At 39.1% G+C, this 1118882-nt stretch overlaps 30 protein-coding genes, 3 long non-coding RNA genes and 1 other non-coding gene across 69 annotated transcripts; 16 read left to right on the top strand and 18 right to left on the bottom strand.

The window, feature by feature from the left end:
* Window positions 1-7116: 7116 nt before the first annotated feature.
* Window positions 7117-34438, bottom strand: LOC105193441 (BTB/POZ domain-containing protein KCTD1). Its single transcript, XM_011157877.3, has 5 exons — window positions 34162-34438; window positions 21199-21285; window positions 20430-20633; window positions 8689-8894; window positions 7117-8074 (listed from the first exon to the last, which is right to left on the bottom strand). The coding sequence occupies exons 2-5, from the start codon at window positions 21225-21227 to the stop codon at window positions 7572-7574; spliced, it is 942 nt and encodes a 313-aa protein (XP_011156179.1). The 5' UTR covers window positions 21228-21285; window positions 34162-34438; the 3' UTR covers window positions 7117-7571.
* Window positions 34439-45479: 11041 nt separating this feature from the next.
* On the bottom strand, window positions 45480-47618 carry LOC105193440. Its single transcript, XM_011157876.3, has 3 exons — window positions 47370-47618; window positions 46570-46695; window positions 45480-45919 (listed from the first exon to the last, which is right to left on the bottom strand). Exons 1-3 carry the CDS (start codon window positions 47422-47424, stop codon window positions 45795-45797), a joined length of 306 nt encoding a protein of 101 aa, XP_011156178.2. The 5' UTR covers window positions 47425-47618; the 3' UTR covers window positions 45480-45794.
* A 1766-nt stretch (window positions 47619-49384) lies between these two features.
* Window positions 49385-125586, bottom strand: LOC105193439 (discoidin domain-containing receptor 2). 2 transcript variants are annotated; one of them, XM_026135909.2, is made up of 17 exons: window positions 125162-125586; window positions 88592-88726; window positions 71684-71786; window positions 69255-69486; window positions 66684-66831; window positions 61717-61881; window positions 61127-61260; window positions 59910-60117; window positions 59001-59096; window positions 55147-55316; window positions 54891-55065; window positions 54512-54774; window positions 54079-54216; window positions 52742-53049; window positions 52390-52624; window positions 51738-51887; window positions 49385-51440 (listed from the first exon to the last, which is right to left on the bottom strand). In XM_026135909.2, the coding sequence occupies exons 2-17, from the start codon at window positions 88680-88682 to the stop codon at window positions 51291-51293; spliced, it is 2766 nt and encodes a 921-aa protein (XP_025991694.1). In that variant the 5' UTR covers window positions 88683-88726; window positions 125162-125586; the 3' UTR covers window positions 49385-51290. The 2 variants fall into 2 exon arrangements, with proteins under 2 accessions (XP_025991694.1, XP_011156177.1); XM_011157875.3 differs by having other exon boundaries at window positions 55147-55322; window positions 125162-125582.
* A 36691-nt stretch (window positions 125587-162277) lies between these two features.
* Window positions 162278-369201, bottom strand: LOC105193438 (discoidin domain-containing receptor 2). 2 transcript variants are annotated; one of them, XM_026135908.2, is made up of 20 exons: window positions 367768-369201; window positions 366936-366973; window positions 289242-289305; window positions 240068-240313; window positions 235130-235232; window positions 219473-219704; window positions 206573-206720; window positions 204400-204579; window positions 200105-200244; window positions 199382-199589; window positions 196332-196487; window positions 193033-193208; window positions 185062-185185; window positions 183652-183803; window positions 182261-182574; window positions 179119-179310; window positions 175472-175564; window positions 172615-172756; window positions 168654-168803; window positions 162278-167869 (listed from the first exon to the last, which is right to left on the bottom strand). In XM_026135908.2, exons 4-20 carry the CDS (start codon window positions 240246-240248, stop codon window positions 167708-167710), a joined length of 2853 nt encoding a protein of 950 aa, XP_025991693.1. In that variant the 5' UTR covers window positions 240249-240313; window positions 289242-289305; window positions 366936-366973; window positions 367768-369201; the 3' UTR covers window positions 162278-167707. The 2 variants fall into 2 exon arrangements, with proteins under 2 accessions (XP_025991693.1, XP_025991692.1); XM_026135907.2 differs by lacking the exons at window positions 366936-366973; window positions 367768-369201 and adding an exon at window positions 334970-335993.
* A 322-nt stretch (window positions 369202-369523) lies between these two features.
* Window positions 369524-537332, top strand: LOC105193437 (discoidin domain-containing receptor 2). Of its 4 annotated transcripts, XM_011157872.3 has the most exons (10): window positions 369524-370185; window positions 371912-372009; window positions 506199-506326; window positions 516585-516690; window positions 520101-520332; window positions 525815-526273; window positions 529060-529267; window positions 529777-530328; window positions 530591-530688; window positions 531040-537332. In XM_011157872.3, the coding sequence occupies exons 3-10, from the start codon at window positions 506218-506220 to the stop codon at window positions 531205-531207; spliced, it is 1932 nt and encodes a 643-aa protein (XP_011156174.1). In that variant the 5' UTR covers window positions 369524-370185; window positions 371912-372009; window positions 506199-506217; the 3' UTR covers window positions 531208-537332. The 4 variants fall into 4 exon arrangements, with proteins under 4 accessions (XP_011156174.1, XP_025991695.1, XP_039309467.1 ...); XM_026135910.2 differs by lacking the exons at window positions 369524-370185; window positions 371912-372009 and adding an exon at window positions 440368-440602 and having other exon boundaries at window positions 531040-533301; XM_039453533.1 differs by lacking the exons at window positions 369524-370185; window positions 371912-372009 and adding an exon at window positions 494697-494728 and having other exon boundaries at window positions 531052-533301.
* Window positions 382239-805440, bottom strand: LOC120358650. Of its 2 annotated transcripts, none has more exons than XR_005575556.1 (7): window positions 804787-805440; window positions 785663-785795; window positions 740419-740426; window positions 690476-690518; window positions 616315-616395; window positions 564699-564739; window positions 382239-383614 (listed from the first exon to the last, which is right to left on the bottom strand). It is a non-coding gene; the product is annotated as an uncharacterized LOC120358650 (long non-coding RNA). The 2 variants fall into 2 exon arrangements; XR_005575555.1 differs by lacking the exon at window positions 382239-383614 and adding an exon at window positions 447730-460537.
* Window positions 652262-799968, top strand: LOC105193470 (epithelial discoidin domain-containing receptor 1). Its single transcript, XM_039453531.1, has 16 exons — window positions 652262-652608; window positions 724583-724764; window positions 728391-728496; window positions 737099-737330; window positions 750075-750222; window positions 750913-751217; window positions 759101-759308; window positions 773021-773360; window positions 775262-775452; window positions 775729-775910; window positions 779570-779692; window positions 781486-781595; window positions 785684-785884; window positions 787464-787556; window positions 794205-794346; window positions 794472-799968. The coding sequence occupies exons 2-16, from the start codon at window positions 724662-724664 to the stop codon at window positions 794817-794819; spliced, it is 2832 nt and encodes a 943-aa protein (XP_039309465.1). The 5' UTR covers window positions 652262-652608; window positions 724583-724661; the 3' UTR covers window positions 794820-799968.
* Window positions 799664-804058, bottom strand: LOC105193433 (magnesium-dependent phosphatase 1). Its single transcript, XM_011157867.3, has 5 exons — window positions 803897-804058; window positions 803708-803765; window positions 803411-803632; window positions 803201-803315; window positions 799664-800157 (listed from the first exon to the last, which is right to left on the bottom strand). Exons 1-5 carry the CDS (start codon window positions 803931-803933, stop codon window positions 800056-800058), a joined length of 534 nt encoding a protein of 177 aa, XP_011156169.2. The 5' UTR covers window positions 803934-804058; the 3' UTR covers window positions 799664-800055.
* On the top strand, window positions 800556-803200 carry LOC105193434 (probable DNA primase large subunit). Its single transcript, XM_011157868.3, has 4 exons — window positions 800556-801625; window positions 801802-802064; window positions 802126-802691; window positions 802785-803200. Exons 1-4 carry the CDS (start codon window positions 801426-801428, stop codon window positions 803025-803027), a joined length of 1272 nt encoding a protein of 423 aa, XP_011156170.2. The 5' UTR covers window positions 800556-801425; the 3' UTR covers window positions 803028-803200.
* A 63-nt stretch (window positions 805441-805503) lies between the features above and the next one.
* Window positions 805504-810814, top strand: LOC105193471 (polyadenylate-binding protein 2-B). Of its 2 annotated transcripts, XM_039453538.1 has the most exons (8): window positions 805504-805952; window positions 806796-806932; window positions 807041-807155; window positions 807261-807328; window positions 807438-807679; window positions 807956-808048; window positions 808175-808246; window positions 809357-810814. In XM_039453538.1, exons 2-7 carry the CDS (start codon window positions 806798-806800, stop codon window positions 808206-808208), a joined length of 687 nt encoding a protein of 228 aa, XP_039309472.1. In that variant the 5' UTR covers window positions 805504-805952; window positions 806796-806797; the 3' UTR covers window positions 808209-808246; window positions 809357-810814. The 2 variants fall into 2 exon arrangements, with proteins under 2 accessions (XP_039309472.1, XP_039309473.1); XM_039453539.1 differs by lacking the exon at window positions 809357-810814 and having other exon boundaries at window positions 805660-805884.
* Window positions 810815-810963: 149 nt separating this feature from the next.
* On the bottom strand, window positions 810964-818527 carry LOC105193443 (protein zyg-11 homolog B). Of its 4 annotated transcripts, none has more exons than XM_011157883.3 (10): window positions 818402-818527; window positions 817094-817323; window positions 816778-817015; window positions 816505-816699; window positions 815996-816393; window positions 815737-815882; window positions 814171-814559; window positions 813157-813526; window positions 812716-813055; window positions 810964-812439 (listed from the first exon to the last, which is right to left on the bottom strand). In XM_011157883.3, exons 2-10 carry the CDS (start codon window positions 817221-817223, stop codon window positions 812294-812296), a joined length of 2352 nt encoding a protein of 783 aa, XP_011156185.1. In that variant the 5' UTR covers window positions 817224-817323; window positions 818402-818527; the 3' UTR covers window positions 810964-812293. The 4 variants fall into 4 exon arrangements, with proteins under 4 accessions (XP_011156185.1, XP_011156184.1, XP_011156186.1 ...); XM_011157882.3 differs by having other exon boundaries at window positions 818268-818442; XM_011157884.3 differs by lacking the exon at window positions 818402-818527 and adding an exon at window positions 817460-817920 and having other exon boundaries at window positions 816778-816952.
* LOC113004015 lies at window positions 814439-815215 on the top strand. Its single transcript, XR_003268803.2, has 2 exons — window positions 814439-814580; window positions 814707-815215. It is a non-coding gene; the product is annotated as an uncharacterized LOC113004015 (long non-coding RNA).
* LOC105193442 (PP2C-like domain-containing protein CG9801) lies at window positions 816887-822010 on the top strand. Of its 3 annotated transcripts, none has more exons than XM_039453534.1 (8): window positions 816887-816903; window positions 819558-819600; window positions 819686-819852; window positions 819948-820174; window positions 820249-820449; window positions 820735-821038; window positions 821127-821613; window positions 821682-822010. In XM_039453534.1, the coding sequence occupies exons 2-8, from the start codon at window positions 819598-819600 to the stop codon at window positions 821874-821876; spliced, it is 1584 nt and encodes a 527-aa protein (XP_039309468.1). In that variant the 5' UTR covers window positions 816887-816903; window positions 819558-819597; the 3' UTR covers window positions 821877-822010. The 3 variants fall into 3 exon arrangements, with proteins under 3 accessions (XP_039309468.1, XP_011156180.1, XP_039309469.1); XM_011157878.3 differs by lacking the exon at window positions 816887-816903 and adding an exon at window positions 818427-818649; XM_039453535.1 differs by lacking the exon at window positions 816887-816903 and adding an exon at window positions 818685-818898.
* Window positions 822011-822634: 624 nt separating this feature from the next.
* LOC105193445 (mucin-17) lies at window positions 822635-837615 on the top strand. Of its 6 annotated transcripts, none has more exons than XM_026135917.2 (16): window positions 822635-822713; window positions 823519-824312; window positions 824661-824830; window positions 825014-825094; window positions 825178-826752; window positions 827192-827455; window positions 828327-828428; window positions 828616-828720; window positions 829187-829331; window positions 829656-832108; window positions 832279-832686; window positions 832786-832989; window positions 833108-833667; window positions 833754-833997; window positions 834212-834314; window positions 834569-835329. In XM_026135917.2, the coding sequence occupies exons 3-16, from the start codon at window positions 824726-824728 to the stop codon at window positions 835327-835329; spliced, it is 7110 nt and encodes a 2369-aa protein (XP_025991702.1). In that variant the 5' UTR covers window positions 822635-822713; window positions 823519-824312; window positions 824661-824725. The 6 variants fall into 6 exon arrangements, with proteins under 6 accessions (XP_025991702.1, XP_011156187.1, XP_039309464.1 ...); XM_011157885.3 differs by having other exon boundaries at window positions 822677-822908; XM_039453529.1 differs by lacking the exon at window positions 822635-822713 and having other exon boundaries at window positions 822954-824312; window positions 825178-826356; window positions 826597-826752.
* Window positions 837616-838485: 870 nt separating this feature from the next.
* LOC105193446 (2-(3-amino-3-carboxypropyl)histidine synthase subunit 2) lies at window positions 838486-841218 on the top strand. The gene is made up of 5 exons (XM_011157888.3): window positions 838486-838846; window positions 839420-839753; window positions 839828-840309; window positions 840477-840768; window positions 841020-841218. The coding sequence occupies exons 1-5, from the start codon at window positions 838715-838717 to the stop codon at window positions 841196-841198; spliced, it is 1419 nt and encodes a 472-aa protein (XP_011156190.1). The 5' UTR covers window positions 838486-838714; the 3' UTR covers window positions 841199-841218.
* LOC120358651 lies at window positions 840761-841127 on the bottom strand. Its single transcript, XR_005575557.1, has 2 exons — window positions 840991-841127; window positions 840761-840843 (listed from the first exon to the last, which is right to left on the bottom strand). It is a non-coding gene; the product is annotated as an uncharacterized LOC120358651 (long non-coding RNA).
* A 548-nt stretch (window positions 841219-841766) lies between the features above and the next one.
* On the top strand, window positions 841767-846456 carry LOC105193447 (sodium/hydrogen exchanger 8). The gene is made up of 5 exons (XM_011157889.3): window positions 841767-843390; window positions 843477-843646; window positions 843725-844096; window positions 844170-844501; window positions 845209-846456. The coding sequence occupies exons 1-5, from the start codon at window positions 842070-842072 to the stop codon at window positions 845231-845233; spliced, it is 2220 nt and encodes a 739-aa protein (XP_011156191.1). The 5' UTR covers window positions 841767-842069; the 3' UTR covers window positions 845234-846456.
* Window positions 846457-846656: 200 nt separating this feature from the next.
* On the bottom strand, window positions 846657-857167 carry LOC105193448 (SRSF protein kinase 3). 3 transcript variants are annotated; one of them, XM_011157893.3, is made up of 6 exons: window positions 856188-857153; window positions 855049-855259; window positions 854654-854969; window positions 853925-854503; window positions 853531-853828; window positions 846657-853441 (listed from the first exon to the last, which is right to left on the bottom strand). In XM_011157893.3, exons 1-6 carry the CDS (start codon window positions 856481-856483, stop codon window positions 853150-853152), a joined length of 1992 nt encoding a protein of 663 aa, XP_011156195.2. In that variant the 5' UTR covers window positions 856484-857153; the 3' UTR covers window positions 846657-853149. The 3 variants fall into 3 exon arrangements, with proteins under 3 accessions (XP_011156195.2, XP_025991704.2, XP_011156193.2); XM_026135919.2 differs by having other exon boundaries at window positions 855049-855241; XM_011157891.3 differs by having other exon boundaries at window positions 853531-854503; window positions 856188-857167.
* A 1034-nt stretch (window positions 857168-858201) lies between these two features.
* Window positions 858202-861985, top strand: LOC105193449 (probable cytosolic iron-sulfur protein assembly protein Ciao1). Of its 4 annotated transcripts, none has more exons than XM_011157897.3 (5): window positions 858252-858426; window positions 860568-860947; window positions 861045-861153; window positions 861247-861411; window positions 861515-861905. In XM_011157897.3, the coding sequence occupies exons 2-5, from the start codon at window positions 860582-860584 to the stop codon at window positions 861778-861780; spliced, it is 906 nt and encodes a 301-aa protein (XP_011156199.1). In that variant the 5' UTR covers window positions 858252-858426; window positions 860568-860581; the 3' UTR covers window positions 861781-861905. The 4 variants fall into 4 exon arrangements, with proteins under 4 accessions (XP_011156197.2, XP_011156199.1, XP_011156198.2 ...); XM_026135923.2 differs by lacking the exon at window positions 858252-858426 and adding an exon at window positions 859822-860005 and having other exon boundaries at window positions 861515-861985; XM_011157895.3 differs by lacking the exons at window positions 860568-860947; window positions 861045-861153; window positions 861247-861411; window positions 861515-861905 and adding exons at window positions 858839-859302; window positions 859441-860008 and having other exon boundaries at window positions 858202-858426.
* Window positions 861986-862326: 341 nt separating this feature from the next.
* LOC105193453 (neurotrimin) lies at window positions 862327-882764 on the bottom strand. Of its 2 annotated transcripts, none has more exons than XM_011157901.3 (6): window positions 881581-882764; window positions 876273-876442; window positions 871950-872160; window positions 869054-869181; window positions 864660-864828; window positions 862327-864435 (listed from the first exon to the last, which is right to left on the bottom strand). In XM_011157901.3, exons 1-6 carry the CDS (start codon window positions 881618-881620, stop codon window positions 864329-864331), a joined length of 825 nt encoding a protein of 274 aa, XP_011156203.1. In that variant the 5' UTR covers window positions 881621-882764; the 3' UTR covers window positions 862327-864328. The 2 variants fall into 2 exon arrangements, with proteins under 2 accessions (XP_011156203.1, XP_039309471.1); XM_039453537.1 differs by lacking the exon at window positions 881581-882764 and adding an exon at window positions 880292-880655.
* A 3025-nt stretch (window positions 882765-885789) lies between these two features.
* Window positions 885790-887826, top strand: LOC105193452 (CDK-activating kinase assembly factor MAT1). Its single transcript, XM_011157899.3, has 3 exons — window positions 885790-885980; window positions 886087-886210; window positions 886304-887826. The coding sequence occupies exons 2-3, from the start codon at window positions 886087-886089 to the stop codon at window positions 887149-887151; spliced, it is 972 nt and encodes a 323-aa protein (XP_011156201.1). The 5' UTR covers window positions 885790-885980; the 3' UTR covers window positions 887152-887826.
* A 3023-nt stretch (window positions 887827-890849) lies between these two features.
* On the top strand, window positions 890850-938530 carry LOC105193451 (protein Wnt-1). The gene is made up of 7 exons (XM_011157898.3): window positions 890850-891671; window positions 925768-925951; window positions 927950-928073; window positions 928227-928384; window positions 934033-934210; window positions 934716-934947; window positions 935791-938530. Exons 1-7 carry the CDS (start codon window positions 891601-891603, stop codon window positions 935990-935992), a joined length of 1149 nt encoding a protein of 382 aa, XP_011156200.1. The 5' UTR covers window positions 890850-891600; the 3' UTR covers window positions 935993-938530.
* Window positions 938475-941887, bottom strand: LOC105193456. Its single transcript, XM_026135920.2, has 5 exons — window positions 941440-941887; window positions 940724-941329; window positions 939983-940331; window positions 939615-939867; window positions 938475-939268 (listed from the first exon to the last, which is right to left on the bottom strand). Exons 2-5 carry the CDS (start codon window positions 941089-941091, stop codon window positions 938760-938762), a joined length of 1479 nt encoding a protein of 492 aa, XP_025991705.2. The 5' UTR covers window positions 941092-941329; window positions 941440-941887; the 3' UTR covers window positions 938475-938759.
* Window positions 941888-942046: 159 nt separating this feature from the next.
* On the top strand, window positions 942047-944176 carry LOC105193455 (nuclear pore glycoprotein p62). The gene is made up of 5 exons (XM_011157905.3): window positions 942047-942311; window positions 942414-942695; window positions 942780-943143; window positions 943261-943501; window positions 943672-944176. Exons 1-5 carry the CDS (start codon window positions 942257-942259, stop codon window positions 944032-944034), a joined length of 1305 nt encoding a protein of 434 aa, XP_011156207.1. The 5' UTR covers window positions 942047-942256; the 3' UTR covers window positions 944035-944176.
* On the bottom strand, window positions 944164-945775 carry LOC105193454 (checkpoint protein HUS1). Its single transcript, XM_011157903.3, has 3 exons — window positions 945545-945775; window positions 945015-945427; window positions 944164-944580 (listed from the first exon to the last, which is right to left on the bottom strand). The coding sequence occupies exons 1-3, from the start codon at window positions 945594-945596 to the stop codon at window positions 944215-944217; spliced, it is 831 nt and encodes a 276-aa protein (XP_011156205.1). The 5' UTR covers window positions 945597-945775; the 3' UTR covers window positions 944164-944214.
* A 687-nt stretch (window positions 945776-946462) lies between these two features.
* On the top strand, window positions 946463-982903 carry LOC105193457 (myb-related protein A). Of its 2 annotated transcripts, none has more exons than XM_026135925.2 (10): window positions 946463-946855; window positions 974029-974191; window positions 975476-975640; window positions 976788-977103; window positions 977346-977646; window positions 977724-978100; window positions 978246-978553; window positions 978779-978868; window positions 980716-980844; window positions 981150-982903. In XM_026135925.2, the coding sequence occupies exons 1-10, from the start codon at window positions 946806-946808 to the stop codon at window positions 981285-981287; spliced, it is 2037 nt and encodes a 678-aa protein (XP_025991710.1). In that variant the 5' UTR covers window positions 946463-946805; the 3' UTR covers window positions 981288-982903. The 2 variants fall into 2 exon arrangements, with proteins under 2 accessions (XP_025991710.1, XP_011156209.1); XM_011157907.3 differs by lacking the exon at window positions 946463-946855 and adding an exon at window positions 958068-958878.
* LOC105193458 (RING finger and CHY zinc finger domain-containing protein 1) lies at window positions 982769-987814 on the bottom strand. 2 transcript variants are annotated; one of them, XM_011157909.3, is made up of 5 exons: window positions 986972-987814; window positions 986123-986440; window positions 985648-985926; window positions 985484-985559; window positions 982769-985399 (listed from the first exon to the last, which is right to left on the bottom strand). In XM_011157909.3, exons 1-5 carry the CDS (start codon window positions 987458-987460, stop codon window positions 985344-985346), a joined length of 1218 nt encoding a protein of 405 aa, XP_011156211.1. In that variant the 5' UTR covers window positions 987461-987814; the 3' UTR covers window positions 982769-985343. The 2 variants fall into 2 exon arrangements, with proteins under 2 accessions (XP_011156211.1, XP_011156210.1); XM_011157908.3 differs by having other exon boundaries at window positions 985469-985559; window positions 986972-987809.
* A 1045-nt stretch (window positions 987815-988859) lies between these two features.
* LOC105193461 (protoporphyrinogen oxidase) lies at window positions 988860-991635 on the top strand. Its single transcript, XM_011157912.3, has 2 exons — window positions 988860-990484; window positions 991098-991635. Exons 1-2 carry the CDS (start codon window positions 989357-989359, stop codon window positions 991419-991421), a joined length of 1452 nt encoding a protein of 483 aa, XP_011156214.1. The 5' UTR covers window positions 988860-989356; the 3' UTR covers window positions 991422-991635.
* Window positions 990960-995136, bottom strand: LOC105193460 (transcription initiation factor TFIID subunit 13). Of its 3 annotated transcripts, none has more exons than XM_011157911.2 (5): window positions 994849-995136; window positions 993835-993903; window positions 993501-993738; window positions 993337-993438; window positions 990960-991382 (listed from the first exon to the last, which is right to left on the bottom strand). In XM_011157911.2, the coding sequence occupies exons 1-5, from the start codon at window positions 994873-994875 to the stop codon at window positions 991378-991380; spliced, it is 441 nt and encodes a 146-aa protein (XP_011156213.1). In that variant the 5' UTR covers window positions 994876-995136; the 3' UTR covers window positions 990960-991377. The 3 variants fall into 3 exon arrangements, with proteins under 3 accessions (XP_011156213.1, XP_011156212.1, XP_025991711.1); XM_011157910.3 differs by lacking the exon at window positions 990960-991382 and adding an exon at window positions 992723-993022; XM_026135926.2 differs by lacking the exon at window positions 990960-991382 and having other exon boundaries at window positions 993095-993438.
* A 2057-nt stretch (window positions 995137-997193) lies between these two features.
* LOC105193463 (cytosolic endo-beta-N-acetylglucosaminidase) lies at window positions 997194-1018330 on the bottom strand. Of its 7 annotated transcripts, none has more exons than XM_011157914.3 (9): window positions 1017923-1018330; window positions 1016835-1017199; window positions 1016308-1016754; window positions 1016047-1016221; window positions 1015698-1015916; window positions 1015167-1015570; window positions 1014848-1015033; window positions 1014664-1014773; window positions 1001031-1001391 (listed from the first exon to the last, which is right to left on the bottom strand). In XM_011157914.3, the coding sequence occupies exons 2-9, from the start codon at window positions 1017107-1017109 to the stop codon at window positions 1001315-1001317; spliced, it is 1893 nt and encodes a 630-aa protein (XP_011156216.1). In that variant the 5' UTR covers window positions 1017110-1017199; window positions 1017923-1018330; the 3' UTR covers window positions 1001031-1001314. The 7 variants fall into 7 exon arrangements, with proteins under 7 accessions (XP_011156218.1, XP_039309177.1, XP_039309178.1 ...); XM_039453242.1 differs by having other exon boundaries at window positions 1018281-1018299; XM_039453241.1 differs by having other exon boundaries at window positions 1017983-1018257.
* A 1695-nt stretch (window positions 1018331-1020025) lies between these two features.
* Window positions 1020026-1045042, top strand: LOC105193466 (serine-threonine kinase receptor-associated protein). 3 transcript variants are annotated; one of them, XM_039453245.1, is made up of 9 exons: window positions 1020026-1020076; window positions 1020345-1020415; window positions 1020599-1020754; window positions 1024746-1025010; window positions 1025276-1025326; window positions 1043393-1043691; window positions 1043847-1044076; window positions 1044199-1044335; window positions 1044426-1045042. In XM_039453245.1, exons 6-9 carry the CDS (start codon window positions 1043404-1043406, stop codon window positions 1044632-1044634), a joined length of 864 nt encoding a protein of 287 aa, XP_039309179.1. In that variant the 5' UTR covers window positions 1020026-1020076; window positions 1020345-1020415; window positions 1020599-1020754; window positions 1024746-1025010; window positions 1025276-1025326; window positions 1043393-1043403; the 3' UTR covers window positions 1044635-1045042. The 3 variants fall into 3 exon arrangements, with proteins under 3 accessions (XP_039309179.1, XP_011156221.1, XP_039309180.1); XM_011157919.3 differs by lacking the exons at window positions 1020026-1020076; window positions 1020345-1020415; window positions 1020599-1020754; window positions 1024746-1025010; window positions 1025276-1025326 and adding an exon at window positions 1042116-1042429; XM_039453246.1 differs by lacking the exons at window positions 1020026-1020076; window positions 1020345-1020415; window positions 1020599-1020754; window positions 1024746-1025010; window positions 1025276-1025326 and adding an exon at window positions 1042588-1042803.
* On the bottom strand, window positions 1026539-1038247 carry LOC105193464. The gene is made up of 4 exons (XM_011157917.3): window positions 1037795-1038247; window positions 1031969-1032111; window positions 1030957-1031245; window positions 1026539-1030458 (listed from the first exon to the last, which is right to left on the bottom strand). Exons 1-4 carry the CDS (start codon window positions 1037862-1037864, stop codon window positions 1030244-1030246), a joined length of 717 nt encoding a protein of 238 aa, XP_011156219.1. The 5' UTR covers window positions 1037865-1038247; the 3' UTR covers window positions 1026539-1030243.
* Trnaf-gaa lies at window positions 1038841-1038913 on the bottom strand. The gene has a single exon. It is a non-coding gene; the product is annotated as a tRNA-Phe (tRNA).
* On the bottom strand, window positions 1044940-1075483 carry LOC105193465. Its single transcript, XM_011157918.3, has 8 exons — window positions 1075085-1075483; window positions 1062015-1062094; window positions 1059496-1059574; window positions 1055962-1056134; window positions 1050291-1051219; window positions 1047748-1049394; window positions 1046528-1047595; window positions 1044940-1046360 (listed from the first exon to the last, which is right to left on the bottom strand). The coding sequence occupies exons 1-8, from the start codon at window positions 1075105-1075107 to the stop codon at window positions 1046091-1046093; spliced, it is 4269 nt and encodes a 1422-aa protein (XP_011156220.2). The 5' UTR covers window positions 1075108-1075483; the 3' UTR covers window positions 1044940-1046090.
* Between the last annotated feature and the right edge of the window lie 43399 nt (window positions 1075484-1118882).

The following is a 1118882-nucleotide window of genomic DNA, read 5'->3' as shown; positions in this document are numbered from 1 at the left end:
GCCTCGGGCTGGTAAAACCCTCGGGTGACGCGGATATTGAGTTCACGGTAACCATGGAGATGGGGCCCGAGGGTACGACGTTTGTGCACTTTATCCCTTATTCCCGCGGTTACGTGATCAACGCGGTCCCAATGAGCTCTCTTACTTCGCTTCTCACGTGCGCGCTTCGTTCTTGCATAGTCGGCGTCATATTGGTCGAGATATATATGTATATATTTTTAATTATTTTTTTAGTGAATCTTCCTATTGTATAATTTCTTTGCGGTATAACAAATAACAGCGGTAGTTATTAAAATGTTAATGCATTACGCTTTAGTACTCTTAATATTATGTTATTACATCCTTGCGATTTGCGTTACATGCAGTAAATTCTTTTTTTTTTTTTTTTTAATTTATGAATTTTACTCTTGATGTATATATCTTCTTATCATTCTCTTTCTCTTTTTGAGTAGGTGACACAAAAATGATTTACGTTTCCACGACTACGCTTCTTCGTTGTATTCTTTTCCGCCCTTTTCCTGAATCAGTCGATCTTCCTTGAGAAATTGTTCAATGAACGACTTGGGCAAGATTCAGGAGCTACAAGATTTTCTCGTTATACGTTCTCGGGCAGTCCAGACACTGCAACTGAATGCAATTTCAGCAGGAATTTCACACGGAATTCGCGGTTCCGCGTCGCTGCCAGGCGCAAGCATACGTTTATACTGGAACGATCGTTCAGCAGAGCTTGACGAGAAGACAGCCCTATTCACTGGGAGTTTGATGAGAAAACTCGATGGTAATCCTGTGCCGCTATGTTGAAATGTTGCGCACGTTAGCCGTTATCGCAAACGTACATTCAACAATTTATCACTATCTATTTAAAACTGCTGTTCAGAATTTGTAATTTCAGACTTGAAATATATTGGTGTTGGAAATCTACAAGGTGAGCAATTGGGACCGGCAATAGACATAAACAGTGACACATTTCAAGACCAAAATTACAAATCCTGAATGGCACTGATATAAAATGATGATAATTATTAAAACGCGAATTTATACCATGTGCGTTTGAAATTACAAGTCGATACGTTCACTATCAATGGCAGATTCTGTTCTTTATTGAACCTTGGAAACTTCATTTATTAATTAAATAATATCTCGATTATTAGATGTAAAAAAAAGTCAATCTTCATCGTTTATGAACGATAATTATTTTTTTTATCAACGCTTTTATATTACATTTACTACCCAGAACACAAAGTTATAAGAATATTATAATTTTGTTATAACTTTATTTGTTATTTAGAAGTTAACAAATGTTGTCCCCAGCGGAAAAAAAATTTCTATAAAAGTCTACATAAATTTAAGGAATACTACAAAAGTCTACAAAAAAATGTTGGAATTGGAGCTTTTTTTGTCAATTTTAGTAATTAAACACACATTTCTAAGAAAAACAATATTTCAACGAAAAAACTAATAATTTCTACAAATTTCTATTTTTAGTAGAATTTTGTATTTATAGAAATTTTTTTCGCTAAAGTAAAAGTAGTGTTACTTAGAAATGTGTAGAATGTTGTAATTTGTTGAAATTTTATATAATTTCGCCGAGAAATTTATAAAAATCACAGAAATGTACTACAAAAATACAAAAATTTAGAAAAGTATTTCAATTCTAATATTTTCATGTAGATTTTTGTAGCATTTCTTAAATTTATATAGAATTTTGTAGAATTTTTTCCCGCCAGGATCCTTATGACAAATGAGTGATATTATGACTTTTATAATGACACTTTGAATTTTGCGCCAAATGTAATTTCCGTGCTATCTGTCGATCAGTTTCGCAGTGAACGCGCACAAAAAATATATGAATCAAATCAGCTTGAGTATTTGAATTAAGGATAAGACATTTAATAATATATTTAATAATACATATTTCCTAAAATTTGTACGTTCAAAATGATAAGTTGTGCGTGCAGCGACTCGAAATGCACGCTTTTGGATGGTTAGTTGCGTTTTTATTGGCCATTAACTTGACTCACGTTGTGACGCGCGGTATCGGGTGAAGTTGCCGTCAATTTCGTTCTTTCCGCTTTCTCGCCGACACGGAACGCCACGATCGAACGGAGGTCGCGAAGTAATAGGTATAATTGAGTATAATCGTAATTCATCCCTCGTTCAATCGTCCTTCAATATCTAACTATCACGCAATGTAGATTCAGGGTCCATGAACAATTCGTTGGAACGCGCATTTTGCCAAATTTTTGGCGCTAGAGAGGAACCTCTGACGGCGCAATATTTTCACGTACTCCGTATCTCGCGAATATTCAGTCATTCAGCTTTTAGCTTGTGTTTTTAGTCATGTTACTCGCATTATGTACTTATATCAAGATAGCGATAGTAATTGCTCGAAAACGCGAATGATGTAACGAAGAATTCGTAAAGTGCGTAACGGGTTAGCTCGGTGGGGCGGGAGGGAGGGGGGGAGAGGCAACAGGTGTAGCATTGTCGCGACGACGTATCACGCTTGATTCGCGTGAAGTAGTTCGCAAGTCCTACAAGTTTCCGTTTCCGCCATGTTAGATTCACCCGTCTATGGCGTCTTTTCGCGCCTATTCGCGGATCGTGGTCGATATTCGTGAGAGTGTCTGTGCCCCTGCGCGATCGTACTTTGTCGATGCTCGATGTCCTTTCACCGTGATCTCGTGAAGTGTATGTCATCAACTAGGAGTACTGGGTCCTCGTCCTTTTGCCGTGATCTCGTGAAGTGTGTGTCGCTGACCGGGAGTGTCAAATTCTCGTCGTCCTTTTGTCGTGATTTTGTAAAGTGTCGCTAATCGGGAATGCCGTATCCTCGTTCTTTTGTCGTGATCTCGTGAAGTGTATGTCGCTGACCGGGTATGCCGTGTAACCTTGCTAGTGTCGTATTACGACTAACCATGTTTTCACAAAGTGCTACGAAGGGACTTCAGCAAGTGGAGAAGTGGAGCAGGCACCAAGAAAACATTGGATGCCGGCGGAATAACGTAAAGCCTATATCAGATTAACCTTAACGAATTTTAAGAATAGTGGACAGTACTTTCTATTTTTCATTTTCAGAACGAGGTTTGTAATCCTGTTTCTTCGTAGTTTGGAGTGCTGTGGCCATCTCATCTACCTATTTAAAGATTAAAAATAATCTTTAGTTTGATTACAACTTAAGTGAGTGTAATCATTTACTTATTAGAAATAGAACCTTGCTCATAACTATTTATGCACAAAGCGCTATTGTCATTCCATCATTTTTATCATTTATTGAACATGAGACAGGAAGAAAATATTAATAGCACTATGAATGCACTTTTTAAAGCGAAATCAGTGTATCATTTGCAGTGCTATACTTATGTACTATACTATGATAATTAGGTAATATTGACTATTCAGTAATTTCAATTAAGCTTAATCAGAAATGAAAATAAAATCAACATTGATTCAATGTTGATTCCATTATCATTTTTGGTTGAAAAGAGGGAGAAATTCTTACTGATTAGAATCAGTCAGAATCATTATCATTGAAAGATAGTGCATATTTCACTGGTTGATATAGTTATGAATATGGCACTGAAATCAGTAAAATTTTACTGATTCTGATTTAAAGAGTGTGAATTGAACAACAGCACTCTAGAGGAAGCATAAAGTATCTTCTTAGATCAGCGGAGCAAATTCTGAAGGGTGAAGCGAAAAAGACATGTTAACATTTTAGCACGTAGCATCTTGATTCTGAACAGTTATGGTTATTGTGTTCTAGTCTGCCCTACTTGTTCCACTGTCTATTGCTGCTTGGTACCTTGACATTTGTCTTACCCCTTGGTACTTCAATCCAGCAGTATAAAACTGGCCACACACGTTTAAGTAACTTGTCAAGTATGCATGAGCAAGCACACTTGTCAAATCTATTGGAGCGTGTCAAATCTATTGGAGCGAACAAACTCACAGTTATCTTGGCTGAAGCAATTGGAAATTGAGGAAATATTAAAGAGCGTTTGATTTATTTGAGTCAAACTGGCTTGTTGAAGTAAAATTCGAAAAGTGTATAATGATGTACATAGCAAGCTCAGTTCAAGTCAATCAAAAGTTGTGAATCAAATCAATTATGTTGAAATATGCACAAAAGAATTGCTCTTTAATTGCTTCTTTTATATCCATAATTGCTCAATGTAAGTAATAAATATATTTTTTATTAGTATACTTAAATATACTTATAATAATAAATATACTTTTTATATATTAATTAATATTAATAATTCTTTTACACGAAAATAATTACAGAGTTTTACTTAGCAATTAAATGACTTTATTTATATTTATTTTCTTTAAAATCTATTATGAAGTAATAATTCTTTGTATTGCCATTGTTGGATTTTTAATTTTAGTTAAAGAGCAATTTGGTGTACATACGTATCACATAATTACTTTTAAGCTGCACATATGTGCATAAGCACGCTTGTCAAATACGTATTGGAACGTTTAAACGAAACTACACAATTATCTCAAATACGATACACACGATTTCCGATTGAACGTGTATGGCCGATTTTATATTCTCTTTTGATATTTTTTACCTGGTGATTGAAAAAAGAAAAGCTCAAGATGCTGTTGGAAAGAGAGAAAATTTCATTCTCAATTCATTTATTTTCAATTTTTCTTTATTATTAGCTTATTATTTGATTATGGAAAAGGTAGGAAAGAATATTCAATATATCAAAAAATGAACAAAATTAAATAAAATCAATTTTTAATCAAGATTTTTAAATTTGACTATCACTGTGGCAAATATTGCAACTTTGAAGATTTCTAAACGCGTCTTTCTATAGCTTTTATTGATGATGAAAAAATTTGCCAGTGGATACAGTTTATCGCGTCGGTAGTACAAACACCCGATAATTCCCTCAAGTGACTTTCGTGTGATCGTAGTATTGCTTGTCGACGATGAATTTCCGACAAATTTATTATGTAGATAACTTAATTGAAGTATACGATTTAATTAATGGTGACTTCAATTATTTTTTGCACTTTTTAAATTATTTTTAATTAGGTATTTGTTTAAGAAACAAAAATATTAGTACAATAATTATTTTTTAAGATATTAATTATTTAAGACACTAATTTGTATATATTTATATGTTACAGTATGTGTTACAACTCCGTTGCTGCGCGTCTTGTGTCGGTGAGTGTTAAATTATTTTTTATGATATTTTGAGATCACGTATTAGAAGTTTATAAAATGTATGCACGATATATACCTATCTACAAAATACCAATATCATAAGACAACTGCAAAAAATTTTCTGACGACTGTAGACACAAGAGTGTTTTAACGTCTTGCAATAATTTTTTTTTATTGCTCGACAAATAATTTTATTGCTTGGGGAACAATTCTTTTGCTTCAGGCGCGATGCAATGTCCATAGCAATCGAGAATTAATTGCGAGTGACAATAATTTTGCAATTTGTACTTCTATCAGGTTTTTTTATTAGAAAATTTATTGTCTATTTTAGAGAAAAAATCTCGACCGTGTCGTTAACAATATTGCCACGTTTAGTCTTCCGGAAAATAGGCAGTGATAATTAAATTATTCATAAAATATGAACAGTTATAAAAAATAATAATATATATTTTGCTGGTTCCTTGGACGTTAAGGAATGTATGCGTATGAAACAATAAGATTGCTGCGTTTTCCTGAAACGTAAAATAAATATTTTATTAAATCAGTTGTAATGATATTTATAAGATTTCTTAGCAGTTATAGATCGCTCTTTAACTTTTAATAATCAAAATGCCATTTAAAGAGCCTGTATAATTTTATCCGTATTTCTTTCAAGAAGCTTTAATATTTTTTCGTGTTTTCTTCTTTATAATGGATTATAGTTTATCTCAATGAAAATTTTAACTGACTTTGATCGATATATATCGATCACTTCGTTGTTTTTGACTCTTTCTTATATTATATATGATTTTAAGCAGAATATGTATATTCATGCTTATGCTACATTTATATATGTATTTAGATCTATATGTGTATGTATATATACACGTTTATTCGCGGTATTTACAGTAATTAGTATGGCGTTTAAATACATATAGGTACACTTTATTAAATAATAACAATGTTAAAAATTGGCGCATCTGACACATTCTCAAACGCAAATCGCAGATCGTAACACGAGGAATGGACAACGATGTTTATAATTGCGCGTACCATTCCTAATAGCGTTAAAAGCGTGCAAAAGACAGTACGACATATTGTTGATTCACTTTTTCAAGCTGCGTAATGGCTATATCTCTTGTTTCTGTGACACGTGCATTTTTTAAATGAAACGAAGAAAAAGACATGGAATAATCTGTGTATACGGTTAATATTGTGACTCAGACTTTCTTATGGATCACATGATACATCGTTGCCATTATTATTATAGGCTCACTGTTGGCTTGCCATTACTTTTTAGATGTGACTCAATCTGCGATCGTCGTTATCACAAAATATATTGAGAAATAATCTATATACTTAACTATCTATATACTTAATTATACTTATTTTAAAAATATCTGCAATAATTTATTTAATATCTTCTTACACGATTAACAACGATCTGTTAAGTCACATCTAAATGCAAATGGTCATCATAATGCCAATCATCGCAACTGCAGATGAATGCCCTGTACTTTAATGATTTTTCAAAAATTGTTATAATATAATCACAAATTTTTTAAATAAATTTATAAAACTCATTCTAATACGCATATACATATTATCATGTATAATATATATGTATGTAATAATTACATAAAATATATATAGTAATTATATGTAATTACTATACTATTTATATTATAAAATATAATTATATATACATATAATATTTTCTTGATAAATGTGCAGCGTATTTGTGATGCCCCAAAATGCATCACAATTTTAATGTTATCGAATTTGTTATTAAAAATTTATTTTTTTAGTAGATTAAAAGAAATTGTGTAATCATCAAATTTATTACAAATTTACTAATACGATCAAAGTATAACGAGTTTTATTTGAGATTTACGTACTAATGACTTTAATGACTTTACGATCATGTTATGATTAAAATAAGGTCGATTAAATACCTTCGTATCAGATTATAATGTCAGAAATGTAATACATGCAAATAATTCTTATTGCAACTTACGTGTGCATACAAATGAGATCGTTGCTGTTTGATAAAGTTGATTTTTATAGCGAACATAAATCAACGTAAATTGCAAAACTGATTTGCACTCTCTTATTCACTTATTCACTTCTTCGTGATTCAAGATACCTAACGCAAGTATCAAGAGACTTTAATGCACGTTACGAGATCTTCGTATTGATATAAGTATTTCGGCGTCAAACTACAGTTGCGATTGCCAGTCTTCTTGTACCAAGATGCCCCGTTTTGTTTTGTCAGAATAACCAAATTATCCGCGATGCAGTCTTGAGGTGTTCTCCTGGTTGACAGTTGCACTCACTCAAAGTCGTGGTCACGCTGCAGGCAACGGATCGACTTGGAGATCGTTTTGCGCTGATGCGCCGTGCTCCGTCAAGTGTTGACGGCCTGCCTGACGAACAGGTACTCCGAAAACTGTTGGCCCTCGACGCCGCCGCCGTTGCTCGCGACCACCCGGAAGCCGGCGTTCAGCAGTCTGGTGATCGCTTGAACGGAGTTCAGTTTGCAGTAACCGTTCAGTGGAAACCTGATGACGTGACGGGCATCCTGCTGGTGCCAGGCAACGCCGGATCGCGCATCGATCACTGCCTGCGTCGTTTCCGGAAACACCTCGTCCAGCAGCGCCCGTCCACCCGATAGCATCACCCGCTCGCCCAGATCCGGGCTCACGTGCAATGCCACGCACTCGTAGCTGCAATTGCTGTCGTTACCGCGCATCTTCTCGGAATCGCGGTTGCAGGGCGCGGTGGTGCAGGCGGTACCGCGACCGCCGAGTTGACCCGAGGGCGGGGGACTCGGCGATGTAGTGGTCATTGTCGTTGTTGAACCGTTCTTTATGCGTTCCTTCTTCATCTGTTCTAATTGCCTGCACATGGCTGAAAGAGAGTAAAGATGCGTTATTTTCAAGGAGAATGTTTTTACGCGAAGAGGAAAATAATCTTGTTTTAATGATGAGTTTGTGAGCTTGTAATAATATATTTTGCAATAGATTCATAACTAGGTCGTGGAAACTCGCGAGATTTCGTTTCTATTGATAGTACAGTTTCATTTTGGTCATAAATGGATTTGATTAATTATAAAAGTGCTGGAAAAAAATTTTGCGTGTAAAATTTTATTTTTAAACGGTATGTATATATTGATCAGTGTCCCGAGGGAATAATTTTCATTATTTCTGTCCTTTTGTAGTTCTGCATTACTCGTGTAATCAAGTAAACAACTACAGAAATCATTACTACTTTATTACTGAGCTGAGCAGTGCATATGAAAGGCGGTTCGGAAGTCGGTCAAAAGATTTAGAAGAGAAATGATATATCGTTACATTGCGCTTTATATTAATAACGAAAGGCACACTTCGAACCGATCATCCTCGTTTTATTACGCGACTGGTATGAAATCCCGTTTCCATATCGTTCTCACTGCATGTAAACGATTCAATTACAGGGTATTAAAATTGAAAAGGAATATAAGAAATAAAATTAAAGTAATTTACGCGCAATATCGAAGTATCGTGCTTCCTCCAGCAGTAAATCTAGGTCGGAAAAATTGTCGGGTATCAACAGTCGAGAATTTCGCATAAAATTCAATATGTGCCGGAACATGCCGCCGTCTCTATCGATGAAGTAGTGTTGTTTTAACGAGTCCAGAACGATGGGGATACTGCCGTTAAACAATTTTGCTAGCCTGGATTCCGGGTATCTGGAAAAAAAATCACAAGATTGTTTTTTTTTTGTTTTTTAATAAAATTGTCATATGTGAAAGTTACAACTTTTATAACTTACAAACATCATGTGTGTGTGACGATTGGCTTGAAAGTGCATGTGAGGAAATACTCGAGAAAGTGTTATCGCGTTTGATTCATGAGACTTCAATTTCGAAACCGTTACGTGATTGATGTATATATGTAATCCTAATTGAGATTAATAAAAAAATGAAATTATTAATCTGAAGTTAAAATTTAGAATTCGATGTACACGGATCGCATATTTAACGTAACGACGTGGAAATTACATTTTCTATCAACTATCAGTTGAGCTGTTGTGAAGGCAGGTGCTGACACTTAGGTCACCTGCCGAAATCGCTTCAGGTAGCTGCGTGTTGTTTTCGCGATTGATAGTTATGTACAAACAGCTGTGCATTTACTAAATTCCGACTCAACGCACTGACTAAATTAAGTTTAGACACAGTAAGTTATAGTACGAGGTATCTATAAAGTTGTATGGCAAAAATGACATTTTCAATCCGAAAGAAATTCAATCATTAATAAAATCTATTAACAGATTATTTATCGGAAGAATTTAGTTTAATTTAGTTTAATTAAAAAAATATTTAAAAAAAGCAACGAAAATAGGAAAGAAATGTACAGAAGGACTATATCGGGAATTGTTATACGCGAATGAGGACGGATCTGTGAAGTTGACCCGACGTTCTGTTAATATGAAAAAAATACTTAGAATTCTAGTGGCATTTTTTATAATTTCGGAATTCCTTATAAAAATAACGAAAAGTTTTGCAATTTTTATTAAAAAAAAAATGTGCTAATTTCGCGAATTTAGCACGATATCCTTTAAAGTACAAGAAAACAAATATTAGTACATTTGACAAGAGTTCCAGTTAGTACTATCAAAGTTTTGCTGATGACTGCAATTTCAAAATATAATTTACATGATTAACATTTTTTTTGTACTAAAATATTAAACATACTACGACACTTGACAGAAAGTGTTGTACTGCCTTATTGCAGTTTCAGTTACAATTCGCGCTAGTTCTGGCAGAATTCTATGCTACATAATTATTTTTAAAAATGGTTCTGGTGATTGCATTAAAAAAAATACTTTTTTTAATATATGAACCACTACACTTAGACACTGCTATAAATACGAGTAGGCAACACGACACTTTTTGTCCAAGTGCACCACTGGGAAAATAGGTATACACTAGACTTCAAGACTTCTGGCTTCAAGATTTCTGGCTTGAAGACTTCTGGTTTCAAAATTTCTGGTTTCAAAACTTCTGGTTTCAAGACTTGACTTTAAGACTTCACTATATGGATTTCACCAGATTACGTGGACTGTCATAGACCACACGAACTGTCATGGACTTAATCGAATTACGTCGGACTTCATCGGATTTTATTGGATTTGACCGGACTTCACGCACTTTATGGACCACTGGAAAAATAGGTGTACACCGGACTTCAAGACTTCCGACTTCAAGACTTTTGACTTCAGGATTTCTGACTTCAAGACTTTTAGTTTCAAAATTTCCTGCTTTAAGACTTCTGGCTTTAAAATTTCCGGCTTCAGGACTTTCGGCTTTAAGACTTCCGGCTTCAGGACTTTCAGCTTTAGGACTTTCGGTTTTAGGACTTTTGGCTTCAAGATGTCATGAACTTCGTCAGACTATCATGTACTTTATCGTACTTTATCGAATTTCAACGTATTTTACGCACTTCATCGTCCACGGGGAAAATAAGTGTACCGAACTATAAGACTTCAAGATTTCACCAGACTACACGGATTGTCATGGACTTCAACGAACTACGTCGGACTTCATCAGATTATTGAATTTTACCGGACTTTACGCACTTTATGGACCATGGAAAAATAGGTATATACCGGACTTCAAGACTTTTGACTTCAGGATTTCTGACTTCAAGACTTTTAGCTTCGAAACTTCCTGCTTTAAGACTTCTGGCTTTAAGACTTCCGGCTTCAGGACTTTCGGCTTCAGGACTTTCGGCTTTAGGACTCTCAGCTTCAGGACTTTCGGCTTTAGGACATTCGGCTTCAGGACTTCCGGCTTCAGGACTTCCGGCTTCAGGACTTCCGGCTTTAGGACTTCCGGTTTCAGAACTTTCTGTTTCAAGACTTCCGATTTCGAGACTTTTGGCTTTAAGACTTCCGGCTTCAGAACTTTCTGTTTCAAGACTTCCGATTTCGAGACTTTTGGCTTTAAGACTTCCGGCTTCAGAACTTCCGGCTTCAGGACTTTTGGCTTTAGGACTTCCGGTTTCAAGTTTTTTGGCTTCAAGATGTCATGGACTTCGTCAGACTATCATGTACTTTATTGTACTTTATTGAATTTCAACGTACTTTACGCACTTTATAGTCCATGGGGAAAATAAGTGTACCGAACTACAAGACTTCAAGATTTCACCAGACTACTCGGACTGTCATGGACTTCAACGAACTACGTCGGATTTTATCAGATTATTGAATTTTATCGGACTTTACGCACTTTATGGACCATGGACAAATAGGACTTTTGGCTTTAGGACTTTCGGTTGTAGGACTTCCGGCTTTAGGACTTTTGGCTTTAAGATGTCATGGACTTCGTCAGACTATCATGTACTTTATCGTACTTTATTGAATTTCAACGTATTTTACGCACTTCATAGTCTACGGGGAAAATAAGTGTACCGAATTACAAGACTTCAAGACTTCACCAGACTACACGGATTGTCATGGACTTCAACGAACTACGTCGGACTTCCTCAGATTATTGAATTTTATCGGACTTCACGCACTTTATGGACCATGGAAAAATAGGTATACACTGAACAAGATTTCAAGATTTCTGACTTCAAGACTTTATTGGACTTCACCAGATTACACGGATTGTCATAGATTTTATTGGACTTTGTCAGATTGTCGTGGACTTCATCGGACTACTTCGGATTTCATCAGTCCGACTTCATAGACTATGCTGGACTTCATCAAACTTATGAGAAATAATATTTTATAAAGTGTACTTGCGAGGTAATCGATCCTGACTAGTTAGTTTTGAATCTTACAAACAATTACTTGCAAGATTTGAAATATACTTATAAGTACTTTTTAACATAAAACATCAAATCTTTTACTGGTACTTGAACTGTAAATATTAATTTGTTAAATTAAAACGTATTGTACTGTGTGGTTACCGATGACCCACGCTGAACTTTTCAGCGCTTTTACTTTTCAGCATTTTTACTTTTCAGCATTTTTCTTTTCAGCATTTTTACTTTTCAGCATTTTTACTTTTCAAGATTTTACTTTCCAGCATTTTTACTTTCTAGTATTTAGTTTTTAAGATACATTTTAGCATTTAAGTCGAAGCGATAATTACTCAAAAAATAAATGTGCACCAGAATTCTGACTTCAAGATTTCATCACATTCTACAGACTGTCATGGACTTCGTCGGACTTTATTAGATTTCACCAAACTTTATGGACTACACTAGACTTTATCGGATTATGTTGGATTGTATCGAACTTCATTGGAGTTTACCGGACTTTACAGACTTTATGAATTACGCTGGACCTTATCGAATTTCATCGAATTTTGCCGGATTTTATCGGACTTCGTAAATTTCATGGATTTCACGGATTGTCGGACTACACCGGATTTTATCGGATTTTAACAAAATATGCCGTTCAATATTTTAATATTGAATTATAATGTTAAATGTTTTTATATTAGATAGCACGAGACTTTTTATTCAAGTGTTGTACTGCCTAATACGAGATAATATGCTGGTTTGTATTAAAAAATTGTTTTAAAATATGCATTTGCTACAACTTTTTTTAAAAATGATTGTGTAGCATAGATTTCAGAACTGGCAAGAATTGTTACTGGAACTGCGATAAATAGGAAACACGACACGTTTTTTTCCAAGTGTCGTGGTATGTTTAATACTTTTTTAATACTTTAGTGTAAAAAAGATAATTGTGTGAATTTTGTTTTGAAATTGCAATCAGCGATAGAACTCGGATAATACTAACTGGAACTTTTGTCAAATATACTAATATATATTGTTTTTTTTTACTTTAGAGGAAGTGTGCTAGATTCATGAAATTAGCACATTTTTATTTTCATTTTTTTTAGGGGGGGGGGAGTAAAAACTGCAGAACTTTGTTATTTTTATAAGGAACTTAAGAATTATAAAAAGTGCCACTAAAACTCTATGTATTTTTTCCATATTAACAGAATGTGCCAACTTCATAGATCCAATGAGGACAGAATAGTAGGATCGCGAAGACTTGGCTAAGATACGCGCATGAAATCTACTTTAGCAGATATGCAGATATACACGCGTATGTGTGTGTGTATGCGTCTTGTAGCAGCAAGTCCGTGCACCGTATCACTTTTTCCGGCTTCTTTAGAAAGTGCCCGTGACATTTTCGAGCGCGTTTCACAACATGTTTACGCACGCAGCATCGTTCAAAGTAGGCTGCGGCTAATCTTCTTGTTTCATATCTTTGTGCTACTGTTACCCCTTCCGGACTTGATAATTACATCTCGAAGATAATAAGAATAATGCAACGTTTTGTTACGCATTTAATCTCGCTATAAATTAAAACAATGAAATTGTTAAAAAAGAAAGACGCTAGTAAGGAAGGGGATTATAATTCTTATCCTTTTAAATAGCGAGATAAATTTAATTCAGTAAGATAAAGTTAATTAAGAGTTTTCATATTAGACACGATATAAAAAACACATTGTGCGTTTTTGAGGAAAATTTTACATACAAAAATTACATCTATTCTCATTTGCGGTTTTCTGAAACATTCTGATTTAGTCCTCATATCAATTTGATAGTAAGAAATTGTTTTGTCTCAAATATTTCATAATACTATTTTACTTCGTTAATATTGATTTTTTACTAAATTTTCTAACATTTATTATTCTAACATTTCAATGATGAAAAACGATGAATTTCTTATATTTCTTTGGTAATATTAGAAATTAACTTCTTTTGTAAAGTTGTATGTAAAAGATTGATGTGTGAAAATTCGAAAATTTGTGGGTTGCTCAACATCCTGTTGTTTGTAGTGTGGGGTTAATAATGTCACGACCCCGTGAACGAATCACACTTAAGGAATCCGTGTCAATCAGCTTCACGCACGCGTTTGCTCGCATGTGCTCACGGACGTGCCGTGAGCGGTGCCGTGTTCTGCATGCATCGTCGAAGGTCGTCGTAATTTAGCATATAATAGACGAATGCTCTGGGAAAAGGACGGGGTGAAAGAAGGGAAACAAGAAGGAGAGACATAATAGGGAAAAGGACGGATGGAAGAAGGTACGGTTGACTCTGAGGACCGCGGTGCGATGAGAGAGGGAGAATCGGCTCTCCTCTCCCGTGTATCTCGTCGTTGTGCGTTATGGCACAACGAGGGGGAAATACCGAGGTAAAGGTACCTGGTACCCCCTCAGGCCGGTTCCCATACCTTCCACGGCGATAACATATAATAACGACGGCCTCATGGAGCCTGTGGGCGATCTGACTTTAGCGAGGAAGAGAGAAAAGAAGACACCGCGGGGTAGATACGAAGGTGTATACATATATACAGATATGGAGTCTCTCGTTCTTTCTCTTTCTTCATCCTTCGTCCTTTTTCTTTCTGTTTCTTCCTCGTGATCTCGCTTTCTATCGACTTCCCACTGATACTTTGGCATAAGAGGATAGAAAGAGAATCGCTGTCAGAACGGGGAAATGAAAATCGCTGAATTTTACCTCAAAGCGTGCGCGAAATTTTATACGGTATAGTTAATTTTCTATAGAATATCGAAGCGAGTTATTGTAAGGGAAACTTTACTCTTCCTCGGCGAACAAACCCCTTCTCATTCTTCGCCACAATTGCCGCGGGTAAATTAAAATTCACACTGTAATTTCGGTCAGTGAAGACGTGAAAATGGTATACTTTTTATTTAAATGAATACTTATTACGTTGTAATTTTTTGTTTATTTTTTATTTCTTTTATTGTATCTTTGTGGGACAATTTTCAAATACTTTTTTATATTAGACCGAAGCGTTTAATGTGATAATAAACTTTTTAAAAAATTTTGAAACAATCAAAACAGTAAAAAATTCAAATTTAATCTGTTTAGAATTATTTTTATTTTTGATTCACTAAATTCTTGTATCTTGTATTTTATTTTCTAAACAAAGGTGTAATTAGGATAATCGTAAAAATGGAAACAGTTTGAAAAAAAAAGGTTCGTTTAAGAAACAGACGACAAGAGAGAAAGTGCGAAAGTGTGATACCGTCAAAAGAAGCGAGAATGAGATATGCGTTCTCGTAGGCCAAAGGCCATCGATGTTTGTGGAGGTCGACTGAAGAAGGGTGATAGCGGGGGAGGAAACGGTACCGGGGGCGGAGGACGAGCACCGTGATTACCCGCGGCGATTTCTTGGGCCCACCGACCAGCCGAGGTCCGATCCCGGGTCAGATCCGTTCGCTATGGGAAAACGCTAAACGATCGGCTCACATCACTCAGATTCCGCTCTGCTTTCGATATACACAGGATACGTTTGAAATCGCGTGCATTCTACCAGTTATAGATTCCTCGATGAATTTCGGATTAACTTGTCCACGAACATGCGTCGCAAAATTTAATTTTAAAAATTTATTAAATCATAGTAAATTAATAACTCTATAAGAAAATAATAAAATCTTTACAAGTGGATTTTATTTTAACTAATTTTTAATATATAGAATTTATAAGGATGTTTAATTGACAATTAAGAACTTTGTATTATAAATATTTTTATAAAACGTTTATTCTTGTTTTTGCGTATATGCCTGAGTTTTTACGATGAATAAGAAAAAAATTGTTGGATAGGAGCGTTTTCACCGCTCCAAAATTTTGCGCAATAAATTGCATTTTATGGACGCGAAAATAAGGCTAAGCGAATGTGCTCATATGTGTCTGACGCATATGCGGACATATGTGTGAGCTCAAGAACGAGACGCGTCCGCCAAGACATTCCGTTATATCCCGCTAAATTGCACGTGTCGGACTAGAGGGCGAGGAAATGACGACTTGGTACTTCACCATGGGATACCCTCGAGGCTCTGTGCTGCCTTCTCGACCGGCAGAATGATCGACGATGTTTTAGGGATTATGTGATACCGGAAGCGTGGACTAATGATCGGCTATTACGTCATTCCTGTAAACGCTTGGTAGAAAATGTCGATACGCAACGATTAATCTTTCGCAAAGCACGTGGAGTCCCACGATAGTCCGTCTGCGGTTGATATTATTGATAACATAATATTACTGAAAATTATACATGACAATATGAAAAAATAATTATAAACTTTTTTTGTTGTAATTCAAAGTAATTTATTCAGAAATTATTGAGTTTAAGTAATAATGTCTTTGGTTGTAATAAAATTGTCGTGAAAATTGCTTAGAAAGATCACAATGCTGAAAATGGGATCTTATCAATCATTAATTAATATCAAATTATCCATTGAATGAATACTTATGTCTTGGCAAAGGAGTTTCGTTAAATAATCATTTTGGCTGCTAGATGACAGCTCTAAAATATGATTTGCTAGTAACAATAAGATGATTTAATTTAAATAATTAATAGATTGATTAGGCAAAGCAGTAATGTTGAAAAATACAGTGATTACATTATTGTACTATAATTTCTTTAGCGTTATTGCTTTGCCACTAATCAGTTTATCAATTATTTATATTGAATAGAAACTATCAAACTAAAACAACGTTAGTAAATTTTTAAGCTTATTTAATAGTGTGAACATCGCTCTTTTCTGCAATGCTTTGAGAATAAAATTATGACATATATTTTTGCATTAATTAAAAACGCGTTGATATTAGATAAATATCGTGTTTTTGATATACAAAGCTGCGGGTTATCGCATAAATAGACATTTACTAATTAATATCGTGCTAGGCCGGTGGGTTGTTACAGGATAATAAACGTGTGGCGTTATTTTGAAATTGCCGATTATACACCGACGATTGGACTAAATTAATCAGCGCCATGAATTTATTATTTGTGCGCATTATATTGACCTGTTTACTTCATCTATAACGTCGTACGGTATAAACAAGGCACCTAAATATGCGCGGTCTAATAGAAACTGTTCTATCCGTCGTGTTTATTAATGCAAATGAATCGCGAATATTTAATCACTTCTACCGCGTTAAGTATACATTATACTTAACCGATATTCTACATCTCTTAATTAACCTGAATTTTTCTCTTGGGAAGAAAAAGAAAGTCGAAATCCACTTTTATCTCGAGAAATAGTTAATTGTTTTTGTTTGTGATAAAAGTTAAACACTCCTGGCTTTATTTAAGAATATTAAATGCATAATTTTATCGTGCTAGTAAAATTTAATGATTCAAATAGAATCATGGTTTTCATAGCTAATATTGATGTTTTATGTTTAAATAATTGATCACACTCTTACGACATGTATTTAAATGTTAATACTTAGTCATTTCTTAATGTTTGTTCAATCATTTCGAGTTTCTTCGGAATGGCCGGTGGATTATTACTTTTGCTCGAGAACGTGTCTCTCGTGCAATCGTTTCGTATCGTACTTATTATTGTTATCTTCTTGTCACATACTTCTGAGGCACATCGTTAGTCAGCCGGCGTATAAATATCGGCACGAATCTCGACGCTAAGAATGATTATCCTAAGTGTGAACTACGTCAGTGTCGTTAAATGACGGCGATGATTTAACTGTTGTAAATCAGTTTCACGAGTGAAAATAGCACGATGAAAATACATCTCTCTTGTGAAACAATTTTAATATTATTTTAATGCGGGGGAAAGCTCCGATCGATGCGCTTATTTCGCTGCGAGATAATTAAATGCATGCTAATGGGTAAGCAATGTGACGCGATGATTGTCAAACGCGGACAAAATTGCGTAATATGGAGGTTGCAAATCTGCTTTGTTATGGTAGTCTGTGCATGACTTCTGTGATGCTGATATTATTCCATTATCGATATATAAAACAAATAAGCGAAAACACGTGTGTCATTTCGTTAATTAAATCTGCGATTTATTTGAACGGAAAGAATCATAATTACTAGCGTGAGCTGTAAGATTCGGAAGGGTGATTTGAAATAGCTAGGATTGGCACAGACAGGAAGAAATTTATATATTTTTAAACTAGTCATTTTGCAAGAAACCTCATTATCGAGTAATATCATGTCGAGACAAATTTATTTTGTGCGCTTTTCTTATTTGCGACACGCGACGCACGCGTACTATCGGCTGATACTTTCGACAAAGCAATAAGGTCACGTCGTGTAATGAGGGAGGAAGGTGCAACGAAGCGTGACGATGGAGATGCCAGAGCGGGGCAAGCCTTCGATTTTACGTGATATTCATTTTGCACTCTTGCCGGTTGCTCGATACGCCGCGCCGGCGACACTTATCCCGTCGACGTTTTCACAGATTAAATCACGGCTGTATATACGCGATGCGCGCCATAACGGTTCATAGAAAACGGACCTGCGCTCCACTAACTCAACTAACGATAAGCATGCCGTGCAACGCGTGTGAATTTGTCTATCGCGTACTGTTGTTAATTTTAGTTTACTTGCCTACCGGTCCAACGATTTTTATCGTTTTATAGAGAGTAGGCGTTACTCCATTAAAATAATCCATCGTTGTTAAACAAACACTGAATTGATTATAGTGATGAAATTAATATAGCTTACGTTTATCACAGTTTAGATGTTATAATACTACGCTTTCATTTTGAAATTCTTCTTTCTTATTACCTTTTGAAGATAATACGAAATTAATCGTGTATAGTTAATATAAATTTTTCTTAAACATTTAAAAAGAGAAACAATTAGTATAAAATTCTTAAATTCAAACATACCTTTTCAAAAACGTATAATTATATAATAATATTTCTTAGTAACATATGTTAGGCATACGATACTATTGGTAAATTTGTATTGGATCGATATTTTAATCTTTACATACATCTTTAAGACAAATTAAAATTTTTTTATAATTTTTTTACTTTGCATATACTATAGTATTGCTATGGTTTTTTTTTTAACGTTTACTTGTTTGGTAAGAGTGCTTGACAATATCGAGACCAGCGCGTAGGAGTGTATCCATCATGATTTTGCTGATGCATTATAGAGTCTTGATAGAAACATCTCTATAGTCAGCCAGAACTCATTGCTTACTATTCAGTTAACGAGCCGAACGATAAGACCACCTGTCAATTATGATCAGCTTTCTCACGAACGCATCTATTGCGTTTATTGATGCTGTATCTGTACACATAGTACAGTCTAACACCGTTCAGCCGTGATCTCGTTGTGAAAGGAACGATTTTCCTCGCCGCTAACCGCGCTGGATATTTACCCAAAGATCACGTATTAAGTTCACGTAACAAGCATTACTCGAAACGAAGATCACGAGGCTACGGTGACATTTAGCAATTATGTCTGGTAGCCATTAAGTCGCTGCTGTATATCGACTTAAAATTTGATCTATTATGCAAACGAATATGACATTAAATTTAATAATATGATATTAGAATTTAAAAATAATTTAACGATATCATTAATTTATTTTTTATGATGACATGGAGAAAATGGCTAAAAAAGAGAAGAATAAGAAAAAAGATAGCATAAGGTTCACGAATAATACTTGCATTGATTATTGAAATTAATTATATTATATGAGTTTAATTAAAAAAAAAACTGTTTAATTCAACATTTATATTATTAGATTTTACTCTTAGTCTCAAAGATTTATTCTATACCAGTCGGAATCACACGGGACGGAATACTCATGGATTTTTCTTGCCGGAGCAAAGAGGATATCTGCAGGGTGATACTTCGAGGAGATTAAAACCCTCTCTATAAGCAAAGCGCAGTTGTGCTTTTACGTTACGTCTCTTTTATGCATAAAGTGCACGGGCACACCGCAAATAGCCTTTGGACACTGCCGGGCACGGTAACGGTGTGCCTGATTGCGGGCGATATGTTCTCAGAGATATTGCCCGGTACGAACATCCTGGAGCGTTGTCGATGGTCACGTTTCCGCGATCCGGACATCACGCTCCCTTTCTACCCTCTCACTCGCTAGAATTTCTTCATATCGTTTAAAAGTCACACTCCGTGCTTTCGCGGAGAAGACCCGCGAAAGATATCCGTTCTCATAGTATTAACATAAACTCACTCGATTCATCATTGTCGAATAAAATTTTCCCTCGAACTCGTACGTGATTTTTCAAAGTAACGTGCTTTTTTTCGGACTTAATAAAATCAACAACATAAGTCATTCCGTTTACGAATCACAATCTTGAGTCGTTAATGTTTAACGTTCCTCAACGATAGAAATTAAGTTTTTATGGTATACGTATTACATCGGAAACGCATGAGAATCGTTTTATTCTCGTTCTATCAGATTGTTAAGAATTTAAAGCGAACGTATTCTTACTTCGTTAAAGTCTCGAGGGAGGATGTGTATATTGTGCCGCCGACGTCGATGTGAACCGGTGCGGTGTACCTCGAAGCGGCCGCTACGCAAGGAATACCGGTCATCTTCTGGTTATAAGCCGGGGCCGCCGGCGTCGGTGGTGTTGGCGACGAGGAATTCGACATCGTAGGCGAGGTGGCCGGCGAACTGCTTGGCGACAGCAATCTGGAAAAAAGACACTTTTGATATTAGACGTGATAAGATCGCAGCTTGCTAATCAGAATCTTGCGCAGAAAATTTGCATATCTCATCGTAATCCGTATGTCGGTACCGCGAATAGAAACAGTAAAATTTTCATTTTTGTGCTATCATTATTTAAAAAACCTCGAATTACAACAGCATTTTTTGTAGAATTTTTCATATTTGTTAACTTTTAGCCGCGGCATCAATTGAAATTTGATAATACATTTTTGCTTTTGACACGTGTACATTTTAAATAAAAAGCTGTGGGGCTGTTGTAAATTAAAATTAAATTAGCTCTACTATATTTCATATTGCATGATTTGAGTTCTGCGAATGTGATTTTATACGCAACTCTAAACGCGACCAGGAAGCTAATCAAACGAAGGCGAACTATGGGCTATGAAATCGTGAACGTTGTGATTTACGATGTATGAAATTAAATGACGTTTACGGAGAGAGAATTTTACTGAGTTACATAACATAACTCTTTCTCGAATGGACTATTCTGGGACGACTTATATTGGAACTCGGATGTAGACTTATTTACCTCATTTTAATTTGAGCGCTAGGGAACATATTGCGTTGCGCCGTCAGCTCCGCTTTCGCCTCCTTCCCATCGGCCTCACATTTCCGTCTGGAATTAAAATCAAATAGATATTTAGTTACGCATTGTCAATAAAAGTTAAATATAAATATGTCAGTAGGAGGAGTTTAAATGTAAAATGTACACTGTTACGAATATCATGAAATTCAATATATTTTTAAGTTACAAGTATACATTAAATTTAACTGAAAAGTACATGCATGAAATTTAGTGTAATATTTTTATCAATATTAAATATTTTAATATATCTCTGCTCAAGATTTATTTACGTTATATTACATTAAATTTTGCTGCCTATTTTTAACAGTACGATCAACTTAGAAAAATTTTTGTGATTTTATTTCCGGTAATTAAAATAAATTGGCACATCTTTAGTGCATTCATTTTTCTACGATAAATTATATTTCATATCGCAGATTTCAATTGGAATTTGCGTAATATTTATCACGAATTAGAACCGAATTGAATTATCGCCGTGTGTTCAACGCTTATGCCTTTTGTAGGCGTAACAGAGGTGTCGATTTAACGTATCGATCCTCACGGCTAGTCGCGGACGACGATAGCACTAATTTAATGAGCTATTGTTTTTGGTCAAACATCGGCAATGCTGAATCGACTGAGAGCTTGGAACATTAACGCGAAATTCTCATATGCATTAATAAGGCAATTAGCGGCGAAACAATATTTGGCGCTGGTCAGCCGGCCGTCCAAGGGTATTCTTTTAAATGCGTTTGCAGTGGAAAGGGTGGGTGGTTTGGTTTCACGAGTTAGAGGCACCCCCCTCGAATTTTCATTACTACGTGCTCATGAAAGGCCAGCACATTATTAACCATTATCCAGAGGCCTGTTTTGCATAGCATAATACGTGGTTTTTGCGCTAGATATAAGAGGATCTCGCTGCTAAAAGAACCCGACAAGAAATAACAGAAACAGATTCAAAATTTATGAAATTTTAACGTAAACTACCGTTTTCATCAGACGCAGCTACCGTTTGTGTAAAAATAATGTCTATAGTATCTTTTGCGCTTTTTAAATAGCGTGTATCTTGATTAAATAATTATATATTTACAATGAAGAATTCGTGGCTTGTATTTTACAAAGCATAAAATATAATATAAAAGAAGAAGAGCACTGAAAGATGTAAATTAAAAAATAATGAATTTTATTACAAAATCATAGAACAGAAAACTGTTTCCTCTTCTATCATTTTGTAATAAAGTTCATTACCTTCTAATTTACATCTTTCAGTGTTCTTTCTTGATCTTTTATCTCTTATATTTTTAATTGAATATTTATTTGAACGTACATGTTTTTCTATAATTTGGTATGATTGATCCTAATTGACAAATTCATTCATCGAGATATGGATCTATCTCGGCTTTATCCCCTTTATTTCGTTCGTGAAATCTTGCCATGACAATCGTGAGACTCGGGACGGGAAGAAGGGACGCGTTTAGTCGCGGCAACTCGTTTTCCACCGTCCAGCGAAGAATTCGCGATGGTCAGAAGACACGGCACGTGAGGGGGTACACCGGTTTTCTCCTCCACCCACCCACCCTCGCCCACATCGGTCCGCCGCCGCGCCGTTGCGGTGCATCGCCGCGGGAGACGCCGCGAAATGCAATGCAGCGCCTTTTCTCGGCCGCGCTGCGAGAGGTCGTCGAGCGATGCGCCCGATGCCTCTCTTCTCTTCGAAGGTGGGGAACCGGCGCGGCGCGGCGGCGATCGTCGCAAGTCGGACATCAGGTAAAGGAGTAGAGTAAGAGATGGTGTGGAGTCGGTGGAGGCGGACGAGCACAACAACGGCCATCACGGCCGTGCTGGTGCCGCGGGCTAATCGGGAGATTTATGTGGAGCTATGCATTTACGAGTATAGAAACGCATACTTGTATATGGAATTAATTCGCGTTACTGTTGTGATCTTTAGCGCCGATGAGAGATCGATCATTGTCGCGCTCTCACGCGGAAACACGTGTCGCCAGGATGGTCGCGCACTGCGACGGCATAGCAGTGAAATTAATGGGTTTTGACGGCACTTCAATCATACTCTCTGTGTTTGAAAGCACGTTCGAATGTCAGATATGGGTGGGATGAAAAATCATTCGACAGTACTATTGGATTAGACAATGCAACGGGATAACATTTTCTTCTTTTATCATTTAATTATTTTATTAAACAACATAATTTTTTTCTGCCAAGGATTAATTTTATTATGATTTTTTAAATATCTATGTTTGTTTATTGCACGAAAAAAAGATAGTGTGCTAAAAAGTATCTAAACATTTTATTAGATCTGTGAAAGTAATATTTTGTTATATATATGTATAGGACGCTCAAGATTGATTGCTAGAAAATCAAAATTTTTGCAGCATTATCATCACGCATGAGCATTTACATAATTATTTTGATGGTTCAACACAATTATTTTTGGATCTGTATTTAAAATGCTAAATTTTTAGATGTTTTAGAAAAATCGTATTTTTCTTTTCGTGTATAAATCGTTTCGGCGAAACACGTAAACAAAAAGAGAAAATAGAAAAAAAAATGAATTTAATTTTGTCAGTATGAGAGCGAACGAAATATAGTTGTGATTCGAGCCTCGTTGAAAACGGCGTTATCAGGTGTGTTCATAATACAGCGTTGAAATGACCGGCAGCGCCGACGAAAGAAGAATCTGAAGCACGATATAGCTATAACAATGGCGATGATCATCATGGTCGTTCAACGATGCCTCGGGGCGATTGGTCGGTGTACGAATGTACATTACGGTCGACGTACTGAAGCCACTCGGCGCTTAACATTATGCATAATTACATGCGTAAAATCGACAATTAATTCAATACAGAAATTAATATTTACGTGTGTACTAAACAATTTGCGTAAATATTTCGGCACGTTATAGTATCACGCGGTAAGATTAATATTTATAACGTTTCGAACTCTGCTAAATCGAGATTGACACATTGCGTGCAAGTAGAGTTCCAAGATTCTCGCATTGCGAGCTCGCTGCGAAGAAATCCTGGAATATGGAATATGGAAGTCAGGACGAATGCCGTAACGATATCCGCAATAACGTCCATCGCGACGTGGCGACGCCTCGAGCCAATTGTATCTCATACGCGAATAGTTTTATTGCATGCATACACATTCGCATATACGCCAGCGGGTACGCACACGGATAAAGCTTGGCGGAACAGAGGATATACACAATTATAATGTACTCTATCTGCACAACTGTCTGCATATTAAACTTCTTTGTCAACGTAACATTACGTACAACATATTTGAATAATTCTTACGCGGACACTACGTCTACGATCGGCGTACTCAACATTTTATTTCGAGAAACTGATAATAGATTATGCTGATTATAAATTTGTGAAGTAAATTCCGACAGGCCATTTAGAGATTTCAACGTATCCATTTGACCCTAATAATACCGTACATAGAGTGCAGAAACAAGCTGCAAGTGGTAGTTGACGCTGGCAGGCACGCGTCCGACGTCGCGAATGCGAAAAGCGTTTCACTGGCGTGAAGCCGCAACGTCGTCGCCTCTCGAACGTCAAATTAGAAAGGATGGCGAGGGAGAAGCGAGAGAGGAGGAGGATAAGGTGATGCGAGTCGCGACGTCGGTCGTCCCCAACGACACCATGATATCCGCGTTATTACCTGAGGCCATCGGAGTCTCTTACCCAGATATAGTTCTGATACGTACGCACGAGTGAGCGTGCGCGAACGACCGTCGAGACACGCCGCGCAAAACGTATAAATTCGCGTTAAGGTGATCACAGCCCGAGGACACGACAAGGCGGCTAACACGCGCTAAGGACGCGCGCGTGCACGATGTCGTGCGCAGAAGAAGAGCACTACTAACTTTACGTGGACGTTTAATGGCCCGAGGACGTCGGCGTATGCAAATTTGAAAGCGATCTGTTACATCGGGCGACGATGTATCATCGGGAAAACTTGCGAACAGACGCGAAAATGAGCCGACTAGCGCGCCACTTTTGTAGAAAAGTTCGAAAAGCTCAAGTCAGTTGGGAAATTACACAAATGATGTGATTGAACAAATATGAATGAATTTTTAATGGACTAGTAATTTGGCAAATGTAAGAGTCAATACTTACGAGTCACAAGCGAGAGAAGAACTTTCTTAAATATATTAGATTAAATAAGTTGAAATACGCTTAAATTAAAAATAAATGTGCGCGCGCACGCGATATAAACTTGTATATAAAACATATACGCGCGAGAGAGGAATACGCGTTATTTTTCATCTATTTATTTTGAAAACAGTTTATTTGGCCAGGAAACTTTGTTACGCACACAGAATATCACATTACGCGAGCTAACATTTGAGACAAAATATTGGACTTTCGTATATATGTGGATGATAAATTTTAATTATTGAAACTGTTCTATCGATCTTTTTGAAAATCTTGTCTGTTTATACTCGCGCGGGTACAAAGCTAAAATAACAGAGACATCAGACGGGACCACAAAGTGATGAAATGATACCGCATGTGAATTCATTTAGACCAGTCGACTGTGGATTTCCCTCTGGTGATTTCATTATGAGGGCCAGTCAGATCGACTCTCTCCGAATAATATTTGCAATGAATCCATTTGCGAGCGCGCACGAACGTTCGAACCGCAATGTTATTAATGTCATAATCTAGAGAACATAATCTTTGCACCAGCCAATACAGTGGTCTTCTCGAAATAACTCGATGCCGCGAATAAACTTTCCAAATTATCAATCCGAACTTTTCTGCGTTTATTTATTAGATATTTTTATTTTTAGAGCAGTACAACTTTGTTCGCGAAAAAGCTTTGATATACAAAGATGATACTTATCGCATTCGTATGGCAAATGCGATACTTGTCTATAGACCGATATATCAAGATTTTAGATACGGCAAATCGAATGAATTTATCTATCCGATTTTCGATATTAACGTCGTATAAATTATACGCATGTACTTTGATTGTCTATAAACTCCACAACTATATTTTCAAAGAATGCGCTGCGCGCATATATATTGACACACATGCAATTACAAAAGAAAAGAACTGGCTCGGGTGGTGCTGCATTCCGGCTAATATCGATGCAATACTATGCATAGTCGAGGAATGAATATTCTAAAAATATCACGCTTTCTTTGCTCGCAAGAGAAGTAATAATAGATACTAATTAAACATTCGAAATGTCTTTTTAATACCAGCGATCGAAGTCGCATCGCTTGATAAAATATTCTTGAACACTTGTAGAACTGAAAAGGTTAAAATTTTATACAAAAGATTGGAAAATTTTTGCTGTCAAAGAAAATTCTGACAAACGTTAATATGACGTGTATAGAACACTGTGGACGTAAATGTCTTTTTAAGAATATTACTCTCTATGCGAAAGAGCACGTGCTTGTTCAGCTTTCATTCGTCGCTACGCGAATGTTTCATAAGACTCGTGCTAATCTATCACGTTTTGTAACAACATTATAACTCGTAGCTTCGCTTTGCTGCACTTTGCAGATTGTATAACACGGACACTTTCCATTCAATAATCTTTGACGAAGTCTTAATAATTCGTAAATTCATGTACATTATCAGAACTCAAATTCTGAAATAATTTGTCAAGCTTAGCTCATCAAATTAAGAGATTATCTAGATAGCTGTTCGAAACTCTTCTATTCGTTGAAGAAACAGGCATTAAATCACGAATCGAACAATGGATCTGCGTGTTTTCATCTTTCCCTCTTCGGTTGGCTAGTAGTTACACTTGCAAGACTTGCGGCGTTCCGATAAGTGCATTAAGCTACCGCAGTCTAGTTGATTGATGGATCATTTCTCCGTAACGATTAACAACTTCGTCGGTGATTTTAAATGTATTCGTAACGCTCTATCATTTTCGTTACCTAATCTTTGAAGATAAATATTGTACATAATGCGTTTCCAACACAATGCCTCGTCCATTGCAAATTGCAACGATGCAATGCAATCTGTACTTTGCAAGGGATATTTAAATAGCATTTAGCCATATTTATTACAGAGAGCATATTACGTAGAACAAAAAGAAGAACGTGATACTTTTATCATAAATGCATTGAAACTAAATAAATTGAAATAAATTGAATGCGAATCAACTCTGTAAATATTCATATACGATGCTATTTTAATATTTTATCCAACGTGCAGTCGATAATAATTTGTTACATAACGCGTATAAAAAGTATTGGAATAACATGGTTAATGAATTAATATTTAATGTTTACATTTACGGCTTGTTTTTAATTGCTTTGAGCAAAATTTAGTACGCATTGAAAAGTGTTTTGTATTTTATATTGGATTGCATTTAGAGAGAAATAATCTGTTAATTGAAAATCAGTTAAATAATAGCAGAATTTTTTTAAATTAGTTAAATAATAAGAGAATTTTTAAAATAAGCGTTATCATAAGGTTTACCAAGTAACTGTATTGATGGCTTGGCATGCATTATTTGTCATTATTTATATTTTATCACTTTCCTTCAGTCATCATGTTTATTTGCGCTTAAAATTTTTTATATTTTAGTGTTATATTGATCATCCTGAATTGCCTTGCGGAAATTTAGTATAATTGTCGCTAATAATGTTGAAAGCCGTTTGAACAGTGAATTTAACGAATAATCGCGCGGTGGTTGCCGTAGAAAGCTTTTATAATATTAATTGCTATCCCAATCGAATGTTACTCGCGTAACGGCGATCATCATGCTGCGAGCTGCACGTTTGTGTGTGCCTTGTTAAGGTTTTCAGTTGCAACGTTGCACCGCTGCTGCTGTTCTCGCCGCGCGCGTCCTTTTCGTTACTCCCGCATTTACCACCTGGTACTTCATTACCGGAACGTCACTTGTCGGACACAGACGATAGACAGACGTGAACAGTTCCTGGCTACTAGAGAGTCATTACTCGCGAAATTATGCGTACTTGTTTCAATTGCACGGCCACTTATCGCCCCGCAAAAGCTCTAACGATCGTTAACGACGCGTCTGTCGTTTCCCGAACAATAATTGCACGTTGTATTTAGCACTTTTTTCTCACGGTTTACAAGCGTGCGTAAGCATTTTCAATGTTAATCAGAAAAATTGCAGTCAAACGCTGTCGGAATCAGATAACCACGATTTTATCGAATCGTAAACTTAGATCTGTCTTTTATGACACGCGTACTTAATTCTATTTTCCGGGTCAGCAATAGTCTTGTCAGACTCGTTCCGCAGGGATTCGTCGAAAAAATGTAAAACACGTTCGCGGCGAGCGAAATAATTATTACGAATCTCGCGAGTGTGCGTTCGTTCGTTTCCTTATTCGATGTTCGCGAAGACGCGGGAACGAATAAATCCGTAACGCGGGACATTGGCTCCCTCGATCGCTATTCCTTCGTACACACGTTTCGCCGTCTCGCCGATATACGAATCAAGATGCTAAATGCATCGTCATACGCGCCGTGGGCGTTTTTATCTCGTCGGATACGTTCGCCCGCGCTTTTTATAATATTTCATCGGGTGAGCACAGGACACGCAAAGGATACACACTCAGGTATATGCGCGTGAGAAGCGCGTATACCAACCGCGATGTAAATCTCTCTTTCTCTCTTTCTCGCACGCATCTCTCTTGGTGTCTTGACTCGGCACTGGCTCGTATACCGAGGCAGGTACGTGCCTATCTACCTACCTACGAGCGGTTGCTGCACACATCGTTACTTATACAAGTCGGGTAACACAAGGTATGTAGGCACGTACCTGCCCACGTAACGCGGACCCGCGGCCGGTTCCGTTGCCGCGGAGCCAAAGAGGCACTCCCGACACGCGCCAATGCATGTCTTGCTCCATTTCATCCTCGCCTATTCCCACCACTTACTCACCTACTTATCCTACGAGACGGAAACTCTGACCGAGACGACGTGCATAAGCCGCGGCGGACAGGAATTTCATGCGCCGCAACGCGAGTATATTGCAACACGTATTATACTTGCCATTGGCATGACCAGGTGTGCACCTAGCGCACAGCTAGATTTTAAGAAGCGAATCGCACGACGGCACGGAAGCGCATTGGTGCGCACAGTCAGTGCAACGGTGCAACGCGCCACTCTTTTTTTCTAATTGTAAAAATATTTTAATTAAGAATTTTTTTCAAAGAATCTTATCTTAAAAGAAAAAAACTTAATCCTCAGATCATAATGCGATTTGCTGATGTGAAATTCTCAGAATATAAATAATATGATATTGTTATAAAGTACATTGAATATTGATATAGCGTTAAAATGAATGAGATATGTATACATACGTGTTTAATATTCGACATAATTGTCTTTTGTCTATTGACATTATGAAAATGCACACTAAAGAAGATTGAAAAAAAATGTAAATATAATTTTTTCAGTTGTTAAAAAATTAATAAATTAGATTATTATTTTACGAAATTCTTGCCTTTTTAAACCAAAAGCTACATTTTAAATAAAACTAAATTATCTTAGTATTATATACTAAATGATCAATTTATTCATTAATTTGCTCATTTGTATTAATAATGCACTTAGCTTCAAATATATTTGATACACGATAATATCAATCTCGCTTGAATAACAGATTTCTCGTAAAATATTGACAGATTAATTAGTTGAATTCTTATATTTCTTGTTATATCTTTCTTATTATTCTTGTTTAGAGTTATATAACTGCAATGCTTATACCTTTTATAAGATTCATATTGCACAACATATATTTATCAGAGTATATGCAAGTGATTGCTTAACAACAAAACGTACAGATGCTGCTAATTGTGTGAAAAGATATTCTTTTTGAACAGTTAACTTTTGAATAAAATTTTTGTATTGCATACATTTTTGAAGGCATTTATGTACTTGGCGTATGTTTTTTTTTACCTTTGTAAGGTCTTTTTGATAGGATTAAATATCGAGCGCGTTATAATGTAATTGTCAAGTAGGATTTTAATTAATTTAATTATGGAAGGTAATTACATATCGTTATGAATTTATTTTCGCTGCAGGCCGTATTCATAAATAACGCATTTTCAGAAAAGAGTTGATTATTTTGAGTTTCACTGTGCGTATGTTTTATTCACATAAAGTGTTCTACACATGACGTAATGTAATTGCAAGCTTAATATAATCAACGATCGAAGAAATAAATTTCATATATATTTTGCGTAATAACAATGCATATGTGTGATCAGTCATTCAGTACGCAGAGAGTTTCAATATTTCTTTTATTTTGTAATGACATGATATTAATTTACATATTTCATAAACATACCAGTTCTTTTAACATAAATCTTACGATATTCTCGTTCTTAATTAATGACTATTTTGTACGATACAAAAAAAAAATATTTTACACTGGCATAAAAATAATTATATACTTTATGTGATTAATACAATTTATGTTAGTTTTATCCTACTCTTTCCTTTGATGTATTGCGAATTTATTGTACGCTAATTGCTAGATGAAAAATATTTGCCGTACATCCAGGATTTAAAATAAAATCAAACCGACCAATTTTTTGCCGCACAACCTTCATTACAGTGTAAATAAGGAAAAAACTCAATTTATCACGATCGCAATTAAAAGTCTGTATGTGTGGTCGTTAAACGCACGATAACAACCATTCAGAGATTGTGGCTTCTGCCATTCGTTAACGATTGGTTCTTTTCGATTTTCGCGTTAATGACGGCAGAATCGCGACGATGCATCAATTCAGTGCAGTCCGAACGGGGCCAAAGGTAGTCCTGGTCCACTCACCGCGCATGGTCGATCCGTCCACTCGTTCGTTCGTTCGTTCGTTCGTTCGTTCGTTCGTTCGTCGTTCGCGCAAACATACGTACACGTATATTCGGGGCGATATCTCGGACGAGGCAAAATATTTACGAGAAAATTTCGCCGTGGGTGGCGCGGCTTCATGAATAATTTCGGTCCGCAGGAGACTCGTCAGCCGCGGGCTATGTGCTCGGGGCGCACGGTTCTAATTACGGCAACTGCAGAGCGCGCGTCTGCGCCCCCGGCCATCCCTCCAGCCGGTTTCCAACCTCCCTTTTCCTATCCCAGCACAATTTCCACAGAGCCCACATCCGTTCTGAAATGCTAGCAATCCTCCTCCCCCTGCGGCCCCTTGCCTATCTCAATCTCTCTCTCTCTCTCTTCCTCCCTTGTTCTCTCTCTCTCGTTCATTCTCCGCGTTCCGCTCCTTCCCTCACTTCCCTCTCTTTTGTAGCTCGAGGTGCACATCGACTATTACGTTGCAACCAATTTTTGAAAAGTTTCTGTCGTCTATATATATCTATATATATCTATATATAAAATATATATATATATAATATGGGGGTTGTGTGTGGGTGTATGTGCGTCATTTTTTCTGCATCTACTATGTATACACGTTCGCGCGCTTACGCAAATAGAGCAAATAAAGTTTGTCACTTTAGACTGTCGAGTTGATTTACACGATGTGCAGCATTGACGAGCGTTTATTAATGCCACGCATTAGTTTTATAAGATTTTGTTCAAAATTTTGTTATTACATGCGAGTTATACGTAATTAAATTACGATTGTATAATATAACGATTGTAATAAAATTGTATACCATGTTTTTATGGTTACCGTTTATATTATACTGATTTCATAAGCGAAATTGCTTATCTTTATCTTAGCAAAGTGGTACTAGACTCCGTCATAAACTAAACGCACAATAATTAAATTGCGTAATGATTCGCAATCGTCACGTCGAGATACACAAATCAGTAATCAAAAATAAAATCGATCAAAAATTACATGCACTTTTCTATGTCTACTACTTGATTTGAAAAATTACAAAGTTAATTGTCTTCAATTAATTGCAATTAATTATATGATCATGTTGTGTTAAAGTTGAGTTTTTAATTTTTTTATTTTATGTTATATTCTAGTTTACTTGTCTCTCTTGTTTACTTGTCTAGTTTCCCGCTCATAATTATGTAGTCAATTATTTCAAATATTTAACTCTTAACGAGCTGGTGGTACGTTTACTCTTCGGATTTCATAGCTCAGTGTGTCAAGACGAGAAACGTACTGACTTGCCAGTCACAAAATCTTAATGCAATACGAGTCCTGTAACTTGCAGGTTAATCTCGTGCAAGACTAGATATAATTTAGGAACACGTAACTGTAAAATATTTTAAATTTTGGCAGCAAGTTTCACAAAATCTAAAAATGATAAAAACGACATTACAGAATTTTTATATAATTCATTTTTTTAACGTCATTTATGTGAAATTTTTTTTATATGCTCGTCCACATTATTTTTGAGGCTACACCATAATTTCTATCTTGGGCTTGGTTTGAAACGCGCAATTTGTCTCGATATGGAATTAGCAGTTATGACAACATTTATGTAACCGCCTCCACCTAAAGCCTCCTTGCATCGCGTGTGATTATTCGCCACGCGAAGTGCATAATTGATCATAACTATTGTTCGATGACGGCGGAATGCGACGAATGATTGAGCAATTGCATTGTCCCGTCGCGTTTCTACATATGCGTTTCTAAAGGCAGCGACACCCTCTCGGACGTCTGGCATAGATTAAACTTTCTTTACCCGCGGTGTCGTGAGATCAGATTGACTTTCTATCGACTTCGCTTCAGCTCGATCATATAAAATGTCTCACGGACGCGCGCGAATTTTTCAGTGTTTACAGCTTCGTAATTCTCACAGAATTCTCTCGCGAAGGGAAATTGTCACAGTAAATATTTAAAAGGCGATACGAGAAACTTTAAAGCCCTCAGTTCCCAGAAAAAGAAGGAGACCTCAGGAAATCTCTAGTAGGCGCTTCAGAGCTTACCGAGCATAACGAGCAAGATGCATACACGCAGTGTACAATGAAAACATTGTAGAATACAAAAGAGATTAAATCAGATGGCAGAGTGCACTGTACGTGCGAAATTATTACGCGAGATTGCTCGATTCCCAATCCGGAATGTCTGTTTCTATTACTAAAATCATCTGTACTTTCGTTAGACAGGAACTTTCTGTACCGAAACGCTCTTGGCCGCGCCTCGCGGGTTACAAGCGACATAATTAACTACGTGAAAGTACACTATTTCCATACATGAATATCAGTTTGTCACGCGACGTTTCGAAGATATCTTGTACGAGGGAATAAGCGAGAGAAAGGGTTTTTATAGATACTTTCCGTATCGGCTGCATTATGATAACGTGTAGTTTCTTTACCCGGAAGTCTGCGATCAGCAGCGGCGAAAAGTGCAAACAAACGGCGCGCCGTAAAAATTTTTGAAGTGCGTGAAATTAGAATGGGTTTGTAGCAAGTGAACGTTCTCTCGGGGCGAGACTTCACGTAACGCAAATGATTGAATAATTGAGAGACAAAGCTTTCTATAAATTCGCCTGGCGACAATTACCTATATTCTCGGAGTACACTTGACGATGTGAAAAGCAAAACGAATGTACGAGTTATGTCCTTGTCGATCTCACGATAATAATTCCCGAGGTTTAATTATCGCGTCTAAGGTTTATGTTAGAAAGCATATCGTAACTCTGACCGATGCAATCATCGCTGTTCGAATCGCGTTATTATGTTAATCCCGCGGTTGATCTGCCTCTCGACATTTCCGCGTACGCAACGTTGCAGATGTATCGATAATTTATCAATCGATCAGTTATTTAAGACATTTCACAGTTCGCCAACGTCGAATCCGAGAACAGACAGATTTCATCGCGGCATAAGCTTCACGCGTCGCAGGCGTTTTAATTATGTCTCGTTCGCAGAAAAATCTACATCTACGTTGTGGCTCGAAACTCATATTCCGCGTACGATTTAACGTTTTTTCGCAATAGAGTTGAAATAACTATGAATCGTGACTCACTCACCGTTTTTGGCACGTGGACTCCAGGTTGACGGTTATTCTCGTGTCCACGGCTGCGAATTGGTGGACCCTGGAGCCCCGCCGCGGAAACTCGTCACTGTCTACGAAGCACCCCGGGGGAATTCCCGTGAGTACCTCCAGCTCTCGTGTCACGCACTGGACCACGTGGTTGCATTCACGTGTCTTCTCGGCCGAGGGACAAAAGTGGCGCGAGCCACCACCGCGCACCACCGCGGCTTTCGTTAGACTGCGTACGCTCTCCGCAGTTGCGGTCCTCGCGCTGGTTTCCTCACGCTTACCACCACTATTCTCCACTTCCACCACCGTCACAGACACCGTCCGCCACCACCGCGATCGTCACCATCCATCGTTGTCCTCGTCCTTTCCACCAACCCGCATCGACTCGTCTTTGTCTCGCGAGCTCGCGGCGTTTCGTCAAGCGCCCCGAGCTTGCGACGATTCTCTTCATTCGGACCGCACACTGCTGCGCGTCGATTCCCCCAACCCTTTCCGATCGCATTTTGACCGTTTGTGTAAGATACAGCAATTGTACCCGATACGTTTATTATTTCTATATACGTGTTTCTTTTACGAATACAAGTTTTGTCGTTTGTTGTATCGGTCTTTCAGTTTATTTTAAACGATCTACGATTCGCAATTAATCTTGCAAAATAAAATTTTGTGTATAATATTAAGACAATAATTATTCTACGTTGCTAGATATCGCCAAATAGTACATAGAAATCAAACGTGCCGCGATACTTTTAATTATAATTTTGCATTGTCGATAATCGTTATATAATTTATAAATAACAGAAATGAATTTAAAAGATAAAAATTTTTTAATTAGCGTCACGTTAGTATGTGTTAAAAACGATAGATTTGCGTCGATTAGAATCGTTCAACTATTATGAAGCCGCTAGATATTTATACTTACGATTACGTAAGTACCAGAACAAGAATAGATAAATATATTCAATAAATCTCTTGATCACGCATTATGACCTTTGCAAACTGCATCCACTCACATTGTCTGAGAGAATATTGCCAATAATAATAATTTTTCTTTAGGGGATCGGAATCAACCTCGTTATACGATGATATAATTCCAACTTTAAAATATGAAAACATAATGTAAACATGATATCGTGTAATTTAGGAATTGAAATAATCGCGTTTGATAAATGTTTTTCTACAAAAATTTTAGTACGCTTGAATTTTATGTGAAAGTTACGATAAATCAATTTGAGAAACGTTTCGAAGGTATGAGGTATGTAAAAACGTACACAATTTACGAAAATTCCGACATTATTCATAAGAATCGTTTTGAGAAGTAATTTAGCGTACTTGTATGTCGACATTGTCGACGAATAACTGAAACATTTTCGATATCGGCCAGGGATTTCGTCTTTGTAAAATTACAATTGGTACCTCGTCCATTGGCCATCGGCCATCGAGAATAATGGAGCAGTTGGCGAGTGCCGATATAAGGGGAACCAAGCGCGGCTCGGGCCTCGGTCTCTGTCGTATTCGAGGTGCCCCGGGGCCAAAACGGCCACGGCCGACAACATCGTTCCAGAATGCCTCGGGCACTTCCAAACCCACCGGACGATGTTGCTCGCATACGTAAACGCCAACTTCGTCAGGGACAAAGTGACGCTCGTATATATGTTGATCCGGCCAACGGGGCGCGGACGGGGGAAGAGCGACTTTGCCATTTCGAGACTCATTTTAACGTCCGCCTGGGTTGCGTTCGCGGCTGGTTCCTCATCGTTGGCCTTAGGCGATATGCCCACCGGGCAATTACGGGACGTTCCAAATCTTCTTGAACGATAGTTCTCGCTTTTGGAAAATGCATGGAACACGCGTGTCTTAGTTTTAAATATTTTATCTTTCTCTCTTCGCATATTATAACTGCACGTAACTGTGTGTATGTATTGGAGCTATTGTACATTTTATTAAAAGGAAGAAAGATTATTAAATTAAATTAAAATTTATTAACAGTTTTTTTTTTAATGAAATTGAAATTGAGTTTTCTTTGAATGTGAAAATGTCAAGTTTCTTTGAATGAATATGCCAAGTAAAAATTTATTTGCCGTATTTACTGTATTTTTCGATAAACAGTAATGGATATCGAGCAAAATTAAAGTAAATATTAGGCAATGCTAATAGTTTTGATTTATTAACTTTGCTAAATAAATCAAACGGAAAAGGAATCGAAAAGGTGTATTAAATGACACATCAGCAAGACATTTATATTATGATTGATAATATTGCGTTTCGCGCCTGAGTGTAAGAAGACAGATGTAGACGCTCAATTCACAAAGTAAGCACTGCCTAAACGTGATGGATAGATAGATCGATCGATCTTCTAGAGTAACACATTCCGAAATGAATTTTAGCACGACAGGGAAAAGCAGTCATTCATGACGTATTTAACTTACGTTCTTTGTCTTAGCTTATATTCAGTTAGTTTGTGTCATTAGCTCGTTTCTAATTAATTCCTATACCGTTCCGTATCTTTTGTTCTGTTGGTGGAGCAAAGTTTTATTGTCATAACGCGGTAACGCCTTTTGCACCACGGTAAATTAATTCCTGAAAAAAAAATCGGAATCCGGAAATACGTGCAGGAGGAAACCGTTCCACGGCCGAACATCGCGTTGCAATTAATTAGCCGATCGCCGGGAAGCAGCGCTTTCGTCTCGACTCGTTTAGCGGATATGTAATTTGAGGCAGAAGATATCCTAACGGCGGGATGGGAAGTGAACAAGACGAAGGAAGGAAGGAGGTTGCGGAGGAGGACGAGAAGGAGAACGAGGGGGAGATCGGGACAAGAGAAGGAGGACGGGCATAATGGTGGTCACATGCCCGCGGGCGCCTCGCGGAGGAGATGAGTAAGAAGGAGGCGGGAGAGACTGCGCGCTCCGGTCCAGAGAGAGAGGAAAATAATGCGATGTTTTTGTATCATACGATATACAGACTCTCTGCCGGCATGGCGGACCGGTATACGCCCGGAGCATTCAGCGGGATGTAACGAGAAGAGTCCGAGTATTGCCCGTGGGTTCACATATTTTAGGGTGAAGCCTTCTCCCTCCCTCCCTCCCTCCCTCCCTCTCCCTCACCGCCCAGCTCTTCTTCGCCCCCTGGTTTGAACCTACGTGTCTCTGAAACGGGTCGTACCGTGCCGAAGGCGAGAGAGTTTCGCGCTCCTCCACCTATCCGTCCAGCTCTTATTCACCTCCCTCTTTCTTTCCCCGACCTGGCTTGCTTTCCGTTGTCTTTCATATCTTTTATTTTCCAGTATAGACGTTGTTACAAATCGTTGCGCAGATTTTGCAACTGTGTATAAAGCGTGCATCTTGGAATCAAAGGGTTCCTTTTATCATGAATTTTATGATAAACTTTAATGAATTTGCCTTAGTTCACTAAAGGAGAAAGATCCGTCCTTTATTAATGTTTATAAGTTTCAATATTAAATATCTTGATACACGATGAGTCTCTTTGAATTAAATTTTACATTTAATTGAGATGAAATTAATTGAGAAGTAAAATTTGCTGTTTATTTTGAGATTTAGATCAAGGGAAATAGAATTTTTAAGAATGAGAAAACTCTCACTATTGGCACCGTTACAAGCGAGGGGACTTTGCAATCGATAACTTAACGCGATAACTCCACTTCTCTCGCTCGAATCAATTTCCGTAAACCTCTTACACGTGATCCGGCAATCAGTCCAGGATCCAAGTGGATTTTTCTTCTTCCCTTTTGTCCTCGTGGGCCACGTATCGTTTTGCATGCGCAAAGTACACGTACACGACGCGACGGCCGTAGGTTGCGCTCTAAAGTGGGGGAGGTAGCCTGAACGGTCTTTCTCTCCAATGGTTACGTGACCTCTGGTGGGTGTATGTTTAACCTTTTCGATGGCAGTCGGCAGAGAGGAGAGTTTAGCCGGCGGCCCCCCTTCTACCCTCTTCGCCGTTCAGCCGCGACCCTCCCCGAGTCGACGATCACCCACGCAAGCGAATGTAAATTACCGGAGGCTGTGAATCATTTTTAGAAGATCCCAGACGACCCCTGCGGTCTTTCTCTCCTTCGACGTAGCTCACCTTTCATCTCTCCTTCCACCTCCGGCCGCGCTCTCTTTCTCTACCCTTTCTTTTCTTCCGCTATCCACCTTCTCTCGTTCATCCGCTCTTCCCGTCCCTCCGGTCTCGTTCTACTTTCCTCTCTTTCCTCCACTTTGGCCATCCCGCCGTTGCACCGTTCGTCCTCGTTTATCCTGCGCAAACTTACGTAAGGTAAGAGAACGCTCCCTGAGAAAGGTAGGCAGCTCGCGTAGATGGCCGTGGGATGTGCTCCGGGCCTCGACTCCCACCTAGGCGCGATCGGGCTTCGCCAACAATGCCTATTAAGCGTCTCCACGGGCCTTTCTGCCTCTACGAGACCGTGGAATACGCGACCTGCACGGGGAAAAGCTGAAATGTTGCTCGGCCCGCTCGGCCGAACGCGACCTTGTTTGCCATGCACTGCCCTTATCATTTAATAGCGCGTATTTATTAGCTTTTAGACTTAATGCAGATTTGAAATATTGTCTCAATGTTTTGTTCCATTTGCCTGCAACTAAATTAAAGTTACTCTCGATTGCGAGAATATATGTTATTTATCTGATTGTATAATTTATCTGACTGAATTATTTTATGGGTACCCAATTTCGCTGTTATCAGTGAAATTTTAAAGTGGAGTAAAGCATTAAATGTTCAACGAGGCATAATTGGCCATTCTCCTGAGGGAATTATGTATTTTATAGAATTAACTAATAGCACAACATTACCGTATGTTTTTAACAAATACGCATCAGTGATCTTGTAATGAGAATATTATTTCAATATTATTTCTTGTACAAGTTGTGTTATAAATTAAAAGTATAAAATATACAATATCATTATAACTGTCATAATAACTCACTTCAACTGTAATCGATCAAAATGTTGAATCGACTTAAATTAGCGATTTGAGAACGTCAATGAAAGACGTACAAAATGAATACCAACATTTGAAGACGCGTGAAAAAAAGTCCATCACTTTTACGATGGCAGCATCATCCTAATCTTGATTTATGTTGCTTTTTTTTATTCCATTCTTGAAGGCTTAATTTATATAAAGATTTCAATACCGTCGGTGAAAAATTTTCGTGAAGACATGACGTTGTTTGAAAGAGCTCTCTCTCTCTTTCTCTCTTATGCAAACGATGTTTATGTGCGCGCGCGCGCGCGACTACAATTTAATAAAGAAATATTCTTTACGAGTGTGGAAATTATAGTGTATTAATACAACGTTGCTTTATCGTCACCGTGGGCTATATTTCAATTCATTCGGACGGCTTTAACGAGGAGGCTTAACCGCAATTAATCTTAGGCTCTCGTCTAATAATTCTCCTATAACCACTCCATTAAAGTGCTATTGCTGGCCCACCGCGCCTCCTAACCGTGACAGTTTATGTCGCCCAACACTTTTACACACCTTTCGCGAATAAGATTTACATGCGAGCGTCAAAGTTCTGCTTTTCCCTGGGTGCATAGCATTCCGCGCAGTAAAAGTCAGCGCACGCTCGTCGCGTACGGTAATCAAGCGTTGGAAAAGTGTTCGATAATCCAAGCTATACTCGCGCGCTGCCCGCGAGCGTAGCGGTGAGCAGAGCCTTTCGACGCTGGTAAGTTTTTTTTCTATTTTATTCCGAGTCGGCGATGCCTATGGTTCGTACCATTATCGCGTCGTATAGCCGAAAACGTGCTATTAAGCAATGAAAGGTAATCACATCAAAGGGAGGCAGAAAGATTGCGGGCGTTGAGTGACGTTGCGTACTACCTATCACTTTCAATTAAGTAACGTACGAATTAATCTTAGTGCTCAAATTATGAAGAAAGATCAAACTTTCTCCGATAATGGAAATTGTATTATAGAAGTGAAATACGTTCCAGCTTATAAGTCGATATTTTCCTTAGTGAGAACTTAAAGAACGAGAGAGAGAGAGAGAGAGAGAGAGAGAGAGAGAGAGAGCGCACGTTATAGATTCAAATTAGAATTAAATTAATATTACATCTTAATTTTGTGCACGATTGCGTCAATTGCGCCGTATCTCGCAATTATTTATATCGACATAAAGTATCGAGAAATGCACCCATGTGCCGTTCGTATATCGTTGGATCGTTTTGCTCTCCTCTTTCGTCCGTCGGCGGAGTTCGCTCGTAGGCAACGAGTCCGAGGGCGACTCGTGAGGATCGTGGAGATCGAGCGAGACGGCGATACACGAAGAAGGTGCTGGTCCATGTTGGCTCGCGGGGGCGTTCGACCGCTTCGAAGCACACGTCCGCGCGCACGGTCGCACACGACGGACGAAAGACACAGAGTATCGAGCGAAAGAGAGAAAGAGAGAGAGAGAGAGAGAGAGAGAGAGAGAGAGAGAGAGAGAGTGAGTGATAGGGAGAAAGAAGGGACCGGGGAAACGGGATAAGATGGAACGAAGGTGAGTATGTTCATGGTACACCGCGGAGATATACGAAGCTGCGGGAATGAAGGTGAGAAAGAGTGAGAAGAGTGCTGGGAGCGTTGCTGAAAAGAACAAATAGATCACTCTTCCTCTTTCCCTCGTCTGACTCTATCTTAGTTTCTCTTTATTTAACTTTCTCTCTCTTCTATCTCCCTTCTTTTTTCTCTTGCTCTCGTTTTATTCTCGTTTTCTCTTTCCCTCCATTCGTTTGCCTCTCACTGCAATTAGGGAATGCCCCGGGTATTTTCGTATTCATCGCAATGCAACCAACGCTGACATGCATCGCCGCGGCCGCGGCCGCGGCGGTGGCGGCAAAGGTGCGCAATGGGTTATTTTCTATACATTGTTTCGCGAAAATGTGGCGTTCGAATTCCGCTGAAGGGCTAAACGCAGGTAGTGCGTTATTACTGGCCAGTTGTAATTGGGATGTGATTGTTTCGCTCTTTTGCAAGAAACGGAACTTATTACTGTAAAATAAGCGCATTCATAACTTTCTCGTTATGCGACGCATAAATGGATTCAATAAACGTATATGAGGTTTTGATAAAAGTATAAGATTGATGAAAGATGCAGTGATCTATATTCGATTCCCAACTTTTTTTTTTAATTTTTGAAATCGAATGTTTAGAGTGTTTCCAAAAAAGTTATAAAATTTTTAGAATATCTCATTTGTGATAAAATGTATTCTTTATCACTTCTCTTGTTGCGTTCTTTCTTTCAGTACAATGCTAAGTTGAGCTCAGCAATTTGGTCATTTTCCATTTTCTTGAAAGTTTTATATAATTTCAATAGCACTCTCTAAATCTGAATTAGTGAAATCTTATTGATTTCCAGTGCTATACTTATAATGATCATCAGTGATTATTCACTTTCTTTTAGTGAATAAGAAAAGAGTATTCTTAATAATTGAAATCTGTCAATTATCAACGAAAGATTATATATATATCACTAATTGATGTAGTTGTAAATACTGAAATTAGACTATTTACTGTCTTTTAATGAATAATACACTGATTCCGATCTAAAGAGCAGAAATATGATAAAGTTAAATGGAAACCAAACGCAAGAAAATAATAACACAAAAATTTTAAACTCTAACTATCATGGCTTCTAGAAAGTTAAAATTTCAAGAATAATCAAAATTTCCTCGATAAGCTAGTGCACTGTTAAATCGATAAAATAGCGCGATCTAGATGTTGCAAGGAAGACGTAGCGGTCGTTTCTGTTGTTCCTCTCTATTCTCTAGCGATGATTCTTTTACTTCCGATGAGACGGCCAACTTTTTTTTTCGGCACCTGGGGCGTTGGTAGTGAGACGCCCGCGAAAAATGGACGTGCGCTCAGGTACTTCATTAATATTTCATTTCGTTGCTTATCGTTACCACGGTGCCGCGCCGCGGAGGCCCGCTCCGGGGCATCGTTACTCCCTCCAAGCGAGCGTGCACTAGGAGAGAGAACGCCGCGGAGAAGATGAAGGAGGAGGCTACGTTAGGGAGGCAAGAGCGCGGGCGTACTGGCGGCAAAGAAGGACGCTTTATTGCAATTGGGGTGACATTCTAGAAATTTTACGTCGTGGAAACACGGCGGAGACAGCCGCGGAGATTCAGAGAGAAGTAATGACGTGACGGGAATGCCGGAGAGAAACAAAGTGGAGGACCGAATAAGGCCACCGAAAACGACTCGTAATAATCCAACCGTATTTAGATATGAGATTAAAGAGACCACGTGTCACTAATAGGCATCCTGAAAAAATTAAAATGGTGTCCGCGTTCTTCTTGTCACGAGCTCTTACGAGAATTAAAATAAATCTGATAGATTTATAAATTAATTGTTCTATGTTAAATAGTTTCATGTTAAATAGTAACGAGATAAATGACCGGTATGAGTTTGCTTTCTTTATTCTGTTGACATGGCCCTTTTAAAAGGAATTACACGTATCTCCTTATATATTTTTTATAGTATAATTTCAATATCAGCAAAAGTTCATGTAAATAGCGAATGGAAAGGGCCTCGGAGCGGGCGAGGAAGAGAAAGAAGTTGCCTGAGAGAAGAAAGAGAAGAAGTGGAGGGAGAGGGAAAGAAGTGAGACGGAAGGGCGAAGAATCGCCAGAGGCTAGAACGGAAAGAGGGAACAGAAAACGAGGGAGAACTACGGTCTGCCTCGGAGTCGCCCGAGGCGTCACGGAGCGCATTGTCTCGCTGGATATCTTCGGGGCAACATAGATCCCTCTCTTTCTCTCTTTCCCCTCCCTATATACTGGCTCGCCTTTCGACCACCTCTCTCACTGGGACACGAAGGTGGAGAGGACGAAACTCGCCGCTATCTCCTCTCGTTTCCGCGCCTGCAGCGGAACGACCGTGCCTCCACCGCACCACTTCATGGTGGGGTGTAGAGAGTACTGCGCGTCTACCTCCGGGGGCATCTTTCGCGCACAACGATAGGGATGAACGCGAAAAGAAGAAAGGGGAAGACGGCGTCCTTCTTCTTCTCCCACGTCGCGCGATCTCGCGCGTTCACCCGCGGGCCAACCGAAACGACTCGCCTATACGTATATACATATATTTTAATATGTTCATGTAGGTGCACGAGCAAACGCACGCGCGCGTACCTGTATGCACGCGTGCATGCATGCATGCATGCAGGCAAGCAGGCAGGCAGGCAGGCAGGTACCATCACATCGCCGGCATTTGCCTGCATCGCTCGCGGCGGGGCTGCGCCACCTCCTCCCCCCTTCTTCTTGAACTTTGCATTCTACTTGCTTGATGGCATCATTTATCGCAAGAAAAATAATGAGATTAGGATAATCTATCCACCGCGGGCGTTACCGTGCGCTTTGCGAAATTTACTTTCAAAGTTCTTCACCGGTACTTTCCGTTTCGCTTCTTAAAGTACTCTTGTGTGTGTGCGTGTGTGTGTGTGTGTACGCGCGCGCGCGTGTGTGTATGCATGTGGGTATATATGTATGTATGTGTATGCGCGTGCGAGAGATAGTATGTTATCGCCGTTTCGTTATCGCAGTCTTGCTGAAGTTGCTGTGCTCCTCGTATCTTCGGCCGAGTAACCCTGAGGGTGTCCTTCCCGCTGATGCTGCGGGCGGAGAGTTGTGGAAGGGATGAGCTTCTTCTTGTTCCGCTGCGTAATATTATGCGCTTTTACCCGCGGGCCAGCCGAAACGGCTCTTGCGCGTGTACGTGCGTGTACCATCATATTGGCATCTGCCCGTATCGCCCGCGGCGACACAACTCTTGTGCTTTTTCTCCTTCTCTTCGCATATTTTTCAATTGCGCTCGTTATAAGAGAAATAGAGAAATTTCAAACAAAATTGAGTATGGCGATATTGCGGTCCGATGGAAATGTCAACGACTCTCTCGCGACCTTTTAACGTATTTCATTTTTCAACTTGTCTCCCTCATAGCCGTAATTACCATGTTATCTACTTCGGCTTTACACCCGTTTCTCATTTGCCACATATTTTCCAATGCGGAATGTGTATCTAACTCCAATTTTATAAAATGTTTGGCTACGATAGAAAGGTAGAATATGGAAGGTATACATTCATTTTTTTCTTTTTTTTGCACTAAAAATTTATATTATTTTATTTTTGAATTTAGTCAAATGTTTCTTATACATATCCATGTGATTGTGTATATATTCGTCATATTATAAAAGTCATAGTATAAAACTTATCTCTTTTTACAACTCTTTTTATTTTCCTTGATCAGGTCGTTCTGATTTATTCTTTCCAAAAATAATTAGTGCGAAAGAACATGGAAGGAAAGTATATAAATGTCAATTATTCTTAAATGAAATGGAGCGGAATATCGTTTTGTATATTTTATGTTGCCTCCTCCCTTTTTCCCTTCCTACACGATTCTTGATCGTCCTGGGCTAACCAATACGGTTTTGTATGTGCAGAGATATATACGTATTATCCTACGTTCTGGCTGCATTGCCTGTGGCGAAGTATACCTTTCCCTCCGTACACCTTCTTTCGCTTTTTTTTTCTCTTACTCCCCTTACTCGTTCTGTCCTTCTTCTTTTGGCCGCCTCTCTTGTACATGTTGTTCCTTGACCGACCTCTTGTCAACCGTCTCAGCTCGCCTCCGCTCCGGGCAACTTTTCTTTCCGGATAAAACTTCACGGTATATCCTGCTTGCCTTCTCTCCTTTTCCTTGTTTTCTTGCCCTTTCTCCTTTCTGACTTGTCTTTAAAATTATGATTATCGAGGGATATAAGAGGAATATCCAAAAATGACTTTTGGTCTTTTTGAACAATACTATCGATGAAAAGTTTCAATATGAAATTTGATGAGAATTTGTCTAAAAATAATTTTTTAACTTTTTTAAGACGAAAAATGCAATTATCACTTCACAAGTACTATTTTTTGAGATATATATATATATATAAAATCTGTATTCTTTATTACATAATTATATTGTTTGATGCAATTTCTGAATCAGTTTTATGCGTAAGCTTTTATATGAATTTTAATTTTTAGTTGATTAACTTTATGCTGCTGTCGATGTATTAGTTAATCATGATGTCGATGGAAGATCTAGCTAGAATGAAATAATTATGACAACTATAATTATATATAAAAGATTTTTATTTAAAAATTTTCACATTCTGGATAGGTATCAAATTACATTTAATTTATTATAGTGTATTATAACATATAAGGCATTTTTTTTAAATCAATATATCACAATTTCGAAGAACTTATTAAAATATCGATATATAGAATGGCTATTATCATTTTTGTATCTTTTTATGAAACCTTGAAAATAAGCGATTTATATGCGCATGACATATCTGTGTTTTTTCATAAATTACTCAAGTCTCATTGTAATTACAAATCAAATTCTTTTGTATATATTATATAATATATGGAGATAATATTCGCTTTTATTGAATCGAATAATTTTTTTCAATAAGAATTAGATACGTTATTATTGTACTAAAGCATTAAAAATGCTAAATACTAAACTATTCTTTTGACATTTTGTTGTAATTAGATTAAGACTTAAAAATTGTAAGGACGAGATTATGCTTTACATAGTTACTAAGCGTCAGTTAATTAATTTTATATAAATCACAAAAGAACGCAACAGACTTGATTGCCCGTGCAGTCAACCGTGTTGCGTTGCAAGGCCGTAGCACACGTGTCCATACATTCTCCACCATGCTGATGGCAGTGAGTCCTGTATTCCGATTTAACTGTAATGATGAAAGAATTATTAAATTTAATTACTTTAATTAATTAATAAAACAAATTTATTGGTTAATGATGGAGAAACACTTCTCATAATACATAAAAACATGACTCTTTTTATAGGCTTTGCTACGTAATATGACAATGCCACACACATCATATCGTAAAGAAGTACGTTTGTAAGGTGTGAGTTAATTTTTTTTGGAGTAGCCACCTCGTTTTTTATTGCTATCGTTGGAGATATTTTGTGAGCTGATAAATTATATTTTCGGTGCGTAAGGTTCGAAAGACAAAGTAAAATTAATAGTTAACAGTTGATAAATATGATGTGATCGGTTAAACGTGTTTTTGTTTATTTTGAAAGTATTGAGAAATCGCCGTTTGAGAGTTCGTCAAGCATGCTAAAGTATGCGGTATCGAGCATCTCGATAGCTTTAGGATCACTAGATCATATACAACTGGACGTATAAAAGTGCCACATAAATTAATTTGTCAAACGTTTCCAAAATTTATAATATGATAAAGTGAATCCCATGAAAGTGATATTAATCTGCGTGTATCATATATCGCGAAAGTATTTATAATTGCACAGAAGATTAATAAAATATATAAAATATAAAACATATAAAAGATATTCTACAAAATGCGAACTTACCTACGTTGCAGCATGCTGTACCCTGCTCATGGCAAAAACTTTGATCTCTTATGGGTATGTCGCACTTTTCAGGCACAAGACAATTCTCTTGGGGACATTTCCATATTTCCATTGCATTGACATATTCTGAAAAGAAATACGTTATTTTATTGAAATTATGCTTTAATTTTTGATTCTCTGATTTGATTCTTGGTTGTTAGTTTTCGCAATAAATTTTTTAGTTTTGTTTAGAGGGGAAAGAGTTTGCATATGTAAATACTTGTCAGCATTAGTTATTATTAAATTGATTTTTAATTTAATATCGTGACATTACTATTTCTCGTTCGACTTAAAACTATTTTATTTTTTTAAATTTATTTCTGCAAGCGTTTACGAAAAATTACTGCTATATATTCTATTTAGTTAAAGAACAGGTTAACTTTTTATTTTGTGATGAAAAAAAAAATTTGATGAATGAAAAAATATAAAAGTAGTGAAATTTAGAAATGAAGAACAGCAAAATTCAATTAATTTATATGTCTATTGGAAATAAAAGTTTCAATATTTTAACTTTGATATTAAACAACATCTAAATGAATTAATGAAAAAAAACTTCAAAAAAACTTTGAAAAAAAAACATTATATTTAAGTAATAGTTTCGGAATTAGATAATAACTTTGTGTGTACGACATCAGTTTTCTTCCTTTAAAATTTTACATGTATACAAAATTTAGTATGTTTTTAGTCAATATAATTGATATTTGCGTTTCGGAAATATAAATGTATTACAATATTTTATTTGTCATAAGTCAATCACTTACCAGTGCAGAGGAGAACAGTCGCGAGAGCGACGAATACAAGCGTGTAGGATCTCATTATTTCGGCGAGTAGAGGTGTCGGAATAGCGTGTGATGTGATTCTGACAGTCGGCGACTCAATGGTCTCAGGTTCCAAGATGCTACCGTTATATAAACGGAAACGTCGGCGCTACACGACACACGAATACACACGCGTTTGAGTGAGTGGCACGCACACACGGCTGAAAAGTAGTGATGCGCGCGCAGTTTATTATCTATTCTTATCATTACGTTATGTCAGATCACGCTGATTTTTTCTTCGCCATCTAATAAATAATCTTAGGATAGAGAGAGTTGTAGTTTTGAGAAATTTGAATTTATTGCTAATGCGTTTGTTGCGTTTACTCTTCGAAATATATGGTACCAGCATCGTAATTCTTTTCCACGTTTTTGCAATGTATTGATAAGTCGACAGGAGATAATAGACGAAAGTTTGTTAAGCCAATTGTGTCATAGGGGAAAGAGTTTCTTGTGATACATAAAATGGTTTTCTACGTAGTTATGCAATTAGGCTTAAAGCATTATATGTTATACATTTCCTCTTTCTTTAATCTTACTGCTTCAGTTTGTACGCATAATATTATTCAACTTACATACATTTTTAGATAAGAATGCAGTCAGACACATCTTTAAATATAAACTCGTATTTATGTCTCACATTTAGATAAAAATATGCTCAATACATAGAAATAAGAACAAATACTTTTTCTTTTTCATTAATTGTAGATGCAATGATCTTATTTTTTACACATGTTGTTTGCTTGATATATCAAGATTAAAATTACAGTTGTTAATCATATCTTTAGCACGTTAGGCAAATATTTTCCGTAATATTAATCCGCACGGAATTGTGGAACATCGCATAACAAAATTATCAATCTTATTTATCAATCTTCTATGGAACTCATTATCTGTTATCATTCAATAACACTACTCGTGGAATTTTTTGGACGTATTGCATTAATAAATTTGATTTATACAGTTATAGTTGCATAATATGGAGTATGAAAATATAATATATTTCTTACTGCAAATGATTAATTCTTCCAGAATTTCTTCGTTTCTTTGTATCATAAAAATATGGAATAATTATTTAACAAACAGGTAGAAAGAACTACCTGTAAAAACAATGGAAAATTTTTAGAGTGTACAAAATAAGAATATGCCAGTTTATATTACATTATTAATTATACAAGATATTTTTTAGTGCATGAGTAAATTCCAAAGCAGAGCTTTTTTATTTAATATGTAAAGACAATAAAAAAATCTTTATATTAGAGCGTTTTATCTGTTTCACAATTTAGTAAATATTTTACATTTGTTTTACAAAAAGTATTTAAAATAATCATCTTTAGATTAAATATTTAAATTTCTAAACGATATATTATAGGATTTTTGAATTGTTAGAAAATCTTTACTGTTATTCAAACTTCTTGATAATTTATTTTTTTTTAATGGAAATGGGATATGCTAATATTGATTATTAAAAAAAATGTATATATATATAATTTAGCTAAAAGAATTTGAATCTTACAATGAGTGTTGATTAAATCTTGTGACTAGATAATGGATCTTCAGATTTTTTTTCAGAGGGATTAATTTATTATTGAAAAGATTACCAAGCACTCTACGAATAAGCACTCTACAAATGATTTTATCATTGATTGAGATTGATATTTTTCATATCTAAATCAACAAACGATATAATGATAAAAATATCTAGTAGTTCTTCAACTATGAAGAGCAAGGGATGAGACGTTTGAACGTTTTTACTCTTCTTTGGGAAAGAGTTAATTTTATATTCACGAACTGTGCATTTCATTATTTAACTTATTGACATTTTAAAAGAGTAGTTATATAAAAATATTAATTATGAATTAAAAAGAATATAGTTACAATAGTAATAATAATTACAATAGGTATTATATAGTTGTACAAATCAATTAAATTATTTTATAATAATAAATCAAATACATGTATATTGTTATATTATTATTTTTCATTTTTTTTATTAACATTTTAATTTTTTTTTATTGCTATCATCGATACGCTCAAGCGTCCATAATTTTAAATTCCAACAAATATATAGCGTTATTTAAATTTTTATTGATTTTCTTCCAAAGCACGATACTCGTTGCTAGATGTCTTTAGCATTTTTTTTTGTTCTTAAATAAAAACGAGCAAGGATATGTATTCATATTACGTCCTTAGGAAGAACATACTTGAAATCTACACCTCCTTAAAGTAGTACAGTTCCAACTTAAACGAACAATGGAATAATAAGTACTTACTACTGATGGGTTTCGAATGTACAAGTTGACTAAGCCGAAATTTTTAAGGCGCAGTAAGACGGTGAGCGAATAAAATTATTTCACGCCTGTACTTAATCGACTGAACATTTAACACCTTTTCAAATATTGCTCGATTCTATTTTTATAAATACTTTTTACACTTGAGCCAACTTAATTCATTATATTTACGATTTGAGATGGAAAAAGAATTTGTTAGATGAGGTCGTAAAGCCACATGAAATTTAAATACAAACAAAGGCCTGAAGTTCAAAATACAAAAGGCAAGGAGAGTCTAGTGTGGACGACTAAACTAGTACGTGCTAGATTCGTATTTGCCTTTTTTATGTGTTTGTATTGAAATTTGTTAGCATCACGTATCGTCAGACTTGTAGCAGAGCTACCTAACATAAAAGTTTAAAGATTTAGTTTATGGATGAAAAAAAAAGAAAATGAAAGAGGGAGGGGAGGGGGGAAGCAGCCGTCATGACACTGCCGTAAAAATTTCCCATATTCCTAGCGTTAAGACCTAAGTTTATATGTACAAATGGATAGACTTTATCAGTACTGAGCATAGTAGCGTACATTACATGTTATTAATGTTAGAATACTGTACAACGATAGCACTTTCGTGAGAATTAAAGATTCGTATTGACTAGAAAATGAAATCTTATTAAACAGACAAAAGTGACGCGATTATACATTCGAATTGAAGAGCAGAGCGAAATTATCAATCTTGATTATCTGAAGAAAACAAACCTAACACTTATATGTCAATTATACATCTCGTGCTCGTTTGGCATTCGCTCGAAGACGTCCGTTATCGCCACTGCTTTCGTCTGGATAACAGATTATGCGCGATTAAAGTTCGGGAGATCATTTTCGATCACTGCACAGAGAAAAATAATTTACTAGCATAGCAGATTTTATGCTTATGTAGCAAAATCTATTAATTATTTGTGAACAGCAAAGAGTTAAGAATATTAGTTGCTATTTGTTAAATATAAGCTTACTCAAAACAACAAATTATTCTGCAGTAAGATTAAGATCATTGAATCACAGGTTTAAACCCATTTATATGAGCAGTAGTATTTTTGTTGTAATAGCAAAAGTATATTTGCTCAAAATAAGTATATCAGTTTATCAACGAATTAAATCTAATTGTAAAGAAATACATTCAGCAAATATTTTTACAATATTTTTGCAACAAAACAGATTTTGCTCGAATAAGTTCTAAAATTTTTATTGATTCAAACTAAATTTTTTTGCTGCTTCTACAAATATACAATAATAAAGATAATTTTACTACAACAGCAAAATTATTTTTCTCCGTGTGTGGATCTTTACATTCGGCGTGCGATTTTTTGTTTGTCATGTTTTCTGCGCAAGGAAGGAGACGCGAGATCCAGCGTCTCCAATACACGTATGTCTAAAACTAACGATTGTACATTTCCGGAGAATCTGATTTCGCGCGAGGCGTCATGCCCGGCGAGTACGATCCCGTATAACGCTTCGTCCTACTCGGAATATTCCCGATGACGTTGTTCACGTTCAAGAGATTAGCCGTCCATTCCGTATCACAGTTAACCAAGATTACTTATACACCAGGTCGATAGTCCGCTATTATATTCTTCAGGAACGTGTAAATATCCTTGAAGGTTGGTCGCGATGTCTCGTCTCTTCTCCAACATGAGCACATCATCCGATAGACCTCCTCCGGACACATTGTTGGTTTCGGGAGAAATACCTAAAATACAAATATTTAAAGTCAAACAGCAAATAATAAGTAAAATGCTTTTAGTTGCGGCTCTTACAAAATGTAAATTATAATTATGCTAATGCTCTATTATTTTTAATAATTATTCTTAATAAATATACGATTTTATGCGATGTATACGTTTGATTGTATAAGCTACTTTGCAATTTAGCTATTTTGTAATGTGTTAAAATTCCATTATCAAGCAAGATTCAATGATTAATCGAAGAACTCGGAAATGATTAATCTTAAAGCGACTGCCGCCAATCTCTCAGATAAGATGCCTACTTGCAGTTCCGCTCCGTAATACATATGCTCGGCGTTCTGAATAACTTGATCATTTGACAGATGTTGAAAAGGCTTTTCTCTAGCCAGGCTCATTACTTCCCAGAGTGTCACGGCAAAAGACCATATGCTACTCGAACATGTATACCTATCCTGAAATTTAAATATTCATGTCTTGTTGTTGTTTGCTGTCGTTGCGAAACGCTACTTTAATGATGCAAAATATTTAATAAATTTTAATGACGCAAAATATTTAAACTGGAAAACTTTGTTTTTAAAGTATGTCGTTGCAGCAAATGAGCAATACATATACATGGTAGATTAAAATCTTAACTTGGTTTAAAACTGACATAATTAAAAAAAGTTTTTCAGTTTGAATGTTTTGCATCATTAAAATTTTGTATTATTTTTGATGCAACGACAATTTTAGTGTAACGATTTAGTTTACTGATTGTAGAGGAATAAAAATATCACTATTTTTTTTTACTCAGTTTAATACATTTTTATCAGAATTTTTTTTTGCAGAGAACTAAAAAATGATAGCGTCTGAACTATAAATAGAAGGAAAATACTTTGGTATAGAATATTGCAACATAATTTTGATAAAGAAAACTGAAACCTGAAAAAGACATTTGAAAAAGAGAAAATTACTTACCAACAGAATGCTTTCCCACGGTAACCATCTGATCGGTGCGGGTGGTCTACCTCCTATATCGCTGTAATCTTTCTTGTAAAGATCGCTGCACATAGCTATATCGGTCACTTTCACGGTGTAAGAACGACCTACCAGACAATTTCTGGCTGCCAAGTCTTTGTGCACCAGATTCTTCGATTCAAGAAATCTCATTCCCGATGCTATCTGTGTCCCCATGTACAGCAGGCAACTTTGACTGAAAATAGTCAAGTAAATTTTATATACGCGAAAAATATTTGTGAAGCAAACAATGTAGATACTATCTAAACTTTGATAGTTAACTGCTAAATATGAATTATTCCAAAGATTTTACCTAAGAGCTTTTAGATTGCAATTTGGCCTGAGAGTTCCCGTGAGCGGTACACTGTATTGAAGATAATGAGCGAGATCACCGAGTTCTGTATACTCGATAATCGTCCATGGCACTGGCTCAACAGTGCAGACCCCTAATACACGTGCCACATTCGGATCGGATAAACACGATAGAAATTGCACTTCCCTCATCTGGTCTGCTGCGTTGTTAGCACGAATGTCGCTGGTACATAAGGGTACGCGAGCAACGACTAATCTAGGAGCTCCAGATACGATCTCGTCTAGACCAACAGTTTCACATATTATAGCCTGCAAATTGTACAAACAATTAGCATATCTAATATGTGGATACATATAGATAGTAGATACGTAGATAATACATAGATTTTTTGGTATTTTCCATTAGAATTATTCTTCATCTCAATGAAGAGACTAATCAAATAGATGAAAATATCTACAAAAGTATCGAGTTTAAAGTTTGACGATAGGCGATAGTAAACAATTTTCTTATCGGTTTTTTTAATTATCAGTTTGGCGTTCAACGTTCAAAAGATATGAATAAATATGTTGTTTATACTGATGTGTGAATCAAGATTTTTTTTACGTCAAATCTAATCGAATCGAATCGAACTGAATTAAATCGAATCGATTAATTGAAACACAACTTTTAATTAATTTTAATATTATTATTAGGTTAAATTTTAATGCATAGATAATTACAATAGAATTCTATAGGAAAAAAAACAACATTGATTACATAATATAAAGTCATTTTGAATGTGATTTTATAAGATTGTTATATGTGATTTGTATTTAAATCTTTTGGATTCGAAATTTTGAAATAGTTCGCACATCTCTATTATTTGCACATATTCAAGAAATTACGTAATATTATCAGAAAGAAAAGCAAGTACATATTGGGATTGCAGGGTACACATATGGTGTATCCTGAAGATAAATATGTAAATTACATTTCGCCACCGCCCGCAACTGCCATTAAGTGCAAGTGAAGCCAGAAATGCGCATCCGTTATAAGCTGCGGGCATATTTATACATGTCGTATTCTGAGTGCGTAATTAACTAAGATCACATTTTTCCACGCTTTTTTTTTATTAACATTTACATTCTTTTTTATTGCGATGCCATGTTGAAAGAAGATGCACATTTTGCGACGTGCACAGCGGCTAAGAAAATAGAAACGAAATGTTTTTTAAGCGTCATGTTTTTTTTAAACTTCTGTCAAATTGTTTTTTAAATGACTTCCATTGAAATGTTTTTTAAATAACTTCTATTGAATTTGCACATTGTTTATCTAAGTTTTCGTAGAGGACAGCGTACCTCTCCTATGGTTCTCGAGCCAAGTTTCTCTGTCGTTCGTAGGCACTGACGTGGTATATTAGTTGGCTCTATTTCCTTGCACTTGTACGGTTTGTTCATGCTGGGTGCGATGTTCCAACTGACGACAGGTGCTGGTATCTGTAATTGAGTGATATTTTTTAATTGTCTGTGATTGTTATATTCTTTGTTATATTCGTTATTTCTGTTTTTCTATTCCCTATTTCTTCTCACTGTCGAAACAAATTCTTTGCGACAAGCTAGACGAATCGATGTAAATTGCACTTTGATATTGAAAAAGTAAGATGGTTTAAAAGTAGCGGCAGGTTTGATTTCCAATTCCGTGATGTGATGTACTTTTACTTTGCCCTCGCGCGGCGCAATCAGTCAAATGCATCGTCAAATTGTACGCGTACGATATACAACTAATGTGTACCTTGTGCTTCTCCTTTGGCGCTGTATGCCAGCGTTTCGAGTGAACCTGATCGACGTCCCTTTGGTGATTGGGCGTAACCGCGATATTGAGTTTCCTAGTTGGACTGCTATAACTTTGAAGGGTTCTATAATGTTGGGAGTGACGAGCCGGCGAGTTAGTCGGCGATGAGGAACAGCTGGATGGACCGACCGCGGATTCTGGTCTCGCGTCCAGCCGTACGTTCTCCTCCGATATTTCTATGTTCTTGAAATCCTTCGGGGATTCTGAAAAATACCACTGTTTCACTTTCCGTTTCTTTCTTGGTAACAATGGCTGCTTTTAGTTATTCTCGACATTATTCTCACTTGCGATTAGTACGATAACGCTAACGCTTACTCACCAGAATTGGCTACGATCGCGTATGTGGATTTGTATTGCGGACTGACGAGCGGAGAGTTAAATTGCTCCATCGTAAGTGATTCATGCATGCTGACGTCTTCCGGTACGTCAGGTGAAACATGATTGGCTGTTTCCGCTGCCAGCATCCCACCGGGTGTTAAGTTTAAAAGAAGACCCTGTAAATAGTATATTGTGTTTATTTCGAGCTCCATCTTAGTTATTTGCTTCTGAGCTTAATTAAACTTAATTCGCCTTACCTTCATATTTATGGCGAAACCAAATGGATTTTTTAACACCGTCGGGGAGCTCTGCAGCTTTTGTCGTCGATTTAAAAATAGGATAATGAAGAAGACTAACAGGAGCAGCAGTATAATTGCAGTTAGAACACCTATCAGTACCTCCAGATATTCTTGGCCATCTCCTGGTGCTGTAACTATGTAAATTTATAGGGATACACGAAATACGTGACGTCACTGCTACATTGAATAACATGGCCAAATAATTTTTTTTTGCTTTAATACACATTTTTTTCTATTTTTAAATTTGGACTATATTTTTTTCAAGCTAATAACTGAAGTTCAAAAACTCTTTCTGGAAAACCATTTTAGCGTTCATGAAAGAAGTTACGTTTCTTTTCTCTACAACCGTTATTAGTTTACATCGCAAAAAACCATCCTTTGTCGTACAATGTCCGTGCCAAGTGCCCCGAAGCTATGGCAGGACGACTGCAATTTTTTTGCGATGAAAACAAATAAGTTGGTCGAAAGTGCTTGCGTGACGATCAAGATCCGTCCAGCGATTTTTCCTCGATTAAGTGAAGAATAGGCCAAGCGAATGATCGTTAAAAAAACTGTAGCGAATGACTACTACAACACCAATTTTGCACTTAATTCAAAAAAGAATCGCCGTAAGGGAGTGCCAATGCGGACGAGAAAATCTGGATTTCAAATGACGCTTCCTCTCGGTCGTATAACGCGTTTAGAAAAAGAAAATTGTCCCAAGAGAAGCGCGGAAACGCTTTTAATTCCCACTTTTATGCTCACCTTCTTCGTTCGCTCGTTTTCCTCATTTCTTGCTTCTTTCGCGGTTCTGTCCTTTCTTTTTGAGGGAACAACGGATAACGGTATTAAGAGATAAAATTGTATGCCATGAATCCGACGTTATGGGCATGTATAGCGTTTGAATCTGTTATTATCGTCTATCTTTTTTTTATCCTATTATGTTTGATTCTGATTTTTCAACGTGACGCGATTGTTTACCCACACACCTACGGCTAATTATACTTTTTCGATCGAGCAACGGCAGACAGCTTATCGTTGCTTACCGTTGCTTTATTTGCAGTCATGTATTGAAACGTATTTAGCGGATTTTATATCGCCCGTATTGGATGATAGGATTTTGGAACGTTATTTTGGTGCAGCACTATTGCATCCGAATCGATTATCTTTGTTCTGCTCTCATATTTTTTTTTTTTTATTTATCTCTTATTCAATCTCATATTTATTTATTTTTTTTATTTTCTTTAACTCATAGACCTGAAGACTATTATAAATTTTAAAGAGAGACTTTTTAGCAATTAATTTTTCAAGAATCTTTTCAATCTATCGACTAAAATAAGGCAAGAGAGAAAATAAATAATTTGTAGAATGATACATTTTTAAGTCATTCGTTTTTGACTTTGTGAGCAAGACATTAATTTCGTTTTAATATTTTTGTACTGTTAATTCTCACGAGATACGAACGGTTGATATTTTAAGTGCGATCACAGGTTTAAAACCGTTCCCTAATTTTAAATCATTTTATGATATATCACCTATCTCTATTTCTATATTTTTTCATTTTCTTTAATAAATAATTACATTTGGTTCTTTATTTGCAATCGAAAACAGAAAATATTTAATCAAGAGAATAATCAAGGGAGGATGAAGAGAATAAAGCATTCGGCATTTGCACAGTCTATCAGAGATATGTAATTATGGAGCCGAACTTCTCTCCGTTCGGGTTTCCCCTCTCTTAGCTGCCTTATTTCGTTCATCCTTTCATGACTCTAATCTTCCAGTCTGTTGAATCAGATGTTAGCTATAATCCGCATAATCGATCGCGCGAATATCGGCGCTTGAATTATGAAAGCGCTGTGCTTTCTTTAGTTTCCCCGCTCGTGAACTACGTAAAAAATTGCGTGCAGGAACTATATTAGGTACGGCACTACCAACGACCGCGTCCCTTTGAATTCAGACCACCGTAAAGCGGACGCTCGGTTTACATGTTGTTTTTAGTTACTACGTTTTTTACCCTTTGTCACCCTTCCCTCGCGTCGCGCGCCGTCTTTTTTAGCGCGCGTGCTGCATTTGCGCGGTCGGGCGATTTTGCGGCTGCTTTATTTGAGGACCCATTCGCGTTTCTTTTATTTATAATGTAGAACCAGGAAAGTGCTCAGTCTATTTTTTCGACTGGCACGGTGAGGGTGGATAGGATTCGCGGGTGGCGGGGGTATATCGCAGAGTCGTAATTATGCCGCGGTCGAGTATTCTTCCCAACATCCTCCCGTGTCCCCATTTATCTGCTGCACTTCCTGTTATCTATATCTTCCTCACCCCCATCTCCGTGTTATAAGTTTTTACCATTTTTTACTCTCATTTCTCGTCCTCCTTTCGTAACGTAATATAACTCCTCCGTATTCATGCACGCTTCTCTATCTATCCGGGCGACAAATTATGTTCTATATATTTTTTGTTCTAACGGTCGACGCGTATTCTGTACGCTTTTATCATACGTTTCGAGACATATCGCGTGAAGGAAAAAAAAGACCTAATGTAATTATTCGTTGTTGGTATTGGAGAAAGTGGTGGCTTAGATTAAAACTATCCGTGTTGTATAGGAACACGTTTTCAGTAAAAATACTTCAATACATCATCATGGACTTGGCCGCCTACATATTATATTGTTATCGATATTTCTTACTTCCATTTACTCTTCTTTACTCTGCGGCTTTTAATTTTTCATCTGGATAAGCAATTCCTTTGATTATATTCAATGATTCAAGCGGAAAATGTATATTTTTAATTTGTTTTACGGCTTGGAAAGTGCAGCGTAGGATTTGTTGTTGGCACAAACTATGAGATATACGTAATTATGCCAGAGTCGACCTTACTTTTCTTTTCCTGTTTTCTTCTTTCCTCAAATGCGCTACCTCTTAACCCGACTAATTGTTTACGTTACGAGGAAGTTGCTACGTGAATTATAAAGTGCAACCGCATCTCTTTCTCTTCTATGTCGGACAATGACTTTTCCTAATCGCATCTTCTTCTTGGCAAAGAATAATGGCCCCGTTTCGCTAACAAAGTTAGCTGAATAAATGTCGCGTATTTTCAAAGTGGACTGAATACGCACGTTACGGAAAATTTTAAGATTACGCAATAGTAAATATAATTTTATATCAAAAGATAGTATGGCAACAAGTAAAGGTTCAAAACAACATTGGACGGAATGAAAAACATCGAGAATGTCAAAGTAAGAAAAGACTTATTTGAAGTAAAGTTTTAAAATCAAATATACTTTATCAAATCAAATACGATAAATATTCAATTAAGCTAATGCAAAGTTACTGGCTAATTAGAACTTGATGAAAACTTATCTTCGTTATGAATTTTTTAGTCGTTAATTAAGATGTTAATTTAATTTTTAAATGCAGTTAAAACTAAGAAGAAAAGTATAATGTAATATTGATAAGAAAATATAAATGTTAAAACAGAAGCAGCGGTAAATAATCAAACAATGATCGCTTTTATATGCAACGTATAATAATTTATCCAATAATTATAGATGAAATTGAATTTTAAACGTCATTTTTAACTAGTTAATTTAATGTCAGAATTAAATGATTTCTTAAATAATCGCTTGTGTAAGTAAAGCATTATTACGTAACAAGAGATACTTGAGATTGGTGCGCGAATAAAACGTGAAGTATTAAATGTATGAAGTACTTTCATGAATCTCTGGAGCCGCCCTATTTAGAGACATGCAGCGCGAGAAATGAAAAGTTTCTAGTAGCCGATGCTTAATTAGAACGAGATTGATACGAATTAAATGCCACTCTCGGCAAGTTACTTACTCGTTTGTAAGTTGAGATCCACTTCGGGGTTGACTGGAATCTCCCGGTTGCTGAACTCGGACGCCGCTTCTTCCGTAGTGTTTTCGTAGGGATTTGCTGAAAGGAAAATGGCTGTAGCTAACTCGAATCCACATGGAAAATTTCTAAAATTTACGAGGGAGATGTTTTTAAACGCGAATTATGAAAATGACGAAAGGCGCTATTATAATATTTACTGTTTGTTTTGAAATTTGTACATTAATGATATCATCATTTTAATTGTAGATATTAAAATCCATATTTCGTTAAATAGAAAGAAAAACATTGCTATACGTATGTGAATATAAGCGTATTTCACACAATTTTTACTATCGCAAACGAGGAATTAAAAACGAGAAATATAAAAAGATTTTATGTCGGTTATTATCGCATATTTCTGTACTCGAAGAATATTCTCGTACATATTCCACACACACATTCGGATAAAGATTTAAATGTGATCACCGTGTACGTTCAATATCGTTAATTCAAACGATCATTAGTGCGATAAAATTTTAAAAATGTGATCGTAGATATTCGAGATGAAGATGTGATGGCTATTAAAGGGAAGGTAATTGAAGCTAGCGAATGCATGCGGAGTAGAGCAAGATAATCCAATGGATAATTATAACTTCGTTCATTACAACATTTCTTGAAGTATCACGATCTGCGAATTACAGTTAAGTATGCGCTCATCTGTTTGCGCAAGTTTTGTTTGTCGTTTAAGTCAGTATTTAGGTCAGGCAATATGCAAGATGTCCAAAGAAACCCGCGGGAAATCTAAAAGAACGTGACAAATTTTTTTTTTTCGCAGAAAAAAACACCGAAAGTAACATAAAAATAAAAAAAATGTTATCTCCTCTTCCGGAAAATGAGATACGGGAAACTCACTTGCGTCGAATGTCACTTCGCCGATTATGATCCATCGCGCAGCGAAATACAGATGTAATTTGAGAAGTTTTCCGCGCCGTTCGTGTAGACCGATTGAAACGTTTCGGGCGTTTTCCAGTACGACATCCGGGATGTAGGAATAAGGCAAGAACTCGTCTTCATAGGTCTCGCCATCAATGCTGAACCATATCTCCGCCTTCGAAAATACCTGTTGTGCAAACCAAACTGGCATTGAAATGTACGTTCTCTTTGAAATTTAATGGACAAGAAAGATATCCTATTCAATGTTTGTTAAATGGTCAAGTTATTTGGAAATAAAATTATCACATAAGATAATTTTAAGGAAGCATAAATTTTAAACAAAACATATTATGTTATAAAGGAATAATAATTATTTACACAATTAATAATATTATTCTATTTCTAAAATGCACAGCAAGAATAATTTCTGTGTACTACTTTTATATAAAGGGGACACAATGTCTGCCATATTCTGGAAAAATGGATACTCGCGATGCGCTTAAACTTGTTTTTGTCGTGTAGTTACATTCGTTTTTATTGTATGGTCGATGCACTTTGATATATAGGCAAAAACTCTTTTGTGTTATAAACCGTATGAGGGCATTGACATCAAAAAATATACATACACGACGATAACTATCGCTATGTAATCGACAAATCGTTAATCATGTCATTTATGATACATGTTGCGAACTGATATCTACAAATGACATCTGTAATATAGAAGAGACAATATTTCTTGCCATGGATATTCTGTTTCATCTTCGAGGATATCTGATTGGCATTTCTTGATTGACATATTCATAATGACATGAAACGCAATTGTTTCATTTTGACATACAGTGTGACCAAAAGCAGTAATTATTATTTAAATCCTGTTAATGACATTGCTTTCATTATAATGGATAATGTGAATGAATGTGTCAAATTTCGATCATGTTTTGTAAATGTTTTATTAGTTAGCACTGTGCATAAAGCTCGTGTTTCAAAATTAGAAATTATGAGAAGAGACAGAGTTTCCAAAATATATTTAGAAAGCTCATGTTAATCAACAAAAATATGCATTGTTATGAAATTAGTGATTTATTTTATATAACCGCGATTTAATATATTCAATTTTTCTATTTTGCATAAAAGAAGGTTCAAGAAAGTACATGAGTAGTAAATACGTTACACAAAAGTGAGTTGAAGATTACCTGTACGTCCCGTGAGAAATAATTGTTGGTATAAATGTGTACCGCTTCGAACACCATTATGGCTTCAAACTCGAAGATGAGCTCCACGAAGTTCTCTTGGAAAGTGTCACGAAGCCAAGCAACCCAGCCCGTGCCTGTAGCAAACGAAGAAGAAACTTTTATACAAAACGCAATGAATTGCACTTACTTTGTTGCGGTTCTCTATTGCAGCAAACAAATATATTGTAATTGTTATAAAGGTTTATACGTGTAGTGGTAATTTCAGGAATTTATTGAAGATAGAGCGTGGGAGAGGATAAAGTTTCAGAAGAAATTTATAATCGCGAAAGACAAACTCTTTTTATTTCAATATCACGCGATAAAGTTACGAAACGCGGTTATAATAAAGTGAGACGCTGTTGACAATGAAATTTATATTGAAGTATTTGCATTAACTCGTACATATATATATAAAATACAAGGTTTGTAAACCTTTTTAAAATAAAAAGATATCATTTTGTTGCAATCATTTTACTAGCGAAATTTACTAGAGATATCTTTATCTGTGTTCCGCTATTTAACGCTCCCGCACGTGTTCACCCACCGATTACCTTTTCCATTTCCCATGTCCAGCCTGTAATTATCCACGCCGACCTCGCCATCGATTAGACAACCTAAACCATCGGTCAGCAAGTTGCCCTCTTTCTTACCGTCGTACGAGATGTCACTAAACTCCTCCAGAGAAGCATCTGGTATAGTGTAGCTCATGACACCGCCTGAAACAGACGAAAGTTTTCGCGTGACGACCCACTGTGCACAACAGTAGTTTTCTTTTAAAACACACTCGTCTCTCAAACTTGTACGTTACACCTGACTTTGTAGCACTATTAGCTGTGTTTTATCTTTAGTTGGCACTTTTTTCTTTTTCTTTTTCTTTTCTTTTTTTTTTTTTTTTTAATAATTGCGTTGCTTTCAAATTAAGAAAAATTTTCAAGTAAAAGTGTATGAAGTAGTTTGTTTAAAATAACGAAGATTTTATTAAAGCAGAAAATATCTAGATAAAAATAATTACAATGTTGCATGCATTTTCAATTAGGATATTTTTTCTCGTACAGACATACTCTTATTAATTAGTATTACAACGGTTGGGAGTAAAAATTATTTTGCGAATTTTCATATTATCTCACTGAAATTTACCGTGTATTTCGCAAACAGCAGCACTTTGCTCCAGTTCCCGGATACACTTCGAAAATGAAGTGGCGCTGCTTAATAACATGCCGTGAAGGGCGGTGGCGGAGAAGGCGCTTAGTTAAAATTAATCAATTAAAATTAATTAAAACGACTTGGTCGGTGGCGGCGGACGGCGTCCGCAACGCGGACGGACGGTTGGATTTTCGTAGCGGGAAAATTAATAACGGACCGCAAAAATGGCGCGGTGCGCCCACTTTGCCATGTCGTGTTCAAAATCGCTTAACTACTCTTAATATTTCACGGTATATACGGCTCGCGGCCGGCCGTCGTTGTCACGCGATGTGGTCAAGCCAGTTTTGGTCAACGTACCTTTGCCTGATTCCGTGTCACGTGGATGACGCCGAGGTAATAATTTTACTTAGAACAACGTAACGCCTCGTCGCCACGCGGTTGCTCTGCGACTGGCGGCTACCACACCGTATAGGAATTGTAGGATCGTACATATCAAAATAAGAGACCGACCCCATTCTCGAATAAATGATCGTCCGTTTAATCAAGATATTTGCGCGCTTTCAAGGAAAAGAGAGAAAAAATACATAGGAGTTAAAGGACGTGATAAGATTTTAGTGCACAGCTGCGAAGTATGTACATTACATTCGTTAAGAAAAATAACGCAGTCGGGATACGTAGATACGTTCGGAATTGTACAGGTTCCGTGCAATGGCGTTCACAATAAGGGAATAAATGGCGAGTCAAATTAATCCGCAATTGAACGCAACGAAGTAACCTCTTGGCGTGCGCTCTTTACGTGCTCGAGAATCGTTCGTGTAAACTGGTGAACATTTCACCGATGTGTCGCTGATATTCCTGCCATTTTTTGAAGGTACGCATTAAAGGACGCCGTATTTCAGCACGCGTCAGAAACATTGCTCTTACAGGGACTCTACTCTGTAATCTGGCAATCCACTAATCTAATCTACACTGGCAATCTCCTTCCCGTCTGCGGCTTGAAATTATTGCGAATTTTCATTGGAATTGTTAGAGCAATTTCCCAGCAGAGCGCAATTCTTAACAAGTCTCGCGTTAATGTAACTTTTCGCTGGCACGTGTAGAGAAATATTAACGACTAGAAATATCAACGATTAAATAGGCTATTGGTAGTAGAGTTTTTTACCTGCTCTATAGTTATAATTAATTTCTATATATTTTATTTAGCATGACAAATATCTTCAAATTTTTATCTTAATTTTAATAATAGATCTTACAAATAACAAAATTATAAAAATACTTGTTATTTACTTCACACTTTCATTTTAACATTATTTATAATTAGATTTCAGCATAAAGTTCTACGTTAAATAGAAAGTTTAAAGTTGATTAAAATATGCAAATTTGATCTGTTTGTTTAGTTCTAAAGTGTACAGTCAGCGAAAAATCTATCTTTTTCACAATCTGCAGTTTACGTTAAGACGTGATATTCTGAACGCGTGATATTCTGAACAACGCTGAATTTGCAACATATAATTTCTCATATATACAGATATCGTTCAAACAACCATGAGTAACGCTGTGCTTTAATAAATGATACGTTGGTTGCACTGCGCTCTATCAACTCAGGCTTAGCACACTTGTATTCTGTCAGACCGCGAATGTCAATACCAGGAGGACAATGTCGTGGATTCTGTATCGCGTTGACCGAGTAGGCCGTGTTGCCTGCGATCCGGGGGTAATCGTTCGTGTTCACCGGCTCGGGGCAGGGCATCAACGTTGTTTTAACCCGCTGCCGTGCACGGCCGCCATAAATCCGACATACCCGCCCAGTCGGGCTCGATCTCACACGCTCCGAATACTTCTTATAACGCGAAAGCTCTCATGTCGCCGTTTTACGGGCTCCGCGCCGCAGCGCTAGCCGTACATACGTCATCGAACATGTGCGGCCTCGTTGTTGTCGGACATCAGCGACCCAGAAAAATAATTCATGCAAATATCTTTTTCCTGGTTAGATGCTGATAATAAGAGGATGCAGACTTTGTCAGGTTTATGAAAGATTACTTCAGCTTTTGTAGTAGATAGCATCATATATTAATTATGTATATGCTGTTTCAAGCGGAACAATATAAGTTTTTTTCTAAAATTCAATATTAAAACGTTAATAGAGTTTAATTTCATGCTTAAGGTATATTTTCTTAGCCACGATTAATTTGCTTTTCACATTTTAAAAAACAGGCATGGTCATTTAATACATAATGAAGAAGCTCCTTTTTTGTTTAATGTTTTTATGTGTTTTCTGTTTTACTTTGCTTTGTTTAATATTACTGCTTGGATTGATTGCACGGTTTTTTTTTCGTGTAAAGTGTAGTCATATTTTGACAATGCACAGCTATACTTTTGTTGTTGTCACCTTTTAACGAGAAATTCTCCATCGGACTTTTCTCTGTTTTATTATTTCAAGCTAACGAGAAAACGCATATAAAGATATTTGTTCATGTAGATGTAGATAATTGATTAAATAAATATTAAGAATGTTTAAATATCGTTGAACGTATCAATAAGAATCGAACTCAAAGATTGCTTACTCAAAAAGAGAGTAAATTTCTATTTATTTTTTGCTATATTTACTATAATTTGATTAGTGAACGAATGTTTATTAATGCATAATACATATTTCTTTTATTTAATATTTATATAACCCCATCCCTGGCGCTTTGTTAGAACTTATATAAAATTGTATCTTGAATTTAGGGGTCCGGTAAGTAACGTGGACGAGAAAAGAAACTGTATGCAAATTTATGTAAATAGCATTGTGGTATAACGCGCAGCATGTTTGTTATATTTAACACACGCACCTGTATATAAATTATGAGAACGGGCTTTGTACGCGTCACGAATACTTAACATTCGTTTGTTAGATCAACTTTGTTAGATCAAAACTAGAGACTCGGAAAGAAAATAAATTGAAATGTTAGCATGCCCCAGATATTAATCAGATTTAAAATGAAAACTAGAGATATTAGAGGAATTTTGCTTAATACGAAGATAGTGGGAGAAATCAAAAGAATTACGAGACTTTACTTATACATCTTTTTCATAATATTTATCATTTTAATTCGGAAATTAGACAACAAAAAGAATTACTTTACAGATAATTATTTAAATTAATTATTAATTATTGAGTAGCAATAAAAATAGTAATGAAAGTAATACGATTTTTTTTCTTCATGTATGTACATATATATCGATCTTTTTATTTTTTCTTGTTCACTCAGCTTTCTTGAGAAAATCGTCTATGCATTTAGAATAACACTCGAGAAAATCGAGAGAAGTCGGGGAATTCTCAAATTTTCTTAGCAAGTCTGTTATTGCCTCGGCGTAACGTGCATTCATACTACACGAGCGCTAACGGTGCATTGATTATATAAGAGACATTAAGTACTAGAACTAGGTCGAAAACAAATGTACGAAGCCGACCTGGCAATGAGATCGTCCGTATAACGCTGTTACGAACGTTAATAGGACCTAGCACTATAGTTAGAATCAACGGCACCCTGCCTTCGCGCAGTCGTCTCAACAGCGTCTCGGCAAATTGAATGAAATTGCAATTTGGAAATTAATCGTCAGATGTCCACTCGTGCAACATCGTCGCGTAGCCATGTGTAGCGTGACTGCATATGTGATTTTAATTTCAAATATATTCGCGATTTTAAATATTTCTAATTAAACTGATATAAGCATGTTGAAATGAGAAATGTATTTGTGGACTATATTTAATGCTGTTTTTGTTTTATTTGCGCTTATTTGTTAGTAACGCACTCTCATATTTTAACACTCATGAATTAATAATAATATTCGATGCGAATTACGTCAGTTATGCCATTTTCAATAATAATTTGATTATATAATATCCAAATGAGTTTCCTATGAATAGCAATCGGTTTGTACGCAAAAATTTATCTGACGGGAGATGATGGCCAATGAAAATGTTTGCTTGTCCGCGTAAGAGAATTTTCGATGAACACATTACCGACAATTATCGTCATTGTGCCAATTGTGTCTAAATTTACCCACTTTATTTTATGAAAGGTATATTATGAAATATGTTTATTTAAATAATATAGATAAAGTTGTATATATATTTAACTTTATTCATTCTATCTGTATTTAGTTTAACGAAGTACTAGAGGCAGCTAAAACTACAATTAAAAATACAATTAAAAAAAGGACAGATGATTTTTTTTATACAGCAATAAGGCGCAAATAAATTAAAATAAATTGAGTTTTTTTTGTACGAGATTTTATTTCTGAGAGAGAAAAAATCGAATTTGAAGATTACGAAATCAATAACAAATTGTTAATTTAAAAATTACATGTCGTATATTATAATACTTACTCGTATCTCGGCATCCTTTGAGCTCGATGCGAAGACAAACCGTACGTCTGTGTTCCGAGTGTGGTAGAATCCGGATTTGACTGGCGAAGATCGGTGGAATAAAATTGTGCGATACAATGGTGGAAGTGTCGCTATTGCCAGTGAAAACCTATGAATCAGTGTCATATATATTAATAAAATAGCAAACGCGAAAAAACGAAATTAGACAGTGGCAGTTTTACGCGTCAATAATAATGCAAAATTTGATATTTGACTAACAATGTCACCACGGAAAATACGGAATTTTTTTTTTTTATTCAGCGTTGATGAGGAAGATTGATTTTTTTTCAAGCGACTGTAGATTCAGCGATATGACTTTTATTGTGAATACTACATAGCATAATGCGATTTAACGGTAATGGACATTCCGTGCGGAAATTTCCCGGTACTTATAGACATCTCAATTTTGAAATCAGTTAATGTAGTACTGACGAGTGTGTATATGCGCGTGTAAATGTGCCGCACCATTAATATTCCTGGATGGAAATATTTGAATATACGTCTGGTATCAATGACAATCGCTTTATCTCAGTCATAATACGTTGCGTTAAATACGAATTTTTCGTCAAAATTCCGTGTCAGTCAATTTCCGTGGAATTGACATTTAACGTAACGAGACATTTGTGATTTACGCGAAAGTCAATTACCCACAAAACTTATTTGTGGTACCACGCTTCAACTCGTTTCATCTTAATTTAGTCTCATTATTTATCATGCTATGTGAACGTATGATTAAACGATAAGAGATTACTTGGCGTAAATATAATACAATGACCATATCATTGAATTAGCCGCCGCTTCATTTTACATTTTATAACCAGCCACATTGATATCGTGAATTATTGATAAGAGAGAATTTAACGTTTTATATAATGAAGTAAATGTTGCGCGACACAAGGTATACAAGCATTAAAATACGAGAAAATACAAAGTTATTTGTTTGTCATGAAGCTACACATATAATTATTATCATTTATTTGAACATTTATTACAATATCACGCATCTATAAAAATTACTGTATACAATCGAAAATACATTTACTTTGGGGTTACATCGATAATATATAAATAAAGATTATAATAGAAATATAATAATTCCACGATAGAAATGCAATATTGAGGTCGGCGATGCGTGATTCAATCTTTAAACGATATTCGAAAGTGCGAGAAAAGGAAGGGTCTGATAGAGAGAAAAGGGAGGACTTGGAACGTCTAGCTCTCGAAAAAGGGAAGTTGCACTTTCAGTGACGCTTAACCATACGTTACGGTACGAAGACATTACGTGCAATTCCAGCACAAGAGTAGATCGCTTATCGATTGCCGCTTCTCACTTTCCTGTTTCGCGACTGAATTCTACGAACGATGGAAGGAGGGATTTTGCTGCGCAAAATCGAACTCGATGTTGAGAATATTGCCCGATCAACCGTGAAACAAAAGGATTTTGATGTTACAGTAGGAAGATATGTTTCATTTAAACTGGATACTCCATTGTTTGAGAGATAGTTGGTAAATATTATTGGTTTCCTAGCAATATATACATATATATAACGTATATAAAAAAGTTATATTTCCTACCGTTACACAAATAGAGGTTAAATTACGTATTAATTAAATTATTAATTAAATTATAATTTTGTGAACGTATATTGATAATGAAATTTTGGGATACATATAAATCGCGAAAATTGAACATTTGCTTTCTCAAATTTCTCTTCAAATTTATATTTAAATATTTATGCACAATTCCTGATTTAATAATTCTATAGCGAAACAATTATCTTTTTTTTTCGTTTTCTCTCATTATTCGAATTTTTTTTAATTGTTTAATTTCTCTTTATCTTACGAGGAACTTCAACTTGCGATAAAATTTTCTTACGGATAATTGCCATGGGAAAAGTTCCATCAATTAAGCATCGTTAAGCAAGTGCCAACTTCTAACTGTGACTTTACTAACAAGCAACTTCGACCTCTGCGTTTCAATAGAATAAAATTCCAATTTGACACTAGGCGCGTGGGTGATTCCGATCGGTTTTGTAGTTTTGTTCTACGTATCGTTTACGTACATTTGTTAGAGTTGTTCCAATTGAGACACGGTGTAAACTCTCGATAGCTTGTATACAACACTTCTGCAATCGAACGTTTGTTGTAATCAAACTCCGCAATTGCTCTCTTCTACGCAATACACTATTCAAAGCATAGTTTTCAAAGCATGTACTGTAATATGTTAAGATAAAAATACAGTAATAATACAGTTGTATTAAATTATTTATATTAAAAAACGTTAAAAAGTTATGGAAAAATTAATTATCGCAGAAGTTAGTTAATGGAAACATATTACTTTTACCCATTATTTTATATAAGAACTTCCCTTTTATATTAATTTTCTTTTATATTTAATTTATGGAATAATATATTGTGTCGAGAGTCTGTTCAGTACAAATTAATCGAAGGAGAGGTGTAATGAAAGGGAGCGTTGAACTCGATAAATCGTGCTTTTCGTACAAATATCATCAACAGACGTTCCTGTCTTACCTCTTTGTGGTCCCAACGCTTATATCGGCGCCATCGAGTGAAGCCGGGGCGTCGATATTCTACAGTATAATCCTCGACGTATTCCTGACCGCGGCCGTGATCGAAACGACCCTGTGTCTGCACCCCAGTAACGACGTGAGCATTCTGTAGATCAACTTGAAGCCACTCGCGAACTCCTTTCTCTATTTGGCTTTTTGGACACCAAGCACCGCCGGCAGTCTCCTTCCGGAGTCTATTTAAAATATTATTAATGTGCTAGAGATAATCCCTTTTTATATTAGCTGACAGAAAATTTGTACTTCTTACTTTTTACAAGGGCTATATTTTTTTTGTTACAATAAATTTAATTTTGTTCCGTTTAAAGTTAATATTATCGACTCTTACATCAACTGATGGGTAGAAGCATAATTTCTATTTAAAAACTTGACATTAATGGATCTAATGATAGAAAGGTGATAAATTATTCGCAAGAAGAGATATTTGTAGAAGGACAATTTTGTAAACTGCGATGCATCATTTACGACCGCTAAAAGCACGCGATATTTCTGAATCGGTATACGATACCTTGCAAACGAAGAACTCTGCATAAGAGGGTCGTTAGACTTTTCATTTAAAAAATGCCGCGGAATTATCGTTTTACTGTCTTGCCGAGCGTAAAAAGTCTGCCAATTATATTGTACAATTCAGTTACTATCCTTTCAACTAAGAAGAACAATTCACGAGACCATTTCTAGGTTTTAAGAACTTCCACCTTTTTAAAAGTGTACTTAAACAGTGAATCCGTGATTTACTCGCGCTCCTACTTCTCCGAGCCGTTTCTTCCGCTCACGTTTTCCCTTCCTTCGTCGATTATTTACGTTTGTGTTAAATGGCGTTAATGAAAGTCTTACTACCTCAATCACTTCTGGTCGAGTGGCATCTAGTACTTAATAACAAAGTTAACTTCACCGTAGATCGAGAAGATTCTCGCTTTTTTCCGGCTACCTTCCGCTGACGATTGATTTCCGAGCGGCATTCGTGCCGCATTAATTCATTTACCATTTACAGTTTTTACATAACTTCAACACAAAAGGATTTCATTGTTAAAGTTGAAAAAAAGTTCTTCGTGTAACGTAGCTGATAGAAATTTCATATTATCAAGTAAATTGCGTTCTTATGGAAACTTTGTGCGCGTGAGGAGTGTCAACTAGGTACGAACAAAGCTCTCTATTAATATTGTAAAGCCGCAAACGTGTAGAACGTTTCCTTGCACCATTACATGTAATATTGAACTATTTTTTGTCTTGTTAAAGATTATATTAAAAAATTCAGTGTTGCGAAACTTTAGCCAGACGGTGTATATTGAATCTATATAATATAGATAATTGAATATGTAATACAATCTTATATCTATATAGTATAGATAATTGAATATATAATCTTATTACACAGAAGATCTCTTCACCTATTCATGAACAATATACAGAGATTACACAATAACTGCCTTTGTGTATGCCGTTGTATATACGAGCTTCTCAGACCTCGACGATTTGACGTATTTAAACCTTCCAGGCGGGTGCTCATTTATCTGGCGCGTCTGACGGCTGATCAATGATCACCTTTACCACTGTTTTAATTATCCGCCGTTGGAACGTAATAATCTAACGAAAATCCATTTCTCCATTTACCTGTCGTATATATTTTGTTTAATTACGATGACAAAGCACTCAACTTGTGCATTTTGCAATAAATTTTTATTTCGTTTTAACGAAAAAAAAACTCAATCGATTGTGATATGATGCAACATATTTGTTATATATAACAAATAAAAAATTTAATTTTTTCCACCTATTTTAGTTTATCTGTTTTTAAATTTGAACGAGTCGATTAAATAAAATTGATACACGACGCATTATAAATTTTATAGACCAGCATTATATTACTTCTTTAATTACGATGTAATAATCGAGTTATTATTGTAATTTTCTTAAGCACGTTTACGTAGAAAGTATCGCTTTCAAACGGCGATTGCTTCGCAGAAATGTATTTTATAAAACGTGATTACTCGTAATCGGATTGCGCGTTTGATAGTCACAAGCGCATTAGGCATGTAACTTCAAGGAAATTAGATTTGAATAAGTTAAAATCCCGGTGGGCATTAAATCAATATCACCTCTACTCGGAAAAAGCAAACTTTCGCGACGGGTAGATAGATGAATGGAATCGTTGAGTTATAAACAGAACGCGTGACAGCTGCGTAAAATATAGGGTATTATAGACGCGCGAGGGGAAGCGAGAAATGACGCATGGCGTATCCGTGGATGATGTCAGTGCGTTAAACTCGCGGTCTGATAAACGATTGAACCTACTCCTCTCCAAGTACATTAAAAAAACGTAGAGTATCTTTTAACGTCGCGGAAAGTGGTGGGTCGTAAAAGTAATGTGCTCACCGGCCATTTCGCGGTCCGACGTTCGTCACATACGATGAGGACGCAGTGATAGCTGAATCCGGTATGTCACCCGATTCCATTCCCAAGGACTGGTTGCATGATCCTGAAACATGAAGACACTTTAATGTAATAGATGAGCTAATGACTCTGTTAAATATAATCTTCGTTATTAAATTTTGCAGTGATATCCGATTACTTTCATTCACGCTTTTGAAAACTAATTCGTCGGAATTTATGTTGAATTTTTAAAACCGAATAGATTGGACAATTATTATTTGCGTTGACGTCAAATATTCATTAGAGCAATTTTATGACTAGGCTATTTGAAACGCAAATAACGTTTGTTTATGGATACGTACAATGGAACTTTCGAGGCTCTTCTGACGTTCCATAAAGACGGCGACGCATCTCCTGATGCACTGCCTTTAAAAGACAATGGAGTAAAAGAAACAATAGTGCGTGATATCGCGCACTATTGCGCCAGATAGATAGAACTCTTTAAAGTTGGAGTGTATCCGCAGGAATCACGAACGTAAACAGCAATTACGACGTCGTCGTCGCAATCGTTGTTCGCGAAGTTGGGATAAGTGGCAAATGGCTCGAAGCCTCGAGGCGCATCGCCGCCGGGATATTATCCAATCACTATACTTATTAGTCTTTCACCGATCTCATTCACGTTTCAATTCGCGTTACGTTTACTGTCATTCGGTTGTAATCTTTCCATTAAAGTTTTCGTTAGACAACAAAAAGCTGCGGCGCGCGAACGAAGCTCCGTCCGCCGTTGGAAAACTTCACACTGCCGCGCCAGGATCAATCGCCCTGAATAAATTTGTTTTACGAGATCGAGCGGCGATCCATCTATCTCGCGATTTTATTTGCAATTAGGGAAAGATCAATCCTATGCTATATACAATAACGACATTTGTTTCATCGTACAGAATAAATTCATCCGTTTTTTTGAGAGAAATCTCTTTTCTTCCGAAATTTTTCCGATTAAAAAGCGAAAAGATTACATCTTTCCCATTTATATTATTTATTAGTTACAATTAAAATTACACCCTTGTTACGTCCTTATACTTCCGATGCAATACAAATGCTAGGAAACATTACAGCCGTGCGATTTCTTTTTGGACGTTATACAGTGGCACTTACACATGGAATAACAAATAGCTTGAGGGGATCGGGGAAAACGCGCAGAAATCGTATCTTCTGGTTCTTAAATCAGCGAACAGGAAGAATCGTTCGCGTACGAGCCTGTTCTTATTGGTCTCAAGCAGCGTACAATCGAACGTGAGCGCGCGTATGGTCGATTAAATCTTTTCGCATGCCTGTCAGTTCTGCGGTTTATGTTGGTTCGGCAACCCTCTTAGAGGAACCCCAAGAAGTAAACGATTGGGCTAAGCTGGCCGGGGGAGCGAGAAGGAATTTCTTCTCACAAAGGTAAAATCAGGAACTCGGGCAATAAACAGTGTGATTGTCGTTATTGTCATGGCTCGCGCGAAAGCAGTTCCGTAGAGAGAGAGAGAGAGAGAGGGTGCTTCTATCAAAATCTACTAGACGTCGTTACAACGAAATCCACTAAAAACTTCATAGATCTTTCAACAGCGCGTGGGGTCGAAAATTCGCGGGAGAGAGCTTTGTGGTGTTAGGAAAGCGAGAACATCGCCGGGAATGACAAAGGATCGCTATGAGAAACGTTTTCACGAGGATTTAAACGGCTAGTTTGTGAGACCACAGACGACGCTGTTTATAGCACAAGTATTTTAATAACGTCAACCGCGGTATAGTTGACTTTGTTCGGTCACAATTGTATTTTTACGTTCTCTGGGCAAAGTGATGCTATGGAAATGTAAAGATTTATTGAAAGTAAAGTTTCCAAATGTTTATCGATTTATTTTGACAGCATAGTTACAGTACCAAAAAAATGACGTATTACACATATGTGATGTGGGATTGAATTAAAAAATTAAATTGAATTAAATGAGAATTGAGATTTAAAAAGTGAACACGATTGATAATATAGATGTAACTCCTTATCTGATATATAACTTTACGCTAAGTATTCTTATGTGCTCGGATTGTTGCGTTACGGTAGAAACAAAGAGCATTTTGTAACCACTCCACGGATACTGGCAGACATCCGGTGCACCTGCGAGACGCATGGAAATCGCATGGGCATTTGAACTTGGAAACGTATTCATAGAATTCTCGCGCTCCATCTTTCCCTCCAGTTTGCGCAAATATTCTTCCGCTTTGCGCTTTGTTCCAATCCACAAATAGAGCAGATAAGAGAAAAGAAACACATGTCAAACGTTCGATCGAAAACAGTGGAAGCCGACGCACCAGTCAAACGACATGAAATAACGCAAACCCCGAGAGAAGCGGTACGTTGCCGCCATTTGTCGTTTATATCGTTTTCGTGCGCGAGCTGTGTAACAGAATAAGCAATGAAAGGATGATAACTTTACAAGCAAAATAAAAAAAAATACGCGTGAGAAATGACACGAGAGCCATAAAACGATCGACTGCAATGAGACAATGTAACTCAATTTTTTGTGACTGAATATTTAAATTTTAGTGACCCCGTAGATCGATATTGCGAAATATCCGAGGGTACGAATCCTGCAAAATTCGTTCGTTAAACCGCGTAAATCTTTCAAGAATAATCTTCCGGAATCACTCTCTGTTTTCTATAATTCAACCTCGTACTTGTCGGAATGCTCATGCGCCTGTCTCTGTGGGGCCAGTAAGTAACAACCTTCGCACCCATTGTCCGGGTAGGAGAATCCTGACGCGAGGTCGGTGGTATACGAGGCGTTTCGTGGATTCATTGCGACGCATTCCACGTCGAACTATTCGTCTTGCCAGGTGGCGTGCAATTTGGCGAACCCGGGGACACGACAGCCGGAAATCCGGACACCTCGGCCACAGTCAGCACCACGAAGACACCTTTAAGACTGACGGGTGCGAGCCTCGGCGCCTCCGTAGTCTCGCAACATTAGATTCGTACGACGTATTGGGGTAGTTTAAACCGTTGTAACACAGAGTCGCCCCATTCCTTTCATTTCATCGCGTACTTTTGCAATATTTTCGAGTCGTAATATTTCTCGTCCAACACGTTTTCTCTCTTTGTTTTTATTGTTTCCATGTCGGGCGCAACATCACTGCGTTTTTCTGTTAATTCGTTGAAAAATGAAAATTCTTATTTTAAAAATTTTATCGTCAGCTTGTGTACACCAATTACACGAAACAAGCGTTTTCCGAAAATCAAGCGTCGAACATTTCGGACATTTTATAAGGCGGACGTAATATTCGTCAAGCTAATTCCGTACGCGTGCGCACGTTAACGTTTCACACGAATATTGTAAAGCTTCCTGCCAGGTGTTCTCCGCGTCACCTGGTCCATTTTGTCCCCTGTTACTATCGAATGAAAATCCGGCTTGGAAACTTTCCTGTCGCGATGCTCTCTGCACAATCGGCTTTCTCCGTTCTTCGGGTACGTCCGCACAGGATGAACAGCGGTACGGTGACCGACGGGGCTCTCGTTTTTGCACGTCGACTTCACCTGTTTGTCCTCGTTTGAAATAAGGATTCCCGGATTGGAGGGTCGATGCTACCTGTCCGAACTCGACTATGCTAGGGCGAAATCTTTTTTTTCTCCCTTTCTATCTCCTCTTGTTTGTTTCTGCCCGGTTCTCGATTCGTTTGGTCCGATGGGAGTACGTCAGGTGTTCCGCCTATAATCCTTCGAAGCAAGCACGAATGGAACTGTAGGGATAGTTGATCCTGTCCGATAGCATGGCCATGTTTCTCTGAACCGCACTTGACCTGTCGCCCATTTTTAGGAGTTATTGATTTTTATTTATAATCACGATTAAAGGGAGTGGCATTCCTTGGCGCACGAAGGATTTGCCAGTTTCCATGAATTCGCCAGATAATTTTTGAGAGATTTTATCGCATTAATGTATTAATTTGAGAAACGTCGTTAAAACGATTGAACCGTTGCCCGTTGGCAACGTTGCCTGTTTGCGGGCAAAATTCGTCAGGCTTATTACAAGATAATTGGTAGTCGCTTCATCGGCTCGTTATCGCATAGTCCGAGGCGCAATTCGAAAATCGTGTTAGCGGTGTACGTCGATGGACTGGACGATTATTCGTCCATTATCATCGCGTACATGCTCTCGTCCCGGTGTCTGGATTACAATACCAAATGATAGCCATCAGAAATGCACGACAGAACTTCGCAACAGCCCTTCGTCACCGTGGTAGGGGATCGGATTTACGTGCCGTGAGATACGTAGATCGCCATCTGCGAGTGTGTTTGCGGCGACGTTAACACGAAACACGTTCACGTTTCCGTTTTCCACCCGTCGTACCCTCACCGAGTCGGCAATTCGACGGGAAGACAGGCACTGCGTGGCACTGTGAGTAGGGTGGCCCGTTCGTATGAGAGTTTTCGAAGACGAAAACGCATATATACGTATGTAAATATAATAATACATAAAGCTGCCTTTTATGTATGTGCATACACGTACGCACACATGTGGGCTCTCACCGATGTCGCAAGGACGACGCCATTCGGAAAACCATCACGCTACTAGGCTATATTTTACCTCGTAAATGGATGTGTCTGGCCGAACGTGAATTTCTTACCTGATATCAACTGCCGATCCGCGGGGATATCGATGAATAGGATGGGGGAACGCGACGTATATTCGTATAGTTCGCGGATATGCAAGCATCCGGTTCGTCAGGATTTTTATTATACCGCCTACGTGCTCTACGTTTTTCACGTATGAAATATCACATGTCTCCCGTTACACACAGGTAGCGTTCTGCATTTTTGCGGAATTTGCCTTTATTACCTCCTACCATTTTTATTTATTTCGTCGGGTTATCATCGTAATGCGTACGCGATTCAGAAGCCAGCGAAGTCGGAGCTGTGAATATTCGTAATTGAGTTAAAATGCGCGAGATACAATGAAGTGAATAAACAATCGCGTATCGCGCGTAACAAAATAACAAGCTAATTAGAGATTTTTTAAATGCACACGCTTAATTGATACTATTATAAAATATTCGCTCAATTACATACGTATGTACATACGTTTTGTTTTATCGAAAAATTACTGTATTCGCACGTAAAGCGAATAGCTTGATATTCGGAGTTTATAATACTTTTCAAGATATGCATATCTTTAATGGCTAACAAATTTTCCATTAAGGCTTCAAGGCTACGCGAAAGCACTAGCGCACATTTTAATATGTCACGGCGTTAGTCGCGAAATTGTTCCCGGCCACTTTGTTGGAATATTAAGGCCGGGAGTCTGTGCCATAGTGGCTTCTGAGGCGTCCATCGTAACGGCGTGTTTATTGTAATGAGCGAGTCGGAAGAACGTCGTAAAGTTAAAGACCAAATGCGCGCCTGTGTATTACAGAGAAACTACAATAGAATTCCAGGTGGTGACTCGTCGTATAGCAATTCCGAATCAGTTTTCAACGGAGCAGTTAAATTAAAACGGGTGACACTAATTTAGGGCTCGTTATTAACTTTATTCACAGCTTATGTTCATGTTCTTTTGTAGAAATTGGTCTGGATTACGTGGCAATACGTTTGCGCTGTAGATAGAATGTTTCCGACCGAACGTTGTCACTATTACCTATGTATCCGTAAAGCCCCGCTTTGTTGGGGATTACTCTGAGAAAGCGGCAAAAATCGAGCGATATTTCGGGTGCATAAAGATTTAAAATTTTTCTCTGACGCATGAGAGTATAAATTTTTACAAGTAATTCATGAAATTCTATATAAAATTCTGTACAAAATATTCTACACGGTAAAAAAGAAAATGATCATTTATGACTCCGATTCGTCTTTCCAAAATAAATGAATTGTATAAACAAAGGATGTAAAGTAAAAAAATGTTGTGATGGACGATGCCGTTCAATTAAAAAATGTCTTCGTGCACGAATGAAATAGCTTGCGGTCCCATATATAATATTAAAAGCGGTATTTTTTTTTGTAAATCTTCATGTACCACACATCATGTATTGACATGTCACCCATAACACAATTTGCATATTTTGCCGTGTATATCAGCTTTTCTACGCCTCCCAATCTCACGCACTGTTTCTGGTTGGTAGAGCTTGTATCATATTGCGTCACTCGAACACGGCGAATACGCGAGCGCGAGTTTACGTGTTACGTGTTCTGCACATCGTAAATCGTAAAGTTACGAAATGGACGGTACGGTCCACTCCCGGAAAATGTTACGAAGCTTTCGTGCGTTCGTTGCTTCGTGCTAAAAGGTACGCGCGCGACACTACGAATTTTTAAGCGCTTCCATAAATCTCTAAATTACAATTAAAGTGTGAAATTCAATATGTACTAGTCAAGATATTTAATTGAAATCTAGCCTTATGTTTTAACGTAAGAGAAAATACATAACGCGAAATCTGACAGGTGTTATCTTCCCTGATAACGAAAGAGTAGTGTCTGTTCGAAGAAGAGACTTATGCAATAAATCTCCCCCAATTTACTGTCCTAAAGCCGACGATTTTGTTTAAGCACGCACCCACGTATTTCTCATCTTTTGTCTTCCCTTTTATATATGTGTGTGTGTGTGTGTGTGTGTGTGTGTGTGTGTGTGTATCTATGAGCGTGATAAGAAAAATAATCTTCGATATAATGGCTCAGCGAAATGGCAAACATCTTTTACAACGGAATCTCAGGCTGGAACTTCTATCACCGACACTGTGAGAAAATTCCTTCGATCCATACGACGGAATTCTATTAGCTAGAGCACATAAAATCTCGAAGAAGGTAAAGCGATTCGAGCTGATTAAAAGAGCAAATTTACAAATCATATAATTCTACTTGTTCAAATATTCCAGATATTCACGTTTCGTATTTAACTAATTAATTTGAAATTTATGCACACACATCATTTCTTATTGGTAATTTCATTTCTTTGGAATATATTTTTCTTACTCTCCTCGTGTCAAATGCCATTAATAAATCTGATTTGAGTCTTATTACATTTCATTACATTACTCTACGTATTGAGCTCCACTCTACGTGGAGCAACGAATCCACGGCCTGGCAATGCGTTGTGAGAAAAGACACGCAATCGTAGAGTGACAGACTTCCTATCGTGTACTTTAATTAGCGGCAGCGACACCCAGATGAAATCAGTAGCCAGGAAAATAACGGACGAGTATGCTCGCAGAGTTTACAAACTAACAGGCATCGCCCGTACTGATTACGAAACAGCGGAGAGAGGCGGATATATGCGTGGCGTGTAAATACTCTCGCGGGAAATAATTTTAGAAAACGCGAGTAGTTTAATAAAATTGTTGCGTATTAATTAATTGCGTTTGAACTATCGAAGTTCCAACACATTATTTTACAAACAGATGTCTTAAAGTGAAACGAGATTTACACAAACGTAGTAGAAAGCATTTTAAACGAGAAAAGGAAACGAGTAAAGGGAAAAGGAAAATGGAACAAAGAGAGGAATTATCCTCAGGTGGTTGCTTTTATAAGAGACTTAACGCATACGATGAGTCGCGAGATTGACGTGTCTCTTACGAGCTAGTATTGAAAAATTCGATGAGGAGAAATCGATCGACGCGAAGCACGGGGCACAAACAAGATACTTCTTCGACTATGACATCAGCATTCTAACATCGAAAAATATATTCCACGCTTCAATTACCTTAAATCCCATACGAAAAATTTTAAGAAGTTTTTAAAAAATCAGTTTTAGATATATACTCGCTCATACAACAATTGGAAAGAGTTTTTCTACAAAACTTACTTCAACTATGATTGTCAATTTATCTGTGATCTATAGTATTACGAAATAGATGTAAAACATTTTTAATTAATTATTTCATGATTTATTGACCCATTTCAATTGTTGATGCACTTAGGGTGCACGTAATATATCTTATCTATATAACGTGTTCAAGATAGTATGGAATATGAATATTCCGTAAAGTGAGAAAGAGAAGGCGTTCATGCGCGCGGATGGCTCGAAGCTCGATTGTTGGCGAGGAATGAGAACGGAATAGGATGAGACTTAACGTGCACGACGGGTCGTAGGATTGACGTGTTCCTTATAAACCAGAAGGGCGAGGAGAAGATAGTAACGGAGGAACTAGACGCAAAAGTAAAGGAGGACTTTGCGGGGCGGGGAGGAAGGATAGTAGATGGTGAATGGAAAGGATGACGAGAGTAGAGAAGGTAGACGGGATAAGGTAGGAAGGCACGTCGCGGCGCCTGCACGCCGTGGAAGCCCGATTGTTCTCCGCAACCGACTGTGTCTCATTACTTCGAATTGGCTAGCCGTAGACAATGCCAGCGGGTAATACGATTATCCGGAAGATGGTTTTCAGCGGCCACCCCTTCGTTTCCATCGCGCCCTTCCTCCGGCCCCGATGTCCTTTTACGCTCTTACGTTTCAACCCCGCGCGCCGTCGTATAAACCCTTTTTCCAGTGTTGAGAAAATCGGGTCCGCGCGGAGGTGTACAGGACCGGGATAGAAGAAGCGGGCGCGGAGATGACGCTGACTAAAGAGACAATGGACTGACGCGTACGCGGAGTTCCGTCTTATTCGTCGCTGGGATAAGAATCGAAGATTAACCGCTTACCGCGCGCGGCTTCAGAGCGAAGACGACGGTGTTTTCAGAGCGCGGAGTGCCCGCTGAAACTTTGAATGCGAGAAAAGGCACGAGTGCTTTTCGCGACGCAACAAATAGAGCAGCTTTTCAAACGAGTATTCCGCCGAACTCCGGTTGCACTTCGCCGGTCGCGCGAACATTTCACCGCGTTTTTACTTACATCAACGCGTATGGCGAACTCCGGCTCGGTACGAATACGTTCCGAGTATTTCTGGTATTCAAGAGGCAATTCGATCGAACCTACATACTGCGCCTGGTTTCGAAATTTTGTGGCGAAGAGTTGAAACGTTTTTCTGGTAAAAATTACAAAAAGGAACATTCCTAGGCTGCGGGAGAAAAAGAAATTTCTTTTAGAGCGTGGAATATTATTGTTCGTTTCTTTATTTTAAACATTATTCCAGCGTGTTTTAATGGAGATTTCCCATACGGCAAAAATAATTTGTTATTCTAAAATTTTCACTGCAAACATTTTTGTTGGATAATGTAAACGCAATATTTTCTGATGCATAAAACACGAGTAATACAATGGACATGTCTACTTATTTTTCTTTCGTATATGAAACTAAAGATGTTTAATATTTCAACGGATTTCAAAGATAAACTCGGTCAAATCTCCTCGTTTTAAAGGATGACTTTAATTTTTTTTTTATTTGCAAGCATGCCACTGTAACTTGGCTTTCATCGTGTCGCTCATTTGAATTCCCTTTTCCAAGTTGCTTCGCCTACGAAAGAGCTGTCGAGCGCGTTGGACAAAGATTAGACGAAAAAGACTGGACGATGGAAAGAGAAGAAAAGCGAAGATGAGTTGAAAAGACAATGAGCCACTAGAAGCGTGATGTTTTCTTTCATCCATGTAGAGATAAAAGTTGAAGGCTGATCTACAAGAAATACCCTATTGTTCTCTCATCGATAGAATACTTGCAAAGAAATTGATTTTCTATTAAAAAAACTATATAAGATCAACCAATATTTGCTCAGTATAAATAAATAAGATTTCGAAATTAGAGTATTAATATTATTATTAAAATGAAGAATTTGATAAATTTGTTCTAGCTAAATGATTAGAATGTTAAGAGCTTTTTAATTAAGTTTATTGAATATGTGAAACGTGCATTTTTTTAATTATATGAAGCATGAAACATGTTATTTATATAATTTTTATGATAAAATTTATAACGACATAATTATGATAAATACTAAATTATATTTTCTCTATCACAAGTCAGTTCAATCAACCTAAAAAGGCTTTATATATTATTTTCTCTCTCAAGAAAATGCTAAAGTTCTACATAATTTATTATATGAAAATTTAATAAAAGTTCCAAGACAGTAAAATGAATAAGCTGAAATGATTCATAAAGTCATAATTTTTATATCTTACGTGCGATTAATACTTTTTTCTTCTTTGTTTGTATTGTTTTGCAACTTGCTGAAAGGCATATAAACAAAAAATGTTAAACCTTTATGTGAATTTATATAATATCGGTATACTAAATCAATTTTGCATGCAACGAAGACAGATAAAAAGAAAAATACAAATTATAGATGACGTTATATTTTTATAAGAATAAAATTAAAAAGTCACTTAGTAATACGATTCCTTATTAAAAAATGATAATGCGCTGATACCTTTTTTTTTATCGGTTGATATCAAATGTATATACGTCTTTTTAATAAACTCATCGCGAATTTTACAATAATAGGAATGCATTTGATATTTTTTTCTATGTTTTTTCATTTTTCCTGAAAAGCAAATTATAAATACATTTCAACATTCGAATAATTTTCAAGGCTGTAAGATCTTTGTTAAATCTGGATTGGGATTTTAAATGCGACATTACGAATTCTCTTTTCAATATGACTTCGAGGAATAGTTGATTTAGAAGTAAAAAGGAATGGTACAGGTAACTGCGAATAAAGATGCCGACTAAGGAGACAATGAGCCACATCGTGGGCAAGTTTTATTTTATTTCTAGGAAGATAAGACCCAAAGATATTAACCGGCGAAGCGACTTAGACTTGGACAAGACGACGTTTCCACCTCACTGTGGGTTTTCATTCTCGAGGAAAACTGCTCTGCATTTCAAATCCGAGGAAAGCCAGGCTGCTTCTTGTCGCAGATGGTCGATTTAGCTGAAGGATGGTGAGAGAAAAGAGAACAGGGAACGTTCGGACAAACGAAAGCTGGGGGAATGTCTTTACACATTGACTTTGCTATATTATAGACTTTATGATGGATTGCTTATTGTCTAACGTTTAACTATTATGCAATTGTGATTTGTATCGCAAAAGTTGGACATAAATATGTAAATAACATGTTTCGTATATGATGAAAAGTACACGTTTAATATTAAAAAAAATTTAATCATAAAAATTTTTAATGTTGTAACCAGTTTTAGTAATTAAAAGTCTACGTCAAATGTTTTTTTTTTGCGAATCTGAATGACACATTAAAGTTTGTTTACTGATTATAATGTTTGCGCAATAATTTCCGCGTTGACTCACATTTCCCATTTTTGTTACTTATTATTATTTTTAATACGGTGATTTCTATATCAATCTTGTTGTACTACGTCAAATTATTTATTTTAAGAATGGTATAAACATTACAGTCTCTCATAAAATGTAAAAATAGATATGTCGCGTTAGTCACAAAAATATGACAAATTTAAATAGACGGTCAAACGTTAAAATTATTTCTGACAGTGTTTTTTTCAAGTTCATCTATTTGATCTTGTTTTAAAAGTGACAAAAGAATAGACAATGAAAAGGCGGTGTTACATGCAAAAAATAGCACGTTGAAGAATTAACCGACGACAACACGATTCCGGATTTAGTTGGGAATATTTGGAACTCTTCTGCATTTCAAATTGAAAGGCTAGGCGGAAGAATCGCCTAGTGGAAAATGGGAAAAAGGTTGGACGCGATATCGGGCTAAACGGGGTGACGTGAGAAGGCGAAGGTGGCTGCGAGAGGGAAAATAGGAATTTTTCTTGGGGCATCAAAGTCACCGCCAAGGTGTAGCGAATTTGATCTATTGTCAATGACGTGGTTGGCGGCGAAGAAAAATTGGATTTTAATCGAAATCAAAAGAATGCGCGCGGAATGAGAGGATTGTAATATTATCTCTCTCATTAGCTCGTCTTAATCTACAATCTTTCTATAATTATCCCCACTAATTACTGACAGTTAAATCATCCTTTGATCAACCTCTATAATATAATCGCGTGTGCATGAAAAATGAATTCGCATTGAATATTACACAAATACGAGTTCTCTGTTAACAATTCCTGATAATTAAATGAATTAAATTTTACAAAGGACAATAATGGTCATAAGCGGCTAATATTAATTCGTGGAATCATTGCATTTGCTGGTTCATATAATAAAAGTGGCTTATATAATATTGAAGAAATCATTCAATCATTGACAAATAATTTTGTACTAATTAAACATAACTTAATATTTTAGTATTTTGGCAACAAGCATTAATGTTACTTTGAAAAAAACAATCCAATTAACTTCTTGTATTTTTGATGATAAAACAAGATTTGTTTAAAAATAAAATTTTAGAATAGAGTTTACAATTTTTTAAGATTATAAACATGTATCACATAAAATTATAAACTTTGAATCTCAAGAGATACAGTTAATTTACAGTCTTTATGAATTGTTAATACTCATTGTGATTGATTTTCTTGCAAGCTGGGTAAATTGTCACTGAGCGCTATGTGTCTATATGGATAGGCCATGTAAGTAATGCGAGCGATGCCGAAATCATTACCAAGTCAAATATTGAACTTGGCTAATTTGTTATCGGCGAGAAAGTAGAACGACGTGTAGAAATCTCCTTTGCCGGCAAATTTGCCCTAGTTACCAAAGTTATAACGTTGTTAAACGCTCCTGGTCGACTTATGAGAGCTAGCCCCGTTGAAGAAAATGTATAGATCACTCTCGAACGGATTCTCGTGCATGAAAATAGGCGTTTGGAATAATAAACGGTTTTTTCGGAAGTGGCTTTGGAATGAAGTTTAAACGATCACGCTTGAGGTACTGCAGTCGAATATTAAATCGAATAGAACTACGCTCTATAGTGATTTAGAAGAAAATTTGTAAATCGTTAAGCAAAAGTTTGAGACACTTTTTCGATTCCTAGTTATTCTTTCTTTTTTTCATGACGCAGAGCATATTCTTATAGCATTATTTTACAAGTTTACGATCGCTCACATATTTACATGGAAAATTTTTTAATGTATTGAAGAAACCTGTGAAAAGTTTCATTAAAAAGTTTTATTACATTCTTGCATATCTTTGCTAAAATAACTTATTGTGATTTGCATATTCAAATTATGAGTTTGTATCATGAGTATCATAAGTTTCTTTGGTGAAGTGACAGATATCTTTTAACAGTAAAATATACAGATGACCCAGATTTGCTGTTTTTTATCTATAGATTATCTGTGAACAATTTGAAATAAATATTTCTATATTTATATTAATTTAATTTAATTTAATTTAATTTAAAGTATTTAATGCAAATGTATTAAAAATTCATTTAGTTTTCCTTTCTGTGATACATATTTATAAATAAAACTATTGGTAAAAAAAAAGCAGAAACTGAAACTCTCGCTTCCTGGATGACTATTTTTACTAGTATGCTACTGAGGTCTTATACATAGTAGTCTACCATTTAACTTCATGTCTGTCATAGCGCTATGCCAACACTGCAAACTTTCATCAGAAATCGCGGATTCTAAAGTTAATCTTACAATATAAGTTTGGTTGTGTGTTCCTCTGATATATATATCTCCTTCGTTCATCTCTCTCTCTCTCTCTCTCTCTCTCTCTCTCTCTCTCTCTGTCTGTCTGTCTGTCTGTCTGTCTGTCTGTCTGTCTGTCTGTCTGTCTGTCTGTCTGTCTGTCTGTCTGTCTGTCTGTCTGTCTGTCTGTCTGTCTGTCTGTCTGTCTGTCTGTCTGTCTGTCTGTCTGTCTGTCTGTCTGTCTGTCTGTCTGTCTGTCTGTCTGTCTGTCTGTCTGTCTGTCTGTCTGTCTGTCTGTCTGTCTGTCTGTCTGTCTGTCTGTCTGTCTGTCTGTCTGTCTGTCTGTCTGTCTGTCTGTCTGTCTGTCTGTCTGTCTGTCTGTCTGTCTGTCTGTCTGTCTGTCTGTCTGTCTGTCTGTCTGTCTGTCTGTCTGTCTGTCTGTCTGTCTGTCTGTCTGTCTGTCTGTCTGTCTGTCTGTCTGTCTGTCTGTCTGTCTGTCTGTCTGTCTGTCTGTCTGTCTGTCTGTCTGTCTGTCTGTCTGTCTGTCTGTCTGTCTGTCTGTCTGTCTGTCTGTCTGTCTGTCTGTCTGTCTGTCTGTCTGTCTGTCTGTCTGTCTGTCTGTCTGTCTGTCTGTCTGTCTCTCTTTCTCTCTGTCTCTCTTTCTCTTTCTCTCTCTCTCTCTCTCTCTCTCTCTCTCTCTCTCTCTTTCCCTGCCGAGGCAAGCGTAATAACTGAGTGTAGGTACTCATGTATTTCCAATGGAATAGAGTGATTTGCTTTCGCGAATAATAGAAACTTTTGTGCAATCTTTAATAGTCATTACATACTGGACACCTTTTAGAGAATCTCGGCTACGACAGTCACGAAACTACCATTCGTTCAAAGGAAGAGGAACAGAGAGCAAAGGTCCTAGAAACTATCTTGAGACAGCGGCCGACTACATCCGACATTGCTAGCACTTATCGTTGTGTAACTGTTTGCCCAACCACGAAGACAAGACCATTTACCATAACGAGGAAAACGCCAACGGAACCTAGCACGGGCGAAAGCTCGCAACAATGGTTGCCCGTTTACTCCTCCACTTGCCCTCCAATTCTCCACCATCTCGTACACCCTCCTTTCTTATATCTGCTTTTTACCGCTTGTTTGAATTTTATTTTTGTTAATACAACGCTTAGCGAAAGCTTTAGAATGATGTTAGTGCTTAGAGTCTAACGATTAACAGTTATGCGAATTTTTTATTGGCGTCATACTATCGAATATGTACGCATTAAAGTTGGATAACTATTTTAATAGATCTAAGTGGAAAACATCCTTAAATCATGGTCAGAGCATTTGTGTCAACGGCGTTCTACGTGCTAGGTGTTCCACGGCGTTTCCTCCGCTTCTACGACCTTTCGTCCATTAAGTCGTCTCTCGAGGAAGTCGTTACCACGAGGAAGGTGTAAGAGTAATGGCGCTGACCTTTTGTAAAATATGACGTAGTCATATATAACGTGATGATGCAAGTGTACATGCATTTTCTATGTTTAGTGATCCACGACTAGTACTCTATTCGATTAAAAAATGATTAAAAGATCCTAGACAACTTATGAAAAACGGTGAAAAAAGTGGTAAAGAAAAACGAAAGAGAATAGGATAGCCTTTAATATTCAAGCTAAAGTGTGGCCTTTACATAAACTCGCGTGTTCTATTCTAAAGGTATAATATTTTGGGCACGTACATCATCACGGATCGTATTACAGCAAAGCGGAAATAGAGACACGAGCTCCTTTATTGCGGTCTTTGCGGAAACATCAATAATCTTAGGAACTTCTTAAGCGGCTTGAATGTTCTTTTGGTAACCATAGTGCTTTATATGCCGATAATCGATTGAAGAAGAAAGAATGTCGCCGAGTTTTATACCGCAAAAAAGACACGCCGTTCAGTATCTCAACGCAAATCAACGATCGTCTTTGATAAAAATCATCGAAGCGTTTCGATTCAGATGATGTTGAATATACTCTGGAAAGCTTTTCGATTTAAACTTCTTTTTAATATCTTTAACGCGTTTGATGTTTGCTTCATCGCTCGCTTTTTTTTGAACATTTCTAAGTAAAAATACCGAATTTATGATTCTAAAGTCAAGAATCATTAGCATTAATATAATCCAATGTTTTTGTTGGTAACTCGGTTACTTATACAATTTTTATAACCAATTTATGCATACAATAAATATTAATTTCATTATAAATTGATTATGAATTGAATTTGCATTTTGCAGCGCAGTATAAAAAATTTATCGAATTCACATTTATACCGAGTAAAATGGAAGAATCTCTAAACGAATAATACGATAAATTGATAACACAATACATATTATATAATTTATATTATTTGTTGTAAATAAAAAATTTGAAAATTTACGTTTTAAAATTTGAAAAGTTACGTTCTAAAATGGAATAAAAAAAATTTATGTTATAGTAAAATATACTAAATAATGCATTCACGTAGTGCATTATGTACTCCATTGATTTTCAACATATCAAGTTTTTTATGAGATTTCAAGGAATGTTCTAAATATTCAGTATACACGAAGCAATATAAAGCAATCGATACACGCTGCTTTCTGACTAATTTATCGAGCTACAAGGCGACCTGCCTGGTTCGGGGTAATGAGGGAATTGTTTTCCGAAGGTGGCGCGCGCGCCTTTTAACGCAAAATTGCTCCGCTTCCCTCGCCGACGACCCCTGCAGAAGGGATAGAGGAATCGAAGAAGAGAGAGAGCGGCGCAAGGAGACTTCCGCGAGATGCAATTTATCCTGTCGCATTAGATTCAAAATAATTGATCCCCCGGGCGGATGGAGAATAGCGAGTCATTACTTCAGAGTGATAGCACCCCCATCGTAGTGCAGGCCGGAGGAAAATAAAAACTCGGAAATCACCTGCTCCCGATGAAAAATTTGACAGCCGAGAGAAGGAGCGAGCTAAGGAGATGGAGAGAAAGCCGCGGTATGGGGCAAGGTAAGGATAGCACCTCTACAGAATGGGCTTTCCGCAGCTGCAACAGCCCGGAATTCGCTCGGAAACACATCGTTTGACTTCTCGCGCAGCTGACTGCACGGGACTTTCTTTGTTATTGCCTGTCACTTCGCCCACAAGAACTAGGCGATTATTCTAGCTCGAAAAATGCTTTATCACAAGGCCTCACATTTAAAAATATCAATTTAAATTAGTGCTTGCTACGTCTTAAACGTTGCGTCAAAAATGAGAATAAAATGCGAATGCTATACAAGCAAAATTATTCGAGTCGTATCACTGACAATTTTACTTCCAAAATAGAGCTATGTAATGTTAGTGGCCCTTCTACATAAAATAGCACGCATCACAATCACTAAATTGTGCAATGCTCGTGTGTTTATCTATTATATGTACATTGGGTAATGGATACATCTATTTAATTGACTGTTGCAAGTTATACTTACGTATATCGAGTGAATAGACATCCGTGACGGGTCCAAACAGTATCAGCAACGTGCAGAACCTAGCGATTATCGATGAATAATCGGTCTTCATGTTCTCCGTTGAGTGATGACTTCATCAGAGCATTCGATAAATAACTGTAAACATATTTATAAAATTATTTATGAAAATTTATAAAATTCATAAGTTATTTATGAAACATTTATATTTATAAAATATTTGTATTAAATCATGTATCTTTCTTTTGAACTTTAACATTTGCTTACTAAGCATTGATTGTTAAAACAATATTTGTCAATATCCGTCAAAATATTGACAAAACCTTTTTTACAATATTTGTCAAAATTGGTTTTCCAAAAGAGAGGGAGGAAGGGGGAGAGAGAGAGGGGAGGGAGCGGGTGAGAGACAGAGAGGATGGGGAGGGAGAAAGAATTCTAGTTTGATTTCACCAATCTCCGGAATCAATATTTAAAGCAGAGAAGACAGACTTAGCTCCTCGTGCAAGGACGTGCTTCGGAAGTCCACGTGATATTGCCCGCCTTCCAATTTGCTGCCATTGTTTTCGGTCCGGATAAAACCTTCGATCGCTATTCGGTCACGTCTCTACACGAAGCACCCGGGAGATTTTAAAGCCGCCTCTCGAAATATTTTCTATCCCAGCGCCTGAGGTGGAGGGTCAAGTAAAAAGGAACTTAATCGACTTAAGAGTAAAACTACACGCGTCTACGTATTCCTTTTTCTTGGCACAATCCTGGACGACCAGTCAGCCCTCGGTGGTTTCCGCGGTACGTGCGTCGCCTAGAGAAAACATAGAGAGACCTACTCGAAATCGAGTCCCCGCTCAATTAGCCCAACCTTGCGTCCGCGTGTTCTTCTCGTTGGAGGGCTGAAGGAAAGCGTGATAAGAGGTAATGGAAGAACGAACTTATTGCATTTTGGGAAAAAACTTAAGGAATATTAAGGAATAAGTCAGCTCTATATTATAAAAATAATTGAGTTACTAGAAAAATTTTCTAATTAGGGAGAGATATTTTTAAAGAATCGGAGAAAGAAAGAAAAAAAGAAAGAGGTACGCGTTACTTTTTGCGTTTTTCAACTTTGAGGAAATTGAACGAGCGTTTGCTAATAATGTTAAGGATCGCGTTGAATTATTCACGAGAGGAATTTTAGAGATAGAAATAGATTCTATACACCTCATTATATTATTATATTGTATTAATATATCATAGGAAAAGATTTCCGATATGTCCGTCGTTATAGAGAGGACGTTTTAAAATTCATGCAGGTATCGTAAGATAGCGCTTTCCTGAGCTATCGCGAGAATAAGGAGAGAATAACGTATTGCTAGGAGCTAGACAAAGAGTAATTAACTGCACGAAGAGTAATTGATCGTAGATAGAAGGTTCGAAACTAAGTTGCTAGACACTATCCAGCTTCCACGGCACTGACTGCGTTTATATCGTAGCTGAGCCGTGAATGTCCACGCGAAAGGTATTCACATCAATCGACATTAATTAATTGCTTTCGCTCGGGAGCGACGTTACGCTGTCACGCGATTTAATATCTCTCGCGGGTTAACTCAACTGGCAATTTACCTATAATAAATACCTCGAATTTTTTGGTCTAGCGACCATCGGGAAAGCGTCACGATTCACACACGACACACACGGAGACAGGTGCATCCCGGTTAGTTAGCGTCATTCACCATTTCCGAATCCGTGTACGTCGACTTGTCTACATATCGACGATACATTTAACGAGCGGAAATGAATAAAATCCTGAATGACGTTAGTCTGGAGGAAGAATAAAAGTTAATCCCGGAATGAAAACAGATACAACGTTATGCGTAGGAAATTTCTGTGGTTAAAATCGATCCGCTTATGCTCGAGTTGATGCAGATTCGAAGGGATTTTGTTTGCGAGTGTGTAAGTAAACGTGAACAAACCGCGGATGTAATCGCAACTTTGCGAGTCGTATTTACGTAATATTTACAGATATTTATTTATGTATTCTACTATTAGAGAAACGGATATTAATGGTAATACGAGAGATGAAGAATCGACCCGGGGTAATAAATATTAATATATGACAATTTTGCGCCAGGTATTTTCCCACGAAAATTGCCACGATGTTGCATTATCAAAAATATCAATTTGATAATTATCGCGTTCCTGCATTTTGATAAATTATAATAAATACTGACGGGCACACACAAACACACACACGTGCGATAGAAAATCTCAAACTATATAATTTTCGGAAATTTGATTCATAACAACATTCTGTTAACTTTTCTCTCCCGAAACATTCTTTGAATATGGATAATTTACGATACTTGTAAATGAATATGATTAAATTTGTTTTGCACGGTTTCATACCGCCGCCGCGCCGTACGAAGAGTTCGCCGCTTACGGATAATTTCGCGACGGATTTATCGCGTTTTGATAGATTGTAAACGCAATGTGACGCCAGCACGGATATAACTGTACGCCTATGTGTTTCTTGGTGTATCAGGACATGTAGCATTGCTATCGACATAGCGTTAATTAGTGCACACTTGCGACCTGATGTTACCGAAATACCATTAACGACCCTCGCACGGAGTGCGTGATGTGGTATCGCCCGTTTAGATCGCGTTTTCTGCCTGCCGCAAATAATTAGCAAACGGCCGGTTCTATAACTGTATGCCGCTATAGCGATTTGGAGGCGCAAATTAGGACGGCGTCTCTCTAGATGCGTTTGCCGATAATTTAATTGATTATTGACGTATGCGTATACACACGTGCATCCATATCGATCTGTCGCAGAGGACGCTATTTGCTCTCTTACGCTCTAAGATCTACGAGCGAAGCAGCTCGCTTTGTTAGAGAATTTCAAAGCCGAGTACGTGTGCATCTGTCAATAGCAGGGGCCTGATAATTAAATTGGTGCCAATTTATATATGTAATGAGTCTGTACAGCGTACCGGACTAATAAACATATCACTCGAAAATCGTGATCTCGATTAATATATCGTGGAAGCGCCACTAATTACTTTATAATGGCTGTAATTTACGCTGCAGAAACAGTATAATAATTATTTTGAAGGAATATCGGACGGATACGTTGCGTATTAGTAAAATGCGGAAGAATATCCATTATACATTATAGATATATATTAGAAAGTAAAATAAAAAACTCACTCTTCACGGAGAGAAATGGTTAGAGGTATTAATCAAATATGGGGGCATTGAAGCATTTGCTCAATATAACTACTATCATCTTATGATTACACGACTGGTTAATATACTTATTGAAATCGCTGTGACATACAAAAAATATAGTTATATTATTAATTAATCTTTAACTATATTCGTATGGGCATTAATCCCTTATGGTTTCCTTCAATATATATTTTCATTTTCTGAGCGTTTTATACTTGCTCGTCTCGTCTATTAAAATACATACAAACCTAAAGAGAACTAATATTTACACTACTTTCACACGCATAGTGCAGGAATATTATTAGGTTTTGCTATATATTATTACATTTAGTTTATTGCGACATAATTAGCAGCATAATGATCGTCTAATCCACGCACAGGCAATTAGCGACCTAATACTAATTTACATTTCGACGTGATGCCATAACTGCATTTATCTGCGAGTGATTAGTTAATTTTAAATTAGCCTGCTTGATGTTTGCTAATACGCACCTCATTCCTATTGGTTATACACATACGAACGTCTATATGTGTAGACGATCAAAGGGACTCTCTGGCAGTGCAATATCGATCGCGTCATATGACGGCTGTGCCTCGTTATCTTGTACGCGATATGTCGATACCTTGTGATACACTTAATTGAAGACATTTTGCCTCATTAGCTATGCTGGTTGGACGTCCCGGATATCGTGATTAAATATTGCCATGTCATCCATTGCGACGAATCATTACACGCGATACCTCGATAAATGTTAGATTGCTTACTGATAGAAACTAGAGAGATAAATAGATGTGTAGATAGGGAAAGCGGGAGATCAAATGTGTATCATTTATTCTTATTTTATTGACAATTAATTTTTAATAATCATAAGATTGTTAATTGTAATATAATGATACATTTATTGTTTATTATAGAATTAGATTTTATAACATCTTTTTCTATTTCTTCAAATAATTTTTTTATTAAATTTTTTAGTATTAATAGATGGCACTAATTAGTAGAGTTAATTGGTTAAAGATTTAAGTCTATGTTATTAAACTGCTAAAGCGATGTCGTAGCAAAACAGTTTAGTCGTTAGAAAATGACAAGGAGAACCTCGTAAAATTTTTCAAGACTCAGAAGTACTTTCCAAGGACTTTTCTGTAATGACAAGAACTCTAGGAGGACAAGAATTTCTTCCTGCTGTCGTTGCAAAATACATTTGAGATTTTATGGAGCTCGATAGCTAGAGTCAGTGAAACTTGCAGATCGTACGAAGCGAAGGTTTGAAATTCCGAAAGACAAGTCAAATGTTTACTTTTAAACATTTAAGAATATCAATTTACGTTGATCGTGATTGTATTAATGTTAAATGTACCGTTACTTAAGTCATATTGAATATTTTACTGACGCTTAAATATTTTTCCTTATATGTTAATTTTAATATGTGGTAAATATCTAAAGATAAGAGAATCAATATCGGCGCACAGTTTATGTTAGCTGGAAATTGTAAAAAAATTATACAAAAATTATCATTTGCATCAAAATCTGTTGTTGACCGATATTGACTTCTTCATCTCTTTATGTTTGACATTTTTATCGGTCCTAATCCCATTTATTATTGCTTATAAATATACAATACAGTCCGGTATAAGTTTCCTAGATCAAATAATTATGTATGATCAAATAATTAATAAATAATAAACATATTTGATCGAAAAGTTTAATAAGATATAATACTAAGTCGTCGTTATAATCCGCCACCTACAAAATAATGAATCGCTTGTTTTAATACTGATATGAGTTTGTGTGGTAGAAAATTGTAGCGAGGATAAATTACTTAACTTTAGTTAGCCACCAGCTACCTAAGGCTACCATAATTCCCATAAGAACCTCAGTTAGACTTTCAGTGCTCGTTTATTCTAATGCTGTTGCGGTGTACGAAAGCCTTCCTGTCCTCTATGCAACGTCTCGATGTACACTTACGATCTTTGGCTTAGTGCACTTGCGCAATAAGCTAAGAAATTCCGCTGTTGCAAACGAAAATCGCAAATCGTAATGCGGTTACAAAATTTTATGTTAATCGAGTAAATTTCTTTTATAATCAGATATTTCATCATAGATATTTCGACAATTATAGAGAAAATTAAAGATAATAAATCGCGTGTGTTTATAAAATCCATTTTCATCTATCCGCAAGAATAAAGATAAGCAATGTTAGAGGATATTACTTATTGTGCAAAGAAACTCTTGACGGTAGCGTCCGTAAATAGATACTCGAACGGAATAGATATTAACTTGATCGGGAGAATAACGGAAGGTGTTTTCCGTATGTGGAAATGGCAAGTTGGCGTACGTGTTGCACAGGAAATCGTAAGAGTATTTTCTTGCGATATTATCGAAAGCGCACATTTACCGCGCGGAATCGTGCGATCGGAACGATCGTAGAGACGCGCAATATACATACGTATCTCTGCATATATTGAAGGAGAAGTTGATTCTCGTGGTTGTCCGCATATAAGACGCAATCCCAAAGGAGGCTTCGTCCTGAATAGCCGACGGAACCACCGCCTACCCCGATGGACCTATCGCTAGCTATTATCGCGTACCCTGCGGTTTTAAGCTATCGCAGCATGTAAGAGTGCCAAGGGGACTTTTGGTCCTCCCTGATGGTATTGCTCTCACCTACTCTTCGCATATATACCCGGAACCTCCTCCTTCTTCTCTTCCCGACATCGTAGGAACTTCTATCCACCGTGCCACGATGTCCTGCGGCCTTCCATCGTCTACGGTCTCGGCCGAGATAACGCCAGCCTGTTTGTACAAGGCGTTAGGCATTTACCGGTGTATGGCGCGGACGTATTCCAAAGCACTAGCACGATGTAATATTTCACGCGGCTCGTCGCGCTCACACGGTTTAACCTGGACTATATCCAGACCTGGCTAAGACACACACTCCGAAGCCAGTTTCGGAGATTCTGTGTATAAGATTAAACTTCACGTGTGTCTTGGCATAAGTTAATGCACGAGTATTAACTGGAACAATAAGTATCTGGTAAAATATTCCGAGAATTGATTACATCGACCATCGGTTTATTCCGAAATGTCGCTATTTTAGACGATAAATTTTTTTTTTCAAGCTTAAATTCAGACTTAACAATGTTAAATTATGTAAAACAGTTTCGGAAAAATTTTATGGCTGGACATTTATCGAGTCCCATATTGCAACAATGGACTTCATTAGCCTGAGTGCTTCATTATTTCAAGTTGACATCGATGTCGATACAGAATATTAGCACAATAGGTGATCTGAATAACATCGATTTAACGCAAGCTAGTTTCTTCAAAAAAAAGATATGAATAATCTATAATTGTTTGCACTATTATTGCGATAACTTTTTGTTCGAAAATTTTTACTGACAAGTTTTACTTGTTTAAAACAATTATATGTATACACTGAAAAAAAGTTTTTTATGCTTAAGTACAATATATTTATTTTAATATGATAAATCAAGGAAATGATATTAAAACTAAATATTAATATAAAATAATTTATTTAAATTTAAGAAATATTTTTTTAAATTGAGCAAATAACGTTGAAATAAATATATTTACTTGAGTATAAAAAAAATTTTTTTTTTACTGTACTGATTGTATAGTTTCGAATACACATGTCACGGTATTCGTGTCTTTTCGGCTTCTCATATATGTTTTCTTCTGCTTGACACAAATCCACGATCGTTGTGTATCACGATCGCACTGTGCGGTATTGCTAAACGATATGTCTGATATATATCTTTCGGTGGTGAGACATCGCTTATATGGAACAAAACTATGTCTGTCAAGCCCATTTATTGTGTTTCGCGTACAATCGGGGAAACGTCTTCTTATTTCAATGTTATATTCCGTGGAAGATTTTCAACAGGGGAAAACACAAATGTACGTATGCACGGCATCTCCGTTACTTTTGCGGTGTTCGTTTGGCTAGCGTCAGGTATTACGTCCCGAAAGAATAATGGTGTACAAGCTCCAGCGATTTTTGCAATATTCGACGCTGTATATTCCTTGGCGTAATGCATATTTATATCTCAGTATGAATCACACGGTTTACATCGGGCACTTTTCCACGATTCGCATTAACCCTTTTCGGCATAACTATGCCACTCACGCATACAAATTTACATACGAATTCACGTGGCAGTTGGAATGTTAAGACTATTTTAAGCGATTTATTGTTAGCTACAAAATTTTTGAGAATTTCAGAAAATTCCGTTTTACTTCGTTGTCTAAGCGAGAGAAGCATTGCATTTCTCAAATTATTATAAAAAATTAAAAATTCTAGTTTCATAAACAAATACTATGTCAAATATGTAACAGTCTAACTAACAAAATTGTAAATAAAGTCAAAGATTCGTAATTTGAATTATGTATTGAGTTATGATAATGATATTCTATAATAATATCGCTGTCGTAGCTTACATACATAATTAGAATATCGAATTTTTAATAGCTATTATATTTGAAACTCTGTTAATCTAGTATATTTTTATGATACTATAATACTACGACTCTATCGTTAACTCTCAGTTACGTATTTATCAACTTTCACGTGCGATCACTACGACTTTGTCACAAAAAAATGACGACCCTAAGTAGGGAAAAGTATACATTGAAAATTTAACTTTTCCCCCGCCTTTTATAACTAGTCCCCCTCATCGGTTTTTACAAAGGATTTTTAAATGGATACGCCACACTCCCGTGTGGTAAGTGAGAGTTAAGAATAGTAAGAAAATATTGAAAATCACATTTTCACGTGATAAATATTAGTTAATTAACAATAACAAAACTGAACGAAGGTGCTAATGCCACTGCAATTAAAAAATCATTTGTAAAATTGTTAAGTTATTACATATAAATGCATGCGATTTAATAATACGAGTAATAAGATATAAGAAAGCCTCAGGAGTGTGTCTCATATATACTGGAATATATGTCACGATATCCATCGTGAAACAATTATTTTTGACAGTATCCACTGTCAATATCGGTTTGTATCGCTGATGTATTTGAAAGTTTGACAATTTCGATATGAATTACATCACATATAATATTGCGTCGATGCGATATCAGTTCGTCCCTTGCCGCTGGCTATATTGTGAATCAAGTTTTCTACCTCGGCGAGCTGACGAGGGTGATCGTCATTTTCTGGTAGATTAATAACGGATGAGAAGCGAGACGGCCGCGCCCGCGTCGCGTACGGCTCTTTGCATCCTCGCGGCAAACGACGTCGAAGTATTATCGCGTACAGTTGATGCATCCCCGCGGTGCCCAGTGTTGAAAAGTATCGATAAACGATATCCTCGATAAGTTCCGTTGTTTCCGCTTCAACTGCTGTAGCGCAAGGTGCAGCATGCGTTATTATCCGGCGCATGGCGAGCGCGGGGCGCGCTTGTCCGAACACGATCGGATTTTCCTCCTGGAAAAAAAGGGGATCGTATTCCCGACAGGATGGACCCGAGCCGTCTCCTCCACCAATGAATCATCTGCCGCGTGGTCATACATCGCGCGCCATCGTGTAATTAATTATTCTGAAAGAGTGCGAGCGGTAACGAACATCCTGCTTACAAATATTTCAACGGAGGAGGTTTGCATACCGGTTGCACACACGCGCGCGCGCGCGCGCGCGTGCATCGAATCATCCCCGGAACATTGCATTATCGTATATTGCACGTACCATTCGAGCGTTATCTGCGTAAAGCGGAAGCGCGGAATAAAACGACTTTCGGCAAAGGAAAGCATAATGGACGCGGAACTTCATCGCGAATTCAATGCGCGAAATTTATTTAATTCGATTTCCGCTGTACGCGCCCGGACGCGAATGAAATTGCGGACGGGGCGCGTCTGCCCCGTTCAGATATTCAAGACGCCTTTCGCGTCATCGCGCGCTACATTTTTTTCGGACGCGCTCTCGACGCGCGATCGATGGTGCTCCGGGTGCGACGCGTTGCTCCGGGTCGAGGCCACGATTCCACGAAGGAGCCGTGGCGAACGTACGTGTGTGATAACATAATTAAATTAGAGAAATCGTGTCACGCGCGAAAGGAGTTCTCGTGTCGCCCGTGCGAGCGACGCCGACGTCGACGCCGACGTAGACGCCGACGCGCGCACACGCGTCGAAAAGGTTCATTGTTGCGCGAACCATTGAACCAACGGCGCGCGTGTCCCAAATGGCTAGTGTATCGTTAAACGATACCCTCGATGCGTCACTCTGCTCTCGTTTCGTAGTTGCGACTCGCGCGTTACGTATAATAAGCTATCTGACAATACGTCATCGAATGCTTCTTGCCATTCCCGTCGCCAGCAGCATCGTCACCCTTACATCGCCAGCTGAAATCGCGTCCTCGATTCGCGCCATTCATCCTAATGTGGCTGGCCTTTAACGTGTGTCTCGTCTGCCGCGTCGAGTCGCGGTTACGACAACTTTTAATTGCCCGAGTTTCCGCGAAACTCCTCTCTCCTATATAAGAACAAGGCAAAAAGATTTAATAGATTAATTCGGGCGCGTCGAAACTTTTCGCGCCACGCGCGTCGCGCTGACGAGCGGCGCGGAAACGAAATCGCGATGATATGTCGCCGTGGTATTGTCGTCGCCGTTCCCACGTTATGTCTACGGTACGCGTTCAATGCTTTCTCGCACCCGGTAACGTCGCTGCCACCGGCAGCAGCGGCATCAGAAACGATACACCGGCATCGTTACATTGTTCGGTTAACCTCGCGTCATTTCAAGGGATACAATTTTCCTCCTCCTTCTGTACGAAGTATGTCATTGCGATAAGAGCGCGTAATACGTTCCGCCGCCACCACCATCACCATCGTCAGCGTCGTCGGCCGCGTGTGTACATCGTACGTTGTTCTTCCACGATGTCGGATATATATATACACATACACACATGTACACACTTATATATATATATATATATATATTGTATATATACGCCATCCCTTTATGGACCACAAAGCGCGGCTCACGTTCTCGGCAAGATCTTGTTTTCTTGCTGTGGGCACCGCCGTGACTGTCAACGAATTCTCCGACCGGAAGGTATCTAATAAATCTCTGACGGAGACGAGAGTTTCTCGTCACAGACGCGTCCACTACGTGGAGGCAGCTTTCGGGGATTTTGCGGTGACAATATTACTTTAAAACCATCGCGTGCGGATCTCGTCTGAAGCTTCGTCTTAGTGCCGTTAATAAAAACTGCTTGTTTAATTAGCGTGTCTAAAGCAGAACGTTTGTAGTTAGATGCATGTTAAAATAACCAACGTTTATACCTTTAAGAAAATTGACAAGGGAAGCAAATGTAGAAATTCAAGTAAATGAATATGATAAATTAATATTATTAGCTAAATATGTGCAAATAAAATCAATTTGGTGCACATGATGTTAATAGCTGAATTTAAAAAAGTTCATATGCAACAGTTTGTCGTGAAATAATTGTTTTACATTAATATGTCAGTTAGATATAAGCGAAAGTTTAATTTCAAAGAGTAATCTTCTCGTTATTTTAATACAAATGCATTTCATTTATGAAAGTCAAAAAAATATTTTTATCTTGCGCACACTTGACTTCCTTCTTTAATCCCTTTACGTTTCCACTATTTCTCCGTTACTCTCTTTCACATGTGAAATATTTGTTCCCTCTGATGTTTAATATGTTATTACAGTCTAGGAACATCAAAAATACAATTTTACCGTCACGGGATTATCTTTACTTCCACACATTTTCCCTCGCATATTATTTCTTTTAACTTTCGCGTTCTTTCACATATAAAATATTCATCTTTCCTGATGGTTAATAAATTATTAAAGCCACGCGATAAATCCCTTGCACCGCGCGCGGCGCGTTCAGCTAAAGAACGGAGCCTGTTTGTGTATGCGTGTACGCCTTTTCCAGCAGAAAGCAGAATCGAACGGCGCTTATCAGCGACGCCGATACGTCTGACCGCCGTATCCGACCGGCGTAGTCGGAAGCGGCGTGCATACGTTATCGTTCGGCCACTCGTGTACCAGCGGCACCTCTGACCGTTCGATCCCGAGTTATGATAAAGTGTGAGAAACGCGTGCGACACGTTTCGCCCACCTTGTTCGTTGCGTTTTGTCCCTGTACCGTGCTCCCCATCGCTTGCACCTCCTACCACCGAGTGGTTTTATCGCAATCGTCGGCGACCCTGGTCGCGTTAGAACCGATCATTAAGAGATACCGGCTGCGTGTGAAAGCAAGTTGCGAATTTGCGAAATCGAAGCAGGATCACGTAGATATCGCCAGAATAACGACGAAAACCATTGCGCCATCGCAAATCTATTTTTCAATTTTCCATTTTTTTTTCACGCTATCTCTCGCAGAGAGATTTATATATCAATTATCAAAAATAGATTGACTACAATTATCATCGCTATAATAGCTATTGAAAGCGTGAAAAATGAGAACGATCGTTGTCAGCGGCTCGCGTAATCGAAAAAAATCCGTATGCGTAATATGGGAAACAAATTTAAAAAATGACGCGAGATATTCCGTGTGTTGCGTTTCGTGTCATTGCGCTGTTAGACGGCAGTGCTGCCGGAAGCAACCTATAATTTACCACAGTTACATTTAATCATTAATGTGGCGTATAGGCTGAAGATGTACGAATCGGATAACACACCAGCGTCAATGTGCATAAATAGTTGTAGGTATAATGTGTCATATCATTCGTAAACGATATTGATTGCGCAATTTACTCTTGTAAAAAGAGTTTGTGCACCAAAATGATATTCGACGAATTATTCTGTAAATTTATTTAGCTACAATAATTTAATTTAACAAAACTGGGGACAATACTAATTTTTTAATAAATAAAAATTTTTTGTTTAAACATATATACATGTACAAGGTGTCCAGAAGGGTTTAGGTCAAACTTATACAACGTGTTAATAAGGTCGCGTAAGTGAAAAAAAGTTTATATAAATTTATGTCCGTAATTGTTCTATCGAAAGAAATATTCAAAAAATTTTGGTAGTTATTAGTTCAACGAATGAAAGCTTCCATTTTTGCAGAAAGAAAAATTTTCGAACTCTTGTTATAATTATAAGACAATTTATAAAAATCAACGGATAAAAATTGAACATTTATAACTTGTCAATAAAACATTTTTGGACATACAGTGTAAGTTTATACTAATTTTTTAAGTCTACTCAACCTCATTAATATGTCGGCCCGGATCTTTCTTTTAATGACATTCTTAAGACAATATTTATAAATTATGAAATCTTAAAGCGATACTTATAATTTATAAGTATTGCTTAAGATCATCATTGTATTAACAAAGAAAAGAAGTAAACTGATAAAGAATCTCTAACCACTATGTAAATTATTAATAAACTATAGCGACTTACGCATACATCCTCTCGTAACAGTATCAGATGATAGCAGTACTTTCCTTTGGGGCCAAGTCAAGTATGAGTAAACATCTTTTCACTGACAATGAGATGCTCTTGAAAGCTATTTCGTGCCTCGTAACATCAATGAACGTCGTTGTGTCTTGGCGCGTCGTTAGCATCTAACGTCGAAAGTGGCACATAAGTTATCATCCAAACAAGACGTTTGGCCAGCTGTACTTCGTCCCGAACGAGCGAATTTTCTTTGATAGGAGCGACTATTACGATAAGATATGAAAAATGCGCTACATTTGGCCACCATCGTTGCGCTCTCTTTTACGCCTGTTTAGCTTAAATGATGGTTCTTTGCTCTCCTTGCGAGTTTCCGCGTTTTGTAAAAAATATTGCTCTTTGTCTCCCCGTACCACAAATACTTTTTCCCATCGCGAAAAATTATTGTTCTTGCTTTTTTCCCCGTACATCGGCCAACATTAGCAAACGCAAGCGCTATAAATGCGAAGCCCGAAGATCGCCACTTAGTTTTCTCGCTCGTTTTAAAATTTATAGTTCCGACAGGACTTGGAAATATTACACTTTTGTTTCGAAACCTTTGCCGTGAAAACGATGATTAACTTGTATATTGTACGATTATATGGAATCTTAAAGTAATTTTCCCGATGCTTTACACTCCAACTCAGATTTTTGATTTATTATTTTAATAAGTGACTCTAGAGATCTTCATAAAAGAGATAGCAAAAAAAGGTAAAATATTCAATCTATGAAAAATTGTTTCTTTGACCTAATTCGATTTTTCTTTTCGTTTTTCTCCCCATACTCATTTTATGATATCATGTAGCAAAATCGATATACTGAATTTGACATCGTTTCTTCGATATTCTGTCTTCAAAATTATTCAAACCAATATCTCCAGAAGTCTAACGAGTATATATACTTTCATAACTATTTGTATAATATTATTAATTATATATAGAAAATTAATGTAGAGAATATTTTATATATTCTATTAAATTTTACTTGCCTCATTATAGAACAAATAAAAGAAGAAATTATTACCATAGAAGTTAATATTAGAAGTTATTATAATAGAAGCGCATGTCTCGTATGAACTAGAAAAATTTAATAATTTATTTTTAAACGTTCAGTCTCCTACTTTTTTTTTAGATTTAGGTCGAAGTATGGATTTCATGCTTTAATCGCTATAATTAGCGCTTTACGTCTCCTGCCACCGTTTAGAACGCTGTTGCCGCGGTTATGACGCGGTTACGAAACGCTTGCTATCATCGGAGAATTTCAGTAGCGGGTTGATTAGATGCAGGATCTAAGCTCGGAAATGAGGAAGAAGATTACGGTAAACGCCAATGGCGGTATTAATTGAGGTATAAGGAATTAACGCGAATAATGTTGCCGACACAAAATTGAGCACGTCTAACAACAAGCGCGAACGTGTTTCTCAACGTATTTTGTGACAGATATTTTTTAGATTAATTGAACTGTACGTTGGACCACTTTTATTCGCGCATCTCCGCTTCGTACGATATGCAATTTTAAAACGAAAAATTGAGCATTTGAATTTCTTTTAAATTTTTCACGTTAATAAATTAGACTATGTTTTTCCCCCTGTAAACTGCTTTTATCTACTCTTATCTAGCCTTTTTCTAAAGCTTTCATTTCATTTCGCTATCTGTCTGTGCTGTCTGCAAATATTTATTTCTTCAAATTGTTCATAAGTCAACACATTAACGCGAGCGCATTGCGCGCACGTCTCACGTAGTGAGATTTTCACAAAAACGGCGACCATTTCCGCGCGATTTTTCTTTATAGAAGGTTGAATGTGTGCGAGCGAAAAGAATTAAGTTCCGCTGGATGTTTGAAGTATTCTCACGCCGAAACGAATAAACTCGTTGCAACTCTACAAAAGTGAGGAGCGTGAAATACGCTCGTTGTTATTTTTATCTATAAAACTGTTGCGCTGCGTGCTCAAGAGAGGCTGCACCGTGAATAGATGAGAATGAAACGCAATGCGAATAGGACGAAATAAGTGGGAATTCTAACCGATTGTATTTTTACGATTGTATCTTTCAAATTGCTGTTGAATACCGTAAACAAATGTTTTTGGTCTCACTCGCGTCAGAAATTGTATCACGCGCTGAAACTAAATTTATACAAATATTGTAACGTTTCGTTATATCACTTTCGTCGAAGGGTCATTTTTCTTTAAAAAAAAAAATTTCTTCTGAAAACAGATCGGACGTACGAGAAGGTATCCGTTCCGTTAAAACGGAACGGAATAAAAACGGCATACCATTTTCCGGTGTACCTCCGTTTCCTCCCGCCTGTGTCCATTTCGTCACTCGGTCGAGCATGCAATATGTTCGCACGGGGAATATATACGTGTAAGTGCATTTCCACTTTGAAAAAAGCGCGACGCAGGTGGCAGGGCGTGTTGTACGACGGGGTAACAGGGGGAGAGGGGATAGGGAGAATGTTGCAAAAAAAAGTAGGATAAAGAAACGGGAACGCGATTCCCCGCAATGTATTTCAGTCAGAAGCGGCTTTTGAAATTCTGACGCTTCGTCAGTTCTCTTTGGATGCATTCGTAGAGTGGCATTATCGTCGCTGTAGTTACGAGTACATCGCCCACGCTTTTTTTCCCCTCCCCGAGTTGCAGCTGCAGTTTCGGCTTCTGACGTTTCATCGCGGCAAGTGGGCATCGCGTATATGGCTCTAGTTCTGTTTTAAGGACCACTCGGTGCTAAAAGTCCAATATTCCTCTTCCTCTCTCTCCGTTTCTTTTTTCCTTCACCCTTTCTCTCTCTCTCTCTCTTTCTCTATTCTTTTATTTTTCTGTTCTCTGATGCTTTTTCCTCTCCATCAACGTTACTCACATTTCTACATTCTGCCTTCAAGAACTTTTCGTTGAAACTCTCATGGTTGTACAGACGCACTTAGCAGTTAGGACATATATGATATCGTTATTTTAAATATTATATTTCAAAAGCTTTCTCAACTATCTTCTCAACTGTTTTTCACGCTATGTTGTATTTTATGCATTCGAGCGAACTCTCTATGTAAATGTTTAAGTATCATGACTATCTGTTGTAAGAGAACGTATAATTTGGTTCTTTAATATATTATAGAACAATCAAGTCACGTATTAAATGCGAACACTTCAACCTGTATATATAAAAGATTATAATTGTATCTGGGTACTTATAATTCGTAAAAAATCCTACAAACAATAACTGTTTCAAGTTTCTTTGCAAAATAGACGACTATTTGGCAAATGCTGCGACTACGTCGCATTGTGCTCTTTTTCTACCTTCACGGATGAGTTGCACGAAAAAGGTAGAAAGAAACACATATCGAATGGGGGGATGCATAATCATCGACAACTACAACGACGACGGTGACGGCGGCGGCGGCGGCGGCGGCGGCAACGATGAGGACGAATACAGAGACGCCGGTAGATAGGTAGATAGGATAGGTAGGAAGCGACGTCGATTGAACATTGTTTACATTCGATCGAGCAAATCGGCTCGGCGCCGCTTCTTGTTTCTCGGTTCCACGCGTGAACGCGTAAGTGCGGGTGCTCGCGCCGTTACATTATATCCGCCGTCATGGAGGAACATGAACGAAAGGGGGATGAAGCACTCGACGCTTGCACGGTCAACGTTCCCCGCGTTGGCTGCACAGCCACAGCGATATCGGAAACTCCGCTCTGCCAAGCGCTAAGGATAGCAAAGCTTGAGCATAACCGAGATGCTACGACTCCGATATAATTAATAAATCCTATTCAAACTTGATTTTAAGTCGCTCGCCACTACAGAGAGTCACGTAAAAGCAATTAATTGTTACGTAAGTATCATAAATTGCGTTACTTCTACGATTAAAATAACGATTAAAAGTTGCGATATATATTAAACGCTAAAGTCGCGTTTAAGGGTTGCCTAATCTCTACGGCAAATAGGATATCTCGAACAGTTATAGAAAGAAATGATCGGGCATTAATTTTTTTTTATATGTACAAGATTGAATTCGACGATGCATGAAGAATATAGTAAGTTAGCATGGTTGAATGAATATTTCGCTGTGTGCCGCTCTATTAATTCCGTATCTCGAGAGGCGAAGAGCGCAGCTGCGACCGCGATACTCTGTAACACTATCAATTCTGTGGCGTGGGAGGTTGAAATGTTTACGTACGATCGGACTGCCATTTGTTACACGATAAAGTATCAGCCACAACCCCAAACTGCGAGGAAACTTCGGTAAGCGGTCGAAGGACCACTAAATATTCCCGTTGAAAATCGACCGATATTTTCCACGTTTAGTCATATCGCCGTGGCATGCGATTCACGACGATTAACACGGATGAACAAACTTACGAAATTAGTAAATAAACTGAGTAGATTGAAAATTATTGCAATGTTAACAATCAGCCAGCAACGGACAAAAATACGCGTAGCGTTCTTTCATTTTAGAGAATATTTGAGAAGAGGTATGAATTATTAAAGATATAAAGAGAGACTGGATGAAACATTTATATGTTAATACGAAGTTTAATTTCAACGCGTTCACGATATTGTAATAAGTGTAAATTTGCTTTTGCGTAATGAAATCTTTTAATGTCCGTGTTTTGCTTACTTGATAGCGTTTTATATATATGCTCGCATTAGAGAAAGGAAAAGTCGTTTATCCGCTACGTTGTGTCAAATTCAGAGTGTAGCATTGAAGTAGTATTGCTTGAATGTTAATGTCGTTTATCACATTTTTATGGTTCATGGCGTTTTAGATGATTAGTTTTATCGTTGATACATAATGTATATACGGGAAATATATTTCTCATCTCTACAAGCAGAAATTAATATTTTTTATTTCAAGAACGGCACAGGGCTTTAAGCTATTTATGAAAATGTTTAGGAATAAATATAATATACACTTTATTGTAATTATACTACAGCTTTTAATTTTGGATTACTCAAAACGTATTATGAATATATGTGTACAGTGAAATAATGTTTTAATGTTGATTATAGCAACAAAGCATTAAAAATAGTAAATTAAAGAGCTTATCAACTTTGCTTTACAAAAAGATTTTATAAACTTTCTACGTGAACAATGCATGTATAACTATTATTATTTCAGAATTTATATTAATAAATTTATGGTAAATTTAATCATGAAAAGATATTAAGAGATTAATATTTTATAATTTTGCATTTAATAATTGTTACATGGATGTAAAAGCTTTTGCAAAAAACGTTTCGTGTTAACATATGAGTATTACGGATAAAACTCTTCAAAACAAGCGTTGCATAAAACCACAAATTTTATTTATTTATTTTTTTCAATTTTATGTTAAATATGTTTTACCTGATATTTTACGGAAGATCTGAATACAAAAATAACAGCGACGATGTTACAAATTATGCAATGACGTACAAATCATGCTGGAATCTCTCTCATGCTTGATCGAAATCACCGATAGCGTAATAACATACACAGATATAAGACATTCTATTTTCGTAACAAATAAAATGTGAAGTCGGCTGTGAAACAGTCGTATCAAGGAAGCTGAAAGCAAACCCACAATTGTGGTATTGTGAGACTGGTGGAGGGTGAAATAGAGCAGGAGGAGCTTTTTTCCGGTGTCCCACTTCTCACGGCTATACAAATACAGTGATCGAGTCCGTGAGGGTTGCAGGATCAAAGGTTCCTTCGTCGACCTCAAGCTTCCTCCCTTTCGCCGACTCGTTTCTGGCCGCGGTTCTTGGCGGTTAAACCCGATGGTGGGGTGGCAGTGGTCTGCCGCTGCCAATGGTGGTGTAGCTACCACCACCACCACCATCACCAACCACCACCACGTTAGTACTAAATTATGTAGCATAATGGTGAAACGAAGAGGGAACGCAGGAGCCGCGGAAGGAAATGAGGGAGAAAGCGAAAGAACGAAGGGCACAGAAGCGCTTTTCTCCGCTCCATTCGTCAATGTCGTGAACTGCGCTTCTTTTCAGAATATCACAATAATGGTTAAAGTGATCTCCTTAATTCAGTATTATTTATTTTTATTCGTATGTTTTTTCCCGTTAAATTCTTCACGTTCAATTATGCTACTTTACCAGTTTGCGAGGAACATAATTGTTTGTTTGGAAGGCAATAATAGCTCTTTAAATCAATGGCTTTTTAATTTATTCTGAATAATCACTCGCGCGTTTATTTTTTGTATACGTTAATATTTGTTGTTTACGTCATTACATTTTTTATATCGCAAATGAATTGTTTTTCTACGTATATGTATCAGTTGGGATTTTGCACAAGTAAGTATATATCTTTTTATGGACATTAATAAGACTCAGTTGCTGTCATCGTCGGCCTTGCGACTTTATTTCGCGATAGGAACGCACGAAAGAAAAGTTACGAAGTGGTATACGAAAGAGATACCAACGAGTGTAAGACTTTCTATTCTTGTGTCATTCGTCAATGTCAGGAATCGTGCCTTTTCGTAAAGCACTGCTTTGGTAGTGCAAATGGTGTCACGAATACGATCCTATTTACCTCTATCTACGCGTTTTCCACCCCACATTTTATCCACGACAGGTTACAAGCCTTTGCGCGATTAATTTTTTTACCGTTACGCAGAATTAAAGCTCCAATTGCGCAAAGATAAAAAATTATCGTCTTTTCATATACGCGCTGTTTTTCTCTTATATTTTACAAATTTTACGCTTTATTATATTATAAGTAGATCGTACTACTTTTCGTTCTACTGCTAAAAAAAAATTTTATTTAAAAATATTAAATATTTATCTAGAATACAGACAAAATATTTTTATCGCACTGGTAAAAGTAAAATGATGCGATATGGACAAGATATAAAAAATCATAGTGGCAATGCGCCCAGAATAGCATTTCGGCACATCGCAACTTTCATTTCTTCTCAGATTTCCATCGGTTTCATGAGTTTTACGTGCGTAATTAGCGCGATTGCCATCAGTTGGAATTCGTGTCCCGACGGGAGAAGCCTCGTGATGCCTCGATGTGCATGATATGCTCAGATAAAGCACTGGATTCAGTGTCGAGGGGTCAACTAACCCGATTAGGCGGGGATATTCGAAACTTACACGAACATAAAAAAGTCATTAAGATAACTTTGCAACGGCTGAGCACAGGTTCAGCCGGATAGGTAGAGAATGGCCGAGCGGATAGAATATACAACAATTTATCAGATTCTCGCATACGCAATGCGCAAACTTGAATTAAACAAAAATATGTCAGTGCAATGATAACAACAATTAATCTCACTCGAAGGTCCGTAAGGAATTTCGCCAGTTATTCTGAGCATTCCGTGGTCATTTTCTCATTATGCCAACGGAAACGTGCATGAAATTTGGGAATCTCCGACATATAGATATTTCTAACCATGATTAATTACGAGAATGAAATTTGGATAGAAGATATGCAAGCAGGAGAAGTGACGCCAGAGAGAGAGAGAGAGATAAAAAAAGGCGTATTAAGACAAACTACATTTAAAATATGCGCTCTTCTAACTCATAAAAGACAGTAATATGTTTCACGCTTAAACAATGCCGTATATTATTTCATTCAACGCAGTTTCTCGCTCGTAATTTATAATGCTTTTATACCAAGATCAGATATGCGAAAAGTTTAGATACATTCTCTAAAACAAAAGCATGCGATGAAGGATACATAAAATAAATAATTACGTAGAAAAATAAAATTAGATACGTGACATAAATTAGATTCGATTGTTTGTAAATTTGACAAATCCACAAATGTCTAATAAAAAATTATATAAATTTAATTTATAATTTGTAGGTCATTCGTCTCTTAGTATACGATTGACTTACAAATTCTACACGACGCCCGAAATACGCATAACGTTCAAGTAAATGTTCGGATTTTTTTTGCCATCGTATTTGTTGTTTTTTTTTTTTACGTTAATGTTCTAGAAAAGATACATACAAATTGACCTTTTTCGGGATTCCAATCACTTTTAAAAGCAATCGCTGTTCTCATTTCTCGAAATGTTGGAGATCCATTAATTTTTTCACAGTATTTCGGAAAGTCAATATTATGCTCTTAAAAAAAAAAAATATAGAAGTTACTTCTTTAGAAAAACTAATTAATTCAACGAGTGTTTTTAAAAAGAATTTTGCTTCGCACATCTTACATTTTTTTGAATATTTGGAATTTATCAGAGGCTATTTTTTAATATAGAAATATTTGGTAGAATATTAAAAAAAATTAATTAATTAGTAATATAATCAAAGAAAGTAATACAATCTTCATTAAATAACAAGATCATACGTTGTTATTCAGTATTTAGCCAGTCTTGACTTCATTTTACAATGTTACGAGGCAATTCATTGTTTCTGTCCGCTTCTAACCACGTTTAACCGTCACTTGTCACTTTTTGCTCCACTTCTACTCTGCTTTTCCCACGTAATTAATTAGGGAAGTAATATCAGTAAGTATGAGCCGCGAGTTGTTTGCACCGGTTACACAAGCGCAATCGGTGAAAATCCTCACGGGAGTGGCGAATTGCGTTGCTGAGAGTTTGCGAGAAAAATTTTCTTCGGTTTCAGTTTACATTTGAGTGCATATAAAGGTAACAGCTTATTTTTCCCCTTTTCTTCCTTTCTTTTTATATATAAACAACGGATACGGTCGGTACTAAGGAGTAATCCTCTTTTATACATTATCGGACGCTTAAACGCTGGATTTTCGATGTAGAGCATTTTCTTAAATTGACCAGCCCGTCCTTATTACAAAACTGACCTATAACTTGAGCGGCAAAAACCGCAGATTATACCGAGGTCATTAATTTTTCCCCCCGCTCTCACTCCGATGTTTTTCTCTCCCTTCTCCTCTGCATCGTACAATTCCCCGTTCCAACCTGGTATAATTAATTTCGGGAATTACTTTGCTAATCGCTAGCATAAACTGTAATAGCGCGTGTCAGTGGCACGACTGTAATCAACGAAAATATTTATCTCCGGAACCCTCCGCTTCAATTTAAAAAATAAATAATTAGTAAAATGTTTGATTAACTATACGTTATGAATTTATGTACAAATTACTAACTCTTTAGATAGTTACTCTTTATACATAGTACAGATAAAATATATTTAAAAGACTATGCGTATGGATATTACATATTTCGCGTATAAATTAGTATTCCTACTTTATTATAGTAGTCTCTATTCATAGATCTTTTTTACGATATTACATTAATTTTATTTATAATGAAAGAAATCGTATGAAAAAAATCTAACTGAGAATGTTCAATCGATATAGAAGAAGTATAGCAATAACATTATTTCAATATAATATTCTGATTTTTGAGCAACATGATATTAAACGTTCGTATCAATCGATAATCATCGTTTGATCGGGATGTGCGATATTTATCTTAAAGGATAACGTTTTCAGAACGATGATCAGCGTTACTTACATATCTTTGCATCTTACGATATCACAATTGAGAGAAAGAAAGAGAGAAATACGAGAGCTGCGCTCTTGGAGGAGATAAGTATTTTCGCGCATTTTTCTAGCAGTATCGCTCTGAAAGTACCGACTGCCGCGCGTCTGAAAGTATTTTCCTCCATGGTAGTAATGAACATTACGTCTTTTCAGACGTCATTATGGGTCTACGAGATTAAAACCGAGGAAGAAAGGCGGTATATATACGCCGGTGTTGAGGCGGAAGGGTCTGCATGGTTCGGCGCTCGCCAGTGCCATTAGTTCACGTCAGAAGCCGCGTAATTCGTACAAAGTATCCCGTTATGACTATTTACTTTTCCCCACGCACTTTTCCAGCGTTTCCACGTCTGTGCGCGGATGATTAATCTCGCGGGAGTTATGCGCCTCTAAATATGGATCTCAATTTGTGCCCGTCACTTACAGAGGCTTAATCGTTCGAAATTTAGTCAGATAGATGATCAGCGGCAATATCGAGAAAAAATAAAAAGTCTCTGCGAGCAAAATCAGGATTATCATACGTACATGTATATCCGTATATCACAAATGATATCTTAATTTGTAAATTTTTAATGTAATATAATTAAATATAATTAATGTAATTAATTATAATATAAATGTTTTTGTTTCATGAATAAGCATACATCTCAAAATACATTTGAAAATAAAATTTAAAATTATTTAAATAACTTGTAATTTTTAAATAAAAAATATGATTTAACAATTTTAATATGAAACTGATGAAAATACGCTTGGTTAAATATGTTTGTCTGATTTAAAAAAGTGTAGAGTGTACGTTGTATTGTTTTACATGTATGTATGTAATTAATTCGATGCATTATGCACAAGTGCACGAGTGTGTTTTCTTTATATTTCAAAAGTAATTATTGCACGGTAACGTTATATTACATAATTATAAATGTGCAAATTATTATAAAAAGTACGAATAAAATATAACAAAATATGTTTTGGATTTATAGAGGGAGGGTGTGCCATTTTTCACGTACATCAGATTTATAGAATTATTTTATATGTTGGTAATAGTATAGTATTTTGCTGTTACGGGAATGGGGAAAATTTATGTTTCCGAGAAACCCATGGAAATGGGGAAACCTCGATCGATCGTTATCACGCCGGCAGAGTCTGAGTTTGTCGAAAGACGATCGGCGAACAAATTTCGCGGTGACTAGCGTGGTTCAAATCGAGTTTAAAGTTTCGACGAGTAGTCCCACGGATGTTAAGTACGTCTAACTGGCGCTTAACTCCCGGAAGGCGCGACGGCTCTTCCTTCCGTCAGATTAGAGCTGCTATGAAACATCGAATTAGTATCCCGTCAGTTTCCGCGTTACCTACTTCGCATATGATAAATACTTCATATATGTTTCCTTTATATACGCTTGTTGCTGGGCGCTATTTCTGTCATAAGTTTCCTATATTCGTGAGAATTTTTTGAACCCGTTACACGCTTATTTTTATATTTATTAAATTTTTCATTGAATTTTGTAGTTATCTCAATTTATATGACAAGAAAAAATATATTTTAGATTAGTATTGGCTACTGATGCGATGATAAATAGGTCTTTTAACATTTAATGTTTGTGTATCTATCTATTGTACGTCATCTCATTTTTCACTTAATTTGATAAAATATGAAAATGCATTCAACTTGCGCGCTATTTATCTTCAGACAGATTTTTTATACAAAGATAATTTCTTAACGTAGATAGTACGAAAGCATCTCTGTAATATTTTATAATATTTTACGTATATTCACACAGATCCAGTTCTTAAATGATTTTTATCTGCAATCATGCAAGACGATCGAGCAAAAGTATTTGCAAGGATATATCAAAATATTAGGTTGAAGAAAAAGAAATTTATTATTTATGTATATATGTATATACATAAATAATGGATTTCTTTTTCTTTAATCTAATATAAAGTTTTGAGACCATCACTGCTTCATCGATACATCAAATTCATATATTATGGCATTTTAAACTATTCTAGATTTCTATTTATATTAATTTTTTATTTCTTAATATTACGAATGTAGAAAATAAATACTTTTATCTCCATACGAAAAGTTATCTACAAGTAATGTATAAGTAATATGTTTAAATTTAACGGTTTTATGAATATTTGTACGTTCATGCATATTTTAATGTCTGATGGAACGTTTAAATTAAGCTACAGAATAGTAGATTAATATAAATAACTTTTGCACCAATTTGTTTATTTAAAACGGAGAAACTCTATTTATTACGATGTAAATTTTTTTAAACTTTAAGTAAAAGTTTTTTTATTTATAACATATAATTAATTATAATTAAGAAAAATTATGAAAGAAATGCGATGTAAAAGAAATGACATGTTAAGAATTAACGAAAAGACCCTGCATTAAATTTTAATTATATGCAATAATTAAACTTTTATATATAATCAAAGACTGAATTAATCATTTGTGAATTTCAAATTAACAGAATAACAAGTAACTTGTCTAGATATTTTTCATATCATGAACTCGGAACTTATTCCAAAATACTTATATATTTCCAAGAAATTTTTAAGAAACTTATAAACTTTTTAAGAAATTTTTATACTTACTTATTTCTAATTATACGTCTTCTATATGTACTTATTTCTGAGGTATAAAAAAGTATGAGATATAAAAGTTAGAAATGAAAGATTTTTAACTACATTTCAAGTATGATCGATTTTATTTCAAGATTTATAGAAAGATGTGATTTATAGGAAGATCTTAATCTTCTCCATCACATGACATACACATTTGTACGATATTGTTTGCTACGTTATACTAGCGTTATATATCAGCATAATCAAGATATATAAGTTTCTCCTTTCTCTTTTATTTCGCTCGAAAGTATGCGAGAAAATTTATAACAACCACCATCATAACAGTAGGGCGGCAGTTCGGGCGGCTGGTCGAGGGAACTTCGTTACTGCATATTATTACATTTTCTCGAGCGGATACTAGTGGTACATCGAATTTAAAGTTTGGAGAACTTCTCCAAATGCTAAATTCGCCTAAAGCGCCGCTTGAACTCCTGTAAGAGGCGCGACACTCTTCGTCATCGTCCATGTCGGATTAGCGACGTTGCAAGACACCGAATTGCCTTCGTGTTACTTTTCGCAGCAGGCAATTCACTATAATCGTGCTCGACGCGCACTACGGGAATAATACACGCGTCTGCACATATAGACGCGGATTGGCATCCAATTGTCCGTCCGACACGTCAGGAGGGAACATCGCGCGAGCGAACGCTGCGTTTTCCTGCCAATTAGGCTGCTCGGCTATTTTTCTCCAAAATTTATCGGGCTTCTCTGACAGTGCGAGACAGGATTTTGTTCTTGCCAATGAAATATGTATCGCCGAGAACGCAAGGAAAGTTCACAAAGGAAGCAGATTTATAAAATTTGCTTTATACACATAATAGGATCTAGAAAAGCGCATTTTTGGATCATCGTTTTGTTTCTTTATTGCGAACAGAGAGAGAGAGAGAGAGAAAGCTTTTAGAACAACTTCAGTTTGAAAAAATCTGCCAGGATTTCTTGAAACGTGAAACGTGTAAATATTTTCTACAGTAACATTTGTGTGTGTGTGTGTATCACACGGCGGTCTCGGAAAAATTGTTGTTCTACGTACTGGATAAGCTGTTCCATATTTGAGTACGATTTTGAACTAGTCTCATCGATCGGCGCGATGTCGGCGGCTACGATAAAACTACTGGTTAATGCTTCGTTTTAAAATTTATTCGGATTGATTACTTGGATCGTCCAAAAAAGATTTTTAAGCAATTTTGTAGTTTTAAAAGTTGCACTAAGTGCTTCTCTATATTAAAAAAAAAAAAAAAAAATGTGTTGCACCTAGAAACGACATCTGAGAAATACACGTTTTTGTCTCTATACAATGTCTGTATTTATTTTTTACAGGGAATCTAAAAAAAAATATTGGAATAATAATATCCAAATATTATTATAACGTACATACAAATAGCTAAAATACTAGTATTTGAAACAAACATATAACACATTACTGTAAAAGTTCTTACACGGATACACATTGTCGCCGTATCGCACTACCGTAATGTATAACAAATAGAATTACCTCATGATACATGATGGTATACTAACGGTATTTTTATATTTTGATTGCCGTGGATGTGTGTTAGAGTGCACCTCGCACCAGCACAAAATCCGACACTCATGCCAAAGAATTTCATTCACTATTCGGCTTTTACGTTTTCCGTACTTTTATCAGATTGTTTCCGATTGCCAGTCCGCGATCGATCGTATCCTACTATCGTGATTCTTTGGCCCAGGCGGATAGATATTGGCGCCGATAAGGCCGCTGCAGATTTCGTGCCGCGGCGTGATTGCCCGAGGATGATATCGGATCCATCTTCTTCGGGCGTGAAGAACTCGGAAGAGCAACCGAGCTGACTTTTGCCCCGTATATGGAACGTTTCGCGCGAGATTTTACGAAGATTCCGCTCCAGAAACGTCTCAGAGATCATATAACGTCGAAGACGATTTATTTTGCAGAGAGGTCACGTATTACTTCGAGTGTTTTTCTTCTCGCGGTTTACTGAGGTACTAATTAATTAACTTCTACGCAATTATCGAATTTTATGTGTCAACTATCCAAATATTGTTTCGACAGATAATGCAACAAACAGTTTGAATTATTATTTAAGCCTGCACTATAATTCCAAATATTTCATACTGCTATATTTGCTGATGCAGTTGACTTAGTATTAGCGGTAAATAGATTATTTTTATTGCGTTTGCCGTGGTACTGGTCTCTATATTTGCCAAGCAATCGGTATGTTCTTTATCCTTACTGTAACTATTTGAGAGAATTCTTATAACAAAATTTTGACTTGAAAGAAAATTCTCATTAATAACAATTTACGTGACTTGCAAGAACTTTTTCTTCACAAGCGTATTATGTCCAAAAGTATCTATACTACACTAAATAGTCCAAGAGAGTTCAGCTTTAAAATAAAGATATTGAAAAACTTCAATATAATATTCAATAATTGAGAATAAATTTTATATCAACGATGTTAAGCGATAAACTTTTTTCGCGTACAAGTTTAGTTGAATTAACATAAAGAAAAAGGAGGGGATTATAAAAATTTAACTATGTTAGTAAAAGATAATACTCTATTTCGTTTTATGTACCGTTATTTCTTTCGGTCGTATTCGTGTATACGTGTTGCAAGACAAAGTTTAATCGAGATAAAAACAAGAGAAAAGTCTGCGTACAACTACTTGTAAAATATATTAACTTTATTTTCTCTTCGTCCGTTTTTGGAGCGGTTATATGCATCAGGTGTGGGTTTCACCTCCGCGCGCCGGCAAAACAGTTATTTTGCATTCATAACTAAAATTAAATCGGCTTCGGCGTTTAGTTAATGCAGATTCATGCTCATAGATTCTCGCGGCTGCGTGTGCGTTTTTGCCGGCGTAGCGTATTCTAGATTGCTAATAAAATTAAGTTCCGCCGACCAATACTTTCGCGTCAGCCGTGAAATATTTCCTTGCGCCGAGTTTCCAGAGGGGATGGGGAAAAAGGGGCATTAGCGTTGCGCGATTCACCGATATGATTCAAGCATTTTTCAGCACGAGGAATATCGAGTTAAATTTAATGCAATTTCACGTTACATTATTCCGATAATCTTATCGCGCGTCATTGCCCATTAAACTTATGAGGAAGGCTTTTATCCTTTGCTCGTCCACGTCGCGCCGACTAATTAATTTATTACATTAGCCAGGGTAGAGCTGAGAATTATTTATATAATATCGTTACCGCGTAAATATATACCATTGAGCGCAGCGTTATTACGGCGATTGTTATTACATAATGCTTTTTACTAATTAGTTATTTATTTTTATTGGAGAACTAATAAAAAAAGAGGCCGTAACTTTATTTTGTATCCGTAAAAATGTTGAAATTCGATCGAACAATAAGGTAGCAGATGTTATACGTAGTTCCGATTAAAATCACATCGTGGATATTTAATGCTTATTTGTGATTTTGCTCTTTAAGTTAGAAACTGTTTAGTTATATAATTAAAATTTGCTCTATCTTATATAGCATGTGTGAAATATTTTTCCACTTACTCATTTTTTTGTATATTTTTGCTTTTAGACATTTACGTAATTTAATTCAATATAAAATTTTATAAAACATTGTAAAAATGTTTCAAAAATTCTATTTAAATCAATTCTTTGCTACCTGTTTTTCATTGCTTAGTCAAACCAACTGAATTACTAATAAACGATTGTATTTTTAAAAATTCTTGGTTTCAAAAGATTTAAAAAAATTCTAGTTTTAATTTTAATAATTCTGGTTTTTTTAACGTTTTGGAATGCAAATGTATAATTATGTGACCTGAAACGGTTTTTACTTTTTTATGAATGTCCGAATTTGAAGTAGAAAAATAGAAAAATGTTCTGGGTTTCAAGCAATCTCGGATTGGTTTGCGGAGAATTAAAATAAGCAGATATAAATTTTGCAAATAATATAATCTTTGCTTGAAAAATGGTCATAATTCACAAATTTAGCTGAAATGTTATTTTTGATTGTGATATCACTATATCATACTCAATAAACTCGCCCTGAGAGACTCTGAATTTATATATTAGTCTATATTTGTATGTATGTTTGAACGCTCAATCATGTAAATTCTGGAAGTGCTGGCCATTATCCAAGTCAGACGCGCATTCGATGTGTGTCGAAGTACGTCAGCAACAGAATGATCTCCTTTATGCTATCCTATACTAACGTCTTGCCTGAAAATGGACGCACGACTGTGTCTAGGTTAGAAAGCAATTTAGCTCGAGCGACGACTATTCTACACCTAATTGAAAGCAGACATTGTTCAGAGACAGTTAGGCGTGATGGATTAAACGCTCCAGAGGAATTTGACGCATTGGATATTTTATCTTGAAGATATCGAGTTGAGTGTTCACTACGGTTTTCTCTTAAACTATCTTATAAATTTATGTTAACCAAATAGTAAATATTAAATAAAATAATTTTTACAAGTAATTTTTTTTTTTAATATTTGGCATACGTATTATTATTGTATTGTTAGTTATTAAAAACATTAACTTTTTAAAGCAACAATTAAATTATTTCAATGAAAAATAATATAAAAATGTATAATTAATATAAAAAGAAAAGTCGTAGAGACGAAGATTAAAAGAATATTTCGCGTTCAACGTTTACAGAACTTTTTAATTAGCAACAAAATCAACATTTAAACTCTGACTACGCTTGGAATGTCTAATGATTGTTCTTTTAATTGTTATGTGATGTAAGAACCTTAACGTATAATGGACGCTCGGCTATCGTGAGCCGTCTAACGATCGGGATGAGTCGACAAGGGGAGAACTTTAGTACTCTTGAGTGAGCTTCGAAGTCGATTTTAAGCTATTATTAAGTGACGCGTATTACCGAACGAATGGTATTTGACCACTCGAAAGGATTTACGCGGAGACATGTCTGGCAAAAGTTTATTCGGAGCAATATAGATGTATTGTGAAAGTAATTGTAACGCGATATTTTTCACGAACGCACTAAAATAATGAGTTATTTTTTTAAATTATGTTTTTTTTATTATGTAAAGTTTTAAAGTTTTTAAAGCATCATTTAGCATAGATTTTTACTATCTCTTTTAACAAGAAAAGTTTGAAAATTGAATTCTCTTTGTCTTTTTCAAAATAAATATCTTATATAAACATGTTCGTTTGATTAAAATTCGTCTATCGAAAATGATCGCGATTATTTTTTTCCGCGTATTTTTCTGTATTACAAACAACTCTCTACACTCGGTTCGCTTACGCGAACATTTATTTTGAATATTTATAAACTCGATTCGCGCGCGAATATGCGAGTTCGCAGATCGTTTCGCGGTTTCGGAGTGCCACTCCGATTTCCGACATAAGTGGATACCGAGGATATCGTCGAACGACTTTAACGAGGCGGATGATCGCTGGTCCGAAGTACGGAAGTTCGACTTGAGCGAGACCGAAGCCCTGTCTTAAGCCGCTATTACTCGATTCATCCTATACGAAGCTCTCAAGTCCACTTACGTGGAAAGTGGAGCATGTGGAAAGTTGATTTCATGCAATATTCCATCCGTTCTTATTATACGTGTGTCGCGATACTTAGCGACCGACCGTCCCAAGTGTCACGATTATGACGTGGCATTATGACAGCTGGCTTTCTCGCGCTCACTACAGCGAGATCGCGTTCAAAGCGGTCTGAGATTCGCTATAACGAGCGATAATAATGATCTTTAGCGGCGTATGACAATGGACGGACCGCACGTACCACGTACATTATACGGGAAATGATGTATTATAGATAAGGGACCTCTGACTAATTTCGCAGATCGTTTTACTGGAACGCGTTGATCTACGAGACCCGAATGATAGTCCGGTATCGTGGAACGGCTTTAACGAGGCAGACAGGCGCTTCTAGTTCGCAAGCTGGGAAGTTTAACAACCTCGAGCGGGCTTCTAGCGGATCTTAAACCCTTATTACGGTACACGTACATCGGTAAGACAGCTTTCGAAAGTCTGACCTCTCGAACAAAGGCTTTATCTGTCGAGCACAGAGCAAGTTGAACGTAGATCCATCCAGTTGGCCATAATCTTACTGGTCAAACTCGCCTTTGCGTACCGTGCTATATTTGCTGACGAAATTATTCTCCTTTTCTTATCATTGTCGCACTTGAGACGTAATAATTTTCAAGAATAATTTTCAAGAAAGTTTTATACATATAAATGTAACGCGTTCTTTCTCAAAGATAATGCACAGGAAAAGGTGATCAATTAAAAAATCGAATCGATTGTTTACGACACACGCTTTTAACTTTAATGTACAGCATAAATAAGCGAACGAGCACGAGAAAGGATCGCACGATATCTCATCATTAACGTTGTGATTTTTAAAAAAATCGCTCAATTGTAACAATGGCTCAATTATTAAATACGCAAATCTTGCACGCAACATCGCATGATAGTATTTAAAAGGCGCGGGCGTATAATGGATTTGCTGGTGGCGAACGAGTAAGAGGAGTTTATTAACTTTCAGCCGTCTAATCTTCTCGCACTGAACTTCTGATGAGAACTATAACGATGAATAGACCGTGGAAAATGAAAACCAACGTGGGGGGCAACACTACGTGTCGCGAATAATGGAAAAGCTCGACTGCTTGTTGCCTCCAAGCAGGAGGACTAATGACGCGCGAGTCGGACTAATCATTGTCGAGCCATTGTGATCGATGGATAAGGAAGTAATATGGACGGAAATTGAGAATCAACACATGGTTATTAACTACGGGGAACAAAACATTCTCTATTAATTATTCACATTGGACATGTTCGACTACTAAAAACTCAATTATCTTAATTCGTTTGAGAAGCACATTCAATATACTCTTAATTGTTTGAGATACAATCGTATATTACTTTTAGCCTTTACGATCTGTACTCAGATAGAATCATTTTTGTAGTATATAATTGCTTAAACGATTATATTTCTTTAGCGAAAATTAAGTTAGGATCTTTTTATAGCAACTTGATTATAATTGAACATAGTTTGCATATAATTTTTAGAACAATGTATAAAGCAATTAGGTAATTTGATTATGGCTGATATAGTTTGCATGATTATTTTTAAGATAATATGCAAAGTTAAGGAATAATATTTTTCATTAATTATATTTCTTCATAATTTAAATTTTAACTTGACTCGATCAATTATTGCAAATGGTAACCAGCGTAGTGCCACTAATAGCAACAATTTGTCCACAACAAATGATGCTGACTTCTGCACAATGAAAATAATAATTATCTCATTGTCGATATGTTAAGAGGCAATATTAATAATTAGGAAATAGAATGGGGTTTGCGTTTCGCATATTATATTGGCACAATATCTGGATATTTACGCTCAAGCGAAATGAACTACGCCAGTTATCGCAGTAGGTAGGGATTGTGTTTGTCAGAGTAGCAGAGTGCACTAGTCACGGTCGGGCGGTATTTGTTCACGTAGTTATTTACACAATTGCGAGGCTCATGTGGACGTTTCTTGTTAATTGTTGTTTTGGCGAAAAATAAAGACACGCGAGGCAATTATGCGAATAAAATGACGTCCAGTCGATACGCGCAGCAGATTTTACGTTGTAATTATCTGATCGCGGTCGGCGTACGAGACGCATGCTGTCATCGCGTCTTGAATTTTATTTACGAAGCAGTAAATTAATGATCGGTAAACATTGCGAATCGGTAGATGCAACAGATAACGTTATTTTACCAAAACCGAACTGGCACGTGCACAAATTTACTCTATGTCTACGTGTAACACTTTGAGGAAATAATTAAATAACGCGCCGACGATTAACCATTATGTAACGAGTATGTGTAAATACCGAAATTAGTTAACAATACCGCTTTCTATCTTGTTAATGACGCATAGAAAAATATAACGATCGCTGGTCAATTGGCCTCCAAGTATATTCATTTGCGAACATTTTCGCAATTTTTGTGACAGTGAAAGCTATTATTGCATTTTTTAACAATTTTAACAATTTTTAACTGTTATAATTTCTAATTTTCGAATTTCTTCTAATTTTTTAATCAACATGCAATATCTGGATAATCAGTGGCGTGCGCGCTTACATCGATAAAATGCACAATGCATAGGACATATTTTACTGTGTAATCGCCGAATTGCATTTTTTTACAGGTAAAATGATATCTATGCATATCCGCGAGCAAGAGGAAACTGTGTCTCGTGTAAAAAACAAATTTTGTATGCTTTCTCATATGCGAGACGTATTTATGCAAGAGAATATGAATAAACGTGTAGCACACGACCCAGTTTTTTTAAAGCAATTCCGCCTGTGCGGGGCATTATGTTATCGTTGTATCTTCGTATAACGCACTCTAACAGTCACGTTTAAAACTCGGTAAAAAACTACGTCAGTCTGCAATCAGTCGCGTTACTAGATGACAAAATGTAATGCGTTTATACATATCCAAAAAAAGACAATAATAATAACAATCAATCATTAGACCGCGCAATCGTGACCGTTTTGCCTGTTACGTAAATAAAAAGTTCTGAATCTCGTGATGTTTATTAATGTCGTCACACACGGTTGGGGTTCTTTCAACCAAACTGCTTTCTGACTTTCCGACTTGCTGAAACAGAAACGCCATACAATTCGCGACTGTACATGACAATAAATTGCATTCGAAACAAGCTTGAAACTTTGCGCATTCCGTGGCGTGACATTGGCATTAAACGCCATCGAAGTGCACCGCTATTCGCATGTATGCACCTCGTGAACGAGTACGCAAGGCACCTATAGGACGCCGCCGACTCTGTGACACGGATTGAAACGTTATTTGCCGCGGTAGGCGGTGTCCTCGAAACACCGCTTTAAAGTCGTGCTCGCGGCTAAAGTAAATTTCGCGTGTCCCAAGAGCGGCACCAACTACGACTGGATGTTCAGCAATGAGTAAGCGATGCGTGAAGCTACGCTGTACAGGCGTCGCGCCCGGGAGCAACCCCTATTTGTATTACCGTACCGCACAGCCATAGTGCATACCGCATACTAAGGCTAGACATATGTACAGTCACGAATGTACAAATGTCGCAATCTAATATCGTGTTCAGGTCTACGTGTTTCGGAAGCACCTTTTATTCTTCGCGACGCGAATGCGACATCTTGATCACTCGCGCGTCTTGGTTTGCGCGCGCATTGTCGAAACGAATTATGCTCGTGCGCGCGCGCGTATCGCGCGTATATGCAATTTTCAGGATTTGAAAGTACTTTGTCTGCCGCTAGACGATCGCGCCAGCTAAATTTGTAACTGTAGTTTCGCAGTTCCCGTTCGTATCTTCTTCGCGACAATCTAGTAAACGTTTTAAACAATTTATGTGAAAACTCCCTATATGCGAATGGACCATACAATGAAAGCCCGCGGCTTTTAATCGTAACTGCTGGCTTAACCATCCGGCGAATTCGTCGACATATCCGACACTGAAACCGTTTTCATGTAATCCTCGAAACTCCATACCTCCCCCCTCCCCCTCCGCTTATTCTATACGCACGTCCGATTACTTCCCATCGCTTGGCGCCAGTTATTTATCGCTTACATTCATTCAGCTAGATATTTTTTCTTTTCTTAAATAAATCGAGACATCTCCAAATCGATAAAGAGCTTTTCGAATTCTTAAAATATTCCGCGATGTTAATAAAGTTGTACTATTCTTTCTTGTTTTTTTCTTTTTTAAGCTGATATGAACTCGATTCGGTTATTAAATGTGAAAACGATCCCTCCAGGAGCGAAAGAATTTTCATAAGAGAGCTAATTATGTGCGTAATTAATACGCGCGATGTTGAACGTTAAATGAATATTAACACATATATCCGTTGCATTTATGAGAATCATAACGGCTTTGCAACAGTTGGCGATTTTAATCACCCCTTTATATTATTAGGTGTTCTTCGGATTATAAATAAACTTTAATTTGGAATTTTTCAAGGTTTGCAATAAATTATTTTTAAATTAAATACATCATTGAAGCACCAATTAATGGCAATATTAATTGGTATTTCAATATCCTGTGTCATAATAATAAATCTTCAATGTGTGCGGCATATTGAGATCAAATGTTTTCTATATGAGACCACTTTTCAATTTGATAATTAAGCTTAAAACTAATCTTGAAAGATTTAAGAACAAAATTGAGGATTGATAAATTTTGAATCATAAACGATTAAAAATTAAAATTTTTTTCTTTTAAAGTAAAGTTTTTACTTTTTATCAAATTTTAATTAAATTTTATTTAGGCGGAGTCCTATATTACTTTAAGTTTATTTACAAAGATATTTAGTGACAATGTTCCTCGATATTTTTATAAAAAAAGTCATTTTCAAAATTGTATGTAATTACACTGAGAAAAAAAAGTTGTTAACTTGAATAAAATTTTCAACTTGATTAAATTTCTTTACTTCAAGTATGTAAGGTAAATATATAAATGCTTAAATTAAAGTTCAAGTGTTTTATGTATGTTGAGTTAAATATATAAATACTTGAACTGAAGAAATTTAATCAAGTTGAGAAATTTAATCAATTTAACTTTTTTCTCAGTGCAATAATTGTACAAAATTATACAAGATGAGCTATATAATTTGTCTGATATCTCTGGAAGAAATCGCAATTTTTTAAGCGCACGTCAAGCCAATGTGGAATTATGCAGCGCCGCTTATCTGCATTGTAATGTTTACTGGCCGATTTGCGCACCCTGATTGAAAGTCAGCCGATAGGCGAGCGCGTGCTTCCGCAACGGACTGCTCCGTTGGATCCTTACATGCGAAATCCGGAACGGCGATCAATGAGCGGCACGCTGCGAGGGTCTGACTCGAAGCGGGACTGGCACCGAGGGGGAGGAAAACAGGCGGCTGAAGGTTGGCCGCGGCATTCAACGGGGCTAACTCTATCCTGGCAAATTACATTTCCATCCCGCTACGTGATAGGTGCAGCAAACATGCCCGTCAACGTCCGACCGAGTTTCTCGCTGATTAGTTACACTCGACGTGGATTATATTTCCGAAGCAATTAATTAACAAAGTTCCGCCGAGTCCGCGTATGTCCGTATCGTACTCGTGGACCGTGCCCCTCGCGCGCTACGGAGATTACGGGCAAAGGAAAGAGAATGTCGGGGTATATACAGAGAGAGGGGAGGAGAGAAATGAAATTTCTTGCGGTGGAACGTGCGAGGGAAACCACCATGGGTGGACTTGTTGGAGTATTACGGTTTGCTCTAATGGAAACTGTCACTGAAACGTCCACGGTAAAGCTAACCGGGCTGACCAATCACGCATTTGCCTACTTGCGACGGATGTACACAGATATACACAGATGACGCAGCAATCTTCTCCTTATTGGTAATTGTTATGCTAATCTGCGCGAGCGAAGGCACGGTATCTCGCACATAAAGCACATTCGTCTTTTGCGAGTCTCTTAATATTTTTCTTTCATATTAGCGAGTTTATTTTATTTAGCGAGAAAAATATCTGGAAACCAAAACGCTGAAAATGTAATATAATACAACCAGCGGCTCAGAGCGTACAGCTCTGTAAATATTGTATCACAAATATAAAAAAAAAAAGACTTGCGGGTAACTTGACGAGCGTTTACACGGCAAAATAAAAAATTGAATCGCAACAGAATTGATACGTTTGATATAAGATACTCCGATATCTGGATACTCCAACTGGTCGTAGCAGAACCAGTGATTCTTGATCCACAGTTGCTTTACGTAATTCGTTCTGGTCTGCACGTTCCAAATGTGCATTATGCAACATTTAAAATTTGGAGAGAGACTTGGAAAACTTTTACTCACCGAATCAGCAGTTCTCCCGGCGTGAATGTACGGCCCGTCCTGAATCGTTATCCCTCGCGCCGCTGCACATCCGATCGCCTCAAGATCGCTCCGATAGTGCGCAACGGTGACGCATCTGACAAATCTGGAAGATCATCGTCGACACGATATCGGGTCTCATCTTATCTCACCTTATCTCACGTTTCCTTTCCTCGCAAAACCGTCCTAACCGGTGCACCGAAATGATCGTGAGGACGAATAATCCTTGACTTTTCTCCCGATGTAATTTAACTCAAAAACTCGCGCGACGCAACGTGCGACGAGTGCAGAAGGGGCGGGAGAGAAGAGAGCGAGAGAGAGAGAGAGAGGGACAAGGAAGGAACGATGTTACACGCGCGGTTGCCAGTCGCAGACTGAACTCGCGATCCGCGAGTAGCATCGATTTCGATGGAGGGGGCAGGACTAGGGCGAGAAGGAGGGAGCACCGTGAAACGTAGTAGGGACGAACGCTTGGCGTCAGACAGGTGAATCGAAGGACGAGGAGTGCGACGAGAGGTATAGTCAGGCTGTACGCGCATCGCGCCAAGCGGCGACGCTGCTCCGCGCCGCTCCGCGCCGCTCCGCGCCGCGCCGCGCCGCTCGTCGTATCGCCTAGCCGGCTGGTGTGACTACTGAGTAGCAAGCGCGTCAGGATAAGCTTCGCCGAGCGACGTCGGCCGCGTCGGAGCAAAAAGGGTTAACACCCCGCGTAAGCGATTCGGTCGAGTGGCTGACCAGGCACGCACAGCAGCTACTAACCGGGGGTGTTACTCCGATACTCCGATACGACTCCCGACGAAAGTATCCATTGCTTTCTATCGATTCTCTCTCGCGTCTTGCCATCGACGCTCGTTCTCCCATGCCAGATAACGACGAACGATAAGCCGCATGCAGTCTGCATTTCGTATTTTTCGCAAAATTCTATTTTTCGCCTCGCGATTATCTGATACGATTACTGCGAAATTTTCGAAATACTTTCGAATTCACTTTCGAGATGGATTACTTTTTTTCTTTCATCCCTATGTTATGCGATTAGCTAACGTCACACGATTTGCCTTACATATTGGTGAGAAGAATATATGCAAACTAGTATCGATTCTCTCTGCTGCATGTTAAAATACAAGAATTTGTGCAAGTATTTACATATCCTAAAATTTCATATTGAATTTGTCGGTTCTGTATATAATATTGTATTTTTTTGTTTTATTATTCAGTTATTGTAATACGTTTTGGTTTATGTTGACATTTGTTATGAAATATTGAAAAACTGTGACGGCAATAAATGTTGTTTTATTCACTAGCGTATGTTTAAAATTTATTTGAAATATGCGATATTTTACACTGTGATATTGGCTAATACTAGTATCGCCGCGATATCGAATCGAGTCAATTATATTGATTTATAATGGAACGATCAAAGTTTTATGCACAACGAACATTATCGCCAGTAATATACTGTCAAGAAATATATTTGTAATAGTTTGTACAGTTATAATCATATTCTATTTTATTTCAAACGCGTTCTAGAAAAGTACCAATAACCAGTTGATCCCAAATATGCGTGGTATTGAATGGTCCACTAATGCCAGAGTTCATTCATTTTAACTGTCGATCGATGCATGGCGGCGATAATCGTCTATCAAGAATGAATTCAATAGATGTAACTAAACAACAGTAAATATGAAGGTAGATTTACTAATGTTGCTGCAGGGACATCGAAATTATGATTTAAATAATACATTACAATGATCCTTTCTTATTTAAAGCTCCCTTGCATTCTTTTAAGCTTAACCTTTTTTTTATTTAATTCTCTACATAACTCTTAGAGATTGAAAATATTACATCTAAAAAAATGCGATTATTTTCTTGATATGATCCGATTCATAATGTATCTTATAAATTTTTAAAAGAACATATAGACGCTTTGGTTTATGCGACTTGATTTTGCATTTCATCTATTTTTTTTTCTCCTTTTTTGGGGGGGGGGGAGAAAGGTCAGTATTGGGTACGTTATCCGCTTGATTCCCAGTCGTTATGAAGAAGAATATATCGACAGGAGTATTGCGGATTGCGCACGTTGCAGTTTCATCTGCCGATTGCCGTCCGCTAACATTCGCCGTATCCACGCGAGACGCCGAAATAACCTTGCAATATCCCAAACGCGCCCTGCGTTCGTTTTGCGTTGCGGCACGCCGATTAAAATGGATGTAGATATGTGCGAGAACGATACCTGCAATTGCAATGCTTTGTTCGCGATCGTGTTTACCATACGCTTTATTTTCGCCGGCTTTCAACGCTACGCGTTCAATCGCAATACGTTGTACCAGCGATCCGTTTCTCAGACAAGCTTCACACGCGACTATTCTTACTCGATTAATTAGATTTTACTAGTGATATCGCACCACGCGGGCATGCAAGTACAACGTAATCAAGGGCGAATGAACAAGCATAAAACAAAGTTACTTTGTCACACTTCTTGTAAGATCTATCTTGGCTTTACTCGAGGACCGTTATTTTTAATGGCGTATTTACTGAAAGAAGTTAAAATAGCGACTCACGCGGTTTTCTTCAATACAACCTTCGATCAATACTCGTAAAACATTACCTAACGTTCGTATGATCGGCCAAATCGCAATATTATTATGTTGTAGATTTTTATACGATCCGAGTTAGTTTTTTGTTCTTTCATCGATAATTTTCAAATTATACATGTCGTTTATATGTATATAGCGAATTATATGTATATAGATGAAATCACGAAACAGTGTTACGACTAATTTTTTTCATTTTCTCGTATTCAATCTTTTATATTGACATTATCGTTATGTATAGCATCGTAAATATATATATGTATATAGTGCACTTCATTAATTAACTTTGTATAAGCTAGAGGTGGAGAGTATTTGTCCTTCAAATACGCTCTTTTTGCTTTCCCTCTCTCTTGTCTCAGAAGCTAATGATAAATCGTTCATAAACACGCGATTCCCAACAATGCAATGGCTAGACGCTGATATGAGCTGTGTGTATGCGTGATATAAAGCGCAGACGTCTTTAATTTTTATTCATTAGCCAATTCAATTATTTGGAGTGTTTCGACTAACAATCGACAGACGAAAATAAGTTCGTTTTCAAGTTTTATTATATTATTTATTCAAAGCATTTTTTTAAATTCATAGAGCCACTTGTTTTTGAAAGTTTTAAACGGCGAATTTTCTACCCAGACACGAGAAAAATATTCATTTGCTGAATGAGCTACTATCATGCATTATTTATGGTGTTGAAATGACGTCTATCGACTCGTAGTAATTTGGCTCTGCCATCAAAATCAACAAACGAAGTACGGTAGCTTAAATCGTGCTAGCAATATAGGTACACCGTATAATCACCCTATAATTCCGAGATCGATACACGACGGAAAGAGACAGGACGCACTGACATCAGCCAGTCAATTAGGTATAATGCGAAGAAAATTGTATGTAATGCCGCGAGGTCGTACAAGCCGCCGGTTAAATGCTTTACGACGTAATTGGGCTTCGGTCGCTAAACACGAGAATATTAAAGTACCGAAAAAGCAGACGCCGCGTGTTTTCTTTTGGTCGGTTGTAAAGCAGATTTAAAAAAATCTGAAGACAAAGCTACGCTAAAAATAACACGTGCATATTGCAACCTGACAAATTCACTTTGTAGCGACAGTTAATTTTTATTAATAAATGCTGTCTTAAAATTGTGAGTGCCACGTGTGTTAATAATATTTTTAATTCAGTTTGCGTGAGATGTACAAACGAACGTTACGAACCGGTGCTGCATTTAGTGACTATAGCAATGCATTTATGATATAATGACACGATGATAAATTATTTTACTGATGTAACGAAATGTTCGTAAATGATGAGGTGGTCATTATCGATATTAGATGATACCGTCAGTAACAAAGGGCTGATATTGGTTTATGATCTGACATTGAAAATTAGCAGGAAAGTCGATTAATTTCAAAATATTATGCAAATTCTTGTCACCGGCACGTGATGGGCGTCCAGCGTAGCCCTTTATTGATCTAAAGTGGCGTAATAATGAGTCCCTACATAATCCACGGCAATTATTTTTTAATTGATAATGCAAAATTAATCAGGACGCCGGCTGACTTCGACATATCGCATAAATCCTCTTAATAAATTGCATGATAATTAATTCAAGCGGCAGATACAGGCAAGCGGTGTCAAAGCTTTTAATACCGTTCGTAATATGAAGTGGTGAACATTCCTGAATTGTTAATGAGATTAACATATAAACTGTCGAAATATTTCACTGTCGAAACCTTTCGCGATTTGTTTTTCGTTCGGATGAAGCGTGTACGTACATATATCGGAAGTGTCTTTGCAAATAATTTCTCATCCGATAGTAAAGCGGCTCATCTTACCTATCGTTGGCTTACTTACTGCGAGAATGTGACACTACGCTTCGTCATTAAGAGTACAGGCAGTCGTTAAGCCTTGTTCTGGCATCGCGTTGCTAGTATCCGGTGAAATATTAATTATATTAAGATGCGTGACGGAAACTTGACAAGAACTATTTACGTTCGACGGATGAACGCATTCTTCTGCCCTGCTGGATCTAAAATGGAGCGAGAATATTTGGAGTCTTTTCTTTCATGTCTTGTCTAACAAATTTAATTTGTTTCGTTAAACCAACCCATAGGATTCGAGCGCGAAGCAATTTTCTCCTTTATCCGGGATTCTCGTTCTTGTCAGGCGTAGGAATGACGCGAGGCGGCTGATGAGTTACCGCTGCTCGTACAAGCTCTTGGATTTCTATAAAATTTACCTCTCCTGAAGAGAACAGTCGTAGTATGTAAGAGCGCATTTTTTACCATTTATTTCGAAAGATAGTCGAAGGTGCTGATTTAGATAAATAGAGCACTTCACGCGGTCTAGCCCGTAAAGAATGGGAGTCGGGATAAGGGAATCACTGGCAATGAGTGTATCATGTATCTACAAAGAAGCCGAAGGAAATAGAGAGGGTAAGATCGGTCGTAAGACAGGAGGGTTTACGTGCTGGTGTGAGGACGATGGACGATGGTCCGTCGCACCATGTGCTAACTTAACTGAAGGGATTACGGGCTTAGTTAATGGATGCCCCTCGTACGGTTCAGGGTAACCACTGTGTTAGCCTATGCCGTGGTACGATGTCCCTTAGCGCTCGATGGATTTCCAGAATCTTTCGTAATAAATGCCGGGTTATGTGACTGGGGTCACTGAAGCGTTTCGTGGCTCTTGGGCTGTTTATGGCTTCGGAATTAACGGCTTTGGCTAATATCGATTTTAGATTACATTCTGAGAACAACCTGAAATTTTCCACGTTTGCAATTTTCGTCATTGTTGGAGAAACCTTGTTGCGATGGAAAGTAAATCAATTTGTCCAAGTGTTTGATTAACAAAGCTGAAGATGTAGAGGTCATTATAAGACGGAAGTTTTTTTGCAAAAACTTGATTATATTAAAGATATTAAAAGTCACGACATAAAAATATTGTACGATTCACATTTATAACTATGTGATTACAATTAGATATTAAATAATTGAAAAGACTGAAATTTGTAAAATCTAAAAAAAATCTTTTAGGTCTTGTCAATAACAATTTAATTTTCCAGCATCTGCTTCTTTAAAATAGATGCCGAGATGCTCTTGGAACCCAAATGCGAAAGTACCGCGTCCTTCGTTCTACTTAAAAGAAAAAATACCTGTTCCATTCTTCTGATAAATCATAGAAGACTGATACTAAATTCTACGTAAGTTTTTGCAGAATCCCGTGCGCGTTAGGCTTGATCTAGACGACCGAGAAAGTCGGCGAATAATGCGCGCTCGCGTTATTTATCGCCAGCAGGTATGGTTGGTGAAAAGTTGCCGTGATATCTCGGCGAAGAGGCAAAGTAGAAGAGGCCCTCGGCACCCACAAATCTGCAGAAAGATATTGGCAGTTTGACTGGACTTGTTCTATTCCCACCTTTTTATCGCGGTTCAATTCTTGCCATCAGAAACATTTTCCCCTTGTTACTTTCTCGCAGAATTAACTCTCGCGATCTATATGACACATATAAGTGTATAAAAAAAAAAAAATCGAATTTCTCCTTCAAATTTTATTAAACTGGTTTAATCCAAACGCTCTCTTAAATTGTCAAAAAATCAAATGCAAAGTTGAAAATCTGACATTTAAAATAACAAATTTAAGATGACGAACTAGGACATAGAAAAATTCTCGTATTTGCATAAAAATTGCTTACCGTGAGTTTATCCACGACAGCGAAAGCTTTAATAAGGCTGGCTGTGTTGTTGAATGGGAATGCATATCACGTACTGTATGCAGTGAATTACAGAGAAATATAAACCGGAAAGTACACGGTAGAGGTTCGCGATCTACGAGATACGGAAAATGATTCTGTGCGCTAGGATTTAGTAAATACTTTGCAAGAAAAGATCTCGGTTTGTGTGTGTACGCGAGACAAGTTCAATCACACATGACGCACACATCGCTTCAATTTGACAAATCGAAATTAATGCGCGCTAGAATTTTATGAATCCGACATTGGATCGCGCGATCTCGTTCATTATTTCGTCGAAATGCGCTTTTCTCTCCGGTCATATTTGCGTTTTGAACGACGCAGTTTCCATGCAAAACCGCGTTTACGTCGCGAAGTGCTTTCGAAATTGATACGTCCATCCAACCATGGAAGCGTAACCCGTAATGTACACATTTTCTGGCATCCGATCACCTATATCCCGAGTAACACGCAGATCAATTTTTATCATTAGTATACGAGCGCTCTTATGAATGTTTCATTGTCGTTCGTGTAACGATAACGGCGGACGCGTTGTTGCTGTTGCCGTTGCCGGTTGTTAGTTGCTGTTGCTGCTGATGCGCGCGAATTCTTGATTTTCACTCGTATCCTCGCCGGGGATGGCTCGCCAGAAACTGACCGTGGCAGTAGGTAGCGCGCCAATGAAATCCCGCGGGTTCAATTTTTTTCCCCGACCTCGTTTCTGTTCGATCTCTCTTTCCCAACGAGCGATTCTTCCGCATTTTACATTCTGCCGTCCACGTTGGCCGCCAACACAATACGCACGCACGACCGACCGCAAAATTGCAAATGCATCGCCATTCTCTGTGCGGCCCTCTCCCTCGTTCTATCTCTTTCTCTACTCTTTTTTTTTTGTTTCACGCGCGTCTCTTTATCTGGAATCATAACTTTTTCAGCCAGTCGATAAACTGCGCGTAACCATGCGTGTACGCAGCATCGTTTGTCGCACCGCAGGTGCAGCAATACCGCAGGTGCTACAGGCGCGAACCCCGTGTCGTAACAAATCCTCGGAAAACGACAGCCACTATGATTAACTCGTAATAAGCCAAGGGAAAGGATACGTTAATAATTGAGCCTGCGAGCGTAGGTGGGGTCAGAGTCTCGGCAATAGTTGCCGGTGATACGAACTTCTCATTACGGAGGGTAATTAAAACGCGCGAATATTAAAATGATGACCTTAATTACGGTATACCATGCCGGTTGTTGTTAACGTAACTCTGGAAAATGCCGTTTCTACAGGTTTTGCGTTAACCCAATCATAAGAATTATTGTGCACGTAATCACGTACATTTAAATATTTTGATTATTTATTCGTGTTATTTATTGTGACAAGGCTAATACACGATCAGCGTTAATTATCGATATGGAAATGAACGTTACAATCAATAGCATTAATGTGTAATCAATACTATTATTTATTTGTAAAAAAATGTTACTGAATTAAATACAGTCCGAATTAAAATAGAAAACGATGTTAATTTCGGAGAAAATAATTTTCTCGATTATTATTCGTATCAGGGTGGAATATATAGACTTTGTTAATTGACAACGTTATCGTGACTCTTTCTCACACACACACCCACACATACACACGTATTCGTCAGAGCATGTATTAAATATTACGACCATGAGCGCTGTTAGGCCACTGTCATGGAAATATTTTCGCGGTGAACAGACGATTGCGTGTCACGCGTTGGTTGCACGCGAAGAATTTTGCGGCTACTTCGTAGCCATGAACCGCATCGATGACGTACGGGTCGTATATTTGACGTATACCGTCGACATCGGTCGATCGATCGATCGCTTTATTATTTTATATGTCACGTCTCCCGATATCATTGAGGTGTCGCAGCTGCGCGTATTTGACAGGTAATAATGACTTCGACCATCAATAAGAGCAGAACGATATAACTGCGATCCGATGAATCTTTTGAGATCAATTCTTTTCGACACGATATGACGTTCTAATTATCCAGAAAAAAAATTTACACCACAAGATAATCTTTTTTTGTTACTCAAATCGTCATTTAAAACTACAAATGCTCAATGTTTCATTGCCCACATTTTTTATTTTTAATCCAATTTAGATAAGTACTCTCTAAATCTCGTGGACTGAAAAATCATTCGAAAAATTGCACAGATTCAATTTTTATTCTACAGAAGTGAATTTTCATACTTTTATAGTAAAAAAAAAATCACGCAAAAAATTGCACAGACTCAATTTTCACTCTTTTAAAGTTAGAGTGGCGTTTTACTTTACGAAATTTAGAGAATATAAAATTGAAAAAGAATGTATAAATAATATATGTACATCAAATGTATTTGAAGATTTTTACGGTACATTATTTATAAATATTTAAAGATAGCCGTGCTATTACAGATTATTCTTAATTTACGCGAAAGGTTGGCAAAAATAGAATAAGATCGCCAAGCGACCATTCAACAGTTATCTAATACCCTTTTATATATAAAATAACAAGAAGCGGAGTGTCACTGACAACGGGCTATCGATCAAAACTCGTTACCTTACAGGGGGGAGGGAGGGAGGACCATAAAGGACTGGCCGACGTCTCACCCCGAGGAAATAATAATTCATCGTTTGATGCGCGATCGCGGGTGAAGCATCGACGCTTCGATGAATTAATAATAAACACGATGCATCCGCATAGGATGTTGCTTTGCTAGGCGTGCCGATGCTCGTCGCAGCTACGCTATTCCGGCTTGGCCGATCGATGATATTAACGGTTAAATGGAAAATGCACGCCGAGGCAGTTATATATTTGGGTCAACCGCGCCGGACAGATTGTGATAATGTTATTATATTTGATTAAAGTTATCACTGTAGAATTTCCGATTTTTACATGGATTCTGACGCGATGATCAATATAAATACAATTGGGAGTTTCAAAATAGCTAGAGACATCTTACACTCACTTTCCAATAATCTACGATAAAAATTCTACTAATTATTGACAATATCAAACCATCAATAACTTAGATATACGTGAGCTGATAATTGAATTAAATATAGACCGTTTATTTATTGGTTTCTTGATTACGTTTGAATTATGAATAAGTTGTGACTGGGAATTACTGTTATGTATGATTAAAATTAATTTACGCTTTGAACGATAATAAGAGAAGGGATGAATTTATACTTGATTTATACCTACCCGTGATGAGTTTGATTAATGTCAGTTGTGTGTGTATATTTTAAGTTGAGATTTTTAATAAAACAATTAATGCGCGTGTACATAAACAAACAAGTTTGATTTTGTCGGCAACGTCACTAAAACAATAAAAAGCGTACTTCCTAGTTGGCTATTTTAAGTTGACATTAAAACCCACGCACTTTTACGTCTTTCGCCTCATTATATGGTTAAGTACAGTGATATCCATGCGCGACAAGTAAACGAGTCGTTGAACATTATAAAAAAGAGCAAAAAATATCGAACAAAAGATACCGGACTGCACATGAGATATTGGATAAAAATAATGTCGTAATTCCAATAAAATTCTCCATTTTTACTGACAGTTTCCTCGCCGCCGAGTTTCTCCTTAAATCTTCATTTCTATAAATCCATTCTCTCGTTCTTAGAAGCACAATGGTGCTGTCTTGGGAGAAATTCGTATTAATGATCTTCCCTTTTCAAAAACGGTTGCCTTAATTTTACCGACTAAATCGCGGAAAGACAAAATAATTCATGCCATTGAAGATTCTCGATAATAATATTTTAACTTGCTCGAAGTATCGTATTTTTTAAAGACGGCGAATGAGAGGAGACTCATTTAAGAGATTTTGCACTTCTACTTTTTAGCACAAAAAAATTACAAAGTAGTTTGTCTTTCTTAAATAACAATTAATATGCTGCCAGTAAAATGAAGCGAATGAATATTGTGCACGACAACGATTATTCTTTTTTGTTTGTAACATTACCTTTTTACGTTTAAAAAATATTGTTTACTTGATTTTGTACGCACAGTCGATCGCGCGCGCTGCTCGGCTTTAGTATACTCGATGGCGATGGAGCACCTCGAAATTTACTTCTGCGTACTTACACGTTTGTCGCGTTTCGCCGAGCAGCTGATCGATCACACGCCCGACACCCGTAGAACGTGTCTTTTGTGCCCCTTCGAAGGATATATCCGCGTCGAATCATCCTTTCCGAGCCGAGCACAAAAGTGTCGGATAGGCTCCTTCAGACTCACGGCCGTGCCTACAGGTGTAAATCCGTAAGCAGGGCTCACCGAATCAAGATTCTGCTTAAGATTTACGAGGGTCCTGCTTCTCCTCTCCGTTTTTCGCGGTTCCTTCCCTCGTCGTTTTTTTCCTCTTTGCATCCTGACGTTTCTCTTTCGAGAGGAATTTAAAACATTTTCGACATTTTCTACCCGATCATGCAAATTAATACAGTAAATAGTAATTCCACTTCATTGTTTGGAATAAATCTACGAATGCGGCAACACACACCGGGAATGTAAACCCCTCGCCACTCGGCTCGTTTACGGACGTGCTCGAAATGTCGTGGTTGGAAAGTGGCCTGTATCATCTCTTTGCATTTGTCATCGTTCCAAGAGCTCGTTTACGGTCTTCCATCTTTTAGAGGTAATAACGGATTACCCGTTAACCCTGTGCCCACTAAATTTATACGTTCGAGTAGCAACTGGAGGGATAATCACCCAAATTATAGCGGAATGCGTGGGATGATATAGGCGAGCAGATGGGTTCCACGGGATATTTAAAATGAAGGAAACATGACGTATAGCGTTATTTTAGTTATTATACTTAGGAATTAGTTTACCTAAAGCTCTTAAATCTTTCGCAATTATTTTTGCTCATATTTGAAACTATACTAGTTAATTTTAATCTAGCTTATATCTTGTTTTTGTTTTTATTAATTTAATAAACAAATATCAAGCTATTTGCGTGCAATTGATTGTGGAGCGCTTTGTTTAAACGAAACAAAATACACGAGCACACTATCGCTGGACTACTATTGGACACTTGCTTTCGGTTGATCGAAGGATTTCACGTACCCCGCACAATCCACTCGAAATTATGGTGGCGCATTCATCGTGTAATCCGCGTGCATCGTTATGCGATTACGTAAATTCATGCTTTTGAAACATGACAAACGATCGGCCACGTGACGGAATATATTCCGCACGTTGCAAGTATACAATTCAATTTTTATTCCCAAACGGATCCCGTTAGCCGGTATTTCGATGAGACAACTACGATATACGATTCGGTTCGGACATAATTTATGGTTTTCGCACGTTATCGCTTGCGTCTAGCGCGAGAATAATACCATCTTTACAGTTATCGATGTCTCGAGCTGGTGGCTCAAACTTCGATTTCGTCCGCCGATGTCCCTCGCAATCCGTTGTCGACCCTTCTTTGACGAAGGTCGAAGTTGAACGATTATTCACCATATGCCGTTTGAAATCACGGCCGGCAAACCTATATATAATTTTATGATTTAAATTGCATAAATTATAGATTATCTCCTTTTTTTTCTTAGAGAACTAAATATTATATTTTTTATATTATTTTTTATGCAGCAATAAATTCCGAATGAGATATTCCCTTGGATAAAAATTTACTTTATCGAGTAATGGCATAAAATATTTAATTACATTCCTTTTAGCTTACTAGCATCTCGTTACACAGTATTTATTTTTAATATAATTTAATTGAATTGCGGTTAAATCGCCATGGATGATACGCAATATAGTTAACAAATGATTCCTCTCATCTTCTCCGATGGAGTAGAATTAGGAGTGTAAGATATTTCAGCAACATGTTGTTTCAGATTGCATCTAATCGAAATTGATGGTTGTGAAAATTGTATATTTATACGTGTATCGCTGGGAGAATGGTCTGTAATCGGCATTGTTTTCCTAAGTGTCTATCAGGTTCTTCCTCACTACCCAGAGATAATATATCGCGGAAATTTATGCACGATCACGCTACGTCATGAGCAAAGTACCCTATAATTTGTCATGATACTATCATAAAATATACGATATCCTATAATAGCAATTATTGTAACTTGTCATTCGCTGATGATGGAGCGCGATGGAATATGGAGATTATCCAAATCACGCGAGATGATAAACTGATCGATTGTAATTAAATTTATGGCTTATTACTCAAGAATAATCGAAAGTGGTATGCGATTGTAACATAATTTAAGATTTCGGTGTTTTCTAGCGAATAAAAATTTGTCCTTTTTGTATCCCTTTTTTTTTGGTGATGTTTTCTCAATATCTTTGTTTTTTTTTTTTTTTTAATTTTGAACGAATTTGAGAGGTTGAACTCCAATCACCACGAACGGTAACGAGGACTGCTATATAGCAGTTTATCGGCATCGGTGATCCGTAATTATAATTAAACGTTAATCACGTAAAACCAGAGCCAGTATGCCGCTGAATTCGATTGCCTCGTATTAGAGGATGAGGGACGGAAGGTAGGGGCCGCTACCGTGTTCAGTGCTGGAATACAGAAAACGATTGTCCTGCCGAACATTAATAATATAACTCAACATTGTCCACTGTATCCCTATGATCGAAGTCTCACTTAATTATCACGGATTTATCTCGCTTTGACAGTTCATAATGCATAACTGATTATTACGCTTGATTAGATTCTGTTTATTATACATTGAATCGCAACAAATGGTTTTTAATAACTTGTGTAAAAACTATAGCATAAAATTATAGCATTAGGTAAGAAAAATAAAAGGAAAAGCAATTACAAAAATTTATAATTCCATAATTACATATTTATAATATTACAAATTTATTAATTGTTTATAAATTTCGAAGAATCGTTTTATTTCTTCTTTCATACGATATAAAACTGTCCGATCTTACAATAAAACGTACAATATTGATTCAACTCGATTAAACATACGATATTCATATGAGAGAAATTTAAGCTCCCTATAGGAAACCTGCGTTACGAAAGATATTAATTACGATTATAATTAGCAGGTAATATATTGTTATAGTTAATTATAATTACGAATTGAACGTTAATTGAAGGTATCGGGTGTAGGCGCAAAAGTAGTGGAAGCAATTAAATTCGACGGATACATGGAAAGGAAGATGAACGGCCGCGGGTAGAGAAAACATCTGTCGTGGACTGACATTAAGTGCATACGTTCGACATCGTACCGTTTTCGGGATCCTGCGATTCTGGTCGTTAGAATCGAGCATCCGTCCTGTACGAGAGAAATTATGCACGGGTACCCGAAGACGCCGCCATATATTATTCAGGATTCTGTTCGTGGGAGTTCAACGACGGCACCGCACGAATTCATTTTACCTTTGCTCGTCCTCCCTCACGGACGGCTTTTTAAACGTTCTCTTTTCAATCCTAGACGATAAATTAAATATTACTTTCATATTTGTGGCTACCAGCTGCGCCCGTGAAGCTATACATACATTCATATCCTTTTCATGAATGCCCAGAGGAATGTAAAAGCCACATAAGCTACATAGCGTCGCGAGTCTTTCAAAAATTTTACGGGGGCGGTCGTTGAACTCGGTTTTAAACCATTCCTTTCGAACATAATTGCAGACTTTTGTAACGCTCGAGTCTGGCAATTTTTATTTTTCCGACTTTGTGTGCACAAAAGTATATTCAACATACCTAATCAATTTAAAAAAGTCTTAAGTAGCCTTGTAACATACTTTATAACTTGTACGAAAATTATTATAAAGTTATAAAAGCTTGTTAGATTTGTTCAAACAAAAAGTTCAGAAGTTGCGGAATTGCAAAGGTCGAATAAAGAATTGAGATTCTTTTACTGATCTTTGATATGACGGAAAGGATTAAAGAACACGCGCGGTTCATGCGGTCATTGCAGCACAAGATCGGACAATTTATGAATTATCAATAACTGAGGAAACCGACACGTGTCCGTCTCACCGCAAACAGTAATAATGATTTAATTGGATTACATTATCCGCGACACTGTGACCACAATATTCCAACACCGTGCTATATATGTATACACGTACGAGTGACCATCGGAGAGGGTCGTACGGGAGTGCAGTGGATTCATCTGACGCAATAATCCCGAATGACGTACTTTCGCGAGTACCTCAGAGTAAACCGATTACCACGTCGGTCTGTAGCAGGGAAGGACTGGGCGAATCGAATAAAGTTATTCACGCGAGCAGGGTTGAGGGCACTGGCCAGGAATCGCCCGCCGCCATTCCATTCCATCCCAGAGATATATGTATGTGGATACGTGGTATGCATCTGCCTTTATTACCAGGAAGTCTTTCGCTGTATCGTGTCCGGACGGTAGATTCCGTTCTTGAAAATGCATTGACGGAAGTGATAAAAAACGTTGAGAGCAAATCACGCAGCGATCAATAATACGCGAGAAATGGAGGGATTCCAAGGCAATCGATCGAATTGAACAAGGTCAGGACGAAGGACGAGAAATTACCATATTGGAATAATGCTCCGTTCCACCATCAAGGACAACGGTATGCGCATACCATTATGCAACTTTGTTCGCCCTTAATTTATTAGAAAAGAATATTCAACAGCATTGTGGGACGATATAATTTTGCGTGGGAGGTTATTCAGTAGTTAACAAATGGAGGGGTTACGCGGAGACAATGAAATGTCTGGAAAATGCACAAGGGCGAGGTGACTAAAGTTATTCACGCGTAAGGGCCGGGAGCAGCGACCAGGAATTGCCCGCCATTCCATTTCAGAGCAATGCCTAGATGCGCGCGAACATCGGGTGTACCGGAAATATCCTTCCTTAGCGTTAAACCTTGCAGTCTTTCAGAGGGGCGAGAAGCTCCACGGTAATTTTACACCGAGTCTTAATTACGTTATCAAGCGATCCTCTTTATGCGCGGCCATCACGTCGACCACCGCCTCTCCATTCCGTTGCATCGTTTGTCTTTTCTACTATAATCCAATTACAAATCTCCATAAAAGGAAAAGAATTCTGCTTACGTCATCGAATGAAAATAGTACAGTCGCGCTGATCGTTTCTTTGACATTATTGCTTTATTGGATTCTAATTCGGTCATTATAATTCGGAGATTATCCCTTTCCTATAGATAGATTATATTTCTAGTGAATAAAATTTCATTTTGTAAGAGGGAATCGATATGTAGTTTTAAAGATTCACTTGCGACAAATTCAATTATCTCACTCATAATCTTCTTTCACTTATAGACTACACAATTAATGCATATTTTCATTCATTCACATAAGCATAGAGAATATTTTATATTCATGAATTTATTATTTTGCAGCCTTTCTCTATCGACTTCCTTAAATGATTCCTTGAGTTTTCTATTCATCCCGTGCACATACAACCCGCACATACTTGTGTACAGAACGCAGCAACCATCGCGACGTGGTTCTCGGTCAGGACAGGCATGCAAACGATGCGTCGCGGCTCAGGAGCAGTATCCTGAGTGCCCGCACGTCACCCAATTCGGATTCCTATATATTCTAGGGCCGAGTCGTCCCCTCGCGATACTCGTTTCTACCGTCCAATAAAATGGAAATGTCCCCGCTGCTGACATGCGAAGCCTAGGAGAGGAGAAGTAAGGTATCCGGGGGAGAGCACGGATCGCTTTTATTGTTTTGCTGCAGCAGGCAGCATGCTAGCATCACGCGTAACGTATATGGAAACCACGCGTCAGCGTGGCACACTCCTTTCGATGGGATGCGTCGAGTGCTTTTCATGGGGCCCGCGTCTCGCGTACTTTTGTATCGAACAAATGGGAAACGATCGTCTGGAGAAGGGGAAGCACCGCCGCACACGTGAAACAACGTTATTTCGCATGCGCGACGACGAACCGAGAGACTTTCCCCAAGCCAATTTTGCGAGATGGTAAATGTTGCAAAAACAGGTTAATATGAGACTAGACTTGAAACGCGCTGAAAATATCTAGGTATGTAAATAGATGACAATTTAGCGACGGGGGGGGAGGGATTCGAAATACAATATCGCGAATACAGACTAGCATGTATATTTCCAAAGTTATCTTCGCAGTCGAAGCTTTTTGGGGATGAGCACCAGAGGGTGACAATAGCAACAGCTTAATTGAATCACATCGACCGTAACATCGTGGCGCGCCAGAAAGGACGCGTCTCGTGCTTTTCGTCATTGCTACCGTGTCTCATTTGCTATAATTATTGAATAAAGTTATATAGAGAATCAATAGAATGTGCATTAAAATTTAAAAATAAATTATAAAATTTTCGATTTGTTTACGTGTAAACCAGCAAATTTGCACTAGGTATTAATTCACGGATTTATTGTAATTTTGTATGAGAGTTAAGTAGAATTTCGTTGGAATATATATTGCATATTTTTGTGTAAAAAAAACTAACAATATCTCTATTGTTTAAATAAACAACGGTTAAGGCGCGATACGTGTGAGACAAATTTTGTGAAACAAATACGACACGAGAATCTGCACCTGTTTGATCACAGACTGCGACTACCCTAAGGGAGTAGTAAGTGGGATTAAAGGATGATATAGAGGGTTATCCATCCTATGTGTGCACGACACCACCGCTCTTTCACACATATACACACACACACACAGCTGTCACTTTTTTGATAAATCGAAATTGAAAGATATCCATACCCTTACTTGGTAAATGTTGAACAATCAGTCAAAGGAAGAAGGAAAAAAATTTTTCCAAAGATAGGGTAGCATCACGAGCTGAATGAAAATAGCGATATTTTCTACTACATACACTAGATAATCTACGCATACTCTCGAAATAACGGAACAAAACAGGTTCTCTTTGTTAAAAGAAAATATATATATTTTATGTAACAAATCTCTTTTTTACAATTATACATTTCTAAGAATAAGATAAAAATAATCTTAATAACGACCTTAATGTAATGTCACAAATGCAGAAAATATGTTGAGATGCGTTCAATATGTTGCATCAATAGTTTGTAAAAGACATGTCCGGGTAAAAGCGGAAAGAGATAAACAGTGTACGATGCCGCGAGAAGAAAGACGTATATGAAGTTACCTTATCGCGGAAGAGTTGGATATAACGTGAGCTACCAATGTCGGGAAGTAGTGGGTTATCTGGTACATGCCCGTCCAGCAACCAAACAGATCCGTACCGCCGACTAGTCAGCACGCGAACACATATACGTCACTTTCCAGCCTTCGAGCCAAGATACGTTCGTTGGTCGATCAACGAAAGCGTGTCTTCGCATACCAATGAGCTGCGGCATGTAAGGACGAAAGGCACGCGGCTGTATTCGCGTCTGCATTTGCCCGGACGTGGGACGATTTTACGAGTAAAACGAGGTAAATCGAATATGCTCTCAGTTCGAGAAACTATCGATTTTTGCGAGCTCGCGCGCCGCTGAAAAATATGGGTCACACATGCGAATGTTAGTCTCGCGTGAAAATTTGTATCCGGAGTGTTTGTCGGGATCGTAGCCATCACGCTGCGAGCGTGAAAGCGCGAGGAAGGTGGTTGATTCCGGAGGGGGGTGGGTTAAGCGTGTATGCACTTTCGAACACTCATCCGACTTTATGAGTAACAGAGGGCACGAATGCCGTCAGCCCGTGTAGGTGCGTGTTCATACATGGGTACATGTATGTGCCTTCCGGATTGCCCGGTTACTGGCTAGCCTCCAGAAAACCTTATTGTACGTTCTTCCATTACGCGGTGGATAGCAATAATTTATTTTGTATGTCGTACATGTTTCCTCCTCGGAGTCTTTACGAGATTCCTCCGAGTGTGCACCCGGCTTCGATTCCGCATGTAGAAACTTGTTACGCTGTCGCGGTATACACGGCGACTTTTCTGTGTCAAGGATGATGAAAAACGTAGAGCGACTTAAGAAACGTAAACGCGCAATATTTCGCTTCTTTTTATATTTACGTTTTGTATGTTTTTACGAGAGACGCGCTTCAATAGAATTGATACTCGAGCAAAATATATTCCGAATGTGTTCTCCTGTCTATTGTAAATCCGCGCAAAAATATGCGAAGTGGGGGGAAGTGTATGGAATTATTTCACTGACACATTTTACTGGCGGCAGATTGTAAGTATTTGCGTTTTGGCTTCCTTCCAGGGAATATTACAACGCGAGCCTGTCATTTATGCGCAAAAGCAAATTATGCATTTTAGCGCTACTCGGTATAAATTGGTATAAATTGTACTCATCCTTGGGGTCATAAATCCTATTTTGCTCCTGCTGTGATACTTAAAACGTATCGCGCACGAAAATAAGGAATTCTAGTTAAAAAAATTGCTTTTTATTACTTTCCCATCAAATGGCTAATAAATTCTCAGTGAAATGAAGTTTTCAGTTTCCGCGGTAACGTCAAAACACATTGAACTGCATTAACTTCCGTTGAGATAGGTGAAAGGATACGATAATATCGCTACTCGCTATATCGAGCGTACCATCCTTGACGCACGAATGAAAGCACGGCGGCGGTATGTAATACGTCCGTCTTTCTATAGAAAATCTATAGTCTGAAGATAGCGTACGCGCGTGTATATATATGACGGTGCGGCAAAACGTTGCATAATATGGAAATATAGTCGGGCAGGAAGATTGCCGCCAGATGAGCATCGGTTCTACTCATTCGTAAATACGGGACAAAACTACTACGGACGTACACAAGCGAGCTTAGTAGAGCAGATGAGACGGCAGTACATACCGAGTGCCTTCGGGTTACAGCGAATAAATGAGCGTCATTAAGCTGCGCTGTTTTAAAGGACGGTGACTCGTTTGCACCGCTGAAGCGCATCTCGCATTTAAGCTCAAGAATACTCGGACTTTTCCACGTTTGTTCTTTGACTATCGCTCTGCTAATTGCAATTATAAATCGTGCTGTTTAAGTTACGTAAACAAACATAACCGAAATTATCATTACGGGGATATTATTTATAATTAATATAATTAGAATATATACTGATTTATTTGTGTTTGCCACTTTTTTTTAATATAAAATGTTATTTCACGAACGTAGTTTATCAAAGAGACGTTTGGATATAATTAGAAAATGCTGCATATTTCTTTTGCCTTTTTAAAGCATTAATTTGTTGATTTTACTAATTTATTCTTGCAAATTGTGTTTTAACTTATCAAAAAAATATAATATACGCAAAACCACTAGCGTTTTCTTTGATAAAGAAGAACTTGCGATAGATTACGAACGTTAAATAGTAAATAAGTAAAGTTTATTCATTTCAAATAAAATTTATAATTAGCATTTTATTGAAAATTATTTAAAGTAAAAAAGGAGTTACTTTGCGCTTTAAATTCAATTTAGATGTTAAAAACATTGTAAACGCAATTACGCGCAAAATGTTAAAGTAGGCAGATAATGCGAAGGTTTGCTCATCATTACTAATGAACAGCTAAAATAACGCTGCTTACTTAGAGTTAATTTAGTAATAATAACATATGCGTATGCGTATGCACGAAAGGAGTTCCGCTGAAAAGGAATTCCAAATTGAATTTAGTTACCGCGGCTAGAAACCGGTATCGTATAATGCCGCTTTAGTTGCAGAATGCTGTTGCCGAAGCGTGCGTTTGTATAATGCTACACTACTCCGTAACTGGGTACTACCTTTACGTAGTCTTCGTGCAGTATACTCATGTTATATATGCGCTTTAAGACTCGACCTTTTCCATACAACTGACACGCAATTTTCCTGACTTTCCGTAACAGCGTAATATCGTGTTACATCGGATCAAATAAAAAGAAGACGTCAAATATTTCCTGACGTTGAGAGCCGATATTACCTCATTACGCATGTCGATATAACGTATGTATTGGCTACATCAGCGCAGCTAGCGCGGATTAAAAAATGAAATTTTATTTTACTTGGTTTTATTATTTTTCTGATTTTATCTCGTTTTATTGAGATGAAATTACTATTTTAATTAATAGGAAAAATTATAATAGAACTTTGGTGCAATAATTCTATATTAGAAAACCACTATAGAATGCACACTTTAATAACGAGAACAATATCGGAAATTTAATTATATGCGTTTTATTATTTAAAACCACTCGCCATATTTTTACATTTCCTGGAAACTCTTATATTTTCTAAGTCGATTTTAAGCCGTTCGAGAATAGATTTGACCGTTTGCTGGTGCGTTAGAATATGACTGAGATCTTTTTTAAGAAAGCTCTGCCTTGCCTCCCTCGATTTCCTCCCTCAACAAGTGTTACGACAAAGGGCTATACCACGACTCACTGAGCTTTAATCGAGCACGGTTTGCGAGGTCGCTACATATGTAGTACATGCGTTGCGGCAAAAGATGTTTTCGCTTTGATTCACTCTTCGGCGGCACTCGTGAGAACGGCGGCGGATGTCGATTTATAACTCTAAATCCTAAGCCACCACCTCGAGCTTAATCATTTACCCGCTGGCGTGGCTTCCACATTCCGAGTGTTCTCTACGCATCTCAAATGGCGGCGGAAAGAAATCGATGATACGCAATACTTTACGGGAGAAATGGAACGAATTGAAGGAACGATGCATCACCATCTTCGATATATGATAAAAACATGCGCTTTGCCGAGACGCTGAGTATCGTCGTCTGTGCTTTAAAGCGTTTTGCTTTTACTTTGCTTCTTTAATGAATGTGAAATGAAATAACATAAGCACCCAGCCTCTCTTAAATATTTGAATCAACTTTTCTGCTTATGTGCAATTGCTTCCAGTTTTCTAAATAAATAAATTTTTCAATCGTTAAAAATTCTTCTATGTAAGATAACCAAGCTTTTACGAACGTAAATATAATTATCATTATATTGAACGAATTTTATATTATTATTATTATTAGTTTTCAAGCTATGTCAATTTTCAATATCACTGTCATCGTAACATCATTATTTAATATCATTTCCTGAAGGAGCTTTTGAAACAAACTCGAAAAGGAATTTTTGAATTATTTGTGTGATATTTGATTTTTGTTATCTACCGCTCCGATAAAATTATACGTACACGTGAAAATTGCATTAGAAGGCATTCCAAACGTTAGGCGAACTATTCCGTAGGTATCTTTATTATGGAATTAGTGACGCTTTATTTCTACATTCACATCGCTATGTCAATGCTTATTAACGGTGCGCTTCCTGTGTAATGTTATTACGAGAACTATCAACAACGGTTATTGCATAGCATATTATTATGCATTGTTAACAGGTGTCAATTAGATTACGTTTCAGCTGTATGATACTGCGCCGATAAATGCAGTTACATTTGTTGCGACAGGTAAACGAGGAGAACAATGTTTTCATTTAGCGAAAGCGACGAAATATCTAACAATGTTCCTTAACTGGCCGTTCACCGGTGCGTCTGGCCTACATTGTACGGCTTAATGTATGCGCTTTGCGTTTCACATTACACGGTATTACCGCGTTACGTGCGCGCCGGTGCGGATTCGTAAAACAAACACATCGGTTCGAATGGCGCAGTTACCAGGTTGCACCTACGCGGCAATTCCGAAATTAAGAGGGAAAGGGTCATGCGCGGGCCAGCCACATCCCGAAATTTAATAATCTCGGTAAGTACACACTTTGCGGTGCATTATCGCGGATAGCGAGTCGGCGCAGCGCGCCGCCGCAAAGTGTTAAAAGGCAACAATGAGCGCCATGAGCTTTTCCTGGCGAGCCCGTGATTTAATGCGATCCACCACTCCCCGTCGGCTCTCACATATGTCACGCGAGCACACGACGTATCACGTGCGGCACGATGAGGGTCCGAGGCGAAAAAAAAAAAAAAATAGGGGAGACCTTCTACTAGCCGCTGGGCAGCAGTCTTCATAAAGAAACCCTTGCGAATGTTGTGTGTAGATCGAATATGTTGTATTGATGACCTCGTATTTGCGCAGGGTGTTCGATCGCTGACGAAGCGAAAGACGTTTGTAAGTATTTTGAAAAATATCGTTTATCTGCGCGCGGACATAAGTGACCATTGCGAACGATCAGAAATATGAAAATATTACAAATATTGCTGGCGTTAAATACTGGATACGATTATTTCTGATAACGGGATTATTCAGAGTATGATACTGCAATATTTTTTTTCAACAATATAATCATTATAAAAAATTTTTAAATGTTAAATAATATTATGTATAATATTGTTAACATAAGTAGAATCAGCATTTTTTATTACTATTTTTATAACAGTATAATAATGAAGCTTTTATTTTTTAAAGAATATTGCAGTTCGTTTATCCCGTGATGCTACAGTTGATCACACACTTATATATTCATCATTAGATTAATTATCTTATATCAATCTTTTTCTTAATAACCGTATAATAATTGCCGAAGGAACATTTCTTAAATAATTCCTTAACTTTTAATTTATTTTTAAAATATTTCTAACAATGGAATCGTATTTGATGTACTATCACTCTCTATGTATCTCAGGATATCTATTCTTCATAATGAATACTTTTTCATCCGACATCAATATTATGAATTCAAATTTTATAAGGGTGGAATCTCGAATTTCAGGTTCTCGTGATTAAGATTCAAGAATATGAAAGCGAATCGTGCCAGCGAGTTGGTCGCTTTGAGAGTAAATGCTTTCATTAGTTTTGATGGAGCAAAGCGTAAAGTGGTCGTACTATCACTGAAGTAAATTTCAAAGGTAAGGAATTACTTAGAGATTGTCCCTTCGGCAATTATTTCGTGCCGTTATTGAAAAAAAGATTTTTGAAAATCGGCAGAATAAAATCTCGTTCGAATGCTTTACGAAAAACACACGGTTTTGCAAATGACAAATGATTGTGCGTAATGCAAAGCTACAATTCATCATTTTTCGCATACAAATGCGTTTTTTTTTCGTACACCTTACGTTACGGGTCTATACAGGATGCATAAAGCGCACAAAAGAACGAGTCTTTGGGGCTGTTAGAGGGTCATCTTATACATTTACAACGAGAGATGCTCTTCACTCGGGACCATTTAGGAATGTGTACGCATGCTGAAAGCAAAAATCGTGGAGCCGCTATGACGCACAAGAGGAAATGGAATTTTCGCACCTGCACCCTATTTCTCGGAGGGGAGTGGGTGGACAGAGGGGACGTTAAGAGCGTCGTCTCGATTCCTCGCCCCTGCTCGCTTGAGAAAAAAAAAGGTTTAGTCACGTTCGCTCGAACATCGATCGGCCCTTGGTTACGAGAACTCGACTCCACTTCGTCGTGTTCCTCGTCCTGTCGTGCGCTTTCGTTAAAAATTCCCTCTCGACTGGGGGATTAAATTCATGTACTCTGCGAGACTGTCGACTGCGTTCACCAGTGAAAGCTGCGATTTCCCATCTTTTCATCTTTCAGAGTTTCGCCACGCTCTAAGACGTTCAGAGAGGCCGGAGGTTCAAAATCATTGGCTTTTAGCTTAAATCATTTTGCTTAGCGATGTGTCGCGCGGTTCGTATTTCCGTCGCAAAGAGACGGAAAAGTACGGGCGCTCGTTACTCTTGAGAAAGATTTAAATTACAATGAAAGAAAAGGGTAGCAGTTTCTGTACAAACGTAGCGTAGTCATGGAAGATTTGTCTGCTTTTCGTCGCTCTTACCCGCATTATTCCTTCTACTCGCGCTGTCAAGAAATTTTCCTGTCTTAAAATGAAATCGCGGTACTACGCGCCGCGTGGCATTTTTACGTTTCTCTTTTTTGTCGCGTGGGTTACTCTACCTTCCTCTGTTGCGTAGCGGGCTACTTTTGCGATTGGAGGAGTTTGACTTTAGAAAGTCGACCATGGGTCGACTCGCACGACTTCCTGCTTGACAGCTTCCCCAATAAAGGCAAAGAGGCGGTACGCGAAATAATTTTTCCGAGAATTGAGTGCGTTTCGATGAATAGATGGCTTTTATGTTGAGCCTATTAGACTCGGTAGCTGATGCAAATCATCTAAAAATTAATTTCATTCAAACTAATAGAGAGATTAGACTAGCAATATTTGTGCATATAAAGAGATAAGAAATGCACGACGATGCTTTTTATTATATAATTAAAATTTTTTAATTTATAACGTAGAAAGAATCTTGAAAATAATAAAACACTCTCATGTTTCTTTTATATGTACTCAGAGCGAGAGAGAAGGAAAAGGTGGATTAATGCATCGATATTGCATTCAGTGTAGTTGCATTACAGATAACAAATAATTGTTCAGCAAAGAACATCGATACTCGCGAAAATGACAGCTCGATTTTGTTTCGGAAATTGTAAATGGCAAATTCATTTGTCAATATCAAATGAGAATGGCGCGGAATGAATCGATTGTCAATACGGATCGGAAAAAATTATATTACGGCATAATTAATTTTTCAGGCCTAATATTATCTTCTCAAATCGATAAATCGTATTTCGATCATTAAAGAATATTGGTAAAAGTAACTTAATATTAAATGCATCGAATCTTGAAAAAATTGTTAGAAATTATACACACATAGATATATATATATATATATTATATTAGTATTATGTAAATTTTATCTTTAAAACAGTCTTAATGTCAGGCGTTATGAATTAAAGTGCGAACAAGTGTTATGAGAATATTAAAATATTTCATATCATATACGATATCATATTTGCAATGTGTTTTTGAATACGAAATTAAATTTGAAAAATTTTGCAAGTGGTATAACGTACACAAATATTTTCATGCAGCTCTTGTTTGATTTTAATCTGTGTAGAGTGGAGAAAAAGATTAAAATATATATATATATATATATATATATATATATACACTACATATATGTGTATGTATGTATGTATGTATGTATATATATATATATATATATATATATATGTATGTATGTATGTATGTACATGTATATATTTGTAGGCTCTGGAAAGCTTCATGGTGCGCCAGAAATTCGATATGTGACGTGTTTTTACTGTGCGCAGTTTTAAATCCGTTATATGTAATGCAGACGTTATTATAACATACCGTTAAAAGTATCCAATTTCACACGAATGGAACAGTTTTAGTTCAATTGTATTTCATAGAATTACATTTAAATCCATGTCATAATTATATGCAACATGGCAATCACACACTATGCTAGTTAGACATAAAATTAATGTCGGTTTCTTTCAAAATTCTCGTGTTGATTGTTATAAAATGAATATTACAGAAAATACGCGAGAAGTTTGACCAAATTGAAATTAACCCGTTGCATAGCTGTGTGATTTTTAATACTCGATCATCCCTTTATGCGTTACATGCAACAGAAGATTTATCTAATTTTGATTTTATATCATGTAATATCATGTAATAATTAACGATATCGAAGTAAATAAATATATACATATGCATATATGTGTGTATGTGTATAATACACGTATGCAAACATAAATGCACTTACAAATATATATGCAAAGGTTTTTGAACAAGATTTGAGAACGAAAGGACAACAATAAATAGGAAGATCATTTTTTAATTATTATTACTCACTAATTAGTTTTTATTTGATTTTTAATTAATGTTGTTAATAGTAACATACATGTATATTATTATATCATAATTTAATTTTGTTACTGTTTAGCACGCAATCTAGCCCATTAAAATCATTTTGCAATCTGACCTGGCTTACTTCGTGCAAGTAACTCGAGATGTGCGTTTTCCAAAATTGGTAGCGTTCAGTTGCATTGGCTGCAACAGTTTACTCATACTCGTATTCATACTATAAAGATATTTGATTCTATGATTCTATTGCATATTTGTTACAAACAATAGTAAAAAGTTGACGCAATGGTGCAACTCTCAAATTTTTCGGTCAGTTTTTTTTTTACGCTTTTCATATACGACCGATTTTATTTTATGTAATTATAAAATGTTGTCTGAATGATATCATTAACAAAATTGCGCTGCAACTGTCAAGTGAGAGATAATTTATTTAATATTGTTTATATAAAAATAATTTTATCTCGTAGCGCGTTTTATTATTAAAAGTGTTCGAGAGAGCGAATGACAATTAGTAAAGAGAAAAACACATTTCTCTAATAAAAATAAAAATAATAATAGCACAGCGATTATGACGTTTTGCTTTTTTTATTATTTTTTAAAATAAGCCAATACTTTCCAGAAAAACTGTTTCAATTCAAATTTAAAGGTGAATTTTGCCTTTCGTTATCATAGTCTCTTTCTCTTCTTCGCTTTTATACCATTCTGCTTTTAGGTCATAACTCTGTCTCTTTCTAGCCTCAGCTGTTCTTTCCGACTTCTCTTTAACTCTTAAATTATACGAGTATCCTACAGTCCTTATACACGTCATGAAGTATCTTTTTGGTCCTTTTGTGTGCATGTATGTCACTAACGCGAGCAGAGTCTCTAGAAAGAAATACTGTCATGATGTACTTGTTGGCATAAAAATGACTGAAATACCTTTCAGGTTTATATCTTTTTAACATTTTGCAGTTACGTAAATTAAATGAAAAAAATAATTATAAAGATAATTTATTGGAAGATATACATTAAGAACAAGAATAATAGAATTGCAAAGAGATCGTTATGTATAAGTAGTTTGTGTCTTGTCTCTGTATATTTGCAAATAATGGAACGTGTATTTTATAAATTTTCAGTGAAAACGAATGGTTTTTAGCAATCCAATACCGCATGGCGAATTGAGTTGCTTTTAGCAGATTGAAGTTGATATTGCGTAGATCAACGTCGCTTGATTCAAAATTAATGGAGCATAGTCCCCGCGTTTGCATGCATAAAAAAAATTCTATTATAGTCATATGGGTCAACGTGTGAATTTCATTATGCTATTTCCATTGGAACTGATTTCATCTTTCATTTGACTATATTGGCTGGAACTTTGCGAAAAGCAGCCATTGACTCTGTTATAACTTTGTTTCGTATTCACGTACATACAACCGAGCAGCAATGTACGCGATACATTCGACTTCATTGTCGAGTACGCCGGGTCCGTAGGAACTTTGCGAAGATCTCCCCGCGATCCGCCGGATCGACGGCGAGTCTTTGTTCGCCTTTGTTAGATATCGTATCAACATCCGCATCTCTGGCAGCAGAGATTCCTCTATAGCAGCTCGCGTTATACATATACTCGCGATAAATGGAATTCGCAGTTTTCATTTTCTCTGAACGACAATCGCAATAATAGCACTCTCGTTTATTCGCGCATGTACTACTTACTTGCATGGTCACTCAGCAACAAACTTCGTCTAAAGAGACAATAGCGAATACGTTTCGTCGATGTATGTACATGTTGAAATACGCGCAAATCTTTCAAGCTGTCTTTTTTCGAGTCGAAAATATCGAACACAGCGTTTTTTGATTCCAAGTAATTAACTTTTTATGTCTACTGTTGATATATTCCAAATTTTTTATATTTCAATAAAATATTCCAAAGATTCTTTTATTAAGTAACTTAAGTTGGCGTGTCGTGATGATCCGTATATATTCCGAGTTGTATAAATTTCTTGCATGATGTGCGAATTATTGTAACGTTTATAGCACACAATCAATAACGTATGATGCTACGTCGGGCAATGAAGGAACAAGTTTTTCCAAGAGATAAAAGGGAGGTCGGCGTATGGCGTACGGATTGGGTTAATTTAATTGAGTAATCGCGAATGGAGGGCGAAGGGGGCGGAAAACATTTCGTTGTGCGGAAACACACGCCGCATACCCGCCTCGTTGTTTTGAGAGAATAAAACGGTCGTATGATATTTATTCGCGATATATCGTTTTAATTGAAATTTACATGAAGCAAAAAACTCTACGTTGTGCCCGCGCAATTTTCGAATTGACGAGATTTTATGTTACTGCTAAAATTTACGTGTCTATCATAAATATTGTTTGTCTCATGCTTTACTCTTTATTTCATCTTTCGCGTATTTTGCATACGTTACATTATTTTACGATAAAAGCGTATTTTATTAAGCGTTGCATCATATTTGTTATAATGCTTCAAATTCGTCTTTTATTGGCATTATGGTATCGGTGTAGCATGTTAACATCATATAAGGCGCTCAGAGAAAAAACACATAACAAAATAGATAAATGTAAAAAGTTTGTGTGTTGAATATAGCATCTCAAATGTAAAAGTAATTTGCTTCTACAATTAGTTATATTATATTTTGAAGAACATCGCTTTTTTAATTTTTTACGTTCACAATAGCGCTACACAATAACCTATTACATACCTATAATACAATTTTTCAAAGTTTTCTTGTATACATTGACATGTCCCATAGAATGCTTCAGTGTCTGATAGAAAAGGGATTCTTTTATACCGTGAAAGTCGATTGGTTGCGCGAATAAGATTTACCAGCACGAAGAACGCGATATTCGATCCGTTGATCATTCTCGTGACAATTCCGTAGCTTTTTAAAGTTTGGGAAATATAGCCGAGTGGAAATATAGCGCGCGGAATGAGAACTTCCGTGTCTTCCGTTTATTTCTGCGGCATCGAAAGTCTGCTCACGTTCTCATCCGTTAAGCTACTTCTCCGACGAGCAAACATCCAATAATTCCGTTCGTGCTTTTTTTCGCGGGACGAAGCGTCACGGTTAAGATAGATTCGATTGCTCTCTAACAATGTCGGGAACTTTAACAGATATTCCAGGGGATGCGTACAAAATACAAAGACGCAAGGACTAACAACAACGCAATAATGCAGTTAACGTAATTTTCACTGTACTCGTACGTCTCTCTTCTTTGCGCACTGTAGTATGTCTTGCGTACACTCACAAAAACTAAATAAAATATATAATATATATACCCCATACGCACCTCTTTTTCTCTATATTACGCGGAAGCAGCAGGTGCAAACGGCACTAGCCGCCGTTGTTACTTTCAAATTAAGAAAATTAATGTGAACGCGCGTCTGGTACTTCACGAAATTCCCTTCCTCCCTTCCCCGCCCTCGTTATTCTATATTCTCTGATATATAATAAAACCCGTGGGTGCAGTTGGCCTGCGCCGAGAAGCTAGAGTTATTACAGATTATTATTGGGAGATGTATTTAATATAATGTATTATCAAGATTACATATTCCAATTATATCTTCTCTTTTTGTTTTATCTCTTCTTTGTTTTACGAATTTTTTTATTTCTATTGAACAACGAAGAGGAATGTGATTTCAGGCAGTGTTCTTTCAATTTTTCGCCGAACATTTGGGCATACAGAAAATCGTAAAAACCGAATGTTTGCGTTGAAATATTTAGGTGGATGCGTTACGTTTCTCTTTCAGTAGGAGTGCGTCAAATATTTCGTCATTCGTAGAGATTGAGTAAATAGCATTTTAGAATCTCTTCAAACAGCGAATATTCGATGTGCAGTAACGCGGTACGTGAAAACGCGTTTGCCGGGAAATTTCGGCATGCCGTTATTTGACCACGTTAAGATAAATTGTAAACAGCATAGGCCATACGGCACCATGCGACTTCGCCTATCGCTTACTTGGCGGAGATTAGCCAAATCTAGCCCGTGTTTTGCCAATGACTTTCGCGCGCATTTCTAACGGCCGATTGTATATTATAGCAATATATTTAACGGCGCGACCTTCCGTGCTCTCGCTTCTGGCGACGGGTGGAAATGAAATTTTCCAGCGTTACAACGAATTGGTTATTGCCACGAGCGATATTTCCTACGGTACACGCGCGGAAATTTACAGCCGCTATAAACGATCGATTATCTTTCGGTACAATGTAGCAGTAGCATCCGTCCGTGCAATTGTATGAGTTTGGCAGTAAATATGGTCCAGGTAGATAACCTTTCAGAAAAGGGATTTTGAAAAGCACGAGGACTTTTTAGGAACATCAGTACTAACCGCAACATTTTTAAGTCTGTGTGACATACTTTGAGAAGAAAGTAAGTTACTTATTTTACTTATTTTTACTTTTGTTACTTGCCTCTGTTATTCGAATAATGCAATCTTTTTCTCAGACAGTTATTCCCATATTGTATGTCACTAAGACATGTTAAAGTAATACAATTATCTGAACATTTTTGTCGAGTTTAATAATATGATTCTAGAATTTAATTCCCTTATGGTTTATGCAATATTGGAAGACATATTTTAAGAATAAAGTATTATATTACATGAATATCTCGGAGAATACACGGGTAAATATAAAATTAATCAACTTTTTATACTCGATGTTAATCGATAATTTGATAAAAAGTAATAACATACTAATTACATCTTTTATCATGATAAATAGTAATAGAATAATGTAAATTATAATATAGATTTATAGTAATAGAATAATGAAAACTTAAAAATATGAAGCGAAACGTATGGACAAGTAAATGCATATAAGTAAGTATAAATTTTACAGTGTATTTGATTGAAATTGATCGATACTTTTTACTGTATGTGTGTGCGAATAATTTAGTAAAAAGTACTAATGTACAAGCTACTTTTTCTATCATAGCAGTATAATAATGTATGAAAATTTTCAAAAGGAAAAATGGAGAAATGTCAAACAATTATATTTACCAGACTGTATATCCGGAAATAAGAGAAATTTAATAATGAATCGACAATACCATTGTTACGCATTTTAAACGCTCGTATAATGCTCAAAAACACGCGGCATTCGAATACCGCGACGAGGATCGACAAATTTGACGCAGTTTTTCCCATTTGTATGAATGCCGTTTTCAGCATGAATAACAATTCCCATTTATAACGACAGATTCGTCCGCTGGCAACGATAACGAGACGCGGATAATAGGAGAATAACTAGCATCACGGAAACGTAACAATTTAGATAGCCAATCCATCTTTGCGCATGAATACATTTTATCGTGTTTACCAATAATTATTAGCTATTTAATGCTCGAAAATTGATTATTTTAATCGTTTACACATGTTACATTATCTTTGAGAACATCCAAAAAATTTACTTGCGTGACTAATCGAAGTAACTTCTTCATATTTTTCTTATAAAATATTGAATTACGTAAGATATTTGACAAAAAAATCAACCCTATCTCCCGCAATTATCACTTATGAAAATTTGTAACAGAAAATTAATAATTTATATTATCTATTGCTTTAAATTTTGATCAAAAATGGATAAATCGTGCGAAATATCTGTTTCATTAAATAGTCTCAATATACATACGAATTATTAATCGCGGGAGTTAACAAATCGCTTGAATTGACAATTGCGAATTATAATAATTGTAGAGAACGATTGTATTTCCTGGGAAAGTGGGAAAAGGGTGGATAATATATTTGTTTTGAGTAATATAAATAAATATGGATGGATGAGTTATATTATTCAATAAAAAAAAAATTAAAATAAAATTGATGTTTTATAAGAATTGAATTAAAATGTAACCATTAGTAATATTTTATAAAACAAAATAATTTTTAAAATTGTTTTTAAGTATAAATTATTTATTAATATATTTTATATAATACTAAAGTATTTTTTGTTCTTTTTGTATCCATGAAACGATTAAAATATACGTGATAAAAAAACTTTGAGTTATTGCTTGAGTTATTTCCACATACGCACGCGCACACACATATACAAATTTTATATATCTAACAAATTATATTTAATTGTAAGTTAATGCAAAGTGTAATGCGAGATGAATGAACCGCACAAGATAATAGCCTGTTTAAGCAGCCACTGTTCTGACACTTTTAAAAATTCTTATTAGTAAATAAAATACGTGGAATGAGTACTATTTGCAGGGTGTGATGGTATTTCCAAGAGATATTAGCACAGCAACACAAACAAAGTAGTTTACGAAGCTGCTTGAATGCGCAAAAATAATGCGATCTTATATATGCAATGAGATACGCGAAAACAAAAACGTGCGAGCCAACACGCGATTGTTACTTAACGTTTTATACAATTAATTTATATGTTAAATTTACACCAATGTAAAAATAATGTAAGAGAGCTCGAAAATCTCGCGGTATTTTATCCCGCGGCACAATACCATTAACCATTGTCGAGTTAATTGAGATAAATACGATGATCCGTCCAAAAATGTACAATCGAAACTCGATATCGCACGTGCAACATTTCGAGCGTAGACTCCGCGAAATACACGTATTATTAATAAATGTCTGGCATCACGCTTTTTCGCGAGTACTTGAATCGCGCGATCCAGTGATTCATGTGTAACCTCCGTGCTGGCGATCCGAAAATTCAGTTACGTTCGAGTCAGCAAAATATTTAAAGCGTGATAAAATGAGATATCATAATTAAATTCAAATTCATCCCGTAGTCTAATGAATAAGTTACGCTTTGATAGTTATCGTTGCGATAACGATTACAAAATTAATTATTATTACTAATCGCGGATATATAATTAATTATATGGATTAACAATCGTTAAATATTCATAAGTAATAATTGCGTTTAGTGCTATTTACGACGACCGTAAAGAATAATGTGACAATACGCAACGTTACTTGCTCGAATTCTGCCGGGCGACGATCTCTTGTGTATACTTATTGTACACCGTATGCCGTATAAAAATACTAGGCCAGTCTATTTTTATTATCCTGTAAAATATTTAACATTTTCTAAGATAAATTTGCACTAAATTTTTGCCGATTAGCTGTAATTGAAGAGTTTCCTGTAAAAAATTAAATTTTTAAAAAACCAAAACTTCTTATTTTTAAATCGTTTATTGTATAAATATGATAATTTTTTTGAACATATAATAATTATACTATAGACTTTAATTAATATTTGGAGGATTTATTTAAAAGAAAAAAATAAAATATCTGAACTTGTTTGATTCTTGCGAGAATTTTATATTTATTTCCTACTTATCCCATAATATTTTGTATTAACCTTTCTTTTATAACATTAAAAATGATAAAAGGTGAAGAAGTTTCTTTTTATATTTTAATAATTTTTTTTCGGACATACATATAATAGATATACAAACAAAAAAGATTTAAATTAAAAATTAGAGTTAATATTTTGAGGAACCAAAAAAAAAACATAAATAAAGAACCTCTGGACTTATTTGGGATTCTTGCAAAAGATGTTATACTTGTATTGTATTTGCATTTCCTGTTTTATTTTAGCTGAAATAAAATTGTTCTCGGTGTAACGTTACTGATAGAGGGTAATTTGACACTAGAAATTAGATTTGTTTTAAAATGAACTTTGCGTTTTGTAGGAAATGCTTTTCAATTTGCTTACTATTGTTATAGTATCAGTGTAGAGCTATCTACAAATATATTGTTGGAGTAAGTAATTTTAGAAACAGAATATATGAGGTTGTGTGTATTTGGTATAAATGTTTTTGTAAAGATATTTTTGTATAGATAGATATCTGTTTTATTATATTATTCTATTTCGTATATACATTTTGTTCCTTGCATTTAAAACTAATTATTAACAAATGATAGATTATCATGGTTTTGTCATTAGAACCAATCGTTTCAACAATTCATATATTATTATCTTCTGTCCTCAATCCGAAAATAATAAGCAAATTATATTTAAATAATAGTGTTACTAGATTTTTTTTAAGTAAACAAATAATATCGCGCATAACAAAAGAATAATTTGTGATTGTAATTCTTTATCGGAAAGAATGGTTTTGCTAAAGTATTTAAAAATTTAGTTAAATACATTTCTGAAAGTAATTTCGTTAAACTATTAAAATAACTATGTAAAACGCTCGAGCTAGTTGCTAGAATGTCAAAACTTTTTACAGTATTGCTCATCATGCTCGAGTATTCTTCATAATTATTTTGATTCAACAAAGTTATTTTCAGATTTGTATTCTTACTATACTTCAGTAAAACCGTTCTTTTTGTTTGATTTTTATTTTAAGCAAAGTGATATACCTACATCTGTGGATAGAATTTATCTCGTCTCTTTATATTTACGAGTTATTAATTGTAATAATAAAACTGTTCAACGATTAAAAGATTGCATTATTTGAAGAACAACGTGATGATACGTGCACAGTAGATTCTTTGTAATTAATAGTATCGAAATAGCGTATTTAAATAGGATATTCTAGGATATGCGATAATGCAACTAATTTCCCTGATTATGTTTAATTGGATTCAAGGATGTACAATTATGTACAGGTATATTCTCCGTCCTCCATGGAAGGAGGAAATCTATAGCTGTGTATTGATTATGCTGGACTCGGCTGGAGCAGAGCAATCCTTCATTCCCTCGTCGCTACCTTGGGGCCGAGTTTCCGGGTTGTTATCGTACATTGTCGGGAGAATGTAGTATCCCACTGTTCATAATCCCGTAGGACAACGTGAGATTCGTAAAGCTACGGATGAAATGCTTCACGACAGATTAATATCGATTGCGTCCTTCGGTGTGTTTTTTTTTTCTACTAATCATAGAGAACGATTCGTAGAAATATCTCTAATAGACAGTTAAATTTGATAGGAAAAAAAACCGGGCCGATATGGTTTTTTTAACTAAAAATAGAAACTGGGCCAATTTATTGTCGATCAAGTGCTGTAACCACTCGATCAATATATATCTTGGTATTTGCCTCTAATACAAATTGATTTAGTAGTGACATGTCGTATTCTATCTTTTTTTCAAACGTTTTCTTGCAAATATACATAATTTTTTAAAGAGGCCAAGCAAAACTCAATTTTGACATTTTAACTTTACATAGTTATTTTGATACTACAGAACTGTAACTCAATTAACTTTTAAAAAACTTGATCAAAATCGTTCTTTCTGTGAAACAATAATAAATTGCAATGAAAAATTATTTCTGTGACTATTTATTGGAGAAGATATTTTATTATATTTAATAAACTTTTTTATATAAAAAGAATATCATTGATGCAGTATATTTTGAAAATATCAGATACATTTGATATTCTATGTTTCAATTCTACTATTAAAAAATAGGGAACAGTTGTCAATTTATTTTTTATTAATATTCAAATATTCGTTTCGTTGATAACATATATATTTTATAAATGAGGAAATGCAGACATTATGATAATATTGGGAATATCTTATTGAAGCGAGACGACAGAAGAAATTGAGTTTCGAACAAGGGAATCCGAATTCCCATAAGAATATTCTGTCCCTTTGACGCATCTTTTAGCTGTGTTTGACGTAATTATACCCTGTCAACTGTATCAATCGAGATCCAGTAGGAATATCTCCGACGTCTACGAAATAAAGTGTTAACACGTAATAATAACGATAATTCTAAAAAATGTTTAAGCTCACGGACAGCCTTTTATGCCACATTTAAATTATTAACGCTTCTTCGCTTTGCAAGTATCAAAGTGGTCGAATTGCTTGCTTGGGGGAAAGCGAGCGTTCTGTCGTACATAATCTGATTGGACAGAGGAAAATTTCGAAGGTACGGGCGAAACGTTTCGCATCGGGTTAACGCCAGTTGTGATGTGATCTCAGCGTGAGCTTTTTCACATCTCGCCTCTCCCCCCTCCCCCTCTTTAACTTTCAATGGCCGTAGGGTCGCAAGGCACACGCGATACACAGGTATTATATCGGAGTGCTTACCTCGCTCGCTCCGCGAGTTCTTATCAGATAGCCAGCCACATCGTGCAAATCCATCGTGATGCTATCTCGATAAGGGCTATTCGTAGAAATAACTACATGGACGGAGTCCAATTACACACGCACTGTGTCGTGGCTCTCTTTGTCGGCGGTGTCGCTCAGTGCGTGTCGCCGCAAGGAATCGCCATGTCGATGGCTCGAACGCAATTCGTTTTCATTAACCGCTGAGCAAAAAGTTTACGATGGCAGGACGGGGCGGCACGAGAGAATGTAATGATTTATCGTATATCCCCATCGATATAGCGACCGACGCAGTCTGAAAGAAACGTGATATTGTGCCATTGACGTTGATCCAATAGAGTTCGTTGAATCGGTTTGATTGATTTAAAGTTGTTTGAAGCGAGTACGGATATTTTTCACGAAATTTCGACAATACGCGGGGCCCGGGCAATTTATTGGACACAATTTACGTCCCGAAATAAAGTGATTTGTCGAAAGAAAATGTTATTTTAATTCCGAGAGAAACGCAAATGACGAGCGATCGCGGCGTTTACGTACCGAATCGGCAATTCCGCGAGTCTTCGCGACGCTGCTGGTGAAGAGAATCTACGCAACAGAATTCAACGAAACGACAGATACGTCGCCTTCCTACCTACCTACGTCAGTGCGACGGTAATGAATCGGAGCGACTTAATTAAAGGATGTTTTCACAGAGGGGGGGAAAAAAGAATGTCTCGACGAATCGAGAAACTTGAGCGTGCTACCCGTTTAAATTAAGGGCGGGAAAGAGGAAAAGGGAAAAGAAACAAGAGGAAGTAAGAGCGAATGCCTCGAGATAATGGAAAGGTTACGTCTACAGATATACTTTACTGCGTAGCGACGTATTTTGGAAATATTTCCGAGAATATTACTCGCTCGGTGGATTTCACCTAATTTATGTAATTACGTTTCCACCAGAGTGAAAATAATTTCAAAGGGATAAAAGGATAAAACGTGCGAAATTATATCGTTTAAGCACGTGTTGTTTGCGCATAGATGTATTTATCACGCTCGTGTTACAGAAGGTAGTAGCTTTCCTATGCGATATTATCGCGCGATGGTATCTCTGACAGGGTAACTTAAAGCCTCTCGAAAGGGAAAATACATTATGACTAATGTACTTACCTTGACGATCCCCGTTTTGAGCATCAGCATGAAAATCGGGTTGTGGTGTGTGCGAAAGAACGTACGAGCCGGCCAGAAATCAAAGCGTTGAATATTTATTGAAAACGAATCGCTATGTACAAACGTATTAAATACAGTTGCGTGACATTTATACAGGGTCGCAAGGGAAGAGAGGGACAGCCAGGAAGGTATGTCTGATCGCGTACAATAGTCAATATGTCCGCCGATAACAATAGATAACTGGCCCTATACTAGCCGCTGTGCGCAGTCTGCTTATTTACAACCCATTTCGTCGTTTATATTTGCACGCAGAGATTGGCGTGTGCCGTTTCGCCGTGCATGTTTAGCAGCCTGGAACGACGATATTTATTTGTCTAAAGACTGTCGTAGGAGGGGGAATGAGAAAGAGAGGAGGGTGGGGGAGGAGAGAGAGAAAGAATGTTCTTTACTTAAATTATTCAACAGACATCGGTAATATGATAAACGACTACTGTGAACTGAAGCTATACGACAGATTCTCCGTACGAAAGTAAAAATATCACTTCATATCGCACACAATATTTCAAATAACTTGAAATTTTGAGAAATCAGAGGCGCGCGAGCTTACGCGGAATATTTGGAAAATAAAATCGTAAAAACTGGAGAAACATTAAATTCCTGGATTACTGATTACTTTTCCGTGTTAAATTTTACGTACAGACGTGCCGTAGATGTTCGTTTGTTCATAAAACGCATATAAAACTTCTTTTTTAGCTAAGAGCTACAGTTATGAAATTTTTTTCGCACGCATTTTACCGACGCGAGTATGTCAGTGTGGTTATCTGAGATCAAAGAATTTCAAATTGGCATGCGATGCATCCGAATAACAACGATCTATACGCGATGCAGGAATTTAATTCGATTTGTAGTGCTGTTCCACCTCGTTCGATTCTATCGTGTATTTTAAGCAAAGATCGTGTCTCTCTCTCGGCTGATGCCTCCTCGATCGCATTGAGAAACGAACGCGAAGAATGAATAGTGAGGGATGAGGCGAACGAGTTGGGGAAAAGGGTGAAAAAAAAGCACGGCCGTATGTTTCGTAACGAAGGCAGCAGATATTAAATTCCATCGGCAAACGCGCGGAATCCGCGTGTACTCGGAGCGTCCGAGTTTCGACTTTTGTTTGCGTCTAACGGCGAGAGGCGAGTGCGCGATCGGGCCCGCTGCCATTGGCTGCGTACGCATGAAAAATAGAGCTCGTTTGAGCTGGTAAAAGAGAGAACGCGTTGTTCAACGAAAATCAGACTCCAGCGAACGTGGATACGCTCGAGCGATGCCCGAATAAATTGTGTAAATCTTTTTCGTTCGCCAGAGAAAATGGTAAAGTTCTTTTCTCATTGAATCGTATTTCGTACCACTGCCGAAGCACATTTCGCGATATTGTCTTCCTCGACATATTGGTCGATGTATTGAATTGTGTTACGTATTAGGCGATTAAGCGACGCTTCGTCGGGAGTTTCGAGACAGTACAAAATCTCATTTATATAAATTTTGCAAACGTTTTTCCCCTCCTTGCTATATAAATCTTCCTTAACCTTCGTACTATTTAACGTATCTTAATAATTACGCTGTATATCAGTTTGTAAATATCACTGTGCGTGATTTAACAGGCTTCTGCAGTGGGAGGAATCTTGATTTCACGGTTTGATCCACTTTCAACCGTCTCGCCGATGCGCTCGTTGGATAAAACGTATGATGCAAGATCGGAGTCGCGATGCATTTACAACAGTTAGGGGGTTTTCATTATTAAAAAATTGTACAAAGTATTCTCTTCCGTCCGCTTAATAGATTATCGCTATTGAGAATAAATAGTCGGCGGAGTTGATTCGAGATTACGTAATAATCTACAATGATTTTCACACTTACGGTTTTCTCTGAACGTTAAGGAGAACGCTTCCTACAGAAAGAACTGCCGTTGCGAATTGACTTACTAAAATCAATCATCTTTCGATTGTAAATAGAGAGACGACGAGATATGTATGCGATATGTCGAATTTTCGATAATTGTGAAAGGTCTGTCATTTGAAAGATATGTCAATATTTAAAACGTGTCTTTCATATATAAAATAAGTTACTACATTTTTGTCAAGTATTAACGCTATGAACCGCGTATTTTATGGAATCTCCCTTTCGAAAAAATTAAAACAACCGATACAAAAATCTATATGCGGAAAATTCTAATTTGAATACAATTCTTTTTGTAGGAAGAGATATGTATAACGTAGTTTGAGTCACGTTCGATCGTGCAGGAAGCGTCAGTCTAAAATTATCGCTACATTATATAGTCTCCCAAGTGATTATATATACATCAGCTCTGTAAAAGATACATTCGCGAGTCCTGCAGGATCGAACGTACCATTTACATACATTTGAAAGTTTGAACATGGGTATGTAAAGAATTAAGATAATTCATGAAGTATTGATCTCTGGACCTCGAATTAAAAGGTCGCGATTATCACTTGATATATTCGTTTCGCTAACGCGCAGTGGCAGTAGTCCTTAAGATATTTTTAACTTTATATATTAAATTATCAACGTCATGTCAATATTAGATTTTTCCTTTTCACAATAATTTAAGCGATAATAGAAATTGAGTAATATTCTTGTTTCGTCGTTTATTTACTATTAAAGAAATCTAATTTTTGATCCAAATACTGAATTTTTAGTTAGCAATCGGAATAATACTTACAGAATAATAAGAAAGAGGCAAATAAGAGAAACAGGTAATACTATTAGAAAATATAAAGATTAAAAAAATTAAGAAAGATATTTACATCAATCTTATTTATCTGAGATTAAATATAATCTTTTTAACTTATTTTGTTTCTGATATGAAACAAATTCCGCGAAGAATATGCTGTAAAAAAGAGATAAAAATTCTTTTTCGTAATTGTTTAATCGTACACATTCATCGCTTATATATAATACGTCCTATTCTTAATTATATTACAAATCACGAGCATGAGTCTCTTGAGCCTGCACGAGGCTAGGTACCTAGAACAACATATTGGGATTTACACGACGAACAAATTTTTGAACGTCACAGAATATCTCTGTCGTGTTTCGCACAACTCTATTGTTTTCCTTTCGCTACACGTACAGAACCATTCTAACAAGTATAGTCTTTCAGTATTTCATACTAACGACAGCCATTTACCTGGAAATGTATTTTACTGCTAGAATATATGTGTGTCGGTTCGAGTAGAGAGACAAAAAAATTCAGAGAACAAAATAACAATCTCAAAAATTTGATCATTAAAAGAAAGTTTAATAAATAATCTGTAAACTGTTTGGAAAGCTAATCAGATTTTAATACGAATGAAATGAAGCAAAAACATTTGCCGGGTAAATCGCTTATCTCTATTCCACATTATAAACTTAACGTCAGGTCACATGTGCTCTTTTTTTCCTCTAAAATCACGGCATACATACAACTTACGGCTTCTGCCGAAGCTGAGCAACGGGGCACGAGAGAAGTTTTGTATGTATCGATAGAGTTAACGACCCTAAAACGATTATACGATACGACCGCCAATAGAATGCCGGTCTTAGAATGATCTAATAATTTACATGTCGATTAATCCTTCAACATTCTTTACACACTTTATACGAATTTATACTGCAACCTCTAATGGTATTGTCAAACATTTATGCACTTCGGCTAAGCGCATCTTAAGCTTAAGAGTAGTTTAAGGGAACTTAACGCAAACTTAACGCGGCTTAAGATTACTACTCCTTTTCCCGTACTCTTCGAAAAATGCTTCTTGTACGGGCGCAATGATTAATTTTACAGAATGTTCCTCTTAACCCATTTCATAATTTTTTGTGCATTGATAAGCTCCTTGAAGCGACGTTCGTATATAATTCTTTCTGCGCTCCACTGTGGCGAGTGTTCAATTAAAAAGTTAACGAGAAATCGTCGTTCGAGTGAATTGGAGGGAAGGATATTGGTCGGTGCAATTAAACGGTTGGATGAACGATAATTAGCCTGTCTTTACATTTGTCTTCTCGAACGATAGCTTGGAAAATAAAACGAAGAGCAAAGAGTACAAATGGTTTTGTTAAACATCATCGGAAATACATTGATTAATATTATAATCGACTCGGTCGTATACGCTCATAATAGATTTTGCTTTCCTAAAAACAACAACTCGCGTAATTGTCTTAAAAACGGTATATGTATACGTGTATATATATATATATATTTATGTATTATAGATCTATATTTTTTGGAAAAACAAGTTTCTTTCACAAATATGTTTATGAAACCGACATATAAAAGGCCCGAAAAACGGATAACGTAATCCCACGATGAAAGTCGGCGGACTTCGATCTTACAAAGGTCCACTTTTTTTTTTCATTTCAAGGATTGGAGCTTAGAAAATGACTACGTTATTCGTCGGCAGAAATGTTACGTACAACGCGCGATTTTCGAGTCCGAGCCACGTATATCCCGAACGTGACACGAGTGCCGTTACGGCGGGAATATCATAAGCTTGTTTGCTGACAGTATCAATTTCGGAACAGCGTATGTGCGATTTATCGAACGTGCTCCCCTCGTATTGCCAGCGCTAGTGACGTTCCATTTCGTAGCGAATGCCACGGATCAAAATCATAATCTATCCATTCGATTGCTCAAGCGTGGATACGGTGTCGGTGGGTGCTCGGTATCATTATCGCGGGGCTATCCGTTTTGGTCAACGCGTCTAACTTCCGTAGACGATTGATGTAAGAATAGCGCGCGAAAAAAGGGAGGAGAAACGAAAAGAAGTTGCACGAGAACGAGTCGGAAGATCGAGTACTTATCACGTTAACTAAGCGTTTATAATGATCACAAATTTCCAGTGATATGTCAATCAAATATATATAAAAATTAATATTTGGCGGATCAAAAAATAGTATGCGTATAAAAAAATTAACATTCAATTGCTATTGTCAAGCATTGCGCGTCATTAGATCGGACGTGCATCTTGGTAGTATCGAGATAGATGTCGATCCATGTCGCGGCGATAACATTTCAGTTTTGATTCGTGCAAAGGAATCATTAAAAGAAAGCGAATGGACAATGTCCACGTAGCTTGCACACGAACGCTGTGCGGTTATCGATTAAATTTACAGCGCTATTCATAGCGATGTACGGTGTCGCTAAAAAAAAAAAAAAAAATAAAAGTGATCTTAATGTCGTGAAAAATTCTGGGCGCGATCAGTTCGTAGACCTCTACGTCTCCTTATTCTCGCACGTAAGTGTCATCGTACGATGGCTATCATCGACACGGTGGACGCATCCGACCACGACATCACAAACAATTTACGTTCGTTATAGCCGATTTATGGATCGCCACCCTAGGTACTAACTTGGTCTGACTTGGTCTAACTTGGTCGATGAAGGGCAGTTCCACCAATTGCCGTTTAACTCGCCGATCATAGAAAGCCGGATGAGATTCCAGCCTTCCAGTTCTCTATATCAAGTATCGTTCGACTCACCGGGTTTGTAACCGAGATTTTTTCGTTGCAAGAACAGATGGATCTCGCGAAAGTTTGGTCGGTCGACCTCGTTCCTCTGCCAACACTCGCGCATCAAGTCGTAGATCTCTTTGGGACAGTTTTTTGGCAGCGGCAGTATCATCTGTATAAAAATAAGCGCAAGTCGATTCTAAAGTCATCAGTTATGCATATAACGCGACGCGAATGAACATTTTGTATGAAATACATAATAAATGCGTTGACGTATTTTCACGTTATACCAAAATAAAAAAAAGCAGATTGCTCGCGACTAATCTCATTACGATTCAACGCGATCACAGAAATAAATGGCACAGACATAATAAAAATATTTTGCGCTCGTAGTTAATTGCAATATTTGTTTCGCAATTAATCGTTCGTAAATATTAATGGGTTACAAAACCGAGAGAGTAGAATAACAATTCTTACAGTGCGCGTGTTTCAGTTTGAAGTATTCTCGACGTTGGGAAAATGAACACGACGGGCTCGAGTGCGACGCGATATTTATTACATTATATGAATTACTAAGCAAATGGTTCTGCCATTTTCATGGAAATACATTCGCGACCCACTTTTGTAATTACACGTTCGACACCGTGCGCGTTTATTTAAACCCGTTTTTTCAACCCGACGTTAATTGTTCTACGGTTAGTCTCAGAAAAGCAGGATACGTCCAGACTATCCTCCTGAAAGAAGCTACGCAGGGAAAAAAAAGAAGAAAAAAAGGCAGCAAGAATTTACGGAGTAAGGTAATCAGAAGTCTGAAAGACGGAATAAATAGCAACGTTCAAAGCCCTGAAAGCTTCGCGAGGCACTCAACGCGAAATCAAGTACTCAGTGCGCTCATTACATTAAGTACGTCGGACACAATGAAGGAAAGAAATCGAAGAATTACTCCGCGTACTTACCCTTCGCTCATCTTCTTGATAAAAGTAAGTCGCGTTCTCCACTATTCGATGATCCGGAAACTCCTCGAAGGGCTGCTCCCGCGCAAACGTCAGAATTTCCCACAGCGTAACGGCAAACGCCCAGACGTCGCCCTTGCACGTGTGCCTTCCCTATATAACGTAAATACATCCAAGAAAATTTTACGAAAGTTTGTTTGTTACAGACGTAATTCGTTAGCTCCGGCAGCTTTTACTATTTGCAGCTTAAGAGCACTCGGAATTTGTTGAGCGTTCTGATATAATTGGATAAGTTGTACTCCACGGTACAATACGTTGCAAAATGTATATTGAATTGAATTATTTAATAGTAATTTTTAAACGTCGCACGCATTTGTGCACGCAAGATTACTTACGCGATTTATAAGCACAAATTCCACTTTTTGATACACACAGTTTAAGTTAAGTAATATCCGTTTTTGGTAAGCCGCAAAAATAATTAAAAGCGCGACTTGCTCGACGCGGAAACCTAATGTTTGAGCGTGAAGGAGTAATTTATGGAAACTGTATGCGCCTTCGAGTTTCCCAAAGTTCAACCGAGTAACTTAGTTAAGCCCAAGCTTCACGGAACGCCATAAAGCAGTTACACGATTTTACTCTTTTCCTCACATTGACGGTTGGATGTACCTTCCGCTCCCATTGGCATGCGTATGAGCCGTCAAGCAAAATAATTATATGATAAAATATCAACGGCAGATTATATAAAAGCTTCAGCAGTTACAAGTTTTAATTAATATCACTGCTACAATTATACAATTATAACGGTTTTCTGAGGAAAAGTATGGAAAATAAATGTATATTTAATTATAGAGAAAAATGTCAGTAACTAAAATTAACTAAATATTAATTTTCTACAAGATTTAAAATAAGTTTATGACACAGACGTTTCAAATAATTCGCGAAATTATACAGAAAATTATTATGGGCAGAATGACATAAAAGTGGAACGTTAATGAAAAAATAATTGAAAAGTCTTGTTGTAATAACATCGCAATTTTTAATCGATTTACGATAAACGATTGTATACTTGATGCGAAATTACCTCGACTTAGGTACTTAAATTACATAATCTCCGCTGCCGGTAGTACGCTGGGAAGATTGCATATGCGTGCAGAGTTTGTAGTTTGCGCATGTTCAGGAAGATCTTAAGACATGATTCAATTATTTATGAAGTGCACGATACAAAATTACGTGCGTATCATTACTCGTAATTCAAATTGGTGAAGCTACATAACGCGCATGAAATAAATAACGATCTATTCAAAAGAAATAAACAAGTAATAACAATAAAATGTTTAATTAAAAAATGTCTCAACTGAAGCTTTTGCTGAAGGCTTCACATTTTTTTTTTTTTTTTTGGTAATGTATAACGTTTGTCGTTCGATACGATAAAAGAAATGAAAAATTATTCCCTGTGTGTAATATAAATTAATGTTGCTTTATGTAAAAAAAATGTTATATTTTATTTATTACTCCCGTAATATTCTCGATAACAATATATTAAACGTGGTCGCATGATTCAACAAATTCTATGATGCGCGATCGCCAAATGATCCCTCTCATGAATGATCTCCACGATCGCAAGATCGATATGAAACCATTAAATCGACGCTAATCCCGGATAATTTTTGAAGCGGTATGGCTTCGCGCGGGATCGTTTCATTAGCGCGGCACAATGGCGGAGGTTGGATAAATGATGGGCAATAATGAAACATTAATGGCGCAGTCAGTTTGAAATGACGACGCCAACTAGCTATTCAATACTATATTTCCCTCATTTCTGTTTCGCCGAATCACCATTTTGATATTAATTTGCCATTACACACATACAATAAATATACTATTTCCGCAAATGACGCCAAAGAATAGTGTATAATATCTATGCATAGCGAATAGATATTAAAATTTAATTAATATCTTTGATACATAATTGATTGTTCAGATGAAAAGATATTCAATCATAAACAGTAGCGTGTATTAAACGCAAGCATATATTAAACAATGTATGAAAGGATAACTTCACAAAGATTTTAAAAGGTTTTTATCACATCTTTTTCATCTTTGCACAATTGTTTCACAGATATATATATATATATATATATATATATATATATATATATATATTTCTAGGATTTTGCGGTCATTAAACGGTCAGATTTATAAAGTTTTATATTTTTGGATTTTTGTATGCTTAAATGATTAAATATTTAACCTATTTAGCTTCTTGAATTTTTCAGTAATTAAAGTCCCGCATTTAAATTGCTAAATCTTTGAGCCTTCAAGTCGTCCAATCTTTAAATTATTAAGTTAATGTCTCTTAGACTATTGACATCGCTTATTTTCTGCTACCAAATTTAGCCAGCCACGTAAATATACTATTGTGATTGAGCTATTATTAAATATACTATTATTATCCGGCCGCCGCGGTTTTTGACTACAGCGCGGTGTCTGACTATAGCGCGACTACTCCGCTGACAGAGCACGCTTTTAAGCGCCGGCGGAAAAAGATTGCTCCTTCCGCCGGGTCGCAGTTGGCGCATATTTTTCCGAATTTTCGCGAAAAGTAAACGCGAGTATCTTCCATCGTCGTCCACGTTGTTACGAAGCGGAAACAGGTACATGTTCAACGCGTAACTCGCGAAGCGGAACGATTGTGTTTGGATTGTCGAGCGGTTAAGCCGAAAAAGCCGCTCAACATCGAAAATGAATTTTCAAACGCGTATCGCATATTTTCTCCGGCACTTTTATAGCTCAATGACGCGTATCGCGCGCGCTGCGATGGGGCAAGCTCAATTCGCTAATACCAACATGACCGCAGACGGCTCTATCGGCCCGATGTCAAGCGGTTTCGCGGATCGACAATTCGATATTGGCAGCGACAATCGAGGAATTAAAGGCAAGATATATTAAATGAAATGTAAAACTTAATTTCCATTCGGAATAACAGGAATTAAGCTTTATTACGAGAATTTTTCTTAACCCATTAATAAATAACAGACTTTGAAACTTCTTTATTTCCCAAGGGTTGAATGGAAATCTCTAATGAGATTCATTTTGCGTAACGGCAAGGACAGATTGACAAGAAGAATAATCAATTGCAGTTCTAAATCAATTTTATCGCACATGGCCTGGCGCGCGGTATCAATACCAATGAAATGGCATAATTGGCGAATTCGTTTAAAAGATGGAGATATCGATAAATGTATCATACGTAATCTCATTGGCAACGAAACAAAATGCGTTTTACGGTTTATTTTGCAATACACAGATCTTTGACGATTCATGATTCGGAATGCATCCTTTCGATATTTCACACAATAAATCTATAAGAGATACTTCTTTATTACGGTATCTAACTGTGACATGTATTTATGATGGATAACGAAAAAATTAATCCCGACTTATGCACTGCGCGATACGTAATGGCGGATAGGGAGTTTTACTTCCGGACGTGAAAAACAACGAAAAAAGGTACGCATTCGAGCGAAACCGAATTTCATCGCGTGGATGCGTTAGCCATAGTTCGTCAAAACGACGCGTCCCACCCATGCGTGGAGTGAAATCAAAACGACCCGACGCGTCCTCGTTTTGTCCCCCCCTCCTTTACTATTTCGCTCGTTTACGAGCGAAAGTCGTTTGCGCCAATTTGATTTATCCTCGCTCTCTCTCTCTCTCTTTTTATTTATAATTCTATCGAACTTTCGCATCGCCGATCTTTATTGTCGCTAACACGCAAGCGTCCGTCTAAATCGAAAGCTTCCGAAAAAAGCGCACACGTGAAAAGTTATGCCGCACGAGAGCTAAATCTCCTGACGCCAAAAGGCGAAAAATATTGAGAGAGAGAGAGAGAGAGAGAGAGAGAATGAAAGACAAAGTTAAAATATCTAGTGTTTAAATGTACAGTAAACGTTCATTGTACACTCACCATTAGCATCGATTCCCATGGCATCCAACGAATCGGTAATGGAGGACGTCCTTCGACACGGAAGTAATCCGCCGCATATGCGCTTCGTCCGCTTCCCAAATCAGATACTTTAACCGTGCATCCGCGACACACGATACAATTCCTGAAAAAATTCAAAAAAATATTTGTCTCTTAATTTCTGTGAAGCCTCTTTCTCGTCCCACTCTGTAACATATCCCGAAATATTTCCATATCGCGAATTTTGAACTGAAAAACAATAGAATTATTTTTTGATCAAATTAACACTTCCATTCTTTTTATTAACGCTGGCCATGAGATATCTGCTAACTGTACAACTATGCAATATTCTATCGGTTCGTATCGAGTATACGACTAAATGAATATGTGTTTGTATGTTCTATTTTTTATATTCTGCACATGGCAGTCGTATCAAAAACAAACAGAGTAGTTTATCGAAATATCGCACGAGCATAACTAAACGCTAGTTTTTCAGTTTATGATATTTTTTCTCGTACAGTTGAAAAAAGATTTAAAATTGATTTTTGTAGTTTAATATATTTATATATATATTATATACAAGTACTGTATATAAACCTGTACTATTTTTTTATATAGTGTGTGTGTGTATATATATGTATATATATATTTTTTCAAGACATTATAAAAGATTAATATAACATTATAAAATAATTGATAGAAATAAAAAATACTTAGAAATATTAAAGGATAAACTTTTCACTAAATAAGAGATAATTCATTCAATAAAAATTTCTTCAATAAAATACGGTGGCTGCGAGCGGCTGATGCGCGAAATCACCTTTTGTTTGCAAACTTGTGGAAGCTCGCATTTAAGCAGCTCACGGTAGGTTCGTTGCGACCATGTCGAAAACGGCAGTCGTTTTCCAAGTTTCGCGCTGATTTGCGCGTAAACCTCGTTGTTTATCGCGCTCTACGGTAAAGGGGTGATTCGTGGGGCGACGAGGGGATGGTTTAGTAGTTGCCACGACGCTTTTATTTTACGCGCACCGGTGGGTACTTTCACACCCGTTGTCAACGTCTGCGCGCTCTGCTTGATTTGCCGGCAAGTTTTTCTACTTCTGGCACCGTAAAAATCTTGCTGGTCGACTCTTTTCGTTCTCTCAGACGTTCAAATGCAATCACCGCTCTTTTACGATTTTTAGAATCACTCCAAAATTGCGTTAATCTATGTATTAAGATAGCTCTTGTAATTTCTATTACTCCACACATATACATTGCCGAAAAAAATGTTTTCGTGCGCATTACAGGATACTCGGAAAAGTTGAGAAAAAATTACAAAAGATGTTAAATGTCCACGCAAAATGACGATGAGAAATCAGTGTATTTTAAGAAAATACATGATATTTGGATTCGTGTGACGCGAACAAAAGTCGATTTATCATTCCGGACTTATTATTCTTCGCTCCGCGTTCTTGTTCTGCCATTAGCATAATTCTCAGATACGGTATCCACCTTCCTAATAGTAGAACTATTCGCTCGTTGCCGCATTCGCCGTTAGAATTTAGCCCTGAACCCAAATCTATAAATCACGAATAAATTTCACCCCTTTCGTCTAGCTTCTTGTACCCTCGCTACTGTCGCGACAACGATCGCGCCACAGGGCATGATAATTAAGGTTTACGATTAGAGTTAATAATTCGAGCACACGGCTGAGACCCTTCCGGCCGTGCCTATCTCATTCCCCCCGCTTTTAATAGCTCCACGATATTGGTTGTCGTATCGCGCTGCCGGCGCTGTCGGGTTTCAAGAGTTTCCAAATCGCGTGGAGGGTGAAAGAGCACGGTCTAGAGGCACACGGAATCCGTTACATACATACACACACACACACACACACACACACACACACACACACACACACACACACACACACACACACACACACACACACACACACACACACACACACACACACACACACACACACACCACACACACACACACACACACACACACACACACACACACACACACACACACACACACACACACACACACACACACACACACACACACACACACACACACACACACACACACACACACACACACACACACACACACACACACACACACACACACACACACACACACACACACACACACACACATATATATATATACATATATGGAAGGGGAACGAGAGAATAAAACAATTGGCTATCGTAATAAAGCAATCCCATCGTAATGCCCAGAAGCATGCTTTGGTACGCTTATAAAAAAATCGAATAGAGTATACATTTGTTTATTTGTTTGATGAATGAAACAACGTCATCTAGCCATCATTGTGAATCACTGCAGAAAAATTAAAACGGTCTTCTGGAAATGAAATTGAGATCAGAAATTTGATGGATTTTTAAACAAAAAGTGTACAGCAGCTGCAGTGAGTGTAAAAGTATAGGTACATTTTTAAAACCTTGTTTTTTAAAAGTGAACTTAGCAATCTATTAATAACGAACACATACGAGTATATAAAACATTGTATGGGTATCAATTTCTTTTAATTTTAAAAATTACTGTATAAAAAGCGTCAATGTGTTACATCTCAAAAGTTCAATTGTTTCGTTAAATTGTTAAGAAATCATCTCTTTTCATCATGACAACGTAAGAAAAGAATTCATTAGTTTATCGACTGTGTCATTTCCTTCTCTGTTCATTTTCGTAACATAAACTTGTGGGGACGAAAGGAAGATTGACGGTTTCTACGGTGCACGTATTCAATTTCGCCTTCAAGATTGCGACCCAATAATATGGCAAACAACAGCTTGCTCATTAATGAGCAAACCCTTAAAGCAACTTATGGGTAACAGTGCGCGCTTACCTTGTGGCGAGATCCCGATGCACGAAGTCCATTTCCTCAAGATACTTCATGCCGGATGCTATTTGCGTGGCCATGTAAACCAATGTGCCGAAACTGCAACACGAAGAACGGGGTCGGTTACGTCGTGAAGTTTACTCGGAGAAACTCCACGGTATACGTAGAGGCGTTTGTAGCAAGTAACGCTACAAACAGCGGACACTCGACCGTACTGACTCAGCCGTAGTCGAGCAACACATTTTTGACGAAAGTAAAATAAGATGTTCCCGTTACTCAAACTACTTAACAAAGTAAATCAAAGAGTCCAAATTAACTTGTCGAGCGCTCTTCCTTTATATATGAAGACAAACTTTACCTTTCATAACTAGGAATGACGCAGATTATTACAACGAAAAATATTTTTGTGTTCTTCCCATATTGGAAATAATATCAAAAAGAAAGAGAGAGAGAATACGTTTAATTAATGTATATTTAGTACATTCAATATTTCTCACTTGTCAACTTGTAGCAAAAGAGATCGAAAGAAGTTTTCTTTTTACTTTTGTATGTACACGGAATGAACAGTTTTATTAAAGTATGTAAAAAGCTAGATGTAGATCTGAAAATAATTTTGTTAGATCATCGAAATAATTAGGTTCATACTGATTGCGCTAGAATGTTAAAATTTTTTGCAGCGTTGGTCGTCACGTTAAAACATTCTTCATAATTATTTTAATGATTCAATAAAATTATTTTTAGATCTGTATTTAGCTAAATTTTTAGATACTTCAGCAAAACCGTTCTTTCTGCGCACAGCAGACTTGTTTCTGTATTATTTCTACTTTCAGTAAAATTGAATTTGAAAATCGGGCGAAGTGGGACAAACGTACGTGTAGTTACGGTAAAGCGTCAGCATTCGTTCGCGTTCGCTGAGGACGACGGCAACTAGGTACTACGTTTTTACTATTTACGCTTGTAGGATGCAAACCATTTACATCGAAACGGTTCTGCGTGCTATTTCTGCGAGAGATACGCCGATAGAATCGTTTCGATAGCAGCATGTCCTGCTACACTTAACGCTGTTACGATATAGGTATATATAAATATAAATATATATATGAAATGAGAGCAATACTATGTAAAAAGATTGCAAAAAAAATCCACGTCTATAATTCGTTAATGCGTCAACATATTTTTACCCTATTAGTTACACACAATCGTTCACTTTAAGAATTAAAGTATTTGAATTTACTGCATACACTGCATAGTGCAGAATGCTTAATCAAAGCAGCCATCATATGTGCATCTAACAATTTTATCCTTTACATGAATAATTTACAATTAATTTTTTCTTTTCTCTATTGACAATATTGATACGATTATATTTATTTAGTACGATTCTATTCATTCAATATAATCCTCTAATATTTGTTTTGCGATACGAAATGGCATAAGATGTTAATTGCATGAATTGGATTCATAATCTTCATATACAGTTCAGTTGCTGAAACAGGGGCGATTTTTCAATATGTACGACGTGTCTAATATCGCGCCGTGTAAAAATTTTCCAGGTGACTCAGCGTCGCGATTCTTAAAGCTTCATTTGCGACGTCGGCGAAATGCAATTCGGTTACCGAAGTAGAAAGCGGCCGTACTGAAAGCTCGGCTATTCTGTCGGTCTGGATATTGGATTCGCTCGTGCGACAAACTGACTGCAGTTAAAACGGCGGACCCGCGGAAATAAATGAAAACGATTTCATTTATGAACGATAGTACATATGTCGGCAATTTAATTAACCACTTCGAGAATACTGCCGTAGGTATGGTCGTCAAGCGTAAGTTATTCAAATGTGTAACAAAGTTGCACTGGTTGCACATACGTTCGCGCGAGCAACTAGCATTAGACTCTTTTTTCGAATCTTTCAAATTGGATTGTTGAGAACATCTACATCTCGCTTATAATGTCGTAATAAACATTGGCTCTATTTCGCATTTTAAGCTTCTAGTGGCCGCATCCGATGGTAAATTTTTTACCGATTTTACTTAAAAAAAGAAAATCTTGTAAATAAAGGATGTGCTCTGGCATTAAAAAGCTCTTACGAAGCATTTCAGTGTTCAATTCTACACTTCTATTTTCAATCTTTAAATGTAATTAATTTACACAGAGCCCGAATTTATTGACATTCTTATATCTACGCGAGGAAAGTGAACGTTGCAAGTACGTAACATCTGTCATTGGAAGATTAATGATGTGTATATAGCGTTAAAAATTACATGGAAGAGAACAATTTGCGAAACAATAAAATTAGAAACCGATAAGATGTAACCGTTATTTTTACTTTTGCAATTGCAAAATAGTAAATGGCACTACATTCGCATTGCATAGTCACGAATGATTGAATATCTCGTACATCAAATTTTCCGCGGCACTCGATGGGAACAAAGCGTGATCTCCGGCGGCTGCTTCATCTCGCGCGAAAGCTGAAAACGATCGCGCGGGAAAACACGCTTCGCCGACACCTGTCACGAGCACCGATGATCCTCTCCGTCGCTCACCTCTCATTTTCAGCCGATTTCTCGTATTTCGAGTACTTTCCGCGTAGCCCTGGTCATCGCGCGTTTTCACGCACCCTCCGGACTGATTGGAACTGACGTTCTTCGCGGCGACAGAATAAAACAAAAACTCGCACGATCACGTTCGACCGGGAGGCCTATTATGAAATTGTTCAAATGCTATAATATTTATTGTGCATTTATTTATAGCAACGTAAATCACGCGTACTCGTGGGAATTGTTTTCCGTATGTTTGACGCTTTCGCGATTTTGTAGGATATTAATAGCTTTTCGCGTCAGAAATCTCAATAAATGAATTTTATACAATATAATTAACATGACACATGACAATCTTGATATTTTCATCTTCTTAATTGAATTAGTCGATTAATTAACATAATATTGCGTTTTATTAATTCGCTGTTAATTAAGATTTATTTTATGAATTTAAATTGAATGGATTTATTGTCTATCGATAACGCGAAGGTGATGCTGTAACAGGCGCAATAACTTACGCGGAAGTACGATGATCATATCAACGTGAAATTTGGGACATGTCGAAATATGGTTCATTGATTTTATGTCAAAATGGTGATGATCACATAATTGCGTATCTATTTCCGATGATATGTTATTTACTTCGAGTGTCGCAATGCCGACTGGCAGTGTGCATTAAAGCGGACATCGATAATGTATCGCTTTTAAAACGATACGATGGTACCGACGTTACAAATTATTCCGCGCTGTAGTATCAAATTTGTGTTCATTAAATTATGTTAATTACTCGAATAACGGCCGTATCTCTGGGATACGCGTGCATTTTTCGTCTGTGTATACCTCTGACCATGTGCGAACCGAATTCCCCAACGATCTCTTAAAAACGTAATAGCACGTATTTATGAATGACCAAGGACTATAATGGGACGTATCCTCAATGACAAAACGTGCATTAACATCTAAAGTGTGATGATTATCGATCTGTTGCGGATGAATATATAAAAAGATTGAATATTATATGCGAACACAACACCATTATTCTCACGCAAATGCTTAAAAATTAATTGTGTCAATTAAATTGTTGAAATGAAAATTAGAAAAATATCGTGTTTATCATATACCTGAGCGTCTTGGCCGTGTGCAAATTCGAAGTTTCGGCGATGTGACTCTGCAGGTATTGGTTCAAATCCCCGTACTCGCCGTTTTCCAATACGATGCACATGGGATCGTCCTCGAGGCTGGCACCGAGTAGCCGCGCGACATTTCGATCGGCGAGTCGTACCAGTCTCTTTGCCTCCTGTTGAAATTCTATCCTGGAAAACACATGGAGCATTCGGAAGTAATATCTTTATAGGTGCTCGCGGTACCAAGGCCGTGAGTATTGAATATAGACGCGGATATATATACACTGGAAGTAATGCAGGTATTCCGTTCCGGTATCGCTCGCTTGTCTCTCGAAAGTTTTCGTTGTCTCGCGAGGAAGGAAGAACGGGGGGGGAGGGGGAGACAGGCAATACGAAAGTGCTAAAGGTAAAAAAGAAGTCTATCCATAGGGTTGTAGCGTGAGTCACGAATAAAGACAACCGCGAATAAGAAGCGCCGACCATTGTTCTACACGTATGAGTAAATTCCAGCGAGTGCAGACGATGCGGAACATGACGTAAACCGCCAAATCGAATGGTTTGCGGGTTCGATAAGGACTCGATAGACTGTATGAAAATTGAAACGTCAATCTTTCCAATTTTTTTTTTTTTTTTTTTTTTTTTACTTAAAACTGTCTCCTCGTATTATTCCAATAAAAAATTACTATGACGATTAATTTATTAATTTACTGTTAAATAAAATCAATTTTATCTGACCGTAAAAAAAACCATAATTTCATAAATGTTATGGCACAAGATAATTCCTAGTAATTCTATGATATCTGTGAAATTATTAAAAATTTGCATTTTTATTGACTTGTACGCATTTGCATACGAGCAGGCTTTCATTTAGAGAAGTAAATACACGAATATATTTTTGATAAATGCGAACGTATTATAATATTGAGTTTCGTTGATGAAATACACATTTGGTCGACCAGCACGCTTTATATATTACGTTAATTTTTGAGAAATATTTTAAAAACCATCAGTAAATTTAGTTTATAGAACATTCGTACATGCGGGACATAAAATTACTTAATTGAAAATGTCAGCAGGGAAAATGAAATTCCTTTTTGTGAATTTTGCATCGAAAATTTAATCGTCAGAGATGACGAGATGTAATAGGATCAAAACACGAAAATCTCTATCAGGCAAATTGGATTGATAGACTTTTTTCGGAATTTCTGTAGACAACAGAAAGAGGAGCGTGGAAAAGAATAAAGGCCACCGGGAGAACGATTGCGCTCTAACATGAGTAGCATCCATTTCGCGCGCGACAACACGGGTTTCGCGGGCTTTCCCAGTCGGCAAAATGTGTTTTGTAGACAATGCCATCCGTGATCCTGTCTGCGGGGATCATCCTTTCGCTACTACTGCGACGACAACGCGTCGTCGGACCAGTGAATCCGGTACGACGCGCTCTGTTGCCCGCTCCTATCTCTATCGGCCTATTCCGAGGGAAAATCGCAATCGTCCGACGAACAAAACGTTGTTATAGCGGCATCGCGAATGCAATAAAAGGATGTCTTTTATTGGCTGATGTAGTGCTCATGGTTGAGCTGCCAGAGAACCTTCGATCATGCGTGAATTCTGGATTTTTCTGGAATGTTTCTTATAGAATCAAACTTCGCTTCGAGATGAATCGAATCGGTACTACGTGTGGTATTGTGCATTGCAACATTATTATCCCTAATATGAGATATTACTTATTACAATCTGTAATTTTTATTCATTGTATTTTATATATTCGTTGTAGAGCTCGTAAAATAATTATTTTCTTCGAACAACATTATCCAATTAAGCATATTGTGCAGTATCGTTCCTGTAATCAGTGGTTACAGATTTTCAAATATTCCACTGAAAAAGCCGGGATGAAGCACGTACACCGCGTACGCGCTGATTCGCTAAGTAGGTCGTAATGGTGGATTTAGACGGGGACAGGATTTCGAAAATTGCAACATAAATAACATTCGGGATAAACAAGATTATTGATAAATATTTCATATTGCCGATGGTTAAATCGCATACCGCGGAAAGACACTTTGAATGCGTAACAGTATTTTATGTTTCCAATTTTCTAAAGGCGAGAGTACTCTCTCGCCGCTTTATGAAAAATTATATTGACGCGGACATGCGCGTGCGAGCGCGGACGAGTTATTCGATTACATGCCAATCATCGATCGCTTAAAGCCCTTCCGCATTATCCGGCCGCATCTACTTAATGCGCGTAGCGTGTCATTACATTCGGAATCACTTTGCGCCGCGTTATTGAATTACGCTGTTAACACGGCGCTCTATAATCTATTGGAATAATTTTCTATCGTCAATGTGTATATATATATATATATATATACACATATATGTATATATGTATATAGGTATATATACATATATACGAATTACTTTCACTTTCAGTTTTTATATGCCGTAGAAGCGGTTATCTTCCGAGAATCCAGGTTTCGTACAAAATGTATGTTTATGCGATAATCAATGCATACTTTGATCCTTTACATCCAATAGAATCTAAATTCCAAGTGATTGCATTTAATTAATGCAATTATGCAATATTGACAGTAATTGTGAGAATTCAATTGACGCGAAGTTTCACGGTATCACATAATATTATATTAAATATCGCTCATTATCAAGATTGATTAAAATATAAGTACAGAATATGAAAGGATAACAAAGTTTTTCAATATGAAATAAAGATACATATAAAATTAAAAGTTTTTAAACATTAATCATTTTGCTACTGTCGCTATTTATTGAAGAGATTACTTTTCTCGTAAGATAAAGCATGCAATATTCATAACTTGCTTTCATTATGTATAAATCGAGGAAAATTTAATCGACGTTTCACGTTATCGCATATTATATTAATATTATTCATTATCAAAATATTCATAAAGATATAAGAATAGAATATGACAGGATGATAACATTTTTCATTGTGAAATAATACATGAAATTAAATATTGTAAAATGTCAGTCATTTGCGACTGCTGCCATTTTTCTGTTACTCTAAAAAGACAATTATTTTCCTCGAAAGATGAAGTATTCGTGCTTTTTTATACACCTTTATACAAATCGAGAAAAATTTACTCATGGTTCTTACCTGAGAGCGTCAGAAGATCCTGGTTTCAAAGATTTAACAATAACTAAATCGCTGGAGGTATTTCTGAAGACCTCGTCGTATCCAGGAAACCTGTCGACCTCGCAGAGGTGAACATCGCCAAAGTAACCGCAGCCAAGATTTTCAACGATGTTGAGTTTTTCTCGTGGAAAATCAAGGACACACTCGGGTATTTCCTCTTCTTCCTCCGTGAGCATATCCTCCGGACTGTAGCTAGTTACACTGCTAGAGGCTTTCGCGCTCATTGGCGGTGGTGTACTTGTTGTCGGCGAGGGTGGCAGTGGCGGTAGAGGACTCTGCGATGATACGCACACAAATTCGAAATTATGTCTTCTCGAATTAATAATAGTGTAATACGTCATATATCAACATGTCATATGAATATGCCGAAGCAAATAGTTGTAAGTAAATATTTGTACTTTTATTCATTGGATAAAATTATTGGAAAAAATACGAAAGAAGTACAATATTGCGATATAAATGGAATAAATATTACTTCCTTTTTATATGAAGGAAAATACTTGGATAAATATTTAAATAAAAGATAATATTGGGATATTCAGATAATCATGATATACCTTTTTCAATACAATTTTGTTTTCTCGTAAATTAATCAAATCCGATAATATAATCAAACAGAAATACATATACGCTCCCCCTCGTAGAACTACTGTAATCAATAACCACGCCCTTTACATTATCGCTCTATAATCTGTGTATGCCCGCGAAAGATGTTTTCTTCGCGGGTAGTTATGATTGATAGTGCCCCGTTGTTTCCTCGTTTTTCGGTCATTAATCCTCATAATTCACAGGATGAAGTATTTTGCGTCGTGCATATTGTATAGAGAAAACAACCCCGCTTGAAAACGAAATTAAGTCGGAATCGATACATATATACAATACGCGAGGGTACACGCCATTAAAATGCATTTTATGCAGCATGCAATTATCATAGTCACAATAGTATATTCTCTATCACTGCGAGGGGATTATTAGTAGCACGGTGTTTCGAGTAATCGTCATGAAAAAAAGAAAAAAAAAAGATCGATACTTGCGCGAGCAATATTTCTCGAATGATTTCACATTGCGCTTTAGCGGAAGTATTACATGTACCTTTGAAGTATCTTGAAACGTAGAAAGCGAAAATTGAAAAGTCAAGCGGTATAATATTCGAATTAACCTCGCGATTTACACGAGCCACCGGTCGGCCGGTTTCGCAAGGTTGTGCCACCCTTTCGACGATCGTGACGGAGATCCGATGGTCACGAGACGGCGTTTGACACAGTTTCACGTTCAAAGTGGCCGCGAGTTAATGCTAGAGGAGGGCTTAATCGGCGCGGATCGCATGTCTAGCGTACATTTTTGCGACTCACCTTACAGATCTCCGTACTGGCGTAATACTTTTCCGGCGGGGGCGGTATGGGCGGCGGGTTAGACGGATATTCTTGGACCGCCGGAATTGGCCTGGCAAGATTGATCGTCGAGTTAAGCAGGAGCGGAATAACCGGCTGCACCTCGTTGATCCCTGTCCGAGCGGCGAGAAGCGTGGAAGCGGAAAAGAATCAAGAAATTCGACAAAGTTAAAAATATAATCATGGCTGGCCGTCGCGTCGCGTCGACGAGAGGAATTGCCGCCTGTAACGCCTTCCCGTTTCTCTCTCACGTCGAGAGTTTCCAAGTTTCGGGAGATCGTTACCATTTTTTAACGAGTCTCCGCGCAGTGGTGCGAAACTCCAACGTCATCCAACTGTAGCGAATGAAGTTCTTTCGGAAACTCGAGATAACGAGAGGAGGAGAAAATGTCTATTTCAATTTATTACGATATTACCGTTACGTGTCGTCGTGCGTCTCGCGCGCGGTCCCTCGCGTCCGTACGGTATAATTGTGACATCTGTGTGAACTCGCGAAATTAGTGCGACCTGTCGATGAGGCACAGCGGCGCGCTGTCGTTTCCGATAGTTAATTAATCAAAGACCTCAGTCTAATTCGATTAAACAAGGTCGCGCGACGCGACAAACAGTCTCTCTGCGGACTGCGGCTCCCGCTGTGTCCAGCAAGCTGTGCCAACTACGAGACGCAACGGAATAGTTTGTCGACTATTCCAACTACGTCGTGCGGCCGCGGCAAAACCAGGCGCAGAGATTCGAAACCTCGGCTTGACCGTCACTCTCGGGACAGCCCGTTAGAATTCCCGCGATAACACGAAACTATCCATGTCGAGAACGGGGTGAAGTCAGCGAATGCGGAAGTGGAAGCGTCTTTGGCGAAATTGGACGTAACCGAGATGCCGATCAACTTTTGATGTCGTCCTTGCTTCAAGACGATAAATTAACTTTAGATAGAATTTATAATGGTAATTTATCGACGAAATAGATTGGAAGAAGAGCGATTGGAAGAACGAGCTAGAGATAACAACTTGTATAAAAATTAAAAGTAAACACATAAAAATATTAAAAAATATAACGAGAGAAAGGGAATGAAAATGTAAATGTTTGCATTATTGGTAAAATTAGTGAAGCAGATTTCAAAAGGTAAGCATTAGTATTCCGAGTATCCGGGAGAACGTCGGAGTCGATATAGATTTCACGACTACCTTTTGAGGAAACGATTGAAGCTCGCGACAATTAGAATTAAAAGAAATCTTTGGTTACGTGCGGCGTATTTGTGCGGCGTTTCGCCGATACTTTAACGAGCGTAATTCCGGCTAAAACCAAACGGAACCAAACTGAACAGATACAAACGGAAATGTTACACAGCGTATGACTTTTAACATTGGTACCAACCGGTGTAATCCGTGACGGTTTTGTGTAATTGCGGCGTCGTCGTGCTGTAGGTGGCTGGTTGGTATTGCGCCGGAAGCGGGGGGCAAATTGGTCCCTTGTCCTCGCCCTCCTCCGGCACGGAGACCTGTGGCCGAATATCGAGCGTTATCATTAATGCACCTGACATTTATGCACACGCTGGCCGTGTATATTGCGCGGTAAAAGCGATATACCGTCGGTTATCCTCTCCTATTTTCCACCTCTTCCTCGCGACCTCCCTGCTCTTACTCTCCTCAGAATATTCATAGCCGACGAAACGAGGAGACAGCGCGGGGTCCCCGAGGGTTTGGCGCGCGCGCGCCCGATTATTGTGTGCCGAAGCGGCGAATACCTACGTTGGCCTACTGACTTGTTGTGTATTGCCGATTGCGTAATTTTATTTTACGGCACTCCGGCACACGCTACCGTAGACAGGCCGTGAATGGTAGCGCAAGCTTATTTTCGTTACCGATAGAAAGAATAATGTCGGAATGACTCCCTTGCCATTCACCAAGTTCCATAAACTTACTCCCCAACGTTGTTCGTTTCGAGATAATTTGAATTTAAATACGGATACGGATTTCCTTCAATTCGTGTTATTTCTAAAAAAAAAAAAAGAACGTATTTTCTCTGTGAATTGTATCGTTCTCGTCTGCGCGTTAATTTTATTTCAGCAAGGTAACTAGTATACTGTAAAGTAGACTAATTTGCGAGAGAAGAAATATTAGGTTTCCGTATGAGTGATTCAATTTTCACAATCACGTGAAAAAAAAAATGATTAAAGAGAGAGGTTGAACGCAACTCGACGCATCTCGAGTATCTGGCAGAAATCATGGTATTAACGGCAACATATTCTCGACGCCGGCCGTGACGCAAGTTGCATTTGCGTTTCTCCATTAACGGGATTCGTCATGGTAGCGCGCTTTCATCTAAAATGCGACGGTAAAACCGCGCGAGTGCCCACCCGTAAAGCTCTTATCTCGCGTCACTTCCTCCCGACGCCTTTATCTCGGTTCGCAAACCGCGCGGAAGTGCACGAGGACCCGGACGATCGAGCCTGACATGCCACCTCAGGAAATTAGCAGTTTTATTATAACAAACAATCTCGGGTGCCCCAGACAGCGGGGGAGTGTTTACGTCGCAAACTCCTCGTCACTTTTCTTTCGCACGATAAGACAACTCGCGAGGGATCGTAGGAACACGGCTGGCATACTACCATATGTATGCGTGCGGGTCTGTGTGAGTCGCGATATAATATCCATTGATTTTTGCGTTGCTCCAGGCCGTGGGGGGTGCCGTGGCTGACTTGCAAGGACGTAGGGGTGGGTGTTAATTTCCGTTTAGGGAGCGTTAGAGGGTGCCAGACTGGTGAGATGCTGCGGCGCGGCCGTTAAGATAAGATAACCACTTAACCATCGGGATTCTACGCGAATCCCACTACTCTCGTCCTCTTTTGCACTGTCTCGCTGCCACGTACACACAGACACACATGGTGTTACACCGTCTCCGCCTCTTCTATCTTTCCCGATCGCTCGCGTTTCTAGCACGAGGGCTCGCTTCCCGCCATCGACCTTAACATCTCTTTCTCCATTAGGCTATCTGAAGTCCTGTCGCGACTTCCCACGCTCTTATGGTCGGGCATTCAAAGCGATGTCGACAGCTTTCGTTCTCGTTGCTCGGACGCCGAAACGGTCGCGATGACGCTGCGAGACGGTAGTTTTGGAAGTATTATTGTTGCTCGAGAGATAATAATCCAGTTTACGGAACGGTCTTGCTTATCGTCGTGCAAATAGTCCGCGATTCGGATACAGTGATGCGGATTGTTGGTGCAATAAAAGGGATAGGTCCAAACGTAAAATCCGTGACTGCTAATGAGGTAAACGATCCGGATCGCTGTTTAATTATACGGATCTGCATTCTAAATTCTGAATTCGTAGCTAAAAACTGTTGCACGACTCTTGACATTAACGGGAGAACGAAAAGTTTATTTCTGAATCGCTGGTCTAGCGTGAGATCTTGTTTGTACGTCACAAGAGAGACGCGAAGTAGGCAACTCTATTATTAATTAATACACAAAGTTATGAAAGCCATCGTTAGCTAGCGATATCTAGAACAACCTGAAATAACTCGCTTATTTTTAACGACAGAAAATAACATTCCAAAAATAAAACAGCTTTAGTATTGGATAATTTATTCATTGTTGTTTTTTCATATTATCTAGTTTTAACAAAAACTCGAAAAAATAAATTCCACTAAGTTGCTAAGTGTAATATTTTTAACACTATAAATTTACAAAGCGCGCTAAAAATATCTTATTTTACAATCGTATAGAATGAAAACAGTGGGATCAATTACGAAGAGAAGGTTAAGCTATTTGAGAAAATAGATTTTTTTACCTCCTCTGTGATTTTACAGAACCTCTTCATGCCTCGTCGACATGAGACGCGAAATAATACAGCACCTTTTCCTTTCACAAATGGATATATCGGGCGTACAAAAGGACCCCGTGTATCCGCGATTCCTTTCGCAAATCTAGACACGTTCGATTGGATGTAGAACGGTTTTATCAACATATCAGTCGTCCGGCGGCTGACGTCAAGAGGAGAAGCTCTTGATATCTTTTCTTTAAGTTTGGTATTCTGAACGGAATATCGCCTGGCGAAATAAATTACCAGCGTTATACATAGGTATAGCGAGAGTTTACGTGCACACGTTTCGCGAGGATTTATCGAAGTGGCGTATTTGTTTAGAGATATTGCGTGTTTGCCCGCATACTAATCGCATATCGAGTTTAACCGCGATTACGAGATCGGCAAACGATAGCGCATCGAATAATCTCTTAACGAGGCGGCCGAATTAAAGGTGCGTTTGAATTGAGTGGATTATTGATAAATTTACGTGTACCGAATCCCGTCAATTTCCCTTCTTTACGCGCACGGCGCAAAAAACTACAAAACGTGAAATCTGATTTCGGGAGAAGAAAAAAACAATGCTTGCTTTATTCGTTTCATCGTACGCGATACGTGCAGAAACGCAGTTAAAACGCAAAATTTTATTACGCATGAAAAGATGCGTACGACAAAATGCTGAAAACTGAAAATCCCTGACGCGCGTAATATATTTTACGTGTTTAGATTTATGTGCAGTAGTGCCAATTATTTGCGATATATATATATATATTTTTTTTTTTGTTTGCACGCCGTACTAATCTCAGAAAAATGTTAAACTTGTTACCGCAGCTGCCGGAAATACAAATAGTGATACGAAAGGAAAGGGTGCCGGGCGTAGAGATACAAACGAGAATCGAAATCGTAAAACGGGTTACCCCGACCAAATCCGTGAAGTGCTAACGAAAAAGATTCCGAGCACAAAACGATCCTCCATTAATTAGCACCGGAGTGCTTTTTGCCATTTTCATTACCATGAGTACATCTTCGCCTCTTTTTCGCAAAGGGTGCGCGACCCAGCTGTTTGCACATTTCCTAACTCTGTCCAAAAGTGTCTCTCGCGCATTTCACTCTTGTTCCGTGTTTTTTTATTAATTTTTCGCGGCACTGACCTGCTTTTAATTAACGTATACCCGTCTGCTTTCTACTTTGGCATATTCCCTTGTTACAAAACATTCTATGCCCTTTGGATATTGTTATAATTATTATATCTAAAGCACTTTCAACTCGCAGCGACGCTTTTTAAGCTTCCAAGCAAATTTATGACAATTCTGAAATATCCACACACACACACACACAAAAGTGCCGTTTCTTGTGTTCTTATTTTTCCTGTTTAAACGTCGTTGGTCCTTTCTAACAATTTAACGGATAATTTTTCGAACAATAGAATCATCGCAGCGCACATACGTATATTTAATTTGTGGTTAGGATTACAGCGCACGAAAATCAGAGAGTTTGTTGCTTTAAATTAAAATAATCTGTTTTCATTTGACTGTCTCTCGTATACCCTCTTCTTTCCCCTTTTCTCTCTTTCTCTCTCTCTCTCTCTCTCTCTCTCTCTCTCTCTCTCTCTCTCACGAGTTAAACCTGTTAATCGCATTACCACTTACTTTTGTACGGTGTTCTTCCTCCAGTCCTGCTCGTGCTCTTTTCGCACGAATGCAGATACACACGAATGCACGAGCGTTCACAGAGCTGTGCATCGCAGTCAGAACTGCTGCACCACATTTGATAATAATAAATTCTATGGATTGAATAAAATCACGCGCGTATCTGTTATTGTTTGCCTGATACGCATTTGGCGCATAACGCATGCGATTCACGCACGTGCCCTTAAGGCAATGTCGTAAACGGGTTATTTATTGGAACCCACTGATATATGGATAATTCAACATAATTTGATTTGCTAATTGCTAAAGAATAACTTGACCTGCAACACGCGGGAATGGACGTTTACGTAAATTAAATAATCCCGCGCAATGAAATCTGGAACAAGAATTTGCTGCATCGTAAATTCCCGGATAAGAGGAGGGGGAGGGAAAAAAAGCACAACACTTCGCGGGGCTTTAAGCGATATACTATCCCACGGAGTTTCCCTCCAACGCTTTAAAGCAGACCGATGGAGCTAACATGTCAAAAAAGAGCGAGTCCTCTATCATATTCGTTCTAAATGGGATTGGACAGATCGATATGATGTCATCCGCGAAACAAAGTTTAGTTTTCATAGTTCTTGATGCTCGATAAATTGCCGGAGTCTTGTGTCTAGTAAATTGTCTTCCCGACTACTCCGAATTGAGGGCAGGAGAAGACAGGACCGGTTCTGTGACGGAATGGATGTTGAAACGATCAAAACTCAACGCTGACAAATAAAAAAACGTACCGCGTCTTTATATACAAAATCATTCGCGATCGATAACAATGAACCGCAATGATTAGCAAGTTGTAGTCTGCAGTCATAGAGAGATTAATTAATTAAACATTGGTAGACGATAATACGGACGATAATTTAATCAACGAGAGGCAAGGGATGATTGTGCTGCAATAAATTACCGCCTATTTAATTAATGACAGGTCGTGGACAAACAGATCTCGGAGAAAAATGTCGGTATTTTCGACGTGGTTAAGCAGGCTACGTCGGCTCAGCATTTCGTCGGTTTGAATCAGGTGTGCGCGAGCAAAGTGAGGACAAGCGAAAACGTTGTTCCACCCGACCCGTATTGCTCGATAAATTGACAGCGGTTTCTACCTGGCAGACATAATCTGCCATTCTCCAGAGATCCGACGTGGGTCGCAGGTTGCACGAAGGGCAATAGGGTCATTTCGCGGAGAAGGGGAAAACGGGGTGGCCCGTGCAACTTCAAGACGGGACAAGTAGCAGGTGGCTAATGTTGAGAGCATGGAGCAGGGGAGGAGGCGAGCGGAGGGCCGGTGAAGATGGGCGAGAAGAAGAAGGCGTTTGGAGTGTATATGACGACGCTTAACGGCGGGTGAACGACGGAGATAACGCACGTCTTCTCGACAACAGCGTCGCAATACGGCCATCTCGGTAGCTCTTTTAATTAAGTGGAGTCAGCTCGACTACCCGTGCACCTCTTCGGCGGCTGGTAAAAACTTAGCCGTGGAAGATATTGGGTTGTCGAAGAATACCGTGAATGATGTATGGCAAAGGTGTGAAGAGAGAGGCGGACTTGATGCGCGCGTTTCCTCGAGCATCGCCAGGCGAATGAAAAATATTACATAAACGTGTTCTTTCTGTCTCTCTCTTTGATTTTCATATTTACAGATAGAACTGATCGAATGCGATTAATTAATTCTGCACCGCACATATTTGCTGAATATATGAATGTTATGTTTATTTTCGTATATCACAAATGTGATATAAATTATTATTTAAATTATTATTTTTCATTGTGAACTCTAGTAGCAATAGAGGAGACAGTTCGGTAGCTTCTTGATTCTTAGAACTTTCTTTCGCCTCATTTATCATTATTAATAATGAGCCGAATGAAATATTCCGAGTGACTAATTAGTCACCTTGATAGCTAATGTCGCCATCGCGAGTCTTCAATTTATTTCGATAGGTTGTTAGCGTCGTTATTAATTGTCGACTGTCGCTCTCCGTACGTTTCTCTAGTTGCCTCCGTCCGTGCAAACAGTTAAGTTAGGAAAGCTTCAAGGGTTTGCAAGCTCAACTGTCTGGCACTCATTATTTCTCATCGTTCAGCAAGTCGTTAATTACTGTCTTCCGCTATATCCCGCGAAAAAGGATGGGAAAGCGCCGGAGCTGTCCATTTCTACGAACGAACTTCACTTTGCTATTAATCCGGTTAGAACAACAGTGGCTTGGTAAACATACGCCAAGTTCTCAGAGTTCTTTCTTTTCTCCGTTAGTCTCACTTTCTTCTTCTTCTTCTTCTCCGCTCAGTCCAAGTATTAACTTTTTGCGTAACACGCTCAATTCTCTTCTAACATTTTATTCCTCATCCTTACTTTCTCGCCTCTCACCAACGGCACTTTTATCTATAGAGATTACTTACTGCAGAATTCACTTCTTACCTTGTTACCGTGCACTAACCATCACAAATCGTTGGTCTGATTTTGTACTTGGATAACACCGAGCTAATCAAAGTGATGAAAGCTACGCGTGTACCGTTTCTTCTCTCGATTTACCCTCTTTGCAGTTTTCTCCTTGTAAATGTATCTCGATGTTCTCTCTCTCTCTCTCTCTCTCTCTCTCTCTCCAGCGAACGTAAAGTTTCATCATTAATCGATTAATCAATTCCTTATTACACCAAATAAATCCGACTTCAAAGAACACGTGCACCATTGTGCACGACAAAGAGCTGGATTTAACGTTATAGGCCATACATCGTGAAAGTCGTGCAAACTGTCCACCAGCGAGGGCGGTAAACGCGCGACGTTAATAATTCTTGTTGTTCCGTAGGACAGGAGTCGGAGCGGAATTTACGACAAAGTTAGACATTCCGCGTTAGAACGAGGTGCGAGACTGAAAACGTCTCTTTCGTTGGAAAACGGTTCCAGCGGGTTCTACCGCTACGATGGAATGCGACGTCAGAGAAAAATAGTGTCGCCCCCGCGTGCATCACAAAATATTTCTCGTTATTTTTCCCATTCGCTCTAAGCATTGTGTTGTAATAGAAAAGAATAACGATTTGCGCAATTTGTCTATTGCCGTAATGAAGCATGTAATTTGTCTGTCGCCGTAGTTTACTAATTGTCCCTCTGTTTCATAAACGCAATTATCGTTATGATTGTGGGAAAGTAATTAACGCGTATAAATTTCACGGTTGTGCGTAGCGCGCCGGACGATCGCGAAAGGCTTCACGGATAAGAGCGCATAACGAACAATCTCGGGTCGTCTTTTTAATCGCCCTTAGCACACTCTCGTTTGCGTCTACACCTTAAAGAAAATATTTGATCGCCGTGTTTTCTCGTCTACTTACGCGCGCGCTCGTACGCTACCGACGTACGTAATAGGTAGGTATAAGCTGTTTTGCGCGATTGCTCAAAAGCACCGTAAAGTGACCTGGAAGCGCAAAGTAAATAGATGTGCCTGTTCGGTTTATTAGAGCCAGAGGCGAGACTCCGGTATTAAACCAGGTCAGAAGTCGAGCAAAGAAAAATCGCTACCGGAGAACAAAATTATCGTCATCTACCAAATTGTTAGCGTCGCGATAATGCGCATTATATGCATTAAAAGAAAATAATATTTTTTTTTATTATATATGTAAATATTATTTTTAAAATATCGATAAAAGCTAATAGGTTGCACTATCTCAACGCGCTAGATACAAGAAGAAAATGCCGTATTACGAAGTCATCTCTGATATAACTTTGCTCTTATATTTTACCACGATACGAGGAAATGATTTTACTGGAATAAGTTATAGAAGTTTACGTGCTGCGAATGCAGCATAGACAGAGTCTAAAATGACTTAATATTACGGCAATGCTTAATTATGCGGTAGTTTATCTTTATAATAACCTTGAGATCACCCTGTTGATCGTAGAAGTTTGATGGTGCGAGAGCGGCTTTGAGCCTACGGTTCCTATAGAAGATGAACATGATCGCCGCAAGTAGCATCACAATTACGGTCGTCAGGATGCCGATAACTAAACCGACGAATTGCTTCGATTCCGGCTCCTTGCTCTTATCTGGAACTGAGAAGGATGTATGTATGTAGATCGTGTCTGTATCGTATACATATAAATGATTAGGTGTGTATGTGTAGTAAACAGATGCAGCCGTCATGTTTGGGGATACGAAGGGAATCGATTAGCTTAACGATTAACGGTTACACCGCAAGCTCAGTGATCTTGCACATTGTCACTGGCTTAGACTGCGATCTAGAGATAATTTACATTAATTAATCGCAGCATCGATCGCAATTCTCCCAAGGATTCAAAATCGATCTTTAGCGTTGAAGAAATTATTTAATATAATTTTCTTCTGTTTTCTTCTAATCGATTATTTGCGATTAACTGATTCATCTAAAAGTAACTAATTTCTGTCTCTTTTTTTTATCTTTTCTTCACTTTTCACGTGTCAATCGCTGAATTTTCTATTCAAAAAATTATTTATATTAAAATGCACAAAGTTCTCTACGACTAAATAAAATAATAAATATTTTCGAAAACAATCAGTCTCATTCTATTACAATTGTTAAACTTTTAGATAATTATTTCGAATCAAGCAAGTGGAATATCTCGATAACCATAGACTGATAACAAAAGAATTTCCCATTAATAATATTTCGATGTCGTTACAGCAGCTGAACCTCGCTTGTACGTGATAGCGGATTCATTCGCCCATGACGCTTGATGCATCAAGCAACACGACCTATCACCGTAGATAATACCGTCGAGGTAACCTCGCATAATGTACGATGGAACGATAATGATGATTGCGTTCATCACGAAGCTCGTAACTAGATCACGGTTGATCAGTGCCCGGCTGAACAAAAACAATATCCGCTGATGGCTTTCGTAGTCCACCGCAACAACCTGATCATCGCTTGAGTATTTTATAAATCAATAAACGGACAGGAAAATGATCTAATAAGTTATTAAATTTTTTTTTATTCCGTGACACGACTGGCGAAGTTTGTATTTTATAGTTATGATGTTATCAAATGGTATCGATACGTTAAATAGTACACAGAGAAAAAGGTTTCTTTAAATACAGTATTCCTATTTATTTGACTGAAATTTGTTTCATTGAAATAACATATGCTTATACGAAACATTATTTGGTTGAATAAAAATTTTGTTGTTTTGTTAAAAAAAAAATATATATTACTTTACAGAAATAACACTATTATTTGAAGTAATATCTTTTAACCAAACAATATATTATTTGATTACAATAAGTATACGAACAATGAAACAAATAATTTATTTATATGAAAATGGCAAAATATATTGAGAATATATCTTTTGTTTCAAACAAATGATTTATTTAAGACAAAAATGTGTATTGTTTCAAATTCAAACAATTGTACTTATTGATTCGAACATTGGTTTGTTTGGGCCATTCCAAATAATAAATTTGTTTGGATACAATAAAATTTATTAAGTTTGAAGAAATCGTTTTCTCTGTATATATTTTATTTTTTTCTTTAAAAGCAATATTACAAGCAATATTACAAGCAATATTACAGTCGATTGATCAATAAATAAAAAAATAATTACCAGTGAGAAAAGAAACATTTATCTTAATACTTTTTTTTAAAGAAAGAACATAAGTCGCGCAGAGAGGTTGAAACTAATTTCAGCATAAACTTTCTCTAATAAACTCTGATATAAATTGTTTTCTTCGTCTTTCTCCGCCAAATAAAAATATCAGAGGGAAGAGAATTTAATTTTCCGTTTAAAGATATGTTCTTTGCGACAAAAAATTTCATTTTGCTTCATGCTCTTTTTGAGTTTTCGACATTTTCGTCCCGTTTCTTTCGTGGACCAATTGTGGCACAATGTTGTAGAATACTGGTCGACAAGAAAGCATAATGCTATTCTTCTTAGTACATCGTTGAACGTTTGTTGAATTACTTCGCCGTTTACTACCTGCATTGGCGCACATTCGTACCTTTCTGCGCGGTGTAATGTGTAATGAGGATTAGGTATAGGTCGCGCTTCAAGCGAGAAAACATAAATACCTCGTCCTGCTTTCTTGCGCTTTACCTTGGGCGAATTTAACAAGCGGACACGCAAAGAGCAGTTCGCGAGTAGTATACACAAACTTATATTGAACGAGCACGCGAGCTTGAACCTGGCAATAGTTATGAAGAAATTTCAGTAATTCCGACATCGTCGCCGTGTGATTGAAAAATTTTGTTCTGCGCGATGCGGGTCGCGGAACGTCAGCGGGAAGAAAACGCAAATTAGTTCGCTGTCCATCTTCGAGAATATTGAGTGTAATCAATTAGCATTAAAAGTTTCGTTAATGAATCTTGATCTTTTTAACGGCATCTCGATACCGCGCCTCTGCATCTCAGTCGAAGAGAAAGTTGAAGAATTAATCAGGTTAATTGCGCGGCTTTTGTGAGAATAAAAAAAAAAAAGAAGAAGTATCGCTCTATTGGTTAACAAACTCGGTGCAGCCAAGAGACAAAAGCGACCGCTCTTTTTCTCTCGTGACATTTCTTTTGCAGTTAATCGAGGACGTTCCCGGGACTACTCGATGTACTTTTTCGCACAGTTCTTTCGAGCTCACAGGGTTTTCTAGCCCCATCGTCGCCGTTTTTCCATTAATTGCGGTGTAAGGACGTCGCGTACCGTCGCGTGGAAAAAAGATTTCACTGAAGATTCGAGTTATTGCCTCCTCGGCTTCATATAATTGTGATTAGATTCGTGTCGTAAACGAATTATTTGCGTGTAATGTATTTCAGATTCCTTAATATCTCCATTTAATATATTTTTATATTTTAAATAATAAGTTTATTTTTGCTAATTAAACTAATTGTCAGATTTTGTAATTAAGTTCGCAATTTCTAATGGTATCGTGAGAAAATGACGTTAGTTTTGTATTCATGAAATCTAATTTTACGATAAGAGTGCACATTGTATAAAATATCCAAAGTAACCATTTATCTATGTTAATAAATTGCTAGTGATCATCGCGTAATGATCCTTTTTCCGACACACAATTCTTTCGTGATATATCGAGCTCATTGTTATAAAACGTGACAGGGGGAAAAAAGCTCGATGAAAAGGGCGTCAATTACGCGGAAAATTATGAACGTAGCTTACTGGAATAACAATGGAAAAATCGGACGGTAGACTTACAGGTGTTATCTTTGCTTTCCTCCTTATTAAAAGTAGCCTTCACTTCGTCTCTCTGCAGTGGACCCTCGTTATTTTGATAGGGGCTGCCGGTCGCCAGTACAATGGCGCTCTTGTTCTTTGCCTCCTCGTCCTCGGTATTGTTCCATTCGGAGATAACTGTGCATTCAGGATTAGAGCTAATGAAATCCACGCTTGTCAAGCTCGTATGATGAAATATTCGAACGTAAAAAAACGCTTATAGGTACATATCATACAGTGGGTAAAACATTGTTGAAGCTAATTGAATTAATTAGTAACTCGATGAATTCTACGCTATGGAAACATTGATAATACACGATTAATTTACCAATTGTTAGAAGTGACTCTAACCACTATCGTAAAATCAATAGAGAGGAACGATGCGATATTCGAAAATGAGTTTAAATGTCATGCGTCTTCTCTTGACAATTTCATTGGATTGTGCGCGTGTACAAATGTCCTTTGTGGCCACGGCATGGTACATAGAATTTCATTTGTATGCGGGATAGTTTTCTACATCGATCGTTTGAAAACGAACAAATATCGCGACCAGAATTTAATTCGTGTCACACGCAGCTGGAATTTCCCGTTAGGCAAGCTGAAAATTAGTGCCGCGGCAGTTTATCGACTAATGGACACCAGAAAATGTTCCAATTTTCGAGCAGTTAGACGCAGCGTTCGTACGCGTAATTTATAAAAAAAAAAAAAATTAATTGAAGGGGCGCGAGAGCGTTCGCCTGGTGGAAAACTCGATGCCGGTGCCAAAGGGGGAGAGGGGGAACCGAATAAGGGGGCGATATATTTTCCTATCGATGACGCGGCTCAACGAAGCGTTTGTGCGACGTGAATACGAGTTATGTGGTATACAGGTGACGAGAAACGTTGGTTGCCTCTGGGCCGGTCGGTCCAACTTATCGCTCGCAGTCGAGGACGGGGAGCACCGGAGTACGTCGAATGATTAACGACGTACCCACTCCCGCGGTTGGCCCGGTGCAACGAAGCGACACGGAACTTTCGAAAGCTTGCATTACCAGAGACCGGTAGCTAAGTTCTGTCGCGGATCGTTTGAGACGGATTAAAAGAAATATCGGTGATCGATATGCGGTTCCGTCGACGTTGGATTAAGCTAGTCATTGGGTAAGTTACCGTAACAGTTGCGTTTTGCCGTTGTGGAATCGCGGAATCCACCTACACGACCATCACCGTACTCGAAAGAGTACACGGAAATTCTCGCGGTGGGTGCTGCGAAATACTACATTGTCTAAGCTGCATCGCACTGTGATGAGAAACGCGCTTTTAATTCCTAAAAAAAGTTTATGAACCTCTTTTTGTTCCTAAAAGTTGTAGCAAACAGAAGAGATTACAATTTTGATCCTAACTGTGCGTTTGTATTTAAAGAACTTAAGGCTCTCTTAAATAAGCTGCAGCTGTAATAGCTTTGCAAATTCATAAATGTTTAATAAAGTTTCTTATTCCTATCCAATTCTAATTCAGAGCATTTCACGATCGCTATTGGCATTTTCTATATTTTCCGCATATGGATCACCACCGATTTATATATAGGAATTCAAGTTATTTTCTGTCCGAGCAAATAAAACTATTGTTTGTGGAACAGCCAACGGAAAGGGAAAAAAAGTATGTCACATATTGAAAACAATTACTTAGTCAATTGTCGCTGCTTGCAAAGAAGAAAGTCTAACTTTGGAAAATATTAAAGACATACTTATTACTCCATAAATCACAACGTGTTAATAGAAATTTAGAAAAGAATTATACGTTATGGGAGTTAAGAGAGCGTGACACTGCGCAATTTCGTACAAACGATTTTCAAAATGAAATACGTGCAAGTTTTATGTGCCACTTGATATGGTGACAAAGAAAATCACTCGTTTCAGCACTGCCGAAGTTATCTTTCGTGAAAGGAAAGAACATAGCGCGCACCCAGAGAATGATTAACGACGGTTTCGCTCGTCTGGCTCGTGCAACATTCCGGCTTTTCGAGACAAAACTTTTTGAGAGTATATATTCGAATGTGTGTATATGTACGTGTGTGTGTGTGTGTGTGTGTGTGGTAAGTAAGTTTCGTTTCCGGTCCGCGACCACGTGCTCTCATTCGCACAACGTGCTGTGGATACTTTTGCTTTTTGCTTTCCACGGTGCTTTAAAGTCGAGCGAACAACATAGGACTAAACGATTTCAGAAACTTTAAATGTTTCACGCTGTCTTTTGTTCGGGACACAATGCCATTATACGAGCAACTCCGACAATAAATATGTATAATTGTGACAAAGATATCTTCTCTAGCGCTTATACATATATATATATATTTTACGTTTAGATTGTTTACGACATCTTGTTATGTCGGTAAAATAATAGAAGAAATTGTTTTCGAATTTATAAGCAGCAAAACTGTGTTCCCGTTACTGAACTAAACAAGTTTTAAATTTATGGTATTCTTGAGATTGCAATTAATTCCGTTTCATCGATACTTAAACACCTTTTTTAACAGCCACATTCAAGTGAAACTCTCTCTACAAAATAAGTTTACCATGTTTACCTTATGCCAGTTTTATAGTTGTATCTACCGCGGACATTTTTTTCTGAAACTACCGTCGGAATAATTTTTCTCCCCGAACATAGCGTGCGCACGAGCTTCGGGACGATTTTCCTTCCTATCGTCTACAGTATCGCCGTGCTCATATCTTCGACGAAAGTATGTCACTTAAAATTGGAAATTGCGTCGAATTGCACGCGCGCGCGCGCGATAAAACGCGCTTCGAAACTGTCCTATTTCTAGGTTTCAATTTTCTGGACCGCCTACTTTGATTTTCCGTTTAAACTAAAAAGTGCGTCTATAAATGTGAGATAACGGGCGTACCGCCAGACACACGATGCTTTAGCTTCGCCATTACTCTCGGTCGTTCCAGCGTGCGCGAATGTTACCGAAAGTAACACCCAAGAGATAAATTTCGACCGCGCGTGGGATGGCAAGAGAGGGCGGGTACTGAGGGTGAAATCGATCTTTTCCTTACCTGATTCGAAGATTACCTCGCTGAGCATGATCCACCGCGCGGCGAAGTAGAGCTGTAACTTTAGGAAGCGGCCGGCGCGCGAATGCAGCTTTATGGTGACCTCGCGCGCCTGCTCCAGCACCTGATCGGGTATGTAAGAGAAATGGACAGGTTCGCCGGTAAACTGGTTGCCACCTGTGCCGAGGTAGACCTTGGCGTACGAGAAAACCTGCGAGGGCAGGAAGAAGATCGTGTACGTGCGAGCTGCCTTACGGGAATGGAATCGGGCGATTGGACGACGTTCGAATGAGGTGGAAACAGTCGGGCGCGTGATCGTATCGCTTCTTCGCTCCGAGGCTGTCGTAAGACGAACGTTCATATCGCTCGTAAAGTCGAATTAGATCGGACGTATATGAAATATTGCTATATAGCAGAGCTTGCGAACACTATGCTCGTTTTAGAAAGATAAGCCGCGTTGATGGAAATAATTCGGCGCGCGCGCGCGAAAGAGAGAGAGGGGAGACGACGTTGAAAAATCCGCTGTCGATGAAAGTATTAAGCTCGCGAACAGGCGGCGCGATGACGGAGGTTGCAAGAATCGCTCTGTAAATCGCGAGGAAAATGTTTTTAAAACCGCGTAAAAGCACGGAGGCATCGGCAAATGTGTGATCGTGAAATTTACGATAGTTCCCCGGTAGCTCGTAACTTTCGAAATAATGTCAGTAACGGCGCGAATGGCGATACCTGCACGTCCTTCGTGAAGTAATTGTTCATGTGTAGGTGTATGGCAGTGAAGTTCCTCGAGTAGTCGAACTCGAAAGTTATTTCCACCGGACGTCCGAGCATGTTGGGTGTGTCGTTTCGCCAGCCAACCCATTCGTATCCTGGAACACAAACGGATTATTCGTTATAACATCTCGCAGCTTTGGAGAATTCTGGAAAAAATGTGAAGCCGTGTTTGTGTCGCTGTGTCCGGCTAAAACTATACGAAATGAACACACTCCTGATCTTGAGTTAATAAAAGCTTGGGGATTTCTACTGAATTTACCGAATGAGAAGACAAACTTTTCCGCCTATTCTGTTTTTTTATTTAACAAAAAATTCATTTAAAATAAAATTTATCGGCGAAAAATTGGTGACTAGCGTATATTAATACAAATTTACGTGATTTTTATACATTAGATTTATATGTATGCTTTTTGATATTTCACAATAATTGAAGATTTGTGTGTATATGTGTGTGCAAATTCATCTTTTACGCACGGAGAGAACGTATCCAATAAAAATGGTAACCTATATATGTCACGTAGAAAAGTTCCGATACACGCGTTTGAATTAAAAAAAAAAAAAGTTTTATGTTGTGGGTTGTATGATACGGTAAACCATTTATAGGTGCGGTGCACGCACCTATAAACAAGACAATAAAATCTGTAACGCGAATAGTGGACAATTCGTGCGTGACATCGAATTTATTTGAATGTAGCGTAAACGGAAAACATATGCGTAAAAAACAAATGTCTAATATTTTTACTGTAAATATAGTTGTTACATAGAGCCTACGAATACATAATAACATAATGAGAGAATGCAAGAATTTTACAAAGTTGCGACTTGTTAATGTTTAAATTCCAATTAGGAATAAATAAATCACGCAAAACACTAGCTGGGGGAAAGAGCAGAAATGAAAGATTTTATTTTTCCACTAGAAAACCTAATAAAGACTGATTTTCAATGAGGTAATACTAAAAGAAGTTTCGTATAACTTAAAGACTTCAGGAGAGAGAGTGCCGTGCTGTGCTACTGTTTTACAACGAAGATAATTCAATATAGGTAACTCGATAAGTTAAATAATTTGCAAGCACGTGACTTTCGCAGTTTTTCTTGGGATTTAAAGACGTTTTTCCATTATACAACGCTGCCAGAAACCGGGCAGCAGTGTGTTCGCTTAATAGAATTTAAATTACCCGTTTCAGATTCGCAAGTTAAGCTCTCGCGTGGGACTCGTATGCTTCCTCGAAACGTTAATTACGTTTCGAGTTTGTTTTCGTGCTTTCTACTCCTCTCGCTTCATTTCTCCCGGAAATGTTCCACTTGGTATATAGCAGCGCGAGAAGCGGTGGTATGCGATACGGAAGAGTTTCGAGCTATGGAGCAGCCGCGGCAGGTTATTGCGCGAGTCTCGCCATTAGATCCTACTATATGAGTACATGTGGAAACACACGTGTCCCGCGGGAATATGCGGATTGAAAATGGACTGCAATAACCCTAAAGCCTGGCCGGCACGGCGTGTTATGCATTTCTCAGAAACGTTCCCTGTTACTTTCAACATTGACTCCGAAATCTCTAGCTTCGTCGCGTAGCTGCACTTTTCCCATACTACACACGACTCGCCACCGTACTTGCGGAAATTAATAATGTGAAAAAATGAAAAAAAATTCAACCAGCCGCGTTATTGCGAAAAAATGTACTGCGGCACAGTAATTGGATTCTTAAATGTTTGAACGCTTGCTACTTAACATTTTTAGAAATTTTAGATATTCGCTAGATTTTTATTAAACATATTGTATTTTTTATATATAAATGCAAAAAATTAAAAATCTTTTATTTGAACAATCCTTAATATTCTTTCATTTTTATTTATATCTTTTTTTGTTCAGTATCACTTTAGAAAATATACTAAATGTAGATCTGCAGCTCTCAAAAAAATTTGTTTATGTTTACAAATTTCTCTTTTGCTTTTTATTTTTGCTCCTTGATGAAATCTCTGAAGAGGGAATGACACGGGTAAGTAGAAAAGAAAAGAAAAGAAAAAAAAACAGAAAAAACCTTCTAGTCTTCGGTGTCGTTGCTCCTGCGTTTCGACATCGTCTCGCGAGCGTTTCGTCGTAACGACGCAAGAATCTTAGAGTATATTAAAACTTACGAGAATTTCAATCACGCAGTTTGCATTGTGCGCCCGCACGCGACTTTGTATTTGGATTCCTGTGCGACTACTACGATCGTCCCTTCCGTTTTCAACAATATACCGGGTTCACGCGGTGGCGTTATATCGCCCTGACCTATCCGCTTTCATACAGCCCCTCTTCCTCCCCTTAATATCGTCCCTCGAGTAAATAGTTTCCAGTTTCCTGTCGTCGCCGCCTTCGGCCGCTATCTACCATCAATTCTGAACCTTCACGAGGATCGTAAGATAACCACGCTGGGCGGATACCCCGTACCTCCACCGGTTGATGATTTTCCCCTTTAAAGCGTTTCGGGGAGAACTGTATAGTTACGATCATATAATGCTCGTAAACTGGATATAAAGATGACCGCGAGCTGTCAACTATCGCAAATACTTCACCGATATTTTATTAAACGAGGCAGACGTTTGTTATGAGAATGTTATGCTGTTTTATATATAATCGACATAGATTCTACTAAATAAATCTTTCACAGCACTGAGGAAGGAGTTTCTTTTGGTATTCCGAGAATATTTTGTAAAATCGTTAAGTATTGTTGATCTCGCGCTTTTCACAAATTCTTAGATATTTCGAAAATATTATCAATATACATAATAAATAGCTTCATACATATTTTAATAATTTTCTTCCTTTTACGCTACCTTTTACGATTCTCCTTTACATATTTCCCAAGTATTTTTAAAAACTTTCGAATGAAGGCGCCGGTGCAAATATCGATCTCGAGTGAGAAATTTGTCTCGACTGCAGGAATATCGGACGACGGTGTTTTCCGGTTTAAAGAGAGTCGGAAGAAGTTGTACGCAGTTTTGCCGGGTTTAAAAGTTTAAGAAGGCGGAAGTACGACGGTATATCCGAGTGTACCAGCGACGGCGAGAATGTCTCGTGGCATAAATGGAAAGACACAAATGTATCCAGAAGGCGAGTAAACAGCGGCGACTGGTTGCAGCCTAGCTCGCGGTTCAATATAAATGTAAATTGGAACAGATTCGAGCGGGCGCCCTGGAACGCGTTTGGCTCCGAAGCCCAAGCTCTTCCACTGGCCCTCTCGGCTTTTCTAGATTCCGCTGACCCTTTCGACTTTCCCGTTTACACACCTACACACCTGGAGTAGACCGACGGGAAAATTTCATTTTCATCCTGGCGGTACGCGTCTCGAAAACGGACGCATTTCGCGTAGGCGACAGCGAATATTGGCGCTTGATCAATCGTTCGAAAAACCATTTCCGTACACGAACACACCCTTCTCAATTAAATTTTAACGGTCATTTGATTTGCTGAATAACATGCATGAATATCCCGAATAGAACAGTTTGCTATTGGTACCATAGACGATGTGTTACTTCCAGTCGACGTCACGCGCATTAATCATTGCTTCATTAAATGGGGGAAAAAAAAACTTTCCGGATTGGTAATTCGGAAATGTATCGAGCAAATCGACTAGAAGGTAAGCATCCGTAAAAAAAAAGGAAACATATTGGCAGAGTAACGTGTGCTTTTGATGCATGAAATCAAGCGAATAAAACACGTGTAAATTGAAAATTCATGAAATAACGAAGCGAATATGTCCGTTCTAAAGCGGAAGCTATCCGAGATATTTTAACAGAATTCTCGTCGCGCATTCACATATTTCAAATTATATACGCTACGCTACGAGGAATGCACTTCATACATAACAGCTACGTACAGGACGCTGACATAACGTTTTAACGTTATTCAAGATACACGTTATGCGAACGGCACGCTCTTATTTCATTACTCCCCTTCTTATTTCGCCGCTTACATTAACAGGAGTGTAAAGGCGTCCCGAAACAAGAGCGTAATCGAGCTAGAAGAGGCGTGCAGTCCGCGTTACAAGATTACAACGGGAGTTACAACGGGGCCGCGAACCGCTATTTAGCTTGAGGAAAGAAGTTAACGAGTAAGATAGCGTGAGATACCGATAGATTAAGAAGACTGGACGGTTGGCGGGCAGGGTATCTTCGCGGAGACGCGAGACGGCTCTATCACGCTAATCTAGACACGATCTAGCGCCGACGCTAATCTCGTTCCAGCACGAAGCTGTCCGCCGTGCCTTACCCTTTCCGTTGCCGCTGACGTCCAATCTGAAGTTGTCGGGACCCTTTTGCCCGTCGACAAGTTGACCAAGTCCCCCGGAGAGGTAACCCGCTTCTTCGCGGCCATCGTACGTTCTGTCGGAAAGGTCAACCTCGGAACCCCTCTTGATTCCTTGGGGCATGGAATACGAGACGAGACCCTCTGGAAGAATAAGGAGAAGCCGGATATAAAGAATATGTAAGCTCCTGAACTATGCATCATCACGTTGCTACGTGGTCGGACCATGAGCGTTTTCTCTCGACAGTACGTGATAAGATTGCGGACAGTTACGAGTAAAGTGCACGTCGTCGGAAAGGAGTAACGAGGGTCAACATTTTTAATCTTGCTGCTCCGAGGATTACCGGTAACGGAGGATCGATCTGAACCGGTGTCGCGCAATAACTAGACTAGAACTTTTAATGCGAATCTCACCGATCGCGACGTCGCGTCGATCTCTCTTTCGTTCCGCAACGTATCGCGCAGCTTTCGTTAAAAATGCGCCGAGGCAAGCGGCTTATGTCGGAGCAAAATGTACTCCTGGACTGTCAGACGTCAATAAGTACGAATGAGTTACACGGTTTGGTACTTGAGAGCGAAATGTCGCCCCGCGTCCGTTCGTACCATCTATCGAATATTTTTCCATTCAATAGCGGTAAATTGTTTTCGCAGATTTCAATATGAAATATGCGCAAGAGAGATGCTTCACACTTTACGATGTTTACGTGAAACTGTTGAAAAAGACCGTTTTGATTAACGTCCCGATATAGAATAAAAAATCAATTCGATTTGTGTAGCTTTTTCATCTGGATGAGACTGGAAATAACTAAGTATCGAGTATATTTGTTGTAACTATTTATTGTTTTATTATTGTTGACAATAATGATAAAACCTTGCCAAATGTGGAAAGTATCACATTACGGTAATTGTTGAATATAATTCCATGTCTTCTCCCCTCTGTATATCTTCCTTCCGACATTTGCATGGCTATAACGGTTCTTACCCGGTAATGACCCGAACGTCTGCTAATGCCATTCGTAAGTCACAATTTATTTTGCAAGTCAATATTATTGGCAGCCGCCGTAATTGTGCGTTTAAACGATATAACGATGGCCGGGGCTATGCGGATGGCACAGTTAGCGGCTGCCGCATAGTTCGCCGTGGTTGGATTAATGTAGACGCAGCTGTGGCTCACGGCTCACGGCGATCGTAAATCTATGTTAATCTCAGATTCGGGAGAGACTGACGCGTTACATCGGCGTCTTGTCAGATAGTCAGCGAAGGTTGACGAAAATTCAACTTGGAAAACTTGTGGCGAGCAAAATGCGAATTAATTGCACGCGCTTCAATTACGTCGTCATATATCTACGTATGTGCATAAACGATATTACGTAACGGTGATAACGTTATTAAGATTTTCCTGTTGTCGGCAAATCTGGAAATTTCGTGTGAAAACAGCGACGACAATAAGACCCTTGAAGTTTACGGCTAAATCTATATCTGTCGAATACTGGCGATGAATAAAAAATTCCCGTCGTGTTCTCTTTTCGTAGGCTCTGGTTTCAACGACCAAGTTAAGGCACAAATCTAAGTTACTGTTGAAGTTGTAGTGCTCGCGATCTTTCGTCAGAATGTCCCGGGAAAGTGGATTACGTCTCAATGTAAAATATAAAATGCATGACGGTGACACGCAAGCGATTCCAAAAGGATTTCTTTACCGCTTGTTTTCAATTTTATCTTTACAAGTGACGGTGCAGGTGTCAACGAAATCACTAATTGCCTTCACTTATACTACGTTATGTAAAATTTATTTATCACGGCAGCTATTATTAACGCGATAGTGTAACGACTCTCTAATTTGATAAAAAAATATCAGATTATATTATTTTATATCTCGAGTAATTTTATATATTGCATCATCATTTTGTGCGCGGCACGTTAGTGATAAAATTTTTCAGATCGGGCTGGAATATTTTTTTCATTTATTTGCAAGCAGCTAAAATTGCAATAAAAAAATATGACAAACATTACGGGTTGAAATATGTCGATCCGACTATATTTTTGCCGCCTCTAAGCGGGGCGGATAGCAAGCTACTTGCAAATAAATAGATAATCGAAAAACATGATAAAAAGGAATGTGTCCATATATTTCACTCACCCGTCCACGAGCAGCCGTAAAGCTCCACGCGCATACATACTGTACGCATATGAGAGGTGTAAGGGATAAAGCGGATTTTTGTTGCGACTATAGCTGGATCGAAGATCTGCTCCTCTTCCGAATATGGATTGTTATTGCCCACCAAAAGCTGCAACGGACAAGAACAAAGCGATTGTTAATACGCTGTACATAGACAAAAATTATCGCAACAAAGAGAATGCCAGAGAAATATGACAATGTTACCGAGAAAAGCTGCAATTTGAATTCAACAATTTGTATCATCGTTGCATACGATATTTTTGCTGAAACGAAGGGTTTTTATGCTGCCATATACGTATACACAATGGAGACGCACAGTGAAATAGTTAACTTTAGTCACACCCAGATATTTCTGTTCCGGTTGAAAAGCAGGAAAACAAGCACGCATTTCATAGCATCTGGTATATAACCTGTTTTTTGTACGTTTTTTTTTTTTTAGTTTATTATTCAGAGTATTGCGAATTTTTTATACTATACAATTTTCCAAAAGATAGCATTGAAAAAAACACGTTTTTAATTCTATTGCAATTCTATATACTACGGGACTATGTATGACATTTTCAAATACTTCGATTGTAATGTTTTTTTTCTTCTCCACTGTTTTAATCTCAAAATGCCATTTTCATTCAACGTATATACGATTTGAAAAATATCAAAATATCAGATGTCTTCAATTCGGTGTCGCGAGTCGAATTTGAGGGAAGGTGACAATTTCGCATCACCATGTATAAGTAATTCGTATTTGCGACGATTACGTTTAGGGATGGGACTGTCCGATGTTCATTGGAACATGTTTACAACACTAAGAACGAATCTCACGGGCCGGAAGCGCCATTTTCCGGATCCGATTAGTAAACAATGGTCCGTCGTGAACCTCCTCTAAATGTAAATGCAAGCGTTAAATCTGGACTGGAAGCAGGCCTCCCTTTCCTCCCATCTTCCTGCGTCGTATACACGTTCCGGTCCCTCACGTCGTATCGCGTCGCAGAGGAGACGGTACATAGGTCGTCACCATCGACGAACACGAGATTAACATTGAAATACGAACGTCAGCGCGCGTCCGAGGAAGAGATCATGCTTGACGATGGGATCGACCAGGTTGTTTGAGAAACAAGGTCTTAAATTCGACATACGTGTATATTACCGTGAGTACTGATAGACACGTTAGGGATAATAATACTGTATCTGCACCTGCTTGGAGCGCTATGTAATTCAGTAGCTATGTCTGTATCCTGTTCTGTTTTGCATTCTGAGCATTTGGACGGATTAGCGGTTCTCATCGTCCGTTATATTCGCGTCCTGAAATTTTACAAGTAACTACAAGTCTCAGCGTTCTAAAACATTAATAATACGCAACGAATAACAATCATTAAGTAACATATGTAAACTGTAAAGAAGATATTTTCCATGATTAATATTTTACTTAGAGAATTTTCTTATTTTTTTTTTCTTTCCTCAGCGTTAAAGTAAGAAATTGACTGATTGATTACAGCACAGCTTTCTCTTTAAATTAAGCTGAGAAAAGATGGCCTGAACAGATTGATACATTTGTATTCACTAAATTGTATTCTACACAATAGACAGAACGGAATAAGCTTAATAATTATTTTCATGATTATTTATATTCAATATTATATGCTCTTTCACATGCTGCAATCATTTTTCATAATTACTATTTATTAATTGTATTCTTTTGATCGGTAACATTATTTTATATTTAATTTTATCTTAATTAGTTTTTATTTTTTCATTTTTGAAAAAAAAAGTTTTTTTTAACAAAAATTTGTTCTGTTATCATTTCAGTTTTTCCTGTTTTTTTTAACAAGCGCTTTTTATAATATGTATTATTTATTTTATTTAAATTTTATCATCATTCTTTAAAACTATTATTAAGTATTAATCAATTTTTAAAAATAACTTTCTTATAGAAATTGAGAAGATTAATAACTGATAACTTTTCTACTGTTCTTACGTTTTATGATCAATATATTGCCTAATTGTCATTCACATTAATGCGAAGTAATCTGTATCGTTGTAGATTATAGAATCGTGTAGAGAGCGAACATGACACGTTGGATCGTCCAAACATGCTGACCGTCGTCATCCCGGAGAGCAACGGGTCTGCGTTGAAATATGAATATTCGCGCGATACTGCAGACATGTCTCTCTCTCCCCCTCTCTCTCTCTCTCTCTCTCTCGTTCTCTCTCGCTGCACCGAAAACCGAGTGCGGTTTAAACACCGTGCACAAGCGGAGTAGATATGACACAAACGCTAATATGCTCTATACACAGAAACGGACCGTGGCTCGAGCTGGGCATCAGCGACCATTGGCCTTTGCTTTGATTTGTGTTACCGGCAGTGCCGCGATTAGAATTTCTAACCAGGAATCTGTTATTTCGCGTTAATCATATAAAGCGCAGTATCTGATGTCCATAGTCGCTGAAGCAGAGGTCGAAACTCAGAACATCAACAAGACCGGTAGAGCATCATTTCGGAATTTCAGAATTCCCGCGTAATGGAATATTTCCCGATGTTATTTAATATCATAGTTATTTATCTTTTATTCGGGTCATTTATTTTATGTCGCATTCTGTGTTTTGTTTTTTTTTTTTTACTGACGAGTTTGGCAGAAATTAATATTATTCTATTTTTATTAAGTTATACAAGTGTAATAAAAATGGAATGTAAATTAACGAATAAAATGGAATTTGAAAAATCAATTTAAATTTATCCAAACACAGTTCTTACATGCTATCGCGTGGACAACAATTAATATTGGTAAAATCATGATCTTAATACGTCTATAGAAAGGTATAGAAAGCCCACAGCTGTAAACGGCCCCACGAAGTTGTAAACGGCACGCAAATGGAACGTGCCTCTTGAACGGTGGGCCGCAACGGCGGAGTGGAGTTTCCGCTATATCGGCCGTCTCGAAACGACCGACCGCGGATGCATTACAACTGCAACTGCAACGTGCTAGAATACAAGCCAGACCGGGGTCTACGCGATAGGAATAATTAATACACCTATATATAAGGACCGCCACGGGGTAAGAGACGCTTCTACGATATCGTCTCACCGACACATAAAATTGATGTCTACGCCAGCGGCAAGTAGAATCTCCTCCTGAACGCTTTGTCAGATTCTATAATTTGCCGGCACGAAGCTGAGAATAGGTTCGATTATAGAACATCACATATCTAAATGACGTTTCTGATAATGTCTACGGATAATTAATGCATGTATGAATAATGATATCTATATAATATTTATTAATATTATCAAAGAGAAGAGATATTAAATCATGTGCTTTTAGATATCGCTTACTTCTAATTCTTTCTCTTCGAACAAATACATACGCACACACATATACACACGTACACGCACACAACAGTTACGTGCACAGCTTTTGATTTTAGTGTCATTGTTCATTTAATAATTTTAAAACAATAGATTGAAATGTATTTTAGGTTAGATTGAAACATGTTTTTGCAGACCTATGAATTGAAAATGATACCATTAGAAATTTTCTTTATTTGCTTGTTTCTCGTGGAATATTTGATTTTCACGAAAATACTGCTGACCATATCAAAATACGTTTTTAATAACCGTTGCGATTTTTCTCGCATATGGTGACTATTAAATAAAACCGAAGATAAAATTTTGCGGTGTCGTGACGCTTATTGTTGAAACTCCAAAAATACTTCACTCGTAATACCGGATAATGCGATTGTGAAGTGACAGCTGTAAAAAAAAAAACGTTAACGGGCGTTGTAGAACTTTTAGCGGGATTTCACGCTGTTTCGATTATACATATATGTATATTAAATTCCACGCGTAGTGCTTTTTAATTTTAGTACATCTCGGCGTTAAAATTCGCATCGTATTGCGATAGCATCGACGGATTTTTAGGTGTATTTTGTTTATTTATTTGTTTTTTTTTTTACATTCATACAGTTAATGCTATCGATTTCGTTTATATCGCAGGACAGTCGACCTCGTTTCGCCACGGTAATAAAAAGTCTCGCACCTTATCCTGAGATCTTCTTCCACTGTAAGCGCAAAGAAACAGTTCTCAGGAGAGAACCTGAGAAGGTTAGTGGGTCGATCGAACGTATTTCGGTGCAAGACAACGAAAGAAGGAAAGTTTATGTTACGCTTGCGCGTTTATGGCCACCTCGCCTCAAGCCGCTTGAGATTGCATCGTTTTAAACGCGGCCGTACTATGTGCTTTAAAACAATTATAGGTATACCAATTTTGCAACCAACAATCTCTTAAAACTATACTTTTCCACGTAAATGAAAATCGCTCCATCTACCCTCGCAGTTTTCTTTAACGCGCCTCGTAACCACTCCATGCAAATCGTCGCAATCATCTTCTCTGACTATAGAAGGTATTAGAAAGATTATTGTGCTAAAATAACAGAAATGTCGATTGCCGTTTCGAGTTTTCAAAAGATAAAAATTTTACCCGTTTATCTAAATAGTACGTAACCTATATGTGATTAAAAATTGACTGAGAATTACTATTACAATAGAATTCAATGATACCACCGTAACTTCGGATTTTATTGGCTTTGCCGAGGTCAGAAGGTCGAAGGCAGGTAACTCGGGCAGACGGATCGTCTTTCGTCTTACGGAGGCGAAAAAGCGGAACGGGCTTACGCGGCGCGTCCTATTTCCGTTCTCGCCCGGCGTATAGGCAATTACTTCCCCCGGGGCGCCCTCGTGGAAAGGAAACCGCCTAATCTGTTTGCGGCCGAAATCAAGCTTTCTGCATTCCCCTAATGAAGACTGTTTCATTTTAACGCCTTCAATTTCACACTAAAGAATCGCATCCTGTGACGCTTCATTAACGTCAATGTGCAAAGTCATTTACTATCAGATTGTTTTTGCGCATTCCATTCATCTTTCTTGTAGCATCGGAACGTTAATTGGTTTTGCATCCCGTTCGACTAAGATAAGACAGATGCATGAATTATTTGACACATTAAATTTTCTTTCAGTAACCGCTGAGAATCTCGTTATTAACCGTAGAATTACCATGACTTGCGACATTGTGGCGACGCACGCCCCATTCTAATCTGTCTGTAGCTGAAATTAGGTTCCCTAATGCTCTGCTAACGAACAAGTGTTTAATTGTAACATCCCTAATTCAAGGAGGAAGGAACCCTCCTTTGCCTCAGTTAATGCTAATTAATTTAATGTCAATTAAAATAGGATCTTCTCTACTAAGCGTGTTATTTCGACTTCACTGTTGAAATACGATTTAGCGGAAAGTACATGGTTTAATAAAATTAACGTTGCTACATAGTGTGATTATATAGACGCAGTCGCAGCGACGATGTACATACGCGAGAAAGGGGATACCATGTATAACGTACAAATAAAATTGGCAGGGCAAATCTCTCTCTCTCTCTCTCTCTTTCTCTCTCTCTCTCGTACAAGTGAGTACTTCGACAAGTATAAAACCGAGGGAAACAAACCCCTTCGAGTAGCAAGGAGATTTGACCCTTCTACGCTTTCGTGCGCAGCGTCGGTTCGAGTATCTCATCCGGATCGAAACGCTCTTTTATCGAGACGGATTTCTAACGAGGCTAAAAGAGAGGGACAGAGAAAAAGAGTGTATGACGCTGTGTAAAGAGGAGAGAGCGTGCAATATAACTGTGGAAAATTGTCGACGGTTCATGCGGTAATCCGCTAATAGCATGTCCGGGTACAGCCGTACGTACCGATAATCCATAATCCGTCGATACCGAGTAGAACCAACGTGCATATGTCCACATGGTAGAGAAAGCGCCGACGTATATATTTTATCTGCACATATTTATGCCATACCTGCGCGGATTAAGAGCAATTTTATGGCGACCTTTCATCTACGACTATTGATTATTGAATTCCCATGAAAAATGGCAGAGAGAAGGGAAGGGAAGAGAGAGAGAGAGAGAGAGAGAGAGAGAGAGAGAGAGAGAGAGAGAGAGAAAGAGAGAAGCGAACTATATAGATACGTATACGCATGAGAGCTTTCTACGTGCAATCGTATTCTTTAATTCCATCGAACTGAAACAACCAAACGGCATTTTCTTTCTGTTCTGAAGAATATGGTTGATTTTTTAAACGCGTATATACCGCAAATCCCGCGAAAAAATGGAACGGTGACTGTTCTGGTTTGCCCAAACGGCTTTCCTTCTTGATTTGTCTGACTAGGAACGGACCTTCGCTACTGACAACGTTAAGATCAAACTTTTCGTTTCCAGATAGAGTTACTAAAGTTTGGATCGAACGTGCACGTGATCAAATAATAAATTTGCAATTTTGTTATGTCTTACAATCGCCGTGAAATGTGAAAGTTCGGTGAAACCTAATTACATAGCAGTAAACACGAGTTGTTTAACGTTCGTCTTAAAATTTATTAGGTGCAAGATATTGTTTGCGAAAGCTCCGCTCGCTTGTTCCGCTAAAATTTTTCTCTGTAAAAATTTTAACGTAATAACGTAGTGATATCAAAATTCGCTGCGTCACTGGTCGTAGCGAGTGGTTACGTAATGAGGGCGGCTCTTAGCCATTTCTTGTTTTACCAATTTTTTTAATACCGTACATCCGAGCAATTTTACCATGCACGAATACCTGCGGTAATGACTACCACGTAATGACTGGGGAGCCGAACAGTATTTCGTAATGGTGCTCGCCATATTGCAATTTGAATTTCGTTGAAATCGGTAAAAAAAAAGGGGTGCCGGGTGCCGCGGAATGAATATGTTAATTGGCTCTGGAATTGGCTGTCCCTGTCGGTGATTGATTAAAATTCGATACGTCGTGACGCCGCCGCGTTGGCCGACCGAACGATGGACGAGAGGGTGAGAAGAGGGCGAAAGGGCGGCGAACACGACCGGGTGGGAAGGGAGAGTTAGCATGACTGCAACGAGCCGGCCGTTCAGGGAAGTTACTTTGCGGATAAACGAGATTGAAATTTCGATGGAAATTACCGCCGATACCTGTGGACTTAAGCGAACTGTCACCAAGTCAAACAGCAGTGACGACTTGTCGATTACGTCAGGGGGGGGGGTGTGCCATCATCCAACATGTCAGACTAAGAGAAATGGAAAAACGTTTTCGGTGTTCGCGCCTTAGTTCGCTTTCCGATATTCCGCGTCTTGAATTGCTCAAGGAGTCGACTACGGAATTGCACGAGGATTGACGATATCTAAGAGACGCGAGATACAACACCTATTTACGATACTGTCACTTCTTATAAAAGCCATAAATGTAGCGATTTTTTTCAATTATTTTATCAAATTAATTGCTTAAATATGATTCCATAAATTAGCGTTTCAAAGATTTATATTGTAAATTATAAGTTTTCAATAACCTTAGCTTGCGTACGCTTTAAAACTTATATATAATACAGGGATATATTTCGCGTGGTACTGCGGCATGGAATTCTGCTATGCAATAAATCTCGTGTATAGGATTTATTGTAGTGCACATCACTGGGAATATTATCGTTGAGAGAAACTGCCGAGTCTTGTTTCTTGTATGTGTCATCAACATTTTGCTAGAATCCGCAAGGTTTGACTATACAGAGCATGACCTAATTCATGATACAATGGAAAAAATATGTAATTCGTCTCGCGTAAAAGTAAACCAAAGTAAATTTAAAACAAAATCATTTTACATTATTTTTTGAAACTAGAGGATCACATTTTTCCGAAAATTATTTTTAACTTGAAAAATTAAAAAAAAATTAATACCTATTTTTCTGTAAGAAAATATCTGAAAACTGAAAAGGATATTTATTTTTGAGCTTCGCAGTCGATTTAAAAACGGGATTTGAAACCACACAGCGTATTGGAGCTGTTTGAATCTTAAGAAAATGCCGAAAATGTAATTTCTGTGAAAGATAAACCGGATAATATAAAAGTTGGAAAAATGCGAGAAAAAATATAATTCCAACGTGAAAGAATAAACAAATTCATTTAGCTCTGCCGCGACAGGTAGGTATGTTCAAGAGCCGCAGCGAGGACTGCTCGTATTACAGGGAAGACGTATACGAGTTACCGTGGGTGTACCTCTCTCACAAAGCCTCGTCCGTGCCGGTGTGTCGGCGTTAATGAAACACGTCCACCGTTGGCAATTGTCCCGCCGCAGGCACGACAGCGGCCGTCCGAACGTAAAAGGGAGAGGCGCTAGCTGGCTGGCTGCTGTATTCCGCTCCGTTTCCATCAGGTTGCATCCAGCAGCCCGAGGTCCGGCTACTCTCCGGCGTTTCGTGAATTTAGATGAGTCCGGCCTGTCCGGCTTAATTCGCGTGCACCTCATAAGAAGCGAGTCATAATCTCCCACTCGCACGGCGCGCACGCACACACAAGCTCTATATTTTTGTTTCGTTATTGGAGTAACGTCGCAGCCGGTGACCGTCGCCCGCTTTTTTCGGTGTAAAAATGTAACTGGTTCGTTGCGCGCGTCAGCTCGGCGAATGTAAAAATATATTACGCTCCTACGCCAAGAGTTTCTGTAATATTCATCGTGTTTATCGTGCTGCGTTCGTACGATTGTACAAGTACGAGTAGTTGCGTGTAGTCGCGGATTATCTGCAGACACGAACCACAGAACTATATATTCAAAGAAGCAATTTTCAAAGCAGTTTTGCTCTTAAAATTTTTGCAGAGATCACACAAACGTAATATCAGTTTCGCGTATCATCCGTCACACGATTGTATCCATCATTCATTTTTCTTTTGTTAGAGCGTACGACATGATCCCATTGATTTCTAATTGTCACGTACACGTTACCGCGTTAATTCCACTTGATCTTCATTCTAAAACGAGTGTGCTTCATCGGATACCAGAAAACCCTCTTTTGAGTTACGTGTTTCGTCTGAGACACAAAAACGGTGACTACGTCTACCGTAGAAAAATGCCCGCGGAAAGCTCGGGTCACATACAATGGTAGCGATAACGTAGTCGCTCTTGCTATTTCTTTCTCTCAGTCATTCTCCTTCTTTTCCACATGTGTTGGCGTTCATCCCCTTTCGTTTCCTCATTCAAGTCTCGACTGTTCGTTTTCCCCGTCCGTATTCAAAGTATAAGGAGCAAAAGGAAGAAGCGCGTGCACAAAGATCACATACCGCCCAGATTGAGGCTGCAGGGTAAATGTTCGCGTTCCCTCTTTTGCTTCTGAACGTTCTATCTCTCCTCCGCCTTTGGATCTCCGACTTGCTCTCTCACTTTGAGCAAATCTGCGTGAAAATGGGAAGAACGTCTAGTACGAACCACGCTGGAGAATGGGCGAAAAGTGTGTATGTTAAATGTGTGCCTATATACGTGAACGCGTGCATACGACGTGCACGAGCTACGGGCGAGAGCCTAAGTGAGAAAGAGGGGGAGAGACAGAGAGAGAGAGATTAGTGAGAGATAACCATGGCGAATATCAGAGCCCGTCTGATGACGGCGGGGTCGAATAACGAGGCTTCGCCCATCCACGATAGGACACGGTTCGGAGTTGAAAATTACTTCCGCGTCACGAAGCTTTTCCTGCGGGGCCAGACGACGACGACGACGACGACCCTCCGACGAGTACCAGCCGGAGGTGAGTTATGATAGTCTATCGAAGTAAGTTCGTTACCGATGAGATTCTTGATTTTCTATTTATCGGAAGACCGTAAGGCAGCTAGGTAATAAGTCTCTCGTAGCCGTTGCCTCTCCCTCCCGGACGAAATTAGTTCTTGAAGGAAATATATTGCGGATGCCGAGGTAAATACTGAAAAATCCCGGCGCTTCAGGTAATCTTTTTTCTATTACGACCGGCAATTTGCGACGGGGCGCGATAAATTCGCGTGAGCGAGTGAATTTTAACACTTATACGTGGTAATATCATAACGCGCGGGCATTGAATAATGTTCGTGAAGAGATAAAGCGTCGGACGATGAAGCGCGCGGGCGGAAATTCAGGAAGATGATTACTGCATAAAGCAAATAAAGGATACTTATGAATGAAAGAATCATGACTGGGAGAGTCAACATCGTTAGAAATGAGATTTTGGATTCTATTATCCAGAAATGGTGGAAAGAGCCCAGCGGTGGATTTTATTGAAGACCGCGGGGAACGCAGCAAGGCAATGCATTTTCTCGCTTGATCACGGAACTCATTGATCCCACGTTATTATTAATAGGTTTGTGCACCTGTACTTTTCCGTATAATGGAATAAAAATGTAATAGTGAGCACGGCGGAGAACGCGCACATCTACCGATAGTATTTGAAAAATGAACCGCGCTCGTTACGATTGATTATGACTTACCGCGTCGTTTCGGTAAGCGGAATAAATGCACTCGCTTTATTGTGCATCCATTAAAATTCCATTTACCAATGGCAGCTTATGGCTCGTAGGATAATAGCTGCAGCAGCACTCGATGTCCAATAGAATAGCTTTAACTACCGATTTACCGTCTTCAATTATGCTGTTTGATCGATTTAATACGAAATTTCTTCTGCCTTTGTGACTAATTCACAAGTCATTTTGTCGCCAAATTCCTTAGAGGATTAGAACAATATACATATATTACGATTATTACTATATACAGTACTATATATTTCGATTTAGCAAGTTTTGCTATATAAATTCCCGCGATCGCTTTCTCTCTTGCTTTTCTATATTTTTTTAATTTTTTTTGCATATTATAGAACGTACTGAAAATTGTAATTTATTGCATTTATATTCCTCAATCATCTATTTTTTATTTTTTATTTTTTTTTAAACGTATTGACATATATTCTGCGAGATATGTCAAAACTAAAATCATTTACGCAAAACGCACTTATTTAATATGAATTTAAGATTACGTCTGTAGAATCTGCGTAGTTTCGTCGCCACAAGCAAATCGCTTAACCGCTGTGATGTATTTTGACGGGCTAATGGATATCGCGTACGGATTATCATGCTAAAGAGACGTTAATTAACACGTCGCATCCAGTAATGGCCGTTCAACCGGGACAGAGGTTCTCATGTATGCAATACCCGTATCGTGCACGGCATTTCCTTGATAAAAGAGAAAGGAAATTAATACTAGATACCATTGAAATAAATCTTATAATTTCGCAATACTTTTAACAGAACCCTTATTGATTTACTATAACGTTAATGATTTATATACAATTCTGTTACAAGATGTTATAAGAACTGTAAAGTGTATAAGTAATTAAGATATATTTTCTATTCATTTTTTATTCAATATTATTAAATTCATAAAATAACTGAAACGTTGATAATTATTGATTTTTTTAATTACTTCAGACTTATCCATTGATTAATTGTTAAATAAATCGAGTTAACATATCTAGTTATTGTCAATAATATAAAAATTTTAACATATAAAGGTTCAATGGAAAGGATGTAGTGAATATCTGAGATAATTCTAAAAATTTGAAAAGCACAAATTGCGAACTGTTTCGAGAATCTGTCTAAATGATCGCATTTCTACTTGATGCGATTAAAATAGTCAGAATAACGTTTATACGTTTATATTAGAACCATTGCGCTAAAATTACCATTCTACAAATTATCAACCCATATACTGAATCGATACAAGGAAAGAAAGATTTTGGCTAAAGCATATAAAAATTTACCTAGATACAGATCTTAAAATAATTTTGATCATCGAAATAATTAAGAAAGACGTTCAAGCATGATGAGCATACTGTCAAAATTTTTACGTTCTAACACAGTTTAAGTGTCCTACATTGTTTTATTGGTCTAATAAAATTATTTTCAAATTTATATGGAGCTAATAAAATCGTCCTTTCCTTGTAGGTAAATCTCAATTTTTAATCAAAGAATCAGAATGTATCTGCAAGAAAGATATTTTGTGAGATTATTTTATAATTCAAATCTGTCAAAGTACGGTGAAATGATTATAGATTGTGGTAAATATTTTATGTTCTTGCATATAGGATTAAAAGCAGACGGCGTAGCTTTATCAATTTCTAACTTACTATGATGTGGAATAAGCTGAGAGGAGGAACTTGAGTTAAAGCCAGGAAATCGAGTCGTTTCGTATGGAGTCTACTAATTTCCCCTCGACATATGTAGCATATACATAAAGTGAAATAGGGACCTTAATATTTAGCTACATAGTAATTATAAGTAAGCGAGTCGGCAGATATTTCATTATAAGTAACAGAGCGTCACACGTATGCGTGATGGCAAATGGAGATTAGTACAATGATATATACGTAAGATTAGCACAGCGCAAGCTGCATTGAACGCTATATCGGGCAATCCGTCTTTACAATGTGACACGAAATGACGAGATTTATTGGCAGAAAATAAATTTCGTTCCACGATTTTCCAATATTTCATCTTCAATTCCAACCGCGCATAACGCCTGCATAAAACGGAGCGTCGAAAAGAATCGAATTTCGGCATACCGCCGTGAACTTAAAATGAAATTCAATTGAAAAGTCCGATGATTTTTTACAGTATCATGCGTCAAAATGAATCGCAATATCGAATCTAGTTAAACAAAATGGAAATACAATCATTTCGCAAAAGTGAAAATGCAAGAGAGCAATTTCTTTTCTCAATGATTTTTATATGTAAATTAATCGAAGAATATATATTCTAATAATAAATTTTATAATGGTCGAGTATTTACAGAGAAATTAAATAATAAGGATAATAATTTTGTTCTATTGGCTAGCTGTCCGATGTATTTTCCAAATGATACATTCGTATATAAGTATCGATGGAGAATTTTGGGCAATCACCCAATATCCGCAAACGTGCAATCAATTCGAGCGTACAGTAGCCGGGAAAGAAATCTCGAGCGCGATTCGATCGATGACCTAGCCAGACGGTACTTACCTCTGTACCACGTCGATTCCTCCATCGCACCCACTTGTTGAACCCTGGTCGCCAATACTCGACAAAGTACTCCTCGGTGTACTCGACCCCGTTGCCATTGCCGAATCTGCCTTGCGTCTTGGTGGACGTCAGTAAACGCGGAGTGTGCAGATTCACTTCTAGGTATTCCTTGCCTTCCTTGGTTACCATATTTCTCGGACACCAAGCGCCGCCACCCTTGTCTTGTCGTAGCCTGAAACCGAGAAACCGAGGCATTATATCGGGAGTTATTACGAACGCTCTTGAGGGAAGTACGTCGCGTGAAGACACGCGAGGAACGCACACGTAGCAGACGGGACGTATATACGTTGCGTGACAAAAGCAGGAGCACGTTCTCGTTATGCTTTTCTAGTCGCATGAGTCGTGGCGGCTGCCTCGCACACGCACCGAGAAGAAGGCAGTAAAAGTGATAACCGAACGAAAGATATATATTATACATATATAGATATACATCTCGATTATCGTGGATTTATTATGTGGATGATATAATTAATGAGTTTCCCGCCCCCGTTTCCTTTCAAGATCAACGGCCGCCCGCGTGTAAATTAATGACGCGGCGATTGATTTACGGGCGATCTTTGAATCTGAGCACGCTACCTCGTCGAGCTTCATGCGGTATTGATTATGAATAACTTATTTTGCAGCGAAGCTTTCATCGCGATAGCAGCTTCTTGTGGACAGAAGAAAATGGAAGTAATTTTTTCAGGGCTCTCGGAGAGAGAGGGTTCGCGGAAGGGGAGGAAGAGACTCCGTGGTTAATAGATTCTGGGAAGAGAAATTTTAACCATCAGATTTATGTATAAATTTGAGTAAAGAAAAAGCATTAATAATTACACAATGAAGAACAGTTATAACTCTATATCAATTTCCGATTTCAATACTACCCGTATGCTTTACTTTGGGATAAGTACATTCAGGAAGGAGATTTCAAAAATTACGATTATTAAAAATGATAGAAACAACAGCATAGAAAGATTGTTTATTCAAACAGAATTATAATTGCTTGAAGTGAATTTGAAAAAGTGATTATATTCTAAAGATGAATTTTTTATATACTTCTGCAAATAAAATTATATCTTCAGACTTCTATGTATGTTAGAATATTCTGATTTAATAATATTTATTTCGCACGAAAAATTAAACGAAAAAATAACGTTGAGATTGGTTTCGATTATTATACGTTTGCAATATAATCATTTTGAATAGGCTGAACGCGCAAAAGGCGTATTTCGCCAGCACCTCAACTTCCAATTCTCTGAATTTTCGAAGCTAGTTGCCCTGACAATGAACATCCGCTAAATTAAATTCCGGAAATATATCTTTCGCCAAGAATTTCGTGGGGCGTATCGGCTCGCTAATTAAATCTTAAAACGAAACTCCGCGCGAGTACAATATCACGAAGTTTATAAGAGACACGATCGTTATTATCAGGTGTTATTTCCGACACACACGTGTCACGAGCACACGCCCCGGAATCCATTGAAATACATATATCTACACGCACGGTTGTGTCACAAAGGGAGAGAGAATCTCCATGGAAATATTTCAGCTGGTTCAGTCATGGAGGACTGCTATACATATAGGCGACAGGCCCGCATGTAAACAATAGACCAGGCGAAATCCACTGAAAGCATTTGCGGTTAATTAGGCAGCAATACTGTTAACAATGTTCTGGCTTCAGCAAGGCCCTCCGTAACCTTGCGTAGCAATCCGTCACAATTCGTAGTTACGTGGCTCGACGAACACGGGAATTTCGTTCAAATAAAATCACCACTGTGCTTGTTGTCGCAACCAAATTGCGCGACATTTTAAGAAAACGCTATTTATTTGATATCCGCGATTGTCCATCCGCGATTGTGTTCGTTAGCGAGATCGTGATCAAGATAAAAGGAATATGGAAGTTCAGCATTTCCATAACAGCGCTGATTGTCGTAAATGCATGCATTAAATAGAACGGATTGTTTTACAATACAATGCGTAAGTCATGCAATGCTGTGAATCACGGTTGATTTATCGAAATTTCTATTTATCGTTATCTGCCCGGTTACACATCGATAATAAAGCTTTCTCCTCTCTTCACGTTTATTTGTAATCGGTATTTTCTATTTATCTCAATTCATGATAAAATCCGAATTCAAATTAAATGTAATTCAATTTCTGAGATAAAATAAGCTGAATTTTGCTAATTTAGGTATTAATACATTTTATTATCGCGCAGTATTTTGTTAATATCTGCAATAGAAACGGAAGCTTTATCGGTTTTATCAAAAATTCTGTTTTATTTGAAAATTGAAAAATATTTTGGAAATTCTGTAATGAGATTGTTTTTTTTTTTTTTTTTTTTTCATTATTTTGTTATTTCGAGAAGTGACTTCTGACAACAGATACAATATTGACCATGTTGCAGCACTTCCGCCCGTTAATTGCGCCATCAACGTTTCCAGATGCTCTGTAAGTTGAACGTAAAAATAAAAGAAAGCGGCGTACCGGGAGTCGTAAAAATTCCCTTACGTGCCTTCTTCGAACGTAGAGGATTCATGGAGTATAAATGTAAGGCTGTCCCGTTGTTAGACGTAGAAACGTAAACGTACGTTCGGAAATGTACTGCTTAGGAACTACTTAATAATAATAAAAAAAGAAAACTCTTATAAGTTTTTGTGATCGTAAGTTTGTTAGGAATATTGGAAAATTTTGTGATACACGATTTATTATCTCATCATAGTAATTAACTTTAATAGGTCAATCTTTATTATTAAAATAGCCTATTGTAATGTTGACGATTTGAAAAGAGAAAATAAAAGTACGTGCACGATGACGATTAACCATAATTTAAAGTAATAAAATTTAATGGCACTGCATGGCTGTTCTTTTTCAAAAAATATATTTCGTATATAAAGAACATGATATCTGATATTATAAATATTATAACATCAGACTTTTTATTTTTAGTTAAGCTGGATGTAAAATAAAACAAAATAAAGTAAAGAACCATTAATAATATTAGATTCTTGCTATAAATATTCCGTGTCACTATATTTTTCGAGGGATTTAATTGAAAAAACGATATAGATGCGATGCGACACACAGTTCAGCTCCAGTTTTTTTTTTTTTTTTTTTTTTTTTTTTTTTTAAATAAATGGAGAGTGCGATCTTAATAGGAAGCCAATAGTCTCCTCGGTACAATTTACGACAGTCAACCAACGAACCGACCAGAGCCATCCTATAGCTGGTCCTGGGTCTCTAAAGTAGTCTTCTCGAGAAATGTACGAGGGGTAAGAGAGCTCGGCCCACGGGCCGACCAGAAGCATTACGCCGCCTCATCAGTCGAAAGGTGCATTAGCATTGCTAATGACCCGCGATCGTTACCGCCACACGCCGCAGCTACCATCCACGCTGCCTCGCGCGCAGCGTGTTTGTTATTTGGAAGTGGGCCACGGCGAACGCGGATAAGGAGAAACAAGACTTCTAAAGCGAGTGAGAGAAACGGGAGGCCGGCATCCCCGTTAACCCGTAATAATTTTCATACGACAATATCTTGCAACGTCACGTAGATATGCGTCCATTGTTTCATTCAGCTAAAACACTAGCGACATACACGTTTGGTTCGGTCGACCATAGAACAGAGTTTCCCGTTGCCTTTTACGCGAAATTCCCATGGCTATTAACAAATTAATGCGTCAAGCTTTATCCGTTCCGCGCCATGTTTTTGTGAATTTAAAACGCTTCTTTTACGAAATATCTTCCGTAATTCTGTAAAAGGACCGACCCGTAATTCATTCAATTAAGGTTATTGTTTTATCACGATAAATACAGAAAATTTACAGTAAAATGAGCAATTCCCAGTTATTAATCGCGAAGAAATGCACCGCGTACGTTTGCAAATGTGATATAATGTGTGCACAGTAAATATTGGATCACAAAAGATATTACAGAGCTGAATTACTTACGATCAATAAAACCATTTTGTAATTTGCACATCCTTTTGTGCGCGCTCTCATTCATAATTTTTCGCGGTGATGAAATCGATCGTTATTTCAAACACGTCCGCGTACATATACATATTGTATCCCGCGCGATAGCTACGTCCGATTTCACTTGGAAAGCCTGAATTTTCCAGCCACAACAAAACGTTGCGCCGATCACATTCTACCTCTTCTTTAAGGCATATTTATATTCAGGCCGCGCACGAGCCCGCTTGCTTTCTTCTATTATCTCCCTAGCGTGCCCAGCTTTAGTTCGAGTCTTCTCCGTCTCGCCGCGAGAATAGCTGGTAAAAACTAATTAAATTTTCCTGTGATATGGCGATTTCGATGATAACCGTTATTACACTTTCGGGAGACCGAAGAGAGATGCGAAACGAATAAAATGGTACACAGGCAGCCACACACGCATTGCGCGACATTTTACGACCGTTTCGAGGCTAATCCCCACGCTAATTAGACGCGAAATGAGCAACGATTACGTCACCCGGCGAAAGACAAAAACACCCGTTCCGAGAGCAGCGCGGGTTATTCTGGAAATAAATGCTTCTACACGGACTGCAGAAACTCGGCACGAAAATGTGTCACTGTAGGTGACGATAGGCACATGCTCTTCCAGAGACAAAAGATTCAGAGAGATATGAGATGTTCACTGAAAGATATATGATTTTTTTTCTTTTTCGTTACGTGCCGCTTTGTTCCCAGGAAAATAGCGTCAAAGCCTGATAACGTCATTGTAGAGTGAAATAGCTTCACAGCGTGATAACAATAATGAAAGATATCCATCTTCAAATTAACATTTATATTAACATTTATATCGTTCAATATGTAGTCTAAGCGGAAGCAGTAGAAAAAAATAAGTAAACCTTCTTATTTTTCTTATCTTTCACTCATCCACACTGCGCGAAATACAATAGCTTACGTGTCATACTCGCACTTGTGTGTATGTTTTAAAAATTTTTATATAAGCTTTGAATAATTAAATTTTTTTCATGCTTCTCTTTAAATATATGGCGCCATCCATTTATTATTTGTCGCAAGTTAAGGTAAAGTAAATTTATTAGTTAAGGAAGTGTCAGCTTCGCGTTGTGAAAGTATTTTTGCAGACGGAAATAGCTCCATATATTATCATTCAATATTTTGAAACTAAGGGAAAGCAGCAAAAAAATAATTATAGTTTCTTCTTTTTCTTTTTTTTTTTAATCATCCACATTGCACGAGATATAATAGTTTACGTATTATATTCGCATGATTCGCACTTGCATGTGCGTTCTAAAAATTTGCATATCAGCTTTAAATAGTTAAATTTTTATGATTCTCTTTACATCGCGCCATCCAATCTTATCTTTCGTTATACGCCCTAGGTTAAGGTGAAGTAAATTTATCAGTTAAAAAAGTGTCATCTTTGCGCTTTGAAAATCTTCTTGCAAATCAAAATAGCTTCACAGCATGCTAACAATATAGCGAACGATATTCATCTTCAAATTAGCATTTATATTATCATTCGATATAAGCTGTAAGCAAGCGCGGTAAAAAAAAATAATCATAGCTTTCTGTTCTTCTTATTTACAGTTGCACATTGCATGAGATATGATTGTTTGCGTGTTATGCTTGCACTTGTGTGCATTCTAATATATATATACTCTCTACGTTTTGAATAATTAAATTTTCACGCTACTTCTTAGGTAGGTATACTCATACTGTCCAATGTTATCTCTTGTTATATGCCGCAGGTTAAAGTAAAGTAAAATCAGTTAAGGAAAAGTCGCATTGTGAAAGTATTCTGGCAGATCGAACTCTGACCTTATGTGCTACCGCCGGAACGGGTTCACAGGAGAGCCGGTCCTCACGGTTCATTCGCTTCATCGAGCTTTACAGATAGCATGTAGGACTATCATGGACTGCATCTGCAGTGAGTGTACGTAGACACGCTCTACCAGCGCGGATTATAGCGTGCCGATGTGAGAAGCAACAACGCATATTCGCGTATTCGCGCGTTCGTCCTTCGCGCGTTCGTCCGCACACATAGACGTCGTTCCTCCTATCTTCCGAGCTTGCGGGCATTGTTATCGAATATGCCGGGAATGCTGCTGCCGAATATGCCATCAGCCAAATGATCCGTGAAAATTCCAGCTGGCCTGTCCGATTTTACGCGGGTGCAAGCTTTTTCCTTTTTCCGTTCGCGCCGCGATCGAAGCGAACGGACAGCACCGTGGAAAGAACGAGGGATGGATAGGGATGAGATGGTACTATGACGAGCCGGGAATGTCGAGCCATCGATATTAAAACGTTTCCGAATCACAATAACGCTCAAGAGCGATGCGCGAATCGCATTGTGTTATGGTATTATTCCGCGTAGGAGATCTCCAATCTCGAATGCTAAAGCTCATGAACGCGTTGAGGAATTTTATGAACGACATGCTGCTTGCAAGCAGAGTTCAAAGTTTGCACGGAATTAGACTGCGTTAGTTGGCTATTCGCGATTTTACGAACTACAGTAAAAAAAAGAAGTTGACGCTATTTTACTAACCAATGATATTTTGCTGTTGGAAAATATAAAATTTACAATACATGTTAATTTTTTTTTTTTTTTTTTTTTTTTGAAGAAACGACTAGTTGTTCAATTAAAATAGTTTCAAATGTTTTCAAAGTTGCCGCCTAATTTAATTTCTGACTTAATCTTAAAAAAGCATCTGTATTGATTCTACGACTGATCAATAAGCTTCCATTATATATTGTATATAATTTAATTAAAAAGTGAATATACAATTCCGAGGCAAAATTATATTATTTAAAAGGCTTCTCTCTGATTTCAATTACCTCAACCTATTCCGGATTTCTTTAAACTATAAGCTTCATTAAAATTTTCCAATTAAAACGATTAAATTAAAATACTTTGTATTTTTTGATTGAAATAATCTAAATTGACATTCCACTGCGACTGATTTTTATGCACCATCCGTTCCGAGAACTTTACCGACGTTTGTTTTTTTCAACAACAATGTAATTTTATATTAAAACTAATGCGATATCTCAACTGTGTTTATAATTCATATTTAATCATTCCAATACTTCAATATAAAATATCTGCTGCCTAATAAAAAAAAACATTGTGTCTGATAAGTGTTAATGACGTGTATAATATTGTATAAAGACATCCGAATTTAATGGCAGCTATTACATTATAAATTACATTGCGGCTCCTATTATTTCTCATGGTCTTATGGTCTGTTTTTATTATGATATTCCATTAATTTTCAAGATTTTCTCTTTTTTTTTATCTTTTACAGCTACTGTATGTTAACAAGAACGGCAGTCGAGGCTCTTTTTCATAGTCTGATATCAAGAGTGATAACCGAGATAAAGCGGTACCAACATATATATTTATAATACCGCATCATCTTATCTCGCCCTTGCTTAACGCGAGCAAATGGGAGGGAGAGTCAGGACACATCCGGGTCGATCCCACGGGACGCCTTCCAGGAGTCAAACTCAATCTGCAAATGGCACAATCCCATTTTCGACGCTTCGACGGCGCTTGATCACTACCCTTTAAAGCTTGGTCCGTAATGTGCCCCGTATATTTCTCTTTACGGTCAAAATGATGTAAGACGATGTGTTTCATTGTTGTGTACTCGTATTCCGTGCTAATACACTCGCATCAGTTAAATTATTATTCTCATCTCGGGCGTAAAGATGGGCCGTAAGGGGGCCATATAAGTTATACGACGGCATCAACATTTGAATTTCTCTTGAGATAATTAAAATGTTTTGACCGCTAGAGAGTGCAGTCGTACATTTCGCAGCGAGACGTTCTCCACATATGAGATAAGGATTATCAGAAAACGATATGTATTCTTACTTCTATATATTTCTATATATGATTTTTATGCGAAAAGGGAATGGTTCTGCTAAATTGTCTAAAAATTTAGTAGATCTGGAAATAATTTTGCTGCTATTAAATTAATTATGTAGAACACTCAAATTGATTGCTAGAATGTTTTTGCAGTCTTATTGGAGCGTCCTACATAATTATTTTTATGGTCCAAAAAAGATATTTTTAAATCTATGTCTAGCTAAATTTTTAAATATTGTACTTCAACAAAACCGATCTTTCCATTCATATAAATATAATATATATTACTGGATAGAGTAGAGAACTATCTTGATTCTTCTCATTCAATATTGGAAATTTCTTATCATAACTGAGAATCTCGGTTGCGAATGATTCAAGTTCTATAAAGCGCGCGTACATTGCATAAATAATAATGATTTGATCAATTCTCCGACGATTGTATCGCAACGGAGAACAAGGGAACATTAATATCCGCAACAATTTAGAAACTTTTCTACAAAACCTGTACGGCATCGTCCAGAATGGCGATGAAAATTGTCTGGGTGATCATATTTCAGCGCCGACAGCCCGCACAATTCGCCGTCGACTCGACCGGAAACTATCTCGGGCGAATATTTGTCTCGCGGGTCATGTTAAGCGACCCAACGTTTTTTCGTTGCGCTACACTGACAGAATTCGGCGTTGTCAACGAATCTAAAACTTCGAGTCATGTAGTGAATGTATCGATATCCAGCGTGGCGCTCGGCGGTCGTTAGAGAGGGAGTTTCGTGATTTTTCGAAACAACGAGAACTGAAAAGTTCCTCTAACAGCGGCAGCGCACCAATGTACAGATATGAAAAATCGAGTTCGTCACTAACGAATAAAGGTACCTATATTTTTATATTTTGACCAGCATTGTTTCAACAAATGCCGTCATGTGTGTACGCCTGATCAATACCCGTTAATAACTATTATCGAAAAATATAAAAATACGTTTTCTAGCGTTTATGTTATATTGAAATGTATCTCGCAAAAATTTTTCAGCAACAAAATTTTAAAGAGATTTAGAAATGTATGGCCATTAAATGGTGTTAAGTCAGCAGAATAGTCACAGTCTCAGTGGAGCGTCGTGGTCTAGCTAACATCGAGAGCGCTAGTTTACGGAACGAGGGATTCCGAATTCAAATCGCGATTGACTTTGTATTTTTTTTCCATCGCTCACAAATGCGATTAAATTTGTAAGTGATCATAAGACTATATTGTACGACAATTAGATACGTACAATGTCTTCGAAAAACATGCTTTCTGGCAAGTCTTTTCTGTCGTCATATTTTTTTCATAAGGCAACGTCAGAGACACTTTCATCGTATAACAACTTCGGCATGAAGTTTGTGGTAGGTTGCAAAGCTCAAGTCTTATTTTGTGGAAGAAAGTTTCACAGAATGTATGAATCGTATCTACCAATAAGGATATTCTACATTGCGAGGATTTCTTAAAACTACCTTATCGTTAGAAAGACTTCTAAATTAATAACATGTGTAATTAAATTTTTTAATATTAAAGGTATGTGAAAATATAATTTTTCTGATACCACTGTGAAAAATACGAACTGCTATAATAGCGAGCGATTAGAAAATGTGCATTTGCGCGACGTTCGTGAAAGTTGATAGGAAAATCTGAATATACTTGTCGAATCAAGCGCGCCCGTGAAAATTTGAAAGGTGAGTCACGCCCGCGTCAATGACGATTTCATGGGCGAATCTCCGCGATCGTTAACGGAGAATTCGTTTCGGTTGCTCACGATTTCCTGACAGTATGAGGAATAGAGAGAGATAGGAAGCCCCGATATGTCAACGTCGCTGATATTCGATGAATCGGGACTGAAAATCGCGCCCGTGTACATGCACGCATACTGAGGTATCGTATGCACATAAATGCATATATATCTACGTCGCGTAGATATATGTGTATTACGTGTGACGGTGCAGGTGTTCATGCATGCGGCGTGTTCGTGTGTGCAGCTAAATATAGGGAGCAACGTTCACACGCTCGACACGGAACGCGGAAGCGGCGAAATAGATTTTCGTTATCGCCACGTTCTCCCCGATTCGCATACGACAGAATAATATCTCTCTGAGGCAGATCGACTGCCGAACTTCTCCATGGGAATTCGATATCGTGATACCGCCTCCCTGCACTGATATTTTAAAAGACGTGAAATGCGCTAGATATTTTCGCGCGATCATCAGAAGCATCCTATACATACAGGGGGAGAGAAAGAGAGAGAGAGAGAGAGAGAGAGAGAGAAAAGTCGGCAGAATTCTTGCGTTAACGAACAACTTTTTCTTTTTTCGCGAAAAGGCGCGCGTTCGAGCCGCGAGTCGCTTAAAATGCGAACTTTCAGAGTTGCGCGGCATAATATGCTCCGCCGTGAAAGAAGATTGAAATATAGCACCTTCACCACAAACAGATGAATTAATAAGACATAATCTTCGTAGCGACCTAGTTGTATTTTAACGACTATGTTAATGCAGCGAGGACAAAAGTTTTCTGCGAAAGATTGTTATCGCTTCTGCTGCGAGGGGTAGTTTGTCTTTACTTTTTACTTCATCCGCTTTAAACCAAATCATTCTGTACGAAGAAAATCTTTGTGTCGTTAAGGAAAGAGTGTTACATTTTACATTAATGAAAAAATCCCCGTTTGATGGGAATGATACGAGAAAAAAGTGTAATTTTCCGAAATAATAAATATTGTATTATGTATATAAAAAGAATAAAAATAATGCGTTACCTATTATACAATTATTCCGATTGACTAATATAATATAAATGCAATAAATAATCAATACGAGCTCTTTGATAAAAGAATATAGTTGATGTTTTTTGATTACCCAATTTTCCGTGCAAGCTTGTAAACGAGCAGCGTCTGTTCTCTACGCAATTGCCTCTTTAAACATGCTTTTACGATCGCATCGACTTTTGAATTATCCCTCGAGGTTCATCCGCGACATACGTCTTCGCGCCAAGGAGCCTGTTTTCTGTACGTTGCATGTAAATACAGTGTCGCACGGAATGTTGTTTCGTTTATCAAAAGAATTCCGGAATTGTTCTTGGCCCGGAAGCTAGAAGAACGGACGGCCGGAACTGGGTATCAGCGCCGCGTAAGATGGAGTCGGTCGCTGCTCAAGGCGGGTGCTCTCGAAACCTCCTGAAGATTTATACCACGAAAGCACATCGTCACGCGAACGTGAGGCCTAAGCCATGGAACGCGCGGCGCATTTCCGGTGGTGTGATACGGCGCAGCCAAGTGCCTGCTCCATCAGACGACTACGACTACGACGACTACGGCGACGACGACGGCAGCGGTGACGGTGGCAGAGGCGTAGTTGCTCGAGCGATACAAACGCGAGAAAAAACGGGCGAGATACCAGGGAAGGAGGAGGAGGAGGAGGAGGAGGAGGAGGAGGAGGAGGCGGTGTTACATAAATCACCGAAACGAGAGAGCTACCGGAGGCACGGGGTTTTCGAATCGTAACAAAGTGGAAGATAGCCAGGCTCGAAGGCTAGGAGAATATGGCTACCATTTTTCCTCGGCTTCGGCTGCTGAAAGCACACGTAACGGCATAGGACAGTTTATGTCCGCGTGATTCTGGGCCTCCCTTTACCCCGGCGACTCTCCTCCCCTATTGCTCCTTCGCGCATCGAAGATTTTGGCTTGTCACGCCTGGGGTCTTTGCACTAGCTCTTTCTCTCTCCCTCTCGTACCTGTTTTTTTTTCGCCGTCTCTTTCGTTTTCTCTCTCATCTCATTCCACGTTTTCTCATCGTCTCTTACGGCGAGCTGCCACCTCGTACGTAGCTGCCTCCTTTTCGTGCCAACTCTAAAGCGATACGAATGGCCACCACATAGGTACACGAAAACGGAAAAACTTTTTCGTTGCACGTACCGACGTGCCCGTCCACTTTTCTGTCCGGGCCTTTATCGATCGCGTCTCTTTGTGCGTGGACGCGCTTTCTCGCGTCGCGCCGTCCCGCGACTTCTTTCGTCCTTTTGTATTTCGTATACTGCCTGCTTCCCCATTGTCTGTCCTCGAGTCGTTATTTACGCGGACGTTGCTACGTACGTTGCCAGGTACACCGATCGTGACTACGTAAAACGTATATTAAAAGCTGAAAGGAAGCGTGACGATGTTGTCAGGCTCGGCACTCCGAGTTAATATAAGTAAGAATGTGAAGCGTCGTAAAATAAGTTGAATGGTTTCCGCGTTGTTTAATGGAGCGCGTTGCAAAGAAACGAAATGTCGCGCAGGGAACTAATTGACCCGCGAAAAGCGTTACGGATAATAAATGTAATTGCGGTCCCACATTTATTTACTACATATATCCTACTTATCCTTCCGACGAAATAGATGACAATGATCTTAAAATGTCGCGGGGGTTGCCTTGTCGCAAACCCTCTCTAATAAAATATACGATGCAATTTCGTTACGCCGAGAACCCGACTACGTGTACTTTGAAATGCAGTACTTTAACGCTACGCTGTATAATGTTGTATCATATTCCAGCCCGGAGTAGCGCGCGACGGGGCAATATCTTATCCGGAGTCCTTTGCCCCCTCTATAGGGCAGTCCCGGCCTCTCATAATGGAAATCTATCTTTCATCTATAATTATAATCGTGCATTGGCGTGATGCATTTTGCGCTATCGCGGATCGCGGCGCGATAACACGTGTATCGCGATAAGCATCAATTATCGAACAACCGCGGCCTGAAACTAGATTCAAGACTAGATGCTCGTGAAACACACCGCGAGTGTCTTCGCTCCGAACATCCTCACGCTTCGTGACACCGAAAAGATTTTATCGCGGTGAGAGCTTCTAAAGTGATTACCAGCGTGATCCGGGAATCCGCCAATTATCGTAATTGATAGTTACTGCTGATACGTTTGCCGCCCTAGCGATGTTAACACTCTAATCGTATTAGGATTCTTTCTCAAGCAAGCTATCGTAATAATTTCTCGTAATACATACACGATATATTTTATGCAATATAAAAGAATATAATAAAAATTGATGTAGGAACAAATTGGAGAGCTGCGAACACCTAAGAGAAAAATTAAATAAAACGGATAAATTATTCATCAATTATGGAAGTATTTCAAATGATACTTCAATTATGTGATTGTAATAATTAACATTTATATATTATCAAGATAAACTATCATTTCAGCACAAAAACAAAACGTTTGCCATTCAAAGTTACTCACCGTAACGTGGTGCAATGCCGAATCGTATGTATTGTATTCATAATTAATATATTCATAATTATTGTGCTTAATAATATGTTTATAATTACCTTTTCAATTTATAATAGCAATATAGTTTTCACACAAGAATTTTCGTGTATCCTTAATTTGCAAACACAAACCTAAATGCGAACATTTGTAATTATTTCGGTAATCGCTGCGCGCGAAAACATGTGTATAATTTACTTTAAACAGCGTATGCGTTCTATGGGTCGTGTTACAATGCGACACTAAGCGTATATTGGACTATCATTCGGGTGCAAGAAATGAGAGGTTACCATTACTCTAATATATTGCAATAGTGTTGTTTGCGTTTAAACCGCATTGCGTTTTCCACATTCTCTCCAATATTTGAATAAAATAATAAATCCATGTAATAGTGCCATTTACGCGTATATTATTTTTTATCAAAATTTATTTGTATAGAAATAAGACGTTTATTTAGTAAGGCGAAATAAAAGTTATAAAAGAAGCGTGAGATAAAAAAGACAAGTTTATCTGCCAATTGAGAAGAAAAAAAGATATTTGTTAGCCATTGGAACGTGGTGGGTAACATTGCAGGCAACATGGCGGACGAATCACGGCCCTGAAAAATTAACCGGTCCCGGGTGTCGTACCCCTTTTGTGAGTGGGAGCGGCGCCTTGCTCTAATACAGATTTATTGCCACCTAAGAGCCGGAGCCAGGCGTTCTAATACAGGTATTATGCTGACGCAGGCACGAGGAATTTACACGAAATTGGAGGTAATTTGTAGGGGTCGAGCGCAAACCCCTTCTACCACTGCCGTCGCCGTCTCGACCCCCCTTCCCATCGGCCGCTACCACCCTACCTCTACGTTACATCGTGCCGGACTTGTGTGCGGCCGTGTATCTCGAAACTCTCCGGTAACGACTTGCTCGAAGGACGTAACTCTCTCCAGCAAGGGCTATCTCTGCCTCGAAATATGCAGCCGCATAGGCCGCTTTTTGATTTACGAAGTAGATCGTTAATTAAAACGTCACGTCTGATCGGTCGCGCGTACGGCGGTTTAATTAAAATTTTTTAATTGCCAAGCGTGGCCTACGATAGGCGAACGATCTCACCGCGATGGTCTTCCAAAAAGTAGTCTTGCTCATTTTTTTTTTTTTTTTTTTTTAATTTGTCGACGTTATTTTTGGTGGCACCCTAACAAGGGTATCGAAACACGAAACCGGTTATTATCGGCGATCATGTCATGGTTTTCGGTGGGCGCAAAGAGCCTACCGTAAATTGTCGCGTATCGTTGACGAGATCGATCCGCTCGACACACCGCTCGCTTCTGCGGTCTACGTGTTCCGGATAGGAAACTTGTTATTAATGACGGGAGTGCGCGAAGAGACTGTATGCTCTAATCGCGGTTGATAATCCTCCAATTTCATCGAAGCGATCGATCTTAGTTTTTTTTTTCACTTTGTTATCGATCACAGCTGGATTGTTATGAATCGATTATAGAATATTCATGACTATCCTATTTGTTTTGCTACGTTACACTTCATATTTTTCAAGAAATATGTATATAAAAATTTCGTGATAGTTATAATCATACTAAATAGATACAAGCCATTAAAAGATCGCCATCGCGAACGAGAGAGATATAACGATTCTCATAAAATTAATTTGCCATTACTGCGCGGACGATTCAAAAGGTTTCCCCTACTTTACATCCTTCCATCATCACCATTCGTTTCTTGATAACAAAGTTTTACAACCGTTGCTTTTGAGGCCGCATGTTATTTAAAATTTTAATACACCTAAGGCGCGGAACGCAAACGCCGTACTCTAGCTAGTGATTTTAATCTCGGTGTTGTAATAAGAAATAAAGTGAACCATGTAGCAGGTTCGCTAATGCCATTGCGCGAGAGACATTCTTTCGTGTCACGCGATTTACATTGCGAGGTTAAAGGAATTTTGATAATATAGTGAGATGCGAATGGCAATTACCTAATTTAATTCTAACGTGAGACGCATGATGTATAATATGTACGCATGTGTTGTGCGCTGCGTTTTATTATATTTTATCTTAAAATCTGTTTTGGAGTAAATTATAGTTTTTTAATTAATTAAAATATGTAAGAGAGAAAGTTTATTTGGCTTTATAATTATAAATATAAATTTTAGCTTCATTTATTTTTAAACAAACTGTCTCAAATGTACATTCCAACTTGATGGAAATATCCAGCCATTTTTAATAACAGTTATATAAACAGTTATGAAAAAATAAAAAGTACTGCAAAATAAATTGTACGAGAAGACAGAAAAATTAAAACGTTCAATGATAGAATTCATAATAGTCGTAAAAAAAAAAATGAGGAGCAAGTATTCTAATTTTCTGCGGAGAAAATATGATAAGAAGGTAATGGAAAACTGTCGTGATGATAAACGGATTCGATGATTACAATGGTCGGATATTCGTTTCTCTGAGACACCGAAATAGTCGACGGGCAATTTGACGGGCGTTTCGTGATACGATTGTTCTCTTACCTGGCATGTTTCGGTCCGAGGCTGGGATCGTACATAGAACTCGCCGAGATGTCTTCATCGGGGATTTCTCCGCTCTCCATGCCCAACGCCGTAGTGCATTGTCCTAGAAACAATTCACGACGGCATTTAGACGAAATTCAATATCAATCTTCATTTCGTTAATGTCGTGCATTAAAATGAAAACTTCGAATGGAAGATGGGTAACACAATAATAGATTATTCCTGCGAGGATTCAGTCTCGGCAAATAGCATCGAACAGTTAATTTTACGTATTTGCAAAATTGCAAAGATTCCTGGTTTTATTCTGTCGTGCCTAAGAATTTCATTGTCAACAATCTCGTCCGCTACTAACAGCACTATCACGAAGATGTGCAAATTCTCCAACGAAATCCTTGGAAATGCTGGTCGCCACAAACATGCGACTTCGTATTCTGCTGGGTACACACGAGAAGCAATTTACAATCGTAGAACGCTCGCGTCGCATCCTCTCTTTTTTCCGGTTTCTTTTTCTCCGTAAGTTAACAACTATTTTCATCATAAGTAAAATGATGATTGGCGTTATAACGCATTAATGTACAGTGCTGTACAAAATTTATAATTCTTGGTATTGACATATCTTTCGGCACACTTGTGACATGCTTTATTAAATTAATAAGCACAAAAGACGATAAATGTCGAGTCAATTAGAAATTTTGAACAGCACTGATATAAAATATTTGTCAGTTAATATGACATTTAATATGATTTTTTATGTTTCTTTATTTTTGACGTTATAACGCATCGTAGAGTGCTGTACAAAATTTATAATTCTTGGTGTTGACACTATTGACATGTCTTTCGACGTGCACACTTATGACATTCTTTATTAAATTAATAAGCCCAAAAGACGATACACATCGAGTCAATTACAAATTTTGATTGGCACTGATATAAAATATTTGTCAGTTAATATGACAGTTGACATGATTTTCTATGTTCCTTTATTTTGCCGTTGCGACACAAATGTTAAAAGCGCATAAAAATGGGGTATCACTCAAAATATCTTATTGGCATTTTGATTCAATGTAGACACGGAGATTCTTTCTACTCTCGTTTCGACATTCGCGAATTGAAAATGTCGGAGAGACGAGAGATATTCATGTAAAATAATGCATAAACACTACCGACCGTGCGCGCAGAGCGTCAATGAAACCGGCGCTTTCCGATATCTTTTTTCGCCGTTGTATATAAAATGTCTGCGCGACGTCACTGTGAAAAATCGATAGCTGGAATATCAACTGGCAATGGCACCGCTGATGACAATGTCGGCATACATATACGCGGAACATGATAAATTTTCGAATCCGCGAGAGTCAGCCCGGCCAGTATATACCTTCCTGCGCGTGCGACGTCGCTACGCTTAAACTACGGTGCTGCAGTTACGGTGGAAAGTTTCAAAACTGCAGAATGCAGCGGACGTGGGATTAGCCCGGCCTCCGGAGCTACTACCGGCCATGGTCTCCATGAGCCGGCATTACGGCGAACAAAACTTCGTTTGTGTTTGTAACTGTCCCCTACGTTTCACCTACCGTCCATTATACCACTGAAACCTGCTCCGACGTGTGTTGCGGTAGCGCGACTAAAATCTGCGTTCGATACGTCCAAAGATGTCAAACGCGAGATTACTACGTTCCCCGTTTATGGGTCTTCTGCAGTTACATCGTGATCAACGAACGAATCCGCATCTTTCTCGCATGTAGCAAAATTTTGCTTTTAATTAAATTGTTAGAAAATTCAGAGAAGACAGACATTAAAGTTCATACGCGGGCGAGCGTAATCGATAAACTAAAAATTCTGTCCGCTTCTGATCTGGTAATCTGATAAACATATAATCGCATGAATGCAGGCAACTGAACAATTCAATATTTGTACCCATTGTATCACACAATGCTTACAAATACAAAAAAAGTGCGATATAAAAGAATGTGAATTCCATCGTGACATTGTCAATCATGAACAAGAGAATAAATGCGAGAATTGGTTACGGTTGTTACAAACACGCACTAAAATGGCTGCTGAAGAGATTAAAAAGATAAATATTACAAAAGTACGTTTCACAGATTGTGCCAAATATTCTCTGCTGTAGGTGGTTAATATATTCCGCAAAATATGGTTGGCAATGGCATGCATGATTCATTTAACGAGGTCCATTTAACAGAAGTTCTTTTCATCGTGTTTGCTGTTTTATTAAAAATTTTACAAATGGAAGTTATGACTTTTACAGTGCGCCATCAACCGGCTCCTTTGCATTTTTTCATAAAAATAGCGTGCTTTTTCTTTGTTAGACTTTATTACATTTTCTTTATATTGTCCTTTTTAACTAAATAATCATAAAAATTATTGCACACTTAATGCTTAAAGTTATTAGTGTAATACTGATGTATCTCAATCTGATTATTAACACCTTTCTCATTAAATTCTTGTCTTTAATATTGTGCATTTTGATATTGTGTTTTTTTTTCTAATAAGTAGTATTGATTAAGATACACGAAATTTGACACAAATAGTTATTCTAATAGATTTTTTAAGTAAATTCGGGAAAATTACGTTATATTTCGGTTGTACATGCGCACGCGTGTGTCCATGTGTTTGTACGTGTGCGTGAAATTATTATCTAATAAATATTAGAGTGTTCCTCTCTCTATTCAGACTACGCAGCTTCGATCCTATTTGCATCTAGAATTTGCTTTTATACTGCATCCGTTAATGCGACACAGTGCGACTGAGATAAACTGTGTTGCAATTATCGTGCTAACCTGAATTTAGCGGGCCACACCGCTGGTGCATCCGATGTTTCGCGTCCGAAAATTATCCAGCAAACAAAATGCTCGTCATAGTTAATCAACCGTTGCTTTGTGTCTTTCCAACAAAACAGATATTCAACACGAGGAGGAACGTGAAAATATCGATGGATAAATAAAATGATGATTTCTATTTACTGCAGAGTGTGTTTTGAGTAGAGTTAATGGTTCCCCGTCTGTTCGTAATACGTGAAGTATTAACGGGAATTTTTTAAGTGCAATATCTGATGGTAGCTTATACGTTTTAATATTTGTGTGTTTGTGTACTTTGTACAAGAGCGCATGGCATATCGTGTACATTGAATATCCAATGTATACGACGATAACGGCTATGAACCCGAGCTTTAGTGTCATGTCCCAAAGCAATAAGTCAAGCTGACATATTGGGATATCCTAGATGCGATGTGTTTTCACGCAGCATGCAGGATAATGAACGATTTCAATGATTCGTAACATGATTGACAGACCAATTCACGAAAAGCTCAAATGTATTCAATAACGATAGTTAATGATTAATAATTAATATTTATACGATGTTATTAATTATTCCAATTAAATATTAATTATTAATTAACATATGGAAATTAAATTAGTTAAAGAAATATATGATGTCGAATGGAAGACCTAAATAAATTTTTAAATATGTCTAATAAAAATTTCATAATTTATTATAACACGTGCATATGAAAAAAATGTTACAAAATTTTATGTAAATTTCTAACAGCTTTTGCGTTATATTTAAAAAATTTTTTAATTAACTTATTCTTATTTTGTAAATGCATAGCATAAAGTAAAAGAAGATTTACGAGTATCAATGTGAGCAAATGTAAGTTAATGTGTTCTCTTATAAATATTTCCATTTAATGCAACATCGTCTTACAAGCAACTATTAATTTGCATAAAAATATAACGGATGAGCGGTAAACAACGAATCAGAAGCACGCCAGAACGAACCAGCACAATGAACGAGCTTCTCGCTCGTCTGCATCGGAGCAGCTATTAGATAGTATTGTTAATTCATCGTGCGGCTGACATTTCATTTACGAGGGTACAATACCTCGGTGAGACCAGGTGTATATAGGGAAGGATGGTATTATTGCTTACGCGCTCCAGTGCCGAAGAAAAAAAAAGTTATTACGCACGGCAGCCTCAGTGCTTGTCATGCCTCTCCCGTTCGCGCAACAAAAGGAATCAGAATCTTGTCCGCGAATTTCCTTATCAACATATTGTATTCTAAATTTTTCTTAAAGTTTAGCAAAATTATAAAAGATAATATTGACGATGGCGTTTACGTTATCGATAACAATTAATTACAGCGCACGTGTGACAATCTATGGTATTATTTCAGCGTTTGTTCTCGAGCATTTTCACCAAATAATTGAGATAAAATTGTTCGTGAGAAAAAATTTAGAGTGATTGTTTTACGTAATATGATCATGAATAATAAATATTAAATCAAAGAACACAGGGTGAAGCAGGGCAAAGAACGGTAAGTAATTGAACAATATTCCGAACAATTAAAAGTAATGATGCCGTAATTAACTTATAACGTTGCCGGCGGCAGTTAGTTTATTATAGAGTTTGATCTACTTAATATTTCATTATACGATTTATTCCCATCTTTTGCAATAACACCGAGCGTGTGCAACAAGACGTTAATTCAAATTAAACTGAAATGTACGAAACTACAAAATTGATTTATAAAATCATACAATAATAAAAATCTTGTCACTTTGAAACGTTCATATTAAAGACGAGTTTTAAATGCCACGAATTTGATAACTTTTCACAAATTAAGTGAAAAATTGTTTTCGAAGAATTACTTATATGTCAGACACATTCTCGTACTTATTCCGAGGTTATAAGCATTATAGTTTTAAGAAACTCGCGCGTGGTTGTCTCCACGGGATACGCTCTCGTATAAGATTTTCAATCGCAACCTCCTTACTTCGCGCGGCGACGACGGTGCGCTCTGGGACAATGGAGAAGATTGTAAAGAGAGTGACGGAAGTTGGAAGCAGTCAAAAGAGTGTCAGCACTTTTCGGAAGTCATAAAACTTGGATGTGTGACGCGTACGGGAGTTCGAATTCGACTTACCTAGATCTGTGCAGCGACAACGCGGCAGGGACAATAGGACGAAGATGGCGATCAGAAGTCCTCGAAGTGGAGTTGGATCGGCGCTGGGACCAAGGACTGGCATGTTACTGGTGACCTGGGCCGTCGGCACGCCGATAACTTGCTCCTCCTCATCACTAACTATCCGCTGTCCTGACCGCATCGGTCATCAAGCACGTTCCTGGCATCGTGATGGTCGCAAGGTGGTTACAGGCTCGTGTCGATGTCCTGAGCACAGAGTAATCCGTGTTAGTTGTCCGCAGACACCTCGGCAATGTCGTGGAGTATGAACTGAGATGATAATACAAGCGCGATGATATTTAAAGACTTGGGACAAAAACGTTAACGTCGCGCCCATCTCAGGCGCGACAATCCTTTAAATTACGTACGTTTAATATGTATATCGTAGGGATTGTCTCCGGTCTCATTGATAAATTTATCTTATAGTTCGTGCAACGACTCTCCATGAAAATAGTGTCGGTTGCTATCGTGAAAATGTATTGTAGCTAGGACGCTACAATGGAATTAACTGCCAAGGTAAATTTACCAGCACGAAAGAAAAGGAAGTAACTTTTACCGTTAAAACGTGGAAAAGAGTACTTTTACCACTTTGAAAACACTTTTTGATTTAATAATTAAATATCCATTTCTCTAATTAAAAGGATTACAAATTTAATTTTATTAAAAAATATGTAATATTATGAGCAAGGTACATATTTTCCAAGCATCAGATTTGATATGAATATCATGGAACAACATTTTACTAATAAATATAAAATAAAACGTTTTATATTTCTGTCAACAAATCAGAATCGTTTTTTTTTTTTATATAAGCTGATTTGCCCACTAGCACAATGTAGCGACCATATTTATGTAAATATCATCGCTAGAACTTGCATTTGTCGTGTAAAGCGGAACTCTTATCGTGCTGCTACGGCAGCGTAGACATTTGTTATCATTTTTGCAAATAGCGCTCTCCATCCGTCCTCTCGTCCGTCTTCATTTTACGTCGCGCACAATCTGCACGATAAGAGGTCTATTTTGCACGACAAATCGGCCCCCTAAATATTGCGTCCGTGAAATAAAATCGCTTACAATCATCCAACTGGCACTTAGTTGAAAGCGACCGTTATATCCAAGATTAATCGCGTCATCGTGCCGCGTTATCAACGGCTAATCCGTGTCACTCTCGTACACGGATTATGCACCGGCTATATGGGTCGTCGAATAGTGGAAACATTACTATGCCGTGGGCCATGAAATTTTAATTGCGCCTGTGCTATTAGCGAACGCGATCGTTTTCAGGGAAGAGGTCGAGAGCGTCTACAATGCTGTTGCTGCTGCTGCTGCTGCTGCTGTTGTTGCAATCGTGCTCATATATACCGCACGGTATAAGTACGTGTGTTCCATATGCTGCAATTGCAACAGCAACATTGCACGGATTTCGCGTCACGCCTCATGCATTATTCACACCTCGCCGGAGGTGAAATTATTTTTCCCCCAGTTAGTATTATTAATTTTAGGCGTTAGCCCAACGTGAAACTCCAAACCGAGAAATAACCAACTCGAAAACGTTTGAATGTGTTCACGCAGTCGTGTCACAAAAACATTTGCGTTTCTCGATCCAGGAATCATTGTCATTCCTTTGAAACCATGTAATAGTATAATATGCTCGACTGCCAAGTTTCTTAATAACTTTGCGAATTAATATTTTAAGGATGTTTTGACTTTATTAATACCAGTTAGGTTATCGAAATTTAAGAACTGTAGGCATTAGGCTTATTTTTTTTCTTTCTAATCAACTACAAAAAAATTTTATGGCAGTTACGATTTAAAAAAGCATAAATCCAAGCGAATGCACGAAAGCGAATTATGAAACAATTATTTTTTTAACATTTTGATTCTTTAATAGATGAGAGTGTACCATTGTATTAATTACGGTGAAACATTTTACTATTTACAAAAAATACAATTTTTATATTTTATATTATAGTTTAATATGATGTAATATCTCACAACTATATAATAAAGTATTATTGTATCGTATAACAAATTGTATCATTTTGCTATCGAGCAATTTTTTTCCCTTCGAAAATATGTCATAAAATCGAATTGTAAGTAATATACTGACACATTCCGGCTGTAAGGACTCTATATGCCTCTCGTGCCACGTCTAAGATATAGGCGCAGAATACGAACGAGGCCCTAAAGCCGTCAGAAACAAGTGTTGCACTCGGTATTGAAGTTGTAAGATACGGCAATACGTATGCACCAAAACCTATAATGGAACTCCAGATAGGTTGCTTTGAATACTCGATGGAGCTCGAGAAACCTATCGGGTACGTTGTACCTTTCAGCAAAACCGAGCAAAACTCAACGAGTACGTGTATTACGTGAAACGGAGTAAAGCACTGACTGAAGTTATATGAGTAAGCAAGATAATGGAAACGTGTTTCACCCCAGGAATGGCCCAATGTTGAAAAACGTTAAAACGAGTAGCCTCTCGGCGCATGGTGTCATTAATGCTCTTCGCGTACACAATACTTTTTTCCACGATAAAGTACACATCCACAGTCACTGAGTTCTTACTCGAGCATCCACCACCGAAGAGATACGCCTCGCCTCACTAATTGTTTATAATTATCGATCACTAACGAGCAGTGTCCGAGGAGAGATCGCATTACGTTCGCCCCGAAGCCACGGTATAGCAATAACGTCTGCTCTGCTCTTTCGCTCGTGGAGCTATTATGGCACGGTTGCGTGATTTTATAAAATTCGTCTAAGGGGAGAAATAAAAGGAATTAGAAAGGTGGAGGACCAGGTAGGGAGGACGGTGCATTTATGGCCAGTCGTGCCTGTGTGTGACGCGAATAAGATGGAAAATTCCCGACTTATTACGTGAATGTTACGCGAGGAGATTGAGATTCATTCAAGGAAAATTATATCCGGTACTAAAGTTTCGTCTCGGATTATATCTGACAATGTACACGATAAAGTAATTCCACGACAATAATTTACATTTCAAGTATCTGCTTAATATGCAGACTGAAATGGAGATATGATAGAATGAGTATTACTCTTTAAATACTTACATTTATTCCAAGTTTCAACTTCCCGAAATGAAAGCACCTAATAGCGATGCAAGAATAAATTCTATTTTACAAATTGTCATGAATACCAAAGTTTTCCGATTATTTACGTTTACAAAACCTTACTATTAAATTGCGCTGCGGTTAAACGAAGCATTAACGTGAACATTTTGGCCGCACGTTGCTTTGCGTAAGAAGAGTACGACCTGCTAAAAAGTGCGTGAAATCGGTTGACAAATGAGTATCAAAGGTAGCTACTCGGTTGAAACAGCGGCTTGATCGCTCGTTCCCGCTACATGGGCATGATAAACGTTTCGCGTGCAGCAATTAAAGCCCTAAAAATTCCTTCTTCATAGGTCACTACCTTGGTCCCTTTTCTTGTAACAGGCGAGCCGCAGCGGCGGCTGAAGGAAAGAACGAGCGAGCGAGAGATTGAGCGAGGGGCTGGGGGATCTGCGAAGTGAAGAAGGGAGCTCCCGGTCTTTTGTGTGCATTCGATAGCCCGTGCAAAACAAACAAGCCTACGAGACACAAAACAGGATCCACGATGCAGAAGCGAGTCCCGCTTGTCCAATGGACGTTCCTCCTTTTCTTCACGGAATACCGAGCACCGTCATTACCCCGTATATATACGAATAGCTCCACGCTCCTCCTACGCTGAGTGAAAGAGGGAAGCGACGGTGGGGAAACACGGGAGTACGGGAGGACGGGGTAAACGGTAGGATTTTGCGATGCAAATTTCATTCCGCTCTCTTCCCTCCGGCTCCGCTTCTGCCCGACCTTCCTAGTCAGCCCTTTCCACCTCTATCTCCGTTCTTTTATTTCCCCACTTCTAGTTTTCTTTATCTACGACCGCCTGTGCCCCTCTTTTTAAAATCATCTCGCGGGAATTCTCTCTCATGTCGTCGAGCACCCCGACAAAATTATCGCGATCGCCTCGCTCGGGCGGACACGCTTTTTCGCGGTTCGTCGCGATTTTCACGAGGGAGAGAAGCTCGGCGAGCCAACGTCGCGTCGGCGAGAATGGTCCAGAGGACTTGTCGCGGATGCGGTACGGCGGTTGGAACCGGCGAGCTGACGGCGCTGAAAGAAACGGAGGTGGAGAAGCGTCGACGGAATTAATTAATTCTGACGGCCTGCTATCCACCCGTCCTTTTGAACGACAACGCGTCATCATGTCCGTCTTCGTCGAAGGAAAATCTTCCTGTCCCTCTTTGGGATGGGAGAAGAGTCACCGAGGTTTGATTTCATCCGAACAATCGTTGATTCAATAAAAATAATTAAAAATGACAGGCGGGACGACAGACACCCTTTTAAAAAGCCTCGAGAACAAACGCGAATGGAACAGTCTCGTCTGAAGATTGAGAGCAAACTTTTCAACTCTTTATTACTGTTGTGTGAGGTAATTCATCAATTCCCTGATGTGTACGTTTCGGGGAGGAGCATAGTTGACCAAAGTATCCAAGTGTTATATCTCGCAAGACAGCAACATTCCACTATGACTTTTACTCGCGTAGTTCGAAACTAATTTGAAAGCGTCCGACTTGCAATCCTTTTTTCTACTTTTCATATCGATATTGACCGTTATCCTTGTCAATTTTCAAGTTCGCAGACTTTCATAAAAACTTTGAGTCCGAAAGAACAGAAATGTTAATCATCCTCTGTAAACTTATAATAAATATAAAAAAAGGTTTGAGAAATGAAATCATTTTATTAATGTCGGGAGCAAATGTTCTATATCCATGCTTGAGAAAAATGGCTTAGATTTCTTCCATAAATGCCACGTTACTCATCCTAACTTTATTTATCATAACAAGTAGCAACAATGAATTAATGTAATCCTCGTTAACGACCGCAGAAACGACATCAGACATTAAACTCATTGCTCTTAGGGGTCGCAGCTAATCCAGTATGGATTAGCTGCGAGAGAAAAAGAACGGATAAGGAACACCGGACGCGCTCCTCTCAAGAGAGAAGAAAGCGTACGGAAAAGAAAAAGTGTATGAAATTTAAAAGTCCGCCGAGTCGCTCGTCGTTAAGCAAGGGGTTTAGCGATTCTTCCGAGAGGATAAGAAGCGTGTATAGGTGCGACTGGGTAAACGTATACTCGGGATATGCTTATTTTCGCTCCGCAGAATCCAGCTCCCACGATAATGCAAGCATCGTTGCTCGTCTCGATGGAGACGATTCAGGTGAGGCTTCGCTCGGAATTATTCGGTTTGTACCAATTTCGAGCCCATCTCGTCTTCCCTTCGCATCTTCTTCGACTACTACCACTTGTGCCGCTACCGCGTCTACTCTTATTCCAACCACTACCCCTACCTACTTGCCGTTCTGAGCCAGTTCCTACGTAACCGAACAATCGTACCGTCTCCTCAGGAGGCACCGAAGGATTTGGGAAAACATGATTATCGGATCGAACAGCGCCACTTTGCTATCGGTAGAAAATCTCGCGGGAACCTAAAGGCTGACGTTTACACCTCAAAGAGAAAACTAAGGGGATTCCTTCTCAGAGCGGAAAAATCCGATTTCAAATTTCGATCCGTGTTAATCACGCTCTGTAACGCTATACCCATACAGTTACAAATCATTTGCCATTGTACATGTACGATACATACTTTTTTTATTTAAAATATTTATCGATGTTTACATACGATATTTAATTACGATTATTACATTGTATAACTTTTTAATTCTATTTGTCTAAATCTTTTTATTATTTATTTATGGCGTATTTAAACTTAAAATTTCAAAGAACAACGCAAGAATAATGAAACGATAATAAGAATAAAAAAATCTGTGTAATACATAACAGTGAGAGAGTCGTAATTGTAAACACCGATGTGTGTATCGTACATAAAAATTACATATAACTATAATGTGAATATCTAAAAAAAAATGTTCATTGTTATTGCACTGTTGAAGAGAGAGAATTTAGCAGTTTGAAGACGTTGACATTTGTGAGGCCGGAGACCGGAGAAGTTGAAACTATCTCTACTGTCAAGTTAAGTACGCCACTTATCGCCACTCGTCGCGGCTCTTGGAAACTATGAAGTTTTCGAGAGCTTTCTGCTCGGAGAAGAATTTCGCATGCAACGGCATAGCCGATATCGAACGCGCTATTCTCATCGAACTTGTTGGGCATTTCGGATTTCGTTATTGTAGAAATGAAAGAACGATGTCGATATTACAAATGTTTATAAGGTTAAACAAAACCCACGTGGCGTCCAAAAATAACAAAATTATACGTATAATAATAAGTTAATATTATGATAAATTTATAATGTAAGTACTTGCGATAAATATTCATATTTACGCGATAATTCAAGCTTTTAAATCAATGAGTTAAATTTAGAAAGCAAGTAAACAATATGAACCTTTAAATCACATTATTAAATTTGAAAACGAAACTTTAATATTTTGATGAAGTAGAAAATCGCATGCTGTACCGCTGAATGTAAGAAAAACAGACGTTTCCTTGGTGTAGATATTTACGTTGTTTCGATGCGTCATATTTTTACGCAATCTCTTCCATAAAATAGTTATTATCCTTCAAAGTAACTGTTCTATGTTTATCGTTTAATTGTAAGACATTTCCTTTAAAATGGCTCTTTGCTGCAATTACGTTTACTTACGGACGGTCTGGTACATCTTTTTCCTTAAAATGAAACTGTGCCTGAGTATATTTCAACCGAAAAAAAGGGTTAATTATTTCATAACGCGAAGAAAGAGAATAATAATAAATTATCGTGTACAAAATGTATTTCTTTAGAACTGAGATAGAATGGTACAAGAACTTTATTAAGAACTCAGCGAGACCTTTTATATTGAATTTTGAATCTGACGAAACCGTATCAAGGAAATGCCACTAGCATTTTAGTACTGATATCGCTCAATTGTGAGATATTACGTAGAGAAAATTCCGAGTCTTCTACCAGAGACTGCTTTTACGTAGCAACGAAACGGATATTCGAAAGACTTTTGAGCACATTAATGATCAGCATTCACTCTATTCGACCAAACACGTTTCCGCCAATCAACGTAGCAATTAGCAGGATTCACTGAACGTGCTTACTCCGTAATCGGGTGACACTATCTACCTAGTATTCGCAATATCAACAAAATTATGCAACGCGCAGCAGAAAAGAATGTTTGTGCAAGCTTGTCCACGTGATTTATGCTTCGCTCCTAAGTTAACAACTCTCAGAGATCGTTATCATTTAATAAAAGTTGAAATAAATTAAATATTTCTCTTTAACAAAGAACGAAATAAAAGATAAAGCGCGATATATATTTAATCGATTATCGGTCTGTCTCAAAAGATCTGTTTCGTTCTTATTTGTAGATGTTATTTGCATAAAAATACAAGCGAGGAATGAAACTGTACTCCGATATGTCCCAGTTCGAATCAAGGGTTTACCTTTAGCCGTGAGCTTTATTGTTATCTCACGGAACAGGAAAGTAGCCGTACAGAGACTCTGTATTTTGCCTAGAGCGTCAAAATATCTGGGTTTAGCGGCCGTTCTTTGTGTGTGCTCTGCACGCTACCGATATCTGCACATTGTATACTATAAAGCGCTCGCGAATTCGCGATATTTTAAATTGCTACTCGTTTGATAACATCTAAACGACTTCAGACTAACGCGTCAGATGGGAAATATTTCAATGTCTTTTGATGTTATTCAATGTATCGTACCCATTGTTTGAGAAAACGGTTAGAATTACAATTGTATTTAAATGATGCGAAAATGTTATCATAAATTCTCCCTTAGGGATTAAAATTTTTATTTTTACATTACATTTTAACACCGCATTAATAAGAGAATGTGCAAGTTATAAATATGTGATGTTTCATTTAAATAGTAGAACAGTGTTTAAAAAAAATGGGAGAACACATGTATGAAAAAAATAAAATAATTTTAAAAATAGTATTTATCTTACGTACATACACATATGTGTGAATGCTTAATAAAGAAATTATCAGTATTATAAAAAATTGTTCCTGTTCAGGTATTTTGCTATCATTCTTTTGTCATTTGATTACTATTGTTTAAAGAGAAAAATACAAACTTTTTCTTGAGACTGTAAGTTTTGGAAGCAAAGCCGAAAACTGTGTTTTACAAGTAGGCTAAATCATATAATACGATATTCGTGAGATAAGCATGCTTTCGTGGCGAGAAATGCCGCTTGTTGGAAAGACAATGAAGACGATAACTCGTGAAAGCTGACATTCGGACATCTCCATCGCTAAGCCTCGCAGTGCGACAATAGGGCGCATTTGATGTACCCTGTCCTTTCGTAAATAGCACAATCCGAGGACACCTCGTTTTGATATTTAAACGGTGTCCGCCCGTCTATGCGCGCTCCATGCGAGCACGCACACTTTGATTGAGGTATTCATGGCAGCCATGAAAAGCGACCTCGGGACATTTGCTCGTGAATTTCCTCGCTGCGCCGCTTTCGAGGAGAATGGCAACGCGCGGAACAATAAACGCCGACCAGGTGGAGGAAATATTTTAACACGGCATTCTGCCAACAAAGTGAGCAATTATATTCTCTTTAGAAACGCGTCAGCGTGATTTTACGCTTGAATTGCACTCGCTTGAATATTTTTAATCGACGTATTATTGACAATTAGTTCGCAATACTAAGTGAACTGTAATATAACAGGAAACTCTGAAAAATGTTTATGTAGGTGCAAATCGTTATATTTTTACGGGAAAATATTTTTCTCCGCTACAAAAACTGTTATTACGAAAAAAAAAAAAAAAAAAAAAAAAACGGGAGATGTATGATTAGATCGTTTAGATCGTGAAACCGGTATTTATCGAACAATATGATATTTCCATATTGTTTAGACACAGGTAGAAGCGGTAATAAAATATTGTTTCAATAATAAATAATTGCGAATAACAACCGCGCAACAACGGTGCGGTGGTAGCTTGTAACGGAATACACACTGTTGCGATAACGTTAGAGTGCTATTACGGAAAATCGAATATTAAGCTCGGTTTGACGTCATTTGTTTCGGTCTGATCCAGAATCACGATATAACGACTATCAATAAAGCGGAGGAAACAACGGGAGGAACGTATTCATCGTTGGGGGAAATGCAAGATACAGCAGCGCCTCATGGAAGTCAAGGAAGCGTAAGGAGCTAACTTAGAGAATGGAAGGCTCTTGAAGGAGTAGACCACAGGTAGTAGAAGGAGATTGTCGGGAGCGGGGTCTCGGAATAATCTCTTTAAGAGCTGCAGGTATTGAAGCACAGTTTGGTACGGAAGTCTCTCCTACTCGACCGCAACCCTTCTCGATGGTTGTCGCGCTCACGGCCATGATCGACACGGTCCTAGTTTATATGCGACGATAGCGTCGTAAAATAATTTCTCTCTCAAGCATTAACGAGCTATATTTTGCGCGGGCGCGATCCGATCAGCATATATCTCATAGCGATTACCTACTTTGTTATTTTAATGACGTAAATATCGTGTTACTCAACGACAGCGCGTCCGTGCACCAGGCTGAGAATTAATTATGATGGATTATCTAATTAGTTACAAGGAGAAAAATGTTTTATTAATCGGCCTTTTTTAAAATGACGGGGTACACGCGGATTCTTATCGGTGGGCGACCTCATTCCAGGTTAATTGCGTGAAAAGTACACCCGGTACATTGTGTGCAGGGGCGACTTGGGAAAGCGGCAGCCATCCGGCGTAATTTGGTGGATGATGGGCCTATTAAGAGCCCGCTAAAATGTTGCGCCATTCTGGACAATATATAGCCGGTTCCGTTTTACCTTGTCATCGCTATATTTCGTACGCTCGGGTGACATATCTTACATCGCGGCTCATTAATGCCCGGCATGAAAAATGTGACGGTGAATTTAACGAGGGAAATGCGTTAACAATGTTTCAGCATATTAAAAAAGGTTGACGTAAGCTCGCGCCAACGACGACGTCCGATTCGTGACCACGCGTTTTCTCGGGCAGGAATGCGAAAACCGGCGAAGACCCGGCTTTATACCTTAATCGTAACGTTTCTTGCAATTCTATTATGTGCTTGCGAGCAGTGAAAATGGCGCTTTATGACGACAGTCTAGAAACTTTGGTAACGTCCACGAAGCGACACAACTCACCCTATAAAGTCGGCTTTATGGGAAAACTAGCGTCCTTTCCTGCCGGTACACTTCTTTTCCACGAGGAAGTTCTGCAACTCTAAGGCTTGTAAAAAAATCGCTTTGTTTATCGCAGTCAGTGAGCAAACTACTGCCGAAAACAGGCTACGGTCGATTAATAGAGGTTTACAAGGGTTGCGAAACGTTTTACGTCCTGTTATGCCGATAGTAATCACACGTACTTTGTTGCAATTTCACTTTTTTCTTTTTTGCGTATTATCAGCACGAAAAGCAAAGAGGGATCGTACTGAAATTTATTTCGAAAGTAACGCAAGGCACTTTGTAGCGTGATGACCTCAATCTGGAAGTTATCAACGGAGATCTCCACGGAAAATTGATTTCGGTGGAGAAGGACGAGAAAACTACTACTATTACTAGAACTTTAACATTGTGGGTTGTGGAAAATCGAAGACAAATTTCGAGAAATCAACGCGCGCCACAGAGAGGACGCAAATTAAAATTTGCCTTCTCAAATAACAGGAGTTCCGCGCCGCTTGGATGTCCTCTCTTTCTCTCTCTCTCTCTCTCTCTCTCTCGCTTGTTTCTAAGTCTTCCATCTCGAATAGATCGCGGCCGGTTACCAACGTTCAATTTGACTCTAAAACTTTTCACAGATGGTATTCCGCGTTCCTTTTATTCGGAGAAACTCGTGAAACTTGAGCGGCGCGGGATAGACAACGGCTTGCGGTTAGAACTGGGTTGGGCTGAAGCGAGGAAGATGAATAGCGCGTGGGAAGGAGCGACAAATAATATGAGAGACGGGGCGGATAGCGTAAGAAAGAGCGAGGGACAGTGTGGATAGGAACAACCTCGCAAGGACGCGGCTAAACGACACTTTATACATGAGAGATTATCGCGTCTGGCGGGCGCTGATACCAGGGATGTTTCAACCCTCGTCCTTTAGCTCTCCTCCTCAGCGTGCCACCACGACCACGTCCTGCCTCATCTTCAACCCCGTCATGCCCCGGCTTCATTACTCACATGCAAATAACGTACGTCCTTGGTTGAAAATTTTCTATTTACACGCATCGCCGCGATGTCTTTGAAATTTATTCCTTTTAGAGCTCTTCCCGGCTCCGACTGGCCGGCTTTCTTTCGCAACCAACCCTCGCGCGCGTCGTCCTCGTTTCTTTCTTATCGAGGAAAAACCGAGAATCTTATAACAAGAAGAAGGGAATGAGCGTTATTAGATTTCCAATATTTATGAAGCGCGCTATGCCATGCAGTACCTCCGAGGGAAATACAATAATCGTTTCCGGAACGACGAAGTTCGCGGGTTTGTAAAATCTAGTTACGCGGTCCCGAGCGTAAGTTAGATTAAATTAAATAAGACCGGCAAGAGCGGTGCCGCGAATCAACCGCGAGCGCTTCCTTGCGCACGCGGAAGAACTTCCATTCCGTAGAGATCGAGAGTTACGCGAGCCGAAAGCCCGTCGGGACATTCTTTGTGCCGAGATTCGTGGTATATCGTATAACCGTCGGCGTTATAGCCGATTCTCTTTCCACGCCGTCTTTTCCTCGAGTCGCCTCGACGACCGCGACGAAAGAATGGTTTTGGCGGCGGCGGGGAAAGTCTATGAGGGGAGAAATTCAGCCATGCCGATCTTACGGCGGTCGCATTAACCGGTCGGGACAGGAATGCGAGTCACGTAGGAGCGGGAGCGAAATTCGTCGTTTAGCTTTCGTCGACGCTGCCCTGTCACCTCGTACGTACAAGCGCTGAGAGGAGGCGAGTGTAGAGAAGGAAAATATAAGAGGAGAAAAGAGAGAGAGAGAGAGAGAGAGAGGAGAGGATGGCGGAAAAATAAAAAGAGTAGACATAGCGAGAGGTAAGAGAGGGTATCGTGAAAGAGGGATGAAGGAGAGACGGTGAGGAAGGGAGGGGAGAGGTTAGGCGAGACGTCGTGCACGGTGCTCTGGTCTAGGGAGGCGAGATCTCTGTATTCGCGGCAGGAACCCGAACACTCGATAGTGTGCTTTAGAAAAATTCGTGACAGAACTGCTAAAGCGAACGGCGCACAATTTACGTTATTAAATCGGCGGAACGGCTCGAAGCACCGGACGAGTGCTGCCTATTCGACGTTATTCCGCGTTTAAGTTCCTTTCGACTCCGCATTTGCTCTCCCCGCTTGCGCGTCCCCGTGGTCACCACCGATCGCTTATACTTCAACCCCTTCGTCGCCGACTAAGGTGGTGCCCCGGTCTGGTCGTACGTACCGTACCGACGACGTTCCTTGCTTTTCACGTACCTCGATAAGATTCTTCGGGGTTTCGACGCGAGGCCATAAGGCGACCTGGATTTCCGCCGAAATTCAGGACTATACGTCCGTCGGTGGTCACGTCCGCGCAACGGGACGAATTCGGAATTATTCTGAGAAGCTACTTAGTGAGACGGTTTTGCGCCATTCGTAGAGTCTGATGGTTATTGACACGAGTATTGATTTACCATTAAACATTTTCTAATTTCTTATTCCTACACAAGTTTCTAGAATTATTAGAGTATTTTTTTTTTATCACTTACTCCATTACTTTCAGCAGTTTTTCTGCATAAATCTGTGAATATACAAAAAATAACTAACATGTACACGATATTTAATAAAGTTTATTTTATAATTCTGAAAAATATCTATTTATTCTTTTTTCTATGTGCAAAATTAAATTGAAATTATATTGCTTTATCAAATTTCTTTTGTTATAAAATTACGTTAGCAATCATCCGCAGAAAATATATAATTAAATTACTAAAATTTCTATGCAAATTACCCAGATTTGTATAATGTCATCGATTCATAATATTCAACGTATGATAAAATGACATTAAATTGTGATATCGAAATATTCTCATTTTTCGTTTGTAAACTTAATATCCCGCACAAGCCAACCATGCAATAAAATATATTGCCATTATATTGATTGATATTAGTATTTTTTAAATAAAAAATATCCTCCATTGTCGTGAGTAGACTTGAAATAAAACTGAAACAATTAAATAAACAAAGAGAAATATTCGGCGCCGCCACTGCCCATCGTTCCGCCGCGCAGCGCCGTCCCGAGAACTACCCTCTCAGCGATATATTTCCGGCGGCCAGAAAAATCCCTATTTGAGTTTCCAACAAAACTATTTGCCACCGTCCCATTGTACCGCGAGAATACACAGATATATTTCAGCGGTAAACAGCTCCTCGCGACGGTGATAGAAACAAAAACAAACGCTAGCAAGGATGGATCGTCCCCATAAAATATGATAACGCTCAGAAACCTTATAGTTTCCGGTGGATGTGCCGTTGCAAAAACGTCATAAATATGCAGTACGGCGATCCGATGCGACAGGTTCGTTCTCAGGAGGTGCCGGTCTCGATTTACTTTGCATAAACCAGTGTATAAGAATTGCTGCTCGACGTGCCGCGTTACGTCGTTTACAGTTTTTACGGCACTCGCGGACACTGTCGTCAAATTTAGTTGTCAATTATAAAGACCACTGAAAACATTGTACGCAGGAGTAACTCTTGTGTAGCTAATTCTCAATTCGCAGTGTTTATCCATAGTTTCTTCAAAGTATACAATCGCAAAATGTATGTTGGAATAGAATTTTGTTATTGCGACAAATACTTTTCAATCGCTAAGTCTATTATCAATATCTCTCTAGCATCAATGATAGTTTTGAAACATCGAAAGTTTAAATTTCAAATTTAGATATTGGTATTGGTAGATACATAAATGATACGCGTGCTAAACGTCAAGAGGTTTAATGAAGATTCAAAATGATTTTCGAATAGGATATAATTGTGAATGACTGGCAGAGCACTCGTTATTTTTTGCCAGCGAGTATCATTATAAATATACGACTTAATCCGAATTTATCGATCTTCGCATATCATTTTATATCTCCTTGAATTTATCCTAATTATATGAATATAGTTGCGTATATTTATAGAATTAATTCAAACTAATTTAGTCGAACTTTTCCAAGGCTTGAATGTAAAAGCAAAATAAGTATCTTTTAAAAATGTTTGAAAAATTGAAAGATGAAAGTTAATTTAAATCATATCCAACCGTTAACTTGAATATCTCTTTGTGTAATTATAATTCTTTCAGAATAGAAATTTGAGTGACGCATTTTTTCTATTCATCTCTGTCTACTGTATTTTTTATACTTGTTAGGCAAAGTATTAAGGTCTGTGATCTTGGAAATATCAAATATTATTAAGATCTATGATGGTCTTGAAATGAATAATGAATTATTTTGATTCACTGTAATTTGATACGCAATATTGCGATAGGAGTGGATAAATAATGTTAATTCAATTTGGTTTGACGCAATTCAAATAAATTTAATTGCAATAATAATTTCTAGAATTGTAATCACAATCAAGTAGACCGTAACTTAGCGCATCCAATTATATCACAAGAAATATGTTTTGCACGCATTATTATGATACCTATTTTGCCAGGATATTGCCGAATACGTATAGCGCATTTACAATTTCCGCAAATAGTTAAACCGTTCAATAGTAGTAAATGTGTTACGTACACATAGTTGTACAATACGGTCCCTCATACAAGTGCAAACATTTGGCAAAATCTATTTCATCGTCGTTCACCGTATTAACCGCAAGCAGCCCACGGACCGGTTATGGACACGACGCGTAAAGCGTTCAATGGTATTATTATAACTTCGCACTCAAAAACAGTCGTTAAATTCGATCGGAAGGCCGGATCAATATAATGTACATATGTATAAAATACAGGGGCCAAAACACGTAGAGAGAGACACGCCAGACTCACGCGGCTTCCTTTACTACCCTCCGTTTCTTATTGTCAGTGCAAAAGGCGATTTCTCTCCGAAACGACGTTACTCCGCATTCGAAGAATTTAAAACGAAGTCACGATTTCCCATATAGAATGCCGGGTATCTACTCGCGCGAAATACTTCGGGATAAAGGTGCATAGAGGATAGCTCGTGCCGATATATAAGATCTGCGCGATCTCTACTTTCTATGGAATATTTCCACCAAAAGCAAAAATAATATGCGCCCTCCACTGAAGTTACGTGTAATGTTCGGCAAGTCAGCAGAGTTTATTTCGTGTAAATTTGTACGCCGTAAAAAAGATGTCGTATTTAAAAGTTGCGAATTTAAAGTTTATATAAAAATAATGGTACATTAAATATATAAAAAAAATTATTTTTAGAAATAATAATTGTCACACAAATATATATAAAAAAATATTTTTTTTTTCACAGTAATTGGTTAAATTACAACCGAAAGAAAAAATAGATATCATAAACAAAAGGATTAATAAATATGCACATCTATATAAAACGACGAATATTTTATTTAATCGCAACTTTCAAGATTGATATATTTCGTACAGCTCGTAATTTGGTCGCCTTGCTCTTTGAAAGATGGTTATAATCTCAAAGCGCGTAGTAACGATAGTCCCATTTAATTTTCATGCGATTCAAAGCGGATGAAATGTAACTAAAAAGAAAGTAAAGGGTATACAAATTGCGAATTTCGTTGCTTGCCCGCTTTCGACAATTTCGTGGCGCTGAAGACCAAAAGCTCGCCAAATCCTTTGACGTGAAACAATTCGGGCTACACGGGAGAATAATGGTTTAATGCGTAGAACTTACTCGTTACATACCAGCGAAATGGTTATTTCAAAATTATTATTGTTTATGTATCAACTCTGAAATATTTGTTGTAGCGTATTATATCATACTAAAAGACGGCGTATAGATCAATAAAAAATTTATTCATTAAATTTAAAGCATTTTAAAGGTATAATGACAGGATTATTTTAACAGGATTGTTTTTTCTCTCTTTAGGAAAAGAATGCCGAATTTATGAATGTACTAAATATCAAATTAAATCTCATGCTTTGTGATAAATATAAAAAAGTTTTGTCCAATATTAACAAACATAAAATTACTGTAGTAATCTCTGTCATTCAATTTCATGAATAAAATTGCAAATATTTTATTATTAAATTTTTTTTTACAATAAATTTGTAAATGTGCATAAAATTTTCAATAACAGTATTGATATTGGTCGATAAGATGATTATAATTTGAATATATTTAGGATGCTGTATTATAGTCTGCATATAAAACGTTAAAAGGTAAAAAGCAGTTATTATTTTATTAACAATAACAAAACGCCGATATTTTTCTTTCGACATAATCTCCATTTTCCGGTGTCTTTAAACGACGATGCGCTCGATTGGATTTTATCTTGAATATTAAAGTTTTCCAATATAAAGTCTATGTAAATGTTCTTAACACGGACACGTACTTATTTCTGCCTATTTTATTTCGAGTATTTGATATACTTGTCTTTTATCGCAAATAAAAGAAAACTAAAAGAAGTGGATTTAATTTGACGCGCGAATGATATAATAAAATCTATCTCACGAATTTAATCAATGGATTCGCATATAGAATTTATACGTTGGTAGTCACTCTAGAGATATTGAGTTGGGTAAACGACGCTATAGACATAGCTATTTTAATAGAGACCTAATATATTTATCCTTTCATAAGCGTACGGGTCAGTATACAATAAAAATCGACTCCGTGCATGGCGAACTTATGATTATTCAATAAGTTCTTCATCAATTTCGTTTATGAAAAAAATAGCCGAGTATATAAATCTGATCAAAGAGAATAAATCAATGCTTGCAACTCGAGAATGGACACATTCACATATTGCCTGACGAAATGAAAGGTTAAGAGATTGCTTGCCGGATGAGTGTGGATAAATGCGACTCTCCTACTGTCCGAGAAAAACGACTCAGGAATCCAATTATCTTGCTTTCTCTCTTTTTAACTGTTCTAATTAAATGCTCAATTCCATTTCGGATGCGTTGAGCATTTCAGAGCTCGCGCGATTTAAGTTCGAGCGCCGATTTATACATCATTCTAACTTTCATATTAAGAATAGAAAATGTAAATAAATTAGAAAGTTCATATAGTAATAGACTAAATAATGTCTATAACTGTAATGACTACTTTCACATGTGCAAAATTTGCAAGAAATGTGTTGAAATAAATAAATCGTCAGGTTTTTTAAATATAGAATAAAATTAAATTAAATGATAGAATAAATTAATAAAATAATATATAAAATATCTATACATATAAAGGTATTATGTATCAACATGATATCAACATAAACGATATACATGTATAGATATATATATATATATATATATATATATATATATATATATATATATATATATATACACATATTGTGTCGATTCATGCAGAAAACATAAAACAAGTTCTTGTTCCAATAACTATTTTTATTGAAAATTTAATAATGTAAAATTCAATAAACCTTGTATCTATTAATAGAACCATTCTGTAGTTTTCTGTTCATTATTCTTGTAATTCATGCGAATACAAATAATAAGATCTATCCATGAATGCTATTAAAAATACAATTATTAACAATACAAGTGATTCATTTTTTTATAGAGAAAGTTTTAGAAGCGAACACGCTTAGATATTTTGCTCGGACTTTTTTTGTGACAATACTTCCATGATTAGTGTATTAATCATTTATAGTCCGTAAAAGGGTGCAGGAGGGAGAGTTGGTACGGTAACGAGACGCATAATTTCAAAACTGTTACCAGGGGCTGCAAGTTTAAAACGAATACGGAAATTCTCCTGCGCGCGGCGTAACAACATCAGGCACAGAATCAAGCACAGTGTGTGCGGCCAGAATTTGAGCGTTCCTTTGGGATTTTCGCGCTGCATCGAACCACAACACGTAGCTACCGTAATAACGCTCGAATTTTTGAAGCGTACACATATAGAACCGTGATGGCACAATATTGATCGCGCGCGATTTGTTCGTATTGTTTATTCTACTGCATTTTTTAAGCTCGAGAAATCGTTTGCTGCTCATGCATGATTTGTTGCCACTTTCCTCCCCAATTTCCCGTTATCTTCCTGAAGTCATTTTACTTTTTATCTAAAGATTCTGCGAGATATTATTGGAACATAGGCTGTAAAAGTACGCGTTAAAACCGTTCGATTGGAACTAAATTAAAAATGTCGCTTCCGCTTGCACAACCTCGTTCGATATTACAATCCGACAAAGATTCATGAACTTTCGCATCGCAACTGACTTCTATTTTTTTTTTGTTCACGACCAATTGGACATTTACAGTTCGCTACTGGCCTTTTGTGCATTGCGACCTGTCCTATTTTCCCTCCTTTTTTTTCGTTCTGTCATTCGATGTATTTCACAATTTACAATTGCGTTCTCGCGTTACCCATTTTTTTTTTCTGTACAGATTTGCGTGATGCCAAACGCGCGTTTTGATTTCACGAAATCGTAAGCTATGCATCTCTTCGTAAATAAAATATAATTTAAATTTCTCTTAAATTTAGTACTTTCACTACAGCAATGTATCTATCCCGCTGTTTATTACTGATGAGATTAGTACCGCAATGCTCTTGCATAATCTGCACGAAGAGATTACATGACGATGCATAATCGAGTAATACATGAAATTGTGAAGCATAGCATGTGTAAAAATATCAATTTTCTAGAATAATTTGTCACAAAAGAAATTTAACTTATATGCGAGTCAGTTGCAGTTAAATAACCAAATAATGAAAAATTGTTAGATAAATAAAAGAAATGTAAATACTTGATAAATTTTTCGCTCTTTAATTTTCATGTATCTTTATCGGGTACATCACGCACGGAAGAAAGTAAAAGTTGTAGGAATTGCTTTTTTTTTATAATACTTTGGTTTTCATAGAGGATAATAATCAGTCCTATTTGTGAAAATTGTAAACGCATTTAATATTTGCGCGCGTCCAATGGGATTTTCCGCCGCGTTGCGTGTACGGCCTTGCTGCTTTCGTTCCGTTTAATAGCCGGCGAGAGCTACCATAATCCACGATGATAAATAATTCCTATACCCGGCGAAAATCCTTTTCAGCTTATTCACCGCGTATTACTCGTATATACGCGGATTAGAGTATCTCTCTCTTTCCCCGTGAGCGGTATGTATTGGTCGCTATTTTCCACGTTTTGCCGTCGTTTTATGATCTAAACAGCTAAGAAACTTTCTATCCGATTTAAACGGCAGATTTTTCATCAAAACTGCACTTCCAATCATTAGAGTTATAGATTTCTTAGTGGAGAATTTTCGTCTCATAACGTACGAATATATTCTTCTAAATAATTAATTGTGAAGAATGTAGACAATTGGCCGATAAAATCAATTTCTTAAAATGTCTCGCATTACTGATTAGTTATTGAAAATTACTGTAAAATTATTGATAACGTATAATTATATTACCACTGCCGAATACGTACGTTGAATCCGTAAATCTTTAAAATGGAGAATCCAGTTAATGCGCAGGAATGTTCAGCCACATTAATGATTCTATATATATTTCCGCAAAGGATTACCTGTCGATAATCCGTTATTTCCGTCGATGCACAGTATCTAATATGAACGTTTTGCATATTCTATCGCTATATGGATCCGTTAATTTTTTAACAGCACTTCCGGCGATTCTATTGTCGCGTCAAATTATTCAATATTTAACATGGTACTTCGTTCATTTGAAAGTAGATTGACACTCATGCGCGTGTTCTCGATCATTTTATCGAATGGTATTTTAAAAATCTAGTGGATGAAGGTATTTCTATACGCGTACGTGTGAAACGCGAGCGAGCGAGAGATAGAAAGGAAGATGGAAGAAATGACAAGAGTCGAGGCGCAGAAACATTCATTAATCTTCCCTCGGTTCCTTTTCAATTTTCCTCCTCTTCTCTTTGCGTACGAATGTACCTGTGGCGTCCGACAATATATACACGATATGCTTGCTCCTTGTAACCTGGAAAATATTCCTCCCCCAGAAGGCAATTCTTGCAATTTATTAACGTCTACATCTCGGCATTTAACGTAACAACTCGGACTTTCTACGATACGGACGAAGACTTGGAGATGAATTTGTCGTGGTGCATCTTGAATCCGCCAAGACTGCTTTTACTGCGTAAAGGATGAATGTTATATGACGTCATAAATTTATAACGTTTTACATTTTCATGATGATATCTCTCTCCGCAAGCTTAACGGTAAAATAAATTCTTCTTAACAGCGTTTTGAAATATTTGTGTTAAAATTTCAGCTTAATGTACGTACCTGTGTGCGTGTGTGTGTGTGTGTATGTGTGTGTGAAATCACAGAAACATTAATCTTACAGTTACATAAATAAATACGGATCAATGTGTATAAAATGGAAAATAAATAAATATTTTTTATTTCATCGAACGAAATCTTATAATAGGGGAAATCTAAAAATAACTTTTATGTATTATTGTATTCTCTCCATCTTTATACTTAAAAATCGCGAATTATTATTCAGTTTTAAAATATGATTTTATGCCACAATTGTGCTATCACATTATTAAATTCATAATCAATTTAATATTGCTAATAAAGTTTCTCAGGAAAAATTAAATTGTAATCCTTAATACACTTCATTGTTCGAAAGTATAAAAAATACGAAATAAAGAAATAAAAAATAAAAAAAAATAAGAAAAACGACGAAATGTATAAAATTTAGAAAATTTATGCATAGTTAGGTATAAGATTCGATGACTGAAAAAATGTATTTATTTTGCATAATCTCTTACCTCACGCTACATACTTTAAATTCTATAATAGCAATTAATATATTATTTGTAAAATTGATATAACAAAAGTCATAGAAAAAAGAATAAGAAATAAAGAGTTGGACGTTTTTATCTGCACAAGTGAAAATGACTTTTAAATTTGGCTCTATCTAAAGTCGGTCTATTCCATTGGATCGAAAGTAATAAGGTTGCGGAACAATCTTAGCTGGAGGGTGAAGAAATCTCGCGGAATGCAGAATTGGAGATGGGAAGGTGGATAGCGGAAGCCGGAGGGAACGGAGCCCCGGTGCTCCTCCACTTTTAATGAGCGGTGAATCTGCCTGTCCTATAATTGAAGCGATGTTGCGAGCGCAAATTGCAGAAACCTACGACTGGCGCGGCGAAGCGAAGAGAAACTACGGCAGCTAGAAACGCAGCCAGCTAAAAACTTTTCGAGTGGCCAGGTACTCGGAACTTGCTAAAAGTTTAAGCATCCTTTTCTTCTCATTTTTATTTATACATTCTTATGTGTCTATCGAGAAAATTTTTTTAATTGCTTCCAATTGGTTGCGAGATTGATTCAAATGTTTCTCACTTAAACGAGATAACTAAAAGAGACGTATACAAAATTCAGCTATAATTTAAAACAGTGAAATTGAGAGATTATGTTTTTTAATTCAATCAAACTTAAACATTATTTCAAATAAATTCTCTAAATAAAAGCTTACGAAAACAGACAGATTTTTTCAAAAAAATGAAAAAAAAATAGAAGAGCTTAAAATAAAAAAAAATATATATATTTGATAAAAAATAGGAATTTACGTTCATTCTCAATTAAGTGCCAAATATGCAAAATAATATTGTAAAAAGGAATTTTTTAATCGACGTGTATCCTTGGTAGTTGTGGGAAGATTAAATCGTGCATTACTTAAGCCAACGTTATGGCGTAAAATTTGCATGTTCTCAGAAAGTTTATTACTTTATGATCCCATGGTGCATCTTAAATTTTAAGAGCACCACGTGAGTATAATTTTAATTAAACAGCTTTTCACTCTTTGGGGACCGTCAAGGAGGAAATTTCAAATATATTTTCAAAGTGTCTGGATCAAATTATATTATGATAAATATGTTTCATCGAGCATAATACTAGAAATAGAGTATTACCAAATTTTTTTTTGTACTGAGAATTACGGTGGCAACAAAAATCAGACGATCGTCCTGAGTAATGGATTCAGCACGTGGAACTCATCAAAGATTACGGCGAGTCATTCGAACCAGCGGATCGCTGCTGAAATGCTGCAATAAAAGGGATTTATTGCATCCAGAGCCAATGTCGCTTATATTCTCGTGAGAGATGATTCTCACATCTGCTCTATACTGTTTGTTACTGCCAAATACAAAAAAAAAAATGGCGACTGCCAAAAAATAACAGAAATCGAATTTATTGGAACATATATATCATGTCAATGAATATCGCAAATATTAGCAACAACTTACGGCAGTGATAATAATAGTTGTCATTTTTTTGTTCTCTCTCTCTCTCTCTCTCCCCCAACGATAGAATTTAGAACGAATTCTATCTATAAAATGAAAGGATTTTCCACGTTGCGAATGAATGATACGAATGATAAGAAAGAACACGGAAAATCCAATATCAGATTCATATACTCACAGTGTGCAACTGTGACATGTAATATCCTGCAAAATGCAGCAAATATTAATAATATAGTTTTTATCACGCGTTGTGTCCCACGTATATTACTAAAATGAACTTTCTCGTGAAAAATAAAAGCGCACGACCGATATGCACACGTCATTTGCAGAGACAATATTGTCAAATAGATGAAACGGATCGGCGAATAATAAACTATATAGATTCATTCAGTAAAGGTGAAAAAGTGGTGTGACTAGTTGACGGTACGACAGCGAGGCGTAGCGTACAACTGATTAAATTGGCGGTGAGGGCTCGCGGCAACATGTGCACAGTAACTCGTGCGGAAAAACGTTCTGGTAACACAAGCTATTCGTCACAATCAATCAGCGCGAGGAGGAATGTCGGTTAGAAAAAATGAGCACTCCAATATCTTTGCAAGCTTTAACTGCGGCGTCCGGGCTAATATTGCGACGCGAGAGTTCTTGTAAAATTTTCTTGCCAGACGTCCTAGTCGTGAAAAGCTCATCTAACTCCTCCCCTCCCCCTACAGAAACAGAAATTCACCATCCTTTTTCTTCATGGTTTTAAGCCGCAAAGAGGAAAACAAAACTAAGAGAAATAATTCTCGAAGATTAAGGAAAAGTTGGGAGCTCTTCCTCTTTTTTTATTGCGTAATCGCAGAAATTTCTCACCGGATTTAATTGACTTTAATTGACTTACGCCTCGTTAAATCGCATGTATGTATCGTCTGTGAATATTTGAAATTTTAATAGCGAAGACTAATTTAGTTTCTCAGAAGAGTTAAAGTTTCTTAAAATTTATGAAATCTTTATAGACTTATCGAGCCACAAAGTTGTACGTACGTCGCGACGGCTGCGGTACGACATGACGTACGATATCGCGCTGGAAATATCGATCGAGCAATTATTCTGATATGAGTTACGGCGGACAACGATCGTGAATTAGATTAAGCCGGTGACACATGGTGATATGAGTTACAGGATCATGTCCGACGTAGACCAAAGCGCCGTGAAGATAATATGGGAAATGTGGAGTGCGGCGCACTATCTCATCCTTTCTCTCTCTTTCATCTCGCGGACACTTCTCTCGCTTCGGCTTACCCTACCAGTTCCCTACGAGCAGTTCGGTGTAAACGGCTATCCGGAACGGGTCAGCAAGATTAGCCGAATCGCATGGAAGCACGAAATGGTCGGTTGGCGGTGTAATAAATTCTATCTGTTATGAATTCTGGTTTCTAGTTCATCATAAATGAATATACTGTCGGGAATGTCAAGCAAGTTTCGATAAAGATGTCTTGATATTGGTTATCAAACGGAATAATAGAGATCACTTGTCGTATATATGCACAGATCTAATATCAACATATTACTGAATATTGACATAACAGTACAGTAGCAGAGAATAGATTGCCGTCATCAAACGACATAATATGTCTCGCGAAAGCTCAACATTGCCAAATATTGGACATATTAATACATCGTATCCGATTCACATGTAGTCGCCGCATAGAAAATATATTGAAACTCATTACGAGATATTTGTAAAATTGCTTCACTCTTATTTTTAATTTTAATTTATTTTTTAATTTTTAAATAAAGCAATCACGATTTTTTTACAGTATAACATTTTTTTTTCAGAGACATTATACCTTCATATAATTTTTACTTATGTTTTATTTATATCGTTATATCATTAATATAAAGTAGTATTTTAAATTTTATTAATCTGTACGTTTTGTACAATTAATTTATTATTCAATTATTCATTATTTTTAATTTACGCACAATTCTATATTTTTTAGTTATATTTAAATTCACTCTTTGATTTATATTATATTTACCATTTTTCTTTAAGATCTTTCTTTAAGGTCTCTAAACAACCACACCAGAAGACTTTGCTGGAACAGTACGTGTATACATGTGTGCGTATTTAATCTATTGCAAATATTAAATTTTATATATTTTTTAATTTCTCATTATACTAAAAGTAATATTGGAATATTATTCGTGTAAACAAGCGAGAATATCATGTAATAATACAAATAAATGAGATAAAAAAAGCATAATGTATAGTTCGATCTGTTTTTCTTTGGTTTCTCTCTAGAGGTCCGATTCTATTGTCCTTCTATATAACAGTTTAGGGTACAATACCTTCGTTGGTTTAGTAAGATTATCTGGATCACGGTGAAAGCACGAAGTTGTTTTCGATACCAAAGGAACCATGATCTGTTTTCCATTCTCCATAATAATTCTGACAAGCGATTCAAAACATTAAATATCGATCCATTGAAATTTAATCAAATAATTAATTGTGAAACATTTTTATATTTTAATTAATTAACAATAGCGTATGCACGTACTATATACGCCGAAGATATCTCAAAAATAATAATACTCGTACCAGTTCTTATTTATCATTATCATGAAATAAAGTCAATAGATAGATGAGTCAGACAGCGGAAAAATGTGTTAATGTCAGAAAACATATATCTCGTTATAAATATCGTGCGAACTTGTGAAATCCTGCCATTTTTATCTTCGGCTACGTAGATATATGATTCACATCGACTTTCAACTTTATTCTTTTGTCTCATGGTCGAATAATCTTTTCTCTTGCCCTAGATCGAGGCATTATGCTTTATTTGGGTTCGCTCGCTAATATTTTTTATCTCGATCTAATCGAGCGATAACTACTTGATTGGTCTTGATTAATGTAAAAGCTGAATGATGATTTATATCTACAATTTATGTTCGTGACAAAGAAACTGATTGTTCTCGATGCAATTATTCCCCTAACAAGTTTTGATGGGCGATAGCTATTTTTATGTACATTATTAATATACCGCTGTACCGTTAACACCAAATTGTCATTATTATAAAACTCTTTCGCGAATCATTATGTTATGTTATGACACAGAAAATTGTAGATGTGTTCCAATAAAAGAACGCGTAATACACGGAACGTAAATAAAATACATTTTCTGTACGTGCAATCTCATCGGTTTACATTGATTACAGGAAAAATGTATGAAGCGCGTAATAACGTAATTGAATACCGCGGTTAAATAATTGCGGCGAAAACTTACATAGATATATTTACGGTGGCATTAACGCGGGAAATGATAGCGCATCTCATCGAATATCGATCGCGTGCAATCCAGGTGAGCGCCGCGAGCGCGCCGGCCGCGCGCTCCTTTCCTCGCTTCTCGCATCATAAATTAGCAGCGAATTCGCTTCAAGTAAACCGAAGGAGGAACCATGAGGACTTCGACGATTAGACTCGTCGGTCGAAAGTTGCTCAAGTTTTCTTTCCCCCGGCCCACTTCGGCACCTTCTTCCAACGTTATAACCAACCATCTACCGCACGCTTCTCGTGAGCTCCCGAAACTTACTTCCGTCGAGAGCACCGAAGAGCGGACGAGCGAGCGAGCGAGCGTGTCCGCCGAGGAGAGAGTGAAGCGCATCCGCGTTGAAGAAAGAAGGAAGGAAGCCACGGCAACTTTTCGCGTACCTTCCTCGCTTCTCCTTTTTCTTCCGCTTCTTCTCTCGAAAACTGCGTCGGCAACGAAAAGCTGATCGTACTCGCCGCGGAATCGAAGAGATGAAAAGCTAACTTCGAGGCGCCATCTGATAATATACCTAGGGCAACGGGATCGAGGCCGTAATTGGCCTGACTTTCTATCGATGCGGAGTCGATGGAGCCCACGCGACGGAGCCGACGAAGAAACTTGGCTCTATCGATTGCTCCATGCCGGCGCGGCGTAGCGGCGGGCGACGGGCGGCTGGGCCGATCCGCGGGTCAGCGATTCGAGTGCGTTTCCCTTTCCTGCTTCAACTTTGGTACTCCCTTCGACTCTACTATCCGCTGTTTCTATTCTCACTTCCAAAATTTGATCCCTCGATGCACTGTTCTTCCTCTCCGTCGCCCACGCTCGAGGACTCGAGAACGTGTTCGCATAATTCATAGGATTTTGGCGTTAAAGCGAGAATGGAACTTTCCCGGCTGGGTCCCGAGTAGCGAGAATTCAGCTAAGTGATACGCCGGTGCATTCCCGTCATAGATTCTCCTCGTTGACAGCGACAGCACCAACGAACTGGGTCGACTTTGGAGCACCCGAGGTCTCTGTCCCTTGCTGTTCTCTCGGTTGTTTGTACATTGTTGGATGCTTTGTAGCGAATTCCGTAGATAACATCACTCGCAACAGCAGGGAATCGCTCCAAAATCAAGCAAATCAAGTAGTTATTTCCTTGTTTAACGATTGTTTAGGAACCTCACTGGGATTTGCTTTCAAAGTTCGCGGACAGTTGTTCACAAAGTTAATAGATATGCTAGTTTAGCATAAAATCGGTAAAAGTTGTAATGAAAACTTTGGAATTTTTGCTACAAATGAAGATATCAGTGCGTATATTGCAAACAGATTTCTAATTTCTATTTTCTATTTTTCATCTGGTATTGACAAACATTTTATTATTCCTAACAATAGTATTTAAATTAATCCCTACCTAGAATGTAACTTGTGACTGTATGCGATCAAGGAAAGAACAACTACGCAATACAAGTGTTCAACAATTACACTGTGCTTTGTACATCTCGTATCTCGAATAAACGTGCTCTGCATTATTTTATAGCAAATATTGCAGACTGCAGCAAATAGCACAGTGGTTGGAATGAAGCCAAGACAATTGAGTAATTATTTATTGGACCTTGGCATGCAGCATCGCAAAGTCTACAATTACCGTGGAGATAGGAGATTACTTAAGCGTGCTTACCGCTGGACTTTCGACCAAAGACCTTCATTAAGAACAATACCGCCAATGAGCTTAGTCGAATTCAACACTCCGGACTATTGTCTTATCAACGACCGAACATGCGGTTTACTGCTTTGTAGTCAATGCCGTGTATAAGTACAATGCATTATAGAGACCGCTGCAAGTGGAATAATTGAGTATCGACTTATGTCTTTGAAATAATATACGCGAAAAGAACGATTTTGCTCAAATATCTAAAAATTTAGTTATAAATACAGATTTGAAAATAATTTGTTGGATTATATTAAAATAATTATGAAAGATATTTATCACCAATGCTGTGCAAAATTTTAACATTTTAGCTTCTAACCCTATGTAATTATTTTGATAGTTTAATAAAAATTAGTTTTAAATTTGTATCTAGCTAAATTTTTAAATACTTTAACAAAATCGTTTTTTCCGTGTAGATTTTTTATGAATAATGTAATTATAATTTTGAAAAAATAGTTTATATTTTTTACAAAACAGATCATCACAATCTACTTCAAGATATTGCTAGAGCTTAATTGTTCTAAAAATAGCCACCTATTGGCCAAATTCTCAAGTTATTTATCAAAAAAATTTTTTGAAATGTATAATTATAATGTAAAATAAATATATAACTATAATTCAAATGTAAATATAACTGTATAAAATAAACAATATTTAATAAGAATTGCGCGTAAACTCGTAAAACTAATGAGCAAATAATAAAATATTAAATTAATTGCACAAGATGCGTAGATCAATAGAATTAATAATGTTCTTCTGATATTCATTAATATTTTATCGTCTCAATTACTATTTCAGTTTCTATTTAGTGCGTTCATTAAACAGCTTATCTCTATTTGATAGAAACTTATGTATTATTATATAATTATGTATTCTCTCCAGTATCCTAAATCTTGTTCGTTGACAACAACACCGCGAACGAACTGGGTCAACCGAGCTTTCAACTCACCCCGCCTCCACTGTCCGTATCTCACGGATTGTTCCACATTGCCGCTTCGTAGGAGATTCTGAGCACGACGGTCGATATCACGGAGAAATAGCGGGACGTAGCATATACATAGAAAAAAAGAGATGTAAAAGAGCTCATTTATCTGATTTTTAAATCCCTGCGCGTCTGTTACATTCGATGCAGATACGTTTGATTGAAACTAGCGATGCAGATTTAATGCGGATTTAATGTGCATACGAATACAAGTTCTACAATTTACGGATTTCGTGTCATTGTTTGGCGAATTTATTATCCTCCTCTCTTACTTTACTTCCGCGTCTGATAATCGATGCGATAAAAATATGGTTCGACATTATATGCGCGGGGACAGCTATTGCATGTCCACGAAGAATTACATCGTATTTTAAATTGATGAATACCTCGTCCGTCTCATATCGGTACAAATTTAATTAAAGTTCAATTAATACCCGTTAAATCCGTATTAATTCGGAAAATCAATCAGATTTAATTATCGCGAATACTATTGTACGGTTCAACCCGCCAAAGCGAAATATTAAACGTGTCAGCAAAACGTATAGACGTGAATCATTACTCGTTATTACATTTTCTTCGCGGATTTCAACGGGCAGCAAATTCTCTGAAGAAAATAACGCGTGTTTACCTCGGCGTGTGATACGCTATGTATAGAAGTCAATGTATTATTTCATACCTCAAATGACAAGATAAAAAAATTACATATAAATCCCAACGTAACCTATGCATTGCAATTTGATGTGTAATCTCGCTGTATGCCACTTTGAAATTCAAAATGAATCAGAGGAGTATAACTATATAAATTGTTTGTTTCCGCGTCACAATAGAATTTGGTAAACATGTTTGTCTTCGCGGGACATTGTCGAGAAAAGAGGGAACAAGTTGCGTGCTGATCGGTCGATCGGCCGGTACTGTCAGTGTTATACTCATGAAACGTGCATGGTACGCGGCAGGACGGCCTACGATGCGAGCTCGTAAAATCGCCGAGAGATTCGGACGATAACCAGTGTTTTCCAATTTCCGCCACGTCAAACAGCCAGCCAGATACAGGTGCATATGTCGATGATACTCGCCAATAGCATGAAATCTCCGGTTCATAAAGAGGCTGCTCCATTTTGTCGATAATAGACAACGAATACATTCCATAAAATCCTCTACCGATTTCTGTCTCATATTTTTATCTCTTCTTACGCACGCGATAGTAAAAAAAAAAAATAAAAATAAAAAAAAACAAGAGAACGAAAACAGCGATAAGGAATATTGCAAAATATATGTATATACCAAGTTCAAGCGTTACACATTCAACAATTTTACTTGAAAACTATTCTACTTCGAAACTAGTTATAATCAAGATTGTTCCTACAATGCAATAACATCATTTTATATTATAATACATTATAACGTTGAATTATCAATACACGTTCGCGTGCAGTAAAATCGATTAGATAAAAAAATAAATAACGGCAAAATCTTCTCACGCTATAATGGTATTATAAAACCAGACTCGCAAAAACAATGAAGTTAATGAGGATGTAAATCACGGCGCATAGTATTCTCCCAGGACTTTAGACTTTATTTTTCCGAAAATAACAAATGGTTGTAGCATAGTTTGCAGTGCGTTGTTGTACATACACGAAGCTGCGAGGAATACGGTATCGTGTGGTCGCTATGCCCCGCCGTACGATTTGAAAATTAATAATAATCATACCCCGCAGGACGGCAAAATTAGGGCACTTATCAGGGCTGGCTCGTTACGCTTTGCATTCAAACTGTGAATGTTCGACGTATACCCGATTTGTACACAGAGGAAATACATCGAGCCGGCTAAGGGTAGAAAGAGACGTCGGAAAGTTGGCTACTTTCCTAGCGTATGCCTCGACCCTGTGTCTCGCTTATATATCACAATATACGGTATACGAACATTATGCAACTTACTTCGTGAAGGGTGCACACGCGCGAACTGTACGAAATCAGAGCGGGTTATTTCCCGGTGACAGGTGATACGGGACCTATTCGCGTTGTATGCAACCAGTGCCAGAGAGGTACCATTGCGATGCACCGGTATACAAAGACTCTCACGAGTGTGTAGGCACACGACGAAGGCATGTAAGTAACGTCGGACAACCGAGTGGAACGACACGAGGGGGTACGGTATTGGACGGAAAGCTGAACTTTGTGTACCACGGCCGAGGGAAATATCCCCGTGAGAGCATCATTGAACCACTCTGTGTCACGCTGTGAACGCGAATGCTCGTTTCAACGACAGGTGACAGGGTTACGTCTGCCGAATGCACAAAATCGCGAAGAATGAATTTAAGTAAAGAAACCTGTAATAATATTTAACAATATCCGGGATGCTAAAATTAGTTTAATGAGCCCGTAATGCTACAACTAATTTAATGAATTAAATAAAACACGAAAGCATGCACCATGTTAATTAGAAATTTCCTGCAAATATTGGAAATTATTTTCATATAAATCTTTGTTCGCTATGCTGTAATTTAAATTTTAATCATAAAATTATTATGTAAAACAATTAGCCTGGAAATAAGTATCTTTCCTAATATGTAAACTTATTATTTTTCTTTCTTAAACTTATTTCTAAAATTATACTTATATCGAAAAGTATCCTATATATTTCAAGGTGTTATTAGCAATGATTGTAAAATAGCTTTTATCATCTCTATACGTATTAAAAAAAATTTCTATAAAGTTGAAAAAAAATTCAAGCACTCCAGTTCTTCAAACTATGTGTGCAGGCAATTGCTTGAATCACGTACTTGAGAAAGAAGAAAATTCGCGATCTTAAAAGAAAGGAACTACTTAACTCGGTAGCTCTGAAGGATGATAAAGGAAATGACCCCTTCTTAAGAATGAATGCTCTCTTCCTGCCATTTCGATATTCTACAAACTGCGGTGGAGTAAACGAACCAACGATAAAGACAGATTAAGGATAAATTTATTAAGTCTTAACTTATGTTAAGAACACCAACAATGTTATAAAAGGGGAGAGAAAAACAGTTTTGATCTACGAAAAAATGGAGACATAAAATCTCACTAAGATTGATACATGGAAAGAACGGTTTTGCCAAAGTATCTAAATATTTAGCTAGATACAAATCTAAAGATAATTTTGTTGGATTATTAAAATACAATTATGAAGTCTATTCAAGCATGATGAGCAATGTTGTAGAAATTTTCTGACAATCAGTTTAAGCATACATAATTTTTTTTATCATTTAACAAAATTATTTTCAAATTATGTGTTCAGTAAAATTTTTAGATATTTCAACAAAACTTTCTTTCCGTGCAAAAACATAAAATCACTGATTTCAATTGCATAATAAAAGCCATGCAACACAGAACGTCCAGGAATAATTAGTTCAATCGCTCATGTGTAATTATTATATATTTTCTAAAAAAAAATGTTACATCCAAATTAATTGCGTGTACTCCTTACGTTGCGAAAGAAATCTTCTATTTTTTAACAATTATAATGAAAAAGGCATTCAAAGAATAACGTAAATAAAAAGATCGTTTATCCTCATATTTAAACGATTCGTACAATGAAAACAAGAGTTTCGTCAGACGAGAGTGAGAAGAGAAAGTGTATAGTTACCAACATAGCTCGTTTCAGGTAATAAATCATGTGCGGTATGTATCGCCACCTACGTATCGTCCAATACATGCGCGTCCAACGCACGCCACGCTAAGTACCACCCAGACGTTATTTAGCACTAAAATATTAGCACGGCGAAGCCGCTGTACGACGATTAAATTACGACGCCGCAAGACTGCACGCCTTCCGGTAACGTAGGATATTTAATTTTCACGGTTGGTTTCAATGGTGAAACAAGGGGATTAAGTAATCTCATTTCCCAGATTCTAAAGAGACAGGCAAGCCGCTTGTGCCTTGGACGAAAGTAGATGGGTAGGTATACGTAGATAGGTATACACAGGCGACGAAAGATAAAGTGACTTTTGTGCACAACTCCAAGTTCGAATAGAAGAGGAGACGGGGGGGAGGGGAATGGAACTTTTCAGTCTTATATCGCGCGGAAAAGGCTGCGGAAAGTGTTGAACGGTCTCGAATCGCCGGCAAATCATTCCGAGATTAACCAAAGAGACTCGCGTTTTCGATTCCAATCTTCGTGCCCGCCTTATCCGTTCGAGCTCGTTCGCCGCTTTCGGGGAAGGGATCGATTTGTACGATAATGAAGTTCTAATCTCTGACACGGTGGGCTACGGCGTGGAAGACGTCCGGCGCAATATCGGAGACGCGTTGCGCAGGAACGATCTACACGTAAGGACGCCTGTGGAAATTGAATTATAAATTATATTCAAAGGCGTCACTTAAAGCCTCGGCGGGGCAAATGCGCGGCGAATAATGTTTCGTCCGCTGGGATTTAATTACGCTGGCGTTTCGAAGTAATTTAACGAAGGGTATTGCCAACTCCGTCCGTAAGGGAAAGAGAGAGAGAGCATAAAATTACACCGTACATCTGCGCGCTTAATGCAAGTATTTTACGACGGAAATATCAAATAGAAATTGCATCTATATAGAGATGTAGTGATTGCCTGTTTCATATGTTTCTACGTTGTGTTTCATATTGATATTTAATAAATGCAATCAATTAGATATTGTTCGACGAGAGCGCGTTTCACTAATTTCCTATTCTTGATAATTCTTTTAAAAGATTTTTTACAAATTGTATTATAAATGTTCTTCAAAGCGAACGCAGTAAACACTAAATAAATTATATCAAAATAAAATTGTCCGTAATGTATCGCACTATTATTTTATGTGACTTCTAGATGCCACTCGTAAATTATTGTCCACGATCCCCGATTCGAATAATCCTGTTCGGACCGCCCTAACAGCGCAATAATGAACTCCGTCCTTCTCGGTTCTCGATTATTAATGCACATTCCCTTCTCGCTGTTTTCGTTATAGCCGCAGTTTGCAGTAGTTTGTTAATGTCAGCCCTAAACGGCAGGCGCGGTGGTTCTATTATATCGCGCAAAGTACGACGCCTGTTACGCGCCTCGAGCCACGCCATTAGCTCGACGTCTTCGGCGAGTAGCAGAAGAAAATCGCGGCGCGAAGCTACTTGAATTTAGTGGAAGACGGCGCTCGAATATTTCATCGCCAAAAGAATTGGCAAATTGGAAATCAGCTTTTGCCCCGTCGCGAATATCATATTTATATTTTTTCTAAATAAAATATAAATATTCCTCGTTTATTTATCTTCCTCCGATTCATTCGTCTCGATGTATCCTTGCGAAATCCATCGAAATGATAATCGCATCAGCAACGCATCTGAATTATCGAGACAAGATAACGTTTGCTTTTATAATTACGAGCTGTTGAACTTTTCGTTTGCTCCGTCGAGGATAAAGTATCCAGACGCGCGCTGTTAAAGCTCGGGCATCCTTAAGAACACGAGATTCGATTCAGTGAAAATATCACCGCGAGCAGTCTTGCGGCAGTTCTTGTTAACGGACGACGAAGAGAAACGATCGGCCGTAACTCCGAATTGCCGAGTTGCCCCAAGACCATTCGAGAACAGCAGCAGCATCGCGCTCGCCCAGTTTGGGGGATAACAGGAGGATGCACCGATGTAACGCGTAAAGGGGACCACGGAGAACCGAACGACGTATGCAAATCGAGTGGGCGTTGCTTTTAAATCAATGTTCTCGCGCATTATGTGACCACTATGGACGTTAGCCGGCTTGCGTGATGGCACGGTATGTGCGTTCTCGCCGAAATGGCCTCGATACATCGATGTGGTATTCGCAGCTTGCCCGGTGAGCGATGCCTTGGTCGCCTGGGACTCCCAGGATGGCTTTTCGTGCTTAATGACCGCCGGCGGGACACGCAGTGCAGGGCGGCGTATTTAGAAAATTTCATGAAAAGTACACGATCGCGTGACTGCACGCCGACATCGCGTCGACATCGTCATCATCGCCAATCGTACCCCTTCGTCATTATGGATTCTTCGGCACGTTAACGTTGAGTGCGCCTTCGTTTACGAAGGATTCGTTGTTGTATGCAAAATGTGTTTCTCGTGAAAAGAAAGAACCTTTAGTTTCACGTTGTCGCCCGACCGAGAGATTTATAAAGAAAACATTATGTCGATCGATATCAGACGATATCCATCGAGAGCTTGCGATGGGACAACAAGCGTTATTAACATTGTTACGAGATTTTAACCGGAGGTGTTACATTTTTCAAGGTATACATCTCTCCGCGGGCAAATTTCTTTACCGAAATGTTAGCCCAGTTCCCCTATATTGGCCGCTTTCATTTGCGCAGAACGAATTTTTACACGCGCGCTAGGGACGCGAGGGAGAATCGAGTTTCCGCCCGAGCGAAAGTTACTCGACACCGTTGGCGTAGGTAGAGGACGAGGGTGAGAACGAAACACAGAAGCGAAGCAAAAGAGCAAGAGGGACAGGGAAACGCAAGCGGAGAAACCTTTTGCAGCGGCATGAACCGCGTCAACGGTCCTCTTTTTTCCACCTACTGACGCCGCCACGCCGTTGCGACATTCAATTTCCACGTTCCGCACGCAGAGCGGTTCACCGTGCGCGCGATCTATATGTGCTTCTAGATACCATATGTGCGTGCCCATGTATAAATAGATGTATATGACTATCAACAATAATTCGAATACGCCCGGTTAAGCATACGCGCGGTGAAGTTGCGATAAACCTGGGTCCCAGCGGTTCGCACGCGCATACGCGCGCAGGCGGCGCGATCGGATGCGTGCGAGAACGACACACGCGTGCACGCGCCCGCGCACCATTGAACGTATAACGCTCTCTCGATAAGCTTGTGCAACGTGCGCACGGGGTCGTTACTTCGTCCGGCTAACAGGTATGTCTATGCATTCGTGTTCACTACATTGCGTGTCGGGGGCGTGGGGCGATTCACCGCAAGTAATTAGGTGATGTGTTTATCGCACATCAGTTATCCGCCGGCACAACGTGACGGACTAACTAGTGATAATCGATTATCACCCTCGGATCGAATTTTTCACAGTTCGCCGGCGTCGCGTTACCAACGCGTGTGCACGCGTGTACTGTGGATCCGGTACACACGGTAACACGCGGTTATCCCGCCGCGAACGATCGCGTGGACGCGCGCGCGCGCCATTGGTGTGCCGATGCTCTTTGTCTATTTCAAAGAACGCGTTCGAGTGTGTTCACTGATTCGATAACGAAATCTCCTTGAATTTTAGAGCGCGATCGACCGTACGAAATTATCTACGAAATTTTGAGAGAAAAAAAGGCGATTAAGCACCTATTAAGTATACATCGTATAGATCGACCCGTAATGTCGACTGTGCAATGGGGAATAAATATTATATACGATTCAGGAGCGGTTTTTTTTTTAACGCCAATATTCGAAAAGGAGACTTGGCGAATATACCTGTTTCTCAAGATGGAATGTGGTGATCGATAACTTTAAGATCGCGGTTTCTCTGGGTCACGTTGATCCGCCACTGATAGAACTACTTTAGAAAAACTCGAGTCGAAGAAAGAGCCGGCTATCTCTTTCTATCTCTTCAATCCTCTCGGTTACGACCGCTTAAAAAGCGGAAAGAAGCTGAACGCCCGGCCGGGGCGAAACGCGTATTACTTGGAAAGTGTATGTCGTTCCGTAACCAAGACGAAACTTGAGTTGGAAAATTGCGGTAAGTAGGTAATCCCGAAATTGATCGAGGGGAGCTTTCTACACGAGGCGAACTTTAATATCGCATCTGACGTCACCGTAGAGACACCGTAAAATATTATTATGCAAATTAATGAGAGACAGAAGGTCTTTTTAATGCTTTAATACTGTGTATTTCGTCTAGACAGAATCCATTTAATACCTCTAATATCTCGTGATGCGAGATTATCTCTTTAATTCTTCCTTTTAACGCTCCCTTTGCGATGGCGAGCGACCAAGAAGATCGCGTACACGAGCAAAACAGCTCGATCTCTAGACGCTTCGGACGAACGCAATAATGGTTATATACATGGTGTTTACAACAGATAGCTTTAAAGCTTTCGCGAAATCTACTTGTATCAGTATTGACCAGATGAAGTGTCGTGTAACTTTACTGACAATAAAATGCTGCCTTTAAACGTATTTGCGAGGGACTTGAAGAAGAGGAGGAGGAGGAACACAGATGTTTTCCTGATTTTCGTACAAAAACGATCGACAATAGTCCTCATTGAAAATTTGTTATTCCAGTGGTGTATTAAAATTCAGCTATAGTCAAGAAAGCGTGAATGCCTGAGTGAAGGTAGTTTCAACATCTCGTATTGTTTAACTGGAAAGTTTCTCCTGCTTGAATACTCGCCATGATTAAAGAGCTGCCTCGTCGGCGTTCTCGCAATGAAACTCGCCGTTTCCAGGACAGACATTGTTCTGAAACTCCCCGCCGCACGACGGACGCGAATCGACTGTTAAACGTTGCGTTCGCGCGGGGCGGCATAATGCGCGGAAAAATAACCTGGTTAGCCCGCGCGAATACGCAATGGACCATTTACAGAAACGCTAACCCAGTTTTGCATTTTAATATCGCTGATGTCAGCTAGCCTGCACCGTGTATATTGTCAATGGCAGCCATCGAAAGCAGACAATGCGATTGTATTTTAATAACGCATTAAGAGATACGAGCGTTTAATGGACCGATGAAGCTACAAGGGACGATCGATGAAATTACATTGTTTGTCGTTTATTGTTACACACAGAATAACATTCAAATGCTTTTAATAAGAAGTAACTAACATTATAAGTTATATTTCATCTGGCGAATGCTTGAAACCTTTACAAGTGGAATAAATTCAAATGAACTGGTTTTGTTTTCATACGATATGATTCTCGGCAGTAAAAGTGGATGAGGCAGTAATAAAAGTAGATTATATTCGAGCCATAAAAGTTTTACTTAAGATAAGCGAGAAAAAATAGAATTTTTAGTCAAATGTTAAAGACATATCGCGAGAAGCAATACGTATCTACATCGTCCAATAAATAATTGACCTTTATTACTACTTCAACCGATTAATCAGTTTGTGTTTGAAAAAATTATTTTATAAATTATTATCGCACATGTCGTGAATAATTAAATGTGTACGAGACTGATGTGTAAATCTGATTCACTAACATCGCGAAGAAAGAATTTTTGTGGCTCCGAAAACTTTCACGTAGAAATTCCTTTTTCAGCCGTTCCCGCAAAATCTCCTCGTCACTATTCAGGAACCTCACTCGAGTTTCAAAGCTCAGTACGTGAGATTTTTTAACATGGATATCTGCTAAAGTCTATCTAGTCGATGTGATTTTAATGATATCTCGTGTCGCACTACCTTACAACTAAAGCTCTTCAAAGCGCGTTTTGATTTGGCATAATTAATTGATATTTCCTCGAGGCGAAGAAAAGTCTATTTATTTATTTATTTTTTTTTTTTTACGATTATTACTGCTACCCCGTAAAATATATTAAAAAAAAGAGAGGACCCACAACACATATAAAAATATCATAGTACGCACGGCGAAATGTTTCACGGAAATACGGTCAGGTTTCCCGCAGTAATTTCCACGATTGTACAATATACCATAATTGGTAGTCGCGTATTTGCTCTCGCCGTCGCTACCCTCGCTGTGCCGCAAATTCCTATAATATTGCAAAAGGCGCGGGTATTGCAGGGATATAAATTGTCCGCCGTTATTTTTCACGCTCCACGTCTGATATGGCTGGGAATGCCCGTGGCTCATTTCTGCGCGACAACATTTATGATCTTTCGACGAATATACTCGATTGGATATTTCGGATTAAGTTATTCCGCGGAGACGTTGTGCGCTACTTTATTGACCCGCGAACCAGCCGACAATTGATGTTTTTTAATGTCTTATTACGAGTCGAGGAAAGTTAACCGTTATACAAACTCAATCCTACAATCGATGGAATTAACGACTATTGTACACGTACGCCCCGCGAGCTCTCGCGATCATTGGGAGTTGGCGGAGAACACAAAAATGGTGGCGAGACATTGTCGTACCAACACGACACATAATTTATGTACACTCCGTCGCGACACTACGATAATGAAAGAGTCACGATGCGAGTTAATTAACTCGGCGAAACCAGAAAAAAGGGACGCCGGAGTCGATTAGAGTTGGATATACTTTATCTGCTTACTTGAGCGTTTGTTTTTTTCTTCCTCTCTTTTTTTTTGGCAAACGGGACGCGTGGAAACTTTTTGATTTATACCGCGCAGCGTTTGTCCGTATTTCTCCAGAAGTTTTTCTTTCATAATGCAAAAGATACACCGGCGCTTAAGTGCCGTTTCGAACAGTTGCGTTAACGTTACCCTATCTCGGCCAACTGTTTTTCCATTTCTTCGTTTCTTGTTAAATTTTAAATTACAATTTTCTTCAGACGGCAAAACATTTTTTTTTATCCCTATTCCAACACACGAGATTCGCAGTCGTTCGCATTCGTTGGACGAAATACTATAGATTCCAGAGCAGTATTCATACTGAATTTAACGGAGACTTTGCACAAGCCTTATAGCTCATGTGAGAGGCACATTGGAACACTTGGAACACACGCACTTCTCCCGTTTCACTATTGCGGATTGTGAATTCAGCTTAACTAACCTAACTCGATTTCTCTCAGTGCACTGGGTCATATCGGTAAATTGAAGTTACTTGTCTTTCCAACACTATGTCGCGTCTCTCAATTAGTCGGCGCGCACAAGAAAGCCTGTGACCTTCTTTGGTGCACAGGTGCACGACTTGCGGAAGAATCACAATGAGCTACGGTAACATTCTATGGTTACTGTAAACTCTCCGAGAAAACTTTTTGGTCCGAGCTCCAACGAGTCTTGGAAATTGTAGTTCACACTATCAGGACGCGGGATGTATTTCAAACTACGTAATTGTATCCTTTTATTTCGAAATAACAGTAAACGTCAGTGGCGATGAACAATTGGAGGGTTTTAATTTTCGCGCGTGCATTTTTTTTTTTTTATCTTATCGATGGTATCAATAGCGAAATCAACGTCTCACGTTATATCGCGTGAATAAGCGGGGCGTAAAAGTTGTAACGCAAAAACAATCAATTTTCGCCTGTAAGGCAGAATGTAGATAAAGGCAATAGGAAGCTTTATAAGCTGAATAGGATTATGAATAATTAACAAACTGTCTTGGCAGTTATATAAATCACGTCTAATGGATTTTGTATAGCTTCCAATGCAATTGCCTTTCGCTCTGAGAATCTCTCCGCGCTTACAAGAGCTACCTGGATACCCACACAATTCTCCGGTGAAAATTCCATCTCGCTCGAGGCATTGCTATTCCAGCGAACAAATTCCAGCGCCACAGCAATTAAATTCTAAGACGGTGGCGCTGATGAATCGAGCTTTTTTTAATTACGGAGAACGAGTGCGGAATAAATTCTAACGAAACTCTCTGAGGCGCGTCCGACGCCCTCGCGCGATAGCCGGTAACTGTCGTCGAGCCGATGCGATGGCGGAGGCGCGTTACACGGACGGAAATGCAGACGCATTCCAGACAGTGATTTTAACAGCGCCGTTTCGCGAAACATTAGGATTACTCGCGTAGCGCTGTCGCAGTTTAACGGCTTTCACGTTCGAAAGTAATTAGGTTAATTCCGCTAAAAGCCCGCGTGGCCGGAGGCACGCCGAAATTATCAGCAGTTTTACTCGAGTTCGAGCGGAAAAATAAGATTAACTCGGAAACTACCGGAGAACAATGAACGCGAATCAAAATAAAGAAAAAGATTAACAATCCGCCATGGGGGGCTAGACGGACGCAATTAGTCGCCCTTTATTTTTTCCCGCGTTGCGTCTATGCATATATCCCGAACATTCCCATTTTTAGCAACGTGCGATTCACGCCCGCCGTGAAATATGAAAAATATTCACAAGCGTCGAAACACACTCGACTTCCGCGGCTTTCGCGGTATTCTTTCCGGACACGTTTCGATCGGCTGAATTCTCGACACGTTTTTATTCCAAGTACATTCCCGTCGCGCTACGCGAATGGATTTCACCGTGCGGAGGGATGACGTGGTACCGCGGCAGAGGAGGACGGAATTATCGATGTCACGAATGTACTCGTGCACGACAGCTACTTCCTGGCGCATTACGGCCGGTCACTGCTACTGCGACGGCGGCAAGTTTTTCAATTTCCAGGCGGCTCGAAACTCGAAAGCCGCCGTTATCATCCGAAAGGGGCTGCGTGCCGCTCGCAGCGGGGGACACGCGGAGGGCCACGTCACGCTAATCCAGGAGCCGTGCCCATGCAAGTGAGTGTAGCGACATCGTCTGTAATTAGTTTCGCCATTAAACGACTTTGAAGTTTGCCCCGGCGATAAGCGCGGCTTACATCGCGCCGGCACCTTCGCCATGTAATGCTCGAGACAAAAGCCCGGGCGAAATTCCGCTGATTGCTTCGTCGAAAACACTTATATTGCTAGCGAAAATGCATAAAGTTAGAGCGATGTTTAACGATAAGAATCAACTGACGTGGACTTTTAATTATGGCAAATGATTACGCGAGAATTTTCGTGCCGCTTTCCCCGCTCACCTAGCTGTTCGCTACGCTTAGCTTTGATAATGCGAAAACCGTAGGCGATGAAACGCTACGATATGCTACGGATAAGGAAATAAATTATCATTGTTACTGAGAAATATCAATAATAATTATTGTTGTATTATTCATTCGCAAATAATTATTACTCCTTAATGAACGAGCCGATCAATATTATTAATAGTACACTGCGTACGCATTAGTTAACGTGCGTGCGTCTCCGCATCGGCAAAGCGTGTCACGCTCTTCTACACTGAAGTAAAATAACTTTCGCTTCAGAGCGCATCTCCGCCTCCTGAAACATATAATAATTCTCTGCCACGAGACACCGAGGCACCCTGTCTATTCGCTTAAGTTTGCCCCGAGCGAACGCTACGAAATGCTCGAATAAGTATCTCGGTGCTCGTTGTAAATCTGATCACGATTTGTCTCGGTTGCGATGGTTACGTCGCGATGACGCCATACCGAAGGGAATGCGCCGCGAAGACTATTCGAGAGATTTATCCAGGAAGAGATTGAAGAAATATTCACGGGGAGACGAGGGATTAAAAAAAATTTATAAACGATACTCCGCGACAAGTCGCGTCACGAGCGAAACGCTGCGGACTATAACATGCCGATACGTAGACATTCGCATTGGCGATAGTCACTGCGCGAAATTGCTTTTTATGGAAAGTTGTTCGGAGAAGGCGTTCGCTGGGATAGAGTCGGGGAAAATTGTCGGTTGAGCAAAAGAAGATAAGAAGATTGCAACGAGACCGATAAAGTATGGTATGGGAGCGGTGGAGAAGCGCAAGAGCCACGCGCGCGCAGCAAGAAAGACGAGGGACGAAGAAAACGTAGATGAGAAGTCAACTGAATAATATCGCGCCGGTCTGTGTATTTGCTCGCCGGAGAAGTTGCGGAATAGTCGGTTGCTTCGTTACGGCCGCGGATCTACTTACGAGTAATTAGTCTAACAAGCATCGAGCCGAAGGCGAGGTTAGACTGGTAATCCAGTAAGCGATCGCGGATAATCACGTGAATCTCTCGATGCGCTTCGATTACGCTTCGAGATCGATCGGTGGATCGTAATCTCGAGCTCGTGTAACATCAACGCCAAAACCATGGCGGGTTTTTTTTTCCCCTCCGGAGGGAAGGGGGAGGGAGGAGCAAAGCAGTTTGAAGGCATATATTCGGGAGTCTCGTTAGGTGATAAATTATTGCGCGATCGTCGTTCGGAAATTTATTGCTGCGCTCCATCGCTCATGCCCCCCAACAATATGCCGCTTATATTGGATGTACTTTACTGTAGAATTTTATTTTATCACCGGAAACGCTTTCGCTCCAAACACAGATAAATCAACATGGAGTCAAATGGATCACGCTGCTGCGTAAACGTTACGTTTTTATCGCACACCTGTACACGTTTGCATTCCATTACGCGTTGAGATCAATGCTACGCGATTACACATTGATATTCGATTTAACGCACGCTTGAGAACTTGCGCGCGTTGCAAATCAGAGCGATTCGGCCGATTTATATGATTTTTTTTTATTGCCCGACGTACGACGAAGGAAACGCTGACTTTTTGGGACTCTTCTAAGCCGACGATTCATTGTTGGAGAACTCATCATGTGCTCACGTCGTCGGTGTATAGATATAATGCGACGAAATATGGGACGTGCCGGCGGCAATTTGCAAAATTTATCTCACCGGGCGAGCCAACCAGAGCGACGACGGTGGCGAGATAGTGGCGAGAGGATCTGGGCGATTCTCCTATCCATGGCGATTGCTTCGTGGTGAAAGCTCGTGTTGCCAAAGGCTATGTAATCTTTAAGCCACACTATTAGCGAGGCGCGCCACTATTGTGCGACATATTTTGTGGATTTACAGCTTAATGCGCCTCGCAAAATATCATGTTTAAATGGCTCGCGGCCTAATTTAAAAATTTGAAAGCTAAATGAAACTCTCTAAGCGACAATACGTAAAAGGCACAAATTTTGTAAACTCACAGTGAATACAAAAGCGTTTATTAAACTTAAAACAGAAAAGCGAAATAGTTAATTAATTAAAAGTTCTAATTCAGTGAATTTATATTTCGCGGAATTGTTCCTGCGAATTTTCAGAAAATAGAGAATTGTTTTCCTTTTATCGCTCGTGCATCGGTCAGACACGCGTAAAGGCATGCACTTTAGCGTTACAAAGAGATTGCGGCGAGAGCCACGGTGCTGATATCTCGTTCGCCGCACATTCGGCACGCGAAAGCTCCTCGGCATTCTCTCAACAGCACTTTGCGTTGCCCGGCGATGCCGAGCGCGCGTGAAACTTTACGTCGGCGTGTATAGAGAGGTTGAACGAGAAACATCTGAACGCCGAGTAGTAACGTCGCGTCGAACCCCGCTCGTTGCTCCCAAACCTTCGAGACGACCTAATAATCGGCCGACGGACATCCACGGTCGAGAGGTCGATCGAGATGGCGTCCGATGGCGGACCGGGATTATACCCCGGAGGGAAATCGCCGAGAAGGAATCAGCACGATCGCGGTGAACGACCTACACGGACGTATACGTACAATGCTACCGGAATCATTTCGGATTACCTTCGAAGATCGGCGATTTCGATCTCAGCGTGGCATTGACTACTCTTACATCGCGGGAGAACTCTACGTCTCGTAGCTACGTTCCGATTCGCGCGATCGTACCGATTTCTTCGAGAGGCGTAGGACGCAATTGTTTTCTGCTTTCCAAGGTGCACCTGATACCATTTCGTTGTGATTTCCTCGATCTCTTTGGTGTTTCGAATAAAGATTTTTTTTTTTTTTTTTTGTAGCGCGGAAGAAAAGTCTGCTTTCTCGAAAATGCGTTTACCGAACACGAGATTTTAGTGAGAAAAAGAAATGGCGTTATATAATTGTAAAATTATCAATGCATTTAGTTTCTATTGAATAATCCACGTAATAATGTATAATAATTCTGTCAACGCGTAAATTATGTTATATTAAATATGTGCAAAAGTTGCTATAGATTTCTTTAACTACTTCTGACCCACTTCTCCTATAATAAATAAAAAGAGATTATTATTTACTCAAACTTTTCCTGAATAAGAAGTAAACTTTATAGCCTCGCACGTGTATATTACATCATAGCGCTTATCTTCAGTACAAAAGACGCACCTGCTTTCTTAACTTTCTTTACCGCTACGTCAATATTAAGAAACTATGTCATTTATAAAATTAATTTCTCTCCTTTACACGTAGATTACATTACTTTGATTGAGTACTGTTAACAAACCTTTAAATAAGGTTAAAGTAAAATAAAAATTATGCTGATATTTCTGCAAGTTTTTATAAAAATTGCACATAATGAAACATTAAAAACTTGCTATTCTTTTTAGGATTTTAGTATAATAAATAACATTATAATCAAAACAAATTTCAATATTAATAATTTAATTCCGATACATTAAAATAATTTCATTTAATATAATAATAATCATTAAATTGATTTAATGCTGTATTTGTATATACTGAAATTATAACTCTCATTACATTATTTATATAACTATCGTATTTAAACAGTTTTTCAGTATGTACATTGTTGTATTATATATTATTTAACATTACACTGTATTTGTTTTACTTTTCACAACACCGTTTCCAATTGTAACAGTACAAATACCAAGACATTTTAATCGTGCAACAAGACCCACTGTGTCTCACGCGAAACTCTAGTTTATAGCGCGTACTTGTCACTTGATATCGTGCCTTCGTCGCTCGAAATCAAAAGCAGATCAGGTCTACAGTAAGACAACACTGTTGTACGGAAGCAGATCTCAATTCAATTAGGAAAAATAGATATGCATCTGTAAAGCTGAATGTTCACGAAGTTGATTATTCATTAAATTCTCTTAACAATTTGTAGTTGGGTGATGCAAAAAATTTTACTAAGTCTCATAAAATCATTATTTTAGCATTTTTACAAACATTAGTGTAAGTTAATTGGGATTTAAATGTCATTATCTCATACTTAAGTTTTGTTAGCGGAAAGAAGAAAATAACGTATTAAACCATGATTGAGATTAACCGACGTTAGTAGGAAATCACAACGTCTGTGGTATGGCGGTAATATTATCCCGGTATCCTGTCTGGCTGGTCAAAGCTCATCTCATAACACGGCGGCTCATCTTGAGGAAACGGCTTTTAATTCGCATGTTTCTCGCCGCCCGGGCGGCGGCTTATAACCGTGTAGCGAAGGGTGTAAGCTGAGAACAATGGTGCCAGTCATATCATCCGCTTGGTATTCGTGGCACCTTCCTCTCCCCAAGCACAAGGATAAGAGAAGAAGAGATTTAACACGGAAATAAGACGATTACGGCTTAGCTTAACGCTGCTGCTGCTAAAATCTTACGCCTATCCCCCTCCTTTGACTTTAAAACGATACCGTGAATGAGGAACGCGTTTTGCCTTAGCTCTTCGTTCCGTCGGAATGGACTGTCTATTCATCAGGCGGAATTTAAACTGTTAAACTCCTCGATATCTCGATCTCATTATCGTGAAATACGATACGGTGGAAAGATCTACTTGCACGTACGATGAAAATTGTGTAATCAACGTTACGAGTACGTCAGGCTCTGAGAATACACGAAATCGATATCGGGAATTTTTAGATGCAGTAACTTCGTTACAATAAATATACGTTAATAAACAAAGCAGAGCGACGGATGCATTATCGCGAAATAACGTGGCCATTATGGGTTTGTGTAAAGTATCTTCATAATTTTTGCGTACTTAATCTATACTTTTTACATAAAATGTACACGTAAGCTCGAGTCTCATTTCTACAGCATTCGCTGGATGTAATTAGAGTTTTGTCCGCAGAGAATCAAGCACTCCGTATTAGCGAAAGCTTCACGTTCTCACTTTTTTATCGATCGCCTTCTCTCAACCCACGTTTCCCACGGATCGTTGCAACCCCGAGGCGGTCCTATGGTCACCACGTTCCGTGAGATATTATTGGTCTGCGTGGAGAGAGGGAGAGAGAGAGAGAGAGAGAGAGAGAGAGAGAGAGAGAGAGAGAGAGAGCGCGCAAGGCTAGACCGCTGTCCGAACGGATAAGTTTAGCAGGACCAATTGGAAAAGTCGGTCAAGTGCTCTCGTGCTGTCCGTATTTGCGGTCGCAAGGGAGGATCGTCATCGGGTGTCCAATAGGGTGATTCCCACGAGGAACCGCCGGTCAGCTGTGAGCTTATTATTTCTGATAATAACAGGTCAACCGATATATCGGGGCGAACCGTTCGCGCGAGGGACTCTCGATGTGAATTTTCTCGTAGACATATAATCCGCTGGTCCGCGGCTTGATTGGACCGGCATCGGCAGGTCGCTCAATATATTTCTATTTGAATCCGCGTGATCGTTCTCGTCGGTTGGATAACGACGAAAGAAATTCTCTCATAAAGTATGCTATCCGTGGAATCAATTTTAATCACAGTTCTGTCGCCCGAATCTATTTACTTGGAGATTGATTGCAATTCGTAAAAAGAAGAAAGAATGTGTGTGCGCATGTCGCTGTAACGTATGCAAAATATGATCGATGAATAACGAGAATTATACGTGGTAGATGTCAATATTTTGCAACTGTAAAAAAGAAACGTCATGAACTTTTCCAAGTCGTGGCATTAAAAATTCATGCTTATCATTCTGTATTAATGCTTGATTTATTAGGAAGACTTCAAGATGAATAATATTCGTATCCATTGTTGTACTTATCAAGAATGTGTGCATCCTTGATCTTTATTTCAGAAATAAAGCTCAAGCCATTCTAAGCATCCTTCCATTTGTGTAATAAGATTGATATAATTTATTAAAGAGACGCAGAGCGTGAGAATAAGTTTCTATTCATGATATCGCGATAAATTAATGCGTTTCCATTAGTCCCAGAAACCGTGTTTTAGCTCGGCAATGTCCATGGAGCATCCGCGAAACGGGAAAACGCTGAAAGGATTTCTCTCCGGTTCCGTCGCTCTGGTCGACTCTTTTCGCTCCTGCAAAGAACTTCCGTAATTCGCTTACGCATTCGCAATGGACTTATCCTTGCCTCCGTTTTGCACGCTTTCCCGGGGTTTATCCGACCAGAAATCTCAGAAAGAACTTATTACGTAAAGGGCGAACGAAAGGGGAGAAAGAAAAGTACGGATGGTGCAGAGAAGACGAGGAAAAGATCATTAATTGGCTTCTCCGATTCTCTCTTACGCAATATAAGCACGTTGTTTCAGTTTCCCACTTTCTTTTTTGCTTCGTCCATATTCTGATTTACACTGCTTTCTTACTACGACCGCTCATTTTTTTTTAACCGTATCGTTAAATCACGTTCGACGTTATATATTAACTGCACCTTCGTAGTTTCTGATATACGAGCAAGGATTTATTTCTTCTCAGTTATAAAGAGTTAGAGTTTACATATTTATAAGAATAGATTTAAATAAGACGATGTTGAAATGATAATATACGCGGATCGACTGGAGAAGATGAGCATTGCATTTCACTGGCGGTACAGTTATTCTAAAAATCGTGCAATCGGAGCCACGTGATATATCTTATTTCTTGCTGTGTACAAAGTATTTGAAATCGAGAGGTAAATAATGAGCACGATTTATCTGCATTGCATTTGTCATGTCGCAAAATCCAGTCACGGATATTGGAAAAACATTCGGAACCGGCGGGATGCCGCCAATAAGATCGATAAAACTTGAGATGCGGTAACGACGTGAGAAATCTAGGTAAAAAACCGTAGCGCGGGAACGACATTTGCGTAGAGTTGGCCGATAGTGGTGATGGTGGTGGCGGTGTGTAGGCTAGTTTGAGAGGTTTTTAGTATTTCCTCATTTTCTGAAAGGCACTTTTGTCCTCTTGGAAAATGCGAGACTTACCCGGACTAATGCACGGTAATCGCACGGCAGCTGACGAAGGCTCCACAAGTCTGACCCTACGTCGTCATGAATGATTCAGTGAGCGGACGTAGTACGGAGGGTCATTATCGTTATAAAGGGGAATGAATTTTACACGAAACACCGTAGACGTTGCGCAATAACGCGTGACATTCATCGCCAGGGAATATGCTTCATTGCGCGCCAATGAAAGAAGCCTGGATTAATAAATAACAAATGTAAATTGTTCCGATACCATTGAACTATGCATGTTACGCGGTACGAGAATAGAGGATCCGATATATGACAAATTTATACGCGCACATTAGCAACTAATAAAATTAAGAAATTAAACAGTATGACTAGAACGTTATATTGAAAATGACATTTTGGTTTCTCTCTTTTCTTAATAAATTAGTTATACTAATTAGAAAAAAAACTGAACCTGCGATGATAATGCTAAAAATAAATGAACTAATGTACTTTATTTTTAATCAATACTTGCACCATTAATTCAATTGTTTTTTTTTTTCTCAAAGAGCATTATTTTTCCTCGCATAAATAATCATTGACTTATAGAAGTAACTCTCGTTCTTCAATTCAGAATCGCTGAAAATGAGATGCGATATTGAAACTAGCGTGGTTCGATCTTTGAACTTATCTTCGCGTGCTTAAAGGACACCTTCCGTTCTCGCTTTATGAAATTCATGTTATAAGTCTCTCAAGTGAGTTGATTGGATTGGCTCGCGCGACCCTGTGGCGTAACTCCATTTTTGTGAAAACGCGAAAGCCGGCCGAGATTCATAATACTACGAGCTACGCGGTATATGGACGCCATAGCTTAGATTTCGATTTTGACGAAGCTTTACGCGAGCGTCGAATGGCACCAATTTTCGCGGGCCTCGTGAAACTCCCAATGTACAGAACGGATGAAACTTTATGAAATTCATGAGGGACGGTCGGCGCACTTACCGACCGAAGTAGCTTGGCACGAATATTTCTAGGAAATCGTCGCCGCAGGGAGTAAGAAACTTTTCATGGATTTTTATATAAACTTCGGATCTTTGATTCTGCCATAAAATTTTCAACTGCGAATGAGTGACGGTATCGAGAGTTGAATATCTTCAAATTGTCTCTGAATTTAGTAGTATATAGTTTGCGTTTTGCTAATCAGATGTCGAAGCGACTCGTTTATCTAAACTCCTTTTGCATTGTGTTTTCATATTGTTAAACTTGTTATTAATAAATTTGAAATAATATGAATGACTCACCGAATGTGATAACTTCCACAAGAGCCCGAGCCTTTTACTGCATCTTCGATGTGCGTGGTTAATTCTGTAAGCATATAATTACACTTCATATAATAATGTGATATAATAAATTAGACACTTATCATCTACATAAAAAAATGCGACTTCATTTATTGGAAGTATTTCTTAATTAATTTTGCTGAATCTTTTTTATTTTTCATTAATTACGATTGCTTCTTGAATAGCGGTCGATGATTCGAATGAAAGACTAAAGTCCGGACATTCGCAGCTTTAGAAACTTTGGTGTGACAAAGTACTTGAGAACTAAGAATGACCAGCGGCAAGAAGTTTTATCCGCAGGACACGCTTGAAACGAAGAGGAAGTGAGTTTGCGGTACGAGTGCGAGAACGACAGGATCTTCGAAAGCGATCGCGACTCTCGCGAGAAAAAGGTGACTGGGGGGTGCGCATTGATTTCAGACGAAAGACGGGGGCGACATCGGTGATGGTGCGTTTCCATATGTATTCCAGCATTTCAAGGTGGTCGAGTAGTCGATACCCTTCTTTATCATTTTTATGGTCGAGTAGGAGGCCGTGGCGGAAACGTTCGCATATTTATTCGCCAGTGGTAGCAATAAAACACAGGCCTGCGCGCATATCCGGCTGTCGTGTCGGTGTTTTCTCGCGGCGTATAATATCTCGCTCAGGAATTTTGCGACGGCAAAAAGTTTAGGTACATGCGCGTGTGTAAAAGCACATCTGATTCGAGTAAAAAATGAGGATGAACGGGTAGGATAGCGGCCCGCCTAGCAAACTTGATGAAACGTTGGAAGACTATTCCCGGCAGATTCATCGGCTAACTTTAGCCGCCTTCTTCGTGCGCTTCTTCGGTTCCCATCGAAGTTGTCTAACTTCATAGTGGATGTGTTTGATAATGGCATACCTCGGAGTACCGAAGTTGGTCCACGTACTGCCGAGAAGCGACTCCTCGACGCCTCTATACTTGCACGTATACAAATACTTTGATAAGTAAGGAAAAATAGCGAACGCGTTTCCGATACATTCACTTGTACGCATTGTGGCGACGGACAAGCATACGTAAGAAGAAGCGTACACAAGTTCATAGAAAAATATTGACATTTAAATATGCGAGAGAAACTATCGAACGCGCGATATTATAGCTACGTCGTCTGGGAAACTTTAGTCAGGCTTTGAACAATTTTCTTCATTTTTACTCGCAACAAACGTATCGAAGATTTATCCATAGATAGAGATAATCCCGATGCTCCCAAGACTCGAGAATCGACATTTTGACAGCGGGACACTTTGACAACTGTCTTGCGCGTTCTCTTTTGCTGGGCCATCAGATCGATCTCTGAATTATACGTAATCAATTAGATTGGTGAAGAGCCTTTTATTTCAAAGGATGGCAGACGCGTCACGATATTGACTTAATGGTACTTCATGATTTATTCAAGTCGTAGCATGACAATGAGTTTGACGATCGAGGATAATGGGTTTGTCGCTATAATTATTTTGCGTCACAAGGACAAAGACACGCACTTTAAGATATTGTACGATGTAACGTTTTAACACAAGCAAACGATTGGATCAATAAAAATCAAGATGGCTTTTGTGAAAAACTCATTAAAACATTAAAAGGCAAAAACATTCTTTTTTAAATAAGTTTTTAAATTAAATAACTGAAATTGAAAAAGGAATATTATTCATAAATGAGCACTTCTTTGCAAGAATTTCGTCATCACAAACACATACACACGCACACACACACATGCGCGCGTACACATACACATATATATGAGCTTTTACATTATGCGATTTATAATATTTCATCTTGGTATTCCGTCGCAACTTAAATTTCGTGAGCGTCACTGTACAGTACCCATTCTTCCTTTTACACCCTCTGGGACTTCCAAGTAATCGCAAGTAGGCGGAAGTACGGATCTGGAGACATAGAGACAGACGGACGAGTAGAAAGCAAGCTATCGCAGTACAGTAATCCCAGCCGTGTTTTCTGGGTCGGTTGCATCCGGGATTGCGGTACCCAGGGCGCATTGTCTCCGCGAAATACGGTCGCGGAAGGAACGAAAATTATACCCCGCTACCGTCCGAAATGCTTTATTTCCTCCGTCGGTTGGTGCATTCGCACATTTTTATTTTTTATTTTTTTTCTCTTTACCTCTCGCCCTCTTTCTTTTTTCGCTTCGCGTGATCGAACGCACTGGAAAGCAACAGAGGATGTTTGCCTTTGCGATGTCTCGTAAAGCCTGAAGACTTAACGTCAGAAAGGGATCGTAAAGAAGCTGTGTGATGTAAAAACAGTAGAAGAAAACGAGCGGAATGAAAGGCGAGCGACATCAAAAATGGGCGGTCAAAAGAAGACGGAAGATGCGAAATAACATACATCAGTGTTGACTATCGTTACGTAGAAAGCAAACATTACGAATTAAAGGCATCGTATAGCAGTAGCAGCAGCAGCAGCAGCAGCAGCAGCAGCAGCAGCAGCAGCAGCAGTAGTAGCAACAGCGGAAAGAGTGTAAGTTTAAATAACGAAGATCAGACGAGGCACGACAGAAAGAAGCAGGAGGAGAAAGTCGCGTGCCACGACTCTAAGATACCTTTCCTATCTTATCCCGATCTCAAGGCACGCGTATACCTCTTGCTCTCACACTAAGTGGATATCCTTTTTCGTTTCTTCTTTTCCATCACGTCTACACAACCCGCCATCCCCTTGCTGCACTCGGACTCGACTCCGGCTCCTTTTCTTTATGCCCTCTCATCACCCACTACTCGATTTATTTTCTCGATCAAACCTTTGACCAGCTTCAAGTGGAAACCAACTTGGCTCATCGGCCACCACCGACAGATTCGATGGCAGTCGCCGAAGAAAGTCGCGAATTAATTTCAGCTCCGCGATATCGAAGAAACTTGTCAGGTTGAATTACGCTTGATAATTTTTGAGTCAACGCGGAGGATATTTCGTTTGCAAGTATAATTCTATGCTAAACGCTGTAATATTAAGCGCAATAATTAAAATCGCGGTTTCACTTCGGGCTGGAAGCGACCTGCGGAAGCTAAAGACGTCTCGGCAAACGAACGATGCAAATCACGAAAATTACGTATTGCGAATTCTTAACGAGATATTCTTTGTTTCATAAATCACGAAAAACTTGGCGAATATTTCATCGATAGTGCATACATCGATAGTCTAAATTCTAATTTCTTTTGTTGTACCTGCTGCGTATGTGATAATTTCCATTATGTATCCTCAATTCTCTGTGCATGTTTAATTGCGCATCGCTATGAAATTCAATGCAAATTGTCAGGCAATATCTTATAGTCGCGTATCTCCGGATGTATTAAAGCTTTTGTTAATTATCATTAACAGATCGGTCGATCCAACCATCTGTGCATTCGTAATCGGCAACGGCATATGCATAATCTATGCGCGTATGCGAGTCGAAAAGTGATTGTCGATATCAGCGTGAGAATTCCCGGCTTACGTGCATAATTAAGCACAAATATCGTCGCATAATTGATCGTGTACGTTACATTATGCAACATTATGCGGAGCACGATAACGGTGTAATTCAATGTATTCTGATTACAGCCTCTCTCTAACCCAGTTTCGGATTCTGATTGCGGGCCTGATTATATTTCGCAATGTCCACACGCGCACAGCCGCTTTTTGACAATTGAACTGAACTAGTTACGACCGTAATCGATACATGTGCTTCAATAATAAAATATCTTGCGATTGTTTGACAAAGTAGCACACGTCAGGAGATACGTATCCATTTCATATGAAGCTCTCTCAGCGAGAAGTGGGATATAGGTATTTCAAGAGTGACAACTAATATTAATTTATTTGTATCTCAAAATATTGTTTTATCAATACAAATTTTAATTGCGTTTGAAATTATTAATGTTTCCCTTTTTTTATATATCGATCTATTTTCTTCACTGAAACAGCTAACATTGATTAATAAAAGGACGCGACCATATAACACTTTATGCTAATTTGCAAAAGATCACTGCGTGATATTATAGCCATACCGCTACTCTAACAATGCAACTGAGAGACCCCATTACATAATAACTTGATACTGACAGCCTATGGTACGAAGCCCCTTGTATTCTTGCCGTCAAGCAAAACAACTAACGTCAGAGTGAGTAACAATTTGAATACATCGAAATACAATGCGAACCGACGCAAACGGTAAACCATGCGTTTATTGCGGCTTTCATAGTTGTATAAGCATCACGTCGTATTACCCATGCAGTCTGAGATTAGCATTAACTTACATCAGATACAATCTTTTTTTTTTTTCGTTTTCGTTGTATCTTCCTTCGTCACTATCAACTTCGTCCAAATGCTATTGCATGCGCGCAATCGTGAACTAAGAGGTGAACCGTGCATTTTTTTAGTGCCGCCTTTACAGAATACATCGATCTATCTGTTGTATGTATTCTGAAAGAACCTCGCAGCGAATCGTAGACGCCTGTTCCAATCTGCGAGGCACACAAACAAGCACGCGATCCATCTTGGCAGGCTCGTCGAAACAAACAAGCACAAACGCATATGGAAAACCGTATCTCGGCCGGCTCGAAGCGGCGCGACGAGACGTCTTCGCGGGACGAAGCGAGAATCTCCGCGCGAGCGCGTTTTCTTTCCCCGTGGCTGGAAAGCCGTCGGCAGACTCTTCTCTCTTGCCGACGCGACGAAATAAGATACTTCGTGAAAGTAATTTCGCCGAGAAAAGTAAGTTTTCGCCGAGTAATAGCTTCTGCGCCGTTCCCACCGACAGCGACGGCACTCCACGCGACGCGAGCACGCGAGGAGAAGGAGGAGGAGGAGGAGGAGGAGGAGGAAGAGAAACCGAGGGTATGCGAAGAGGGCCCATCTCGAAGGCAGGCCGGTTGCCGGAAGAGACTCCGCACTCCGGGCATCGCCGGTGGTGAATCGAGGGCTGAGGTTAAAGATCGGAGTGTAACTTTAATCGAGGGGAAGCTCCAATCCTCCCTCCCCCCAACCTTTCTATCGCTGGTTCCATTCTAAGCTCTCCCTCGACTGTTCTCTCATGTCTTTTCTGAAACTGGCTCAGTTGTTGTAATATCATATCGCAAGATACTCCTTTGAATGTTTCAACAAGCAGCCTATTAATTACGTTGCTGTGAATGTTAATGATTTTCTATCAAATATTTAAGGATTATTTATTTTGTATGAAAATATATATAATTATGCATTGCTATTTTAATATTAATTTTATTTGAAACGTAATAAATCAACTCCATCAACGCCAACTGATTTTAATATTGATTTAAATAATTCATTTCTTAATTATTTCCAAAAAGGAAATCGATTATTTAAATTTAAATTTACGATATTGTGAAAGACTTTCTACATGCTGAAATATCTAAAAATTTGACTAATTGTAGATCTGAAAATAATTTTGGACCATCAAATTAATTATGATTGATGTACAAGTATAATAAGCAAGGCTGCAATAAATGTTGGCATTGTAGTAAACATCTCGAAAGTCTAATATAATTATTTTGATAGTGTAACAAAATTATTTTCAGACCCAGCTAAATTTCTAGATATTATACTTCAGTGAAACTTCTTTCAGCATAAGTTTTCTCATGATTTCGATCGCTGATATAAGAATAAAATTTTTCATGTCAACGATACGATGAAATATATCTGTACACTGGGGATCACGGATCTGCATATGCCATAAGATTGAGTACGATATACGAGCTTAGGTGGTCAGTCTTATCTGGGGATACTTCGACGTTCGCGATGGTATCTGCGCATAATGAGACAATATAGATCTTGAGAGATATCAGCGTGCCCTATGAACCTGACTATGAGTGACCATTGATTACTGATTACTGTTTGAATACGGCAAACCATTAATTACTGCCTGAGCGTGCCCGATAATGCCCGATTGTGTGCTAAATCTGACAGCCTGCTAGGACAGAATGTTCATCCGCGCCCAAGCAGGCGTAATCTAGAGCAACCGCATCGCCATCGTCCGGCTTGGCGGAGCGTTGTTCATTTGAAACATTATCGATCCCCAGTCATTTGGAGGGGGAGGGGGACATACAGCGACGAGTAATTAAATTAGACAACACCGTCGCCGAAAATTTGGCAAGCTCCGGGCTATTTTCATATTTAAACATGCATACGTCTTCCAATTGCCCGCGCGTAAAACAACAAGGATAATCTCATATGCTTTTTCTAGCCGCTCGCAGTTAGAAGTGGGATGTAAACGCGAATTTTGCGATGCTGTAAAAATAAAAGAATATGGGAAGTTTACACATTCTCATTTTAAGCGCGGACACGGGGAACGAAGGGAAAGGGAGAGACGGGGGAAATGTCACCGTACGCGCACTAAATTTCGCCCGAAAGGCCGCACTTTTTACTGCTTTTCTAAGCATTGTGCCGGACAGAGTTAACGTACAATAGCGCGGAACGTGCCTGCGACGTAGCAACGCGCGTGCGGAGCAAGGTGTGCAAACCGCTGACTCATTCCACCCTTCCACTGTCTCCCTTCACGCGCATCGTCCACGGTAGATAATAGCGTAGCACGCGAAAAGAATGGAATGAGAATGTACTGGTGACATGTATAAGGACGCCGCACGGCCGCACAGTCGCGCGCACACGCATACGTACACATGCGCATTTGGCATTTTTTGTCGTTAATTAATACTTCTTTATCGAAAGCATCTGAAAGCTCGATGTATCACAAAGCAATGATAGCGGGCGTGTCGTATTTAGCTAGCCATTCGAAAATTGTCAGATGCACTATGAGCAACATGCAATATTGTCACGTTAGTGTGACACATTCGAAGTTGATGTGTACAGTTTTGTCTACAATGCAATGAAACTCAAGGGAACAACGAAGGACTAGACGACGAGAAGTTGAATGTTCGGTATATAGCCGACTACGCTATTTGCCGACACCACACAGTGAATGTAACACGAAGCTGGAATTAGCGTGCTCGCTACACTCCTCGAGTCCTGATTACGTATTCCAATCAGAGCAGCTGATGAGAATCCTCACTTTTAGCGGGAACGTAACGTAGACGATATTAGAAACGTCCGCGGATTTGGCTGGATCTAATTTATTACGTTGATTATATCACGTGCGCAATGCGATAATCCACGGAAACTCGTTTCTGCCGAAGCAGGACTAATAATACATTGCTATTCGGACGACGTTTTATTGCGTACCCTGCGGCTATTACTAAATCTAGTCCAAGTTGATTTATAGTGAATAAGATGGATGCAAAGTAGGAATCGCAGAGATAGCTTCGCAATATACATATATTATTGTACACTGTTATCATTTAAAATTGATATGAACGGTTCTATTTATGTGCCGTATAGTTTTGCTTTAATTTATACATTTAGAGTGTCAGATCTCAAGCGTATTTTTCAACAGCAATTTTTTTACAGGAAACGTCACTTCATCATTTTTAATTTAAAATTGAACGTTTTAAATTCATTACTGCAAAAATAGTAAGTATACATATTTTACCTTTAAAAATGATAACTTAAAATGTTAAATTTTACAAAAAAGAATATTAGTTGACAATTAATAATTTTCTGTCAAGTTGAAAGATAATGTTTTTTTTTTTTTTTTCATTTCTGGGAAATGCTTTGAATTGTGTCAATTTTGAAGACAAGATACAATACACAATATGTATAAAAAAATTATATCAAATAAAAAAATTTTATTCAGAATAAAACTTAGCTATGTACAAAATTTTATTTAAAAGTTACTTTCTTATAATTGTACTTTTTTTGTTGTATAATTATTTTCTTATTATATCTTATTATCTTTACGTAATTGGCACATTTGGAATTTTGACGGTCACGTATGACTCAACATGACGAATGACTCATCCTCTCGTCTGCAACGAAAATACGTTAACATACGTGAAGATTAAACAAAAAGTTTTCAGTTCAGGAAAAAGTGTCATGCAGGACTCATTAATCCTGAAAAATTCTGTCATTCTTTTTGCCACTGTAACCTTTCCGCTAATCTCGTTAATTCTCGAAAGTGAAACAATCAACGAAATTATTCAAGAGCTGCATTTATCGTATTTATATTTTCATTTCACTCTGATTTTGTAATTAATCACGGAAAAATTTTACAAATAATGGAGAGCGATTTATTTTTTTAAGAAGAAACTAAAACTGTTAAATTGTAGTCGATATAATCGATACAGTCTATGCAAATACTTTCTCAAAGTTCAGCAAACTTTTTCCTTTTTTTTAGTAATGTCGTATATATTTTAAAAGTCGATCCATCGAAGATTCGTTCTAAGACGTAGCCTGGGGTTAAAGGTATGCGTGCTAAGCAAGACGCGTGGCGCGTGCAAAGCTGGGATTTTCCTCCCGCCGGCGGGAAAAATTTTCATTCCGTGTATCCTCGTGATCGAAAGATTACCTTACGGTGGTGTGCGTACCGGCAATACATCCGAAAGGAACATAAAAAGCTACAAGGAAGAGCTTCCGAAATCCTGTGCTTGGGCTGAACGTAACTCCTAAGGTTGGATCTCGCATACCGTGGCCGTACGTTACGACGCAATAAACCTCCATCCCGGGAATCATGCCAGACATCTTCGAGATTAACCTCCTCCCCAAGCCCATCCCATTCTCTCGACAGTTTCGTTCACCTTTTATGTCGTACCACTGATGTTGTCCAGTCCATCTCGTAATCTTGAGCTCATTTAGCGGTCGGTACGTCACGACTTTCATAGAGGCCTGTTTTTACCGACCTGTAAGGCCGGTAGACTACTCCAATCGTGTCGGGATTTATCACGCAATGGATTCCGAGGTTGCGAGGTGTAAACGGTCCTCCTTAAATCGACTCTCGAAGAACGAACGAGACGGCCAGGCTATACCAGAGAGGTGTCGTAAAATCTGAAGCTATCGCGTTGCGCGTACGTGTCTGTGTAAGCTGATTATGTTTTACTTTTATATTGCGAGAGCGATGCTTCGCGCAGTGGCACGCCTTTCGGAGAGCGGAGCCTAGCTCCAATTACCGGAGAACGCTTTTTTCGTTAGCGGCGCGTGAGCTTATTTCCGGTATATGCTGGCAGCTACCGACAATTTCATCCATGTCCTCGTACAACGGCAGTAAAAACTAACGCAAACTTTGAGGGCCAGTCTCGTGAAACAGGGCTCGCAACACGTACTGTATTTTAGTATCGCTTTCATTTCCAGTAAATTGCAGCATTGGGAAATAAGGTAAAAGCGTTGTTCCCATGGGTGATGCTTGCTCAAAAAGGAGTACAATGTGGTGATCAATCTTCATAACACGCAGCAACTCCAACGCGCGTTTCGAAAATAATGCGAATGCTCGAACGAACCATTATCCCGATTCGGATGAAACGAATATACGATGTCGCGTACGAAGAGCGCGAAATTGAATGATAATTCCAGGAAAAATGTAGAAAAAAAGAGAGGAGGGGAGGGGGCGAGAAAGTGCGCGAGAAAAAGATAGCGGTCGAATATAAACCGTGGCATGATGTTATGGGATCGTAAATCACTCTCTTAGCGAAAGTCTTTGTTGTAATTTATGCGAGGGGAGCCGGTAAATCATTTCGCGAACCAATGGGGCAATTTATAACAATTAAGCTCACGGTTGGCGTGGGTGCTGCGGAAAAGGGACGATATCCTTGCAGTGAAAAGGATGCTGGCTCCGGCCGTGAGAGCAATAATAAGTCTTAATAAACACAACAGTTGCGGTGCGCACTTTGAGCAGCTCCAAATCGTTTTACCTTCATCACTTAAAAATTCCGCATTATTTTTTTAATAGCTTGATAATCGAACTCAGTTATGCTTAATTTAAATATAATTAAGTTTTAATTTTCTTATTAATCATTAATATTTCGTTTCAGATAGCTCAAATTAAATTATCCTTTGAGTCTAAGTAACATATCAAATTACTGTTCAATATTAATTTCCAAGTTATTTTTGCCTACATTATTCTAGTTGGAAATATGAAATCGAAACGATAGATATAATTTTCTAATGAATAAATGAACTTAGACAACTTTTAATACTTAAATAAAATTATTAGAGCTAAGTCTATAAAAGATATAATTAGCCAATATCAGTTGCCAAATTATCTTTGCATAGTTCTAACTGGAAATGTGAAGTCGAAACGAGTTGTAGTAGACACAAACTCGTTCTCGCGGCTAAGTTAGGCCAAGTATCCCTCGAGATTGCAAAGATAGCTTGACGTATGTACGAAGAAATTAAGAAACAAGTTATTTTCAGCGCAAGTGATAGATTACGACCGTAGCTGGGACTGTGCGCATTTCTACGCTCGCCAATTTCGAAGGCACACAAGAGAGCCGTGAAGACCAACGCGGGGGAACAGTACATTGGAGGATAAGCTCCCACTGAATTTTCCGAACGCATCTACACGGGAGTGTCCAGATTTATCGGCGCGCAACGAGGGGAAAGGTAGCTAATGGAAATGTAAATCGGCCTTAGTGACTCGTTTGCATCGTAGGCGGAAATGCACGGACGGAGGAAGTGCACCGGCGTGCGTGAGTACGCGAATCAGAGAGTGAAAATAAATGTCGGGAGGATTCGATTGCGGCGCCAAGTGAGGAATGGTTTGTGTAGCAGTTACAACGTCGTTTCGCCGGGATGGCTTTCCGACGATCGCCAAATGAAAGAGCCCCGGGTACACTTGCGGCGGTGGAAACCGTGCTTTTGAACTTTTATGTGTGAACATACGAGTATAAATACCTATTGAAAGCGCAATTTTGTTTTCATTTCAGCGAATTAACATTTTAATCGCGCAATAAACATTTTTGGTATACTACGTTTATAGAAAATTCTTTTTTTTTTTAAGGAAAACAAATATTGAATCTATTAATATTTATTATTATACAAAATGTTTTGAGGTATTTATAACGATATGATAAATTCCGTACAAGCACAAGTCGATAAACATTTTGCATTTTATAATTGCTTGTATATGCCTAAAAGAATAGAAATCTTTCTTAGTATTTCTTGGTTGGCACGGTCTATTTATATCACTAGATTTGCTCCTCTCGTGGACAGAACGGAAAATGGCGGAGGCGGTCTTCGGTGGTCGCGTCAGTGGAAGGATCAAGAAGTCGCTCGTTTGTCAAATACTTATCTTCGGCGTTGTTATAAAAGGACTAGTGAAGTTCGTGAAAAGTACACGGATGATTCGAGTGCCATCGTTTCCATTAACCGACACTCTCGCGTCGTCGTTAAACGGACTTCATTCACGAGGCCCTCGAAATCTTAAATTAACGAGAATCTTTCAACGTGATCTGAGCTAGAACGAGAAGAACACAGATTGGTAAAAAAGGACAGAGAGACTATCTATTTCTATCGCATTTCCGATATCATTTAACTTTAATTGCATTACTTACACGTTTTTTATACACTCAATTATCAAATCAGTAAACATTTAATAAATCAAAGATTGTTATTTTCCAACAAAGTTTTTATATACAAGTATTTATTAGGCACTATTAATTACCGACATTATAAATAAGTCTAAAAGGTTCTTGAAACAGAATAATTATCTGTTAATAGGAAATTGTACAAATAAAGAAATTTCAGATAAATAAAAAAATATAGATGCCTAATAGACTTTTGGCCAAGACTGTATGTGTGTATATATGTATATATATCGTATATATCTTATCCTGAAAATGTTTTACTCCTAAATGACAATTTCGGCTGACGCAAGATGTATAGCGTAATCGTTTCTACTCGCGACCTGACGTTGCCCGAAATAAAACGATTTTTTTCTGTACTATTTATTTTTATTTTTACGCGTACACTTTAACCAACCTTTACGGCGCGGCGCTGTTCACTCGGGCCGCCAAATTGCGAGAGTAACGAGCTAGCTCAGCGCAGCATAAAGTTCTGAAGCGTCGAGGCGGAATAAAGTAATAACTGTAATTGATCTGATAAGTTATTACGCTGACCGGCGGACGCCGCCGCATACAAAGCTGCCGGCGCATATCCTTTTGTTGCGCCCATACGTGTGAATGAGCGACGGACAGGGAGGCTGTGTTGAAAAACCACCCCTTTGGTGCTTCCCCTCCGCGGGACTGCACACTACAGATTATTATGCAATAACGCTGCCGCGCTTTTTTCGTTCTCGCGTATCGGCTCGTAAAATCGTTAACGAGCATTCTTCCGGCTACTTCGCTTCTTATCGAGCCGCCGGTATTTTACCTATCTATCCACAGCCAGCACAACATTCGGGGCAAAGTGCCTCGAAGAAAATTAGGAATGCTTCGCTGCGAGACGGGAATATCGATATATTCTTTACTGTGAAAAAGCGCGGGTGCTATTAGTCGATTCGGAGCACGCCGGAAATTCGCGGCCCCGATGTGTACCTGCCAAGCCTTTCCACGACGACTGTGATTTATTAATATTCGATTTCTCCAGTAACAATTATATTGTGAGTACCAAGCTATAAAATATCTTAGATAAATTGAGAGGAGAGAGAAAGAGAGCTCAGTGCAAGATTGCAGATAAGTACATATTAATAAAAAATCATGAAAATTTGATAAGAACCAGACAGAATAAATGGCTTTCGCAAGAGATAAAAAGTTAACATTTATTTGTACATGGCATTTCCCCGGCAAAATTTAAAATTTCAAAATTCCCGAACTTTTTCATGAATAAATTTTGCGAGTACGGCAAAATGTGTGGATCCCAGCATTTAATTTTCGGAACGTAGTTTGTCGAAATGTAGATACAATCTAAAGCGTGTACGGCAATGCTTCATTGTAAAGCGGCAGTTATCGTCCTGGGGCAAATTTGAAAATTTCGTTGCGTTACCTGCAACGAACGATACTCCCATTAAGGCATTCCCGCCTGCAGCTACTCTATCTGTGCAGTGTGCACACATAAATCCCCCGTTCGATCGACGTTACCTTTAGCTCAATTAGATATCCGCAAATCCATCGTTTTACGCTAGTACGCGTTGGTCGGTTTTGCGCAATCTGCGGTGGCACGCGAAATAACACCCAAAATTTCGACCATAATGGCTACTAGTTGCATTATATCACACGCTAATTGCACTAAAGTTTTTAGTACGCCAAAATGCACACATAACTTTCTTTCACATATGCTTCTTTTGTATGAAAAAAAAGATCTACTATATTCTATGAAAAAGTTGGCGAGCTTTCTATCGTTTTAAATTACGACAGCAAAATTTTCATTTTTTATTCAATGTTTTCAATTTTCATTAAGCGAATTATCTTTTCCTAGCGGTCGTGTAATCTTCTACCACCGGCAATATTTAATGATTTGATTCTACTTTTATCGCAAACTTGTTCGCAATCTTGACAAAAGATGACTCATTTAATTTCAAACGAAGATGAATGTAATTACACTTTATTTTGCATTTAGACAAATGAATTACTATTCATGAGTCTTTCACAAATTGACATCAAGAAGATTAAATATTCATTTTCTTACGAATTCGTCCCACATTAGATAACGAAACGAAATGGATCTGTAATAACGTGATTAATATCTACTAGTCAGGAGATGCTGTCGTTACCGGTTTCCCTACGGTCGTTCATAAGGGGAGATTAGTGCGACGAGGAATCTCAATCAGGCGCAGCCAGCCTGCTGGGAAAGTTTCTTGAATCGCGTCCACTTATTCATGCTCGGAGCGAGATAGAACTTAGGTAAGAAAGAGGTTAAAGGGTGAAGGGATGAGTATTCAAGGCTGCATCATGAAGCAATGGCATCATCGGAATACTCAACATTAGAACGAACGGCGAAGAATCTCTGACCTATATTGCGCAAAAGGAAAAAAGAAAATGCGAACAAATTGATATTGATTGAGATTTTTATATCCTTTTACGACTCTACTTATAGTCAGGTAATAGGAAATCTTTTAGCTAATTGTAAGAATAATTTGTGATTCATGTATTAGATGCACATCTTCATTCAAACGTGCAAATCTATAAATTTGTTAGCAAACGGTCATACAATAAACTTTATATTTCTGAAATATTATTATCTTAATTTTTCTAGTTCTTATAAAATCGTCGATAAAAATTAATACAAAATATGAAAGTAGACACTTTGACTTTGTCTCATTTTTTACGTTTATGATACAGTTTAATTTAATAAGTTTAAAAATGTATATCTAATCGCTAAGTAGCCTATTAACTAACTAACTTTTAGTGGACATAATACAAAGTAAAAACAAAGAAGAATCTCGAGGGTACTTCTTCCTTGTTCGTTTTTATTGCATAAAACTTTCTGTTTAACTTGCGCTGGATTGAACGTCGACGACACAAGAAGGTTAAAGTGAGTTAATCTGTCCCATGGAGACAAACGTTTACTTTGGCACGTTAGTTTGGGGTCATTCATCTTGACTAAGAATGAATAAATTTATAAACCTCCTTCCAACGCGGAACCTCCGATGCTTGAGCAAGTATGTAATTTCAGACACGGTGGTGGACGACTATCGGTTTCTTGCGATCGTTCTCAAGCAGGAATTAACGCGATGAAGAATCTCAATCAGCGGTGAGCCGTCCAATGAAGAACTTTCCTGAATCGCATCCACTTATTCACGTCCGCTGGATGAGAAAGAACGGGAGATAGATAGGCAAATGGAAGGAAACGAACTTGGGAAGAGGGGTAGCGTGAAGCAATGAGGCCAGCTGCGCTGGCAGTAAAACGGCGCACGAATAAAGTGACTATTCTGAATATCCAGAACGAAGTAGATCTTATGAAAACAATACGCGCTAAATATCGCGCGAAACTTGCACGGAGAGTAGAAAATCGTTCAACAATCGACAATTAATTCTTAGCAAATTCTTCGACATTTTCGCGTAAATTTATTTTTACTTATACTATAAGAGTAAACGAGATGAGAGGATGACTAATTCATCCGTGTGCAGTAAAATCTTCGTTATATTAGGACATATCAGATTAAGAAGAGAGGAAATTCGACTGTCTAATACACGTGAGAAAGAAGATATACACAAATTCAATAGAGCACATACACATAGGACACGAGTTTGTAGGTAGGGGACGAAAACGGAAGCAAGAACGCAGACTAGAAGCGAGTGTCGAGAACTCGTGCCAAAGTTCGTAAGAGTGTCGTCCGTCCCTGGTGATTTTCCGAAACGTGGTCCGGATAGTACTAGTAAAATATACACGCGTATGAGTGCGCACGTAGACGCCGACGACCCATGCGCTTCCTCCCTTTGGCGCCCGTTCCGAAGAACCTATAGACTTCTCTCTATCGCCTCTCTCATTCTCTAAATCCTTCCTTGTGTGACAAACTTATGTCTTCAATAGCAGGCCTGTAAATAAATCTATCGAGCCTCCACGGCAAGATTTTACGGCTCTTGGGAGTATAAAAGAAGAAATTGAGAAAAATCGGTGGTGTATCGTGGTGTATCGATAAAGTAATTACCGCAGGCGGAGCTTTCATTACAACGCGGTGGATATTGATACCTCATGTTTAAAGACGGACAGACTGAAACCTGATCCTGAGTGAGAACCCTCTGAGGAAATCTCATCGCTCTCTTTAGCTCGAAAATCGAGCAACACCGCGCGCTTGCGTTAATGAAACGTTCTTGCGTCTCGACCTGCGACAGCTCACGTACAGGCGAAATTAATACACGTTTATTTGAATGAAATTTATGACAGCGACGGAAAAGTGATCACCTTAATCTAATGCGCGGTTAACGATATGATAATGTCAGGAGTTTCGATTCTCAACTTTGAAGTACTGAACTTAATGTGAAATGCAGGCCGAAAATTATGCAAGTTTCTATCCTCAGATTAGGAATTCGCGATGTATCTAATGGCGTTATTAGGGTCGTTGGTAGGAAGTGGTGCGCTTCTCGAGAGTAGTTGATCCCAAGGTAGCACTAAATTTCTAGCTTATAATGCGAGCTAACTGAAGTATGAGAGGAGAACAGGGTAACGTTGCACTTCTACGTGTTTCTCTATATTCGTCCCCTCGTTTCTACCCTGCAGCATCTTCCCACCATATCTTCCTTTTCTCTCTCTCTCCCTCTCTCTCTTTTTCTCTCGCTCGCTCTCCTTCACATACAAATGTATGTAAACCTATGGGAATGACCTTTGTCTAACACGCAACAAATACAATGCCTAAAGCGTATACTGCACTCTGAACGCGCAAAAGCGTCATAACATTTCCACGGCGTTCCACCTCTCGTACAAACACTAATTAGAATTTCCTCCGTTCTATGAAATTCCGACTTATGGATCTGACTACAAAGATTTAATTAACCTGTCACGTGATACCAAGCCGTTAAATGCAAAATGCACCAAATCATCAAAGTAACCCAACGCATTTTGCATATTCCGCGTAAACGCCATTGTGACTAACACTATAATTATCTCGAACCTGAATAAGTTAAAAAGGAGACAAATTACAATGTAAACTTGCTGCTACGTGATATATTTGCACGATTGATTTAGAGTGAATTCTCAAAATTGCAAGTAACTTCAGAATAAACTTTCCAATATCCACGTACAATTCATTCGATTACAATCACCACGTTCAACGAATCAAGAAACTATATTCCGTAGCATGCGCGCACGGAAGAGACTCGAATCATCGACTAAGTTCATCCAATAATCGGTAGACCGCCGCACTACAAAGTGCACGGGGAACATAACGAGAATCCGGTAAAGCTGGTATGAGCGTGGTCCAATGTAACAGGTTCATTTCAGCTTCGTGCCACCGGTAAATGGGGCAGACCCATTTCGCGCAGAAGTCGACCGGACCGACGTACCGAGATAAGGAAAGAACGGGAGAGAAGAAGGCAGACGGGGCTTACCGAGCTGAAGTACAGAAGTTCCAAAGTACAGAAAGGACGAGTAAAGAGTACCAAATGGGAAGTTGAGAATAGAAAAACCCTTAACATTGTAGCTTCTGACGATTAATAATGATTATAGCAAAAATGATGCATTATTTTGGAAATAGACTTTCGTACGGACGCAGCAGACCAGTGTAAGTACACGGGCATCTGCTAAATCGAAACTTTCTCAGCGGGATATGTCCAAGGAACCGGAAACTTGCCATCCGCTCTTCGCCATTCTACTTAGCTGTGTTGCTCTCGGTTAGACCCGGCCGGGCTCTCACAAATGCCGACCCAGTCACTCAAACTAAAGAGAAGGGGGGGGAGAGAGAGAGAGAGAGAGAGAGAGAAGAAAGGAGACAAGCGACAGTAGAAAGAGGCAAGTTAAAGGGTCGACTGTCAGACGGTTACCTCGAGTCATAACGCCCGTTTGCTTCTCGCGACGAAGCTGCGCTTCTTCTACTGCGGAAGAGAGGCTCACGGAGAGGAATAACTGTTCGTAATAATGCAAAATAGCTTCGTGACTGCCGTCTGACTCTCAGGGCAAGAGCTTCGAATATTACGTCGGTTGTACTTAGTCCGGTCCATCGTCTTATGAATTCATGCAGATGCCACTTTTATTACACGAAACATATTCCGCGGTATCTCGCTGCGAACCATACTGGGAACATTATTTGTTTATTTGCTGGTGCATTAAAACGGTATGAATGCGTTTTGAGATATAAAGATGCTAGTTTAGTATCAATAATGTTGAAACTGATTGATCGTATAACGACATAATATAATAAGAAAGATCGTTGGACAAAATTATTATTGAATTACATTTGCGTGTGCATTGATAATGGATTTTCTTATATTTTATATTAATAATTAATTAGTGATAGTTTTTAAATATTCGTTCTTAAGCATACTATTTAATAATTTAATTCCTAAGTAATGCCATCGTAAAGCTCACACACACACACACACACACACAAAACTTCGTTACTTGATATAATCTTTTTACTTCCAATTTTGCTTCTGACATTTACGTTGCAAGATACGTCGCTAAACGAATTAACGCTGTTGCACGTATCTGATCTCTTCATGCCGCGTGAACGTCAAAGAGGGTAAAAATGTAGTCAGAGAGTATTACTGGACACGTTAACTGCATAATTAAGCGGTTATAGAAGGGGAGGTCAGAAATAACTGTCTGTTCAACGCTTTTGTCGGACACCCTTTCAGAAAGGTCACAATTAGCAATAAAGCCCGAGCGAATCGAGGACCGAGCACGTGTGAGTGGATTAGGTGACATCGTAGCATCAAGTATAGAGTCAGCTCGACTTATCGTGATGTACATACTCATTATACCGCTCGTACGGTCGCAGCGTCAATGTCGAGGCGTTTGTCCCGTCCCGTTATCTCCGTCTCTGTGGAACTTGTCTCCCATTTTCATGTGCTTCCTTCAGTAAACTCTTATTGTATAACTTGGCGTTTACACTTTTGACGTATTATATCGACGACCATATCGCAGTTTATTCACGCAACCCATACAATCATTAAGCTCCTCTATGTCAATCATTCTTCTTCAATATTTAACAAATATTGTTACGCTTTAGAAAGTATATACACGTGAATTAAAGAGATATTAAATTTAGCTGTATAAACTGTTTTCAATAATAAATTGTTGATATTATTTTTCTCAAACTTGTATCCACAAACTTATGTCACACTATTCCTAAAAAGCATAGACTTGCATTGAGTTTTATTTTGCTCACATTAGACAATACGCACAAACATAAAACTGAATTATCGACCAAAGTAATATAACCCCTGCACATGTGGCCGTAATTTGTTGGGAATATGGGGGATATCGTACAAGCGAAAAATGTCCGATCGCAGCTCGTACGTATCGATTGCAATGTCACTCGTGGGAATCGTCGAGGATAAACTCGCGAATAGCATGGCACAGAGCATTCGTTTCGTTTACCCTCTCATCTCCCGTCCCTATTTTCTCTCCTTCGGAAAGTGTGCCAGTTCGAAAATGCCGATGTTTCGGCTATCCATGATAGGCGACCATGATTTCCCAGCCGCGCTACGTTTAACGTCAAAGACAAAATACCTAATATTCTCGCCGGAGCACGGAAGTGGAATTTCTTGCTTGCGTGGAAGGAAACCGCTAAACCTCGTGTACTCAATAGTAGCTTAAGGCGCCTGCCTAGGTAACCTTATCGTACCCCGAGGTTCACCAGCGAAGCGTGAAATTTAAACCCACCTCAGCTACCGCATAATCAACATTGTAAAATCAATGAGTCGTTCCAAAAACTGCATTGTGATCAATGGACAGAATAATTCGACGTTAACGCTTTTCTTATTGGCGCTGTTTAATTCTCCCTCTTATAATACCACTAATGGTACAAAGATTTTTTTTTAATTATTTAATATATAATAAAAAATATTACACTTTTAGTATATGTTGTTAATAGTTTACTTTACGCATGAATGTTACTTATTGTATTAAACATATTGACTTGCAAATTAATTCATACAAAGAGGTTTCGGACACAGAACATGATCGTGCATTAATTAGAAACTTTCCGTTCGATCATCAAAATTCTCGTTGTGGGAGTTAATTATGAATAGATTTCAGTGCTTTGTATAATCCGGCGAACGCGCTTCTAAGCGAATTTATTAGAAAGTACTTTAGATTCATTAAATATTATTATGCCCAAGAGAATTGATTACGAGCTACTCGACGAATCCATAGGCACCTGGGAATGTTACAAATTGCAATTAAAACTGTGCACGTGTAAGCTCTTCCAAATGATTATTGAATAGACCGAAAATAATCATTTTATCTCTCCATTTTCTTTTTTTTTCTTACTACTGCTTATAATGATAGTATGCAAAGAAAGAAGATAGCTTTATGGAACCTTTCAGGAACAAAATTTGCGCGACTATGCCACCTATACATCGCAAACTCATTGGCTGAAAGTAGAAACAGAGTTAACTAGTCGGCCATAAAGTTCCGTGCCTCGCACGTAATACGCTTCACCTCGTGGCTTCTGACGGCTCTTTTCATCAAGTAGATTCTGACACTTAGACGTCTCTCTTTCACATGATTGCGATCATGATTTTTCATTGCGAGTATTAAACGCTTCCGGAAGCGATATAAAACGCAGGAACGTGATTATCTTGTATTCATTAATTCCTGAGCTTTAATGTAAAAAAAACCTTTTTTTACAAATATTACGTTTCTCAGCAGAAATTATAAAATTTATTTTTATATTATTGATCCTCTTTGTTTAACGATACTTTGTTTAGCACTGTATGTATGTCAAGCGATGTATATTCTAGCGGTCTCCTAATGTAATATATTACATATAATATCCATATAAGCATCGAAATTTAGTGAAATATTATTGCAAGCCAAATGGAGATTAGCTCGAGCAAGAGTGGATACTGAGGTCGTCGCTTGAGAGTAATTCGAGAAATGAAGCTATAAGATTCCCACGTGTGGAATAATAGGAACCCTCGACTGGAGTTCAGCCTTCACGAAGCCGTTTATCAGTGGTTAAGGGTTAACTAATCCGTCGTAAAGTTCCGCACCCGCACATGACCTGGCTTCCATAATTCACGAGAAGATGAGATCTGACTTCGGTCAGATCTGCGTTAGTAGCATTTCATGCATGATATAATTTAATGTGACTGCAACATTACTGCTGATTACGTACGTCATATATTATACAGCTATTATGTTCTGCGTAATTCTTGATTTTCGCAACAAATGTAATATTCTCCCGTCAAGTTGATAATATGAGATAATATTATAATAATGTTCATATTCATGTATTGCCTCATTTTTACTTCCAATAAAATCACCATAACGGGCGAAATAAATCTAAATGGGAAACGAAAACAAAATGACATTCTCACAAATGTTGCTACACGCAGCATTTGTGCAATTTCCATTTCCTCTTTTTGTAAAAGAATTTCTTTTCATTTTTATAACGCAATATCCTTAAAACATTTTACCACAAGTTCGTACAATACCGATTGGAATGGTCCGTTATTGACCTATCGATAAATCATGAGAGCTCCTCAAGGGACTTTAAGAACCGAAATAGTTTGTTCAGCGAACTCTGATCCGCTGTAATGCATCAAACATCATCCCACGAGAAGCTTCGGCGCTTCTTCGATATGAGGCGTTTCTCCTTTCATCTTTGGATTTATTAAATCTTATCTTTCGAAAAATGCCAATACGAAGCCTGCGATTTTGATCCAAAGTACATTAAAATTTTATTGTGCGGTGAACCGAAGCAAAGTAAATAACTTGATACGTTAAACAGAAAATGCATTATGATATGTATCATTCACGATACGCATTTCTTTGACAAAATTCTACGTTTTGAGTGACGTGATTATATTCTCCAGGACTGTCTTTCGTTGACAGATTATTTCATCACGAGGAGATGAGAAATTTTTAAACGCGCGATCAAGTATTGATTTTCTGAAGGCAACCGCGAACGCACGCGAGCTTAGATACCGTTAGGATAACGAGAAAGTTCAAAAATAGGCATTCGGATCGATGCAGGTACTGGTTGGTCCTTGGAACGGAACTAAGCGAACGAAATATTATTCTAATTCTTGCTTTTTCCTTCTTTCTCGTTTTTCCTCTTTTTTTCAAATCGATACCATTACATTTATATAATTTTTATGTATGTAGGTTGAATATACAATTTTAGAACAATAATTAAACAATCGTTAATTGAAAAACACGGTTACTTGTTACGTAACAGTATTTTTCAATATAAAATTATATTTACTCCATATTAATTCCAGTTAAAACGATCGCAATCTAATTTTAGTTTCGACGTATCAAACGCTATCAGTAACACAATTACAGGTAAACTATTTTAACCGTATACCGATTTAAAAGGGATAAGTGAATCACATTACTATCAGTGCAGAGCACGTAAGTAGATAAGAATAATCGTACGATAAGATACAAGAAACTATTGTTATTTTTTTCTGTTCGATACAACACTAATAAACGTGAAAAATACCAAAAAACAACGGACAAAAAAAATGGAAAGCTGAGAGGAATTGTACAGAATGACGTTCATTAAGGTGAGACGACAGTTAACCAAAGAGGGGGAAGGGAAGAAGCAAGAAAGCCTTCAAACTAAACTACCGCCACAACCCCGCAACCTAATCCAATATAAATCTCCAGGTATAAAGCTGTTCCGATTAATGGCTCGACAAACCAATGTGGTGGAGACCAGGCTATGGCTATATAACCAGGACCAACACCCCCGAAGCGCAACCCCCCCAACACTCTCTTCCTTACACTATTCGCTCTTCGCGAGCCACTCCTACCGCCATCACCATCAGCGTCGCCACCGACACGACCACCACGATCCCAGGCTAGATTCTGAGGTAGTTCGATCGTAAGGAAGGAAGAGAAAGTACGTCGGGGAAGGAACCAGGGAGGAGGAATCTACACTCTCAAGACCTATCCCGCCAACTTTATTCGGAACTTAAGAAATGGCAGAGCTAATGAGCTTTTAAATTATTCCGTTGTGGTACGACGAAAAGGCGTCTACATAGGATCAAAATTGACAAGTAGAAAGATGAAAATAACGATGGACGATGTGAACAGTCAAAGAAATCACGAGAAACGACAAGAAGCTTAAATAAGCTTTGCAAAATATCATCCGAGTTTTTCGGCAATAACCGAATGTTAGTAGATTTACAGATTTAATATCAATTTAATAATGATCACGGTGGACTAAATTAAAATTTTTTTAATTCATTACATAAATATTATATAAATTAAATTATCACTCAGAGTTACTCAACATTATCCGAATATTATTGAGACTTCGATATGTGTCATGTTTTAATTTAATTGCACTGATAATCTCAAAATAAAATTTTTAACGGATGAGGAATGTAGTCTGGACATATACAGCAATATCCAGGAAAAGCGATGAAAAGTATAACATGTAAAAATATTGACATCACATTGAGAGGTCGTATACACAGAAATCTCTGTAAGCGAACGGTCGCGCGGGTCATCCAGATGACGAATCGCTCTAATAACCGTGAAAGGTAGCCAAAGAGCTTTTCGTCTCTCTCTCTCCCTCTCTTCTTTCGAGAGGTGTTCTGCTCCTCTCGATCATTTCAACGGACATCATCGAGATTTCCCTTCGAATACCTTGCTGTAAATGGGGTGAGTAGAGAGTAGAAGCGGATCGATTACTCAAAGCTAAGGTCGCGCGACTGGCAGTCTTATTTATTAAGAGGACTACGAAGCAACTAGTCGTCACGATGTTACGACGATATTTCACTGTCAAAACGAATCTGCGTGTTTATGGGTGATAAAGAACCGAGGGCTTACGTGCTATAAGTCGCTGATGATTTACCGCAAGTGGAGCATGAAACGGTCGCTTGTTGGTTAGATCGAGCTACAAATTCTCGTATATCTTTTTAAAGGATCAATAGTTGGAAAGATTTACATTCGTACATAAAGCAGTCATCGATAATAAGCGTATTTGAGAAATGTGATATTTCTCGTTTATGGATGTCAATTTTGCAACTTAATTTTGCGATTGGATTTTTATTATTACACACAACTTGGAATATTTAAAAATTAAAAGTTCTTGTGTTGCAAAATATTCAGAAAAAATTAACAAATTAAATAAATTTATTTTATTATTTTGTTTATTTTGTCCATTGAAAATTTTATTAAACATATAAAACTTAAAATTAATCCCCCCAATGGTGAATTAAGAAAATCAAATTAATCAAATGCAGAATAAATTCAAAGAAAATAGGATGTACGTATCAAACTGCTACGTACTCGAGATATCGATATAAAGGCTTCACTTGTGAATAGAAAATATTATCCCATCACTTAGACGTATCTGTATGAATCCCGATAGAATGAGAAAGCGAGCGCTCGCCGTTTCTTAGATCCGGAGAGGTCGAACACAATAAAAACGATCTACAAGACTGTTTTCCAGCAGATAGAGGAAAAGTTGCGTAGCAACTCCAGATAAAGATGTAGTCGCTGAATATAAAGGATAACCCCGAATACTAGGTAGGAAAGAGAAAAGAACCACAACGTAACCCCAGTGAGAGTGAAACGTGGGGGGGGGGGGGAAGAGAGGGAATAAATGCTCGAGAGCGAGAGGGGAGGAAAGCTCAAGATGCAGCTATATACATCTATCTCTGAATATTGGAATAACTCGAATGCCGCTTTTCCGGCGTTTGTATCAAGGCGCCTCTCTTTATATATACACAAAGATATTCGGACGATTGCCAGGAACACGACATTCTTTACGGTTCCCGGGCCCTTTTTCGCCGCAGAAAGGTGGAACGAGCAAACGCGAACGGTGTGCGGCAAGCGATAGGTTAAAAGCGACGGTAAGGAATTCCTCACCTTTTGTCGAGTATCAAGCCAGTGCGAATCGATGTCTCCAACTTCGTTCGGGAACCGAGATTCCGCACGATCCGCGGCTACCCCATCTTTTTTCACCGCTTCGCGCGTCTTTGTCTTCATCCGATGGCATGAAAAGCGGCTGTAATCTCAATTCAAAGAACGAGCGCGAAGGACGGGATATGTTCGATCGATCTCTCGACGAATTCATCGTCCCCCGCAGCCGGTGGCTGCGATTGGTGGGAAAATTGTGCCGTGCGCGCACGAGAATGAGAGAATCGAATTCCGTTGGGCGTTTACATTTCGACGTCTATTTCTGAACATTCCCCGCTCAGAAAGCTGTGTGCAACGGGATGGAGTACTGATAAATCATGAAATCGGAAAAGATCGATAAAAACTTTGATAATTGTTGGTAAACAACAAAAAAAAAAGTCATCTGGCGTGGAGTATGAAAAATAATCTCAAAGGGAAACGAGATGAGAAGAGTGTGGCTTTCATAAATATTTTTTCTGTACTTTTTCACAATATGCTTCTGTACCTTTTAGAGTATGCGTGTTCTGTATTAATATTTTTTAAGTATTGTTATAAGTATTAAAATTTAATAATTAAATGCATAATGTTTATACATAAAATAAAATGCGTTTTTAATAAGGAAAAATATAAAATTATATCTGTAAATCGATATACATATTAAGTACATATCATATACTAAATTATATTCACATTCATACATGCAATTATATTCGTTAATGAGTTAATATCCTAAAAATGCAACTTTATACGTACCACGAACGTTTAATTAAATTATTATAACAATATTAGCATGTTTTAGTCATAACAATTTTTTCTAGTTTCTCTGCTACGGATATAATGTAATGGTCTTTTTTAAGCTATTCTAATATTATGCATTACATAAATTACATATTCATACATTTAAAAACCGTAATTACAAGTAACCATAGCATTAATATTTTTGAAATTTATTAACATAAAAGCGCGAGAATAAGTTGACTTAATAGCAAAAATAAATGGTAAAATAATAACGTGAATAAATGTTTATTATATAGTATGTCTACATCTTTTATTTTTCTGATTTTTATTCGTACTACATTCTGTATCCCCCTCCCCCTCCCTCGCTTTATTCATGGAGTAAAGTTTATATTGAACGCGTTATGCCGTTTTGATGTCGGGTTTATATAGTTTCCTCTAAAGTCCTTTTTCATTATCTGAGCTGCTAGATACAATTTTTAACTCGTTAAAGCTTATTGTTTCAAAACCTCGATATTGGGTTTTACTACATAACGTTAAATAATACACAATGTAATACTTTAAATAGTACAAATATTACAGCGTACCCGATAATTGATAATGTTTAAAGCAATACATTTCATCTTTGGTCGTATTAATAAAACTTTTAATATAAACGCAGCACTTAATAACCATTAAGTAATTACTGTTATTAACTTTGTTTTAATTTCTACGAATGTAACATTTAAAATAATAATTATTCACTTTTACAAACTTCGGAACATCTGTCGAAATTACGATGTAATTGACTTTACGTCTATATTAGATTATATTAAAAGTACGATTATATATTTGTAGTTTTCACAAAATATAAATGATGTGAAAAAGTTCATTAGATTATGAGAAACATTTAAATTCTTTACACGATAATTCTTATCCGTGCCAAATGATGATCGTCAGAGATAATTATCATGATTTCTTTTTCATAAAAATGGTCATGATTTATTTAAGCTACTAAAAAAATGAGATACACGAAACTGAAAAATGTTATCTAAGATAAGTTACTGTCACTACCGCAGGGTATCCTTTGAACGCGATTTATGCCCATGATTTGTCCGCAAAATTCCATATCTAAGCTATCGACAGCTTCCTCCTAGGATATTCCGTATTCTCACGTCAGACACTACTTCCGGCTTCGCATGATCCGATGACAATTCGCGTTGGATTCGTACCTCAGTGCAAGTTCGCGGTTGACCTCACCTTCCGCCAAAAGTCTCGAACGTAATATGCGAATTCGATGCGATTATTCATAGTCGGAGACAGATAATCGATATTACGTCAGGTAGACGGGTGGCGGTCGGTGCGAAGTCTCGCCGACGACGTCGCGTCGGGATTCCAACGTCGGAACGTTACGAAAATCGATAATCATCGAACAGGTGCGGCTAGACGGGAGCGCCGTGCCGACGTTTGAATTATTCCCACCAACGGGGATGATCGACATTTGACGCGGTTTGAAGAGCGGCCATTGTTTTGGATATGCTCTCACTCAGTGTTTGATTAAGGCCATAGCACTGCACATGTCGCGACACACGGCAGAAGAATTGCACGTCGTGACGATGACTGGAAACGTCGAATCGATATCGATTGACCGATCATTCTCGTATTAAAACGTAATGCCTAATAAAAAAATAAAAAAACGCGATAAAACCATCAAAGCCCTCGTAAAATACATGTCACCATCGTGTTTCAAATACGCGTTACAAACGTACTCGAAGAAATGAGGCGACGTAACTTAAGAAACAAAATGGAATTTCTTCGCCCTGTATGACACTTGGTACATCACACGCCATTGTTGGCAGAGCTGTAATTCATTCCGGCAGAAGGAGCAATTAAATATTGTCGGATGGTGCGCTGCCATATTTCAGTTTGGCTTGACAAACGTTTTCCGGCTAGCATAAGGCAAGTGGAGAACCGGAGTTTCTTGCATTTGTCAAGATTGCGAACGTTCATTCGTCTTGTTGTTTGCTGTGCCGTCTCGTCGTCACGTCGGCTGGAAACACCGACGAAATTATATTTTATCGAGCCTGCACAAACGTCTTGCAACAAACCGGCAGGAGAATCACAATGAAATCTATCCAAAATAAAAATCATGACGGTTTCTTAAAAAATCATGAGCCGGTAAGAACTCGCAATTGATTGTGTAATTGAAGAACGCAGTCGCTCTCATCGCGACTTAACCATTTATCTCTATAAGTTACAGTCTTTCTGTCTAACAGTAAGTATTCATATTAGCATTAATGTTATAATATTATAACACTTTATAAATGAACATAAGACAAATAATATATCCAACATTTCAAAAAGCTAAGTTTATTAATAAAATATTTATAACAATATTTACGATTAATTTTTGCAAATTATAATAATCTTCACAATCAGTTGTGAGAAATTTGTATTTCCATTTTAACTTTTTAAATTAAGCAACATTCCGCAATGTACTTATATTTTTTATTTTATTGATGGATATGTTTTTACTGAAAATAAAACTCTAACTTAATAACAAAATGAAAAGTACATCCGTTTTCCAATGCTTGATAGAAGATATCTCATGATCAATTTTTTCCGCACAGTACTGGAAATGTCAAATAAGGAAATGTCATATTAGTTAGAATAAAAATTCTTAGCTTTTTGTAACTAAAAATTCAAAGATAACATTTATGACATTTGCTGTAATAGATTTATTTAATCACATATGTACCACTACGAACTTTTACTTCAACCTAATATAAATCACTATCGTGCTATGCTGATATCAATTTTTATAACGATTGTTTCGTATTATGTTTGCGTCACGTTATTTTCACGTGGGAAGTAATTAGCAAGGTTAGTATCAAATTGCGTGTATTATTTTATACCGCGCATCAGAAGATAATTTTGTAGCATCTCCGATATATCCGTGATTAAATATCGGGCGCTCCACGTATAGCAAAAGTAGTTCGCAAGAGCAAAGTGCGCGAGCGTCTCGAGTTTCTGCCTCCGAAGCTTGCATGAAACGTTGACCATACGGCTATGCACGGCATGCAAGTGCACTAAATACCGTTATTCCAAAAATCATGAAGAAACTCTCCTCTCGTTTTTAGTTGATAAACGATAATTATAACGGACAATTACTTGGTTTTTGACAAGCGCTTAAACAACTTTCTCCTACTTTACTTCTCATATAATTGTTTTATTTACGCTGGTTGGAAACTCTCACTCGAAAGTTTCAACATAATTTCACTTGCATTAAATCGCTTCAATGTCAGTTTAGCACGTATTTCATAAACAGATTTATCCCCCTACCCCCTCCCCTCTCTCTTTCTCTCTCCCTCTCTGTCGTCTTTCAAGGTTTACACGGTACATACAGCAAAGTAGTATAACTTCACTGTGTAATTATAATTAGACGTGATATGCCAACAGGTTACAACGAGTTGCATTACTCCGTTATTCAAAGGGAAGTCCTCCGCGTGATATAAATGTGACATTTCTAGATGTATTCTCAATTGCACAATCAACGCTTCGCGCATCGACGGATATTATCGTGGGAGCGGTAATTACAAGTTTCTGCTTTGATAGGATACATTGTATACGCGTGTACACACTCGCCGTACGTTGTCACTATAATTATTACTAAACAACATCGTTCTCGCTATTGCCGGTGCGACGCGCTGTGGCAACAATGCCGCGTCAAAGCGATGTCAAAATATTAGCTGGTAGTTGCGTTTGAGTGCAATGATCACCTATGCGGCAGGAACAAGGTTCCCCGTTGCAAATTGTGACACTAACTCGCGTCAGAGCGTCAGCGGGCAACGTAGGAAAATTAATCGGCGGAAATGTACGCGGGGACTATCGCGAGAGAGGGAAACGCGATAGTACAAAATTTCAGTAAATCGTAGGCGACGATGCGGCATAAAGAGAGGAATAAAATCGACTTGTCAATGGCACAGGGAAATTAACGTTAAATCGAGTAAATCGAATCAGCGATCTCGGCCCTTTCCCACAATATCGCGATGGATAAAATAATTCAATAAATTGGTTAATCGATTAATCCGTGCAGCAAGTTAACCGGTTAACCGCACAACACCGGATATATATCGAGGGCTGTGCAGATGGCTAATTGTAAGCTAAGCTACTGGCAAAGTTCCGGCTTTAAATATACGCGCGTGTATCGTGTGCATATGTTACACGTTGATGTACGCGGAAAACGACGGTGTTATTATCGTTAACCGACGTGCCTGCATGGTTGTAATCCGTCAGTGCGTTGCAGCTGACGCGTGGATATGACGAATTCCCTGTGCGCGAGCTCGGACAATCTAGCTCAACAGCCAGCAGCGGCAAAATTTCGGCATTCGATCCAGACAATGCAGCGTGCAATTAAAAAGCTAATTTGCAATAAACCTTTCTACTATTCACTACTTATTGAAACACTTGATCACTTCATGTGTTTCCACTTTCGCACTTATTTATAGGTAAATGTTAATTTAATTGCCTAATAATAAATACGATAATTCTAAGATAATTTGTAGAAGTTATTCTATGACGTGAACATTGGATTTGTATAACAATCTTCTAAAATTATATTTCATTCGAATAGTGACGAATATTTAATATGCGTTTGATTCGAAAAATCTCGAAAATCTAAATTTATTGAATCGAAATATATCACTATAAATCCGATTCTTCTACATACATCGCTGGTTATAATAGTTCGAACGGGATATCGGTATTACGTGTATGTGTCATAACCGCGGACAAGCTTCGAATTGGCGGTGTTATAATTATCGTTAAACAAGCGGCTTCACGTGGTTGTAAACCGTACGGGCGTCGCGCAGCTGTCGCAGCGAGCCGACGATTCCGCACCTGCGGGCAAAGCTTGCGCGTCAAAGCTCTGGTGAAGTATTACCTTGTGCATTCGAGTGCAATGATTACCGATGCAGCGGAGCGAGACGGCCTCGCTTTGGAAAATTTTGACGGAGTGCTGCCGCGAATGCCAGTAAAAGCTCTGGAAAAATGGATAGTGATGGAGAGACCGTTACGGTAGGTATAAATTCAGTTTGCCCCACGAACTGAATTTCATCATATTAAAGTTTCGTACGTGTACGAACCAACATGACGAGTATCACGCAAATATTTTTGCCAAAAAAAGCTCCTGGCTGCCGGTTCATATCAGCGATTTGTCCGCCGAACAATCCTAATTTACCTTGTCTCCAGCGATTTGTTATAGCAGTAAAGCAATATATAATAAGGAAATAAGAAATTATTCCAATCTTTTAAACAAAAAAGAACAGAATTATTGGAAAGTCAATTATTGTTCATGATAAATAAAAGCAAACGTTCCAGATACTTCTATAAAAAAAAAAGATTGTAAAAATGAATATTTCTCATTTCACGTAACGTGTATGAGTTAGACTATGTCTTGACTTAAAAGGTAACAAATGGTAATGTCAGAAACGTTCCGAGCAAAACCGCTCGGCAATTGTTGTTGAGAAATGCTGATTACCCTATTGAACGAGAAGCTCTAGTACGGCTAGAAGCTCGGAATATCTATTATCTCCTGGGAAAATTCCTTTACTAGACAAGTTACGGCATTTTTGCAAAGAATGTGCGCTAAGGTATTGATCGTTAAATTCACTTTGAAAATATTCGTGCAGCCAATGATAAATTTTCCAACCATAATCTGGAGAAATATATATATATATAATTTTACGAGCATTCCATTGGTATGATCGTATCATATAATGCATATATATTAATTCTTTAAAATGAACCGCGAACAAAGCTGGAACGCGGTGCACGTTACGTGATATCGCATAAATGTACCATTGGGATCACGGAAACACGTTCTTCGAATTTGTTTCGTTGAATTTCAGTCAGTATAAAATCTGTTAAGGTTAAATTTATCAATAATCGAAACATTAATTCGCATGATCTCAATTATTGGTTATGAAATGGATCGATACTGCATTGCTTCGCTAGTAAGCTATTCACATAGGTTTGCAGGCGCGCTGGATGATTGGCACGTTACCGAACAATTTCATCTCCTTCGTAGCGTTCGAGATGGTGTGAGATGCAGGTGCATCTATAATGGTGTGAGGAACGATTAGCGCGATGAAAGACGTTGACGATGTTGCAAGAGGAGCAGAGGGAGCACCCGGAATATCGGTCGTGCTAAGTAGCGTTTAATTGAACGCCCCATTCGAGTTCGTTAATACACGGCAGCAGTCGTTATAGCGTCGTAGAGCATCCCCCGGGCCGACTAGGAAGAGTTTAATTATAATTAAACGAGATGCAACGTAATATCGGCGAGCTTATCGGTCCACGGCGTAAACATTCGCGGGTAATCACGATGAAGAGTACCGGTGCCATCTTGATACAAGCGCAGGCGCTTTTTCAGAGATAACCGGCTGAAAAGATTCGCCAGCGAGTCGTTCGTGAAAAAATTCGCGTTATTAGTGACGCGGCATCTTTAAAGAAATTCGAGTAGAAAGAGGCGGAGGTACATGTTGCATATATGCAAGTCGTTTGGACGAAGATCATTTTGTTGATTATAAACGATAACTTGCATTTAATTTGCATTTTCTGCACCGCTGTCTCTTATCAATGAATACCGCCACTGTCACTAATTAAGTCGTCAGACTAGTAACATCTATAGAAGACTCATCGTTCTGCTTCAGTTTAAAACTAATTAAATATTCGTATATGTCAATATTTAAAAGAGATATATACGCAATAATGAATTAATTAGTTTTGTATTTGCTTATCTGTGTCATGCCAATTGTATAATATACAATAAATAAAAAATGTAGTTCTCTATACTTCATGCGCAAATGTTATTTCGTTATTAACATTTATAGATTATAAGAGAAATATAAAAGAAATAGAAGAGAAATGCGAAATACAGAAAAAAAGAGAGAAGAATCCTATAATGGCTAAAATTTAAAAAATATATCATGCAACTTTATGTTAACTCATATTAACGAAACACACTCCAGATAATTTTTTTCTTCATTTTGTAAGTTTATAATTAAATTGCATAATGTAAAATACAGAAATCCGCCAATATCCAAAAAGAAACAGATTCGCGTCAAGAGGATTATGGAAATATTAAAGAGTTTTCACGAACAATTCCATTTTGCGATATCTCTCAAAAATCGCCTTTAATCTCTGCAATCTGCAGTTTGTTTCAAAACTACGTTGTCGCGCCAATCGGTGACGCCGATTACAAAAAAAGGTTAATATTTTTTTTCGAGATATCTACCTGAATAATAAACAATTTTTAGGCACTTTGAAAGAAGCTTTTAGAAAATCACAATCCGAAGTGAGAGAACGTATGTTGAATTCTAGAGGGAAAAAAGAACAAAGAGAGAGAGAGAAAGGAGAATTGAGCGACTAAGGCATGAGGAATAATAAAGACGGAGAACAAACTGTACGAGAGAGAGGGGGGGGGTAGATAGATAGATAGATAGAGAGAGAGAGAGAGAGAGAGAGAGAGACACAGTCAGTCAAGGGGAAGTCGGGGGCGCCAAATGGCGGAGATGGCAGGGCACGAAGTAGTTCGGCCGTTTAAATCACGATTTTTCTGGTCGCACCGTCACTCGCAGAACTTGTCGATATACCCGATCGATGTCGAACAAGGCCATTTGCACGAATCGATCATGCTTCGCGTGACAATTAGAGCTACATCGAGCGCGATTAATTCATTCCATCTCCTCACCGCGGATTATTCTTATCTCTACGTTTTTACTTCGCACATCAGGTTTCTTCCGCAAGGAAAATCACAGGATTACGAAGCCGTCAAGAACAAAATAAGCCGCCTACGTATCTGTATTGCGCGAGAGGAAAAATACGGAGGAAAAAAGCGACAGATTACGAGAAAGGTTGAGCCACTTCGCTTAAGCTGGTATTAAGCACATAAATAACACAATAAAGGGAGACGCAAGAGGAAAATAAACAGAGAGAAAGGGTGAAAGACGGGAAAAGGACGCACTGCTCACCCTTTATAGTTAATGTACCGTAACTGCACAACGCGCGCCACCACATGGTAATGGATTAATTTTAAAAAGAGATTCTACCGTTGTTTAAGTCGTGCGAGAGAAAATGACTTCTATTTTAAAATAGCGAGACGTATTCGGCAATTAGCGGATTAAATTAATTAGAAATCTTCGAAATAAGTATAATATATTTTTCGTAATTTTTTTTCAATCAACAAATAAACAAAATAATCTAAGTACGTAATGTACGGGCTTCACAGATTTGAATTCAATAAAAGAGATATTTTTTTATAACTATTTATAATTATTATGTATAAAGAAATCGCAATGAAAAAATTGCAATAATTAGCAAGAGAACAACTCACGTCAGTTGAAAAGCTCTGAAAATAATTTAAAAGTTAAAAATATTTATATACCTGAAAAATACATGAAAGAAACGGTTACGAAATATTTAAAAATTTAAAAATATTTAAATATTTAAATATCTAAAAATTTAACTAGATATAGAGAGCTGAAGATAATTTTGCATGACGCTCTTAAACTAATTGTTAGAATGACAACAATTTATGCAGCATTATTGTAATGCTTGGTCCAATAAAATTATTTAGAGATCTATATCTAGCTAAATTCTAAAAAATTTCAGAAAAATTTCCTTTCTGTGTATTTTTAATAGACAAATTAAATATAATTTTTAGAATGTAGAGATACATACGAACTATAAATATAATGTAATTTAATAAAACCAACATTTTCAACTTTTCAATTTTTATTTTATACTCATCGGAGACAGAAATAGTGATCCATTTTATGTAAAAAAGACCAATGTTTCTGGTGGGATGTGATCTATTCAAATTAATAAACAAATATAAATAGCATTCTTTGCGTTTAATGAGATTTATCGCGTAACAGAACTTCTTTAAGTCGAAAAGGTTTATTAGCGATTAAAGTATCGGCAGCATTCGTCTAGTTTATTCACATGCAACCGAATTCGGCCGTTGCTCCGAGAGCCATTGCTATAAACCTCGTACTGGACCTCGTTTAGCTCGGGCAACCGCGAATCGATATTTAGTTTAATAGCTGGCCTAGTCTCTAAAAAAAAATTGAATGATTCGATGAATCTTAGATGATGCCGTGAAAAATATAAAATCGCGCATCGGGCGTTCTCCGCGAACACGCAACCCCTAGCAAATTCGGAAATAAATTACTGCTTAAATGTACGAAACACCTATGTGCTATAGCTTTTGGATTAACCTATCCAGCAAAGTATCGTAGACATTCAAGCATTTATAATGCAAATTGGAATGCTATAGAAATCAAGCTAATTAATACTATTATAATTAAATAATGCAAAAAGCTGCATATACTGCATACGCGTATGCAAATCAATGAATTAATTTATTTACTTTCGTACTACCACAAACAGCGTCAACTCTTCGGATGGAAAATACGACCTGTTCGTAATTGAAGCTCGCACTTGCCTGCTTAATTTACCGTAATTAGAACGACGATAATCATTTACGATAACAATCAATTTTGCCTGAGAAAGAGTTTATGAAAATTACATTCCATTTTCCTTATCGATCCAATATACGTGGAATTTTCTCATCAGCGTAAATTTACTTCGTTGGCCCGCGACCCGGCCTTACCATCTCGGTTGCTTAACCATAACTCTCGCGCGTGCGAGCAACCGTGTAAGCTCTACATCCGGGCAGCTTTGTTAAGAAAAATAGCATATTGTGGGATATGAATTTATGGTAACAAAGAAATAATTTTGCGAGCATCGCAGAGAAATGCGTAAAAAATATTACGTTGAGAAAAGATTTATAATTCATATTGCAATAAATTATGATTAGCAGCTTTATGAAAATTTCAATGTTTAGTTTTATGGATGATTTGAGCAATTATTAATAGGCACGTAGTTTTCTGCGAAATAGTAATACACCATATTGCAAATTTATCACAGTGATTTAAATCATACAATTGGCGTGATGCAATTCTACAGTCAATTGTACCTGCGACTCTCATTGTTAATAAAAGGGAACAAATGACAAATTAAACGTCAGCATACGGGCTTGAAAGCCGTCGATTATTGGACATAATGGAGAACGGGGAAGCGAAGACGAGCGGCGCAAATCACGCTGGTTCTATCAGACTATTCAACGAATAAAGCGAGTATTCGATTCATCATTGAAAAGCTTTAAAATTCGAGTGCAACAAAGATTTCGATTCTCTTTTACGTTACTGATTCGAAAGAGAGAGAGAAAGAGGGAAACCGTTCAGCTTAATTTAACGATAACTGTACCTTAGCCATACCTCTCGAAACATGTTGTAACCATAGTAATTTTCCGAGGAATAAGACATACGAAAATTTAGCTCGAACGAACTAGTTATTTATCTGCTCTACCGTGAGAAAGAGGCGAAACGTTTTGAGGCGAAACTGTGGCGCTGGTTTTTCGCGCTATCATTCATGCCGCTGAATCGTGAACGCGGTAGCGTTATCCATGCAGAATCTTTATTTGCCTCGCGATGCGATTTATGCACAAAACGATACCAAAGACCGGGGTCGAATAGAACGCTGTTACTGATCGAATGTAGCTGCAGAAATTTATTATAACTGTGTGTATCGTTTATCGGGCGATATGCGTGACACGTCGTGTCCGAGGTAATCAATCACGATGTTACTTCGATTGCCGCCAGAGAGGGAATTAGCGATTTGCACGGTATAACAATAATGGCTATATTCAATTTATGGATATGAAGTAATTTTGCGTATCTCTCTCTTCTTCTGGATTGCATATCTCCTATTCGATTAGCGCGATTCGTCGGTATTTTTCTCTCGTTGCTCCGTCGCTTCGTATCGCGCCGAGCAAAAATCTATTTAAAATATTATGTCAAAATGGTAGCAAAATAGCGGGAGGATTTATCTTCAATGTATCTAAAACGAGCCTTCTATTTCTCGGTATATCCGGCTGCAAAGAGAAGCGGCATCTCGGCGAAACATGTTCGCGCTATCATTTATAGCGCCAACGCTGTAGCACGTGTGTGTTGTGCTGGTATCAGTTCGCGTAAAATATTTGTGCATCTCTGGGTACGTCAAAAAAAAAAAGGTGAAAAAAAGGACAAAGAAAGAAAAAGAGAAACGCAAAACGGAGAAAGAGCTGCAAAGGCACGGGGAAATGTCTGGCCTAGGAATGGCTGTGCGAGCGTGTTCCACTTTCCACACTGATACGGCATGTCCGCCGTGTAAAATAAAATGCGTCCACGGCGTATTTTGCCACCGACCGAAATTCTCAAGCGGTCCGCGGTATTTTTTACTCCCATTTTGCCTCCGTACCAAATTGGCCAGCTAGCACCGTTTATATCGCGTTTAATATTGGCCCGCGCAGTGACGTTAAAACGCGATAAAGCTTCAAGCATGGTGGACATTGTAATTTTTCATTGCATGCCGCGTAATATAATGGCTACACGAATAGATTAGACAGAAAGAGAAAGGGAAGGAAGAAAAAAAAAACGTATAGCAGTCCATGACTGATAATCTCACTTTACCCGGCTCCGAACAAACTCTTTTACGTTTTTATGCTCGTTCGATTCGTACGAGCGTACACGTACGCTTTGTGCTTTGCTACGATATCCGTTAAAATCTTCTCACGTGCCAAATCAAGGAACAGAGTGCAGCGTGATACGAAACTTCGACAAGTTTCGGTCTAACCGGCTAATTTCTCCGGATCGGAATCCCGGGCAAAAGTTTCGGCTGCACGGTGCTTTTAAAGCTATGATTGTCAGTTTAGCTTACCTAGTTTACTGACTTCGTCTACCCTTCCTGTCCGCCGTCAAACGAGTACTATATCTACCGCGCGCGCTAACTAGTTTCAAACATAAACAATAAGAGATCGTTGGCACGAATTCTCTTCTAAATTACGGTGCATCCAAATCGTTATCACTGCACGAATCTGTTTTATCTGATTGTTACTGATCTTTCTACCAGAAATTTATACGGCATAATAAGAATTATATAATAAATGAAAAATAATTCATGTTAAATGAATTATTAGCTGCTTAAATAAAACAAAAAGACATTACTTTTGCATTACTTTTAAAAAAATATTAAAATATAATTAAATTTATATTAAATTGTATAAATATGCATTTAATATATTAAAAGATAATATCAAAAATGAAAGAGCAAATGGAAGTGCAGCGCAGTTTTACTGTGCATAGAGCATAAGTTGACATAGACGATAACTTTATCTAATTATTTTAATAACTTTAATTCTGTAACTTTTTAAATTTCTTATGTAATTTAAACACTTCATTCAAAGGAAAAATTTAATAAGAGAAGGATTCGCATTTCAGAAATGTATCAAATTAATATTTATGATATAAATAAAATTATTAAATTAACAAAAGATCGAAATAAACGAGGGAAAATAAAGTTGTCCCAACTATTTAGTACAATGAAACAAGCGAAACGTTTCGACTTCATAAAATCCTCTTCAGACGCTAATCAAAATCCAATTAACATAATACATTTCGTAATTAAGATTGAGAATAATTTTACACGTACACAATGCTTGGCAGAAACATGTCGCACACATCAGATCTAAAACGTTATAGTCTGAGAAACGGATTTATTGAGATCAGTTACAAATACAAACGTGTGTCGATAATAATAAGAATTTAAGGATTGTGAAAATATGATAGATACAATTTTAATGTTATATTTTATATTGTGATAATATTTGCATTCCGTATTATTACCGACACATACAGTTATATCTGAACTTGACATATCCGTCTCTTAGATTATTAAGTTTCAGATTATTAAGTTTGATGCGTTCAGATTTGACGTGCTTTCACTAACACACAGCACTATGGATGTGTAAAATTATTCTCAATCTTAATTACGAGATATATTGTACTAATTGAATTTGGATTAATTTTGTAAGGTCATAACGTTTCGTTTCTTTAATTGTACTAAATATAAAAATTAACATAATAACTTTGACATTCTCGTTTCCGCTCGTTTATTCATTCTGAAATTTAATTACACACTGCTGACGTATCACGTTGCAAGGTGAATGATATTTCAGACATACCGAAAAAGGTCATGTTCAATCCTTGGTAATAACTACTGTGTAAGAGCGATGACGCGACCCTCCACGTTCGCTGGATGACAATAAACGTACCGGCTTGTTTCTGAAGTGAAGCGTGCATGGTGCAAAATAGAGGAAGCGCGGAAGAGAAAAGCGCTTATCCCAAGAGCGATCCTGGTCGCACGTGACAAGGACACTCTCGTCGGTCGCGTTGCGGTCACAATTTCCAAACTCGCGCGACTACCCCCACGCGAGTCCCTTATTTAGGAGGAAGTGCTGTCCCTTCCCACGGGGGCATCAATTTCTCGAGCACGCGCGATGCACCGCAACGTTTACGCGGAAATTCCGTGCAGCGCTCTCTCAACTAACTTGTCCCCAGGAGCCTGTAAGACGTATCTCAATCCTTGCGACGCGGGCGCTCGTATCCCCTCGCGCTACCTTATTTTTCCAATATCTGCTTTATTACGAAGTGCCAATAATGATATAGACGGCTGCATCGGTATCGATTATTTTATTGCCATTGATTAAAGCGCCTTCCGAGCAATATTACCTCGTTATTCACTAGCTGATATACACCGTGTCATACCCAGATTTTCCCGCACTGATTAAATGCTTGGCTCGCAAATAGCGTGTTTGTTTTTTAAGTCGAAAGTAATCTTTTGATAAATATAATCCGTATAATACAATTTTATCACATATGTATATTCAATTAACAACATTTAAATATATTTTTTAATATTATTTTGATTTCTTATTTCTTTAGATTTTGAATTTTTGTACAATACAATTTTGTACAATATTCAAAAATATCTTGTATTATATAAAATGTTTGGACAAAAGTGCTTGTGAGCAAATAAAGAAGAAGAGATTTGAATGGACATAAGATTTTCTCGATTTGCTGTAAATATGATGTGATAAGTACAAATTAATATTAAATTATTAATATTGATATCAAAACTTCGTAACTTTTGAGCAAGGCTTCTCTCAATTTTGCATTTTTTCTATATAGAGTACAAGTAATTCTTCCTTACGCTACTTCTTTTATAAATTTAAATACTTGCCTTTATTAAAATACATAAATAATTTTTCATGAGAGGAGGAGAGAACTTTCCTGAGTTTGCAAGCACGAATAGACAAACAACCGAGTTGTTTCATTTGCGCAACTTTACTAAATATCTTGACACTAGAACCATGTAAATTTCGCGGACAACTTTGCTGCGAAACTTGCTCTTACATCGACACTATCACTTTTCTATCCGAGAAAGTATTTCTCTTACACCACGCTCATGTCTGTTACTTTCGACCAACGACGAAGATATTGGCGCGGTTTCTAGCTGGCTACATAACGGAACTCACCTTGGGGTTACACGCCACATGGCCCCCGGCGCTATTGCAGGAATACTTAAAAGGGGTGGCTAAAGTATGCGCGTCCTTGGTCGGGGGTTAAACACACGAGCTGTTGCGACGTTGTCGGCCCCGTCGCCGTGTCGTCTCGCATACGGATTTTCAATAACGCCTGCTTGGATCCCCGTCGGTATTAGAAAGAAAAGTACGCGAACGAAACGCGTCCTTCCAGAACGAAACGCGGTGGTCCGATCGAGCGTTCACACGCGCCGATTCTGTCTTGGTCGCTGGAATTTTTCCGTTCTACGTCCTTTTAATATTAAAAATCGTGAGATAAATAACTCAGCATTTTATTAAAAAAAAAAAGCTATAGTTTTATTCAAGAACCAACATGGCGTTTTGCATTACGATCTAAGGTTTAAACTCGTGCGAAAGTTACACTTTAAGTTTACGTATCGGCACGTTAACTTACCCAATCCCAAAAGTTAAATTGACAATAAATCAGTTCTTAAGCCGTTGGTAACATATTCTGCTACGCATAAAAGAAAAGATATTCTATCACTGAACATATATCTTTAAATTTAGAAATAAAGTACGTGAGTAGATGAACTCGTACATATTAAACATATATGTGTTTATTTAATGTTGTTCAGAAAAAGATTCCTTCTTTTCCGCGTATTTTTAAAATAATTAAATCATGTTAACGAAAGTAATAAATTATGTGTAAGTTTTTAGTCATGACTGTGCATATGTACATACCTAGCTGTTGCATTAAAAAAGCAGTGTTGTTCCTAAAAAATTAATGACTTCTAACATTAATGCATGATATACATATGTATAACGTAACCGTGCAGCCTCCTAATGAGGTAAAACATTTTCCTAAAAAAGAGGTCTTTCCAATTTTCGTCACCTTACGTGCGAATCGCCGACCTTTATTTTTAATTACTGTATCAAGTACTCGTCTACTTTTCCTAGGTCATTATACACTATCTCCGTAACGAAAACTCGACCTAACGAGATCTGGCAGGGCGCATGAGGAACTTAATGTAGCAACAAAATAGTATAAAAAACAAATGGAAATTCTTATCAACTTCACAATTATTACTCGTAAAAAAGTTTGATCGTTGTTTTATTTAGTATTAAACAAGAATATTCTATAAAATGAGATATTCCAAATTGTGTTTGTATTATGCTTGCATTATTTAAAACGAAAGAGATCGAAATAGATTTTACTTGACCAAAAATAAAATAAAATAAGACGTCGCTATGCGTAATTATTAAGATGATGATGACATTTATTTTAAATTGTTAATAATTAAGCATTTAAAACATTTTCCAATTTCAATAGATAATTGTAATGCTAGCCGATAGTACCTTCGAGGAAAATTTTTCTATTTTGGTCAAGAGTGCTACCATTATACTTGAAAACACTTTTATCTTTCTTCTCGTTCGTAACAATGGCGCAACGGAGATAAGTAGGTTTCACTTGGTCGGCAGGCCCTTTCGTGCGAGGATGCGTACGCGCCGATACGAATGGCTGTATGCAGCAAGTAAATGGGAATTTTAAGTGCACTCGCCGTTGAAATGTACACAGGTTGCTGTCGGCTTTCGTGTGGCCAGTTGTAAATGTAGCCGTCTACCTACTATGGCATACCGTTAATGGCGTCAAGCGCGACAAAAGTCTTTTCCTTTGCACCTTCAAAAGCAAATGCTGTCGGAATCGCGATGCAGCGCGCGCAATTCAGGATCGCGCAAAACGCCGGGGAAAGAAATTCCCTGCCGGCTGCATCGGCCTAATAAAAACGTCGCGCGAAAATACCATTGCGCTGGGCGGTCGTACTATGCAAATGGGTCGTCGGGGCGATGCCGGAGCAACGGTCGCGAGAAATTTTCGCGATATTGGTATTCACTCTGACTTTAACATTGAAAATATGAAATTGTTTCGCGGATGGCTGGCGGATGGCTGTACGTTTACGATGAAATTTCAAAGCGAAGAATGTACGCGAGCGCGGGTGTAATTACTGGCGAATTAAGCATGGCTACGCGGCGAATAAATTCACATTGGAAGCGGAAAACGCGGGAAAGGAATTCATAACTTCGCATTCCATCCTTCTGATGTAGGAATGCTATTAATTTCCCATAAATACGATGGATTTGTATTTGATGTCATTCTTACACAAAGAGCGACGACGGTATTGATCAAAATAATAGCCCCCGAAACTACGAATACAATAATGTGTGAAATTTTGTTTGCATCGTCGAAGCGGTTGGTTTAACAAATAAATGTAAAATGAACGCTATTTAATCACAGTTAGGCATTTCGTAATTTATCTATTTGTAGCAACGCCTTACACTTACAGAAAAGAGAAGATTTTCAACTCTCCAAAATTTATTAAATTTAAAAAATTATTTAAATTTGACAGTACAGAATTGTAATATGTAAAAAAATTATTTTTTTGCTGCTCGAATTCACTTTGACGAGATAAACAATCAACTGAAAATTTGATCCATTTTTGTTTTATTGTTCACTTATAAAAGGAGATAGAACAAAATGTCATACAGAAAATTCTTTTTTTTTTAAATACGATTTATCAATTAAAAAACTTATTAAAATGTCATTGTTTAATAACAAAACAAAAAATGAACCTATTTTCAAGAGTTGATTTTACCCTTTGGGAATAAATTCAGGTAAAAAAATACTTTATAAATCTACAAATCAAAGTATCCTCTACGTACTGCTAAATAATAATTTGTTAAATGTCGAATTGGAAGATTCTCCCTTCTCAACCACTCGCGCATGCACGTCAAGGAATAAATCCTTATCATAATTGCATGTTGCATTATTTTCATGTGAAAAATAAAATAAAATTAATAAAACTTAAGTTTAGTTCAGAATGGATCAAAAACTACGTTTGAATGGAGGAGATTTGAAAAGTTATCGACACAAACGTTTCAACTGCACGTTCGATCTGCGCGAAAATTGGATTAATAAAGAAAGAATCACGTAGTTGTTTTTATGACCGCTCAGAGAGATGCGGAGGACGCAGTTTAACATCTTATCTAAAATTTTTCAATCTCGCAAGTCTCTTGCGCGAGAAGTACGGCTCGCGATAGTGGAAAATGAATGCTCGGACGCATAAGTGTATTCTCGTGTAGTAAAGACGGGGGTGTTAGTCATTCGGCCTCACGTGACTACGAACTTACATGTCGGTGGCGAGCACGGCGCTCCCTATCTGGAATCTTTCAATTTCTCATACTTTCTATGTACGAGAATCGAATCACGATTGCCTAGAATCATGCGCTTATACGCAAGATTCGGAACCAAGCTCGATAACAGCGCTTTATATTTGTAGTCACGTGTAGAGGAACCGTGTGTACCCAGGAGAGGCGCGTTACAAAAATTTGAGGGGCCCCCAAGGTGCAATATGGTAAAATAAATATAATGCGCAACGATATTTACGACATAGCAGTAAGACCATAATCGCACCGTGCTTTGAGACTCTACTATTTTTTCAAGGAGAATGCGTGTCTCTGCTCTCATTATTTTGTAATCTTCAGTTAAGTCGCGGAAAACCGCAATTTTGAATTCCGCCGCATACATTTTGCATGCACGCGTATTAAGTCCGTCCCGGCATATAAAAGCGTAATTACTGTAATATTCAGTAAATACGCGTACAATCCAAACAACGGAACTCTCGGTAAGCTGATCATCGATTTACTCGTATTACGTAAATTACAAAATTGCTTGTAGAAATTAATTAACGTAGTTCAACATAGAGGTAAGTTCTGCAAATGAAATTTAATAATGCAATATACGTAAACGTCTATTGGAGGTAATTTTGGGGTTCGTTTATTTTAATATAATCAATTACGAAATTTACCTCGTAAAATTACGCTAAGTATATTTTAGAAATTAAATTTAATTACAAGCGGAATGGGAATGGGAGCTTTTTCTTCGGATCTAAAGCGAACTTTTTTAGAATAATGGAGGAAGACGGTTCCCTTTGTCGCCAAAGTAAACGTCGACTACTGCTAATTGCGGAATCACGTGCTTCGAGGCCGAGGGATGTATTCACGATAAGGTCCTTGCATGACCTTAACGAGACCTCTAGACGAGCAAATCCGACGATCGTGCGAGAAAGAACGCGCGTGCGATTAACATCAAAGTGGCAAATATAATTTCGTTGCCTTCATAATTGTTTTACGTCTATTCTAATGAATAAAAAAAGAATGATATTTCTTTTTACACGAGGCACAATGATATATCTTTTACATCCCTAAGCGGCCGTGCAAATGAAACCGCAACAACCTCGCTAAAAAGATCGTGGAGAAGCTTCTTTTTTTCTCCCTCGCCGGTTCTTCCTTCTCGCTGGTTGATAGCCAGTTTTAATTCTCTTCGCCTCCCGCGCCGGAGAGTATAGTAATGACGGACATTAACCAATTAGCGCCAGCGCTGCCCTCCTCATCTTTCTCCGCTGGGTTACTCCTAAACGGCTCGCAGAAAGACGTTCCAAAACGACCGACTATTTTCGGCGCCATATGCTCACGAAATACGCGAGCGCCAGATCTCCACCGTGGTTCGGCGAACCTTTAAAGCGCGCGAGCGGATATATTATTTCTCTGACGACTGCGCCCCTTTTTGCACTCGAGCGGTGTCCTTTGCGGATGCAATTAATCTCTACACGGTTTAACTCTTTGCCCATGCCTAGACGTTACGAATATCGTATTTCGTTCCTCGGAATTCTTTATGCAGATGAATTCGAATTGAAGTTCCAGCGCATTAACGTTACGTTGTCTCATTTACGAGTTGGTATTATCTAAATTATGTTACATCAAGTTTCAGTAACACTTTTTAACGTAAAATAATTTTGAATCATATACCAAGTTATAATTCTGTAAGATAATTGTGTTAAATAACTTTAGCATTAAATGAATATCCGTATGAATGTTAAAATGAAAATCAAATAGAAGGATGGAAATATGGAAAATGTGATTATCTAAGATTCGCAAATAATAATTCTACTAAAATGCTTTAGATGGTAAAACATAAAAAAATACTATCTTTATTAATATATTGAAATGTTCTACGAAATGCAATAACTTTTTCATAAATCGTTACATCTTTATGTACATTTTCTTATTATCTTTTCTTTATATTTCTCCTCTTCTTTTATATCAAAGAAAATACTAAAATAAAGGGAATCGCAAAGGGTTAAAAATGAATATTTCAAACATGCCATTTCATCCCGGAAATATACGAAGCGATGAGACTGTTAACTAAATTACATACAGATCAACTTTGAGAAATCTTATGATTGAAAGCATAAGTAATAACTAAAAATGTATTTACTAGTTCAAAAGCGTACCGTTGAGACACTTCTCTCTCTCTCTCTCTCTCTCTCTCTCTCTCTCTCTATCGCTCGCTCGATGGTTAAATATTCATATACGGTATCTACCTACACTAGACAAGTATAATTGAATATTTATAGATATGCGAGATAAAAGGTTCAAAGACTATATTTCCATGACACATATTCTATACCCTTTAAATCCATTGAAAAATTATGTGCTGGACAAATAAACCGGAGAATTTCGGAGCCGTATTTCATAATTTGGTGCGTGTTGTACGATAACCGTACAATGAGCTAACTGCATAAAATACTGCAGTTTTTGGTGTAACAAACTAAAAAAAAAACTATAAAAAATATCATAAAAGAATTGCATAATAAATATACCGTAATGCTATTGTGAAGATAGCTATTTTCATTTTGCGCAATGAATAAGTAACCCTTTTTTCTAGCTCATATTAATTTGATTCTGACCCTCTTTATTCTAAATTAAAACAAACGCCGCTTCTCATGCCGCTACGCAATATGTCGCCACCTGCTGCGTACTTTTTCTTTTTTCGCCAAAATCCAATTTACAACAAAATAAAACGAAATTCACAGTGGACGATGTTAATCAAGATTTCAAAACGCTTTAAAAAATTAATCGTAAAAAAATTTTCTAGGGAATTTAATAATACGCATGCACACCCAATTTAATTAAAATGGACTCAAATTGCAATTTTCGACAATCTCGCCGCGTTATTATAGCACGCCGTACGTTTCGAGGCGTTCCTCCTGCAGAGGAGCCACTGGCCGATAATTTCTCGGCGCACTGCTTCAAAACGTTGTATAAGTAGCGTGGTATATTACTCACCCCCGGCTAATGCGCGAAGTTACACCCCATCCGACGGGACACAGTTTGAAAGGACGGCCGCGTGCGCCGTCATACACACTCTCACACACACGATAAGCCTGGGGGACGAAGGGGATGGACGAAGACCAGGTGGAGTTCGAGCAAAAGTTAGGCTAGGTCACGTCAACGCCAGATTACGTCGAAGACGATCTATCTCTCCCGCCGTGCGCACATCCGATGAAAAGGAACCTCTTCTCGTACGCGCGAGAGGACATCTGCACGCGCGCGAATTACGGGCGCCCTAGCGTTGGCTGGAGCATCCAACTCCGCCCTATATATCCCTTTGAACGTCAGTCAATGTACACTCGATCGCCGACGATCGTCGACGCGTAGATCGTAGATGACGAATTCGTGCGATCGTCTTTTGAAAGAGAACGCGCCGGTGTTCGCGCCGCGTTCGATCTCGCGGGGTCAAGTGGACTCTTTTCACGTTTGGTCGTTCTCCTCGTCGCCACGACGCGACGTTCCTCTCGAATGGAAAACGATCCGCCTTTATCGGATTTTTCATTCGCTCGAGCGTGCCGTCGTACGTTTATGCGGCAGTGGATATCGAGGACGGCTGCGAGCTTCCACGACGACAGTTTCACCACGTTGATCCATTTAAACGAGCGATGATTTCGTGTAACAGCTCGAAACGACGCGCAATTACAGAGATCTTAACGTACGTCAATCGTCCTGAATAATTTATAATTGAGCAACGCGTCGGCAGTGATCTCAGTACTCCGTTCTGATTTCGCGACAATTTTCAAGTCGCGATACTTGGTGGTCGCGACGATTCGAAATATCGCCTATGGATTCACTCTCACGCTTCGTATCTGTCAACGCATCCGAAGCACAACGCTCGGAGACGTGCAACGTGGTACTTCTCGCATGGCAAGCTGACGTATGCGCACACGCACACAACGGAGCCGCGGAATCGCGAGAGAGGGTAGCACACCACCCTGTCCGATGCGCGGTTCGAGTACGACTGAGCGAGCCGACTCGAGCTCGGCGAGCCGAAAGCCACGAGCAGCGTCAACCAACCGGCGACGACGGACCAATCAGCGCTATCCTCCGCGCGAGCAGCCAGACACTCAATGATTGACCATATGCTCGCACTGTCGTGCGTATCCTCGTGTGGAGCCTCGCGTTTAAACGAATTAACGGTAAATTACAAAGGAGATAACAATAGCCGTTATTAAGACCCATGTTAATAATTTGTTAGGAGTCTCGTTTGAAGAATAAACGAATAATTTTGATTTGATTGATACGTATTGTAGTGTCACTGCAATCTTATCATGTAAATGGGATATACAGAAAAGCATAAATGATAAGTTTATTAACAGTGGATGAATTTTTCATAATTTAAAGTGACGCGATAGTAACTTTCTCAAAAAGTGAAACAGTTTATCATTAATTTTTCATTATTGTACACTACAGAATAATTATAAAAACCTATAGAGCTTTAAATTTCCATAACCTTTGCTTTATATATGATGAAATTAATCTGTGAAAGGAAAATGGCAGAATTTATTTTAGTTTTATTCTAGGAATTATTTCCCGCATAGATTTATTCTTTGGATTATTTTCCAAACATTCACCGTCATTGTACAAATATACAAACCGAGATGCGATTTTAAAGCTCTGCAAAATTTTCAGTTGATTTATTTCAATGAAATTATAGTTGTATCATCCTAATTTGCAAATCACCTAAAAAGCCATGTTTTATTAAATAAACAATAATCTTAATATGTACACATACAGAAAAAAAATCAATGGTCTCAATGATCTCAAATCACTGAGATCATCAAAAGAAATGAATTCCTTTCAAAATCATCTAATGGGAAAATTATCATAAATAGATTACTCTTAATACATACTAAACTTTATTAAATTGTAATTAAAATGTTATTTATGAATTAATTGTATTATTCATAAAACATATAAAAATTTAAAGCTACACAGGACTTTATAATCATCCTGTATAATTAAAGCAAGAGGTTATTTATTGAAATCTATTGAATATTATATGTATAAAAATACCATTAGACTATCGCTTGAATTATATTCCTTCCTAAATTCATAATGAAATGGTATTAACTTGTAGTTTTCTGTGTTACCTGCACATATTTAGAGACTGTTTTCTTTTGCGTAAGTAAAAAACTCGCGTGTGCAAGTCAATATCGAGAGTGCTGAATGAAGTACCGTGTAGATCGCTGAACCTGTTTCACTGTGTGCGCGATCGTATTTCACGTTGGCATATTGCCGTACATTTCGAATGACCAGCGCGCATATATAGAGTATTTTGTACCGAATTTTAAGATATTAAATACATTGCAAATTACTGGCATAAGTATACAAATAGAAAATGAATTTTACAGAAGAATTTTGCTTGTAAACTTTGATTTAAAAATACAGAATTTTCTAAATATATTATATTGTACTACGAGGAGAAGAGATAATAGATTTTAACTTTGTTTTTACAATACAACGCCGGAAAACATGTAATCCAACATTTTTCATGTGTTTATTTGCTAATCAAATTGGAAATAAATGAGAAGATCAAATGCAATATCGCAACGATATGATCGTAATAATATAAATAATACAAGATTACATATTATATGCTATATTTATATATAGGCGTATATTTAATATTTATAAAAGAGCACTTCTGTGTTTTGAAGTAGAAGAACCTTGAGTAAAAGTTGGTACAAAGGATGAAACAGCTGACGGCGATAGCGGCTGGAGAGTAAATTTATTCGGTGCATGTAGATGATTTAATTATAATTTTGCCTTGGCGAATGAAAAGTAGAAGTTGTGCAATCTTGGGAAACAATAAATTTTATACGAATATGAAATCTTCTTATAGAAATGAAGTGTTATTTCGGAATAATGAAAAAAACAATATGATTCTTAATATTTTTGTAATGGATTACAGCCGATATCAACGGTTTGTTGTTACAATACTTTTATTCATATTTATTTTGCACATGAAATGTTTAAAATCATTTTTGGTAGTGTATAATATTTCAGTTTATTTATGGATTTACATTTTATTTTATGAATTCTAGAATCAATGAGTGAATTTTAGATCTAATATTAATTTTGTTTACATTTTGTTAAGTTCTATTACTATTCGTGTTTTATTATTCTCCAATTTTATCTATTATAATCCGATATTTCTCTCTAAGAGAAACTATTTCCGTGTTTGTTAAATGATTCTTTCCTATACCGAGTTTTTTTTCGAAATAATTGTCATTATGAAATTATATTAGTTTACTAATAAATAAGATAAACTGGATTAGAATTTCGCGCACAGTAAAATCGTGGAATATTGAATAACGTCACGATCGATGGACTTCACTATTTCAAGATAATATATAATTACATTATTAAATGCGAGTACTGATTGTTTTAAATATAATGTGATAAAGGTGAAAATTTCAACTTTATTTAAACTATATGAACCTACACTTTATCTAAGTCTCGTATATTATGCTAGCTGTAGATTTTATGGCGCATAAAGCATATGCTCTTTATAACTCTTCCCGCGCGGCGACGAATATCATGAAAGGAGCGCAATCTGTGGAAGCTATTTTGATACCTTAAAACGCGGTCGGGAAACCAGATAAGGGATTTTACTGTAGCCTGACGAACGACAATGTAGCGGGCGAAACGAATCAGGGATTTCTAGATTCCGGAAAGAAACCGATATCACGGCGTGGAGTTTTGCGGACGCTCATGTATATGTACATGCGAAAGCGCGCAAAATACGAGATACGCCGTGATGAAATTCGAGGGAGGATACGGTGCGTCCCAACGACGAAAAATACAGTGCAAAGGAAAAAGAAAACTTTCCATTAGGGACACGGTCGCGTATATGGTAACGTCAGTGCACGTTTCCTACGTGACGACGAAGGAACGGATTATCGGAATATACGGGAATTTCTTACCTAGCGCGATGTATGAAAATGTATCCTCGCAAAAGTCTCTTTGTTATCGATTCATATTCGCTTTTCGATATTCGTATTCAAATTTGTCGAGAATATGATATAATTTATTAAGACGTCTCAATATCTCTTAATACTATGCTAAAATCGAAAAAATATTCCTATCTGTGATATGTATATGTATTCATATCGTTCTTGCAATTCTGAGAGATAAATTTGTATCAACATGATGAAACCGTGCGCAGTGATTTATTCCCGATAAAGGCGTTATAAGCATATATTTTACGCTAACGTCGAATCTAGTTTGTTGAGTCGTGTATTCGGTATTTTATTCCATTTAAACGGAATGTGGGGTCGCATTCGTGGCAACATGCTTCAGCGTTTTTACCTTCCGCGTCGCCAAACCGATAATCTATTTCCAGAAATATATTTCGCGCGCATCCCGCTCACGAGACGATCGGATTGATATCGCGAAACACGCCGTGACGCGTCGTTTATCGCTTTCCGTGCGGGTTTTTCCGGGCATAGGTTACGTGAAAAGGTCCGCTTCCCGGGTAAATTTAATATCGTTCTTACCTACGAGTACGTCTCGCGAAAGAATGGAGATGCGAAGAGAGTAGCGTGTGGAAAATCGTTTTAAAGACTCGTAGAATCGAAAACTTTCTCATACAATTTGCGCCCTATGTGCGTAAACAGAGGAAGGTAATATATGTTATTTTAATAAAGTAATCATATCAATATCGTTACCTGTATCCGACAACTGTGCTGTTGACACGGGATGAAAGCCAACATTAACATCTATAATTATATTCGCCAATATTATCAGTATGCGCTGCACATCTATTGTCTGATTAATAAGTCACAAATAACAAAAGTAACATTATTATGAAATAATACAAACGCAACATGATTATTTCGCTATAAATTCGGATCTTTAGCATTTGCCTTGCAGAATGCAGAAGAAAATCGACTATATAATTCAGCCGATACAAAAACGAGTATCGAAATGAAAGATAATCAAAGATATACGATGCACTCGTGTTTGTTGTTATAAATTCGCTCGATATTCATCATAAATTTTGTTAAATGTAATATTGAATTCTTTCAGAGAATGTCAACAATGAACGATCGGAAAACGCACGTAGCTGGAGTATTTTAACAGGAGATGTTTCGTAACAAACCAATACAATAAATCACTCTAGTTTCAAACGTGCAACTCATTCTTTCCTTATCGCACCTTTTTACGACTCGGCGTTCAGCAATTAGATTTTACAAACAGAAAAGAGGAAACAAAGTTGTTTTGATGAAAATATAAGCTTTGTTTCACTTCCATTTGCGCTTCCTTCATCCTATTTTTACTTCAAAGGAGATTGTAAGAAGTAGCATGTGCTACATAAGTTTGTTCTGCTCCTATTTATCAAAACTAAAAGGGCACAAACAAGTTATTTAACGTTACGTGAAATCTTTTAGATCCGCTCACATCTTCTTCTGACACTTGTTCGTTCGATATTTCTATTTATGATTTCTCCATTCAGAGTCTGTAATTATTCATTTATACATTTATTACATTTTCTCGAATCCGGCAAACGTTGTTACGTTTGTATACAGTAAAGTTAAGTACGTGAAAAATGATACAAGGAGAACAAGAAGGAAACAGTAAATGCCAGCGCCTATGTACAATTACGTATACACATATCTACATACAATTTTCGCGTACATACTGCACAGTGCATGCACACGAGTGCACACGCGAGGCTCCAAGAGTAGGAATCGACGGCCCTGTCAACATACGAGCGGTTCGCCTCGTTGATTAGCTGCTCGCTTGTAGGTACGCTGCTTTCGCTTGCTTGCTTCACCTAAATCCAATACTCCGCAATTAATTTCAACACGTTACTCAATCACGTCTGTCAATTCTTTCGCAAAAACATTTTATGATTACGCAGAGAGGAGAGAAAGAAGCTGCAAACTGTTAAAAAGATGGTCTCTTCAAACTAGTTAAAAAACGTGCTATCGAACTTTTCACTAGCTATTTCTGAATACGTAATATATATATATAGAATCACGAAACTAATTGTCCAAACACGGGATATCAAAATTTATTTTATATATTATTTAATAGACATTCCATACGAAACAAAATTATAGATTATATTTGAAACTCGTAAAATTAAATTATCTGTTAAAATAAACTGCATTATTAATCAAGGATTGGCTTCTATAAATAATCAATTCTTTTGTCCGTTTATATTATTTGATACTCTTTATAGATGTCTTAAATAGAAGTAATTTATTTAATTTACGATGTGCTAATGTTTCGATCTTAATTCATAGATAATTTTTTCAATGAATACGAATAGAAACATTAGCACATCGTAAATTAAATAAATTACTTCTATTTAAGACATCTATAAAGAGTATCAAATAATATAAACGGACAAAAGAATTGATTATTTATAGACATATTTTTCTCATTTCATTCATAAACTCATTATTCCATCTATCAAACATGCGTTAAGTAATTAAATCATATTGAGTAATTAACGTAATACAAGCTAATATCGAATTATTTATCGTATAGAATACATTTGTATGTAAGACTGCTTATAACAATTTAGCGATATTATTATCGAGTTTCGATTTGCTTCGAATCTCGATGGCAACTACATCTTAATCGAATTCGCATAACGTATTCGTTAGTCTGACTTGGCGTATATATACCGCGACTTCGATATCGGGCCCCGCCAATGATTGGTTCACTTGGAAGAGGAAACTGAACCACGGTTAAATCCATGCGCGATGGTTTAACCGGGTCGAATAGCAGTACCCTATAATCGAAACGTTATAGCCATGCGCGGTAGTGTAGATCATGTTATACGATCGCCTCCATTAACATACATATATACTTGTAGGCGGTGTGTGCGTGATTCCGCGAGCGTGTATCGTGCCGCGAATACTTGCGCGATCATAGGTGCATGCCATTCCATGCGGCGGCTGGCGCCGTTTTTGGCTGATAAAAGGGAGTTCATAGAGCATGGGGACTCATCAGGATGTCCGAATAGCTTGTCTGGCTATATCGACATTCCGCGCGTCTGTATCGAAATCGATTCACTGAAAGGATCAAAGGAGATCCATGCAAATGCGTTATTATGCGAGACGCTCTGGTAGCCAGAAATTGATAAATATGCGACACCAGGATGCCGCATGCTAATCAATTTCGCTGCATGTATTTGCAAGAATTACGTTGCGTATCTGTACCAGGAATCTATATAATTTAATGGATAATAATATAGCAGAAAAGGAAATTAATTTTATCTTTCTTCATCTTTGTGCAGAATTTTTTTTTGCTTCAGCTATATATTTTCTATGGCATTTAACAAAATGCCATTTAACGTCCATTTAAATATCAGAGTGATCAAAGAATTAAAACTGTAAAATGTATACATGGAAGGAGCTATTTTACTGAAATATTTAAACATTTACGTAAATCTGGAGTACAAATCTGAAAATAATTTTGTTGCTGGACTATTAAAACAATGATATAGAATACCTATTATAAGACGCGATTGTTAACATGTCAAAATTATTAAAATTGCATGTGTCTGACACCACTCAGCGTCTATATCATTATTTAAAAAGTTATGTGCAAAATTATTTTCAGATCTTTGTCTAGCCAAATTTGTAGATACTTTAATAAAAACCATTCTTTTTGTGTAAGAATAATGTATAAATATAAATATTGTAGACAAAAATTTTATGGTATCTACATTTAAAAAATTTCGAGTTTTTCGGAATATCTGCTTGTATTTATATCATATAAATCGGATAGAAAATATTAAAGTGACTCTATTCTGGCACAAATTTGATCCAACGTCGGAGAGAACGTTATTATTTCAGTTACGTATGTATGCAGTCTCATATTTTCCGCTAAACAGAAATCTCAAAAAATTCTTTTTCTCTGTTAGAATATAATGTCGATATTTATGTAGTGTGCAACGAAACAAGAATTAATAAACACTAATAAATGTAATAAAGAATAGTAGCAAGATAATAAAACTTGGATTTAAATTTTGATTTAAATATCAAGAGCGCAATAAATAACTCAATCTCGCGTAAGCGGTATTCCACATTTTCAATAGTATTTAGACTGTAAGTTAATTGGGATTCTGCGACGACGGCTAGTGCCAGAAGGCTAGTCGTCGAGCGTGTATCGCATCAGGAAGGGTATGCGCCAGGAATACAGTAATTATGATTCTCGGACGCATCGCATTCAGAGGGAAATGAACTTCGCGCCTGGACACGCGACTTCATTAACGAATGGTCACACTGAATGGACCTAAACACACTAACTCCTTGATTCAGAATTCCCAGTTGTCCCCATGGAGGAAAAGGGGGATAAAGGGGTCAAGAGGCATGATTAATTGCTCGTCGTCTAATTACCAATTACGACGACCGACCAAGACGCCATTCAATGTCCTTACTTTTCCACCGTTTTCTTCCCGCGATTTATTAGACTAATTATTGTCACACGATGTTACCGTCCAACTCATTTGGAACACGAGTTCGGAATTCGCTCTTTCGCCGATCGAATATACATTAATTTGTTTCAATTGGGGAAGATTGCGCAGAGAAAATTAATCCGGAATAAATTCACTTGGTACGATGCCAAGCGGAAGGTTCGTTTAAATTGATCGGCGATATCGATGACTTGTTACGTTCTTATCGTAAAATGCACTCTTGCAATAAAACCGAGAGAATAGAATGCGTTCTGAGAAGACTTGCACAAAGTGCTTAGAAGAACAACTGTTGCTACATAATGTTTATCTTATGTATACTTGTGCATGTAAAAAGATTGAATTTGTATATGAGCGCAAGATGATATCGAACGAAAGAAATACGTGCATGATAACACGATTTATAAATTCAGGAGATTGTGCTTATAGTAAGTACAATAAGTTTTCTCGGCAAAGTACTTTTATATCAAATATCACATTGCCACAATGTTTTAAAATGGTTTTTTAATTTCAATAGTCTAGTAAGTAACTTAATATCCATTACGTTTGATTTTTAAATTTTATGTAAAATTAATTTTTCTGATATTCTTTGCATAAAAATTTCACCAATATTCAAAGTACATGCATAAGAAATATTGATTAAATAATTATAATACATTACTAAACAGCCATTTGATATTTCAAGATGGCACGAAAAAATGATGTAAAATTGTCACGCTTCTTACTTTTGTATTCAAATCAATATTATTGAATACGCGGCATGCACGATCACCTCGATACGCGGAAGGGCACACGATAGGCGCCCAGGGCAAAGGGCTGCTCTTCTTGAAATATTTATGCGTTTGCCACGGAAAGCGTAAATATTGTATGGGCCTCGATACCGTTGGATGCGATAGGATATACGTTCCGGCGAAAGGGAGGATCGAGAACACAGACGGCAGCATTCCCCTTTCGGCTGAATCAATTTTCCTTATTTATCACCGGCAATTGTTTTTCGATATCGTTCCCTACGGGGAACATCGGCACATTTGGCTTACGATGGCGCGTGTCCTGAACATCGCTGTCCATCATAGATATTAAACGCATAGACGAAAACGTCTATTTTGGATCATCCATTGGATCCATTTTGGATTATATTGGAAGACGCTTCGTATTTCTCTCAATGCATTTCAAGATTAAAAAAAAGTATGTTGATGGAACAAACTGATATAGTAAGTAATTCATTAAAATACCTAAATTCTTGATATATGTGATATCAAATCTATAATAAGCATATTGTCGCAAGTACTATTATAATTTCTTTAATTTTTTTAAGATTTTTTGGGGATTTTTTAGATTTTATAATTATCTGCTAATTGTGAATGATTATTACAAACTAACATTTCATCTATTTACATTTTCGATTATATAATTGGTCATTAAAATGGCATTATAATTATTTATCTACTGACAAATTAAAACAGAGAGGATAGAGTGAGAGAACGAAAGGAAAGAAAAAAAGAGAAAGAAATGTCAATTACTGTTTCCACATAGATGAAAATCAAACATGAAAGCATGAATTACATTTTTCGGACATTATTCAGTATTTTATATTTAGATGAGTAGCTGCACCCAACGTTCATTTAATCCTCAAAGATGTCTCGTCACTACAGGCCTCGGCACGTCGCGCACTTTTCCATAAGCTCCAGCTCCAGAAAATCCCTACTGAAAGAAAAAGATAGAGCTCCCCCATTAAGTAAAATGCCGAACAAATAAGGATTTTCCCTTGAAGCGAAGTACCTTTAGCTTTATCGAAAGTCAAACGAAATTCGAGGAGGCGATGCGGAATAGCATGCACTAGCAGTGTCTTACTTTATTCATCGAAAAACGTTACTTACATGTAACACAATCCCATTTGTATATTTCCTATTTTATATTTCCGTCGTATTCTTTTTTTTCATTATAAGTAACGATAGTGTTTTTCATAAAACACTAACGTTGTTTTTCTAATAGAGTGAAAAACACAATCTCATATACGTTGACTTTATCGTAAATACAATTTTTCTGATATAGTTAATTCAATGTAACATGATAGTGCATGTTATATTACATTTGTCCAATATTTAACGAGAATAAATGGCAGGCGTACATTAAAATTAACGTTGAACGCGTTAATTATGAATAGCATATTGACATATGGGCGTATAGCTCGTTATGATAATTAAGTGGACGCTTTATCGTACCCTGATTTGATGTAATCGGGTTTGGCTTATGACAAAGCTATATTACATTAATAATCCCCCTTTCTCTCTCTCTCTCTCTCTCTCTCTCTCTCTCTCTCTCTTTCTTTCTCCCTATTTCCCGCCTTGTTATCAATATAAATTATTCTTTCATTTTCTTACGCATTTTCGCCATTTTTCTTTGACAAGCCACTTTTCTTTGATAGAAATAACAATGCTACACAATAGACAAAACAGAGGTAAATGTACCAATAACATACTTTGAATGCACAAATACATTGTCTTGCGTAGAAGATGACATCATTCAACAGAAATTTTCTTCTCCAGATTTATTGTCTCACAGTTTACGAAGAACGAACTTCGTTCGTTGCATTTTTGCATAACGATGAAATTCAGTGTACACAATGTTGGCATATTTATTTTACATATATTTATACATAAAATGTGTTTGCGATGTTCGCTCGAATGTATGAATATTTTCACAAGATACAAAATCGATTGTGGAAAGTAATGATTAATCAAATGCACCATAAATTTAACGGAGATCAGAAGAGTCATTTCATCATATCATAGAAACATTTATAAAATAGAAAATTCAATATTTGTCGAATTAATGTTATTTCTCGAAACAATTATTATGAATGCACGTTATAAATTTAGTTTCAATTTATGAACATCAACTCTACGTTATACCGATTATTTATTATTTTCAATTTGATAAATTGTGCAAGTTAAATATGGTATTTATTTAACTGATATTTATTATATCGCAGAGCGCGAACACCGAGGCAAGAAGTGAACAAATATATGTGACTTCGTAAGTGCCGTTCCATTTCGCGTATCGTACGAATTCGGTCCTAGCTACATAAAGTCCAAATAACTCTCCCTCGCTTTCACCATTTTCCATCGGCGCACGTTCACCTTAGATGTCGTCTCGCTAACAAGTTGGCTGCGAAGTCGTGTCTAACTTGATTAATGGAATACTTGACTTATAGTTACGTAATAACCGAGCCTTCGTCCCTTAACCGTGTACTTCATCACTCTCGTCGACACTCGACATGTCAATGATGATCACGTCGAAAGTTCGTTCGAGGACTAAATTAAAGATCACGAAGGTGAATTTACGTGTCCGTTACTTCGCGTGATATTTGTGATGAAAGTGTTTAATCAGTTATGCGAGTTATGCACCTCAACTAATTTATAGCGTGACAGAATTTTAGCCTCCGAACGCTGTCGTAACATTAGCGATAACTAATAATGATTTATATCAAATGATTTGCTCCGAGGTTATTGTAACGCAATTAGGTTTCTGCGATCGATCGAAAATATGGATATACGCGATTGTTACGTAAATTTGCCTGCACGCGAATTTAGCGCAACGTGCTTCACGAAACACTTATCACATTTTGTACGCGTACACAAATTATTTATTATAAAAATTGTGGAAACGTATTGTGTCAATATCTTGTATTTCTTTAACGTTACGCGTAGTACTTTGCATAATCTGTCTAAGAAAAGTTGAGTTTCTTCCATGTGCAATATGACTTTAAAATCTCTGAGAATATATTCCAAGTTTACGGTCTCAAAATAGTCTCGGTTACTAAGTTACCGTGCCTGAGCCTTTCAGTCTCCACAGTTTTGATATAGTTACTTTAAGTCGCCGTTTATATTAAAAATTAGAAGCTACTTCAAATCACACATCTGCTCTTTTTGTAAATAGCTCATAATTAAAAATGATTCAATTTCTAACAAAAATAAGACGTGTATAGATTTAATGGCAAGCGAGTTATACGTAAAAATGTTACGACAGAGACTAAGACTTTACGACAACGGGCACCATAAAAATACGAATGTTCGGCTTTATTAACCCTGCGCGCAGTAAGTCTCTTTATAACTACTTAAGAAATTGGTCCTTCCGCGCTGAAATCCCAACGATATTTAAGCCATGGAACTATAGCTTAACTACTTCCTGACCTTGAGCCCTGGAGCTTTGTTGGAGCTCTCCGGCGCAGATGCTACCAGTTACCGAAGCAACCGTCGCGGCAACTTGCTACCGATTTTTCAGAGCGTACAGCAGGGTATTTCTCGTTAAATTTAAATTCAGATAAATTAAGGGAGGCGGCGCCTTGCGGAAAAATAAGATTGGAGCCGTGTAGGTTGGTAAGAAAGTCTTCGCTCTTGCTCCGTCTGCTTTTCCCGCGCATTCTCTCTGTCTTCTTCCCCCCAGCTTTTCCGACTAGAGGGCAATGGGTAAGTTCGTCGGAGAAAGGTTGGGCCATCGGATACAAGGGGTATTTTTAACAGAGTTGAGGTAAGGATTTGCATAGACAATAAGGGCTTCGCGATATATTGCGAGAACTTTTAACGTGCGAGCCTTCTCTCTAAGCTTCGTTCGCGGTATGAATAAGCCGTAAATAATTTTCCATTCGACTTTCCCTCTCGAAAAACCCAAAGCAAGTTGATTCGTGTTGCAAAGGGGGCTCTCGACAGAACTGAATGCTTCTGCAATACTGTGGTTTTAGATTTGAACAGATCTTTGAAAAACAACTCTCAAAAGCTATTTTACTTCTCTGTAAAAGAATGCTCTTATGACGAAACGTTTTATATTTCTAAAGGAATATATTAGTTCTCAATATAAATTATCTTTTCCCTCTCTCTTTGTTTCAATTGAACTTGTTATTTTCTTTATTTCAAAAAATATAATTTATTCATGGGTTCAAACTTTTATTTCTAAAAATAATTTCACCGTAATTATTTTAATATTACATAAAGCAAAACTTTATCATTTTAGTTTTATAAATGTAATCAAACTTGACATTTCTTGCTTTTGCACGTTATAAAATATAATTATTAATTTCTCTATATTGTTTATATACAATTTGAGTTTAATAGTAATTTGTAAACTTATAAAATAGCATGCTCCCTCTCGCGCTGAAAAGATGTACCAATAAATGTCTAGAACGTTCTCGCTAAATTGTCAGAGCAACTGTGGAAAAGCCCGACTTGATTCTGACCAAGGGTGGAAATCCTAAACGGTTGAGCAATTTCCCGAACGGCGGCGCCACAAACCACGAAGGGTAAATTTCATCCCTTCAATAGCGTCACCATCAACCGTTCGTAATTTTATTTTTATCATTTAAAGGTATAAATTGATATAAATTAAGTTTTTTTTACGTATATTTTATACTTTTGAAAATTTTATACTTTTTAATTATAAAAATTATTATGTTGAATAATTGTCACATTATAAAAAATAAAATTAAATTGATCGATAGTTTGTCTCTGAAAAATTACGTTATTTGAATGAAATAAAATTTTTGCGCTGCTTTTTTTTGCCTCGCACATTGTTTTCGCCCCTCATTTATTTTTTTTCAATACTTGTGTAGAAATTAACAACGTCAGATAATTAACAAGCCGAGTGCGGATTTATTTAATCTATCTCGCGTAAGTTCAATTTAAAATTCAATAAAAATTTATGAGGCCCATTCTCTGCTCACGATTACCCCCATAATTACTGATTTCCAACTACACGGGTTGCAACGCCGTATGTGTCAGTATTGAAGAGAGGTTTGGCGGGACTATCGATCTCCGCAGGTTCCGCCAGTGGCACAACCTGCAAAAGTACATCGGCCGATTCGCCGAGAAACGGAGAGGACGGGTCGCGAGAACGGCGTCATTACTCAAATTCTCATTAGCAACGCTAGAGCCGAGCCATCCAGCGAGTTTACTAATTAACGCAGCCAGGGTGGTCCCTTAATATTAGGAGGAGGATCTCTAGAGAGAGAAAGCGCGACAGTAGGATATATCGCTGCCGGTTTTCATTAGCAAGGAGACAAATTCTCGATCGACGTGGCTGATTGAAGGTTACTTGCGTTCTCTGTGTTCGTTTATTTCTTCTATTAACTTGTAAAGGCATATAAGAAAAAGTTTCACTTTAAAATCTGATATAAGTATAATTTCTTAATCTCCATAATAAAATTAACTTTTTTTTATAAATAATGCAATTTGTATAAAAATTAACGCAATTAAACAAAAAGTGAATATATTACGCGTTACTTTTTCAATTAGTAAAACAGTTACGGTTAAAAAAAAGTTTAAAACAAAATGCAGATAGATAAAGTTTCAATATGCGGCAAGAAAAAATCGAATAAATTCTTTATTCTGCGATCGAATCTCATTAAATTTTCTGAAAATGTTAAGGCATTCTATTACATGGAAATAACGCGGAAATTTCTATGCGCCTGCTGTGACGGTTAGTAAATAGGACTTTGAAATGAGATCTCATTTAACCCATTAGAAACTGAGCTACACACGCTTCTCGTGTGTAATTTATACATTTGTACACTTCCCGAATCCTTTTAATTGATACTAGGTTCTGCCGCTTTCATACATCAAAAACTGTAATTACTTTAGCAAATAATCACTATTTAATTACTTCTAACAGTACATGTCATTGTCGACTAATTATCGAACGTTTTTTCGCATGCACCAGATATCATTCTACCTTTAAAAACATGGACGTGAGATTTAATAAAATCAGTCTCTTCAAAACATCTAATATTTTATATCATATTCTATCCTTGGCTATTCAAGAGGAAACAGAGTTAATCTCATGCCCCGCGACTATCAGCCTCAAAAAAGCGTAGCATGCCGCGGAGGTATATTTCTCTTTTCCATGTACAACGTCACAGGCATGTATACGATGTCGTAAAAATCGCGCGGCGCAGAGGATTCTCAAGAATGGAGTATTGCTTTCCAGATATCCTATACTCGTAAAATAGCCTTAATGCACCCCGCTTGAGACCGGTGCTATCGATCCTCGCTTCTTCAGAGAACGATGTTACTACACGTACCTACGCTGCCGCTAGCGCACCATAGATGACTGTGCATTTCGTGTATGGCAACACATATTACGGCAGTTACTATGTCACAGCGTATCTTACCTTCTGCCTTCTCGTTGGAATTCACACGAATCTAAATAACACACAGCCGCGAGCAATGACTTAGAAGTCTTGGAATCTTATCGAAGATGTAAGGAAGGTGTAACGTTCGAAAAGTTAACAATATTGAAGATTCACAAACTGCTCTTATGACATTAAGCGCTATAAAAGAAAATCATCACGTGATATTTTATAATTGCACTTGAAATCAAGCACGTAAATACTTATAAGGGAACACAACTGAGTGTTCCTCTTCGACTTTAATAAACTTTGGATATATTAAAGTAGAAATAAAAATATAAGAGACAAAATGTTTTTTTGTAAATGCATTCTCGCACGTTAAATAATATTTCTTAAAAACAAATCGGTTATTTTCTTTATTTAAATTTGTTCTTATCTTTTATAATTTCGAAAGAAAATAATCAATTTTTTTAAAGGGGTGCTTTAATCTTTAAACATGCAAGAACTCATTTGTAAAAAAATATCTGTCTCTTATTTTTGTCTACATTTTAATATATTTAAACAGCCTATTGAAATCGGAGTAGGATATTTAATTGTGTTCTCGTGTTAGTACAAAATGTTAGAACGATTTGAGCCAGATTTATACAAAAACAAAATTGATATTAGAAACAAATGATGATTGATAATTAATTATGTAACAAAAAAATTTCTATGAAGGCAGCAGAAGGTAAAATTAAATTGTTTCAGTCTGCTTTTAAGAAGTAGATGCAAATTTTTTTGTAACGACGATACAAAATGCGGCGTGAGCAATAACGCCATCGGTAGTTGTTACAAATGTGCGCGTTTCCGTTGCACCGATATCTAGAAACCTGAATAGCATCATGAACAGTCTCATGAGGTCGCGCAGCATGTTTCCTGCGGCATGATGCAGCGTTTGCCTGAAAAATACCTCGTTGGATCACTACTTTTTCCATTTACCGTTTTCCATTTTTTTCTCTGTCCACTTTCTCCCTCCAACCATTTTCTTCCCACTCATTCTCTCTCTTTCTCTTATGCCATAGTGAATGATTAACGATCGGTAGCACAGAAAAGAAGCGGACGAATAAAAGTGCACGGTTTCCACCCCGCCTGCCCGCTCGCATGGAATTTTGCTCTTTCGCGTGTGCCTGACATGTTTCCACCGTGTTTGCTCGACTATTAATGTTTGCCACGAAATAATAACGATATAAATCATCTAGCTGGGCTGAGGAGCGATTTGTCGCGGTGAAATGGGATCCGTCGATATATTATCTTTTGGTAATGTTCGAGGCAAAATTACATTCTTATTGACCAAAGTAAACTAATGAGATTACTAATTATCGAAAGAAGGAAATAATTATTTTTCTACAAATTTTTTCAAAGAGTTTTTAATAAGTAATCAAAGATTTTGTAATGTCTGTTAAATTTATGTTGAAGTTATAAATGAATTTATCAAATAAAACCCTTTGCTTTTTCACCCATGTCTCATTTTTCTACTTGATCTACAGTGTTCCGTAGGAATTTGCAATACTATGGTACGCGTGATTTTCGAATTAGATATTCAACATATTCTGAATGGCTTTTACAGGCTTAGATTGATGTTCTCCAGAGCAATATCGTCATAAAGGGCAACTCATTAATCATTACGGCGTTAACTTCACCCTCAAAACAAACTCAAGCTTCAAGCTTTGCAGTCTGGATACTGTCATCCAGATTTATTCCTAACAGAATGTTCATGTAAATTTTCAATCACTATCTTTCTTAAATGTGATGTGCCTCATTACAATATTAGTGTCCTTAAAAGTTTCTTTTATGACAAATCAAAAATATAATAATTTAAAAATTAAGAGAAGAGAATAAAGAAATAATAATTAATTTATATTTGCTCTATAATATAATTTCCAACTTATCATGTACAAAATTTAAAAAAATAACAGCAATACTAATTGAATAACCATGAGATTAACAAATATTGATTACAACTTCTATATTGTCAACGATCTATAATCTATGTAATATTAATAAAGAAATGTGCTCTTTTCGTTTAATTCTATTTATAACTTTAAATAAAAATAATGCAATAACTTGGGCTTCTTGCGCTAAAAAGATTTTACAGTCAGCGAAGCGGGTGGTCCGCTTGAAAATCATTAGGCCGATGTTACTGATAATGATGCCCCGTTAGCAATGGTATTGCGGAAGGAAGATAGCAGACGCGACTCTTTAGCGTTGGCGGGTGAAACGGAAAGAGGGGTGAAAGGGAAGCTCGCACCTTCCTTCTCCGAGATAAAATGTATAGCCTCCATCAAAGTATCCCGTTCTTTTTACGACACATTCTATTTAAGCGTTTCAAATGCGGCTGTGGCGATTTGCGTTTTTCTCCTGACATTTCTCTTCACCGGCACTCAGCCGACTGATTTCAAAGGTTTTAATGACGCGGGCGAAACGACGCATAGCAAAAGTTAAGCTTTTCTTTTCAGCTTTTATACGCGACCATGCCTTTAACAAATGCCTAAATATATCGTGAAGTAAATGAGTAATGAGCTCAATTATGTAGTGAATTACCTAATTAAATATCTTCACTCTAAATCCAAGTATGCAGTTTTTACACATTAAGTGTGTAAAAGTTACACACTTGGATTTTTGACTGTTGATTATGCAATCTTCGTGGAAGAAAATATTAGTTTTGACAAGTTAAATTTTTTAACCAAATTTCTAAGAGATATTATTAAAATAAAATAAACGTAATAATCCGGAATGACCGTTTCTGAGATATTCATAAAGAGTGACGTAATGCATGTTGCCAAGCGGAAGAAGTTAGTCGATGCAGCAGATATACTTAGCGCATCGGTGGATGGAACTAGAGAGATGCAATAGCACGGAGAAATTCTAGAGAAAGACAAATAGAGCGAGGAGCGTGAGGATTCTGCTGGGCCACCGAGGGGTGCCAGCAACCAATAGGGGTTGCATAATTCATAGCTCCGGCTACACCCGTCCCGGAATTGCGCTCCGCTTTCGTTGTGTGTTTGCGTAGTGTCAGAACAATATCGTCTCGCGAAAGTTTTGCGGTGCCGAGAATGCGATTTACGTCTAAATTGGCAAGGTTACAACGCGGTTACCACAGTTTATACGCGCATGCATTGTTGCCATACAAACACGAAAGAATGCACCCCGGCGACGTAATACGTACACGTAACAAAATATGACGTAAAATTGTCGAATTTATGTATTCATGATACTACCGGAGAATATCGGCAAATGGACATCTTCTGTATTTTTCAGTTATAAAAATATTTCATGAAAATAAGCAAGTGTATCATCTACCTATAACCCGTAACAATCATATAATTATTTTCGACAACAGTAGAAAAGCGAAAAGCAATAACGGAATATTACAGTACCAACGTATTGTTATTGACAGCATCTCACAGAAAATGAGAAAAAAATATTTATGTTATATGCCCATCAATACGATGCTGTAATATCCCAAATGGAAGTGACTTAAATCACCGTGGAGACGATAAAATTTCCTTTTACGACAAGAAGAAAAAAAAACCTATGGACCAATAGGTATATCTTGTATACAGTAATAACAAGGTATCGATTGTAACATTGTGTAGTGCGAACGAAACTAACATCGAGTGGTCCCGGTTCACAAAGAGGATTTTACGCTTCGTATATAAAGCGTTCTCACGCCGGTAAATGTAACTACCAGAAACGTCAAGTAACATAGTAATAGCTAGTAAAGCATTACGACGCGTATAAACGATACTGAAATTCAATACTTCAACGAATTGGATATTCAATTATAAATTGGTTACCCAACAAAAAAGATTATCCCGTCAATATAAAAACCATGACTTTCATTTATAAAATTATCACATCTATAATTGTAATAAAATTATAGCTTCAATGAACAATCTTCTTGTAACGTGTACTTGGCTTGAATATGAATATATATTTGTGAATATACAGTGTGCAGTAAAACAGACAAACTGGTTTTAGGACAATTAAAATTGAAAAAAAAATCCGGCGCGGCGTGATCGCGCGACGCGACGTCTGCGGTAGCATTAGCGGAAAACTTTCGTCCCTTTTGTGGCACGTTTGCCAGATAAATCCATTCCGCGGTCAGGTTTCGCTTTCATCTGTATGTCGAGAGGATAATGGTTGTATTCCCAAACGGCCGTAGCGGCGAGAGACTCGCTAAGAGAGCGCGGCAAAGCGAGCCCCACAGACGCCGATATGTGGCCGAAAGAGCGAACTCGCGCGGCTCTAAATCTTTTACACCAGATGCGAAGATGATCAAAGGATTCCTTCGTCCAAGTACGTGCACTTCTTACTTACACGTCGTAACTGAGATATAAAGGAAAAAGATGTTACACGTTTCTTTCCTAAGGTCCCTGCGTCGTTACAATTTTATTGCCTCTGTATATATACGCTCCATTTATAAAAAAAATTACTAATCCTTTATTTTGTTTCATGGTACAAAAGCATATTGTCCTTTTTACCATAAAGTGTGCAAAAATACGTTCCTACATCGTGGCTAATGAATTAATTTCGGTGGCAATTAAATTCTTATCGAAGAAAGTGCAGTGAAAAATAGCTTGTGATTTCAGGAATGTAAAAAATAATCAATTTGTCGCTGCGTTATAAAAAATAAAGGACAATTTTCTTTTTTTGTTTTTCATCTTTTCACTGAAAGATAAGACACGTATTAAATATTTTCAACATGTCTTGTTTCAAATAAATCATTTTTGAAAACGATTAATATATAATGTCTTTTATAGCAAATGATATCAATCATATGAATTCTAGAAAATAAAATATATGCACGGAAATGTTTATTCTAGCCTATTTCCGTGTAACCTTTTTATTTCGGTAAGATGTAAAGAAACGATGTTCCATCGTTTTGACCCTCTTTACTTATAAAAACATTCCGTCAACACTTGTGGGAACAAGGATCCCATATGTGTTATTCGAGACAACTTAATCAAAATATAAAATATCTGTTCTCACATCCAAATTTAACTAAATTGAAGTGTAAAGCAAATAATTCATCCAAATGTTGCTTACAATATTTATTGCAAATAACAGCTATATTAAAAATTTATTGTTTAATTAAATGTTATACAAAAATGAATATTAATTTATTATTTTAAAATGTTACACATTAAAAATATTATTCGACATAAAGAAAATGTAGACTTTTTTTAATAGTGCAATTAAATTAAGTATTTGTATGATTTTCATTATTATAAAAGATATTCGGTTATTCTATATTCCACGTTTGTGTCATGCAAATTTATTCGTCTCGTCTTGTTTTCGCCCTCGTGTTCTTGTACAAAATTCAACGACGAAGTTTGTGGTTTAGTTTTCTAACGTTTTTTCACGAATAAAGTAATAAGAATAAATCGTCAAAGGCACGAGCAGATGGTGGCTGACAGGGATGTTGCGGAAATGAGATGGGATGGATAATCCCATGAGTGTTGACGGAGGCCCAGCAGATATACGGCTCATGTTAGTGCCTACCCAGATCGTATTTGTTTTTCGCTAACAAGTCCGCATATCCGTGTCTGATAAAGATTTTATCTGACGTATAGCTTGCTTAACGCTAAAATTTAAGTGTAGTGATTTGATCGGACATTTCTGAACGGCGAGTATGTTAGCAAAATTATTTGTAGCTAAATCTGTGTTGCAATAAATATTTTTAAACGCATGCACTTTGCGTGCGTATGTAATTCTCAGTTCATTCAGTTGCGTCTTTCTTTTTGAGAAATGTTCAACAGATTAACGATTATATTCTCGAAATTTATCTCTCGCTCTCATTTCTTTCCTTCGACAACGAATTTAATTGTCACGAAATGAATCCATCAGTCGCGATTTAGAGAATGGATTTTTAGTGCAGTCAAGGCATTCGCCATCATCGACATTGTTCTAGCTTTACGGCCGAGTCTAGCCACTCTCAAGCTAGACGAAAGTTTCACGACGTCTTCCTCTCTCCTGTTTCCAACATCCCAGGGAACCTTCGTTCCCTTCACCTTTTGTTTTCAGACCGGGCCGCGAGAGCAATAAAACCTTATTATACCCGGCTGGAATTTCAATGGCGCGAGCGTAGTGCATAGTGGACGTGGAAACGCGAGCCAAAGAGGGCTGCGAACGATGTGATCGATGGGGACATACGTCAACCTAGCGGGACGGACAGGACGTCGACGCGGAGACAAGATGAGAGGCACGACGAGGGAGGTGAGAATGTCAGAACGAAAGGAAGAGAGGAAGAAAAGGTGGATGCGAGTCGGAAAGAGGGGCGCACGGGCTGCCAGGTGGCGGGACAACACCTAACTTGAATACAAATTACTCCACCACCCTTCCATTGCTAATCTTACGGCGCTTCATCCCGTGGACTGATGCTGCCAATCATGTCGACCTTCGTGGATTACCGTCGTCGAGGCACCGCCAGAGCACGTAATTCGCGATGGATTATTGCGTCGCCTCAATCATATCGGCGATTCCTTCATCGCGGAAATCGCAAATGTAATCGTGACTTCCCAAGAGGTACTTCGCGTTGCACTTCTTTTTCGAAAGCAAGACGTTCAAGTCGAAGAATTATTTGTCTGATAAAATTAATGGAATATTTGCAAATCAAATGTAATAAAATAAAAGTATTAATGAATAATTCAATGAGAAATCGGCGAAAATTATATTTAAAAATAAATTTCAAACATTCAATGGCATATATAATAGTAAAAGAAAATAAAAAGTCAAAAGAAACGCGAAAGATTTAGTTAACACAAGTCCGAAAAGAAACAGTATCACTATGTGAGATTAATGTTGTAAAATAATGTTCTAAATTTTATCGTATATTCATGTTTTTAATATTTTATAAAAATTATAAAGTTATCGATAGAAAAAATGCAATACTAATAATATTTGATTTATTTTAAATCGCATTAACGTGTCACGAGCTAGACGGAAAAGATTATCAGTGACACCGCAAAGATTCTGCAGACCCGAATATCATTTTCAGTCACGTTTTAGAGAGAAATTAATAAAAGTGCATAACCGTATAACGCATACTATACTAGCGCCATACGACATTGATACGTGACCCACTGAATGGACGCGTAGTAGAAATCGAAACTGCCTTTCATAAATCTCTCCTGTAATCCGACAAATCCGGTGCTAATACGTCAAGAGACTCGTGCCGTTCGCGAGGTGATGGTGTATGTCGCGCGCATACGACGCAATATTGTCCGCGAAGCCTCTATTGTTCGGCCATTCGCATCAATCGACGGCAGAAGCCAATATAGCCGTCCGGCGGCGTGTATATGTGCGCGCGCGTGTCTGTGTCAAATGTTCCGCCATAGATTCGAGCATTGTAATGGTTTGTTTAATACGACATTAGAAATTTGTTTCCGCCGACAGCTGCGAAGGCTGTGGCCATTGTGACGGTACAATGGAAACGCCTCGAATTCCCCGCGGTGTTCGGGTAGGGTGGGATAAAGAGAGAAATTTTCGTACGCGTATGTCGGACAGAGAGGTGCGGCGGGATCGGCCGGGATGCAGAATGGAGGATAAATGCCTTGATCCGACCCTCCAACGAGCCCCCGAACAACGTTTAGCTCCTAGTGCATGTGTGCCGTTTCTCCATCTCCGCGGTACCATTCCTCGGAAATCTATATTTAAAATTTTAAGGTACTACTCTCGCATCTACGTCTATCACCATCTACGTATCCTTCGTCTGTTTGAACAAGTATATACGTTATTCTTGGATTGGACGGGGGCAACCTGTTTGGATCGACGGAATCTACGAAACAGCTGTCGATGGCGATTTTGAATAAAATTGTATTTATAGGTAAATATATATATTTAATACGAATCTATTCTAGAATTTCTTGGCAATAAAAAGCATTTGCACGAACGAGCTCCGTCTAGACTTGAAAATAAGAGGGGATATAAAAGATAATTTGGACGAAATTATTCATATTTTAAGCGACGTGAGAATCAAATGGGAAAATGGGGAATATGGATATATGTATGAGTTACATGCGATCTAGAGTTCAGCCCAAAGTACATAGAACTTTAGTACTCTCCGTCACTTCGTATAAGTTTCGCAGATCGATCGATATCCTCGCAACTTCCTTCGCAGCGCACGCGAGTCCCTTTTACATGGTCGCGTTCTAGCCCGCTCATTCTCCTCGGAGGTAGACGCTTTTCCAATTTTCCATGAACGAGCTGGAACAATTTAGGTAACGTCGAGTCTGATCAAATAATATGGAGAACTCAGTCTCCGATATGGAGAGCGCAGTCTCCTTTTATGATCGTGTTCCAAATAGGTTCACTCGAACGAGCACATCGCGCCGCGGGACGATAGATTTTTCCTACGGAGCGTGCCGCCATCGCTGAACATCTCACCAAGTCTCATCTTTATGCGCTCTATGAATGATCCATTCCCATCGATTACATCTTTTCGCGTCTTGACGCACCTTTAAATGAGAATATCGCGCTGTCGATGATACATGTTCGACGAGTATACCGAGTAAAGAGATCGTTAGCACTTTTAAAATACGCTTTATGGCGTGTCAATACGCTCGCGTTAAATCATCAAAACAATTAACATATTAACTGGCCGAGAACGTCGGTGGAAGGAGAGGAAGAGACGCGAGAACAGGGACAGGAGAAGGGTCCCTAAAGTATGCCAAATGAATCGGAGCCCGGGCGCGATGGAACGCTTATCTCAGGAGAAATCTTGATTTAACACTGCCGGACGTTCGAATGGAATGCAACCCGTCGGCTTAACGAGTCGCGTCAATGAATTAATTGATATATGTAAAACGCGTTAGGGAGGGAACATTTGGGCGAGAAGAAACGCGTACGTTCGATAGAATCGAGGTATAATCTTAACGCGAACGGTATCTCTTATCGATAGAAACACGTTGGAGAAAACGTCATTATCAATGGGCGGTGCAACAAAATGCATAAATGCAGCTGCGTTTTAAATGTATCTGATGTTTCGATCATGCAGCACGTGAATATTTATTGCGCGGTTCATGTTACCTAGAAACGTTTCCTTTCGATATTTTTAAACGCGTTGTTATAATCACACGGCGACCAGCCAAATATGCACATGTGGCAATTTGCGGGAAAGTATAAATCACGACAGTCAATTAGTGTACCGGTGTGCACTATCTTTATACATCGAACTCTCGGCTATAAATTCAACGTTATAAATTGTCACACGCAAATAGCCGCAGAGAGCTACATTGGGTCTTTAATTATGTCTAATATAAAATGACGTTTCTATAAAAACGTTACACGTATCCAACCGGAATATTTACTAAATCAATTAATAATTGAAGAATTCTCACTATTTTTATTTCGTGATGTCGCAGAAACAATTCTTAGCACAGACGGCAGCTTCTTTTTTTTTATTCTTGCGTACAAAAAAACAGTGTATTTTCAGAGAATAACCCGAGAGCTTAAAAGCGACGCGTCAAACATACGTTATAATTTTTACACACGGCAGTCCAACCCTCTCTTGCAACATGATATTCAAAATCTGCTGTTCATCTGTTGCTACACATGACACGTGACGTATCGTCGGCGTACGGTGCTTTTGAACGATGTGTTCCTGTAATCTTATACCTGCAACGCTGCTGAGATGTAGTTGCCGGTACTTATTTATAGTCATCGATGAGAAAATAGCTATAAGACATACTTTTTAGTCTCTCAGTACATCCACTACTCTCCCTTTCGGTATTTAATTAGTAAAAAAATTGAAAAAATTTAATCGAGAAAAAATTTATGAAGATAAGGCAAATCGAATGTGTATTTAGCTTAGAAAGCTTTTTAAATCCGTGCGTGACAATTCCCTGAGGTGAAACGCTATTAGCAAACCAAATCGCGGCGATGCCGAATATAAGAATCGTCTCGAGGGCGTGCATAGTCGAGGGGCTGGCAAATCGTCGATAGAGCAACGAGAGCGAAAGAGATAGTTTAGGACAATGAGATTATACGAGGCGTCGCCGTTCTGTGTACGCGCGCGTATACACAGTTATGTACTTGGTACATCGTCACGAGGTGCGCCCTGATGAGACAATGAATTCAAGATCACGTCTCTTCTCCGGTAGGCGCGAACTTAAACCGAGTTACGAAATTAAGTAATTTATATTTATGTATTCACTGAGAGTGTAACGAGATAGGCGCGCACGCGCGCGAGCCGTTCTTGTCTTGTCGTTTGTAAAACAGGCGGATACCGTCTGCACGGCTTTCGTGCTCACGTTGCGGCGAAATCCCGGCGAAAAGCCGGTTGATTCCAACTTGAACTCGAAATCCATCCCCGTCGTATCGCGAATCCCGTGCCGTGCAAACTTATCTTGACTTGGATCGCTGCTCGAAATCGCGCGGGGTAAACAACTGTGCTCACATACGAAATCTATATGCCAGGAAAAATTTATAAACGGATGGCTGTATCGTAATGTTGGGAACGGCGGAAGCTTAGTATCATACAAATATGTGCCAAAAGTTTGAGTATAAATTCATCCGAGATTCTACTATCCAATTGAACGGGAAAACCTAATAAATCTACATGGACCAAATCAATTTCCTTGCCGTCTTATTTAATAACGCGTAGTAGTAAAGCTCCATTTGTCTTTGACAACGTTTTGTACATCAGTGAAGGAACGAAATTAGGAGATACACAAGGCGTTATTTTCTCTATCTCTCCGACTCCCCTTTTTCGCGAAAGTTCTTAAGCGACGTGAAGACGATCCCACGGGCAACTCATCGTGAGAGTCGATGTGGGAAATTCGCCCTCGTTCGTCACATCGTGAAGGCCCGCGTGCAATGGCTACGAGAAAGAGGATCACGCTCGTTGTGTTTCCCCTCTGGGGGAGCACAGAAATACCCTGTCATCTCCTTCGGTTGTCTTCGCCTTACGAAATGCGTGCTTTAGCGTTGTACGGATCGTGCCAAAATTACGTGTCGGAAAGCAAACCTGAGACATCGTTACTTTCGAGAGACAAAAACGGTACACCGGCCGTAGGCATTCCAGAAATAAATGCCTCCTCTCTAAGAGGGGAAACTTAAAACTTTCCATGAACCGTTCTCAATGAACCGTGAAATACATTGGAAATTTTGTAATTTGAATCGGTTGTCTAAATTTGTGAGAAATTAACCCTAACGAAGTCCCATGATGCACATTTGGATGCGATCGATTATGCAGCTTGCAACTTGAAGCATCAACCGAACGGTGGCGCCAGCCATCACAAATTCATCCTTAACAGTACGAATTGTTAGTATTAACAATGTTAGTATAAACAAATTGTTTTATTTATAAAAACGTAATTAACAAATTGTAAAATATCTACGTAAATTTTTGATACGGCGTAAATATATATTTTAATTGTATTACCGATATATATGGTTTTCATAAAAATTCAACTTTCTATTCTGTCCATTTAATAACTGACAAATTTATTTGTGTAAGACACGCCGAAAGGGAAAAGAGAGAAGAAACTACTAATTTTTAAAATAAATTTAATGAAAATGGTGAAAAAAATATAGATTATAAAATTTCATAGCTGTGATGGGCGGAATGCCAATAACGATCGATAACGCGTCATTTTATTTTCTTTCATCCCGCAAACCAACGGGCGGAATGAGCTTCAACGTTATTAATATCGCTTGTCCCGCGAACAACGCACTCTTTGTAACCCTCTCTCGCCGGCTCTACCTGGTTCGGTATTCTGCATCGAATACCGGCCGCATAATTCACAAAACGATATAAGCCACGTAATAAAAGTTGCGTCATAGTCGATAGACGGACGGGATCAAAGAATGGGTGGAGATGAGAACAGCGGAATTTTTTCCTCGGCCCCTTTCTCTCTCTCTCTCTCTCTCTCTCTCTCTCTCTCCCTCTCTCTTTATCACACACTCTTCCATCAGGTATACGATCGCGCAAACGTGATCGTGACTCGGTTTGCCAGTTTGGATTATTTACGCAACGATGTCGATGCGCGTCGAAGGATGGGCTTGTACATATGTACCGCATACACGTAAGTCCGGGCGAGTATATGCAAAACATGGGCGGAGCAGGCACAATCTGCACTGTCATCAACATACGCCAGAACACGACGTGGCTCTTCGTGACACATTGTATAGACGTCGTCCTATGTCGATTACATTTAACCGTAAATGAATAATCAAAGTACGAATTCCTCGAGGATTTCAACTTTTTTTCTTTAATCGCTAACAGGAAATTTTTCAAAATTGCAATTCTGAAGGGGTAGTATTCACCGTGACAATGACAATAAGAGCGGTTACTATTCTTTTAAAAAAGCAGATCAAGAAATATACTTCCTAATGTTAAGCAGTAACGTAATAAATCGGTTAAATAAGCGTTAATAATTTACTAAGTATTACATCACGATTCAATGATTTACAACACAAAAAGTAGCATGTCTACTGGCGGATCGAACACGAGGAATGCATGAAAGCACGTGCGGAAGGAAGGGTTCGTCCTTGCTGATGCGGAGGGACGATTTCTCGCGGCTATCCGTGGGCAAAACATCAGATCTTGTATGTAAACCTGCACACATGCAGTTCTGCCGGTATGCGTGCACATAAACTCGCGTGTGAGGTACCTCGTCGCGTTCGCACATGCCCCACCCCGTCCATCTTATCTCGAGTCTCTTATCGACGGTGTATTTGCTTCCCCGAGGGCTCGGCGACCCGCGGGATTAAAGCGTCGAGCGACCAACAATGAGCCAAGAAAATTCGTGCCCGCCGATGGGGCGATACTTCACGCGACGCGCGCAGAGGTGAACGTACACCCGATAGCAGTGGACGATATGAAGCTGACCACGCGCATGTCAGAGAATCATGTAACGTGCTGATGCGTTCAGCAATTCTTTTTTCTTGCCATTTTTTTACAGCTGTCGCTTCTGGCGTTCGAAACACGCCACGGTCTTGAACGCGTGAAAATGTTGAGCTTTCTATATGACTACAATTTTTTTACACGAAAATTGAACGAGTCTGAGAGTATACACTGACAGAAAAGTGCTTGGCATTTCTGACTATAATTGCAATGGTAAAATAATTACGGTTAGGAGCTTTATTTCTATAATTATTACTGCTGTGTAATGTTAATAAAAATAATCTTGTGTTTATATTGCTATCAACCATGAAAATATTTTACTATAAATTATGATACTTTCAAATATTAACATGACAAAATATTAAGACGTGGATGGTAAAAATTTAAATAAACATCTCTATATAAATGACATCATAATTACAGAGAATATAACTATATTTGTTTAACTTTTACTTATTATTTACTACATCGTAATAATAACTAATAGTTATAATTTACATGGTTAAATATATTCAGTCAGATCCAAAAATAACATTTAATTATAGTAATCATCTGCAACCATTTTTCCTCTCAGTGTATGTAAATGCAATTGTCTTTAGCATTATTGTAAATTCGTTTAGTATTTTTTTTACCGGTACTTTAATTATAAATTCGTATTCGCAAAAGACTTATTCACATTTTAAAGTTCAAAGTAGATTGCATGTATTTCGCATTTATTTTGTTATCTTTTTAAAAGCATCAACGACGGCAGCTATAGGAATAATCAAACTTAACAAAAATCTACAAAGCATTTGCTACGCGGTGCAGCATCGCCACAGATATATAAAATTGCACAAAGCGCATACGAATAAGGGAAACAGCAGGAAAATACGCAAATAGATTTCACAGCTGAGTCTCGCTCAGCACGCGAGTTATTCCCTCCGGTGAAACGCTTTGAAAGCAATAAAGACACCGCGCGGATTTCCGCCAGCGCTGCGAATCGCGAGACGCGGCTGAGTCATCGCAGCACAAACACTTTCCACGATTCCGGCAAAAGCAAAAGGAACACACGAACGGCTAAACTACTTCTCGTGTTCTCCATCGGACGCGCCGCGTCGGAGATTCGAACGTGTCAATTGCATGGCAGCCAAAGTAACAAGGACGGTCCTGCAAGAAGGACCGTCGTCGCGCGAACAGATAAGCGAGCGAACTCGGCTCGTTCGACCATTAAACTAAATTCTCGCTTCGACGGCTCGTTAGCCATGTGCACGTCCTCGAAAGACCAGCTTCAACGAATTTCTGTTTGCACAATCGAAAGCCCATCGTTCTCCTTCTTTCTTAATAATCTTCAATCGATCTTCGAACGATTGCTCTTTTCTTTAACGGACATGAATGACTCCCTCCCAAAAATTGCATCGATTTGATCGAGATTAATTATAAATATTTTTTAGTGCTTCCAGTGCCGATCTAGTGATTTTAGATTTATAGTGAAATAATTTTTAAATTATACAAATTATACTAATTAATTTTTAAACGAGATTTGCAATCAAAAAAATTAATTATGTCAAAATGTATTAAACATATACCGCGCTACACATTCAGAGAAAAGTTTCTTCGAGTTAAAAAATTTTTGTTTGAATCAAAGAAATTTGTGTTATACGGTTAAAAAACAGAGTTTGTTTTAAAGAATTTTTTTAGTTATTCCTTTTATTAGAATTAAAGAAATAGTTTGGTTGTGCAACGCAAATCTTTTTTTAAATGAATAAAATATTTTTAAAATCAACTAAATTATTTCTTACATTTAACAGTACTTTCTTTGTATTAAAAAATTATTTGTTTAAATTAATCAAAATTGTACAAATTATTTACTTTTAAAAAAATTAACAACGTCACTACTTAAAATCAAATAAATTTTTATTTTTTTCAAAGATATTTTTACGTCAACTTAAAAAAACCAATTAAAGAAACGATTTTATTAATTTAAACATAATTTTTCTCTGGATGTAAAAGTTAAACACTTTAACATTAGTTTTTGCGAAATAATGATAGCTATTCAACGTCCGTCTAAACTCAATTTTAATTGGGACTTCGTAGTGTAGCCGATATAAACTAACGAACTTGCGGTTTCCAATTCGAGCGATCGTCAGAATGGTTATGTTGTTCTCCAACTCGAACCCGCCTCCTCGCTTTCGTACCTCGTTAACGGGCAACCACGAAGAGGAAGAAGAAAGACTCCGAAGATGGCACGGACCGATACAGAGTGAGCTATGCCCATCGCGAGTCTCTCCTTCGAGAGAAACTGGAGCTTCTGCTTCCCCATTTATCAATGAAAGCACCGTGAAAGTAGAAGATGAAGAGAGGAAGTAGCAAAACCGTAAAGAAAGAAGAGGAAAAGAGGCAAACAACGCGCAAAGAGGAAGATAGAAAGTAGCATCACTGCAAACTCATTCGATCTCAAAATAGCTACTCGTTATTTATTAGCTGTCCTGGTAATAGATCCGGGTCTATAAAGTCACACTGCTTTTAAATAAATTGGCAGGAAACAAGCTTCTGCAGGGAAGATTGAGAGACAAACCTACGTTAATATTCTAAGGAGTCTCATCTTTGAAATCTTTGCGCTATGACATGATTGCATAACAGCAATTTTTTTTCTATTACAGTAATTAATTAATTTCGCACAATTTTAAGAAAAAAACTAAAATAGTAACAAATTAAAAATATTCGCAAAAAAATAAATTTGCATTACTGAATAAAATCGCACATTACAGATAATATTTGTTATTACACAGAGGAATAACAAGCGATAAACGCAAAAAGATTTCTGCGTAACAAAGAAGCACTTTGCTTCGATTGATCGCAGGCCAGCTGCGTAGTTTTATGAACTTGATAGTGAAGAGAATCTGCTTCACAAATTAATTTATTAGGATAGGCTCACAGCTGCTTCGGTAATGATTCTTTTCACTCTCTTCACGCAATTTCAATGATCACAAATTGCCTTCATTTTTATACTAAAACATTTTTCTGCGAACTTCAGTGTCTCAGTGTTTTATAAAATTTAATCATTATTGATTTACGTAATTCTTTAATAGTAGAATATATTAGTAAAGATAAATCCACTAATCAAATAAAACGGATAAAAATTTTTTTAAAAATACGACAAAAAGTTTCCAAAAAAAGAAAGTAATCGATAATTTCAAAATGTCATATATAATACATAATAATACATTTCTAATTCAACTCTATTTCTCAAATAAATATAACAGACTAATCTTGAATTTTTAATCTTATCAATGAAAAAATAATTAATTTCAATCTTTTACTTAGTAAAAAAACAAACATTTCACCAACAATAGTAATTAAACTGCATTTTTCTCTAAATAACTTTAATAGTCGTGTGCAGCTGTGCGACTATTCCTTATCGAATTTCGATAACGAATCTTGAATTGTGCATAAACTCACTCATTTAATCCCATGAATAAGTAAGCATGCGACTCACCGGTACGATGCGCAGCAGAATTGTTGATCACGATGTAACTGCAAAATACAAATATAAAATCTAAATTATAGCGGCAAAAGAGAAAACAACATTTTGGAAAATAAATGATAAAATACGTTGAATTCTTTATTTGTCTTTTTAATTTAAAAATAACTAATTTCCGAAAATAACAAAATAATTTATTTTCTAAAAAATTTTCTTTCTTTCTCTCTCTTTTTAATTATAAACTCTTATAAACTTTCATATATAAAAATGCATTTCTTTAATTCTTATTTAAAAACATATAACTGCTCATATAAACTGTTAGATTGAAATTCAAATAGTAAACAATTAATTTCGTAGCTTAATTCAGTAGCTTGTCTCCTAAATTTAATAAAATAATTTCTCGAAAATAACAAAGTAATTATACAGTTCTGAATAAAATCCTCTCGCTCTCTTTTTAATTATAAATTTTTATAAAGTATCATGTAAAAATGTATTTCTCTCTAATTATTATTTTAAACGTTTACGTTTATAAATTATTTAGATTGAAATTAAATAAACAAGAGTGAACAATTAATTGCGCAGGTAGTTTGTTTTCAAAATTTAATATAATAATTAATTTTCCGAAATTAATAAAATAATTACTCAAATAATTATATAATTTCCACGAAAAATATTTCCTCTCTCACTCTTTCTTCTTTTTAATTAGAAATATTTTCACATATATACAAATATGTTCCTTAATTCTGATTTACAACATTTACATAAACTGTTTCGATTGAAACTCAAATAAACGAGAGTAAACAACTAATTGCGCAAGTAGCAAATAACGCCTAAATAATAAACTCACCCCGAGGTTGCTCCGCCGTCGCCTGATACCTCCCAGGCCTCCACCTCCTCTCAGCTTCCTTCATTGCACCACACACACACACACACACAACACACAGCACTCGACACTCGTGAAAACGTGGTTAATTAATCGCGCGGCAGTTTACACGGCACTCCGGTATTTATTAATATACGTGTACATTACGCGTACATTGAGACGCAGGAGACGCAGGAGACGCAACACAAGAATTTCATACGTATGCTCCTACACAAGATCCCCCCCGCTATCATTCGCACAGCGAGAACTCTCGTAACCTAACCGTTTCTCGCGCATTGACGATTGTCATCCAACGCGATTGACCGGTCATTACGATTCGCGGCAAGACGACCGCACGATGAGAGCAATTCACGACTGCGGCCGGGTGTACATTGAGATGCAGGAAGATTCAGGAAACGTAGCACAAGAATTTCGTCCGTCCGTACACAAGATCACGACGCTATCACTCACACAGCGAGACTCGAGCGGTCCAGCAGCCGCGTGAACTATGCGGCGCGTCGCTACATGCGTTTACTTCGTTTCACTCGACGCGATTGACTGTTACGATTCGCGGTAAGACAAGACGCACGCTTTTATTACATCGCGAAAGAGTAACGCGAAAAGTCTAGAGTCGTACGATGTTACTCGCTCGGCAAACCCGACAACGGAAGAATCTCGAACGGACAGCGTTAACAATTCATCGACGTTTTATCTTGCTCTCTCTCTCTCTCTCCTCCGTTCCCCCTTTCCTCCTCTCATTCTCCGCTCTATTTGTCGTAACGTAAATTGTCTGACGGAGACTCAAACGCGAAATTATAGGATTATGATTATACTTATCGTTCGAACGTCGCGATGTTACTTGGCGCTGGACCGACAAACTCCAGTAACCTCAAAATTAATTTGAATGCCGCGTCAGTAATGTTGCCGCGGTAACGTGCGAGTTTTTCTGTAACTTCGTAGCTAGATATGAGAAGAGTAATGTGCACGTAAGGATGAGACACCGTCCCCACCGAAAATGCGTAAATATATGTGAAAACGAAAGCTCGGTATCACCTGCGCGACACACCTTGAACGTACGAAACTTCTCGAAATGCGCGAAACGCCAGACAGAGTATCGTTGACAAAAGCTCGATATATCGTGTCGCTTCGATTCTCGCTTCTGACGTCAACGACTCGCGTCTCGCGTGTAGCGTTGGTGCTGAGTGAGCCGCGGCGTCAAGCATTTATCTCGGTACACTCGCGAATTCCATACAACACAGGCAAATAAACACGTTCGTAGGACGGACACGCTCCAAAGACGTTTGCAGACCGTTCTTTGAATGAGGTCTGCTGTGTGGGATCGTAATAGCCGGTCAATCACGTCGGGCGACAATTTGTCAATGCGCGGACTGCGCGGAGAATCGTTCGGTCACTGGAGTGTCACTGGAGTTCAGTGTTTATAAACAGCGCGACACGCCGCGTATATAACCGTCGGCTCGCTCGAGTCTCGCTGTACGAATAACAGCGCGGTGACTTTGTGTACGTACGAAAGTCCTAGCGTTGCGTCTCCTGCGTCGCAGCGTACATACGCCCGGGCTAACGACTGCCGAGTTGCTCGAGCTCGAGTCCCGTCCCGCTAAATCCCGCGTCCCGTCGTGACGTCAGTCTTACCGCGAATCGTAATAGCCAATCGCGTCGTGTGATACAAAAGTAAACTTATTTAGGGACGCGCCGCATACTTCACGCGGTTGCCGGCCCGCTCGAGTCTCGCTGTGTGAGTGATAGCGCGGTGACGCATTTACGAAATTCCTGTGCTACGTTTCCGGAGTCGTCCTCCGTTTCAATGTACACTCGGCCGCTGTACCTCGCGAATTGCTCTCGTCGTGTCGGTCGTCTTACCGCGATTCATAATGACTAGTCAATCACGTCGAGTGACGATCGTCGATGTCGCGGGGAACGGTTAGGTTACGGGCGTTCACTTCGTGTAACAGCGCGACGTACCGTGTAGCTGCCGTCCGAGTCTCGCTACGTGAATGATAGCGTGGTGATCTAAGTGATCTCGTATACGTATGAAATTCCTGCGCTACGTTTTAATGTGCGCCTGGGCAAACGACTATCGCATACTTAGCTGCTGAACCGTTCGAGTCTCGCCATGGCGTTAGTCTCGCCGCGAATCGTATTGATCAGTCGCGTCGTAATCGTGTCGAGTGAAACGAAAGTAAATGAATGTAATAACGCGACGTGTCTATTGCGTGGCTGCCGAATCCGTTCGAGTCCGCTGTGCGAATGATGGCGCGGTAACCTTGTGCGTGTGGCAGGGCTGGCACGCTGAGCGTTGTTTGTACAAAAACATCGAGCGTACGCCGAGCACCGAGCGCCAAGCGTCCGTGTAAACAACGGCTTCGGAATGTCTCGAGGTGTAAGGTGAGTGTCTCATTCATCGTATTTCCATTCAATTCGATTCAATCTGTGCGTGCGCACGGGTCAGTATCGCGTGGCATGTTTATTCCGTTTTGCAAGCCTCGAGTCACGTTGTATAAATATTAGGTTAATACAACCAAATGTAATAGACTTTATTATTTAAGAGAGGTTGCTCAATTATAACGCATATTGTGTGTGTTCTCTTATTTCCATTCCGAGCTAAAATCAATGTATAAATCAGTGATTGCTTGCTAATCTTACGTAGACTATCTTGTTTTTTCCTGCCTTTTCAAACTATCTGTTAAACGGTTGTTTTCCAAAGGGTTTTCGGGCTCTGAAAAATCTTGAAAAATTTTTGTATACTTTTTCATGGCTGCATCTTTATATGACCTGAAACATTTTTTTGTACATGTTCAAATTAACAAAAATCAGGAAAAATTGTCTGGATCAATATGAATAATTCAAATTATTATGTCTCATTAAAAACGTACATATGTCTATCTAGAGCAATTAAAAAAATACCAGTCACTTGTCTAAATTGTTTGGATTAATATGATTAATCCATGTTATCATATCTCAATTAAAAATACACGTACGTCTATCTAGAACGACTAAAAAAATACTAGTCACTTGTCTAAATTTTTTACAAACGTATAAAGTCTTTTATAAATTTTATATTTTTTTAATAAAAAATTTGTCTTAAATATTTATGAATTTTTATGTATAAAATAAATTATTGAATTTTTTTAATTGACAAAACAGAAATAATAAAATTTAGAAAAAGCCCTTGATACTAATCAAATGTAAAATTAAAAAAACGACAACGTTGAGAACTTTTAGCATGAAAAATTTTAAATAAATCGATGCAATAAGCTTTAAGCTTTTACGCAATATTATTTTCAAATCAGCATTTGACGTAAACTGTTATAGAACTGTCATTTTAAAAAACATTTGCAACATAAAAATTCAAAAATACTTTAAAATTATATATGTTTTTTTAAAACAAAGGAATGTTATTTAAAAATTTTATAATTAAAAAAAAAATTGAAAAACTTTAAATGTATACTCTAAACAAACCTGGGAAATTTAGATACTTGGACGATCATGTTGTGTAAATTTGAACTTGGGCTGCTCAAATTATGCGAAATGTGCATCGTGTTTGGGGAGAACAGCATAAACGCACAGTTCAACAACGGTTCAGTAAATTTTGTACCAGAGAAACGATACGTAGAACTTTGATGTTATTGGAAGAAATATCGTTTACGTTTTCAAAAGTAAAAATCAGGATTTTTACGAAGAAGAAATGTATAATTTAAAAATACATTAGGTACAATGCATTCATTTAAATAAACAATACGTTGAATAAATTACCTGCATACATTATAAAAAAATAATGGACCCTTTACTTTTAGAACCATTTCAATTGCGCTAATCTAATAGATTGAATAATTCTTTTTATATACGAGAACGTTATATCAAATGATTCTTTTTACGTACAGTGAATAATAAATCACTTAATTTTTCATTGAAAAAAAAAAGATTTTACAATTTGCTCGCAAAAACGAAATTTTAATAATTTATCGATATTATTTAATTGCTATTTGTAATGTAATTTATAATGTATTAGTATTTACATTCAAAAATTGAGAGACAAAAATAGTAAAAATAATTCAGTGATGAAATTCAATATTGTTTAAATTGTATCATAATTAAATACTAATAATTACAGATGACAGAGTGTGTGCAACATGTGGAAGTGAATGCCGATCGCCGAGCGTCGAGAGAACGTGCCAACAGCCAATTTAAGACGTTTTAACATCGTATAAGGTAAGTACACATCGAGAATTCTGTCCTTTGTATTTCAAATCAATATCTATGTGCGAGCAAAATGGTCTCGTGCGGTTTCCCCACTTCGTTTTGCGAACTTGTTAGCATCGCATAAATAGACTCGGTAATTCTTTTGCTGTGCAAGAATGTTCAACAATTAATTTATTCTTTTATACGCAAAGATTAATTATTTAATCTTTTTTAAAAAAAGAAATTCAGTAATGTGTTCTTAAAAGACACTTTAGTAACCGATTTGTCAATATTATTTTCTAAATCTGTATCAGTTAAATCTTATTAATTTGTGCTACTTAGCACTACACTAGCTGTGATTATCAATGACAATTTAGTTTTTCAGTGATTAAGAAGGGGATACTCTTACTGATTAGAGTCAGTGCATGTATCACTGATTAATATAGTTATAAATATAACATTGAAATCAGATTATTTACGGTCTTTTATAATAATATACTGAATCCGATTTAGAGAATAAATTGACTTGTTATAGATCTAGAAATAACTAGAATATACATTATCTACACATTAAAAAGCTGAATAGGAAAAATTAATATCGTGTATTTGTGAAAGTCAATTAAAATATCAGCATATTAATTATAAATAGTAGCAAGTATGAACATAGTTATCGATCTTAACGCGCGAATCGTCTGGAATAGCATTGATCATTTATAGCTTGAAAATAGCGCAAGATATAGAACTTTTGGATTTAATTTATCTACGAAATACATTATGAAATGATATCGCACTATCGCGAGACATCATTTCTGAAGCAAATCTAGCTATATAGCTATACCATAGTTACGACGATAGTTCGCTTAAAACGTAACGCGTTTTACTACAGAAACGTTGACTCAGCTATTCGCGAATTAGTACAACTCCTTCTATTTTATGAAATGGCCAGAGCAATTATTATATAGTTAGACATATCACGTGCTGAATGTTTGAATTCAAATTTCAAATTTATTCTACAAAGTGCTAATTTTGCTAACGAAATTAATTTTCTGGAAGGTAAAGATATACAGATATACAGAGCATAATTTTGCATATATCGACAGAGATAGTTTCTTATTTCTTATTATGGGTCGGTAAATTTACTTTTTTTTACACTGCTCGCGCTTAATGGCGGTTTTTAATAATCATCGTTAATTTACATTGGGCAAAGAAATATGTCAGCGTCATAACTGCGGAAAAGGAAAAGGTGGCGCGCATTACTCAAATACTCATTAGTAAGATCGAAATAAGCGCGCGGTCTTGACTGCTAATTAACACACGAGACGGCCGCCGTACAGCTAGTCTCATGGATGCATAAGAGCCGTCTCTTTCAAGATATTGTGTCGTCCGTCGAAAGAAAAGAGGAAAAAAATTAACGTGCAGACGATTCAGCTCGGTGTGCGTAAACGTACCAAACAGGCATTACCTGTTTTAATTAGCCACGAGACTAATGCGGGACCGACGTGGCCAATCCGGAATTCCAGCGTACCGTGGCCGTCTTTCCAGCTCACGGACAAGAAGATGGAAAAGGCATGAGGTGCGCGGTACGCAGATGAAGGTGATTTCTGCAAGATAAGAGCGGATATCGTGTCGGAGATTGCGACGCAGCAACTTTTCAAGCGAACGTTTATATTATCGATAATAAGTGTATCTGTCCGCATTTGAAAGTGTCGGTAGCTTTTAATGCTTTTTTTATTTTTGTTTCGCGCCGCGTAAATTTATTATCTTTTATTTGAAGCCACGATAACATCAACATCGAAGTTTGCAACGTACGACGTAATTATTTTCACATTTGCTAATTTCATTTTTTTCTCAACTTGAAATTTCATTTGTAGTCTTCTTTTATCGCGTGGCAATTATTTCTACGTCCACGATTAGTTTTATTACTTCAATGACTGATAAAAAGAAGAAGAGTTGTATCAGCTTCGTGATATTCGCGTTGTAGGTATAATTACTAAGTACACAGCTAGCGAGGTATCCTATGTGAAAACGGTTCTCTGACGCCATTCACGCCACTTTTTAAATGGCGCGAAGGTATTAAGAATCATGAGAAACGTTTCTCAGGTGCGGTTAGCCTGGCCGTTAAAATACGAAAAGAAAACATTAATTAGAACGTTGCTTAAACCACTTCCCGGAACTGAGCGATCACTTGGTCTGATGCATAACGCCCTCGAAAATTTACGACGGAGAACTTTCTTAACAACCTGTAACTGGCGCGGCGTGCTTAAAGCAGATTTCAATTGATAATGCTTCGCGCGAATTGGTGCGGGGATTCTACCAGGAGAACAAGCGAGATCTCGCGATGAAGAATCGCCGTAATTTCTTCCGGACAAGACTACTTACTCACTCTCCGCGATCGCTGCGGATTCAAGAGAACGAGGGATATATCCTGATATCTTGGCGCGGGCGTAGCGAGAAAGATCATGGATTTGCGGCAAATGAACTGAAAAGCGGCGGGGTTCCCATGAAACTTAAATATATGCCAAGAAACGTTTTCCCGTCGTGGATAACCCGGACCGTGTTCGTGATAGAGAGAGAGAGAGAAAGAGAGAGACAGAGAGGAGTAGAACCGCAAAAAGAAAGAACTCGCGAGCGATGGACGATGCGGATACAGAGAATTGGTAGAAAGACGTGGTAGAACGAAAAAAAGAGGTAGAAGATAAAGACGAAGAAGACGAAGGGCGTTTGAAAAGTGCGACGGTATAGTCGTTCAGGACACACGAGGTCCTCTCATTAGCGGATCTGCATGTCTCGGTCCTCAATTATCCCATTCCTCTCCACGGCCTCTACTCTGTTTTCTCTTCGAAATTCCAGGTGGACGTCTAATACAATATAACAGAGTTCATTTCGTGCCAATTTGCATGTACTGCTAGCTAATTCCGCGAAATTGAATTTGTCGCCGCGCCTTTCCTCTAGCACGTGCTCTCCGTTTGTCGTCCGTTCTTAACGACGCACAACGAGCTGCTGGACACCGTCCAGTGTCTACTTGTATCGAATATTTTTCGATTTTCTCTGTAAGAAGAAAACGATCGCACAGTACCGTTGCAAATAGATTTTGATATTTATCTCTCTTACTAGCTTTTACAATCGATGTCGCGCATATTATTTATAGGTTTAAATTTACTACAAGAGAACGATCCACATTGGGATTTGTACACGAATACTTGTGGTAAACTCCACCGCCGTCGCGAGAAAACGATCGATAAATCAATTGCATGCTAGACCGCAAGCGCGTAGGGCAAGTCGAGGTTCGTCGCGGAAGCCCCTCTATACTGTAGGTCGCACAATAATATTTCAGACACAACAATAACAACAAACAACACATTTTTGTCATCATTTATTAAAATTATATGCAACTAATTATGCAGACTCACGCAAGTCGATAACCCTTTATGTATGAAAAACAAAATACAATATGCATCATGTCATACATATTTATATAAAAATAACAAAAACAGTTATTACATCGATACATCTCTAATTTTTATTTGTTAAAGTTTCATCAACAAAGAAAGTGTCTCATTATGTCCGCGAACAGTATCTATAACATCAGAAAATAGAGGCAGGATTGATGCTTTGAATTTATTAAAGCACAAGATGAAGATAAGGCGCAGTTTATTTGAGAATTTATTTATTTTAATTTCAGAGAATTTTTATTCGAGTGTCCCAAGAAGGACAAGTTAAAGGTACAATAGATTCCTAATATAGATTGCATTCTAATGAGTCTTTGAAACGCCGCGCCGTTAGGTCGATACCGCTTGGAAAGAGCTCTCGTAAAGTGTTCACGAGATGTCCGCGGAATAAAAGGCAAGACTCACGACCGTTTCCCACCTGTTTCCACCCTCTATCAGAACCCTTTTTTCCCCCTCGTTCTCATCCGTTCTCTCGCACCACTCCTCGGAACGGTATTCCACCGGTCGATACAATGCATGGGTCTCGCACTAATGACGTTAAAACGCCGAGGTACAGAGGTAGGGCCTGTGATTTCTTCGTCGGTATTTCCGGAAGAAATTTAATTTGCTTAATCGGCGTTGGGCCAGCGGGATGGGAAATCACCGGCGCAAAGTTTGAACAGAGTTGTACTCTCGAAAGGAGAAATTTCATTGGCGTAACACCGGTTTCTTCTACTATGCGCGAATTGTTGATCTTCGCAGCCAATATCGCGCAATGTCAAATACGCGAGAGAAAAAGTATCGCTAGCTCTTAAAACACTCTCTTGACACATTTTTTTCCTCGTAAATTTATCTTTTATTTTTTTTGCTTAACATTTTCATTTTCGCAGTTTCCGCTTTTTTCTCGGCGACACCATTGCCTCAATAGCAAGTTTTCAAACATCTACAGTCCGTGTCTTTGCTCCGTGTATTTTTTTGTAACGAGCGGGGAGCTAGCGGGAGGGATTGATTCGGTTTGTGCGGCGTTTCAATGCTGGTGTGGTGTCGTTAAAACGCATTGTGAAATTAAATGCGGCGAGCACGTAAAAGCTGTCTGCGCCTAACAAATGACCCGCCAAACGAGACAGCAAAAGCGACCGAGGCGAGCTACGCTTCTACAGAAACTTTTGAATGCGGCCGACCATGAATCGGGCAAGACGCCGCTTTACGCGCTTAAGAGCAGTCTAAGTACGCGATGATTTTCAGAACTGAACAAACCATGACATCGTCCCTTTCATTTTATAATAGCAAACGCTGATAAATTTCCACCTCGTTAGAAAGCATTCTCATTCTCTTATACAAGTATCATGTTTAGCGCGAGCGTAATTAAACGACGTCAAGTCTCCTTCACTTCTTATTTCTAAGATATCAGATCCTTGAGTTATCACTAATGGTTGTGCACAAATTAATTTTACTAATAACAATTATAATCAATTTTAATTTGATTTCTTTCTAAAAATTTCGTTATACGTTTTTAACTTAATAAAAAAAATAAAAATATTTGCAATATAGTCGAATCACACAAGGTTTCTTTTAAATGGTCTGAAATTTCAAAATAAATTGTTTTACTTCAGAGTAATTTTCTTTCAATGAAATCATAACATGAAGCCGTTCATTATCTAAAAGCAGTGCATTCCCCTTTATTAGGCCGCCACGTTTCGCTCCGGTGAACATTATCGCGTAATAACACGTCGGAAAAGAGCAACGAAATAGTTACGCCCATGGTCGTCGAGCCCATGGTCGTCGAGCTGACGCGCAAAATGCTTTTCCTTGCGAGGAAATAGGGGAGGGGGTATGAATGGGTCTAAGAAAGCGTCGGCGGAATACAATAATTACTTCACCTCAGATTTACGAGGACCGGGAAATTGAAATTTTCGTACCACGCCGGGCACAGAGGGGCAATGTGCGCCGTTCGCACGCAGTACAGAACATTTTCAATTATGGCATTATAATTTGTTGCCTCCGTCGTGGTAAAGCTCGAATGCACGGCTGTGCTGCCAGTACGGATTATATTAATTTAATTTCGTCTTCTTTGACCATGTTGGCCGACTTCGTAGACGCGGCCTCTTGCCTCGATATATATATATGCAAGTGCCGTATTGCGTAAATACTAGAGTACTCTCTTCTGTGAATGTTCATTAAAAGCTTAGTTAACGTGTCAAGGGTGCTACAGGATTTAAGAGAGAGTATTATAATGCTTCTATATTAGTTTTTCTCTTTTATGTGATTTATTTTATTCTTGGCTAAGTTTGAAGTTATACGTATTGCGTTCGCTGTTGAATCAGCGAATGCGAAACAATCAACCTGCGGGACTCTATCTTTGACCGAAGCGTCGCACTGCCTTCGCAAAAAAAAGAAAAACAAAAGAAAAAAATAGCTCATGAAAGTAATTAAGCTGAACCGATATTGCCGGCAACTGCTACGACCCACGTACACTCTCGGGTGGCGGAGAGAAAAAAGATGGAAAGGACGGCTCAGAGGTGAGGGGGAACTTGGTCGGAGCTTTCGCTAGGGGCGGATGTGGTCGACGGCAGGGGTGGTTTGCGCCGCCGGCAGAGGTAGCACGGAAGGCGCAGGGCGCAGACTGGAAAAGGGTGGCTTGGATGGAACGGGACAGGATGGGAGGGCACGAGGGGAAAACAGGGGTGGGTGGAATGAGCGGCTAGTGTCAACACTCGCTCACTTTGTGAACCCGCCAACTCGCTGCAAACCCGGTAGCGCGATATTAACGTTTCCCCCGCACGTAGCGTCGAAAATCCACCCCGGCCTACCACCTCCTATCGTCGCGCTGTGCTGCCACCCCCTGCATCCGCCGCCGCCACCGCTACGGAACGCCCGCGACCACGAACGACCACTTAAACAAACATTCCGCGCGTTTTATTTGATATTTTACACATGAGTCGGTCGAAAATGAAATAACTCCGCGCGATACGTTTATTGAACGACGTGCTTCGTTCGGCGTGCTGGCTCGCACACCACCCGTATAGACACAAACGCACACATTCAATTCATATACGTGCTCGTGGCCACGAGCACACGGTCTGTATATAGAGTCGTCTCAAACAGACGCTTCTCTTTGACGTCAGTACTTCTTTCGCGAATTGCACAGTCCCCCGAACACGGTGTACGCGATTCGATATCCGGACAGTGCTCCCCGCGCGCCACGGCGGAGCGGAGCCACGGAAGGGAATGGTCGAGTGCATTAGCTTGAAATGCAACGCGCCAACTATTTGTCTATTGACGCACTAGAACGGCTCTCTTCGTTGCGAGCAACGAGATGGCGGTTGTTTGCCAAACGGCGAAACGTCTGCTCGTCTGTTTCGTTGCACCGCTGTCAGGTAACAAACAAATCGATTTACCCATTGCACCTCGTTGGTCACATCGGCGAACGAGCAATACGTTTGAGCTTAGAGTGATTGATTTTTTTTTTTGCCTCGGGAACCACTTTCCTTTGTAGTTTACACGTGTCTCGCTTTTACTACTTTCGATATATCAATTTATTTCCCCCCATTCACCAGTAATCTTTTACAACTTTTTATATACAGATGCAATAATAGTCTTATTAATAAGTCGGACGTAAAGCCGCGGTGCTGAAACTACACTCTGTAATGCACTCGTAATACTGGTAATAAAACTCGGTAACTCGTAAAGTAACTATGTTCTTTGTAACAGCGACATAAAGTATCGCCATTTGGTCTGTGATCGAAGTGACATTAATCCCGGATTTTTTCTCCGAGATTTAATGGAATTCTATTTGTATGACCGGTAATATTCTGGTATTTAATAATCGGCCGTTCTCTTTTACCCTTTTTTTCGCCGCACGCGCTGGAGCTTTAAATTCGGATGAGAACGCATCGGACGTTATCGACGATCCATGCACGGTGTGTGTAGGTGACGTTACACTTTCATCGCGCCTCCCGATACACGGTATTTGGATAAAAAGCGCGCAGCACATGGAAAAAGGTGTATACAGTATGCGGGCGTTAGACGGTCAATTTCCGCGGCTTTGATTGGCGGTAGGAAAGAGGGGAAACGTTATAACACCGTCTGGCATGACGCTGCAACGCGGAGTGCAATTTACTGCAAACGGTCGCGGTTTAAGCCGATGATAAACGATCATGCTTGACCATGAAGGGAACAAAAACGAAATGACTTTTCAACAATTATTATCCGCCTATCAGCGACAAATCATTATACAATGACGAAAGTAAACAAAGTCAACAACATGGAAAATCAGCATACCAACTATACCTAAGATAAATCTCGAAAACTACATAGGATATCAAGAAAATGAAGCGAGAGGTCGAATGTGCGCGCGCGCGCAAGTATCCGAGTTTGCATTCACAGGATCAAAAAGAAATCAACGCGAAATTTATTCTCAGCCTGTCAAGACGATTCTGCATGCACCGTGGGTGCCCGACCCGATCATTACGAACACGTCCAGGATCGCGCGAAAGGGAGGGTTGCTCGATCAAGGTGGAGGACGCAACAGAACGGAGGAGAGGAGAGGAGAAGAGGGGGATGTTAAAGTAAGAGCGCGTGAGTTCTCGCGTCGGGGTTATTGTTCTTTATTTCTTTTCTCGTTGCTCGCCCTCTCGGTTCCTTCCTTTGTAATCCCTCTTCGGTGCGAAGGCCGTGAAGACGAGACACGTGTGCGTGCTCGATATCCGTCGCTCCACCCACGCATCTGCCGTGAGTCCATGAGGATCGACGAGCAACGATCCCCGATACACGGAAGGGAACTCACGAAACCTTGTTTATTCCCGAGACGCGACGAATAGCGTATATTTTAGCGAAAACCCTAATCGCCAGTTATTAATATTGCATCCACGTCCCAGTCGAGGATTAGGCGCGCATTCCCGCTCGGACCCCGCGGTTGCGTCGTGATAATTGATTGTCGCGGATTCGTCATATCCAGCTTTCCCATCTAACGCGACCTCTGTCACTGTTGTAGCATTGTTTCTCCGTCTCTCTATGCACCGCGGGCGGGTCACTGCTGTAATTGTTATCCAGCTGGATTATGCGAGTATACCAGTGGTTCAGGGCCACGGGCTACTATTAAGCTCGCTATTGTATCCTGTATACTCTATACCACACAAACTTGTTTCCCAAATATCCGGATATAGTGCAGTTAGTTACATGAAATACAATGGAAATGGCACTTTTTTCCGAATGAATTTATTTCTGTACACGTACACCGATTATACATACAACATTGTTTAAAGTGCGAAATTATGCAAACAAAATGGATTTCGGAATTGTAGAAATTTTTAAAGCACACATACCAATACACACATATCAATACATGTGTCATTATCATAGGAAAAGACCTATTGATATCGTTAACCTTTAAAATGATATTTAACGTTTTTAATGGCAGAGCTTATCTCTAATTATCGAATCTGGTGCTAACTCCATTTCAGCTAAAGGGGTCTTTTCCTATGATAATAGTGACACATTATATTTTTTTCTTATTGTCGACTATAGTGCCGATTCGTAAAAGAAAAAAACAAGGAAAAGGATATTTATCTGCATCGATCTACTTTAGTCAATTGATATAAAGCTTCCTGTAATTCGATAGTTGATATTCTCTCTCAATCTATCAGTAGGTAGAATCTATCAAACCATCAATAGATTGTTATTTGTAGGAAAATGGTAAATATCTCGACCATTGTACATCGATCAATGTTCCGTAGAGCGTTTAGCGTGCATGATATCAATTCGCTTTCGATGATCGGCCGTGAGCATCAACGTGTATGCCGATAGGAATCATTTATTAATTTTACGATTCGACGATTCACTGCGTTCGGAAGGCAGCGTGAGGTATTAATGGTATAACGCCGGCGCGGGATCATTAATCACATGGGCGATCGGCGCACGATCCATTTTTCGCACATGCTAATCGCGGTTTATTAATATTGCATCGATTACGGCCGTCGTACGGCTTACGCGAGGGGAGAATAATCGATGGTCGTTGGATTCGTCATTTGGTTCTGCCTCTATCTGTTACCCGCAGATCCGTAAGGATTATGCGTATGTGCCTTTATCCCGCGATCGGTCGTTGCTGGATAATCGTGCACATGTGCGCCAGTACTTACGTCTAAGCTGAAAATATCATACACATTATCCGAATGCTATATACAGGAGTGCAGGCGGTTTGTATAGGAACTATACGCGGTGATCCTTAAGATAAATTTATTTTCAAGATTGAATTCGTGAGGTACTCTTAAACTGAGGAAAAAATTTGCACCTGGCGAAGCTATGTCGTAAGATGCGACAGACACGTATACAGTTTATTTCCGTATGATATTATTTATTTTACATTGTGTTTGCGAAATAATTCTTGCGGATAAATATCTTTAAAAAAAAAACCGATCTCGTCGTATACTAAATATTACTGCATCCTTGGGGCGGTGTACTTCTCGTTCTCGATGCGCAAACAAGTAATTAATCAACTTTGCACACGATATGTCACGAAAGGTCCACTCTGTCTACTTTCGGGTACAAAATCGAGACATATGCTCGGTCGCAGGCGGTCGAACGTGGACCAGCTCTTTGGATTCGCGCGACCCTTCGTGATTTAATGGATTGGAATGGGCCAAAGGTCGATTACGTAATTGCTGCGAGTACGACGTGGTTCCAGAGAAGAGGAGACAGAGAACAAGGAAGATAGAGACAGAGGGAAAGGATAGCCGAAACGATATCTCGAACTTTCGCGAATGCTATGTCCATTTGTCCGTGAAGAATGGAACCCCACATTCTGAATCGTACTTCACGAATTGGTTGCTTACGAATTGGTTGCTTCGCACTTACAATAGCAACATCGATTGATCCGAGAGACAATAACGGTTCATCGAAGCCGAATATAAAAGGCAATCTTGAATTTTGTTTATTTTAACTTTTCACAATAGACTTGGATTTTCTGAAATCTTTCTCTAGACATTCAATATGAAACTATTAAATATTTAAAACTCAATACCAAATGCGATTAAAACTCATTTATGATTCAAAATTTTGAATTGCAGCCGGCATAAAAAATACATATTCCGGTAAAACCATTGTTTCTAGCGTGTATTAAACGAATGCATGCGGGAACGAATAAGCGGGCGAGGGGAGAAAATATTTATGATAACCGATAATATCCGGCTCGAATAAAGACGCAATTTACATAGAATCAATTTTACCCCGCAAAGCTCCGATTTTGATTATGCGACCAATCGATCCGGTAATTGATAAATTGTTATTAGTTCCCCAATATGCTTGGAGGCCTTTCACGCCACGGACGTGATTTATGAATAATCCTGTTCGTAATCCACGCGGAGGGTGGTCCCTACGAGTACCATGACGAGAAAGCATTAGAGAAGTAGCGAAAAAAAGTACACGTACACACACACGTGGCATATTCTCTTGAGTATTTTATGAACGTGACATCTTCTACGCTAAAATTGCGGCGTAGATGAACGTTGCTTAACCGAGACTTTAGCACAATGTCGTACTGGCATGCCTGAATCTGCACGAGCTAATCGTCGTCATTAATTATTGGATTTATATTGTAGTCTGCATTATGTAAGAAAAGCGGTAAGGCACGACGGGCGATCCATCATTCCCAAAGATACGCCTCCTCGATTTGCCGTCACGAATGCACGTACGTCATGCTACCGCGCACGTGTGTAGATGGTACTCAAATTTTCATATTATAAAAGCGCTTTATCTTTCGGACATTACAGATATTACACAACTGAAGATCGTAGGATATACTTTCTGTAATTAATGTGTGCATGCTCCTCCCGTTTATTGTTACAGCGCTATCAACGTATTATCCGCTGTAAACAGTGATAATAGCGTTTCTATCTCGAGTAATTTATTTCAATTTGTCATAGAACAATTAATAAATGAACTTTAAATGTGTCTAATAATTATACGGAATTTGTGGTTTTCGACATATCGAGACATCACGAATATTCGACGGACGATTAGCCGGCTGATAGATTGTCTTCGAATCAGCCCGGCCCGTAATAAATTGACTGTGCTTACTCATTCTATCGCGTACCAATTTTCCCTAGTCGTCAATTATTTTGTTCGGAGTGGATAGGATAGTTAACTAAGTGCCGGAAGACGCTGCCAGTCTTGGATAGTTTTCGCAAAGACACTTTTGGATGACCGCCAACCTGGAACAAGGAGACGCGAGTTACGAACAAGCTGTTATATATTTTCGCGTGCAGTGTTTCTCTCTGTACATCTTTCCTCCGTCGTAAACAAATATTGTTTTTTTGTTAAGAAACATCACGCGTAATGTTACTTCAATTAATTATGAAAATTAATTTGCAAATCTTTTGTATGCAAATATACTTGCCAAAGATTTGCACTTCGCCTTTTTTTAATATCTAAATATTTTAATCTACGTATCGTAAATATTTACATTTTGATTTTTTTTATAAAAAAATTTGTCATTGCTTCGGGTTGTCATTTAAACACGTCGAACTGGTTTTTTTTATAACATACGCGCGAGTCTGAAACTGCGCAAAACCCCTGAACGAAAATTGAGGGTCGTGTAATCGGGAATGTGACCAACGAACTGCGCGAATAATTTCGGTGAAGCTGGTATCACGAATGTAAACGGCTACTCGGACCACCGCCGACAATAATTGAAACCGCATTCTCCGTGCCCATTAATGTTCTCTCTCTCTTACCTCTTTCAACCATTCTCTACTTCCGCCGTCCTTCTCACTCTCACTTTTACGTCTGTCACTATAGTCGTCCAACTATTATTCTCTTTCCTCTTTTAAACGCGAATCTATGATTTGGAAATCCTCCGCAGACGGCCGGGTGGATGGTCGCGTCCCAGAGATATATGGGTTACCCGGAGCTTCATACAAATTGAATTTGCGCAATTACGGCAGTAATTACATGGAGATAGAACTATTACAGCTTCCACATTAGCGTATCTCGCCTTATTTCTCTGTACGAGGCGTCTCTGTCTCAGCCTATAATAATTAAACTTAATTGTTTGTAAAGTACACTTTATTACGCCGAAAGAATTTTACTGCAGCATCTAAAACTTTAGTTAGATACAAATCTGAAGATATTTTTGTTGTAACCATCAAAATAATCATGCAGGACATTCAAGCACAATAAACAATTCTGCAAAATTTTTATATATTCTAGCAATCAGCTTGAGCGTCTAAATAATTATTTTGATGATTTAATAACAATATTTTTATTGTAACTTTGTATCTATACTTTTAGATTTTAGAATACATGGAAGAATAGCAAGAGCTATTCTTTCCATGTATATTTAAATAAGATAAGACTGTAGGTTTCTCAGAAAATTGAAAATTCTAGCTATACATCAGTTACATTATAAATGTCTGCTGAGACCACTCAGAAAATGATACTATTCATATCGCGGTCATACATCTGCATCACTTCTAAAATATTGCATCTTATAATCTTGTCAAAATCTACTATATATCTTTAGTGAAAATAGTATGTTGAAAGTTTATTGAAAGTTTATAAAATGTTCGCTTAAATATCGAATTAAATATCGAGAGATATTTAATTGGAGTTTTTAAATATTTATTGTGATAAACGTTCGAAAGTGATATTTTTATAAGACTATTTTTACCAGGATTCTAGATGTTATTAGATTTTTGTCTGAATTAATTTTTGTACAGAATTAAAAACTGTACTGTAAAGATATGTCTTTCATTTACTTTTGTCTTTGGCTTCAATTTTGAGGACTTGCATTAAGGAACCATTTTATTGGAATATCAGTGAAAAGTTTTATAATGGTGCATTCTATATTCTATTATGTATGGATTTTTAGTTATAAGAAATAGAACTCGTTCGTCTAATGACAGTACCTCATATTGCTCGCTAAATACTCTCTGTTGTAGAGATGTTTGTTATTTATGAACAGACTGTTTGTAGTGAGAGATGTAGTGAGAATTGTTTTGATGCATGTTGAATCACTGTTACATGTTTTCAAAACGTTTCTTATGGTGTTTGTAACATGTTTCCAAACAGTATAATCATCAATGAAATTCTTCACAAACATGTGACCATCAATAAAATTCATCACAAACAGACATAAACGCAATCTTTCACTAATCATTTTCGACGGGGATAAAATGAGACCATAATTATATTCTTTTGTTAAAATTTTCAACAACATATATCCTCTTACAATTTGATGAAATACTTGGCGCAAAATCTTTCTCCATGCGAGATTACATATAATTCAAGAGATGAAGCTTATAAACCCTTCCGTGTTTCAAGTCTTCTCAAATTTCACCGTGTCAAACCCGTGCTGTTGAAAGACCATGGACGTTGCAACGTAATGAAAATCAGTAGGGTAGTTTCGTTGCAGCATCGGGCGAAGGCACGCGGCGGATCGTGAAAGAGGATATCGATGTCTGGCGGAAAACCCTTCGCGGCGAGAAGGGTTGCGGCCACGTAACGCGACGGTGACACTGCGTGTTCTATCTCGTCGACGAGATGCAAGGTGTAACCACCACCGGCAAACAGTTGTAAAGAATTCGTGCGCCTAGGTCCGTTGGTATATGCCAGAGCGCTATCTACCTCGAGCAGCACCCCCGCTAACTACCATTTATCGCGCGCCACGTCGCTGCGTAATCAATTCCTCCACCGCGTGGCTCCACGGCCGGAATTTCAAAACTTTTCAGTCTTCTCTCTTCTTCCTCTTTCCCCGAACGTACTACTCCACGAACGTTCCCCGAACATGCCTTCGACCCCGCCTACGAGTCGCGCTTCTTGATGGGCAGCCATGGATGAGGAACGGAAGACCTCCTGCGAGGTTTCGCCGAGTGGCTTATATCAGATTAAGCTGCTGTTTCCACCCTTCACTAATTTCCAATTAATTATCTCCGCGCTGATGCACCGTAAGAATGTCGTGCGATTATATTTTTGGAATATCGTAAAACTTGGAGACTTCCCACGATAAATTGTCTTAAAAAAAATTGACAAAGATGAATGTAATAGCTTTTGCAATTAATTATTAGTATATTTGACATAAAAAATAAAACTAAAACAAGTGTCTTATTATTTTATAAACTCTATATTTTTAATCTTAAAACATTTGAAAAATATCTATTATAATTAATTTTATTTTAAAGTCCATTAATTGTGTAAGTTCTACTAATTTATAAATTTAACAAAAAGTAGAATTATAGAGTCGTTGAGTTAGATCGAGTATATTTATCGACTTGCCAAAACGTTATTGACAAAGTCATGGATCAAAATTAGTCCAATAAAAATTTTCATTTTTTCATAAAATAATGATTTTTATTGGTTCATTCGTAAATTGGCGCTATACAATTTTGTACGACAATTTGTAAAATCTCACAGCGAATTTATCTTAACTAACGACGCTTGAAATAAGAAACGTAGTAAGTCGCCGTAACGGAACGGCGAGACGAGTCGATATTCGAGAAAAGGTTTAGAGCCATAAGACGTTTCCCTCGACTCTCTACTTAAAAAGTATCACCCTACCGTAAGGTCGCACTTAATGGACGCGAAAAATATTGCGACTGGTTGGGGGACAGGAACTGGGGTGACTATATACCGTTTCGTGGTCGCATTTGACATAGTCCTAAAGCGAAAAACGCATTTCACAAACTCCAGAACCCTTTGTGTCGGCTCATTACGTTCTTTCCATTATTCAATTAATCGCAGATATTTATTATCATTCAGCAAAGGCGCGAATTGAGCGAAAAATGTGCGTTGTTGACATTAACGTCACGTTAACTGTTAAACTGCTTGGCAAAAAGTGGCCATATATCAATTATTGTTATTAAAGCTGTAGTGGGGTAAACACAGTCTGTATTTTGTGAAGCATGTAAACGATTGGGCATATTAAAGAGAAAGAGAGGAGGAGAGGGAGAGAGAGAGAAGATAAATTTTTATTTTAACAGATGACAGTCAATTTTGCTTTAATGATTATTTTATTAATTAATGTAATAAGAAAAGAGACTAACACAACTTGAAATTGAAACGGAACCGATTTTTAAAAGAATGGAATATAATCAAGATGTAAAGCGCAAAAGACAGGAGCAAATTCCTCGAAATATTCCTCGCCGTTTCATTTCAAATGTATCTTTACCACGCTTCGAGGTTTCTGTTCTATATATTTCGAGTCAACGTTTTGCCTCAACGATGCGGCAAAATGAAACGGAGTTATGCGCTTCAGATGCAAATGAAAATTTGGAAACGTTGCTTTTAGTCTACTCTCATCCTTGGAAAGACGATATATTCACGAGTAGTTCACAAGTGGTAGCCACACGCAAAGAGAATTATAACAGTTGTATATTGCTCGAGGACAAATTGTATACAAATTAATATTAACTCGCATTTGATACTGCTTTCTTCTAAGCATATATTTTTAAATAATCTTATATTTGGTCACACATATTTGTAGAGTTTATGTTTAAACGCTTTCGTTATTCAACTATTACTAAATTTTTCTTAACGTTTTTATTTTTTTCATACACACGCGAATACAAGAAAATACAAAAAAAAAGTAAAGATGTAGATATCTAAACGCGTTTTTTATCTACGGTTCGAGATAGGTTAATTTATCAGTCCATCGATATTCATGGAGCACGATCAGCAACGCGCAGGAATCAAGATATGGGTGGCCATCTCAGGAGCATATCAAATTGGAAGTATCGGACGTGGAACACACGTATGAGATAGACTATATGGCGTCACGCAAAGGGCGAGAAGGGTTGAGCGATGATATGAGAGACTAGACTCGGCCGCGGACTATACTGCGAGGGCAGGAACGGAGGACCGGATTGATTAATAGGGGGTACATCTGTTACCAGCGAGCGAGAGGGTGGATGGCAATAGTCCGGAGAAGGGATAGCTCGCAGTTAGCATTAATCACTGCAACACGCCGCGGCCTGACTGTCAGGTCTCGTATAATGCCCATTGGCGCGGAACCAGTCTGTATTTCCACCTGGGACAGAAAGCGCGAGGTCCCGTTCGGGCACATCGGAGCGTATAAACTTGCCGCTTTCTCGTAATTAAGTCTCGAATTTCAGCAACGTCTTGCAAGTGTTTAGCAAACTGCCGTGAGTTGGCTAGTTTCGTCGAGCATTTAGCGAATCACTTCGAAACAAACAATATCAACAAGATGAGAAATGTTCCGTGTAGTTTAACATTTGATGCTGTTGTTTCTTGGTTAATGAGGTTACCAAATTATGTACATGAAAAATCGCACCATCGACCGCGAAGTATATCGGTAAACAAAGCGCAATTTATTTCAAATTGGGTACAAATTATATAAAGAGATTTTTCTTTTCAATTACTGTTCATTAATATAAAATTGTTCTAAATAATTCAAAGTCCTGTAAACGACAGTCACGAGTATTGATTTTACGAAAATCGATTATTCTCTCCGAAACAGGCTTCGGCAAATGTGTAAGCCCCCCGCTGAGTATTATACTTAAAGTGCCCGAGATTCCTGACATATTGCCCCCTCGTAGCCGTAATTAATAAAGGGGGTATCGCGGCGGGCACCGATTACTTTCAGAAGGGCGCTAACACCAGCTCAAAATTTCGTTTCCCCTCAATATAAATCCCAACGTATCTATTTATTATATTTAATTCAATAGTCAAGTGTATTTATAGCGTTACGCATAAATCACGTGCATTGTACGTCGCCCGTTGGATCATGCATCGCTCAGAAATTGATTTCCGTACGAAATGGTATACGTATGCGGCATACAAATCCCTGCATGCATTTATAAAATATGCTGAGGTTATTAGATATTTCATTTTGCCGGCCATTAATCTCACTGTGAATTATGATACGTTCCATTATGCGCACGCTATGTGCATTGTAGTTATCGACAACCGGAAAAGGAATGATAGAAATGCATTTTACAAGTTTCTTTCTAAAATAAATTCTGGCTCGCCAACATTATGTATATGAATTAATTACTTGTTATTTGTTTCTTCAGAAATATTAATTGGAAAGTGCTATTATAATTACTAGCTGGGGTAACACACAAAACAGTGCTACTGCCCATTTCCATAAACCTCAATTACCGTGGGTAGTTCGTCACGTGGAAGACGTATAGATGGAATATTCGCGTTCGATTCAAGCCGGGTTGATACAATACGAATTTGCGGCTGCACCATTGTGCGTAAATTGAAATACGGCAGACCGATCGTATATCCAGAAATCAATTAATGTCTTTTACGCAATCTAAAATCCCTGTTATAGATCGCATATGCGATAACAGCCTACAGTACATTCTTTTTATGTATTATATTTGATTATCTTTCAAAAACCTTAATTAATTGATTGCTTAAATCGATACATTTTCATAATTGGGGAATTAATTCAGATATGCAATGTATTCTATTCTGCATACATTTTTTTAAAACTTCTTGAATATACTTCCTAAAACTTATCAAAAACTTTTTGAATTAAAATGTTTCATTTTCCATTCTGGAGAAAATGTCTCTGTTTTTTTTACAATAAATACTTAAAAATGTTTAAACGGCGTTTAAATTTAAAGCATTAAAGACCTTTAATGCTTTAAATCTAAACATCGTTTGGCATTAAAATATTGTTAAGTATATAAAAAACAGAGATAGAAATACAACATTTTAATATCTTCAAATTCAACATTTTTTTCAAGTATAATAGTTAATTACGTTTTAATATTTGGAATAAATTTCTTCATATAAACATATTCAATATAAACTTGCGTGCTGTATTTGAAACATTAACGATGATATTCATATTTAGAGCATGACTGTCCTATTGCGGCTTGAATATCTGAATACAGAAGCAGAATAAACTATATATCCGTGGGTGAGCTCGTCACATGGAAGACGCGCAGATGGAACGTTAGCGCATGAATCGAGGCAGAGTGGTACAATACGAATATCTCTCTGGTCTCGCTATTGTGCGTGAAAGGCCGTAATACGTCAGGGGTCTGTAGTCATGGCCGTCGTAACGACATGACGTTTACATCGGTCCCGCGGAAATTACCCCAATTAGCTGCGCAAAATCAGCCTACATCTACAACTTCTATGCATTCAACAATTATGCATATATACATGTAAAAAAAAATATAACTAGGAAATAACGCATGCTTTTGTCTGTTTTTTGTCTGAAAGAAAAGTAACGATTTGTGTGACATTATTAATGATCGTTGTGGAAGTAAAAATTCTTTTCATTTAAATATTATATATGAAATGTGGATCTTTAATATTTTTTCAATGCGCTATATATATTTCTCGTTTTAACAGCTAAATATTTTACATTCCTTTAAAATACAAGAGTGATGGACATACGAAAAAAAATTAAAGCTGTGAAAGTGGAAAATCAAATCCGACATTTCCACTGCTTTCACTTTTTCATCCATTTTTATCTCTACTATTACTATCTTCTCTTTTTACCCTTCTTCTATATTCACATTGATTATATATAAAATGTATATGAGAAATGTATATTAAAATTACTTCCACACATTAAAATGTTCTCTTTTTCTGACGCGCACAAAATGATCGTAATATATTTTATATTTTACATGCAAAGCCGCTGAAAAAATAGCATAGCGATAAAATTTTTGGTTAGTTATCTCGCGATGAAAAAGAAAAATTTGTTGAAGTTTCAATTAACCAATAATTTGCCGTCCGTATAATTGTCGGTAATTTACAGTAAAAATGCTTTTTCTTTAAGCGTAAAGTTAACTACTGCGTTATTTGAAGCCTGGAAGATAATCTTCAGCGAATACCTGGTTCGTACTGTTCAGAAAAGTTTCTCGATTAAAATTTTTTGTTCCTCCGCCGAGTGATGAAAGATGGAAAGATGGAAGGTATTGAACGTAAATAGCATTGAAGGATCCGTCTTAATAGCCGTGTAAATTTTTAACAAATTTAACATAAGTTTATCTCGATTCTGCTTATCATTTAAAGGAATAACTTCAGCGTTTTCAAAATACCAGAAAATAAAAACTAATATAAACTTATATTACAGTAATCAATTAATATTAACTTTTATTACCAATAACGAATTTTGAATGTTACACGTATATTATTCAAATTTTTTGTTTTAATAAAAATTTTTAAATAGTTGAGTAATAGTTTTGTTAAAAAAAATTGTATCATCTAATTTTTCATCTGAATTTATAGAATAAAGTTTTGAAAATAATAAGTAGCTAAAAATTAAAGAACTCGTTATTATTTTTCACTTTTGAAATTCTATTTGTTTTATAAATAACAAAACTATAATACTTTTAATTACTCGGAACACACTTAAATTGGCATAAAAAGCTAGACAAAGTTGGAAAACATAATATTAGCTCTACTAAACTCGTAAAAATAATAGTGCAAACTTGACGTAAAATAAACTTCCGCAACGACGATTATCTCTACAACGGGATATTTTTACTCGTGTGTGATTACATTATACTACAAAATTACAACCACAGAAAGTAAGAGACAGAGAGAGAGAGAGAGAGAGAGAGAGAAAAAAAAATTTCCACAAAAATAAACCTTATATATAATAATCTTTGAAAGTCCTAGAGATGGTTTCATAAAAAGCCTTGTTTAATTATCGTTTAAAATAATTCCGTTAACAAAAACGTTCGTATCTAAAAGATACATGAGAGTAAATGACGAACCGGTGGTTCAGTCGAAAGATGCAAGTAAAAGGAAGAGCAGTCGAAGTGTGTCGGGGTCTGTATATAAGTTTAGTCTACGACGACGTACGGGCACCATGTGTCCCCCGTCAGAAAACATCCACAAGAAGCTTACTGACAAGTTGTCAGCGCGGCGTCCACGTTTGAGGGCCGACGAGAGACGTCAGGACGAACAGTGTAAACACAGGAAGCGACGACGAGGTAGAAGACAGCCCTCCAGGAAGCAGTGACCTCTTCTGATCGTTTTCCCCGTAATTTTTTTCCCACGTCGGTACTTCCACGTAGTACAGTTTTGTCGATCCGAGCCGAGTCTAAGCCGGTGGATCGTTGATAATTCACATCTGCACCGGGCGGCGCGGATTCCCGGGTGTAGCGTTACGAATTTATTCGACATCTCCACGCGCGCGGAAGAGATTAAAACGTAAGCGGAAAAAACGAGGATCGTGAAACGACGCGACGACCGCTCGACTGCGAGCACGTGGATATCGGTGACACTCGTCGAGCATCAGTCAAGCACTAATTGCGACCAACGTGGATGTTGAAAGACAACATCGAGCACAGCATGAACTTGTTAATACTATTATATATTTGATATCGTGTTTTGGATTCTAATGCTGGCATAGCAAACTGATTTTAAAAACTATTTGTGATATTTGCAATCAAGAACTATAACAAATCTTGGAGTAAATAATTACATCAGAAATGTTTCATCTAATCATTTCATTAGTTATTCGTATAATTTTATTTTATTTGCTTGATTGTAAATATTGTATACGTGCAAATAAATTTAACGGAAGAGACGAAAGAACGAAGATAGAGAGGCAAGACGGAATAACGTGGCACACAAATGATCATCTAAAGTACGCTCTTCAGATGACGCAAGTTGATAAGCACATTCCCGTTATGCGTGTATTGTGGAACTTTGCATCGACAGCGCGTTGTTACAATCTGTTACCAGCCATCCATCGGATCTCCGTAGCATTCAGTAAAAATCGCCAATTGCACTGCGTGGGGTCTTCCATTTCGAGATCAAAGGTTTAACGATATTGCACCTTAACCTGTGATCTCGTACTTCCCACGCAATTCCTATATATATATATATATATAGAGAGAGAAAGAGAGAGAGAGAGAGAGTGAGAGACGCTTATCGAGAATTCTATGTCGAATACTTATTTTTAAATCAGAAATTCAAATAGAAAAAAAGTTACGTAATCTTCTCCATAAATACAAAAATTTATTTTGCTGAATTTAATACAATGTTAAATATTTTTTTTTATCCGCGAGTATTAATCTTCCAATAAAAAAAAATGTTTTATTTTATACGCGAAAATACAGGCATACATTTATGCCAAGTATTCGATTTCATTTTATGTCCTCGCATAGTTGAAATTCGAGAAATTTCTGTTCACATAGTTAAAAAATACACAGTAAAAAAGTCAATAAATTTCTGTACAGAAACTTAGTATCCGGAAAATTTAAAACTTTTCCATACATATGTTACTGTCAATCGATGGACAACATACCACTTAGGGTTCACAGTTATAAACGCACTTTTCGCGAGAGAGAACACAAATGAACAAGTCAGAAAGTGGAGTATAATAGTCGCTCAGAACGCCTGTTACATATAACTGTCATAAAGTAAAGAGGATAGACTTGAATAATTTGATGTTTAGTTTTAATTCTGTCATCACATCGTGAGATTTTTGTTCACAAAAAGAACATATTACATTTATATGTAATATGTTCTTAATATTAGTTCTTAGTATCAACACTAATCGTACATAAAAATAGAAACATTTCTTGCTTGTTACAATACAGATTTAGTAAGATACATAAATCAATGCATCAACAACTAATATTTATTATTGACAATTTATCATCTTAACTGTTTAATCCGGAACTGTCTCGACACAGCGATGCGCGCGAACTGTTGCTCAAGCATCGGAAGATAACGGAGGTCGGTTTCGATCGCTCGATATAATCCGGATCCGCGTCGGTCTAGAGGTCACAGGTCGTGGGGTCAGGTCGTCGCCAGGTGTAGCGGCAGGTATACAGGGGGTTGACCTGTAAGGGTGCAAACGCGAGCGCCCTGCGAGTCGAAACGGGAACTATCGCAACTTAATATCGATCCGGTAATTCTCGCAGCATAGTCTATGCTTTTCTCTTTCTCTCTCTCTCTCTTTCTTCTTCTCTCCCTCTTTCTCGCTTTCTCGCTTTCTCTCTTCTCTGAGTTCCCTTCACCTTCGGCTCCGTTCGCTCATTCCGTCCAACCCTTTCTTTCTCCAGCTTTCTCCCTCTTCCCCCTTAGCGTACATATATTCTAACTAGCCGCCTCTCCTCATCTCCTTCTGCCTCATGGTGGTTAGTTCCTCACTTTCAAACTCCCAACCATCGCGAGAGAGTCAGTCGCAATCAATATGGCATCCTACTTATCTCCATGCCGAGAGTTTTCGCTTCTATCCGCTATCCTCTCGACCATCGTTGTGACCTATGTCCGAAGCTCTGTCATTGGCTTCGTACTTGAAACTTCAATCTATACTCGAAACGAAAGTAAAAAGTATCGAGTTTTCCTGGACTACTTGAAATGTTTCAACTTCTTTCGTTTCCTTTTATTCTTTGTTGTATCTTCTTGTCATCAAACTAAGACCACCCACGAGATCCATGCATCTTCAAGTTTCACCATTAAAGCTTTTATCTACTTCAAACGGAAATTTTATCGTAGAAAAGTAATCGATGATTTCAAAAGTACGTTGTCAGCAAAAATTGCGGCGTTCTATTCACGATGAGGCTTCGCATTTTAATAAACGCGTCGCTAGATTGCGGTGATTCGTCGTTCAAAATAGACGGCGAATGCCATCCAGGGCATCCTCAGGAATTTTATCGATCGCTTCGGATAGACGTGTATACGTGCCGGGGAAGAGTCCTGTTGCCGCGCGCGGCTGCCTTTAGCTTCACGTGTTTCCGGTTGACGACCGATAAAGCGTGGCCGATTTGGATTGCGTAACACGCCGCCACACGCGCATCTACGCACTTCGCGGAATGTTGATCGAACACCGATAAATACCTACGTCCTACATGCACACACAGCACATTCGTTTGTGTGGATTACCTTGATGTTTTGGTTTTACGAACGAATAGCTGAAATTGTAAGGGACGACTAAGAATGCGGCGGCTATTACATTGGCATCCAAAAACTGTTTAGTGTAATTTGCGTTTACTCTAAATTGTTGGCAAACGTAACGAATATTTATGTAATTATTTATATTCACGTAAAAAATATATAATCATATTTAAATCATATATAAAATTTTAATCATAAAAAAAGTTTCTCGATCTGGTGATTAAATTCGCTTCAAGTGGCTGTCATCATTTATCTAATTTGACGTATCTTAAAAAGATCTTATTTTTGGTAAAATCAAAACTGAAATAGCTTCAGTTATGTATCTTTAATATTAATTTTCTTTGCTGATACGCTTTTCTTTATTTGCTCCGTCTGAAAGAGACAGATATTAGATCGTTAAAGTTCAATAGATCCTTAATGATTAATGAAGACGAGGCTGAAACGTAGTACCGACCGATCCATTTACAGTATCTATAAAAGTTTACGGCGCGATAAATGTTTCTCGCAATCTGTCGCTGATATCGCGGAGTATTACTTTCGGAATGTACTCGTACCCGAGTCTCGCAAGCTCCTAATCTCTCCTCTAGACAAAATACGTGCAAGTCAGCCGAGACAAATATCATCCCGAATGCCCTTTCTCCTAAACTCGCTCCTCCGCTAATCCGTCATTTAGCCCGCTGTATTAGAAACGTAATGAATCTTCAACGTTAACGAACCCTTCCGCGTTTCCTAGCCCTCGTGAACGAGGAACGTGAGCGATGGATCGGGCCATGCGGGAGTTGGCGCCGAAGATTAGCACAAAGACCACGGCAGCGCGCGCTGCGAAATAAATCAATTAATGCGATGTCGGGCGAGTTGGTACCGTCTCACGCGTCGCGTTAAGCTGCCGGATGGATTGACATTTTTTTTTCCTCTTCCGAGTCTGACGGCACCGCCCATAATAAAAGCCTCGACGGGATTTTCATGTCAGTCGACGGCTAAATAAACTTCTGAACGGTGCGGTGCCAACCGGTATAGGTGAGAAACACTTTTTTTTTGCTCCGTCCGCACAGCACACGCGTGCGTGCCCGCGCGCGCGAGAACGCAGAAGCGGACCGGACGCGTCGGGAGATAAAATGACGTGCGTCTGCATCGTCATTCGTGATAATGGTGATGCAACGTGCATTGCGGGCAAGGGGGCGGGTTTAGGAACGGACAACCGACGGCTCGTTTTCGCTGTCATTTCAACAGCGACGTGCGTTATTGTTTTGTCCGGCATGGGCACGTCGACTTAAAAAAAAACGTAATCCATACTCGCGACGTTTTGCAAAACTCGGATTCATCCGCGTAATGGTGTCACAATCAATCCTTGGATTATTGCGCGTTTGTTTCAAGAGTAATATCAACTTTACGAGTTTATTTGCACCAATGTCCCGCTCTGCTCTGTCCGACAACTCGCTAATAATATTAAATACGTATGATATTCCTGCACATGAATCGCTGATTCTTATCAACCGACGAGACTCTTGCTTTTGGATACATTGTAATTATTAACTATTTCTTAAACAATAAAAAATAATATATAAGACATTGACAATTTTTTTAGTTTACGTGCCATTAATATACTTTTTATAACTGAAACATCATTGTTTTATAACATTATTTGAAACTGTTCGACTATTTGAAACTGTTGTAGTATTAAAATAATATCAGCTCGAGGTTATATCTCAATTGTGCAGAATTTCAATAATAGCTTTATATTTTTAAAAGAATTTCATGATAAAGAAAATCGATTTTTCTTTTTAGGACTCTTATTAATCAGTTCATATGTAGTGGTTGAAACTTCTAAGGCGATAGCTTGTCTTAAACGTATAAAAAACGGTAATTACAACGTATCCACAGCTTGTCCTCGAAAGTTGGTTAAAACCCTCTTCTAACATATTGACAGGGAGTTTCCATTTGCCATGGCCTGGTGATGCTTTACGACTCCATTGAAAACTAGCGGACTACTAACTATATACCCGGAAGGAGTTAATCGACGATATTCGCTGGAAACTTTGCAACTTTCGCACCGCCTGCCACGCGATAGGTGTATACACATTACGCCTCGTCGACGGCGGTAAAAGTGTCACGAACTTCCGCATTATTTACGATAGAATTTCCGCTGTACAAACTCCCTTGATGCCTGCTACTTCGCGATTCGCACTGCATATACAATTCGCGTTTGATCGCGCAAACCGCTTTCTATCAAGGTCGAAAATATTTTTCAAGAAATAATATTCGCAATCGATAATCTGTCAAAACTTGAAATAGTATACGAATATGGTACGAACATTCATAATTTATCTTGTTTTCTTCTCTGATATTTTTATCTATAGCGCCATTTTCTCCGCCAATCCATCGCCAAATAGAACAGCGTATTTCCATCTAGCCATAAATACTTGTCAACATTTTAATCGCGTGTGCATACAGATCGATGTCCTAAAGGTAGCACTTTTCGCACGTTCGTGACCTTTGTATTTTGCTAGAAATCCATAAATACACAAGATTAAGGGGATACATCGTCGGGGTAACAATGGCGACTTGAGTACGCAGATTTGCGCGCAGAACTTGCCCGTAAACAGCATTGATACGATGAGGATTTACATTACGTTCGTGTATTTGCAGAACGTGCGTGAACATCGAATATCTGTCTTCTTAACAAATACGAGCCCTTGAAAAAGCAAAATAGTTTGTAATCAAATATTATAATAAAAGTATCCCATCATTGTCTCTAATTATGTAAAAATATTAATAACGTCAGGTTTAAAAATTTATTTTAGAAATTAAAAATTGAGCAATACATTTTACGAAAAAACAGTTTTGCTAAAGCATATAAAAATTTAACTAGATACAGTTTTGAAAATAATTTTGTTAAATCATAAAAATAATTATATAGGATGCTCAAGGCTGGTTGCTAGAATGTCAAAACTCTTTGCAGCATTGCTCTTTATGCTTCAGCATTCTATACAATTTTGATGATAACAAAATCAGATCTGTATCTCGTTGAACTTTTAAATATTATATATGTTTGCTTCTTATCTGTTCGTCTCATTAATATTCTAAGGTATGTGCGTTGTAAAAAAATTTAATTCAAGAAACGTGCGAAATATTACAATGATAAGTACCGCGATCGCGCAAATCGTCGTGTTTATACTAACGACACTCCGGGGTGTCGCCCTCGGCGCGACGGTTTTCGCGTTATTTGCGAATCGTGCATGCTCGTAACGTGCAACGTGGGTCAATTGCGATGCAGCTCTTGTAAGAGAGGCACGAGGTAGTGCATAGTCGAGCGAAGTCGGAGAAAGAGGGAAGGATAGAGAGGGATAGGGGCGTATGTCGGTGCGCGAAGCGCGCGGGGGAAACTGGATTGGCGAACAGATGCGCAGCACGATCGCGAAACCCGATGTATTGCGTTTGCTAATCCCCGACATGGCTGACAGTATAATACACCGCTTTGCAAACAGCAGCAACATCCGTGCCGGTGCTGCTATTGCTGCCTCGCAACCCCTTCGGCATAGCTCTCGACCTAGGCGAGTACGTATGTATTACTGGTTCCGCGTGGGTGTACCGTCGTTTACGCACGCAGATCTGCGTACCTACGTGAATGGTCTAGATGCATTTGTACGTGGCCGTGCACATTTACAAATGCACACGCGTGTAAAGTCGTCGGGTGCAACGGAGTTGAACGAGACAGCGTTTAACCTTCCAATCGACGACTTCGTTCGCATGCCCTTTCTCTCGTTCACATTCCCTCTTGCCCACGTTCTTCCCTTCGTTCTTCTCTTCCACGATATTCTAGAAACTACTACCAATTGTCTCGTATAACGGAAACCGCATCGCGGCTTCCAGGAATGTTTGCACATCTTCTCGATTCTCCTCCCTCGAGTAATAGAACGTAAAAGTATCGACGAACGATGAGAAGAAATATGTTTATTGATGTTTAAATTTTACGAGATACTTTGAGCTTTCTCAAATGTCTGTGAATAGATGAAAACATGCAGAGATTTTTTCGCAAGTTTTTCTTTGCTAAAGAAAAACATGTTGAGTACATTTAAAGAAATGCATTCGATTAAATCGAATAATATTGTGATTTGCAATATATTTTAATTTTATATTATTTCTATACGATTGGAAATTTTGCAAAAATTACACAAATCATTTATTGAAATTTTTTATCCAAAACTCGAAGCACTGAGATTACCGTTACTATTCTCTAAGAGAAAAGCGTTTGGTACCCGGGACAAAATGCATTCAATGTGCACAATAGCGGCAAACCTGCGCGCTGCGAAGCATAATAATTTCATTTTCCCTTCCTCGGGGCATAAGACAAGAGTGGAAAAAGTGCAAGGCGACCGTTGACAGCAAAACCGACGGCACGTCCCGACGGCTCTCGATCGTGCGGTACTCGGAGATTCTCCTCCGATCTCCTCCGGGCGCGCTGCGTGAATCAAAATAGAACGGGCGACGTTCGGAAACGCGATTGTACAAAAGCGGGCACAATGAGCCATTGAGGACAGGAATCGAGATGAATGTGAGCCAACCTTGGGATCTCTTAACGTACGTACGCAGGCACTTAGTGCCTATTGGGAACGAATGGAGGACAGGCTTTCCTGGGAACCAGATTATCTCGCTCATAGAATGCGGATCTCGAGTGCCTAGGGCTTGCGAGCATCGAGTGCACCTATCGTTGATAAAAAAAAAAAAATGCACTTGCGGTGAAAAAAATCTTGAATGAAAAGAGCGTCGATGTTCTTCTTGATCTTGTCAAATTGGAAAACCTGGATAATAGAGAACACTTCTTACATGCGTAATTTTTTTATGCTTTATTATTTAAAAAAAAAATTATTGCATGGGCTATATAAAAGTTAAATTAGCATATGTAGAAAAAATGTGCGTGAGTAATAATGATATATTACATTGCACATATAAAATAAGCATTATTGTTTAAAAAGATAAAGGGCACAACATAAATCAGTATTACGAAATTTCACAATAATGTTTCTCGATCAATGTTTCTTGATCGACAAGGCGCCAAGTGATAAAAACTCTAGTCATACTACTATCGACGTTATTTCAAGCCGAGTAAATCGTCGGATCTCAGCTGCTGCCGATCAAAGCGCGCGATTTCTCCTTTCTTTCATCTCTCGCTGCTTGACATGTATTGTCTTCGATTCAAAAGCGACATCAAGATCGTTCATCGATATTATTATCTTACCATAGTCCGAATTTCCGTTACAAACCTTTTGTATCGCTAACAGAAGCTTTCGACTATATCGTCAGTTATAAAGTTCACGGAACGAGAAACATTAATCTGTGGTAAAAATACAATTCTCAAAGATATTTGCAACAACTATGGTCACGTAATGTATATTATATATTAAATATATATATATATATATGTTATTGATATTATTTTACATTATATCATTAATAATATTAATATAGATTAATATACAATATAATATTAAATATACATTATATATTAATAATTAATTGAAATGGACGTGATACACGCCGAAATAATTAATGCCTCGCTAGCCGGGCGCCGCTTTTGTGACATAAGTGGTAGCGACCGCGTAAAGCTAATTATCCCTATGTCTGGATAGTTTTAATAGCGCAGAATATGCGAGGGCGTTTGAAAAATATGTAACTTAGTCCTTTTACTGTCTGCGTTATGTTTCCAGAATCCTTTTAGCCTGCGCTACGCAAAGGCGTTAAGTGACTGATAAAGTCTTACGAAATCCAATTAGGATCTTTTAATATTTATCGACGTCTCGTTGATGAGAGAACCCGGGCCCGTGGCAACAATATTTTACGCTTTCTCCGTAAGTGTACGGCCCCTTCATAATTACGAACATTCTCAACGATTTATCTCCCTTGACACGAACATCCCGTACGCTGGCGTGAATCGCCCGTAATGCAAACCTTCAAAGAGAGCGTGCCCGACCGAGTGCGCGCATGATTTTTATGGCTGCGTTAATACGCGAAGCGCGCTCGTGTGTGCGCGCGATGAATGTCGAAAGATTCTCCGAACTGAGTGAGACATAGGCTGATACATAAAGTGTACGGCATCGTTTGATAAACGGACGTCGAGAACGATGAGATAATGATGCTTGTAGAGCGATAGCGTATCGTTTCGACTGAATCGTTCTGTTGTCGATGGATCCTCATGTGAAAAAAAAAAGCTTTGGCGAACACGAGAGGCTAATGACACACGAGCGTCGCGGTTGCGTATCAGTCTATGGGATTATAACAACTTGGCTGATAAGTAAGCTCTTCAACTGTACGTAATGTCTTTATAAGAAACTGTCTCGTAACGAAATTAATGTTTTACGATCTTGCGATAATTACGAAATAAGTGATTTAAAAAAAAATTATTCATTTCTTCATTAATTCGCTGCAGATTAATGAAGATGGTTCTTGATCTCATAATAATGCATTTGTAAAACGCAAACGAAATGACGGGAGAAGTGCTTGAGGGATGTCATTCTAGAAAACTGGAATTGTTACCGGGATGTCAATCAGCATTAGCGTACCAGAGCAGAATTTGCAGGTCTCTCATGGAAATCCTGATGAGCGCGTTCTTGCGTAAAGCTCTGATAAGCAAGAAAGCACACTGTAACGCTGGTAACTTCTTTGTCGTCTACCGATGCTTCAGCACGAATTTCTCGCTGCTTTCCCGGCGCTAATTTCGAATGCGCCTCTCTGTTTCCCTCATTCATAAGATTTCCATTTCTTTACTTATAATTGGATACTCTTTGCAGCGTATCAGACTATTATCCATTCGGATGGACGACGAACCGTCGTTCAAAGAGTCGTTTTAACGAGACCGCCAATGGCTTAAATTACCATGTACGGCCCTCACAAAAGGAAACGGTTTTACAAAAATAACCATTGCGGCATAATAGGATTTCCAGTAGCGTGCAGCTTCCGTTTTCCCGTTTATTTTTTTCCTCGCGGTGCTACTTTTGATGTTGCGTGCTGGAAATGTTTCTCCTGGCTTTTTCGCGAGCGAAGGCACTCTAATTGTCCGCTTTGGTATATTGCGAACAAAGTAGTGAGTTGTAGCCGAGTACGTGCGATAAAATAAAAAATGCATCGTTATTTGGACCGAGCCAAAGGCGAGAGCGTTCGCCGGGGCTCTATACGCAAGGGTGAATTGGACCACCAAGATGTTAGGAAATTTCCCGGAGGGCCATTGGAATTTCGAGGGCCCGCTTTCGCTTGCTGCATAGATACTCGTGGGAGTCTGATGTACTAAAACTTGTATGCGATTGTACGGTGGATTCGATATTGTTGCCTTCTTGTTTTCTTCAGGAATGTGCGTATATAAGGTGGTGATTCGCGGGCGATGGGTAAAAGCGTGCGGGTGTAAATTAAGTTTCGCACAATCCAACGTGAATTCGTAATGACGGCGCGATGCAGAATCGATCGTTTCACGATTCTCGTAATAATCCATCCATTTTGATCCATCCTAAATTAATTCTGCGGGCACCTCTCGGCCGCTCTCGGTAGTCTCATGAACAGGTACCGACGTCAAGTACGTTAATCAATTTGCTGAAAAGATAATGGTAGTATCGCCGCTGCATCTGAACTAACGTCATCATCATCGTAGCCGACGAACGACAGCTTGTAGAGCGATCGGGCGCCGAACGAGCGACAATGTTCTCGCGTTCCCTGATACGAGCGAGTGCCTCTGCATATACGGCTTTGTCAAAACTTTCGGTCCTGTACACGGGCACGTGTGTGTGAGTATGCAACTACCGAGCCGGGATACCCTTGAAAGCGTACGTTTCCCGGTGCGGAGGACTGCCTGGTTATACACTGCAGGCAGGATATTACGGAAGCAGGTGTGTACGCCGCTTAACAAACAAGGAGTGATTAATAGCAGCCTCTCGTTGCCCTCGATAACGCTACGTCGTCCCCGGCGAACCATCCCCAAAGGCGTCATAGCCAGGTAACTGCGTTCAACGTTATGACGCGTTCCAGACTGTTTTGCCAAAAGCGCATGTGACAAATTGTCGCCGTTTACAAAACAGTACTTCGTCGCAGCTTTCGCATCGAGTCATCGTGTTCATAAATATGCGGAGTGCATAAATATGCGATCCAACGTGAAATGCTTTGATACTTGCTTGTCATGTCGCATCATTGTCATAACATTGCGGCACGTGTTTACACAGTATATATAAAGTCATAAAAACAAATTCTCTGATAATTTAATCATTGGCATATCTCCGTAATTAAAAACGTATTGTATTTACGCCATATTTTATATCATTCTAAATAGAGTTACAATAAATTAAACCAAAATATTTAATATTACACGAAAGATATGGTAAATGATGACATATAACAAATTTTTAATTACATTTTATATTACCTTGCAATTACATGGCATTTAAACACAATGGCATTTAAATTATATTTAAATAAATGTTCTGTAAATGTATGATTAAAGTATCAAAATGATAAAATAATTTATTTTGAAAATGTTTATTTTATAGTATCAAAGTAAAGAGCAAAGTATCAAGAGATAATGAGAAAAGTAATAAAATTTTAATTATTGTGCATTGTTAAAAAGAGAATTTGCAGTAATTTTATACGGTGAACCTTGAACAATATCGATTACAATGATTACAAGGATTCGTCGACAGCGACGTTCCACGAGCAGAGACAAGCGACAAGGACCGATCTGGATCCTCGCTGACGCGCCGGAAATTACATTCCACCGTTGGTGCTGTAATAATGGGACTAGTGGACGCGATAGGCGAGATTTTAGGGTGTGCCTGTGCGTTTCGCAGGGTCCAGCAGATAGTCAGGAGAAAAAGGATGACGATCTTGTTTTCGATAGCGATCGCGACTCGATCTATCATCCGGCATCCTGAAACGCCTCCGTGACAGTTCGCAACACCGTAGGGTCGAAGGGCTGTAATCGACTAAGAGGGAAATTATAGCAATGAAGTTACTCGACCGGTTCGTAGAGGGTAAAAAGTGTCAACTCGTTAAACGATGGCGGTAGATGCCAAGAAAGTCTCTGATATTTTAAGTACGGAAATTATGGATGAAGTTGGGCGTTAAACTACTTTTATATATTATTCTTTAAATTAACTTGCGATAACTCACTTAAAATTAACTTTAATTAACTTTATATTAACTCGCAAGCGTTACATAAAATTTACCACGCGACGAAAGGATTATCATAGTAAGTATGCAAATTTTTTATTAAATAAATTTAATAATAAATCGAACAATTTAATAATTAACCGAATAAATTACTGCACGACGATATTTAAGCAGTCGTTTATACAATATGATAAAACCGAGTGTCTTCTTTGCCCGGCAAATTCTATAGAGCTCTTTGTATGGCGTTGTTAAAACTTTCGTATAAATTATGTAACCGTCCTAACGAGAAATAGATTCGACTCGTTGAATGCATGATAAAGACACGTTCAATTTACTACATTATTCTCCAGCGAAAGGTCAAGTGGATCAATATGCTCGTATGTAGTATGTGGTACATCAAAGGTAATAACGCCATAGGTATTTGCTTCCGCGTATAGAGGATAGTGATCAATCGATTATCCGTGTCCTCCTTTAAACGGATATTGGACTATGCGCCGTGCGCGTTTATCCGCTTCCTTTAATCGCTATTAAATGCAGGCACTTTGTTATCTAGCGTCCATACATGTCATTATCGTTGCTTCAAAGGAAAACGTAGGACGCTAACGCGATGGAGAATCTTTAAGGGTGTGCAGAAGAGTGTCGTAAAACACTTTAAATTAATATCCAAAGAACTTTTATATATGTATTTCGACTTTTATGGATATATATTAAAGAGACTCGTGCTTTAAGCACTTTTCAGGCGTAAATGCCGTGAGGCCACGAAACAATGATCGTCTGAGATCCCGTCCCTTCTTTTGAGATGGAAAACGTTGGCTGCAAAGGGAATACACTCTGAAAGACTCGATTCACCCAGCTGTAAATATAGCGAGAAATATAAGCACCAAGGGTCGCTAATTCGAATTCATGATCAAATTCGTCTTTCTGCCATTAGCAGATTGTATAGCACTTTCGAATGTCCTTAATTAATTTGGTGAGGCTCTAATCATTTGTCGACTATTTCTTCAATTACTCAAATGGGATTAATACGGTCGCGCTAATAACATTCGTTGATGCTAACTTTGCTCATCGAAAATTATGAGTATAACTATAATAATCTAAATTGCCGAGATAATTTTTGCTACAGATTTATGTAGCAAGATTGCTACGGATTTAGAGAAGTGAATAAATTCCTTTCGCGCACCAGTTAATTCTACCAGCCGAGAATTGATCAAAATCGCCAAACACCGCGCGGTACTATATGAGTGCAAAAAATTTCGTCGGCGGATCCACCGGCGGTGTATCGTCGGTTCAGGAATCTCGCGAATCGATTACCAGCGTACGGGCAACAGCGATATCGCATCCGCGTCATAAATCAATGTCGAATGCGTGGTAATCGAGCGCGATACGCTCTCCTCACTGTGTTGGAGGCAGTCGGTATTAATTCCACGGCCGACTCGAGCGAAGGTTAAGGCACGTTGAGCACTCGCCGAGCGGGGACGTACCCGCGGAAAAGAGCCGCGTGCAATTTCTGCCTGTTTTGCAACCACCCCGCGCGCCGTTCATCCCCAGCCCATTCCATTCCTCCCCCCGAGGGTCCTTTCTTCCGTACCTTACTCTTGCCGTCGTCGAATCGCACCCCCTCTCACCCCGTCGGCCGTTCCTTCTGCTAAGTGCACCTCGTCTCCGTCACCCTGTTCCGCTACTTCGTCGCTGCTTCTTCCTCCCTTCTTACATCGTCCGGTGTGGCCCTCGATGAAAAATTCCTGCCACGAACGGGCGACTCTTGTGCGATAAAAAATAAAAGTCTTGAACTCTTCGCATTTCGACTTCCAACGCGACCGAAGACGATTTTTCGCTGCTTCCGCGCGATTTCCGATATCGTGGATCTTATCATTCTTCTGTCGCAGAATTCTAAGTCGATTTTCTTTTAATGTAAAAAAAATGTCGAGTAAGACTTTATTTGTCTAAATAATACGCTCATCCTTTTATCAATGATATGGCGCCACCCGCACACACAACGTAACTTTAACAAAAATACTTTTACCCCGGCCATGTGTCACCGATTGTACTCAGGACGATCCTGTCAGTATAAAGGATAGTCCTGGCTGGTTGGAAACGGTCCAAGTTGAACAGGGTCGCTGTTGTGTGCCACTAGCATCGCGCAATGGGCCGTGCTAATCGCTCTACTCAGAGCTCCTTTGTCCCCCCCTCGTCTCCCACCCGACTCTTTCCCTCGTTCCTCCGCCCTTGCAGCCACTCCACCAAGGTTCACAATGTTCCTCTGTCCCTGAAATTGCGTGAAATCATATCGGGCGCTCCCCCGAGCGTGCCATACTTTGCTAACTGCCGACAGACGTCCTATGAACGGGCACGCCCTTTTGCCATCTGAGAAAAGTTCCGTCGATCTGGCTCGAAGTTTTCTCAAGACAATGGCACAGTTCGGTTGTCGCGGTCGTTAATTCCCGACTTCACGGATTTATAAATGCTCCGCATCCCCTCTCGTTCGCGGACGCGAACTCTCAGGGACGATTCTACAAATATTTAATCGCGCGACGTCGCCGTATCCGGCAGCCCTCCGTTTCCTGCTGCGAGTGTATTGGAGTCTTTCGTAGTTACAGGATCATTATGATAACTTGTCTTTTAATTTGCGTTTATATAATCGCTATCTTAAATTTTCTTCTTGTCTTAACATTTTAAAATAATGTCACAAAGTGATAAAATAATAACATTCAAAAGTATCAACAGTTTTCTTTATCCCAATCCGAGTAAAAAAATTCCTTTGTTTAACCCAGTCCGGTAATGGGTCCCTTCCGATCTCAGGAATGAGAGGTCACAAGTACGATTCTCTTTTTGGAATTATCATCCAATCGCCGGAAATCGCCGTTCCTCGCATGGCTTCAATAAGGAATGAAAGGTGTGCCTATTCCTAGAAAGAAGAAGGATACCCATCGGTAGCGATAAAATCGGTAAGGATAAATTGAATCGGGGCAACCCCATCGATTTGAGGTTTCCTTTGATGTTCGAGGGGTCAATCCTGGTGAACCTCTCCGACGAAACTCGCTAACCTTGTGGTTGGCCCTTGGCAATACTTTGAGAAATCGATGCGACGATGTCGTGAGTTCTTATCAAAGGGAATTCTCTATGTAAAGGACCTTTAACTCACTATACAGTAAACTTTGCTGTCCCTATCGAGCCCAGTTTCACGACGTAAAATGTCACGACAATGACACAAATTTCAATTAGACTGTTTAGAATAACAATACATCTTGTGCAATTCATGATGTATCTTGAATGTACAATTGTTAACGCTTTGATCCTACAACTCGATGTCATCAACCCAATTCGTTAAAAGTATTTAAATTATTTAACAAGAATCTTCCTATATATATATATATATAAGCAGGGTCAAAATAACATGTAAATATTAATACACTAAAATATATATATATATATATAAGCAGGGTCAAAATAACATGTAAATATTAATACACTAAAATTTAGATGCTTTTCAGCAATTTTAGTATAACTATTTTATCAATACGACATATCGCAAATTATTGAACTGTATAACATGAGCAATCGTAAAATATTCAATAGCGAGACCAAATAATTTACTTTTCTCCATCACAATTTGATGATGCTTCAAATAGATGTATTATTATGCTTCAACTACACAAATTGCACACTCTAACTGATCAATGTTTGCGCGACTAAACACAAATATCATGTAATAAAACAAGAGCAAAATCTCTTAAACCTGTTTTTACTAAAAAATCGAACGCGCTTTAACCGTTCTTATTGGTACTCCAGACGATATTTTCAAGATGAAATCCATTATTCCTCATTATTTCGTAGCTCGAAAATTAGTGTCGTTTTAGTTTTGAGTGCCAACGACGGCGAGGATGACGACGGTCCATCCCTCTCGAACGACGCTATTGTGACAAGCAGGGAAGACAGTGGTGGCTTTGATTACGATATTGTGCGGAGAAGAGGCCCAGACGCGCTGTGACTTTACTCGCTTAAATCGCATTTATAACGTCTAGCAGTCGCGAATACACCCGCCAAATCTTATCGCCTTGCGCAACACTGTGTCGCGATTTCCGTAATATGCGAAAGCATTAGCAACGCGATGAGAATATTTGATGCTTCGTCTTGTTCGAGCTTTGTTTCTGCATCCGGAATTTCCATGCATTTGCATCGTCAGCGTTTGCTTCGAAAGAAAAAGACAGATCAAAAATGAACAAACAGAATCGGATATAAAAATCGTGCGATTTTTCTTACTTATTTTCAAATGTACTTTCAAATGTTTTAATTTCTTTTTGAGCATTTTCTTCAAATTACTGGCTCGTAACTATCAAGTTTAACAATATATTCTGTCCAATCGTAGTTTAGCGATTGGATAATAATTCTGAGATAGACAATCTCAATGTTCTCTCGTTCTTGAAATCGAAATAGGTTAATTACTCGTTAGAATAAACTCAGCATTTTTATTTGTGTTACTATTATTAGGATAAAGAAATCATCAATCTTTGCGCTAAATTATCATAATATTAATGTGCAATATTATTAAATGAACTGCATTGCAATCGCGTTATTAACCAAACATATAAATAATTTAATTTGCAATCTACAGTACGCTCAGTCGCTTAATTCCTTGCGGAAAAAAGCTATTCTCTCCACTTTTATCACGTAATTACACTCCTGAAATTGCGAGTCTTGTTCCGATCGAGTCAGTTAAATCGATCACTGGTCTCCGCGCGAACGAGACTTTGCCGATTGGAAATTTCGGCAATTTAACACGGCTTATTCGATCTCTTCAGCACCGATATTCCATAGCTCTTCGTGAGAATTTAAATTGTACGAATTCTCTATATTGCAACGCTTATATATGCAACATTTTCTGATAAATTTTGTTTAATTCTCTAGAAATTATTATAAATTACAGTTTATATGATACGTGACGTGTACCGTCTGCGTGTCGGGCAATCAAAAAAAGTTGGAATCGATAATTCTGTCGAACATGTTCGTCATTGAACAACGAATATTTCCCCCAGGATCGGTGGTACTTTTAATTTGAGCTCACACCCGAAAAGTTTTATCCAGTTCACCGATAGCCAAATGCATCTCGAACCAATTTCCATCGATGCTTCCCTTCCAGTCTTTTCGTCATCCTCGAATTTGTAGAGCGGCTCCGTGAAATAAGAGAGAGAGACAGAAAGAAAAAGAGAGAAGGTATAACGCAAAAAAGAGCAGCGCGTCTAGAATAAAAAAAAAAGAAGCCCGAAACGGATCGTCCCCGAGGGACAAGCGGAAGCGATTGGGACGAGAAAATTACCTTCGATCGGTTGACCTTGGACCCGATAACATGGAAGATGCGGAAAGAGAAGAATCGCGAGGAAAGAGAGGACATAGAGGAGAGACGAAAAAAAAAAATAAAATAAAATAATGTTGCCACGAGAGTGAAGAAACAGGAGCGGGGTTCCGCGAACGACGGAGGAGCAACGAGAGATGTGGATGGATCGTTCCCGGGGGGGACGTCCATGGCGTGGTAGACGTGTTCCATGGCGTGCCGCAGGACGTGTCCATGGTGTGTTTCGTGTCGTGCTGCGGCACACCGATGGTGCGGGTACGGCCGTACCATAGGTGTAGGGTACGTAGTTGTACGCGTATATATACGTAGGTACGCCAGGCATAGAAATGCCTCCACCTACCCTCCGGGCGAGTATCCCTCGGGGATTCCCCCTCGCGCAATTAGTGGCCTCATCGCTGAGTGGTGGGTTGGCCCTTAATTATATCTTTTAAAATATCGGAGTTAAATTGAAAAGTCGCCTTAATTATATCTCGGATACCGGGCATTATACTTCGAAATCCCGCGAGCCTCCCGGCATATCGTTCCGCGCGCCCCAGTGCGGTGTATTGATTCACAGAACCCTCAATTATCCTCAACGCCGAGGATCGTAGGCCTGATTTTTCTTCCTCCGCCGGTATCGGATCCTTTCTTCTTCTCTGTTTAGTTCTCTCTCTTGTTGGGGCAGTCGGACTTCGCGGATACAAAGCCGATCGTGAATCATAAGCTCCCAGCTTAACGACCCGTATCTTTGAGAAGCGTCGGCCTCCGATGATGAATTTAAGGGTTCCCTTTCTTGTTTTCAGCATCTTTCCGAGTGCCGTTGCAAGATGATGATCGAGGGTGAAAAAACGGCAGAGACTTTTTCTAAGTCAGCGACATTATATTTATATGCGTCGTTTTTTCGGTGTATAAATGTAATATTAGATTCATATATGACATCTATTTCATCTTTCTCTTCTTTAGACCTACAATTTTTTCCGGATCGCGATTTCTGACATAAATTACAAGCGAGGGTGAGTTCCCCAAAAGAGTTCTCACGTCTTTTTTCTTTGTGTACGAAGCAGAATCGTTAAAATGAAATGCGTAAAATGAAAAGCATAAATATACGCTTCGCAGGCGCGCGAAAGGATTTAACTAACGTTATTAACGCGGAACTTTTCTCTCGCAGTAAAATCGATGCCTGTCATAAATAAAAGATCAGGCAGCCAATTAGAAACTCTACCCAAGAAATTAATGAGTCCACCGCCAACGCAGGTCGAGCGTCTGAACCTCTCACTTCATTATTAAAATACCGTATAAGATTTTCGAGAGCTCAAAGATGGCTGGTGCTACTTTGAAATTTTCGTTATACATCATATCTAACTGATATTCGTTATGGATTCATTTGTAATAACCAGCTTGCAAGATAGATACATAAACGTTTATTAGAAATTAAAATTTCATTCTAATGTTTATCTGTAACTGCAATTTACGCGCTAATCCCACGGCATTTTTAATATTCGAATATTTCACTAAAACAGTTTTTAAAGTTAGTTTTGGCGATGTCGACGAAGTTAGGAGAGCTTAACAAGATTCCATCTTGTTAAAAGTCCACGGGAAGTTTGAGCCATGAGAAACAGCGTTAAACGCGGATGTACGAGTACCCGTTGAAAAACAGTAAGTGATTAATTGTGGCTCCTTATTTAACTCGGCGAAAGTTTCTCGAAAATTTCCTGAAACCGCTGGCCTGAGAAAATAGAAGAATTTAAGCGCTACATAATAACAGCGGCACAAATTATTGATTTTTAATTAAGTATTGCAACTGATAATACGGAATGATTATCTCTACAATATTTATTAGCAACATAACCATCCATAAATATAATTTTACATAAATAAAATAATCTATTCAATATATATCCAAAATTTAAATATTGAAATAGTCCAATAATTAGATAAAATAATATTTTTACTTTTATTTCATATGAGAAAATAACCGAAACTCTTTAAGTGCTTTTAGAAAGAATCCATTTTACGTACAAAGATAAGCGTTGTTGATTGTACGAGTAGATAATCGTGAAGGCAAATGCGACGGGCGTTTGGTATTCTCGTGATAATAATCAGTCGGATCGATTATGTTTAATCTTACTAAAGCACTTTCGCGTATCTGTCGTTACACGACGTCTGTACTTTCTTCAAATTCATATCTCGGAGCTGCCATCGTCGCCGACGTGACACCTGCTACCTGCTACTCGCTTATCTGGCCGATTTTAAGCTTTAAAATCGTCCCACGTGCACGAACACGCGTACGCTCGTGCATGTCCGGGGTGCCGACACATCGCGCACACACGTACACTCTACGATAGTTTGGTCAGATAAGCTGCTGACAGTTATTCACCTCGTTGAAGTTGCATCGTGTACTTTGTGCGGTCGAAAACGATCATTAGTACATCAAGACTTATCGATCGATTTTGTACGCGTTAAAATGCGCGATAACGCTGATCAAATAGCCACAGTTGGCACACAGTTTAACGCTTCATCGACTAGCTTTCAGAAAAACTAACAACAGTACAAGTTCACACAGCGCTATGAATCAATTTATCTTTTTATCGTCTGAATAACAAACTCTTGTATAATCTCGTTAGTTGTTGACGAAGTGGAAGGAAATCAAAGTTTACTTGGAAGCATCGCGATTACTTTTTATTACTTGTAAAATGCTTTATGACGCAGAGACAGACTGATGGATAAAAAGATTAACGCCGAGAACACAGAATGTGGATAGATAGATTTACATGTTTTTTAATATTACGAGGTATTTATAGGAAGGGGTGTAACCGTCGCGTGCTACATGCACTCTTATTCCCCTTCTTTCCTTCGTGTATTTTTTCCCTTCGTCTCGTTTTGCTCGTTCTACTGAAACAGCTTACATCAACCATCCGACGCGACGCTTTTATTCGCTTTCACGCTGAAATGACGGACACGCCAAGCGTGCGTATCGCTATTATTACGCCAGTCGTCGATAAGCGATCTAGGCCGTAAAAGACACCGCAGGACTGATTATACACGCCATCGATTCTGATCACTTTGTCGTTTCCAACGAACAAGCGCTCGAACGCTGGGAGCGGGTGGTAGTTTATTACTTTCACGAGGCGATCATTATATCGCGACGCGCATATCTGCCTTTTTTTCTATAATTTATTGTCATCGCCGTGGCATGAACCATGGCCGAGCGTGCCTTCACGTATTCTTGCGTGCACATGCGGCTGAAACAGATATTGATGCGCGACCGACATTATTTGCACGAACTTTAACGGATTGCAAACGTGCACGCGATACGCAAGGCCAATTTGCCGATATATCGAAACAAGGTTTTACCGCGAGATTTTAATGCGCTTATGATATATGCGCGAATACAGCGATTATTTTTTAATTAGAGTATATAATTACCGCATTTAATCCCGCCGGAGCGTGCATACGTGTGCGTGTACGTGTGCCTTGTTCCTACGAGTAATTTTATGTTATCGTCAAAACGAATTTTATGAATTATGGAGATATATTTTTATGCAAAAAAAACCTGTCGGTAATTATCGTGATTAACAGCCTGAGCAAGCACGTAGACAATTAATAGATTGTAAGCTTTTCTCAAAACGTGTATGCTATCACGGCCAATTTACCAAGACAGATGGCTTTAAATTTCGCAAAAAAAAAAGAGGGAAACAAGGTTACATTTTTCGCGTAAAGTCCACCACACGTATAGCCAATCAAATATTAATGCTCGCAGTTGTTACATGGTCGGGCAATTTCGAAACGAGCTCGCCATCAAGCGCGGGTTATATGCCTCGGCCATAAATTCGTTTCAACCCTCTTGCACAGTTCTCTCTCTTTCTCTCTCCTCCTCCTCTCCGCCCCCCAGTCAGTCAACCTGGGAATAGCAGTCGCGAAGGGCGGTGGTGGTGTTGGAGGTGGTGGCGGGTACCGGGGCGAGCAGACGAGCGGAGTGGTTGCGAGCACCTTCCAGCCCTATACACGGGACGTGTTGTACCCGATATTCTGGGTATTGATAAAATAATGAGTGCATTATTAACTCGGTTCGTTCGTGCCGGTGTGATGTGCGTCGGCATGCGAACCTTCGTTCGTACACGCGCGCGCTCACGCACACGCGAACCGGTCGCATGCCCGACGCACGCACATATCCACAGGGTGTCGGGAAATATCGATCTTTGAAATCTGAAAGTGTTGCGAACGTTCCCACTGTGCCATGTATGTGACTTAATTAAAATGGGTAGCGGCGAAACGCGTGAATCGCGTGAGATAATGAAGTGAGCAAATCGGTACCTGTCAAATCTCGCGAATAAATACCGCCTGTGTTTTCCGTGGAAATTCATTTATTGCTACATGTTTAATTATCAATTTCTACGCGTATTCTCAAGATTTAAAGAATCGTACGCGCGCGTATGTGTAATATTTTACAAAAGCATAATTTTTAGACACCGTGTGTGTATAAATTTTATATATTATATACAATATATATACATACATTATATATATACATCAACGCTACTTCCCTCTCTTCCATGCACTTTTCTCTGAATAGATGTGATAGGGCGGGAAAACGAAGTTGATATCCATAGGAGGGTGACGGCACATACGTGAGGATATGCGTGCACGTGCTATATTGATCTTATAACTCACGAATGCGTGTCGGCAGGTAACTCTCACGCATCAAGCATATATGGTAAGTTCGATCTCGCGTGCGTCTCTAAATGTACGTTTCGACTTGTGCACCATCGTATGATTCCCATCTTTTGTTTTCGGCTCCGGATATTTTCACAGAGTGACTTCGAAATTGCCGTTAGCTCCAAACATATCGAGTATTTATTCATTCTATGAAATACATTCTTTTCGTTATATCACATATAAGTATTTCGTATATTTTAAGACATAGGTGACAAGTGCTTTAAACAAATATATTCTTTGTTCTTATCTGTAATCATATCAGATGTTTAATAATATTAAAGAATGTTATATTGAAATTCGTTGCGCAATTGTAATCTTAACAAGAAACAGAAAGCAGAAAGTTTAGATATCAGCCTAAACGTAATGTGCGGCATGCGGCATTTTCAGATCAAATATTTGCGAACTCTCTCAATACTTGAGTATATTCGGAGATTATCCAGTCCCGTGGGGTCGTTATCGTTGTCGTTGAAAAACGCGCTACCCTGTATGCCATTCCCGCCGCGTGGGTGGGGGGCAGGCAAAACGAAGGGGTAGCACCGAATGAAGGAGTAGAGGGTTAGTGGTTGGGTTTCGCGAGCACCACCGACATAGATGCACCTGAGGCCCTCCGGTTTCCAAGCATGCTAATTCCCACAGACGGTAGGGGGTGCTTTAAGCCCGTCTGTGCCGAGCGCTTATTGTATGCCGGAAATGCAAGGACGGTACGGGAAAAAAAAGGTAGAATAGGATAGGCAGTTCTTTCTTGCTGGTAACAAGCTTTTGCTTCGAAATGCATCGATGAGATTGCCATTTGGATGGTGCTGCTGCATTTTAGCTGTGTATTTGTGAACTGTCTGTAGCAATCCATATAGACATTAGATAAGAGTAAAACAATGTACATAATTTACGTAGCAACATAATAAAAAAATGCATCGTTTTGTAAATTAAAAATTGTCTTTATTAACAGCTTTTCATTACTTTAAAAAAACAATACAAAATTTTACATATTGTTTTAAATAAACAATTTTTTTCACCTTTCATAAAAATTATATAGAAAAATACTACACTTTTTATATAATTAATTTATTTAAAATAGTAATCGTAATATATTAAGCAAATTGGAGCAAAATTGCTTTAGATCTAAAAATCTAAAAATCCGTCTAAATAAAAACATCGTTGAGTCGGAATGAACGATTGCTATTTTATGTACGCACTCGCGTAGTTTCAAAATACTTGCAGAACAGCTGCGTTGTCTTTGAGCGCGAGAAGAAATTACACATCCGTACGGTCTTTTTGCATAGGAAATCTAATGACGGAGGTAGAGTAGTTTCTGTGAAGCATCAAACGTCAGTCATAAGGAAAACGACTATTTTACATTTTCAAAGGCAAGTCCTTTGAAAATTTTTCATCAACATCTTCCCCTCCCTCTCTCTTGCGATTTGTCGGCGAATGGCCAGTACTTCGCGATAAAATTATCGCCGAAGAGCGAGTGTTAAAGTGAACGTGTGCGATAGAGGCGCTCGCGAGGCATCAAAGAGCTATAATTGGACGTCAGGTTGTAAGGGGGTCTATATTTAGGACGATGCCCGCAAAACCGTATGGGAGGCCGAACGAGTACGTACACGTAGGGCCTACGGACGCAAAGGGCAGACCTCTTAACGTCACGAGAGCCACGAATTATTGCGCCATTCCGGTCACTTAGGGTGCGACTGGCCCTTATTACGCGTACACCCGCTACTCCTTGGCGTTGCCTTTCGCTCGCTCCTCCGTCGATCGGTCGAGTAACCGCCACTTTTCTTCTCCTTCCTTCTTCTATTTATCCAAATCTTGCTCGAATCCAAGAATTTCGTTTCAACGTCGATCGTGTGATTTCCCGGATATCGCTGCTACTTTCAGTTATTTGCACTATTCGATACGACTTTTTGTGAACATCGGTCGGAGATTGTTTGGCGAACAACTCGATAATCGAAGGAAATGGAATCTCATCCCGTAATATTACCAGCCGGATGATTCACTTCCTTGATGTGCATTTTTTTTATCGTCAGCTTAATAACAAACGTATGCGTAAAACAATTAAATATTATCTCGCACTTGAAATAACTTAAGAACAAACCTAAAAAAACATTTTTCTTCGTATTTATAAGATTTTAAAGATGGATGTTTGCTTAATTTTTTATGCTTCTGTTTTTAATTAAATGGGAACTGGAAAAATTTTATAAAGAAGAATTACAAAGAATAATAAAGAAATTTAATGCCAGGAGTAAGCGTTTCTACCCCAGTTTGGTGGGTGAAGCGAGGGTGAATAAAATCAAATTTACGCTTAACTACGAACAGGACATGATTAATGTATGTCACGTAGACTCTTGGATAGGAGGAAATGAGATGCCCCGCACATTTAAGGGTGTTTTTCGACACGGAATTTTTTACGGTGTGCATAATACGGTTACGAGCACGGAATAGCGAATAAACGAACACGCATATTTCACCCAATTTTGGCTCAGAATTTTTGCGCAAAAATAAACTATCGCTACCCCTGTACAAACGGTAATCAGGATCATGAATTGTGCGATACAGAATTGTTTCCCAACGTTCCCCGGCTCTGATCTAACTTTATGAAAAGAATCTTGTATTCAATTTAGAGAGGATTCCGAAGAGACATTTTTCTCCGCTGGCACATCCCCTTCGCGAATATCCGTAAGCCTGTAAGTTCATCAAAATATTTACGGACAGCCCTTCTTTTTCCCAAACCACCTACAGTATTTTAATGCAGATCGATGAAGGGCGCAGATGTACATCTAAAGTTTCCAAAGCCATCCATGTGCGCGCGCACTGCCTCCTAATGAGCTCCAATGTATATCATTTTTTGAATATACAGAAATTTAACAGGATCTCTCTCGAGAATTCGTGACTCTATCTAAAGAAGAGATTTCTCATTTTAATTGATATATTACGTAAAAGAAATTTATATAATTTTGTATAATGTGTAATTTAACTTATTTTTTAAAATCACGAAATTTTTGTTTTTTTTTTCATTCAAAAAATTTTTCATAGATTCACTCTAACACTACCATTGTATGAAACCAACATGCACAGACACTCTTTCAACAGAATTTCAATTTTTTAAAATAATATTTCCATCTCAGTATTACCGCGATCTCTACATGAGTGATACGTGCCAATAAAAACGGCTATATATCTTCGTTCGGGTAAAAGGCTTACCTAAGAATTTCCTGCTGATCAGCAATTTTCTGACCCGAGTACTTCGAGTACTCATGACTCGACAACACTTGAAGTCCTCGACCGTTCCTCGAGTGCTTCCGCACACTCTCTAAAAGTATAGTTCTTCGCGCGATAGTTCTTCGTGACTCGTACCTACACATCTCGATTTCCGTCAAATGGTTAGTAACAAGTACTGACGTATATGTAACAAGTACTGACGTATATTCTTTTTTTTTGCATCGCAATCGACTGTATTAACGTGTCGATGGCTGCATTGTCTAAATGCACACGAAACGTGAGGTACGTGTCCAATGAATAAAAGAGCCAATGCGATATTTGACGCGGACAAATTAATGCACTCAAGCATCGCGCGATGTTGAAGAGAAACTGATCGACGCGCGTTTATATTTCTCGTTTATTGGAAAAATTTTATCTATTCATATTTGAATATTTTTTTTTTATAGAAAGTTTTTCGCTATTTTAATTAAGTTAATAATTGAATTAGTTTTTTTAATGAAAAAAAGGCATTTTCTAATTAGATTATTTAATACAATAGTACGATTTAATTATTTATCGCGTTTCATGCCTTGGGGAAATTGAAATATATAATGTAATAGCAATGAAATCTTTCGCATCTCTTTCTCCAGGATAACAATATTACTTTTAAATAATTATCAACGCCATGTTATAATTTTCCCGACAAACGGCTCTACCGTACGAATCCATTAAAAAACCTAACGAAATTTTGCTCTTTTAGGATTCTCATCTTCTTTTATTCTGCCAATTTCCATTTTCGCCGTACATGTCGTCGCTCCCGTCGCAACGTGATAAAAGTGCGGTGGCGAAAGTGTTGTCCCGACGTGTACGGGGGGATATGCTAAACGCCAAGAGCGTTCGAAAAGACTGGACCCGACCCCTTTTGCAGAGGGATTAACAGAGTCACGGTACGCATGGCGTAAACACACGGTCCCACTGCGCGTCACGACGTGGGTTTCGGCGGCATCTGACAGGGGGTTGAAGACGGCTTCATTCTGGGTGCGGGATTAAAGCCGACAGGAGGAATTCGAAAAAGCAACCCTTGACAGCTTAATACCGATCAGAATCTAAGCCGGCCATTTAGCCGTAGAGATCGTCGCGGGCCTATGCATGGAGCCGATTCCGGCTATTCCGGCTACCGCCCTATTTTCCTATGCCTTCGAATTTCCACCCTTTATTTCCTTCTTTTTCTTGGTATCCAAATCCTGCTTCACGGTGAATTCGCACACAAAGATATTTTCAGAAGCCGTGCCGTAAAGAACGTTATTGTGGATATACGAGCGGCATGGCGGAGAAACGGATTTGCTTTCTTCGCCGGTTTCTCTTCGCACTCCTTTTCATACTCCGATTTTTCGAAATCGTGAGATCAGAACCGTCGCAAACCAGGATTCTCATGAATCAAAGACTGCGATGTTTATTATCAGATTCAGATACACGTGCATTCGTGGAAACAGCTATATCGTTTTTACTTAGCGCTGTTTGAAATCCTCTCAGCCAGTTTACATTAGATAAAAGTAGATATCATTGAGCTTTGCTTTCTTATCTACCGCTTCAAAGGCGGTATATTTTGAATCCATTTCTATTTAAAGACGTGTCACTGAACCCGGATATCTGGGTTTCCTGCAGAAATAGTTTCTTATTAAAGTAAAAAGAGAGCTCTCGCTCATTATGCTAAAATTATAAATGAACTTATAACTACGCGTTAAAAATAACTATTGTTGAGAAAAAATTGTATGAAACTAAGAAAGAATGATAAATTGCATAAATGTATTTAGACTAGACAGACGGAAAAATTGTTCGCAAAAGTGTATTTGCTTTTCTCGCAAAAAAAGGGTCCGACGCGCGTATTAGCATATACACGCGACGACACCATCTCATTTCCCGGAGAAGTCGGCATTTCAGCCGAGTCGCAGGTGGCGGCGTTATACGCACGTTCGAAAACATCGAGACCAGAGCTAGCGTACGCACGATCTGGACGATCCTTCGCGCGTATACCCCCCCCGGGATTTAACGAGGGATGGCTAGGATCTGGACTATACCCCAAAGGAACAGCCGGGATATAGGAAATACAGGACCGTCGATCTCCCGACGCGGAGCAAAGCCCGCGAGCTTACGGATCTAAGCTCCTCTCGCCGACTCTCCTCGACCATCTCTCCTCACCCCCCGAGAAGGCTTTTGCCAAATCTCTGGCTAGCAGCTGCATTTCTCATATTCGTGCCTCGCAGTTGAAATTGAAGATTCACAATACAATATGTCAGCAGTAACTTGCGTCGACCGTGACTTTCCTTTATTGAATGCTCTTTGTCGTTGGCGCGTCACTGATCTCTCTTTCATAAATAACATTTATGGATTGAATCACTTATGAAATTTTGAAAGTATACACATCTTTCACAAAACATTAATAAAAAAAATAAATTAAATACGTTTTGAGATGTAACACATGTCAAATATTACATTTATTTTCATAGATGTAGCAAAATAAGAAAGGTAATAGTTCAGCGCTCGATGTTTTACAATGCTAAAAATAAATTTTTCTCTTCGCAGCCGTGAAAGCGTGAGAGAAAGAAATTCGGAAAACACTTTAATATTGTTTTGCTTAAAGGTGAGTTGGCCAGCGATCCTCTTAGTATTCTGACTCATTGCGTGCGACACATGAGGGCGAGTTTCCCAATATATTTCAGGTATACACGACGCTTTTCACGATAAGATATTTCAATATTGACCCCCTGTCAGTATTTACTAGGCGGCGCGAGAGATTAGGCGAGCAGTTGGTACATATTTGTACGGATTTCACTTTGGATGATTGTATTCCACCGATTGTCGGTGAAACGCCAAAGATACAACGCACTCTGGCAATTTCAGTTCAATAGCATTTTGTAACTGAATACTATCCACCGAATATTGTTGCGTACGCCAAAATCAATATCTACGGAATCATATCAACAAACGCGATCCTGTTTAGGTTATATAATATTAAGTACAATAAATAATGTAATAATAAAAAAATGTAGCAAGAGAACACATTAAAATGGTTTTTATTCGTTAGATATGTAATCTGAAGGAAAGGAAAATATCTTTCTGCAACATCTGGCTTCGAAATAATTACGAAGTAGACTATTTAAACCTGTGGTTATTAAAATCGATTAAAAATACGCAGATGCTTCCTAAGATTCGAAACTTTTTTCGTTAATTAAATACAAAGGAATCCCAAACTTTTTTCGTTAATTAAAGACAAAGTAATCTCGGCTGCTCCCCGTATAATCAGTTTGCAGTCATTCCACCGGCGTAAGCTGCGTTTAAAGTCGGTAAGCATAGATGATGGTCGCTATTAACGCAATGCAATTAGTGGCTACACGCTACCTCGAGAGCCCGCTGGTACAAGACAAATCTCTTTTCTCGCAAAATTACGTTTCGCTGCAAGCTAAGAGGCTGTTCTTACAGCTCTGCGTTGTACCGGAAATCAGGAGAGATTCTTAACGTCGCGCCGACTAATATCACACTTACGGGACCCTCGCATGTTCGAAGTGCAAATGCAATTTGACTCTTATAGACGTGAAAAGATCATAAAATAATTCGTATCTTAACAATATAAAACTTACAACGGCATTTAACAAATGTTTTCGTATAACATCAACGTTTTAGAGATATTTGTTTTGTAAAATCTTTTAGTTTCGTAAGAGATACATTGTTAAATATTTTTATAACAATTATATGTATAAAATATATTTTTCCATTTATTAAATAAATCGAATAACTTTGCATCTGTGCACACATATATATCAAAATTTAAACATCTTGGAATTTATTTCAAGAAGCCCACCATCGTGCAAACCTTTGAAAATTTCAGGGATCCGCAGGAATGACTGATCCGTACAGTCATTTAGGCTTAGCGAACCCACGGGCCCGAGCTCAATATATTACGGACATTACACACCCACACACATTATACGTATGCATTTCCATAGCGATACTGCAATAAACATTTGAAAAAAAGATGGAAGCAAAATAGAATCTACTTTAAAAGTAATAAGTAAAATAAAAACAAAAGCCTTAGACGTGTACAATATGGATGAAGTAAGATAGCGCGAAGAAATAGCTGGAGAAATAGCTCGTTTTTTATTTACGTTTTTTAATGAAATAAAAAAGATTTCGAAGAGATATAGAGTAAAGAAGAGCAGGGAATAGTTCGAATAAGAGAGTTTAGTGGCAAGGCTCGCGTGTTTCGCGACATTCTTCGCCGACGAATGAACAGGAACACGATTCAACGAGCACGATACTATAGTCGCGGTGCAATATGTATGTCCGTATTATCTATCCTAGACTATTCGAGTTTCCGAAGTCAGTCGCATTCGCCGAGGGCAGAGGTCGTAGCTCTGTCGAGGTACCAACTTTGATTATGGCCGTAGATTTACGTCGAGGAAATTGATAGGGGAAACAAGGTATATCACTAAGAGAACTTTTCTATTCTCCAACCGGACGCCGTTATTTCGTTGAACAAGAACAGCGCGTTATGCAAAGTGGTTAACGAAAACGAGCTTTTTTAATTACCTCGAGTGATTTAATATAATCTGATATAATCCCGCGGCCCCATAAAAATGTATAATCATGTAGTCACAAGAGTATAATGCGTTTCTCCGTGCCTGCGGTATTATCGTAACATGTAATCACGAAGGAATTAATTATTCGACTTGGATCGACCGCATTCTTTAGCTTACACAGAGAAGGTTGTACGTAACGTGAGTAATAAAAAGAAGTGATAAAGAAATTACAGGGGCATGCACTTTCGGCATGCCGCGTGACGCGTGTGTCTTATACACTAGTTCATATTATGACCTAAAGTGGCTCTTTATTGTCCCACGTTAAACGGTCCCATAAAACCGTAAACGCGATAAAACTGTATACGACTCACGTGCACAGTATAAATAGTCCGCGAAGGTTCTTTCACCGCGAAACGAAAATACGTTCGCACCCATGCAAACGTACCAATCTCTTGCGACGTTCCGCCGCGCTTAAATCAACAGTCTAGCCGGTCGTACGCTCCGTCGTAGACATTCTTTTTCTCTTCTCTCTTAACTTAGATACCCGCAAAGAAACTCCCCGTATCATTCACCATTTCGCGCTGGCGCATTCAAGCACGCGTTTAGATTGAGAGGCGTAAAAGAGCGCAAAGAGCGCCTCGTCGGAACGCGAGGATCAAAACACGTGTAATCTGGCGAATACAATTTCCAACGTCAAAGTATTTATACAAATAATTACCACGGATCTCAGTGGTTCTCAGTCCCGTACTCTCACAAAGTACAAGTCTTGAGATTTTTTTCATTACATAAATAAGTAATAAAGCAATATTGTTAATAATTAAATAATATACATTACGTATTTAATTATTGCATGCGTAGCTTCGACTTGCGATGGCTTCGACTAAATTTATCTCGCTAATTCTGCTGAAATTTTGCTCGTGATATAGTCAACTGCATTTAAAAATATACGAAATGCATTCGGAGAGAGCAGGAATAAGACGAAACGCGCGGTATGATTGAGCGGTGTACCATGTCGACGTCCGACTCGATCGAACATGACAGCGCCCCAAGGCGTTCCAACGCTAATGTATTCGAAGATCCCAGAACGAGATACTTGCCTTTCTGCGCGAGTGCATCGCACATCGCTATTTATGCGGTAGACATAATACGTGCCGGCGAATACATCGTCTGAGAAGCGTGCAATATTAAATGGACAGTAGGGTACGATCGGCAAAGGTGGCTAAAACCCCTTTCGGAGCTCCCGGGGATTTTCGTGTAGCGCGACGGGGCCAGAGAAACTCTGCTAGCGCGCGAGTCAATGCGCCTTCCGAGGTGGCGGAGACGGTGAGAAAGGCAACGGTGATGGTGCCACAGGTAAGATAGAGGCTTCGTGGCACCTGCAACACCTGCTTGTTAGCGCCAGCGCGCCAACTTTCCGCGAGCGAGCCAGCCCGCTCTCTCTTTCTCTCTGTATTCTTCTTTGTGTGAGGTCCGCGTACCTCCTACGGCTCGTGCGAGCGCGCTATCTGTACATATGTGTGCGCGCCCGTCTGCTGGTCTGCTGCACACGTACGCACGCCTGCTACGGCTGTAACGGAATCGGCTGGGAACTCGACTTGCTGACACCAGTCGATGCAGAAGTACACGTGGCGAAAGAAGCGGCCGCGGAATACAAGACACCGCATTCGAGCCAAGTTTGCATGCGCTTGAAATTCTGCTGCGAAAGAAGTTTTCGATGTCATAAGCAAAAACGAAAAAGCATACAACTGTTGCTATTAGCGACATCCGGAAAGAAAGATCGTTATCCGCGAGTATCACGTATTCCAGAATTCTTGGTAAAACGAACTACACTTTTTATAGCATCTGATTATTGATCGCGTTATTTTCTTTCCTATTAATTCGCGACGAGAAAGTTTCCGCAACAAAATAATTTTCTTCGAAGAGATAAGAAAAATGCTCACAACGAATAACATATTAAGCTCTATCCTATTTAATGAGTGTTATAATGTCAAGACTTATTTCAAACTTCTCAAGTGTTTACAGGGTACATTACTTACACTCAAATTGATAATCGTGATGCAGCACGTGTCGACTAATATAGACTTTTATAAGACGTAACTCATCGGCCATAACAAACCAGCGGCGGCATTATGTAAAGCGTAAAACGATAGCGGCGCGCATCGGCGAACAAAGAACGGAAGTTCGCGAATCGATTGTACGCGCTTCCTCCGACGCCTTCCACGGGCGGTGGTGTGTGGTGCGTCACCTATCGCGATTGCACACGCTTTCCGCGCGCGTATGCGTGCGTCGCGTCGCGGCGCGGCGCGGCGGAACACGAAACGGAAATCCCCCCGCGCGCGCGTGCCTACGCGGCGCACGCGACGAGCACACCGGCAACATAAAGTCCCAGTTTAATATCTTTACGAGAGCCGGCGAAAATGATGAGGTTTCTTGTTTTTTAATAATGTAGCCGCGCGCACCTGAGCCTCGTAACTCTCGGCGCGGTGTCTGGGTCTGCCTCTCCGTGGTCGTCGCGAAAAAAGCCGCTCGCTTCGACCCCTCCGTTATGCCACCCCTCTCGACCGACACTTATATTCCTTCTTTCTTCCACCCTTTTTTCCCTCCGTCTTCGCGCGCAAACGCTAACCGGCTCCTCTCTTTCTTCCCCGCTCGGTCGCGGGTGTCGTGCTTTCTTTACATTCCACGCCTTCTACGTTACGTCTCTCTTTCCGCGCCGCTATTTACCGCCGCGATTTTATTCTTGTTGCTTCTTACCGTAGGCGCGCAGTCCTGTGTGTTATACCTCCACTTCTATTTTATTTTCCTCCAGGGCTCGGTAATGTGATCTTTCACGCAGATCGTCTTCATCGTCGTTTAGCCTTAATGACGTAATCGTCGAGTAATTCCTAACGCGCGGCTATCCATTGACTGCTTTAACAAAATTATTATAAGTGCTCGAACGTGTACGTATCCCGACGAGATCTTGAACGATAATTAAAGTATTAACTCTAACGCTTTAGTATATTTCGCTACAACCTCTTCTCGCAGCTTCGGATTTAGTCTTGTATTTCTAACTTTTCTCATCTCGTCTGCCGCTCGTATACATGCTTATCTTTTTAAACTCTTTTTCAGTTAGCGCGTTTTACATACTTTCTTCAAAATCATCAGCTGTCTCTCGTTTCTTATCTTTCTCGTATCGTCTGTATCCCGCTCTACTTTGTGACGCATCTTCATGCCATCGTAGTTTCCTTTCTTCGAATATCCCTGCTCTTAGTACATATTTCTGTCCGGTCTTTAAACCTAACATGTGATAAAACCTCGGAGCCAAGGAAATATTTTACGGAGGTGTCCCTATTTCTCTCCTTTCCGTGGACGACGACGAGGACGGCAGCACGTGCGGGGTAGAAAAACAATTTCGCTGCGTCCTCGCGTCAACACGCGGCGGTGCCGAATTGTGTGAAATTCGATTCTTCCCACTGCGCTTTTCGCTTTGAAAGCTGCTACGCGATGGCAGGCTGTAAAACGTTCGTTGGAACGCTGGCGCGCGCGGTTCTCTGTGATGCTCGATATTACTCGGTGTCCCGCGTGTAGCCATTGTGCACGGCTCGGTACGATAGTAAAAGTGACAAAGGGATTTCCCAGTAAATAGGGAATAAAGTATCGGTCGAGAGCGCTTTCTTGCGTCGCGGTTGTAAATTTGTTAAAAACTTTACCGTCGCGTCGTGTCATTAACTTCATTAACGGGGCCTTTATTGCCCGCTCTGTCGACGAAGAGTGTCAGTGAGAACAATGTAAACTCATTACAAAGGCACAATACACGTTGCGATACGAAATTATCGTTAATTGTTGAATTTTATGGCCGTAGCATTGTGTAAATTGTAAAGTTTATTTGTACAAGCAGGCTGCTTCAGCGAGATGTTTGTGCTCAATTAATGGTCGCAATTAATATGCAAAACAAGAGCCAGCGTGTAAAAATAATATATTTATTTGAAAAACAAATGCGTTTTTTCCGTTGAAATTTTCACGCGTGAAAACTATAGTGAGACAACTCGAAAATGGAAAGTTCAGTTGATATCCAAAAGTTTTTGCGAAAACAGCATTTTCATTTGGCAAACAAATTGAATTGCCCGTCAATATTCCGTAATTGGTCATTTGCTAGAACATTTACCCTACGTGTGCAAATTTGCAATCAATAATACCCAGCGATGCGAAACGCAGCAACATCGACGATTCTCGGAAAGCTCCGCGGCGGAAAGATTTAGCAACGTCGGCCCGACGCACACGTGCTCTTCTGAATTTTTTGCGGAAATCTGTCACGAGCCGGATGAGATTTATCAACGCTCTCGCAAAGTTTGCGCATCACTGGCGCACAAGCGGTCGCGCGCGAACGACCGTGCGCGCCTCGTTCCCCTCCGAGTTTTTCGACGCGGTTACGAGCATTTTAATTGGGCCGCCACGCCACCCGGGTTGGACTCTGTCGGAAGAGATTTTCCAAGACGCGCCACCGCGCCCGCGCCGTCGCGAAGGGACCACCGGTATGATTTACAGCGTCGCCCAAGTGGAAAAAAAAAGTGCCGCAGAAAAATCCGGAAGTCCGTCTCTCCCGCCCTTAAATCGCCCGGGACCGTCCGGGAATTCCTGAAGGATATACGCCGCCCCGATATATAGCTCGGCATGACAAGGGACGCGAGCGATAACGTGGAATGCACTCGTATCTCCCAGCGCTAGCGCGCCGGACAACTGACATTTTTTTTTTTTCGCTGACCCAAGCACGCGTTAAACTTTAATCACGTTGGCTCGCCTCTTCCGTCAGAAAGAGCTGCGTGACTTTGATAATGTGACTCGCATGGTTAGCCGGTTAACTTTTAATTCCCGTTCGTGTTATCGCTCGCCAGGGCAGCTGAAATTTACATAGTTTTGGGTTTACGCGCGGCACCTTTACGCGCGGCACCTTTTGTTGCATTCTCCCCTCCCCCACGCGAGGGTGGAAAAAATATATATATAAAATAATCTGCTTAAAGAGAGGTGTTACGGTTCTTTTCGGAGCTTCCGCCCTCATGATCGCTCGGATCACTTTTTCCCTCTCTCAAACGCGATGACTCCGTTCTTTCGACGTTAGCAGAAAGAACTTTTCGGTGTCTCCCACACGACAAAACTAATCCACGTTTTCACGGTTGTTCCATTCGGAGATCCGTAAAGCGTGGAAAGCAGCCGCGCTCGCCGTGCGGTGTGCCCCCAAAAGTCAAAACGGATGATTCATTCATTCGTCGAAATCGCTTCTCATGGCGATTAATGGTGATGGCCGGCGAAGCGGGCGTCGGATTAAAAGCGGTCTAAACGTTGAAATTTTCACGGGGCGGTGTTCGGATCGTTGACACGTAACGCGCATCACCGCGCGCGGAGTACGGGGTTTCAAAGCTCCGCTCCGGTGCGGCATTTCGGATTGTTCTTCCCGGCGATGTGCGTGTGTGCGCCGTGCGTGGGGTGAGAACTCGCGCGGCGCACACAATGCCATTGTGTCCGCGTGGCATAATGGCCAGCGGCATTATAAATGAAACGTCTGCAACTAATTTGGGACAGGGCGTAGCAGCGCGACCGGCACCGTTCCGAATGTCCTGTTCCCCAGCGCGGCATCGTATTTACACATCGTGTAAAAGCCGTGTTCCTGCATTCTCGCGGATGTAAAAGCGTACGATCTGGTATCGTTCGCGAAGCGTCTGCTTCCTTTTGATCAATGTGCTTCCAAGTGCAATAAGTGAAAGGAAAAATAGAAAGCTAGATTCCACAGACTCTCGTCGCAGTCGTCCCTTGCCCTTCTTCTTTCGAGGTATCCTCGAATACAGATCTCTCAATTGTACTTTTACATCTCTTTCCGCGCACTGTAATCCGCGATGGATAAAGAACCGAGAAATGAACAGTGAAGCTAAGAAATGAGGCACGGTTAAGAAAGCTTGAAGGCGCGTGTACGATTATAAGTGATGGGATCTTCTTACGCGTATAGTTGGAGTATGTAAAGCAAGTGGCTCGTACGTGATACTCGAGAGCTTCAACAAAAATTCTAATCATTGACGCTTCTTTGTCCTTGTAAAATTCGTATTAAAGTTCACTGGTGAATACGTAATAGGCGGGATCAAGTGGATTTAAAATTAATTCGGCGGGGACGGGGGGGAAGGGGAAAGAAAGTTTCCAGACTACGAGCGAGTGGTGGGAGAAGTTACGCGGAAACGAGATTAGTTTATTTTTACCATCCAATTTAATAATTAGATATCATAATTGAACTAAGGTTCATCAAGGGGAGTACTGGCTGAAAAAGTTCGTTTGGTGAGCACCGGCGTTTCTCAAAGATAATTACGAAACGAGCACTTAGCCACGTTCGTTTTCTTACTGGACTTTCGCTGCAATCCTGACGCTTCCGCCGGGCGGGAGAGTCAGATCTCGGGCCAAGGGGCTCTTTTTGTTGTCCTAGGTTTCCTCGTTTATCGACCTTCCCCAATGTCATCCATTTTACGGCTACGAGCGCAACCGCAGCAGCTATGGCGTACGTGCAGCTGAAAAAAGATCTCGTGGGACTGTTAAAATAACGACCCTGACAAACGTTTGTGGAATAGATTTTCCACCCTCCCACTCCGCCTCTCGCCACTAGCTTACCAGCCTGGACTTCCGTTACTCGCAGTTGATCCCGTCGCGAAAGCAGGATCTAGTAGAAACATCGAGATAAAAAATTACGATATATTGACTGCTCTTTTCCATTTTTTACCTTAATTACATTATTTTGTCTAACCTATATTTATGTTACATAGATACTAGTTACAATCATGTGATATATTTATTTAACGGCTCATTGATAAAGCACGATAATACAAAGGAATTCGAATATTAAAAAATAAGGCATTTTAAATGATATTCTATAGAAAATTCCATCAGAAATAAGTAGGACACGAACGATAGAATAGTCAAATCTAAAAAGAAAAATCGAAATTTATCATGTCCGTATCCTCCCTTTTCAATAGCGTCTTCATTAATCTCAGGTCCGTGGTTCCCTCTTTTTGCATTAATCGTTCAAAAACGTCAGACGTTTGCGCCACGTGGCGGTTCAGTTCCGGATTCGTCGATCGATCCTTCATCCATTTTGCCGCTCAAACGGCGAACGCCCACAGACCGAACATCCACGACCTTATTCAGAACGTGTTTCGCCGGTGGTTTTCACAGCACCGGAAGGCCATTCGACGCGATGAGCTATACGCGCCTTCCTGTCAGCGGCTAACGAGGCCCGCCCCTCACCGTCTTATATATACGCACCGCTTTTCATCCCGTTGGCGCCCCGTCGTGCTTTAGCCAAACAGTACCGGACACTTCCACCAATGCTCGTGCTGGAAGAGGAAACTTGATTTACTGCCCACGAACCGCCGAGCATTTCTTTCTCATCGGCCCAGAGAACACCGATAACTTTTCTTTCACGGTCGTTATCGAGACAAGTTGCTCTTGTTTCCAAAGTAGCTGCACTTTGTCCTTCTGCTCTGTACATTAAAAGATAAAGCAAGATCGATGATCTTAATAGCTCTCAATTAAAAATGCATCAGCAATGAAACGGAAGAAAGAAACGTTTATCGTGCATCACATTGGAAGGATTTTTTTTGCAGATGATTATTATAAATTTTTTAATTAATTTTGTCGCAAGAATCATAAAAGATATTAGAAATACTTTCTGCTGAAATAATGAAATGACGCATCAAGTCGATCAATTTACCTCAAATCACTTCCACGAATCGTAGAGCATTTTCCCGCCCTCATTTAACGCGGTGTCACTAAAGGAGCTCTTTGAGACGCTCGCGTGAAGGCAGACGAGATCGTTGATGGCCATTGGCGTTAATTAAGAACGCAAGTGTAATTGGTCGCCACCGCGGCGGGCGAGTAGATGCCAGTCGGTTAAATGTAGAAGTTGAAGGCGAGAAAAGAGGGAATCCAATCGGGAATGCACGGCGCAAGACAATGGAACGGAACAATGAGACCACTCTTTCCAGGTGGTTATTACCTCCGCGGAGTGTTTATGGCAGATTCGCTCCAGCGTGAGAAATCATCCCCACTTCTGGTCGCTGGTGATAACCACCGCCGTCAAAGCGTAATTAACCAACGACTCCCACTCGTCGACGTCTGCTCGCAGCACTCTGCGGCAGCTAAGAGGTCCCGCTCACGTGCTTTTCCTCGGTGAGCGCAGTGTGTGGCCGGACAGGTACTTCTGGGAAATCGAAACGTGTCTGGCCGTTATTAATCTCGCATCGACCGACATGAAATATGATTTCGGCCCCACCATCCTCGCGCCCCGCGATCCCGCGGAGACCGGGAGATACGCCTCCCTGGATACCGCTCTCTAGGGAAGAAACACTTCTCATAATGCGAAAAACAACGTTTCCCCGATATAAGGCGTAACAGGTTGTCCAATGATGCGTTTCCAAGAAGTAATATTGGTCTAACTCGTGCCGAGTTCACAGCGGCAACCCTAAGTGGCGCGGAATTGTTCCGAGCGGCACACGCGCGCGTCGAGGCTCCGCCTTAAATCCGTCTATATTACGTTTGTATAAGCATTTTTAAATGCTGAGTGTAAATACGTCATCGCCGTGAGTGAAGGCGCGCGCGCGCGCGGTTTCTTATTTGCGGTAATCAATCATTTCGGCTCTCCTACCTACCGAAAACGCATTAGCTTCCGAAGCGAACGCCAGCGGCACGAATCGTCGAGCATACATCATTTTTTACCATCGTACACGATGTAGCCGTGCGATTACCACCCTCATTAATAACCGGATTACACGCTTTACCGAGAATGGCCTCTTGCGGAATAAAATGCGCGTACGGTACGCGTCACTAAGCTTCGCGGCGGGGCATCGAGTGAGTTATTACTCCGTGCGCCTGTATAGCGCCAGAAATCTCGAAATTTCGCGTTTCCCCGCGAACTCCACGCGTTCATTCCCTCCTCTTGCCGTTCGCACCTCTCGCCGTCGCGCTGACCTTTCCTGAAACGTTCCCCTCCTCCTTCTTCTTCTCCCCGTTCCGGCCAAAGTACGTTGCGTGAAATTCAACGTTACCGAACATAAACAGGAGCGAGGGGTGTCGCCCTTTCTTGCTGACTGAATATCGCGCGTACGTGCACTTATATGCGCGCGCTCTCGCGAATACAAAGCTCGCCTGTACGTACGCTCCCATTCCCCGACCATTCCCAAGTGGCATGCGGGATCCGTCAGGAGCATTCAAATATACAGTGGTATTATTTACGACCGCGCTTGATACACGGGGTGCCACAGATTCTTCTCCGCAGAACAACACGTGTCTGCGGCGTGTGTGCGGTCCCCTCTTTCGAATCTTTCTCTCTCGCGCGATGGATTCGCGTTGCGTTTCGCGGTAGCGGAACCGGGCTGGATTTAGAGATAATATTACATTCCGGGGGCGAAGTCTGTTTCGAGAAATTTCGGAGGGTCGTTTAATGGACCTGTTTTGCGGTCGCCTTTGCGGATTTACCGTACGGGTATAGGGTCGATGGAGATGGTAAAACCGGCGCGGTGTACAACAGAATAATGATCTACATATCCGACGAAAGTAAACGAAAATTTATTCGACGGTCTATGAAACTTTAGAGCGCTATCTAATGGCTCTTGTAGATTGTGCTAACTAGCGCAGCGCCCGTGTCCTGATATCTATGCTAAGTGCTGTATCCTTCATAAAGTTTCCAACATATGACGTTGTAACATCGTAAGCTTAGAGCCACTTAAAGGACGCCTGATACATCTTGTCTCAAGAAATTACGCCTTGAACGTAAAGCTCATTCAAGCAGGATGGGTCTGGAGTCTTCAACGTGCCCTGGATTCTCTCCTTAGCGACGAGCAAACAAACAACGGTATATTTATGCGGGTTTCGTTTATTCACAGCGGCAACAAATCATTCGACAACCGTGAATGATTTTAACCGCGTCAACGTAGCTAACATCAGCCACAGAATTAAACAACAGGCTTCTGCTGATGTGTAAAAATCGAATGTTTGGCGCCAATTTTTGCAAGTAATTACTTTAAATTTAGAGAATTATTTTACGTGGACTTTATTCCAAATGGAATTCGATATTAAATATTTTTATCATTTCAAATTTTGAAAAATGTTTTTCACTTGCAATTGTTTTTTGTATCAAATTTTTTTTTTAAATTCTCAACAAGAATCTTCTAAACTACATCAAGAAATGAATAAATTTTGAATTTCTCTTTTAGTTAATCCAAGTACACTGAAAGAAATGAAAAGAACGATTTTGTTTTACTAAATTGAGTAATAGTCACTAAATATAGTCGTACGTTTACAACACAAACGTTTACAACACAAGCAATACAAATAATTTATAAATAAATGTATAATTTCCAACAGATTTATCTATTAATATTATTATTTGTCATAATATCTCATTTACAATAATAAAATAATATAATAATATAATAATTACAATTATATAATAAAATGAGATGCAATACTCAGATGCAATGCATTAATAAACAATACTGATAAACAATAATATTACTGGGGCAGAGAAGAAAGAATAGACATCAAAGCTATTAAATATAACTAAACTAGGGTAGAAAGAGGGATGTCCCAAAGATTTCTCTCTCTTGGAGCATTTCCACGCCTGTGCGGACAAAGACGCATCGAGCGTCTAAGCGCCCTTCGACAGCCGAAACAATTAAGCGAACAGGCGTAAGTCACGAAATTAAATGGCAAGCTCGACTCCCCCCGTCGAACGGTTGTACGCGCGCGCTGTCGGAAAGCATATGTCCGTGCACGTATATGTCGTAGAGACCGAACGGGATCGAACGGGCGAGTTCTCTCGCCTTGGTAAGTGCTGGACCGAACGAATGAATATCCATCCGTTCCCCGTCAGTGCCGAGAAATTTCAATAAGCCAATTCGGATAATGGATTGGCACGCACGTGCGCGCGGTAGGACCAAGTCTTCGCTGTGGCGTCGGCGCGCCCGCTCGTGTCGAAAGTGCAACGTTATTGTCTGGATCCCGATTCGTCTCGTTCGGGGTACGCAGCGAGAGGGAACGTCACGAACGTTCTAAGTGGACCGTTGTTCCTGACGCGGGGTGCGCGTCGGTGCGTACAGCCTCTCGCACATACGGCCGTGAATCCGTCACGGGTTGTGTGTTTATCGCTCGGCGCCGCCGATCGTTACGCGATCGAGGAATCGCGCGAATCCCCGGCACCAGATCGGGTTTCCGATCGCCTCTCGATCGGTTGCGAACTGGCAGTAATTCTCGCGAAACAGTAACGATGATAGGCTGTCGGAATTTTGGTCAGGGCCCACGAAAATTATGGCCGGCTGAATACGGGTTACGAAGCCAATATGAGAGGAAGAGCGCCCGAAGGGTTGAATGGAATGGCGGACGCGGAATGAAGCGTATTGGCGTCTCAGAATTCACTTGGGTGAAAGCTATTGCGAAGTCAGAGTGTCGGGAACTATGCAGTTATATTTTATTACATTTAGGTGTGCTTGAAATATATTCGGTTCGATATATCCTTTCTTTTTTCAATTTTATCCAGAAATGTGAATTTAATTAAATCTATCACAGTAAGGAGTACAGAGAAATATAATTGTTTCTTGAAAATATTTAAAACGCATCTCCGAGAACCGCGTCTATAATAACGCGAGAAGAAATCTTGCATTTATCGTAAACATGTCCGTTTTCTTTTAATAGCGAATTTATCTAAGAATTACGATCGTCTTGATTTCGCTAAACGCTGTACAAAGAATTACGAAAAAGCACATGCGCGTGAGTTGAATACGATGACACGATGCTGCATCCCATTATCTGAAGAATGGGGAAACTACCAACAGCTACGCGTGACTCAATACTGCAGTCGCGTAATGCCGTGAATGCACGCGCTTGGAATGTAGTTATATTTTGAGTTTGTATTTAAAGCGCCTACTTTACAAATGATTTGCATATCGTCTAAACTACCCACCTACTGCGACGTACAAATTCTACGTCGGTCGAATCGCAGCAATGTGTACATACCAGATGAATTCCTCGGTAGCTGCGTGTGTGTAGAACAAACGTAACAGCGTCGCCAGGACCAACGTCGCGTTTACACATTACCTTCACGTATTTACACGTAATTTTGGCTTTTTGTCGCACGAGTGTCTTTCGCTGCTATTATATTTCCCTCATTCGGTCGCGAGCTTTCGCTACTCCATATTTCATATCTCGATATAGAAATATTTTGCATTAGCAGGATGATACCCTGGATTACCGTAGTCTCTCGCAAATTAACCATATTTCAACGTTCGATTATACCTGTCCGACGCCGCGAGGCTCGTTTGCATAGGGAATAAAGCGAAACACTACGCGGCGCACGAGAAGGCCGCTTAACGAGTAACGCGATTTAGCAGTAAACGCGCTCTTTGTCACGTGCACACGTTCCGTTTATTACCGGCAAGCGGCAAGTTTCATAAAAAAATTCTTTCGAGGAGAATCTCCGTCGATCGGGTCCTCCGTAAGGCGCGCAATTTATTTCGAGCCCCGACCGACGGCACCCACGCGAGAGCGGATTTCCGTTTTCCAATAAAATCTCCGTCCGTATGCCGTCTCTGTACGCGCGTATACCGCGATGCCGCGTACACGCTCGCTGAGATTCCGGGTGAAATCAGATTCTCAGTGTTACTGTGGAAAACATCCCAAAGCCCGCAATAATAGTTTTTCGAGTATCGCGTTGCATTGTACGATCGCCTACGCGCAGTTTTGATCAATAAGGGAATTTATCTCGCCCAACGTAACAACTGCGTTTCTTATTATCTTTGTAAAAGTCTGGAATATATATGGAGTTATTATATCAGTCTCTACAGCGTTTCAGTTTCCGCCACATCGCGATGAATCGGCAAGAATATATGTGCATATAAAGTGAGACTATATTTTAAAACTAACTTATAACTCGGCTATAAATTTTGTAAGAAATTTCTGTTAGATTCTTTCTAACAAAAAAATTCATTAATTTAATTCATTAATTATGAATTATACTCTTGGCCATAACTATTTAATACACAAAAATTATCTCTAATATAATAATAATTGAAATAAATTTCTCTTTCATCTTAACATTTAGTACGTACATTAATGCACCTAAAGCAACACGCAGAGAAAAGATGCTAATTACCGAGTACATAAACAGTTTCTTGTACAGAAGATGATTACGTAATTAGATTCAGAGGTTAGTATTAGGTCATTTACGAAATAAGATAGTTGAGCATCTTACAGCTTTGCACGAAGATTGAACTATTAATGGTGTTAGTGAACTATCAACTGTCTGGAACCGTGTCATCGATAACAACGAACTATTGAATAACATTTCAATTAGTATCATGAAATTATCTTTTGTCATGCCAGAAATACCGAAAATAATAAATCTTACTTTATTTCGTAAATAATCTAATACACAAAGAACATATCATCAGAAGTTTGCAAAAAATCATGCGACTCTTCAGTATTTCTATGCAGTCTATAACAAAAGGATGAAACCGTTTGACTATATTTTTAACTTTATTTCTCGTACGTGATCGTACATCGCGATTCTTTTAAAAAAAAACCCTGTCGTAAAAGACGTCTTTTAAAGCTCGTCTTCGTATCTCGAAATCAGCTAGTGGCTAGAATCCCCGTTTCTTCTTACAGTAGCGAAGATTTACGGCTCGTAAAACAATAGCATTCCGAAGGTGTACTATTGTAGCCTAACGTATCGGAGGGTAACAAGAAACGTTAGCTTGGCCTACTGACCGACTTTTGCTACATTTTTTTCTGAGAAACCTAGGTCAGAAGGACTAAACCGTTAGGAAAACTCGTGAAAAAGGATACTAAACGGGATCTCCTAGTGGGACAATTATTAAAGGACTCGGAAACTTTCACGTGTATAGTTGATGTCGTCTTTTCGATCGTTACCACCCGCGGACCGTGGGTTAAGATATATTTTCGCAAGAAATTGCGTGCATTCTTCTTGAAATAGAACACCCACGAATTTCTAAGCACAGTAAATTTTCGAAATCCTATATTTTATTCCCGTTAACTTTCGAACTAGCGACCTTTCTTTCTTATTTTTTCCAACTTTCCTTTTTCCCCACGTACAAAGGATTAAGTTAGCATCTTGGAAAGCTCAATCTTCTTTCTAATACAATTTGTACGCATAGAAATGGTTTCAATATATCCGTAATACGTTCAATCGTGATATAAAAATTTACTTTCTCTCACGGAACATAAAGAAATCACAATTTTATAAATAAGCGAAAAAACACAATCGGACAAAAATCGCGCATGTAACAACGGCGGGAACTTGGCGATAGATCTTTTTTTTGCGCGCGCACAATGTATACGTATCTAAGAAAGTTCACACGTGGTCCCGATGTCCGGCGCCGCGGCGCGATTATTCAGTGGATCGCGGGGAACTTGGTTTCCTCGACACAGTGACCTCGTCAATTTTCAGTAGAGATAGTCGGTATCCTCGAAAGGATTCGAGCCTCTTCCTGCGGCAGCGAAGATTTACGAATGTCATAAAGCACTAAAAACGGTTACGGTAACTTCGCCCGACGTGGCAGTTTTATTTGCGCCATACATTCGGCGGCGACGGCGGCTGAGCGTCTACCATATCGTCGCTCAAAAACGTACAAAAGTAACAATGAAACGTGCGATTTCGCTCGGGCGCGTCGAAAGTTTTCCGCGACACTAGAAACCCACGGCGCGCAACTTTTCGCGAACACCTCGTGGTCCCCTTGCGCTTACGCGCTACGCGCGCGGCGAGGATGTATATTTCCACGCCAAGCAGACAAACCGTGCGCCACTTCCTCTCTCATAAATAAATATGAGCTTAGCCCCGTCTGTTTCTCTCTCTCTCTCTCTCTCTCTCTCCCTCTTGAACTGTCGTATTTGTCGACGTACGAAAAAGAAAGGCGACCGAATGGCGGGCAAATAGCAAGCCACGAGAGGAAGTATCTCGACATTCTTTCATACGTCAACCATCGCTATCTTCGTCCCGAGAAAGCTGTCGAATAGTCATGTCTTCGATAATGCCTACATTAGCTTCGTCAAGTAAAGTGTGCGTCGATTGTTAAGTGGCGTTACGAATTCCAACCGGGATGGACCAATAAAAGCTTCGGGTAGCTGACCGGGTTCATTGTGGAGCGGACAAAAAGTGAGGCACGACGACGAGGAAAGAGGGGCGATTTTTTGCCGTTAATGAAGCTGTCCCTCTTCTGAAATGGTCGAGCGTTAGCGAATACTCGGTTATGGAAAGCGGCGTTTTGCTCGCGCGCGACAGCGCAATTACAATAAACGGCGTCTCTCGCTACCGGCACGTACCCCCCTGTCTTTCGTTTGTCTCTCTCTCTCTCTCTCTCTCTCTCTCTCTCTCTCCTCTCTCTCTCTTTCACCTTCCGTCAGTTTACGCCGTCTCGAAGGGTTTCCTTTTCCCTGGGCTAACGTGTGTTCTCACTCGCGGTAGGTAGAGAGCGTAAGCGGCACGCTTACGTAGTGGGGTCGGAGCTTAAATTAAATCCGGCTAATGTAACCGACGGGTATATTAGATCTCTTGTCTGCGGGCGCATGTCCTCCCCTTTTGGGGTACACGGACTCGGGGATTGGTCCGCGGAAGGGCGAGCGAGCAGACGATGAGATTCGAGATGCGATGTTAAGGGGAGATCTGGTAAAGACGAAATACCGGTGATCAAGCCGCGTAATCCTTTACTTTTTCATCTCCTGTCCTACGCATTTCGTATTTATTGACTCTCGCACCGCATTTCCTAATCCTGCGATATTATATATATTATCCAGCGGCAGTTCATTTTGCTGACCCGGTCATAATTTAGTTAGTACGCTTTAATCTTGCAAAATCAGAAAGCGCAACAATAATTCACGCTGAACATAAAAAAATCAGCAAGTAAATTTTAAACGCGCACATATATTTTATGATTTCAATATTTTTTACAAATAATAGTTTTATTTGTAAAAATAGGGAAATAGGATTGAAAAAATAGGTAAAATATTTTATTATGTACATTATTTCAAGTACAATCAGCAAACTAAATAATATACAAACATCGACGAAAAAGAATTTTGCTTTTGCATTATTACTGATAATGCGTCGTATTAGTTTTATCATATAAATCTTAAGTTACCAAAGAACAAGAGATCTTTTTGTCAAGTAACGTTACTTTTTGGCACGCCGCTGCGAAAGTCTGCGGTCTTGCTGCATCTAGACATCTGTATGCGCCGTCTATATGTGATATTCACAGACGTGTCGGCGGAAAGGTTGGCGGAAGAGCGAGACGCGAATAAGAGAACGAAACGGAGATAGGAGAGGATCAAAGAGAATCCGGTGGAGGTGGCGACGTTGTCTACCGGCGCCGGAAGCTCCGTGATCGAATCGCTAATTAGCACTCGCTCCCAGCCGGAGGACTCTTTGAGAGTAGCAACTACTTCTCTCCCGTCGTTAATGCATTCGGATCGAGTAAATCCATTTTAAGCTCGCTACGCCGCGGCTGTGAAGGTTGGGACGCAAACTTGTCGGGAACGATTAATCGTGTTTATTTAAAGATTTACGGCGTGACCGATTTCCCGATTAGGATAGAAAATATCGGACAGTCGGAGCGTATGCGTTTAAATCTCCCGAAGCGCAGTTCAATGGTTGACTAATCATTATGTAATAATAAACGTATTAACTTACATATTATATATAGTATACAGTATATTTTTATTACAACGTTAACTTGTGCCGCAAAGTAAACGTAAACAGATATTTATCAAAGTGATATTAGGAGAAATGATGACACCGGCATCTACCGCTTGTCGACCGTTGCAATCGTTCCGCAAAAAGGGATTTTGTCGCGCGCCCACGGGTGCCATAAACACTAATTCGAATCCCACTGGTTTGCCCTCGGGATCGAACGAGTCGGAACCGGAAAGTGATAAGACACAATATCTCACAATTTCGCGCAGGTCTTATGGGTTTACACGTACGGAGTGCTAATAAATTATTACGAATGATGACGTCCGAAAATTTACGATCTACCGATAATGTCCCGTCAGTCAAAAAACGGATGACGATACATCTGTTTTCATTAAACTCCCGCGCCACTAATAATTATTTACGTCAATTTATATCGATTTAATATTGCAGTGATTAATGTTTACGCTGGCCATCAATATTTTCCGCGTTATCGTACAATAGGCGGACTAAATAAAATTAATCGCTCGCATTTGCTTGATTCGTGAAAAATTTATTGTGGCACCCGAAAACGGATGCAGTAACTGTACGTGCATCGAATGCGTTTCTATCAATTGTCCGAGCGGGCGCTATCGCGGGGAGCTTGGTCGATTGCGCTTGGTCGAGCTATATATCAATCATTCTCGAAATGCACCAAAAATTGTTTTGCAAAGTTATCTCATTAACCGGTGGCCCCTGTCGAAATACTTGGCCAAAGGTGTACACGACCTTAGTCCGGTCGCTTAATTAAGCGAGCCGCGCGTATACGCGTCTGAAGGGTGGAAAAAAGGATCAATAAAATCGCTAGTCTACGGGCGACCGCATTCATCCGCCACCCCATTTCTACAACATATTTTGCAACCTCGCCCCCATATACGCGGGCCTCGGCTGACCCCCCACGCTTCGTTCGCCACCCCTCGGCTCTTTACCAGCCTCACGTGCTCGTTTCGTTCCCTCCCCTCATCCGCCACCGGGGGTGGCGAACCGATGGGCGCGCGCGCTTACCAGGGTACGCCGATCTACCACTAGATGGTGATGAAGGGCGAAAACCGTAAGCGGGACGAAGCGAGCGTGTGGGATCAGACGAGGACGCGAGACCGTATGAGAGAGGGTCTAGAGCCGCGCGCGGGATCCCCTCCCCAACCCTCGGCTATCGCGCCGTCGACCAACTGGAGTTTCTCGTCAGCCTGTCAGTTAGTGCCGTGGCGCCGTGACGGTACGGTGTTAGTTGGTACGTTGTTCCTTAGCGCGTCGCGTTTCCTCAATGGGCACCTCGTGGACCCAGTGCGAGAAGAGACGCGGCTACCGATAGCCAGCGATAACGCTGACATCGCCGCGATTGAGGTGCCCGCCAGTAGTAGTTTTTTGCATTTTTCTAAACGGATACTCATATAGCACGTAGGATTGTGTGAGCTTAGAGAGCTTGTAAATAGCGTCCTGCCAGAGAGAGGTGTACGTGTGAAAAAAAAATTGTTTCTTTTAATTTGTATCAAGTGAGGAACATACACGGCGAGATTCTACGGAGGAGGATCTACAGAGACCACAGTTGTGATCGATGATTTTTTTGGTGCTCTTTGGTGTGTGCGCGTACGGTCGCCGATAGTAGAGCATCCGAGCGGATATACGTGATACATTAACGCACAAGGTGAGCAATACCTCCTTTTCTCTCATAATGCACCCTTTTTAATTACGCGCGCGCTCGTCAAGTGACAAACGAGACTGGAGAACGGACATGCGAACGCAGCTGCAACGTGAAAATTGTCAAAGGGTGCAGTGCGCGGGCGCTATCGATACCGTTCAAACCAGCGTGTAATTCCGCCGTGATATTTGTAATTACGTTGGGAAATTAGAATATAAATCGCCGACGGGAGAACAGTGAGTTTCAATTGTACTGTCCGGAATTTATATTAGCGCGTAGTCCGTCAAACGATCCGCGTTTTCGCAAACTCGCGTGTTTTAAAACTATTGATAAAAGCATACTTCGTGAAACGTTATTTGCAATAATTATCGTCACAGTATTTTCATGCCAGTCGTACAATCATCGTGATCTCAATCGCAAAATGAACAATCGAGTTTCCTCTTAAATGGTTATAATAAATAGTTAATAAAGGCAAAAGGAAACATTACTTTTTTCTGCTTTTTGCCTCGTAGGGAATTAGAAAAATATTCAAACAAGTTTTTTGACGCTAGCTTTGCCCCTCGGGAATTTTATGCTCGTACAGGTCCATTCTTTTCTAATCCGGCTCCGAGAAATGTCAGACGGAATCTGATTTTCTTTTTCATTCATTGTCGCCTCGTCCCTCACGTTGGAAATGGTCGCGATGAAGCCGTGAAGCGATTCTATGCATTTCGACCGAGGAGTCAGGATAGCATCGAATTAATTCCGTAAGCTTCATTTCCGACGAAAAGCGAATGCGAGGAAGAGTCGAATGAAGAAGATAAAGAGTGAATGAGGTGGATTAGCGCGCGCGCCCGAGAGGAGACATCCTCGAAGGGTTCGTCGACGACTGTTGGCACGCAGAAGGAGGGGGACAAATGAAATTTCGTCGCGGCAAATTGTCCGAAAGCGACGCCGCAGAAATCACCCTGACGATTAACAGGAGATCTCCTAAGACTTGCTAATTTCCCGCTCGAAGCGCCGGGATAGGGAAAGGTAATATCGAATCGGAACTCCCATCCATTAGCGCAGCGATCTATTTGTTGGAGACGCCTTAAATCCTCTGAATCGAGACGTGGACTGGTTCGCCAAGAGTTCTTTAATCCTTGCGGCTCTCAAAATACGGCTCACGTTCCGGATCCACGTAGTTTCGAGGTAGCAAAATAACGCAACAGGCAATGACGGATGAAAGAGAGCGGAGGAAGTCGAGCGGAATTGGAAATGGTCCAAGGAAGTCTCCGATCCTCCATTTCTATGCGATTTCGATTCCTACCGAACCAGTGCCAAGTTCGAGTAAATTAGTCGTACGAGTGTTTACTACTAATTACGCTGAGGTCGTTAATACGTTTGGACGAGATCCGAGTAGGCCATTTTCTTCTCAAAATATATGTATATTCGTTACATCAAGATTTTATGTTCCGTTATGGAAAGCAAACAGAGAGAGAGAGAGAGAGAGAGAGAGAGAGAGAGAGAGAGAGAGAGAGAGAGAGGATCATTACGGTTACGTCCAATATATCTCGACGACTCGTGGAATGGGAACATGAATTGAGAAGGCATAAACTGTCGTTATGAGAAATCGAAGATCGTGCCTTATTCCGCTAAATGCCGAGCGTGTTCGGTGTCGCGCGATTTTAGTGGATTTAAGCGCAGTCAGGAAAGTAGGTTCTGAATATTGATGAAGGGATATGAATATATTCATAGGGGCTAACAGTTTATTTTTGCAGCCAGGTCGAATCGATTCGCATTGATCACTCTTTGAGTCGTGCACAAGCTTTTCGACGGTATATTTGAACAATTAATATTCGCGTGGATTCGTGTTCTCTGCACGTCACGGGGGAACGAGGAGAAGAGGGAGTTACAAAGTTCTCCAGCCGCGAACCCGAAAATTCTTCAATATCCTTCCTTCCATTATATCCGCGATTCGATCTCCGACAGCGCGCTTGACAGTCTCGCAATCTTTATCCCGAGCTCATAATATCTTCATTACGAGACAAGAGCCTCGCGAATTTTACGACAACTCCCTTGACGACTTCGCAGCGGGATTGACTGCTGACGAGAACCGGTCGTAAATTATTGTCTAGTTATTATTAATCTGCACGACGATGGTTTCACGATCGATACTTTATCGCCCTACGCGGATCGTTCCATCATTATCGCGACGGTAATGATAAATTCCACTGGCTCGGGCGCGCGAGAGAAAAACGATAAATTAATATCGGCGCGATAAATTTTCCGCAGCGTAGACAGTGACGTTGCCGAAATAATCGAAATGCTAATTATTCATTTGCATAATTAACGCGAATGCAGTAAAGCGACCTCCGGCGTACCGTGAGCGGTCCCACATGCCATTGGAGATTAACGGTAGCGTGCGTCCTGTTAATGTTCATTTTGAATATTAACTCCTCGGAAATGAACGTGCACGATCGTCGAATCATTATGGCCGAATTTAACGCGGCTGAGTGAACCGCGCGTATGCATCCGCCCGCGCGCGATATGAATTTCCGGTGCTATCATTTTCAGAGTCGCCTGCTGCTGCTGTTGCTGCGGGTATCGTGCAGAATCGCGATGATGACACACCGTCATCATTGTATAAATCTCCATCGTCATTCCGGGTATCTATTTAATTGAAATTTCCTACGTCATGCATTTGCGCCGTTTATTATGTTACAAGTAATAATCGCGTGTATAAATTTTATGATATACGCCAATCATATTGAAAAGATGTATAGACAAAATAATACAAGTTACTTTCGATCGTTATTGCGTAGCCGTGTATGCGCGAGAGCGTTACAAAATGAATAGAAAAGGATTTCCTCTTAAAAACATATACGTCGGTTAAAATATCATCGGCCAGAGAAATATTTTTCCATCTTCTCTGCATAATCGGCCGAACTGAAAGTTGAAAAATGCTTGTGACCCGCGGCGAAGGTCTTTGGATTTATGCGATCGTAACCGTTAAATCCGTGCTTGCGACTTCTTTGCACGTGCCGCTTTACTCGGAACGTGGCACACGTCGTTCACGGTCGATTTCGAAAAAATCCCTGGCCTCTCCGTTTTAAAGACATTCCCCGCATTTCGAATGTGGCTTCTCCTGCCTAGGCTCGTTTCCTCGTCGATGTCCAAACACGAAAACGAAACAGCGGGAGGGCAGTAGGCACGATGATGGCTCCGCGTCAACGAGAACGTATCAGCCAGCTGCCAGTGGATAGATTTAGAGGCGGTTGGGGGTCCCTGCACCTGATTGCCGGACATTCATCTACCCCTGGACACAGGAGGTGTACTAACTCCATGGGAACCACTCTTCTTCCACCCCCTACGCGTGCTTGTTGCACAATGGCTCAACGGCCATGGCTTTAGAGATAATGGCTTTCTAATTACCGCGCGCGACCGTGTATACCTGTATACGGTTGTTCTTTTGTAGTTTTACAAAAAAAAAGAAAGGATACCGAAATAGAATGACCAGAAAGGAAAAAAAAGTAGAGGAAGTGCTGTATAAAGGAAAGAAACGATCAGGCGATGTTTTTTGTGACTAGTCATACTTTTTGCTTCTTCTCTAATAAAATATCCGTGCACGAAATTAAAGACCGAGGTCGGAGAATAATTCATAGGTTGCTTAGAAAATGGTGGTTCTCTTAGATAGACATTCCCATTTAATTGTGCCTCATAATACGCATGTTTCGTATGATTATATTATTTTCCGTTAAACCAACGCAAACTAGTTTAGCAGCGCGTTTTCTTTTTTTAAGCTAGATTAATGATCGCTGCTCGTTAAGACTACTCAAGGACGATCTCTCGATCCACGATATCCCTCCAGATTGGATGCCGGAATGACTCACGATTAATAAAATAGAAACGCCAAGTTTGACCTCGAGAATGAGCACAAAAGCAGTTTAATCGGCCGGACTCGCAGACTCTGGATTGTCAGAACGCGAGTGCAACGATTAACGGCGATTTCGCGACCTGGGTCATTTGTCGGGTCAGTTTTAATGACCGCCACACGGACGTTGTTAAACCTTAATGCTTAACGGCGACGGCGGTCGGCGCTCGCATATGCCGCAGAATCGATCCTCCAGCCTCGGTAAACCGATCATAAATTCGAGCGACTTAGAGCGCAGGTAGAACGTCGCGGAGGAGGAGTAGGAGGTCGTGCACCTCCTCGACCTCCTAGGCAGCGGCTCACGTTGCACCTTTCGCGCGAATAACGTCGCGGTTTTAAGTGCCCACGCGTGTTTGCTTCTTCTTCCTTCCGCTTGGTTCTCTCTTTCTCTCTGTCTCTCTCCTTCTGCTCCTTTTCGCGACGAAACGCGTCATGAGATCGAGAGAGTGAAAGGATGAAATATGCAAGACAACATAATGTTATCTCCTAAGGGATACACCTGACGTAGGAAGAACGCCTGGAGTGCCTGTACCGAATATATCCACCCTCGGGAATAAGCGGGCTGGCCCATAATTCATTCTAAATACTTGTATGCTAATAACGATGCCACGGTGCAGCGGAAATTTACTATTCCCAGGCGTTCCCCGGTAGTCTTGCCGCTGCTCGCCCTCCCAGTTGCCTCCGTTCTTTTCGTACGCCTTTCCGTTCTTTATCCCTTTATTCCTGTCGCTCTGTCTCCAACCGCCAACCATACCCGCGCGTTCCCCTTTTTTACCCGCCCCTACTCCCCGATCTTAACCATCGCGAGGACTTGAAGAACCGGCGTATTAGCTTTACATTATACGCGCGATGGAATTTATGCAACGGTCGTGGGATTCGTAATCCCGTAGAACCATAAAGTCCGTTATCTCAATCGTTTATCCACGGTGCTGTGTCTCCGCATTTCAGTACGGCGACTCTCCCTTCCTCTCACCGCGACTTTCTTTCTGGTCGCCATGAAAAGTCAGTAGAGAAGCGAAATTGAAATCCTCTACGAATGGCCCGCGGAAAACGGACGACGCGGGCTCATCCGCTGAAACAGTAGATGCACTTCGAAACTTCGTGGTATACGACCGTATATTTCGAGCCTTTATATCTCCCCCTTTCATCCCTCCGGCTAGTGCCATAAAGAACGTTCGGAATCGCGGAAGACCAGTCTGTTATACTTTGGAGTTACTTCCGTTTCGGTAATTTTACCGTAGTTTCTAGCACCTCTTCTATCTTAAACATCTTGAAACTGCGATGATTTATGAAACGATGAATTGCATACGATTTTTAACTTTATTATTATCATTCTTGAACATTTTTTCAGTTTTCTTAAACTTGTAAAAAAATTTACTTACAATACTTTACTAAATTTATTTAAAGAATTTTAGTTATAACACATGTATGTGCCAAAACGAAAAATAATCTTAATTTTTGCTTTCATACAAAAAATTGTAGAACACAAGATAATGCAGCAATTCCTAAGTAATTCAAGTCAAGCATTTGAAAATATAGACCTATGTATTTCGTAAATAATGCGACCAACATGAGACTCTCCTTAACGAGAAAACTCCGAGGGATAAATTAATTAGCGTGTCGTGACTTCGAATTAGAAACTGCAAACAGTAGCTAATGTTGCGTTTACTCGCAACGACATTAGCACTATGAAACCATAATCGTTTTCTAAATTGCGGAAAGCTTTTAGTCTTACTGATATTACACGAATTAGGAATTTTTGTAGAAATTTAAACACGTTAAAATCTAAAGAAGTTTATCTTTTAATTGTCTTTTACCTTACAATTAGTAGTATTTGTTACACCTTTATGCTCTAAAGATATTTAATTAAATAAGAATGTAATATATATTTTTAAAAATATATGAAGATGTCTTTTGCTCACATTTACTATTTATAATAAATATCGGTTACTTGTTTCTGAACCGTATCATAATTCGTATAAAAATTCAGACTTTATTAGCTATTACATTAATTGAAAACCATCAGTTATGTCTCGCGGAGAGAATTTCTCGATAGAAAATACTTTATGCCTCAGAAAACTGCACTTAAAATTCAAAAGATGCATCTCTCGTTCTTTGAAGCTTGATTTGGCTCCTTTGATGGCATATCAAATTTGCTTGAGAATCCCGGAAACAAAATTCTCAGTACAACCGGTATTACGCGCGAATATTTAACGAGATACCCGCTGCTGTCCCGGGATATGCTAATCATTGTAAGAGTAGTATTCTCGAAATTGCAAGGCGCGAATATCGAATAAAACGAGAAATATATATGGCATCTCAGGTGCTGTTGCGCCGAAACTTATTAAAGTTTCCCGAACGTGTCAATTCGCGTGACCGTTTCGGCCGCTGTGCGACGACTTTATGCAAATTGGAGATCATCAAACGATCGTGAGTGTCGTGAGAAAGGAGGAAGGGTAGAGGTGCGGCGCAGTAAACACTTTCTTTCTCGCTGAATAATTGGTGACACGACCGAACGAGAGTGCACGCGTGGCCTAACAAGGCCGTCTCACTCTGAATGCTACGCTAACGAGTCCAGTCGGTAAATTATTTCTTAAAAGGCGGCATTTTACGTGGTCCATCGCGGCATCCAAGTTATAATTTCCGCCGTGGCGACTTTATAGAGCCGGTCGCCTCGACACGAAGCTCTAAACGTTTGCCCACAAGCTGCAATCAATTCCGCGCATAGCTGTACCTTACTGCGCGCCATGAAATTCTTTGACGACTACGCGACGTTCTCGAGATGCTTTTAAAAACACTTTGTGCACATGATACTTTCGGAATTCACTGCTATTATTTAAACGCCTATTATTATGCCTTGATATCGTCATTAGATGGCGTTTATATGAGGATGTTCTCTTGTATATCTAAGTAACTACATTTATTGTTTTTGCATCTGCGTTTATGACATGTTTAGGGGATAAAATTTTCTTGTAGAAACTGTCGACTAAATGAGATTTTCTAATGAAACATAGCCTCTTAATACAGTAAAATCGTTAAATAAAATCACTTTTTTTATAAAAAAAAAGATTATCTGTCATATATATATATATATATATTTCATACTTTATATCGAAATAACGTATTAATGGGAAATTTAATCAACAAGAAATGAAAATTTTATCTCGCTTTCAAATGATATTAAAAGACGGTTTCTTACATTAAAAGCGTCAATTAATGTAATTTCGTGGTCCTTTAATTTATTTTTTTTTTGTTGCTGAATAAATCGTTCTCTTTTCCATTAATATTTCACTGAGATCTTTAACCAGAAACTTTCGCAATTTAATTGAATCTGAGTTTTACAGTCACACATCCTATTAATTTATATATATATATAAATTTAACTTGGCCGTATGTATTTATTTAAACTATATACAAAATCTTAAATCTTAGATAGCACGAATAACCAGCACTGCTCTTTGCCTATATTTCATTTCTCTATTAATTTTAAAATTATATATTTAAACACATACACTTAAAAATTTGTAAAGTTCACATCGTCCGATGGTTCGCACGTTTCTCTCAATCCGACTTTAATTTAATCCAAATTTATATTCCTAAAATGAAACCTTGCTAAAAGCGGCGACGATTTAATTAAACGTAAATTAAGTTGACAATCGTTTACAGTATATACCGGATTAACGCTATTACGACTCGTCGGTGGTCGTCGGCACGGAATACTGAATATCCAATTTAAAAGTCTTAAGAAACTTGAAACCTCCCTCCCCCCCCCTCCCTCTTCGTGAGAAGTACGGAAAAGCGGGTACGCGTCCTCGTCCCTCAAATTTATCCACGGAATAATAGATAAAGCGTACTTTTGCCTCGACACGTTCACGGCACCGGAAGGGAAGGAAAAGTCTCTCCGGCTTATACCGTCTGCGCGAAATTAGCATGCAAGTCCGTCCGGCGTTGTTCCTAAACGCTGCCATGGGTAAAACATTATACCTCGTTCCACGAGAGCGTCGGCAGTGGCGGCGCGGCGTCGCGTGGCAGGACGAATTTTCAAACGTCAAGCAGGGAATCGGCTACCACAACCCAAACCACCGCCACTACCATCACCACCGTCACGGAGGCATCATTACCCTTTAATGCATGCGGACGTCCTTTGTGTCTTTTGAGGACTTTTCTCCCTCTCTTTATATCTCTCTTGCCAGCTGCCCACGTGTGTGCCGCTCATCGGGCATACAAAAAAGTGAGAGCAAAGGGACGAGCCGGACATACAACGCGTGTCGCGTGGGGTCCAAAGGCGGTCCAAGGGAGCGGAGACGCGAGAGGATGGACGCACAGAGGTAGACAGATGAACGAAAAGGGAAGATTTTAGACAAAGTGAGAGGGAAGACTCTCTCTACGGTCCGAGTGCCTGTGTGATAGGGAGTAGGTAGGATAGATAGACGGATACCAACCTTCTTGGTGGACGCTGCTATCACATGGACAAGAAGCCTCCCTTCATTATGTATTCCATTTCACTCTCATATTCTCTTTTACCCCACTCATCATGCATTGTCAACTTTTCCCATAGATCAATATGCTCAGTTCTTATATAGCTTCCTTTTTTATCTCTAACTGACCCTTTCGAAAGCAGTAGGATCTGATAGCTTGTTTTTCATGCATGGCACGGAATGACCGAAACTGACCGCAGGATGAATAATACTCTGACACGTGTCAATGTGAGACCACATATGAAAGGCACATGTAAAAGCATTTTATTTTGCTTCTAATCTTCTACCAAATTCACTTACTGTATATTCTGATAGCTTTTTTTTTTTAAATGAATAAGAAACATAAGTATATAATAGTATAAATGTATGACGGTATTGAGATGACGCGACTCTTCGATAGGGCAATAACCTTTTTCAGGAATGTATTTGAACATAAAATGAATCTGGAGGTAGAATTTCCAGGATCACTAAAATTTCTCTCTCTCTCTCTCTCTCCCCATCGAGAATCGCGGTAGCTCGAACAAGGTGAATCCGTTCCCCAAACAAGCGTGAAGCGCCACCGGTTTTAGTAGGACAATGAATTATTCTGTCCCGGCGAACGTTTTCATTCGCCTCTTCTGCGTCCACCGTCGAAAGGGAAGACAGCAAAAGAGCGGGTGAGAAAGCGACGATGTGACAGAGACCCTTTTTTCCTGAGAATCCGCTCAAGGGTCGCGGTGAAATCGTCGTTTTGCAGGACAGTTTTATTACATCGCGAGATCGTATCGCGTCTCAGCCGAGCCGCATTGTGTCTACATTCGTCCCCGCATTATGCGCCGTATAGAGAGAAATTTCCGGAGTGACGTACACGCACGATTATGCGGAAATTATCCCGAATGAGATCGCGTTCTAGCTTCGCTTGTCCCGCATATAGCTGGAGGCATTCGAACGCTTCTCGGAGCAAACTGTCAAATTTGTGTACCGCAGTTAGTCGACGTTGTCACTCACAGCTAAATGAGAATGAAGGCAAAACGGTTCATTAAACCAATCGAGAAATAGTATTTACTCCGGAATTTAATCACGAGCCAAGTAATAATACTAAAGATAATGCAAAGCAGCGTAGATGAGTATATCCTCTTTTACCTCTCTATCATTATACATTTTTTGTAGAGAAAAAAGTGTGTGACGGGACTGATGCGTATGATTATATGAAATTGTTGAGCGTTCGCATAGGACCCTTTAATCTTTCCTCTGTGCGCAGGGCCGGCGCATTGACGCACTTTTCGCCGAAGCGAAATCGTTTTACTAGAGCGCCTCTGATCGACAGACTGCTTACGGATTCAATTACGCCGGGTTATCGACTTTGTGACTACGATCCGGTCCAATTACAGCCTTGCGCGAGCAAGCAGCAGCGACGATTAATGGAAAAAAAATGGTCGCATCCGGCGATTATAGATCGGCGTGGGTCACAGTTAACTAGCTCGTTCGATCGCGAAAGGTAGTAATCTTGTGATTTCGCGTTTCAGAATTTTATGGCGCTACTTAAGAAAACGACGGTTTTTTCTCACTCGCGCTCAACTCGCGCTTACCGTTACGTCGCTCGCGTCGTTTTATCTGCGAGACACACCAAAATAATTAGTCGGCCGTCGTTCGCTTTGGTCCGTTTCATCTCGTTCCGGCGTTCATTACCATTCGCGCGTTGCTTCTATTCGAATACTTCGACAGGCCATCAGTTAAGTCACTAATTTATTTACCAATTCGCGTATTTCCGTGCGCGTAGCGAGCGTAGTTCCGCGATGCGTTGCCGCGCACGGAATAGCACGGCAACATTGTCTCACGCGCAATTAGCGTGCACGAAGCGCGTTAGCCAATCCGGGTGCTCGATTACGTACGCATCTTAATTTGGCGGCGCGCTCTCGCAGAGGCAATTAACGTCCGTACGAGTTCCCGTCTCGTTGATTTTAGGAGAGGCGTGTGCCACCGCTGCACCCCGTCTCACCTCGCTCTTCCCTCATCTGGCATTATGGATGGACGGTCGAGCCTTTATTAATCCCGTTATACGGTTCGGTTACCGAGAATGAAACGAGGAGGTCAATCAGTAGTAATTGCTTTTCCGGTTCGGAGATTTTATGCAGAGGCGCGACACGAGATTTAATCCTTGACCCCCCTGCTTAGGCTTAGATGTCAAGCTGACATGCAAGAAGACATTTGACACTATATACTATCTTATAATACAACAAGATCATTTGATCTTCCACGTGCTTGTATCACAAACTCATAATGCCCGTTTCTCGTTGATCAAGATTAAAATAGTAGTAACAAATAATGCAAGCAATTATTTCACAAGTACATTTTACAAAAACTGTTAGCTTAAATCAAATTTCTTCGTCTTCGACAGTCCATCTCTATCTCAGCCACGTTCGACGCGAATTTCGCTTCACCAGACTGTGAAACGCGAAGACACCAGAATCCTAATCGTGAAACGTTTTACGATCGATCGATCACGCCTCATCACGTGACGTTGACTAAAGGAGCATGAGAAAAAGAGAGAACCGGAAGCTACCTCCGCCGCTAGTCGTCGGCGCTACTCCTGTTCAAATAATAAGTCCGAATGGAAGTTAGATTCCAGCGCAATTGCCCGGGGCAATTCCACCGCGACTCGCAATATCCAAGCTCTGTGAAGGGCCGCGCGGAGGGGGGAGGGGGCAAGACGGGCAAAGAACTCGGGAGGCTTTCTATCGCGCTTCGCCTCTCGCCGAGCTTTCGGGGACTTTAATCGCTTTAACTGCTTTTTGCGCGCCGGGGGACTCCTGACGAACGGGCGAGCGAGCGAGCGTGTAGAGCAGAAGGAGCTAGAAAAATAGAAGAGGCAAAAGTGGAAAAAGGGGAGGATACGGAGTAGACGCTCATTGTCGGATGTGCCGCGAGAGAGGAACGACTTTTCTGCGGATCCAGCGACAATAAGATCGTCATGCGTTTTCGTTTTTCCTCTTGGCCCACTGTCCCGCGCCTTGGCGCGCGTGTGCGCGCGCGCGCTCGTTGGAAAGGGAGAAATCTCTAGCTCTCTCTCTTCCTCCCTTCTGTTCCTTATGGGCACTTCCATCCTTCCAGTTTCGGTAGCAGACCGTGCCACGGTACGAGCGTGACTCGTTATTTCCTCGAGAGATCCCTCCAGAAAACCTCTTCTGGAAGTTCTTTCTTCCCGACCAAACTCGGCTCCATTGTCGGATCATCGTGACCCTATTGAATTGAAACCCTCGTGAAGGAAGTCATCGTTGCCGGTCGACGGGGCCCGACCATCCAACTTTTCCTCCTTTTCGACGTTGCGTCGTCGTCGGCGTCATTGCCCTGGGTGTTGTCGTTGTTGTCGTCTATGTTCACAGGCCGAATAACTCGAGGGGAACGACGAAAGTTAGATCATATCACCTTTTTGCTATTTCATCGGAATATCGAGGTGCTCAAAGTCGCAAAGCAGATTAATTGGGGACTTTTGTACGGACAAAGAGAAAGTAAACATTGAAACGAAACGCATTAAAACATGCGTTACAGGAATACTTAAGTGTCGCTCGTTCGATAGCATTTTTATTATTTTAGTGCTACGTTACAATTAGTCGAAGCTCTTTATCTTATACAATCGCAATAATAAAAAGAATAGAATAATAGAATATTAAAGATGTTTATAATTAGCTGATTTAGAAATGCTGCACGATAATTTAAAAATTAGATTTACGCAAAAAATTGCATACAGAGACTTGATTTTTATAAATGTTGAGTTCAAATGTTAAATGTTATATATTACAAAAATGTTAAATATTACAAGCACGAATATTTTTACGAAAAAGACGAGAATACAACACGAAAGCAAAAAACAATTGCTTCCTACTTTTTACACTTTCAACGACAAAGGGATTCGTTCTGTTTTGCTCGCTTAGGGGATGAAACCTCGAGGCTTTTCATGTCCTATTTCTCGCCGTGCCGTCAGACGTACAAAACGGAAGGACTTAACCGCTACACCTGCAGGAGCCCGTAAGACATCCTAAAGTTTATCCGGCGCGGTCCTTTCGGTCGAGAGATCAAACGGATATCTCTGATAATCCACTTAGACGAGGCAGGGAGTCGCGAAAATGTAGGGAGAGCGAGGAAGGGCGGTAATAGGACGTCCTGCGGTGATGGATTCGGCGAAGGCGAAAACCGTAGGCCTCTCCTCGAATACCCGACCGAGCGTGAGCTCGCATCGACCGATCAGAATAAAGCAGCTTCTTTCTTTGGGGCCCTACGGCCCCAAAAGTCAAATATCCTCCCGAGGCAATATAAAACTGGGACAATAAGAGAGAAAGACGCCCCCTTTAACGTGAGCGTCCTCTCCCTCTCCCCTGTAGTTGCTTCAGCTGCGCCGCATTATGTACGGCCTGACGACCCGTTCGATGTACCTCGAGGGGGGCATATATGCTACTCCTATGTTTAAAGCTGGCTTATTAATTCGCAGCGTGCACCTTTTGTCCTCTTTCTTCCTCCCGTCGGGCGAGCGCCGCTCGTACGGTTCACGGAAGCGACGTTGGACGACGAAACGCGGATCCGTGACTCGGTTCATGTGAGATCGAGCGAATCACGATGGGGCCCTCCTCTACCTCTGGCCGCGCTCGTGATCGAATCGATTTCGCGCCGATTGCCTCCGTTCTGTTCCCATAGCGAGAAACGCGGCGTGCACGATCGCGTTGGGTACACCCTTGATTCATGCTCTACACGAACATGCCTCGCTTTTAATAGCAGCCTCTGATATACTTGCGTGATGAAATGTTTCACCATCAAATATAACAGCTACTTAATAGCTTGTTTGAATAAAAAAATTATAAGAAAGTTACTTTTTTGAATTTAAGCGATTTAGGACAAAATAATTGATCGTTCTAAATTGGAGATATATAATACGTTTAACTTCATATTATTCATATAGATTTTGCAGAGAGATATTATATATGCCTTCCGGCAAATCGTACCGAAAGAGTTACGCTTTCAACGCGGGTAATTTAATGAAGCGAGGAAAAGAAACGTACGTAAAATATAACGGAGATTGCTATCGTCAAAGTGTAATGAGGACAGAAGGAGATATGAAGTTTCACCCTCAGGACGGTCTAGCTTAGAAACGCTCGTTCGACAATTCCTCGAGGCTCCTAATGCTCCCTGAAGCGTATCTAACGTCAATTCCAACCCGGCAAAATCAAGGGGGATTTTGGAGCTTTGTATATATACTAGTCAGGCCAATTCAACTCCACGATCGCATCTGCCTAGATAAAATTCCTTGGGATTTCTCCTTCATCGATCTAGCGTTCTTCTTCCATCTAGTCTGGCCTGTCCCAGTTACGCTAGCACAGAAATTGCGGCGACACCACGGCGCCACGATCTTTATAAAATTGGGCAGAAATTACTGTGAAAACATTCTTTTGATTATAAACTTGGCTTAGCGATAAATATCATCTAAATTATCACAATACTGATAAGCAATTTTCAAGATTTAATGAAAATATTTCCATAAACTTTTCTTCGTATATTAGAGAATCGTAAAAAGTTAATTATATGTTTTGCATCTCACGATTGAAAAGTAGCTACAAGTAGCTACGAGCAAAGCTGTCGCGTCTTCGGCAAAAGCACGGCAGACCATCTGACAAAAATAATCGCGAAAAGCTCGTAATTGCGGTAAAACCGACAGTCAATCGTTAAATGCTCCATCTGGGCGTCCTAGATACATTGTCAGTCGCAAAGAACGTCGAGAATTTTATTGCCAAAGACAGGGATATTCATGAGTTGCCGCGACGAGCGTACGCTCGCTTCGAGAAAAATGTCCAATGAAAAGGCTCGACAATAAAAATGGTTGGCCCGATTCCAGATGCTCGAGATTTCTGCGAGGAGCAGCATTCTCTCGTATATCGTCGGCGATTCTATAAGTAACATTGTCACGAGACGTCCACTCGTAATATACCACGATATTTTTAATAATCGAGCCTTCCCGATTTCTCTCTCTTTCTCCTCTGTCTCCGTATGATGCATGGAGCTCTACTCCATATCTACGAGAGTGCTGAGATATGAGAATTCCGTCGGAGAAAACTTTTAGTACATTTGGACTGTATACGTACAATGTCGCGTGGCCATTATTATTAGTAAAATGGCAGAAGAGAAAATGCATTCTCTAATACGCAATAATAGTCTAAATTATTAAAGTTGTAACGATGCAAACACATTTGTAAAATGTGTAACGAGGACCCAGCATACGTTGCATTATAATCCTTCCACTTCCGCTTTCTACTCCGGCAACAAAGTTTCGCGCAGCAGTTTCGCGCAGCGCTTTCGCCGGTTCAGAATTATCGTGGCTCCTGAGTAAACTGCGGGGCTCCGAACCTGCGGCTCCAAAGTTCGCCGGAATTCTGCTCTCATTATTAACGTCCGCGTAGCGAAGTGACGCGCGCGATACTCGAGCCCGAGCGCGTTGTTACTCCGAAATTAACTGCGGGCCAATCCGGAATTGCGCCGCGCAGGTGCGGTTTTACGGGGTGAATTTGTATGTAAACAGGCTTCGATCCATCTCCATCAGCAGCCGGGCCCTCGGAATTGGAGTTCGAGAGCCGTTTGGCTGCGCCGTTAACGGAAATTAATGTTATGAACTCAATGTGCCACCAAACCGGACGTGAATTGATACGACTTTGCGAACTCCGCTTATACTACGATTATGAATCCTATGAGCCAAATGCGTTTCTTGGCAAGTGTCGTACTCGATTCCCGAACATCATTGAAGCCTCGTTATAAGCCAACTTGGACTACTCCAATCTTCCGAGTCTCATCAATCTCGAAGCAAATTTTCAAACTCATTTTTCAAGTTTTATAACGTATGATGGCGTTTCGAAAAAAAAACATTTTAATTTCCTTTATTTACAGTATCTATAATAATTAATTTTTAAGCGAGATAGAATTTCAACATCAACAACAACTTATTGCAAAGCCACGGCCCGTGCGATTGATGCCGCGGCGCAAACTGAAAGTGGCCGACGGCAGATTAGATGGAAATTGCATAGCCGAGAAACAATTTAACTGTTCGTATTTGTACGCAAACAAGCTTCGATTGGTCGTCCCGCATTCGGCGCGCGGCCTACCCATCGCGACGGGCGCTTACCCCTAGCAAAATCGTTGACGGAAATTAACGATATTAACTCAATACGGCGGGGCGCCGGATGCGAATTGATATAACTTTATAGACCGCGCGCAGCCACTCGCACCCCGCTCCGACGATAATCCGCAGCGAGACAAATGTACCTCCGCGAAATTCCGACCGAGCTCCCGAATCGAGCGGAACACGGCGACGGGCGGGCACCAGCTGTCCCATTTAATAGAGCAATAAAGACATGAATGGGGCTTTGATTTATGTGCCTCCTATTATTATCAGTTCTGACTTCCCAGGATAACGTAACGTTCGTACGCTATGGATTTTAGTTACGGATTCGGCACGATACCTGATTGATTCACAATAGCGAACACGCATACACATACACACACACAGGTTTCTCCCCCCGTTCGGCTCTTTGACGTTTTCCGCGCGTAGAATCGCGTACGGGAAAAAAACGCTCCACGCGTAGGGAAGAAATGCAATGTAAAAAGGAGGATACGTTCAACCTCTCGCAATGTGCGAAGCGTGTGAGCAATATGTTACGCATTTGGCGACGCGCTGGCTAGAACGCAAAGATATCCCGCGCGAATTAATCTTGTCGCTCTGTTACACGTCGCCGTTTCCGTTCGATGTCGAAAATTGTCGGAGTCTCCCCTAAATTTTCCGCGACGCAGATCATCGCGCGCGCGCTCCGAGAAGAGTGAGTGGAACGCGCGGAGACGTGTATAACCGGTTCCCTATGGCGTCCCTAAATACCTCGTACATGGTGCTGACATTTTCACGCAACGCGCGGTGACGTTCGTCACCGTCGGCGGCACCGAGAAAGGAGAAAAAAGTAAGAGAAAAGAGAGAGACACACATACACACGCGCGCGCGTAAGGTCCTCGTTTAACAATCCACCTGTCGTCATGCGAGTATTAGGTTTGACTCCGTACGGCACGTTCTAAAAATATGATGCCACGTGCTGCAACCGTGGCGGAAATACCGAACACCATCGGCCATTACGCGCCATTCGAAATCGAGCATTATGAGCATCGTTCTCGCATGATGCAAGGAAATCATTCCTCTTTCCTCGTGAAATCGCCTCTCCCTCGTCTTCTTCCCGCTTGTTTACTCGTTCACCAGTCTGTGAACTATCGACTCGTTTGCGTGCTGGCGCCTCCGCGATGATCGGGACATCGCGCGGAAGCCGTGTGTCTCGACTCGGTCAAGTGTACGACGCGAGTGATAAATGCAAACGAAGGAACAAGGATCTCCTCCCCATTCTGCGTTATCGCGCACGCACAGGAAGCTCGGCGCGCTTACGCTTGCAAACAGGCGGGTCGGTACTTCAGTAATGCGGAAAAAGTCAGCAAACGAAAGATCCTCGGCGCGGCACATTTACGAGCGCGATGCACTCCGGGGCAGATGGAAATCGCCGAATTATTTAAATCCTTACTTTTACGACCGGGACGTGTGCTTAAATCACTCGGGAGTTTCAATTTTAGTTCCATGTTGTAGATTAGCAAAAATATTTCCACTCCCTTCCTCTTCCATTTCCATTTCCCGTTCGCGAACGATTATAGGCATACGGCATATTTTCCTATGCGCTATTACAACGTTATTAATAGTACGTTATTAATTCATGTTCTCTAATCTGCGATCACCTGTGTCGATCAATACGACAACCGGTTCACCTACGGGGTGACCACGTACTACCCCGTGGAGAGTGTAATTGATATTCGAGTCACTTCACTACCGGGCTTACCGTACCGGATTGTATACTTACATATGCAGAGAAATATTGTAAGTAGTTTTCACATTTGAAACGGAGTAATTAATCGTTTTATTACAGTTTTATCATAATTGTAGAAGAGCAAAGGAGAACAAACGTCTAGTGGTACTCCGCGCGGTTTGCGCGGAGATAATTACTGCGTTTAAATTCGTAATAGGCCGTTAATTTTGAGGTTTCGTTTGCTCAGCTGCAATCGATCGCAAATGATAGGGCGAGGCTCGACTGCGATCGATCCTACGCGAGCGCGAGCGCGAGTCTCTCCGCTCTTGAAGCGTTAATCGCCGACGTTTTTTCTCTCTCCATTTGCCCAAACTAACCCCTGTACTCCAAGTCGTCAGTCGCGCGCGATCCCGTCATTAAAATGCAACGAAAGACGCAGCGCACTGGATGAAAAGGGAGAAAATATCACGCGTCATAACGTCGTTCCTTTCACCACGCTCCCTCGTTGGAAAAATTGTGTAGACTGCTGATGGGGAGAGCGTAGAGCGCATCCCTTATTATTTACTCTCATATTATGAGCTTTCGTAGAAAAAAGAAGAACGGTAAGCGCGAGGGATGGGTGATGTTTAAACGTATGCGCACTGTATGCAGATGGATTTAATTAATGACATGAGTAATTGAAAGGAACGAATATGTCGTCATATTTCGTGCTCATTTTACGTACGAAGAAAAAAAAACTGTAAGATTGATAGTCTCTAATCTATTTATATCTCCCAGGAATTAAAAGTAATAATAAAGAATACCGAAGAAAGCTTTTTCCATATTAATTCCACGTTGCGAGTAGAGCATACTTAATAAATTCAGAATGATATTCCTTTCGAAAGAGCTTCTGTATTATTTTGCGAAAGAAGCACGAAATGGTGCGGGTTTTATAATTGAGTTATAATTGTCGGGTTCCATGGGGTTTACCTAAATGCACGCGAAGCTTACGCATTCGGATCACGTAAGTGCCACGCTTCCTGACGAAAGAAAAAAAAAGACTGGCTCCCGCGGAAGATTTTTTCATAATCCCATGACGCACGTATACGCCATGCAACAGCGACGGGCACGTGCCGGCCGTTATGACTTCCTTTGCAACCAAATTTAATTTACAACGGCCGCCCGCGGTGCTCAATTTTCGTTTCCCCTTTCGGCTCATACTCTCGAGAATAGCCTCCTCTCGCTACGTACAGCGCGCCTACGATTTCCGAGATAAATAAACACGCACGAGCAACAGTTCGTAAACGAACTAATTTTATGCTTTGCTTCTGTTTTATGTCTACCCGTGGGTTGTTAGTAAAGCTGGCCACGTGTCGATGGTAGATCTATTTGTTAGTGCGTAAATCTTTGTAACAAGACCGCTGCAAAATTAAAATATGTTTCATGAATACTACATTAAACACTCGCAAGTAAGCGATTGTTACGTTAATAAATTTTTCCAACGTTGAAAAAAAAAATCTATCGTTTAGGATACCAAATTCTATTTGTTTTTTCCATTCAGCGCGTTCATCCATTAGATTTGATTTTTAATAGTTCTAAACTTCAATGGCCTAATACCAAGAATCGGAGATCGTGTCGTCACGTCACACGGTGATATTTAAATGTGAACGACCGTGTCGCGCGCCGTACATCCGGGCGATCACGTATTGATGGTAGCGTGGTGTTGCATCGGTTCGTGTGTCCCTCCTCTTGATGTACCTACCGGTTTGTTCGACCGTACCCTTAACGGCCTGCCACGGATCGATTTCCGATAATCAGGAACCGAACACCGGCAACGAGCCGCCAACAGTTCGCATGGAATAGGAAGGGAAAACTTGAAGAATCAAACTAGGGAACGAAAGAACATACGACACGGTCCAGTGCGTCTCAGTTGCTTTATTCGGTAAATTCGAACATTACAGGATGCTATAAATCTACGAATTTCAAGGCAGAGCGAATCGTTGGGCCAAAATGTAAAAGTAGCGTCTCCGAAGCGTCGTTTTAAATTTTTCACAATCAATTTTTTAAGACTTTGTCTCCGTGAACTTTTATATAAATTTTATGTTATTTTTCTCGCGCGTTAAATTAATAAATCTACTATAAATTTGCACGTAACATTTAATTTGGAAGATTTCATCAAAGCACTTTCTGTAACAATATAAAATTGTTGAGTAATGGAACATGCATTAGACAGAGTGTTTACATTATGTTGAAATTTTGAGATGCTGGCGCGTGGCAGATCCGCTGATTTATCGGGGAAAATATCGTATATCCACTAATCATATGTTTGGTGGCCCAGGGGAGAAAGACAGAGAGAAAGAGAAAGAGAAAGAGTAAAAGAGAGTTCCAACCAGCTTAGTCGACCGTGCCCTTAACGGCTTGCCAGGGATCGATTTCCGATAATCAGAAACCGAACACCGCCAACGAGCTGACTGCGATCGGAAGAGAAGACTGAAAAAGAATCGAGGAGAAAGGGGGCGAAAGAAGGGAATCAAGGAGGAAGGGAAACGAAAGGAGGGACGGGAGAGATATTGGGAGCCGATGGATGTGCGAGCTCGGTTATACTAGCCAACGAAACTCCCGCGCGCTTGATGGAGAATCCTTTTAAATCGTTCTTCTCGTCTCGATTGTCGATATGACATGGAAGTTAACGGTTGAGTTACTCCGATTTTCCCCCTGAAGATTTCCAATAAAGACACTGCCCGCGCTGCAAATAACGAAAAACGATTAATTTAGATAAGTAGGAATATACTAGTAGTTAATGTTACAGGCTATTTAACACGCGACAGACAAGTTCATGATAATGCTCGTATGTACAGATAGATTATTGCGAGCGAGATTCATACTGTATCGCCTGTTTATATCTCGTGATTGATCTCGCTACATATTACGTTACGACATCGCCGTCATTTTTCAGCGCTCGATCCTGCAAAATCGAATCACCGTTCTCGAGACACGCGCACGTTCCCTACACTTCCCGGCTAGCGTAGGTATATATCGCCTCGTAGGAAGTGATAATATTACACTTAATCGAAAGTCACTGATCCGTATAACGTACTCTCGCAGGTGTTTAGGGAAAAAGTGCGACGGTTGGGAAATTAATAAGCGGTATCACGGGCGAGAGGCGAGAGAAAGAATTGATTGCGGCAAAGTGTCTTAACGCTCGCACTCTCTCACGCACTTATTTATGCATTCCGTACGCAATGTTGCAGACGCTCATTACGCGTCGACCGTATATTCATTATGTCGCCGTATCTACTTACCTAGACAGCCGTTTCGCCACGTTCGTGGAAACGCCTTTGCAACGCTCATTTCGCGACGCAATACACGTCCGGCATAATAGTCGCGCGGCCGCTGCTTCGGCGAAATGAAATTTATTGCTAATTGCTTTTTATTTACACCGAGCATCCGGGGCATTTATCAAGGCAAAGTATACTAAAAAGTTGTCGGCGTTTTACGCTCCGGTGTTCGACGGATTTTACGAGTGGACGTTATTTACAGTCGGATTGATTCCTGCAGAATGCAGATATCCCTTTAAGGCCATCCATGTGTGTCCTAAAGCGCGCGGAGAGCGCCGGTGTACATCCTGTCTCATCGCGAGGCACTTGCTTTTGCGAACGACGGACGTTGGGTTGTAAATCTACGCGACGTTGCGTCGCGTCGTAACATTTTGGCTCGTTCGTGTAATTCTTTCGGGAAGCCGAAACCCGATTTCCGTTTTGCAAACCCAAATTACGTTTCTGACAGAAATCCCGCGAACCGTCGTCCGTTGACCGTTTCTTCTGTCTCGTCTAAAAGAGTTCCGTTGCACACCGCGCTTGACATTTCCGCTAATTAACGTCAAAAACGATTTTCAGCCATGCTCAGCGTCAATCCGCGTAATCGGAGCGACAGGTTCTTCACGTGCGCGAACGAGGCGCGGCTGAAATTCAATACTTCATATTGACACTTTGCCGTAACGCAATCTTTGCTCGCCTGGCTGGCTCCAACGGATATTGACAGTTAACGCAAGACTTTAGCAAGGTAGAATATCTCTGAGCCGTCACATTATGATCCGACCATTGTGAATCGGCATTCACGATTATACTCGCATGCCCGTATAACAATAATGGCAGACATTAAGTTATCCATTCTGTATAAAAAGGTCGGGATCGACAATCATTTTCATACCGACACGTACAATTTCACGCATTTATGAAATCTTAATATTCCCTTAACAATCTTCGCAATTCCGTGCGAATGGCCACTCTATTATTTTCACGAGATTTCTTATGGGCACGTAAAAACTATTGGCGCGCTAATAAGGAAACGGCATTCGCGTGGACGGCGCGAAGTAGCGTTTATATCTAAGCTTGCAGATGTTTTCAATCTTTCTTGACAGCCTCTGCAAAAGTGCGCCTCACGACTGCGAGCGGTATGCGATAGATCATCGTTATGATGTATCGCGCGCCGGCCGCAGTGTCACGGTCTGGCGGAGCTTTATGAGACTTTTTGATTAAAACGAGGAGATTCGAAACGTCATCTTGTTCGCGAGACGTCCGCAGCAATACTGGCGGTGTATTCCGGTCGCGACAATAGCTCAGCCGGCTCCCCCCCTTGCCCCGTCCCGTACACACATCCGCCGGTTATTAGCTCCCGCGTCTTTTCTGTCATTAACACGCCCTGGCAGAGACTTTGGAGAATTGGCCAGAGTCGGACAAAAAGGCGGACGGATAAATGCGCGTCACGTTCGAGGAGTCGCGACGTGCGTACGCGTGGTAACGAAACTCATCGTAGGTGATCCCTGCTCTTCGTGACGCACCGGGCATTCCCGAAAACACTGACGACGAGGATATCACGAGGTGCTAGGAATGCTTGGAAGGGAAGGCACAAGACGGGTGTTACGAGACAGGAAGAGTTCGCGTGTCCCTCGTGTGCTCCTCCGTCGGATACGCTTATATCGTGTGTATTTCCGTCCACCTTGGTCACCTCGGTCGCACCCGAACGTGACGTGTTCGCGGGCATCGAATATTAATTAGATGGTCTGCTGGTTTCGCTTTCGAAGGAACCCCATCTCTCGCTCTTGATTTGTCGTCGATTTCAGATTCGTCGATGCAATAAATCGAGCGCAATTTGAACGCCTCGAAAATTTACATTTATCTTGATTATCTTGTAATATATCACTGTAGCTTTTTGCGTACGATAATTTTTTAATTTTTTTTTTCTTTTTTAGAACTACACATTAATTCTCTTTCTCCCAATTTAAAAAAAAAAACGAAGCTTTTAGTGTAGTTTATTGTATTTTTTCTGTGCGTGAAATGTAATAAAATACATTTAAAAACTGTCACAAAATATAATTAAAAAAAAAATGTAATAGATACGATACACCTCCGTTTTAAAATGGAACGAAGGCTATGACGTATTGAATATTTCATTGAAATCGGTGAACATCATAGTCAAAGACACTCCATCGGAAATTATTCATATGTCAGAGGACTACTTATCTGCTATGCGTTGTTTGACACGTCAAGCGGTTTGATCGAGGACATCGAGAGTCTGTTGAACCCTCTCGATATTGATTTTCGAGATTTCTAGCCGCGAAGGGGCACTCGGCTCTTTTGCGAGAGTAAATATTGGGTCGTCAGGCCTGACGTTGATTGCGCGGAAGGGAACAAATGTAATTTTAATCGCTATTCTAGAGCAACGTACACACCGTGTGTCGGAGTGGAAAAATTTTCTCCGCTTATCGCGCAGTACGGTCTTTCCCGGTATTCGATTGCGAGTATAAATATCTATTAAATCCAGCGAGATACGCGCTGTGGATCGCGAGTAAACCAGTCCGTTTCACATATCGAGGTCAATAGACACGTTACTTGCCTGTAAGCCACGAAATGGAGATATCGGCACTCATAAAAATCGATCAGCGCTCGTTTTCGACGCCAATGATAAAACCTTATCGATCGCTTCCATGGATTCATATCTCGAAACTCATCCCCGAGCTGGCCGGATTCCCACGTACGTTTCCAGCAATAAGATCTGTTGTGTAATCCATTCGCCCAATCCATTTGTGATTACATCAATCGCGTTTGCACTTCTATATCATGTACACGTACAGACGATTTGCGTAACTGTGTCGCTAGTGGAAATTTCGAAATAGAATAATCACTGTGATAATGATAATCAATTGATAATCAATTTCCCATACAGATAAAATTGATCGGATAGAATGGTGCTAATCAGAAGTATTCTCAGTCTTTTTTCTACAAGGAAGAGAATTTGACTTATGATACGATATATTCATTTCAATATATTCATGTAATTACCACAGATGTAAGAAAAAATGACGTAATAAACAGTCTAGACATTCTAGATGTACAGTGCAATCCACATTCACTTAACTTGACATGTAAATATTTGGTCTCGCTTGCTCAAATATGTTCCTCTTGGCAAACGTCGTTGCACTTTGGTTCTTCCATTTTATAAATTGAGTCGGTCCAAGCCATTTTCCTGTACTAGGGTAGAAAGATGGGAAATACGTTTACCCTTACGCACGTATCGCGAGCGCGTGTATCGGGAGAAACTTGGCTACGTGTAGAAGTGGGAAACGGACGGAAACGGCTCTCGTCGTTCCTCGAACAAACAGATAGAATTCGATTTGTCGATTGGTACACTCCGAAATCGAGCAATCGACTGTCTTTAAAGTAGAATCGTCCGCCTCTAAAACTAAATGTCTGTGTGTTACGATAACTAGCAAACGAATGAAAGAAAAAAAATCTCTTCAATCTCTAATTACAGATTTCAGTGTTTTCATGAGATACAATTTTCAAGTTTATTTCTACGACGATTAAACGATATTAATGATTTTAATTGTAATATTAGTATTAGTATCTTAAAAATTTTTTTAATATTTAAAAATGTCTTCCAAAAATATAAAAAAAAAAGATTGACGCGATAGTAGAAAACTTATCGGACTGTCATGGAGAAGTCACATATTTCTCATACATTTCTCGTCGCGCGAGACTGTCAGTTGTGACATATTTCTGATAAATATTTCGACGCATCGCTGAAAAGCATCCTTTTCGTAGACGGGAAAATCGTTTTGCACGTAATATATATATATATATATATATATAGTATATAAAATGTTCTACTGCCTACATCAAAAACTGGTGACACCGTGGCACGGAGTGAGGCATGTGACGATAAGCGAAGGACAGAGTTCAACGGTAGCACACATTTTTGTGTACGTGCTCCACTAGAGGCACAATAAAGCAGGTAGCTTGGCGAGTAAAAAGGCGGAAAAACGGAAAAATAGGTAGGAAGATACGTATAGAGAGAGAGAGAGAGAGAGGGGGGGGAAGAGAGAGAAAGGGAGGGAGGTAGAGAGCGAGACGCGTCTTTGCCAGTCGGAGTTATAGTGATAACGCATCAAGAAAGAGTCAAGTTTATTTTCGTTCCTACGTTCCTCCTCGTGCTTCAACCTGTAGCTCCGGTTCTGTTTGCAATTTATATTTCGTGCTATGCTCCGATGACAAATGCTCCCGTCGTCGTGGCGAATCTGCAAAGTCGTTACCTTTGCATGCGAAGAAAAAAAAAGCAGAGCTTCCTCCATTGCGTGCGTGCGTCAAATTATTTAGATTAGGAAAAACGTCGGAGTCGCTACGTTACGATTTTATGAATTCTCCCGAGAAGTGCTTTGCCAATATCCTGAATTATCGTACGATATTTCGCTTCTTGTCAATTTGTCTTTTATATCCGCGAAAAAAGAATTTCTCTATATCCGAACTTTAAAATATCCTTTTCAACTTGAAACGATTTTTCATGACAATTTTATAATGAAAGCTAAGAATGTTTCTTCTTAATTTTCTTTACACAATCTTTATACTAATTCACAAATTTAATCGGAAACTCGAATCATGAATACAATATAGCATTAAGTATGTAGTGCTACGATAATTATGACAAGGTCTCTTCTTCTTGCAAATAAAACTCAATTAAAATAATTTTGTTTCAACTTTTTCATCTCCACTCGCGTTACGTTCGCTCAGTTACGTAACATTTACAAATTTTTCTATCAAGAACGATAACTCGTATCGCGATATCTTACTCTTCGGTATGCCATTATGTAGCTCTATTTAAGTTCTCCGAGCAAGGAAAAAGACCGGATGCTTTTTACCTCGAGGCGAGCTAACGAGTTGTCTGCATGAATGCATCGGGTGTTCGCGGTATGACAGTAATCGCATAAACGGGATGAGATATGATGACCGAAACCGAATCTCGGACGGCTCCTCGGCGAGAAATCGATTACGCGTATGCAGCTGAGACTACAAAGGGCAACGGTCGCGGTACACAATAACGCCGGCCATTAATAACGATCAAGGCGTGATCCGCGTCCGCCGCCGAAATCGTGACGCATTGTGCCGGTCCCGTCACTAAAAGCACGTGGGCACGATATTTGTAACGCTCGGCACGGTAGCGGACGAACGTGTTGAACGTGGCTCCCGCGTTACCTCCCTTAATCTTGTCGAAAACGTACGTACCCAAAAGTGTGTTAGGAACCGTACTAAATATCAATTCTTTCACGCGCGCGCAGTTTATTGTTGGGTCGAAATAAATTTTCAGCACGGGAAGCGATTCCTTCTCGCAACGGTTTTTTCCTCTCGCGAGAAATCGACTTATTCCTCTCAGCGCCTGAATCAGTAGTCACGCGGGATCGCGGGATCTGTAAATTATCGGCGTATGATAGCCGCCGGTCCCTCGTTAAACCTTGATGCGGCGCGCTGCATAAATACGCGTTCACCTCGCTTGGTTTTGAAGCCGGCCGGGTAAATAAGTCGATTATATTGTCACGCTCCCCGCTGCGGGGTAACGTATCAATTTCTATCGAACAACGTCATCGATTACGTCTGTCGCACGCGGGACCGGCGTCTCTGGTGTGGTAGCGGACGCGGCTCAAAATAATCCACCCGTGACAAAAAGCGCGCGTTCACGTGAAGCGAAACGTAAACTGCCGTGTGCAACCGCCGGCAATTATCATAAACTACTATCAATACTCGCTCGCTCCTGCCCATTAACTTTGCTCGGAGGACGCACGCCTCGGGATCCACGTAATTGGATTCAGAGGAAAGTCAAAGCGCGCGCGCGCCTGATACCGAGATTTACGGTAACCACTCCGTTCGTTAATGACATCCAACTATCTGCTTCTGCAAGCACCGAAAAGACGTAGACGACGTAGACGACGGGAACGAATGCGACGACGAAACAATGCAATTATGCACGTCGAAAATTGAGCGGACGTAATAATTCACGCGCGCGGCGCGACTGGCGAGCGCGTGGTATCGCATAATGACCGGCCCTCCATCTCCATCGGCCTTCTTAAAGACGATACACCGTAGCCATGGAGAGGCTCTCTCCTCGCGCTCGTAGGCGTCGCGCCTCGTTCTCGTGGAACGCCTAAAGTGTTGTCGGCAGCAAAGCTAGAGGGACCATTACGTCCATCTGCCGGCATAACGAGCCGTAATTGAAATCTCTCGTATATACGAACGCACGGCCCCGGTTTCTCACGTTAGGGCCACAATTGGCTTTATTGTCGCGGCCGCTTGACGCAGCCATCTCCAACTCGTATTGCGCGTTGGCCAACAACGATCACGAAGACCGAGGCGCCGGTCTTCCTGGTGTAACGGCGGCCGATTACTCCATGTCGTGCCGTTTCCTCTTACTCCCTTCCTCCCCACGCTCCGCTTTCCTCTACTATCACTGCGTCTCTACGGACGACTGTTATCGCGGAATCTGATACAGCTGAAATGGTCGGTCAGCGCGACGATAATTACCGTGCAATCCTCGGCGTATTTGATAATTTCAGGCGTCACGCACGACGCCGCGTCGCGAGAAAAATATGTAAAACAATATTTAATTACAAATAATTAACAGGAATTTATTTCTGCTGATTACGAGTAACGGCGTTCTCAAATTTCCAAGATGTTCTAGCTTTAATGTCACGTTTGCGTAGACGCAAAATTAAACTATTTCTAATTATTCTTTCTAACTATCTTTAACGTTTAATATGGACAATAACAAATATTTCTGAATATATCTAATAAATGTTTCTAGCTCTTCATTATCTGAGTTGTTAAGTATTTTCGTGTCAAAGATATCTCGATATATCGATAAGAAAACGATGCTGGCCAACCAACGGTACTTTAATTCCACATCCAATGCGTGTCGTTATTGTGATCGTCGCACATCATTATCGTACCTACAGCACGAGAATGTATCGTTAGGCCTGTCGAAACGCGCGGAAGGAGTGAGTAGCAGACAACCGCGCGTACACGCATTCGTACTTCGGACCGGTGATTCGGTATATCGATACGCATCGCTCGGCACGTTCACGCCGCGGTGACAATAATCTCGTTAAGAGCGGAATACGCACTCCGGGGAAATAAATGACATCAGCGCGCGAGCCGACAAAACTTTCGTCACCAAGGAACGAGAGTCCCTCCACTCAGCACAAATTCGGTGGTCACGTCAGGGGAATACGAATTTGTATAATTCTCAGATTAGTTTGATTAAGCATATTTTAAATGCATAATAGGCTGTACCCGAGTGGCATAAATTACACACTGTGTTATTAGTGAAAGAAAAAAAGAAGTCAAACAATTTATCATTAAAATTAAGTCGAACAAGAACGTACATGCGCCTAATAGAGTATAAATTTGCTAAATCTATGAAATTAACTGGTCAACACCATTAAATATACGTAGTGGTATTTTTAATACAAAGATGTATTTACATATAAGTGTTTAATTATACATATTGGTATGAAAATATATTTTTATATAGCCGCGAGACAATCAATATCCTTGTAGAATGTTAACCAGATGTCGTAACTCGAGTTTACCGGCTCTAGAAGACGTTACTTCCGCCCCGTGGTACTTAAGGGTCATTATACCTACGTCCTTTCCTTTGTTTATTATGCCTATTCATCTTATCCGCTTCCCTGCGGTTTTGGCAATTTTTCAATATTGGCCAATATCCCTTGAATTATTCGATACTTTCCTCGAATCGATCATTTTTCTTTTTACCTTTTTAATCGACTTCCTTTCAAGACCGTAATTATTTTCCAGAAGCGATCGCTTTAAAAAGGATAATAAATATACAATACCAGCAGTTATTACGTAGTAAAACATGTATAATTTTTACGAAAGAAAGAAGTTATCGGGAATATTATTAAAGTACTGACTTGCACGATTTTTTTAGCTTTTATAATTATAGATTTATACGTGTAATCTATAATTTCTTCAATTTTTTTTCTACTCACATGTTTATCGTTTTCATAATCTATGACTATTCGATGATAAGTTACTCATTAAATATAGACATCGTCATGTAGACAATGAATGACGGCCAATTAAAAGAGCATGCTATTATCAGTGTAGATCACAATTCTTTCTCCAATTTAGTCGAATTTTATTCTGGGTATAGTATCTCTTGTCAACGGCAACCACCACGATATTTACGTATTCCGCAGACTATTTGCAATCGATGTCCACTACCTCGTAATTAATACTCTCTTACTGAGCCACGTTGACGGTTCGTTTTAACGCACCGTCGAGGCAACGATCGTTCCGTCTGTTAAAATATAGAGGATGCTCCGAGCGCATGAGCCTATCTCTCTCTCTCTCTCTCTCTCTCTCTCTCTCTCTCAATATCTCTTTCTCTGTCTTTGTACACGGTAGCTCATCGATCAATCCGAAACCATGCCACGCGTTTATACACCTGCGCTACCTGCGCGACTTGATTGATGATATCACATTGTAAGCGTCGATCGGCCGAAACCTACGTCCGTGCAATTCAATCTGCATGGCGCACGTATGCCTTCCTTTCAACGCGGAAATATCGATGGCTGTTGAGAAAATTGTAGGCGAGCGCGCGCGTATGCTGCGGAACGCGATGAACGACAAACTCATTATCGTATTTATTTTATCGACGAGAGAAAACGCATAGTCTGAGTAAACCGATTAATTCAAAAGTGTACTTTCACTCTACCACGATATGCTTCCTCGCGTAAACAGTCTCAATCAATATTTTGCTTAGAGTGTAAACAATCTCTGTGATACCATTCCGTGGATTTAAAAAAAATGCTTGTCGTGTACATTCGTCAGGCAGTTTATCCGCAAACGTCGCGAGGGGACCGTTGATCCCATCGCTAACGGAATTCTTACTTTATCGAGGAAACTTGCGCTTGATTAGCCCGCAGAAGGAAGCAAGAGTAATTTCGAAACCGTTAGTGCAGCTGAATCCAGTAAGGTAGATAGCTATGACAAGACGAGAGTTTACACGGTAGACGGGAGTAATTACATCCAAGTTTCGGCCCGAGTTCTCTCTCTCTCTCTCTCTCTCTTTCTCTCTCTCGCGCGGCCTTTAGTATCGGACCCGCGTTTCCGTATCTCATCGTGCTCTTCCTCTACCGTCTTGCAATCCTGCTGACGCAAATACTGCAACCCGCCACGCTCTTCGCGTTAGAGATAATACTAGCGTAACGTATTATCCACAACTACGAGTCTATTCGAAAACGTACGTTTCATGTACCAGCTTTGGATTAATCGGAGTAAAAAATGCTGCATTTTTACGTTAACTAAGACGACTACGATTTGATCCGCGATTTGACTCGCGTTTATCATATGAGAGATACAACACAGATTTAATATAAATAACATTCATCTCCGTTAAATTTGAAAATGTCTTTCTTCAGAACATTTTGTTTTATTAGTTAGTCAGTTGTATTTATTCTGTTTTGATATTTGAATTTTTTTTACTTTCGCATCGCATAAATTCACATCTATGTTTTACAAATATTACCGCAGGCTGTAAAACGCGCACATATACGTAGGTATAAATTTGTCCGCCAGATTTTTATATGAGTCGAGCTTGATTTACGACTCACTCTTTATCCGTTATAATCAAGAAGGTACAGAAACCTGAGCAGGAAACGTAAATCAATGCCTCGTTGATCGTTTAATGGATCGTTTCAGGTCCGCGAGGTGAGACCTCGAACGTGTCTCGTCACGGTAATTATGCCAGATATGTTTAGCTACGGCTCTTTTTCATCCCAACGATTTCTTCCGCTTCTTTCTCAATGTAATATTATGAATTGCATTTATTAAGATCGATATTTGTGTTAATTTTACATGCTCCTTTCATGTATAAAACATGATATGCGCAGCGACTTGCTTGTTCAATGCCTCATATTCCCAAAATGTTACAAAATTCATACATTTCCACGATCCTCTCTTACATGGAGTAATAAATAACAAGGCTATGACAGGATGCGAGATGCGAGCCATGAGAATAGTGATAAATGACTATCAAGACAGCGGCAGTATCTCTTTTACACGGGATGACTGAAAAGAAGCATCGTTAATTTTACATGATATCAATTTTCCGCGCAGGTTGTACGTAATGATCATCATTTGCTATTTTGTGATGCGTCACTGAAAATTATTGCAAAGTGCTGAGGTAAAGATTTGTTTGCGATATATTATTTTTTTCACTCCTATCATCTAATCATTATTAACGTCATATAAAATTAGTTATAATCACGAACGGAGATTTATAGGGCAATTTATCACGGAGAATCAATCCAAGCAATTAGTAATAAATATTTCTACACAACTCCACCTAAAACCAGATTGAATTAAAGCAAACGAGTCGCGAAAGACGAATTGCTTCGCCGAACCAAAACTTGATTCCTCTCTCTCTTTTCCACTCTTTTTCTCTCTATCTTTCTCTGTCTCCCGTCTAACGTTATTTTTTTTTATTATCCATAGAAAATTGAGTTTCGCTTTTTTTTTCCTTCCTTGTCCCTGCACGAGTAGTCCATTCGAATGGTCTTGTTCGATTTCCTCTTTGCGCGCGAGCCTTAACACCTCCTTTCGAACTTTTCGTCAACGCAATTCTATCCTCGCACGAGGTAATGAGATTTCTTCTGGCGCGAAGAGAGTCACCCTGTAATAAGAATTCTTCGTCGAACTCCACGGTGTACAATAAGAGCTTCTTCCTCCTGGCTTCCGTGCAAGGAAAGAGCTCGTTCTCTCGCACAAGTCTACAGAACGAAGAGGAAGATCGGCAATGAGGAAGGGGAAATCGACGAGAGAAGAAGAGAACGCGATGCTGGATACACGCGATCGAGGGAGACCTGTCTTCTATATTACACGTAGGATCATGAGGGGTAGAATGATTTATAAGCGCGACGACCAGAAATGCCGTGAATGGCTTTATGCAGCCTCGTGGCAATGCTCGTAACTTCCAATTAGGCCCCGTGCTTGTGTACCCAGTAACTTCCGTGCTTACAATAGAGATTAAATGTAGTCACGTATGTACGACACGATGTAAATGTTTCTTCCAGGAGTAACATACACGATAAATCTTAAGAGAAACATTTCCAAAAATCAATACAGTTGAGAGCAATCAATTAGAACAAAAGTAAAAGATTGTTCAAAGACAAAAAGAACTTTGATTAACTGTGCAAAAATCTTTATTGATTATTAGAAATTGCAACGTAATATAGTTGGTAGAGATTTCGTTGAATACCAAAACGTCTGAAGAAGTTGATACTAGTTGCTTCCAAATAGGGGATTTCGATTTGGTGGTGGCGGCGGCGGCGGCGGCGCGGCGACGGCGATAGAATAGAAAGCTTTACGAGAAGCAATTCTTAGCGTCTCTCTTTCGTCGGATTTCATAAAAAGAAACACAGGTGTGCGGTCGGTTGCGATGCGCAATCTGTGGCACCTGTCGGCGGCAAGAGAATGGAAGAATTCAGCAACCTCTTTGGCGGTACAAGGCTGAAAGCCACGGCTGGAAATACAAGGCGTCCCTGGGCCATGCTTCATTTCAGACTCCGCCTTGTATTCTATCACCGTGGCGCTCGGAACAGCACGAATAGTACCGTGTTGGAGATGCTCTTTCCAGGAGGAGCCGTTCCAGACATCTGTTGCTTGCTCTCTTCTTCCCCGCAACAAGGCATTTGCATAATTATAATCTCGCCTCGGCCGTCTCGAAAACTCGGGGCTGCACGTTCCGCGGACCGGCATCCACCGCCGCCGTGGTTCCACCGCCTACATCCGTTTCTGAGCTTGTTAGCGAAAAAGAAAGAAGGAAGGAATTGCTTCCGCCAACCAGCATAACTGGGGACACGGCCTCTTATTGAGACAGAACCAAGCCGAAGAATAGCCCTCCCTAATAGAGCGTGCGGTTGAACTTGATTCAAGAGAGATGCTTGAAAATTTTCTTCCATCGACAATCTTAGGAGTCTAAAAATATGAATTTTTAATTCATGTTTAACTTTACGTCCATAAATTTTACATTTTGATATTAAAGTCGATTCCTCATAAATTGTATTGATTTCAAATTATCGAGAACTGCTTCTCCAACCAGACAAACGGACAGACAGAAAGTATTTTGTTAATTAAATCAAAAGAATTAGAGGAATAAAATAAATGACATTATACACTTGAGTACAGTGGCCTGATAGAAGCAGTTAAAAGTGTCAAACTCGCGATTACTTTTCTCTAGCTCGCAATAGTTCTATATAATAGTTTCAATATAAGAACACACATTTCTCATTTCTTACGGAACACATTATAGCGCGGTCGCTTACGCGCGAACAATACCACAGAGCGATTGTGAAAGTGGTTCCATCTAAAAGCGAGAACGCGAGATCAAGGAATTTATCCCCGGCCGGCTGGAAAAATCGTGCGCGCTTTGGGAAGGATCTCTTATAAATCGAGCATCTTAGGGTCGTGGAAAGTGATGAAGAGCCACGGGGAGTTGCAGAAACGATCGACAATGCTAGGCTGAGAGCGTCCTGCGGGAGAAGCCGCAGGGCTATCAGCGGCCTTGGACTTGTATGGATAGGATTACAGTGCGGTGGCGAGGCGACGAGCGGAGCGAACGGAAAACAGGAAATGAGTATGAACGAAGGTATTTTCGCGAGGATTTGGCCGCTGTCAGGGCGCATCATGACCGCCGCCGTTCAAGAACGAAAGGGATGAGCTTGACCCTTCAGAAAAGAAAACGCGAGAAGGAAGGAGAAACGCGCGTAGCGCCGCCCGGTTCGCTTTTCCCCGGTGGCGCGGCGGATCTTATGGGGGATTCGACTCTCGATATAATTTTTCTTTCTCGCCCTCAGAGTCGTCTCATTTTCCACGATTCCGTCGTGTCATATACCGTCTCGACAATGGCAGTGATTTCTATCTATTGAATCCCACCTCTCGCTTTCTCGCATTACCTTCGATCTGCCGCCAGCCGCCTCGCGGTTCTTCGCTTTTCTTACGTCTGCTGGGTGTCAAATGATGCGTATAGAATGGACTGGAAAGCTATGGTCGGATCCATTATCGATCGTCCGTGGCACGAGGAATTCAAGCAGCCAGCTTGGAGGTAGACCGAGTGGGGATGGAGGGCGGCGAGGAGATCGATGGCGAGGAAAGAGGCGAGCGGGCGAACCCTCCTGGAAGCTTCTATATAGGAAGAGGTCGGCCCTCGTGTTGGGAGCTGTTGGCTGCCGTGCCACCCGGTGATAAGCCGTTACCAGCCACGGAATTGCCCTGAAACATCGACCGGACTTTCCGATGACGCGGAATTGCTTCGAGGTTTCGTTCCTCGAATTACTCGATCGCAGGCGACCATCTACGCGCCCCGATCTCGTTGGATCGATGACTCTCCTCCATCGTCCTGTGTGTGCGTGCGTGCAATGAAAATATTGTTTTCCCGTAAATGTATGTAGAGCGTACAATCGAATACTTTCGAGATGATTAAACATCTAAAGAATGTTAAGTGCCAAGCTCGCTTGGCAACAAGAAAATAACCGTGTACATCCGACATTCTTATATTCGCATAATTTAAAGAATTTTCTATTCTCACAGCTATTGTTTTTACATACTATTGTCATTGGATAGCACGGGGGGTGGCGTACATTTATCTTTGTTTCTCGTTTAACTGTGAAAAGACAGTAATCGCGATAGGGTAAATTGGACTTCGGTAAGACAGTGGAGGCGTATCTTGACGCTCTTAAAAGACGACCTCCTTTTGTTTGCCATTTTGCGCCCGCGACTATTACATCACGGCGAAACGTTTCTCGGAAGGCTCGACGAGCTTAAAGGTTACAATTCTGACGATCGTTCCCCTTGCGCTCTTATCTACGCGCCAATCGGAGCAATTTATTATAATCGTGCATGAGCTCCAACGTTCGTAATAATCGCAATCGTTATTCTTTTTCCCTCGATTTTTTTTTGCTCTTACACTTTGTACCGCCCGTATATATTTCCGCGGTAATCTGCAATGACCGCCGACGTCATTTGCATTCGACGTTGCATGTCCCATCAGTTTACTCTAGAAAAGCGTGCACCCACACAAGCAAGGCGAAGCATTTACATTTAAATTCTTTTCTTGCCTGAAACTCGCGGCACATGCGAGATAAAATGCAAACGTTGCTAATAATTGATCCTCTTGCGTCGTTGAGGAAATACATAGGAATGTTTAAGGGGAGAAACAAAGCGAGCGTAGCAGGCGCGAAATAGAAAGCGCGCGTAGAGAAATAAAAAATAATTGTGCCGTATCCTTAATATCTCATTAATGCTACACTACCGTTGCGAGTTGCTCGGTCTTACGACAACGTAAACTGTAACGACGCTTCGTAAAACGTTCTCAACTAACAATATCTTTAAAAAAGAAAGCTGTTTGACTATTAGACATATTTCTTCGCCCCTTCCCCTCGAGTTCACCGCGCTTTCATCAACGAGGAGAACTTTCCTTTGAAATTTGCTGACTTGCTGTTTCGCGATGAATGAAAGCACCTAAGATAGACATTCATTGTACCGGCGCAAACGATTCTTCGCGAGTTTTAATTAAACGCAAGAAAGGAGCACGGAGAAGGAGTGGAAATTTGAAGAAAGTGCAACAGAAGTTTCGAATAATGGCGTCAGTCCCTTAATACTTTTCATTGTTCCGGGAGTTATGTTTTGCCATTTTAACGCTGACCTTAATACGCACAAGATCTAGTTGGTCTCGACAATTTATTTCCGAAGATATTTTTAATCGTTCGTTTCTTTATCGAGCTTTAGGGAAGAGCGCTCTGCCTCTCTAGCGAATCTTTATTCCTCGAGATTTACATTTCTACCTGACTCGATTGTGCGCATCGCGTAAAAGCAATCACTGGTCGGACTTGCACGACGCCGATCAAACAGTTCTTCGCGAGTTTTAATTGAAAACGCGAAGGCAGAAGAAGAAAGAAAGACGGCGACGAACAAAAGGAGACGCAAAGGTAAACAGACGCTAATTGGAGCTCAACCGCCGATGTTTACCGGATTACCTGCGAAGCCGGCATCACTTGCCAGATGGCCTGCCTCGTAGGCGAAATCATGGGGGCTAGATTTCCCCATAGGCATAATAAAAATAGGGGTTCGGACCAGTTAGGACGCAGAAGAGTCTAACAAACGGTGCGCGCGGACCTTCGACCCCCAGCCAGCTCAGCCAGCTCGACATCAGCATATATTGGATTATGTAGATACTTCTGGAGTCGTAAAGGGTACTCGTAGCTCGGGATAAGCTGTATACAGAGTGGATTCGAAAGAACAGGGCAGCCTGAATGAAGTCAGAACGCCAAATGCTCATTCATGCGGAGAAAGAACGAATGAGGAAATTCAATCTTATTGATTCGCGATGAAGAGTGCCGCGATGAAGAGTGCCTGCTCACCTCCGCAGTCTCTCTCTGTAACATTGCGCTGGACAATCGATTGTTTTATTCAAATTGCGGTAAAAATCTAAAGCTGTAAATGCAGTCGATCTCTCGCGATGAAGCTCGGGATAACGAGGGCAAAACTTTTTCGAGACTGAAACCGTGGAAACGTTAGAAAACTCTTAGACAAGAAGTTCAACCATTTCTATTTCCTATTTCGGTTACGCGATAAGATCGTCAGCGCCCGGGCTTGTCCTCGAGTTATGCGCACTTTGAAAAAGTATTTGCATCGGACTATGTAGTAGCTCCGGAAACGCAAAGTCGTTCCTACTTGTTTTTCCCTGTCGGCGCACGCGGCTCTATTTGCATAGATCTTCAGAGGCCAGAGAGGGTCGCCCTGCGCGCGGCCGAATTGAATTTGCAATATTATTTCGCTTCGAACCCCACGTATCTCGTGAATTCCTGGCGCCGTTTGGCAAAACGACCTTTACGCCTTCCACTCCGCCCGGAGCGAGTGGCGGGATATACGCGTCCACGTATATTTTATTTATGGTTTCGCGATACACCAGACGATGAAAACCGGGAGAACACGGTGGGCCGGCCCCGTGGAATAGCCGCCCCGCTGACGGATAAAATGGAAGAGGGGCCCCGACAAAGTTTCCGTTGCGTGCAGATATACCGAGGCGATGGGCGCGCTCTGCTCCACATTCGAGGAGCGCGTCCGTGAATAAAACCGGTAAAAAAAACCTGCCCGACGATTATCGCCACTCTGCGGCTTGCCACGAGCGCGGCGATATCGTTACTTCCATGCGCGTTTTAATGCGACGCGGCGGGGCTGCGAGATACGCCCGAATGCCCTTTTATAATTTTTCTCTATACCGACCATTTGAGCATAATTAACGTTAAAACCATTATATTTTAAAATGCGTCGCAAAAAATTTCCGATATCGCTTTTATAGCGTTCGGTCGCTGCGTTTATGAAATGCGGATGCGTTCGAGAGTCATGATATCGCGCGTCCATTTTCGGTAAGCGGATAATAATCAAGTTTTTACGGCGCATTCCGATATTCTTAATTAATATTAAATACAACGACCGGCCATTCAAAGGGCTAAACAGCCAATTTGATCTTCATTTGTGCAACGCAATTTGCATGAAAAAGTCGCTGCATATTTTAGAATTCTCCCTGATATTTTCGGCGCACTCATACTCATTGCATTTCGTATTCATGACATACGCGTACGCACGCGCGGCTAATAAACCCGCGAAAAGTTACAATTTTCCGGTTAAAACTTCAGATAAATTGCATTTCTGATGCGTCATCATGAAGAATGCGGCGAAATTGATCCTCTGCTGGGGAATTACCATTACACCGGTCGTACATACACGGGAAAGTTTGCTACATCGTATTAAGCTACTGCAAGTTTTACTTCCCTTGAAACTTTTCCAACTACAGTACCTGTCAGTTAATAAGATACTACGAACGTAAACGTGATTACTGTGGTGAACAGTGCAATTGCGCTTAGGAATGACGTTTCTTTCCGGATCTTTTATGTTCATAAAGTGTAGACAAGATATTTTTATTTAAAAAAAATTTATAATTTTATTTGCTCAACTATATCAATTAAAAATTATCGAAATTTAAAAACTGCAGTCTTCTTAGGTTTATTCTTTTTTCCTGATCAATGATAAAAAAAATTTTGATCGTGAATACCTGAATAGAATCAAGAGCAAACAAAAAATTAAATAACTTTCAATAGAATAATCTATAAAGTTTTAAAATTTTTGATAATACTTTGAAACGTGACACATACAAACATCCATGAGAGAAAGTAGCAATCTGTTATTAAAAAAAAAAAAAAACATCTACAAAATTTGTTAAAAAATTCCAATGCATGGTTGCATTAGAAGCAATTGTATCCGATAGATTGGCGTAATATCAGAAAATTCCCTCTTAGTCTTATAAGTGTATTTACTCCCGCATTATATCTGGAGCGCAAAAAAAGGACGACAAATTCGACGCACGCGGTTGCCGACCAATCGTTATCCCGCGCCCGACGAGGTGGTTAAGTGTGAACGCAATTACCGCCGTAACCACCTACGGTGGTATCGAATAACACGTATTAAGAGTGGCGGTAGGGAGAGAAGGAAGAAGTCGGGAGAGAGAGAGGAGGAGGTCGGCGCAAGAGGCCGGCACTAACGAGCAGGCCAGGATACCGCCAGGTAACGCTTGCAAAGCAACCTCCTTCCCTGTTTTCTTCCCTACCATTCTCTCTTCCCGTCTCTCTTTCTCTCTTTCCCTCTCTTGCTCCAGTTTTCTATCCTCTCCCGCTATCTCTTTCTTGTTCTACCGTGCGAACGCGCGTTCATCTTCGGTCATTGATCGCAATCTCTCGCTAACGAGCTTACCGCCGGGTGCGAAAATCTTACCTGGGGCATTGCGGCCTCGACCTGTGGCTCCTCCGTTGCCGTTGTCGTCGTCGTCGTCGTTGGTGTAGTCGTCGCGTCATAGTTTACTTTTTGCTCTTGTTTCTTCGCTCCTTGTTTCTCTGAGCGAGATTCCTTTAGCATCTATCTGCATGCTCGATGATAATCGAAGCAGCGGGGCCGCCGCTGCTGGACCTACGGCGCCAACAGCGAGAGCAACGCGATCTTTATTTACAGAATCGATCAACGAGGTAAACGCCATTTTCATTTATGTCTTACCGACCTGCAGGTGCAGCCACGGGACTGGCGCTAATCGATCACGTTTGCTCTGGCACACCAACTCCGCCCTTAATGTGCGTTTCATATAATAATAACCTGGGTAGCGCATTATCCTTGACGCATAAGATGAATAATATTTTTTAATGTACTATATTATGCGATACGTTAAGGATTATATATAATTACTTATGTGGTAGAGTGTGATGAAAATGGCATTATTGTTTTTGGATTTTCATTGTCACGTGGAAGTCGTTTCATTGCAATGATTTTTTTTTTTATTTATATACCTAATCGATGCATGATATACGCAAGTATTATTTACGATCGTATATCATCGTTATTTTATCGTGAGTGAATTTGTAGATCGGTGCTAATCGATTGGAGATTACGCGTTATTTAGTGGTCCTAATAACATGTTTCGATCGCTGAATAACTATGCGCGCATCTTTGGAACAAAGAGTAAGATCTCGCAGAGAGACAACGCAGCGATTGAATTATGTGAGAAAGCAGTTGATTATCGCTTCGGTGATTTTTGTTTCATAAATTCGTTTATTTTCTATTTTTACGTATCACTTGGTTACTTTGCACAGAGACATAGAACCTCGCGTTACAGCCGATAGCATTTCTCGAAAGAGCATCATAAGAACGCAATCAAATATACCGACCCTGGGGTAGCGTCTAATCACGGAAATGGCGATGTCACCGCCGGCGGACGACCCCCCCAGGATCGGTTTCGACACTGAATTACATTGCCCCGAAATCTTAAGGGGGATGCCCGCGACACAATGTCGTGCACGCCCACGCAGATGGCGGCGCCCGGGGTGTAGTAGTTAATTTCCTCTGTCCAAACAGCGCTAATCCCGAGTGACATGAGCCAACTGACGGCGAAAGCCATATACCCCTAAACACGGAGGGTTATGCATTGAAGAAATAGTGCGAGCGAGAGCTAGAAAGCTAGTTTCATACCCGGAAGAGGGAAGCTGCCACTACCAGTTCTGACTGTCCCATCCGTTCTCTCCGTACGGGGACCAGGTTAAACTCGTTAACCCGCTTTTCAACGATTTTGCCTCCCCGAAGTACGACTATATGATTTATAGAGATTTGTAAGTTACTCCCAAATGCGTTGTCACCTCATTACGAAATCTATGTACTTGGAATTTTGAATGTGAAATCGTGGATTTATTGTACGTTAATTGAACATATCTATATACATTTTTATTTACCTGGGGATAAAATTATTAAATCTAAATATAATTTATCGCTTATATCTATGCGTTAATCAGACAATAAGAATCATTATCTTTGGTTTAATCTTGTAATAAAAATTATTTTAGCTCCGTTCATCATTTATAAGATCGTGACTTTGCTCGTATCTTTTTTTCCCGCGCGTACCAGAAAGAGAGAGAGAGAGAGAGAGAGAGAGAGAGAGTACGTCGTAAACGGATTTATAGAACGTCGTCGTGTGACACGCCGTCATCCCATTTCGGATCATCGTAAGCCTATTTGTTTAGGATCCGAACGGGCATGAGCTTAGATCGTCGCCTAATTGTCTGACTGATGCAGCCTGCAACCTGACGTTGCGATTGGCCGGCTTCGCCTTTACCCTCGTTCTTCCCGACCTCTTTCCGTGACGCGTCACTTTTGTTAGCGTCGTGAGAAGCAGATGCACTAACGCCGAGCCGTACGCCACGATATTTACTTTACTAACAAGGCGAAAGTAGACTCTAGGTGCCGCACCGATAGAGAGAAGACGCGAAAGCGAAGGGAGGACGCGGAACGGCCGAGAGAATGAAAGAGGGAAAAGCGGGGAAACAGGGAGAGACTGAGTGATGGGTCCACTCTAAATATATATCTTCGCGCCGGTTGTACCGGGAAAGTGACGAGGGGAAAAGGAAATATCTCCCTCGTTCCGCGACGATGAGGGAAAAACGATGCCACCTGCACCCCCGGCCACGCGCGCCTTTAATTAATAGGCACGAAAAAGCGACGTTTAGTAAACTACGTGGGCCGGACGTTACTATGATGATCACCGGCCGGCGTCGAGCCGCGTTGAGAAGTTAATTGAGCCGAAGGATTAATTAGATAGTAAGTCTAGTGAGGAGAGATGGATAGCGTTCGAGGTAATTTCGTGAGCGACTCACGTCAGTGTATCGGAGACTGTCACCGTCGTGTTGCGCTTTAAACTGACACGTGACATCTCCACTATGCTCCCCATTTTTATTCCTAAGCACAAAGTGATATATCAAGCTAGCTTCTTGATCTTGTCAGTTTTACTAAAGCATACACAGGTCTTCTTTTACATGTTCATCGACCGCAGGTACTCGGCGTGTTGTGGTTGCGGCGCTCACGATGCACATGCCGAGGCTGACATTGCTTGTCGATGGATATTATCGGACATCCTTCGGGACTAATTGATCGTGTGTCTAACCACGATCGTCTATCCGTCCATTATCTGTCAAACGATCGACGTGAGATCAATGGATTCGCCATCTTGACTCATTTAATACAGGTCGATCGTGTAAGATGCGATCGCGGACAGGTACGACATGCCGCGATTTCCCCCCGACGATAAACGAACACGCGAGAACGTATTTTCAACGCGGCTCAATTTACATATGAATCCGATTAACTTCAATGAAATAATTTATCCGGCAATCGGACCCAAAATTCATTACGCGATTAATTAAACTCAAACGAAATCAAACCATTAGCCCGAATTTGTTTCAGCCCGAATGTCGAAACGTTATCGCAGCGACGCGACGTTCAATACAAACAATTTGCGGCCGACGCACATTTGCATACACGCGCGAGAACTTCGTCGTTTGCGAAAATGCACCCGGGCGCGGAGGCACGGCGAGCAGAAGCTGCGCTACGCGCGGAGAACTCAAAAGTAAAATAAAAGTTTGCTTCATTAAGGACTAGTTACCATGAAGACATTGAACTGACGTACCATCTTCCTCCGACTTCTCCTCCCCTTCCCCTCCCCTCCGCCCTTCGCGCGCTTCTCGTCTTACTACCAGCATCGTTCCAGTTGGTAAACTCTCGTCTCTTCTCGGCGAAGAGGAAGGAAAAAAGAAGGAGAAACGTGAAGAAATTCTCGAGTCGGAAAGTTCCGCTGCTTACGGCACACGGTAGTCCGGCTCGAAATTACAGTCGGACTCTCGGCAGGGTCAAAAAATCAAGAGATTCACCTCCGGCTCCGGAATCGTGCCGATCTTTTAATCGATATACTTGGGAAACGGGCCCGTTCTAATCGGTCATCAACCCAGCAAGAGGCATCCACCGTAATTAATTCCTTAATCATAAAACTTTCTCAAGAGTGCTTACGTCTGAAGCGGTTTCGCGTCTCTGTTGGAGTTTCTGCTCCGCCTCTCGAATGTCAGCGATTCTCTGGAAACGCGCACAGGCGACGATGCGCCGTCGCCGCGCCGTGAACGAACGCTCACATGGCACGGTTTCGTTGAACTTCGTGCTCGTTCTTCCCCTCTCTTTCTCTTTCTCTCCTTCTTCTGTCTCGCCTCTTTAAACCTCATTATCTTCTGCAAACAACGCTTCCGCAAATGACGATGGTAAAACAGATATTTATTAATGACATTCATTATGCCTTGCCTGCGCGATAAAAATGAAAGATTAAATTATTCTCATTTTCCCGACTCGCTCGCCATAAAGACATTTTTGTAATTTATTTAATGTAAGCAAGAGTAGCGATTTTGAAAAGACGCATCAAGGAGAAAATAAAATTACATTCGTTTCACGTTCGTTTCAGTTACCTAACGCGCATCTAATAATCTTCAACGATTCGCATAACGAAACGCTTTTCTTTTCCTTAATCTGCCTTATAAACCCGACGAGCTACTTTACGATCGGCGGCGTAAAGTAATGCCGCGTTCGCACACTCGTGATGCTCGTTGCCGCTCGCTAAAGGGAGTTACTAAATTTAAACCGCTCCGTCGGCCGTTTCTCAAGTTTGCACGCTTGTCTGCCGTCCGTGAATCGTGCTCTGACGGACCAGATAATTGTCCGCTGTCGGATTAGCGAATATCGTTTCCAGGGTTCATCCCCCGTTCCGCTTGCCAATTATCCTCTTTTCACCCCCTCGCCACTCTAAGCGCTCCTCCTCCGCCAAACGAAACGGCGTCTTTAAGTTCGAGGGACCATTTGCCTGAAATGATTAACAGGACGGTGGCGCGGAGTGACGTGAACTATTTGCCCGCGCGGCCTAAAATTATGCTAGAAAAAAAGTACACCGGAACGGACGAATCCAAGCGCGGCTTTGAGGATAACGTCGAGTGCCGCTGATCTAAATTTACTGCCGACCGTGTAAACGACAAGGGGACCCCTCGACATACCGTAACATTCACGGCCAGACTGCTCATATGAGTGCCATGAACGAGCTGTAAGTGACGGCAGCTTATCTATGCTCCGATTTCTCACCATTCATCGCGGCTCGGTCGTCGTCAGTGCCATGATGTAGTCGATCATTATTTGAAAAGAAATATCGTTTCTGCAGCTCTTTTATCCTGAGCCGCGTCCTCCTCCCACGTATCCGACATCGATTTGTAACAAGCTACCAACTTACGGGAGATCGTAAGATAGAAACGTGATACCCACAGCCGAGATGAAGGCGACGACACCTTATCGGCCTTTTGACAACTCTCCGCGAACCGTTCCAGCGGATCATCCTCTTCCAGATTTTCTTGCGAGGCTTATCTGTAAGTGGCCGTCGACACCCACCTGTTCGTCAAGTGGTCGCATGACGGATATATTTAGCGAAGATAAAGGCGGAGGGGGAGCAAAAAGCAGAAAAAGACCTACGTCCGGCATAAAAGCGGGATGATAAAGAGGCGAAACGAAACGTATTACATGCACCGCGAGAGAGAAAGCCCTCTGAAAGAGACCGTGACCAAGATATTCCGATGTATTTTTCTACCTATTCCGTGAAGGTTCATATGCCGATTCTCCAATTAATCGCGAGCTTATCCTACCTTCGTCTCTGGCATAGGCGTTTACCAAGCGCCAGTGAAATTTTTGGAATTCTTGGCATGGGATCGTTTGAAGTTCGCCGAAAATTCGAATTTCGAGCCATTTGTCGGAAAGAACGTAGCGTCCAGCACCACGGTAACAGCCGGATGATATAGATGGATCGGAGGTGGGGATAGAGAGAAGATCGAAGGTGGAAAAAGAGGTGGAGTGGAAGGCAAAAGAGGGGTCCAGCTTGGAGTGCGCTTTCTGTTCGCTCATGCGAGAGAGCGCGAATGAGATTGCACCGCAGCGGCTGGTACACCGCCGCCGTCGCGCCGCCAATTGTAGCAAGCGCTGAAGAGCGCGAGGCAATTCCTCTCCCGCTCGTCCACGTCGCCCAGTCATCCACTCGTTGCGCCCATTGCGTTTCCCATTGTATCTCCCTTTTCTCTGCGTGCGGCGTTTTTATTGCCAGCGCTCGAGCTCCCGTGCGTAACGTCTGCGGGCCGAGTCGACGCAATATCCCGTCTCTCGCCTTGCACCGGACCAATCGCGAACCTTCGTTTCCGCGCTTGGTCAAGCGCGGATGCAATTGCGTGCCGGAGCCTACCATGATTGCCGGTAGCGCCCGATTTCTTTTAACCTCGCGCCGGCACCGTAAAGCCTATTGAAAGCGTCGGTGAGCGTTAAAACGTAAAACGCTGTGTATACCAACTAAAATCTGATTTATTCAACTGAATCGAAATCGTAAACGTTCGTGTATTACTAAACGGGTAGAACACGTAGTTGCGAATTTCTTTCCGACATTACAATGGCCGCTTAAAATAAGCGCAGGTACGATGAATAAAATAATATAATCCCAACGTCAATGTATAGAATTGAGAAATTATATTCGAAGACGTATTTCTCGTGACGGCTCTCAAACGATATTTATTCCATGACAGCTGGCGATATAAAAATGTCGTTGCAGCGAAAGATATTTTATTCCTGTCCTCAGAATATATTTCGGGCATATAAATCAGGAAAGTGCGCGGAAGAAGGAAGGTAAGAAACGATACCTTCTACGGCATGCTGCCTGTCAAGTTAACTGTGACGTTGCCATCGATTGAGAGGAAAATTGTCGGAACCATCGAGCGTTAAAGTTTTCTGAAGCCGCGAGGATATTCTAGTATATAGAGAGGATCGGATTATCCTCGTCCCTCGTGAGCGGGGAAACTAACGAAGGACTTTTAAGACGTCGCTTCTCAGTCTCGGTACCTGCTCGGAGATAAAGGCAGCAACCGGCGTTTCCTCCTCCGGTCGAACGTTTTTCCTTTCTTTTTTTCTCAGCTCTTCTTCGGAGCGAAGGGCGGTCTCCGGATCGTGATCCCGTCAACGAGATTAGTTTTACTTAAACAGCAACATTTTGCCTGCATTCCTGCAATTCTTGGATCAAGTCCATGGCAAAAATAGCTTCTTGAAATCATGGAATCTATCAATGTCGAACAGAATTTATGTCAAATTCTATTATTCACGTGCTCGTGACAATGAATAACATAATATCTAACGCCGGTCTTTTAAAGATATATTATTTCGCGATGATTCACGATGCGAACAAGATGTTGCCTGTAACTCGATCGTTTAGAATATGTCTGTTTTTTTTAATATCAGGAAAAAATACCAGGAAAAAATTACTCCCAAAAGACAAATATTATGATAGGTATTTTTTTCATGCTTATTTTACGAGATTTCAAGGTCGTCAATATTTTTTAAAATAGAAAGATCATCTTAAAATCGATGTATTCTATATAGTTGGATAATCCTATTGACTCTTTTTTATAAATTACATTATCACCTTAATAAAACTATCATTACATTTACAAAAATTTTAATAATTTCTAAATGATTGAAATACAGGAAACACCCTGTATAACAAAATATACATAAAATACTCAAGTTCTTATATATTAAAAAAAAATCTATTTCTTTATGTATATATAAAAAAAAGACTGCAATACTCGTATTAAAATTCAATATTTTTAAGATTAAAAAAACAATTCGTGATATAAGTTTTCGTGAAGTTATTTTTATGCCGTTTGATCGTATTCTATCAAGAAGCATGGTTTCCTAGCTCGTAAATGTCGGCATCAAATTTCATGCGGTTCGACGCCTTTGTTCGCTGAAATCGCGGTAACGTATCAACACCTCGAGTCATCGCCCTACCAACGATCAACCCCCTTCCACCCCTAGGTTGTCTAGTAATTCGAGACTCCTCGTCCTACCCTTGATTCGACTGGATCTCACGTTGCGTTCCGTTTCGGATGAACACGTGTCCGTCCACATTTGTCCGTTTGAGGAACGTACGAAATGCCGACAGAGTATGCGAGCAGACTTGTTCCGAACATTTCCCTTTGTAACACGAGATGCACCTTCATTACCAAGTTGCTTCATCCTGCTGGAGACCGATAATTATAAATAATAATATTTTGTTTTTCGAAATCAACGTATGATGTAAACATTATGTAACAATATGTATTTATTGTTAAAGTTTTAACGAATCGTGTGAAAATGAATTATCGACGTGGTCGACGGTGACGGCAAAGTTCCGAACTGTTGCCGGCCGGTTTTCTAATTTACACCTACGTGTTAACCGATGCGTTTCAGTTTAGATTACGCTTTAAAACGTAATTAGAGCCTTGCAGTTTGCCCAGTCCGCGTAATCATGGCCGCAGCGGCAAATACGGTGCGCGCCCTTGCCGACCACAATACGTTAATTATCGCCGGGCCGAAAGTGAGCGCGTCGTAATTTACAATTCCGTTTAACGTGCCACGCACGAACGCAACCGGGTGACTACGGCGGAAACGTCGACGCTTTCACGTGAAAACGAGCGGAACGATTTTCGTAAAATCAACGTCACGCGACAACGGATCGCGCGTAAAGCGGACAAGGCAGGTGATCTCTCCGTCATGGAGAGCCGTGTTGCGAGGCGAAGGGTTGGTGTAATATGGGTTTTTACTATTTATGCCATGACGCGGTCCGAAAATGCAATCGTTCTCTGGACGCCGGGCGATGCAATTACGGGGGGAATTCTAGGCACGCCGGGTTTGATACCGAACAACCCGCACGCCGGCAGATACGTCGTGCCTTTGCACGAAAACAACCCCTCTGTCCCTCGCTCCGACGCCCTACGGTGGAAGGAGGTGCCGGCTGAAATTCCACCCGGATGCAGCCCCAAAAAGCGTCTGCCTCTACGAAGAGCATCGCTCGCGGCTATCGGGACCGCGCGTGTCCCTCTTCTATCATAAGTTATTATTGCTCGCCGCCGATCAATCGCCTAACCAGATTATGAGCGCGCATGCCAATCAATTTATGTCGATTTAGTTCGTTAGGTTTGATTTGGGGCAAGAAATGTAATTTCTCTTACAATCGAGCAGTTTGAGTTGCCCCGATGTATTTCTCTCTCTCATTTCAATAAATATTTACGTTTAAGTTACCTAGAATTGATGCATTAAATTTCTTATTTTTAATAAAAATCTTTTATTGTTTATTTAATTCTACATTTATGTGGTATAAATATGTGATTAAACGCACATTTATCAAACTTGCAAAAAAAAAGTTGTTTGTTCAAATATAAATACTTCAGCGGAGCACGTACGCTCATGTTATCGCATTCCGCAAGATATTCTGAAAAGATAGCACTTGATATAACGCAGCTCGCACTGGTATACATCGTAATCAAAATATCCGGATCAAATACGAGCCACGTGTAATAAAATCCCATGCATCGCTGTGAGAACAAGAAAACTCTGCACATTTTTGTCTGGAATAAATCACGGTCCCGTGAAAAGAAAAAAAAAAGAGAACAATTGTAGAGAAACTCATGTGGCGAGTCTTGAAGCAACATTAGTCTTGATATGGAAAAAGTTTCACGCTACAACGTCTTCCGCGCTTGTCTCTCGAGAGAAGCACCGTACTAAAGTGCTTTCCGGCAAACGGCGTAGAACGGGCACAAAAGAAATAACGCAGCTCGAGACGATCGCGGACTCTTAATCTAAATGGGAAGTTAAAAGGTGGTCGTTCGCGTTTACACGTATACGGCGCGGTCGGTCGAACGCGCGGGGATCCTCTTACTTCGCGTGGAAGGAGCGCGAGGAAGCGAGGAGGTGGACCGAATAGAAAACGAAAACGCTCCGTAAAAGGCGGGTAAGAGAGGAGACGCGTAATAAGAATACCAATCGCAATAAAGTAGGATTTGCATTTGATAAGCATCGTAAAAAAGCGCAGCGTAAGGTCATTACGTATACATCCGCGAGCTACGACGGCCTACGCCGCCCTGTTCCACGTCCTGAAATCTACCTCGTTTGCCATAGCTCAGGCCAAAGTCCCGCACTCGCGATCCCGTCTACGACCGAATCGCGAAGTGGCTTGAGAAAAAAATGACGCCAGGAATGGTCGCCGTATTGCTGACTATACTGCTCTTTGGATTATTTAAGTCGCATGAAAATTCGCGAAGAAAAAGAGAGGGCGAAAGATGAAGGAAAAAAATGGCTTTAAGATTTAAGGCGTTGTAAATCGTTAAGTGTTAAACTTTTTTTTTTATACTTTTACGTCGTAACCGACAGATATGGCGACGTTAAAATATAGTGCAACACTATGTGACGGCAATGAGTCACGAGTGACTAACTAAAATTATTGAAGACACATGTATCTCGTACACGGGTGCGGCTGGGACACCGTTTTTCAAAGAGTCAACCGTAAGCTTACTCGGACGTCTAAATGATGAAGGATACGCGGATCAAGATGTCGCTGGTTACAGCGGTTCTGTCAGAAAACTGGAAAGCAGATACAATACAGTCGGAGGACGATTCATTCGCACGACCGTAGCTCAGAGACAGCTGGATGGCCCATAGGGATGAAACAGGAAACCATTGTCGCTCACGATTTCCGAAACGCGAGGGGCGAGCGTGTGCATTCTTTTTTTTTTTAGTTTCAAGCGGAACGTATATGCACGCGCGACGCATCGAGCCGCGTCGCGTGCAAATGTTGCTTTTTGAGCGACGCCGACGCGTAGCGAAAAGCAATTATTGCGCACGCGACCACGCATAGAAACGTTGCTAATATACGGCCTCGCCTCTGGCGGATATAATATTGACCGAACCTTTTTCTTTGTATTTTAAATATGTGATTTTTATCCATGTATAATAATATGTTTAATATCCGCGTTTTATTAGTATTTATTATAATTAAAGTTGGATCCACACGGTTAGATAATATAACGGCGATAACAAAATAATTAAGTTGTATAACAGTGTATATAAAGAGTTGCTGCACGCGTGCGTTATCAAGATGATTAACTTCACCCTCGCTGCTAACGAGTTCCCTTTAAACGTTCATCTGGCGCGTCTTGCAGCGCTTCACCTACGAACCGGAAGTTCTTCAGGGCCCTAACGAAATCAACCGGAAACCTATTCATCTCCTTCGTTCAGGACACTCGACCTACTACGAAAACGTCGAAAATAAGCGGGACGTTAAAAAGAAGGGACAGTTGTTTCGCGATGGGGACCGGTAAGGCTCGAGACACTCCTTTTCGCTAATAGCATGCACGCGACCATCCGGACCACACGTGCGTAATAATGGGTAGCGCGTGGGTGTGTGTTGGTGTCAGTCGAACAGAGCCAAGCGGAGCCGAGCCAAGCCGGTCGACTAAGCGTGGCTCAGGGGTCTGGTTCCCAAGTTTCTACCGTTCCATCTGCTCCTTGTTACTCGCGGTTATTAATTAGCCTGAGCAGTGAGAGACAGAAAGAGAAAGAGAGAGAGAGAGAGAGAACCCCAGCTACATCGGCGACATTACGAAATGCAACTGCGCTCGAACATCGGTAGTAATCCGATGTCGATCCCGATGAAGACGCGCGCTCGCAAATCTTTAACTGCGCACGCACCCGCCCCCGGGGTCCCGCAGAAGCCGATGTACCGGACGCCTCTCGCGTGAGCTCGCAAGGGCGCAATTAACTCTCAGAACGGAAAGTACATCGGTGCCTCGAGTCTCGTAAACGTTCCTCTCGCGTGTCCCGCCTCCGGCTTGTCCATCCGACACGAGATAAAACGTGTCCGCGTTGTCGAGCATCGTCGGACGAGGGCCGGGTGCGATAATTACTAGTTGTATTCCTCTGCGAGTGCGAGTCGGAGAGCATTCGCCTGCGGAGATTTTAATTGGAGGATAATACGTTCTTTCATGGTATTTAACTGCTCTTCTGCTAACTAAAAAACTTCTTCCGTCGAAAAGAAAGTCGAGGTAATTTTCCAACTACGGGATGTATTATTAAACGATGGTATTGTATATAATTAAGATGATATTTTTCAGCGATAAAGTTGAATAAATTAATACGGATTAGAGCGAGCAATTAACGACAAACAAACATTGAATTTGTTCGATTATATAAATGGAATCGAAATTTGCTGCCTTCTGCATCTCTGCTATGTTCAATTTCTTCTACAATGAGGGAATATTTATCGGTTTTCAGCGTAAGAGAAGAGCACCCGCGAGGACAAAACGTACGTTGGTTTATTAGTCCTTCTCAGTCACGAATCGAACAGTACGTCCGACGATCATTCGAGCTCCGGATCGAAATGGTCTCCCGCATCATCGCGGAGACACAACTAGGATGGTTTTGCACGGTTGCACCGGCAGCATCGTATCTGCCCCGCATTCTCTCCAAATCTCCCGATGCTAGTGCAAGCGGCCTCGAGCGGCGGGCTTGCCCGCAGAAATGTAAATACCGACCGGCCAATCAGTCTGATTGGTCCCATTCGCTCGAATGCCCGTCATTCACCGACGCTATATACCGTTGCCGTAAGGCACGGCGGCGTTCCTGAATCGAGGCATTGTTCGTACAGGGAGTACATGCGTGCCTATGTACAGCCGCACGTATGTGCCGACATACATGCGGGACGCTTTGAAAAAGGTATCGCCAGTTTGTCGGACATCGCGAGTCGTTCAATTACGAGAGTACACGGCCAAATCGACGGCGTCGTAACGCGATTACGTTACGTTACTCGCGATGGATTATATCTGGGCAGGCTCTAAACTGGCTGCTATTAACGTTATCGTACGATTAATATTTACCTCGTATTTTATCTCGGCTATTACGAGATTGCGCCATGCTGGCCATGTTATTTCAAGGTCGGCATTTAGACAGCGGCATTAATCTTATTAATGTAGGTATTGCGCAATTACGACCTCGTGATTCATGCTGCCGTGCGCATGCATCTGATGACCATTCGGCTACCCGAAAGCACGTCGACGCGACGCAACACGACGATTCCGCGTCCTGAGCCCTCGCGATGTGAATTGTTGCGTGCCGACAGTCCATTGTTATGGCAATGAGAAAGCGAGAGAGAGAGCGAGTCTGCTTTTATCTTCGAAATTTGAAGGGTATTGCAAATTGGTGCGTGCTAATCCTAATGCGCGATTCATCGAGTAATTTCCTAGAAACGCTATTCGAGAAATCGTTTGCGTACGCAAGACTGATAGAAAATTTTGACCAGGACCCTCGCTACCCCTCCCATATAATTTGTTCAACTCCTCGGCACGGACGCTTTCGTGACTTAGGGCAACGCGTACCTTCCTATCGAACTGCACATCGCGATTTCACGACCACGCAATATCGTATGATCGGAATTAAATGCAGCAATTACGATAATTACGAGTCTGCTTATTTCCCATGAACTTTGTTTGTTACCCTAAGTAAACTTTGATTAGGTTTACGATTTAAGAGCAATCGCGTTGTCACGTTACCGCGAACAAGACAATTCTTACGGAACGAAGAAATATGTCGCTTGATAGATACGTTTCTTGAAGGGTCTCATTAAACGCTTTCAGAACTCGGAAATGGGATTCATAGGTAAAGACAATATCCATCGTCGCAGACCAGATAACACGCTTAGTCAGAGTTGTTTACACGAGGGTCAAAACTCGCTTGAGACTCGAGCGAGAGGAAAGAAACTAAGAGTCCCACTCGAGAAGATGAAGCGCAATGTCCTCTGGTTCTCTGTACTTCTGTTTGCTCTCCTCTTCCTCTCTTTGACTCTATCGTCGCGATCTTTTCTCTTTCTCACTCGTCGTAGAAAAGAAGAATAGCCGCGAGGAAAGAGTCAGGAACGAAGCTAGCAGACGCAGACAACACCGGTTACAGGCACAGCGCGCTTCTAATCTGGTTTAACTTGTTTACCAGTCCTCGATAAAGGAGCAATGCAATCCCCGCGCGGGCGTGCGAATTTCATGTCTGCCTCCTCGCGCCGACCGTCTGAAATCTGACTTGAAATTTATTGCGGCGGTAAATATAGAGGCGGTGGGTGAGCGGATTCCGGTCGCGGGGGTATAAAGAAAGGAAAGCGGAGGGCAGTTTGTTGCTGGCGTTGGGAGGAAAGGGGTCACTGACGTTAAACCGCAGCACGGCCTGGTACTTGTAGCATGGCCGGTTTTCACTTCGAGGTTTTTCGGAGGTTCTTTGAAAGTCTTTGTCAGTCGAGACACAGCTAGTCTTTCTGTGACTGTCGCGAGATCGCGTAAACCTCGACAACGACGACGAAGAAGAAGAAGAAGAAAAAGACGACGACGACGACGACGACGACGACGACGACGACGTCGGTGTCGGTGTCGCAGGATACGTTTTAACGAGACTGCTCGAGGGGATTCATTGAGACGCCGCCCGGCTGCTTCTTCGACGCCCCACGTGACTCCTCTTCCATTCTTCCTCTCCATTCTTTATTGCCCGACGTTTTATTATTCGCCTCTTACTCCCTTCTTTCATTCCGTTCGCCGCGCAAACGTCCCTTATGTCGACCTTCATTTTCTTCTTCCCCGAATTCTCCGCATTATTCAGCGGGCGCACGTCTCTCATCGAGGATGCACGCACGTATTACCTGCTACGGTTACGATGACGACGACGACGACGACGACATCGACGACGTCGCTGTGCAACCCGTCGAAATCCGCAATAAAAAATGTTTCCCTGTCGAAGCCGGTTGGTTACAGGAACGAACTTTAACTACGTGTGTTCTTTGATAGAATATTACAATATATATCGCTTTTCTTTCATTTATTGATTTTAGAATATTATTTTGTTAGCCGAACACAAATTGAATTAGAATTGAATCACCTGTTTCTAATTCTTAGCATTAATATCTCTTAATCTTTATAAAGAAATGAAAATACAACGAAAGTAGACATCCATATAATTTTGTCAATGGAATTACAAAATGAAATTATTTTTTGCTGCATGTTTCTCCGTGAATATTCTGCGTGTGTATCATAGAAATAATATAATCTAACGAAGTGTTAACCGACTGATGCAAATTAACAAAATTACTGACGTATGTCGATAATAACAGCGAATATGAATGGAATCGTCGTTGAAACGAAATTTTCATTTGCTGCTAAAACGCGCGGATGGGATTACGTATACGCGATATCATCTCGTTAAAAGCACGAAACGCTCACGAAAAGCTATCGTTATAAAGTGCTCGTAGCAACGCTCGGACATACGCCTGTCCAATCGAAATTTTGATTACGCTCGCGTTACTGATTGCGCGCGTCGCATTATAAGCTTTAATCACTTTAATTACTTATTGCATGTAATTAAGCACGGTTTATTGCACTCATACTGACGAGAGCGGTCGATGAAACCCGCTCGTTGACGCGTGACGGGGCGCATTTGCGTCCGTCAGCGGTACACGTAATGAAACTTGGAGTCGCAATTCTATCAAATCAAAGCCAGACTAATCGTCAACATTATTCGGTGTGTAGGAAATCGGCGGTTTCATTACGCGTCGTTTATTGCCGTGTTTCGCATGCCGGAATAAATATTTATTAAATGACTCGCGGGGGTTTCCCATTGTCACCGATCGCTCCATGTGATCCGCGGTCATTTAATGTTGAAACGGTACGACATAATCACGCCACCCCATTACCGCGCGTTACGCTCTCGAGCAAGTTATATCAGGCAAAATGTTTGCAAGATATCGTACTCTTCGCGAGCCCACGTACGATTTTACCGGACATGTTTGCGCACGGTAATGAACGGCTTCTACCCAAAAAGTTATATGTGCGTTAACCCGTTCCTCGCTGCTCCCTGACCGTTCTTTATGGTTGGTTCTAACGAGCTCCCGTGCTCCACCGTTCTTCTCTCATTAAAATGTCGGCAGACGTCTTATTGTATGTCGCATTATTATCATTACCGTGCGATGGAACACGCGAGCTACGCCCACATCTTCGTAACTCACCGAACAATCGTAAAAAATCAACGTTATGTTAATAACACGTCTGTCTCGAAAAATCGTAACTAAAAGAAATTTGTACCGCACGAAATTCACTGACGTAAATAACGAGTGACAAAATGATTTTCTCAAAAAGTTTTATACTAAAACCATTCTTTCATCATAATGCGAAATTACTGACGATCTTTGAGTATTAAATATTCGTTATTTTTATGTTACAGGTGAGTCAACCGAGACGAGCACGTGCACGAATGAGAAGCTATTCAAAGTGAGTCCAATTAAGAGTAATTACGCGACATGAGGGAGCGAGCAGTTACTCGTACATTTCGTGCGTATCAGAGGAATTAAAATAGAAATGATAGAGGTCGGATTCGGTGCGTGCGATGGAATGAGTCCGAAACACGAACATAGGCGCGGTAACGTTTCGTGTAAAGCGCACCCCGTATATCTTCCCTTTGTATATTTTTTCCTGGCATGCGCGATGCTGGCGTGTTTGATTGTCGACGAAAGACGCTGGCGATGACTGTTCCAGGCCCGGCGCGTTCGGACTCCCGGGAGGGATCCCTCCTCGCGGAGTAAACTGTTTTCTTAGGCACTCGGGACTCTTCAAAAATTCCTAAATATTTACTCGAGTGGAGGACTCCCAGACGGACGACACTTAAACGGTATTCTCCGAGCAGGGTACACGAAGACGGGCTTAAGCCCCCTGAAGAACGGATTAGAGGCGCTCTCCCGCGCGCATCTCTTTCTCGTTTTCTCTCGTTTCCCCTTTCCTCCTCATTTTTCCTTCAACCTTTCCTTCGCGCGTCTCTATCCGCCCGACTGAGATCCGTACAGAACTCGCGCGGAGGGAAATCATTCTTTGCATTGTAAGTCGAGCGTGATTTTTCTGAGTGTATTCTTATCATATAAGGTGATAAAACGTGGGATTTGTCATCGGAAAATAGAGATCCTCCGCGCATTCACGCTGCGTTCATTTTATATTCATTCAAATGCGAATTATATATGAATTGATATTACACGAAATTATCGCTGTAATGAAAATAGCCACTGCTATGCTCTTCAACTTTGTTAGAAACGGTTTAGAATATATATTTGCCGTGAATTCCTAAACTTTGTTTGAATTCGCGATTATTCTCTCTTCATAAAATTTTACTGAAAACGAGGACTTTTTTGGAAGATTAAAATCAAGTTCATAATTTCTTTAATCGCGCAAGAATTTATCTATAATTCAGCATGACTCGGCAACTCCGACCTAGCAATTCACTCTTACGTAAATAATGTCGCAAACTTCAGTCATTCTTTACGAGTCTCGAAAGTACTTCTTCATTGCGTTTGTCACTCTTACTCACGAAGCTCTCGCGATAGTCTTATGCCTTCGTAACACGAAATTCTATGACGATCGGTAATCGCTAGTTAAATATTTAACTCGGCCGACTCGCGACACGCGAAAACTTTCACAGTCCAAAAATACGAAACTACTGAACGATCGAACGAGTATCGTGACGCGAGCATCTCGACAAAACGTTTCCGTACACGTGTGGCGAAGGATTTCGCGACTGCAGGGAGAGATCGTCTTCTAGACAGCCGGTGAAAGGCCGGCCCAACACGGGGACTCGATTCTGCAGTCTCTCTTGACTTTTTTCGCCTGGTTTTAGGCGTTGCCTCGATGCAAAAGCATTCCCTTGTTCGAAGTTTCCGTGTCCTCCCACCCGCCGATTCCCGTCGCAGTCGCGCTTTCCGTCTGAGAGCTTCGAAAACTTTCGGGTTTGAATACCAGGCTGCATTAAACATGAATAAACGATTTATGAGAACAGAACGGCTGTAACGGGTTGGTGAAGGGTTGACGGTGCGGTAAAGCGAGAGCGCGGTCTAATAAAACCAGGCCGACGATATCATTGATGAGGTTCTCCGTACATAAACGCGATCTCGATTCGCCTCGTTATTCGTTGATAATTAATAATCACCTCCAACGCCTATACATACTGTCGAGCACTCCGAGCTTCCTATCTGCTTTGTCATCGCTCCGGATAATAACTCTTTGACGATTGGCGAGTGTGGACCGGACACTCGCCTCGTGCTGCAAATAACTGATTAGCCCTCTCGGCCAGTTTGCTTCTTGGAACCTTTGATTTTCATTCCGTTCGCCCGATCGATTATGTCGGGGCGATGAAGTAAGGCGAACTGGGTGTTAAAGAGCGGCCCCGAAGCCACGAAGTCATCGTGAGGATATCATAAGTATCTCTCACACACACACACACATACACACACACAGACGTACAAAGAAAGAGATAGAAAAAATTTTTATTTCAAGAACATTGCTAAAAATGGAACGCAGATTATGTTTTATCAGGTTCTAATATGTTATCCCCGCTGTTCAAAGTGGCGAAGGAAATGCCGTGAAAGAGAAAAAAAAATATATATATATATCAAACCGGAGGAGGGGCGGGGAATAAAAGGATTCAATTGAGCGCGCGCGAACACAGTCTACTTCTTACGAAACGGGTTCCCGACGGAAACTTCGGGGCTTCAAAGCGATCTCATTTCATGCGCTCGGCTCCGCCGCGGATTGCCGCAAGCTAATTTGCGAGCGTCAGCTGCGTATTTCTGCAACTATTCTGAGTTCCTCGCGGCGTTAACCCGCAGACGGCGGGATGTTAAAAACGGCCGATACCAAACGCGATATCGCGCTCTTTCCCCCTGGAAACGCGTACCCGCGGTTACTTTTCGCCGTCCGCGGAATAATTAATCCGCGCGCTCGTAAAACTCGCCGCGCCGTCGGGAACAACAAAACCGGGCGGGGCAGCTCTTTTACGATTCTCTCTGAAAAAGGTATGTGTCCGCGCCGGCACGTACCTTTGGCGGAGCTGTAAGAGATGCTGCGAGGGGACTCTAGACGCTACGCTGCCTCTCGTCGCATAATCTAATCAGTACATTAACAGGACGATAACGTCCGCTCGTAAATCCATGACTCGAGTAACGATCTTTCCACGTGCGCCAAACGCGTATATTTGACGCATCCAAACGTCGTCCCGCGCGACGTTTTGCTCGTATAGGTGCGAAACGACGCGAATTGTGACCGGCTATTAATTTTATCCCGCGTATCTTGGTGCTGCAAGATTTTCAAATAAATATCTCCAAGTCTGTGGACTCTTGCCGTAAAATCGGCAAACGTTCGCACGGACTCTGAGAAGACATTAAATTGTAATATCGCCCCGCGCATTCTATTCGTTTCAAAAAAGATCGAATCGAAAATATTTTACACAAACATCACTTTACTAATTAAATATCAATACGAACAATAAAAGCTTAAAAAATTTATTTATTACCAAATCGAGATAATTAAATTTCATGCTATTATTTTACCTTTGTGCGAAATTTGAACAATTTCATGATTTGAGTACTATTCGTACAGCATCTCGTGTAAACTGAAGTTAGAGAAATATTTTAAATTAATTTAATTGTCAGATTTAATAATTGATTTGAAAATATTATTAAGCACAAAGATCCGCTTCGACCGAAAAAATGGTATTTCTTAAATTTCTTGTGTTATTCCAATATTCTATGGTCGGTTACGGCCATTATCTTGGCTATCGATTCGTGACATCGTTTGCGCTGAGGCTCTACCATTTTATCGAGCAATGTAGATATCACTTTCTATACTCTTTGTCAAATAAAACACTATCGAATATCGATGTACTTTCGACTTCGCTTCAACTATGACGAACCAAGTCTGTACTGGATCATTAATGTCCTCTCGCTCAATCGCGTTATAGTTGGGGTGCTATTATAGGAGAAGCTACAGCTGAAATCTGCATAGTAAAGTACAAAGCAAAAGCACTTTCGAGAATATCAGTATGACTTCTATATTCGCTCGTTACATTAATACGATGACGAAAGAAGGAAAGGAGTATATTTCCGACTTGACGGAGGGACAGTGAGAGGTAAATGTCCTGTAAGTGGAACGAAAGAGACAAAATTAAAGTAACGATATGACTTGTTTCTCTCTCTCTCTCTCTCCCTCTCTCGATCGTTAACCTAGACGGCAGACGGGCCGGCATGAAAATTTCAGTCGATCTTGGCTGTGCGCGGGAGGGGTGAGTGATTCTCGCCTGTTACCATGGGGAGTCATGTTGAAATATTTAACGACTCGATTGTTCATCCGTGTTTGGTGCGTGTCAAACAAACGTAAAGCGGCGCTTTTTCCAATATCGCGAAAAAAAACATGGAATTGATAGCCGCATGCCTCGCAAAGCAATCGCGAGTTTTTGTTGTATCAGACGTATCGTAATATACACACAGCGGCGCAGCGTGAAATACACATGCAGGTAGAAAGGTAGAAAGTGTAAGTGCTCTCGAGGATATCGACGTTCGCTCTATCTCGTTCGGTTATCTCTCGCGTGAGGGATCGAGCCTCTCGTACCTTTCGAGTTATTCCTTCATGAGATGGAGAAAAAAACCGGAGCGTTTCGACGAGCGAGTGAAGGAAGAGAAACGACGCGGACGACGCGCGCGGAGGCCTCTCTGCTATTTGTGCAACGTGGCGATGGCGGGAGGAGATGGAGAATGGCGTGGCGGGAACCCGGTGCCACGACAGTGGCAGTGCATTTCACTTGTTCGAGGCATAAACTGGGACGGTAGACGTGCCGGTATGAAAATTTCAATCGGCTGGAGCGAAGTGTCGGCGTAGCGCACGAGTGTCGAGGGGGCGGCGTCGGTGGAAGGTGGAAGGTGGATGGTAGTGGCGGAGAGAGGCTCAGGTGGAGGCACACAGGTGGAGACGGCGAGGCGAAGGGAGATGGAACGCGACGCGAGAAGGAGGATGAGGAGGGTAAAGTGGTTCTGGACCGTGTGGGTATATCGTCGTCTCTCTTCCAGTTTCTCGCCGGTTGATTCGCCGTACGGCAGTTCTTCGCCATCTTCCTCCCACTTGCCAGCGTACGAGGCCCTAGCCCGCGGCGAACTGCATAATTCATGGCCCTGCTACACACCGACCGCCGCCGCCGCCGTCGCCGCCGCCACCGCCGCGCCGCCCCGAAGGACCCTCTTCCAGAGGGCCAACCACCCTCCTTGCGCCACCACCTTCCACGCTTCAGCCTTCTTGCCAGGGTCAGCTTTAGTCGCGTGCATTGTATACGTCACCACGTATGCGGCTGCTTGTCTGCTAACTCTATGCATGTGGAAGAACTTCTGTGTCTTCTGTGTGTACGCGTGTATGCGCAACGCAGATAAAGTTGGCCCTGCGACGAAGGTATACGCGCGCGTTCCTAACCCCGTGCACCACGCGCAGAATGTAGGCGAATATTTTGGCTGAGTTATGAGCGACCACCCCCCGTTGAGGTAGCGCGCGGACTTAACGAGAAGAACGCCACAGGCGCTTTGACCGGTCTCGATCGCGTCGGGATACCTCCTCTGACAGAGAACAAGATTCGAAGATTGGAATAATGGATTTTTACGAGGCCACTGTCAGTTCGAACAAGTTTACGCGCGCCATTGCTCCTTTGTATACTTTTGTAACTTTGAGGCCCGCGCTCTTTTTTTATTTTGATATCTTTGAAAGTTGTGCTGTCGCACGCAACGGACTACCCGCGGCAATAAAGCATCACCTTTAATAGAAGATGTTGTTAATGTAATTATGGATTTTTTTAATTAGAGTTAAAGATTATTAATCATCGTTCTAGTGTTTATGATTCGTGAATTTTCTTTTCTAATTAACGTTCGGCTTGAATAAAATATGTATCACTTGATACCGGTTGGGATTATGGCGGAATGAAATATTAGGGTATAAATTTCAAATGCTTAATGCCACGTGAAATATATATCTCAGTGATGCGCGAACTCTACATTTAGATAGAATGATATATTTCAAAGAAATGCTCATAAATAACTTGTTTTTAAGTTGCGCGAAACGTCCCAAATAAATATTTGCTTCGAAGAAAAGAAATTATATATTTTTGTGCGGATAGTAATTATAATAATTTTAATGATTTTAACCAACGATAGTCTCTCTCTCTTTCAAAATAATCTTTTTCTTAAATATGATTAACATGTTCATATTTCTTCTTTTAACTAAAAATTTTGTTTCCAAATTTTTGCTGGGGGAGGGGAGCGTTAAGATATTCCCGATTTCTCCTTACATCTTTTTTGAATTCGTCTCTCATTAAATGCTGACAGCATGAAATGGAGTCTTTTAATTTCTCTTGTTTTTATTAAATGAAGACATACATGTTGTACATTGTTTTTAACGATGCCTTCAACTAATGATGATTGGTACAATATAAATAGTCCTGAAACGATCCTGAACATAACTGAACAGATAACGCGGTTATGTCGTCGTTAAAGTTCATTGTATTAGCTGCCGAAGGGGTCCTCGCGCGCAGAGTGCGACTCGTTCAGTTTGCGCGACTACGCCAATCGGAAGACAAAGTGTCCACCCGAAGCTACGAGACTGCACGAAATTAATACGGAACCGGCTTTAATCTACGGACGCGCATTGCGGTTCGAAGCGCAGAAAAGGCGGTGGAACGAGATGCAGATATCCCGAGGCAGGCACGGCCAGCGGCCGCAAGTCGTTTTCTCGTCCTACCGGAGAAGCGTACCGGTTTCTTGCGCTGAATAAATGGGAGATGCTCTGCCATCTTGGGTTCCCATCGCTCGCGAAGATAAACATCAGTAGCAGCAACAGCAGCCACAGCACCAACAGCACACGGTAGCCAGAGGGACCCTCGTAATTAGCCGGGCTTGCGTGTCTTTTCTTTTTTTCGCGTTAGAAACGCCGCTTCGAAGACCGCGATGCTCGATGGTGTCTGTATATGAGCGTATGATCGTCCGCGAGTCGATCAAAGCTCTTTGAAGACCGCCGGATGACCGAACGATTTCATCGAAATTGCCATGCGAATTTCAGACGGAAATACGCGAGCGAAAGAAGATGGATCACTGCTAACTTCTGCGCTTCGAGTGGAAAATATTGAAGTGTCAAAGAGCCGAGACTTATTACCGTAACTTTGTGAATTAATAAGATTTCGGTAACAAGTTGCGTATCGGTAGCAGGGTAAAGTTCATCAAAAGATGGGCTCCTTGATATATTCAACAAGAGGCTCCGTCAAGTAAAGTCGTGGTCAAAGTAAAAAAAAAAAAATACATCAGTAGTAGTGAAAGTCGATTTAATATAAAAGTATGATATATCAGAACATTTTAATCTTACAATTAGTTGTATCTAATTTGGATTTTTAATCAAAAGAGTTCTAATGTAATAAATATCAATCACATTAAAATTTGAGAAAATAATGAATTAAATAATTTGTGCCTGCGTGTTAAAAACCAACGGCATATTTTGATTTTCTTATAATATTATAATCGTTACAAAATAATAGAGAGCTATTCTCGAAAGTTTGTCATCATTTTAAAAATATTTCTTTATTTTCGTGTTATTTTATTAAAACGATGGTATAAAATAAATACCGGCCTCGCAATTTCTCTCTCGACGACTGCGTCCTAAGAAGAGGGCCTACAAAAATAAGTCGCGGCGCGTCCCGGCAATTACGCGAGGACGACTTCGCCGAGTTTTAATTTGCGCGAGCTCTCAAGACCGTCGCGTATTCGTGTACGCGGTACTTTCCACGAATTCGCGCGCAAATTTATGCGTCCAAACGATGGAAACAGCGCTCAAAAGAGCACCATGCTTGCCTCTCCTACATCCACCGTAAATCTCGTCAACTAAGAATTGCGAGTTTCCTCGAGAAAGACAGGAAAGGCACTTTGAACGCAAATTTCTCGCCTGGCCAGAGGAATTTCTGCAAAAGGCAATTTTATCGCTTGGAAATCCATGAGCCCAAAACGCACATTTATGAATCTGTTAAACATTTGTTGAAATTATATTTATTAGGCAAAACGTTTCATTAGAGTTTAAAAATTTATGCGTGTCGCGTCGTTGTTAAATGAACAAATATTTTTTTCATTCTCTCGTAAATGATGTTAAACAATATTTAACGTATATCTCTCAAAGACGTTGTCCCTCTTGCTATCTTACAAGTGGAAATCCTTGTACACGTGTATGCAGAATTTTTACCTTCCAAGTTTTTCAAGCTTCTTTTTTTTATTTCTGCATCGTCGAAAACTTTTCGACGAGAAAATGACGCGTTTTCCGCCACGGCTAAAGCCGTTCGCGAGCGGCGGAGTCGAGCTTGGATGCGAATTTTTCGCCCGAATTCAAGAGTTCGTCGACGAACGGCGTTTAACGATCCGGAAACGTTGTAAGTGTGGAGATTAAAGTGTATTCGTACACGTAGCTGCGAACCTGTGCGGCAGCACTTTCCTTCCTTCTCCCATTCTCCCATTCACACCACCTTCGGAATGACACGTTGGGAACGGAGCCAAGCCGACTCTAGAACATGCTATAGGAATACTCCCAAATGGGAATACTTCTTCTCTGGCTTTTAATTTAAGTTTGAATATCAAGGAAAATAATTATCTAGCTGAATAACGTGAAACATGTGTAGACAGCTTGTTAAATATTGTTTCAAATATATATGAACTTTTAATACGCACGTTGAAATGAACGTGACTCACAAATTACGTAAGAATAAGTAAAGACGATCTAAAAATGCGTGGCGAGTTAACTGTTGCTACAGATATGTTCTCAGTTTTTATAAATGATCACTGTACAGCTTGTTATTACAAACGCGACATTACGAAAGATTATGTTCTTAAGACTCTCCCACGATGCAATATTATTTATATGACATCAGAGTGGCATGAAATATGAAATAATATGCAGTAAATTATTTGCTGTGCACGGCTTTATTTTTAGCTTTCCTTTAAAAATAACGATAATTTTGCAATGCGAAAATCTATAAAATATGCGGCAAACTGAGACATCTGTCCGATATGTCAAAAATCTATCACGGCCGTTTTGACAGCTGAGAAATGCACATTATTTCAAGAATTATTTCACACTTCCACGTGACGTATCGGACAGACGTCTAAGTTTGTCGCATATTTTACATTTTATTTTTTCGCATGGGACAAAAAAATTTCGTCCCTCAATGTTTTTCTTTCTTAATAAAACTTGAAATTTTCGCTGTTTATCGATAATAGTAACATAATAATAAAATATTTTTATTATAGATCTTTATAATGAAATTTATCAACAACTATCAGAGAAATAATCATACAATAAATTTAGACCAAAAATGACGTGAACAAAAACAGAAATTCCTCATAAAAATTATAAATCTGACATCACAAATATGAAATTAATTTTCAAGATATATCTATTGAACCGAATCTCACAAAACTGCTCTTAGTTTCTTAATGGAATTATTATATAAATACGGGCTGTTATAGAATACTGAGATTAGAAAAATCCGCTGTTACAAGCTTATGCTTTGTACGTGTATCGAACGTAATCGAAGCGGCATGATTGATTCGCTGATTCGCTGAACAAATTCATGTGTATTCACTCGTAAAATACGCCCGTGAGCCCGTGCAGGCGGATGTAGCTTTATCTGGGCCCCATCATTCACGTTAATTCCACTTAAGCACCGATGCACCTGGCTCGCGAGCTCAACGCGACGAGCGCACGATACACTCGGCAAAAATGAAGAGACGAATGCCATGCAAATCGAGCATTCGAAGTGCGCACAAGGGCACCTTATGCAGCGGCACACAGTGGAACCGAGTGGCCGAACGCGGCTGCGTGGCAGCTCGAGCGAATGAAAGATGGCAGTGTGCGTATTGTAGAAAGCTGGAACAAACGGCCCACTAAATTCGCATGTTTTCTTCGTTCCGGTGGGCGAAGGCTCACGCGGTTTACTCGGCCGTTGCTGGCGCCGATGTCGAATGTTTTCGTTGGACTAAATAATCGACCAAAAACAGTTGAAAGAGGATTTAATCTGAGAGAAAGAAGGCACAAAAAAATTCTATCCCGTCTGCACGAGGATGAAAAACGCCGCCACGCTCTTCCTCCTCGGAATGATGATTATCCAAAAAAACAAATGGAGTGAGATAAATGAGAGCGTATTAATAAATGCACAACACTTCTTGCCCCAGGCAGATGCGCATATCAATTCAGAAATGTGGACATAATCGAGACTCCGTAATTACGAGGAAATGATTAACTCTTTCTACTTAAAGCACATGCCTGCGAGGCATAAGGAGCTCGACGTTATCCCGCAAGTAAACTCGTGCGAAACGCGGAGATCGATAGTGCAATCAACTCACGCGAGCGGCTTATTTTTTACATAATTTTTATCTCTAATAGATTACATTTGGCATACGTAATGCAAGAAAGGACTTTTAAAAATGCTGCGTGCGAGCCGACGCGGTCGCTGTTGGGAACGTATCTCGCGACGGCGCGAGGTATGAATGCCGCATTAGAGCGCGCGTGTGTTTATCCACGGGCCCTAATGATTAATTGTACGTCACGATTGATCTAATCATCGGCTAAGAAACGAATGCCGTGTCTCGGACACAATCGGCGCGCCGAGACGGTTAAAGGTTGACTGCACTCTATGACCTTAATTACTACGTCGGCTAATCGATGGCGCGCATTGTGATCGTACTATGCTTGACACGGGTACCAGCATATGCAACCGTTTCACTTGAATGGCATCTTAATTACCGGTTGGATAATCCGATTCAGCCACTTACGGACGTATCGATAGTCTTCGTATCAATCGAGTATTCAGACGGAAAAGATATCATCTCGATTATTCTTTGGAAGTGACTCAAAGAGAGAAAGCGTTTAAACAACGTTTCTCTTTTGCTTTCGAATCTACGAGACTCCTTTGAAGTTGAAGCTTTGTCTCAGAAGCCGTCAATTTAAAATCAGATGTATTTAAAGTAATATGTTTGTTATTCGATTACAGAGGTGTTGTTGGCTCGCAGTCGAAAACCCATGATAAACTCCTGAAATTCGCGATCGTAGCGCGATATAAAATGCCAGTCGTCGCGTTTATCGCCATAGATATTTTCGTCGTGAAATAACGAGTCGCAGGAAGGGTTCTCTAAGCTCGACAGATAAGGATCGGGGAACGGACGGCGGTAGTCGTGGAACCCCATAACCTCCCCCCTCTCCCTCCCCCCCATTAATTAGCCAAAAAGTGAGGTCTCTCGTACGGTCCCCCTTGCTTTTCTTTCCTGCGCTACGCGCCACAACGGCACCACCGTTGAATAAAGTACGGGTCCCCGCGTTCCCCTGCCCTCCCTCTCTCCTCGCGAAACTCCCTGGTATCCTCCGACTATCCGGTACGTACGAGTTCTCGCCCCCTCACATACGAGAGAAGAACCAGCCAAAGATCCCCACGGCGTTCTTCGTAGTTCTTTCTCCGGCTCGCAGCATCCTCAGTGGACCTCTCTCTTTCCGTCTTCTTCTCTCGCGCCGAACGGCCGATCCTAATCTCGATAATGACGCGTAATGGCTGCTGGCGTGAATGTAGCTCTTTGTCCGTGGCTCCTGTACCGGTCGTATATCTGTCCGGTACGAGAACCGCGCCATTTCACCCCGGCGAAAAGCACGAGGAAGCCGAAACGGTCTTTCCAGACTCTTTTTCTACGTCCACGTCGCGTCTCCCTGTCGGTCCACTCGCCCTTGTTCCCTTCCAACTCTCTCCCGCGCTAATCTCTACGCCTGGCAAGACGCCTTCTCGAGAATCACGTTTAATCACTCTGTTCTGCGCAATGCCAGAACTACGTTTTGTACATGTGTATGATTTTCTTTTGCAACTTTATTTTTGCAGGAGCGGTTATGAGAGTTCGATGACCACGAGCCCGCGGACCATCGACGCTACCATGGACTACCTGCAGACGTGCCTCATCTTTTACCTGCTGATCCTCTGCTTCTGCGGCGGACGTTCCATAGACATATGTGAGTAGACATGTTAATCCGCTCCAATTCGACATAAATTCAAATAGAATCTATACATATATATTTCATTGACGTTGCTGATCGAGTCAACGATTAAATTAATTATGGACATAATAGTCGTCATTTCAAATAGCAAATAAATATTAATCGATCAAACATTGAATTAGTGACAACATATTTATGTGATATTTATCGATCGATAGTGGAAAGTCGACTCTCTTTTTGGTCGGGAAGAATCAGGAAATCATGGCGAGATCACGATTGAAATACGTGTTTACGTCCGAGACTGTAATTTTACCCCAAGGTGGATGCCTCTCCTACTCGCGATTTCACTCGATAAAAACAGAGAAGCATCTCGGTGCCCTCCCTCGTACCGCATTGCCCTTTGCCTTACATTAAACCTCGGGCTCGGTTTCTACTCGGCTTGGTTTCCATCCCATTGACTCCGGCGGCCCAAGCCACCCTCGTGTCAGGTAAACAGGGCGAGAAACTTGCAAAGTATCTGCCAAGAGTTCCGAAGTCAGCTCCGGGAAAGGCTTTTAGGTACTCGTTCGTGAAATCGAGCTCGAAACTTACGTATACGGGACGTATTTCGCACCCGAAGAATTTCTAGAGCAGGATCGAAAGATGGATCATGATGGGTCTCTCGATTCGGTTGCACTGCACAACTACCATTCTTTTTCCTGGATGAGTAAGTAGATGCGAATTATATCGGAGGGTATACAGTTCTCAAAATATTTGAAAGTTTGCGTTACAAGAACGAAACTACATCATTATTTTGATATCACGTGGTTTTAATCATTTGCAAAATTAATCTCGTAAAAGGTAATGAAATATTCATTTACTGCGCAATGAATATTGAGCGAGAGTTGCGAACAAAAGTTGCAACGCACTCGACGAGTCCTTGACAACTTTATCAATGATAGCACTATATAAAGTCTGTAAGTGCACGGTAATCGGCTTATACTTTAACGCTAAATATATCCAGACAATGGCTGTTACAGAAACATACTAAATCAGGAAAGTCGCTGTTAACTCTTCTAACTCTTGGAACCTATGCGGCGTACTATTTGACCTCAAAGCCGATACTTGGGCTACCTTTGATCCTGCTTATACTTATACTTGAGCATGCCGATGTAATCCCGGAAAACAACTATATACCACAAACTTCGCTAATTAAATTCTACCTGGTTATCAAAGCAGCTCAACATAATACTTTGAAATAACAAACGGAACAGCGGCGATTAAAGCAACCTTGTGCAGCGAGGAAAAAGTGCAATTAAACATAATTTTGATAGCACAACATTGACATAGTTAAAAATAGCAACTTATCAATTATTATTAATTGTCAAATTGTAATGAATAAAACGAATTAAAATCGAACTATATCGTTACAGCACAAGTGCATATCGAGCTCGTTTTTATTCGCGCGTAAAAGACGCAGGACACGGCGCATTTCGAATTCACCCGAGCATACTTGGAATCCAATAGGATCGCGCTTCGAATAGCGGTCACCAAAAGGTCCATAGAAGCGTCCGGGCGTAGGTGGCTCTCAGCGTGCTCTGCATAAGAGGAGCACTGAGCGAGCGCCGAAATATAAATAGCGCCGTACGAAAGTTGGAAGGAGACCAAAGGGGAGACGATTGCCCCCCGCGGTGACTGAACTTGTACATTGAACCGCGTCGGTAAATTCGCGGTTGTGTTAAGCGAGCCGGTCAGCTGTGGCCGATCGGGGAGAGCCGAAAGGGGTCCTGAAGCAGTTGAAGCGCGCATAAATTGCAATGTTAATGTTGCCGGCGATACATAAACATGTTGCACGTCGGTTGGATTGCGGTGCCTGCGCGTACTGCACAACACCCTCTAGGTGCTTGCCCGCGTGCGTGCATGCATGCGTTCGTGCGTGCGTGCTTGCTTGCGTACGAGGGCGCGTTCGATTTTGTGTATACCGAGGGCTGCTGGCAAACCGTGTGCACGTATAGACGCGTGCCTAGACGAGAGTAGTCGTCGCCGTTTGCGTGTGTATCAACGCGCCCGCGCGTTTCACGTCGGTGTCGCGTAATTACGGGGTAAACGCGAAAGTGTACGTGCACGAGCGGACGAGTGTGCTGCGGAGAGTCGGAGTGATAGGATAGGCAATTGTACAGATGCGTCATCCGGGAGGGATGTATCTGACGTAGCGAGATTTAACGCGAGCGACACATGTGGCGAACGATCGCCTTTTTTTTTGCATTCCGCGCGAGACTCATTGTTAAACAGCGACTACGATGACGTTCAACAGAATGTATAGATAGTACGCCGATATGACTCAGCCCCGGAATAAATTATGAATGTACACGCGAACGCATTAATTTTAATAGTTGTAAATTAATACGTGTATACGTAACGAAATGAGCATGCATATAGTATAACGGTAACACGCGCCCGTGTATGTTTGTCGCATTGAGAACACATTGAAAACAGGCGCTAGAAATGTGTTCGGGGAGGAAAACCGTCACGCAACAGAGCCCTCCCGCGTTATGACATTGTCATCCCTCTGTTACCCTCTCGGTCCTCAGCTCGCCTTTCCAATTATCTGCGGATCCATTAGGCCCTAGCGTGATGGTGACGAAATTATTGCTGGAGTCTTCAACGTATTAACATAACAATGCGGCAATTAACACGTTATTGCCCTTCGTCCACGCTCTAACGCCAACCCATGCGACGGTACAAAGTAATAGGATATTGTTAATCGGAAAAAGTGATTTTTTTTTAATTAAACTAATATGAAAATCTCTCTGTTTTAAACTTCTATAAAAATAGAAATTGTGATAATAAATACAAACAATAAAACGCGTTCTAAAAGAATGTTATATGTAAATTGAACAAACTCAATACGTGTACGTATCACGCGTAATCGTATTTTTTTAATGAATCAAGAGTATAATTTGCATCTAGTCACAATCTTCAAATCAAATCTGATCATAAATGTAGGGGAGTAATGCTAAATGCGTATCAGTCACCTAAATCATATCTCATTAATATTTATATTTTTACTTATTATAAACACATATAACATTCAAATGTATGAAATAAATAAACAATGAGTAATATAGACAAAAATTTAACAGGCTACATCTTGTTGTTTTAAAAAATGTGATTTATTGTAGAATATTTTATTGCATATTCATGTACACTTTTTCAGTTATTATGAAGCTTAAACCAATATTTTTATAAAATCCATCCAGTTTCTTAAATAGCACTACCACAAATTTTATTGTAATAAATAATATTAGTAGACCTGATAAGCGATGATAATAAAATTAATAATTGATATGAATAAAAATATGTCAATTGCTAAAATAAAATCAAGTCAGTTTTACTTCGACGTCCTTATCTTCTCATTATTGTAATTTATAAATTATTAAATATTTTTTTAAAGAAATTATCAATAAAATAAAAATTAATAGTTCCTCATATTTTTACAAATTAGTATCAAATAGGAAATAAAAGATAATTTAAGAATGCGATACGCATTCAGCAACACTCCCCTACTTTATTTGTTGCAAACATTATAATTGAAACGATCATGCATCTTGTACATACGGATTAACGGATTATTTGTACAGTCACGTATGCAAGCTCACAAATATACTCTCATGGTCGTATTCCCTTCGCGGATACAGTTATCAAAACATACCCCGGTTATCATTACAACTTGTCACTCCTTTGTACGCTCAGTGCAGCCGTTAATACTGGCTGACAGCTTCTGCGGGTCTTGTTTGAAAGACGCGATTATTCGTACGACAAAGGCACCGCCGACACTTTCTGCACGTGTATGTCGTATGTCTCTCGGATATAAAATCCCCACGACGTAAACATTCCCAAGCTGGTATTCCGACATCTGTTCCTTACCCTCCCGCCGATCTCCAGGTTCGGCTTGATCACGCGCCAGAACCGACAGTTTACGCCAGCCCGCGTACACGAACTTCAGATCTCTTTGGCCCTAACGACTCCAGATAAATCGTCTCGAGTGCAATCGACTTAACCCCGCGTCTCAGCAAAGACGCAGCCTTTGAGTACATCGGTGAACGAGGATGAATCGGGAGAATCAAGTGGGATTGACACGTTGAAAGGGCGTCAGCTCGGGAGACGCCGAGCGAAATAATCCTCCGGCTTTCCGAGTTTTCTCGATCGCGGATCGCTATTTTTATATATATCCTTGGACTATCGAGATCGTCGCCTCGCGGGATATAGGCAAGTGAAAGCGATCATCGTCGTTCTTCATCGCGACGCGATAAACCCTTTCGCATCTCGTCGCGATCGGCCTGAGCGACGACGACGTCCCGGTGGCATCGCGAAATGTATCGAGCAACGAAGACGAATCCAGGGAGAATCCGAGGGATGTCTCTCGCTTGACGCGCTGAAAGGACGTCAACTGTCAGACGTCGACTAGCGACGTCGAGTGTAATAATCCCCGACTTTCGGGTTCGAAGGGCGTACGTCAATCCGCCGCGCGGATCTGTATTTTCATAAGGCCAACCCACGAAAGCAAACACCGCGTGCCCGCCTGTACGAGTACGAAGGGTTCGTGCCCTAAAACCCTTCGCACACTGACATCAACTGGAACGAAAGAATTAGATGACGACCGAAAGAAAGTTCTTCATTCGAGGAAGGACTTATACTCTTATAACTGACACACTTTCTTTCGATCTGTATAAAAGAGTATTAACTCTTAAGGTACATCATTGGGTATTTCGATTTCCATCTAATGATTTCTTGAAATTTCAAAAATAACTAAATTATACATTTTTTTACGTATCGTCCATTTATTTTAGCAACTTAAAAGTTTGTCGAATTTTTAAAGATTTATTTTATTTGAACAGAGATACTATCATAGATCTCTCAATTCCCACCATTTTAAATAAATGAAAAAGTCTTGTCTTAATACTACTATAAGTCTCTCGGAAGAGAGACTTATAGTAGTATTAAGACAATACTTTTTTTTCCGTGGCATCTTAAAAATTGAGAATTCTCAAGGAAATTGCACGCAGAGATTTTCAGTATAAAAAAATAAAAAAATTACGTTGTGAATAATATCTGTATAAGTTTTCCGCGATTTTATCGTCTTTTCTAAAGATGAAGAGTTATTAGAGTATAATGGATATGACGTTCCTTACGAAGCAACAATATACAGCGTCTGCTTCGTGTCGTATTTATTAACATCAGACACGTCAGAGAATAAAACTGGTTAGTTTTGATAAATCCAGGCCACGAAGGCACGAACTCTGTACAAAGGGGTTGCACTCTCGACCCTCTACGGCCTAAGTAACGCACGCAACTCGAGACGGTGATTTCCAGTCCACGCCTAGGGGGCTTCAAGGGTGAAACGGTTGCGGCGCGATAGAGAAGGATGCAGTCGTGGTGAAAGAGGATAGAAAGAACGATAGAGGAGTAGGACCTTGGAGAAGTAGGAGGGACGAAAGGGCCGGTGTAAAAGTAGTACTTCCGTTCTGCCAGCCGTCGCGGCGCCAGGAGGACGGGCATGCGCGTCGGCGCAAGTTACCTTCCACCTAGAACGAATGTTTGTTTTCTCTGAAAGAGGCGAAAATGGCTCCCCAAGTCTGACAATACTCGAGGAAACCGCGCCTCGGCTTTCACGGCCCTAAAGGGTGTAGCGCGTTACCTGGGGGGGGGGGGGGCAAGCACGAAACTTCTTTCGAGGTCGACGCTCTTACAAACATTCATTCTAATTTCACCGATGTCCGGAAAACGGGCGCGGCATTACAGTCGGAAGGGGGAAACCTTGCGGCAGGTGTCCACCTGCTAATTCCGTTGAGCAAACATAACGAACCGAATCCCGTCGCAGTGAGCCGTGAGCTGAGAAGCTGATTATCACTAACAAACGACACAGACAGTTTCCAAGTTACATCTTGCATAGAATTTAATCTGGATTAAATCTCTGGTATTGCGGTCACGTCGCGGCGTCGGTAAAGATATACCTGCCACATAACGATGTAACAAATGCGTCTTAAGGGACTTGAAACGAAATTCGTATTTTCGTAACGACTCGCAATTTCATTATAAATGCTTTACGAGAAAGATGTTTATGTCTTAATATTTGAGGATGCGCGAATACGATGAAAATTTTCTCTGACTCTTTATATGATATTTCAAGATGTGTATGATTGCACAAGCTCATACGTTATAATTACTCGAGACGTTTTGACGTAAAAAAAAAGAAAAAGACAAAGATTGAGTTAACTCAAGGATTAGGTGCGAGTCATGATTTATGCGCTAATATCGCGCTGCAATGAGATGGGGAAGTTTAATATGTTTTTCGTGAAAGTCCTGGTGCGTAATTAATTTACATTCGCGCCCGAGGAGAGAAGTGCGAGTAAGCGTACCGAAAGCCGACCACGACTCTGGTGCGCCGTCATTAATAATAATCCTGGAATTAACAAAGGAAGGGTGATGCGAATTATTAAATTCACCGAGATAGAAAAGCCCGTTGTTGGTGTCTACCCTCACCACACTTCCTCTATTTTTCTTCCCTAATTTGCCGAGAGATTCGTTAGTCTTCTGTGCAATTTGCTTTGCCATTATTATAAAAGCCGCGCTAATTACTCGCCATATTCGTCTACCAAAGGCGATATCTTTGACTTCATCCGAGATGCGGGAACAAAATTATGCGAGACGTGATGCGTGTAAAGCCGCAACGAGTGTCCGCTTGTGTGTTGCAGCAACTTACATGCGTTATGCATTTTTTTTTTGAAAAATTATGGAGACTGAGATTTCTACACAACACGTTTTCATACATAGAGCCAAGCTACGACTAGCATATATTAAATTATTAAAGTCAACCTCGCCTCAAGTAGATAAAGACGTGACTTGCGCTGTGTTAAAGGTTAATTCAGAGCCATTCTCAGTTGCCTGAAGAAGGAGTGGTTCGCTACTCGAATGCAACGTTGAATGCTTCGCGGGAGAGGACAAACGATGGCGGAGAAGGAGATACGCTCTTGTAAAGGAGGAAATTTACGGTATTGCGCAATTCGTAGATCTCTAACAAATCGCACAGCCTTCATCGCCGCCTCAACTTGTAACTTAACCGTAGAAGTCTGATTCAACGCCAAGACGTTTCAATTACCATTTCGGTATTTCAAGAGATTCGTAGAAAATCGTTTATCAACTCGACGTGCACGCAGATATATACATATATATTGCATATATAGAAGGCCATGCGAAATGGAGGCGAAGAAAAACGGTACGTTCGCGGCACTCTTAGACTATCAAGTAACAACAAATACAAAAGCAACTGCCAGGATATACGGCGGAAGAATTTCTCTCAGAATTTATTAGGATTTTTCTATTACAATCTCTCCTACGTCGCCTCGAACGTATTGCGTTCTCCTGCAGGCGCGGCGCTTGTACGTCGACCGTTTCGTGGTTGTCTCGGGTTTCGCGGAGGAGCCGTCTCTGGAAAGAAGCGGTTATCAGTTTGACAGTGACGCGGTTAAAGGAGGAGAGCGAGAACGAGCTGGCGAGAAGACGAAAGAGCGACGTTGAGACGGTGAGGAGGGGGTTGCGAAGGCATTCAATTTCCCTCTTCTCGCGGATGGAGGGCGGCACACACCCTTCCGTTCGGAGCTGTCACTCCCCGAGAATTATGGTCGCCGAATGAGTGGCTGGGGCGGGCCAAACGTCGCATAACTTACTTCTTCTTCTTCTTCTCCCGTTCCTGCACTCTTTTCCAGGATGTCTATAAATACGAGAATCGAACTTGCCTGCTTACTCTAACTACTCGGAGACGACCTCGGTGCCTAAGCTCTCTCTGGATGCTGCTCGCCGTGCGCCGTATTGGGAACCTTCCGTATACCGGAAGAAGCGCGATGCGAGAACGCTCGATCTTCGGGAAGCCAGATCGCGCCACCGGGTACCACTGATTACGAAACTTATTTGTCTGAATGCGTTTTTTGCCGCCTCAATGGAACTCGAGACGGTTTCCCGAGTATTTTTAGCCAGACGTAGGTCTGGCGATGATTACCAGAAATTCCTCTGCGTAATTGTTTCTTCGTCTCCCGACGCGATGAAAGTAAAATGAAACGAGTAGCGAAAAATAGGCACATTCTTTCTCTGGACATTTTTATATCTTACATTTTTGTTGCATGTCTACATGGGGAATATATAATGCGACTTTGTACCTACAACTCCAGAGAGAGAGAGAGAGAGAGAGAGAATGTTAAATAAAATATATATATGTAAATATATAAATTCAATTTTTTAAACACTTTAATTTTAATATCGTAAATTAATTATTTAGAACTAATATATTATTCAGCAATCCCAAAAAACACAAATTTTATTGGAACTCATGATTTTATTTCTATAAATGTATTCAGATTGATGTCATGCTTCAAAAAAACTTTCATCTTTCATCACATTTTTATCTCATTCAAAGCTGAAATCTTCGGCGACGTTTCGGAAGTAGGAAATATTTACAATCCTCTTATTTACGCCAGACATCTTTTCGGTGCCAGACATCCGCGACGATGAAGAAAACGGTCGGAAGAAAAGTTTGTGGATTTAAGATCGTTGGACGAATAAACGAGCTCGATAATCGTTGATGGTTCCGACGATGGTTCAGGAAGCAGCTGTCGTTAGGGCCATTCGGAGTTGAATTTTCTACGCGGATTTATCGAGTTTACCGAAGCACCGCTCCGTCTTGACGCGATTTCTTGCTAAAGAGCTGTATATCATTTACTCGTTTCTCAAGAAACCCTGGCGCGATCTTGCGCTCTGCGCCAACAGATCTGCTTTGACCTCTTCTCAAGGTACTACGGCCGTTCTCGTTCGCGAGTGCCGCTTTGATCGTCGACAGGCCTCTGCGCGAGAGATATGTAATTTCACGTCATCCCCGCCACTTATCTTTCTTCGATTCCAAATGGAAATCCGTTCTCGGTATCGTGTTAAGCGCTGTAATTATCGCGGAACGCGCGATCCACATCGAGCGATAAAATACGGCGCTCTGGAGCGGCGCGGCGCCCGCGATGCCTTTTTCATCGTTTTCGACCGTCGCGGACGCGCACGGTTTACGCGCGTTGGCCTCGAAAAAAGTAACCCCACGACGTACAGGCGCATAATGAAAGCCTGATAAACTCCAGTTCTCACCGAAAATAACGGCGCAAACGGCGCAACGAGGCTCTCGAGAGGACCCGGCTTGTTTAAAACAACTTTTAATGACGACGAAAAGTTCACGCTGAAAAAAGCGTATCGTTGATGCGAAACAATGTAACAACTTTATTATTGTACACAGCCTTTGATAGCTATAATCCTATGCTACATGATATTTTTTTTTTATTAGATCTTATTCTGCATTTAATGTCAAATGGACTTTTTATTGTAACAATCTACAATATTTTCAAACTTGGTATTTGATAGAGTTTGATCGAAACAATCTTTTTTGGTTTCAAACAAAACTCTCTGAAAACGAATACTTGGTTATGTATCAATTTCGGTCAAAACTGAAAACCGAAACTTTCATAGGAATCCTAGAAAGACTACATGTACAGGTGCACGCACGTATTGTGTACATATACATGTATACTGCATATCCTTTTCTCATAAATATCATAATTTAATTATTGAAATAATAATTACACATATTCTTATTATCCTAGTAATACAATTTTATTATTACAATCTGCAATATACTGCGATAATAAATTGCAATTATTTTTCATTGATTTTTGAAAGATTTGCTTAACAAAATATTTTTATTTTACTTTTTGAAATGTTATTATTAAGTAAAATACTGTGGATATAGTGTATAAGGATATAGTGTATAACATATATGTTATAAAAATAGAAAATAAATATTCACATTAAGTAAACGTTTTGTACCGTATATTTATCGCATTTTGTATTGTTGCGAGTTATTACTTGATTCGACTACATCGTTGAAACTCTCTTTCAGTTTCGGCCGAAATTTAAAACATAAATTTTTAGTCGAAATTTATTGTAACCGAAGCCGGATTTTCAATCTGATATTTATTCAATAATGCTACAATTTATGATATAAAAATTAACATACAAAATTATTATTATTCAAGAGAAACGTGTTATTATATTATTGAAGTATTATTTTCTGAGATATTTCATACCTGCACGTGCATGGTTAATTTTAACAGATCGTCTAAAATGGAGTTTACATCCGAAGTTTATATCGTTCATTTGTTCTCACTTGAGACAAACATATAATTGAAGCAATTTCCTTTATTTGCAGCACAATGCATCGCACCCCTGGGGATGGAATCGGGCGCGATTCCCGACGCGGACATCACTGCGAGTTCCAGCTTCGATAGCGGAAATGTCGGGCCGCATCGCGCACGGTGAGTGAATTACTGATTCGTTTACGCAGCGCATCACACACAAATCCGACGCAGTACAAATCCGGAAATTTGATCATATTAGCTCCGCTACGGACCGTGAAAAACGCAGCGGCGTGCGCTCGCATCGCGAACGAGATCGACATCGACGGCGTAATGCGGTGATATTCGAATCAACTTGACCATTCACCGTACCTCCATACCTCTATACCGATCATCGAGCGCTGTTCGTTAAACTAAAAAAGCCTACCCGGGAAGTTCTCTATCTGTCTACTCGTAACTGGCTCTCGATTACGGGCTATTTAAGACGCCTAGCGCGCGATCGCGGCGGAAGAGGGGCGAGATACCGAAGAAGCGGAGTCATCGTCGTCATCGAGTCATCATCATCATCTCCGTGGAACGCGATAGATCATTTGCGAGTTGAGCAATTCGACGGGCTACGCGGGCGACACGTCCGTCATCCTGTCTGTCCTCGAGATAGTTGACGATCGACCGGTCGTACCGTATATTAATCACGCCCTACTAAACCGCAACGTCTAATTCGGCCCTCAGCCCGCAATGAGGATTAATGATGCGCAAGCGTCCCGCATGCGGCGCCATTTGTATCGGCCGTTCCGAAGCTCTTAGACGTCGTTAACGTGCCCCGTCGCATACTCCTTTGATTATGCGTGTCAGCTAATTACCATTCCGGTGAGACGAACGCGTGACGACGAGGTGGACGAACGGAGAACACAGAGCAGTCAGGGACGAATGTCCAAACACAAGAAATCATCGGGACCACCTACCGCGTTAATAAACTCGCACTCGCAAGACATTAGTCGCTCCACCAGTGCCCTTTCGCCCGTAATTGAAATTCTGCTGCATTAACCGAGCCGTGCGTGAATTTTCAATATTCCGCGGGATGTAATCAACTCTCGTCACTATTAATCAATCATCGAAGCGTGAACATAAAACAAATTAACGCATGAAATTAATCGTGGCGCGATTAATCAGTCGATGGATAAAATAGAGATGCATAGGAGTCAATTTCGCAATCGACAACGAGAGTCTCGCGAGGGTCTCTTCGGTGCAACAACAACGACATCGCTTCAGACCGCACTGTCGAGTAGAACTTCTTTGACGGCATTTTCGAGGCTTCGTGGTATTATGGGCTTCACGGTGAATACCCTACTTACCTATCCGCTTACCATAAAATGCTCCTATCTAGTATGCTGTAATCAGAATAGCAGTTTACCCTATATAAGGCTTAGAGAATCAAAAGATCACGAAAGCCTACAATTTTCCAATTTGTAGATGCACCATTTCTAAAAAAAAAAAAAATAAATAAATAAAGAAATAAAGAAATATAAAAAATATTTTTTTGGAGGAAACCATGTTCGTATACTAGCACGTTAATCGTTTTATAGTTATCCGATGTATTGTAACAAAATGTACGATATACCATATCAGAAACACGTTTAAATCGAAAAATATTATCCTCGCAAAGAAATCCTCTCGATCATTCGACAACACGCACCCACGTCGCTCGAGAGGATCTTATTCACCTTAGCAACGGATCATTTCCCTTCAGACGGTTCCTAAGGCCGATCTCGAAGCGACGCGCATCTCTCTCCAGTTCGACAAACCATTCCTCTCGATAATCGGTCCCTCCGTCTAAGGACGCGCTCCGATTCCGCCGACGTGGCAGCTCGCCGTTCAAGTCGGCGTAATCGTCCGTTCTGAGATTTATCGCGGACCAGGAGTGCCGTACGCGCGGAATGTCTTTGATGCCCCGGACTGTATCAAAGTGGCAGCCAGGCAGTTCGAGGTCTCTTAATGGGCTATGAGTTATGATCTTTGGCGGTGGTGGATATTACTCCTTTCTCTTTCTCGCTTCTCATTCCCTCTCGCGTCCACGCCGTTTCTACATCCGTGCGTCTCGGGCTTTCTTTTGCTCGCTCCGCCATGCGTTCCGCCTCTTTCTCGCTCTTCTTCTTCTTCTTCTTCTTCTCCTCCATTCCTGTCCTCGCACGCTGTTTCAGTATTCCCTGCTCCGTATTCTCCTTCCCGCGTTGCTAAACCATGTCGGGAGGCGCCCTTAGATAGACGCACACGGCAAATCCTAGTCGGTCGCTTTTATTGCCTTCGACGTCAAAGCAACACTTAAAGTTCTGACACTTGAGATAGGACGGTAGCGCTCACCTCTTTATTGCGCGAAAACATTTTTACTCGACGCGCATACGCGAGTTCCGCCGCGCGGGCGTGCGGCGGATTCATTTGGCACCGCGCCGTCGTCCGCTCATCTCCTTTTTCTTGCCTCCCTTAAATTTTTCTTCGCCCAAACACTCGTCCCCTGTCGTGTTTCGTACACAACAAGGAGGCACCCTCCTCGCGTTGCAGAGCGAGGGATTCCGCCGGGGAAAGAATTCCCGAAGAAATGCTTTCATAAACTTTTCATAAGTTAATAAACGCGCTCGTGCGATAACAAAATTCACGATGCGTGCCACGCTCGGTAAATACGCTTTATTAATAAATGCCTATAAGGTAATACCTGCTTCGCGGATTATCACGTCGAGGATAGCAGCGTGGCAAATTTACGACGACAGAAAGAATTCGAAACAGATTCGTCCTCGTCGGCTTAGTTTACGAGTCGTGGAATCGCGCGTCACGGCAGCAGCATGCGTATTTCACGGTCGTATCGCAGCCGACAGGAAAGCTTTTTAATGCCATAGACGCGAAAGGTATATGCGAATACAATTATTAGCCGGCTCGAAGTGGCTTCGCCGCGACGACGACGGTGTCAGCTCATCTTTAATTCATGTCATCCGGGACTCGGTTCGATCGATAAATTATAATTTCATCCCGTATCGCGTTGGCGAGCTGACGGTTATCCGTCAGACACGCGGCCGATCACGTATTTATACGATTTCCTCTGAGTAACGATGTGTTTCCGCTCGCTCTCTCGATACCCATCCACCGCGATAACAGCATTTTCTTATCAATGAATGTGGGCGCGAATTCCTCGCACGCTGCAAATCCCAACGAATATTCAAAGAGATTTCAATATTGCCGCGCATTCTCCGTGCATTCCGCATTCAGGAAGGTTTACGTAATTCTGAAATGCCATTTCTTCAGACGCTGCTGCTTCTGTATGAAGCTATAAACGAAGAATCGCGAATTGAAATATGATAAACCTCTCTCTGAATTTGCATGCAGATAAGAATGTATGAACCCATAAAAGCATCACGCGAGACGGGAAAGTTCGGATCGCGCGCGCGTGCTGGCAACTATTTTCCTTTTCACGAAGGATTCCCCGGAGAAGCGCTCTCTCTCTCTCTCTCACTCTCTTTCCCCTCGGCGATCGTAGCGCGATAAGAAAGCGGGAAAGGGAAAATAAAGGTCCGTAATCCCAGAGCAAATATTTATTCTTCCAGGCTGAAGCAGGAGAGCCACGGAGGTGCCTGGTGTCCGAAGCAGCAGATCACGGCGGAGCCGCGCGAGTGGCTGGAAATCGATCTTCACACGGTGCACACGATCACGGCGACTGGCACTCAGGGCCGCTTCGGCAACGGCCAGGGTGTCGAGTATTCAGAAGCCTATATGATCGAGTACTGGAGGCCGAAACTGGGAAAGTGGGTCCGCTATAGGAACTTCCTCGGCGAAGAGGTGAATCTTATTACTTTCTTATTCCGATCCGTATCTTTATGCGAATAACGATCGGTGCAATGTGTAGCGTGTTAAGCGGATGATATAAGGCCTTTTATCAAGAACAATAGACGTCCAGAATAATCGAGGTCAAACATGCCTTGAAATAGTCGACGATATAGAACGGCGTACTCGACGTATTTTTAGATTACAAGGTAGCGGCTTAAAACGTGTACGAAGATTCTCACGTACTGACAAGACCGCGAAATTCATTATGTATCATTTGCTCTGTCCAAGAGCGCGATTTGTCACGATCGATTTAATCGCGCGCGAATCCGCAGCGCTGCAGAAAGACAATTTCGTTGGACGATTCGATTCGATACAGAGATTGTGGCGAACCAATCCGTCGGGTTACATACGAACGTAGTCGTGCGGTTAAATTTAGTCGCGGGCAATACGCATAAAGTCGTGAGCGCGCGCACGCAGATTATTGAGAATGATTTGTAGTTGTGTCCGCGAGTGTCTGCGGTGCGGCCACGGGCAGTAACTAAAGCGTGACGTTAACAAGACGTAAATCTCCGCTGTAATATGCCGCGTTGGAGAACTCGGGCGTGCGGTACGTGATGTAATTTAAACAGATATACTGGTAACCGTGAACCTAAGTCTTTAATTAGCGTCGTCCGCAATAATCACATCGCTACCGGCGATTTACCCGGTCCGACGGGAATAAATTTCGCGCGGAAATCGCAACCGCGGCGAGTTTCGGCGATTCGCGAGAGTAGTAAGATCTCTTGGCTTACGATGTCGAGTAAATCCATAAATTCTCGCCGTAATTTACCGCATTAGTTGGCGCCAAAATCAAGGAAACGTCCAGCTCGTGCACCTCGTAAAATCAGTCGTGTTTTGGCGCGGCACGTGCCTATTTAACGCGTGCCCGCTCGCGGAAATATATTTCGGGCGGGCACGACTCTCGCGAGCAACACGACTCGCCGGGCAGAATGTCATCGATTTCCGAAACCGACGAAAGGAAAGAGAGGCGAATGTCCGGTCGCGTTGGAGTAACTTTCCTTGGGAGTTGGCAGGCGCGGTGGTACTGCGAGCTTATTTGTATAGAAGGGTGGATCAATAAAATGAGGGAAGAGAAGGTCGTAGCGTGCAGGCGGGTCAGACGATTCTAGCTCACCTACATAGGCGTCTACCTGTCTGAATATGCGAATCCTTTGGTAGCACATGTATCTGACGAAGGTCGAATCCGTAGGAGCGCGGACTGAACCATATTTGCATGCAGCCGCGAAGCGACTTGCTTTCATATATACGTATATTACGTATAGTTTCCTTAATAAGAAGGCCACGTACTTCTCCAACATTTTCCATCTGCGTACGTTTACTCTGAGGAGTAAACGTATGAATTTTAAGGCGAACGTATCTTAAGGTATCTATAATAGACATCAAGCTGATTATACAAGTTAAATAATCAATTATTTTGTTCTTAAGCCGATGAAGCATTACTATCATTGGCATTTATATGTAATAAATATCTAGAGATGAAACAAATCAAGATTTCTTGACGTCGAATCGAATCATTAAAACGTAACTTTTAATTAACAATATAAGTGTTAAGTGCTGAATTTTAATATACAAAAAATAAAAAAAAGGTTTTTATGTAAGAAAAATATTGATAGATGTACAGTTACTTAAAATATGATCTTATAAAATTGTCAATACACGAGTCAAACTTTTCAAGCAGTTTAAATTCAAACTATAGAGATTCAAATCTGAATCGAATCAAATTCTATCTGATTTGAGATTCAAATAGTACGTCTCTCCTGATATTGATAAAATTCAAAATTTCCAAAAGTTGAAAATGGTGCCAGTAACAGCATATGTATTTTGCCCCTCAATTACGAATTACGAGCTGAAAGATAAAAGAATAATATAATTCATTTTCCTCATTATGAGAAACGTAAAAGAGATTTATAGGACTACTTAATGTAAAAATTTGTCTAATTTTTTGTACGTTCTTCTTCTGAATTTCCATGGAAAAAGGGAAGATCTAAAATTTCATGGCGTCTTGAAATTATGAAAAATACATGTAATGATTTACGGTTGGCCATTATTTCGTAACAATTCTCAATACGAATCTCCTGATAGAAAGCAAATAAATGAAATATCTGAGAAATGTCTTTCATTCTGCAACATTTGCATATCCCACATAATTCGCTCGTGGCGCGATGTAAAGGGTACCTGTTGGAACGGAAGGGCCCACCCAGAAAATACCCGGCGGTAGGGATAAACCTGCAGAAATTTGTGTCTCTTCCACCCGCTGCGCGCTCCGCGCTGTCCCTCGCTTAATTACACAACGAGAGTCGGCTTATCCGACGCATAATCTTTCTTAATAACCCAGTCCTATACGGACGACATCGCCGATAGAAACCACGCGACTGTCGTCATCTATATTTTATAGCCAATGATTTCGAACGCGACGATTATCAAGAATAGTGTCCTAAGTGAAGCTAATTCTTTTTAATACCCGATAATAGAACAGATGATATGCATTATTGCCTTAATACCGGATCCTCCGATATCTGAGCGTGTTATACGTATTAATAGATATTCAGTATTGACAGTAATGCTATCGTAAAAATCGCGGTAACGTATACATATACGTTTCACATATAAATCTGCATAATCGTCGTGTGTCATCATCCATCGAAAGTTTCTATTTAAATTAAGCCGTAAGATGTCTTATCCCCTATAATCTTCCACGACGACGCACAGCCATCAACACCGCCTCTAAGACGTTCAGCTACCAACGGTAGCAGCCTACCGCGACCGATTCCAAAGTAGCACGCACAAAACATTAACATAAAATGGGTGTTGCTCTCGGCCACGCCCTCGCACCACTTCGTTCGTTGGAATTTGCCTACCACGAAAAGTGACGAGAAACCGCGGCGACGGTCGAGGAATAATTTGAGAGACGATCGTTCGCTTCGTTCGCTTCCCGGCGCCGCCGCGTGCTTGAGAAAAGTCTTTCACGACAAAGCGGACCGGCGCGGCCGGTCTGCGACGAGCGTGGGCGCGGAAGATAAATATCAAGATTACTTATTTTTCCCGGCGCACGTCTCAACGGCTCGTAAATGCCGTCGTAATTTAGTCTCGTCGCCCGGTGCCGCTCGGGTCCTTTCGGAAATTAAGATTCGCCGCCGAATCGAGAACCGGGCAGTCATGGACCGCACGCGAAACCGGCCGCCGAATTGTGAGTCATCTTCATAAAAAAAATTCGATAGCGCAGCTGGTCGCGTCACGTCGTGCCGCGGGTATAACGAAATTTCGGCTGTAAAATAAGAACGAGCGATATAAACGCGACGGTACGAAATATCCGATGCACTTTTTAACAAGCAAGTCGAAATATTTCGATGGGAATTCTTCGCAAAAAACTTACAAAATTATATGCACCTTATAATATATGCAAATATTTAAAGCTCGAGATGTCCCATGTATGCGTGTATTCCAAAATCTCATCGTTTTCCCGCACGATTTTTTAAGTATTTAATATTCCGTGTACATTGGATATTCCACAGTAACTTTCGCGGCATGTTAATGCAAAGCTTAATCTCTTCTCGCTTTTCAACGTGCGAAAATAACTCCAGATACAATCATCGAGGAGTGAAAGAGGATGCTATTATACGTACACTCGGCAAAACTATACACGTAACTGTCAACCTCCGGAAACGCCCACTATGCGGTTCCGTCGCCTAGCAGAAAATTTCTCACGTGTCAGTTCATTGTATTTGCCCATCCGACGCCTTGGTACCGTCCGTTTCAATGTGCTAAACATCAGGTACCGCGTCGCGGCGCAAATAAAACGGTGTCAGCTACCGGTCCCAATTACCGCGCCACCCAGCGCGGAACGTGCCGGTTCGCGCGGTCACGAGAATCATCTTTAAACGCGTTTCCCATCGTGAGTTCACTTTTAGTGAATAGGAAAACTAAAAAGGCACAAAATAGAAATAGATTAGAAAAACAAATCTATGATTAACGAACTGAATAAGTCAATGTTACTTCATTTTGTCGGCAATGATTAGATCTCTCGAAATCTGCGAGTTAAATATTTATAAAATAACGTCGAATACGTTTTAATAATATATCGTCTATCAGTTATGTAATACGCTTTATAAAAAGAAAAGGAAAAAATATATCTCTTCACTTAGGAGAAATTATTAAAATGAATATTTGACAAGGGAATTTTATTTTCCAAAACTTAACTATCGCATTTATTTTCAGAAGCACATAATTATTTCAAAGCATTTCTATATGTTTGTTTATTTCATATCATAATTTAATTTTTAATAATAAATAAAGTAAATAAAGTATAATATAAACGTGTTATTAAGTAAATCATGCCATTCGCATATATAATACGCAATAGGGATTATATGTGTGATACATCCTTCAATTAATTGTCAAGCGTATATTGTATGCTCTTAAATTGTTTCATTAAATGAATCCTTTGTAATACTTAATACCTTCTTACCGCCTATCTATGATACAGATGAATGGCCGTAATTAAATTTAATCACGCGTGTTGGGTGCAGAATCGATTAAGTGTGTTAAATTGATTAAAATCATGATATATAACCGTGATCTAATGAACACTGTTTAATGCCCGACAAGCATAAGCATTACGAGGAAGAGGGAACAAACGTGAAAAGGGTAAAAATAAAAGATAAAGGAGTGTTTGCACCTGTCGGGATCGCGATGGTGATGGTTACACGGTCACGTAACCGACCATACGTGAGAATCTCGTGCGAGCGAGTCGAGAGGCGCTGGCGAGCTCATAAGTGGAAAATAAGAGGTCCTTTGTTCCGAAGGGCCTCTTCCCTCGACGACGCCGTCCGAGAAATTCCCGATCCTCCCCGGCGATATACGTTTCGACGGTCGCTCGCGGTCGGCCGATCGAATAGAACGAGCCTTGTTCTATGCGAGAGAGCGCGCCAAGCCTGAAATCACGCTGCGCGGAAATACTACGGTACATCGTGGCGCAATTTATATTGCGCACTGGCGAAAAATTTTCGCTATCTTGCTGCTTGAGAATATCCGTAAATGAGGCAAGGGTCGAGATTTTACACGGATGCTGATTCATCTGAGGCTGATTCATCGAGCCGACGGCGCTGCAGAATTTTCTATCTGTTTATTCAACGATAATATAACCATGATGCTATTACGCGCGCGTACCATGAATAGTATCATTTAAACGTGTATTATATTTCATTCTGCCAATCATAATCTGATATACATTTACATATTTCCTGCATATGATTCAATTGATTTTACGCATCCATAACAGGTCCGTCGATAGTCGATAAAGCCATCATTATGTAACTGGATATATATAACTGTCGGATGTTTAGAACGTTAAAAAATTTAGATTTGAAAGATATTCTCTTGGAAAAACACGTTCGACAATATTGTAACGCCAATTTCCAATATTCCGTTTGTTCAGGTTATCGCGGGGAACAAGAATACCTACCTGGAGTCGAAGCACGAACTGGAGCCATCAATATGGGCGAGCAAAATTCGTTTCCTACCCTACAGCTACCACCGTCGCACCGTTTGCATGCGCGTCGAGCTCTACGGCTGCCCTTGGAACGACGGCATCGTCTCCTACTCGATGCCCCAAGGTGACAAGCGCAACAATTGGGAATTCTTCGACGCGACTTACGATGGTTATTGGGACGGACAACTTCTTCGCGGTTTGGGACAACTGACAGACGGCAAGATCGGACCGGATTACATTAAGATGAGTTACTATGACAACTACGACAGAAATCAGGGATGGGTCGGCTGGAAGAACGACACGAGATCCGGGCAACCGCTCGACATCAAATTCGAATTTGACCACGTCAGAGAATTCTCGGCCATACACATCTACTGCAACAATCAATTCACCAAGGACATACAGGTAAGATCTATTTAACATTTTACGTTTTACTTATGTAGCAAAACCTTTTTTTAAATTATAAATTTATAATGCAAAATCCCGTATAAATTAAACGTACATTTATAACTTCTCCAGAAATATCTTTCTGTTGCCAATATTCTGTTTATATAATATTTTTGAAACATATTGGCGAGACTTAAAATGATCAAAAAAATCTACCTGATTTTATGATTGATGACCGAATTCGAGATTCGCGTCTGCCACTGTCATTAGCCATGTCCATTTATCATATCTCGCTATAAATTTCGAGGCCGGGCAGATAATCGTGGCGAGGCCGTACTTTCGTACGATAATAAGCGAGAAAAACTATAAATATGTGTACGGTATAGAGAGGAAATTGGAATGCCTCACGGCATTGACTTGCCGGTGAGAATGAAACGGCTGCTGAATAAAGTAGGCGGCTGGCGAAGGACGGAGAAAAAGGCGTAAAAAAGGAAAGACGGACAGTCGCGGCAAAATGTGCGCGAAGATCCTCCGCCAGCTTTTAATCCACACCCAGAGAGTAAAAAAATAACAAAAAAAAAGAAATCCATAGGGTTGAGGAGACGGTGTACGGCATGAAATCCAGTTTTCACGTTGGAGTCAAGGTCGGACGTAGGATGGGTAACGAGGCGCAACAACGGTTAGCCCCTGGGTTCGGCTGAAACGGACGGAAGGAGAAAAAGGAAACGACTCGCGGCTTGCTGGATCCGCGTTTCGCTTCAAGCGGCGCGGCGCGGCGCGGCGCGCGCGGCGGCGGCGCGGTGGCCGTGGCTTTGCCGGAGACGTCAGTTTTTCCGTAAAAATTTTTCGCCCCACGGTCTCTTTACGCCTGAGTGTTTACATAATGGCTCGTTGAACACTCGGCTAACGGCAGTGAGATGTATTTTAATAAAATAATTCGGCACTTAGATGCTCGAGATAGCGCGACATAATTTCAAGAAAAATTACTGGGCTCTAATAAATACTAAATGAACCAATTGAAAATAATTTGTCAACAGCGGAACGTTATTTCATCTTTGATTGGTAAATTTTATTATTTGATGTTAAATTAAAGTTAATTCGATGTTAGATGTAATGTAAAATGAGGAAAAGCTTAATTTAAAATTTATCAACTTCTTAAATGTCACAGACGAGATAAATCTTTGCTGTAGTTATCGAAAATTCGAGTTAATTGGACGTACAACATGAAAATATAAATTCGAGATCTGTCATATTTATCTCCGAGGCATTTTGCTGATTTAATTAGTCGAAAATCGCCGAAAATAATATTCATGAAGATATAATCTCGATTGGATCAAAAAGTACAGCTGCAAGTTTTCACAATTGGATTAAATCGCATTCTGTAAGCTTGTCATGTAAAAGCTCGTGCGAGTAAAGTTAGTTAATACACATGCTATAAACAGTTACGTAATTCTCGTCGCGCACCGAGAAAGTTACGAAACTTAATACGCGCGCTGGTTAACCATGAAAATTTTGCTCCCCATCATCATTCCCCGCGCGCGAGAACCTCTCTCCTTATATAATAGGCCACGAAACACTCTCCTACCGGTATCAAGATTTATCTGAATGGAGCGCCTCATTACCCGGCTCAAGCCCGATTGTGCGCCCGCGATCGAGCGAGCTGGAAAAGCAGGATGGGGCAGTTCGACGACGACAACGACGACGACGACGACGACGACGAGAGGCAGTCAAGGCTGAGGTGATTCGTGAGGGAAACCAACGGAGGCATTCACAGAATAAAGACGGAAGGAGGTGAAGATCCGACAGAGACCGAATATCGAGAAGAGAACGGGACGCGACGTTCTTTCTCCCCTTCCCTCTCGTTCTCTTTCTATCTCGTACGTACAATGATATTAAGCACTGACTGAGAGAGCAGATACGCCATGTATTCAAATACAATACCGACATTCTGGCAAGTCGGCAATTCGGCGAATGGGGGCTGCAGAGTGGCAGAAGCTACCCCTAAACGACCTCTCCTATTAACAAGCGCGCGCTCGCGCGGATAGGACACGTCTCCCGAAAGACAGCGCTTCAAAGCATCGCCAGCTACTACCCACCCTCTGCTACTACTACCCCGCCTCCCCATCTTTCTCTCCACGGCTTCGCGGCTGCCACTTCCTCTACTACGTCGACTTCCTCATTCTCCTGACGCATCCGCGGGCGGTAGGCTTCAGTACGTCGAAAATCCATACATCCCCTGTCTTTGGGTCTAAGGGAGTTAGATAATCTCGGCTTTGTAATCTTCGTCCCTAACTCCTACGCTGTCTTAGCTCCGTACTCCTCTCTCTCTCTCTCTCTCTCTCTCTCTTTCTCCCTCTCTTGCTCCCTAACTCTGTCTTTCGTCCGTTTCACACGGCTCTCGACTTGGATTCTCCTCGCCGAATTGTCTTACGCCTCCGAGGGATGAAATTAGCATTCCACGCGTCCTCGCTCGCTCGGAACGCGTTCGTGAGATACTCCGTATTATCGAAACCGTCGATGTCATCCCGGAGCGCGCCGTTAACTAATTATCTGTTACCGATGGTAATAACGGCGATAATACTGATTACGTGGACGTAATCGAGTACCTGCGGTGTGTGTGTGGGTGGGTATGCTTCCGATCAAATTAATTCCGCACGGTAGCTCTGAACACACAGCGCTTTATCCGATCGCGTGTGGTAATCAGGCTCGATAGTTAGTTTAGAATAATGCTCCTCATAGCTGAACGCCGTTTATTGATATATCGATACGATAGCATTGTATCTTTTTTTTTTATTATATTTTAGATATTCTCCGAAGTCAGCGTCATGTTCAGCATCGGCGGCAGGTACTACACGGGTGATCCTATCGTGTATACCTACATGGAGGACAAAATCTTTGAGCAACCTAGAAACGTCTCAATCAAGCTGCACCATCGGATCGGCAAGTTCGTCAAATTGAGATTCAGCTTTGCCTCGCGATGGATTATGATCAGCGAAGTCACCTTTGACTCCGGTAAGTTTTAACGCACGACTTCTCTACTTCCACAATTTGCCTTCGTCGTTCGAATAGAAAGTTCAAAGTCGTGACAACACATTTATCGAATCGCACATATCTAACGCGACTTCTTTAGGAAGATCGTAACAACGTTCGAAACTTTTTCCGTGCATAGAACACAAAATCTAACAAATAAATGTATTAATATTCTGCTGAATAAATGTACAATTAAAGAACCTAATAAGAAGATATTTTAAATATGTATTTAGCATAAATTAAAAAAGTTTTTTTATCATTATAAATTTATGAAATAATTATAATTTATGTAGATAATATTTGGAATGTGTTAAATGTTTTAATTATTTCAATTAAGTTAATTCCAAAAATGTAAATTTGCGTGATTCATCATGTTATTGCCACTGTGGAACAGTCAGTGTTACTGCTTAACATTTTCGAGTAATAAACTTCGTCAAAGTTCGCACGAGAAAATGCTGTACTCAGCAGCACGTGTTTCTATCGTGTTGCAGACATCGCTCACGGTAACTTCACCCCAGAAACGCCACCCACGACCGAAGCTCCACGATTGCGGGATAGAACTTTGACTCGCGACAATCCGCTGCAAGCCGAAGTTCCGGTAGCTAAGCAGGACGATCCGACTTACATGGCTGTGATCATTGGCGTCTTGACCGTCGTAATTCTGCTGCTGGCGGTCGCCATATTCCTAATAGTCACGCGTCACAGACAGCGGAAGAACTTTGCCAGCCCTCTGGGCGCCAAGAGCGCGATTCCGACGGGCAATCATCAACATCTGTCGCCGGAATCCGCGTACGGCACCACGGAGAAGGATCCCTCCTTGATGACCTACCGGGTCGAGGAACTCGACGACCGGTACGCCGGCACGAAGCTCACGACCCTTCCGCGAGATCTCAATGATCGTCTTTTGGGCGATGTCAGGCTTGACGAGTACCAGGAACCTTTCCACGAGAACAAGTATCGGGAATCTCCTCATGCGGCGTACTACGGGTATAGCACGGTTGTTGTAGACAACAAGGACCTTCATGACAACGTCGAACAGTCTGGTGAGTCGAGTACTTTGAACTTCTTCAGTACGGCCGCGGTGCTTCAGAGTACAAATACGAAATAGACAAAACAGTCCAATTGTACCGCGCGTTACTTCGTTTAATAACCCTTTGCATTTGTACGCGATCTCAAATACAAATTGTACACAAGTCGCGATCTTCAAATTTAGCAAATATAAATTATACATTAATAAATATGTCGCCTGATGAAAAGAGCGTTTTACTCGCAGTGCAGTGAAAGAAAATATTTTTTTCTGCACAGATGCCACGTACGATTATGCAGTACCAATGCCCGTGCCTAGCGTAAGCAGCGATCAGGATAGCGTATTCTCGAAATCGTCCTCCAGGGGTAGCGCAAAGGTGAGTCATAAAAGCATTTATCACAGTCGCATTAAGAGTTAAAATCTCAAATTTAAGTCTTTTCAACGATAAAATTGCGATTTCTTCTTCACGTTTCTCATTTTTCTCAATCAATATATATATTTTTCTGATATAACTGGAGTCTCTCGTGAAAATAGAAATGACATTAACTGCTGCTGGCAGTTATCCTTCATAACAAATATTACAGAAAAAAAATTACTAATAAACTAAAGAAACGAAGATTAGAAATATGCTCTTTTTCTTGCTATTTTTGAGGCGAAATGATTTTCCGCGAAACGTATTTGCCGGACATACGAAGGCGTCGTTTCATATGCTTTTCCGATGCATTAGGCGTGCTTGCAGAGCTTTTTTCCGCCGCCTCCGCCCCCGATGAGCGCACCACCTCTTCGAGGCTCCAACAACTTGACGTACTCGAATCCACCGAGTCCGGAACCAGTTTGCGAGCGTGAGCGCAGAAGTAGTAAGCGCCGCGAGCACTCCTTGCACAGATACGCGTAAGGGCTTCTTGCAGCCTGCAAGGAATATATTCACGGAAGGCGAAAGGATCGAAGAGAGGTATGATGGATTCTTCGTTACTGTAAGCAACGAGATCGCGTGATCGAATGAACCCTCCGGCACCGGTCCATCTTCCAAGAATTCTGTTCCATTTCGAGATCCGACAAGTATAATGCTTCAACTTTTACAGTATTACGCTAATTCGAAAGTCATATTTAAATAATATTATTCTTGCTTTATTATGTCGCGCCACTGGTACGCTTTCCATTTGATCCAATTTCCATTTCCAGCTTGACCAGTTCTCGTTTTATCGCGCTTTTGTTTAATAATTATTCATGAGCATGCTATTATCAACCTGGTGATCAAATTAAACTGTCGCCTCTCGTATGACGTGTCTCTTCTCTCTTTGCAAGAAAATATTTATAGAATAAAATTATTCACGTACGTGGGTTCTGAATTTTGCAAATCTGTTCCACACGCTTTACTTCATACGCGCATTTTACAATATTTATACGCGTCGGAAGGAAGGAACGCCGGCATGGGGCAGTGTAAAATAGCTCCGGTGCCGTGTGAGGGTGCTGTGAGAACACGCGCGTTGTTAATCTCGAGGTAAAGGCCGGTGGCAAAAGTAACACGTTGTATATTTCGAAGTAAACGCTGTGAGCGACCGCGCGGCGAAAGGGGTCGTAATCCTGCTTGTTACAACGACGATATTTTTTCCCCCGAGTTTAGCGCATTGCGAGAAAAAGAGAGAAAAAAAAACGACGCGATCGCGGCGCGGTCGCGTCCGTCGCGAGACAGAGCGTTCCCTCTTCTCGACGAGCACTGCCATCGACGAATTACGAGTTTTCGTAACGTATTGTGTAGGCGCAATATCGAGCACGGTCTTTTCGGGAGATTCGACCTGCAGATTCCTACGGATAAGTATAATCTCGTAATCGAAGTTGTATTAAATTGGCATATCAGTTTTTTAATGATAAAGTGACCTCGCGCGAACGGCTCTTCTTCGAGATTCGCCCGCGAGATTTCCACGAAAATTGACATTGCGAAGTCGTAGGATACACCTTGACGTTTTTATAAAAGCGTTCGCAATTTTCAAATTGCTCATCAAGGGAGTCAAGTCGCAGCATCTGTCGCGTTTCAGCGTTTCACACACTGCCAAGTAGTCTCCTCACTGTCTCTCTCTTTACACTCGAAGTGGAATTTCGCGAACGAGATGTAACTTGTGACGTTGCGAAACGCCACTTCCGCCCGTGTCAATCTCCCCGAATGGCACAGGCAAACGATGTGTAACCGTTACGAGGAGTGCACACACACGTCAACGCGTGCGGACGAATTTCCAAGGAAGAGTCGCGTTAATGATTTGGTCTGTTCGGCGCGCATGTGCAACTAGATCGAGCTCGCTATCGATCCAGAAGGAACGCGCGGCACAACCAGGGGAAGGAAAAAAAAACGACCGGGGCGGATGAGATATTTATCCGATGGCGTGATCGTTACGTCGGATCGAAGAGATAATTAATTACCGGCTTGATGGAATAAGCGGGCGTTTCAATTATTCGCGCGCACGAACGTACGTCAGGCGGCGCGACGCGACGCGACGCGACGCGGTGCGACGCTTGACATCGGGGGGAAGAAGGGAAAAAAAAGCCGCGACGAGATCGGCGTAACGATATTTAAAAGAGCGAACGATAGCGAGCTTCGATCCCGCCTCATACAAGACTGACGTCACATAAATAATTCAGTAACCCGACTTGCGCCATACACGCGCACGTCGTATTATTTATTATGCTCCGTGACGAATCTTTAATTTATATATACATATATATTCGAAAAAATAAAAAAAAATATATATATAGATATATATATTATACATACAAAAAGGTAATATGTATGACGACGAATTTTAAGCATATAATAGATTGTATAAGCCCAACTTTATTTCTCTATCTCTACCGACATCGCCTTCATGCAACGAGGAGAATCGAGAATTACCAGCGTTAAGAAACCGACAATACAGGGATGAGACAACAATAACTACATGTGTACGTAATTGAACAAAAGTGGAGAAAAGAAAAAAAAACGTATAGAAAGATTCGAGATATCGGGTGCGCAAGGATGAGAGAGACCCTCGACCACATTGTGATATATAATGAAAAAGAGCCCGGCTCTCGCGAGTAACATACTATATATATAGGCACGTTATATGCTTAAGCGTGCCTTGCGCGGTGGAGCTCTCCCTTGAATTTCGCCCTGAAAGAGCAGCCGTAAAGTGCAACGACGCTCTTTCTCTCTCCTAGGTCGACAAACGGCGATGGCTATGTGCACCTGTGTGCGCGCGGCGCAAAATTTATTACCGGTTTAAATATCTGACGTGGAACGTGGCATGAAATTTAAGGCTCGTTCGGCGCTTTTACCGCGAGCCGTTCAAATAGCGTTCTCTCCCGTACGATTATTTGGTCGTCCATTGACCGCCGCACTTTCCTTGATTACCGATCGTAATCTATTAAGCTCAATTTTTCTCTCATTTCATCGGACCCGGTCTCCCCGGGGCATCGCTCCGCACTCGGGTCTCGCAATCGCACGCTTCCGAGACCGAAGTGTACGCGCGATACTAATTGACATTCCGCTATTTTTATCCGAACAACCGATCGAACGTGATGTTCGCGCGCGCATATCGGTTTTTCGATTAAGCGTGAGACAGTTTGGCTCGTCGAGGAGAAATTTAATCGAGCGTTCCCCCGCGCAGGTCGCGCCCCTTCGCGGCAAGAGCGGCGCGTAGCGTCTACAACGATTGGAAACATTGCTATGTATATTTAGTGTTTAATCGATATCGTCGCCACGTAGGATGTTAGAAAATTTTAAGAAAAAACTAACAGTGACAGCTTCGAACGCTTCTCTCTCTCGAGTGTAAATATTAACCGTTAGGGACCTCGTACCATATACACACACTTTCTTCAAGCGCCTTAAGTTGGGGGGGCACCAAGCAAATAATTTCGTCGCAATAATAATCGTCGTCTTTTAGAGGCGGGAGATATCACGTACAAGCGGTTATCGTTATCGTAATAGGGCGGCGGCAGCGACGACGACGGCGACGGGGCGGATCGACCGACGACTAAACGGTCGCCCGCCGCGTCGCCTTCAAGGTCCACGGGAGCTCGATCTTCGATCTCTCGCCGCTTTTAAGGCCGAGATCGGCGCGGTCGTGCTCGCCGAGAGTTTCCTCTTCGTCGACGGCTCTCGATAATTTTCTCGCTCAGTGGCACCGTGATCGATTCGCCGAGCTCTCGTTACCACGGCACGGAAAATTCGCGTTACCTTGAAACCCTCTCTCGTACTTCCAGCCGCTGACAGTCCGCTCCTGGCAATAATCGTCAATTTGTCTCAAGCGAACGCGAATGTGCACGTGCGACGCACGTCACACCGGCGAGCTAGATCAGTGTGATCGGTAGGAGCGAGAGAAAGACAGCGAGATAGCGGAAAGTTAGTTTGTATAAAAGAAGTTGCGCGAGTTAAGGGAGAGAAGAGATCTCTCCGACGAAGGAAACGATAAAAATGACGAAGGAAGACACTTTCGTATCTGCTCACGGCGTACTTCGTAGGAGGATATCATGTCTCTTTTATACTTGTATGAAATCGCACAAGCTGCCGACAGTGCTAGTTAATATCCTTCTATCGCGATCGTTCTCTAGAATCGTCTGTAATTTTCTCTCGCCATTCTTTCATAACTTGTCATTAACATTTTTATACTTTTATATGGTGTTTTTACTTTTAATATTACACCGTAACACATGCTTATCGAAACTTAGCACTTTCTTAATCCTCTGTGCACGCAAAGTTTTGTTCGCTACGATGTTTTCTACGATGGGTCGTTTGTTTTTGTATTTATTTTTCATTACATACTGAAAAAAGTGTTTGGTAATAGCTACCAAATGTTAAATGAAATAATGCCAATTATTCCAAATATTCAATTAATATAACCAAAAATAATTTTACTTTTCCAAGTATTTTGTAAATATTACTAAATTTGATTATACTTATTAAATATTTAGAAAAGTACAATTATTTTCGAGACTCAACATTTAGTATCTGTTAACAAACTCTTTTTCGGTGCATACCTATATAAAACAAATATAAAAAAATTCTTCAATTGCTCTTATACTGTAACATCTCTAGAAAATATATGTACAATTATTTATTTTTAAAAACTGTATATAAGAAGTTGTTTTTTCAAAGAAAACTCGCAGAACAAAATTGTGTGCATAGAGTTAAATAAATTACTCTAAGTTATAGTAAAAAAAAGTTTCCATTCTAGTCTACTGCTCTCTAATATAAAGCAATCGAACAAGTGAGAACGCCGACTGCTAAAGACAATGCGTGCAGATTATCCGGGCTCTCGAGTACCACCAACATACAAAGACCCCTCGAGGACGTAAATAATGGCATCCAGTGCCGACCAGCCGATCCGTTAGAACTAGTTCGAGCAGAACCGGATGCCATTATCTACCTCCTAGGAGTCAAATTGGACATGGTCGTAATTTCGAGTTATTCTCGTCAGCAACGAGAAACGTTAATATTCTCGGGGCGTAAAGGGGATACCTTCTCGCGGATTGCGCGCGGTTGCATGTTACGCAACTAATTCTTATGCGCCGCCCTCATAATATCGGAACGGGGAGATAGCACTGTCTTGGCACCGTACGGGTTCCTTGCCCCCGGTATACGTACGCCAGTCGTAAGTTTTCTTCCGGCCGCCACGTCGAGGGCGATACAACCGATACAGGCACGGCCCGCCGATATAACCGAGATACGACACGATCGGTTCTGCACCGGTACGTACAATGTGCACAGGAATACGGCGCAGCCGGTGCGACTGGGGAAAAGTCTTTGGCATAAATCACGCATGCAGCCCTTTTTCTATCTGACATGAGAAATGCGGGAAGAAGCTCCGGTTGAACCGACGACACACGGGGTCTGACGGAGCGGCGCGCGCGACGAACGGAAAGGGGGGAAACTGGCCCATCTTTTATACGACGACACGTAAGTGCGTGTGCGTACATGCGACTCTACGAGGGAGAGCATGAAAAAAAAGAAAAAAAAACAAAAAAAGAAATGGACCAACCTGAAAGGTCGTTTGATCGATCGACGTTCGGAGCTGCATTATGCTCACGGGTACGTCGCAATTAATATTGTTAACGAATTATGGGCCGAGAGAAACTTTCTAAAAAAATTCATTTACGTAATTTTCCTTAATTAAACAGACGGCAAATTTCTTGAAGTAAATTGATATCATAATTTCTCTTGCCCTCATGTTCGCGCTGAAAGTGCTTTTAATGCTTTATGAAAGTGCTTTAATGATAAAATCACTTGACGCGCTGTTTGTTATCTCGCAATTCTCATAAACATATAATTCTTGTACGACTTACGACGAATTCGATTAGCACGTATGACTTTTATGCGAGAGACTCGTCGAGAGCGGACACCGTGTACATAAAAGATCGATCGTAAAGTACCTCGCGTCTGGCTGTGCTGTACTGTATTGTAGAAAGTCGAAGAAAGCGCGGTGAGCAGATACGACAACAACAACGACAACGATGATGGTTTATCAATAGATTTAGCACAAGCGATAATAGGAAACTTTCCGCCACCCCGAAGGTATTAAACGCGCCGCATAATCTCTCGATGTATATAGCGACTGTAATTTATACGTACATATGTGTAAACGTATTATAAATACGCCCGTCGACGCGCGGGAAAGCGACCATTTGTATATATCTGTATTATAATATATAGCATAAACGACAAGTGCGGAGGGGCGGTACCATTGTGAGTGTAATTATTGATTAATAGCATAACGCGAGTACCGGATGCATATTTGATATTTGTGTGCCTGTATCCTTTTGTATGCTATCGAGATAGATAAAAAAAAAACAAAACTATACATATTATATTGTATTAATTGCGACGTAGGCGACTACGAGGTGTGTAACGTAAACGCATACAAGTACACGAACAACAAAAATACATACACGCATGCGTACATAAAATCATACACACATACACGCACACACGGACAAACACGCCGGGCTGACAGGCCGACGAACGAAATAAAACTTTTAGCGAAGCAAAAATGACTTTACGAGATCTTTTTTGTTACCTTGGAAAAATCATCTTATCCTCTTATCTCATCAGAATTTTTTGCTACGCTAAGGAAAAGTATAGTTTCCGTAATCCTATGTGACATCCTTCTAAAAAAATTGCTGTATATCATATCGTATGTCAGCCTTGATTACAAGAATAATTATTTTAGCCAGTTTTAGCAATTGCGCATATAAATACAATCAGATTGCAGCGGATATTCACCGAGAGCCAATTATCTAGGTAATTGTAGAATAATCCAATGGTACGCTTAATTGGAAAGCTCCAGAGATTCCATAAATACTCTTTAATCTTAATAAATGAATATACATTGAAGTACGCATTGGATACTTAAAGCCAACGGGGATCTGCTGAATCTGTTTATTAGTTCTCTGTGTAGTGATTTATATTTCTAACTAGCGTTCTCTAAAAATTCAGATTAATATCGACGTATTTCAAAGCATCAAAATATCGGTTATATTAAAAATTCTTTTTAGATATTATACCAAAGGTTTTTCAATTTAATTTTGATAATAACATAGTTATGCAATATGAGACTTACGTAAACTCTCACAATCTTTATTAAATATTTTTATGAATATTACAGTAAATAAATAGAAAAATCTTTTAAATCTAGTTTTAATCCTCTCTTATAATATAGTTAAACAATAACTCATGTGAAAAGTTTAGTTCTTTCTTTTTCGTAGTAATTTATTTTCAAAATTCCATTAATTTTCAAAGGCAATAATCATCATTGTTTTAGTAACGAGTACAAGCGAATATACACGATAAAAATTTTTATTTTAAAGGTTTTACAAACTGCCTAACGTACCCGTGCACAGGTCACGTCACGCTGGGCTTTTGCAGTGTCTGTCGTCCTTTCATCGTACTAATTTGGCACCGTCAACGACGTCATTTGTCATTCTAATGGCTAGAACGACGACCGCGTTTTTAATGACTCGAGGGTGAAAGCGGCACTTCATGCGTTCCCTTCCATTTCACCCCCTCCCCCGTTCTCTTTTTTTCGCTAGTTCCTCTTTAATTTGCCCTCGACACGCTGCTTTACGCTTCATCCTCCAGCCTCTCTCTCTCTCTCTCTCTCTCTCTCTCTCTCTCTCTCTCTCTCTCTCTCTCTCTCTCTCTCTCGTTTCCACCCTTCCTCATCCATACAACCATTTTCTTTCGAGAAAACGTAATGTAAAGTCAAGGAAGAGGCTCGTGCCTCTTCCCCCTCCTTATTCTTTCTCTTTGTGTATACACTCTTCTTTCAGCGAATTCGTATTTTGTCTAGCCAGTCGTATCTTAAAGAATGGATGCATAAAAGCACCATTTCGCCAATGTATTTCTTCTTTAATACTATTTCACAAGATTACAATAATTGCAGTTTTATTTCATTACTCTTATTGATTCTTCTGAACAAACATCATGTTTCACAAATATCCTTTCCAAAGAATAATAATATAAATAAAAAATAATACGCAAGAATATATATATTTTTTTAATTTATAGTTTCATAAAGTAATATATGTGTACGTAAAAAAATAACATAAATCCACCACAATACTGGAGTTATAAAGGTAAGTGCTTTTAAAATGTATGCATATTTTTAATTGCATATTTCACAAAAATTATGCACCTTTATCGTTCATTGTATTATTTTTATTGCTTCTATATGTAAACATAGACTTTCCTTTTTATTCTCTGAAATAGTGTGACCATTTTCAACAAACTCAATGCACTTGAAACGTATGAACGAACGATTAAGAAATGATTTAGTCATTATGGGAAGAGTAAGTCACGATCGAGTGTCTTTACCTGAGCAAAGAAAATGTAAGGAGTGTCCACTGTAGAGGTCCTTGTAACCACCGATTATTATTTCTCATCCATCAAAGTGTTACCACGTAAGTGTTGCGACGGCAAATACGTCGTCTCACCCCCCGAAAATACTGCTGCATCACATTCGAAATTACGGTCGAATCCTACGCAAGAGAGGGGTGGCACGCACGGAGGAGTTTCTTTGTGCCACGTCGTGTTCCGCACTGGCGCCGCGGTTATCGCCCGCCCTAATTTGGGCCTCGATTAGGTGTTCACCTACCACTTATAAAGGCGGAGTGCGAGCACCTTTTGTGCACAGGGACGCGCATACATTATACATTCGTTTAAAAAAAAAAGAACATCGATATGAAAGATGGTTGATTTCTTGCTTCGTTGGCACGTAACAAAATTTGCAGGACAAAAACGATGATCTGCAGAAAGGATGCGGTATTATCTTCACCACACTCCAAATCAGGATTTCATTACTGAATTAAACGATGATAATCGCGCGCGCGAGTTTCCGTTCGGAATTTCGTATTTCCATTCGCGATCCCACAATTGTTTTCGCTGCATCTCTCGTAATTCGAAAGCAAGGATCGTATCAAACACGACTCTCCGTACGTTGCCTCTCAACGCTGCGGTAATTGTTTGTGATCACACGTCGCAATGAGGGGAGAAATTTCGGCGACGGGCTCACAACCGTAACGATATATTCTGGCGGTTGTCGCCGCGATAAACCGGCGGCGGAGGGGTTTGTTGTAGCCGCAGGCTAGTAGGTAGCTGCGTCGAAGTAAATCCATCCCTGACGTCGACCGCGGCGCGGCGGCGGAACTTTACCAACCGGATGCCGAGCGTGGGGTTCAACAATCGCGTGCTCCTGGAATTCTGTGCGTGTGGGTGCGTGAGAGACGTACATGGAACTACGAAATCACGGGGTTCGACGCATAATGTACGACGTGAGCACAATTTGTGCCACGGTACCTGAAATTCGCCTAGGACTCTGAATTATGAGGAGGGATAAGCTTTACTACGCAACCACGCTCCGAGGTCAATTTCGTACACCACATTTTATCGATCGGTCGACGCGCTGTCGGGGTCAGAACGATTAGAATTAGAATAGACCGAAGCTGCTTCGCGAGCAATTAAACGGATAAACGACCAAGTGGTTACAACGTGAGCGTATAAAAAAAAGGGGGGAAGTATCAATTACGCCTCGTAACATGAAAGGGTAGAGAATTAAGAGGCTTAACCTCACATCGTGTCGAGCTTTAAAGGCATTAATCGCCAACTCTGAGCCGCACGATCCCTTAATCTGCCGCCATTACGTTTTATCCGAGTATTAAAATCCAGATCGCATAAAATTTGTGGGAATAAATCTCGTTCTACCCACCTATAACAATTATGCAAATAATGCTGTAAAATTTTTTTCAAATCAGTTTTCAATATCAAAGAAAAAAGTCACAAATTGCAAATGTAATCAGTTTGCACTTATATCGCAAATATTATTAAACATAATCCCTTTTCCTTTATCATGTTCACAATTATTAGCTATAGTCTAGCTTGCATTTTTAACAGACAGTCATGCTGGTACATTGTTCGCTATATATGTTAGCTAATTAGTATATTGGAATTATCAAAAGTGAAAAGTCCACTTCGAACAGCATTGTCGAAAGTATTTACGGGAAAACATTGGACGTTCGCGTTTAGCAGGTGCGCAATGCTATAGTCGTTGAGAGATTGTATGCCGGCTCGGTGAGAAAAATGGACGACAATTCGAAGCAGACGGTGCCCAAGTGGAGGCGCCAGCAATTCTTTACGCGGCGTGTCGGTGTCAAGAGGTATCGGATGTCAAATGGGCGAGCCCGAAGACAAATATTCTCACCGCTGGAGCACGATGCGTCGGAGCCCATCGCTGTCGCCCTCAACGGATCGTTAATGCCCCGCGTTCGCGCGAGCTCTCGCTCGCGTCTTTATTTTTGTCCGCTTCGCAAAATTGCCAGAAGGAAGTCACCACTCACGAGCCGCGTATAAGCTCCGATGTCACGATATTCCACCGCGCCGAGGTATATCGCGTACGCGCGGCACGTTTTCAAAGCCGCCAAATTGCCCGGCAAATTCATAATAGCTTTTATAATTGAGAAGACAGCACGCAGCCAGCCCGCAGACGATTTATTCTCGGGTGAAGTTGAACTCACAAGCGCGTTGATCCCCCGCGCATCTTATTCGACGAACCCTGAATAAAGTGGGAAGAATAGAGCTAGCAGAATACGCACGACGAGAATTTCATATTGTGTTATTGTCAATTACATTTGCAAATCACATTTAAGAATTAATAGACGGATTAAGTACACCTGTGTAAAATTCACAACGTAAATTATTTTGCTTTTCAGTATGCGGAGAATCTTCATAGAGGATTCATTTACTATATATTACCTCTATTAAATGTACTTTCCATTTTCTCAACAAATTTTTTTGTAAGAACAAATCGACTCTAGTATTTAATCCTTAATATAACTATTTTATTATTTTTTTGTTAGGAGAGAGATTAAAATTTGTATAAATAAAAAATTCACAACGTGCACTCATGCATGAGAATTATTACCGAACGTTATATGAATCTCTCTAACGAATACGTACCAATCTCTCAGTTACGCAAGAAGAGTCGTAATAAACCAAACTTTCAGTTCATCTTGAAGATGCCAGTGAAATGTATATGACACGAATGCACTCTCACAGACATAAAGCGCGAGTGGATATGGCACAAACAAGAGAGCGCGGCGACATCCCTTCATCGTTCCGCCCGATCTTCGACGTTCCGACCTTCCTGGCGATGACATCTAGGGCTCAGCCGATGAGGAGAGCCGATGAAATCGAACCGACGGGCTAATCCTCTCCAAGCCACTCCGCGAGTTGTGCCGGGACGGCTTGTACTCGAAAATGACGGCGCGACGTCGCGATCGAATTGGCCAGCTGAATTACGGCTCGGGCAGACAAGGGCCGACGATGACGATCCTTTTAATAGCCGATCGCACATGACGGGACCGCGTCCGCTCTTCATCCCGTACGACCGGATGGCGAGGCCTGAAGTGATCGTCGTACAAATGCGCAATCATGTTTCAGCGATGCACTTTTACGCAACGACTGCGAACATTCAATTGCGAGCACTTTGCTCTAGGCTCGATCGTTTGATTGATTAATTTGAATCCCCACGATGATAATGAACGGTCACTTTATTATGCGTACTTGAAGGTATTAGCTCTTTTTTTCTCCCTTCATTGTTCCTGCGATGCACTCGTGCACATCCGGCTTATTAAAGACTGCATGGAACTTTTAGACGGCTCTTGAAGCTTCGATCAAAGAAAGAAAATAGCCAGACCGATACTCGGGAAATATTTATCATCGAGACAGTTCGACAAGCGCAATATCTATATATCGTTCCATGACAACTTTATTATGTATGCCGTACGTAATGAAATGGTTTTCAACATCAAGTTAAATTACGTTACTTCGTTGTCGCGAAGTTTTATTAATAGGAACAATTATCAAGCGCGACTGTATTACAGAGAGAAACATTTATACAATGACCGCAGCAACGACTATGTTGTACATGTCTGCGGATACTTTGTTGCGTGTGCTCGACTATGTAATTGATCAATTGCGTTTCTGTCGCAGTAATGAGCAGCTATTTGATTACTCGCTCTCGATAGCATTACGTCCATCCTTTCAACTGTTTATTATCAATATAACATTGGATATATTCCGTTAATTTTGTAACCAGTATTTATTTTGCCACCATTAATTGTTAATATTGCCTCATAATATATTATTATCGTAAAAGAAAATACAATTTTTTTACTGTAAAAAAATTTTAAAATAGTTTTAGTAATATTTTTCAATAAAAAATTCTCAACATCGAAATTATTATAAATTACGGGAAATATAAATGGTATAGTTTTAATTTACACGATCACACACGAATTTTTCATCAAGCGTACACATCACTGTAATTTAATAAAACATTTTTTAAATATGATCTCTCTGAGTCTCTGCTGTATTAGTTTGACGTATCGTTCGGAAATATAAAATAATTAAAAACGGGACAGACGTCAAAACAAATGTTGAAAAAATAAAGTGGTTAAAAAAAAATGTCTACCTGATATATTGGACGGATAGCAGAATTTTACAAGCTTGCTTTGCATTCTCAATTTAATTTATAAACAATTATTTACATGGGAATATAACTTGTAAAAATTATCGTTATTTAGCATTTTTATTTATTTCAATCATTTACATTCATCGTTTGCGAGCACAAATAAAATCGTTCTTTATGATCATTTGCGTTTAGCGATGTTAAACGCGAAATGATGATTTTATTTTAAACTTTTCTTTCAATGAAGAGGCCGCAAAGGCGCGCAAGTTTTCTATAAAACACGAAGGAAATATTTTTAATTTCGCCACAAGAACGTTTCGACTATTTCACCGCGAACCGGATCGAGGTATTTCTCAAACTAAAAATAAAGAGAAACGTGGTTCGTGTTTTACGATTGTTTACCGCGAAAGGGATGCCTCCCTGGATCTTATGAATTCTTTAGATGCCAATGGAGAGGAGGGATGGAAGCAATCTAGCGGCGAAGAGCGAGAGGAGAAACAGCGTGAAGTTTATCTCGGTTTATCCGAGGCTGTCGTTTGTAAAATTCAACGTTGCCGTAGGTACCGAATTCAACTCTGTGTTTCGGATAATTCGAGAAGTCGCGTCACGTAGCCTGGGTGTAAACTAACGAAGATATACGAAGGCGTAGTATTGCCGTGCACGAAATAAGTCAGAAAATATAACTCTTAGAAAATCGTTTAGAAAAATCGTCGTGTAGAAAAATGGGCCAATCGGGACGTTCTTCGCGTTATAACGTACATTTCCTTTTCTTTCTCGTCCTTTGATATAAAACTACTCTCCAAATTCAATAAAAAAATAAACTTTCTATTCGATTTAATGCAGAATCGAGTGCATGAAATTCAAGAGTTTTCCGTCAGGAGCGTATTTTAATTTATTCTGAAAATGTGTCGATAAGCTTTACTTCATTATCATATTTCGTAGAACACAATACAATACTCGGCCTTACGGCGCCTAAAACAACACTAGGTATCACGTCAGTATTCGAACGTATGTCCGTCACGTAAAGTATACGGTTACGACGAAAATTTCGTGCGAAATTTTCTGCGAAGCGCGTCTGCCTGTTGGCTGTCGGTGCTTTTGATATCGTCAGCGTCGAGACTTGCCAAAGTTCCTTTCGCGCAGGCCGGATACGTCGTTATGTACGTGGACACGTAGCGGGAAATCGCGTAGACGCCGGAGGGGGCACGCGCAGCATCCGGTGCCCAGAGTGCATACGTGCGCGCGTCTGAGTATACGCAAAACAATGCAGACAGCCATTGCCATATATTATTCATCGAACAAAGGGCGAGAGCTGGAACAGCGTGGGTAAGGCGCGAAGGAAATAAGTTGTCACCTCCAGCTGCTGGTGCACCGGACTTTGTCATGTGACAGGCCGCGATACGTGTTCACTCTTGAGCGAACGCGTCACTATCCCGAGACGCGTCGCGAAATGTCTTTTCGCAGATCGATGAAAACTTACCTCGCGATGCATGCGGAATGCAGGGAAGAGGACAGCTGGGTCTCTTCTCGCGGTCTCATACTTTGTTAAAAGTTACCGCTCTTAAATCCCGTCGATATAACATACAGGTGGCGAGGAATGTAAATATTACATGTGGCACAGAATGACACGATAAGTTTATGAAACAGATGATAAATAACGTGCAGAGAAAAGTTGTAAATATCGACATAAGTTTAAAGTGCCATCCTCTTATTTCTCAGAAACTAAACATCACACTATGTTAATATTGATGAAAAATATGATTTGATTAGATAAAAATATAAGAATCCATTTACACATTTATGGCTTTTTTCTGTATGAAATCTGCTAAAAACAAATTTTTCAAAAATGAGAATAAAATTTTCTTTTTTTTTAAATTACACAGTTTAAACCATAATAAATATATTAATAATACTTATCAGATTATTTTACATATTTATAACATCCTAAAACTGTTTTGTTTATTATTATATATTATCATATTTAAATGTTGCGTAAAATATTTAAATAAGTCAACAAAAACCGTTTAAAAAAATAAAAAGCTCCTTTTATACATTAACTTTATTTGTACAAATGACTCATGTGAAAGGAAGAGTAAAGGAAAATGTAGCATTACTACTTATGTCAGCTTCGGAATTCATTTTCAAACACTTATTTTTACGAAAAAAACTCAATTATTGCATTATTGCATAATTCAAAACAATATTATAAAAATAGTTACATTATCCGATAGGAAACATTTTCTAGATCAAGTTGTATTTATGTTTCCAAAATTTCATTTTTATTCAAAAAATGTAATTCAGAAACGAAGTGGTACGTCGGTATTGGCGACCTTCCTCTATACATGGGACAATGTTTCTCATCGGCAGCACAATGTGCAATATTCCTGTAGCATACGGATTAACCGAAGGAAATCCGAGGGAAGCAAGGTAATTATCATATCGTTTCTTCCGAGACCAGACGACGACGGAGACTTTCCGCATTATGCTCGCTTCGCCGAAGATAAAGACAAAGAGTAGAACCAGTTAAGGAGGGAGGGCTGCTGAGCTTCACGGGCCATCGAACTTTATGGGAAGACGCGAATGAATCGTGGGAATATCTAAATGCGGTGGATTTAGCGCCCCCGGGGCTATTTCCCGTGGGCAAATAGATAGATCGCAAACATCGACGGCTCTAAAACGAATTATGACTCTTGTTTGTAACCAATAAAAATTTTAAGATGCTCTCCGATTGCGGCGCTTGGTACACCGAACGCTATACTTTAACGACGTCTTCGACTAACATGCGTATCTCAATATCGTAATTTTAACTATTCGCTCATCCTGCCCTAGAATCGTTGTTTAAGAACAATTCTCATTACGCTGCATCGTTACGTCGATGTGTCCCATTACTCGCTATTAAGTTTCAATATTATTGCACATCGTATACTCTGCTAAAGCCGATCGAATTTCACAAGCGAAGCAATTATCATCACTTATAATCGTTGCAAACTTCCCGTCGACCCTATTACTTTTAACGGTTGAAGTTACAAACGACTTGCCGGCGATCGTCGGGCCAACGTAAATGAAATTGTTAATTAATAATCTAATAAAATGAAGTGCGGAGGGCGCGGGCGCGGACGCTCAGCACCGGCGCAGCTGCCGCTGCAGCGATCGGCTGCAGGGAGATGCCGTTAAGTACTGACACAGTCGTCGTGAATTACTGCCGTTTGTAAGTAATAAAAGCTTTAAGGCCCGTCACGACGGACGGTTCGCTCCGATCAAGAAGCACCTAAACGTAGGTGCCATTTTAGAACGACGCGGGAGAAGCGGTGTGCTTGTGAATTATGAATTCATGAATTATAAAATCGACGCGAGGGTTTATCGATCTTGCGCGTCTCTCTCTCTCTCTATTCGCGCCGGCGGCGACGGTGACGGCGAAACCGGCGTCCTTCTCGTCTCCGACGTGCGCTTATGCGCTCGTCTCGATTTCATGCAAAGTAGGATCGCCTCGCTAAGTGTTAATGGCTCTAGCCTATGATCTGGGAAGAAGCTGGGATCAGAGATAAGAAGAGGCGCAGAGTTCCCCTTTCGCGACCCGTCGGGGATTATGTACTGATTGGATCAGCTTTTAAAAAAACGAAACAGATCTGTCGTAAAATGATATCGCATCTACAACGTGAGCGTGCAAAATTTGATTTCTGGATCTCACGGGGGGCTGTGTATGTATACGCGCATAATTTTTTACCGCCTCCCCGACGCGTACGAGCCCCGTAATTCGATATAAATGACAAATGACATACGACGGTATCTCCATCAAATTGATTAGCAATTTCTTATTGTAGTTGCCGGTGCAAACTAATGGCATCGATGTAATATTGTCGGGGCCCACGCAATTTCACTTACTCGACGAAAATGGTACGTGAAGGATATAATGCGGTTAGCATTTATTTGAACTTCAGCCGAAGGGTAGCCGCCCCTTCGCCCGGTCGATGTTGGCGCGGAAAACGTAAACAGAATCGCAGGGGATAACGCAGGAGATTACCAAAAAGGATTTATTCGTTCCAAAATTCCTTCTCGCATTTATTACTTTCCTGCCATCGTATTTTGTACAGACGGTAACCAGTGCTCTCGTTATTATGTAACATTTATATGCAGTTTTAATTGGAATTAATATTTCTTTAAGGAGTCACTACTCGAGTAAGATATATTCCATTTAATAAAAGAGGTAGGCATCTCAGCTGGGCGCTGTGAACAGTGAACTATTCATTTAAGGTTACGCGCGACTAAATGTCTCTGGGTTAATAGCCTGGTTGTGAAGGAAATAAGCCGGCCTCATGCCCTGACATGCTTCCATAATAACCAGCCAATTTAATGGGAATACACATCAACTCTGCAAAACCATCAGGATCTACAACGTCAGGTGTTGTCGTAATATTATCATAATAAAGCTCGAACCTCCGAAAGTATCGTGCGTCGTTTATAACGAGAGATGGCCGACATAATTAAAATTAAGTCTTAACGACGACTGCTATTGTTAAATTAATAAGCTAAGAGATATATTTGAAATTAAATATGTAACATAATAATGAAATATTATTATATATTATTATACCATAAAATAGAAGCTTAAATAAAATAATGTCGTTCAAAAAACGCATTTCCTTATACAAATACGATTATTATAATAAAAGCATTCTAAAATTTGTGTTTAAACAAAGTCTAGTTTTTAGTTAAGAAAGTCGGCTCAGTAACTTGGTGATAATGACCCAATAAATCGAGTACTAATGAAACTGCCGTTCAATTGCAGCTTCCGTCTTTTATAGGTCATCTTTTATGGCGAATTCCTGCTTCTGATTTATATTATTTTTTAAGAGGCGATTAAACTTAGTTGCAACTTTCTTCAACATACTTCCTCGCCATTAATAAGATCAATTTTTACGCCTTAAGTTTGTTTCAAAGTCTTAGTCGTCTCTTGGAATATACTATTCTTGATTTATTATAAGACATGGGATTTTAAAGGTTTCCTTCAAAGTGCAGCTCTCCGAATTTACTGCTCTTTGTTCTTCGCATTAGATACTTAAAACTCTAAAAATCGAATTGTATCTCGACCTCGACACTCAAAAAGTCATTCCTGCGGTTTCAACGTGTCATACTTTTAGATAAATACCAAAGTATCTCCTCCCACAAGATCAGTAAGTCAGCGGGTGGTGTCGATCTCCGAAACGGACTCGACAACTAACTCAGAAGGGTCTTTGCGGCTGGTGTCTATGCGAAAGGGCAGGCTAGACAAGTACAGGCGTCAGGAACGAGACAGGGCTGTAACTTTTCTACGAACAAGCGGCCGGGGCACCCCCGCGGCGACACTGCGCATAATCTAATTTGTACTTCGGGAACTAAGCGCCACCACCCTCTATCTTTCTTTCCGCTTTCTCTCTCTTTCTCTTTATCTCTCTCTCTATCTTCCTCCCTTTCTCCGTCTTTGTCCTTTCACCCTCTATCCTTCTCACTCTCTTGCTCTCTTCCTCCTTCGACACTTTGTACTCCTCTCACGAATGCTTCGTTGTAGCACATCGTGTTGCCACCAACAGGAGTCTACGCACCGGCATCTCAGACCGACGAGATACTTCCACAACTAACAAACGAACAAATTGCCTGTGGTTGACGAAACAAAGCACCCCATGGACTACCCCGAGGAACAGTGCGAGAGGGTTGTCTTAGATTTCGAAACGCGCTGCTGGACGCACGTTACCCGCAGTGATTCTCGTCAGTATGCCGTAACGACGTCATTATTTGAATGGATTTAAGGTGCCGGTAAAGACAAAGCTGCACGGTAAATATCCATGATTATATATAACAGATTGAAGCAATTTAAACCAGCAAATTTAACTGAGACATACTTTCTACATGTAAGTCATAAAGCGATAACTATCAGTAATGTCCAATTAAAGGACATTATTAGTAGAATACTAAATCATTAACCAAAGGAGATTAGAACTGATAGCTGTTATTTATAAAGAAACATTAAAATATTACATTGTTTTCAATTAATCAGTTAATCAATTGCAATTTTAAAAGAATTAAAAATATAGTTATATTATTTCTAATTGCTATATATAAAAGCAGAAATTTTTACTTATCCTTCATTAACGTATCTGAAATATAATCACAATTAGCCCAAAATTTCGTGTAGCTCTTACAAAAATGGATCCTCGACTCGATTTTCTTTTAATAGCATAATAAATTAGTGATACGCTGCATCCAATTTATCGACTAGCAATAAGACTATATTAGGTGTCTCGTTCAAACGTATATAACTTTCCTTTCCAACAGTTTCATCCTATAATCCTCGTCACTGGATTTTGCTCTCGGCTCTTTAATGTCGGCTGTAGTCAAGCATTCACAGATCTTACGATCTACTCTAAAATTAAAACGCCGGAATGAATATGTATGAGTTGTTTCTCAAAGAGATGAGATTTAAATTGCGCTTTTGAGATACGTCGCCAATGATTTAATAACACGTATCAGCGAATTCCAGCATCGTGACGTTCTCACGTACATAGTAAACATGTACGTTAACATATCAGATAATGAATGATAATCATATATAATCTTCGTATATTAATCATGTATTTTATTACATGGTTGATGCCATAAAAACTAATACAATTAATAATTAAAAATAATATAACTACATTAGTAAGAAGTAAAAAATGTCCGAATTTAATTGCCAATTCATATAATATTATAAAATATTATAAAGCTAAATCAGATTAAAGCCTATCAGAAAAATGACTAGAATAAGACAGAATGATTTTTCTAGACCCCCAAGCATTCGGCTGGATCTACATCATTCATTTTTGGTCCTGTCAGTGCATTTTAACGACGTCGTTATAATGTCGACGGGATTCTCTAGGCATCAAGAAAAATAAAGGTTACTATAAAGATAAAGTAGACGCATGAATATACATAAATCGTCCCCACCAGATTGATATCTTGTGATGTTCGGACTACCGAGAACAAGAGTCTCATGTTGCAATAAGCTCTACTACAAACTACTTTCACGCTTAACCTCAAATTCTCTTTAAATCAAAATACCATTTATTAATAAAAAAATAATATAGAATTTAACCAACGAGATCTAAAATTTTAATGTAGAATAACGTTACGTTGAATAAAAGATGCTGATAATATGAATTACATTTCACGTACGTTTCGTTAATACAACTTTGACAAAGAGAATTTTACATTGTACTGAATAATAATCAAAACGAAATAGAACAACCCTAAAATGGAGAATCGGATTATCCCGCGTACATCTTATAGGATAAAAGAGACTTTAAAAATATCTGTCGCATAAACCTCCATATCCTTTACGTCGTACCGCGTACATTACCCATTGCACCGTGGGATTTGCATAATAGGTACGCGTTCGTCGACTTTATAATTTACAAGCCGATGATCAAACCGACGTAAGCGTAAAATGATATCTGCATCTAGCGCGTGAGGGGAGAAAAAAGGCTGTCCGAACAGGCGGAATGTAATAACGATGTGCGCTGTTGTGCCCGTTCATGCCGGCGCACGTCCATCGGTCGTGTACGAAACTACATGCGAGCGTCTACAAGCGTTATATGTGAATTTAACGGTTCGGTCCGTGCGATACCCAATGTATGTATAGGCCGTAACGTTTTGATTAACGGGAATGGGATTCAGTGTGCGCGACGGTAACAGCTGGATTAAGGGCTAATAACAACGCGAGTGCGCGAGAATCGCAGTTTAAATGATTTTATTTTCGTTTCTGCGGTTTATGGACTTTGGCTCGACCGGGTAACCTGAACGCTGTATTCGTTCTCTACAAAAAAAGTACATTAGGCATGTCGTAAAATAACACCTTCACCGTTAGTCTCACGCAGCACAAACCGACGATCAGAGAATTAGAAAGTGTACATCAGCGGTCTATAATATTTTATATATCACTACAGACGTATCTTGAAGAAATAATGTGATATAAAAGAGGCTCACTCTATCGTTTTCTCTCTTTTCCTCGTATAAATCGCTTTCTCGTTTATTATTGTGCTTTCCATCCTTATTAGCGTTTGATTTTATATTTTCTTTTATTTAACTTTTGCTCGCATATAAATCCTTATATTTTCATTCTTATGTGCTATTTTTCTTGATTTTATTCTTAGAGGGCTTGCCCTGGAACACTAACAAACATTCCGTCTGTCTTCTCTCCGCATCGTCAAAGATTCAAGTTCATATATACTCGTAATCATAAGCCATTAATACGGAAATCAAATAAACATGTAAGGCTGTAATGCCTATTTATGCTATATTCAGTATAAAACAGGCGTGCAATAATGTTGCAGTTTCGAGTTGCATTTGAACATGAGATATATATACGCATATATTGCAAATCTCAATGACACACAGCGGGCTCTTAATGCAGACCCATTTGCACGGAATCGACATCTCCCTCCACAGTTGAGCCCAACCTCGCTCATATTACTCTGTGCGCGCAAATTGTCGATCGAGGGACAGGCTTTGCGGTATGTCACGACCGTGCGAGAAGCTCAAGCGGGGACGAGCTGTAATTAACTCCCTTTCATCAAATTTTCCCGATATCTTACTGTCTATTTCCGGCCAGCAGTCCGGAAACCGCAATGCCAGCTAGCCGTTGGTACAGAATTGTTTTCATCGTAAGGCCGCCGACAGACAAATTGCGTCGACGAAGATCCAAATGGACGAGTCAATTAAAACGATTCGATGAATTACTCAAGCAGAAAACCAAATGTATATTTTTGTTATAAAATCTTCACTCAAAAGCTTGCACGAATAATGTAACGCGATATATAATAACACAGATATGAATTATTGAACTCATAATTCCGTGCAATTAAAAAATATTATATTTCATCTCCAAAATATTTCTTTTTTTCTTTTTACAACAAATACACTTCTTTGCATTTAATTTCTTATAAAATTTTGTGGTATAAAGTAAGTATGTAAACACATGCAAAAGTAACCCAAAGAAATGGAAAATCTGTTTTTACACACGTATGACAAAATGTTTTGCAACGAGATACGTATCACACATCGGGAGGTGTGCCATTAAAAGTTTCACATCGCTGCTCACCGAGATTTCGTTCGGTCAATTACCGCGGCTCGTGCGCTACGAACCCGTGTCTCGTCTCCGACGAGGTACGCCGCTCGTAATAAAGATATTTAAAAAATTATGCACTCTAAAGCACTTTATGGCCGTTGCAGCGTGCCTCCTACAAGCAGGGTATGTATCGGAGCAGCATCCACTGCACCGCCGCCTCTTCTCCGTGCAACTACCTCGCCCATCCTCGGCGCCATCGCCCTCTCGCTTTTTCTCTCCCGCAGCAAAAGCCGCCAGCCCGACCGACCGGCGAGCAACACCCCCTCGTTTTATAACCCGACGAGTTTAATGCTCGCATCAAACTTTTAATTACCCGACTCGTCTTACAAATTACTAACAGATGGGCCGACGTTTATGCGTCGCGTCCGTTTTCCTCGTAAAAAAAATATCCCGGCGTTTTTTGCGTGACGAGAAAATTTCTTCGCGTTCGCAAAAGCGTTATTTGTAATACGTATGGGTCGCGCGATATCGAGCCATCGCGTAAAGTCAATTTTCAATGGATCGGACGCGAAGGAAAGTGCAGCAGATTCTTTTCTCTCTTATCGCTCTGAGAAAACGATGTTTGTGCCTGCGCGCGAGGATTCGAGGATTGCAGCTTTCTCTCGAGGAACGCGCGAACCAGAAGTCACAAAGATGTCCGACGCGGTGTGGATACGGTTTCCGATGGGATGGCTATTTCCTCCCTTACGCGAAAAGATGAAGACGATAATCCCGATTGCGACGCGCGGAAAGTGCACTTCCGTGGAAGTTCCATTTGTACCGGCGGACATTACGCCGAATGCATTGCATACGGAAGCACGCTGGCGGATGCAACTTTTATACTTATTCGCGCCGCGTTCGGCCTCGAGTGCTGCCGCTTGAAATAACCGAAAATAGGAGGCGGCGGCAGTAACATTAAACAAACATTCCATCCACACGTTGAATAGGTAAAATTCTAATGACTACGAAATTACCTTAGAAATGGGAAGCTCTTACATTCTCTCTGAATTCCATTACTCAGCCGGATTTAAAGAAAATTGCACGTGCGTGTGCGTGCGCGTTACTTTAATGGGATATCTGTGTATCTCGCGTACACATTTGCGTGTACACAATACACATTTACGTTTCGTGGATACATTACGGATCTCTTCCGGATGTATCTTATCAGACGATCAGTTGTCGGTTGATCCTCGCGCCATATTTTATTTAATCCAGCATTATCATTCTCGTAACACTATTAGCGACAGTGTTAACATACCGGCATACGTAAAAGCGATATTCTTGCGGATGTCGCCGAAAATCATAAATCACGGTGGTCTCCACACCTTAGGTTCCCTGCGGTGAGGGGTCGGTCGGCGCTGACATTTGAGCAACGGCAACAGAAATTATTCTTAAAACCAGAATTGCGACACAGAAAGAGAGAGCGAGAGGGAAAAAGAGAGAAACGACTCGCTGTTTGAAACTGTAAGAAATATGCGCGACGTGGAAGGCCGCGACTCTCAAGCTTGTAAACCGTTAATACCTTTCGCTTTTGTAACTCTCCGTGAATCATATGTCATCGAAATAATCGGCGACACTGGACGGGAGATATTATTGGAGAGCGGCGTCAACATTCTGGGAACAGCGCGTGGAAGAAGAGAACGACTTTTATCGATTTCCGCCGCGTGGTAAATCAACTCCGAGAAAAGGATCCTTTCCGGAAGATTTAAGGCGACAGAAAGCGTGTCTCGGATGACGTGAAACGTGCGCGACGCCTACTTAAACAGCTATCGTTTATCTCAACGATGTCACAGATCCAAGCAATATATAACTGCTCTGTTACTATTATACACGTATATTCTTTTCTTTTTAGCTTATCAGGTCCGTTAATGAGATGCAATAAAGAAGCTAGCAGCAAATAATCTCCGGCGTCAAGTAGAAAGGTTAAGAGGGATCGTGTTAAATTGATCGTCCCATATATACAAGAGGCTAATCGGCGGGGATATCGAACCAATGATTAATCGCCAACGCAATTTACCTCAATATGAATAAACAGACCCGTGCGATCGAAATAATGCTAATGCAATTCTTATCTATGGCCCTTCCGACAAAACGCCATTCCTTTCGATCCGACTTACGAGCCAAGATCCGCGGGAGGTCTTGCCCATCGAGTGCTTAGAGAAGGGGGAGGCCATGGTCACGATGCAAGCAAGTCCCCGTGGTTTTAGATATCCTGGAGCGACTTCGACGCCCTTTCAGGCGCCGGCTCTCGACACCGATCTCCCTCTCCGTCTTTCTCTCTCTCTCTCTCTTTCTCTTCCGAAGCCCCCACCGACGTGTCGGACTTATCGTAAATTAGAAGCGCCGCGGGGAATTCCGATGCGGATAAGGTAATGTGGTGCGCGGGCTCCAGAGAGCCTGGAACGACGACAACGGCAACGACGTCGACGACGAAGACGTGCCGCGGAATTTATGTATCGCCGGCAATTAAACGCTCGCGCGGACTTGCCGCAGACTTACGCTTTTACGACGACAATTAACGTCTGTGGCGTTAATTCGACAATGGCGGACACGGTACGTAAAGTATGCTTCAAGAGCGATTTCTTAGTTTATAAAATCTCACGATTTACATACATATTTAATTATTATTTAAAAAATTTAAAAAAAAACGAAATTCACACCGTCATGAACTTTACAAAAGCAAGCGATGAAATACTGCTTTCGTTTAAATTTCTTCACATTTGATAAAACCTACATTTTTATACACTTCTCTAATGCAGAAAACACTAGCTATGTTTACATTCATGAAAATATATTTACAATGTTAGTGAAGTGGAAAATAACACACGAGAGACACGAAGGAATGTAGCTTGTCTTGCGAAATGTACCATGAAAGCCGTCCGTCTCTGAACACAGTGCTATATTGCGCACAACGTGGATCAAAAGGAGCTGCCGACGTGGTTAAAACTTCCCTGATTCGCTCTTTAGCTTCGCTTTAGCGCGCCAGTGTCCCGACCGCATGCGTGAGACGCCATGAAAAGCCTCTAATTACGGGACTGCGCTTAACTATGCGAAATTACAGATGGGATTTTAGTAAGCCGCTCCCTACAGGAACGATTCGAGGCTTATTGTTTTGATTATAATTCACTTAGAAGAAACTTTAACTTCGGCGGAAGAAGAAATCGTTTATAGCCGGTATAACTTCTGCCGCGCATATTCTGTGGTTGAATTATGACGACTAAGCCAGCATTTTATTACGGCAAATTATACTGCAGTATATTCAGATAAATAACGGGCTACTTGATCGCATTATAATTCACAGTAAAGATTTGCTTTTATAATATTTCTAATGAGTTATTGTTATGTCTCTGCAAATAATTATAAATTAAAATGAAGTTCCTACTTTCAGCGTTTAAACATTTGCATTTTTTTTTCATGCAAACTATAAAAAATATATATGTACAAACATGATCGTAGATATTAAATGTAATAAATGTGATAATAACGAGAAAAGATGATGGTTGGTTTGAAGTCATTAAATATACAACGAGGTTCTTTTAACGATGAAATAACTAAAGAAAAAGTTTCGATCTGATTTATCATAGTAAACAATTTTAAAAACAAGTCGCGCGAGTATTTTATACGTAATGGCAAAACGTACAGACGCCGTTTAGATCTTAACGCGGGCACACGCGATGATCGACATTCGGGGCACAAACTCACGTCGAACAGTTTAGACGTACTCCATCTTACGGATCGTATTGGCCCATTCTTGCGATCGCACGGTAGACGATCGGAAAGGTGATCGCGTACGATCTCGCCCCATACCTTATGCATGCACCGAACGTTCGCCGCGCAAATTCGTTTCCATCGCACGTATTGTAAATTCGTGCTTTACGCCGATCTCTCCTCTCCGCGCGGAGAGACTCGCCGCCGCCCCGTGGACGGTTACCGACGAATATGTACGTGGCAAAAACCGAGCTCGCCCATTCAGCCGGTTTCCTTTATTTAGACGGTCCCGCCGGCCCTCCCGCGAGGTGAATTGCATCCTCAATTTTTAATAAAGCCCCGAAGGGGCCGGGAGGCTTTGTTGAACGTCGGTATAAAGTGAACTTCGACGACAGCCGAGTCAAGCGGCGTGCATCGCGGGGGAAAAAGAAACCTGCAGCGTCGGTTGTGTGGGGAACCAGCGGCGAGAGAGGGCGATGAGACGGTGGAGGAAAACGGCGCCGGAGGAAGACGGAGTATCCTTTCTTCGTTTCATTGTAAATGCCAGGCTCAGGACCTCCGCCACTGCCGTACCTCCGACTCTGCCCTCGCCGCGTCCACCTTTCCTGCAATATTGATTGCGGGGGCCGTGGCATAACGATAGACCCGTCCAGAATATTTTCCCCGCCTTCATCCTTTTATCCTCTCGCCCCTGCCCTTCTTCACTTCCGCCGTCACCTTATCCGTGTACACCGTTACCCTTCAGTCCTCGCCGCTCCTCTCCCTCCCCTTCCTTTTCAATGTCTCGCGTGAAAAGATATCTTTCGTTGATAATTTATTCATAGAAGAAACGACTTCTTTTCAGAATGGTTTACATATTCGATCGGTACGATTGTAGTTAATCGTCAGACTCGATTATCGCCGTTATTCTTTTTGATTTTAAGTACACTGAATACTTCTCGAAGAATCGTCCCCTTTATCGCTATACCGAAGGGACATCTGTTTTCTACAAGTGATAGTTTTAAAACGCGCAAGTTCAATCATAATCTCAAATTGATACAATTTGTAATTCATAGCTCTCGATGTCATTTTAATTATATTTCCATAATATGGAAACTCACTCTGTAGCTGTATAGCACGATGCATTTAACATTTACTTATTCATGTTTACAATCATTTTCGCGTGTTATTATCCGTATAATGAAAACTCTTAGATTAGTCTGCTTCTGTTCTGATGCGGGAAAGTTGCTAAAGTATTTCAATTATAAACGCAACGCCCGAGGCGCCGGTAATTTACGTCGGCATCTCATCCTCATTAACGTTTATCGACGATTGATTCATTTCTAATGAGCTCTTACGATCGAGTTGCTCGTTAGCAGCCGTGTATCTCTAACGCGCGCCATATGTGGGATGTACGTATCGTATCGTATCGTATCGTATCGTATCGTATCCAGTGTCGTTTTTCCCTTCCATGCATTATACATTTCAGCATATTAATATACGTGGCAAGATGATATCTACGGTACAAAGAGACAAAACGGTTATACCGCTTGCAGGCTACGACCGATCGATCATTTCGACGAAGGTTGGAAGATGCATGTTCTCAAAGCAGTATCGTATAGTGACTGGGACAGGAACGGAATACTCGATGCGCATTAAACTGCGTGCATAAATTTGTCTCAAAGAAAGTAATAAATTAACTTGTATTTATCTACAAAATATCTTCGTACGTGAAAGCATCAGGAATTGAGATGTATCACTTATACTTGTGTATTTATATACAGTGCATCGATTATTTCTCCCAATCGAAAAAAGAAGCCATTAAAAATTTAAGTATCTACGTTGCATTAAGCATTACTTCCTGTCCTTTAATTAATAGAAACTATGTTAAATATTCGTAAGATAATATCAACTTTACTTCGCGCAACAGCATGTCGATTAATCATTCGACGCGACCCGAACGCGGATCTCGTCATAAAATCGCCGACTCGTCGAGACTCTGAGCTTCGACCGCAAACGAAAGCACGAAGAAAGACCATATATAACCGATAATAATTAGGTATAATAAAACGATAAAAATTCGCAAGCCTTCTTCGTCGTGTTCTCTGGTCGGAGGACGATTCTTGTTTACGAGTCGCGCATCATTGCGCGCCCATGTTTCTACGAATAAATCTCCAATAAGAGCGCCGTTCCGCCGATGCTTACGCCCAAAGTTCCGCGGCGTTCCGAGGCATTTTAAAATATACAGAACTTCCCCAAGCGACCCGTATTGTTTTGTCGGCCGTAGTAAACCATCTCCTTCGAACCGCTCGTCGCACTCACCCTGTCTCTCTTCCGTTCTTCGTAACCATCGACGCTGCAGAGAGTAGCGCGACTACCCCGTTTCATTCCTTCGCGAAACGGTCGGACGAATAAAAAATCCAACCATTTCGCGGAAAAGTTGCGGGGATGACATCCGCAACTCTCGAGTGGGCTATTTTAAGACTGTGTAGAATAGCTTGTAGAAATGCTGTAGTATAAAATTGTAGTATAAAATTTGCAACAAATATAATACTGTGCACGCACTGCTTGCAAACGAAAATCATTATTGTATTACATACAGAACAATATACAGTAAACAAACTACTAAATAGTAGTATACTGTGTAGTATACTTTCTTATTTAATATACTAAAAAAAATTTTTTTTAATTTTGTTTACATTTCTTTAGTTCAAATATTTATGTACTTAATTTAAATATATTATTACTTGAATTAAAGAAATTTAATCAAGTTGAAAAATTTAGTCAAGTTAATAACTTTTTTCTCTGTGTAATAATTGTATATTTTATTCTAAAGTCAACAATATTTTAAGTTCTGGTAAGATACAATATTAATTAAAAGAACAAAAACAATTAAAGCAATTAATTTAAGAAAGAAAAAAAAAGATACAAGAAATTTTGTATATAAAAAAAAATGTGTACACCGTTACCTAAAAGATTATATTGAATTGATCTAGAACATACATTTATAGTGAGCAAAGTTATATGAATGTGTGGACAGCTCGTACCTAAGTCTTAGTTAAACTTATTATAAACTGATTACAATAAGAGAGATAAAGTAGCCCGAGGGATGCGTGCATCATGTTTTACCCCGGACGACAATATTTTCCTGCTCTAAGAAGCAGACTGGCTGCATGGGGGCAAGTCGTTGCATAAATATTATTCCTAGAAGTAGAGAGCTGTCTGAACGAGATGCTTTTCGGGAAATGTTTACCCCATTAGTGTTCATTTCTACCAGCTTATGCAACCCATTAGCCTGCTTTCTTTCGTGTTCGGCAGCTGCGACTCGATCTTAAAAACGCTGTTAATGCAGATTGCAATTTATTGTTGCACCGTCGCGTTTCACACGTCCCCATTAAGGCAATATATATATATATATATATATATATATATATATATATATATATATATTCCATTAAATCAATACGCAGGAGAAGGCAAACAATAACAAAAAGCTTCGGCATGGCACTGATAAGTCGCGTAATGCTATCTGCTGAGCTTTAAGATATTCGAACGCGACGGAATCCGGCGCCGCTTTAGACGATCGATGAAAAGAAGAGAAAAAAGATCGACGCGAGAATCTGTGTCGAGTGCGCGTTCGCCGTGTCTGAGAAATCCCTTGCTCAGCTGTACCTCCTCTCGCAGAAGCGCGCGTGATGCCGATGCCGTCTGCCCGCCCGTTGGATAAAAAAAAAAGAAAGAGAACGAAGTTCTCGAGCAGTGCGGGCCTTTGATTTTGCTTATCCGACACCGAGAGAGAGGTAATGGCGCACTTCGTTAAATTAATTGGCTCCTTGGAGCGCCACGGCAGCGAGTTAGTGCCACTAAACTTCAGCTCCGATTATACGAAAGAACTTACCGGGCAATTTCCCGTCAAGATTACGAGCACGCCGCGCCGTCTTACGTGAAAATATCCTAAATAAATAAATTTTGTTAATTAGTCAATAAATGAAAAGTTTTTTCAACTACCGCGTTCGGTATTCGCGTTCTGTGACTCAACTAAAAGGCAACTATTATATTTATTATATAACAACCTGGAAAAACTTGTATAAACATTTTCAGTGTAGATAAACCGTTTCGTATAAATCCGTATTTCTGTGCCACAATAATTCTAGCGATCGTTTTAATTAATTGTTTGCGGTAAATACGTTTTTAATTATACTCAATTCCCATAAGATAGGGTATATAACGAGTATGGTACAGTGTAACGCAATATACATAAACTATGACAATATTAACTTAATTGATACTAAATATTCATCTATGCGTACTCATAATTACAAAACATCTAAGTATAAGTAATAGGTAGTCATTAGCTTTATTGACCATACACGCACGCTTTTGAATTATTTGTGCGTGTCGTAATATCGTCATTGATTCAAAATGATGTCTCATAAGCAAAAACGCAAACTGCCGTCCATACAGAACGTATATTTTACTTAATTTGTGGGTCACGAATCCGAAAGGCTCTTTTTGTGTGTGTGTGTGTGTGTGTGTGTGTGTGAGTGTGGAGCAGGTAACGGATGGAACGTATCTTAAGGGCTTGTTAAAAATTTCATTCTTAAAATCGGTGGCCACTTACCGGCAGGTGGCCCGCCAGCATCAAATCAAATGCGTTACGTTAACTGAATTTAAATTGTTGGAGAGCCGCCGCTGGGCGCACCAGAGGATTACCATAATTTATGCGCCCTCGCGCCTCTCCGAATGAGCCACGCTCCGATCCCGAAGCTCTTTATTATAAATCCAAATCGAGCGCATAATTCCACGAGATATAAACATCTCACGGGAGCAAGAAGGAAATTAGATTATATCCGATGAAAGGGCCAGCGCGATATTCGTCCCACGAATGCCGTCACTCAATATCCCGACGATTCTTATAGTCTAGTCGTATTATGATGCGAGTAATAATATATTTGCATATATGTAATTTAAACTGATATTCAAGCTTCATGTAAATAATTTTTTCATCTATGTAATCAACGTAGAAAATACTAATACAAAATTGCTATGTATTGTTCCAACTGCATTGCGAGTTGAGATGTAAAAGAATAACTGTGATATCTGTAAATTTCCGAAATTATGTTTTCGTGTCAGATGAACTTTCGCCAAGAGTATTTTGTCGAAACAAACGTGTGCCGAGCCATCTTAATATACTCACAAAGCCACGGCAAGGCTTTGAGTCGCCAGTAAAACAGTAATTTATCGAGTAAACACGGCAGTAAAACGGCTCGAGACGACACCGTTTCACGTTGCCGTAAATAGGAACTTGTAAAAATTTTAATGGAATAAACTCCAATTTCCGAAATGTTTTATTTTATCGCAAAACTTCGATAACTTTTCTTTTAACAATCACCATATTAGAAAAAAATGTAAAGTATATTTGTTGTTAATCATACAAAAAAGATTCTCCATAGCATAGAAAACTTTATAATTAAAGGATTTTCTATAAGAACCAACAAGGCTAAAAAATTGAACTTTCGGAAACAAAAAATTTCTCATCTTTAAATCGTTCATTGAAAAAATATAGTAATACTTCTTCATACATATAATAGATTTAAGAATAAAAGTTGTAGGCTTTAATTAATATTTTAAGTATTTCTTACACGGAATGAATGGCTTTACTGAAATATCTAAACATTTAACTAAATACAGATTTGAAAATAATTTTCTTAAAATAATTATCAAAATAATTATGTAGAGCGCTCAAGTATCATGAGCCAGGCTGCAAAAAAGGTTGACATTTTAGCAAACAATTTGAGCGTCCTACGTAATTATTTCAATGGCCTAATTATCTTCAAAGCTGTTTCTAAATTTTTAGATATTTCAGTAAAACCGTTCTTTCCGTGTAGTTGTCAAAAACCGCTGTGATAATCGAGAAATGCACCATTATTTCTCAGGAATTATTATACATTTCTACGGTACATGTCACGTCAGTCAGATGTTTCAGTTTACCAATTTTATAAATTATTTTAAAATTACGAAATTATATTTTTATAAGAAAACTGAAAAATAAAGCTGTACGTAGCAGTTAATTTATTGCATACTATTTCCTGCCTCTGACGTCATACAAACAATGCCGCGCCGCAAGAGAGCTTCAAAAATGCGGAAAAATTATGCTAATTTTTAAATGTAAATTTTAAAATTTAAAAACTAATTCTCTTAAAAGCTTAAAACGTGATGTCTCTCTCACTGAAATTAATTAATGTTCAATGTATATCACAAGACACACTAAACTCTTCGGAGCGAGCAATTATTTGTAAAGGAGGCAACTATGATTATCGCGCTCACTTATTCGAAGGAACGTCTTCGTTTACATAACAAATGGCTCTAAAACCCATTAAATCCTGTACAAATTCAAATGCGTAGAAATGTTGCAAAACGATTCTTTCAAGGTTCTTGCAAGATTAGTAGCTTGCTCAAGCACGCCGACCATTAAGGTAATTGACTATGAAATATGTTTCTCAAAGGATCCAATTAAGATCTATTACTGAGAGACGCAGTAGCAGCGATCCATTGTCGAAGAACCCGATTCATGCTCTGACCCGGAGCTTTTTTCAAACATTCGCGTCATCGTTCTCTTGACGATTTATTATCATCATCATCAAGAGACGACTTGCGCTTGCTCGCTCGCTCGCGAGTACTTCTCCCTACGTCTCATTATGCACCGTCACCGTGATTCTACCAATGAGCCCTTCGCATAAACACGTTGGTCAGACTATCGCGTCGCGTACCAGCTGGCCCCGAAAAGAAAAATCAAAGCTGCTTGGGAACTTACTGGGTTACCTGAGTAACCTGCGACGTTCGAGAGTAAAAGGAGAAAGAAGAGATGGTTATTTTAAATCGTCCGAAATGTAGGGTCGTGTTTACCGCATGACGCTGATCGTCATCGGTCGAGGGTGTCGAGTGACTAATGAGGGTTAAGATCACGATGCTCCTTCACGCCGCACAAGGATGAGAATCTTTGCTTCCACGCTCTTATACTTCATCTTTTCTCTTTATCATTTCGTTAAAAAAACATGCAATGTTCAGATTTATTTTAAATAATATATCATAAATTGTTATAATATTTATATAGAGAATTTTTATTTTATCACGGTTTGTAAACTATTCACGAGAATGACATTTGTCATCTATTTCTATAAGATGTAATTAAATAATAATAAGAAATTATCTTAATCGAATATATCTTTATCAAATTACCATTTCCAATGCAATCATTGATCGTAATTGCTCTCTAAATTTCGTAGAGTAAAAAGTGACACGGAAAATTGCACAGGATCAATTTTCACTCTTTTAAAGTTGACGTTTCATGAGATTCGAAGAGCATATAAACACATATTTAACTAATTTCTCTCCCGCTATTCTAAGCAGATTTATTTATTTATTACCATAAATGCCGTAACTCTATTGTCCTGACCAGAGTTTATTTACAACTTACACGGACAATATCATTTGCTTTACTTCCTACATATCAGAGTATATCGCCGTAGGGTTCATGTTATACAAGCTGTATCCAGGGACGCGCATACATAGTTTGCGATGGGGATTCATAAGCGAGGAATAACGACGAGATGACGTTCGAATCAGGTACGTCGGAAACTCAGCAACTATTCCGAATATGCGCTTAACCTTGTAGATTCAACAGCTTATTCGTCCCCGTCATTATCCAGTCACGTATGATTATTTCTTCACAATATTCAGTTAAAATATAACGCATATTAAAAAAATATTTATTATAACAGTAAATAGCAAAATTGAGATAAAAGTGAATGTTCACTATATTCTCGGCTTCATTAGGAATCACCTGTAGAATCCTTTGCGTGGTAGAGATATTATTTTGAATTGGCCAAGGATGGAAACTATAGCTTAAGTCAAATCACAGATAAACGGACTATTCTTGCACTTAGGAGACCAGTTTGCTCGTGCTACCGCAAGATATGCACAACCGCAGAACCGCACGGGGTTGCATTTCGCGCAAAATAGCTGAGTGAAGAGCGTACTGCTGAGAGGACGTCGAGTGTCGGCGGTGGCCGGCGTGGCGGTCCAAACGAGACGACGAGCTCTAGGTATCCGCGGGGATTGCACGGGACAAACAACAAACTCCCGCTCGTCGTTATCACGTTCGCTCCCTCTATCTGGCGACCTTCCTCCCCGGGGGCCATTTCTATTTGTCCTTCTGAGAGCCAAACCGTGTCGCAGCTTCCGACGGCACGCGTTCGCCAACGTTGGAGAACACGAGCGACCGGGGCTCCGGCGTTTTGAGAGTATCGCACCCCGCAGAAAGAACAGCAAGAAAAGCCTCCGCCCGCCCTCCCTCATCTCGTACCGACCGCCTGTTTTATGACCGCAGAAGTACACCGCGCGCTTACAACATTACCCGGTAATGCGACGAGGGTCCGTTAAAGCCGCGAAGAGGCGTTTAATGCTTATACGGAAGCCCCGAAAGGTGTGGACAAACAGCCATGGGCTACGCCGCGTCGTTTCGCAAATCCCACTCTGATTTAATCCTTTCGAGACTCGTCTTATTGTAAGATAAACGTCAATTTTACTCACCGACGCGATGCGCAGCAGCGGAATTGTAACGCTACGTTGATCTGCAACACACAAATACAAAATCTCGATTAGCGTTCGAACAACACAATTAACATTTTAAAAAACTAATAATTCTTTATGCATCACGAAAGTATAATATTTGTCTTGCAAAAGTATAGATATTGAGTGAAAGATTAATTTCCACAAATAAATTTACTTGCGAGCGTAAAAGTGCTTTCGTAGAAAGTCATAAGTTTCTTTTTTATTACTTGTACAAATTTTTCGGGTACTTGTATGAATCATTCGAAATAAGCGATTCAAATAAGCAAAAAACAATTAAATAACACGAGTAATTGAGGTAAATGTCCCCACCGATCAAACATATCAAAACACTTAAACACAGGAATAACAACTTTGTTGAAGTATTTAAATATTTCACTGGACACAGATCTGTGAATAGAATTTTATCGAATCATCAAAATAATCACGATGGATGTTCAAGCATGATGAGCAATGTTACAAAAAATTTTGACATTTCAGCAATTCCAGTTTGATGGCTTAACAAAATTATTTTTAGATCTGTATCTAACTTTTTTAGATAGTTCAGCAAAACCGTTCTTCCTGTGAATAGAAACTTTTTACTATTAATTTTAAACATGGTCTTTTATAACATTAAAATTTAATTCTAATCTTTAAGTGATTAAAAATATTTAAAAGTTAGATTATTTTAAGTATTTGAAGAATAAAAATTAACAATAAAAATGTTATTTGTAATAGGACAAAGTTAGCACTCAAATTTTGATGTTCTTGAATTTTTGTAAGAAGAATTATGTATTCGTTAGATATTTCATACTTATTGTATAACATAAAGACAAGTATTTAGATCATTAAAAGTATTTTAAAATGTACGGATGTATTGGTTTATTTAGATCCTTTAAAAATTTTTACTATCTTTAAAATAATATTTAAATAATTAAAAAATTTTTCATATCTTTGTTAATACCATCATATATTTCATATTTCAGTTAATAATCTAGTTAAATTATTTTATATCATAAATTCTTATAAAAGTTCAATAACTTTTATGTCTATTTTACATGTTTGGTTACTGGGATGCGACATTTAACTTAATTCTGAAAAAAGTAATGCAGTGAGAAAAAAAATTCAACTTGACTAGAAAAAGAGGATATAACTTAAACTGCAAAATTTATTCAATTAAAAATAATAAAATTAATAATAAAGTAATTTAATTTCTAAAGCATGTACTCCTTTACCTCGTGATTGCTCCGCCGTTGCTTGGTGCCATCCAAGTCCTCCTCCTTTTCCTCCTTTGTTTCTGCTTGTTCTTTTTTTACGGCACTCACGAAAACACTACTACTTAACAATAATCACCTCGACGATTGCGCGACATCCTGGACAGCTCTTCGTGCACGACGCACTGTTCATTACATTGCGACAACGGGAAGTTAACGCGAAACGACGAAAACGTTATTCGCATCCACCCGCGACGCCGTCGGGGAAGTTAAAGCGACGGACGACGAATCTCGAGCACTAGGAGATCGCGCGATCACCCGCAGGCTGCGCCGCGCGGCGAAACATAACCTCTCGACCGGTTGACCCGCTGTCGCAACGCACACAACACGCGTGTCTCCGGACGATTATTATGTCCGCGTTCTTACGTACGCTGATAAACATACGAATTAAGACCGTAAATAAACACCCGCGGATCGAAGAATGCGATTTACCGACGGGCGACGGATCATCGATGCCATCAGCCGTCGCTCGCACGACGAGCTTCCGTCGAATGGACTCTCACGAAACTCGCGGTCTAACAACAGATTGCTGGTACACGATGCTTCCAATGTCGACCGACGCACAGTTTATTAACGCCATTAGCAATCAGCGCGGTCATCTTCACGCGACTAGCGCGACCCCCCACTAATTGTAAGCAGACGCCTAGTTACTACTGTTACTAGAGAGTCGCGCTAGTCGCGTGAACATGACCGCATTGATTGCTAATGGCGCTATTAAACTGTGCGTCGGTCGACATCGAAGCATCTTGCAAGGTGCCGTGCGGATTTTATATCAATTAGCGTCGTACACACCAGTACCGGAAATCTGTTGTTAGACCGCGAGTTAGACCGAAGCTCGTCATGCGAGCCACGGCATCAGTGATCCGTCGGCCGTCGGTCGATCGCATTTTTCGATCCACGGGTGTTTGTTTTCAGTCGTAATTTGTACGTTTATCAGCGTACGTGAGAACGCAGACATAATAGTCTTCCGGAGACGAACAGGTGGTACGCGTTAGCAACGGATGCGGCCAACCAGCCTAACGGCTCCACGGTTATGTATCGCGTGAAGTTGTCCGAGCGTTCCCCATTATTCGAGAGTCGTTCGCGGCCAACGTCATTGCCGTCGGATGCCGAGTGAAGCAGCTCGCAGATTCGCAGCTCGCTTACCGTTTCGCGTTAATTTCCCGTTGTCGCGACATAATAAACTGTGCATCGCGCACTTCGGAAATGTTGTTATCAAGGTGATTACCGCCGTATTCACAAGTGTACCAGCAACTTGCTAATTCGCGAAACTCCGTTCGTGAGATATCGTTCGACCAAAGCTCGCGCGAGCGACGGCGTCAGTGATTCATCGCATGTCGGTCGATCGCATTCTACGATTCGCTGGTGTTTGTTTACGGTCTCAATTCGTATGTTTATCAACGCGTGAGAACGCGGAAATAATAATCGTCCGGAGACGCACGTGTTGTGTATTAGCACGACCGGCCGCGACCGGTCGAGAGGTTATGTTACGCCGCGCGGCGCGGCGTGCGGGTGTTCGCGCGATTCCCTGGTGCTCGAGGTTCGTCGTCTGCCGAGTTAACTTCTCTGACGACATCGTGCGTAACGGGTGATGCGAATAACGCTTTCGTCGTTTCGCAATATAATGTTTCGCGTTGTACACGGGAGTGCCGTCCAGGATGTTGCGCGATTGTCGTGATTATCGCGGTGATTATTGTTAACCATAAGTAGTGAAGTGCCATAAAAAAGCAACAAGTAGAAACAAGAGAAAAGAAGGAGGACCTGGGGGAGGCACCAGGAAACGGCGGAGCAATCACGAGATAAACGAGTACATGATTTATAAATTAAATTACTGTAAGAGGAGTCGTTCGTCGAATTTTTGAAAAATTTAGATATATCGATAATGGAGATTTTTGTAAAAATATATAATTATTTCAGTAATAATTTGTGCTTGAAAAAGATGAATAAAAATGAATGTAACGTAATCGGTTTTTGCAATATTAATTACTGCGGACGCTCTTATAATGACGTAAATTATATTGATTTCTGTTTTACAGGTCGACGTCGCTGAAAACTCCGCTGCTGCGCATCATCGGTGAGTGAGAAATTAATACTTATCTTACAATGCGTTTCGAGAAGTAATAAATCGCGCGTGAACGCAGGACATAAAATGGTGACGTAAAATCGGCTTTTCTCGCTCGTAAAATTAAATGTTGAAATAATTTTATGTCTTATTAACTTATATAAAATATGTACAATACATATAATTCTATTAACATTTCCATTGACACGCTAGTTTGCTCGACATATAACGTGCTTGATGTAAAAGTATACTTGACACAAAATATCAGATCTAGTCGTAATAAAAGAAATAAAACACACTCTGGAAGAAATACATTTCTCTCATCATCGTGGCATTGTCCATGATGAAGGTTGTTTATGCCTCCTCGTGTCAATTGGTCGTTTTACGAGCGCGAGGACCTGCTGCATGTTTACGACATTACGTGGTAATGCTCAAAAGGTGTCATAAAAACCGGTAGACGGTGTAACGATGCTGTAAAGACGGAACCGACGCATGTGAGTTATGTACTAATGACACTTCCCCGGGAAAACTTTTTTTTTTTCATTAAGCAATGGAATTATGCGTATGTACTTTTACCTCAAATGTTATATTTCGGTATAAAGTAATGTGATGCAGTGCATATCAAGTCTATGTAACGCAATATTCATTATTTTTAACATTTGCGCAAATTCTCTCTCGACTATATTAAAATCTAACATATTTAAATTTAAATAGAAGAAATATTGAAAAAAGGTATTTTCCGCGTGTAAAAATATTTAAAAAAGATTTCTCCCATGAATTTAGAAACTTTAAAAAGAAAGAATTTAGAAACTTTAAGTACGTCTTCAAGTTGCGATGTGCTAAATTGTCAATAATGCATACTAACATAAATTAAATCATAATCTTTTAAACTCAGACATTAAATCTTTGACAAGGATATAAGAGTCTTTAATTAACCAAGGTCAATAGCGAATTAGTAATCGCTAAATGGTAGTCATTAGGTGCATGTTCGAAATACTAATGATCAGGCAATGAGAGAATGCCTCTCTCGTAGGTCGCTTCGATGACTTGTTCGTACGCAAAGACGTTTTTACTCACACATTCACGCCGACTGCGTGACTGATTCGCAATCGCGACACGGCTGTGATTATCCGATTGAATAATTCATTATCACCTGGCTTGTCAAAGAATGTACCGATGGTGCTTCTCTTTTTTACCTTTCTCCATTACCATCGGCCTCACTTGCCTTTCCTCTCACTGTTGAGAGAACGAACTGTCGTCTGGTGTTTCGCGAAAACTCGGAAAAATTGTTGCTTTTCACCTGTATCTTTAAAGGCCTCGGGGTATACGAAAAAGGAAGGAAACCGACAAAATCGATCCAATCGCGAGAAACAAAGGTTGCCACGTTGCTGTAACCGAAAGGCCATCTTCTCAACATTATTTTCTGAGAATAACTCGACAGATAGTTCATTTTATTGCTCCACGGGTGTTTTTGACCGTTAACATGTAACCTAGGTCTTTTTTTGATACTGGTTTTCTTGAAAGCCATTTCGCAAATCAATTTTACGTCACGCTCGTTTTTATTTAAAAACTAAGAGATCCATTTAATTGAAAGTAAATCGGAAAAATGTAAAATATGTATTATCAAATACCGTCGCAATTACATATATAAATAATAAAATTATTAATCGAACATTCGAGGGTAATGCCTCGTTAACGCTGGATAAATAGAAATATAGAAGCTGATATCCCCGGGAGAAGAAAGTATAATTCAACGATCTCTAGTATTTACTTCGCAAACTAACGGCTTTCTGAATAATAGCCGTATCATTTTTTTCATCGAGCGAAACGACCGCCGCCGTATTTGCGGCGTGATCGGCGAAACGTACGAAACAGGCTCGACACCATCTGAGGCTTCCTGAATGAGTCATCAGTGCATTGGGAGCATTATCGTGTGCAACCTGGGGCCCCGCCGGTGACTTCCAACGTATAATAAATAGCTGTGGCTTTGCCGAGTCGCGTTATCCTCCCCATGAGGTACCAGGGCACTCAGGTTCAAAATAACGAGAGGGCAAATCCAACTCCCCGTGGACGAAAAAAGTAGTATATCGAGCAGACTAAATTAATCTTGCTTAAAGTAAAGTTGATAAACTTGGGAGGGATACATCCGGTAAAGTAATGGATGTCCCATAAGAATGTCTCTTTAATAAAACGAATTATAAAAATTATAGGCTTGTCTCTTCGTTCAAAAATGTATCATAAAAACCAACCGTTTTAATTCTTGAGAACTCAATAAATCTGGCTATAGAAACTCTCTTTCGCGAATCTCTGTGAAGTTGAGTTTTAAACATAAAATGTGTCTTATGTTGGCAAAAAGAGATTATACTAAAGTATTTTCTCTCATTTACATATTCTTTATTTATGGTATTTGTGTGACAGCGATAACATAATTTATCGGAACAACATATTTTTATTTATCGAAAAGAATTATTCATGTCACCGACCGTTTATAACACGCACGTGATGAAACGCATAATCACGCGCAATGAGTTGAACCATACGATGCGATCAATTCGCATGAAGCGTAACATCTTCGTCCTGCATGGGTCATCAACCATCGTAAAAGTAATCATGTCACTCTTAAAGCGCTGGCACTTCGCGGCTCGTAAAGCCATAAGTGATGGGGCCCATTTACCATATTATTATGGAACACGAAGCCATGAACATTGATGTGTTCTTTCATTACGAACGCGCCACCGGTAATTGGCATATGTACATTCGATCACAACGCTAATTTCTTACTCATCAGAGTAGCCAAGTATGCCAATTTCCAAGCATATGAAGAAGAATTTCAAAAGTTAAACAGTTCATAAAAAGTGTTGCATAAATGTAATGTGATTATAAATAGTGTTGGGAAAAATAGTTTTCTATTATTAGTTTTAGTATTAGTTTTCTATTTCTGAAGAGAGTATAAAATAGAAAATAATAAAATTAAAATTAAGTAGCTGTTTACTCTTAAGAAATAAAAAATACTAAATAAATAATAAAAAAAAACTACTTATTTATTCATGATATCGACATGTAAAATAAGCCTCTTATTTCACATAAATAATATAAATGTTAAATACTATTTGCTTTTTTTATACTTGCTGCACAAAATATTTCAATTCGTATTTTTTATAGATACATTCTATAAATAAATATTTCTATTAAAGTTATTTCAATTTTTCTCCAGCGCTGATAAATCGAGATTCGTTATTGACTTTATCATTTAGAGTTATATAAATTTATGCAAGAGACATACAAGAGTTTTTAAAAGTTTCTTGTAATGTACATAAAATTGATACAACGAACTGCAATTACACATTTAGATGCGCGAGAGCTGCTCGACGATAATCCAATATGCAAATTAATCGACCGAATAGTCCTTTTAACTATCAGATAACTTCCGATCACTAAAATACCATCTCTTGACGATGGCATTGAGATAAAAGTACGAATAAATCCCGAGTGATTGATACTAATATGCAAATTCACCGGTGGTCTGTTTATCATACCATTATGGCACAGTCATGAATATTGACGCGCATAACTGGTGGAAGTGGTACGCGCACGCATAGTGCGTAAGATCCATATAATAGCGCATCGTGCTCTTCTCGCTTAGCGGCTTGCGATGATTAAACCGAGTTGGCATTCCTCAGGGAGGAGGCAGTTATTAACGACACCTCGCACCTTCCTATCCTATATACTCGAGATAATATCGATACTGCCTTCGACCTGTTCGCTGTTACGAGACGCTGTTGGCGCTATTTATCTCGGCCGGATCCATTATCATTATAGAATACATCATGCGCACGAGGTAACACGAGTAGTTCTGTCTTCGTGCTCGCACATGATGCGACACCGCTCTCTTTTCTCCACAGGCTTGTGTGTGCGGCCGGTTAGCAACGAACGAGTAATCGGCGACAGCGCCTCGGCCTAACGTGGAACGTATATCATACACAATTCATGGGATTTTCCTTATTGGCAATATACATAATACAGCGGATGCATATTTTATCTTAATCGCGTTCGTCGAGAACGTGAATCGGAGGCGCTAATGCACGATAATGGCACACCGGCGTGCCTATAATCGATATATTAATGTGACCTAATGTGCGCTCGGTACACCAATCTCTCTCGCATGCTCGATAATCATTCGTCAGACCTAGGAACGGTTAAGGCGCCGATCTCTCAAGGGGAACTCACGGGTGTCCCGGCGGGAAACTCGGATTTCAAGGCATAGCTAAGTAGCTCCTAGGTAAGGTGTAACGCGCGAGGACAATCGAGATTGCATCGCAACACCGTAGTCTCGTTGATTAGGATCCACAGAACTTTCTGTGTTCGATAATCACGCAGCACACCGCTCTCTGTACGTGATACGCGCTTATCGTTGCGCCACGTGAACCACGATCTATCGGGTAGACAAGTACGCGCGAAGTTTCGGCAAGTTTCGCGGTGTGTAACGACGCAGCGGCGGCGCGGCTACGGTGGGCTCCGCGACTACGGGAGAATGCCTCGATCGTTTCCCTTTCAATTCGCACCCTTCTCACGGCGTTAGGAGCGGATCGCCTCGGCACTCTCCGGAATTTCTAAGGAATTTCGTTGAAGGATCTAAACAATATCCTGCGAAGCGTCGCGGCTGAAGGCGCTATATTGGGATTAGGGTGTAGGCGTATCCCGTCGCGATAAAGGGGGGAACCGGAGGTGCGATAGTCGGCGAGAGGCATCTGTTGCGCCTCCATGAGCAACATTTACATAATCGCCAGGCTGCACCGCGAGACGAACAGTGGCAGTATGCGGCTTCCACGCCACGCCAGGCATACCGTCGCGTTTTATTAGGTACAGCCAGTCGTGGGTAAACGCCCGGCATTGTGAAGTCGAACGAGGAAACGGAGCTCCGTCTTGCTCCGTCTCCTCGCTAAATAGATATGACATATGCAAATAAATCCATTGGTACCATTACTGTTGCAGCAAAAAAAAAATCCGTAAATAAACTTCGCCCCATCAGAGATATTGTACCAGACGTAATGCGGGAGAGCAATACTCATAACTACAGCGACGTGCATATCTCTTCCCACGCGTCCTCCTTCCGACCTTCGTAGAAATGCACCAACGTGGAACATCCGCTTTTATGGATGAGAATTCTACGTGCAATTACTTAAAAACCTTTCTATCTTGGCATCGTCGTCGCATTCAACAGAACGCGACGGCATTGATATCGGCACAGACGAAACAGGATAGTATATAGCTAAAAAAAAATTGTAAAATATCTCTTCATTGAAAAAAAATCTCGAATAACAAATGATGTATTAAAATCTCTTACAGAAATGCTTCCAAAAAGCAGCATTTAATTGTTTATCCACATAGGTTAATATATTGGATTATTATTTTATTTCGAAAAACTGTTGTTTTGTACATAAACTAAAAAAAAATTTTGTTAAAAAACTTCCGATACGTGCAACTATTGAGTTGATTTAATTAAATCTTGGTTAAAAAATTTGAATAATTGACATGAATGAACTGTATCTTTTTTGTGCGACTATGAATAATTATTGAATTAATCCAATGTTTAGTTGATGATATTGGACTGAATATTTTAGTTTTTTTTTAACAAATTTTTTTCTCAGTGTACATAATATAGTCTATACTGTTTCTTTCAACGATGAAAATAAAGTGCTGAAAAAAGCGAAGCATTCTTCCAAAAGGTAGCATTCTTCTTTTATTAAAAGGCTCTAAAGAATGCTGTCTCGCTTAACGAGAAAATATACACGGTCTAAGAAAGAGTATACTACGAAATATTGCATTGCCTTCTGATTAACCGTCGAGATACAGCTTTTTAAATCTGCGAAGTTGATATCACGGTATCTGAAATACGATTCAACGTCATAGCGTGACTTTTACGTCTACGTTAAAACACTATCGCGTCGCCGATTTTTCTCGCAATCGTACAGCTGTCCGGTATACCGCTTCCGCGTCACGTCACGATAATGAATGAAATTAAGTTCGATCAACGTCGCAGCTTATACATATTCGTGTACGCCGTTATAATATCACGCTCACGGCTCTGACAGAGACGCACAGTAGACGGCAGTGATATGATTTGCATGTCGTAGAACGTCTACTCCAATGCCTGCTAACTTGCTCGCGTCTCGTTCCTCTCTAGCATAGAAGATACATGACACACGTATTCGCAATACAGACGCGTATAGTCTTCAAGTTACACCTAAGGATCCGCGGAGGTGAACGACATGCCACACTGAATACATAACGATAGTATTTCGCATTAATCGCAGCTACTCCATATACGCACCTTCTTTGATATTGTTATTGCCTAAAGATCACAATTACTGTGTACGCTTGTAATTATTAAAAACAGTGTAACAAGTATTTTTCCCTAAATATTGAAAGAAGTTTTAAGCTTCTTTGTTTTGTTTGTTCTGTTGATTTACATTATATATATTATTTACATTATTTTACTAATCTGTTTCTCAACACATAATTATTACTCAAAAAAATCCTCATTTTTATACAAAATAGAGAGAATAATTTTTAATTTTAAAATTTTCTACAATTAAAATTTAGTTTTGTTATTGAGATAAAAGAGTGTAAAATGTAAAACACGATACGAATACTACGATCGTAGCTTTCATCTGCGGAAAAAGCTACGATCAATAAAATAAGAGAAAGACTAAAAAGAGACAATGAAAATATATAGCAGTAAATACTGGGGCAAGTTCTTTATATACCTGTCTCTGACGGGTCATCAAATTAAAAATACCGCAGTTCAAGTTTAACTATTTTATTTGTGCGCGGGATTAAGTCTGTGTGTATCTACTGCTATTAAAATAATATTCCATAAATTTGTTTTTTTTAAACCTGACCCGTAATGATTCATAGTGTTTACGGCTCTTATTTTTATAAAATTATAAAGTATAATTTCGGAGCTATTTGTTTTAGTAAAAAAAAGCTGGGAACGTGAAAGTTCATACACGCTTTTAAAAAACGAGACTTGTTACGAACACCTGCTTATGCCGTTTCCGCTACGTTGAGGCCAGAGCTTACGATATTCGACCAATTATAATTTTGAACAAAATACTATATGGGCGGCATACGTTTAAACTTTTACGCGAAGCGTAAAAGCACCTTTACCGAAGCTTTTAAAGTTTCTCGTGGAGGTTCGACAGCATCCCAGGCTGCATCCGTGGCCGAGTTTTACGAGCCCTTTGCTTCTCCATCATAATCATGTATTATCGATCAGTATCGATCAATACTGTGAGGTGATGAAGTCTTGCACGGGTACGAACTGCCGCCGAAAACAAATTTCCGGTATATTGACCCGGAAAGTACGCGAGAAATTTATGGCCGATGTAAGCTGCATATTCAAGCCCGGTTTTTCATTTTGGCGAAAGAATTTCATGCAAATCAGAGATAGGTCCTCATTGTTTTTCTCTCATATCATATTCTAATCCTTTTTCATATATTTTATCACGGAAAAATCTATTTTCTCATTTATTTCTGCAAAATAAATCGGGAGATTGGGCTTAATATTGAAATTCATACAAGAATTTTCTATTAAAATTCTTTATCATCTTAATCGTCTTTTAATTAAAAAAATGAAATATAATAAAAAATTTAGTGAGGCATGAGAAAAAGTATTTTAGAAATATTTTAATCTTCTTATCTTCTTATCGTTAAAAATATTAAATGGAACAAAATTATCTAATGTTTTAAAACGCACGAATGAAATTACTGTAGAATAATATCGTACAATTACTTCGTGGCAACGAACTGACGTCAAATTCTATTAACATTTGCGGTTGCTTTGAAATCACTATTTCTACTGAAAGCTAATATTCCAAATTGATCGCGTAGATACGGTATGTAGATGGAAATATTTTAGTCAGTTTTATTGAAGCTTATAAGATTCTTTCGATTACAAAATTCAAACTTTATTGTATTTTCGATAAACGGAGTTTGATTTCATTTTTCACAATTCTATTCCCGTATCATTTACACCAGAAATACGTGTTATTGTGAAAAGATTTGGATTACTACTGATTTTACAGCGATATTTAAACTCTCGCACAAATAATTCGACGAATTTAATTGCACACAATTATTTTCTTTTCAATATTAAAAGCATAAAAAGTAACAAATTCAAAGGGAAATCTACTTTAGACGTCACGTGCTACGTGTGCCATATGTGTAGTACGAGGGCTTTCTTGTTGGCTGACGCAGATTAGGCGTGCTTATTAAAGCCACTATCGCTTTTACGTGGCGAAGTTTCAATGAGTCAGAGATTATGTTGGAGAGCAGCGTTGGCGAGATATTAACCGAGACGATGATACCGACCGCAATTACCGACATACATGCCTTGGCTACAATGGGACGATTAAAAAGCGAGCAACTAAGCGACAGTTTTTGATGAATCGATAAATGTGCCGAGATTTGCAAAATGGTTGGAAAATACGTCGGAGAAAAAATTTATTACCCACCTACTATTATCGAGATTAAAATTATTATCGGTTAGAACAAAATAACGAAAGGAGATTATAACTCCAAAATTAATATTCAACATTGAATTAATCGCTACTTCTTTTTAATTTTTGATATTCATAGTGCAAAAATACTTGCACGCTTTTCTAAAGCATTTAATATTATATGATTCCTGATACGATTCCTCGGAATTCCTCGGAAGCGTGCCGCGAAAAAAAAGTAGCGGTTCGTAAAAGAGCTTATCGGAAGGTGTCTGTAGCAGAAATAAAAGTGACGAACAACTGATCATGATGCGCGGTATGTAAATGTCAGTGGGAGCCTCCTATCTCCTTCTTTTCGTCCTGAATACCCGACATTCGAATGCGCCGTGCATAATCGCGATCGGTACTCGCGTCGCGCGCCTTCGGCCGCCGAACATCGTTTGCGGCGCAGGAACCAGTTTGGGTGCTTCCGCATATATTTGCCCACGTGTAGATACATCGGTCGCGCGGTAAGGCTACGCCTGGTACGCAGGCAGGATCTTCCGTGTGCAGAGAGACGTGCACACGTCGCACGGGCGGCATAAAATGAGCGGTGCGGTGGCTCTACCGGGTGTAATCCCCATGACGTAGGCGACTTATATACACAGTAATAATCTTATTTGCCGAATAGCTTCCACACAATGGCCGCTATGTCTGCACGAGGAGCGGAATCTCCGGAATCAACGGCGGCGGCTGCGGATACCCAGGAGCGATACCCAGCAACAACAACCGGCAACGACCCAACAACAGCACGAGAGGCGGCTGCCGTCTCTCGTGTGTACCGGAGAGGAAATGCGATAAGAGCGTGGATAGGGCCACGATACGCGGGTACGGTCGCCGTGATCATTAGGCAAATGGAAATGCTATTAAACCGAGGTTCGTTCGCTTACGTCAAAACCGCACTTGCGGGGGCGGCCGCGCGGCGTGTCGTTCCCGCGACGACAATACCGCTCGCCCCGTAACTCTAGCAGATTACGACGAAAAAGAGAAATCGCTCGAGCGAAAAGCAGAAGATGAACGAGTTGCGATATGCGCGACAGTTGCGACACTTGCAACAAATTATGTTGATTACGTGATCCTGATAGTTGGACATCATTTGTTTACAGTACAATAAGAAGGATATGTGTTATGCGTTACTTAATTGGGCTTCCCAAATGCGTAAGAAATTGATAACTCATTCTTCATGCCTATTATATAAGGCATATTCGATACATCTATTCTGTTACATTTGTACATGGAAAAAACAGTTTTGCCAAGGTAAGTATCTAAAAATTTAGCTAAAAGTAATTTTGCTAAGCCATCAAAATAATTATGTAAGACTCAAGCTGCTAAAAAATCAAAACTTGCAATATTGCTCATCACGCTTGAACGCTCTTCATAAATTATTTTGATGATCTAACAAAATTATTTTTAGATCTATATCTAAATTTGTAGCTGTTTCAGCAATTGTTCTTTTAATGTATCAGCATTAGTACCGTATTGTGGTACGATTTGTTTCATGCAGCTTATCGCAAAAATTTTGGTTGGTTGACTTTTGGATAACGTTTGAAATCCGTATTAAAATGCGATCGGCTAGAAATGTAAAATATTTAAAAAATTAAAAGTCGATAATGACAAACTGTAAAATAGTCGAAATAGCGGAAAATACATTTCCGCACGTGAAAAATTTGCGACGCGCACGGGCGAGCATGTTTCATGCGCATTTCACATTTTCACAGTGCAGGTTTTTCAATTACCGCATGCTTCGCATATTTTACAGGGATAATATATTTATTTTGCGTTGAGCGATTTATTTGCGTGGTCCGTACATAGAAATTGGATCTATGAGGATGATCGAGTTACAAAGAGAAAAATTGCTGATACTATAATTATTTAACAATCTCAACGAAATTTGTCGAATTATTTGTCGAATTTTACATCAAATAGGATAAAATAGATTAAAAATTTCCATTTATAGTCCAATGTAGCGAAAATTATTTCTTGACAGTACGATAAATAATGTGACTTTAAAAGCACTTTTTCACGTGTTGTACGTTGCGCGTATTTGCATGTGCACGTTCGATGCAAACACGGTTTCGTATTCGCGTTTCCGATTTAAAAATACGATCGCGTAATATTGTATTACCGCCGCCGCATTGTTTTTTCGTCGCGCGCGATCAATATTCCTGTGCAATTTCACGTGCACAAATGCATATTAATTATTTCGCCGAATGAATCGTCCCATTCACCGGAAATATCGGCATTTCCCATTACCGCGATTATTTTTTCATTGACGTAACTTGTATCGTTTTGTAATGGCAGATCCTCGCTGTCGTAATATATATCTTTTATTTCGATTTGCAAATAACGCAACCAGTCGAGTTCGCTTAACTATTCGTAAGCCGCTTACAAATTATTAGAACGGACCAGCACAGCTAGAAATATCTCCCGCCGTCATCCGTTTTTGCTCGCAGTCACATCGGCGAAAACCGAATATTTGAGAACCATTACTGGCGAAACCGATGCAAATTCATGAATCACATACTAGCATTCATGCACTCTCGAAAGACGCAAGAAGCATTCGCGATCCTCGCTCGAAGGAGGAAACTTATAAATTATACATGTCATCTCTGCACGCTCCTTAACGAGCAAAAAATCTATCCCGTTCGGCCGATCGACGCGGGAGATGTCGCGGAAAAAGCTAAAAAAAAAAGAAGACGCGAAATTTCTTGAAATGTTTGGACATGAGTGACGACGACGGTCGCTCTGGCAACCGGAAGCAACTGCATGCAGCATTTCCGTTTTCACGACCGATCCGGTGCGCGGTGGTACCCGGGCAGCACACAATGACGTTTTTATAGGAGAGTATTCCCGCGCGCGTTCTATCACTCTCTTCCATCGGAGACACGTAAATGTGTTTACACCCCGCACACGTGTATGAAACGCACGTACGCACGTACACGCGCGTGAGCGCAAGTATATGCACGTGCGTGCGTGCGTATATCGACATATTAAATTACGTCGGCGTCTGCGACGTTGGTCCAGGCGACGCCAGTGCGACGACGCATCGCGAAATCGCTAATGGAATACTCTAGTCCAGCATATTGTCGAATTTCGCCGTTCCGCTGGATAAAAGCCCGTTAATTCGTAACCCCCTTAACGGGCCACGCTAATGATTCCGTTTTGGCTTGGTGGTTCGACCTGTCACCCGACCGTCACGCGCAGATGCAGCTTGCCCAGCTTGCTCTCGCTCCCTCCTCCGGAACTGCCGCCCTTGCCCACCCTCTTCTTCTCCAGATTCTGTCTGCCCTCTCATCGTGCTATACTTTATACGACTCCATATACACGGTTATACGACCAAATGGCTCGGGGTATCGATTCATCTCAAAACCGACTGCAATTATGTCGAATCAGATCTGCGAGATGGAACTGGTTTCCATGCGCATCGAATGGAATCTCTATATTGCAGAGAGATTCAACGTAAAGGGCGAAAATCTGATGACGAAAATAGCATTCAATCAAATTTTCTTCAGCAGGTACACAGTAATGCTTTTTCAACTGAGAGCTGTCTAGAGCTCAATGATGCATAATTGCAATGTTTATTTTCTACGCGTTTTTAATTAAAAAAAAGAACAGTAAATTTGGAGTTTATGCAATTTAGTAAAACTCAAAAACTGAAAATGAAAGTGTATGTAGAATTAATCACTGAAATACAATATTTCTTACTGCGAAAAAGGCTAAGCATCGAAAAAAATAAAAATAAAAAAATCTTGATAAATTCTTTATCTATAAAATATTTTTGAGTGAAATAAAAAAAAATTTATGATAATGATGTAGCCTCTAGATGTAGAGGAGTAATCTAATTTGTCGATAATGTATTTTCAAAATAGTCAGGCGTAATATTCGATTGATTATATTATTACGAAATAGATATTTCGTAATAATTTTCGATACAAGCATACATGATGCCGCTTGACCGCATATGGCGCAGAAGTATGCGCCAATTGGCTTATAACTACAAATAGATGCAGTTTCCGCGAAATTAGTGTTTCTCTCTCGAAGGCATCTGAATTATAATAGAGGCATCCGCAAACAGAGTTGGCCATATATTCATTTGAGAAATCACGCGATTGTGGATCAGTTCAGGAAGCACGAAACAATGCCGATAAATGTTCGCACCGGTGTTACGACGAAGCTACGGTTACAGAGGTTCGCGTACGTGTCGCTCCGCAATTACGAAGCGTCTTGGCGTTAAGCCAGCGCCGATATTTCCAACTTCGAATGCGTCGGAGTTCGGTAAGCATTGTCCAGTCTAACGGGTTACAGCGGGAGATAAGGTCGACGAGGTCTCTGGAAATTCAGGAAATAATGGTACCGAACATCGTCGCTGTCGTAGTCGTCGTGGTCGCCGTGGTATTGCTTCCCCTCGTAGGGAAGTTAACGATAGGCCGCAGTTCACGACGTTCTTGCGAGAGTCCACCGAGCCCGAATATCGATCCCAGCGGCACGAGGTGCTATTAATTCGCTCGTTGTAACTACGCAGAAATAGCGAGTGGCAAATATACCGAGAGCAAGAATGCGAGGATTACTTAGAGGACGGGGATAATGCGCTTATTGTTCCGGACTTTCTACTTCTTGCGCATTACAGTTGCATCGTAGCGAATATCAGAGAACTTGAATTATCACACTCTCATAATACAGTTAGCAATAAATGCTAAAAGGCGTCGATAGTGGAATTCAATTTACTTTTATCCGCAGGAGTTTCAACTCGTTGCTTCAGCGTGGTCGCATTTCTATTACTCTCGGATGCCACCGAAAGCCACTTTGGTTATTGCGTCGCTCGCAATATTTGAACAGGCGATCGGTCTTCCACCCACTGCCTTGTCCCGGAAGAAAACTCATTATCTTAGGCAATAATACCGACGATTCCCGAAACTCGGCGGTCGGCCCTTCCCCGAAGGAGCAATAACGCCTCGGGGAACATCTTATTTCGGGGGTTAAATCGTTCCACCGGCGCACGAGCCGTATATCGACGCTCCTGTCGCCCGCATTAAAAATATCAATCCATCAGCCGCGCGACAAAACGGGAGGATGCGCCGTCTGAGGTCTCAACGCGCGAGAGACAACATCAGTTACTTCGCGGATAAGAAAAGGGGTGGTGGGTTTCAGCGCTAAGCCACCTCCCGGAAGCATATCGGAGGCCACCCTCCAGTCCTGACTTTTTCCTCAAGCAACTTCGCCCGAGAATAATCCAATTTGCGCTCTTCCTTCCGAGCCGCGCTCGTCGCTAACAGCCGACGTGAGTCGACTGGTGGATGAAACGACAATATTATTTTTTTCTCCTAGACACCCGCGCTGAATGAAACACCGTCGTGCCACCGAAAGTCTCGCGTTCGTCTCGATTGCAACTAATCGAATGACAGCGGCAAACAGAGGATACATCGGGAAAGAGGTTTGAAAAAGTTACGTACGGGGATAGTCGATGAAAGTGAACAGGGCAGCGAACGGGTGGAAAATCGTCCGACGTTTCCGGTCGACGGAGTCTCTGAACGAGTTCTTAGCGAAGATCGAAGTATATGGGGTATACTAATGTCTTTATACCACGCGAGCTTGTAGAGGAAAATTTCAATCAATGAAAGTCCGACAGTAAACGCATTAGTAGACATTTACGATAACATTAGTTCTTCTCTCTCGGTGTAAGCACTATTCGAAACACCGTTTATATTCTCTATTAACTTCTACGAGAAAATTGAAACTAGTTTTATGAGAGTACGTTTCGTTGTGTTCAGATATATTATGAATCTTTAAATTCTTATTTTATTGCAGAAAATTATAAATTAAAAATTATTTTCTTTTATAAAAACTAGTAATACTGTTGCTTTATAAATATAAATATAAATAAGATATTACCATTACATTTAAAATAAAATTTAATAAATTTAAATTTTAAAAATAAAATAATTGCTATTAATTACTACTGTAAACTGTAAACTATTACTATTAAATATTGATTAAGTAATAAATTATTCATGTGCTGTGCAAAGATCGTATTGTTTGTTTATAGCAAAATATCCTTAAGTATTGCAAGGGAAGAGAGAGAAAGCGAACAGAAGATAAGAAACATTTAAATATTTTATCCTACAACAATAAAAGAAACTTTTGTCTAGATGAGAAAATCCTCCGTCGATTTACTTAAATCGAAATTCATCGACTTAGTGATAATCGGCGTAAGACACGATGACGCACGTGGAAGTCGCGATGCAAGAATCGCCGGGAATTGCACAGAGGAATAGGAGTCGAGAAGAGGAGGCTAGAGAGAGATGGAGACGATATAAAGGGGGATCTCGGAGCCCCAGTGTCCGTTTCGAACAGAATGCAGTAGCCATTGCGCAGTCCATAAACTTCTCTCTTGCCTTAGAATGGCGCTCTTTTCTCCCTCGAGCGTTAAGGTACACCCTACAGCTAGCATCAATAGGAATGCCATTTGGGACTGCTCTAAGAAACTGCTAATAGAGCTTCGGGTTTCGGAATGAGAAGGAGGCGAAAAGAAAGAGAAAAGGGGACGGCGGGAAAAGTGAACGGGGAAGCGACGATCGAAGACACCGGTGACGAATAGACCGAATCCCAAATCTTATCTTAGGACGGGACAAATTTAGACCGCTGTGATGTAAGGCCGTTATTCAATCGATTTCTACTTCATCATTTACGCCACACAAAATTTTACACTGAACAAGTGCCTACAATATATACAAGTATATCAAGCAATAGCTATTTATTTTTAAATCTACTCATAAGAATTTGTGAAAAATTTTATCTTTTATTTATGTTGTGTTTCAAAATTTTTCTCAACGTTAATTTTTTGAAATGTTACTTGAAAAGAATGTTCCGTACGAGATAAACTTTTCATCGGAAAGATTCCTTATTATTAGAATCTAACTGAAATGCTTATTAATAATGAATTTTATTGGATTCGATTGAGGACGTGCGTTTTCGAGAATAGAAACGGAATTTGAAGAAAATGGGATTACAGGAAGGAAAAAAAGGAAAAGAGGTGGTCAAGTAGTTTTGACCAATCCTTAAGTTGATCGTAGAAACTCGTTTCTTTTCTGCACGTCTTCGTTGTGCTCGCACAAAAGACCGTGTTACACATTTACTGCTAGAGTCCTCGTCCTTTCACCGTTCGTCCATTAATGGCAGTCGATCGACCCCTTCGGAGTCCATCGACGACCACCTCGCTTCTTTATTTCTTTTCACTGAATAACATACGTAAGAGGCCGAAGCTCATTTCGAGGGTGGTAGCACGTGCCGAAAGAAAGTGGTCCTTCATTGGCCACCCACGATTGTATTTCCCGTTCCGAAATTTTTTCTAAGCCACGAGTTACTCTAACGAGTTACACATACATCAAATAATGTAATTATACATCGAATATAAGTATCGAATAAAAATAAAAATGTTGAATATTATTGACGAATATCGTAGAAAAAGATTGTCGATAATTATAAATTTTAATAAAGCCTTAATTACGTTAATTAAGTGCCAACGATATAAAAATATCGCATTAATGAACATCGCAGGAAAAGACTGTCGATAATGATTGTAGACTTTAACAAGGTCTTAATTACGTTGTTCCATCAATTATTTTAAATTAAACTAAATTATTATTTTTAAACTTTGTATTCTTATATAAAATGTAATTAAAATTAAACTTTTTAATTACTTAAGAAAAATGATTTTTACAATAATTCGTTGTTTTCCATCTTTGGGTACTTGCTACTCGCTTGCTTGCTTATGTTGCCTCTGAGGGTAGTTTTGCGCAAGGGGTAAAAGCAGCCTGGTGCCATCTGTGCGTAACAGTCGCAAACCGGTCGCCCTTAAATACCAACCCTTGCGAATCCAGAAGCGGGTTGTATAAAACGGATAATTAGCGTAAAACTGGTTGTGGTTTGCTTTAGTATCTGCTGCCATCTAACGTATCTGTTGTTTCTCGTTACCTAGGAGACTGATTTAACTTTTGCTAATAAATATCATTTCCCCGATGACCTTCCTTTTCGGATAACTTTCAAAAACTACGACTGATTGAAAAAGTATTACATGCATCATACTACATTGTGTACGACGTGCACGTGCATCATCGCACAACGTTATTAATGTGGATGACAAACACAGATAATCCGGCGATCGATAACATCGCGTTCAAAGTTCAGAGATATTCCCTTTGGAACTAGGTGTGTTTGTTTGTCTAAATAATATTATTTATGCGCAATAACCCTTGTAGCTCCTCTCTTCGTGAAGAGTGGATCAGCTGAAATATGCGAGAGATCTCGATCTCTTACAAAGGCTTTGTGAATAATAGAATCGCTTCTTTCACAGACACGTTCGGCAAATACACGCGTGCGCGTGCATTAACTGCCGTGACGACTCGCGCGTAGAAAACCCGATGACGCAAGACGCTCCTTTGAGACATACGTCTCTTCGCACAATCTACCCGTACTTTTCGCGTACCAACTGGTGACATCCCCTCGAACTTTGAGTGGAAGTCGTATACGCGTTCTACCTATCTGCCTGCCTATCTGCTCTCCTCCCTTTCGTTCCGCGAAAGTTAGACCAGATTACCTTTTTGAGGCACATCGACGCGTACATAATTTAATCTTCTGCCGACTCGCGAACCAGATGATAAACATCAAGTGGCTGACTGACTGAAAGCCAGAAGAACGCACTTCCTCCTCTTTCCCAGCGCAGTTGGGGAAGAAGCGTTTAAATCTGCACGTGCACGCGAGAATGTACATGGATTATACACGCGCGAGGTCGACTCGAACTTAGGTCTGTTTCGGATCTCCTAAATACCAATTAGAGATGGAAACTTCCCCTTTCATGTTGATTCCCACTCCTCGAAGTTATCCCAAAGTTCGCATTGTTCTTCACTCTTCAGGAGAGAGTGCCGTGAAGACGTTGCTTTGCCTACCACCCACTCTCTCCTTAACTTTGCCCCGCACCCACGCTCCATTGCCACGTACCTAAGCCGCCACCCATCTGCCAGTCGTCAAGGTTGGCATTAGGGTACGCAATAATTGTAAAGCAACTTGCCAACTACTTTCGAAGAAAAGTTTCAACCGCGTGTTAAGCTCCGCCACAGCCTCGCATAGCTCAGTTACATCTATTAAACGCTGAATTATTAAAATAGCAAAACGATAGAACAAGAATAACCATATATAAATACTAGGGGTGTGCGGGTACCCGAAATTACGGGTACCCAAACTTTACAAACTTTCGGGTCCCGACCAGATCCTGAAAAAAATTCTCCCGACCCGAACCCGAAATCTTGAGTACCCGCACACCCCTAATAAATACATAAGAAAAACGATTTTGCTGAAGCATCTCAAAATTCACTCAGATACAAATTTAAAAGTAATTCAGTTAGATCCTTCCCTCCCTATCAAAATATAAGTAATTATACAGGACGCTCAAGAGCGTGATGAGCAATGCTGCAAAAAGTTTTGATATTCTAGCGATGAATGCCCTATATAATTATTTAGATGATTTAATAAAATTATTTTTAGGTCTATATTTACCTACAAACTTGCTATCTGGGAACATTAATTATAATAACCTAACACTATGTAGTAAACGTTTAGATACTTTGGCAAAACTGTTTTTTCCCCATACCCATTAAAATTTGAATAACGACACTTGACTGATAATAATAAATTAATGTGATAGCAATAACGTTTCAACTAGTTTCTATAATTTCTATTTGAGTTTTGGTTTATAATAGTTCTTAAATCCACAAAAATAAATATCATTTATAAAACCAGACAACAGATCATTTATAAGTTTTGCAGAGAAACTTGTTAAAAAATATAGAGAATAATTAACATCATGAACGCCGCAATATCTTAATATTTATTACTTTCTTAATACGCATTTATCTGCTTTTCTCACAACACGATTTTGGCTGCTCGAATCACGTTCAGATTTGAACAGCTTATTCCGCGTCGATCACGCGAAATTACGGGACGCGTGTTGCCACGGCAAATTGGCCGTACGCTTCGGCTGCGCCACGTTATCGAACGCGATCGAGGGCGAGCCGATAAAATCCGGGGAAAGCGAATAGCACGCGATGCGTTAAAACGCTGAGGCAAGGTAATCCGCGCCGGCGATTTCCAAAGCGCAGAACCAGCGGAGGCGTTAAATTCGATGAAGCCGCTGTGCTCCCTGCACCGCGCTCGGCCGCGCGAATTGAATTAAATCGTTTAACGGCCTTATGTTCAGCTGGGGGAGGACCCTCCGGCCGGCATTCGGGGAGGACCGCAGACCCAGGGAGATAAATGTAATGAACGTTGTAGCTCGAACCGACGCTTAACCAGGGCTCCATTAGTAGTGCTATCCGTCTCGCGGGTCTTCTCTTTTTCTCCCGCTACCGACCGTCCCGCCGCCGTCACCGCTGCCTCCCCGCGTGCGTTCCTCTTTTTCTTTCGAGAATTTCAATTATATGGACGGACGGGAAAAGGGAGACACGCGTGTCGTTGCCGACTGGACTGCCAAGCTCAGGAACCGGCGGCGACGACAACGACGACGACGCGGCGACGTGCCGTGCCTGTCGCCAGGCAAATGATTTCAATTCCGTTCCATTAAGCCGACACGGGCCGAGGGTCCTTTCGTCTTCTCATCGTCGTCTCCTTCGTTGTCTCCCCTTTCCTCGCCATCTCGTCTTCTCATCCTTATTCCGTCTAGCTCGGCCTTTTTCGTGAAACTGAAACCTTCTTCGAATCGTCGTCCCGTCGGCGAGCGTCGCGGAATATTTAAACTTCCGGCCAGAGAGCGGCCAACGTGTTTCGATGTGCTCGTATGTTTCGCAGGAAATGGTAGGATGCTGAAGTATCGCGAAAATTGGTGGTGAAGTACCCTCCGCAACGCAGCGATATCGAGTGCCATTTATCACAGTGAAAGATAGACTGCCCGTGAAAAGCGATGGTCTTCTCGTGATCGAGGGACGAAAACTAAATTTATCTGTGGAAAGTCTCTCTCTCTCTTTCTCTCACCCTCTTCATGGTAACTCCGTTGTACTGATCATACAAAACGTTTCTTCGTTATTTCATAATTCATAATTTGCGATGCGAGCACAGATCGAGATAAGAAAGACGCTTTGTCGTTTGGTAAATAAACGTGGTGCTCGAGATCCCTATAAAGTTCATTTTGTCTATCGAATTCACTTTCTGCACGAGAACCATGAAGATTAGGGGGGAAGAGAGATGGAAAAGTATAAGCTTCTTCGAGCGAACGAACGCAAGTGACTCCTCCGAATACTTTCACCCACCGCGAAGGAAATCGCCTCCGGTGGGACCCTTGGATATTAAACTGTTCAACATGGCCGGAATCGTTCGTTTCGATGCGTTTCCCTCCGACTTCCCGAAGATATTAAATTTCGGTTCCGAAATGTTACCGCTGGGTACACTCGTCTGTGCAGGCTAGACCTCTTTTAAAGGGTTCACCTTGACATTGCATCCTCTGATATTGACGTTTAGTCGTTGGCCCCGGCTGTTGCATTTTTATTATTATATCCTTGGCGTGATCTTATGCCGCAAATATACATGTACACAAATAAAATGTGCGCACGCATTTTATATGTCTATTAAATATTTTTTTATCAATTAAAGAGCTCTTTTTAATTATAATTAAAGAAAAATATTATAGGGTAAAATATAATTTCAAACATAGTACAGTTCTGAATAAAATAAAATTTTCAAGGTTCAAGTTTAATAATTCTAATCTTATTGTGTGATGTCAACGATTATTTCTTCTTAGTCTCACTGAGCAAACGTGGAAAACTTTTTTTTTTGTCAAAAAAAGCTTTTTGTTCGAAGGTATAATTTCGAACACGCAGGTATTCACGTGTTCAGAATTATACTCATTTAACTCATTGCAATATGTTACAAACATTTTCTTGAAATAAAATACGTCACAACATTGATCGAGTTCTAAATCAATCATTCAAGATTTATCACAGTCTTTTTATATTCATGTGTTAACTAACTCAAATTGCAAAGTTTCTATTACGCTAGAGCTTAAATGTCTGATTGTATCTTCTGTTCAGAAAATAAAAATGTATTCTAAGAGTAATACAAGCAGTTGTATTGTGTCCTACATTAAGTTTTTTCCGACTCTATATCTTTTATATTTGTGAAGCACTATTTTCCAGGTTGTTGCTACGTTTAACGAACTTGTGTCGCGTACGCAATTTCTCGTACACACGCCACTCCGAAACTTTCCGTCTTCGCTCGTCGCGAAGAAGTCCTCCTAATCAAACAGAGTCGCCTCTAAGTTTATTTAAACGTCTCCAATGACAGTCGGCGGATCGTGTTTCGTCGAAAGACGAGCTTCCTCGTTTTGTTCTCGACGTACCGGGGACACTTACCTACCGTCTTCATTCGGAGGGACGGTGAGGTGGTGGCCGTTCCGCATAACCCTCTGACCTCGACGCTGCACTTGTGCGAGCCCGAACCGTGGGATTGGCGCCACGTGGCGGCGGCCTCGTCACGCCGCGTATCTCTTCTCTCTCCTCCGCATTAAATTTACGCGGACGTATTTCCCTCTTCTCCATCTTATTCCGTCTCAACCCCCCGCGGGGTCGAGACGCCACATTGAGCCTGCTCCTCTTTCCTCGCATTGAGTCGGACGTATTCCAGGGGTGATTCGAGTTGGAAAGCCCTCGCCCCTCGAAAAGCGGCATATTTCATCCGACCACGGTGCTTTTCTTTAATGGACGCCCTTAATAATATATCAATCACGTTTATGTTGTGAAGAGGGAGATCGGACGATATCGCACGTCTGTAAGAGCGCGCAAACGCATATGTATTTGCCGTATATTACTGAATTTTCTTGCCGTGAGAGAATCTGCCATCTCTCTTATGGACTTGTGTTAATAATATTTCGGCAATGGCGCGTGAAAGCAATGACAAATGAACTCATAAAGCCGAAGTACTGAACGCCCGAATTCAAGTGATTAAAACTTGTTATAATGCTCCGTTTGCAATCTTCTTGGCGTAAAAAATGGCGATAATTAATCATCAGCTTACGATACTTAAGATCTCATTTCTTTTTTTTTCCTTTTTGAGATTAAAGTATAAACGTATTAAAATTTAATATATCGATTATCATAATGGACTAACGAAGCAATGACAAAAGACAAACGTAATAAATGCGTAATTTTGCAGAAAGCAAACAGAAATCAGTGACGATAATAGGGAATATTGCTGAACGTGCCGGCAGGAATGAGAGGGTGGATCTAGAAGAGATCCGGAGGAAAGTCGCGGTTCCGTAGTGTCTACCACGAGGGTAGTTTCGAGTAACCGAGTTAATCTTGTCGCTCGTAGTACGACAGCGGCGCGCCGTACGGTGCAGCGCCGTACGCGGCAATCAAACAAGTAATTCCGAACAACCGTAATATCCCCGGCTAAGCGCGAGATGCTTGTAAACGTGCGCCAGCACTAATACCGGTAATTCGGTTTACAAGCGCCAGAGGTACGCCCTGGCTATCTCGCGTTGGCTTTGTACACAGGAATTCACGTTGATGTAAACGCGAGCGCAGCATCCGACGCGAGAGTCGGTTAGAATGAACCCGTACTATCGGGCTGTGAAAGAAATCCACAACGGCGGAAATGATCGAGCCGTTGATACTACGTTAAACCCGTGTTCCTCACGTCGAGTCGCGATAATGACTCTGCGTATAAGTACGCAGACACAAACGTGTCGCGAGCGTGAAGGCATTAAAATTGCGTTTAACGCAAATGCTACGCTACGCGCGTTATCGATTTCCGCGATAATTTCGATACTACGATTTCAATTAATGTGTTTTGCCGGCCGTAATGACCGGCATTTATATTTGCATGACACCGTCAGTGATCGCGACGGTGATTCGTCATTGAATATCGAGACGAGAAAAAGCTAACGACGTCCAACAGTCGCGGCGGCACCAAAAACCGGCCGCCGCCGTCATGACGGCGAATGGCTTTTTCGGCGTAGTTTTGGAAAGCGATTAACCGAGCTTGCACCTAGCACATAGTTGCTGTCCAGGCTGGTGCCAAAACGTAACGAGCTCTCTCACGACAAAAAACCTCTTGAAACGGCGGATCGCGTTGAATGTCTCCCATCGTGTCATTCATCATCGTGGTCAACGGCACCGCCATTAGACCATGTCCGTCCATGATCGTCTGACAACGTGAATAGACGAAGAACGGGACGTTTCGTCGAAGAAAAACGGAAAGACCTCACTCTTTACTCCCTCTCCTCTCCCTGTTAGAAAGCCTTTTTTTTTATCAAAGACAGCGTAGCTGATGTTCGCATCATAACGGTGATTTCGTTTATAGAAGAAAAGAGCTAAACTGTCTTATAAAGAATATAGAATTAATACAAACACTATCGGTTCATTTATAACTACGTGAGATTAACGTTTTCTTGCTATTTTATCGTTTATGTCGCGTCAGCAACCTTAGCTTCCTAAAAAAACACGCGCTCCACGGGGGGAACACGGATGTTGTTTAACCTGCATCTTCGATGGTTTACGTAGCTATTGTGAGAAAAAACAATCTTGCACGCAGCTATTCCATCACTGCCGCGCGTAGATCACCGAAATATTTAAGAGTCACGGATCCAATGTGACTGGCGTGATAAGTCGAACACAGGGGCGAGAAGGGTCGCGAGATTAATTTCCATTGTCGTATCGTCGCCAGGGCGTTGCGTATAAGCATGAAGGTCGATCGAGACCCGGAGGCGATAGATACGGGCACCATCTACTTGTCACTACGTCCCTGCTTCGCTTCCTATGGATTACGAGTGTTTTCTTAAGGCAGTGGCCCTCTCAGGGCGGCAATTTGTATTCGAGATAAACCGTTATTGATGCCGCCGATATTTCTCAGTCCTATAAAATAGATGCTGCGCCCTCCCCTCCCCGGAGGGCTACTTCCGCTCGCTGAAAACCCTTACGAGGGGCCAGTCGGGAAGGCGCGTCCGAGAAGGGGAAGAAAAAGGAGTCTCCTTTCACGAAGTCGCGAGGACTTCATGCATGCGGGACAACGAATGTTACGGGACGCTCTTTCGCCTGTGGCCTCCAGTACCCTATGCCGCGGCTCGTGAACGAATGACGATTTATGCTGAAAACTTTAAAGACGAAATATCATTCGCGCTCGGATACGTATCCCCGCCGCCTGCCATCTACAACCGGCTGTTTGGGCGTCGGACTAAGTTTTCTTCACGTCACCCCTGGGACCGTCGGGCCACGAATAATACAGAGGTTCGCATTTGTAACCAGGCAACAGCGTAGTGAAACGTGGCAAGTTGCCGCGCCGCGCGCCGGCGAGCGTATTCGAGAAGTCAAGTGGATGATATGAGCTTCGGCGAGCTCCGCTAAGTCTGGCAGTTCTCTCAGAATCGCGAACTTCAGTCCGCGTGGTTAAATAAATGCAACGCGAGAATATTTCATCGGAACATCGGACAAGCAGGAGAACGTCTGCCGCGTGAGTTATTTCGCTCTCGCGTCCGGGATCGTGACTTTCTACATTATTTTATGGAAGAGAAATACCGCAGCTGTTTTTACAGATTTTTGACATCATTTCGACATCGTTTCCTGTCCTCGACCGTTTCCTTTCCGAGCGCCTTCCCGCAACGCGTAATACTATCCCTTTCTCTTGCAATTATGTACTTTATTCTACGAGAAATAAACTTTCCGTTCTTTTCCAAGTGACTCTCATTTTCAACTTATAATTAAAATTTAATATTAGCCACAAAGAATGAGAAGATACGCCCGGGCATCGCTATATTTCTTTCCGACGGGACGAATTATTAGCTCGAACGTGCGCCAACAGCGTCTTCGCGTCCGCTAATAACTTTCGTTTTTAGTGCGCTGTATCGTCGTCGTTTATTTTCTCGTCGGCGTGTCGTAAAGGCGATAGCGAAAACGGCGCGTGGCTAAGCCGTAAATACCTCGTCGCGGCGAACATCCTCGTCGGTCGTAATAAAGCGACGTAGAAAGACCCACGACGTGCGTCTCGCAATGTATGTACGCGGGTCTACGCGGGAGAATCCCATAGGGAAACAATATGCGGATTTCGGCATGTACGGCGTGTCGGTGCGGTTTGTCCCGGAGGGTGAAGGGTACCGAACGCGTCGCGATCCTGTTATTGCAAGTCCGCCGCGACGCCATCTTATTGGTCGGCATCGGGATTTCGTCGGCTCATTGGGGTGGCGCGATCTTAAGCGGGATCTACGCGACTTTACGTCGCGCTTCCCTCCCGGCAGGAATATTGGATTACAGTGATTTTCAATTATGAGAAACGGCATGCGCACGCACCTCCGGGTAAAACACGATGGGAACGCCCGCGTTCTCTACCGTTCTTTGGCTTGATATTGTTTTTTTTTATGAGGACACTTTTTTTAAAAGAACACCTGCACCCGTGCGGAATATTGTATTATTTGGAATATTTCGCAGAGTCCTGGTACGCGATCGTAACCGTGCACTTTCACTGTCTCGAGAATCAGCTAAATTATTCCGAAGTCAGCGCCGTCGCCAGAATTTCATCGAAGTTCGAAATGAAATTTTGTTGCCGAGATAGAAATGAATGATATAGAATTTAGACGAAGGCGGCTATTTGCCCATTATATTCAATTAGATGTCATTAGTAATTTATCGATTGAATTCTGATGAATAATAATTTATTAATTCGATACGGCGTCTCTTGGCGAGACTTCTCGCTCGAACGAAGCCCTGTTGAAATATCAGAAGAGTAGTAGATAAAACTGCTTACGTATCAGACGCGGTAAGGTACATTTGGCGGCGACAAAATATTCCGGCAAAAGGAAACTTCCCCGTTTACGGAAACCTCGGAGTTTAACGGGCGTTCGTAGGGTGGCAGCACCCTACAACATTCTTCAAGGGTTGCTACCGCTGGTTGTCGAATCGGAGACATAAATTCCGCTTGAAATATTTCACTTATATAATTATATTTTTCAAATATATTTTTCATATCGTGCGTGTGTATCTAATAATATAAAATATTATTAATATAAACATATAATAATAATGTAAAATATTAATTTACATAAATGTAATTTATATAAATATTAATAGATTATTATTAATTGTTATAAATATAATATTAGAAATAGCATTATGGAAATTAATATTACAATACATTTATTATAGATATAGGAAATAATTCTTATTACTTTTTTTCCGATACTTTCAATATTAATAACGCATAAATATATTGGCATATAAATATATTTTGCTGTCTATACAATATGAAAAAAAATACATCAAGAAAATTAAACTAATTAAACCATACAGCCGCGTACTTTCTTTCTTACCTTTAATTGAAATTGAAATTTATGTTGGAAGCAATTTATCATTTTCGGTTTTGCAAATTTACTGTCAAGCCATATAATGAACTTTTCATTTTCCGAGAGCATTGAAAGAACAGAGGAAAATTTTATAAAACTTGCGGACACGTATATCGCATGATAAAACCATCTCGAATAACATTAATACATCGTTCGCCGCTGCGGCGCGATCGATCATCCTTTTAATTTCTTAAGTTCGCATCTCGTCCGGGGGACGAATAATACAGACGAATATGTTCAACGTCGCCGTGACATTTCCGCACGTTTTTTCCCCGATCGATCATTTGCGCGATTGCACGGCTAACAATATAGAAAACGATGGAGAACACGAGCGTTCCGGAAAAATGAAAAATTGAAGACGTCACATTGGAGACTTCCATTCAAGCGATATCCGAGCTGCGCCGTTTCCAGAGACGGACAATGGCATCCCATGGGGTATCTTTTGAGTGCCGCAAACATTCAATTTGTCCATCGTATCGTCTTTCCTTCAAATTTTAACACCGAGTGTGGAAATTTCATTGCAAGATGAAACGTAACCCTAACGTCGTTCCATTTCTCGTAACGCGATCCGATACGACTGTGTCTCGGTAACAATTTCCTTTTATTTACCTACAAGTATACCTTTTATGTGTTCCCATTAAAATCACGATGATAAAACGTGAAACTAACTGTTAATTAGCAAAAACGAGTATTAAAATCGATATGGTGTCGCTTTAGTGTCGCGCAAACGACAGCAGAAAATACGTTAGTTATCGTACTAAATGTCATTAACTGTTATAACCGGGAAACGCGCGAAGGGAAATAATTAATTTACTCCGCCAGCGAATCGATAAGCGGGACGGCGCCATTCTGCCTGCGAATGCATAATAAAAGTATCACTTATTGCGCCGACCTAAGAGAAAATATTTCATGAGCATGGCCGGCCGGGAAAGCCGCTTTAGCCGGAAACGTTCCGGCCGTTGATTAAAATTCCAAACTATTTTAGCGGCCTGACATTTCCCTCTATTATTATTATTATTATTATTATTATTTGCCTCGCGCGTGTTACGCTCATCGATGTTTTGTGCTTTCCTGAAAACAATAGGGTGCATACATGTAACTGTAACACGTTCGATATAAAAATTTCTGTAACAATCGCGCAGAAAAGCTAGAAAGCGTGCGGTTCCAACTGAATAAAAAAAAAATTAAGCGACACGTTAATCAATCGAACCATTTTAAAAGCATTAAAACTCGTGTTTTATTTGCATTGTTTCCATTGCTTGTAATTTAAATGTAAATTACGAAGCTTCAAGGCATTTCTCCATATTTCTTATCATTTAATTATCTTAATTATTATTGCCACAAACATACAAATAATAATTATTGTTATTATCATCTAGATCGATTCATCTGATTTCTTTCGCATCCCTTCTCTAATATCAAGTCGCGTCCTCACTCGGCCTCTTTTTCGCCCTAAGTCTACCTCCGTCAAATTCGCGGTCGGTCGGCGGGGCCGAGGTAAGTGCAATTATGCTAATCAAATCAGAGAGTGGGCAAGACGCTCGAGACATGGGAAGGTGATGAGAGGTTACATCGCAGAGGGTCCGGAGTGCCGGTATTAGTTGTGGGTAACCTCAAGGTTCCGCGTCAGAGAGGAGGTGGAAGATGGTAGTGATGGTCGCATTGCTGGCGGCGGTTGTGAAGGCGGTAGAGGCAAGGAACGAGTAGAAATGGACAGGTTACTCTCGTCTTCTCGCTCCGAGGAGCGAGGAGAGAGGAGAGAGGAATCTACAACACACCACCGCCCAGATCGGCCGTCGACAAACGTCGAAATCTAATTTCGAGCGCGGATCCGTCATTATTCACCGCTCGGATTCGTTTCCGCCCACGTTTATGCAACGTTCTCCCGTTTCTCCTTTCTCTCCTTTTTTTTTCAAGACGCGTAAACAGACAGGTATGCAATCGTCGGCCAATTGTCGAAACATTGAAACGTGGCCTCTGCCAGGAAGATTACAGGGCGCGATGACGTCGCGCCAGCATCGGGGAGAGACACACCTGGTTCCCGGCGAATAGTGCCTCACCGGCTTGACGGTGGAACATTGCGCGGCAATTTTGGCTCGACGCAAAACGGTCGCATTTTCGCACCACGAAACGTGTCATTACTCGATCGCTGTCGTATAATTTCGAAAACAGTCGAATTTCTCTCGTCGAGTCCGCAGGCGGCGCGCTGCCGGCTAAAACAAAATGAAAATAGAGCACGAGCAGCGTGAGAATTTCGCGGCATTGAGTTTATCGGCGGTTTGTGACAATAACGCCTGGCATCGGCGATGCCGGGTAACTCGGCGTCCGTCCTAGCCGCCGTTATTCGCGCGCCATAATTAATTTTTCCGAGCGCGAGCGAGTCGTTGCGTTCGGTGCGAAATACGCAAATTATTTTCCATAATTAAAACGCGCCGCGGATTTACGCGCCATGCCGCGCCACGTCGCGTCGCGCCGCGCCGTCCCGTGCCGTGCCGTGCCGTACGCGCGTACAACACGTACACTGAAAGTTTCATAGAACCGGCGAAGCCGTCTACGTAGCTACTGGGAGTTTCTGGGTTATTGGTTTCTCGGTTGTTAATTCGCCATGTCGGCACGCCCAGCAGTTGGAAGTGACCGTGCGGCGCTCGAGCGTACGTGGATCGTTGGCGCAATCAAAGGGTCGAAGGCGGGCACGAGAGGACGGCAATGGGCAAGACCCCGGGAAAAAGGGAGACGGAAAAGCGGGAGGGAATAAGGAAGAAAGCACCGTGTTTCGAGTGGCAATATAATACAGCCGCGAAACAATGGAGCACCGTGTAAGCCCGGCCACGAGGGCAATAAAACCACGACCGCGTTGGCGTATAAGCCAAGAGAGCCGTAGGAACTTCCGTGGCGGATGAGGGATAGAAAATTAAATATTAATTTCGCCGGAGCGACCGAGAAAAGCTCGCAGCTCGCAAGTTTCCAGCTTCCTGACCCGCCGAAAGGTAGCGCCAATTCGAAGGGGTCAAATTCTTCCTGCCTGAAATCCTGATCAAATTAGCTTCGTTTGAATTCGAAATTCAATTAACCTCGGCACCTCGCATTAATAATCCACCACCAGAAAACGATCAGCCTATTATCCTTTGGACACGTACCGCACTGTCGACCGAAATCAAATAGAAAACGTTAGCGATTGCATTGAAAATATCCACGAGAAGATACGATATCGGCTTGTTCTACATTCCATAAGTATTTAATCAGTCATAACGGAAATTTAAGCTCATTCTCCAACTAGCGGGATGATGATACGTTAACAAAAAATTTATTTCGCTACACCGAGGGCTGTTGTAACAGGAAATCCAATGAATTCCCGAAGGAGCCCGTTATCCCGAAGCTAGTTGATGCAATCGGGGATAATTTCCGCAAAAACGCGGTAAATGGTAGCATCTCGTTATCTTTGACGCGGTACCTGTTTTAGCGACTTCCATAAATCATCGAATCCAGCGCAAGCCGCTTTACCCTGATGCACGCAATTTCACTCATCCACTATTCGCCATCGCAAAGGGATTATTATCGTGGCCATATTTAGCCGAGCGCGGATTACAATCGCGACTGGGTATTATGGCATAAATTCGCTATACGCGACAAACCAAAAAATAAAACAAAAAGAAGGGGGGGATGGGAAGGGGGCAGAGAAAGAGTGGGAAACAAGGAGAAAGAGAGAGAAAGGAAAAGCGACCAGCTATGGCAGGCCACCAAATGTTTCCTGTTCGTAGCACGCGACGCCCGCCAATGAGGGCGTCGGTAAGGGGTCGGGGACGGTGATGTCGACGACGGAAATGCAAAAGTTCGATTTATGCGCTAACACGTTCCTGCGTCCGTATACATGAACGCGCCCGTGCACGACCGTACGTAGATAGCTCTCCTGCGCGTCGCGTCGCGTCGGGGGGATGAGGCGCGAACAATGATGCATGGGCGCTCCGTATGCGAAAACCCTCTGGCCCCCTTCTGTCCATTTTTTTCCCCGTGACTGCCAGACTATCAATGTTTCATAGATCGCGCGATAACGTCGCGAGGCGCCCGTAAAGAAAAAAAGAATTACGTCCGAATTTCCGGATATGATAGCGCGCGACCTGGAGCACCTGGCGGAGCCTCCCCCGTGAAATCTACGCCACGGGGCGATGCATCAGGTCGCCCGTCGACGACGAGACGCGCACGTCCCGCGCACACCCGTCTAATATCCGCTTATGCGAGAATCTGAAATTTATGTAAACGATCCTTCATCTAGTCGCTGATAGATCCCGGAATGTATGCGCGTTGCGTGTGTCGTTGCCGCGTCAAATGGAAACTCACGCGACGTCCTAGTCCGAAGTTTCCCCAAACGACGTACGTGCGAAAGCTGTACATCCGATTAAAAATTATTCTCGTTTGCTATTTAATTCCCGTGCAATCTAACTGTCATATAAATTTTTTTATGAAACACATATAGAGACACTTGATTTCTATGTCGGTTACAGAGTTATGGAGAATTAGAGAAAAATATACGATTGATCAATAATAGGAAAACATGGACTAATATCTGAAAACAGAATTAATTAAAGATGAGCCTTGGTTATAGGTATGATCTTAGTGCTGATATTTTTTTATGTAATTTTATATACATTTTCATCAAGTTCAAATAAATTTTCGGTTTTGAAACACAGTTCCAAGTTGAATAAGAATAGTAATGTCACAATACAAAATTGATAATCAATTTAATAATAATGATACTCTATAAGGATCTGTTATAGCAATGAGATATGTCAATAAGAATTCCTTCCCCCGAAACACCGCAAAGAATTTAATACGAAAAATAACACTTCTAAGGTCGAACCCTGGACCTTTCTACTATAATATCCGGAACGAGTGTGTTATCCAATTTGATCACTAAGATACCTGCTCATATATAAAAATACAAAAAAAACCTACGTAGGAGAAAAGGTAAAATAAAATAAGTGCAATTTGTGAAAACGCAAAATGCCATCGATATGCGAGACAAAATTGAATATCAGGTACGGTAACGTATGACTGCCTTACAGGAAATTTCTGAAATTGCCCTGACCAAATATAACGAATATATGAGATATTCGGGCGTCGAGACACTCGACGACCGGAAGTATATCTTGATACTTTTCTGTTTGTAGCGCCAACATTTGTCTTGCCGCCCCGAAGGTACACGAAGGCGAATCCGCACAGTGCCGTACCGCAGCGCCGTAGCCCGCGGGTGCAGTATATTCATGCCAGGTTAGCCGGGCCACCCTCGCAGAAAGAAAGATACCCGGTCGGGATTGAAAATAAATTTCACTGAGGGCCTAACCCGTACAAATAGCCCCGTGCTGGTTTTAATGGACGCGACGCGCCGTGCCACGGCTACCGACGTTTTATCACTGCAGCTTCGAGAGCACCTATGGTCGTTCGATTACGACTGTCGATATTGTTCCGGCTCTTGTCGCCGGGGGAGAAACATTGCTGCTTCCCGGAGCAATCGGCGGCGGGCTTCTTGGTGCTTTAACTGGAAATCGTGCTCCGCCGGTACCGGAGAGGACGTTTAATTTTTGGTCTTAATACGGTATTACGCTCGGTTTCTCCTCGGTATGGAACGAGCCTACGAGACGCTGACATATTATTCCGTTACGACCCGCGTCTCTTATCACGCTATTTCAGTGACCAGCTGCGCCGCTATATTACTCGCAGCGAAGAATCTCCGCTGCAAATCGCAGTTGACTTTCTTTCTTTTTTTCCTTTCGATTTTTCTTTCGCCATTAAGCACGCAACGCAAAAATTACGCCGACCGTAAAACCATGATTACCGCACGGCGATAAAAGGATTGCAGAAATACGAGGCGGTATAATTATTCGTAATGATCCTCGCAAATTTATTATGTGCTCCATATTTACGCGGTCGAGGTGTATCGCTCGCGACACGTGAGGCACTATCGTTACCGCCCGCAGTATCGCGGCAATGTAAGCAGCCATACTTACAAGCGAATATTTCCCAAAGTAATTACGAGAGAGGGAAATTATCCGCTATCGCAGGGGCGAACTACCGCGCGCTCGAATCGGAAAGCTAGCAGAACAATTAGAAGGTACCTTACCGGAACCTTGTCGTCATCGCGCGATGAGCGTGGTACATGTGTGGTACCACGATATTGAGCGATAACGAACAAACAAGTAACTCCTAGAAAGTAGCAAACTGCAGGATAATCATTTTGCTGCACGTGAAACGTAATTAGAATAAGCGCTTTGATTACGGCAACGGAGTCTCGGAGAGCAAAGGGAATAGATGAAAAAATTAGTATTTCAGACCTATCCTATCATTATCAAGTCAGAAAGTACAGTCCCGTATCTACATTTATGAAGCTCGAGGAATTCCAATTAATATTTATTTCAAAAAGGAAGGTCCAGCCGACGTCCCTGTCGGCTGGAGCATCAGGCATCCGCCAAAGGGAATGCAGAAATAATTCTCTGCATTATATACGTACTGCTTTAATCATTGTAATTTGTGATTCCAATATTAATGATAAGTCTCGTATTAATATAACAATGTATCCTCGCGAATACGATTGGATTTAGCTCGGCGGCATTATATGTGTTTCAACAATTATTTTAGCTCCATTTATTAAGTTTAATAAAATACGATACCTGAATGAAATAAATTAACTTCTCATCCGTGCATTGCGGTCGATGGTGCTTCTTTGAACCGTTTGGATTTATCCGCTGTGTGTTTTGAAAAAGAGCTCCGTACTTTGGAAAATAAATAGACCGGTGTACATTCTAGCCTGTCCTCCGTTCTATCGCTCTCATATTCCCTGGCGCGGGCAACAGCGCGAAAACGCGAAGAATTTTTAATTCACCCAGTATGCCGTAGAAACGCGCGCTTTTCTCTGCGTCCGCGTCCGTCCGGTCGAATCGATCTCGGGACGGATCGATGAAAAATGAGCGAGCGGCTCGGTGAATCCGCTCGGTGTTTGCCACCGCGCCGCGAATTCGCATCAGGCCGGTAAAACGGTTTAAAGCGCGTTCCCGCGGCTTCCCCGCGGGACGCGTTACGGAATTGCATTTCCCGGAGGCGCATCCGCGACCAGCTATTTCACCGTTTTCGGTTATTATTGCTGGCGCGTGTGTCCGCGAGCCCTTCCCGCACGGGATCGCGTGAACGCCGGCACCGCGCGACGTTTCTCCTCGCCCTGCCCCATGCCGCGCCGCGCCATGCCGGCACGCGATGCGAAACCCGCGAAAAACAGAGCGAAACGGCACGAGAAAGCGGTATATAACGATATCGGAAGGAAAAAGACATTTCTCGAACTCGGCGGGCTGATTTCTCGCTCGGTTGGTGCAAACGGCCGATTGTCAACGGTCGATCGTTGAAACGCCACGAGGGGATCCCAGATAGGGATCCTATCGCAAACGCGTCATTACGTTTCGACTTTCGACAGCGAGTATGGGAACAGCGTGACACTTCCGCGTAAGTGTTCCAGTACTTTGTACTCTGATGTGCACTCTCCGAAGATGCACGTATGCAGTTTCGTCCCAAGTACATCCTGCCTTTTCTGATGGAACCGCGAGAAATTCATATTTTACTATCTTGAAAGTTACACAGCACCTTCTACGTGAATTCTTGGAAATATTCGCCCAACGCTATCATACAAAACTTGTAAACTAGTGAATTATTAATATAAACGTATTCTCGCACCGCAACGGATTAAATCGGAGGTATACATGAAAATTTCGAAAAAAAAAATTTACAATACAGCGTAACGTTATTTCACATCTGTCGGAGACATTAAAAGTTCATGAAAGCAGATTATCGGCAAGGTAAATGTTTTATATCGCATCGAGAACAGCCCGGTGAGTCGCACGAACATTATTCGTTTAAGCGTAACGCGCGTTATTATTACGAAATCCGCAGGAGCGATGCCCGCGAATGAAATTATTTCGCACGAGCGGCAGGAGACTCATTTTTCATATGCGAGCCAATAGCGATGGCGGCCGCCCCGTAATGCGATGAATATCCGTTGTACTGGATAAAATGAAGATAATTCGTGGACTCGTTCGCGTATTTCTATCTCTCGCGGTGCGCGTACGCCGATGCGTTCGCCGATGCGGCGCGAAATTATTCCTAACGCGCAACAGGAGACTCATTTTTCGCCGAGGAGCCCGGCCTTCGGTACGGTCACGGCCGACTTAATGAACGGCGTCCGAAAAGCGGGTGCGACCGCGGCGGGGAAAGTGAAACTCGCGATTGCGAGAATGCGAGTGCGAGCGCGAGCGCGAGCCCGGGCGGGTCAATACGAAAGGCGGGAATGCGTGAGATAAAACGCAGGGCGAGCGTACGCACCGCGAGCGGGACACGTCGCTCGCTTCGGCCGCGCGAGACGATAAGAAATGCCTCTAGTCTCGCGTGTCACGTTATTTCGCATTCCGTTCTGAATATTTATAAGGGCTGTCCGTCAGGGCTTTCCGTGGGAGAGGGAGAGGGAGCGGGCGGCACACAGACCCACGTGCATTTTCATTTCCAAGTTACAGAGCTGTCGCTGCCAGATTGGAGACGAGATACTATAAGTGAAATATTAAATCCCTGTCTTTCTCGGCTCTCTTTCCGACACACCTGTCGCTCAGGTGGACGAGCGTAATGTCCTTCGAGATTTTCCCCAGCAGCAATTAGATTGTTTTTAGGGACAGCGGAGATCCGCCTCGCCGCCGTGGGACAAGCCGAATAATTCAATCGTCATGAAAATACCATGCGGAGCGGCGTCGTTCTCGCGTTGCACATCAGCCTCGATAAACCGGCGGTACGTGATTTAATATCGACTTGAGTATCGCATCTCGTACACGGGCGATCAACTCCCGACAACCGATACACGTTGTATCGCAATTAACATTCTCCGCTCAAAGTAATGTAGTATATATCGTCTTTCACTCTGAGCAAGAATTATCTCCTCCTGCTCTCCCTCTTTCTCCTTTGCCGGTTTTCCTATGCGCGTCACCAGCTCCCCGTTATCCGAGAGCGACGTAGAGAGAGACATGAATTGTTAGAAAAATATTCCTCGGGGAGGGTGATTCCAATTTTCTCTCGCGGGCGCGTTCAATTTTCGCACTTATTTTCTGTCAAAACATGGCCGGACGTATTCACGGTATTCGCCAAGGGTTACGAAAATATTCAAAGGTGGCGTTTCGTCAGTGTCACCGGGACGGCGTCCGAGTGTGGCACGGTCGGGGAGAAGAGAGAAAGAGAGAGAGAGAAAAGGGAAGTTTTAAAGAACTCTTGATTGCCGAGGAATAATATTTGGAAGGGCGGTTAAAGTTACCCGCTGCGGGACGCTCGGACGCCGCCGGCTCAGCTCCCCCTTATGCGGGGTAACGCTCTCCCTTCGTGTTTTTTCTATTCCACGACGCGTGAGGTGTTCGCGTGGCGACGCGCGCTCCTCCATCTGTCAGTATCCTTCTAAGGTTCCACTTGCAGCAGCAGTAGCAGCAGCAGCCTCATCCGCCGCCCCTGCCGCGTGAACGGAAAATTTCATTACGGATAAACGCGTAAGCCGAACAAGTGTCTCCTCACCCTTCGCAAACTCTGCGTTACCCGGCTGCAATTCATCCGATACGCGCATCCGAGGCGCTGACTTCCCATGTTTTCCATTTTATTTATACAGCAGCGTAACAACGCTTAATGCAACGCATCCGTACGGATAACGCGCGATCCATTAACAGAATTACATGTGACTCGGACAGCGACGGAAAACGCAAAAATTTTATCTCTTCGCGACAACAACAACAACAACAACAACAACAGCAACAACGGAAAGAAAAATTAAAACATCTGTCCACCTGTCGGAAATTTACGACGGTACAGAAAAGAAAAAAAAGAACCGATTAATCGTAAGCCCTTAGTACGTATTTGGCGAGTCGTTCGTCGGGACCAAAATTGCGTTCGTTCATGCACGCTTCGGAGGAGCGATCCGAATAAACCTTCGGTGAGCGCACGAGTTGCGCGGGGCGCGCACATCATCATTCGTCATCATTATTCACGGTCACGATACACGATCCCAACGGGGAAAGAGAGGGACGGAAGGGGATACGAGACCCCCTCGCATCCACTCCTAGCTGCCAGCGTCGAAAGCGACTGCTACCGACGAGCCGATTAAATTTCACACGACGGCCTCGAAACACGCCTCTTTCGTCAAAGAAGTTCCCGCGGCGCGATAGATCGAGTAGTCAGAGTCGACCTCTCTCCCATTCGATAGGATTCACGATCAGGGTGGTCGTGGATACTTGACGGGGGTGCTGCTCCACTCCGTGACGCAGCATCGTTTTCCACGTTGAATTCGGCGTAATCTCCCGAGGGCGCGGACGTGCCTCGTGAATGGCTCCACCTGTCGCGGTATTATCGTCCGGCACGCCTGGGAGTCGCTCGAAATTAATGGATTCCAACCGTTACCGTAAGTAACACCTTGCAACGATGGAAGACTCGACTGGCGGAGATGCTTATATGAAAAATATTTGTACACACTACGATGGAGTCCCTCTTAATGCAATTGATCGGCGCAACCAACGTCAAAAAGATATGTGTAAGGGAGAGAGAGCTGCTGAATACATACCAGTTAAGTTATTTTTCCTTACATTTCCCGTTTAATGTTGATTTCTGCGCAAATAAATGTTGGAAATTGTAGCTTTATATTTCAGGTACCTACAATGTTTAACTAATAATAAATAAATTTGTTATGTCCTTTGCGACATGTTTCAAAAGGTATGAACCAGTAAATCATACCTGTGAAAAATTATCTTTACTAATAATTTGTTGAAAAAAGAATCAAATATTTTATAATTTATAAATAACAATAATGAAAAAGGGACGTCGAAAAACTGACTTGAATTTGCTATTGAGATATATTTTTACTCACATTACATTATTAATTTTAATATATTATATATTGTAATAAAATTTGTGATGTTACAATTTAGAAAACTCTATAGATTTTATAAAAATATTAATTTCATTTTTATAATGATTGCAAATATGTATATACAATAAATGTATAACATTTTACAATAAATCATTTTTTGTGAAAATTTAAAAAATGCAGTATAAAATTGTTATTAACACGTGAAACTAGATATAATCTATTAAATTTTTGTCTATATTACTTATTTCTCAATTATTTCATATTTTTATCACCAAATGCTGCTTATATTAAATAAAAATCTAAAATATTGATTTAAGCGATGTGCATTCAGCGACTCTCCCCTATTGTATAAAGGAATGCATTGTCCAATTTGAAATAACATACCATAGATGACGGTGGGTTTATTCCGCGAATAAAAATAACCATGTCGCGCCAATGTGACCATGTGTTTGAATTTATCATTTAATGTCAACTGTTAATAAAAGTTAAAAATCGCAAATTTGGAATTTCTCTGCGAAACGCCAGTATAGAGTAATAATTTCGAGTTCGTCTACGAGCTTATAATATCAAATTACTGTCTGATATTTCTTGCAAGATATCTTGCGAAAATGACGAAACATCATATCGTTGTTACAACGCGTTTCTGATGCCGAAGAGCTACAAGATCGGTATTAACAGAGGCGAGCTATCGTAGCTATCGTACCGTTGGGTACCATCGTAGCGTCACATAATCTCGCAGTTCGTATTCGGTGAAAATCAGCGTGTAGCGCGCGATACAGGCAACCCTCGCCTCGAGAGGAAGGGCTCGGCTACGGGCACGATAATGGCTGCTGTCCTCGCTGATAGTTCCGGCCGTTTTGAATAATTCAATGAGAGCAACTAATTGTGTTTATGCAAATTTGGCCGAGACGAGTGCTCGGGGGGACGAATAGTCCGCCCGGTTCTGCGCATGATTTCCCAAGGATGCGGGCCCGCGCGAGATAAGACGCGAGCGTGCGGAGGGTCGGAACGAAAAACGACCGTACACCCGATACACAAACGGCCCACTCGAAGCCCCCCCACGAAAAAGAGTAAGAAACGCATCGTGTTTCGGGGGAATGGTACAGGGACGGTCGAATGTAAGCGGCACGCGCGCACGTCGCCACGCAGCCCGGCGGCGAAGCATATGCACCCCCTTGGTCGTTCCACGGTCAGGAGAGATCCCGCCCCTTGATTAAGCGAAACACAACCTCCGAGGGATTATCTAAATTGCTTCGCGAAATGAATTAACGGCGCACGTCGATGATCGCGCAGCCCTTTAGGCTGCTCCTCGTTTCCCTTCTCGTCGACATGCAACGGAGAGAGCGTATAGAGTCGCTTAATGTCTGATAGCGATAACCAGATCGGCTGAATGTATCGTTTTTCAACGTGACCGGCTATAATATCATCGTCTCTGCGCCAATGCGTCTGCCCGTTAGCCTTCCTCAGTCAAGCTTCGATGTTGGAGTGATAATGAAGAATTGACAAAACACAAGATGATTAACTCTAGGTGTACACTTTGATATCTTCCCGACTACACTGAAAGTTCAAAACTCTATTATTGATAGAATTAATAAATAAAGAGCATATAACCGCCTTTAACAACAAATTAAAAGTTCTACAATAACTCGTAGTAACAAGAAAAGTTGTCGCTAGGCTGGATGACAGTGATCTGTGAAATTAGTCAGGGGTCTCCTAGATCCCACTGTGTTATCTGTGAAATTTCTTTTAACAAGTAAATCTTTATACGTACGAAAAAGAAGCGTGTATATCTAGGGTTAAATTAGCTCCAACGTACGTCACATCGCGGCGATTAATTTCAAAATACCGCCTGATACTTGGTCGGGCGTGTCTCGACGTAAGAAGCTAAACACTTACAACCTGAATCAAACTCCTTGACGTCACGACCTCTCAACGTCACCGGCAGACCTGGCTGCCTTTATCGCGCCAGCGCTCTCGAAAACCGGAGAGAACTCGCAGCGCGAGTTGATAATGTCGCCGACGGCCGCTTTGCGGGCTATGAACTCGTAGTACAGGCCGTGATACATTACGAGGGTGGAGCAATTTTTCACGTTTATCGCATTCCTGTTGCGAATCCCATGCCGATCCGCGCCGCGCCGCGCGCAAAACGAAGGATAATACGAAAGGACGCTTGGAATTAATTACGGCGGCTCGACCACGCGAGTTCATAATCCGCAGGCCGCATTTGTCTCTTCGAGAAGGATACGCGTTCAACGTATTTCTGCGAGGGAGCGCCGCTTAACCGTATACGGCCAGTTGGCGCGGCACCGCGTCGGCCGGCGCGCAAGAAACCGGTGTAAGTGCATTGTCTTGTAAAAAAGGGCACCCGGCGCGGGTTCAATTAACTTAATGCAAATTGCCTGTCGCGTCCATGCCTGTATATACGTGCTCCGGTGAGGAGCAGAAAGAGGAAAAATTCATGAATCATTTTGTGCGTGTTTGATAGTCACACAGCGCCCTTGTAGCGAAATTATGACGGATCGGTTTGCATTAAAAATTATCGTCGGAGAAAATCTTCAGCGCTTCGCTGATAAGACCAGGCTCGATAGGCCGACACACACTCTCTCTCTCTCTCTCTCTATCTCTTCCACAGGCTTGTAACTTTGAAATCTCTTTCCTAAATATTACACATAATCTTCCTAATCGCGTTGAAAGCATCTTGTCGAGCAGTATTTCGTATTTCCTCGCACGATACATTTTCGTTTCGATCGTAAAGAACCGACAAAGGCAAAGGGACAGCGGGTATTACTTTGCTGCTTCGCGCCGCGCCGAGTCGGCTCTCCTTCCGCGTCTGAACGCAAGTCCCGTAGGATCTACTTCCCCATGTTTCGCCTCACTCAAGACCGTCTATCCTTCGCCCGTCGAGGAAGCAGCGGAGTGACGGCATATGTGCGTTCCGTCATCGAAGATAAATATTGCACGGGATTGTGTATCCGCCGCGAAGGTGGGCATTGAACGTATTTGTAAAATTGGTACAGTCCGCCTCATGGATCTCACCACGCTCGTCGACGAAGAGCTGAATTCCGACCAGGCAAACGAGCGCGAGCAAATATGAATAAACAATTTATTTCAATGAACAAGGAAGGCGTCGCGAACGTATCTAGACTCAGTTCTGAACGAGGATTCGCGCCTGATGGCTCAATTAATGAGTGGTAATTACTGAACGCCTCGCGCCGACGCCAACTGCCGAGAATATCTTGAAAAATTCCTCCTCTCCCTACGGCCGACGCACTTAATTACGCAAAAGTACGTTGACACGATTTTTCTTGCCGATTTATTGTTTCTCGAGAGATGCCGGGCGATCTTTGTGCGCAGTACCGTCTCAAAGGTGCTTCGTCATTAATTAAGATAGAAATTTAATTATCGATTAACAACTTAATATAGAAGATTAGGAGAGTATCTATGCCCTTCCTCTTAATTCCATATTCTTCGATGAATTTGAAATTGATTTTCTTATATCGTTAATTATATTATCCATTTATTCTCATCTGCTGAGATTAATTTTAAATTATATAAAAAAAGAACTTAATTAACTATCTTGAATATTTAGTATGTCAAATCGGTAGATCTTTTAATATTCAACTACTTGTGACCATAAAACTCGATAGTGTACACAAAAAAAACGATTTTGCTGTAATATCTAAAAATTTAGTTAGATACAAATTAGAAAATGAGGTTGTTGGTTTATCAAAATCATTATGTAGGCATAATTATTTAGCATAATGAGCAATGCTGCAAAAAGTTTTGACATTCCAGCAAGCAGTTTGGGCATTCCACATAATTATGTTGATGGTCTAATAAAATTATTTTCATCACTTTAAAATCTCTACATCTAACTAAACTTTTAGAAACTTGGGCAAAACCAAAAACTTTCTTTCCGCGTCATATCTCTGATTTAAAGAAAAGATGCGATTACTTCTGAGACGCCATTTTCGTAAATAAACGTTCCTGATGTCGGGCTACGATCGTGGTTCTGTGTATGAAAAGGCGGAAAATGGAGCCAGTAGGTTTATGAGACATTATGTTAGATGAAAATTCCATTCTCCGCGACCCTCGGAATATCATTCTCCAGCGAATAACCGCGGGACGAGATGCTTGAATTTTCAACGCACCCTTGCAAAGGGGACATCGGAAGGGTGGGAAGAAAGGGGAGGGGAGAATACAAAATACGTCAACGTTTCGACAATTCGGGTGATTCTCCCGCCCCGCGCGCTTCTTTTTCCATCCGCAGCCATGTAATTCGAAATGGTGCGTGTTGCATTCCCGTGTCCGTTGCAATATAGTCACGTGCATACGTCGCGTACTCCATACAGGGAATTACAAATGGACAAAGCCCAGCTGCCGGCCGACACTACTGCGGTGCCAAATCGAATGGTGACACGCGAGACACGCGACTCTTTCACCCCCGCATCGTTTTCCACCCCCTTCTGCCCGACCATGCACACTTGATCGTCATCACCATTTCTCTTTCATTCTGTATCTTTCATTTGCGATTCCTGACGCACATTTGTACTTGTATAAAATAATTGTACACGCGCGCGCGATGTATTCACTTGAGCAGAAAACGTTGTATACACGAGATCTACAAAATATACTCGTCTACAATTACACAAAAAATATAAATTGTCGTTAAGACGATAATAGCTAAATAAATTTAATCGGCTGACGACCATTCGTACATCGTCTGCTTTTTTTTATAAATTTACGTAACAGCTAATATCCCCGCTTATCTTTAAATATTTATGATGTAAATAAAAGAGCGCTTAATTATACTTTAATGTATTCTATCGCGATATTTACCGTATAACTTTTCCTTGTTAATTTTCGAATCTACAATATTGTTGCAAATAACTAATATTTTTCAGGTATTAATCGAACCATGGGTTTCCGCTCGATGCAATTGCAATTGCGCACGGTTGCCGAGAGCCATTTCGAAATTGTCCCTTCGTTCGCGGCCATTAATTACGGCCATGCTATAGGAGCTTAAGCGATATTGCCTGATCATCGCATTAAAGAGTCACGCGTTACCACTTACAAGCATCCGCTTGATTAACGCCGCACTTTGTTCAGGAAGAGAATATATTTCCGTCGAACAATCGTGTCGAACTAATTTACTTTAATTATGCTAATTTAATTACTTCCTTTCGTAAAAAATAAAAATGTCAAACCCAATTATTTAAATAATAATGTATATACGTCTAATGACGTACGGGCCGCAATTCACCAAATACACGCACCAAAAGGACCTTGAATTTTCGCTGCCGCGAAACACATTTCATGGCAAATCTCTCGCGTGACGCCTACCCTCCTTCGAGGGGCCGTAATCACGGCTTTAGCCTCGCAGTAGTAACAAACAAATATTTTCAGGGTCGTTGGTTAATATGCTAAACATTTCATACCGAGGCCTAGAATAGCGACGAGACCGGGAAACCCTTGTCCCTTTTAGTCCCAAAGTAATGTCAGGTATTACGATTCCCGGGAGAATTCCTACGCCCCTTCTGTCTCACTTAAATTATCGCCGTAATTACGGCGTATGCATCGTAAAACGCGGCCGCCCGGCACAATGTCGCCATGCTCGCGAGCCGTACACCGAGAGAAAAGTGTGCTTGTGATCAGCGGCGTTTCCTCGCCGTAGACGCGCGAAAAATCCTCCCTTTTATCGCTCGTGCTATCTCGCGCGGCGAGAATTACGTATTTCACCACCATTTCGCCTCTAATCTCCGATGATAACGTAAAAATGGTAGGGTTCCGGGACCCCTTCGAGATCGCGTTGCGCAAACTGCGGCGGGGCACGATTTGCATGACTTTCGCACGCCCAAAGCGCACGCACGAAAACGAAGTGAAGAGAAAATCGCGCGAAACGAAGACACATCGCGTATATGCGCGATCGTCGGCGGCGTTGCTCTCTTTCGATGCGAAACATTTTCGTATTTTGTGAGTTATAGAAAGTTCGTGTGGCGGCCTGCTTCTTTCTTTACCTGTCGCTGGCTCGGATAAATTATCGTCGTGTCACGGATCTACATCACATGTCTACTTTGTCCGCGTGTTGGTGGCTCTCTCGTGTGATTCTTTCTCAACACGAGGTCCCCGGATCGCGTTTCGTAATCTCACGCATGTACACGACCTTTCACCGTACCTTCCTTCGGTGATTAATGATACCGTTGTCGTCTTACGGCTGTGCAAGAGTGTTGCAACATTTTTGGATTCCATCCGCACACAATTCCCTTCATAGAAAGAACCTTCATAGAAAGAATTCAATTCTGGCTCGTGACACCCGAAGGAAGTCGGACTCGTCGAATCGTCTTATTTACGCGCGCCCATCTCTCGACTGTTTTATAGTCTTGTGTTATGATAGCACGCGATCTGATCATGATAGTTCACTATTTACGCACGTCAATGTAATTCCTCTTTGATGTCTGCAATACCAATTTAGTCCTGAATTAGATAGCATCAGAAAGAATACACGTCTGTTGTCGGAAATAAAAACTGTTATGAGGAAAGTTACTTACAAAGCGAATCTAAAAATATAAAGGGAAGTTGCTGAATACGTACTAGTCTTCTAAAGCGTAATAAGTAATATAGAACAAAATTTAACAAGTTTCATTTTATGCATGCTATCAAAATTTTAGAAAATCAGGTATATTTGATTTAAATTTTTCATCAAATTATATAGCTGATAACAACGTAACTATGCAATTTTATTTTGATTTGTTATATTTTCAAAAACAAAGGCTTGTTATAGAATATTTTACGTTCATTGTGTATGATACACACATATTTACAATTTTTATAAAAATCTATATTTTTGTAAACTCTATCACAAGTTTCCTAATTCATACCACAAATTTTACTATAAAAAAATGATACTAATCTAAAATTGATAAATGATAAAAACTAGTATATATAATTGCTAAGAAACTATAAATAAAAATATGTCAATACAAAATATAAATTTAAATCAGTTTTATTTCAGTCTTTTAATCTATTCATTACTGTTATTTATTGATTATTGAACATTTGATCGCTTTTTCGATAAATTATTAATAAAATAAATATTAATAGTTTTTATATTTTTAATTACTTTAATAAATTCGATATTTTTGAAAATGTTATGATTTAACAGACCACAGGTACTTTAGGTTCTCTAAATCACACCTTTCACAGCATGTTACAGAAAAATATATTATAACAAATTAATTTACTGAAAGGTTTAACGTGTAATTTGGCAACTCTCTCCTACATAGCTTTCTCAATAAAAGGTAGCATATGAAAAAACGAGACCGTTCTTTTATGAATCGCAGATTTAGATAGCGATAGGAAAGGATATCGTGACTCCGAAAAGCAGGTCCCTGTCGCCTATAGTTGCGTGTTATAATTCTTGCCGGATGTCGAATTAATTCCATTGCTTTTAATTTGTCATTTTTCACATGACATCTGACGACGCAGATGAAGAGTGACAAACACGCGACGTACTGATTAAGTAAAAAACCTTAACGTTCGACCAACACCCCGACGCTCGTATTTATGGAAATATCGCGCACGAACAACTTTATTTCACTGAAATCTTGTACGCGATCAATATACCTTGACGCCTACGTAAAATGGAAATTTTAGTGCATGTAAGGTAATTGTATCGCGTTTTCTCATCTAACATCGTGACAGCCGAATTGCACTTCTGAATCTTATCAATCATTTATTAATTTACACGATTTCTACAAGAAATTTCAGCATACGCTTTTCTCTAGCTGAGACGTTGGAATACGCACATTTACACAATGACGATTATAACTGCGCTAAGACAAACGCGAAGGAAACTCGCTGAAAGGAAAAGAGGAAGAAGAAAGGCCGCAGCGGCAGAAAGCGAGGAGCGTAGTAAAACAGTGGCCACGATTTTTTTATTATCTCAGCGATGATTAAAGTAATGCGATTTCCATCCTTTCATCGAGGCAGAAGCGCAAATGAGCGACCGGGCATTGTTCGCGTTTCTCCGCGCGCGCGTGCGGGCTAACAATCGTCGCTCCTCTCTTCCTCTGTCGGCTCCACGAAACCGAATAATCAATCCACTTCGCCGTGAAACGTTCCCCTTTGTATCGCGAAATATCCGTCTCTCGAGATCCCCGCGACGCGCGAGTAGCATTTCGCCGGCGATGTAGTTCGCGGACGACGACGCCCGCGCTCGCCGCTTCGCGCCGAAAGAGAGCGAATAAAAGCGAAAAGAGGAGAGAAAGAGCGAAGCCCAGGCAAACGGCTGGGGAGGAGGAAAGGACGGAAAGGGCGGACTTCAAACAGCCGCTGCATAATGCATCCGACCGGGCTGGTAGTACGGCCGTTTCCTCACGCGTGCTCTTGGAAATAAAAAGCTTTTCCGTCGGCGGAGGTCCCCAACTTCGCCGTCGCGTCGCGATCCTTTCGGCGCGGCGTGGCTCGGCGCGCACTTGGCGACGAAGTCGTCGTCCTTTGTCGAGTGACGAGTCGTTGACGGTGAATTATTTCTACGAGCGGCATCAGAAACGCATAAAACGCCCGGTGAATTTTAGCGGGATACCAACTCTCGCAGGAGGGGAGGACCAAACGCGCAGGGTGGCTCGTGAGAGCGCGACGATCGAATCCGCCAATGCGCTCCCGACACCGCTCGTTTGTAACTTGCGTGCCTCACGCGTCGTGTAATCGCCGATAATTACGTCGGAATGACGCGGCCGTTCTTATGGATACGCCCGTTCGGCCGCAACGTATTATTCTATCGTTTGCATCGGCTGTGCACGTCGATACAGACCCGTAGCCAGCGGCCTCGATCGATGCACTCTCTCGTGCAAATGTTTTTCGCACGGTCACGACAGGCCAGTGATTTCACATTGAAACCGAATTTCCGGCGGCTGCTCGTTACTGTGAAATACTAAGGCACAGTATGCACTTTAGAACGTGTTTGAGTTAATGAAATGCTGAAAACTTAAATGCTGAAAACTTCGAGAGAAGTAAATACAATTTTTTTCTCTCTCTCTCTCTCTCTCAATTCATTGTTATGTGCATTCACTGTTACACGAATTGTAAATGGAGAAATAGAAATTTCGAAATATAAGTTTTTAATTACTCCTTAATTACCCGACGTGAATACAAATTTCACAATTTGTTAAATCTAATCGAAAAATACCTACAGTCTATATTTTTAGTTTTGAAAAATTTTATTTCATTTGTTAATAACAAACATAACTATTTTAATAAATGTCTTAAATTGTAAGAAAAATTTGGCGGAGGAAGATGTAACTAGTACGAGTTAATGATTAAAGAATTAACTAATTAGAGTCATTTTACAATCAATACTGAGGGCATATCTCAAGAAACCGCCCCACACAAATTTTTCCGCTGCTGTAAATCACTGCCTACGGGAGGGGAGGGGGGCGCAAAGAAGAAACTTGAAATTTGCCTTCTACCATTTTTCTTAACGTTTAACGTTATATCAGCAAACAAGGGTGGCAGTCTTCGGGCAGAGTCTACGCGGGACAACCTCGATGTTTTCCTTCGCGTTCTGAGGGTTGGTGTCGACGATAGGGGGTCGCGAGGGTGAACTTGCGCATAATCTAATTTGCCGGCACTCGGCTATAGTGTTACCATTTGGCACCGATGTACGATGCCTCCGACGATCCTCCTCGCGTCTCCCACCACCTTCCTCCCCACCGGAGAAAGGGAGGAGGATGGAGAGCCTTGCTTCAACCCTTACGCCGGCATCCCTTCCCTCGTGCTAACGCATTAATACGCGCGCTGCACGCGTACAATACGTGCGTCCGAGTGAAGGAGCCACAACGTTGGCACCGTCATGTATGTATATCGTATCCACGTCTCCCTTTGCCTCGTGAAGCAGACGTCCTCCACTACCATCTCTCTCCCTCCGTCTTCCACTCGCCCTCGCCCTATTCCCTCTCGACTACCCTTGTCGCGTCGCGTATCGAGGTACGTACACGATTCTCGCATTACGTCGGTGACCTTCCAAGCTTTGGTCACTTAGCAATTACTTAACGAGTTTCCAGACCGGCCTGCGTTTGTCCAACTGCAAGGGCGCGAGGCCTTTCGAGCCCTTTTTTTTGCCGGAAGTAATATGTTTGCAGCTTGGAAGCTCCCCCTCATTGTCGAGTCAATGAGGAATGCCGTAAGCTGTGGACGGAAATTCCTGCGGATTTACAAGAGGCCAAGTAGGGAAAGGGTTCTCGAGAACAATCGTAAGGGAAACCAAGCGAGATTGATCATTTTTGCGGTATTCATATGGTCTATAGAGTATGAGGGATTTTTAAACATTAAAGAAAATTGGAATTAGTGAAAATATTCCGCCGAATATACACACACACGAACGTTACGTATTTCTTTTGTTCCGGTATAAAAAATTATATAATTTTCAGCATAATGTGTGAGAATTAATGAGTTTCCTACACAGAAATAATTAGAGTATATTTTTACAGAAGTACTTATTTAACAAAATGCAGTTTTGTAAAAAAATAAATATATTTCTCCACATCAAATGTCACTTTTAATACAAATATTTTCAATAAGCGAGCATTAAGATATTATCGTAAGAAAATCATAATATCGCTAATATTATCGGACAAGACGTAATCGACAAAGACACGACTGAATGCGGAAAATATAATATTTTTCCGATATTAAATTATCGGAACCCATTAAAATGTCACTTTTCCACCAAGTATAAGTAAGAATATCGTGACGAATAAACGTCTGATGAAAATAAAATATAAATCCTAGTGAGCTAAGAAACCCAAGGGAACTAAGGCAGAAGACGAACGTCAATAAATAAATTATCAAGCTACGTAGTTGCTGTTCGACGACTCGCATGATGACGTATTAATTAAGTTAGTGAAAACTGGAATAGCTATTGCATCGTTCACTGATAGAAGCAGTATAGTTGTTTGAGCAAAACATGCCCACATTTTGCATAGCAATATTCGCATGCGTATCATTGTCATTAAATTCTTGTAGCAATCAAAACCGATAGATAATTTTACCTGAATAATTTTATCAATTTTTATATATAAAATTACATTGAAATGTAGATAATGCCTTAATACCAAAAGTATAAAAATGTTGATAACGTAGCAAGCAAGCAATCAATAATTCAATAAGATGGCAATAAAAATCTTATAAAAGAATAGCATACAAATGTATATGAAAGTTACTGAGATGACGTCTTAAAGCTTATTTGTTACTTCTGTATCATGCAATAGCTAGTCCTTTTTTTTACTTGAATAATTACTCGCATTTATGGTCAACACAATTGCATATAGAACTCTTAAACTTAATTCATAATTTCGCGCTCGTCGGCTCGTATAAAGATTCGCGATCGCTACACTACAGTAAAAAAATCATTTTGATATTAAATGTGTTGCTTACCGACTCTTCACGGTTTCATCTGCGCGACGCGGCGACGGATGCGTCGATAGGGATGAACGTCGACCATGTCGTCGTGGTTGGCTGAAAAAAGAGAAAAAATAGAGGTAATACATTTCAACTCTCTTACTGACGGCACTAACCCTTCGATAGAGCTCGATGTTATAGCGAGTTCGTTCGCCTCTGAGATGGTTCTCCCATGTGTCCTGAGGGATCAACAGACATCCGTTACAAGCACCATTCACGAGCGTATAGCACATAAAAGCATTTGTAAATACGTACCATTAATATCAGAATGACATATCTTGGTCTAAGGCGATAAAGGCATAAACTTCTTATTTTTTCTACTATGTACACGTAATATAACAAATTAAAATATTTGTCAAATGCTAACTGACTAATAAAAAATATAACATAACGTGTAAAATATCGTATATAAAAAATACATCTTAATCTTCATATGAAATACATGTAATTCTTTTTTTTCTTCATATTGTAAAATAATAAATCACGAGAGGCTAAAGACTTAATCATTTTTATCAAGTTTTTCCTATAATTCCTTTTATTAATCTGTATTTAACTATTGACAGATTCTACTTGACTTTTTTTTACACGTATCTACTACATGCTTCACTAGTATAAAAACTTTCTTCGTATTTAACTTTTATATTCCAAGTAGCAATATTGGGGTTTGCTTTAACATCCGCTATATTTGTTATTAGCGTGAATACTACACGGCTAGGCCCGTCTGGAAAATAGACACGGTACATTTTGCATCCCTCAGAGACGGCAGTAACCCTTCGATAGAAGCCGACATTATGTCGGGTTTCTCCGCTCCCAAGATGGGTCTCCTGTGTGTCCTATGGGATTACTAGACGCCCCTACCAGCCGCCGTTCGCGGATGTATTGAATATAAAAGTATCTAAGTAGATAGTTCGCTGGAATAACATACCGAGCCCAATGTCACACGCCTCCGTGTGTAGCAGAGGGGAACCCATTTCGGATGTCTTCGACCCTGCCGGTTTCGTGTAAACGAATAATAACCACGAATCGAGATCTGACCCCATCGCTATCTCTCGAAACCGAGAGAAATATGTATGCCATTCGGATTCTCGTCGAGACACGTACATATACTACTAGGAGATTTTCGTTTGGGATCGTTGGAATATCATATTGGATCTAATAGAATTCTAGGGATCAAATTATTAATTGAAAAAAGAATCACGTAGATGAAGAGAATTTGCGGATTACATTCGTATACATATTATGTATCCTGCGCATCTCGATTTGCAAGTGATTGACAAGCGGGCAAGTTCACGATTTGCGAGACGTAATTAAATCCTCATCTCCGTTATACGTTTTCCGTTCGATAAATCTTTCCTATTATATTTGGCATTTTCACATTTATGAGAAACGCGAAGGAATGCAAAGAGTAACGCTCGTAACGATAATGGATCGTCAAGCGAAATCATGCGAGCACGCGATAACGAGCGCGGCGCGGGATACGATCGTTCCTGGGCGAAAACGCACTTGCACGCTACGATGAGAGTCCACGTTGTATCGCTGATATAATGCATTCGGTTATCATCGTTGATAAGTGGCATCCGTTACTGGCGGGGGGTTTATGGCAATTTGAAACATTAATTGCGGATTAAGCGGAGGTCGCAGGTACACAGTGCGGGGGTAATTATGTCGCGGTAATCTCCGGCCGACCACTCGCGCACTATGGCGCACCAGTTCTCATCGTCCGCGTCGCATGGGTTTCGCCATGCACCCATCCGCAGTTGATGCGAATCGCACGGGTGTGTGCACCGATCCCTGAGCCTCGGCATTATGTGTATCAACCATATATAGCGATAACCTGCCGTTAGTGATTGGCAGTAAGCGCGTGCCGACGTAATGCCCGTTGACATCTGCATCGGACGCCGAACGTAAAACTGTAAATGCACCGTATATCTCGTCTTTGATTATTACACCGTGGCACGAGAGCACGCGGTATAACAATCGGCTTCGTAGATGCGCAGGCGCGGAATCGTGCACGTTTATTGAAATTCTTTCTTCGCATGCACCGCTATATAATCTCAATCTAAAACAGCGCAAAACTACCTTTAATAAAGAAGAGACGCGTGTCAACGATAGCGCGCGCGCGTGTGCCGGTGGATATTACACAGCTACTAAACAACTCGTGCGGCATGCAAACTCACTCACGCGACTATCTCTCCTCCAAAAGTTTATTTAATATCCTTCACATATATTTTTACCGCGCAGATTTTCATTGCTGACGTAAATTCGCGTACAAATATTCTATTTCTCGGCAAAGGAAAATGTTTTGTCAACGATAGCGCTCATTTGCAGTATTTGCTCGTAGAATCTCGCGAGAGCTTCGAGGGAAATTGCATATCTCCTCGTATCCCCCTTCTTGTTGTTTTGCTTTTAATCGTCTAGTATCGAACGCGGAGCGAGAACGCGTGTAAGATTACAGGAACGAGGTGTCTCGAACAACATCTTGTATTAACGAATTCCATTATGGGAACAGTTATGGCAGTGCGCTATCGTTACTGATGAGCTCAGGGAGCTACGGCACGTACCACGACCTCCTGGCGACTTTCACGTTTACCTTCATCCTGCTAAAAGCTTCGAAGAGACTAACCTACCCAAAACTTTGCTCCTCTGAATTCCTAAAGAGGGTTCCAAACTCACTAAAAAGCTGCGTTAATTAAATCAACAATTTCAATCGGTTGTGTTTCGTACCCCCCGCCCCCTGCGAACGGATTAATTTGATTTTTTTCTATAAATGGTCGTAACCCTTCCCCTTTAGCGGAAATAACTTTAAGAAATTGGTTTTCGGTATAAACACGCCAGTCCCCGTAAATGTCTACGTAATCCATTTTGACGCGAGCATCTGACTTATAGCAGCGACTTAAGAAACTTCTGTTAAGAAATTCTAACGCAACAATTTCATTATTCAAAACGTAATCAAAACTTGCAAAATTTAATGACGCTTATGATGTCTGTGCATATAAATAGTACTCTGAAACCCAAAGTAACCACGCTAATCCAAATAATAGAATAAGCATCGCGCGCGGAAACTTGGTCAATATTGCGATCTATATGCAAATTGCGTTTCAGTAACTTCTAGCAGATAAATCATGCCTCGCGCGAGAATCTGTATTCCTTGCCAAGTTCACGGTTCGTAAATGTAATGAAATCAGTGCGTACCCGATAAAAGCTGTAAGAGCGCGAACGCCAGATTAACCGTACCGGTATAATGGCGGGGTGTCCTCCTTCGTGATTCCAGGAACACATTGCCCGATCGCGTGGGGGCAAAGGCAGCCCTTCCGCGCTCCGTGGAAGATAACATTTAGCCGAGGCCCCAGAAATATTCTAATCCGCCCTTTCTCGACGTTACGCGCCTCGTCCGGCGTCGTGGCAGCTGACGTCCTCACAAAAGTTCCGTCTCCCCGTCTCTCCCCATCTCCTCGTACCCTCCCTCTCTCGCGCTCTCATCCCTTATTTTCTTCCTTCTCTGCCCTGTCAGTCGAAACGCTATGCATCGAGCTACAGCCCGGCCGGGCAACTCCCTCTCCTTTTCCATCTTTATTCGTCTTTCTCTCTCTCTCGAGCATGCTTTGCTGCGCAACAATGAGGGGATTTATTTTATAAACACGGGATATCCCCCGCGAGGCATTGTGCTGTCCGACGGGGAAGGAAAATGAGAGAAAACGTCGGGTGCGAGAGGGGGAGGGGGGTGAGTCAGAAGGGTGACGCGGAAGAGCTATGGCCGCCCGTGACTAACGTGCCACTTCACGGACTGCCTGCTTGTCTTTCATGAGCGGCTCTGATGGACCGCCCGAGAGCGTCCGAGTTCCAACCACCACCGGCCCAAAGGTAATCCCATTTTGGTGAGAGTCCCGCGACACGGAAAAGGCCGAGTTTTTTGCGGTACAGCGAAGTCTAAGGAATCACTTCTCGGGTTTTCGCTAGACGCTTGATGAAAAATCAAGAGCAATGCTACGTCTCTGTTTGCAACCTGAATGAGAAGCCGTGCGAAAAAATCGAAAAAATTTAAAAGTCTTTCTTTGATAAAAATTCTTAATAAATAGTTTCATATAATGCGATTTGACATTATTGAAGAACTTTGTGCGAACAAATGACAAATTATGTATTTATGCTTTTCATAAGAGATTAAATAATTTTTATTACGAGCCCTACCTCTCTCATATTCTCTTGCAACAAATTTGAATACATTTCCTTTTATAAAAATAAAAAATAAATCTCGAATTAAGAAATATTAAATGATATTTCGTATAAATATCGCAAAATATTATTTGTGATATTCATTTTATAAAACAAACAAAAGGATAACATTAAACAAATAAAACAGGTACAAAAGCCGATATATAAAAGTGCCTTTTACTACAAAAAGAAGACTTTTATTCTATGGAAACTGTTATCGGCCTCCTATCGACATTCAATAGCTTTACAATCGACAGCGCCCATAGTCTCTTCACTTTTCACAGCTTTTTCCTTCATTATGCCTCCAGTGTAACATTTGTAATAAGCTAAGACAGATGACTGACACGGCCATGACCCAATTGCTCGAACCTCGGTTCAACTATCGCGATCACAGGTGCATGCACAAAGCTGGTTTAACGAGGCGGATTATCGTGGAGCACAATTTTATTTTAGCAAATATCTCATTCATTTAAAGATTAAATCAAGGTTTGCTCCTGTTACGGTCGTATACGTAATAGATACGGAAATCACACGTCCTTTATTATAATGGATATATTTTTTATTTCATTTTTTTATTACGTAGTAGAAAACATTTTGTATTTATGTTAAAACCAGTCCTTGTTAAAATTTTTATATTGAATTTTTAACATATCCAACTGTTAATTTAACGTAATGCGATTATGTTATTTGAACATTTTATGTTAAATTGATATTTAATATTTCATAGCGTCAAAACAAGATAAAATTTGTGAGCAAATAAGCAAATGGCTTAAAAATAATGTAGTTTTAAAAATATAAAGTCTAAAATAAATGAGTAAAATGTACGTGTCGAAATATTACGAATATTAATTTTATTGTAGAAATATGTTTCTAAACTGTGTTACATTTTTGATATTAATTTTATATAATATCTATGTTACCTTTTAACATATTTGTTTTATGTTAAATTAACACAAAAATTTGAATGAATTATTTGGGACGTAAGATACATGTTAAATTTTAACACAAATTTTCCAACTGCGTAACTGCAGGTCCTTTAGACTTATTTACTTTTTAAAACTCAATTTTGCTTTTTATTTTAATAATATTACGAGAATTATTATCTCTGCAGATATACGAGAAAATTTCATAATACACAAACTCCTGGCAGTCACAAAATGGTTTGAAAGTATGTAGGAACGAGACTCTAAACTTTTCAGTTTTATCCTTTATCTTCTCTAAAAAAATATGATCATCGTAGCGATCGATGATTCGCATTAAACCGTAAAAAAATAAATTTAGCAATTGAGATTAAACGAGCTGCTCGTTTTTCTTTAAGCTTCGAATTAGAAAGAGGCAAGTTAAGCTGCAGTTAAAGTTAACTGACGTTAGTGAAGCAGGTGACGCCGGATGAACGCCGCGCGTTTTCTATACCCTGGCTCTGACTCTGGGAAACGAGCGGTCCGTTACGTTCTACATGACACGTTTACGATCTCTCGCCGGCGACACTCCGCGAGATTGAGCATTCAGCCTTGGCGGTTTAATCGTTGAACCCACGAGTAATCCCGTTTCGTCTCCATCCGCGCCCGTCGCGTCGCGTCGCTTCAAAATATCACGCTGCGTGGAGCAACCCTATTCGCCTGCCGAGATGTTATCCCTTTTCCTTCAGCCGGCAGCTTTCCCGGGCGCAACATTAAGCGAAGTTGATCGGCGCACTTCCGGCACGTGCCGAGCTGCAAACTGCTATGGCTTTCGGCACGTGTACACGAGCTCGACGCGTATAAGCAAATGCAGCATTAGCTGTTAGTTTCCATTACAGCATCTAATAATTTTCTTGCAAATTTCAGTTTCGCAATAAACTTAATTAGGAAACGCAAGATTATCAAGATGAGAAAATAGTTTAGCAGAGAAATCTCAATACGGTATTAAATACAATAAAACGGAATTTCACGTGACGTAACTGAAAATTCGTTATAATGACTGAAATATTTGGTTAAAAAGAAATAGAAACGGGTATATGTACATATAGTATATGTACATACATATATATAAATAGAGAACAAGTGCAAATGTCGCAAATTGTAAATTTCATTTTACGAAGCATTTTGATAGGATCATAATTTTAATGAGATAACGTTAGAACTTTCCGCTAACAACACACAGTGAACTTCTGCGACTGACGTGGAAAGAGAAAGATTATTAACTTGTCCGGGCCGAGGAACTATGTTGGATCTCTTCATTTTCCATGTGCCAGCGGACACGCAAATGAAATCACACAGACGCAGGGCAATCAAAGTATCAAGGAATGCCCCGAAGGCCACCGAGATATGATGCTCTATATATGTATCAGTATTGAAAACGCTCGAGTACTGAAGCTTATCTCGGTAGCTTCATTCAAACGTATCTCTGTAATAAAAATTTTGGTTTCGTCGAATACTTCGTTACGATATTAAAAGAACGATTATTTCCATTTGCCTACACTAATTTCATAAAAATTAAATCGAGACCTTAAACTGATCTGTCGCCTTGTTTTATTTGCTATCGCAGTACCATTTATTAATTTAGCTATTTGCTTCGGATGTCAAATGCTCTGCCAACCGCCGCCGCTGTGTAATGCTCAACATTCGAGATCTTAAGTTACGTGGAAGAATTATAAATTCCTAAGCGAAGTTAAAATGAAAATTAAATAGCGAATGCGCCATAAAGTCGGAAGAGCGGCCTGCTTGGATATTAAGTGCTCGAGGTAACTATTTGTCTTTCCGAAAGTCCCCGTGGAGTTCCAACTAGTGCCCCGGAGTGCCCTTTCCCCCCTTTCCCATTTAGCTAATAAATATTGCAATTGCATTGAGCCGAAAGGTAGAGCGAGATAATGGCGTTCTTAGCCCTTCATTTTCCGCGTTTCGCCCTTCTTGACGCCGCCGCGTCGTACATCTCTCATCCCTCGTCGTGACGCGGCGGAACGACGCGTGCACGAGAAAACGCGTATCGTACACGTAAGATTAAAATCGAAAAGTTGCTCACACAGGCGGGGGTGGGGGATAGGGGGGCAACGGGGGCTCCCTCGGATCGTTAATAATAATTATGAATTAACGTGCCGCGCTAAAGCCGCGCCGGGGGATTGAAATCGCCGCAAATGTAAAGTTATGACGAGGATTTATAACACCGCGAGCTTGGGGCGCGCCGCGCGTCTACGAGGTGTAAATTGCTCGCGCGAGAAAGAAAGCCCCGCGCTTAAACGGGATGGCCGGGAATTATGTGAGCCGCGCGGTATTATGTAAAATTATGTTTCTCCGGCGATGCGGCCTATGTACGCGGTCCCCTGAAAGAGAAGCGAGGATGGCCGAGGAGCTCTCCCCTTTCTCCCCCTTCCCCCGTTGAAATCCGTACGCGAGAAACGCACACGTGTGTCGCGCTGTCGAGAATGTGATCCTTCGTAACGATCTTGCCGCGACCGTGTGTGGCGGTACTTGAAAAATTTATCCGCGACGAGTCGGGCAAACGCGAACTACAAACTTGGGAACACATCCCTCGTCTCATCCGAGCAATCGGTGAAACGAAACGGCGCGCCCGCTCTCGCCGGACATTTCGCCTAACGTTCACAATTTCCAGCGGCAACATTTTCCACGGACGTGCGACGGATGCCGGTGGATGAAGTTACAGTTTTATGAGACCGGGTTATGGTAGCAGTTACCACTACGGTGTACGCTGAAACACTCGGCGCTAGCCGGCTACGTTCGCTGTAAGTTGTAGTCGCTAATACGATTAAAGAAGAAGGGGCAACGTGGCAATATAATCCTGCCGAGCTAAATTCAAGTGGTATTAAAGCAGAGTCGCTCGGCATTCTTGGTCGGCCTATATCTACGATTACACGGCCCGCCGACTCTCTCTCTCTCTCTCTCTTTCTCTCTTTCTCTGTTTCTCTCTCTTGGCGAAGATAGAACCGATTATTCTACCGGCGGCGCACCGGTTGCAGTCGAAAGTTCCGCCGTAACGTGACGACCGAACCCGACAGGACCGAAAGTTTTCGGCCTGAAACTCCTGCGGACGACTCGCCCTCGCAAGTTTCGTGGAATTTCTCTACTTGTCCGTCGCGAGCACCTCGCCGTGATTCCACCTTCCGCGGATTTCTCCGGTCGCGTACACACTGCGTCGTCTATAACGAACGATCGCGCCGCCATCGTTATTTGCGCGTGCACGACGGCATTCCCGGGTCGCGGTGTATTTTCTCGCGTTTCGGAAAATTTCGACGGTCGGGAAACAAATTGATACTAGTCGCAATTTATGTTGACCGTAAACTACGGCTTTGATTCACGCTGGAAGATTTGGCAAACATCGATATTTCTTGACAACGAAAACACCGCGGTTATGCTGATTTAATACGAACATCGGATCACACAAATATCCCTGATTTATTTTATTTCTAATGGAATCAAAATAATTAAAACGCGACTTACTGCTATTGATATCGACAGTATCATTTCTAACATTTGAAATATTCATGCATACGTCGTAGTGGCCTGCCGATAATTGTTCCAAATTGGTTCACTTTATCCTGAAATCTAATTGGATTTGAATTACGTTTCATTCGGATTGGAACGTATCAATCAAGTTTAATTTTCTTAGCCACTTTAATTCTCATTACGTTTTCATGATCTCGAAAATTTCAAACATTAGAATTCTCTTACGACAGACGGAATAATCATTGCTCTCCGCAGGAAAAAAAAAACGTTTTTTCTGTCGTGCGTGTGACGTAACATCTACCATTATAATAAAAAAAAAAAACATAAAAAGTGAAAAAGCGTTATGACGGGAGTGTCAGTGTGGTAGTATGAAAGCTTCAAGTAGGAGCATTTCACTTAACGACATCATTTAACTCGACCGGATACGTCAAACAAAACATCGTTCGTTGCAAAACAGAATGAAATTCTGAGTGATTTATATTCCAGCTATTCGCTATCGGTTATATGCACCCTTCACTGAAATGTAAAATACGAATACGATCGACGCCGGACGCATTTTTCACCATTTGTTCACATCCTGCCTGTGAATTTTTTAAACGCCCGACGAGGATGCGCAATCTAAGGGCCGCCATCGGCGCGAGCCAATATTATTTGACCTGACAGAGTCATCCAGCCGATAAAAAGCTCAGTCCGACATCGCGCTAGACGGACAGCTCCATCGATTTTCAACCTGAATGTTTTATACGACCACGCTTGGCTCTCTATTCGGCTAATCGATTTTTCCATGAAATTTCAAGTAGCCCGTAACAAATTAAGCTTTTTATGCCGATCGAGCCGGATGACACGGCGCGGCGGCGACGGCGCGCGGCGCCGCGCTAGGACCGTACCCCTTCGCGCCCGCTTGCACTCACCTGTACGTCACTTAATTGAATTATTAAGCCTACTCGGGTGCGAAGGATAGATGCTCGCGGGGGCCTGGCTAATTGCGGCCTCGTAAATAATGAGAACGATCTACTCTGCACCACGCAGTTCGCCATCGGCCGCCGTCGAGAGGAGGTGCCGCTGAATGGAGAGGGGTCCGGCGGCGCGTTGAGTGCCCCCTGAATAAACAAATACCGAAGCTAGCTCATTATTTACGACAATACCGCGTTGCGGAGTCCGCTGCGGACGCTTGACGGACAGAGGGTCGGGCCGAGTTTATATATCCGGCTGCGGTATGAACGCGGGACGTCGTTGCGGTGCGAGAACCAGGGAGGATGAGAGTTCCAGTGGCCTCTCTCGCCACCCACCCTCATCGTCGGATGGCGCGGACGCCGGCAAGGCGCGATGAATAACGAAAATATCCGCGTCCAAGCGAGTTCCTCGGTTACCGGGTCCGTCTGACGCGCGGTTTCAGCGCGCCTGAGAAACGTGGCGCGAGTTTGTTTTCGCCTGTCGACACGGCGGAGAGGGATGCTGTTAAATCCTCGAAGGTTACCCGCAAAAAAAGACCCCGGCATCCTCCGTCCACGTAAACTGCTTCGTAAATCATTTGCGCGAGCGTGACGCGGACGGATTAATTATTCTAACTTATACAACGAGCGGACGATCCTTAAATCTTACCGTAGCTTAATTTTCAATACCACCCTCCCGTCCTACCGCGGTATAACAAAATGAATATCAACAAGAGACGCTAATTAATTGTATAATATTAACTACATTTTCTGCTTCTCGCTTTCACAACGGATGAAAAACAAGTTTATATTCTACATTTCCTGCGCAGAATTAACAGTAAAAGAGGATTACAAAACATATACGTAAATATTATATTTTAATAAAACATTTGATAATTATTCCCCGCAACAAGAATCGCAAATATCAGTAAGACAGGTATAATTTGTTATTATATATACATCTCTTCCCCCCCCCTTCCTCTCTATCTCTCTCTCCAAAAATTTAGCGAGCGTAAACGCAATGCAATTTTACGCTATTAAACATTTACAAACGAATTTTTCTCATATTCGTTGGAAACGCGAAAAATAGTTGACGGCGTCGAAAGGTCGGTCGTATCAATTAAAAGAGACGTCGGGTATCACCGCATGTAAAACGGAAATAATTATACGCATAATGAAATCCCGGCCATGTACGGCTGTTCACGTATGATTGCACACGTTTATAGCACTTTTAGAGTGTGCAGCTTTATAATTATTTCTTCCGATTAAACTGGTATAAAGCCAAACTTCCAAACTCCCGCCCCTCTACCATATTTTTCACGAAAGTATCGGAATTTTTTTAGCCCCGGTGAATATCGGGTATTCCTGGAGTTCGCCGATATCTGATACCGAGGTATCCGGAAGGCAGACGAAAGCCGGCCATTTTTTTTTTACGAATAACGTGATATTATTTTACGTTCATTTACGCCGTCGCGGCTGTTTCCAACAAAACATAAATATGCGTTAAAGCAAACGAGACGCGCCGTGCCGGGTAAAATATTAATTGAAAATTATTGATACTCCGGCGAGCGCTCCGTTCCGGTGAACGCGAGGCACGTTAACATTATTTTTGCACGGTATGTAATTACCGTTATTTATACTCGATTATATGCGCTCCTTTACTTCCTTTTACGACGCTTTCGCGTTACTGTTGTATCGTGCGCCGAACGCAAGAGATACGCGAGGCGAGCACGGTCATTTCTTTTTGTTTGTTTTTTAGTTCAATCGGGGATAGAGCAAGACTTAACCGCCGCAGGTTTCACGAGGAGGGCAAAACCGCCGCGCCGCGCCGACCGCTATGAATTACGAGAGTCATTAAAGGAACACAGGGTATATCGATTAAAATATCTCGTGTCATATATTTCCTGTCCGACGGCGAAACAAGCAACGAGCGGCCCGCTCGTATTGGCCGTCCGCGCTAACGTGTCGGCCGCGCCGCAAAGACGATCACGATCGACTTGGAAGGAAACGTATATTTCTATCACGTGTCTGCGACGCGGAAAAGCCCAGCCGGCGCGCCGCGCGCCGCCGCGTCAACCTCTCGGATACGTATAACCGAAACAGGCATCGCGCTACTGTAAACACGGAAAGTCCATTAACAATTTTAGGATCGTATTTTTGCAGGACGCTGCCGGAATACAGATGCGCCCGCCACCGCGCGCGAAATACGTCGATATAATGGATATAAATATATTTATATATGATGCACACTAGGGCGCCGGTGCGCCCCGATAAATCACGTGGCTGTTATATTAATTACGCTCGGAATTGAAAGCGTGTTTCCAATGTTACCTCGGAGAAAGTACAGATTTGTATGCAACGGCTGCCGTAATATTTATCGGAGGTGATACAGTTACACGCAGACGCGTGTACGCATGCAATAATATGATATTATAAATCCGCTAAGTTACGCGCAGCATGCACCGTTTCAAAAAAATCAATTGTGACTAATGGAATCTCTTAGCTCTGGCAGCGTTTAAATTAGAAACGCTGCGCTAAACGAGAGCGGTAGCGCGCGCTCGTGTGCGTCGAGGCGCACATAGGTGTTACGTATCGCGTATTCTCGTAAAAACCGGCTTTGGAACGCTTAACGCGCGACGGGCCGAAGACACATTTGTTAGTCGACGTTGAGATTTACGAGTTACAACTTACTTTCGAGAACCCCCTGTCAGGACGCACGCCGCAGGTAGCGGCGAGTCAGGTGGCGGCAGGATGGAGAAGGATGGACCTCTTCGTGTCGCCGAAGCCCTCTCTCGACGCTCGTCGGTCATACGCGCAACGATTTCTCACGACTCGATACCTAACAGCGCTGCGGCGCTGTTAAACGCGCAATTTTGTTTTGCCAAAAACGCGACGAAATTATCGCGAAATTGTATTGGAAATTTTTTACGTTCGACAATATATTGTTACCGTTATTAACTGCGATAATTAAACATAAAAACGAGACACACGAATATGTGTTACAAAATTATTTCCCCTTGAATAATTGGAGATGACGCATAATGTTGTATTATTCGCTTATGCGTACGTAATTACATCACTTGCATTAATATCCACTGACATTTCCGGCATAGCATCGTAATAATCTCAGCCTGGGACAGTATCGACAAGCATGCGATTATGTAATGAGAGATATAAGCGTTTCCCGTATCTAGCCACCCTTTAAGCGCCGATCACGCCATTAACAGTACAAAGAGTAATTCGATTTGACCGTACGATTTGTGTGCCTCGAGAGCACGCGAACGTTGATCGCAATTGTCAATTGACAATGAGCCATTGTCAAGTCAATGTACGAAGCATACGAGATTAAATCTGACTCGAGGCCGTTGCAGCTGGTACTTTGGCCAGCTCGATCCCGATCCCGAATTCCATCGACCCTTTTTGCACCCTACCGTCATTTATATATCATTGTCTTCGTCGACAATGATCTACGGATGACACGTGCGGCTATTTGCGGCATCAGCCGTTAAAATTTAGACAGCTTCTGTACCGGCTCTTCGTCGAAAATTAAATTAAACATTATTCCGCTACAATGCACGGCGCGTACAAGCCGCTCGCTCGCTCGCGCGCGCGCGCGCCCATGCACGCGAGATAATATATAATATTTAAAATTCTCTACAACGATTCGCGAATTGCGCGCATTGCAATTGCTAAAAGGTAAAAAATTAATTACGGATGACACGTGCGGTCACTTGCGGCGCGGGTCGTTAAAATTTAAACAAAGCGCAGCTCGCAACAGCAGGGATTCAATTAAATATTATCATGCTACGGTGAACCGGTCGTTTATCATATTTGCGAGATAATACAACGTTTCGCGAATTCTACGCACCCGACGATCGCCCGAAGGCAGAAAGTTGATTACGGATGTTGCCCGTTTGTAAATACAAAAGTACATCGTTACGTAAAAACCGCATGAAAGCGCAGTCCGCAATATTCGAGCAACAATACCGGGATAGTTACAAAGATCCATCGTTTATTTGAAAATTTAAATGGCAATTACTATTTCTCTAAATTACCTTTCCGATTTTCAATGTGGAACGGAAAATTGGAAAAGTGCAATATGCACAAAATTAGGAAAGATTCGTGTGCGAAGTACGTATAAGCGACGTTATATAATTTTATAATTGGTTGCCGTCCACAAAAAAAATTTAATTCCTGACACATTATCGATAATAATATTCCCATTTACGAACGTGTATTAAATTTATTAAAATCATTGCATATTCGTAATACTGCATGGCAAAAGTGTTTTTCTATTTTAAAAAATATACTTTAAATCAATTCAACATAAAAAAAATCAAGTTCCACAAATTTAAGTCTTTTTAATTTAAATTTAGACCTAGAAATAACTAACCAAACGCAATGCCAATTCTCCTCTCATGTTCCAATTTCCCCTAAACCCAGAGCATGTCGTTGCTATGATAATACGGATACACAAGAAAAAATATCAATTATATAAATTAACAATTTTTTGGAATTTTTTATTTCGGATCTTTTGTTTAAAAAAGATATGTTATCGAAAGCAAGAATATCTCTTCAACAAGAACAAAGAAACATTCATGTGATGAGAATGGAGATATGCGATCTGTCAAAATAAATCATTAGAAATTGTATCAGCCGCAACGTTATACAAACAATCATCCGATTAAGAAGTCGAGAGAAGCGGACAGAAGGTTTTTCTTTTTTTAAATCATGACGAGTTCCAGCTGGAGGAAGAGACTCGTTGAAGGGGAATTCGTCGGCGACGTCGTCGCGTCATCGACGTCATCGAGTTTCCCCCGAGAATTTCATGGGAGAAAGAGAAACAACTCCGTTTATGGACGGCACACATGTACTTGACAACGAGCTGCATAAACCAAGGCTCGAAACTAAATTAAAAGTTTCTGCGAGTCTTCCGCGAAACTTTCAACGGCTTTCACAGTGTAACGCGCCGTCTGTGCCGCGTCTATGTATTTTTAAGGAACGCCATTAAATTTAATCTCGTTTCTGTTGAAATGCGTTATAAAGCGCGAATATTTTAAAACGATGTCAACAACTTTTTTTTTAATAAAACTTCATTGTATGAGTGCCGTCAGAAATGTAAAAATGTTAACAATATCATTATGACGAATTAATCTTTATTTAATTACGCAATGTCCACATGGCACGTCCTATCGTAGAACTACTGCGATACGAGATATAAGAAATCTGCATTCACGAATGATATGGGACAGCTGGATTTCTATTATGCAACTTGCTTTGGGGAGCAGTGGCATGCGTATTAATACCGCGCGTTGGTCGTGAAGGATGGGCCGACACACGGAAAAGTATCGTCCTTCATCCGAGTGGACTCGCGCAGCTCAGGAAAATTTAATACAAGACATCGAACGTGAGGAAAGCGAGATCCGTTCTCGCGAGATCTCCGGCTCTCAGGGCGCACCGAGGATTTCGACGGCCACAGCATCCTCCTCGCGGACGGTGAATATACGTCGGCCACGAATTATATCCACATCCGCGTGTATACTCCCGTGGAGAATCGTCTCGCGTTGCGGCGTACCGAAAAATAAATCTTGCTGGTGGCCAGGGCCGCCTGTCGATACATCGGCATTACGCAATATCTTTCGGCGTTACACCGTGACCGAGAAACGACGAGCGCTGGAAAAGGAATAAGCGCGATATCCGCAGATGGACTGTACGTGCTCGGGTGCTTAGATAAACGGCGAGCCCGTGGCTGAATAACGCGCGCCGCAACGGTCTGTATTTGTAACGCGGGTGCATCGCAGCGACGAATCCCCCGCATCGCTATGACAGAATCCGACTACTTTATCCGCAAGCTCGAAGTTGCATTAATTCACTTTGGATGCGCCGCACTTCGGAGAAAACGCGGGGATCCGACGGAGGTATATCTTGGATTTAATGCTCGCGGAACTATCCGTCGATACCGCTCACGGCTTATAATGCGATACTTAAGTTGGTAAATATCGGGTTTCTACGGGAAGCTCGCCCGGAACGAACTTGCAAATGGTTGATTAGCGGAAAATGCTTTGACTTTATTATTAATTAACAGTTAGTACCCATTATCGTATTTTCCTTCCATCCTGCTCTATCGCAAGGCTTCCGCCTATCATAGGTACTTAACTTTAACTTTGGCAAATGAAATTAGCGAATTGTATAAATTTTTATAAAAAAAAAAATATCAATCGAATAAATTCGATATTGAAAAAAAAGATTAAAATGTCTACTTTCGAAGGAGCGTTAAAATCACATACGAATACCAACTGTTTCCACTGTACAGACTTTTTTCTTTTTACTTTCGCGACATTGTATTCGATCGTAAAACCGCGTAGCTTGTCGGAAAATATTTGCTGGTCTGTCATGGCGCCCCACAGTGTCGAAGTAAGCACGGAATGATCCACGAAGGTCGACCGGCATTGCAGCAGCTGGGGTCATTTGTCGGTGACGGCACCCACGGGAAATCACGTGATCGAGTCTCACTCTCTGTGTGATTGCCACTTTGTGGACGATCGATTCCTCGAAACGCCCACAATGCTCCATTTAATATGAGCCGAATGCTGCAGAGGCGCAATTCAATATTAATACCGCCGGACTCTCCTTGTACATCTCCGTGTGCCAACTTGGTACAAGTGTGCGGAAGGTTGCGCGACACCGATAAATCTCGCCGTCCCGGAAGACACGAGATCATCAAATATACCTATGTAATTTGCATATTTTATTACTTCTACGCCGCACGTAGCAACACTTCATTTTACGATATAATAAGTGTATGGTCAATTAATCAAAGAGGCTCACGCGGAGCCACCCGACATTAAAAACATATGAATCACGTCGACTGTTACGTTAGATAAGTTCCTCGCCTTATTGTATTTTAATTTCAATCTTGCTGTGCATGCAAATTATTTTAAAAAGTTTCGCCTTGGAACACGCTCTTATGTTCGTCATGACATTATGTAAAACGCTGCGATATATTCACTGTCTTAGTCGTCCTTTCAAAATCTTTTCTTGATAACGTTCGAAAAGCAGCTTCGGGGGAAAAAAATCTAATGCTCTAACTCATCGCAAGTGCTTCTTATCGAAATGTCGGGTTCGTTTGAAACGCAGTTTCTTAGCGGATTTGTAGCAAATCGGTAAGTAGCAAAAAGCTCGGGAAATTCGGCCGTTAGATGAATGAAGGATCTGACAGGACGTATGTGAATCCTGAAGCGCCGGACTTACTTCGGGGAGACTAGTCGAGCGGTAATCGCGGAGCACACTCCGGAACATCAGACACCGGTCAGACGACATACGGCAATGGGGAACAAAGTTTACCCTTCCGGATTAGGATGTGTATACGCGCGCGCTATATATATTGAAAGAGAGGAACATGTACATGAAAGAACGAAACTCTCGTCACCGTTCCCGTTGAAAGTGTCATTCAGTTTGCGATTGAAGTACCGAAGTCGGAAAAGCCAAAGGTGGAGCTCCACAAAACCTTTAATACTTTTAAGAGAGAAAAATGGAGAGAGAAAAAAAGTTACATTTTATTTATTAACTTTTGCAAGTTAATAATATCTCGAAATAACATTTTCATTTCGGTCGTTAATTATACACATACAATAATGGTAATTTATAGGTTTAAATATTAAATACAGAAATTTTATTATTAATTAAAAATTAATTGAACATTAATTGCACTTTATTATCGCATATTATTATTATTTAAACGTTTCATAATTTAAACGAGAAATATTATCCTTTATTTAACATGATAAAATTAGATAATTAAATAATTTACATGAATAAAAATATCTCTTTGCAAATTGTTAGATGATTCGGAGTACAGCGGTGTTGATGCTATTATAGGAGAAAGAATATGAGCAAATATTGATTACTCCAATTTACGCCGTGAATGACAGTATCGCTAGTATTATTGCCGATTACACAAGCAAGTTATGATAAACTTTCTCGCTTGTTATTACAAAGCAGCCTAATCCCTCGCATTACTTTGACCTTATTTCCCGCGCACTTGCTAAGACAATCGTAACTTCACCAGTCCTTTCCTAACAGCAGGCAACAGACTTCAGCTTGGCGCTGAGGTACATGACGTGGCGATGAATATTTCATCTTCACACCAAGTGCACTTGAAAACGCGAAATTATTTATGTATCTGAAGATTAGACCAGCGAATGCTTTTTGTAAGGCTACGCCGTGAAAACGGGATGGAAGATAAATCAGCCTGCTGCGATGTTTTACGCCGACTGAAGGAATTGAATGATGAAAGTGGCAAACGCAAGTGAAATATTACGTACGAATGTTCTTGTGCAAAACTGTGAAAAATAGCTGATTGTGATGAGCAATATGAACGAGAGATTCACAATGTAAAAAGAAGAATCACAAGAAAGACACATACGAGTCTCGTATATATCGTATATATCAGATAAAATCGAGGAGTATTTCTGAAAGATATACGGAGCACATGTCAGGTTGAAAAAAAATTCGAGTAGCAGCAGTTCTTTTTCCGCGCCCTTACGGGCGTTCTCAACGAGCATCACAGTTCTGATCGTAATTACACTCGAAGGTTAACCACTCGAATACGACCACCCTCCGCGCTATATTTCCCCATTGACACTTGGCATTGGGACGTTGCCGGGGATCAGTTCTGGATTCCTGCACACGGTACACGTCATCGGGAGAGAGGCAATAATAGATTACACGGTCATCGGATAAACTCACCCTTCGTTATTACGCACCCCGTGCCGCTTTTGACGCGCGGGCGCGCGCTAAGCCGCAAGAATAAGACTTTATGATCAAGCGGAATGAGAAAAACACCCACTGCGACTGCAACGTGACTCACTGCGCCACGAATGTATGTACAAACGTGTATTCCCAGCAGCCACGATTCCCCGTCGCGTAACACGACGGCATTCGAGGGGGTAGGAGGAGGAGGTATTTGCCTCCGCGGGAGCGCTCATATCCGTCAATATCACCGAGTGTTCTTAAATCCATATTACGGATCTCGCCGCACCTGCGTTCCGCTCTCAGGCCGGAGCCGGGCTTTGACGAGGCTGAGAAAGCGAGAAAGATCGGAGGGATCGGGGACGCGGTGAGAAAAGGGAGAGAATTCAATTTCTAGGGTGCATATTAAAGTCGGCCGACTTGTCCACCGCGACGACGAGTGCCAACATCGTGGACGGTAAAGTGAACGAACTACGAGTCCTTCTCCTCTTTGTACGTCCGCTTTGACCCTCAACCCTATTCGTCTTATTTCTACGCTCTTTTTACATTGCGCCGCAAGTGGGACGCCTTTCATCTCGTCGCTGACTTTTTCGCCGGGCGTTATGTGGGACGTTTAGATCCCGTTTAGTCTCGGAAAAATAATACTTATAAATAATATTAACACGGCTCCGTTAACGGCGTAGCAGCAAATCTCGTCTAAATTGAATTAGGACGCGATATATATACACAATATTTTTTTTTCGGACACGCCTCGCCCCCGACTTTTTCAATTTGTTACGATCTCGATCAAATTTCTGCGTTTCACTCTGTAATCATCAGTCATAAGCCATCTGGTTTTACCACGGTCTATACCGGTCGGTTTTGCCTCCACCCCCCGTTCAATCGATATCATTTTCAAGCCCCCGGTCCAGTCCGTGCCTTGATTTAATTTATTGATCCACCGGCTGTCCGCCGCTCCGCGTCTCATCTATCATCGACGGAGAGAGCCTCAAGGAAACTTAATGGCTTGGCCGCAGAATTTTTTTGACCGCATTAAAGGGCACCAAGGCCCACACCCGTATTTCCCACGCGCCTCAAAAACGCGTCTCCTCGACGTTCTCTCTGACTCGACTCGGAAAATTGATGGATCGTTTATGAATGCATCAGCGTCAGCGGGCCTATGTACAAGTAAACGTGCATAAAATGACGCGCGTTGCAAAAACTACATTGTGTCGCGCGTGTTTCATGGACCCTCCGTCAGCAGCCTGCTGATCCATCGCATCTTTCCAATGTGCCAAGGCTAATTATTGTTTGGCGTGAAAGCTGCAAGACCATTATTTATACGGCACTGCAATATCCGCTTGCGCGAGTCCCTATCCCTTTTTAGAAGGCCCGATCGTTTGAAAAGAATCGCGCACGTGCGACTAATAAGCATTTTTTTATCACCATCACGGCCGATTGAATTTAATGGACTGTGCAAAAGGGGTCGCAGCCTATATTAGTTACATTTAAACGACATAATATATTTATTTTAATTTAACATGCAGCATTGCCCACCTCGGCTTCTGTTACAGTTATGTTGATTTTAATGAATAAATGTATCGAAAAATTTATAAATTTCATACGAGAATGATCTTCCCGTGAAATACGATTGAAACTAAAAATTGTGTTTCAAGCTACATATTATAACAAATTTTACGTTTCAACAATATTTATCTTTCAATAATAAAATATTCCGTGCAAATTCCATGTCGCTGAAATAATGGTAAATGCTATTTAAAAAAATAATCATTTAGCTTTTAGTGAATAATAATAATGAAAATGTATTGCGTCCTCAATACGGGCGATACATTTTTTCATTATCCCTTCCGTGCCATTTGATGACAACGTTAATAATAAAACGTGTAACAGCGTATCAATTCTCAAGAGCGATTTCTGGTTATTAATATTCCGGCAACGGCTGCGCCGCCTTATTTTGAATTTTAGTTTTCCGCGGCGAATCTTAATCCCTGTGGCTGTAATTGAATCACTTAATTAGCACCCTTGTAGTCCGTTCCGTCGCGAAAGTTAACTGGCAGACGGCCGCAGATTTATATTGAGTTATTCGAGATTATTAAATTAATACCCGAGCCGAAAAGTTATGATTTCAGCTTACCGTCCTAAACGGGATTGCGATGAGCATGTTCACTCACTCACCACGATATAATCGCCACTAAACCGAAACTTCGTATATTAACATCGATAAGCGTTCCATGTGTGCGTGTATTGTTAATTATTCACTTATTACCACATGAAATAAGTAAAAAGCGCGGTCGATCCGGTTGGAATTAAAATTAAGATCCATTGTATCATACACGAATTAAATATGTCAAAATTTTATTAATAATGCTGAAATTTGAAATTCAAAATTATTGAGATTATTGAATAATCGCTTTGGAATAATCATAGGCGCGATTACTCCAAAGGGCTTTCTAGCTTTATTTTATTTTACATACATATATCTCAGTGTGTATAAAATAAAATAAAAATTGTAATCGATATTTTAAAAATCGTTTATAATTAAAACAATGTATCATGAGGTTAGTTTTTCAAAACAGTAAAAACCAATCAAGGTGTTTCGATTGCACAACTGTCAAAGCTACATCCCTACGATCATATTTCACCTAAACTGTCTCCGCGCGCGTGCACGTTTCCGAATAATGATTAAATATTAAAAATTTCTACCGGAGCACTTCTTGCGTAAAATAATCACCGGCAACAAATAAAGCTCGTGAAACGGAATAAACGAAGTGCATTGACCGTATAACAAATTTACACTCTCGTAATCCTCATGTGTAAACCGAGTGTCAAACATCGATGCCCTTTTGTGAAAATTACGTCGATGACGAAATTAATCCGCTCCATCGCGTTAATTCAAAATAATGAAAGCAATTGCACATCGATAAAGTTAATTGCTTTTTTTCATACGCTCAGAGTGTATCGCACTGCCAACTATTTTAAAAACGTTTAGTACTTTCATATCTTATATAATTGTCATTTCATTACAGATGTAACAACAGTCCAAAATATTGCAATTTTAATAGTCATACATTCTACACATAATTCTCATGTAATTGAAAGCAAAAAAAAGACTATACATATGTATAAACATCAGATAAAAAATTCCTATTTTCCTTAGAAAAATAAATCCTTATTATATTATTACTTTAACTACTTAAATGAGAAGAAAGAGCATTAGTATTATGTATTAGTAAATTTATAAATTTAAGTAAAAAAATTAAATCATGTAGATCTCTTAACACAGAAGTCAAGTACAGTACCGCTGAATTCTTTTTTAAATGTAATCTCGGTATTTATATATCTCGGATTTGTACAAGAGTTCATCGAGTTAACGGACCTCTTCGCCAAGCTGTTCACACAGCTATCTTAACTTCTCCTAATGATAACGAGTGCAGTAAGTGGATACGAGCATGCATATACGTGGTTATCTATGAAAGGAAAGATCTCAGCGCAGCGAAGAAGGGCAAACGTTTTAATCACAAGTAAAAACTCGAGCAAATCTAATGAAACCTCTTCTCATATTTTTAAATATAGAACGTTACGGTTAAAGAGTTTCCCCTACGTAACTAGTGCGCAGTTCATTGAAACTCTCGGCAACTACCGCTTGTGCGTGTATTGAAATTTTTATTTTGTCACATGAAAAAGCACGTGCAGTAGAACGGCTTCGTTTTCAAACGCTGCGTTTTTCCGCGGAGATATTCGTATTCGGAATAGGCAAATCTCACGGGAGCAAGAAAAAACTCCTTTAATTAGGACGAAATTGGTCTGCTAGTCAGCATGTTTCAATTTCCCATGACACCGCCGCCATGTATTTCGGCTTTTTTCCGAATGGCCGGTCGTCGAAAAAACGACCGTGCTCCCAATAGAATCGGAAGAATTCGGTATGGTTCAGCAGGTAAAATTGAATCTGTGGCCTGTTACTTTTAAACTCCGCATATTAACGGAAGATTAAATTTTGTAATTTAGTTGCTCTTATGCACACACATTTAGACTGTTCCAAAATGAGAGTAATTATTACAAGTAAAAATAATGCAGTTGGCAGAAGTGAAAATTACTGGCGTTACGTTTTGTTTCTTTTACCAGTAAAACCAGTAGACGATCTCAAATAGTCCGACACGTCATAAAGATTTTTCAGGTTTAAAATTGTGATTATTTTAACGTTACCAAAAGCTTGTAGTAACATTGCAGAAATCTTTTGTAATTTCTATACAATGTTTGAATGTAAAGTTTATGCAATGTTTCTTTAATCTTTCAATGCTGGTTATGATTCTAACCTTCACTTTTTATAATAAATGTTATATTAATGATTAATATTATTAAAATATGGATTTTTTATTTTAAACTCTTTTCCTTCTTTTTTTCCTTTCTTCTCTTTATTTTCATCTTTTTTCCGTATTTAAAAACTCCTTTCTTCCTTCTCCTTTTATTTTTCATTATTTTATATCTTTTCTTTTTTTATATCCAACGTTTTATAATAGATATCTATCCGTCTATTACATGTAATTTTTCCTGAAAGACACAAAAGAAAATAATATTGTAATAAATAAATGTTTATTGCTATATCAAAATTTCAAAATATTACATCTAATCCAGCAAATATTAAAAATGTATATTATTGTATATCCGCTCTCCTATTTTCTTTTTCTTTCATTTTTCATTTTAAACTCTTTCTTTTCTTTGTTTTTCCCAAGTTTTTCCTTCTTTAAAATTTTTTTCTTTTACAACTTTTTTTTATACAAATAAATTTTAGGTAAAAAATTAATAAATTAAAGTTCATGTATTTAAAAAATAACTAGTTAAAGTTAAAAATTAAATCATTTAAAATTACTTAAGTTAAGTTAAAAGTTATTAATTTTATTATTTAATTTTTAATTTTTTAATTATTCAGTCCTGTAAATGAGTTACGAAAGTTTGTAATGCAGTGCAATGCAAGTTCCCTATAAGCCGTTGCGATAGTCTCGCGCAGCGAGAGAAACTCCGCTTGCCCAACGCGCGCGTGCACGCTGTTTAAAGCCCCCCACTCGGGTCGTTGACCGCACGCGGTCACGTGAGACAGGCGCACGTGCATGCCGTCTGGGCCGCCTCCCCACTCTCCGACGGCCGAGGAGAGTGGGGAGGCGGCCCAGACGGCAAGCACGTGCGCCTGTCTCACGTGACCGCGTGCGGTCAACGACCCGAGTGGGGGGCTTTAAACAGCGTGCACGCGCGCGTTGGGCAAGCGGAGTTTTTCTCGCTGCGCGAGACTATCGCAACAGCTTTTAGGGAGAACTTGCATCGCACTGCATTAAAAATTCTCGTAATTCATTTGGATAATTAAAGTAAAAATTAAATAATAAAATTAATAACTTTTAACTTAATTAATTTTAAATAATATAATTTTTCAAAAATCCTCATTTTAATAATATTAATCATTAATATAACATTTGTTATAAAAAGTGAAGGTTAGAATCATAACCCGGCATTGAAAGATTAAAAAAACATTGCATAAATCTTACATTGAAAAATTGTAATATTGTATGGAAGTTACAAAAGATTTCTCCAATGTTACTGTAAGCTTGCGGTAACGTTGAAACGTCCACAATTTTAAACCTGATAATCTTTATGACGTTTCAGACTATTTGAAATCGTCTACTAATTTTACTGGTGAAAAAAACGAAACGCAACGCCAGTAATTTTTACTTCTGCCGACTGCATTATTTTTACTTGTAATAACCAAACTTATTTTCAAACAGAGAGATTAAATCGATTACGTCGTCTGTTTATATATAGTTTAATTTTCAATACAAGTAACGCAAAAATATCTGTGACTGTTGTAATATTGCACCGAGACCTTCTAAATAGAAAGAATTTTTCATTGCTTTTGAAGCCTTAGTTACTTCGTTTCATTATAATAAGCGTATTATAATCAATAATTAAGAACCTGGTTGCCTAAAAGGATTGAAAAAGGGTAAAAAGCTGTAAGTACCATATTGTTAAAACTGCTTTTACATTAAAACAGACTTTACGTGACAAAGTTAATAGCATTGTGAAAGGCTATAGTATCATAAAGGCTACAGATTTTTACGAGATTCTTTATAATATTGTATTTAAAATAAATTTGAAGAATATTGTGTTTTTCGAGAGCGATAAATATTATTTTAAAATGCAGCTTGGACTGGAATTGTAATTTTTTTGCACTTACATTTTGCATTTTAATAGCAAATATTTAACTTTTAAATATATTTCACATGTGTCGCACTAAATTCGGAAAAAAAGACGCAAAGCAGCGGCACTTAGGCAGCATCTCTAAATTGAGAAACCCTGTGCGAATAATTTACAGCGTGGCGCACACTTCGAGGGAGCTCTCCAATATTCAACGTGATTAAATATTATAAAAGCAAAATTCCGCGAATGCCACCATTATCGCGCGATCCAGAGGTGTATGAAGAAGGGCGGCAGTGGAGGATGAGTCGTGGATACGAGGACGGAAGAGTGAGAAAGAGAGATAAAGGGAATGGCGCAGGTGGAAAGGAGATGCTGTTGATCCGACAGAGAAAGAGAGAGAGAGAGAGAGTGAGATCAGCGGGATTTGCGGGGGAGGGGTAGTTTCAGTCATATCGACCACACCACTTTGCCCCGCTATACCGAGCTACGCCGTCGGTGGAAACACCTGAGCCCACCGACACTCCCGGCCGTCCTCACCGCCGCCACTCCTCGGCGTGTGCAACGGGTAGCATCGCACAGAAGCCAAAATATACTAATATCCCCGCCTCTTCCTTTTTTTATATATATATATATATATATATATATATATATATATATATCAGCGTGCGGCCAAATGGATTGTAAAACGCGAAGGATTTTGTCCGGGCGCTGTTGTGCATTAAAAAGGGAGGGAATTAGCAGTGGCTCGGATCGCTAGATAGAATTAATGATAAAGGAGCGAAACGGGCTTCGGCAACCGGGGACCGACGAGGTTGGCCTAGGAAATGCGGTTTGAAGATTTTTTACGACGCCGACCGCGCCGCACAACGCCGCGCCGCACAACGCGGGAGGATAGCGCGAGAGGATTGAAGAGAGGAGTTATTTCCACCGGCTTTGCCCTGCCGCACCGCGAAAATACTCGGGAGCGAAGTACGTTAATGAAAGAAATACAAGTTGCAAAAGTGAGGGGACTTCAAAGGCGAAAGCCTCTTACCTACAGTTAGATATCGTGCCGGTTGGAACAAAAAAGCAGCCGGAATAGGGGGTCCCGCGGGAACGAGCGGGAGGAAGAGAGGAGGGAGGGGCGAGGAGGGGAGGGAGCGAGCCGGGAAGCTCTCCGTGCAGCTTTTAATCCGCCTCGGTGGGTCACCGCGCTTGAAAACCTCCGGCCCAGGTTTTGAACTCCCGCTCCCGTGGCTTAAGGGGAAGGTTAAGAACCGTTCGGCGGCTTCGGCAACGCGAAAAGTATTAAGTCGGACTGGCAACACTAATTGGAGCAAAGCCGATGGCAATGATCGTAGCGGAGCGTGCAAACGTACAGACCAACTTATAACTCCCTCCCGATGGACGAGCACGCGACGGACGTACGGGGAGCAAGGCGGGAAAATAATTCGCAAGAAATGTCTCTTCTCGAGTTGGAGATAAGATATCGGGCATGGTTTCCCCTACCAGAAAAAGAGTCACATGATGAAATTACGTTTCACCGTCTCCCGGATGATACTTTTCCAAGTCGCGATATGCATTGTTGTTTCGCTAGCAGCTGCCACATCTGTTTCCTCGTTTTTTTTTTTTTAATTCCTTTCTATTAAGTGATCCGCGTTTCGCGAAATCCGACGTCTGTCCAATCTCGCTCACCTTACGCGTTTCGCCCGTCCATCTGGAGGAAAATAATCTCTCCGGAGGCGAAACCTGCAGCGGATAAGCAACCACAAGGAAAGAGAGCAACGGGAACGAAGAGAACAGCTAGGACAGAGAATCCAGGGAGCGGAAGTTGTCTCGCGTGGCGGTTTGCGAAGCAATGCCTCTTAAGTAGCCGGTCGGCCCGGTAGTCGGGCGAGAAGGAAGGAAGGAAGGAAGGAAGGAAGGAAGGAAGGAAGAAAGGAAGAAAAAGAATGTACAAAAATGTTTTAATCCACCGTCTCCGCCTGCTCCTCGTCACGCTGTTTCGCGGTGACCTACCGCCCTACCATTTTTCTCCTCCCTTCGACCTATGTATTCTCCCGTCCTCCCCTCCGCCTTTTCTCGGCTTTTTGCTGTCTCGCCGGATTTTTCAAGATTGTGATATTAAATCGACGAATAACGGGCATATATGCGCGTAATGTAACGCAATCGCATGCACGCACGCACGCACGTACGCACGCATGCACGCGTGACTGTCGCGGGCGTGCCTGCACGTAAATGTCAGGGGTTATAACGCCGCGTACACTTCGCGAAACGTGGCTGGGAAATTTTTTTTATTTCGCAACCAACGGCCTCGCGCGATTTCCGTCTGCGAAAGAAAACAATATTCCGTTCCTTGGCGCTTTGCATAAATATCCATAACGCTTCGCGTACTTTTCCGAACGCAGCGCGCGGAATCCGCGTACAATGGAGACGTTTCGCGGACTTGTGTTCGGCTTACGTTTACGTGGCCGTAACGTATTCAAATGTACTTATAGCGGCCCGGGCTTTTGTGATACCTGTTGTCCCTCACACGCGACCACTTGTGCGATAGTCGGTGCAAGCGTGCTTTTACACATTGAACCAGCCACGAGAGAGCCGGGAGCAAAAGAAGCGCGGTTAAAATTTGCATAACGGCTATTTCGCCGGATTCCTCATGAGGTCGGCATTAAATCGTCGGCTAAAAGCTGACAACTCGCGTCACTGTCACAATAGTTGCATTTAGGCGCTATTATATTATACATATTTACGTGTAAAGCGCAATTACAAAAACGACTAAAAAACTTGGCAAGAATCGCTTGTCACTTAGTTCGTACGTTTAAAACGTCCCGCACGCACCTATTTGCCCGATTTAACTGTCCGCGAAATGAACAAGTCCCGTGACAAGAAAGCGCAATTTTAACATCTATCCGTGACACGCTCGGCCATCGGTGCCGCACGCGGCGCGCGGCGCGGCGCCTCGCGCGAAATATAATAGAATGCGCGTCGAACGAGCTTATTTTTATACATTAAACCGAGATCCGGGCGCAAAGGGGGATGCGAGGGAGAAAGTCGCGCGGCTGTCGGGGGATGGCATCCTCATCCGGCAGAAAATCCCTTCGCTCGTAACCGAGGCTGGCTGAGCGCAGTGGTAACGCTAAGCTCGACGGGAGATGCCGCCTGCGGTCTCCATAAACAGCGCTTACGCCACATGGGTTTCTCGGAGGGGGTGGTGGGACGGGTACGAGAGCGGCAGGGGTGGTAGAGTCGGCGGCAGCGGTGGCGGGGGCGGAACGGGCAGCGAACGTAATGTTCCGACCCCTTGTGTTCAACCTCCACCTTCCCGTTGGTATACCCGCAACAACGAGAAACACCTCGTCGTTCCGCGCGCGGCACCTTAGTCCACCGTACGAGCAAGCAAGCAAGCAAGCATGGAGGCTGGCTGGCTGGCTGCCTGGCTGGCTGGCTGGCAGGCAAGCAAGCAGCCTCCTGCCCGCCTGCCTCGCCTGCCTCAGGTACCGTCGGCGGAATACGACGGGCTTTAAAGGATGCGCCAGGCGCGAAACGGCAGCGCGCGTCCTTCTCCGACACGGCAACCGAGACGGACGGATCGTTGCCCGCCCGCATTACGCCTCTGTCACGGTGATCCCGATGGGAAAACCCTTCGATATATTGCCTAGTAAAGTCCAGGCGAGACTTCCTCGCCTATCTCTCGCGTCTATGCGCCGGCAGTCTCTCCCCTTTTCGTCTTTGAGACAGACACCGCTCCACCTTATTTCATTCCTTTACGAGAGGCTCAAGGAAAGGCGAGATAGTAATCGATCGCTACGCGTCAGCCGTGCACTTCGCATCGATCGACGTGCCTTAATTACGGGAAATGCGAGACGCATGTTTCGCGATACGAAAGATACGTTTGCGATTTGCGCTCGTGGATAACGAGATTATCAGCGTTGCATCGGGAATCAGAGAGAAGAAAAACGGTACGCGGAAGCAACCGATAGGATTTAACGAGCCGCATCTGTTCTATATATCGGCATCCAATTGATATCCGTTGAGTAATGAGGCGGGTTCATCTATTGCCTGCCATTACGTCGAACGCTATAGCCACGCCGGATACAGTAATCATAGTTCTAAGGCAATAATGCAGGTCTAAACCCCTTCATTGACGAGAGCGAGAGAGAGAGCGAGTGGTAGCTGCGAGGCTACCCCTTCCGCAGAAATAACCTGTCGATACCGGTTACGCGGAATCCCGCCGCTGAGGCACGTTGACCGCGTAAAGTGAGCCATAATAGACACGGAGCTATAGACAACGGAGCCTAGAGCCGATATCGCGCATTTGAGGACAGTCTTAGACGACGGGATAGCCTATATTTAATGGGAGAGCATGAATGTAGGTCAGGTCCTTCCAGACATTAAGCAATTCAGAAGCCAAGAGAGAGAGAGAAGTTCGGATCCTAAAGTAGTTCCGGTACTTAAGAGAATCGCTGCCGCATCAAATGAAATATAAGGAGCATAAGAATCCGAGCGAAGGCGAGCACCTGCAAAGGCGTATGAAGTGTTTTACGATCGGCGCGATCGAATATTCATTTTAAAATAGGCGAAAAAGAAACGAGCTTGTACAAAAAAAAATAAAACAAAAAATTGCTACATCAAACATTCGATAATATTCTCTTAAACTAAAAAAAAATGTCACAAATGAGCCAAGCAGTTAACGGCGGCGCCGATCGATGACAGCAGCATCGTCGACTGCATTAGAGAATATCGTCAAGCTCCTTCGGGCCATCGTGCCATGCACACTCTCGCCCACGTGATGTAGCATTTGCAAATTAACATAAGAATGACTCACCGCGTGATTCAATCTGTGCGCCGTCCTATGACGCTTTAACGGAATCTCCGACTGCTGCTATCCTGGCTGCAGAATTCGATTCGCTGAACTCCAATTCTGCGATAACGCTAACCTCTTGATTTTCCTTCCCGTGGCGGGGGCAAGCCGAGCGAGCGAACCCGAACAATAGACGAGCTTGTCGCTCCATGGTTTGCCTGACCCAGAACCTCCGAATCCGCACGCGGAATTCGGAGCCTTTTATGTGGTTCGAGGGCGCATGACCGGGCTAATTGGAATGTTCGGTCGGAATATCTAGAGCAGGTCGCCGCGGGTAGATGGAACGCTCCCAAGTGCGGATACAACGCCGACGTATTTCTGTAGCCGAAACTACAGGCCCAAACAGGTGCGGAGCGCAACGGAGACGCGCTCGCGCGCGTGCTTCGCATGCGAACATAGCGACGGAATGTCTACTAATTATTTTTTGACAATGTCGGACGGACAAAAACGGTCTCTCCGCGAAAGCTTTCCACGATCCGACAGGCCGCCGCTCGTTTCGATATTCCTGAACGTCGACGAACGAAGGATGGAAGAAAGGAAGGAAGGAAGGAAGGAAGGAAGGAAGGAAGGAACGCACTCCCCGTACTCGATACCTTTGTGCCTTTATATTCGAGACTTGACTGGGTCAATTGGGGAAATATTTGGCGACGACGGTATCTGGAGCGAGGCCTTGGCGAGCTCCCCGGAACGCGCGGATACAAAACATCGGGGAACCTTGCGGCTGGCATGAGCGCAAGCAGGCGCGACGCAGGGGCACAAACGCGAAAGAGGAAGCTAGGTTTCTACGTGGAGAGTCCGGATCGATCCGGACTGCCAGGTCAACCCTCACCGCGACTCACTCACCCGGCACCAGCCACGAGTATTTTACGCTTATACATCGTTGCACTATCACTTATTACAAATTGCAAATACAAAAGTATCCGTGTTATCGTCACAGGACAGGGGTTACGCACCTGAATCTCTAATGTCGGCGTTGCGCCACGTACGTCAGGGGTATTATAAGCGGGTATTTTTCGTCGAAAATCGTAGCCAGAAAAATATCGCTTGAAAAGCGAACGGTACGGAATCAAGTGGCAGCCGCAAGCGAATAGAGTCATTGAGAAAGTTTAAATGGAGTAAACGTGAAACGGGCGAGCGATCGTCCATTGCACCGGGGGGGGAAAAAAAAAATTAGAACCTCGGAGGTCGTTTGTGTCCGCAGTTGGTACCGATTGCAACTCAATGGGCCTTTATGAAATTCCAACAACAACCGCGCGGGTCTACCAATCTCTCGCTCTTTCGCCCCATGTTTTGTCGCTCCCACGCTCTCCGTCCGTGTTTCCCACCCTTCCCCGCTGTTATCCGCACCGTTCCGCATCGGTGGACAAATTATTCGACTAATTTCAGCCGATAACTGACAGTGATGCGCGTTAATATGGAAATATCGTGGCTCATCGAATGTACGAAGCTCAGGTGGTACATAGGGCTCGTTCGAATACACAACTCGGTTGACGAAGATGCGTTTAATGTGAAATAACAGTCGATCAAGTTATCGAGGCGAGCGGGATTCGCGCTGATACGAAACCTGATCGTTTTGAATTAAACGTTGCGTTTTATGCGATCGGGCATTAAGAATGTACGACGGTATCAAAACGGTATTCGTACAAAAGCATTATCGGGGCGACTGCAAACTCATCAACGCGACGTGAATATTTTAATAACATGTGCCGCAATTAATATTATCTGAATTATTTCATAGCGGTCTTTTAATCATTGCATTAATTAATACTACTGCCATATGCAATCTATGTAAATCAAACGAAGCCTCAATAATATTCCACCGGGCAGCAAAGCGTTAAATAACCCGAATTATGAGAGGATGGGTATGAATATGAAATGCTTTACGAATTACAATTTTGGAAACGGTCTATTGTTTGGAAATTGAAGCGGGTGTAAGAACCATAATAAATGAATCGTGATTTATGAGTTATCCGACGATCGCTGGAGGATTGCTTACCGTGCGGCAACAATTCGTTTTCGTTCACGCGATCCCGCGCGAACAGGGTGCAAGGTGCAAATAACGTGCACGCTCCGCTAAAGCGCGCGCGCGACTCGTGAATTCAAGGTAAGCAGTGACACGTAAAAAAGCGATCCGTTTTACCGGGCCTTCTGCGGCCGGCAGTTTTTATACCGAGTCATTCGTTCGAGCGGACACCGCATTAAAATTTGCGACGTAACTTTTCTCTCTCTCGTACGCGAGCATGAAAAACCGACCGTGACTCGTATAACTCGATTCTCAGGGAAGAAAAAGATATTTTCTCGTTTTCCCATCGACGCGCGACGCGCGCGCGCGACATCGACACCGCGGGCTGACGATTTTCTACTGTCGTTCCCGTGTCGCTTCTAGTTTTGTGAGTCAACAAACGTTTCGTCGATCGCCGAACGTCAAAGACAAATCGTTGCAAAAAGGAGCGCGTCGTCCCGATGTATACGCTCCGATATGACGGATTAATAGAAGAGTCGCCAACGACGACGCGACGCGGATGGTTTTAAACGAGGCGACAAACGAGTTCACTTTTCGACGATTTTCGTTGCATAACCACCCGGAGAAGCAATTTACTGGCATAACGCAAATTGTCGGTGAAACAATTTCATTGGACGCGGCACAAAGGTTTGCCGCGGCGCGAAACAATACGAGGAATACCTACACCGGTATCGGATTATTCGACGTTTTCATTAGCCATTGACATCGCCGCCGTAAAATATCGATTCGCCCGTTCTAACGAACGGCATGAATTTCTCTCCTCCGTGCATTAATATTAATTTTCAAGCTTTTACATTCCCCCCTCGCCATTCGGCACACTCGTAACGTAGATTAATTGAGAAAGCCTGTTACCGAGGAGCGAGACAGTGGTTATTAATGGCATAACAAAATATCGAGCGGGCGCGCCGCCAGGCCTTCGAAACCCGACAAATATAAGACGCGAAAACTTCCGAGGCGCGCGCGAACGAAAGACGCGACCGAGATTTATGGTCGTTCTCACTACGGAAACATTGTTTCTGATGGGGCTGGGAGAGGGGACGATTTTGCGTTATCCGGTTAATGGCGGGTCGAAGAAAGTGTGGTGCGTCGCGTCGCTTCCACGATGTTTACCAAATTACAGAGGATTAATCAGCATCAGGGCGATTAATTGCATCGGTATTCGGCCGAAGAGCGGCGCACAATGAAGATATTTCATTTCGATGAAAAGGGCCGCGGAGTTTTTGTCCGATACCGAGAGAGCGAGGGAGAGTGAGAGAGAGAGAGAGAGAGAGAGAGAGAGAGAGAGAGAGAGAGAGAGAGAGAGAGAGAGAGAGCTCCGAGTTTCCCATTCGCCCGAAGAAACCTGTCATTAACGTAACGAACGATTCTTGTTGTTCACCGCGGCGAAAGCGTTTATTTCCACGTGGCACTAAATCTAAGCTTGCTTTAGGAGAGCGGGACGCGCGGCGCGGCGGTAACAACGCAGCGCAGCCCGAGGAAACAATCCCACGTTTTCTTTTGCTCGCGGCCGAGTAAGCCGATGCCCCGAGCCACTAATCACAAAGGAATTACTCGTCGGAAAAAGCCCTCCCCCCCCACTCTCCCTTTGGCCGCGCGGGAGGATTGTACGCGGTGGATATCCGATTCTTTCGATTCCTCGTGAAACGCGTGCACCCTCGGGCGCGAAACGTACGCGCGAATCGTCGCGCGCGCGCGCGCGCGTGCGCGACACATGGTCGCCGGTTAATGAGAATTCGACGTTCGTCGCGACTCATTGATTTACGAGCGTCGTAAAGCGGACTGCCACTCGCCGTAACGCGGCACACGGGTCTCGAAACGGTTCGCGAGCAAGCAATGCTCCGTTGGAGCTTCTCGAAAACAAGTTAGGGGAATTGTCAAAGGCGATGGCTCGCGGAGAGACAAACGGAGTCGGGGAGGAAGCGACGGCGGCGGCGGAGGTCAGCGCGGCCACCGCTTAAGTGCCTCGTATTTGGCCTCGTACGAGACCACCGCTCCGCTCTGCTCCGTTCCGGAGGGTCGCGCTACTCTCGTAACTCCATGCAGCCGAAAGCAATAGCCCGCCAAATACATTACATGCCCAGTTTACAACGGACGCGAAACGCGAGTCGCGGCAGATTGTGCGAGACTCCTCCTCCTCTTCCTCCTCCTCCTCTTGCTTCCTCTTCCCCGTATGCGCGCGGACATCTCGGAATGAAACGAGTCGCCTTCCCCGCGTCCTACATCGGCGACCACAACTGCAAACTATGCCCATTCTAGACGGATCCTTACGGAGCTCGCGAGATATATCTGCTGATTGATTCGATCGACCGATTCCGCGCTATCGGCTGACATTATCGTACACATAGGCCACAGCGGATCGACGTCTCGAGTGAAGACGTGGTATGCTTGATTCATGGACACGCTATATTGTTCTCGATCGTGTCGCCACAATGCTCGCCGATGTTTCCGGCCAACGTTTAGTACCTCGGCCCAATGGATGTCGACCCAAATCGGAGAGCTAAATTACACCATGTGTCCACATCCGCGGGCACGAGAGATTTGTGGTTTGAAAAAGCGGAGGAGAAACGTTGGAGATGACCCCGAAAATCTCGGTCATTTCGAGGGAGAGATAAAACCCAAACTTGACAAACAGCGGTAATACAGCACGACATACAGAGTGGTCTCGATCCGAGAAATTATCGAATTTACAAACTTTCGTTAACGAGCATCCTCAATTTTTGTCACGCGATATATTTCAGAGTTTCTCCCCTCCTCCGCAACAAAAGTTACCTAATCGCCCACTCGCTGCTACTCTCCGAGGAAAGATTCATCTGTTACAATCGAAATTTTACTAGCGTTTTAACTTCCAGTCCCCGCGAACCAGGGGAGAGAAGTTTTATATCTTTTATACTAAAAAAAAAAAAAAAAGAGAGAGAAGGAAAATGGTACGTTTCTGTTAAGAATATCTTTGCTTTTCTCTTTTATCTTGAAAATTTCCCTTTCTCATTAGTGCGGAGCCGCGGGGGAGCGCGCGTGAGTTCAACGTCAGGTAAATAGAGCCGGGAGAGTCCCGAAGAAAAGCGGTAATGTACAAGCAATACGGTAAATGGCGTAAGCAACCGAACCGAGCAGCGTCGGAGCGCCACGCTAACCGATAATTGCGTCTTTCGTTCTCCGGGTACCACCGACGATCTCCCGCGCGACCTACCGCAACGATATATTTCGGAACGACGACGACGACGACGGCGGCGGCAGCGGCGGCAGTGCCACTTACACGAGTGGTGCAGCAAGCGTCTTCCATCCCGCTCGTATTCTCGCGTCGACGTTCGCCGCTCGTCGAACGATACGAACCACGTCGGACCTCTTCGCTCTACCGTGCCCCATAAAACCCTGTGGGAAAGAGCAACGCGAAACCGCGCACCGCCAACGTCTTGGAAACGTTAGAAAGCACGATGGAAAATAGTCATGTTTAACGCTATCAACATCTATGACACGTGTATTATGTAAAATGTCCTTGGTTTCTCGTTATTTTTTTTTCTTCTTTTTCTCTCCGGAAACGCGACGGTGTCTTTCTTGAGTAATTTAAGGGCGATTGTTCCTTAGGAAAAAATTAATTCGCGACGCCAGTTTCTTCTCCCCGCGCCGCTTTTTTTAATATTCACCTCGAAATAACTTCTTAACTAGAGCGTTTAGATTAAAGTTCTGTTCAATTAAAATTAGTTGAAGAATACGATTTTGCTATCACATCTCTCTTGAACTTTTTGCATCACAAAATGCTAATATTATATCGCTAATATTATAATTCACATACAAAGTAAAAAGTTTCTTTTACTTCCGATTAAAGTTGTAAAATTAGTGCATCTTTTTCTCTTCAATAACTTTGGCTCGCTGCATCGTACGGGCATACTGCTACATCGCTTATTTATAGTGCATGTAAATTTTATGTATTAATTACCAGCAGAGTCTGTCTCGTAATATCGCTCCACTGCTGAAACATTTTATTCATTTTGTAAAGTGTACACATAACTACGGTAATGAAGTCGTATTCATATTCACTCTGCTGGGTAGTATATTTACGATCTCGGTAACAGAGAGCAGAAACAATGCAAAAACTACGCCAGTTCGACGGTTGCAAAAACTCGATTACTTCGCGTTCCACGGTGCAGCCGGAAAAAAAAACGCCGCATTATATCTGTTTCATCTCTTTCATTTTGTTCGAAAAATATCGAATTTTTTCCTTCCATTCTCTTAAATTGAGGAGCATGTATATCCATTATGGAATTATTTTTAATCCAAGACGATAGATGTGTAATAAACAAAATGTATTTTTTTCTACCATTCATAGACACAAAATTCGAGGGTGGGGGGAAAAGAGGGATAAAAAGCCCCCGAGCACCCGGGTGAGCCCCGTCGGTGTACCCGAAGGGTTAAAACTGGCGAGAGGGCCCGGATCACGCGGAGCGGAGCGGAACAGCACCGCGCGCCGGTGATACTCGCGGCGCGTATGTGCGGGCGCGGATTTAGTTCACGGTGTCGCCACGGGTCACGGCGGCGCTGCACCGTCGACGAGATCCTCAGTCCGTCACGGGGTCGCGAGGGGTACGCACTGCTCTCGTCGGTTTCGCCCGTAGTGCCCGGGCTCGAACGTCGCAACGCGCGAAAAGCACGCGCCGCCGCGCCGCGTGAAAGTGCCCGCCGCACTGACAGTCCGCGCGCTCCTCGATCTCTCTCCTCGCTGACGCGCGTCGCGAAAGAGTGTGGTGTGCATGGTGAAATGACGGCACCTTGTGGATCACGATAATCGGACGGCGATCGCGGGGTGACAGTGCGGGTGCCAGAAGGAAGGAAGGTCAGCACCGGTGAGCACTGCGGCACGATAACCGGAGCTTGCGACGTACGCTACTGTCACTAAACGTGAGTGCTCCTTTCTCGATCAATTCGAATGGATGAAACTAAATCCTTTGCACTTTGCAACTGTAATAATCTCCGCATACATGAGTCGTTACTAAGCTCTCCTTTCTCCTTTCCATTTTAATCTTAACATGTGTTGTAATCGTTATAATCGAGTAAAAGCCCAATTTTCCAAATGAGATTAGTCGTTTAAGTATTGAATGTATATCAAATATATTTCACGAGTAAGTGGGGAATTACACAGTGACTTGCTGCAAAAAGGCAGCATCCTGGCCTGGGACGCATGTTATTTAAAAACGCAATTTACCTCTTGCGTACACTGTTAAAAATGAACAGCGGAATTTAATGCAATGTAACGGAAACAAAATTCAAGCAGGTATATTAAAAACATTTAATATTGCCAAATTGCACTAAATTTTAATGCATTTTTCAATTGTAGATTGACACTAAATTTAATATACTTTAAATTTAATTTAAATTTAAAGTTTAACTTGAAAATACATTGAATTTCATGACATTTTTGACAGTGTAAATAAAATCTTGAAAACCGTAATATGTATCGTGTAATATGATTCGCCATTCGGCTTTGATTTAATTAATTTAATAATAGGAAGGATATATTTTAATACTTCTTACGAAAATTTAAAAAAGAAAATTTAGTCGTTTTTGCTACAGACGTACGAGACGCAGGATTATTAATTCTCCTTTGAACTAATGATATGTTTACTAACGACAATATGCGATAAAATGAAAAAGATTTACATACCGATATAAATTCTGACAAGTTATATCATATAAAAAAAGAGAGATATTTAAATAGCTCTCCATCTTCAAGAGAATGCTCCTCTCAAATTTTCGGAGCAACAAGAGCAAGCGTCGCATTTGGAGAAAAACACATATGTCACGATTGACAAAAATAAATGATATTTTTTCAAAAGGAAACGTGTTTGCGCTCGTGCACGTTCGTTCCTTCACAATCCAAGAAAAATGCAGAATCGTGAACGTCAAGAAACTCAACTGTCACCGTGACAGATCGAAAGCCTACGTTCGTGTGATCCTGAACGATCGCCGGCCATTGTAAACACGGTGCAGTTTGCGTTCCATTATTCCGTGCTCAGGGCTTGGTCAATCGCGCAGAACGTGTTGCCCTTTCGTCGAGTGAGCAGCAGCAGCAGCTCTCGGCCGATGTCACTGATGCGGTAATCGCGTCACGCGTCTCTTTCGTCGGCGCGCGGGCGCCGCGGTACTCTCTCCAAGATCGCTTTGTGCCGACAATTTCTCGGCAATTGAGCAACTCCGCCGGCACGCAATTAATAATGTGGCCTCGCGAGATAGGGCCGAGATAAAGCGAGCGCGCGCTTACGTTATCGAGCCCGGCTCGGGGAGTTAAATGATCGCGATAGTGATGATGCGGAAAGCGCATCCCGCTGCGTTATCCGTAAATTCGCCCTGCATTATGCACAAACGGTGGCGCATCACTCGCTTCCCCTGATGCGCCATCGATTCATCGCGACACACGTCGATCTCGTTCTAACCAGACGTCTAAAGAAATTCATGTAAATTTCTGGCCACGCGACCACTGACGTTCGACCCTGGCGTTAAGAGGTTTCCTTTTTTCTTTTTTCTTTTTTTTTATCAGGAACACCGCGAACCTTTACCGGAGATCTACGACGTAACCGCGTGAGGGATCTACGCCACTGGTTGCTTCCACGCGATAACTAATTCTCGTCACGTAAACCTCTTGTGCGTGGCACACGTCACATTCTAGGTAGAACGGAGCTCTAGTACGTTGAACGACGACTCGTCCACAGCTGATTACTTACTCGTACCGACGCGACGCGACGGCCTATCGAGTCGCGATATTCTAAAATCTAGATCTTGGTTCGAACTACCGCGGGGCATCCGAAGCTCCGATAATGGCGTGGTCGTACGTATTTCTCTGAATTTTAACTCCATGTAATTAATCGGTCATAACATTTTCCCCCGATAAATTCGCTGTGTAAATAATTAACTCGGCGATCGGCGCGTTTACCCGCACGCAGCGCGTTCCATCAAAATAGGGTTCTCTTTGTGAACAAACGCGAATTGTACGCCAAGCCGGACGTATATTTCGAAATGTGTAATTGTGTAAATAGCACGTAGAGCTCGGCTCCCGTATTCATATCGGGCGCGGCTACACCGCCGTTGAATAATTCTATCACTTTAATTACCGAAGTTTATGGCGCAAATCAGCGCGATGGGGAATAATTGAATCTCGCGAAAGGGCGAAGCCGCGCGGCGCTCCGTGTTCGCGCGCGCCAGGTATACACTCTCTCAGCAGAGCGCACTCGGCGCGACTCAACGCCGGTGCTTTTCTTCGATGATGTACGGGGTTAGGCGGATTGTTGTAAATATAGCACACGTCGGACAGTGACTAAAGGCGAGAACATCAATCAGCAGTCGCGAGCCATTGTGCCCCGCGAGGCTGATAATAAATAGCACCTTCCGTTCTCGCCGGTTATAATTCCTCTTCCCGATCGCTCTCTCGTATCTTCTCTCTCTCTCTCTCTCTCTCTCTCTCTCTCTCTCTTGTCGGTGCCTTTTTCTCATTTTCCCCCGCGCAACGATCGCACACCCGCCCGCGCGCGCGCCCGCTCGTACGTAGTCTGTATGTAGTCCGTGCCGCGAACAGGTGTCTAACTACCGACTGGCGTTCCTACAGCTATAGAGCACCACCCCCCGGCCGAGTACCTTTATTGTAGCTTTATTGTACTTCTTGCTTCCTGCAGATCGCTCGAATCCGTACAATTACACGTGAACTGCGACCGTAGGATAGTACCCACAACTCGCCTGTCTATCGATTAACCATTAGCGAAATTAATGGTACCCGTAGACAATAGAATAGCGCTATAAAGCTTAAGAAAGCGAATTAGATACGAGACACCGGTGCAGATTGTACTAGTCGCACGCGTGTTTACGTCTTACGTGATCCGCTTTCAATGAAGCAATAGCAAAAAGATAATATCGCTCTAAAAAGCCACCGGCTTTTCAATTTACTTGGTTCGGCGACGCGACGTGGCGCGGAAGTCGATTCGAAAGTTGACGAGAAATTCTCTCGATAATTTTTCTCCGCCGCGCCGCGCGCCGCTCGCTTCCACCATATCAGAGAATACATCAACTAAACATGACAATCTACCAGTAAATTACATGTTTCCAGAAATTACATCTCGACAGCGAGATATTCGGTTGACTCGCCCAGCCACTCATTTTATAATGGACAGAATGTTAAACAAGTGAGATGACAGTACTCACTGCTGGGAAAGCTACACTTGACTATTTTATGCGCCGCGCGCTACTCCCGCCTCGAGAGCACCGGCGGCACTCTCTCGCATGCGCTTTCTACTTCAGTTTCAAACTTTAATTAAAAAGGTGGAGTCGCAATAAGGTCCTTCTACCTCCCTGGGCTAGGCCCTTGTCCGTCCCTATTTCGCGAGCCGCCGCTCATCCCGTCCGCTTCAGGACCCTCGTGTCCGAGAAGCTATTTTAATTTCATTCGCGGCAAATAAACAGAACAATGAAATTAACGTCGATGGGCGCGAGCGCGCGTGCACGTTCGCGCGTGCCTCGGCGTGCCTCGGCGTGCCTCTAATGCATAGTCGAACTATATACATTTCCGGTACAAATGGCACTCCCCTTGACAACGGTTCATTTTCGGCTGGATACGGTAAATACGGGTGTAACCACAACGAAAGTACAAAAAGCAGCGGGCGATTAAAAATCAACGCGCCGCGCGCCGGCGCAACGTTTTTCATCTTGCGCGTCGCTTGATTAAAATTAATTGCTGCGTTTTTAATTACGAAATGAAATGTAAACATTAGGACGGACGTTTCCAACGGGGGAAACCTTCAGTTCGTTCCGCGATATCTACTTCGTTCTATGCTATTGTACTGAAAAAGAGATGGAATTTTTTTTTAATGTAATTTTATAAAATATCGGGAGATGTGGTAATATAATATTCGAAATTACTTTATCGTTGTCGGCTCACAAAAGCTGACGAAACGAAAATTCGGAAAATTCTGCGGTAAGTCTTTTCGGTTGGAGGGAAGCCGACCGACCCACTCGAGTGGATGTTCAGCAAACCGAGGGATTGAGGTGGCTGTTACCAAGGCGCACCGATCTTTGATTAAGAATTCAAGCGGAATAAGTTGAGTCTCTGATAAAAGGTGGCCGAATTTTCGATAACTCGATACTTTACTTCTCAAGCTACTTCGTGCGGATTAACGTAACATTTTCAATAATACATGTTACTATGATTAACTTTTGTGAAAGCTCTATACAAAATATGGAATTGCATTCAAAAATTTAGAGCTGGAAAATTAACAATATCATTTTAATGTTGAAATTATTTTGCCTTCAACAATTGTTTCATGTACGATTCAATATAATATTTCTGTATTCATTAAATTTGTTCTATTCAATATGTTGGTTGGGAAAATTATTGTATTCTCTACATTCATTTACGTAAATATTACTTGTAATCTTAATTATTGATTTTTTATTTTTTATTAACTTTTATTATTAAATCATTTGATGAATAAAAACGAATATCTTACACAATCGTGTGACGATATGTTATTGAAGCTGAAGAGATTTATAGAAGATAAGATTGTTTGTATCACGCTGCTGGTAATCATTAATCATTTGTTTAATCAGTGAAGAATCGTGCAATAATTTACTGGTAAAAACAATTCGAGCACTGTTATTAGCGACTGAATCTGCGCGGGAGCAATTATAAAAAATTTAACTTTGGAAAATCAATAACATCATTTGGTGTCGAAATTATTTCACGTTCAATAATTGCTTCATGTACAATTCAATATAATGCTTCTGCATTCATTTAACATTTGTTGAAAAAAATATTGTATTATCTACATCCATATTTGTATTACTTATAATCTTAATTACTGTTTTTTTATTCTTGATTACGTTTCTATTATTAAATCGCTCAATTAATAAGAACAGATATCCTACCGAATCGTGTGACGATATAAAGCTTAAGAGATTTCCAGAAGATAATTTAAAACTGCTCGTATCACTGCTGGCAGTCACTCGTCAGTGAAGAGTCATGCAATGATTCACGAGCAAAAACTATTCGAGCAGAGTTATTAGCGATTGTATCTGCACGAGAGCAATTATAAAGTCGGCCGGCAAACGTGACGACACGTGGGGGGTCATCGTCGGCACGTAATCGCAATCATTCGCAATTCACTGCGGCATTTCATGCCGGCATCATGAACCGCATCACGGCGTCATAACACCAAAACTTAATCTAATCTCCTCGCACCTAGGAAATATTTATCGTACAATCAACCGGCCGTGATCGGTCGTGAAGTGCCATTGCGTGCGCCGCATCGTCACGTCGAAACGATTCATAGCGCTCGTATAATGAATAATCGACTCGTTCCGCATGCGATCGCGTTCACGAGATTACTCTCATTTTCTGCTCGATATCATCGGTACGATGTGCGATTAAAGTATCGATTTCCGCGAGCTAGAATCAGACGTTCGCGCGACTATCTTTATTTCGCTCGCGAGCAAACTCGCCCGCTTTATCCCGGAGTCCCTGGATGCGATTTCATACGTTTTCTATTGATAAAATATCGCATTAATAATATATATTACAATTCTACATTTTCTCTTAATCACGTTAGCACACATCGCAATCGTTTTTCTCGCGTACGTTTACATTGCAAAAATAATTGATATCTTCCCGTAGAAAATTGAGTTGGGCATAACGATGAAAGATAATTCCACTCACGCTTAGAAACTATTTCAATTACGCGAGGTGTTTATATATCTCGTTCATGATAATATTATGTTTTCTACAATTTTATCTTTCGCTCTATAAAATCTGCATACCATTCGCGTTTCGCTGAATTTATGCGTCGTTCCAATTTTACTGACCAGTTTATGAAAGTGGAACGATAGTCGCGCGTCCACGCAACAGAAAGTCTGTTTAAGCCAAATCCGCGAGGGTCTTATTCGTCGCGCGAGATTAGCAGCCCACATTAGTGATTAGGCGAAAGCCGTTGCTGCGGTTAGTCTCCCACGAGGCTGCCGGTATCCGCGAGCTACCTTCCGGATAATCTGACAAGCGCTCGCGCATTCGTTCGTCACGGTTTATCGCCGCTGATCTTGTCTCCCGGGGCTGTCTTGAGTTGTCGTTCAAGTTCGAAGGAGCGCAATGCAGCTCGCACCACGGCTCGCGGAACGGCCAGTAAAGCGATTCGTTCCACCAATATAGAAGCAACCGAGCCAGATAATAGCGTGGCGTTACGTACCTTTAAGCCGGTGCCCTGCCATCGTCGTCATACTTCAGAGTTGCGTAGTACCGCCAAGTTTTGGTGGAAAAGCGTCTCCGTGAATAAAACTCGAAAGAAAGAGACGCCATGTTGGAGAGACGCTGTTCCATTAAATTTCCCTCGCTGCACGCGTACTCTTTCGTTCCGTGCAATTTGCAGATCGCATATCATTCTTATACGCGGCAAATGTAGCTTTCCCGACGATGAGCCGACGAAACACTATGCTAAAGTGACGCTTATCAGATCTAATTCTTCTGCAGGACATAAATCGCGAACCGGTACCACACGTGTCCGCCTTCGTTGGTGCTGTTAGCCCGTACATAACGAGAACGTTTCATCAGAGCGTGCATTTGTCACTAAAATATATGCAAGCGCGTGGCATTAAGAAAGTGCGTATTCACCGGTTCGCGAGGATATTGCGTCATAGAAAGCGTTCGACGAACGCGAGTAGGTGCAAACTCCTGGTACAACTAGTCCCGTCCAGGACATCCTCCGCGACACGCAGGACTTGTAGCTAACCGTGTTTATGGCGTAAGGAGTAGTCGCTCGGCGCTCCGCTGATATTTGTCTCAATTAATCTCACGTGAAAGTACGAGTTACGTATCATTAAGAAATACGCGACCAAGCTGTTATAGGACAACGTCGCCAACAAAATAACACGCAGCGGATAATTAATTTCTGCAGACAGTTACTTTGTCTTATGAACAAGGAAACTCGCTCTCTCTCTCTCTCTCTGTCTTTCTCATCCTTTTTTCTGTTTTTCTAAAGTTTGTAAACTTTTTCTAGAGAAAAATACGGTTTAGAGAAAGTTGCTAAATGCATACCCGTCATAATTTTAATCATACCTTACTAATATTTATATAGTTTTATAATTTAATGTAAGCAACGTTTAGTGATAAAAATATAAAATAGGTAATTGAGAAGAGAGTAATATCGACAAAAATTTAATGCGTTACATTTTGTTTTGTGCATGCCAACACTTTTAAAGATTACAACTGATATTAATTTTTGCTAAATTTGTAGCTGATAATAATGTAATCGTGCAATTTTATACTGAATTATATTTTCATAAAAGAAGATTTATCGCCAAATATTTTACATTCATTGTATATACATATTTGTAATTATTAAAGATTAAATCGATATTTTTATGAAATCTCTCAAGTTCATATAAATACAATACATACGAACAAAAATGTGTCAAATTTAAATTCGAGTAAATTTTATTATGTCTTTTTCATGATGGTTATTTATTAATTATTAAATATTTTATGCTTTTTCGATAAATTATTAATAAAATAGTATTAAATAATAATTTCTTATATTTTTAATTATTTAATTTATAAATTCGATACTTTAAAAGGCAATATAATTTAGGAAGCACGATTTAAACGACCGGTTGCCTAAATCGTACCTTTTGCAGCATATTGTAAACTAAAATTTCCAACGTTTATTTGCGTACAAATCAACGTGTATCAGTATGTATCAAATGGGAAATATATACAATAAAAAAATAACTCTCTCTTAAATGGTACGCTATCGGCAACTCCCCTTTGCAGGCTCGATGTGTGCTTTTCAATATTGAAAGAAGTAATTTTCTCAAATATACGATAATTTCATATAACTTGGGTCCTTTTTGATAAAAATAATATGACGTTCGCTTATACGGGCCCCTTTGTCGACGTAATTACCTACGATAATTTCCCGCAGAACGCATTTTCCCACATAGCCGTCGACAAATCATGCGACGATAAAGCGTGCGTGTATTTATCTTCATTACCAAGCGACAGCCCGGTCATGAACATAATCAGAAAGTTCGTTTAAAGCGCGCATAATATATTTACAGCTAAAACGATAGCGTATTATGAATGCGTATTATAAATATACTAAACGCTTCTACAGCGTCATCGCGAAAATATCTGAAAATTCCCGTAACGCAATAACTTGATTTAATTCGCAATCTTCCCCTATAAAATAGTCAAAATCAATATCCTTTTTTCATTTTACCTACTCTTTCTAACTTTGGACTTGTGCGTCCAAATACTTGGTACTATAAACTTTTTTTTTAGAAACTGAAATCACTAGAAATTTTTACATTTACATTTTAGATGCAAAAGTCTTCGTGGAAAACTGAAAAATAAATTACAAATCGCATTTCCGTGTTGTGGATGATGCTGAAATTCAACGTATACTTTCCACAAAGTTGGTATAATCTACTGCAGTAAGATTTTTCCACAAATCTTGCCACTGAACATGCGTCGATGAAAAATATGAATATTCATCTTCATTATTATGAAACAGTTCACACATAAAGTTAATCAGGAAGTTTACTCTAAGCGTGCCTTACATATATCAGCGATAGATTATGAAAGTGCATATCCATCCTACACCGAAGCTGCAACGGAAGTCTGCAAGCGCAAACTTCCGAAGCGTGATAACTCAGCGTAATTTAATAGCGTATTGTAGTGCAGAAAAGTCTTTCGCGTACTTTCTCTTGCATATTATAATGTAACCTATTATACAATATTTTTCGATTCTGTAGCTCGTGCAGACATAATTGAGAAATTTATGAAAAAAGTTAATTATTAAAGTAAACTTTATTAATTACGGAAAATAAATTGTTAAAATGTTGCAAATACTGTGTAATTTCTTATACGAGACAATCCAACGTATATACACGAAGAAATATTATTACATACTTGTACTCTGTACAAGTATGTAAATCTTCCCTTCGTTTAAATAGAAAAACATCTCAAAAATCCTCCCTGAAAAATAGCTAAATTCCCGTGACATTAGCGGTAAGAAAAATGGGAAATTATTCATTATGAAATAACGTAGAAGCATACTTGAGCGTAATGAACACGGTGAAACGGTACACGTTTATCAGACCCATTAGCTCGCTTAGACAAGATGAGGAAGTCAGCACGCCGGATATACGATACGTTTCACCTGGCGTATTACGAAAGCGCATCCCCCTTATAACCTGCATTGCAGTAGGAAGTGCTCGGTACACGCGAACGGACGCAAACTTCCGAACGGAGAATAACTGACTCCCGGATAGCTTCTTTCGGGATCCGCGTGAAATCGCGCGCGATCAGCGCGATGCTTGTGTACGTATGCCTGTAATGTGTGTGTGTGTGTGTGTGTGTATATGTGCGTGTGCATGCACCCGTGGTGTACCCGAGGGCAAACAGGAAGCAGTTCCCTGCAGGACCAGTCTACCGTTGCTTCGCGCCGCTATCTGTCCATGGCAGCGCGGTGCAAACATTTGTTCAGGACCAGGGGGAGAGAGGGGGAGGGGAAGAGGAGAGGAAAAGCGGCGGCGGAGGCGCGAGTGGCGATGCGATATCGGTAATAAGATAACGACTGTCCAGTGAACTGCACCCGGTCTCTTCTCTCAACTCTCCGTCGTTGTTTCAGTTCCTGTTTCTTCCTCCTGTCCCGCCCGTGACCCTTCCCTTTGTTCTCCACGGCTCCCCCTCTCCCCCCCCGGCTCGCTGTACTCTTTGTACTCCGTTCTTCCTCTTTGAAATAACCTGGGCTTGCAAGAGCCGCTCCCGCTCATTCGTTCGAACTTCCTCTATTGAGGATCCTCGGGGCTTCGCCCCGGGTTCTACAACTCTACGTCTTTCAGAACGCCGATGTTTCTATATCGGTTAGTTAGCGGTTGAATTTTTGCCGAACAACAATCACGGGCCATTAAAGTCATCGGAACAAAGTGCTCTTTTCGACCAGCAGCACTGTCGCGTCGGAGTGATTAGAAATCGAGCTCGGAGCCATTTCCACCGCTTAAGTATCTCGCTGATTGCTTTTACCGACACTCGAATGTCTCAATGCATTTCGGATCTGGATTCGGAGATATCCGAAAAATGTTATTACGCGCGAATACCAATTTTGCGGACCAAAAGAATGCACGCGTGTTATCCGGATGAATCGCGGGCACGTCGGGAGCGAGTCTCCCCCTCTCGATTCGAGTCCCGTAATGCCGAACGACGTCGGTCTTCGACGATTATGGCACTCTTAGTCGAGATCCTTTCGGAATCGTGATCCTCGAAAACGTCTATATCGCGTTCTTATGATTCTCATAATGGAGTCTCTCGAAAGATCTTTCGCTCCATATCCCCTCTATCCAATGTCCACAAAAGAATGAAAGAAAGAGAAAGAGAAAGAGAGAAAGGGAATATTCCACGTATTCTCCGGTCGTTCCATCCGGCCTACGTAATGCCGGCGGACAAAAGGAGAAAAGAAGCCCCCGTGCTTACGCATCGCACGTGCATTGTGCATCCGCATTATTGGATGCGCAATGCCGAATCCACGCGTGATCCACAGCGGGTGATAAAAAACAATGATCCGTTATTCTCGCTTTGCTCTCGAGGAGCTCGTCCAGCGACGACGACGCGTGCGTGTACGCACGCGGGATACGGACGAAGGGGGGAGGGCGGAGGCGAAAGAAAGGAAACGAACGGCCGCGATACCGATGGGCGAACGTCGATGTAGGGTGTCGGCAAGACCCAGGACCACGGGGCCGAGCGGCAACCACCCCATTCCATACGGTGTGAGAGTCGAGCATGTGGCAATAAACAATTTGTTACGTCGAGAGGGTCGAAGCCTGCAACGGCATACGCTCTCGCGCACTTCTCTCGCCGTTTCTCTCCCATCGTCTTCGCGTCTTGTTCTCTCTTGCCTGCCCTTTCTCTCTCTCTCTCTCTCTCTCTCTCTCTCTCTCTCTCTCTCTCTCTCTCTCTCTCTCTCGCTCCTAACTCGCTCGTCGACTATCCGTTTCCTCCCTTTCTCGCCCTTCGGCCATCCCCTCGGCGCCTCGCTCGTTTACGCACGACGTTACTCCGCCGCCGTAGCTGCGGAGCGACGTAACAATCAATAGCGGCGCGTCACGTTGTTTTCTATACGGTACCTTGGTCCACCCCGCACACACGCGATCGTTAACCTCTCGATTATCGTTGCGGCGACCGCGACGATCGCCACCTCTCCACCCTTTAGCCGGACCACGTCAACGACAACGTTGTTATACCGCGAGCGTATCGTTGTTCCACCGATGATATAATAGTTTTAAAAACGATGGATACCGCTGTAAGCCCGAATGAGTTATATCCAAATCTCTGCCAGCAGTTATCGGTGCTCTTCGGTTAGTCAATGTCACGTCGAAAAGCGATTTCACACACACATATTCTAGCTCACACAGAAGAGATAAAAACTAGATAGAAGAATAAATATTTTAAAAGAGAAGATGGCCTCATCAATTCCTTTTTGAACCTTGCTATTTTTTACATTGACAATTCTCGACTTTACGTCGCGAGATCGAAAAGAATGTATGAATCTCCGAATGAATACATTTCTTTTGCTACAAATATCCTTCACGATTAAAATAATTCTATGGAGAAACAAGAAGGAAAAATCGCTAAGTAAGAGAAAATAATATTATAATTCTGGGATTCCCTTGGGTCCTTCATGTTTGCATTTCAAGTACTGTTGGATGGTTGAAAATGTCATGACGTACGGTCTACCGTACCGTACCGCGACTTGTGGCGTTTAAATAAATCTTGTTTCACTGTATTCTCTCATTTAATTACGCGTGTAAGCGAAATGCTCACTCGTGACTGGCGGCTCGGTGATAGAAAAACGCATCGCGGAGTTAACGAGAATCGAAGTCAGAGCAAGATACGCCAGGGGTACGCGGACGAATACCCGCGAAACGAGGAAACGTCGGAAAAGGCTGGAAGTATTTTTTTTCCTCTTTCTGCGTAGCGCCATCCGCCGACATTATACGCATGCAGACGATAACGGAGGTATCCGGGACGAGAGGAAGGGATGCAGAATAAAATGAGATCGCATTATATGCACTCGTGAAAAGGAGCCGGAGGGGCCCCGGAGTCTCTCGGTCGCTTGCATGTGGATCATACGACCACCGACGCACACACATACATATACATCGGCGTAAAAGTGTTTTATAACACGTGCGTGTGCATCCGTGTGCATTTTGCGTATCTGTGCGCGTACGCATACCTGCCTGTGCATCGCCTACACAGAAACGTTCTTTGCCCCTTTGAAGGAGATATACACGCGCAGCATGTATGTGTGTGCGTGTGTGCGTGCGTGCACCGGTGTGCTCTCTTTTTGCGGGAGAAACAAACGCGAATTCCGTTTTGGATGCGCACTGGCGCAAAAGTATTTTATAATGTCGGCGTGGATACGCGCGCATATACATTCGCTTTACTATAAAACGGATTTTAACGTATTCGCGCCATCCCCTTCGCGTGAATCGAGCCGGTCGCGCTTGCGCTCGCGCGCGCAGTTGATCGCCAACGTTGACGTTCTCGTTTTGCAAATCGTTCGTGGACCCCGCGTATTTATCTACCGTGCTGGATTCACGTCAACTTTTTATACGAAAACTATGCGGAAACGAGAGTCGCGATGACGGTTATTCCGCGCGCCGCCGCGCCGCTTCATTCCCACGCGGTAGAGATATCTTTTGCGTTGTGCGAGGGGGTATTTTATACACCAGTCGAGGCTCGCCTTTCGTTTTTGGCATAATGCACTTACGTTTCTCTCACACAAACATTTTTTATTAACCAGAGTTGTCCACGCGCCACCGGTAATTGCGTACACGCTTTTACGTGTCTTTACGAAAGTAAAACAGGCGCATCTAGATATATAAGACTTGCGTATAATTTTGACACTTTTACGAGCGTCCGACGTTTGTCCCGATCATAAAATCGCCTTTGACGCGCAGTGATCTAAGCGGAAAAAAAATGTTCTACAGCGAAACACGTGCTATCGTACAACGTTTTTTCACGATCCACCGCATTTCATTTACGTGAAATACGAAATAGTCCAATATTTCTTTCATTTGTGCTGCAGCACATTTCGTCAGAAAGCAATTCTAAAAAAGTTTTTTTAATAACTGTTGCTCAACATTTTAAGCTATATAAAATTTTATATTTAGTAAATTCCATACTTAAAAATACGACATATTTATATACGAATCTAAGGTAATATTTGAAAATTATTATTATTGCTGTGTATTTTACGACATAGTTTAAATTATATTTTTATATGTCACGTACCTTGGATCTTTTTCTTTATCAAACACTTCCGATCTTGGAAAGAAATGGTACCTTATTAAAACGTCTGATAATCGACTCATGGGTTTAAATGGGAGGCTATTACTTTGATACTCTCCTTTCTCTAAGTTCTCCTAGCGCGCCCCTTGCAAAACCGCTCTCTCCGTAACGTGAAAACCCGTTTCGCCAGCTCCGTCACCAATCCACGTCGGGGATTTCCGCTAAAACCTTCGTTTCTACCTCGTTTCCACAAACTCCGAGAGTGACTGACGCGTTTGTCGGCTCGCGGCGATGGAAACCAACGACAAGCGTGGTAACCAAACTCCATTAATCAAGCGGCATTCGTCGCTTAATGAAAAGGCCAAATATCGCCCACCGTGAATGAAAGATAGCCGCTCGCGGAAACGATTCAAACTGTCGACGTAAACTGCCAAAGCGGGCAACGTGCAAATTTCGCCGTGACTGGCGGGGGCGGGTGGACGTATCGGATTCCACACGCCTCAGCGAAGCAAATATCCCTATCGCAACCAATAACCGATATTATCAAAAGTGATATAGCTATCAGATGCTGTACCAAGAAGATAAGTCTTGAGAATTTTTTAATTCTATGACAGAGTTGGTGTAAGTAACTCTAAATAATACAGAAGGAAATAATGGCAATTTCAGAATTAAATTAAAGTAAACTATTGAAAATCTGCAAACGACTATTTATAAGTCTTGGACAAATTAGCGACTAGTTGAACAGTTATTTGAAAAAATAAAAATTAATAAAAATAACCTATCGGGATTCTCAAAGTTTCAAGTATCACCACGTATGGATTTCGAATTAAGATACATTTTCCTTTTTTTTTTAAAAAAAATGTGTGATAAAAAGTAACCGTGTGCAGAGACTCGAGTAAAATTTTTAAATCGCGCCAGCCGCTTTTCTTATAAGTTACGCGCCACTGTAAAAACTTAGTCTCGCGGTCCGTAATAATAGGCAAGAAAGGCCCGGACCGTATCTCGGGTTCTATTAAAAAACTTGAGGCCAAACTATTCTAATAAAATGCAGGTTGCACGTCGAACGTACACGCGCGTATTTGGTTCTTTTGATATATCTGTAATCGGGGAAAAAATGCAAGAAAAAAATTATTTCAAGTGAATATCACATAAAGATATATTAATTGCTACCTTCAAAACGTGATAGCCATATGAATGTGAAGCGAAAGAATTAAAGGAAGCTTTGATGAGGATATAAGCAAAAAATTAATATAATCGTTATCGTTGTAACAATAATTATAACAAGATAATAATGACATGATCAGTAATAATAATTATCATTGAAATAATTAGAGATAGGTGTGATGGGCGATATTAATCCTCGTTGAATACGACAAAAAGATAGATCTACATGGAGGGAGAGAGAGAGAGGGCAGAGGTATTTATATTAAATTGTACAATTTGCATTTCGAATAATAAAGGGTTTATCAACAATATCATTGAGCAGCAAAATTATACAGAGAAAAATAGAAATTGAAACTAACAATTGCTGCGTTGTAATTCTAAAAATTATCAAATAAATACAAATGTATTTTATTTCTGTTACTGGGAAACTTGATGGTAAAAATATTAAAAAATTAATTTTTCTCATAACAATGGAAAAACGTATGCTTTTAATTCTAATTCGCGCACCGTGCAGAGAGAAATATTGTATATATGTAATATATCGACACATTCCAATACGATACGTTGTGCTGTGTGCTAATTGTACAATTAAACCGCGATTTAAATTTAATTCCTCCGGCTCTTAACTCGGCGTTTACCGATGTATCGCCGATACTTTTGAATACGTGATATCACGCGTTAATTAAAATTCGATGTACGCCCCGGATTTTCGCATAAATAAAGCAAGATTTCGCGCGACATTCTCGCGCATCACATTTGAATTTTATCAACGACTATCCAAAGATATCTTACCAACGTCGTAGATCGCAAAATCGCCCTTCATATACATAAACGAGCCTCGCCATATACATATGCACACGAACCGTGCTGTGTGCCCGTGACACGTGCGCGTCCTCGTCCTCGTCCCCGTCGTCGACGTCGTCGTCGTCGACGTCGTCGTCGTCGTCGTCGTCGTCGTCGTTGTCGTCGTCGTTGGGAATCAATTAGCTCGACATGCACCGGTACCTCTTGGGATACGTGTAACACCTTCCCTGCCATGCGCACGGAACACTTTTCGGCATTTAACACCAGACGGCATACGCAAACGCGCGGGCGTGTGCACGTTTATAGGAGTTATTTTAGTAGCACTATCCCGTACGATAATAGGATAACGCCGCCTCCAGAATTACATGCGGCGAATCTCTCGGCGGCCGCACCGGTAACTTCCGGTCTTAATTACCGAGATAATGAGTCGGAAAACTCCAAGTAACCACTTTTCGATAATACGCCAACGCGGCCAGCGCGGCCAGCGCGAGACCGCCAACACTATTCGTTATATTAAACGAATTAATGTCTCGCAGTCGCATTTGTATCGAGAACATACAACTCGACTCGCATTCGTTTAAATAGCAGGCAAAATAAACGTTAAATACAGTTATGATACTATTGGCTAGTTATGTTGTGCAGATAATATATCGTCGATCAATAAGCGCTCGCAGCAGCTTCATGCATTGATAATACACCTAAATGCACTCATTGCTTAATATCAGCAATATTCTAACTCCATTATCATTGTACCACAAAATGCAATTGCACCCTGATATATTTTGATTGTAGGATGACATAATCTAACGGTTTGATAAATCTTTTGCAAACGCTGCACACATTTGCATAACGCTGTCCTATTATTTGAAAGAAAAATATTTTCACATTTGCTGCTTTCACAACCGCAGATTTTATTTTACCGCGGCGGCATTTTCCCCTCAAATTTCTGCTAATACCAGCCGGCTAATCAGACCTCGAAATGGAATTGCACTCCGCTATTTTTCAGTCGGAATTTGACGAACGAGCGCGAGCTCGCCAGTGTCACGCGATGCTTTCGGAAGTCCGCGAACACATAAATGGGCTTGTCCGTTCATTCGCGCATTTCCAACGGACGGAATAGCTACGGGCCGGGTACCGCGCGGCCATTCAGCTTCGGGTTTACGCACGTATGCACGTGTAATCCCCGCGGGGGTTTATAGGCCACCATCGCGGGCGTACACAGCGTTACATATCTCCGCGGTGATCACCGACGCTGGATTCTCGCTCTCTGTGTCGGGCTCTCCCCGACCGTCCCTTCACCGTGTCGTTAATTAAAAGCCACCGCATCCTCGCGACCGAACCCGACGACCGGCCGCATTTTTAGTAGCTGTTTCCAGTGTTCAACGACGGGAATATCTCTCGATCACGAAACTTTGCTTTACGATTCTCGCGGTTGAGCGCATCGATAGAGACGTTATCGCGTCGACACGCACTCTCTTTCTCTCAATTTATTTACGGCGGTACGCTCGACGAGGAAAAAAAATGAGAAACGCAACGTTTATTACGAAGTCGTTGAAATGGCTTAATTCAAAAACGAAATAAAAATAAAAAAAAAGCGAACCTGACTCCCAAACGAAAACGTGCCGACGAATTCGCCGGCATGCGGCTGGCACGTCCGTGTCAACGTGTGATTTCTGATTTGCACGAGACCGCACGCGTGCACCGCGGCACTGCATCATGCGCCACGATTGAGCGTTACGTGGCAGCGACGAGGGTCAATATTATCCGGTCCCAAAATCGATCCATAATTATTAAGCAAACACGACGGGACGGCAAGCTCCCAAAGCATGCCTGGACAAATATGATTACATCGTTGATGTGAACATTCCGATCAATATAAACTGCACATGCGGTGGCATTCTCTACCCAATTAAGCTCGTACGGATCTGCCCGCGCATACATGAAAATCAATCCTCATTGGCCGCGCATCGATGATATCGCCTAATTAGCTCAGAAGCCGGCGGCTACGTGCAGTATACGCCCATGCGTAGCCGCCGGCAAAAACAGCCATCTGCATGGCCGTACTCCGCCCGCGTAACTAACGCGTGTGCTCCTGTTTGTAGTCGAGCCCCTGCCGCGCTGTGTCGGGTTATCCGGTTTAATTTTTGCATTGTCAAAAATATTTTCGGGCGCAGCACAAAAAGATAATACACGCATATGCACACGTATGTTCTGTTATTACGTAAAAAAATCAATTGTATAAAATATTGTGAAATTATATTGCCGTATAAAAACTCGCGTATATTTGTATACGTGCAATCAATTGCTTTGTAACAGATTTTTAGTCTCATTATAAGAACTTTTTGTAATAAATTTCCATGTTTATGTGTAATATGTACACGAGTTACTGCACTCAAAACAGAAGCGTTTAATTTTAAGATATTATAAATGTTTCATTTGTCTTCGTGTTTTAAACATTTAAAAATGATTTTGTTTCAAACAATGTATAGATTTAAAAACACTAAAACGCATGAAACTGAAATCTTTAATAGGCTTTAAATATTTCAGTGTTTTAATTTTAAACACCGTTTAAAACTAAAACATTTTTAAGTATTTCAAACAATGGAAAGAGGAATAAAACATTTTTATATCTCAAAATTAAACGCTTCGTTTTTGAACGTATTAATTTTACTATTTCCCCTTTTTATGAATCTTCACTCGCTTATTTTTTACTACTCGTACTTCTCATGAAGAAATAATTGTTTTTAAATCTGTTGTATTTCTCCACACTCGTGACCTTACTTACATTATTTATAACTACACTTTAACTCTCATATTAATTCTTTGAGCGCTACTATAATTTTGTATTAAAGTCTTTTTTGTTCGTCCTAATTTTCAAGAACATTGTGTAATTTAATATGGCGTCAAAATTGCAGAGGTTCCCTAAAATTACTCGTCGACGTCAGACAGACGCCGCCGCGGCGGCGTTGCGCCGCGCAGCGCCGCTTGACGTTGACTAGAAGTGTTTCCGGATGTATATCGCAATGCTATTCATCGCGTGCCTAATTAACGGTGCCCCGTGGCATTCTGACCCCGGCATTGTGCCATGCGTCGCGGGGCCCTTTTGCGGGCCGCGCACGAGCAGCGAGAATTTAATTAACCTGTTCTGCATTTGATAGCCGGCGAAAACTTCCGGTCGGTGTCTTTTGTGAGGCGGTCGTAATTAATATTCCTTGAAAGCTGTAAAGAGCGGAAGGCTCGACCGAGAGAAAGGCAAATGCGGGCCGGACTGCGGGAGGTACCACGAACAGGGGCTGCGCCTAGTAGTACCCACTCGAAAAGGATCAAAAGAGTTATCAAACCGCGAGATTATCGCCAGTGCTCGAAACGTTTGTGCGAACGAATGCTTTTCCTGAAAGAAGTAAGCACCGTTTGCCTCTTCGGAAGGAAATTTAAAAGTGGACCACTGGCGATAGCGCCGACTTCGCCTATTCGTTCGATGTAAATATTGAATTATACAATATTACATGATGTAAATACAGTAACGAGATACTATCGTAACACATGGTAAGCTTCTGCGGATCCTGTTCAATCAAGGCGGAGCTATTTATTCCGTGATACCGAAAGTTGTATCGATAGATTGTATCAACGTTGAAAGTCTAAGCACGAAGGAAACAAGCAACATAATTAGAACACTCCCCGCAAGCTGGAAATATATTCATGATCGCGTCGGTGTTATCGAGGAGTGCGGCGTACGTTGCACGGAATGGATTGCGACTGATCTAACGTACGAGTTCGTCTTCGTAGGAAATATCGTTGGGCGCAAGCACGATCTTATTACATTTCCGCCATGAATCCCATCGAGATACGCGGCCCCGAGAATAGTGTAAGACACCGAAGTAAGATAATGGAGAGGAAAAAGCACGGAGGATACGCGATGGCGAGGGGCGGAGGGGGAGAGGGGGGCGCGGGCCGAGCGTATACGCGGGCGAAACACGGCAAAGCAATTTCTGTACAACCACGTTTTCTCGTTTCCGCGAAGGAGGGGGGGGGAGGGGAGGGGAAAGGAGAGCCCTTCGTGAGGAAGCCGGGGAATTTACATGCTCGCTTACACACATGTGCGCCACCCGTGAAAAAGAATGAACTCTCATGAATGGCCGAGTGATTCGCATCTCTCTCTCTCTCTCTCTCTCGCCCCCGCCACTCCTTTATTACGAATTATGCCGTGCCCCGGATAGCTTATCGACTCGATGTTTCTGTGAAACCTGACGAGAACGCGCTATCGATCTCCCCGCCGTTAATGATAATCAATGCGAGGCGCGATGAGATTTCGCTAATGGAACATAATATATCGGCCGTGCTATCGCGCTATCATTACCTCGTTTCCCGAACGAAAGACACTTTCCCGTGGCGGGAAAGTTCCGCTCAACCGCGCTGAGTCCGAGAGATTTTTATTATAGCGCAAGTGCCTTCTCCGCCTGCCATTAACGAGGAAGATTAATTTTACCCGACGTCATATTCCGTGACAGCGAGACGCGCGCGATCCATTTTCATTTCGATTGAGCGAATCGATATTACAGCGCGGTAATATGTAAATGACCGTATAAAAATCAATTCAACCAAGAGGTGCCTCGGATTGTGCCAATTTACGGCGTAGAATCGCGCAGAATAATTCAATCGAATAAACCTCGAATTGCATTAACTGACATAAAGAATATCTTTGTGCAGTATTATTACAATCATCGATATGCGCAATATAACGTTCGCGCGCACAGATTTGCAGTACCGTAGCCATTTATCGCAAATTACAGGCGCCAGCTGACTTTCCGTATCCGCTTATCGGTTTTATTAATTGCCTGCTAATCAAGAGCCGCGAGTGTAAGGTGGAAAAAAAATAATCACGTGTCTTTCAGATTATCGCCGAAGCCGCATCTGCCCGCTCTTCTTAATAATGTTCGCTTATCCATATTCCGTCATTAATTACGTCCATACAAATTAATAATGCGCTTTACTGCTGACCTCATTTTGCTTCTAGGTTGATCCCTATTATATGGACGTAATATTCATAAACTCCTATTGGCTGTAATTATGGCGCATCCGTGCCATTTCATTAATAAGACACACGGCTGATAACGTTATGATGCAATAATAGCTTATCAAACCAATCAACCGATTACGTAATAAATATAAATTATGAGGATACTATTTTCTGTGTCACTTTTTGCAATTTCTCATTCAATTTGCGCACATTAAATAGCTCAATTATTCTCGTCTATCAAATGTACGGGATGAAATTGAAGAACGGCAGTGCGGCGTATCGCGGCGTATCGAAAGCGAATTCGAAGGGAAAATTTTTAACCAAGGTGCATCTATCTGTCCTCGAAGGAAAAAGAGTGGAAAACAGCCAGATCCCACGTGTATCGCAATGCGTTACGATAAAATAATCTCGAGTACACAGATACACGCCGTTGCTTTTTCCGCCTTATCGCGAAAGCCGACTTGAGCTGTTTTATCTCGCGAACGGGGGAGAAGGAAGCGCGGGTGAGGCCGAAAAAGCGAAGGAGCAACGGAGGTGGCAGAAGAAGGGGGAAGGAGAAGGGAAAGAACGAGTAAGGAAAGAAACGCGCGACAGCCCGATTCGCGCGAAGAATCATGACGTTTCCTCGCGAACGCCCATGCATATGCATCTCTCCTCGTGCAACAGGAGAGAGGGACTCTTCTCGGTAAGAGAGAGGCTAACGACTCTTTACATATTTATCTCTCGTCCTCGACGGGCGGAAGGAGCGTAAAGGGAGAGACGTGAGGCGGAAAGAGCGCGTTCCGTCGTCTCGTCACTGACCCGGGACAATGGACGAGGATTTTCTTAACGACGGACAAGTAATAATGTGGAGAACGAGCCCGGTTGGTTCTCTGTATCCGCGCAGAGCGCGGATGCCGTCACTCGCGTTTAAACGAGACCCGGCGACACGACGAGTCTTATCTCGACAGTCTATTGCGGGATTGCTGATTGCTCCCTTCGTTCGTTTAATTTACGATGAATCGCGCGCACGGGCGACGCCGAACTGCGCCGCGTCGGCGAATAAGACTGGACGACCCGCAACGTCTCGCGCTGTGAATGTACAGAATAACGAGACGCCGCCGCGCCGCGCCGCGCTGTCACATCTCTTTGCACTGCAGGCGCGAACACGTGACTGTCGCGTAACTCACGACGAATTCAATTCACGACGATTACGCGAGTGCTCGTGCAGCCCGAGCCGCGCTGTCGTAAGAATGAGTTATCACCCGATATTAACCTGGAGCTCCTATTTAATTATTTTCTTTTTGCGCCTCTGACGAAACTGGTAAGGTCGTTCTACAAAAGCACGTCGTCGCCTCTCGCGAGAAATTACGTGATGCAACGTTGTTTCAAAGTTTTCCTGATGTAAGCAACACGCACGCGTAATTTTCGCGAATGGACGAAAAATCTTTGACTATGTGCATTGAGGGATTAATAGTGTAATATTAAATTTTTAATTTGTATGAAATTGTGTGTAATATTAAAAGCTTTGTAGCGCGCGCCTGTTTTGTCTAGTAGTTGAATATAAAATCCTTTTGTAGGCTATTTATATTATATACTAGCGATAAAAATTATTTGCAAAGTTACAAAATATTATCATGTGAAGCTGCTGCAACTTGACTCATCGCGTGATATCTAGTTTTACAGGGATCATTCAAAAACAAAGATATCGAGATGGTTTTTTTTAAAGATGTATATGTCACATCTCAAAAGCATTATCAAAAGTATTATCAAAAATTTAAAATTCTATACATTAATTATTACGTTCAAGTATTTGTGTGAAATTTGAACATAATTCTTTTAATGGTTTAAAAGTTATTTGATTTTTTGTTTGCTATCGATTCTTCCATTTCATAGTTGAAACCTTCCGAAACATAGTGCCGTTTGATTCAGTTAAATATATTAATTAAATTATCCGCAATCTTTACAAAACCACACCGCGAAATGGGTCAGGCTGCAACAGCTTTGTGTGTTAATATTTTATCACTTTGAAAATATTTTTTTTATTTTTAATCTACAGTATAGATAGCTTACAAGAAACATTTTTTTATTTATTTTGTATGCTTATAGTAACGAGTCAAAGTTTGCTGAGTTTCCGCCATATTACAAACTTTTCTATCCCCCCTTAATAAATAAATCTAAAAGCTCCATTTATCATCTACGAAATAGCCTTAAAATTTATCTCTCATCTTGAATTTCTTATATGTAACTTTCACGTCGTGATTGTGACACTTGCAACTCCTTCCTAGAAGGAACAAAATACGTTTGCTATTTCATCCTGTATTCCACAAACCTAACTTGGTATGCAGCGGTATGCGTTGCAGCTTGACCATTTGAATGCGTCATTCCTTCACGTTGCGTGCTTCTTAGACAGGCAACAGACATATTTCCAAGATACCGTTCTCAGAAGTCGGGGTGGCAGGCGAAATGCCAGTCTTAAGAGTTGATGTTTATTCAACAATATATACTTAAATAATTCATACTTTTGATGCGAACGGAGCATACGTCCGGTCTAGATACGCCCCGTTTCCAATCCTTCTCGTGTATCCAATCATATACGTGTTACTCGTTACCGAATATATACTTAAAACCGCTCAAAATGCATGACGCGGCGCGGTGTGCCGGCCGAGGTATAAGTGAAGCGCTTGAATAATTATTCAAGCTGATGTCACACGGTTGGAGCAGTGACGTGTGGGTTGCAAAATTCCCGATGACTTTTACATCCAGTCGTCGCTTTCAGGGATCAGGGGGATAGCGTAAAAGACGACGGGGAAAAGATTCGATACCGATTCGCTGCGAGAACGCTACGGCAACATCACGTCGCGTCGCGCGTCTGCAGGCGTCCATTTACATAACGAGATTATTTCATTTAGGCCGCGAATGGAGTCGTAACCCTATATGTAAATTCGAGACACGTGAAAAGCGTGCGATCGGAGTGTTTGAATACAACGACCCTCGATCGTGATCGCGTACACCCTTTCGACAGGATTTCATGGTGGTGTGCGCATATGCGCAGGCGGGGGGCTTCGCGCGCATGTTGTGACCGAGAAACTCGATGACTGTCATAATCGCGTTCGCTTTTCTCCGAATGCCCGATGACAGATAAGAGAATTGAATCTCGTCGCTCCCATGTGACGTCACGATCAAATTAATTAAATACGACACTTCCGTTATATTATAATAAATATAAGTAATTTAAATTATTAATGAAAATTTTCAAGAAAATGATTTTTTCACCGATCATATATCCAGATGATTTTATTACAATTTCCTATAAAAATTGCATTTATTTTTAAGCGAGGTTTGCCTCGCCGTCATGTAATTATCAACTCCCTCGCTTGCGCCATTATATACAGATATATAATAGAATATATACAGATAGAATATCGATTCGGTAAATTAAGAGGACGAATAATTCAATGTCACATAGGGCATAATCTAATCGTTCAAACTGATTCACAGCGAACTCAAAGAAAGCCGGCAATAATCCATAACGATGATTTTATTAATCAAATGGCGATATTTATCCATTTCATACACGATCGCAAATACAGGTGTATCATCAGTAACATGTAGGGGCTTCGAATATCGCATTACCTAATTATCCATGTAAATGAAGCAGCCGTTATTCGAATAATAGAATCAACTACTCAACATACACTAGGATATGCAATTAACCCCCTCATCGCACTAGTAGCCATAAATTTATCGATGTGATAAATTATCTCGGACCAGACAATGCAATCGGGGACAATCGTTATCGCTCTTATTGTTCGATCAAAATATTCATCCCAACTCTCTGCGTAGATATCATATTATTATAATATTACCGATTCTCTATATTACATACATTATTGCCGTGTAGCGCGATCGGCGTAACGAAAAGAGAAGAGACGTGTGTCGTGGAAAGTGATAAAATCTAAAGCAACGAGATTTTACTCGCACAAAAAACTGAAAGAGAAAAATATTTTTTATATACGTAATACATGTACTAAATTTAAATATATATGCGCTAACTATAACGTCCACCATCATGATTCAGTTACATGAATTATTAAATCTTTGTATTTTTCATTTTTGCATTCTTTTAGAATGTGCGATTTAGATCATGTACTATATTTCTAGTTAGCGCTTCGACCTACGAAGTCGGTGATATTGTATCCTGGTCTCGCACGGATAGCCAGATTTAAACGGTCGAACAGCACGTCGAAAGTTGTATGAAAGTAGGCCAACTGGCCAGAGGGCTTCGTTGGAGGGTTTGTAATCGCGTGTAAGCTCCCAATCCTCATCCCCCGTCAGTCAGAATCCCCCGGGTGGGAATGAGGAAGATTCATATATCGTGATACAAGGGACTGCACGCGGTGGTGTTACGGGGTATAGTTACACGAAACGTAGGATGACAAAAGGTAAACTGGATGGCGATGCGAGAGAAAAAGCACTCCGCAATGCAGTAGTGCATTTAATCAAATTTCAGAGTCGATGCATTTCGCTGATTAAATCATACGGCGATAAGTTTGAGAGACGCGAAAGGGGGAGAATCTAAAAATTAAATTCCCACTGTACGGTACGTAATTACGATAAAAAGTAATGACTAATCAATTAATTGCATTAAAATCGACATGTTTGCAGCGTGAAAAATAAAAGTGGCGACTTTTAATTTTGTTTAAATTTTTATCAATAACGAAGTTGCTTCCTCTTTCACAAAAACATTTTTCGGCGTAGAAAGATATTAAAAATTGTATATTGATATTGTAAATTGTTTGTTTTTTAACGCTCTTGGGGAATATTTTGAATGTCATGCGCGCAATGGAAACAGAACTCGAAATTTTCGGAGCCTGTGTTCGTTGTGCCTTTTCAGCTTCCAGGTTCTCTCTCCTACAAAGGCATGAACAAATTCAAGCATCGTATTTTGTTCGGCTCGCTGAATCATTAATGGGCGCCGCGTCCTAAGAGCACAGTTGTTGCATATCCAACGTAACGCGAAGGGAGTCGGACATCGAGCGTGACATAAATATGTAATATAACGTGCCAGCGTGAAAAATGTACTCTGGATTATAAGGGCGGGGCGCGCTCTCTTTTATACCGCGTCGTTTTCCGTCATCCTGCTCCGTCCAATTTTCCAACGTTGCTTGCGCACGAAAAAGGAATATATCACACCACTTTACTGTGGCGGCGAGCGTTTAAACAGTTAACAATTTTTATCTGCGGCGGCAATGACCGACGGGACTGAACGATTTTTTAATCGAATTAAACGTAAAATTAAATTTCAACGTTGGTAATTCGCGTCGGCAACTTCGATCTGAATTCAATGGAAATAAATAGAATGCAAACGAATTAATGACAATATATCGCACGCAACTCTACTCGACATCAAATTATTTGACAATACCGTCCATGTATTTTGGAAAGCTAAATGAAAAAAAGTCCATTATTTTCGTCCTGAAAAGTTTTGATAACTTTTTAAATGTATTTCTACAATACATCAATTTCTATATTTAATTCAACATTGAACAAGATTTTGAAAATATTTTCAAGAAAACTACTCGTTGCGCCAGATTCAAGATTTGATTAAGCTAAGGGCAACATTCGCCTTTTTCTTCGCTAGATAATCGCATAGCCGATATATCGTCGATATTTTTTCATTGGATCTATTATTAATTCCCTCATAAATCTGAGTGGGTACTTGGCCGAAAGGGATCGGGGCGAATTTATCGTTCGGCAGGTAGGACGATATGACGATATAACTCTGGCACGAGGCCGCAAAGGGGAGCGACAACTCCTCTCTCCCTCTCTCTTTCTCTCTCTCTCTCTCGTTTCCTCTCGTGATCTACTTCGTCATTTCGCTCGCTCTTTTCTTCTCAAGGGCTTCGAGGTTGCGTCGAGCAGATCGTATGACGCGGATGAGTGCAGCGCGCGGCACAATGCAACGCGGCAGATGTGCCTCCGCTCAATGGAATCGTAGGTACCCCAGGTTTTTCTCTCCTCTCGAGTACTCGCGCTCCAAACTTCATCCCTGCCGATCTCTTACTTCCTTTTTCATCAAGTTTCATCCGCTCTCGTGTTCTCTCCCTTTTTCGCGCGTCTATTATCAGATCGCTCTCTTCCCTCTTTCTCTTTCCCTTTCTTTCTGTTCGGCTTCTACCGTTTCTCCCCCTCTCGCGCGCTCGCTCGCTCGCTCGCTCGCGTATACCCGCGCGCGCGAATTAACGAACCCAACCCGGCCACGGATTTCTATTACAGAGAGATCCAGCTCCCGGGCCTCACTCGGATATAATAGATTCGAGGCGACAGCAATTTCAAATATGAGAGTCCAAACGAATCGACAGTATTCGCGCGATTACACTCTTTTCCTCTTCTTTCCGCGACAAGCGCAATAAACTTGCCTCGTCTCCTCGCAGGGATTTTCCTGAATGAACGGTATGCACCTGAGCTCCAATTCCAACGCTCGATGTGCTTAAAAACTCGGGGACGCTATCCGCGAATGCAATCATTTCCGGCGCATGTGCGACGTCTCGTTAATTTATTGAAATGTGTCGCGCGGATTTTCTATTAAATTCACATGCTCCACGCTTCGCGCCGCGTTCGTCCCCGCGTGCAAGCAATTTAAGTGTCATAATTAAAAAGCGAGTTATACACACACGTATCGCGAAACTAATAGATAATAAGATAACAAAGTAAGAGAGAATAATGAAATAACAAATTTTTTTTAATAACGTTATGCAATGATGGCTTCAGCGCGATCGAATGTTTGAATTAAACATTTTTTTTCAGCTTTATTTAAAAAATTTTATTTTACCTTTTTATTGCGAGGTCGCAGTATAACTTATGTTGTAGGCCACTAAAATTTATATTCTTTCTGCGAAAACGCTTTAAGAAAGCGTTCGTAAAATCTGTGTTACCATAAACTGCGAAGGGCGGGTATAGAAACCCGTCTTTCATATCGAATGCGAGATCGTTACGCGCTTGTCGTTTATTCCTCTCGCTCAAGAGCCCCGCGTCTTTCACCCTTGTATATAGCTAGACGTACGAATTATTACCGGCAACGCGAGCGCACGAGAGCGGTTCGGATATAATAGACTCGAGACAACCGAATTTTTTTCAAACCTATGCGCAACACTCGAAAGCAATTGCGTGTAAGTGCCGGTGTTTCGATACTTCGAGCGCACCCTTCGTCGAGAGTTCCAATTGAAAAGGCGCCTTTCAATTGAGAATACGAGTCTCTCGCTCGTGTCTCGTAAATTAGGACTCGACGCGTACGCCTAAACAATAATACGTACTAACGCGTAATTGTAACAACGAAACCGTAAACAATTAGGTATGTTATTATTGCACCGCACGGTATTTTCGACGGTATATGCAGAAATAACTTTTTCGTTTCAATTTAATGTACAAAAATGTGTATATTTCTATACGATGAAAAATCTTTCAAAAGAACCTACGCGTTTATCACACGACCAGCGTTTTCAGCAGTTAATATATCGATCGAGACAGTTATCACGATTCAACGACGTCAAAAAGGTTCGCGCGAATTTTTGCGAGACAATAGACAGCTGCGCGCGCTTTCCACTGGAAGGGAAAAAAATGAAGTTCCTCGCGCGGCAGATATTTTCTGGAAATATTGCCCGTATCTGCGGTAACGATCCACCGTTCATAAATATCGAAAATGTAGAGAGCGCCGCCGAGGGCTGTTATTTCATAAAACTGCACGACTAATGAACCGCGATACGGAGTTAATCGCCTAAAGCACGTCGCGTGTTCGCGGAGCCCTCACAGTGCACGGGTAGTCAGCGTTCGAGAAGGGCTTAGTTATAAGACCATGGATTTGCATCTCGGTGAAAAGCAACGTTCGAGGCTTTAATGCCATGCGGTTCTCTCTCTCTCTCTCTCTCTCTCTCTCTCTCTCTTTTTTTTCTCTCTCCGATCTGGGGAAACGGCGACGCTTTCGGTGAAAGCCAGCCGGGCGGCAGAATAACTCTTTTTCGCAATTACTTCGGTGCCTTTGACGCAAAACCGTACGTGTGCGCGCACATGCACGAGGTGGCGCGAATCGCGAACTTCGCCCACACATTGAATCGAATTACGTATCGAGGAGCGTCGATCGAAAAGCACCGTCCGCGAAAACACTGTGCTATTTTGTTGAAAATTAATATTGGGAAAAAAATTCTTTCGATTCTACGTCACGGCGCGCGCTGGCTGATGATGAGAAAAACCGTGCCTTATATCAAATAAAAAAAAAAAAAAAAACATGACTTTGAAAATTCGAGAGAGCTTGAGCTGTGTCACAGTTACATACCATCACATTTGTACATGTCCCGATTCTTCGCAATGATCGCAATTTATACGATCCGTGCGCATGGCCGCCTTCACTATGACATTTCACGCATATGTTGATTCAATCATACACGCGGAATATGTAATATATCGTCGAAATACGATGCTCCAGCTCGACGATATCGCTTCTCGTGCGAGGCTTCACCTTTCGCATCTGCGACCCTCTCATATTCGTGCATCTGCGTCTCGCTTTGGCGTAATGCACGCGCGTGACGTATATACGGTTTATTATCTCGCATTGATAATGCAGAAGCGCAATCTCGGTGCCTCTTGCGTAAACAGCGTTACAATTGCACACACTCGAGCAAGGACTTTCACGTGATCGAACGGGAATTTAGTGGTCAAATAAACTCGATAACCGTGTCGCGCTCTTTCCCTTTTACGAAAACGGCCGCCGAGATGTCGGGCTCAAAAGGCTGGAGATTATTTCTGGCCGCAATCGATTCCCAGCCTCGTTCCGTTCGCCGGACATCCGGAAAAACCCGGCATATGATGGTAACGTCTGCGACTGTCGATATCGGTTTCGAAGTCGGTGGTTTTCGGCAATATCGGAGACCGCTCGCGCGCTCGTTGGCGAGGACGTGCGCGCGTCTGTTCTATTCTTTTTTTCCTCTCTCTCTCTCTTTTTTATTCGTTCCTCGTGTTTGCCCAAACTGGATATCCACGGTACTTTTCCACGCGGTCCTTTGTAACTCGCAATGACCGCTTTTTCGTTCTTTTGTGCCCGCTAGTTTTCCATTGCCCGTATTTGCTTTCATTGTTTCTGCCGGACGCAGCCGCGGCTCCCCCGCATTTTCATGCTTTTGATCTGACAACGCATATACCTCCGCCCACGTACCTTCGATGATAAAAAGAGGTGGGAGGAAATGAAAGAAGACGGAGAGGAGTGGATCGGCACGGGAGAACGGGAGTGACGAAGCGAGCGGGAACGATTCTGTGTGTGTGAAACGAACTATGTCGTCAAACGGTGCCATATCAGTAACTTTTTACATACGCCAATGTCGTTCAACGCTCTCTCTATCGTGTGCACGATTTTCGGTATTCACGGCAATTTAATACAGCGACTTTTATTCGCCGACAACAGTCGGAAGTACATTAAGCTCATACGATTTTCAAAACTGCAGAATAATTATGCTCGGCTTAACAATTCGTTTTATAATACATTAAAATTCGATAAAACTGTTCTTTAATTATTCAGTAGTTCTTATTCGGGAAAATCAACTGATATTATAAGGTTTCAGGACTGATCGGTATCTTCCACTTGATGTTTGATCTTTCAACTTTACTACTATTAATTTTTTATGGACTCCGATACGAAATGTTAGATTACATTTCGAGTATTAAAGAAAGAAAGAGTGAAAGTTAATAAACAATTAACAGAATTCTCAAATATTTTGCCTTGAAATAAAAACATTTAAAATTTATACATGAAAAGGATAATTTTGCTAAAATACAGATCTGAAAATTATATTGAACTGTTTAAAAATTTATTTTGGACGTTAAAGCTGGTTCCTAGAATGTCAACATTTTTTGCAGCAGTATCATCATATTTGAACATCTTACATAATTATGTTGATAGTTTAACATAAAATTATTTTCTGATCTATATCTAGTTAAATTTTTAGATACTACAGTAAAATTGTTCTTTCCGTGTATTATATGTTAGTTCACGTAATCGCGAAAGGAAAGGATTAAACATACATATCGTAAATGCGAACGTGAGGAAGCAAGGAAACGTGAAATATACAAAAATACCATACGTTTCGTAGCTCGGTCATAATGTCGCCCTTAAGTTTTCCCACTCGTAGATGGTGTAGGACTTGCACCCTCCGGCAGCCACCCTCGACGCACTTAACTGTAGGAGGGCCTGGAAGCACGCAGGACACCATCCACTTATGTCGCGGTTTCCCCATTGGCATCATGCTAAACTAAGTGAACGAGAGAACGAGTATCGTCATTAAGCAATTCCGCTTGTAAGCGCGCTGCGGAGGCCGGAGGAGGGCGGCGCGAATTCGATATTCGCGATGCGCATCCCCGACGTTATGCGATACAACGATGGAGAGCCTCGTTATTCCGGAAACGAGGGTGAATTTTCGCCCGATACATCGATACCCGATACATCGATACGATGCACAAACAACACGAGGAACTTACACGGGAATCTGACGCGAATTTAATACTGGTCCGCCGAGCACGGATTTCTCATCCGTGCTTCGAGCACGATAGTAATAATATCGGATACTAACAAAATCATTTTCTTTTATTATTTTCATTTGGTTACGTTACGTGATAAATTCTTCAGAAAGTTGATTGCAAACGCAATTAATTTTTTATTTACAAGCAGCCGGAGTATTTCCGGGGATTTTGCTCATCGGCATCGCGTCCCGAACATCTAACTGAAGGAACCCATTTGCCGACCACTTCGCGCGGAAATCGCTGATTGACACGACGAACAATTACACTTAGCGCGCGCCCGTCGCGATGCAAACGGAAGTTAGCATTAATCAGTAGCAAAGCGAAATTACAACGGCGAGGGCATTTAGGATCTCATCCCACTCCGCGATGATCTCATTTTGCTCCCTCTGATCCGCGAAACGAGCGGTGAATTTTTCATGGAAAAACGCTCCCCTCGAGCGGATTTGGGCATGTTTTTTTTTTCGCGCGTATTTCCAACAACGAAATAATTAACGGGCGTAATCACGTCTTCCTCGCCGGTAAACCTCGCCCGGGCATCATCGCTTCATCTTACGCGCGCAGTCTACGGACAGAGACTTGAGCGATCTCGAAAACCGAGCGAAAGAACGGTAGCGGTACAAAAGGGATTAGAATTAATGCTATTGCATGCCGGCAAAAATCAAGTTGCTCCGAAAGCTCGAAAATGCATCCGGCTCTCATACTCGTCAGTGTTTACGAGCGGCGCGGCGCCCTGCCACGAGGATTCGTGCAAGCGTATGAACAATGAATAGCATTCTATTGGGATGCAACAATAGCGCATTGTGACGCGACACAGAGAAATGAATATTCAAGATATACGCGCAGCGGCGCGCGGTAAGTCGCAATAATGAAAACGTTTTCGGCCGACGAGAGCCGCGATTCGATTTTCGTATATAATTCACTCCGTCGTAACGCGAATCTAATTTCCACCTATAGAACGCGGGCTCCGTATGGCGTATTATCCGCCAAGCTTCCTTAAGGATCGCGCCCGTTCCATAGAGAGCGCGAATTAGTGTACCTCGTTACGCGAGTCTAGCCTGTTCGTTAAGCAATTTCTCGTACACCGCGGGATGCGCAGTTAGATGGGCAGGATATTCAATATCGGCGAGTATTTCCTTGCTCGATATATGCGCGGAGTGCGCCCACGTCAAAGCACAGGCGTGGTGCCCATTTACGGGAAGAAATTAATAACCAAACGTGCACGCGCTTTGTGCGTATCGCCTCGCCAAGCATTATGCCGAGTGTAATTACTGCATTCGTCGAATTCATAAAGGTCTCCTCCGCGCTTCGCTACGTAAACTTTGATTGCTTGTGTAAAAACCTGCTTAATCCGATATCAATATCGAATATACGCTTACCGACGATTGCGTCGCTACCATAAAGCCATTTTCTCATTTATTTTGCATCGGCCAGCCAGATAGCATCGGCGCCATCACAATGCAAAGCGACGTCAACGACAATATATTATCGCGCGTGACCATATTTATTTACATCGTTCATTTTTAACAAAGGTTTTTTTTTACAATCACTGTAATCCACTCGATATCAATCACTCAATAATATTGCGAGCGAATGAGCCTGACAATTTAGATCCGATGGCGTCAATCACTGTCCATCAGTCCGTCCGAGTATAATTCGAAGTCCATTTTTTTTTCTCGCGGCGCGCTTCAACGTGCAAAGGGATACGGTTGTTGCGCATATCTCCGGCGTATCTCCGCGCGCGCGGGAAGGGGAAAAAAAGAATACGCTTTATTACTTGTCAGACATTCATCCTCCCGCGTGACGGTCACACACTCCGCCGCCCGACGAAGCAACAATCCGTTCGTTAAGCCTTTTCCCGGTATTGCGGCAATCAACCCAAGTCGGGACATTCGATACAGCCCGTTCCACGTCCTCACAGTCATACCCGCGTGAATACGCAGATAAAGTAGTGGAAGCGTCTTCGGGATTGCCTCGTGCTTCCAAGAAAGGGCAGCCGAGTCGTGCCATCGGGTATGATAGTACGCGTGCATACCGCGCGCGAGACTTCCTATACATGTCATAAAAGCTCGTTTAAGTCAGCGCACGTTTCGCACGCGCCTCGAAACTTGGCGTTTTCGGCCATAAACATCGCTTGTGCAACATCCTTCTCTTGGTTCCTTTTTCCTTTCGAAACGTTCTCAAAGCTCTTAACGCGAAATTATTCAAAATCTTATTCCACACGAAGATACCGAAGAGACTGTTGAGAGATGTCAAAAATCATTTACGTTGACATTAGATTATTATACTATGAGAAAATATTTCTAAATTTTAATAAATATTTATTCGAATAGTATTAGTGAAATATTTGCTTACGGTACATAAAAATTTACTTTATAAACAATAATGATATTTAATTTAAATTAATGGTTTTTGCACTAAAAGAAATATATATATATATATTTACATTTAGTAAATATTTTATAGGTACTATTTGAATAAATATTTATTAAAATTTGGTAATTTTCCCCTCAATATATAAACTTTCCAGGCATTATTCCGCGGTACATACAAAAATAATGAGATAAAAGTATAATCGGACATATTAATTGGCAGACTCTCTGAATTCATACACTCGAATCGATGTTATCCAATAACGAGGTATTTTAAGATCTCTTATCGATTGTTAAGTAAAAAGTTCAAATTGAATAAAATCAACATCTATATAGATTTTTTACGTAAACAATATGTGATGTTTACACGAACTTTTTTCAATATAAACATGTAAAATATGTAAACTATTATAAATTAGATAATACAGAACACAATATTAAAAAAATAATTGAACTTTAAAATTGTTAATATATCTGATTTTAATGTACTAATAATAAAAATATATAATATTAAAAATTAAAAAGTTGAATGATCATATAGGGTCACTGCACCAGTCACTAAACAACCACCAGTAAATGACTACGTTTAGAAAAGTATTAAAATTATAAGACTTTGAAATAATAAATTGCAAATTAATTGTATTTTTATAATTTAATTAAATTTTTATAATTTAATTTTCATAAACATTTTATTAAAATATCATCATCATTTTTATTTAAAAATGTAATTATATTAAAATTTCATTTATACGTTCATTGACTAGTTCAATTTTTTATTTATTGATTGACTGGTGCAATGACCCTATCACATTTTCATTATATTATACATATCAAATCTTCCATAAGTTATAGTTTACATAGATGACGTTTTATACAGAGTTTACATTGTTCACACGTAATGTAAACTATTAATATTTTACGCGTAAACGGACGACCCTGGTCGAAATCGAATCAAGTTAGATTTATAAAGGCCATAATGAAATTTCGCTAATGGTTTATCGTAAATATTATGACAGACGCGGGCGAGCAGAGAGAAAACAGACCGACCGGGAGCCTATCATTGGGAGATGCACCCGGCGGTATTTCAGAACGCCTCGAGACACGCCACTCGTTAAGTGTTTCCGCAGGGCCAATTTTAATAACGTAACGTCCCGAGAGACACAACAAAGGCGGCCCTTGCCCTCCCGGAGCGCTTTGACACCGATGTGTTCATTCCTGTCCCTCCTTCCGCTTTTCTTCCGCAGTGTCTGTGCGAGCATCTCCCATTTACACTCGCCTCGCGCCTTCGATCATTATATTCTCAATGCAACAAACGCATCTGGACTTGGATAATTTGCTTGGCTTCTCCCGTCTCTTCGGTTTTTTGCTTTCGTCTGAGCGTCTTCCCTGCCAAAGTGTATATAACATGAACGTGTCTCGATCGATTATATTTAGACTCGCAAGTAGATTCTACAAACGGCATTAGCGACGCGGCTGTTATCGGTGCTATGTATATATACGTCTACTATTAATGTCGCTCAATAATCGATTACACGTCGCATTGTCCTATGTATTGTACTCTGTCTCTCAAATGGGCGACAAAGCGCAATATGTGACTCAGAGATATATAGAATTCTCAACTGTTCCCTCAATCTAGAATATTCTACTTGGTATTTTTCGCACTGATCTCGAATTCCACAATATTCGAACTCAATTAGAGTGAAATTAATAAAGTAAAAAAAAAAATGGATCTTTCGCACGACGTACATCGCGTAGATGAAACGTTAAAATTATGCTCGCCTCGCCTTTATTCGCATTCTCTTGGCGTTTCAGCGCACGCCCGTTTATCTCGCGTCAACGCGTCAGTCATAATTGACGCGAAGCGAGAAGAAGAATTTGAGGAATCTATGTTGATACGAGAGCCCGACCGCGCGCATTCTCGCTTTTCATTCCTTCCTCCCACTTCTTTTTGTCGCGTCTTCCGGTCTGATTCACGGCCCGCCTCGCCCATCCCTCGCCGCGACCATCCCCCTCTTTTTTTTTTCTCTCGACTGTTCCTTTACTACCGGTCTCCGCGACTCCGCAGTCTACGAGGAACTCTAACGAGGACTCTCGGTCGACGAGTAATTAGGAGAGGCACTTGTTGAAGGAAACAATTGTCGAGAGTCAACACCAAGTCGGATGAGCGAGTAATTGTAAACTGAGAGAATCGTGTTAGATCGCTGGTTATCTCGATTGCCAGTGATTGCCGGTATTTGCTTTCCCGAAGGTATTCTCGCGGACAACCTATTTGCTTCCGTCATCCGACATTCAATTTTGCGAAAGACAACCATCTCGCGTCTAGCAATTCGTGCGATTTATGATTTGTATTTCAGATTATATCACATTTAAATTATTAACTTGGCGCGAATTTAACTGGGAAAATGGGCGAAATTTTTCATACGATCGCTTATGCTTGTTTATTAGCTAGCTCTCGTAATTGAGATAATTTATCCAAAATAATAAATCTCGATATAATTGAGGGGATTCAGCGTTGCGCGAGAAACAGCATTATAGCGAATAACGTAATTCTGTTATTTATGCAAGGAATCATCGTATGGAAAATTTTCATTAACACTCAGCGTCGATCAAACGCGTTAATACGGGGTACACGCTTTTATCCGGAATTTCCTCTCCGTCCTTTATACGTTGCACTCATCTAAAGCTAACGAGGAGACTGACGCAGGGAGTAATTAGTAGGTACACTTCTTGGAGGAAAGCAGACGTGTAATACGAGACTCTGAGACAACAATGCCGAGTTGTACGCTGTACTTACTCCGGCCCCGAGCGGGAGTTACGATAACTTAAAAGTCACGCTTCGCAGATAAAAATTACTTCTCTACGTAACTCCGTTCATCAACGTAATTTACGATTAATTATGATCGCGATTAATATTAAAAAGTGCCTTAATTTTTCCGCAAGTAGGAACAGTAAGATGAACTTTGATTCCATATCATAATATGCGCAATTTACTTTCTACAATAAATCTATCTAAATCGTTTATATAAGCTGTGATATAAATTATTTATATAATTGTATATATAATTGTGTATAGACATGGTTTACGTTTTAGAAAGTAAATCGCGCATTGTATGTTGCAGAATCAGTTCTAGTTTGCGTGCATTAAGAGCTTTCAAGTGCGTGTAATCGCTAAGCGTAAAGGCATTTATAGGAGCTCTCTATGAGAAAAGCGCAACCGATTACCGGCGGTCATTGTGTACTATTATTATCGAATGCGGCTAAACTATGGTATTCTTCAATTAGTAAATTAGGTGGCGATATGCTCGATATTACCACTAAACCACAAAGCAAAATTAATCCCACTGCATTCGAACAATACATATCGCTACCTATACATATTGGATACACAATTGTTTGATGATATGATTGAACTGATCTCCATTAGGATTAATCGGGACATATTGTAAATCTTTATCTACTTTGCCACTAACTCTCGAAATATAATATTATAATAAGACATTGTAGATGCAATCTTCTATTTCGTGAATAGAACGAAATTACAGAATCCTATTTTATTCTGTTTCAAATGATATAAGATCAAGTTTATTAATAAAGGTAAATGACTGGGCTATGGAAGATTAGAGGAAAATTATCGCGTTATAAGAAAGAATGTATTTAATAATTCTTGCTGCGAATTTTTCATCGGATCAATTAATTGAAATATGCTATACTGTGAAATATTTTCTATCTCGTTATTTATGATACGATCGTAATGAGAAAATCTCTAAATTACTTTCTTTCTCGAAACAATTTATATCATTTTTAATCTTTGAAAGATACTAGATAGTCAAATGAATACCATAAATTCCACTTAAAAAGTATTTAAGAAAGAGAAATGAAGAAATATATATATCAAAATATTAACAATTTTCCTGTATTTTTTCATATAGGTATTCATTTATTTTTAATAAATTCATGTAACATATATCGTTATTTTGTTTTCTGATCTCATCATCTATGAGATATAAATATAACGAAATTTTACTGTTTTATTCGTGGTATTATCTTCTTCTAATTCTTTTACATTATTTTTTATTATGTATTTGAATATTAAACTAATAATTTAGTTAGTACATACCAGTATTAGCACTATTATTATTTACAAAAAAAAAATGATTAACACATTTCCATAATCTTCTTAATTTTGTGAAAATCTTGCTTGTATATGAAAACACAAAAAAGTGTGAAGAATGTATGTGTAATACCTGTATAAAATTTCTTTAAAAGTTTCAAAATAACATATTTTTTACAAAAGTCAATTTATCGTTATTTTATTGAGCTTATTTTATTTGTAAAATAATATTTGTAAAATAAATTTATTTGTAAAATAATTTCCATTATTTTTCTAATTTATGCATATATTTTAGAAATAAAGTTTAAAAGTTATCACCAATCTATCTTAAGCCCATTCATTTTGAGACAATAACTCTGCAGATATACATTTATCATACAATATTATTTTTATAAATCCATTACCACAAATTAAATAAAATGAAAGGTAATTTGACTCACCGATCGATGCGCAGCAGTGGAGTTGAAACACAGCTACGTTAATCTGCAAAACAAGCAATAATCGAAATTACAATAGCGTTCAGAATAATAAACATTTTCAAAAATAATTATTACGCATACACATCAAATTTTGTTATTCTTTTTTTCGCCGGAAGGGATATTGCATAAAATAATTATGTTTTTTTTTCCTTTTCAAAAAATGACTAATTTTGTAAATAATTAACTAATATTAAATTGTTCACACACTCCATAGCTGCTTCGCCGTTGCCCGAAGCACTCTTCCTCCTTTCAGATTCCTCTTGGTTGCAATCACACAACACTCACGTAAAAAAACAGTTAATTACGCGCGCGGACTAATCAGAATACGGCAATCGCATGGCAGCATTTGGCACGGCACTCCCAACTTTAATCGCTCACGCGATGCATACTTTATTACAGTGAGACAGAAAGATAACACAAAAAAAATATAATCGTAAAAAATATCCTACGAGACTACGATACCCGATATCCCTGACGTAATATATTTCATCAAATGCATATAAATTCCGCAAAAAATGTGTTGTTGATAAATGGATATCTAGATATATCGTATCTTTCTGTCACTCAAGTGATTTAGCGATTTAGCGATTTAGCGATTCGTACGTTTAGTCTTTCGATCCGGCAATAATCGGCGGAATCTAAATCGACAGAAAATTCAAAACGATCGTAAATATCGTAACGAAACTAATTCCCGTATCACTAAAAATCCTACTTTAAATAAATGCGTCACGCACTCGTTAATTGTTCGTAGGAAATGATCTCGCGATTTGTTCGCGGCACTTGTCGCGACAGCGTTGCGGAAGATAATGCGAAAGGGATTGCCTGTGCCGGCATTCATAACACGAGTGATAGCGCGACGACCTTTTGTAAACACAGCGCGTCGTTGGGCGCAAACAACAAGGTTCGCGCGCGCCGCTTCCAGTTAAAGTTGCTTTTACTTTGAATTTTGATTGCTATTATACATTATGGGCTCCATTTATAGACTTTAACTTCGATTATGATCAAGATAATGATTTTCCCGTTCGATTGTAGATTCGGTTTTGGAAATCTTATGTGTACGAGACTTTTTGTTTAAAAAGAATTATTAAACTTAATGCCCATTTGAAGAAAATGTAAAATGTACCTTTCTTTCGAAAGAATATTTCTACAAACTAATTTATTGATTTTAAATTTGTACTATTTTTAATAATTTTCATAAATTTATTTTTATACTTTGAATATTTTCCAAACACTTTATCGATCAAAGCTTTATTTTTTTAAAATAAACAATAGATTTAATAATTCTCTTCAAATAGAGTAATTAATTGATTTGCGATATACGATACTGTTGGCAAATTTCGATCACTTATAATTCGAAAAATGATGACTTTAGCATTTTTGTATTAGAAAATTTTTGTGTCTCCAGAATATATTCTCAAAATATGGCACCACGATTGCGAGAAACATTTTGCGTACAAGAAATGCGCAGCTGCGGGATTAGCTTAACCATAAACTGTCGAGTTACGAGTTCATAACATCGAGTTAAGAATTCTTTCACAGAGAGATCTATCTATACGATAAATAAAGATTTTGCAAATGTGAGACGTACTATCCTATGATATATGTACATATGAAGGACACACTTGTTAGCACAGTTCTCATGTGACAATAAAAGTGATAAACGACGAATGGTCCGATCACGTATTCGTATCGTATGCGCAATTCCCATATGGAGCGTTCTCCTTGCATCCTCACGTGTGTCGAAGGTGGCCATAAAAAAATCTGGGTCTCGATGAATTTGATTTATTGAAAAGCCTGCCGTAACGTATGCTATTTTTATCCCGACACTAAAGACGAAGAATCTCCGATGTGCACCTCGGTGAGTATAGTTTTTCCATGTCACTATCTCACGTCACCGTGTAAAGTGATGCGCCCCGCGTGTAACTGTTATTTAAACTTCGGATCGCGCGAGGCGCATCACAAAAGGTTGATTAAAAACAACGCTCGTTCGACGTGCGTCGCGTCGATAATTGCCGATTCGAGATATCAATTTGGCAGGGAGCAATTTTCACTATCGCGCGACTCATCCGCGTCATGAAAGCGCGCGCGCGCGAGAGAGAGAACGCTCGTTCGCGTAATCGCCTCGTCGACGCCGCAGGATTTTTTTTTAACGGCCGCTTTAATGGGGTATTATTACCATTATGCCCGCTCGTCTATCATCAGGTCGTACGGTTTCCACGACGGTCGCCGGGTACCCGTCGCCGGCCTCCGGGCAAAGCCGGCGTTGCCTGGGCGCTTTTAATGCCGGGACCGTCGCGCATTACTCACCGAGATGTAAAGTAGGCGAACACGCGTAGAGAGCGAGGCCTCCTCGGCTCGTACCCGCGAGCAGCAGGTACACAGGACGAGTACCTGTGGCCAGCACCGAGCGTATATCGCATATATCACACGTTTAAGTACCCGGCACAGACCCTTTCGACCGTCTGAGCCTAACGGCGGATCCCGGATCATCAAACAAAGACGCGCGGTCAGGGAGATCCCCGATCGGCCGTGAATAAAATCACGCGGATCACGTTCGCCTCTGTCCGCAGTGTAATCACAGAAATTTATGTGGAAACGTTTTTTTTTTTTTTTTTACAAGTTCACGCGTAATTTCTTGCTGGCAACGCGGCAACGTCGACAACCTGGGCAGGAGGGAAAACGCTCGGGAATGTAACATGGATAGCACGAAAGGATTAAAAAACGATGCGTGTCGGTTGTACACATCCGCAAAGAGTACGCGCGATAAGACGCGCGAAGAGTTTAACAAGTATCTTTGACACGCGATAAATGAGCGTCGTCGCTTCTGATTTGCGTTTTGTGTGTAGAGCGAAATTGCGGATGATTTATTACAAAGTAAAACTTAAATTTATCGTTAACTTTAGATTGAGCTGATTTTGAAATTATGATTGATTAGCGCGTAAAAGCAAGTTCGAAGTCCATTAAAAGTCGAGTTATCGCCGGTCGAGTTTAAATTGTTGGAATAAGATTCGCTTCTTCGAACGTTGTATTAAGTATCGCCGGGCGATGACGCTATTAATCCTGCGCGGGAAGTCGAGACACCTCGTCGTAAAGATATAAGTATTCGTTTCTATGGTGCTCAGTCTTGGATAACTAGCGACCGGAAATTAAATTCTCTCTCGCGCGCGTCTCCTTCGGCTCGTGCTACCGGCACGAATGTATATTCGTGTTTCTGTCACTTCCCGACGGCCGTGCACGACTACACTACGTGGACTACGGCTGTACACGGGCACGGTAAACGCGCGCGCGTTATATTTTCCGCGATAGCGCGAATTATGCGTCGTCACACGCGCATCTCATCTAAATTTGTAATGGCATTTTTGCACGTGCAGCGTACCCCCATTTAATTACCGAGAGGGTCGTCGTTCGCAACGGACTATCCGCAGTATCTGCACGGTGGACGTAAAACGCGGGACGCGGAAGATGGGAAACGAATTCGATTGTGTTGCACTTGTGTAGGACTCTATTCTTAAAAAATTTGGGTAAAAATGCTTTCTTTTTCTTATTACATTCTTTTCGCCGGTTTTGTATGAAACTTTTATTCGATATCGACAGAGCATTATTTTCACGAAAGCTTAAGTAATTGTTTCTAATTAAATGTTGATCTCTCATTGAATTCAATCGCACGATGGTATAATTCCGCGAACGCCCTGACGATATTCCCAGTAGATATCATCAAAGTGCCGCATTCCCAAAGCTTCGATCGCGTCACGCGGGGCGGGATAATGAGCCTCGTTAAGCGGTCGGGATAAGGGCCTTTTCGCCAAGGCTCTTGCGGTGAAACTGCAACTCGAACGCGTCGGGGGTCGTACAAACTCGCACGGGCGAATTGGAGCGATATTTAAAGGCCGCATCGTAACCGGCATTCACCGGCGTGTCGAGACTTCTTCCGGACCAGGAGAGAAGTTTCCCGCTCTCGTTATCTGAGAATCGGGCGAACTCTTCTCGCCAAGTAAGGCGTAACGACCGAACTGGCTGCGCCAAGTGGATCGTCGTCGATTCCAACACTTTTCCCATGGCTTTCCTGCGGCCTGCGCCACATAGTCATAGCCACAAACGCCACGAGGTTCTTGAAAACATTCACCTTTTAAGAGAACGAACAAACAAGCAGCCGGCGGATAACGGGAATACAAAATAGACAATACGAGCGAGAACGGAGACAGACATCTTTGCGTTTCTTCCGCCGAGACTTCCTTCTCGACGCGGATTAATGCAGCCATTACGAGTTTCCTCCGACGTTCTCTTCCGTCTGTTTAAAAACTATGGAAAAACCATCCTGCAGGTCGTCGCCAAACGGCCGCGCGCTATTCGTCCTACAGGGAATGAGAAAAAAAGGAGAATATGAATAAATGAATCATTGGCTCGTGTAGTGGGCCGTACTAAGCCGCAGGACAGCGAAGTAAACGGGCGGGAAAAAGATGAAGAGAGTGAGAGCGCTCGCGTTCGCGCGGGAAAAAGAGAGCGTGAGGGAGAGAAAGGGAGAGGGAGAGGGATGCAATGGGTGAATAAAAGCTACGTCGAGCAGATGGCTGGTGCGGCCATTAGCTAATGGATCCCTAACACCAGTCTACGAGAGTCATCCGCCACGAGGCACAAACCGGTAGGTGGATGCAGCCATAGGTGGCGGCGGTACCTACACCCTTTCGCTAACCGCCGCTCGACCGCGTCAAGCCGGAGGGATCGCGCGATTGCAGCCGCGCTAAATCACAAACGGATCACGGCGAATGGCGCGAGGGAACTTTTCCGGTCTCGGCAGCGCGGCAGCGCGGCAGTGCAGCGCGGCGGCGCCGCGGCGGCCGGCGTCCCGACATGTCGCTCGATTCGATCGACCTTGCTGCGGGAGAATAATGTTGGCCGACGTCAAACCTACCGTGCACCCATCCCCTCCACGCGTCCGGTGCGATTTCACATAATTTCCAATCACTTAACGTATCATCCCGTCTCGCTGGTGTATCGAGGTCTAGTGAATAATAAAGGCACCGCCGCGCGCGATTGAACGAGTGTTTCTAAATAAATGATGGCCAACCGGATGAGCCTCTGCTGCATCCCAGGTAAAAAGGGAGCCGCCTGTCAGAGATCGATACACGAACTGCCTGTCGTTACTCGGGAATTATTGGGGTATACTTTCTTGCGTCAAACGGATACCGTTGCTACTTTGTTTGAGGTAGCCTTCGAATTATTTTCTTTTTTATACCCGTTTTATATATTATTCATATGTTTGAAAATGTTATTCTACCCACATCAGTATATATTATAAATTTCATGAAGCATACAGCCTCCAGTTCTCATTAAGAATGTATCGAACGTACAGTCTTTGCGAAGTAAATAAAATATGAAAAGGTGTTTTATTTTAATACTTCAAATAAACTATATATATATGAAAATTGTATGAATAAGATTACATTTTTCTTTAATAACATTTCTAAAGTTTATTTACTTTCTTATTAAAAATTAAATTATTTTTTAGAACATTACGAAAAGTTTTTTGTGTACTTTAAGTATTCAAGACGATTTATACAAAGTTTGAATGTGATTGTCCATTTAGTTATTTTGTAATTAAATAAATAAATTTTGTTCATTTCACAGAACTGATCTCAGCATCGCGATGAAACTTACGTAAATCATCTTGAATGTTTAAAGTACTTAAATGAAACATTCTGATTTTTTTTTTCATTATTTCTTATTTCATTATTAATTATATTTTCATTAGAGCACATGTCTATTTCTTATTGAAATAATTTTTTATTTAGATAAAAAATCGCCACCAAACTTTTTCTACTTGCAAATGCAATATAAAACAATCTGTGATTTCTTCATAATTTTCTTAAATGTTTTGAGAAATATCCTAAAAACATCCTTAAATTTACTTAAGTTGCCTGAAGCTGTGATACATTTTAGTATCAAGTCATTTGACGTGATAAATATTAATAAAAAATAAAAAAATAAAAAAAATACAAGATCGATTTTCTCAACGCTCCGTGGCATACAACGTCAAGTTATTTGCTTTCTTCCCTCGTGTATATCTAAGATATATCGCTAAAATAAAAGAATAACTTTGAACAAGTATCTATCAACTTTGCGTTGATAGATATTCGATATGAAAAATGAAGACGGGGAAAAATGCGGAAACACATCTCAATTCGATCTTGCTTCCTTGTCGCTTCGTCGTCGCTCTTCGCGTCGACACCCGGGAGAAGCACACAGGCACTTTACAGAGGCGTGACAGTGGTGTAAGGGATGCGCGACGATTCCGGCAGGCTCCCAATTACCTAAAATACACCCAACGCAGCGTCCCTTGATCTGTATAATTAACGCGTTAATCGTACCGCGCGGCCACCGGCGCGTGAGCGTGAAGCGCGTCGCTTTCCAATTTGCGAACGGCTCTGCATTGTCGCGCAACGAAAGCAATCGTTACGCGCGATGATACGGCTGACGCGTCACGGCTCAGCAAGCATTCGTTAATTGAACACCGCGGATTAAAATCCGCGACGGTCCGCCGACTCGTGTCATAGTTCCCAAGAAAATCGATTGGAGTCATTGACTTTTTCCGCATTCGCGATTCGTGATCGTTTCACCGCTCTAATTCGGCGCGGCGGTACACAATTAAAATTAAAATCACTTATCGACTATATTGGCTAATGTTGAAATTAAATAATTCGGAATTCTGACATAATTAATTAAAAAGAGATTGTGTTATTATTTCAGATTATTTTACAAGCCATATTTGTCAAAGAATCATCTCATTCCGATTCATTTTTTTTCTGAAAGAAATAAATCGTTGACTTTTCAAATTTTTAAATTTACTCCAAAATTTTTGAAAGCAGTAAATGAATCATTCTAGTGATATTTCTAATATATTTGAACTAAATCAAGTATACTTATTTGCAAAAGATCAAAGGGACTGAAATCTTCTTTCTACTTATACAAATATAATCGGAATAAAAATTTTATTAAATCACATAATAGCGCTAATATTTTTACTTAAACTCTGTAATAGATCGAAATTGAAAAATTCGAAATAGACTAGAAAGGTAATATAATTATTTAAATTTTTTCAGAACAAATAGAAAAAAGTTAAAAAAGATTACAAATAGATTACAAATTACAAGTATAGATATCCGAATGCTTCTCTCAGCGACATTCTGACATTACCAGGAATGTCAGAAAATTTCTGTTATTGCACAATAAGTGTCTTTGGAGTTAGTCTCGCGGTACGTAACTAAAGCAAACATCAGCAGTATAAAGCTGCAATCGTCGTCGTCCGTGCTGACGGCAGTTCGCGGCGAATTCGCGTTGTCGGAACGTTAATGTGGAAATGTGCTCCTTTACATCGCGCTCGTAGGTGAAGATAGGGTTAACCTTGGGATTCAGTAGTTCGTCTGCGAGGCGTCTTAACGTTTTGAAACACCACAACTAAATATTCATCGCGTCGAAACGTAAGCACTGAATATACCCCGCGTTGCGCAGCGCCAGTCAACAGTCGCCCTTAAGTCGCTCTAATCCGACGTTTCACGAGAAGCGGAATTAAAATTACACCACGATTCTCATCCACGACGATGAACTGCCTTCTTCCTTCCATTTTTTAAGAAAAATCCGTATCGAAAAGTCGCGTCTATTTGCGTCTACACTTTTAAGAGACAATACAGAGATGTAAAAATTTATAGAACTTTAGCTCATTCCTTTGCCAACATGGTACGTTCCTTGACAACGATAATAATCCTTGATGAATTTTGAATCAATCCTGTCCTTACTACAATTAATGTAAGAATATATGTAATATTTTACAATTATGTAATTTGCAATATTTTCAATATTTTAATAAATTCTAAACTGCAACTTTTTTTCTACTAAATCAAAAATTTCATCGCAATTCGAAGTTAAATGATAAAATTTTATTTCCTTGTTAAATTTTGTCTCTCAGATTTTCAATTAGTTTGGATCCAGATTAACAACATCATTAGTATTCCAGCGTTGAAATAATCTCTCTTGTAATCTTTTCTTTCCGAAAGGAAAAGCGATGAATCTGGGGCAGCCTGCATAGTTAGGAGAAATAACTTCGTCGTCGCGTTCCTGAATTAATGCCACGAAGCGGCGCAGCGTATTTCTAGCGATACGTATTCGAACAAAACCGTGCGGTGATATGAGTAATTACAGTGCGGAGAAATTCGCTAGACGGAGGACTTGGATTCGCTTTTAAACTTTCCGAAATGCGAGGCGGCGCGGCGTGGCGCGGTGCATTGGCGTAACTCCTGGATTACTTGCCACCACAATTCACCTCGCCATCGACGCTGCCTCCATTGCATTGTTCCATTCATTCACAGGTATGCGTACGCCCTTTGTCAGAGCTTTTGAGCGTCATTGTGCTGAGAATGCCGAGCAAACATACTCGCATCTCGAAGTAGCCGCCTAATCTCACTCAATGGCCGAGACGTCTAGGAGCCAAGCGAAACGGGAGCGGAACAGAGTCTCCGTTCGTGGGCCGTGGCCTTAAGCGGATCGATTCTAGGCGCCGAAATGAAATAAATAATGTACCAGAAAGAAAGAGCCCGATTGCGACTCCTTTGGAGTTGCTTTTGTTTCACGTCAAACGGGTAGAAGGACTCTCGCCGCGTATATCCTCGCAGCGTCTCTCGCAGCTTTGCGTAATTAATCGGGACGGCTCGAGTATCTTACGGGAAAACTATACGTTCGCCGATAATTAAGCCGATCGGTGATCGATAATTCGCCGCGACAATCGCCGTACGCTTGACCGCGATCGAAAGTAGGACAGCTAATAACCGGCGGACGGCTCGAGGAAATCGTAAGAGGCACAAAGCGCCCTTGAATATTCAGCCGAAAGCAAATCGACGTCGTATCCGGTAGGAAGATAAATACCGGAATGGATCTCGAATAAATCAGAGAACGGGAAAGGAGAGCGCGCATTGCGCCGAGGCGCCGAGGCGCCGGGGCGCTGCACTGGCCGCGATCCAAGAATTTATTCGCCCGTGTCGGCGTATAAAAATTTCAACGTTATTAGGATTGGATGCTCGGGCGGCCTGGCCGGCAGCCTGGGCTCTTTCCTCCGTGCTATTCGTACTTCGGGATATCCGATGCGCGATGTGTGTAGCTACGAGGGCGAGCGGTGTCTCGTCAGCCGACGCCCATTCCCCGGACGCAAGATTTTTTTGCTCTCACCCCCGACTGACAGAGTCGCCGGACGCGAAAAGCGAAGTGCACGTTTGTGCACAAATCAGCATCCACACACTACGCTTCTGCTCGTCGAGTTCTTTCTCTCTTTTTCTCTCTCTCTCTCTCTCTCTCTTTTCTTTTTGCCATGCCACTTATACCTATCTGGGATTCAGAATCGAGCACCCGTGACACATGACTCGCGGCGATGGCTAACGTGACGCATATTCTCAAGTTGGATTAGTCGGCGTGATCGATGGCTCCCGGACATCGATTCCACTTTAAGTTGACGGTACGGAATATAGCGGAATATTTTTTTCTTCGAGAGAGCGTTCAAGGTGTATCGGCTCGCGCTGATACGTTCGATCTGTCGTAATTCGCAATTGTTATTAAAGATTTAACCTACAAAATATAAAATTCGCAAGCTGTGGAAATTTGGAAACAGCGCGACGATATTTCCATTTCTGACGGTTCGCGCGACGTATGCAGGTCAAAAATACACGAGCGTAATCCAGGGTCCGGCCGATGGCGGAGCGCGGCTGTCGTGTCGCGTCGCGTCGCGTCGCGCATGCAAACTCACCGGAAATAAAAGTTTAACTCGCACATCCCGGAAGAGTCGGCCTGATCCACGGTTCTCCGCCCTCCCGTAAATCTTCCTGCTCTACGAATTTCGCCGCTTGATCTCCCGTGAATATCGACTGACCCCCGGAACGCGGGGCATATCGATTCGGCGGTAGCTATACATGCTTAAACGAAAGTTCAGAAACGGTGCTTAAGGTCGATCGTAGCGAGACGAGAATGGCTGTTCTCAGGCATCGGTGGCGTTTTCCAGTGCATCGCACCAACAGGCGGGATCGTGGATGGAAAAAGAAGAGCAAGATAAAATGAACGAGAAGGGGAAAGGGGAGCAGTTTATTACGCTCTAAAAGAATAATTCTCTTAATCGCAATCTTAATTGACTGTAGATAAAAAGTGATATACAACCGTCAGTTGAAAAAAGAATATACGCATAGTTGCACGGAAAGAACAATTGTAGTAGTATTTAAAAATTTAGCTAGATGCAGATCAGAAAATAATTTTACGTTGGACTATCAAAACAGTTGAGACATTCGAACATGATGATAGAGCTGCAAAAAATTTCGACATTTTGACGACCAGCTTAAACGCCCAATTATAAATGTTTTAATGATTTAACATAATTATTTTCAGATCTGTACTGTCAGCAAAATTCTCTCTTCCGCGCGTGTATGAGACAAATAATGCTGTCCACATGTATAATTTGTATAAAAATGAATCAATAATCTGGCATCGAAGTAGTCCAAATGGAAATACAATAGGAAATAAATAGAGTTATTAATTGATATCTCAAGTCGTTTGCTATATTAAAAAAAGATTCGAAAAATTCGAATGAAACAGACTTTTAATGTGTAGCAATCTGGCGAAAAGGAATCTTGTCCTTTCGCATAGAACAAAAGGGTAAGAGAAGAAGGTGAGAGAGAGAGAGAGAGAGAGAGAGAGAGAGAAAGTGGCGATAGAAGAAGAAGAAGAAGAAGAGATTCGAGGGGGACGGATAGGTCGCTTGTGTCTGTCCCCGAGGGCTCAGCTGCGGCGGCACCACGGTGATCGATGTCTCCACTCTCCGCAATTTGAACAATGTCCCGCTGTCTTGAGCCGCATCGCGCTCGCTCTTTCGCTCTCTTTTACGTCGCTGGGCATCCCCCTTTTCGCTCCTCTTCTCGCTCCTCGTCTCCGTTCTCCTCGAACGCCATTCCCGGCATTCCCAGGCAAAATGAACGTTATACGAGCGAAAAGGATGCGAGCCCATTCTTATTTACTATTCCAGCAGCGACGGCAGACGACGGCAAGAGGCAAGAATGCGCATACGGGAATCGGCGGGACGGGGAAATGGTCGACGATGAGAACCGCGATGAGACTTTCCGTCGAGCCGCGAAAGTCTACACAATCGGAAGTCCCCCACCTCTCTTACTCTCGACTCGAACTAAGTAAACAGTGGGGATGAAAATTTCCGGGACGTGCCTCGAAAGCGATCCACCGGAGATATCTCTCGCTCGCTCCTTTTCACTCGAGCGGGCAAATAATGGATAACTAAAGGCAATCGAATATCATCGATGTCTTTTATTGATACTCCGTGTAGATTTCCGTGCCCACAAAACTCACCGTTTTAAGCGATTAGCGAGGCCATTGTCCGCTATTTTAAAATACGTACGTCGCTAAACGTTTCGCTAAAATAGCATTTCTTTTCTTCTTTCCTTCTCTTTTCGTTCTTTTTACGAAGGCGTGCATGAATTGGCCGCTCACGTTTGGACAGAGATAAAAGGCTACCTTTGTAGCGCTCTTTGCGAGCTCGTGAATTAATGACGACTCGGCTTTTCCGTCGCGCGATGGATTCAAAAAAATTGAAGTAATCCTCCGCCGTATAAGTGGGCTAACCTGCATAATTTTGAAATAATATTTTATTCCTCTCGTGCGCGCTGCGATTCTAGAAAAATAGATTTTAAAGGGTCGCAGCAGTGTCTCTCTCCACGGTGAGCTTTATACGTGAAATTCGCGCGCCTCAAAGAAGACCATTGCGGTGGGACCATTGCGGAACGAACATTGAAATGCCTTTCCCCGTGTCCTACGGATCGTAAATCGACCTCGGAATATGAATGTGCATCCTTCCGCAATTGAACTTGCCCGTAACGTAGCGATGAAACGTCCCGGGCAAGTATTAGTTCTCAAACCGCGGAGCATACTTAACAGACTGGAATTGGCCGTCTCGATACCGAGCCGTTCGGCGGCATTCGGTCCGCCCGCTTTAGAGAGTACTTGAGCCGTTACTCCTGCGAGGAGTATAGGTACAAGGTACTCGAGTTTGAGTGGTTCTTGCCAGTATCACTTTCGCAGCGTGGCAGCATATTTGGTAAGATAATACCTGAGAACTTCGGATTGACAATGGGTTGACACTACAATAGCCAACGCGCAATAGCGTATTTTCATTGTTATCACGTTATGCTATGCGTTGGACGTTCGATGATGGCGGCCAGTATTATCTTTCATGACAGCGAGGAATATATATATATATATATATATATATATGAGAGATCACGGCGGAGTTTAGGCGCACCCGAAGTATGATTTTACAAATCGGCACGCGGTTAGAAAACCGACGGTGGTAACAGTAAAGTCGCGAATTTGATTTAACAAAGTCAAATGTCAAGAATTTTTGTGAAACATAATTGCGATACGCCCGTCTCCCCCCTTTCTCGTGCCGTTATTAATTTTCCTCGAAATATCTTTCGCAAAACATTTACAGTTGCAATTGATACGACGCTCAACCCATTCGCTCGGAATCAACTGTCCAAGTCTCCAAGCTTCGGGCAGCGCAAACGAACCCCTAACTTTAACCGTCGACTCATCCCTCTTCGGCGAAACTTTCGTCTCGGCATAATTCTGTGCCGAGCTTCGGTGTCCTCGCAGAAGTACGTACTACTAATTAATCCTTTTAACAGCGCTTAAATTTAATTAATCTCAAAGTTATGTGGTCGATCTCAGTCGCAGAAAACCGTCCCTCCCTCCCCCTCCCCCACCCCTTGCGCTCCGTCGCCCTTCGCTTTTTGCCCGGTAATTCGCCCCCTGGAAATCGTATACATTAACTGAGCTTTGGAAATCCGATTTGATGGTCTCCGGCCCCTCTTTTCGAGAGCTCCCCCCTCCCCGCTTTTCCTTCTTCCCGCCCGCTCGCTATTCCCGGAGCACATTCTCTCCGTCTCGCGACTTATCAACGTCATCTTTCGCGATATGTGTCTCACGGCGAGCATTAATTTTTCCACCGACGTTTATATCGGTCTCCTCGAAATTACATACAGTCGCATAAGGTTTTTGAAAGGCGGAGGAAGAAATTCCTGCGTATCCCTCCGAGCAATTATCCGTTTCCCTTTGTCGTTGCTTTTTCGTATTACTTCCTATCCTGTCCAGTCGAGCGGTACGCAATAAAGGCGAAGTTTTCTCTTCTTTTTTTTTTTTGTTCTTCTTCTTATTTTCCTCCCTTTTTCTAGAGCGTCTCCTCAGAAATGTGAAGTCGAGAGATTTGTTTTACTCGCGAATAACTTGATTGTACCGCGGAGGACTCCGGGTGAATAATAACGCGCGTTGTGGCGGAAAAGGTAACCGGTTAGCGTAAGGTAGCCCGAGCTCTCGCAATAAAATCTCGTAAAGGTTTACACCGTGTACAATAAGCTTTATTTAATAATGCGCAAGCCCGATGACAATATCTCGGAAAGTAATTATCACATAACTGGTGGAAGCTTCCGCTCGCCCGCTCCTCGATAACGCGAGACCTTCGCAACGGCAAGTTAAACAAACTGTCTGAAACTTTTGGAAGAATGGAGATAGTGAGGGAGGGGGAAGAGGGGAAGAGGGGAAGAGGGGAAGAGGAGAGGCTAGAGGCGTCTTACGGGAATAGTCGTCGCCGATTGATCGAGCGTGCGCGCGGCGCGGCGCGGCGCGACGCGGCGCGGCGGGCGGCACAAAAGCTTTATCCGATCTGGTATGCCCGCTTTGTATATATCCTTGGCGCGGTCTATGATCCGACCGAGCACCGAGGCGAGGGAAAATTTACGGTCTCCACACTTCCCGTTCGCCCGAAACCAGAAACAACCGCCTGTCCGCCGGCACCGCCGGTTGTTCTCTCTACATTATCGATGTCGGGGCCCGCTAAGTTTCGGGCCGGGAGGAAACGCTGCACGAGCCGATAGGGGATAATCAATCTCGAAACGGAACGTCTCCCCGGAGAGGTCGCGGGTTGGCTCGGCGAGGTCGTGTGCGGGGGCTAACTGGTGTGTGTTTGGGTTCGCGTGCTAATTTGCTCTAACCTAATGAGAGACCGGCTTGCACAAACTCTTCCCCGGTTTATTCGACCGTATACTGGACATACACATGTAGGCATGTGTACCGAGCCATGGGCGTAGCCGCCGGGTATTCGAACGCGGCTAGTCTTGCGAAAGCGATCACCCCCGCGATTATGCGACCGCTTACGAGCAATCACGAGAGATATTGTTTTACCGTGCGCGCCCATGCAAACGTCTTTTCTCTCTCTCTCTCTCTCTCTCTCTCTCTCTCTCTCTCTCTGCTTTTTCGCGCTAAAAGAAAAAATCTTCATTAAAATTTGAACGCTGGCAAGTCTCCACCGTGAAATATTCTCCGGAATTATGCATAATAGCGTGGCCGTATTTTGATTTTACAATATAGCTACCGTAACCTGAGCATAATATTCGCGAATGCAAATTTGGTTTAGGTAAACTGGCTTTACGCTATATTAGCCCTCGCACAAGTTAACCTGAGGCTAATGTACAAATTTTTCATTATAATCAACAAATATGGCGGCATTTATAGACATTACATTTATAATGTTATCTAAATTATTTAACTTAAATAAACATTATGTTATGCCAACATTAATTGCGAAGTTAATTAGTAACTGAATTCAGTATATAGCTGCGGTAAATTAATATTTACTTCATTACTATTGATGGAATTAGATTGACCTCATTTAATGGCAAAAAAAGTAATCGATATGTGAAAATTTAATGCGTCCGGCTAGAAAAGCGGGATAAAATCCATTTTATTGCATGAAATATGTAACGCGCAATTCCCTTAATACAAATAATATTTATAACAGATGGGATATCTACAATAATAGATGAGATAAGTTCCACCAAATTGAATGGCTCGCGCAAATCGTCGGCAGGCACGAAACAGGGAAAGAACCGTTAGCTTGACGAGACGACTACGAATCGATATACGTTACCTTGGCCGTAATTGTATTATTTACGTGACGACGTTCCTGCTCCGCAGCCGAGTCGATACCCGCGAGGCAAATGTTAGCGCAACAATTAAATCGTCGGAAGAGGAAAAGACGGAAGGCGATGCGACGACGTGGCACGGCGCGGCGCGGCGCGGCGACGCGTCCTTTCCCTTTCGTGAATGCGACTGTGGCTGCTCCATAGACGCAAGGCGTCATTATGCGGAAGCCCGAATGAATCGCGACAAAAGGACGGGACGAGGAAACGGGCAAATGTTTTCGAGTAGTCCCACTTGCGCGATCCCATTGTTATTTAACACGGACGACGACGCGACGCGACGCGCTGACGCCCGGAGAACGGAGAGCAGCGGGCGAGGGAAGAAGCATTGTTGAGAGAAGTTCCGCCAAATGCCATTCTCTCCCGGGTCTTTGCACGTGTACCTGATGTTTAATCTCTCCCAGCTCGGGGGCTCTTGATTATCGATATGCCCCGCGAATTACACGGAACGTTCGGTATGTCGCCGATAAGATTCTTTCCGTGCAGAGGGGGAGACCTTCGATACGCGAAGATCGATTGGATCTTTCTTCGGGGTAGGGTAGGACAGAAATAGCAAAAGAATGGAAGAAAGAAGGCTCGTCATCTTGAGATTCAATGTTTTCTTATCATTGAACGAAGAAAAATATCAGCTTGCCATCTTAATCTCACTCTTGTTGGTTAGTAAACGAAATATTTCCTCTGCGTAAGCGTTTGGCAAATATTAAACGAACTTTAATCAAATATTTTTACAACCTTTGATAAGATTACTGCTTTTATATTCCACAAAATGTACGTGCCGCCGCGAACTTTGTATTTAATATATATACCAGCGGGCGCCGCGCGCGAAGTGTAGCTTTTATATATACGTATATACGTATATACATATATACATCCCTCAGACGGGATGCACGTTGTTGCGCGAGCTTGATACGCGTCAGCTAAATGAAAATTTGTTGATGCGCACGCCGCTGACGATAAATTTTATTTTACTGTGTTACACCAGATGAAGTACGGGAAACGGTGGTCGCGCTCATCCAAAATAGACATACCCGTGTATACAACTAACATAATGAAGATATCGCGGCAACGGCGGCATTTAAAGATTTAAGCACCCGCTTAATTATTCATTGCCATATACAATGGCAGACTTTTGTCCCCATTTCTCGTGTGTGGCGATTATTTTGCGCGTTGCTCAAGCATCTCTCCGCGAGAGATCGAGGTACATAATCGGGTTTTCTCGCGGATATCGACGTTTTACTCACAATCCAGAGCACTCTACGAAACTTGCTGCGAAATTCTCGGAAGTCTCAATAATCCCTTTCATGCCATGCGTTTCCATGCCATCCTGTAGCCCGAACGATTATATATGCAACTGAATAACCGGTGGTCATTAAGCGAGCGTCGGTCCTTTTTACGGGGACCTATCCCGGTGTATTATGACAAACCCCCGGCCTCGCCAACCCCGAAGCCGGCACGCTCCTCTCAGCATCCCTCCGTCCGCCGCGCATTACAACGGTAATGAGCGCCATTTCGGTAATGAGGTCGCACGCCATTGAAAATCGCAAAGCAACCGTCGCAGAAACATCAGGCGAGAAGCGAGAACTCGCTCGAGTAGGAAGTCCGTAAAAGTTAATGAACGGAGAAATAACCGTTTCGAGAGAATCCCTGGATCTATTCCCGACCGAGCGTCCCTTATCACCCCGTTCGCCTCTGAAGAAATGGCAGTAGAAGCTAGCTGCCGGTCGACTTTTCAACACGGCGTAGATTCGCTCTAGCCAACCGGAACGATAGCGACAGCCGGGCGGAATCCCCGCGTTCCCCGGATTGTAAAAACGTTCAACGGTCGTGTAAACCTGATTTCCGATTTGGTCCTGCCCTACTTCCAGATTCCGCCCATCCTCTCTTCCCGACCGCTTACTTCATCCATTTCACGTTCTCACCCTTTCCCACCCTACGATTATCCTCGGATGAGGGAACCGCGCGCGTGCCGAAGAATGGAACATCCATCACGGGCATGAAAGAACGTTGTCGAACTCAAAATGATTGTCATCGGTAAATGGGACAATCAATTAGTGCTAATAATTGACGTGAACAAAAGAGTGTCATCTTTCTTCTGACTAGATTTTAAAATCAATTTAGAAATATGAATTCGAAACATATATCTCATAAGAAACTACAAATATTATGTCGGAAAGTGATTTTACAAAGAGTATATCTGCAAGTACGTAACATAATTTAATTTATTTAAAAGGAAGCTTTATTCGTAATCCTTACGAAGAAAATACATTTATTATAGTTGTAATTTTTTTGTTTATTGCGACTATAATGCAATAAATGTTACACTCAAGTTTATATTCTCAAATATTGATAGTGATGAATAACTGAAGCGTAAACATTCATGAATTTCTAGTGACAGTTTTAACGGGTAGAAAATTACGTGAAATCCATCTTATCTGATTTGCATTCTGGCTCTGCCGTCCCTTTCTTTCCCGAATAAACGACTGCCAGTTCCGCGAGCGAGTTTTAACTACCAGAATTACGATCAGGAGTTACGGACCGACAGAAATGATGTTCGCATCCGGGAGAAAATCCCAGAGATCGACAACCGTCGGGAATCGCTGATCGCCACAGCGTAAAACTAATTTTTGATTTCACCTACGAGACATTCGACCTGCTTTCTTATGATCGTTTCGCTTCCGGTAGCTGCACTGTAAAATCAGAGCAAAGCGAACAGAACCAACGAGAGATCTCTCGAATTTTATCTTATGCCCTGGAATTTTGAGAGGAAATAACCGTGTCGGAAAAACAATAGCCTGGACCGATCCCGTTTTCCGCCTGCCGCTTTCCTCCCCCGGGAACCGATTGTTCGCTAACTTAGCCGACTTTTCGCCAAGACGCCAGATATGGTTTGACCAACCGAGATATCGTCGAATCGGAAATTCCCAAGTTCGACGTCAACGAAAAATACTGGACAAAACTGTACGTGGCTCATTCCCGACCACGACTGACCTACTTTTCGCCGTTTCCCTGCTATTTTTGCTATCGTTCAATGTTTCATTTTCGTCCCGATCGAAGAGACATTCGCGTTCGCTTAGTTCGACGCCCGAAATCGAAAATCGCTCCGACGCGAGCGGTACGAAAACGTAATAATCAATACGATAGAAGCCGTATACACTTGACGGAATTTACCTTCGTGCGCAGTATATGCATGATGCATAGACCGATAACGACTTCAAATCAAAGCTAATTGGAACACAAACGGCCCGGGCCAGTTCTCCACTAATGAATAACGAATTTAAGATAGTTACAGGATCCGTTTGAAATTAACATACGGTTAACGTGCGGATCGATCGAATTTTCAGCGAGCAAACCTCGGATCTCTACTTATCCTATTCGTTTACATACATAAATAATGTTTCCGCGAGTTTATCTCTAGATCGCTAATCTCGATGAATATAACCGTACCTTTCAAGACGTGGATTAATTGCGCTGGTGACTCGACATTTCTACATCTTGTACGAGACGATGTAAATTTATTACCACGTTGGTACGTCAATATTTCAGGATTATTCTGCACTCCGTGTCGCGTTACAAAAAGGAAAATGTATAATAAGATTTTCATGAATTTAAAAGGCTTTAATTTTAAAAGACATTTCTTAGCATCGCTTCAAATTTTATTACATTTTCATATTTTATTAAATCTCTACTCTTTAATAAGGGACTTATATTACTTCTCGCATGAATATACATAAATCTGAGCGTAAGCTTGAAAGCCCATAAACTAATGGAATCCATGAGGAATCCACATAACTCAATTTACGACATTTTAAACGATCCGCGACCTTCGTCGGCATCGCATTTAGGGCGAAAGGTCGGCGCGTGGCGCACCGGATATGTCGTCTCGTCGTCGACGCCGTAGAGTGTGTAGAGCCCTTCCTCTATCGGCGTGGAACAAAAATAAGAAAGGGAGGCAAGACGTATGTACGCGTAAAGAACGGAGTCGGTGACGAGTCTGCGGGAGAAAAACGGAAGGGCCGGAGGAGGGCACACAGAACCGAGAGGCGGAGAGGCAGATGTGATAAATGGTAATTGCGCAAAAGTACCGCGACGGACACGAGTAACACCCGTTCCTCATTAGAGGCTTGTTAAGGCGCCCGGACGCGGAGTGATGGAATGCGAGGAGAGTGAAACGGAGTCGCGCACATACAGAAGTCGGAGTGTTCGCGAAGGCGCCTCGCATCTTCTGCCCCACCGCGCTCTATCTACCACTATCCTCCGCCGAACGTGTGGCTTCTTCTTTTAGACCAGCTGTGTGTGCGAGCTCCCGCTTCCGTGGCTCGATTATAATAGCTCCGATTCCGCGTTACCGTCGTGCCGCGCGTGCACGATTTCTCGCTCACGGGATGCAAAAAAGCTCCGGCGACAGATTTCATATGTTGTGCAGACAGGAATATTAACCCCTCGCCATCGTAATTCGCGGTTGGCAGTCGCTAATTATCGCTATGCGACTAATGATACCGCCGCCGCGAGAAAGCGGCGAAGCTATTTTTATTCGTATAAACGATTTCCAAGAAACTCGACCGTAATTAATGGTTATTAATTGAGAAAACAGTTAGTATAACATTTTTAACTTTGTTGATATTAATCACAGATTTTTCTTCAAAGCAATCTGAATTTTTAATATTATAAATTCTATTAAAAATTGAATGAAAAATATATTGTATAATTATACAAATAATAAATTAAGATGAAAAAATAATATTAAATAATGAAAAACTTTTTTCTCTCAATTAAAATTTTTTTCGATTTATTAAAGTTATACAATTTAATAGCGTGTTTTAGATAAAAATTTAAAAATAATAACATTATTTTTTAATTTACACAATTTTTCAATCAACAATGAATTTTATTAAATTATAAGTTTAATAATAGTTTTTAATTTTAATATAACTTTTAATATTAACCACGTAAACTGTTATGAACATTAGAAACAATTCACAGAGAAAATTTGCTATTTATATATTTATATGCACATTAATTAAGAAAATTCTCTCATTAATTAGAACTCGAGTATATTCCCATTTCTAAAACACTCTCATAATTAAACATTGCCTCAGACGACGGTACTGAACAAGGGACAAAATATGTGATAACATCAAATATGCAGTGATATATCGAAATTAATTTCCGAGTACAAGGAAGGAAGAATATACGGCTTACAGTTATTTTGCAGTAAATATCATTTGGCAATTTTAAACATTTACGTAGCCGCGTTAAATATTTCGTGGCCAGACTACTACGTAGACAAAGCCTGTTTGTTTGGTAACATACAACATAGCAGCACGTTACACGACGTTGCTGCTGTGCATTGTATTATTATATCATTTACGTAGCGAAACTCGAGTGAGCAGATACCGCCGTGAGCCATTCCGTATTATATAATTAATTTAGAATTGGAGAAACGCGCGGAGTATTTCGAATACATTTCATTCAGAATACGTTAAATATTCCGCGGCGAAGCTGTCTGGCGTGCACGGTTTTAATGTTTGTTGTTATGGTATACTGCGCAATGTACGCAATGTTGTCGCGCGTCCTGTTGTCATTTCGGCCGGTGGCCGACGTTCAAGCGGACTGGCAGCGGCACGAGCTGCCGTGCGTGTCGTCGTATTACCACTCGAAACGCGATCAGCCAAGAGAGAGAGATTCCAACCGTGATGATTCTCTTAACGAATGGGAGCTCGACCGGTGCTATTGATATTTGCGAATAACAAATTTGTACGCACATTCAAACAATAGTTATGTAAAGAAAAGTTTTTTTGCGCAATTTATTTATTCGAATGAGAGAAACAACGGAAAATAAGAATTACGAATTATTTGTAACAGCATTTGTATTAAAAACCATTATTAAACTTATTATTTAATGAAATGTATTGTTTAATTGAAAAATTATTTATCCAAATTAATTTATTGTTATTATCTTTCAATTTTTATTTAAAACACAAATTAAAGTGGATCTTGATGCCTAATAGCATTTTCTGCGTGAATTTATATAATTCATACATATATTTTCTGTAATTCTGTAATTGACACATCGGTCGAGTTTCGCTTATTATTGTTTACAAATTATTTCGCTGCGATTGTTACGGACAATAATTATTAGAATTATTTGAAATGTATTTTGCAACGCGCGCTTTGAATTTTTCGTCGAGCTAAATGTAATTTGTTTACCATTAATATCAGACCGGGAGCGTAACACACAAATCGGCGGATCGAATAATTAAAATTATAGAAAACAGTGATACGTTGATAATAAGCAAATGCGAAACGCGAAAAACAATGAATTCGCGCGGCATGAATCTATTTCATAGGCCGTTAAATATTTCGGAACGGCAAAACAACCGGCACACACGGTCTCATCGTGTTTGTTTTCGCAGCGTGCGTACACGCACCATACGCAAGACCGGCCACCGCGCGCCGTGTGGCGTGCTGTCATTCGGGTGGTAGAGACTCGACTGGGCGGGCACGATCCGCTACGCGTATTGTCATGCCACCCATCGAAACGCGATCTCGACAAGAGCTAAGAGAGAACACGCGATAGTTCTCTCTATGTACAATTAACAATTATCGATAAATAAACTTTTTCGATTGGTTCGTATGTTGATTCGGGTGCGTCGTGCTAATTTGTGAAATTCGCGAGTGTCGAACGCGGATCATAATGATAATGCGACGACTTTCGTATACTCTTTTCGCGTTATCCCGACGCATACAATGTATAATAGTGGTAAAGAGCGTGTCGCGTGTGATTAACGAGGAGTGTTATACAAAGTTCCGTGTGATTATTCCATTCTGGTAATTACGCGCGATCGTGAACCGTGTTTTCGCGAGTGTTGTGTTGTACAGCGAATGAATCCGGCAGGAGGAGGAGGTATCGGGCGACGGTGGAGCAATCATAGAGGTGAGTGAGTTATTATTTTCTATTTTGTTTGCGGTATCGATTATTTATAATTATTGTATAATCGCAGTTGGCAATTATTCTTTTAAGAATAATTGCCACTTTGCGCGATCTAAAATTTGCGATATAATTCGAGACAGAATTCTATTCATAATTTTATACAAACAAAACGTATGAGATACGCACAGTGTATAAATACTCGTGAATTGTAAATGACATAAATTACAGCTTAACCTACTTTCACATCTGATTATCTTCGTGAATATATCTTGGTCCCGGTTACTTGTTTATTAACTGAACATGAGAAATATCCTTGTCTATACGTAGAAATCTGTCGATTACAAAAATCAACGTGCTCGCAATGCATTAGAAAAGATTCTCTCCAACCTGAAATATTATTTAAATCTAATGTAAATCTTCAAACCGTTTTTTATTTAATCTTAAAAAAAGTTTAACATGCTATTAGATCTTTGACTAAAAAGTTTCTGCAAGCGGATATTGCTGTAACCGTGAATATTATTGAAACTAATGTTATTAAAGAATTTTCCATGATGTATTTTTATATTTACACGTATTTTTTAATAACCGTGTCACATTTTTTAATGACCCAACTATGTCAAACAAAGAAACAAAATTCAAATATTCCGTACATAATTTGATATAAAATTATAAATAGAATTCTGCCGTGAATTCCATCATAAATTGTAGACCGTATAAAGTGGCTTTAAATATTCAGGGTATTGTTATAATTTACATATATTTCTATCTTATAGTTCAACGTAGCTTCGACATCGTGCATCGTGTCGGTGAGTGAGTATCATTCTACTGTTCTCACAATCAGAATATAATTTTAACTTTTAATGAACATATATTAAAATATCTGTGTTTCAAGATAAGAAGTTTTGATTCTGCTTAATTCCCTTGCGACGCGCTCTTTTTAATCCTTCGTGATCCAATCGGGAATTGAAAGACCCGAATTTTCAATTTTCAATTATTCCGCCTCAAATTCAAACACGTATTCTGGAATGTTGGAATTAATAATCGCATTCTAGAATGTAGGGAAAATGCGCCAGAATTTTTTTCAGATTTTTTTGCAGTCCAAAAAACCTTTCAAAAACACAATCAGGCAGCAAAAACCTGATTGGACTATGAAAGCAGCGAAAAAAAAAACATTGGATCACGAAGAATTAACATGACACTTGTAAAGATCATGAATATAGATTACAATCCATATATACGGATGATTCTATTCTGAATAGTAATTACATCGATATCTATATCACTCGTACCTTTCGTTTTATTAGTAATAAATATTAAATTTCGATAATAACCTGAGAAGCAGCGCGTCGTCTTTTCTGAAGATAAACTTAATCCCATGAACTGTTTGCGAGAACCTTCAGACATCGAGCTGTGTTCCCCCGACCACTCGACGGCACTTTGTTCGTGTGTTTGCTTGTACACGGCGACGTTTAAACAAGTGTTCCAGCCGGGGGTACGCGCCGTCGAGAACGCGCGAGATTCCGAGCGCGCGGAAATATTAAGACGCGACGGTGACATGAAAAGCGGAGTTTAAGAACCGCGAGTCCCCCTCGCCTTCGGTTTAAGTTTAACCCCCTCGCTGCTTCTCCTCCCTTTGAAACGTCGGTTCTCGTTTCGACTTCGCCACCACCACGGTCTTTCACTTTGTTACTTTTGCGCGAACGAGACGCTCCGCGCGCGCGCGTTAATCTTCTTCCTCGCATTACGTCTGATAGAATTTCTCTCGCGTTTCCGCGTCACTTTCGCTTTTAAAAATTCCGCTGTCCGTATAAGTTACGCGCGTAAGGAGCGCAAGGATATCACAAAGTGGGAATGCAAAAACGCATTCGTGACAGATTTCTGTGTGGTTTCAATTTAAACACCACGAGGAAGAGCACACTGTTACATCTTCGTCTTGAAAAGACACTCTAACAAAATCTAACTGCTTTTAAGAACGCACGAAAACTGCAAAGGGCGCAATCCGGAGATCTTATAATACTCCCCCTCGCCCCCCCCCTCCCCACCCCTTCCCTTCTGCTTCGCGCACTTTATCTTCCTTCCTCCCGGCTACATCTTGTTCTTCTTTTATTCCGTGCGCTACTCCTTTACTAGAAGTCAGAGACCGCTTTGATTTTATTGCTTCTCGCTTGTCCGACATCACTCAACTGGCTTCTCTAAAAGGCGTTTGAAGATAACAGGCTGTTCCGGTGAAATACTACGAAAGCTAAGGACGTCTATAAAATAAACGCCAATACCAGCACGCACGCGCTCGCCGGCCTTTTTGATTAACGACTTAAACAAGCCTTGTTAAAGAGTTACTTATTGCACGTTCGTATTTAATGAGTTATGCGTTCCTTCAACGATTGAATAACAAATTTTCTCGAAAGTAAAAGCAATCCGGCAATGATTATGGCATGGCAGATAAAAAAGGAACAACACGCGGGATAGACGAAAGAGGATTCGAGGGATGCAGTTTATGCATGTAAATCGCCTCGGCTTGAGTCGCTGCTTGTTGTTCTTTGCTGCCTCCCCCCCCCTTCCATCCCCCGGACGCACCGACGTTTTACGCGCGTCACTGTATTTTATTGCAGAAAGTAGCGATATACGTATAGGACGGACGCATACGGGGTGTCTCGGATTTAGCCTTTCAACAATAGATGCTGGAAAATAACTAAAAAGAAAAGATAGTTTTTTTTTATACTATTTAATTATCAGTTGGCTATTTTAACAGCAAGTAAAGTTAAATTCCAGCGTCAATCGAGTAACAGAATTTAAGGCAGTTTCGAAAGAATTCTTAAAAAAATCGATTAATGTTTTTTTTTAATTTAGTTTTTTTTTAAATTATTATAAATAACCTTGAATGTTTTTTAAATATATTTTTCTTATTTAATCAACTCGTGTACCAAATCTCTTTGGTGTGTTTATCAGATTTTTACAATCCTAAATCGCTAGAAGGAACTCGTGGATGAAAATGTAGTGACAGTTCTGGGACACTCTATATATATGCATAGATGCATAAGCGACGCATGCATGTATGTGCATCGACGGTTCGATTTTCCACCCGCTTTTGTGTCCCCCGCGGCGCATCGATTCGCGGTGTATGCACTTTTCGGCTCACCCCGTTCATCGAAAATCCATTTATTTGCATTAGGTTCGTTTTTGTAAATAGTAACGAAATCGATAGGGGCGCGTATGCGAATATTCTTTTCATTTCCATATACAGGATGTCTCAAAACCGCCAGCGAGTATTTTTAACGGTGATTTTTTTTTTTTAAATAATTGGAATTGTATCCTTTGTTTTCATACGTCAACAAAATGTTGCCTTTTCGAAATGTGTGTTTTTCATGTGAGAGCAAACGGAGAGAGAAAGAGAGAGTATTATAGATAACATTCTCGTGTGTGTAATTTTTCGAGGTAGCTACGGTTCATTTAGACGATCGTTTTCCGCCCGCTCGTTATCCTCGCCCGTTCATCACGCAATGATAAATCACATCAACGACTAATAAGTGCCGCGTGCATCTACGGATACAAAGGGAGAACGTGAATCGCGCGTCGTTCCATAAAGTACCTCTAAATAAATCTACGATCCATAGAAGTGATTAATTAGGCGCGAAGGAATTGTGTACGCGGCCCGTAAGTTGAAGAACATAGAGACTGATTGACGGTGACAGAATTATCGGCTTTTAGGCGTCCCTTAACGCGCGACATTGAAAAATGTCGGCTATTAACTCCGGTAACGTAAGATATTTTTTGCAGCGCACATTACTACCGCAGCAGGGGAGGGAAGGGGGGAAGGAAAAGTGTCGCAACCGCGTGAAATCCATTAATGTAACTCGTATTATATTACAAATGTCAGTGATTTTACAGTTCTATATACTATATTTCATATCGCGATACCTCGCGCATCTTTCTGAAGATGCTTTAAGCAGCTAGCTTCCTGTAAAATTTTTCCTCTCCCGTCCTTGATATCGTTAGAATTAGAAGCGCGGCGACCCGACACGCGGAAACAATATTGTATGCATACGCAGTATAAATTCTAGCGAGCGTTGCGGAGTCAAAGCGAATTATATTAATTTGAATAAACGTCAATTTGTTTACTAATAGCGCATGAAAGCGAGCATGCGGTGCGCGTTCTGTTAACATGGTATATATAACTACGCTAACGGTATCGCGTTTCACGGTTGAAGCTCGTAATACGACTAATGATTAGAGCGTTTTCGCATTCGTGTATTAGTGCGTATTCGCGTTCTAAATATTTGGAGGAAAATTATCGGGGCCAGCTTAATTAAACACACGACGGTAAAGATCGCATGCCGGCGCTATGCGGGTCAACGCGTAATTCACGGCAAGGGTAAATTGCATTTGGAAATATTCTAACTGCGAATTGTGCCGTGCTTTGTTCGCCTTTTCACTACGTCAGCCGAATGACTCAGCCAACGCGCGTCTCTTAGATCGGTCGCCGGGCGTGTGCCTTGAGAAAGACTAACGACTCGTTTAAAGCGCGAGATTAGAAGCTAAGATGAACAAATGCCGATGTCACTGCGCGGCACAACCGCCCCGTATAGTTATGCTAATGCACTTTGTGCGGACGGTCGCTCGGAAATCATCCCGGACCGATGCATCGGCCGCCCGGTAGCATAAAAAATGCCCCCCCCACACGGCCATTTAATTATGAGTCCGATTATGTCACCGACAAATCTGACACACACGCCGCTCGAGAAGAAACTTCCTTATAATGCCCGTTTGATGCGGTGATACTTAAATAAGCGCCGTGTAAAAAAAAAAAAGAAAAAAGTTTGGTATCTTCTCGCTGACGTGACGGAGACAAACGCGCCATTCGGTCCGAAGAAATATTGACCTTCCTTGCGTACTTTTTACGAGTTCGGCTGCATCATCCGGTAACTTCCAAAACGCTTCTCTAACGACCAATCCTTTCCTCTTGCCTACAATAATGGACTTTAATGGCAGCCCTAGCACGTCTAAACAGTCCCCTCGAGTGTTTGCGCGCGCGCCTTTCCTTTTCAACCTGGTAATCCGTGGGTCAAATAAAATCGTTTACGAGCACAATAAGGAACGGACCTGCCTCCTTCATTCCGTCACGAAAGTACTCGGCTTAAGTGCTGATTATGATCCGTCTCGAACTATAAAGGTGCTGGATCATCCCGCAGCATTGTTCTCCGCTATGTGATCGGACACGATCCTGAGTGGCGTGTGACGGGTCTAGTCTCGTGCGTGTGGCTTTCGGACTTTTCGAAAAAAAAAGTTTAGATCACGCGAACACGCCAAGGCGATATTTAGGAATCATTCAATAATCGTCTCGTTACCTGAGAAAATGGTTGCTAAACGATGTGCGAACAAAAAAATGTTATAATTATCACGGTATTAAAAAGTTTCGAAATATCGTCGAAATAACGTCGAAAAAAAATTTCCACCCGGATAAAGATTCTCTCTGATATAAGTTACGTTACGTAGAGAAATACTGTGTATTCCCTTTCACGAAAAAGAATTTTACAGTCTAGTTTTGACATGCACACTGTGGCCGCGAAACAGGATGTACAATGGACGTAACTGCAGACAGTCAAGAGATTTATTGAACGACTTTACTGCGGTATTTTTATAAACAAATCTCTCTCTCTCTCTCTCTCGAGAGAGAGAGAGAGAGAGAGAGAGAGAGAGAGAGAGAGAGAGTCAGAAAAGGCAAAGGAGAGACATCCTAGAACGACAAGAGCTGCATGGTGAAAACCATAGAGGGTCTTCTTTTCGATGGCGAACGCCTTCGAGCTCTATCCACTCGAGCGACATCGAGTGGTCCCACGTTAAAACAACGAAGTCACACAAATCAAAACCATGAATATCCACTTCCGACCGTGGTGAACAGATGCTTGACTATTGTATACCTTTTACCTTAGATCTTTTTGAGAAATGTATCTATTTGGTTTACCTCAAGGGAATTTTCTCTCAAGGATACTTTATATTTTTTTGTGTTGGATGTCTCTTTTTTTTATTTATCACGTTCCACTCTCACGAGATACGAAAAACTCGCCGGTAAAACGTCTTAAAAATGACGAGAGGAATGAGTCTGCGTATTATAGGCCATTTGCGTTAATTGTAACATTAATAGTATCTATTATTTTACAGTAAACGCAATATTCTTGTGATACATTACACGTTATATATTACACATTGTATCTAACAGTCGAGATATCATCTCGGACGCAGGCAGAATATCTCACGGTCTCTTTAGTCCGATTGCGATCAGTAAAATCCTCCTTTCGTCAGCATTGTTACGGAAAATCAGCGCGCATTTTTCACGAGTCGACGGACAATAGGAAAGGAATGCCAGAGCATCCGACCATTCCATTGTGATTTTTCCGTTTCTTTCGCGAGACTCCGTCCATTTGTTCGCGGCAGATCGAAGTTTGCGGTTGTTTCGCACGGCCATCCGCGCCCGAAATGCTACAGGTATCGCGCACTGATAAATGGAAAGTCGACCAGCCGCTCACACACAACGCCATAAATCCGAACGTCGTGTGATAGACGATCCTCGAATAAAACCCTCTATAATTCCGGGTTATCTTATCCGCGACGTCTGTCGATGGGGCAAACGGTGAACACTCAAAGATTTCTTGTATTTCAGTTTCTCTCAATAAGTAACTGAATTCAGCAGAACGGAAGAATGGAGGCGAATTAAATATCTTCCATTCAAGAAATTTACAATCCCGCCAGTTTTGTACGCTAAATGAGGAAAGAATAAATCTGTACGTAAAAGAATAAAAATACATGAATTTTTGTCTGCGAAAATCATGTTAAAATGAAATCTGCACTGAGAGGAACATTCATTTTTTTAATGAATAAAATACGTTTTCTGAAATATATTTTGATGCAAGCATTTGTTTATCCTGTTTAAGTAAAAATATTTACTTTTAAGTTAATAGACATATTATATCTTAAATATATAATTTTACATTTTTACATTTTTTGCATTTAAATAATGATTTTACAGATAAACTAATAATATTAAACTTAATTAAATTGTTTTTTTTTAGATTAAAAATCTGATTATCTCGAATATAAAAATAGTCTAACGGTAAATATTTTTTTAGAACTGCCAGAAAAAATTACTTGAATAAAAATAATTTCCTCATTTTATTTACGTAAATATTTTAATTAAAAAATTTTTAATTGACTGCAAGTAAATAAGCTATTGGGATCCACCGAGTAAATAAATTTTTTGTTGTAAGATATTTTTTCTCTCAGTGTGTAAATGAATTTACCTATATGAATGGCTAGATAAAATTCCGTCGTATAACGCCCATTATCTATGAGAGAAATATAAAACGCATGGCACTCGTGTGTTTGCGTACAGATTTCGCTGCTTCTGCCGGTCGAGCTAAGGATACGCGAAATCCTGACTAGAATGGTTCTGAGTCATCGAAGCGTGCCTTCGAACGCGACACGAGGATCATGACTGATCAATCCGTAAATTCGCTCGTATCCTCCGCCATGCGTTTTGCTTTCCGCGTAATACGCTATCTTCTCGGATTTACACTTTTCATATCTGGTGGACTGCTAAGAATAAAAATCATTTTGGCCAACACATTCACGCGGAATATATCTTCCAGTTAAATAACTTTTATAGTTAAATATGTCAGAGATATTAAAATCACATATTCTCGTAATTATACATCAAAGTCGGAGCGAAAAAATTTTTGCGGAATATGTGAATTAAACTGTATCTCAGAACAATTCTATTAATATTCTATTATTAAACTAATAATATCCATCGTTACTAATACCACCGTCGTATATCGTAATATAATGAAAAAAAGATCGCGGATAAACGCTTGGTATTTCGGTCGGCCTCGCAAAGAGCCGCCTATCGGGATCGCCACGTTATAATCTTTCGATTCATCTGACTCGACGACAAGTCTCTCCCACGAGCTAACAGACAGTATCTCTTTCTCTCGAAAGAGAGAGAGAAATCCGGTAAACAGGCAGCATTTTTTCGACGACGAAATCGAGGGGGAGACGCACGTCGTCGTTCGTTCCCGGTGTTTCCACAAGCGTATCCGACTCGCCCACGTCTTACAACCGGCCGCGCTCCGAAAACGAATCTTAAATTCCCTCTGCCGAAGGAGTTTACAGATAATTAACTGACATTAACGTTCCATTCGTCGACCGTGGTTACGTTCGCGGTTAGCTCGTATATTTCTCTACGTGAAAGAGTCCGGCATGCATACGTGTTTTTACGACTGATAAGGATCGCTTTTCCACCGAGACCGTCCCGCTCCACGTATCTCGTTCCTCCACTATCCCAGCCCTTGCCCTGGACAACGACTCCGCCGACAGAGCGGATTACTAAATTCATTGGCTTCGTTTTGTACGGAGGACTTCGCCTCCACGTCGTCGACATAGTATCTCCTTGGCTTCCGCGCAATTAGGGTCAACTCGGCGATTTGTCGGGGGCGATTTCTTTCAGAGAGCACAAGCAGGAAAAAGGCCACCGTGAATCTTCAGCTGTTATTTAATAATAAAGCATCCACAGCTCTGTTAAAGCATCACACAAATGCTGATGCTTCCCTGTGCGACAATTAAATAACGTTATTCGATATGTCTTGTGTCGCTCAGCGACACCCAGCGACAGCAACTTCTCTTTGATAAAGGCTTATCTTGCAAGTAGTAATAAATAACATGGAATTAATTACAGATAGAAACTGTCAAACATTTAGGAGAGACTTATCGATATTGAAATTGGAAATGAAATTAATAACCGCTTAGCAATACGAGAGAGAGCTCTGTCACACGGCGTCTTTCGCGTTTCCATCGGTATTAGAAATAAATTAAATGATATTGAGCAACGTAGATTAAATCGAATCGAGGTGGGTGTGCAGAGGCTTGCGAATGGCGGCGAATCGCATCGTCGTGTGTGGCGCGCGCGTTTGCGCGATCGGAAATCCGTAAGCGCGACGCCGCCAATAAAATATGCATGTACACTCGCAGCTTCGTGTAGGTGCCGGCGCTACATCCCACGTGGCATACCCTACACGGACGTCTCGCGTGTATTAATCTGCATAAACTCATTCCTATGCAAACGAAGAGATTCGACGTTGAACTAGGATATCACGGGAAGCCTCCGCGGCTTACATCGCGGCTTAAACGAGCTCCTATACGTGCGCACGCGTGCGGGCGCATGCCGTCCGCGTGCGAGCCGCGCACTGGTGCGCGAGGGCACACACAGATATACATATAGGTTGCACACGTACGTATGTGTATGCCGTAGTAAACGATACCGATCGTAAACGGAATCTCCTTCGTCGCGTCGACGGCATAATAATTGCGAAATCCCCGTTTTCTCCGTGGTTTAGACGGCGCTGGCCGGCCATCTGAAAGCGGACGGCGACGACGAGAAAATGGCACCTGCCTGAAACGATCGCACGATAATCTGTCCCTTCCCCCCGACCGTAGTCTGCGCGAGATGAAAAGAAAACAATCGATGAATAATTTTGTGGCCGCCAGAGTGCTTACCGCGTCCGGGGGAATTGATTTCGACGGAGCGCATCGCGAGCGCTAAGTCCCTCATGAATACAATCAGGAGATAAAGCTTTTATGGCGACTCGGCGTATAAACGATACCGTTTTCCGATAATTTCTAATTTAACACTTAGTGCTTAGGGAGATTAAATGTTTACGCGAGAGAGATGGACGGCTCCGCTCTCCCCCGGCCACGCCAGGCGTTCGCTAATCAACGGGTCTTATTGTATATCGTTACGCTTAATTAAATGTCGCGGCAATAATTATGCCCGTTGAGAAACTCCCCTGTTATCGTTTACTTAATCCTTCGCTTTTCCTACAGTTTCTTTCGCCCCAATTACGTCAGAAAAAAATATGTACATTCTCCCACGCCGTATTTCAACCCCCGGTAATCCTCGTTGTCATTCGCGTACACTGAAACGGAAAGAGCGATTTTGTTGGAAATACAGTTATAAAAATAATTACGTTGGATCATTAAAATAATTACATTGCACTCTGAAAAAAATATTTGGTAACTTTACCAAATTTGGCTTTTTTTCAGTGCAATGTAATTATTTTAATGACCCAACATAATTATTTTCATATATGTATTTTTAACAAAAATTATTTTTTTCAGTGTATATTAATCTCAGATACGTCATACGTAAAATAACGAAGAAGACAGTTTGTTTACTCGCGACTGAAGTGCAAAATCGCGTAATTTAATTATTCCTTTCGTAGAGAAGGATTAATCGTCGCGCATAAAAAATACTCGACTCGTTTATCTCATAAATATTCCATCGTTCAATTGCAGAAAATAAACTCATTGATAGAAATGTCACTGAACATGCTCGGAGGCCGCAAGCATAATGCATCACGCCGCTTTGGAGTCAAGTAAGACTTACAATGAGCATACTACGATCACGCAGCTGTGAAGGACTTTGCAAGCGGAGAGAAGCGATGCTCTTACCGGTTCTCAGCCTGAGAGAGAAAGAGAGAGAGGAAGGAGGGCGGGGGAGAGAAACGACGGCGCGACACGCGCCGTAAAACAGATTTTGCACCGTCGCAGCTATAAGCTGCGTTATATATGTTTAATGCGGAGCACGCGAGGCCTACGACCGAGCGACTTCTTACTACCGTTCTCGCACATTACTTATTCACCGTCGGCGCAATTACCAGCGGATACTCCATCAAACTCCGAGACACCTTTCTCATCGGCATCGAGAGTGCCACGCGTTACGCTCGCGTATATGTTTGGCGTGTATCGGGGCTTGCATAAAATGGGAGTAACGCATTATCGGCCGACAGACTCGTAAGCCAATAACGAGTTGTTATCGCATCGCTCTCGAGCGTTCCTCGTTTGCTCTTCGAGTTCGATCTCTGTTCGCGAAAATGTGCTAATTCGTCGACCATTCGATCACGAATCGTAGATCGACGCGAGTTAAAAATTACCGACGTCTTTACGTAAGGACGGAGGCATCTTTATGTAAAACTGACACGCGTTGCAATTCTCGTGCCATTCCTTCCTGGAAAATACATGACATGGAAGTTGCAGGAAGTTTAGCTCCGCCCTTAGTTCGTACAGGAAGGAAACGGTTCCACGTGCAGCGCATAATCGACAGAAGACTGAATGGAGGATTATAGGCAGATCTACATGAAGTCACTCGTGCATTATTCTCTGCAGAATTTTAGATTGTAAGATATTGTAAAGCTTAAAGTTAAAGGAATTATTGAGCTAAAGAAATTCGACTGTTACGATACTCAATATTCATGTACTGTGAAATTTTTTATCTAACAATTATATATGCACATGGTACAGTCAATAATCAATCGTAAAAGTATAATCTACGAATAAAACTAGCTGATTACTTTGAGAAATAGAAAAGTAGATTGCGTCTTTTTTCAATAAAGAGATATAGGTAGGCAAGATATAAGTACACTGAGAAAACTGTCCAATCTGCTCGTAAATAAATATAAACGGTCGTAAATATTCGTTATATCTTGACAAGATAATTCGATCGTTTTATTTTCCGGATACTTTTCTGGTGTGAGTGTAGAAAAAATACTCTTTAAATCTCGTAGAATAAACTGTCGTTTTAAAAGAGTGAAAATCGAGCTTGAACAATTTTTCGAGTGATTTTTCACTCTACGAAATTTAGACCGCACAGCCCTTCGTTAAATTATACCACTGTTGCGGTTACTTACTGACTGCCCTGTGTAAAATAATACGATGAAATCCTTAATTAAATAAATACCATTCTCTATAGAAGAGAATTCTGTTAATTAAAGTATGTTTGCATTGACAAAGTTGTCCTTGTGCGCTCACAGTCACAAGTTACGATTCTCAAATACATGAAACATCAGTTTCATATCTCAATGTGGCATTCAGGATTCTCGCGCGAAAATTGCACATGTCGTTTCTTCGCTACGGCGAATTCATTCTCCGGGTGCAGTCGACGAGACAACTCGCTTTGTCGATCGCCTACTCAGCTCGACGATCGTCAAGCCTGACATAACAATTGCGCTCTTTTTTTTTTTGTTTCAGGTTGACGAGGCAGAAATGGCACGGCGGGAGTCTCGGTGAGGAAAGGGCGAGGGTGAAGCCCTCGCAGGAAAAGGGAGCTATGGTGAAAAGCTTGGGTTTCCTCGCCAGAAGGGCACCACCTGCTGTCCACCTTTTCGTCGTTTTGCTCGCGCTCGCCCCCGCTTACCACGGCGTGGACCTCTGTAAGTAGTTCCTAAGCTCTAATCCACAGGGCTTATAGTAGCCGTCGCGTCTCGTCGTGAAACTTCGTTCGACTATAGCTCCTTGGCTCGAAGTCGCGCGCAGGTTGTTTCGTTTATAAGTTATTAACGACGCGGAGGTTGCGCGACTCCAGAACTTGCGCCGCAGTCGACGAACTTTCGATCCAGGATCGGCTTTGACCGTGGTCATTAAGTATGTCGTATACCTATCTGGAGACATTACGTCTTATCAGTCGCGCGCGCTTATATTTAGCGAGATGGTTCTCGTAGATTTTCGAGTGGGCGAAGTCTGAGTCTCTGAACGTTATCGCCGATGAGAAATGTATTGATAATGTACTCGAACTATCGCAAAAATGTTGATAAGTAATAAAGGACTGATAATATTATCTTATTACTAACAAGATGTAATTTTATCTTATTTGAATTACTGACGTCATCTTTTACTACAAAAAAATCTGTATCAATATCAAAATCAACATTTGATACTCAACGTTATTAGAATTTTAATTAATAATAAATCTATAATTAAATAGAATATATTTTATTGAATGACAAAGAATAACTTTATTAAAAAAGAACTCAACGAGAACCACATATAGAAAATCTTACTTTAAGATAGTACCTCATCTTATCGTATTAATAATAAATAATCGCTCCATTCCGAAGCCTTATTCGCGAGAAGCGGCTTAATAGAAATAGATTTCCGGACGTAGGAGAGAAAAATTGCATCGTAGCCGCGATAATGGAAAGCTTAATAATTGCGCCCCTCACAGAGCCCTCCCAAACAACATCCTCAGCGATTTCCTTCCTTCCCTCGTAATCTATCGTGGCGCCAATAGCCGGGAAGTAATCGATGATGTTTTTCTCGAGTGGAGACCCGTTAACGACGCGAACGACTTTTACCGGACATCCTCCTCCGAGGAAAGTGGAATCATGCGAGGCGTCTTACGCGCCATCGGGCGTCTCGAGGATTAACGGAGGGAGAGATCGGCGACGTTGCTCGAAAGAGCAACAACAGGGGTGTCGCATTTATTCACCCTTATTCACGATCGATTTACGATCGAGTGTGATATATCAGTGACTCTCGTTAGGCCGGACGCGCCGACAAAGGAAACGGAGTCTGCCGTCTATCGAACTTTTATCAGGGGTGGAGAGGTCGTGAGAATTTCGACGAGGGTGCGCGATATATATCAGCTGGACCTTCATTAATAATAATAGCGATTCGCGCGCCGCGTTGGCCGGCCAAGGATCTCGGCTCGGTATTTTCTCTCTTCGTTGGCACGACTTTCCTACCATTGATTCGAATCGCCCTCACGCAGTGCCCCCGCACTGAATTCGTGGACATACATTAGCGACGGGATCGCGACGTGTATCGGGTTGACCTTCATTAATAATAATGCCGAGCCTACCGGCCGCGGCGGCCCAACGCGACGATCTCGAACGCGCTCTCCTCGCGTGCTTGCTCGGGCCGCGAGACGCGACTCCTTCTTCCTCCCTGCGCTATCGATGCCGGCGCACTCCGGCGCGGAATCCAAGGACATACATTAGCGGCGGACATATCGGGAGAGCCTTCATTAATAACAACGAGACCAGTCCGCGCGAGCGCCGATCCCCGTTTCCTCCCTTTGTCGACTCGACTCCCCCAATTCTCTCTCTCTCTCTCTCTCTCTCTCTCTCTCTCTCTCTCTCTCTCTCTCTCGCCGTCTCTGATTCTAATCGGCCGGCGGCGCAGCGCGCAGTCCGAGGAAGTCGGACGTACATATATTAGAGCACCGGAATCGCGATATGACGAGGAGTGCTCCGTTAGTAATAACGGCGATTAATCCGATCGGCCATTTCGCCAGTTTGTAGGCGTGCAATTTTCCATCCGCCGATTACGATCGAAATCGCGACGCACATTAGCAACGCGTCGTACCCCGACGGACATTCCCTCGCTATCGTTTCCGACCATCTCTTTCTCTCTCTCTCTTTCTCCCTGTGGCTCGCAAATGACAAAGTCCGCCCAAGTTATTCTAGTTATAAACTCGACCGGGAACCGACCGAGCCGCGTTTGTATTGTACATGACGAAAATGCGTGTCGCACAAATTGCGAGCATTACATTCTTAAGCCGCGTCGCGCGGCGAATCCACGCTTTACAGAGATTCCATTTCGGCAATAAAATACGTTGGATTAAAACGTAAGACCAAAATACACATTTCACAACGGGTCGGGCCGGGCCGGGCCGAGCGCGGAATTACGAGGCGGGGTGGTATCGTCGGAAGAACACTGCAAACTTTCGCCGGTATTAATGGCCACCTACGTGCCCGTTCTGTTCGTTGGCTTAGCGCGGATTCCTTCCGTTACACTCCCCCGGAGTAGTGCGGAGCAGAGTGCGCGTGTTCCACCCCGGGCCCCTCGGCGCCCCCAGCGACTTGCGCTGCCTCTGCACTCGATATCCGGGCATTAGGCATTATCGTTGCCGGCTACGTGTACGTACACCGCGCCACGTCGTTCGACCCCTGCGCTCGGGCTACTTCAAATTTTAGCAATTTCCGTATCGCGTAATGGGTATCGTTACTTGGGAACGTGTAAACCGTAATCGATATATGCCGCGTGTTACATCATGCACACGAGACTGTTGCGCGCTGCGAGCGAAGCGGACGTTCGGAGCTGTCGTATCCGGATTAATTACGTTATGATATGCGCTCCTTTGTCGAATTACAAGGACCCCGCCGTGTATCGTACACGCGTCTGTGAATTTACCAGCTTTGACTTTGTAATACGCGACGAAGCATCCGGTCCGCTGGAGTGAACGACCCGATATCCTCGCAGCCGGATAATCGCGGCTCTGTCTCGCGTGCCCGAGACAAGCGGCCCGATAACGGCGTGGGCGGTTAATGGCACCTTAAAAACGAGAAACGCGAAATGTCGCGGGCCCTCACTGTCGTCCCTAACGATACCGCCGTGACGGTGATTCGTAACGCGTGATGACGCGAATGCACACGTGCGTGCGTACACTTGCTTCGAACTTTATTGCACAAGCGGAACGATCGGCGGTGTGACGCCTCTCGAAAATGCGTGCGCTGGAGTGGCACCGGAGTAACGTAGGGTAGACCGAGGCGAATCGAATCAATTTTTTTCATAGGTAGGAAAATAATAAAAACCAGTTTTGTTATTGGGTTTGACGCAATAAATATTCCACCCGAGAGCTATCTCGCGCACGCGAAAGATATCCCGTTGTCGGAACATCCGCCGTCGCGTCGAGAGACGCGGTGCAGAGACGCGGCAGCGGTCCTTCCTCGCAAGGCAGCTGTGTTCACCTATGAAACAATTAGATCGGTCCAGAAGATACGGGAACGTTGAGGCGACTCCCCTCCCGCTAGCAGGTATTCGCCCGCCCTCGAACCGTAACTTCCACTCGCACGACAGGCAGTCGTACAACGAGAGAGCGTAGACCGACTATCGCGCGGATCCATCTCGGTTGGCTGGTTATTTAACCGTTTATGCACGCCGTTGTGCCTGTAGAGGAGAGAGAGAGAGAGAGAGAGAGAGAGAGAGAGAGAGAGAGAGACGCATATAAATTCGAAGCTCGCTTTAACCTCGGCGACGCCACGTTCGTTTGTTGCAGCCCAATGCATCGCGCCGCTCGGCATGGAGTCCGGGACGATCCCGGACACGGATATCAACGCCAGTTCCAGCTTCGACACCGGAAACGTCGGACCCCACCTGGCACGGTAAGCGACAGTTTTTCATTCGGATAGTCTGCCGAACCACCATCGATCATTCGTATCTACCGGCGCCTTCTGTTACGCTCGATGCACCCGCGGCCGGCGTAACACGCGCGCCGCGGCCGCGCCGATATCGCGGGACGCGCGCAAAAATTGATCCCGACCGCGCGTCTTTCGCTTAAAAGTCTTTTTCGCCGCGTAAATCACACACTTGAAGCGAAATATTCATAAAGCCGATAGAAAGTCACTCTCGTCGCATCATTTTTGTTACCGCGAGGTAACGCGACGAGTTATGGGGCGCAGCGTTCCGCTTTTAGGGACTTTCTAAAAGAAAAACAAAGGCTCTGTGTGTGTCGACGAGGCAAATATATCGCCTCGTCTTAATTGTGACATGACGCCTGCGCTTTACGCGCGCGCGCGCATGTACACGTGAATACTATAAAGGCTCGCCCGGGAACGCCCGGCTCGTTAATACGTAAAATCCGGAATATCAGGTTTGTAAGCTACGGCGAGAGACGTTATTACGCGCGCGAACAAAGAGAGCAAAGCGTCCATGAACGTAATTATTTCTAATCTAACGGGCGTAGCTTTAACCCCGTTTATGCGCGAAGACCAAGACTTAACGGAGATTAGTCGACGTCTCTTATCGTCGCGCCGTCGCTGCGCCGCCGCCGGCCGCGTGAAACGAAAAAAATTGAGCATCGACGACGAGTGGGCGCGCGAGAAAGCTTATGAAGCCTAATTATAAATTAACACCTATCCCCGCGAGAATAAATGCACGTCGCGGCGGCGGCGGCGGCGCAACAACGTGTAATTAAGTAATCCGCCGTATACCTTTCCGATAGCTATCGTTTCTCGTTTGGCACTTGCTCTCGCGTGAAATGAATATTTATAGAGCTGTTAAATTGATCGTTCTCCCTGAGCGCCGGTTTATTCCTCGGTTTAAAAACGAATTTATTTTTAATTGCGGCTGACGAAAATTATTCAACATGAATTTACGGTCGATCGGGGATTTACATACTGCCGGTCCGTGCGTTCTGTTCCGCGTTAATAATTTCTACGTCATTATTCGATGCGTCCCTTGACCGTGCTGTTTGCGCACGTAATTATTTACGACAACGACAACGGCTACCAGCCGCCGAAAACTTAAAAAAAAAAAACCGCGCCGTTGCGCGTTATCCCAACAAGTTAATGCTTCAGTATGAGTTTAATTACGAGTATACGTTTAACGTAACTTTTTGCTTATGGTTAATAAACGATGAGGCACGACGGTAGAATTAATTCCATGCCAAATTAATTTCCACCTGCATTGCCCTGGTACATTTTGCCCGCTGTGTTTCGCCACATTCGTACCCCTCCTCGTAGCCTCGCAAACATTTGCAAAATGACTACGGCGCAAAACAGTGCGCCTTCCAGCAGACATGCCTCGCAGGAGCCTCTCCGTTCTCTAATGCAATTATCACAAAAGGACCTTTGACGTATCATACCTGAACTAAAAAGAATATTACACCTGGCCAGTGGTAAAAGGGTTGGTCGTGTAACGCCTCTGGTAGCCGCTGGTGCAACGCATGAATACGAGATGCAACTGGCAGAGTACGTGCGCCAACGTACCTCCTCACCCTCTCGACCTCGCTCTACCTTTCTCTCCATTTCTCTCTCCCTCTCCCTCCCTCCCTCTCTCTACTTCTCGTTGGCGGCGATACTGCTTCTCACTCTCGCGCTCTCGCGTTTAGATATTAATGCGTGGGGCCCGGTATTCGCTGGCGGTTTGCAGTGCAGCGGCGGTTTATACGAATATTCCATCCCACGGGACGTATCCCAGCCCAGCAGACCGCGGTTGTAGAACCGAACGGGTGCGCGCGGCAGCAGCACCAGGCCGGGGTATACACGGAGCGTTGGTCGACGGCCCCGCGGGCTCTCCGATATTAATACATTCCATTACCGCAGACAATGACCGGCTGAATGGGCCTCCGAGTCTTGATGAGCTCCGCTATACCCCCGCAGCATCGCGTGCGCGCGCGCGCGCGCCAGGGATCCTCCTCCGGCCGCGCACGTCACCATCTAATTTAATACAGGCCGGCCTCGGGCGCGAGCGAGGTGCTGTGGACGCTTACAACACCGTGCGCGTTCTGCGTCTCCTTTGTGCCGCACTCGTGCTGCTCGAGGAAAAGAAAAAGAAAGAGAGAACGGAATTGCTCCGCCATTTTCTTCGAAATTCCGCGAGTGATAGGCCGACGAAACGTTTCGCCCCGATGCGAATTACTCTCGACGCCGCGCCGCGCCGCGCCGCGCCGCGCCGCACGGCGTATTTTTCTTTCTCGCTCACCGCGGGCGAGCGAGGCTGCGCGTTTGAGAAAAAAAGAAAAGAAGAAAGAGGGGGAAAAATAACGTAAAGCTAGAGGTTCCGCGCGCTTTCCCGGATTCTCGTTATACTGAAAACGTCGCGAATTAAAACAACGCGCCTGGGGATGCGTTGGATACACGAGAAAAATCACCCGGAATGAAAACACCGAGAATATAAAATACATAAATGGCTCGTAGTCTGGACGCGTTACGTAAAAATTGATGTTGATCTCTGACATGGAAATATATTAGAAAATGGGATAACATGTGTTTCGATGGCCATTTTTTTCGATTAGAAAATTTCTTTCGCAAGTTACCGGCGAAAGTTTCTCCGCGTGAAGGAGAAAGATTCGTTTTCTCCTTCAAATACAAAGCAAAAAAGTGATTTCGTCGATTTCAATTAGGATCGAAAATTTTTCCCAAGTTACAACACCGCGAGTCGATCGCTATAAATCATCCGCGAATCAAAGAATAAACAGTTGCCGGCGATGCGTATCGTGGGAGCTAATGGAGCGCGTTTTTTTTCCAATTATCGAGGGAAAAATTTTTGACGTACCTACAATCGGGGTAAAAAAAACAAAAAACGTCGGCGCTGTATTTCGTACCGCATGCTCCTTTCAGGAATCGTGCAGCTGCAAGTTCTTTTGCACGTTTCCGCCGTTCCTTTTCTTCGTGTTTCCGTTCAACGGCATTTCTAGAATGGGTGCAATTAAGACGCCAGTAGGAACATAGAACGGCGCGAGATACCGCTCGGAGAAATTGGACGAGGTTGAGAAATCACGAGACGATTTTCGCCGCGTAATTTTGTTCGAAACGAAAATAGCGTGCGTTTCAATTTATGGGCGAACTGTGATTACGTGCTAATTACGTCGATGCATACTATTAAGTATTCGCTCGCGAGTTCATTTTCAACGCGAGAGTGAAATATTTAGTTGTTATTGTTTACGTGACGTTGTAAATGTATTGCGTTAATGTTATACCGTAGCTTTGAAACGATAAGCAATGATTATTTCCGCACATGATTTTCACATGCACACACGAATTGCTATTCGAACGGCTGGAAATATGATACGAACCATTTTCCTGAATAGAGGAACGGTGCAGGAAACTGCATGATACAAGATATTTACGTCGGAAAGAACGCGCTGGCGTTGAATTAGCGAATTTTTACGGGCTCGTAATAACTCTTACTTAGAGCCATTACTTGATACACTATAATTTAGAAAAGCACAGATAGGACGGCGGTTAAAAGAGACAGACGCGTCGATTATAGTCGCGGCCGATTACACTTACGCGTCAAACGATGCCAAAGTAGACCTCATCTTCGATTTTAGCGTCAAGACATCGGAGAGTGATTGGAACAGACGCGCCTCGAGCATCGAAGAGCTCTCTGAAAATAGCCCCTGATCTGTCTGATGTTTCGCAAACGATGACATGTCAGTAAAGCATTTTTGATATTTATTTCCTGTTCGAGATACGAAAATAGTGTGCATGAATAAATTTTTAATTAAAAGCTTGTTACAATTATAACACAAACTATAAGAAATTACAAATCAATATCCATTATAAAATCATCTATCTCCTATCCTTTAAGGATGTATAGTGGACATACAGTCTCTGCAAAATAAATAAAATTTGAAAATTGTTTAACTCTTCAAATAAACTATACATATGAAAGTAGCGTGAATATTTTTATTTAATAACATTTTTATAATTTATTCTATTTGTCGTTAAAAATTAAATTATTTTTTACAACATTAAGAAAAATCTCAATTTTTTTGTCTAAGTACTTTAAATACTTAACTACTTGAATTATTCAAGATGATTTATACAAAGTTTTATTATGATTGTCTATTCAATTATTTTGTAAATAAATAAATAAATTTTGTTTACTTTATAAAACTGATCTCTGCATTGTAATGAAACTTTACATAAATTATCTTGAATATTTAAAATACTTAAATAAAATAATTCAGATTTTTTTTATTATTTTATTATTAATTATATTTGTACTATTTTAAAATGCAATATAAAACAATCTGTAATTTTTCATAATTTTCCTAATATTTCGAGAAATATCATCCTATACATCCTTAAATATTCTTTAAAACTCTAAAGCGATCGCTAGACAATAATATTAAGTGTCTAAGGGCCGCTTAAATTAGCAAACTAAAAGCATGCAAATTTCACGTTTTCAATTCGATACGAAAGTAGTCGGGACATTTTTCTTTTCTCGAAGAGAAAGTAATCGGACGGACGATTTAAAGTCCCAGTCTTGGGGCCCGATTTAGTTCAGCGATATGGATGCATCTCGCAGTCCATACAGATAGCAAATGCCAATAAAGATTCGATCGGTAAGTGGTCGGGGACCGTCTTTCCTCCATTTCGCGAGAAACACAGCGACTCCTTAAAGAGGTATTTTCTCCCGACCTATAGTCTATCGCGATAACATTTATTGCGCGAGAGGCACGGCACGCTCATTTTACACCTGCGAAGATATCCTAGTCGTCCTGCAGGTTCATTGTCGTGTGATGGGAAAATATACATGTATTTTACGTTAACAAAGGAGACTGACTGTTCTGCTTCGGCGCTTCGCTATTTATCCGTCCGTGGAAAACGAAGTTCGAGAACTTCGCCGCTGCTTATTTAATTCGAATTCGGAAACCGCCTTACAAAAGCGGAATTTTTTAGGCAAGCTTAACGAACGGAAATTACGAAGATGTAATTAAGGGATGAATGCAAAGCAGTAAAAGAATAATCTGAAAAGAATAATTTCGTTCGATGAATTCATTCGGTCATCAAAGTAATATTCTTCTTTAATCTAAATATCTAATTGCATGCACGGATAAGATCGTTTCCGACGCGACATATACGTCCTATATAATTAATATTTTAATCTAATTAACTGGCGCATAACGTGCATGAGCGATTTTTTTAATGCCGGTAGCGTAGATCGCAGAATTAGATTGAAAAATAACTTCTCCGCGACGATCATTCAATTCGTAACGATAACGCGCGATAAAAATTCCGCCGCGTGACAGATTCAATTTTCCCGTGACCGACAACGTCATCGTCGAAACGGTAATAACGGAGACTTTTTTTTCTCACTGCAAAATTAAATTCTGACCGCACGGCTGACGGGACGGTGCTTTTGTCGTACGAAATCGCGCGCGAATCTTTTTCCATCGATCGTCATGCTCCACCACTCGCCGGCGGCGGCGCGGTGGTGAGATGTCCGTCAATCTTCCCGATCGATGGTTTGCATAATGCGAGCGCGTTAACGCGCGCAGATAGCGAGCAGTCCCGCTGTCACGTGCCCGTTAATACCGGGCGAATGCAGAATCGGCGACGGGAGGCGGTCGACGCGATGGAAAATTTAAGTTCGCCACGCCATCCTCCTCTCGCCTCGCTCGATTTAATGCCATCCGTCCGTGTCAGTCGTGCGGAGCGGACGACATGGAGTTTTCGGTGGCACGGCCGTCCGTCGTGTTCTCCACCGCCGAGAAAACGATTATACCGAATCGTCTTTTTGGGGCATACGCGCGCGGGGGACCACACACCTCGAACCTTCCTCGCCCCGCGCGACACTCACGCGAAAAGTCATTATAAATAGAATCCGCGAGCCGGTTTTGAACACGACCGCGAATTTTTGACGATATTAAAGAGACAACGCGTGGCGCGGGATATTGTCTTCGCAGAAATAAATTCGCATTTGCATGCATTTACATTTAATTTAGATAGCGAAATTTTGTAATTTAGATGGGATTGCTATTAAAAAATAATGTTTCAAAAGGTCAAAGTATTTATCGTGTGAACTAAATTCTTGAAATGTTTTTCCTTGTGATTTATGTTAATTTGATAAGCCCTGTGCGATGAAATTATTATCGCTCCTTTAAATATATAAAATAGTAGTTTGTAAACGTTTGTAATTTTAATATTTCTGCATATTATAAACTCATTGTCGTCTCATAATATGTTTTTTTTTTTAACGAGCACGAAAAAATACATTGCATTCAACATATTTGAACACATTTGTTTTAATTCATTGTTTATTTCTGTCGAAATCACGTTGTTCAATTTTACTCCAATCGAATCCTTATCGTCAATATGCCGCAAGTGCGGACATAAAAATTCAGCAGCAACGTTACAAATAAATAGTCGGCATTTGTTGTAAATTGACAAAAAAAATTTCCAATAAATAAAATACTGTATTTATTCATTTACCGCGAATGTCCATTACGAACATCTCTCAATACGCACTTTTTTTCCCAAAATAATCAATATCTATTGTAATCCTGATCACGTTGGATCGCTCAAGGTAACAAAATTTTATGAAACTTCGCAAATTGCTCGCGAATAAAGAGTTATTTGTTAGTGCTCGTGAAAAAGAAAATATAATACACTGACATCCGTGTGATTTGATCTCTCGTTTTCTCGTAACGACAGAAAATTACACTGTACGTTACGTGATCATGGAACCCGCGCCTTGTCATTGCTGCTCCACCTTCGGCTAATCATCTCGAATGAACCGGTTGTTAAAGAGGCGCCTCCACCACGCAGGTTATAAATCTCGCGAAAGCAGCCATTATAACCGCGATCAGCCGCACTGCCATGCCGCCGAGAACGCAGCCGTGTTATCGCACTCGGTTAATGACGAACGTGAGGCATGATTATTAGCACCTCGTGGATCAGTCGCGGCGCAATTCCTCGATGACGCGTTACCCATCGTAGATAGCTCTATTTATGTTCCTCATTATCCAGAAAGATTATTATAATCATCAGCCGCGCCGTAATAATGCAGTTTATTGTGCCATTTCGTTATAAGTGGTATCTTATTTTATCGCAGTGAAACGTCTCGCATAACCGACGCAGTCATGCCTTTCGTCGGCGCAATTGTCGGGGGAACTGGCATCTTCCTCTTCCCTCTCTCCCTCCCCCCCCACCTCGATCTCTTTTTCGCACTCTGAGATATTGGTATGCCGCTCGCGCTGAGTCTGCGAGAACGTTTCACGCGGCGATTCCTAATCTGCAATTTGAGAAGAATACACCCGTCCGTATATAACTATACGTATCCTCGGCGTAACGCCGAAAAGGAGCACCACTCTTAGTCGAGCATTTAAACGGTCCACGCAATTAGGGAAGGCGCTTCGCGCTTCATGTTTTATTCATGCCGGCCCCGGCGCGGAACTCCCTCTCTCTCTCTCTCTCTTTCTCTCTCCTTGCCTTGCTTTCGACCCCTCGAAGATTAAAACCGAGGCACGAGGCAGGCGCACAGCTTGAACGTATAAATGGCCACGTATTCCCGTCTGACCCGTATCACCTGCGCGGGATGATACGTGGTCATTCTGAATATTTCCGATTTCCCGCCTATGTAAATTCGTCGGTTATCGAGCTGGACTTTGGAAATCTCGATAAGCTTGTGGATTTTCGATGATCTCGAGGATGGCGAGTCGGAAAGCCATTTCTCCGATTATTCATCATTTCTCCCGCGTTTCCTTATCTCTTATTCCACTGACAAATAACATCTATTTTAACTCGAGCCACGTAATAATAATGATATAATGTAACATTTTTCGTCATACTCGCATAAATAAATAGTATTCTGCAAACGCCTGAAATTATCACGAGTGCGCATTTTCTTTCACAAACAAGGAATTTGAGGTACCTTTTTATACTTAATTTTAAATCTTCCGAGCTTCATTAAAATGCAATTCGGATTCACGTTGTGCGCGCAGCCAGTAGTATGGCGTCAGCGAAATAACATTCGAGAGAGAGAGAGAGAGAGAGAGAGAGAGAGAGAAATCTCGGATTTCTCGCGCACGTAAACGCGATAATATCGGAATTCGAAGTGAGGACTTCGATGGTCGACCGCGCGTCAGTTGATCTTCTGATAGGGCGAGATGAACGGTGCTGGCGAGGAACTAACTCGATACTTTCACATCTAATTAGATCGTTACTTTTATGAGCGGAGCCGAGCCAAAGGCATATACGCTCGAAATTCGATTTCTGAGAATAAAATTCCTCGATTGTTTTTTTTTAATTTTTTTTTTTAGTCTTAATCATTTAATCTAAGAGTTTTATCAAATTTCTTTTATGATCTTCTTACGACTTTAGAATTTTTAATGAAGATACACTGACAAAATGTAGCAAAAAATATCTCTCCGTGTGAAATTTATGAAATAAACACTTTTAAACGTGTTAATGCATGTTTTAAAGGGTACGATGTAACCAGCGCAAACGTTAATTTGATACTCAATGGTTATAGATTGAAATCGGAGAACCTCGGTGGCGCCTGGTGTCCTAAGAACCAAATCACCAAGGAAGCTCGAGAGTGGCTAGAGATCGACCTTCATACTATCCACTTGATCACGGCCACCGCTACCCAGGGCCGTTTCGGAAACGGCGTGGGTGTTGAATTCGCAGAGGCGTATCTGTTGGAGTACTGGAGGCCGCGACTGGGCAAATGGGTTCGGTATAGAGACATCAAAGGAGAGGAGGTGAGCGCCTTAACTTAATTAAAGATTCTCTATCGTGGCGCGCTAGATTACGGACACTGGTATAGGACGCTGCCGCGAAGTTGTTCGACGTTTTCCGACCAAGTTCCTAAATCGGACTGATTGGATTCTCCATTACCTACCCATTACCCTAATGGTCCAGTCTGTATTATAAACGTATATTTAAATCGTAAATAAACTGTGTAAAAAAGGAAAAAAGTAGAAAAATTATATTAATAATTCTTTTGTTGGTAAAATGTATGCTTCAGGTGCATCTCTTGCAATTTTCCAATTTTATTTTCTAAAATAACAAAATCAAAATATAATAAAATAACGAATTCATATCTATAAATTTTTTTTCATATACTTTGCAATTTATGAGTATATTGTAATATAGAAGAGATAATTATGAAAAAATGGAAAATCCATTCAAGCCGAAGACTTTTTTTAAGCTTCTCATATTCTTATATCGAGTATCAAGTCACTTATGCGATGTGACGCAATATGAAAAACCATGCGGTTCTTTAAAACTGACAGACCGTCGGATCGATGCACGTTGGGCCATTCCAGCAAAAACATTGGCCGCTATCGTGATTTATGACGTGATACCGAGTCTGATTCGCGCAGCTACCGGCGCCAGTTGATGCTGCAGCTGCCGCAGTTGCAGCGAAACGATCGAAATAGGCCCGATCTCATTGACCAAAAATAATCGTTCTTCTGACTAAGCTGTTGAGATCGTTATTCCGGAGCTAGAGAGAGGGAGAGAGAGAGAGAATGCAGCCCGTTCTATACTTGAGTGCAGTTACAGCGGCGGCACGGCGTGTAGATGCCTGCGCGCGGGACGAGTTCAAAGTGTTCGACGATCAAGAATCGATTGCGGGGCGCGGGATTATCCTTGCTCGAAACGTAAGCCGCTTATCGCGAATCCGTAAGCTAATTTCGTACCGTCGGTGCACCACTTTGTCGGGCCCGTCCTCTACCAGCATGCCTCGAGCCTTCCGCTCGTCTGCTCGCGAGCGAATCTGCTGCGAGTCTCTCGACTAACGGCGAAGCCCACGTTGAAGTATTAGCGGGAGCAGCTGCGGTGAGCGGAACGAGTTCGTGATGGACGCCGTAAAGTTAGGATACCGGCATTACCGTGTACTATGCATTAGCGGCAGTATATTCCGTTCATATCCGTAGCGACGAACCGCGATCGATGCGCCACTACTACGTTTAAGGCATTTTCCAGATTGGATCTCTCATAAATAGGACAACTTTCAAAGTTTAGCTACAGTTGCGACCTGACAATCACTTTGATGCAACGGACAAGCGATTTATCTCGCCGAAATAATTCTTTACAATGGAAAATTCTTCTACCAAGCCGGAACCGCTTTTTATCGAGCAAGTAACCGACTCCATGAGAGAGAAAAAAAAACGAAAATCCCAAGTATCGGTAGCGTTTTAAAAGGAAGCCTATCGCCCTCCCCACACATCCGTCCGCAAACGTTCAGCCAAGATCACTTCGAGTAGACTCTGTCGACACGATGGCGACTGCAAACATCAAATGTGCCCGATACCGTTTACCTTTGAGGGAGCCGCGCGCACTAGTATCGCCGACGGCGACAGGACACGGGTGAACTCGACGTCGTCTACCGTCGGCAAGCAATGTTTATGGACCACGTCGCCGTCGCTATTACGACACTTTAAGCCTCGTTCGCCGGCGCGCGCGTCCCCTCGGGCACGATTCCGTATAGCGATGCAACGCGTACCCCGTTCATTAATGCGGCAACGATCTCCCGGCATCTCGCTTCACGAGACGCTAAGAAGAGGCGATACACGTCCTGAAAGGCGAGACGAAAAAGCTCGCCTAACCGCTAGGCAAATTGGCCATTCGATCGGCCGTCCTTACACGTCCCTGCTCGTTTGGTTACGATCTTATTAATATTGATGGACCACTCGCGCCGGCGTTAATGCGTCGAGGGACCGCGCGCGACGGTTCCCCTCCGCCAGCGAGAAGACACCTTGCGTGTCGCACGATTAACTTCATGATTATTCAATACTTAATGATTAGCTCGCTCTCGCTTTTCTGCCTCGGAGGCGACCCTCTTGAAAATACGCTCGGTCAACAATCAAGATTTCATGCTTATTCAATTTGCCGCGATTAACGAATTCGAAATGTAGCAGTTTACATAAACGTGTGGAACGTCGCGACCGAGATTTTATACACGTTCGAATTTTCGGTTTAAACGCGGTATGTAATGCATTTAACTAAGTATTTAACTAAATTGAGCTGTTTCAAAATTAATATAAACTGGTCTAACAGGTGTAATGTGTTGAATGAATTTGAAATTGATACATTTTCGTCCCATTGCATCTCTCTTTTACTCCAATTAGCAAAAGTGGTTTTGATATATTTTGCAGCAATCTTTCTGCCAAACAGTTTAAATATGCACTCCATCTTAATTCGATTACTTTGAAAATATGTCGGGGAGGAAAAAGACGATCGAAAACATTATTAACTTAAACTCGTGATTAATGGCGATGTAATTGGACAGGTGCTAACGTGACGCGAACCTAAAATGCGCGCCGAGACACAGTTTCTCGAGTATGTGACATATTCCGGCTCATCACTATTCATGGCCTTGTTATCAACTCGACATACTTAGCCCTTTTGCAACGCCGACGAGTGCGAAGAGTCGTTTACGTGTAAAATTTCGTGGCACAATTATCGGCGGAAAAACGACAATGATGCCGACGGGATGTTTTCAGTATTCTATCGATTTGTCCCCCTCGAGAGCAGTTATCCGTTATCGATCGAACATGTCTCTACATCTGGCATCCGATTACTATCTTGTTAATATTGATAGCCAGCTTGCACCGGCGCTAATGTGCGCCAGAGGATTGCATCTTCGTCGCACATGTCGAAGACGCTGTCTACCGTCATCGGCGCTCAACCGCGTAATTTCATGCAAACGCTGTGTAGCTCCTTCGATCCCAGCATGATTATTCACCGCTTTATCACTAAACACGATCCGATTACTAGCCTTGATTCATTTTTCCTTGTTATAGATGAAATCCATTAATGGTTAGAAATTAATTTCGGACTTACCGCTGCATCTGAAACAAAAAGGAGAAGTGATCCTCATTAAAATTGCTACATAAATTTCAATGTTTTTAGACACGTTGACAAATTCTTTTGAGAATTATTTATCTTATTGCAATTAGTATCACATATTGGCGCGACTTCGGCACGAAAATATTTCGTACTGCTGTTTGCTTAAACTGTTGCGCATATATAACAAAGCAAACGGATATTTATTACAAAATTTTCCGACCAAAATCAAGGAAACATCTTTCCTCTAAGAATAAACACCAAGTAGTTGTGTAGAGAAATTCGATTAATTATTGTACGAGAAAATGAGATTAACTCAGCCGACGCTCGTAGAAGGAAGCGAAATTTTTGCTTCCGCAGCAAATATACCCGAGACAGCAAATATTCCCTTTCCCGCGTCACGCGCTGCGGGAAGTTTTTCCAGGGTTTTGCGGAGATATCCAGACGAGAGAGAAAGAGAATGAAAGAGAGAGAGCGAGGGAGAAAAAACGTTCTACGAAGACTCGTGAGCTGCGCCGAGGCGATAAGAAACCACGGGGTCTTTAACAATTTCGAGGACAAGAGAGGAGCGCTAACGTATTCTGACGTATGTACTTGTGCAAGGTGCATACACCGTCGCATAACGCGTACCACGCACACGCGTACATATACGCGCCTGCGTAAAATGACGCGAATAGTACCACGTAATGCTAATAATAATTGTCACGCAGGCGGGAACGAAAGACGGAGGCACTCCAGCTTCAAAAGGCCGCCAGAGGTAATTAAAGCTTGAGGCGCGACCTTTCTCTCTCTCTCTCTCTGTCTTTCTTCCACTCTTCCTTCGCCTTTCACCCTCGCTCGCGAAGAAAGAGAAAACACCTTCCAACTCCTTCCACTCCGGCTCTAACGCTCGTCTCAATAATAAATACCCGACGTCAAAAACCGACCCCACTTCTCATTAGTCTACGCGCCACGGCGTGCTTCCATCGTCCGTGCTCCATCGACGGACGGGAGATTAAATAGATTTTCTTGGAATCGGTGCAGTTAAATTCGCCCGAGCGCAGCTTGCACAGTCCGCAGCCTGCAGGAAATGGTACGCCCCGCGTAGAGAACTTCTCTCGAAACGATGATATTTTTTCTCACCGTAGTTCCGGTTTTAAGCACAATGCGTTCCGTATCATCGAGATACCTCAATCAAACGCTTCGCGAATAAAAGTTTGGACATAAATAATTACGAGCATTCTGCGAGACGAAAAACATACATTTTAAAAATATGTAATTTTTTAATGAATGTTATCTCTCCTTTACGTTACGCGAGAATTTTTTTTCCTCCCGCAGATAACGTCTTACCTTTATTTCCCGACAACATCCGTATATAATTAATTTTCCAAACTTACATTATCCCAGGCATACTGCCGCTAAACTTTTTCTTGAAGGCATTAATTACTTCTTTTAGTGCCAACTTTTCATATTTAACATCACATTTTCATGTTTCTATGCGCAACATTGACGCACTTTTAATCAGCGCATCAAAATCCACTCGTTAAATTGCAAACATCATTAACAAATATTATCTAAAAACAATTTGCGAATTTTGACGCAAAATAGTTAAAATACCTTAAATAAATATGTGTAGTGTATGTCTTTCATGTTCACATGTTTCAAACTGCTGAATTTCAAACATCAAAATTGGCAGAAGAAAAATACAACTCTAATATTTGCGCTATTCACGTACTTTTATTGCCAGGAATATAGAATGTGAATGTAGAAAATTATTCCCCCCCCCCCCCCGATTGCAATAAAATACAAACGTAATCTTCTAAAAGACAACGTCAGAAGAAGTATAAACGCGGGGGAGCCTGTCCATTGCACAAAGAAGACAACATATGGATATCTTCCAGTCCCTGCAGACTACACGTTGCGTCGTTGGACACACGCCGGAAGAACATCCACAAATTGACCGAGCTTATATTGTTAAAAATGTTCACGTTCGCGGCTATTGTATCTTATTTTCTATCCTCGGCCAAAAATAAAAAGCACGAACTGGTTTATCGATTATTGAACGTCTCGCGGATTGTTGGAAAATTGCTTGTAAAAAAAAAAATCTAACAAACAACCTCATTTACGTTGGTAAACATTTTAATAACATGTTTACCAGTGATTTTCGCCAATGATGTTTGCAGGTGTGCACCACGCTTTAAGTACAAATAGATTCGCGAAGGGTGCTCGGAGCATCAAAACTATCCTACTTATTTTTTCCGCCATCTCCATAGTTTTTAATGAGCGTCTCGCGCTTCCACTCCCGACTCTTTTTTTTACCTTTTAGCTCGTTATCTTGTTTAGTGCGACGTAAGCAGTTGAGAAGAGATGTACTACTTTTAATAGGTGTCAAAAGTTAAAAGCACATTCGAGAAGCACGCCGGAATAATGTGACAGTGACGAATCATTTTGACGAGGACGAGGGGAAAAAAAAATAAAAATATGTGTTCGCGAAACCAACCTGAAAATGTCGGCGTACATTATATCATATCTCTTCGCGATTGTGACGAAAATACAAAAATAGGGCATTTATGGGAAAGCGTATGAGCGAACGAATATCGGATTTACAATTTCTCTTTCACGTAAAATGATAAAAATCTTCGAAACAACGCTCGTAAAAAGTATGCTTAATCAGAATAGCCCCATTTAACATTCAAAGAAGCGACATATCGGTATATGCCATCAGTTTTGAAACGACTCTTAATCACGGTCCTCGGCAGAGTACAACGACCCGCGGCAACTGACATGTCACCCTCTTTTTCCACAGATTTTAACACGGAGTGTTCTATGCGTTACATTTTAAAACGACACTTAATCACGGAAGTTCATGCAGTAACGCGACTATCAGCGACACGAATGACGCTTTACTAGTTGGCTATCGATGAAGCGGGTAATATCGATTCTCTCGCAACATTGTGCAAAGAATTTAATTCAATTTGATGTAATACTCAAATGCCGTGATTTTCTATTAACTTTTATTAACCGTAAATACTAAAATTGTTTCAATATGCAAAAAGCTTAAAGAGACTTGAGAGTTTAAATCTGAATAAAGTCTATATAACGATTCCGTTGAGATCAAATGGATATGCATATATTCGAGAGCTACAAGGTACTCTTTGTAGAATTAAATATTCAAGTCTCCTAGCTCATTCCAACGTGATGGTTAATCGATACAAAGTCGAGAGAAACATTTTCTTCGGTAACAACTGTATATTATGACTTTGACATGCTACCGCTCTATGATTATGTGATACATTTTCCGAGCAAAGCCCAATTGTCTATAATTAAAGAGCACGACCTCGAAATAATAACTTTCGCAAAAGTGATGATCACGGGGATGCTCGCAGACGGTAGGTAGCTTAGGTTAGGTATAAGTGGTAGGTCTTAGCCCCTTGATCCATCATTATCCCATCCGGTGACGAACCGACTTCGCCGGGCTTTCCTCCCCGCGTGAGGTCGAGCGGGGGAATTCCGTGCGGAAATCCGATAATTGTTGGGGGATAAGTGCGCGCGAGTGGGGTGCGTGAGGAGACGGATGCGTGCGTGCGGAGCGAACGGACACGCAACCGACGCTTGCGTTGATCCCCAGCGCCCGATCCCGGTAAATCACGCACTGTTTCCAGGTAGCCACGACGACGTGGTGGCGGCGGCGGCGGCGGTGGTGGTGGTCGGGGGGGCGTGGGGAAAAAATAAAGGAAACAACGAAGCGATATTGCCGGCCGGCCACGCTGTGATGATGCCGGTTGTAATGGCGCACGCACAGGAAACCAGGGACATTAGCAAAACGCGCTCGCTCTCTGTCCACGGGATAATTCACGCGCTTCACGATACACGTGTGCACGCCCACGACATTCACGGCGTATATAATCGCAATTGTAAGTGTAACCAAGGCTTCGGTGTGTTGATGCGAGAGCGATAGCTCTGTCGTCGAAACGAGATACGCTTACGCGCTGGATCAACGGCGACTGCGATATGTCCTGCGAACGCGATATCGCGTAATAACTCGCATCGCGATAACGGCACGCATTAACGTTCCGCTTTTATTGCACATCAAGGCCGACAGATTTAATAGTAGATAAAGGTAGGCGCGGATTTTCGAGAGGAATATGGTTGGACCGCGATAGGGAAGATTGTAGTCGCACAGTCAACGGTAAAGTCTTTCTCTGAAATATCCTTTCATTTTTATTACATTCTTGACGGAAGATAAAGTTTCGACGTAAGACATCTTTCATAAGGATATCATGATTAAATTATAGATAATGTTTAAGAAGCTTATTCGCAATTTTCGCGACGTTCACATGTTACAGATCTCCTTTATTGTTTCCTATCAAACTTTAAGATGCAAAAGATAAAATGTATGACGAAGAATGTAAAGAAAATGCGAAATAATGTCTTTCCTCCGTTCAAACCGAACAATTTTTCCCTTTATTCGAGAAAACCGAATCGAATCATATATCGTCAAAGTGATACACATTTTTTATTCCAAAAAAAACGAATATTTTTTGCGAATAAAAGTTCGATGGAAGCGAAGTAGTAGAACCATAATCGGTAATAGGTAGGATGTCCTAAAAATATCGGCCCATCGGCGAACGAAATTCCGATAGCGTCATTCAAGAGAAGTGCACGAAAATATTCACGGAGGCAGTCACCGCCACGACATGCATGCGCCGACGCAATAAATTCGTTTTATACGGCGCTTCGACAGGCAAAAAACGAACACGGGCATAAGTTATGAACACTTCAAAATCGCACACGAGGAAGAAGAGCACGGTTTGCTTGGCTCACCAAATTTTTTCAACCTCTCGGTGCCATCCAAAACGTCCAAAACCGTAATCAAGTCGAGAAACTGAACATTGGCTAATAAGTTGTAAAAAGTTGCATAGAGAAGTATAAAAAAAATAATTTAAGTATTGGGAAAGTTAAAACAATATTTATCGAAATTAGATGTCACATAGAAAAGAGAGATGTGTTTACTACATTCAAAATTCGAGAGATTTCGAATAAATGAAGACTATTGAGGTTAACGCATAGAACTGAATTTCCTCCCCCTTCGAATTGTTGTTTTTTGTTTTTTTTTGGCACTTTCAAACAGCTTTAAAAATTATATTTACGGATACATGAAAAAATTGGAACGGCCAACTTTTACATCACGATCGTGATAAAGTCTCACGAAAGCGACTCACTTCCCAAATGGGAGTCTGAATTTAGAAAGTTTATAACCGCATCTAGCATCCTTGAAATGCACTTCGATCGTGACGTCATCGGAGATGCATATTTACGAGATACACTTCCGCCGTAAACTGCGCATGCAGCCATTACGATTTGAAGAAGCCGTCACGATAAAGTTGCATCGGCTGCTGCATCTTCTTGACTCTTTTACATTGTGCACGCCCCTTTCCACCATCGCCGCGCACCGTGCACTTGTTTCTGTCTCAAGAAAGTACCAGCTGCATAATTTTGCAACGCCGGTGCAACACGATAGACGTATAAGAGCCGACAGATGTCCCATCTCGTGCTCGGTCACGTCATCCGGTTGTCATTCGTTTGCAAAATGGCTCGCTGTTTTCATTTTCTGTTCCGTCGGCGTTCCTTAATCTTGACGTAGAAAAGCGTCTTATGTTCTATCTAACTGCACGTTCTCTCGTACATTTTATATTAACGTTGTTTCCGTTGTATTTTATTAACAATCACAGTTTACCCCAGTTACCAAATTTCTGTTTAAAAATAGTAGAATATAAATTTATAATATAAAAAGTAATTTAGTATTTTTTCTTTTAACAAATAATTGCCATTTTTAACAAAGAAAATTTTCTTAATAATTGTCTTATAAAGTCTCTCATCAAAGATTTTAGGAAAACTTATTATTATATTCTTACAAAATAATTTATACTCTTTCAAAGAATATTGTGAAATTTTCTTGAAGAAAAGTCAAGATAACAAGCAAATCAAATTTTTGTTTTAATTTAATATTCTTGATTAAAGTATTAAATTATTAAAATTCAGAATATATTTTGAATAAATTTGATATAATTATTACAATTTGGTAAACTTATGATGATTTGCGAATATATCAACTTGCGAATAAATTTGATATAATTATTACAATTTGGTAAACTTATGATGATTTGCGAATATATCAACTTGCGAAATATTTGAAATAAGTAATTTACAGTATGTATTTTTTTGTATATACAATAGAAGTTTTTATTTTAAGTAAATATTACTTGTTTCAAGAGAGTAAATGATGAGTGTATCTTAAGACTATTGTCAAGAAAATGTTTTGTGTAAAAGTAAATCATTACTTAAAAGAAGAAGGCTAAAATTGAGCAATCGCTTTTCTTAGCTCTAAAATGATATATTTTTGCATGTAAGAAGACAATCTCCATTGTCAATTTATGTAAAATTTACGAATTATTGTCTACGACAATACAAGATTCCGGACATTCCCTAATAATAAGACTATTATAGTCAATACCTATAATCGTTGTTTAAATTTGATCTTTATGGGCACATGGCAAGTTGCACTTATACACGAAGGGTGAAAATAAAAGAAGCAGGAGAAACGATGGAAAGACAATATTATCTGCTGCATCTTATATTGGCAAATTATCACTATATGCAAACTTTCGAACAACCTTTTCGTCGCTCACAATTAGAATAATACAAAATAACAATTGCGTATCTCGCGTTGAACAACTCTTTAAATAATACATATAAATATCATGATGTATAATGTCCCATGTACACATATCATGAATCATTGTGAATATTTGTGTAATGACGCCAGGATGAAGCGCATTTAATTCGACGATTTACATATGATGATTAGATGATTAATAGCTCGTGAAAATGGTAATTACGCTCATGAATCAACAATCTAATGCAAATTAATAGTACGATATAAAACAAGAATGACAGATATATACATATTAATATTACACATATTATAATCAAGTTTGCTGCAGTCCAGTTAATTTCATGATTGATAATATTGCCATACGAGACATTTTGACAATATCCGAACTATTTCACTATATTTTTTTTTATTAAATAGTTACTCATATATCTATATTCAACAAAAATATTAATGACAAGAAATACGAATTTTAATATGATTTTGACATTTTAAATTGTCAACTATCTGTAGTTTCTATTAACCTTAGTATTATCTAATTTTCTTGTAAAAATAGACACATTTAAATACTTATTCCATCCTACGAACATACATACAGACAGTTAACTATCAGGGGTGCAAGATCTTCACGCTACTCTGCTGTGAAAACCGGCAGCAACATAACGCGCAGCTGAAATAGGTCCCTGGTTGCCATAAAATGAGAAAGAATCGACCCCCGGACACGGAGAGTTTTTCACCTAGGGTGCAGTAAGCTATCCGTTGGTAAGGCGGTAAGGGCGCGCCTCTGGGAGTACTTTCCAAGTGTCTGTTTCTAGAAGAAGGGAACGGTAACGCGGATCTGAGAGGGTAGAAGCAAGGGTTGCCAGTGAAAACCCAAGAAACGCTTTTACGTCTCGGTAATTGAACTCCGCTATACTCGTATATATATGTAACCTTCGAAAGCAGGTTGAGCTGGTTACACGCCAGTGACTCGATGCGGAGCAAATAGTGTTTTCCAAAAATTGTAAAGCAATATTATAAAAACATTATTTGAAAGTAGCAATCACGAGTTGAGAAGGGCTGGGCCGAAATAAAGTTCGAGTCGATATGCGAACAAGGTGAAAATAGGTCAGCTGTTTAGCCTGCGAGTAGGTACAACAATACTAAGCGCATAAGGATGTCCCGAAGGACCACGTTAGGGTATCTTGACATAAGGTCCCTCGTGGCAGGCACGTCGACGGTAGTGTAGTAGTAAAGGTCGGCGCATGGGTGCACCGAAAAGTGGTAGAAGGCTAAAGGCACGGAACGTATGTTCGGCCACGAGACGTGCGCAGAATGTGTTGTACCTACCGCAAAACGTTCTGTCGCGCGATTGTGCTGCAAACTCATCGTCACGACGAAGCCGTACATTTACACGTTTATAAGGTTAACTGCGAACACATACATCATTTACGTTTATACTTTAAGGAAAAACGTAAAGTCGAATGTGTGTACGCGTGACTGCATCGAAAGTACATTTTTTCCTAGTTGAAGATTATTTGATCAAATTAAGTCATGTTTTTATGAAAAATTTACTAAATTACCATTTATTAGCGTTTCAATTTTTATTATTACACATCTCGCTCGTCAAGCTTCATGATCGATCTCTTATTATTTACTTGCATTTCGGTGCTTAATTCTCGATAACTCAGTAATTAACCGCGCTGAAGAGACATTGCCTTCGAACCCGTCAGAGAATTTATAATTATTGGAGAGAAAACGCATATCTTCCGATACACCCTGTATAATATGTACCATCTAACCCGGCATATATACGTGTATGTGGGCACACACCACATGTATCTATGTATATAAGCGTACCTGGCTATCTACTCACCATGGGCAACGCCACTTCGCGTGATCCCGTGGGACCGTGCCACTCGCCCGCACGCCCCGCACCCTCTGTACACCGTACACCACCCTACACACCGCCGTCGGATAAACCGCTTATTTTATTCATAAACCCACAACGTGGAATCAATATTGCACCGTCGCCCCAGCACGCTCGAGGAGAGAGAGACGTCGTCAACGACGGCAACACGTTCGCTGCCTCGACGGGGATCAGGGAATGCGGACGGCGGACGTTTAACTCAACCCTCTCTCGCCCTGCGTTACTCTCCTGCCTGCGCCCGTTGCGAACCCTTCGTCCCTTCTCGATTTGCCCGTCCGTGTTAGCTTCTCTGTCTGCGCATCTCTCTCTCTCTCTCTCTCTCTCTGTCTCTCCGTGAGTCTCTGTCGGACCTAATGCGGTGGAATGTAGGGTGAAATTAGTCCTTAGCCCCCGTCTGATCCCGTGGAACGCGATGTCCATTCTATGACAGGACATATCCAAGTCCGGGGAAGGAGGGGAGAGCGGCATTTCGCGCTGCTAAAGCACAGGCATTGTCCAGACGACGTATAAATGTCATCGTCTACCGCCAGACAATCGCGACGTTCCAAACGGGATAGAAAGTAAACGCGTCCGATAACTCTTTGCGACCTGCCGGACTGATTGATACACGTGAGGACATTTATACGTGGATTTTGCGAAGGACGTCATAAATTCATTAACATAGGGAAATTTACGATGGCAGGATTCAGTCGTTTCGAGACAGTTTATCGATAACGTAGACTACTTTCCGTTTACGTATGCATAAGATACTACGCTAAAGTTACAGCTATCAGCTCGAAAATGTATGGTATATTAAAAATTCTTATCTCGCAAACTGTTGGTACACATAAAAGAGTCCGCTGTTTTGCATCCCCGAGCTACTCGTACATCGGTATCGTCCGATATGGCGGGGCGGTATAAAAAGCGCGGTAGAATGGAGAATGGCGCACGTGTTCAAATATCCGACTGTCCGAAGTTAATGTAACGCCGTTGCAGAAAGAGAGCTAATGAGACTCGCGCCGACTACCGACCGGTCTGGTAAAGCTCAAACGCCGTGCCGGACCGAAAACTGAAATTGTCCTGTACTTGAACCGACGCTTTCTGTGCTTTCAGGTAATACAGGGTAACACGAACACGTATTTGGAGTCCAAGCACGAGCTGGAGCCGCCTCTGTGGGCGAGTAAGATCCGTTTTCTACCCTACAGCTATCACAGGCGGACGGTTTGCATGCGGGTCGAGCTCTACGGGTGTTACTGGAGCGGTAAGCTGTTTGCACTCGCCAATTTTCGTGAAACTTGCCGCGGACCGGTACACCCGCCGGACTGTCCATTAACCCTGATACCAGCGTGCCCAGAGCAAATTTGCTTTTCAAAATCTTGCTCGTATAATTCCGTTTTCGCCCGGAAATCGAATTAGCTACGGGCGTCGAATGGGTGCTCTCAATGCCGAAAATGCGGTGAATCATTAGAGCACGTGTTATACTATAAGGTCACTCGACAAACGCGCAAATGTGCTTGTACGAGCAGTTTGTTTCCTAAATAGCTCGAATGATCAAATATGAGATTAAACTGTAGAAAAGTATCAATCTTTTTGCGTCTTTTTAATGTTTATTGCAACTGGTAAAAATATATCATATATGATTTAAATTAACGTTAAACTATACGTAATATTACTATCACGTTCAGCAAATAATTCCCTAAGCGAATTCGCTATCACGATTTTTTTTAATTTAGTAATTTTAGTTTATGCTTACATGTTTCAATTAAGCGTTAAAAATTTTGTTAAAAGTCGTGTACAATCCGCTTAAAAATTTGTGTAGATTTTATAATGTACGCTCTACGTCTGTCGTAAAGAAATCAAAAGAGTCAAGTATGACCTGTTTTCGAACAAATCAAAGACAGTATCGTCGATAGGAGGGTCAACAATCGCATCTTGACTTTTCCTCCCGCAGACGGCGTGGTGTCCTACTCGATGCCCCAGGGCGATAAAAGGGGCAATGGATGGGAATTCTTCGACGCGATCTACGACGGGCACTGGGACGGCGAGCTGCGCCGTGGCCTGGGTCAGCTGACGGACGGCAAGAAGGGGCCTGATAATTTCAAAATGTACTACGATAACGATCGCGCCCAGGGCTGGGTGGGCTGGAGGAACGATAGCCGCGGCCAACCGGTCGAGATCAAGTTCGAGTTCGACAAAGTCAGGGAATTCTCCGCCGTCCATATTTACTGCAATAACGAATTCACCCGAGGCGTCCAGGTTCGTAAGCGATACACTTATGCACTTAAATATTTTAGTTTTTAAAAAAAAATTGATATTTCCTTTTCTAAGAATATAGACAATTGTAATAAACTTATAAAAATAGATATATAATATTACCGAATATATCACATAAGAGTTCTGCACAACTGCTTTAGGATCGCTCTTACAGTTTAACTGTTAAACTGTCTAAACCAGTTACGTTCGTACCGACATTTTAGCACAAAGTAAATGCGCAATCACTTAACAATAATACATTATTAGTTATATAATAGAAAAGTATAATGTAACATAAATCTTTTCTAGTGAAAAATTAACGCATGTTAGATCTCGTAAAAGCCGAAGTGCATCGGACAGTAAAGTATCGAGAAGTTATCTCACATCCTTTCGGAATACGTTTCACTTTAAACACACGTGTAATCTCTCGGGCCGCTCGTCGCGATTCCGTGCGGGTAATACCCCGGAAGAACCTAAAGAATCCACGTGATCAGAAGGGAGCACGCGCCGCTTCTATATCGAATTACTTCTCCAGCCAAGGATCCCCCTCGTGAACTCGTTGACGCCGAGGAATCGTTTACCTTCGCTTTAGCGACGTTATTCCTTAGTCCTCGCCAGGAATGCGCAAGCAGCGTCGATCAACACGCTCGCCATCCACGGTTCTTCTTGATCCCTCTCTCCTCCTTTTAACATCACCGTCTTCCACCTTAGTCGTCGCGCAGCATCTGGTCGACAAGATGCACTCCCTTCCCCCGCCTAGCGCCTGTTTCCCGCCGCTCACCCTCTCGCGCCACCACGCTTGATTGAATATTCCACTCGACGCTTTATCAGGCAGACGCCCGCTGAATATCAATACAGCATGGAGCAAGCAATTCCGGCAGTTTGATATCTGCCACCACGGTCTCGGTGTGATGATCGCACTGAGTCGACTATTAGCCGCGTTATTTCACGAGGAATCTTGCGAATCTGAATGGGGAATTCATGCACACGTTGCAGAGACATACGTTGCCTCGGTTGGAATTCAAACACCGAAAACGCTGATATTCGCGGAATGGTTTTGATATGATAAATTTTATGTAATTAATCGCGTTTACATCATACACGCGGGACCGTAATAAGTTATTCGCTGATTGCGAATACCAACGTTACTGTCGTGATTCGCGATAGATGCGGAATTTCTCTCCTGCGAATCTTACACCCCCTCTTCATACTCAACCCCTGTTTCGTAATTTCAACTTTTACTCGCGGAACTTAAGGGGAAGACGGAAAATTCGAGCAGACATACTTGATGGAAGAAAAACAATTCCCGGATGCTCCTTGAGAGGCAGGTAGGAAACTTTTCGCATCATTCGCCATATCCGTGATTCAGCGTGTTGTAGTCGCGGAAATGAGTTCGCGGGGGCGGCTTATAAAGAGGATTCCTCGTGGCTTGCGCCGAGTTATATAATTCGATCCGCCGTGTAATTTTCGTTTGTGTGTGGCCACAAATCGCGACCTCGCCGCCACGTCTCGTCCTACGTAGATCTGATGATTCGATAGAATTGTGATAGCCGGCCCGCGGCGATTTATATACAGGCGCGCGCCTTTTATTATGTCAAAGTACCGCAAAATGTACTTTTCTCATTACGACTCGATACCTCGATTATATTGCAGAAGATAAGACAACACAATGCGAGATCGGAGAGTAGAAATAATACCCATCGTTAGGCAAAGCACAATATTACAAGTCTAGGTGAAAATAAAAGAGAGAGAGAGAGAGAGAGAAAGAGAGAGAAAGGAATTGCCAATATCTGTAATGTATGGACATTTGTTATTGGCAGTCATGTATCACAACGATCATCCGATGACGTCGTATCGAAAATGTGAAAACTCGAGATCTACGACGATACAGTTCATATACCACACATATTGCATGTTTCATCATACCCGAGACAAATCCGCTTTAAACACGCGCGCGTATTCTGTCATATGCTACAGTTCGTTTAGAGGCTCGACGGCGCGTGCGGTGAAATATGCATGGGAGATTATTGAACGTTGTCAGAAACGGAAGCACCGAATTTTGATCCGAGTAAAATTGCCCCGAATAATTCTTTCGCGTTGAAATCGCAGGGCAGAGAAGAGATTATATGCCGTAATACCGCGCGTTACGTTAAAAAAATTCGGCTATTACTAATTTATACGACAGAGAAATATTTAATATTAGCATATTTTATGTAAAATAGTACTGTTAATGTTATTATTATTTTAAAAATTATAAATTTATATTCCTAATTTTCGGAAGCGGTCGGAAAAGTAAAATTACCTTTTCCTTCTCTATTATAAAAAAATAGTTTTTTTCTTAATTAAATAATGTGAAAAGTCGCTGTATCGTCCATGCACTCAAACATTTTCTAATAGTTAGATTAAAAAGTGGACACAATAAAAAAAAAAAAAAATAGAATAGTCGATGTTGTGCATAGAGAAAACATGCATATTACGTTTCCAAAGAACGGTAGCGTCGCTTCTGTGGATGGAAAATTGTAAATAAAAGCGCTCTTTGATCCAGCAATCTAAACGATAACGAACTTCGATCTGCAGAGTTTCGAGCACGTCGTTAAGCGCAGGTCCTTCAAATAGGGACGTATTCCCGTTAGTTTTGCGCTACTGACACCGCTCGATGTTTTTATTTCAGAAGAGCCGTACACATCCTGCTGCAGCGGCGGCGGCGCGGCGGCGGCGGCGGCGGCATTGACGAAACAATTGCCGCGAAAAATCGAAAAAATTTTTTGGCGCCCGTCAAAAATCCGCGGGGGCGTGTAGCCATGCGTGCGCACGCATTTGCAAACTGGTTCACGTACGTTGTGAATATCTTGCACAAAGCGTAAATACAGCCGCGCGCGGCGAGCAATCCGGAATAAACGCCCCGGTACAGCTCTTTGATGCTAGGTTCAGTGATCACCCTGCCAAACACGCCCCCGTAGTATTCGTATTACGATTCAACTTCACCCCAGATTCCCGCCGAATGTATATAAACTTTAATAGCCTGTTAAACGTAAATTAGAATGTAGCCGCGCGTTGAAATTCGCCGCGAATACCGCGAGCGGTAGCCCTTATCGTGCGGCGCGCACGGTGAATAATATAAAAAAAGGTGGACCATAAATGGATTATATATTTTATAATCTGTTTGCCACTGCGTGGCAAACTATATGTGGTATTATAACGACGAATCGGAATCGGTGCGCTTACAAATCCCGAAAAACATATGAATTCATGTGGCGTACGCGATAAAGCCCAATAAGTATTCGCGTATTGCGTATAGCAATAAAAAATAAAATAAAAAAACAAAAAATATATATACAGTACATTGGAATATTAAAGAGGTGAAATACCAAGAGAAATACCTCTTGCGTGATGCGTGGCGAGAGATGCGAGGCGGTAAGACGACGCGCGCTCGCCGAATCGGTATATTTCATTCGGGAGAGCTCGAGCTCGTTTGCGAGAATATTAAAAGCTCGCGCATTGATACAGCGAAGAATTATTACCGAATTTATGAGCGGCGCATTCGAATCCTTCGCAGGGGGAAAAAAGGAGGCGGTAAAAACGGCCGCCTCGTCGTGGGCGTACTAATGGGTTTTCGATAACCAATTCGGATAATCGGGGCGCACTGAAAAATCGACGGAACCTTCGATTAAACCCAATAATTACAAAGTCCCTTATACACACATTATACACGCACACCGTTACACGGGCACACGCAAACTACGGCGCAGCGGCTGCCTACACACCGGTGGCGCGCCATAAATGCGCCCGGTCTTTGATGCAGCGGTCAGCGGTCCTCCAAACGGCCGCGTTGCAACCCCTTCGTGGTCGGGGCCTCGACGTAGCGGCGGCACCTAACACCCGATCATCGTCCTCCGAATTCCCTTACACGTTAGCTGGTTTTATGTAACCGGCGACGACACCGCGACGGCACGAGCTTATAAACCCGAGCGCTTCACAATGCCGGTCACTCTCAAGTTCTCCATTCTCGCTCGTTCGTTCGCTGTCTGCTGGCGTATGGCATCTTTGATACCTAAATAACATTTTCCCCCTTCGGCGTAGCAATCGGCGATGAAACATGTCTGTCACGAGGAGTGATAATGAATCGCGGTACAGGTCAGCCATCAAAACAGGCTTCGCCGGTGGGGCTGGAAATCCGCTCGAAATAGTACGCGCGGATCATTCTGGAGTCAGGTAATTTTCTGGAGTGCGCGCCGCGCGCGTCGTAATGTAATAAGCGTAAAGGGGAGACGAATCTGCTTATTTGCGAAAAATGAATTTACCCGCGTTACTCGTTCCGCCAGAGAGAATAAGAGAAGCGGGACGCTCATCGCGGAGATTCTCTCGTTGTCTGATATTCCGACTCGCAGTAGGAAAATGCCCTTCCTCTTTCTCTTTCTCTCTCTCTCTCTCTTTCTCATTTGCGTGAGAGTGCCGCCTCGTCAAAGTGCATAAATTCGCGTGATTGCGCGTCCGGGGTCGATGTAACGGTCTTCCGCGCGTTCGGCGTGCCGATTTTATTTAGAGATGCTCTTTCCTCTTTCGAATCCGTTTCAATTTTGCTGACGGACGTTCCCTCCGGTACGTATTTGGCCGAACGAAAACGCGTTATCTATTCAGCGTAATGCATAAAACTCCATAGTCGGCTAATGGAACGAAATAAAATGTACACGCGCTGTCATAATTATTCTAGAACTCCCTTTAATATAATCCGCTTCCTCGTTTTTCAAGAGCTGCATCTATAATCCGATATATCATATAACGCTCTACCAATATATAAATATTATATCTAGGCGTGCTCACTATATCTATTACAGCTCTCAGAGTAAACGTTTTAAGTTTTTACTATTTAACTGCGTACGAAGTGATTGGAAAATATTATTTATCTTTTCAACATCTACGCGAAAAGAACAGTTTTGAAACATCTAAAAATTTAGCTGGATATATATATCTGAAAATAATTTTGTTTGATTCTCAAAATAATTATGTAAGACGCTCGAACTGGTTATTAGAATGTGAACAATTTTTATGATCATGCTTCAGCGTGTCACACAATATTTTTGTCTAACAATTTTTATTTTAGATCTGTATGTAGCTAAAATTTTTTAGATACTTCAGCAAAACCGTTCTTTCTGTACAATTGCGCATCTATAAATACTTAATGTGCACCTAGAGAGAGAGAGAGAGAGAGAGAGAGAGAGAGAAGTACTCTGATTTCTTTTTAAACAACTAATGCTCCCTCACGATACCTTTCTCGCGAATACTCGCGTTTACAGCATTCTGAAGGTGCTCCGAGAATTGCGTCTTAAATTATGTGTGCGTTAGGCTGCGTTTGACTCCGCGTGCCCACGCACGTTCGCACGCGCGTGCATGCATGAGCTAGAAATATACATCTTCTCCTTTCCACAAAGACTTTCGACGCTAACGTAGCAGCGAAAGCTCAAACGAGTTTTATGGCGACCTATCTTCATGCACCACCTACGCGCGCGCCCGGCCTCGCGCAAGGTGCATCGACATGTCGATACTACCTGCTGTTACCATCGAATCTCGCGTCTTCCCGCCGCACGGTATATCGCTCCCGGCTGCCACCGCCGCGAGATAAACCTCTGGAAATTGGATTTACATGACGCGGATTAGGATAACCGAATCTGATAGGCCGACTCCCCCTATCTGCCGCATCATTGGAAATGTATTCTCGGTTCTCTAGCACGGCTATACTATCAAACGTGTAAAATACGAGACGAGAAGATACAGGCGACGCTTTATGATCTCGCGTGTCTGCATCAAGCTAAGAGTATTCTTGAGTTTCGTTGCTTGGTAGCTCGGACATGACGCCAGATAAAAAAAAACTGCATCGACAAATCTCAATTGATTTCCAATTAAATCAGTGCAATCGTCTAATGTTCGAATTTCTATTTTCTTCCTGAATCTCTTATATTGCGTAATGCATTAAAAATGCATTATGTGTTGTCGACTAACAAACGTTCCTTCTATGACTATTAAATTTTTTCAAGTATAAAGATTTTTTACAGGAAAGGGAAACTGTATTCTTATTATTGGATACGTTCACCTAATTCAAGTACAGGAGGAAACTTGCTTTATCGCTCACGAACTCGGTAACTCGGTAACTTTTATAGGGCTGACAAGCTGTTACGTGTGGCTCCGCCGTGCCACTCGCGCGCGCGCGCTGTATTCCCCGACAATCAACTTTACGCGATATGATATATTCCCCGTTCCAATTCCGACGCAAATACGGGGCACACAGAATTCCTCGACAAATTACTCGGGTCCGTAAGTCCGCCGACGACGTGGACTGCGTAAGCCGAGAGAGAGAGAGAGAGAGATGGGAGGAAAGGCATCCGCGGGCGTGCTTGCAACAGTAGCGAAGTCCAACGTCCACTTAAGAACCGCCCCCGGGAATTATTCACCATTAATCGAAACTTACGGAATTCCAGATTATCCATCGCGTCGGTCGTCGCCGTCGTGGCTGTTGTTGTCGTCGTCGCCGGAAATTCGGAATTTCAAATGGACCGTGACTTACGAATATTCAACAGGCACCTCGCACACTCGACGCCGGAGCGTTTGCACACGATACCGTTTCAGAGACAATCGCGTTGCGCTTTCCCGACACCGGCATTTACGCTGTGGAATCCGATCTCCGGATGCGCGTCGGATAGCTTCACGAATTTCGCGCCATTCTTCGCGAAGAGTGAAAACGAATCGGCGCGGCGCGGCGCGCTCGCGAGACTCCATCCACGGATTGCAGCCTTGCGCGTTGACACGAAAAATGATATTTTTACGTGGACTTTTGTAAAAAGAAAAGAAAGGGGCCGGGGGGGGGGAGGGGGTGAAAAAGCAACGCGAAGGAAAGAAAGAACGGATCGTGAAGTCAAGCCCACCGCGGGAGTATATTGTATGGATGCAATCTCGATATACTTCCCACTAACAAAAAAAAAGTCCTCGCGACCACGGATAATACCACGGATAATAGTTGATTTATGATCAGATCATATACTCCATCGAACTTTAGGGACACATTAAAGTTTTATAACGTTCTCAAAAGTATAACGGCTTTTCGTGATACTTCCGACCACGCGAGAACGATCCGCACTCTACTTTGTCGGTAAATCTTCTTCGAGCGGTGAGATTTTCGAGTCGACTCTATCCATCAACGTCGTGCGGTGCACACGGCATCCATTTTACCTAATATCCACTAGCGTAATCCGTTTTATTTCATATCAGCCCGTGCTACCCGCTTAACCGTAGCAGAAATCATTTTTTCCACGCTGCGCGACGGGACCGGCCGCAGTTAATCACACAAATTCGACGATCAATATTGGAATCGATTTCGGGCGCGAGATTTTGCGGCGCGATCTCCATCGACCCCAATTTCGCCGGGGAGCAAGCAAGTAAGGGGCCCGGCATTCCGTGACGACGAAATTCCTTTCCTGTCAGGTCGTCGTCCGTGAATTTACGACCACGAAAGTAGTCAGCCCTGAAAAATGCTATCCGCGGTCAAAAATTTACGGGCATGCGATGCGGTTGTTCAGGAGGTGAAAAAGTAGCTCGGAGAGGCGGAATAGGAATTTTGCCGTTGCGAAATATGTACTGTGTTTCCTCTTTCATGCCGACGAGACACTCATGCGCGTAATACGTACGATAAATTTTACTCGAGTTCTTATTCACTGTGCAATCCGTACACCGTTATCGGTTCTCCGAGCTCAAAAAGTTCTTTATTAATAAATATTTCCTCCGATAAGCTACCCGCATTCTTTTCCGCGGTCATTCATATCTACTCGCTTACAGTTCTATACATTGATTCGCGTTGGGAATACCCCGATTATTTTCATGTGGTTTTCCGATTACAGATTTTTTCACAAGTTGACATACTCTTCAGTATTGGCGGGAAATACTACACAGGGGAACCTATTACCTACACGTACATGGAGGACAAGATCTTCGAGACTTCTCGCAACATCACGATCAAACTTCATCACCGAGTTGGAAAATTCATTAAGCTGAGACTCCATTTCTCGGATCGATGGATCATGGTCAGCGAAGTAACCTTCGATTCTGGTAAGACATTAATTAATTGCATCGCAAGATTATTTCTCCGTCTATTCAAGTCTTTTATCGATAAACATATTCGAAATCGTGATTATTAAATGAGTTTTCATTATGAAATCTTAGTAAACGTTTAATATTAGAGAGAGAGAGAGAGAGAGAGAGAGAGAGAGAGAGAAAGAGAAAGAGAACCAATATTAGATAAAAACGTCCAAAAACTTTTTACTTCATTAAAAAATAATTCTCTCTTCCTCTAAAGGCAAGAAGAAAAATCTTGCTAAATAGACAATAATTTTCCATCTTTCTAGTGTCGAGAAATAATAATGTCTAATGAAATCGTCAAATATATAAGAAGCGTAGCAATTTAGAAAATTGCTATGCACTATCTTTGAGCGCGAAGTCAGCGAAAGCGCGCAGCGTTTTTTCTTAAAGGAATTTCTAAAGCTTCATTCCGCAATCCACTCACGCGCGTGCACACGTTTGATACAAACGTACAGTTTGAATTCAATGTTTCAAAATCTCCATAATCGTGATCGAGGCAACTGGGGCAATAGAAATTTTATTCGTTCGATGTTTCACGTGCGAGGGTGGCAGGAAGAATGACGAAGTTAAAAAGAGATGCCGCGATCCGTCATTTAATTTCACTGAATCCATCATCTCTCGTCCATCCGTCCCGTGACAGCTCCCAGCAGGACGTGCCGGTCAAAATTCCGGAATACATTAAAACCCTCGAACGAGGATATATTTCCACGCTGATCCGCGCGCCATAACGGACAAAAACAATAGCCGGGGGAGAGGGGGGAAAAAAGGGCCGTGGGACATCGCATATCGTGGCGAAACTAGGGACGAAAATTTCTGCTCGTGACGCGAAATCGTTTCGTGATACAAGCCTTCAGCGTGGTTGAAGAGGTCGCGGGGAAGGGATGGCCGATGGAGAATGTATTTCTTTTTGCGATTCTGCCATTTCATTCCAATTCGGCACAACCGAATCATCGTACCGAGCCCTTCTCCTTCCGCGCCATCCCACTTTCCTCTCTCTCTCTCTCTCTCTCTCTCTCTCTCTCTCTCTCTCTCTCCGTCTTTGCTCTCTCGGTTACCGATTGCCGCCTGTCAATCATCGAAAAAATAAATCTCGAATTTGATTTAAACCGATACGTGCGGTAATTGACAATGGCTTATCGTATATCTGCCAGGCAGCGATTTCAAAACGGACGGGCGGGGAGCACGCGAATGGAAGAGAGAGGTATGCAAATAATCTATAGCGCGTCTCCTTACGCGGCATCTCTCCGGTTTTGACATCACGCGTACAGAAAAATCGACTGCGATTCGATTTAGCGTTCACTTGATAGAAATCGATTTTCCTCCTCTTCGCGATCGGCTTCCTGCGGAAGAAACGCCGCGCGGCGCGAACGTTAGACAGAGGGGACGGTGCTTTATCAGCGAAGATATATAAATCGCAGGATATGTCTCCATATCGAGTGTGCGCGATTCTGAAAGCGACTTTCGCCTCGTCCCACCGTACTCGCATTCCGTCTGATTTAACACGGATTCGATAGGAATCGCATCTTACGAGGAGTTCATCCGCATTTACAGTACGATGTGACTGCCGAATAAAAAGGATTTATAATCAAGATATGGTACGGAGGGAACGCGCAAGGAACAACATCAATGGTATCATACAATCGTGAATTGCGCCACATTGCAGCTGTCTATTTGCACAATAATGTCAGCATTATAGAATAACATCGTAAAACCATCGCGTGTAACAGAGGACATATAATATGTCGCGTATTATTGATCTCGAATTGAAATTAAGATCGACAATTCTAGGACAGCTTGCATAATAGAACCACGAGAATGATATCACGAGAATGCTAAAACAAGCAATCAGGTCGTGATATTTCTATCTTTGAAAAACTTGAATATACGCGAACACTCGATCAATCTACATATCACTTACATTTGTCAATTGAGAAGTCACCAATGTAAAAAAAAAATAGTACTCACGGTTAGATCACCGAACAATTACGCTGTGAAACCGCAAAATCGCCTCTCACCTCGTCAAGCCCCTCTGTCCTATCACAAGAAATTTTACGAAATACAGAATCAAGAAAGTTTCTTAGCGAATGAAAGGAACAAACGACCATGAGTAAAGCCCGTATTTATAGTCTGTACTGAAAAATTCAACTGAAACCAGTCTTAATATATACGGTTCGGTAAATAAAACTTAAGAATCGATTTGATATTCAATCGTGAATTCAATTTAGGAATTCAGATGAAATCTGTCTTACGATATAGCATGAATTTCGTTTCTCGCGGTTCTCAATATCCGATTCTTAAAATAAAGAGCTCAAATGCGTACGTACATAAATAGTTTCGAATATTGTAAATCAATATCACAATATTGATTTAACATCTCGCTTAATATAACACGTTTCTCGTCACGAATGACTCGACTGCCGATTGATATATCATTTATTGCACGTAAAAAAATATTACAAAAGTGTAAATTATAATTTGAAATTTATGAATGTGATAAATACATGATAGGAAAATTATCAAAACGCTGCTCGCCTGGTAAATCTGGTAAAAAGCGTAATGATAAAAAGCGTAATGGTAATTCTACGAGCGATGTCGCGTATTTATGATACGTAGCAAACGTGTAGCGGAAACGCGATACAAAGCTAAAAGATCGTGATCATCCCTCATCCTTTAAAGTCACCCTTCAATTTCCCCTGACAAAAGAAGAGCTTTTGCACGAAAACGCACGGGAAGCTTTCGCGCAGGTGAGCAAGTCATCGAATGGCAATGACGATACGAAATTTTCGATAAATCCGGTACATCGTCCGTGACGAGGGTAACTTTTAGCAGCTTTTATATCGCCAAAAAATTCCATTCATGACAGACCGCTAATGACACGAAATGTTCGCCCTTTTCGCTCTATTCGCGCGGGAATTCTTTGTTAATCGTACCGCGTAACTGTGTTAGACAGCAACGTAACAACAACAACACACGCGAGCTTTATTTAAACCGTTTAAATCTCCGCTGTACTTTCTGCCGAGAGAAAAATTTCATTCTAGAAAATAACTTACAAATGATACGATTGTGCGACGTGCACAAAAAGCGATTTGATACAAGTGTCGAAAATAAAGGGTTTTCTTTACTTCTCCCGAAGTAAAAGCTCGTTAACTAGAAAAATTACATTTGCATTATACGTACGTATTTTTTTATAAATATTGTAATAAACGTAAAGAGATCCCGGCGTATACTAATGGTATTTTTCGAAGGAAGTAAAATTAACTGACGGAAGAGGTGACTAAAATTCAGAAATTCTGAGGAAACCGTAATCTTCGCATTGTAATGAGAAATTACGCGACGAACTAATGGGAGATAAGAACATCCCCGCTCTTATTCAAGGTATTTACGTACAAAGGGTCGTTTGTCGAGAGGACTTAGCGACGTAGCGACGAGATCATAAAGCGGGCACGAAACTCTTTGCCCGCTTCCTTCTGCCGCACACCCTTTTTCTACGTCAAAGGATATATATGCAAAAATGCATGCCAGACGGTGCTTTCGCAGGCGCATAAAATGCATTGCAAATCGCAACAAGAACAATGAAGTTAACATGCAAAATACCATTCAACAGTTCCCAACGCGGTCATTACGGTAATTTAATTATCGATCGATTCTGGAGATGTGCGTGTTAGACTACTGTGTATATCGTGTTGTTTGCCTACAACACAAATCGCTTTATAATTAAGAAGAAACTTTCCCAGACTGCCGTGCACGCGGGGGAACAAATAAATAACGCAAGCTCGTTGCGGTAACGAACAGACGGACAATCAATATTAATTTAGTTATGCTTCACAATCGCGAATTGTCATCGACAGCGCTTGATGGCGATGAATCTCATATATCTATAAACATAAGGGAAATTTAATAGGAATTGCCATTCTCGTCTCTTTCGCGACATTTAATGGTGGACTCGCAAATGCGATATTCTCGAATTACGGTTATAATTGAAAGCCGAATTACCGATAATGATCACCATCGAGGAACGCTCGACATTGTTCAAAGTATCTATTGATAACAACCTCGGAAGAAGCGGGAAGAGAGCTTTTCACGGAAGAAACTCGCACGCTTCTGGCAGGATGCACTCATAGATAACTATAAGCTATTATTCGCAAATAATGATGCAACTAGGCAGCTTCTATAAGAGAGCATCCCGCTCTCGTTCAAGATATTTGCGTATAGAGGGTTGTTTGTCAAGCGGATTTGCCAACAAGATCATATAAACCGAGCGAGGGAATTTGAAACTCTTTGCCCTTAGTATATTCATACTCGTGCGCCTTATACGTTACAATATGCCATTGAGATATGCGCTCTCTTTCAGAGCGGGTAGAGATGCGTATAGATGAATGACATTAACGTCACGTAAAGAATACTGCACAAAATCCCTTAATTGATGTAAAATTTGACAAGATTCTTCACTGAAGAAATACAACTTATTGTTAGCTACTAACAACGTGCTTACTGTAGGATCATGTTATTATACTAATATTATCATCGAGGAAATTTAATAATAAGCATTACATGTAATATCATAACGCTATTGTAGCATTAATTACATTGTCTGAAGAAAGAGTGTTAGTATTTTAGTATTTGCCACTATAATTGTATGGTAAAATAATTATGGTTAAGTGCTCCATTTTTATAATTATTATTGCTGCAGTGTTAATAATAATAACTCGTGTTCATAGTTGTACCAAGTATGAAAACAATTTCACTACAAATTTATAGTAATTTCAAATATTAATGTAATAAGATATCCAGATATGAATGATAAAAATATATATGTTGAGTTAAACCGATTTGGATAAAAACAACATACGTTCAAAAAATGATTATACACACACATGTACGCGTGTGGGTTCTTACATCAATTAACTAAATATACATATAAGTAATAACAAGGAAATGATAGATTACTCACTCCTCGCCGCCTCCCATGGTCGCCCGACCTCCTCCTCTCGGAATCTTACGTGGCTGCTTGAATTGCTTTCCCATGGCACTCACACATACGCGAGAACGTGATTTCACGAGCGAGCGAGCGTGCCCGCGCGCGCGCGCGCGCGTTAATTATACGAAACGCAACGAATATAGGACTAATTACGCTGACCGATATTTCCGGATTAAACGTGTTGGGATTTATGACCGCCTCGCTTTCGTCGCCTCTCCGTTGCGTTTCGTTAGCCATTGTCAAAAATTTCGATGGGAACAACGCTTCAGTTTACCGCGCGCGGCGCGTTAAGGTTAGAAATGCCGAATCGAGAAATGTCGGTCGACCCTTGCTTTCCGTGCATGCGCTATTTAGCGTAAACGCGCATCTCTATGGATTACTCCAATCAAATGCGTGTTTTGTTCAAACGTGTAAACAGATCAGAAATTGAGATTCCTTTTTGCGCGCGTTGGACGCGCGGTAACGCACACATTAAAAGCAGGGTTAACTGTACGACGCGACGCGACGAGACGCAACGAATCGTCCGAAAATACAGCGAGGCGGAGGAGAGCGATACAGGATTCAGGATTCAGCACAATAATAGCATACTTCTCGATCGCGCGAGTTCCGCGAAACGCACGTTTTGCTAACAAAAAATCAATCGCAACTTGCTGTTACTCGAGTACGCGACTTCGCTCCGCGCTCTGTTCAACGGTCTGAAGTTGGCGGACAAACTGCGGGCGCGCGGGCGCTTCGATCGGTGCGCGGTAAAAAGTTCAAATTTCAAATCGTTTAATGCGATGTATCTTACGTACGTACAAGCACGTAATAATTATATACTTCAAACTAAGCTTGGTTAATAAGAAGTCTGTAGCCAAAAGTTGATAAGAATACACATTGTAATTGCGGAGAGATCTTTTGTCGTAATCGATTCACTTCGGTGATATATAAAAACGCATACTCCCTCCGTTTTTGCCAAAGTTGGCAGTAGTCGGTTGTAAAAAAATTAATTTTCTGATGGTTTTATAATAGCGCAAAATATCCAAACTATTTCTTTTTTTTTTTTTAAGTTTAATATTGTGATCTCCGTCTTTTTCGAAATTAAACTTTGAAGTTTGTTGAATCGATGCGTCTTGCAAGTTCGGCGAATCGCGAATGCACGTTCGATGCAGCGATCCATCGTAATCGCGCCTCGTTCAATCTTCATTTCAACAGTTTGGTTGCGGTATCTTTGGTTGAACGACAACCGAGTGAACCGAGGACCACCCTCGGAGCCAGTCCTATTCGATGGATAATTTCTCTCTCGTGTACGCAGCGTGAAATCGCATGTGCGTCGAATCGCCCCGTTCATTTATGAAAAGGACACAGCTCGAAAAGGGCTGGCTGCGGGGGGAGACAGACGAGGGGGGAGGGAGAGACCGGCGGGAGGCGGCAGAAGACGAAGAAAAATGATACGGGCTAACGACACATCCCACGAGTATGACCGCCCCGTGACGGATGTTTGTAAATTACGACTCGTGTCCGCGAGGGAGGAAATCATATTCCTGGGTGGGATTTCGAGTTCCCTTGTGGAGGTTTTCACAAGGTCGCGCAGCTCGGAAGGGAAGGGTTCTGGTAGCATGTCATTATGATATTTCAAACGAATGCCTGCAGCACTGTGAAACAACATTACGAAGATGTAGGTACAATACCGTAGTGCTATATCCGTTTCTCATACGAGACTGACGAGACTTTTTTGTGATTATTCTGGTATCACAATTTCTTTCGCGTTGAAAAATCTGTGTTACAATATCGCACTTGTACTTTTTATTATTTAAGTAATAATAAACACACGTGAAAAATTACTAATCTTTACTATGTGCATTTAAAGTGAAGTCTTTTTCCAACATTTTCGAAAGATACCGAATGATGTAAAATATCTCTAGGTATAAATTATCAAGTGGATTCTATTAAGTTGCGATTCTTCCTCCCTGCAATTATAGTTCGTGAGAGGGAAAAAGAAAATTTTGTTTCAACTTACAAATATTTTATGCCTCGAGCATTTGACGAGTGACCCTCTTTATGAAGGAGTCAACGAGGACTTTCAAATCGGATCCGCGATCCTCGAAACTTATAGATATTCGCGCGGCTGTCGCGCCCGACACAAAAGGAACTCGTTAAAAGTTTATCGACCATCGTTCGTATATTTTCTCGCAATTTACCGGCGAGTGATATATATATCGTCCGATTCCGCTCTGAGAAAGATAGATAATGGATGCATCTCCGGATGCAGTCGGAGGAGAGAAGATAATGGATGCACCTCCCGCGGCCTTTTCCTCTTCGCATAGGTCCTGCAAGGATTTCCAACCCCATCACCCACCCCTCCTCTCTCTCCAATGTCGACAGACATAATTGGACAAAGAAATACGAGGAGACTGGTCATGGATTTCCTCGTGGAGTTAAAGTCACCGTCTCTTTTTCTCTTGCCTCCTCTCTTTCTCGCACACGCCACGTCGTTTTCCGCTTCTTCCATCCCGATTATTCGGTCCGTTGTAAAAATGATTCACCGTCAACGATCGCTCATACCGGCGATTTCTTAAATATTCTAAATATCGTGTCCCTCCCTGTCTCGATATATATCATCACGAGCTCTTATGTCCCGCGGACTCGTTGCTTCGAGCGTTATCGGAGGAACTCCCTCCGATCTGGCTGACTTAAAGCGCTCTCTTCCGGGTAGTCGATTATTAATTGACAAAGGCAGGAGCGATGCGAAAAATGTACTTAAACTTGGCTCGTTAATATTATCCTTATGGACTACGCCGCTCTCTGCGTAAAAGGCCGCAGCGCTCCTGGCGAAGTTAATTTATCCTTATCGGACGGGGATTATTACCGCGTAATTATTCGGTGTTCTTGTACGGCTTTATGGACCAAAGTATCGTGGCAACCGATAACGACTAACCGAGCGCCCGGCCAACCGTACTTGTGTTTATGTGCTTATTTTTAAACAGACGTTAAATCATTACAACCACCCGGATTATCGATCACACTGTTTATTGGAAAATAATATCAGAGTTGTTTTGAATCTTTTAACTCGCAATATCTAGTTTTTTTTATCCATGTCTCATTTTACTATTTTTTTTATCGTATTAGTAACGCTTATTCAGGTTTTACGAATGCTCCCATATTTTTACGAAGGAAATACGTAGAACGCTGTAGTAATATGTCACGGAAGTAAGATAAATGTCCTCGTAACCGGACACATACCATATAACGCGATACAGTGTCCAGATTGTTGAATTTTTTTAAGGATTTAAGAATATAAAGGATTTAATTATACAATTAATTGAAATATAAAATATAAAATATTATTAACATGTAAATGTAAAAACATTTTTTAATTATTCTAAAAATAATAAAAATTTGATAATGCACCTGAATTAATCTAAAATGTTTGTTCTCGTATTGTTTATAAAATGTATTATTTATCAAATAAATAGAAAAAATATCTTAACAAATACATGGTGTTTAAAAATTTTTTTTTATTTTAAGAGCATCATCAAAATATAAGCTCTAACCTAATTTTAAAACTCATTTTCTTAACGTTAATCTTTAAAATAACCTGTCTTATAAATATCTTGAAGTATTTAAATATTAAATTTTATTATTATGAAAAATATTTGAGATTAATAATAGTAAGTTTTCGAATATAGAGACATATTCGTTCACTGGGACATTTATCTTAATATCACTAGTTCAAGGATCAACTTCGTGCATGACAAATTTCGAAAATACTGACCTACTAACAATCGCATATCAGTCCGCATTATTTAGCGTATAAATCATCGCTTACGCCCACGGTGGCGAGCCAAAAACAATGCTCTAACCATCGCGGTTATCCGATGTCAGAGGAATAAATAAATATAAAGCGAGCTAGGCAGCACGAGCGAAACGAAAAGCAGCACCGATTGCCGGTGACATCTGATGTGATCGGAACACTGGCGGTAATCTCATCGAACAATCGGGCGTATCCTACGTCGACGAGATCGCGGCCACGGATTAAGATCCCCGGATTGGGAGCGAGGTCACGAACGGAGTCGAGCTTTGCGGCTGCACCTACATTTCAAACGGTAAATCAACGGGGGTTTAAAAAAGCGGCAAAGCTATGCCGGCTCAGCAGCACCGAGCGCGAGATGAAGGCGCGCATTAGTTGCATTTGACGTTGAAGCGTCAGCTGCATTCGCGTCGCGTTGCATCGCGCACATTTGCACGTGCACCGCCTCGTCGTCGACGTCTACGTCTCGTCGTCGTCGAATCCACGCTCGACTAAGCTGCGAAGCAAAAGAGACGCGAACACGTGCGATACCGACAACGACAAAATCGAGTTCGAATGCGTTTTCTCTCTCCTTTCTTCGTTCGATTTTCTACCCTTTCGCGTTGTCGCTATTTTTTTTTTAAACCGTGGAAAAAAAGAAAGTAAATTTTATTGCGTATTTTTTCTGACGATGATTTATATGTGCAAAAAATTCGCGTAATTTACCGACCCACCCACGTCGCGATCAGTTAACATTCTGAGCCAATCGTAAATCTGATTAGATTACCATCTCCAAGCAATGTAAATGCAGCCGAAATGCCTCTCTCGGTCTCTTTTTCTCTCTCTTTTTCTCTATTGTTTTGATGACGAAATAATCGCGGGACAGCGATGGGGGAATAATGCTATAATTAAACCGGGTAGTCGGTATCGTGCGAGCTTCACAATGTGCTTCGAAAAATATTTATTCAGGATAAAACAGCACGTTTATCGAACGGCTCGACGCAAATTTCGTCAATTTTTTTTTTTTTTTTAATTTCAATCGAACGTAATAGCAAACCGGATCGCAGAGATCTTTTCGACAAGTGAAACTTGCAAAATTGCACGTATTTATTCCCCCTTTTTTAATGGCACATTTAAACTCGTATTTATTATATATTTTTCTCATATTTAATACTTTTTCTTTTAATGTCATTAATATCTCAAAACTATAAATAAAATAAAATTAGACTGTCTTTTTTTAGATCGTAAGTGTAAAAGTAAGAGATAAATATTTTATAGATATTTATATTATATAGGTATTTAACATAAGGAACAATATCATATGTTTTATAAATATCAATTGTCAATGTAAGATCGCACTTGTGTTTTTGAATTCCTAAAGAATTTTTATTACTAGTTTACCTTTGCAAAAAAAAATATTGCTATAATCTGATTCGATATTTTTTGCAAATATAACCGCCGAAAAATATTTTTATTCGTGACTACCACCTCTTTTCGATTACAGTACGCGTATAAAAACATTTTATCGCATGACGAATTTCATCGAATAAACTTCGTTTCGTTCGCATAAACGCGCATCGCGAGAATCACAGTGGCGGTCATTCTTATCATTTTTATCTCTTATCGCCAACAATTCGTCAACATTTTACGTGCGAATTTTGTTGCCATCAATATCGCAACCGCGGTCAAATTTGCGAGATCGCGCGGTGATATCCCGACACCGGGACGTAGTCTCCCTTTTTCAATTCAAACCCACGACCACCACCTATCGCCGCAAAGAATGTTTAATATCAGATTTCATGCGGGATCGCATCGAGAACGGGCCTTTCGTCAGAGGGTCGTCCTGTTGTCGCGAATGATGCCCGCCCAGCCATATCAAACGCGACGACGGCTTTGTTTCCATCCGGCGTAAATCCCGCCGGGAATTTTGCGACGGAATACCGCACGCGCAAAGATTCCGAGGCTGCGAGCCCAGCAACGATGCTTCTCCGGCGTGGTTTCTCCTTTCGGACCTCCTATCATCTCCGGCTGGTCTCTCCCTTCGCGCTCCTGCGCACGTTACGCTCACCTCGGCCGTCTCGGAGAAACGATCACGCCGACGACTCCACAAAGCGCGCGTCGAGATTGCATCCGAAGAAATTTATATTCCTGCGCTGGATATTCCAGGACGACTCTCGCGGAAAATCCGGGGACGCTTCCTTCTCGTGAGACGTCTTCCTCCCTCCCCTCCCCCTGCCCCCGCGAGAATAAGTATGCGTACGCTGCGTGCGTCGCGTTTTTCTTAAATTAAAATCTTGCCGCGACGCGACGCGAAGCGGACGTTCCAACGTTCCTGCACGAAGTCTTTGCGGGTTGTCGAAAGTATGTTTAATATAATGAAAATAATATCTAAACGATAATACCGAGTGTCTTCCAAAGTTACGGTGACACATCTCGAAAGTGAATTGAAAATTTCTAGAGAATTAAAACGCAGTTCTTTTAATACACAGCAATGTCAATTTTGAATTATAACGACTATCGTGAAACATTTTAAACGAAAGTAATTTTAATTTATAGCAAAATTAATCTTTAAATCAGAGTACAACTGAGTACACAGATGAGAGGCATTAATAGAATATTATTTGAATATTTATAGAATATTATTAAAATATTAATAAAAATTATAATATATGTAAATTTATTAATATGGATGTATAAAAAATTTATTATAAAAAAATTAAACGTTGAAAGATGGGGAAGCTGTAGCAATATTGGCTTTCCATCAAAATGTTTATAAGTTGAAATCGTTTTCAAGTTATATCAACCGTCAATAACACGTATATTGATGGTTATGTATAGTTACGAGTTACGAGCTTATTAGTCGATTAAGCAAACATCGTCGGCAACAGAATTTAATTTCTCCTCACATTCTGCCTGTATCGTCTGTCTGAAATTATTTGCTAAATGAATTGTTAGTTGTTACCAATTAAAAAGATGCCAATTACTGTTGTTTATAGGATATTAAATTATTTGATAGAGCTGAAATAACATGCGCTCCCCCATCGGGAGCGTTACTACAACTACTGACGTTTACAATATGCTTGAATGTTTATTTGATTTACTAATATGCAAAACGTTAACATAAAAATACACATCGATAGAATTCGTGATTATGATGACGCGTTTAATTAATCGATTTAATTAACGCTCCTTGCAACACACGCAATTTGCAAAGAACACATTGTGCAAAAACTCTATGAAACAGCGGGGTTAGATGGATAATCCGACCCAATCTTGCAGAAATTGCATCAAAACGAAGTTATTTTACTGCACGTAAAACGGCGAAATAGAGTTTTCGCAGCGCGCTCCCGCGTAAAAAAATTCGAGCAAGAACTTGCTGGAGAATTCCACATGCGAATGTTACACAAAAAGGCTGCAACGGCAAACTAGGAAGCTACGCCGTGAATCCGTGCACGTTGCTCCCGTGTGCGTAATTCTTTTTCGTTTCTTCCTGTGTATGTTATTTCTTGTTCTGTCGACCGGGCGAGTGAAATGCAACGACAGAAACGAGTGACACCGTATTCGTCGAAATGGAAGCACGTCGACTGTGACGAAAATGGGATTTAAAAATTGTCGGCGTATCGGGAAGTAATAATTCAGCATAACAATAATTCAGATGGAACGTAATAATTCAGATACTTTTTAAAAACGAGCCAGAGAGGATTACCTTTGCGCTCGACGGCCAAATGTTAATCTTACAAAAAAACAAAACAAAAGAAAAACAAAAAAAATGAGAAATCGAAACGGACAAAGCGCAAATGATAGAAAGAAACGTACACGTGTAAACGTGTGCCATCGATGCATCCTTTTCGTATGAAAAATAATCCTTATCTAACACATCTCTCTACACCCCCATAATTATGGCAAGATGAAACGTAATCCCCCTGCTACCACGACGAGAAAACGCGAAAGCGTATCGTATCGTTTTTCGTTAAAGCGCATTATTAAACACCATGAGAGTGACGCGTATAATTACGCTCTGAAAGAACAAACAGCGGGGGTTTAATTACGCAATTTTTGCGCACAAAACAGCCCATCGACAAAAGCGTAATATAATATGTTTACACGCTGAAAGCTGCGCCGGTCTCTCTTTCATGCGATATCGCGATAATAAATGGGGAACGTTATCTCTCGCGTTTACGAGAGAAGTAAACCAAACGACCCTCCCCGTAACGAACCTGTATCCTCGCAGCATCCTTAGTGAAGTCGTATGTCAAAGCGCATATAGGTTAATTATACGCTCTATATACGCCCGTACGTACGCATCTATATCTATCTCTCGCGCGCATACGTTTTGTAATCCTTAGTCCTCAAAGGCAGATCTTTACGCGCGCCTTATGCACGATTAGCTTAATCTCCGCGCGTATATATATTAGACGCACCCTTCTGTGAGGGTCGCTTCTTAATGCTCGTATTATGTAGTGCACAAAGTTCAAGTCAACAATACCTATCCACTCGCGTTAAATGGTTAAAAAACAAACTTTTCTAATAATATCTCTCAAAGGCTTCGGGATGCGTTTTAATAGCAATGACAAACATGCTACTCTAAAGCAACATTATAATAACGAGTATAATAATAACAGAGATAATAGCATGGAATAGCAGTAATGACAGTTATTATTAATTGCAATCGTACTGCCATAATAATCACGAATGATACCACAAAGCATTATAGTATATCAAATTCCACTGCACTAGACGCCAAATATTATTTAACATGTTTAGAAAATTATGCATTACAGAATCATGAGTTCAAATATAAATAATAATAATAATAATGTATATAAATGTGTATTTAAAAATTCCGCGAATTTGTACGATAAAATTTCGAACATTTATGTGTGATCTTTCAAAGAGTCTAAAAAAATCCTTTTTTTTTTGCTTCCCCTAATTTAGATGTGGCACATGGTAACTTCACGCCTGAGGAAGCCCCGACCACCGAATCACCTATCCAGAGTGACGTCTTCGTCGAGAAAAACGGCGCCGCCGAGGGCGAGCTCCCTGTTTCGACGGCGAAGCATGACGACCCCACGTACATGGCGATCGTGATCGGCGTACTGACCGCCGTAATACTTTCACTCGCCGTGGCGATATTTCTGATTGTTTCGCGACACAGGCAACGCAAGTGCTTCGCCAGTCCTATGACCGGCAAAGCCCCTTCGCATTTAGGTTCCACCTGCGCCACCGTGGAGAAAGGCGCGGCTCTCATGGCGTACACCTTGGAGGACGACGAAAGGTACAATCAATTACTCGATGAAAAACATAAAAAAATATCATAAAAAGGAAACGAGACTGCTACTCTCTAAATTTTTTGGAGTGGAATTTCATCTAAAAGAGTGGAATTCCACTCTAAAAGTGTGAAAATTCTGCCACTCTTTGTCAAGACTGGCAGGATTTTCACACTTTTAGAGTGGGATTCCACTCCAAAGATTTTAGAGAGTAGAAGCAATACGGTCTTAACCAATGTAAGAAAAATCCGGGATATAGTTTCTTCGATGCACTTTCACGTATATATTATTTAATTAATTTAATTCTCTTGTTGTTGAATGAACAAAATAGAATCGTACGATTTTAAAATAATAATCTAGCAACATTGAAATGATATCTCGATAGTTTCACAATAATGAAATTTATCAGTTATCAGTTAGCAGTAAAATCAAGCAACTCTGAACGATGTTTATTATTTTTTTATCATTCTCATTTATTGCACAGTCATAGACGTCTAGACGGCCGGATAAGCGAACATCCGTTTTTGCATCGCGGAGCATGTTTAACGATAAAACACGACCGTCGTACGAGGCTGCGTATTCCTCATTTCTTCCAAGTTTGTGTCCACCCAGAACATACACTCAGATGGCGGAAGCGGCCTTCCAATAAACTTTCCATCCACCGTGCTCGTTAGCGAACGTCCAATAACGTCCAATAACGGACATCCTCCGGCAATATATCGAGTTTGTGCGGCACGAATGTCTCCAAAGGAGATCCTCCGGCCGCCTCGTAACTCCGAAGCATCCCGCACCAGGTTTCGGCATCGATCCCCCGCCCCCCGCTTTCCGAGCTCCCTGTCCGCTTTGTGCAATCCGATATTGCAGTTGCGAGCTTCGTACCGAAAGAGAGAACGTGTAACGTGCAACTTCAAGTAGGCGTGCGAATGTTGCGCTGGGCCTTTGACGGACCGCGTGCTCCGCACACATAATACTAAAATTCCCGAGCGGAAAATATACTGCTCTTGAAAACCGAAGATCCGTACGGTCCGCAAAGTCAGAGTTATTCCGATACATTTTGTATACATAATTCTCTTTAAACGCAATGCGGATCATATATAATATTCGATCGCATTGATGTTTTACGATTTAAACGAAACTATTTGTACACTTAGAGAAAAAGATGCTTATAAATTTATTCATGAGATATAAATTTATTCCACTGAAATAAATCTTTATTTAAATATTAAATGCAGCGAAATAAAATTTTATTCTTGGCAAATGAGCTAATTAATAAGAAAAATGAAATGTATGTATTTCTCAGAAATGTATATTTCGTCGTCACAATCAAATTTTTTTCAAGCTAATAAATATCAAAAAAACTGTCACATATAATATTTGTTTTGTTACACTTTTGCTATGTATGCATAGCATACACTGAGGAAAAAGTCGAAATATTAACAAACAAATATTATTTGTGACTTTTCTTCGATATTTGTTTGTAAAAAAAATTTGATCGTGATGACGAAATATACATTTCTGCGAAACATGTATCTCATTTTGCTGAAATATAACTCGTTTTTCTTATTATTGCGTTTGTTAAGAATAGCATTTTATTTCACCGTATTTAAATAAAGTTTTATTTCAGTGAATTAAATTTATATCTCACAAATACATTGTTAGGTATTTTTTTCTCAGTGTGGTACAGAGTGAAAGGCTGATAAAAGACTAATTTGAGTAAATAAGTGATAGATTATATAACGAACATAGAAAATACGTGTTGCATCGTGAAAAAGGAAAATACAGCTTATTTCGTTGTAGATGCTCTATCGGAAAACGAGAATGATGTAGTTATAACAAGTTATTGGCCATCATGATCTGATAAATGATAAATGGAACAATCTCAGCTATTAATCGATCGCTTCTCTCTCAGATACGCAGGCGGTTCCCTGCCGACTTTGCCGCGCGACCTCGGAAATCGTCTCCTAGACATCGTGAAGTTGGACGACTACCAAGAGCCGTATCAGGCGCTAAAGTACGCGCCATACTATAGCTACAGCACCGTCGTTATGGAGATGAAAGACATGATGCTGAACAACAAGAGCACCAACATCAATCACTCAGGTATGCGGCGCTCGAACGCATCTACACCTACATCCGTACGTCCATATATACCTACATCCATTCACGACTACTCGTACACGCATACGCTCATGCAAACACGCATGTACACGCACATGGATATGTACGCACTTCCCGTACACACATTCAAACACCGCGGCTCCTGTGCCGACGGCCGTGTGCACCTACATACGTCCCGGCAACAAAGCATTCGCTCTGACCGCAATCAATACGCCATCCCCTTCTGCGCTCGCTCCTCCTTTGCTATATCATCCGCAGCGGTGTACGCGAACGGTGCAGTTGACACGTCGTACGATTATGCGGTACCGGAACTCGGCACGGTGCCCCTGCTCAATCAGGATGCTGGTGCCGGCCGCGGGGCGACCGTTTCCAGTGCCACCGGCGATCAGGATACTTTCTTCTCCAAGAGTTCGCGGGGCACGAAGACCGAGGACAAGAAGGTAACATTTCTTTTCACATTTCTTAACGAGTTTAATTCATCTCTTTACGAGTTTAATTTTATTTTCGTTTACCTCATTTAATTATATATGCGTTAAGCTCAAGATTTCGATACCAGAATGCAACAGAAATAACTTTTCAATTTTTAAATGAACAAAATGGATTTTTCATTAATTCTCTAATGTATCGATATTATAAAATTATAGAAAAATTTAATAATGATACGAAAAAAAAAAGATTCTATTAAATATCGATTTTTAATATAAATCGAGTTGTTTATTTTTGGTCTAAATCTTACATATACGTATATATACGTTAATATTACGTTTTTCTCATTTAATATTTATGGTTTATTTATAACGTGTTATCCAAGAAAAATGGGATAAAAAAAGTGTCTTTAACCCTTTGCAGCATAGTAACGTACTAATATGTCATCTTCTATTTTTTACGATTTTTACATTTTTTACACCTTGAATTTTCAAAATTTTCAAATTTGGATTTCGCATTCGAAATTAGTAATCCTAAAAATCTCCTGTGTATCAAGTTTCGTTAAAATTAAACTGATAGAAAAATATATGCCGCAAAGGATTAATTTAATTGGCACAGCATACGTATTGTATAATCGTGGGTATCGCCAGGCAACAACGAGAATCCAAATTAATCAAAAATCGAAAGGAAAGGCAATGGAATTAAAGTTTAATAATGAATAACGTCGATTGATCTTAATGCGCTCTCTATAAATAAAGAGCCGAGAAAAATGCACGCCATTGTCGCGCCATTAGACGTAACTTTTCACCAGTCGAAGATAAATTCGCAATTAATAATTTAAATCAATATGGCGGAACGAGAACGGAACATTTGGGGCGGATATACCTCCCGCGGGTACAGTATAACGTAGCTCGTATCCAGAATGCCAGAGCGCCTCTGTACGAGGGCGGAAAAGAGCACAGGAACCCCTCCGGACCCCGACATTGAACACGCGAGACGATCCCCTGGGTTCTCCATCGACGTAAAAAGGATCACGGGATCGCGGCTGAAGATAAATTTAAAAGCGCGCATTGTGTAATCGGCATTGACAGATATTTTTTTTGCGTCAGCAATACGGCGATACCGATCAGCTGGAGGCCGACGATACTCCATACGCATACAGTGGAAGCTCTCTTCGAAATGCCCGTCCGAATTTATGCACTTTTTACATACGGGAATAATAGATTGCAAATATATCGCAATAAAACCGGATATTTTTCTCTTATCGCGCAATTACGTGCGTATCAATCATCCCTGGATAAAAACTATTCAACAATTGAACTGTATTGATATAAAATTTGCATCAAAGTTGAATTTGTTTTATACAAAGCTACCTATAATTTATAAGTACTTTTATAAATGGGCTATCTAATATTTTTTAAATTTATATTTTATAATTAGTTTCTAAAAAAATAGAGTAAAAAAATAGAATAAAATAACATTTATATTCTCATAATAAAACGTTAAAATTTTTTCAACTTATACTATTGGGCAACTTGTTATATCTGCAACTTTCTTGAATTATTATTATTTTTTTCACTTTTAGTAGCTTGACTTTTAGTAACCTGATGCGTAAAAATAATTGTTTTCTGTAACTTGTACGTGTATCACAACGGAAATAATTAACGCGGCAGTCTCCGTGATCAGATCTCGCAAAATATCCCTGTGAGAGGAACGGCGCGATTTCGGAAAAGGATAATTGGAACGAATCGCTGTGCGAGCGACGAGTGCCAAAACAGCCGCTCTGCTTAGACAATAAATCGCTATCGCGGTTCGTCCCACACACGCCGGAAATAGAGCCGGAGACTGGCGGCATAGTCAACGCTGTCCGGGATTCAATCGATTGATCGCCGTCGTCGTTCGGCCTGTAAACGAACTCCTGTCGACAGGACACGTCGACAGACGATCCTCTCGCGGATGCGCCTGTCGCAGTAACCCTCATGGAATGTATCATCATTACGCGGTCCAGCGGCTTTCGGTTCAGTCCGCTCCGTTAATTGCGGAGAGAAAGCGCGTCGTGTAATCACGTTTCCAACTGCCCCGCCTCCAGCGGGCGGTAGGACCCATCCAACCCCGACATCGCAAAAATATCGCGCGATAGGGGTTGATTTCACGGCCAACCGTCCCGGTATCGAGTGCCGACGAGAGCATACGGCCCGTACGTATGAAATTTTATGACGTGATGGATCTTTTGTTTTAACAACTGCATAAACGCCCCGTACGTCTAGAGCAACGGCAAAATAATACAAAGATGTTACAGAAAAACGAATTATTTTAGATAGAATAAAATCTAGTTGATTTTTTGTTTTATATTTTAGAAATAACATTGCGCACGACTGCTATATCTGTCCATTAATACATACATTTTCATGGAAAAAAAATTTGACAGTCAAGTAAAATGTATATCTCTCGCATATTTCTCAATGAAAATAGCGAGCTCTGAAAAATTGTGACATACTTTATTACCAATTTTGTCACGAATGCGAGAGGTCGCTCGTTAATCATGAGCCGGACGATTTAGATATGCGAAATATCTTTTTGTCCTGTAATAATATTCTGCTTCTCGGATCGGGATTCCTGCCCGTCCACGTCGCGCGGGTGAGGCATAAGGGAGAATACTTGATAAGCATTTGCCGCCCTGCTCCACGATCGATTCCCTCGAAGCCATGAATGCGAACGGCTTCTTCACTGTCGAGTGAGTCCTTTCTCTGCGTTGGGATACGCGTGTGTCCCGCGGATAGACACATCTGGTATCGCGCTTTGCGTACGGTTTCCGCGGCGTGAATCGAGATTGATCCGGGCACAATGCTCGGGACGGGACGCTCCAGATCCGAAAGTGCCCGTGTCTACGTCGAGACGTCTGCGCGTGATTGACACCCGACAGCGCCACTCGAAACAGTCAAAACATTTCACCCCGTGTCGCGTCGAGTCTGGCCTTGACGCTTCGTAGCAACGCCAATCATCCTTCCCGGCAGATTCACTGTTATCCGTAAAACGGGGATTACTCGGCGCGTTCGACAATATTTCTTTTCATGTCACTCTCACTTATGAGAACGTCGAGTTTCAGAACGACTTCCGCGATCACTTACGTATCCCCCGATTGAAAATAGATGATCGTACGCAGCACATTATATGACTGTATTAATTTTCGTGCGGCAATTCGTAATCAATGAAATATTTATAAATCTCGTGCCGCTTTAATTCTTCGAACGATCCACGTGATAATTCGCTCAAATTTCTTTGTCACTCTTCCTTACGAAAATGTTATTACAATGTACTGCGTGTACATCTCGCTAGAAAATATCGCATGATCCAAGAATGGAAGGTATTTCGAGGGAAAAAAGCGCGAGATTTACCGCGTCTTATCTACGGGTCGGCTTTTACCACCATCGACAATAGGATACTTCACTAGCAATAGAACATTTGTAAGTTTGTGCTACAGTTCCGCGTGCTCTCCCGTGCACACGATAATCCGCAGACGAACACGAGGATATCGAAGGGGGTAAGCCGTTTGTCGAATGACGACCGTAGATCCTGCGATACCCACGATGCGCCCCGGCGCGACTAGCGTGATCATAGATCGTTGATTATCGTCGGATAGCCCGCACAATGCATTTGCGCTTTCGTGTTGCAGTCGCCGACTCAACAGGAGGTACTCTCGGCCCTGAAGAGACGTCTGGAGCAGACCAGCGTACCGCTCTTCCCACGGCATCGCCTTCGCATGCTCTCCAAGCTCGCCGAAGGCGCCTTCGGAACGGTAATAGCATTGTTATTGCATTCGCGAATAATAAGTGTATATTTCCAATTAGACACGGGCGCTGGTTAAACCGACAAAGCCCTGATGCGTCCGTTACGCTAATCAATCGCACTTAATGCCGACGATATCTCAACTTCGGGAACTTGCAGTGATGCAGAACGAACGATTTTGCTATCTAAACATTTGAAACAATTGAACACAGATCTGAAAATAATTTTGTTAGATGATTAAAATAATTAAATGTAAAACTTCAAGCTGCTTGCTAGAATTTGTCAAAACTTTTGGCAACATTGCTCTTCACGCCTTTCATAATTATTTTGATGATCCGACAAATTATTTTCAGATTTGTATCTAGCTAAAATTTTAATTAGTAAAACTATTCTTTCTGTGTGACTTTGTAATTTTTTGCCTTTTTTGTGTGTGTTTTAGCGTATTATTTGTATTCTCTAATTCTCGCTTTAAAAATTATTTAGGAAAAATTAACTAGTCTATCATCGTTTTAAAAAACATGGAGTTTTCACAATTAATTTATCAACATTACTCCTTGCCGTTAGTTGCACGCGAATAAAAAGCAAGTTCGTGCTATCCCGCGTGAATTTACACGATGTGTCGCAACTCCTCCGACACGGCGACGATCGCGAAATCAATCCGTTTGTTGGCCGCACGGTGCGCACAGGCAATTCAACGTGCGCAGGATGCGCAACAATACGTCGATTAATGAAGTGCCCGGGACGCGTTATTCTTCGGTACAATGGCGCCTCGTCGGGGTCGTCGAGGATAATCAGTTTAGGATGCGTTAGAGCGGCTAATAATTCCCTTTTGTTTCCCGCCCCGGGTACCGACGACACGTCGTTAATGACGACAGACGAGTAGGAGGAGGAGGAGGATCGCCGAAACGTTCGCTCGTTCGTTTCGCACAGTTCGCCAGTTGCCGCGTCAGGCTTCCGTGAACGCGGATGCATCCGCATGCAGGCGCGATCGTGCGGGAGTGCTTCCCACGAGTTCGCGAGATTGGATACGTCGATCTTAAGTCCCGCTCGACTTGCGAGATCAATTGTCTTCGTGCGAGATCGCCGGAAGATCGTCGAATCTCTCACGCGGAAGTCGCGGCAGAGTACAATCGTGATGAATTACGCGATGCATTACGATAATCGATCATCTTTTACTTTCGTTCTAAACCTGTAGGCTACGATTAGTAAGGTTGTCTGAAGAAAATTCTCTATCTTCGCATATTATCAGCTGATGATGAAAAAAATGTATTTTGTTTTTTATTTGTATTGTTGTAAAGTAAAAGAAGGATAAAATTGTGCAGAACAAATCTTTCTTCCAATTATATAAGTAAATTGTATGAATTTCCCCTTTGGTTTGTATTTATTTAAATTTTGCTGTGTCGAGAAAGAATTTGTATTTTCTTTGGAAATAATATGAAAAGATTAAAAACGGAAAAGAATATTAATAAGAAAACAATTTTTTTTATATTTGTCAAATTTTCTCGATATTGTTTTTTTTTGTTTTTACAAAATTAGTAACTTTCACTCTATTAGCTTTTCAATTATGCAGCATATTATACTGTAAAAGAATAAAAGTTACTGATTTTGCAAAAAAAAATTATTACTATTTATTTAAATGAATGAAACATGGCAAGCAAAATTAGCCAAAAGTTGGCTTATGTAAAATCACGTACGTCAAAATCACGACAGATTACAAAATTTTGTTTCTGCCAAATTTCTCCCGAACACGAGTAGCTTCTATGCATATACATAACACAATTCAAACAAATTATGCATATAAAGGTATACGTGGCGGAAGCTGAAGGGATTCCGGAATACGGAACGACGACTACCCTTGGCAAGCGGCTCGTCGCCGTCAAGTTTTTACTGCCGGAAGCCAGCGAAAAGGAAAAGTGAGTATACACGTCCATATGGAAGCCGCAATTTGCATTCTGTTTCGTTATGGTGACGCTCGATTGAACGAGCATGCCCTTCCTCTTCGTATACGACATAAACCTTTTACGTTCGCATGAAAACGCGTTTCTACACCTGCTGTCGGGTCGCATTCGCGATTTTTACGCGACGTTCGTTATTGGTAACGACCGACAGATTATGAGTTACCTTGTTTCCAGAAAAGTTAGAATCGATAGCCGGCGTCAAAAAGATGAAATTTCAGAGCGCATCTGACAAATGAAACGCAAAATGCCAGATAAAAAAGTTAGCCAGCTTAGATCTATTGGAAAACTTTTTTTAGAATACACTGTTAAATATTATAGAATCGATCCAATTCTTTCAATTAAATAACATTTTATTTTTAACCTATGTGTGTCGAAATTTATTTTAAAGTTAAAAGAATAACTTTATCTAATCAGCCCATTTCTGTGGTTAAATTACTCAGTTTCAAAGTATTGACCGTATTGACTTATTGTTAATAAATAATAAATTAAATTTGAGTGAAATTTAACATTTATCCAGTTAACTTGTTTAAGTTCATTGTTTTAGTTTAAATTGATGGCATATTAAATAGAAGCAATGGCGACCTACAAGAATAATTAAGAATAACTCAAATTGGATAGAATACACATTCGAAAAAATGTCTAGAGAATTTCAGTCATTGTTAGTCGAAAGGAGGGTCTCGTTTTCAGCTCGATATCCTGCAATATTGAAACTCGCATAAGAGAAAATATTTGCGTAACGGTCGTCCCCATAATAGCACATAAGCGCGGCGAAAGTCGCTCGCATTCAAAAATGCGATAGCGGAAGAAGAGAGCAGGAAACTAAATTATGCGAGAGAGACCGTTCTCATGGCAACAACACATGACACATCGAATTTGGAGATAGAGAGGAACGCGCGCGGTCCCCGTCCGTGTTCTCTCCGGGCGAGTGCATGCGACGACTCGCGGCGTCGCGTCGCGTCGCGTCGCGACGCAGCGTCCGGCCCGAGGAAGCCCCGCGGCGGCGAAACGTCCGGATATACCGTTCCCGGATGATCGTTCTCGCGGCTATCGCGTCAGACATCAGAAAAAGACCAGTTCGATTCCACGAATGGAACGAATTTGCATACAATGACCGGGAGAGATAGGGTATCGGGCCGACTTTGGCCGCGCGCTGCGGGCCGATGTGTGCGGAACGAAGGGCGACGGGAAGACCTCGTGGAGCGGAGATGACAAAGGTTTCCTCCGACGAACATCGACGAAAATCGACGGCCCTTGCCCTCTCGCCCCCTCGCCCATCGTTAGATACCGTACCGCCTGGGATCCATCGCGCTCGGCAGACTCTGGCATCGAGCCGAAGAGAAATTTCGTCGACTCCGTCCGCGAAGCAATCTGTCGGACGTCTCAGACGATGCGAGGGAGAATAGCGAGCAATTTGGCTGATTTAGCGTGCACGAGTGTACCTACTTCCGCGAGCAGTTTCGCTGCATATTGCAATTCCGTAACAGTGCCCGGCATGGTGCATCATCGGTTGTGTGCAAAGTGATTGCACAAGCATCTTACGAAAGTGATTAATTTATTGTTAACCGTTACCACAATCGCTCTGAGTATTCTTCATCTCGACGCTCCACTGTTTCCCAAGAGAATTAATTTTCCCGTAATTGATCGATTCGTTAAATCTTTACAAAAAAATACCACGCGAGAACTATCGATATTTAAACGTTTTAATTAAGAGATCGATTTTCAAGTGCCGAAACAATTTGCGGACCAAAATCACGACAGCTCTGTCGATTCCATATACAACGAGTAGATACAGTCCCTCTGAGACCCGTTATATTTTATCTTGCGGGAGAGAGATCTCCGAAAAATCCTCGGCGAATCCTCAGCATCCGCTCACGCAACAAGCTTCTATCGCGCGGATGACTTATAGCATCTCGTGACTGCGTCGGCGAGTTCGCCCTCCGCGTCGAAACGCGAGCAACTGCGATGGGAACCGCACTCTTACGCACGCATCGCATCGCGAGAGATAAATGGAACACCTTTCTCGCCTCAATTCATTCCCTTGTTATCCTAATATTAATTACATTTTTACTGCATATCATTAACTTTGTTTAATTATATTTAGAATTTAATTCGTTTAAATATATTTAAAATCGATTTGTTGTTTGCTTGCTGTTACGTTTTACTTTCTTATCGAAATTTGTACTCTACGCACTCGTGCGTGTAGAGTCGCGATTGCAAATAAAAAAAATACAATAGAGAATGCCCGCGCGTGTAGGAGGATACCATGCTGACGGTAGATAAGGAATGTTTTATACGCTATCGCGCTGAGATACTTTATTAAAAATAACATGGACTCGACTGCTCCGATTTGCATCCATTCTAGGCAAACGGCAGATATATCATCTCTCGTTATCTCCCAAGCTATCGACATCGCGGGCATAAACTTTCATTATCTTAAGAGAAGCTGCTAATTCATTAAAATGTTTGCTACGCGCAATTTCAATCTTATCTTAATGAAATACAACTCGTAAAGTTACACTCAATAATTAAATCCCAATACAATTTTAACCCTTTCAATCCCGAATTGGTTCTGTTCGAAAACAATTTTTTTTCTCTATTTATTATTCCTATTATTGTTCCTAAAATTGTTCCTAAAATAGTGTAGAAATGGTACCTAAAGTGTTTCATAATTCTCCTATTAACGGTTTCGGAGAAATTAAAACGTTATTGTTGTTCAAATATCGATTAGTTTGACATCTGAATAGATCTGAAAATTGTTGCCTCGGGGCAACGACGAGTGCGAAAGGGTTAAGTGCTTCATACGTTCTCCGAAATTTGTTTCATAGTAGCAGCACCCGATTCTCTTACAGATTTATATTTATTGTCACGTGTCGTTGTTAAAGATGGTTGGCGGCAAGATTAAACGACGATCCCGCAATCATAGATCGAAATCAAAATTAAATTACGAATTCGACATCACGTTTGCGGCATCGTGCACGCCGCCACTGCAGAATCGGGAACGATTCGGCGTATCCGACCGCGTCGCGCCGATGCCAACGACACGAAAGAGGAGAAACTGTACCGCGAATACGAACTTTCGGCTAATGCGACGTCATTAGCCTGCCCTAGGAGCGACGGTAATGCTAAACGGGCTACTTTGCATAAAGTGACCGGCGACAGGACCGTGTGTTTCGCCCACGCCGCCAAGGCTCGAAGGTGCCGCGCGACAATCGGCCAGCGGGATTCTTAGTTTACGGCGGTTACGGCGGAATCGATATACACAGGGCGCTGTAGTTTCGTTAACGGTCGCATTAAGCTATCACGCGAGAGTGCCATTACCGAGCCGATCGTAAGTAAGGCCGAAGAAACGACGCTGCGTGGAGAGGCGCGTCGCGCAATGTACTCATACGCTGGAAAGAGTTTTCCTTATCCGGAAGTACATGACCCAACGAACTGGATGGCGACTGCGGCAGTTTATGTTGCACGAGCGTCGCGATCACAATGCAAAAAGCGTACAACGTGATACGAAAGTTATTATCACTGAGACAGACATCAGATTTTTGTTGCTTTAAAGTGATATCAAATTTACTTTCCTTATTGCCTTGTTAATTTATATATGTATACACAACGAAAAAAAATTTTTATATTCAAGTAAATATATAATATTTATTTTAACATAGTTCCGTTCATTTAAATATTAACTAGTAGTTAAAATAACAATGTATTTTTAAACTTAGGAAATATTTTTTTTAATCAAGGAAATAATGTTAAAAAATAAATATATTTATTTGAACATAAACAATTTGTTTTCAGTGTATATACATCGTATTTTTCATATTTTTAAAAATACGAACATACGAGTATACGTTCCGCGTTTTAAAGATTTATCTTTAAAATTGGATGCGTTCAGACCTACGCGCGTACGATAATCGTTACGCGATAATGTAATCGTCGCCATACGTAAATCGAGTATAAAATTAATCTTCTTTCATTTTGAGAAATTCTCGCGGGATTAATTAGTTATAGCATTAGTGATAACTCACCGGGGTTGCTCTTGCGCACAGGTTGGACTTCCAAAGGGACGTGAGAATTCTAGCTGCTCTGGAAGATCGCAATATCGCTCGGGTCCTGGGCGCCTGTTACCGCGAGGAACCGTACTGCGTGGTGATGGAATATCTGGAACACGGGGATCTCTGTCAGTTCCTCAAGACGCATATCACTGCCGAGGACGCGCATTCCATGCCAATTGGCGTCAAGACACTCAGGTAACACTCCGGACACTTTCCAGTGACGCATTCTGACGTTAATCAAAACCCGGCATAATTCTCTCCGTACACTCCCAATTTAACTATTAATTAGCGTTAATACCTGCTATTACGCTAATTTCTAAATTTGAAACAAATTACCCTTCAATTTACGTGATAATTGTTAAATTTCTATTTTTGTATTTCGTTACTAAAATGCAATTTACATGTATCGCCTTCAATTATTTTTTTTCTGCCGACTTGTTATTTTATTGATATAGTGAAAGAGCAATGTTTATTAAAACATTCGCTGTCGTTTTTCCGAAAAAAATGGCGTGCGCGCAGGATGTTTCATGTAACAGTCGCCGCGGAAATTGAACGTTTCCAAATAAAAGCAACGCAGTATCTTCAAAAAATATCAAATTGGAGTACCTTTCGTGAATAAAATTGGCAAAAAGTCATGAAACACGTATATCCATGTGAGTTCGAAAGCAATATCCCGCTTTGTAAAAATAAACATACATATATGTATAGATTTGCTTAATGCGCCATAAAGATTTTCGATTGTCACATGAGACGTATCCTACTGAAGGTGCAGCTAAATATTTATGCCGCGACGATTAATTCGCACGTTACGTCGCTTGAAAAAATTCGCGATCACATCCTTAGCGATAATAGGTATTATAAATTCCAATTCGCACATTCCGGATTTCCTTGTATCACCGATAAAAAGACCAGGGAATGTGCGCTCGCCGATAAGTGCCGCGCACTGTAGATAAGTATACGGTCCTTTAACATGGTAAGCCGCGGTATCGACTTTTTAATTTTGCATGTTAAAAACTCTTAATATTCCGTCGAAGTCACGTTGAAAGAAAAAAGGAATGTGTGTGAGATCGACCGATATCAAATGCCTTCAATGCTTTTGATATTGAGACTACGGCGTTAAATATCGCAACAAATCTCAACAATTCGCCGAGATATGGTCCGCTTAAAAAAAAAAAAATGCAACGAGAGAGAAATTCATACTCTTTTCTAATAGCGGGCCATTAAGATCTTGAAGATTAATTACGTCGTCTAGCCATGCAAATTCAAAAAGAAATTCTGATTCTTCATTGATCTGACGTCGTTTGACGGTTCATCATCTATTGTAATGTTAATGCTGAATCATACCGCGACATTACGTAATGTACGTAGATATGACTACGTTGGCGTATGGCAACGCGCTGTTGTTACCGGGCTTAAAGTATTCAAGATTACGGCTCCCGTAGTGCTGCAATCGTCTCTAACGAACCGGAGGTCGGTTTCATTTCCAACGAACTGCCGTCGCTGAAGTTAACACGCAATAAGTTTCTCCCGCGCGAGAGTTTGACGCGTTTATTAATCGTGAGCGACGCACAGCCCCCGACGCAGCCTCCGATTCCCGTCGACCTACACCTCGGAGGAATCCCTTCGAGGCGACGGCGACGGCGACGGCGACGGCGACGGCGACGGCGACGGTGACGGTGACGGCGGAGGCGGCGGCGGCGGTCGGGCATATATTCGAGTGCGAATACCTTAACTTCGTCGCTAGGAAACTCACGCCATTTCGTCGTCGTTTCAGTTTCAACTGTCTCATCTACATGGCGGCGCAGATCGCGTCGGGCATGCGGTATCTGGAGAACCTGAACTTCGTTCATCGGGATCTGGCTACTAGGTGAGTACAATGGGACTTTGCCGAAACGAAATCTCTCACGGATTCGCTTTCATCTCTCGAGAATAAACTTACGTATGCGGGCGCGGGGGAGGCTTTATCGTCCTCGACCGGTATTCACTCTGTACCTAAACACTTTACACGGTTTCCGTCCTCAGTTTGCATAGTACGCGATTTGCACATTAAGCTACACGAGCTTATAGACCAACGATCGCGCGTTATTAATTCTCCATGATGTAATTATAAAACTCAAGATGACTAATCTTTTTATCATATATACAATATACGTATATACATTCGGTAGGCGGTGCAGGGTGAAAAGATCCCGTTATATCCCGCATGCGATTCTTAGATTAAACGAAATTGGAGAATGAATCAGGGAGATTTGAATATACAGGCGTGAATATGAAGCTCTTTCTCGCGCGAGTGCATCGATGCGCGTCGAGGAGATGTAAGATTACAAGGGAATCTTCTCGGTCGACGTGACGCGAGGAAAATTATAACGCTTCCGCGGCGGCAACAATATGCGCGGAGGGACTTACAATTCCTAGCGCAACCGTGGTTGAACCCGGACGGAAGGGAGGAGGCGGACGCAGAGGGAAACCGGTTGAAAAACGCGATGTATATCCCGTCGCGCGATTTTTATTGAAAAGTAATTTCAAAAGTCGGTCGCGAACCAAACGCACGGAAGAGGTATAGCGCGGCGTGAATGTCACGGCATGGTTTTTACGTTATTGCGGAAGGGATAAATGGATCCGTTGCGCTCTTGATTTATCTCTCTGACGTAAATTCACTCGCCCTTCCCCCTCCTCCCGGGCGTATTTTTCCCCCCGTCCCGCTTTCCGCTTCACCGGCTAACAAGACTCCGTCCGTGCTATCGACTTTAAATTCGTCGCGAATCGAGATTATCGTTCGACGGATGTGCCCTCTCGCGATCCCGTTTGAGATTGCGCCGTCCGCTTTAATTGGCACAGTCTAATAACTAACAGAGATGTTCTCGCGGCGTGTGGTTGTACTCGGGAGCGTGTACGTAGAGATGGAGGATTTTACCACGTCGAGAGCAGCCCGTTAAAACGGGACGGGGCACCGATATCGATTCCCCCTGTTACACTCTCAGGATGAAATTGAATTATACCAACCCCCGCAGTGCATTTCCATAAGCCCCAAAACAAACGGTGCCGGGAACCGCATGGGAAATCAACGATTTGTTAGTGAATCGTCGCGAGGAATGCAGCGAGAGAAGCAAGCAGCTAGTTTGCGACTGGCAAGTGCGACGCACTCGGTGTAGAAAATTTTCAACTTTTATTTCGGTTTTACTTTTTTTCCTTAAGCCAGTCGCGATTCAATTCGTCGTAGCCATCTGGATCAGCTTCTAATATTGTGTGACCGGGAAAACCGCACGCCGACTGATTCCTCCGCGTTTCTCGCAGGAGCAGCCCCAAAGTGCGCGACTTCGAGCACACAATAGCCACCTTCCTCAATCCAACATAATGGCCTAATATTTGTCACGTTTGCGGTCGATTTTCCTTTCAAGCGCTAAAAGGCTCTCCGCCTCATACGCATCAAGTATAAGTCGAGATTGGAAAAGGTCTGATTATTGTTTAAAAAAAAAAAAGCGCACATACATTTTTTTATATATATTTCGATCCAAACACGTCCTTTACTAAAAGCATAAGTTAAAAATTTAAGATGGCCTGTGCCATAGTAATGAAATTTTAATGGCGGAACTTGCCGATTATTCTCCTTGAATTTTCCATCGACCACCAAGTAACGCGCAGACGCCTGTAATATTAATGAAAATACTGATTTAATATAAAATATGTGTTGCATCCGTCTATCTCATAAATATTGCAATTTTAAAATTTTAATATTACGAATTGCGTAATTTATTAGTTAATCATTCTATACATTTTGCATCTTTTTCCGAGCTTTACATACGCGCTTTCAAATCAGTCCCATTTAATTTCCAAGCCCCTAATATTGCACAGATAAATCCTCATGATGACCTTCGTGCCACGTAACGTATACATAACGTATATACAGTGACCGGTATCGGTGATCATCGATCTACGAATACAAAGTACGCCTCGTATATGGAACGAAGTCCATCTACGTGGCTGTTATTGAAATGCAATGGCCATCTCGCCGAATCGATAGGACGTTTAGATGCACATATGTGCATATATGTATATCTTCCGCACACACGCGGGCGCACATTCGCGCAAACCGCCGAGCTCTCATAGCACGTGGGACCTAGTTTCCGGCTGGACAGTGTCTCTCAAACACACGCTCGTAAATCTTAATGTATAGCGAAAGACACTTCCTGCGAAGCTTTCATGACGATATCAGCCCCGTCAGCATTTTGACACGGTTCGATCCGTCGAGTGCAGAAATATCGTTTCAAAGTATCGTCGTAGAATTGACTCTGTGTCATCTCTATCTCACGTACTTCATCGTCATTGTACAATTAAGTTAATGAAATATTCATTTAAATTGTATGTAATACGAGTAATTCAAAATATATAAATAATTCGGCGTTGTCATTGAAATTTATGACGATGTTAATACAATAATGTAGACATAAACAACGACTATGAGAAGTATTACGTATTAGGTGTTGGAAATAAGATATATATCTAATTTACGTTACTCACATTTTCACAATGCAAAATGCTAATGGCGTTGCAAATTGCAAAATATTTTCAAGAGCACTTCGAGGGAGTGGAATGTCCGCGTCTGCGATTGCAGCAACCATAATCCTTTGGTTAAATTTTTAACAAGCTGCACACGGAGCTTTATAAAATTTTAGCGGCACTCGCATCAAAACCGCGGTGCGTTATCCTTCTCTGTGCTTTTGTGAGAAAAAAGCGGGATACGATCCGATCGCGTTGCAAATAGATCGATGCCTTTTGTATAGGCGCCGGGATTTAATCAAAATTTAATCAGAATTTAATGGCACCACCGCTGAACTTCCACTTTGATGGCACACGTCAGCGTGACGAACTGACGATATTCAGTGAAATACGCGACCGTATGGGAATTCCACCGTGGGGCATAAATTCTTCGTGACTGGCGGCGTCAAAAGAGAAATGGACATTGCGGGTATCAATGGCGCGTACGCGATACTTTCGAAAATGCATTTTTGCCCTTTCTATCGAACGACCTTTGCGATTTATCTATCACGATATAAACGAGAAAGAGCGAAGCGAAACATTTTTATTCATTTAAATTGAACCCGGAGCGAAGGATTCCCAGCTATAGAGTTTAAACGTTATCGGAACCGGTTGGTCGGGTACCGAGGATGTTCTACCGACTCCTCGCCCGAGACAAACTGCCAATCCATCGCAGCCTCTTATTTCATTCGCGAGTGCGCCCTATAGCTATAGAGTCATTGTCGGAGCCAAGCCAAGTGAAAAAGAAGGAAGGGATCGATTGCTGATCAAACGGTAATGCAATTCAATTGGCTCAAATGGAAAAAAGAATACCAACGAATGAGAAGATCGATATAGCTCTATGTAAGCTTTAAAGATGGAAAGGCTAGTGGATTCGCAGTACGGGAGTGTTTGTCCAACCGGAAGAAATATAAAGATCGGTACTGTATACACGGAAACAGAGGTAAAATCTCGCGTTATAATACAACTTGCTAATAATACTGATAATGTTATTCTGTTAATGTGCAACATCGGAGATTGGCGATAGTGTGGCCGAGTACCACGAGTAAACGTAGGTACGTCTAAAGGAGCAGGAATAGCAAAAGCCCGCATTCTGTATTCCCGCATGCGGGGTATTTCGCATTCCGGTAAAAGAGATTTCCTTCATCCTATTTTGAATCGCAAATATATCGGACGAGTTTTCTTTCGGTTTCCTTCTGGCAACAAGTGTACTATACCCAATATTATATATACATATATATATATTTTTTTCTACCATTGACTTTCACAGTCAAAATATCACGTGACTTTTGCAATTTTTAATTTCAATTTACTCAAAAATGCTCTATGAACATTAATTCCGCTTCCGTGCAAAGGAAAAATAAATTTTTGTTGAAAGATCCGAAACTACTTTCATTCATGCATTTCTTTTGTAGCAAAATTCAAGCTTTTCTTTGCGCAGGAAGTACAGGAAAACTTTAATACCAAAGTGTTGCGCGTTTAACTCGTAATACAGTCATTCGACCTCGCCGATCCCAACATTGGATTTAAAATGCAACTTCGGGCGGTAGAGGAGAGGCCACGATTCTCCTTATCCACCCTCGAGAATATCGAAGGCTGTATGCAAGAATTTTATTCTTCGCTGACGAGAGCTTACGTGTTCGAACAACCGGTTAAAAATTCAAAGAAGACGGCTTTTCTTCTACGCTCGCTTCCTCACCGTACTTCTGCCTCCGAGAGACCTTCCGATGGTTCATTTGTTTCTTTTGTAACATATCCAATATTCAACTTTCAATCTAACTTGGGGCCGAACTCAACGCCCGACTTCAATGTTGATACGCTGGTGGAACCTCGACTTCAATTATACAACCGCGTCAATCAGCCAAGTACACTTAACGTTTCTATTCCTATTGATAATAGCGCCCGTGCTCGCGTCAAATGGCCAAGTGATTCCGAGTTCAACTTCGACTTGCAACTTCTTGCACAATGACAGAGGTGATTCTCTTTATCCATCGAAGAGAAGTCGTCGCGAGCTGAATGTAGACATTCCGCTTTCTGCCAAGAAAGCCTGCCTTTGTTCCGATTTCGATCACAGACCTGAAGGTCTTTCATCATGCTCGGTATACACACGTAATTTAATTTCTTTTTTTTTTTCTTTCACGGATCTCTCTTCTTCACGCTTTTACAAGTGCAACTATTATGTCATCAATATCCTCGTTCCTCAATAATAATTTTTAAAGAGATTTTAAAATAATTTTAAAATAGAAAATAAGATAATAAGTAAGTATAAGTTGAGAAAATAATATTTTAATTGTATTTTATTATTTTAATTAACTAAGATATTCCGAGTAATTTTTTAATATCGATATTTTATAACATATTAATATATATTTAAATAATGTATCTGTGCAAAATTTCTGCATACGAAAAAATTAGATATCAATGTTTTTAAATTCTTTTACAAGATATTTGAAAATCACACAAAATCATTAAAATAAATACTACAATGTCGTGAATATAATAATGTATAATAGATAGATTACCTGAAATTACCGTTCCAAATAATATATTAGTAATAATAATAAGCATTACTATCTGATATCTAGATATTAATTACGCAATGAAAATTTTATGAGACACGAATTTCACACAGATTTTGGACCTTCGTCATCATAATTTGTTACTTTTTATGTTAATGCGTGCGATCAAAGTTCTAACAGCATTAGATTGTGGAACGGAGATCATCACACCTGATTTATACTGCAACAGCTTCAATGCGAGGCGTGAACGCGGCTTATTGCATTACTGTCGTACTCTACAATATAGGGAGGGCCGGGGTCAGCCCCATCGACGCAGTAGCCCGATGGCGAAGTAACCAATAGCAATGATCGATAAAGCGCCTCTAATTAACCAGATTCTGCCACCAAATTGGAGCTTTGTTCCGGCGGCGAAATTAATTGATTCTATCTATTCCATAGCCATGCTACTCGGATAACGTTTGGCTGGTCGTCTCTCAGATAGCGAAGATTAGTTCGTCTTTAAAGCGAACTGGTCAATGGTCCGGAGCTTTGAGCGGAAGTTACATGAATGCTTATCCGTCTCTAAGTTCTCCTCAGAGAAATGCTTGAACGTATCTCTAGTGGAGCCCGCTCAAAGGACGAACGAAATGAAATATCAGACACGTTCGCGATAAGATAGATTAAGTAACTACATCCATATATTAAGACTTATATGACTACATGACTACCGCTCCGCGGATACCGTCAAACAGATGAATGCTTAATATTAAGCCTTTCTCTCAAGAGGGAACGACGATTGGCCGGGCGATAATTCAATACAGAGAAAGTTTATTCACGCGTCGAGTATAATTGCATACCCGCGTGTATTTGGGCAGGAAACGCAGCTCGACCACATACACGAGCAAATGTTACATGTAGACAACCATCCTCGCTTCCGGTTGACTGCCATGCACAGAATGCGTACGCGTATGCAGATTGGCGGGCGCGCTATGCACCCCACGTACCGGGCGCGAGATCGATCTCCGACTGCGTCTCTTTCGTTTCAGACGAGCCGCTCGGAAAAGTATTCGATCCGACCGATAGCGCACGCAAATTGCGACGGAACTCGTTTTCTAGAAAAACTCGACTTATCTCAAAGTCCAAGCGTTGTATTTTCCGATCGATCACGAGCATTGAAATCAGCGATCCGCGGAGATTATTGAGAGTAATACAAAATAAATGTAAAATGATGCAGATTTCCTCTCGACACGTACATACACACCAAACACACACACACACATACACAACGATAACAGGATACGTATTATGGAAATGTTCTGAATGGATTTCGATCGAATTACTTCATTTCCCATAGAGAACACAATAGAAATCTATAGGAAATAATTGAATGATTCCGATGAGATTCCATTCCGAAAAGCTCCATAATACGTGCTCTGATAAAATCATTTCGCTGTCTTTATACGTCGTAATTCTATTTGTAGAAACTGTTTGGTCGGTAAGGCTTATCATATCAAAATCTCGGACTTTGGCACGGACAACGAGCTGTACTCCTGCGATTACTACAAGGTAGACGGAACCATGCCGTTGCCGGTACGATGGATGGCCTGGGAATCAATATTTTTGGTAAGCCGCGAGTATTCTGTATTCGAACGACATTTCGCAACGTCAAGATTTGTTGGTAATTCTCGAACCGCAGTCAGGTGTCGAAATGCTCGCGCGAGTAACATGCATTATGTCCGATTTTCCAGGGGAAATACACGACCAAGAGCGACGTGTGGGCTTTCGCAGTCACCCTCTGGGAGATTTTGAATCTCGGCAGACGTGTCCCCTACGAGCACCTGTCCGACGAGGAAGTGGTGCAGAGCCTGCGGCAACTGCATCACGCCGCTGACTGCAGCAACGCCAATCCCGAAGATAGTTGCAAGGAGGATTCCGGAAACGGCTTCGATTACTTGCCGCGGCCCACCGCCTCCTCCAAGGACATCTACGATCTGATGCTCGAGTGCTGGCAGCGAGAGGAGACCGAGAGACCGACTTTCCGTGAGATATCGCTCTTTCTGCAGCGGAAAAATCTTGGATACGCTCCAACATCCTGATATTGAGCCCCAAATTTCAACGAGCGCGACGTTCTTAATAGTTATACCGCGAATCGGAGCAGTTCGCTCGTTTCCAAAACGAAACGACGAGTGTGCGATGACGGTCAACGTTCTCATCCGAGAAGCTGCAAGGACGAGCGAATAATGGTCAAGCGAGAGGGAGGAATTGACTGACGAGAGAAGAAGGCGACGAGTCGCAGACGGGAGGGTAGTTACGTATCGCGACATCGAAATGATAAGTACAACAATGGAATTTTATTGTCGGGCAACGAAATGAAGCTTTGGAACTTGGGAGTCTACTGACAGGAATCGATCGTCCTTCAATTCACGTGTACTTTTTTTCGGACAACGACTATTAGCGGACAAGAAATAAAGTTAGAAATAGATAGAAGAGCTATAAGTGCGGGTCGAATCTTTGAGAATCTTATGATACCGGTCGATTTGTGTCGTTCGCGGGTAGTTGAAGGTATCGTGTGCCGCGAATACAACTGATCTCCGCAGAATGATCTTCAGTAACGAGACTGTTCGAGCATATCTTATCGATTTAGAGATCGATCATGACAAACACGTACGGTATCGTATCTCGACGCACGAAGTTATCTATGTAAACATATGACTCTTTTACGAAGAAAAGCGCAAGAACGGAAAAGCGAATTTTTGAACACGACAATCGGACGAGAGCGAAATAGAAACTTGCCCGTCGTAGATGATCGCTCGGCGAAGAATTTCCGAGGTTGTTTGAAGGAGATTGGACGTTTGTGAGGCCCGCGACACCGAGGAGGATCCTCTCCGTCGATCGTCGGGTATTTAGGAGCAATACCATATAATTGTAATACAGCTGTGAACATTCCTGCACGGATGGGTACCTATACTTGCGCAATTAGGTAATTACGCAAATAGGAAGAGTCGTTACGTAAGGAGAATAGTTAGGAATAGTTTCCCTCGGGATTATATCATTTTGATTAAGGGTTCGATGAGAAATGTATGAATCACATTGACGTACGGTAATGTAGCAGCTACGATAACTAGACGCTACGACAACTGCTCGAGTTATCGTGAAGCATTATAACTGAGTGTATTTTATGAACGTATGGGTGCCTACCTCCCCCCTTTCTCTTTATCACTCTCCTTTACTCTCTTTCAACGTGTATTGTATCGTCCGGACCCTCTCTGGGCCTATTTGTGAACGCGAATCTACATGTAATTTACGTCGCGAAATCCTTTATCGTCATAAGACATATCGTGAAATGATTATCGTGATGCAACGACGCATCAATGACGAATTATCTGATAGCGAATAAGTTGAATGTCTTTTTAACGCTACTTTTGGTTCGTATCTCAAACGGAGATCTGTGTGAAATGTAATACACGCGAGAATACTAAATAACTTCAGAAGCAGTCAGGTGACTGTAAAGATTTCTCGATAGTACATGTTTATTCGAACGATGTAACTAACCGCAATCACAGTTAACGTGAATGGGATTCGTTAATGTCGTAACTAGACGAATATCATTGTAAGCGTAAGATAGACACGAAGGGTACTCCGTTTTACCTATTCTGCATTGGAAGACGGTACTAGACTACGTATCATGACTATGACACATCATAATTGTAACTTTATATGATAGGCGGGATCAATGAAATTAGAATATTGTATATATATATAGGCGTACCGTAGTAAGAGGCGCGTTGTCATTACATTTTTTCAAGAGTGACGGGTGAAAATCGAATTGACTCCGAGGTATACGCTCGCTTTGGTAATTTGGTATCAACGTGGAAACGTATGGCAATTATTTAGCTTCCGGTAATTATCCGTAGCGAGTGGTAATAGGTTGACGAAAGCTTGACATATCGGAACGTACTTTCTTATAAAATTGAAAAAGAGAATACACGCGCGGAGAACGGTCGTAAATCATTTTATTAAACGCTTGGAAATTAACGAATTTACTCCGGCGTCTTCAGCGATACACGACTTCGATAATATATTTCGATCGACTTTAAGTTCCGTGTATTTATATACCAGATGGACACTATATTACAACTTATGCGATATTTAGCGGATAGGCGATGTTACCGTTATATCATTAAAATACTATTTATATAAATTAACGTAATACCGTGTAAGGAGTAGCGATGGTACGGAGGCACAGCCATACGTAGTTAAAATATATGCGTTGAATTTAAACGTAACTGGAATTGCTTCTACATCACCGAGATATCGAAATCGTCTAAAGCGAGTGGAGAATGCACCGGCTAATGCGAAATCGCGAAATATAAATTTACGAGGTAATAGAAATAGGCAATACCAATTTTCGATCTTGCCAGAGGTGAATAATAAATAGCCAGTCGATTAAGTCTAACGGCGTTAAGTCTAATTTTACATTTTGCATAAGGGGAGTACCGGATCAACAGACATATAATTTCGTGCTGTCGCGAAATTTTTGGCCAATCGATTTTTCGCATGCGGTTGTGACTGAGTTGAAACAATAATATATACCTATCGTCGGTACGTTTTTAGTCCAAAGCAGACTGCCATTATATTTCTAGATGATAATAGAGAATGAATTGTAGTTGCGTTTAGATTCGCCAATATAAGCATAACGCTGCCTTTGGCTATATTGTTGCCCTTTACTGCTAACGAGTAACTTACTTGTCTACTCATGTGATAATTTAGTATATTTCTACGTATCTACCTGTACCTACCAATTCGAAAATCTTCATGGCGAAAGGATTATTCCAATACACTTTGTTTTTATTATAAATCATAGTAGTTCAGATAAAGTATTAATCAACTTGAAATAATTGTGAGGAATGATGAAAAACCTACGGATCCTACGTTTAGGATCTAGCAGCTTCACCATATAAATCCAGTAGCTGCTCCGTAATTTATTATTAGAAGTCAGATGTTAGTGAAATAGGATAATGTAATATGAGATAAAACGTAAAGGAAATATGCGTAATCCTTTCTCTATGTAAAGATTCGCTATTATCTAGATAACTTACTTCTACCTAGCGTGCCCTTTTTTCAATGATGGTTGATTATATTCTTTGCGAATAATTCGAGCTCTGTCAATGGCATCACTGAGGTAAATGTTCGGAACTGCGGTATCAGGGACGAGAGTAAAAATATTTTGTTCGAGCATTTGTAAGATAACGAATACTAGATCGTCATAGTTTCATTTTTTTAAGCCCTACGTATCGATAGACTCCGATTTCAACAATTATTTTAATTACAACGATATTTCCTTATCGTTCGCTATATTACATTGCTGATTTCTTCGATATACATTTTAAATGCGTATGATTGACAATCATGCTTGCCTCGGAAATTTAGAAAATATATTTAGTATCAATCGCGACTTTTTTAACATACAATTATAACTAACCGAATTGACATTTTGTAATAATTTAAGATGTTTAGTTAGCATTCCCATCATAAAAATTCATGATATGGTATCTATGTCAGAATTAAGTGCTTTATCTGCTAATTTTGTAATATTTCTAATTTTTGTGCTCAAGTAGTTTAGCAGAAAATTGCGATTAAAAGTGGAGATACTGGCTTAACATTAAATCAGCATTATAATTATTTATAAAATCAAAAAGTTAATACAGCAGAGTCAAATGGTTTTTATGTGCTTTCAAGATCATTTAACAAAACATATTTATGATTTATTCTATTAAATATATCTATGATATATTAATTCTATTAAATAATCTTGAAAGTACATAAAAAGTACTTCTGCTATATTAATTTTTTAATTTTATAAATAATTAAAATGAGAGGTGCCGTTAAGTCAGCAACTTCACTTTCAATCGCGATTTTCTATTAAACCGCCCGAGCTCAAAAATTAAAAATATAGTACATAATTAACACATAAAAAGCATTTAATTTTGACACAGATATCATTTAGAATTCTTGTGATGGGGGTACTAACTTAACAGATATTAATTTAAGACATCATCATGATCTTCATCGTTAACCCCAATTCTCAAAAACAAATACAATTTTATTAGCGCGATAAAATATTAGGTTTTTTAAATGTAACAGTCGAATAATATGCTAACTGAGATATAATTTCAATTGCAATGTTTTGCAGGACGGAGATTACAACGGACATTATAATTCCATTAATAATGGATAACTTCATAACGATATGCATCAATATCATGATTAATGTCATGCATTCGCGTATTGTATACGATCATTATGCTTAATTTGGAAGTTATTTCAGATGAACTTAAACTGCATCGTACAAAATGGTATATCATTATAATTAAAAAAAGACATCGCGGCAATGAAATTAATGTACAATCGTTGAATAAATTTTTTCTTTCGTACACAAGCGAAATATAATTTCGATATACTCTATTGTTGACCTCTATGGCGGAATTGCGAGGAATTTACAGGTAATCGTGGGTAAACTGGGGGAGAGCTCATCTAGTTGTATTTTCTATCTAGGTAGGGGCAACGCACGGCCACGTTTTGCACTATGGTTTTAGAATATTATCTTTTTAAAAAATTATCCGGAGGACGAAACTTTTTCGGGATTGATAAAAAAAAATTCATCGGTCTCTAATAAGATGGGAACTGACACAGCGAAACTGACCATTGGCCACGATGAGTTGCCCATGCCTGTTCTACGCTATCGAACCTTGATCGTTATAGTCATAAAATTATTTTGTACTAAGAACTGTTTATAATTTTGTATCTAATCTCTGTAAATATCAAGCAGATTGTCTATGAGTAATAAAGCTTGAACAAACTCGATTTAAGTAGACTATAAATATATAAACGGGGAAAAAGTATATATATATATAAATATAAATATATATAAATACAGGTATTTATAATACATCTATATTTTATTTAGTCGTAAGGCAGCGAGAGCGAAGAGATGTAAGTAAATTTCGCGTAAGCGCGTATCGGTAACATAACAAGGTACAACGATCTAGGAATTATTTGTATTATAAAGACAATTAAGGGACAAATCATAAAAGTATACATGTTACTCAGTAGCCGTGTATATATATACATATAATATTATACATCTAGAATCTACCTAGTCATGTACGCGACACTTTAACAATTAAAGTGTATCCCTGACAACAAATGCAAAATACAACATGTGCTGTTCTTTGACTATTCTTGCTTGGATAGAGATGGCAAAAAGTGCATGCCGATGCGATCGCTAACGGTCGAGGGAGAGGCCCGAACTTTTCGAGCAAATTGTTAATTTCAATTTTGCCACAAAAGTTCACTCCGCTCGATTACGATTGCTACGTATACGGTGCAGACTAATTCTACCGAGATCGCGTAAACTTTTTGTGCGTCGTAGACCTGAACACGTCATTTATATAACTTACATGTGTATATCATTAAAGAAACAACATACAACCTGTAAGTTCCATTATCCATTATTCATGAAGCACAACGATAAAATCTATTTGTATTGGAAAGTTTCAGAGTTATATCATTTATTTCATAGAAATCCTATCATCCTACGAACTCTCTTTGCATTGCACGTTGCTCTTTAGAATGTTTTCTATAACTCAATCAAAAATCATATTTTTTAAATAAAATAGCATATTTTTATTAACATAGCAATGGAGTTTATAAAAAACAAATTCAAGCATATAAAATATATTAATAAGATTTAAATGTGATGTTTTATGTCTCAAGTTTTGAAATCAATTCAACCATATGGTTAAATTTTTATTTTACCTACATTACTATGTTAATAAAAATACTTATGCCATCGCATTTTAAAAAATGTTACCAATTTCGAAATCTTAAAAGAAGCATGAAGAAATGCTACCCATCAAAATAGTTACCTCTTCGAAATGAGCAACTCCTCCCCCCGGATATTTTTTTATTTCATTAAAATCAACAAAAATGTTCTAAAATATTCTAAATGATCAAGTTACAGAAAATACTCTTTATATTACTGATATTTGCACGACAATCAACAATTGCATAGAAATAAAATGCACGCAGCTTAAAAACAACAGTTTTTTCGACAAATTAGAAAATCACAATTTTCTTATGTTGTTCGTTTCTCACATATTTTTTTATCATTTGTATTTCTTCTGATTTCCCGCTACGCATCATCCATAATATCTGCCGAGAGGGCGTTCAGATTCTAAAGCCACGCGATTCATAAGACTGGCAGGTCTTTAATAACATCTATTCGATGCTTGTGTGAGTGACTGAATGAATGTCATCACACATCACACATGTAGTATTACTCCGTTTATTTATATTATAGTAAACTGAAGAAATGACAACTTTAGAAATATTACGTAGGAATCACAGAAACAGATGTAATTTATCGCAAAAAAACTCGTAAATAAAGTGAAGTGCATTGAGAAAACTAGACGAGGATGCTGTTGCATACGATGTAAATATATAAAATGATAGAATAAATATACAAAATGCTTGGGAAAACGAGATAACTCGTAAAGTCACGAAGAGAAAACAAGAAAAAGTTTCACACATCTCTGTTCCACAGAAAAAAATTATATTGTTTAATTGAATTTCTGGAGCATCTTTTACAAGTATTGTATATTTTTATATGTCTTACGTAACAAAATTTAAAGTTATCTGCTATGATTGACATAGACATAGATATGTTTTATATTGTACCACCAAATGGAGAGATACCTCTTTACATTTTGGAAGAATGTATTTTGACTAGATTAAATTATTTAAGACTTCTGAGTGAAGGATCTGCTAATGAATTTGATGGAAAATTTGAATATTTATTAGAAAATTCTACTTATGATAAAATTGGACACTTTGTATTACGGTAAGTGTATATGTCATGATTTTATATAATCTTTCATAATTAAATACAATGTCTTAAATATTTAAAAAGCATAAGTTTTTATAAGGAAAAACACATACATCCAAAATAAAAGAATTAAATATTAGAATTATAAAAATTTATATTTGTAAATAACTCATTGTTGTTTTCTGTTCTAGGCTATTATCTTCCATTTCATCAGATCTATGTGTATATTGGCTAGCTAAAGAATCATTATTATTTAAACATAGATTAAATAATATATCACCTAGACAACTACATAAATTATTAAAACAAATTACATGGAAACTACAATTATTTAAAAGTGAGAAAAGTGCAATAGACTCAACTCTGATTGAATTATGCAAATTCTATTTGCAGCCTTTAGTTTTCAAACATTTAATATCAAATTGTCACGATTGCAATGATTTTCAATATGAAGGTACGAATATCATTAGTACATAAGTTAACTAAAAACTAATATTTCTTATTTTACATTTCAGTAAGATTTGAAATAGTACCAGAATTGGTGAAAGAGAGGGAACTAGTCCTTAATAATGGAAATGTTGTCACAAATTGCTCAAATTGGAAAAAAGTACTTCAATCATTATTCAGTAATTACATAATTAATGAAATGAACATCATGAAGAAACAAGCGCAGCATACCATAAAACGTGATCTTAGATTCCATATTTTAAATCAGAAAATTCAATCTTATCTCTTCAAGGAAGGTATTCCTCATGGAAATGTAACAGTTGATAACATAGATGCGGAAGCACAGAAATTTCCATTGTGTATGCAACATTTACATTCTCTGCTAAGAAGCAGACATCGTCTCAGTCACTATGCGCGCTTGTACTACAGCCTCTTTTTGAAAGAAGTAGGAATGACCCTGGAAGATTCAATTGTATTTTGGAGGCAGGAATATTCCAAGCCACACACTTGTACCATGGGGTGTTCGCACAATTGGCAATCCAATGAGAAAAAATTCATATACAGCATCAGACATATGTATGGTTTAGAGGGAGCGCGAAAAAATTATAAAACACCTGACTGCAACTCAATTTGTGTAAGTATAAAAATTTCATTTAAAAAATATGTTCTAATTGCATAAGCTTTATGATTAGAATTATTTACTTTTCAAATATCAAAACTGTTGCAGGCTGGTATCAGTGGAGCAACATACGAGGGTGGTTGTCCATTCAAGGATTTTGATATGAGTGCATTCAAAAATCTTTTACAGGCTTCATTAACTCAAGAGGAAATAGAGAAATTTGTAAATAATATATCTATTAAAGATCCAGAAGTTCTCTGCACAGCATTTCTAAAACTTATACGTAAAGATGACATTAATGATGTCATCATCAAAAGTCCGGTACAATATTACCAAAGAATGATTGATTAGTATTGATCAGTTTCCTATTGAAGAACTTGTATTTGAGCCAGTAATTTTTATCATTATTTGATCCATGTTGAAGAATTAATATAAATACAATAAATTATATTTATAATAAATTATTTAAGTAATCATTGTTTACTGAACGACCGCAAAGCATCTTCTACAACATGACAACTTACACCATTAGAGACTAATACAGCATGTACTCCAAGTTTACCAACTTCCATGATATTTCTGGCCTCATCGTCAAAGAATAACATATCTTTGTAATCAGTATGAGAACTCTTTCGAATGCTGAAAATTTCATTAAATTGTAAAAATAACAATTTAATTAAATTGTAGCTTTAAACTATACAACACTAATTTGCTGAACTTTATGCAAGACTTACTTAGAAAAATGTGTGACCTTGCTACCAGGAAATATTTCAATGTACTTAAAATATTTCTTCCAGTCAAATAGATCTAATAATTGTTTAGCTCCCTGTATTTCTGATGTACGTGACGCTACCCCTAGTTCGTATCCTTCTTCTGACAATTGTTTTAATACGTTAGGCACATCAGGGTAGTAACGTACAATATGATTATGTACATCTACTACTTTATTTTGCGGTCTAAAATTTTCCTTTTTTAAGTCTGGTAGAAATGTTTAAAATACTACATTATTTTGTTAATTTTTATGCACACACCCTTTCTTAAATGGTGGATCTACATGAGTATCAACCCAAAATGGCCATAAGGTGTAATCTGAAATTTAATTTAATTTCTAATCTTTTCTGTTTCTCTAGAATAATCACATTCTAATAATTGTAATTTATAAGATTATTATAAATTTGACACATTAAAATTGAATATAACATTTACGATTTTGCCAATACCTAAATCGAAAACGACGATTTTCGGTTTTTTCTCCATTTGCTATCTGATGAAATTTCTTACTACTTTTTCAGATAAATAATAAAACTGCAAATCTCACACAGTGAAAATAACAAGATAACCTAAATCCTTCCATTTCCATCTGGATATGGCAGATGTCACCTTTATCTACAATTTTAGTAAACAGCTTCTCATTCTAGCCGTTAAGAGGGCATTGATGACAAATTTTTCAGTCGTAAAACCAACGATTATTTTCAAATAATAATTGTAAAATATTAAAGCAAAAACAATCGTAACAATCATAGCCTAATTAGTATTGTCAATATTATTATCTGCCAATTATCGTTTCGTCTAACTTGTTTGCGTGATCAATGTGGAAAAGATTCATCGTACGAATACGATCGCACGGAGCTTACTTGGTAGACCTGTTGCGCGTTTGCACATTATTCATACGAAATACTATATTTATGCATAATACGATGGTCATTCGGTTTTTTTAAATATTTCCGACATACTGCGTGCTTGTTTCTAACGACATTATGACGAGCAATGACTCAAAATCTCGAGTGTAAGAAGAAATAATCGTAGCTACAATCGTATGGAGTTTACTTGAGTATCTCACGTTTAAGTAAACAAAAAGAGTATAATCGGCACAATTAATTACAGGACGACGACGTGTACATACCTAATAATGATCCCGTGGCAAATTTCAACTTCGCTGCTGCAGAAAAAATATATCCAAGAAGGGATCCACATATCACTATTTTTCTTATCCTAACGATTTGTGCGCGATTTATTGAGTCGCAATTTATGAGAGCGCAATCAGAACAAGACACAAATATTGAAATGTGGGGGCGAATAAACAGTAAATCGTACAAATAAATTGACTCACCTCAGTTCCGTCTCGTAGTCTCAGCCGCCGCTTTCGAAGATCCAAGATCCTCTTCCTCTCGATTCATACTTGGCACAAACGCGCGACACTTGGTTCGTTTTCGGCACCCCCGGTATTCACGCCCGTCAAAAACTCGAGGCACGGGATATGAGGCAACGGAGAAGACGCGATTAAACGCGCAACGCGACGTCGTGCCATCCCAACCAATCATTGTCGTTTGAGCGACACGAAGGATCCAAGATTCTCCTCACGACGATTCGTCTCGATTCATTCGTCTTCGCACGAACGCGCGAACCTTCGTTTTCGGAACTCTCGAAACCCCCCTGGTGCTCAAGCGTGTTGGAAACTCGGAATAAGAGGCAACGGAGAAGCTGCGAAACACGATTGAACGCGACACGACTTCGACACGACGGATGTCGGTACGACGGCCAACACTTCACTTTCGGCAGTCCACGACACTCTCGAAACACTCGCTCGCATCAAACACTCGTACGGGATGACGAGGATACGAGTTGAAATGCGCTGCGACGTACCGCGACCTTCCGCCATGCTCCCTAACCGACCGACTGCTGGCACTGCGTACTGCGTAGTGTAGCAGCGTGACTGGCGCGTGACCGACCCCCCCACGCGCCTGCGCGCCGCTGCGCCGTTATCGCTTTTGTTACGCAGTGCCAACAGTCGATCGGTTAAGGAGCACGGCTGAAGGTTACGTTGCATTTCAACTCGCACCTTCGTCGTCCCGTACGAGTGTTGATGCGAGCGAGTATTTCGACGACACGTGAAAGACGAATAGATGCGCAAAAGCCCATGTGAGCTCATCCTTAGGATAAATGTGATCTCTGCCGCTAGAGTACCTTACTGCTGCTGCCGCAGTCATATTGGTTTCACCGCTGGTCGCACACGCACGTGATCGAAGTTGAATGAATAAAGTGCCATTTCGACGCTGCGTGCAAGCTCGACCAATCAGATGTGACGAGCTGGAAGTGCGACGTTCGCGTCAATCGAAACCAGACTTAAATCCGGCCGGATCTTTGAATTCGTTCGTCGCATGGTGGTCGCGTCACCCTCTCGTGTACTGATTTTCGTGGGAGCGGATCGGTAAGCGGTGCAAGTCGGTCTGAAGCGATACGTGGATATTTCAAACGCTTACTACATATAATACGTCTGTATGTGCATTTCTTCTCATATCCCATAATTGCGGTAGCAATAAATGTTTGTCGGCTCTTTTTCGCAGTAACGTAGGACAGTTCTTTTACAATCCCCTGAGAGTAGGACAGGCTATCTCGGTGCATGCGTCGTTCCCGAAGTTGCTGATTAAGTTAATCCCCTGCTCGTTTTACGTATCGCCTCGCGTACTGGTCACGTTCAATTTGGGCTGAGAGCGTTTTCAATTTTTGTTCGGCCCTCGGTATGCGAGCTTCTCAAGCTAATTAAATATGTATGTTTCTATTGTCTGTTTCTTTAGCTATCATCGAACCGAACATCTTCGCCGAATCGTATATAGTAATGTGCTATATCGCAGCATGCATGGACTTGTGTCCATTTATGTCAACTTTATTCTCGATTTAACTTGCTCTTTATCATTTTTTAATTTTAGAATTGAAAAAAAAAAAATAAGTTAAACCAAGATTACAGTTAATCTGCAATAAAAATGGACATTGCTCAGTTATATAAATACTTATTAGGTTTAAGCTGCGAGCTTATTTTATAATTCTGATATATAATGTATTTGCATGCTTGTATAACAGAGGAAATGGGAAGCAGATATTAACGCATATTGCACAATTAAAATAACATTTTAATTACATATGTTTATTTTTTTGTTCTACTTTATAAAATATACTTATCTATGTTATAAATAAGTAAATGAATTTACTTTTGTAAAACAATGTTTAACATAATGTGAAAATACAGCTTTATAGTGCCTTTTTGCATGCAAATATAACTAATTTAAGTATAATGTTAATCTTTAATTTCTTTAATAACTTTCATTTACTGTTATATTTCAGAAATGTCCGAATCCGATCTTTTAGCTGGTGACCACATTGATGGTCTGGATGGTCTTGAAAATGGCCAAGATGGAGATACTGTTATGCAGTGTGATGGCGTGAAGCGTGATTTGGGTGAAGCCAATGTTGATGATCCTGTAACTAATTGCTATTTATTTAGTATATATATATATATATATATATATATATATATCAATAATAAATCTCTTTTATATTGAGCTTATAAAATATTGTCTCTATCTTAGGAATTGGAGGCAATTAAAGCACGAGTGAGAGAAATGGAAGAGGAAGCTGAGAAATTGAAACAACTTCAGTCTGAGGTAGATAAGCAGATGAATATGGGCAGTCCACCTGGCATTAGTAAGTTTGTGTTTTCTATGAGAAAAAAAATTATATATATATATATATATAAGAAAATTAAACACTAATTATATTCAATGATAATATTTTTATTACTTATTTTAGCAAGCCCATTAAATATGTCATTGGAAGATAAAATGGAAGTTGATAACAGATCCATTTATGTTGGCAATGTAAGTTCATCATAATTTGTTTATGATTGAAATTGTAATAATCTTATAAAATGTTTTACTATATGATAGGTTTGTAAGAATCAAAACTTGATTTTTTTTGTATACATAGGTGGACTATGGCGCTACAGCAGAAGAATTAGAGCAACACTTTCATGGGTGTGGTAGTGTCAATAGAGTAACAATTTTGTGTAATAAATTCGATGGTCACCCTAAAGGATTTGCTTATATCGAATTTGCCGAACGCGATTCTGTACAAACTGCCATGGCCATGGATGAATCCATGTTCAGAGGACGTCAAATTAAAGTAATGCCTAAAAGAACAAATAAACCTGGTTTCTCTATGACAAATAGGTAATTTTTCGTTTTAGATAACATCCTGTAATTATAACTTATAAAACAATACAACAATTTATAAAAATAATATATATATATATATATATATATATATATATATATATATATCAAATTCATTTAGATCTTATACTTCAGCAGAATATTTATTTTGTTACGGTTGAAAGTTTTCTTATTGCCAATGGAACATCTAGAGGAATAAGTCCTGGAGTGAGAAAATTTGCAACAATTGTAAAATATTTTATTGAGCATGACCATTGCTGCTTGTATTTACAGGGGTCCTAGAGGTGCAAGAGGCTATCGAGGTATGGCTAGAGGAATTATTCGTGGTAGTGCATATTTTGGTTACAGACCTACAAGGCGACCGAGGTAATAAATTTTATTTGATTCTATTAATTCTAATATGTATATTTGCAGTTCCTATAGTATGTCTTTTAAAAAGAACAATCTGCATGTCTTTTATAAGTTCTGCTATTTCATGGCTTTCTCTTGCAGGAGTTACAGACGTGGTTACTATATGCCATATTGACCATTTTAAAGTGTGGCATTTTATTTTGCAAATGCAAGGTAAGTTTTTATTTTAAGTCATATATGTGATAGTTCTTATTTATCACACTCAAAGAAAAGTTCTCAATGAAAAGAAAATTATTATTATTATTATGTATGTTTTTAATTTTTACTAATTATTTAAGAGTAATTACCAATTTTATAATTTCTTAAAATATACAAGAAAATAAAGTATTTATAGCACAAAAGAACATTTCTTTGAACGTTTCTAAACTTTTTGGAAATTTCTAAACTTTTCATGCATTTTGTCATAACTGAGGAAAGACCAGAAGTATTTGGATCACATAATAAATTATAATCAAAATAAAGAAAAAATACAAATGTGTACACACACGCGCGCGCGCGCGCGCACACACACACACACACACACACATAATATGTATATATATATATATATATATATTTATATATAGATGATTAAATTAGAACAATCTACTCGAAGGTTTTTAAATAACTGTGTGTTTCATAGTTCTTTCTTGTTCAATTTTCTTAAGTATAATTCTTTTTAATAACATACTTTTCATAAACGAATAAAGAAATTAAACCGGAGAATATAATTTACTGGTCTTTCCTTCATATGATTCATACAACAAAATTATAACTTAGTAATTATTACTTAACTCTTAGTAAATGTTTAATATAATCTGATGTATCTATATAATCAAATTCAGTAGTGCACAAAATTATGAAAAATTAACAATTACATATTTGCTTTATTCATTAAATATAATGGAATATAATATCTAGATACATTAGCATTGACACTTGGCCATAATAATCTATACTATTAGAAAATATTGCAATATAAAATTGTAAGATAACATCTTGTTTTACTTCACTTTTCTACATTTTGCATTTTTATTTTAGCTAAAAAAATTATTACGTCCAAATTATTAATTCTAATTAAATATGCATATTATTCATATTTAGTATTCCGTAGACAGATAGTATAGAATATGGCCTTGTGAGATAGAAGATTTTGCAAGTTGTAAGTTTTTGTGAAAAATTGATTAATAATTTACACAAGAAACTTACAAACGCGTATATCATCATGCATTACATTAGAAAACGGTTAAGATATTTAAGTAAATTCTTATGATATGTCCACAGAAAAAAAAACTGATACGAAGGGAAAAAAAAAGAGAAAAACATCATGTCAAAAGAAAAAAAGATTGGACAGATGGGCACAATTAATTATATTTGATTTAATAATTATCAAATAAAATTACAAATGTAGAACAGCGATCATTCACTATTGTAGTTCAATAGATTTTTATTTTTACAGCTTTAGTATTAATAAATTCTATTAAATTATGTATCTGCCTTAAAATTTTTTCAGAATGTGTCGCTTTACGTAATATTTGTTTCAACTGTTTTATTTATCTGATGCAAAATATTTCAAATATTTTAATAAAACATTTATAATCACATATTGAAATGTTTGAATTCAAGTTCAATTCAGTTTGTGCAAAATGATAAAATATTTTATCATTAAAGAGTAATCTAACTTATCTATATATACATATATATATACACAAGATGTCTAAACTTCAATAACGTATTGTACCACTAATTTTGTATGAAAATAATATTACAAATGTTTATTAAGAACAGTTGTATTCATAGTAAGTAGTTCATACAAATATTTAAACGATAGTAAACTATCGTTTAAAAAAATTCTGAAAATTTTTGTGTGTACACTTAAAAACAGAAATTGAAAAAGCACCTTATTGATTTTTACATAAAAGAATGAATAACAAATAGAAAATTTTTACGAAATCACGTTTGTATCTTAGTGTGGTCTTATTTTTTACATAAAATAATAGATATTATAATTGTAGGGATAATTACATGTAGGAATATATGTATTATGTTAAGGCTGATACAGTACTATACACAAAACAAAACGTTAAATTACTAAATACAATAATATCCATCTGAATATTAATATATCACATCTGAATAGATTATTTAACTATATATATGAATTGATATGTATCATCTACTTGGTAAAAAAATGCACTGTCAGTTTATAACAATATTATGAACCAATCATAAAAAATTGAACTACAAAGTGAATGTCTAGAATAATATCATATAACTATAATTTGTAGTCAATTTTGTATGCATGATAACTGAAAGTTGCGCCAAGAAAGTTGATAAACTATTATAATTTTATTGTATGAAGTATTTAAGTACACATTGCATATTTTTCATGTGCAACTTTCATTTATTCAGTACTAACGATACATCTTCAGTTTTATCTTAAATATATTGCTACTAATTTGTAAGACGCGTGTAAAATATGTTTCTGAAATATTGATTCATTGTGCTAAGGTGTTAGGAGGAGTGCCGACTTTCAACATTTATGATTGAGACACATTTCGTAATGTTACTTCCATGTCGCTAAGTATTTTGCAGGTGCAGCGCAGCATCAGCATCAATTGAGTGATAATGATACAAATTTCATGAACAATTTTTACGTTTCATTAAGGAAAAAAAAATAATTAAGATATGTGTAACATAAAATGTAAAATTAATGAGTGGTAAATAAAGTTTCTTGGCTAATACAGAATTCTACATATTTCAACGAGGATAGAGAAAGAAAAATGCATTTTTACACATCTACTATTTATCTAAATATGATATAACTAATATACTAGTATTGATGTGTAATAATGCAGTTATCAATACATTAAAGAAAAAGCATCAATGTATAAAGGCTGGCATAGCATGTTTATTAACATTCAGTACCATTCAAATTGATATTTCTTACATCTTAGGTGTCAACATGTAATGATATCAGAAGAATAAATTTCGTTTATATAAATTCGTAATATTTTAATAACAGATATAATCTAATATTAATATGTATTTCTCTCTTAATACAAACGCTCTGATTTTTGTATAATCTCTGAAGGCGTGTAATATGCATGATCAATTTTCAAGATGTTTTTATCAATATTTATTAATAAAATTTCCATGAAAGAGATTTATTAACAAAACAGATTGAAGATCTGAATTTAAAACACTAAAGTATGACACATTAAACAAAATTTTTATTTTAATATCTTATTTTACATGTATGTTCCATCATTGAATGTAGAGAATCAAGATTGACGTAATAATTTTCTGAAAAATATAATAGTCAATGTATAACATATGATTCAAGATTTTAGTCTATGATTCCAAATTTATATTAGAAATGTTAGGATATATCTACGAATCATGTTTTATTAATTACGAACTTCATATAAATTATGTAAAACAATTTAATACACATAATCGTGTTTTCCTCATTACTAATTATTAAAATCTGTTAATGGATGTTCAAAATAGGATTTTAAATAAATAATTTTAATTAATCCTTATTTACGATAGTAATTGACTAGAGAATTTGAGATATAAATCATAATCTTCATTATTTATTGAATAAATCGTCAAAATAGATGTATGTCTTGGGATATTACAAACATTACATTAATTTTTTAATTCTGCAATAATTATAACTCTGAGAAGTTAAGTATTAAATAAAATTTTAAAACATAAATATCGATGATAATAATTATCTAATAATTCATCTAATTATCTAATAAATTAAAAACAATGTTTCCCCTTTTTCAAATCACATTTTTTAAATGATGTATCTGCATATTATTATAAACTACTTAATTTTAGTAAATCTGCTTTTGTTATTTATTCCACACTATTGCTAAATAATTTTAATAATTTTCGAAATTATAATTCTCCACATTAATATGCTTTGTAATACAGAAATATCTATTTCTCAATTCAGATCTTCAATTCAATTACAATTTCAACTCAGTTGCGATTAAAATATTTTGGACTTATCATGGACTTATTTATGCTTTGTGTGATGTATGTTTTGTTGATTACAGTCTGTCTCTGTGATATAATTATTCGTGGCCATATATAATTTTTATATTCATTTGGTCTAAAGAACAGGATATAGGATTGCACTAAGATAAACATTGACTAGTATACCATCTGGTATTTAACTTTCAAATTGGAAAGCAACAGTTATCGTTAAGAATTTAATTCAAGCGTTTCCAAAATTGATTGACATAAACTTTGCAGATTCGGCTGTGTTGTATATCCTGTATGCGTTTTTTCCAATTGTTTTAAAGTTTCCACTCCTCCTTCTCTGATCAACATTACACAATAACGTTTTGCTAAAAATAAACATATAATTATTACGACATGATTATTGTGAATTATTGAATTATGTATAATTTGTTTCAATAATTTTGTCAAAGGTCCTTTATAGATGATTCTAGTTATATAAGAAATAAATGTATGCTACATTTGTAGCATATCAATATATATAATACCAATATATATTATTCTTATATAAAATATAATTTTAAAATAATTTTTTGTATTATTAGAATAAATTATTCTACATTTTAGCATAATTTATATTATGTAAAATATTCTTTTTAGCTTACGGTTCTTTGTGCAAACGTGATGAATTGCCCAAACTGCCCAGAGTTGAACAGGATATGCTTCTGTACAACGTAACAATGGGAAAAATGGTTGGAAGCTACGATAGGCAACCATCTCTCCTTGTGGTGTCTGCCAATGAGTTACAGCATGAACCAGTTGATCTAATAACTGCTCTCTGCTTGGTTGCGATGGCATACTACACCAAGACTGAGGACCATCACTAAGTAGATGCGCAGCGATACCCGCTGCGAAATAAGATACATCAATGTGTTCGGAATCGAGCAGCATTGAAAGCATTTTTATAAACCGAGATTGCATGAGTCGTGGTCTCAAATGATCAACCTGAAATTTTCCATACAAAAAATTAACAAATTGCATTTTAATGCGTTTCACTAAACGTACACGTTACATATTTATTCATATTTAAAAACTCTGATACAAACCTCCGCTATGTTATTTAACAAACCAAGAACCTTAGTTTCTACGCTAGATTCTCCTTGGAAGCTATCCAGTACTTCAAGAAATAACTCCATTCCACCTTCGTCAAGAAAAACCTTGCATGTAGCAGCACTCTCATCCGTTAAATTCCATAGAGCACTTAATGTAAACTTCATTGTAATATCTACTAATTTGGACTCGACCTTAGATCTAACCATTTGAAGCAACTTTAACATATATTGCGGCTGTGCACCAAGCATAGACGTTTCCAATGTCGATATCTTTGCTGCTAATATTGAGCAAATAGCCACAGACATACGATTCATGGATGCATCATCAAATGTTGACAAGCAATTCATAACTAATCTTGCGCATCTGTTAAATTATAATTCTTTTTACACTTATATCGCGAAAATATTTATATACTGAAATTTTAATATTCCTATCAATAGATTAGTAAAATTATTAGATTGTACATGTTTTATTTCTATATGCGTGAGAAAAAAAACTAAACTTATGTAAAGAAATAATATTTTTGTTTTTTTTTAGTATTAATATTTTCTGATTTGATGAAATAAACTACTTTTCTAAATTTGATTGCAATATGAAAATGAATAAGAAGGTATTAATAATTTTGTAAATAATTTTTAGCTTGAATAAAATTAAAGCATTTTGTCATGGCAAATCAAAGAAAAGCAAATTTTATAATAAAATAAATCTTTTCACGCTATGCATAGATATTTAACAGTCTTAGTTTATAAAATATAAAGATTAAATAAAAAAAAATTGATAACCTCTTAATATATGTGTAATATAGATAAAACATCAATACATCATATTACTAAATCTAAGACTAATTATGTGCATATTTTCTTTTATTATGCGAAATCAACTTCCATTTACAAAAGATAGCATCTATCTTTTGTTAAATATTTTTGTTGTAAAAATATTAAAATTTCAGTATACTTTTTTTTACCACTAAATCTAAACTACATAGATTCATAAATTTATATAACTACCTATATTTGTCAAATGCAACATCCTGTAGGATCCTATCGCTACACAGGGTCAATAGCGTATTTTTTTGAAGTTGATGATTAGTTGGATATGACTCCATTGCTAACAATGTTAATTCGACTATTTGTTTAAGTATCGATGGATGAATCATGAGAGCCAATTCACCCTTTGTGAGATTATAGATACAAGCAGTAGCTGCCATTTGTACACGAAACTCCTGTGGATGCTCTCTCATTCCAGGTAACACTAATTTTATCACATCGACCCGTGGTTCGAGAAAATTTGGTGTCAAGCGGAATAAGTTAAATAGACATTTTTGAAGATATATGGGTCTGAATGTATACCTCTTAAGGGCTTCCAAAATTTGGGATTCTGTTGCTGTACCACTGATCTGAAGCAAAAAACAGAGAATGTATATTATTTTATTTGAATTTCATCTATAAAATGTATCAATTCTTTCTTTTTTTCTCTATTAGTTAAACATTAATGGTTACTATACACTTATTTAACGTTATTTAATTTATATATTTTTTTTTAGATTTCTCTTGTTCTTTATTTGTATAGAAGAAGATATAAAAATAACGAAACTTTTAATAAAGACGAAAAAAAAGTTTGCAATTAGCAATTTTCCTATATTTGCAAATGGAAATTGATTTGTTATAGAATATATATTTGACAGAATAGATGTACAAACAATTGACTAAACATCGATATTGTACTTGCACGATAATAATTTTTCTATAATTTTTTACACACGGGCATATACAGTATACAAAATATATATTTTTAAAGTGTAACTTGAGAACTAAATAACTACTGATGTGTATACAATACGGAATAAATAAATTTAACATGTTCAATCATTGGGTGAATTGTCAGCGCATGATTAATAGTATAAATAAATGTTAACAATGCATACATTAAAATTTAAGTCGACAATTTATTCTATGATTGAAAATATCAAATTTAAAATGCAAAATGTAATGCAAAACATGATATAACAATATGAATGAATTCAAGGCAAATAAATGATAAAATATATCATAATTTGGCATAATATTAATATGATGATGTGGCATAAGGATCCTTATGCCACATCACTCGCAACTCGAGTTGCAAGTTTGCTCTCTGTGCCAAAGATCTATTGTAAGTTAAATCCACCCAGAACAATATAACTCTAAATCGGTTTTAAATCGATTTAAAAGTAATCACCATCTCTCAGAAGGCAAAGGCAAATCACCGAGAATAATTTTGCCCAAAAAAGTCTCTTCTAATAGACAGTTTGAAATCGGCATTAAAATTGTCTCATATATTTACAGATATATTATTTATTTATATATATATATATATATATATATATATAGAGAGAGAGAGAGAGAGAGAGAGATCGCTTACATACTAACAAGCGTATGGCAAAAAAAGAAGTAATATTAATGAATACAAATATTACTACATATCCATACAAATATGTAACAATGTAACAAAAATATAAATCCTAATTTTGTCAGTTATTAAAATAATATAAACAGTATATGGTTGTAGTTAATGACAATATTGTATAAACTTACAACAAGTTCAGGTCTATAATCTTCGTGTGTTGAATCTATAAAACTTTCATCGTAACAAGCATCAGCATGTACCAATCCTAGAAATCTCAAATGTACGTGTGATGCGATAAAGTTTTTTAAATCCTTTGGACTTATATCATCTTTACCTATGTAATAAATGTTATATTTAATGAGACAAATGTTACATGAATATAATTAACTAATAATTTCATGAAATGTAACACAATATCAGATTACTATATATAAATCTTTCTCTCACCTGATAAATCTAGAGTTATTAAATGAGGCATACAATTCAGAGTTCTTAAAAAATCTGTAATTTTTGGCTTAGCAGGTGCAAAAACTTCGAAACCATGCGGATCTTTTTCATCGGAAATATCTAAATGCCTTAACTCATTTAACTCCAGCAAAACTGGTATTAAATTTCCACATCCACTTATCTTTAAATTGTACATATTTAATGTTTTTAAACGATCTTTACATTTTTTTAACGGTGTTATATCATCAACTCTTGTACAAGATATATCTAAGCTCTCTAAAAGGGGAAGATCTTCGACTACTATGTCCAAGCCATGTTTATTAAATTCTGTTCCTGAGACATTCAAGGTATGAAGTGCCTTTAATTTGTTTAATGTTGCGATATCTACCATGCGTTGTCTATAACAAATATACAGAAAAATATAAAATTATAGGCTATCACACAGAGAGTTTCCATAATTCAATTTAACAAAATTATAAATGTGAAATATTAAGTAATTAAATAATAACCTTGAAAAATCCATAAAGCTTCCTTTAGCTACGCTGAGAGATCTAAGATTTTGTATACTCCAATCGCCTAAACAGCTTATTAATTCATTAACAGTGATTTTCAGACCATTTACTATTAAATCTATAACTTTATGTTGCTTAAGGACGCTTAAACCTTTAGCTGACAGTGTCGACGCATCTTTCAATCGTACGTGCCTAGAAGAAAATTAATGTTATAAATTCATTTTTTTAAAGAATACATTTATCAATTTATTTTTCTCTTTTCTAGGTCACCTTAATCTAGTGGTCTTTGAGTCAAAAAGTGTAATCGTTAAATCGGATAACGTTTTCTTCTCACATAAGTTGGATAATAATTGCTCTGACACTTCGGCCGGCAAGAAGGCATCCGGATGTCTAAAGGTAAGCCGAGTTGCTGAGCTGATAGGAGCATCGTTAGACGATGTTCTACCTGTTGCAGTATCAAAAACGACTTCTGTGCTATTACTGTTCAGTGAACAGATATCTTGTTGATCTAAAACTTATGCTGCTTTAATTCTGCAAAGGATCACACGATGTGCACACGAGAATACTAGTTTAATATGCCACTTACCGGAGACGGTATTACTACTGAGAGTACTGGGGAAATTTGTATCGCTAGAGTCAACTTTGCATAGGGCGAGAACGTTACCGCAGATAAAGTCAATGCAAACCTCCTGGAGACTTCTCGGAGACTCGAACATCTTACGTTTCTGCTGTCATTCGTGCAACAATCTCTAGCCCTTTGTTCTATCGGCTTCCTAGAGAGCGCTGGCCATCCGCGGTGTACTCACAGTCTCACACCTTGGAAGTACAACATTAATGTCAACACTTTGTGATGTTATAATACTTTAGATAAATTATATCCGTGCACCAGATCGTGCAACGTATCACGCTGTAGTATATAAAATGAGAAAATTTCCCTCTGCGGGACACGTACATGAAGGTAAATGAAGCGTGAAGTTCATCCACGTTAAAGTTAACTGTACAACAAACACCGTGGAAGCTTCTCGCGCGATCGAGCGCTTCTCTATGAGCCGAGCGTCAGCGAATTAAGGCGAGCGAGGATAATCCCGCCAGCATCGCATGGACAACAGGATTTCAGATAACGATTACGTAATAATATAATTCCACACGCGGAAGCGGAGAGAAATGCTCGATACACTGTCCTGATACACGCTACTTGTCGCGTGCCGATATCGGGGGATGAGCGCGGCGTGTCGCCACGGATTTGCGATCGCGTCGTAAGGCCGTCGAGTTCGCGCGCGGGGAAGAGCTCGGCTGATCGCATGGACCCGAGGACGAGAGGGTGTTACGACTTCGCGATGTGTTATAAGATCTCGCGGAGCAGATTCCGCGAGGACTCGCGGACTGTCATCTGTGATGTGGACGCCATATTGACTCGCTAAATGTCAAAACAGACCAAAAAAAGAGCGCAGCCGTGTCGTCGTTATCGTTGTCGTCGTCGTCATCGTCATCGTCGCTGTCATCGCGCGATCGCGCGGCGTGGCGCGAGGCGGGGCGGCGTGGAGCGGAGCGGAGCGAAGTGGGACGTGAGACGAGCGCTGCTGCGACGACGACGATCGGAGCAAACGACGAGCGAACGTGTCTCTCGCCCAGCTGATTTCGGCTGCCGCGCAAGAATCAGAAACATCGATTCTCGCGTGAGAACGGGACTTTCCCCGAACTCCCCCTCCCGCCGCCGGTCTCAGCCTCGTCGCACTGCGTCGCGCGCATTATTTACGTACCTCGGCGAGAACGCGGCGAGCGATCCGAACGTGACATCCGTCGGCGCCGCCTTATCGCCCATGTTAATCGCGGTCGCCGCGACAACGTCCCGATTTCCATGTATGCACGAGCAGCGAGGGGAACGCGAGCTCACCTCCTCGTCGCTCGTCGCTGTTTGTCATTCGCCGCTCGCCGCTGCTCGCCGTGACTGGCCGCAATTACGAACTCCCGTAGGAGTGGGAGCGAGCCGCGCGCTCGCTCGGTGGCCCGCACCACGCCGATAGCGAGCGGTCGGTCAGTCGGCTATTGACACATCGTCCCAATATGGCGGTAAGGTGGAGAACGGCGGTCTCGCGCAGCGTGCGTCGTGATCTCATTTCCGTGCAGTGAGAATTTTCCCAGGTAATTGTCTCATTATCTGCGCGTGTGACACGGCCGACGTGGTGGAATCGCCCCTCAGATTCCTTTGGCATGTCTCTTTCTCTCTTTCTTTTCGGACCGCGTCCCGTCGAGACATCCGTCCTGACTAACGTGCGCATTTAGAAAAACAGTGGTGTGACACGTTGAGTTGTCAATCAGATACCTGGAGTGAATGAATCTCTGAACGTAGAAAAGGATCCATTGTTCGATCGGAATTGTCTTTATGCCTTTGTGTGTTGTTTATCAAATAACTGTAACTTTAATTCGAAACCAACATGAATGTTCATACGTGTGATAAATAGAGTTTTACTATCTAATTTATTCTGTAAACTTTTATACATTCTGTGAAATATAATATTTAAATATAATATTTCTGTGAAATATAAATACATAATTAATTTATCACACGTATATCTGTACCTTAAGCTGTACCTTAAGTATTGGACTTGAATTAAAGTTATATTGTCTTGTCATCAAATTAATTAAATTGATTTTGTTTGTTATTTTTGTATTTGTTTAAGGGAAATATAATCTTTATAAATTTGTCTTTTAAACTTGTTCTTTAAACTAATGTAAATTGTATTAAAAAACAGGAACATTTGATAAGTGTATTTCTTATCTTAAAATCTTTTTTAAGATAAGATAAGAAATTTCTTTATTTAAGAAAGAATGCCCTTGAGTTTCAGATATTTGTCAGAAATTGTGTTGCAAGTTTATAGAAAAATAATTGGTTTATTTTGTAATTAATATTCCTCCTTATATTATTTATTATGTTTATTCAATTAGCAGTAGTTGAATTAATTAAAACTTTACTTGCTTCACTCCATTCTATTATTTATGTTATTTAACTCTTATTACATTATTACAATGTGAGATTTGCATTTTTACAGATTTTTTTAGATTTGAGACCTGCTACCAGTAGCTATAACCATGGTATGAGCCTTACATCAGATGAAGTAATGTTAGACAATAATTAACATTCTTAATCGCTGTACCTTTGCTTGGACCTCTTTGAAAGATGCCAAGTATACGGAAGAAAGTTGCTGGTTTCATGCGCCAACTGTCTATCAGCAACTTGGCAGGGGCTGTGGAAAGTATAGGCCTTGGGGAACAGTCGCTTCGGAACCCACAGTCACTATCTCAGGATTTTCCTGGTGGCTGTTTCATCACGCGTTATCTCAATGGGTAAAAACAGATTACACATATACTCAGACACTTACATTTTATTTATCCAATATGTGTCACTGAATCCTGTCTAATACATTTCATAAATATCTTAGATTGGAAACAAAACAAGAAGGACCATCAATTTTACACGGTCGAAACCCAGAAGAATTACCAAGCAGACAGATCGATGTTTTTCCAGAAAATGAAGAAGTATTCGCAGCATATACTGGTCCTGACAGTGGTCTTACTGCTGTCAATCTTCAACAGAAACATTTAAGTATTAGCGATACCGATATTGATTACATTGATATGCTAGATCAAAATGAGCAATATAGAAGCGGTGAGTCTAGAACAAGAAATTAAAATGAAAGATTCTCATGTTATTGCAAAATAAAAATACAAAACTTCCTTTAGGATCAACAACGTCGAACATCACAATTGCTGGAGTTAACGATTGGTTTAATCCTCATGAAAATGCATATGGAATTGCAACTACGCTGTATGAGAAAAATCCTACAAATGATACCAACAATGGAGAACCGATAGCCGATTGTTTTGGAGTTATAGCAAGACCAAATTCTGCCATAATGGCTCTTGCAGATGGTGTTAATTGGGGTAAGAACACTGATCTAAAAAAGATCTAAAAATATTAGATAAACTTTTATAGAAAGCAAAAATTTGGACAAGTATGAAATAAAAGTTTCGTTTGAAGAATGTATGCATAACTTAGTATATATTCAACGAATACTTTTAAATTTTAAGCATTAGAAATTTATTTAATAACTGCTAGAAAAATATAACTGATTCTTTTTCTTTATACTTATTGTTTCATTTATACTTGATTTAGGCTTTATTTTACTTTAATTTAATACAAAATGTATTTATAATTTGGAATTTCAGGTACAAAAGCAAGCATTGCGGCCAGAGCTGCTGTTCACGGAAGTATAGAATATTTAAACCAGACTCTGTTCTGTCCATCCATAAATAGAGAAATGACAACGACGAAGGATGTATTTATAGCGTTACTTCGATCATTCCATGCAGCGCATTCGTTAATCCTTCAAGAGCAAGGGATGCTTACTACCTTAACAGTATGCACAATCCTTCCACTGCCAAGTTCAAGTAACGATACAAATGTATGCCAGAGAAAATATATTGCCTGTACCTGCAACGTTGGTGATAGTCTAGCTTACGTATATTCAGGGTATGTACTTCCTGTTATGTACAGAGTTACACATGGCAGCAAATAATAAGCTAAGTTCATTTCTGATAATTGTCTCTTATGTAAACAGGAAAACAGGAGTGAGAGAGATAACGCGAGGATCTCATGACATTCATTGCATGAGAGACATGCGTGATGCCTTAGGAGCTTTAGGTCCAGTAGACGGCTCTAATCCTGAATTGAATAATTTGACGTTGGCTATAACGGAAGTCGAGAGAGGCGACATAGTATTTCTGACGAGTGACGGAATTTCAGATAATTTTGATCCTGTAGTGGGAAAATTTGCAGTTTTACCTAATCACAGTAGCGGCGCTGACGCCACGCTAAAGAGTCACGAAGCGCGATCGAAAACGCGTCGAAGATCCACGGAAAATCTGCGGCACACCGAATCAAGCAACAGTAATATGAACAGTAACAATCTGCCTGTGGTCGAAGCTTATCAGAGGCACGAGCTCACTCTGCTCCGAATGGAGGATCTGCTGAGACGTGGAGTTTCTGGGGAAGGACCGCCATGCAACAGTGCCAAACATCTGTGCGAACTTCTTTTAGACTTTGCGGTAAGCGAAAAAAAATATGCGATACGTCAAGCAATATATATTTTTACTAATTCCCATTCTGATTACAGGTACGCATAACTGCAGCGAAGAGGCGGATCCTAGAAGACACGGAATTGTATTATGCACAACATAAAGACGGTCACCTCGTACAGCTCTCGAAGCAGGAACAGAGATCTCGAAGAAAAAAGACACTGGAGAAGATATCCATGATACCTGGCAAGCTAGACCACGCGACAGTTGTCGCATACGTAGTCGGATCCTAAATTTCTCCGAAGTGTAATTAACAATAGAGAGAGCACATATAGTTTTTATTCGTATAAAAATTGATAGATTAAACTTTCTATATTGTAACATTCTTACCTAGCGTTAAATAAAAAGGCGAATATATCTTTTACAAGCCAGTGTCAAGTCAGTTTATCAGTTTATCTCTAGACATGAACAATGTAATTGGAGTGAAAAACATAAATCCTTGACAATGTTCTTGTAAAGTTCCCGATCCACTTAATTAATTTTATTTTTTAAAAACAAACTTTGAATTTATATATATTTATAAACTATTAGAGAATATAGTTTTTAAAATGTTATGTTTCAAACTTCTATTAAATTTTAAAAAACTTAAATAGAAAAATTTTTTAAAACTTCAATAAAGTTTAATTAAATATTTTTAAAACTTTTAAATAGAATTTTTAGAAAATAAATTTATATGTAGACTTTATCTAGATATCGATATCTAATCGTATGGCACACAGTTATGACGTAAGCTAGCGTGAACTAAATCACTAGCAACCACTAGAAATATAGCAATTTAATGCCTAGCATTTTTAACGAAAGCTTCGATTTTTTTTACATGAGATCGCGTGTGGTCCAGCGGATTATGTGGCATCAGGCGCAAGAACCGATACGCTAGTCACGCTGTATGCCAAATACGCGCTCTCGCATTCCTACCTTTCGTTTCTTACCTTCGCGGCTTGCAAGAAGTCACAGCACCACGACGCGAGGCGCCGCCAGTGGCGCAGGCTGGGGCCTTACAGCGCCGCGCCAATGGCAGCCTTGACAAATACATGATGGCCGTTGCCACCGAATAGTGTAACGCGTACATGGTACTGTCGTGTAACTGAAAAGTTTATTATTTTCAGTGGAGTATCGTCGTCGCGCGTGCTCCGTGTGCGTTGTTTTCCCCTCGGCGAGGTGCGGCGGATTGCGCCGGGACGCGGAACCGCACGCGAGCGAAATCGCGCGCGAGCGCTAAAATTCCCAGGAGGAAAACACGGGGTAGCAAAACCGCGTTCGCGGAGGTAATATTGACAATTTTTCGTCGGGACGCTACGCGCATTTTTGCGCGTCGGCCGCCGTGCACGCGCGTCGCGGCGCCGCGCGCCGCATCTCCGGCGCCTCGGAGTCCGTGATTTTCGTCGAATCCAAGCGTTTTCTTTTGTTTACGCCTTGTCAGTCGGGCCTTTTGTTGTGTGCAATCCGCGCGCCGCTTGCACCCGTGAGTGAGAGTGAGCCCGTGTGTGATTCCCGTCCGCGTATGCGTGTGTTGGTGGCTTGTGGCACGTACCTCGCACACAAACGCGCCTGTTATAACCTCAAAATATGCTTCCAGCTGGCGAATTTTCGTTCGCGCCTCTGAAAACGTTTCGTCGGAATCATCCGACCCCCTTAGAATTACCGTACGGGCTGGGGATCGCCACTGTCCCGGAACGCAGCGGCGCTCGTCCGCCCGTGACACGTTACGTCGTCTCCCAGGTCTTTCGCGTATCCCCCCAAGGCGCACCGAGATTCCCGCGGTTCGGGTTGATTTAATCGCGATAGAGTCCGCGGAAAGTGCGAAGACTATTTAATTCTCATGTGAAGTGCATCACTTACGCAGTGCTTAACGGGGTCTCTGCTTCTTCTTTGCAGGACGCAAGTCGGTGACAAAATCTGCGCCAGTTGAAAATCTAGTGTGTATAGCGACGATAAAAGATTTGTTACGTGAAATTCCCAAAAATTCTTACACTAAAATGACATAAGTATATATTTGGGCATAGAAGAGAGAGAGAGAGAGATATATATATACTTAGTGCAAAAAGTGTAAGCACGCGAACTCTATAATCACTTTCATTGAGAGAAAACGATCACTCCGGCGAATATCTTGTGGACAGAGGTGTACACTACTCTTACCACACTGTTGTGACATTACACTCATCACACTTGACAAGCATTCAATAATGTCTGTGAGTTATTTCCTGGACTTGGGATAGCATGTGACACGAAGAAAACTGTTATTCACAAAGTGATACTATCAACACTGTTCCTTGTGTATATCTTGAATGTATTGTCATGGACAGGTGTAGCGTTGCAGCATTTATAAATGGATAAAATCTTGCAGCAGATGCACTTTAAGTATAAGTCGGGATACATCCACGATGCAATTGCGCAGTTATTTTTTAATGGATAAAGTAGTTCAAGAGAGAACTACTTTCTATTTGCCACGATGCAATGCCTATAACGGCCACAAATGGTTAATGCTGGAGCGAGATTTTTAAAGACGACACAATATACTTGAACACAAGTATATTGAAGAATTGACACGCTGCCTAAGCTTTGTAGAAGTACGAAATTGTATGCATGACAGGAACAGGAGACGTAGGTCGCAGACGTGTTGAGTGGCGCCGAAACGCCAATATTGCTCGCTACAACTGTTAAAAAATTTGGTAAATATGTATATTAATAATATATATATATATATATATATATATAATAATTGATAGATAAATGATTCTGGACATTAAATAACTTGAATATTATACTTTTAAAATAACTTGAATATTATACTTTTATTAAAACATTGCTTTAAATATATTTATTAAATTATTGGTACTTTTGTCCAGCACACATGTACTAGTTTCAATAAATATAAAATTTCTTATTTAACAATTTAAGATTTGATCTCTGAAAGTTATAATTATTTGAATATGCTTACACATATATTGTAAAGTAATTTCTCGTAAATTTCTTTGAACTTGTGAAATAAATGAAATGGTATTTTTCTATATTAATAGGAAAGAGCAAAATAAGCTGAAAAGGTGGCTAGACGCTACCCAGGGTAAAGAGGGGCTGCGTGGGCATGCAGCAGCCTCAGTCACGCCCTCTTCTTGGGGACTCAGTATCCTCTACAACTTCCCCGAATGCACGTCATAATAATCCAGTTACCGTTTTGACCCAACAACAAGTAAGAGTTTATAAAAATATACAGATTTGTACTATTGATGTTCTTATACATGCTCTTTTTCTAATCTCTTCTCCAAGTTTAAACATCTGTTGTAATTATCTCTAATTATCTCCATTTCCAAAATATGGAAATGTAAAAGTTAAAATAAACAAATTTTAAATTAAAAAAAAAATTTTATTGCAGTTGCAGCAGTTACAACAATTACAAGCCCAGAATAGTAGTGGTCAATCGCTAACGTTTGCTTTACAACAGACGTCAAGCAATGTAAGTTATTTTTGTTAGCAAGCACATGTTGTCAAATATTATTTTGAAGAATGTCATTTTAATATCATCGTTTGTTTTTGCAGCCACAGGAGCAAGGAAATGGGTCGGCAACTGGAAATCACATAGTCTATTTAAATCAGTTGAATCAACTAAATCAGAGTACCATAAATCCCTCGGGGACTGGTATGGGCCTACCCCCGGCCACCCCCACTTTTGGGGTGGGCCTTAATATGGGATTGCCACTATCACTTATAAATACCAATTTTACATCTCTCACATCCAATGTTATCACCACGACAAATCCTCTGCAAAATTTGGGCTTGCCAAGTATAAGCACAGGGCCAAGTATAACAACGATAAATCCTAGCCTGAATCAGTTAAATGCTATAAACTCCAATCTAACGTCCAACCTTGGTTCAAACAGTATTAATAACAGTTTGTCCAACCTGGGACAGGATTTGAATAGCATTAATACGGGAGTAAACACTGGAATAAACAGGCTCAATACAATAAATTCTACAAATATTAATTCTGGGCTATCTGGAGTGAGCACTGGACTGACTGGTCCAAATTTGACAAATTTAAACTCATCGAGCGTGAATCAGAACCTTGCTACATTGAATACCAATTTAACTGTCGCGAATTCCGGCGTATCTGGCTTATCTGCTATTAATCCGACTACGAACTTGACTGCTACCAGTATAAATTCTGGCGTGAATCAAGGTCTTAATCGACCTGCAAATGCCCTGGCAACTAGTTTGACGCCAACTAGTTTGACTTCAAGCAGTGCACAGTTCCCATTCCAAGCGATACAGAGCATTCAGACTCTTGCACCACACATTGTTGCATCGTCAAATATAGCACATGTACCAAACTCTGGTATATCGCAACATCCAAATTCGAACATCTCAACAATCTCACAAATCTCGAACTCTGGAACTTCAAGTTCCAGCATATTCACGAGCACTCCCAGCGAATCAATTCATACGACCACTGCAAATGTGAATCACGCTTCGAACGTGAATCTCACTACAAACATACCGCACCTTGGTACAATGCACCCTAATTTATCAAATATATCGACGTCAAATGTACAACATATATCCGCATCCAATGAACCAATTATGTCATTGAGTCATGTTTCTTCTTTAAGTTCCTCTCAATCGCCTGGATTTCAACCACAGCGACAGTATTCACAGGGGATAAGCCCTGGATTAAGTGCATCAGTAGCATTAACAGGCACAACACAACCATCGAATGTGGTCAGTACTATGAATACTGTTAAGTCTATGCAAAATATTCAAGGACAAAATATTAGTTCGCCGGGTAGTCCATTTTCAATGCCCTTGAAAAGTCCAGCGTCTAATATAGCACCACCTACGCCGAGTCCTAGCCCTAATCGACTTTTACTTCGAAGTCCGGCTTCGAACTCGATACAGTCCAATCGAAATAGTCCAAGCCCGGTCAGCACGTCGACTTCGAACAGTAACTTTAACATGCAGATGCAAAGCCCCATGCAGAGTCCGATGAGTGTTAGCCAAATACAGAGCCCTGTACTTAGCCCGTATCCCCCTGCAAAAAGTCCTCATCTATTAAGTGGGAATAATTCTCTCAACAATAGAAGCCCGGCACCTGGAGGTAGTCCTGGTCCACCTGTGGTAAGTGTGTAAAGTACTTAGAAAACTGTGAAATTTAAATTTTACCAAATTTTTTTAAAATTTCAATATAAGAGATTTTAGTAATTTTGTTAGAATATTTGTTAATATCTCTAATTAATTTTATCTTTTTCTTTCAATTTTATTGTTTTATTTAAAAATTTATTGTATATCTGGAAATATTTTTATTATCCCTCTTAGAAAAAAAAGTTAGAGATCTGTATCTTATTTAGGTTAACATATATATTTTATAATTTGTTAACTATGTTCAATATAATTGCAACTTGCATCTTTTCTTTATTTTTATTTATTTGCTAAAAAGAAAATACATTTAGTAATACAAGATTAAATTATCTACCTTTTTAAATTATTAAATTATTCACCTTTTTTATTTTTCATGTGTTCCTGCTAATACATCTTTTTTATTTTTCATATGTTCCAGGTTAGACCTAACACACCCATATTACAGCAAGGAATGCAGGTGTTACAAATAATTCATGGTACACCACAGGGTTATCAATCTACTCCCACTCAGCTGGTAACTAGGACCCAATTATTTGGAAATCAACAAATACAAATTGCAGCAGCGGCCAGTGCGGCGAAGCCTACTAAACAACCACCGCAAATTTTGCCAAAACCACCAAATCAGCAAACTAATACTTCTCAGCAAAAGTCACAAAGAGCTACCACTACAATTACAAATCAGGTATGGATTTATTGCTGTATTAAATGCATTATTCATACAACTATATCTAATAATACATATCGTATAATGTATTAAATAGTTAAATAAATTGGATATTAATCATATAATAAATAATGAATAATTATGTTACATTTAACAGCTATACTTTAACTCTAAAACTAATTTTTGGTCTAATTTTATTATTTTATTACCTCAAATTTACATTGTACATTATAATCTGCATAAAATATTTTTTTTCTACAATATGTTATTAAGACTTTTTAGATTTTTTTTAAATAACAAATATAACGATAAATATCAAAACTGAAATATCTAAAGTTAAATAAAGATAATGAGCTTATAAGCCAAACTGGGTTTTAATGCTAAATAGTTATTCCAAATGATAGATAAAGTAATAAAGAAATATTTTGACCTCTTTTGATCCATCACCAGTTAGTATAAGGCAAAAAGTCAGTTAAACGTGTAAAATTATTAAGATGTTAATATTCCTATTACTCTTTGTACATGAATTTGTATATAGACAGTTAATAATTAAAACATTGGAATTTGTGAGATTGCACAATTATTGCTGTTTCTTTTTGATGAAAATTATGAAATGACTTATGAATTATGAAACAATTAGTAATTGAAAATTAGACTAATGAGAATCAGCGCGAGTGAACGTGCGCAATTGTGTTAACATTATACAAATTGTGAATTATGAATAAAATTATGAAATTATGCACAAAAATTAACTTTCCTTCGGTCTGTTATATGATGTTATAAATATTTATTTATTTATTCTGTTAATAATTTCCAGGTTTTTAATATACATTTTACATAATATAAGATTTTATATTATGTTGAAGTAAATTTCTTTTTTTTTTTATAGGTAACACAGCAGAGCCAACCACAAATTGTTCTTGCTGGACCACAACCAAGTCCTACAACAGCAACAATGATCCCAACAGCTCAGGGTTTGCTATTGAATCAGGTATATTATAATATACTTCCATTTATGTCTCAATTATGTCTGTCATCTGCATTCATTACATAAAAATATATACATCATGCTATATTATGAGGTACTTTGATATGCTTTATATTATAACTGCTTACACATGCATATATTATGAAAAGTTGCTTGTTTGCTTCATATATTTATCACGTTTGGTACATAGGTATTGCCGTCTACTGGACCTGTTATTGTACAACAGCAGCCAGGAGGCGTTCAACTTATACTAAGGACGCCGGCAGGCGCGCAGCAACAAACACATACTGCACAGGTGATGGTTTCATCCATTCGTTCATTTCATTTTCATATTCGTATTTATAATCATTGCTTATTAAATTTTTGTAAATATTAGCCAATTTGCATTTTTTATTGAAAAAAAGAATTATTTATTCTTATAAAAATATTGTATGTAACTTTAATAAATGTCTTTGTATTTTAAATATATGTGACATACATACATAAAAGCACATACAACTTTGGTTCAATTTTTTATATTTATATAATTTTTTTATTTTAATAATTACATGAATTTCAATTATATTACAAAAGGTAAAGTTAAAATTTTGTTACCAAAAAATTATATACTGTACATGAAATAGATAATATACACAAAACACACCACACACATACATAATGATCTCTTATTTGTATATAAATTATTAGCACAATGAAAGATTGAGAAGAAGAAATTTGATAAAATGAAAAATTTGAATTAAATATTTAATTTCTAATTATAGTTAACACAACAACAATTGGTAAGGGTTGTCACAGCACAAGGTATGCAACTGCAGGGAATTGCTCCCACATTCTTTGCTGTACCAAACGGATTTCCTCCAGCTGCTTCTCCAGTAATAAGGCATACTCCATCTAGTCCTGCGCCATGTAAGTTATCACATAACGATTTCAGCAAAATGAATTTTAAAACATACAATATTAATATAAATAGAAAATGAATTAATAAAAACGCGTTAAATGTTTCTCTTAACTTATAAAGAAAAAAAAATTATAGAACACGATATTTAAAAGTAATATAGAACATTGAATTACATTTGAAAGAACTTTGACTTTTATTTTATTTATATTAAATGTTTAAAAATATGTAAAATCATCTAAATCGTGTTTTACATATCTCTTTTTCATGCCTTTAAATCCACATCTGTATTTATTATAAGGATATTAATTTCTTTAATATTTTTTATTCTATAGCTAATTCAGGAACTAGCAATCCTATCGTAATTCAGAATGCTATGGTACAAAGTCCTCAATCGCAAATTTCACAAGTCACATCTGGTAACACTACTGGCAATGCTCCATGCACGCAACCTGTCTCCGAACAAAATTTGTTACCGCCTCCTAAGAAAAAAGCAAAAAAGAAGAAGAAAGCCAAACGGAAAGATGACGAACCCAAGTTGGATCTTGCCCGTATTATAAAGATATCGGGTATTGGAGATGACGATGATATTTTTGATTCTGAGCTGACAACCGAAACCGAGGTTCCTTGCCAAATACAACAAAGTGAAACTAATTCTGGGCAATCTTTAGGCCAAATTTCATCGCAAGGAACAGTTCCTGTTAGCTCCGCTTTGACTCAAGTACCTGCAACAAATACAACGAACACACAAGCTTCCGTATCACAATCACCTAACAATCAACTTGTCACCCAGCTCCAGATGCCTGTACAAAATGCGTTAACAGGACAGTTTCGTTTATCAATTGGAGAAGATGGGAAACAACTTATTTTACATCATACCCCTGAACCCAATCAACCTGAGATAGATTCAGCGACCGCGCAAGCTTTAATACGATCTTTGACTCAAGGTAGCGGGCAAAATTCGCAAATTATCTCGCAATTTTTCAGTCAAGCACAAAATACACCACAGTCTACTCAAAATACAACTCAACAGAGGCAAAAATACGTCAAATCTCCTTTATCTAGTGGAAATCAAGCTTCAACTAATACTATAAGTTCTGCATGCTCGCAAAATGTCATTAGCACTACTAGTCCGCATCATGGCCAAATATGTTCAAAGCCGATTAATCAACAGAAGAATATAAGCGTTGTTTCTCAAGAGACTAATTCGTTACCTAATATCTGCATTCAAAGTAGCCTTGGAACTTTACAGGAAACACAAACGTCAAAGAACGTCAATGTTAACGTACAAAACTTAATGCAAGCCAAGAACGTTCAAACTACATTGTCACAAACGAGCAATAATACTCTTCTGAATGCTCCAGATGTCTTGTCTACAAAGTCTTCGCCTATATTTAGCATTCAGGGTACTCGAATGTCTAATGCAAGTCAAACAAGTTCCAATCAACAGAATTCCAATCTTTCATTACAAAAGTCTAGTCAGGTACGACTTGTGAACGCTTGTATAACAAATGTACGGCAAAATTTGGGAAAGCAACCATCACAACAGCATGGCGCTCATATGCAAAAATCAGTAGCCAGTAGTTCATTAGCACAAAATGATCATATATCTAAAACTAATCAGAGTCTTCAACAAACAAGTCAACAAGAGACTCTGACATTACAGCAGGAATCGCCACTATTTCAACATAATCAACAGATTACTGCACAAACTGTACAAACTCAAAATGTACAACAAATATTTGAACAAAATTTACAGAGCTCAAATATACATCACAATTCTATGAATATATTGCAACAACAGAGTTCTTGTAATACTATGCAACAACACGATACTATGAATGTTCTTCATTCGAGTATTCAACAAAATACGATTAATGTATTGCAACAAAATACAGCTGATAATGTTCAGAATATAGAACAAAATTTGCAGTCAGGTATTAAAGACATAGCTCACGCACAGCAGAACATTATGACTAATTTGCAACAACAAAATACATCTGCTGTTTTACACAATACGAGCGTCCAGCAAAATGTGAATGTTCAGCAACAGAAGGTAGTGACAGCAAATACCTTCTCTTCTGTTAATGCGCATCACTTTGAGTCTCAAAATGCAGCTAATGTCGTGCAGCAAGGCATCAATACGCAACAGAATAATCAGAATCAGAATATATTGATTACAACTACTCCTACTTCTAATACTACCCAGCATAATGAATCTCAAAATGTCGAATCCCAAGGTGCAAACATATTGAATTCGGCGGCGAACAATATACTGAATAACGCACCTAAACTTACTCCCGAAATTTTAAATACGTTGAGAAACTTGACGTTGAATCCTAGCGATCAACTGTTAATCGCAAACGCGAATGGCCAAATGCAACTAATTCCTCAGCAATTTTTGCAACAACTTTTAGCTGGACAGTTGAATACGACAAATCAGACGCAGCAAAATCAAAATCAAACGCAGAAGATAGTAATTGGCGAGCCAGATGCGAATAATCAGAACTTGCAAGGAGTTCAGATCAATACTCCAACGAGTCAAATAATTGTGAATAGTTCAGGTGGGGCTCCAACAATCCAAAATAATATTCAGAACATTGTGGTACAAGCTGCACCATCTCAGATACCACAACATATACAAATTCAAAATTCTGGCTTTCCCAGTCAATTTATTGATAACTTAAATCAACAACAAATTAGGAACTTGGGCAACAATCAACCAAAGAAGGCGAAAGTCGTGAAAAAGACGAAAGTTGCTGTTACTGCTCAAAGCATAAACTCACAGGTACATACATGCATTCTATTTCTGTATTTTTCAGTTTGTTTTATGCACACTCTTCACATGATATAAACTTATTATTGATTTTATTCTAAAAATGCATTAAAGTTACAAAATCTTCGCTTTGACTCTTGTTTTATTCTTTTTCTTACTGGAAATCTATTTTTATCTTTTAGACAAAGACAGTAACCGTTACTCGGCCAACAATGGTTACGACAAATACATCCAATTTACAAAAAGTTGACCATTCTAATAAAACAAGCACGACGGTATCTCATAGTACAAATCTTACTAAGAGCGAACCGACTCAAATTATTGCCAATGGTCCTTTGGTTTCATCCTCTGCTGGCAGTCATGTATCAGTTCCTTCAAATGGTCAAATGGTACAAAGAGTACAAACTATTCAGCTCCCTGCTCAATTGCAGCAATCACTAAAAAATATTCAGTCACAAATTCAAGCTATTATATCTCGAAAATCTGGTACACCTCATGATCAGACGGCGTTGGCGAAGTTATACCAGGAACAAGCAAAGATATTAGCCAGTGGGAAAGTCGTTAGCACTACTACACATTCTGTCAATAGCGTAAGTATATTTGAGTTGTAATAATAAAAAATAATTGCAACAATAAGACGCATTTGCTTAATATTTGTTACTTAAACGAAATATTTTTTTTTCATGTAGACTACCGAAACAACGTTCAGTGTTAATGTAGTTTCAACAGTTGCATCAACTATACATTCACAAAATTCATTCAAGAACCAGACATCAGCGGCGCAAACACAAACTTCCACCGCTGCTATGCCAGTAACATCTCAAACTTTAAATCCAACTACATCTGTAACAATACCGAGTAGCTCGAATAATAGTTACATCAATAATATCACGGTAAATATCGTAAATTTTTGTTATTATAAATATATACTTGTAAAAATATGTTTTATACACAGAAACTATTATTATTAAATTATCACAAAGTTATATTTTATAATCATAATTATTACAGGTGCCGCAAAGTGTACAAGGACAACAACCAAATATATCGAACACTGTGACACAAAGCATGCACCAGGCGCACACCACCAAACAACAACATAAGTTTTATCAGAACCACGGGACTCAGATATTGAATCCGTCCTCTGCGAACATGCAAATCTTCTCTCCGCCGTCTGTAACAACTCCGCAATTACAGAACAACGCACAACAATTGGCCCAAGCTCAGACGCAACAGCAAACTGGCATACAATGCCAACAACAATCGACGCAATGTCAAACTGATCCGCTAGATTTCAAACCGAATATACAGACACCAAGTCCTGTAAAACAGGAACTCTCATCTCCCATCCAAGTTCAAGTTCAAAGCGGTTCTCCCGCGAGTCAAGTAACCTCGCCTAGAATGATAAGCAAGGGAACACAGAGGATTCAGAGTCCTGTAAATACTAATGGAAATACAATGAAGCAACTTGTCAGTCCTAATGGCAACTCCAATGCTTTGATAAGTCCAAGGCAAGCCATAAAAAGGCGTGCGACTAGCCCAATTTGTAGGCAGATGAACCGCGGTGATTTGTATGTATTTAAATATAAGTTTTACGTTTAACATCATTTTTCCAAATTCCATTTTTAATAATACTGGTGAATTATATCATTTGCAGAGTGGAGCAACAATTGAAAATGGATCAAAATGGTGCAACTAATCCGGATATGAATACACCATTCACAAGCAAGCGTGACGCTTGTAAACGTTTGGTGAGATATCATTGTATGAATGAGCAAGTGCTAGGACCCAAGGATTTGACAAAAGCGGACGAAATATTTGAAGAGACAGCGAAACATCTGTTGAGCAAATTTAGCTCTATGATAAATAAATACACGTATCTTCTCCTAATGGAAAGCATGGTATGAGTAATAATATTCACTTTATAATAATCGTATATGTGTTAAATATTTAATATTTATAATAATTATTAATTATATATGTAACTAATGCTTGAATTGTTTAACTTTAAATAAGAAAACGAAATGTTTTATATTACAAATTTTTTTTATTTGATAAATTAATCTGACCTAAGTGATTAATATTACTGTTACATTAACATCTTTAAAATTACAGCGTGAGGTGAGGACGTCGGAATTAATGATGATTGATAGGACTTTTGTGGCTGAAGAGCAAAGTATTCTCAACAGGTTACGAGAACAGGAAGCAAAACTTAACGGTAATTGTTATTATTTCTTTCTAAATCGATATAATCAATAAAAAATAAATATTTTATATGTACGCGTTTATATTGGTATTCCTTGGGATTATGAAATGTTCGTTTTTATTATATATTTTCTTATTTCATACCTGTTGATTGGTTTTTTACATTCTTAAACATGTATATTTTAAACTGTTACATTTAAAACATAAATTTTTCTTTTAAGAAAATGTATGTTTATAAAATCTTATATACTGCAAATAAAATTACAGAAGAATGTAAGAAGGAAGAAAAACCGTTAGTGCCAAAAGTTGAACCTGGCCTTGGGGAAGAGAATAAATCAACGTTAACAACATCGTCACCCTTGGTGAATGTATCTGTAAAGCGCGAATTGGAAGACGATTTTCCAAACGAGGAAATGGAATGCAAACCAGTGATCAAGACGACAAGTAGTACAAGTGGTGATTATGACGAGTGGCTAGAGATCCAGAAAGAACTAGGTGTATATCCATCTACTGCAGACACTTTAAAGTGCAAAAACGGCAATAACAGTGGTAGTAGTGCATGTGCTGTTACAAGGTCATCGAAAATTGAAAGAACACGAGCAAATGGCGAGTGTCTTCGTACGAATGTTGCAAATATGAATGCATCTCCTGGTGTCTCGAATATGATTATGAAGGACGATTGCGAACAGGATGTAAATACGCCTTTCGATAGGCGTTGGAGTAGTGCTACCGATCTTGAACGAGATTTGTCGGAAGATACCGACTTGGATGGATTGGCTTTGCATTCGCAGACACAATGTTCAAGCAGTACTGCTCACGTAACGAGTAGCGAAAGCGAGAACCCCGGTAACGAGCATGACGAAATCAACGCGCAAGTACAGTCTGCTATTGATAGCATTCTTAATCTTAAGCAACGTCCCACGAACACCCTGTCAGGCAGCAGTAGCGGTAGTAATTCGTCATCGCAGTCCGGCGACTCGAAAGACACTGCGTTGGACCAAGCAGTCCGCAGCATTTTAGGCTCGTGACCCTCCTTTAGTAAAGTATGTTAAGAAGTGAAAGTTGATAGTTGAATCATGCTAATTAATGCATCTTAAGAATTTTAGAGGAACTGTAAGTCGATTTTTCATGATTTTTGTGGATATTGAAATCTACTTATCATGGGGATTGTGTTTTAGTATTGATAATGTCGGGCAGACTGTTTCCGATATACTGCATATCTTAAAACACAGACATAATTATTAATACTAAATTATTTGTACAATATCATACGTGATTTTACTATTTTATTTATGCATTATTCAGCAAAGGCAAACTGGATCGCGCATACATGTTGCCAGTATGATACTGAACATTTTGATTTGTCAAAGATTCTGTTCTACAATGGCAATAATTACTCATAATATACAAACATGTATACTTTCCAGTAGTCTAACTGTAATAAAGCCACCGCGTAAATTTAATTCTAGCAGCTGTACATGTGAATAGATTAGATAGATACTCGCTCAGATTTTTCAATATGCCACTTTGTAATGTAATTTTGTAAAAAGTAATTATTTAAAGCAACTTATTCCACCTTATCCGTAGTAATTGTAGAAGAATCTTATTGATACTTAAAAAATGGGTCGAGGAATATTGTACATACGTTTTTAAGATATATCATTATTATCATTATTATTTGTATTATTGTTATTGAAATTTATTCTCAGAATTATTACTATATTTCCATCATTATAATTAACACCATCATTGGAATTGACACTGAACATGTGGGGAAAGCAAAGAGAAAGTAATAGCATAAGAGACTGATATGTAAAATCATGGAAATATGGAATGTAAATTAATACAAGATATGAAGTGATCCATTATTGGTGATACAATTGAAGAGATGATAATCTCGTGAATAAAAAGATAAATGTCGAAAAAAACTCTTTTCACAGGATTTAACATTTTCAGAAATAAGCTCCGATAAAAATTGTAGAATATGAATATTTTCTTCATAAATTCATTCTTCCTAAATTGATTGTATCATCAATAACGGATTACCTTATATAAGAAAGAGGAAAAAGAAACATTCACAAGCACTATTTTGAATTAATTTCTATTTCTATGCAGTTTCAGTGTTAAGACGTAAAATCAAAGTGACAAACATTTTAAAATAATGCATAATAAGATTTTACTTTTCCTTTTTTTAGCATCACATGGATTTACATAATAGGTATGTGGGCAATTGATGGATATGTATGGAGAGTGCATGTGTGGAAAAAGGATAATCACATAATAATCATTGGGTTATTCAAGAATGTTTTTGTAGTTATCGAAATTAATCAGCATACATTCCTATGGTTAATGTATGGTTTTATTTATATTTTAATCTTATATAAAACATTCTCATTAAAATGAAGAATAAATTAATCAATCTCTATTGAATTCTTTTTACATTTTTAACGAATTGTTGTTCTTATATGATGCATTTTTTGCGAGATGAAAGTTTTATTATGTGAACTTGTGTATGTATTCTTTTTCTACATATATCTGAAACGACTCTCTGGAGACAGCGGAAACGAAAACGTTTTCTGGCAAAAGCAATCCAAGACTGACGTATATACAGAAAAAAAAAACCAAGCAAAATATGTAATGTATTACACTAAGAAATAATAATCGTTTGTACATACATAATGTTCAATTACTCTCGACGGCAATCGTGACTTAATGAATTCTTCATCCAGATTTCAAAATTTGGATATAGATTGAAGTTTTTTTGATCCTAAATAAATTGCCGATATTTCACGAGCATGTATGTACATCGTCCTACGTCCCCGTCTGCTGAGTTCGGATCACGTGTCTCGCAAATTTGTAATTATTGCACCGTTAACAACGAGATGTAGCGATACAACCGCTGACGAGAGTGAAGACAAATGGTACAGTGATAATATAAATATAATTTAAAAAAACATATGTTATTTTTCGTCGTTTATCAGTATACCCAACAGAAAAAAAAGGTATCATTATTTGTAATATAGTACTATATGTGTCGCAGAATTATACAATCTTGTATACAATCCAATTTTTTATTTCTTTTACGAAATACTACTTCAAATTATTTTTACGTAATGTAGACGCGAGCAAGTGGAATAGTAATAACAAAATTCGATGAGCGTAATGTGTAAGACGATGCGCGAGCATGGTGATCAGGTGATGAATCCTGTGGCGTTTTGTATCTTGCAGAGGAGGGCGTTATGCTTAACTAAACGGGACATTGTACATTGCGTGAAGTTTTTTAAAGCAGATAAAAATTCCGTATGCACCATGTACTTAAATTGTCGTCATTTCATCTTTTTATAAGCATTTATTTTTCTTAGTTATCGTTTTCCGTCGTTAATCTAGGCTGATCTCGTTCTTAATTTCAGATTTATGAAGGCTGATAAATCAAGGATCGAAACTAATATAATTTCGATAAGAATCTGACTCTTCCGGCGTAGAAAAATTTACGAAAGGAATTAAATGTCGAACATTGCCATTTCGTTAATTCATTATGAAGGTATCACGATTGAAAATCGAAAGGATAATGAAAATTATAGTAATTATGTTTGTATTTATTTATTATTACGTTTAAATATTTTTTTATGCACACGCAGATTTATACGAATACATTTATTTAACGCAATTTATTTCCGCGTTTCATTTCCTGGCCTAGATCGTTTGCTTTATCACGTCCCGTGATATGAGACAAAAATTATGTAAATTCCACGTGCCGAGCATAATAAAACGATATTTTGTTCATTCTAATATTCTAACAAGAAACTGAATATGCGGTTGAACGCAACGCTATGAAACGTGCAAAATAATATTTCGTAATCGGTAATTATATATTATATGTACTTATTATATATTTTTTCAATTTCCTTTGAACGAAAATATCTCTAAACTTTTAATTGATACTTTCTCTCTCTCTCTCTCTCTCGATAATTTCTTATAAGACTCTTAATTGTTATAGCTGCATAATACTAATTTACTAGATGAAATAATTTATACACTTTTCAACAAGTTAAATTTGTTATAAGTGTAACTATTTTCTTAACAAGAACATAAAAAATAATTTATAAATTATTTAACTAAAAAATTTTTGTGCAAACATTTAAATTAAATCAAGCTGTTAATTCGGATATTATAGTTACTATTACCAGAGAAAAAGCTGTGGCAAACATATTGGAGCGAATCGCTTTGGAGTGAGAAGACTACGTTGGAGCATGCGACAATTGCGACATGAACGAACTAGAGAAAAACGCGGATGCATCCATCCACTGCATCCACGGACTCACGTAGACCCGCGAGTGCCGCGAGTCACGTTCTACGCAAATTCCGGCGGGATTCGTATGTTAATACGTCGCCGATTGACAATCTTGTCCAGATATGAATTCATCAATGATGATCGAAAAGTCTGCGAAGGGCGAGGCAAAAGTCGCCAAAGTGACAGATACTCAGGACGATCCGTACTACGTGGAAAAATGTGCTCGTTGGATTCGGACAAATGCATTGAAACAGGTTCGAAAAACAATCGTTTCTTTTTCAAAATACTTTACGTATAATGCGTAATGTAAGATCTGCAGTAATAGCTGCAAATCGTTTTTAAAAGATTTAGCATTTTATAGTAGAGATTGTTCCTTGTAAATTGAAAATGCGAGGATGAAAATTGAGGTTATGTGTCATCTTAATCACTTTTTAGAAGGTGTATAATTAGTTATCTATTAATATTGAATAAATGAAAAGCGATGTAATAATAATAATGATAATGATAATCATATTACTGGAATTGCTTATTAATAACAGACAAGATTAGGTCAATTGTCTTGTGTATCTAATGCACATGAACAGTAATGTAGTGCATTTCACAGCTAGATAATCTTTATTATTATGTAAATATAAATTTATAAATATATAAGTATAAATTTAAGCTATAAATTTATAAAAGTCATAAATTTCAATAACAGAATTATAATAGTATACAAAATTATACATATATAGTAATACATTTATTATTATGTAATTATACATGATTACATATATAATTTTATTAAATAAACACTTAGAACTATAACGCATTCTTGTATATCGCAGGTATGTCTACAATTTCCCGACGACTTGTTACCGAACTCAATAGACATTGCACTACGTTTAGAGAAAAGCGTAGGACAAAAAGTATACATCTTAGGGGATACAACTTGCGGTAGTTGCTGTATTGACGAAGTGACAGCGCAGCACATTGGTGCAGATGGCATAATACACTTTGGACACGCCTGTCTTAATCCCACCACACGTTTGCCAGTCTTTCATGTTTTGCCAAGAAAGGAATTAAACACAACAGAGCTTATTGATGAGTTCAAGCGAGTTTTCTCTGATTGCACGAAAAAGATTATATTTTTCTACGACGTGGCGTATGCACATAAAATTGGTAAGTATTTAAAATATTGCTATAAAAATAGAATTGGTGAAGATGGAGGTATAATACGCATTGTTATGTTACAGAACATATACATAATATATTGAAGCCTATATATAAACACTTGATATTATCAAAATTAAATTGCACATCGAACGTGGAATATACTGATACAAAAACGAGTTTGACCTCAGTTATCTTAGGTAGAAATTACAGTTTAGAAAATGGATACAATATACAGGATTATGAAGGGTTCTTTTTGGGCGAGAAGGAAAAGACTCTTTCATTAATGGCGATGAGTATACCTGTGAAAAGATGGTATTCGTTTACAAATGGTAAAATTAGTGAGTTTGAAGCATTAAATACGCCTTGGTTAAAACGAAGAAGATATCTAATAGAAAAGCTAAGAGATGCAAAAGTGGTGGGAATTGTAGTAGCCACATTAGGCATTCAAGATTATTTAACAGCTATAAACACGGTGAAAAAAATTCTCAAGCAGAAAAATAAAAAATCTTATCTTCTTAGTGTAGGAAAAATAAATCCTGCCAAGCTTGCAAATTTCCCCGAGGTATATCTAAACTCGCTGACTCGCGTAAAAGAGGCTCGGTCTTTCTCGCTTCGCCTACATTGGCGCGAGACGCGACTGTACCTCTTGACATGATAAAACATGTTTGATTTAAATTAATTTCATCTCATGATACAGTTATATCAATGGGTACTCGATTTTTGTTTCAGATTAATGCTTTTGTTGTGATAGCTTGTCCAGAGAATGAAGTATTTGATTCGAGAGACTATTTCAAGCCTATGCTTACAGTATACGAAGTTGAATTGGCATTTAACAGCGCGAGAGAGTTCTGTCCACAATATTTTATGGACTTTCGGCAGGTATTACCCGGTGGTCAACACTATGTCGATTTTAAGCCATCAGTGGACTCGGATATCTCTCTCATTACTAGTAATATCAGAAATTGCGAGGATGATACTTTATATACAGATCAAATGAATGCTTTGACAGTGCGTTCATCAGGTTAGTTTATTTAACTTAAAAGAAACTCTCTAGTCTTTAGCTCTTGCCAGAGCATGGTGATCCTTCAATGTATTTCTGTAATGTACAATTTTTACAATTTACACATATGGGACCTACAGTTTAAACACTGGTTTCAAATGGATCTTTGTATTCAAGAAGAGATATATATTTTTTGTACAAGCAGTTTAATAATTTAAAGCTACTTTATGTAATTAAACTCACAATGATTAATGCAGGAATTCTTTTGCTAGGTACTGTTGCCATTGGTAAGGCTGGAGCTCAATATCTACAAGAAAGATCCTGGAAGGGTGTCGAACAAAGACTTGGTGAAGATCCGGTACAGCCAGCAGAAATTGGTCGCACTGGATTAGCGTGGGAATATACGAATGAAACTTTAAAAACAGACAAAAATAACGTACAAGTAGAATAAATATAGTATTTTTAGGTATATTTTCATCAATTTTTTTTTAACAAAGTCCAAAAGTTCGTGGAAATTTAAACAAAGTATTAGGAATACAATTAGGTAAGAGGTGACATCAACTAAATTATCCAAAATTATAATTCCAAGAATTCCTAAAATCTTAAATTTAAAACTTTGAGCAAAAGTCTAAATTTTCAAATATTAATAAATAATTAGAAAAAATAAAATTAAATAAGAGATGATACATTAATGATGTAAGGAAACAGCGATTTTCCAAAAATTCTTAAAATTTTAAGTTGGTAAACTGCATAAATTTAAAACTCGTCAAATGTGGGGGGATATTATCAGTCGTGTAATTAATAGAATTAGGATAGTACAAATAAAACCCCAGTTATTTCAATTTCAAAATCCACAACTTTATACTTGCATTTCTTTTATTTTACATTTTATTTACGTGTAAAAGAATTTATAGAAGAGATAAAAAAATTATTCCTATTTCAGCAGGTGTTCTCAGAGAACAACATATAATCCGGGATATAAAATAATAAAAAAAAGTATTTATATATTTCCGTCGGTTAAAGAATTATCAATGATTTCAGAAATTAATTTATAAGAAATGCGTATAACCAGAGTTCTGGTATAACGTCATTGTAATATTCTAGGGAATTTTTTTACATTTGTAGGGACTGACGTGCGTGCGACGTCAGCTGCGATGATCTTGAACATTCTAATTCACTAGTCAAACGTCAGAATTGTTGCGACTTTACCGAGCTCTAGCAAAATATTGGACATCTTGTAAAAAAAAAATAGGAAAAGAGAGAGAGACAGAGTTGCGAAGTCGTCTTCTGCTACCTGCGAGATAATGTTATACCGTTGAAAAATGACGACGTTTCGAGCATATTCCGTATTGTCGTGCAGGTGGAGCCTTGTCGTCGGGATCTTGCTGCTGTGCGACATATCACGACATGTGTCGCACGGCGAGGTCACAGCTAACCTAAACACGAACAGAACCGTCACCGAGAATAAAACCGTGTCCGCGGTGACGGATGCTCCGACCGTTCCAAATGTCACAACGAACGTCAACGTATCACCTGAATTGACCAGTACGGCGCTATCTACGAATAGTACGAGCCACGTCGTCGGTCACAATGCTACTAGCTCGACCACCACGAAACCAGCGTCATCACCAGTCCCTTCCGCGAGCACGGCGCAACCTGACAATGCCGCCAGCCACCAGATTACCATCGATGAGAGAGGCGGCGCGACATCGTCGAGTCCCATCGTTGACAGGAACACAACGGATGTTTCCATCGTGTCGTCGCAGAGCCCGGATGCGATCGCTAACGCGACCAATGTCACCACGACCACCGTTGCCCCGGCGGAGCCGGTCCTCCCCGACAAGGGCTCCGCCGAGGAGGAGCATAACAGTTCCATGTCCATATTCTTTGTACTGTGTGTCCTTGCGCTCGGCATATTGCTAATACACCTGATGCTACAGACTAATTTCCAGTACCTCCCTGAGTCAGTGGTGATCGTCTTCCTGGGCGCCGCAATTGGCATGATCATAAATCTTATGTCGCATCAGAACATAGCAAACTGGAGGAAGGAAGAGGCCTTCTCACCAACTGCATTTTTCCTGGTCCTATTACCACCCATCATCTTTGAGTCGGGATATAATCTGCACAAGGGAAACTTCTTTCAGAACATTGGCAGCATCATGGTATTTGCCATACTTGGAACAGCTATTTCCGCATTTGTCATCGGCGCCGGGATATATCTGCTAGGTCTGGCGCAAGTGGCGTATAAGCTCAGCTTCGTCGAAAGCTTCGCGTTCGGGTCGCTGATATCTGCGGTAGACCCGGTCGCTACGGTCGCGATTTTTCACGCTCTGGATGTTGATCCGGTTCTGAACATGTTGGTCTTTGGAGAATCAATTTTGAATGATGCGATTTCCATTGTACTGACCACCTCCGTCCTAGAGTCCAACAACGCGGCGACGACCAGCGAAGCTATCATACTTGGCTTGAATCGGTTCTGCCTCATGTTCTTTGCGTCAGCGGGAATCGGCGTGGTATTCGCATTGATAAGCGCGCTACTGTTGAAGCATGTGGACCTTAGGAAAAATCCATCTTTGGAGTTTGGCATAATGTTAGTGTTCACATATGCCCCATATGTTTTAGCAGAAGGCATACAACTGTCAGGTGAGCGTTTGTAACAATTGTATAACGAATTACTTTATTGTATAACTGTTATTGTCTATTTGTTTTAAAATAATTCATTGTTACAGGAATTATGGCAATTCTATTCAACGGAATAGTCATGTCGCACTATACACATTTCAACTTGTCAACTGTTACACAAATTACAATGCAACAGACAATGCGAACGCTAGCCTTCATTGCTGAGACTTGCGTCTTTGCATACTTGGGATTAGCATTGTTCAGCTTTAGACATAGGGTAAGAATATCGTACAATATGCTTTACAGATACACCCTTTTAAATTCTTTTGATTAAATTTTTCTTCCTTCTTGATAGTTTGAACCAGCATTAGTTGTTTGGTCTGTGATCTTGTGTCTGATCGGAAGAGCCGCCAATATTTTTCCATTGGCCCTGCTAGTTAATCGCTTCCGCGAGCATCAAATTACAAGGAAGATGATGTTTATCATGTGGTTTAGCGGCCTGCGCGGTGCTATATCATATGCATTGTCGCTCCATTTAGAGTTCAGCGATGAAACACGTCACGTTATTATAACAACGACGCTCATCATCGTGTTGTTCACGACCTTGATATTCGGTGGATCCACTATGCCTCTGCTGAAATTCTTAAGGGCTGAAAAGAAACAGAAGAGCAACAGCAGGAGAAAGAAAAAGGATAAGGAAGTTACATTGAGCAAAACGAGAGAATGGGTAATTAAAAAAATCTTACAATGCTAGTAATCAATATACAGAATCTTTGCTATAATATCATTCTTCTTTACAGGGACAAACTATAGATTCCGAGCACTTGTCGGAATTGACGGAGGAAGAAATGGAAGTATCCTTCTTGCAATCGCGGATTCGCGGTTTTGCGAGATGGGATCTAAAATTTTTTATTCCATTCTTTACGAGACGATTCACGCAGCAGGAGTTGAAAGACTGCAAATCGCAGATGACAGATCTGACGAATCAATGGTATCAGGCTATTAGGATTAGTCCAATAGAATCGGATGATGAGGCGACTACGGCATCAACCGCACAATTGAATTTGAATGTCACTGGAACAGCTAAGGAGCAACCACACGGAAAAGAGAAAAACGGACGTCCTAGACACGGGTCTATATTAAGTATTTAATGTATTTTTTGTGTGTGGTGTGTCCTAAGTGTGCTGAACTACGTGCTTTCAAATTATATTGCCTGTAAATGGGTGTACATATAAGTATTTATCAATATTAGTATTAAATCTGTAATAACAGTATAGATTTTTTCACAAGAGTGAGAATTTGTTTTCATCAAAGTTGCAAACGTTACTCTATTCCAGCGAACTGAGGGAGAGCTTTTACGCAATTTCCTCTATTTAACATTAGTACAAAATTTCTATTAATCTTATAAATTCGCTTATTGCTTAATCTTAACTTGTACATGTTTTACTAATGCACTTTATTGATATATATGAATATCTGGGATGTTATTTCGTATATTTATCTAATTATTTCCAGTTTATCGACAACGACATAGAAAAAAAAGGATAAGAGAGTGGTAGAATATTGTCGGTTTGCACAGCAAATTCTATACAGTCATAATATGAGTGAAATTTTTCTAAGATGTTAACAATTCTTTTATGTATATTTTCGTAATTTATTTATTTTTGCTTAATATATATGTCACATCTATTTAGTTATAAACATCATTACATTATTGCTTATATTAACAGCATTGTCCAATATGCTTGCTTTATTCAAAGCGGCTTGACAACGGTGATGGGCAGTAAATTGATTTCAGTGGCATCTTAAAATATTAACAAAAATACTATTAATTTACAGAGCTGATGAGGATTGGTCTGATTAAAATCCAACTTGTTCCTACAAGTATATTTTCTCCCATGTGGATCGTATTAATTCTTATTTCACAATTTAATTTTTTAATCGCGCAATACTTATTGAATTGATGAAGATTTATGCGATCTGATAATGTCGTTAGTATTAGAAATGTGTACAAATAACAGATTTCTTTATTTGTGTTATCTTGTTATGCGTATTTATAATCATTCTAAAATTAAACCTTGTATGAAAGTAAAATTATAACTGAAACAACGAAGTCTGCCACAGCAAAGTATGATGATAGAATATTATATAGTTTACAGCGTATTTTACTCAATTATATTTATAATAATTATGATAATTTGTTTCAACAAGTAATACATTATTCGAACAAACTTGATGAATTAACGGTGATAAATTAATTTATAATAGTATCTACTTATTATTAGGTTCTGTTCTTTTTTTACTTCTTGGAAAGTTCATTTTTTTCCTTTTCTTTTTCCGTTGAAAAGTAAAAGAAAAAAAATAAACTGTGTAAGAAGTTCAGCTAAAAAGAGAACAGGTCTATAATCTCTTTCACAGGATTGTAATCGTATTTGTAAAAAAAAATGCGTTATTATGCCACATATGTGTCAGTACTAGTCAGTATTTTTATAATATGAAATTGACTTCTTATTTGGTCTCGCTAAACATATTTCCACAACGTTGAAAGTATTTTGATCGGAACAAACAGAAAATGTGAGAAATTAAAAAGATTTGTTTTCTAGTTATTAACTACCTGCGATATTGTGTTTTGCAAAAAGGGAAGATGTACATTGTCATGTGAATAGTTACGAGTACGTGTTTCGTATCATATCGTTCGTGGGAGGGATTGCGTTATCTTACTTCCTTGAGGCCGAGCGTTAACCCAGCGTATAAATTTTGTAGCTAGAAACCAGAGCTGGCGGAAGATACGCGAGCATGTCCTACGTTCTACCGTTACGAGAATCGAGTGATATATAAATGATATTGCATTTGGCAGGCAATATATAGGTTTACAGTAACTAATGGTGTACACAAGCGGGAAGATATATCAACCGAGTTGCGAGACTAATTCTGTTCAAGTATTCTCACTCTCTTCGTCCATATTTAGACAAAAACATGAACATATTGTACATTACACTTTGTACAATCGTAGTCACATCCAGGGACAATAAAGGTGATATAATTTGTGATATAATAAACTGTAATAATAAACTCACCTAAGCGAAACTTCAGACTGCTGCTTTCTTACCTTAAATGACAATGGTAGCAAGTGGAAAAAGTGAACCAATATATTTTGTTGCGAATTTATTTTTCATATATCGATCTCTCTCAGGTGGGGAGTAGGGAGTACATGGTTGTCTGGTTTTTTTTTTTTTTTTTTTTTTTTTTTAATTCTTTGCGGCAGGGCACATAACGGAGGCAGCGTCTAAACATCAAATCCATTTATTCGTTCGATTCGTTATGGCTATTTTATTATGCTCTAGAGTTCTTAACGCTTCGCACGGTCGTTACATCGAGTGACTGGAGCACGAGACGTTAGTATACAATAGATTAGCGATGATTATATTCGATATCTTTTTTTTCTTGAGCCTTTCTTTCCATAAGTCGTAATCCATCAAGGATATTTGAAGGAAAGAGTGCATGACTTTGATTGTACGATACGCTCGGACGAACGTGATTTAATGCATCTTTGAACATTTAGCGTAAAAGGAAAAATTTTATTTGGAAAAGATCAGCAGGAATCTACTACAGGAATTTACTATACGCAAAATCGTTAAAAATGCGACGAAGATTATGCGACAGGAATGGTTTCACGAATAAGTCGAAGGCGCGAGCAAGGTAAGAATCTTCTCTCATTAATCTCCGTTGGTCTTGAAAATCGGAGAAATATAATTATGTAACTAAATGGAAAGAGACTCGCTGAGGACCGTTTGCATCAGTGTAGATTAACTTTAATCTCGGTTTAACTTATTCAATTTTCCTAATTCTTAAAAAAAAAACAGAAAATGATAGAAAGTTAAATTAAGTTAAAGATGAATCTACATTAGCGCAAACGAGACACCTTACACGCGAGGAAATTTCAAAATTAATTCGCTTATTATTTGCAAAAAATGTAAAATTTGCAATATACGGCGTGTGCCTCATCGAGTGATGCCTCTTATTCCTTCGCATCTTGCAGACGTATGCGACGCGATCAGGCGGACTAATTAGCCAATCAAGCGTCTCTCTCTCTCTCTCTCTCTCTCTCTCTCTTTCTTCGGTTCTTTCGCGAGAGGATTCGATCGCCCGGCCAGTACAAAGGACATATTTTTATCGCGCTAATCTGGGATATTGTCTAGGAGAGGAGCACGCTGACAACGTCGCCGTCCCTACTTTCCCTGTCCCGATGCTCCAGTCGTTTTTCTCGCGACGCATCGTCCGGGGGTTCAGTTCGCTGTGACTTGCATGTCCCGTTTGTCGGCTCGATGAACTTCTAAAGATGATCGTCACGTATCGCGGACGCCTACACGCGCCTCTATCGGATAGTTTTACACCCTTATTAAAACGTCCGTCGCGCGGCGGGACCTCGTAGGTCTGCCTGCCGGGCGAGCACAAATTGGCTAAGCATGCAGAGTTTAAATGGCTCTCTATAACGCTACGAGACCAGTATGACTATGTACCAATCAATGAGATAATAATATTATCGTACGCCGACTTCGCGTCTCCCTTTCTCTTTTTATCTCCTTTTTTTTCGTGCGTGCGCGCAACCCAATATCTCCTCTCTGACCCTATCTCCGCTCTGATATATAATCGCTGTACATTTTAACGTCGTGACCCGTTCGGAGGGATCTTCGCCAACCCCTCCGCGGTTCGAATCGCCGTACGGCTCTTCTAAAAATGTGCAAAACCTCGCGCCGGGTGCTTACCCGCAATTATTTACAGTATCTCGCGCGCGTCGCGACTTACATGTAATAAAACTTGGTGTTTGATAGCAAAGCTTCCCTCTCGAGTCAGAAAAATTTCCGTATCTCACTCCGCGTCGCTCTCCTCGACACAATTCCACAACTTCTTAAGATTAAAAAGAGGAGACCGCACGCGGTAAAATCCCTTCGACAATGCGCACGCAAATTTATCGTCGACGTAATTTTTTCGCTCCTCCATCAAGGCCACATTCCTCGCATTCGCACTTTAACGTCGTGCTAACCGACACCTTTCAGAATTGAACAGAGGCGGATTCCCGCAACGATTACGTTTCAGTTAACGATTTATAATTAAAGAACCGACGACCGACGACCCGCACAATGCATGGTTCCGCTATTCATTTAGCGTCGTACAATTACGTATTATTGATCATTTTTTGCGGAACGAGAGGGCAACCGGTATCACGTCTCGTGGCTTGACCTGCATGAAGGAAAGGAATGTCGAAAGCTTTATCTTAGAGGCGCACGTGCGTGAGATTACTCTTCCAATCTCTCGTCATCACAGCGGGGATTTATCGACGGCCTCTTATCTCTGAGCCGCGGTATGATATCGGTTGCTCCGCTTCCAAAGTAGTATAATTCGTAAATGCTGGTGTATATATCGTGTCAGATCGACGCTCGAGATCTTCGGCGCGATTAATAATACCCGATTGAACAAATCCTGCTTCGCTCGGAATAAACGTTTAGAATCTACCGATTGGAACATGAGTCCCTGGTGTGTGAATTTCAATATTGGGTCCCTGTATTTATACACCACTTTCCTCCCCTTTCGTCCGTCCGACTGATCCCTGATCATTCATACCCGCGAACTCTCTTACATTTATACACAATTACGCGCGGGAGATCTCTTTATCGCGAGGGGGAGGGAAAAAGAAAAGAAAAGAAAAGAAAAGAAATAGAGCGCTTCGCGCGGCTACTCGTCTCTCATTTCCTCTTCCTTTCTCTGCTATCTATACTTCGCACAAATAAAATTATTCCGCTTCCGGAAGTCGGAAAGAGGGGCGACGAGGATTTCTCGTACATCAAGAGCTATACACAGTTCGCTATTATCGTTTGTTAATTTCCTTCTAACTATATGTATCCTAACGCCAAGCAGCGAGTCACATCTATGTAAGTTATCGTTTCAATATATTCATATATGTATATGTATATATATATATGTATTTTATGTATAGAGTACTAGAGATATTAATATATATATGTATGATACATATGATATATTAATACGAGATATAACGTTATCTATGGTCACAGTGCGAATGATTTCCAAATGCGATGACTCGTGGAGCCGCAAACGCCGCCGGCAACACCACGGTATTTGAGCTTCGATTGATCTAATGACGAACGGGACGCGCTTTCGGTGCCTACGCTGACTCGTCGTCATCTAAGAAAGTCATTAAGTCTAGTCAACGATCCGTTACTGACAATTACATCGTATCGACGGAAGCGTACTCGGCATTGTGTTGCATGCTCTCGCAATTCGTGATCGTATGTTAAGCTGTCGTCAGCGAAGTTATACGTATCATCCATTATAGAAGCCGCTGTTACAGCAGCATTACAGTCTCGAATAACTATTTTTGATATCACAGAAATTTTATTAACCGCAGCGAACTCGTGTCTTACTAAGATGGGATTATAAGCACTTCCTTATCTTAGCGAAAAATGTTACGCAGATATGTATCAACGTAACCAAAGTTTGTCTCGTTATGAAAATAACGTGTACCTACGACGTACATGTTGTTTTATTCTGCCAATTTGCGATGCACACGGTTCAAAGATCATTAACTATTTCTTAGTACGCTTCGATCGATACCTATCGTTCTTTCAATCTCTTAACCGAGGATAGAAAACGATGTATATAATTATGCATTATATATAAATATAAAGATAAATATATAATATTAATTTATATATATGATATAGAATTTTACTAAATTTTTTTCCCATGTTAAAAGTGTGAGAATTATTTTGATTTTTGTTTGCGATATAAATTTCACCTTCGCGTTTCGATAATAATTAATCAAATTTTTTTTCTTTTCTCCCGCGTTATAGGCATTTTAATAATCATTATCCATAATAATAAAGTACAGTAAATTATTCTATTGATAGAGAATTCTCTTCACGTGCCTATAATTGGAGATTTGAACTCACTTGAAATTACATCGGTTTCGATCCTTGGCTATACAGATTCTTGGAACTTTTGGTTTTTACACTTGTTCTTTTGGATCACGTGAGAAATTTACGAGTGGCATTGGAAGTTGAAAAGTCCAGCGAGGCCGAGCAAAAACTCGATGTGTCGATTAAAAGCGCCTTTTCTGTCATGAACAATAAAGAAAAATTAAATCGAGTCGTGATCTCTGCCTTCGTAATAATGAATTTCAGTGGCCGCATTTCGTAGAGCGGTATTGAATATTTTTCGTTAAAATTTTGCTATATGTTATACAGATTCGTCACGATCACCACCGTCATTGAAAACCACGAGATTCACAAAAAAGCTTCTTGCAGGAGAAACATGATGATAAATAACGTGTTACGAACTAAAATGCATCAGGTTTTGCCCGCGTGAAATGGCATAGAAACGCGTTCTTCCTTTATCCGATATTATAGTGCGGGTAGAAGAGGCACTTTCTCATCTCGTGTATCGTATTACCTGTTTCCTATCTATACACCATAAATTTTATAAGAGCGGATATACGTTTTTTTTTCTTTTCCAATTTCATCATATAAAAACACGATTAATTGTTAAATTAAAAGACGTACGGATAATAAAAATATAAATGAATGGAATTTATACGAAAATCAGCATAAACATATTTCATAAAAAATGGACGTCAATTTTTAATAAATTAAAGGCTGCGCCTTTTACACAATTTCATATTGAAGTGTTTACGTGATCAAATAAAAATATTGCTAAATAAAAATGATCAAAAGTAAAATAAAAACGCATGTTGTGTTAAAAAAATAGATTATAAAATGTCGTGTATTTTTTACGAGAGTATTTTCCTCTTTTACCCAGGAAGAAATGTAACCGCAATAAGTGACAAGACATTTTTGTACATCATGATGAAACGTATAATTTCACGTACGCACGCATCTCCACACACAATTCGAGACCTTTTGCGAAACGACTTCGGATTGGCAGGCGAAGCGAAACAGAACATTCTGCGGGAAGCATGAATTGAGTTCGTGCACAGGAAAGTATGCGCAATATAGACGGTCCAGTGGAACGCACTGCTTCGCTTAATCGTTTATAAAATAGAAGACAATTATTATCGGCAGAGAGCTCAGTAGTCAGTCAGTGATCATGAATTAAAGATGTTTGCATGAAAATCAATATGTAACTCTGGTTACAACTGCTCTCATCATGTTTGCCGAGACTTTACTCGCAATATAGATACTCTTTCTTTTCGCAATTGTACATTATGTATACAGGCATTCGCATTAGCGACGTAAACGAGTTTATAACAAACAGAAATGTTCATTACAATATCAGTATTGCTGGGCAGCAACGGAATAAGGCAAAGTGTACAATACAATTTTCACATCGCACATTGGATATGTGTTGCTTTGTGTGTTGTCATTTATATACAATTGTTTCTACAAAAGTATAAATAAACAGTTTATATAATAAGTTATTATATAAACTGTTATTACTAATAACAAATGCTGTTTTGTCGCCACTTGCTGCTAATAAAATTTAATTATCTTGAAAACAATGATATAAAAAAAAAAAGATTCTTTTATTTGAAACAAATATATTCTATTTTATATAAAACATTACATGGATGAGAAATGAAATTCATTGAATATGTGCGTGCACAGTGTCTTATCCCAATCAGCGCCCACGTAAATTATAATATATATTCCAAGAATCCAGTGACCGACTCTTAATTATCTACAATATACAGATCCCTCTCTATTTCAATTTACACTTATTTGAATACGGTCCCTCGTTACGTGTACGTCTGCTGATGAGTATTTCTAACTGGCTCACGTATATTGAGGTAGACGTAAAATATTAATTAAGTAGCCATTTCTGTCCCGTTGCGAACTTCGACGACAAGTTTGTTGGCAAGAATTTACAGCGACCGGTGTGTGTGATATATAAAAGTACACACGGATAACTGAGTCAAGGCAATGAGTCCTAATTTTAAACCAAACACGATACCGAGCCCGCCAGTACCTTCACAGCGCATTAGCGAGTGGATCTCACGACTCTTGGAATATTTGTAGATAAATTAAATGACGAGTACTCGAGAATGCGACACGAATATGTGTAAAATAATGTATATAAAGTACTATGAAAAATTTCTTTTTAATTTAAGTTCTCTCATCACTAATTAAAAATACGATTTAACAAGTGTACAACTACAAATGGTTAGCCGATGATGTTGAGAGTGTTGCGTTAGGAAGCACGCGTGCGGCCGTTTTTTTCTTTTATGTGGAAATCAGCGGAATGTTGCAAGATCTTCTTTAATAATTTCCGGATTTTGCGACACTTCGCTCGCTGCATTCGAGAGGCTTTCCTTGAGGCGACTTCCGCAATATTGTCAAATCACCATTTGTAAAGGGTATATAACAATCTTTTCGAAACGTTTTCAGTTTCGTAACATTTCCCACGCGGAGACACGCTTGTAGCGTACGTATGATTAATATAACAACGTATGTTACAATTTATTTCCGTAATTCGTATTATATCAAAGTTTTTTTTTTTTTTTTTAGTGTGTGTGTCTGTGTATGTATGTGTACATTGTGTATGCGCGCTCTTGAAACGATGCACTTGCTCTTCTTATGCAAATAGGGTCGCTGAATTATGGTTTTCAGTATGGAAATAACACCTGACGTTTACAAGTGTTTTCGGCTTCCTATCACACTCTCGATTTACGATTGCGACAACTGGGCGGTAGGACCGGAGTGAAAGTTGAGGGAGATATTACAGATAAAACAATAAAAAACGCGATCACTTTTTGATTTGCAGCCACGGATGCTTCAGGCACTCGGCTGCGGTAGCTCGCATGCTCGGATTGAACTCGAGCATCGGTATTAGGAACTCTGCGAACTCGCGCGCTTCGCTCGGAGTCCACTCATATTTCTCCGTTAACACTTCGTACAGGCCCCATGGTTTCAATCCAGTAATATGCTTTAATTCACCCTTCCTGTTGAAGTATATCCTCGAATTCTTCCCCGAAAGAGCGATACGTCTCGGTATTTCTCCCAGCAACTCAATAATATGGGCCAAATGATCTTCATCTCTGAAAAATCGTCAATAAAAATATAGTCGATCCTTAAAATAGCATCAAGGTTATTCTTTACAAGATTATTCAATTTATACATTTCTTACCTGCAATAGTCTTTGCCGTTGTGCGGTTCAAAAAGGTAATCGCCAGTCGCCAATTCAAACGCCATACAAGCAGTGGACCATATATCAGCAGAGGTATCATATCCAGAACCCAGTAAAACCTCGAGCGATCTATACTGACGAGTTTGAATATCGTCCGTGAATTTCTTATGAACCCAGCATGCGTTTCCGAGATCCGCTATCTTCACTTCTATCTCGCAGTCCATTATGGCAGGGTCCAAAGGAGACATGGATGCCCGTTTCAATTGCTTACTTTCCGGTGGGTTCAGTGACCTACGACCTACAGACAACGAGATGATGGATGACGAATAAAATTGAAGCGGGAAACAAAAAAAAGGAGACGCTGCTGTCGCTTGATAACGGCGGTTAACTTTACCTTCGCTACATTCGTCAGTGTCATCGGGATCGGGCGATAACACACTTTCCCCGCAACTTTTCTCCACGTCGCACAGAGTGACATTGTCCATCTTTTCGGATTGTTCGGGCGACGGATTTTGTATCTTCTCACCGCCCGCTAAACCATCTACTCCATTCATATGTAAAGAAGGTGCGGATGGTTCCGAGATGTCCGGAGAACCTTTGCTCTCCGTATTGTCTTCTATGCTCTCCGTATTAAGATCCTGATCCAAACTGTTCGTTTCAACCTCCCCGTTTTCTCTCGTACTATTCGCTAGTTTACTTTGTTCCTCTAACTCCTCGATCTGCTCCATCTGCTTCTTCAAGAGCTCGTTTTGACGCTTGGCTTTCTTCTTTAATTTCTTCTTCTTATTCTTCGACATTTTGGAGTTCGGTATCGGTTCTTGAAATTCCTTCGGTGCGGTAGAAATTAGAGACACCGGTAACTTAGCTCCCATAGAATGCAGTTCTGTCGCTTCACAAGCTAATTTTCGTATATAAGTCTCATCGACGCATACAAGAACATTTTCAGGTTTAATGTCTGTATGAATAATTTTACCTGAAAGAGAATTCAGCATATACAACAGTGAACTTATTGAGAGTTAGAAAATGATTTGTTTTCATTTTACACTTATAATACTTTATTAAACTATTGCATAAAGCTGTATATAAATTTTAATGCTATAACTTAAACATTCATCATTCTTACATTTATTATGAAGATAGTCGAGACCTTCGAGAACTTGTCTGATGACGCGTTTAACGTTATTTCTTGGAATTCCTCTGTAGTTTGATTTGATGATCAATTTAAGAAGATTATGTCCAAGCACTTCAAATACCATGCAAACATGCAGGCCGTTAATGCCGCTGATCTTGAAGTCATTGAGCAACTGGACGGTCTTATTGCGCTTAGGATCGTTGGGATCCGTATCGCGCACATCTTTTAATAATTTAATTTCATCCAATGCAGTCTCAGTGAAATGGGATGCGGATTTCACTATTTTAAGCGCCACAAAACGTTTATCCTGCAGCATAATTTCAAAAACATCGCGTTTATGTGAGTGTGAAAGAAAGATTGATTACTCTGTGTCTGAGAAATCATACCTGCAAGTCCCAGCAGAGCCATACAGTGGAGAAGTGACCCCAGCCGAGCTTACGAGTGACGTGATAGCGATTTAAAAAGAGATCCCCTATCTTCACGGGATGGTACCCTCCTTTACAGTAGTCGCTGCTGTCCTCTTGCTCCTCGTCCTCGGTACTGAACGCATCATCATCCTCTATCGTTTCATTGCTGGAACTATGACATGGTACCAATCTACGACAGATTCATTCATCATAAATAACAAATTATAACTAACGCGACACTCACAACAACTGATTCTTCTTCGTGAGACACAAGAAAAGCGAATGAAATCAAGCGAGAAAACGATTGTGCGTAATCAACAGTAAAATTTTATATTATGTGTACGATAGTGTACCTATATTTAGCAAAAGTAGTTATTATTGAATAATTCAGAAATGATACACAATTGTCGAAGATTCTAAGAAATCGAATATATAAATTTGATGCCCAACGTCCTTGATCACACGCGTAACTGTTGGTAAGATCCTGATTAGTATGGAGATTACATGAATAATTATTCATATTAATGTTTCATGCTATCTGTACCGGAACTCTTATATAAAATGTTATATCAATCGTTGTTATTCACAGTTTCTCTTTCCAGCAACCATGAACATGTATACAGGATGTCTTGTAAAGTCTATTCCTACTGCTGTATTTTAAAAATGGTTCAAAATGATGAAAAACCATGAAATAAATATCAGATTGTTTTTAGAGATTATTCTACCTCTCCAACTCCCTTAAAAAGTAGCCCCTCGAAGTGATTGAATATATATTTCGTGGTTTTTCATTTTAAACCGTTTTCCAAAATGTAGGGGGTGGAAACAGACTTTACAGACACCCTGTATAGGCACGTACATAATCACCCACTTCTCTATACCTTCGTAACACAGGGACCCGAATGACTGAAAGGAATCGGAACGCGGCGATTTAACGAACCGGCGATTCCGCGTACTGTCACCGTCGATACGCGCGATCGTAACATGTAATAATCATACGTGATCCGCGTAACACCGCGTTACCGCGACGCTCGATGCACCGGAAAGCAGTGACGCTACGACGAGGTCAGTCCGGGTGAGTCTTCGTGCCGCTGGCCGAGATCGGGCATATCAAGGGTTACCTGGTCCCGTTGTCGCTGTTATAGGCACGCTGCGGGGGCCCGTCGGAGGTGTACTCGTAGGTGGTCGTGGTGGTGGTGGTAGTGGTGGTGGTGGTAGTAGTGGTCGCGGTGGCGGAATTCGCGGCGGTGGTGGTCGTGGTAGCCGCTACCTGGCCGGCACGCGGCCCCTTGGCTGAGCTCTGCGCGTCCTGATCGCCCTGGGAATTGGCCTTGCCCTTGCGTTTGCTGGGCTTGTGCCGCTTTTTCTTCGCCTGGATCGCCAACACCCGCCTGTTCACGTCTGTCTTGGCGCTCATCCCGCCGACCAACTGAACTCCCGCGCCAAGCTCGACCACCACCGGTGCTCCGTTCGTCGCTGCCGCTGCTGCCGCAGCTGCCTCTGCCTCCTCCGTCGTCGTTGTCGTCCTCGTCACAACTGTCGCCGCCGTCGTCGCCGTCGCCGTCGCCGTCGCCGCCGCTGCTGGCTGCTATCCCGTTTCCAACGTTCTCTCTGCACGCACCGCACGCACGTAGAGGCACGCACGACCCACACTTCCGCCCGTTCCGGGCCGCTCCTTCGTGTTCTTCCCTGCTACTCGTTACTGTTACTGTTGCTGCCGCCGCCGCTGCCGCTGCTGCTGCTGCTGCTGCTGCTGCCTCGAGCACCACGATATATCGCGATTACACTCGCACCGATTCACGATTCGACTCGGCGGCGACTTGGCTCGGCTCAGTTCAGCTCACCTCCGTTTGTCGCCTCGTCTCTCTCTTCTCCCCTTGCTCGCACACTCTCTCTGTCTTTGCCCGTTCTGCAGCTTCACGCGCGCGGCCCGTTGCGTGCGGTTCACGGAGATCGTCTCTTTTTCTATCTTTCTCTTTCTCCCTCTTACCCACTTTCCGAAGCTCTATTATCTACCTCATCTCTCTCGTAGCCGCGTATTCCGTTCGGCCGTTGTTTGAGTATGGCCGTCGCCGCTTGGCCGCTTCTGCTGCCGCACGCACGTACGCACGGCACGCATGCACGTACCTACGTCCGTCCGTCTGTCTGTCTATCCGTTTCTGCGTTTGGACGCGCGTCACACACCGTCGTGGTCGCACGCCTACCTACCCACCGAGCAGGTGTCGTGCCTCGTCGACGCTGCGCACCGCACCACCGCACTCTGCCGCCACTGTCGTTGTCTCGCTCGCGGCTACGCCGTGCACACGCGCGCGATTGCTTGGCGAATGCCGTGAATCAAACGCGACGAGCGCGCGCGATCAGCGCGATCAGCGCGATCTCCCACCTCGCCTGCGACGGCTGCGACGATTCCCTCTGATCGGTGCGACATGACACGGTCGCCGGTCTCGGGTTCTACCAGGTTCTACGTCAGCTCGACGACCCGCGATCATGCTCTCCTCTCTGCGGCGCGGAGATAGACGGGGGCGGCTCTCGACCCGCGCGACGTTTCCTCCCTTTTCTACATTTCATTCATTCGTCCCGGCGCACCGTCGCGTCTTTTCTCCCTCGTTTACGCGTCGCGAGGAGGTGGCGGGTGAGCTCGAAAGATATAGTTTCGTCTTATCTAGGCGGATCTCCAATCCTCTTTTTTTTGGCAGACGCGATGACGTCCGCGTTGTATCGTTGTCACGGCGATTGCGCGCCGTGGACAACAGCGTTCGCAAGACAATTATCGGATTAACTGTGCTCACGGTTAATATCGAGCGCGCAACGAGATTCCGAAAAAGCTGAACGCGTATCTTAATTAATCATAAATTAAATATAAGTCGCATTGCAGCGAATTGCATTTGAATATAAATTTTGAATTTATTATTAATTTTATTTGATTTTTTTTTAATTTAAATTTTTGATCGACCTATCGTACCCAGCAAGTTTTTGCTGGGTACGATAGGTCGATCAAAAATTTAAACTAAATAAATTATATAAAAATCAAATGGATGATCGGTGTCCAAGTTCCTGTTCGAAGAACTCTCACGATGGTTTAGAAATTCAATTAACCGTGACGCGAGCGAACGCTCCAACGCTCTCTATGATCGTCTTTGGCAATCCAAGTTAAATCGCACGTTTACCAGTGGCCGATCGCAGGATCATCGTAGTCGACACTGTCGACAGTGGTCGACAGCGACTGGATCGGAGCCATCGGAGGTTGTTTGAGGCTTATCGCTGTTATCATTGTTCATAAATACTCCACGCGTCGTCAACCGGTATTTATTTATGCGTGCGAGAATTAGCTATCGATATTCGCCTGAAGAACACGAAACGGTGAGTTTGGAAAATCTTTATATCCTGTTGTCTGCGCAAATAGAGCACGTTTGAACGAAACAACTTTCCGTTCGTGTAAGGAAATTTCTCTAGGCTCATTGTTGTTAATTACGTGTAACACAAGCGAGTCACGTGTAAGGAAGATTGGTAGGAAAAACGACGAAAACGTATGTATTTGTATTGAGAAAATTATACACTGTGCCATTTAGTTCCAACGTATCCCGAGCTGTTTCATGTAATGTTTATTCTAGGCATTTAAAAAATTTATTTTTCAAGTTTCGGTGAAAACACATTTTACTTGTTACTGTCAATGCATTTATAATCCTTCAGACAGATTTCTCCACTAATAAAAAATGTTCTCTGTCTATATATTGTTTTTTTTCTATATGAAAGATGAATTGTACTGTTGCAGGTACAGCAATGGGTACATTGGAACTAAAGCAAAGTCTGACTGGGCACAGAGGCAGGGTGTGGAGTGTCTGCTGGCATCCTAAAGGTGCAAGTCTAGCGTCTTGTGGCGAGGACAAGAGGATCATAATATGGGGACTGGAGGGACCCAAGTGGGTTACAAAAATGATCCTTACCGAAGGACATTCCAGAACCATTAGAGAATTAGCTTGGTCCCCTTGTGGCAATTATATCGCGTCTGCTAGTTTTGATGCGACTATCGCGGTATGGGACAAGAAATCTGGACAGTTCGAATGCAATACGACGTTAGAGGGGCATGAGAATGAGGTGAAAAGCGTCAGCTGGTCCATGTCTGGCCAGTTACTCGCCACGTGTAGTCGGGACAAATCCGTGTGGGTATGGGAAGTGAACGACGACGAATACGAGTGTGCCGCCGTTATTAATGCTCATACTCAAGATGTGAAGAAGGTACGTTGTAAATTTATCCATTGAGAAATCAGAGAATTGATTTAAATGTTTGTTAAGAGAAATCTCCAATTTGTTTTGCCACTTTATAAGTGGGGATTTTATGTCCTGTATGTAAAAAGAGCATTTCTTTTATTTTAGGTGAGATGGCATCCACATGAAGAGATTCTAGCCTCTGCCAGTTACGACAATACGGTAAAGATATTTAAGGAAGATGCAGCTGATAGCGACTGGTCGTGTATCGCAACACTGTCATCTCACACATCTACGGTGTGGAGTCTTTCGTGGGATAAGATTGGCAATCGAATAGCGACCTGCAGCGACGATGAAACGGTTAAGATATGGCGGGAATACAAACCTGGAAACGATATGGGTATCGTTACGCCGAACAACGAGTCCATCTGGAAGTGTATTTGTACACTGTCGGGATACCATACGAGAACTATTTACGATATCGATTGGTGTAAGACCACGGGCTTACTGGTGACCGCGTGTGGCGACGATATCATCAGGATATTTAAGGAAGACAGCGACTGCGATCCACATCAACCGAATTTCACGATGGTCTGCTCGATAGACAGAGCACACGATCAAGATGTTAACTGTATTCAGTGGAATCCCACAATTCCTGGACAACTTGCATCCGCGAGTGACGATAGTTTAGTGAAGATATGGTTTTATAATGAATAAAATGAATATCTATAAAGTATGTTATATTGTTTTATTTTATTTGCATCTTTGTAGAAACATGATAACTTTGGAAATAAAGGTCTTCTTTTTTCTTTTTATTTAACATCGCATATATTTTATATCCTACTGGAACTTTAATTTCGAGATTTTTGTGTTGATCATTAAAAGATAATATACAAAGGTTTTAGGAAAATTGGGGATTAATAGATAATAGATAACATTATTATACATTATTGTATATAAAATAAAGAGTTGTTACTTTTTTAAAATAGTAAGAAAGAGAATTGTTAATATCTTGCTTAATTTTGAATTTTCCAAACTTTATTAAAATTTGTTATATAAAATGATGAATAGTTTATTACTTTTTTTTTTCAAAAATTTAGTTTGTGAAAGATTTATTTCCAATAGCTTAAAAATTCAATGTTATCTCAACTTTTTTACGAAACTCAATTTCACACGCTATTTTGTGATGAATAAAAAAAATAAATAATAAATTCAAACATCCTGTATACTGTATACTGTTTAATAGCTTTGTACTTATAAATCACGTTATTTATAATTAAATCTTTTTATTTTAGGATTGGACATATAAATGTTGAAGCGTTTACACAACGTGGGATTATCTTGCGAGAATTTTTATTGTCGATATAAACATATTAAACAGTATAAAACGATACGCACAATGAGCCAGATTGCAGGAAATAAAGTTGGCATACCTTTGAATGATGTTATGAAAGCAATGAATAATTTTGCGGACACGTCGCTTGCAGCTTCCTGGGATAATGTTGGATTACTGGTTGAACCTACAGAACCGAAAATTGTGTCAAATATTTTATTGACTAATGATTTAACCGAAGATGTTATGGATGAAGCCATAAAATTAAAGACCGATTTAATCGTCACGTATCATCCGTTAATATTTGCTCCATTAAAATCTATTACAACGAAATATTGGAAGGTACCGTAAAGTGTGATTTACGTTGAAATGTCGCAAACTAACTTTTCTTCATACATTTATTTCTTTACTTTACACATTATTTTCTTACACATAATAGCAACGAATAATAGCGAGGTGTCTAGAAAACAAAATTGCTGTCTTCTCTCCGCACAGTAGTTTTGATTCAGTGAAAGGCGGTGTAAACGATTGGCTAGCAGAAGCATTTGGTAAGAAGAAAATTCGTTACAGCATCTTCATCGATAGTTGAGTGTTAATATTTTATGTTAATATTTTATCGTATATGTAAATTACATTTTAAGAACTCGAGGATAGTAAGCCGATTGAACCAAATGAGAGTAACGCGACTTACGGATTCGGAAGATTGTGCACTTTGAAAAATCGAATATCTGTCGACGAAGCAGTAAATTTAATAAAGCAGCGAACTAATCTGAAACACGTAAGATTAGCACGTGCACGCGGTACAGGTGAGACCTTAACGAAAATTATTTATTACTGAAAAAATCAAACTTGATGTGGATGATAAATATATAATTACTATTTTTTTGCATTTTTATTATTATATTTCAGATGGTTACATTAAAACCGTTGCATTATGTGCCGGAGCGGGTGTGTCGATATTGAAAGGAATATCTGCAGATTTGTATCTCACGGGAGAAATGTTGCATCACGATGTATTAGATGCTGTACATCAGGGGAGTCATGTCGTACTAACAAATCATTCCGATTCAGAACGCGGTTTTTTGAAAATATTTGCTTCGATATTAAAGCGCAGTTTGGATAAAGTTGAAGTGTGTGTCTCTGAAAGTGATAAGGATCCATTGCAAACCGTGTAAGTTGTTATAAAAGAATATTTACTGTCTCTCTGATATCAATTGCATTTAACAGCGATTGAATATTTTATTGTAGTAGAGGGAAATTTTGCAATGTTGGAAATAAAAGTCTTTTCTTATTATCAACATTTTATCTTAATGGAACTTTAATTTTGAGATTTTTGTGATATTGTGATTTGGTATTGATCATTAAAAGATTATATACAAACAAGGTTTTAGCTAAGGAAATATCGACTTTTCTCTTTCTCTCTCTCTCTCTCTCTTTCTCTTGAATTTACTAACAAGTCCGTAATTTCTAGGAAGCACATTGCGAAACCTTTTGTGTATATATACATATTAGCTATATATTTGCAGATCATTTATTATGGGCTTTAAATTTTGATTCTCGCATTCAACATATTTATTTCTCATTTATTTTAATATCATCAATAAATCTATAAAACTAGAGCTAATTTTTAAATTGTTATACACACACATATGTAAATATATATAAATTTGAAATTAAAGAACAAGACGATATCTTAAATGACACACGATCGATACGTCTGATTTAATCATAATTGATTTATTTGCACGACAATAACAAATAGTTATTATTTAATGGCCTCACCAAATCATGAAGTGATCGAGAATCTCAAATTGCCCACACAAATTCGAATAATTTCGCGATCAAACGCACGATTTACACGTTCTAATTTGTAGAACAAGCATGTCACACAAGTATGTATGTATCCTGAGAACAAGATGCCATAAATCTGAAACCATCTCTATCTTATTCAACAATTGAAGTTTTCAAATCGTACAATCTAACATTAAATCAAACTGTTTTTCCTTTTTTTGAATGAGTATTCGAATTAATTTCTATGGTATGCTCTTTGCGTAACATAATATATTAAAAGTAACACATTTAATAAAACAAAGATGTATCACATATTAATATTCGTACGGTAAACAGAAAGTTTTTTTCAATAATTAAAATCTCGAACATAATCTATTATAATCTGCAATAAATACTAAACTTGTAATTATAATCTTCTGTTTTCATAATTCTCGTCACATATTAAATCCGTAATCATAATCTCTGTAATTAGATAGTAAATTTATAATTATAATCTTCTTGTTACATAATTATCGCTATCATATTAGAACTCATATAACAGTCATTCGAAGCAGTATTAACTCTTCACTATCAAATAAATCGTTTAACATGAAATAAAGCACTAACGATTGATAAATCGAATCGACGACTAGAAATTTAATAAGATTACAGTGTAACATTCGATGGTTACCGAAGCGCATTTTTCGCAATTTCGTTCAAGTACGTCAAACTTATCAGAATTTTTTCTCGTATTGAAGATGATCGTTAAGGAACGGTTTTTTCTCAAAAACTTATTTATACGAGTATATTTCAATCATACTTCAACGTGACCCTCATTCATACATCGAATATTTCCATCTTAGCGGCTTTACAGTGTATCTTATACATATATATAATATTTTTTTTTTTACGTGTTTCTCTCCCTCAACATAATAGATTTTAATATGCCTCTCTCTATATTAAAATCTAAATTATTCCTGTAACAGTAACATGTACGCAGTTTTTTTTTTTTTTTTTTTTTTTTTTTTTTTTTTGGCAAGCGCAACGTATTGTCTTGTAAAACGTGGTAAAACAAAATAGAATGTAACGTTACCTGTTGCTCGGGCTCCGAGCTTTCCAAATTAAGTAACCGGCAAATATTTTCGCAAATGTATTTGATTTTTGTTTACCCTGTCTTCGCCCTATCTTCGCCGTACCGATCACGTAATTTTTTCCCTAGGGAAAACGCGAAACGTAGAACATTACCGTTGAAATTAATGGAAAAATTTTTCGTTTTCCATTTTTTACGTTTCCGCTCTAGGGAAAAATGTTACGTGATCAATACCCTGAATCGCATATTACAATGTTTCAGCTTGAACGAAAATTTGATCTCTTTTTCTACTTTTTGCCACACGAGACCATTCTGTGTCGCTTTTGTTTTTCGGTTCATCGCTATCGGTTTTGTTCTTATGTATCTTTTATTACATTACGATGTTTTCCGTTCCAAGGTACGATTTCCTCGCCCATTACATTCGCCTGCAGACTTTCGCGAAGTACGCTTATTGATGTAGACAATACGTAGACGACGTTTACACTCCATAAAGATATATTTAAGAATTCTCACGAGGTATGAAGACTATTGATTGAGGGCTATGTTACTTATATATAAAGACTATCTTCCCATAAAAAATATTTAATAACAATAAATTATAGGAAACGACGATATAGCTTTGATAACAGTGTATCCAAATAACAAATGTACAATATAAATCACGTTATCGCATAGAAAGACTCTCGAACTTGTGCAGTTTATTTAATCGATCGTTTATTCAGACTAGCTGCATAGAATGTTCAGAGCGGTAGGTAGGTAGATAGGTAGTCTTCTCTCTCGAGGAAAGTCAAATGATTAAGTGCGAAAGAAAAATCGAAAGGAATATATCCAACTCTAACTTTTACAATGGTCCAGCTCTACGTCTAGTAAGGGTGATTCAGAAAGGTCAAAAGCGTCGTCGAAATCATTACAAAAGGTAAATTGGCTAATCTGAGCTGCCCGCCGTGCTGCATCGCAGCTGGATGTTCCCCTGCAAAGCGAAAGATTAATACCCTCTTTTTTTCCCTTTTCTCTTCTATTAACGGAGAGCGCGCAGAGTGCGGCTCGCGAGGTAATATTTATTTTCTCGCAATGTACCGGATAATCGGGGCTGAATAGCGCATAAAGATCGCCATTAGGTACATTAAGCCGCTATACAGACGTTATAACAGCGTAACAGCAGGTGCGTTATAGAAGATTAAGAAGTATACATACCATTAAGTACGTGAACTAAGACTGTCTTTGTGTTAGCGTTACTGGGATGGCAGGTGTATTGTCCGCTGTCCGCCGGTTGAGCACGTTGAATTAAAAGGTATGACGTCGTTACCTCGCCCTTCTCCGTGATAACCGATACCCCGCCTCTCGGACTGTCATAATTGATCACCTGTCATGTGCAGATCCCGGAAAAATGTTATTCTAATTAAATCTCTTCCTGTAACAGCTTATACAATAGTGTTCGACAAACCGACGAAGGGATCGATTAATTGGATGATTAATTAATTCTCCGTTGGAAAAAAAAGGCTCGGTGGCGAACATCGGTGATCAGTTTATGCCTCGTATAGAAGAGGGGGCGAAAAATGGCTGTAATAAAGTGGCTAGATTTTTTTCGTTCTGAACGCGAATGCGGGAGACGTGAGATAAATCTCTAATTCCGTCATTCTCCGCTTCTACGAGAAGCTTGGCGGAATTAATCCCATATTTTGGTTGCATCGTAAAAAATCGCATCGGGATAAATTTAGTTTAAAGTTCGTGTTTTGTCGAGAAATTTCCCGTTCTCTGGTAAATCTATTTAAATAAACGTGTTTTTTTAAATTTTTTTATTTCACGCACAGCGTCGAGCGTTATTGTGTTTATGTTTTTCGAATGTATTTCGTGCGCGCGGATTAAAAACGGCAGCTCCTCTCTCTCTCTCTTCTTCGATCGGGTTTGCCGGTTTGTAAACTGGTGGAAATCCAGTTTTGAAAACTTTAGTGAAATCGATATAGCAGTTATCAGTTTATGTCTGTATTTCGTTGAAACTCATAATGTTTCAAAGCTCAAACTTACGGCACTTTCAAAATAAACGAATCGTATGTCACTCCGTTGCAGAATGGATTTCACAAACTTTCGGTGGAAAAGTACTATAAATCCAAAAATACTACTCGGAGCATCTCGTCTGTTTTATATTAAACGTTTTTGTATTATTTTCTTTCTCGTTCTCGAGTTCGAGTACCGAGTTTCACGTTTCGGTTGACGGCAATTTCTTTATCCGACCTCTTGTATTTTGTCTGCTTTCGTTTTAATTTCTGTCGGCATCATTCACTTATTCCGCCTCTTAAATTTAAGCAGTTCCCTTTTTATTCTTCTCACGTCCGCTTAGAAATGGATTTCGATTCAATCATACCGCACGCTTATTACGTTTTGCAACGACGAATCCTATCGCTATTATCCGGAACGTCATGTATCCACGTAATGCATATTTATCGAGAACCTACAATAGATTGCAACTTGTGCCTTCAATATTAAACAAACAGCGATTCACCGTGCACGTTCGGATTCATGGAAAATGTAATATAGGAATATTCCTCCAAAACGGTTTGAGATATCAAAAATTCCGTCTAGTTCTGCACGCATGTTTCATGTAAAAATTTCAAAGATCGTGTATACATTCCCTATACCAGAGACCGAAAACGAAAAATATTTCATTTACTTTTCGTCAGTATGAAAGCAAAATATTTTATTTGCGTTTTCCTTTGCCACACAAATCAGATACAGCCCCGTGTTTTTTCTGAATCAAAATGAAAAGTCAATTATGTAGCAGGGCCTCTGTATTTAATTAAGTTTCAATACGAGCGGAATTAATAACTGTTTTAATAATTATTTCAAACATTCCTGCAATTTCACCTGCATGCACACGTACATATGCATATTTTAAATGTCATTACCTATACGTAATGCACGTTCGCGTTCCATTTTTATTTTGTCAGACTAACGAAGCATTTTTTTTTTTTTAACAGCTCCTCGCTTTTAGAGGGATTTTTCGCATCTCTTAAAAACGTCTAGAAACGAGAAACACAGCGACATATTTAGTTTCCATTAAACTTTTGTTAAAAGTTTTTAGCGCTTAACAGATAGTATTAACATATTCTCATTTCATAAGCCGATCCAATATGCATCAGCGTTTACATGCCGTTACTACGGCTGCATGCCCCTCAGCGAATTCCAATATAACAATGGCACGACGGCTAAATGCTGTCGGCGGCCCACAAAATGTCTAAAATTCTGAAAATTCAAAATATCAAATTGATAATACCTAATGTAATTGACATTAATATTCGTACTTTTATAACACTGAATCACGTGCTTGTTTGGTCGCTTTGTCGTTACAATATAACGTAACGATTCTTTCGACGCAATATTGTTTTTTCCGTCGCGTCGCTGCAACGCTGTAATTGTTATTTATAATTAATAAATGCTCAGCATTCGTGGAAAATGAAATAAATTTAGCCATTCTCGTTAAAAACGAATTTAACTTCCAATATTTCTGAATTAAAAAATGAGGTACGCGCTTAATTTTGTTAAAAAATCACTACGCGACATGTTTTATTCATCTCGCAATAATCTCTGCGTGCGTGAGGAGCCTTTGCCACTTGGTAAACTTCAGCGTGAAATTTTTCCTTTCGAATTGAAATATTTACCTAAGGAGATACACTTCGACGTCAAACAGTGATCCAAAGTTTTTTTCCTGCGATGTAACTTTCTTGAATTAGGACGATCTTATGTAAGCCTTTTTATAATGAGGATACACAAAGCGGATTATACTGTGGATAATACTGATTGCTCGGGTCGATAGGAGGATTGCGGCAAGCGGAAACTCCAAGTTGAACGCCGCCATTCCATCGTGGACCACCGCGAAAATGATATAATTTTGTTTCCTCGCAATTATCAGTGCCTCGATACTATTGACATTTGTACACGTATCTTAATTTTACTCGCAATTACAGTATATTATAATGGTAAACCTAATTACGCGCAACAGAATTAATACGTACGTATAGATGTGAGAAATCAATTGTACTAACCAGACGGCAGTAGCATGATTGCGCGTTTACCGATATTTATGCTGCATGCTGCGTATCTCGACATGCATAATTTTCCGTACGCGAACGGCGGGGTTAACTAGGTCATAGGGATGGAAGGAATGCGTGCGACGAGACAGACGGAAAATATGGGGCCAACACGGAAATACTGCACGTCAAATTTTTCACTCGGGGGTTCGGGATATCGAGGCAGGATTGGCTAGCACGGATGCAATAGCAACCAGGACGGGATAGAAAGCGAATGATGAGACGGAACAAGTACACGAAGGGAAATCTCTGCGCTCGCGCGCCCGCGCGACGCGGAAGCTTACGGGATCGAGGACGACAGAACAGATGGGTTCGGAGAGGAAGAAAGTCAAATTCGGGGAGATAGACTGAGAAATAAAGTGACAGGCGGGCGGAAAAAGACTTGGACCCGCATGCGAGGATTGCAAAAATCGGATTGCGAAAAGAAAATCCTCAAATGAGAGGGACAGACGAAAGAAAAAAAAAAGAAGGCTAACAAAAAGAGGGAAAATAAATTCCAAGAGCCAAGAGAAACTGCGGGGAGCGTAAGGAGATAAAAATTAAAAATTATGTACATTTGTGATAAAAGTAACCTGAATATATGTTGCTTAAACTGCGAAATAAATAATAAATACGACAAGCGCAAGTCAATGAACAATGCGTTAAGAATTGAGGAATTGATGTGGTAAACTCTCTGACAATTAAATTAGATGTTTCTGCGTTTGCCTCGGAACTACACTCTGTGCTGTAAATTGCGAGGAAATATCGATGAAGTGAACCGAGAATGGGTAATAACGAGAAACAAAGATACAGTGCGCAATATTGGCGAGGAACATTACGAAGCGGAAGATACCGCGAGAAAGAGAGAGAGAGAGAGACAGAGAGAGAGAGAGAGTTAATGCGATGAACTGTCGGTGGAGTTCGAGAAAGTAAGAATATAAGACCTAAGTAGAGAAGCCCGGGAGGTACAGAGACAGAAACACGGTCGTGGAAATAGGTGTTGTATAATGCGACCAGGGTCGGCAAAGCACACTAGAAAAACTTTACGCGGCAAAGGGAAAGAGAAAGGAGGGAGGGGGGGGACCGGGGCGGGGTAGGAGATAGGTTTTGAAGTTGAGAAATGAGACGGAGTTTCCGCGGTGTTCGTACATTTAAAAATTCAACAAGGAGAAACGCTCCGAACAGGTAATATTAAAATTAAAAGTTTTCCCACCTCCCTTCTCTCTCTCTCTCTCTCTCTCTCTCTCTTTTCCTCAGCAAACTTAGAATCTTAGATTTAAAAACTTGCTTAAAACGGGTCGCGTGATAGAGTGAGGACGGAGTGGATCGAGTGTGAGCGTAAGTTGAATGGGAGAAGGCGGAGAATTATGGCAGCCGCGGAGAGAACGGTGGATTCAAGTTACTGTCTTTTAATGCGATGCGTCCTCCTAGTCATGGGGATGACGATTGAAAAATTAATTCGCCGACATTGCTTCTCTCTTCTACTTTCATTTTCGTCAAACATCGAACTTGATGACAACGTACCTCATGATCGTGAGTCCAATAAATGGTTAAGGGTGGTTCGGGACTGTGCCGCACAACGCAGGTCAAGTTCATAGTGCTATCCTTGTTTATGTACATTTCCGGCTCTCCGATGATCACCGTCACGGGTTCTATGGATGAGAGAACGAGAGGATGTAACAAACAATATGGACACTAAACCGGGACACTAGACACTTCGACGTCCGAAGCAAAAGATAAAATTGCGCTTTTTAACAAACAAAATATTTCTCTGACGGTATGCCTAAATTAATATTAATATTAATTAGTAATATGTGTATGTTAATATTTTGTTAATCAACAACATATAATCACGTGTACAAATATATACATCACGATATAAAAGCTCGTATTTAGAACGCGCTTATAAACATGTTAACGCGCTGGTAAACATGTTAACTTTTTTGTCTATCCTTGTTTTACATCTAAAGACGGGATAACGAAAAAGCGCGCAAACATCTTTACAAGAGCGTTCCGAATACGGGGCTACGTGCCCAGACAGCGTTTGTGGTGAAAAATTTCCAATGTTTTTTACAGCCATCTACCATTTTTATTCCTTTTCGAAACTCACATTTCAAAAAGAACCAAGACTTTTGCACTCAACTAATATTTTACATTTATATAGACATTATTAATTCTTGCAAAAATTCAGAAAAAAATGTATTTTTTCTATTTAAAGTAATACTCTGCGTGCTTTGATGCATAAAGTCATATAAAGTCGTCAATTTTATCGAATTATTTTATCAAAATTTAAATCCCACATATTTCATTTTTAATTGAAAAAATTTTTATATTTGATAACATTTCTTGATTTAACGACGAACTTAAATAATTTTTTGGCACATTAATTAAAATATATAGAAATTTCTATTGCTTATATTATATTTGCGCCCGTTCACATTTTTTACATGAGGCAAATACTTCGTTTGCCACATCCTAGGCCCAGTTCTGTATGAAAATATTAAAAAATTGCAAAAGCCAACCGTGTAGAAAAAATTCGATCGGACATCTTGTGTGGAAATTTAATATTTAAAATATTTAATATTAATATCAGTTTGTATTAAATTTAAAAAAAAAGGCTGTTACATCAACGGATGGAATTAAAAACTTGTTGTATTTAACTCTGTGCGAGATACGTGACGGGAATTTAGTCTACTTCTCAACCTTAAAGTTTAGTTTGAATTTTGATTACAAGGCTAAAAAATAATTATATCTCTAGATTCGCAATAAAAAACTGTTAAGTATATCCTTTTGAAAGACATTAATTTTATTTCATAATTATAAAATAGTAGTTTATAAAAGAAATTTTATATTTTATTTTCATTACGAGAGAATAATTGTGACAGATAAAATTTCAAATTTTACATTTTAAAAAATTTCATAATTAGTGAAAGTTATAATTTATTTGGCGAAGTGTGTAAAAAATCACAATGGAAATGGGAAAGTAATTCGAAATGAAAAGGATATTGAATATTCATAAAAAATTCTATATCTCCAATTAAATTTGTTATTACGCCTATTAATCTTTGTTTTTAATATATTATTTTTTTGATATAAAATAAAATTGAAATACTAAGTTAATAAGAGCTGTGAATTTAAATGGTAATAAAAGAAACATAAAAATTATGAAATTATACATATATATTGTACTTAGTTGATTAATTTTCTCCTGTGTGCTTAATTTTATTTTTATTCATCTTTTTGAAATTATATAATTTTATATTGATTCGTTACAATATTTAATTCGTGGGAATTATTGCAAAAATAGCAATATTATTTTTAACGTATGAGAACGAGAGTTTATAGATTAAAATAAATTGAAAAGCCATGCAATTAATGGCGAATTGTAATTGCATTAAACACATTACGTTCGGCTTTTGTTTGCTTACCGTTTGTCATTACTGCATTTCGGAACATTGACATTATCGATTATATAAGATAAACAAGTACGATATCAGATGTTGTGAACGATAAACATCAACAAATGGTTCATTATTAATGCGTTATAATTGAGAAATTGATATCTCCATTTGCTATATTTTTAAGTTTTATTATTTTATCTGTTCTACCTCGTTAAATACTAAATGTTACCAGCGGAGGAGTTTATCGCTGTAATATTATCCACTTTTATCTGCGTGAGACATAGTTTCGGCATAGTATCGAAAACCGCGAGTTTAATTTCTATATAAATCGAAATGAGAGGAGACTGATATTAACGCCAGATTATTAATATCAAGTTAATATTAAGTTCAGAGTCACGAAGCTGATTAAAGCCACTATCCGCGGAGTGAACGAGCATGCATAATGACAGAAATTTATAATTCGCAAAGTTCGCGGGAATTGCAGTTTGTGGGGAGTCTCGTCTTCAGCGCGAACTTCAATCGGCTTCATAAAAATCTTAAGATGGGAAATCCAAGATGGGAAAGAAGTGTCGATATCTCGGTTTTATAAACTCGTATATACCTCAACCGTATCTCTCTCTCTCTCTCTCTCTCTCTGTAATTTAATTCTTCCGGTTGAATTATCCGATAACGCTCGCGCGACGCGTGAGATCGCGCAGATCGCGCTGGGAGACAAGACCAAGGTGGTAAAACACTTTGGGTCGCGTGTCCCGTTGAGGCGCTCCACGTGAATTAAGTCGTGCAGTAAATCAACGGGTTCGCCGCGCGGCAAATGCGCGCGGGTATATCGCGATGCACGTGCGGTGCACATTAAGCTTCCGGCGGCAAATAGATATAGCGTGAATTTCCGTGTCGCGGCGAAATCAGTGCGCCGCGCCGGCGGCGATTCCCCGCGTGTCGCGGCGTGAAAAACGAGAGAAGAAATAGAGAGAAAAAAGAGAAAGAGAGAGACAATCGGGAGAAGAGAATGGACAACTAACCGACGACGGAGAGAAGCATGGAATGACCTATGGGCGGCGTCGTGGACACTTGACACTCGTATGTGCCAGAATCTCGTCGTTGAGGGTATTTCACTTGTAGCGTCCAGTCCTCCGTGTGAGGAAAATGCGACGCGACGAATCTCTGGTCTGACGTATACGTCTCGACGCCCACGGTGAGAAGATGGATATCCCTGTGTCTCACCCATGACACCTGGAAAAAAGGAAAGAGAAGCACGTAGCGACGTTCCTCATCGCTCCGTATACAACGCGCCCGCAGCCTTCCGTCCGCAATCCGCGCGGACCCGCGCGCAGCTGAGCCCGCCTCACTCGGGATGAACGACGAGTGTCCGCTGCAGGTTTCGATCAAGGGATTGCGGCTGGTATAATTTAAGCGGATTGCGATACTGCGGACGTGTAAAAATGATCTTCCCCCTCTCCCCCTCCCCCCTGCCACCCTGCCACCCTCTCCACGCCCATTTGATAATGGAACATAGTATCTCGTTTTTCCGTGTCGGTGACGTGCGGCCAAATTCTCTTTCGGTAGCCAAATTCTCGTATTCACTTCGATCCCCGATACGTAACTCGAACCATTTTATATATATATATACATACATAGCTTTTATCGTTTTAGTTTTTTTTTACCAGTAACATTTGACGGATCGTATCTTACGTTTCCCGTCCGCGCGGATCGAAATGGATCGACGTGATTGATTTACATAAACGTAGCGCGATAAACGTAGCGCGTGCGTGCGTGCGTGCGTGCGTTTGATATTATATTAGCGGGAACGCGAAATGCCGAACACGTAGGATAAAAATGCGTATTCTCCCATAAAAACGGCTTCATTGAGTTTTGTACGCGTGCCCAGCGTACCGAGGATGATATGAAAAGGGGGAAAAAGGTGCAGGCAGAAGAACCGTAACGCGGCTTTTGTTCATGTGACGCGGCAGTTACGATCTAGGGCTAATGAAAAGCGCATATTCGATTTTAGCTTTAATAGAGAGAACGAAACGGCTGTACGATTGCGTTTTCGCCTCCAGCAAAAATGCCCTCCATTGGCGCGCACGCCGCGCGAATGGAAACACCAGTAATTTTGAAATGATTTGGGAAGGTCCGGCGAGCGCATCTCGCCGCTTATTACACAGAAATAAAATTAGTATCAAATCAACATTCATTGTTTCATACGTAAGCAAAAATAAATATAAAATTGAAAGAATTTGATAATCTTATTAAATAGACGTGATTCGCTTACATGAAGGAACAACGTTTCTTCATGTTAGAAAATTCTGTTTTAAGATTACAAATTCTTTCAAGAGGATTTTATATTCCAGCTTATATAGGAAACAATGAATTCTGACTATCGCTGAAGATGGTTGAAAGAATAGCAGAAACGTTCGAATAATTGGAGAAATGTAAATGAAGTACTGGAATAAAAAGTACCAATACGCAAAATCATTTGCGGATTAAGCCTCTTAATTGCCTCGGTTGCATCTATATTTTTAAACTCTCAGAAATTCTTAAAGAAATTTTATTTTGTAACAATGAATTGTTGATTTGATACTAATTTGTTTTTCCGTGCAGAATGCAATTTAAACGTCGAATTTGCCGAAAAATTTGAAATTTTTAAGGATTCGATCGCACAAAAGAAACATCGATTTTTTTTCATAGTCGATAATAACGTAAGAATTTTGTTTTACGACACACGTATTTAAAATTTGTATTTTAAAATATTTTCCCTCGAAGCTAAATAAAAAGACATTCAACTTTTTTTTTTTTAATATAGCACGTACTAAATATATAGTTGTAAAAGCAAACAAAAATTTTCAAAGTGTGTTTACATTACTTTCGGATATGAGTGTAGGACGAAGTAATCATATTGCATAGTTTAGCTTACACTGGCTGTAATTAAAATAGTTTAGCGCCCTTTGTCGTTCCGCCTCAATAACGGATTTGCTCGCGTTGCTTGTCGACCTATATTTACCTACCGTGTAGCAGCAGCAACATTAGAAATCTCGCGATTGGGTGAAATACGGTAGGTGCGTTTGTGTATACGCGCGACTCCGCGAGCGGAATATGCTCTACACGCTAAAGTGGAAACATCGATTTATCAATTTACGTCAAACTTGTACGTTTTCGAATACTTTAGCTAGCCATCGGAAAATTCAAACTTTTCTCCTAGGGCCCCCCCTCCATCCCCCTCGCTACCGTGATTACCGTGTACAATTGACTACCATACGTGAAAAGTCGCGCAAGCAAAGAATCTTAAGCTTTCAGAACTCCATTTTGAAAATGTCAATACGTGCGTTCACTTCCAATATGACAGTGCCGGTAAGTGTACAATTTCCCAACGGCGACGTACTATACATCGAATGTAGTACTTTTTTGACGTATGCTACACAGTGCCATACAATAACAACAATAATAATAATAATAATAATAATATACGCGATAATAGCAATGTGCGAAAGTACTAGTTTTTAGAAAAATACGGTCCGAGTCTTAACGAGCAAAATGTTATACGCTGACACGCGTCCTCGGTGATATTAGAAAAAACTAGCTTTTTCCACAATTAATTTTCAGCGTGAAAATTCTCACGTTACGTTGCGCTAATTCTTTACTTACATTAATATGAATTTCCTAAATTTAGTAAAATTAATGTAACTTTATAGGAACGTGGAAAATGTACATCGTTTTAATAAAAAGACTAAATTCGACTATCTAACGCATAGCTGCGTGATTTTACAAAGAAAAAGGTATTTCCCCCCCCCCCCTCTCGCATTTCTGGCTTTAAATGTCGAAATTTTCGCGATACGATCTACGTATTAATTTGCCATTTGAAATAACAGGGTTTTCCATTAAAATTTAACGCTCCTATGAGCGCGGAACGTGAAAAATTTACATTGCACTGTGCGAAAACGTAATTCAACTACCTACGCACGAACGCAGCAAAGAGACAGATTGTGCCGGGCGAAATATAAAAAAGAGTGTTAACGAAATAGGGACGGGCAGCGAGCGAGCAAAAACTCAGACGCGAAAGATGCGCTTTTTTTTTTTTTTTTCTCGAAATCTCTCTCTCCGGGCGTATACTGCATACATACATGGCGCGCGAGTCGGACGCGGAGGAAAAAGGAAGAGATATTGCAGTCTTGCCCATCCTCGCGGTGTTCTTTATATAAGTGTCTCGTGATGGGCGAACTTTATTATACATGTGAGGAAAAACAACGCGCGTACACAGGGTATGAAACTGAGCAGAGTCAAGTTTGCGCAGCTAATCGCGTTTCATGTGGCTCTCGTATAAAGCTTCGCGCGACGTCGATAGCCACACTGGCTATCCCCGACGCTCTTTCCTTATAATTTATTCATAAAACTTCTTCGCTAAATGGCACCGCGACGTCGCAAATAGCGCAACCTACGTATTCACCCATTCATCCTTGCGACCACTTAAACTCGTCTCGCGCGCGCCACGTACACCGGTTATTTCATTACGCTCTAAAGAGTAATATGGCGCAAGAATTCTCGACAGGTATCAGTCAATATACGTGTACGAGTGAAATAAGCGTGTATAATAGACAGGCTTTTAATGCTGCCGCGCCGTGTCTAAAGCTGCCGCGTTTCGAGTCGATCCATTTCTGGTAAAAGTTTTTCGGCGTAAGAGTATCGGGCCCGGCGAGAAATATTTTTAGCGCACTATTGACAGTCGATTTCGCGGTATCGGAGATAAAAGTGGCACTCGCAAGAGAGTGCTACAATGCATATTACGAGACTAAAATTGTACATTTTTTCGATACTCAATGCAACTTCTTTCAGAGCGTGCTAAAGAGATATTTTCTGAAACTTCACCATTCAAATTTTCTCTTAAAGAGCTTAAAATAAACTTAAAGAACGGCGCTCTCTCTCTTTCTCTCTCTCTCTTTATCTCTTTACCATTACTTACTCGTACTCTGCGCCGATATTATTAAAATCGTATTATATTAAACTTTATTGGTTATTATAATAAGCGAGAGATAACGTTATTAGAATATAAAACTACATTGGCTCTATAAAACGGCAGTCGTTAGTAGGATATTACAGGATACTATTACGCCGCATCTCTTTCATCCCTTATTCCTAATCCCGGAAATTTAATCTCGAGAAGGTGTACCGTTGATTCAAACCGTGCCGTACACTCAAATTTAAATAAAATTTACTTATTTAATCATCCCACGTGCTTGCTATTAGGATAAAACTCGAAAATATATCGTATTACGTTATATACCTGCTAGCAGAGTAAGGGTTCACTTACTCGCAGCAGTGAAAGGGAGGACCGTCTCGTGTCTCGTACTCACCGTTCGGTCGCCTAAATTTCGTACACGGCAATGCAGCGTCGCTGTTTTCCCAACGAGGGCTGTCACGTTGCGAGAGGCCGAGACATCAAAGTACGGCCCTCGATCGAGCGGCTCCGATGCACGATTCTCGTGTGTCCTGTGATCGGCCGTGCAACGGGTAGGTCCTTGCACTTTAACCAAACGCAACGTTGTTGTATTTGTCTTAGCGAGGCAATATAGAGGATGGAAATTCTTTTTTTTTTTTTTTTTTTTTTTAGCGCGGCAAGCGCCGGCTATCGCGCGGGATGTAATTTACACCGCTCGAAAAGATCAAGAAGATATATTATCGCCGTTCCGTTCGGGCGCGTCGGAAATCACCGATAAAAAGTTTCGTTTTCCAGTCAATTAGGTGAATTAACTTCGGATCGGGATATTATGCCGTGTCTGTGTAATGCTCCTCGACAAAAAGAGCGGAGACAATTCCCGAGATAAACGTTTCAAAACGCGACCGTATTTTTCAAAGCTTCTTCGAATGCTTTTTCAGGCACTCGTGAATTATCTATATCGTTGTATGCAGTGCGTAATAAATAACAATGATTTATTAAAGTATAACCCGCGGAGTAGTTCAGGTCGTAGAAAAAAGTTGTATTATTCCCGGGTTAACGGTGTTCTTTAATTCTTATTGGGCTCTCTCTCTCTCTCTCTCTCTCTCTCTTTATTGTAGAATAACGTAAAATTAAACACACGTTGCACACGTAATACAAAAACGTACAAATTATTCACCCTTTACATAACAGTTTTGCATATTACATGAATAATTTTTACAAATATTTTAGAGTTTAATGTGATCCTGCAAAAACCGATGATAAATTTAATTTACCTTCCCTCTCAGCTCTTTTCAGCAAGTGTTTTAAAATGAGAATCATAAATAACTATATAAAAAAAAGGATAAAATTTTTGTTTTTAACAGTATCTGTTGTACGACTGACTTTTCAATGCTATTGTCAGGGGAATTTTTTTAATAGACAATCTTTCCTCGTAGCCTGCAAGAAGCTAGAACTTGCGTCAGCTAAAAAAAAAGAAACGAAGACATATTTCTTAAAGGTTGGATGGAGAACAATTTATTTGAGGTAGAGAATGTTCAATTGAAAATATTTCCTTTCTCTCATGGTCAACATCGTTGGAAAAATGGTACATTAAAGAATCGTATGTTCATTATTTCAAACTAATTGTTTCTATAAAAAGTTTCAATATTAGCAATTAGTAGCAAATTGGCAGATTATTTCTGCTAACATTATTTCTCGTTAAGTTTAGAGTTTCGATCCCTTCTTAGTTAAAATGTTGAAGGTTGTTATCTCTGCCACAATTTCTCAAACTTCAATATTCAATATCTTAGCAGTAAAGTTAAGCTAAAAAAAAAAGTTGAAATCCTTCTTACAAAATAAATTCAAATTGTACGACGAATAATGTCTCACTAGCTGTTTGCGTCTCTGAGATTTAAATTGCGCAAAACCCTTCATTTGCATAATTCAAGAACTTCTGGTTTCTTTAGCGTGATGTTTTATAATCAATTTGGTTTTATCTCGTTTTCTCCTTCGGCAAAATTATTTTGTACTCAAATTTCCATAAAAAGATTTATTCTTTCTATCAAAGCAACACCCTGTCTCAACAGAGTTTCGTGCTTCGCGCCCTCCTACCCCTTAACTTCTTTCCATCAAACTCCTCCTTGAATCCTGACACCGGAGGATTTTAAAAAATTCATGACAATATTTCACGTAAATTGACGCATTCCGAATATTAACAAATGCACATTTATTTTTCATTAAATTGGACGCGCTTTGTACGAAACGTCGAATCGTTATATTCAACATTTGTCCGCGTAAATACAATTGTGTTCCAATTCAACATCATTTCGTAATATAATGTCGTCATATTGAATTCATAAATAGCCGTAAAATAGCCATATCGCAAATTGACACAGCGCGAACTCTCCATTAACCGTTTATCAAGTTCCTCAACCCTGTGAATCGTTCATCGTTCACAGGAAAGTTCGTAACTTTAGTCGGACGTTTTCCGTAAATACATGTACAGCCGTTTGCACGTGAACGCCAACTTGAGGATAAGCAGCACATCCTCTCATCCCGTCCTCCATTAATAGCGAAAATGTGTAACAACGCGAAAGAACTTTTTATACATAACAAACGGTATTATAAGAAGCGGGATATATAGGCTGCAGCCTGTGCGGCGCGCTTTCTTTCGCAACGGGAAAATTCCGCTCGCGATATCAGATTTACAACACACTTATTTTCGAATCCCATAAGAACGTCGTCGTCAGAAAATCGTACGTTTAAAAATAAATGTGGCACCAAAAGGGTAACTTTAAAGGGATGCAGGTAGTTGCGCGAGTAAACATTTACCTCCCCGCGCTTCCGTGGGATTTGCACGACCCCGCATAACCCACGTTAAAATACATATCAGAATTTCCACCCATTCTCTCCCCTCTCCCCTCCGCCCCTCCGGCTATTTTCCTTCTCTGCTCTACAGTCTACTTTTACAACAACGTACAGTGGATTTAATTTCTTTGCTCGTTTCTTATCATGTTGTTGTATAAATTCAGTTCATTTTGTAGCAGCAGCGACTAATTGCGCGTTCACTCCAGAGTTCCGGAGTCTTAAAGCACAATCCCAATTTAATCTCGAGCCAGAACTAAAAACCATCAATGTTAGATACTCCCTAAGAACGTTTGCATTGTCTTAAGGAATATCTCATCTCAGTTCTCTTAGTGGATTTAAGAAGAATCCCATCTTTCAAACTTTCACTCAATTTTGGCAATTTGGCGTGATTCTCCCGCGTGTAAAATATCAGTTTACAATTCCGTTTTAAATTCCGCGTTTTCACTAAAGCGAAAAATAATCTCGCGATATGCGCATCGGAATTTTTATTTATTTTATAATTCTTTTATTTTGTAATTTTTGTTTTATTTTTATTCCTTCCATTATACCAAATACAATAAATATTTGTCTATGTGTTAATAGAGAAAAGCGAATAAAAGCGAATATCATGTTTTATTTTTTGAAATTTTCAAAATTGTTAATTCTCTGGGCGGCCATAGAAAAACAAAAACAAGAGCAATACACATATATATATAAATATTTTTGCGTGAATGCGAGTCAATTAAATGGCGCTTGTAGGTCGATAAAATTTCTGTCCCAAGAGTAAAAATTCAATACAGCGGTCTCCATGGTACCGCTCACTGTTGAATGAACAGTAAGGCCAAGCTAAGCCAAAGGCCAAAATCATTAAAACCGCTGAAGCGATAGAAATAAAATTGTATAGTTCTCGTCTTTTTTACTGCTACGCTGCGGGAAATAAAAATTAAATCAGAACACGCGCGTAAGCTCCAATTGCCGTGAAACATTTTTCTAAATAGCAACGAAATGTAATAAACCGATTTAGAGTGGATGTTTCGCATCTACCAAGAAATCTAAAATGAGAATTGAAGGTTGCTTGCCAAAAAGAAGGAGGGCATTGAACACTGACGCATGTACACTGATAAAAGAGTTTGATAATACACGGAAAGAACAATTTTGCTGAAATAAAGATCAGAAAATAATTATATTGAACCATTTGAAACATTGTATGTTTAAATTGTTTGCTAGAATATCAAAACTTTTTGCAATAGCGATGCTTGAATGTTTTACGGAATAATTTCGATAATCCAATTATTTTCTGATTTGCATTTAGCTAAATTTTTAGGTGCTACAGTAAAATTGTTCTTTCCGTATAGCTATCAAATAATGCCAATAAATGAAATAATGCCAATTAAATATTTGATTAATATATAGCCAATTAAATATTTCATTATTAATATAAAAACAAAAAATAATTTTGCCTTTCTCAACATTTAGTAAATATTATTAAATTTGACAATATTTGTTAAATATTGAGAAAAGTGAAATTATTTTTGGTTACGGCAATCAAATATTTAATCATTTCATTCAACATTTGGTGTTACCAAACGCTTGTTTCAGTGTACTTACCACAGAATGCACAACAAAGAAATTTACACCCTTGGGATTGCTCTTCCATTGAGCGTGGAGTACCGTTACGCCGCGATATTATAGCTTGTCTCATTATATTACAGTACATAGGACTTTCGGGTTAATTGCTGCATAAACCTGTATTTTGGACAAGGCTAATGTTAATACTAAGTTATTACGAAGTTAAGACTAAGTTTGGGAGCTAACTAAACCCACTGTAATATACCGTCGGCACCCTCCGTCGGGTTAGATACATAGTATTACATCGCGCGGCTTCTCACGCGAACGGGGGAAGATATTCAACGCGTATCGCGAGACAGACGGTAAAAAGACGGTTTACACGTCCGTCCGATCCGTACGTGCTTCGCGTAGCGTCATTAAATTGCTCTGAAAAGAAGAGGAATGGTCAGCGCTCGTGCGCCCCAGCCCCCGTCCCCCACCGCCGCTAGATTGTAAATCTAATTTTGCTGCATCCCGTATTAATCGAACCGAAAACACGTCGAGACAAATACGGCAGACGCAACGGTCAAGGACCGTTTGTCGGGTGAATGACCATCGACGCTTATATATAATTTGCGTATCGTAGCAAGTGTAACGCAAACGCATATATACGTTTGCAAAAAAAATATATGTACTTTTAATCGTCGCGTAATTTAAAACGCGTTATTTAAAGGAATTTATCGATCGCTCTCTGTTAATTTCGCCGGAGCTTCGATGCATTCCTCTTTTATTAATCTCAAATACAGTACATTTCTCAGCTAACGACGTACAAATCTTTCCAAAAATTCCCGGCGCATCATTCTTCGTGGGATTACTCCGAAATTACGTGCAAAGGAAGACAGAGAGAGAAAGAAGGAGAGAGACGGAGACAAAGAGCGCGAAAAACTGGAGTTTATAAAAGCCACGAAAATTCGCACGTTTTTTTTTCCAGGCCAGCGCAAATTGCGCCAATAGAATTAATATACGGGGGCAAATGAGCGAAAACGCGATTTCATTTACGTGACGAAATTGACAAAACTCCGTTACTAGATATATTTATAATGTGTCGCGGTTTCGCTAATGCATTTATCGGTCGCGCTGTTCGGGGACTGTTGAACGTTATTGCACGGCCGTGTATTTATTTGGCGAAAATGCGGATTCCGCTCTCGCGGTGATATTCCGTCGTGTATACGTCGGAAAGCGCGGGCCAGAGATTTGGCGATTGTGCCGTCGCGGTGTCGGCGACGTGCGGGTGATTGACGACACGACCGGTCAGGCGATTTCCGAACGCGATTTATTTTTCGACTCACCCGAAACCAGCAGACCGAGGGTCAAGATTAGACACCTCATTTTTTATCTCTCATAGTCGTTTTCTCGGAGTGCCGGTCGATTTCCTCCTCGTGCGCCGCGTCTCCGATCTCCGATCGATCCTCGAAGGGGGACGGGGGGAGGAGGGTGTGAAGGGACAAGGGAGGAAGGAGGAGTGAGCGATTGCTGCAGGCTCGTAAAACGGCCCGCGCGAGTTTCGTACTTTGCACGCCGAAATTGGTTAACAACGGTACGTTTCCGGGAAAACGGGAAATCAGGACGAGAGAGTTTATCGGATAAATCGACGGTTGCCGGTTTTTCTTGCCTCCACGCTCCACGGCACCATGGTTACGTCGTCTCGCGTCGCTGTGCTCCGCGGGCCTGTGCTGCGAGAGTCTATCCCAACACGCGATTTCTCATCGCGACGGCACACGATCGTTATTTCCCTCTTTCCATCTCGCGCTCAGCCCGCATAGTCCGCTCTCAAGCCCGCTTAATTCGCTAACAGCTTCGTGATCTAGATTCGCGTAATTGAAAAGCGCCGGCGGGGCGTGATACGTGCATCCCTCCGGATCCTTCGGTCTCACCCCCTGTTCCCTCGTCTTATCGAACTCTCGGCGAAGTCACTCCGCTGATCGTCGCTCGCAGCAATGCCATTCAAAGTAATACTCGGCGAGTCGTCGTGTGCCTCGTCCTCTTGGCTCCCTCCCGGAGATGCAAATTCTCGAATCTCGCGTTTCAATTCACGTTTCTCTCTCTCTCTCTCTCTCTCTTTCACACGTTTCTATCTGACATCCCGGCTAGTTTGTCCGGCGTATCAAAGAAATCGGCATCGACGAGGCATCGAGCAGCCGAGAAGACGAGAGAGTAACGGAGACGCGTCGCGTCCGTGGGAGCCACGCGATTCTGTTTCCTGTCGGCGACAGGCGTGTCTCCGGCGCGTCTCGGCGCGTCACCGCGCCGATCGAGCAGCCGGTCTCGCGGTGGCGGCGATGACGATCGACACGCGGCGGCAGTGGCAGCGGCGACGACCCTCCCTCGCGCGCGCGAAGGGGATGATCGCGGATCGGCGCGGGCGCGGACGCGGGCGCGAGCCGATCCGACTGACGAAGAGTCCAACTCGCGTTGCACGGATAGCCGAGCGAAACTGAAGAGGACTGACAGTGCGTGCAACGCGGCTTTGCGCGGCCCTGCGCGGCCCGGGAGAGACGCCCTGCCATCTATCCTCGCACACACACACGTCTCCCTCTCTCTCTCCCTTCGCGCTCTGTCTCTCTCTCTCTCTCTCTCTCTCTCTCGCACCCTCTCATTCGTGGGTACACTGTGTGCGAAGAGATGAGGGTGATATCCCTGGCGCAAGCGTGTATCTCTCTTCGTTTTATCGTCGTCGTCGCCGCCGTCGTCGTCGTCGTAGTCGCTGCCGCCGTCGCGCACGCTCCCGCTCTCTCTCTCTTCTCTCCTTTCCTTTTCCCCGTGTGTCGCTGACTTTCTCTTCCTCTCGCTCTCTCGCTCTCCTCCACTCTCTTCTCGCGCCACAGCATCCCTAGCCGGGAATCCGGGAATCGAATACCGCCCCCACGAGATACCGCGGCGCCGATTAAACTTGGCAGTAGATCCTATAAGATTCGGCCGTGTCTTTTTTTTTCCTTCTCGCTATACACACCCCACTGCCACTTCTCATTGAGTCTAGGATTGTTCGTCCAGTCATTCGGAATATCTCAGAACGTATGGAAATTGTATACGTGTGTACACATGTCGAATGTTCCTTTCTCCCGGCATTTCACTTCGTTTTATAAATAGTGGAGCGACAGGACGCCGGCATAGAATCGAACAATTTAAATAACGTGCGCTGCGCTTTCTATTTTTCTTTTTTTTTTTCCACGAACCCATTTCACTGTCATTATATTTCCATTCGAAATGTCATGTTTTTTCGGAAATTTAATCAAAAATTTCCCAAAGAATTAAAAATATTAAATAAATACATGGACGTTATTAACGATATTAATTACGTAAAATATTGAAAATGTTCTCCAATACCATAAAAATAATATATAGAAGGATAACATCCTATTTCTTTCACTTAAAATTTTTTTTTTTTTTTAATCATATTTGCGAGTTCAAAACACGCTCCCATATATTTTACATTGCGAATTTATCTGAAGTCCGTTTTATCAACTGTTAATTAACTTCTACATATTTTATTAACTTCTACATGTATAAACTTTGTTTGTAATTTTCCGCTGTCCAACATAAACTTGCTACGGTAATTAATGGAACTCTTATGTTTGCCTAACATTGAAAACAATAATAATGACTACTATATATGTTGCACTTGTGCAACGCTGCCACATTGGCATTGTATTTCTCAGTTTTTCGTCAAATGAAATAAAACCGTACCGACGACTCGCCACGCTGCGCGCAGGTCGCAAACGGAAAAAGCGAAATATTTGATGTGTCGCTTCAGCCTTTTCTTGCGAATTTCTCAAAACCGAACGCGAACGCGTCAAAGACGAAGAATCGGAGGCATCCGAAAGCTTTTCGCGACACGACGAACTCCACATTTGTCACCGATGGCATCGCTTGGCTGCGTTTCGCGCCTGTCCGTTTTGCTTTCACTTTTTTTCCCCGAACGCTCCGTGTTTAGGCCATAAATTTTACAGCTCTGCTTGCCAGCGAAAATCTCTCCTTCCTTTATACCGCTCGCGTTGCGCATCGACATAATATTTCGCCCTTTGATCGCTAATCGGCTTATTAGCTCAATCTTTTTTCTTCACTGGACGGCGATCGGATCGCCGTTTTACCTTACGATTCTCTACTGTTCTGCTTCACAGCGCATGCGAATATCACGGCGAAACTTAATCTATCGACAAGCCCAACGAATAAATATTCAATAAACAAACACCCGTTCGGGAAGGAATTATTAAATGGGTTAATAAATTCGATTATGCTGCAAGTTTGCAGAACTGTCAGGAAGAGTTCGTGTTCATTAAGCGTGTCTGTTGAATGTTATCTCTCTTCCTCGCCGTTTCTTTTTTTCCCGCAATCTAAAACGACGATGTTTAACAATTGTTACGGCGGAGCACACGATGAATGTAAAGCGAGAAACAAAAGAGCAGAGTAGCCGTAATTTCGCAACTCTTGTTTTAAAAATGAACGCGCATGTCAGGTCCTTGTAGATCAGAAATGAGAGACGTGTAAATTCGCACGGGAAAATATGTGTCCTATTTTTAATTTTCTCTTTACTTGCTGACGCACGTAAATAATATAATCAAACCCATAAATTCAAGGAACAAGTGCAATTTTGTTACAAATTTCGGTGTTTTAACTGTAGTAGAAATGAGAATTATATATATAACATATATTGTATGTATGCATGTATACAAAGAAAAAAAATATTGTTCAATAAACAACACCAATTTAATTGGAAATATTTTGTTAATTCAGTAACAATATTGATGAAACAAAAAGATTAAAAGTTAAGACAATAACAAATATAGTAAAATAAATATAATTTAGTTGAGTAAACTACATTGAGTAAACTACATATATTAATAACAGCCCGTGATTTGATGTTTAATTGAAACTACGTTTCGATTCATATTACTACATTTTTTCAGTATGTATGTAAATGTATGTAATATACTTTCAAATAAAATGAAAAATAAAAATAAAGTGAAAAAAGCATAAAATATGAATCATATATGTATATAATGCTATATAAGGAATGCTATATATATGGAACACACTATTTTCAAATAAAATAAAAATTAAATAAAAAAAATACAAAATAAAAAATCTATGTATATAATAAAATATAATATAATACAAAATAAGTTATACAAAACTATTCTCAGTTGAGAAAACAAACGAAACATAATAAAGAAGAATGCATCATTAATAAGAGCATTAAGTTTCCTTTAGCTCATTAATTTTAATTGTAATGAAATCGATAGCGGACCAATTATATTTTTACTGACAAATAATTATTTCGCTTGTCTGCAGTTTCTCTGTCTTCGAAATTCAACTCCTATCTATAACTGATAAAAAAAAGTAAAATAAGCAAACAAAGTAAACGAACGTGGAAAGATGCATCAAGTTGCAAAACGAATCTTTGTGCAACGAAATTTGTTTCTTTCAAAATCAAAATCGCATTACTCAATACAGTCTATCGATAGGTAACTCGATAGTGCTCGATAGCATTCGAGATGGCGAAGCATGTGTTGTGGAATAGCAAGTAGTTTTAGCTACGTAGGTTATGTTGCCAAAGTTACATGGATCGTGTGCAACGTTACCTAAATATGTTATTGGAATGTAATATTAGGTAGTTTGTGAGTAGCAGTTAACTATATACAGCAGTTACCTTAACTTATAATTTTGTACGAGAAACAACACCGTTTACAACGTAAGTGAAGATTTATTGCGTTTGCATGTAAACCTAACCTATTCTAAGCTCCTGGGATAGAAAGGTCTTATTAAATCTGTTTCATTTTTTTTTGTTCCCCCCGAAGATGGATGATCAAGCGTGCCCACGGTGTAAAACCACCAAATACCGAAATCCATCGTTGAAGATGATGGTGAACGTCTGCGGTCACACGTTATGCGAGAGCTGCGTGGATCTGCTCTTTTTAAAAGGTTTGGTTAACTTCCATGAATATTATTTATTATATTTAATTTAATGAAAACAAAGAGTGTCACTTAATAACATTTATGATTAAAATTATTTAGGCTCCGGATCCTGTCCAGAATGCAAGATTCCACTGAGAAGAACAAACTTCAGAGTTCAAATGTTCGAGGATTCTATGGTCGAGAAGGAAGTGAATATAAGGAAACGTATTTTACGAGATTTTAATAAAAAGGAAGAAGACTTTTCCACGTTAAGAGAATATAATGATTATTTAGAGGAAATTGAGACTATAATATATAACCTGGCCAATAATATCGATGTAGTTGAAACAAACAAGAAGATAGAGCAGTATAAAAAGGATAACAAAGAACAAATAGCAAAAAGTAAGTCTAAGCTTGGCAGAAATGAGTACGAGCTAGAGGAGATGATAGAAATGGAGAAGCAGAAAGAAGAGGAAAGGAGAATAGAACTTGCGAAGGAAGAGGTTGAAGCAAAGAGGAGGAAAATTCGTGAGAAGGAAGCTCTTATCGACGAGTTAACGTTCTCTGATACGAATGCCAAAAATATCGTTGAATCATTCGCCTCCGCGATACAGACGCAGAAGAAGGAAGCAAAAGCTGCCTCATCGTCCACCGTTAGAGCAACTCAGTTTAGTACAGGAATTAAATTTGGTAATCAGGGAAATCAGAATTACTTGTCAGTGCCAAAGATAGAAGAGGGGCCTCTCTACACTTACACGCCCATTCGGCAGCAGGTAGAAGGCCCGACACCGCCCAGCTGGCGAGAGCTTCAAGGACGTGGATATGTTACGCATATACGTAACGAATGTAAGAGTGAGAGAGCAGGAGGATTTAGAGCGCACGTCGCATGCTTACGAGCATTGCAGGAAGCGATGGCCGGTTTGTACCACAATCCTTCGCAACGACAAGCTGAATTTGCACCTGTATGACTACAAAATATTCTTGAATAACGAATGTGATATATCCATGTTTACTTTGATTTTTTGATAACATATATTATCGTTTTAATCAGCTGTCGAAATAAGAATTATTATTTTAGTTTGTCACATGAAATACGAGTTAGTTCAGAATTTGTCGTGCAGTGACAGTGCCTTGAGTATAAATTGATGCATATATAATGCATTATAGCTCAAATTGCCAAAGCACTTCTGTCATCAGATAGATGATTTTTTGCTTTGTATAAAATGTATATATATGTATATGTATATCACTTTTAAGATAATTTTACCGTTTATCAGTTAAAATAAATCTCATATTATTATGTCTAGTGATATGCATTTCTTTGCAATCACAGAAGAGAACAAGTTTTTTTTTTAATAAAAATGTATTATATTACACTTAAAAAAAACACGAAAATTAAAATTGTTACAAATACCGAAATATTGTGTAATATATGTATATGAATATGTATATTACATAATATATAATTCTTTGCAAAAAAGAAAATAAACTTTTTATTTATACATCGGTGTTGTTTGCATAAAATGATTATGTATTTATAAGTATACTTAGAATAATTTATAATTTATCTCAATTTATTAATAATGATTTATCATTATAACTGATACAAATCAACGTATAAAAAATGCTTTTGTTAAATATAATTAATCAGATATTTTTTTTAACCTTTACCCACCGGTATACTCATATAAATCGCTTCATTAAGCCCGCAGATGGCAGCGTTAGCTTCATATAATGTATTGATAGAAAAAATATCAGTATCAAAAATATGTAAAAAGCATAATTTTTAAAACGGCAAAATAGTACATTCATTGAAAAATTTGAGAATATTAACGAAAAAAATAAAAAGTATTATGTGTTTCATTGTTTTATATTATAATTATATTCTATATTACAGATAAAAAAGGATCAAAATTACAGATGTTAAAATGGATAAATGCATTTCTTTAAAAAATATAAAAAAAACTTTATTTGTTATAAGAAAAGTATAAAATGATGGTGTCATGCAAAATGATTTTTTAACATTATTACAATTATAGCGAAATCAGTATTTTAATCTTTATTTTGAATATTATTTCCTAAACTTCCAAGTTTTTTAAAAAGTTTGTGATTTAAATTGATTTTAATTAGACAAATGTTTTAATTAGTACAAATTCAGTAATAAATTACGTTAGTACTTTACGTTGATAAGTAATTAACTGAAATCAATATAAACGAATTCTAGTTTTGCTGTTGTATCTAAAACGTAGGACCTTTAAATATGCGGTATGTTTTTTGTTTAAACTAAATAATGAAACACGATTTTCATTTCCAATTTAAAATTCAAAATGTAAATATTGTCATGTTCAAAAGCAAATATACTATAATACTTTATCGATTATCGCAATTATTTCGTAGAGCACATGCGTCATTTTATTTTGTAGTTTACAATTTATAATGCTGGTATAGAAATTGAAAATAAAGCGATTTCGACGAATTCAAATCCGACGCGAAAATTATTTTTATGTTTATGCAGTAATGAATATGCAAGTAGCACGTATTTCCATTGCAATAGCACTGAAATTATATTGGTTATATCGATTTTTATGATATTATAAATTATACATTATCTTAAGATGCATAATAAAAATCGTGGATTGAAAATTGCTGATTTTTAAACATGTAATAAAGGTACATATATTTATTTCAAGGAGAATATATTTCAAAGAAAAAATATATTTCAAAGAGAATAGGAAATATCAATTTAAATTAATAATTATTAAAATGTGTACCAAAACTTAAAATTGATCTTAGCCCCCCATAAAATATTCATTGAATTTATATTCATAAAACTTATCTCATCTAAAATTTTAAAATGTTTGGAAAAATTGTTACATACAATCCGCTAATGTGATATTTAATAATATAATTGTTATAGGAGCACAGACATAACTTTATATCTGTGAATGGAGAAAGTGAGATAATTCATTGAAATAAATCAGATTTTGATGACAATACATCAGTATTGATTAAACAATCCTATTCGTGACTGGCAGGAAATAACAAAATTATTGATCTGACAAGGAAAATAGAATCTCCTATTTCCATTATCATAATGACGAGAAATGATTTCAATTATTATATGGATTATTTGAATTTGTATCTCATCTTCCGGATTCAAATAACACAATATGTACACGCGATATACGTACTATAAATGTAATTTTAAACTAGTTTAAACTTTGATTATTATATGTTATATAAGTTACACAATATAAGAATTCATATCTGGACTTTGTATTTTCTGGAGATTTAGAAGGCAACGTTGTTAATTTTTTTATATTAAACGTTTCTTAAATACACACAGGCTAATTTGAGCAATAGAAAGTTAAATATTTAAGATTTGCATTGTCATTGCTTGAACAATTCTATATATATATATTGTGTTCGATGCCACCGTCGTACTTTTTAATAGTTATACCAAGTAGAAACATTAATTGTATGCTGGCAACATTTTCCTTGTCGAAAATAATAAATCGTGAATAGAAATTTTTATATCATTACGTGCATTCCTTTCAAAATAAGTCGTTGACTTTAGATTGCTTCCTACGTAAGTTATTAATTACTTAATTCACATAAACTTTCTCTATCATCTCGTTTGATAAAAAAGAAGAATCAAATTGTATGTAGAAATTATTTTATAATAGCTCAAGAAACAATACGTTTACGTTCAATTTTTGTTTTCACACTGCGAAAAAGAAGTTGTTAACTTTACTAAAATTTTCAACTTGATTAAATATTTTCGGTTCGAATATTTATGTATTTAATTCAAATACATAAAATATTTTGAACTTTAAGCATTTATACATACGTATAGGTAACTTACACACATAAATACTCGAATTGAAGAAATTTAATTTAATAAGTTGAAAGTTTTAGTCAAGTTAACAACTTTTTCAAGACAGTGTCTCATGCTGGATACCTCGAATCTCGGTTTATTTTTTCACCTATTTAAAATGCTTAAAAAAATCTCTAAAACTTCACGAACATACTTTCAGCTTTCTAGAACAAATGTTGATATCTAGAGGCGCGGTCGCGTCTCGCGCCAAGTCCACGTTTTAGCGAGACCTAATACTTCACTTTAGAAAATAAAATGTATATAATTTAATAATCCGTCAGACTTGCGAGAAACTTGTACAATACGAACAAGAATCGGTCGGACACGAAATATCCAAGATAATAGGGAAAGGTTGAATTTTAACATTTGTCAGCAAAAGCGATGTCTTATTGGAGCATGTAAAACAATGGCATTTTCGAGCGATACTTATCATATTTATCGCAAGTACCGATACGCAGAGGGACACGAGTAACGGTGTCTTCTAAATGCCCCCTTTTTTCTGATATATCGAGATAGTTTCCCATTTCGAGCCAAGGGACTCGACGCGAGCCGCAGGTCGCGTCTCACGTAAAGTTTCAGATTCGGTGAGACAAGCGCGAGCCGAGGAACGAATCGCGAGCGAGCGAGCGTACGCGCTCGCACCGTCCCGTCGGCAGTGCGCCGAAATGCTTAATTAGCGCGAGTGGAGCCACGGAGGCTCTCCGAGGACGCGGCCAATCGGCGAGCTGCGAACGAACGGCGACTCCGCCCACCGTGTGAGCGGTGTGAGCCCCGTTGCCCTTTTCCTCGTGACTACCGGCCACAGTCCGTACGCGAACGTTCACGGAGCGTCGTCTCGCCTGTGTCGGCTCCGGTTGCGATCACCGTGCGCGACGACCAACGACGACCAACGACGACGACGACGAAGATCGTTCTCGCCTAGCGAGAGTTTCGCCGATAAAAATTCCCGGGGGCTTTTCGCGTTCCTTCCCCCCGCGCTCGCTCGAGACCGCGAGACGGCCGATCTGTTTCGCTCGTGCTATTCGATTGCGTCGCGTCGCGTCGCGGCATTCGAATCGGTCGCGAGTCACTGGAAACATGTAAGACGAGACGAGGGACCGGAGTTGGAGAACTTTCGAGCATACTAGCGGCACAGCGCGAGGGGATACCGCGGGGTGTCGATTCGCTCCGAGATCGCTGGATCCTGAGTCTCGTCGCACGCTCGCTCCAATCTCTCTTCTCTCTTTCTCTCTCTCTCTCTCGTTCTTCGCGCGCGATCTTCAACGGCCTACGATCTCGTAGCTCGTTGCTCGCGACGCATATCGCTCGCATTCGCGGGGAAAAAAACGATGCGAAACACGGACCGTTGTCACGGGCGACGCGTATAAGAATGCGAGGCTGAGGGAGCACGAACCGAGCGGGCCGAACGTTATCTCTCCTCTTCTTCGCGCTTCCACGAGAAGAAGATTCGACTTCGGGGATTCGGCGGTCGAGTTAACAGAGAGTGAGATAAAGAGAGAAAGAATCCGCACGAGATCGCCGCACGCAACGTACGCTCGTCATGTCAATGAGCTACCTGCTCGTGTCTTTGCTGATCGTCGCGCGGCAAAGCGGCGCGCAGGCCAACTGGTGGTGAGTTAAAATTACAATGTATCTTTTACAGCTAAACAGGCGAGAGGTTTACGTTTAAGCCGTTGTTACTAAAACGAAAATGCGTGGCACGGTCATGGGTTTATTAATCTCTGACTAATGCCGTCGTAAAAATATCTATATTCTCTAAATTTCGTAGAGTGAAAGGTCGCTTGAAAAATTGCACCGGCTCGATTTTCACTCTTTTAGATTTTAGTTACGTTTCACTCTATAATATTTAGAGAGTAAAATATTAGTAGAGAAACTTTTAAAATATTAAAATACTTTAGAATTTTAGAATATTTTAAACTTGGATTGATCCTCGAATCCAAGTGGTACTAATATAAAATTGTATAATTCAAAATTTTAAAACTGATTTTCAATTTTGAATTTTTTTTATTGTAATATGATAGAAACGGTTAAAATAACACTGTATTTGGAGTTGTTACATTTCATACGCTTTACGTCCATTTCTACCAATGTGAATTAATTTTACTCTCAATTTAACTTATTTTTTTATTTATTTTCTAGTTTAAAGAATTAAAAAAATAGAGAACAAGGCATTGGAATTTTTTCTGGTTACAAGAATTAGAAAGAGATAAAGAACGATCGATTGTAGAAGTAGACACTGCAGTAATGCCGGATTAAGTTCCACGTTTAGCGTTAATCCAATCTCGATTTGATTAATTTTTCTGAAGAGTATAATTTTATCTCGCGATGAAAACTGAACTGCTACATGTGGACATGAAAAAATCCGCGACGATATATGAAAATCGTCATAATTATTCTGACACTCAATGAACATTTTTTTAGAGACTCTCGTGTTGCAGCAAGATGATACGATTTCAATTGCCATTGTACTAGTTAATTAAACCTGCTGACTATTGTTGCGCATATTCCTACGCAGATCTCTAATACTTTCACTGCCGAGAACGCCTATTGACGCCTCCGGTTTCGTATATAAGAAGCAGGGGGCATCTAAAGACGCTTTGTTCTTGTTACGTTCCATCTACTCGCGATCTTCAATTAATAATTAATACACGGATATTAAAATAATGTAAAACTACAGGTAGAACATTAATCGACAGAGAAGGAATTAATATAAGAAAATATGAAGCAAAGATATCACCTATAATTAAAACAATTTCGTCAGTCCTAAGCGTAATTAAAACTCTATATATAAATTGTTATGAAGTTGTTATAAAGCTCATCTAATCTTATTCTAGTTTAAGATTTTTTTCAAATTGAAGATGCTCATGATAAAGATCTCTCTCTCCAGATGGTAATCTGCAACGACGCGTTAAAAAGAAGATTACAAATGTTAATAACATGTTGCAGACTTGGGAAGGATATCGTTATTATTTATCAAAATTAAGAAGAAGTTTATCTAGATTTATAATATCATTAGCGTGCAATCGCGTGCGCGCGCGCATGATCAGGGAATGCATTCTCCTGCAAGCATCATCTCTATCTACGGTAATTTCCTCCGGGAGACGAAGGTAAACTTGTCTCTCCCTCGTCTCTGCCCCCCTCGGCCCCTCTCTCTTGCTATCCGAGCACTTTACCGGCCAAACAAATGCGTTCTCCACTGCAGACAAATATCCTCCGTGAGTTCTGGACAGTCGATTATTTTTATTGACACGATGATCGCGCGTTGATGCCACGGTATACTGACGAGAACGCGGCGCGTTCGCGGATGTATCACGCGAGGAGAAAATCTCGTCCACGGGGGAATACGATGGCTTTCTTCGTGATTATTCGAGCACCGGCTGCAGCATCCCCCCCGAGATGTTACCGCGCGCGGACCGAAAGTGGCACGTTAAGTAGCGAGTTATTACGCGAGTTATGTTGAACGCCTTTCAACGTCGGGTTCAAGGACACGTATTGGAAACCGCAACTGTACATTCTCGTAATAACGAAATATTTGCCTCGCCTTGACCGACGGACCCTATGTGGAAGGGGGACAGGCCGGATTTGTTTGATTTTATAAAGGAGGAGCGCGATTTAAACGGAAATAATCGCATTAATCTTCGAGTCCTGAATCGACCGCGTGATCATCGTGAAATTTCCTTGAGACTTCCTTTCTTCAAATCCAAGATTAAAGACGTGAAATCGCAATTGCAGCGAATGAACAAAAATAAAATTTTTATCTCACTCTAATCGCAAGATTAAATCGCAAGATTTACTATCACCGTAAATCTCGCGATTTATTTCAAGATCTCATTTTTCGTCGACGTGAGATGAAAGTCAGATCTTCATCTTCGACAATCACCTATACGTTTAAACGCATCTTCCTTTAATTCATCAATTTAATTCGTGCACTCACCAATTTGCTAAAACAATACAGTTTGTTGAAGGGACTGAAAAATTCCCGCTGCAATAATAATAAAAAAAAAATATGACTCAAATCGCGCACGGATGCTAATTAAATACGATGATAAAAAAGTACTGACAAAACTGACGATGACTGCATGTCGAAAACGGCTTTGGCGTAAATTTGAGAAATGTTCATCGACGCGCCGGACAGTCACGAATCCATAATGGACGAATAATCCCCTTCGATCGGCGGGGCCGCCGCGAGCGAGATCGGAGGAAGCCCCGGCGGCGGTATAATGGCTACGCGAGCGTACCGCTACGAGCGGCGTTGGCATATAGGTAGCGACAACTTGCCCCTACAATCTTAAATGAGGAAGAGACTGGTCGAGCCTTTACTGCTCGGGCATGATTTTCTACCCAGATATTTCATTTCCGACAAACCCGTTCCCCCGGGCGATTAATCGCCCGCTATCGGGCGCGCGTGGCGAATCCACCGATTAGGGTCACCGATATGCCGATATTGGAAAGTATCGACCGTCTGTTTCGCTTTTAACATCCATTGTACGGCATAATGATATTTAATTCACGCCGGTGAACGATACTCTGATATCAAGCTGCGGATTTGCCTTCTATTATAAAAATGAGACATGTAATACAGGTCTTGAATTATCACGTGTCTTTTATTTTTAATACGCGCTGTTAAAAATCGGCAGAATTTAACGGAATGTAATGCAACAGAAGCAAGTTTCAAGTAAACGCACTAAAAGAACATTTAATATCGTCAAAAGTGCACTAAAATTCATGCCATATACTTTTCAATTACAGATACATTAAATTTAATATCTAACTTAAAAATACATTAGATTTCATGAGATTTTTAACAGTGTCCAATAACGTCTATCGAGATCTTTTGTCAACACGTGTCGTGGCATTGACATCGCTCTGCCGAGATAACCAAGCGGATAAAGGATAAAAGCATCTTTTTAAGTAGACGCTGCGATTGGTTTTAGAAATAAAATTTACGGAGAACATAAACCAATAGAAATTTAAATTGATTGTGACTTCATCTCATATTAACTTTACTCTTATAAAATATTTTTACATCCAAGGTTATATACTTCTCACTCGTATCCTACCGATTCTCCGTAATACAATGTTAGCCTTAATTTCGTTTAAATCAGAAACACGTGATTATCCGTTTATTTAGCTATCGACGAGTGCGTAATGTCGATCGTTCACGTTCTCCCAGAGAATACCACTAACGTCTTAGCTATGGGCGATCATTAAAGAGTAGTCTACCGACTAAATTGAAGAATATCCCGGGAGAGCGGACTCGACTCTTATCCGATCGTGAAAACTAACGACGCGTACGAATAAGGCGCGCGGGATGTACATCGACGAGATCAATCAACTCGACTCAAATTATTATTGTCGATCGCTTTTTAGATATCGCAATTGCAGTAATATCCTACAGTTCTATCATTTACGATTGCGAAATATTCATTCGAGAATCGAGTTTAAACGTGGATCGTATACGAGAGACGAGATTCCCTGGTCTTCCTTTTCGCAGAGTGTTTGCTTCTTCCTTTTTTGTTTCTTTCTTCAAATAGTTTATCAAAGCGCACGCACGTCAGCGCGGTTGATTTCACGTCAATCATTATGAATGTCCATTGTGGAGCCGAGGACCGTGTCTCGAAGCGAGTCATGAATTTTCGAAGCTCTCGATTCTCGCTACGGGAACGCGAGGCGGCCCCTCCGCGCCGTACGCCGTATTAATTCAGGGGTGCCTCGAGCATGACTATCCCGGTTTTAATGAGGTTTAACGAGGGCTTCCTTTCTTATTTTCAGCTTTTGTTTCGATTTATCGATCTCTCGCGCTCCTTTGCCTGCGCGCGCCCATATAGAATCGAAAACGCGCGTGCTTCGGAATTAGACGCGCACCCCTCGAGTTATTCCTCTCTCGGCTTATTCGGGGGGAAAAGCTTGGACACGATTTACTGCTCCTTCTCTTTCCCCGCGTAAATTTGTCGATGAAAATCTAGATGTATGCTGTTTGCGACGTCCTTCATTGTATTGTAATAAATTTTACCTTCACTCTATCGTAATAAACTCTGCATCGATTATTTGAGTAAACAACGCTGTCCATGCTGCACATGGACAAAATGCAGAAGAGCTCTGAGAACTTTTTTCAAAATTTATAAAAAATTGTGTAAAAAGGCTAACAACAAGTTTGTAACTTATTTATATATTAAAATGTAAGTATCAAACGACATCCGACAAAGTGTTTTCACAGAAAGAAAGAGGTTTTGTTGAAGTCTAAAAATTTCGTTAGATATAACTCTGAAAATAATTTTGTTGAACCAAATAATACGTAGAACGCTCAAGCTGGTTGCTACACAGAGAGAATTTTCTTTTAAAATTTACTTTGAAAATTATGGTGGTCGGGAAACAACATATTTCAAAGAGATTTTTATGTGATTTTCTCTCTGATTTCTTAGTATCTACTGCAAGAAAATATAAAATAATTTGATTAAATTTTAATAAAATTTTACTAAAATTGTAATAAAAAGATTCTTAAAAACATTATATTGTTCTATACTGAAAGAAAATAGAAAGAACAATTTTGTTGAAATATAATACAAATATGAAAATAATTATCTTGAATCATTAAAATAATTACATTGCACTGAAAAAAAGATTTGATAACTATTAACAGATTTGCTAAAGTTAACAAATCCTTTTTTCAATACAATGTAATTATTTTAATGATTCAACATAATTATTTTCATGTCTGTATTTCAATAAAATTGTTCTTTCAATATACGACTACTATGATTTTAAGAATTCTAAGAAAAAATGATACAATGTCTAAATCTGTTGAAGTATTATTCATCAAGCTTGAACGTGAATATAATTTTATTTTGATGAATTAACAAAACATTATTTAACTAAATTTATACATAGCTAAATTTTTAAATTCACTTCAGGAAAATCATTCTTTCCATATGCGGACTGCAAAACGTATTAAAATAACTGCTATAATGTTAACCATGCATAAAACCGAAATACGGAATGTAACAGATTCTGCAATATTGAATGGCATTTTCTCAGGCAAGGCTCGATTGTCATCGTAAGCCGATAAAATGAAGAGGTAGCAAGCTCTCCGTGAGCGGATTATAATACCGTCTGGATACCGAGGATACCTGGTCGTTCGGTGATTGACAAAAATGCGGTGGCGGCCGCTGCGCCCGCTCCCAATGACGAAGATGAGCGATCGAGACAAAGACGATGCCGCTGTCTTTTGAAACGTCACGATCTTCATAAAGAAACAGAAAGAACGCGGCCGTAAACCAACACGCAGCAGATGAGCTGCGAGGGTGAAAAAGGAGGGAACGAGGGAGTGCGCAGCCGCCGCCGCCGGGGCAGATTTAATAAAAGCGTCTTTATTGCCAAACGCGAGTCTCCGGTCGGCGGTGCGTTATAGTTGCACGCGCGCATCGTCTTTACGACGAGCGATTAAAATTGGTATTAACACTCTAACGTTACCCCGCAATAATCCCGTCCCCGTCGCTGTCGGCAGGCCGCCGGCCATTACCGCTCCTCCTGAAACGACCCGGGACGAGCGACGGTCAAGCCGGACCCCGCGCCGAATGACGATTTCGCGCTTTATTTCTCGGCGCTCGCCCGCGCTTTTATCGGTCGGCGCACATCCGCCGATGTTGATGACATTGCTGGCCGGCAATGTCATCGCCGTAAGCTCGCCTGTGCCACGGGAGAGTTTCTTTTCATCTTAACGTACGATCGTAACGCGATGATGCGCGATAACGTTTTGATAGAAACGAGATGTTTAATTTATTAAACATGCCCGTACACGTATAACACAGAAGAAATAAATATGCACATTTTCGATCAACGGACAGAGGATTTTATAAGTAGTAATAATTTTTATGAGCTTTATATATTCCGCCTTGTGTTTTTGGATTACGCGCGCACCGATTATTATTTAATCTTGAAATGTAGTCTTTGTCAAATAATAATCGGGAACCAATTTGCGATCAGAAGAAAAGATAGCAATTTATGAGAAAAAAATTAATGTAAAAAATATAAAATAAGCCTTTGTAAATACCTTGAAAGAAATGGAAAAAAAAGAAAGAAAGAAAATACAGACATGAAAATAATTAAAAATAAATTACATTGCATTGGAAAAAAGAATTTGGTAACTATTACTAAATTTCTTTTTTTTAATGATTCAACACAATTATTTTCATATCTGTATTTTCAATTAAATCGTACTTTTAGTGTATATTTATACAAGTTTCAATCAAAACGAGTGATCATACGAGAGAGACAGGGTTATGCGCTCTTATCTTGCTCATTGTATTCCATAAAAAAGTTTCCCGTTTTTTCATCTCGTGTTCAACAAACCGAAAATGAGAGGAAAGGCTATTCCGTAATGACTCGTTTCTTTTTTTAAGGACGCAGGAATCTACAAATCCAGCAATATACTTTGCGCTGAGAGACAAAGACTCGCGCCGGTGTATTGCGGAACGTTGTATGGGGAAAAACGCTGTTCGTCGTGGAAAAAGCCAAAGTACATTGCTTGCGAGATTCGATGACGGGATAAGGGCGATCTCGTCGTTATGTGTTTCGTTTCGCGACGTATAGAAGCGCTTTATAGGGACGACGGGCGGCATCGCGGCCAATACGGCGCGGGTATCTCGTCGTACTTACTGCTACTCCCGGTCCTCGTATTTTTTTTATAAGACCCATATAAAAAGTACCGTAATATATGGCCCGGCCGTCTCGTAAAAATAAACGGCATCGCCGCCGATAACATGTTCCCCTTCGGCGCGACGTGTCATCCCCTCGCGAAAGGCCACCCCCCGAGATCCGGTGTGGCCGCTACGCGCTACTACCGCCAGGCCGAAGGGATAAATCGGGATTACCGGCGCGTTTCGTTAATTCGATCGTTCGGAATTTGCGCCTATAAAATCCGGTGACCCGGCCGGAATTCATTTCCCTGCGTCCGTCGCGTCGTCGGACCCCCGGCGACGTCGCTCGCGTTACGCAAGATGAATTTTTCTGCGAAGCCTTCGAGAAGATGATACCGCCGAATATCCTCGTGGCGCGTTAATAATAACCTCGTGGTGCGTTGGAAGCCTGAAGGATCATCGGACGGCACGGCACGGCAGCGGAGGCTTCAGTGGCGCGCGGCAAAAACCTAATAGCATCCTGTTTTGTTTAGTATTTCTCGTTTTACATCGAGAGAGCGGGCGAGCGAGAGAGAAAGAGAGAGAGAGAGAGAGAGAGAGAGAGGAGAGACGGGGACAGGTGAGATAGTGAAGGGAAGAGAGAGAGAAGAAAGAGTGAAAGAGCATCTTCCCTGACCCCTCGTCCTGCTGACCATCTCTTCCTCTCGCTCGAAGAATCTCCGACAAAGGAGGCCGCCGCGAGCTTTGGTAGCATGCCTTCGGGACTCCTTCGCCAATGTTTCCCTGGAGCCTGAGATATATTGTCATAACGAAGAGGCCAGGTTAGGTTATACAGGGCTACTTTTCTCCTTTTGGTCCTCCGCCTCTTCTCTCTTTTTCCTCCGTGCTATTCCCCCTCCCCCCCGCTATTCTCTTTCTCCCTGTCCCACCCTCTCCTTTGTACTCGTCCACTTTTCAATTTTCCAGAACGATTGCGTTACGTGCAAATTTCGGGTTTTTTTTTCCTCGAGACGTACGATTTGCCCTGATACGCTGATCACTCCAATGTAACAGCGTATATCCGGAACCAAATTGTTTCGGACGTTGACAAATGGCATAAGTTGAAAAGGAAGTAAATAACGAACTTGACTACCGACTTCTTTTGAAACACAAATTATGCTGGAACACGTAGGAACGCGTGGAGAAAAATAGTCGCGGGGGGGGCATCGTTATTACGAATTCTTTTATCAAAAGTACTTGACGGTTAAACAATCAGGTTTTTGTAACCAGCGAGAGTCGACACAGAGAGAGAGAGGGGGGGGGGGGGGGGGAAGAGAGAAAGAGAGCCATTCGACAATTTTTGTTTCTACACAATACAGCGGCCGTTTCTCGTACCTGGCGCATTTTTTTTCCTTGGGCTGTACGCGGCCGGTTCGTTATTTGCGCTCGCTTTTGCGATCGCGCGCTCATTGTTCCCGTATGCCGGGAATAACATTTTTTTCGCGGCGCGCGTAATTAACCGCGCAAATGTTCATATTCATCAAGGAACAATAACCTTGTTAGCTCGCGGTCGACTCGCGGCTCTCCATAGAATGTGCCGTGCCCGGAAGGCACGTCGCGATTGACGCATTGGGATTGATAAATATCGGCAATGTCGAACGTTTCAATGGTCGCCGCGCGCGCGTTACAATCCCCCCGCTCTCGTGGCGCGACCGCGCTCTCAATTCGGACCGTGCAATTCCGCGCACAAAATCAGATAGACTTTCTCACAGCCCCCTGCCCTGCCCTGCCCTGCTCTACCCTCCCCCGAGACGATCTCACGCGACGTCTAATAATCGAAATCGGCGGGCGCCGCTATCCGAAATATCGGAAAAACGTCAGACTCTCCGTATGTATACCTCGCGCCGTGCTGCAGACTATAGATAGACTATCGGCGACGCACACTTGTTGAACGCGTGGTTTATCTTGGCCTATAGATCACTCAGTCTAACGAGTCTTCCCCAGTGACTCTTCCCTTGCTCATCTTATTCGTCTCCTTGCTCGCGAAGGTGCAGTCGCGATTAATGCGATGTTATTACGGCCAAACCAGTATAATATCGCGCAACTGCGTTACTTCAATCTCTTTTAGTATTCAGTGACGAAATGATTGACGTTTCTTCCATATTAATATCCAATTTTAACGACAGCTGCGCAATGTTATTATTATTATTTTTTTTTTTTCAGACTCACCTAGAGAAATGTGACAATCGGAAAAAATAGTTGAAGTTTGAAATGAGAAGATGTATATACAGTGAGAAAAAATTTATTGAAAAACTATATATTTAGTTCAATATGTGCAACTGAGTTGATTTAATTAAAAAATTTGAATGGTTGACATGAATAAAATATATACCGCTTTTTTGTACAACTAAATAACTGATGAATGAAACCAATAGTTAGTTGATCATATCGGACTAAATATTTTAGTTTTTCTAACAAAATTTTTTTTCTCAGTGTATATTAAGGAAATTGACGGAATATTAAAATTATATACTTTCGACGAGAAAATTCAATTACCTTCTCATCTTCCTTTATTTGTTTTGAATCGATAAAGGTACCAAAAAAAATTATGTCTTCTCGATGAAAGGATATACATTGTTTGAAAGTTTTGTTCTGATCTAAATGTCTTTATTTTGGTGAAATAAAGACAAAAAGAATTGCAAGCGTGTCGCCTGCGCCGCCGCCGTTCTCCGATTGGAATTTTCGTGAATATTTGCCGATTATCGGATCTTCGTTTCGGAGAACTCTCGGATCGATATTATCGCAATGCAAACTTACGAAATCAGCGGCGCGCGAACGAGATATCTGAACGAACGAAACTCCTACCTCGAGAATTTTTGGTCTATACGTCTCTGCAATTTGGTGGGAAGTGCATCGCGATAACGTACGTACGGAACTTTGCACGAATAGAAGGAACATGGCGGCGACAATGATTTGACTCCGCAGGCAGTAGCCCCGAGAGCTACTACTACTACTACTACTCTCTCTCTCTCTCTCTCTCTCTCTCTCTCTCTCTTTGTCTTTCCCTCTCTCTGTTCTTGTATTATTCAAGTCGCCATTATTGGACCCCTTGATCCGGCTGTGCAACACGCTCTCTCGCCCCCGCGGGACGACGCAATTGCATCTGCTCGGAATGAGAGTGGGCGAGAGGGGTGGGTCCACTACTCGCCGCGTATCGCAGCCGTGCCGAAGGAGAGTACCGTGGGCGTTTAACCCCTCGATGTGAACTTCGGATCTAGTTACTTAAGTTCGGTGCTCGTGCAAATAAAAGGAGGAGCGTAATTTATGGCCGGCAAGATATCGGGACGTAGGGCCGCAGAAGGGGTGAGAAGCAACCGAGGGGGAGGGCGGGTGGGAGGGATAGCCAGAGGACGGAATAAAAATGAAACGCGCACGGAGTCATTGATCCGGATGGGACAGGATAGGATAGGATAGGAAGAGACGGAAGTGAGCGAAGACAGAAGGAAATAGGCCCGAGTATTCTCTATTCACTCTTATAAAATATTATCGTAATGGTTGTTCTACCTTCGTCTCTTTTGGATCTGTAGAAACAGAAAGATAATTTCGAAAATTCTCCTTCGAGAGCGCATGCCTCTAAAATAAATTAGATAAACTCAGGCGAAAACGATGTGAAGTGATACGTCTTTGATACTTTTAACAATTTTTCTACTAAAACAAATTTGTATAAAATTATAACGGTATTCTCTGTAATAGAAGACCCATTGTTTTATTATTATTATTATCTTTGAATAATTATATTACAAGTTTTAATTAACTTGAAGTTTGTTTCTGTTAGAATAATATACATTATTTTAAAAATTTAATACTTTCAAACCGCCTCTCTCTGTCTTTGAGATACAATTATATATAAACCTTATAAGTTTTGACTAAATGAAATAAATAATGCACTTCCAATCAAAACAACAATTAACTGAGACTTAAATAAGTTAGTAAATTATGAATAATAAGGTAATTTCTCTCCTTTTTATAAGCAACAGCGATAATTTCAGCGATAAATTAACGAGATGTTATCGCGAACTTTAGGCTCTTGAATACGAAACTCTTTAGAAACACGGCGCAAACTTTTCTTCACGCGATTCCGGGGTCAGTTACTCCAGACACGCCGCCTCATATCGCGTCTGAATTAACATTTATCCGATGCGTTTTGTCTTAACGAGAGCACACGCAAATCACGTGAGCCACATAATTGTGGGTAGCGGGACTGGCGGGAGAGAGGGGAGAGAGAGAGAGGAAAATCGTTGAGAATCGCACAATCCCGTGGCCTGACATAAATTAGCCGTGGCTTAAATCCCGGTCTAATCCATCATAAATAACTCCGTGCAGATGCGTGTACATGCGTGCGCATGGGGATTCCGTCCCCCTAAATTATTTCGAAAAGATCGCGGCCCACGTGCTGCATCGTGCCGGACGCGTACATATACGCGCGCAGTATATATCCCACTAGTGCTTAACCACCTGCCAAATACGCGAGACACTTTTTAATCTGCATTGACGATTTATTCGTACGGATCGAGCGCTCGATGCTCTCGTTGGCAGAGCAAAGCAAAACTGGACTTTGCAAAGTAAAATCGTTTTCGTCGTTCTCGCGCGCTCCTTTCTCCGGAATAACAAATTTTTTTTTCATCTTTCAAATAAGAGCTAACGATAACGCAAACGATGTAAAATAATTGGTAAGCTAGATGGTTAAGCATTTAACTTTCTCGTGTTCAAACTCGAGCTGCGTGATCAACGTTTCGTAATACAAATCACACTGAAAAATATTTGTTATGTTCAAGTAAATACATTTATTTTAACATCATTTCCTAGATTAAAAAAGAAATATTTCCCAAGTTTGAAAATAAATTATTTTATACTGGCAAATATTTATTTAAATCAGGAAAGTGATGTTGCGTTAAATATGTTTGTTTGGACGTAAAAACTCCTTTTTCTTTTTTAGTGCACGTTTTACACAAGACGTATATTTGAAGAAATATTAATATAAGAATAAGATATAAAATTATAAAATCGCGTCAAGTATCCAAAGTGGCTCTCGGCGATGATTCAAAAAGTACGGGAAAACGACCGAGCGATACATCTGGTCGCGAACCTTAATTGTCAATAATAAATGTTAAATGGCCCTATCCGAACTCCGTCTCGGAGTCATAGCCGCGTCACGCAACACCGTTGAGTCGAACCCCGGATCTTTAATATTAATGGACAAGTTAGTAGACACCCTCTTTCCCCGAGACGTGTAATGACGTCGATGATGGGCGGCACTGCCACTACGAATGCCGCGGATCCACGTACATACGCCCTACGTATCGAATGCGAGCAGGTGAATAGAGGCGAATATGTCTCTCTGGGGTCTCCGTAGTCACTTTGCGTTTTAACACATTCTTGTATCAAATAAGGGAGACGAGATATCCCGAGATATTCCGTTCGGAGAAATAAATGTTAGGTAAGACAAAAAAAAATACCCGATTTCAACTACGTGCCACGATAATTAGCGCAAATTTACAAAGGGTGAACGATTGAGTTTCAATCAATATAAAGAAAAAAAAAGAAGGAATAATTCAGCGCAATTTCGCGCGCATTTCTCCCAATTAACTTTGTTGATCCGTCGGCAGTCAATCGCGCGCGGTTGTTGAAAGATTTCATTCGCATCGTGCCGTTTCATCGTTTGCAATTGCTTATCGGACGCGCGTAACCAGATCGATAATTACGTGTTACTTAATTACTCGTTTCTGCCGGAGCATCAAGTCGCGGGGCACGAACGCGAGATCAATTAATTATATCTTGACCCGCGCGCCGCCGCGGCATTTCTCCGTTCGGTAATAACATCTCGTAACGCCCGTAGCTATTAAAACTCTCTCCAAGCGAGGCGGCGGCAATCGCGCAAACTCCATTAAGACGCGCGCCGCGCGGCACCCTGCTACATACATCACCTTGCCGCGCCAAGCTTTAAATCGGTCGCAAAATTTATATTAAAACATCTGTCGGATGGCCGTTCTCTCGTGAAAGCTCGTAAACCCCGCTCGCGAGAAGCAATGATTGCTAAACAAAGTTTTTGCACCTGCCGCGGTAGGTAGGCACTTATTGTTGGGTAACTGGGAGGATCCGCCGCGGTATTTCGTAGCGCGTTAATGACAAGTAATTTGCTCTTTTAGCGTTGCGTAAAGTGTTTAACGGCGCTCGGATAGTCTGAGCTTAAAAAGGCAGCTTGGAAAATTGAATGATCTACTTATGAATTTCGGATGAAATAACTTCCCCACTGTGTTGTCTGTCGGCAGATTTTGAGACGATATTTCGAACGATTAAGCACTACTTTATTAATTTCTATCAATTAATTTAATAAATAGGAAATGACCTCTGAAAATTTGAACAAATCTTGTTCATATTCTAATCGCTGTAGAAAAATTTTCGCTATACAGTGAAACATAATAAATCTTTTTAAGAGTTTTAAAATTTTTATTTGTAGTATCGAATATAAACTATGTTAAATATGTAAAACGTGATTTTCATATATATTTTTGGATTTATCATTTGTATTTAAAGATAAAAAGATTTATCTCTACTTATCTATTGGGTGAGTGCAAAAGTTTTGATGGATTTTCAACAGAACTATTGTAACCAACATTTTTTTAAACGTCGAAAGGCAATCATCGATCTGTCGAACTTCTTCTATCATTATTACACATACCTGAAGTTTTTCTAATATATTAGCATGCCTGTTAATGGTGCAATAAAAACATGTTGGTTACAACATTTATCAAAAACTTTTGCGCTCATCTAACATTTTAACAAAATCATCTGATTTTTTACTTTGTTAGTGAATGAATTATCGTACACGTAATAACATAGAAGAGCCCTATCTCTCATTATTGGGATTCTGCAAGATCAATCTTCATTTCCTTGGAGTAAAGTAAAGGTGTAATCTGCTCGGGTTAGAGCGATCGTGCTCTGCGGCTTGTTCTAATCTAGCCTCGAACGGATAGAGAAAACATGAAGAAATGGAAAGAAGCGCAGAGAAGGAAGCGGGGAGCAAAAAAACAAACAGCTCCCATCCGGTTTTCCTGCCGCGTTCCGCGCGATCCTTCCTCCTTACCGTCGCTGTCGGCATTTTCCGTGATATCGATGTAAAGAGGGAGGAAAAAAAAGATGAGGTGGACGGGGAGAGGACGAATCGTGATAACTGGGGTGTAATACGCGCGGAAGAGCCACGGGTGGAGGGAACGCGAAATGGAGAGCACTCTCGATTTGCCGGTGGCTCGATCTTCCCGGTCGATCTTTTGTCAGGAGCAAGTTTCTCGTAGAAAAGGGGCACCACGATGGAGGCGGCGTATAAGAGGCGGGAGGTACACGGGACTTAGAAAGAAGAGAAGAGCAGAGCAGTAGCACCAGCGGCAGGGGCAGCCAGCGGGGGTGGGAAAAATGGCGAATCTCGCTAACAAGCTTTCGAAGAAATTTGTGGGGAAACAAGCTTGAGGCTGGTTTCGTAGTTCAAGTGTACTCGAGCGGAGAAAGCTGAGCATGCACATGCGTGTACTCTCTTTATTTTTTTTATTTTTCCCTCCCCTCCTCTTTCTCTCTCTTTCTCTCTCTCTCTCTCTCTCTCTCTCTCCCTCTGCTCTCTTTTCTTGCTTCTTTTCCGGGATCGTCGTCCCTTGCCTTCGCCCTTCCTCTTCCTCTCTCTCTCTCTCTGTCTCTCTCCCTCACACTCATTCTGTTTTACATAACACACGCTACATCGACGCTCGAGCGTGCTCGAGCGTTTCACCCTTTACACCGTGATGTTCTCTCGAAAATCCAACCCTTTTTCAGCTCGGTCGACCAATAGGCGCTCCCGCTCCCGTTGTATCCGCCAGTGCCTACGTCGCCTTTTTCATTATTCGTCATTCGACCGGTTTAAAATTTCATTCGTTTTCCTTTACGTGTCCTCTCGCGAACAATCTTTTCGGGCCACTTCCGGTACATTCGCGCAGATGTTCTCCAGAGGACGAGAGAATCCGCGCCGCGCCGCGCTCTCCGCTTCGTTCTGTGTTGCCTCCCTTGGCTTTCTGGCCGCCACTGCCGCGGCCGGCGCGCGGCGCGTTGCTCTTATCCTTTTCTTGTCTCTAGCCACAATATTCCCGCTGATATCACGGCGCTCTTTCAATTCCGACCGAATTTTCCGGAGTGTTGCCAGTTCTCGAGCGCCGTTGTCGTATACACAATATCACGTTCGCAGTTCTTAAGGGATCCAGATATATTCATGAAATTTCTATCTAACCTATCCGTATTTGAATTTTAGATTTTTATCTCCCTTATTTAATTTAATTTTTCACTCGCTCACTTCGCATTATATTATTCTTATTTATTAAAAAGACGTAGCAACGAAATATACGACGATTTCAGCGATTGGTTGGTACATACCGAGAGGAATTAAATCCCAAAGAAAGGATAATGGGATTGTCTAAATGACGGCTCTCAACTCTCAAACTCTCGACAAGAAATATCCTCGTTATACGAGGGGGCATGCACAGGTATGTACGCCAACGTGACGTTCTCCGTCCCTCTTCGGCCTTTCTGCGTCCCCTCTGCTCTCTCTCTCCCTCTCTCATCCTTCGTCAGACATTTTTTCAGTTCCAAGTGTGACTCGTGCGCCCGGTCCTCGTGACGCTTTATTACTTACTTGGCCGGAAAGAGCCGGAGAACACGAGAACGCGAAGAATGTGAAGAGTTTTTCGCTAAAACAAACGAAAAGCTAACGCGAGCGCGCCCACTCCGGTCGGTCGCGGTTTCGCGCGCAGCCGGCGGTGATGCGCGTGCATATAGATGAGACCGGAACTAGGCGTGTAAACAAACAGACAAACAAGCCGCATTCAGCATCCCGCGGATTGTTCCGTGAATTTTGCAGCAGTCATATTCGTTTCTGAGATTGGCTTCTTCTAGCTTGGCGTGCGCTCGCTCGCTCGCTCGAGCACCAGAAGAAGGGAGGAGGAGGAGGAGGAGGAACGATTCCATCTATCGGAGATGCGAGGGGTTGCACCGAAATGAACCCCGCAGCGAGAGAACGCGGGAGAAGGGGGTGAAACAACGAGGCGGCCACTAAAAGAGAAGAGAGAAAAAGAGAGAGAGAGAGAGAGAACGAAAGTAAGCGCGTACGCGGATCGATCGATTCGTCTTGCCAGGAAAACTCGCGATCTCGTCGCATCGATATCTGCATGCCTAAAATGTCGCCGGAAAAGCCGCTCGCCGATAAAATCTAGTTCGGTCGCGCCAGTCGCATCGCGAAATTGTGACTATCCGTCGGGAAAATCGATCGCGGCGCGCGCCTTATCTCGTGACGTTTGGATAGGATAGGAATTTACGGATTCGCCCGAGAGCGACACCCACGCGGCACACAGTACCGATGTAAGAGAAAGATGTAATATTAATATAAGCTGCGAAAAAACGACAAGACTTGTTTGGCACGCGTATCCTTGGCTTTAGCTATCTGATGTATCTCCGCGGGAAACTCTCGCGATCTCTCACCCATTGTGTCCCGCTTGCAAATATTACGAAAGCTGTTTGCCAGGGAAAATTTACGATTTCCCCACGGGGATGAGACGCGCGCTATACGATTTTCTTGAAAATTTTCAGCGGTATCGCACAATCGAACGGATGGAGCGCGCGCATTATCTCGTTGTTACGTAAAAACTTGTCGCGAGAAAAATTCAGATAGACGCTTTACGACTTCTCTCTCTCTCTCTCTCTCTCTCTCTCTCTCTCTCTCTCTCTCTCTCTCTCTCTCTCGGAATCCCGCGCGTCCATTTATCTCCGATATCCACCGTTGTCCCAAACACTTTTAATGGGGCCCCATTTATAAAGCTTTTATCATATCTCTTGTATGCAATCTTAATTTCATTCCTCTGGAAATTGTCTCTGTGTTCCTTTGAATATTTTCTTTAAGCAGTTAGGCAATCTCCGCGTGTTATCGCAGATATATACCGCCGGTGAACGACCGGGGTTAAAAGAAAAAAAAATATTGTTAGATAATATAACATCGCAGTTTACAAGCTTGCTTTCTCCTTTCTCTCTCTCATTCGAGATATCGCCGAGTCTTAAAAAAAAATTAATAACTAAAGGAGGTTAATTATCTCCGCGACGGGGCCGGTTGCATGCCACCTTAATTTGGGTGGCGTGGCACCCCGCGACAGCGCGGCGCGCATTAAAGCCAACGTTAAATCGCAGCTATTTTCGGAAGGTAAAAGTCTCCCCTCCCTCTCTCTCCCTTTCTCGTCTCCTCCTTCGCGATGCGCCTCTCGGAACGCCGCGACGTTCCAGCGCAGAAAGGGATTCGCGCAGAAAGGTATCCGCGACATCTCATAAACACGAAATCAATTTTAATCCTTGCCGGGCGGTCGCTCCCGCGCGTTTATTTATAAGCTTCAAACTCGCTTCCTGTACGAACGTTTTCGTGCTTGCGCTGGATTTCGTTTTATCCTTTACTTCCCTCAAAGATGCCCGTGGCAAATTGATCTCTCGCTTCTTTACAAAAAAGTACAAAAATTGTACATATATTTTCTTGTACGCAGTTTACATTATATTTACATTTAAAAGAATAAATTTTTAAAAATGCTGTTATTTCCTCGCCAAGTGTGCATCTCTTCGACGGACATGCTCGCTTTTCCTTCCAGAAATCATCATTTGAATCCTCTCATTTCTTTTTTTTTCTCCCGTATTTTTTCGAGAAGCGTGTGTGGGCGCCGGTCACTCGCGATCGTCTCGGCTGGAAAATTTAATTAAACTCGCGCATGGCTGTAAATTATCGCGCTATCGACAGGGATGTCAGGTGGTACCCGTCGCGCGGCGAAGACGCGAGGGGGAGGCTCCGAAGGGAGAAGAGGAGGGCGCGAATGGTCGAGGTACAGGGGAGGCAGGGATCGCGCCAGTGTGGTATAGTAATACATTTCGTGTTGTGGTCGCTGTTAGCACCGTTAAACTAGCCTTTACTGTTCCGCCTCGGCCTTTGAACGTCGCCGACTACTCGGCCGCGGCCAGCAGCCGTTGAGCAATAAAACGCGTTCACCATAAAATGCCGCGTCTCCACCGGAGCTGCGTGACCTCGACTGTTGCCCTGCCCTCCGCCGCCTCTCGTCACACAAAATACGTTGTTCCTACTCGTACGACCGAGTCACGCTTGGTCTACGAGTTCCATGCGACACGTTTGGTCGCGCGTGCAAAAAAAAAAGGAACTTACTGATGAAGTTATGACTCCGTCAACATAGTCCAGATTTAGGACCGAACTTGCGGCCGTCTGAATCCGAGTTTCGTCTAGCACGCGTGACAAACGTCGCGATAAAGCATTCTGTCGGACTGATGATCGCGGGTGGTCGCGGCTCGGTGTTAATTCCTGGATAATGACAAAGATAAGCGAAAGGTGCGTACGTTTTTTGAAGAATGTCATTAAACGCACCGATGATGAAAGATACAGCTCTTTTTCCACATATATAAACGATTTTTATCTCTGAAATAAAATAGACTGTTAAGCACGCTTTACGCGATCTATAATTTGCGACAGAATTCAATTTATACTTTTATCCTTTTTTTTTTGTATAGATCAAAAATTATGAATATAATTATAGGTGAGAAAAATTGTACGAATCATAATTTGATTTAAAATTACGTATTTATAGAACATTCAATTGTTTCTTTGACATTTGTTAGGTTATTAAAAAATAATGACGTATCTCGAATTATGGATCGTTTAAAGCGGGCGTTAGTTTGCAGTGGACTGCAATTCACTTATATAATATTCCTTTGTTTTATAAATCACATGTCTAAATAATTTCGAAATAACTGTAAAATACTTAGGGAATTTTCATTTCCAATTTATGTCTTACATAAGTGAAATTTCTTAATGAGTTGATTTTTTAACAACGCTAATAGCGCAATGATACTCATGTAAAAATGCTTTTTTCGAACCCATCAAACGTTTTTCAAATAACAGTTTTCCGTTACGAAATCAATCCTAGGACAAGAGCGATCAAGCATAATTGAGCGAACAATCGACGATACGATAAGTCTTCGAGGAGCACGTGAAGGGCAATTGTTTAAAGGAGATATCAATGATACTTGCGAAAGAGTGATCTATTATCGTTGACGATATTTTTCACGTTTGATTGTATTTACATATTATTTTAAATTTCTTTCTCTTCGCGTAATAAAGCGTCGTGTTTGCGAGCGCAAATTACATACGCAGCCAGGAAACTCTCTGTTTTGCTAGACACAGAAATTATACATATAATGCAGAAATCGATTGCCTGAATCTGTTGTATTCGAAAAGAGTAACTTTTGCGCTTCGCAAAGTAGGTCGCTCGGCGCATACGCGATCACGAATTACGATATAAGAAATGTGGATCATAACACACGCCGCACACGGCACAACATGGTGCAAATTCTGCAATTTTGCATGCGTTGTTTTCTTTTTTGTAATAAAAATAAGTTTCTTATCGCGCTCGCGCGCCCGATTACCGCCGCATGAAAGCGTCACAACGAAAGCGATGCTGCACAATAAAATTCGTACGTCAGGTTGTCGGAATTCAGTTGATGCGGTTATAGGGATAAAGGATTGCCTTTACGAAACAGATGATGCTCGTTTTTCTTAAATTACGAACTCCCGGAGGATAGAACGAACTTGCTGCACACGCGGCGCTTGCAACGCTGCCCGAAAAGAAGAAAAAACGGGGGAAAGAGGCGCACGCGGTGTACACATCCGGCCGCGCATCCGTTCCTCGCGTTCTCCCTGCCTCGTCCGAGGCTGACCGTCAAAGATAACGTACGGCGGCGCTTCCGAAAAATCTCGTCTTTGAAGTGACGCGACCAAGCCGCGAGGGCGTTCGCTCCAGAGCCGCGCGACGTAGCCGTACGTTTACGCGTCCCGAGGCAGCAAGGATTTTTATTTCGAGAACGTATCTCTATCGCGTCTCGCGCCTTAGGTAGAACACAGTGCGCCCGTAACGATCAAGACGCGTCCGGGAATCACCGTTCAGTCAGCCTACGTTGATTTTAGCGTCTTTGTCGCAAATTCATATAATTTTCCTTATTACACTTCTTATATTTATATCTAGTGACCTAGTCTTTAAAAAAGAATTTCTCTCTCAAGGCAGCACGTGACGACTCTAGTCACGCTAGTTCTATTTCGTATAGCTTTTATAAATTACTTAAGAAGGCAATATAAAGATTTTAATTATTAATTATTAATTAAATTAATTAAAATAATTACGTAGGATAATTTTTATGCTCTGTCAGCGAGAAAATGAAATTTCAGCAACAACATTGACTGAATTTAATTAACCAAAATACATATCGATTTTTTAAATTTCTTATCATTTTTAGAAAGCAATTGATAGAATATATACATAATGATTTCAAATACTAATAAATTGTAGACTAATCAATAATATAGTATGTATTTAATAATAATAATAATGATGATGATTTTTTAGTAGGGTGTAAGAAACACCCCAGATGATCATTTATTCTCAGCCTAATTAGCCTCACGTTTTTGAATTAAAAGATCTTTTTGAACTGAATTAAATGCGAATAATTGCGACTTCTTTATTTCGTCCTCTCGCTCGTTTGCGAAGTAGCAAGAAATTACAACGCCGCGATTTCTCGACTCTGCGGGCCCAGATTGGCCAGGTTCTCGGGTCATGGAGCACGCGAGACAATGGCTTAATAAGCGGAAAATTCATACGTAAGGGTGGAACGAGCGGGTGCAGGGGAGGAGGCCGGTTTAGAGGGTAAACACCGGGGTAATTGGGAGAAAGCATAAAGAATTTTCCGCTAAATTGAGCCGCTTCCGTTGAGATGGAATTTCTCCCGGTGGCTTCTACCTCCCCGACGCGACGCGACGACGTAGCCGCAATGAAAGTTTTCCAATAAGAAACGAAAGAGCTAATCAGACTTTCTCATGTTGTACCAGCTCGAGGGGGGGACTCAATGGACCGCGTATCAATGTTTACGTCTCAGCCGAAAGTCTCTTTCTCTCGCCGTGTTGCCTTCCGTTCCTTCCGTTGGACACCCGCACTCTCGCTCTCTTCGTTTTTTAGCTCCGGATTCCCCGGTTCGATCTCTGCCGCGCGTTCCTTTTTGCTCTTCCTTTTTTTCCTCTTTTTATCAATGTATTCTTGTCAGCCCGAAAAACAAGTTGGAAAAATGTCCCGTGTTGGTTTCAATTATTCGTTGACGACCGATACGAAGAAGGGATTTTAGAAAGCGTCATTTTTTTTATCTTAAACGTGCTATAATTACTCAGATTTCAATATTTTTATGCACATCGTTAAAACTATCGTATGTACAAGAGATATTATTGTTATAAATAGAAAATAAATCAAAAATATCGTGATGTAAAAAAATTATTAAAAGTGTACCGCGGAATGAGCTACACACAAAAAAATGTTCTGCTCATATAGATAGATTTCTAGGTGTCACAACAAAAATTTATCTCTACTTTTTGTATCTGCTAAAATATTATTTATCACGTATAGAATTTATAGCAGCAACGTTTTAGTAATATTAGAAAATTTAGGCCTCATTGCCAATAAGATCAAATTTTATAACAAGTACGATTGGCCTCCATCAAAAAGGTGCCATAGAAAAATTTTTTTCCAGGGTTCACAAATAGATATAAATTTTGTCTGTGTTATTTAGATTGATTAAATACCAAACGATATTTACTAATCATTTATCTACCTTAGTTAATTTTTTGCAGCCAAAAAATTGTGACTGTAGTCGCAAGACTTTTTTTTTTTTTTGGAGTGTGTACCAAAATCTTTGACGAACAACGATGAATTTCGAGTTTGTCACGGGATTCGTATTTAGGACATCTTGCAAATGGCACATATCTTCCACACGATATACGTACGATGTAATGATGCGTGTTTACAAATGCCTCGCGGCGAAACGTACGATGAGTGTCGCGATACTTCGTACACGTGATTTCGCGCGCTATTCGTAGGACCAGTCAATCTCGACGTCATGCTTTCCGCTCGAGACCCCTTTGAACCCGAAGTCGTCGCACGTGTACGTTACTTACGATATTATATTATTCTACTTTATGTTTACATTTTATTCGAGTAATACGACGAAGATTTATCGAGCGCGGCTGTACCGCAGCAAAAGTTATCTTCCCGCTCTCTCGTCCGCGATTATTCTCAGCGTACTTATGCGTCGCGCTTTGATCCCATCCGGCGGGCAAACAAAAAACTGCACGTCGAAGGTACGAGGTGGCCGCGGTCTCCTCGTGCTCGCGAACGCGTGGAGATTACCGCGAGCGTCTTTCAGCAATTCGAACAATTTCGAGACCGAGCGGCATCGAATATTCATGAGTGAATCCTCCTGTCGCACAAAGTGCGAAAAAAAATCTGGATTTTATATAACGCAACTGTTAAATATTAAAGAATCGAACCAATTTCTCGAATTAAATAATTTTTTTTTTTAACTTTTATGTGCGTCGGAATGTACCATTTTAACACAATATATGTAATTAAAAGAACAAACTAATCAACTCATTTCTGTGGTTGAATTATTTAGTTTCCAAGTAAGAAGGATTCGTATTTACTTGCATGCACTTAGTAAATAATAAACAAAATTCGAGTCAAATTGTTCGATTCCATAGTTTTAATTAAACGACATATTGAGTAGAAGCAATGGCGACCTATAGGGAGAGAAATAATTAAAAATAGCTCAAATATAATTCGACATTATGAATTTAACAGTGTGAACATCACGTGTACGTTTGTTCTGAACTAACAGTGATCTTTTTTTTATTTAGAATCAGTGTTTATCGGTGTGCGATATTTTGAAAAGGGGTTAAAGCGATTCACCCGTCCGTGTGTAACCACGACATTGTCGCTTACGATTTCCCACGCGAAAGACTTCTTTCGATCGAGGGACGAGCTCGGGGCTCGGTCCCAGCCTACATCGTACATGCGGTCCGTGTAAGTCCCCATAAGCCAATAATGGGCCCCGTACCGACGAAATGGTTTCGAAGATTTGAGGAACGCGGCGAGAGACCGCGGCCGCGGCACAAAGCGCGCCGCCACAGGCGAGCCCTGCCTGCAAGATAATTGTCTTCTTAGCGAAGGTATACACACGCGCATATACCGCGAGCAAAGAGAGAGACAGAGTGAGGTATGAATGGTGGTCTCACATACGGCGACGCACGCGGGACAAAATAAATACTGTGTCGGCCGCTGTATACGTTGTGTCTCACGTCGAAGCCGTGTATACACACACGGCGGCGAAAGAGTGCCAAAGCCATCCACTCGATCTTTCACTTCTTGTTCTCGGCAGAGCGATCTCGATGAAAATTTTTCGCTTGCGCAAAAAAAAAGCGATATTTCATTTGCGGAGAGAAAAGAGCACATGCGATCCCTCTTCCGTTGTCGTTCACGTCATTCCTGGGTGATAATAAACGGATTATCTACGTGATATACCGCGCCCTACTTTGTATACACAAGATGTACAGTAATCCATGATTTTAATGACTCACTCTGTGATCAATTCAATTTCCTCAACTACGACGTCGAAGCGAATAACCTACTCTCTGAAACGGTGTAATCTTACTGATTTGCAGCGCTATACTTTTAACTGGGATCATCGGTGATTATTACTGCCTTTTGAGTGATTCCGATTAAGAGAAAGGTACTTTCGATGAGATCGGAATTGATGTATTATCATTGAAAAACAGTGCACATACTGATTGATACATTTATAGTGTACCAAGAAAAAAAATTATGTTTAAAGTGATGAAATCGTTTCTTTAACTTGGTTTTTTTAAGTTGAAAATATCTCTGAGGAAAATAAAAATTTATTTGACGTCAATTAATGACGTTATTAACCTTTTTAAAAATAAATTATTTGTTTAATTTAAACAAATAATTTGTTGATTCAAAGAAAGTACTGATAGAAATGTAAGAACTAATTTAGTTGTTCTGGTTTTAAAAATATATTTCTTTCATTGAAAAAATAATTTGCACAATCAAAAAATTTGTTTAAATCAAAGAAACCTTTCCGAGTGTATAGCACTAAAATTAGACTACTCATTCGATGAATAATACACTGATTCCGATTAATAGACTAGCTTTGAGCTTAGAGCTGAAGAATCTTCAGGAACGTGATTATACAATGAAACTCGTGGTTTAAACTTGAAAGGACTCTACTTAAATTTAAATTGAACGTTTTATATTCGATGGCTCCAATTGTCATAAACGTTACATCGTTTGAAATGAATTGTTCTCCAATTTGAAGCAACTGATTTGATTCGTTCGTCGTATTCCTTTGTACGTAATAGTATCGAAACACCTTTCTCTTCGTTCTATTATTATTATTTTTTTCCTTTTTATTGCACTCGGCCGATTTTTCTTTCTTCCTCTCTCCCGGTCTCTAGCTCTTCGTCTCGCGGCGAGTGGGCGGCGAGCGGCAATTAGCATACTCGCGTGATCAAAGCGGTAGGACGCGCGACAAGAATTAACGACCACCAACAAGACGACGACTCTTTCCTCGAGCACGCGATGAAACGCGGCACCCACACGCCTGATGATTCGCGCGTGGACGCGCGAATGCCGGTGGTTACATATTGCCGCCGTGACCGCTTCTGACGCAACCGGACGATCGACGTGCCGGCGTTGTAGCGCGTCGTATATATCAGAAATAGCCAACGTATGTGCGAAATGAATGGTAAAATCTTACGTACGTACGGACGGAAGTGCTCTCGCTGTTCGCAACTTCGCTGCGAGGAAAGAAACGCGAAATTAAGATATTCGAGAAAAAATATTGGGATTTTCGGATGCTCTGCTAATATGTCTAACTTGCCAAAGAAAAGTCTGCAATACACTGAGGGAAAGATTACTGAATTTTAATAAATATTTAATCGAAGTATAGTATTAACGAATAGTATTAATGAAATATTTACTAAATGTAAATATATATTTATTTAATACAAGACCTATTAATTTAAGTATATTTTTTCTTGTAAAGTAAATATTTATGTACCGTAAGTAAATATTATTGTATTAGCACCATTCGGATAAATATTATTAAAATTTAAGAATTTTTTTTCAGCGTACGCATGATGCAGATGAGATGCATAGTGGACTGAGACTGAAAGGCAACATTATCCAAATAATTGTGAATTTTCAAATATATTAATTCGATGGTAATCTACTTGCAACACACGTGAAACACGTCGTATGTCTAAAACTTCGAATTACTACGCAGAGAAAAAAGTTGCCAACTTGACTAAATTTTTCAACTCGATTGAATTTCTTTAGTTCAAGTATTTATGCATTTAAATTAAATATATACATAGTTAAATTAAATATGTGATTAAATTGAAATTCAAATTATTTTATGTATTTCAGTCAAATACATGAACTTAAATACATGAACTGAAAAAAATTTAATCAAGTTAACAACTTTTTTTCTCAATGTATTAAATGTTATCAACATCAAGTATATAATAAGATAGCATATCAATAGATAATTTCTGTAAAATGAGTGAAAGATTGATATTTGTAACATGTATAAATTTATTTTTAAAACTACGATAAGGGTGTTGCGATTGGCATATTAATAGAAGGGAATATATGCATATTGGAGAGTTTACATCGAATTGATATTTATGGCGAATACTTATAGAGACGTACTCGACTATTTTCGGACATAGCTGGAGAGAGGTACGCAGAGATGGGATATTTATGGAGGATTGCCGACATTTTCTTCTTCTTTGCTTTGAAATGAAGGCCTCTATGCGAAGCGCTTTACGAGAATGCTTTGATTTATTTTCAGTCGCCTGCAGCGTCTATCATACGGACACTGCAGATCAAGCGTGCGTGGCGCCTCGTCACGCTCAGACCACACTCTGGTTTCCCAGCGTTAATTACTCGCTTACAGCGCTCGTTACAGCGTTTTCCTCGCGTCAACGCTCGTCCATCCGTTTGCGAGGCGACGAGTCGCGGTGCACGTTTTCGCGAGACCAATTCGCGCATCTCTCTTGAAAATAAAAAAAAAAAAGATTATATCTAAAGGCAAGAGTTGATTTCTTCATCGCAATGAAGACGAAGGAGAGATCCAAAGTTGCTTTCAAGTTGCGGCTTATGCCTGTGTTGAACATATTGAACGGCCGCAAAAGCGACATTACGCTTCATTTCCGTACCGACGACCAATCGTAAAAAATGTTGGCTTTGCAATCGTTCGCGATTCTTCTCACCGATGAATGCAAGTTCAAATGACGAGTTCAATGATCGATCGGTTATGTAATCGCGTGTCGCGTAACATATCCGATTGACTTTCGACAATGCGCCGTAGTTGGAAAACGCGGGTGTCTGCCCACTTCTCTTCCGTTTTTCCCCCCACTCGTTTCGGCCGAGCATCCTGAAATGCAAATCGCATGGTGCGGCGCAATATGCTAATGCAACCATCGTGGTATCCGACAACATTTGTCTAACCGAGCGTTAAGATCCTGCCAGAGCATTCGCCGGCTCCTTGTTTCATGCGTGAACGACCCTTAACCCGGCGCAACGAAAGCCTGAACCAACATGGGGGAGGGCTGTTTTCGCGCTACGGCTATGAGGATATTCGTATTGGGTCGAAGAACGTAAGCCAGATTGATGTACCGCGTGCGAGAGAGATTTATCGAAACGATATTTATCGGTGACGACGTCTGACGGATTTTTCAATAAATAATGTAACGAACGACGATGCAAAGCGTGCTTTATTTTCAGTGTCTAAATGCCAAGCACTTGCGCGTTCTTCTGTACACTTTTTTTTTCTAAAAAATCGACTCTCCCAAAAAATTTCTTAACCTGAGAATAGTCACCTGGTTCTTTCGCATAAACGCTTATTTGTTCTATGATTTATTTGAAATCATTATATGTATTAATTTATTTACTCAATATTTTTTTTAATTAAGGAGAAAAATAAAAAAAAAACAAATTCTCGATCAGTAACGAAACTACTGTACTGAACTTCATTTTCTCGCTGCTGTGAAGTAAAAGATGCTCCAGGTGACTACTCTCGGGTTAAATTTCATTCAATCATGAAGTGATCTCAATATTATGAAATGCGAAACTTCAAATGTCTCTCTCTTTTTCTGTATACTTTATTTATTTATCCAAGCGATTGAAAATGTCCGATTGAACTCGGACGTATCTCGGGGATTAAACCCGAAAGCTTATAACTACGTTGAAGTATGTATTATATGAAAAAATATAAGTCTCATATTTTAAGCTCCTCTACATGTCCAAAGCTCATCAAGAACAGGGACCGTTGCCAACGTTTCCTTGTCACGAACTTCGAGGCAGTTTGCCTGGCGGAAGCAATCTCTTACTGACACAGTGCACGCTCACACATTTGTTTACGCGAATCAAGACGCGAAAGGCGGACGGATAAATAACGAGCGCTTTGCGAAATGAATGTCCTCGTGTTGCCGTGTATTTCGTGATTGATTCAAAACGATTAGTACCGACTGATAGAGAATTTTACTTCCACCGCGAGCAATCACAATGGCAAAAACGATAGATTTGACGAACGTGTAAAAACATTAAAGGATTTCCTACACAAAACCAAATAAATCCATTATTTTTAAATCTGGGTTTCGACGTCAAATCATTCTCTATCAGTAGCATCGTGAACTATTTTGTTCCGGCAAGAAATAAACAAAAAATGAGAAACGTAAACAGGTGCGGTAGATCTCATGTAGAAATTTATTAAGGATGGCATTATATAACAGGAGAACTCGATCATTATTTTGCCTTAAGAAAGATTTTCTTTAATCTGATGAAGTCTTATCAGGATTTAATAAGGAAGTTTTAACTTCAAAATTTCTTATTTAATTTATAAAGACCAGAAAAGGATCTATGAATGATATCATGTGTAAGAAAAATAAGTATTCAGTAAGTCCTTATTATACCTATTTTGTAAGGCATAATAAGGAATTTTTATTTAAATCTCATTTTATAATGAGGTTTATATTATTTAATTACTTAAGTAAAAAGCAACGGAAATCTTTTTTTTTAAGCTTCTTTTCTTTCTATAGAAAGACTTTGTGAACAATTTGTTACATGCCGCACAAGGCTCAGATTTATATTCATTCAGACCAACTAATCGAGCCTTTATTATAATAAATTCTTATCAATATTGTACACGGATGTAAAATCTCTGCAAGAATTCAACAAGTTTTGAATCAAACATTTTGTGTCTTTTTTCTTAAATAGATCGTCAAAACATTAATCAAAGCTCACAACTTTGTTCTCGTTACCTATTTACACAATGAAAGATTTGAAGATGAGAAATTTTTTGTTTCCTGGTCATTTAACTTTTTGGACTTGTTTGGTTCCTCTAGGAAACCCTTCAATTACGTTTTATCATCGAGCAAATTACATAATGTGCTTATCTAAACAAACGAGAGAAAGAAAATTTACATAATTAATGAAGTAAATACAAATACCAATTGGTACCGAAAACGTTAGAAAAATGGTCTCTGCACGCGCAGCCACAACATTTGTACTTTAACCACCCTCATTAGTAGCCCCCTAGCGTTACGCCCGGGGGTGCCGTAGGTCTGTCCCTGTGAGTCCCTCTCTTCTCCCATCCCGACCAGCTATAACGCACTTTCCCAACGATCTACAGCAGGTCAAGTCAATCCGTTGACGCGATCGAAAAATTACTGCGGGCAAATATCCTCGAGCGAATATACACGTATGCTGCGCCGCCGCGCGCCGTTCCCCTCGCTGATTGCCATTACGCAACGCGAGGGTGAGATTGAGGAGTACGTACATACGTGCGGCGGCAGTGGTAACGGGGAACTCTCCTTTCGGTAATCGATACTAATTAGAATGAGGCGAAGTTTCGGACCGTGTGCCGGTGCTCGCTTCAACGATACGCCCGCCCGTTTCATCCCCCCCGATGAGTACTATCGCCCTCTCGCCCGTCCCGTCGTCCTTCCTCCGGAGAGAGGGGGTTAATATCGACGAGACGTACCTACGACGTATTGTAGGCTTTCGTAGAATTTATCCGGCCATTATATCGGCGGCTGTGAGTGAGTGTTCTCGACATAAATGGGCCCTATCACTGTCACACGAACAAAGCGCGGCCCCGACATGATTATGACGGCAACGCGATACCCGCTTTCGAGTAATAATATAATAATCGCGGTTGTGTGTTTCGCCGTTGTCGTTGAACCACGCGGGATCGCCGTCTCTCTCTCCTCCCGTCTCCGTCTTGTCTCTAAGCTCTCTTTCTGCTCCGGGCATCATGAATAGGACAGGAGAAAAACCGCCCGACGATTCTCTCCTCCGCGGCCGGATACATCGAGCGAACTTGAATATGGATTTCATTCTTTCATATTGGTGCTTTGTGCAATTATTCTGCTTCCTCCTCTTGTTGCCCTTTTATCACTCCTTTGCATCCTCTGCCTTCTTTATATGCGCGTTTCTCAGCGATGCGCGCCTTACCCTTCGCTTAATAATAATAATTTTTTGTGTATATTTTCATGCATGCAGTTGGTTTTTACCAAAACAGTCCTCCGGTCGACATAGCTATAAAAAGTCGTTTGACGTGTGTTTCTTTAGAAATAATATTCTTAACACAATTTTCAGTGACATGTGGATTTTGTTCATTCAAACGGATTTTTTTAATATTTTGCGAGAAATCAAAGGAGTAGAAAATTAAAAGATGAAATGTGAACAATTTTTCTATATATATATATAAAAAAAAAAAACTGGACACACCACGTTGTTATTGAGTAAATTAAAAAATTCTCTAAAGTAGCCGCTGTATCGGAGAAAATTTCCAATTTTTCAGTCAATGTGAGCCAATTCTTGTGGAGACAAAAGATTACAAGCAGAAAGCGATGGTCTCCCCATCGTTTTTTCCCCCCGGCTGTTACGTCCTTGACCGCTTTAACCGATCGCCCGATATCGATTGTGCCCACCGCAAAACTATACCGGTTGCCCGAACAATCAGCCGCTTCCGCTAACGACGCTGTTGGTTACCGTCGTTCGTCTGAATTGTCTCGAAATGGCATTCCCGAAAATTGAAGAGAATAGTCCTATCAAAACGAGATAAAATCGAAGACAATAAAACGTCTAAATCGAAGGCCCGAAAGAAGCATGTAAAATTTGATTTAAAATTAGTAGTAATACACTGTTAACAATGCTCGATCTTAATTCTGATGTGCTGCTCATATTTTTCTTACACTAACATTACTCTGGGTGAAGAGTCACTCGCAAAATTAAAAATTTTTTTTACACTTGAATTTTTTAATTAGATTGAATCACGTTATTAAATTGAAAGTCAATTTAATAATAAATGATGTTAAGAAGTATGCAAATGTACCACTAAAAACTATTTTAGTGTAAACAAAGTTGTATGAAATATTATTTTAAATTATCAAAATTTTGATAAGAAAAACTATATACTAAAACTTGAATTAGCGTTAAGATAAAAATTCACCCACGGTAGGACACTCCAAGCTTAGATTCTATATAGAAACACATCAAAAGGAATCGACGTCTAACGACGTATCTTTGCAATATTTCCATTTTGAGATTTTATTTCCGTTTGACCCTCGACGGGATCGTAGACATACTTAAGACAGTGCGAAAGCACTCGTCGGTGCTTTTACTCGGACAAGCGGAGTCTATCGGATATCGACATCGCAGCGAGGACCACGCGAAGTACCTATAGCGTGCGTTTCGCTTTGCCTTGACGGACCGCAATATCGGACGACTGTTTCGATCGGGGTGTTCTAGCGGAGAAAATCTCGACTGTTTGACGAGAGGCTCATCCCCATCGTAAACAGCATTTCTCGCGATGCGGCCGCCAGGACGCGCGTTACCCTCGCTGTGTTATCCCCCTGGCTCGTCGTCGACGGGATCGAAGGCGTCTAGAAATGTTTCGATCTCGCGTCGCGTAAGCGGCGGTAATCCCGGTTACGAGGAACGCCAGCGACATTTCACGAGTACACAAGATAACACACGGAAACGACAAGAAAGGGCGGGGTAGACTAGACTCGCGGCCGTTGAGTATCCGTAAAACTCGCTCTCGGAAGGGTCGTAAACCGTACCCAAACAAACCTGAAATAGCTGGTCGACGGTGCCTTGACGAGTCTTGCTGACTGCTGATGCCGACACCGCCTGTATTCTCGGCCGCAAATAAATAATAAACGTTACACGCATCGTAGCTAGCTAGCTGCCCTAGAAAAGCTGCGCCCTGGACGAACTATCATCAGCTCCTTTACGACTGACGGATGCTTGAGAAAACGGCAGACGGATGAGAACGAAAGTAACCGGTGGATAAAGTGGTTGCAACGTGTTCCGTGATTTCTTCTAAACGCTTATTTCCGTTAGTGGAAATCCGCCTTGTAATTTATGATCGTACGCTCAGTTGTGTTAAGTGTTTGAAGTGCTAATTTAAAAAAAAAAAAAAAGAAAAAATTGAATAGGAAGGTCCAGGTACAAACCCTGGCCGAGGCGATGTTTTTCGCAATAAAATCTTTACAAAATTGTCTCTCGAAAATGCTTATTAGTATCAATATTACTAATGTCAATTTAATCTGTGATATTACGTACTACTCCAGCTTTTGAGCCTTAAGACTATGTTTCGAGACAAATAATCCGTGCGCGGTTCACATGAGCTGGAGAGAAACGAATTGTATAATTCACACACAATTATTATTAAACATCAAGATCTGCTTTGACTGATATCGACTTCTTTCGCTTATGTTTGAAAAAAATATTTTGTTACACAAAAACATATTTTTTAATTCTAATTATTTTTATCGCAAAAAGATGAAATGATGAAGATAGACTTTACAACCTCTTGCAAGGGAGTATCCGACCCCATGAAATGGGTGAAGAAATTACATGCTTTTTATCGTGACCCGAAGGGGTAATACGCGGAGATACGTTACATTTTATGCGATTACATTTCCAGTTATTGCGCGTATCGATGACGTTAATTATCATTCCAAATGGCGAGTGCGCTTCAGCCACTTTTCGAACGACCCTTGCTTTCTCATCGATACACCATGACCACCGTCTCCTTCTCCCATTGATGCCCTAAGGGCAGCTGGGAGCGCTACCGAGCCCTAAAGCCACACCCTCGATTCTCATTAAGATTTACCGTGTAAACGAGCGTTGCCCGTGTCCGGACGGTGCTACTAATCGAACCCCTCGAGCCGAAAGAATTGAAAACAGTGCGGAGCCGATGCGTCCGAGGCTTTTAGGAGAACGAGATCGCTAGGCGTTTAAAGGTATCGAGGCAAGGAGCCGTGGCAGTTGTCTGGGCGATTTAACGAAATTGCTGGTAGGAGCTGCCACGATTATCGATAAATTAATTCGACCTCGGATTAACGCTCACACGTTACAATCATATATGCCAAGGAAGCGCTAAGGAACCGAAGAATTAACGTGTAACTCGATATACTCAGAACGTTGCAGAAATGTCCGAGCGAAAATCTGGTGAAATTAATTGAAGACTGTGATTCTATTAACTGTTCTCGACGACGATGTAATTTGCAGGAGATATCCTGTAATTTCGATCGCTTGTAATATGAAAATTATTACGATGTCGATGTTAAAGGAAAAAATGATACTACACCTATTTTCTCGCCAAAGAATTAAGGATGTACCGGATTCAAATAAATTATAGGTATATGAAAGTTATGTGAATAAGATTATATTTTTATGGTTTATTTATTCTATTTGTTACTAAAAATTAAATTATTTCTTGCAACATTAAGAAAAATCTTAATTTTTTTGTAAGTACCTTAAGTTTGTAATGAAACTTTACATAAATCATCTGGAGTATTTTAAGTACTTACATTAAAAAATGATTTTTTCGTTATTTCTTATTTCATTATTAATTATGTTTTCATTAAAGCACAAGTCTACTTCATATTAAAATAACTTTTTATCCAGATAGAAAATTGCCGCCAAATTTTTTCTGCTACTTTCAAATACAATGTAAAACGATCTGTAATAAATTTTTTTATAATTTCCTTAATATTTTGAGAAATGTCCTATACATCCCTAAAATTGCGGAACACGATTTCGTATAATTTCAATAATATAATAAGTGTTAATGGACAGATATATCTTATTATTGCCTTGTTAAGCAAATAATTATCATTTATCAATTAAATATTTCGAAACCAGGAAAATGCGAATGAAATCAGTAGAGTCCCTCGAATAATTAGTAGGAAATAAAAACGACGGGGGGTTTTGGAGCAAGTTGGAGTAAGACCGTCAATAGTTTTATAGAGTTTAGGCAGTGAAGAGCCTAACTCACTTGCTTGGCTTTCCTCCTGACTTCGTTCACGACGAAGCTACGGCTTCTCTCCTCCCCGTATCCTGTATTCCCCACCCGGTTTCCTCCGCCCTCTGCCCCCGCGTTTCACCCTTCGTGTCTCATCCTCTCTCGGGCCCCGCCGCGTCCTCTCCCCCTCTATAATTTTCACCCGAATACCTGCTCTAATTATAGGTGTTTCGTCACGGCGGAGAGAGAGAGGATTCTCCCGTGATCGGTCGGTAGGTCGCGCGCGGCGATTCCCGCCGCTGTAAATCCGTTGTAAAGCATTTCATATCGTAAGATGATCCAAGGCAAGATTCGGCCACCGCGTTCTCCGTACCTTAGATTAGACACTTGCTCGCGGAAGGAATGAAGAATGCGTGCGCGACGAAACAACGCGGCTGGGAGATCCTCAGCGAAGATCGAGCGTGATCGTTGAAGTTTTTTTTATTTTTCTTCCTTTCGATAATTAGCGACCATTGCGGCTGTAATAATTAAAAGCAGACAGCGTATTTCTATCGTTCCTTTTCGCTCGTGCTACCATTGCGTATCTTCGTAAATCGAAGGAGAGAGACAAGTCAGACAAGGGTGGTGGTCAACGCGCCGTTCATTCGCGACGACCCGTTATTTAGCGGCGCGCCTAACCCGCGTGCAATGAGGCGTAGAATTAATTAAATTAATCACTCGATATAACCGTCATTACGTTATTACAAGGCGCGTGTTCTGGTTTATAGGTACTTGGGGCTGGAGCCGAGGCTGACATCCGGCCCGATCCAAGGGAGCGGCGTTGTCGACTCGCAGACGCAGATCGCCGGCGCGGGTGTAATCGGTCCGGCGAGCGCCGAAAAGAACTGTAAGAACGCGCACCTGACCGCCAAGCAGCAGGCAATATGCTCTCGCTCGCCACCCGTCCTGCAGGTATTTACCTCGTGGCGGCCCGGAGGGCCCTGCGGCTTCTCTTTTTTTTTCTTTCTCTCTCTCTCTCTCTCTTCTTTCTCTCTCCCTCTTGGATTAATGCCCGGAGAAGCACGCGGCTAATTCGATTCGCGGGACCTACGACCGCGTGCCGAACATCGGCCTTCGGTCGACCGGCCGGCTGAGATTTTTCGTCGAGTCGCTTCTGAGAAGGCTTTCGAACGGTTGCTCCTCGCCACTGCGTAATAAATGGATTAACGTGTCGTGATTAGTAGTTTTGGGCATTACCGGAGGAATCACGGAGGAATTATAGGGTTCGCGCTCTCTCGCGCAACGATAATCACCTCTCCGACAATTTTTGAAATCCGAGTTTAATCTCCGGGGAGAGGGGGGGGGAATCTCTATGAAGTAGCCACTGGAGACTCGAATTTTCGGACGAACGTTTCGACTATACTTTGTCGCGATTTTCGCGAGAGGTCAACGAACTTAATTGTGTACGCGCTTGGAATGAGAGAAATCGAGGCATTCGGGCGCGTTTCTTTACATAATTAAACGACTGTAGATCCGATTGTGATCCCTCTGTCCGTCGCGGAATAGAGAAAGCTCTCGCGACGGGACGCACATTGTGCGGCATCCAAACCAAAGATTTACCGCTGCGTTTACGGTGATATAATACAATAGGTAGGCACGAGCTCTTTAAGCGGAACAAATTTGTTTCTCGATCGGCATCGCGCGATTCAATCTCGACCGCTGCCCGTGACAAAACGGGCCGGACGTCGTCGTGCGGTTCGTGCCATCCCGAAATCGCGTTTACCTTTCCTTAATGCACAAAACGTGTCGGAGGGGTGAGCGGGTAAGGGGACGGTCGTCTAGGAATCTATCTAGGTACCTAGGTAAACCTGGGGAACCTCGAGGCATCGATATCTCTTTGAATGTCGCCGACAGCGCGGCAGTGCTGCTTTTCCGAGAGCGTAAGTTAACCGACAGAAGGGGACCAGGGCATGAATATTCATATGTCAATCCGGGTATCGAAGTTTAATTTTTTAACGAGCGACCAGACCCATTAGGAAACGGCTGAACGCTTTCCAACGATCTACGGAATGTTCGATGTATCGGTTACTGGCCGCATGGACTAGCCGCGATTTACCGTTTATTAAAACGCGCTGCCGTGGTTTTGCGTAAGCCGGGAATTTGTCTTATCGTTGGACGTTAGCTGGACGTTAAACGATCATTTTCATTTTAGTACTTTGTGCTTTTAAGCGATGACTCACACTCGTAGTAAAATGAGGAGAAAGCTGGCCGGTAAATTGCGAAAGAATAAGATGTTAAATGGAAGTTAATCCTATAAGCACACAAAATTAGATGAATATTATTAAAAATTAAAATATTCCGAAAATATTATTCAATTTTTAAATATTATTTTAATACTATGGGAATATTGTATTAATGTTATATGTCCGTTTTTACATAACATTCGTGGAATATTACGAAAATGTTCTACGAATATTAGTGTGATCAAAAATTAATGTGAATTATTCTGCATAAAACTTTTATATTCATAAACTTTATAATTATTACATTTAGAAATTATGATATTGCCAATAATTGAAAATATTGAAGTAAATAATATTATTTACTTCTCTCATATAATATTATCAGGAGTGGACTATAATTTACTATTTAATATTAAATAATATTGTAGCGCTTATAGGGAATGTATTAAGCAGAAAGTTTGTAGGAGTCTCAGCAGCAAGTCGTCGCAACAAATTTTTTTCTACTTTCACGTTTGCCATTGAACCTTTCATCGCGTGCCATCTTTTACGCGCACAAAAATACGATAATTCGATCTTCGAAGTTGGAGATGTGTTAAAAACGGGAAGAGCGCGCGCGGGCTTGTTTGAGCATCGGCATCGTGCTCGATGCGAGGGAGAAACGTCGCTCGAGAGTATCCGAAAGCGGTGTTCCTTTTGATTCTTAGCTTTCACCGTCTTACGCTTGCAGGCAGTCAGAGCGGGCGCTAGGCTCGCCATAGAGGAGTGTCAGCACCAGTTTAGATCAGCGAGATGGAACTGCACCGTCAGCCCGGAAAATCCCGAGAATGTGTTTGGCGGCGTCATGTTAGTCAGTAAGTACTCACGGTTCGATGCCTGACGCGGTTCGACCGCGCCGGATGCGTCGCTTCTCAGAGCTCGTTGCTCTCGCCGCTCTATACACTTGTAAGACCACCACATCAAGTACCACGAGTGGCGGCAAAAGAAATTCCGTTTGCGTTTCGCAGATAGTCGAGAGGCCGCCTTCATATACGCCGTATCAGCAGCCGGGGTCGCTTACAGTGTCACGAGGGCCTGTTCCAGAGGCGAGCTCACCGATTGCTCCTGCGACAATCGCGTGAGAGCGCGACGTCCGAACAATTGGCAGTGGGGAGGATGCAGCGAGGTGAGTGTCTCGCACGACGATTCTTTCGCGTATCTCCCGTACGTGCCTTTTTATCTACGCTCGACGTATCGGTTTCGCCATATCATTTTTTTCGCCGTGCCGAACGATGACGTGATATGCAAAACCTTTTATCTCGTATTACAGATCTTTAACCGATCAACTGTCTGCGTTTCTGTTTTATCCACGTTACCACTTGGAGATTTTTATTATTCACGAAAAAAGTGTCGGGAAAAAAAATAATTCGATATTAAATATTAAGTATTGTATATCAAATATCTTTGTTTCCACGTGACCGACGTGTTGCGTGTATCCCGCTCCAATATCGCGCCGCAAGGGGTTTGAGAGGGAAGGGAGGGGGCACGTGCATCTCGGTTAATTATCTGATATCTCTTTGCCCGCTGTCTCTGACCGGCGGGTCGTTTCGTCGCGAATTTTAATGCCAGCCGAAAACAAAGCTCGAGCAGTAAACGTATGCGTTTCATGCGAACGGCTGACCCCTTGTAGACATTGTCGGCTTACAAGGGGATTAAGGGAGCTAAGCTTGTTAAGTTGCAACAATCCACCGACCCTTTTCCCTTCTTCCCCCGCAATTCGGACACGTAACTTAGTCGGGCATGAGGAACGAGAGTTCGCGCAACACACGTAAGCGCGTGACACGTGCACAGATAGTTACGTATACGCGTCCGTCAGAGAGTATCTAGGACTCAAATATCTTTTGAATCGCTATGTAGATTTCTTTCAGGATTTATTAATAATAATAATATTAACTAATCATAATAAATATATTATTAACATAATATATTAATAATTTATCAATAATAATTATTAAATAGATTTTAGCCAGATACAGATTTAAAAATAATTTTTTAGATTTAGCCAGCAAATCGATTTCGCCGTTAAAGGCCACCGAGCCTAAATACATTTTTGTTTACTATCGTTTATATTAGCAAGAGAACCAAGCAATAATTACAAAATCCTTGCGACCATCAAAATAATTCTGCAAAACGCACAAACTGATTGTCAGAACATCGACATTTTTTGCAGCATTGCTCATCATGCTTGAGCGTTCTGCCTAATTGTTTTGACGACCCAACATCATTTTCAGATTTGTATCAAACTAAATTTTTTTAGATGCTTCAGTAAAATAGTTTTTTTCATGTATATGGGTTGATATTGAAAGATTATTATATAAAAGCATTTTTCAATGAAAAAAATTATTTTATCCAAAGAATTGTGTATTCCTTTTCTCTTTTCTCTCTCTCTCCCCCTCTTATTATTTCTCTTTTTCAATACCTTCGATGTCTATTTAATTATTATGTGAAATTCTATTATACAATTAATTTTAATATTTATTTCGTCAAGAAAATACTGTGACAGATATGTTAAAAAATGTCTCGTCTAGTCGCGAGAATTAGGACGTGAGAAAACGTGAAACTCGCGAGTGGGATGTATCTTAACGAGGGTGAGTTCGGTGGACAAATGTCTGGGATAACCGGCGACACGGAACTCGGAGGTAATGATGTTTGCTCGCTCTCTTGCCGAGCAGCCAGCAAGGGGGTTTCGCCGTTAAAGGCCATCGGACCTGAAGTTTTTGTTTTACTATCGTTTGTATTATTAAGCGGGCCTACCAATAATCACAGAACCCTCACGACCATCACGTAATATACGTCAGCTCGCTTTAGATTTAGTCATAAATGTGGATTTAATTTATACACGGAAAGAACAATTTTACTTAAATACAAATGTGAAAATAATTGTGTTGCGCCATTTACAAAATTGTATCGAATGTTTAACTTTGTTGCTGGAATGTCAAAACTGTTTGCAGCAACATTATCATGCTTGGGTATCCTACATAATTATTTTAATAGTCTAACATAAAATTATTTTCTCATCTGTAGCTAAATATTTAAATGCGTAAAATTGTTCATGCGGTATATAAATTAAAATAATTACATTAACATTATATTAATATAATTAATATATTCACTAATTAATATTAGTATTATAATATTAATTAACTAATATTATTTAATGTAACTATTAAAATTAGAATAATACTTTTTCAGATACGTTTAACATTTAATATAAACGATATAAGAACACGAAAATTTACCCAGAGAAAAGTTTATGTTTAAATTAATGTAATCGTTTTTTAACTTTTTTTTTTTATTTGAATTGAAAATACCTTTAAGAAAAATAAATATTGATTTAATTTCAAGAAATTACGTTATTAGCCTTTTAAAAAATAAATAATCTGTTCAAATTATTTAATTAAAACAAATAGTTTTTTAAATTTCTTTAATTTCTTTTTTTAATTTCTAATTCAAAAGAAATACTGACAAAATCTAAGAAATAATTTATTATAGTTTTGTTCTGGTTTTAAAAATATATTTCTTTTATTTAAAAAAAAAAAAAAAAAAAAAAAAAGGAGAGGGAGAGAGAGAGAGAGAGAGATAAAATTTGCTTTGCACAACCAAACTAGTTATAATTCCAACAAAAGGAACAATCGAACAATTTTTTCCAATCGAAGAAACTTTTCTTTAACCGTATAACAATGCACAAATTTCTCTGGTTGTAACAAATATTTTATGACTCGAAGAAACTTTTTTCTGGATGTATGTGCTTAAACCAAATCTAAACAGATTCATCGGCGATTCGAATGTCCTTAGTAATGAGGATGCAAATCGCAATGCATACGAATATATCAATACGGGCAAATTATAGAAGATATAAAAGAAAATATATCTACTTACATACTTGGTGGCCGCAAATAGATCGGTGATTCACATCGTGTCCTCGCTGCACTTTGAGAAGAAAGTAACGGCGTTCGAAATAAGCGGAGTGGATTTCGGAGGCTGCCACACAGAATCGTCGATACTGAAATAGCGATTGTTTTAATTCAACAGAAGTACTGACAAAACGGACGTTATACAAAACAAAATATATTTACATACCTGGCGGCCGCAGATAGATCGTTGATTCACATCACGCCTTCGCTCCGCACTTCGAGAAAGTAACGGCGTTTGAAACAAGCGGAGTGGATTTCGATGGCCGGCACAAGGAGGCGTTGATACCGAAGTGGCGGTGTCACGCGATATTTATCGCACTCGCGCACGTAAATACTCGACGCATTATGATTTCTTTTTCGCGATTCAAGATCATTCGCGCGCGAGAGGTTCGTTCTTACGCGACAACAATCGCGGTCTGTAAACGACGCGAATGCGACGAGTTCGTTGTAGCGCGTAAACTTAGTAGTGGTAAATCGAAAACTTATGCCGAAAATACAAAGTCCAATGTAGAAAAACAGAAACTATATATATATATATTGCGTTCCGAACAAAGGATTGCGTCGGCAATCCTAACTGCGCTTCTTCACGCTGCACACAATCACGGTACGCGGCTAATCGGCGAATCCAGCGACAAATCCGCGTCTTACAATTTCCGTCGCGGGGAAGTAATGGCGGCGGATTGGCGGAAAGCATTTCGGGCGATCGAGATCGTTACATTGACGCGTAATAACTGTTGCACGATAGACGCGACCATGCGTACGAGCGCGTATACACGTCCGGCGCTCCGCAAGACAGAAGAAGGGGATTTTTCTTGCGCGATATTCCTTTTGAACGGTAAAACGATACGCGACGAACACGGTGCGGTGGAAGCGCGTCGCGAGGAAGTCCGTTACCGACCCCGGTTCGAGAATCGCAATCGTCAGGTGTCGCGATTCTCGATATATCGACGCGACGCGGCGCGGCGTCGACCCAATCGCAGCTGTTTGTAATAATAATCGCGCGGGACGGATGGAGGAATTCGAATCCGCGACTTGTCTCGTGAAAACGATTGCGAAACTCGAAATCGGAGCGTCGAGATTGCCAACATATTAATCGCAATAACTAAACATTTATGATTAAAGCAGAATATTTAGAATGTCCTGGTAAGGCGAATATCTTGATAATAACGAATTATTTGCAATATATATTTTGTTTATCGCCAGTACTTATGATTTGTTACTACTATTAGTAATTTTAATATATATAATTTTTTAATTTAAATTAAAGTCAAGTTTTCTATAATGTATCTATTTATTTATACTATTATAAAGTAATTATTTTATTTTATTTTTAGAAATTATATTTATAATAAATGTATTATATTATTAAATTATATTAATAATTTTTTAATTACCAATTTTAATAACTACACATGGTTGAATATTCGAGAAGTATATGTTTCAGTAGATATTAGAAATGATTGAAATAACAAACTACTTGCAATAATCTATTGCAAAAATTATATTGGAATTTTTTTTCTGAGAATTGAAGCGATATCAGAAGATAGAGGCATGCGATTTTTCTAATCACACTAATTAAGTGTGACATACGTATGAGAATGAAATATGAACTTATTTATTATATTGCTATCGTTACCGCAACAGAATGTTATCGAAGACCCTCGGTGACTTGACTACAGCGGGTTGTCGTCGATAAGTCGACGCGCATGATGCCACTCGAGAAAGAGAGGGAGAACGGTGATACTCGAGGGGAAGGATTACGTTTAGACAACATCTGACAGCAAAAGCAAAGAGGGGCCATGGTATAATCTCGGATTGCCGACGTGTATCGAGAAGCATCTGGAAACGGCGAAGAGGCACTCTATTAAAATAAAAAATATTATAAATACGGAAAACTGTTAAATATAAAAAATAATATTAATCCCACAATGCTACTGTAGATGAATTTTCATCCTAGTGCTAATTCAAGTTTAGTACAGTTTTTGTATTGTAACATTTTGATAGTTTCAAATAATATTTAAGATTTTTTTACATTAAAATAGTGTTAGTTCAGTTATTCTAACATCTTACAAATTACAAAGTAAAAATAAATATAAAAAAATTTTTTTAATAAAAAATAATTATGTATAATTTATGAATTTTTAGCTAGAGTAGCATCAACGCCAAAAAATATGAGTAGCACTCTACGGTTAATATAATAATCTTATTACCTTCTTTATATTATATTACTGCACTGAGAGAGAAAGTTGTTAACTTGACTAAATCTTTCAACTCAATTGAATTTTTTCAATTCAAGTGTTTATGTATTTGACTTATATATATAAAATACTTGAACTGAAAAAATTCAATCGAGTTGAACAATTTAGTCAAGTTAACGACTTTTTTTCTCAGTGTACGTAAATACTGAAGCAATGCAAAATTATTTCATAAAGCTGAACATGAAATTCTCCGAATTCTACATGTCGAAATTTTTGATGATGTGCATTTGGTTTAGCTCTCCAATATTCAGCGCAAAATTTGTGGCACCGCGTACTGTACATTCGTAACCATGAATCGCGCGTAAAGCTGCCTAAGGAAGTTTCAAAGCTGGGGGTCTTTAAGGACCCGCGCGAGATCTCCTCAGCAGGCTTAGGACCTGTTCGCTTAATCTCCACGGCCGTTCTCTCGGCTCGTTGCCGCGAAGCGAAGAGAAGCTGGACGATGCAAAAATAAAAAGATCCAAGAGAAAGGTCATTTCTGGAGGACATCCAACTCTAGATGTTTGTCGGGAGTCCTCAACGCGTCTCAAACTTTTTAATTAGTTCTTAAAGTTTTTTAACATCATTTAAAAAAATGTAATGAGAAACGTATTCTTCTGCAGGATATACACTTCGGAGAAAAGTTTTCGCGCGAATGGTCCGAGGGCGGAGAGGAACCGGTGAAGGAAGGTGTTCTGTACGGGCCAAAAGGGTTGGCTGGCCAGCTGATGAGGAAACATGATAGCGAGGCCGGTAGACGCGCCATTCGCTCCAGGATGCAGCGCGTTTGCAAATGTCACGGTAAGCAGCAACTAGAAGCACTCTCCGATGTTCGTTTCTCTGCAAACAGTGACGCAGATACTGACTTTTTATGAACAATAAATAGTCATAAAATTAATTATCCGGATATTAGAAGTTCATTTTATGTTAATTTCATCAAATATTAATTTCTTAAGAACAACTCCTTTAAAAGTGGAAACCCTTGTCAGTGATGTGTTTCCATCAAAAGTAACTCTCACACACATTTTTAGACTTATGTAAAACAGATAAAGATAAGTAGTATCGGCGCTTTGCTGTAATTGTATTTAAATATATCTTTTAATGATTTTGTTAATAACAAATCAATGGATTTTTTTAGTTTGAACATACGTTTACTTTCGATGGAAATATATTACTTAACAAGTTTTAACTTCCAATCGAACATTTTTTAATTTCTAATATTTCATAAATTTGTAGCAAATAAACTTCCACGATTGATGCCACTTCCTCGTCTCTTTCTCATCTTCACTTTCTTCTATTACGACAGGCATGTCTGGCTCGTGCAGCGTGAGCGTGTGCTGGAGAAGACTGCCGTCATTCCGGGCGGCCGGAGTGGCCCTAGCGGCTTTGCACGAGGGTGCCGCTCTGATGCGACTGGCGCAACGTGGCGGTAGAAGACCAGCCAGGCTCAGACCGGCGCGTCCCGATCTTAAACGGCCGAACAAGACGGATCTGGTTTATCTCGAGGACAGTCCTGATTATTGCGAAAGGAATCTCACGTGAGTTTTAACTCGCACCGCGCGAAAACACTTCTCTCAACTTGGACATGTTGAACTCTCTTCAGTATAGAATTATCTATCAGAAACGCAGATATGATCGCACGAAACGCCTTATATCCTAAAAAAAAAAAATAGAAATAACATGTTTTATTCTGTTGTACTAATAAAAAGAAGAAAGTTGCATCAAGTGCTTGTTAATATACGTTTGAATACATATATTCTTAAAAAAAAAAGAGTTGATAAAGTGTTTCAATAAACTGATTACTATATCACTAATTGATGATATTTTACCAGTTAACACTTTATCAATTTTTTTGTTAAAGAAAGAAGGTTTGGGTAAAATATCTAAAATTTTAGCTAGATACAGATATAAAAATAATTTTGTTAAGTCACCAAAATAATAGTCCATAAAATAAAATAATTAACTATAATATATAATAAAATAATTACACTTAATATTATATATTAATAATTTGATGCTTAAATCAGTTGCTAAAACGTCAAAAGCATTGCTCAATGTATGCTTGAATGTTCTACATAATTATTTTGATGGGATCTCATAATTTTATTTTCAAATTTGCTAAAGCTCAATCTAGCTTATTAGATACTTTAGCAAGACCGTTCTTTCCATGTAAAAGAAAATGGTGAAAAAACCAATGTTTCAAATTTTTCATATCATTTCATGGTGAACATTATCGGCACGTTGAAAACGAAAGTTCAATATGGGATCCAAGGGATTAATTTCAGGAAATTCTCTCGACGCTGTTGTCGGCATCGTTTTTTTCTGTTTCGTGCCATATTATCACGCTCAACGACATCATAATTTTCGTTCTCTCTCCGTAGGCTCGGTATTCCTGGCACGCGAGGAAGAGTGTGCAATCGGACGTCTCTTGGTCTCGACGGATGCCGGCTGCTGTGCTGCGGCCGGGGCTACCAGACGCGAGTGCGGGACGTCACCGAGAAATGCAAGTGCCGATTCGTCTGGTGCTGTCACGTGAAGTGCGAGATGTGCCGGCACACGCGGGAAGAGCACGTGTGCAACTAAGCGGCAGATGCATTCCGGGGTTCCGGCCTATCTGCAAGAACGCGCTCGTTCTTTACGTTCGGATTAATTATTCATTGCCACTTCGCGTTGGTACATCCGCAATTAACGCCGCGAGAGGCTACACAACGACACGTTATGTCGATGCGGTTTCCGCCTGACGGTCGCATAAATCGCAAGCACCGTTCTTCAGCAATATCGCATAAGAATAATAAAATGCAATACGAGAGCGTTCGCTTGTGCTCGAGGCCTTTGCTTTCGCGAGAAAGAGCAGAAAACGTATTTATTTGAAAATGGTCGGTGTCAATTGCATCTTTCACTAATGTCCATTTCAACTAATGTATTTCGATTAACTTTGATCTCGATTTAATTTACTCTTTATCCTTCTCTAGTTCTAAAATTAGAAAAAGATAAAAATTAAGTTAATCTAAGATCAAAGCTAATCTACATTGGTGGAAATGAACGTAAGAGCGACTGTTTCACCTTCATTTATATTTATATGAGTCATCGATTTAAATAAATTTTAATCTTAGATACTTTTTACCTATAAACTCAAGCGAAATTGCCCATGGCAATCAAGATTCTCGGTATTATAACGTGTAATGATACGTCTGCGAGGTTGCTGTTGCGTGGCTTATCATCACCGTTTTGACTGTCAGGTGCCACGTCACTTGCGCGAACGCTAATGCATCGGAAGCGAATGTGTTATTTTAATTTACATTTAATCGTTTAATTTTATCTCGACCCGGACGCACCGCGGAGGTGAGGAATTATATTCCAGGGACACGTTGCATGCATGCTCGCTCGCTTTGCATCATCGTACTCGCGCGATCTGACGATCCGAGTTCTGAACGTAAACGTACACGGTACGGCATCATGTTTCCCTCATCTCTTTTCCGACTCTATTATATACATATATACATATATATATATTTATTTATTCGATATAGCTGTATATGTATCTCTCATATAATTAGTACGCATTCTTTTTATAGCGAGAATCGAGTGATAGAAGGTTTCGTCGGAATTTTATCTAGATTTCTCTTCGTGACATATTTATGCATCTCGCGACGCTCGACATCGCGCCCTGATGTGCCAATTTACTATTTCTGCGTACGAGAGAAGGAGAGAATAAAAGCCCAGTGTGTAAGAAAATGAGTGAGTGAGAAAGAGAAAAAAAAGCAAACGAGAGTGTGCAAAGGGGAGCAAAAACGTAATAGACCACGCGCGTCGATTACTTTTTTTCCCTTCTCCTGCTCTCGCACACTCGCGTACAATACGCGTGCAATTGCGCGACGAGTGTCCTATTTATATCGAGGTAAAGACCTCCGCACGGTGTCTCGTAGGTATCTCATACTGATGTCGTATGTATATTGATGCTCTCTAGTGCATAGAACCTTCTTTTCGCCTAATTAAAGAGCAACGTAGCGAGGAGTCGGGCCACGGGAGAAAGAGCGATTGCGAATTATGAGGCGATCCACCTCGCGAGCGAGACGAATCCGCCTCGGGATCTCAGGAGCCCTTGACTCGCATGAATCGGGAACAATACTGCCAATGAATGTAAATATCGTCTCACTGTTTTTTTTTTTTTTCCCTTTCTAGACTCTACGCTCGTAATCGTCGTTGTATATACATAAGCGTTTTCGTCGGCTTCGTTTAGGGAAATCTTTTTGCGTTGCGTCTTTTTCACAGTTCACACAAAATACTCTTCTATCTCATCCGGCGATGTTATCTTTCGCTGTCACTATTTTATATATATTTAATACGATGATAATACGACCGCTTTATCGCATGCCAGCGCCAGTTAAGTCGGCAGTCTAGTCATTTACGAATTTTCTGACCCCCCCCCCATATCAGCGGATACACTACGCTCACAACGAATTACACGCGAGATTTCGCATTTTCTTTGGCCGAAATCGTAATAGCATAACGCATCGCGCAATTATTATTTTGAGAGACGTAGATATATGCTTAATTATTTTGTAGCTATAAATATTAAATATTATGCAATGTCTTATAAACAGAAATTTGCAGTTTCTCAAATAATCTGCTGAAATAATTTACTCGAATTATTCGAATACGTTATATAGTACTATTATATATGCACATGCATGCACGTATAATGGTACTATGCACTTGATATACTATGCAATTATAGAACCATGTTTCAAATGTACTATGAAATTTCTGCGAATATGAAACTGCTCCATAAATTAATGAATGAATGAATTAATTAATGACGCTTATTCGATGAATTCTATAAGGTCTTTGAATTTTCTAAGATATTTCGCATTATTGCGAATTTACCATTATATGAACATAAACATTATTTCAGGTTGCATACCTATTATCTCTCTTATTTGTTTAGGATACGGCCTTAAGCAACGCATAGTAGATATCGCGATTCGTCCGTAATATTGTAAGAACTTAGCGATAAACGTAAACACGAGAGAATACGCTCGTGCCAACGACATACAGAATTCAGTATTGTGACAAACTGTAATTTATTTTCTTCACGATAATACATCACACTTCATTAGACTCGTAGTCTTTTCAGTCAAGTTATGAGAAGGTGTTCTCGTAATAATAATAATAGTAGTAATAGTAACGGTTTCTTCGCTAATTATGAGATAAAATCTAGTTCGTAAAATCTTTGTATTCGTATGTACCTGTATTCTCTACGTGCATTTATATATAAATATATAGATATATATATATATGTACGGAAATGTCCACGCATGCGTATATCGAGTAGAATTTCGAAACACGTTCATTCCGTATATCGTCCCTTCGATGTTTGCACTTTGTTAGCCGTGATGAGATATCGTGCGACGAATGCACTGCTCGTACAGACAATCCCGAGGATTATACCTACTAGAAGGCCGACAACGAATTGAATATCCTCCATGAGTGTCCTCGCCTGACTCATTGGCTTATGGAACTTGCCGATATCGTCATCTTTCGTCCTTGCGACATAGCGCAGCCAGTAGACGAGCCTATCGGAGGGCGGGTTTAGTCTATCGCGTATCGCCATAAAGACCTTTCGTGCATTGTCAAAGTAAACCACCGTTTCGAGAATCTCGTGCACCATCTGCGCGATTTCCTCGGCTGAGACATGATCGTTCGTGGAGCGCGCGAAACCCAACTCGACTGCGCGAGCAGTATTACGAGACTCATGGGCGTTCCTTGGCAGACATATCACGGGTGCCCTGTGAAAGGCAGTTTCCAGGAATTCCGTATCGGTACAATGACTCAACACCACTCGGGTTCGGCTGTAACCTGTAACAATAAGGCAACAGTATTAAGGTGAAGAGAATGCCTCCACGCCATTGCCGCATTATCCTCTCTCGCGCGATTATTCAATTCAATGGCGCTTTGAAGAGCTCGCATTCGCGAGGCACGTATTTCACTTGTGCACAAGTAAACGCTTAGACATTGTTTTCATTTACTGTGAAACGTATTGTGCCGTAAAAGAGATGCGGGTTCCTCAGTTAGAATTCAACACTGTATTCGTAAAATTTAAAAGTTTACGTCTTTAGAAAATTTACATAATTTATAATTTTTATGCTCAATTCTCATTTTCCTAAAAAAGATCCACATCTTTAATATATAATTTATATTTTACCTATGAGATCTTGCCGGTCGACATTAGCTTCAATAAAAAGATTTTTTGGCCTGTCAGCATTTGCATTACTCTCACTCATCCATACGACAGCTTGACCTTCTCTGGCTTGAGGCAATATCTCTGCTAATTCTCGTATCAACGTACCGTAACGCTCTTCTAAAAGAACAACGATAGTACCGGTTCTATATTCGAGTAATAAATTATGCAGGGGATGAGGTAAGGGATTTGCGCCTCTGCAGTGATGACAACCGACCTAAAACCCATTTTAAATCCATGATAAATAATAGTTTTACGACAGTTCACAAAGAAATGTTGAATTAATTTAAAAAATAGTAACAGACTACAGGATTAACGTGCATTTTACGTACTTCTACAAATAGCTCTGTTAAAGACGCAAAATCAGAACGTAACACTCTATCGCCTCCCCAAAGCACTAATCGAACATTTGAATAAAGATGTTCCAAATCGATATTGACAGACGATAGAGATTCAACCGCTAATCGTATAGCGGGAATTAGATAATTGTTTTTAACATCCGAAAATATGGATCTCTTTAATAAAATTGTTTTTGAAAAGCTCGACCAAAATCCACCATTGTGCACTGGCAGGCCAACGTTAGTGCATTCAAATGCATACAGTTCTTCATCTGGATTCTGTATCCAGATTACTGGAATGGATTTAATATGTTTCGCAAGTGGAAGCAAACACCCATCGTGTCTAAAAAAAGAAACATTGCAAAAGTATGCATAAAAGTATATGTACAAAATATTAATATTTTATTAATTTTAGAGTACTTGTATTTCCTTTACATTAGCAATATTAATATTCTGAAAAATTATTCACAAAATTAAAAACTTTTTTTACATTTTATTATTTACTGTGTAAGTTGTAAGGTATTAGAATAATTTAACAATCACTATTTTAATGTAAACAAAATTCTATTAAATGTAACTTTGAATTATCAAAATTTTAATAACAAAAACTGTATTAAACTTGAATTAACAATTGAGAAAATTTTGCCATAGTAACATCAGGAATAAATTAATGAATTCTACACCTTTCAAATGCATGATAATATAATTGTAAAATTAAACTTAAGATTGATATACCTTAATGCTGGAAATATAGTGAATGTGGCCTTTAACTCCCATATTTTCTTCATTGTATTCACATCCTTAAAGAGACTCTCACATGTTGCTAGTGCATATTTGTTGGCATTCATCGACTTATTAATATTAACGTTTAATTGCAGTACTTCAACATCGATCAGTTTATTATAAACATTGCTGGCAGCATATGTCGGTATTATCAATGTTGTATCAAATCCCTCATCTGATAAGGTATTAGCCAACAATGATAGATCATATACATTTTCAAAAGCGACTACTAGAGCTGACAGAGGAGGAACTGTCAGAGTTGAGCTACTTGCACATTGAAATAAATAAAAACATGTGTACAAGCCAATTAGTCCCAACATTATAATTATGATTGTATAAAAAATATTTGTTTTGCTCGGATTTTTAAAGCTTGAACGAGTAGCACCTAAAATTTGATTAGATCATTAATCTCTTCAATATAAATTTTCCAAGAATTATGATTGCATATACATGGTGTATATCTTTTTAGGCAATTGTCAACATCACAGTGAATAAAGATTCAAATTTACTGGTAAATTCTTAATAAAAGATATTGCACTTGATCCAGAATTTTAGAATCTAAAAAGAAACAAGCAAAATTACATCCAAAGTAAACATAGAAGACAACACATACAGTAAAACACATCTAAAGAAAGTTTTATTTCTCTCAAGAGTGTAGCACAATTTACCTCTTTTTTTATCACTCTTTGAGGTCCAAGCAGCCTGTACGATCTTTTTATCAAGATTTCATGATCTTGGTGCATCAAACTCTTTTAGGATCCTAGCTTCAAACGGATTCGCACAAACCTCAATCCAGGAATTATCACCGGCTTTTCGGAATTCGTCTCATCACATTCATGCGGCGTCCTAAGGATCGAGTGAGGATCTACAATTTCACAGGGAAACTTCCAAAAGTGGTCGTCTCTGACGCCGCGTGTACAAACGCGAGCGGAACACGGCGCCGCGCGGCGTATGAATAACTCGTATCCGAACGCAGAACGTTCGTGAGGCGTCCACGCGCACGACAGACCGCGTGGGGTCCTATCAGATTCGTCTTGTCAGAATCGCCTTGGTACCGCGACCGACATTCTCCGGCGCGAGGCGGGAGAGATATACGCCGCGACCACCGATCCACACCGATCATAAGTACATATCTCATTATCGCCACCACGTGACAATTGGAATGAAAATCAAGGGCAGTCGGGGGTGCGAAGACGGATGGTGCGGGTGTGAGGAGGTTATGGAACGGTGTCTTACCTGTTTTCCGTACGCATGCGCACAAAGCGAATTGGTTAAGTCCAAAAGCACCAATCACGTTTGATTATACTGCTTTATTCTGACGACTGTCGCGCGCGCACCACTACCACAAGAACTACGCGGACGACTACTTCTTTTGCATCTGTACGATTTGTACGACTTTGTTCGTATAACCTCAATTCCTGTTTAACTGTCAAGTTTGGCGGGCTTACACGGTCGAAGCAGGTCGGAGTGAATTCGAAGCATACGATGGCTACGCCTCCGAATACCGGACTGTCCTTTGGCACTCTAAAACCCACGACAGGTACGAATGTTTTCTGAACGAAAGTAAAGCATTTTTTCGCGCTTTTGCCAATTTGTGAGATGACACCCAGTATTTTTACACGTGTTAACTTTGGTATTGCAGCACTCACTGGTCTGACTTTCGGTACTCCGACTACCATGGCCACTGGGGCTGGTTTCGGTCTCGGCGGTGGTATAACCGCGACGACCACGTCCATATCGACTGCGTCGAGCCTGCCGAGTTTTACGAATCTTGCGAGCAGCGGAACGACCATGTCCGCGGCAACGGGACTCTCGTTCGATCCCACGAAAGCGTCCACTAGCGCGACTACGGGATTCCCTATCATGACAACCACGGCAGCACCAGGTTTCAGTTTTGGGGTCGGGGCATCAAAACCTATGACAGGTATACACTATTTTCTAGAACACAAAATAGAATTTGCTTTCTTACAATATAAGAAAAATACTACATATGTATTACACTTTCAAGGATCTACCAGCTTGACCTTTGGTACTCCAAACACCATGACCACTGGAACTGGATTTGGTCTTGGCAGTACAATTGCGACTACAACATCTACAACGAACGTACCAAGCTTTAGCCTTTCTAGTAGTACAGCACCAGTGGCATCTACGGCGCCAGGACTTTCATTTGACGCCGCAAAAACGGGTACAACCACAACCTCAACTACTGGAGGATTTGCTCTTGCGACAACTACAGCAGGATTTAGTTTTGGAATGGGAACATCAACAACTACCTCCACAGGATTTCCTTTGAGCAAAACTACTTCTGCTGTTGTTGCAACAAGTCTAGCAGCACCTTCCACTCTTACTTCGTTAGGTACCACCACTACGTAAGTAATGTTAATCACAAAATTTGTTTTAAGTGATCAATTTTTGCTTATCACCAATAAGAAATTTGATTATCTCATAGTTCAATTTTAGCTAACTACAAACATCTTTTATTGCAGCGTTAGTTCCGCGACTGGTATTCAATCAGGGGCTATTAATTTCTGTCAGCTTGAAGAATCTATTAACAAATGGACCTTAGAGTTAGAGGAGCAAGAAAAAGTATTTGTGAATCAAGCAACACAAGTTAATGCTTGGGACAAATTGTTAATAACAAATGGGGAGAAAATAGTAACATTGAATCAAGAAGTTGAAAGAGTGAAAATTGAGCAGCAGCAATTGGAGCATGAACTGGATTATGTTGTAAGTTATATTTGTACATTTGCGATTGTATAAACATGTTTATATAATATTAACATAAATAAATTTAATTACTAAATTTTTATTTAATTAATTAATTATTTACTAAATTACTAATTTACTAAATCAATTATTAAACTTTCATCAAATTCAAATAATTGTATCATTCACAGGTTGGACAACAGAAAGAGTTGCAAGAATGTTTAGTACCATTAGAAAAGGAGCTAGCATCTCTTTCTGTTTCTGATTCCGATCGAGAGTACACTTATCAATTGTCCGAGAATCTCGATACCCAGTTAAAACGCATGTCAGAGGATCTGAAAGAAATAATAGAACATTTGAACGAAGCGAACCGTGCTCAGGATTCCAGCGATCCGATTGTCCAAATTGGAAAGATTTTGAACGCGCACATGAATAGTCTGCAGTGGCTGGATCAACAGACAGCCATGTTGAATCAGAAAATACAACAGATTGATCAAATACATCAGAGTTTCAGGCAAGAAAGCGAACAGAATTTACATTTAGCTTACAATTAACTTTATGCATTGATTTTATATATATAAATTTGTAAGAATTATTTTTCAAATGTGACGTAGCTTATTTAATGAGAAGTCCCTGGGTGAATGGATATGATGTATGAATGAGAGTCTTGAGAAATATAAATATATTTTGCATTTAGGTACTATATATTTTATACTATATTTAAGTTTCTTCTCTCAAGAGGCAATCGCAGGTATAAAATAATGCATCTTAATGTGATCTCCCACGTCTAAAGTTAGCTTCACCATCTTCTCATTCAACAAGTGACACTTAACGCTATCTGGATGGAGAATATCCCAACCCAGAAACATAGCGAGCTTTTTTATGCTAACTATCGCCGAAATATCGTCGTTTTCCTGTCCCTCTTCATTTTCCCAGACTTCCAGTCCTTTAAAATGAGTGGACACAGTAGCGTAGTCCACCTCGACCTTTATTATCAGTGTACCGCATTTATTGGCCATCACTGTCAACTGGTTACTCATATTTTTCATTCTGTCCAAGATGTGCCGTATGTACTTTAACTGCGGGAGTTCCACTGATATCTGGAACAAGGTTCTACTTCTACTGAATCAATCAAACATTTTTTAAGCAATCTCTAAATGCTCAATTATATTGTACAATTATATCACAATTAAAAACTAGAAAAGGCCAACAAATGTAAGATTTTAATGCTCAATAATATTTTTATGTGATTTTATATTTTCTAGTTTTTTAACTTGCATGCTGTTACTTTCAATTATTTTAAATACAGTTCTTAAGTTAAATTGGAATAGTAATATCACAATATTAAATTGAAAATCAATTACAATGTAATCTTATCTCAATTGTATTTGTATAATTATACAATATTCCTCTAAACAATTTAATTCAAAACGAATTTAATATATTTGACAATCACTAATATTGTGCAATATTCGAATTTGTTCAATAATATTGAGGGTATAGGGACTGCTTTACAGAATATGGCTATACCTACATCAAATCTGGGAACGTCTGGCATTTTGTGCTCTGGCCACTCTCTGCGGGGTATGAGCTTCACAGGCACGTCGTGTACGCACTGTCGGGAATCGATGGACATCGAGGACAGATCAATATCGAATGTTAAACAGGGCTGTCGCTTGTTCGTCAATTTAATTTTCGCGCTCCTCGCACTCGTCGTTATCCTCAGGCTATTGAGGCTTCTGGCGAGCATGGAGGCATCGAACTCCAAATAGATCTCATTCTCCTGTTCGGACACACCGCTCATAACGTACTCCGCGAAGAAGTGCTGCTGCGAGAGCACTGCCCAGAGCACGGGTTCACGCTCGTCACCGACGTTGAAGCACAATTCGTCCACTGTCAATCGCAACACGCAGTACTTCGCCATTCGAGATATAGTACTGATAATAGCTGAAAAATACCAAAGACATTTCACAGTTAATAAGGGAACTTTGTGGAATTGAGATTTGCATTTAGCATCCTCGACGTCCGTGCAACGAGGTTAGAAACACAAAATTTGAACTTTACACGTAAAATCCCGCATGGCACCCGCGTCCACCATTCTGCATCTAAACTTCATTTTTAATCAAATCATCCGTTTGTCGTTGACACCTCTATATTACGTTGCAAAATATGGTATCGAAGGGATGCAAAATTGGCGCGAAAAACTCGCCGGTCGATCATAACCAAACCAATGGCTGAGTGATAGACATTCATTTGTCAATTTTCCATAATGCTATTTTTTCCTTACTTGCTCTTCTTAAAATGAAGAAAAATTACGTTTATACATAAATACAATGCATATATATATATATGTGTGTATTTATATATTGTTTTTTCCTTGGTAAAAGAAATTCAAATGATATGTAAACAAACATTTGTTTTTACATTAACATCTTTTTGTTTTATTATTGATATCAATTAGAGATAAATGATGTTTTGAACAGGGACAGGATTTTGCTCTATAAATTCAATAAACAGACATTTTGTTTAAGCTGGTCTCATCATCATTTTCGGTTAGTTTTTTTTGTAAACTAATTAAATTCAAAAATAGCCAATTACATAATTTTAAATTGATCGTATTATTTTGTTTCTCATGTCCAGTTCCTGCAAATTATGATTTATATGTAAAATATTGAATACCTTTAAAATTAATAATGAAATAACTTTTTAATTAAACTAATTAAAAGAATTAGAGAAGATAAGTTTTAAAATTTGCAATTGGCAATCCATAAATTTAATTGATCGATTAAACTAATCGAAGTTGGCGAGATCCTCTCCTATAGCAACAATTAAATTTATTTTATCCTTTTTCGAAACGAGCACTTCTTCTGCTGCCGTTGGCAATGTAGAAACTCCGCGTTAAAGTATTACCGATGGTACAGAGGTTAATCGCTTGGAAAGTGGAGGGGAGAGGGGCTACGTGATCGACCGGGTCGACTTCCGCGTCGGTGACTCGGTCCACGGGAAGTTATCCTACGCGAGATAAGCGTGCTGGTGGCGTGTGGCGTCGCGGGGAACGATTCACGTCTCTGGCGTCTCGTATAATCCTAATTTGTGGAGAGCTCGCGAGGCTCGCCGGCGGGATCGCCGAGGTGATCGGTCGCGAGTGGATCGTGTCGCGAGTGCGATCAGCAATTCGCGTGGGACGCCGACAAAGAGCGTCACCTATTCCTCCCCCACGGTCGAGGGGCTCGCGTCGCGTCTCGATTGTTCCGAGGGTGGAGAGCGGCCATATTGTTTAAATCGCTACGTGTCCGCCACTCGCGCGGGGTTACGTGATACTCGGATGTTCACCCCGAGACGATGCGGCAATATGCTTCTCATATGTAAAGAAAGGTGAGTGCACATACGTCGCCTTTTACGTACTACGTGACGATACCCGCGACGAAGGGATTGACGCGTTCGCGAAACTGCATTCCTCCCTTCTCGTATACACGCGTACCTTTCCCCCTTTTCTAGCGCATTTAAAATTAGGTAAGTCTATTATTGGGACGTTTTTCGGCCGTGGCGGAGGCCGAGATCGATGTAAACCTCGCGCCGAGTGCGAGAGACGCGTCCGAGACAGTTTGCTGTCGCACGCTCCTCTGTTCCTGTGTTTTTTTTTTTTTTAAAGGTGACGTTTTTTGGCGGGAAGAGAGCGCGGTGGAGTCGGACCGACAGCCGTCGTCCGCGAGCGAGACGCTCGTGGACCCGCGATGCATCGTGAGCGGGTATATGAGAATTCCCGCATGCATACGACGATTTTTGTCACGTCGTTGTCACGGCCGAGTTACGAGCCGCGCGAGGGACGCTCCTCCCGCGTGCATCGCACGCGAGTTACATTTCGTCTTATTTTGTTGTCTGTTGCCAGTCACAACTTGCGACGTAAGCGCGCCCGAAGCTAAGAGAAAGGCTCCGGAGTGACAATAACATATCTTTGCGCCTTGTCAAGGTGAATTCGACGTCGCTTGTCGATGCTTCCGAGGCCTATTGTTGTTGCTCCACTATACGATTATCATCGTCGTCGCGTTGTGTGTCATTTGTCTCGTGGCCGATTGTTTTTGCCACTGTCGGTGTTGAGGAAAAATTAAAATGGAATAGAAATGTTTATTTAAAGGCTGTATCTGTAAAAAGTATTATTTGAAATAAGTATTGTGTAATAAATATAAAAGGAGCAAATAGTATTTAACATTTATATGTGCGTTTACCTGAAATAAAATATCTATTTTACATTTTGATATGCAGGGTTGGGTAATTAGTAGCTAGTAATTAGTAACTAGTTAAAAAGTTAAAAGTGTAATGAAATTAATAAATTAACTTTTAACTTAATTTTAAATAATTAATTTTTAATTTGTTGTATTTAAAATATACATATAATATAAATTTTAATTCAATTTATTCACTTTTTTCCCAAGTTGAAAATTTATGTAAAAGAAAAAAATTATAAAAGAAAAAATACATTTTCGCATAAAACGATCTTTATAATTTCATATAAATTTAATTTACAAATAATATATTAAGTTTACTTGATAATCCATGGTAATTGTTTTGAGTAGTCTAATTTTTAAAATGTATGAATTTCTAATTTAATATGAATAATGCTTTTCAAAATTTAATTTAACTTAATTTAATTTCAATATAATTTTTACCTAATTAGTTTTTGTTTATTTAACTTGTAACATAATTAATTTTGCAAACCATTTAACTTAATTGAGTTTAAAAAATATATGATTTATCCAACCTTGTCTTAAATAAGTTTTCTCTATTTTTTTTATTATTTATTGTTTTTTTTAATTCTTAGGAGTACAAAATAGAAAATAGTAGTACTAAAATATATGTTGTATGTTATGAATATACAGATGTAACTCATTTTTTTAAAAACATGTTTGTTCAATTGTCATTAGTTACCAAGTAACTATGTAATTATTTTAATTTCTTACAATTATTTTTTACTTTGTATTTTTTCTTAAAAATTAAAAATGTAGTAAATGAATAATAGAAAATAGAAAAGTTTATTTATCCATGACACATCGAAATATAAATATCTTGTTTTAAGTGACTGTATGTATAAACGTTAAATAATATTTTTTTTTATTTACTGCACAATTTTCACATTTACTACACAAAATGTTTCAGATAGTATTATAGATACATTCTTTAAATAAATATTTCTGTTTCAACAATTTCCTATTTCAACTATTTCTCCCAGCGATGTTTACCGCACAAATTCTCAATCTATTTTAGAATGCATAGAACATTTTAGAATGCATCGCGTTTGTCGATAAATGCCTTATATATATATATATATTCGCATTTGTACGTGACTATATATATATATATATTCGCATTTGTACGTGAGGGCAAGTTTGCAAGTTTCGTTTGTGGAGCGAAATTGGCGATTGACCATTTTTATATTTGGAGTATCATTTTGTATCTTTATTGTCATATTGAAACAATGAATTTTTTAAAAATATCTGGAATAATTTTTTATGAGATTATATATCATGCATTTTTTTATTTAGTTTTTTTATACGGGTACACGATTTTATTGATCACGTAGGTGTATAAAATTTTTTTTATTTTCCGCGAATATTAGTTTGCAGAAAAATTAGTTTTATTATAATTGATATTTTTTCTTAAATTTACATTATTGTATATATTACTTATTTTATTCTCTTTGTATCGGATTTTATAAAGATGCAATTTCCGTTGCAATTTATTCTTGATCTTCGGTGACATTCATTTTTGTTTTCCCTCGCATCGATCTCGGTTTTCTCATTTTTGTGTGTATCCGATAACCGAGTAAAGTATAGAATAACCCGTCGACGAAAGACGCCGATAAAAGAAATAAAAAATCTAGATAATCTTTTTTACTTGAATTTCTATTGTACTGTTGTATATCACGTCATTCTCTTTATATTACCTTTTGTAAAAGTGCAATGTACAATTTTCTAACTTATTTGTTCTTCGATAACACTCTTTTATTTTATTTTTCCGTTCGCTTTGATCTCATCTTTCTCATTTTTATATCCGATAACCGAGAGAAGTATAAAATAACCTGCAAGGGGCGCCGATAAAAAAAAGGATCGACTTTCTGCCTCGGGATAAAATAGCCGAGAGCTCTAGAAGACGACGCTGATAACTTTATTCTCTTGAAAATTTTTAAGGCAATTTGATCAAACTTTGATTAACTTAATCGTCGATTAATTTAACCGGAAAAATCACTTAAAACGAGATATTTTATTATGTAATTTGCTGTTTTCAATCTAATCTTTTTTTCCTTGAATAAACAATAAATAGAAAAAATAAATAATTTCATGTTGACAAACAGTGCAGATATTATTTGATAAATTAATTGTCGATTATATTAGCCGAAGTTTGATCAAAATTGTTCTTAAATTTATTTCGCATTGCATTTTCAAAAGATATAGAGGTTTGAAATATTCTTCTCGCGTTATTTCTCCGTGATTCTATTGTAATAGTGATTCTCTCTCGGAAAATGTTTTGATATAGAAATATCGTTTCAATAGTGATGATTATATAACTCTCTGTAACGTGATCATTGATTTGATATGACAATAATATTTTATTGCGTAAAATAACAAAATAGATAAAATAAAATATAATTAAATTTAATTTGTTGTATACAATTCGCGGTCTTGTATCTATATTATAAAATACAATATTCGAGATGAATATACATCTGCAAAAGGCGATAGCAATGCTGCTGCAATACCCATTTGAAGGTAAACGAATATAGACATTCGCGATATAAAATTAATAAAATAAAACACAGCAAGCAAATTGCCAGATAGACAGAAACAAAACAACAAAATATAAAACAATATAATCGACATTCTGCTATGACCGCAAAGTGCATCAATACATTTAAGTTAATTGGCATTGTTGGCCGAAAGCAGATTTTAGTATTATTCAATAATAATTTCCGAAGTGAATTTATACACAAGGGATGGACAAAATAACGTGAACGCCTAGGAAATACAATATTTTTTTTTTTTTTTTAAATAAGAGATTAATCTACCATTTATGTTTAATACAAATTCTATCTATGTTGAAATAAAGTCGTAGAATGTTTTAATAGTCATTAACAGAATATTGTACTATTCTTTTAGTAGATTTAATTTCATCATTTAATTTATTATATAAGTAATGTTGAACAAAAACATTACTTATATAATAAAGTATGCTTCTTGCGCTGTTTTTTAAAATTATTTTTTATTCTTCAAAGCTTTAACATTTTTCCACTGCCTGGACTTGAATACCATCAAGTTATTATGAGTAGCTTTCTAGGGCAGAGTGAAAACAAATTTTCTCTTCCAATCTTCTCTCATGCATCCCCTAATAACTCTTAAAAGATATTTTTCTAGAAGAAGAATATAACGTTGTACTGGTGATTTATTTAACCATTATATGACCATATTCCTAAGATAAAATCTGTATTAAATGAAATGGATCTCTTATTATGATAAAGTAAGTATTGCATTTCTCAGGTGTTCTCATTATTTTGTCTATCGCCTATCGAATACAGAAAAAACTTAATATTAAATCAACAAATATAAAATCTTGAAAAAATTTATAATCGTAAACAGACATAACTTGCTTACATGAAGAAACAAAATTTCTTCATGTACATGAAGAAATTTGCTTACGCAAATTATGTCTAAAATTATAAATTCTTTCAAGATTTTATACTTTTGCTTATATAATAATAATATAATGAATTGTTAATTTGATACTAATTTGGTACTAATTTGTTTTCTGTGCATATTTATAAGTTTCCTTAAACTACGCGTGACACATTTGCCGGACGCAGGTGTTAAAGAAAACCCGACATGTAATAACACGAAAATTAAATTGCTGATCATATTAAGAATTTTTTGATGCCAACGCGCATCTCTACGATTTCCCTCCCCTCCCCCAATCTCTATATTATCTCTGTATGATTTTCTGTTTATAAAATAAAGCATAAACAGAGTTTATATTATGTAAGAATGTATGTAGATGATGATGAATGAGAATGATGAAAGTTGAATATTTCGAGACCTTCTACCTCTATCAGACTACGCATTCGAGATTGAGGATTGCGGACTGAAGATTAGAATCTGAGCAATCGGATAATCTTAATTCATTCTGATTGTTCATTTTTTAACTTATTTTAACTTAATTTGCAATTCTCGAGTTCAAACGCGTAGTCTAATACGGGTTTTTGAAGGCTCGGATCTCGTCTATCCATTTGATGTTTGATGAAGGCAAAGCGTCTCTTTGATTAACGACGCACTTTTATTTCTATCGCGCGGGAATATCCGTCCGTCTCGAGATACTTTGCAAACACACAGAGCGATCCTCTTCCTCATCTCGAAATGCCACACACGTCCCACTTATCAATATAGCTGCCTGGAGATAGGGTGACGTCAATTCGCAAGTCCCAGTGCCCCGCATAGCAACTGCCAGACCGGGGACAAACGCAGACAAACGCGTGTCTATCGCCTGTCGGTCTCTCCTCGTGGTCGCAAACACGCCACATACGCCCCTTCGTTGTTGTGTCCTGCCATACTAAGTTCGTGCCCTCCTGCACCTCCCACTTCCCTCTTTTCACGCCGCTCGCTTCGGTCGCCCTCGCTTATTTAACGCGCGTTTTGCGCCATTTATTCGCATAGGAAGATCATACGCTTAATCTTTCCGTTCCGTTTCTCGCACGCGTTTAACACCTCCACGTCTGTGTGCTTTAACATAATTTTAATGTATATTTACTTTGCTGTTGTGCACAAGAAAATAGCTAAACATAAGAAATTTATAAAGCAGTATATTATTTAATTTAATTTAATTTATTCTGTATTATGTACAATAGACGAGACCAAGGACGAGACATAGCGAAATGTATGCATATGCAAATATACAAGAGGTGAAACGCCAGCATTACTGCTGTGCCAAAGCCCACCCGAAATTATATTGTACATGGCGCACAGAAAAATATAAAAACAAAAATTGACAATACATATTTGACATCAGGGTCGGGTAGTAACTAGTTATAAAATTAATAACTTTTAACTTAGTTAATTTTAAATGATTTCATTTTTATTAATATTTTTTCTAAGTTAAAAATTTTTATCTACGTATTATAAAAGAAAAAAAATTTACGAACGTTAGGAATGATGATGCCTACAAATGCCTACAAATAAATCGAGTAAACCCCAAAAAACCGAGAAAATACCGTTAAAAACCAGTTAGGAATGCTGAAGAATTTTAATCAAATTCCGATCACTCTTGCATTCTTTCTCTGAAAGTCTCGAATTAATATGAATTAATTAAAGCAGAAGGACAATTATTTATATTTGAAAATTGCTCGTTATCAGAATCATTTCGCAATAAAAATAGGACGCTGTCTTATGGACACGTCGGCAAAATTGTCACTTAAGTTTCATAGAGTGATGTGCATTAGATCTCTCATCGGAGATTCGAATGCTCGGCGAGATTGATCTCTCGGTATCGCCGATGCGCGGCGAAGTCGATGGTCATCTCGCACGCGTGCGCGCGCGCGCGCGGAAACAAACGAGAGACAGCTGCCCCGTTCACAGGAACAGAAGCGGACGAAAGGCGGCGAACCCTCCCGGTTTGGTCGGCCCCGTCTCTCTCACCCGTCGCGCGGATGCGCCTCTATTCAAGGCACGGCGTGTTCGAGAACGCAAAGGACGGGGATCGGCACCCGGCGACGCGACGCGCTGCGTCGCGTCTCGCACCGCATGTGCGGCTCTTTAATACGTCGCTCTTCATTACACACAAATTCGACGCAGTCTGGAAAGATGTGTGAAACGCGCGTGTGCATGCTCCACGTTGGTCGCGTCATTCTCGACAATGTTGCGCGAGAACGGTCTGCACCACGCGAATGATCTTTTGTTAACAAAAGGTCGTACACATTAGAAATAAAAATTTCAACATCAGAGTAAATCAATAATGTCGGGCATGTAAATATTAAAATGACATTTTCAGGATTTGCACTTTGTGTAAATGATCAAGGAATCTGCAATTGTAGTTATTTAATTTTTTTGCATAAACGAGTAATTATACAATTAAAAAATATATCAATTCAAAAATCTGTGATTAATTACATATTACTGATTGTTTTACAATTTATTAATATTTGAAATCATTATCTATATAGACTTACTCAGTATTTTTTATAAAAAAAGTATAGAGAAATAAAAAACAAATTTGAATCCTTGATCAGTAAAATTACTATAATTGAGCTTTATTTTTTATTGCGGAGTGTAACTATACTCGAGTTTAATGTTTTTAAACCTCGAGATAATCGGTAAAGGGTAGAAAACGAAGTATCATAGATAGCATTGACATTATTTTTATTAATCTCTATTTTCCACCATAATATCCGAACAATGTTATGTAATATTGTGACACATGAATGACATTGTTGATTTACTCCGATGATCGGAATCTTTCTGCTAATGTACAACCTTTGATGTCTGTAGTTCGAAAAGAATTGTTCATATCCTTATTATTTGTCGGCTCGTGCTCATATGACATTTCTTTCGTCGCTATGATAGACGCTGGTAAAGTTCAGCTTTTCCCCTTTTGTTTTTGCTATGTGGAAAACCATTTTCGTGTCTCATGAATAAATTTTTATTTTCTGAAATACAGCATAAAATTCAGTGGAAGACTTAAAGGCTATAATCTTCCGTGGCTTCGTGCCCCGGTGGGTATAGTCCCGTTTCGGTGCTTTGGCCGAACTTCACCGTCATAATAAACTTCGGCGATTTGCGGACGCGTAAGACATTAATGCCTTCGAAATTATGGGGTTACCGCTTACGTGCGTACGTGTTCCTCGCCCGCAGGTTGATTAGAGATAATCAAATTCGGACTCGCAAACATTCAACCGTACGGGAGGTAGAGAATTATGATGTAAATGAAAGAGAAAAAGACAGGAGAAATTGCTTGTGGAAAAAAAGAACAAAAAACGTGAAATAGTAATTATTTTTTAATTGTATGATGCTATTTTCGAATAAGAAAATTGAAAGTTACTTTTTATCTGTACTTGACGTATATAATCACAAATATTCAATTAAACAGTTAAAAAAATTGTATTTGATATTTTATATATATATTGTAAGTATTATTTATATCTCTATTATATATAATCACGAAATGAATTGTTCAGACAAGATATTTGAATTTTATTTTATATACTACAAATTTACCAAATATAATTATAATTTTTTAGAAAAATTTTGATTAAAAGTGAAAAACTTTACCAGTAATGTGTTTCCATTAAAAGCAAATGCACTCAAACTGAAAAAAATTCATTTGTTATTAACAAAATCAGATTAAAAGATGATTAAAATAAAATGGCTACAAAGCGCTAAATTCTGCTTTATCTTTATCTATTTTTAAATAGCAAAGTTTAAAAATGCTAAAGATAAATTGTGGTAAAATAATATTAAATAAACAAGGTAATCTGTTATATACAATCACAAAACAAATTATTGGAATATTGGGAGTTTATTTAACGCTACAAATTAAAAGCATATCTTTAATGCATCACTGGCAAGCGTTTTCACTTGTAATCGAATTTTCTCTAAAAAATTATAAAATTTGATGAATTTGTATAAAATATTCTGTATTCGGACTTAATTTCGTAACTGTGAAAAGGGAACATTCAGTAATTGCACATAATAATCATATGACTATTAAAAAAAATCTAGATACGCAGAATTTGAGAAAAGCTTTGACCCTTGAAAATGACAAGTGATTCACGAAAATGCACATCTGTACAATACAAGAATTTGCCCGCTGTCCGTGAAGTTCTCAAGAATCATCTTTTTGCCGAGCAAGGGGGCGGCCGCTGGCGGTTCTCAGCTGTGTAATCTCTGGCTGGACCGTCATTCCGGCCGATATTCTTCTTTTTTATCCGAATTGAGAACCCGGAAGGCTTCGCCTGCCGTGTTCTTTGCAGAGAAAAACCTGTCCGTGTCACGCAGCGACCTGCGTCCAATCCACCGACGACGGATCAGCACGATACCGTGGTACCTGTGCGCGCGATCCGCGTGGTGTCGGGCTCCTCTTCTCTTCTTTTCCTTTCTACGTCGCGACGTCTTCTCGTCGTTTCTTCTTCTCGGAATCAGCCGCCGCGAATGGTGAATGCTGCACGCCCGCCCGGACGCGCCTCGTTCTCTCGCGGTTGCATACATAACATCGCGCAGGAAGTCCTTTCTTCCAGATTTTGCATATTCTTTCAACTTCGACATATGCCGTTCTCAATTTCGGAAGCGGGTTTCTCGGCTTCGGGACGACGACGAGTCACGCGACGCGTCGCCTTCTCCGTCTCCGTCTCATCTTTTGCTTGCCCTTCTCAGCTTTCCCATTTTTTTCTGATCATGTTAGCACATGAGTTTCATAGGTATTTAAAAGGAAGGACGCTCTGATACACAAATGAGGGTATCTTGGCAAAATTGATCCCTTTTAGGTTTCTTGTTTCAATAAACAACTCCTTAAGATGGGTCAAAGCTTATATAACTGTTTTGCTGCTAAACCATAAATCGTAAATTTGGTGGAAAAAGGGGTTTCGAGAGAAAATATTGCTTCCGTTTTAGAGCAAATCTTATTAACTTTTTGTATGCTTGATGTCTGGAAGAAATTTAAACTCCTCGAAATTCCAGCGTGTTTTTCATCCTTAAATATTCGAAGCGTGACCCACGTAGGAGGATCCACGATGATCTTGTGCCATCGATTCGTAGTTCCTTCGCCGCGGTTCGTCAAGGAATCGATCGGTTCCCAGAACACGACGACGTGATACCGCCGAGACCTTGCGGCTTATTCCGGAGTCCGCAGCCCTTCCTCTCATTTCCTCGTCTTTCTCACGTTCTTCTTCCTCGTCAACGCTGCAATCTCTTTCTCCTCTTCTTCTCTTGTCTCTTCTCCTTCAATACTCCTTCTTCTCATCTTCCTTCTCTTCGCTCCTCTTTTCTCTTATTTTTCTCGCTGTACCTCTTCGTGGGATAACCGACTCAAAGTTTCATTTACACCGTCAGTCATAATAAAAATTTTGCATCTCCGAAATATGATGACGCTCGTTACTTTTGTCATTTCGCATGGTATTTTGTATTACGGTCTCAGGAGAGTAAATGTCGAGTTCGACTCTACGTCAAGTGCCAGATTATGTTGTAACTAACATTAGGAACATTTGTAAAAAACAAATTTGATGTTACAAAATTATTTATTTGTGCTGTTGAGATATCTATTACTTTTTTATTGTATTTATTTTTGTTTCCACGACCTTTGGTCCTGTAATTTTCACGCCGAGGCGCGAGTAGGTGTAGTTTAAGCTTAAGGCGTAGTCCGTGAGTTCTCCAAGGTATGCGCCGCTGCTAAAGTACGTTCCCACAAACAAAGCGCTCCTTTTGTTTCAACAGCACCGTTCAACAAAGTATTCAGCTCCCTTGCACTCTCGAGAGTGCAAGAGTGGTACTTGTCGAGAGAAAAAAACATACCAGGGGTGAAATATATTTATATATTGTTTTGATTTTTTATTAATATGACAGAACATTTATAGAAAAGCTCCTCAAAGCTCGATGTAATTTGAGATGGCAATTTTCGAGTTGCATCGGGTGTTTTAGTAAAAAAAAAAATGTTTTACTAATTTAGATAGATTTTTAGATGTTAAAATAAAAATTTATCGCTATTTTTTGTATCTACTAATATATTGATAGTCACATGTAGAATTTATAGCAGCAGCAGCAGTTTAGCAATCTTTCAGAAAAATTAAGATTTTTTTGTCATTATTTCTTTCATTATTAATTAGATTTTCATTAGAGCGCATGTCAACTTATTGAAATAACTTTTTAGCCAGATAGAAATTGCCAAATTTTTTTCTACTGTACTTTCAAATGCAATATAAAAATCTGTAATTTTTTAATAATTTTTTCAACGTTTTTTTTTTTGAGAAATGTGCTATACATTCTTAAGTTCAATTGTGCTTCTCTACGAAATGGAGAACGTACAATTTGTCGAGATCGAATTTAGCCCGAAGGCGATGCCGGCTCGGCGCGGCAAGCGCCTGAATGGATCTCTCAACGCGCGGGCTTTCCTCGCCGGTCCTTTTCTCCGACTATCGCGTCGATTGTTATTCCACACAGGCATTAGGTCGCGCGTTGCGTCGTCGCCGCCTCTTCCCGGTCGATTCTCTCGCGTACATATTTCGAGACACGTATGCACGTATCGCGCGTATATGTATAGTACGTATGTAGAAGTTCGTAGGGACGACCGGCGCCTTCGTTCCACCTCACCCTTCGAGTCGAGATGCCGGTTTCCTCGTGCTCATTTCTCTCTCTGTCCGTCTCACTCTTTCTCTTCCTGTCCTTTCCCCTCCCTCCTCTTCTCTCCTCTCGTCTCTTTCTCTCTAAAGTCCGACCCTTTGCCCCTCTTTCCCCGCCACGGAATCCAGCGTTAGACCTGCCGCTAGTGCCGCTTGCTGTTGCTGTTGCTGCTGCCGCTGCCGCAGCCATGGTCGTCATCGAGAGTCCCTCGGATAGCGATCGCCAGTCCGAACTCGACCATCGTTCAGAGTGGATCGTACAGCGCGACGCTTCCCATGAGTGGCCGAGCGGCGTGATACCCTCGGGCGGTGGAAGTGTTTCGGCGCGTAAAAACGCTTAGCACCCTTCGCGCGCGCCGGAGCATTCTTCTTCCAGTTTGTCGAATTATTAGCGTCGCGTTGCGTCGCGTCGCGTCGCGTCGCGTCGCGTCCTCTCTTCTCCCTCGCGATCTCGAGGATCGACGGACGTTCGCGGCCGATCGGTAGAGGTGAGAGATACACACGGAGAAAGCGCGCGAGATCACCGAGACAAAGGAAGATAAAAGAACGAGAAATAGGGTCGAGAGGGCAGAGATAAAGAAAGGATGCGCGGATGACGTTCCGACGCTCGTAGGGGTCTCTTTTTCGCGAGAGGGACCGAGGGAAAGTGTGTAAGTAAACATGACCGCGTGAGGCGCAGTTCTTCTCCTCCGATAGAGTACAATTCTCCGGAGACGGAGAAGACGCGCAGAGAGAGAGAGAGAGAGAGAAAGAGAGAGAGAGAGAGACCGCCATGGATCGCGTCGTTACCGCGTACAGGCGGTAGTGTTCGGTAAGCCGGGGGGTGCTCGGAGAGCATCTCTACGCGGGAGAGAGGATCCCATTTGCCGCCGAACCCGCGCTTTTTCCCTCGGCTCTCCTCCCGTCCGTCTCGTCTCCGTCCCGAGAATCGTGCGCCGCTTATAATGGATATATTTTCCAATGGATTGCTCGTGCCGATCAACAACGTGGAGACAGCGACTTACTCGTCCTTTTGCTCACCACTGATCACAGAAGCGTAAGTAGTTCTCGTTCGAGCTCTACGCGCACGTGTTTAATTGTCGTGCTTATTTCTCGTCGCAAAAGTAGTATCTGCGACTCGATTTACGAGTCGGTCGATAAATGCTATCTTTTTAAATATTTCTGACGAATTTCGTGAATTTGTATTTGTATGCGTTGGGGAACGAGGGGAGGCATTTAATTGAAAACATTTAATACGGTGGGAATATGTTAGGACGAAAGACAATATGTTAATTTTTAAAGCCCCAATTTTGGGGATAATAACAAATCACTGAGAATATCTTGCCAAAAGAACCCCTTCCCCTCCCTTCCTCCTCCATAAGCGCTATAATATTCTTAGAATATTATACGAATATTATTAAAAATTGAAATTAAAAAAAATATTCTGAGAATATAATATTTTTGTCGCTCTACGCGAAAGATAGAAGCGATAAGTTCAGTATCAATAATGTTTTTTTCATACGCGTGTGTGTCGTCACGAAGAGAATTGAGCTTGAGAAAGATATCGGAGTCGCTTGGATCAATTATTCAATCATTAGAAAATTCGTTGGCGATATTGTTTATGATGGTCAGGCGAAATGTGCGCAGCATTCCGACAACGGAAGTCTAACGCAATGATATCAAAGGATGCGGCGTTATCGCGAAGGAGATTACGTCTTGGCGTACTGGTCTTGGCACGTACTTGTTATTTTTATTACCATCTACGCGAGAGAGAGGATTCTATTTGCCGTCGAACCCGCGTTTTCCCTTTTGGCTCTCCTCCGTTCATCTCGTCACCATCTACGTCTTCGTCCCCGTCCCCGTCTCCGTCTCCGTCTCGTTTGCCACCCGAACCGAGAATCGTGTGCTTATGATGGATATATTTTCTCATGGATTGCTCGCACCTAACTTGAAAACAGCGACCTACTCGTGAGACCTTGGCGTGAATCTTCGAGTGCTGCTGCGAGCATTTGTTAGGAATTACAAAATTTAGATAAAATTCTTAGAAAGAAATGTAGAGATGGTCGAAGTTATCGCAATACTTCGTATCTCGTATTCATATATGTTGTAACACTATTACTAGTATTTTTTTTCTTCGGTTACTCTGATTATCTCCAGTATTTACCAATTAAATTGAATGAATCTAAAGAGATGAACATAAGGAGATTAGTTTTGGCGGTTAAGATGCTCTTATGCTCCATATCGTGTCTCTTGATCTTTAAATTTTTTTTAAACTTATGAATATTTATCCAATTTTTTTTTAAGCAAATATTCTCTTCTTAGTTCTTATCAGAGCGTAGTGACCTCTCAACGTATTTCTGTGGTGTGCGCTTTTTACAGATACAAGGGACTTATAGTTTAAATGCTGGTTCCGAACGGCCTAATTTAGAAAGGTTCTTGACAAAATACTCTCAATGGTTTGCCATCGTCTTTCGGGAGGTAGTGATCGAATAAAATCAGATGTTTCTGATCAGGGGGAATTTGAACCCGGATCTTCGATACAGAGAGCAGACGCACGATTCTCTGCGCCACGATCACTACATGAAATTAAATATTAAGAGTGCGTTTAATAAGAAAAGATAATTATAATTCTGCTCTTGTGCAATTATTTTTAATAACTTTACATTTCTAATTTATTAAAAAATTTATTTAAAAAATTTTAAACGTTAAAAATATTAAAATTGCGATCAATGACTAATTTATTGTAATTTATATTGATAACATTTATATTGATTACAAAAATGCGACTTTATAATATTTTTAGAAATAATTCAAAAATAACTTCTCATACTTTGTATTGCAATTAATATTTCTCATTAATATTTATCTTGCTAGATAACACACGTACAAAAATAAGTTTGAATCTTATGAATATATAATGATATAATATATTATAAAAAATGTAATCGACTCTTCTGTCGAATATGAATTCGAATATAAATTCTTTAGTCAATTCGATTAATTTATTTCTTATTGAACTCTTTCGTAGTAAAAAAAAATCGAGAGACTATTATTTGCTACACTTTTCATTTTTTGATATTATCTACACGAATGTATTTTTAGAAATTTTTTCTCTTGCAGCGTTTTTATATTGTGAAATACATTATTTATTCGCTCGATTCCCAAAAAATCTTTTATTTTCAGTTGCTAATTGTTCAAAAACTATGTGAAAAAATTTTGGCATTTTTCAAAATATAAAGCAACAAATGAGGATAAATTTGAATAGCGTGTAATGTAGATACTCGTTTAGGATAAATGTCTTGCGCATTACAATAGAAAATTCTCGGTACTCTATGTACTTTGAGATATTGCAGTTTTTATCAAAAACGCCGAAAGCTTTTCGTCACATGTTTCAGTGCCATGTGCCTGCCATTGAAATATTTTTCCCTTCTATGAAAAAGGAGAGAACCCCTTCCATTCATGTTACACCTACCGGAAGGTCTCATTCATTCTACATTAATTATACTTCCTATTGCTACTTTGTTGTTTTAGGTATATTGTCAAGAAAATGTTATTTTTATGGATACGTAAAAATTGACACGACATTATGTTGCAACACTTTTGAAAGAAGTGTTGTAAATGAACTTTTTTTTATCTCCAAAAATTCTTCGGCATTGCTACATTCGAAGGTACGAAGGTAAACATCATAATAACAACCGCAGTTATTTCCATTGAAAGCGTGCCAGATCTGCAGGGACAGAAAAGGGTATAGAAATTTAATACAAGGCAGGCAATACTTTGCGAGAGACATATTTCGGGTAGATTTGTTCATCACCGGTTCCCGGATGGGTAAGAGGGGAAAAGGTTTGACATGCGTCCAAAGATGGACGGATGTACGGTAGACAAGAGAGCCCCGGGTAACTTCGTGGTCACTACTCTCGCAGCATAGTATCCAAAGGTATATGGCTATCGCGCGCTGTTCAAAACGCGCTATTCGCACAGAGCGTTCAAAGCTAAAAGAAACGGTGGAGACGACTATTCGTCTTTTTCCGGCCGGTCGTCCTCGCAGGTTTACAGTCCCGACAAGACAAAAAGGGAGCGGGAGAGACAGGGGGACTAGACTAGGTTGACTAAGGAGATTTAAACCCGGTTCCAGGTCAATTCTGTGCTGGGAATTTGTGCATCGTTTATTTTGGACCTCTTCTCTCTCTCTCTCTCTCTCTCTCTCTCTCTTTGAGTCGACCCTGGGCCCGGTTCCGCTCTTCCACTGAGTGGAATATTCCTTGCGAACAATCTATCCATCATTTTTTGTTGTGATAAACAGTATTTCGTAATCTTACATTGTCCACTTTCCCGCAAATTTTTTTTGTGTTTATCGAAGGAAAGCTATCGTTTTTAAATTTAACGTGAACATGTAAAGAGAATGCCTTGTGCTCGACTCTGCATGTCTGAATTTTTTTTCAGATATCTAATATATAAATTAATTTTTTTAAGAAAAAACGTTTAGGACAATTAGGAAAAATTCTAATACAAGTTTTTTTCTTTTTTTTTTCAAGAATAGAAGAAATTTTTGTAGGAGTCTTTTTTTATCAAGTATGAAATTTGTAAATTTTATGGGCTCGAGCGGTTGCTTTTATGCGATCGGCGAATGTTCCTGGTTAAAAGTTAAAGGAAAAATTAAAGGGACTAATGGAAGGTACAAAAATATTTAGTAACAGTAAGATTGCTGTAAAGATAATAAATCTCAAAGATTTTCGTGATTTTACGCTTTCAAAAACTTGGAAAGTTATTAAGTTTTCGTACCGAATACCATTGGGAAGTCACGTTCTAACACGAACTACGTAAACGAAGAAAGGAGGAATGTGTTAGCTCTATGTAAATATGCAGAGATGTATGAATGGATACCCCGGGAGGCGACGAGAAAACGAGATGTTTCCGAGATCTCTTTTCTCTCGTGGTTTTCCACGTGGTACATGTCGAAACCATTGGCCATGGAGCAGAAATAGCCATTGATACCATATCTCTTATCATATATCAATGAACCATGAGATCAAATAAAATCTCTTTAATTCTACATTCAAAGCATAAAAGTGATTAATATCATCTATGTTTGCTCGTTTTATTTGCTCGTATTGAAACATTATTTAATTTGTTTTAAATTACATACGAGCTGATTTCATATCATTTTTGTTATATTAAAATATATTAATATACATTATATATTTAAAACATGTTTAAAAAATGGCTTTTATCAATCTTGATTCAATTTGCAGTAAACTTACTGCAATAAGCTTATAATCGTCTACATATTCGAGAATTCAAAGTTTCTTCTTTGGCAATTATTTCCATTTGTCCTGAATTTAAATTGACAAGTGTATTTGTAAAATTATATTTTTAGTTTTTGCTTCTATAATTAATTTTATTTATTGTTTGCTCGTCTACCTTTGGTTGATTATTATTATAGAAAAAAACCATATATTTATGTTTATATCGCTTGGTTTTGCAATTATCATTTAATGTTTTTTAATTATCAAAGACAACAAAGTAACGAGAAATTTTTTCTTCCAGTAGTATAAATTTTCTTAAGGCTCTCTGTCGAATTCTCATTAGCTATACATCATTTGCGCGCCCCAGGGTCTCTACATAAATAGATTGTGTATTATTGTACTCGCGTCGCGTGTGGTCTTTCACATCGGAGAGAGCTATCCTTCATCTCGGGGGTTTATGAACGTCGGTAAGATCTGTGAGGTCCTCGCAGTCATTAGAATTGAAGTCAACGTGCGAAGGGACGTTCATTCAATGGGAAATGCCCGAGCGCGTTGTGATCACGGGCATGCGATTAAATTTCTTGAGTTCTACAATCGAATTTAAAACTGAATTGCGCCGACGTCTGGACAGCTGCCAGACGTCGTTGCCCTAAAATTCTGCCGAAATCGGGCCGTGTGGGGCGAAAAAAAGGCCACCCTAAAACGTCAAATAACAAATTTCGAAGGGGGTTGCCGACGAGATTCGCGACCCGGGCCCCTTGAGGAGACTTCTTTTAAGATGGGATGGACCGCGGCCCTTCGACTGCTTTCGCAGCCCGTTCTTCTTTCCTTTTCATTATGTTTCGATATCGATTTAGCGCACTCCGGGGTCGGCGATGCCGATCGGCGGGTTGCACAAGGGCGAACTTGATTTCCAGCATCTGCTTGAACTGAGAAGCCCCCTAAATGATCTTGTCTAGCGAGCATTGTATCAACTTTTTGAGACTGGCGGGACGTTTCGCATATATTATCATATTCGATTCGAAATTAATTTGCCATATTACTCAAAATTAAACGCATTCAGAAAAATTAAAATCTTGCGAAATATAAGAATAAATTATAAGAAAAAATTAAAATTAAGTATCGACAAAAGATAAAAATCGTATTCATATCTAGTGAAAGAAAAAATTAATAAATTTTAATAAATATTTGTTTGAGTGGTTGTAACCAATATATTTATTAAATAAATATTTATTTAGCGCAAAACTTTAATTTAACTATCTTTTTTTTTTATTGAGTAAATATTTCATTGCAACTATTTGAACAAATATTTATCAAAATTTAGTAATTTTTTCTCAGTATGTTTTTTATATTACATTTGTAATTAGTATCGCAAGGGGAACCTTTCCCTCTTTTTTGATGGGATATCGAATAATTTATCTGTTTAACATTTTTCTAACGAACGTTTTTGCATATGATCAATATTTTATTTTGTTATACAATTTTTTTTTATTTTTTTTATATCGAGTAAAGATAGATTTGTATCTATTACATTTTACTTTTTATTCAAGTATCTTTTATACAAAAATTCAAACTTTAACCAAAATAATTTCCGCAAGAGAGAATTTCCTCCCTCTCGCGATCTCCGCGTGGTGACACAATGGACCACGTTGTCTCGACTGCGGAAGATGTAATCTAATCGGATCACAAGCGCGTATACGCACACACATACACGCGCATGGCGCAGCTAGTGTGCGCGGATCTATGTAGACTCGATTCCCACGGTAGAATTAAAGATTCACGAGTGAAAATACCCATCGCACTTGTCATGGGAACGAGCACCGGGTGGCTCGTCCGATGTACAATCGCCTCGCAATGGGCACGGGGGTAAAAGGCGTGGTGTATGACGACAAGGCGCACCTCGACGAACGAGAGGGATGAAACACGCGCGCACGTTGCCGAGGGTCTTCCCGCCTTTTTTCACGTCAGGAAAGGGTGATGGAATTCATCTCGTAGACACTCTTATATATCGCGCATACGTATTTTATACATATACAAGTATGTATATGTATAAAATACGTATGTGCGTATATATATGTATACATATTGCGTATGATAATGAGAGATAGTTGAATAGTGAGGTAAATGCACCAGTGAATGACCGGTTAATGTATATTGTTATATATTATCTAGAAAGCACAAAGGGAAGAGGAAAATTATAGAATAATGCAATAATGCAATTTCTAACTGAATAATTAATATTTTTTATAAGATCTGACTTTCTAAGTATTTGATTAATGCCCCTTTAAATTTTTTAGTTTTATGAAAAAATAAGGTGCTCTCTCTCTCTTTGTCCGAAGTTAATTACAAAAGAACTTAAAATTATAAATAAATAATTAGAAAGAATTACAAAATTTAATTGATAATTCACAAAATATATAATTTATATATATAATATATATAAATTTATACAATATATATAAATTGTTATTAAAGTGATATTACAAGTGTACTCAAGGAAATAATCATGTTTATAAAAAAACTAATTATATTATATCTAAAATATAGTCGCGGAAAAAGAAATAGCTTCACTGGTGACCCTTCGTCTTTTATCAGTGCACATTTTTTTCAGTCACAATGACAATACAGTCTCGACGTGAAAATAAGTACTTTCATCGTTTATATTTAGACGGAAGATTGCGGACGCAGATGATATTTAATTTTCGGCATACGACATTAGCGCGAAGACCCTTACCGTATATCGTAAACCTGTACTTTTGTACAACCCCACGGGAACGGGAGGAGCGCGATCACTCGATTATTGCCGGCGCGTACACGCACATGCTTATACCTGCACCGGTATGAGTCACACGGTCGCAATGCACACACCAGTATGTACCTCCTCACATGTGCACGCGTCATATGAGAGCGGGTGCGTATGCTCGGGGAGCGTTCTATTATGGGGAAGTTTGATGGAGCGAGTGCGAGGGCATCGAGGCAGGTGGTAGCCAGATGTCTTTCGGTAAAGACTTCCACCCTGATGTCGTTGGCTGGCTGGCTGGATGGCTGGCTGGCTGGCTGGCTGGATGGTTGGTTGGTTGGTTGGTTGGTTGGTTGGTTGGTTGGTTGGTTGGTTGGTTGGTTGGCTGACTAGCTGGCCGGCCCGCACGGTCGCGTGTATGTTAAGCGCACGTGTAGGTAGATATATACGTACGCTTACCTATTCGTTTACCCGGTCGTACTTGCGCCGTGCGTGTCTGAACCGGCGCACGAATTCATCTCGGGGGCCTGCCTGTACCTTGCTCCGTGGCCTTCCGCGCCGAATGATGATCTTTCACGAATATAGCGGCCTCATTAAAATACGCGGCGCGCCGAACGTACCTGAGTATCAGAAATCTTTCTTCGGCAATTTCGAATCTGGACTCTTCGCACGGCGGGAGTTTCATCGGTTCTTCTTTCACAAGATTATTAATATTCGAGCTTCGGTAACCTGTGCGCGGAATGACCCTTTGAATTAAAACATTGAAACAATATTTGTTTATCGTTGCGCGAAGAACAATGTCGATCTCCGAAGCTAATCTGTTGACATATTGACGCTGACTTTTACATATAACGAAATTAGAAATAATTTGATTTTTATTTCTCGTAAAAAAGAAATACACTAAATATTTTAATCTAAACAGGTTCTGCGATGTCAATAACCTCATGTTTAGTCAACCATGAGAGCCACTAGAGAGCCTCGTCTGTTTTGTGGCAGCGAAAGGGATCAATAGAATGAAAAGAAAAAGGAGGTTTGATTCATTGACCGTGGAATTTTTATGACGAAATCGTTAAATATTATAGTAACCAGTGCTCCCTTTCCCCTCCCCACATCTGATAATACATTGAACGATAGTTGACACTGCGCTGATGATTTATGTTTTTTTTTCTATTTTTTGTTTTTTGTTAAATCCTTCACAGATTTTTATGTTTTTTTACATTTTGTTTCTCACTTCATTGAAATAAGAATAATATAAAAAATTGCTTATTAAATTTCTGAATATACACATACAACGAGAAGTAGTATATATTATGGAGTACATATGAAAATAATATTTATTACTAATATATATTTAATTTTATTTAAGATATTGTATTTCTAAAAAGTACACTAAGAAAAGGTGGTTACAATCGTATGCAAAATAATTAAAATTCGTTTATTATTTATGTAAATAATTATAATTTATATGGTTAAAACAATTATAAATATATAGCTCACCAAAAATAACTACGAATTATAGTTAAATTATATTAATTGCAACCATTTTTTCTTTTAGTGTATATTAACTTCTTATGTATTTAAATTAAATCACTATTAATGAATAATGCGTAAACACATGAATTGAAATTTAATCAAGTTGAAACATTTAGTCAAGTTAACAATTTTTTTCTCAATGTAAAAATAAATAGTTCTAAATAGTTCCAACTATCTTAAATTTATTTCTAATAAATCAATATATTCTTTGGAAATACCATGTTTTAAATTAAATGCTTCTATAATGACATCAACATAATAGTAAACATCATTACTATTGTGTTTTATATTTTTTATAATTTACATTGTTATGCGTTGCGCTAATATCGATAATTAACGAAGACACAGTTGTACAACAATGGTGGAGGGAGAGGGGCGGGGAGGGAGAGGGTTTATTCGTGAATGACACAAATTCTAAAAGCTTTTTTCTCAGACATCGAGCAAGTCGGTTCGTGTGACAACCTCGTGTCATCGGACGCGAGGTCCTATGACGCCGTGGTGCGGGGGGCACGCGTCATCGTAAGCGCCGGTATCTTGGATGATCGCAAACGAAACCGGGACGAGAGGGTGGGACTCACCGGGGCAGCAGCTGACGCCACAGTCATGAACGAACGCTCCCTGGATCCATACACCTGGTCCCGGACACTAGAAAATTGACGAAAGGATCAATTGTGTTGCGGGCGTCGCACGCGACCAACGCGGTGGCGGCGGCGGCGGCGGGATCTGTATTTGCGTTGACCCAATATCCCGTCCTGTTACGTGTTGCATCGGGGATGTAACGGTGCGCAGGGTTCCGCACAGTCCACTCGATAAGACACTGATACAAATGCTGATATCTTATATTTTGTGCGATAAAGTCTTTTCAAAAGGCGCCTTGTACGAGGGAACGGCAAAAATCCGAAAAAATGAAGCCGAAGGAGATGTTTGAATTTTCTATCACAAAATTGAATGTACAATTACACGGAAAGAACAATTTTGATGAAATACAGATCTGAAAACAATTACGTTGAACCAATTAAAAAATTGTATCGGATACTCAATCTGATTGTTAGAATGTTAAAAATGTTTGCAGCAGCATTATCGTACATAATTATTTTGGTGACCTAATATAAAATTATTTTTTGATCTGTATGTAACTCAATTTTTAGATGCTGCAGTAAAATTGTCCTTTTCGTGTACAGATTGTCTTGGGATTATTAATTGGAACGTTAATACACTGTAAAACAAAAAAATCTCTCGAATATAGAGCAATCGATATGAAGAATTAATTCGTTAAATTCAGTAATTAACTCCAAAAAGTTATCTTTGTGTTAATTAATCTTAAAAATTAGTCGTTGTGCAGCGCGGCTTCGAGCGCGAAGTTTGTTTTGCAAGTCGTAATCGTCGATCTCCGCCGGCGGACTTTTCATACGCGTTCAAAGGGACGCCTTGCACGATGACCTTATTGTTGCGTGACGCGCGACAGGCGGAAGCGAGGAAATAAGTAAAGAAGGAAGGAAGGAAGGAAGGAAGGAAGAGGAGCTAAGGGCGCCCGGTGTGTGTCGTCGTAAAGACGAAATGAACGCGTGAGCGCTGAACGTGAACGGAAAGAAATGCTCGTGAAAAAAAAGAGGGGAAAGTTCGGGACTTTGGCAGATGTCCATACATCGGCACGCACGACCGAGGGCTTTCTCTCTCCCGTTCTCACGAGAAGTCAAATCGCCCGGTCCCGCGATATCGTTTTCTTGTCTCTGAAATTTAGCGCGGACGTCCGTCCGCGCCCCATGCATCGTTCCCTTAAAGTCTATTCACTCGGAGAGTCCTCTCTCGATCGCGATAAGCGGAAACGTGAGTGTCACGAAAGGCCCGTGATCGATTTGATTACATAGATCTGAAAATTTATTATTGATCAACGAGTAAGCAGTGGGATAAATTGAATGCGTACCATAAGCCGATGTTAAATTTATTATTTGTCTTGCATCGAGGACTAACTTTTACAGCCTATTGCACATGTCGTGGTATGTACACGTGTGTGTTACGTGTATTTTATGTATATTGGAGCTATAAAGCTCTCGATGTAACGAAAGGAATTTTTGCACGTGGTGACAAAAGACACGTCGTTCGTCTTCCTAGACAAGTAAGCAGCTGTTGGCGGGCACCTGCTTCTCTTGTCGCCTCTCGAGTAAAAGAGACCGATAAATTAATCCGAATATTTTATTTGATGAAACTGAAGGACGAAGGTTGCCCCCCTTTATCATCGTGCTATATTTAACTTTTCTCCTTTCAAGAGTAACAGGAGGCTTTTAGAAGAAAATGTTTTTCAATTGCTCCCATTGCCCAAGTTGTACAATGATTTTTTTTTTTCATCGCCTGATATCGCACAATAAATAACAATGGAAGTTTTTTTTTACTCTATTCACAGAAATTCAAATTTTTTTATGTTGCAATATGAAATAATGAAATAATTTCGGCTAATGCGAAATTTTTTTAATTGTATAAAGATTTATTATTTTGTTATATTCAACAATTTAATATTATTTAATTTGTATTTACGTATACAGATATATAGTTTTTTTTTAATTGGTTTCTTTCACCTTTTTATCTATCAATCTAATCTAATTAGATTGGAATGTCCCACCTGTTCATTATATTGATTTCGCGATTAAGACGATGTGTTCTCACGAGAGGTGAAGAATATGGATGAAATCTTTTTAGACACGCCACGTGCCTAAAGGATTTAAATTCGAGGAATGCGCGGCGGTTAGAAGTTCTGCGAAGACGAGAGCCTTTACGTAACACTTGCCGGAAATTTGTGTGCTAATTTAATATTTCTCCAGCAAAATATGACTTTCATTAACAATGTTTAATGATAACTATAAACAGTTCTCCTTGTAGCAAAAATATCGTAAACGTTTATAAATATCGTAAAAATTAGAGACTTTTGCTGTTTGCGTCTGAAAATTTATTGCTTGAGTTATCTGAAGAAATTGAGATTTATATCTGTTTAATTTTATGTTTATTTTGCAAAATTAATTTTTGGTATCCTAAAGAACGGTTTTGCTAGAATATCTAAAAATTTATGTAAATCTGAACAATTTTGTTAAATTTTCCAAATTATGCAGGATGCTCAAACTGATTGTTATAATGTCAAAATTTTTTGTAGCATTACTCATTAATGCTTGAACATTCTTCATAATTATTTTTCTGATCTAACCAAATTATTTTTGGATCTGTATCCACACTGTTTAAAATGTCATGAAATGCAATGTATTTTTAAGTCAAACTTTAAATTTAATGTATCTATAAATGCAAGCATGTGTATGAAAAGTGCACTTTGGCAACATTAAATTTACATTAAACGTACATTAAATGTTTATAATGTACCTACTTGAAAATTGCTTCCGTTACATTATATTAAATTCTGCTGCCAATTTTTAACAGTGTAGCTAAATGTTTAATTACTTCAAAATCGTTTCTTCCGGGAATAGGAAAAGCTGTTGCGTAAATTGAAGAAAAATTCATATAAAACTCCAAAAATATGAATAAACAACAGTACGTGTGTAACTGTATGTAGCACGCAATATTATTATTCTGACAGAAGTTACGATAATTGCGGTGGCTTCTCGACCGTTGCAGCGGCACTCTCGCTCTACCTTCTTACCATGCACCTTACACAGACTTTTAAATATATTTGAGACGTTGCTTGGATGTAAACATACGTACGCACCTGCGGCACGACGATGTTCTTTGGAGATTAATAAAAATTGTAGGGCATGGCACTATCGACTATCGACTATCAACATTTATCGTAAAGAATCGACTGTAATTATTTAGTCAAGGTGAGGCATGCGATTAACATTTTAATTCATCGCTTCACGCACTATGACTTTTATATGTCAATTTACAATTTAGCATGACAATTAGCTTTTTCATTAATATGTACGCGTTGCGTTACATTCTAGAACGAACCTTTTTCTTATGCGACACGATTAATATTACTCAGACGCTAGCGTCTGTTGTAGCAGGCAGCCGGGCCGATGCGAGAGGAGGTTCTCTCTTCGTAATTAAACAGGAGTGGTATCGTTTTAGCTTGTTTGCATTCCATGGCGTTAGGCCGCTCGCGATGACGTAACTTCGTCTTTTCGTGGGTCATCTATAATGCGTGGCAACCGGCTTGAAATGGTGCGGCTTTGAAATAAATCCCATCGAAGTCGCACGCAATGAATTATCATGTACTCATTCAAAGTACATACCGCAAAAAGAGTATTAATTCTGTATAAACAAACATGTGATTTTACATGTATGTACACGAAATTATTTTTCAAGCACAAATGTGCACATCAATAGGTGTAACGTCTTCTGATTTATTTTTTTTTTTTTTGTCATAATAGATGACAGTTTTCTTTCCTCCTGTGATATTTATGGTAAACCTGATTGAGATAGGGGTTCATTAGGGGCGAGGACGTCTCGATCGATGGCGCCCGGCATAATGTGAAGCGACGATAGGAACCCCGGGCCATCTGCAGCACACATATGTTTACGATACATGCATACGTCCGCGGGTGCTCCGCGCTGCTATCGTTGCATAAGCTAACTATATCCTCAGTCGCTCACCCCGGGCTCTCCCCGGCGTATATGCAGCTGTTAGGGGCGAGGGAAAGGGGAAAAAGCGAGGGTGAAGCAGATTGCATGGCGCGTACCGAGGAGCATTCGACATTGCCTTCTGTTCACGGATGCATTGTTATTCGCCGGGACAGTGCGCAAATTGATCTACCTTTGTGAAAATTTCGTTCCCCGCCATTTACAGAAATTAGATTAGAATTCAAGGATGTTTTGGCTATACAATACGTGTCAAAAGTTATTGAAATTTAAAAACTGAGGCTTCTCTAGATTTATTTTTTTCCTAATTAATAATACAAAATTTTTATCGCGAATGCCCTGAAACTAGCTTTGAAGAAGAAAATAATGAAACTTTTGATTTATATAATGATTTTTGCAGCGAAAATTATTATATTTTGCTGCAGTTTAAATAAATAACTTTTAAACGAGTTAGTGAATCTAAATGAATTGTTGCACCAATATTTATTAGTTTTATTAATATATTTAAAAATTTTGATTTAATTGGTGATGCTACTGCCCCATCAAACTTGCAAACAAGCATAATATAATATTAGTATTTAAATATATAAATTATTATTATATACATGATTATATTATTAATATATTAGTATATAAATAATATATTAATATAAGTACAACAAAACTCAATTTTATTTCCAATTTTTTTTCCAAAAGAGTTTCGGCGATTGAGTCGCAAAACAAAATTACATGCCTATGTTATTAAAAAAATGATTTTTTATTGATTTTCAAAAATAAAATTAAATAAAAATTATATTAATTAAAGCGCATCTTTAGTCTTTTATGACTTGTCATCCCTACCGTAAGAATAAACTGAGGGGATGGTTGGCGGAGTATGCGAAGGTTGCGAAAGCCTAATAAGGAAGTACTCCAATTACCTGCGTATGCAACGTGACGGGAAGTCACGAAGCGAGGGAAGATCAAGTCACTTATGACCGCAAAAAACCGGCATTTTCGCGGTCAGAATCGCTTCCCAAGTCGTGAAGTGGTGGCGAAATTGGGAGAGGGTGGCGACGATAAAAGTCGCGCGACAAAAAAGAAAGGAAGAGAAGAATCGGGGCAGGAAGGATATTCACCCATCCGTGATTTCCCGTCTCAGCCGTTACTTCCCGGATAGATAGAAGATATATATGTTCGTTGAAGCTTCCGTATTTGGCTTTTGTGTTATTCTAGAGGCTTGATTCGCGCGGGTGATCATAAACGACGTTGCGGGAAGGAAGACGCTCATTTCCTTACAGGACCATGTTATTAGCAACATTTAGGAAGTTACGTTGACAAAATCTCATTTCCCGTTTTCTATCTCTTAAGTATACCGATGTTATCAATATTAAATTGAGTATTTTTTCTTTTCTTTGTTAACGTCCGCTGCAAAAGCAGACGATACGTGTGCAATGCCACGTTATCTGTATTAGACGAATCAAATCTTCTCGAGTATCAGAGTGACGTTGAAAGACGATACAATAACGTCTAGTAGATCGTCAAAACAGTCGTTAGACTTGACGTCGCCCTAAACATAAGACCTCTTATGTTTCGATTTTGGACATACGTATTGTCTGTATTAAATACATGGATTGTAGTTATGTTGAAATATTTGCTCAGTTAATATTTAAAGATGATGTTTGGTTCGTTGTACACTGAAAAAAAATTTTTTACGTTCCAGTAAACATATTTATTTTAATATCATTGATTTAAAAAAATGTTTCCCATATTTAAAAATAAATTATCTTATACTAGCTAATATTTATTTAAATCAAGGAATTATGTTAAAAATATTTTCTTGAATATAAAAACTTTTTTTAGTGTACTCCAAGAATTATTTATTAAGAGGATACTTTTCTTTGAAAGGTCGAAAAAAATTCTTTTCAGAAATTTTTATTAAATTGTTAAATATTGATAAAACATTTGTTGAGAATGTATTTGGAGAAAGTCTTTAAATATTAAGAATATTAAATTAAAAAAATGTTTTATCTTTCAAAGAAGAACCTTACCTTTTACCCTCTTAATGCCTTTGTCTGCGGTGTTTACTTCGATGCGTGTTATCTCATTGCTATGTCATTGCTTGTCATTTTAGGTCTAGATCTGGTTACGATTCTAGCAGCGGAGGAGAGTCTGACAACGAGTACAGCACGTCGGGTAATCAAGTACAAAATCAAGCGCAGAACCAAATTCCCACCGCTGTTACAAGTTACGCGCAAGGAAAACACATAAATAAAGGACGGTGGACGAAAGAAGAAGTAAGTTTGTTTTTTTCATTACTTAGCATTAAGGCCGCTATTCAAAATTGATTCCTATTTCAAGACCGTTTTAGTATATTTAACATCTTAATATCGCTTTGTGATTAGTTTATGATGTTTTAAGATAGTACTTAAGATGGTCTTAAATATAAAAACCGACTACAAATAGTTCGGCCTAAATAACCAGTTGAGTTTTTTCTTTGTCGTAAAGAACACAATACACAATTTTATTTACCTAATTTTGTTTTGAGATTTGTGTTCTTGCTTTATCATAGTGCAATAATATGTTTTTCATACCAAACTTTCTCATATGAGAATGGGAATTAATAATTTTAACAGATCTGCGGAGAGAGTTTTTCGGACGGATAAAAACTTGCAAAAAATTGATTTTATTGCGATTAAAAAATTCGTTAGAATAAACATTAAAATTTTTTCTCAGACTGATTCTCTTTCAATTGATTTCATAAACTAAGACAAAAGAAAATTACTTTCTTGTGTTTGACACTTTCAGTCAATTTTTTTTCTGTTATCTGTTTTTCTGTTATACGTCACTTAAAAAAAAAATTCTAAAAATTACTGGTTATTGTGATAAATATCACATAAACGAACAAGTAACATGGATTATGGATTTTTAGTACTGGCAGTGCACAACAGAATGCAGCCTATTATCTCAAATATTATATATTGCAAATATTCTTTAGTTTTAGCTTATATCGAGTTAATCTATCAAAAGAATCAATTAAGCTACTAAGGACAATTTTTAATGTCTAATATCTAATAATTTTCTTTAATCTTTAATAAAATCAATTTTTTGCGATATTTTATCTGTACGGAAAACTCTCTCGGCACACACACACACACACACACACACACACACACACACACACACACACACACACACAGATATTTTAAATTTATATTGATGCGGGCTACGTTTTTATACACCGATATATATTGTTACACCGTATCGCTTCCATGTAGCAAGTTGAGGGGAAAGAGGACGGGGGAAAACAATGAACATGCGGATCCCCCCTCAAAAAAATGCCCACCCCTCGTATTTTCTGCAGCGAGTCGCGCCATCGTGTCGGGAGGCAGATGCCTCGGGTTACCCCATAGAACATAGGGTAGACTTACGCGGCTTCACGTGGGAAAGCCCACGAGGGTCGATCGATCTCCCATGCGTCCGTCCTTCCTCGTTTCGTGCATTTAAGGCGCGCAAATAAAACGCTGCAGGCAAGGTGAAGCGAAGTATTTTCACTTTCTTACACGCTTTTCCATTTGCAGGACGCCTTATTGAAACAGCTCGTGAGCAGCGCGGAACAACAAGGCACTGGTTTACGATGGGACATTATAGCCGGCCAGTTTCCAGATCGGAGCGACGTGCAGTGTCAGCAAAGATGGGCAAAGGTCGTGAATCCGGAGCTGGTGAAGGGTCCGTGGACGAAAGAGGTGGGCACTAACTTCGTTCCACTCTCATCAACTATAAAACCATTCTCAGATTCCATCAGCTTTCGAAAAGCTTACACATAAACATATTTGTACGATGAATGTGTATGCATGTTCAATACGATCACATTCAGATGCTCTCGTACAACCCCTAGAATTAATGATTCATCTTGTTAAAAAAGTCAATAGAAAACGATAGGGACTGATACAATTTATAAAAAAATTTTGTTGTTTTCTATTGGTATTTGATGAACGCGAATTCAATCATTGGAATGTAATAGAATTTTTATTGTTATCTTTATCGGTTTGTGCATAAATGAATAAAACTTTATCGTAATCAATGTCCCCTAAAGTACCCAGTATTCGTAACTATGATTAAACATGATTAAATATTTTTGTTTTTTATCGATTTTTTTTTTTAATTGGACATTTATAGAAATCAGTAAATTTTGAGAAGAATCGAAGCTTCTCTCATTGTTAGGACAACCGAACGTCGCAAAGCGATCACGTTGTATCGAGTTTTTCAACGTTGAACGCTGGGTGGTATAGCATCATTATGCGGCACTACACATACCACCTACACGAGGCGAACCGCATACAGACACAAGGGTCCCGACACTCGAGTGTCTGCCGCTCGCCTTGGTGGGGTATGCAATAAGAAAAAGTTCTGGCCGCGGTGATGTTGCGTCGCCATGCCAATGCACTTGGCAACAGCCAAGGGCAAGTAACGCGGCTCCGGCAATTGAGTGCGCGTACGTGTGATTATAGCGTTTCTCACTGGTATCCCTTGGTTACAATATTTCTTCGTTATCTCCTTATACTCGCATTTCGAGTATTATTCTCTGAAAAATCAAGATAGTGTTACAATGTTAAACGCAGAGGATGCGTATGATGTTCAAGGGATACAGTTTTTCTTGAAACTATATTTTTTTGCCGCAGAGAAAATTGATAAGATCGCATTTCGATTATTTTGTTATCAAATTATTATTGAATATCTTATTAGCGTTAAGAGAGATTTTTACTATGTTTATAAGAATGATTTAAATACAAGATACATAATGCATATATGAATTTCTCTTGCTATAAAATATATTTTTTAAAGGTGTTTTGATACACTTTGTTATATTTTATAAATTTTTCTGTTTTACAGGAAGATGAGAAAGTGGTGGAACTTGTGGGGAGGTATGGTCCGAAAAAGTGGACGTTGATAGCGCGACATCTTAGAGGCCGGATTGGCAAACAGTGCCGAGAACGATGGCACAATCACTTGAATCCGGAGATAAAGAAAACTGCGTGGACGGAGGCTGAAGATAGAATAATCGTCGAGGCCCATCGTAGGTTCGGTAATCAATGGGCGAAGATCGCGAAACTCTTACCAGGCAGGACTGACAATGCAATTAAAAATCATTGGAATAGCACGATGCGAAGAAAGTACGAGGGTGAGGAAGGAAGAGTTGCGACCAAAGGTATCATTTATCATATAAACGATGATAATATTTAATGATTCTGTAATAGAAATTTTAAAAATATAAATTGAAATTAAAAATAAATGTGATATAAATTTTAACTATTTTATCACGTGCACTTTAATTAATGATAAATATAAAATATATTATTTCTTATTCAATTGTATGCATTGATATTATTCATAATGCTCGCTAGACTCAAAAAGGCACAACGAGAAATAAACGAAATTTGTTGTACTTAGGCAGAGGCAAGAGAAAAAATATACAAAGCACTGCTGTAAGAGATCCGCTTATTCTGGAAGATGAACAGAATCAAATGAAGGCCGCCTCGCCTAGCAATTCGACAGTAACAGCTAGCAGTTCTTCGCAACTCCTCGATCTCCAGAGTCAGCTGGATTGGATCAGAAATTGGGAATCGCAGACTACAATGGACTACCAGAACGCACTACAGCTAAACAGGCATACACAGGACAATGAAAAATGCGAATCTCCGAAAAGAGGATCTTCGCGAACGAAAATTGAGACAGTTTCATCATTACCTAAGTATGTATTTGAAACGAGTGATATGACGTTTACTTATTTTCGGGTAGCTTTTAACTTTACACTTTTTCTTTGTTTAGGTATTTTAACCTGCAACAAATACAAAACGAAACGTCTGATTCGAAGAACTCCGAGATAAAACTGATGCCGATGCCTGACTTAGAAGATTTACCTGAGCACCTGGAAAAGAAGAGCAGTCCGCCGCCTATATTACGTAGACGCAGAAACGTGCACAGTTTACTACAGAGGATAGATATTGCAGAAGATTACGTCGCAATGGTACAAACAGGAAACACCTCTCCTTCGACTCCTATCAAACAACTTCCATTCAGTCCCTCGCAATTCTTGAACAGTCTGAGTCCGTCGGAGTCATGGCCACGCGCCAGTACACCCAAAGGAAGCAGTCCCGGTCCGCTTACGACTCCGCAACCTACCGGTTTCCGACGAAGTCAAAACGGTACATCTCTCATAGAATTTATTTCTATGCTGCTACAAGTTTTAAACGAATAGTAAATTTGCGAAGTCATAATCTTTTTATTATGAAATCTATACTAAAATAGAAAATCTTTTTTTAGAATCACTTTTTATTGTCATTTTTGTAGACGGTGTTACACCAAGAACACCGACGCCATTCAAAAAAGCTCTGGCTGAGTTTGAACGTCGAACCGGGGCGGCACAGTTGCCCGCTACACCTAGTCGCCTGGATGCACTGACCGAGATAATAAAGCAGGAGACCGAGAACGAAGCTGGGACGAGTTCGATTCAAGACCAAGATTCGGGCTACAACAGTATGATACGAAGGCGCGGTAAAGAGAACAGCGCGCCAGGAGGAAAGCGCGCGCGTAAGGCTCTTTCTCAGGCCTGGGCATCTCAGGACAACTCCGACATTAGTTTCCTCGTGGAAACACCAGTACGTTATCCAAAAAAATAAATAATTATTTGGGACAAATCACATTGTATTCCATGAACACAAAAATTACATGTGCGTGATTAGCTTTTACGATGTGTATTTGATTTGAAGTCATAACTTCATTCATAACACGCAATTCAATGGTGCTTTAATTTTTATGTTCATTGGTAAATTTCTAGAAAGAAATAAACATAATAATATATACTTGTTTTTCTTGCATTGTAGAGTAAAAGTTTGGATACTTCTACGCTATTTTCACCTGCATCTATGGCGCTGGAAGATAGCTTTTTAACTGCAGGAACCAGTCCTACAAAGGTACAACAACGTACTCAAAATCAAAGTCAAATTCATAATCAACCCGCCCTATCCTGGTATTATTCTCGTACCAATTCTCGTCCTTAGACACGCTAGCCGGCCTTTTAACTTTTCTTTCACAATACTATCTGTCTTTGTACTTAAATTTTTGCCTGTCTTCATATTTCACATTTATATAACGCTTTTTATTCACTGTTTGAGGAAAAATCCAATTAGCGCGCAGAAGATATAATTCTCTTTTTTCTTCTACTGCTGTTTGTATTCCTTTCGTCGCTTAATGTTGCCCAATCCAAAGATTATCAATCTTGTTAAATTTAGGTATAATACTATATGTAAACTAACATTAAGGTCACTCGATCTATTTATTAAAACTTGTACCAGTGCCGAGACCTTGGTCGTTAATTATTTATATTTATTTAATATTATTAATTTTATTATTTCAAAACTTTAAATAAATATTAATTTATTCATCATGAAATGAGAAACATTTATGTTTCTTAACTGTGACCAATTAAAAAAAGTATTTCACTATATTTATGCGCATGCTTTTATGACGTAGACACATTTGTTGGTTTTACAAAAATTATGGTCATTTTTATATCTTCGCTTGAAGAATTAAATTATTAATTAGTTTCGTTGTAAGCTTGTACATACATATAATCGGCAGGTGACCGATCTTGTTTCGTTTTTGTTTGCTTCAGTCTTATTCGCTAGGAATGGATTCTAATAAATCGCGAACGACTAATATATTAACGACGTTGCTTGCAAAATATATGCGGTATTAGCATGGGAAAGGATATCGTACGATTGATCCTATACAAAATTTTGTCATTTCGAACATGTTAATATCCATACCATGTCAATCTTCGTCCTTTAAAACGAATCCCTAGATGTAGCCCTGCACGAGCATAATGTTTTTTTAAATATTTTTTATGAATATTAATATTTATATGTAAAATAATATATATGTAAATATTTATATTATTTATATGTACTTGTTTTCTTCTTTTTTTTAATGATATATTGAGTTGTCGCATGTTAATTGCATATACTAACTAATAAATTGCGTACACTAACTAAAATCGTTTTCCTTATACAGGCCTGGCCTAGCGTACCAAAGTACCTCAATCTTTTCCCAATCCAAAGATATTTATGCGGGATATCTTCAGTCGAGAACAACCCTAGTGCACGGCGCGAATCTAAAAAGTGAAGGCCTAGTCTCTTTTTTTCTTCTTTTTACTTTGTATATTTGTTCCTATTGAGATAAAGTATCACGATTTTTTGTACCCGTCTTTTTCTTTCGCGAGTTTTGACACCTTTTTCTTTTTTAAAAAAAATTTAGAGAGATCTCCATTTTTCTTATAAAATAAAATTTAGTAAAAAAATGGAAATGATTTTAGAGAATCTTAAATTAAAATAAAATTTTATAATTTAAAAAGGTGTTTAATTCCGATGAAACCTCGAGCTCATAGACAGGAAACAGTATACAAACGAAAGTCCTGATCCAGAATCAGCCTTTGCACCTTCACCTAAGAGCCTAGTCAATCCACAAATTGTGGGCAGTCTTCTTCTCTTTCTTATTCTTTTTCTCTCTTTTTTTCTGGAAAAGGCGTATGAAAAGAAAACACAAGATATGTCGTTACAATTCCTTAATCTTCGACAAATACGAGTTTTGATCTGCCTCGTCTGAGATTTATTTATCTCTCTTCATTATTACAATCTCAAATTGTTTCCTCTTTTTTTCCTTCTACCCTTAAATTTATTCTTCAAAATATAAAGTCAATTCTATTTTTTTCTAAGAACATCTCTTATTTGCCGGCTGTAGCTAGTGTGTCTATCCTTTCCAGACTCCTCACGACTTTGCGTCCGTACAACAACGGAAGCCGAATGCCAAGAGAGCGATCACGTTCGACGCATTCGACAGTCCTTATTGTATCTTCAGCCCTCTGCCTCTCAGGCCGGTAAAACGCACCAAGGTGAGTTCTTTGTTTAACAATTTTTTTCTTTCGCACGGATTTTATATCAAACATAAATTCGATCAAACTTTTAAGATTTTAATTTACGGAGACAATTGGCTAATTGCTAACTATATAAATTATATCAAATAATAGGTTTATACCATAGCGAATATTAAGTATCATAATGTAATTGCATACAATTAAATAAAATGTTCTATTAAATTAAACAAGTGTCGTATTGTAATATAATCAGTTATAATTACAGGTGTATTGCTGGCACACGCTAAAATTACTATTATTAAATTTTTTTCTCTTGTTCATAGACACAATTGGAATCGCAATGGATAGCGGTGGCGTGCGGTCGTACCCGCGACCAGCTTGAGATGACCCGCGCCGCCCGACGCTTCTTGAGTAATCATGGATTGCTCTTGCCGTTGCGCCCACGTTCTTTAAATTTCTGAGGAGGAAAAAACAAGAATGTAAAAAGCGCGGATACCGGCGCTCGGTCGCACTTTGTGGTACAAAAGACGAAAACATTAAACTAGTCGTAGATTGAAGGTATAGAGCGCTTCCGTTTCAGGAACGTGCGATCACTATTGGTATTTCACGCGTTATAAATTCGAGAGATAAATTAAGCGACGAATTCGATCGGTTGACCTCGATATGCGTGGATTAACTCTACACTGCGCTAGGTGATAAAGAAAATAACGGAAATAAATGATTACTCTTTCAAAGATTCTAGATAGTAACTGAATCAGATGTGGATTTAAGTAGAAACGAAGAGTATCCTCCTCCATCTCTCGCACGTCTTTTTCTTTTTTCGAAATTGCATTTATATTTATGTACTCGTTCAAGAAAAAAAGTATAGAATAATTATATAATCAAATTTTGTATTTATCTGCCTCTTTTAAGAAAATTATATACTCAACATAAAAAACAGTTAATTCAACAGGTGGAGTGAAGAAGTAGCTGTTTTATGATTTGCAAAATCTTTCGTAAAACAGAATTATGTTACTTTATCAAATTGTTCTATTATTTTATGTTTGCTTTTTAGAGACACTTATAAGTACAGTTCATTGTGTACGTATACATGTACATACTACAGTTTTTCTCTTCGAGTTTCTAGATTCGCCTCTGAACAGATACTATACAGCAGATGAAAGAGTATTGAAAATGTAAATGAATTAGAATTTTGTATAAAATAAAAAAAAAGACTAGGTTCTATAAATTCAACCTGCGTGCGCACTGTAGGGTTAAAAATTTCTCGTCGTTGTACGAAGTTATGCATCGTTGTAGATATCGTCGGTAATTTTGGACGCGTCGAGTGCAATTTGTTGAATTCGCTTACACGTAATAGAATACGAAAGCAACCACAGTGCAACCGAATTTTCATCCGGGATTACGGGGTTGTTGCACTTTATCGACTTTATTTCTATCGCGCCGTTCTCGAGGTGTAACATATGAATACAAAAATATATCTTTCGCGTCCACGTATTTGGATAATAAGAGAAATAGGTTATACATAATTTTGTAATTTTATTTACAATTTTTCCTATAAACTCCGTCCCGTGAGAGAATGATTTTAGTCTGTCTATTTGATGAAAAACGGAAGGAAAATTTAAAAACATATCAGGCAATAAGCATTGCTATTTATTTCATGATATTATTTATTGCTTTAAAAGCGATTTTGGGAGGTATCTGACAGGTAGAAATCATTCTTTCATAGAACAAAATCCGTACCAAAATGACAATCCTGGTTTTATCATGAGATTTCAATGCTGATATCTGAAAGATAGAACGTCGAATAAACTCGGATATCAAATTATTAGACCTGCAAAACAAAACACGCACGCGTTTTTCTGCTTACAAGAGTATCACTTGTCATTTTCTTTCTCTTTCTTTCTATATATTTAGGAAAGATAAAAGAATAAAATTATAATTCATTTATTTGATACACAGTAGTATATTATACGTAATATAAAACAAAATCATTATTGCAACCATTATGTACAAAGAGCCTTTGTAATTCATATTTAATTTACAAGTGAATAAAATAAAATCGTGATAATAATCACAATGGAATCTACGTATATCATTCTGTGTCACAAAATTTTTCTACTGCTTGATTGGACACATAATATGCAAAATGTTTTTAATCTGTTGACAGATCCTAAACAGGTAAACATTTAACATTAATAAAGTTGTTTTCATGGAACTAGTAATAATATACAATTAAATGTAATTATCATAGCACCTATTAATATCATTCCTGAAAAATCTACATATATATGTATGCAGAATATTTAACAAATGTGACAATTATTTTTTGCTGTTTGCTAATAAATGGAATTATAACAATATCGAGCAGCCTAAAACATTTTCGCTACTTTTGCATCTAAGTATGCTTCATTTTTATAACATTTATATAAAAAAGAAACTTACAGATTTTTAGGAACTGCTCAATATTTTATAATTTATTAAAAATATCACTAAAACATCACTAAAAATGTTCAAATATCACTGATAGTCACTAAAATGCGAATGATAATTGGAATGATGAAGTTACGAGTGTCAATTTGGGTTTTTTTTTGTCAAAAACCAAGCTTTGCAAAAATGCATTTGCAAACCTTGAAAAATTGCAGTTCAAGTGACACTTGACTTAGTATTTTAAAAAATTCTACGAAACTGTCAAATTCAAGCTTTAATGAAAGCTATCGTGCTTGTCGAATGTTTTCAGATCATAAAGTTTATCATAAAGTACATACATGAGCTATACTCGACAATAGCTATTTGGTAATAAGAAAAATTATTTTTTATCAAATGTGACAAGATAGCAAGACTAATGCCGCAATTATTCGAGTATTTCATCTATATATGTGTACAATTATACTAAATCAGATTACGTAGATTTATGTAACCATAGATGAATACATATATATATTAGAGCTTGCTAGAGGAATGCTTTTCTCTCGTGAGAAATGCAAATTCAATATGTATATGCACATCGAGAAATGCACTGGTACATACATAATATCTCAGCATTAGTCAACGAAAAAGTATTTTTCCCTAATTATTCACTACATTGATACATTTTATTGTTGCATTAGTGTGTGCCACCCGTATGTGTATGTGGATTCATTTGTATTTTATATAAAATATTTATACTTATGAGAAAAATCGTAATAGGAGCAACAATATACGCTCAATCTTCCGCGACTAGATTACGACTAAATGAGATCTTTTCCTAAATAAAACAGAATGTGTAAGGCTGGAAGCTTCTAAGCGATTGAACAAATAGAAATTTATCAGATTTAGTACTTGTTTCTATACGGTCGACTGATGAAATGCAGTCGTTTAAAATATAATCAATTAGGCCATCCGTTTATATATTTTAATATGGCAAGGATGCTGTGTATGAATTATCTTTCACTGCCAATGATAGAATTTCGCAGATATTACTTAAGAGATAGGGTGACACCGTGCTACATTGTCTAATAATATGAAAAATTTTAAACTATCTCGTATTACTTTTCCTTCTTTTCTTAAACACACGTTCATACATACATACATACATACATACGTACGTACACACTGCCATTTCACAATTATTACCTTAGGTGTACTTGTAGTAGTCGGCTATTACCGCAGTTGCTATTTTGAAAATTAATGTAACCAGACTTAAGAAATACGCAGAAATACATACAAATATGCGAAGATCTACCGCACAGAATTTTTATTGATAATTTTTTTTAAGCAATTTGGAGTCCAACCAAAAATTCAAATCTTTTCCCAAAATTGTTACAGTAATTATAGTTTTTAAGGTGTAAAAAGTTAATTACAATAAATTGATTGGAAATGGAAAAATTGCAATAAAATAAAACATTAACCCTTAGCGCTCCGCACGTTTACGAAACAAATGACGGATGGCTCTGTAGCAGAAGGTTAAAAAAATCAACTTTAAATTTATCAAATATTGCACTTTTCCACAATATTACACCCACCCAAGTATTGCACCCACAATATTTTAATAATGATAAGTCTGGAATGTTCCGTGCAAGATAAAAATATAAAAATTGATATCTTTGCAAACATAATGTATGTGAAAAAGAATATCTGCAAAATATTTTCATGTGTTGACCACTTTATCAACTAGTATATTTTTAATAGTAACTTAAAACCAATTTGCAGAAATATTTTTTTGTTAATATTATGTTAACTTGCGTTAAAATCATTTATATACTTAACTCGAAGATTGTGCTAAGTGTCATAAAATGACCATCAAAGTTCTGCATTAGTTTCGATAATATTAACGGTCATTTAACCGATGTTTAATTTACTGTACTAACTTTAGCTAACAAAAAGTATCTTCGATCGAAAGATACTACGAAGGCAACAAAAGTCCAATTTACTACAAAAAGATAAAACAAAAATAAAATTTATAAAATATTCTATCATCGCTATTATAGTATATTCCTTTCACGATCGATGAATATTGGATAATATTCCAAGCTTTGGCTTTACGATCCTTCTTTTTCTTCTGTAATACCAGCTGCTTCATTTAGGCCATCGGGATCTATACAAAATCGAGAATTTAAATAATTATTCACGAGTGTAAGACGATCGATTAGCAATTAACTGTCACCTGAACAGGGAGAACCTTTTATCCTGCAGGTATTGTAGCTACCACAGTTTAAGCACTTCAACCCGACGATGTGAAACTTTACCGTAGATTCCTGAAATAACAGGTATCTTGCCATTAATATCTCAATCATTTTCCACACTTCAGCATTTGAGATATATGTATGAAGAAGTAGATTTCACCTCGTGGCAGTCTTTACATAAGATATCGGTTTTACAGTCGGTATATTCCTCCGGCATCGGAGTCAGCGACACCTCCGCGTCCAGATACTTCCACAAGTCCGTCATGTCTAGGAGAGACACCTGACAGGACGGGCAGGCGTAATGTCCCGAGTTCAACAGTTCCTCAAAACACATACGGTGAAGCAAGTGCCCGCAATCAGGAATGTGACATGGTATGCGACTTGTATGAATGTCTTCCAGGCACACGGGACAATTGGAATGAGAGACATTTTCTATGCACTGCAAAATAAAATTAGAATGAATTGCAAAATTTATTTATATAACGTTTGCAATTTGAGTTTATGATATTTGCGTTTATATAATATTTACAAACTGCATAAAATGTAAATGATAAGGTTCAATTACTTTCTTCTACATATTCTGAATATATACAATAATTTTATCACACAAATATTTTTCATTATCATATCCTTACCGTATGTCCATTTTGTAACTGAATCGGCAAGCACATATTACACTTGGCACAGTGAAAGAATTTGTCACGGCCACCAACTCTACATATTCCACACCCGTCACAGTGGTACTGATTCTTATCTTCATCATCAAACAGATTACACTCTAGGCATGTGTATTTCCCAAATTGACAGTGACAATTTTGGCAAGTAGCTTGGACAGGTTGACGAGTATCGCAAAGAACACATATCAATTCTGTAACTTCTTTCCTATTCACTGTGTGTGCCTCCTGTTCGTCATGGCAAAATCGACAAGTGTACACTTTGTTGCAGCATGGAGTCTAAAAAAAAGAAGAAAAAACAAGCATAAGAGATTAAATCTAAGAAAAGTAATTCATTAAAAACAAAGTACACATTTTTCATTATTACATTTATAATTCATGTAAGAATTTTATACACAAAAAATAAACATAAAAGTTTCAAGATTTATAATCAATATAGTCACAAACATTTAAATTGCCGTTTCTAAAAATTATAGTAGAAATAAAATTATAATACAATTATTGTAGAAATATTTTGTCATACTTCGATAAGTTAATTTTTATGACTATTTTTAAAAATATTTATCAAACTCATGTCTACATTTCCAACAATTTAGATTAACTTTAATCTCAGTTTAATTTACCTCTTGTCGAGTCTCTCGTCTCTTTATCTTTTCCTAATTCTTAGAACTAGAAAATGATAAGAGTAAATTAAACTGAGATCAACAAAGTTTAGCTCCATAAAAATGAACATGAATTATCAGTTTCTGTAAACACCATATGATCTGCTTGAGGATGCCACAGAACAACGGGTTGTCTTCTCAGACTTACCACAAATTTGGACTTTCGCTTATAGTGCTCGCAGCCGTAATTATCGTTTGATACGGCGAGCGCCTCCTTCCCCGAGGTGGACGGAAGATACATGGTCCAGACGCAGTCACCCTTCTTCACGGATTTGCGCGTCTCCTTGCGATCCCGGTCGTCGCCGCGGTCCGCGGCGGTAACAGCGGTGGTGGCGGCAGCGGCGGCGGCGGTCTGCTCGACGTCGCAATTCGTCAGATCCTCGTCGTCGCGTTCCGCGGTTACGGTACTCTCGGGACTCGGGTCGTCGTTCTCGCGATCCGCGGCGGTCTCTTCGGCGCCGTCGTCGCAACTCGGCGCCTCCTCGTCGCGATCCTCGGTGGCCTCCTCGGCGCCGTCGTCGCTACTCTGCGCCTCGTGGTCCTCGCGGTCCTCCGTGGCGGTGCGCGCCTTCTCGCTATCGCCGTTCTGCATGCCGACGTAGTACCTGATTTTGCTGCCCTTTTCCGTCGATCTCATCGACCCGAGACGCGATCAACGCCGGTGCATCTCGCACCTCTCGCCCTCGTCCTTGTCGTCCTCGCACCTCTGATCTCTCGCCGTTTTCGTCCTCGTCGTCGCCAAACTTGAGTTGCTGATTGATGAAACTACCATCCACAATTGTCGTATCCTCGGGCAACACAACGCGCAACGAGAGGTGTTCGGGGCGGTTCGGTTCGACTCGGCTCGGTTCAGGGCCAGTTAAAGGTCGGCGCGCGGGAAGCGTCGGCTGTGCACGATACTAGGAAAACGGGGTCGATCCGCGACGACTCCGTCCAACTCCGTCGCGAACAGAGATTCCACAAGAAGCTCACAATCACGGCTACCACACTGCACGCACATTACAGAGTTTGCAGTCTCTGGCTGTTGCAACATCCCACGAAACGGCGACCGTCGGCGACGTCAGTCGCAAAGTCGATCCCAGGGGGGAACCGCCAATCCCGCGCGTGTTACGTGTACGTCCACGCTCGATCACGCTCGACGTCGTGACTTTGCGCGTCTAGGTATTGCTCGTGCGTCGTGATCGTCGGATCCAACGAGTCCGGACCGAGGGAAGTCTATTCTTTTCCCCTTTTCTCATCAATTCAGGATTTATATTAAATTATCTGCAATGCTCTTGTTTCTATTATTCCCAGATCATACAAGCTGAAAGATCCTTGACTATAATCCTACTGTATCCTACATCGTAATCCATATACCAGGGATTTAATAAATCTTCGAGAAATCGTGTGATACCGCAACCCCAAAGGTCGAAGATTTATCGGAAGAAGAAATTTCGCCTCTCGCGAGCCTCGTGCTCCAAGGGCTCCAAAGGCTTTTCTGCCAGTCAGAACGCTGTCAAAATAGAGAGTATCGTATATTTTTTTTTAACCAGAGAAATACAGGGATTTAAATCCTTCTAATCGCCTGATTGTTCGTAGAATGCAATTCGAGATAGAGCGGCTGTAAAATTAGAATATAATTCGAGATAGAGCGACTTCGTTTAAAAATTCAATTTAAAGGGAACGAAAAATAGAATATTTAAAGAGAACAGTTGAGAAGCACGGAGGGGCCACGTGTTTCTCTGCCTGTCGAACATAACCTTTACCCCTCTTTTTAGTCATTTGAAGAGTACTTTGGAAAGTAGATCCCTGGGTGTTCTTTAAGTTTTCTAAAAAATAATTATCTATCGTACTTTCGATATCTTTTCGACAAGACCTGTAAACGAGAATCAATTAAAGTTATAATATTAAAATATTCAAATTATATTGTGTGCTGCGTCATGTTCCTAGAAATCATTCTATGAATGACTCAATATACAATTGTTTTACTTGTGAATAAAATTGTTTCTCATTTATATATAATAATAATAAATAATTTACATATATAAATATGTATATAACTAAATATATTTTGTAAATTTTTGTTTATAAATTATAGATTTTGCATAAGCAACACACAAGTATTTGTGTAATATTGTGCTGACATTGTGTCAAAATTATTTATCAGAGCTGCTTATGTTGGATGCTCATTTATATATAATAATTTCTATATAAAAAATATTTATATATATAAATATTTGTAAATTATAGATACTTAGATTTCACATAAGCAACACTAAGTGTTTAATCAAGTATTAATTGCATAATATTGTGCTGATAATGTGTTAAGACTATTTATCAAAGCTGCTTATGTTCAACTGCTCATTTATATATTATAATAATAATAAACACTTTTTGTATATAAATTGTAAATTTCTATTTGTAAACTATAAATTTTTAGATGTCGCATAAGTAACACACAAGTATTTAATTGAGTATTAATTGCATAATATTGTATTGACATTGTGCTAAGACTATTCATAAGAACTGCTGGACTACATATTGAAATATAAGAATGACAGTAATACTAGGAGGTGGTATATCAGGTCTGTCAGCGGCATATTATGCTGTTAACGATGCCAGACTTTCATCTGTTGTTCTACTGGAGGCTTCTAGTCGCCTGGGTGGATGGGTCCGCAGCAGAAAATCACAAAACGGAGCGATCTTCGAACAAGGACCAAGAACCGTAAGAACAGCTGGCCTAGCCGGAAAAAACACTCTTAATCTGATAGAGGATCTACAATTGAATGACAAATTAATTCACATCGGACTGCATCATCCCGCGGCAGGGAATCGATTGATTTATATGGATAATGCACTGCATCGTCTACCAAACTCTTTAATGGGCATCTTCAAAACGTCTTCGTTGCTAGATCGACCCTTGATCAATCGTATATGGACGGACTTGAGAGCCCCCAAAGTATCCAAGGAGGACGAGAGCATTTACAGTTTCATCCAGAGAAGAGTGGGTCAGGATATCGCGGATAACTTGATCAGCCCTCTGATCTGCGGGATCTGCGCGGGAGACGCGCGTGAGATAAGCGTCAATTTCCTCCTTAAATCACTGTTCGAAGCGGAACAGAAACATGGTTCCATAGTGAAAGGCTTGTTAGCAAATCAGTTAAAAAAAATGTTTTCAAAATCAGAGAGCAAGGATAATGCGGCAAAGAAGAAAGATAATGCGGACGACGAATCTGCGGCCAGACCTCTGACTTTGGTAGAAAGAGCACAAAAGGAACGCTGGCTGCTGTGGGGTCTACAGGGAGGACTCGAACAATTACCTCAGGCACTGACCGATAATCTAAAGAAACAAAGAGTAAATATACAGACTGAGAAGAGGTGTGAAAAACTGACATTTAAATCAGATCGCGTAGAACTGTTAGTCAACGGTGAGCCTCAGGAATACTCGCGAGTTATCTCGAGCTTGAGCGCCAAGGACCTTGCCAAACTATTGCAGGAGCAACATCCTACGCTGTCGGCGGAGATGAGAGCGATACCTACCGTGACAGTGGGAGTGGTTAATCTTGAATTCCAGGGAAATGTATTGCCACTGCAGGCATTTGGCTTCCTTGTACCTCCGAAAGAGAATCTATCTCTGCTAGGCATACTGTTTGATTCCTGCATATTCCCTGAGTCTTCTACGGTACGCATATTTCTAAACAATTTTATTGTTTGCTTCCTACAAGGAAAGATTTTCAATTCGGAAATTCAAAATAAATTATAAAATTTTGGCAACAGAGGATATTCTGGTATGTAATAAATTATTTTTTCTTGCTGTCTATATTTTCACCTTGAAAAAACAAAATTAACCCCTAAAAATTAGCTTAATTTTCATTTTCATTTTATTCTATTATTAAAAATTAATATTTTGATATGTTTTCTCATAAGTTTTATTAAAAGATATAAAATATCTATAAAATTGTATTCTCCTTTTCTTGATGAATAATAAAATATAAATAAAAAACAAAATTCAGGAGTTGATTTTATTATTTTAGCGTGAATTCGGATGGCAAACAAATAACTTATTGCATATCAGAAGATTTTCTATGTATTTTCAAAGTTTTAATTGTATTTTTTTAAATTTCTAAATTTGAAACCTTGTCTTGTTAATCGCACGATTCAATCTTCATTTTTAATGCATTTTTTATTTTTGTACATACAAAGCTGTGAAAAGAATAAATTATGCAACATGTAAAAAAATATTTTCAATAATAAATTATGTACAAAATATTGTGTGATTAATACATATGACTTAGGTATTGACGGTAATGATGGGAGGTGCGTGGTTCGAAAAACATTTTGGGCTGAATCCGTCGGAGGAGCAACTGTTAACGACGGCGATTAATCACACCAAGAATATCTTACAAATCGAGGAGGAACCAGTCGCGCACAACGTTGCCGTTCTGAAGGACTGTATTCCGCAGCACGTCGTGGGTCACAACGCACGTATAAAACGCATCCACGATTACATTTCCGCGCACCATATTCCTCTGGCGCTGTGCGGTTCTTCTTATCAAGGTGTGGGACTCAATGACGTTATTCTGTCAGCAAAACAGGCCGTTTGTGATGTTGTAAAATAATTGCGGAATTGTTTGATTTGTGTAAAACACCGTAGGAGATTAATAGCGGCATTCAAAATGTAAATCAAATTACATGCAAACGCTGTACATGCTAAATCATACCAAACCATGCAAAAAATTGTTGTATAAAGTTAAAATAAAAATGTAAATTAATCTCTGGATGAAAATTTATAATTAAATGATAATCATAATAAATTACTTTGTTATATGAAAATACAGTCTGTTTGATAAGAGCGTGTATGGCGAAACATTTTCCTGGAAACCGTTAGAGGAGTGATTAGATAGAGGGATGCCTCCTCCAAAATGCTTTGAAAAGAAAACCTTAATTGTCGTTTGGGGATCGATCATAAAACTTTTTCCCTAGGGCGGAAGTGAAAATCTTTACCATTGAATGGAGAAATTTTTCACGTCATTTTTCTGCCCTAGGGAAAAAGTTACATGATCGACCGGGTCGATTCGACCCCTTGATCTTGATCACAGAAGAACATATTTCACTATGAGTGCCGCGTACGCATCACATTGCGAAGCCGTACTTTTGAGTTTGCATCCAAAAGGATCGAAATGTCATACAGTGCGGCTGCAAAATATATGAAAAAGTCAAAAACATTTATAAGCAAGTGGGTGAAACGTTATTCCGACGTAAAAAACGTCGATAATCGGCCAGATTGTGGTTCGACTCAAGTAACAACGAAAAAGGAGGACAAAGTGATTTTATGGATATTAGAAAAGAATCCTGGTCTATCATTGCGTGGAGGGCAAGCAATTTTGCGTAAAAAAGGTTTAAATGTGTCATGTGACACTATAAGAAAACGTTTACTGCCCCATGAAGTAAAATTTCGAAGCATTAAAGAAATCGCTAATATCCAAAAAACACGTTGAAAAAAAGACTCATTTGGGCGAAAGAAAATTTAGACTGCAATTGGGGCCAGCTAATTTTTACGAATGAAACTTCTTTTTGGGCAAATTCTTTCATCCATCAAGCTCCAAGGGGAAAAGATCTAGACCGTCAAGCAGTTATTTCGATAGATTTGATGTATTTGAAGGTTTGCCACAAGATTATGCTATAAAATTAGTCAAAAGTATGCCTCAGAGATGCCAGGCAATTATTAAGAATGGAGACAACTAGACAACTTATTAATAATAAAGTATGACGGTCCATATCATATAGTATGTGTATTTTTTTTTAATTCATTGTCCAAAATAGTTTTTAAATTTTACCGTACACGCTTTGTCAAACAGACTATATATGACGTACAAAAATGGAGCAGTGAAATGTATTAAACGCACAGTGTATAATTTGCAACGAAATATATAATATTACTTTATTAAAAATGTACAAATAAAATATATGTATAAAATATAAGATTTTACTACTAGCTAATCAGGGATTTGTTTTTTTCTTATATAATAAAAAAAAAGATACTTTTTAACAGCAATTCATTTTCCCTTTTTCCATTATATTTTCATTAAACAACATAGTAGTATCGCAAAATTTCAATTATTGTGGCATTATGTGTGTATGTGTGTCGAAAACAAATTTGCTTACTGTTCTTTTATATAATATAATTAATATTAGGAACATAAAAAAATTTGCTATTTATCTGTAACAAAAGATAGAGTAATCAAGTGCTTATCTGCAAACAATTATGTAATGTTATTGCAAAATAAAGCGACGTTATCCCAGCAATAAATGTAATTAACCAAAGACAATTCTTTGCTTTGTTCAAAGTCCATATGCAAAACAAAATATGTCTAAACAAACAGATTACATTAATACTACTTGCAAATTGATCATGCTGATTTAAAAGAAAATAAATAAATTCAAGTAGATTAATACAAACTTATATGCATTCATTTTTACATTCGTTGATGGATATAACATTACAATTGGTATATGTTTAATCTTTAACAGTACCTGCATATTTAACTTCATCAAAAGCCTTTCTTGCTTTCTTAAGTTCCTCATTCATTGTTAAAAGATCTTTCACTCTAGCATATTTTCTAGCATCCTTTCTCACTGCAAATATAAATAATAAAAAAATAAATATAAAAAAATTAGATAATATATATAATTCTTACCTAAAAATACAATGTCTTCCACTTGAACTCGTCCCGTGCGTCCAATCTCCATGGCTCGATGTGTCATCTCCGTTATAAATTCGATAACCAAATCCTCTAATAAGTCAACGCTTTCTGTATAAGGATTCTGATCATCACCGAAGCCATACATCATGCAGCGCAGTTCCTTAGAGAAGAGACGTTTTCTTCCACCGGGCAGAGTTCCGCCAATTGGAATTTCTGCTTCTTCATCCTCGAACTACCAAAATAATCAAGTATAAGTAAGAAAAAGGTTCTAATAATTGATTTTCAATAATTATTAAATGCAGCTTAGTAAACTTCTTTTTAATTTTACAGTGTTGATCTGGCCGTCCGTTCGTTCATCCATCTGTTCGTTTGTCCAGCCATCTGTTTGTTTATTTGTCTGCAAAATTTTTCAAAAACTACTTAACTTTTTCAAATTTTGTTTTTGCCAATAGATACTTAAGAATGTTAGTTCCACCAAGGAAAAATATAAGTCAAATCAATTTATTATAAATGGATCAAGGTCAATAAAACTTTTTTATAAAGTTTTTCCAATTACTATAATTTTTTAAATACACTACTTACATCTGTACAAGAAGATTATAAGTTTATTGTCTACATTTTATTGATTGCATATATTATATCATATAAAATTAAAACTCTCTAATAAGATAATTTTTGAAAAAAAAATGTATTTACTTTTTTTCTAGGAAAATTTTTTCTCAGAACTTTTCATAAAATTTTATAATTTATATATTAATTTTAGAATTTTTCAAAATTTCCACAATTTTATAAATGTTTTAGAAATTTCTTAGGTTTATTATATAAATTGGAACATTCCAAAAATATGGCTGCATTTTATTTGAACGCTCACATGTGATAAGCTTCATTCTATCTTTATCGCTCGTTATATGTGGAAGGGAGATAGAATAAAGCTTACAGCGTGTGAGATTCTAAATGGAACGCAGCTTAAGTTATCTTTTCTAAAATTCTTCGTATATATAAATTCTAAAATATCTTAAGATTTCCAAGAGTTTCCATTCGATAATTTTTAATAAAATCTTATTAAGAAAAAGTTTTAAATATTTTTAGAAATTAAAATATGAAAAATCTAAGAAATTTCAAAACGTTTACAATTCACCATACATCTATATATCTGTGTGTGGGTGAAAAAAATTCTAAGAAAAATTTGCACTAGAACTAATGTTTCTACTTCTACGGAATAATACTATATGGAAAAAATATACCTTGAACCATTTTAAGAAAATTCACAAAATACTTAGTTTTATTTATATCAACATATAACGAAATTTTCATTTATGTAGAAAAAAAAAGTAAATCCAACCTGCTCAAAATTTTCTTCAGCAGCCATCCTTTCGTAGATTAGTTAAATTGAGTTTCTCCTGACAATTTCAGCTACTTGTCCTTCGTATTATTTTTTAAATCAACCAATATAATTATTTGTTATGTTTTACAACCTTGGATATATTAACAAATAAATCGATCTCTAACGACTTGCCATATATTTATTGTTTATGCTGTGCAAGAATGATAGGTTAAGTTAACTCCGAATTGATCTTCGTGACCTCATGTGGTGGAATTATGGAAGCTTTATAACGGAAAAAGGTCGGTATGGCCGTTCTCAGGTTCCTTTCAAGTCTCAACAGGTTAGATCTCGAAAAGCACGTCATACCTGGTGAAGGGAGCGTCGAACGCGCGTACACGATTTATGTCAACTTCAATGATTCAATCGTTCCTAACCGCTTTCGTGCGACCGATTCATTTGTCTCGTCGCACTGTACCGACAATAATTTACGCGAACGCAATGAAGGTGAGACACGAATACCGAATTGTAGGGGCGAATACAAGTTAACATACAAATTGACTTCGCCGCTGATCGCTTTGTTCAACTCCAACTAGCTGCAGCTTTCGAACATTCGAGATCCAAGTCCTCCTCACGACGATCTTCCTCCTCTATAATTCACACTTGACACGAACGCGCGATCCTTCGTTGTCGGCACTCTCGAAATACTTTCGCTATTCACGCGCGTCAAAAACTCACTACGAAACAACGGAGAAGATGCGAAACACGATTAAACGTGACACGACTTTGCTCCATGCATCGTATCCGATATAAGTCGATACGACCAGATATATACGACGTGACGGATGTTGGCACAAACGCCCGATGGTCCGACACCAGTTCACTTTCGACACTTCGCGGCACTTTCGAAACACTTGTTCGTGTCAAAAACTCGTACGGGACGACGAAGATGCGTCATGCGAATTGAAATGCGCCGCGACGGGCGGTAGCGGCGCAGCGGCGCGCAGGCGCGTGCGTCTGGCCACGTGACAGTCACGCTGCTACGCAGTACGCAGTGCCAGCAGTCGGTCGGTTAGGGAGCACGGCGGAAGGTTATGGCGTGTCGCGGCGCATTTCAACTCGCATCCTCGTCGTTCCGTACGGGTTTTTGACGCGTGCAAGTGTTTCGAGAATGCCGTAGAGTGTCGAAAGTGAAGTGTGAAATGTCGGGCGTTCGTGCAAACATTCGTCGTGTCGGATACGATGTATGGTGCGAAGTCGTGTCGTGTTCAATCGTGTTTCGCATCTTCTGAGAAGAATATCAAAATTCGAGATTAATGTTTCGTTGTAATTTTTGCTTAACAGGCAACGATTATTTCACTCGGAAAGACAATGAAATTTAAACGCGTACCGATTATTTGACATCATGACAAAGCGGCTAGCTTGCGCGTTGAGTGATTGAACATGATTGTTTTCCTCCAATTCTCACCCGCAGATTCTCATCCGAGTCATCCGACTAATCACATTCTACCATTTGATGAGTGACTGAAGTGTTTGAACGCTTGCCGTAGTTCGGCCATGATGTTTTCGCGTGAGGAGTTGGTGGATGCGCTCGTGAGTAATTTACAAATGAAGTATTTAAGTTTAATAATCATATTATAATTTTGAGTTAATATAGTTTTGAGTTAATTACCTTTATAAAATTACGAATTTCTAATTTAGTTTAAAATATTTCTGAGATTTTTATTTGCTGATTTAGCAAATTACATTACCGAATTAATACAAAAGCATTTTTTTTTATAGATATCAAATATGCATACATATTTGTAAGAATATTTGATATTTATAAAAAAATACTTTTGTGTTATTCGGCTAAATCATCAAATAAAAATCTCAGAAATATTTTTAATAAAGTTTGTAATTAATATTATTTATATAAACAATTATAGTGTGAATCATAAATCAATTAATAAGTAAAATAATTAGAATAAGAATAATAATTAAGTATGTAGCTACTGCATATTTTGAAAATTAGTTTTGACTGGAAATTTCAATATAAAAATGTCAAAGTTATGATATAATAAATGATATTACAAGTATTGTTTCTTGCTTCGAAATTCCTTGTTTATATAAACTTTTTAAGACCTTATCGTAGAATTGATAAATTAATTTCATATAATAAAAGTTAGTTTTAGATAAAAATTTAATTCGTATTATATTTTATAACGTTATATTACATAACAAAATATATTACATATGCATATACAGAAGCTATGGTTAAATTAACATAAAAAAATAAATAAAGAAATTATGACTGTACAATATAATAATTGTTTAAATCAATAACATCTAGTAGGTATCTCAATAAAACTGAAATAGATAACATGAACAGATAATTAAAATATTATTTATTGTAATTATATATAATATTATCATTATATGTAATATTATCTTTAAATATGCTTAAAAAATTAATGCAATACAACTCAACCTTCATTTTTCATCATCTAAAGGTAACAGAGATTTTAATATCATAGAAACGTTTCCATTAATAAAAAATTAATTATTTTATTAATGTTACTAATAAATGACTAAAAAATATAATAATTTTACTTTGTAAAAAAATATAGATACGACAAATTAAGAAGGCTGAGTCCATGCATAGATAACATTATATAAATTCAAAGGTTGTCTCTTTTTGAGGAAGACAACAGTATTCTGAACATATAATTCTGTCTATAAAATTATATTACAAATCTTTATATTCGTTACTTCGTATTGCACAAGTTATTTATCTATTTTGTTCTTCAATTTTCTTTAACTTGAAGAGCACTAAGAATTAATAAGTTACGTAACATATAACACGTCGATAAGGAATAATGAGTATAAACATTTATAATTGTATCAACAGACTTCGAGACAATTACAAAGATTTATAATAAGTAATAAACGTAACATTTTATTTGTTAACGATTTGATGTCTTTCCACTTTTAAACAGTTTTAAATGATTGAGAACAAGTGTAATAATTTAAATAAGGTGATAATTAAAAATTCAATATATTTGAGTATGTTTAAAGTTTAAAGTACTGAAGTATGTAAGATTGATTTTTAAATCCATAATTTTAGATACAAGATTGTATCTAAAGTAGCTATAAATCATGAGCAAGTATTTCATTTTTGTGTTTAAAATTTTTCAATTTTGTGAATAAAAATCAGAAAGTTTTTGTGGTTCCAATTTCGCTGCCATGATAACTGGAAAGCTTTGATTTTCTGTCTGGATCCATTGCGATCGAAATAAACTCCTCGGAAATTCTTTTATCCAATCCTGTGTAAGTTTGCGCCAGATCAACTTGATCTTCAGGCGATGACATCTTTGGAGATTCGTTTTTCATTTCAATATGCCTCTTTGCCTCCTCCTGATCTGCGAACGGTTGACGTTTGTGCTTTGATCGGAACTAAAGTCAAATACATGTCAATTAGGAATAAGCAATTGTTTAAGGTGATTAAGTGGATTAATAAACGAACTAATTTTCAAGCAAATTAAAATACAAAAACAGTATGTCTAAAATCTGAAAGTTCATATCACTTTTTCATTCAACTACTTATTATTTTTTTATTTGGATATCTTTTGTTGTCTATCGAAATATAATTTAAAAATCATCAAATTTTACTTTTTTATTGAATCTATTGTGTCGGTATCAAGATATTTTTTTATTCAACTGCTATAATTTTATGATTAATTTGAAAATATAATTTTCGTTCTTAATTTACTGTAAAGCGTTATATCCGTTTTTATCTTATGTATATTTAAAAGCTCACCATTTGAGATTGCGGTCGTCCGACGTACGGAGACATGTGGGACAGTACGGGCATAGCACCATATGGCATCGGTGTCGAGATCGGAAGAGATCTAGCAGATACAAATCCTCCGGGCGTCGACGGCATGCCGTATGGTGGCTGTAATTAATGCAAAGAATTTTTTATTCTTATGGGATCTCCCCATTTATACATACATGCATAGCTGTCCTATTTTACTCAATATACTCTAATTTATCCAATAAGATATTAAGAAACAGGTGTACTTAAAAAAGTTATTCGTATTTTTGAAAAATTTGACGTGAAAAATTGTATAAGAAAATGAGAGTAATATGGAAAAAAAAAACAGAAGACAAGAATCTAGGACACAGAAATTTAGAGAAAACAATGTTACCATAGAATAAAAGAAGTACTCGAGCATCGTAAGAAAGGAAAGAAAATAAATAAAAGGTAGAAAAAAATCTAGAAAAAAAACAAAAAAAAATAAAGGGAGGAAAAGAAAATGGAGAGTGGAAAAGCGACAGATATACATAAGCACAAACAGAAGGGGTTGTCCTACCCCAACAAATTATAGCTATTGAGGTCGTGGGAAAAAGAGACCGAAAGCGTTTACCTGAATCATCGGATGCATTGGCACTGGCATCGGGTGCACCACGTAGACAGGTGGCTGTTGGTTCTTGGTCGGCATATGATTTTGCGTGACGACCCACTGGTGAACCATATTGCGCGTTTTGAGGTGACCGTCGATCATCACCTCGTCTGTATTGCTTGCTCGCAGGCAGCCGCATAACTTCGGTGTCAAGGTCAGACAGCTATAACCGGATACTAGTAGCTCTGCCACGCTAGCCACTAATAGGCCAATGCTCGCTAGCAAACCCGCCAAGCCGTTATCTACTTCCATCACATCGCTATCATCACCCTAAAACGTACATTAAAGTTTCTAAGCCACGAAGCAAGAATATTTACGGTTATGAATTATACAGTTAATTTAATCTAAAAATAAATGTCGAATAAAAAATTTAAAAAATAAAAATATTTTCTGACCTATTTGCTTTCTTAAAATTTAATGTGATGAAAAATTGTGTAACGGATTAATTGAGAAAAAGAGAGTAATGTAAAGAGAAAATAAAAGATAAAAATGTAAGACACAGAAATGTTGAAATACAGCGTAGTACTATGGAATAAAAGAGGAAAGGTACCACACCTTTTTATATACACAGAATAATGAGAATTGATTTAGGCAAAAAAATCATTAATTCTTTTTTTTAAATGTCACATTAAATATTTAAACGGCTGAATCACGAAATAGCTATATGAGAATGTAAACAACATACCGAAAGGCTGAGAAATGACACGTCTGGTGTCCTCTGTGAATCCCTGACGACCGCCGTTAATGCCGTTATAGTTGCCATATTCGAAAGAGCAAGAGCGATTAAGCTGGACGCGAGATGAGCGGACGAAAAAGCAGAATTTGTTTTGGTGGACGAGGCCGCTAATGTTGCAACCACTCCTAACGCACCAGCAACTAGGGCGGCTGCACCTGCCCAGAGTCCTGCACCAGATCCACCCAAGGAAGCACCGTGAACGAGCACCAAGATACCAAAGACGACTAAGACAATACCTGAATACAAAATACATGAATCATTTCTCATCTTCTTCACTGTTAGAGAATTAATTTTAATAATATATTACAAAAAATATATTAATATATAATATCATGAAATAAAGCATAAAATGAAATTAATAATATGTTATATACATATAAAGAAAATTTGCCGAAGGCCTAATTATATACGTCGTTAAAAATTAATATTAATATCAACGTGATAATTAATGAAACTACTTGGGAAATTCTCTTGCATCGATACTTACCAAGCAGTAATTGTCCGCAAGACGTGAACATGAGTAAATTAGAGTCATCCTTGGCTTCTGAAGATGTCCGCAGATTCTGTTGATCTTCTGCGCGTTTTGATAGCTGATGCTGTTGTTGCAGCTGTTGCTTTTCCGGGATAAGGACATCTTTCGAGTGTTTTGATTCTAGATAACTTTCCGGCTTCAGTTCCGAATTGACCGAGTCCTTCGATTCCTTCGAGTGACTTGAATTTTGACTTCTCACCGTGGAATCAAGGGCGATCGCTGTGTCTTCCATGATTTTCTCCGAGCGAATCAATCATACATCACTTTATAATAATATCATGCCCCATCAAATTACTACTCTTGCTCCAGATAATTTTCTTCTAAATTGCTAGAGATGATGCTGTTTGCTGGTAATATTATTTAAAATTCAAAGTAGAGACTCAAAGTTCGATAATGTGTTAACTGTGGTGACAGTGTTGTTCGGCAGACTTGCAAAATTTTCACAATTTTTTGCTCGCTATTATTTCGAGCATAGCCTCACGACAATGTATTTTTTTGGTGCTGGTTTAATTCAATTATGTTTCGTGTAGGATTTCATTAAGGTCACGTTATCTTCGTTCATACATTCTCTGAATTTTATTTGATCTTATATATCTCAGTATATATGGCGGTATATTTATTTTATGTTCAGATAAAAATAAAAATTTGATTATAGATTATTGCTGATAAATCTACCTTCTTAAATATTTGTGAAAATTATGTAAAATCAGTAGTAAAATATATTATCATTTATATCCGTTAAAATTGATTATAACTGTTGGATTAATGATACAGCTATGACGAATCCGAAACAAATTGTTGAACGTGGTAATCACTAATACGACTGGCAACGTACTCAGAATCGGAATTATCTGGAAATAAATAAAAAATATTCTATAATATTCGTAAATGAGATAAACAAAACAAATGTAATATCACAAATAAATAAGTTACATCATTTATGACTCATAAAGTTACATAATATGAGTTATTTTATTGATCACTTAAAGGGGATAGAATAACAATATAAGATACTTTAAGTATCTTATATTGTTATTCCTAAAACTATGAAATATTTAAGCAATTTTTTAAAATAAAATTTACTTTTTTTGAATTTACTTAGGTGACTTTTAAAATATGGCACTTTGTATAGGCATGCGTGTGCATATAATAAAACATATAATAATAGATAATAAAAAATAATAATAAACATGTAATAAACATATAATAAAAGATACATTTGTTATTAAAGATGCAATGAAAATAGCATGAAAGAGAATGTATTCAATGATCTCTTAATTATACAATAAATTTTAATTTTAAACAACAATATGAGAGTAATCGGTCACATGCTCTGTATTGTAAATCGTATATGTAAACATAGTCCTCTCTGTTTCAATTATATACGAATTTAATTAATTAATAGCGACGAAAATCTGGGTCAATACGAGCCTACAAGTGCGAATGTTCATTAAATGAGCCAATAATTATTTATTTAATTACTTGTTTTAATTAATTAGTTTATTCTGTTTTAGTTAATTCACGTTTTAGAAAAGATATACGCTATTATCAGGGATAACCAACATCAGATTGTCATTGATCTTAGGAGATAAAGTTATGTAAAACAGTTGTATATTGTAAATACATAATATATAGCTATATGTATAATCAATTAGATACATATTATGTGCAACAAATATTATTTAGCTAGAATAAAAAAGTTAAAATGTATTATAAATATGTGCATAAAAATGATATTCTTATTTTTCTGATTATAAAGACAATTTCTAGACCGCATCGTAACTTTTTCAACATATAAATTAATTAAGTTCGTGCATTAATGAAGCCATGCCTGTATAATTTTGCTTTATTTAATTTTGCATAAAAACTCCGTTAATTTGATACGAATGCTATGGTCGTCATTTATCAGGACACTATTTTGAATAATTATCTCTTTGTTTAGCGCGAAGACGAGTGACATGTGAAAGAATATTATTTGAAATTTATATGAGATTTACTCGTGCATACAGGGAAAGGCATCGGCCGATGTGAAACGAATGGGATAATTTGCAAAAATTATTACAAGTATGGTACAACTCGTTGCGTTAAATCAGAAATTTCCAATTTCGTGATCGTCTCGGTCGGATTCATTTGTGGAATATTATAACTTTCAGTTTGATTACATCTTTCGAACTTATTGAATAAGATCCAATAAAGAGAAATGTAAAAGTTTTTAATTTGAAATTAGAGAAACAGAACACTTCACGTGCTTGCTACCTGTTTCACTAATTGAGGAAATCATTAAATGCAGAATATTTTTTATTATATTTGCAGAAGATCCTAATAATAACGTAGAATATGAAATTCTCGGAAAATATCAGTTATCAGCTCAGCGAGTATATGTATACTTTGCGTGATATAATTATATTTTATGTCGAGATATTACATATATGCATACGTTATGCTATCTTGCAAACTTTTTAACGAATAGTTTTCGATATTACAATAATCACATATTTTATATATACATATAAATTTTTAAAATTCATGTATTATATAAATAAAAAAAAAATATATATAATATATATTTAAAAAGTTTTAGATTATATATTATAAAAATATTCTGACGTTTACTGTTGGAAACTCAAAACATTGATACATATTTAGTAAATTGAGGAATTAATCGTACAAACACTAATTTTAACTAAAATATTTATATCTAGTGAATGTTCTATCTTCGAATCTTCGACTTCTCGCACTCGTGAATAAACATACGTAACGGACCGTTCTTACGGCTGCGAGGCATTTCTCGGAGCGTTTCGAGGGCTTGACGGAGATCATTATTACATTCACCGGAGCGCTCTGGCCAGCGCTCCGCGGAATCTTTGCACTTTGCAATGCTTTTCAGCTCTGCTTTCTATGAGGCCAGAAAGTATCTTTATTTCTTTGCAATTCAAAGATTTATTGCGAGACTAATCTCTCGCTGAGTTCCATTCAGTACAGTGTCCCATTAAAAAATAAAAAAAAAATTACACTCGAATAATTTGGAAATAGGTCTTTTGAAAAAAAAATGTTTCAAATAAAGATTGTTTAATTTCAAAAAGAATCTCTTGAACAGCGCACATACATACGCACACATATTTTTATTCCAGATAGAATCACTTCAGAGATTTAAAGATTACTCTTATTTTTAAAATATTTGTTTTAATATACAAATAAATTGTCTCTTTATTCTATGTGTAAATAAATAAAAGTTAAAAAGTGAATATTTTACAAAATATTTCTTTTGACCTAAGCTCGCTTTGTACAATCTATAATTTGTGACAGAATTAAAAAACAATACTCAAAAGAAACAAACAAATATTCTACACATAATCTTAAATCAATTTATGATTCATTATAATATAACAATTTTTTCTCATCTATAATTATATTCATAATTTGATATATAAAATTATAAATAGAATTCTATCTTGAATTCTGTCGTAAATTATAGATCGTGTAAAGTGGGCTTTAATGTATTTTCATTTGAAACACAATATTTATGATGTAAAACAATATCTTGTAAAGTGCACTCTTCTCGTTGATTTTACCGTAAAATCGCATTTTATACGTAGAATGATAAACAAAATCGATTGATGGATTGTACTCTTTACATACACGCAATGCAATTCAATCATATGCAACTGCACTTTTCTTTTAAATATATTTATACGTTCCTTTTTTAATTAATATCTAATGTTTGTTAAATCAACTGTCGCGTGCAATTTTACGTAGGAAACATGAAATTTAAGCTGTTACATATAGATAAAAATCATTTTTGCGTGGTATATAGACTCACCGATATTCTATCGATCTCAATTCTCGCTCTGAAATACCGTCTCCTTTTTTCAAACAATCGTAAATGCCATTCATCGTAATTCGTACAATTGTATAATTATCTTACACAATTGTACGATGATAATATCAAAAAATCATTGATCAAATCACGTGAATGCAACCCAACTGCACATGCACGAGAGAATCCTCATTATACGTTCATACTTTCTCGGTTAAAGGTCCGCGATCTACGGGAACGGTCGCGAATCAACATACCAGCGTGTTACCACTGCCAATCCCTTTAACTCACATGGTCCACGCATCACGCCGTATATCGGAAGTATATTTGACGAAATATCTCGTCAAATATTCACAGCAATCCCCCTTTCACAATTTTCGCGCGTTTAACGATTACAAGTAGATCCGAATTCTATCGCGAGACCGATCTCTCGAACGTTCGATCGGCAACTGGAGTCATGCGTCGAGAAGTATACAGGTAGATTGCAGGTACGCTGCTCCTATCTGCTCGCCTCTACGTATCTCCCTTTCTTTCTCTTTCTCTTCCCCCTCCTCCCCCGCCCCTCTATTTCTTCGGCTCGCAGCTTCCTTCTCTCGCTCTCACTCGCCCGCTTTTCCTACCTCCGTTCCGACCTTTCCGCGCCGTAGCGCGCTGGAATTTGCGAAATTGACGCGAGAGATCGATCACCTCGCATAACTTCGTTAGTGGCAAACATATTAATATACATTCGTACGCAAGTTACGCGATCGTAACGCATTCGGGTTTAGGATAAGAATTACTCGTATTCTCGCGTGGTTTTTTTTTAAAGCACTGAAGTTGTACGGCAACCGGTTCCTTTTTTTACATGAAAAACGACCCGCCACTACTGATAGTAATCCGAAAGAGAGCAATATATGCAGAAATGAATTAAGGATACAGAATAAAATTTTAAATTTATTTTTGACATCAATGCCTTTTTAAAGATGGAAAGATTTATATCCTTGTATATTTTCTTAAGCATAAAAAAGAGCTCCTAACTTAAAGAACTTGAAATTATATCATCGAACCGATACCAGTTATGTTAATGCAAAAGTAAAAGGACATAACGTTCTATTAATTAAAATAGTTTCAAATAATCTAACAGTAAGTAATTTAAAAAAATATTTCTATTGTCTTTTTTTATAAATTATAATATATTTTTTTGCATACATACACGAAGAAAAAAAATGGTTGCAATTAATTTAACTATAATTTATAGCTCTTTTCAGTATCAACTAAATATTTAGATTTAATGGTCTTAATCGCAATTTCACGAAGATAAGATTTTGTATGAAAAACTTATATTCTATATTTTCAATTTATTTCTGAAGTATCGCTTTCTTTTTGCATGGTTTTATTCCGTAGAATGTCCTACTAGGAGCACTTGGTACTTTTAGAGATACGATTCTCATGCTGAAAAAAGTTTGGTAATAGCTATAAAATATTGAGTGAAATAATGCCAATTAATTATTTGGTTAATACTAAAAATAATTTTACTTTTCTAAATATTTAATAAGTGTTACTAGCATAATGATATAACCAACCGTTTGGCAAGTTATTGAATATTTAGAAAACTACACTAGTTTGGTTAAATTAATCAAATATTTTTAATTGGCAATACTTCATTTAACATTTTGTAGCTATGTATTATCAAATTTTTTTCAGAGTATAATGCACCTGACTTACTTTCGCAAAATAGTTTAATATTAACTCGTGAGTTATTAAGATTTTGTAAGATCATATTTTAACATTTTAGTTAAAAGCTGTGAATTATTTTTGAAGGAGAAAAATTTAAAAGGGCCATAACTGTTCGTCGAAATCAATTTCCTTCTTCTTAACGCTTTCGATCACGTTTCATTTTTATTTTAACAATCACATGCATAGACTGAAAATGTCACTGTGCACACGTTCGAAATAACATTATTATTCTAATTACGTGGGCAAAGTAACGGAGAAACAGCACAAGAGAAGACGTTAAGAACATGTAATTAATATAATTAAGAGCGTTAAGAATAAAGAAACGCTGAGAATGAAGGTGATAAAATATAGGAAGAGTTGACTGCACTCATTAACGAAGTGTCTGGGTATGGTCTCTCAATCCGGAAGTGCATATTAAACTGCAGTTATTTCTACTTTTATATATACACGTTGTAACGTACTAGATCCAGCGAGATCAGTAAAAAAAAATCGTGTTTTTTTTCCCATTGAATTTGGTTAAGTAATGCAGAACTCTTTACACTTTTCAGGTAGCTACAATAAATATAAGAAATCATGAATCATACGAATAGAAATAAAGCAGGGTTGCGCTTTAGAAAAGGATAGAAATAAAGGCATTTTAAAACACATGTACGAAGCAAAAGCATGTCTCGCATGAAGAATCCTTGTTTTCAACGAACGCGATTAATCTCTGAGTATATCAAATATTGCTAATAATATTCAACCAAGCATGAGTACAGCGTTATATTTAATTTCTAATTTTTATCTTCATTCACATCTTTTTATTCTCTATGAACCTTAACACTTTTCATTTTTTATTACCAAATTCTCCTTTTTTAAGTGCTTATTGGAAAAGAGATATTGAAGATATTCAGTAACTGATTCAGTTTGAAAAATGAGGAAATAGTTCAACAAATTAAATGTAACTCTTGCAATTATACATTATTTGATAAGTGTTACAGCTTGTTCGATTATTTGATAAGTTACATTATAATCTTCAATATAATTTATCCAAAATTAAAATTAAAAAAAGAAATGGACGGAATAAATAATTTGGGGATAAATATTTTGGAAGAATTCACGTTTTTCTCGCACTATTCGCGATCATTATACGAGATACAGTCGGCATCCGTTTTCTTTCCTTTTCTTTCTTTCAGTATCTAACTAATTAGTTTTCTTTATGCGGCGAGCACACACGCCAAAGTCTTCTGCAACCTTCTAGAGCATATCTTCTCGCCTCGAGGCGCTTGGTGCGCATACTTTCGTGCATTGCTGCGATATATTTTTGCACGCAACAACAACAGAGCTAAAGCAAGTAAACGCCGTGTTCCAAAAACATACAACGCGTTCTAAACTTTTTTCTGAAATTATCTTTTCTTACAGTAAATCACGAGAATTTTTGGACAAAAATAAATTTAATATCTTAAAAAAAAATATATATATATATGCACTGGGCAAAACCTATTTTCACTATGATACTACGTGAAACCCTACAACGTGAAACTTTCTTCTTAATTATTTCCGTCTACCGACCACTACTTCCTAGTCAGGATAAACATTGTAATATAAAAATAAGTATTTTCAGATTTTTTTTTATAAAGTATATAATGTAACTGTTGGAGAGTTGAATGCCAGAATACTGGCTAATACGTGTGCAAGTAATCCGCAATGCATGGCGAATACGAGTCGAGCCGCGCAACGCCACGTAGTCGGATGCGGTCCGGCACACTGAAAAGTTAATCGTGCGCGCCTCTTTACGGTATCCTCCTTACTGGTATACGTCGTTGAAATGTCTGCTCCCGTCTACGTGCAACACGCATTGCACATCATGCCCGGCCATTACCTCTACACAAGTACGTACTACATACAGCAAGAGAGCTTGCCGTATACAGTGCCGTACGAAACCGTTAATGCACGTAAGATTTATGATAACGTGTATGGAATCTCTCACTTTTCACTATTTCTTCTTGCGAATAAAAGCAAGAGGGGGAAAGAAAAATAAAAATAAAAAACAAGAATGAACGTCATCAAACATATTAATCTTAAAATCAGAAACTTTAATAAATACCAAAATGTCTACCTGGTCTTTTTAATGACATTTTTTTAAAGTTTGTTATTCCTTTAAATACATTACGTATAAACATTTTTTTTAAATATAAACTATTTTAGCAATTAATACATTACTTGAAAAAATTACTATAAAAGGATAAATAGATTTAAAATTAAATTTTTTTTTCATAAATTCAGTTTATGCGATATAAAAAATAGGGCTCAGATAAAAATAAAACACTAAAATATTAAAAAGAGTAATCAATACATTTTGAAATGAGAAATAACGTTATATTTTAGTTATATCTTGTTTTATGTAATAAAGCAAGTTAAATTGTTAAATAAAATATAACATTTATAGTTTCAAAATGTGCCAATTACTGTCTTTGATATTTTAGTGTTAGAGCGTAGCTTCAACTTTTCTTTCAACTCAAGTCCTCAATTTTTCTTTCCGTTCTGATAAGTTCTATTTTCTGAAGAAAAAGATTCCGTATTAAAAGAGAATTCTTTTTCCTGGAAAGTTGTATATTTTCTCTTGTCGAAGAAGTTATGTTTCGCCTATTATATAAATTTCACTTCATTGTTACCTCAATTCTTACTTTAGTTTTAATTACGCAAAATTAAAATGTTCTAAAAAGAAAGTCTAGAATAAGTTGTATTTATTGTATCAAAAAAGAAGGATTTTAAGATCTCCTGAGTTAGTAGAAAATTTATAAAAATATAACGAAAATAATAACGTATAAAATATTAAGCAATCGAATTATCTGAATTGTCTTAAATTAAAATGTGGATCGTTTTTCGAAACATTTTACGTATGGATCTAGAACTCTTCTTTTCGCCCTATGTTTTGCTGTTGCGTAATTATTTCTTTTTACAGTACGTTACAAGCAGCTGATTTCTCGGCGCTTTGTATACGAAACTAAGCAAAGAATACCTTACGTCACAATAAAATTATATTATGGCTTGGAATTTCAATGATGGCACTTGCGCCACTTCTAATGAAATCGCTGTCCGTTTCGATGCCGTGGTCACTTTTCTGATTTTCTAATGACGGTTTATCGACGTAACGACAATTTGTGCGATCATCGGCGCTATTAATTCGTATATTTTTATATTATAAAAATGAACGTAATATCATAATCTTTTCTTTCGTGCTCGTTTTCTCATAGAAGTTAACAATTGTCTTCTCTAAAAAAGTCTTGCACGAGCTGTAGTAGCAAATAGAAACGTCATTAAAACTGAATATTTGTCTCAAACAAATAGTTAACAATTTAACATTGCTTCTCTGATCAATAAAGTTTTCAAAAATTCTGTCTTAAATTTTGATATGTATTTTTTTGAACAGGTTCTGACTATTCAAAATATGTAATTTTGAAAATGGATTGAATATAAAAAATGCAATAAAATTAACGTTAAAATGAATATTATATCTGCAATATTATAAAATGAGAATTAGATAAAGACAGAGTTTAATATTTCAGCTTGCTAAAAAGGTTATGATCTTTTAAAAAATAAATTTACACAGAAAAATATTTAAAACATTTATAATCTTCTTTGAAAAGTTAAAACATTATCTTTCTTTATCCAATTAAATTAATCTGTCTTCATTAGAAACAGAATACATTTAAAAAGAATATGTCGTTAAGATCAAACTTTTTGAAACTTACACTCTAAATACAAATACAAATTTCGCGGCAATGAATAATTTTTTATATGAAAGATATAATGGAATTGTCATTAAAATATTATCAAAATTAAACAAAATCTTATCAAAATTAAACAAAATCTGATCAAAACGCCAGAAATAATGCTTTAATTTTACATATCATTCTTAAAAGACCAAATAGACTTTCTGTGGATGCTGTACGATCTTCTTCTCGCTGGCATTCGACATACGTTAAAATAAGCGTGTAAACTCGATAACACGGTACGCCACTGAGATGAATTCTCGGTACGCGCTTCTAGAGGTTTCTCCGCCGCCTTTCTAAAACGGCATCCATCGGAGAAACGCGAAAGAAAAGAAGCCGAGCCCTGGAATTGCCGTTGCCGCCGTCTGGGGGTCTCTCTCCGCAAATTGTCTTCAGAACGATCCATTTGTCGAGAAGGCGCTTCTAGACGCATACGTAAAATTGCAATCGCAATCAGTGTAGTGAAAGTTCCGCGCCGCGTCATTTCTTTTTATACGGGGCTAATCGCAAGAGTGGTACATTAGCATAGAAAACAATACCTTTTCAAACTAAAAAAAAAAAGAATCATTATCCTCCTCAATCGAATTCATTCTTTTTTTTAATTAGGGTGTAATGGAACATTGTAGCATTTATATCAGATTGTATCGCGCGTCACGAAAACTGCGAGAGAATAAATTATTCTTTTCCTCGGATTTCTTTTGTTAAACTATACAAGCAATAAAAATTAATTAATATCTAATTATAATTAGTAATTAATTAACTATAATTGCTAATTAAATAAGTTATTGCTGACTTATTTGCAAATTAAAGAACGTAATCCGGTCAGAATAATTAAAAAAAATAGAAATTAATACGTTGCACGATTTAAGATCGAATTATTTTATCGAGTGAATAAAATTAAACGAAATTAAGGTTAAAGTCATTTGGATCAAATTATCTCTATCCATACCATAATTCACTTTAATAATATTGATACGTAATTCACATGCTTGCTTTTACTATCAACACAGGTGCATCATTTTCACGGTAGTCACATGTTACAGAAAGTAACAGTGAGTATAAGACTGTTAAGACTTAATCTTCTTTCCCAAACAACAATTCCCTACGCTAGAATATAATCGCGTACGTAATTACGTGGGAATTGGGAGAAAGAGAGATTTACTGTATTGATCACGAGAATTTTTCTCACAGTTGCCAAAACGGATTTATTTGCAATCGCCAATTATTCGACCAATAATACTCCGTGAGAAATTTCTTTCTCGCTCTTGGACAACTTCCGTTTTAATTAAACGGAAATACGGTCACAAAGCGACGATGCAAAAAAAAAATCCGATGAACTTGCCGTTTCGATAATTTTTATTCGAATGCACTTAGCGTGGGACACCCTATACATGCCCGTAGAAAGTGTGTACGACAAATATCACTGTAAAATCAATTTCTCGCGCAGGCACTTGCCTACTTGCACATTTTACATACAATATGCGCGCATGCGGTACATACATGCCACGGGAGAAAGTTTTCGACATCCAGCTTACGCTGATCGACAATTCAATTTTGTCACGACGAGAGTTGCGCTCGTCACACGAAAAGCTCTACTTGATCCGCAATGTCAGATCAATTGGTAACTCTCATGAATCACTGTCCTTTCTAAAAGAGACTCCTGCTTTTCTCAATTTTCCAAATGTAAAATTATCCGTAATCATCCGTAAAATTGTTGTCTAATCTTCAAATAAATTAGGGCTACTCTTCCATCTTTCTACTATGTCTTTCTTTCTACTATGTCTTCAGTGTTATTTCATTTGTCTCTGATAACGTAATCTGTATTAAATTAATATTTAATATTTGGTAATTTAAATTTTGAGTATAGTTATTAATGTTATATTATACGAGGAAGAAAGAAAAATTAAAGGCAATTCTTAAACGACACGGTAACTGGAACAGACTATGTGAAAAATGATATGTTTAAACAGTAAAGGCAAAATACATTTAATGGTTTGAATAGAATTAATTGTGATCAATTGAACAATATCACTTTTCCACAGAGTCTGTTTCAGTTACCGCAATTTAAAAATTGCCTTTAGTTTTTTATTCTCCATCATATTATAATGTTACATATATTGTACTTGTTTAATTTATTTCTTATATAATTACGTTTTTCTAATAAATATATGCATTAATAATAAAGACATGCAAGGTATAAGATACAAGGTAAACACAAGGATATAATAAAGTTTTCACCGCCTCCGGGATAATAATGCAAAATAAGCACAAAAATACCGTAATACTGCCTTTCAGAAACAAATGTTGCCGCGTAATCGATAATACGTGAAAGCTAACACATTTTGCAAATTGATCTCATATGATTTACAGAGGAAAATTTAAAAAGTTCGAGCCAAGGGAAAATCTGACAAAACAATATATTATTTATAGAAATCGTTAGACGTGTGCATTTCGTGGCAGCGAGAAACTGTTGACGATTGAGCATTCCTAAAGAATGAAATAATCTGACCTTTTTCATGAGCACTGTATAATCGTTTGAGAAAATTACAATCTATGCATGCCCCAAGTTTTATATTAAATAAAATAATTTTTATGTTATTCAAAAGTGAGAGTATAAATATTATAAAAAGATATCTAATATTAAATTATTATTATCATTATTAAAATTATATTTATCTAATATTGTTTAAATTTTAATTCTGTTGTCCAAATTTAAATGTGAAAGTTTATTATAACATATAACTCATCGAGTTGAATAATCTAATATCACATAATTTTTCCATTAGCTCCTTTGTTATATTTTTCTTTTCCTTTACTTTAATTTCTTACTCTTTTCACTTTTGTTAAATAAAAAAGATTGTTGTTATATTAATAGCATATAGATATGTATACATATAGACAGCGTATAGATAGCTAAAAACGACGAATTTGTCTGAGTGCCTGCAAGTAATAAATTAAAATACATGAATAAATTTTACGCAATAATCCGCCAAATCGCCTGGAGCGTTTAAGAATGCATTAAGCGGAATCCTGAGGAAGAAGGATCAACGATTAAAGCCGGTACCGGTAGAAATAACGTGCGAGCGACGCATTATACCATGAATAATTTTCTTTTTCGTGGAACAGCGAACGATACACGCCGAATAATCGGTGGAAACGTCACGGTCACTTCACCTCTTGTAAATTCATTTGTAAATTATTGATCCAGGAAGAAACTCTCGGTTCATGTTACAAACCGTGTTAGATCTTGCACCGGAAGAAAATAACGGATGTTCTCTCACACGCATCTCTTTCTATTATTTTCTTTGGCAAATAATAAAAATGGCAACAATACAATACAAATAAATTAAATTGTAACAGAATATAAATTGTTATAATCGGAAAAAATTATGAATACTTAAATGCACATAAAAATGCAAAAGAAAGTATGTGGCAATACATATATATTTCCATAAAAAGAAAAAAAAAATTGTTCTCTGCCTGAAAAATATTTCTTTACGTAATAATCTTCCATAAAAATAATAATTGAAAGGTAGATACAATTTCATGACGTGAGAAATAAGTGAAATCATAAAGGAAACCAAGTATATTAAATTCTTTGCGGTCTAGATGGATTTGATATAATATTTTGCGGTAGTCTTCCGCATAATTCTCCAAACATTCAAAACGATGCAGGCAATAAATCAACATTCTTTTCCCTTTCTATCGCATGCGTACACGTGCATGCGTGTGTGCTTGCGATTACGAATAGAGATAGATGAAAAAAAGCGAAAAGACATTCAACATTTCGGAATTAAGATGCACACATCAAAATATAAAAGTGTATATATTTTAAAATATATATGACATATATACTTGAAATATGGATTGTATGCAAAACTATTCAACAGAGAGAACGAAGTTATCGTGACTCAAAAATCGCATGTGATAGAGAATTTTTTTATTTTCTTTAAATTTTTTAAATAAGAGAGAAGTAATTTAAAAGTCCGCAGATTCAAGGATTTCGTAAGAATACTGTATGCGCATGCACGTCATTAGTTGAGCAAAGCTAGAAAGCGTCGGCGACTCGATGGCAACGAAGATTCTCAACGCAATTAAATATATGTACGTCCCATCTTCTTGGCAGTAGGTGGCACATTGATTACAATGCATATATCAATGTGTGGATACGCATGCCCACCTTTGGGCACAAATGCCATTCGTTTTAACGTGTGAGCGCGCAAATACCAAACGATTTGTAATATCCGGTGTAACTAATCGTCCACGTCTTTAAGTCGCTGTAACGGAATTTGCATCCGCTGTACCACCACGAAATGCATTTTGCTGTTGAAGAATGCAGATATCCTTGTAATAGAAGTCTCATTGGGACACGGACAACAAATTATAATACTTAGGATGTCAATGATGTTGACTTCGCCATTGAAATATCATTGATAAATGCTAACTCGCAGCAAACCAGCAATATCGTTTTTTTCCTTCCATAACAACATTGTTAAAGAATATTTTTGTTACGACGCGATTTCGCACCTGATTCCTCGATAGAATGCCAAGTGGAATTGGGTGTCTATAATACACAGACGATTGGTTTATCGTGGAACAGTTTACTTGCGCCTTTCACCCAAGTGGCTCTCAATCGGCCACGATAGAAACAAGAGGGAGAAGGAGAAGGAAGGGCATCTAAGGTGTAATCGCTAAGGAGTGGTTCTATACTCAATCAAGGACTCTGCGATGTGTTTTTATAGTGACGTAATCTGTTTGTTATGTGCAGACTGTCTCGCTCTCGCGTGGAATTTTAATGTAACTGTAAAGTCGGTCGTCGAAACTTTCGTACTTACCAAAACGATGACTCCTTTTCTCCAAAACGATCTCGCCTAAGTAACAATCGCATTCTGTCCGGAAAGACACGCCGATCTCATCTACGGTCCTTAAGTTTGTCAGATATATGCTGTAAGGAAAGCAGGGTTAATTGTAAAACCAATCGTCGTCAATGATCATTTTTTAATAATTTATTAAGCTTACCATTTTCTCCATTTGGCGTTTACTCTGACAAAGTCATACGGTAAGACTGATTTTAAATTACCATTATTACCCAAAATCAGAATGGGATCTTTGTTAAATTCGTTTCGCCAAGAAGTCATTTCGGGTTCTGCATAAACGATGGTTGCCTGTATATCTTGCTTCAAATCGATGTGAACCAAGAATAATCTGTAAATATATAATATATAATATAAATTAATTTATATATTACATATAGTTATATAATTGTTTATTAAACACTAATTATATTTTAACAATATATTTTTTCGAAATTATTATTTTTCAATGGAAGTATTCTCACCTGTGATACAATCTATGATCTTTGGTAATTAACTTTAAACATCCACCGCCATTGTAAGAAAATTGATTGCAAAACTCAAAAGTATTAACATCGACGGCAGATAATTTCTTTTCAAACTGGACGATATTATCACATACTCGTATAATGCTCTTCTTATTTTCATAAATACGTTCTATTCGGGTTTCTTTCTTTTTAGCATCCTTACTTTTGTTATGTTCATTACTACTTTGTTTTTCATTTTCAATATTTTTATCTTCAACATCATTAAGAATTCGTAGTTTCGATTGCGTAAATTGTAGATGTGGCACAGGGATTGCCAACTGCAGTTGTTGCATTCGCAAATTATAAAAAGCTTTATTCTCGGGTGTGCTTTCGCCATTTATGATATACGGTTCAAAATGTTCCTAAACGCAAACAAACGTGCATGCAAGCGTAAATAAATTAATTTTAAATATAATAAAAATTTTAACAAAAATTCTCAATATCTTTTTATTAATTAAAGAAATAAAAATATTTATTATTTAAACTTACCTCGCCATTATAATAATAGCAGATACCAGCACCTCGACAGAAAGAAGTTTTAAATGTGTCATCCTCAAAAATAGGTACATGTATGTATAAATAAGGGAACAATTGAGCCCAAAATAAATCTTCTAAAATTAAAAAAGTGCTTGGACCAAAATACTCGTGTGTCCATCCAGGAGCGAAGATTGCTACTGAGAGCCCTTGTTCCCGTATCAAATTTAGCGCCTTTAAAAAATAAAACTATTTTTATTATCTTTGTTTATTGAAAAAAATAAGGTAACGAAAATTGTTTTAAATATAATTTATATAACATTATATAATATTGCTTTATAATAGAAGTAGTAAAATTATTTACATATGCGGAGTTAAAGCCGCCTCCGCCAGGACAGCCTCTTCCCCAAACATCTAATCCAACATAAATATCTTTAATATCGCGACCTAATTCCTTTGCAAATAGACAACTATTGCTCAGTCGCAATTCCGTCCAGGTATAATTTAAGAATATACCATCGCAGTTCAAGAAAAATTCTCTAAAATAAAAATAATTGTATTATTTAATCGTGTTAATAGAGCTGAAATAGGGGTATATGGATATTGATAAATTAAAGTATATTACTTGTTTTTATCATTGAGTTCGTTCTGCCAATTTAATTCACCCTTATTAGTAACGCTGTCATACCAGATGATTTCAGAATCTTCAATCTCATTGTGAATACTCTCTGTTAGATACTTAACGAAGTAAATCAAATTATCAATATCTTCCTGCTTGATCTTATTTTCAACATTCAGAAGCCAGCCCTCAAACTGGTAACTTTTTGCAATCAATACTAGAGCATCTGCGAATCTTCTCGCGTTCTCTTGCGACGCAAGAATCGTGTCCCAAGTATTGTTACTTCCTTCTGTGATCACTGTACCCAGGACTTTTACACCGTGCTGATGAGCCGCAGTGATCCAGCCACAAGGTGGAATAGTCACGAAATGGTGACTGAAGTAAACAAATGTATCAACGATACTCCAGTGGTAAAACACATAAGAATCGTGAGAGGTAGAACCCTGTAAGAATCTGTAGAAATACAAAACAAATGTAGACATGATTACAACTCACATATGTTTACATATAATGCAGATATTTTGTAAAATTACCTGTCTTCGAGATAACCACCTTTCATATCATGACAGACCAATGTCCTGGGCTGATCAGCCCTATCCACCCTTTCCAGTGGAACTTTCTGTGCGATGATATCTGAGCCTCGGTAAACATAATCCACTGACTCCGCAATATATATCAATGGTAATTCTGTTAGTCCATTGTCCAGAGCATTATATAACTCTGTCAGTGTGTTAAAGGGCAGTAGTTCTCTTGCTTTAGCACCGCTTGCCATCCTGCTAATTTCTGATACACTGTCGTTGCATTCCATGATTGCATTTCAGTTTACTGATAGTAAACTAACGTAATCTTTCCTGTGCACAGTTATCACCGGAAAGTACACATGGTGTGATAATTTAGTCTAAAAAAAAATAGTTCATGGTTTTTGATAGTGTTACTTTGTGGTGAGATCACACAGTGTCAATTATCTAATCTTTTGATACCATTATCTACTGGCAGTTATCACACAAGATGAACAGAGAAGTAGAAATCTGTATTGAGGTAGTAATAAGCAAAATGCAGTAATTATGTGCAGTATAATCTTACAAATAGATTAAAGATACTTCAACTTTCCACCAACCAGTGGAACACATAAGAAAAAATGTTAGCAATATGCTAATGATTTATCAGCAGATTTGAGCAGAACATTGCAGCAGACTGGCACCAACTGCTGCAATATTTTGCTCAGCATTAAACTCATATTCTACCTACACAACTGGTTGATCTAACAACAAACTGCCAGCAAAAACCAAATCTCTCCCTTTATAATTATTTAAAAATGAGAAAAGTTTTTATTTTACTCGGCTTCCATAGTCATTCTGTTCATCATCGTATTCTGTTAATTTTTTGGAGCTGACATTAAAATCTATAACATAGTTATTGATACTAAATCAATCTGAGATCCATTTATTTGAATTAAAATGCACTAATTTTGAAAAATAATATATAAAAGAATATTTTGTTCATGTTAATAATATTTCAAGATTTATAATCAACAGTAGATCACTGTCAGCTTCAAAAAATTGTAACACTTTGTAAAATATTTCTGACAAATTGGATTATTGTTTTTTGTTATTATAGTCACCTTTTACAGAATATACGAGAGAGATCTCTAACAGAACCGTTTTATTATAAATGATCTAACCTAATAAAATACACCAAAGTGATTCTTGTACTAATATGGTATGATTCATGTTACGCAATTTTATCATCCAGTCATCGATAAGACTTTATTTGCAAATATAAATATTACGAATTATAGTATACACTTCGTTGTTAATGTAGACTTTATATAGAAAGAGAACAGATATTAATAGAATGTCAGTTTTAATTAAATTATTTTATGATATATTGATTTAGATTAAACATTTATAATGTACATCAATACAAAATCTATATACAAACATTATTATAGAATATATTAAAGTAAAATGAGATTATACACATAGTAAACATGTGTGTTGGACTCGTGATTGGCATCCGTTCACTAGCGCCCCTTCATACGCAACATGATTACATTGAACTACGTAGCCACATCCACAAATATTTCCAATGGGTAACATGTAAAGTTGCCACTTCTTCTGCTTTCGACCGGTGAGGTTAGGTATTTATTTGTTACAATGTTTTGATAAAATTAATAATAAATAAATAATAATAATAATAATTAATATTAATAATTTTTAAATGGTTCAACACAATTATTTTTAAATCTGTATTTAACAGCAAAATTGTTCTCTTTGTGTGGAAATTTCAAAATGCAAAATATACTTTCCCCAATCCGATCATGATACCATTAGTAGAAAATAATAAATCGACCCTTCCTTTTTCCTTCGTTTTTTTGGACATTTGAAACAAGTAGTCATATATTTATAAAAAAAAATATTTTTTGATTTTATTCCACTGATTTCCACAGCATGATAGCTCGAAAGTCGAAATAAGTTTCTTAGCCAGAAATGATTAATCGAATCGATATCGATCGATGTCGTATAGACAATTTGACTCATATTTTAATTTATTACATTTTTTTATTGTTATTCAGAAGCATATAATCTGAGACATGTCTTATACATGTATATATAAACATAATAATAATTTGCATCGTAATGCTAAAAATGAACGTAAAGTTAAGATCGATATACGTAGTATCGATCTTGGCGCGTGAAGTCGATCGCACGGAGACGAAGGCGCTTCTCGCTCTTTTCACTTACGGAACGCGGCGAGTGCGGGCGGACCGAATTGGCGCGAGCAATATCGCGACTTATTTAACAGGTAAACGAAACCGTAATCAATCTCGCATTAATACATATTGCTGATATTGCGAGCAACTGCGTTGATCTGTCTTAATTACGCCTATTCTAATCGAAATTATAAGCGCGGTCGCGACGCGTAAAGTTAACCCCCGTACGAGAACAAAGCCGGCTTGCCATTTTTATTCGATTGCAAAACGCAGTAGACGCAATGTAGATCGGGGCGGAAGCGAGTGGCGTCGCAAACTCGTTAATAGGTAAATCTGTATTAATCTCGCGATAATATTTACCGCCAATTAAGTTAATTCTCGCATAAAGATTCGGTGCTTGTATATTAATGAGCTGATCGAAAACGCGCATTTCGTAACAATTAGTGTCGAAAAAATGTATCGTGCGAATGATTGACAAAACGACGAGCATATTATATTTCGAGTGACGGGCGCGGATACTTCTTCATCATATTAATATGCTTACTCTAGCGAATGCGAAATAATCGTCATAAAAGACAAGTTAGCTGTTCGATAATATGCTGCGTAAAAGGCATAAACGCTAGGTTGAGTGCGGGACATGATAGCGTCGCTGCGGTGGCGCGGACGCGAAGTCGGTCTTGTCGCGTGAAGTTAACCGCGCGAAGACGAAGCCGCTTCTCGCCATCTTCAGTTACATTCACGTTTCTTTTACAGAACGCAACGGACGCGGGACGGATCGGTTCCGGAACGGAGGCGTTATCGCGGCTTCGTTTTAACAAGTGAGCAAAATCTTGTACTAATAGTTATTGTCAATTTGATCATCGCGTATCGCAGATCGATGCTCGTATGTAGCACGGTCCCGGCGCGAGCGCGGTGTCGAGCGTGACGCGTATAAAGTTGACCACGGCACGCGAAAACGAAGCCGGCTCGCCATCTTGATTCGTATTCATGTCTGATTGCAGAATATGGGGGACACGATGCAAATCAGAGCGGGAGCGAGTGGCGTCGCAATTTGTTTAATAAGTAAGCGATATTATGTAATAGATCGATGCTCGTATATCGCCGATATTCGTAAAACGCGTGTTTTGTAATAATTAATCGATCAAATATGTATTGCGCGAACAATTGACAACGCGATCATAGTATCAAAATGCGAATAACGCACGTGAATATTTAATATGTAGCGTCGCCGCGGCGCGATTGATTTATTATGCGCTCTTGATACCTGAAATTGACATTGCGGGAGATGAAGCCGCTTCGCTATTGTAATTACATTTATTTTAATTTACAGAATGCAGTGGACACTTTTACAAGATGCGAAATAAAGTGGGTCCGGAACGAGTGATATCGCTACTTCAATTAGTAAGTGACATTTATATTAATATTGCATTTGTATGTTGATAATTCGCTTGAACGCGTATTTCGTAATACCTACTCGTTGAGGCAAAGATTGAAACGTATAGTGCCATCGCGACGATCGTGAAATTAATCGCAAAGGAAATAAAGCGGCTCCGCTGTTTTAATTTATTCATGTTTATTTTATAGAACGTGGCGAATGCGAGATAGTCTTGCTTCAGAACGAGTGGAAACGCAATTTATTTTGATAACTTGTGAAAAGAAGAAAGAAGAGAGCAGAAGTTGGACAATTCCCCAAAACAGGAGTCCTACAAGAGGCGCCGGTGTCGGTAAAGTAACTTAGAGGTAAACATTATTGCATAATTGCGTAAAATTTAATTATATTTAACCTAAATAATATGTATTTTAAAAAAAGATATAAAACTTTTAAATTGCTCCAAAGAAATATTTATTGTTCTGAAATTGTTATTCTTAGAAATAATCGCATTATTGGGGCATTGCAATAATTTTAGGAGCATTGCAAAAATTCAATCACTTGCTTATATAACAAATAATAAATTGTTGATTTAACACTAATTTTTTTCTGTATGTGAGTGTGTTTTGATGAAACTAGATTTTTTTGATTATTATAATAGAACGCAATATCTTATAATCAAAACGTTTAATAGGCTTTATTTTAATTTGGTAATTCCTATAATATCCTATAATATATTTGGTTCGCCCATCTTTAAACAGACGTACTAGTTGGCTTAATAAAATTTTTAAACATTGCAACAAGACGTTATTCTTTTAGTGCACTTCTATTTCTACTTTATGTTTTTCCTGGTATGCGTACAAGACATTATGATTTATCAAAAATAATTTTTGCGTTTGAATGGGCACATGTGTAATTACGGGATACGATTCGGTATCGGAGACCGTTGCAATGTGCACTCTGACTTCTTGTTACGTTATTGGTTCAATGAGACCAAGTCTCATTGAACTTAGCGTCTAATTGGCCGATCAGCTGAATTAACCACGATTTGTGAGCATGTCGCGGGTTGACAAAAGCACCCCAGAAAGTGCGTCTCCTTTAAGTGACTTGCTGCCTGCGACTATGGCTTGTAAGATACAAGTGTCGTATGAATCGTGGTTGAGAAAGCTTAGTCGACGTTAGACGTACGTTAAACGTGATACAAAGGCAGAACACATTCGCAACGAGCTCACTATCGATCCCGTATCCTTCGCGTCCGAATTGCTAATTCGTTATTTCGTTAATCGCGTAATAAGCAATGTCTCTTGCAGATACCCCAAGAAGATGCTTGCAGCGCTAGAAAATGATTTTTTTAATGCAGAAATTTTTTTTGTCTTCATGTATAATTTTTATTTTTATTTTAAGTTTTTGTGATAAATGCACTAGACATTGTGATTTGTCCAGAAAATAATTTTCGCGTTTGATTGAACACATCTGAAACTATGGGGTACAATTCGGTATCGGAGATTGGTACAATGTGCACTCTAACTTTTTGTCACGTTATCGATTTAGTGAGATCATGTCTCATTGGACTTAGCATCTAACCGGTCGATAAACTGGATTAACCACGATTTGTGAGCAAGTCACGGGTTGACAAAAGCACCCCAGAAAGTGCGTCTCCTTTAAGTGACTTGCTGCCTGCGACTACGGCTTGTAAGATACAAGTGTCGTATGAATCGTGGTTAAAAAAGCTTAGTCGACGTTAGATGTGCGTTAAACGTGATATAAAAGGCAGAACTCATTCGCATCGAGCTCACTATCGATTCTGTATCCATCGCGTCCGAATTGCTAGTTTGTCAGTTCGTTAATCGCGTAATAAGCAATGTCTTTTGCAGGTGCCACAAAAAGATGTTTGCAACGCTACGAAATGATTTTATTAATGCAGAAACTTTTTTTATCTTCATGTATAATCTTTACTTCTATTTTAAGTTTTTGTGATAAATGCACTAGACATTGTTATTCGTCCAGAAAATAATTTTCGCGTTTGATTGAACACATCTGAAATTATGAAGTACGATTTGGTATCGGAGATCGATGCAATGTGCACTCTGACTTTTCGTCACGTTATCAGTTCAGTGAGACTATGTCTCATTGGACTTAGCGTCTAACCGGTCGATCAGCTGGATTAACCATGATTTGTGAGCATGTCGCGGGTTGACAAAAGCACCCCAGAAAGTGCGTCTCCTTTAAGTGACTTGCTGCCTGCGACTACGGCTTGTAAGATACAAGTGTCGTATGAATCGTGGTTAAAAAAGCTTAGTCAACGTTAGACGTGCGTTAAACGTGATACAAAAGGCAGAATACATTCGCAACGAGCTCACTATCAATCTCATATTCTTCGCGTCCAAATTGCTAATTCGTTATTTTGTTAATCGCGTAATTAGCATTGTCTCTTGCAGGTGCCACAAAGAGATGCTTGCAATGCTACAAAATGATTTTATTAATGCAGAAATTTTTTTTATCTTTATGTATAATTTTTATTTCTATTTTGAGTTTTCGTGATAAACCCTTGAAAAAAAAGTTGATAAACTTGTTTCAATAAACTGATTACTGATCAGTAACTGATGATATTTTATTAGTTAACTGACGAAATATAATTAGTTACTGATCGGTAATTAGTTTATTGAAACAAGTTTATCAACTTTTTTTTTAAGGGAATGCACTAGACATTGTTATTCGTCTAGAAAACAATTTTTTGCGTTTGATTGAAATTATGGGGTACGATTCGGTATCGGAGATCGATGCAATGTGCACTCTCACTTTTTGTCACGTTATCGGTTCAATCAGAACATGTCTCATTGGACTTAGCGTCTAACCGGCCGATCAGCTGGATTAACCACGATTTGTGAGCATGTCGCGGGTTGACAAAAGCACCCCAGAAAGTGCGTCTCCTTTAAGTGACTTGCTGCCTGCGACTATGGCTTGTAACAAATACAAGTGTTGTATGAATCGTGGTTGAGAAAGCTTAGTCGACGTTAGACGTGCGTTAAACGTGATACAAAAAGCAGAACGCATTTGCAACGAGCTCACTATCGATCCCGTATCCTTCGCGTCCGAATTGCTAATTCGTTATTTCGTTAATCGCGTAATAAGCAATGTCTCTTGCAGATGCCCCGAGAAGACGCTTGCAGCGCTAGAAAATGATTTTTTAATGCAGAAATTTTTTTTGTCTTTATGTATAATTTTTATTTCTATTTTAAGTTTTTGTGATAAATGCACTAGACATTGTGATTTGTCCAGAAAATAATTTTCGCGTTTGATTGAACACATCTGAAATTATGGGGTACGATTCGGTATCGGAGATCGATGCAATGTGCACTCTCACTTTTCGTCGCGTAATCGGTTTAGTGAGACCATGTCTCATTGGACTTAGCGTCTAACCGGCCGATCAGTTGGATCAACTACGATTTGTGAGCATGTCGCGGGTTGATAAAAGCACCCCAGAAAGTGCGTCTCCTTTTAGTGACTTGCTGCCTGCGATTATGGCTTGTAACAAATACAAGTGTCGTATGAATTCTGGTTGAGAAAGCTTAGTCGACGTTAGACGTGCGTTAAACGTGATACAAAAGGCAGAACTCATTCGCATCGAGCTCACTATCGATCCTGTATTCATCGCGTCCAAACTGCTAAATCGTTATTTCGCGAATCGAGTAGCAAGCAATGTTTCTTACACGTACCACGTAGAAGATACTTGGAAAAATTTGAAATAATTTTTTAAAAATTGAACTTTATCTTTAAAAAAAAAATCTTGTTGCATTATTTAGAAATTTGGTAGATTCAACTAATACGTCCGTTCAAAAACGGACGCATCAGAAATCTTGTAGGAATTACCAAATTATTGTTAAATCTATTAAATGTTCAGATTGTAATAACCAGTGTCCTATTATAATAACCAGAAATTCTGCTTCTAAAGAAAAAAATATTTTTTTAAGTAAGCACGTTATGTTTGGTTAAGATTATAAATTCTTCCAGGAATATTTTATATTTTTGCTTATATATGAAATAATGAATTGATTATTTGATATTAATTTTTTTTTCTGTGTGAATGCGTTTTGGTGAAACTAGGAGAATTTCTGATTTTTATAATAGAACTCAATATTTTACATAATCAGAACGTGAACGTTTGATATAATCTGGTAATTCCTATAATATTTGTTATTTGTTTGTTTTTAAACAAATAAGTTAAATTCAATAAAATAAATCCATAATCTATAAATGGAAACAGTAATATTGATAGAAAGAACAAAGAAGAGTGTTTTGATAAAGAGATATTAATTAAATTTAAGAAACTTTTAATTGAAATTAATTTTTTATTTTTTTCAGCGAATTTTTTCCATATATAAAGTTGACGTACATATATTTGTCGATTAAAATAAAAATAAACGAACAGCAATCTGGTCGTCGCGTCGCGCGTTTGTTCCGGGAGTGCCGTTTAAAGTAATTGGACTTAATTAGTCCACGGGCGTAATGTCAGGATATTTAACGCGAGTGTTTCGCGAGTGCAACGGGACGAGGAGACTCGATAACCTGGATCTGAGAGGAGGAGGAGACCTGGGAGAGGTATCGGGCCCCAGCGGAGCATCTTGGGGTAAGTATAACTTTTTATTTAAAATTAATAGTCTTTTTTCCTTTTATCCGATTTTATTTCAGTAAAAAGAAAAAATTTTAAAGAAAGAAAAATTAAATCAAATTTTACTAATATTATTTTTTAAGATATTTTTTGGATAATATACTAAATATCCAATTGAAAGTCGAATTTTGAAAGTTTAATGTGCGTATAAAAATTAGCTTTTGAATTATTTTTTATTTTGATCACAGTTTTAATTTTTAAATCTTATGTTTGTGTGTTACAGTATCACCGCAGCTTCGTGGCTGAATAACTCCGCTCGTTGCGCATCGAGTCGGTGAGTCAACAATTTTCTTTTTTCATTGCTGTGCAAATGTTTTGTTGTAGTGGAAGAAAAGAATACGGAAGAAAAAACGTTTGGTAGTTGCCAAATTTTGAGTGCAATAAAATAAAATAATTAAATATTTTGTTAATATAAATAAAAATATACAAATGCCGGGATGGACGCTCTCAGGTTTCGCTTTGCTTAAAAAAATTGCTATCATCTATCCACGGAAAGAACAATTTTGATAAAGTATATTTAAAAATTTAGCTTAAAAACGGATCTTAAAATGATTTTTATATTAGACTATTAAAATAATTATGTGGACAACTCAAGTTAATAGTTAAAATACCATAATTTTTTTACAGCATTACACGCTTAAGTGTACATGATTATTTTGATGATCCAAAAAATTATTTTCAGATCTGCATTTAGTAAAATTTTTAGAAAATTCAGTAAAACTATTTTCTTCGTATAAATATACAATGAAACGACGATCTACTACGTAATTCTTCTTTTTCGACACACACGTTTGAATAAATAGGCCGCGAAATATTCGCTTCGATAAACAGCCGACGTTTCGATATACTTGGAAATTTTCAATCGCAGAAGGGTAATCAAATGTAAAGTCAAGATAATCGCATTGAAAGGCTCGATCGCACATTTGGCGTATTCTCGATACTTGACGCAACAACGTCTCTATGCGTAACGTAATAATATAAATAGTATGCGCGCTACGACCTGTCCTCGAAACATTAATATTGAAAATTAAAATTTAAAATAAAATTATTAAAATTTTAAATAAGAGTATATTACGCACGTTTAATACTTTGACTGCCGTACTACTCATATCTGGATGACGCATAAACTTTTGTAAAGGTTTCGTCACCTATTTGTGAGTGATGGTTTTATTAACTGATTAAAAATAATTTTACTCTAAAAATATTTAAGAGATTAAAGAAACAATATAAATTATGTAAGCCAGTAAAAAAACAATAAAATATTAAAATAATGTCAAATTTATTAAGCTTAATGTCAAAATAGCAGTCAAATTAATTAAAAAGACCAATTTCAAAATTTAAAAATATCTTAGAGAACTTTTTTTACGGGAATTCTTTTTACATACCTATGTCTAAAGCTAATCTAATAATATATAATATTACGAAGAAAATGGAATACGCGAATACATGTTATGTGGGATGGTAAAATAATAAATATTTGCACGTGTATCATGAGATCTTTCTTTATTTGGAATACAATTTTTCCGTGAAGATATAATACGTATAATCACAGGAATACTATATATAGATACAATTCCACATAAGATAACTGGAAGACGTACGAGATCATTATTACAAGTGTAAACGAAAGCAATAATGGGTGGTCTACTTATTTTTATTAAAATGGTCCCGCGATGATGTGCCACTTTCGTCTTATGAGAAATTTTCTAAAAAATGTATAAGTTTTTGTACATGAGGAAGGATATCATGCATAATTATAAATTCTGTCAATATCTAAACAGTTGATAAGAACAAATGTACGATGAGATAAGTAGAGATGGTTTCTATTAAAGATTGTTCTTTCGGCAGTTCTGAATTAAATTCTTTGGTTTGTAAACTATGGGATGAAAAAGCGAACTTGGATCAGTGAAGGAAGATAAATGTGTGAGAAAAGTGTGAGAAAAGATAAATTGCTCAAAAAGCAGCCAAAATTCAGCTAGAAATTATATGTGCAATGATTGATGATGAACCACGTTATCAAAATAAAACGACCATTTCAAATAACTTATAACTTATTTTAACAAATCACAAAGCAAAAAAGAAGTTTTCAAGTTTTACATAAATTTAGGCTCCATTTTATAATTCCTAAGCATATGTTTGCATTTAAATTAAAATGTTATGTTTTACTTTATGTTCAAAATATTGACAGAATTTATGTCGAGATTTTATATCATGGTCGATTCGATGAATGAGGATTGTCAACAATTAGAAGATATTCTATAACTAATTTCAATAACTAATTTTCAACTATAACTAATTCTTGTATAGAGGAATTTTCAAAAATATCATTTCATGACTTTCTGCTATTTATTTCTTTTTCTAATAATGCTGTTAACGCTATTGATTATTTTCTTGATAGTCATTACTTTTAAGGAACATACCGTTGTTAAATACATACAATAATTGAAGGAACAAGCATGAAATAAAATAATAAAATTGATATACAGTTTTTTTAATATAAAAAAGATAAATAAATAAAAAAATTATTAAAATTTCAAAGTTATTAAATTTTTTTACATAAGAAATAAAAAAGTTTTTCGAAATGTGTGAAAAATTGTTTAAAAATTAATATTTAGATTTAATTGATTTCAGAGTGAAAAAATAATTCTTTAATTCTACGGAAATTATTTTTCTATTTGTTTCACTTCTACTTTACTTTTCGTTAGAATTGTTAACGTTACAAAAATTGATAGAGACAAGAAAACGCGAAATTTAACTTTCGTATAAACATGTTTATCTGTTCCTTCAATTAAGAATAAAGATTGAAAAGTAAAAGTGTTATTCGTATTATAACACTAGATTCTAGTTATCAAAATCAATAGCAATAATCAGATTGCAATTCCGTCAGGGTTCTCATGAAAGAACAAACTCTCCGATCTAAACTTGTAAATTCGTTAGACAAAATTACCTTCGTGATGTATACATTCGGAGACTACTTATCTATCTAATTATCTATAAACAACTGATTTCATCGCAAAAGTATATAATTATACAGTCCTATCGTCACTTTCACATATTGCGTGATTCCTCAGTCACAAAAAAAGAATATTGAACTTTGACATGACTCACGTATTGAAAAATAATTTCTCGGAACGATAAAAAACATTCTAGAAATATCCTTCTATATATGTTTAACAAAGTCGCTTATAAATTACTATGTCGCTGTTGTCTATTGTCTAAACGGTACTCAGACCATGCGACTGTTTTGCACATCCACGAGTCGTAAAAATTACACAACCTTCGAAACCAGCTAGGGAATATTTACAAAACTGAACGCAAAAATTGTGTTTATAAAAGTAAACATCGCGGTTTACCTATATAAAACTGTAGTTTCATCGAATGCAATCGAACCTCCGTACTCTTAATATCTCTATTCTTTGCCTCTCTATTCCATCTCTAAATTTTCGTAACATTCATTTATTTTTAACGTATTTCTCTCGTGCGTTTCCTCTCACTATTTTGTATTAACCACTTGGCCACTTGTGCCTAGAATAAAAATTTTACGCGTACAATCGAGATATTTTCATTCTATGCATATATCATTAAAATAAGAATGTGAATCGAGGTGAATCAAGAGTTAAGAAGAGGGAGGAAGATTAATTGGTCCAGACATACTAAAAATACAAAGGTTTGATTGTAATCTGAATTGCAGATTATGCGGATTACATGCGACGCTATTTCTTTCTTATACTTGGTTTTTGGTATGATATGATCATTAAAATATTATATATTACATTATATATATATATATATATATATATATATATATATGTATATATATATATATGTATAATGTAGTATATAATGCGTAATATGTAATATAGTATAGTGGTAAATATCAGATATATATGATATTCATATATATGTATAAAGATATGTATAATATATATTGTGTATATATTGGGTTGTGTTAAATGTTAGGGGTTTTTTTAAACGTCTTTTTTCTTATTGGTGATGACTTTTTCACTTGTCTCTACATTTCTATCACTGTTTTCAACCTCTTATACGTAAGCTATTGCAACAAGGAATTTCCATTATTCATTATTGGTATTATTCTATAGTAAATATGTAAGATTATATATGGCGGTATATATCCTTTCACATATTGTATACATATGTGAGGTAAATAACACGATCTTCACTACAATATTTGATTATGCACCTATTTGGATATGAGGTATGACGAAGAGTATTGTTAAATCTTTTATTATTGTGTTCGACTAGTAATGACTAAGCTCATTCACATTAATATCGTTTTTCACACGTGCATAAGGCGGGCTGACGTACATGTGATATGATTAATTTATGGATTATAGGCCGTCGTCTACAAAAACATTCTTATATCGAATCTATACAGATACGAAATTTTTATCAGAAAAATTATTACGGGACCTACAAATCGAATCCAAATTGAACAAAATAAAATGGAGGAGTTTCACGTAGCATTGAAATAGAAAATAATAGGCTCCATTTTTTACAACTGGTAAAATAGATGGATATTAATTTATCAAGGGATTTCTATGTAAGGAGTGTTCGGTCTACCAGGATCTACCGAAGAGATCTTAATGCGGTCATCTACGTAAAAAATATTCAATCCGATAGGCTCTTTTTTTCTCACTCGTTGGTTTTATAAAAAAAATCTAAACTACATATTTTTAGGACCATGCCTTCTACGCTGTTTTGATTACATCTGTGATGTAAGATAAATAATTGAAGGCACATCCTCGATCGAAAGAAAATGATTCTCCCTTATGATGAAAGAGAAGAGTTTTTAATGTCAAAAATCGCCATACGTAAATTCTACAATTTTCTAATCTTATAGTCAAATTATTTTATTATTGAAAAAGTATGAGATTATATTTGAAATAAATATTACGAAGAGTTTAATATAAATATGTCATTCAATTATTCTTACTGACCACTAAATGCCAGATCTATTTCTTTCTTTTTTTCATTCAATTTACTCCGATTTTCATCATGTATATTTTAGAATTAATCTGCTCTCGAAAATCTAGTTTTCTTTAGAAGAATTTGTTCTTTGAACAGTTCTTGAAGCCGTGTTTAATTAAACGATTAGTCGGCCCTTTGACAACGTTAATAACATCGCAGCAATCAGAGTCGGACAAGTTTGCACGACTCGTTATCAGATACTTTAGAAATTTTCGTCGATATCCCAATCCCGGGCTAAGTTGAAAACTTCGAAATCGCTGTCGGGTACCTCAGGCTTATCAGGTGCGACTAATGTCTCGGGTCGCAGTGCCACGCAATCTCTCGGCGAGCATTCGATGCGGCCTTCGGAGCCGCAACTGCATTCGACACAGTTCCCGGTTGAGTGTGGTAGTGTTTCACCCTGTCGATACTCCCTTCCTATAATTCAAGTCTCATGGTATATACGAATTTCGCGTAGACCGAAACCGCATATACATATATGAACACGCGGCTTTTATGACGCATAAAAGAAAATGTAGGCTACAAAATAGATATATGAAAGCTCGTGCTTTTATCTTGCGCCGAGAATATTAAACGTGCATTGTGTGCGTACTAACAATAAAACAAGGTACAAATTTAAATAAAAAAAAATTTCAAATGAATCTTTAAAGATTTCTAATAATTATGCCGACAATAAAAACTTATTATTAGAAAATGAAAAAAATATAAAAATAAAGATATATTAAAATAAATTTATATTAAAATTAAATAAAATAAATCTGTAACTCATATTACATGACGTTTATGTTGACATTTAAGTTTTCTAAATATATGTATAATTAAATTATACTTTTTACGATAAGGGACATTGATTGATATAAAAAGATTAAAGCTTCATAATGTTGAGCTAATTAGGAAGGAAAAATTAATTAATACCCATCACGAGGCAAGTGGTTGGTTGAGAAGACATTGTAGTTGCAAGAGTGGCGTTAATTTCTACGTGTCCTTGTTGGTTGGCTGGCGAGTCAAAATTTCCGGAAGCCTCGGAGCCGTCCACAATGTCCGTGCTCATTCCCAGGGATGAAGTGTAATTGCTTTCCGCCGCGGTCGATCGCAGGGAAGACGGGTCGAGCGACGAGGCGGTATTCGAATTATAATTTTGCCACCAGCAGTAAACTTCGCCAACGACGCATAGGCAATGCGAATTCGAATCATACGATGGTATCTGAAAAGGACAATGACGTTTATAGCACAATGGAAAAAAAATATGAGAGAAAAAAGTGACAAAAATTCAATATGTATGTCAGCTGATTATTACGTCGGAATGATATAAATGCAAACTGACTTTACCTCTCGCATTTACATTATTTCTTGGTAATATAGATTTTTCTGTTAATTTGAAATAGAATTTTTTTCAATGTTGAAACGTAAAAAATGTTTAAATTATTAATTGTAAAAGAATATCTTTCCACGAACAAAACTTTAGGAAACTAAATTACACAACTTATATTCATTTAGATTAATTTTAAATGGAGTTTACTCTAATAGAATTCTAATCTGAGAAGGTTAGGGTTACAATGCTCAAGATTTTAAAGCTGTGATAAATGATAGTTCTTCTCAAGATTCTCTCAACATTCAAGGAAAGATTAATTTTAGAAATAAAAGATGATGGAAGGGAAAAAAGGAGACGAGAGACAAAATTTTTTACTTATAAATGTATAAGTTTACAGATAATTTTCGTCTCATATATAATTTCTTTTATTTAAAATAAAAATTTTTGGTTTATCATTAATATTGTTAAAAATTTTTGTATTAATTTTTTATTAATTCTCGTAAAGATTTCGAGATAGCAACGTTTTAATGTTCACTTTTCTATTTCTTGATTATTCGCAGTACTGAAAAGAGATTTTCTCTATTGATAATCGTAGTATATTTTGTCAGTCGTTACCGTCTGGCCGTGAGAATAGAACTTTCCGTCTACAATGCACTTTTTGAGAGACGGCTCTTCTGTTGTGACGTCGTCATCGCCGTCGTCCCGAAGAGTAATATCATTTTCGTCCAATAAAGCCTGACTTGTCGCTCTCGCAGGTACTGTAACCAAAATCATAAATGAAAGATCATCAACGGCTGAAGAATTACTTTTCTTAACTGCAGTTTTAATTAATTTTCTTCCTTAGTCGAATTGCTGTTTGTCTCAAAGAAATGCAATTATTTTAACTCGCTTGTCTCTAATCACAATTACTGTGCAATTTGCCGATTGCAAGCATTGACGCATTCCCTTAACAATGAAATTGTGCAAAATTATATTATACGCTCGTTTTAATTGAATTCGCTCGTGGAAATTTACACGAATGCGTGCTCATGTGTTCCACAACCCAATTTCGTAATTAGAGCAAGCAATTACGACTGCGCCTTTTACGTCTTAGGGTCTATCGCGACTTGAGGTTCAGTTTTACGAAAATAATCTTTTAAGTAATCTTTTGTCTTAGATATAAAACATCTGGCACAGTGGAATTTTTTTATACTTTTTTAAACTCGGGTATTTCGTGATTCATATCGCAAAATTAGAGTTAAAAATGTCTGATATTTAAGAATAAATGTAAAAATTGACAGTTTACATTTTTCGATTTTTACTGATAGATTGTTCGATAAAATAACGTAAAAAATATTGATGACTTTCCATTAGATACAACCTCTTTTAGTTATGCCAATCTCGTGCAACTGTATAATAATGTCATCGTATAACCATGTTGAAGCTAAAATATTTCACTTTGCTCGGTGAGAACTATTTGTATATTAGGTCATTATTTTAGACAGTCGCGCGAAAGTTCATCGGACGGTCGTTCGATCGAATAAGATCGAACTAATAAAACTGGCGCGTAGCCTCGACCAAATTTATCAATTGTAGAGAGTTTGCGTATTGTTTTAAAAAGAATATCTTAAATAATAGACATTTAAAAAATAGAAGAGAGAGAAAGAAGATACATTAATAATCTCCACAATTAATATTATATATTTTTCTAAAATTAATTAGCTAGAAATTTTTCTTCTCGATTCGTTAATTATTAAACAACTCGTTTTCTTAATACTGTAACTAAAAAAAAGCTGATCGAATTATCTATAAACCCAAAGAACACATATCGCTTATGGGTTTCCCAGATGGCGAGATACTGTGTGTCGAGGCAACGAATGTGGAGAGATACAAAGTGTGGTATAGGTATATAGGAAAACGAGCGAGACAAGAGATCGATACGCGAAGAAAGTAGGATAGCACGTCGTGCAAACAAATAAATGTTGTAGCCAAGTAATGAGCTATGAAGCTCTGGGATGACACTGGGATTACTATTAATCAATCAAGCAGGTTGTTGACAGAGTAAGAAAAAGAAGTGGGAACTTTCCGCTTTTTTTGTATAGAGACGGTGTGCATTGCGATCTTTAATTATCTCGAATACTAAAATTATAGATAAGCGATCAGCAAATCTATCAATGGATACAAATGAACTGATCAGGGCTGTACAAATAACATCACGAATATCTGATCATACAATAACCTTTTACGATAATTTTAATATATTTAGAGAGTTTACCATGCATAGATATTTGTGCAACTTGAAATATTCATAATAATAGATTTAATATTATATAACATTATTATGTATGACATGATATGATTTATTTATAATCTGTATTATTCTTGTATTATTATATCTGTTATTCATCTTTTATATGAAAAGTTTAGTCATACAAACGCTAAACTGTTAAAATTTTGCGTCATTTTGATGCATGAATATACTCGACAAAGTACGTCAAAATTGGTACTTTATGTGTTAAAGCAAAGCATTTATGATGCAATGTATATAAAAGATGTTTTTTCAAGAAGATAGTCTTTTACTTTGCTTATACAATATCAGTAATATAATGTAAAATAATAATGTTATTGTCTCTATATATGAAATCCACGCCAAGACACGAATTGTTTTTTCAGTAAACATTAGAAATAGCAACAAATTTGTTCTTTAACATTTTAAACTATTCGAAATTAATTAGATATTGATTAAATCTTTTTTAAAACGCAATTAACTTGAAATGGTTAGATAATAAAATTTGCACTAATTTGGTTTTGATAATTATTATAAAAGAGACGGATTTTTAGCTTTTCACTTAATGTTTATTTTTCCAAGTTTATAAATATTTAATTTTATTACTGAGTGCTAAACAAAATAATGGATTTTTTCCACAAGATATTTTAATCCATTTTATTCTGTTTATTTTTGTTTGTTACAAAATATCGGTTATTTAGTTCCAGTAATTTCTTGATTATTGCTCCATTTATATCTGTCATCGTAAACCATAAAATTGGTAGTTTATTGCACGCAGTCCTGAATGCAACGCATTTTCTAGGGCAAATTACAGCGCTGAGCTACTGCAAACGAACACAAAATAATGAGCTACTTGAGCGTTTTTCTTTTCCACTATTCTTGTGACTCATTGTGACTGTGCAAGTCATTATATGAGAGTGGAGGATTTCTATTCAAAAAATTCCTTTTGTTTCTAACCGTGTCTGATGAGAGCGGTTTAATTAGATTCTTAAGTGCCCGTGAACATATGTCGCAACATACAGTATGTACCGATATATGCAGATATATCGATATACACAAATAACCACAGATATACAAACCACTGCGTGATATTCTCTGTATTTGGTATAACCGATTTATTGAGTAATCAAGCTCTGAAATATTGCGGCTTCAAAGTTCTATACTATTTGCAAGTATTTGAGATTCAAATGCAATATATATAATATTATACAATATGTAAAATTTTATATATGCATGTATGTACATAAATTCTTTAATTAATAGAGATTAAAAAAATTTACCAAGCAAGAGAAAATTACTTCACTTTTACGTGCTTACGTAAAGTAAGGGTAATAAAATGAATTTGAAAACATTCATTCGTTAAGATTGCTTTAATGTTAAACAATTTAAGGCCGATTATTTTACCTTTGGCTAAATTATACGATAAATTATCTAATGGATAAATATTTGCACATTAGATACGTAATGGATGTGTGAACATAGACATTTATCCATTAGATTATTTACCATATAGTTTATGCGAAGATGAACCAACCTTTACTATTAAATATTTAAACAAATGGATCTTAAAAGATGTAATATGCGTAATTCTGAATTATACTATTATATTTTTAATAACGCCCGTGAATTATTAAATACAAGCGCATATATTTTCAGATTACTTATTATGTTACGTGTTGCGTATTATTGTACAATAATACGAGAATGTGCGATTTGATAAGAACGTACTTGTCAATTAATATTTAATTGACAACTATGTTTTACTCAAATAATGCTTCGTACATTCGTATTAGCGCGTGTAACTTATACGCATGCCAATTAAATTAATAATCTGCAATATTGTTAAGGGAAAAATGTAACAACCTTTATCTTTTTAACAAATTGGTTCTTAACGGGCTAACGGGATGGTCATTCAAAGATTCTTTTGAAACCGTGAACAATATGTTCCTCGTTAACGAGGTGTCCGCTAAAGCGTCATTAATTCAACAAATCAACTACGTTGCTTTATTTCCTCCGTCCTTTACCTCCTCCCGCTGCTATACAAAATTAATTATTGGATAAGGTATGGCTTGTGCAATTAAAACTGTGTTGATTCAATATAATTGTTATTACATGTTTATCGTGTCATTAATACGGTACTAACAGCCAAACTAATTTATTCAAAGCATCTGTAAATTATACTCTTTACTCAGATCAAATAAATATTAAAAGCTCCTTAATTCCTCAAATATCCCTTAATATTTTTGCTCTTTTATAATATTAATGATAAAAATAAGTTACAATAATAATCGATATTTAATATAATAAAATAATCGATATTTAATATAATAAAAATAATTAAAAAAAAAATAAAAATAAAAACATTAATATCCGATATTTAATCTAATAATAAAAAATAATAACTTTTAAAGTAACTTACTGTTATATTACATTAGACTCGCGTAAAAAATTATAGAATCTTTTAATTGAGAATACGCATTTCGGATTACTCAAAAAAATATTTTGCTGGTGTTGATAGATTTCTAGGCGTCACAATAACAATTTTTTTTCTAATTTTCACAAACAATCCAGATATAAATTTCATCTCTGTTATTTAGATTGGTTAAATACCAAACATATATAATATTACAGTATTTACTAATCATTTATCTATGTTAATTTTTTGCAGTAAAAAATTATAGCTGTACTTGAAAGGCCATTTTTTTTAAGTGATACGTACTGACCATTATGAATTTGCAAACGTCACGATTATTTAAAACATACTTGTAAGTGCAACTACGAGCTGCGGTGTTAAGTACCTTATCTACGACATGCAGCAACCACGATGTCGCGTAATCTGCGCTAAATTTTATGCTATTATTCCGCGCTCAGATGTTAACAATATTATTATGGCCAAGAATCAATATTTTCGCCTCCAGGTAGCCAGTATCGTTGAAACGTTGAAGCGTTAAAAATATTAATACTTTCATGTCAATATTAAATTGCTGCTCTCGATTATTAATTGCTTGCTGCATAATGTTATAACAACCACGCACAAATAAATAATGAATGATACGATGGATAAATAATTATATTGTGATGTATCATCATAAAGTAAACGTAAGTTTACTAATAACATAAAATTAATAATAGCATAAAAGCATAGCTAATAAAACATAAGACGAGTTATTAATAATAAACGTATGTCTGTATTTTTAAAAAGGTTTAATTCTTGGATAAATTAATATTTAAAAAAAGGAATTAAAAATAATTAATATTTATTAATCTTAGTACATTACAAAATATGATAGTTTGTCTCATATTTTAAAATACCAACGCCATTCTTTCATATGATAAAAAGTTTGAACGGTGAGGGAGGATGAGGAGTTATAAATCTCCTCTACTACACACACTGCACAATATTCATTAAACACTCTTATCAGACTTTCAAATTGCTATAGCGTATATATCTGGTATTTATCTTTACATTTCACGAATGACAATAAATAAAAACTATATAATAAATGTAATATATAGCTTTAAAAACGTATAGATCATTTTTATCTAAATATTTTTTAACAGTAGAGATTACAATTAAAATTAAAAATAATTTTAAATAAATTTTTTGTCTAATTATTAATTGTTAGGTCAAATTGATTACTTCATCGTATTCCATACATATATTTTGCATATTGATTTAAAATAAAATTGTGTATTTAAAAAAACTCAGCAAGATAATACGTATTCTAGTTGAATGTTTTTTCTTTAAATATCTAGGAAATTGAGAGTTCTGGAGTTAATTCCTTGCAGTGTTATTTCACACGAAATTGCGAGCGTTCATGCAAAATTGTGATTCCATACACATTTATTTTCCGATAGTGATGTCGGATTTGGTTCCGCGATCAAATCCATCTCATTAAATTTCAGCATGTGCACATCTATACTCGAATATTTTTCCAATGCGGAATGCGTCAAATGTGAAACAACAGGAAATGGCAATATTTACCCCAATGCATCTTTAATTTAACTTTAATGCAAAACGTATTAATATATTTTCTACATTTCAACAGATGTAGAACGTAATAACACATTTTCTCGGTCCGGTTGGCAATTAGGGAGGCATAAAGAGGCGGCAGGTGCGTTTCCGCCAGGAAACATATGTATGTATTCGCGAATACACACGTTCGTATACTCACCGGCTATCGAGCGGGCGACGTGACAGCGCAGCAGACAGCCGACGACGAGCAGCATCCGCGGGAGCCACATCGTTTCGAAGCGCGGCGGAGTGCGCGGGGGAGTATGCCGGCTAATCGGGACGCCGAATCACGGGGAAAGGCACGTGAACCTCGTGGCAGCTCGCGCGGCGCGATTACCACCCTCCACCCGGTAGGAGACGAGGGTGTCGGACGCGTGTTTTCCTCCCGCCGCGTCCTTTTTTATTCTACGCTGACATTCGCGACGGCCTTGACGTGGCCTTGGAGCGCGTGGGCGACCGTCGTCGCCGTCGCCGTCGCTGCGGAAGGTAGCGACTCTCCTCTTCTCCCCCCGGCAGCCCTTCGTCCTACGCGTACGCGCGGCCGCCGACGCAGCCAAAAGTCGACATCCTCACGTCACGCGCGTCAAGGTCCAACTGCGAGCGACCGATCCTCGGCTCGCAGGTGCAGCTGCGGGTCTCCTCGGGAGTGTGCGCACGACGAGGTCCGTCCGCGTCGCGTTTCGTCCTCTCTTCTTCTTCTTCATCATCATCTTCTTCTTCTTCTTCTTTCTGCCGCTCTCACGGCTGCATATCCGATACTCGAAAGCGGATATTCTCGCGAGCGTATGCTGGCAGCTTTCGAGGCAGGTTCGAAAGAAAGTAGACTTCATAACTTACCCTTTTAAAACTCGAGGAATTGTTCCTGATGTGTCCCGAACACGTTTTTACTTTTTTCAATCTTCCCAAGTCTTTTTTAAGACGGTGGAATTGGATTGTATACTCCTACGTTGTATATTTCAATTAAAAGTTGATTTATAGGATGTCTGAAATACTGCAATTGTGTCTCGAAATTATTGGACTTTAAAAGTTATAAATACGCTTCGTATGGACGACAGAATGAGGCAATGCACAGAGAGGAAACAAGATAATCACGTTATGTTTGATATTTATTTATAACACGCGTTTTTGTTTATTTCATTTGTTATTATTAATTGTTTATTTCTGTTAATGTCTTTGAGAAATTAAAAAAAAAAAAAAATTACCCTTTGCCGAAACCCGGGATTGAACCGGGGACATTTAGATCTTCAGTCTAACGCTCTCCCAACTGAGCTATTTCGGCTTATACAGAGAATGTTTCTTAGTAATTTGAAAAGCGTTTCTGTATGCTACACATAATTTATATATTAATTTCTACAAAAACATCATTAATAAATACTTTTCAGACTACTAAGGAAAATGTGTAAACCGAAATAGCTCAATTGGAAGAGCATTAAACTAAAGATCTAAATATCCCGGGTTTTAGCAAATGGTATATATATTTTTTTTAATTTCTCAAAAACATTAACAGAGATAAACAACTAATAATAACAAATAAAATATATCATTTGCCGAAACCCAGGATTGAATCGGCGACATTTAGATCTTTAGTTTAACGTTCTCCCAACTGAGCTATTTCGGTTACACATAAGATTTTTTTAGTCTGAAAAGTACTTTTGTGTGCTATACATAATTTATATATTAATTTCTATAAAAACATCATCAATAAATTAAGATTATCAATAAATTATATGAATAATTATAAATTATATTGTATTATTACAAAAGTATATAGTGTAGACGTAATTGTGTAATTCTTATTCAATCTAGAATTTCATTCTCTTTTAATATTTTTTTCGAAAAACTAATTAACTGATGAACCTTGTATTAAATTTTTTTATTGTAATTTAAATTCACAAAATTGTTTATTATTTATTATAAATATTATAAAAATGGAAAATATTTTTTGCTGTAATTACTTTGTTTATCCTTACTTTTTTATCTTCACTTTCTTGTTTTCTTTTTATCGCGCAAATTCTGTGCAATTCAGTGCAATTATCAATTTATTTACGAAGCGAGGTAACGTCATGCAGTTATTGGTGTATCGGTTATTCTCAAACAGATTAGTGCGTCGCGCAATTTAATAAATTGATCGAAATTTTCTCTGATATTTCTTCCAATTCTATCCTTCGGATATTGACTAGTTGACAGTCAACGCACGTTGCAAAAACGCGCGTTCTATGATACGCTAAGGTTATTTAGAGGGGCGAAAGGGAGGGAGAGCTGTTTTAATTCATGGTCGTGATTCAAGAAGGATCTGAAAGAAACGACTTACAGGGTCAAGGAGATGTTCCGACAATAAAATGCGTGTCGATAATAGACACATGGCAATAAGAAAAGAGGAAAAATAAATTACTATATATTTTTTTTATTTATACATATAAAGATACGTATGTGTAATTTTAAGGCCGTCAAAAGAGTTCTTGGGACTCTAGCCTAAAGATATAAAGGATGATTACCTTACAAATTTCATATTAAAAAAAATTTTAAGAGTTTAGAAAATATTTAAAGTATTTAATATTTTAAATTAAAATTTAATATTTAATATTTAAATATTTAATATATTGAATATTAAATTTAAAAAAAATGTGTGTGTTTAATATTTAAATTTAAAAACAATATAATTAAAATTGTATTTATTTATAAACATGTACATTTAAAAATGTATAATTTTATCAAATTGTTTAAAACATAAACATTTCCATAAAGATAAATGTAAATATATAGAACATATATAAATTTATAATTTATAAACAGAATTCTATAAATAAAATTTTATAATTTTATAAATTATAAATTTGTTTCTACTCAACTATTGATTAAACTAATTAAGGAACCAAAATTATCTTTAGTCTTTAGCTATTCGCAAGTTTGATTGAATTTAAATTATTTTACAAAGTATTTTATAAACAAAATATAAATAATTATTGTTTACATGTACGAATTAAATTGGATAGACATTAATTTAAAAACATTTAAAAATTGATATATTTAAATAAAACTTTGAGGCCTCTTAGCACTGGGAGCTCTGGTGCAATACTTGCTGTGCACAATCTTGTGTATAATAAAAACAAAATGGAAAAGGATATATGTCAAACCTGGAACACAGATTATAAATCTATTTTTTATTTTCACAAAATAAAAGAAGTTAAGATCTCTCTTAAATCTACTCAGATATGTCGAAGTTTATACTTTTCCATCTCCTTTTTATTCTCAGTAAAGTGTATATTTCCACCAGAAAACATAATAGATTGTTGAAAAGGAATTACTTTCACAAATAATTTTTCCTTGCTCTACCGCGTTAAGTACTCCTTGATTTTTTTCGACGATATTCGAGATATGCGAAACGTTTAAACCTTGAACAGCAGAATGATGTGTACCGTATTATTAAGCGCGACGTGTATGTAATATTGAGGTATCAGCTTCTTTAGTGTGTTGAAAATTTAAACGAGATTTAAACGTATTGCCTGCGCCGCACGGCGAACAATAATCTGCGTAATTTTCCGTCGTTTAAATTTAAACGAAATGGAGATTTATCCCGTTTTCGAAGTAAATCTCCTTAAACATATTTATTTATCGCATGAGAATACTTATTCATATATTCCAACATCCGCTTTCTCAGCTTTACATCTTATTTATACATTATATGTGCATCTTACAGCAATTTTGAAGTTAAAGAGGATTCACCTTTTTTAAAATTTGTACACTGAGAAAAAGTTATTAACTTGATCAAATTTTTCAATTCAATTAATTTTTTACAATTCAACTATTTATGTATTTAACTTAAATACATAAAATTCTTGAACTTTAATTAAACTACATATATATTTAATTTAAGTATGTAAATGTTTGAAATGAAGAAATTCAATCAAATTGGAAAATTTAGTCAAGTTAACAACTTTTTTCTCAGTGTATAAATTGACGTAATTTGTTCAAAATAAACACAGAAAAAGTTCTTTTTATTGCAAATTCTTTTTTTTCTTGATAAACATTTTCTTTTTTATTTGAAAAAGACTTAGAATCTTTAAAAAGTCTCTAAAATAGAAATATAGTATGAAAAAAGAATTTATTTCACAATTCGAGAATTTAAAAAGAATTCTTACCACGGGGAACCTTATTTGTTATGATAAATATTAATTCGTATGACACAGATGTCTTCCAGACATTTCAATTCAAATCGACCTTAATTCCCACGGAATGCATAAATTTGCAAAGTTGGGGCAGGTTCGCGCTGCTCGCGTAAATAACGATCGCGCCGTTTCGAAAGACAGAAAGAGCGATGTCACCAGGACGCAGATGGAACGAGAAAAAGGGAGACGAGGTCGCGCGACGACGAGGCCGTGCGCGCATGACGACGTTCTTCCTGTCCCGGAACTTAATTGTCGGTACGTGGCGATTGGTACGTTACGTACGTACCTACTACTTGAACCGCGCCGAGTGCGCCGACGTCAGTCGTGTTTCGTACGTTCGACGCGACGTTACGCCTTACGCCGAGCGGGGTCAGTCGTCGTCAGTCGAGCGCACGTGGAGTGGTGGCAGTGTGGAGAAGTCGCGACAGCGAGCGCGTTACCGTCATCCGTTTGTTGCTCGTCGTGAGAAAGACAAAAGGAAAAAACGAGAGGCGACGACGCGACGTACGGCGCGATGGCTAGCCTGAGGCAGACACCGCTGACGTGCAGCGGCCACACGAGACCCGTGGTTCATCTCGCCTTCTCCGATGTCACCGAGTCCGGGTACTACCTCATCTCGGCGTGCAAAGGTAACCGTGACATCGGACTTCGGAGCGCTATGCGCTCTCAGGCCGCAACCGATCGTCCGACCTGTCGTCGCGCTGCTCCGATTTTTTTTTCTTTTTTTTTCCTTCACCTTCCTCTCCTGATCGTTTAATCGCACGTACGATTCTCGATCGCCTTGGCCCGATTCTTTCCGGCCGCCTCCCAAGGCTCCAGGCAACTTTTCGAGGTTAGACACGCGTGCTCTCAACGGCGCGCGATCTCTTCCTGCCTACTCGCGGGACCGACACGAGAGCAGCTCGACATTTGGCGGACTAAACGGGATTAGCTAATGCTGATTAACTAGCGAGCGTAATCGTTCGATGAATCACTAAAATATTGCTGATACATCATGATTGAGGTTAACCGAAAAGTTTACTGTATCTAATATTAATGGTTTTTTTTTTATTTACATTTGCTGTATACGTTTTACGCAAAAATAATTATACTTGATTTGGTATTATAAATTGATAAGCAATTTTGATACTTCCAAAACGATAGCTTCTCCAAATTTATAATATTAATATTTTATGAAACAGGTATTTTTATTGGACGATAAAATTTTATATCATGTGTTGCAATATATTTGATACCAAAAATTTCATGTTTTAAAGACATCTATTTCATAAAATATTTGAAGAAACTAGAACTTTGTAAGAGTATTATATATACCATATGTATTACAATGTAATATCTGAAAATATTTTTTACAAGTTTGTTTTTTAATTTTGTAAAACATTTGAAACTTGAAACTTTGAAGAAGTTAAATTAACTTTTTCCATAATCCAATATGTTGTCAATTATTTTAGAGTTATTTGGAAATAAGTCAAGCATCTTTTTATATAAGTATATTTTATATATGTTTATAAATGATACATTTTATTATTATAAATGAAATTATAAATAAAATATTTGTGGACAAAATATTTGAAAACATTGTTTTTTCTCAGATGGCAAACCTATGTTGCGGCAAGGTGACACTGGTGATTGGATCGGTACATTTGAAGGACACAAAGGAGCAGTGTGGGGTGTAGCATTAAATCCACAGGCCACTCGAGCTGCGACCGGTGCAGCAGATTTTAATGCCAAAGTTTGGGATGCGATCACTGGAGAAGAAGTTCATTCTTTTCAACATAATCATATTGTCAAATCTGTCAACTTTAGTACCGATTCCAATCATCTGTGTACTGGTTCTAATGAAAAACTCGTGCGCATTTATGACCTTAATAAACCAGAAGCAACTCCACAGGTAAAGTTATATAAATTAGATAAACTAGTTATATAATTGTATTATTTTATATGTAAATCTTAGCTATATTTTTCAGTTTATATAAGCTGCGTGTCAAGTATCGTCGGACTTATAATGCAATCATAAATTGACGTCAATTTCTTTTTTCCCCTCAGATCTTTTCAGGTCATACGAGTGGTATTAGGCATGTTACTTTCTTCGACAATAATTCTGCTTTAATTACCTGTGCGGACGATAAGACACTTAGGGTGTGGGACCGAAATAGTGGACAAGAAGTTAAGAGACTAGACTTCCCTGCAATTCCAAGTTCCATGGAAGTGTCGAAAGATGGAAACATTATTATCACCACTCACTCTAATATTGTTACCTTTTGGGATAGCAAAGAGTATGTATAACTTTTTTTTATAACACAAGAATTGAAGGCCTATGTCAGTCATAGTGGTTCTTGATGCCAAATAATAATTTTTAATTTTTTAAGAAAATTTGTTCAATTTTCTAATTTTTTAGATTAACCAAGATAAAAGAATGTACAGTTCCAACTCAAGTTAATAGTACTAGTTTACATCCAGATTGTACTATTTTTGTTTGTGGGGGGGAGGACTTCAAAATGTACAAGTTTGACTACAACACAGGAGCGGAATTAGGTAAAATTTCTTTTAAGATTTATTTATCTTTTAGGATTTATCAACTTGGTCAAAAGTGATTTTAATTATACATACAATTTTGATTTGCAGAATCATTCAAGGGACATTTTGGGCCTGTACACTGCGTACGCTTTTCACCAGATGGTGAATTGTACGCTAGCGGATCCGAGGATGGTACCTTGAGACTGTGGCAGACTGTAGTCGGCAAAACATATGGTCTTTGGCGCTGTATAGAACAGACGCCTACAATACCAGAGAATGCCGTGATTAATAATAAACAAGAAGTTCCTGCCACTTAAACTTTAAAGAAAGGAAAAGAGAGAGAAGGAGAAAAAGCGATAAAAAAATTTTCAAAAATTTTTTTCCAAAAGCCTAAAAGCAGACATCTTGGACCAAACTCTAAGCGAGTGGATGAATATCCTGCAGATAAAATGCGTCGAATATTTGTTATTTGGGCCGCTGGAAATCCTTGTAAATAACTCATTCTTTTAGAAAGAGATCACCTGCCTCCATTGTGGCCTTTATTCAAAAGTCGGAGGACCAATTCCAAAACTCGTGGAGGTGGGAATATAGGCTATTTATATTATGAGGAAAAACAGCAGTGAAAAAGAAATATTAACATTTATTAACATTATACATGTCACGTTATTATAATACAAAATTAGGTAGAGGTGTAACGAGAGAAAGAAAGACAAGTTCGTAACGAACGTTGCATTTGCATTTCTTCCGAGCCGATACCGTCCGTCATTCAAACATATGAAATATCGATACGTGACGCTGACACGTATCACACAGCACACATGATGTCGCCTGTTCATTTTGACATGCTATATAATCATTCTCAATCTTAATTTCCGTGGTAAAATAATATCACCACGTCATGTACAGCGCGACAATCCACTGCAGCAAGACTTGCTTGCATGCGCATTTATCTAGTGCATTATTTCTGTAATGATAAACGCTCTAATTCTCTTTTTTAAAAAGATATAATCCAATTACATAAAGATTTAAATAAGATTTAAATTGCTTCGTGAATATAGATATTATTCGAAACTGAAAAATCTTAAAAAATCTAATTAAAAAATTAAAAAGTCTTGAAACTCTTAAATGTTTAGAAAACCCTTTTAAAGAAGAATATCGAAACATTAAAAATTTTTGAAAATAAAATTCCTATCTATATATACAAAATTATGGAATAAAATATAATAACGTAAAGTATTAAAAGAGAACAAATATACTTTCGAAACATTTAAGAGAAGTTTTCAACAATATTCGAGACTTTCAACAATTTTTCTATTTCGAATAATATTCAAAACAAATTTTGAAATGATTCCATGTGTCTTAAAAACGCCTTATAACTACTCCCTAATCCAAGAAGTTCCATATCCGTTTGCGTGTCTTCTTGCTCTCTTTTGTTTTTCGACGATGCGATCTCGCTCTTCTTCGATGAACTAAATACTTGCGCCTTATCATCTATATTTACACGCCGACAGGTACTCTTGCTTTTATCTTCCATTAAGTATCTCTTACGTCATACGTATGTTCAAAACATACTATCTCGCCTCCTCTGTCCGCTGTATTTATTTGTTTTTTCTTATTGATAGTATTGAGCTTTGAGCACGACTGATCGGTTATGAAATTTTGGAATCGCGTTTGTCGTACAGTCTCTCGAAGTAAGGGCAGTGTTTCCTGCATACAATACAATAATCAGTAAACAAAGAATTATGAATTTTATGGTTTTCCATCTTTTTCTATTCAGCCAATGAATTGCGAAAGGTCGGGCAGCTTGAAACCGTTGAACGAGGTTGGCGTCGGCGAACTTCTCAGATTGTTCGTATGTGGCGGGAAACCGGAGAAACCCGAGCCGCTAGGCGTAGTAAACTGTTGTAGCCTCGCGTTACTCTCAGAGGCTGCCAGCACGAAACCGCATTGAGCGGTGCATACATCGTCCCGCAAAATCGCTTCTCGAGAAGCCTCTCGTAGAAGTTGATTGCAGTCCGTGACTCTCAATGAAGCGCATTGTGTCTGAAAAAAAGAGACTTGTTTTTAGGATCTAAATTTCATTAGCATATATTTTATGTATATAGATTAGATTGTGATTAAGACTGAAAAAATATAGATTAAGAAAATAACGTTTATCTTGTTAAGAACAAAGAGATTCGGATCTTTATGCATTCAGAGAGTGTACTTACGCCTTCGTTAGTGCAAACGCAGCTAGTGCAAGGCGTAGGGAAGCCAGACTCGCCGACCGCGACGTTTCTCCCGCCGATCTGACAGCCATGTCTGGTCTCTCGCCAGGCGGCAAAGTCCATATGGGGCATAGAACCGCATGGTACACGTGGATTTAAGAAATTACTGGGTAGATCAAACGCCGCTCTCTGCATGTCCGTCTGGTGGTCCATGTTCTCGCACATCACCTTGGCTAACGTGGTCTTGCGAACCTCTGACATCTGGTGCTCATTAAAGCGGATGTTTGGATCGTCAGTTTCGTACCAGAAACGATCGCACTTCCTCGACTGTCTGAACTGGATAGCGATGATACAGGCGAAGGTGGGTCCGACCAAGCCACCCTGAAGCGGTCGCTCGCTCATGCCGCCCGGGAAGAGATCGATGTCGAAGAGATCGATGTCGTCCACGGAGGCGTATATACGTTTCATACGAGCTATCACTTCCGGCGCCATTTCTCTGGATAAATCCTCAAAGGAGGTGGCCTTTTTCAAATTACAGAGCGCTCTGTAGTGATTATATGATGGCAATCCATGGTCACGCGCCCGATGAATGTTCAGAGCTATCAAATCCACGCCGGAGTGCGGAATACCACGTTGCTCGAATAAGTGATTGGTCACCTCGCCGGTGATAAACTGATCCAACGTCTCCATCGGTGTGGTTATTAGACCACGTATCATCTCGTCAATCATGTTTTCCTGATAAAGCATGTCCGGATTGAAGAAGCCATCACGCAGCAAGATAGGAGGATCGATGTTCTGATAGTTGCGATCCATACGCGGCAAGTGAGGTCGCAACAAGGAATGGCCGATACGGAAGGCCGCGGTGGCGAACTCGTTGAGCACACTAGGATTGCAGGTGGGCGAGTATTCCTTGTAGTAGCCTTGGGGCAACAGCTTGAGACCATACAGGCTGACGGCGTTCCAGCCAAGAATCCTCGGCAGAAACTCGTTGTACGTGATGTGTTGCAGCATTGCGCTAATGATGCGTCGTGTCTCTTGGAATAGCTTCTCCCCATCCCAATGGGCATTCACCTATTTAAAAAGTTTTACATTAACGAAAGAAAAATCATTTTCACCCAATCAGCAAGATGTTAGCAATTTGCCGACAGATTAACATATTGCAAATATATGATTAGGATTTTTCGATTTCATATTTAATTCAAACCGATAAAGAGGAAATTTACCTGCCGCAAACCTTCCATCACACGATTGTGCTCGCGTATCCACATAGTGTGCATAACTGCCAGTGCCGGTTGCTCCGAAGCGCGGCCATCACCACCGATGAAGCACAATCCCGATCGCGCCTTGCACTCCGGGTGCGTTCGCGATTGCGGCAATAGATCTCTGCCGCGACGTGGGTTTGACGTGATGTTCATGCGGCCATTGAAGCCGCGCAATATATTGCAGATACACGAGTTCTCACCGTAGACCACCGACGCATCCAGGAAACCGGTATTCTGATTGACCTGTTCGCGCGGACCTAGATGTTGCTGGCCAGGCAACGATCTCATCGACGGAAAGCACATTCGTGCACCCGACGAGACGTTCACAGTGGGATAAAAGTGGTCGCCCGGCGGCACGGGGAACGGATTGCACTCGGGATGAACGGTGCGTGGCGAGTCGCACGATCGACAGCTGGGAATCGACTCCGCAAAGCCTTTATGTATGGGTGTCATCGTCAGGTCATGATCCAGGAATTGCGCAAACTGCATCACCATCAGCGTATAGCGATTGTGCAAATTCGATATGTCGGGATGAATCACAGTAGAGATAACACGGGGGTTCGGCAACGGGGCACCGGTAACGGAAGTGCTTCTCGGTTTGGAAACGCCGTCTTCGTAAGCAGGCGGCAACAGACGGGCGAAAGTTGTCAGCGACTTGCCAAGAGTGGGATTGCGCAGATTGTTGCAATGACCTGACAGAGTCCGGTAGGGCGTAGTTGGATCGCATGCGGAATTATCTACGGGACACTCGACCTCCTCGTGATTCGTTGGCTTGTGATGGTGATTCAGGAAGCCGGAGATATCGACATTCTGTAGAAGATCGGAGAACTCGTTCGTGTTAGGGAATCCTAGGACGTTTTCCGTATTCTCGAAGACCTGACGTCTCCTACGTCGAAGACCGTGTGCGCCATTCAGAATTTCATTTGTAGCCAATTCGTACATGATGGACGAATTGGCGAGTAGTAGAGCGTCCTTGTTGGCTTTAGAGAAACTGGCCGCGGTACCGGCAGCCGATTTTGGGTCAGCAACTCTTTGCTCCAACCAGGCATTATACTCCAATTGCTTTCGCTCGATCAGCTCCTCCTCCGCTCTCTTCACGGCGGCAGCGAGCACCTCGGGACTGATCTCCGGCAGAAGCTGCGTCGGTTCGTCCGTACTTGTGTTTACCGAGTTATATTGCATTACAGGAAGTGGCAACGGGTCCTCGGTCCATGCCGCGATGTTCAGGGATTCGTACTGTTCGCAATTGATTCTGCTGTTCAGATATTGGTCCTGTCGGATGAATACTCTCGGTTGGATCCTGCGGATGTTGGTGTTGGCGCACAGAATACTGGCGAGAGACACCTTTCTGATCTCGAACAACTGTGTCGGTGTCAGTCCTGATGGAGGGATGTCGTTCTCGTACCAGAAGCGATCGGAATTCCGTATTGTCACAAATTGCTTCTTAAGAAGACACTCAAACGTTGGTCCCACAGCGACGCCTGTGGTCGGAGTCTCCAGAATACCACCCACAAGAAGATCCACATCCTCCACATTCGCGTAAATCGTACTTAGCAGCTGTGCGTTCTCAAGTGACATTACTTGTACCAGATCCGTAAAGTTTTCGATCTGTATTAAAGCAAATGAAAATAATTATTGCAACAATAAGGAGACGACAAGTAACAAAAAAATATGCTTGTTAAATCTTGGTTCTTAATCAAATGAAGATTTGATTTTATAATTGCTATAGTAGCAATATTTTCAATTTATTTCTCGAATTTCAAGATGTAAGTTGATTTTTTATAGACACATCTATAATTATTTTTAAGTTTGTTAAATCATGAAAAATTTATTTCATTATTAAAAATGTTATTTCAACTGCATGCTTTGTTGAAAATTTTTGATATCTACTCTGTCACAATTATAAAAGTATTCTCTTACATTTACGCTGTCCGTTACTTTAGGTTTTATAAATCTTTTTTTTAATTATGCTATCAGATAATATGTAACTAAGTGTTTTCATAAATATTTATTTTACAGAGGCTCTAAATGCTTGATATTATGTTGTATTATAATATGTAATTGATTTATGATACTTTACATTCTTTACAGCTTTATCTTGCTAAAAAGATATTATTTAAACGATTTCTCTTTATATCTCATTTTAGAAAAAGAAACTATAAGAACGATTTTGTTGAAATGTCTAAAAGTTTGGCTAGATACAGATCTGAAAATAATTTTGTTAAACCATCAAAATAGACAAAATGCTCCAGCATGATGAGGTTGCAGGAAGTTTTGATATTCTAGCAATCAATTTGAGCCCTATATAATTACTTTGATGACTTAACAAAATTATGTTCAACTAATCTGTATCTATTGAAATTTTTAGACACTTCAGCAAAATCGTTTTTTTACATATGTAAAAATTGATATTTCAAAGATTAAAAAATCGCTGCTATCTCTTTTTTTTTTTATAAAAAAAAGAATAATAATCGTAGAATTCATCAATACAATATCGAACTCACTCTAACGTTCTCTCCTAAACAGTCAGCTAGGAACTTGATGTATCCAGGCACTCCGTGATCTCGCGCAACGTGCATGGCCCAGGCAGCCGCGTCCGGGGCGGCTGCGAGACTGATACCATTGGCGGAAGTGGTAACGTGACTTTCCAGGTCGCTCATTTTATCAGCACGCGTCCAAACGAGAATACGCAGAGCTGCCAGTGCAACTGCTTGATAGGTACCCGCTTTGTTGGACGAAGAGTAGCCAGCGTAGAAGCCGTTTGCGAGTGGTCTGAGCTCGTGGTCGACCTGTGCGACTTCTCGCAATATCGCCGGCACGTATTCGTTGAGGGTGACGTGCTGAAGCTGCGCGACGACGATGCGGCGTGCCTCTAAAAAGAGCTTTGTGTCATCCCAGTGCACGTTCGCCTCCGCCAGTTTTTCCGCCACGCGATTATGCTCGCGTAAAAAAACCCGATGCAACAGGCCGAGCGTGTTCCAATCGTTCCCACTGCACAATTCGCAGGAACTCAAGTTGACTCTGCCGTCGTCATAGGTCCTGAGCAGATGCAGCTTGTCGTCGGTGGCACCGTAAATACCGGAGCCGTCTAAGTACGCCGAGACGCCGTTCATTTGCTCCCTCGTTTCGAATTGGCAGCCGTGCACCGTTAAACTCGGCACCGATCGCCAGTAGGCTCTGCAGCCGAATCTTTCGTCGCGCATCTCGTAGCACTCCGGATGCTGATGCACACCGGAGCAGCATTTATCCTCGGGACCCGCGGAACGCACTGTAGCGGCGATATCCTGCAACACCAGCTCCGACCACACACCGGAGAGGCTAGTCAAACCCTCGTGACTTCTTATTTTAGGGGAGGATTGCAGAACATGGGAGACGATGTCGCTTGGCGCAGGTAGACTGTGAGTACCCACCGATTGACGTGGTCTCGAGATGCCTAATGCGGACATACAAAGATAAGTATCAGAGTTTGTACATATTCGCTTTTAATATCGTCTTTTCCCTTTTTTCTTCCCTAATTTTTATCTTTTCACATCTCTTCTTAGATAGAATACTATTTATTTGCTATCTTCATTTATATTTTTATTCATATCTTTATTCATTACTTTTAAATGCCCTATTGCAAAAAAATGTATGAATCAATGAAACAATGCTATTAAAAGTTATGCAAGTTTAAAATGAAGAAAAGATAATATAGATTTTTCAGTATCCGATGCATATCGATTCTTTGTATGGTTATAGTAATATTTTAAAAAGTGTAGTTAAGTTTATTTTAAATAACTCTTACATCTTATAAATTTGTGTTTATTAATGTGTACTGCGTAGAAATTAATTTCAATTATTTATTAGAGAAAATATTTATTTGTTTAAAAAAAAACATGTTAATGAAGAAAGTTATGTGAAACAATGGAAAATGAAAAAAATATTACGACGTTTACTTCATGTTTAATGCAGCAGCTAATTGTATTTATGAAATGCGTTCATAGGAGATATAAAATGTTGCTTGCTTTTTCCGGGCGAGCAACTCTCGATCGTTTGCACTTATTTCATTTTGTTTTTATGCCGTGGGTAAAAATGGTTTCTTCTCTGAATGAATATTGCCGTTGAGGCAATTATAACTCTCTAATAGAAAGGATGAATAGCATTAATAAGATCAAACATATCCACGCCTAATTAACCTTCGCGTTTATTAAACACTTCAAGATGTAGAATAAGTTAAAGCAAGAACAAGTTCGATAATTGAAGAATTCAAAGAGTTTCTTTAACTAAATTTTTCCAAAGTATGATAAAGATAGAACAAATCTATTGTTAATAATACATTCGGGAGGGACCGATTCTAAATAAAAAATATATAAAACATAAAATGTTTCAATGTCTTTTTAATTAATGTCTTACTTTTGAGAAAGTTGACTTTCAGGAAGTGGAAAATTATTTTTTTTTTTTTGCTAATTTGAATGGTATAATTTTCAATGATGTTTTATACGAGTCATCTTTGATAATTGCTGTGATGACAAATATGGCAAGCGCAAAGGCGATCATTCTAAATAGAAAGCGAAATAGAAAGACAGTTTTTCGAAATGTAACATATGCACAATGGAAATCAAAGTGTAGCGTTACGCATGGAGTGCGAAATGAGACATTACGAGATGATATATCGGAATACGAATGCCTAGCACAAGGTGACAGTTAATGCATCCCACGTTCGATTATGTCGACATTGGACGAAAGAGGAGAGAGAGTAGAGGTTAATAAAATAAAATAATATAATCAGAGAATTGGCTCTATTAATAATGCTATTAAGTAGAGCGAAAAATATAGAAATGTTTAACACGTGTATCAATAAAAATATGCGAATAAATTTGATAGTATTTCAAACGTGGATGCACACGATGATTCACACCGATGCTACCGGCGAAGAAGGCGGCTCTTCGTTGGGTCTCGAAAAGTGCAATGTGTGTCAAAATTCTGTGTCATGGTTACGCACAGGCGTCGCTCTTTAATGATCACGCAGTAAAGTGTTACACAGCGCCATGGTTTCTTCCTACACAATGAACGTGGCCCTTTCATTCGTGACGCGCACGACTCATCAATGATGACGACAGTGCGTTTATGCATGACGAAAATGAATCTTTTTTTTTTCTACTTTTCTGCACCCACCGCTTTCATCGAGAGATTTTTCTAATGGCGAAAAAATAAGTTCAGCAAATATTAATCTGTTTTAACAGATCGTCTTGTTCCTAATTATAGTAAAAAATTTCCTCTTAATTAATCATCTTTTGGTGCTCGCTATTAGGAAAATATTTATGTAAATCATGTATTCATTTCCATATAGAAACTTGTTACATGGAACATACAAATACGTGAAACGCAAATAATTAATTAGCCATTTATCATTTTTTGCATATAAAATTGCAGCGTAATATTTATATATTATATAATTGAAGATTTTTTCTTGAAATTAAATAGATTTAATTTCACATAAATCAAATAGCACGTGACCAATTCATTTATTACATAATATGACTGATTCTGAAATTTTCAAGATAAAATTGTGTCGTAATATATAACAAAGTCTATTGTCGCAAATGACTATTCTCTGTGGTAAAGGCACAAATTTATAGAAAGGCATTTAATGATCATCGAGTATTTTGGGGTCAACGACGTCGAAAGGCGCCGTCTGGCAACCACTGCCCAGAGAAGACCACAGTCACTTTCTTCGGTCTTCTCACTTTCATATTTTCGTTTGAATTCTTTTCCCGGAGATGGGCGCCAGCTGCCTGCCTTTCCCTCTCTTTCTATAGTCGTGCAGTCGGACGTTGCCGAAAGTCCGAACTCTGAATAATTCGGTAGTGAATTTAATTCTCGCTTATTAATCACTAGTTATCACGAAAACACTAGGAGTTCCGCCTACTTTAAACAATTCATAATTTGTGATAGAAATTCTTTTTATAAGTTTATGAGCACCCGTAGGACGAAAAATGAAGATGTCTGAAGAATCACACAATATCACATATATATGAAAATATCACACATATATGAAATCACACATATATGAAATACATATAAAAAATATTTTTGTCCATGATCTTATATGAGTATGTTTTTAAGTCTAAAGAAAAAGTGAGGGTGAAAGGTCTTATGAGCAATCAATTAACTTTACGATATTCTCTTCCGATATTCGTATACTTTCATGTAAGTATACTGACAATTTTATTAAATCTGAGCTTACATAACTTCTACGCATCTTTTCCACTTATTCTTATATAACAAAAACTAAAATACACGTTTCTGTGGTGTTATACATATATCCTAAGAGCTCAATCAACGATAGCTCGACAAGTCAAGCTTTTACTTCCTTCAAGAAGAAAGGAATATCCCAAGTCAGGCGTTGATTACCCCCCAAGAGAGATTCTTGAGGCTTTTCAAATTCCTTGAGAGTGAGCTTCGTAACATTTTAATTTTTACGGAAATGGTTTACTATCTACATAAGCGAAAAGCTATCTTTTAGTGATCTAAAAGATACGTTTTGTAATAGCATTACCTGCACTAAAGAAAAAATTTTTATAAATGAAAAAAAATACGTTTTCTTAAAAATAAAAATCTTTACTTTGAAGTAAATAGACATATTTAATATTTTCCAGAACTTCCAAAAAAATTACTTGAATAAACATTATTTCTTTATTTTTTTACGTAATATTTCAATTAAGAATTTTTTAACTTGTTTGCAAGTAAATAAGCTATTGGGACCCACTAAGAAAATAATTTTTTTTTTGTGTTAAGTAAAACTTTTTGTTGTAAGATATTTTTTTCTCAGTGTAGATATCTGGAAATGTTTTGAAGATATCTTTTAGTTTTAGAAATCTCGAAGGCATCTTAAGTGACAAATATCTTCAAAAATTTATTTTAAAACGATAAGAAAATATTTTTCAAATATCTAAGACATATTTTAGAATTTTAGTTTTTTGATTAATCTACTGTCTTCTTGGAGGATAATCTTAAGAAATGAACGAGACAAAAATTATTAGAGGCTTATTTCGAAATTTATAACGTGTACAACAGAAGATAAATTTGATATAAAAAAACATCGTTGCAATTATATACACATGTTCATCATGATTCATCATAAAACGAATATCTCGGAAAAAAGGATGAAAGCGATCGAAAGATCAGTACGGGTGTCATAAAGAAAATAAGCCGACAGTCGTGGCGCAGTGAAGAATCACGCGACCGGAGGTAGGAAGAGGCTTTTCTTTCCGGGAAAAATGGGAGAGAATGCAAGTGAGAAGTAAAGGTGTTACGCGGTGCGAGCACGTAACGGCCGACATCCGCGCGCTGTTCGCGCGGGCAAGATTCTCTTATTATTTTATTATAGTGTTCGTGTTGCGCGCGCACACTCGATGTCGCAATTGTTATAGCGCACAGGCGAGAAGACCCACTCACGAAACTCTCTATTTCAACGAGCACGCGTGTACGCGAGCACTTTCCGCATGCTAATCCACCTTCTCTAAGGCCCGCAGAAGGCTGCGTGCATCTCGGCCATATTAAACGTGTCGACGTCAAAATGGATCTAGGCTTTTGCTTGCCTAGCTAGCACGCGCGTTCCAATTTTCACTTTCCACTCTCGATACCGCAGTAGTTGCAGTTAAGAAACAGGGTGAGGAAGTAACGCGTTACTTGTAACGTCGTTATAGTTACTTTTTTTTTTAGTAATGGGCTGGTAACGATATTATTTTTCTTTTTTAATAATTATAACGGTAACATGGTTACATTTACATTTTTTCAGTAACGATAACAATTTTAACAATTATTATTTTTATCGTTATCTACTTTTTTATTTTGAACCTATGGCAATTTCCGTTGCGTATATGAATGTTTTATCTTCAGCTGATATTTTTAGTTTTAAATATAATTCAGATATTATAAATCAAGAATATTGCATACATTTCAACTACAATTTGACATCGGTTTTTTATAATATATCAGGATTTTATATATGTATCATCCTGATTCTTTCTCTACATTCTTAACTTTTCTTCACATGCGCTAAAAGTATTATTTTAAAAACATCTCCCATTTGTAGATTGATATCAACGCGTTCTATTTTATACTGTCGAATGGCTGATTTCATTTTATTTTATGCGTCCTGAGTTATTGAAAATAAATTGTGCACTTGCTTACCATCCGAATATTCCGATGGCAATAATTTGAGGAACGGGGAGCCTCTGGCACCCCAGGCAGGGTGTCTCACATTATTGCAAACACCGGATGGTGTTCTGTACTTGCTCGGTGGACAGGGCCTTTCTGATCGAACTCTACATGTTGCGTTGATCGATTGTATTCTGTTTGCTCGTCTGAAAAGAAAGGAAATACACCTTAAAATTTTTAAACAACCGAACAGTAATACCGAAGAGAATCCAACACCAAGCCTATGTATAAGCTTGAGCGATAAGGACCGACAGGTGTATTTTTAAAAGATATGTGAGCCATATTTCAAAACATTACCAAAAATATAAAAAAAATAAACCTAGAGAGGTCTTCAATTTTTAAATTTCGATAACTTCTAGCTCATTTTGTACTGCCAAAACATCCTTAAATCGTAATTCTTTACTATTTTCGAATAACGCGAGTAAATACTAGAATGCCACAGAGGTCGCTTAAAATTTCCAGGAATGTCTCCAGTAATTTAATACTGCGTATGTAATAGTCTATTACTGGAAATTACCACTTGATACTCGAACGTTATATGAATGAACATGGCAATCTTTTCCCAGTAATATATCAATCAATTTCCTGTAAAACAGTAATTGTTCGTTAACATAATATAGCTATTAACTACTTCCATTTCCATCATTCTTTCCTCTATATTGCCTCTTTCATTCATCTTTACGTAACGGATGTCCCTTATTTCTCTCCTTTTCCATTTTGATTGCAATCGTCGCGATATTATCGCTGGAAATCGGAATTATTTTCTGGATTTTACAATAAAACGCAAAAAGAGACATTGAAGAAAAAGAAACAAATCTTACTGTAAATACATTTTACGTAGCGAAATATAGTCCGCAACGCATTTTGCTATTGCGACGAAATCGCTTTGCCGGAGGAAATGAGAATCAATTCGTCATAGTTATAATAATTTGTGAATTTACTGAAACGAGGTTTTTCTGCAAATAGAACTCTCGCAAGAGTTCTTTTTATAATAATGACGATACTTGTCACGGCTGGTGTGAAGCATAAAAGTTTCGCCTGCGCGCTGCCGGTCTGTTTTTTTTTTCCCTTCGCGTCTCGCACGGATCTCGCTGCCTATATACGCGTCCGTCCTTTCGCTCGCGGTGGAAGAACGGAATCCAGTTCCGCTAGAAGTTAAACGCGTCCTTCCTGCTCCATTTCCCCCTTTTTATCGCGCTCTCGGCGCGCGCTTTTACTTTCATGGCCGAGGAAAGGAGCCGGCGGTGTCGTGTCGGCCGATCCGGCATCGGTATTTCAGTCACGAGGAAGATTTCTCGTACGACCATTGCCGTAGCTATTCCCTTTCCTCGACCTCGAGAAGGCTGCTGCTGCTGCTGCTGCTGCTGCTGCTGCTGGCCACGGGAGGAGGCGTGCTCGCACGAACATTGTGAGACACACCGCGTACACACGTGGCCATGATCGCTGCCGTCGTCACTGTCGTTCTCTAATGTCGCCAGTCCGTTGAAGCACGTGCGGCAACTCGTCGATCGAGTCAATAAACGAGAAATCCATTCTCGTCGAAAAAAAGAAAAAATTTAATAGAACTGTTGATACACGCGAGTTATTTCCGCTACTTGTCATCGGTGCTTTTCTACTTGAAAATAAATTAACGAGCTACACATCGATCATAATACTTCTTTTTTCTCTTTTTTTTTCTTAGAAGATTTAAAATAGATTATGCTGTATGTAAAATAATATTTTTTCTACAAGGTATCTTTAGACATCTCTTTGAAAATTATATTTAGAAAGTTTTTATAGTGATGTCAAATAATATTTCCTGAGAGAGAAAAAGAGAATTTTTTAAATTTCGAGATTATGCATAATAATTTTTAATTTGATATTATATTGAAGTAAGTTTAATTGATTTAATAATTTTTTCATCTTTTAATGTTTTTTATTTTATTATTTTATTGTTAATTATATTAAATTAAAAAAAAAAAGGAAATTTGACGATTTTATTCTCGTCAGCGGTATGTGAAAAATGCAAGTAAGTGGAACGATCAATTTCCTTCCTGGTAAATAATGTAAAACCGTCGACATTCTTGCAGAAAGACGGTCAACAGTGTTCGTCTTCGGCAATTGGCACTTTTACAGCAATGTCTACATTTTAGCTTCCGTTATGCATATTGATTTGGTTCAAGCTCTCGAGAGAGAAACTAGCTAAGCTGCCACACACACATACACACACAAACACGCACATACACATTATCGCAAATTATAATATTAACGCGTGTCATTTTGTTTATCTTACGCAAAACGTCCGATATCTCGATATTTCACCGCGATGCAAATAGATTGCATCCTCATGCGTCTTTACAGCGATTTCATGCTAATTGCTGTTAATAAATGTTATTAATCATAAAAATAAAAATTTTATGCAAACTGTTGGCGCGTCGACTGTCTGGTTAATTTCCGCGAATACCACTGGCAGGTAGCGATCGCGAAATGACGACACATTAATTAAAATTCGCGCCGTGCGTGTCGTAACGCATTCCAAAAATTTCCGAAATTTTTTAGGAAATTTCTTAAATGCTTTACGAGTTTCTCCAGACTCGTTTTTGCAAGACGTATACAGAATAAATTAGAACAATATATTTTACGAAAATTAGCATACACTTTGGTAAAAAATGTTATTTTCGCCTTCATTACAATTCACACAGTGTATAAAAAAATATATATATATATTTTACATTATTCCAATTCGTTCACTCTCAGGAAATATTTCCATATTCCGCAGATATATATTCGTATAAATCCATACGATTTAAAATGATTTATTATCTCCAATAAGAGTATCTGACCTCATAAAATTGTATATAACAGAAAGTAATAAATCAGCTTTAATGTATGGGTATTCTGAATCTCTCTCATCGAATTAATATATCTGTTATTATATCCAGATTACAAATCTCATCCATTTACATGTTTCAGAGAATTTAAAAAAATATATAAGTATCACGGTGCCAATGCCAACCAAAAATTTTTGCGGTTTTTATTTCTTAGCGACGTCTTACTTAAATAATAAAGAAGCATCCTTTACAAGACAATTATTCTTTTTTTTCCTGCGTGCACCAGCAAATCAATTTCTTATTAATTACAGACGATCAGAAAGAGAGAGATCCGTTTGTCCTTGACGTCCACAATGGCATCTTTTTTTTTTCTCTCTCGATCCGATCGTGACCCGACTTCATTATACATTCGGCGATGTGCGTGCGTGCGCGCATACTTGGCTTTCAGAATTCCCGTACTATCACGGATCTTATTGAAATAGACAGATTATATAAAAGTTAATTCGGCAAAATTTTGCATTTCGCCGCCAGAATTCGTATAAACCGGATCGTAATATATTACGGTCGTTAATCGTGTGGCATGACTGGGAAAGTACGCGCGTTTTCACCGGGATGCATTTCTCAGGAATTTATGGCCGGGCGACAAAGTTCATTTTTAGCAAAATCTGTATCTTCATGAAAACAGAGAGTAACTTACGATCGATAAGCGAATCTCTCCGCCTCGATGGCCGAGCGTGTTCTCGCCTGCAAATCATGATCTATCCCATAGACGTATTCTGTAACAAAAAATATGCAGACTGTCTAAACATTTATATTTTTCTCATTTACATATTTAAAGATCAAGCGTTAAAATAGCATTACATACATTTATCTAAAGCATAAAAATTAGAGATGAAAATGACTATGAAAGAACTAGAAACATTAGGTAAGAAAATTCAGTAAAACGCAGTTTATACTTTAGCCTTGAAAAGGCTTTTTATTCGGATATATATTGTTTTTAGAATTCGGTTTTTGCATTCATTTAAAAGATTTCTATATAGCGATAAGTGTAAACAATCTAAATATAATAGAATGATTAAATGGCTCAATCGATACTTAAATGATTATCGATAGGAAGCAGAAAATGAATTCAAAGCTCATGTTATTTGAACAACCGTATTTTTTTGTGTCCTTTTTTTCATTTCTAAAAAAATATAAAAAAGTATATTTGTTGTTTTAAATACAATTATCTCTTTATTTTAAGTTATAATTTTGAATGGTAAACTTGATTTCTCCAATAGTGACATTTAAAGATATTAGCATTGTTTTATGAATAACATTAATTACTTTTGTAAAAAAGATAAATTTTTAAAATATATTTAATATATTTTATATTTTTTATATATTCAGAACACAAAGGATAAATGAAAATGCATGTTCTTGACATACATTACACGTTTCAAGCATGTATTGCCTCAGAATTAAAATCTGTGATACTAATTCCCAAACACGTGCGCACGTGGCGAGATAAAGATACATGAATGAAAGAGATCACGCGTAGAAATCCAAGTTAAATATAATAATCACTGAAATTCCTAACAAGGGATTCCCGCCCCTTCTTGTTCATGATGTAACTTTACAATGTTACGATTCTAATGTCTCATAAACCGATTTTACGTGTCGACGTGAGAGCAGTCTCACTATTGTTCCGCGTTTCCTTTAAATTGGTAACGCCAACCTGCTTCCTCCCTTACATAATTAACATTTCAGCACTTCACTTCCAAATGAACGACAAAATCAAAGTATAGCAATGCCGAATTTCCATTCTTTACGTATTTGAAAAACGGAGCCAAAAATTTAATATTTTTATGTTTTAAAATGAAACATTTTGTTTATCAGTGTGTGTACCAATTTTTACAAAATATTTTAATTTTGCATATTTTGACTAATTTTCAGAGAGAGAGAGAGAGAGAGAGAGAGCATGATATGCGCGCATAAATATGTATACATCTCAATAATTTCTTTTTTTATGAAACTACTATTACCATGTCCGATTATAAGCTGATAAAAGAATTATACGCTACTACTTCGTCAATCGCGTAATTATGGCCTTTCGTACAAGACCAATTTGACGGATACATCCTGAAAAACGCTAAAGGATTTCTGAGAATTGCAAGGTTAAAATCAACGCGTGTTTTCTTGTGAATTATTCAACGTTCCTGTTCAAAGGTGATACCACCGGCTATAAAGGTTGACACTGGTCAATTACATTTATGCAAATGTAAAAAATGCGCTAATCGCCGAAGTGGTCATGATTTCCTTCTTATTTAGCTACTAAAGTGATATATATGCTAACAAGTAAAAATAAAGCAAATTTTATATCTTGCATAATATTTAAAAAAAATATTGATTTGAAATATTTATTATATTTTAAATCTTAGTATTTCAGCTTTACAAATATGCTACCAATAAAAAAAGATAAAGAAATGATTAAAAAAGTGGCTTTATAAAAAAGCGTTAATGCACGTCTCTTCTAAGTCTTCGTGAAAACTTTTAAGGTTTGCCCCGTAAAAAATGTTACTATGAGAAAAAAATTCGTTGAAAAATTAAAGTATTTATACGATCAGCTAAATATTGGGCTGATTCAACAATTATTTAGTTGTACAAAAAAGATATAGTTTATTTATGTCAATCGTTCAAGTTTTTTCATCAAGAATTAATTAAACCAGCTCGATAGTTAGTTGAAAGTATCGGACCATATATTTTAGTTTATCAACAAATTATTTTTCTCAGTGTACTTTCTCAAACGTCGATTAAAAATATTAATCTTATCACATCCTTTTTGCAAAGTAGACGTTTGATGTATTTTATTAATCGTCTGATTGGATATATCCGCCCAGTAGATTGCACATTTTTCTGCGTGCATACATTGACTATAATTATCATTATCTTTCTCCGTACGTAAGCATAAATCATTCTCGGTGTTACAGTACGTCCGGCTTAATTCTTGATAAATGCAACACGTTAAAGAAAATGATACTTTTAGCTAAGCTTTTCTTTTAGGAATGTAAAAAATTTGCGAGGATGCTGCGGATTGAAAACGTTGCAGCGAAGCAAGTTCCATGACGAAATTAGGCCGCGGGGTGTTAGCATCTCTTCGCTAAGAGTACAAATGAATGAGTAATATATTATATTAATGCAAGACGTAATACTTTTTTTACGGTAAAATGCGCTTACCAGAAATATCGAACTGGCTGACCGTCGACAATAGTGCCGGCACCACGATAACCAATATACACAGCAGTACCAGGCTGCCTCTGAAACCAAAATACAGATTCCATCACTTTTTCGTTCCAAATACTTGAAGAGTGATTATTATATAATACAATTAAGTGCAAATATTTTTTCGTGGAACCAATTTTTAAAGAGTTACCTCGAAAGTACATACTGAAGCTAAAATATCGTTTAAATCATTTCTTAGAAAACTAAAGTTTTCACACGTTAAAATAAGCGTTAAAAATAAATTTTAAAAGAAATTTTTATTAATTACAATAACGTAAATGCAATCTCTCGTATGTAAAAGATCTTATTAAGTATTTATATCATGAAGAAACAATTTTATTAAATTGTGTATTTTTATGTAAATACTAATGACATAAACAGTAATATTGCAAAAATAGGTGAAAATTTATAGATTGTAGATTTAAATAATGATATAATTGTGCGCGATTTCAACGTATTTTATTTATAACAGTAATATAAAATTGAATATCATTTCAAAATTGCATTCTTTTGGAGAAATCATATTTAATATTTTAGTAAGATTGATTGTATACATTTTTAATTATTAATTATAATAATAATTTCTTATATAATGAGAGAATATCTCTTTGTTTACCACAGAAAGTTTCGGTATAAATGATATGAAACTAGTGAGCAGAAAGAGTATCAGAATTGTCCATCGTGAAAATATATGGCGTACAACGACATTGCAAATGCTTTCAGGTAGTCGTATGTACTTTCTCTGTGAGAGGAAAAGAAAAAAAAAAGATGAAGAACAAGCCGATTGAATTCGTCGCGTTCTCGGTAAGAGAATCCGCTTGCTCCCTTTGAGCTCGCTTTGTTTGTTCCAATTTATTTGATTTTTTATATATTAAAAATAAACGTTGCTCTTTATTTTCATATAATTACGAATTATTCTAATCGATTACATTTCACACGAATCGAAATAAAACATTAATAATGATGCCTCTAAATAATGGCGTTATAAAAGTTACTAGTATTAGTACAGCGTTATAAAAAATTATATTTTACACCACGCCGTTTTAATAAAAAGTTTATAAAAATAAAATTATATCAATGAATAATACTATATTCTCAAATTTTGAATCAATATGTATAAAAATTCGTAATTTACTGGATACTGAAACGTCTTAAAATGCGAATATGAAATTTAGTGCGATTTAATAGAGTCCAGGAGTGTCATTTGCGAGAAAGTGTCCAATCTTTTACGCCATATGGTTCACCGGCGGTATCTCTGATAAATGATCACCGAGGAAAAGTTCATTTACATGAAAGAACGTCTGGTTGGCCGTAGGGTACTTTTCTAAAGAGTTTTATACGTCACCTACGCGTAAAGCAACGATAGGCACGCGTGCATATGCACTTCAAATCGTTGTATCTCGAGGAAAGATTATTATGCGGACACTGAACCTGTACGACTGAGAATCGCTGGCTTTCAACAATAACGAACTTGGATAAACAAACGTACGATTGTCTTGTTGCTCAAAAGGCATCTGCGGATTAATCGCATTCAGATGACAGGCTCTGTACGGCCAGAGAGAATTTTCTTACGAGTATACTGGGATAAGTTGGTAAATATCTCGCTCTCGCACGCGCGCGCTTCCTTCTTTCTGTATCCGCGGGCTTGTACAGCCGGCTTTGAGATGAAGAGAGAGTAGCCGCTTCACGTGTCTCACGTTTTTCTTTTTTCTTCTTTTCGCAGAGTGTGTGCATGTACGTACGCATGATTTATAGGTGTATAGTTTTGCAAATATATGTACATGCAGGTAACGTTATTAAATGAGTAATATACTGGAAACATTGTTGAAGATAAGCATATACGTGTGTAATCTTGAAAATACGTTTAATGAGATACGTTTGATTGCAAATTTTTGCTATATTAGTGTCATCATAATAAGAACGTAATTCCTATTTATGGAAAGATAATAGGATAACGTAATCGTATAATTGTATTTTAAGCATTATTTAAATTAGGAATAAGCATGACTGAAGACTGGAACCAAAAAAACCGATTCTTTCGATCTTTAAAGAAAACGGTTTGCACACGGAAATCGATGCATCCGCATGATGTCATCGTAAAATACGGACTGTGCTTTGCGAAAAGAACGTGAGAGAGAAAAAAAACAACAGACTTTACTGAAATAAGAAGGCTGCACTTTATATATTTATCTTATATGCGTAGATACATATTAGTAATTTATTAGATAATAAGTAAAAAGTAATATGATTAATTGACGCGGATGCATTAAGAGTTGCATTATTTTCATTTTAAAACCGATTCCGGAATCAACGTTCTCAATTCTTAATAACGCGATTTCTTTGCAATCTATCTCCAATTTAAATTGTCGAAAAAAATTAGCGCATCTAATTTTTTTATTATTTTATTTCTTATTATTTCTTATTATTTCATGTTTAGAATCTTTTTCCGCATGGAGAAACAAAATAAATAAGAATGGTGAGCAAGCTTGATTATGAAGAAATAACTGTTCGAGCGTAGCATGTCGCATTTTTATTAAAAATTATTTAAATAAAGACATATAAAAGTACCGTTGAAACACCATAAATAAATTTAACCAAGTTGAAAAATGACGAAGAATCCAAGTCGGTTTTTAATTGTTCAATTTTGCAAAATCAATGTTCTCAAACTCGATAGTTCATTTATCGTAAGAAACCAGATTTACTTTTACGCAAAATTATCAGATTATGTCAATAGACCACCTTGCCCAAGACGATGCTTTAATGTATAACATTGTCGCTCTTCGAGATAAAACACGCAAACGACAAATTCGACAGCTTTCCGTTGCGTGTAGTGTAAGAGGTCGCAGTCATAAGGCGCGCGCACACACACACATACAAACGATAATTCAGTGTCAGTGGGTCAACGGAACTGGAGAAATCTTTCTCAGGGATCCGATACGTACGTGGGTCCTCGGGATCTCGTGCCTCGGGCGGCGATGGCCATACCTCCGAAAAGTATCGCTCCGCGGGACACATAATGTGCCGGTAGCTCGAGTGCCATCGAGAGAAGTTGAATCCCAATTAGACGCGCTTGTAAGAATCGTTCGATTTCTACTACGTAAATCTCTCTCTCTCTCTCTCTCTCTCTTTCTCTCTAAGAATTTTGTTCAAATAAAACATAATATGAGATATATAAATTTAATTACAGACAGTATTATAATTATGTAATTGTGTTACACTTAAGATAACTTAAAATTATCTTGCTAAAAATAAGATTAATTATATGTAAATGTATCTTAGATACGATAAAGGTGATTTAATTTCAATATTTACGAAGATAAAAGATAAAATTATATATAGTTTTATCAAGATAAATTTTTAGATAATATCTAAAAATTTGGGCAAAACAATAGAATATAAAAACAATATATTCATATTTTTATTGCTAAATCTTTATTTCTTAAGAACAAGAATTGTACAAATCATTTAATCTGACAAAAAAATATTCCACTTTCCAATTAAAAGAAAAAAGATAAAAATAAACGGAATATATAACTCACGTTGTATGACTGACAACATTCTTTGTAAGTTTTCAAATTATAATTTTAAGATAATTTTTATATTTCCATAAATGTCTGTAAATATAACTTGCAAAATATCTAATAATTTACTTGATGAATCTCTATTCTGAATTCACTTGACAAATGAGAATAAAAGGCTTTCCTAATCAATCTTTCAAACTTTATGTATGTGTGTATAAATACGTAATTATATTATTAGTATTAAATATATACATTTATATTTAATACTATTTATAATACATATAAATAATTTTATAAATTACATATCGATTGTTTAAATTAGTTTTAATTACGATACGCGTAACTGTTTAATTTAAAGCTTTTCTACCGGATGTAAAATGAAATGGATCACCGTGAATGAATGTAACAACGGTAATTCTTCGAGATGGCAAGTGCCGGAGTAACAACGATGCTCTCGAGGAAATACGCGCGAGTGAAAGTGCTAGCGGGACATTCGCTAAGAGATTATCTCGACGGCACGTTCGCGAAAACCTATGCAAAAAACAACTTGCCCATGGTGCAAAGTACAATTGCTTCTATAATGTCCGAAGGTCGTTTCTCGTAAAATCATAATGACGTTACGGCTATGTCATTTTATTTCCGAATTCTACCAGTTGCACGTCGAGAGTTACGTTCTTTCGAGCCGGAACCTAGATATGAAAATTCAAGCTAGATCTTCTGATAATCTGGCCGGGTCAAGGCTATCGTTAATTACGTTTCTTAACTCATTTACATAAATTACTATATGCGATACTAATTAAGAGATGAATATGTTAAATACTCCAAACCTCTAAATTCTTAACGCTTTCTTTCTTTTGGCTCTTCTATTACATCATATTTTTTTTTATGTGACTACATAATGATCACGTAATAAATGATAATGCGTAAAACAAAAAAGCAAGCGTCAAACGGAAAATTCTATGCATCTTCTAATTTCGCTTGTTAATAGTGCAAATGAGAAATTTTTTGGATCCCGTTTTGATGAGTTAAGAATAGGAAGATTCGATTGTATTTTGTTGAATAGTTTATATTCATTTTTGTTATTATTACTAACAAAATTATACTATAATATTAAAATATAGCCGTACGTAAGCATTGTAGGATGATTTGAAAGAGACACCTAGAATAATTTCTTGCAAAGATTCTAAAATCCCAAATTTCCAATGTGAATGACATTTTGCGGATTCCAACTTTTTGTACGTTCAGATTGAACAAATTGAAGATTGATATAGAAATAATTTTGCCAACTTTCATCAGAGAGAGAAAAAAAACAATAGCAAAGGTCAGCGCATTTCGACACTTTGATAAAAATTTCATCGGGCTGACATTGAGGATTTCGGTTTGAATACGTGATCGTTTTGCAAATCGAGACACAGGTTCGTCGGCGAATATTTCTAAACGAATTCTTTCGTCTTACAACATCGTAGACTGCCGTAACCAGTACAAGTAACATCGTCATTCTGCCTTCTCTCTCGCACACCTTCGAGTTTCTCCATTTTATTACGTTCATTTAGTCGTTGCAATAAACACTTATGAAGGACGAATTATGCGGATTAATCGTGGTGAATTTATTTCAGGATATTTTGTTAAATGGTTCAGCTGAGAGTAATGAACACTATGGATAAAGCCTAATGATAAAGGAAGAAAAGTGCATAGAACGAATCTTCTTCTCGTTTGTTGGTTCTACAGTGATACATGGATATCGATTGCAATACTATAGAACAATTATACTTTTATTAGTGAGCTTACGATAGAATACTGTACAAGCTATACAAGTACTAAAGGATTAATATAATTTATTGAAGCCGTACATTTCGATTAATAACTGCATGCAAAAGAGAGAGAAAATATCAATTATTATATTATATAATAATATTAAAAAAATTCCCTTTTGTAGTATCTGTTTAACACTCTGTACATATGATTTAACAACTTTGTTTTGCAAATTTCTTTTCTCAAAAAACTAAAAACACTGACCAGTTGTAACATTTATATCTTCACTTATATACATTTTTTTTTAAATTAAACCAGTATACAAATACCTTCGAGAGATGTTAAAGCATATATAGGTACCATTGAAGAATTGTTAGACTTGTAAAATTAATGAAAATTAATTCAGAAGTGTTGTGACCCAATGTCTATAGTAGAGAAGATGCCGCTTTATGTGTATGTACAGAGTGTTAATGGAATAATTGTACTTCTATTACTGAACTTATAATGGATTGCTACATTATGAGCTGTGCAAATTAAAGGATTAATAATCGCTGAAGCCGTAGCTTTCGATTAATAATGATGTGCCTGCAAAAGAGGGAGAAGTACGGCAACCGAGTACAATACGACAAGAGACGGACGACTTCGTAACAGAAAGCCGCTCTCCTTGATTTCATCGTCATCTCATCGTGACACTCGCGATTACATCTACCGCATTCACCGCGATAATCGCTCGGACGTGCCCGCGCAACAATGATCTAATGACTTGTGTCGCCGTGCCACAAAAGTTCGCGGCAGCCTTCTTCACCGCGATTCATCGCGTTCCTTTGTTACAAGCGCGTGATCAGCCCATAAATCCTGCTCGCTTCGCAATTGGAAAATCTCGCGTCTTATTGCACCGAACGACTAATTGCAAGCAACACAAGCATTAACCCAGTACGTTAAAAGTGCAAAATAAATTGCTAAACTTCTACGCGATGAAAAGGATGCATTTGTACAGATAGTAGAAGATAATTTATAATAGCATTAATTTGTGAATTGCAACTTTGTTTGAAAAATCTATTTATGAAATTTGTTTGCCAATGAAAAAATCACTTTTAAAACATATGTATTATAATAAAGATAATTATATAATAAATTAGAATAAATTAGAATAATAATCCACAAGTTAATAATTATTTTGAATATAATGCTCTAAAATCTCTAAATAATTATAAAATAAATCTCTACTTTGTGTATACATATATTGAGAAAAAAGTTGTTAAATTGACTAAATTTTTCAACTTGATTAAATTTTTTCAGTTTAACTCAAATGCATAAATACTTGAAGAAGTTGAAAAATTTAGTCATGTTAATAACTTCTTTTCTCAGTGAACGCGTCATACTCATGCCATGAATTATTAACATTATTGGTTAAAAAAAAAATTAGAAGAAGCACTTGACATGCTGTCAAAGCATTTTTTTAATGGAAAAATAATTACTTACGCAATTACATCTTTAAATAATAATTAGAAAATCATGTTCCTTTATTGTAATTGTTAGTTTGTTAATGAACATTTCTAATTATGCTTGCGCGTACATTTAAACGAGTTTAGCACCGTAGCTCGTACATTCTCGGATATTCGCGAGTGGTAGTTAAGTTGATTATTAAGTATCAAACGTTTGCTGAAATCTTTAACGTTTGCATACTTTTGCAATATATGTATATATACGCATTTGTGCCATTTACACGAAAACCAAGGATTTAATCCTCAGAATTTCAGAGAAAGTGGTATTTCTTTAAATACACTTTTTTCTCAATAAGGTTATAGTTTTAAATATGTAATTGTATATTTTATTTTATTTTTGCATAAACTCTCTGTGTGCATATGCGTTCTTTCACTCTTCCGTTATTTTATTATTATTATTTTAATATTTTATATTCGATATCAATGTAGCGGATCTGATAGAAACTGTTATGATTATGTTATAAAATGTTTCCAAGCACAATGGATCGGATTGAAGAATAGCTTGTTAAACCGACTTATACTTAACGGGTGCGTGCGTGTGAGTGCACGTTTGTGTGCGCTAGTGCGCTCTGCAAGAAGAGTGACCTATGATTTGCAACGGCGTTCGCCAGATAAACGGCTTTTAACCCAAATCGTGATAGGTTAGTGCAAAGGTATCATCGGAAAGTATCGCTGACCTTGCACCTGCAGCGGTATCTATATGCAGATGATGCTAATAACAGCATATCGGATATACTTATTCTCCCACTTCTATTTGCCTGGAGTTACCAAAGCATATAAAAAAATGGCACGAATAATGTAAAGTTTCAAAACTTTAAAATATTGGCTATGAAAACGAAATTCCTTTTGCTATTTTATATTTTTTGAACTTACTGCACAATATGTAAAGTGACATTATAAAAATGAATCAATCGGTTAAAGAATCAAAGATAGATTTAGAATTTTGAGGCTCTTTATAAACTTTAAACGACTTGGGAGTTTCTAAGTTGTAAAAAAATTATTAGTGTTAAAAAAAATATTGATAAATAACTTGTGCACATTAAACATTATTGAAATTTTGTGGGAACACATTTCAAAATTATTTTTGTTACAAAACTTTTACTTTGATTACCATATCTGTTTAATTAAGATTTTCAACATCTTATCTAGATGAATTTCATAGAAAGAAAATTTTCTATTCACGTTTTATTAAGCGCCTTTTAATTTGCTACCACGGATATTATATTCTTTTGCACTTCTTTTGCCTATCTTCGGCACATATTCGTATAAATGAGAATTCGAAAAAGGAAACTTTGCATGCGGCCTCTCGAAGGACAGAACTATCGCTGGGAAGGCGATTGAACATGGGCATCTGCGATTGCTCACGGTTTTCTATCTCATGAGCGGCACACAATACCTCATCCGGCAATTAATAAGACACCACGTCCGCGCGTTACGGCTGCATGCGGGAACGTCCGCGTACGAGCACGACATACAGGAGCAAGGGAGAAACTTTCGAAATTCGCGTATCGCGTGGACTTTCATCCCGAGGACGCGGATTCACGAACGATCGGCAATCACCGATCGCGATCCGATCGGATTCCGTGCGCGGAATGCGCGACAGGACCGGTAATAAAATCGCCGGTTCGCAACAATATTCATAGTGCAGAGAGCGCGCACTTTACTTTCTATAAAATGAAGACACTGTTATTGAAAAGTGAATCTCGTGCTCTCTCGCCATCGCCGGCTCTTCCTCGTGTTTAGAAAGTAGCTACTCGCTCGCGAGCGCGCGCCTCACCAGTTGATCGAGAACTTCGTAGGTGTCTGATTGCGTAAACGCAGCTTGCATCTCGACCGAGGTCTGTGAGACGAGAAGGTGATTATTACGATTGCATCTTTTGCACGTCGAATAACCGGCGCAAGAAAAGCTGCGGGCGCCGGTTGAACGTTACTGTTCTTTCTTGCGAAGTTTTCTCGCAAGAAAACCTACTAAAAACGTATGACTGTATTGGAAATTCCAATCGTGAACAATACGAACGAATAGAAATTCCAGACTCCGATCAAATAGTACGTGAATAAAAAAATTCACGTTGTCTTTAAAGATGATGTAAGGACGGCATTAAGGATAATGTTCAATTTTCTTAAAAAGATAATCATCATTTGTGAACGAAAGCAATTGCCTGTCTCTTAAATAACGTTGTCTTCCATTAGATTTAACAGATGTAAAAAAAAGATAACAAAGAAGAAGGACGTTGTTTCATTTAAACGCATTCCTGAATATTAGCGCGACAGCGTATCAATCACATCCGGCGATCGAGGTGAGAAAACGGATATTTTAAACAGCCGCGCAGTATGTGGACAATGTCCCTCACTTTCTGCATAACTTTTCTTATTACGCGAGATCTGTCCTATATCAAGACATAGACAAGATTATAATGCGCCGGAGAGAACTCATTGCCGGTAGCCTCAAAAGAGAGAGAAAGTGCATGATTCGCACGACGCTGTTTGCATAAAAACGATGATTGTTTGTATAAAAACGTACGATCACTTTACATCTATATAATCTTTTAATGATCTTAAAGTATTGCAATGATTATACCGGAAATAGTATCATTAGAAAACAAATTTATAAATATAAAATAAGAATAGAATTTAAAAATAATTTTATATAAATTTTAAAATTCAATTTGTAACTTTTAGTTCTCTGAATATATTTGTAAATATAAAAAAATTTATACCGTGATTGTAAAATGTCGGCATCTATTTCTTTTTTATTTCGACAATCGAGCAATTATTTTTTGTGCGATAATCTAACATTAAATGTTTATAATATATTATACTTTTGAATATTATTGATATATTTGAGATATTTTTTAAATATGTATAATTATATGTATATATATTTGATATATATGTATAATTTTAAGTAAAAGTCGTCAGCAAGTAGGGTTAAACAGTATAATTCATAATTTTCACGATGCTTTCTCCATCCTCTTCTAAGCAAAATATGTACAACTCACTGTTCACTTGGTACATATAACGATACTTTTGCTACCAACGGGAGAAAACATTAGCGCGCCTGTTGACAAATACATGTTTGGCATGTCTCTTCTGAATTTCAAGCTGATAGAGGAGAGGAGAACATGATTTATTTTAGCGATGTAGCAAAAGAGATTCACCGCCTGAAGTAGACCGCAAGAAATGTAACTTTGTAGCAAATAATGCTTAACGTTATTTATGCAACAAAATGTCATTACTAGTTACCACATAGAATTTTGCATGGAAATAACAGTTATGTTTACAGTCACGAGAAGAGTAACAATAATAGTGACCACACACTATCTGTAATACACACGCAATTGTCTATGATTAAATAGAATGTAATGAAGCAAAAATTTATTTAAAAGACCCAATTAATTAATTATGTAATATCATAAAATCGTTATTTTCTTTTAAGAAGAGTTTTGCAAGATTTTATACTGTTTTATGAAACTTCTTTTAGCTCGTCTTATCGTCTTAATTATTAAATCGTATTATTACATTTATACTATTATTATTTTAAAAGCGGAAGTTTTTCTTCATGAAGTTATTCTCTAAAGTAAATCATAATTGTAAGATACTATTATAAATAATCTGTCATATAAAATATTCTAAATAACAGATGCTTAAGGCAGTTAAGAGAAAGTTTGGACGAAAAATGCAGAATAATCGATATCGATCGCGAGACATTCGGTCTCTTTCAATTACTATCGGAAAAACGCGTCGTAGCACTCTTTTCTTTTCTTTTTCCAAGCATTTTGTGCCTCTTCGATGACGAAGAGAGTAATATCGCATGTTTGCTAGCGAAGCGTAAAAGCGTCGATTCTATAATTACACGGCTGAAAGATTTACTACCAGGCCATAACTTACTCGGTTTAATTATGCTCGACTTTACGGTTCGCCACATCACGACAGTTAATACAAATCAACGTTAAGTAATATTAATCAATTTGTTGTAATAGACGTGCGCATTTAAACAAAATGTTTTTAATATTTTCTTCTTTCTTTAAATATTAAAAAATTCAATGCGAATCGTGTCGTATATCTAGAAGCAGGTTCAGATCAGATTAACAGCAGCCTTGCTATACAGAGCATAAAGATACACGAGAAGATAAACTTCTATCTCCTGTTTATATGAAGTAGCTCTTTGAAATTCTCGTTGATTAATTCCTACGGCGTTGAATAATTGAAAATTTCTCACTTGATGTAAAATTATTGGTACTGCTAACCCCATTTTACGGTACTTAACGGTATAGTTGCATGACACTACAAAAAAAATATTAACGATAGTTTTTACTTGACTGCATCGAATCCCAATGATTTTCTTTTGTAGTACGCTATGTATTTATGAGTACTAGATAAAAAAAAAACATATATTGCACAAGAGAAACATGTTACTATAATTGTATCCGACGTACACGGACGAATACGTACCGCTATTAGTCTAATGTAAGCTAATTCTCTCTTATATTGCAACCACCGTGTAATTTTCAGAAATGTGTAAGTTAATCTTTGATTTACATCCAAGTACGTATTATCGGAACTATCATGACGTATACTTGGAAGTATATACAGGACTCGCGATTAGTCTGAAAAATCCTCTGTATATCATCGTGTTATTTATCTAACGCAACGCGTTTAATTCTGGAATCCGAGGATTTCTAAATACTATCTCAGAAATTCTTAATTTATGATGTTTTTATCTGAAGCGATTTGAATTTAAAGTTTTAGGACTTTCGTGTCCTTGATGGATCTTTGATAATTCCGAGATTTCTCTTAGGATCGCAGAACGTGCAAAACTATTATTTCCTTGGAATAAAATTATGCATATTTCAAAACGTTCAATTAATTAGATATCTGAATCTTTAAAATGCTAGTTTTTTCAACTCCGCATTCCAACTTAACTTGCCGTTCACTTCTTTAATCCTTATAAATTTTGAATCCTTGATATCTCAGATACTAAAAAAAATCGTAGAAATCTCGAGAGATCATTTAGTTAGAAACACATCTCTGTGCGCGAGGTAATGCGTGACGCATGAACGCGGCTGATTAATTAGAGACCTACACTACTTGGATCCTCGGGTCTACGTTCGAACGTAGTGTTCTAATCTTCATTGAATCATTTTATCGTCATAATTAGTGGGACATTCGAGACACGAAATTTCGATATTTTTAAAATTTTTGTACATTGTGAAAACTTGATAATAGCAATAAAATACCGAGAAAACAAAATTTTAATCGAAATAGTAGAAATTGTAGAAATAAATGCAAAATAAATAGAACAAGCATTCCAGTGTGAGTTACATAATAGAAACGTTAATCTCTTCGGAATAATTCGCGATGAGCAATCGAGCGTCGTTTCATCGGTAAGGCGGAAAACACAATTACGTTTATGACTTCACTGTTTTATCATAGATTAATCGGGCGAGCGATGATCGTACGTTGAACGTAAGTGGACGTAAGCGGAAGTAATCCGGGAAAAATCCTGATTGCGAGTAAAAGGCTTTCTGATTACAGTAATAAATGTAGAATAAAATGTAGAATGTTGAGCGGAGGAATCGATGAGCATTTATCGGAAGTTATGAAATAAAATTATCACTTAGTTATTTAAGCGTCCTCCATACACATGCGGGCGGCTATCTCTCACTCACTTCTTGACACACTGGCTTTTACGCGTAACGCGTTAACTGTGGCAATTTATTTAAATTTATTTCATTTACGTCATTTGTTTGTACGCTACGATTTGTTTTTATCCCTCAATTGCAGAGTTGCAAATGTTTTGAGGTCTGCCGACACGATACATCGCGAGGCACGTTCAACTGACAATGAGCAAGAATGAGTGGCGAGAGGATTATTATTTGCCGAAGTTTAACAGACTCCTTAATTCAACAAGTGCACATAATAAAGTACCGTTTAACTATTAGAAAGTTACTTTTACACGGCTTAGCGGAACACTCGGCTAACTTTGTGGCAAGCGTTAACTCATACTAATCATCTCTCACGTAAGGCCTCTATCGAAGATGAACCCTTGACTCCGCGCTCTTCCGGTGAAAGAACAATCTTCCTCATTTGTCTCACAATCGGATGGAGAAGAAATCTCGCGACGTTTATTCAGTCGTGATTTGTCAATTTATTGTGCTTAAGTGCACAGTTGGTACGAATGTGAGAAATCGGTGGTCGGGACGGCATTTTCGATGATAGTTGAATGATTGATGATTCGAGCCCTTACCTGAGCCAGCCGACTGTCACCATTTCTGTCACCCTTTCGACTCGCACGTCTATGTCTTCGCTCTTACAATCGCGTGCCTTAGACCCGCGCACGCCGCGGTCCCGCACGTTCTTCGCTGTCGCTTTCGGCGCGGCGCGGCGCGACACGAAGAAGAAGAAGAAGATATAATTCGGTGAAAATTCTCCCGATCGCTCACACAAATTACTACTTTTTCTCTCTTCTTCCCCTTTTTTCTTTGTTTCTCGCTTTCTCTCTTACTCTCTCAGATGTTACACTGACCGCGCGGATAAAATCGAGAAGAAACACGTATCTTCAACGACTCTCCGGCGAATACTGAGAGTCCCGTCACGGGCGCCGTGATAGCCTCCTCTTTGCACAACCACGCGGCGAGTGAAAGCGAGAGGTGCCGCCGCGTTGGCCACCGCTATGAGCGAGAGCGAGAATATGAGAGCGAGCGAGTGGTATCTTGGCGAGAGAAAGAGAGAGAAAGAGAGAGAGAGAGAGAGAGAGAGAGAGAGAGAGGAATTCGCGCGCTGAGCGACTCGGCGCTCGGCTCAAAATCGAGCGCGACTGAAGATACGCCGGTGTGACCGAGCGACGAAGAAGAAATGAGCGCGACGCGTCAAAGTCATGAAAAGTGAAGGCGAGACAGGGCGAGCAAAGTCGATGCGTGCTTGACAAGAAAGGCGAGAAGGAAGTTTCGGCGTCTAGGGACGAGAGAGGGTGGCTACTTATGCGCGAGCTGTACAGCAACGGTGCCGGAGATAATAGACATCTTCGGTGCTCATTATGCATGATTTATGCTCATAATAAACGCGATATAACGAGGATACTCCTTCTTACAGAAGTCTTCCTGCAATCAACCCTCAAGTACCCGTTGAATTTGTGTAACGCGGCTAACGTAACCGATTCGACCGCGATAAGTGTAGAAGTTACAATTTATGAATGCGGATGAGCAGGTGAAGACGATGCAAAGTTAGGCTGGTAAATGTAAATCCTCTACTTTCCATGTATCCTCGTAATAAAATCAAGAATGTATAAAGTAGGTACCTAACACCTGTACTTCACAAATCAGCCCCAGATATCGATGATCTCGTCCTGAATCTTAAATCTCAGAACACTCACGCGAATTCGAACTTTGTAACCTAATTCTTTCAATTCTGAAGATTTTAGGTGTTTCCTTTTATAAGGCAATTTTTCAAAGTTACAAATGCGATACCTCGTTCTCTGCTAGCACGACAAGAAGAACGATGTATCCAGACAAAACATTTATTATAAATATTCTTCGAAAATTTATTTTAAAAATATACGCAGTAAAGATTTTATAGAAATTTTTTATAAAGATTTTGCAATAATCCAAAAATTATTAAAGTATGTAAAATATATTTTAGAAATGTACATAGTAATATAACTTATTATTTATGCGCATATATATATTTAAAATATTTCAATTTTTTTTATTAATATTTTAAAAATATTTTATAAATATTTGGTATTATCTGGGTAATGCAGCACATTTTGCAAAGTACATCAAAGAAATTACAATAAATAAAAAATATTCCAATCTTTCTAAAATTCTAAAATATCTTTAATTATAATATTTTATAAGCTTATTTACACACAATTCCAGGAAAAAATTTTTCTTATATAATTATATATATATAATACATATATAATAAATGTACATATATAATACATAAAATATATATTTAATTATATATTTTTTATATGTATATATTTATATGTGGACATATTTGATATGTAATTTGTATATAATTATGAAAAGTTTTAAACTTCCTCTTTCTGCATGATTGACAAGAGCCATATCTCTTCATATTATGAAATGAGGTGTTCTAGATATAATTATATAATTCTCCTTTCATATTTTAAAAATATTTTAAAATTTATTATTGCACTGAAAATTTGTGAAGGATGATAGTCATAATTGTTCACAACGTGTATATGCGTGGTATTTCGAGCCGTGTCGTTCTAAATTATTCGACCATTGTTCCGAAATTTTTATATTGAAAATTCGTAGAAGATGAGACGATCTGAGAGAATGACGCGACGATATGACGGTGTGATGTGACGCGTCGCATCGATTGGCACGCTGCAATTCGAGGAACGACAAGGGACGAATCGCTATTGAAGATCACAAAAATTCTTAGAAATGGCAGCGAACGGAGGAATAATGAGTATGAGAAAGGCAACGCCGCAACAAACAAATAAAATGCCGTTCAAGGAAACCGATCGATGCCTGGTGCGCGCGCGATATCGGGAACATCGAACGGATATTCTGCCCCCGTAATGCTTTTCTGCTTTTACGAGTGTTGCGAAATTAGGAATGGTGACACTTCACTTTGTACATCTTGTACTTGTATAAATGACAGCATTAATAATACGTGGAAATACTAATCAGTGGAGAATTTTAATGTACTGTAAATGTGGACATTTTAACGGGAGTTAAAACAGAACAGTTAAATTTTAATGTATTGATTATTATTTATGTAAGAGTTCATTCTTTACATAATATATTTGTCTACTAAGTTATTAAAATATTCGAAGGATTAATAAATAATGAATTAATCGCGTGCCGTCTGACATAGTTTTTTAATAGCACACCGCCTCTTTATAAAAATAGTGTTTTCTTCGATGATTAAGTTTTATTTATTACTTACATATCGCTTATTAATTTGAAGTTTCTCCTTTCTCTCTCTCTCTCTCTCTCTCTCTCTTTCTCTCCGCTCCCTTCCTTCTCCTTTCCTTCCTCTTTCAATGTTTTTAGATGAGCAAGAGTTAATCTGTTCAATTAAAAATGACCGAATCATGCTCAAACGAGGACGCGGTAACTGGGATGTGCGAACGTGTCTTCAATCAAGTATACAGGTGTTACGGAGGAGCGGTGTCACGTCGTGACCTTGACCTTTGAGGAAAAAGAAGTCAGTCAAAAAGTACTCGTATAATCTTTGGTTGCCAGGAGAGATTTCTCTGTAGAAATCGAGTGTCCGATTAGTTAAAAGGTGGGAGTTGAGACTAGACAATAAATAGTAGGTAGCTAGAGAGGCAGAAATTTGGAGTCGAGACTTGAGAGTCGAGAGTTCGAAAGTTGAAGATTGAAAAATAAAGAGCTAAAGGTTAAGAGTTAGGGAACTGACGGTTGATGATTGCCGAATCGACGGTTAGAATTACGAATAACTCACTCACAGCAATATCCATCCATTTATTCGGTTATTGATGCATTTAGATGATTTTTACGTGTCGCATTTTTTTGCGCCAACAAAAGTGCGAAAACTCCGAAATAACAAATGGGAAAATGCGAACGTAGAAACACCTCGAGATAAAGACAGCTTTTTAAAACCGTGACAGCTGTATGCTCGTGACTTCCTGCACCCAGACCTTTGCACTTTAATGCATCGTGCATCGCTCATCATTCATATTTAGGGCACTTTCGCATTTACTTTGCACGTTTTGATTGAAAATATCATTTTTTTTTACGAGTACATTTACACAGTACAACTCTACGTGATATAAATAAAAATAAAATTAGATAAAAAATTGCGTTAGTAAAAAAATTAAATATTATCGCAAAACAAAATTATTATATTAATAATTATATCGTATTACGTAATATTAATTTATAATATTATTTGAGAATATTAGTGATAAGTTTAAAAATATTAGTGGAAATTTTATTACTTCGATATAGCTTTCCGTGCGCGCTAAATTGCTCTGTATTTATCGATAATTCGACGATTAGTTCCAACAACTTTTAGCTTTTTCTATCTCGTTAACATTCAAAATACTGTACTTTCGAAAATTCTTTATATCATAATGTCAAAATCATTTGAATCTTTTTTTTTATATAGAAACTAATCATATGAAATTAAAATCAAAATTAAAAAATAGAAGTTATAAAAAACAGTAGACTGAGCTACGAAGACGACAATCATGGGATCTGTAGTGAAAGTGTTATAACGAGACAGAAAGAAATCACCCATTCTCTCTCCTTTTCCTTTCAGTGACTTTCATCGAGATTCAATAAAACAACAACGATAAAAATTTGTACATTAAGCGTCAATAAATTTGCAGATAATCAATATTCCATTGCCTCGTTCGAATATTATACACATGAAAGAATAAAAGAAAAAATGGCTTATCATCGTTTAACAGAGAAAGAAGCCAAGTCTTGTACGGAGTGGAATAATTTGGAATGTCTCTGATATTTTTGATTTGCTTTTTGATTTACTTTCGATTTACTTTCAAAGCTAAACTTGTAGCTTGACATCTATAGTTGTACAACTTAATTTATTTCGCAATATTGCCTGCGTGAACAGCAATTAAATTATGAAACTGGCATATTGATGAGACAGTCGTTATAATACATATACACACGTACGAGTACGTGTGTATAAACAGAATATTATTATAATGCAAATTATATACATAATTATTAATGATTCAGGACAATATTTTGTGTTTTACTAATGCGACGAGACATCTCGCCCGATTTCACCGAGCAAATAATTGAATTTGCGAATACATTTGCAGTATGATGCGTTTCTATCTTTCCGTATCTCTTTCGGCATTGGGCAAAAAAAAAGGATATTTCGTTGATGTCACAGTGAAATTCGAGAGATCGTCTTTTCGAGGTTACCTGCATCGGAGCACGTTTCCATCCAGTGAGTTTATGTAAAACATTCCATGTAGTATGTATGTCACGCGGAATAGTTTACAAGTTTTTGTGTGAATCAATAGATATTAATCGATTCAATTCACTTTCTACCAAAACTGAAAATTTTGAAATAAACAAAATTTCACAGATATTTGAAAAAAAAAACGTATCTGGAAATATTTATGTGTATTCAAACAAATTGTTTCGGCTACATTTTTTTTCAAATATCTGTGAAGTTTCTTGACACACAAAACCAAAAAAACGCTATCGTATTTTTTAATACGCTTGTAAATGCTTTCAGTGTGAAATTGAAACAAATTAGCGTGGAGTTTAATTTGGTAAGTTATGCTGCCGTAAAACAATATTTGTGCAACATACCATTCGCTCGTTCACACGAAAAAAAAAAGGAAAAGTTTAACGAAACACTTAACGTTTACAAGCACTAATAAATTGTATATATTTTTTTATACGCTGAAAAAAAGTTAAATTGACAAAATTTTTTAACTTGATTAAATTTTTTCAATTCAAGTATTTATATCTTATTTAATTTAAATACATAAAACATTTGAATTTTAATTTAAACATTTATATATTTAATTTAAATACATAACTTGAATTGAAGAAATTAAATCAAGTTGAAACATTTAGTCAAGTTATATATATATAAATTATTTGTTGTTCACTAAATGTTAAGCTTCGTTAAACACTTTTCCTTTTATTTCGTGCGCGCGGGCGAATGCTGTATTACACAAATCTCGCTCTGCTGTAATATAACTTGCCAAATTAAACTCCGTATTGCTAATTCCTTTCAATTCCATACCGAAGGCGGTTACAAACAAGGCGTGTCATAAGCGGTACGATTGCATTTTTCCAGTTTCATGTCAAGAAACTCTAGGAAACTACACGCATTAAATCTATTTAAAAACTGTATCGCGTACAATCAAGTGCTACATTAGTATCTATTTTAATGTATGTAACAAATTACATACATTTTAAAATAAAATATTTTGCACACAGGTCTATATTATTTTTCTTTTACGAAAATAATAGCATCATAAAAATATCTCTTAAATAATAATCATAAAAATATCTCTTAAATAAAAATAAAAAAAGAAACTGTGTTTATTAAAAAAAAATTTGCTGGTAACGAAAGTGTTACAATGATACATAATATATTTTCATAAAATAAAGGATATAATTTTAAGTAAGAGCTACTATAAAAGAATATTTGACACGCAATCCTAAACACATTTGTAACGGCGTCAAAGAATTGCCTTAAACAAAATTAAAAATCGTATCTATGACAGTCGTCTTTTACCTGCCGTAACTTATGCATATATCACTATATTGTGTAGACCCGCACTAGCAACGACAGCGACGGCGAGAGTGACTACGGGCATTACTCAATGACTAACGATCCACATGTGACTAGCATGTGTAATCGCGCGATGTCCCACGCGATCTCTTGTAACGAGTTGTATAGTATACCCGCGATCCTCGCCTCTGCTATCAATGATTCGAGGCGTCCGCAAGTCAGGAGGCACCCTCGTTAGCGGCGTCGCGATTCTAACGATTGCCGTTATTATTATTATTATTATCATCATCATCATCATCATCATCATCATCATCATCACCTTAGTCCGCAAGTCGAGCGAAAGTTTCGAACTAAATTGTTCGAACCGTAAGCATAATTTTCCTTCAAATGTACGTACTACACTTCCTGGTTCCGCGCTTCTTTGATTAATTGTCGCAAATTTGCCATGTAAGAGAAAATTAATTGCAATGCGTTTTCTACGTTTTCTAATTAGCTTAGAGCCGCTCGATGTAACATTCGTGACGAGCGATGCGTTCTGTATCTTTTTACCGTTGTTCGATCGACATGTTTTGCACATCGTATCTAATCATTTTATTATTAGCCTTCTTTACTTTAATGACATAGAATTATTTTGTCTCATATAATTGATCCGTCGATTCCCGTACTTTCGGCTTAGAACGAAATCACATTTTTCAGTACAGATTACTCGATAACATCTACATGAGGCGTGTCACGAGACTACTAGAAACCGGCTTTATCAACTATGTCACACGAGCGACAATTCACTAGTCTCTCGTGTCCAATTTACTTTCATCGACAGTGAACAGAAACTCTGGGAAAGTGCGCATATGCGCTGAATTAACCTTACGTACTATTGCATGGTAATAATTATAATTATGTATCACCGTACAGCATCGCGTCGAGTCTCTGCGATCGCGCAAGTCTCTAACAATACAATAAATTAACGCTGTAATAATTAATGACCCTTCTAAATTTAACGAGGAATGGAATCTCCCCCTGACTGATCTTGTACGTATGATAAATTCCACTAGACGGTGCCGAATGAAAAAAAAAAGGACGATTGCAGAAGAAGGTCGTTTCTAAAAATATATCAATAAGATAATAGATCTTTCGAGGCGAAATCATATGCGAGAGATATGTGGAAGATATTTTAGCATACTTGATGTCCATTCGCGCGCAGTGAGAGGATGTCGGGCGTTGAAGATCGGGAAAAGTTTAGTCGTCGCGACGACGCCGGTAAACCAGATTGCCGGCGAACGCGGGAGGTCAATATCTCTTCTCTTGGGGGAATTCAATTCCAAGTTAGTCAAGGACTGACGACTTCGTACGGCAAGGACACGCGCCTTATTTTTCCGATCTCGCCAAAATCTCTCCTATTAAATTTCGCGCGATTTTTTTATCGAGCGCACATAAACGCGTATCGAAAAGGGCACGGGCCGCTTACGAAATTTCTTCGTAGACGGAATTCCTTCATTTAACCGACTAAATAATAATGGAATTCAGCGAAAGAGCTGAAAGAATAACTTTTTTATATATATTTTTTTATATTCGATGTGGCTTAAGGCTCCAAAAATGTCTGTCGTTACAATTCTGATGAAGACATCAGAAAAGTTGTAAAAAATGGTTATTTTAATATAGTTATCATACTATAATATAAATTATAGTACGGCAATTTTTTTTATCTTTTTCAATTGCCAATCATGAAAAGAATACAAATCGTTCCAATTTCATAAATCTCATCTCATAGATATTTATTAAAATATTTAATATTTTTATAAATTTATATTACTTAACCTCTAATATCAAAATTTAATAATTTAATTTTAATTCTACCAACTTAATTTAGATTTGACATAATGTCATAAAAAAAGTCTGTGTACAATCCTTTCGTTTAATTTCTCAACATAACAGATAACGGGGCAGATGCAAAAGCACCTCAGGAATTTAGGAACCGATGAAGAGACAAACGAGCCGTACACTGACCCGCTTTCCGCTGCAGACATCCTTGTTTCGTAATACTGATGTTCTCTCAATACCGGCTAAAGTTCGAGTCACACTATCCGTACAACCGCTATTAGAGAACATATTGACAGCCGATAGACAAGGGAAACAAATATTTACAGTAACTATACTGTTTATATTAAAATATTTATTGCCACTGATGTGAATCGATATCAATAATCAACGGCTAATTTTGTCAGAAACAATCATCTGATAGTAGGTATCAGTACATGGATACATAGAGAAACACAGAGAACATGTTGTAAAACGAACACAACTTGGTTTTTTACTGCCATCGCAAAGTGAGCATTTAACTCCACCGTCAACCTAATCTCAAGGCAGAAGATGCGGCTGCAAAATTGTATGGAAAAATTACATTTTTCTTTATATTCTTTTCTTCATCGCTGTGTCATCATAGTCCAATTATCCTTTTTAATTTTTCTTTTCATGATTGTTTGCATTACACAATCGGTGCATTTTTTTTTTTTTTTTAATAAGGGTTGTCTGTACTGTTTCCATTTGTAATTTGCACAAGTTTTTTGCTTTTAATTATTTTTAACTCTAACACAATTATAATTTTTTAAAACAACACAATCAAATGTATTCATTCCTGCAGCAATGAAAAGAAAGATTTATACAAATTAATTCAATATTTTTTAAGAAAAAGAAAAAGATAAAAAAAACATGATTCTACAAGAGAACGTTTTAATCATCTGCTTCTAATTCAGATTGCGAGAGGACTACATTTGTTCGATCTTTTTCTTTAGACGCTTAGACGTATCCAAACGTGATTTTAGAATATATAACAGGAAACAATCCACTTTGATTTATTAAAAACAAATATATATTTTGGAAATTGGCATCGCCATCCCCTTTAAGCGAAGAGACGCGTCTTCTGCCAGGCGCGGGTATTAGTCAACGTTGCTTCTCATGATGGTATTAGGCTCATCAGATATACATCGGCGACGTAGCATCAACAGGGAGCATCTCTTGCGCAAGAGATGCAAGCGCGGGAGATGCACGGCTGCAAAAGAGAAGAGACGAGAGAGACCGGCGTTCTTGTCATTCCGTAGGATCGGTCGGTTAATGATTATCGAGATACGCTTCGTAATGCACCGGGCGCCTCGTGCTGCATGCATTGCTACATGCCCCGCGCCACATAGAATGAAAGGATAAAGAGAGTTAATTCGCATATTCCCGCCGCACGCTCGTTATCGCCTCCACTTCTCATCCTTCGCGCTTCCTCGCGTCCCCGCGCTTATCCTCTGACCTTTTCATTATTTTCTTTCCATTTTTCATATCTCGTCGCATTCTGCAGTTCAATGGGTGTTTCCTTTTCTTACTCTCAACGCGCAATTTCCTATCTTTTTTATCAAATTCTATGAAGCGGATGCAAAGTACGTAATGCCAAGCAGATGCTGGATAATGGTGCATCCGTCCAATTTTGTCAGCCGAGTCGCAATAGCTTTCTGATGTGCATCCGTTTAGCAGCCTTGCCTAGGAAAATGATTGTAATTCGATGCAGCAAGGCGCATTACCCGCAAATTGTGATGCCATATATAAAAAGCATAATATGAAGCATCCTTATGTGAAGCACCCTTTCGTTTGCTTCTTATTGTTTACAGTAAAATTGAGCCTTGAAGATTTTATAAAAAGAAATTGGCAATGTTGACGATTAAATGCATGAAAAAAGATGCTAAAGATACTTTGTTATTAGGTGGCTCATGAAGGATCGAAAAATATTTTCTTACATTTAGTATTTCAGTATCTCGCTTATTAATGAGAAAAAACAAGATATTCTTGAAAGTTTACTTTCATGTATTAATATAAATCTGACATTTAAAGTAAGTTATCCAAGTGTCGCTGCTTGGATTAATTCCCAAGAAAAGATATTTAATTTTTTCTTAATAAAGAAACATTGAGAATGATCCAAAAGTCACAATGTTTAATGAACGTTTAATGAACACTTATCTTATAATCGAGTGAGAAATACGATAGCACATATGAAGTGTTTAACGTAATGCAATGAACATTTCTCTCGTCACGTCATTGAACAAATTTCTTTAGGAAAAATCATGGCCTCCCTGCCGTATATGCCAAATACAAATTTTATTTAAATTCTCGAGGTTTTAATATCCTTGAAGATTCAAGGGTATCAGCGGTTTACATTACACCAAGCGCAGAAGAAGTTAGTCATAAAATGACCTTCTGATTTTTACTGCAAATTAAGATAATTTGTCGATGTTGCACATTTATAAGAAAGAAATATATAATACAAATATTGAACGTTTTATTAAATGACGCTGAACTGCAATTTAATGTAACACTGAATTTTTTTATTGAATAATTATATCAATTTCACATAATATTCAAGTCTTTAATTTTTAATTTGTGTTATAAAAATTAGGTATTTAGTAATATTTTTTAGTAATAAAAAAATAATTTGATAAATGTAGGTAAGTTTATACATATAGTATGTTCTATTATAAAAAAAAAGATATTTAAAATGATTAAATAAAATTAATGTTATAGAATTAAAATATATATAAAAGAGTTAACAATTAAACAATTAAATAACGCATTTATATACGCACATATGTATCATTTTATATTTTGCAAAAATTCCTACATGAGAAATTTTAGAAAAAGCACTTATAGCATAAATTTCATATTTTAGTAAGTTTATCATCATTTATTGTAAGATAACACTCAGACATTGATTATCGAAAGATTATAACCAAATATCGTATCCTATTTTGCATAGGAGCAAAATGCTCGTATGCAAAAAAGTTTCTTTGCGTCCTTGCAGTTTAACATAATAGGATTTAAGTCGCCGTGTGCTTCCCGAACAAATAAAATTTTACATACTGTCTAGGCGCACAAATCAGATAATATTATAACGCCAACAACCTTGACAGTCACGTCATACGTGATCGCAAGCGAATACGAAGAGGCACTTGTAGGTTCCAGTTCTGAATAATGTGTCAAATATATAGCGATGACTCACTATTCGGAGCCATTTCGAAACTTCGAATAATATTGGGCGATTCCATCGACGTAACGATTATCCTTCACATTCTAAAAAAAGAATCCGGATGTCCTTTTCTCGGTATAGTTACGCGAAATTCTCACAAGGGACACATCCGTGATTTAAAAAGAGTCATAAAAGGCAATTCGCAAAACAAAATGAAAATTTGCAAATTCTATTTGTTGTCTCGCAAGACAGATTCCATCCGCAAGACGGATTCTTCCTCCTCCTCCTCCTCCTCGAATATCTAAATTTTAAATAGGCATCGCAAGAGATTTATTGCGGTGCTATAAAAATTATAAGACTAATTCCGGATTTCGAAGAATGAGTATTCAGCTTCTCGGAATTCCTTTCAGTCTATTTTAATCCGTCTATTTTTCAAAAGGACGGTGACTGTACTGTAAGACCTCATGCACTTAAATGCAAAGTCCGCTATTGAATTCGAAGAAATGGAAGATTTATTTTTCAAAAACATTAACATATTGGATGCACCGGTGTTCTTTCGAACGTTTTCCCTAGCAGAAAAGATTCTACAAAATTTTACATCAAAGTGTTCCAATTTTAAATTTTTATATTTTTTCAATGCGTTGTTTCTGTGATCTTTATGAATTTCTCGGTAAAATTACGTGAAACAATAACGAACTACAACATTCTACACATTTCTGAGTAGTTTACTCTGGTGAAATAAATTTCTATGAATAAGTACAAAATTCTAATAAAGACAGAAATTTGAAAAAAATTATTAATTTTTTTTGTAGAAATATTTATTTTTCTATTATGCATTTAATTACTAAAATTAACAAAAGTGTTCCAATTTTATCTTTTTTTTTGTAGAATTTTTGTAGTATTTTTCTTATATTTGTGTAAAATTTTGTAGAATTTTTTTCCGCCAGGGTCGGGATTTTTTGTGTCACATCGACATTATCCCCTAATCATTGTTCGTCCGCCGGTAATTTGAGGAAAGATCGAGCACTTCTCGGTCCGCAAATGTAAACTGGCAAGAATGTGTGGGGGCAAAAGTCGCCTTAATGTCAGGATATAACTAATATTTATCGGTGCACGAACGGAATATTCGTCATGATTTGAACCCACGTCTGACCTGACGTTACCTCATGCATCACAGTATGGATGAAATCTTCTTTACGGCGAACATCGCCATCAAAAACTTTTGCTATTATTCAATAATCTTGCTCAATTTTTCGAAATTTCAAGAATACAAAATTTGCAAAACTTTTGTCGTGTTCGATAGCTGAGAGTAATTTCTTAATTATTATGTAGGTGTAGAACACGCGGAGAAAAATATAAAGTATTATAATTCTAGCATATGTATATGCTAGAATTCTACTAAATTTTATGGCATTGGCAAGTCCATATAAGGATAGACGCCTACTTAAATAAAATTTTTTTTATTTTTCTGGTAAATGGGCGATTTTCGTACCATACTATAAGATTCTTTTTACATTTCACAAAGTAAATTTTGCGCTATTGTTTTTAAGAAATGTCTATCTAATTTACCATACATATCAATAAAATTTATTTTATTAACAAGTATTTTTTGTCATTAGCGCTAACAAAATTTACTTTATTGCGAAGTAAAAAATACAAGTGTATAAAATTGTTTGTGATTAGAGTCTTGAGAATCATATGATTTATTTTATTGTAAGGTAATAATCACTTAAATGGATTTACTATAATTGTAATATTCTTTTTTCCTTACACAATACATTTAACTTTCTTTGTTTCAAGCAAGTAAAATTTGTCATAAGTTCGACAAAAATAGTTAAAATATTTTTAATATCTTCGCATAAAAAAAAATTATCCTTTTTTTCGTGCACATTTCACGATTTTCTCGTTCATGAACAATAATATTTGCATGTTTAATGTTAATTATCTAATAAATTTATTATTTAATTCTTTTCGAGGAAACACAAGATAAAACTTGCCATGTCCAATTTAATTTACTACTAAGTAGTGAACAGACTCAGATATCATAAGTATATTTCTCTCTTGTGGAAGTCAAAGATATTTATTAAAAAACGTAAATTTATATAGTCATACAATATTATATGAAAACATTAAGATTATTAGAATAAATTGAAATTGATAAAAATGTGATTACATAATAAATATCATTATATTCAATTATGTAACAAAAGTATTACACGATTATAATACTGTGCGTAATTATATAATGCAAAAATACCTCGGAACCTTTTATGTTATCCTGCGGGCGCGCGTGTGTGAAATTACACTTAATTTTTATATTTATCTATGTATATTTTTATAAAATTTATGTACATTTTTATTATTTCTTCAGTATTATTATTATTATTTGTGTGTCATTATCTTTACATCAATATTGTTTATTACACAAATATAAATCATAAATTTTTAAATGATAATTGATCTTTTATTATTTTTCTCGTTTCTAACAAAAATGCTTTCTTCACACAAAGGTAATTTTTTTTTTTTTACGTGTATCATCTTATGCGGTTACTATCTTTCAAGCGGAAATCAGCTCTTATTGCAAGTTGATCTTTTACACGTGTCGAACTTATTACTGTACAAACTAAACTTCCGAACCAAATTCGTTTGCTTCGCGCAAACTTGTCGTAGAAATGTCAAACAGCCGCACCATGCGGCTCCCCGTTTACTTGCCCGCGTACGAGTTCTCTATAAATATATGCGTTCCGTCATTGTAAGAGAAAGTATCGTTGCGACAACGATACAGAGAGAGAGAGAGAGAGAGAGAGAGAGAGGGAGAGAGGTCGTGGAATAGTTTTTACGTGCGCTATCTCGTCTTCAATTCCGAAATCGTTCCTGTGACACTCGCGAGGCCGCAGTTGCATCGTACATCAAGTCGCGCAGAAGAAGCGCATGCACAACCAGTTGTAAATTATATCCCGAGAATCTTATCAACCAAGGATGTAACAGTTCTCTGAGAACGTAGAGACGTCAGACAACTGCTTTTTGAAATTTGAAAAAATAAATATTAAACGCTTCTCATATAAAATTATCAAATTTGGACGAAGTACGTTCTTGAGTTTATGATTATTTTTATCTTATATAAATTACATTGAAAAGAAAGTTATTGAATTGACTAAATTTTTCAACTCAATTAAATTTTTTCTGTTCAAGTTATTTTTGTAGTTAAATATATATAATACTTGAATTTTAGTTTAAGCATTTATATATTTAATTCAACTATATACATATTTAATTTAAATACGTAAATGTTTGAATTGAAGAAATTTAAGCTGAAAAATTTAGTCAACAAAAGTTAACAACTTTTTTTTCTCAGTGAACAAACCTAGATATTTCATGTCCCGAACGATTTCTATTTATGGAAATTTCTCGAAATTTTAAAGGCAATTAAATTGTACTACATTTTATTTCTTTTTTTTTTTCAAAGTAAAGTATAGACATTTAGTTTAGAAACTTGAAAGTATGTTTATTTGATTTTTAAATATTTTTTGCGCCACTTTAAATAGGTGAAAAAGTAATCGGACTTGAGATATCCGTTCTTGTAGGAACAAGATGCCGTTTTTCCCATCTTATTTGTATTGTAAGGGTTAATATAGCGTCATCACATTACTTAGTAACAATTTCTTTCATTTTTATCGTCACGATAATGCTCACATGTTGCATAAACGACTACAAATTATCGTGCATAAAATTTTTATCTTTAGAATTACGTTCCCTTGGCTCGTCCGCGCGATTGCGTCGCGATTCAACGAAAAGCGCGACAATTAGATTCGAAGGATACGCGAGTGCTGATGATAACGAGTCCTACGAATCGCATGAATGGACATTAACAAGTGTCGTTATTAGCTTTTACTGAACGGGCGTTACAGTCACGTCAGGTGGGTAAAACCGCGCGCTTATACGATTCTCGCGATGGCATATCACGGCGACAAGCGCTCTCTCATGCAAATGAGTGAGTATCTCCCGATACATTGTCAGCGGTGAATGCCGGATGAATTAATGATCTCGTTGTATCTTATTCTAATTAACTGTATGATGCGCGCACATGCATGTTCCTGGTACACGGCCGACGCGATCTTAGCCGGCATTTTGCCGGTATTTTCATAATTAATTATGCAGGCAAGGTGGCGCGGCGTCTCACGTGTTCCGCTCGCGGAACCGGATCTAAGCTGTGCCACCTCGGCCGAAAGACATGGCAACGCTTACCAGAAGTTAATCATTACTATTTTTGCTTTTCCGTAAGAGCGATCACGCGTTTTCCTTACGTTTATTCTGATTAACCCTTTGTACGCACGATGGGATCGTGGCATGTCCGGGCGAATTTCTTTTCTTTGGAAAACTAAGAGTACTTTGAAATCTGTTACAACATTTATATACAATTTGTTCTTTGATAATAATTTTTTTAAATGAACCAAATACTTTCTACACAGAAAAAAATGCTGTTGAATCAACAGTATTAAATTGGAAATATCTTGTTAATTTAATAACAGTATTAATGAAACAAAAAAATTAAAAGTAAAAACAACTAATATAAATGAATAAATAAAATTTAGATGAATTAACTACTTATTTTTGTGACAGCCCATGATTCGATGTTTGATTGAATTAAATTATGTTTTAATTCGTATTACATTTTTTTTCTATGTAGAGATGTTAAATGTGTGAGTTATTAAAGAATTTTGTTATATTTGTAAAAGTAATAAAAAATAAACCCAAACACGCGAACAGTCGTGTATAGAGAAACAACGTATGTACAAAATGTTAAAATGTTCATGCTTTTAAATTTTTAATTTTCTTTACAATCAGTTTTAATTAATTTAATTTTAAATTTGTTTCTTATTTTAAACTTTACTTCAATAGGCTTTAGTATTTTTTAAAAATTGTGTTAAATAAAAATTAGAATAAGTTAATCAATGAACATATAATGGCATTATTAAAAATATAATTTAATATTTAAATTTTTTGCGAGAATGAAAATTTAGAGATAAAAATGAAAATATAAGTTTGGGAATTTGTCATTTATAATTTTATTATCTGTTTATATCGAGTCATGTATTTCAACAGAAATCTATAGAGAAAAGAAATATAACTTTGTTAAAAAACCGGTCGACGTCGAGCGTAACTGTTCGCGGATCGCGCATCTGCATAGATCTCGGATAAAGCGGAGCCAGTAATACATATACGGTTAAAGCACACGTTCCATTCGGCTACGATCACGCGACAAATTGTGCAATCCTCTTCCTAGCTCGCGCGAAGGATCGTACATATCGCCGCGGTGGCATACATCCGTCGTTCGAATGTCGTCAACGACAAAACGGCGACGGTCATCCCGTTATCTAACGGCGTTGCGGGAAATCTTACGCGATAGGATGTGATGCGACGGCGTTACGTCATCCGTGGAATTAAGATCCGATATATTATGTAAAAATGCAGGCACCTTTGCGCGTGTAACGCGATCCGCTGAATTAATTGAAAAGCACCCGCGCGTATGCGTGCGTACACAAATCGGAACTACGGTAACGCCGTTTCGTAACTGCAAATAAATAACGAGTAAATAACGAGTATGGGTTGTTTACGTTACGTCACGAGATTCTTGACAGGAAACTTCGTCTAGTGTAAAATTCTAATTTTAATTGAACTTTACGTGCATACAGACGAGATAAATAGATGCAGAATTTAGAAAGCATCAGTTTCCAAAAAAAAACAAAAAAAAAACGGTAAGGGATAAAATCACCCCTTGTTTAATAAGAAATAAAAGTCGTTAAATTTTTTATTTTGATTAAACTTCTTCAGTTCAAATGTTTATATATTTAATTTAAATATATATAATACTAGAACCTCAGTTAATAATGGAAACTTATTAACTTAATTAAATTTTTCAAATTGATTAAATTTCTTTTAAGTATTTCTATTTTTAACTTAAACATATAAAATTTTCTTAAACTTCAAATAATATAAACATATACATACTTGAATATATAAATATTTGAAGAAATTTAATTAAGTTAAAGAATTTTATCAGCACGTTTTTTTTCAATGTAGAGCAATTTTTGGCTTCTATCTTCTATTTTGAAAACTAAATTTATATTCATTGTTTTTAAAAGATATTTTAATTTTAATTGCAATTTTATTTAGATTTATTAAAGCCAGAATATTAGACTTACTTCTCCTTCAATGTTGCACCGCAAATCCAACTGTATAATTTTCACACACTTAAGTGTGTGAAATCGTGTAGTCACTTTTTACACATTTGTACGCGTGTAATTTTTGTACTTGTTACTTGTTAGACGTGTGTCAATAATAAATTACACGTCTAAGCGTGTAGCAAGCTTCAAGGTTGCACGATTTTACACACGAAAATGCACATTTGCACTGAAAAGAAAATTATGAACCTGACTGAATTTTTCAGCTTGATTAAATTTCTTCAATTCAAAGATTTACGTATTTAAATTAAATATGTATATAGTTAAGTTAAATATATAAATGCTTATATTGAAGTTCAAGTATTTTATGTATTTAATTACAAAAATACTTGAACTGAAAAAATTTAATCCAGTTGAAAAATTCAGTCAAGTTAACTTTTTTCTCTCAATGTTGATTTGCAGTGCAACGTTACATGTCACAGAATTAATATTTATCGCGTCCTATCTTTCATGCCGATTCGCTTTTCACTTTCCTTCGATGGATATCGCGGAGCCGAGAGGTAAGGCGACGGCGAATAACGATTGATAATAATTAACGGTTGACGGTTTTCGCCGCGTCGTCGTCGCCGGAGCGTTAACCCGCGAAGCGAGGTGGCCTCGTCACAGTATTTCGCCGGGAGAAGGAAAAAAAGGGACACAGTGCCACGTCGCGGAGTTCCGTGTCCTTGCGGTGGATCGCAAGGCTCGGCGTCGATTATTACCATGATTTTCAGAATGCACTCCGCTTGCCGCAATCCGCTTGCAAAATCGCCATGTTACGCCAGTACTTGAAGCGTATATGCACAACAATAAGACTGCTAAAGGTCTTCGCGCGCGACCGCGAAAGCCGGCGGCCGATCATTCGATTACTAAAATGGGATACTTCGCAGTTCAGTTGGCGCATAAAGAGTGCGTAAAAAGAAGTAATAATTTCCCTTCAGCCTGTTGCTGGCCTGTTGCGCTTTCGTCTCCGGAGACTGTTTGAAAAATGATGATATTATCTTGAAACGATTTAGGAAGGTTTCGGCATTTCTGAAATTTTCATTACTTTATATATAATATATCATTCAAATTTAATTTCGAAAATCGATTCGAGAATTGATCCTACAGTCGATTCTCGAACTGTCGACCGCTATCGATTGTGCGCTGAGAGGTGCATGGTTATGTCAGAGAGGAACCTAAGAGCGGCCACGGCGGCCTTTTTCCTATAACGCTTCGAAACTCCCGTACACTAGTGACGCACATCTATTCTGGTCAGAATGGGAACTACGTGTCACATCCATTTTGCAACCCGCCGTTAAAAACAGTGTGGATGTTAGCACGGACAACAACCCACATCCATCTCTCGAGAAATGGATGTGGGTTGTTGTCCGTGCTAACATCATTTTGCTGCAAATAAAATCTGACGCGTATCGCATATGTTGCATCCAGAACAGGGGTCGATAATGTGCACAAATGATTAATTACGTCTACTTTCGCGTAATTTTTTATTTATTATAGTCTGAATTATTTACATTAACATTGATATTAATACATATCAATACGTTTATGCCCATATTTTGCACAATCATATTTTTACTTAAAAAAGATGTTTAATAGTAACAGAGAGAATTTGGTTCTTTAATAAAGAAACATTCATTTTACGCAGTACTTAAAAAATAATTGTAATTAACATCGCATCATATGATGAAGAAGAAATAAATGTCTTTCCACGAATAAATATACCATTTTTTTATTTTTACATAATTCTTTATTATTTAAATGTCTTCAAATTATGCTTTTGAAAAAATTAGCTTTTTTAATTTTTTAAAATCTTGACGCAACTCTCTCTCTCTCTCTCTTTCTCACTCTTTCTTCTCTTTCTCTTTTTCTCTTTTAATGTGATTGTCCTTTAATTGTTTAGGCTTTCAGTTAGAGAGAGAAAGCATCGCGATGATAGACATGGAGCAAGCGGCGATGTTATCTCTATGGATACCCTCCTCTTCACTCCCCTCTCGACCAATCACGTTTTCCGTGCTACGTTTAGGCCGTAAAATTCAGAAAGAGGATTTCGGACGATTTCTGCGCAGGGACGTAGAGAGACTAGAAAGCGCCCACTCTTTTTTTATTATGTTACAATGGCATATACATGCATACGCATGATTTACAAATGATAATACGCGCGATTAATATGGCACAATAATTAATAATAATAATAATAATAATAATAATAATAATAATAATAATAATAATAATAATAATAATAATGTAATAAAAATCAATGAAATATATGGATACTTGAGTATTAGTTTTATTCTCTAACTTACAAACGTGAAGATTATTGATCTGATTTTAATACAACCTTTCAACAGTTTTTACGAAATATCACGTAAAGATTAATCAAAACTTTACAAAAAAAAATTAATTAAGAATTATATAATAATATACGATATAAGGTATTAAAGTGTTAATCAGTAAAGTAACGGATTTTAATCAAATTCTTCTCGATATTAATCGATGGCAATTGTGGAAATGATGGAAATGGGATGGAAATCGGATGGAAATATTGGAACGAATGCAATGATGTTAATGGAATGGCAATACGTGGGGACCGGGGGAGAGTCCATTGTCGACGTGACATGGGCCTCCCCCGAGGCCCTAAACAGGGTCCAGGGATGGACAGTGGAGACCGGCTCCCTCGGAGAGACGTCTGATCATAGACTTATCTCCATGGAGCTGGTCTCCCCCCCCACGGAGGTGCAAGAGCAACGCCGCCGCACCCGGGATAGGAATCGATGGGTTCTGAGGAAACTCGACCTAGAAGCCCTCGAGGTCAGCCTCCTCGCCTCCACTTGGCCGGAGGGAGGAGCTGACCTCGGAGCCGAGGAGGAGGCGGAGCGCCTCTGTGAGATTATGTCGCGTGCCTGCGACGCCTCCATGCCCCGCAGCAGACCTATGGCGCGCCGCGCCGCCTACTGGTGGTCCGCGGAGCTCGCCGAACTAAGGCGAGCTACCGTGGCCGCCAGGCGGGCGCACACGCGCGCCAAGCGACGGGGCATGAAGGAAGCGTTGACAAACGCCACGGCGGTCCTCAGGGATGCCAGAAAGGCCCTGAGGACCGCCATAGCTCGGGCGAAGGCCGCGGCCTGGGAGGATATGATCTCCGAGCTGGATCACGACCCATGGGGCAGGCCATACTGTATAGTGATGAAAAGGCTTCGCCCATGGGCGCCTCCAGTCTCGGAGACGCTGGACCCCCAGTTCCTCCAAAGGGTGGTGAACACACTGTTCCCCACCCGGGGGAGGGATATCCCGGAAAAGTCCGGCCCTCCCCCAGGATGGTCGGAGGAACTGGAGGTGTCCAGGCACGAAATGGTCGCGGCCTTCGCCCGAATAACTGGCAAAAAAGCGAAGGCGCCCGGGCCGGATGGCATCTATGCCAAAATCTGGGCCCGGGCATCGCCTATCGTAGGGGAGGCACTTCGTGTCACGTACACGAAGTGCCTCCGGGAAGGTACCTTCCCCAGGAGGTGGAAGAGGGCCCGGCTTGTCCTCCTTAAAAAGGAGGGCAAGCCCGCGGAGAGTCCCTCCGCGTACAGGCCCCTCTGTATGCTGGATGATGCGGGTAAGATCTTCGAGCGAATAATCGCTAACCGCATCATCCGGCATATGGCCCGGAATGGTCCTGAACTGTCCCCGAAACAATACGGGTTCCGAGAGGCGCGATCGACAATTGACGCGATACGTCAGGTTCGGTCCCTCTCGGAATCCCTAACGGGGGACGGGATGGTGGCGTTGGCGATATCCCTGGATATCGCCAACGCCTTTAATAGTCTCCCCTGGGGCGAGGTGGTGGCGGCGCTGAGTGAGTACTTTCGTCTGACGCCCTACCTCGTCGCCATCGTTCAGGACTATTTCCGGGATAGGGAGCTGGAGTTCCGCGACAAAGACGGACTCCAGCAGCGGAGGGACGTGTCATGTGGCGTTCCACAGGGGTCCGTGTTGGGCCCCCTGCTATGGAACGCCGCATACGACAAAGTGCTCCGCACGGCCCTCCCCCCCGCTGCTACGTCGTCGGCTACGCTGACGACACGTTCATAGTGGCGGGGGGGACCTCCTGGGGAGGAGCAGTCGCCAACGGCGACTGGGCAGTGGCCTGTGTCGTCGGTGCCATAAAAGGCCTGGGCCTGAGGGTGGCCCCGGAGAAGACAGAAGCCATATTCTTTCACGATGGCTCCTCCGGGGTACCGCCCCAGGCCTTCGTCCTGGTGGACAACACCCGTGTTCAGGTGGGTGCAACCCTGAAGTACCTTGGGTTGCACCTGGACGGTCGCTGGGCCTTCGCTGATCACTTTGACCAGCTGGCCCAGCGGTTGGGCAGGAGATTGAACGCCCTCAATGGGTTGATGCCCAACCTCCGGGGTCCGAGGGTGGGTGCTAGACGCGCGTACGCCCTCGCGATCATGTCCGGGGCCCTGTACGGAGCCCCGGTGTGGTTCCGCGAGGCGCTGGCCAGCCGCCGCATCAAGAAGGTGTTGCACGATGTGCAGCGGCGGCTGGCGCGAAGGATAACGCGCGCGTTTCGCACCGCTCCCAACGCGGCAATCATGGCCCTGGCGGGGCTCCCCCCGGCGGAGTACACGGCCGATGCCCTGGCGTGGACCTACGCCAGGACAAAAGCCATCCGCCTTGAGGGGGGGGTAGTCACCCCCAGGGCCGCCGCGTTGCTACGGGAGAGGGCCCGTCGGCGGGTGATGAGGTCATGGAAGAGGAACCTCATCGACAACCCGCCGGCGGCCGGATCTCGGATCTTGGAGGCCGTCCTACCACACCTGGACGAGTGGGTGGGCCGCCCGTTTGGCGGCTTGTCCTACAGGATGACACAGGTGCTCACCGGGCATGGTTGTTTCGGTGAGTACCTGTGCAGGATAAGGAGGGAGCCGACGACACAGTGCCACCACTGTGGCGCCGCCCGGGACTCCGCGCGGCACACGCTGGAAGAGTGTCCAGCGTGGGAAGAGCTGCGCGGAGTCTTGAGGGCCGAAGTGGGAGATGACCTCTCCCTGCCGGCCATCATCAGTCAGATGGTCGGCAGGGAGAGCGCCTGGAAGGCGGTCTCCTCCTTCTGCGAGCGAGTCATGCTGCAGAAGGAGGAGGCCGAAAAGGTGCGGGAGCGTCAGCCTGGGGGTCGTATGCCCCCAGGCGACGCGAGGAACAGAAGGGGCGGCGGAGACGGGGGTCACGCTTCGTCTCGGCCCCGCCCCGTCCGCCCCGACCGAGAAGAAGCGGCCCCCGCCCCCGGAGTTCCACCGGTCGGCGGCGGGGCAGAAGAGCCGTGGCGGTCGCCCCCTCGCTCCCCACTATTGCGGAGGAGAGGGACGACGGCGACCGCCACAGGAATGATGAAATGGAGCGACCCTCCTCCCCTGCGGCTGCCGGCCCAGCTTTCGGGACGCGCAGCCGTGGGAGGAGGGCAGCTCCCCATGTAAGTGAGCCCGGCGAGGCAAACCTGACTTAACGGTCCGGGGGAGCGATCGCGCGTCACAATGCGCCATCGCTCCCCCTCTAGCGCCTCGCCGGGGTGCTGGTGGGGGGAGGGGAAGGAACTCCTTCCTACCTCCTCCCCCCCCAACACGGAGAAGAGTATGCCGCCGCGCCGGGCTAGTCCGGTGCGTAGGGGCCCGGGACATCCGGCCGGGGGGCCGGACTCCCGGGCTTTACCCCGTAAACATCACAAGGGGAAGAGGCGGGGGAGGGCTGGTGTCCCTCTCCCCCGACCTTAGGCCGGCTTGGCCTCACGGCCCTGCCGGGGGACCCGCACCAGGGTGCTCCCCGGCGTACTGAGTCAGCCTCGGCCGACCTGGTCCGGGGGGCTCCGGAAGCATGCTGTACGCGTTCCCGGAGTCCCCCCCAGTCAAGGACCTGAGCTGGACACCCGGAGAGGTTTTAGTGGGTATGTCCTCGCCGACACGTTGTCGGCGGGGAAGAGCCCCACATAACCGCCAGGCCTCCCCCGGGGCCTGGGGTATGCGGTAACGCATTTCCTCTCCGTTAACAAAAAAAAAAAAAAAATCGCTAATGTGAAAAACGAAAGACTTATATCAGTCATAGTTCGAAATTATTGAGTGAAATTTTTTTTGCGAATTACTCCAATATTTCTGTGTTCTGATAGCCGCCAGAAGAGTTCTAACATTTATCATGATGGATCGAATCGCTAAAGTGAAAAACGAAAGACTTATATCAGTCAGAGTTCGAAATTATTGAGTAAAACTATTTTTGCGATTTTCTCCAATATCTTTGTGTTCTGATAACCCCAAAAGAGTATTAACATTTTTCATGATGGATCGAATCGCTAAAGTGAAAAACGAAAGACTTATCAGACCAAAATTTCTGAGAAAAATTTTTTTTGCGAATTTCTCCAATATTTCTGCGTTTTGATAGGCCTCAGAAGATTATTAACTTTCTCATGATGGATCAAATAGCTGAAGTGATGAACGAAATGCTTATATCAGACCAAAATTTTTGAGAAAAATTTTTTTTGCGAATTTCTCCAATATTTCTGTGTTCTGATAGCCACCAGAAGAGTTCTAACTTTTATCATGATGGATTGAATCGCAAAAGTGAAAAACGAAAAAGTTATATCAGTCAAAGTTCGAAATTCTTGAGTAAAACTTTTTTTGCCAATTTCTCCAATATTTCTGATTTCTGATAGCACCCAGAAGAGTTATAACTTTTATCACGATGGATCGAATCGCTAAAGTGAAAAACGAAAGACATATATCAAAGTTCAAAATTTTTTAGTAAAATTTTTTTGCGAATTTCTCCAATATTTCTGAGTTCTGTAAACCCCCAGAAGAGTTCTGACTTTTATCATGATGGATCGAATCGCTAAAGTGAAAAACGATGGACTTATATCAGTCAGAGTTCGAAATTATTGAGTGAAATTTTTTTTGCGAATTTCTCCAATATTTCTGTGTTCTGATAGCCGCCAGAAGAGTTCTAACTTTTATCATGATGGATCGAATCGCTAAAGTGAAAAACGAAAGACTTATATCAGTCAGAGTTCGAAATTATTGAGTAAAACTATTTTTGCGATTTTCTCCAATATCTTTGTGTTCTGATAACCCCAAAAGAGTATTAACTTTTTTCATGATGGATCGAATCGTTAAAGTGAAAAACGAAAGACTTATATCAGTCAAACTTCGAAATTTTTGAGTAAAATTATTTTTGCGATTTTCTCCAATATCTGTGTGTTCTGATAACCCCAGAAGAGTATTAACTTTTTTCATGATGGATCGAATCGCTAAAGTGAAAAACGAAAGACTTATATCAGTCAGAGTTCGAAATTATTGAGTGAAACTTTTTTGCGAATTTCTCCAACATCTGTGTGTTCTGATAACCCCAGAAGAGTATTAACATTTTTCATGATGGATCGAATCGCTAAAGTGAAAAACGAAAGACTTATATCAGACTAAAATTTTTGAGAAAAATTTTTTTTGCGAATTTCTCCAATATTTCTGTGTTCTGATAGCCCCCAGAAGAGTTCTAACTTTTATGGTAATGGATCGAATCGCTAAAGTGAAAAACGAAAGACTTATTCCAGATCAAAATTTTTGAGAAAGATCTTTTTTGCGAATTTCTCCAATATTTCTGTGTTTTGATAGGCCCCAGAAGATTATTAACTTTTTCATGATGGATCAAATAGCTAAAGTGATGAACGAAAGACTTATATCAGACCAAAATTTTTGAGAAAAATTTTTTTTGCCAATTTCTCCAATATTTCTGTGTTCTGATAGCCGACAGAAGTGTTCTAACTTTTATCATGATGGATCGAATCGCTAAAGTGAAAAACGAAAGACTTATATCAGTCAAGTTCGAAATTTTTGAGTAAAATTTTTTTTGCGAATTTCTCCAATATTTCTGTGTTCTGATAGCCCTCAGAAGAGTTCTAACTTTTATGGTAATGGTTCGAATCGCTAAAGTGAAAAACGAAAGACTTATATCAGTCAGAGTTCGAAATTATTGAGTAAAACTATTTTTGCGATTTTCTCCAATATCTTTGTGTTCTGATAACCCCAAAAGAGTATTAACTTTTTTCAAGATGGATCGAATCGCTAAAGTGAAAAACGAAAGACTTATATCAGTCAGAGTTCGAAATTATTGAATGATATTTTTTTTGCGAATTTCTCCAATATTTCTGTGTTCTGATAGGCCCCAGAAGATTATTAACTTTTTTCATGATGGATCAAATAGCTAAAGTGATGAACGAAAGACTTATATCAGACCAAAGTTTTGAGAAAAATTTTTTTTACGAATTTCTCCAATATCTGTGTGTTCTGATAACCCCAGAAGAGTATTAACTTTTTTCATGATGGATCGAATCGCTAAAGTGAAAAACGAAAGACTTATATCAGTCAAACTTCGAAATTTTTGAGTAAAATTATTTTTGCGATTTTCTCCACTATCTGTGTGTTCTGATAACCCCAGAAGAGTATTAACTTTTTTCATGATGGATCGAATCGCTAAAGTGAAAAACGAAAGACTTATATCAGACCAAAATTTTTGAGAAAAATTTTTTTTGCGAATTTCTCCAATATTTCTGTGTCCTGATAGCCGCCAGAAGTGTTCTAACTTTTATCATGATGAATCGAATCGCTAAAGTGAAAAACGAAAGACTTATATCAGTCAGATTTCGAAATTATTGAGTGAAATTTTTTTTGCGAATTTCTCCATCATCTGTGTGTTCTGATAACCCCAAAAGAGTATTAACATTTTTCATGATGGATCGAATCGCTAAAGTGAAAAACGAAAGACTTATATCAGTCTGAGTTCGAAATTATTGAGTAAAACTATTTTTGCGATTTTCTCCAATATCTTTGTGTTCTGATAACCCCAAAAGAGTATTAACTTTTTTCATGATGGATCGAATCGCTAAAGTGAAAAACGAAAGACTTATATCAGAACAAAATTTTTGAGAAAAATTTTTTTTGCGAATTTCTCCAATATTTCTGTGTTCTGATAGCCCCCAGAAGAGTTCTAACTTTTATCATGATTGATCAAATCGCTAAAGTGAAAAACGAAAGACTTATATCAGTCAAACTTCGAAATGTTTGAGTAAAATTATTTTTGCGATTTTCTCCAATATCTGTGTGTACTGATATCCCCAGAAGAGTATTAACTTTTTTCATGATGGATCGAATCGCTAAAGTGAAAAACGAAAGACTTATATCAGGCAAACTTCAAAATTTTTGAGTAAAGTTATTTTTGCGATTTTCTCCAATATTTTTGAGTTCTGATTACCCCCAGAAGAGTTCTGACTTTTATCATGATGGATCGAATCGCTAAAGTGAAAAACGAAAGACTTATATCAGTCAGAGTTCGAAATTATTGAGTAAAACTATTTTTGCGATTTTCTCCAGTATCTTTGTGTTCTGATAACCCCAAAAGAGTATTAACTTTTTTCATGATGGATCGAATCGCTAAAGTGAAAAACGAAAGACTTATATCAGACCAAAATTTTTGAGAAAAATTTTTTTTGCGAATTTCTCCAATATTTCTGTGTTCTGATAGCCCTCAGAAGAGTTCTAACTTTTATCATGATGAATCGAATCGATAAAGTGAAAAACGAAAGACTTATATCAGTCAAACTTCGAAATTTTTGAGTAAAATTATTTTTGCGATTTTCTCCAATATCTGTGTGTTCTGATAACCCCAGAAGAATATTAACTTTTTTCATGATGGATCGAATCGCTAAAGTGAAAAACGAAAGACTTATATCAGTCAGAGTTCGAAATTATTGAGTAAAACTATTTTTGCGATTTTCTCCAATATCTTTGTGTTCTGATAACTCCAAAAGAGTATTAACGTTTTTCATGATGGATCGAATCGCTAAAGTGAAATACGAAAGACTTATATCAGACCAAAATTTTTGAGAAAAATTTTTTTTGCGAATTTCTCCAATATTTCTGTGTTGTGATAGCCCCCAGAAGAGTTCTAACTTTTATCATGATTGATCGAATCGCTAAAGTGAAAAACGAAAGACTTATATCAGTCAGAGTTCGAAATTATTGAGTGATATTATTTTTGCGAATTTCTCCAATATTTCTGTGTTCTGATAGCCGCCAGAAGTGTTCTAACTTTTATCATGATGGATCGAATCGCTAAAGTGAAAAACGAAAGACTTATATCAGACCAAAATTTTTGAGAAAAATTTTTTTTGCGAATTTCTCCAATATTTCTGTGTTCTGATAGCCCTCAGAAGAGTTCTAACTTTTATCATGATGAATCGAATCGCTAAAGTGAAAAACGAAAGACTTATATCAGTCAAACTTCGAAATTTTTGAGTAAAATTATTTTTGCGATTTTCTCCAATATCTGTGTGTTCTGATAACCCCAGAAGAATATTAACTTTTTTCATGATGGATCGAATCGCTAAAGTGAAAAACGAAAGACTTATATGAGTCAGAATTCGAAATTATTGAGTAAAACTATTTTTGCGATTTTCTCCAATATCTTTGTGTTCTGATAACCCCAAAAGAGTATTAACGTTTTTCATGATGGATCGAATCGCTAAAGTGAAATACGAAAGACTTATATCAGACCAAATTTTTGAGAAAAATTTTTTTTGCGAATTTCTCCAATATTTCTGTGTTCTGATAGCCCCCAGAAGAGTTATAACTTTTATCATGATTGATCGAATCGCTAAAGTGAAAAACGAAAGACTTATATCAGTCAAACTTCGAAATTTTTGAGTAAAATTATTTTTACGATTTTTTCCAATATCTGTGTGTTCTGATAACCCCAGAAGAGTATTAACTTTTTTCATGATGGATCTAATCGCTAAAGTAAAAAACGAAAGACTTATATCATTCAGAGTTCGTAATTATTGAGTGAAATTTTTTTTGCGAATTTCTCCAATATTTCTGTGTTCTGATAGCCACCAGAAGTGTTCTAAGTTCTATCATGATGGATCGAATCGCTAAAGTGAAAAACGAAAGACTTATATCAGTCAGAGTTCGAAATTATTGAGTGATATTATTTTTGCGAATTTCTCCAATATTTCTGTGTTCTGATAGTCGCCAGAAGTGTTCTAACTTTTATCATGATGAATCGAATCGATAAAGTGAAAAACGAAAGACTTATATCAGTCAGAGTTCGAAATTATAGACTGAAATTTTTTTGCGAATTTCTCCAATATTTCCGTGTTCTGATAGCCACCAGAAGAGTTCTAACTTTTATCATGATGGATCGAATCGCAAAAGTGAAAAACGAATAAGTTATATCAGTCAAAGTTCGAAATTCTTGAGTAAAACTTTTTTTGCCAATTTCTCCAATATTTCTGATTTCTGATAGCACCCAGAAGAGTTATAACTTTTATCAGGATGGATCGAATCGCTAAAGTGAAAAACGAAAGACTTATATAAGTCCAAAATTTTTGAGAAAAACATATTTTGCGAATTTCTCCAATATTGCTGTGTTCTGATAGCCCCCAGAAGAGTTCTGACTTTTATCATGATGGATCGAATCGCTAAAGTGAAAAACGAAAGACTTATATCAGTCAAACTTCGAAATTTTTGAGAAAAATTATTTTTGCGATTTTCTCCAATATCTGTGTGTTCTGATAACCCCAGAAGAGTATTAACTTTTTTCATGATGGATCGAAACGATAAAGTGAAAAACGAAAGACTTATATCAGACCAAAATTTTTGAGAAAAATTTTTTTTGCGAATTTCTCCAATATTTCTGTGTCCTGATAGCCGCCAGAAGTGTTCTAACTTTTATCATGATGAATCGAATCGCTAAAGTGAAAAACGAAAGACTTATATCAGTCAAACTTCGAAATTTTTGAGAAAAATTATTTTTGCGATTTTCTCCACTATCTGTGCGTTCTGATAACCCCAGAAGAGTATTAACTTTTTTCATGATGGATCGAATCGCTAAAGTGAAAAACGAAAGACTTATATCCGATCAAAATTTTTGAGAAAAATTTTTTTTGCGAATTTCTCCAATATTTCTGTGTCCTGATAGCCGCCAGAAGTGTTCTATCTTTTATCATGATGAATCGAATCGCTAAAGTGAAAAACGAAAGACTTATATCAGTCAGATTTCGAAATTATTGAGTGAAATTTTTTTTGCGAATTTCTCCATCATCTGTGTGTTCTGATAACCCCAAAAGAGTATTAACATTTTTCATGATGGATCGAATCGCTAAAGTGAAAAACGAAAGACTTATATCAGTCAGAGTTCGAAATTATTGAGTAAAACTATTTTTTCGATTTTCTCCAATATCTTTGTGTTCTGATAACCCCAAAAGAGTATTAACTTTTTTCATGATGGATCGAATCGCTAAAGTGAAATACGAAAGACTTATATCAGATCAAAATTTTTGAGAAATATTTTTTTTGCGAATTTCTCCAATATTTTTGTGTTCTGATAGCCCCCAGAAGAGTTCTAACTTTTATCATGATTGATCGAATCGCTAAAGTGAAAAACGAAAGACTTATATAAGTCCAAAATTTTTGAGAAAAACATATTTTGCGAATTTCTCCAATATTGCTGTGTTCTGATAGCCCCCAGAAGAGTTCTGACTTTTATCATGATGGATCGAATCGCTAAAGTGAAAAACGAAAGACTTATATCAGTCAAACTTCGAAATTTTTGAGAAAAATTATTTTTGCGATGTTCTCCAATATCTGTGTGTTCTGATAACCCCAGAAGAGTATTAACTTTTTTCATGATGGATCGAATCGATAAAGTGAAAAACGAAAGACTTATATCAGACCAAAATTTTTGAGAAAAATTTTTTTTGCGAATTTCTCCAATATTTCTGTGTCCTGATAGCCGCCAGAAGTGTTCTAACTTTTATCATGATGAATCGAATCGCTAAAGTGAAAAACGAAAGACTTATATCAGTCAGATTGCGAAATTATTGAGTGAAATTTTTTTTGCGAATTTCTCCATCATCTGTGTGTTCTGATAACCCCAGAAGAGTATTAACTTTTTTCATGATGGATCGAATCACTAAAGTGAAAAACGAAAGACTTATATCAGTCAGAGTTCGAAATTATTGAGTAAAACTATTTTTGCGATTTTCTCCAATATCTTTGTGTTCTGATAACACCAAAAGGGTATTAACTTTTCTCATGATGGATCGAATCGCTAAAGTGAAAAACGAAAGACTTATATCAGACCAAAATTTTTGAGAAAAATTTTTTTTGCGAATTTCTCCAATATTTCTGTGTCCTGATAGCCCCCAGAAGAGTTCTAACTTTTATCATGATTGATCGAATCTCTAAAGTGAAAAACGAAAGACTTATATCAGTCAAACTTCGAAATTTTTGAGTGAAATTTTTTTTGCGAATTTCTCCATCATCTGTGTGTTCTGATAACCCCAGAAGAGTATGAACATTTTTCATGATGGATCAAATAGCTAAAGTGATGAACGAAAGACTTATATCAGACCAAAATTTTTGAAAAAATTTTTTTGCGAATTTCTCCAATATTTCTGTGTTTTGATAGGCCCCAGAAGATTATTAACTTTTTTCATGATGGATCAAATTTCTAAAGTGATGAACGAAAGACTTATATCAGACCAAAATTTTTGAGAAAAATTTTTTTTGCGAATTTCTCCAATATTTCTGTGTTCTGATAGCCCCCAGAAGAGTTCTAACTTTTATCATGATTGATCAAATCGCTAAAGTGAAAAACGAAAGACTTATATCAGTCAAACTTCGAAATATTTGAGTAAAATTATTTTTGCGATTTTCTCCAATATCTGTGTGTTCTGATAACCCCAGAAGAGTATTAACTTTTTTCATGATGGATCGAATCGCTAAAGTGAAAAACGAAAGACTTATATCAGTCAAACTTCGAAATTTTTGAGTAAAATTATTTTTGCGATTTTCTCCAATATCTGTGTGTTCTGATAACCCCAGAATAGTATTAACTTTTTTCATGATGGATCGAATCGCTAAAGTGAAAAACGAAAGACTTATATCAGACCAAAATTTTTGAGAAAAATTTTTTTTGCGAATTTCTCCAATATTTCTGTGTCCTGATAGCCGCCAGAAGTGTTCTAACTTTTATCATGATGAATCGAATCGCTAAAGTGAAAAACGAAAGACTTATATCAGTCAGATTTCGAAATTATTGAGTGAAATTTTCTTTGCGAATTTCTCCATCATCTGTGTGTTCTGATAACCCCAGAAGAGTATTAACATTTTTCATGATGGATCGAATCGCTAAAGTGAAAAACGAAAGACTTATATCAGACCAAAATTTTTGAGAAAAATTTTTTTTGCGAATTTCTCCAATATTTCTGTGTTCTGATAGCCCCCAGAAGTGTTCTAACTTTTATCATGATTGATCAAATCGCTAAAGTGAAAAACGAAAGACTTATATCAGTCAAACTTCGAAATGTTTGAGAAAAATTATTTTTGCGATTTTCTCCAATATCTGTGTGTTCTGATAACCCCAGAAGAGTATTAACTTTTTTCATGATGGATCGAATCGCTAAAGTGAAAAACGAAAGACTTATATCAGTCAAACTTCAAAATTTTTGAGTAAAATTATTTTTGCGATTTTCTCCAATATTTCTGAGTTCTGATAACCCCCAGAAGAGTTCTGACTTTTATCATGATGGATCGAATCGCTAAAGTGAAAAACGAAAGACTTATATCAGTCAGAGTTCGAAATTATTGAGTAAAACTATTTTTGCGATTTTCTCCAATATCTTTGTGTTCTGATAACCCCAAAAGAGTATTAACGTTTTTCATGATGGATCGAATCGCTAAAGTGAAAAACGAAAGACTTATATCAGACCAAAATTTTTGAGAAAAATTTTTTTTGCGAATTTCTCCAATATTTCTGTGTTCTGATAGCCCCCAGAAGAGTTCTAACTTTTATCATGATTGATCGAATCTCTAAAGTGAAAAACGAAAGACTTATATCAGTCAAACTTCGAAATTTTTGAGTAAAATTATTTTTGCGATTTTCTCCAATATCTGTGTGTTCTGATAACCCCAAAAGAGTATTAACGTTTTTCATGATGGATCGAATCGCTAAAGTGAAATACGAAAGACTTATATCAGATCAAAATTTTTGAGAAAAATTTTTTTTGCGAATTTCTCCAATATTTTTGTGTTCTGATAGCCCCCAGAAGAGTTCTAACTTTTATCATGATTGATTGAATCGCTAAATTGAAAAACGAAAGACTTATATCAGTCAAACTTCGAAATTTTTGAGTAAAATTATTTTTACGATTTTTTCCAATATCTGTGTGTTCTGATAACCCCAGAAGAGTATTAACTTTTTTCATGATGGATCGAATCGCTAAAGTAAAAACGAAAGACTTATATCATTCAGAGTTCGAAATTATTGAGTGATATTTTTTTTGCGAATTTCTCCATCATCTGTGTGTTCTGATAACCCCAGAAGAGTATTAACTTTTTTCATGATGGATCGAATCGCTAAAGTGAAAAACGAAAGACTTATATCAGACCAAAATTTTTGAGAAAAATTTTTTTTGCGAATTTCTCCAATATTTCTGTGTTCTGATAGCCGCCAGAAGTGTTCTAACCTTTATCATGATGAATCGAATCGCTAAAGTGAAAAACGAAAGACTTATATCGGTCAGAGTTCGAAATTATTGAGTGAAATTTTTTTTGCGAATTTCTCCAATATTTCTGTGTTCTGATAGTCACCAGAAGATTTCTAACTTTTATCATGATGGATCGAATCGCTAAAGTGAAAAACGAAAGACTTATATCAGACCAAAATTTTTGAGAAAAATTTTTTTTGCGAATTTCTCCAATATTTCTGTGTTCTGATAGCCCCCAGAAGAGTTCTAACTTTTATCATGATTGATCGAATCGCTAAAGTGAAAAACGAAAGACTTATATCAGTCAGAGTTCGAAATTATTGAGTGAAATTTTTTTTGCGAATTTCTACATCATCTGTGTGTTCTAATAACCCCAGAAGAGTATTAACATTTTTCATGATGGATCGAATCGCTAAAGTGAAAAACGAAAGACTTATATCAGACCAAAATTTTTGAGAAAAATTTTTTTTCCGAATTTCTCCAATATTTCTGTGTTCTGATAGTCGCCAGAAGTGTTCTAACTTTTATCATGATGAATCGAATCGATAAAGTGAAAAACGAAAGACTTATATCAGTCAGAGTTCGAAATTATAGACTGAAATTTTTTTGCGAATTTCTCCAATATTTCCGTGTTCTGATAGCCACCAGAAGAGTTCTAACTTTTATCATGATGGATCGAATCGCAAAAGTGAAAAACGAATAAGTTATATCAGTCAAAGTTCGAAATTCTTGAGTAAAACTTTATTTGCCAATTTCTCCAATATTTCTGATTTCTGATAGCACCCAGAAGAGTTATAACTTTTATCAGGATGGATCGAATCGCTAAAGTGAAAAACGAAAGACTTATATAAGTCCAAAATTTTTGAGAAAAACATATTTTGCGAATTTCTCCAATATTGCTGTGTTCTGATAGCCCCCAGAAGAGTTCTGACTTTTATCATGATGGATCGAATCGCTAAAGTGAAAAACGAAAGACTTATATCAGTCAAACTTCGAAATTTTTGAGAAAAATTATTTTTGCGATTTTCTCCAATATCTGTGTGTTCTGATAACCCCAGAAGAGTATTAACTTTTTTCATGATGGATCGAATCGATAAAGTGAAAAACGAAAGACTTATATCAGACCAAAATTTTTGAGAAAAATTTTTTTTGCGAATTTCTCCAATATTTCTGTGTCCTGATAGCCGCCAGAAGTGTTCTAACTTTTATCATGATGAATCGAATCGCTAAAGTGAAAAACGAAAGACTTATATCAGTCAGATTGCGAAATTATTGAGTGAAATTTTTTTTGCGAATTTCTCCATCATCTGTGTGTTCTGATAACCCCAGAAGAGTATTAACTTTTTTCATGATGGATCGAATCGCTAAAGTGAAAAACGAAAGACTTATATCAGTCAGAGTTCGAAATTATTGAGTAAAACTATTTTTGCGATTTTCTCCAATATCTTTGTGTTCTGATAACCCCAAAAGAGTATTAACGTTTTTCATGATGGATCGAATCGCTAAAGTGAAATACGAAAGACTTATATCAGACAAAAATTTTTGAGAAAAATTTTTTTTGCGAATTTCTTCAATATTTCTGTGTTCTGATAGCCCCCAGAAAAGTTCTAACTTTTAAAATGATTGATCGAATCGCTAAAGTGAAAAACGAAAGACTTATATCAGTCAAACTTCGAAATTTTTGAGTAAAATTATTTTTGCGATTTTCTCCAATATTTCTGAGTTCTGATAACCCCCAGAAGAGTTCTGACTTTTATCATGATGGATCAAATCGCTAAAGTGAAAAACGAAAGACTTATATCAGTCAGAGTTCGAAATTATTGAGTAAAACTATTTTTTCGATTTTCTCCAATATCTTTGTGTTCTGATAACCCCAAAAGAGTATTAACTTTTTTCATGATGGATCGAATCGCTAAAGTGAAATACGAAAGACTTATATCAGATCAAAATTTTTGAGAAATATTTTTTTTGCGAATTTCTCCAATATTTTTGTGTTCTGATAGCCCCCAGAAGAGTTCTAACTTTTATCATGATTGATCGAATCGCTAAAGTGAAAAACGAAAGACTTATATAAGTCCAAAATTTTTGAGAAAAACATATTTTGCGAATTTCTCCAATATTGCTGTGTTCTGATAGCCCCCAGAAGAGTTCTGACTTTTATCATGATGGATCGAATCGCTAAAGTGAAAAACGAAAGACTAATATCAGTCAAACTTCGAAATTTTTGAGAAAAATTATTTTTGCGATGTTCTCCAATATCTGTGTGTTCTGATAACCCCAGAAGAGTATTAACTTTTTTCATGATGGATCGAATCGCTAAAGTGAAAAACGAAAGACTTATATCAGACCAAAATTTTTGAGAAAAATTTTTTTTGCGAATTTCTCCAATATTTCTGTGTCCTGATAGCCGCCAGATGTGTTCTAACTTTTATCATGATGAATCGAATCGCTAAAGTGAAAAACGAAAGACTTATATCAGTCAGATTGCGAAATTATTGAGTGAAATTTTTTTTGCGAATTTCTCCATCATCTGTGTGTTCTGATAACCCCAGAAGAGTATTAACTTTTTTCATGATGGATCGAATCACTAATGTGAAAAACGAAAGACTTATATCAGTCAGAGTTCGAAATTATTGAGTAAAACTATTTTTGCGATTTTCTCCAATATCTTTGTGTTCTGATAACACCAAAAGGGTATTAACTTTTCTCATGATGGATCGAATCGCTAAAGTGAAAAACGAAAGACTTATATCAGACCAAAATTTTTGAGAAAAATTTTTTTTGCGAATTTCTCCAATATTTCTGTGTCCTGATAGCCCACAGAAGAGTTCTAACTTTTATCATGATTGATCGAATCTCTAAAGTGAAAAACGAAAGACTTATATCAGTCAAACTTCGAAATTTTTGAGTGAAATTTTTTTTGCGAATTTCTCCATCATCTGTGTGTTCTGATAACCCCAGAAGAGTATGAACATTTTTCATGATGGATCAAATAGCTAAAGTGATGAACGAAAGACTTATATCAGACCAAAATTTTTGAGAAAATTTTTTTGCGAATTTCTCCAATATTTCTGTGTTTTGATAGGCCCCAGAAGATTATTAACTTTTTTCATGATGGATCAAATTTCTAAAGTGATGAACGAAAGACTTATATCAGACCAAAATTTTTGAGAAAAATTTTTTTTGCGAATTTCTCCAATATTTCTGTGTTCTGATAGGCCCGAGAAGATTATTAACTTTTTTCATGATGGATCGAATCGCTAAAGTGAAAAACGAAAGTCTTATATCAGACCAAAATTTTTGAGAAAAATTTTTTTTGCGAATTTCTCCAATATTTCTGTGTTCTGATAGCCCCCAGAAGAGTTCTAACTTTTATCATGATTGATCAAATCGCTAAAGTGAAAAACGAAAGACTTATATCAGTCAAACTTCGAAATTTTTGAGTAAATTTATTTTGGCCATCTTCTCCAATATCTGTGTGTTCTGATAACCCCAGAAGAGTATTAACTTTTTTCATGATGGATCGAATCGCTAAAGTGAAAAACGAAAGACTTATATCAGTCAAACTTCAAAATTTTTGAGTAAAATTATTTTTGCGATTTTCTCCAATATTTCTGAATTCTGATAACCCCCAGAAGAGTTCTGACTTTTATCATGATGGATCGAATCGCTAAAGTGAAAAACGAAAGTCTTATATCAGTCAGAGTTCGAAATTATTGAGTAAAACTATTTTTGCGATTTTCTCCAATATCTTTGTGTTCTGATAACCCCAGAAGAGTATTAACTTTTTTCATGATGGATCGAATCGCTAAAGTGAAAAACGAAAGACTTATATCAGACCAAAATTTTTGAGAAAAATTTTTTTTGCGAATTTCTCCAATATTTCTGTGTTCTGATAGCCCCCAGAAGAGTTCTAACTTTTATCATGATTGATCAAATCGCTAAAGTGAAAAACGAAAGACTTATATCAGTCAAGCTTCGAAATATTTGAGTAAAATTATTTTTGCGATTTTCTCCAATATCTGTGTGTTCTGATAACCCCAGAAGAGTATTAACTTTTTTCATGATGGATCGAATCGCTAAAGTGAAAAACGAAAGACTTATATCAGTCAAACTTCGAAATTTTTGAGTAAAATTATTTTTGCGATTTTCTCCAATATCTGTGTGTTCTGATAACCCCAGAATAGTATTAACTTTTTTCATGATGGATCGAATCGCTAAAGTGAAAAACGAAAGACTTATATCAGACCAAAATTTTTGAGAAAAATTTTTTTTGCGAATTTCTCCAATATTTCTGTGTCCTGATAGCCGCCAGAAGTGTTCTAACTTTTATCATGATGAATCGAATCGCTAAAGTGAAAAACGAAAGACTTATATCAGTCAGATTTCGAAATTATTGAGTGAAATTTTCTTTGCGAATTTCTCCATCATCTGTGTGTTCTGATAACCCCAGAAGAGTATTAACATTTTTCATGATGGATCGAATCGCTAAAGTGAAAAACGAAAGACTTATATCAGACCAAAATTTTTGAGAAAAATTTTTTTTGCGAATTTCTCCAATATTTCTGTGTTCTGATAGCCCCCAGAAGTGTTCTAACTTTTATCATGATTGATCAAATCGCTAAAGTGAAAAACGAAAGACTTATATCAGTCAAACTTCGAAATGTTTGAGAAAAATTATTTTTGCGATTTTCTCCAATATCTGTGTGTTCTGATAACCCCAGAAGAGTATTAACTTTTTTCATGATGGATCGAATCGCTAAAGTGAAAAACGAAAGACTTATATCAGTCAAACTTCAAAATTTTTGAGTAAAATTATTTTTGCGATTTTCTCCAATATTTCTGAGTTCTGATAACCCCCAGAAGAGTTCTGACTTTTATCATGATGGATCGAATCGCTAAAGTGAAAAACGAAAGACTTATATCAGTCAGAGTTCGAAATTATTGAGTAAAACTATTTTTGCGATTTTCTCCAATATCTTTGTGTTCTGATAACCCCAAAAGAGTATTAACGTTTTTCATGATGGATCGAATCGCTAAAGTGAAAAACGAAAGACTTATATCAGACCAAAATTTTTGAGAAAAATTTTTTTTGCGAATTTCTCCAATATTTCTGTGTTCTGATAGCCCCCAGAAGAGTTCTAACTTTTATCATGATTGATCGAATCTCTAAAGTGAAAAACGAAAGACTTATATCAGTCAAACTTCGAAATTTTTGAGTAAAATTATTTTTGCGATTTTCTCCAATATCTGTGTGTTCTGATAACCCCAAAAGAGTATTAACGTTTTTCATGATGGATCGAATCGCTAAAGTGAAATACGAAAGACTTATATCAGATCAAAATTTTTGAGAAAAATTTTTTTTGCGAATTTCTCCAATATTTTTGTGTTCTGATAGCCCCCAGAAGAGTTCTAACTTTTATCATGATTGATTGAATCGCTAAATTGAAAAACGAAAGACTTATATCAGTCAAACTTCGAAATTTTTGAGTAAAATTATTTTTACGATTTTTTCCAATATCTGTGTGTTCTGATAACCCCAGAAGAGTATTAACTTTTTTCATGATGGATCGAATCGCTAAAGTAAAAACGAAAGACTTATATCATTCAGAGTTCGAAATTATTGAGTGATATTTTTTTTGCGAATTTCTCCATCATCTGTGTGTTCTGATAACCCCAGAAGAGTATTAACTTTTTTCATGATGGATCGAATCGCTAAAGTGAAAAACGAAAGACTTATATCAGACCAAAATTTTTGAGAAAAATTTTTTTTGCGAATTTCTCCAATATTTCTGTGTTCTGATAGCCGCCAGAAGTGTTCTAACCTTTATCATGATGAATCGAATCGCTAAAGTGAAAAACGAAAGACTTATATCGGTCAGAGTTCGAAATTATTGAGTGAAATTTTTTTTGCGAATTTCTCCAATATTTCTGTGTTCTGATAGTCACCAGAAGATTTCTAACTTTTATCATGATGGATCGAATCGCTAAAGTGAAAAACGAAAGACTTATATCAGACCAAAATTTTTGAGAAAAATTTTTTTTGCGAATTTCTCCAATATTTCTGTGTTCTGATAGCCCCCAGAAGAGTTCTAACTTTTATCATGATGATCGAATCGCTAAAGTGAAAAACGAAAGACTTATATCAGTCAGATTTCGAAATTATTGAGTGAAATTTTCTTTGCGAATTTCTCCATCATCTGTGTGTTCTGATAACCCCAGAAGAGTATTAACATTTTTCATGATGGATCGAATCGCTAAAGTGAAAAACGAAAGACTTATATCAGACCAAAATTTTTGAGAAAAATTTTTTTTGCGAATTTCTCCAATATTTCTGTGTTCTGATAGCCCCAGAAGTGTTCTAACTTTTATCATGATGATCGAATCGCTAAAGTGAAAAACGAAAGACTTATATCAGTCAAAGTTCGAAATTTTGAGATAAAATTATTTTTGCGATTTTCTCCAATATCTTCGTGTTCTGATAGCCCCAGAAGAGTTCTAACTTTTATCATGATTGATCAAATCGCTAAAGTGAAATACGAAAGACATATATCAGTCAAAGTTCGAAATTATGAGTAAAACTTTTTTGCCAATTTCTCCAATATTTCTGATGTTCTGATAGCCCCAGAAGAGTTATAACTTTTATCATGATGGATCGAATCGCTAAAGTGAAAAACGAAAGACTTATATCAGTCCAAAATTTTTGAGAAAAACTTATTTTTGCGAATTTCTCCAATATTTCTGTGTTCTGATAGCCCCCAGAAGAGTTCTAACTTTTATCATGATGGATCGAATCGCTAAAGTGAAAAACGAAAGACTTATATCAGTCAACTTCGAAATTTTTGAGTAAAATTATTTTTGCGATTTTCTCCAATATCTTTGTGTTCTGATAACCCCAGAAGAGTATTAACTTTTTTCATGATGGATCGAATCGCTAAAGTGAAAAACGAAAGACTTATATCAGACCAAAATTTTTGAGAAAAATTTTTTTTGCGAATTTCTCCAATATTTCTGTGTTCTGATAGCCGCCAGAAGTGTTCTAACTTTTATCATGATGAATCGAATCGCTAAAGTGAAAAACGAAAGACTTATATCAGTCAGATTCGAAATTATTGAGTGAAATTTTTTTTGCGAATTTCTCCAATCATCTGTGTGTTCTGATAACCCCAGAAGAGTATTAACTTTTTCATGATGGATCGAATCGCTAAAGTGAAAAACGAAAGACTTATATCAGTCAGATTCGAAATTTTTGAGTAAAATTATTTTTGCGATTTTCTCCAATATCTTTGTGTTCTGATAACCCCAGAAGAGTATCTAACTTTTTCATGATGGATCGAATCGCTAAAGTGAAAAACGAAAGACTTATATCAGTCAAACTTCGAAATTTTTGAGTAAAATTATTTTTGCGACTTTCACAAATATTTCTGTGTTCTGATAGGCCCCAGAAGAGTTCTAACTTTTATCATGATGGATCGAATCGCTAAAGTGAAAAACGAAAGACTTATATCAGTCAGAGTTCGAAATTTTTGAGTAAAATTTTTTTTGCGAATTTCTCCATATCTGTGTGTTCTGATAACCCCAGAAGAGTATTAACTTTTTTCATGATGGATCGAATCGCTAAAGTGAAAAACGAAAGACTTATATCAGACCAAAATTTTTGAGAAAAATTTTTTTTGCGAATTTCTCCAATATTTCTGTGTTCTGATAGCCGCCAGAAGTGTTCTAACTTTTATCATGATGAATCGAATCGCTAAAGTGAAAAACGAAAGACTTATATCAGTCAGAGTTCGAAATTATTGAGTGAAATTTTTTTTGCGAATTTCTCCAATATTTCTGTGTTCTGATAGCCCCAGAAGAGTATTAACTTTTTCATGATGGATCGAATCGCTAAAGTGAAAAACGAAAGACTTATATCAGACCAAAATTTTTGAGAAAAATTTTTTTGCGAATTTCTCCAATATTTCTGTGTTCTGATAACCCCAGAAGAGTTCTAACTTTTATCATGATGGATCGAATCGCTAAAGTGAAAAACGAAAGACTTATATCAGTCAGAGTTCGAAATTTTTGAGTAAAATTATTTTTGCGAATTTCTCCAATATTTCTGTGTTCTGATAGCCGCCAGAAGTGTTCTAACTTTTATCATGATGGATCGAATCGCTAAAGTGAAAAACGAAAGACTTATATCAGTCAACTTCGAAATTTTTGAGAAAAATTTTTTTGCGAATTTCTCCAATATTTCTGTGTTCTGATAGCCCCAGAAGAGTTCTAACTTTTATCATGATGGATCGAATCGCTAAAGTGAAAAACGAAAGAGTTATATCAGTCAAAGTTCGAAATTTTTGAGTAAATTTATTTTTGCGATTTTCTCCAATATTTCTGTATTCTGATAGCCCCCAGAAAACTTCTAACTTTTATCATGATGGATCGAATAGCTAAAGTGAAAAACGAAAGTCTTATATCAGACCAAAATTTTTGAGAAAAATTTTTTTGCGAATTTCTCCAATATTTCTGTGTTCTGATAGCCGCCAGAAGTGTTCTAACTTTTATCATGATCGATCGAATCGCTAAAGTGAAAAACGAAAGACTTATATCAGTCAGAGTTCGAAATTATTGAGTGAAATTTTTTTGCGATATTTCTCCAATATCTGTGTGTTCTGATAACCCCAGAAGAGTATTAACATTTTTCATGATGGATCGAATCGCTAAAGTGAAAACGAAAGACTTATATCAGACTCAAAATTTTTGAGAAAATTTTTTTTGCGAATTTCTCCAATATTTCTGTGTTCTGATAGGCCCCAGAAGAGTTATTAACTTTTTCATGATGGATCGAATCGCTAAAGTGAAAAACGAAAGACTTATATCAGTCCAAAATTTTTGAGAAAAATTTTTTTGCGAATTTCTCCAATATTTCTGTGTTCTGATAGCCCCAGAAGAGTATTAACTTTTTCATGATGGATCGAATCGCTAAAGTGAAAAACGAAAGACTTATATCAGTCAAACTTCGAAATTTTTGAGAAAAATTATTTTTGCGAATTTCTCCAATATTTCTGTGTTCTGATAGCCCCCAGAAGAGTTCTAACTTTTATCATGATTGATCAAATCGCTAAAGTGAAAAACGAAAGACTTATATCAGTCAAACTTCGAAATTTTTGAGTAAAATTATTTTTGCGATTTTCTCCAATATCTGTGTGTTCTGATAACCCCAGAAGAGTATTAACTTTTTTCATGATGGATCGAATCGCTAAAGTGAAAAACGAAAGACTTATATCAGTCAAACTTCAAAATTTTTGAGTAAAATTATTTTTGCGATTTTCTCCAATATTTCTGTGTTCTGATAACCCCCAGAAGAGTTCTGACTTTTATCATGATGGATCGAATCGCTAAAGTGAAAAACGAAAGTCTTATATCAGTCAGAGTTCGAAATTATTGAGTAAAACTATTTTTGCGATTTTCTCCAATATCTTTGTGTTCTGATAACCCCAGAAGAGTATTAACTTTTTTCATGATGGATCGAATCGCTAAAGTGAAAAACGAAAGACTTATATCAGACCAAAATTTTTGAGAAAAATTTTTTTTGCGAATTTCTCCAATATTTCTGTGTTCTGATAGCCCCCAGAAGAGTTCTAACTTTTATCATGATGGATCGAATCGCTAAAGTGAAAAACGAAAGACTTATATCAGTCAAACTTCGAAATTTTTGAGTAAAATTATTTTTGCGATTTTCTCCAATATCTGTGTGTTCTGATAACCCCAGAAGAGTATTAACATTTTTCATGATGGATCGAATCGCTAAAGTGAAAAACGAAAGACTTATATCAGACCAAAATTTTTGAGAAAAATTTTTTTTGCGAATTTCTCCAATATTTCTGTGTTCTGATAGGCCCCAGAAGATTATTAACTTTTTTCATGATGGATCGAATCGCTAAAGTGAAAAACGAAAGACTTATATCAGACCAAAATTTTTGAGAAAAATTTTTTTTGCGAATTTCTCCAATATTTCTGTGTTCTGATAGGCCCCAGAAGATTATTAACTTTTTTCATGTTGGATCGAATCGCTAAAGTGAAAAACGAAAGCTTATATCAGACCAAAATTTTTGAGAAAAATTTTTTTTGCGAATTTCTCCAATATTTCTGTGTTCTGATAGCCCCAGAAGAGTTCTAACTTTTATCATGATGGATCGAATCGCTAAAGTGAAAAACGAAAGACTTATATCAGACAAACTTCGAAATTTTTGAGTAAAATTATTTTTGCCATTTTCTGCAATATTTCTGAGTTCTGATAACACCCAGAAGAGTTCTAACTTTTATCATGATGGATCGAATCGCTAAAGTGAAAAACGAAAGACTTATATCAGTCAACTTCAAAATTTTTGAGTAAAATTTTTTTTGCGAATTTCTCCAATATTTCTGTGTTCTGATAGCCACCAGAAGAGTTCTTACTTTTATCATGATGGATCGAATCGCTAAAGTGAAAAACGAAAGACTGATATCAGACCAAAATTTTTGAGAAAAATTTTTTTTGCGAATTTCTCCAACATTTCTGTATTCTGATAACCCCCAGAAGAGTTCTAAGTTTTATCATGATGGATCGAATCGCTAAAGTGAAAAACGAAAGACTTATATCAGTCATAGTTCGAAATTATTGAGTGAAATTTTTTTTGCGAATTTCTCCAATATTTCTGTGTTCTGATAGCCGCCAGAAGAGTTCTAACTTTTTATCATGATGGATCGAATCGCTAAAGTGAAAAACGAAAGACTTATATCAGTCAGAGTTCGAAATTATTGAGTAAAACTATTTGTGCGATTTTCTCCAATATCTTTGTGTTCTGATAACCCCAGAAGAGTATTAACTTTTTTCATGATGGATCGAATCGCTAAAGTGAAAAACGAAAGACTTATATCAGACCAAAATTTTTGAGAAAAATTTTTTTTGCGAATTTCTCCAATATTTCTGTGTTCTGATAGCCTCCAGAAGAGTTCTAACTTTTATCATGATGGATCGAATCGCTAAAGTGAA

Source organism: Solenopsis invicta, chromosome 9, assembly GCF_016802725.1.
Source record: "Solenopsis invicta isolate M01_SB chromosome 9, UNIL_Sinv_3.0, whole genome shotgun sequence".
Classification (NCBI taxonomy): Eukaryota; Metazoa; Arthropoda; class Insecta; order Hymenoptera; family Formicidae; genus Solenopsis; species Solenopsis invicta.
Note: the sequence above shows the minus strand (reverse complement) of the source record. Positions and strands in the feature narration are given on the sequence as shown.

Excerpts from the sequence above, each read along its gene's own strand:
- LOC105193448 (XM_011157891.3), bottom strand. The coding sequence starts at position 856,483 with ATGAGCGCCAAGACAGACGTGAACAGGCGGGTGTTGGCGATCCAGGCG. Across the intron at positions 854,970-855,048 it reads GGCTCTGCTGGGACTTGCAG|GATAAACGTTTTGTGGCGCT; the intron begins GTATGATTTCTC and ends ATTATGCTGCAG. Across the intron at positions 853,442-853,530 it reads AACGGCAAAGACTATTGCAG|AGATGAAGATCATTTGGCCC; the intron begins GTAAGAAATGTA and ends ACGATTTTTCAG.
- LOC105193433 (XM_011157867.3), bottom strand. The coding sequence starts at position 803,933 with ATGGAGAAAAAACCGAAAATCGTCGTTTTCGATTTAG. Across the intron at positions 803,633-803,707 it reads GATCCACCATTTAAGAAAGG|ACCGCAAAATAAAGTAGTAG; the intron begins GTGTGTGCATAA and ends GGAAAATTTTAG. Across the intron at positions 803,316-803,410 it reads AAGGTCACACATTTTTCTAA|CATTCGAAAGAGTTCTCATA; the intron begins GTAAGTCTTGCA and ends TGAAATTTTCAG.
- LOC105193434 (XM_011157868.3), top strand. The coding sequence starts at position 801,426 with ATGATTGACATAGACATAGATATGTTTTATATTGTACCACCAAATGGA. Across the intron at positions 801,626-801,801 it reads ATTGGACACTTTGTATTACG|GCTATTATCTTCCATTTCAT; the intron begins GTAAGTGTATAT and ends TTTCTGTTCTAG. Across the intron at positions 802,065-802,125 it reads CAATGATTTTCAATATGAAG|TAAGATTTGAAATAGTACCA; the intron begins GTACGAATATCA and ends TTTACATTTCAG.
- LOC105193449 (XM_011157895.3), top strand. The coding sequence starts at position 858,847 with ATGGGTACATTGGAACTAAAGCAAAGTCTGACTGGGCACAGAGGCAGG. Across the intron at positions 859,303-859,440 it reads ATACTCAAGATGTGAAGAAG|GTGAGATGGCATCCACATGA; the intron begins GTACGTTGTAAA and ends CTTTTATTTTAG.
- LOC105193442 (XM_039453534.1), top strand. Across the intron at positions 819,853-819,947 it reads ATCACGCGTTATCTCAATGG|ATTGGAAACAAAACAAGAAG; the intron begins GTAAAAACAGAT and ends TAAATATCTTAG. Across the intron at positions 821,039-821,126 it reads CTAGCTTACGTATATTCAGG|GAAAACAGGAGTGAGAGAGA; the intron begins GTATGTACTTCC and ends TTATGTAAACAG.
- LOC105193454 (XM_011157903.3), bottom strand. The coding sequence starts at position 945,596 with ATGAAGTTTAGATGCAGAATGGTGGACGCGGGTGCCATGCGGGATTTT. Across the intron at positions 945,428-945,544 it reads TGCCATGCGGGATTTTACGT|CTATTATCAGTACTATATCT; the intron begins GTAAAGTTCAAA and ends GGTATTTTTCAG. Across the intron at positions 944,581-945,014 it reads CAGACGTTCCCAGATTTGAT|ATATCAGTGGAACTCCCGCA; the intron begins GTAGGTATAGCC and ends ACCTTGTTCCAG.
- LOC105193470 (XM_039453531.1), top strand. The coding sequence starts at position 724,662 with ATGGTGAAAAGCTTGGGTTTCCTCGCCAGAAGGGCACCACCTGCTGTC. Across the intron at positions 785,885-787,463 it reads ATTGGCGTCAAGACACTCAG|TTTCAACTGTCTCATCTACA; the intron begins GTAACACTCCGG and ends TCGTCGTTTCAG. Across the intron at positions 794,347-794,471 it reads CCTGGGAATCAATATTTTTG|GGGAAATACACGACCAAGAG; the intron begins GTAAGCCGCGAG and ends CCGATTTTCCAG.
- LOC105193460 (XM_026135926.2), bottom strand. The coding sequence starts at position 994,875 with ATGGCTGCTGAAGAAAATTTTGAGCAG. Across the intron at positions 993,904-994,848 it reads CTGAAGAAAATTTTGAGCAG|ACAAATAAACAAACAGATGG; the intron begins GTTGGATTTACT and ends AAAATTTTGCAG. Across the intron at positions 993,739-993,834 it reads CGGACGGCCAGATCAACACT|TTCGAGGATGAAGAAGCAGA; the intron begins GTAAAATTAAAA and ends TTATTTTGGTAG.
- LOC105193461 (XM_011157912.3), top strand. The coding sequence starts at position 989,357 with ATGACAGTAATACTAGGAGGTGGTATATCAGGTCTGTCAGCGGCATAT. Across the intron at positions 990,485-991,097 it reads TATTCCCTGAGTCTTCTACG|GTATTGACGGTAATGATGGG; the intron begins GTACGCATATTT and ends CATATGACTTAG.
- LOC105193453 (XM_039453537.1), bottom strand. The coding sequence starts at position 880,400 with ATGTACTGTAATATAATGAGACAAGCTATAATATCGCGGCGTAACGGT. Across the intron at positions 876,443-880,291 it reads TCTTTGTTGTGCATTCTGTG|TGCAAGGACCTACCCGTTGC; the intron begins GTAAGTACACTG and ends GTTTGGTTAAAG. Across the intron at positions 869,182-871,949 it reads CATGCTTCTCTCCGTCGTCG|AACCCGTGACGGTGATCATC; the intron begins GTTAGTTGTCCA and ends TCTCATCCATAG.
- LOC105193456 (XM_026135920.2), bottom strand. The coding sequence starts at position 941,091 with ATGTTGGGACTAATTGGCTTGTACACATGTTTTTATTTATTTCAATGT. Across the intron at positions 940,332-940,723 it reads ACTATATTTCCAGCATTAAG|ACACGATGGGTGTTTGCTTC; the intron begins GTATATCAATCT and ends TTCTTTTTTTAG. Across the intron at positions 939,269-939,614 it reads CGACCGGCAAGATCTCATAG|GTTACAGCCGAACCCGAGTG; the intron begins GTAAAATATAAA and ends TTATTGTTACAG.
- LOC105193445 (XM_039453527.1), top strand. The coding sequence starts at position 824,726 with ATGCAGCAGCCTCAGTCACGCCCTCTTCTTGGGGACTCAGTATCCTCT. Across the intron at positions 832,109-832,278 it reads CTCAAAGCATAAACTCACAG|ACAAAGACAGTAACCGTTAC; the intron begins GTACATACATGC and ends TTTATCTTTTAG. Across the intron at positions 832,687-832,785 it reads CTACACATTCTGTCAATAGC|ACTACCGAAACAACGTTCAG; the intron begins GTAAGTATATTT and ends TTTTTCATGTAG.
- LOC105193466 (XM_011157919.3), top strand. The coding sequence starts at position 1,042,315 with ATGGCTAGCCTGAGGCAGACACCGCTGACGTGCAGCGGCCACACGAGA. Across the intron at positions 1,042,430-1,043,392 it reads CCTCATCTCGGCGTGCAAAG|ATGGCAAACCTATGTTGCGG; the intron begins GTAACCGTGACA and ends GTTTTTTCTCAG. Across the intron at positions 1,044,336-1,044,425 it reads CAACACAGGAGCGGAATTAG|AATCATTCAAGGGACATTTT; the intron begins GTAAAATTTCTT and ends TTTGATTTGCAG.
- LOC105193471 (XM_039453538.1), top strand. The coding sequence starts at position 806,798 with ATGTCCGAATCCGATCTTTTAGCTGGTGACCACATTGATGGTCTGGAT. Across the intron at positions 807,329-807,437 it reads GATCCATTTATGTTGGCAAT|GTGGACTATGGCGCTACAGC; the intron begins GTAAGTTCATCA and ends TTGTATACATAG. Across the intron at positions 808,049-808,174 it reads AGACCTACAAGGCGACCGAG|GAGTTACAGACGTGGTTACT; the intron begins GTAATAAATTTT and ends TTTCTCTTGCAG.
- LOC105193458 (XM_011157908.3), bottom strand. The coding sequence starts at position 987,460 with ATGAGATCGACGGAAAAGGGCAGCAAAATCAGGTACTACGTCGGCATG. Across the intron at positions 986,441-986,971 it reads AGCGAAAGTCCAAATTTGTG|ACTCCATGCTGCAACAAAGT; the intron begins GTAAGTCTGAGA and ends TCTTTTTTTTAG. Across the intron at positions 985,400-985,468 it reads AAAAGGTTCTCCCTGTTCAG|ATCCCGATGGCCTAAATGAA; the intron begins GTGACAGTTAAT and ends GATTTTGTATAG.
- LOC105193464 (XM_011157917.3), bottom strand. The coding sequence starts at position 1,037,864 with ATGTGGCTCCCGCGGATGCTGCTCGTCGTCGGCTGTCTGCTGCGCTGT. Across the intron at positions 1,031,246-1,031,968 it reads TCTATTCTCACGGCCAGACG|ATACCATCGTATGATTCGAA; the intron begins GTAACGACTGAC and ends TGTCCTTTTCAG. Across the intron at positions 1,030,459-1,030,956 it reads AACCACTTGCCTCGTGATGG|GAAGGGAGTATCGACAGGGT; the intron begins GTATTAATTAAT and ends CTTGAATTATAG.
- LOC105193455 (XM_011157905.3), top strand. The coding sequence starts at position 942,257 with ATGGCTACGCCTCCGAATACCGGACTGTCCTTTGGCACTCTAAAACCC. Across the intron at positions 942,312-942,413 it reads CACTCTAAAACCCACGACAG|CACTCACTGGTCTGACTTTC; the intron begins GTACGAATGTTT and ends TTGGTATTGCAG. Across the intron at positions 942,696-942,779 it reads GGCATCAAAACCTATGACAG|GATCTACCAGCTTGACCTTT; the intron begins GTATACACTATT and ends TACACTTTCAAG.
- LOC105193440 (XM_011157876.3), bottom strand. The coding sequence starts at position 47,424 with ATGAGATCCTACACGCTTGTATTCGTCGCTCTCGCGACTGTTCTCCTC. Across the intron at positions 46,696-47,369 it reads GACTGTTCTCCTCTGCACTG|AATATGTCAATGCAATGGAA; the intron begins GTAAGTGATTGA and ends ATTTCTTTTCAG. Across the intron at positions 45,920-46,569 it reads TACAGCATGCTGCAACGTAG|TTAAATCGGAATACAGGACT; the intron begins GTAAGTTCGCAT and ends TCATCATTACAG.
- LOC105193446 (XM_011157888.3), top strand. The coding sequence starts at position 838,715 with ATGAATTCATCAATGATGATCGAAAAGTCTGCGAAGGGCGAGGCAAAA. Across the intron at positions 838,847-839,419 it reads GGACAAATGCATTGAAACAG|GTATGTCTACAATTTCCCGA; the intron begins GTTCGAAAAACA and ends TGTATATCGCAG. Across the intron at positions 839,754-839,827 it reads GGCGTATGCACATAAAATTG|AACATATACATAATATATTG; the intron begins GTAAGTATTTAA and ends GTTATGTTACAG.
- LOC105193451 (XM_011157898.3), top strand. The coding sequence starts at position 891,601 with ATGTCAATGAGCTACCTGCTCGTGTCTTTGCTGATCGTCGCGCGGCAA. Across the intron at positions 925,952-927,949 it reads GCTCGCCACCCGTCCTGCAG|GCAGTCAGAGCGGGCGCTAG; the intron begins GTATTTACCTCG and ends TTACGCTTGCAG. Across the intron at positions 928,385-934,032 it reads AGTGGGGAGGATGCAGCGAG|GATATACACTTCGGAGAAAA; the intron begins GTGAGTGTCTCG and ends ATTCTTCTGCAG.
- LOC105193452 (XM_011157899.3), top strand. The coding sequence starts at position 886,087 with ATGGATGATCAAGCGTGCCCACGGTGTAAAACCACCAAATACCGAAAT. Across the intron at positions 886,211-886,303 it reads GGATCTGCTCTTTTTAAAAG|GCTCCGGATCCTGTCCAGAA; the intron begins GTTTGGTTAACT and ends AAAATTATTTAG.
- LOC105193447 (XM_011157889.3), top strand. The coding sequence starts at position 842,070 with ATGACGACGTTTCGAGCATATTCCGTATTGTCGTGCAGGTGGAGCCTT. Across the intron at positions 843,391-843,476 it reads AGAAGGCATACAACTGTCAG|GAATTATGGCAATTCTATTC; the intron begins GTGAGCGTTTGT and ends TCATTGTTACAG. Across the intron at positions 844,502-845,208 it reads AACGGACGTCCTAGACACGG|AGCTGATGAGGATTGGTCTG; the intron begins GTCTATATTAAG and ends ATTAATTTACAG.
- LOC105193443 (XM_011157883.3), bottom strand. The coding sequence starts at position 817,223 with ATGTTCGAGTCTCCGAGAAGTCTCCAGGAGGTTTGCATTGACTTTATC. Across the intron at positions 814,560-815,736 it reads ATTATAGACCTGAACTTGTT|ATCAGTGGTACAGCAACAGA; the intron begins GTAAGTTTATAC and ends TTTTTGCTTCAG. Across the intron at positions 812,440-812,715 it reads TCACGTTTGCACAAAGAACC|CAAAACGTTATTGTGTAATG; the intron begins GTAAGCTAAAAA and ends GTTTATTTTTAG.
- LOC105193438 (XM_026135908.2), bottom strand. The coding sequence starts at position 240,248 with ATGCGGTCAGGACAGCGGATAGTTAGTGATGAGGAGGAGCAAGTTATC. Across the intron at positions 175,565-179,118 it reads CACACGGCCAAGACGCTCAG|TTTCGGCACATTGGTTTACA; the intron begins GTATATGATAAA and ends TTCGTGTTGCAG. Across the intron at positions 172,757-175,471 it reads CATCGGGATCTCGCCACAAG|GAATTGTATCGTGTGTCGCG; the intron begins GTAAGCGCGCAC and ends GAATTTTTTCAG.
- LOC105193465 (XM_011157918.3), bottom strand. The coding sequence starts at position 1,075,107 with ATGGTGACAGTCGGCTGGCTCAG. Across the intron at positions 1,062,095-1,075,084 it reads GTGACAGTCGGCTGGCTCAG|AGGCAGCCTGGTACTGCTGT; the intron begins GTAAGGGCTCGA and ends TTTTGGTTTCAG. Across the intron at positions 1,051,220-1,055,961 it reads GCCATCGGAATATTCGGATG|GCATCTCGAGACCACGTCAA; the intron begins GTAAGCAAGTGC and ends TGTCCGCATTAG.
- LOC105193457 (XM_011157907.3), top strand. The coding sequence starts at position 958,787 with ATGGATATATTTTCCAATGGATTGCTCGTGCCGATCAACAACGTGGAG. Across the intron at positions 974,192-975,475 it reads GACGGTGGACGAAAGAAGAA|GACGCCTTATTGAAACAGCT; the intron begins GTAAGTTTGTTT and ends TTCCATTTGCAG. Across the intron at positions 978,101-978,245 it reads TTTCCGACGAAGTCAAAACG|ACGGTGTTACACCAAGAACA; the intron begins GTACATCTCTCA and ends TCATTTTTGTAG.
- LOC105193439 (XM_011157875.3), bottom strand. The coding sequence starts at position 88,682 with ATGAAGACCGATTATTCATCGATAATCGCTAGGTTCTGCACGTTGCTG. Across the intron at positions 71,787-88,591 it reads TGTCTATTCACTCGATATAC|GATCATGCAACCAGTCCTTG; the intron begins GTAAGTATAACT and ends TTCATGTTTCAG. Across the intron at positions 54,775-54,890 it reads CGCGATCGTAGCCAATTCTG|AATCCCCGAAGGATTTCAAG; the intron begins GTGAGTAAGCGT and ends GGTATTTTTCAG.
- LOC105193441 (XM_011157877.3), bottom strand. The coding sequence starts at position 21,227 with ATGTTCCCTAGCGCTCAAATTAAAATGAG. Across the intron at positions 8,895-20,429 it reads TCCCTCGAGACTTTAACGAA|ATACCCGGAATCCAGGCTAG; the intron begins GTAAGAATACGT and ends TTTTTTTTCCAG. Across the intron at positions 8,075-8,688 it reads ACGATACTTCGATATTGCGC|CCATGTGCAGGCAATTAGAA; the intron begins GTAAATTACTTT and ends ACTCTCTTTCAG.
- LOC105193463 (XM_011157914.3), bottom strand. The coding sequence starts at position 1,017,109 with ATGGAATGCAACGACAGTGTATCAGAAATTAGCAGGATGGCAAGCGGT. Across the intron at positions 1,015,571-1,015,697 it reads GCTATTATTATAATGGCGAG|GAACATTTTGAACCGTATAT; the intron begins GTAAGTTTAAAT and ends GTTTGCGTTTAG. Across the intron at positions 1,015,034-1,015,166 it reads GATCATAGATTGTATCACAG|ATTATTCTTGGTTCACATCG; the intron begins GTGAGAATACTT and ends ATATATTTACAG.
- LOC105193437 (XM_039453532.1), top strand. Across the intron at positions 529,268-529,776 it reads CGAAGTCACCTTTGACTCCG|ACATCGCTCACGGTAACTTC; the intron begins GTAAGTTTTAAC and ends ATCGTGTTGCAG. Across the intron at positions 530,689-531,039 it reads CCTCCAGGGGTAGCGCAAAG|GCGTGCTTGCAGAGCTTTTT; the intron begins GTGAGTCATAAA and ends CCGATGCATTAG.